This window comes from Sciurus vulgaris, assembly GCF_902686455.1.
Source record: "Sciurus vulgaris genome assembly, chromosome: 12".
NCBI lineage: Eukaryota > Metazoa > Chordata > Mammalia > Rodentia > Sciuridae > Sciurus > Sciurus vulgaris.
In genome coordinates, this window is record NC_136473.1 from 28,824,247 (window position 1) to 29,977,679 (window position 1,153,433).

At 38.2% G+C, this 1,153,433-nt stretch overlaps 7 protein-coding genes, 1 long non-coding RNA gene and 1 pseudogene across 25 annotated transcripts; 6 read left to right on the forward strand and 3 right to left on the reverse strand.

The window, feature by feature from the left end:
* The first annotated feature begins 3,077 nt into the window (after positions 1–3,077).
* On the forward strand, positions 3,078–115,126 carry ST8SIA6 (ST8 alpha-N-acetyl-neuraminide alpha-2,8-sialyltransferase 6). The gene is made up of 8 exons (XM_079108225.1): positions 3,078–3,171; positions 3,685–3,783; positions 61,815–61,904; positions 82,897–82,983; positions 106,617–106,761; positions 110,364–110,476; positions 113,051–113,143; positions 114,446–115,126. The coding sequence occupies exons 2-8, from the start codon at positions 3,740–3,742 to the stop codon at positions 114,909–114,911; spliced, it is 1,038 nt and encodes a 345-aa protein (XP_078964351.1). The 5' UTR covers positions 3,078–3,171; positions 3,685–3,739; the 3' UTR covers positions 114,912–115,126.
* Positions 115,127–245,391: 130,265 nt separating this feature from the next.
* Positions 245,392–253,248, reverse strand: VIM (vimentin). The gene is made up of 9 exons (XM_079107503.1): positions 252,532–253,248; positions 251,825–251,885; positions 249,226–249,321; positions 248,978–249,139; positions 248,426–248,551; positions 247,607–247,827; positions 247,129–247,172; positions 246,657–246,742; positions 245,392–245,752 (listed from the first exon to the last, which is right to left on the reverse strand). Exons 1-9 carry the CDS (start codon positions 253,092–253,094, stop codon positions 245,711–245,713), a joined length of 1,401 nt encoding a protein of 466 aa, XP_078963629.1. The 5' UTR covers positions 253,095–253,248; the 3' UTR covers positions 245,392–245,710.
* A 9,101-nt stretch (positions 253,249–262,349) lies between these two features.
* TRDMT1 (tRNA aspartic acid methyltransferase 1) lies at positions 262,350–317,834 on the forward strand. Of its 10 annotated transcripts, none has more exons than XM_079107052.1 (12): positions 272,515–273,466; positions 297,398–297,512; positions 297,618–297,727; positions 300,971–301,047; positions 303,752–303,823; positions 304,423–304,488; positions 305,304–305,373; positions 306,470–306,553; positions 307,812–308,155; positions 310,360–310,417; positions 311,891–312,020; positions 316,579–317,834. In XM_079107052.1, the coding sequence occupies exons 4-12, from the start codon at positions 301,010–301,012 to the stop codon at positions 316,677–316,679; spliced, it is 963 nt and encodes a 320-aa protein (XP_078963178.1). In that variant the 5' UTR covers positions 272,515–273,466; positions 297,398–297,512; positions 297,618–297,727; positions 300,971–301,009; the 3' UTR covers positions 316,680–317,834. The 10 variants fall into 10 exon arrangements, with proteins under 10 accessions (XP_078963183.1, XP_078963184.1, XP_078963177.1 ...); XM_079107053.1 differs by having other exon boundaries at positions 273,373–273,466; positions 297,476–297,512; XM_079107058.1 differs by lacking the exons at positions 272,515–273,466; positions 297,398–297,512 and adding an exon at positions 262,446–262,550.
* Positions 317,835–336,496: 18,662 nt separating this feature from the next.
* On the reverse strand, positions 336,497–337,643 carry LOC306642417 (small ribosomal subunit protein uS2B-like; annotated as a pseudogene). Its single transcript has one exon. The product of its transcript is annotated as a small ribosomal subunit protein uS2B-like (transcript).
* A 576-nt stretch (positions 337,644–338,219) lies between these two features.
* On the forward strand, positions 338,220–625,113 carry CUBN (cubilin). The gene is made up of 67 exons (XM_079108165.1): positions 338,220–338,460; positions 338,803–338,932; positions 339,827–339,922; positions 340,708–340,746; positions 342,965–343,066; positions 344,164–344,267; positions 350,788–350,914; positions 351,891–352,053; positions 354,369–354,500; positions 355,613–355,708; positions 359,029–359,147; positions 359,578–359,764; positions 360,813–360,925; positions 363,213–363,447; positions 373,433–373,614; positions 375,406–375,568; positions 381,932–382,119; positions 396,132–396,276; positions 396,501–396,679; positions 398,742–398,907; positions 399,218–399,434; positions 402,464–402,594; positions 417,388–417,580; positions 419,093–419,253; positions 419,682–419,863; positions 420,656–420,812; positions 423,631–423,818; positions 445,893–446,043; positions 468,253–468,434; positions 475,652–475,826; positions 477,272–477,441; positions 500,577–500,736; positions 502,230–502,343; positions 504,090–504,200; positions 505,458–505,586; positions 506,441–506,573; positions 512,710–512,915; positions 513,780–513,964; positions 515,078–515,270; positions 520,585–520,782; positions 522,027–522,173; positions 524,549–524,739; positions 524,897–525,080; positions 529,385–529,559; positions 530,716–530,894; positions 532,234–532,443; positions 533,083–533,223; positions 533,884–534,065; positions 539,027–539,198; positions 540,171–540,377; positions 542,328–542,474; positions 543,969–544,090; positions 544,585–544,810; positions 546,639–546,826; positions 554,084–554,240; positions 555,697–555,846; positions 572,762–572,962; positions 575,396–575,525; positions 579,565–579,782; positions 601,261–601,469; positions 610,638–610,800; positions 611,149–611,354; positions 614,061–614,202; positions 615,382–615,563; positions 619,794–619,959; positions 621,632–621,867; positions 624,831–625,113. Exons 1-67 carry the CDS (start codon positions 338,348–338,350, stop codon positions 624,936–624,938), a joined length of 10,854 nt encoding a protein of 3,617 aa, XP_078964291.1. The 5' UTR covers positions 338,220–338,347; the 3' UTR covers positions 624,939–625,113.
* A 12,270-nt stretch (positions 625,114–637,383) lies between these two features.
* RSU1 (Ras suppressor protein 1) lies at positions 637,384–824,228 on the forward strand. Of its 4 annotated transcripts, none has more exons than XM_079108202.1 (9): positions 637,384–637,562; positions 637,788–637,904; positions 660,341–660,391; positions 677,489–677,609; positions 683,094–683,212; positions 684,854–684,936; positions 685,208–685,322; positions 736,066–736,198; positions 762,722–763,156. In XM_079108202.1, coding segments are annotated over exons 2-9 (732 nt in total). In that variant the 5' UTR covers positions 637,384–637,562; positions 637,788–637,795; the 3' UTR covers positions 762,723–763,156. The 4 variants fall into 4 exon arrangements, with proteins under 4 accessions (XP_078964328.1, XP_078964327.1, XP_078964326.1 ...); XM_079108200.1 differs by lacking the exon at positions 762,722–763,156 and adding an exon at positions 819,406–824,228 and having other exon boundaries at positions 637,388–637,562; positions 637,793–637,904; XM_079108203.1 differs by lacking the exon at positions 762,722–763,156 and adding an exon at positions 819,406–824,228 and having other exon boundaries at positions 637,396–637,562.
* LOC306642450 lies at positions 665,761–677,481 on the forward strand. Its single transcript, XR_013758530.1, has 3 exons — positions 665,761–673,941; positions 673,986–675,762; positions 675,865–677,481. It is a non-coding gene; the product is annotated as an uncharacterized lncRNA (long non-coding RNA).
* Positions 824,229–874,162: 49,934 nt separating the features above from the next.
* On the forward strand, positions 874,163–884,927 carry C1QL3 (complement C1q like 3). The gene is made up of 2 exons (XM_079108204.1): positions 874,163–876,432; positions 882,240–884,927. The coding sequence occupies exons 1-2, from the start codon at positions 875,845–875,847 to the stop codon at positions 882,417–882,419; spliced, it is 768 nt and encodes a 255-aa protein (XP_078964330.1). The 5' UTR covers positions 874,163–875,844; the 3' UTR covers positions 882,420–884,927.
* A 183-nt stretch (positions 884,928–885,110) lies between these two features.
* Positions 885,111–951,726, reverse strand: PTER (phosphotriesterase related). 5 transcript variants are annotated; one of them, XM_079108189.1, is made up of 6 exons: positions 951,590–951,689; positions 949,572–949,854; positions 919,145–919,619; positions 917,630–917,895; positions 891,566–891,706; positions 885,111–885,905 (listed from the first exon to the last, which is right to left on the reverse strand). In XM_079108189.1, the coding sequence occupies exons 3-6, from the start codon at positions 919,574–919,576 to the stop codon at positions 885,695–885,697; spliced, it is 1,050 nt and encodes a 349-aa protein (XP_078964315.1). In that variant the 5' UTR covers positions 919,577–919,619; positions 949,572–949,854; positions 951,590–951,689; the 3' UTR covers positions 885,111–885,694. The 5 variants fall into 5 exon arrangements, with proteins under 5 accessions (XP_078964315.1, XP_078964313.1, XP_078964312.1 ...); XM_079108187.1 differs by lacking the exon at positions 949,572–949,854 and adding an exon at positions 934,372–934,443 and having other exon boundaries at positions 951,590–951,673; XM_079108186.1 differs by lacking the exon at positions 949,572–949,854 and having other exon boundaries at positions 951,590–951,726.
* Between the last annotated feature and the right edge of the window lie 201,707 nt (positions 951,727–1,153,433).

Below are 1,153,433 nucleotides of genomic sequence, written 5' to 3' on the forward strand. Positions count from 1 at the left end.
TATTTAAAGCTTGTGTTTTCATCAGGCTCCTTTATCTCTGAAGGATAAGGAAGATAATTCATATCTTTCCAAACTAAATCTTAAATTACTAAGTTTGTAGTAAAATTCCCTACCGTCAGATTTTAACACTGGGCTCAGCATTCCCATTGCAAACTTACACTTGGTTTCCAATTAAAAGGGGCTTTTGTGAGTCCCCTGCTGATAGCCAATGGCTTGATAAAAAGCAACTTCATTTGCATCCTGGTCTGGGAACCCAGTGCAAGGTTGACTCTTCTGCAGTTGCTTTGAGCCCAGCTGTGCTGAAATATTAAACTTTAGTAAATTAAGGTGAAATTGCAGCTTCCTGGCTGATACAATAATGCCCTTTTCTTTTTCTGCAAACCATCTTTAGTATGAGCTGTCTGTACCATTTTTCTGTACTGAGAGAAAATTCAGTATCTTCCAAATCTAGACAACTTTTCCTTTGCATGAAGATTGTGCCATACCAACTTATTTTAAAAAGGGCTTAAACTTTCAAATATATATAATTGTATTACTAGATCATTTTAGCCCTCTCTGAATACAGCTTACTTTATTATATCAAATTCAGATAAGGCATGAGATCCCTAAAAATGTCAGTCTTAGTAAAACTAGAATCTTTTTCTTTCTTGATTAATACATATCTTAACAACAGCGTGAGCTATAAAAGGAAGTCTTAGTTTTAACCACATTTATTTTCGGCTTCTTTCTCCTTTTTATCTGAAGAATAGCATTAATTATAAAGTGTTTTTATTCACTGATTAGATAGACTTTTTTTTTAATAACTTTAATCTTATTTGTTTATTTTTTTATGTGGTGCTTAGGATTGAACCAGTGCCTACCATAACGCTAAACAAGTCCTCTACCACTAACCCAAAACCCCCGGACTTCATTGATCAGACATTTGTTGGTTAACTACTATGTGCAAAGTTCTAATTTGTTTTCAAACCAAATATTTTTAGAGTGTGTGCAAAATTAACCAGAAAGGGACTAGGTAACCTTGTATTTCTCTTCTTGACATGTTATTTTTCTTGTGACAACTCTCTGGTGACAGCTTTATTTGGCTTTCTAGTCAACTTGCTCCCCGAAGTTGCTTACATTGGTCTCCTTGAGTGTAAGACATCATGCCTCTTAGAGATTCCAGTAGAAATCTAAATACTTTTGTTACTTTGAAAAGTAATTCATTAATGCAAACTCATTAAAGGTTTTTAAAGTTTTAGCCTGTTCATAATGCTTTTATAAAGGTATTCCCAAGATGGTGAAGTCCAAGGGATGCTTTTGGAAAAAAAAATCTCAAATTTATACTAAAGTAGAATGATCTTGTGTGCCCTCATATAACCACTGAGATCTGTGCTTTATTGATGTTCCCAACCATAGCTAGCTTTTAACTTGTGATCCTCCTGCCTCACCTCCTGAGCCACTGGGATTACAGGCATGGGTCACCTCACAATGCAGAGTAGAGAAAGAAAGAGAGGGGTGGGGTGGGGGTAGCGGGGTGGGGCGAGGGGGAGCTAACAAACTCTTTCTTGCCTCTTCTTTTGAGGGTTCTCACCTATCATGAGAAATCCACCCTTATGACCTTCGAAAGACCCTATGGGCCCAACCCATCACATTGGGGATTAAGGTTGCAATACATGAATTTTGGAGGGGTGCCAACGTTCAATCCATAGCGGCAATGAAAGAAAAACTTTGTAGACAAATTTAGATGTTTATTTGAGGCAAAGAGCATCCACTCAGGCACCACTCAGAATCAGAAGCGATTGGGTGAGCCCAAGTCAGCAGTGTGAGTGAGCACCCAGCTTTTATTCGGGAATCATAGAGGCTTAGTAGAGAAATCACCTTATTGGCTGGCTATATCTAGGTAGTTGCCTTATTTGGATGTGGTGGTGATGAGTTGGCTGTCTATGATTGGCTGAAACCTGATTGCGTGTGACTGCCTGAAACTTATGAGGTCGTGATAGTCTTAAATTAGGTTCCTTGTTAGGTAGGCGCTGAAAGTACAGAGAGAGCCTCAGGCTAACGGGCTTCTTAACAGAAGGCCAACTTTTTCTGGAACTTGTCAGCTAGAATATGGGCTCTGAGGGTTATAGGATCTCTGTCACTTCTCAGTTCTGCTCTTGTAGAACAAAAGCAGCCATAGGTCACACAGCCTCATATGGTCATCGATAGTACAAAATAGTGCAAAATAGTGGACACGGAGGTAAGTGTTCCAATAAAAACTATTACAAAGACAGGCAGGGGGTGGATTTAGTCCTCGGAAGTTGTTCGCCCACCGCTAAAGATTTCCTGGCCTCTGGTATCAATGAGCCGGCATTTAAATAAGGGAAAGTTACTGTTTCCACGCACTGCTGTGTTCCATCCAATAACCACCAAGTCCCTGGCAGCCTTTAATGCGTGGGAGGATCCAGTAGAGCGACTCCACAGTTTTCGAAGTTTTTGAAGTGGGGCCCTTTTTTCTTTCCCCCTTCGCCCCTCCAAGTCCACCTTCTCGTCGCTGAGACGCAGACCAAGTTGTGGTGTGATTAGGTGGGTTGCGTGGGCGTCAGAGGAGCCACGCGGGCTCTCAGAAGAAGGTGAGGGCGCGGAAAAGTTAAAGCCCAATCAGCATGGAGTTGAGATCCGCGCCCCAACCTTCAGGTGACCCCGCGCGGTGGCGGCAGAGGCAGCGGCGGCTGCAAGCGACCAGAGCCCGCAGCAGCTCGGAGCGCCTCCGGGAGGACAGGCGGCGAGCTCGGTGAATCGTCATCTGCCAGCGGAGCGCCGAGCTTCGGCGGGCCGTGGCTGGGTGGGCGAAGAGAGCGAGCCAGGACACAGCTTCTTTTCTCTCCCCGCCAAGACTGTGCAGGCTGGGCTCGGGGCGCCCAGAGTGTGCGGGCCCTCGCTGCGCGCTGTCGTCGCCCCTCGCCGCCGCCTTTAAACACTGGGGGTGTGCGTGGCTACGGCCGTGGTGGTGGCGGCGGCGGCAGCGGCGGGAGTAGCGAGTCGGGGCCGCCCCGGCTACGCTTCGCCCGGGCACCGGCGGCGGCGGCGGCGGCTCCCATGGCTCAGGATACGGCCGGGGTGCGCGTTGCTCGCCCTGCTTTCCAGCCTGCTACTATTGCTGCTGCTGCTGCGCCTGCTCTGGTGCCCCACCGACGCGCCCGCCCGCTCCAGGTAATCCCCGGCCCCTGCCGATCGACCTGAAGGTCCCGCGCATCCTTGCCGTGCGCCCCGCCGTGCGCCTTGGGAGCTCTGGGCGCAGATCAGCTCGCCTTGGGCGCGCAGACTTTTGGTCGCTACGGGAACAAGCCGATGGGCAGCGGCTGCCTAGGGGAGGGGTGGGGCGGGGAACGGGTGACTTGGATCGGTGGGCATCGCAATGGGTGGTGAGGGACCTCTCAGTGTGGTGGGGGCTCCAACGTGCATCGCTGTGGGTGAGAGAGCTGCGGAGCAGCACCTGCCGTCGGGTTTCCAACCAGCCTCCCGGGCTCTCCATTCTGGTCTTTGCTTTCCTTTCCTGCCCTTCCTAAGGCGTTTCCAACTCGGTGGTTGGGGAACTGTCCCCGGAGTCGGGGTGCGCAAAGATCCCTGGTCAGGCTTCGAGCGCAACGCACGACCTGCCAGCCAACGCTCCCCGTGAGTTCTAACAACTTAGTTTTTTTTTTTTTTTTCCCCCTGGTGGTGCAGGCTCGTGGTGGAGGAAAGCGAGCAGAATACCCACGGCACCTCCCCGGCGCTGAGGATGCTCAGGAGCCCCGCCACCCCTGTACCGCGCACCACAAACAGGTACACCTGAGGCGCCGAGGGGGCGGTCTGGCGAACTCCTGGGCCAGACCAACTAGCTTGAGCTGTCAGCTTGGGATGACAAGATTAAGTGAATGTGTGTGTGAGAGAGAGGGGTATGTGTGTATTACTCTGAGCAACTCTTGACGCTCCCTCAACCTTTTAAGTCTGGCCCCCCCCCATGTGAGTGTTGAGTACTGTTTGGAAAACCCCCTCCCCCTAGAGATGTTGCTTCTCCTGGTTTCTGAGGGATTTAGGTTTTTTCATCCTCTATGCTTTAAAGTGTACCATTATTAAGATTCTGGTTTGGAGGATTGGAATTCTTGGGTGTGCTGCAAATGTTTTCTCCTTGGTGAATGAAGACCTGAATTTTTTTCTTTATCATTCATATGAATATTTATATATATAGACAATAATGATTGGTTTTTCTTTTTTCTGATCATAAAAATAATACAACTCAGTGCAGAAAGTTAGACAATAAGAAAAATATATAAAAGAAAATAATTCACTAAGTCCCAGCACCCAGAGACTCCATTCATATTGCTGTTTTCTTCCAGTAGTCTCTGCCATAATACACGTTTTTAAAATTCAGTTGAGATTGTACTTTGTGTTCCACCTTTTCCCCTAAACAATTGTAAACCTGTACATTTTATGACTTTTATCCCCAAACATGGCTTTTGATTATTGTATAACTCATCATAGGAATATTCCCTAATTTATTTAACTGTTTTTGATTTTAGACATTCAGGTTGTTTCCTTTTTTTTTTTTTTTTTTGTATGTAAATCTTTATCTTTGATCCAAATTAATTCCCCAGAATGAACTGATAGAAGTTGGATTATTAAGTCAAAGAGTATGTGCATTTAAGGTTCTAAATCACATTTTCAATTGCTTACTAGAAAGATCGAATCCATTTATGCTTTCACTAACAGAAATATACTGCTTTGTTCCTCAGCATTGCTATTATTATTATTGCAATCTTTTACTGTCTCACTTCCTCATATCTCTTGCAAATCCCTTTTCCTCTATGTATCTTTCTGTGTATTCTTGGCTCTGGGACCACCTTAATCTTCTGATTGCATGACTGGAGGCTCCCTCCTCTGCAGCTCTAACTTGGCACTATGAAAGTCTGGAAGTACCTGGAAGAAACTCCAGAGTGAGGAAGAACACAGCCAGATCTAATCCCCTGTTGGAATGTCATAGGGTACTAGAGGCACTAAGGAATCCTGAAGGAACAAAAGCTTGTGAAAAAAAATTTGGCCTATAGTTTTATTTTATGCAGCTTTGTGTGTGCAGATGGGTAACTTTCTCAGTGAACTGGGGCATTTCATTTTCTCTCAAGTCTTTTAACTGTTACACATCGTGGGGTTTCTGCTTTGGGAAAGTTTGAAAGCCTGTGGTCCCAGGTTGTTTTGTGTATATGTGGTGTGTGGGGTAATTTTTGATGAATTTTTTCAGTTTCTTTTGGCACACTTCTTTTCTACTTGGCATAATTCTTGAACTAATATAGGTAATTCATATTTTTTTGAGTGTGGTCAAATTTTTTTCATTTATACCATAGTGCTGTGTTAGAAATCTCTTTGTCTTTTGATCGTTTTATATCTCCTTTATAATTTTGATCACTTATGTATCAGGGAAGCAAATTTTAAGTCACCATACTACTTGGTTGTGTAGAGAAATTGCATTTCTGAATTTTTCTGTAACTGGTCTGATCGTTCTCATTAATGGTACTAATAAGAGGAGCCCAAAATTAATGAACTCTTTTTTGGTCCAGACACTTATCTAAACTCTTATTAACTCTTTTAATCTTTAGAAATAGTAAGTGAAACCAGTATCTTTTATAGACGAGGAAACTGAAACACTGAGAATTAAGTAAATTACACAAAGTTGTAGATTTCCAAACTGTGCCACTAGCAATCAAACCCAGGGCACATGGACCCAGAATCCCACACTCTAATCTCTCTGCAGTGCAGTCTTTTATGGGTGCTAGGCCAGTTGTGTATGTATGGATGCTTAAAACTCTTTCTGGTACTATTTACTCTCCCTGGGAACGAATGATTCATATCTCAGATTGTTTCCAATATCTCTTCTCATTTAAAAATGACATTTAGTTGGGTGGGACAGCACTCACCTGTAATTCTAGTGACTCAGGAGGTTGAGGTAAGAGGATCCAAAGTTCCTGTTTCAGAATGAAAAATAAAAAGGACTGGAGATTTAGCTCAGCGGTAGAGCACCCTGGGTTCAAGATTGCTGGGCATGGTGGCACGCACCTGTAAATCCAGCTTGGAAGGCTGAGGATCTGGAGGTTAAAGTCAGTCTCAGCAAAAGCGAGGCACTAAGCAACTCAGTGAGACCCTGTCTCTAAATAAAATACAAAATAGGGCTGGGGATGTGGCTCAGTGGTTGAGTGCCCCCGAGTTCAATCCCTAGTACAAAAAAAAAAAAAAAAAATCATGGTACACTTTAACTCCTTTGGTCTTAGAGTGATGTCACCCCTTTTCTATCTGATGGACAGGCACCCTGTCAATAGCCAGGTATGAAATCCTGTGCAGCTTGTAGTTCATTCTGTTTTGGTTAGGCATTACACCTGTTAGTACTTCCTAGCTATCTGAGTGCCCACTGATGCTATAAGGGACCTGATGAATGGTTTCTTTTGATCCTTTTCTAGATTGTCACTTTTTGACCTTTTCTACAATACTATCTCACTCAGCTCTAACTAGCTAGTTCCACAGTCTCTTAGCCATTTGCCCCATCTAACCTAATCATCATTGTTTCAGTAAACTAAATATCAGGGCCTCCCTCCCCTTTACTCCACTAAGCAGATGGGACCCTACTCAAAGTTAATTTCAAAATAGGGGCACTGCTCAAGAGGTGATCTATTTCCAGAATCTTAATAGAAGGATGCAAAAACCTCCTTTCCCTTTGTTATCGAACTTGATGTTACTTTGTTATTGCCCTCACCTGTTTCTCTCCAAGCCAAAAACTCTCTTCTACCTTTCTGTCTCTTCCTCCCACCCGTACTCAATGCTAGGAGTATGGAGGCTCCCCTCTGCTTCATGTTTTCTTTGTCATGACTCAAATACAAGCCTTAATGGTAATTGTGGGGGCCAGGGGAAAGGAACTAGGAACACTCAAGGAGCTGTGTCTTCCAGGTCAGGTGGTTAATGTGCTAAAGGAGGGGAATAGAGAAATTTGAAAAAATCTCCTCTTGGAGCTGAAGCAAATTTTGCTTGTCTAGAGTAGAATATTAACTTATTCTTCTTTCTCTTTGTATTCTTTCTGTAAAACACTCTTATTTTCTCCATCAACTCCCCAATGATGTTTCTAAATCTTCTAGGAAACACATGTATTAAGAAAGACAAAAGAACCAGGACTGGTGGCACATACCTGTAATCCCAGCAGCTCAGGAGGCTGAGGCAGGAGGATGTTGAGTTCGAAGCCAGCCGCAGCAAAAGTGAGGTGCTAAGCAACTCAGTGAGACCCTGTCTCTAAATAAAATACAAAACAGTTCTGGAGATGTGACTCACTGGTCAAGTGCTCCTGTGTTCAATCCTCAGTATCAAAAAAAAAAAAAAAAAAAAAAAAAAAAAAGAGAGAGAGAGAGAGAGAGAGAGAGAGAGAGAGAGAGAGAATATTAATAGTTTTTAAAATATCCCATTACAATGGATTCTTTCTCTTCCAAATAAACTTTGTCATTATCAAACAAAGAGCTTTCAGATTTAGGTCTTAATTCTCTTGTATCTCCGTGTCCTTTTCCTTTATGTTACCTTTTTATTTTAAAATATCATTTTTTCCCAATGTAATGTCTTAAAGTGCCTGCTTGATTTATTTATGTAATTTCTTCCTTTTCCTTCCTTTGTAAAATAATATTTAATACTATGAATTTTCCCTTGAATAAAGCTTTGGATATTTATTTATTTATTTACGTATTTTTAGGTACTGGGAATTTAACCCAGTGGTGCTTTCCGCTAAGCTCCATTTCCAGTCCTTTTTACTTTTTATTTTGATATATTCTCACTAAGTTGCTGAGACTAGCCTTGAACTTTCAGTCCTCCTGCCTCAGCCTTCCAAGTCGCTGGGATTACAGGCATGTGCCCCCATGCCCAGCTCTATTTATTTATTCATTTATTTATTTGTACTGGGAACTGAACTTAGGGCCTCCTGCATACTAGGCAGGCATTGTACCCTCAAGCTACATTACCAGCCCTAGACTAACTTCTTCAGTTTGAATACATAGTGTTCATGTTTTAAAAAAATATATTCCAAATTGTTTGACTACATTTAAATTTTTTGTTTTATCTCCATTATTATTTTGAGGATGATTTTAAATTTCTACACAGTGAATTTTTTCTTAAGAATTTAACTTTAAAATAGTATTAATTTCATTTTTTATTATGAAAGAAATCCAATAAAAGGATGCTATGACAGCATAGCACAAGTGAGTTCCCAAATATCCAATTATTAGAAACGAGGAGTTGAATTATTGTGCAGCTAATGAAATGATGAGCACAAGCCGGGTAAGTAGCTAATCTGGAGTTCAAGGGTCCCACTATGGGAACTATCCAGGTCCTGGCCATGGATTAGTACCTTTGAGTGGCAGTTGTTCATTCTGGCTTAAACATCACTGATGATTTAGAATCCTGTAGCTGGCTAGGGCCTCTGGACAGCAGTAACTATTCCTTGAAGTCTTGGTTAGTGGGTGCCCGTTTTGACTTATGTGGGATGACTGGACACTTACCTACCACCCACCATCTGTTTTCCTGGAGAGATTTGCCTGCTATTTCCCTTAGTGACCTTTCCCTTCCTGCCAGTGATCCTTTTTTCCTGCAGAGGAATCTGAACTTGTCCCTATTTGAGAACTGGGGCGAGGCAGAGGGTGGACAGCAACTGTGTTATGTTCCCAGTCCCATTATTGTAAGGTGTGTCATTGTAGAGGTTTCATTGTGTGTTTATGTTTTTAGATGAAGCAGAGAAAAGGAAAATTGCCTGTCATTTCAATACTTTAAAAAATGGCATTTCAGGGCTGGGATGTAGCTCAGTGGCAAAATGTTTGCCTTGCATTCACAAAGCTCTGGGTTCCTCCCCCAGTTTCAAAAAGACCAAAAAAAAAAAAAAAAAAAAAAAAAGACTCCCACCAACAATAATAATAATAGCAATAAGATCAAAAAAAGAAAAATCCAAAAAACAAAAATGGCATTTCACATTTTGTTATATTTTATATGCATTTATCTAATAGTTTTGCTATGTATATTTTGATATGGGTTAGGAACTTTTTGTAAAACAACATTTGAGTGACTATAGGCTCCTGCACACATTTTGATTATTTGGATAAATTCTTACAAATGGAGGGGCTGCATCAGAAGACATGAAATTTTAAAATGTTGCCATGATTATTCCAACTATTTTCACAATGGTCGTTGGTTGTTCCAAATCCTCCCACTTTTAGAAGTATGTGAGAGTGACTATTGACTCTAACTCTTTTCAGTACTGTGTATTGGATTTTTTTTCATTTTTTTCTAATTTATCTTCAAGATGAAAAATTTGTGTCTTAATTTTTATTTGTTCACCATTTTCCTTGTGTGTGTGTGTGGTACTGTAGACTGAACCTAGGACTTGGCACATGGTGGAAAGCATTCTACCACTTAGCTATAACCCAGACCTTTTTAAATTTCATTTGGACACAAGGACTCCCCAAGTTGCCCAGGTTGGCTCTGAACTTGTTATCTTTCTAACTCAGCCTCCCAAGTAGCCAGAATTATAGGGGTATGCCACATGGGTGACTCATTGTGCTTAATTTTAAAGATATTTGCTGGCCATTCATAGTTTTTTCCCTAAATTGACTTTTTATATCTTTGCCTATCTCCACTAAGATATTTTATTTTATTATTGATTTTCAAGGTATATATAAATTTCAAGATATATATAATATATAGTTATACATATATTAAAAGTATAACAGTTGACTTTTATTTACCATACACTTAAATTATCTTATAGTTTAGTTAACATTTAATTGTGATGATTTTCTTCAGAGGTTTTCAATCTTCCTGTTGTCATATCCCTTATATTTACTTTTATCAATTCAACTTTTAAATATATACATTTCCACTACCCTGAAATAAGTGTATATCTTTTTACACCGTGTTTGTGTGGTGTTATAGATTGAACCCGGGGCCTTGCATATGCTAGGCAAGTGCTCTGTCATTAAGCCACATCCTCAACCCAACCCTAATTTTTAAATATTTAATTTGAGTATATTTAAATCAATTCTTTTCTTCTGAGAATTTATTTTGTTTTTAATTTATTTATGTTTTTTGTTTTTGTTTTTTGGTACTGGGGATGGAACCCAGCAGTGAGTTTACCACCGAGCTACATCCTCAGCCCTTTTGATTTTTTTATTTTGTTGCAGGATCTCCCTAAGTTGATTAAGGCCTTGTTATATTGCTGAAGTTAGCCTCCTGTGATCCTCCTGTCTCAGCCTCCTGAGTTGTTGGGATTACAGGAAAGGGCCACCACACCTGGCAGGACTTTTTATTATTTTATTAAAATAAATAAAATTTTATTTATTATTTTGACAAATATAATTATCAATAAACTATTATATGAGAATTATTTTTAAATTTAAATCAAGTTACTGCTTAAAAATCTAAAAATATGATTTAGATTCTCTTTTCAGTGCTTGAAATTTGCCATTTTAAGGGATCCTCTCCCCATTTCTTCAGTTTTTTCTTCTTTGATTCCTTTCTTCATCAGTTGGCATAAATCTTCCAACATTTTTAGCACTGAAACGTGGATGACGGTCTTTCTGAAACTTTAGATATTTTTTGTACCTGAGTACTAAGCTATTGGATCACAAGTTCACTGTTTTTTTCTTCTTAAAACTTTTGTAGACCATGTTCCCTGATTTCTGGCATTTAAGGACTTTGAAAGAGAAATAAAAGCGATCTGACTTTTATTTCTTCTAAAGTAATTGGTTTATTTGTTTTACTGGATCCTGATGTTATTTTTTCTTTAGATTTAATGTAAAGTTCATAGGAATATGTCTACACAGGGGTCTCTTCTGACTAATTTTGTCTGTCTTTTTAATCACCTGGTTCAGTTAGTTTTAAATTCAGAAAGAAAAAAAAAAGTGTTGGAATGAGTTTGATGATTGTAGTGTTCCGCATGTTCGGGCAGCGCTTAGTGAAGCGGATCTTCATGCTGTCTCTCTCTCTATCGTCTGTCTCTGTCACTCTCCCTCTTCCCCACCACTTCTTCCTCATGTAAACAACTTATTTCTCTTTCAGACTTCTGTTTCCTTTGTCCTTTTCTCCTGTCCCCTGAGATGGCTTCTCAAATGTGTCCTCTTTGTTAGCAGGAAGTTTTTTTTTTTTTTTTTTTTTTTGTAGTATCAGTTCTGGGTTTTGCCCTATGATTATATAAGTACATTGTAAATATAATACATACATAAGTAAATATAAGTACATTGATTTTATTTTCATTCTTTAAGAATTTTTTCTTTCAGGCGACACCTATCATGTGAGTTTACATCTCAAAAAGCATCTGAGTAACTTTTTAAATCTCACTTTTTTTTTCTTATGTTTTCTTGTATTTCCTGAAAACACAAAATTCATTCTTTTTAAAGGTTTCTTCTGTTTCTTGTAGGTAAATATTTTTCAAAAGCACACTCTTTTCTATCCACTTGAAGAATCATATCCTCCTCTTAAAGTGCAGCATCTTTTACGAATTTTTGTTTGTTTAATTTAGATATCCCCAGTGAGGAGGCCTCTTTCTGGCAGTATGTGTGTCAAATTTGGAGGGACTCCTCGTTGGCCACTCCAGGGCCTGAAAAAATCTTTCCCTGAGCATATGTCAAAGGAAAGGCTGAGCCCTCAAGTTTTGAGTTTGTTTTTAATTGTGATAAAATACACATAACATAAATGTTACCAATTTGAGTTTCTAGCTACCAGACCCAAAAGCTGTCTCTTGTTCTTACATCTTGGTCTCAGACCTGTCTTAAAGTTCGAGTGTACCTGGGTGATCTTTATCACCCTGGATTTCTGCTGCTGCCCAGAACCATGCATGACAAATGTAACTCAAAACCCCTGAGGCTCCCTGGGTATCTGCCAGCCACTTCATGTCCCAGGGTGTGATGACTGATTGGTTTCCTTACCCATTTCTGTCTCCTCCTTTAGTGTTGCCATGTAATGTGAGGCAATATAATTTAATATAGCATGATTTTATATATATATAATATATTATATATAATATAATATAACATAATATAATATAATTGAGGTATGATCTCAAGAGACTATAGAAAAAGTAATAGAAAGGGTAGGACAGCACTCAACAGCCCTTCCTGCCATGGGAAGCAGGGCCCTCCGGGTGGAAGAAGCCATCTGATTTTCTAGTCAAGGCAAACTCTGTTCTCAGGTAGAGAAAGGCAGACAGACAGTGGGAGAAGCCTTTCTAGTTTTTTCTCCCTGAACCTCCTTTGTTTCTGAGGTGGAAATTTGCATCTGCTCCTGGTAATTCCAACAACGTGCTTCCACCTGTGTTCTTGTGCATATTATCTCTTCCTTGAACTAGTCAAATTTCGGAAGCAGCAGATTGGTTGCCATCCAAATGTAGCTTGTCATTTTGTGTAGACTTGTGTACATTGATAAGAATGTAAATAGTCTGCAAGAGGGAAGATCAGGCACTGTCTATGCTCTACTGTCATACCGCAAGTTGTAATAATGTTTTATTTGACATTTTTCTGTTGTATATGTTCACACTGGGATCATAACTGCAGGCTTTAGAAGATTCAAGATGAGCATGAACTGGAACTTGGAAAAAGGACCATATAACTAAACATCACTCCAGAGCAGCTAATTTTTACCCTCCTCCCCTTTCCTCTGTACCCCACCCCACAAATAGATGAAGGTTTTTGGGTTTTATCTCTGAGACCAGTAAAAGCTTTTTCACTTTCGTGTCTTTTCTTCTTTGCTTTTAGAAGTAATGATACTAATATGTTCTGATTTTTAAAATTCAGAATGCTTTAAGGTTGCCTTGAGTCTGGTTTCTGAAATACTTTGAAATGAGGCTTGAAAACTTGCATTCTTTTTCTACTTCCTAATTCTCTGTTTTAGTTATAACCCTTCTCTTTTAAGGCTTAGAGGGATTCTCCTCCATTCTCGTTTGGTTTTCTCCTTGCTTTCCCTGTGGTTTGGACGTAGGTTCACTGTAGCCTCCCTAATTGGCATTTTTTCATCTCTGGCTTCCATGTCACCTATTTGACTACCCTGTTCCGGAAAAGCTGTAGGATGCATGTGTTTGGGGCAGTGGATGCAGAGAGAGGGCTTCAAAGCATGGGCTATAGTCACTGCTGGAGCTTCTACAGGGTCATCGGCATGTGGACAGAAGAGCCAGGGCAGCTTGAAGGACATAGAGAAATGTCCTCCTATTCACTTTTCTTTGTGGTTGGATGAGTAGGGCAGGAGTTTATAAGAAATGGTCTCTGAATGACTCACCTACCACTTCAGAGGTTGTTGGAGGTGGATTTTTATTTTCCACCAGACTCAGAACACAGTTTATTTAATGACCCTTGGAATCATGGGGTATGGGTTCCCAGAACCCCCTGAATACCAAATCCACCCATGCTCAAGTCCCTTATGTAAAAAGGTATAACTTTTCCATATTATATACACACATCCTCACATTTCTTTGTCATCTACCCATTACATATAATACATAATATAATTTAAATGCTATATATGTAGTTGTTGTACCATTTCCTGTAAGGAATAATGACAAGAAAAAAATCTGTGTGTGTTCAGCACAGACACAGTTTTCTCCCCCGTGGTTGAATGGATCTGCAGATAGGGGACCCACAGAGACTGAGGGCCAGCTACCCTGACTTGACTACACATCTCTGAGTCTAGGATGCTTCTTTACACAACTGAGGGGCAACATCTCAGTAAACAGTACTGTTCACAACACATGTCCAAGCGAAGGTGGTTCCATTTAAACACCAATCCTGGTGATCTTAATGTGGTGTGGCTGTGTGCGAGTTCACTGTTGCCTTGATAGACGTTTTCTTGAGCCATCAGGCATTAGAATGAATTTGGAAGAAGAAAAACCCTGGCTGTCTATGGGAGGGGTGATGGAGATCCAATAAGGCAGGGTAGAGGGAAGCACCCACGGGCTGGGAAATTGGGTGCTACCAACAGAAATAATGAGAGTGGTTTGGGCACAGAAGAAAGGATATGAAGAGAAGAGCAAGTGAATGGATGTTTTCCTCTGCCAGGGACAGCAGTTCTAGTCTCTGGTTCTCAGTTGCACTGTGGTTTAAGGGTGCAATGATTCTACAAGCTCTTATTTGGAGGCAGAGAGAAAAGCTTCCTAAAGAGGCTTTGTGGAAAAACTTGAGAAAAGTGCTTTTATTTGTTTTGTGGCTGCTTGTATCATTAAGATGGTTATTAAATATATTTATCTTTACATACTTAGGATGCTAACTTGTCCAGAGCAGTTAAGTTCATCTTTTTTACACTTTTAGATTAGAAAAAAAAATTTTTTCCATCGAGTACTGAGAAGGATTGTACATGCCATAGATAGTAATTCTTGGGAACATTTATATCCATGACTATAATTATTTCTAAAGATAATTTCATAAGGCACAACCTGTTATTTTGCAATGATTGTAAAATAATTTCCATTATCTAGTTAGTTAGTTATTGTTGTTATTGCAGAGTACATTGAAATTCTTTAATATGTAATTTTATAACAGTAGCATCCAAAGAAATTGAGGTTGCAAAGGGATCTTTAATTTTGTAAATGATAAAAATCTCCCAGTGGTCGCTGGAACCTTAGTTGGAATATAAGTGGTGTATCTCTTCATGCTGTCTTTAGAGGACAAATCCATATTCCAGATATTCTCTTATGAAATTCTCAATGTATTATTTCCTTCCTTAATGGAATATAATATGTGATTCCCAAACTTGGTATTTGACATGTACTTTTTAAATTAATTTTTTATTTGTTCTGATTGGTTATACATGACAATAGAATGCATTTTGCCACATTGCACACAAATGGAGCATTACTTCTCATTCCTTGTCTGCAGATGATGCTGAGTCACACCAGTAGTGTAATCATACATGTATATAGGGTGGTAATATCTCTCTCATTCTTCCATCCACTCCTCTCCTCACTCCCCTCTGTACAATCCAAAGTTCGTTCAGTCTTTGCTACCACCCCCCACCACTAAGGATCAGCATCCCCTTATCAGAGAAAACATTCGGCCTTTGGTTTGGGGGGATTGGCTTATTGCACTTAGCATGATATGAAATGTACTTTTAATGCTGCAGTATGTACTTTTTAATATCCCAGTACTTTGTTACTTTAGGAGGACTCCTGTATCCTACATGTTTATGTTTCTATTTGTCATCCAACATTATTATTTGCATGTTAAGTTTATGGGTATATTTTTGTGATTTTTTTTTGTACTGGGGATTGTGAATTCAGGAGTGCTTAACCACCAAGTCACATACATTCCCAGCCCTTTTTATCTTTCTATTTTTTGACAGGGTCTTGCTAAGCTGCTTAGGGCCAAAGTTGCTGAGGTTGGCTTCAAACTTGTGATCCTCCTGCCTCAGCCTCTCTGAGCCGCTGGGATTAGTTGTGTGCTACAGAGCCTGGCATATGTTTGTGATTTTTGACTTTGAAAATTCATTCAACATTTCTGTTTGTGAACACCAAGTATTTATGGGGGACATTATGTCTGGGGGACATAAGGCAATGGGCTGTAGAACTGTGAGGCCTTTGTCTCTCTCTTTCATCACTGTATCCCCCACTATATGATCCAGATCTCCATCCAGCATGTGGGTATTTGCATGTTGTCGCCTTGTCTTCATAATGGCCCTAGGTTATTGGAAGTACACTTTATCATTTTCAATGTAAAATAGACATGAGTGAGATTTACAGAATAAAATACTAGTGATAACAAAACCAGAGTTCATAGCTGTGTGCCGGTGTGTGAGTATATGAAATAAAATGTTACAATAGGAAGAGAATGAATTAAGTCTGGAAGGTTGAAAACTCTTATCTTCAATGATTTCTTAAAGGCAGAACCAAGTATATTGACAAAGAATTTGAATAAAGAGGTGTGAAGTGTTGTGATATTCCTACTAAGGACAATTATTCTTTAAATAAAAAAAATTCAGAGATTAGTGATGGTATATCTGTTCAGTCAACATCCCTGCTTCCTTGGGGTTTAGAACAGTCTTTGGAAAGTCTCAGATCAGTGAAAATTTTTATTTTATTTTATTTTTTTGTATGGGGGATTGAACCCAAGGGACACTTTACCACTGAGCCCACATCTCTGGTCTTTTTATTTATTTATTTATTTTAATTTGGAGACAGGGTCTTGCTAAGTTGCTTAGAGCTTTGCTAAGTTGCAAATAGGCTGGCTTTGAACTTTTAATCCTCCTGCCTCAGCCTCCCAAGCCACTGGGATTTCAGGTGTGTGCCACTGTGCCTAGCAGTGGAAACTTTTAATAAAAATGTAACTTTTGATAAACAATGATAAAAAAAAATGCATCTTTAAAGCAAAAAAAAAAAATTAGTGTTAGGTTTGTGCTGGGCTGCTTTTAGAAGATTCTTGTAAACAAAAATGACATATTCTAAGCTAGAAATTATCTACATAAAATTTTTTATTTTATAATATATTACTACTCATGCATGAGAGCCTTAGGCTGGTCTCTTAGAAAAAGCTATGACAACCTGAAAAATCCTGATAGTTTACAAAATTTTGAACATTGTATGAGCTTTTCTCCATTTTTCTTAAGTGTGTTTTTTCCAAGAGACTCTGACATGTATCACATTTAAGAGATTGTTTTATATTATCTTTACTCCGAAAACAATAAAATTCGGAATAGAGCTGCTGTTTGGAGATGATTTCCAATATGGAAATTTCAAATCATTTTTTTAATGTAGTCATGATTTTATTGAGTGCGACAGAATCTTTCAAATGAAATTAATTAAATTACTTAACACTTTTAGAGGTGAGATTTCCAGATGGTGGAGTGAGGATAGTCTTTTCAACAAATGATGTTGACACAATTGGATCTGTATATGCAAAAAGCGTCTTAGCCTGTTTTCTGCTGCTGTATTGGAGTACCACAGACCATAGACTTGGAAATTGATGAAGAGCAGACATTGACTCAGGTTTCTGGAGGCAGGGAAGTCTAAGAGCATGTTGCTAGCATGCGGTGGGTGCCTTCTTGCTGTTTTATCTTAGCTTGGAAATAGGGGAGGGCAAGCATGTACAAGAGAAGTGGACTTGTTTTATAACAATCTGTTTTTGTGATAACAATCCCAATCCCTGATAACAGCAGTAATCCATTCAAGAGGTCTCTGCCTCATGACCCAGTCATCTATTAGGCCCCACCTCCCAATATTCTTGTATGGAGGATGTGTTTCCAACAAATGAATCTGGGGAACACATGCAAACTGTAATAATAACTTTAGACCCTTACACCATGTTACCCCCTACAAATCTCACACCATATTACCGCCCCCCAATCTCAACGTTAAATCCATAAAACTTCTAAAAGAAAGCAGGAAAAAATTCTTATAACCTTGAATCAGCTAGGGTTTTTAGATACAACACAAAAAGCATACACAATACAAAAAAAATGGATACATTTATTTTAATTAAACATTTCTTTGATTCAACATACACCCATAAGAATATAAAAAGTCATCATAGACTGGGAGAAAAATATCTATAAATCATATATCTGATAAAAGACTTGTATCTGGAATAAAGACATCTTTCAACTCCATAACAGGAAAACCAACAGTCCAGTTGAAAAATGGGCAGATTAAAAGAGACATTTCACCACAGCAGATGTGTGGGCATAGATAACCAACCCATGGAAGTAGGGTTGTGTGGTTGGGATATGCAGGGGATTTGATTGTTTTTTAAGCTCTTAAAAAATTTTAAAGATGTCTCTTTGGGTCAGCTTCAACAAGCTCCTAAGGTGAGACACACACAGAATGTGCAGAGTTCTCCCTTAGCATTCAGATTTCTTAGTTCTCCCCCTGATTTCTAGGCAGTTTGTGTCAGGGTTGATTTGCTGTTCAAGGTAGAAATGGGCCACCCAGATGTGAATACCCTGAATGCCACAGGGGGCACTGTATCTAACTCCACAGCTTCAAGGAGGTGTAGAAATTATTGAGCCAGGTTTTAACAGCTTTATATGTATGACTTCATTTAATTCTCACAACAATGTTGTAGGATTAGCAATATTACCTTTTGCAAAAGGAGAAACTAAGATAGATGGGCTACAGTTAGGCCACACAACTGAATGGGGTTCTGACTTCAGTCTGTGCTCCTTATGTTCTTAGAGAAACTGCAGGTGGAGAAACAGTGTTCAGTGGTAGCGTGTCCCATGGGAAATGCAGGGTGATTTTTTTCCCAACATTTAGGGGTCTTGGGAGATGAAGATGGCAAGTGATTATTAATGACTTAGCCTTGCAGGAACAGAGGGAGGACCTCTGGGAGAGGTGGGGATGACAGAACTCATCCTGGAGGCAGTAGACCAACCAGAGATCTCTGAATTCCTTCAGTCTGTGAAGTCAGACTCACTGAATCAGATGTGCAGGAGCGACAAGGAATGCAGAATAAACTGCATGGAGAGGGCCACTTCAGTGGGCTATCCATATCCTCCTGGATATAATCCAGGTCATTCTTTAAAAGAGCCACCAGAGAACTGACCTCAGCATGGGAGTTCTTGATGAATCTGAGATGCAAGAGTCACCCTAACCTGCATGGGGAGTTCAGAGAGCTCACACCAAGCTTTAAAGGCCAAAGTTGTGTTTGGTGTCCACCTCCAGAAAGTGACTCTCTCATGTTAAATGAAACCTTAACCAGGTCAGTTAAGGTGCACTGAGACCCTGTTCTTCACTCACCCAAGTTGAAGTTAACCAACTCAGGCAGCTTCCCTCTTCCCAGCTTTATTCTCTCTCTCTCTCTCTCTCTCTCTCTCTCTCTCTCTCTCTCTCTCTCTCTCTCTCTCTCTCTCTCTCTCTGTGTGTGTATGTGTGTCCTCCATGCAGTTACAGACACAGTCTCACTCTTTATTCCTATCAAATATAGGCTTTGTTTGTAGGATCATACTGTTCTTTCAGGAAGTCCAAGGAGCAAGCATATCCACCCTATTCACTGTGACTTTCGTTAAGAGCAAGTTCCCTAAGAAAAGAATGATTCGTAACCAAGCAATTCTATCCCTACTCAGTCAAAAAGGTGATTTTCTTTTCTTTGCAAATATCCTTCCCAGCCACCGCACTGACTCCAACACACAGTCAAAGGTTATTAATGACTTCATTCATCCGTTCAGCGGATATTTATGCTGCAGGAGACCGGTGCTCTTATCTTAGAGTCTGGGCGCCAGGAAGGTGGATATGCAGGTGGGACCTAATTTGATTTTGGGGAAAACATCCTTCTTTCCTTAGGGAAGCAGTCACCAAGTTCAGCTCAACAGCATTTGTGGTAAAGCACATCAATCATCTAACCTCCAGAGATTTTCCGTGCTTTTGACTTGGTCAGCCAGAGTGGCAGATAATGTGGATGTAATCCTGAAGAAGTGTTCCCTCCCTCTTCTTGAGGACTCTCTCATCCAGGGAGGAAGAGGCAGCACATGTAATGACCACCCAGTGCAAGTGCTGTTTGGGAAATGTGCTCAGACCTGGAGAAGGGGAAGCCTGGGGGAGGGAGGCCAGGGAAGCTAGGCAGGTCATGGTGCCTGTATGGAGTCTCAAAATTGTAAGTAGAAGTTCCATGAACAGACAAAGGGGGGGCATTGACATTCTCAGGATGAGAAAAGTCTTGGGGATGTAAGGACAAGATGGTTCATGATGTTGAAAAATCTTTCAGGATGGCTGCACCCCAGGATGTCAGTTGAGGGGTGATGGACCTGAGGCTGAAAGGTAGATGGTTTTGAATACAAAGGAGAGCTCCTTGCTAAATAAGTCAGATGTTGCTCACAGGTTGTGCGTTCCCAGGGAAGGATTTCTAGGAAGAGGGACACAAGAGGGTCTGAAATGTAGAGATGATTTGGATTAGTGTGAGTCAGGAGGGCTGTACCAGGTACTAAAGGCAGGGGGAGCAGGCCTGAGTCCTAGGTGCTCTATCCTGCTCACTGCTCTGCTTCCAGACCCAGAGGTGGGTGCCTGGCTGAGCAGGTGCCTGCACCAAGGGTACCTGGCCTGACACCTTGGCCTGCACCTGTTTGGGATCTGTTATGGTCTCCTGTGAACATCTTTCACTCTGAAGAGTTTGAACAAAAAGGAGAAGAAATTGAAAGCAGAGAGACCAATAATTAGGATCATCATGGCCCAAAATTAGGATGAATCTGAGTTCATACCCACCTGTGGGGAATGGAGAGAAATTTGAAGACATGAATGAGGGGTCTGAATCCTCAGGTTTTGGTGGCTGAATGGAATTGGTGTGTCAAAAGGAGCCTGCTGTCTAATGCAGTTATAGACAGCATTAGTTCATTCAGGCAAAATACCACAGATTGGGTAGCTTAAACACAGAAACTGAGTCACAGTCTGGAGGTTGGAAATCTAAGGTCTTGGGTCCATGTGAGGGCTGTGTAGGAAGGACATTTTCTAGGCCTCGCTCCTTGACTTGTAGATGGGCATCTCTTCCCCTTGTCTTCACATCATCTTTCCTGTGTGTCTGTGTCCAGATTTCCTCTTCTTATGAGGACACCAGTCATGTGACCTGTGATCTCATTGTAACTTAGTTACCTTCTTAAAGGCACAACCTCCAAATACAGAGGTGGGTATTCTGAGATAGCAGGGCTTAGGACATTGACAAACGTGTCTTGTGGGGGGCACGCTTCAGACTATAACATGGAGACATAAATCAGTATCGATGAGTTCTATTAAGTCATTCATCCTGAGGAATCATAATGGGCTTGCCTGTACTTCCAGTGACCAGAGTTGATGTGATATTTGTACAGTGTAAGGGAAGCTTTCAAACACTTTCATGGAAAGGATCCATGACCTAAGCCGAGGCAGCAGACCCTATCAGGATTTTGGAAACTCACATTTTCTCAAGGTGAATGCTGCTTCTTTGGCTTCCCCGGGCTCTGTTTAGCAGAGATAATTTGGGTGTCTTTGGGGTTAAGTGCGATATTTTGGTAATGTTCAGAGTCCAATTGCTTAGAACTCTGGATGGTGTGTGTGTGTGTGTGTGTGTGTGTGTGTGTGTGTGTGTGTGTGTGCGCATGCCCCCTGCATGTGAGAGAGTGTGTGTGCAATGTGCATGTGCACACATGTGATGGATGGAATCAGAAGGGCCTAGATTCTCACCTTTCCCCAGCCTGCCAGTCTTAATCTGTCCAGGCTATCATAAGAAAATACCAGAGCCTGGGTAACTTCAACAATAGCAATATATTTTATTGGAGTTCCAGAGGCTAAAATTCAAGATTGGGGTGCCTCTGTGGTTGGTTTCTGGTGAGGGCTTTCTTCCTGGCTTGCAGATGGCTGCCTTTTCCATGTGTGTCCATATGATGAAGAGAAAGAGAAAAATAGTTCCCCTGATGTCTCTCTAATCCTGCAATGAGGACCCCATCTTCATAGCTTCATCTAAACCTAATCACTTCCAAAGTCCCTGTCTCCAAATAGCATCACCTGGTGGGGAGTGGTGAGGCTTCAGCATAGGAACTTTGGGGAGAGACAAGTATTCGGTTCGTAACACCATCCTGTGCAATCTGGGGAAATTTACTTAATTGTCTCAGTCCAGTTGGGCTGCTATAATTAAATGCCTTTGACTAGGTCATTTATAAACAACAGGAGTTAATTTCTTTGAGCCCTGGAAATTGGGAAGTTCATGATCAAGTTGCCAGCGGGGTTGGTGTCTGGTGAAGGCCCTTTCAACATAGGTGGTGGCTTCTTGCTGCATCCCCTCATGGCCCAGGGGTGAACAGGCTCACTCAGCCTCCTTTATAATACAGTGATCCCATTGAAGAGGGTTCTGCCATATGAACTATCACTTCCTGAAGGTCTCACCTCTTACTTCTGTTGTATTGTTATTAGGTTTCAATATACGAATTATAGTAGGATGCCAACATTCATTCCATAGCATTGTCCTAACTACACGACCTTAGGAAATTGACCTCCCTTTTCGTGGACATCCTTTCTTCATCTCCTAAAGTGGGATAAATGGATGACGGTGGACACTTAGAACCTGGAATACAGGAAGGTTTCCATAAGAGTTGTTTTTTTTTTTTCTTTTTCTGTGTGTGTGACTCAGAAGAACAACCAAAGCAAATACTGCCTCTTTATATTCTGCCTCTGTTCATGGCGTCCAGATTATTAATGTGCTGTAATAAGAATTGAACTTTATATTAGAAACACCTGAATCCTATGTGCACTTGTATAGTTTGAGATATAAGCTACTATGCTCTATTTTCATGTTAATTTTTTGTTAAGTAGTCCATTAAATAGTGAAAAAGTCCAGGAGTACAATTAAATATTTATTTTCTAGAAAGAAAAGATATATATGTTGTTTGTACTAGTGCTGGTTGCTGGCAGGAATAGATTTAGTCCTTTTATTCTTCATCTCACCATCAGAAGACAGACACACACACACACACAAACACACACTTTTCCCTCTCCTAATACTGCTGTGCAGATTTCCAATTGATTCTTTATTAAGTTACATTAGTATGAATTTGTAAATATTATTCACAGTTGAATGATATACCAGCCTATGATTACATCTTTTGTTCTCTTTTTTTTTTTCCTGCTTATGTTTTGTTTGCTTGGTTTTGTGAATAGCTGTCAAAAAATTCACCCCAAATTTTCCAAAGGAGCTATAAAATCCTACTCTGTGGGTCCAACAATCAGATAATCTATAAGTACAATTTCTTTTCTGGAAAACATCTTCCTTAGGGCCCATATATTGTCCTTCCCCGGTCAGGACTGTCTGCTCTCTCTGCTATTTCAATGTGATACTAGACATTCATTTTAGGATCATTCTGAAATTTCTTTCCTGTCCTTCTCAAATTAGGACCCCTGCTTCCCAAATGTCAAACTTTCTTTTTTTCTATGCCCCTTTGTTTTTGGTGGATCTATTCTTTGATAACTTCCTCAGGAAGGACACGTGAAAGATAAACTCTCTAAGCTTTTTTTAATGTCACCAAACTTCTTTATTCCACCTTACCACTTCATGAAAGTTAAGTCTGAATTCCAGGTTGGAAATCATTCATTTCTTGTCTTCCCACTTCTGGAAGTTAATTTCTTACAGCTCTGGAGGCTGAAAAGTTCATGATCGAGGTACTGGCAGGTTTAATGTCTGGTGAGGGCCTGTTCATTATAGGTGGTGAAATCAAACGCCATTCTGATTACTCATTGATCCATGAATTTATTTATTTATTTAGCAAATATCTCGGGAGCTGTTTCTTCACCTCTTATATGCCTGGCTATCTTTTAGGTTTTGGGTACCCTGAACATAATTGATAAATGTTTCTGATTTCACAGAGCTTACCTTCTGATATTTTGAAAAATGACCAATTATTTACTTATTTACTTACTTATTTTCTCTCCAGAGCACACTGCAGTCCTGGGAGAATGAGCCTGACTGTTAGCATTCTGAGGGTCCCATGGGAAGAGACGTTGGAGTCTCCCATTTACCATCTATTGCATTCATTTTCTTTTTCGGTACTGGGGATTGAACTCAGGGGCCCTCGACCACTGAGCCACATCCCAAACCCTATTTTGCATTTTATTTAGAGACAGGGTCTCACTGAGTTGCTTAGTGCCTCACTCTTTCTGAGGCTGGCTTTGAACTCATGATCCTCCTGCCTCAGGCTCCCGAGCTGCTGGCATTACAGGCATGCACCACCACGCCTGGCTATACATTCATTTTCACTGAGCCCTCCCCACCCTTCTCTATCACTGATGTCACTGCGTGGTTTCTCTGAGATTCTGTAGAGATTGTTCTTCCTGGTGTGTATGCGGGATGGCTAGAGAGGAGTTAGGGGTCCTTCCTGCTTACTGAACCCCTGGTGCACAGCTCCCCACCCCAGCTTTCTGACATCTCCAATTCCTGTGCCTTTCTGAGGTTGTGTGATTTCTAAACAGCATATTTATCAGTGAGTTCCTCTGTGAGCACACAGGCTTGAACTTTCTTTTCCTCATTAAGCCAGTTATTATTCATCTATCTTCTTTCTTTTTTTTGGTAGGGTAGGTATTGGGAATTGACCTCAGGGGCACTCAATCACTGAGCCACATCCCCAGCCCTATATTATATTTTATGTAGAGACAAGGTCTCACTGAGTTTCTTAGCACCTCACTAAGTTGCTGAGGCTGGCTTTGAACTCAAGATCCTCCTGCCTCAGTCTCCTAAGGCACTGGGATTATAGACATGCACCACCACACCTGGCTTATTTGTCAGATTTCTATCTTTCTGCAATTGCCTAAAGCTCTAATTTGCTACAGTCTTTTTTTTTTCTCTTGATGGATTTATATTATTGATACTAATTTATTTTTGTCACTTTAATGAAAATTCAGGAGAAAGCAGAATTGAACATTTATTCTGTCATGTTCCTCCTCTGAAATTGTGACGTTTCCAAAAATTTATACTAAATGAATATGCACTTTTGTGTTAACATATTTATTTTAATTTCAAAAGGGAGCATGGGGTCATTTCAAGTTTTCAGAATACAGTATAATATTTTACATATTAATTAACAAGTTACTTAGTTAGTAGATATCCTCAAATTTTTCCAGCACAGAAGCCTCACATCATTATTGTAGTTTTCCTGATGGGGATAAGATATATGTATATCTTCAACCTAAGACTTAGTTTCTATACCCTAAAAGGACCCCTCAAAATATAGAGAAGCATGTATTATATTAGAATTTGTGCTCAAAGTGTTCTCTCTTATTGCTTTAGAAGTTGTTACATTAATTTAAAAATAGCTTGTCTTTCAGACTTCTGTAGGAAAATGCTATCATTGGGTAGCTTATCAACAATGGGAATTCATTTCTCCCAGTTCTGGATGTTGGAAGACTCAGGTCGTGGTGCCAATGTGGTTGGGTTCTGGTGAGGACCTTCTTCCAGGTTGCAGGAGATGAGCTTCCCTTGTATTTTCACTTGATAGAAAAAGGGCTGGTGCACTCCCAGGGGCAGGGGGTGGGGGTCTCTTTTACCAGGGCACTAATCCTACTCATGAAGACCCCACCCTCTTGACCTAATCACTTCCCGAAGGCACCGCCTCCTAACACCTTGCTGGCTAATATTTCAAGGTGTGAATTTTGAGACACAAACATTCAACCCATGACATAGATGTTTTTATATTAATGTAGCATCTAATACTAAAATGATTCTTTTTAAATATATGAGATGATATGACTACTAGACTCCTGTTATTATAGAAAAGGTCCAAAATGACACTAACTGCTGCGGTTGAAGTCATCTTATTCTCACACATGCCATTAAAACCAAAGGAAGGTGACTGTAAAAAAACATACTGGGGGCTCCTTAATAAAAATAAAAATTAAAAAACCAAACAAATAGCATAAACAATTCTTTTCTTGTTGGGGTTATTCCCTATGATATCAGTTAGGGCTCACCCTGGGGCCTAGAGCAGAGGTCAGCAGGGGAGTCTCTGGAGTAGTCTTCTGGATATAATTAAGCTGGGGCACTTCCTAGAGGTTGTGACTCAGTGGGTGGAGATCAGCAATGGCATGTAGCAAGTGAGTCAGATAATTCTGATTAGGAATGCTTAAACAATGAACCACATTCCCAGTCCCTTTTTATATTTTATGTAGAGACAGGGCCTCGCTGAATTTCTTAGGGCCTTGCTGATTTGCTTAGGCTGGCTTTGAACTCACGGATCCTCCTGCCTCAGCCTTCCAGGTGGTTGATATTACAGGTGTTCATCCCTGTGCCCAGCCCTCCCCTGATCTTTTAAGAACTCTTCGACAGGAGAAACCAAACATCATTCCAGGTAGTCTTCAGCTTTCAGGTGCCCCGAGTCTGTTCCTCTAAGGGTTTGGATATCTCAGAGCTACATGACCCAGCTTCTGTGAACAGAACTCTTCTTGGCTTTTTTGCGTTCATGTGAATGACATCACGGCTAACTGGTGGAGCAGAACAGGCCTGTATCTGTCCGCCTGTCTGACTGGATTGTCTCAGAACTCCTGCCCTTCAGAGCCTGTTCTCAAAACCTCAGGATCAGTGGTCCTTTTATAAGTGTTTGCTCAATGAATAAATGAATGAACACTGCATATTTATGCCTATACCATTTTTTCTTTACAGAATCTTTAGAATAGACTTTAGAAGGATCATCATCAGCGGCAGATATTAACAATTTTAAGTCTTTGATACATGTGTTAGCTTCCCATCACTATAACAAATACTTTTAGATCAACTTATAAAGAGAAAAGGTTTCTTTTGCCTCACAGTTTTGCAGGGTGCAGTCCATGACTGACTGGCCCTTTACTTTGAGGCCTGTGGTGAGCCAGCACATCATGAATAGGAAATGTGCAGGACAAAACTGCTCCATTCATGACTGGGTAGGAAAAAAAGAAAGAAAGATTAAAAAAGAAAGAGGAAGGGGTGAGATCCTGCTACCCCTTCAAGGGCATGAAGACCTCCTGCTGGGCCCCATCTCCTATTGCACCACCTCCCAAAATAGCACCAAGCTGGGGACCAAGCCTTCAACACAGAGACCTTAGAGGGACAGACAGTCCAGATCCAAACTATAGCTATACATTTTGACATTTTCTGCTTTTGAAAGGTCATACCAATTTAGACACCCCCCACTATGATATAAGAATTCCTATTTCATTAAACATTTGCCTGCACTAGGTATTATTATGTTTATGTATTTATTACATTGATGAGTAAAAATTGGTACGTTTTAATTTTAATTTCTTTGATTCTTGGTAGTTGAATATTAACACTATATCTCAGGACTACAGCCTTAAAAATAAATTTATAATGCCCTGTTATTATTTTCCCATTAGTGTTAAACAATTTTTAAAGCTAGTGTTGTAGTCAACTTTTTTGCTGCTGTGACAAACCCCAAAGTCATGCCCCCAAGTGACCTATCTCTGCTAGCCGCACCCTACCTGCTGTGCAGTTACCACCCAGTTAATCCTTATGAGTAGATCAATCCACTGATAAGATTATAGCTCTCATAATCTAATCGTTTCGTCTGTAAACATTATTGTATTTTCTCACTCATGAGCCTTTGGGGAACACCTCATATCTGAACCATAACAGCAAGATTGTGTGTGTGTGTGTGTGTGACAACTTGATGTAGATATGTTATATGCATTTAAACAAGTTGATGCGGATGTTCTTGTAGTGTTGAGGAAATGTACAGGGTCCCCCCACCCCAGATTTGGAATGCTAATTAGTTTCTTGAGTAACATAAAGAATCCAGAAAATTTAGGATGTGACTTATACATGGCCATACTCATCTGTTTCCTTAGGTCATTAAGCAGCCTCTAAATAAGACCAACCTAGAGTCAGTAGTTTGAAAAGCTGAAAGGTACATCTTTATCATTGTCTGTGAGCTCATAATATGGAACCATATTTGTTGGCTATATTTTTTCCTACTAGCATGTGTTTAGCATAAAGGTCACACTCTGGCAATAACAATGCATCTTAAATGCATACGGTGTCTTGTGACTTGCGTTCATGCGAATGACATCATGGCTCACTGGTGGCGCAGACCAGGCCTGTATCCTTCCGCCTGTCTGACTGGATTGTCTCAGAACTCCTGCCCTTCCGTGCCTGTTTTCAAAACCTCAGGATCAGTGGTCCTTTTAAATATAAACTCCATCCTGTCATTCTCCTTTAGTGGCTCCTCGGTTCACTCAGAGTAAAAGCTGAAGTTTTTTCAATGGCCTGTGACTCATAAAATATGTCCCCACTGCCTGTCTGACTTCATTCCTTTCAGTTCTTGCTTGCTGTGCTCGGGCCACATGGAACTTCTAGCTGTTTCTAGAATTCTATGTTCAGCTGCCTTTTCTCTGACTCCTCCCTGCTTGGACCAGTGCTCCCCAACCCTCCCCACAAACACCCACCAGCTGGCGCCCTCCCACATCGAGGCCGTTCTTCAGGTTGTCAGCTTCCGGCTTCTCCCCACTGCCCTGCGTAGTCTCCTAGTCTTGCTGTGAATCCCACTCACTGCGCACCCTTCATCTGATTTATTTTTCCCATGTGACATGAGCTGTATCTCACATGGGTCGTCATCTCTCTCTTCCCTCTGGGCAGAGCTCCATGTGGGCATGCAGTTTTGCCTGTTTACAGTGGTGCCTGGAATAACAGAAAAATTGAATAAGCATTGGTTGAATTGATTCCTATTGTACAAAGGAAGACAGAGAGGCACAGAAAAACTGAAGGATTTCCCTGACGGCACACAGGTTAGTGGGTGTCAGACTTGGGACTAGAAATCAGGTTGCCTTCCAGAGCTGTTTTTAGGGTGGCAAAACTGTCAACACTGACTTTCTGAATTCCACTTTTGTTCTTAGGCAGATTCTTCGTTGTTCTTCTAGTTACTGCTTTTTTCACTGTAGCCTGGGAAGTCTGTATTTTTTAAATCCAATTAAGTTTCTACATTATGATCACCCACCCCCCCAACCTTTAAAATATTTTTTTTTGTTGTTCACTCAAATGACTGCTTTCAAATCAGTATATCGTTTTGGTGGTCATACCTGGAAGTGATGTGCTTAGAATATCTTTAAAACAGCACTGTGAAGAAATCTCTTTTAAAAGAAGATAACATATGTGAGTTAAAATCTGTGCCCTGACTCTCTTGCATCTATCCCCCATCACAGGATAGAATCTACCTGCCCATTAGGTAAGGGCCACAGGGATGCCCCCTAGTTTATCTGCCATTCTGGTCAAGTATTATTGTCTTAATTGGAATGGACCCAGGAGGCCACCTGGCCCCTTGGTGTCAATGGCATCAGACTTTCTCGGAGGAAGAAGATAAAGTGAGGGGGACATGATAGCCCTTTGGGTTCTCCACTCTGCTTCACTCAGAGCTGCATCTCTTTCCTCGATTGGTATAATTGATCAAATTTACATTAAATATTAATTTTATAAAGAAGGTTCTACAGTAAAACACTTGAGAACTATGTGTTTGGTTGTTTTGCAGCTGAACCCACGGAAGCAATTTCCTCCACTGCTCAGTCCAGACTTTCTTCACTAGTACATAGAGCTGCCTGGCTACCACTTGCATAATTATTGCCAGTGGCATTCATGAAAAATGAAAATTCATGGACCCCACTTCAGATGTGATGTCAGAATGCCTAGAGCCAGGCCCAGGAACCTGCATTTTTAAACAAGTCATGGCATACTTCATCTGCTCTTGCAAGTCCCTGAGATGTATCCACTGTCATTATCACACTCTTGTACTTCTCCCCTTTCATCTAAGCATCAGGACCCTGTCTGCTCTTCATTGTCCACTGTTAGATATTCTTTTCCTCCTCTCCCATCTTTCCTCTCCTTCAGTAATTTTGCATTCTGGCTGGGGGGATAAGATATTTACATTTATTTGTGTGACCAGTGCAACTTTGTAATTTCTTGTCCAGGCAAGTTTCTGGGTCATTCAGTGTGGTGCTTTTGGTACAGGAGTCAAGAGGATCAGGAAATCTGTAAAGCTGAACTTCAGGGTCATCTGATTGGAGGCCTTTCCAACGAGAATGTGTTGGGCAAGAGGCAGCATTGCAGTAAGGGATAATTTGCTTTGTATAAACTTGGAGCAGCCTAGCGATGGATCGTTAGAGAGTATCATGGAGGTTGGAGGGCTTCTGAGCCTCAAGGGGCCATAGAGAGCAATGAGCACAACCAAGCATCAGCTTATGATGCCTTCCAAGAGCATGCTCCACCTAGGATTGTCTTCAGCAATGAGTAACGAGGAATGTACGTAGCAACAGGAGCTTATGATTCTTACTTAGCAGGGAGTCTTGAGCTGGCAGTCCAGGCCAGTATGGCGGCTGCCTGATGTTCTCAGAATCCCAAATGCCTTCTGTCAGTCTCAGAGAAGCAGAAGCACAGGAGAAGCATCAGTGGATGCTTCTCATTCCCCCATCATCCAAGGGTAGGTTCTACTTGGAAGATCTGCATCACAGCTGGGAAGAAAGGGAAGGGTGGGGGGACAAAGGGCTTTTTCCTAATGACTCTTTGTCTTTATAGTTGGAAAGAAAATTCTAATCCAAAGACTTCTGCTTCAATCTTTTTGGCCAAAATTGTTACACATCAGGCCAGGCAGAAAGGAAGACCAGAAAGAGAAATATTCTAGCTTTTGTAGCCTGTGTTACTTGAGGAAGGCAAAAGAAAGGGATTTGTAAATGGCTTTGGGACTGTTGATGCATGGTCTGCCACAAGGGGGAAGCCCTGATCTCATTGAGCAGGTACCTTCAGGAAACCCTATTGTGAAGAATACAGACACTTGGAAGAGGAGTAGGACTACAGAACGAAGAACTCGGTGCTAAAAGAAACCCCAAATCACAAAAAGTGAGGTACAGATAAGAGTTAAAAAGTACACAGGAGCACGGCGGGGTGGGGGAGTATTGGTAGTGGGGTTGGTGGTAGTAATGGTGTGTTATATACCCAAAGAGAAAAACTGGCAGTGTAAATATGTAAAGTATGATAACTTGTAAGAGTAGGTATACTCATATGAAATATGGTTGTAAAGAGATATATCTGAAGACACCAGATATAAGCCAACAACAGTGCACCTACCTCTGTGCTTATTCTATGCCCTACTGGTATAATCGTGAACCCCCCATGATAATGGAAGGTGTCCACAAAAACTACATAGCGTATTTACATTCAACTCCTCCTCGCTCCTCAAGCTATCAGGGACTAGCTTCTGCACTTGCCTATTCTTCTCCTGGCAGCCTTTCTTCTGAGATTATCAGCAACACAGCCAAAAGACACTTGCTAATCTCTGTGTTACTTCTTTGGTTGATTTGATGATCCTTTCTTCTCAACCTTGGGCTACCAGGTTGCCAGGCAGTGGCTGGCTTCTGCTTCTCTGGCCTGCCCTTGACTGTGGAGATCTAGCTTAGCCACCATTTGCCTAGGGAAGTCTTACGGCCACCTTTCCTTCCTCTCTCTTTCTCCCTGTTTGTTTCTTTACTGAGCTCATTATCCCACTAGAGTAAATTGACTCTCCATTTGTTCATCTCTTGGGGAGTCTGAGAGCCGTGTAACAGCAGGGACTGCCCGTCATTTTTGTATCTCTAGCACTTATTGAGTGTCACGTAACAAATAAAAACGAATGTTTGTTAACTCGGTGAATGAATGAAAGTCTTAGGATTTACAATGCATCTAATTCTGTAGAGAAAAAACAAACATTAAGACAACTGAGAAGGTAAACAGAGTGCGGGGGCGGGGCTTGGATGGAGGCCCCAGCAAGGCCTATGACTCCTGTTACTTTATCAACCGCAACCCCCGGGATACATGTTATTGTATTTATGTTATAGTATTTAAAGAAATGGACATTGAGAGAGATTTAGTCACTCAGCCAGTAAGCGAGGAAAACTGCTAGGGATAATACTAAAAGTTAATAGGGCTTAAAATGAAGTCAAAACAACGTCTCAGAACACTGACAGTAAACAAAATGATCTTGTTGCTTTTCTTCACACAAGTAGAAGGACTCTTAGAGTACATCTCGCAGACTTAACTCAGAGGAAAAAAAGATTAAGGACTAGTGAGGGTTGTCCTCCTTCCATGAGCAAGTGGAGTTGCATGAAACCAAGGTTCCAGGCCATTCTCAACAGGCTCTGCTTCTGCCTCTTAAGGAGCAAAGGATGGAAGCGCAGGGATCTCCCTGACCCCAGATAAGTAACGGCTTGTTTCTTGCACGAGAGTGACCTCAACTCCAGCTCTCAGTGTGTCTCCTGTGGGGACCTTGCTACTCCTCCATAGAGGAGAAGGACCACGTACATCAGGGCTTCAACTGGTCTCATGTCCAGCTGCCGTCCTCAAATATAATGGTGTATTGCATAATCGGGAGGATATGTACAGAGAATATGCCGTTAGGCAATTCTGTCCTCTTGTGAACATCAGAGTGTGTTTACACAAGGAGGTCCGGGTCACTTATTAAACATGGCCCCAGATGCAATGGAGAGATGGTGAAGCCAGAATTGGGGACAGGCAGTTAGTGTAGAAATAGGGAATCGGGTCAGATCGAGGAAATGGAGGCCATAAAACCATCTGCCTCTGGAAGTTGGAGACTGCTGTGGGAGAATGGAATGTCAAGGACCTGCAGAACCCATTGATAACCAAATTTACCTGCCCTTGTCAGAGACTGCAGGCAAGGAGGTGCTGATTAATGCCCCCTGGGCCCTTACCTGCCTGAGTCACTTTGGCCCTCCCCTGCCCCATCCGCTTCTCACCTGCAAAACCAGGCCTAACCTGTAGGCAGGAAGGAAAGAGATAAGGGGAGAGAATGGGAGAACAAAACCCATAAAAAGGACAGGATTTGCTCATCCCATGGGTTCCGCCTTTGGGTCCCCTTCTTCCACCCGGGAGAAGTCTGCTTTCACTTTTCTTTAATAAAGCTGCATTTTCCACTCTACATTTGCCTCGGCGTGCTTCTCCGGAGCTATACTTCAACACCTGAGGAAGCAGGACTCGTCACCGGTAAAGAGCGGTATCAATGGGGTAAACACATGATCCATGAGGCTTCTGCCACCATAACATTACGTTCTGTTTTGCAGTAAACATTTTTTAATAAGGAGAAGGTGTACAGTCTAAAACAATGATAAAACATATTGTATAGGGGCCTGGGGTTGTGGCTCAGTGGTAAGCACTTGCCTGGCACGTGTGAGGCACTGGGTTCAATTCTTTATTTAAAACACAAATAAAGACGGCATTGTGTCCGTCTACAACTAAAAAATAATTTCTTAAAAAAGTATTGTCTAGTAAATGATAAACTACTAGTACAGTTGTTTATTATCATTATCAAATATCATAGCTGGGTACAATGGCACATGTCTGTAATCCCAGAGACTCGGGAGGCTGAGGTTGGAGGATCATGAGTTCAAAGCCAGCCTCAGCAACTCAACAAAGCCGTAAGCAGCTCAGTGAGACCCTGTCTCTAAATAAAAATAAAAAGGACTGGGGATGTGGCTCAGTGATTTAAGCACTCCTAGATTCAATTCCTAGTACAAATAATAATTATTATTATTGTTACGTACTGTACATAGTTGTATATGTTATGCTTTTATTTTACTGGAAGCACAGTAGGTTTGTTTACGCCAGCATCACCACAAACCTGAGTGATGCATTGCACTATGACATTACAGTGGCTATGATGTCAACAGGCGATAGGGATTTTTCAGCTGCATTACAATTTTGTGGGATCACCATTATATATGTGGTCTGTTGTGACTGTAATTTCATTCTGCAGCTCATGATTGTACTTCTTTTTACTCAAACGTTGCCCTTGACCTTGATCTGTATAAAGAAAAGCTTATTATCTTCTCCAAAACAGCAAAGACAAAGCTGCTGAATTTTCTTCTATGACTTTCCTTATGCTTTGATGGTCCATCCCACCACTGAAGTGGCCTGTTCTGATGCTGTTTTGACTGTGTTATATTCTTATCACTCAGCACAGGTCTCCATGACTCTGTGTTTGAAGATTTTTGGTTGCACAGTCTTGGCCTTGGGCCAAGTATGGCCTCTAGACTGGCAGCATCAGCCTCACAGAGGAAGTAGGTGTAAACAGTTTCCCAGGCCTCACCCCAGATGACTTCCTGAGAACCTCTGGATAAACAATCTCACCACACAGATGATTTTGATACATGCCAAAGGCTGAGAGCCACCCCTTGCCAAGCACTGGAAATGAGAGTGATGGAGTGGCACCCAACTTTATCAAACCATGGTACTCTAGCCTTTTCCTCCTTATCCTGTTTTTGTGTATAGAACTTTATCTGTCCTAAGAGACATGGATTAGTGAATTTTGTGGAAAAAAAATCAGGAACAAGCAAGATTTTGGCATAATGAACACAGCTCTTTCATACTGTGGCAACCTGGCCCTGCCTGGATCCCCTCAGGTCTTACAGGTATAGTGTTGCAGACCAGCTGCCAGCTGGGGGGGTCTCAGGGTTCCTCTGTTCCATGGCTTTCTCTGGCAGGCTGAGACACTTTGCCTAAGATGGGGGAGATTCGATGACAAGCAATAGCCCTCCAACAGTGACTAAGAAGAGTTGGCTTTTGAAAGCCTCAGCTCTTAACTCAGGCCTCACTTGCTATCCCAGCAACTTGGGAGGCTGAGACAGGAGGATTACAACTTTGAGGCCAGCCTCAGAAATGTAGCAAGACCCTGTTTCAAAATAAAATGTAAAAAAGGATTAGCTCATTAGTAAAGCACCCCTGGGTTCAGTCCCCAATACTGCAAAAAAAAGGAAAAAAAAAAAAAATGTCCAACTCTTTCACCACTTTGGAAAGGTATCTCTGAGGTTTTTTTCTGACTAGCTTCTCCAGAGGGCTTTGGCTTCAGTTGCTCAGTGAGCTACAGTAGTAACTCACTTGATAGTGCACATTTTATTACATGCATTTCCTTCTGTATCTCTTTTAATTGCCTCCTAGTCTTCCTTTTAGTGAGGGAAGGCTCCCCCTTCCCCCAGGGATTACAAGGATGTCCACATAACATCCCACACTGGGTAGATGTGATTAATGGCCGTTTATTAGTCACATATACTCACAGTACAGGGGAGGAGGAGACTGCAGGGTCAACGTGGAGGTTGCGCTTGGGAACAGAGTGAATAACCAGGAGCTGTGGGAGGCTTTGGAGTATCCAAGAGGCTGAGGAGTCCCCTGGTTCTGTTGGAGGTTGTTACCATCTTATTTGAACAATTCCACAGGTTCTGATGCAGTATTGGCATCAGAACTGCCATTTTGCTACTGCCATTATTCTGCCCCGCCCCACACACCACTTTATGACCTAGATCGTCAGCCCTTCAACCTCTTCATCAGCCACTGGTCCAACTGTTATTAGCTTGTGAAATTCCACTAGTTAATAGCTCCCCCACCATTTTCTCTCTCTCTCTCTCTCTCACCCTGTGGGCAGACACTCTTCCTGTCCGCTTAATAAAATCTCTTGGTGAGTTCCCACATCCCGAGTGATTTTCTGGGTGCTTTCAGACAGGGAACTGGAGCCCACTATTCTGGGGTCCACAGGAACTGTGCCTAGTCCCTATGATAAGGAGGCAGCCTTGGAAAAGGAACCTTATCTGTGGGAGAGTGGGGCAGGGGACTTGTTGTTGGGCCATGGAGGCCCATGAGATTTCCTAGGTGTTAAGGTACACATAACCTTGGGCCTTAATTTTGGGGGGGAGTGGGGTACCAGGGATTGGACTCAGGGGTACTCTACCACTAAGCCACATCCCCAGCCCTATTTTGTTTTTTATTTAGAGGACAGGGTCTCACTGAGTTGCTGAGTACCTCGCTGTTGCTGAGGCTGGCTTTGAACTTGAGATCCTCCTGCCTCAGCCTCCCCAGCTGCTGGGATTACAGTTGTGCTGCACCAGTGTGGCCAGCTCATTTCTAAGTCTTGTTCCACAGTATCTTCCCCAACGCTTCCGGCCATGTTTTCCCTGGGGTCATCTCCAAGCAGCCCACCCCTATTTCAGTCCTTGTTTCATTGTCTATTTCTGGGAAAACTCAAACTCGGGTAACTGTAGGTTCACATGCAGTCATATCCTGCCTCTAGAGACGCAAACATATACACTGTTTTTTTGTGTAATTTTTGGAAGTTTTTTTTTTTTTTTTTTTTTTTTTTAAAGTAAAACATTTCTAGGCTCGAAACTTCAATTTTGAGCCCTCAATAACTGGAGGTGGTAAAGGTGAAGTAAAGTTGAGGCAAGTATCTCTTATATTGCTTATACAAATGCTGATAGTGTTAAATATTATTTCTTTCTAAAAGAAAAAAAAAGGAATGATTCATAGATGTGAAAAAATGGGGATAATGAAATAAATATGAAGAAGTGGAGACAGAGGAAAACTCATGTCAGACCTGTCCAAGTGTCTCTATTGAAAATCCAGTTTTTAATTTTTCTGTCATGACAAGAAAGGTAAATCTTTAAATGAATGCATTAATGGATGACAGGCTCCACCCCTCCCCCAACACACATGGTTTTGGGGACAGTCAGGATTGAACTATAGTTGTGGTACCTGTTACAAGGACAAGAATGTGAAGACAGAACTTGGAAGTAATACTGTAGAAGACATCTGTTATGGTTTGGATGTGAGGTGTCCCCCAATGCAGGAACATGTGTTAATGCAGGAACCGGTGTTAATGCAGGAACATTCTGGAGGTAAAACATTTGTATTGTGAGATCTGTTACCTAAGCAGTCGATCCTCATTTGAATGGACCAAGTGGATAGTAACAGTACGTAGGTGGGATGTGACTGGAGGTGGTGGTCACCGGGGCATGCCCTGGAAGGGTGCATCTCTCTTGTGGCTCTTTCCCCTTTGTCCTTTCTCTCTCTCTTTCTCTCTTTCTCTCTCTCTCTCTCTCTCTCTCTCTCTCTCTCTCTCTCTCTCTCTCTCTCTCTCTGTCTCTCTCTGTCTCTCTCTGTCTCTCTGTCTCTCTGTCTCTCTCTCTCTCTCTCTCTCTCTCTCTCTCTCTCTCTCTCTCTCTCTCCTTCCTGACCTTGGCTGTGAGCTGAGCAGCTTTCCTCTGCTGAGCCCATCCCCCATGATGTGCTGCCTCACCCTGGGCCTAGAACCATGGAGTCAATCCAAACCTCTGAAACCATGAGCCCCAAATACATTTTCTCTCCTCTGAGTTGTTCTTGTTGGGTATTTTGGTCACAGTGATGAAAAAACTGACTAAAACAACATCTCACCCTTGTTGAGATCTCAGTGTAAAGCTGGAGGTGAGAGTGATGGGGACAATGTTGCTTCAAAGCAAGAAGTTGGAAAGTAGAAGCATGGTAACCACAGTTGTATTTCTGATATTGGGTTATTTTGTAATAACTGGCACATGGTAGGTGCTCAGTTAATTCGTGGTTTCTGCTTTACTTATCTTCAAAGGGCTTAGTAGAATACATATCGTATGGTTCTGAAGATGATTTCAGGGAGAGATGTCAGATTCCCTGGAAGATTATTGCTTATGTATTTCGGGACTCATCACAGATGCCTGAATGCACAGGAACAAGGGATCTATTTTGGTGTGCGTAGCATAAAGGGTGGGAGGAACTGCCCCTTTTCTGTAAATGTCAACTTGTTCTAGGGATGCTGTCTGCTATTGTAGTCTCATCAGAGTGGTAGCAGAAGAGAAAGAGTGTCTAGAGACGGTGCAAGTAACAACCAAAAAGAGGTAGAAAATGTAGAAGACTCCTGCTTTGTCAAAAAGATCGCCCATTCATTTAAAAGTATACTGGGGACACCTGTAATGTGTCTCACATGTCTCACATTGCTCGCAGGAAACCAGATAGAATCAGGATCTCTGGCCTCATGCAGTTGGCCGTCTAGTTGTAAAACATTAATTAGTCTTGTCTAGGGAAACATTAATTACCGAATCCCAGGAATGTTCGCTTATGTACATAGGACACTATGATAACATATAACCAGGGGACCAGTTCTGGGGGATTCGCGATTTCCCGAGGAAATCACTAGAATTGGGAAAATAGGAGCTAGCAGTTATAAATTTTGTGATTTTCACAAGCTTCCTTTTATTTGTTTTATGTGGTTGGAATTTGTGGGATGGCTGCTGCTTCTGGTGTGATTTCAATATTTCTGTCTAATTGCTTGCTAATTTGGCTTCATAATATATCAGCCACATATTTTTTGTTCCCCAGCACTCCCTGAGCATCTCCTTGGCTCTGGTGCTACCGAATGAATGGCACCAATATTCTATTGAAAAATGCTCCCAAGGACATTTATTTTCTGTGGTGATGAGATTTTCATCATTTCCCAGTTGGTTTTATTCAAAGTGAAATTACCACTGTCCATCATTCCAGTCTAGTACGTATTGTTAAACAATTTCTCTATTTTCTATCATTCTGTCTCTCTCTTACCTTGCTTAATGTGGTTTAGGATTTCCTGTTTAGGTTTTGGAAATTTTAGCATAATTCAGTTGACTTTAAGTGGTATTGAATCAATGAAACCCAGGCGTTTCAGACAATTTTTAAGTACCGTTGACCGTAAAGACATAGACACATCATCATCATTAAAGTGGAAGATAAATTGTTGCCCCTAAGAGTCAGTAAAAGAGTTTTTTACAGTCCATTTCACTAAGTGTTTAGACTGTGTATTACCTGATTAATCAATGTGTCCTGAAGCATGACAATGTCGATGTATTTTCACTATTCTGTACAGGGAGAGCAGTAAGAGAGGAGTGGAATTATTTAAGGCGCTGTTTGCTGTGGAGTAGTACATTATCAGGTTCATAATTAAAGGGGCTGATGGCTGCCATGAGGTAAGGAGCAGATCAGGATTATGGGGACTGAAAGGAATGTGCAAATGTTGTCTTTCTGATTCAGGGTAATTGAATCTGACTGGCTGAATTCTGTCCTATAAACCAATTCTTAATTACTTATGGGGAGGTGCTTTAGGCAAAATGCTAGCCCAGAGCATAAATTCGTTAATTAGGAGAATAAAAATGGTATCTCATAAAAGTTTTAGAAGTTGACTCTTTAAACGTAAGCTTTCCCCTGAAGATATTTTTATTTGCATTTTTAAAAATTAAGTTTTCCCTCTTATAGCATGATTGAATACTCTGCTAGCTTCTGTCCTTCTCTTGATTAAAAGTGAGATGAGGGCGTGGTATCATGGGTGCTGTATTTTCCATAAGTAGATTTAAGATCAAATTTATCTATATGCCTGGAATTCTAAGTTCTAGACCATCATAATAAATAAGAAACTCTGTAGCAGATCCTATAATAAATCTGAAAAGGACTGTTTCAAGCAAATCTTTGCAGAGGCTTTATTTTTTCTCCACTTACTTCAAAGACCATGTACCATCAGAAAATGTTTGTTCCTAAAAGGCAATAAAATTAATTTTAAGACTTGTTCTAACTTTATAGCTATCCTTTTATTTCTAAGATCTCACTCATTCAGAGCTGAGATAATTGGACCATTTGTATGAACATTTTTTTTTTTGTATACCCAATAGAAGCTCAGATTAATTAAACTGCATGTGATAGTTTGTATTGTATTGGGTGTAATCTCCCCAAGTCCCCTGGGATATGGACTCTGGGATGGAGATCCAGATGCTGGAAGCTCAGTAGGAAGTGCCTTCGGCAACCATGCCAACGAGGGAAGCAGGATTGTCAGGGGGCAAGATGGACCATGACATAGTTGCAGCCTGGGACACTGCCAGTTCCGCTGGGAACTTTGAAGCTGGAATGGCCCTTGGACTGAGTCGTGGCAAAGTCCAGGTGGCATTGAACAGGCATGCACCTGCCTAGAAGGCAGTGTCATCTCGGAAGAGGCAGCTCCTTCCATGGAGGACAGTTGCTGGAGAAGAACCCAGCGTGAGCCATTGTCAGACAAACTCCCAGCAGCTGGAAGAAAGAATGGCCCAGTCCTGAAGGGGGGTCTGTGTGGCATGCCGCAGCAGCCTGTACGGGTATCACCCCAAACTTCATGGCACCTAAATTGGCTCCAGGAGGTATTCGTCTCTATGGATTCCCCGGATGACCCGTATAGGGAATTTCTGGGTATGATCCCGAGCAATACAAAGATTCACATAGTTACCAAAATAGAAAGGCACACTTTCTCTCTCATAAAGCCTATCAGAGTTTTCAGTCTTTGAAGTTATAATGTAAAAAAATGTAACTATCATGGTTATCATCTTAATACCTCATTCTTATCTGACTGGAAAATCTGTGTATTTAAGACTTGCCAGGTGGAAAAACTCTTAAAACATGAAATTCTGATGATATAAATGCAAATGAGAATATAGGGAAGCAGCTTTTGGATTAGCATGGCTGCAAGATCTCAGATTCAGGTAGGGTAGGTGGACAGGTAAAGCAAGAGTATATAAGAAGATGGATGCAAAACAGTGGCCCAACATTGTAAGAAGACTGAAAAAAAAAAGAATCTCTGATTTTATTTTTGGTTTGTTTGTTTATTTTCCTTTTGGTATTGGAGATGGGATCCAGGGGTGCTTTAGCACTGATATACATCCCCAACTCATTTTATTTTTTATCTTCTTAATTTAAAAAAAAAAAAAAATTAGTGGCTGATGGACATTTTTATTTTTATTTATTTATATGCAGTGCTGATGATCAAACCCAGTACCTCACACATGCTAGGCAAGCACTATACCACTGAACCACAACTCCAGACCCCTTTTTATTTTTTAATTTCGAAACAGGGTCTCCCTAAGTTGCTGAGGCTGGCCTTGAACTCGCAATCCATCTGCCTCAGCCTTCAGGTTGCTGGGATTATAGGCCAGCACCACTGCGCCTGGCCTGATGTTTTTAGCTTGTCAGATTTTAAGCAAAAACAGGAGAGGGATATGCTCATTGCTTGGATATTGCTCCCTGCTGGTAGGAAAATTAGAAGTGTCTGTTCGCTTCTGTTTCAACTTGCTTTCTGAGGACAGTGATCTTCAAGGAAACATGTAGCACAGAAGAGGGAACAGAAATCCTAGACAGTGAAAAAGAGCTAGTTAGAGTCACTCCACTTTGGGCAATTTCTTTGCTTCAGATGGAGCTGAATTATCTGCCAGGTACTGACTGTTCTCTACAAGTAGAACTGGATATTCAGTACTGGTGGTCTTTAAGGAATCACAGAGGAGAGACCATAGAAAACTAAAAAGGGATAAATTTTACTTTGACCCTTAACGAGAGGGACAAACATTATGTTTGATGCCGAAAGGGAGGATAAAGATGTATTTTGGAAACACAAATTGGTGCGCTTGATTTAAATTAGTAAGAACAATCAGAAGGGAAAATGATACAATAGGAGTGATACAAATGCACAATAGGAGGCACATGTGCAGAAGACTTGAAGGCAGAAGCCTTAGATTGGAACTATTTTGCCGAATTTACTGAATGATTATGATTGTGTCAACCTCTTAACAGAGTGATCCAATTCAGAATTGTCAGTTACGGCTGTTCGTAATCCCATTCACTCTTCTTAGTTTTTACTTTCCCACACCTTCCAGGCACTGAGATTCCACAGATGCTGAAAGACTTCTCTGGCTCACAGCTGGACTGCACGGTGTGCCCCTCCCCCACACCTCCTCCCCCTGCCTACTCACTCACACCTGTGTTTTTTTATTAGTTTTGACTGACAACTGATTTTTCTAAGTCTGTCCCTTCCTAAGCCTTTCAGGTTCTATCTTTTCCTATTAATTCTCTGTCAATTCTCTCCATGTCCGAAGAGCCCGGGTTCAGTCTGGCTGAGCCCTCTCTCCTTAGGAGATAAGTGGGGTGGGAACAAATGGAGAACTGGAGGAAGGCAATTATGGGCTTCTTCTGGCAGCCTGGAGGAGCGGGGAGAGGCTGAGATTCATTTCATTCCTGCAGTGAGCATCCAGGTATGTGCTGGGTGCTAGAGACCCAGCAGGAACCCGGCAGACAAAGCCCAGGCCCTCTTGAGTTCATTGTGATAAGTATGAAAAGAAGCAGAAGGGAAAGCCTGAGGGCGGGTGTGGGTGTGGGGGAGGTCAGCCTTAGGTGGGCTGGAGGAAAAGCCACTTCCAAGGGAGGGGCTGACATTTGAGTAAGATCCCAAGGACAAAAAAGAATGTTCCAGGCGGCAGGAACAGCCAGTACATAAGCCCCTGAGCTTATGACATGGTTGAAAAGCAGAAAGAATGAGGCATAGAGAGCAAAGGGGAAACCAGCAAAGGCGACCCAGCGGGTCAGATTAGAAGATAAGACACCAGCCTTGCTGAGGACTTCTGAGTTTTATTCCAATAAGGGAAACTGCTGATGGGTTTGAACAGGGAAAAGGATAAAAATGATTCAAGTGTTTAAAAGATTACCGTGATCACTGCACAGGAATGCACAGTAGTAGGGCAAGAATGGGAGCAGAAAAACCAGTTAGGATGCTGGGGCTGCTGTCCAGACAAAGGCTGACCTGCCTTGGACCCGGGGAGAGAAGCAGAGATAAAGAGAAGTGGATGGATTGGAAGCAGAATAGCCACAAGCCTGGATTTGGGAGGGGTCGGGGAGTCAAGGATAATAAATTTTGGGGTTGAGCAGTTCATTGTCATCCATGGAGATGGGGAAGGGCAGAAAAGGGAGAAGGAAGTCAAGGGTTATGTTTGGGTTGGCAACTTTTGACAAGACTATTAGACACCCAACTGGAAATGTCAGAGAGGCATTTGGAGAGTATAAATGGATCTGGAGGTCAAGGGAGAGGTTAGAGCTGTGCAGATAAATTTGGGTGTCATCACCAGAGAGAGAGAGAGAGAGAGAGAGACAGTATTCAAAGCCCAGAAATGGGATGAGCTCACTTAGCACTAGATATACGCCGGTAAAGAGCGTCCAGCAACAAGTTGAAGGACTGCCCAACACTCAGAGGTTTGGAAAGCAGTTTTAGCCAGATTCCAGTGTTCTGATGGGTGCATAGATTGTTGGGGAAGGGGAGGCAGTGATTTTAGATGATTCTTTAGAGAACTGGGTGTTTCAAAGGGAGAAAGAAAGATGAGGCGGGAGATGGGGGAGGGATTATGGAGTCAAAAGAGGAGTGTGCTTACGCTTCTGAGAACGATCCAGGGGAGAGGGAGACTGATTATAGGTAGAGAAGAGATGAGTGGGTCTGTGATGTTAAGGTGAGAGGGGCCGGGTACCCAGAACACTGGGGGAAATTGATTTTTGAGGGGAGCAGGGGCATTTTTAATTTTGTAACGTATGGTTATAATGAAGAATATAGGCATAGTTACGGACTGAATGATGTATCCCCAAAATTCATGTTGAGACCATAATCTCCAGGGTACCTAAACTTGGAGACAGAGTGTTTAAGGAGTTCGTTAAGTTTACAGAGGGTCATAGTGGGTCTTGATCCAATAGGGCTGATTTCATTAGAGGAAGAGGAAGACACCAGAAGTTTCTCCCTTGTTTATGCAAAAGGAAAAGGTCATGTGAGGACACAGAGAGAAGGTGCCCATCTGCAAGCCAGAAAGAGAACCCTCACCAGAACCCAACCCCCACCACGCCTTGATCTTGGACTCCAGAACTGTGCGAGAAAATACATTTCAGTTGCTTATGCCATCCATCCTGTGATGTGTTGTTCCAGCAGCCTCAGCCAACACACCGAGGCACGAAAACCAGGGAGGATATGAGATAGAGGGGAGGGATCATGGGGCATCGCCCTCTGTGGGGTTTCTGTGTTCTCAATTGTATGAGATGAAATCAGATCATCAACTGAGAGTGAGTGCGGAATGGTGGGTAGGGAAAGCTGAAAAACAAAACAATTTCGAATGAGGAATATGGGATTCATTCGGGAAACAGGATTGCCAGGTGTCATTAAAAGCCCTTTAAAGTTCATAGTGCTGAATTTATAGTGAATCACTCAGGAGATTTTTTTCTTTTTTTTCTCCAGCAGTATTTGGCTGCTCAGTATTTGGCCAAATGGCATAAAACGGGATACATTGGGGGCTCCAAATTTGCCAATTAAGGGTAACTGAAAGAGAAGCAAGAGAGTCAAGGACATGTTTAAGGGCACAAGATGGGGAAGAAGGGAAATGAAGATCAGAGGTACATATTGTGTGAGGGGTTCCCAATGAGACTAAAGAATGACTGTAGAGAGGATGTGAGAATAAGTGAACTCAACAAATAGAATGTGTCGATGTTAACAGTTGATACAGTTAATAAATTACATTTATCATATGAAACTGGTGATACAAATCCTCCCTTCATAGGATTATCCCAAGGATCAAATGAAAATACGTGGTAAGCCATCCGGGTGAGTTGTCAGCCTGGTAAGCTCAGTAGTGCGGCACATAGATCTTGATTCTCTTAAGGCATTCTACCAGAGCCAGAGCCGTCGCACTCACAAACCAAATCATAATACACGTAAGATGACACCTTAGCTGGATTTGCCACTGGCTGAATCGGTGCATCAAAACTGGTTGAGTCTGCTCATTTTAGCTCTGGGCCAACTCTGTGGCCAACTCCCTTGGTGAAATTGTCAGTGCTTCCATGTTGGACAATGCTTAAGTGAGAAGAAATTCCAGAGTGCGACACTGTGTAAGAAGGGTATTTGATGTTTTCCAAATACCAAAAATGATTTGATGGAAAAGGTATCAGAGAACCATCATTTTAGTTTCAGAAGTCTTAAGCAAAGAGTTACAGGAACTCTGAAGAAATAGATGGAGATGGACAGTCTGTACTTTTACATCCAGAACTGCTCAGGCAGAATGAGAATGTGATAAGACTTGTAAATTCTTAATTACATTCAATTGTATCTAATGAAGAGATTGAAGAAGCCGAGAAAATATATATTACTTCTGGGAGAAAAATAGAGAGTTTAGGACAAAAAGATAATAAGTAGTTGAACTAGGCAGAAGCATTCAATGCCTAAGGGGAGTGGGGAAAAACCTCACAGCTATAATAAAAATTACCATTCTGGGTATTCTATTTCTTGAATTAAAAAATTCATTCTGTCTTTGATAGAGGTGGAAAAAGTGATGTCTTAGATACCAGAGTGCTAGCATTTTATGTGCTTATCTCAAATTCTCTTATATTAACATGCACTTACAGATTGTTGGCCGATTTCTGTAAACCTCTGTAAGAGGCTGTGGATCAGGAAAATAGAGGTTCAGCTGGGATGGGAACACCTTTATGCAGCCATTTTGATGTAGTGGTGACTTGGTTCCCCAAGGCTCAAAGAGGCCTTAAGGGGACAGTCAATGGGTCCTCTCTCAAGCCAGTCTCAGTGCACGGACTTGATAGTTTGTACTATCTCCTCTACCTATTGACAGACACTTGATTCCAAGAATTGTTTTTTGTTTTTTTTTTTCCATTTTTAGTTATACATGACAGCAGAGTGTGTTTTGACATGTTATACATACATGGAGTATAACTTCCCATTCTTGTGGTTGTACATGATGTGGAGTTTCACTGGTCATGTAGTCACATATGAGCATAGGAAAGTAAGTCTGATTCATTCCACTGTCTTTCCTATTCCCATTCCTTCATTTATTCCCTTCCCTTCATTCCCCTTTGTCTAATCCACTGAATTTTTATTCTCCCCCACCCTTACCGGATTGTGTGTTAGCATCTGCACATCAGAGAGAACATTTGGCCTTTGTTTTTTGGAATTGACTTATTTCATTTAGTATGATAGTCTCCAGTTCCATCCATTTACTGGCAAGTGCCATAATTTCATTCTTGTTTATGGCCGAGTAATACTCCATTGTGTATATGTACCACATTTTCTTTATTCATTCATCTGTGGAAGGGCACCTAGGTTGGTTCTATAGCTTAACTATTGTGAATTGATCTGCTGTGAACATTGATGTGCCGTGTCACTATAGTATGCTGATTTTAAGTCCTTTGAGTGTATGCCGAGGAATAGGATAACTGGTTCAAATAGTGGTTCCATTTCAAGTTTTCTGAGGAATCTCTACACTGCTTTCCAGAGTGGTTGCATCAATTCGCAGCCCCACCAGCAATGTATGACTGTGCCTTTTCCCCACATCCTTGCCAACATTTGTGACTTGTATTCTTGATCATTGAAGAATGGTATGGTTTAGTCATCAGAGGAGGGTTTGAGGAAGTCCTGGAGAGGGGAACCTTAACTCAAAATCAGTGGGATTCCCGACAAATGTTACAGAAAAATAATTGAGGACATGCTAGATAGACTCATTTAGGAAAACAAGGCTTATACACTGGAAGGAAGGAGAGAGAGCAGGGGCTATCTTGAGAGTAGGAAGCAAAGCCTTCATCCAAGGTTTTAGCATTTATAGAGGGACAGTGGCTAGGGGCTGAACTAGAGGTGGAGTCAGGGCAGTGTTATACGATTTTGTGCCAGGTTCCCTTGTGCTGGGGTACTGCCCTCCCATCAGGCTACTTCCTGCAGGCAGGAACGTGCTTGCCATGATGCGGGCTGGGTTGTCATGAGCTGCTGGTATTGCATTCCAACTGTCACGGGTATTTTCTGCATTCCGAGAGTTCATAGGCACTTTTCTTTTGAGACTCGGCATATTTTTCCTGTATCTCCAAATTCCTGTATCTCATTTTGAGGAGCCTCTCTCTGAGCAAAATTTGGAACCACTTCATAACTAGAAGTGCCACTTTAGGGCCTTGAGTTGAGTTAATAATTTTTTGAGGCCCCATGATGGGGGACCGCGATTGACTCGGCTGTTGGGTTGGTGAATGGGACAGGATGAGGCTCTGGGAGGTCAGTCAGGGGGTGGGGAGAGCAGATGTTTTCCAGGGCAATGAGATCCAAAATACTGGTCATGTGAGGGTGGTCACAATGATCGCTGACCTTAGCCTAGAGACATCTTCAAAGGTGAAAACCGAAAAGGCAAATGTATTCTGCAAGAGGGGGACTGGAAGTTCACTTGGGTAGGCTTGGGCATGCTGGGGAGGCAAGAGGGACTTATGCAGAGAGAGCTTAAATGGTTGCATTACTCTAAACAGGCCAGCTGTGGCTCTTTTTTGGTTCTGTTTAAAGGCAACAGGGTTGGGAGTAGGGGCAGGAGAAAACATTCCTTAAAAGTATTTTTTGAAATGCAAATATGTTCATTGTGAGGTGTGATACATTAAAAGCTCATTAGAACTCATTATCATGCTTGATCCAGCTTACAAAGGCTAGTCTTTCAAGTGAATAAGAAATAGGACTCTGAATTGGTTAAAGAGCAAAGAGATAGATACCTTCCAGGCGGCAGGTGCTTTAGTGGAAAACCTGAGAGGTCTTGGAAAAGAGCCTTTGGGGTGAATGGAGACAGCTCCTGGACTCAGCCAGGTTAAAATAGGAAAGAGCAAAGCAAAAAGGAAGAACTTGAACCAAAATATCCATAACAAGACAAAGTAGCTCTGATTTAACTAGATTCAGATAATTCCAAATTGTAAGTGAAATAACAGCAGGACATGTTATCATCTGGGAAATTGTGAAGAAGTAGATAAGAGATTAATACACTTTAATGTAATCAAGAGTTCAATTTTGTTGAGTAGGTTTATTGCTCCTGAGTTGCCTGAAATGACACTTGATTGACTGTACTACTCAGAACCTAACACCACATTTGAGTAATTTTATTCTGTCTTTTCAAAGATTATTACTTTGTGCTGTTTCCTTGTTGAATTTCATCTGTAATTATATTGCTTCATAATGTGATTGATAGGTCTCTTGGGATGCTCTCCTAACCTTTCCTAATTATAGTTTACCTAAGCACAGTAAATTTAGTTAGGCAATTCTCTTATACGTTCATTAAATATTAATAAGGCCATTTGAATAACATCATTTAAAATACAGTAAAATCTCAATTAAATAGAATGAACAGATACTGCATTCACCTAGTTAACTGAATCTCATAATTAGCTGTGGGTTAATCAGAGGACTCTTTTGCTTATTCTTCCTGTTGATTTTTTTTTTCTAGGATATTTTATTCTTCAATCTGACCCCCCAATCAGAATTTACTTTTCCCTGGATGATTTTCAACATTGCAGACCTCAGGATTAGTTTGTCATTTATTTTTTCATTCATTTGTTTGAATTTATTAGACAGGAACTCATAGATGAGGAAGACAGTCATTCCAGAGACAGACGTGGAAACAATAAAATAGTAATCCTCAGAAGTTGCTTTTCCAAAAAATTCTAGGTAATAGTTTTTTCATCATTGTCTTATAAAATATAGGACATGGGCGGGGGAGGGAAGTCTTGATTGATAGGAAGATTCTGCTGGACTTCCTATGAACGGAATGAAGTAGTTTCCCTCTTGGCTTTCCAGAATTTTGAAAATCATCTTTATTTGACAGAACCTTTGACCTCATTTTATGTTTATAAAATTGCCACCGTAAGACAAGGCCACCCCCTGGCTATTTGTTTATTTGTCTATTTTGTGACATTCCTTTCTTGCCATTTTACTTCAGATTTAAGGTGCCCTTACATGTTTGGACATGACTTCTGAGAGACTCTTATACCCTGATCTTTGTTCGATGACACTAATCTGAATTCCACAAAGAAGCTCCAAACAGCCTCTAAAAGATGTAAAAACATCTACTAGTTCGATGAACGTTAAACTGCCAAGTTAAGATTTTGTTCACTGCTCGGGTGTGCTGGGCAGCCCATTTTTATAGTGTTTAGGTTTTTATGTTGTATAATTTCCCAGGAAATTATGATTTAGGCTGCCTCCCCAAATTGGCTCTCCGCCTTGGATAGTTTTGATTGGTTCATATTTTCCTTGCTTTCCTGGCCAGAAATGGACACACCACCCTATTAAACTTGATTAAAGAAGGTTCCATAAGACACTTTATAGGAAGTTTCTAGGTTCTTAACATAACGATTTTCTGAAAATAAATTTAAAAATGAATGTATTAAATTAAGCTATAGACTTACAGATTATGCAAGTTTTCACTCTGAAATGATTACGCTTATTTAAAAACTATAGTTATGGTTGAAAAATTTAAGAATTGGTACAAAAAATTTTTTTCTCTCTTCCTTTTTTGATGCTAGGAATTGAATCCAGGGATGCTTTACGTGGAGCTATAGCCCCAGCCCTTCTTATCCTCTATTTATTTATTTTTATTTTGTGGTAAGGCCTCGTGAAATTGTTTAGGACCTCCTGAGTCACTGGGATTACAGGTGTGCACCTGGTACAGATATATTGCACCTGGCTAAGTATATGTAAATTCTTGAGTGTTAAAGTAACTGTATGGAAAAAAAAGTAGCTCTCTTCACAGAAATATAAGGTCAACAATTGATATGGGTAAAAGATATCTTCTCATTAACATTCCTATCTAAAGAAAAAATTGAGGAAGACCTTAGAAGATGGAAAGACCTCCCATGTTCTTGGATAAGCAGAATTAATAGTGTCAAAAAATATCTATACTACTAAAAACTCTGTACAAATTCAATACATTTCCCATCAAAATTCCAGTGATGTTCTTCATAGAAATAGAAAAAGCAGTCATTGAAAGTCATGTGGAAGAATAAGAGGCCCAGAATAGCCAAAGCAATTCTTAGAGAGAAAAGTGAAACTGAAGGTATCACAATACCAGATCTTAAATTACACTACAGAGCTCTAGTAACAAAAACAGCATGGTACTTGTACCAAAACAGCAGTAAGGCCAAGGAAAAGAATAGAAGACACAGAGACAAACTCACAGGAATACAGTTGCCTCATTCTAGACGAGGGTGCTGTAAACATACACTGGAGAAAAGAGAGCCTACAACAAATGGTGCTAGAAAAACTGGAAATCCATAGGTAGTAGAATGAAATTGAATCCCTATCTCTCACCCTGCACAAAACTCAATTCAATGTAGATCAAAGACCTAGGAATTAGACCAGAAACCCTGTACACACTAGAGGAAAATGTGGGCCCAACACTTCAACATATTGGCTCAGGAACTGACTTCCTTAACAAGATTCCTAAACCCTAGAAGTAAAAAAAAAAAAAAAAAAAAAAAAAAAAAAAAAAAAAAAAAAAAAAAAAAATCAATAAATGGGCTGGCATTGAACTGATAAACTTCTTCACAACAAAGGAAACAATCAAAAACATGAAGAGAGAGCCTACAGAATGGGAGAAAATCTTTGCTACCTGTGCCTGAGATAGGGTGTTAATTTCCAGGACACACAAAGAACTCAAAAAGCTTTGCACTAGAAAACAGATAACCCAATCAATAAATGGGCAAAGGAACTGAAGACACTTCCCAAAAGAAGAAATCTGAATGGTCAACAAATCTATGAAAAAATATTCAACATCTCTAGCAATTAGAGAAATGCAAATTAAAACTATACTGAGACTCCATCTCACTCAGAATGGCAATTATCAAGAATACAAGTAACGATAAGTATTGGGGAGGATGTGGGGAATGCTCATACATTGCTGGTGGGACTGCAAATTGGTGCAACCTCTCTGGAAGGCACTATGGAGATTCCTCAGAAAACTTGGAATGTAACCAACATTTCACCCAGTTCTCCCACTCCTTGGGAAATACCCAAAGGACTTAAAATCAGCACACTACAGTGATGCTACCATCTCAAATATTATAGCAGCTCAATTCACAATAACTAAGCTATGGAGCCAACCTAATTGCCCTTGACAGATGAATAGACAAAGAATATGTGGTATATATACACAATGGAGTATTACTCAGCCATTAAGAAGAATGGCTTTATGACATTTGCCAGCAAACAGATGGCCCCAGAGACTGTGATGCTAAGTAAAATAAGTCAGTCCCAAAAAAACAAAGATCAAATGTTTTCATTGATATGTGTAAGCTCACCCACAATTGGGGGTGGGGGGGAAAGATTAGAAATTTAATAGATTAGACAAAGGGAAATGGAAGGAATAGAAGGGGGATAGGAAAAGGAAAGACAGTGGAATGAATGACATAATTTTCCTATGTATAGATGTGAAAACACCACAGTAAATCCTACCATTTTGTACATCCATAAGAATGGGGTCCTAATTTGCATAGATATCTTCCATGCTGGTATAATTATGTCAAAACAGATTCTACTGTCATGTATAACTAAAAAAAAAAAAAAAAAAAAAAAAAAATTAAAAAGAAAGAAAAAAAAAAGGAAATTTCTACCTCAAAATACACTTCTCTGAGACTGAAGAAATGTTTAGTTGTCAGAAAAAAATTTATTCATTTATTTGGTCGGGAAGTTACTGCTTTTGATCATCTGTTTAATATGGACACTTAGACATGGATATAACTGACATTTAAAGACTTTTCCAGAGTTTGCATCCTCTGATATTTTCTCAGCATCCTCCTGCTGTCGTTAAGTTTGCTTGCAAAATTCCCATTCAAGGGCTGCATTTACTGGGCTGGATCTAGTGCCGAGCCTGACTAGAGATTTTAGCCTTGATGGAGGCTACTTTATGTTCCCTCCAGCAGAGCTCCTGGGAGTCTGAGATGCGCATCTGAGTTAGGAAAGCAATTATGTTAAGTGTTCTCAGTACATAAGTCTCCTCTTATTCTATTTCTTTTGTTGAGCTTTTTATCTGAGGAAAAAAAACACACAAAAACACTTACAGACATGATTTAGCTCATTTTACTCTTGTAATTTTCCAAATATTTTGTGGCTTTTTCCACTAACACTTTACCTCCAGCTAGGACAACTCGCAATTCTGGTGATGAAATCTTATTATAAACTATTATGAAAAAGACAATCAGGGACTTGACCCACAATACTTTCAAGACCTTGTTACTTAAAGTGTGACCCTTGACCCAGTGGACTGGCACCACCTGAGTTTGTTGGAAATGCGCCATCTTAGGCCTCCCCCCAGAGCTACTGAACCACATCCATATTTTCATAAATTTTCCAGGCGATTCACAGGCATGTGGCAGGTAGGCCAAGACGGTAACAATCCCCGCTGTAGGGACTTCGGCTTCTGCCTTCTGAGCGTGAAGTGGACTCTCCATACCAATCTGTGCGGAACATTCTATGTACTGTCTTTCCAGGTCATGCACCACATCCACCCAGGAGCTGGCATTATCCCCATGTTGCACATGAGGAAGCTGAAAGCCCAGAGGTTAAATAATTTTCTAAGGTTCATCATCTAGTATGCAGTGGAGTAGAGATTTGAATTATTTCCTTTTTGACACTAAAGTTTATCTTCTTGATAACTGTCTTCTGTTTACTCGATTCAAAAATATTTTCAGCATTCTCATTTAGGGTAGTAAAAGGTAATTTTTATAAAAAGGTAAAACCACGTCTCTCATGTAGATGTGAAAATGAATGCTTCGAAAAGATTTTATGTGACTCATCAATAAAGAAATTGGTAGGTGTTATAACCAGTTTGAGGGATGAGCTACAGAACAGACACATTTGTAAATCAGGAGCATTTTGACAAATGTACAAAAGGAGGCAAAACACATTTTTCTTGGGGAGGGGGTGTGTATGTGTGTGTGTGGATGAGTTGTCTTGCCATTGGACATAATTCATTTGCATGTCTCTAAAAAAGAACTATTTTGCATTGCTATTGTTATCTACAATGTACAGAATTGAAAAATTGCTCTGTTAAGGAAAAAATTTATTCATAACCCTTGTTAAAATGGTAAGGCAGATTTTATTCAGAACTGTCGTGACAGGTATTACTGAAATGGGGTTTTGCAGGAGATGAGAGTAGACTTAACTCCAAATACAAGGGAAAGTGGAAATTTAGAGCTAAGGAGCAGGGTGGCGGGGGTCAGTGGATGAAAAATCACTAAGAGGAACCATCAGGGTTGAGGGGAGCTTTTGACTAGCCTCATTAGATAGGATTTTGCTGAAGGCAGAGCAGAGTGATCAGATGTCACTGGAAGGTAATGAAGAATTTGATCAGATAATGAGGATTATCAGATAGCAAGGGTGGGATTCTGGCAAAACTGACTTAGCAGGGGAACTGATAAAATTGAACTCTTGAGGATATGCCCAATAATGGGGGCTAGTTGAAAAGACCTGAGTAGAGTTTGGTCAAGGAGAGAATAAGCTCCCATAGATTCAGCTAACCTAGAGGAGGGAGTGGTTCTCTAGACAATGAAATAGTTTTTTACCCAAGGGCAAAGTTTTCTCTATAAGAGGAGGTAGTCTAGCACAATGGTTAAGAACCCAGAACCATAGTATATGGATTCAAAAACTACTCCATATCCTTCAATCCAGAATCACTAGCAGAGTGACTTTGGGGATGTCTTTTAATCTTCTAGTGCCTTATTTTCCTCATCTATAAAAATGGACCTAGCACCTAACTTGTATGTCCATTGTGAAGAGTAAACGAGATGTCATATGTGTAAAGTGCTTAGAACAGTACCTAGTACCTACCATGCCATATATACTGTTATTATGACCTTCATTCTGAACCAGGAAGGCATAAGAGAATTTTTGGATCAGAGAATGTGGATATTAATATTAAAATACACCCAGTATATCAATGGTTTCCAAACATAAAATACTCTAAAGAAAGATTAAACAATCTTGACTGTATAGAGTAGGAAAGTATTGTTTTTAAAAAAAAAAAGACTTAATATGTTAGCTCTAAAATTCTGTGAAACCTAGTGTAGGGGGACGGTAAAGAAGAAGAAAAGGAAAAATCAGAAAAAGAGCCTTAGAAATATCACACTGAGGGCCAGGGTGGTGGTGCAGGCCTATAATCCCAGTGGTTTGGAAGGCTGAGGCAGAAGGATCCCCAGTTCAAAGCCAGCATCAGCAACTTAGTGAGATCCTGTCTCTAAAAAACACAAAGACAAAAAAGAACACTGAGGATGTGGGGATGTGGTTCAGTGGTTAAGCACCCTTAGGTTCAATCCCTGGTATTGGAAAAGAGAGAGAGAGAGAGAGAGAGAGAGAGAGAGAGAGAGAGAGAGAGAGAGAGAGAGAGAGAGAGAGAGAGAAAAGAAGAGGGAGGAGGAGGAGGAGACAGGAAGGAAGGAAGGAAGAGAGAGAGAACACTGGAAATGTATTCCACCTTGACTTTACCCTTTAAGTTTGCCTCAAGCATCCAAGGAGCTCACACTCTGGACCATGAAATGAGAAATGGCTGCTCCAAGATTCGTCACCTTTTGCCAGTCTGCTCCTATTTTATTGTCTCTCTACTTTGCTAAAGATGTCATTTCCTACTTAGGATCCTACTCTTGCCATCTGGATTTGAAGTTTTCATACATCCCCATAACAAAACTTGTCCTTGGTAATCTCACTTCAGCCTACTTGGGAAACTTGGCATTTGGTGACTGTCCCAAAGGGCCAGGTCCATCTGCTCCTCTTTGGGACAAGCTGTGGGGTGGAGGGGGACTGAAATTCAGAAGAGGTTCCACTCTGCTAGGTTCATTACTGTAAATCCTTCCTTTAACATTACAGAGATGGGCAGTGATAGAGTTAACATTTTGTGCTTCATCTGGTAAGTTTGCTTTGTTTAGATCACATACCTCTTTGAGTTATCTGACTGGATCCTATGGGAGCTATTTGACAACTCTATGTTGTAGTTAACTGATAGCAATGCAAAATAATTCTTGTCTGTAATTATGCAAATGATGCTGTGTCTGGTAGAGGGCCAAAACTGGTCAGGGGAGGCAAAAACCAGTTTTGCCTCTATTTGCACATTCATCTCGATTTTACTGATTTATAAATGTGTTGGAGCTTTAGATTTTTCTTTTTACTAGTTCCCATATAATGAGCAAAGTAAAATTCTTAATACATATTCATTTTATATCTGTATGAGAGTTATGACTTTACATTTTAAAAAACTCTCTCCACAATAGTAGGGGGCAAGAACTGATTTAATAGTCAATTAATCTTCATCAAGGATAACTGGGAAAAAAAAAAAAAGACAAAAGCCAAGTAAGCAGAGATTATCTGCAGAATATTTTACAATTTAAGTTGCTAGCAATGTTCCTGTATAAGAAAAAAAAAATAATTGAAGTTCTATGTAGTCATTTTAAAAGCAGTTCCCATATTTTCAATTAAATGACAAGACACCAAACACAAATTCCATGGTTTCTTGAAATGAATTATTATGGACAATAGGTGGTTTTCCTTCTGCACACTCAGATTGTACCTGTGTGTTCACTTGTCTGTCCTTCCTGGCTGGCTGTTTGCTTTAAGTCCACAGTGACCCGGTCTTGCACACTATTTCTCTCTAGTACCTTCCCTTCTCTCTGGCACATGAGTGACTAAATAAAGAGCAGTGCAGGATCTACCCCTCATCTTTGTAGGGGCCAAGATTTGATTTGTCAGTTTTCTGGGTCTAATGGATATTTCAAAATCTGACTTTGGTTAACCAAACTCACATAAGGATGAATTAGAAACCAGAATATTACTTTGTCGATTAAAGAGAGTAATTAAACTAGACAGTGGCCTGGTATGCTTGCCTTTCTCCCTTCAGAAAACTACATTGGAATGGAATAGTCCGAAGACCTTTATTGAAGCCTGCATGTTGTTTTCCGAGGTGCTGGGACTCTAACCCGGGCCCATACGCATGATAAGCAAGTACTCTACAGGCTGAGCAAGGAAGGACTGTATAGAGGGAAAAGAGGGGTGGGAGGGGTGGGGGAAGGGAAAAATAACAGAATGAATCAAACAACATTACCCTATGTAAATTTATGATTACACAAATGGTATGCCTTTACACCATGTACAAACAGAGAAACAACATGTATCCCGTTTGTTTACAATAAAAAAAGAAAAGAAAAGAAAACGACATTGGGGGCTGTACCACAAGGAGAAGTTTGCGTCTGAGCTTGGAATCAGAGCACCAGTAATCACTGAGGCCTCTGTCCCAGGGATAGATCAACCTGCCACATGCCTTTGTGGGGATGAGGTGGGGACAGGGTTTCTACTGGTGGTCTGGATGTTTTGATGGCTCTTCAGACTCCTCTTCTCTGGAATGAAGAAGGAATCTGAAAAATACATGGAAAAATTTTTTTTTCTTTAGACTTTCTGTATTTAGGAAATATTCCTTGTCTGTCAATGCATTCACTCTTCAGAGAGTAAAACTGATTTGGCTTTAAGCTTTACATTTAGATTCACAATCTAGTTTTGTCCCTATTATGGTCACCAGAAATAAAATTTTGATATTCTTGAAACTCCTTAGTCACTTGTATGCAGATTTTTCTTTGGGATGTTTTACTTGGCCAGGGGACTGATTGCAGGATTGCATGATTACAGGTCATACTCAGAAGGTGACATTAATTCTGTTGTAGAGGTCTTTGTGGATGATCACTAAGTACTGATGACATTATTTTATAGGGATAAAATAACTTATTTCCAATTGAGAGATATTCTTTGTGCTATCAGAGTTTTAATTTTTATTGTTTTGCAATAGCCAATGTAGTCTCTGGGCATCTTGTTTTTCTGTGAAATCTTGCCAGCTGGTATTGTAAAGTGATCACTTTCAACTGAAGAATGACTTATAAAGATAGGATTTTTTTTAAACCACAGCATCCACCCAGATAACAATGATAGCGGAAAAGCTTGTTTTTGTGTATCTTTTCCTCCCAATCTTATTAAAGATTTTTTTCCCCCTGACACACTGAAGTGATGAAAATGTGCCTGAAGGCTTGGTTGCCAGAACCAAATAAATAAATTCTATAATTAAATAATAAAAGCAGTCAGAATCCATAATAGAAGACTTGCAGGGAATGGAAAAAGAGGAGTTTGTACCATTTAATAGTTAGCAAACTGTCAGTGAACTCTGTCAGGGGACAGATGGCGGATGGCTTTGTGTGTCCCATTAAGGAATGGAGAGCATGTTCCACGAGTGAGGGGGGGCCATGAAGGGCCTTGGAGCAGGGAAATGACATGATCAAACATGCACCCGAGACAACTCACCTTGGGGTCTTGGGGATAGAAATGAAGGAAAAACAGGTAGGTTGTAATTTGAATGAGAGGCAAAGCAATAGATTAGTGGAGTGAATTGTGTTCATCAGCTTTTTGTCACTGTGACCAAAATACCTGACAAGAACCCCTTAGAAGAGGAAATGTTTATCTGGGGCTCACAGTTTCCGAGGTCTCAGTTCATGGTCAGCCAACTCCATTACTCTGGACCTGAGGTGAGGCAGAATATCATAGTGGCAGAGGAGAGCTACTCAGGTCATAGCAACTGGAAGCAGAGAGAGAGGGGCCTAGGGGAGAGGAAGGGGGGTAGGGGAGAGGGGAGAGAGAGAGAGAGAGAAAAGAGCCAGGGACAAGATATAGTTCCCAAGGGCATGCCCCCAGTAATTTACTTCCTCTATCCATGCTCTACAGGTTAATAGTCGCCACCCAGTACCATTCAGCTATTGGGGAATTGATCCAGCCAAAAGATTACTCTATTGATGGGGATCATGCTTTCAACACATGAACTAAGCCGTAATGGAATTAGCTTCCTTTGGATTTTGAAATGGTAAACAATTGAGCATAAGAAGAAGACAGAGATAGGGAGAGAGTAAAGATTCAGTTCAGAGAAGGGCCTGGAAGAGCAGACAGAGGATGAATGGAAGGTGAATTATCCTCATTTGAGATGTCCTTATTTGAGATATTCTTATTTGAGAGGGAATATACTTCTTTCTCTGAGATAGAAGTCCAGGATGACTGACTGCTAAAGATTAATTTATACCCAGCAGTATAGTGTTTCTTTGAAACAGGAAGCATGATCAATTGAGAAGTTAGGAGAGCAGAGAATGGGCAAGCACAGTAGAACTATGAATGTATGCAGTAGCCATTGGGAGAACTGGGATTTGTAATAGGTGTTAGGATAGTCAAAGGGCCTAGCAATTTGGACACCATTTGCCAAGGCACCAGCCCATCCACCTGTCTGATATCTTTGTAGGATAGATAGATATTTAAATATTTCCATGCCTGACCCTGGTACAATATGACCAGCAGCCATGTCTGCATTTTTGCAAGGTGGGTGTGAGAGGATGTCAATGGACTGAGAATTGAGAGTGCTGGCAAGATGTGACAAACGCTACAAACGGGCAGGCAGGGAAGTTTTGCAACCAGTGACACCTGGCAGAGAGTGTGATCCTATAACGCATCAACTAAGGAAGCACCGGCAGAACAGTTGTAGCTGCTCTGGGAGGCTTCAGGTGCTAACTTGGTCTATCTACCTAACAGATCTCCAGGAAGAGGACCACCCTTCAGTGACCTGTCTCTTGGTGGGGGCGCTCTCACTGTAGGGTTTGGCAGTGCATATATGAGCTGATCTTTGTCTCAGCTAATTTTTTTATAAGAAGTTTTTAAGAAAGGTTTTTATCAGAAAATTGATGAAATAGACATTTTAAACAGATACTACACTTGATCTTAGCCAAAAGGCCGAGAAGTGATAGAAATAGACATTTTAAAAGAAAAGAAAAGCGTCTTACCTTCCGCCTGCAGAGTGCGGTCCCAGGGTTTTTGTTGGTCAGAGTGTGCCTGGTAGTCCTCCTGAGTCCTGTCGTAGTTTGTTCCAGCACTCAACTGCTCAGACCACTGACTGAGCTAGTTTAAACAGGGAGAGGTGGAGAGGGTCGCTCTCCATTCATATCTTAGGCTTCCACCTGAAACGAGCTTCCTGGCAGTGCGCTCTGTTGGGCTCCACCTCTGGACCCTTGGGAGTTCTCTCTGATGCCCAGTCCTTTTGGATGGGCCATTCCGACCCCATCTCTGGTAACCCTTCCTGGGGTTACTGATCAGCCCCACTTGTTCATGGCAACATCTATTCCACCAGGTTCTTCTGATTCTGTCTTTGGAGCTCCTAATTTCACCTCAATCAACTTCTCTCTGTGGTCTTTGATTTGTCTGAGGGATGTCCCCAAAATGGAAATTAAAGGGAACTTACCCTAATGTCTCCTTCTGCAGTGTGTGCTGACGTTTCAAATGGCATCCGCCCACAGGTCCTGTCTTTTCACAGCTCAGACCTGAGAAGGTTTCTTGTTTTCTTTTTATTGAGCAAGTTTGAATGACTTCAGGTGAAAAGGAAGAAAACTGAAGATTATGAAAGAAAAGGAGACAGGAGGCACAGAAAGCAAAGAAACCAGAAAGGGCCTCCTTGTGTGTTCCTCTCATTATTAAATGACTTCCTATAGATAATGAGCAGTTTCCAAACTCAGTGGTAATAGCAATGATTGACTCGGGGAAAGAATACAGTAAGAAATTTAGAAGAATGAGAACACAAAATTTATTGATTGATTTCTGTGTGTCAGGCGTTTTTACACACCTCCCATTTAATCCCTTTGCTTTACGGAGAAGGAATTTAAAAATGAAACCTTTAGGTTGAAAGGTTAAGGTCAGAGTGGAACCCAGATTCAAGGCTGGCCCCACTGACTTGTGACTGTATTCTGTCATCTCCACTTTTGCCCCAGGCACTCTCATTTGTTTTCCATGTATCCTCTCTGATTTTTAGTTGGGCAAACCTATTTTGAGTTTTTATTAAGGAAGATACTCTCCAATTTAAGGAAAAGTATGGGAGACACAATTACATTGGTGCCTGGTTGTCACAGCTTCACAATTTAATATTACAAAGCCATCATAATTCAAAGCACGGCTAGCTTGGTAATTCACTTCATTAATGGTGCTACCTGAATAAAACATACAGCAAATTAGAAATAAACAAATCCTTGGGAAAGTATGATATTATGTTCAGAAAGCACAAAAGGTGAGGCATATAGATAGAATGCAAGAGAGACAGAGAGAGAGAGAAAGAGAGAGAGAGATGAAGGAAGTGGTAGGGAAAGAAATCAAAACAGGATTAAGAGGGATTTTGTGAGCCCATATGTACTCTGACCCAGTATTTTTAGAAAGAATTTTTGAGAAATATTGGGGAATTAATTATGAATCTTGTTTATATCGTTACCTTTATACCTCCCTCTCCCTCACCTCCCACATGCAATACACTGTATGAGATCTTGCCTGTCTTAGCTCCAGAATAGACCTCAAATTTGTCTACTTCTCTTCTTTCTGATGAATACAGGTGTGGGGCAGTTTCCAGTGCACACCTGCATCAGGTTCTCTCCTCTGGGCACACAGAAATGTTGTTCATTTCTGTTTCACACTTTGCCATCAGATGGGGCATTAGTTCTGGCCGATGATACATTTTACCTCTGGGTCCAAACATTCAGATGCAGGGTCAGCCCTTCTAGCAGTTGGTCCTTCCATGGCAATTATTGAAGCTAAAATGAAGATATAGCAAGACTGAAATAATTTGAGTCTATGTATTAAAGCCAATAGGACATATATAGCTATATCAAATGATTTATGATGAAGAATTGGCTCTGATTATGGAAGCAAAGAAGTTCCATGATGTGTTACAGGCAACCCAGGGACCCAGAAAAGCTGATGGTGTTCAGTCCAAGTCCCTGTGAACCAGGGCCATTGGTGGAAATTCCAATCTGGCTCCAAAGACCCAAGAATCATCTGGTATAAGTCCCAATCTAAATCTGAAAGCCTGAGAACCAGAAGCACTGATATTTGAGGAAAAGATGTATGTCCCAGCTCCAGAAAAGAGTGAATTTATGCTTCCTTCTCTCTTATTCTATTCTGATCCTCAGTGGATTGGATGATGTTCCCCTGCATTGGTAATGGTGGATGCTCAGGCTACCAACTCAAATGCTAATGTGTTCCAGAAATAGTCTCCTAGACACACCCAGAAACCATGTTTTACCAGCTATCTGGGCATTCCCTAGTCCAATCAAGTACACATAAAATTAGCCATCACAATCTCTAAGTGCATGGGGGACAGCTGCCCCCAAGGCTACCCATACATGCAGTGAGCATTTTATGAAAAGAAAAAAAAATCCTTTGTTTTATAAAGCAACTGAGAGATTGATCTTGTTTGCTAATACATTATAGAAAACCATTAATCTAACCATTAACCATTAATCTTGAGTAGGAAAATGTGTTGCCATCGTCTTTCTTCTGGAATCCTGCACTAACTTCTTAACTTTTTCATTTCCCTTCCAGTCCTATCACCCCTCATTTCTCTGCAAAGTAGTCGTGGTGAACCTTTTAAAACATGCAGTAAGTCATATCACTTCCATGTCCGAAAACCTTTTATTGCTTCCAATTTGTTATTAGGATAAATTTTAAACTCTGACCCAGCTTATTCCTCCAAACACCCCATAGCTTTTTTGCCTTTAGTCTCAACGTCCTTATTTCCTTTCCTCAAACATTCTAGGCTCTTCCCTTTGCATATACTTTTGCCTCTGTCTGAAACGTTCCCACCACTGCCACTGACTTCCCAAAGTTCACCTAGCTCACTAGGATCTTCCTTGGGACTTCCATCCCAATAACACCCCCTTAGCGGCCTCCTCTGACCCCTCAGTATGAATAATCAATAGGTCTCCATGTCCCTCTCTTCCACACCACCCACTCTATTTCAGCTGTACTAGTCACTGCTGTTATTCCTATATTCATTTGTTTGGTTATTTGTTTAATAAGTATCTTTTTTCCTTAACCAAACCACAAGCTCCATTAGGGAAAGGGACCATATCTGCTTTCCCCACCTCTGGGTCCTAAGCATCCTGTGCCGTGGACCCTAGTTCATATTAGATGCTTCAGAAATTCCTTCAGGGGCTGGGATGTAGCTCAGTGGTAGGACGCTTGCCTAGCATGTGTGAGGCACTGGGTTCCATCCTCAGCACCACATAAAAAAATAAAATAAAAGGTCCATCTACAACTAAAAAACATTTTTTATAAAAAATTCCTTCAGTATAACTGAATAAGTGCATTAACAGTAATTTCAAGTTGTGTGCATATTTTTGAAGTCTAAGGAAAGCGATACTCTGTTTTGAGCTCCTATTTGTCTGAGGCACTAAGGTGTTTTACAATGTATATATCATGACAATAACACTGTGAAGCAAGGACTATCATCTTTGCTTTAGAGATACAGAGACCTGTGCCTGGAGCAGTTAAGTAACATGACTATGGCCAGTTGCCTCATTGTGTCCCAGGCTCCATAACCCGTGTCCTTATTCTGCTTGGGGTTTGGCTTTGTTCTACCTCTGATTTTCCAAGTTCATAAAGCAAGAGCACCAGGCCCTTATATCACAGTTATTATAATAATAATCCAAAGTCAGCTTTACCTGTGTTCTTTAGGAAAGAACTATTAATCTCCTGGGTCTGCATGCTTCCTACCTGAGACAACATCTTTTAAAAACAAAGACTGTTTACATAGGTGGTAATTAAAGTGTTTCAGTAACCTGTTCATTATAAATACTAACCTCAAAATATGAAAACCTGGAAATACAATGTCTTCAACATAGATTTTTTTCCAGCTTTACTTCATAGTGTAAACTGTTTTTTTTGTTGTTGTTGTTGTTTGTTTTAATTTAGACTCCTCAGAGGTGAAAATATCAATTTCCTTTTCCATGGAGAAATCCAATAATGGAATGAAAGTCAGACTTCATTTGGATGCGCTTTATCAATTAAATCTGATTTTGACTAACAGTATCTTATACACTTTCATTTTAAATCAATCTTTTCTTTTAATCTCTTTCATGAAACAGCACATATCTGAATGAGAAGTCACTCCAACTGACAGAGAAATGCAAAAATCTGCAGTTTGATCTTAAGGTTTTATCTAACAGAACGGGAAGGTAAGTTCCACTCTTCACTTATTTAATTTAATTTTAAAATAGGTATTTTAAAACTGCATTTAAAATAAAAAATAAGTATTTTTATTCATAGTTGTCCCACCGTATCCCTGAAATCATTTAGAAAATAAGACCACGTTCATGTTCAGGCTTGACATTGGGCTCTGAGAAGCTCCTGTGGATGAAAAGGATGGACCAGCGTCCAAATGGTGCAAAGCAGGGCCACACCCTGGTGATGAGCCTCAACTTATCTATCCCTAAATCTGCATTTGTTAAAAAGCACTGTGTAGTGTTTTTAAAGGCCCTCAATCCTTTTGAAAATATGAGATGCATCCTGGATGCGCTACTATAAAATGCCCCCTTGTACAAATTTGGGTTCCAATTTCAAGTTAATAGTATCTCCCCAGTCCCAGCCCAGCCCTCCCGACTTCCCCGCTTTGGTTCACAATCTGTGCTAGAAAGTCCCTGATATCCTCTTCTTCAGCCTGGGGAGAAGTGAGTCCAGCTCCGTGCTGCACACTGTGAGAGCCACCGTTGGCTTGAGATTCCCATGTGTGTTGCTGGCACTTGGAAAGAGCAGAGTCTAACACGGCTGGACAGAGGATGTGCATGTGGCACTAGGAGCATGGTTATGCCTTTCATCTCCTGTTGCTGTATGCTTGCTTGACAGATTTAGAAGACTGTTCAGATAAGAGGTATAGTTGATTTCATCATGCCAGTCCCGTGCAAGGAAGGCCCAGTGGACCTTCCTCCTCCATATTTTTCTCTTTTTCTTCCTAATTGTCAATGCCTCTCTCCTCTCTCCCTCCCTCTCTCTCTCTCTCTCTCTCTCTCACACACACACACACACGCACACACACACGCACACACACACACACACACACTTCCTCTTCTAATTTAAAAAATAGTGCTTGTGGGAGGAAGGAGTTGAAGCAGTCCCCTAGAATCTGTTCACTTCCTTCCCTGGGGGTAAGGGAGGCTGACACCAGAGGAAATGAAACCAAGGTCAGTAAGCTGGTCTAACCTGCTTTTCAACTGAAACTCTAGGAAAATAGATTTAGAACTTTTGTTTGGAGGACGATGCCTTATTCTTTGACTGTCCTTAGAAGGCTGATTGGCCAAGTTGGCATTTATAGTAAATGGAACCCAGACCCAGGAGGCAGGTTCCCCTGGAGAATGGCATGTGGGTTGTGAAACTCCTTGAGTACAAGAAAGATATGTTTCATAATTCAAATTCTGCTGTGCGAAGAATCCTGTGAACCTCACTTAAAGATATCACCTACTGTTCTAGGTCAGGGCCAAGGTGGGAAGACAGGACAGGAATGGCCACCCTTGATGTCCTAGGTGTTTCTGTCTGAACCTCTTGACTACCCAGACTCTTGAATTTATTATAATGCCTACTATTGAGTTTGAACTCTGATTTGAGTAAGTGCAGTTTAACAACCCAGTCCTGTAAATTGGTTCCATTTATCATGGAAGGAGAACCCGTTAGCATTTTTGTTTGAGCCCTAATGTTGCTAGAAGAATCCATTGTGCTGAGTCCCATCCAGTTACCCCACCTAATGCCCTACGCCCTAGCAGCCCTGCACCGCGAGTCAGTCTTTGTGTGGGCCTATGTGGACTTCATCAGTAGGCTCTGGGCTCTTTGGACATCTATTTTATCTTTGGATTTGACCAAGTTGGTGCATGAGAAAGAGATTAGAAAAAGGCAAGAAGGGTAAACAGCTGTCTCCTGGTGTCATTGTTGCAGGTTAACTACATCCTCAACGGAGTCAAGGAGAAAAGGTCATGACTTTTATTCCAACTCTTTCTCCCTCGCCTGTTCTTTTCATGTCCCTCACTTTCACCCTCTTGTTCTCTCTTCCTCTTCCTACATTCCCTCCACTGGATACTTCAGCTTAGGAATTAGTTGTTAATAGTCCTTCAGCCTGCCCAGACCTTTGGGAACAGTCCCTTCATTATGGCCTTCTTAAATTACAGAGTTTGAAGGGCACCTAGTGCCTTTCGACAGGTGAATGGATAAAGAAAAGGTGGTATATATACAATGGAATATTACTCAGCCACAAAGAATGAAATTATGGCATTTGCTGGTAAATGAATGGAACTGGAGAATATCATGCTAAGTGAAATAAACCAGTCCCCCCAAAACAAAGGTTGAATGTTCTCTCTTGTATGTGGATATTAGCCCACAACAAGGGAGGCTAGGGAGGAGAAGAATAGAGGTTCATTGGATTAGACAAAGGGGTATGAAGGGCGGAGAGGCGGATGGAAATAGGAAAGACAGAAGGAATCAGACATAACTTTCCTTTGCTCATATAAATACATGACCAGTGTAATTCCACATTATGTACAGCCTCAAGAAGGGATCCTCCTAATTGGAGTGGGCTGTATTCCATGTATGTTCAAAATGTCAAAATACACCCTACCGTCATATATACCTAAAAACACAAATTAAAAAAAATTCCACGGTTTGAGCTGGCTGTGGTTCCTGCCCAGACCCCAGGTTGCTATAGACTGGCTGGAGCGCGTGCGTCATGGATGGCGCTTTACATCTGTTTCGATCGAGTTGGACGTGTTGTTTTTGGGTGTGTGGGTGTTACAAGACCCTGTCCAACTTTTCCTGGGCAACCCCGCTCCTGAATGTCTTGCACTACCTTTCACACATCAGTTATGATGCGAAGGATGTTTGAAAAGTACAACTGGGAACCGTGGGTCTTTGCTCCAGCACACCCTGTGGAACCCCTTTCAGTGCTTGCTCAGCGGCACATCAACCTGACACTTGTCTTTGATTCATTTAGTTCTTTCATTGACATGAACCGTTTTTGCTCCACAAAGTGACCATGGTCTTCAACATAAGGATGATCCATATGTGCACCTTGTGGCAAAGCACTGAGTCAGCATGGGGCCACTTCTTTAATCATGGAAGGCATTTTTTTTCAAGGCAGGGGATTTGACAACTCCTTTGTGTGCATCAAGAGCAATGGCCAAGGGCAGTATGCTAATGAGAATGCCAGCGCTCTCCTGTTTGCTCTCTGTTTCTTACCTGTTGTTTTGTATTTGATGGGAAGACCTTTCCTCAGCTCCTCTTCAGGGGTTGCCTTTCCACTACGCACACAATTTTCAGCTAGCTCATATAATTAGCCTGCACTGGTATTCTTTGCGGCAAAGGTCTAGAGAGAGCAGGCCCGAATTGCCCATTGTTGTGAAAGTGTTATTTTGCACACAGGAGACTAATTTTTTTCGGTGGTATTGTCTATTGTCAGGAATTGTGCGTTCTGCAACGAGCGCTATTACCGACTTACAGAGGACAATTGGGAAAGCCATTCAGTGTATGGTGATAAAAAAGTAATTTCATTTTCTTAGAAATAATTATTTAGCCCTATTTTTGTCACGGTCTGGTAAAGACTTAGAATTTTCTCTTTCTTCAGCCAATTTGTCCCTTTCAGGTTGCTAAAATAGAATTTAGAAAGACAGTTATAGTGGGAGGGAAATAGAGTTTTTTTTTTTCCCTCTGCTAGTCTTGGTGCATTTTTTAATAAAAGAAAATTAAGCTTCTTCCATTAGGACATCCAGTGGGACAGGATGTTATGGATCATGATTCTTCATTCTCTGTTTAAAACAGTGAGCTCCAAGAAGGCAGGATACTGTCTTGTTTATAGTTCTATCCCTGGTGTCCTTCACGGACTGATCACCAATTAGTTGCACAGGAAACATGTTCAATAAATGAATGAACCAATGAACCAATGTATTTCTCAGGTCTTCAAAACGTTTCCTGTGCCATCTCTAATTTCTAGGTGTTAAAAATTATCTATAGATCTGCAACCTTCAACTCCTTTTGGAAATCAGTTTTACCTTCTTTGACTTCTTCTCTTAGTTTGTTTCTGTACTTTTCTGTTTTTTCTTACCTCATCCTTTTCTCCTGAATGTTTCTGTAAGTTTTGTCATTGCAATCCTTTTCACTAGATTATCTCCCAGATGAAATATTATACTGTATTAACAGTGCTATAGAGCCATCTTATCATTGCTGGTTTGCTCATTTTTCAGTATAGCAAACTTATTATTTGCAATTTTTACTGTTTTTTTTTTTTTTTTTAAATAGCTCTATGGATGTCCAAGCTGTCTATCTTATTGCTTCAGAAAAAATGAGGTGATTTTTCTAAGAGCAGATACTTCAGAGGTGCTGACCCAGGAAATGAACTCATTTTCCCCTCTTGTGTTTTTCTGCCTCTGTTGCTGTGTTAATCGGCTTTCCATTACTGTAACAAATTCCTGAGATAAATCAACTTATTAAAAAATGAAGTTTATTTGGGCTCACAGTTTTGGAAGTTCCTGGCCATGATTGAACAGACACATTATGTTTAGACCTCTGGTGGGGAGACAGCTTTTTACAGTGGGAGCATGTGGTGGAACAAAGCCATTTACCTCATGACTGCAGTATAAAAGAGAAGAGACCAGGTTCCCACAGTCCCCTTTGAGGGCATGTCCCCAGTGACCTAAAACCTCTCACTAAGCCCCACTCCTTAAGAGTTCCCCACCTCTTAACAGTGCCAAACTGAGAACCAACCCTTTAACACATGGGCTTGAGGGACAGTTTAAGATCCAAACTCTAGCAGTTGCTGAGCCGTCTCGGCCTTGTGTCCCTCTGCCATTATTCTAAGAATCTGGGATCTGAAGCAAATGTTCAGTTGTAATTGTTTAGATTCTTCTAGTTAGTCAGAGTAGGCGAACTACTCTAAAAAAAATATCCCAAATTGCAATATCTTAGCACAGAATCTTACTGTCACCCAGTGTTCAGTATCCTTCTTGAATAGGTAACTCTTCTTAGTGGCTCTTTCTCCAAGTTTTGACTCAGGGATTTTGTCCTTCTGAAGCTGTTTCGGTGCAGCCGTCTTCAACAGGTGATTCCCAGACTTGCTGCTAAAGGGAAGATAATATGGAAGCCTATCCTCCACACAGCTTGGAGGGGAATCAAAAAAACTGTCACCACCTATATTCCATTGGCTGGGTCTGGTTCATCTAGATGTTGGGCTCATGTGGCTTCTTTTGGTCAAAAGAATGTGAGTGGAGTTTATGTGAGGATGGGGAGCATGGTGCCTGGCTGGGCGGTTGCTTATAGAAACAACTTTATGCTATAGAAAGATAGCACCCAACTGTAGTGGACAGCTGGACATCTCTGCCGTGTATACATTAAACAGCATTATCATTCTGATCATCCTATAGATTATAGGCCCCCACGGTGTCCCTTAAAGTAGAAAGAAGGATTTTTACAACAACAATCCTGTACATCTTTTGAACCCTTGAACAGTGTAAATAGCGTTTCTAGTGAAAAGATGTAGAGATCTTCTCCAGAACGAAGTGTAAGCCACTTTCTACAAAGTTGCAAAGGCATGAAAAGGCCCATCTGAATTCAGAGAGCTTTTTGGGGGTGAACTGCACATACTCAGAATGAATATTTGCAACATCCACCTTTTACTGCCTAGGTGTGACTTGAACCACACACTTCCTGGTGAGTATATATATATATACATATATATATATATGTACATATATATATATATTTGCTGAGCTGTTTCATGCATTTGCATTTAAAATTACTGAGAACAGTAGAATTTTCTGAAAGCTGTTGTTTTCATGGGGTGGCATACAGATGCTAGTGGGAAGGTGCTCTTATGCAGGCTGAAACGCAGAGTGAATTGAAGACTGGCCCTAAATATTCTTTATTCTTTATTATCCTGGAGAGAACAACATGACCCGAATTGCTGCACGAAAAGAGGAGGCGTAAATTATGGCAGATCAAACTTCAAAAACCTGAGTGTGAGCGGATCACTTGACAGCCTGCTAACAAAGCAAGCATTCCTAAATTTCAAGTTGTCTGCCTGGAAGAAAGATTTTTGGTCAAAGGAAAGATCTTTTTGGCCTAAAATGAGAGATGACTTAATTTTCTTCAGCTTTCAATGCCCTGTGCCTTAATTGCTTTTAAAGTGATATATATATAATTTTGGCTGTCTGCTCACCTCTGACCTTTTAACTTGTCTTTTCTGGTCAGCTTTTAAAAGCTCCAAAATTTAGCACTCCTTCTTTTATTAGTGGAGAGAAATAGGCCAGAAAATAAGAAGCTAACACCAAATAGCCAATCATACCAACATGGAGAATTCTTAACTTAAATGTCTCTTGGTAATCAAATCAGTGCTGTGTTTGCTGATATAAAATTTTAATTTGGGAGGCACATGAGCTAGCATTGCGACCATTATAGCAACCTCTGAAAACTTTTTGCATTTACACCAAACAAAAGTTATGCTAAGGTGATCCAAGATGGCGGATTAGAGGGAGGCTGCATTCCTTTCGATTCATAACTCAGGATTCATGCAGAGGAAATTCTGTCTCTCTGTGAGGCAGTCTTCGCTTCCTACTGATCCCCTGCGGTTTACCCCATGCCAGCATACCACCTGCTTTTTGACTGCACATTGCTCACTGACTGCCACCTGTCACCTGCCATTTGCTAGTTTGCTTGCCTCTTGCCTGCCCATCGCCCACTGCCCTGTGTCCACCCATTGATTGTCCACAGTCAACCTGCAGACCAGCAACAGACTGCCAGCAGATCACATGCTGCCTATGGTTATCTGGAAATCCACTGTCACAGTACCCACAGGTTTGGTTATATGTGGCTGCCACCATTTTGGAACAACCGCCAGGACCTGCAGGACTACAAGGTAGAATCTGTACTGCCTCAGCCCCAATACGCTAGATGAGAAGGCACACAAACGACATGAAAAAACAAGGGAACAAAGTACCTCAAACAAATAAAGATGTTTCAACAATAGAATCCATAGACAACACAGGAGAAAAAATGTCAGAGATGGAGCTTAGAAAATACATAGTTAGATTGATCTTCAAAGTAAAGTATGGTATCGGAGAGGGAATACAGGAAGTGAAAGATCACTTCAATAAAGAGGCAGAGATTATAAAAAGGAATCAAGCAGAAATCCTCAAAATGAAGAAAAGAATAAATCAAATTAAAAATTCAATGGAAAATAGCACCAACAGGCTAGACAACTTGGAAGACAGAACTTCAGACAATGAAGACAAAATATATACTCTTGAAGATAAAGTTTGATCCCACAGGGAAGAAGAAACCATGAACAGAACTTGCAAGAAATATGGATAACATGAAAAGATCAAGATTTATCGGAAAAGACAAAGGCTTAGAGATACAAACCAAAGGAAAGCACAATCTTTTCAATGACATTATATAGAAAACTTCCCAAACCTAAAGAATGAAATAGAAAATCAACTGCAAGAAGCTTATAGGACCTCAAATGTACAAAATTACAGCAGACCCACACTAAGGCACATTATAACGAGAATGACTAACATACAGAATGAGGATAGAATTTTAAAGATTGCGAGAGAAAAAAGTTAAATTTACATATAGGGGAAACCAATTCTGATTTCAGCTGATTTCTCAACCCAGACTCTCAATGCCAGGTGGTCCTAGAGTAACATATATCAAGCTCTGAAAGAAAATGATGCCAACTGAGAATTTTATATCCAGCAAAATTAAGCTTCAGATTTGAAGATGAAATGAAAACCTTCCATGACAAACGAAAGTTAAAAGAATTTACAACTAGAATGCCTGCACTACAGAACATTCTCAGCAAAATATTCCATGAGGAGGAAATGAAAAAAAAAAAAACAATGAAAACAAGCAAAGGGAGGAACTACACTAAAGGAAAGATCAATCAAAGGAGAAACTAAGTCAAGTTAAAAACCAAAAATAAACCAAAATGATTGGAAGTACAAATCAAATCTCAATAATATCCTTGAATGTTAGTGGACTAAAATCATCAATGGAAAGACATAGACTGGCACACTGGATTAAAAAAAGAGACCCTTCAAGAGACTCACCTCCTCGGAAAAGACATTCACAGACTGAAGGTGAAAGTTTGGGAAAAAACATATCATTCATATGGACTGCATAAACAAGCAAGAGTTTCCATCCTCATATCAGACAAAGTGAACTTCAAACCAAACTTAGAAGGGATAAAGGACATTTCATACTGCTTAAGGGACTCATACATCCACAAGATATAACAATCATAAATATATATGACTCAAAAAATGGATCATCTACATACATTAAACAAACCCTTCTCAATTTCAAGAATCAAATAGACCACAACAAAATAATACTGGGTGACTTTAACTCACCTCTCTCACCACTGGATAGATCTTCCAAACAAAAACTAAACAAATAAACTATAGAATTAAATAATACAATCAATGATTTAGACTTAACGGACATATATAGAGCATTTCATTCATCATCGAGTGAATACACTTTCTTCTCAGTCTATTTTATGTTCTAAAATAGACCATATGTTATGCCACAAAGCAACTCTCAGCAAATACAAAAAAATAGAAATACTCCCCTGCATTCTATCAGATCATAACGGAATGAAACTAGAAATCAAAGATAAAATAAAAAATAGAAGCTACTCCAACACCTGGAGACTAAATATCTTGCTATTGAATGATGGATGGACAAAAGAAGAAATCAAGGAGGAAAAAAAAAAAACTTAGAGGTAAATGAGAACATTGATACAACATATCAAAATCTCTGGGACACTCTGAAGGCAGTGCTAAGAGGAAAGTTCATTTCACTGAGCTCATACATTAAAAGAATAAAAAGTCAACAAATAAATGACCTAACATCACATCTCAAAGCCCTAGAAAAAGAAGAACAGATCAACACCAAAAGCAGCAGAAGACAGGAAATAATTAAAATCCAAGTTGAAATCAATGAAATTGAAACAAAACAAACAATTCAAAAGTTATGCCAAATCTGTTAAAAGGTTATTTAGCAATCATCTTTACCTTAGAGTAGATGAAAATGAATAGCCACAATCTAAGAGGTTGAAGGAATAGTTTATTCAGTTCTTCTAATCTAAATTCATTTTTTTTTGTTTTTACTATGAACATGTATGGATTTTATTTTTTAAAGAAATCTAATTGCCTCAATTTAAAGACTTGTTCTAAGTCAGGCAACCCGAAGGGTAAGAAATGAACTTTTTTTTTCGTGTGTGTGTCTGTGTGTGTGTGTGTGTGTGTGTGTGTTGATGTTGAAGAATAACTAGCATAACTCTAATTCAAATTCCTTAATACTTTGTCAGAGTTACCTACTATCATTTATACAGTGTTGGAGATTAAATTGTGTATTATTTTATTTTAATAATTTGTTCGTGGAAATAAAATTGAATTTTCTTTTAGAGGAAAATTGAAATATTGGGTTCCTAGTTAGACTCCAAAGTTGATTACATATTCATATCGGAAGGCTTCCTTATACTTTCTTAAATAACTGGTCTTTGAAAGAAGTCTTTAATGGGAAGATCATGATGATAAAAATAATCATACTTATTGAGTCATTGAGAGATTATTGGAATTATCTGGTGTTGCCATAGTTCAATATTAATATCTGAAACCTTTTGTGTTCTGGTCATATACTAAATTTTAATGTCAGATTTATCTATCAGGCACTATTGTGTCTGGGTAGGGAGAGGTATGCTCAGTTCTTAACTTGGGATAGGCCTCATTCGATGGGGAACTTTTTCAAAGTATGCATGATTGTAACAGATTAAAAATTCTTACCTAAGGAGCCTGTCTCTGTGTATCACTGCAGTGAAGCTTATATAACTATGAAACTGATTCTGTTGTAAAGATGTATATGGTAAATCATATGGCAAGCACTTAAAATAGTTAAAAATTATTAAAGATATTAAAATGCTACTTTAGATCAGAAAAATTCACTTGGGGCAAAAGAAAGTTTCAAAGGGGAAAACAGGAAAAAAGATATTTAGCATGGCAAGTAAAATAGATATAAATCTAAGTACATCAATAACTACACTCATATGTGGAAGCTAGAGAGGAAAAAGGAAAAGAACAGTGGGAACAGATCCCATGGAAATCAAAGGGAGATCAGTAGAGGAAAGGGACCAGGGGGTGAGAGAAGAGAGGAGGGGCAGTTCTGGGGAGGGATGTGGGCCAAATTACATTGTTATATTGTGTACATGTACGGATATGTAACAACAAATCTCATCATTATGCACAATTGTAATGAACCAATAAAAATGTGGGAAAAGGAAAAAAAGTAACAACACGAAATCTGAATGGATTAAATCACCCAATCAAAAGATTGAGATTGCCAAACTGGATTCAAAGACACGATCTAACTTTATGCTGTCTACAGAAGTCACACGTAATACTATAAAATGAAATAGATTGAAAGAAAAGGAATAGAAAAAGATATATCATGCAGATAGCAACCACATGAAAGCTGGAGTGGCTGTACTGATGTTAAATAAGAGAGACTTTTAAAACAAAAAAATGTTGAGAAATAGAGATTTTATAATGACCGAAGAATCCATTCATCTGAAACCCTTCTCAATTACAAATGAATATGCACCTAATAACACAGCAGTAAAATACATGAAGCCAAAACAGGCATAAATAAATCTGTGCTCAGTTAGCACCTCTTAACCCTGGCCACCCTGTATAAATTGCAATCCTGTTCCACATGCTTCCCCTACCCACTGCCCTGTTTGATTTTCTTCATATCATTTAGCACATAGAAATATCTAGTACTTCAACATGCTGTTAATTTATGCATTGCCTTGGTTTACTATCATCTCCTACTTTACGAGAGAATGGATTTTTATATTTAGTGAACCGTATTATTGGTGCCCATAACAGTGTGTCTTATATGGGCAGATGTCCAATAAATATTTATTCAATAAAGTCATGAAAATAAAAGAGTAAGTGCTGTAGGTGTTTGTAATAAATATACAGGTGATGCAAAGAAAACAGGAGGAAAGAGTGGACTCTGCCTATGTGAGTCAGAAGAATTTGATAGGCAAAGGGCTGAGTTATCCATATATGGCTTCAAAGTAGGGTCTGCCACTAAAGTGGCAGAGAGCTTGCCTGGCATGTGCAAGGCCCTATGTTTGATCCCCAGCACTGCAAGAACCAATCAATCAATCTTACCAGCTGTTTTATCTATGCTATCTCTCACTATTGTAATTCACTCTAACTATATAAAATCATTCAAGTGATGGATGGACTAATATTAACTTCATTGGTTCTCTCAGATTGTTTGCAATATATAGGATATTTGTTAAAACTGACATAATAAAATTACTATGTTGTTATTTTCCTCTCCGAATATCCTCTTATATGCCTGAGAGATTTTTTTTTTTCTTATGAACTTGAAAAGCAGGTCATCATTTTTTCATCTTCAGAAATCTGATCATGGTCATATTACAAGAGGAAATATGAAAATCTTAAATAACAGGTTTATTCTTTGTTTATTCTTTCTTTGTGGCCTAACAATATGTTTGCATGTTGCAGATGTTTGTGAAGAAGGAACTCACAGATATTGAAAATTACATTTTGTGTTTTGCTGGGAGATACTGCTTGTATCAAACTGGTCCACTGAAGCAAAATTCGATTACCCCAAAGTAATATCAGAAAATAGCACCACCAATAGATTTCCGTTTGTGGTATACATTCTTTGCTGTCCCTCCAGATGCACTTGTCTACTTTTTTCCTTCTTGCTCTTGAGGTTGACTTCCTTGGACTAATTACTTTCTTGCTCTTTGGCTTCTGGTTAGGGTCAGCCTTGGGAACCATTGGCCAGAGAGTAAAAGGTGGGAGGAGTTTGGTGTATCTGTTCCCCTGGATCATTCTGTGGACAGGGGTGAGGGATGACTACGTCTTCTATCATATTCCATAGTCCCTGTCCATTGGCCTCTTCTTCACCTGCAGCCTTGGCTTTTTCTGGATAACCTGTAGATGTGGGGTGCTGGCACCCTCTCCAGTTCTGCATCCTCACTAGCTCTACATAACATTTTTTACCAATCATTGTAGACTTTCCTACACCACTCCCAACTCTGTGTAAAAAGGTACACTATTTCCTGTTGTGGCTAAGGTTAGTCACTGCCTGCAGCATTTCCTAGCATGTGTCTTATATAATCAATACCAATACCTCCGAATTTAATTTTATAGGACAGAGAAAGTATTCTTTAAAAAAAAAAATCAATGCCTGACTTTTTTTGAATAAGGCAGTATGGCACATGAGAGATTTCACTGGGGCTGTGAAGAAGTACATGGGTATACTTAGGAGTTAATCTGTGAAGCCTCCTTGTAATACTTAACTTTGTCAGAGGGACATTTAAAGTTATGAAGAGGATAAAAGTTAGTGATCCCTTTCTCCCAAGTCCATTGACAATACCCACAGCCTTCTGATTAGAAGTTACTATTGTGCAGTTGAAAACCTGTGTACACTGAAATCATCTACCATGAGTGGATGAGAGGCCAGTGTGACTACCTGGCTCCACTCAGGTCGCATCGCTTAGGTTTCATACACTTGTCAGCCCTTTCTTTAAAAAGTATCATCCAGTGGAAATGATAGAGGGCCTTATTGATTGAAAATCATGTAGCACTGTATTCATTTGCAGAATTTGTTTTCATGTGGAGCTGGGTTCTTCAAAAGGCGTGGTAGCAGCTGCAAAAGACTTTTTGATCTACACAGAGAATCATGCAGATTCCTGCTGGCTTCATATTCCTGGGTTGTCCCCACTTATTTCAATGGGCAGAAGAGGTTGGCTTACACCCTGAAGAGATATTATAGGAAACAAAATCAGTGCATCAGCTGTTTGAATGGGAATAATAAATGAAAATCCCCAAGATAATGTCTGGGCACATAATAACTTACCCAATAAATATTTAATGCTTCAATTAATTAACTATATATTAGAGCATTTAAAAAGCCTTATTTATATCTTAATTGAGATAAAACTAGTCACAGTATGTGGCTCTTTATCTTCAAAGAGACATTTCTGGAAAAATATGTAAACATTTACTGTGATATTTATTTAGTGTAATTTAGAATGTTATTCATAATTTGAGTCTTGTTTCGAGTGTTATTAATAATAATTTAAATAGACATTATTTATTCTTTAGAAAATAACTTGCTGCATTATTTAGTGTGATTTATTATATATCTTGGGACCAGAAAATGTTTCTGATGAGATTAATTTTCAGTTTCATTATGAAAATAGATGAGATGCAGCATGATATATTGGAGAGAGAGCCAGACTCTGAATCTAAAGACATGAGTTTAATTCTTAACTCATCTACTGACAATGTAACGTTGAGCAAGCTGTTTACCTTCCCAGAACTTTTTGTTTGTCATCCATAAAAATGGAAGTAATAGCATAAATGGAACTGCCTCCCAAGATTTTAGGATGGGGGTCTGTGCTTTGTAAACTGAAAACCCACAGTAAATGTAAATGTGCTGACGGTGCACTGTGATTTGGAGTATTTTACTTAACAGACAGCTTTTGAATAGACACCTTTATGCCACTAATTGGCCCACACTTGTAGCATAAAGTCAGCTTTTGCTCCCCAATGATTTTCTACTACATCCAGGCTCCCTGCTTATAATCGTGATGGTACTGCAGCAATCATGGTTTTCTAAGACAGGTGATTTTTCAGTAGAAAAAAGGAAGGATTTAGGGAAAAAAAACTTCCTTCAATAGTCCACATTCTTCCCTCTTATTATATCGGAGGATAATGCTTCACTAGTAGATTTTGCATCAAAAAGAGTTTTTGAGCCAGGTGTGGTGGCACACCCTGTATTTCACAGCAGCTCTGGAGGCTGAGGCAGTAGGATCGCCAGGTTCAAGGCCAGCCTCAGCAACTTAGTGAGGCCCAAAGCAACTTAGTGAGACATTGTCTCAAAATAAAAAATGGAAAAGGGTGGGGATGTGTCTCAGTGATTGAGTGCCCTGCATTCAACGCTCAGTACCCACCCCCCAAAAAAAGGAAAAAAAAGTCTTTGAACACAGCAAACTCAGACTGAGTTGTTTGAGTATTGTCTTCCAATTATAAACTGGCCAGAAATATATTTTTTTCTTTCTAATAATTGTGTCTGTTATAATGTGTTCACCTGGTTTTAAATATCAGTGGCTAAAGGTCAAAAGCCATTTTGTGCAGCTACTTCACCAGTAAAATTAGATACATAGTGATTGACATCTTTCAATATTGAGTTAAATTGGAGCCAACTACAATTTACTGAGGGATGTATGCTACTGAAACAAACTGCTTTAAAGGCTATGCATACTTTACAATGAACCTCTATTCTAATTGGAAAAGGATGGCAATTTTACTGGTCCAGACTAACTTGATATTCAAGCAAGAATGATTTTTAAGTGGCGCAAACCCTGCTTTTCACATAAGCCAAAGTATAAAAACTCAAGAGCATTTGCATGAAATCTTGGTGGAAATAAAATCATGTCTAATTTCCCAAGGTAACAGTTGTCAACCATCTTGGCCAATTTCAAGTTACCAGTGGTTTAACAACCTGCTTATAATATTCCTGAAAATTTAACAGTCAGCTCCCACAAGCTCATATGAACCAGCTCTAGCACACCAATGAGAAACCATGGAGATAGGGAAAAGAGGCTGCCCCTTCCCCCAGGCCAACAAAGAGGATTGAGAAAGCAGATTGGGCTCAAGTCCAAGAGTCAGCCAAAGAGATAGCGATGAATTATATTCTGTTTCAAGTTGCAGAGGTTTTTATGTTGCTACTACATAGCAATATAAACTCTTTCTCCATTTCTGGGTCTTACTGTAGGAACTCCAAGAGGAAGATGAGGATGGTCAATTTAAGGGTTTCTCATGGGAAAAAGGGTAAAGGTAGCAGAAGATACACATATGCATGCCCTCTTTTATGACAAGAAATTAAGAAATTAGGAAGAATCAGTTGTATTATTGGACTGACACAAGGCACTAACTAGCTAGTAAGCCATAATGTGAGAATTCTCAGGCAATACACAAATGAGGGCTAGGTGTTAATGCAGGGTGATTGGTAAATAAGACAAGTCAATGGAAGTCAGCACTGGGGAGAGTTAATAAGTAGAAGCCATAATTATGGAACGAGGAATGTTGCTTGAGCTTATTTAGAGGTCGATGGTCTCATTACATTTTCTATTTCTATTTATTATTTCATTTTTTACTTCTATTAAATGTGCCTTTCCTAGGTCAATGAAAATAATCAACATGTCATAGGATTGTGCTGGACTAGAAATGGTATCTTTCAAGTCCTAAGGGCAAGGGGACAGAGTGGGAAATCAACAATTAAATTTAATGTGAGAAAGACTTGGAGAAATATTGGTCATGGCACTGTGAGAGTACAGGAAAGAGCAATTGAGTTATCCAGGGAACTCCAGTTTTAAATATACCCTAGATGCATAGTTACTAGAATTTTGAATGAAATTCAATACGTGATCCATGGCTGATAGGATAGAGGTTATTATCTTAAGTGTACAATTTGAAAGGTCTCAACATATGTATGCACCATTGTTACAGTCAAGCCTATGAACGTGTCCATCACCCACAAAAATTTGCTGGTGCTCCTTTGTAATCTCTCTCTCTCTTCCACTGTCTCCCCAACTCCACATGCCAGCCCCACACTCAAGGAACCCTTTATTTGCTTTGTTACTCTGGACTAGTTTGCATTTTCTGGATGCAATCTGCATTGTGTATTCTTTTTGTAGTCTTCTTTCATTCTGCATAATTATTTTGAGATCAATCTATGTTTTTGCAGATATCGGTAGTTCATTAGCAACATTCTTCCATTATTATACAGACATCCCAGTTTTCTGATCCATTCACTTCCAAACAGTACAGGACATTTGTACTGTTCAGTTTTTGACTGTTAGAAATAAAGTTGTTTTCAACTTTAGTGTTGAAGTCTTTGTGTTGGCATATATTTTCATTTCTCTTGAATATCAAATAACTTAGGAGTAGTAGAGCTGGGCTGTAGATAAATACAGTAGATTTGTGTTTAACTTTTGAAGGAACTACCAAATGGCTTTTTAAACTGATTATATATTTTACATTTTCATCAGAAGTATATGAGAGTCCTTGAGGCCCTGTTCCTTGCCCAACAATATGATCCATTTTTTTTCTATTGTAGCCATTCTAGTAGATGTGTAGTTAGATCTTATCATGATTTTAATTAACATTTCCCTAGTAACTAATGGGGTTGAGCATCTTTTCATTTGTTTGCCAACCATCATATTTGGTAAAATGTCAATTGAAATCTTTTGCATAATTTTTAATGGGGTTGTTTACTTTATCATTGAATTCTAAGAGTTCTTTACATATTCTTGGTGCAAGTTCTTTATCAAATATTTTCTTCCTTTCTGGGACATGTATTTTCATTTTCTTTACAGTATTTTAAAAAATAATCTTTTAATCTTGATGTTTAGTTTATAAATTTCTTCTTTTACAGTTTGTACAATATGTACATAATATATACAAAACCCAATATCAATATGATATTTTTCTTGTTTTCTTCTAGACGTTTTCTAGCTATGACTCTTACACTTAGGTTCGTGATCCACTTGGGGTTAATATTAGTATATGGGGTGAGGTCAGAGTTGAGGGTTTGCTGTTATTGTTTTCCATTTTTATCCAGTTGTTCCAGCAGTGTTTATTAAAAAGATTTTTTTCCCACTGAGTTACCTTATTCAATGGCTTTATTTATGGATTTCTATTCTTTTAATAATTGATTTTAAGACACTGTTATTATAGTGCTATAGTAAATCCTAAAATCATGTAATATAACTCTTCCAAATTTGTTGTTAATTTTGTAATTCTGTTGGCTGTTCTAAGTACTTCAATTTCTTTATGAATTTTAAAATTGCCTTCTTAATCTATAGGTACATTTTTTGCACCAAATCTATAGGTACATTTTTTGGGATATTGACAATCTCAAGTCTTCTGACTAGTGGACATGAAATATGGCTCTACTTATTTAATTCTTTAATTTCTCTTATCAGTATTTCATACTGTCTAGTGTGTAGGCTGTGCATATTTTTGGTCCATGTATTTCATATTTTTGATGTTATAAATGGAAATATTAATTACTTCTTTTTAGTGTATAGAAATATAATTGCCATAGTACATTGACTTTGTGTACTACAAATTTGCTAAATTATTATTAGTTCCTATAGTTTTTTGTAGATTCTTCAGGTAATCATGTCATCTCTGAATAAGACAATTGGCTTCTTCCTTTTTGGTGTGGATGGATTTATTTCTTTTTCTTGCCTTATTGTGCTGGTTGGACCTCCAGTACAATGTAGAATAGGGATGATGAAAATGGACATCCTTTTGTGTTCATTATCTTAAAGAGAAAACAGTATGACTTTTACCATGAAGTGTGATCTTAGGCGTAGGTTCTTCTGTAGAATGCACTTCATTAAGTTATGAGAATTCCTTTCTATGTTGAATTTTCTGAGAGGTTTTGGCATGGTTCTATGTTGGATTAGGTCATTTTTCTTTGTTGTTATATTACTATGGTGAAGTACATTGATACTCTAATATGCCAGCTAGAATATCAACATGCTAATGACATTTTAATTCTAACCTCTTTTCTTATTATTGGATTCGATTCAACAACATTTTGTTGGGAATTTTTGCATCTGTGTTTGTAAGGGATATTTGTCTGTAGTTTTTCTTCCCTTTAATGTCTTTTTTTTTTTTTTTCTGGGTTTGGTATCAGGGTAACACTGTTTTCATAGAGTGAGTTGGGAAATTCCCTCACCTTGTCAATTTTCTAGCAGAGTTTATGTAGACTTGGTATAAATATTCCCTAAATGTTTCATAAAATTGTTCAGTGAAGTCATTTGGGCCTGGTATTTTCTTTGTGGGAAGGATTTTAATTACAATTTTATAGTAGTGATGAATTGCCTCATATATTGACTTCTTCTTGAGTGAGCTTTGATAGTTTGCCTCTTTCATATTTAAGTCCGTCACATTTTTGGGCATAAAGTTATTATACCATTATTATGTATATAGGGTTGTTATATTGCATCCTCCCTCATTTCTGACATTGGTCATTTGTATTTTCTTTCATTTATTCTTGATCAGTGTAGCAGGAGGTTTATCAATTTTATTGGTATTTTTAATGAACCAGTTGTTGACTTAATTGATTATTATTTTATTGATTTCTGATCTTAGCCTGTTTTTTCATGGTAATATTGCTTGGCCAAGAATATTATTTTTAATGGGAATATTCCTTGATCAAAATCCACTCCAACTTTGTTTAATTTAATTCTTCCATAGTACATTTCCCCCCCATCTTTTTACTTTTAACTTATTTATTTATATGAAGCTGGTTTCTTTTAGACAACATATAATTGGTAGCTTAAAAACATCCAGTCTAATATCTCTGCCTTTTTAATTGTTATGTCTATATCATTTATATTTTATATGGTTACATGCATAGTTGAGTTTAAATCTACCATCTTGCTATTTGTTTGCCTATTATTTGTGTCCTAATTTTGTTTCCACTTTATTTTGGATGGAATATTTTTATTATTACATTTTTATGGGTTTACTTTTAGATTTTTTTCTGGTTTCTTTAGATAAAATATACATCTTTTTCTTATTTCAGTCTATTTTCAAGTGACTTATACTACCTCTGTTCCTTTTCATCCTTTGTCTTCTGGCCTCTGTTCTAGATGTCATGTGTTTATTTTTTACATATACTATAACCCCCAATTAGTATTATATTATTATTATTATTATTTTCACTTTAAACTGTCAATCATCTTTTAAAGAGACTTGGAAAAAAGAAGAAAAAGCTTTTAATGTATGTTTACATATTTTATTCTCAGTGCTCTTCATTACTTTTTGTTTACCCAATCTAGTTTTATTTCTCTTATGTCTAAAGAACTCCCTTTGCTTATACTGCAGGTCTGCTGGTTGTGAATTCTTTTGGCTTTTGTGTGTCTGACAAAGCCTTTATTTTATCTTCATTTTTGAGAGATTTCCTGAGTATAGTATTCTAAAATGATAGTTTCCCCCAAATCCTAGTAATGGTATCATTCTACTGCCTTCCAGCTTCCATTGTTTCCAACAAGATGTCCACTGTTATTCTTATCTTTGCTTCTTTGTACTTAATATATTTTTACCTAATTACTTTTAAGATTTTCTCTTTATCACTGGTTTTAAACATTTTATTACTCTTTGTTTTATTGTTTTTCTTTGTGTTTACTGTGCTTTGGGTGTGTTGGGTTTCTTAGATCTCTGAATTTAGAGTTTTCATTGAATTTTGGGGAAATTTTTCACCAATAATTTCTTCAAATACTTTCTTTGTCTTCTCTTTCTTTCTAGGATTGTAATTATACTTATATTAAGCTATTTCAGATTGTATCATAGCTGATTGATTCTCTATTTTTCATTCATTCTTTTTTTTTTTAATTTTCAGTGGTTTCTATTAACCCTTCAAGTTCTTTAATCTTATTATCTTAGCCATACATTATGAGAAATTTGATTTCTTTTTCATTTAATGAATTAGAATTTGAAACTTTGGCACATCCATGCTAAGATGATTGTTTTCCACTTACTTTACTTTTCATGTTATCCTTTATCCTGATGACATAAAATATAATTGTAACTCTTGTTCATTTAATTAGATATTTGTATTTGATCCCTCCCTTTATACTTTCTCTTTAGTTGTGATTTTAGTTTTTGTTTTTTTTTTAGTACAATTCTTTTTGTTCCTTTGGTCATGGACCCTTGTACACATAGTGCTTTGATTGTAGTCTTGCCAATATTGCCAAAAGATTTGAAGCTATGCCTTGGTGGTAGACAAGATTTCTCCAGACAGGAAAGAAGTCATAGTATTATGTTTGTTATGAAGAGCCAGAGTTGAGGGCTCTCTGGTTAGGTTGCTGAATACATATTTCTTCTCTGGGGGTTTAACAATTGTTTACAAAGTGTTAGTGACTATCACTTTCTATGTGGGACAGGCAATGTTCACCAGAATATATCAATACTAGACAAAATTTTGGGGTCTGAGCATAGATTTCTCAAGATATTTAATGCACTAAGATAGGTCCTAGGACTCAGAGGAGTGAGATATCTGTTAGGGTTGTGTGCTAGAAAACTACTTTTAATACCTTCAGTGGTAGTTCTTTGCCTTGCCCTTCTCTTTTGGTATTTAACATGGTCTTTTGAGATTTTTTACCTTTTCTGAGCTGTGTCAATGGGAACCAAAGATAAATATTTTTATATTCATACTGATAGCACCATTGAAAGGAAAGAAACCCAAGAGGAAGGTAAATTTCAGGGACAAAGGAGTTCCATGGTTGACTACTTTTCCTAACTATTTTTGTGACCAATGGAGGAATTTTCCAGACAAGGCTATCTTTTCCTTTCCTATCCTCTCACCAAAATATTCTCCATCTTGTCATGCAGCCTTGATTTCTAACAGTTAGCAACTAATGACTAAGAGACTAACTGAAAGAAAACTTAAGGATTTTTTCATTCACATGAGCACCCTTAAAGACTAAGCAGTATTCTGTGCTTTAGAAATTAATACTTCAGATAGAGATCTTTTGGGAATCAAGATCCTGTCCTGTGCTTCTAAAACTGTAGACCTGTGCCTATAGATTTTTATAACTATATAAATGCCTCCTATCTTAGCTCAACCTATTTTTTAAATGTACTATTCAAAGTTAAAACTTAAGATGGTTGTTTTGGAGAAGTTTTAGCTATACATCCCAAGGTAAATGTATCAACTTAGAGTCTGAAAAATGGTGATTACATATTTATGATAAAAATCTGTAAAGTACATATTTGTCTATGAGTTAAAGCTATATTGACATGACTATAAGACACAAGCATGAGTTTGTAAAACTAGACTTGGTTTACAAGATGTGCAATTTATACATTCCTAAACTAACAGTAATTATTTGTGAGTTGTATGTTTCTAGCTGTTTCTAAATGAGCCTAGTATTTAATTATATATTTTATTCCAGAAAAATTGTAGAAGAGGGCTAACATGAGTAGATTTTATAAAAGTGTCCTTTAAGAAAGCACTATGTGAGATCTTTATTTTCTAATTACATTGATATTTAACTTGTAGACAAACAGAGGATGATTACCTTCACATCATCACAGATATACAGAGCTGTCCATGGAAACCACAAGCAGAAGAATATAAAAATTTCAGGTAAAAGATTTTTCATAAATAATATGAGTGAAAAAAATGTTCATTTGCTCTGTAGAAAAATAGCCAACATGTTATTAAAACAAAAAGTAGAAAGGACCAACTGGTAATCAGGATGATTGAATTCTAAGGCCCTCTTCTGAGATGCATGACATTCCAACCTCACCGCTTACACAGAAGGTTTTAATTTTCATACTGAAATTAATTACAAAAAAATCCAAGTTCTAAAAAAAAAGTTTTTATTAATGCTTTTTATTATGTTTTAGAAGATACTTCTTTGTACCATTTTTACTTGGTATGTGTTTATTTTGTAAATAAAATATAATGGCATTAGGGAATGTTTGGAACATATAGAAATAAGAAAATCATCCACAATCCCATCACTTTAGAACAAAAGCTGTTTTGCTTTCTGTATATTCTCCAGTTTTTCATTAGCTTTTTAACACAAGTGACATTCGGGAGCATGAGTTGCTATAAGTTGTAACCTACAGAGAAACCCTCAACCTGCAAAACTAGGTTACTGGTTCCCTATTAAAGAACTATCATTTGTGCTTGGAGAACTTGTAGTGCACCCAGATAAAAATGCCATTTGTGAAAGCTATCTGCTGTTGGGGTGTATGGATATTTATTTGTTACCCGTTCCTCCCCAAACCATACCCATCATAGAACTAGGTCAGTTGTCTTGGTGCTAGTAGCCTGTTTTACTCGTTCTGGGTTTTATTGTGTTTTTCTGGTTCTTTTCTATGCATCCACTCAGGTTTTGATCTGTGCCCAATTACTTTATTATATTACAATGCAGAGACACATCTTTATCTTCACTTTTTCACATTTTCAAGTTTAATGTAAGCTTTAAGTCTTTAAAGTCTTATTAATGAGGCTTTGCTTTCTCTTAAAATGTTCTTAATATCTGCCCCCTGCTTCTCTTCTGGGAAAGGCGTGACTGCTGTTTCCCTGTGCTGTAGCCCTGCCTGTCGCCCTTCAGTCTGTGCACACTGGTATTGTCAGACGAACTGCTTCTGATTCCGCTGCCAACATAAGAGGGGTTTTTGTTGGCCCCTTTGTGTAAGAGTAGCTTCCTGATTGACTTGAAGCTAAACGTGGGTATCTTCCCTCCACTGGATTAGACAAATGGATGTCATGACTCCTGTAGGATTCCATAAGCATCTTACCTGTCACTACAGGGTGAGAGGCTGGAACAGAGATTCCTATTAAACTATTTCACCTCCAGGATATCTTGTTACACAGTCCTATTCAAGACTGACTTCAGGGTCCTGAGGAGGAGGATCCAGGGAGACCCCATAGAAAACTGTGCAGACAATCATAACCTGAAAAATCATGGCATCAACAAGTGGCAGCAGAGTCTGATGTTCAGAGACCTTTTCTCATGTGTGAATGGGCCAGAAAGGATGAGGGAGATATTGAGGTGTTGAACTATTGAGGATCAACCTAAAATAATTAACTAGAAAGCTAGATGAGTAGTGATGTCAATATGCAAAGCAAAGCTAAAAGAGCTTCCACTTCTGACTGCCAAGTTGGTTCAGACCAAGCCTCCAGAGGGTAACAGGAACAAAACAAAGGTCACCAAATACCAGTTTGAGGGCGTTAGAAAGCTGCCAGGGCAAGGGGAATTTACAGGACTAACAACCAGAGGAAGAGGGAATCTAAAGTTGCTGAGCAGCGTTTGGGGCTACTTTTTCTCAGAAGGGACTTGCTGAATGTAAAATGATGAGAGATTGAGAAGCTGAGCAGAGCTTCCAGAAATCCCTCGAAAAGACCAGCTCTCAAAAGAACTGATGCCTGAATTCAAATCATTTCCATCCCTCAGTTGGATTTAGGAGATCTGCCCTTAGCCTAGATAACAAATAGAAGCAAAAATAAATCCTCTCTGGAAGAAGGTAATGTTATTCAGAGCTTTAAATGATCTCTGCAAGTTTTCTTACACAATGTTTGACTCAATTAAAAAAAAAAAAATTTCCCTTTAAAGGTTTAAAGGTTTCCTTTTTCTTGCTTTCCTTCCTTCCATTTTTTCTTTTGAAACAAAAATCGGCAGTCACTTTAAATCCAAAACTGCATGAGCAACCTTGCTGCAAATTATGATAGATAGCAGCTACGTGATTGATGGTACATTTTCCCCTTAGTACCATCTCAGTATAAAAAGTGCATCAGTAACCATGGCAATTACCCAATGGTCTATCCATCCCTCCAGGACCAATTTAAGTAAACATCTGGGGCTATACCACTTATGGTGTGTTGTCATTCAAGAGAACAGTTATGATGACATTTACTTATTTACTTGAATATATATTACATTATAATGTTTACATTATGGACATATTTGTAAGCTAAATTATATAAACCCTCAACAGAAGCCTGTGAAATCAAATCACAAGCAACCATCCACTCTTAATTTTTTCCTAACATAGTTGGTCAAATCTGGGAGTCTCTATCTATTTATAAAGCCAGTATTGTAGAAACACCCCCTGTTATTATAGATGTCAAGTAGCTAAATAATTTACCATTTCATTTATTTATAGCATTTTATATCAAATTGAAGGAAAGTAAAATGTGTCTTAAAAAGGCAATAATATTCTTTTAGCAGCCATTACAAAAGTCATATTAAATTCTGAAGAATATGAACAAGAGAATAATTTCTAAATCCATCTGCAACACAATTGTTAACTTCCTATAATTGATACCCACAAACTCTGAAAATTATGGGACTCCTATGGTCAAGGGATCTAAAAATAAGAAAGCTTGAAAGTCATTTTTCTGAAATAAATGTGCTACTTGCCAGCAAAGGGGACAAAATTTATTTATCAAACAAATATTTGTTTAGCATTTACTATATCAAGCACTCTAGACCCCTTCAGTATTGATGAAATTCTGGTTACAAAACACAGCCTCGAGAAATTGTCATTAAATAAATGAATGCATGAAAGTAAATGAGAAAAATGGGTTTCTTTACTGACCTCAAAGAATTTATAGTTAGTTTGGAAAACAAGAAAAAAGAATACAAATATGTATGATTTAATATCAAAATGAGTGATTTAGACAAATACTTGATATATCAGCGTAAGCTCTCATTTTCTTGAAACATTTTGTAGAAAGAGGCAGGACTTGAACTATAGATCTGAGGATGGACAGAAAGGGAAGAAGAGACCAATTTTGGAAATGGTGGGACCAAAAACAATGACCAGTTAGTTTAAGGCCAGTTTGGGTGAGAGCCACACATTTCTACTACAGGGTACTTCTAGCTAGATGGGGGAGGGCCTGATGATGCCCGGGCTCTGATTATCAAGGTTAAGTCCAAAGGCATTCTGTAGATAACAGGAACCCAGGAGAGAGACTCCTACTAAGGGAATTGCATGACAAATTTATTGTTTCTGGGGAAGTTTTGGGTCACATGACTTGGTGTGACCTGGATGGAGTGTGAGTGGTCCAGAGGAGTCAAAGCAGTTAGGGGCAGAAGAGTGATCATAGGAAGACAGGGACTGAAACATCAATGGTAGCTACTAAACTATCAAGTGAGAGCCACAGGCCTATGAGCCTCTTGGGGGGATGGCCTGTGTTATTTTTCTTTGCTTTTCCAGTGCCTGTCACTTAGGTAGACCCCACAAACAGCTGCATGATTGAAGAATTGGTACAGCTGGGTTACTTAATGAATTTCAGTTCTCTAAGTGAAGGAGAAGAAAAATAAAGTCAAATAAGAAGTTTTGGATCTGATTGATTGGAATAATCATAGTGCTAAATACAGAACTATTTCAAGGGGAGCGTGCTTTGGGGAAGATGAGTCCATTCTGGGTAGGGTGTATCTGAACCGACTGGAGACAATTGGATATAGAAGACCTTGCCTTCATCTGGGGAAAATATGAATGCTAAAAGAGACTGGCCTCTCCCCCAAATGAAAAGAACTGCAGTTTAAAACTGGCCAATGTATAAATATGGCCACTGAAATCTATCTTATCAACAAGTTTTTCTTTTGTGACAAAGGAGTTTGACCTCTTTTTAAAGATTTCTGAGGTTTTCCTCATTCAATATTTCGTTTGGGTGCCTGAGACCTTTGAAAGTTGGTTGCATTTCTACCTTCTCTTAGCCTTTATCTGAAACATGAGAGGTTTAACTGAAAGTTTTTCTGGATCTTTATTTATTTATTATTCTTTTGGTACCAGGAATTGAACCTAGGGGTGCTTAACCTCTGATCTGCATCCTCAACCCTTTTTATTTTTTATTTTGAGACAAAATCTTGCCAAGTTGCTTGGAGCTTCACTAAGTTGCTGAGGATGGCCTTGAACATGAGATCCTCCTACCTCGGCCTCCTGAGTTGCTGGGATTGTAGCTGTGTCCACCATACCTGACAGAAGGTTCTTAGTCCAAAGTCCATGTCAGAGATTTCATAAAGCCCTCAAAACTGAGTGGGAATTTTGAACACATTCCTGAGAAAGGGCTCCACAGCTTTAATAAAATTCACAAGAAGTCTAGGTGCCCCAAATGACTAAATTATTTCTGGGGACTTTTCTGGATTTGAAGGTTCTGATGGCTTTGGGATTTGATTGCTTATTTCACCTTTCATGTAGGTGTGGTTACCATTAACCTAGACATTGATCTGGCTTAAATTCCGCCCTCCCCTTTAGACATTTTTGTTCTGAATTGGTGTTTTTGGTGAGATCCCATTGAACCTTGTTAAAGAGGGATATAAGTAAAAGTTGAAGATGTTTTACCCATTTTTCTTCTTGGTATCTAATTTCACTTATATATACTTATACAAACTCAAGAATGTTGAGATATTGCCTGCTCTACTTTTAAATCATTTATTGAACCATAAGCCAATATACAGAGTAATTTGTGGAATAGCTACTTGGATTTCAGTCTAAGACACGATTCCTCTTCACAGTCTCTCCCTCTAATTTTTAAAAACTGATGGCTAGTCATTTGCTTGAACCTGCCACTTGGAAATTTGAGAATAACATTGAGATACTTAAATTGAAATTAGACATTATAAGTAACACTCCTACTGGTCCTTTCCTACTTCTTCCCCTTCACCCTTGAAAGCGCTTTTGTGAAGCTCTGGAAACTTCTGGTAAGCAGGTTTTATCCCAGTAGAAGATCTTTGAGCTTTAGTAATTAGTCCTAGATTTCCTAAGTAACTTGCATGGTAATTACTACATTAGCTTTCTTGAATAGTTTTCTAACTTAAAAGAACTGTATTCAGTTGGGTAACCAATTACAGAAATAGTAGGTACACAGCAATAATACTCAATTTTCATGTTACTTTCACATTTTTTTCCAGGAAGTACACTATTGTTACTATTTTTCAGTTTGTTTTGGACATTCTGATACCATTTAATTTCATCAGATATCCTCATGCTTCAAAGATGTGAGTTGGAATCTAAGGCTGATTATTATCAAGGACATATTTACTGAAAACTTAATGGCAGAAAACAGTTCTATTATGTAAATGCGCACATTTAAGACTCATGCAAATGAGATACCTTTCAAATGACTTGTAAAACAGGTATTTTGTGCCCAATTACTTTGTTACAGATAACTATTACATGGTAGCAATTTTATTGAATCTCAAATTATCCCCTTAGGGTTGATTAAATTAAAATTTCTTAAAAGTTATCCCTTTATCTTTTTTGTGTTGAATATGTAAGAAAAGATCCCAATTTTTATTTTGGTAGATTCAGTGACATTCCAATAACAACCCATATGTTGTTTGCACTTTATTTGAGCTCCTTGGAAAAAATATACTGTTAAACAAAATAAACTTACCTACCATGTCATGTATGTTAATTTTTTAAAACTACATTTACACTGTTCACAATGACATTTACATTATTTAAAACAATGTCATTTAATGATTTAACTTTGTGCAAGGATATACTCCTCCAAATAAGTAGATGGATAAGTTAATCAATATATGGCAAGAAATTATAGATCTGGAAAGATCTGGAAATTATAGATCTGTTAGTTTAACCAACAGAGGTTTCAACTGTCTTCTTAAATATCTCTCCAAAAATAATAGTTCTGTTTATTTCAATGGCTCTTTGTGAGCCTACATTTTTTAATTTAACCAACACTTCCTGAACAATATTGATGTTTCAGGATTTTTGTCCTCTAGCATAGATTCTTGGAGGGAAGCAAAAATCATCTCTATTTTCAGACTTTTTTGATTATACAGGATCATGTTCATTTTTCTGAGGCACTATTTTCCTCCTTCCTGTTCCTTTTAAATGTTTGCTTTTACAATTCAAACAGGGTGACTCTGATGACAGCTGAAAGCAATACATATTTTATTTTTTCAAATTTAAGAAGATGTGTGTAGTTTATGATAGGTGTTTTGGGTCAGTTGTCAGATTGAAAAAGCCCTTTTTCCTCTGCATTGAGACCATTCTTCACTGTTAATATCCTGTCATATCATTTTCTATTTGTTATGCCACACAGCATGCCTGTGCATTTAGAAAAGCCACAGAAACCACACCATGTCATTACTTCTGCTGTATTTAATAACAGAAACTAGCTCTTGGACATTAGGGAACCGGCTCCTCTCCTTAGTCTTCAGAATATAAACCTGGCTGTAAATATGCATTGAACTCACGTGGGATTCACTGATCTTCTAAATTCTCTTTCAAAACTTCTCTCCCAACTTGTACTCAGTATTAACTAAATTGCTGTATGTGTCCATGTCAGATAAGCCTCCTTCATAGGCCATCCTACCTCTCAAATCCTCTTCACCTTATATCATTGTCTGCAATGTCTTCATCGATGTATTACGCTGTTTAAACACTGGCACAATATCCCAGAAGACAGACCTCCTCCAGTGTTTCAACATTACTGCTTCGCTGCTGAGTTTACATTTCAATAGACTTCTCCTCTGCTTCGATAATCATATTCATTTATATTTTATTTTACTTTGGTTTAGTTCTTATATTCTACTCAAATATATGAGCTCCTCTTTCATAAACTTGAAAATACCAGTGCATACATTAGCCATGAATGGAAAAGTGCAGTTATCTGAGTTGCTGATTGAATTTGGTCTTTATTCATGTTGAATACTAGCTCACAGAACCCTGTTAAATCTTTCTATAGCTGTCAGGTTTTGAAGGGGAACTTCGAGTGGGTGGAGGAAGAGCTAGGATGAACCCTCAGCAAAATGGTAAAGTTTGTGAAGAATTCATTTGCTTGTTTTATATTTCATATATATTTCCAAATGTATTGAATCTGCTCTGCATCAGATTTGTGTTTTCTTCCCTCCCCCTTTTCCCAAAATCTTCTCTAAATGACCCCCAGCAACTCCCTCTCTTCTTTGTTCGTTCTCAATCCAACGCCGTGGGGTCTCAGAGCCACCAGGCGATGTCAGGATTCCATGTTCCCAAGGTTGTCTTCCTCATTCTTTCTCACAATTCCAGTTACTATGTGATAGGTCTCTAATGATCTGGGATATACTGACTTGTGTTAGATGTCAGTGACCAAAAGACTGTTTCTGAAAGAAAAGAGACAAATAAACATTTATTGAGTGTCTACTGTATGCCAGCCGCAGTGCTTGGCACATTGTGTAATTTTTAGAGTGTATAATTCAATGGTTTTTAGTATATTCAGAGTTGTGCAATCATCACCACTAATTGCAGAATATTTTTATTATGCCCCAAAGAAATCCATTCCCATTAGTGGTAACTTTCCATTACAACTCCCCCTAGTCCTTGGCAACTAGTAATCTACTTTCCATCTCTATGTTCTAGAAATTTCATATACATGAAATCATATAATATGAGAAGTGCTTACTTCTTTTAGCACTATTTTCAAGATTCATTTATTATAAAGTATATCAATACTTCATTCCTTTATATTGTCAAATAATATTCTGTAGTATGGATATTTTGTATTTTGTTTATAATTCATGGGTTGATGAACATTCGTTTTGGTTCCACTTTTGGTTATTGCCAACCTTTTTTCCAAAGTAGTTGTACCATTTTACAGTCCCACCAGCAACGTGTAAAGGTTCTAATTTCTCTACATCATTAACAACATTTTTTATTGCTTTTTTATAAAATCTGTGCCATCCTGAAGAGATGTTATCTTATGGTTTTGATTTGTATTTATCTAGTCATTAATGACGTTGAATATCTTTTCGTGTGCTTATTGACCATTTTTATATCTTCTTTAGAGAAATGTCTATTCCAATCCTTTGCTCTTCTTTTTTTTTTTTTTTCTTTTGGTACCAGGAACTGAACCCAAGGTCACTTAACCACCGAGCCACATCCCCAGCTCCTTTTTATGTTTTATTTTGAGACAGAATGTCTCTAAGTCCTAGGGCCTCACTAAGTTGCTGAGGATGGTCTTGAACTTGCAATCTCCTGCCTCAACCACCTGAGTCGCTGGGCTTACCAGTGTGCACCACCACACCTGGCTCTTGGCTCATTTTTAAATTGGACTGTTTTTCATTTTATTGTTAAGTTATAAAGGTTCTTCCTTTATTTGTTTTGTACACACTTCCTTATTAGTTGTATGATTTGCAAGTTATTCTCCCATTCTGTGGGTTGCTTTTCAGCTTTCTTAATCGTGTTCTTTGAAGCACAAAGTTTTTAAATTTTGATGAAATCCAATTTACTTTTCTTTTGTTACTTGTGTTATTGTTGTTATATCTAACAAAACATTCCCTGACCCAAGATCATGATTTATGCCTGTATTTTCTTTAGAGTTTACAGTCTTAGCTTTTACACTTGTGTCTATGATCCATTTTGAATTAACTGTTTATTTGGTATGAAGTAGGAAACTAGCTTCAACTCCAGTTGTCCTAGTTACATTTATTGAAGGGACTTGTGAAAACTCACTTACCACCAACGTGAGGGTTTATTTCTGGGGTTTCATCTTATTTCCACTGAGCTGTTTATCCTTACACCACCATTGCAAGTTACAGCAAGTTTGAAATTGGGAAGTATAAGGACTACTCTATGGCTTACTTTTTCAATCGACTTGGGAAGGGTATATATAGTTTTCTAGAAGTTTTGACTTTTCCAGTCCTTTTTATCCTTTCCGGGCAGATTGCTCAATTTTGGCCAATTCTTTCTTTCCATTCCCTTCTTTTTTTTCTCCTTCCTTTCAGTCCTTACAGACTTGAATTTATTGACAGTCTGCCTTGTCCCAGACACTTGTCTCTCATCCTGCCCCTCTGAGTTCTTATATCCTTTCATCAATCTTTTAACAGCATATGCAAGTCCAGCCAACATCACGGGGTCTTAATTAGATATGCTAATTTACTGTTAAATCAATGCTTACATGCCTCTAATATCATCCAGTGGTGGTATTTTGTTATGCAAAAGTAAATATGAAACCTCTGTGGGGAGATGGAAGGACGTTACAGCTGTGAGAAGGTTAGAAGAAGAAGCCTGAAGGAAGGAAAACAAGATGGAAGATTATGTGCAGGCTTCTAAGAACCCACCTTCGAGGAATACAGCAGACAAAGCATGGGGCCTTTGGGCATCTAGTCTTAGCTTTCCCAGTGCCTGGCTAGTGATTCTGAAGCAGGCTTTGGTCCTCTACTTCCTCTCTGTAAAGCCAGGACTTAAGGCAAGTATCTCTAAGGTCACTCTTCTTCCCTTGCTTGGATCCCTTAGGTTGTAGCAATGGAAGCATTTATTAGAAACAATGGAGAGGTTGTCCAAGTTGATCTATATCTCTATCTATATCTATATTCACACACACACACACACACAATGAAGAAAATTCATAAACATGTGTTTTTGTTGAATATTGAATAGATGCACAGGAATATCTATCCAGTTCACTGGTATACTTGGTATTTTCCTCTTGATGTTAATGAGATTCAGAACATGCTCTCAGAAACTTTAATATCTATGGTGACATATATGCAGTCACATAAATGCAGAAATAGATAACTACCAGTAAAAAATAATATATGGCATAAAGCCATGGATCACTGTGGATACTCAGAGGGGGAGTGGATCCCTGAGACATGGATTTGTAAAGAAGGTTTCATTGAGAAGGAAGTCAAAGCTTTGAAAAAAGGAAGATGTCAGAGAGGAGAAGAGGAAGGACACAGACAACCCCAAGTTTGTATAAGTGCATTTATATCCCAGAAAGAAGAATGGATGATTATTTCAGGGAGCTGGTATAATGTTATGTGGAGCCCTGGAAATTTGGATTTCATCTTATAAGTGATGGTAAGATGATTTAAAGTTAAGTATAGCTGTAAGAGTTATAATACTAAACAACAACAAAAAAATCTGTACTTTGATCCTGGAGGAAATTTGAGCATTTTAATTCATTGTCTACTCTGTGAAACATGTCAAAATGGTTAACATTTTGTGTTCTTGTGCAAATTTATATAAGTTACCACTCCTGTACAGGCCAGGTGTAAGTGATGAAAACTTGGATGGAAGAACTCAATGGAAAAATCTAGAAGAGAAATAAGCTGGGGTGGGGCAGCACCAGAGAACATTCAGCAGTTCCAACGAGGAAAGTGGCCAGATGGTTGCATGTGGCTTCGGTAATTGTTGTTGCCTGATAATACTCTTGGCTTTTCCGAACACCATGTCTTCCATTCTGAGTACAAGTAGATTCATTAATGGATAATGGCTGCTGTCAGACTTTCTAATTCTGAAAGCATCGGCCATCCCACCTTCCTAATTTTCTGAGTGAGGGATTTGAAAATAAAATGCCACTGGCCGATTAATGTCATGGATCAACCTGAGCAGGGGTAACTATCAATTCCCCTATCCTACCTGTCATTTGGGTGCCAACCTGATAGTCACATGAACTAACAACAGATCTTCTCTGATTGCTGGAATTCTCAGTGTTCTAAGAAGTTAGATCTATTAGTGGGTAACTCACTCTACTTTAGCCTAGGCATAGAGAGTAGCTAAAAAAAGAGGTTGAATGGGTCTGAAGACCTTAATTTTTCTGATCTATTGGGGCTGAAATGAAATGTTTTCTTGCCTTTGGAATTCTTGTAAATCACTGGAGTTCTTAGATCATTTTTAATTCTTTTTTGGGGGGCCGGGGAATACCAGGGATTGAACTCACGTGCACTTGACCACTGAGTCACATCTCTAGCCCTATTTTGTATTTTTATTTAGAATCAGGGTCTCACTGAGTTGCTTAGCACCTCACTTTTGCTGAGGTTGCCTTTGAACTTGGGATCCTCCTGTCTCAGCCTCCAGAGCCGCTAGGAGTACAGGCATGCGCCACTGCACCCAGCAGATCATTGTTGATTCTTAATAACACAAACTGTCCCTTTAGTTTGAAACATGCTTTCATTATAAGCCAGTTGGTTCTCAAATTAGTGTCAGCACATCATCTTGATTTTTTAATTTCACTTCTTACATACTCAAAGACGCTTTCTCCTCCACTACACAGACAGACCCTGGAAGGAGTTGTCTATACCCACCCTCTTCTGTTACCTTCTGCTTATCTTATGACCTTATCCTGGTAAACATGTACCATGCTGGGTCATTTCCATCCATTCCCAGCACAATAAAATTAATAACTAGAGGAGTACCTTTTAATGCAAATCTGATTGTGGACTATGGCCAGGACTTGATTCCACCACTTCGCTCTCTGCCACAACCAGTTTGGAACCCATTCAAGACAAAAATTAAGATCTCACAAGACTCTGCGTTGCCTGGGAACCACGGCTTCTGCAGCCTCACTGCGTGCCCACTCTTTTGCTCCCTGGTGTTGGTCCAGCACCTCATCAAATGCCCTGTACTTGCTCCAACCACTGATCCTTGACAATGCTGGCCCTTCTGCCTCCCCATCTTCCTCCTCAATGAATATTAACCTTCATTTATCCCTTCCTAACCCAATTAAGTCATTGCTGTGCTGTCCTGAAATTTACCTTCATTTAAATTTACCTTGGTCACAAGGATAAACTTTCATTGCATGTGTGCAGTTATTTAATTCATACACTTAGTTGATTTGGGATCCATGGACATGCTGTTTATGGGTCACGTCTCAGCATAGGAAGTAGGAGTTGGAGAGTAAAATTTGGTTTCTGGGTTCAAGAGCATAGGTTCAACTCTAAGTTGGTACCATATGTATTATTATTGACTTTCCTTTTTATTATCCCTTGTCTTTAATTTTACAGTAGTACCCCCTCATCTTTTGGGGATATGTTCTAAGATCCCCCAGTGGATGCCCCAAAGTACAGATTGTATACTGAACTCTATATATGCAGTTATTTCCTATGCATACAAACTTATAATAAAGTTTAATTTATAAATTAGGCTCAGTAAAAGATTAACAATAATGGCTAATCATAAGTAGAATAATTATAAACACATTATATTAAAACTGCCAGCACCACTATTTTTGTGCTTGGGGTCTATTGTTAAGTGAAGCAAGGGTTACTTGAACACAGGCATTGCAGCACCATAACAATGGATCTGATAATTCCAATGACTACTGAATGACTTGGTGGGCAGGTAGCATATACAAAGTGGATACACTAGTTGGGGGGTGATTCCTTCCTAGATAGGACAATGTGAGATTTCATCATGTTACTCAGAATATCATGCAATTTAAAATTTCTGAATTATTATTTCTGGAATTTTCCATTGAATATTTTCAGATTAACTGTAGGTTACTGAAACCTCAGAAGGCAAAACCACAGATCAAGGGGAACTACTGCATATTAAATGTGTTCTCTGTGAGTGAATGAATTTCCCCTAGAATGTCTTAAAGGCATTGTTGGATTATTGGTCATTGGTATCATTATTGCTATTATTAACTGAGCCACTTCTAGCCAGTCTCTTTATTGATAAAATGGAGATAATCCTTGCCTCTAGAGTTTTTATGAATATTCACTATGTAAAATGCTCAGTACAGTCTGTTATATGTTAGAGTCTTAGTACATGATAGATATTAGTATTTCCTGTTTTATATTATTTTGCTAACTTACAAGTAGTGTTTTTCTCTCTATAATAAATAAATCAAGTCCATGATGTAACAATAAAGCTGTAATAGTTTCTGTTCCAATTCTCTGTCAAGGAAGAGGTACAAACATATATATTCCCAGTTTTGCCTTTCTGATCATTTTGTTTGGATTATACCATGCACTTGTTAAGGACCAACGCTTCCTATTCAATTTGTTCTATTCGAACTTTCTTTGATCTTTTCATGATGGAAAATAGGTCACACAGAGCATCAAGTATGAAGCTTCAACTTTCTAAGTTACAATCTTCTTGTGCATTATTTTCAGTAGAGGGGGACTATTCTGTATGGGTTCCGCAGCTCGTCCCTCCTTTTTCAAGATAGTTACTCAAATCACATGCTCTGAGGTCTAATCAGAAAGGACTCTGAATTTCCTAATTAACCACTCTGTTTATAGTCAGAGCCAAGAATTATACATCCTGCCTTTCCCCAGATTATTTATCTCCTGCTTGGGACTAAATAAGGATTGGCAAGTCCAGGGAGGGAATGGATAATTTATATTTGAGGTTCTGTTAAGGCAAAGCCTGAGGGCAGAGATGAAAAGTCATGAACTGGAAGGAAGCCAGAGGCCAAAAGCAGGAACATAGGTGCATCATTCCCAGAGGCCAGGCAAAATCGGAAGCTGAGTTCAGGGCTGAAGCCAAAAAAGCAGGTCATGAATTCTGTGAGCCATGGGAGCTGTCCTGGAAGAGAGCCTGAGATGCGAGCTAGCTTTCTAGGAGCACCGAGGGTCCATTAGTGCATGTGAACCAGGCTCATCAAATGACCATGAGCATGACCTGCCTGCCTGTTCCTCCACCTGCAAGATGCTGACTCCCACCCATAGCATAGATAAAGCCCCTTGAGATTACACATGCATCGCTTTTCACCAGGGCACACATTTAGAAATGGGTCTAGACAGTTGAAGTTCATGAAATAATGAGACATGTTGTAAAAGAAAGTGGCATTGGCACAAAATACACTGGGAACGTTTCCCTGAAGAAATGTTTCACGAACCTGGTGTAGTAATCCTAGTGGTTCTGAGGCTGAGACAGGAGGATCACTTGTTCAAAGCCTTAGCAAAAGCGAATCACTATAAGCAAGTCAGTGAGACCCTGTCTCTAAACAAAAATACAAAACAGGGCATGTGGCTCAGTGGCTGAGTGCCCCTGAATTCAATTCTTGGTTACCACCCCAAAATAAAAAGAAAAAAAATGCTTCATGGAGTAGTACTTTGGTATAATTACACATAAGACTGATTCAACATTATAATTATAAAACTGTCTTCTTGGAATTAGAGTGTTAGTCCAGGATCTCATATTTCCAAAGTCTGAAAAAAAAAGTTTCTTAATCTTCCGTTTATCTTCCCTTAAAATAGCTAACTAAAAAGAAAGTATAAACTGTCAGCTAAAGTTTGATACAAATGACTTCTTTACATGCTCTTCACACATTGAACAATAATGACAGTGACCTGGATTTATTTTGTCTGGAACACTAAAATATATTCAGAAACCTTAACATTCATCTTTGCAGTTGATCTTGTATTTTTAGAACTTGCTTTATTCACACTTACGTAATTTGCAATCGACTTTCACTTAACAGTTTTGAAAAGGCAAGAGGCAGTCATGCAACTGGAGCACTTGGGGCTTCTGGGGAGATCAGTTCTGCGTTCGGTCACTTTGTGCTCATTCCAAAAGTCATCTGAAGCTAGCCAGATGGCTGAGTCTCTCTCCTGTGGTCACAGACCTCACAACCCAACCCTTTCACAATCACGCTTCCGTTCTATGGATACGTTTTCCTTCCAAGTCTTAGTAAGGATTAAAACAATAACTGGTCACCACCTTTATCCACAGGCCATTGCCCTCTCTGGCCTTGCTTAGGCTCTTCCCTGAAGACACCACCCTCCTCCAAGAGGCCCCAATGGGAAACCTGGACCTGATCCTTACTGTCTCTATTCCCCTTCAGGACCCATTTCCAGTTGATCACTAAACATTAGCATTTCACACCCTCAGTAGGTTTCAACTCCCTGTCCCACTAGTCTATTCTTTGCCTTGGTTCATCCATGCTCAAGCAATCTCTTTTCTAGGGAGGAATATTTGGCCTTGACCTTGACTCCATGGACCTCTGTTCCCAACCTTCAGCCCCTTAACCTGGGTCACTGGCTGGGTGGTCCCTGGTCCCAGGAGGGAGGGATTTGGACACTATTTCCCCTTTTAATATGCATATAGATGTGGAAATTCAGCACAGCTTAAAAAGACTTACAATTTCCCAAATACCTAAAGATGTAGATGTTTTCCTTTGAAAGTTCAAGTGAAACCATATGACTTGAAACAGAGGCTGGCTGGACTGTCTGTGATTTTTCTTCTGTGTTTCCCTGTTATGATTGATTTGTGCACACGAGGGAGAATTTAGGGCAGTGTTAAAGTGCCTGAAGACATTGACAGGACCTCCTGGGTTCAAATCCCAGGCATGTCACTTACTAGCTGTATGACCTCAGGCAAGTCACTTCACTTCTCTGACTCAGCTTTAACATCTGAAAACTGAGGTGATTATAATAGTTTTTCCCTCAGAGAAAGGTAAGGATTAAATAAGCTGATGTGGAAAGTGTGTGGAAGGATGCCCTGTATGTGTTTATTGTTATTATTTTGGTATCTATGTACATGAATCTTAAATTTACAAATTTCTCTTATAATGTTCTTTCTGGACCTATAGCTGTGTCTCTTTCTGGCCTTGTTTCTGTGCAGTGTTCCTTTTTAAAACTGGCAAGTGTCTTTTTTTTTTTTTTTTTTTCTCTCCTCTTCTCTCTCTTCCCCTCCTCAACCTTGGGGAAAGTAAGATTAACATTCTTTCTGTCCTAAGTCAAGTTTTTTGCCTTCAATTCACTGTCCATAAGAATTAAAAAAACAAAACAGAACAAAACAAAAAAAAACCTCTGGACCTGGAAGCTAGAACAACAGCTCTTTCAAAGATATAAGTTATACAGTAATTAGATCTACTGATAATGATCTTGGAAACACCCTTCATTTTCCTCCTCTAACCTACCATACCAACCCCCCCTGCAACTTTTTGGGACTGGTGATTAAATCCAGGGGTGCTTTACCACTGAGCCTCATACCCAATCTCTTTTTTTTTTTTTTTTTTTTTTAATTTTGAGACAGGGTCTCTCCAAGTCTCTGAGGGTCCCAGTTCCTGAGGCTGGCCTCAAATTTGAAATCCTCCTGCCTCAGCCTCCTAAGTCATTGTGATTAAAGGCCTTCTGCTTCTCTTCTCAGTCAGAATGGCAGCCTCTTTGCCTTTCTCCTTTGCTCGCAAAGCAATCAAACTTCTGCTTCCTTTATCTCACCTCTTTGTCCTCCTTGTTGTATCAGCATCAGGGACAAGGACTGAGTTTCCATAGCCTCCCCTGATGTTTGTGTGTAACCATCTTTTAGCTTCTGTCCTCTATGCTTTCTCCAGTCTTCCTCCCTTTTACATGTCTTTTTCTTCTCTGTCTCGTGCTTTGCCCATCTGTTGTCTTTCTTCTTCTTCTTAATTTCAGTTGCTTTTTCTCTTCTACCCATTTACTGTCATTAATAGGAAAAAACCCCTAAAATTACAAAAAAAAAAAAAAAACATACTTTCTGAATTCATTGAAGAGTTTTTCTATTCCCTTTTCAAAAATTTATAAGTTTATGAATACAATATTTTCTGTGGCTCTCTGGGGAGAATCAAATTGTTCTCTGTTTGCACCGCATCTATTGATTCCCTTTCCTGTGGTTCAGTGATCCTTTGTAGAAAAAAGATTCCCCTGTTTAGCTGACCTTTCCCTCTAGACCATAGGTGGCAAACTGTTCAGCACCATTATGCTTTGCTCTGAAGCATCTCCCAATTTTTACTTATCTAAATTGTGCTGTTCCAGGTGCAAGATGAGGGAAGAGATGGTGCCTCTTCATTTCTTGGCTTATAACTGGGTCCAGCACAGTGCCTGGAGCACAAGATGCTCTTGATGAGTATTTGTGAAATGAATGAATTCTGCTGGGGGTATTGAACTTTAGGGGAAGCCAAGGAGAGCAACTCATCACCTGATCATTCTTCTCACCCTTTTTTATTTCCAATTTTGAGACAGGGGCTTGCTACGTTGCCGAGGTTGGCAGTTGCCTCAGCTTCCCCAGTCACTGTGTTTGCTAGTCTTTAATTAGGCAGTTCTCTCTCAGTAACCTGCCAGCCACTTCCCTGCCAGCCTTTCTCACTCTGGTCTCCAGCTGCTGTTTGCTCTCCATCATCCAAGCACGGGTTGATTCATTCAATGGACAAATATTTACTGAGGGCCTGCTGGGCACCATGCTACCGCCACTTCTACAAAAGCTTCCCCTAATCCCCAGGTTAGTTGAAGTGCCCTTCCTACATGTTCCTATTATAACCTCTTTTATTTCATTGTATTGAGATGATATCAATACCCATTATATGTTTTATCTGTTTATCCTAGTGTGAAAAAGCTCCTGGAAGGCAGGACCCACCCTTATTTTAGTCATATTTGCACTGAATGATTTGCACGTTGTAATTCCCATGACCTTGGATCATGAACCTCGCCTACTGGCTGCCCAGTCAATGTGTGTTGAATTGCTGTATGCATTGAGCCTTGTCTGATTTCAGGTTGCTGTAACAAAATGCCATAGACTGGGTGGCTTAAGCAACATTTATTCCCCTAGTTCTAGAGGCTGGAGGTCCAAGATCAGGGTGCCTGCATGATTGCGATAAGTTCAGATGAGGTTCCTTCTCTTGGTGACTGATAGCCAACTTCTCGCTGTAATTTTGTATTCATCAGGGCTTCACTCTCATTACCTCATCCACCTCTAATGACTTCCTAAAGACCTCCCTCCTAATACCATCACACTGAAGGTTAGTGTTTCAATCCTTGAAATTTGGGGAACACAAGCATTCTTCATTCTGTATCTTGAAATTATACATTAACTCTTAATTCTTCCTTCACATTATGTATAGTCCTAAGATTTGAAGACAGCTATTGAATCTCCTGAAACTGTTCAGACCAATACTGTCTGGACTTCATTGGTTCTTTGTCTGTCATGGATTTCCATCTGCTCCATCCAGATAGGCCCCAGGTTGTCAACGAGCCTTTGAAAGAAAAGCTTCTAACAACAGACCTGAGCACACAGAGTATAAGGTTTGAAAATCAGAGTGGAATGTGTCTCTCCTTCTTCTCCAGTCACTCTTCCTTTAATTATACAATTCCAGACCATATTTGATTTTTGGGAATCCAGTGCACACTGCTGAGTTATAGGTAAACAACTAAAAATTGCAAATCTAGGATTCTTCAAATGGCCCCTAAGCGGGCATGACTTGGTCTCAACTCCCAATGCTAAATTATTTCTTTTCTCCCAACTTGCCTCATACCTCAGTCCCTGGCGTGGCACACACAAGTCCATCTGCAGATGTGGAGATAAGCAGAATCTGCTTGGTCACTGGGGCATGATGACTGGGAGGGGACTGAGCAGGGGGTCTACTGCATGATTGATATGCATAATAGTAGAAAGACCCTCTGAGCTCACATAGCTTCTTTATTAAGAAGTGCTTCCAATTATGAACTTGAGGTTCTAAAAAAATCCATTGGGAAAGAGTAGGGATTTCAGCAGTCCTGAGTTTTAATCCTGCTTACTACCTTGCAATTCATCCTTTTAACATTCCCTACTAGAACATAAACACTAGAAAAAGAGAAAATGATTATTTTGCTCACCAATGTGTAAAGAGCCCCTCACGGTGCTCAATATTTAATAGATTCTAAATAAATATGAAAGAAGGAATATGAATATGTGATTTGTGACTTTAACTTTATGAGCTTAAGTCATCCTCATCTGTTGAAAGGGAATTTTGATCGTATCTATTTTATTGAATTATTGGAGGGCTTAAATGTAATAACCTATATAGAATATTTGGCACATAGTGAGATTGCACTAAGCATTTGTTATTGGCATTAATGGTCAATTCGAAAATTGTATAATGTAGGGTGGCAGCAGAAAAAAGGCAAAAAGAAAGGGACATAAAATACATTTCTGTTTTTAAAAGAAATGAAAATGAGGGGCTGGGGTTGTGGTTCAGTGGTAGAAGGCCTGCCTGGCATGTGTGAGGCCCTGGGTTCAATCCTTAGCACTGCAAATAAATAAATAAATAAATGAATAAATAAATAAATGTCGATTGACAACTAAAAACGTATTTAAAAAAAAAGAACTGAAAACAACATTAAGAGGAGAGGCGGTTGGTATATCACTTTGTCTAGATATGCTGTGGTTTTGTGAAGGGTTACTTTATTAGAATTAGTTAGAATGGCAAGCATGTCCTTTGCATTTCTGCAGGTGCTTATATGTTAAAGTTCCTTTTCCAGGACTCTCATTAGAACTATAGAGAATGAATCCTGGAATGGTAGCTCTTTGTTAATAGTTTGAAGGTGCCTGCAGCCTTTATCTCACCCCGAGTGGCCCACATCTCATTAGGGAATCTCAGAGAGTTTAATAAACAGAAGAGAAGCCTGGGAACCACAGGCTCAGACCTGGAGGTCATTAGTATTCAGGGTGTCCAATAGTGTCCTGACCACTGTAAGCCTTAAGGAGTCATTAACATTTCATGGAAGTCCAGGAAGCCTTCCATTTAGAACTGAAAGAGAATTTTGACCTGAGACTCTAAATGAATGAAATAATAATAATACAATCAAACAAAATATAAAAACAAAGGAAACAGCACCTGTCGTGGAAAAAGAAAAAGGAATTTCCATAACCTTAACAAATATCCTTTTCTTAAAAGTATACTTATTAGACCATCTGTGATGCAAAATGTGTTTGAACATGTTCAGATTCCATATGTGTAGATCAAGGTTATAAATATGAAGCTGAATTCTACCCAGATCACTAACCTACTCCTTGAAAGTTAGGCATTTTGGGAAGTACACAAACTCTTCTGAATTCTGAAATTCTGTGCGGTACAGGGAATCCTGATTCTTTCCTGTGGGGGGAGAACAGTGGATTTTCTCTTGAACCTGGGTTACGGAAAAGAAGTTGCTACACATGGGACCCAGCAAGTGTTTAGGGCATAGTGACCAGATCATCTAATATACCTGGCCCCATAGAGGCCATAGAGGACCCTATACATCCTGCATGGAAAACAGGAGCTCATGTTTAATTATATCTGGATAGTGTTTTGAAGTATTTACCATATATATATATATATATATATATATATATATATATATATGTATATATATAAATGATATGGTAGCCTTTGGGTTGTGACTGGGCAGATTGTACAGCAGGGGTGATGCTTGGATCACTTTGCTTATGAATGACTATTACATCACAGTACTATTTTGGAAAGTATCCCAAAGGAAGAGGAGTAAATGACAACATTACTCACAATTTCAATATACTCTAGTGTAAACTCCAAGAACTGATTATCATAACACACACATTTGAGTTGTTTATAAACTGAATATCTTGGTCAAAACACTTACTGTCTCTTACCCCCAGTTTTCTCATCTGTAAAAGGAAAATAGTATCATTATCTACTCTCTGCCCATAGTGGGAATCAAAGGGGTAATGAATGTGCAAATGTACTGGAAAGAGTACAGTGCTTTTGGGGTGAATGACTTGTCCCTGTCAAGCTGGCTGGACACCAACTCTTGTGGAGTGTGGAACCTTAGAGAGAGTTTGGGCATCAGAAAATTGTGGGTTTTCCAGTTAACATCAATGGTATTCTCCATTAACATCAAGGGTATTCTACCTTTTCTTCACAAGAAGGAAAGAGCCATACTCATTATTGGGAACGTATCTAGTTCACTTTGGAGTGACCAAAGATCAGGGCTGACAGAATAACAGAGCTTTTTTAGAAAAATCTGTTTATTTTGGTTGTTATAAACAGCTCAGTTTTATGTTGCCACTGGCAATTACTCTGTACCAGAGTAATAGCTGGGAGTGACAAAGAGTATACATTTATCATTCTGTAGCAGAACACACAGACTTAAAAGAGTCTAATTAGTCTGTGACTAAAGGCAGGTTTCAGAAATGGTATTTCAGATTATTATGCTGATATTTTTTCCCAGACAATTATTATGCATAATTAGGTGTTTAATGTTGAGTTTTGTCAGTGATTTCTGAAAAGTGTAAGGAGGTTGGCTAACCTCTCTCTGGTACATCCATACAATGGAATATGATTGTAGCAATAAAAAGGAGCTACATATTGATGCACATGCAACATGAATGAATCGCAAAATCAGTTAGGCTAAGTGAAGTCCTACACAAAGGCACACTTACTATATGATTCTGTTTATATCCTATGTCAGGCTAAAAAAACTGATCTGTGGTTAAAAAACAAAACCCACAAAAATGGTTGCCTCTGTGGCTGAGAAAGGAGTGGAGGTAGGAAGTGTTTGGAGGTGGAGTGTACAGAGGACAGCGAGTTTCTTTTGAACTACAAACTACAACAAAAATTGATTGGTAGGTAGATACATAATAAGGCAGGTAAAGTAAAATAAACCAATCATAATATCTAGCTGGTGCCCATTTTCAGTTTTTTCCAATTTTCCTGTAGGTTTGAGAATGTTATAAAAATGTATTTTTTAAAATATAATTTCAGAAAAATTATTAATATAGAAAAGCACAATGGGAACTCTGGTTCGTGTTTTTGGCGATGCAATATTCTTGTAGGCACTAAATATCCTTAGAGACATTAAGTTACTTGTCAAAGGTAAATGAGAATTTATTACATTGCCTTTTCCCAAAATGCTGGATAAAAGAGGCACTTAAAATCATAAACACACAAGAATTCCTGAGTTTATAATGTGTCACATGAATTGCTATCAAATTAAATTTATAATTAAAAACTACTTAGTACCATGTTGTTGACTATGCATCGTTTCATTTTCATTGTCTCCTTTGTTAATCTCCATGAATTATTCTTTAGAAATGGTAGGTTTTAAACACAAAAAGGAATAAGCAGGTGAAAGAATTCAATTAAGAAGAATAAACTACAACGAATCCCACTATTATGTATAATTGTAATGAACCAATACAAAATATGGGTGAAAAGAAGCATGGACATTTTGTGAAATAAGTTTACTGATAATGTGAAGCACTGTTGAAAAACTTGACCTTGGGTTGCAAATAATGCCACCTTGACTTTCATACCCTGAGAATTATCAGAATTCAGAAAGAGTGAATTCAGAATGAACGTGTCAAATTAGAGCATTGTATTTTTTCAAAAGGACAAAATTCAGTAGGAACACATACAATAGTATGCCCTGCAGGACCAAGAACCAGTAATGAAAGTGTGCAATGGGGAAGGACCAATTATAATCAATGTCACTGAAGTCAGCTCTTGAAGAAGACCTACTGTCTTTTCTCCCCTGGTGGGATCCAGCTTGCATACATATTTTTAAGTAATATGGAGAAATAAGTCAAGGTTTAAAGAGGAACAAGGTGACTAAGATGATGGAAAACTATTCTTATTAGGAAAATCTGAGAGAAGAGGAAATTCTGTCAACTCTTCCAAGACTGAAAGGTCAATCAAATGTTTGATTACCGTCTTCAATTCCATGGTGTTCCTATGAGAAGACTATGAAAAACTAACAGAGAAAAGGAATTTGAGATAAGAAGGGGTTTAGTTTTGCAAGTGGAAAAATCCCCAGACTTTGAGGTTGATTAAACCCTGGAATAATTATCAAGAGATGCTTTGGAATCTATGTCCCTGAAGAATTACAAAATTAGACAAAATATAAATCCTGAGCAATTTGACAGTCACCTGCTACAGGCTGAGGGCTAACTCAGATGATCCTTGAAAGCACCTTGCTGGATCTGCATTCTAAAAATAATGTTTGATTTTACAGTAATGATTTTGAAATTTAGCTTGATGCTAATTAACATTTTCTGGGCTTTCTCTTAGGAATAATAACTTTAGATTCACTTCACTTAAAAATCACCATATTTAATAGCTTTTCTTTACCTTGGCTGTGTCTCCTAATAATTGAATATTGTTTCAGTGATGGTAATACTGTTCTTAACTTAGTTTCTGTGTTTTTATAATTATTGTAAAATTATTATATAGTCATCCCCCTTTATCCTCAGGGGACACATCACAAAATCCCCAGTGGGTGACTCAAAACTCTCTATATACTGTGTTTTTCTTATGCATACACACCTAAGATAAAGGTTAATTTTAAATTAGGAACATTAAGAGATTAATAACAATAACTAATAATAAAAAGAACTATTATAACAATATCCTATAATGAAAGTTATTTGAATATGGTTCCTCTACTTTGAAAGAGTAAAGGCAAATATTAACATTCTTGGATTGCAGTTGACATGGGGCAACTGAAACTGTGGATAAAGGGTAATGCTCTCATATATTCTCTCATTTTTCTTTTTAATGTTATAATAATGTCATTACAAGGCAGTTTTTATATTTACAACTATTATTCTCATGAGTATTTTAGGTTGGTGAGAAGGTCCCTACCTGGGTCTGTTTCATCATGCTCCGCCATTTTTACCCTGTCTTCACCACCCTACCCTCCAGAGCTAGTTGGAATTCAATGATGTGAATTGAATGGCTTGACCACCTTTGGAAAGTCAGTGTGGCTAATTTCTCTTTTACCTTCTCCCTTGTGATCTCTATTTTTGGTTTCCTAGTCTTGTTCCTCAGCTCACTTTCATTCTTACCCATTGCAGAGCAAAACTTGCTTCCTGTTGTGATGCTATTCAAAACTTCGTGGTTTCTCAAAATAACACTCCTGTTGGAACCAACATGAGCTACGAGGTGGAAAGTAAAAAAATGATCCCGATCAGGGAGAATATTTTTCAGATGCTTCCTGTGGTGAGTAAAGATTTGTTGTGGATAAATTTTCTCTCACTTCAAATTGTAACTTACAGTAATGAATGAATGGATGGATGATGAAAATACTACCATTTTCTGTTATGTTGTATAAAATAAGTATAGTGGGACAATTTTAAGTGGCTTTTTTTTGTATGGTGCTGGGGATTGAACCAGGGGCTTTACACGTTCTAGGCAAGTGTCCCACCACTGAGCTGCATCCCCACCCACAAGAAAGGCAATTTTGAATGTGGTGTGGCTGTAAAGGGTAGAACATTTGTCATTTCTCTCTGAAATGATGTCAGTCCTTGAATCTTCTGTCGCTCAATGAGAGGAGGCATTTGGACTTTCTTCATTCTAGTTACTGAGGTTTGTGCAGATAACTTTTTTTTTTTTTTACTAAAATAAGGTGCTTCCAGTTTTCAGTTTTGATGACTAACTCAACTCCGTCACAAAGAAACTGTAGGTTTATGTGATTTATCTTTAGGAAGTAAATATGTAAGAATTTGTGGAGAATAAACATGCATTCATAATGCAGGGTTTATTGTCTGCTCTGTGTATTTCAAATTCCTAGAACATTCCCCACTACATATATTTATTAAGTAAACAAATCAGTAACGATATGATTTACTACTGCTGGACACAAGGTGGAAAAACTTATCACTAAATACAAATCCAAATTTGGGGAAATTTTTGTCATGAAGAAGATCCGGTTGCATATAAACATGTACTCTCAGGCATCTTCTCTCAATCCATTTAAAAGCATAAGGCCAAGTCTATATGGTCCAAAATGGAAACACAATTTGCCAACTGTAGGATGTTAGAGTCTTATAATTAAATTCCTTTCTGTTGGACTTCTGACTTCTTTCAACTAATTTGAAAAAGCTGCTCATGTAAATTGCTTTGATTTTTTTTTTTTTGGTATGACAATTCAGAGGAAGAATAATTTGTTGAGAATGAATGAAAGACTCACAGAAAATGATAGAGGAAAAAAGTGCCACAAGTTTTGTGGAAAAGAAGGGGGACAAAAACTAAGGAAGAAAATAGTTGGCAGTAGAGAAAATTTTTATGAAGACAAAGTATGATCTTTTGAAATGAACAAAATGGTTGTGGTTTATAGTATGTAATTGTTCCTCAGTAAAGTTTATTTAAGAAGAAAACTCGTAAAGCATTCTTATGATGCATTGAAATGACCAATAATTGAAGAATTAATAACAAAAGAATATTTCTGTCCCTTATGGGAAGGCCTTGGCATTCTCTTACCCGTGCAGTTTCTGCTGGTGTTTATCTTGCTTTCAGCTGACCAGCAAGAAGAAGAAGATGTTGGCATCTTGAAAGAAACAGCATACGGTTGATAATTCTGTATGTGATGAACAATTGCATCCATTCTCCCAGTTTGGACTGAGGGGGAAATGAAATTCTAGAACTAATTCAGTGATGATTTCAAAGTTCATCACTCCCTTGTTATTTCAACTTTCATCTTCCTTTGACAGGGCTCATGGTGCAGTTGACCACTTTCCCACCTTGCTGCCCACCTGCCCACCCTATTCTACTCTGCCCTTCCGCACCCACAGCCCGCTAGAATGGCTGGTCACACTGCAGATCACAATGAATGCTTTTGATTAAATGGTGTGAAGTCACTTTCTCCAAAAACTTTGCCAAGTTACTTGAAAAGGAAAACAACAAAGTTGATTTTCAACCAGAGTGAGCAATGAGCAGGCTGTTGAGCCATGAAAATTTGCATTTTCTTAGGAGGTTTATTTTAGGGTTTGTAATTTATTTTATCTCCTACTAAAAGTGAGATCCCAAAGCATATGGATGTTTCCCCCCCAGTTGACCAAGAAACCCTAGAACACAGTCATTATTTTGAGTGCTTAATTTGAGATATGTTCCCTCAGTAATCTTTTCTATTGTACCATAAAGAGCATATTTGCATTTTTGTGTTCTACCCTATCTATAAAATTCAGAATTTATGGTAGTACCATTGAGTGAACACTGTCTGAAGACATCTTGAGCTAGAAGTTCAGTGACATGAAGTAGCCTGAGGTATCAGGGAACCATTCATTTAAGAGGCAGGAACTATGGTAGGCATTGCAAATATGAAGAGGTAAGAAACTGCACTAGAAGTTTCTTTGGAGCAGACTGCCTGTATTCACATAGAGTGCTGTGCCTCTCTGTAACTGTTGCTTAAATTCGTACCTCCGTTTTCCCATCTGTGAAGTGCTCGAGAGATGGTTGTGTGGATTAAATGGGCTCATAAGTTATGCACTTGGAACTCGGAACAATGCCTTCCATGCAGTAAGCTCAATATGACTGTTAAATTTTACAGACAAATGTACAAAGAGAGAAGTACTGGATCAAAATTCCCTTGGCTGTTTGGGCAACTCCCAGATGCAGCATCAGGAGCAGGTGGCAGCCAGTGGCTCAGGGCTCTGCTGGCACTCTGGGCTGCCCAGAACCACATCAGCCCTGGGCTGTGGACAGTGGTGTTGGTGAAATGGCTTTGGGGAGGGGTTTGCCTTTGATTGTATAGACTTTGCCATTTTCAGTGGTTTCAATACCAACACCATGGCCAATTTCAAGATACCAATAGTTTAACTGGCAACTCATGGAGTTCTTGAATATTGCTCAGTTGGCTCCTGCAATCTGAACGAGGCAGCTCCAGCACACTGCTGGGACTGCCCTGGGGAAACATAAGTATGTATTCACTGTGTACATCGTGCAAGGCTAGATATGGAGGCAAAGATGAAGGGAAATGAAAGGCTAGGGAACACCCTCTCTGCCCTTGAGGACTTACATTCTATATTAGAGACAAAGTAGGAGGACCAGGACATCATCACTGAGGGGTATGAGGCTGGCACCCTTGCTGCAGGCTCCAAGTACACATTATTACTTTAAGGGACTGACCAGAAAAGGAAAAATACACTGTTGAATTGAAAAGTTATATTTCATACTGTGGAGGACCTCGGGAAAATGGGGAACCTTGTGAGATAAGTGAGGTGAGTTCTGGGAGGAAATGAAAAATACTCAGGCCTCTGAAATTGATTTGAAGTATGTCAGCCCAGAGTTGGTAGGTCCCCCCTGAAGCCCCTGGAAGGTCATTTGCAGAACCAGCAAGCATAAATCTAAACCATTACTGAGCCTGAAGCTCTATTTAAGATGCACAGGAAGCTATTGCTAAATTACCTATTAATTTTATGCCTTAGAATAAAAGATTTAATGCTACTTTCTAACTTCTTTATTTTTTTCCTTTTTTGAGTGAAAATATCTGTTTGTTGGAAAGATATGAAATTTTGCCACTCCATTCTATTACTTATGTGATGTAAGATATATTTTGTATACAAATATACTTTGCTTTGTACTTTTTTATTGTATATTTTGTTGTGTATCATGTGGTGTATTTTCCTCTTAAGAGACATCAAACAGGTTTACGTAACAATGTTTTATTAGAAGCCATAATAAGTTGATCAGTGTGCTATGCTTTTTTTACCCTTGTTCTTCTGCTTATCACATATGAAAAGTTAAGTTCTTGGAATTAAGCTGATGGTGTTTGTAGTTCTTAAACAAATGGTATTTCATGCCAGTTTTCTACTCTTTCCTTCTAGTCCCAGCCTTTCGTGGATTACCCTTATAACCAGTGTGCAGTGGTTGGAAATGGGGGAATTCTAAATAACTCTCTCTGTGGAGCTGAAATAGATAAATTCGACTTTGTTTTTAGGTAAGACTTCTCAATAGTTTCTTGGAAACCAAAGATCCGTTGGGTAAAGCGGGTAATGTAAATATACCCTGTATCAATTTTGACTTTTATATATGCTAAAGTCCACAGGTTACCCAAGTAGGCTTTCCTAAACTGTTATGTGGCTCATGAGGTGCTCAGAAGGTTCATACCAGGAAGATGAAAACATGTGATCTTCATCTACTTTTAGGAGATTAGGAGAAATTATGGGGAAAGAGGGTTTGGGATTACAGGACTTATTAGGGCCTTCACTAATAAGTCCCTGGGAGGGACCCAGGGAGCAACATTTCCCACTCTCACCTGACCTTGAAGACCTTTTTTTCTTACAGAGCATGTCAAAGATATTTTGTTCTCCAGTAATACTAAGCAAAATACTGATCTTGACATTTTAAGTCATGCAACATCATTGTTTAGTTTTTTGTCTTGAAATTAAAAACTATTTTTTTGCAGGTGCCCTCAATTCTGATTTTAAATCATTTTTATCTTAATACTAGCTAGTTTACAAAAATAGAAACAAAAATGGTTTCTATGTGTGCCTCATACTAATAAGCCATACTACAAAGCATTTCCACTCAGAATATGACAGAAGGGTGATTCATCCATCTGAGGATGGATTTCAATTGAAATTCACCTTTTTAAAGAGTTGGTAAGAACCTGTTTCTTTCAGTTTTAGGAGTATTGATTTTCTATATCAGAGGTCTTTTGATCCCTCATGATTTAACATTACCCCTTTTACAAATTGAAAACAAGATCACAATTTTCAATAAATCTCATTTTAAATTTTGTGCTGAAAGTAATGACAGACCAACAATTATTGAAGGTGTTCTTCATGGTCAGTGTTAAGATGGCCAGTAATTGAATGGTTTAGCCATTTCAAATTCCCAGTATGGAGAAAGCCATAACTTCTTGCAATAGACTTTTTTTATAGACTTAAAATTCCCCAAACATCTGTGTTGAATATTATGCCTAAACATTAATTTTACTTTATAGCAAGTATGGGAGATACAAGTTTTGGTTTAAAACCTAAACCAACAAAACAGTCTCAACAGCTATTTCATTCATAACCCGAAAATGAATGCCTTTGTTTCTAGATTCTACTTTTGCTGATGCCAGGTGTTTTTCTGAATATAGAGTTCCTTTTGAAGTTGGCCAAACTGAATGGCAAAATGAGGGTTAGATGTGGTTGATGTCATTAGAATTTATTTAATTTTTTAAGATAGTACTTATTTTGCCTATGCATGTTGATAGTTTATAAAACAATTTGGAAGCTGCTTTTCTTTTCTCCATTTAAAAAATTGAGCTACAACTTAAGTGTGTAAGGAACAAAAACAGTCAATAACTATACTAGTCCTATACTATGACCATGCTACTACTGTGACTGTGTGTATATGTGGTATATAATATGTGTATTTCCCTAGAAGTTTCTTGTGGTACTATCTTGGAAATCACTTTTGATTCTTCAAAGGAATGGGACTGTGGTTTATTACAGGAGGCCCACTAAGAAGGTCATTCCTGTGACCTCCTATCTATAATTGGTATTTACTTCCCCAAGGCGCCATATTTATTTTCTGTTGTACCTTTTTTATCACAGAGGAAAATGCTTGTTTCATTTTTTCCCCGTGTTTTATGTGGCATGGAACAGAACATTTCAGCCTCAGTCACATTATTTTATGTCATCCTTAAACAGCCTTCCTTAGGAAGCACTTGGTGCTCCCTTTTTGTGCTTAGCTTTAAAGAGATGAGCCACTTGAAATTTCAAATATATTTAGGGAGTCATAACCATCTTTTGAAATATACTCAAAATTAGAATTCTTCATTTGCTTTTCAATGTAAAAACAAATTAGTACTCAAAGGAAGATGAGAAAATCAGTATGATATCATCACTATAAGAACATTGCTTTTATTTATTAATGCCATAATTTAGGCAAAATTATCCATATGGGAATTGGGAGATTTTGATGTTTTTATGTAGTCTTTGTTTCTGACAGATGCTATAACCTTGATTGCAGCACCTCAATTTTTTTTTTAAATCTGTAAATTAGTTATCACACCACTGTGAGAATATAATCAATATAAGTGATGATTTTAATAAAAGGATTAAAGTCTCTTTGAAAGGTAGGTAAGGTGTAATTGTCATTTCTGGTTTCGATGCTCATAAAATTTACTGAAAATATTGAAACCACTTATCAAATTTGTCTATTTTATATAATATTGAAATGTCAGCTGTGAGTTCAGTATTTATTAAATAGTTTTAAATGGAAATTAAATGGATTCTGAGGTTCTCTTTTAACAGCAATGGTTTTCTCCGACATAAGAACATGTAACATAGGTTTGGATATATATATGTATATACTTGTTTCTTACAAATTATATATATATATATATATATATATACACACACATATATATATATATATATATTTTTTTTTTTTTCTTTTTGGTGCTGGGGATTGAACCCAGGGCCTTGTGCTTGCAAGGCAAGCCCTCTACCAACTGAGCTGTCTCTCCAGCCCCTACAAATTATATTTTGAAAATAATTTTTCTTACACATTTCAGGTGTAACCTTCCTCCAACTAACGGAAATGTTAGTAAAGATGTTGGCAGTAAAACAAATCTTGTGACTGTAAATCCCAGTATCATAATGCTAAAGTAAGTATTTCCAAGTTACATAACTGTTCAAGAATACTTTTTCATTGTTTAACATGTTTCTCAGTCTAAGTGCTAATCTCTTTGCTAAGGATGACTTGCAATACAGCCGGAATGGCTTTGGGGGAAAATATAAAAGAATAAATTAGCAAATTTTGACATCCTACAGAGGTTGTGGTTCATCAGAGGTATGACTCAGTTGTGCTCCTAAATGTCATAAGCTAGATGTTTCTGATCAAACGAGAACTTATTTATCTCTTCATCCTTTTCAACACTAGTGAAGTTAATTTCTTCCCTTTTCTTTCAGAGTTTTGGCATTACTCTTTTATCTTCATAGCAGTTTCTTGATAAAACTTGTTGTATTTAGAAATTTCAGGGTAAGCCCTAGGACAGCCCGGCAAAATATAGTTTTCATATTGAATAGTTTATTTTGACAAAATAATCCTGTGTTTCATATCTGCAGTCTAGCTGCTACAAAATGTTGATTGGATCATAAAAATCCCAAACATAGGTTTTACTCCATTGTTTTCATCAAAAGTGACTGATGATCGTTATTAATAGACTATTCCCCTCCAAACAGTTTCAGAATCTCTTGAGAGAAAACTATATTGTACCTGCCCTCCAAAAGCTTACTTACTTTATAAATACTCAAAAATTGTGCTCACTGGAACACTTACTATTCTTTTTTTTTTTTTTTTTTGGTGCTAGGGATCAAACCCAGGGCCTTGTGCTTGCGAGGCAAGCACTCTACCAACTGAGCTATATCCCCAGCCCCATATTCTTTAAATTATATATAATAGTGACAGCACAAGGCATGCAGAAAATTTTTAACCTAATATAAATGTCTACCTATATTTGCACATATGTACTTCAGGTTTTCTAAAGGAAATTTCTATTTTATAATTAAATATGTACAATAAATGCACAAATCACAAATGTACAGCTCAATAAATTTTTCAAATGCTTGAAGAAACACTTGGTTATACATTTGGAAGATGTTAAAGCATCCAAAAGCAATGTTAGAAAAATATTACTGAGGAGGAATATTAAATAATACAAGAAATATCTGTCCAATAAGGGGATGGCTCAGTAAGAAAGTAGAACTTGAAAACCTAGATATTCTAAGGGAGATATAACCCTTAATATTTTCATGATGCTTGCATGATTTTTCTGAATTCATAGTTCATCTCTTTTATACTTGGAGTATAAATGGTTCCATTTTTTGACTAGAGGCCTCAGTTAACAAAACTGTTACTCTGATTATTTTTACTTTGACAACTGTGATTTTTTAAAAAAATTTGGCAGATACCAGAACTTAAAGGAGAAAAAAGCACAATTTCTGCAGGATGTTGCAACCTACGGAGACACATTCCTTCTTCTGCCAGCATTTTCCTACAGAGCCAACACTGGCCCCTCCTTTAAAGTGTACCACACACTCAAGGAGTCTAAAGCAAGACAAAAGGTTCTCTTTTTCCATCCCAAGTACCTGAAACAGCTTGCCCGTTTCTGGAGAACTAAAGGTGTGGATGCATACCGCTTGTCCACCGGCTTGATGATTGCAAGTGTTGCTGTGGAAATGTGTGAAAACGTGAAGCTGTATGGGTTTTGGCCCTTCTCTAAGACTGTGGGAAACATACCTGTCAGCCATCATTACTATGACAACAAGTTGCCTAAGCGTGGTTTCCATAAGATGCCCAAAGAATATAACCAGTTCCTCCACCTTCACATGAAAGGAATCATCAAACTACAATTTGGCAAATGTGAAACATAGCTCAAACAAAGTTTCTTAAAATGAGAATAATTCTTGTGTAATTCAGTAGGTGAGTAACTGTTTCCAAATGCTAAAGGAGGCTGATATCCAGCGTCCTAGGAGGATCTCCAAAAACTTGGATTGACCAAAGCTCCCCAGATAACTTTGCAACCTCCACAAGTCATTCAAACATTCCAATCTTAAATGTCCCTCCCTATAAAGTGGGGGTCATGATATGTGGCTCAGACACATGAATTGGGCGAATTGGTGTGAGGGAGGGATTCTATGACTATTTTCTTGTTTATATTTACAACACATTTCCACCCTCACCAGACTTATAATGAAAGGTATGCTTTCTTGGAGGCCCTTTCTGAAAAGAACAGTTGAATTGCCAGTATCCATTGGGTTTCTGACCCCCACAGGCTTCTCTTATTTAATAACATCCTTCCCCTTTTTCTTTCTGTCTTCAAGTGTGCATACAAGAAAATTATGTAATTAAGCAAGAAATTATTCATTAATCAGAAATGAAATTCTTTTCTTTGAATGGCCATCCATGTTCCTGCTTATGATTAAATTCACCTGGGATATCACCAGCACTGATGTGTTGGTTGGATTTGGGCCATTTCTTTTTCTCCTTTATCTACGTGTTTAATCACTGTTTATGATTTTATATTAATATCTGGCTTCACTCTTATGCCTTTTTCTCTTCCACTGACATGATCTATTTCAAGGATATGAATAGTTACAATACCCAGTCTTTCTCACTTGTCTGTGGGGTCACTCATTTGATTTAATTTTAAGAAAGTATTAAATAGCTATTTTATGCCAGACCCTATACCAGTCTCCGTGGAAGGGGTATAAAGATGTCTTCCCCTAGCAGGAGGAAACAGATGTGTGTATCAACTGATCAGATACAATAGATGTTATAATGTCAACAGTTATAAGTGCTAGAAGGATCTTAGTCAGTAACAATTAAATCTATTTAAATAGAATCTATATCAGAGATGAGTTGATTTCAGAATTTAATCTAAAAATGACTAAGCTTTTACCAAATGAAGAAGATTCTAGGTAAAGGGAATATGATAAGATGAGACTATTTGAATGTAGATTATAGTTTTTGACCCCCTCCCCCAAAAATGCCAAATGAGGAAGAGGCACAGTGCATGAGGGTTGTGGCTTGGGCCCACATCTCTAAAATGGAAATAAATCAGACCTGACCAGTTTCATAGGAAGGCATAACAATGACAACTCCCAAAACTTTAATGCTCACATGGAAAGATGTATGCCTACATGAGAAATGAAGCTAATGGTTTTAGGCATCTATAAAAAATAAAGCTTAAGTGGATATTGCCTATTTGCATTTTTATACCACTCTTCCCATTTTGAGGATGCCTGCTAAGCTAAGTCATCCCTACATCCACTAAATGTTATTTGGCTAACTAAGGAATCACAAGCATACACTCCTACAAGAAGACTGGAAATAGACCAGGTCAGAATGCCAAAATAATTATAAATATAATCTATGAATTATTATCTGAGCCAGATTGTTTTGTTAAATGTCCACTTTTAAGAACACTGTGCTATAGATTATTAATTTTGATACAGTGCATCTTTATACTTGACAGTTTGTGTTATTTTGAATTCATATTTTCATTTGTCCCTCTATAGTAAATGAAATTTGTTACCTTTATAAATTGACCAAAATTTCATATATAAATGTTTTTCAAAAGAAAAATGCTAATCGTTATATAAATTCTAATTTATTTATTTTTCCTTTTGTGGTAAATGTGTGGCTTTTTTCTATTGTTCCTAATGTATTTAATTAGTTTTAAGTAACCTGTTAGTGGCATCAGTAATGTTCCAGTCATGCTACTAGTAATGGATTATTAAGAATAAATCAGAACACAATACTATTTTACAGTTAATAAAATGTTTTTCTCAAAATATTTTATGGCAAGTAGAAACAAACTATTTTTGATGATTTTGGAAATACATGATTGCTGAGTAAAAAGAATATACTGAAGTTATTAAATATGCAATGTGGAATCTTTACATATTATTTAATAAAAAATTACATATGATTTGGACATGTAGCGCCTACTTAAGTTCTTCCCATATAACATGCTATTTTAACTTAAGAAATTTTCTCTAGAATGTCAAAATGGAATCTCCAATGGCACTGGTATGGAGTTCAGAAATAGTCAAAATATTATGAGATCGGGAATATAATGATAACCAGTCCCACGTTCTCAGCAAAAGTTCATTACGAAATAATAAAAATAGGTTTTTTTTTTTTTTTTTTTTTGGTGGAGAGAATGTAGATCTTTCCCCATTCATACATCAGAAGTTTATTTCTTTTTTAACTTTTTTCTTCTGTCCTAAAAGCTTGTTTGAAATTTTACCACTTTGCCTGGATCACATTAGACAAACATCCTTAAGTCAAAAAGACATTTGGAGATATCTTGAGACATAGTGGTAGTTAACCTACAAGTCTACAAGATGGAGTTCATGGGGTTTTGCTTTGTTCTGATCTCAATGAAAAGCTCGCAGTAATTCACCATTACAGAATCAAAACAACTGTGACTTGTTTTACAATTCATGTAACTGATATGTGCTACATGGTAAAATTCATGTTCTATTGTATTTTGTGTGCTGTGTTATTATATACCAACTATATATGCCACAACATATGCATTCTTATTTCTTTCCCAAATATGCAGTTGTGATTTCAACACTGCTCAGTTATTGGCCATTATTTAAAGCTTAGTCAGTACACACACACACACACACACACACACACACACACACACACACACATGTGTTGTGGAGAACTAAAAAGGGGGGAAGTTATATGTGCCTCATTCACATCATAACGTCATAATGTTTCCTTCCTGGTAGAGCATGTGTTCCATTCTAATGTGCCAATGATGTCCTTTGATTCCCGAATAGAACATTATATAGACCTTTCTAAAATATGACAGAACATAAATTTTGGCAAAATAGCACATGAGCTATGTAAATTGTAAAACAAGTTGCGGTTCTTTCTGTTCCATAATGATAACCTCATTACAAGTTTTCCACCAGGATCAAGACACAAAGAAAAACTAGAAACTCCTGCTTGTAGACTTGTAGATTAATTGCCAGCTGACTGTAACACTCAAGAAATCTCTGTAACAAGCATTGCTTAAGTGTTGTTAGGTGGATTAGATTTGATCTGCTCTTAAAGTTCAAGTACATCCTTAGCATCACTGGACAATGTAACAATACAAAAAGATTTCAAAATAACTTCCAGTCAAACCCAAGGGTAAGAAGAAATACTCATTTAAGTACATAGTGCTATTTGGTCTCAAAAAAGCACTCCACGAACAATCACAAAATTTTTGCACAGTGAAGAAGTCCTTGAAGCCTCAGGTATATTTTCTGCTGAAAAAAAGGCAAAGATAGATCTTGACTTTCATGGAGGAAGATTTCCCTCTGCATGTAAATTCCAACCCAGTAAACCCATGTGCTCTCAGCCAGGTAGACAAGGGCATTTGTTTCAAGGACTTGTATGCATAGAATATTGAATTAAGCCGTAAGTCAGAAGTATTTTTGCCTAGATTTTTCCTTACTTACAGAAAATTTTCCAGTTAGTATAGCATGACAAGTATCTTAAACCATTCCACAAATTCTAGCAGGCTTTAGGAAAGTCAGAAAACTTTGTGAATAACAGGACCACTAACTTCCTAAATAGCTATTGCTAAAGTATACTTTTGATATGATGTATTATGTAATCATGATACAACATTTTATTTGTGTAACATTACATGGAAACTATTATGCTACTAAACATTGAAGGTGTTGCAAGAAGTAATACATCTGATGCACTTAACTTATTAGGATTATTTCTTTCTTTACACTCGATTCAAAAAATTTGTTTGGAAACCACTAGGTGTGTTTAAGTTTTCTTATTTGCATGTGGCTTCAGAAGGCTGATTCCTTAGTTAGCTGTGTCAGTGTTCTGAGGGTGGCTGGGCAGGAGGATTTCTCTTAACCCTCATTATTCTGGGTGATTACCCTTCCAAGAGCCTTGTTCTCTCACAAAAGTAATGTGAGTGATATTTGATAAAGAGGTACCACTTACATGATGGAGACAGAACAAACTGCTTTAGCAGATGGTATTGAGACATCATCTCATTATATAGAAAAAATAAATGTCTCCATTGCAGAAAGTTGGACTCCAGATAGATTAAAGGTGGATGAAAAAGCAAAAGTATAAACTAATAGAGGAAAATGTAGGAGGGTTATGCATGAAATCTAGGTGAGGAAATGTTTTTCTGAAATAAAATTTTTAAAAAATTTAAAGAATGAGGCTAAGAAATGGTACCTATGTCTATATTAAAATGAAAGATTTCTAGTCAGTAAATAACACCCTAAAGCTTACAGGCTGGTGACAGACTGGAATAGCTTTTACAATGCAAAAAATTAATGACATTAACAGACATTTCCTGGTACTTCAAAAAGTAAAAGACATGAACCCAATATAAAAATGAGCAAGAGATAAGACTGTAATTTACAAAGGGAAAACTGAGAAGCTAATAAGAGTAGAAAGTGATGCTCACATTTAATAGTAATCTAAGAAATGCAAATTAAGGTGAGATACTATATTCGTTGTATTGGCAAAAATTAGAAACATCATTAATTTCAAGTGTGGAAGACTAAACTGGTTCAACCCTTTTGGGAAGAAATCTGGATGTACTAAATAATATTAATTCTGTCTGTCCTACAGTCCAGCACTCTCATTTTGAGATATATGTGTGAGAAAACTTCTTGTGCAGGTTCAAAAGGAGACAAGTTCTAAGATATTTATTTCATTCTTTGTGGTAAGTAGACAGTTGGACACAAAGGTGTCCATCTCTTAGGAAATGGATGAGTCACATTTGGTGGACACACAATGTAGAAAATAATAACAGCAGTTAGAAACAACTTACTGGATATACACAGATAAACAAGAAGAGATCCTTAACATTTAGCATAAGGAGAAAAATAAGAGTGATAGCACAATGTCATTTAATTACTTTAAAGCATATACACGAATACATACATACCCATTCAAGGGCACATGTCAAATACAAGGGTGCCGGTTGGATAGAGGAATGGGAGTAGGTTTAAGAATAATATAATATATATGTTATCATATGTAATACAAGCCATGGACACATTCTGATCCTCATGTAGAATTGTTCTCACTACCACATGAATGAACAGAAGTTGACACTCAACTTATGTAAGCTATGTAAGTCATGTAAGTGACTTATGTAAGGTTGCATCATAAGAGAAGAGTTAGTATTTGAACTCATATCTGACGCTAAAGCCAATATTTTTCCAGTATGTAATGATAAATACAATATTTGTATATAACTGACATATAATCAACTGCTCATATTCAAAGTGTACTATCTGGAAAGTTTTGACCTGTATAGTATCCATGATCTACAATCAAGACAATATGTGTATCCATCATTTCCAAATGTTTCCTTGTGCTACTTTGTAATCAATTGTTCCTTCTTGCTCCTTCCTATCCATTCCCAAGAAATCCCTGATCTACTTTTCTAGTTTACATTTTTACTCTACGGGACTGTTTACATTTTTTAGAATTTTCTATAAATGAAATTATACTATGTACCTTCATTTTTCATCTTACTCTTTCACTCCATATAATGAGATTCATTCATGTTGTTTATGGATCAATTGTTCATTTCTTTATTTGCTGAGTAAAATTCGTTTTATGAATGTACCGCAATTTGTTTATCCATTCATTTTTTATGTACATTTTAATTGTCTCCAGTTTTTGGCTATTATAAATAAAGTTATCATGAACATTTGTGTACAAGTCTTTGCGTGAATATGTATTTTCATTTCCTTGGGGCAAATAACTAGGATTGGAATGGCTTGGTCAGTGTGTAGCTAACATTTAAAAAAATGACCAAACTTTTCCAAAGTAGTTGTAGCATTTCATGTACCTATGAGAAGTATATGGCAGTTGCAGTTGTCCAATATCCTTGACAATATTTGGTACAACCTATTTTTCTTTGGTCTAGCATCTTACAGAATGCCTTCAAGAAATTTTTTTAATTTTTTAATTTTAATTTTTATTTTTTGGTCCTGGGGATTAAACCTAGAAGTACTTAACCACTGAGCCACATCTCTGGCCTTTTTTACTTTTTATTTTGAGACAGGACCTCAATAAATTGCTGCAGTTACCTTGAACTTGTGATCCTCTTGCCTCAGCCTCCCAAGCCACTGGGATTATAGGTGTGTGCCACTGTGTCCAGTGACTGTCAATCATTTTAATTTTAGACATTCTAATGAATATATATTATTGTATCTCATTGTTATTTTAATGTGCATTTCCCTTATGTTTATATTTCTGTGTGTTTATTTGCCTTCCATAGATCTTCTTTGGTGAAGGGTCTGTTAAAATGTTTTGGCCATTTTTAATTGGATTCTCTTCTGAAAATCGAATTTTAAGAAATCTTTATCAATTCTAGAGATGTCTTTTATCAGATGTAGTTTTTCAACTGTATTCTTCCCATCCATGATCTGCATTTTCATTTTCCTAATAGTGTCTTTTGAATAGCAATTTTTAAAAATTTTACTGGTCTAGTTTATTGATTTTTTTAAAATTTTATAGTTTGTGCCTTTAGTGACAAGTTCAAGAAATCTTTGTCAAATCCAGGATCACTAAGTTTAATGTTTTTGCCTCCTGGGTTTATAATTTAGCTCTAACAGTTAGTTCCATGTGTGATTTCACATGGAACTTTCAGTTGTTTTATGTGTGTGTGTGTTTGGGTGTAAGGTAAGGGTCAAAGTTATTACTTTGCATAAATCTATCCAATTGTTACCGTAGAATTTTTTGAAGAGATTTTTTCCCCCATTGAATTGCTTGGCACCTATGTTGAAAATTGATTTATATTTGGGCTTATTTGTAGACTCTGCTTGGTTCTATTGATTTGTCTATTTCTATGACAGTATATCATTTTGATTACTGTAGCTTTGAAACAAGTATTGAAAAAAGATAGAGAGTATTCCAATCTTATTCTTTTTCAAAGTTGTGTTGTGTGTGTGTGTGTGTGTGTGTGTGTGTGTGTGTTGTTTTTGTTATTTCTGGAGGAGTTTGTAAAATAAGTATGGTATTTTTCCCCTTACATGTTTGACAAAATTCATCAGTGAAGTCATCTGACCTACAATTTTTCATAAGAGAAGCCTTTAATTTGAGCAATTTCCTTAATAAATATAAAGCCCTCCAGAATATCTACTTCTTCTTGAGTAAGATTTGTGCCCTTCCAAGGATTTACTCTCTTCATCCAACTTGTAGGGTTGCCACAAAGTCGTTCACAACATTTCCTTTTCCTTTGATTTAATGGACGTCTGTGATCCACCCCACTCCTGGTTTCTTGTTCTTGATTGTTTTTTTCTTGTCTTAGTATTGTGTCTCACACTGGTCATTTGTATCCTTCCCCTGGCTAGAGGTTTATCAATTTTATTGATCACCTCCTGAACCAGTTTTTGAGTCTCCAGTTAGATCTCCCACATATATTATGCCCTTTTTCCTCTTTTCTTTCAGATTCACTTGCTTATATTTTTATAACTAATATTTAGTACTATATTTTACTCCAAAATGTTTTAGCTGTTTTTCACAAATTTTGGTATGTCATTTGTTCATTTTCATTCACTTCAAAATACTTCTCAACTACCTTTTTTTAAAAAAAAAATTATTTATTTTGATTCATTGTACACAAATGGAGTACAACTTGTTTCTCTGGTTGCACACGAAGTAGAGTCACACCACTTGTGTAATCATACATGTACATAGGGTAATGATGTTTGTCTCATTCTGTTAATTTTCCTTCCCCCTACCCCCTCCCCACCCCTCTTTTTCCTCTATACAATCCATCTTTCCTCCATTCTTGCCTCCCTCCCACCCCCTGTTATTGTATCATCATCTGCTTTTCAGAAAGATGATTCGTTTTTGGGGGGGATTGACTTATCTCACTTAGCATGATATTCTCCAGCTGCATCCATTTACCTGCAAATGCCATAAATTTTATTCTACTTTATGGATGAGTAATATCCCATCATGTGTATATATCCAACTGCCTTTTGATATCATCTTTGTACAATGTGTTATTTAGAAGGCTGTGGGATAGCTGGGTCAAATGGTGGTTCCATTCCAAGTTTTCTAAGGAATCTCCACACTGCTTTCCAGAGTGGCTGCACTAATTTGCAGCCCCACCAGCAGTGTATGAGTGTACCTTTCTCCCCACATCCTCGCCAACACCTGTTGTTGCTCGTATTCTTGATAATCGCCATTCTAATTGGGGTGAGATGGAATCTTAGGGTGGTTTTGATTTGCATTTCTCTTATTACTAGAGATGTTGAACATTTTTCCATATGTTTGTTGATTGCTTGTAGATCTTCTGTGAAGTGTCTATTCATTTCCTTAGCCCATTTGTTGACTGGACTGTTTGAATTCTTGGAGTAGAGTTTTTTGAGTTCTTTATAGATTCTGGAGATTAGTGCTCTATCTGAAGTATGATTGGCAAAGATATTCTCCCACTCTGTAGGCTCTTTCTTCGCATTGCTGATAGTTTCCTTTGCTGAGAGAAAGCTTTTTAGTTTGAATCTATCCCAGTGGTTGATTCTAGCTTTTATTTCTTGTGCTATGGGAGTCCTGTTAAGGAAGTCTAAGCCTATACCCAAAGGACTTAAAATCAGCATACTACAGAGATACAGCCACATCAATGTTCATAGCTGCTCAATTCACAATAGCCAGACTGTGGAACCAACCTAGATGCCCTTCAATTGATGAGTGGATAAAGAAACTGTGGTATATATATACAATGGAATATTACTCAGCCATAAAGAATGATAAAATTATGACATTTGCAGGCAATGGATGAAATTGGAGAATATCATGCTAAGTGAGATAGGCCGATCTCAAAAAGCCAAAGGACGAATGATATCGCTGATAAGTGGAGGATGACACATAATGGGGGGGAGGGAAGGGTTAGAGTTAGGGTTAGGGAGGGGGGCAAGTATGGAGGAAGGAACTACTGTATAGAGGGTAAAGAGGGGTGGGAGGGGTGGGGGGAAGGGAAAAAATAACAGAATGAATCAAACAACATTGCTCTATGTAAATTTATGATTACACAAATGGTATGCCTTTACGCCATGTACAAACAGAGAAACAACATGTATCCCATTTGTTTACAATAAAAAAAAAAAATTTTCAAAAATTAAAAAATAAAAAAATAAAAAAAAAAAAGAAGGCTGTGTTTACAAATTTCTGAAATTTTCCAGATATATTACTGTGGATCACTTGAACAGTTTTAGTGTGTCAGTGAATATGTTTTTTATAAGTCGAATTCATTTGAAAAATTTTATTACTGCTTTATAGTTAAACATAGTAGTTGGGTTCATCCCAACAAATAGACAAGCATGAAATTCAATTTTTGTTCATGATATGCCCCCTCGACCCCTCCATCCTCCTTCCCCTCTCCCATTCTCCATCCTGTAGTTTACTAGAGTGCCTTTCTCTTGTCTATCTCTACTTGATTGGTTCTTTCTACCTATGCATAAAGGTGACTTTCTCAGTCATATATATATATATATTTTTTTTGTGTGTGTGTGTGTGTGTGGTACTGGGGAGTCATATGTTTATATATGAACTTGACATGATTTTTTAAAGAATTCATTCTGTGTTGCCTCCCCTTGCCCATCCCTTCACTCTGCCTCTTGATCTTCTTCTACATTGCTGATTCTCTTTTCTTTGTTTTACTCTAGCTTCCACATATGAGAGAAAACATTCAACCTTTGAGTTTCTTGAGTTTTTCTTATTTCACTTGGAATGATATTCTCCATTTCCATTCATTTACTTGCAAATGTCATTATTTCTTTCTTTTTTATGGTTGCATAGATCTCCATTGTATATATAGACCACAATTTCTTAACCCATTCATCTATTGATGGGCATCTGGGTTTATCCCATTATTTAGCTATTGTGAACTGTACTGCTATAAACATTGAGGTGGCTGTATCACTGTAGTATGCTGATTTCAAATCTTTTGGGAAAATACCAAGAAGTGGGTTAACTGAGTCATATGGTTCCATCCCTCGTGTTTTGAGGAATCTCCACACTGCTTTCCAGAGTGTTTGTGCTAATCTGGAGTCCCACCAACAACATATAAGTATACCTTTCCCCCACAACCTCACCAGCATTTATTGTTTGTATTCTTGATCATTGCTATTCTGTCTGGAGTGAGATGAAATCTTATATGCATTTCCCTGATTGCTAGAGATGTTGAGCATTTTTTTTTCATATATTTGTTGGCCATTTGTGTTTCTTCTTCTGAGAATTTTCTGTTTATTCTTTTGCTCATTTATTGATTGGGTTATTTGGGGGTTTTGGATATTCAGTTTTTTGAGTTCTTTGTATATTCTGAATATTAATCCCCTTTCAGAAGAGTAGCTGGCCACGATTTCCTCCCATTCTGTAGGCTCTCTTTTCACTCTCTTAACCATTTCCTTTGCCATGCAGAAACTTTTTAGTTTGATGGCATCCCATTTATTGATTCTTGGTTTCCTTTCTTACTCTTCTGTTTTGAAGTTAGTATTGGCATCCATATTATGGAGTGTTGACCTTATATTTTCTTCAAATAGTTGTAAAGTTTCTGGTCCAATTCCCAAGTCTTTGATCCATTTTGATTTGAGTTTTGTGCAGGGTGAGAAAGAGAGGTCTAGTTTCATTTTTCTACATATAGCTATATGTTTGCCCAGGACCATTTGTTAAAAAAGGCTGTCTTTTCTCCAAAATATATTTTGGCATATTTGTCAAATATCAGTGAGTTGCAGGTATTTGTGTTTGTCTCTGTGTCTTCTATTCTGTTCCATTGGTTTTCATGTCTATTTTGATGCCAATACCATTCTATTTTTGTTACTATGACTCTGTCATAAATTTCAGATCGGATATTGTGATGCCTTCTGCTTCAACTTTCTTGCTTAGTATTGCTTTGGCTAATCTGGGTCTCTTATTCTTCCAAATAAATTTAAGAATTATTTTTTTCTAATTCCGTGAATAATGTCATTGGTATTTTCATGAGAATCGCACTGAATCTATATATTGCCTTTGGTAGTAAAGCATTTTGACAAAATTATTTTTTCCTATCCAAGAACATGAGATTTTTTTTCCATTTTCTAATGTCTTCTTTGGTGTTCTATAATTTTCATTGTAGAGCTCTTTGACCTCTTTGGGTAGATATTCTCAAGTAATTTTTCTGAAGTTATTATGAATGAGATGGCATATCTGATTTCTTCCTTAGCTGAATCACTGTTGAAGTATAGGAAAGATGTTGATTTATGGGTATTGATCTTATGTCTGGCTGCTTTGCTAAATTCATTTATAAGCTCTGCAAGTCTTCAGGTGGAGTTTTTTGGGTCTTCTAGAAATAGGAGCATATTGTTGGCAAACAGATAGTTTGACTTCTTCAATTTATATCCTGTTGATTTCATGTCCAACTGCTCTTGCTAATGTTTCAAGGACTGTATTGAATAGTAATGGTGAGAGTAGACATCCTTGTCTTATTGATGATTTTATAGGAAATGCTAATAGTTTTTCTCCATTTGATAAGATATTGGCTTTGGATTTTCATAAATGGTCTTTATGATGTTGAGGTAAGTTCCTTGGATGCCTAGCTTCACCAGGGTTTTTAACATGAATGGGTGCTGAATTTTATCAAAGGTCTTTTCTTCATCTCTTGAAAGATCATGTGATTTTTGTCCTTAATTCTGTTTAAGTGGTGAGTTACATTTATTGATTTCCATATGCTGAGCCAACTTTGTATCCCTGGAATGGAACCCAATTGGTCATGGTGTATTATTTTTTATGTGTTTTTTGAATGTGGTTTACTAATATTTCATTAAGGATTTTTGCATTTGTGTTTGTCAAGGATATTGGTCCGTAGTTTTCTTTTCTTGACACGTCTTTGTCTGGTTTTGATGTCAGGGTTATATTGGCTTCGTAGAATGTATTTGGGAGTCTTCTCTCCCTTTCAATTTCATGGAAAATTTGGAAAAGACTCCTGTTAGTTCTTCTGTAAAGATCTGGTAGAAGTCAGCTGAGAATCCATCTGGTACTAGACTTTTCTTTTTTGGATGGCTTTTAATTGCTGTTTCCATTTCATCACTTGATATTGGCCTGATTAGTTTTTCTGTATCTTCCTGATTCAATTTGAGTAGGTCATATGTTTCTAGAAATTTGTCAATGTCTTCCATATTTTCCAGCTTAATGAAGTAAAAATTTTCGAAACAGGTTCTAATAATCCTCTGGATTTCATAAGGATCTGTGGTGATGTCCTTTTTCATCTTTGATCTTGTTGATTTGGGTCTTCTTACTCTTTCTTTTGGTTAGTTTGGTTAAGAGTTTGTCTATCTTATTTATCATTTCAAAGAACCAACTCTTTGTTTCATTGATCCTGTGTATTGCTTTCTTGTTCTCAATTTTATTCATTTCAACTCTGATCTTACTTGTTTTCTGTCCTGTACTGGTTTGGGAGTTAGATTATTCATTTTTCTCTAAGGTCGGGAGGTGAATCATAAACTTATTTATTTGGGATCTAACTTTTTAATGTAGGCACTCATTGCTATAAATTATCCTTTTAGAATAATTTTCATACTCTCCCAGAGATTTTGGTACATTGTATCTCTGCTCTCATCCATTTCTAAGAATCTCTTAATTCTTCTTTGGTCCATTTTTCATTTAAGAGAGTATTGTTCAATCTCCATGAGTATATGTAATTCTGTTATTTTTCTTGCTATTGATTTCTAGCTTTATTCCATTATGATCTGTTAGGATACATAGGGTTTTATATATATATATATATATTTTTTTTTTTTTTTTTTTTTAATTTGCTAACATTTGCTTTGTGGTCTAGAATATGGTCTATTTTGGAAAAAGTTCCACCTGTAGCCGAAAAGAGGGTAAATTCAACCGTTTTGGAATGGAATATTCTGCACATGTCTGTTAGGTCCATTTGATTTATAGTGTTATTTAGGTTGGAGATATCTTTATTGATTTTATGTTTTGATTACCTATGATCTTATGACCTGTGATATGGGTGTGATGAAATCACCCAGTATTATTGTGTTGAGGTCTATGTGGGGTTTAATGTCATGGAGATGCTGTTGTTGTTTGTTATGTAATTGGGTGTGTTGACAATTGGGCCATAAATGTTTACTAATGTTATATCTTCTTGTTGGATTGTTCCCTTTACTAAGGTGTGGACTTCTTTGTCTCTTCTGATTCAGTGTTTGCTTGAACTCTGCTTTGTTAGATATGAGAATAGCTACTCCTGTTTGTTTTCATGGTCTGTATGCGTGGAATATTTTTTGCTATCCTTTTACCTTCAACTTGTGGATGTCTTTGTCTTTAAGATGAGTCTCTTTTCAACAGCATATAGTTGGATCATGTTTCTTGATATATTTGCTAATCCATGTCTTTTAATTGGGAAGTTGAGACCATTAACATTCTGTGTTAGTATGGATATGTGTTTGGGGTTCCTGACATTTTGGGTTTTTGCTATATTTTATTCTGACTTGATTTTCATTTAGTGTGTTATTTTCCTAACTGAATGTCCTCTGTTTGTGTGCTTTGGGAATTGTTTTTTAGTTCCTCTGTGTGCAGTTTAACTTTGAGTATTCTTTATAGTGCTGGTTTATCATTCATGAATTCTTTTAGTATACTCTTTTTTATTATTAAATTTTATTTGTTCTAATTAATTATACATGACAGTAGAATACTTATGCATTTTTATAGATCATAGAAAAATGGAGTATAATTTCTCATTTTTCAAATTGTACATGTTGTAGGATCACATTGGTCATGCAGTCATATATGTACATGAGGTAATAATGTCTGTTTCACTACTCTTGCCATGGAAAGTTTTTATTTCCCCTCAAATTTGAAATTGAACTTTACTGGGTATAGTAACCTTGGCTGGAAGTTGTTTTCTTTTAGGGTTTGGAATATCTCATTCTAGGCCCTTGTTGATTTTAAGGTCTGAACTGAGAAATCAGAAGTGAGCCTTATTAGTTTGCCTGTAAATGTGACCTGATGTTTCTGTCTTGCATCTTTTAATATTCTTTCCTTATTTTCTGTGTTAGGCATTTGGATTATGATATGTCTTGGTGAGCTTCTCATTTGAATAGGTCTATCTGGAGTTTGTAAACTTCCTATATATGGATGTGTGTCTCATTTTTAATATGGGAAAAGTTTTCTGTAACTATCTCATTGAAAATATTTTTTATGCATTTAATTTGTATTTCCATGTTCTCTTCTATCCCAATGATTCTCAGATTTGGTCTTTTAATATTGTCCCAGAGTTCTTATATATTTTGGTCATGTTCTATAATTTTTCCCCTTTATTGTGTTCTGTGTACTCAAGATCATGTACCCTGTCTTCAGTGCTGGAAGTTCTGTCTTCAAGGGCTGAGGTTCTAATGAGGTTCTATTTTCTACACGTTCTAATCTTGAAGTGATGACTTCAAGTGAATTTTTAATTCAGCTGATTTTGTCTTTCATTTCTAGGAGTTCTGCTTTATTTCTTTTCACCATTTCTATTCCTTTAGTAAAGTGATCTTTCATCTCCTGTCATTGCTCTCCAAATTCCTTCCTTAGATCTTCTTTTAGTTCATTGAACATTTAAATAATCAGTCTTTCTCTGTGAGTTCTTTCACCTTGCTATCAGTGGGATCGTTTGTTGGAGGATGGTGGGTTTTGGGGGGAGACTCACATGCCTGTTTCCTCTTGTTTTCAGAGGTCTTGGACTTACACATCAATTGAGGTGGATTCCCCTACCTCTTTTTAAATGCATGTTGTTTTGTGTGTAATTATATTATTTGTTCTGGTACTTGGTGTTGATAAATGAGTAGATGTCAAGGGATGGGACCTGAAGTTCCCCTGATTATTTCTTCTTGAGTCTTTTTTGTTTGTTTGGGCTTTTGTCTCTTCACTTCTTTAAGTTGGAGTAATGTCAGGGCTCAGGTAGAGTAAACTGTGTGTGAAGTGAGATTTACCGTTGCTTGGTTGAGATGTATTTCTAGGCTATAGGATCTCTACTCTGTGATCTTCAAGTTTCCCAATCTCTTTCCAACTCTTCCTGGAAGGGTGAACCAGGAGTGGCACAAATGACAGCAAGAAATGTACAGCTTTATGTTAAATGTCTATTTTCTAGTTTGATGTCTGTAATACTATTTGCTGCCTACATAGAAATGGTGGGATCGGCATTACACAGTACCGACAATTTTTAAAAAATGAAGTGGATCAGGAATTCAACAATAGGTGTCTCCTGTGTTTTCCAGTATATTAATGATCACCTCAACATCAACAGGGTGGGAATTACATAGTCTAATGTTTTTTTTTGTTTTGTCTCTTCTGTTCTTTTTAGTAATGCATAGCTGGAGATTGATTAATGTGTGGAGCAAAATGTGCTATCTTTTGGTTGGGTTTAGTTCAGCATCAAAGTCTCTATCCTGTGAACTTTTACTGTCCCTGTAGGTTCACAGCATCTCACAGAATGGGGTGAAATAAACAATAGCAACAACCATTGCAAACAACGCACAGTCCTAAAGTACATACCCAATTTCTACTATGACATCTTCAATATTAATTACCACGAAGAAATGGTAATGGTGGGTTCAACAATTGTTAACAATAAAAAATTTAAAAACTAAAAAAAAATTTAAAATATTAAAAACCCATGGACTAGATCTGATTTTAAAGCAGAAGTCAACTATATCATCCACAGCAGTAAAGATTGTAACAGCATTATTGGTGGGGCAGGAGTTTTATAAGCTAATTAGTTCTAAAAGATGGTAAAAATACAGTTAATTAGAGGAAAAGAAAAAGTGTTAGGAATTTAGAAAAGAGTTCACAGTTTCAAAATGTGAACAGAGAGAATGCAAAGAGATGTAGCAGATGATGTTTATACAGGAGGGAAAAAGTAGAAGGAGCAAAGTATTGGGAGAGAGGGAAAGACAACAATAGAATTTGCACATTAGCAGAAGACAGGAAGAGAAACATGAGAAATAAACAAATAAAAATAATACAAAACCAATCCAAAATACACAATCCAAAAATTCCAAACCCTCAAAAGACCAGGCAAGGAAAAAATAACTATATTTTAAAAATGCTAAATATGAGGTGGGGGAAAGAAATAAGTGTGTGTACATGTGTCCCTGAACTAATCAGCACAGCAAGAATTCACACACAATCACACACACAGAGGAAATAAAATTCAAAAGTTCTTAATAAACAACGAAAGACTCATGAGAACTAGCTCCATGAAGGTGTTCAAAATAGTTGATCAGGTTAGGTGGTCACTGTCTATGCCCTTTCTTTCTATCTTTTCTCAAGTTAAGTACTGATAGAGCAAGGGGAGGGGGTGGGTGTTGTTAACCCCTTCGTTTCTGTGTTGCTCTCTGAGCTGCCAGTTAGCGTGTCCTAAGATTGAAGCTGTGATAAGACTCAGTTTCCCTTCTCACAATATGAGGGGGAATGGATTAGGAAGTACTGTCAGTTGGACTTTTGTCCATTCACACCAAATTGGTGCACTCCCAGAGTAAGATTTATGCCAAGTTCTGTGGGAGGAGTTCCAGCAGGTGGGGCTGAGGTCAAATCAGGCCTCAGGGACTTTGTTGGTGATGTCTGCTTTGGAGAGATTAGATTGACCAATCCTGAAGGCTTGATAACAGTCTATCTCTGAAGTGGTCTGGTTCTCAAGAGACTTCCAAGAAATCCTCCACGCACTGCTACCCAGGAGCACAGCCCTCCTAGGCTTAGTCCCTGAGTGTATTCACCCCCACCCACTCAGAGTGCTGGCCCACTCAGAGTGCTGGCCCACTTCAGCTGGTCACGTGAACCACCAGACACAAAGGAGAAGTGAGTCCACCTCCCCTTCACCCTTCCAGCTTGAATCCCCCTGGTTTCAGTTCCTCAACACCTGTTTCATTCACATTTTACCAGCCCCAGCCTTGGTCAATGCCAGCTTTCTGTGGCAGTGTTTGTTCTGATCTCCCATCTCCCTCAGCCACTGCTGAGGTGCACTCACCCCAAGAAGCTCCTACCTCAGCACTCCACAGCCAGCTGAGATACAGAGAGTGCTTTTCTTTTTTTCAAACTAGTGCACATTGCAGCCTCTAGATCAGTTAAGTTTAGGCAAATTTTTTTTTGGTGGTGGTGGGGTACCAGGGATTGAAATCAGGGGTACTCAACCACTAAGCCACATCCCCAGCCCTATTTTGTATTTTCTTTAGAGACAGAGTCTCACTGAGTTACTTAGTGCCTTACTTTTGCTGAGGCTGGCTTTGAACTCTTGATTCTCCTATCTCAATCTCCCAAGCTGCTTGGAATGGCATGCACCACTGTGCCCAGCTAGGCAATTTTTTTCTGTTTTCCTTCCATCTGTGATAAATCAGTGCAGCAGCTTTTGGTGCCAATGTGGCCACTGGGTTGGCTCCTATGTATCATTTCTTTTTTGTATATTGTACCCACATTTCTGAGTCGTAAGCCACTTTGAATATCCAATATTGAATATTAATGAAATCCACCCACCTCACTGAGTAGATGTACAACTGTTGCTTTGTTCTTGAGCCACAGCTCTGCTTGGATGCAGTTTTCCTCTACTCCGCCATCTTCTGTCTCTCTCCATTTAAATTTTTCCAAACTTTTTTATATGGTCTTTCTCAAAAAGAATGCATATTCTGCTATTGTTGGATAGAATAGCCTACAAATGACAATCAGGTTAGATGGGATACCTAGTAGTTCAAGTTTTCTATGTCTTTTCTAATTTTCCATATACTTATTCAATCAATTATATAGAGAAGAGTATTAGATCTTCAACTATGACTGTAGAGCTATTAATTCTTGCAATCCTATCAGTTTTTGCTTCATACTTCAAGTACTGTTAGTAGGTACATGCATGTTTAGGATTGTAGTGCCCTCTTGATCACAGGCCCCATTATCAATCTGAAGTGACCCTTTTTATCCCTAGTAATATTCCTTTTTTCTGAATCTACTTTGTCTAATTTTATTGCAGCCATGCTAGCTTTTTTAATATTAGTGTTTGTGTCTTTCTTTCCCCATCATTTTACTTTTGTTATTTGTTTTTTTATATTTAATGTGGTTATCTTATAAAAAGCATGTAGTTGGATTTTGCTTTTTTATACCATCTGAAAATCTGCCTTTTATTTGGTGTGTTTATACCATTTGTACCTAATACCATACATGTTATTTCCATATGTCTTATCACCCCCACAAAACACTGTTATATATTTTTTTTGCTTAAATTGTTAGCTTTTAAAGTATTTTTTTAAAAACTGTATTTGCCCACATACATACCATTTTCAGTGCTCTGCATATTTCTATCTAGATTTTCATTGGCATTTCTCTGAAGAACTTCTCTTACAATTTCCTTCAGTGCTAGATGCTGGTGAGGAATTACCATTTTGAGTTTACACTATAAATTTTTTTTGTATTCTATTGGATTCGTTTTAGTTTTGGAAGCATCCAATATTTTTCATCCTCCTGAATTCTTTTTAAAATGAACATTTAATATGCTATATTAATTTATCTTCTGGATTTTGAAAGGGATGTATGTAGATGTGTGTGTATGCACATACACATAAGAGGGAGTATATAATATCCAGTAAAATATCATTGAGGTTTTATTCTATTTCTTGTCTTTTGAGGATCTCAATGAGATTTTAAATCCTTATCTCAGCTGTGTGTTCTTTGGAGACTAACACTACCATCTCATCTGATATGGAAATGCAAAAATCAAAAATCAGAGTTGTAATGGGGATGTATGTAGCTCAGTGACAGAAGTTTTGCCTCATGTGCACCAGGCCCTGGGTTCAATCCCCAGGACCAGAAAAACATACAATACAATACAATATAAGGTTGTTATGGATTTGCCTATGTTAATTGTTAACAAAGTTAATAGGAAGCACACAAGGGGCAGACAACCAACACCCAAGGGTGTTATCGTTGACTAAAAGCTTGTACTGTGCCAAGCACTATATATATTACTTTATAACATATTATGAGGAATTCTTACAGGATTGAAAGGTAGCAATCCATCTGATTGCCACAGGTAGAAAACTAAGAATGATTAGAGTGCCTTCAGTCATAAATACCAAAAACTCCATCAGTATGACTTAAAACTGTTTCGAAATCTCAGTCCACAATCAGAAGTCCACAGACAGGTCATTTTAGTTGTTGCCTTAATCTGTTGCTGGCTCCACATTCCTGTGAGTATCTCAACCTAGCTTAGATGAAGTGTGTTAACTTCATCCATGAGCAAATTGGACAAATCCTGCATATAGGGGCTTCATATGTATATGTCTATACATATCCAGAGAAGAGCAGAGGGTCACTTCTGGACCATCCCAAAAGAAGGAATAACTTACCTCAAAGCCCCAAAAACATTTACTTATTTCTTTTTGGTTCAAATGAGCCACATGCCTGTTCCTGAACCAATCATTAAGAAAGGGATATGATATAACCTTTATATTTTGTCCTATCCCTGATACACAGGGTCTTCAAGGGGGACAAGTGTGCACCTGAAGATTTCTAAGTTTCCAATGGGATGGAGAAAGGGAGGAATAGATGCTGGATGGGCACCTAACCATATTTGCTACAAGTGAATTTCCCTATGTCTCTCATCTACTAAGTGGTCAAATTTGAGTTTGAACCAGGGGTTTCTAACTTCCAATTTCACAATTCATCTTTCACTCCCTGAAGTTTCTTAGTATGTCACCCAACTGTTTACTGAGAAAACATGCTGTAAGTAACATTGAAGGTCTTTTCACAAAATTACTTACTATATATGAAACACATTCATTTCAGAAGCTATTCTTGTTTCAAAGTTACCTTTTAAAAATTATTTTGGGGTATTGATCCCTCTTATCTATTAAATCAAAAGGTGTAGGATCTGGTATTCCTAGTTGTCTTTCTTATACGATAATCCTTTGCCTAATTTTTTATCAAATATGTGAAATAAAATGTCTGCTCAAATGTGAATCTTAGAAATTATTAAGACTTTACCTCATGGTAGACTTTCTGGGCCTGTTGATCTTTGGTTATAATGAAGAAGTTTGTCCAAACAGGTCAAAGTAGCCTTTTTATTAGGTATTTACCCATGTTGTAATTTGAAATGTCATGAAATTGTCTGTATATTACCAGCACCATGGTATTTCTAGGGAGTGGTTGGTCTCTTAGTAATAAATATCACTTAAAAGAATGTGTTCTTCCATTTTGCATCACTAAGTCAACAGTTTAGGGAGAGTTTATTCTTAACAGGGTAATCCCATGTCCTGGCTTACCCAGATAACCTATTTCATCAGTTTGAATGACAATGTATGTAATCACACAGGTAATTTGAAATTCAAGTTTTATTAACAGGATTCAGTTGGGCAGTTGGGTGTGCTATACAACTAGGTAAACATTTGAAGTTCAGGTTGTAAAATCTGTTGACCAGAGAGGTAATATTTCCACCTCTCTGAGATTCAAAAGGGCAGTGTTACCCATGTGGGGGTGTAAATCTCCTTAAGGGAATTTCCTGGATTCCAGTGGTTTTTAATCTTCACAGTGAATAGATTTTGTGTTCTGAATGTGCAGCCATCTAGAAAAGACACATAATGAAGCCAATGGTCAGTTTCGGTACTACACTGGTCCACTCTAATGCCAAATTCCTTTGGGGGCTTCAAATATATTTAATCATTTTTTTTTCTTTTCCTTCATGCTAAAGAATATGGGTGAAGGTATTGACTTCAAATATGATCTTCATAAATTAATATCTACAATGTTTTAAAGGTAAAAGCAACCCATCATTCAACTATATTAACATATTTAACTATTGTCAGTTTGTCAAAATATTTCTAGGTGGAATTAAAGTTAGATATTGAAGTTGCAAGAGTAATTGTAGTTCTCATACGTATCAGAAAAATAATCCACTGTGCGAAAAATAACACTGGTCTTAATTATGAGTGTTAGACTACACAAGTGGTGGTGCCAATATTTATCTTCCCTGTTGACAAAATATTTCTCCAAGTTCCATGACACAGTTAAGAGTCTTCATTGTCTATACATGCCAAAAATAATTTTTAACCTTTTACCTGCGTCTAGGAAAACTTAAGGAAACCTCTTTGCTTCTTGTTTTTTGTCTGTCGTACCTGTTCTTTAAAAAAAAAAAAAAAAAAAAAAACTGCTAAAAATTCCCCGGTTCCTAAATAAATGTTAATATCTGATCAATTCTCAAGCCGTTCAATTTCAGTTAATAAATATTGTTGGATATATACATTAGTTTTACAATTAAATAGCATTCTCATAACTCAACCTCCTTTACAATGTTTGACTAAAAGCAGGTATAAGTAGAAAATAATTTTTAAAGACTTGTTTAAAGCTAGTACTGGCTTCTCTTGAATTATTGATTTTCATTGACTTCTTTGAAGTTGTCACCAATATTTTATCCTCATCATACAAATGAAGAATTTGAGGCTTCAAAAGAACAAGTGACTTGAACCAGATTACAGAGTTGGGTAAGTGGAAGTCTGGGATAAACTACATTTCAGAAAATTTTTTATTTTGAAATAGCTCATATTTACAGAACATTTGCCAGCATGATATAATAAATTCCCTGTGTACCCCTTCACAAAGAATCACTGATTGATTTGAGGGAAATGGATGAGATAGTGATCCTTTATTACAAAAGGGCGAATGTTTTCTCAGAATGGAGTTGTTCTTTTACATAACCCTAAGAGAATTAGTAAGGAATTTTAGGAAACAAACTTCCTTCTGAACCAACATGCTAGATGGTCTCCTCAGTCTAATGAAAAATAAGTGTTACTTACACACATACCCCTCAAATCAGTCACGTATTGGATTTAAGGAATACTTTTTCTAGAGTTTTCTCTGTGCTTTAGCATATGTGTAGTCAACCAGTAAGAGGTATTTTGGGTTGTCAGGAAATGTAGTCCCAAGACACTTCACAAAATTCTTATTATTATAGCTCATTTTTAGCCAGCTTTTAAACAGTCTCTATGGCCTGTGGATGCAAATGAGGAAATCCAGTGAGGTGGGAGTCAGCACATTTCCTCTTCCACAGTAACATCCAATACATCTTCTGCAGTAAATCAAACAACACAGAATCCTTGGGTCTTCAAAAACCGCTGTCTTCTTTGTGCCTGGAGAGGATGTGAGAGTCGTTCACTTTTATCACAGGCTGTCTGAGGTTATTACTAAAGACCGGGAGGTGTCGTGGTTCCTCTGCCTTCATTCCACTTCCGCAGCGTGGGTGAACCCTGCTTCACACTCAAGCAGAGAACTCTGCAGCCTGCCTGTGACACAAATTCTAAGGGTATTTTCCTTTCTTCTCCAAAACCTCTTTTGGAACCAAACTTTATTATTTTATAACATTTCCTGGTCAAGTTACACTCCTACTAGTTTTTTATAAGAGTGCTCAACCTTAGTACTGTTGCCAGGTGAGATCTGAAAATAAGACAAGTCCTTGCATTATTGCATCACAAAGGACAAGTTTGATTTTTAATTCAATTTCCTCAATAGATATATACAGTAAACATAGATACATGGATATATAATATTAGGCACTTGGAGGTATGACTTGCCAACCTGACACACATGAAGTTGTAAAGCACCTTGGTTAACAATCAGCAGTGTGAAATGGCACTTCTGACACTAACCTTAGCGTCTGTGTTTCCCCAGACACTTCATGTAAGGCAGACTCCTGAGGAGAAAGATTTCATTCCATTTTTCATATACCTACAGATTTGCAGCTTAAAGCTGCATATTCCTTTTTTTTTTTTCCCCTGGTGCTGGGGATTGAACCCAGGACCTTACACATGTTAGGCAAGTGCTCTAACCACTGAGCTATGTCCCGAGCCCCAGCTGTCATATTCTTGAAATCTTTTTTTTCTGCTTTTCTACCACACCTAACATTTTCTCTCTCTCCACAAAATAAGACTAGAACAATTTTTCCTGAGGTTGTCACTGACCAAACATTATTATTTCCAAGTATCCAATGCTGCTGCTAACTAATAAAGTAAGAAATAAAATTTTATTTGAAACTTTTAACATTCATAGTCATCTAGTAATTTCTAGCTTGTTTAGTAATTGCATAAATGGAAAAAGCATGTAATAAAATCTAATGTAATCTTCATTAGATGATATTCAACTGTCCTCCTTGTAATTGTAATCTGAATTCACTGAGAGATGGAAATGCATTATCTTTGTCTATGAAACACACACTCTCCCATAACACATACATATTCACATGCAAGTACACACACACACACACACACACACACACACACACACACCCTAAATAAGAGACCTATGGATCATTATAAGTGCCACTGAGAAAAACAGATTATAGAAACTTCATATTTGCATTTTTAAGAGAGTATGTTAGCATAACTGAAAACCATTATATTTTCTGCCATTGTACTATTTGCTTATTAAATGAACATGTTTTAAAATGCTAATAATTGCCTTTATTGCAAGCATATTTCCAGTTTTCTCACAGAAAAAGTAACATAATAGCAATAGCTATCATTTTTTTGGATGTACTTGCTATCATTTTATATATATATATATGACTATATATATATTATATATATATATTTAATTTTCACAATTGCCCTCACATATAGGTACTATTATCCTTGTAGCAGGCATGGGTATTTTATCAGGAAATTCACTTAAAAATACCTTACACACACACACACACACACACACACACACACACACAAAGGAGTTTTACTAATAGTTACTATCTCACCCCAAAGCACTTTGTCCCGCGGTATGAGTTAAGCCAAGACATGGAACACCATCTGAGACCAAGACAGCCTCTCTTTGATCATGCTTTCTCTTCCTGGAGCCACATTGACTTTTATTTCTATATCTATATTTTAGTTTCTGTTCTATTTGTTGTCTAACTTTCTCTGCTTTCTTTGCATATATGACCCCATCATTCTCTGGTTCTGGCCACAAAGGGAGATTTGGTGAAATACTTAGTCTTAATTACAATGTCTCAGGAGAGGAAATCTAAAGGTCTTGGTTTGATTCAAGCATCCACTTTAGGTAGTAGTCACAGAGGACCAATATGACTGATAAATATGATTTGCATTTGAGGTGTCCACCAAAATCTCCTGTGCTAATGCAAGAGGTGAGCTATAAACTAATTAGTGGATTGATACATTTGATGGATTAATAATTTAAATAGATTAAGTAGGTGGTAACTATGGGCAGGCGGAACATGGTTGAAGTTGGTTACCTTACTGGAGGCATGCCTTTGGCATTTATATTTTATCCCTGTTTCCTTGAGTCTGCACTCATTCTCTCACTCTCTCTCCCCTGCTCCCCTCAGCTTCCTGGCTACCAGGAGCTGAGTACCTCTCCTTCACCACAGCCCTCCGCCATGATGTTCTGCGTCACCCCAGGGCCAAAGCAGTGGAGTCTGCTGACCATGATCTGAACCTCAGAAACCATGAGCTAAAATAAACTTTTCGTCTTCTACATGGTTCTCATTGGGAATTTCAATCTCAGTCAAGAAATGCTAACTAATGCCAAATTATTCACAATAGCCAAGATATGGGAACGACCTAAATGGATAAAAAATGGAACATACACAATGGAATATGATTCAGTCTTTAAAAAGAAGAAAATTCAGCCATTTGCTACAACACAGTAGAAACTTGGATAATGTTATGTTAAGTGACATTGGTCAAGCCCAGAAGGGTAAATACCTCAATATCTCCACTCACATGTGGGATCAAATACAATCAAATTCATAGAAGTGGAGAGTAGAGCGATGGTTGCCTGGGAATGGGGGAGCGGTGGGGAAATGGGGACATGTCTCTCAGAGAATACAAATTTTCAGTTTTAAGAAAACTAAGATTTGGAGACCTTATGCACAGCATAATGATCATACTTAATAATTATGTATTATATACTTGAAGTTTGCTAAGAAAATGTATTTCAAGTGTTTACAAAATGGTTACTATGTAGGTGATGAATGTACTCATTAGTTTGATAGTGCTGATCATTTTGCAGTGTATGTGCACGCCAAAACGTCATACTGTACACCTTAAATATATGTACTTTGGATTTGTCAGTCAATAAGTCTTTGTCTCAATGAAGTTGCAGGAAAAATGAATGGCTGCCAACACCTCAGCGGGAGGAGGGGGCTGTGCTCAGAGAAGAGACACCATCTGGGCTAAGCAGAGATCAACAAGAGTTGTACTACAGCTGCCATTTTAAAAAATAAGAAAAGAGATGTGGACAAAGTAAATAGTTTAGGAAGAGTTACAAACAAGAGAAGAAGCCTGCAGGATTTCAATTTGGGCCTATGTAAATCCAAAGCCCAAATTGTTCAACTGTGCTACTCGGACCACTATGCAGTATTAGCACTTCTGTGACTCACTGTCTTTTGTCTTCACTATCTGGAGTTAGGTTTGTATAAATTCTAAATAAATAGAGAACCCATTATCATCCTAATTGTCAACAAGTTGAGATTTTAATAAATTTTCAATTAACTGTTCTTCTCCTTTAGGATTTCTCCAGCACTAATACATAGTGAAGAAATAAGTAAGATTTAAAAGCCCTTCTGTTAATTTATTTTCCCACTAAATCCCATGGATGTCCCGGAAATTCAATGTGCAGGAAGAAAATGTTTAAGTTGTTGATAAACAGACACATGAAACCCAATAAGAGTTAAGATGACTCCTAGGTTCTCAGGACTGGCTATTGTTTATGGTGGGAGTTCTGTAATTCTCCCATATAACCAAAATGAAGGAAGCCACTTTGACCCAGCTGTTTTCCTTATGATTCATCTGGTCTCCAAGGAGAAGTGAAGGTGAATTGATGGTGAATGTTTGCTGTCATCAGGAAACAAAGATTTCATGATTCTGAGAAGAAAAATAATAAGAGCAATACCAGGTGGAAGAATCTATTCAGAAATGAGTCCTCTTTTAATCTTACAAGGAGAAAAGTGATCCCACTCTGTGGTGCTTGAACCTGTCTAAATGGAAACAGTCTGTCACATAAAATCAGCACGAATTTATACATACAATGGCGTTCTGATGTGGATTTACTGTCCTGTAGGGCCCTCTAGGGACTGAACTGCAATCTCCAAAACTCATTTCAATCAGACCCAGAGCCAGAGATGAAAGCATAATGCTCAAGCCACGCAAGCTTCAGCTTAATCTTCCTGTCAAGAGATTTTCCCCAGCATAGTATTTGACTTCATTCACTAGGTGCAAAACTAATATTTGAGGGATGAAAAAAGGCAGCACCATTATATTTTCTTAAAGGATTATTATTTTTTTAGCTGATAGTAGCTATCACAGGACAGAAGTTCCAAGATCACCACTATCTCCTAATAACTTGCTCTGTAGCAAAAGCAGATTTCCTCTTTACTGAAATGTGGAGTTGCAGGTGCTGGGATGGCAATCTGATGCAGCTTCTCTTTTCTGCAATTTATAGGGAGGTGGAAGTCATAGGCACTGTGTGGCCCAGGGGCATCCAGGAGAATGCCTGGGACAACCAGGTGGAAAGGTATTCATTTTAATGGACTATTCTTCCTTTTTATACACCAATTCTTCAAGCCAGCTGTAAACTCTCGAGAGTCCAAAATTATAGAGTGCAATCACAGGACTCAATAGGTTTAAACCAACCTCTCCCGATTACTAAACGTTGACTTGGGGTGAGAGTTACCTTGTACTTGTGACTTTCAAAGGTTCTACTTGTGACTTTCTGAGGATGCTTTGGGTCACTCAGAGGTCAATGTTCCTCTTCTTTTTGTTTCAAAGGAAAATAAAATTCTTACCTCTTGGGTGTGGGGACAATTTTTCACTCTCAAATAAAAAAATAAAAGCACAATAGAGGAGATTCTCCAATTCACTTGTGCAGTTTTCAGCTTGCGAAGCCTTGGATATTCATTAATTTCAGCCCACATGACTTTTAATATAGACAATTTTTAAAATTTTTCCCAGATCTCCTTTATCAAGTGACTTTTCAGGGTTCTAAATGATTCAGTGAGAACTCAAAAATATTTATTGATTCATATGTTCGTAAATGTGTTGCAAGTGACTCGGGAAAAGAATAGTGTTTCTTTTCAAATAAATAATGTTCAGTAAAAAGTTTGTGCTCCTTCTCTCCTTTCTCAGGCTAGACAGTAATCCTATAATGTTCCCAGCATTCTGAAATACAGTAGTTCTAAGGAAATATCTATTTCTTTCTATGCTTATATGTATGTTTGAATGCATGTAATCCACCTTCTGTGATTTTTACTGATCTGATTACTAGAAAAGCAACAATAATAGTGCCACAAGTAGCCATTTGACTAGAATGAGTAATACTGACACCAATTGGGAAAAAAAAAAAAAAAGAATTTTGACTTTTGATCCTTTAATTTTGTCCAGGAAGCTTTTAGGGTAGCAGCTCTTGATTAGTAATTTGCAAGAACGGCTTTCATAATTTGTTTTAAAAAGAAAACCCTGACACAATATTACAAAAATGAGATGATTGAGAAGGGAGACTGTCACGAGCAGTAAGAGAGGAATCGAGTTTGGTTCCAACAAGTGGATTTTATTCATGCAATACACACTCAACTTAACATTCCCAATAATAGCAAGTCAACTTAACATTCCTAATAATAGCAAATAACAAATACATTAAAGATTCACCCTCTTATTCACCTAGAGTCCAATCCCCACTGACTTACTCAACGCAACTTCTCTTAGCCAAGAGGTCAGTCAATAAGACGAAGGGGATTCTTCTCAACCGTAGCCTCTCTCAGTTCCTCAGATGTCCTTGGATGTCCTCAGATTGTCCAATGTGTTGGAGGCTGGATGTTCCGGATGGCTGTCATCATCACTGAAGTGGTGGTTAGTCATCCAGTCTCGGTGACAATGGTCTATCGGCCATCAGCGATGGTGTGGACAGCAGCTGGGGTAGTCAAGTGACAGAGCCAGGAGGAGTCCTCTGGTCGTGGTGCTGCTGACTATTTGCTTCAAAAGTCCAGGGGTTTAAGTAGTGATTTTTAGTCTAGTCATGTTCTGGTCTCATAGATAAAGGTTCATATCGACATTGGTCAGGAGTATCAGCCTGCCACACATCCTCCATACTTGCTCCATACAGCAAGTGTGTAACAAGTAACAAGTTGACAAGGCACCTGCTACGTTTTATAATTTTAATTTACAAGTCCAGGCAAATACCAAATACAACTTATTATCACTACATAACACACAACTATAGCAATTCCTATTATTTTTCCTATTATATTTCTTGTCTTGTAACAGAGACCATCTGCACCAGCCCTGTGTTAAGTAGCAACAGTCTGTTTTTTGGGTATTTGTATTGTATACCTGCTATGAAAGTAGAAGGGAAAATTGAATTTGATTTATTCAAACTAGAACTATTTATCAAGTGCCTTCTGTAATGTGTGCCACTTACACATATAACTTGAACCCTTACAGTTTTGCTAAATATAAAACTAAGGATTTGTATGCATGGTGTCAGGCAGAAGGTTGTGCCGAGTAGACAGGGAAACTGGAGAGGGAGCAAGTGTATACTTCAACAGATGCTTGGCCAACCCAGCCTCCTGCTACTGTCAAGGAAGCCCAATTATTTCGGAAGCAAGTGAACACTTTAACTCCCGAGTAAATAAGAGAGGGTTGTGGCATAGTCAACCAGTGCTCTCTGAAAGGTACTAAAGGCAACTATAGTAGCTGAGAAGACCATTGATTTCACATCAGGAGGCATCCCAGGAAAGATTATTACCATAGAAATTGATTTCTGATTATTTGTTTTGTGTTACGAGTCTCTAGGTTTCTCTATGCCACAACCTGGAACATTTCCAAGAATAAATCAGACATGGCTCTTGCACTCAAGAACCTGACAAGCTAGTTAGCAGAGAAAGATATGTAATAACTAATTCTAATAAAGCCTGAAAGGGAGACATGGCATGTCAGAGAAGAGGCGTGACAGCCCTGGTGTGCTGTACAGATCTTCCAACTGGTTTTCCTCCCTAAGGGGGCCCATAGGAAGAGTGTAGTTAGCTAAAGAGCTCAAGACCCACAGAAGAGGTTTCACCTGGGCCATGCCCTCCCTGGGCTGCTCCCAGGCAATGAAGCATACCAGTGCATAGCCTTCCTGCCCAGTGCTAGCCTCTACTAGGCAATCTTGCTCTAAGGCTCTCCATGGGCCTGGTGAGACTATCATGGCTGCACTGAGGCCTGAGCTTTTCTTCTAACCCCCTCCTTCTTCCTGTCTCCTCTCACAAATATCAGACTTGGATCATGATCTGTGGGCTCCTGACCCCCTTCACCTTTCATGGGTGATTCCCCTGCTGGATCTCTTACAAATATAATTCTTTCTTGACATCTCTTTCCTGGACATCCTGAACTGATATTTGTTTTAAATATCAGTTTTAAAAAAAACTTGAAGCTTCAGAAGAGTAATGGGTTCCTTCATTTGAAGGGATTAGGAAAGATGACAGAGATAAGAGAACATTTGAATTGGGCCTCTCTCTATATAAGAAAGTATTAAGCACATTTAAAACTAAATATGCAATTGTTTATGATAAAGAATCATAATACCATTTTTTAAGACAGCTGTGAGGATACTTCATTGATTTCAATGCCAATTATAGCAAATTCATCATTGGGATTTCGTGAGGTCTCCTTTCCACCAGGTCCTCCAGCAGATAGTTTACTCAACCTCTTCTCTTCTTTATTTTGTAGATGAGGAAACTAGAAAGCTATGAAGTTGCATAAATCAGTAGGGGCTGACCAGTAACAGAGTGAAGAAAAAATGCTCCCCTAATGATCTCAGCTTTGAAATACTCAACTCCCAGGCTGGGATTTATGCCTTTGGGAAGACAGACCATTAATGCCTAGCACCTCATTTCCACATTAATTTTCCTAAAGCATTTACTTACTCAAAAACTTCAGTGGCTTTCTCTTCACTAGAGAGGGCCCAGGGAATACTGAAAAAGGGACAGGAGGCGAGGGATTCTATGGTTAAATAAAACCAAGAAGCATTTTGTACCATATTGTATACCTACCCTGCCCATGAGCACATGGAAGGTTCTGAATGTTCCGAAGTAAACGTAGTTCTTAACTATGCTAATAAATATCTCACAGAATTAGTCTTCTTTGAGCAATTGTGACTTAGAGAAGGTGAAATTTACTGCGTGTGCTATATCACATATATACACACACACAGACACACACTTACATGTATTTGTTTTTCTTTTATTTCACAAAGTTTTATTTTATTATAACCATAAGCTAACACATGTTAATTAAAACATTAATTATCAAAAATGTAAGGAACAGAGTGTTAAAATCATCTCTAACATCCCATCAGACCACACCATATAATACTGGCAACCTGACTTTAAGACATCTTTTTATGTTTATTTTTTATATATATATGTATATACACACACATATATATATATATATACATGTGTGTGTATCAATACAAAAATATCATACACATTATTTAATCTTGAGGTCCTCTCCTTCTCTCTCACTTTCTTTCCCTTTTTATCTCTGCCTCTTTCCCTCCCTCCCAAACAATGGCATTGCTATCATCTTTGTCCTCCACATCAGCTAGTACCTGGAGCAATGAGCTACTGTGTATCCTTCTCTCCCTTCTTCAGGCATCATGATGGTATTTGGGCAGGAAGTGTTAACTCTGTGGGTCTGGCTGCTAACTTCTACCCATTTCCAAGGGAGGTCTGACTTCAGCCAGTCTGAAGTTGGCCCTTGGGAGATAAGCTCTGAGCTGTTGGAATATTCTGCCCAATCAGAGTGTCTTCGGTGACTGAACCCCGGGGACTACCTGGCACCAGTTAAATGAGATAGTTATGTTAACATGATGATGTATGGTGAACGCCTGCTATTGTTCTGAATAGCTGAGGTCAGTCATGCAGGCACTGAATGCCTACATTACTGGGTCCCAATGAAATACCTGAATGCCACTCAGGTGGACTTCCCTGGTTGAATGTGTTGTCACACATCACTGCTGGGAGCAGTAAATGTATCTATGTGACTCCATAGGACACTTTACTGGTTTAATACATAACCTTTCCTTGCAATAGATCATAAATGTGAGTACAATGGCTTTTCTGATTCCTTCTAGTGAATTGCCAAGCTGCAGACGGTCCTAGTTATCTCCAACACTCTTCCACTGAGGACAGTTTTCACTCTGTCCCAGAGGTGCTAGGTAACAATGGTCTTCCTTTCATTACTTTCTTTATGGTTCCTGGTTTCACTTTATATTTTTCTCTCCTATATAAGAGTTATTTAGAAGTAAATTTCTTGTTTTCAAAGGGAGCCACATTTTTATTCTTTGCAAATTTTGTTGGATTATGATCAGAGAAAGCGGCTTCTTAAAATCTTGACTTTTGAAAATGTGTCAGTTTTTCTCTTTGTGTACAAGCACTTTCATAATCCAAAACTATTTCTTTACAATTATGTGAGAACAAAATGCAATTCCTATGTATTTCAGACACTATTTCTCTACTGCTCTCACCCCTATGCCAGAAAGGAGATAAATTTAGAATGCTTTTAATTTACTCAACTCCCTCCCACCCACTCAAGTCTAGGTTCTGCTGAATTTGTAACTTTTAGTACAAGACTACTATTGACATTTCACTCACAGCGTGTGGAAGAAAGAGGCTTCATGCTGTATGTGGATCAGATCTGACAGGGTCAGCTTGGATTGCCTCAATAGCTACTGGAAAAGAACTAGTAAAAAGCTCTCTGAAAAACTGAAGAATAAGCACAGTGTGGTGAGTTCATTATCGCGGGGCCAGAAAGTTCACCTCCTGAGTGGTAGGTTATTTATCACGTGGCTGATGAGTTAATTTACAGCTGAAGTGAAGAAAATCAATTTCCTATAACAAACATTTTAAAGTGTTGTAGTGAAGCCAATATATTTACGGCCTGGTTGTAGTACTTGTATTGCTCAAGAAGTCTTGCTTTTCCCCCCTTCTAATTATCAGTAAAGAAGGATAACGTCTTTATTTGAGTTAGTGTGTGCTTTAATCTCAAAGACTGTGGACCCATCCAGCTAGTTTCCAGCATTGTTTCTTGACTTGTTTAGGGGCTTCTAATTGTAAATATTCTTCATTCTTCTTTTTCTTATCTTGCTAAGAAAAGCAACATCAACATGATCCCTGACTTAGGTTGCCAGCATTAGTTTCTTCTCAAGGCTTCTTATCAAATAAAATTGTAAATTAGATGTCTATGACTAAAATAAGTCAATAAATTAAATCTCTAATTTATCAATCTTTGTATTCTACTATTCTTCATTTAGACGTAATAGTATGTCTATTCCAAGGCTCATTACTGAGTACCGTTTTCATTTTTCTCTATCTTCTGGTCTCTATTCAGGATATTTTATCATTTGGCTTAAGGATTTTTCTTTAATACTTTTCTTGGTTGAGTTTCACGGATTGTATGTTTTAGGAATCTCCACATATTTATGAATATTCTTATTTTCCTTGATGAATGAATGATAGATGAATATATGTATTTTTAAATTTTAGTTTTGATGTCCATCATCTTCCATGTTCATCCTATAGTTAAACTTAATACTAGTCGGATATATATTTGTGAATTAAATTTTCCATCCAAAATATTTTTAAAGTGTATTTATTTTCTGTGCATGGTGGTACATGACTATAATCCTAGCGGCTCAGGAGGTTGAGGTAGGAGGATCATGAGTTCCAAGTGAGCCTCTGCAATTTAGCAAAGGCCCTAAGCAACTTAGTGAGATCCTGTCAACAATATAAAGAAAGGGTTGAGGAGGGCTGGGTTTGTGACTTGGTGGTGGAGCACTTGCCTAGCACATGTGAGGCACTCGGTTCAATCTTTAGCACCATGTAAAAATAAATAAATAAAATAAAGGTTTTTTTTTTTTTTTTTTTTAATGCTGGGGATGTGGCTTAGTGATTAAGCAACTCTGGGTTTAATCCCCAGTGCCAAAAAAAGTATTTATTTTACAATCAGTAATGTTGACAAGTTATGCATAGGGATAATTCTTAATTGTTGAATCCTAGACTCAGATAATATGGTAAGTAAAATAATGGTCCCCTAAAGATATTCTAATCTCCAGAAACTTAAAGATAGCATGTTATATTACAAGGGGCAATAAAGTTGTGGATGGAATTCAGTTGCTAGTCAGATGCCCTTGAGATGGAAAGAGCATCCTCGATTATCTGGATGGGCCCAGTAACCACAAGGGTCCTGACAAGTGAATGATGGAGGCAGGAAATTCAGAGTCCTACAGAGATTTGAAGATGCCACTCTGCTGGCTTTGAGATGGAGGAAGGGTTCAAAGCCTCAGGATGTATGCAGCCACCAAAAGTTGGAAAGGGCAAAGAAAATTATTTTCCCCTAAAGCCGCCTGGAGGAATTCAGTCCTGCTGACACTCATTTTGTGTGTGAGTGAGACTTATTTTGGACATCAGGCCTCAAGAACTATAAGATAATACACTCATTTTGTTTAAGCCACTGTGTTTGTGAATATTTGTGACAGCAGCAATAGGACTTTAACGTAGTCCATCTCGAATCGAGATGAAAAACCTCTGCTTGAGCATCTTCTGGTTGGCCTGGTCAGAGGGTTCACTCATGTCCCCAGGTTTTCTAATGGCTAGCAGGCGCCAGAGTGTGGAGAAACAGCCAGAAAGTGGAGTCGAGGAGGGACAGCAAGCAAGCAAGCACTCAGGGTACCCACTTGCTAAAATCTTCATTCCTTACTTCTTTAGCTTTTTCTTCTGCTAATTCCTAGAACTAATACTTCCCTTTAGCCTTAGGATCATTTCCCTAGTATAACTGGGCTATAGGACACTCTTGTAGTTTTTGAATTTTAGTGTTCATTTGTGTTATAATATAGAGATTGTAAGAAAAAGAAAGGAGGGTAAGAACTAGATTTGAAAAATAAAACCATTGTCAGATACTGCGTTTATTGTCCGGGAGGTAAAAGTAAAACTATGAGTTAGAGAGATTTTGCTTTCCTCATCTGTGTAGTTTACCAGAGCCTCTACCTGAGGTAAACAAACAAATTAGTGGGAATAACTAACATGACTTCCAGTACAACCAAGATTAGGCTAGGAAAAAAGAACTGAATGGATAGGGATGAAAGCCATCCTGAGACTTTCAGTTGAGAAATTAAAAAGCAACAAATCAAATTAAGTAGTCTGGTACACCATTTAGAATTTGAAATTTGCTTGTTGATTAGAAGCCTTGCTCTATTTAGCAATAATTACTGCTGACTAGAAAATGTACATATGCAGTGGTATTCTTTTTAATGAAGGAAATTCACTCTCAAACACGCTTCTCTATCACTGTGTATTATCATGAGCAGAAATAGGTAGAGGCATAGGAATATGTTTTGGGATATCAGACTGAAAGAAAATAGCCCTTCATGAAATGAAGTCAAATAACATCAAATGTTCAGAGAAGAATGAATGAGTTTTTGTTCAGAGGGCAGAGAATGGTGAATTGCTCAAGAGATACCACAGAGATCAACTGGGGAGATCCTGAATCTGAGAAGGGATCAGATGTGGTTAGGACAGAGTCGGCAAATTACAACCCTTGGTGCCAATTCAACCCACTCACTGTTGCAAATAAAGTCTATTGGAACATAGCTACATTCATTGGTTCAGGGATCTGCCAAAAGGAAATTATGACAAATCTAGTTTTGTAGATCTTAATCGACTTTTATGTGTGAATCCTAAAGCAGTTGGGACCAAAAATAGTCCACAATACTCTGCCCCATGACATGTGCAGGTTATGTTTATAGCCAGAGAAAAGGAAATGACATACAGAAAACAGAAATGAGACACAAGACAGCCTGATTGGTTGCAGCTTGTGTCTGTCTTACTTGAACTTGAACAACTGACAGCTTGTGATTGGCTAAGACTCAGCAACTCGCTACAATCATACCTTAGTCTTTTATACATCAAGTTAGATTACAGGGCATTAAGTAAAGAGAAACATTTAGGCCAAACTTAAGTTATGTATAGAGGAAGCTATGGGCTGAACTTAATAGTATTACCATCAATAGCTGCTTTTTTTTGCAACTGTGGCAGAGCTGAATATTTGCCACAAAGACTATATGACCCACATAGTTGAAAATATTTACAATGTGACCCTTTACAGAAGAGGTTTGCTGACTTCTGGGTTAGAGGAAGGCCTTCGGGATTTCAAGAAATAAAACAGTGGATTCAGACTTTTCCCTATGAACAACTCAGGTATATTCTCTTTGGGAAAGAAAGGGTTACTGACCAAATTGCACGTTTCCTGGGTAACGCTGAGAGCAAGTTATGGTGATAGACAGAATTCACATTTCTCATGAATAGCTGCTAAAAATACAAAGTTGAAAACTGCTTCCCTAGAGAAGCCTGTGTTAAGGATTTGAGGAAGGTGTGTGTGTGTGTTAGGGTGTGTGTGTGTTAAAGGTATCGGTGATGGAGAGACCCTGGCAACACAACCTGAACTCAGCCTTCTGCAGCCCTCCTTTCCTCCAGATCAGAGGAAGGACCCTCTGAGATTGATTCCCTTTTTGCCTGACAGGCCATCAAAAGTTCAAATTAAGGTTTTCCTTCTGATGAGTTGAAAAGTCCCAAAGTGATTTTAGGTGCCCTTGTATTTTAAAATTGTTCTACCTTCTTTGTTGGGAGTTTAGATTGGCATGGGTGGTGGGGACACACGGGTAGGGGTTTGGGATCTAGGATTCGAGATTTAAAGAAAGAGCACATTGCTTTCTGTCAGAGTCTCTACTTAGATGCTTCCCAGTGTGGAAGTGGGAGGAAGTGAAATGAGCGGTAGCCTAATGGGTTCCTGAAAAACCCAATATTGAGATGTCTTCCCAAGGCAGAAATGGGAAGATGTTGAAGGCAGAGACTGGATCTAGGGAGAGAAAGGTTGAAGATACACTTTATAAACCACTGGCCTATTCACTTTCAAGCACAAGCTTTAAGTCAAAATGGGCCTATTGTGCGGGGCCTCTGACCCAGGAAACAAGGTTCGGGGCTCGGCACGTGGAATAAGAAGCAAGATGCAGTTAGGATAGTGGACATGCTTTATTCAGGAGTGGTCACAGCCTCCAGTCTCCATCTTCAGCCTCGGCTCCCAGACAGTTCCATTTGTGTCCTCATTTTGCCCCCTTTTGTCTCCATTAGCCCTCTTTGCCCCTGAGTCTTTTCCATAGGCCCTTTTTACATGCAGCCAAACAAAGAAGGCACACTGTCTATAGTTCACATAAGATGGGGGACACGTGCTTACAAGTTAATGTTTATGACCTTGAGTATATACCCTGAATCAGAGTATTTCTGGCCTTGACTGACCATAACACCCCTGGCTACACACTAAAAACATAACATAGCCACTGGAAGTCTCAGCAAGGGAGCCCAACTACAGTCATTTGGGGCCTGCCCCAACAAGGTTCTTTGTTTGCAGACATTTTTCTATGACTTAGATACTTGAGTTTGTCTCGATTATAGTAATCCTTTTTTTCCCCTCTCCATCCATCACAGATGTAAATTCCAAGTGCCACAGAGTCTAGGATTCTATTCTACCTCATGTTAAATGCCTCTGTTCTAGCACTTGACAACCTCTTCATATGGCACTCAATGAATTAGTTAATTGCATTTCATCATAGATGCTTCACAAATGGTCATTTAACTAGGGTTTGCAATGCTCAGCCAGGTGTTTAACATATAGAGGGATTTCATTCCTGGAGGGAAGGGAGGTCAGTGAAATGGAAAAAAACCAAAGTAACGCCATTTTGTTCTGACCTGACTCCATCGTATGCTTGCTTAGAATGTTTTTCTTTTCAGCCTCCTGACAGCTGTATCTTTGCCAACAGTACAGTAGGAACTTCCCTGTCCCTGCTATAACCCTGATGTATAACAAAATGACTCCGAAATGTATAATCAAAACAATCATCTCATGTAATCAAACATCTGACTGAACAGGGTCTTTCTGACCTACATGTGCCTCAATTGTTCTTGTGGTTTTGCCTTTATAAACTCTGTACTTCCAAAATTCCAGGTGCTGGGAGTTCTTTAAGGCCTTAACCTGCTCACAGCCACCACTTGCCTGGCAATGCTCATTAAAGAACCCTTCTTTCCTTTTTAATTTGGCTCAGTATTCATGGTGGTTTGAATTCCTGTACCCTCCATACAGTTAGTACTTAATTTGTGAAAACTCGGAATAGTTTTTGGTGTCTTCTTACATAAATATATTGTTCCAAATTTCCCCTTAGACTCATAGTCTCACAAAGGAAAAATTAAGAATTCACTGTGTGTGTGTGTGTGTGTGTATTGACCATATTTTAAGTGATTGGTTCTTACGTCTACACTCCTTGGATGCCAAGTCTTTGTCGTCTTCACTATGCGTCCTCAGCACTTAAAATACTACCTGGGACATAGTAGGGGCTAAATATTGTTAAATGTTACTCTTATGGATGTTTTTCTCATGATCTTGTTGCTGTAGCTTTAACTTTTTGAGTCAAACATTTGGATTTTCAAATGTCTTTCTTCAACCACAGAGAACTGTTTACCAGACAGTATATGTGTATCAAATTTTAGATGCTAATGAAACAAATAGAGAAGAAGACTTTATAGCTATTTGGTTTCTCATAAACATTTCGCTTACTTCCCCTCACTTTATTACATCTGACTTATTTTTATTCATTTTTTCTTTATCAATTCACAGGTATCATTTTCCAGGGTTTATAGAGTTTGGGTTAGCTAAATTTATTTAGGAGAAAACAAGCAAGGCCAACTCTACCATACTCCTTAATTCACACAGCAAGGACTTGGATAAAGAATGGGCATATATATAGTTTGGGATGAATCTAAAAAACAATTTTCCTAGGATTTCTAAAATTTTCCATTATGCCCTGATTTCCTCTCTTTTACAGGTAAACACATAAAAATACCATTTATGATGAGGTTAGTATTTTTGGAGCATCATGATCTTACCATATTTTGAAAAAGAAATAATACAAACTTTCACATTTTTAAAGTTGTCTCTAAAGGATTTAAAGTAAGTGCAAGAATGAAAATGAGCCTCATAACATTGATTGACTACATGTGTAGATATTTTAGGGGTTTGAAGGAGGAACATTTTTGCTCTATGGTTACACAGACAGAGGAAAATTCTTTTGCAGTCATATGTACTGTTAATGTACCTCCAAATTCCAGAGAGACCTCAACCTGCTATGTTTTAATTTACTGTTTAAGATAGCTGGAAGGAACAAGAATCAGCAAAAGAATGGAGATGAATATTGGACGATTTGTTTTCTTACTCATAAGTCAATGAATGGTTAAGACCTCAAACTAGAAAATAACCAAAACTAAGATTGATATGATTTTAACTTAAGAGACCACAGGATGAATTTTAAGGAACATAATAAAAATTCTCATCTCATTTAATGAAGCAGTTGTAAAATGATTATGCTTCTAAATAAAACAAGATTACCTTTTATTTTACTTTCAGTTTTTCTATTTGATTATCTCCAACTCATTCCTTTGTGGAGTATTAAAAATAAAATGAAAATGATGCTGGGCTTTCTCTATCCGAAAAAGGAAGAAAGTAACAAGAATCAAAGTTTATCTCATTCAAACTTTGAAATCATTTCATGTAGACTTTAAATTAAAAATCCCTATAAATTGAAATGGAACTCAAGGTTAAGGAAGCAATTAGAGAGTTTGGGGGAGAATAGGGAAAATAGTTATTTTGACTGAATGACTTTCTCTCTGAACAATGCCATGATTTGGATTTAATCTTCTGGTGTTGCAATCTGTTGTGCAGTTGGTTTAAGGTTTTCTGAAATATTTAATAGTTTTATGGAGTTCTTGATGGGCTAACTATGGATTACATCATGGTTATATGGTTTTATTTCTCCAGTTAAAATGAAACTCTTATTTGTAAGGAAAGAAAAATTAATCATACTGATCCTTTGCTCATAGCATAAACCCCGAATCAACCTAGTAAAACATGCTAACATAGGTTAGCCAAATGATCTGCCACTGATCTACTTTCCAGTCCCTTGGATTAGTAGTGTTTTCATGTAAAATTCCTTTTAATTATCTAGCTGAACAGTGTGTTCTGATGGGAAATGTGACTGGTCAACTTTGTTCTTTGCATTTGATAGGAAATAATTGGTCTCTGCGCAAGTGACCTTGGCTCAATGAATTTATCCCATTTCTGGGATGCTTTATATACCATGATGACATGGAGCTTGAAAGGGGAATAAAAGTTTGCTGTGCTGGCAAATCTCACCATCCTTGATGATTTAAACTGTCATTACTCATCAATTTCCTTCTGTTTTTGCTGTTCCATGAATTATAAATCAGTTTATTTTTTCCAGTTTACCAGTCATCAATAATAATGAGCATTGATAGACAGCTGGAACCTTTTAATTTTCATAGTGACTTTACACATGTCATCACCCATGCAGCCTAACCAGGTGCCTGTCTCCATTTTGCAGAAGGAGATGCCACACATAGTGAGGAGGTCCAGTGGCATCCATGTAGACTCCACAGTTGATGATTGGCAGAGCCAGGACCAAAGTTAGCTTTCTGACCTTGAGACTTGGAGGGCTATCTCATTCCACATGTTGACTTTATAGGATATTCACTATGAGATGCCACAACAATAATCTGTGTGATCATCACAGATGTTGGGCTTAAGCTTCAACTGATTAGAATCATTGTCTCTAAAGAAGGTCTGTTTTATCACAGAAGAGGGTTCTAGTTCATCTTTCTGTGTACCCCCAGAACTCAAAGTCTTCATATTAGTGAGTCGCCAGAAAATCCTAACCTCTATGAAAACTTACTAAGGTGAGCCAACAACCCACTTGAGAGATTAATTTAACATGGAAGGTTAATGGCACAATTTGCTGACTTTTCAACTAGCACATAGGGGTTGGGGATATAGCTTAGTGGTGGAGCTCTTGCCTAGCATTCACAAGACCCTGGGTTCACCACACACACACACACACACACACACACACACAGGTAAACTGGCACATTAGCAAGCCAGGTGCCAACCTGATGAAGTCCCAGCACCATCTTGTGCCACTGGACGTCAGGGTCCCCTACCTGTTGTCAGGATTTCCATTATTCTGCTGAGTCGCATTCTCCCGGTGCAGAGATGGACCGTTTCCTCTCTGGGAATGTGGTAAGCTGTCTACCATTGATCCTCATGCCCTAGAGCCTTTTGTGCTTGATTATCCCATAAAATGGACTCCTTGTTTCCTTCCACCAAAGTACCTCTTTTCCTAAGGAGTGTCTAATACCTATATTGTTGTGAGATATGCATGTATTTCCTGTGTCAAACTGTGAATTTTTTAAAAAAACAGTGTTGCTGTTGTAAAGTACCTAGACCTAGTCTGTTTTTCTTCACATAAAGGATGCATAATACATGTTGGCTGAGTGACTGGTGATTCGCCCAAGACTTTCCAGCTCCTGTGGCAAGCACTGACTTATGCAAAGTTATAGAGAATAAGATAGTGGGAAATGACCTCTCTGGAATCAGCTCTGCAGTCTGCACAAGTCAGGTCAAGAGAAGCCAGTACAGATTCATCCTTCTTTCAAAATAATGATTTTGTTTATTTATCCACCAGTGTTCTTCCCTACAAAGCATGCATGCATCCATTAGAGATGACCCTTCTTGATGTTTGTGACTTCTGAAAGCATATCAACACAGAATTACTGTCTTGACATCAATTTCTGTGAAATATCAACTTAGATTCTGGCTATACCCCAGACTTCACAAAGCGAAGCAAAAGTCAAAACAAGGAGCTGGTTGGGGAAAGAGTTCCTTGAATAATCCATACTATACACAATCAAGGAAAAACTGAACTGAACTTCTCTGAGGCCCGCAAGATCTGAGGTTGACCTCCAGACAATTGGATGTTTATATTCTTTACACTCCTAGTTAAAAGCAGAAGGGATGGAAAAAAAGAAAAAAGCAGATGAGCATATTTTGCTACTTTGCCAGACAGAAACATGTATAATTATTATTACTACTATTATGCTTTTTGAAAATCTTGAGCAGAATTTTCTACCAAAATGATAATTCTCTTCTGACAAAATGCATATCTGGAAACCACAGTGCAAGATCCAGCAAGTCCATGAAATCCAGAGATGAATTATTTTTAACCCCCAATTACAGTCAAAGAATTTCCTCTTCCTATTAAGGAAAAAGATGGAAAGCAAACCAACGTCTATTAAGTCCTCACTTGAGCAGGCCCTGTGCTGGTTACTTTCAAATATGTTTGTTTTTAAGGAGAAGGGGGTTTCAAGAGGTAGAGCAAAGAAAGATGACTTAGACAAATCAGAGTGCTAAATGACTACTTGAGCTTCCACCATCTCTGTCTCGAAGGAAGGAGATAACCTTCAACTAGAGAGCAATCTTTCATACTCTTCTCCTCTCTGAAATACAATTGCTACTTAGACAACTAATGATCCTCCAAATGTCTCATCAAGGAAGCTGCAGAACATTTTTAAAATGTAGAGTTGTTTTTCCTTTTTTTTTTTTTCCAGGTAATAAACACTTGACATTTAGGAAATGCAGTTCTAAATTTACAAAGCACACAGCGGTTTTCAGCTACACTCACAGTATCGGGAGATGCCAGTCACATACATAAATTTATCAAACAGGCTTTTGTAGTGTGCCGGTACCTTTTTAGAAAGGAAGATGATTGCCTGACTCACAGAGAATGAAATGATAATCAAATTAAAAATTTTAAAGGAAGAACTACTTTTGAATCCCTTACTCTGCATTTTTTAGTGTTGCATGTACCTTACACAATTATGACCAAGAAGATTGGCAGCAGCATTAGCCAGGAAGGAAAGGTAAAAGGGCTACTGGTCTTTAACTTGGTTTGGTTAGTTGCAGAATTCAACTCTGACTGTCTTGCTTGTGCAGGGACTTTAATGGATGGGAGTAAAGAGAACCAGACTGAAAACAGTCAAGGAGCATGGAAAAGCAGAACGGAAGGAGTCACGCATTGTGGTGTAGTCCACAAACCATCAATGATGAGGCCATGAACGCAATCCCCCAGCCATCCTTCTACTTTCCTAACACTCCCTGAAGATTTCAAGTCCAAGAAGAGCTCCTATCCTTGACTGAATCATGGTAAAGAGGGAAAGGTCTAGAAAGATTCTAGACTTCTGTAGAAAGATTTCCACATCACGGGAAATTTCCTTACAGGGAAGGTTAGTTACACACCACAGGAGATTCCCTTAAAGGGAAGGTTAGTTATCCAGTGTCTTGGATAGCATATGTCCCCAACATTCAAGGATAAGCTTATCTAAAATAGGAAAAATTAAAAGTAAAATAGAGAATAGAATTTTTTTTTTTTTTTTTTTTTGGTACTGAGAATTGAACACAGAGGTACTCAACCATGGAGCCATATCCCCAGATGTTTTTATTTTATTTTTTTTAGAGACAGTGTCTCACTAAGTTGCTTACGGCCTTGCTAAATTGCCAAGGCTGGCTTTGACATTGCAATCCTCCTGCCTCAGCCTCCCAAGCTACTGGGATTACAGGCATGCACCACCATGCCCAGCTAGATCATATTCTTATATTTCATCTTATCTGTCTTCCTCTGGCAATGACCACCGTCCAATTAAAGGGGGGTGGGGAAGAATCTTGACTCTGACCTAATTCAAATGAAACATTTCTTTTACAGATACAGGGAGGTTCTGGATAATCATGGTTTTCCCAACACTCCAATAGAAATATTCCCATGTCTTCTAAGCCCGTAAGCAGTGCCTTCTCCAATGGGTTGCCCTGCTAAAGTCTCAGTCGTTCACAGCTCGGTCACCAGGTTAGTTGTGAAATAATAGAGCATTGGTGCTAGCTCACTTAAATAGAACTTTCTATCCACGTGGTTCTGTCCAAAGTTCTGGAGGAGTAAGGAGACCCCAATCTATCATTTGCCAACTCCATAGTCTTAATTTGCTTAATCTTTCCGACCTTCTGTTTCTTAACCTGTTAAAAGCTGAAAATATTCTTAATTTTTCCTACCTCATGCCATTGTTTTATAAAATAACTATAATAATACCCAAGGAAAACCTTTGTATACCATAAAAAACTACACATGTATAAAAATACTTTAAAATACCCTTTAACCACTCACAATAATTAAAACCTGACTCACACACTTACCCCATGACCAATAGGTAAGGCCGCAATTCCTGTCTTCATTTTGTAGGTTGCTACACTGAGGGTATTAATTGATTGACTGAAAAAAGTGAATATTTAGGAGAATCAGAAGAATGAGGATCTCCAGGCCCCAAGTTTCCTGAGTCAGAAAACACTATTGATATTAACATCCCTATTTGATATTAACAGCAGCTCAGTTTGTGGGCAGATTATCTATCAGGAGCCTAACTCTTCTAATCCTCACACCATCCAAGCAAGTTTAATTTCCCTGTTGTGCAGATGGACCCTGAAGCCCAGATATATTAGATATCTTTGCCCCCAGCCACCCAGCTGGTGATGGAACTGGGATTTAATCTGCATCTTGCTTCCTCCGACCTCATTTTTGAATGTTCCCCTGAACATTCTAACCACCCCCTTCTCCAAAGCTACGGTGCTATATTTTAAAATGAAGGAAATTACAGCTGTGTTGCTTTGTATAAAAACCATGATAATACTATCATTTATTGAGCAGTGTGTGAGATAACACCTTATGGGTATTATCTCTTTTAACTTTCATAATATACTCAGAAATCTAAGGCCTAGAAATATTAAGGAAGTTGCCTATGATCTTGCAGAGAGTGAGTGGCAAAGCCAGTGTGCAAACCCATCTGTGACTCCAAAGCCCATGACCTTCATTGCTAGCTGCTGCCAGATTCTGCAGAGTCTAAAGTTGGAGCAAATTAACTGCTGAGCTTCAATTGACCAAACTCCTCTTACCGAAGCATTTCTGATTTGGAACCCAAGCATCTTGACTCTCCCATGATGAGTAGAAACCATACATTGGAAAGGGATAAGAACTGAGTTTTCAGTTTTGCTACAACTGGCAAATTCATCTTCTCTGCTGCTTTCATATTCACACTTTGTCCATGCATTGAAATAATGGAAGTTTTCAGAGTTTGACCTCATTTAAAAAACTCCCTCACTGGCGATCATATTAAGCAACATAAGCCAGACTCAAAAATATCACATGTTTTCCATCATATGTGGAATCTAGGAAAGAAAAAAAAGAGATGAAACAGGGACACTATCAAGGGAGCAGAAGGAAGGAGATCAGGGCAAGGGAAAGAAAGGGTGAAGGAAGGTAAAGGGGTGGGGTAGGATTAGAGGTGAAATGATATGAGTTTTTTTTCTAATTTTTTATTTTATTTATTTATTTATTTTTTGCGGTGCTGGGGATAAAACGCAGGGTCTCGTGCTTGCCTTGCTTAGTCTACCGACTGAGCTATCTCCCCAGCCCGATTATATGAGTTTTAACCAAATCTGTGCGTTAATCCCCTGAGAGGGATTAACTGGGTGGTAACTGTAGGCAGGTAGGGTGTGACTGGCGTAGGTGGGTCATTGGGGTTTGCCTGTCAGGTACATAGTTGCCCTTGGTAAGAAGAGAAGTCTCTCTCTGCTTCCTGGTGCCATGTTGTCAGCTGCTTTCCTCTGCCACACCCTCCAACCACGATGTCCTGCCTCATCTTGGGTACAGAGCAATGGAACCGACCACCTGGGACCTGAGACCTCTGACACCATGGGCCCCAAATAGACTTTTCCTCCTCTAAAATTGTTCTTGTTGCATGTTTTGGTCACAGCAGCGAAAAAGCTGATGGGACCAGTGTGTTCTGAGGCTAAAAAGAGGACAGAACTTTATTCGTTTTATTCTTCCGTGAACTGAACTCCTCTGACTATACACTTCAGGAACAGGACTTAGTAGTCAATAATCCTCCATCAACCTGGAGGACTAAAGGACTGTAATAAATAATGCCAAAATCATTAAATACTCTTAATGGTTATATAAATAATCATAATCATCATTATTTTACTTAGAATAGGTCTTCAGGAACACTGAGCCATATCCTTGGGGGTTTTTTTTTAATATTAAAATTTCTCTTTTATTTATTTATTATTTTTTTTTATTGTAAACAAATGGGGTACAACTTGTTTCTCTGGTTGTTCATGAAGTAGAGGCGTACCATTTGTGTAAACATACATTTACATAGGGTAATGGTGTTTGATTGATTCTGTTATTTTTTCCTCCCCCCCACCCCTCCAACCCCTCTTTTCCCTCTATACAGTCCCTCCTTCCTCCATTCTTGCCTCCCTCCCACCCCCCATTATGTATCATCATCTGATAATCACTGAGATCATTCGTCCTTTGGCTTTTTGAGATTGGCTTATCTTACTTAGCATGATATGATATTCTCCAATTTTTCTCCAATTTCATCTATTTGCCTGCAAAAGCCATAATTTTATCATTCTTTATGGAGGAGTAATATTCCATTGTATATATATACCACAGTTTCCTTATCCATTCATCAGTTGAAGGGCATCTAGGTTGGTTCCACAATCTGGCTATGGTGAATTGAGCAGCTATGAATATTGTTGTTTCTGTATCTCTGTAGTATGCTGATTTTAACTCCTTTGGGTATAGGCCAAGTTTTCTAAGGAAGCTCCACACTGCTTTCCAGAGTGGCTGCACTAATTTGCAATCCCACCAGGGGTATATGAGTGTACCTTTTTCCCCACATTCTCGCCAACACCTATTGTTGCTTGTATTCTTGATAATCGCCATTCTAATTGGGGTGGGATGGAATCTTAGGGGGAAAAAAAAAAGGAGGAGAAGAGAGAAAAAACTGCGTTGGGGGCTGGGGATACAACACAGTGATAGAGTGCATGCTTCACATACACAGTTTGGGTTCTATCTCCAGTCCACTTACAAAAAAAAACAAAAACAAAAACAAAGGATTGCTTTGGGAGGGGGGGTCACTAACATCTTTGAAGTTATTCGCCTCAGAAAATTGTTTCAACTACGAGAGAATGTAGGAGAAAGCCCAGGCCATTTCTTCTTCAGACACAATTGGTCTCCTGAAGAAAAGGGTAGGGCAAAAGCTTGTGAAACTGCAGTGGTGTCCAGAGAAACACTGCCATCTACTGGTGGGTCCAGAAGTCACAGGGCTTTTCCAAGGGCCATATTGAGCTTCAGGAATTTAAGGATTAAAAACCCAATGAATGCTACTTTTGGGAGATCCAAGATGGCGGACTAGAGGGTGACTGCATCTCCCGTGGCTCCAGAACCCAGGATTCAAGAAGGGGAGGCACTGAGAGACTCGGACCAACATAGAGCCGCGAGGTGACTCTCTCCCACGGGGTGAAGCTCGGCAGGGGGGCGGCAGGCCCAGATGGGGCAGCTTCTAGAACCAGGGCAGGGCAGCAAGAGACTTCCCCAAGCAGCCCTGCTCCCTCTGGCGGCAGGCTCGATTCACAGCCAGCTTCTTGGAGCAGCCGCCTGGTAAGAGCTTTTCTGCACAGAGACAACCCCAAGCCCTGAACCCAGCAGCGGGGCCCCGGCCCGCAGGTGGCTTCTGGGACCAGGGCAGGGTAGCCACAGACTCCGCCAAGCACCCCTGCTCCTTCCGGTGGCAGCTCCACATCCAGTTCCTTGGAGCAGACCCGCCCAGTGAGAGCCTTTCCACACAGAGCCAGCCCCAGCCCTGGAACCAGTAGCAGGCTAGGGGCAGCTTTCTTCGGAAGCACTGCATTATCAAGTTCCTCCAAGACGTCAGGCTACTGAAGGCTGGAAGGTGATATACTGGAAATCTACAGGGACACTATAAGCCAAAGAGGAAATCTGCAATATCTCAGAGTCCTACTGATATCTGACCAATACAAGAAAACAAGGGAAGAAAATGTTTCAAACAAACCTAGATACTATATCAATAAAACCCAATGACAGCACAGCAGAAGAAATGTCAGAAAGGGAGTTCAGAATGTACATAATTAAAACAATCAGGGAAGCAAATGAGGAGATGAAAGAGCAAATGCAGGCATTGAAGGAGGAGATGAAAGAGCAAATGCAGGCATTAAATGATCACACCAATTAACAGTTAAAACAGCAAATACGGGAAGCAAGAGATCATTTCAATAAAGAGTTAGAGATACTGAAAAAACAAACAAACAAACAAACAGAAATCCTTGAAATGAAGGAAACAATAAACCACGTTAAAAACTCCATAGAAAGCATAACCAACAGGATAGAACACCTGGAAGACAGAACCTCAGACATTGAAGACAAAATATTTAATCTTGAAAACAAAGTTGAGCAAACAGACAAGATGGTAAGAAATCATGAACAGAATCTACAAGAATTATGGGATATCATGAAAAGGTCAAATTAAAGAATTATTGGGATTGAGGAAGGCTTAGAGAAACAAACCAAAGGAATGAACAATCTATTCAATGCAATTATCAGGAATTTCCCAAATCTGAAGAATGAAATGGAAAACCAGGTACGAGGCTTATAGGACTCCAAATACACAAATTACAACAGGCCCACACCAAGGTACATTATTATGAAAATACCTAACATACAAAATAAAGACAGACTTTAAAGGCCGCGAGAGAAAAGAATCAAATTACATTCAGGGGGGAAACAATAAGAATATCCAGATTTTTCAATACAGACCTAAAAGCTACAAGGGTCTGGAACAATATTTACCAAGCCTTGAAAGAAAACGGATGCCAACCAAGAACCTTATACCCAGCAAACTTACTTTCAGATTTGACGACAAAATAAGATCCTTCCATGATAAACAAAAGCTAAAGGAATTTACAAAAAGAAACTGGCATTACAGAACATTCTCTGCAAAATATTCATGAGAAGAGATGAAAAAACAACAATGCAAATCAGCAACGGAGGAACTAGCCTAAAGGAATAGCCAAATAAAGGAGAAACCAATCATGTCAAAAACAAAAATGAGGCTGAGCAGTGATCTCGGACAGCTGGGAGCGCCGTAAAGGAGGCCGCTCGGCACAGCGCTGGGACTCGGCATCAACCACTGGGGCTCCGGCGGCTGCCCAGGGGAAGAGTGGCGAGGAGAGCTGTGTGGACTCAGACACCGGGGCCTGCCCTGAGAGAGGAGGAGGAGCATGGCCGCTTGGATTTGGAGTGACTGCACCAGAGCTACAGGCGGTTGCCAGAGGAGAAGCTGCGCGGCGAGCTGTTTGGACTCCGAACAACGCTTCTGAACACCGGGGCCTGCCCTGAGGACGAGGAGGAGAAGAGGAGCGCAGCCGCTTAGATTCGGGGTGACTACACCAGAGCTACAGGCGGTTGCCAGAGAAGGGGCTGCGTGGCGAGCTGTTGGACTCAGACCACTTCTGAACCCCGGGGCCTGCCCAGAGGAGTAGGAGGAGGAGGAGGAGGAGCGCGGTTGGGGGCGTGTGACTCGCAGTGACTGCATTAGCGCTCCAGCGGCTGCTCAAAGGAGAAGGCGAGTGGTGAGTTGTTTGGACTTAAAGTGACAGCTCCTGAACACAGGGGGGCTGCCTGGAGGAAGCATGGTGGGACGCTTGGTCTTGAGTGGCCCACCAGAGCTCCGGGCGGTTGCCCAGAGGACCCATGCGGGATCACGTGGACTCAGAGCCACTCAGAGCGACGCTCCTGAAACCCCGGGGGTTATCTGGAGAAGGAGAGGAACGGGGAGGGTCACTTCGACTCAGAGTGATTGATTGCCCAGGGCTATGGGTGGTTGGTGGAGGTGGAGGCACGCAGTGAGTTTTCTTGGACTCCTAGTGACCCACCGGAATATTGGGCGGCTGTCTGGAGGAAGAGGCTGTGGCGGGTCCCTGGGATTCAGAGCGATTGTACAGGGCCCCAGGTGGCTGCTCAGAGGAGGGGCCGCATAGCAGGCGATTAGGTGCAGAGCAGGGTCCCAGGATCTAGGAGCTTCTGGTGGAAGAGCCGCACAGAGACAGGCTTAGGGCGGAGCGAAGGTTCCAGGCCTGCAGGCAGATTCTCTGAGGAAGGGCAGCCTAAGGAGAGTCATCTGCAAAGGGTGAGGCTCCCAGGCCCAGGAGGTAGGGCCGGGCCCCTGGGACTTTGCAGAGGAAGGCAGCCCGCCCAGGCGGTAGCTGTAAATTGAGGGGAACCTCTAGGAGGGACTGACCAGCGAGACCTCCCCACCGGTGACTTCCTGCTGGGAGGTTTCCCCAAGGACGGTAAAACCAGAGACTCAGGCCCAAACAGGCCTTGCCTCCCCATAGCTAGGTCCCCTTTGGATGACCATTGGTCAACAAGTGGAGGCACCTCTGCCCACTAGCAGGGATTATACCCCACCTGAAGGCCACCACTCTAGAGAGGCAGCTTCCTTGTGGAGCACCGCATTATCAACTTCCTCCAAGACTTCAGCCTACTGAAGGCTAAGGGGGGATATATATAGAAATCTTCAGGGACATGTAAGTCAATAGAGGAAATCTGCAATATCTCAGCGGTCCTCTGATACCTGAACAATATGAGAAAACAAGGAAAGAAAATGCTGCAAACAAATCTAGATGTTACATCATAAAACCCAGTGACAGCATGGCAGAAGAATGACAGAAAAGGAGTTCAGAATGTACATAATTAAAATGATCAGAGAAGCAAAGGATGAGATGAAAGAGCAAATGCACGCACTGAATGATGAGATGAAAGAGCAAATGCAAGCATTGATTGATCGCACCAATCGACAGTTAAAGAGCAAATACAGGAAGCAAAAGATCATTTCAATAAAGAGTTAGAGATATTGAAAAAAAACCAAACAGAAATCCTTAACATGAAGGAAACAATAAACCAAATTAAGAACTCCATAAAACATATCCAATAGGATAGAACCCTGGAAGACAGAACCTCAGACATTGAAGACAAAATATTTAACCTTGAAAACAAAGTTGAACAAACAGAGAAGATGGTAAGAAATCATGACAGAATCTACAAGAACTATGGATATCATGAAAGGCCAAATTTAAGATATTTGGGATTGAGGAAGGCCTAGAGAAACAAGCCAAAGAATGACAACCTATTCATGAAATAATCAGAAAATTTCACAAATCTAAGATGAAATGGAAAATCAAGTTCAAGAGGCTTATAGCCTCCAAATACACAAAATTACAACAGACCCACACCAAGGCACATTATAATGAAAATACCGAACATACAAAATAAAGACAGAATTTTAAAGGCTGTGAGAGAAAAGAACCAAATTACATTCAGGGGGAAACCAATACGGATATCAGCAGATTTTTCAATCCAGACCCTAAAAGCTAGAAGGGCCTGGAACAACATTTTTCAGCCCTGAAAGAAAATGGATGCCAACCAAGAATCTTTATACCCAGCAAAACTTACCTTCAATTTGACGATGAAATAAAATCCTTCCATGATAAACAAAGCTAAAAGAATTTACAAAAAGAAAGCCAGCATTACAGAACCTTCAGCAAAATTCCATGAGGAAGAGATGAAAAACAAAGAAGCAAATCAGCAAAGGGAGGAATTATCCTAAAGGAATTGTCAAATAAAGGAGGAAACAAGTTGTGTCAAACAAATAATAAATAAAATTTTAAAAATGAACCAAATGACCGGGAACCAAATCATATCTCTATAACCCTGAAGATTAATGGCCTGAATTCATCAATCAAAAGACATAGACTGGCAGATTGGATTAAAAAAAGATCCAACAATATGTTGCCTGCAAGAGACTCACCTCATAGAAAAAGATACCATAGACTAAAGGTGAAAGGATGGGGAAAAACATACCATGCACATGGACTCAGCAAAAAGCTGGAGTATCCATCCTCATTTCAGATAATGTGGACTTCAAGCCAAATTGTCAGAAGGGATAAAGAAGGTCATTTCATACTGCTTAAGGGAAGTATAAATCAGCAAAATATAACAATCATAAACATCTATGCCCCAAACAGTGGCTCATCCATGTATGTCAACAATCCTTCTCAATTTCAGAATCAAATAGACCATAACACAATAATACTAGGTGATTTTAACATGCCTCTCTCACCACTGGACAGATCTTCCAGACAAAAATTGAACAAAGAAACCATAGATCTCAATAACACAATCAATAATTTAGACTTAACGGACATTTATAGAATATACCAACCAACCAAGAGCGAATACACTTTCTTCTCAGCAGCACATGGATCCTTCTCTAAAATAGACCATATTTATGACACAAAGCTAATGTTAGCAATACAAGAAGAATAGAGACACTAGCATGTACTATCAGATCATAATGGATTGAATTTAGAAATGAAAGAGTAAAACACAGAAACATTCCACATCTGGAGATTAAACATATCTATTACATGATGGGATAACAGAAGATATTAGGAAGAAATTAAAAAATTCTTAGAGGTAAGAGAACAAAGAACTCATATCAAAATCTCTGGGACACTATGAAAGCAGTACTTAGAGGGAAATTTATTTCATGGAGCGCATTTATAAAAGAAGTAAAACTCAACAAATAAACGACCTAACACTACAGCTCAAAGCCCTAGAAGAAAGAACAGACCAGCACCAAAAGTAGTAGAAGACAGGAAATAGTTAAACTCAGAGCTGAAATCAATGAAATTGAAACAAAGAAACAATACAAAAATTGACAAATAAATAGTGGTTCTTCGAAAAATAAACAAATTGATAACCTTTAGCCACACTAACAAAGAGACGAGAAAAACCCAAATCACTAAATTCGGAATGAACAAGGAAATATCACAACAGACACGATTGAAATACAAAATATAATTAGAAGCTATTTTGAAAATCTATACTCCAACAAAATAGAAAATTTCGAAGGCATTAACAGGTTTCTAGAGACATATGAACTGCCTAGACTGAACGAGGAGGACATAAACAATTTAAATAGACCATTTCAAGTACTGAAATAGAAGAAGTCATCAAAAGCCTACCAACAAAGAAAAGTACGGGACCAGATGGGTTTCTCAGCGAGTTCTACAAAACCTTTAAAGAAGCTCATTCCAATACTTCTCAAAGTATTCCATAAAATAGAGAGGAGGAACCCTCCCAAATCATTCTATGAAGCCAATATCACACTGATACCTAAACAGACAGAGACTCATCAAGGAAAGAAAATTTCAGACCAATATCCTTAATGAACATTGACGCAAAAATTCTCACAAAATTTAGCAAATCACATACAAACATATTAAAAAGATAGTGCACCATGATCAAGTTGGTTTCATCCCAGGGATGCAAGGTTGTTCAACATCAGAAATCAATAATGTGATTCACCATATCAATAGACTCAAAGTCAAGAATCACATGATTATTTCAATAGATGCAGAAAAGCATTTGATAAAATACAGCACCCCTTCATGCTCAAAACACTAGAAAAAATAGGGATGTGGAACATTCCTTAACATTGTAAAGGCCATTTATGCTAAGCCCATGGCTAATATCATTCTAAATGGTGAAAAACTGAAAGCATTCCCCCTAAAAACTGGAACAAGGCAGGGATGCCCTCTTTCACCACTTCTATTCAACATCGTTCTTGAGACTCTGGCCAGAGCAATTAGACAACCAAAGAGATTAAGGGATACGAATTGGGAAAGAAGAACTCAAACTATCCCTGTTTGCTGATGACATGATTATATATTTGAGAGGAACCTGGAAATTCCACCAGAAACTCTTAGAACTCATAAGTGAATTCAGTAAGTAGCAGGTTACAAGATCAATGCCCATAAATCCAACGCATTTTTATATATAAGTGATGAATCTTCAGAAAGAGAAATTAGGAAAACTACCCCATTCACATAGCCTCGAAAAAATAAAATACTTGGGAATCAATCTCACAAAAGAGGTGAAAGACCTCTACAATGAGAACTAAACAACACTAAAGAAAGAATTAAGAACACCTTAGAAGATGGAAAGATCTTCCATGTTCTTGGATAGGAAGAATTAATATTGTCAAAATGGCCATACTACCTAAAGTGCTATACAAATTCAATGCAATTCCATTAAAATCCCAATGACGTACCTTATAGAAATAGAGCAAGCAATTATGAAATTCATCTGAAGAATAAGAAACCCGAATAGCTAAAGCAATACTTAGCAGGAAGAATGAACAGGGGGTATTGCAATACCAGATCTTCAACTCTACTACAAAGCATAGTACAAAACGGCATGGTATTGGTACCAAAATAGAAAGGTAGATCAATGGTATAGAATAGAGGACACGGACACAAACCCAAATAAATACAATTTTCTCATACTAGACAAAAGTGCCAAAATATGCAATGGAGAAAAGATAGCCTCTTCAACAAATGGTGCTGGGAGAATTGGAAATCCATATGCAACAGAATGAAACTAAACCCTATCTCTCATCATGCACGAAACTAAACTCAAAATGGATTAAGGACCTCGGAATCAGACCAGAGACCCTGCAGATTATAGAAGAAAAGTAGGTCCAAATCTTCACCTTGTGGTCTAGGATCAGACTTCCTTAACAGGACTCCCATAGCACAAGAAATAAAAGCTAGAATCAACCACTGGGATAGATTCAAACTAAAAAGCTTTCTCTCAGCAAAGGAACTATCAGCAATGCGAAGAAAGAGCCTACAGATGGAGAATATCTTTGCCAATCATACTTCAGATAGACCTAATCTCCAGAATCTATAAAGAACTCAAAAAACTTTACTCCAAGAATTCAAATAATCCAGTCGACAAATGGGCTAAGGAAATGAATAGACACTTCACAGAAGAAGATCTACAAGCAATCAACGAACATATGGAAAAATGCTCAACATCTCTAGTAATAAGAGAAATGCAAATCAAAACCACCCTAAGATTCCATCTCACCCCAATTAGAATGGCGATTATCAAGAATACGAGCAACAACAGGTGTTGGCGAGGATGTGGGGAGAAAGGTACACTCATACATTGCTGGTGGGCTGCAAATTAGTGCAGCCACTCTGGAAAGCAGTGTGGAGATTCCTTGGAAAACTTGGAATGGACCCTCCATTTGACCCAGCTATCCCACTCCTTGGCCTATACCCAAAGGACTTAAAATCAGCATACTACAGAGACACAGCCACATCAATGTTCATAGCTGCTCAATTCACAATAGCCAGACTGTGGAACCAACCTAGATGCCCTTCAATTGATGAGTGGATAAAGAAACTGTGGTATATATACAATGGAATATTACTCAGCGATAAAGAATGATAAAATTATGGCATTTGCAGGCAATGGATGAAATTGGAGAATATCATGCTAAGTGAGATAACCAATCTCAAAAAGCCAAAGGACGAATGATATCGCTAATGGGAGGTGACACATAATGGGGGGAGGGAAGGGTTAGTGTTAGGGTTAGAGTTAGGGTTAGGGAGGGGGGCAAGTATGGAGGAAGGAAGTACTGTATAGAGGATAAAGAGGGGTGGGAGGGGTGGGGGGAAGGGAAAAAATAACAAAATGAATCAAACAACAATACTCTATGTAAATTTATGATTACACAAATGGTATGCCTTTACGCCATGTACAGAGAAACAACATGTATCCCATTTGTTTACAATAAAAAAAAAATGTTAAAAAAAAAATTAAAAAAAAAAAGAGTCAAATGACTGGGAATACAAATCATATCACAATAATAACCCTGAATGTTAATGGCCTGAACTCATCAATCATAGACTGGCAGATTGGATTAAAAAGAAAAATCCAACAATATGCTGCCTGCAAAGACTCATCTCATAGAAAGAGATACCCATATACTAAAGGTGAAAGGATGGGAAAAAACATACCATGCACATGGACACAGCAAAAAGCTGAAGTATCCCCTCATTTCAGATAATGTGGACTTCAAGCCAAACTAGTCAGAAGGGATAAAGGAGGACATTACATACTGCTTAAGGGAAGCATAAATCAGCAAGACATAACAATCATAAATATCTATGCCCCAAATATTGGCTCATCCATGTACGTTAAACAATCCTTCTCAATTCCAGAAGTCAAATAGACACAACACAATAATACTAGGTGATTTTAACACACCTCTCTCACTGCTGGATAGATCTTCCAAACAAAAATTGAATAAAGAAACCATAGATCTCAATAACACAATTAACAATTTAGACTTAACCGACTTATATAGAATATACCATCCTACAAAGAACGAATACACTTTCTCTCAGCAGCACATGGATCCTTCTCTAAAATAGACCATGTTTTATGCCACAAAGCTACTATTAGCAAATAAAGAAGATAGAGATACTACCTTGTACTCTATCAGATCATAATCGATTGAAATTAGAAATAATGACAGAAATCAATAATTTAGACTTAACGGACATTTATAGAATATCATCCAACCAAGAATGAATACACTTCTTCTCAGCAGCACATGGATCCTTCTGTAAAATAGACATAATTATGACACAAAGCTAATGTTAGCAAATACAAGAAGATAGAGACACTACCTTATATTCTATCAGATCATAATGGATTGAATTTAGAAATAAATGAAAGAGTAAAACACAGAAACTATTCCAACATCTGGAGATTAAACAATATGCTATTACATGATGAATGGATAACAGAAGATATTAGGAAGGAAATTAAAAAATTCTTAGAGGTAAATGAGAACAAAGAAACATCATATCAAAATCTCTGGGACACTATGAAAGCAGTACTTAGAGGGAAATTTATTTCATGGAGCGCATTTAATAAAAGAAGTAAAACTCAACAAATAAACGACCTAACACTACAGCTCAAGCCCTAGAAAAAGAAGAACAGACCAGCACCAAAAGTAGTAGAAGACAGGAAATAGTTAAACTCAGAGCTGAAATCAATGAAATTGAAACAAAAGAAACAATACAAAAAATTGACAAAATAAATAGTTGGTTCTTCGAAAAAATAAACAAAATTGATAAACCTTTAGCCACACTAACAAAGAGAAGACGAGAGAAAACCCAAATCACTAAAATTCGGATGAACAAGGAAATACCACAACAGACACGATTGAAATACAAAACATAATTAGAAGCTATTTTGAAAATCTATACTCCAACAAAACAGAAAATTTCGAAGACATCAACAGGTTTCTAGAGACATATGAACTGCCTAAACTGAACGAGGAGGACATAACAATTTAAATAGACCAATTTCAAGTACTGAAATAGAAGAAGTCATCAAAAGCCTACCAACAAAGAAAAGTCCGGGACCAGATGGGTTCTCAGCCGAGTTCTACAAAACCTTTAAAGAACTCATTCCAATACTTCTCAAGTATTCCATAAAATAGAAGAGGAGGGAACCCTCCCAAACTCTTCTATGAAGCCAATATCACACTGATACCTAAACCAGACAAAGACTCATCAAGGAAAGAAAATTTCAGACCAATATCCTTAATGAACATCGACGCAAAAACTCTCAAAAATTTTAGCAAATCGCATACAAAAACATATTAAAAAGATAGTGCACCATGATCAAGTGGGTTTCATCCCCGGGATGCAAGGTTGGTTCAACATCAGGAAATCAATAAATGTGATTCACCATATCAATAGACTCAAAGTCAAGAATCACATGATTATTTCAATAGATGCAGAAAAAGCATTTGATAAAATACAGCACCCCTTCATGCTCAAAACACTAGAAAAATAGGGATAGTGGGAACATTCCTTAACATTGTAAAGGCCATTTATGCTAAGCCCATGGCTAATATCATTCTAAATGGTGAAAAACTGAAAGCATTCCCCCTAAAAACTGGAACAAGGCAGGGATGCCCTCTTTCACCACTTCTATTCAACATCGTTCTTGAGACTCTGGCCAGAGCAATTAGACAAACCAAAGAGATTAAAGGGATACGAATTGGAAAAGAAGAACTCAAACTATCCCTGTTCGCTGATGACATGATATATTTAGAGGAACCTGGAAATTCCACCAGAAAACTCTTAGAACTCATAAGTGAATTCAGTAAAGTAGCAGGTTACAAGATCAATGCTCATAAATCCAATGCATTTTTATACATAAGTGATGAATCTTCAGAAAGAGAAATTAGGAAAACTACCCCATTCACAATAGCCTCGAAAAAAATAAATACTTGGGAATCAATCTCACAAAAGAGGTGAAAGACCTCTACAATGAGAACTATACAACACTAAAGAAAGAAATTAAAGAACACCTTAGAAGATGGAAAGATCTTCCATGTTCTTGGATAGGAAGAATTAATATTGTCAAAATGGCCATACTACCTAAAGTGCTATACAAATTCAATGCAATTCCATTAAAATCCCAATGACGTACCTTATAGAAATAGAGCAAGCAATTATGAAATTCATCTGGAAGAATAAGAAACCCAGAATAGCTAAAGCAATACTTAGCAGGAAGAATGAAACAGGGGGTACTGCAATACCAGATCTTCAACTCTACTACAAAGCAATAGTAACAAAAACGGCATGGTATTGGTACCAAAATAGAAAGGTAGATCAATGGTATAGAATAGAGGACACGGACACAAACCCAAATAAATACAATTTTCTCATACTAGACAAAGGTGCCAAAATATGCAATGGAGAAAAGATAGCCTCTTCAACAAATGGTGCTGGGAGAATTGGAAATCCATATGCAACAGAATGAAACTAAACCCACATCTCTCACCATGCACGAAACTAAACTCAAAATGGATTAAGGACCTCGGAATCAGACCAGAGACCCTGCATCTTATAGAAGAAAAAGTAGGTCCAGATCTTCAACATGTCGGCTTAGGACCAGATTTCCTTAACAGGACTCCCATAGCACAAGAAATAAAAGCAAGAATCAATAACTGGGATAGATTCAAACTGAAAAGCTTTCTCTCAGCAAAGGAAACTATTGGCAATGTGAAGAAAGAGCCTACAGAGTGGGAGAATATCTTTGCCAATCATACTTCAGATAGAGCACTAATCTTCAGAATCTATAAAGAACTCAAAAAACTCTATTCCAAGAATTCAAATAATCCAGTCGACAAATGGGCTAAGGAAATGAATAGACACTTCACAGAAGAAGATGTACAATCAACAGATAGATGAAAAAATGTTCAACATCTCTAGTAATAAGAGAAATGCAAATCAAAACTACCCTAAGATTCCATCTCACCCCAATTAGAATGGTGATTATCAAGAACACAAGCAACAATAGGTGTTGGCGAGGATTTGGGGAAAAAGGTACACTCATACATTGCTGGTGGGGTTGCAAATTAGTGCAGCCACTCTGGAAAGCAGTATGGAGATTCCTCAGAAAACTTGGAATGGAACCACCATTTGACCCAGCTATCCCACTCCTTGGCCTATACCCAAAGGACTTAAAATCAGCATACTACAGAGACACAGCCACATCAATGTTCATAGCTGCTCAATTCACCATAGCCAGATTGTGGAACCAACCTAAATGCCCTTCAATTGATGAATGGATAAAGAAACTGTGGCTATATATACAATGGAATGTTACTCCGCCATAAAGAATGAAAAAATTATGGCATTTGCAGGCAAATGGATGAAATTGGAGAATATCATGCTAAGTGAGATAAGCCAATCTCAAAAAGCCAAAGGACAAATGATATCGCTAAAAGTGGATGATGACACATAATGGGGGGAGGGAAGGGTTAGTGTTAGGGTTAGAGTTAGGGTTAGGGAGGGGGGCAAGTATGGAGGAAGGAAGGACTGTATAGAGGGTAAAGAGGGGTGGGAGGGGTGGGGGGAAGGGAAAAATAACAGAATGAATCAAACAACATACCCTGTAAATTTATGATTACACAAATGGTATGCCTTGACTCCATGTACAAAGAGAGGAAAACATGTATCCCATTTGTTTACAATTTTAAAAAAAGGAAAAAAAATAAAAGTGCTACTTCTAAAAAACAAAACAAAACAAAACAAAAAACCAATGAATGCCATTAGAAAAGCCCTGTGACTTCTGGACCCACCAGTAGATGGCAGTGTTTCTCTGGACACCACTGCAGTTTCACAAGCTTTTGCCCTACCCTTTTCTTCAGGAGACCAATTGTGTCTGAAGAAGAAATGGCCTGGGCTTTCTCCTACATTCTCTCGTAGTTGAAACAATTTTCTGAGGCGAATAACTTCAAAGATGTTAGTGACCCCCCTCCCAAAGCAATCCTTTGTTTTTGTTTTTGTTTTTTTTTGTAAGTGGACTGGAGATAGAACCCAAACTGTGTATGTGAAGCATGCACTCTATCACTGTGTTGTATCCCCAGCCCCCAACGCAGTTTTTTCTCTCTTCTCCTCCTTTTTTCCCTCCCCCTACTCCTTCCCACTCCCACACTCACATTTTTATTAATGCATAATAATTATACATAATAATGGATTTTGTTTGCCATTTTCATTCATTCCCATAACATGCTTGGATGATATCCACCCTCCCCCATTATCCCTCTTCCGTTCACTTTTCTTCTCTAATAGTCTCCCTTCTGCTTTCATCTTGTCTTTTTTCCCTATATTTTACATATGAAAGAAAACACACAATATGTGTCTTTCTGAGGAACACTTTACACTGTTGGTAGGAAGGCTAATTTGCCTACTAATTTGTATAACTGCTTTGGAAAACAGTATGGGGGGTCTTCAAGAAATTACCATGTGATTCAGCTATGCTGCTCCTCAGTACATATGAGGAGTTAAAATCAGCACCTTATAGAGATAACTGTTTACCCATGTTTATTGAGGCACGATTGACATTAGTCAAGTTTGGAATCAGCCTCGGTGCCTGTCCATGGAGAAATGGATAAAGCAAGTGTGATATACATATATAATGGAGTGTTATTCAACCATAAAGAAGAACTAAATCATGTCATTTGCAGGAGATGGATGGAACTAGAGATCATCACATCAAATGAAATAAACCAGTCTCACAGTTTTTTATTGGAAAGATGATTTCCTCCTATGAATATATTTCGGTGCAGATGTTGAAAAAAGATATGTGAGAACACTAAAGCCAGCTTTTGTCAGGCCCCCTGGCTGATAAATCAGATAGATCTCACCCTTCAGGGATTCGGCAATCCTACCATGCTAAATGCCAATGCACAAAGAATTATCCTTTGAAAAAAGAAGGTCAGAAATCAACAGGACAAACAGCATGCTTGGAGGAGCATCAGAGGTAGCTGGGTATGATTGTAACATTATACCAAGGCTTTATTTATTTTTCTCAAATAATATTTTGTATGCAAATATTTTCTGGGCCCTGTTTCAGGGCTTTATTAAAGGTGTAAGAAAGCTGAATAAGCTATCAGGTTAACTGAAGACTAGAATTTAAGTTGGTGGTTTGGTTTTAGATGCTAGGGTTTGATTTGTGACTTTGACACAATCCTGCTAGCACTGGATGAGCTAATAACAATTAAACTCTTCCTACTTGAATGTCTTTTCTTCTTTCCAGAATTATTCTGCTTCTTCAAGAAAAAAAGAAAGAAAGAAACTTTGCTTTAGATTAACCACATGAAATCATTTGACAGGTATTTGAAGAGACTTACTTACAGGTATCTGAAAAAACTCACTTCCCTGACAAGGGAGGTTATTAGTAACTTCTACTGAGGAAAAAAATCCTGAGAGGGATTAATAAGAGAAACACTTTCTGAATCATTAGATGCTAGACAGGTTAAAATACCAGAAAAATACACTGCAGCACTCAATTTGGCACTAGGTAATGACTTAATGTTTCTCTAGATTTCTAATATTCTATGTGGAACATTTAAACCCTATTGAGGTCTGATTAGAAAACGGTTTTACTTCACTTTGCAAAAAGAGAATGCAATCAGTTTTTGATTGGAAAATTCAGAAGTACTTTAGGATCATTCACAATGCCTGTTTTATAATTTGGCAATTATGTAGATTGATGGTAAGAGTCATTATGTTCAAGAAGTTTGAAAATTGAGTACTTTTAGGGTTTCTGAGAACCTAATGTATTTACAAGCTAGGTTTTTGTTTTGTTTTGTTTTGTTTTGTTTTTTTATTTTAGTATTCTATACTGGTTGAGAGCACATATTTTGGAACCGATTTACAGTGTTACAATTTACTAGCTGGGTGGCCTTGTCAGCATTCCTTTACGTCTATAAACCTCAGTTTTCTCAACTGTAAAATGGGGATTTATTATAATACTTGGTTTATAGAATGATTGTGAGGTATCCATTATGTAACTGGGGAAATATCTTTTCTCTCTTTCCACATTCCCACCCCATGAACTGGATTTAGATATGTAGAGGGAGGTTGGCCTGCCTAGGATTTGATTTACTTACCCAACTGTCATCTATTATGCACACCCTGTGTGTCAGGCAGTATTTGATGAATGCCGAAGATACACCCGAGAACAGATAAAGGAGGCTTCTGAGCTCATGTGATTTACATTCTATTGGGAACCCCAGAAAGTCATCAAGTAAGCAATCACATAAATATCTAATAATGGATAGTAATGAGGGTTGTTGGGGAAAAAAATAAGTGTTTAGGAAAATAAGGTAGGTTAAGGGAAAATAGTAAAGAAGATCAAGGAAAGTCACTTTGGGGAAGTGACATTAAAAGAAAAGGATATTTCAGAACTTTGGCTAGGCCTTTGGGTAATTAGAGAAAGGCCATGAGAAGATAAATGGATGCACAGGACTTCTTTTCTCAGATACAGATAAAGCCAAAGCACAGTCTGGAAAATGAGAGAATGAAAAAGGAACACTACCCTATCCAATAATGTCATATTTTCCCCTCAGTCGTAGAGCAGAGGAATCCTGGCAGATCATGCTTCATTTAAGCAAAATTTGTCTTTAAAAAGAATCATTGTTCCTAATGACAAATAGGTGACTGTGGTGTCCTTTCTTGAGAACCCACTATAGAACACAGCTGAGTTACTCTGTCACCTCAGGATGTTCCATCTACAGTCACTTAGAACCACTGTTACCACTGGGCTTTTGCACCAGCGATTGATCGTGGTGGATTTCCTAGACTAGAGCTTTTGCCTCATGCAAGATTCCTGTAATGGACAACTATAGCTCAACATCCCCCACCCCTGTGCATTTCCCTGATTGCTAGAGATGTTGAGCATTTTTTTTTCATATATTTGTTGGCCATTTGTGTTTCTTCTTCTGAGAATTTTCTGTTTATTCTTTTGCTCATTTATTGATTGGGTTATTTGGGGGTTTTGGATATTCAGTTTTTTGAGTTCTTTGTATATTCTGAATATTAATCCCCTTTCAGAAGAGTAGCTGGCCACGATTTCCTCCCATTCTGTAGGCTCTCTTTTCACTCTCTTAACCATTTCCTTTGCCATGCAGAAACTTTTTAGTTTGATGGCATCCCATTTATTGATTCTTGGTTTCCTTTCTTACTCTTCTGTTTTGAAGTTAGTATTGGCATCCATATTATGGAGTGTTGACCTTATATTTTCTTCAAATAGTTGTAAAGTTTCTGGTCCAATTCCCAAGTCTTTGATCCATTTTGATTTGAGTTTTGTGCAGGGTGAGAAAGAGAGGTCTAGTTTCATTTTTCTACATATAGCTATATGTTTGCCCAGGACCATTTGTTAAAAAAGGCTGTCTTTTCTCCAAAATATATTTTTGGCATATTTGTCAAATATCAGTGAGTTGCAGGTATTTGTGTTTGTCTCTGTGTCTTCTATTCTGTTCCATTGGTTTTCATGTCTATTTTGATGCCAATACCATTCTATTTTTGTTACTATGACTCTGTCATAAATTTCAGATCGGATATTGTGATGCCTTCTGCTTCAACTTTCTTGCTTAGTATTGCTTTGGCTAATCTGGGTCTCTTATTCTTCCAAATAAATTTAAGAATTATTTTTTTCTAATTCCGTGAATAATGTCATTGGTATTTTCATGAGAATCGCACTGAATCTATATATTGCCTTTGGTAGTAAAGCATTTTGACAAAATTATTTTTTCCTATCCAAGAACATGAGATTTTTTTCCATTTTCTAATGTCTTCTTTGGTGTTCTATAATTTTCATTGTAGAGCTCTTTGACCTCTTTGGGTAGATATTCTCAAGTAATTTTTCTGAAGTTATTATGAATGAGATGGCATATCTGATTTCTTCCTTAGCTGAATCACTGTTGAAGTATAGGAAAGATGTTGATTTATGGGTATTGATCTTATGTCTGGCTGCTTTGCTAAATTCATTTATAAGCTCTGCAAGTCTTCAGGTGGAGTTTTTTGGGTCTTCTAGAAATAGGAGCATATTGTTGGCAAACAGATAGTTTGACTTCTTCAATTATATCCTGTTGATTTCATGTCCAACTGCTCTTGCTAATGTTTCAAGGACTGTATTGAATAGTAATGGTGAGAGTAGACATCCTTGTCTTATTGATGATTTTATAGGAAATGCTAATAGTTTTTCTCCATTTGATAAGATATTGGCTTTGGATTTTCATAAATGGTCTTTATGATGTTGAGGTAAGTTCCTTGGATGCCTAGCTTCACCAGGGTTTTTAACATGAATGGGTGCTGAATTTTATCAAAGGTCTTTTCTTCATCTCTTGAAAGATCATGTGATTTTTGTCCTTAATTCTGTTTAAGTGGTGAGTTACATTTATTGATTTCCATATGCTGAGCCAACTTTGTATCCCTGGAATGGAACCCAATTGGTCATGGTGTATTATTTTTTATGTGTTTTTTGAATGTGGTTTACTAATATTTCATTAAGGATTTTTGCATTTGTGTTTGTCAAGGATATTGGTCCGTAGTTTTCTTTTCTTGACACGTCTTTGTCTGGTTTTGATGTCAGGGTTATATTGGCTTCGTAGAATGTATTTGGGAGTCTTCTCTCCCTTTCAATTTCATGGAAAATTTGGAAAAGACTCCTGTTAGTTCTTCTGTAAAGATCTGGTAGAAGTCAGCTGAGAATCCATCTGGTACTAGACTTTTCTTTTTTGGATGACTTTTAATTGCTGTTTCCATTTCATCACTTGATATTGGCCTGATTAGTTTTTCTGTATCTTCCTGATTCAATTTGAGTAGGTCATATGTTTCTAGAAATTTGTCAATGTCTTCCATATTTTCCAGCTTAATGAAGTAAAAATTTTCGAAACAGGTTCTAATAATCCTCTGGATTTCATAAGGATCTGTGGTGATGTCCTTTTTCATCTTTGATCTTGTTGATTTGGGTCTTCTTACTCTTTCTTTTGGTTAGTTTGGTTAAGAGTTTGTCTATCTTATTTATCATTTCAAAGAACCAACTCTTTGTTTCATTGATCCTGTGTATTGCTTTCTTGTTCTCAATTTTATTCATTTCAACTCTGATCTTACTTGTTTTCTGTCCTGTACTGGTTTGGGAGTTAGATTATTCATTTTTCTCTAAGGTCGGGAGGTGAATCATAAACTTATTTATTTGGGATTTAACTTTTTAATGTAGGCACTCATTGCTATAAATTATCCTTTTAGAATAATTTTCATACTCTCCCAGAGATTTTGGTACATTGTATCTCTGCTCTCATCCATTTCTAAGAATCTCTTAATTCTTCTTTGGTCCATTTTTCATTTAAGAGAGTATTGTTCAATCTCCATGAGTATATGTAATTCTGTTATTTTTCTTGCTATTGATTTCTAGCTTTATTCCATTATGATCTGTTAGGATACATAGGGTTTTATATATATATATATATATATATATATATTTTTTTTTTTTTTTTTTAATTTGCTAACATTTGCTTTGTGGTCTAGAATATGGTCTATTTTGGAAAAAGTTCCACCTGTAGCCGAAAAGAGGGTAAATTCAACCGTTTTGGAATGGAATATTCTGCACATGTCTGTTAGGTCCATTTGATTTATAGTGTTATTTAGGTTGGAGATATCTTTATTGATTTTATGTTTTGATTACCTATGATCTTATGACCTGTGATATGGGTGTGATGAAATCACCCAGTATTATTGTGTTGAGGTCTATGTGGGGTTTAATGTCATGGAGATGCTGTTGTTGTTTGTTATGTAATTGGGTGTGTTGACAATTGGGCCATAAATGTTTACTAATGTTATATCTTCTTGTTGGATTGTTCCCTTTACTAAGGTGTGGACTTCTTTGTCTCTTCTGATTCAGTGTTTGCTTGAACTCTGCTTTGTTAGATATGAGAATAGCTACTCCTGTTTGTTTTCATGGTCTGTATGCGTGGAATATTTTTTGCTATCCTTTTACCTTCAACTTGTGGATGTCTTTGTCTTTAAGATGAGTCTCTTTTCAACAGCATATAGTTGGATCATGTTTCTTGATATATTTGCTAATCCATGTCTTTTAATTGGGAAGTTGAGACCATTAACATTCTGTGTTAGTATGGATATGTGTTTGGGGTTCCTGACATTTTGGGTTTTTGCTATATTTTCTGACTTGATTTTCATTTAGTGTGTTATTTTCCTAACTGAATGTCCTCTGTTTGTGAGCTTTGGGAATTGTTTTTTGTTCCTCTGTGTGCAGTTTAACTTTGAGTATTCTTTATAGTGCTGGTTTATCATTCATGAATTCTTTTAGTATACTCTTTTTTATTATTAAATTTTATTTGTTCTAATTAATTATACATGACAGTAGAATACTTATGCATTTTTATAGATCATACAAAAATGGAGTATAATTTCTCATTTTTCAAATTGTACATGTTGTAGGATCACATTGGTCATGCAGTCATATATGTACATGAGGTAATAATGTCTGTTTCACTACTCTTGCCATGGAAAGTTTTTATTTCCCCTCAAATTTGAAATTGAACTTTACTGGGTATAGTAACCTTGGCTGGAAGTTGTTTTCTTTTAGGGTTTGGAATATCTCATTCTAGGCCCTTGTTGATTTTAAGGTCTGAACTGAGAAATCAGAAGTGAGCCTTATTAGTTTGCCTGTAAATGTGACCTGATGTTTCTGTCTTGCATCTTTTAATATTCTTTCCTTATTTTCTGTGTTAGGCATTTGGATTATGATATGTCTTGGTGAGCTTCTCATTTGAATAGGTCTATCTGGAGTTTGTAAACTTCCTATATATGGATGTGTGTCTCATTTTTAATATGGGAAAAGTTTTCTGTAACTATCTCATTGAAAATATTTTTTATGCATTTAATTTGTATTTCCATGTTCTCTTCTATCCCAATGATTCTCAGATTTGGTCTTTTAATATTGTCCCAGAGTTCTTATATATTTTGGTCATGTTCTATAATTTTTCCCCTTTATTGTGTTCTGTGTACTCAAGATCATGTACCCTGTCTTCAGTGCTGGAAGTTCTGTCTTCAAGGGCTGAGGTTCTAATGAGGTTCTATTTTCTACACGTTCTAATCTTGAAGTGATGACTTCAAGTGAATTTTTAATTCAGCTGATTTTGTCTTTCATTTCTAGGAGTTCTGCTTTATTTCTTTTCACCATTTCTATTCCTTTAGTAAAGTGATCTTTCATCTCCTGTCATTGCTCTCCAAATTCCTTCCTTAGATCTTCTTTTAGTTCATTGAACATTTAAATAATCAGTCTTTCTCTGTGAGTTCTTTCACCTTCCTTTCAGTGGGATCATTTGTTGGAGGATGGTGGGTTTTGGGGGGAGACTCACATGCCTGTTTCCTCTTGTTTTCAGAGGTCTTGGACTTACACATCAATTGAGGTGGATTCCCCTACCTCTTTTTAAATGCATGTTGTTTTGTGTGTAATTATATTATTTGTTCTGGTACTTGGTGTTGATAAATGAGTAGATGTCAAGGGATGGGACCTGAAGTTCCCCTGATTATTTCTTCTTGAGTCTTTTTTGTTTGTTTGGGCTTTTGTCTCTTCACTTCTTTAAGTTGGAGTAATGTCAGGGCTCAGGTAGAGTAAACTGTGTGTGAAGTGAGATTTACCGTTGCTTGGTTGAGATGTATTTCTAGGCTATAGGATCTCTACTCTGTGATCTTCAAGTTTCCCAATCTCTTTCCAACTCTTCCTGGAAGGGTGAACCAGGAGTGGCACAAATGACAGCAAGAAATGTACAGCTTTATGTTACATGTCTATTTTCTAGTTTGATGTCTGTAATACTATTTGCTGCCTACATAGAAATGGTGGGATCGGCATTACACAGTACCGACAATTTTTAAAAAATGAAGTGGATCAGGAATTCAACAATAGGTGTCTCCTGTGTTTTCCAGTATATTAATGATCACCTCAACATCAACAGGGTGGGAATTACATAGTCTAATGTTTTTTTTTGTTTTGTCTCTTCTGTTCTTTTTAGTAATGCATAGCTGGAGATTGATTAATGTGTGGAGCAAAATGTGCTATCTTTTGGTTGGGTTTAGTTCAGCATCAAAGTCTCTATCCTGTGAACTTTTACTGTCCCTGTAGGTTCACAGCATCTCACAGAATGGGGTGAAATAAACAATAGCAACAACCATTGCAAACAACGCACAGTCCTAAAGTACATACCCAATTTCTACTATGACATCTTCAATATTAATTACCACGAAGAAATGGTAATGGTGGGTTCAACAATTGTTAACAATAAAAAATTTAAAAACTAAAAAAAAATTTAAAATATTAAAAACCCATGGACTAGATCTGATTTTAAAGCAGAAGTCAACTATATCATCCACAGCAGTAAAGATTGTAACAGCATTATTGGTGGGGCAGGAGTTTTATAAGCTAATTAGTTCTAAAAGATGGTAAAAATACAGTTAATTAGAGGAAAAGAAAAAGTGTTAGGAATTTAGAAAAGAGTTCACAGTTTCAAAATGTGAACAGAGAGAATGCAAAGAGATGTAGCAGATGATGTTTATACAGGAGGGAAAAAGTAGAAGGAGCAAAGTATTGGGAGAGAGGGAAAGACAACAATAGAATTTGCACATTAGCAGAAGACAGGAAGAGAAACATGAGAAATAAACAAATAAAAATAATACAAAACCAATCCAAAATACACAATCCAAAAATTCCAAACCCTCAAAAGACCAGGCAAGGAAAAATAACTATATTTTAAAAATGCTAAATATGAGGTGGGGGAAAGAAATAAGTGGTGTACATGTGTCCCTGAACTAATCAGCACAGCAAGAATTCACACACAATCACACACACAGAGGAAATAAAATTCAAAAGTTCTTAATAAACAACGAAAGACTCATGAGAACTAGCTCCATGAAGGTGTTCAAAATAGTTGATCAGGTTAGGTGGTCACTGTCTATGCCCTTTCTTTCTATCTTTTCTCAAGTTAAGTACTGATAGAGCAAGGGGAGGGGGTGGGTGTTGTTAACCCCTTCGTTTCTGTGTTGCTCTCTGAGCTGCCAGTTAGCGTGTCCTAAGATTGAAGCTGTGATAAGACTCAGTTTCCCTTCTCACAATATGAGGGGGAATGGATTAGGAAGTACTGTCAGTTGGACTTTTGTCCATTCACACCAAATTGGTGCACTCCCAGAGTAAGATTTATGCCAAGTTCTGTGGGAGGAGTTCCAGCAGGTGGGGGCTGAGGTCAAATCAGGCCTCAGGGACTTTGTTGGTGATGTCTGCTTTGGAGAGATTAGATTGACCAATCCTGAAGGCTTGATAACAGTCTATCTCTGAAGTGGTCTGTTCTCAGAGACTTCCAAGAAATCCTCCACGCACTGCTACCCAGGAGCACAGCCCTCCTAGGCTTAGTCCCTGAGTGTATTCACCCCCACCCACTCAGAGTGCTGGCCCACTCAGAGTGCTGGCCCACTTCAGCTGGTCACGTGAACCACCAGACACAAAGGAGAAGTGAGTCCACCTCCCCTTCACCCTTCCAGCTTGAATCCCCCTGGTTCAGTTCCTCAACACCTGTTTCATTCACATTTTACCAGCCCCAGCCTTGGTCAATGCCAGCTTTCTGTGGCAAGTGTTTGTTCTGATCTCCCATCTCCCTCAGCCACTGCTGAGGTGCACTCACCCCAAGAAGCTCCTACCTCAGCACTCCACAGCCAGCCTGAGATACAGAGAGTGCTTTTCTTTTTTTCAAACTAGTGCCACATTGCAGCCTCTAGATCAGTTAAGTTTAGGCAAATTTTTTTTTGGTGGTGGTGGGGCTACCAGGGATGAAATCAGGGGTACTCAACCACTAAGCCACATCCCCCAGCCCTATTTTGTATTTCTTTAGAGACAGAGTCTCACTGAGTACTTAGTGCCTTACTTTTGCTGAGGCTGGCTTTGAACTCTTGATTCATCCTATCTCAATCTCCAAGCTGCTTGGAATGGCATGCACCACTGTGCCAGCTAGGCCAATTTTTTCTGTTTTCCTTCCATCTGTGATAAATCAGTGCAGCAGCTTTTGGTGCCAATGTGGCCACTGGGTTGGCTCCTATGTATCATTTCTTTTTTGTATATTGTACCCACATTTCTGAGTCGTAAGCCACTTTGAATATCCAATATTGAATATTAATGAAATCCACCCACCTCACTGAGTAGATGTACAACTGTTGCTTTGTTCTTGAGCCACAGCTCTGCTTGGATGCAGTTTTCCTCTACTCCGCCATCTTCTGTCTCTCTCCATTTAAATTTTTCCAAACTTTTTTATATGGTCTTTCTCAAAAGAATGCATATTCTGCTATTGTTGGATAGAATAGCCTACAAATGACAATCAGGTTAGATGGGATACCTAGTAGTTCAAGTTTTCTATGTCTTTTCTAATTTTCCATATACTTATTCAATCAATTATATAGAGAAGAGTATTAGATCTTCAACTATGACTGTAGAGCTATTAATTCTTGCAATCCTATCAGTTTTTGCTTCATACTTCAAGTACTGTTAGTAGGTACATGCATGTTTAGGATTGTAGTGCCCTCTTGATCACAGGCCCCATTATCAATCTGAAGTGACCCTTTTTATCCCTAGTAATATTCCTTTTTTCTGAATCTACTTTGTCTAATTTTATGCAGCCATGCTAGCTTTTTTAATATTAGTGTTTGTGTCTTTCTTTCCCTCATTTTACTTTTGTTATTTGTTTTTTTATATTTAATGTGGTTATCTTATAAAAAGCATGTAGTTGGATTTTGCTTTTTTATACCATCTGAAAATCTGCCTTTTATTTGGTGTGTTTATACCATTTGTACCTAATACCATACATGTTATTTCCATATGTCTTATCACCCCCACAAAACACTGTTATATTTTTTTTTGCTTAAATTGTTAGCTTTTAAAGTATTTTTTTAAAAACTGTATTTGCCCACATACATACCATTTTCAGTGCTCTGCATATTTCTATCTAGATTTTCATTGGCATTTCTCTGAAGAACTTCTCTTACAATTTCCTTCAGTGCTAGATGCTGGTGAGGAATTACCATTTTGAGTTTACACTATAAATTTTTTTTGTATTCTATTGGATTCGTTTTAGTTTTGGAAGCATCCAATATTTTTCATCCTCCTGAATTCTTTTTAAAATGAACATTTAATATGCTATATTAATTTATCTTCTGGATTTTGAAAGGGATGTATGTAGATGTGTGTATGCACATACACATAAGAGGGAGTATATAATATCCAGTAAAATATCATTGAGGTTTTATTCTATTTTTGTCTTTTGAGGATCTCAATGAGATTTTAAATCCTTATCTCAGCTGTGTGTTCTTTGGAGACTAACACTACCATCTCATCTGATATGGAAATGCAAAAATCAAAAATCAGAGTTGTAATGGGGATGTATGTAGCTCAGTGACAGAAGTTTTGCCTCATGTGCACCAGGCCCTGGGTTCAATCCCCAGGACCAGAAAAACATACAATACAATACAATATAAGGTTGTTATGGATTTGCCTATGTTAATTGTTAACAAAGTTAATAGGAAGCACACAAGGGGCAGACAACCAACACCCAAGGGTGTTATCGTTGACTAAAAGCTTGTACTGTGCCAAGCACTATATATATTACTTTATAACATATTATGAGGAATTCTTACAGGATTGAAAGGTAGCAATCCATCTGATTGCCACAGGTAGAAAACTAAGAATGATTAGAGTGCCTTCAGTCATAAATACCAAAAACTCCATCAGTATGACTTAAAACTGTTTCGAAATCTCAGTCCACAATCAGAAGTCCACAGACAGGTCATTTTAGTTGTTGCCTTAATCTGTTGCTGGCTCCACATTCCTGTGAGTATCTCAACCTAGCTTAGATGAAGTGTGTTAACTTCATCCATGAGCAAATTGGACAAATCCTGCATATAGGGGCTTCATATGTATATGTCTATACATATCCAGAGAAGAGCAGAGGGTCACTTCTGGACCATCCCAAAAGAAGGAATAACTTACCTCAAAGCCCCAAAAACATTTACTTATTTCTTTTTGGTTCAAATGAGCCACATGCCTGTTCCTGAACCAATCATTAAGAAAGGGATATGATATAACCTTTATATTTTGTCCTATCCCTGATACACAGGGTCTTCAAGGGGGACAAGTGTGCACCTGAAGATTTCTAAGTTTCCAATGGGATGGAGAAAGGGAGGAATAGATGCTGGATGGGCACCTAACCATATTTGCTACAAGTGAATTTCCCTATGTCTCTCATCTACTAAGTGGTCAAATTTGAGTTTGAACCAGGGGTTTCTAACTTCCAATTTCACAATTCATCTTTCACTCCCTGAAGTTTCTTAGTATGTCACCCAACTGTTTACTGAGAAAACATGCTGTAAGTAACATTGAAGGTCTTTTCACAAAATTACTTACTATATATGAAACACATTCATTTCAGAAAGCTATTCTTGTTTCAAAGTTACCTTTTAAAAATTATTTTGGGGTATTGATCCCTCTTATCTATTAAATCAAAAGGTGTAGGATCTGGTATTCCTAGTTGTCTTTCTTATACGATAATCCTTTGCCTAATTTTTTATCAAATATGTGAAATAAAATGTCTGCTCAAATGTGAATCTTAGAAATTATTAAGACTTTACCTCATGGTAGACTTTCTGGGCCTGTTGATCTTTGGTTATAATGAAGAAGTTTGTCCAAACAGGTCAAAGTAGCCTTTTTATTAGGTATTTACCCATGTTGTAATTTGAAATGTCATGAAATTGTCTGTATATTACCAGCACCATGGTATTTCTAGGGAGTGGTTGGTCTCTTAGTAATAAATATCACTTAAAAGAATGTGTTCTTCCATTTTGCATCACTAAGTCAACAGTTTAGGGAGAGTTTATTCTTAACAGGGTAATCCCATGTCCTGGCTTACCCAGATAACCTATTTCATCAGTTTGAATGACAATGTATGTAATCACACAGGTAATTTGAAATTCAAGTTTTATTAACAGGATTCAGTTGGGCAGTTGGGTGTGCTATACAACTAGGTAAACATTTGAAGTTCAGGTTGTAAAATCTGTTGACCAGAGAGGTAATATTTCCACCTCTCTGAGATTCAAAAGGGCAGTGTTACCCATGTGGGGGTGTAAATCTCCTTAAGGGAATTTCCTGGATTCCAGTGGTTTTTAATCTTCACAGTGAATAGATTTTGTGTTCTGAATGTGCAGCCATCTAGAAAAGACACATAATGAAGCCAATGGTCAGTTTCGGTACTACACTGGTCCACTCTAATGCCAAATTCCTTTGGGGGCTTCAAATATATTTAATCATTTTTTTTTCTTTTCCTTCATGCTAAAGAATATGGGTGAAGGTATTGACTTCAAATATGATCTTCATAAATTAATATCTACAATGTTTTAAAGGTAAAAGCAACCCATCATTCAACTATATTAACATATTTAACTATTGTCAGTTTGTCAAAATATTTCTAGGTGGAATTAAAGTTAGATATTGAAGTTGCAAGAGTAATTGTAGTTCTCATACGTATCAGAAAAATAATCCACTGTGCGAAAAATAACACTGGTCTTAATTATGAGTGTTAGACTACACAAGTGGTGGTGCCAATATTTATCTTCCCTGTTGACAAAATATTTCTCCAAGTTCCATGACACAGTTAAGAGTCTTCATTGTCTATACATGCCAAAAATAATTTTTAACCTTTTACCTGCGTCTAGGAAAACTTAAGGAAACCTCTTTGCTTCTTGTTTTTTGTCTGTCGTACCTGTTCTTTAAAAAAAAAAAAAAAAAAAAAACTGCTAAAAATTCCCCGGTTCCTAAATAAATGTTAATATCTGATCAATTCTCAAGCCGTTCAATTTCAGTTAATAAATATTGTTGGATATACATTAGTTTTACAATTAAATAGCATTCTCATAACTCAACCTCCTTTACAATGTTTGACTAAAAGCAGGTATAAGTAGAAAATAATTTTTAAAGACTTGTTTAAAGCTAGTACTGGCTTCTCTTGAATTATTGATTTTCATTGACTTCTTTGAAGTTGTCACCAATATTTTATCCTCATCATACAAATGAAGAATTTGAGGCTTCAAAAGAACAAGTGACTTGAACCAGATTACAGAGTTGGGTAAGTGGAAGTCTGGGATAAACTACATTTCAGAAAATTTTTTATTTTGAAATAGCTCATATTTACAGAACATTTGCCAGCATGATATAATAAATTCCCTGTGTACCCCTTCACAAAGAATCACTGATTGATTTGAGGGAAATGGATGAGATAGTGATCCTTTATTACAAAAGGGCGAATGTTTTCTCAGAATGGAGTTGTTCTTTTACATAACCCTAAGAGAATTAGTAAGGAATTTTAGGAAACAAACTTCCTTCTGAACCAACATGCTAGATGGTCTCCTCAGTCTAATGAAAAATAAGTGTTACTTACACACATACCCCTCAAATCAGTCACGTATTGGATTTAAGGAATACTTTTTCTAGAGTTTTCTCTGTGCTTTAGCATATGTGTAGTCAACCAGTAAGAGGTATTTTGGGTTGTCAGGAAATGTAGTCCCAAGACACTTCACAAAATTCTTATTATTATAGCTCATTTTTAGCCAGCTTTTAAACAGTCTCTATGGCCTGTGGATGCAAATGAGGAAATCCAGTGAGGTGGGAGTCAGCACATTTCCTCTTCCACAGTGAATCCAATACATTTTCTGCAGTAAATCAAACAACACAGAATCCTTGGGTCTTCAAAAACCGCTGTCTTCTTTGTGCCTGGAGAGGATGTGAGAGTCGTTCACTTTTATCACAGGCTGTCTGAGGTTATTACTAAAGACCGGGAGGTGTCGTGGTTCCTCTGCCTTCATTCCACTTCCGCAGCGTGGGTGAACCCTGCTTCACACTCAAGCAGAGAACTCTGCAGCCTGCCTGTGACACAAATTCTAAGGATTTTCCTTTCTTCTCCAAAACCTCTTTTGGAACCAAACTTTATTATTTTATAACATTTCCTGGTCAAGTTACACTCCTACTAGTTTTTTATAAGAGTGCTCAACCTTAGTACTGTTGCCAGGTGAGATCTGAAAATTAGACAAGTCCTTGCATTATTGCATCACAAAGGACAAGTTTGATTTTTAATTCAATTTCCTCAATAGATATATACAGTAAACATAGATACATGGATATATATATTAGGCACTTGGAGGTATGACTTGCCAACCTGACACACATGAAGTTGTAAAGCACCTTGGTTAACAATCAGCAGTGTGAAATGGCACTTCTGACACTAACCTTAGCTGTGTTTCCCCAGACACTTCATGTAAGGCAGACTCCTGAGGAGAAAGATTTCATTCCATTTTTCATATACCTACAGATTTGAAGCTTAAAGCTGCATATTCCTTTTTTTTTTTCCTCTGGTGCTGGGGATTGAACCCAGGACCTTACACATGTTAGGCAAGTGCTCTAACCACTGAGCTATGTCCCGAGCCCCAGCTGTCATATTCTTGAAATCTTTTTTTTCTGCTTTTCTTCCACACCTAACATTTTCTCTCTCTCCACAAAATAAGACTAGAACAATTTTTCCTGAGGTTGTCACTGACCAAACATTATTATTTCCAAGTATCCAATGTTGCTGCTAACTAATAAAGTAAGAAATAAAATTTTATTTGAAACTTTTAACATTCATAGTCATCTAGTAATTTCTAGCTTGTTTAGTAATTGCATAAATGGAAAAAGCATGTAATAAAATCTAATGTAATCTTCATTAGATGATATTCAACTGTCCTCCTTGTAATTGTAATCTGAATTCACTGAGAGATGGAAATGCATTATCTTTGTCTATGAAACACACACTCTTCCATAACACATACATATTCACATGCAAGTACCCACATACACACACACACACACACACACACACACACACCCTAAATAAGAGACCTATGGCTCATTATAAGTGCCACTGAGAAAAACAGATTATAGAAACTTCATATTTGCATTTTTAAGAGAGTATGTTAGCATAACTGAAAACCATTATATTTTCTGCCATTGTACTATTTGCTTATTAAATGAACATGTTTTAAAATGCTAATAATTGCCTTTATTGCAAGCATATTTCCAGTTTTCTCACAGAAAAAGTAACATAATAGCAATAGCTATCATTTTTTTGGATGTACTTGCTATCATTTTATATATATATATATATATATTATATATATATATTTAATTTTCACAATTGCCCTCACATATAGGTACTATTATCCTTGTAGCAGGCATGGGTATTTTATCAGGAAATTCACTTAAAAATACCTTACACACACACACACACACACACCACACACACACACACACAAAGGAGTTTTACTAATAGTTACTATCTCACCCCAAAGCACTTTGTCCCGCGGTATGAGTTAAGCCAAGACATGGAACACCATCTGAGACCAAGACAGCCTCTCTTTGATCATGCTTTCTCTTCCTGGAGCCACATTGACTTTTATTTCTATATCTATATTTTAGTTTCTGTTCTATTTGTTGTCTAACTTTCTCTGCTTTCTTTGCATATATGACCCCATCATTCTCTGGTTCTGGCCACAAAGGGAGATTTGATGAAATACTTAGTCTTAATTACAATGTCTCAGGAGAGGAAATCTAAAGGTCTTGGTTTGATTCAAGCATCCACTTTAGGTAGTAGTCACAGAGGACCAATATGACTGATAAATATGATTTGCATTTGAGGTGTCCACCAAAATCTCCTGTGCTAATGCAAGAGGTGAGCTATAAACTAATTAGTGGATTGATACATTTGATGGATTAATAATTTAAATAGATTAAGTAGGTGGTAACTATGGGCAGGCGGAACATGGTTGAAGTTGGTTACCTTACTGGAGGCATGCCTTTGGCATTTATATTTTATCCCTGTTTCCTTGAGTCTGCACTCATTCTCTCACTCTCTCTCCCCTGCTCCCCTCAGCTTCCTGGCTACCAGGAGCTGAGTACCTCTCCTTCACCACAGCCCTCCGCCATGATGTTCTGCGTCACCCCAGGGCCAAAGCAGTGGAGTCTGCTGACCATGATCTGAACCTCAGAAACCATGAGCTAAAATAAACTTTTCGTCTTCTACATGGTTCTCATTGGGAATTTCAATCTCAGTCAAGAAATGCTAACTAATGCCAAATTATTCACAATAGCCAAGATATGGGAACGACCTAAATGGATAAAAAATGGGACACCACAATGGAATATGATTCAGTCTTTAAAAGAAGAAAATTCAGCCATTTGCTACAACACAGTAGAAACTTGGATAATGTTATGTTAAGTGACATTGGTCAAGCCCAGAAGGGTAAATACCTCAATATCTCCACTCACATGTGGGATCAAATACAATCAAATTCATAGAAGTGGAGAGTAGAGCGATGGTTGCCTGGGAATGGGGGAGCGGTGGGGAAATGGGGACATGTCCCTCAGAGAATACAAATTTTCAGTTTTAAGAAAACTAAGATTTGGAGACCTTATGCACAGCATAATGATCATACTTAATAATTATGTATTATATACTTGAAGTTTGCTAAGAAAATGTATTTCAAGTGTTTACAAAATGGTTACTATGTAGGTGATGAATGTACTCATTAGTTTGATAGTGCTGATCATTTTGCAGTGTATGTGCACGCCAAAACGTCATACTGTACACCTTAAATATATGTACTTTGGATTTGTCAGTCAATAAGTCTTTGTCTCAATGAAGTTGCAGGAAAAATGAATGGCTGCCAACACCTCAGCGGGAGGAGGGGGCTGTGCTCAGAGAAGAGACACCATCTGGGCTAAGCAGAGATCAACAAGAGTTGTACTACAGCTGCCATTTTAAAAAATAAGAAAAGAGATGTGGACAAAGTAAATAGTTTAGGAAGAGTTACAAACAAGAGAAGAAGCCTGCAGGATTTCAATTTGGGCCTATGTAAATCCAAAGCCCAAATCGTTCAACTGTGCTACTCGGACCACTATGCAGTATTAGCACTTCTGTGACTCACTGTCTTTTGTCTTCACTATCTGGAGTTAGGTTTGTATAAATTCTAAATAAATAGAGAACCCATTATCATCCTAATTGTCAACAAGTTGAGATTTTAATAAATTTTCAATTAACTGTTCTTCTCCTTTAGGATTTCTCCAGCACTAATACATAGTGAAGAAATAAGTAAGATTTAAAAGCCCTTCTGTTAATTTATTTTCCCACTAAATCCCATGGATGTCCCGGAAATTCAATGTGCAGGAAGAAAATGTTTAAGTTGTTGATAAACAGACACATGAAACCCAATGAGTTAAGATGACTCCTAGGTTCTCAGGGCTGGCTATTGTTTATGGTGGGAGTTCTGTAATTCTCCCATATAACCAAAATGAAGGAAGCCACTTTGACCCAGCTGTTTTCCTTATGATTCATCTGGTCTCCAAGGAGAAGTGAAGGTGAATTGATGGTGAATGTTTGCTGTCATCAGGAAACAAGATTTCATGATTCTGAGAAGAAAAATAATGAGCAATACCAGGTGGAAGAATCTATTCAGAAATGAGTCCTCTTTTAATCTTACAAGGAGAAAAGTGATCCCACTCTGTGGTGCTTGAACCTGTCTAAATGGAAACAGTCTGTCACATAAAATCAGCACGAATTTATACATACAATAGCGTTCTGATGTGGATTTACTTGTTGTACGGGCCTCTAGGACTGGAACTGCAATCTCCAAAACTCATTTCAATCAGACCCAGAGCCAGAGATGAAAGCATAATGCTCAAGCCCGCTTCAGCTTAATCTTCCTGTCAAGAGATTTTCCCCAGCATAGTATTTGACTTCATTCACTAGGTGCAAAACTAATATTTGAGGGATGAAAAAAGGCAGCACCATTATATTTTCTTAAAGGATTATTATTTTTTTAGCTGATAGTAGCTATCACAGGACAGAAGTTCCAAGATCACCACTATCTCCTAATAACTTGCTCTGTAGCAAAAGCAGATTTCCTCTTTACTGAAATGTGGAGTTGCAGGTGCTGGGATGGCAATCTGATGCAGCTTCTCTTTTCTGCAATTATAGGGAGGTGGAAGTCATAGGCACTGTGTGGCCCAGGGGCATCCAGGAGAATGCCTGGGACAACCAGGTGGAAAGGTATTCATTTTAATGGACTATTCTTCCTTTTTATACACCAATTCTTCAAGCCAGCTGTAAACTCTCGAGAGTCCAAAATTATAGAGTGCAATCACAGGACTCAATAGGTTTAAACCAACCTCTCCCGATTACTAAACGTTGACTTGGGGTGAGAGTTACCTTGTACTTGTGACTTTCAAAGGTTCTACTTGTGACTTTCTGAGGATGCTTTGGGTCACTCAGAGGTCAATGTTCCTCTTCTTTTTGTTTCAAAGGAAAATAAAATTCTTACCTCTTGGGTGTGGGGACAATTTTTCACTCTCAAATAAAAAAATAAAAGCACAATAGAGGAGATTCTCCAATTCACTTGTGCAGTTTTCAGCTTGCGAAGCCTTGGATATTCATTAATTTCAGCCCACATGACTTTTAATATAGAAATTTTTAAATTTTCCCAGATCTCCTTTATCAAGTGACTTTTCAGGGTTCTAAATGATTCAGTGAGAACTCAAAAATATTTATTGATTCATATGTTCGTAAATGTGTTGCAAGTGACTCGGGAAAAGAATAGTGTTTCTTTTCAAATAAATAATGTTCAGTAAAAAGTTTGTGCTCCTTCTCTCCTTTCTCAGGCTAGACAGTAATCCTATAATGTTCCCAGCATTCTGAAATACAGTAGTTCTAAGGAAATATCTATTTCTTTCTATGCTTATATGTATGTTTGAATGCATGTAATCCACCTTCTGTGATTTTTACTGATCTGATTACTAGAAAAGCAACAATAATAGTGCCACAAGTAGCCATTTGACTAGAATGAGTAATACTGACACCAATTGGGAAAAAAAAAAAAAAAAGAATTTTGACTTTTGATCCTTTAATTTTGTCCAGGAAGCTTTTAGGGTAGCAGCTCTTGATTAGTAATTTGCAAGAACGGCTTTCATAATTTGTTTTAAAAAGAAAACCCTGACACAATATTACAAAAATGAGATGATTGAGAAGGGAGACTGTCACGAGCAGTAAGAGAGGAATCGAGTTTGGTTCCAACAAGTGGATTTTATTCATGCAATACACACTCAACTTAACATTCCCAATAATAGCAAGTCAACTTAACATTCCTAATAATAGCAAATAACAAATACATTAAAGATTCACCCTCTTATTCACCTAGAGTCCAATCCCCACTGACTTACTCAACGCAACTTCTCTTAGCCAAGAGGTCAGTCAATAAGACGAAGGGGATTCTTCTCAACCGTAGCCTCTCTCAGTTCCTCGATGTCCTTGGATGTCCTCAGATTGTCCAATGTGTTGGAGGCTGGATGTTCCGGATGGCTGTCATCATCACTGAAGTGGTGGTTAGTCATCCAGTCTCGGTGACAATGGTCTATCGGCCATCAGCGATGGTGTGGACAGCAGCTGGGGTAGTCAAGTGACAGAGCCAGGAGGAGTCCTCTGGTCGTGGTGCTGCTGACTATTTGCTTCAAAAGTCCAGGGGTTTAAGTAGTGATTTTTAGTCTAGTCATGTTCTGGTCTCATAGATAAAGGTTCATATCGACATTGGTCAGGAGTATCAGCCTGCCACACATCCTCCATACTTGCTCCATACAGCAAGTGTGTAACAAGTACAAGTTGACAAGGCACCTGCTACGTTTTATAATTTTAATTTACAAGTCCAGGCAAATACAAATACAACTTATTATCACTACATAACACACAACTATAGCAATTCCTATTATTTTTTCCTATTATATTTCTTGTCTTGTAACAGAGACCATCTGCACCAGCCCTGTGTTAAGTAGCAACAGTCTGTTTTTTGGGTATTTGTATTGTATACCTGCTATGAAAGTAGAAGGGAAAATTGAATTTGATTTATTCAAACTAGAACTATTTATCAAGTGCCTTCTGTAATGTGTGCCACTTACACATATAACTTGAACCCTTACAGTTTTGCTAAATATAAAACTAAGGATTTTGTATGCATGGTGTCAGGCAGAAGGTTGTGCCGAGTAGACAGGGAAACTGGAGAGGGAGCAAGTGTATACTTCAACAGATGCTTGGCCACCCCAGCCTCCTGCTACTGTCAAGGAAGCCCAATTATTTCGGAAGCAAGTGAACACTTTAACTCCAGAGTAAATAAGAGAGGGTTGTGGCATAGTCAACCAGTGCTCTCTGAAAGGTACTAAAGGCAACTATAGTAGCTGAGAAGACCATTGATTTCACATCAGGAGGCATCCCAGGAAAGATTATTACCATAGAAATTGATTTCTGATTATTTGTTTTGTGTTACGAGTCTCTAGGTTTCTCTATGCCACAACCTGGAACATTTCCAAGAATAAATCAGACATGGCTCTTGCACTCAAGAACCTGACAAGCTAGTTAGCAGAGAAAGATATGTAATAACTAATTCTAATAAAGCCTGAAAGGGAGACATGGCATGTCAGAGAAGAGGCGTGACAGCCCTGGTGTGCTGTACAGATCTTCCAACTGGTTTTCCTCCCTAAGGGGGCCCATAGGAAGAGTGTAGTTAGCTAAAGAGCTCAAGACCCACAGAAGAGGTTTCACCTGGGCCATGCCCTCCCTGGGCTGCTCCCAGGCAATGAAGCATACCAGTGCATAGCCTTCCTGCCCAGTGCTAGCCTCTACTAGGCAATCTTGCTCTAAGGCTCTCCATGGCCTGGTGAGACTATCATGGCTGCACTGAGGCCTGAGCTTTTCTTCTAACCCCCATCCTTCTTCCTGTCTCCTCTCACAAATATCAGACTTGGATCATGATCTGTGGGCTCCTGACCCCCCTTCACCTTTCATGGTGATTCCCCTGCTGGATCTCTTACAAATATAATTCTTTCTTGACATCTCTTTCCTGGACATCCTGAACTGATATTTGTTTTAAATATCAGTTTTAAAAAAAAACTTGAAGCTTCAGAAGAGTAATGGGTTCCTTCATTTGAAGGGATTAGGAAAGATGACAGAGATAAGAGAACATTTGAATTGGCCTCTCTCTATATAAGAAAGTATTAAGCACATTTAAAACTAATATGCAATTGTTTATGATAAAGAATCATAATACCATTTTTTAAGACAGCTGTGAGGATACTTCATTGATTTCAATGCCAATTATAGCAAATTCATCATTGGATTTCGTGAGGGTCTCCTTTCCACCAGGTCCTCCAGCAGATAGTTTACTCAACCTCTTCTCTTCTTTATTTTGTAGATGAGGAAACTAGAAAGCTATGAAGTTGCATAAATCAGTAGGGGCTGACCAGTAACAGAGTGAAGAAAAAATGCTCCCCTAATGATCTCAGCTTTGAAATACTCAACTCCCAGGCTGGGATTTATGCCTTTGGGAAGACAGACCATTAATGCCTAGCACCTCATTTCCACATTAATTTTCCTAAAGCATTTACTTACTCAAAAACTTCAGTGGCTTTCTCTTCACTAGAGAGGGCCCAGGGAATACTGAAAAAGGGACAGGAGGCGAGGGATTCTATGGTTAAATAAAACCAAGAAGCATTTTGTACCATATTGTATACCTACCTGCCCATGAGCACATGGACGGTTCTGAATGTTCCGAAGTAAACGTAGTTCTTAACTATGCTAATAAATATCTCACAGAATTAGTCTTCTTTGAGCAATTGTGACTTAGAGAAGGGAAATTTACTGCGTGTGCTATATCACATATATACACACACACAGACACACACTTACATGTATTTGTTTTTCTTTTATTTCACAAAGTTTATTTTATTATAACCATAAGCTAACACATGTTAATTAAAACTTAATTATCAAAAATGTAAGGAACAGAGTGTTAAAATCATCTCTAACATCCCATCAGACCACACCATATAATACTGGCACCTGACTTTAAGACATCTTTTTATGTTTATTTTTTATATATATATGTATATACACACACATATATATATATATATACATGTGTGTGTATCAATACAAAAATATCATACACATTATTTAATCTTGAGGTCCTCTCCTTCTCTCTCACTTTCCTTTCCCTTTTTATCTCTGCCTCTTTCCCTCCCTCCCAAACAATGGCATTGCTATCATCTTTGTCCTCCACATCAGCTAGTACCTGGAGCAATGAGCTACTGTGTATCCTTCTCTCCCTTCTTCAGGCATCATGATGGTATTTGGGCAGGAAGTGTTAACTCTGTGGGTCTGGCTGCTAACTTCTACCCATTTCCAAGGGAGGTCTGACTTCAGCCAGTCTGAAGTTGGCCCTTGGGAGATAAGCTCTGAGCTGTTGGAATATTCTGCCCAATCAGAGTGTCTTCGGTGACTGAACCCCGGGGACTACCTGGCACCAGTTAAATGAGATAGTTATGTTAACATGATGATGTATGGTGAACGCCTGCTATTGTTCTGAATAGCTGAGGTCAGTCATGCAGGCACTGAATGCCTACATTACTGGGTCCCAATGAAATACCTGAATGCCACTCAGGTGGACTTCCCTGGTTGAATGTGTTGTCACACATCAACTGCTGGGAGCAAGTAAATGTATCTATGTGACTCCATAGGACACTTACTGGTTTAATACATAACCTTTCCTTGCAATAGATCATAAATGTGAGTACAATGGCTTTTCTGATTCCTTCTAGTGAATTGCCAAGCTGCAGACGGTCCTAGTTATCTCCAACACTCTTCCACTGAGGACAGTTTTCACTCTGTCCCAGAGGTGCTAGGTAACAATGGTCTTCCTTTCATTACTTTCTTTATGGTTCCTGGTTTCACTTTATATTTTTCTCTCCTATATAAGAGTTATTTAGAAGTAAATTTCTTGTTTTCAAAGGGAGCCACATTTTTATTCTTTGCAAATTTTGTTGGATTATGATCAGAGAAAGCGGCTTCTTAAAATCTTGACTTTTGAAAATGTGTCAGTTTTTCTCTTTGTGTACAAGCACTTTCATAATCCAAAACTATTTCTTTACAATTATGTGAGAACAAAATGCAATTCCTATGTATTCAGACACTATTTCTCTACTGCTCTCACCCCTATGCCAGAAAGGAGATAAATTTAGAATGCTTTTAATTTACTCAACTCCCTCCACCCCACTCAAGTCTAGGTTCTGCTGAATTTGTAACTTTTAGTACAAGACTACTATTGACATTTCACTCACAGCGTGTGGAAAGAAAGAGGCTTCATGCTGTATGTGGATCAGATCTGACAGGGTCAGCTTGGATTGCCTCAATAGCTACTGGAAAAGAACTAGTAAAAAGCTCTCTGAAAAACTGAAGAATAAGCACAGTGTGGTGAGTTCATTATCGCGGGGCCAGAAAGTTCACCTCCTGAGTGGTAGGTTATTTATCACGTGGCTGATGAGTTAATTTACAGCTGAAGTGAAGAAAATCAATTTCCTATAACAAACATTTTAAAGTGTTGTAGTGAAGCCAATATATTTACGGCCTGGTTGTAGTACTTGTATTGCTCAAGAAGTCTTGCTTTTCCCCCCTTCTAATTATCAGTAAAGAAGGATAACGTCTTTATTTGAGTTAGTGTGTGCTTTAATCTCAAGACTGTGGACCCATCCAGCTAGTTTCCAGCATTGTTTCTTGACTTGTTTAGGGGCTTCTAATTGTAAATATTCTTCATTCTTCTTTTTCTTATCTTGCTAAGAAAAGCAACATCAACATGATCCCTGACTTAGGTTGCCAGCATTAGTTTCTTCTCAAGGCTTCTTATCAAATAAAATTGTAAATTAGATGTCTATGACTAAAATAAGTCAATAAATTAAATCTCTAATTTATCAATCTTTGTATTCTACTATTCTTCATTTAGACGTAATAGTATGTCTATTCCAAGGCTCATTACTGAGTACCGTTTTCATTTTCTCTATCTTCTGGTCTCTATTCAGGATATTTTATCATTTGGCTTAAGGATTTTTCTTTAATACTTTTCTTGGTTGAGTTTCACGGATTGTATGTTTTAGGAATCTCCACATATTTATGAATATTCTTATTTTCCTTGATGAATGAATGATAGATGAATATATGTATTTTTAAATTTTAGTTTTGATGTCCATCATCTTCCATGTTCATCCTATAGTTAAACTTAATACTAGTCGGATATATATTTGTGAATTAAATTTTCCATCCAAAATCTTTTTAAAGTGTATTATTTTCTGTGCATGGTGGTACATGACTATAATCCTAGCGGCTCAGGAGGTTGAGGTAGGAGGATCATGAGTTCCAAGTGAGCCTCTGCAATTTAGCAAAGGCCCTAAGCAACTTAGTGAGATCCTGTCAACAATATAAAAGAAAGGGTTGAGGAGGGCTGGGTTTGTGACTTGGTGGTGGAGCACTTGCCTAGCACATGTGAGGCACTCGGTTCAATCTTTAGCACCATGTAAAAATAAATAAATAAAATAAAGGTTTTTTTTTTTTTTTTTTTTTAATGCTGGGGATGTGGCTTAGTGATTAAGCAACTCTGGGTTTAATCCCCAGTGCCAAAAAAAGTATTTATTTTACAATCAGTAATGTTGACAAGTTATGCATAGGGATAATTCTTAATTGTTGAATCCTAGACTCAGATAATATGGTAAGTAAAATAATGGTCCCCTAAAGATATTCTAATCTCCAGAAACTTAAAGATAGCATGTTATATTACAAGGGGCAATAAAGTTGTGGATGGAATTCAGTTGCTAGTCAGATGCCCTTGAGATGGAAAAGAGCATCCTCGATTATCTGGATGGGCCCAGTAACCACAAGGGTCCTGACAAGTGAATGATGGAGGCAGGAAATCAGAGTCCTACAGAGATTTGAAGATGCCACTCTGCTGGCTTTGAGATGGAGGAAGGGTTCAAAGCCTCAGGATGTATGCAGCCACCAAAAGTTGGAAAGGGCAAAGAAAATTATTTTCCCCTAAAGCCGCCTGGAGGAATTCAGTCCTGCTGACACTCATTTTGTGTGTGAGTGAGACTTATTTTGGACATCAGGCCTCAAGAACTATAAGATAATACACTCATTTTGTTTTAAGCCACTGTGTTTGTGAATATTTGTGACAGCAGCAATAGGACTTTAACGTAGTCCATCTCGAATCGAGATGAAAAACCTCTGCTTGAGCATCTTCTGGTTGGCCTGGTCAGAGGGTTCACTCATGTCCCCAGGTTTTCTAATGGCTAGCAGGCGCCAGAGTGTGGAGAAACAGCCAGAAAGTGGAGTCGAGGAGGGACAGCAAGCAAGCAAGCACTCAGGGTACCCACTTGCTAAAATCTTCATTCCTTACTTCTTTAGCTTTTTCTTCTGCTAATTCCTAGAACTAATACTTCCCTTTAGCCTTAGGATCATTTCCCTAGTATAACTGGGCTATAGGACACTCTTGTAGTTTTTGAATTTTAGTGTTCATTTGTGTTATAAATATAGAGATTGTAAGAAAAAGAAAGGAGGGTAAGAACTAGATTTGAAAAATAAAACCATTGTCAGATACTGCGTTTATTGTCCGGGAGGTAAAAGTAAAACTATGAGTTAGAGAGATTTTGCTTTCCTCATCTGTGTAGTTTACCAGAGCCTCTACCTGAGGTAAACAAACAAATTAGTGGGAATAACTAACATGACTTCCAGTACAACCAAGATTAGGCTAGGAAAAAAGAACTGAATGGATAGGGATGAAAGCCATCCTGAGACTTTCAGTTGAGAAATTAAAAAGCAACAAATCAAATTAAGTAGTCTGGTACACCATTTAGAATTTGAAATTTGCTTGTTGATTAGAAGCCTTGCTCTATTTAGCAATAATTACTGCTGACTAGAAAATGTACATATGCAGTGGTATTCTTTTTAATGAAGGAAATTCACTCTCAAACACGCTTCTCTATCAACTGTGTATTATCATGAGCAGAAATAGGTAGAGGCATAGGAATATGTTTTGGGATATCAGACTGAAAGAAAATAGCCCTTCATGAAATGAAGTCAAATAACATCAAATGTTCAGAGAAGAATGAATGAGTTTTTGTTCAGAGGGCAGAGAATGGTGAATTGCTCAAGAGATACCACCAGAGATCAACTGGGGAGATCCTGAATCTGAGAAGGGATCAGATGTGGTTAGGACAGAGTCGGCAAATTACAACCCTTGGTGCCAATTCAACCCACTCACTGTTGCAAATAAAGTCTTATTGGAACATAGCTACATTCATTGGTTCAGGGATCTGCCAAAAGGAAATTATGACAAATCTAGTTTTGTAGATCTTAATCGACTTTTTATGTGTGAATCCTAAAGCAGTTGGGACCAAAAATAGTCCACAATACTCTGCCCCATGACATGTGCAGGTTATGTTTATAGCCAGAGAAAAGGAAATGACATACAGAAAACAGAAATGAGACACAAGACAGCCTGATTGGTTGCAGCTTGTGTCTGTCTTACTTGAACTTGAACAACTGACAGCTTGTGATTGGCTAAGACTCAGCAACTCGCTACAATCATACCTTAGTCTTTTATACATCAAGTTAGATTACAGGGCATTAAGTAAAGAGAAACATTTAGGCCAAACTTAAGTTATGTATAGAGGAAGCTATGGGCTGAACTTAATAGTATTACCATCAATAGCTGCTTTTTTTTGCAACTGTGGCAGAGCTGAATATTTGCCACAAAGACTATATGACCCACATAGTTGAAAATATTTACAATGTGACCCTTTACAGAAGAGGTTTGCTGACTTCTGGGTTAGAGGAAGGCCTTCGGGATTTCAAGAAATAAAACAGTGGATTCAGACTTTTCCCTATGAACAACTCAGGTATATTCTCTTTGGGAAAGAAAGGGTTACTGACCAAATTGCACGTTTCCTGGGTAACGCTGAGAGCAAGTTATGGTGATAGACAGAATTCACATTTCTCATGAATAGCTGCTAAAATACAAAGTTGAAAACTGCTTCCCTAGAGAAGCCTGTGTTAAGGATTTGAGGAAGGTGTGTGTGTGTGTTAGGGTGTGTGTGTGTTAAAGGTATCGGTGATGGAGAGACCCTGGCAACACAACCTGAACTCAGCCTTCTGCAGCCCTCCTTTCCTCCAGATCAGAGGAAGGACCCTCTGAGATTGATTCCCTTTTTGCCTGACAGGCCATCAAAAGTTCAAATTAAGGTTTTCCTTCTGATGAGTTGAAAAGTCCCAAAGTGATTTTAGGTGCCCTTGTATTTTAAAATTGTTCTACCTTCTTTGTTGGGAGTTTAGATTGGCATGGGTGGTGGGGACACACGGGTAGGGGTTTGGGATCTAGGATTCGAGATTTAAAGAAAGAGCACATTGCTTTCTGTCAGAGTCTCTACTTAGATGCTTCCCAGTGTGGAAGTGGGAGGAAGTGAAATGAGCGGTAGCCTAATGGGTTCCTGAAAAACCCAATATTGAGATGTCTTCCCAAGGCAGAAATGGGAAGATGTTGAAGGCAGAGACTGGATCTAGGGAGAGAAAGGTTGAAGATACACTTTATAAACCACTGGCCTATTCACTTTCAAGCACAAGCTTTAAGTCAAAATGGGCCTATTGTGCGGGGCCTCTGACCCAGGAAACAAGGTTCGGGGCTCGGCACGTGGAATAAGAAGCAAGATGCAGTTAGGATAGTGGACATGCTTTATTCAGGAGTGGTCACAGCCTCCAGTCTCCATCTTCAGCCTCGGCTCCCAGACAGTTCCATTTGTGTCCTCATTTTGCCCCCTTTTGTCTCCATTAGCCCTCTTTGCCCCTGAGTCTTTTCCATAGGCCCTTTTTACATGCAGCCAAACAAAGAAGGCACACTGTCTATAGTTCACATAAGATGGGGGACACGTGCTTACAAGTTAATGTTTATGACCTTGAGTATATACCCTGAATCAGAGTATTTCTGGCCTTGACTGACCATAACACCCCTGGCTACACACTAAAAACATAACATAGCCACTGGAAGTCTCAGCAAGGGAGCCCAACTACAGTCATTTGGGGCCTGCCCCAACAAGGTTCTTTGTTTGCAGACATTTTTCTATGACTTAGATACTTGAGTTTGTCTCGATTATAGTAATCCTTTTTTTCCCCCTTCCATCCATCACAGATGTAAATTCCAAGTGCCACAGAGTCTAGGATTCTATTCTACCTCATGTTAAATGCCTCTGTTCTAGCACTTGACAACCTCTTTCATATGGCACTCAATGAATTAGTTAATTGCATTTCATCATAGATGCTTCACAAATGGTCATTTAACTAGGGTTTGCAATGCTCAGCCAGGTGTTTAACATATAGAGGGATTTCATTCCTGGAGGGAAGGGAGGTCAGTGAAATGGAAAAAAACCAAAGTAACGCCATTTTGTTCTGACCTGACTCCATCGTATGCTTGCTTAGAATGTTTTCTTTTCAGCCTCCTGACAGCTGTATCTTTGCCAACAGTACAGTAGGAACTTCCCTGTCCCTGCTATAACCCTGATGTATAACAAAATGACTCCGAAATGTATAATCAAAACAATCATCTCATGTAATCAAAACATCTGACTGAACAGGGTCTTTCTGACCTACATGTGCCTCAATTGTTCTTGTGGTTTTGCCTTTATAAACTCTGTACTTCCAAAATTCAGGTGCTGGGAGTTCTTTAAGGCCTTAACCTGCTCACAGCCACCACTTGCCTGGCATGCTCATTAAAGAACCCTTCTTTCCTTTTTAATTTGGCTCAGTATTCATGGTGGTTTGTAATTCCTGTACCCTCCATAACAGTTAGTACTTAATTTGTGAAAACTGGAATAGTTTTTGGTGTCTTCTTACATAAATATATTGTTCCAAATTTCCCCTTAGACTCATAGTCTCACAAAGGAAAAAGTAAGAATTCACTGTGTGTGTGTGTGTGTGTGTATTGACCATATTTTAAGTGATTTGGTTCTTACAGTCTACACTCCTGGATGGCCAAGTCTTTGTCTTATTCACTATGCGTCCTCAGCACTTAAAATACTACCTGGGACATAGTAGGGGCTAAATATTTGTTAAATGTTACTCTTATGGATGTTTTTCTCATGATCTTGTTGCTGTAGCTTTAACTTTTTGAGTCAAACATTTGGATTTTCAAATGTCTTTCTTCAACCACAGAGAACTGTTTACCAGACAGTAATATGTGTATCAAATTTTAGATGCTAATGAAACAAAAATAGAGAAGAAGACTTTATAGCTATTTGGTTTCTCAATAAACATTTCGCTTACTTCCCTCACTTTATTACATCTTGACTTATTTTTATTCATTTTTTTCTTTATCAATTCACAGGTATCATTTCCAGTGTTTATAGAGTTTGGGTAGCTAAATTTATTTAGGAGAAAACAAGCAAGGCCAACTCTACCATACTCCTTAATTCACACAGCAAGGATCTGGGATAAAGAATGGGCATATATATAAGTTTGGGATGAATCTAAAAAACAATTTTCCTAGGATTTCTAAAATTTTCCATTATGCCCTGATTTCCTCTCTTTTACAGGATAAACACATAAAAATACCATTTATGATGAGGTTAGTATTTTTGGAGCATCATGATCTTACCATATTTTGAAAAAGAAATAATACAAACTTTCACATTTTTAAAGTTGTCTCTAAAGGATTTAAAGTAAGTGCAAGAATGAAAATGAGCCTCATAACATTGATTGACTACATGTGTAGATATTTTAGGGGTTTGAAGGAGGAACATTTTTGCTCTATGGTTACACAGACAGAGGAAAATTCTTTTGCAGTCATATGTACTGTTAATGTACCTCCAAATTCCAGAGAGACCTCAACCTGCTATGTTTTAATTTACTGTTTAAGATAGCTGGAAGGAACAAGAATCAGCAAAAGAATGGAGATGAATATTGGACGATTTGTTTTCTTACTCATAAGTCAATGAATGGTTAAGACCTCAAACTAGAAAATAACCAAAACTAAGATTGATATGATTTTAACTTAAGAGACCACAGGATGAATTTTAAGGAACATAATAAAAATTCTCATCTCATTTAATGAAGCAGTTGTAAAATGATTATGCTTCTAAATAAAACAAGATTACCTTTTATTTTACTTTCAGTTTTTCTATTTGATTATCTCCAACTCATTCCTTTGTGGAGTATTAAAAATAAAATGAAAATGATGCTGGGCTTTCTCTATCCGAAAAAGGAAGAAGTAACAAGAATCAAAGTTTATCTCATTCAAACTTTGAAATCATTTCATGTAGACTTTAAATTAAAAATCCCTATAAATTGAAATGGAACTCAAGGTTAAGGAAGCAATTAGAGAGTTTGGGGGAGAATAGGGAAAATAGTTATTTTGACTGAATGACTTTCTCTCTGAACAATGCCATGATTTGGATTTAATCTTCTGGTGTTGCAATCTGTTGTGCAGTTGGTTTAAGGTTTTCTGAAAATATTTAATAGTTTTATGGAGTTCTTGATGGGCTAACTATGGATTACATCATGGTTATATGGTTTTATTTCTCCAGTTAAAATGAAACTCTTATTTGTAAGGAAAGAAAAATTAATCATACTGATCCTTTGCTCATAGCATAAACCCCGAATCAACCTAGTAAAACATGCTAACATAGGTTAGCCAAATGATCTGCCACTGATCTACTTTCCAGTCCCTTGGATTAGTAGTGTTTTCATGTAAAATTCCTTTTAATTATCTAGCTGAACAGTGTGTTCTGATGGGAAATGTGACTGGTCAACTTTGTTCTTTGCATTTGATAGGAAATAATTGGTCTCTGCGCAAGTGACCTTGGCTCAATGAATTTTATCCCATTTCTGGGATGCTTTATATACCATGATGACATGGAGCTTGAAAGGGGAATAAAAGTTTGCTGTGCTGGCAAATCTCACCATCCTTGATGATTTAAACTGTCATTACTCATCAATTTCCTTCTGTTTTTGCTGTTCCATGAATTATAAATCAGTTTATTTTTTCCAGTTTACCAGTCATCAATAATAATGAGCATTGATAGACAGCTGGAACCTTTTAATTTTCATAGTGACTTTACACATGTCATCACCCATGCAGCCTAACCAGGTGCCTGTCTCCATTTTGCAGAAGGAGATGCCACACATAGTGAGGAGGTCCAGTGGCATCCATGTAGACTCCACAGTTGATGATTGGCAGAGCCAGGACCAAAGTTAGCTTTCTGACCTTGAGACTTGGAGGGCTATCTCATTCCACATGTTGACTTTATAGGATATTCACTATGAGATGCCACAACAATAATCTGTGTGATCATCACAGATGTTGGGCTTAAGCTTCAACTGATTAGAATCATTGTCTCTAAAGAAGGTCTGTTTTATCACAGAAGAGGGTTCTAGTTCATCTTTCTGTGTACCCCCAGAACTCAAAGTCTTCATATTAGTGAGTCGCCAGAAAATCCTAACCTCTATGAAAACTTACTAAGGTGAGCCAACAACCCACTTGAGAGATTAATTTAACATGGAAGGTTAATGGCACAATTTGCTGACTTTTCAACTAGCACATAGGGGTTGGGGATATAGCTTAGTGGTGGAGCTCTTGCCTAGCATTCACAAGACCCTGGGTTCACCACACACACACACACACACACACACACACACACACAGGTAAACTGGCACATTAGCAAGCCAGGTGCCAACCTGATGAAGTCCCAGCACCATCTTGTGCCACTGGACGTCAGGGTCCCCTACCTGTTGTCAGGATTTCCATTATTCTGCTGAGTCGCATTCTCCCGGTGCAGAGATGGACCGTTTCCTCTCTGGGAATGTGGTAAGCTGTCTACCATTGATCCTCATGCCCTAGAGCCTTTTGTGCTTGATTATCCCATAAAATGGACTCCTTGTTTCCTTCCACCAAAGTACCTCTTTTCCTAAGGAGTGTCTAATACCTATATTGTTGTGAGATATGCATGTATTTCCTGTGTCAAACTGTGAATTTTTTAAAAAAACAGTGTTGCTGTTGTAAAGTACCTAGACCTAGTCTGTTTTTCTTCACATAAAGGATGCATAATACATGTTGGCTGAGTGACTGGTGATTCGCCCAAGACTTTCCAGCTCCTGTGGCAAGCACTGACTTATGCAAAGTTATAGAGAATAAGATAGTGGGAAATGACCTCTCTGGAATCAGCTCTGCAGTCTGCACAAGTCAGGTCAAGAGAAGCCAGTACAGATTCATCCTTCTTTCAAAATAATGATTTTGTTTATTTATCCACCAGTGTTCTTCCCTACAAAGCATGCATGCATCCATTAGAGATGACCCTTCTTGATGTTTGTGACTTCTGAAAGCATATCAACACAGAATTACTGTCTTGACATCAATTTCTGTGAAATATCAACTTAGATTCTGGCTATACCCCAGACTTCACAAAGCGAAGCAAAAGTCAAAACAAGGAGCTGGTTGGGGAAAGAGTTCCTTGAATAATCCATACTATACACAATCAAGGAAAAACTGAACTGAACTTCTCTGAGGCCCGCAAGATCTGAGGTTGACCTCCAGACAATTGGATGTTTATATTCTTTACACTCCTAGTTAAAAGCAGAAGGGATGGAAAAAAAGAAAAAAGCAGATGAGCATATTTTGCTACTTTGCCAGACAGAAACATGTATATAATTATTATTACTACTATTATGCTTTTTGAAAATCTTGAGCAGAATTTTCTACCAAAATGATAATTCTCTTCTGACAAAATGCATATCTGGAAACCACAGTGCAAGATCCAGCAAGTCCATGAAATCCAGAGATGAATTATTTTTAACCCCCAATTACAGTCAAAGAATTTCCTCTTCCTATTAAGGAAAAAGATGGAAAGCAAACCAACGTCTATTAAGTCCTCACTTGAGCAGGCCCTGTGCTGGTTACTTTCAAATATGTTTGTTTTTAAGGAGAAGGGGGTTTCAAGAGGTAGAGCAAAGAAAGATGACTTAGACAAATCAGAGTGCTAAATGACTACTTGAGCTTCCACCATCTCTGTCTCGAAGGAAGGAGATAACCTTCAACTAGAGAGCAATCTTTCATACTCTTCTCCTCTCTGAAATACAATTGCTACTTAGACAACTAATGATCCTCCAAATGTCTCATCAAGGAAGCTGCAGAACATTTTTAAAATGTAGAGTTGTTTTTCCTTTTTTTTTTTTTTCCAGGTAATAAACACTTGACATTTAGGAAATGCAGTTCTAAATTTACAAAGCACACAGCGGTTTTCAGCTACACTCACAGTATCGGGAGATGCCAGTCACATACATAAATTTATCAAACAGGCTTTTGTAGTGTGCCGGTACCTTTTTAGAAAGGAAGATGATTGCCTGACTCACAGAGAATGAAATGATAATCAAATTAAAAATTTTAAAGGAAGAACTACTTTTGAATCCCTTACTCTGCATTTTTTAGTGTTGCATGTACCTTACACAATTATGACCAAGAAGATTGGCAGCAGCATTAGCCAGGAAGGAAAGGTAAAAGGGCTACTGGTCTTTAACTTGGTTTGGTTAGTTGCAGAATTCAACTCTGACTGTCTTGCTTGTGCAGGGACTTTAATGGATGGGAGTAAAGAGAACCAGACTGAAAACAGTCAAGGAGCATGGAAAAGCAGAACGGAAGGAGTCACGCATTGTGGTGTAGTCCACAAACCATCAATGATGAGGCCATGAACGCAATCCCCCAGCCATCCTTCTACTTTCCTAACACTCCCTGAAGATTTCAAGTCCAAGAAGAGCTCCTATCCTTGACTGAATCATGGTAAAGAGGGAAAGGTCTAGAAAGATTCTAGACTTCTGTAGAAAGATTTCCACATCACGGGAAATTTCCTTACAGGGAAGGTTAGTTACACACCACAGGAGATTCCCTTAAAGGGAAGGTTAGTTATCCAGTGTCTTGGATAGCATATGTCCCCAACATTCAAGGATAAGCTTATCTAAAATAGGAAAAATTAAAAGTAAAATAGAGAATAGAATTTTTTTTTTTTTTTTTTTTTTTGGTACTGAGAATTGAACACAGAGGTACTCAACCATGGAGCCATATCCCCAGATGTTTTTATTTTATTTTTTTTTAGAGACAGTGTCTCACTAAGTTGCTTACGGCCTTGCTAAATTGCCAAGGCTGGCTTTGACATTGCAATCCTCCTGCCTCAGCCTCCCAAGCTACTGGGATTACAGGCATGCACCACCATGCCCAGCTAGATCATATTCTTATATTTCATCTTATCTGTCTTCCTCTGGCAATGACCACCGTCCAATTAAAGGGGGGTGGGGAAGAATCTTGACTCTGACCTAATTCAAATGAAACATTTCTTTTACAGATACAGGGAGGTTCTGGATAATCATGGTTTTCCCAACACTCCAATAGAAATATTCCCATGTCTTCTAAGCCCGTAAGCAGTGCCTTCTCCAATGGGTTGCCCTGCTAAAGTCTCAGTCGTTCACAGCTCGGTCACCAGGTTAGTTGTGAAATAATAGAGCATTGGTGCTAGCTCACTTAAATAGAACTTTCTATCCACGTGGTTCTGTCCAAAGTTCTGGAGGAGTAAGGAGACCCCAATCTATCATTTGCCAACTCCATAGTCTTAATTTGCTTAATCTTTCCGACCTTCTGTTTCTTAACCTGTTAAAAGCTGAAAATATTCTTAATTTTTCCTACCTCATGCCATTGTTTTATAAAATAACTATAATAATACCCAAGGAAAACCTTTGTATACCATAAAAAACTACACATGTATAAAAATACTTTAAAATACCCTTTAACCACTCACAATAATTAAAACCTGACTCACACACTTACCCCATGACCAATAGGTAAGGCCGCAATTCCTGTCTTCATTTTGTAGGTTGCTACACTGAGGGTATTAATTGATTGACTGAAAAAAGTGAATATTTAGGAGAATCAGAAGAATGAGGATCTCCAGGCCCCAAGTTTCCTGAGTCAGAAAACACTATTGATATTAACATCCCTATTTGATATTAACAGCAGCTCAGTTTGTGGGCAGATTATCTATCAGGAGCCTAACTCTTCTAATCCTCACACCATCCAAGCAAGTTTAATTTCCCTGTTGTGCAGATGGACCCTGAAGCCCAGATATATTAGATATCTTTGCCCCCAGCCACCCAGCTGGTGATGGAACTGGGATTTAATCTGCATCTTGCTTCCTCCGACCTCATTTTTGAATGTTCCCCTGAACATTCTAACCACCCCCTTCTCCAAAGCTACGGTGCTATATTTTAAAATGAAGGAAATTACAGCTGTGTTGCTTTGTATAAAAACCATGATAATACTATCATTTATTGAGCAGTGTGTGAGATAACACCTTATGGGTATTATCTCTTTTAACTTTCATAATATACTCAGAAATCTAAGGCCCCTAGAAATATTAAGGAAGTTGCCTATGATCTTGCAGAGAGTGAGTGGCAAAGCCAGTGTGCAAACCCATCTGTGACTCCAAAGCCCATGACCTTCATTGCTAGCTGCTGCCAGATTCTGCAGAGTCTAAGTTGGAGCAAATTAACTGCTGAGCTTCAATTGACCAAACTCCTCTTACCGAAGCATTTCTGATTTGGAAACCCAAGCATCTTGACTCTCCCATGATGAGTAGAAACCATACATTGGAAAGGGATAAGAACTGAGTTTTCAGTTTTGCTACAACTGGCAAAATCATCTTCTCTGCTGCTTCATATTCACACTTTGTCCATGCATTGAAAATAATGGAAGTTTTCAGAGTTGACCTCATTTAAAAAACTCCCTCACTGGCGATCATATTAAGCAACATAAGCCAGACTCAAAAATATCACATTGTTTTCCATCATATGTGGAATCTAGGAAAGAAAAAAAGAGATGAAACAGGGACACTATCAAGGGAGCAGAAGGAAGGAGATCAGGGCAAGGGAAGAAAGGGTGAAGGAAGGTAAAGGGGTGGGGTAGGATTAGAGGTGAAATGATATGAGTTTTTTTTTCTAATTTTTTATTTTATTTATTTATTTATTTTTTGCGGTGCTGGGGATAAAACGCAGGGTCTCGTGCTTGCCTTGCTTAGTCTACCGACAGAGCTATCTCCCCAGCCCGATTATATGAGTTTTAACCAAATCTGTGCGTTAATCCCCTGAGAGGGATTAACTGGGTGGTAACTGTAGGCAGGTAGGGTGTGACTGGCGTAGGTGGGTCATTGGGGTTGCCTGTCAGGTACATAGTTGCCCTTGGTAAGAAGAGAAGTCTCTCTTCGCTTCCTGGTGCCATGTTGTCAGCTGCTTTCCTCTGCCACACCCTCCAACCACGATGTCCTGCCTCATCTTGGGTACAGAGCAATGGAACCGACCACCTGGGACCTGAGACCTCTGACACCATGGGCCCCAAATAGACTTTTCCTCCTCTAAAATTGTTCTTGTTGCATGTTTTGGTCACAGCAGCGAAAAAGCTGATGGGACCAGTGTGTTCTGAGGCTAAAAAGAGGACAGAACTTTATTCGTTTTATTCTTCCGTGAACTGAACTCCTCTGACTATACACTTCAGGAACAGGACTTAGTAGTCAATAATCCTCCATCAACCTGGAGGACTAAAGGACTGTATAATAATGCCAAAATCATTAAATACTCTTAATGGTTATATAAATAATCATAATCATCATTATTTTACTTAGAATAGGTCTTCAGGAACACTGAGCCATATCCTTGGGGGGTTTTTTTTTAATATTAAAATTTCTCTTTTATTTATTTATTATTTTTTTTTATTGTAAACAAATGGGGTACAACTTGTTTCTCTGGTTGTTCATGAAGTAGAGGCGTACCATTTGTGTAAACATACATTTACCTAGGGTAATGGTGTTTTGATTGATTCTGTTATTGTTTCCTCCCCCCCACCCCTCCAACCCCTCTTTTCCCTCTATACAGTCCCCTCCTTCCTCCATTCTTGCCTCCCTCCCACCCCCCATTATGTATCATCATCTGATAATCACTGAGATCATTCGTCCTTTGGCTTTTTGAGATTGGCTTATCTTACTTAGCATGATATGATATTCTCCAATTTTTCTCCAATTTCATCTATTTGCCTGCAAAAGCCATAATTTTATCATTCTTTATGGAGGAGTAATATTCCATTGTATATATATACCACAGTTCCTTATCCATTCATCAGTTGAAGGGCATCTAGGTTGGTTCCACAATCTGGCTATGGTGAATTGAGCAGCTATGAATATTGTTGTTCTGTATCTCTGTAGTATGCTGATTTTAACTCCTTTGGGTATAGGCCAAGTTTTCTAAGGAAGCTCCACACTGCTTTCCAGAGTGGCTGCACTAATTTGCAATCCCACCAGGGGTATATGAGTGTACCTTTTTCCCCACATTCTCGCCAACACCTATTGTTGCTTGTATTCTTGATAATCGCCATTCTAATTGGGGTGGGATGGAATCTTAGGGGGAAAAAAAAAAGGAGGAGAGAGAGAAAAACTGCGTTGGGGCTGGGATACAACACAGTGATAGAGTGCATGCTTCACATACACAGTTTGGGTTCTATCTCCAGTCACTTACAAAAAAAAACAAAAACAAAAACAAGGATTGCTTTGGGAGGGGGGGTCACTAACATCTTTGAAGTTATTCGCCTCAGAAAATTGTTTCAACTACGAGAGAATGTAGGAGAAAGCCCAGGCCATTTCTTCTTCAGACACAATTGGTCTCCTGAAGAAAGGGTAGGGCAAAAGCTTGTGAAACTGCAGTGGTGTCCAGAGAAACACTGCCATCTACTGGTGGGTCCAGAAGTCACAGGGCTTTTCCAAGGGCCATATTGAGCTTCAGGAATTTAAGGATTAAAAACCCAATGAATGCTACTTTTGGGAGATCCAAGATGGCGGACTAGAGGGTGACTGCATCTCCCGTGGCTCCAGAACCCAGGATTCAAGAAGGGGAGGCACTGAGAGACTCGGACCAACATAGAGCCGCGAGGTGACTCTCTCCCACGGGGTGAAGCTCGGCAGGGGGGCGGCAGGCCCAGATGGGGCAGCTTCTAGAACCAGGGCAGGGCAGCAAGAGACTTCCCCAAGCAGCCCTGCTCCCTCTGGCGGCAGGCTCGATTCACAGCCAGCTTCTTGGAGCAGCCGCCTGGTAAGAGCTTTTCTGCACAGAGACAACCCCAAGCCCTGAACCCAGCAGCGGGGCCCCGGCCCGCAGGTGGCTTCTGGGACCAGGGCAGGGTAGCCACAGACTCCGCCAAGCACCCCTGCTCCTTCCGGTGGCAGCTCCACATCCAGTTCCTTGGAGCAGACCCGCCCAGTGAGAGCCTTTACACACAGAACAAGCCCCAGCCCTGGACCCAGTAGGAGGCTAGGGGCAGCTTTCTTTGGAAGCATTGCATTATTAAGTTCCTCCAAGATGTCAGGCGACTGAAGGCTGGAAGGTGATATACTGGAAATCCACAGGGACACTATAAGGCAAAGAGGAAATCTGCAATATCTCAGAGTCCCACTGATATCTGACCAATACAAGAAAACAAGGGAAGAAAATGTTTCAAACAAACCTAGATACTATATCAATAAACCCAATGACAGCACAGCAGAAGAAATGTCAGAAAGGGAGTTCAGATGTACATAATTAAAACAATCAGGGAAGCAAATGAGGGAGATGAAAGAGCAAATGCAGGCATGAAGGAGGAGATGAAAGAGCAATGCAGGCATTAAATGATCACACCAATTAACAGTTAAAACAGCAAATACGGGAAGCAAGAGATCATTTCAATAAAGAGTTAGAGATACTGAAAAAACAAACAAACAAACAAAACAGAAATCCTTGAAATGAAGGAAACAATAAACCACGTTAAAACTCCATAGAAAGCATAACCAACAGGATAGAACACCTGGAAGACAGAACCTCAGACATTGAAGACAAAATATTTAATCTTGAAAACAAAGTTGAGCAAACAGACAAGATGGTAAGAAATCATGAACAGAATCTACAAGAATTATGGGATATCATGAAAAGGTCAAATTAAAGAATTATTGGGATTGAGGAAGGCTTAGAGAAACAAACCAAAGGAATGAACAATCTATTCAATGCAATTATATCAGGAAATTTCCCAAATCTGAAGAATGAAATGGAAAACCAGGTACAAGAGGCTTATAGGACTCCAAATACACAAAATTACAACAGGCCCACACCAAGGTACATTATTATGAAAATACCTAACATACAAAATAAAGACAGACTTTTAAAGGCCGCGAGAGAAAAGAATCAAATTACATTCAGGGGGAAAACAATAAGAATATCAGCAGATTTTTCAATACAGACCTAAAAGCTACAAGGGTCTGGAACAATATTTACCAAGCCTTGAAAGAAAACGGATGCCAACCAAGAACCTTATACCCAGCAAAACTTACTTTCAGATTTGACGACAAAATAAGATCCTTCCATGATAAACAAAAGCTAAAGGAATTTACAAAAAGAAAACTGGCATTACAGAACATTCTCTGCAAAATATTCCATGAGGAAGAGATGAAAAACAACAATGCAAATCAGCAACGGGAGGAACTAGCCTAAAGGAATAGCCAAATAAAGGAGAAACCAAATCATGTCAAAAAACAAAAATGAGGCTGGAGCAGTGATCTCGGACAGCTGGGAGCGCCGTAAAGGAGGCCGCTCGGCACAGCGCTGGGACTCGGAGCAACCACTGGGGCTCCGGCGGCTGCCCAGGGGAAGAGTGGCGAGGAGAGCTGTGTGGACTCAGGACACCGGGGCCTGCCCTGAGGAGGAGGAGGAGGAGCATGGCCGCTTGGATTTGGAGTGACTGCACCAGAGCTACAGGCGGTTGCCAGAGGAGAAGCTGCGCGGCGAGCTGTTTGGACTCAGAACAACGCTTCTGAACACCGGGGCCTGCCCTGAGGACGAGGAGGAGGAAGAGGAGCGCAGCCGCTTAGATTCGGGGTGACTACACCAGAGCTACAGGCGGTTGCCAGAGAAGGGGCTGCGTGGCGAGCTGTTTGGACTCAGACCACTTCTGAACCCCGGGGCCTGCCCAGAGGAGTAGGAGGAGGAGGAGGAGGAGCGCGGTGGGGCGTGTGGACTCGCAGTGACTGCATTAGCGCTCCAGGCGGCTGCTCAAAGGAGAAGGCGAGTGGTGAGTTGTTTGGACTTAAAGTGACAGCTCCTGAACACAGGGGGGCTGCCTGGAGGAGAAGCATGGTGGGACGCTTGGTCTTGAGTGGCCGCACCAGAGCTCCGGGCGGTTGCCCAGAGGACCCATGCTGCGGATCACGTGGACTCAGAGCCACTCAGAGCGACCGCTCCTGAACACCCCGGGGGTTATCTGGAGAAGGAGGAGGAACGGGGAGGGTCACTTCGACTCAGAGTGATTGATTGCCCAGGGCTATGGGTGGTTGGTGGAGGTGGAGGCACGCAGTGAGTTTCTTGGACTCCTAGTGACCCCACCGGAATATTGGGCGGCTGTCTGGAGGAAGAGGCGTGTGGCGGGTCCCTGGGATTCAGAGCGATTGTACAGGGCCCCAGGTGGCTGCTCAAGAGGAGGGGGCCGCATAGCTAGGCGATTAGGTGCAGAGCAGGGTCCCAGGATCTAGGAGGCTTCTGGTGGAAGAGCCGCACAGAGACAGGCTTAGGGCGGAGCGAAGGTTCCAGGCCTGCAGGCAGATTCTCTGAGGAAGGGCAGCCTAAGGAGAGTCATCTGCAAAGGGTGAGGCTCCCAGGCCCAGGAGGTAGGGCCGGGCCCCTGGGAACTTTGCAGAGGAAGGCAGCCCAGCCCAGGCGGTAGCTGTAAATTGAGGGGAACCTCTAGGAGGGAACTGACCAGCGAGACCTCCCCACCGGGTGAGTCTTCCCTGCTGGGTGAGGTTTCCCCACAAGGACGGTAAAACCAGAGACTCAGGCCCAAACAGGCCTTGCCTCAGCCCATAGCCTAGGTCCCCTTTGGATGACCATTGGTCAACAAGTGGAGGCACCTCTGCCCACTAGCAGGGATTATACCCCACCTGAAGGCCACCACTCCTAGAGAGGCAGCTTCCTTGTGGAGCACCGCATTATCAACTTCCTCCAAGACTTCAGCCTACTGAAGGCTAAGGGGGGATATATATAGAAATCTTCAGGGACATTGTAAGTCAATAGAGGAAATCTGCAATATCTCAGCGGTCCTCTGATACCTGAACAATATGAGAAAACAAGGAAAGAAAATGCTGCAAACAAATCTAGATGTTACATCAATAAACCCAGTGACAGCATGGCAGAAGAAATGACAGAAAAGGAGTTCAGAATGTACATAATTAAAATGATCAGAGAAGCAAACGATGAGATGAAAGAGCAAATGCACGCACTGAATGATGAGATGAAAGAGCAAATGCAAGCATTGATTGATCGCACCAATCGACAGTTAAAAGAGCAAATACAGGAAGCAAAGATCATTTCAATAAAGAGTTAGAGATATTGAAAAAAAACCAAACAGAAATCCTTGACATGAAGGAAACAATAAACCAAATTAAGAACTCCATAGAAAGCATATCCAATAGGATAGAACACCTGGAAGACAGAACCTCAGACATTGAAGACAAAATATTTAACCTTGAAAACAAAGTTGAACAAACAGAGAAGATGGTAAGAAATCATGAACAGAATCTACAAGAACTATGGGATATCATGAAAAGGCCAAATTTAAGAATTATTGGGATTGAGGAAGGCCTAGAGAAACAAGCCAAAGGAATGAACAACCTATTTCATTGAATTAATATCAGAAAAATTTCACAAATCTGAAGAATGAAATGGAAAATCAAGTTCAAGAGGCTTATAGGACTCCAAATACACAAAATTACAACAGACCCACACCAAGGCACATTATAATGAAAATACCGAACATACAAAATAAAGACAGAATTTTAAAGGCTGTGAGCGAAAAGAACCAAATTACATTCAGGGGGAAACCAATACGGATATCAGCAGATTTTTCAATCCAGACCTAAAAGCTAGAAGGGCCTGGAACAACATTTTTCAAGCCCTGAAAGAAAATGGATGCCAACCAAGAATCTTATACCCAGCAAAACTTACCTTCAAATTTGACGATGGAAATAAAATCCTTCCATGATAAACAAAAGCTAAAAGAATTTACAAAAAGAAAGCCAGCATTACAGAACATTCTCAGCAAAATATTCCATGAGGAAGAGATGAAAAACAAAGAAGCAAATCAGCAAAGGGAGAGGAATTATCCTAAAGGAATTGTCAAATAAAGGAGGAAACAAGTTGTGTCAAACAAATAAATAAATAAAATTTTAAAAATGAACCAAATGACCGGGAAACCAAATCATATCTCTATAATAACCCTGAAGATTAATGGCCTGAATTCATCAATCAAAAGACATAGACTGGCAGATTGGATTAAAAAGAAAGATCCAACAATATGTTGCCTGCAAGAGACTCACCTCATAGAAAAAGATACCCATAGACTAAAGGTGAAAGGATGGGGAAAAACATACCATGCACATGGACTCAGCAAAAAAGCTGGAGTATCCATCCTCATTTCAGATAATGTGGACTTCAAGCCAAAGTTAGTCAGAAGGGATAAAGAAGGTCATTTCATACTGCTTAAGGGAAGTATAAATCAGCAAAATATAACAATCATAAACATCTATGCCCCAAACAGTGGCTCATCCATGTATGTCAAACAAATCCTTCTCAATTTCAGAAATCAAATAGACCATAACACAATAATACTAGGTGATTTTAACATGCCTCTCTCACCACTGGACAGATCTTCCAGACAAAAATTGAACAAAGAAACCATAGATCTCAATAACACAATCAATAATTTAGACTTAACGGACATTTATAGAATATACCAACCAACCAAGAGCGAATACACTTTCTTCTCAGCAGCACATGGATCCTTCTCTAAATAGACCATATATTATGACACAAAGCTAATGTAGCAAATACAAGAAGATAGAGACACTAGCATGTATTCTATCAGATCATATGGATTGAAGTTAGAAATAATGAAAGAGTAAAACACAGAAACTATTCCAACATCTGGAGATTAAACAATATGCTATTACATGATGAATGGATAACAGAAGATATTAGGAAGGAAATTAAAAAATTCTTAGAGGTAAATGAGAACAAAGAACATCTATCAAAATCTCTGGGACACTATGAAAGCAGTACTTAGAGGGAAATTTATTTCATGGAGCGCATTTAATAAAAGAAGTAAAACTCAACAAATAAACGACCTAACACTACAGCTCAAAGCCCTAGAAAAAGAAGAACAGACCAGCACCAAAGTAGTAGAAGACAGGAAATAGTTAAACTCAGAGCTGAAATCAATGAAATTGAAACAAAAGAAACAATACAAAAAATTGACAAAATAAATAGTTGGTTCTTCGAAAAAATAAACAAAATTGATAAACCTTTAGCCACACTAACAAAGAGAAGACGAGAGAAAACCCAAATCACTAAAATTCGGAAATGAACAAGGAAATATCACAACAGACACGATTGAAATACAAAATATAATTAGAAGCTATTTTGAAAATCTATACTCCAACAAAATAGAAAATTTCGAAGGCATTAACAGGTTTCTAGAGACATATGAACTGCCTAGACTGAACGAGGAGGACATAAACAATTTAAATAGACCAATTTCAAGTACTGAAATAGAAGAAGTCATCAAAAGCCTACCAACAAAGAAAAGTACGGGACCAGATGGGTTCTCAGCCGAGTCTACAAAACCTTTAAAGAAGAGCTCATTCCAATACTTCTCAAAGTATTCCATAAAATAGAAGAGGAGGGAACCCTCCCAAACTCATTCTATGAAGCCAATATCACACTGATACCTAAAACAGACAGAGACTCATCAAGGAAAGAAAATTTCAGACCAATATCCTTAATGAACATTGACGCAAAAATTCTCAACAAAATTTTAGCAAATCACATACAAAAACATATTAAAAAGATAGTGCACCATGATCAAGTTGGTTTCATCCCAGGGATGCAAGGTTGGTTCAACATCAGGAAATCAATAAATGTGATTCACCATATCAATAGACTCAAAGTCAAGAATCACATGATTATTTCAATAGATGCAGAAAAAGCATTTGATAAAATACAGCACCCCTTCATGCTCAAAACACTAGAAAAAATAGGGATAGTGGGAACATTCCTTAACATTGTAAAGGCCATTTATGCTAAGCCCATGGCTAATATCATTCTAAATGGTGAAAAACTGAAAGCATTCCCCCTAAAAACTGGAACAAGGCAGGGATGCCCTCTTTCACCACTTCTATTCAACATCGTTCTTGAGACTCTGGCCAGAGCAATTAGACAAACCAAAGAGATTAAAGGGATACGAATTGGGAAAGAAGAACTCAAACTATCCCTGTTTGCTGATGACATGATTATATATTTAGAGGAACCTGGAAATTCCACCAGAAAACTCTTAGAACTCTAAGTGAATTCAGTAAAGTAGCAGGTTACAAGATCAATGCCCATAAATCCAACGCATTTTTATATATAAGTGATGAATCTTCAGAAAGAGAAATTAGGAAAACTACCCCATTCACAATCGCCTCGAAAAAAATAAAATACTTGGGAATCAATCTCACAAAGAGGTGAAAGACCTCTACAATGAGAACTATACAACACTAAAGAAAGAAATTAAAGAACACCTTAGAAGATGGAAAGATCTTCCATGTTCTTGGATAGGAAGAATTAATATTGTCAAAATGGCCATACTACCTAAAGTGCTATACAAATTCAATGCAATTCCATTAAAATCCCAATGACGTACCTTATAGAAATAGAGCAAGCAATTATGAAATTCATCTGGAAGAATAAGAAACCCAGAATAGCTAAAGCAATACTTAGCAGGAAGAATGAAACAGGGGGTATGCAATACCAGATCTTCAACTCTACTACAAAGCAATAGTAACAAAAACGGCATGGTATTGGTACCAAAATAGAAAGGTAGATCAATGGTATAGAATAGAGGACACGGACACAAACCCAAATAAATACAATTTTCTCATACTAGACAAAAGTGCCAAAAATATGCAATGGAGAAAAGATAGCCTCTTCAACAAATGGTGCTGGGAGAATTGGAAATCCATATGCAACAGAATGAAACTAAACCCATATCTCTCATCATGCACGAAACTAAACTCAAAATGGATTAAGGACCTCGGAATCAGACCAGAGACCCTGCAGATTATAGAAGAAAAGTAGGTCCAAATCTTCACCTTGTTGGTCTAGGATCAGACTTCCTTAACAGGACTCCCATAGCACAAGAAATAAAAGCTAGAATCAACCACTGGGATAGATTCAAACTAAAAAGCTTTCTCTCAGCAAAGGAAACTATCAGCAATGCGAAGAAAGAGCCTACAGAATGGGAGAATATCTTTGCCAATCATACTTCAGATAGAGCACTAATCTCCAGAATCTATAAAGAACTCAAAAAACTTTACTCCAAGAATTCAAATAATCCAGTCGACAAATGGGCTAAGGAAATGAATAGACACTTCACAGAAGAAGATCTACAAGCAATCAACGAACATATGGAAAAATGCTCAACATCTCTAGTAATAAGAGAAATGCAAATCAAAACCACCCTAAGATTCCATCTCACCCCAATTAGAATGGCGATTATCAAGAATACGAGCAACAACAGGTGTTGGCGAGGATGTGGGGGAGAAAGGTACACTCATACATTGCTGGTGGGGCTGCAAATTAGTGCAGCCACTCTGGAAAGCAGTGTGGAGATCCTTGGAAAACTTGGAATGGACCCTCCATTTGACCCCAGCTATCCCACTCCTTGGCCTATACCCAAAGGACTTAAAATCAGCATACTACAGAGACACAGCCACATCAATGTTCATAGCTGCTCAATTCACAATAGCCAGACTGTGGAACCAACCTAGATGCCCTTCAATTGATGAGTGGATAAAGAAACTGTGGTATATATATACAATGGAATATTACTCAGCGATAAAGAATGATAAAATTATGGCATTTGCAGGCAAATGGATGAAATTGGAGAATATCATGCTAAGTGAGATAAGCCAATCTCAAAAAGCCAAAGGACGAATGATATCGCTAATAAGTGGAGGATGACACATAATGGGGGGGAGGGAAGGTTAGTGTTAGGGTTAGAGTTAGGGTTAGGGAGGGGGCAAGTATGGAGGAAGGAAGTACTGTATAGAGGATAAGAGGGGTGGGAGGGGTGGGGGGAAGAGGAAAAAATAACAAATGAATCAAACAACAATACTCTATGTAAATTTATGATTACACAAATGGTATGCCTTTACGCCATGTACAGAGAAAACAACATGTATCCCATTTGTTACAATAAAAAAAAATGTTAAAAAAAAATTAAAAAAAAAAAGAGTCAAATGACTGGGAATACAAATCATATCACAATAATAACCCTGAATGTTAATGGCCTGAACTCATCAATCAAAGACATAGACTGGCAGATTGGATTAAAAAGAAAAAATCCAACAATATGCTGCCTGCAAGAGACTCATCTCATAGAAAGAGATACCCATATACTAAAGGTGAAAGGATGGGAAAAAACATACCATGCACATGGACACAGCAAAAAAGCTGAAGTATCCATCCTCATTTCAGATAATGTGGACTTCAAGCCAAAACTAGTCAGAAGGGATAAAGGAGGACATTACATACTGCTTAAGGGAAGCATAAATCAGCAAGACATAACAATCATAAATATCTATGCCCCAAATATTGGCTCATCCATGTACGTTAAACAAATCCTTCTCAATTCCAGAAGTCAAATAGACCACAACACAATAATACTAGGTGATTTTAACACACCTCTCTCACTGCTGGATAGATCTTCCAAACAAAAATTGAATAAAGAAACCATAGATCTCAATAACACAATTAACAATTTAGACTTAACCGACTTATATAGAATATACCATCCTACAAAGAACGAATACACTTTCTTCTCAGCAGCACATGGATCCTTCTCTAAAATAGACCATGTTTTATGCCACAAAGCTACTATTAGCAAATAAAGAAGATAGAGATACTACCTTGTACTCTATCAGATCATAATCGATTGAAATTAGAAATAAATGACAGAAATCAATAATTTAGACTTAACGGACATTTATAGAATATATCATCCAACCAAGAATGAATACACTTTCTTCTCAGCAGCACATGGATCCTTCTGTAAAATAGACCATATATTATGACACAAAGCTAATGTTAGCAAATACAAGAAGATAGAGACACTACCTTATATTCTATCAGATCATAATGGATTGAATTTAGAAATAAATGAAAGAGTAAAACACAGAAACTATTCCAACATCTGGAGATTAAACAATATGCTATTACATGATGAATGGATAACAGAAGATATTAGGAAGGAAATTAAAAAATTCTTAGAGGTAAATGAGAACAAAGAAACATCATATCAAAATCTCTGGGACACTATGAAAGCAGTACTTAGAGGGAAATTTATTTCATGGAGCGCATTTAATAAAAGAAGTAAAACTCAACAAATAAACGACCTAACACTACAGCTCAAAGCCCTAGAAAAAGAAGAACAGACCAGCACCAAAAGTAGTAGAAGACAGGAATAGTTAAACTCAGAGCTGAAATCAATGAAATTGAAACAAAAGAAACAATACAAAAAATTGACAAAATAAATAGTTGGTTCTTCGAAAAAATAAACAAAATTGATAAACCTTTAGCCACACTAACAAAGAGAAGACGAGAGAAAACCCAAATCACTAAAATTCGGAATGAACAAGGAAATACCACAACAGACACGATTGAAATACAAAACATAATTAGAAGCTATTTTGAAAATCTATACTCCAACAAAACAGAAAATTTCGAAGACATCAACAGGTTTCTAGAGACATATGAACTGCCTAAACTGAACGAGGAGGACATAAACAATTTAAATAGACCAATTTCAAGTACTGAAATAGAAGAAGTCATCAAAAGCCTACCAACAAAGAAAAGTCCGGGACCAGATGGGTTCTCAGCCGAGTTCTACAAAACCTTTAAAGAAGAGCTCATTCCAATACTTCTCAAAGTATTCCATAAAATAGAAGAGGAGGGAACCCTCCCAAACTCATTCTATGAAGCCAATATCACACTGATACCTAAACCAGACAAAGACTCATCAAGGAAAGAAAATTTCAGACCAATATCCTTAATGAACATCGACGCAAAAACTCTCAAAAATTTTAGCAAATCGCATACAAAAACATATTAAAAAGATAGTGCACCATGATCAAGTGGGTTTCATCCCCGGGATGCAAGGTTGGTTCAACATCAGGAAATCAATAAATGTGATTCACCATATCAATAGACTCAAAGTCAAGAATCACATGATTATTTCAATAGATGCAGAAAAAGCATTTGATAAAATACAGCACCCCTTCATGCTCAAAACACTAGAAAAATAGGGATAGTGGGAACATTCCTTAACATTGTAAAGGCCATTTATGCTAAGCCCATGGCTAATATCATTCTAAATGGTGAAAAACTGAAAGCATTCCCCCTAAAAACTGGAACAAGGCAGGGATGCCCTCTTTCACCACTTCTATTCAACATCGTTCTTGAGACTCTGGCCAGAGCAATTAGACAAACCAAAGAGATTAAAGGGATACGAATTGGAAAAGAAGAACTCAAACTATCCCTGTTCGCTGATGACATGATTATATATTTAGAGGAACCTGGAAATTCCACCAGAAAACTCTTAGAACTCATAAGTGAATTCAGTAAAGTAGCAGGTTACAAGATCAATGCTCATAAATCCAATGCATTTTTATACATAAGTGATGAATCTTCAGAAAGAGAAATTAGGAAAACTACCCCATTCACAATAGCCTCGAAAAAAATAAAATACTTGGGAATCAATCTCACAAAAGAGGTGAAAGACCTCTACAATGAGAACTATACAACACTAAAGAAAGAAATTAAAGAACACCTTAGAAGATGGAAAGATCTTCCATGTTCTTGGATAGGAAGAATTAATATTGTCAAAATGGCCATACTACCTAAAGTGCTATACAAATTCAATGCAATTCCATTAAAATCCCAATGACGTACCTTATAGAAATAGAGCAAGCAATTATGAAATTCATCTGGAAGAATAAGAAACCCAGAATAGCTAAAGCAATACTTAGCAGGAAGAATGAAACAGGGGGTACTGCAATACCAGATCTTCAACTCTACTACAAAGCAATAGTAACAAAAACGGCATGGTATTGGTACCAAAATAGAAAGGTAGATCAATGGTATAGAATAGAGGACACGGACACAAACCCAAATAAATACAATTTTCTCATACTAGACAAAGGTGCCAAAAATATGCAATGGAGAAAAGATAGCCTCTTCAACAAATGGTGCTGGGAGAATTGGAAATCCATATGCAACAGAATGAAACTAAACCCACATCTCTCACCATGCACGAAACTAAACTCAAAATGGATTAAGGACCTCGGAATCAGACCAGAGACCCTGCATCTTATAGAAGAAAAAGTAGGTCCAGATCTTCAACATGTCGGCTTAGGACCAGATTTCCTTAACAGGACTCCCATAGCACAAGAAATAAAAGCAAGAATCAATAACTGGGATAGATTCAAACTGAAAAGCTTTCTCTCAGCAAAGGAAACTATTGGCAATGTGAAGAAAGAGCCTACAGAGTGGGAGAATATCTTTGCCAATCATACTTCAGATAGAGCACTAATCTTCAGAATCTATAAAGAACTCAAAAAACTCTATTCCAAGAATTCAAATAATCCAGTCGACAAATGGGCTAAGGAAATGAATAGACACTTCACAGAAGAAGATGTACAATCAACAGATAGATGAAAAAATGTTCAACATCTCTAGTAATAAGAGAAATGCAAATCAAAACTACCCTAAGATTCCATCTCACCCCAATTAGAATGGTGATTATCAAGAACACAAGCAACAATAGGTGTTGGCGAGGATTTGGGGAAAAAGGTACACTCATACATTGCTGGTGGGGTTGCAAATTAGTGCAGCCACTCTGGAAAGCAGTATGGAGATTCCTCAGAAAACTTGGAATGGAACCACCATTTGACCCAGCTATCCCACTCCTTGGCCTATACCCAAAGGACTTAAAATCAGCATACTACAGAGACACAGCCACATCAATGTTCATAGCTGCTCAATTCACCATAGCCAGATTGTGGAACCAACCTAAATGCCCTTCAATTGATGAATGGATAAAGAAACTGTGGCATATATATACAATGGAATGTTACTCCGCCATAAAGAATGAAAAAATTATGGCATTTGCAGGCAAATGGATGAAATTGGAGAATATCATGCTAAGTGAGATAAGCCAATCTCAAAAAGCCAAAGGACAAATGATATCGCTAATAAGTGGATGATGACACATAATGGGGGGAGGGAAGGGTTAGTGTTAGGGTTAGAGTTAGGGTTAGGGAGGGGGGCAAGTATGGAGGAAGGAAGGACTGTATAGAGGGTAAAGAGGGGTGGGAGGGGTGGGGGGAAGGGAAAAATAACAGAATGAATCAAACAACATTACCCTATGTAAATTTATGATTACACAAATGGTATGCCTTGACTCCATGTACAAAGAGAGGAACAACATGTATCCCATTTGTTTACAATTTTAAAAAAAGGAAAAAAAATAAAAGTGCTACTTCTAAAAAACAAAACAAAACAAAACAAAAAACCAATGAATGCCATTAGAAAAGCCCTGTGACTTCTGGACCCACCAGTAGATGGCAGTGTTTCTCTGGACACCACTGCAGTTTCACAAGCTTTTGCCCTACCCTTTTCTTCAGGAGACCAATTGTGTCTGAAGAAGAAATGGCCTGGGCTTTCTCCTACATTCTCTCGTAGTTGAAACAATTTTCTGAGGCGAATAACTTCAAAGATGTTAGTGACCCCCCTCCCAAAGCAATCCTTTGTTTTTGTTTTTGTTTTTTTTTTGTAAGTGGACTGGAGATAGAACCCAAACTGTGTATGTGAAGCATGCACTCTATCACTGTGTTGTATCCCCAGCCCCCAACGCAGTTTTTTCTCTCTTCTCCTCCTTTTTTCCCTCCCCCTACTCCTTCCCACTCCCACACTCACATTTTTATTAATGCATAATAATTATACATAATAATGGATTTGTTTGTGCCATTTTCATTCATTCCCATAACATGCTTGGATGATATCCACCCTCCCCCATTATCCCTCTTCCGTTCACTTTTTCTTCTCTAATAGTCTCCCTTCTGCTTTCATCTTGTCTTTTTTCCCTATATTTTACATATGAAAGAAAACACACAATATGTGTCTTTCTGAGGAACACTTTACACTGTTGGTAGGAAGGCTAATTTGCCTACTAATTTGTATAACTGCTTTGGAAAACAGTATGGGGGGTCTTCAAGAAATTACCATGTGATTCAGCTATGCTGCTCCTCAGTACATATGAGGAGTTAAAATCAGCACCTTATAGAGATAACTGTTTACCCATGTTTATTGAGGCACGATTGACATTAGTCAAGTTATGGAATCAGCCTCGGTGCCTGTCCATGGAGAAATGGATAAAGCAAGTGTGATATACATATATAATGGAGTGTTATTCAACCATAAAGAAGAACTAAATCATGTCATTTGCAGGAAGATGGATGGAACTAGAGATCATCACATCAAATGAAATAAACCAGTCTCACAGTTTTTTATTGGAAAGATGATTTCCTCCTATGAATATATTCGGTGCAGATGTTGAAAAAAGATATGTGAGAACACTAAAGCCAGCTTTTGTCAGGCCCCCTGGCTGATAAATCAGATAGATCTCACCCTTCAGGGATTCGGCAATCCTACCATGCTAAATGCCAATGCACAAAGAATTATCCTTTGAAAAAAGAAGGTCAGAAATCAACAGGACAAACAGCATGCTTGGAGGAGCATCAGAGGTAGCTGGGTATGATTGTAACATTATACCAAGGCTTTATTTATTTTTCTCAAATAATATTTTGTATGCAAATATTTTCTGGGCCCTGTTTCAGGGCTTTATTAAAGGTGTAAGAAAGCTGAATAAGCTATCAGGTTAACTGAAGACTAGAATTTAAGTTGGTGGTTTGGTTTTAGATGCTAGGGTTTGATTTGTGACTTTGACACAATCCTGCTAGCACTGGATGAGCTAATAACAATTAAACTCTTCCTACTTGAATGTCTTTTCTTCTTTCCAGAATTATTCTGCTTCTTCAAGAAAAAAAAGAAAGAAAGAAACTTTGCTTTAGATTAACCACATGAAATCATTTGACAGGTATTTGAAGAGACTTACTTACAGGTATCTGAAAAAACTCACTTCCCTGACAAGGGAGGTTATTAGTAACTTCTACTGAGGAAAAAAAATCCTGAGAGGGATTAAATAAGAGAAACACTTTCTGAATCATTAGATGCTAGACAGGTTAAAATACCAGAAAAATACACTGCAGCACTCAATTTGGCACTAGGTAATGACTTAATGTTTCTCTAGATTTCTAATATTCTATGTGGAACATTTAAACCCTATTGAGGTCTGATTAGAAAACGGTTTTACTTCACTTTGCAAAAAGAGAATGCAATCAGTTTTTGATTGGAAAATTCAGAAGTACTTTAGGATCATTCACAATGCCTGTTTTATAATTTGGCAATTATGTAGATTGATGGTAAGAGTCATTATGTTCAAGAAGTTTGAAAATTGAGTACTTTTAGGGTTTCTGAGAACCTAATGTATTTACAAGCTAGGTTTTTGTTTTGTTTTGTTTTGTTTTGTTTTTTATTTTAGTATTCTATACTGGTTGAGAGCACATATTTTGGAACCGATTTACAGCGTTACAATTTACTAGCTGGGTGGCCTTGTCAGCATTCCTTTACGTCTATAAACCTCAGTTTTCTGAACTGTAAAATGGGGATTTATTATAATACTTGGTTTATAGAATGATTGTGAGGTATCCATTATGTAACTGGGGAAATATCTTTTCTCTCTTTCCACATTCCCACCCCATGAACTGGATTTAGATATGTAGAGGGAGGTTGGCCTGCCTAGGATTTGATTTACTTACCCAACTGTCATCTATTATGCACACCCTGTGTGTCAGACAGTATTTGATGAATGCCGAAGATACACCCGAGAACAGATAAAGGAGGCTTCTGAGCTCATGTGATTTACATTCTATTGGGAACCCCAGAAAGTCATCAAGTAAGCAATCACATAAATATCTAATAATGGATAGTAATGAGGGTTTTGGGGAAAAAAATAAGTGTTTAGGAGAAAAATAAGGTAGGTTAAGGGAAAATAGTAAAGAAGATCAAGGAAAGTCACTTTGGGGAAGTGACATTAAAAGAAAAGGATAATTTCAGAACTTTGGCTAGGCCTTTGGGTAATTAGAGAAAGGCCATGAGAAGATAAATGGATGCACAGGACTTCTTTTCTCAGATACAGATAAAGCCAAAGCACAGTCTGGAAAATGAGAGAATGAAAAAGGAACACTACCCTATCCAATAATGTCATATTTTCCCCTCAGTCGTAGAGCAGAGGAATCCTGGCAGATCATGCTTCATTTAAGCAAATATTTGTCTTTAAAAAGAATCATTGTTCCTAATGACAAATAGGTGACTGTGGATGTCCTTTCTTGAGAACCCACTATAGAACACAGCTGAGTTACTCTGTCACCTCAGGATGTTCATCTACAGTCACTTAGAACCACTGTTACCACTGGGCTGTTTGCACCAGCGATTGATCGTGGTGGATTTCCTAGACTAGAGCTTTTGCCTCATGCAAGATTCCTGTAATGGACAACTATAGCTCAACATCCCCCACCCCTGCCACCCACCACTGCATTGTTCTGGCCAACAATTTTCTTCGAGTAGCACTTTAATAAGACACTCTTTCTAATCAAGTCTTCCCCCTACCCTCCCACAGATGTCAAACTTGCACTGGGGTCTGAAAGTTTTCCCTCACTATTTCTTCCCCCTTTATCTGCCTGAAACATTGCATCTAATAAGTCTTTTGTCCATCTAATGCTGTCTAGACGATCTTCTACTTCTTAGAAGATCTGAATAGACACAGTTGGGACCAGGAGTGGTCAGAGAAAACAGATGGTGAGATGAGGTCCACAGGCCAAGGCTGATGGTAGGCAAAGCAGACACAGAGCTGGGCTTGGTTATAAGTATGAAGATGGGGCCATATGGTGTCCCTTGGCTATCAGATGCCAGGGAGCCACCATGACCATAATGACTGGCAAGGATGAAAGGGCCTTCAAGGGAACTTGACCCCACAGGATGTTGTGGAGATGGGTCATGGAACATAGCTTCCTTCAGGGCAAAATAAGGAATTAAACAACAAGGGGGTTTCTTAACTTTGACTGGTTAACCAGAGGAAGGAAAGAATGGAGGGACACAAGGCAGACAGCGCTCACCCAGTAAAAACGTTTTGACCCCTTGCTCAGTTTTCTTACATAGGTCAACTTTCAGATCTAGACACGTTGACCAAAGAGTTATCTGGGAGCCTAAGAGAAAGAACCCTGTAAATGCCGCAACAATAAATCCTGTAATAAGTCCCTAGTAATTCAAAGGGAATAGGACCTGCAGTCATTTACTGGAGTAACTCACACTGGGGAATGTGGCCTGCCTAGATCTTTTGAGGACTTTCAGAGACATGCTCATGATTTACAATGATATCAGAGATCCAAAGCAGCACTGTGCTAAAATGGAGAATTATGGGGACCAGGAAACAGTCCTGGAAAAAGTGGGCCCATGGCTGATCCCACTGGTTCGTTTTCCAGTCTCTGAGTGTATTGTTGAAGCAACGTACTTGAAAGTCAAAGTGCCTCCACATTGAGACATTGGCTTATGAGGTAAGAGTTACCATAGTTGGAAAGACCAAGTGGAAGTCTTTCTCCCCTCACCCTTCATCCAGGATAATAAATCACAATATCACATTCCAGAGAGACAGCAAAGATAAAGACCACCATTTAAAAAACCAAAAGAATGCAGGGGTGGTGGGTTCTATCCTATCTACTTAATCCACTGGTCTCCGAACTTTGCAGAGGTTACTGGCTAGATTCAGCAAGATGAGTGGAGATTACTGCACATTTGACCAGGTAGTAGACCCGATTTCAGCTGCTGCTCTGGACATGGCCACTATTGCTGGAGCAGACTACTAATGCCTCAGGAAAAGGATGTGCTCCATTAATTTAGCAAATGTGGGGTTTTATTTTTATTTTACTTTATTCTTATCAGGGCAATCTGTATTCACATAAAATAGAAACATTTCTTTACAGTTTTGCCCCAATTTTTTGTTAACTCTCCACTCTCAGTCATGGTATAATCCAAAGAGATCTAGACATCCCACTGAGCACCCCATTAATCCACTCCATCAATGCCACCATACCGATTGAGCAGGACCGGAAAGAGAAGGTTAGTGTATCATTGGTAAGGAACATGTGCTCCAGAGGGTCGGATAAAGATCTTGTGAAGAGTCAGGGACCTGCTGCTTCAGGACAGTATTAGAGACCCAGTGGGCAGGGGTATGCCTGAATTTTGCCTCTAAAGTGAAAAAGAATGTCATAATCTGCATTTGTTTCCTCAGAGAAGAGCACACCACTGGCTAGATCTCTTTGGGTTATGGGAGCAACATATTCCACACAGGAATACTGCCCCATCCATACACCAGTTAACATCACAGAATGATTCCTGCTTCATAGAGTTCAGGGAAAGAAAGGGCTCTAGAAGAGGACCAGGCTGTGGAACAAGCAGCCTTGAGGCACTGATCATAAAATACAGTGGACTCTATGGTGTTAGAGAGGGTCTGTGATATAAAAAGAGGTAGAATGGAGTTCATAGAAAGCCATCATCTACAGAGAATCATGTCATTGAGGAACAGCTCCCATTTCTGAGCTGTAGTAAAGATGAAAACTGGTTCAGGTGAACTGCACAAGCCAGTAGACCAGGCCCCTATGTCATCACCCACAGGCACATTAGTCTCCCCTCCCCAGCTCACACCTGTGGTCATCTGGGCAGAGGTGCCATCCAACCAATCGAAGGAGAAATAACTTGAGCTTGGTTTACAGATGGACTGCCTCAGTTTATGCCTGGTGGCTCCATTGCTGCCACATTCACAGGTGGTCTTAAAAGATGGTGGAGATGGGGGGTTTCCCCATGGCAGGGTGCCTGTGGTGAACCTGGCATAGAAGGAGAAGTGGGCCGAAACAGACTATGTAGAGATACCAGGGCTGAGACCAGCAGAATGGCTGGTTAGTCAAGGACCTAGAAAGAAATGCATTGGGTTATGAGACACAGAGGGTTGGGTGGAGGCATGTATGGGCACGTGAGAGATGCATAAAATATGAAGACTTATCACAGGTGAATGCCCACCAGAAAGCATCTCACTGCAGAAGAGATGCCAAACAACCAAGTGGACAAAATGACTCAATCGTTAGCCAGTCATCACTGTGGGTCACCCTGGAACTACAATGGGCATGTGAAAGGAGTGACCATTGTAGCAGACTACAGCCTATTCATGGACCCAAGAACATAGTCAAAGGCAATCAGTTTAGACTGCTGACTGATTAATAAGTTCCAGAGAGTCTGCCCATCCCTGGGCCATGGTACAGCTTTGGTGGGTGGGGGGAGTTCTCTACACTTCGTATGCATGACCACAGACACAAAATGTTCTATGTCTTCTGCTCAGAAGATTGGATGCTATTCATTACCTTCTCTAGCAATAGCCCAAAGACAGTAATTGGAGCACAGTTACAACATATTTTTAGACCACCCAAAACACCCAAATTTTGAAATTCGATTTTGTAGCTGGTAGGTTCAAATTTTATGAACTCAAGCTTGATTTGCAATGATCGATTAAAAAGTGGATCCATAACCAGACTATGTGTATGCAGAGCTGCTTTGGAATAGGTCATGTTGTAGTTTTCCTAATCATTTTTGTTGCTGACTTTAGCTGAGTCTATAAAATCTCATCGCCATGGTATTGTTAAGAGAATTTTATAGTCAAGCCAAGAAATGTCATCACCCCTTGTTTCTAAAAGCCAAGCATAGGTCTGAGTAGGCCGAGTTCTTGAACAGAACAGACTGGAACTGCGTGGATGACATATTCTGCTTCCACTTTGCTCTGACAGTTTGAAGAAGAAAAAAAGAAACAAAAACCAAACTCAAACAGTAACTCATGGGTTTGAAAGGCGACAACACACAACAGGCAGAATGATTTGCTGATGCCCATGGCAGTTGGAACAAAAACTGTCTGTTTCTGTCAAATTCCACAGGGAGAAACATTTTGAAATGAAATTTGCCTGGAGCAGATTGTATTGTTTCATAGGCAGTTCATCCTATCTACCACCTGGGGACAGCTTCAACCTATCCGTTTCTTTTCTCTCACAGTAAACCAACTTATGATCGATGAATCACAGAGGGGAAGAGAATTTATCTGGAGGTGGTGAGGAGAATGTTCAATTACCTGATGATACTCCCAACCCTGCACATGTTCCATGACATAACTGCAGCTTAGAGTACCTGGATTTAATTGAAATTGTGTTGTGGAGAGGTAAAATAGTCAAAGAACGGGGAAAAAAGAATTTTAAATTGGTCAAATGGAAGGCTGGCTTCCTAAAGTTACCTTTAGACTACATATACTTATATTTTGTTTATAAGTTCGTTTATAGTGAACAATTAGATATGAAATTTGTACATTTAAAAATCCTTAGAAAGTCAGAAAGGGACATTAAAACCATCCAGTAATCACTTCTTGTCTCTGGGAAGCACATATTGCTTCAAGTTGAAGATGAAAGTGGCCAGAAAGAGAACATTGGGTCCATAGTACAGAAAGTCATTGGAAAATCTTTGAATATATAATGATGGCATTTTCTAGATAAAAGACCATAATGAAATAATTTTTCAATTCATACTTATTAGAACAATTCTCACTCTATAATAAACAAAATTTTCATACCTGATAATTTTGGCATACCCTATTACATGCCCTTTTTGCTTATTTCTGTACCAAACTACATCACCCACCTGCCACCACCTATTAGGTAGTTTTCTACCTTGATATTCTACTTCTTGTCTTATCAAGGAGTGTCTTATCTCCTCTTGGCCCTTTGCTTTTTCTTCATACATAGCTTATCTATAGATAGTTTTGAGTTTTCCAAAGAATCAGTGGTGCCATTTATAATTTATGACCTGTTTATCTCCCCTCCTTATTTTCCAGTCTTTTAATTCTCTACTTTTTCCTATAATATTACATTGAGTAGGAGGGGGGATAGCGGGTTTCCTCACTCCATTCATTTTTATGCATACTCTTGGTTTCTTTTAGTTACCTGCCATCAAGTTTAAAAAGGTCTTTGTATTTCTATTTTCAACTAGACGTTGAATTTTAAAGATTTTTTTCTGTATCTATCAAGTTGATCACAAGTTCTTCTTTAATTTATTAAAATGTTGAATTCTGTTCATCGTTTTGAATACTTAAAAAATGTGGTCTGAGTGTCGCCAAATTTCCCTATTATTTTGCTGTGGTTATAATACATAGGAACAGTTTTAAAAACATATTACTAGCTTTGTATAGTGGCAAGGAAAGTGTATCAATAATATCCTGTGCTTCAGGGAGCATAATTAACTGACAGCGCCCCCTGCTGCCTCTCTGTATTCACTACCACATTTGGGTCAGGACACACTTCCTCTAGGCTGCTCTCAACCAATGTCTGCACACGGTGAAGAAGGTAGAGAACCATTCCTGTGGGCCATGAGATTCCTTTAATGTGAGACTGACTTGAGGATCCCTCATTGGTTTGGTTGAAACTTTCTTTGCACTGCAGTCTGAGGCTGCTCCTGTTGCCCCATCTTTCCCTGTCTCCTTTCTCAGTGTCAGACCTATGTCACAGTCTGAAGTCTTGCCTACCTACTCCTGCTCCTTCCAATTTATTCTTCTAAATAAATCACTTCTGCATCTAGTCCCAACTTTCGATTTTTCAAAGAACTTGGGTCAATACAATTTGGTTGGCTGATATTTCTTTAGGATATTTGTATCTGTCTCCATGAATAAAGTTGACATGCAGTGTTTATCAGCTATTGCATCTTTGTGTAATTTTGGAATTGAGATTATGCTATGGTTGTATCCCTTTCAAAGTTAATGTTGACACATGAAGTGTTAGGAGGTTTGGTGTGGCTGGCTATTAGGAGGTAACTGAGTCACGACAGCTTTACTCTTTTTTTTTTTATTTTTTTTTTTTAATTTATTTTTTTTTTTATTTTATTTTATTGTAAACAAATGGGATACATGTTGTCTCTCTCTTTGTACATGGCGCAAAGGCATACAATTTGTGTAATCATAAATCCACATACAATAATGTTGTTTGATTCATTCTGTTATTTTTTCCCCTTCCCCCCACCCCTCCCATCCCTCTTTACCCTCTATACAGTACTTTCTTCCTCCATACTTGCCCCCCTCCCTAACCCTAACTCTAACCCTAACACTAACCCTTCCCTCCCCCCCATTATGTGTCATCCTCCACTTATTAGAGATATCATTCGTCCCTTGTCTTTTTGAGATTGGCTTATCTCACTTAGCATGATATTCTCCAATTTCATCCATTTGCCTGCAAATGCCATAATTTTGTCATTCTTTATGGCTGAGTAATATTCCATTGTGTATATATACCACAGTTTCTTTATCCACTCGTCAATTGAAGGGCATCTAGGTTGGTTCCATAGTCTGGCTATTGTGAATTGAGCAGCTATGAACATTGATGTGGCTGTATCTCTGTAGTATGCTGATTTTAGATCCTTTGGGTATAGGCCAAGGAGTGGGATAGCTGGGTCAAATGGAGGGTCCATTCCAAGTTTTCTAAGGAATCTCCACACTGCTTTCCAGAGTGGCTGCACTAATTTGCAGCCCCACCAGCAATGTATGAGTGTACCTTTCTCCCCACATCCTCGCCAACACCTGTTGCTTGTATTTTTGATAATCGCCATTCTAATTGGGGTGAGATGGAATCTTAGGGTGGTTTTGATTTGCATTTCTCTTATTACTAGAGATGTTGAACATTTTTTCATATGTTTATTGATTGCTTGTACATCTTCTTCTGTGAAGTGTCTGTTCATTTCCTTAGCCCATTTGTCGATTGGATTATTTGTATTCTTGATGTAGAGTTTTTTGAGTTCTTTATAGATTCTGGAGATTAGTGCTCTATCTGAAGTATGATTGGCAAAGATATTCTCCCACTCTGTGGGCTCTTTCTTCACATTACTGATAGTTTCCTTTGCTGAGAGAAAGCTTTTTAGTTTGAATCTATCCCAGTTATTGATTCTTGCTTTTATTTCTTGTGCTATGGGAGTCCTGTTGAGGAAGTCTGGTCCTAGCCCGACATGTTGAAGATCGGGACCTACTTTTTCTTCTATAATCTGCAGAGTCTCTGGTCTGATTCCAAGGTCCTTAATCCATTTTGAGTTGAGTTTTGTGCAGGGTGAGAGATATGGGTTTAGTTTCATTCTGTTGCATATGGATTTCCAATTCTCCCAGCACCATTTGTTGAAGAGGCTATCTTTTCTCCATTGCATATTTTTGGCCCCTTTGTCTAGTATTAGAAAGTTGTATTTATTTGGGTTTGTGTCCGTGTCCTCTATTCTGTACCATTGATCTACCTGTCTATTTTGGTACCAGTACCATGCCGTCTTTGTTACTATTGCTTTGTAATAAAGTTGAAGTTCGGGTATTGCGATACCCCCTGCTTCATTTTTCCTGCGAAGGATTGCTTTAGCTATTCTGGGTTTCTTATTCTTCCAGATGAATTTCATGATTGCTTGCTCTATTTCTGTAAGGTACGTCATTGGGATTTTAATTGGGATTGCATTGAATCTGTATAGCGCTTTTGGAAGTATGGCCATTTTGACAATATTAATTCGGCCTATCCAAGAACATGGGAGATCTTTCCATCTTCTAAGGTTTTCTTCGATTTCTTTCTTTAGTGTTCTGTAGTTCTCATTGTAGAGGTCTTTTACTTCTTTTGTGAGATTGATTCCCAAGTATTTTATTTTTTTCGATGCTATGGTGAATGGGGTGGTTTTCATAATTTCTCTTTCTGAGGATTCCTCACTTATGTATAAAAATGCATTGGATTTATGAGCATTGATCTTGTAACCTGCCACTTTACTGAATTCACTTATGAGTTCTAACAGTTTTCTGGTGGAATTTCCTGGTTCCTCTAAGTATATAATCATATCATCCGCAAATAGGGATAGTTTGAGTTCTTCTTTTCCTATTCGTATTCCTTTAATTTCCTTGGTCTGTCTAATTGCTCTGGCTAGAGTCTCAAGAACGATATTGAATAGGAGTGGTGAAAGAGGGCAACCCTGTCTTGTTCCAGTTTTTAGGGGGAATACTTTCAGTTTTTCACCGTTTAGAATGATATTAGCCATGGGCTTAGCATAGATGGCCTTTACAATGTTAAGGAATGTTCCCACTATCCCTATTTTTTCTAGTGTTTTGAGCATGAAGGGGTGTTGTATTTTATCAAATGCTTTTTCTGCATCTATTGAAATAATCATGTGGTTCTTGACTTTAAGTCTATTGATATGGTGAATTACATTTATTGATTTCCGGATGTTGAACCAACCTTGCATCCCTGGAATAAAACCCACTTGATCGTGGTGCACTATCTTTTTAATATATTTTTGTATGCGATTTGCTAAAATTTTATTGAGAATTTTTGCGTCAATGTTCATTAATGATATTGGTCTGAAATTTTCTTTCCTCGATTTATCTCTGTCTGGCTTGGGTATCAAGGTAATATTGGTTTCATAGAATGAGTTTGGGAGGGTACCCTCCTCTTCTATTTCATGGAATACTTTGAGAAGTATTGGAATGAGCTCTTCTTTAAAGATTTTGTAGAACTCAGCTGAGAACCCGTCTGGTCCTGGACTTTTCTTTGTTGGTAGGCTTTTGATGACCTCTTCTACTTCATTACTTGAAATTGATCTATTTAAATTTTGTATGTCCTCCTCGCTCAATTTAGGCAATTCATATGTCTCTAGAAACCTGTTGATGTCTTCGAAATTTTCTATTTGGTTAGAATATAGATTTTCAAAATAGCTTCTAATTATGTTTTGTATTTCAATCGTGTCTGTTGTGATATTTCCTTGTTCATTCCGAATTTTGGTGATTTGGGTTTTCTCTCGTCTTCTCTTTGTTAGAGTGGCTAAGGGTTTATCAATTTTGTTTATTTTTTCAAAGAACCAACTATTTATTTTGTCAATTTTTTGTATAGTTTCTTTTGTTTCAATTTCGTTGATTTCAGCTCTGAGTTTAACTATTCCTGTCTTCTACTACTTTTGGTGTTGGTCTGTTCTTCTTTTTCTAGGGCTTTGAGCTGAAGTGTTAGGTTGTTTATTTGTTGATTTTTACTTCTTTTATTGAATGCGCTCCATGAAATAAATTTTCCTCTAAGTACTGCTTTCATAGTGTCCCAAAGATTTTGATATGATGTTTCTTTGTTCTCATTTACCTCTAGGAATTTTTTAATTTCCTTCCTAATATCTTCTGTTATCCATTCATCATGTAATAGCATATTGTTTAATCTCCAGGTGTTGGAGTAGCTTCTGTTTTTTACTCTTTCATTTATTTCTAACTTCAAACCATTATGATCTGATAGAATACAAGGTAGTGTCTCTATCTTCTTGTATTTGCTTACATTAGCTTTGTGGCATAATATATGGTCTATTTTAGAGAAGGATCCATGCGCTGCTGAGAAGAAAGTGTATTCGCTCTTGGTTGGATGGTATATTCTATAAATGTCCGTTAAGTCTAAATTATTGATTGTGTTATTGAGATCTATGGTTTCTTTGTTCAATTTTTGTTTGGAAGATCTGTCCAGTGGTGAGAGAGGCGTGTTAAAATCACCTAGTATTATTGTGTTATGGTCTATTTGGTTTCTGAAATTGAGAAGGATTTGTTTGACATACATGGATGAGCCACTGTTTGGGGCATAGATGTTTATGATTGTTATGTCTTGCTGATTTATGTTTCCCTTAAGCAGTATGTAATGTCCTTCTTTATCCCTTTTGACTAGTTTTGACTTGAAGTCCACCTTATCTGTAATGAGGATGGATACCCCAGCTTTTTTTTTTTTTTTTTTTTTTTTTTTTGCTTTTATTTTTTTTTTTTTTTTTTTTTCTTTTTTTTTTTTTTACCCCAGCTTTTTTGCTGAGTCCATGTGCATGATATGTTTTCCCCCATCCTTTCACCTTTAGTCTATGTGTATCTCTTTCTACGAGGTGAGTCTCTTGCAGGCAACATATTGTTGGATCTTTCTTTTTGATCCAATCTGCCAGTCTATGTCTTTTGATTGATGAGTTCAGGCCATTAATATTCAGGGTTATTATTGAGATATGATTAGTATTCCCGGTCATTTGGTTCATTTTATTTATTTATTTATTTATTTATTTATTTATTTATTTATTTATTTATTTTGAGACGACTTGGTTCTTCCTTTATTTGACAATTCCTTTAGGATGGTTCCTCCCATTGCTGATTTGTTTCTTTGTTTTTCATCTCTTCCTCATGGAATATTTTGCTGAGAATGTTCTGTAATGCTGGCTTTCTTTTTGTAAATTCTTTTAGCTTTTGTTTATCATGGAAGGATTTTATTTCATCATCAAATTTGAAGGTAAGTTTTGCTGGGTATAAGATTCTTGGTTGGCATCCATTTTCTTTCAGGGCTTGAAAAATGTTGTTCCAGGCCCTTCTAGCTTTTAGGGTCTGGATTGAAAAATCTGCTGATATCCGTATTGGTTTCCCCCTGAATGTAATTTGATTCCTCTCTCTTGCGGCCTTTAAAATTCTATCTTTATTTTGTATGTTGGGCATTTTCATTATAATGTGCCTTGGTGTGGGTCTGTTGTAATTTTGTATATTTGGAGTCCTATAAGCCTCTTGTACTTGATCTTCCATTTCATTCTTCAGATTTGGGAAATTTTCTGATAGTATTTCATTGAATAGATTGTTCATTCCTTTGGTCTGTTTCTCTAAGCCTTCCTCAATTCCAATAATTCTCAAATTTGGTCTCTTCATGATATCCCATAGTTCTTGGAGATTCTGTTCATGATTTCTTACCATCTTCTCTGTTTGTTCAACTTTGTTTTCAAGGTTAAATATTTTATCTTCAATGTCTGATGTTCTGTCTTCCAGGTGTTCTATTCTATTGGTTATGCTTTCTATGGAGTTCTTAATTTGGTTTATTGTTTCCTTCATTTCAAGGATTTCTGTTTGGTTTTTTTTCAATATCTCTAACTCTTTATTGAAGTGATCTTTTGCTTTCTGTATTTGCTCTTTTAACTGTCGATTGGTGCGATCATTCAGTGCCTGCATTTGCTCTTGCATCTCGTCATTTGCTTCCCTGAGCATTTTAATTATGTACATTCTGAACTCCCTTTCTGTCATTTCTTCTGCCATGCTGTCGTTGGGTTTCATTGATGTAACATCTAGATTTGTTTGCAGCATTTTCTTTCCTTGTTTTCTCATATTGTTCAGGTATCAGTTGACCGCTGTGATATTGCAGATTTCCTCTATTGTCTTATAATATCCCTGAAGATTTCTATTATATCCCCTCTTAGTCTTCAGTAGCCTGAAATCTTGGAGGAAGTTGATAATGCAGTGCTCCACAAGGGAGCTGACTCCCTAGGGGTGGTGGCCTTCTGGTGGGGTATATTCCCTGCTAGTGGGCAGAGGTACCTTCACTTGCTGATGAATGGTCATCCAGAAGGGAAGTAGGTTGTGGGCTGATGCAAGACCAGTTTGGGCCTGTGTCTCTGATTTTACGGTCCTTTTGGGAGAACCTCACCCAACAGGGAGGAGTCACCTGGTGGGGAGGTCTCGCTGGTCGGTTTTCCTCCCAGAGGTTCCGTTCAATTCACAACTACCGCCTGGGCTGGGCAGCCTTCTTCTGCAATGATCCCAGGGACCCGGACCTACCTCCTGGGCCTGGAAGCCTCACCCTTCACAAACGAATCTCCTTCGGCTGCCTCTCCTCAGAGAAGCTGCCTGCAGTCCTGGAGCCTTCGCTCCGCCCCTCAGTTTGTCTGTGGGGCCCTTCCACCAAGAAGCCGTCTAGGACCCTGCTCTGCACTTTTCACCTGGCTATGCGGCCCCTCCTCTGAGCAGCCACCTGGAGCCCCTTACCATCGCTCCGAGTCCCAGTGACCCGCCACACGCCTTTTCCTCCGGCAGCCACCTGTTGTTCCGTGCGGTCGCTCTAAGACCAAGTGACCCACCACGTACCACTTTCTCCACCAGGCAGTTACCCAGAGATCTGGTGCGTCACGAGTCCCAAGAACTCACTGTGCACCTTCTTGTCCCGACTGCCTCCCGTAGCCCTGGTGCAGTCACTTGGAGCCCAAGCACCCCGCCGCGCTCCTCCTCCTTCTCCAGACAACCCCCTATGTTCAGGAGCGGATTCTCTGGGGCCAAACCACTCACCACGCTGTTCCACCGGATAGCCGCCCAGAGCCCTGGCACAGCTGTTCCAATTCCAAGCGACGTGCCGAGCCCGTATTTCTCCTTCTCCTCTGGGCAGCCCCCTGTGTTCAGGGGTGGTCACGTTCAGTCCAAACAGCTCACCAAGCACCTTCTCCTTTGGGCAGCCTCCCAGAGCGCGGGTGGGTTGCGACGAGTCTAAGCGCTGTGGTGAACAGCCACCTCTTCAATGCTCCCAGCTGTCTGCGGTCACTGCTCCGGCGGGGGGAGGGGCGCCTCGCCGGCAGTTCTACTTTGCAATGATCCCTGCTTTCGGGGCTACCGCCCTGTCCGGGGGCTACCGCCCCGTCCGCCTGCCCAGTGGGAAACACTCACCCAGCTTCTTTGAGTTGGTCCCAAGTCTCTCAATATCTCCTTTTCTTGAGTCCTGAGCCCACGCTGCTCCTCCTCCGGATAGCCGCCCGGAGCCCTGGCGCAGCTGATCCAATTCCAGCTTTACTCTTATGAAAGAGATTTAGTGCCCTTATGAAAGGGCTTGCCAGAAATTCATCCCTTTCCACCCCTTCTATCCCTTCCACCATATGAGGATACAGCATTTGTCTCCTCTAGAGAATGCTATTACAAGGCAGCACCTTGGAAGCAGAGACCAGGCCTTCACCAGATACCAAACCTGTCGTATCCTTGATCTTGGACTTTTAGTCTCCAAGAACTGTGAGAAATAAGTTTGTGTTCTTGGTAAATAATCTATTCTCAGGTATTCTGTTGTAGTATCACCAATGACTAAGTCATTCATTGTCTTTATAGAATGAATTAGAAGATGTTCCCTTATTTTTATAATCTGGAAATGTTTATGATTTGAATTTTTCAAATTAAATGTTTGGCAGAACTCAACTGTTAGACCATCTGTTGTTGTTTTTGTTTTTTTTAAGAAAGACTTTCAGGTTTTCTCTATCTGCCTGCAAGCCCCTGGATTTTGGACTGCCTGATCTCTAAAACTGTAAGAAAATAAATTTCTGTTGTTTAAATCACCCTATATGTTCTATTTTGTTATGGAAGCATGAGCAGAGCAATTCAGACACTTTATTTAGTCGAAATCTGGTAGGTTGGAGAGACAGAATTCTCTTGGACATAGTGTTTGCTTTTCTTACTTACGGAAATCTATGAGGGTTCCTTAAGGTCAGAGTTGTCTTAGTCAGAGCTGTAGTAACAAAATGCCTATATTTAGAGTATTAAAAATAACAAAAACCTACTTCTCACAATTCAAGAGACTGGGAAGTCTATGACCATGGCACCAGGAAATGCCACATCTAGTCCTAGTCCATAGATGGTGTCTTCATGCCGTGTCCTGCTGATGGAAGGACCAAATAAGCTTCCCCAGGCCTCTTTGATAAGGTACTAATTCTACTGATAAGGGCTCTGCCCTCTTGACCTAGTCACCTCCAAAAGGCCCCCCCTCTGAATACCATCCATTGGGACTTCAGTTTCACCATATGTGTTTTGGGGAGACACAAGCATTCACACCATAGCTGGAATGGAAGCTGTTGTCCCTCCCCTTCTTCTTCTCCCATCCCTGCTCTTCTTTACTCCCTTAGTCTCATAGCTTTAGTAAAGAAATTTTGCTTTCTTAGTGACTTGTAGAAAGTCTGGTTGTGGAAAGGTAAATTACCAATGTACATTTCAGGGGAAAGTCAGTCATTTGCTTCATTCACCAGAGTCTCTTCCATTTGTCATGGTTGTGAGAAAACTGAGCTGGACTTCATATTCACATCATTTCCATGAACTTCGCACTCCCCTGGGTGACTTTCTACAGAATTATACTTTATGTCATCATTTCCCTCTCTCCACCCCTTACATTTTTTATCTCCTTTAATCTTGGCATAATATTTTACATAAAAGAACAAGCATTAATCTCTGCTTCACCCTAGGTGGTGAGAACATGGTTTCTTTGTATGAGTTTTTCAGAGTGGAAGATAAGGAAAACGCTAACAGTATAATTAAAGATAAAAATAAAAGAAGACTTAATGAGATTTTAATTCCTAAGAGATGGGCTCCTGAGAGACTTTTCATTAAGATCTAATTTCTGACAGTCACAGATAAGAGAGGCCAGCTCATGTTTTCCATTTCTGGGATGCGATTTTTGAAAGAACTGTAAGGGATTTTGAAGGATGGGGAGTCCAGTAGTCTCGAAGTATATGGCATGAACTCCTTGTCATGGATTCCTTCCTCTCTGAAAAAAAAAAAAAAATTATGAAATTATGACTGACTTTTCAATTCCTTTTAAATACTAAAGGGCCATTTGTGTGAAGAAAACCAACATGAATTTGAGGCTTCCTGGGATGATATTCATATCAGTCAAACGTGAGACAGGAAATTGGATCAGGGTGCTAACGGGGGATGTGGTGAATGTGGCTAAAGGACAGAGAACAAAAATAAAAATCAAATAGAAAAGCTTTCTTAACCCAGTTTGTCCCATTATCTCAGATGTGGAACACTTACAAAAACCAACATACAGTATATGATATATAATACAATCATATCATATAAAATGATAAGAATTTGTTAAATATAATTATAATTATATATAATATATAATATATTATATATATATATACATACATAAGCTCTAGACTGTGACTTCCAACCTATTTTAATATACCTGTGTCAACTGCATTAAAACATCTGCAGAATTGAAAACTTGGGACTTAATGGGTTAAGGGCCTAAATATCTGCCTGTTTACACTGGCGAAGCAGATTATACAATTTAATATGGCAGTTGCTGGAATAGGGGAGTGAGAGGTGAGGCACACTCAAGCAATCCCAAGAAGAAAAACCTTCCTTCTAGATTATTCTAAGGATATGATGACAGAGGTAACCTGTTGTCTCAAGTGGTACATTGTGAGTCTGAAAGGGGTAGTTCTACTAATTGTGCTGATCCAACAGGTATGAACTATGACTGCCCGGGCAAGTCGGGCTGCAAAGTCACCCTAGCTAGGAGTCACTTCAGGGGCCAAGCATTTCTTTACTTCTGCTATACCTGTCATCACAAAATGATAAAAATCACAGCTAACACTGCTGCCTCTGGGCAGGACTTTGTGTGAACTATCTTACTAATCCCCTCAGCAACTTCAGAGAGGGATACATGCAACCATAGAAAAAATTACAACACTTCTACTACATCATTCCTGGAGGACATAGGACAATAATAAAAAAAGAATTGGTGATTTACAGAAGTCCAGGAATGTACCCAAATGAGTTTCACTCCAAAACACACACTGTCGACCATTACAACTCTGTTGCCTCAGGGCAATACCTTCCTCTTCTATTTATCTAAATTCTGTGCACTTTCCTAAGGTCTGCCCATGGCAGGCCTATAGAAGCTTTTCATGACTATACTACTTATTCTCATTGCTCCAGGTTTTAAAACCTCATTACTCTTATAGTTAGCATTATTTGGCCATGTCGTTCACATGTAATAACCTCATCTCCCTCATTGAAAAAACAAGGATTTTTATTTGTGTCTGATATCATTGTTCAAACACAAAGGTCATTAAAAATATCTATTCTATTTCCTTTGCAGGTGTCATCTTGACTTACAGCTCAGTTGGTTGAAAGGGCAGGCCTGAGGGTAGGATTTTATCTTAAAAGTCTAACTCTATAGATAAATACAAGTGTACATATTACTCTGGTCATAGATGCACATACACTAAAGCAGGGCACTTTCATAACTTGAAACTTGGAAAACTTGCCCCATTTCTCTGCATCTTGCATGTGGAAGATGCACTTCCTGCAATATTGACCATTGCCTTTTTTTTTTTTTTTTGAAGTACTGGGGATTGAATCCAGGGCCTTGTGCTTGCAAGGCAAGCACTCTTATCAACTGAGCTAGATCCCCAGCCCTTGACCATTGCTTAATGTTCTCAATCTCCTTGTAGAATTTGTGCTCATCTTATGTTGCACATACAAAAAAAAAAAAAAAAAAAATTCTCATTTTTTAACTTCAGAAAGTCTCTACTAGAATTGAAATCACACATGGACATGGATCCAGCTGAACTCATTTTATAAAGACGCCTAGCATTTTTGAACAAGTCATTTTCTTAAACAGATGCCCCTCTACTGACAACTGAGTAGTATTCTGATAAACTCATCAGAACTGGAAGACATCATAATTGAAATGCATTTAATAAACTTAACCCACAAATAAGCTCAGCAAAGCAGTATAGTGCAGTGTCTGTTGTTTCATGTGGCCCACTGGGAGCTGTGACTCACTGCATATGAGAGTATTGTACCACATATCACTAACCCAGAAAAAGACCAGAAGTACAATTTCTATTGAATGCATAAGGATTTTTGGATCATTATGAAGTCAAAAATCCTAAGTTGAATCATCCCAAATGGGGGGGCCATCTGTATAGCATCTGTTGTAAATTTTTTCTTTGGTGTATGGCATTGACCCCAGGACTTAATGCATGCTAAGCATGTACTCTACCACTGAACACGGCCAGTCTATATTTAAAAGATAGTAATAACAATTGAAAAGAAAGGAGCTCTATCTAAAATGCCCAAATTAAAGATTATACTTCAAGTATAAATAGGTAGAATTTACTAACTTAAAACCTAAACATTATTTTAGTGGCAAATTAACAAATACAACTGAAGAGAGAATTGTTCTAATATACAATAAATGGCACAGAAGAGTTTTTCTAAAGATTTATTGAAGCAGAAACAAGTTGGTCAGATACTTGCTGGAAAAAAGCAGTTTTAACGGTATTCAAAAATACTTTTTAAAAAGTATTCTAGCACAAGACTTCTTCATAAACTAGATTATGTTGTAAACTTTTTTTCTAAATCTTTTAGGAGTGTTGGTTGTTAAGAACTAGAGCTTATTCCTATTCCAAATTTATCTTGCGCTCCTGAAAAACTGCAGAAAGGCACTTGAAAGCTGTTTCTTTAAGATATGGATTTCTTTTTTATTCTTGCTGGTAATATACTGCGGCATTGAGTGTGTGCAGCTTTTATTCAAGATCATCATGATGCTGAGACGTTTCGTTGATAACCTGTTAAAAATAAATAAAACTCAAATCAAATATTATACTACATTCAAAGGTTTAAATTATCCCACAAATCATAGCAAAGAAAAATCTTACTAAACATAACATGTATAATTACTATACATAACATGTATAATTTATTGTGTTATTTGGAAGATTGCACTGATTCAACATGGTAAGAGTTAGAGGGACAGATACATGTACAAAATGCCCTTCGCCTACTGGCAAAGTAATTATCCAATGGAATTTGTGACATGCTGAAAGAAAACTTTTCAAAAGCCTGTGTTTATTAAGGATGCCATGAGAATTCTATGCAATGAAGTTCAAAAGCCACTAGGGCATATTAAGATGTATGGAAAGTACATTTTAAATTTATGTGTAAGGGAAGATTTCATGATACAGTAAAGCACAGCCATTTATTTCCTGGCAGAGGTAGCAAGAAACTGATTGATCCACAGGCACATTCTTATATTAAATAACGAGGTTTAGGAGTGTTGAGGAAACAGTAAGAGAGGGTCATATGCCCAGGATCAAAACAATCCTGATATTGAGGTAACCTAGCAAAGCAGTCTAGAAAGCAACGTAAGGAAGTTTTACTTCCATTTCAAATTAAGCACCATAGCAGTTCGCTAATTTTGGAAGGAAGGAACAGACTTACTATATAATCTGCTCATCCTGGAGCCAAATAATTACTAGGTCATGTGTATTGCTGGAATAAGCAGCTTACTCTTGTAGCAGGCATGAAAGAAATTGGAATTTCTCAAATTAGCTAGTGGTTTCTGATGTATAGGTTTATGGATTTAATGGGGGAATCAATAATACCCACCTGAGATTACTCCATTTTATTTATTTTAATTTGCTATTCTTTGTTTTAATTTTTTTCCCATTTTTCAATTTTAAAGATACCAACCTGTCCATCTCTAGTTTCAACGGTCTTTATCAGAAGTGTCCTTTTTGAGTGAGTGTCAACCAGCGGGAGTGAATCCAGATTAGTTTCTAATAAAGAATATAAAAAAATGAATAAAATTTTTTTTTTAAAGTTACCACTTTACTCAAGGAATTGACTTTTTTGCAATTGTTTGAAGTGCTTTTCCCAAATAATTCTACAAACCAATATCTGTGTGAAAACCCAGTACTTAATGCCTCCTTGCTCTTCCAAAATGAGATGACACTTCAGTGTGAACTCCATTAGGAAAAAGTAAAATAGAGTTTACATTTAACTTGAAGCACAGAATTCAAGAGAGTACTTGGGTTTGAAAATTATGGATGTTTTCTGTCTGACATTTTGGCATTTTTTAGGTATCATAAAAAATGAGAGCTTTACCATAAACAGAATGGATAAACATATTGAAATTTTTCATAAAAGGAAATAAAATGCTTACCCCTCAGGTTCAGGGAGGAAAAGTTGGGAAGAGGCAGAGAAATCCTATAAAAAGATAGAAGCAAAACAGTAAAATTGTTGAAAAATAACTTTGACAACAAGACATAAACCTACATACTTCTCATTTTCATCCAATAAAAATTACTCTTGTAATTCATGTGTTAGGAATGTGTCTCAGAAGTATTTACCTGTGGTTGGTCTCATGAGTACATTTAAAATTTTTATCCCTAGCATTTCCTCACAGAGACATAAGATAGAGGCATAAGACAGTGTTGACTTTGACAAAGCTGTGTGTTCTAATCCCAGTTCTGCTATTATTAGCTCTGTCCATGGCAGATAACTCTCATTGAACCTGAAGTTCCTCATCTATAAGGAGTGGAAAGGAGTTACCCTGAAGGAATGTTCTCAAGATAAAATAAGGGGCAGAGTGCCTTGGAACTCCAGCTACTAATTCACACATGCCAGCGTGTGTTCTCTACCTGCTCTCCTCGCCTTCCAGCAGCTTCCTGTAGGTGGCGATCTCAATGTCAAGAGCCATCTTAACATTGAGCAGGTCTTGGTATTCCCGAAGGTGACGGGCCATTTCTTCCTTCATGTTCTGAATCTCATCTTGCAGGCGGCCAATAGTGTCTTGGTAGTTAGCAGCTTCCACAGCAAAGTTCTCTTCCATTTCACGCATCTGGCGTTCCAGGGACTCATTCTGCAGGAGGTGAGAAGGGTATCCATCATTATTTCCTGGAAACACCCAGCTATTTCCAAACCAATAATAGATCATAACCCAATGGTCCCTTAGTGGCAAAGGGTGCCCACTCTAATTTTGGGTGGAGACTATGAGCAGCAAGTCCCTCTAATTGCAAGCACCCACAGATATAAGCTAAAATCTTCAAGAACTCCATTGAGTGCTTTTTGTGTCTACCTTTATAATTCATTCTCTTTGAACAAATATATAAATTTTCTTCCCTTGAAATTTTGTTCAGGTGTCACTGTTAGCTTGGTCAACAGAACGGGTCTGAGCTCATTACTTTCCTTCTTTTTAAAATTAATTTTTATTTTATTTATTTAATTTTTAGTACTGGGGATTGAACTTGGGCACTCAATCACTGAGTCATATCCCTAGCCCTATTTTGTATTTTTTTGTTTAGAGACAGGGTCTCACTGAGTTGCTTAGCACCTCACTTTTGCTGAGGCTGCCTTTGAACTCTCAATCCTCCTGCCTCAGCCTCGTGAGCCACTGGGATTACAGGCACGCACCACCACTTCTTGCAATTTTCCTCCTTTTACCATGGTGTGGTACTCACAGTTCCTTTAAGCGCATCCACTTCACAGGTGAGAGACTGCACCTGTCTACGGTACTCATTGGATTCCTGCTTTGCCTGGCGCAGAGCATCATTGTTCCGGTTAGCAGCCTCAGAGAGGTCAGCAAACTGTGGGGAAGAAATCAGAAATGGACATTGTCCACATTTGAGTCTTTGCACTCTCTTGGGGGAAAGAAACCATAATTCTGACCCTGTGTTTTCTGAAATATGTCTAGTTTATGTTTTGAAGCTAGAGAAAGCATTAGAATGCTGACATTAGTTTTCAAACAGAATTCACTCTATTGCACTCAAATATGGTGGAGGTCAAGGTTATGGTGTTGGAGATGAAGTATTGCCAAAGATGTTTAGTGAAAATGGAGTCTGCTATTCTCTAGGAGGCACGGTGAGTGGTGGGGAGACTGTAGCAAAAGACCTTGAACAAGTTAAAGCCAGTTTATGAGTGATGCTAAAGGTTATTTAGGAATCACAGACAGGTGCAGTGTTTACAGAGTAAAACACTTTTCTTTTGTTTTACCACACTGACTCATTTCATACCTTGGACTTGTACCATTCTTCTGCCTCTTGAAGGTTCTTGGCCGCCACACTCTCATACTGCTGACGTACATCACGCAGGGCAGCCGTGAGGTCAGGCTTGGAGACATCCACATCGATTTGGACATGCTGTTCTTGAATCTGAGCCTGCAGCTCCTGGATTTCCTGAAGAAAGGACCGACAGAAGGTCAAGTCAGGTTGACTGGGAGCAGCTTTCCCCTCATTCATTCACTGAAAACTATTCCACTGACCTCTTCGTGTAGTTTCTTCAAAAAGGCAATCTCTTCTTGCAAGGATTCCACCTTGCGTTCAAGGTCAAGACGTGCCAGAGATGCATTGTCCACATCCTATTTTGAAAAGAGAAAAGAGAGACTATAGAGGATGCTAAAGTCTATGGTTCATCTCATTTATTCATTTGAAGTTAACCACATGAACCTAGTCTCCTTACTATAGAAAAGGGGTTGACAGGGCTGGGGAGATAGCTCAGTGGGTAGAGTGCTTGCCCTGCAAGCACAAGGCCCTGGGTTTGAGCCCCAGTGCCAAAAAAAAAAAAAAAAAAAAAAAAAGAAAGAAAAGGGGTTGACAAATTTTATGGCCCTTGAGTAATTTTATAAATCACTTAGTACTACCCTATGCTATGCTCTCTTTTCCTATTTATAAATTTGAATTAGGTCCCAATGTTTGTACTCAAAGAAACTAAATATACAACTTAAAAATAAATAAATGTCTACTAACATGGTAATGTGTACTCAATTATTATTGAATCCACATTTTTTACCAGTAAAGTTTTATTATTTTTTAAATCTAGAAAGTCAGTGCAGCAGAGTTTTTAATATTTAATTCCATGGAATAATACAATGATAAGAGGTGAGCAAGATGTCACAATTTCATGTAAAAATGAGTACATGTAAAACAGAAATTCGTGCTTCAAAAGTTAGAGCACGTATCTAAGCTCCTCTCTCTCTCTTCCTGTCTCTCCCTCTCTCTCTCTTTGTTCAAATCTTCTGATACTTATCCTTGGGATCCAGAGCAAGTATTTAGTTATCTGGCATCCAAGTTACAGGGCTAGATTTATATCAGGTAGCAATTCAATCCTCCAATTCAGGATATGCATAGGCAAAGATACAGTCAGGCAAATAAGGAAAATAACTGTATTTGTTTGGTCTTCTCTGGTGAATTTTTCTCCTAAAACTTCCCTGACTCATCCTATATGGGTGTGTGTATCTTTTTCACTTGCCATCATGTAAATTCAGTTATTAGTCAGTTGCACAATGACTGGTCAAAATGTCTGCATAGAACAAAACTATAAAGATTTCTTGTTGTTCTTGCCTTCTGCTTTGTTTTCACTATTTATAAAGTCCACATTCCAAACCAGAATGTGTGATCTGGTTTGCAACTAAGATTTTATTTCCCCTCAAGAGAATGTTTAAAATCCCTTATCTTGTAACAAGTATATTTGGATTCTAGTTTATAGCCTTATAGTGTTAAAATATTGAGACACTTTTATCACCTTCATAGAAAATTTTTTAAAAATGAAGTAGGAAAAATTCATTTGGGCTTCTTGTTAAGCCCTAAAAGAGACATAAAAGATATTTCACTAACCTCTTTTTAAATCTTCAATGTGACATTCTATTTGATGGATGAGAATGAAGCATTTTATTTAATCTCTAAACAGGGAATCTTTCATATTGAATTGTTTTATATTAACTCATCACACTGCAGAAAACATTACAGGTCATAAATGCTCAAGGACTAAAATGAACCACATGTAGCTAGCTGTGTTGGTTTGGCAAATGTCTTTCAGTTTTGAAATGTTATCCTAGGCTATTTATCTGAAAGAGTTTTGCAGCAAATCCCAGTAAGTGTTCCCAAGAACAAAACTATGCTGGGAATCTCCCTGCTTTGGGATTCCAATTCTAACTCCATCTAATTTTGGAGCAAAAATAAAAATCTCTTAATAAAATTCCATTCTTCAGCCTTGGGTTTATTTTTGTTTACGGAGAGAGTACAAAAGAATATAAGGACCCAATAAAGAAAGGCTTCTCAAAATGTGAGAAGTGACTGCAGCTTTAAGAACTTTACATATCACATAGTTTACCAGTCTGGGCCAGATATTAGATAACGGATGTTAGCAAATACTTGTGTCCAATTAAAACTATGCTTACATCATTACATATTCAATAAGAATGTAGCCTGTTGCAAAGCTGCTCTGGGAACACAAAGACTCCTATTATTTCTGTCCAGAGCCTCCACATTTGCCAGAATGTCTGTATCTACATTCCGTAGCGAAGCCCATAGAAACCATTAATACCCTTCAGCCACAGGGACAGATGGCTTCTTTTCACCCTTATTAGATCACAAAATAGTTGTGCATAGTGATACTTCCATCTGACTTTAATGCCACAATAGGACTTGCAGAGAAGAAAAGAAACTTGTTGGCTTAATTCCAGTTGAAATAAATTTCTTATCCTCCAATAAATTTTACATCTTAACAATAGAGCTTTAAATTGTTTTTTGTGATCTTGTAAAAGTGAATCAATTTGGTTTAAGCAAACCACAATCTAAATCAAACTGTATCTGTTTGAGAAATCAGAATGTCTATGTGTTGCAAAATGAAAGGGAAAAATATTTCTTTCGGAATAAAAATCTTGAAACAAAAGGATAAAATTCTTTATATCCTAAGGACTGGTTTTTGTTCACAAAAGTTGCCATCTGTGGTCTTTCCACCACTAGAAGGCTTCACACACAGAAGTGAAGTTTTGCACTTTTTAGACTTTAGTGAAGTAACTTTTAGAGTTGCCTGTGGTTTGGGTGGGCCCCGGTGGTTGCAAGTGGGAAGAGTCTACAAACCTGTCTGAAAGATTGCAGGGTGCTCTCGGCTTCCTCTCTCTGAAGCATCTCCTCCTGCAATCTGAAACAGTTGCACATTAACTGAAGAGGAACTGGGAAACCGCCAGGGGCGGGGCGGCCACACCCAACCACCACGTCGCAGTGCCTTGAGACTATAGCTGCTGCGCCATCTCCACCCTCACCAGAGACAGCTTTTAGAACTCCTGCCCGCTGCAGGTTTTAGCCGGACCTGTGGGTACCGCGTAGAGGCAAAAACGCTCGCTCAAACAACTTGCTAGACAAACCCTTCTCCCACCCCCCTGAGGAGCCTCTGCCATGCCTTTGTCTCGCTTCCTTCAGAGCTATCCTCTCCTCCCTCCTCCCTGGCAACCCGCCAGAAGAAACAGGAAACTTTCTGAAAGTTTGGGGGAATCTCTCTTATCCTGTCCAATGGCCTTCAACAACAGATAATGTGATATTTTGACGCCATCTGTAACATGAACCCGAGCGTTCTTGGGCAATGAGTTGGGGGAGAGGGGAAATGCTAACTGCGAGGTCTGAGTTCAGGGCGGGGCTGCGCCGCTGCAACCACACAGCCCCGCTCCCCCACCCTCACCAGACAGCCGCCGACCCGGCCTCTTCCCCAAGGGCGTGGCAGTCCCTCTCCGGTGTCCCGTTCCCTCTCCCTCCTTTCCCGTGCCCCGCGAGTCGCGTGGGCTCCGTCTTACTTCTCTCGGAGCCGCATGATGTCCTCGGCCAGATTGTCGCGCTCTACTTCGACGCGGGCCTTGTCATTGGTGAGCTGGTCCACCTGCCGGCGCAGCTCCCGCATCTCCTCCTCATAGAGGTCCCCCAGACGCGACTTGCCCTGGCCCTTGAGCTGCTCGAGCTCGGCCAGCAGGATCTTGTTCTGCTGCTCCAGGAAACGCACCTTGTCGATATAGTTGGCGAAGCGGTCATTGAGCTCCTGCAGCTCCACTTTCTCGTTGGTGCGGGTATTCTTGAACTCGGTGTTGATGGCATCGGCCAGTGAGAAGTCCACCGAGTCCTGCAGCAGCCGAACCCCGGGCATGCTGCTCCGCAGGCGCACGGCCGAGGAGCGCGTGACATAAGCACCGCCCGGGGACGAGGTATACAGACTACGGCTAGTGCTGGGGCGCAGCGCGCTACCCAGGCTGTAGGTGCGGGTGGACGTGGTCACGTAGCTCCGGCTGGAGCTCGGTCGGCTCGCGGTGCCCGGGCCGCCGAACATCCTGCGGTAGGAGGACGAGGACACAGACCTGGAGGACATGGCTACGGAGGGAGGCGGTGGTCTGGGCGGCTGCGGCTGTGCGGACTGGCTCCGGGAGGAGAGGCTAGCGAGGGCGCGGTGGGTGTGGGCGGTGGGAAGGCTGCTGAGTCTCTAGCACCGGGCCCCGGAGCAAGAGTAGCAGAGGACTGGACGCCGCCAAGGGCGCTGTTTTTATAACCCTGTTAGGAAAGAGGGTCCCCTCCCACTGCCATCCTAGCCGCGGAGTGCGCCAGCCAATGGGGACCCGGCGAGAAACCCGGAGGGTGGGCGGAAGGTTGGGGCGGGGGCTCCCTCTAGCCTTCTTCCTCGGCCGCCCTGTTCTGGGCACAGTCCCGTTACTTCTTAGGCTGGCCTGGGACTCTCAGGGGCTTTCCTGATGATGTCCGGAACTCTGCTCACCCACTGGGTGCTGAAAAAGGCGGGGTCGGTCGGCGGGGATGGGGACCGCCGGAAAGTGGACCAAAGGGGTCCAAGGCTTCCAGCCAAAGGGGCGTGAGAGGAGACCAGCTGGTGGGAGGGGCGCGGCCGCAAGGCTGCGGTCGGCTGGGAGTGGTGGGTGGGGAGACCCGCGGGTACAGGACCAGGAAGAGGGGGAGTAAAGGATCCAACAGATCCGAAGGCGCGGAAAAAGAAACAAAGAGGACCGGAGATTGGAGTGCGGGGTGGAGACGCACACAGCCCAGGATGCAGAGCTCAAGCCCCGCGCAGCCTCGCGCTCCACCCACTTCTAAAGGGTGCTACTCCACCCGCGCTTCTTTCCATTGTCTTGTCTTGGGGAATCCTGTTCAGAGACCAGAAAGGCTTAGTGCAGCCTCAGACGGCCAGAGATTCGAGGCTGCGGCCGAGGAAAGCCCAGGGGAAGGGGTGAGGTCGCTGAGTCACCGGCCATGACTCACGGCGCCCTGCTGCACCGCGGAGATTGCAGGCTCCTAGCGGTTCGGGGTAAACCGTTAGACGAGATTGACTCAGTCTCTTCTGGGCCAGCACGCGCTGTTTGTTCTAAGTTTCACCAACTTAGATCTGGGCCGCCGCTTTGATGTGTGCGGTGCAGCCGTAGGGAGACAAGAGCGCCCCAAAGTTCTTAAGAACTCGCCAAACCTGGCTTTGTTCCAATGCTTGGAATTTTCGTCAGCAAGAAACTTCTGCAGAACCTAGAGAGCTGGCAAACGCGGGTCTCCAGGATCACATATGCACTTCGGGAGACTTTTCTTGCAAAGTTCTCTGCCTGCCACTCTGGTCTCCTCTGTTCTCTCTCTGTCTCTCTCTCTCTCTGTGTCTCTCTCTGTCTCTCTCTCTCTCTCTCTCTGTCTCCCCCCCCCCCCCCGCCCCCTCTCCGCCATGAAACCACACCCGACGTTGAGCACGATCTGAAAGTTCTGGGCGAAAGAGGAAACGGCATCCGTAGTTCAAAATCATATTCAAAGATCACTGGTTCTCTGCTAGTGGAAGTCATTAAAGCTATAATCTGAACAATTACAGAATCACTTAGGTATTGCTTAAGAACCCCAATATGATGAGTTCGAATGAAAAGTAGTTGTATAACTCGATGGAATTTTTGGAGGAAATAAGTTTTTGTGTTAATTTCAGGACAGCCATGTACAGTGTATGATTCTGGTGCAATGTCAGCAGTCCTGTTTTCCACAGGAATCCATGCAATTTCCACAGGAGTGATAGAGTTAAAACTGTCCACGGAGCAAGAAGTTTGGGGTCTAGGACATGGGAGTGTTCAGATTTGGCCTTCACCTTTCTAGGGAAGTCATTCAACCCAAGGGCTATTGTTTCAATATTACTAACTAGCATGACTAAGTGGTTAGCAGCTCGGGCCACAGGAGATCTGAAGGGAGGACACAAGGAATGGCCTGCTTGTGATTAAGCAGTAGTTGAAAAATGACAGTTTTTTTGAGCATTTAGATTTATGGGGTACTTCAAAACTACCATAAAATTAAATAAATTAAATTAAATTCTATGATAAATAAAGAAGTCTTTCCCTGTGCTTATGGGGGCCAGGGAGACAGAAAGTACTGGTGATTACCTGGCATTAAAAATATAGTTTAGAGTCAAAGGAAGGATTTATGCTTGCTTCTTTGTGCAGACCTCTTTTAGGCAATATTTTGTTTACCTCATTTCACTTAGTCTGGCAAATAGCGCTGCCAAGGTTGAGCTGCAGGACCCTTTGGGGCCCAGCTCTCCTGCTGTGGCTTTCTTTATTCTCTCATTCACTGGGAGGCTGCGGGTCCTTCCCAAAGAGCATTCCTGGGGCTAGCCTATGCTTCACATTACCGTCTTGCTTACTGAGGGCCCTTTATTCAAGCCACTGCTCAGCAAATGTCACCATTGTGAGTTTGCCTGCAGCCCTTAGGTTGAGAAAAGCGATTTCCCTATGGGGGAAAGGGAGGGTGGACCTTCCTCCTGCATGAAATGTTGATCCCAGGGCAATGCAGTGGCACTGTCAGGGGACACTTGATGACTGACTCACTATGGAAAATGAGGGCAAGGGCAAAGGTTTTGTGTGGCATGGCAGAGTGCCCTGTAAGCACCTACAGAAAATTCCTCAGAAAATGACCTCTCCCAGTACAAGTTCTGGCCCTTCTCATCATCTGGAGGAAATCCCTTCTCCCTAACGTGTTCCCATGCTGTAATCTCAGAGGTGTGAGGTCTGCTTGATGTCTATAAAACATGTAAAAGTGTGTGTGTGTGTGTGTGTATTTACACGTGTAGTACCCATTGTGTGCTTCCTATTGGAAATTGCTGAAGTTTGGGGAAGACTGTGGAGTGTAGAGAAATAAAAGCTACAAAAGCACTTCCTCATGCATGTAGAATACATAAGATTTGGAAAATAATTTAGTTCATCCTGAGAAATAATATACAGTGCCCAGTGAGGTGCTTTACCCTGTGGATAATAGAGTGGGAGTGGAGGGAAATTCATGGTCTGAATGAACACCATCAAGTGTGATGACACATCTTGCTGGCTATGCTACCTCTGTGCTTAGTTTCCTTTTGGAAGCAAACTGTACACAAACATAGCCACCTTGGTTTTCATATTTATTTTCTGATTGTGGTGAAAACCTATCTCAGAAGTATTTTTAAAAGCCAGACTCGGCATGATGCAAGTTGTATATAAATAAGGACATGGTCGTATGATCTGTAGGCCAGTGTAAACACTACCACGTCTAAAGTACTAACAGTGATTTTGGAATTTGCAAGCTGTGGTGATGTCAGTTGAATTGGGTGATTTCAACTGACAGATCAGCCAACCGTGTGGACAGGAGCTTAGTGGCCTCTGGAGGCTTTGGAAACTAGCTAGCAGGAGGCCACATCAAGAAGACAGCCACTAGCAAGTCTTTCTGACTGGAATGTTAGAAATGAGAAGGTGAACTGAATGAGAGTGTGGAAATATCACGTAGTACTCTGTAAATACATATAATTTTATGAACCAGAAATTATATTTAAAAATGAGAGGTTGAACACTGGCAAACCTCAGGGTCATGGTAATCAAGGTAATAAATAATATGAGTGCTTTAATTTTGTACTTACTGAATGATGGGCATTGTGCATGCATTTAACTTAATGCCCTCACAGCATTAAGGACAAGGTAAGTAGCGAATTTGACCTGAAACCTTTCTGACTTCAAATGTATTTGTCATTTGCCTTGATGATGAAATTTTGCTTAATATCAACCAATTCAATTCATAAGTAGCATTTAGGTACTTATTGTATTCCAGCAACTAAAAAAAGAGAGAACAATGAACATCTTGTTGTGAAGGAACAGATTCCTAGAGGAATTTGGCAAATATACAGAATATCATGCATTATGTTATTGAAATGATGTAAGAGTGATAATAGATAAGAATGGGGATTCATTTTCACTTGCATTCTAAAGCCATAGTTTTCATTTGTAAGTTTAGCATTTTCATCTAGATTCTGCTTTGCCTCCTCCCAACCAAAACTGGACTTAGCTCATCTCACGCACTAAAACCTCCCAACCATAGCAGCTTCTCCTTCCAACTTCTCTATTTGGGGTCACAGAGCAAAGTAACAAGATTGGAAACTTTGATTATTGCCACTTCCTTATCCTGGATCACTTAGATCCAGTGTGCATCATGTTCCACAGTTACCTGTATCCACCATGTGTTATGTTGCTGTTGTTCACATCCAAGTTATTTCATACCTCACTCTTTCATTAAGGCAATTGGCTTCCTCTTCCTTCAGCCTTTCCTTTCTTCTACAGTGCATCTGTCTTCAAGCTATGACCCCTTTTCCTCAAACACTTCATTCTTAAGACTCCCTGATGATCCAAGAGAATTGCTCATCCTTTCACTAGGATGCAAGCTCCCTGAGACAGGGATTTCTTTCTCTTTTGTTGACCATTCTATTTTCAGTGATTATAGAACTGTTGGACACATATGTCAAATATATGAATTAATTCATGAGTAGTTCATAAAATAAAGGAAAGGAGGGGGGCTTTATTTACTAATGGGGCTAATATTTACTGGTGCTTATGTTTAAGCATTGTGCTAGTTACTTTAGATACAATCACATTTAATCTTTATGGAGTATTATGATCCATAACTTCTATTAATTTATTCAGAATGGATTATTGATCATTCATCCAGTGTCAGGTATTCTTCCAGATACTTGGGAAGGCAAATAAGACAGGCATGCTTCAGACCTTCTGAACATAGAGTTGAGTTTGCATGAGTGTATATATGGTACAGAAAGACAATACTCAAGTAAAGGAACAAATTTAAAAATGCAAGTTTTAATAAAGACCATGAAAGAAACAGAAATTTTCATGTGAAGAAGTTGAACTCCAAACGTGTGGATTTTGAAAACCATGCTAAGTGTGCATATCCATCCTCATTCTCCACCCTACCCCATGAGACAAAAACTTCAGTGAAGCCTTAAGCTCTGTTCCATGAACAGGACACATTTCCCTTACCTTCCTATCTTTCCTCATATTTCATTCAACAGATAGGACCTGCTTGTTTGCAGTTTTGTTTGCAATTTCAGTTACCCAGGGCCAACTGTGGTTCAAAAATATAACACAATGCAATAAGATTTTTGAGAGGGAAAGAGTTCATATTCCATGTAACTTTTGCTATAGTGTATTGTTATAATAATTCCATTTTATTATTAGTTATTTTTGTTAATCTATTACTGAGCCTAATTTATAAATTAAACTTTCTCGTGGGTGTGTAAATGGAAAAAATGGTATATACTGGATTTCATGTATCCGTTGGGGATGTTGGAATACATCTGTCACGATTGAAGGAGACTACTGTATTTATTGTCTTTACTACTTACAATGTTTGTTAGTATATTCACTTAAGGCAGAAGCTTTTTATGACTCTAGGAAAGGATTAAGAATCACATAAAGAGCTGGAAAGTCACAATGAGTAAGAACTAGAGTGGAGATAAAAATGAAGTGCTCAAGGATTTAAAAGAAGAAATTATCATATCCATTTGGGGGAGATCAGATATGTACTGAGAAAAGATGAGGAATGGGTATGATTTTTGTAGGTTATCATGGTCCCAAAAAGGTGTCCTAAACGGCTCAAACAATACAAGCAAAAAATTGCATGAAAGGTGGAATGCTGGGAACATTTAGGGAATAGGAAGAATCCTAAGGTTGCTGGATTGTGGAGCAGTTGTAGGGAAGAAAGGCAGCTGAGAAATAACGCATGGGATCACGCGTTGGAGGACTAAATGCCAGGGAGAGGAGTTGATAATTAACGTGGTGGGCAGTGGGAATTCACTGCAATTTTTGACAAGGAGAAAGACACACTTGTAGCTGTATTTGAGGGGGGTTGCTCTGGCATGTTGTGGAGGAAGAATTGGGGAGGCTTTTGAGAGTTGTTTGTAGTAGATCAAGCGACTGGTAAAAGGAATCTGAAGTGGAGATGATTCTTAGAGACTGAAGTTAGGGAGAAGACAAGCAAAGACCACTGGGCTCTGAGTTTTCTGGATAGGTAACTAAGAGAACAGCTACATTCTAGACAGAAACTATTTAGGTGGAAAAATAATTTGAGGTGAAATTCAGATCCCCTGACCTAAAGTTGTCTTTCCTTCTCTCATCTATACAAATTAAAATCCAATAAAGCTGAGATATAACTGGATTATGTGGTTTTACATTCCATAGCATTTCTAACCTGCTCACTTAAAGGAATAGTTAATGGTCTTATATTGTTCTTTAGCTGCTTTGAGTATTAATTTGGTTTCCACAGCTAGCATAAAATCAGGAATTTTTTTTTTTTTGTTCTTCTCTAAAACAGCTAATATTAGACAAAAAAGTGAAGCAACATTTTCAGAATTGGTTCACTTGATTAAAAACAGAAATAAAGAAAAAAGGAGAAGGAGCAGATAAATAAGCCCAGTTATAAAACAAGACATCATTTGAAATAACCCTAAATAATATTGCCCCAGTATAATTATTGACTGAGTGAGACGACTCTAAGAAAACTACCAGGTATTTACCCAGTGACTTTTAATGTTGCTTTTACCACTTTTTTAGAATCAAGGGAAAGGTCATATCACTGCTAGAAAATTTGCCTAGTGCATTGGTATCCTGGGAATTTACTCTGCCTATTCTGAGGCTGACATGTAGTTCCCAAGTGGAATGCATTTTATAATGGAAATATTTGTGTAAAGCATTGACTTATAATAAGAACCTTGTTTAATAACACAGTTTTCTTTTAAAGAACTGAAAACTTTTCTGATTTGTTTTTATGGTAACCTGTGAATTTGCAAAAGAACACCAATTATCTATATAGCCATAAGCTCTTTTCTGTATTTTGGGGGAAAAGAAAAGAACTCTATCCCCCTTATCTCAAAATGGATTAATGAATTAACCAGTCTTTCAACAAATGAACAACTGGGAGATGCTTTAACTCTAGCATATCTTGTTCATTCAGCCAGTGAAGTGATTTTCTTCAGAATATTAAATATGACACTTGTAAATATGTTTGATAAGCTTGATGTTTAAAATATACCCCACGAAACTTTGGTTTCTAGGTGTGATGACAAAGATCAATATGATTCGTAGAGGTTTAGAAATGTTAATCAAAAGACAAAGTAGAAGGAAAAAAATAAACACATAAACCAAATATCCCTAAGTGAAGTAATGTGGCAAATGTGAGAAAATATGAAATGGCATAATGTTAAAACTATGCCAGGCAAGAAGGTTAAAAAATTCATTAAAATTACAGCAGGATATTAGTAAAGATAGACCATTCTGTGTTAACTCTAGCAGAATAAAGGGATTAGTAGCCCTGTCCATAATTCTATTACAACAATTTCTAAAATACTGAGTAAGATTTTGTATTTCTAATTAACTAAGTAGTAATAAGGCTCTCTAATATGGCTCATGTGGATATGTGGAACAAAGACCAAAGACATTATGGAAACTTGAGCTTAATATAGATTAAATGCATGTTATTCATAAAAGAAATTATAAAAAATTATTCTGATACCATATTATAATTTACTCATGTGTTCTTTCTGGAACTTTAGAAGGTTAGACATGTAAGACAGTGCAGAGATGTTTGTATGTCTGCATCAATGTTAACCTTTTACTAACTCTGGGCTGGCTTTCAAAGCCTTTGATTGGCGAACTCTAAATACTGATAACCAGGCACATTTTGACACCATCGCTAGAATTGGAGTCTGGTGCAGAAAGGAACTCTAACAGTAATCATGATGATTGCTTACATATATTATGGGCCTGCGATGTGACCAATACTTTGCACATGTTAACTTATTTAACCCATAGAGCTGCCCTTGAGGTATGAGAAGAAACTTACTCAAGCTTACCCAGTCAGGAAATGGCAGATCTGAGACTTGAACCCAGGACTTCTAGTTACAGGTTCTAACTCTAAATCTCACTGTACCTCACCTACCAGGGTAATTTTGCACTACTGTTGGGGAATGCGCCCAGTCTCCTTGCCGTTTATTTCATGGTGTCTGTCTCTGGATTTTTTTTTTTTTTTTTTTTTTTTTTTTTTTTTTTTTTTTTTGTTGTTGTTGTTGTTGTTGTTGTTCCTGTTCTGATGCAGCAACAGGACTCATTTTGATTCAGAGAATATGGTGCCCTCAATTGAATCATCATGAATTTTATGAACATTTTGGGGGGTTTTCTGTGAAGATCTTATTTCTTAATTCTGACTCAACCTGCCAGAATAAATTAACAGTTATGATATTTGACTCCCCCATAACTAAATGAATAAAATGCTTAGCCACATCTGGCAGTGGAAAAGAAAGAACATTGGAAATATTAATTCTGTAAGTAAGAACAACTCCCCATACTCACTCTTCATTAGTTTGAATTTTAGGGGGATATATTGGTATTTTACTCTAGGATACTAATACTGTGCAATCTAAGAATAGTGGAAGAATTGTGTGAAGAGAGAGGGGGTTCAGGGAATTACAAGGGCAACCAAGATCTTTCAAGACCAAACCAAAGCAGTATCACTGATAATACATACTACTCAATAATAATTCCTACTCAATTTTTAAAATTTTTTTGTGCAATTCGAATCTCATCGCTTTTGCATATTTTGTTTTTTCTAAGTGATGCTTATCAATACCAGTTTTACTTTAAAATAAAGCATATTTAAAGTACTTTACATATGTAAGGGCAACAGCAGCACAAATCACAGTTACTTAGTGGATATAAGGGGAAAAGAACACACCCAAATGTTAAGAAGCCTGATTCAATCACAACCAGTTACATGGTTACCTTGCAGATGAGATGATTTTGAAAAAGCATCGGCAACCCCACTCAGTTGATGTGTTTTGAGTTATTTCATTTACCAGGCTCTCTGCTAGGTGCTAAGATGATAAAAATGAATAAAACTGCTCCCTTGCTCTTAGAGGGTGCCTCGTCTACTTCTCTGTTCTCTGCTAAATAATTGTGTCTCTATGTCTTGCATAATGGTGTGGCCACATTGAGATGTAGGTGAATAGCTTCGTAATAGCCCCCCAAAGTCAAAAGGTTTTTGGGGCAATAACACTGACTTTTCTCTAAAATCCATGGAAATAGAGTTACTTTTTTGTTCTTCTTGATAAAATATAGCACAATCCCTAGTTGCTGGGTTACTACATAAAACACAGGCCCCAAACTCAGCCGGGAAGAGCGGTTAGCAATTAAGTAAGGAAATGACTAGTGGGTTTGAAACCGAACACACTGCCTGGGTACTTCTTTGCATGGTAAGGCTTCTATGTTACTTAGGCAACTTCTGTCACTAAGGAAGTAGTTTTGGTGACTCATCTTCATACAGAGTGACTTATTTCAAAATCTGGGTGTTCAGTAACTTTAACCTTATGCTTCTGTTTTCTCTTCTTTGGACTAAGTTAAAAAACCTACATTTGGATGGAATAAGTTTACTACTCAAAAGCATATCATTTATTGGCTGACTCATAATTTGAAAGGTACTGGACTCCTGGTGATCAGAGTAAAAGGTCAGTAGTTCTTGCAATTTATTGATATGTTAATGGTAGAACTAAGTTTATTTTTCAGGCAGAAATGTGAGATAGAACATTTCTTAGCAATTATTTTGAACTGAATGTAACAGTGCCACTTAAAATACTAGTCACACATTTGCTAATTAAAATGGAATACTGAAGTATTTTATACTGTAACATTAACATAAAATGCCTTATTTTGCCCCCCAAATAAACGATCAATGGAATTAAAATTTCCTCTGATAGTTGTCTAGAAATAACTACAGAAATGAAGAAAGCCTGAGGAAACTCCTGTGTCAATTCTCCAGATTTTCAGTCTATCAACTTGTCATTCCAATAGCATTTATTGATTGACTGTTGATATTTTTTCTGTAATAATAAACAGTAAAAAAAAAAAAAAGTAGTCAAGGAGTTGTAGAAAAAGTCACATAAAAGAATTACAGGTCAAAAATATATTTGGAAAACTATATGGAAGAACTTACTATTGACAGATCAAGCAAACCAGAAACTGAGGATATGAGTTAGATTTGGGGATTATTCTCTAAACTGCCTGGCTTGGGCTCCAGGTTTTTCTGGAGCCTCAGTGGTGCCAGCCTTCAGTGTGGTCAGAAAGACTCACCTGAATCACTGTTAGATATTTTGCCCTGATTCCAGAAATCATGCCACAAATCTTGAAATTTAGACAGTGTTACTTTAGCTGTTTCCATTGTGTTTTCAATTTACTCCTCGTCTGTTTTTATTTTTGTGGCTGGAAAAGCTTGAAGAAGGCAATGAGTCATGGTAAGCCTGAGGCCAAGGCACTGAGTACCATGTGTACAATGGATGCAGGGAATTTGGCATCTGACCCTCTTCTCAGAGTGCGGTTCCCGGATGGGCATCACCTGAGAATTCATTAGAAACTCCAACACCTGGCCCCCACTGTAGAGCAACTGAGTCAGAATCTCCAGGAGCAAGTGAGGTCCAGCAACCTGTATTTTAACAAGAGGTGATTAAGAGACTCACTGTGCCAGTGAATCTTTAGTTCATGTGGCCATGCAGAGTATGAATAGTGTGGGGGTTGGAGAGTGGGGGAAATTGTTGAGACGATAGAAAAGAACGCTTTGGCATTTTTGAATTCAGAAAAGAAAAAATGTCTTAAAAGCCTGGAATTCAATTTGCAGGACTAAGTTCTTACACAAATCTTTGCTTTCTTAGAGAGGGACAATCCAGATGACTAGGATATTATGAAATATATTGGCTTCGTTCTGAAACTGTAGAATAATCTCTTTAGTGAGTAAAGGCATGCCTTTCCTTATTAGGACATAAATTCAACTCAGGTTTATAAAATCCTATAGGATTCTTGTATTCTGTTGACTTGGCTGACTCATTTGTCTCTGGAGACCCATTTCATACATCTGAAAACCACATGCGTTGCTGCTCTCCATGAATTATCTCATCTGTGTGCAGGAAGAGACTTTTGAAGCATTTTGATTACTGAGAAATGCAAAGCTTAAAGATCAAGAATGATTAATATAAACATTGATGATAAAGAAGTGTGTAGAATTTGACACAAAAATTAGTTGCTTATTTTAATTTCTCTTTGATATATGTACCCTTTGGTGCTGACTCAGTCATGTTAATTATTTGATTTTAAACAAATTCAATTTTTAGGAGTTTTTAACCTTAGTTTCTTCATCAAAAGCGTCATGTTGAGAATGCCTATTTACAGGATTATTGTGTAAATAAAGTTAGTTAAGTATGAAAATGCAGTTTTTAAAAATCAAAGTAACCATTTTTGGTTACTGGGTTGAGTAAGCTTCATGATCGTTGACATGATTACATCACCTGGGAGTGTAGAATAAGTATGCACATCAGCAGATTTTAAGAGTACAAAAAATAGGTATATGTTTATTTGTCTTCTAATGCTCCATTGAAGGAATGTTTCCATTTTCTCATGAGATAGAGAAAATACGCACTTTTTTTTTTTTTTTTAAAGAGAGCAAGCCTGGTTGTTTGTATGCATTGGAAGATTACATTTCATTTTTTCTTTCAGGGAAAATGGGGGACTATTGGGGTTAAGTTTTCAGCAAAAACAGTAGACTCATAAAAGGAATACAGATCACACTACATAAAATTATAATGTGCTAAAAAAAAGAACTATCGCAAAACAATGTAAAAGGGAAAACTGAATATATGGAGAAAAGTTCAGTTTAAAACTTCACTTTACATCATATATGAAGGTAAGTTTAAAAAAAATAAGAATTTGGCTTATTTAAAAAACACAACAAAAATCAAAAGATTATTCAGTCAGAAACACATTATTACTTCATCAGAAAAGGATGCATAGCGCAAGTAATTGACAAAAAAAATACAGGTGACAATAATTAATCCTCAATACTAACCAGTAATGGTAAATAAAAATGATACACTGTTTTGGCTCACAAGGTGACAGCAGCTGATCATGAGAGTATTATCGGGTGAGCATTCTCTGGCACTGCTGATGGGATTTGGGCTCTGGTCTTTCGGGAAACAAGTTTGAAGAACTTAGGTTATCATTATAAGCATTTTACCCAGGAACCCCACTTGTAGACTCTATCTGATGAAAATATTAGGAGCTTTCCATGTTAAACCTGTGTAATTTGTTTTATCCCTCATCATTCTTTTTAAAATTCAGAAATACTCTGAATACTCTGTATTCTTTTTAAAATTAAAAAAAAATAAAAATAACATTTAAAAATCATATGTCTTTGATATGTCTGATGAAATACAGAACTTATAATGACAAAATACTAGATGAAGAGGATCATATATGTAAAATGGATGTGCAGTAATGTTCTGAGTTGGGTAAAAGATAATTAGGAAAATATTAAAGGGAGAAACATCAAAACGTGGGCCATGGGTATTTAGTGTAGTTTTAATTTTCATTGTTATATGTTTCTCCATTTTCTAAATTATGTGTTATTGGTAAATATTTTATTATCAGCAAAAGTGAGAAATAATGGTCAGAAGACTCTTACAGTTGGATTGGGCTCCCAATATTTTCAGCCTTATATTGTTATTATTTTACTGCTTATGAGGACCCTCTCACTTCTGGTAATATTAAAATTTTTTTTCCAAATAGTAATGTCTTGCCCTATGAGGAACAAATAATATCATTCAACTGCAATGCTAAGTTTTGGATCTTAAAACTATGAACTATAAGGATTTATACATAATGGTCTTTGTTGCATTTTTTTCCACCCTACTCTAGAATGTAGTCCTAAAATGAAAGGAATAAAAAAGGATGTGACATGTGGATTCCTGACATTCTTTCTTAACCAGAATCTTTCTTAACTCTGAATGTGAAATTCTTCCTTAAAATGTTTGCCAACTCTTTTTTATTATTTGATGACTTATAGGCTTTTAAAAAAAGAACTGGTACTTTTTCTTTTGTTTATACATGTGATTATGTGATTTGCAAATAAATCTGTTAACCTGGAGATATGAAGTTTTTCTTTTTTCTTTCTTCATAAAAAACCTGAATATTAAAAAAACCCTCTGAATATTCAAAAAGAAAAGCTGATAGGTCTAAAACTGATTAATAAACATTTTAATCATTTATAATTCCTTAAAACTTAAAAGTCTATATTGTCTTATTATTGATACCACCCTACTGGTAAAATGTACTTTTGCCATCAGTTGAAATATAACCTATTTTAGTCACTCAGTATTTTTTGAGAGACTAAACATAGAACAAGTCCCTTTGGGGAATTTAGATATTTTAGCTTACCACTAGTTACCTTAGATGGAAATGAAACACTCGTGGTCTGTCTGCAGGAAAAATTTAACTCTGTAAAATAAGGGTTGATAGATGCTGCATTCCCAGTATGAAGGGAGAGTTGGGGAATAGGTGTGTCTGTATTAGACTCTCATAACTGACTTTGAAAGCTAATAAGGTAACTTAATAGTTTAGAATAAGAAGAGTTAATTTTTTTTTCCCTTAAGTAGAGTGAATAGATTAAGTGCAATTCCAGGGAAAGATTAGTATATTTTAGCTATTTAAATCATGATTGGATCATATGTAGATGGTTTTAAGTGATACTCTTGTATAACTAATCTAGTCCTAAATAATCAGGGCAAAATAAAAAAAATCTTGTATGTATGTCATTTATCTTTGGGTTCTAGTTTATCATTCTGATGAAGTAGCAATAAAGGAAAAGACTATGAAGAATAAGGGAGTTCATGGAGTTTGAATATTTCCTTTTCTTGATATTGATAGTTCTAGATTGTATGTTTTGGTTACCTCCAGCAGTTCTGAATGCTCGGGTGAATTACTTAGAGAAAAGGAGCAAAGTAACACCAGCTTGCCTGCATTCCCAGCAAGGGCCATGTTTTCCCACTTGGAAGAATTAAGACTGTGATAGAAAAAAGTGAGGAGAGAGATCTTGTTGGGTAATATGGAAATTGATCTCATGTTAATATACTCCTTTTGAAAGTATTCTAGAATTTCCTCTATTAGGAAAGAATGGGTTATATCTTATGACAAAATTACTCAGAAAATTGAAAGTAAAAGAGTACCCTTTTAGGCTTATTATTGATCTTACCTATCGATCCATTTCTATGAATTACATATGCATACATATATATGTATAAATTGAATACAAGTGGCTATCTTTTTAGCAAATATTGGCTATTTTGTAGGAAAATTGAATATTAGAAGCAGGAAGCAAGATTCACATGAATCCATCTGATTCTAGGGGCCATGTTCCTTGCACTGTACCAAGCTGTCTTTGCTAGAGCAGTTGGCAGAAGAGCTACTACACATGCTACTAATTAGTCTGTGGGGCTGTTCCTCTTTTACTAAGCAATGTTAACCTTTTTCATCTGACCTTTATAACATGCATTGCCATGTTGACTTGCGTTTGCTGCCATGTTGGCTTGGGTTTGCTTCATAGATCTCAAAAGTTGCCCTCAGTTCTCAGGTCAGTCTGTTCTCAGGAAGCAATATAATCTCCATCCTAGAGCTACTTTAGATTCCTGGTTTTGCTTCTGGGTCAAGGAGCCCCACAGACCTGGGTCCACTGAGCTTATTCAGCATATTTTGTATTATGTTATGGCCTACTCAGCCATGGAAAGCCCTCTGAAGGGGACTGAGCCGGACTTCTTCCACCCAACTGTGACACCAGGCAAAATATGAAAACTTTCTGGATCTCCATGCCTTCAACTTTAAAACAGGTTGCATGAAATCAGTGATTTTATGATATAGGCCTTTTGGGGAGGAAGCACAGGACTAGATGGGAACTAGGAGGTGATCTGGCCTTCTACCAGGGTCCCACTACCATCGATGCTTCAACAACAGAGCAGATAGGATGTGTGTGCACAGGACCTTGCACTTGTTCTATGTCTCCATTTCTTTTGGCCCTGATTCTAACTGAGGTTGTGTTTGAACACAAGTTTGGAGAAAAATGTTTGGAAAACACCAGACCAAATAGTTCTTAAGGTTACTCTCAGAGAAAGGAGCTTATGAAAGCAATTTTAAAGAGAGACTCCCACTATCTTTAATTTGACTAAAATATAATCTTTAAGATAGCTGCAAAACAGTTTTGAATTAGAAATTTCAAAAATAACATCAAAGAGCAAAATCACAGCAAGGTATCAGGCAAGCTGCATGGTTTTTATGTGTTTCAGTAGAAATTAAAATTAAATTTCCTCTTGTTTCTGTTAAAAGCATTTTTTTTCTTCTGCGGTAAGTATAGGATAACATTGTTCACAGCTGGAGGTCACTAGGATATTCTTTTTCAACAGAAAAGTACTGCTCTTTGAAGACACCAGAAAGTTCATTTTCCATCTGTTCTTTTTCTCTTGAAAGTTTATCATTGTCACTGACAGAACACATCTGCTCTTTCCTGTTTCTTTTCTGTTGTGACAGTTGATCAGAAAGGTAACTAGATGCTAGTTAAAGGGAAGGAATGTTTTGATGCAAATTTGCTTTATTTGAGTTCCTTTTATTCCATATTTTATGGGGTTTTATTTTAAAATTAGTGTTCAATATGAACTATTAAGTGGTTCGTGCACATCTTGACACACTTCCTTTATGGAAGGCCTACCTTTAAAGATTGTAATTTGGAGACAATCATTTGGAGTGGCTTTGCCCAAAAGAACATTCTGTGGAAATACTCTGCATTAAGCAATAGGGTAGCCACTAGCCATGTATGACTGTTGAGCACTTGAATGTACCCAGTGTGACTGCTGAACTAAATTTTTTGTTAATTAAATTAAGTCATCAGATGTGGCTAGTGGTTCTTCTATTGTCAAGGTTAACTCTAGAGAATCAATGAAAATTTTATGATCAACAATTTATGAAATTACTAAAATAGTCCTATGCTTAGGAAATAGAAGACATTCCCCACCTTACCCCCATTTTAAAAAACTATTGACAATTTTATGGTCTGAAACAGATGTCTTACTGTTAAAATCTTTGATTGAATATTTCTTCAGCGCCTGGCACATAAGAGTCAATAAATGACTATACTATTAATAGGTTTTCTCCACCTCCACACTAGGTCTGCTCAACCTCAATTAGTAAGACATATAGCAATGTCTTACTATATGTGCTACTGCCTGGCTTCTGATTTCTTGTGTTTTCACCCTCAGCATTCTGTCAGCAATGTCTGTGGCTATCAGATTTCCAGTCTTTCCTCCACCCTGGTCCAAGCTCAGTCTACTCCTAAACAAACACAACAAGGCCCACCTTTTCCTAGAGCCCTTAGTCTGTAGCTAACTGACCACTCTACCTTGTTCAGGGCCCAGTGTTCAGTTTTGGTTCCTAAACTAAGCATCACCAAACTGGAGTGTAACTGACATGAGAGATTGGATTCGTGTCACATCACAGTTGAAGGGATTACTTAGAGGTGGTCAATTAGTCCTCCCTTATCCTTAGGAGATATGCTCCAAGACCCCCAGTGGATGCCTAAAACCATGGGCTGTATTGAACCCTATGTATACTGCATTTTTTCCATATATACACACCTATAATAAAGTTAAATATATCAATTAAGTAAGATTAATAACAATAAATAATAAAATAGAAAGATTATAATGATATGCTGTAATAAAACTGTCAGCATCACTCTTTTTGTGCTTTGGGGCTGCAGTGAAGTAAAATAAAGATTACTGAACACAAACATGGCAATATCTCAAGAGTCTATCTGATAATCAAGATGTCAAGGGCAGGTAGCATATCAAACATGGATATTCCCAACATAGGACTGATTGATGTCCAGGGCACAATTGAAAGGGACTGCACAAGATTTCATAGAGTAATGCATAATTTAAAATATCATTTTTTGAGTTTTTTGTTTAATATTTTTGGACCCCAGTTGACTGGAGTTAAATGAAACTGCAAAAAGTGAAACTGTGGATAAAGAGGGGTTACTGTTTATAGATACTATTTAATAATCATACAGCTAATTACATTTTGGGAGTCACCAGGCAAAGTACTTTTGATCCTCATTTAATCTTTCCAGCAAGTACAGATCCTAATATTTGTATATTTTAGAGGTATGCTTAGGCTCAGAGAGGCTAAATGACTTTCCCCAAGTCACATTGGTAGAAAGTAGAGGCCTATGATTTGTGTCTACACTCTGGCACCTGAGCTGATAAAATAGAGTTTTAAAAGTCAGTACGGGGGCAAATCTAAAAGCAATTGAGTTTAGTGGATATAAAGAACGGTTTTCTAATAATTCAAGATCTTCACCACCAAACTGCTCACTCTGTGTAGTACCAAGTGTCCTCATTAACTGCTTGAATGCCTGGATTTAATGCTGGAGATCACGGACATGGTAAAAAGCATTCTTAAATACATGGGAGCTCATGAGTGGCAGATGAGCTCTGGGGACCTTTCCAATTCAGATTTCTTCTGAGTATAATTTCCTCTCTTGAGGACATTTATTGCCAATTTATTCCATACAATGAGCTTTCATTTCCATTACATTCATAAAGATGATTTTTTTTTTTTTGTAAAACCAAAATGGAATTTGTTCATTACTAAAATTGGCAGAAGCAGGGTATTCTCTCACTGTAGATGAGCCTGTAGAGGAATCCAACTTGCATTTCACTGAGGAATAAAGAATGACCCGGATCATGGAAACCCTAAGGTGATTGCCAAAAGTATTTTAAGCAGATCTGTTTAATTTTGTTAGATAATAATGACAGGCAGGAGAGGAAGAAGGAAACGATGCTGGATTCCAAGTTACGGGAGGACACCTTCCATAACTGAGAGTGCTGCTATTATTTTAATATTCCCTTTGGTATTGTAAAGTGCTCTTAATGAGCTCTGATACAACTTACAAATGAAGTGCTCTGAATGAGTTCTGATATGCCTTATACATTCCTTCATTTTCTAGGGATTCACTAACATTTTGATTTCTTAAAAATGCATTTTCTGTTTTAAGAGAAAATACAGTGAATATACTAAAATCTAAGTTTTGATAGTTGTTTGTATTTTCAAAAATGTGTTGTTTCTTTTACTAGAATATAAGCAATATTGGACATGCTGTTGAGGATAACTTTATGGGAAACTCTGGAATTAGAGGGCTTTTTTTCCCTCCCCTATGAACATTCTAGATTCAGTCTGGGAAAAAATTGTGAGTATATGTTCTCTTTTCCCCCTCTATTTGTTCATCTTACCTTCCTTCTCAGCTACTCCCTATGGCGCCAACCCCCCTGGTTCTCTTTCTAAATCACACAATTTGTACCAAAGATTAGAAGAGAGCGCATGGAATCCAAGGGGTCCTAACATGTACACATGCTTCCATGGAGGTAGTTGTGAGTTATGATAATGCAGAAATTTTTTATTCTTGAAAAATTATCACATATGAAGAACTTTAGAGAGTAAATTATCACAAAAAGAGATGATGTGGCTCATAGGAGCCAAAAATTGGTCAAGAAGGAACTGAAAGGATTTAGTGTTAGGAAGGTGGGATGGGGGTGGGGATCTGTGTTTTCACCAAATGAGGGAGAACAAGAAAACTGAAATGAGTTCAGGTGTCCAGACTAGGACTCTAAAAGGAAGGTTCCACTTGAAGTGTAAGTGTTAAAGAAGGTTAGGAGATGTCTAGGCAAGGTAAAGAATATAAGCAAGGAAAGAAGCAGAGAAGTGGATAAGTGAAGGGTATATCTGGGGAATGCTGATTGGCTTAGTTTACAACCGAGTTCAAGAAAGGAAGAAATCAAAGAGAGAAAAGTAAGTTCTAAGCTACACTGTGAAGACCCTTAAGTATCAACGTTAACAGTTAAATAATTAGCCTGTTCAGGACTTTCTTTTAGGAGGTTAGTATTTTTTCATCAACTCTGCCATATACGTATGTACTGCCCTCTCCTACAGGTGAAGACACTTCATTGTACATTTTGATTTATAGTACTAATGCTGAACAAATTCTATCTAGGTTTATTTAATATATTGTTTGTTGACTATATATAAAGCTCTGGGACTATGGATCCTCCCTTTATACTTTATGTGCTGGTAATTGTTTATGGTACTAATATCATATAATAAATATCAGAAAAATTTGTTTCATGCATTATGTGTGTTATTGTGCATATATATGTATGAATTAGTTTAAAACTACATTTGTTTAAGGTAGATAAAAAAACTTTCTATATATTTAATTTGAACAGGTACTTACCATGGGCTCAAAAAGAATTTATTGTTTTAAATACTAAGCCACCATGGAATCTTGAACCTGCAATACCCTCAGCATTCATTTCTCCTTCTTCCTTCCCCTTTATTTTACAGATAAGCCAATACCACTTATCTCAAATTCACAACCAGTTACTGGCAACGCCAAGGCTACAATTCAGTTCTCTAGTATCTTTCTACCATAGAATTTCTTATCTGACCTAAGTGACCAATAAAAGCAAAACATTTAAAGGCTAATATACATTTGCAATTTAAAAAGTTAATTTCATAGACCACATCAAAATTGTTCAGTTTTATTTTTTTAACATTACATTAGCAGGCATGCAAAGTTTCTAACAAATCACTTTTATAACACAAGTAGTACCCCTAAATTTATCTAATTTAACAAAGTTAACCTGTGACTGTATTGGGACCAAATAGAAAGGTATTCTTTTCTCTTTCCTGGCTACTTATCTTAGTTTATAATCAAGTCTCTAACCATCTGGTCATTGGACCATCCTGGAGAGTCAAGGCCCTAGTTCCTGGAATCTCAGAGTCCTGAGTGATATTAAGAACAATGTATCCTATGCGGGGTTGTTTCTCAAGCTGAAATATAATTAAAGCTATTAATGACTACCATAAGCATTCTTGGGGTTATTGTCACACACGGTGTTCTGCTTCTAATTCTGGAACCTTCTCTAGAGAAGACGCTGATCTATCTGCATTATTCCAGCGGGCAGCCACAGCCACTGAGTAGGTGGTACTGCTCAAGATTAGTAGGAGTAATGTTTGGACACTTCAGACTTCCAAGGGGCAGAAAAATAGGCTGCCCCAAAATGACTTTTTTCTGGATTCTAATCAGTGTTGATTCACTTTGAAGGGAAGGCAGATTTCACTCTTCTACTGAGCTCGGGGTTTCTTTCCCACTCAAGGCCACCGGGAACAAATCAAGGAAGACTGAGCGTCAATCAGGCTCCGGAATGGCTGCTATTCACTTGGAGGCCTTAGAGTTTTCCGTGCTTTGTTCCCGCTCCTGATCTCTAACAAGAATCCAGGCCCAGCCGCCTTGTGAAGTCCTGCCCAGCGACTGCGTGGGGGGAACTGAAAAACCGCGGAACCAGAGGCAGAAGGAGCGGTGGGGGCGGCGGGAGCAGGAGCGGAGGGACCGGTAGGCCTAGCTCCAAGGCTGCGGAGGCGGGGGCGGTTGGGGGAATGGAGCCCTTGCGGGTCCTGGAGCTGTACAGCGGCATTGGTGGCATGCACCACGCACTGAGAGGTGAGAAAGGGCGGAATGCTTTCTCGAGTCAGTCAAGGGCGCTAGTCTGGGCCCCGGCGCCAGGGAGGGGCGGGGCGGGGAGGCGCTAGGGGCGGAGACGGAGTTGCGGCGGCGCTCGGTTGCCCAGGAAACCGCGGGGTGCGTCGCCCCCGACAGCCCCGCTTGGCGCCGACTCCCTGCTCCCGGCCCCTCGGTGGTCGCCAGAGCGGGCTTGGCGCCTCCAAGGGCCCAAGATTGTGAGGCTGTCTTTGCTGGGCTATCAAGTCAAACTAAAATGGAACCGACCAAGGTCGGGGGAGGGGCGAGCCCTTTGCCTAGTGCCAGCTCCACTTCTGCACGTGCTGTGGCCGGGAAACGTGGAGCCTTGTTTTTTTTTATCTTGGGGAAAGTCCGAGCAGGGGGCGGGGGAGAGGGTGCCGAGCAGGATGCTAGCCAGCTACAGGTCAAGGTAGAAGCGCACTAACTAGGACTGTGGGGAGACACGGAGGGACAACCTGGTGAGTCTGTGGAATCTTCTACAGATCTACATGTAGATGCCAGAGATCTGAGTTCAGAGTAGAGTTCACAGTTTGTTGCACTGGGTTCCCTTTTTTTTTTTTTTTGTGGTGCTGGGGATCGAACTCCGGGGGCCTTGTGCCTGCAAGGCCAGCACTCTACCAACTGAGCTATCTCCCCAGCCCCTTTAAATGTTTTCGAACCTGTTTCCTGTTTTTGAAACCATTCTTTCACTGAGGAATTGTGAGGATTAAAGATAAAATGTTTCAAGTGCTTATTAGTGTGGGATACATTGTAGCCTCTTAAATTGTTGTTATTCTACTTACCTCTTTCATTTTCAGTCGTTTAGTTTCTTGGGTGCTAGATTTACTTTTGGTAATATTCACCTTAAAAATTTCAAGTGAGTGCCTATTTTGTGGTAGGTACTAAGCGGGCACTGGGATATGGAGTGACAAACTGAACCTGCATGTTTATATTTATTTTTTGCGGTGCTGGAAATTGAAACCAGGGCCTCATGCAATGCATGTTTTTTCTTACTTTACTAAGACAATCACAAAACTTAAATTTCCCTGCTTCCCTTTTCAGTTTCAAGGGTAATGACACACTTAAAGATATTGACAGTATCTAATGGATTGAGAATATTAAAATTTTCTGAGATGATGAGTTTTTTACATACTTCGTTTTTTTAAATATCTTTTTTAGTTGTAGATGGACACAGTACCTTTTATTCATTTATTTTTATGTGGTGCTGAGGATGGAACCCAGTGCCTCACACATTCTAGGCGTATACTCTACCACTGAGCCACAACTGCAGTCTTGATATTGAATTTTGACTCTAGACTTGGATTTTCCCACTCCATCTTCTTTTCATCTGTCATATCTTAGTGATTATGTGGTCTCTTCAGAGAGGCCCTGTGATTCAAAGTAGCTTTCCTGCCCTCCCTGGGGCTCTGCTCTCCTGGCCTTTGGTTTGAGGTCTACATATGAAGGATATGGTCTGAATCATATTTATGCAAATGTTTTCCCTGCATTTGTTTGTCCTCCAATGTTCATTTATTTGATGTACCAAAGTTTATATTTATGTGTAATAAAATAGTGCTCCCAGAGATACAGCCACATCAATGTTCATAGCTGCTCAATTCACAATAGCCAGATTGTGGAACCAACCTAGATGTCCTTCAATTGATGAATGGATAAAGAAACTGTGGTATATATATGTGTATATATATATATATATATATATATATATATATATATATACAATATATGTATATATATATACAATGGAATATTACTCAGCCATAAAGAATGATAAAATTATGGCATTTGCAGGCAAATGGATGAAATTGGAGAATATCATGTTAAGTGAGATAAGCCAATCTCAAAAAACCAAAGGTCAAATGATATTGCTAATAAGTGAATGAGGACACATAATGGGGGGAGGGAGGGGTTAGTGTTAGGATCAGAGTTAGGGTTAGGGAGGGGGGCAAGAATGGAGGAAGGAAGGACTGTATAGAAGGAAAAGAGGGGTGGGAGGGGTGGGGGGAAGGGAAAAATAACAGAATGAATCAAACAACATTACCCTATATAAATTTATGATTACACATGTACAAACAGAGAAACAACATGTATCCCATTTGTTTACAATAAAAAAAAAATAGTGCTCCCTTCCAAATGGTTTATAAAATAATAATGAAAGTTATAGCAATGGCAGCTAACTTTTAATTTTTATTAATGACCTTAAAATGTCAGGACCTGGTCTAAGTATAATAAGCTAATTAGTGGTAAAACCAGTATTCTAACCTACCTCTCTCTCTTAATCATGCTATGTTGCCATTTGTTTTGATTAGATCCACTGACTAACTTTGTTCCACACTTCAAATAATAGTGAAAAGCAGCAAAATGGGAATAATATTAAGCAACAGTTTTGACTGATTTCTAGGTAGTGTTTATAATGAATTTTGACTGTCGTATATATAATGCAAAATATATTATAAATATTTTTAAATGCACTATTAAGTGATGTAAAGTGACTCACAGTGTTGTCAACCATTACCAATATCAGTTACCAAAACTTTTTCATCATCCCAAACAAGCTGAATGACATTCCATTCTGTGTATGTACAGTTTTGTTTATCCATTCATCTGTTGATAGACACTTGTGTTGTTTCAATCTGTTAACTATTGTAACTAATGCTGCTTGGAATGTTGGTGTATAAGTATCCTTTTGAATCCTTAGTTTCAATTTTTTTGGGTTATATGCCTAGGAATAGAATTGCTGAATCATGTATTCTTCTTAGTCCTTTTGAGGAACCACCAGATTTTTCCATAGCAGCTGCACAATTTTACATTCCCAACAGTTCATGAGGGTTCCATTTTATCCTCACATCCATATATTTTTATTCTTTTAAAATAATAGCCATCATAATGCATGTGCATTGATATCCCATTGTGATTTTGATTTGTATTTTCTCAATAACTAAAAATGCTAAAGATCTTTTCATGTGCTTTTTGGTAATTTGCATATCTTCTTTTGGCCAATATCTTCTAAAGTCCTTGGCTCATGTTGTATATACATATATATTTTTAATTGTAGGCGTTCTTTATATATTCCAGATACTAATCCCTTTCAAATATATAATTTGCATTTTTTCTCATGTTACTGAATTTTAATAATTAGAGTGTGTTTAATTAACAACGCTGATAGATTTCTTGCTAATCCAATGAACATTTTAATAACTCAGTAAAATTTTCAGCCTTATTAGTGTATGCAAAATGCTGTTGTATCGTGGTTGTCACTATAGTGCTTTTGTATTTTCTAAATTTCATTTTACTTGGTTGTATATCTGCATGCCCATGTATTTACATGTTCACATCCTGTGCTATTCCTGTGTAGCCTGTAACACAATACCGTACTGTGAAAGGTTCTCCTTAGATTACTATCAAGTTTATTATTGAATAATCATCTGCCATTATTTTTATAAAACCATAGTTGGCTTAACCCAAATTATCGTCATCATTATTTTATATTGTAGTTGCAAACCGCAGAATTCACTCTCTAGTTAACATAAGCAGGATAACATAATTACAGGATACTGGGAGCTTGGAACCTACAGGACCCTCAACAAACAGGATCCCCAGGAGCACTGGTCAAACCACACTTTTTTACCCTAGTAAAGCTCTATACTGACATCACAGCTTGCATCAGCAATGCTGGGGATTGGATGCCATAAGTGCCACTGAAGTTTTGTCCTGAGAGGTGGATATTTCCACTATCTTCTTCACCAAAAAGACAGATTTTTTCATTTACTTCCTCACATCGCTACTTTCAAATTGAGCTCTTATAGGAGTGCAAGTGGTTTGTGGGTACTAGATCCCTTTGCCACACAAAGGAAGCTGGGAAAGTGAATTCTGACATCTGGTTTGAGAAGCAAGGACCCATGTGGGGAAAGTTTTTCAAACATAGGAAACATAGGCAAAGATTCTAGAGTGCCACAAGCATAACACATCTACTACAGTCTTCTACACATACTACTCCTCTGTAGGGGTACTTAGTATACTTGTAAATTTCCTTCCTTCCTTCCTTCCTTCCTACCTTCCTTCCTCCCTCCCTCCCTTTTTTCTTCCTTCCTTGCTTCCTTTTTTTTGTACCAGGGATTAAACCCAGAGGTTCTTAACCACTGAGTCACATCCCCAGCCCTTTTAATTAATTAATTAATTAATTTTATTATTATTATTTTTGTGTGTGGTGCTGGGGATTGAACCCAGGGCCTTGTGCTTGTGTGGCAAGCACTCTACCAACTGAGCTATAGCCCCAGCTCCCCAGCCCTTTTAAATATTTTATTTACACACAGGGTCTCACTCATTTGCTTAGGCTCTTGCTAAGTTGCTGAGGCTGACTTTGAACTTGTTATCCTCCTGCCTCAGCTTCCCAAGATGCTGGGATTACAGGCATGAGCCACCATGCCTGGCTATTCTTCAATATTATTTATTACCAGTATTACCTATAAAATTTTGGTTAATGAGCTGGGTGTGGTGGTACAGCCTGTGATGCAAACACTCAGGAGGCTGAATCAGGAGGATCACAAGTTTGAGGCCAGCCTTGACAACTTAGTGAAACCCTGTCGCAAAATTAAATAATAAAAGGGGATGGGGATGTAGCTCAGTGATAAAGCACCCCTGGGTTCAATCCTCAGTATGGAAAAAAAAAAAAAAAAGTAAACAATTTTTGGCTAATGAAAATCATTCATTTGAAAATATCTCTTTATAGAAAATGGTGGAAGAAGTAGTATCATAGAGTATATATATATCAGTGGAGACTGCAAGGACACCTGTGAATATAAGCAAATAAGATTCTATGATTTTCTCATTTTAAAGTTAATAGCAGGAGAACAGCAAGATACAGTTCAAGATGGCTAATAAAGGCAAACTTTGGCTATATAATCAAGCATTGGGGACAGACAGTCTTAAACACAAAAAAGTTCAGCTCCACCAAATAATTTTTGAAGATTTTCCATGGTATTGGTTTTGAGTTTTAGCCACGTAATACTTAACCATCTTTAGTAAACATTGCTAAGCCTTAATATTTTATGCTAAAGTGCTAAGTCTCTTACTTGTCACTCATTAGTTGCTAAATTTTCCAAATCTCTCTTTTGTTTCTCAGTGACTTATACGTCAACTGGAGACACCATCAACCACTTTGTGATTAAGTATATTTATAAGTGATTCAGGCAAATGTATTATCATGAAGTGTTTTTCTGTGTAGATCTGTATGTCACCTATTTTTGGAACATCATTTGTTAAGGGACTGGAGTTTGAACTGCTTGATTTGAAATTATATTTGCCTTTGAGATTGTAAATTTTTTCTTTTTATGCCTATTTTCCCATTGTTGCTGTTACATTACTTGTCCAATTTAAAGTGAAGCAAAATGTAACTGGCCCATTTAAAAATATTTATCATTTATAGTTCACAAATCCAGTTACTCCCTCAGTGCTTATGAAGAGATAACAACATTCAATTTTTTTAGGACCTATCTAGTGTTGGGTTTTTTAGGTGTCTCAATAACTATTGTCCTCTTTATGGTTATGAACAAATTGAGAAATAAGAGCAAGGCAAATAGGAAATACAAATATCTATTACTAATAAATGTTGAATTAGAGGATGTAGCTTAGCAACCAAATGGGTCAGCTAATATCGAACCAGAGAACTAAGCAGCACTGGGCACAACTGGAGGGTCTAGTCAGAGCCCATGTTTCCTATGGATAGCTTATCCCCATGAGTCAAGCATGCCAAATTCTCACATTAGCCAATTAGGGAGGTCACTCCCTCCATGGAAGAGGAAGCAAAGAATGGGATGAGGGAGGAGTTTAAAATGAATGAAAACCTTTTATTTGTGTAGAGGGACCTCTCCTCCCACATAAATTTACTTTCTCTTTGCCAAATGCTTCTAGGAATCCTTCAGGTGTTATGGTTTCTACTTAGCAAATTCTATCATTCTTTTTAGTATCTAATACTTTAATGATCTCTGATAGTCATTTTATAGTGCCAAATAATTTGAAAAAGAATTTTTATATGGTATTTATGTAAGATAGTTTGTGACAGAGGGTGTTTAGTCTCCCAGCTTAAGAGCACAGTTCTGTAGTCAGAAGGCCTTGGTTGAAAGCTCTACGTGTCGCTTACTAGCTGCTTCACATTGTACAGTTTCTTCTTCTAAAAAAGTGGGAGCATAATAATACCCATCTCAAGTGGGAGTTATGTGATTATAAATTAATTTTTTAAAAAGCACTGGAATAGTGCTTAGAATGTAGTGAGTACTCAATATGGTAAAGTTATAGAAAGTTGCTGTGTATTATTAAAAATTGCCTCTAGAGAGCCTACAGAATGGGAGAAAATTTTTACCACATAAACACTTCAGGTAGAGCACTAATCTCCAGGATATATAAAGAACACAAAAAAATTAACATCAAAAAAACCCAAATAACCCAATCAATAAATGGTCTAAGGAACTGAACAGATACTTCATAGAAGAAGTACAACCGATCAACAAATATATGAAAAAATGTTCAACATCTCTAGCAATTAGAGAAATGCAAATCAAAACTACTCTAAGATTCCTTCTCACTCCAGTCAGAATGGCAGTTATCAAGAATACAAGTAATAATAAGTGTCAGCGAAGATGTGGGGAAAAAAGTACACTCGTTTATTTCTGGTAGGGCTATGGATTGGTGCAACCACTCTGGAAAGCAGTGTGGAGAGTCCAGAAAACTTAGAATGGAACCTCCATTTGACCCAATTATCCCACTCCTAAGTTTATACCCAAAGGACTAAAAATCAGCATACTACAGTGATGCAACCTCATAGATATTTATAGCAGCTCAATTCACATTGGCTAAACTATGGAACCAACCTAGATGCCCTTCAACAAATGAATGGATAAAGAAAATGTAGTGCTTATACACAGTGGAATATTACTCAGTCTCAAAAAAGAATGGAATTATGGCATTTGTAGGTCAAAGAATAGAGCTAGAGAATATCATGCTAAACAAATAAATCAGTCTCCCTAAAACAAAGGCCAAATGTTTTCTCTGATACATGGATGCTAATTCACAATGTGGGGGGAATGCATCTAGGGAAGAATAGAGATACTTTGGATTAGGCAGAGGGGAGTGAAGGGAGGGGGGGTATGAGGGTAGGAAAGATAGTAGAATGGATCAGACATTATTACCCTATGTCCACATATGATTATATGACCGATGTGATTCTACGTTATATACAACCAGAAGAATAAGAAGTTATACTCCATTTATATATGATGTGTCAAAATGCATTCTACTGTCCTGTATAACTAATTAAAACAAATAAAAAAATGCCTCTAGAAGAAATTGATTGTTTAATATTTTATATTGTTGAAGAGTGTTCAGGCTCAATTTGAATTACATGGGAATAGATTGGTCATGGAAAGAATTACTTATAACCCTAAATGATGATATGAAATGAATGTGAACAGGTAAAAGAGACAGCAGTGAAGAGAGCAGACTGTTCTGTTTTTCCCTCTAGATTCTCTAGAAACTTACTTCTCCACTATGTGACAGATGTTGCCTATGTCTACTTCCTGTGTATTTCCCCGGCTTCCCTCCCAGAGCTTTCTGAATTACTCCATATGTTTTTCTGAGTGATAAAAATCATGGCATTATTTAGAAATCGGAAAGATCTGTCACACAGTAGTTGTGTGAATCTTGGGAAGTTATTTAACCTCTCTGAGCCTAAGTACCTTATCTGTGAGATGGATATGTGTTGTAGGAGTTAAATAAAATATAATGTAAGTACTAGCAAATGTTAGTTCTTTTTTCTACATTGTTTTGTGACTGGCTTCATTTTTAGGTTTCCACACTGATAAAATTAGGATAATAATCCTAACTTTATATGGTTGCTAGGAGGATTTAGTGAAGCACAGTGTGCTTAAAGTTCAGTACACATTAGCTCCTGGTATACAGTATGGAGTAATACATACTGATGTTGCTTAGAGAATTTTCATTTTCATATGCTTAGAGTTTGTAAGTTATTATATCTTGCTCCTGTTGCCATTAATATAATATTTTTATTGCTTTGTAAGAGCTCTTTGTATTTCAGCTTCCCATTCTTCTTTTAACTTATTTTACTCTGTTTTATTTTTCCTTCAGTTTTGTTATAGTTTTTTAGGTTTGCCTTTTAAGGATGATTGGGAGTTTTCCAGATACTCAAGAAGGCAAGGGTATGCCACACAGAAGGAACAGACTCATAGAGACATGAGTAAGCACAGTCTGTGTGGCAGTGTATAAGTACTGAGATGCTGTCACACTGTATGTGTGTAACTTATGTTGTAAGTAAGAAATGTTAACAAAGTAGAAGGCAAAACTTAAGGGGTGCCAAATTACATAATGCAGTTTACAACCTGATAGTAAAGGCACTTACATTTTTATCCTGTAGGTCCAGTTAGTTAATGAAGGATAGTGAACCTCATAGTTATGTATTGGAAATTTTTACCCTATGGCCATAAGGGAGTATGAATTAGAAGAAGGGTGGTTAGTCAGGAGATTATTGTTGACAGAGGATGAATTTTGCATTTAGACAGAATTGAAAATTAGAGAAGGCTTTTATTTAGAGGATGCATAGGAACTAAAAATCTGTAAAACGTGTTATTTGGATGTTAAATGTGCATATTTCTTGTGTGATTTATTTGATGGTGTATTTGCAGGTCATAGTAGGAGAGATGGGGAGAAATGATGGGTTTTTGTTTTGGGGTTACAAAGTTTGAACTCTCCATGAGACCCATGGAAATATCAAGTAGGCTCCACTCATGCATTTTGGACAGGGAGAAATAATTTGTTTATACATAGTGTTAGAGATAGAGACTGAGGACCTACCAGATGGAGCAGTGAGGACAGCGGCATTTCATGTGTAGGTAGAAAGAGCCCTTGAGAAGGGACACTGAGCGGGAAAGGTTAGAGTGAGGCAGAGGGCCTAAAAACTTTGTGCTATGAAAGTAAAGGATGGAGCATTTCAAACAGAGGGGACTGGATCATGCAAACCAAATGAATCAAGGATCAAAATGAGTTTAGATTAGTTGCCATTTCCTAGCTGCTGTCCTATGCAGCAGTCTTCTGAGAGCTTGTAATCAGTGTGCCTTGATGGTCAAATAAGTTTATAAACTCTTCACATCTTTCCTTGAGACATTTTCAGGATACATTAAATGCAAGGTGTTGAGAAGCCCTCGAGTAAAAACACTTTTTGATTTTAAACAGCACTCTCCATGTGTATTTTAGCAAGACCCCCCTCCTTTTTTAAGTGTGGGGAAGTGGGGCAGACTCATTAGCATCTAGAAAATAATGTTCCATAGTACCTGTGTCAGGAAGTGTCTGATAGATAACAAGAGGGCATTGATGGGGTTGAGAGGAGGTGCCAGGACTGCATACATTGACTAATAAGTGTTTTGATTCTGCTCACATCTTGGACAAACTTTGAAGATTTTTGTAGTTTTTCTGTTAGGCAAGATTCACTGTTATTCCCACACTCTCTTTTCTCTAAAGGTATCCAAAAATTGAATTCTGGTCTCTGTCCTACCTTTAAAACTTCCTCACAACTGTAGCCATCCTTGTCCCAGTAACAGGCGTCTCCATTTCTTCTAGTTGTGCACACCTAAGCCTTGGAATTATCCTTGGTTTTCCTTTTTCATTCACATCAGCAAATTCTATAGACTCTATTTTCAAACTATATTTATAATTCTGTTGTTTCTCTCCATTTTCACCATCGCCACATTCTCTTATTTAGTCAGATTTAATTTATGTACCACTCCAGATTTGTTTGACCCCACTGCCTCCTGGGCTCTGGGCTGCTCGTTCAGTGTCACACCCTGGCTAATGACACTGTTGTCTTGTCTAATGCTGTGAGGGGTTGAGGGCCTGGCCCTGTCTCTCAGAATGTTCAGCCTGTCCCTGGTATCTGGACCCAAATGAAGTGCAGGTGTGGGATCTGGATGCTCCCGCTGCCTTCTGGAGGGAATAGATAACACAACCTGAACAGGTAGGAAAAGGTGTGGGAGGTTAGGGGGTGAAGGGTGATAGTCATGCAATGGGTGACTTGACAATGGAGAGACGGAATGAGATAGAAACCAGCAGATAGGTCCCTCTTCTCTCCTCCCCTGCAGTGTTCTTGCTCAAATACATATGGAAATATGGAAAGTGCTGCTTTTAGATCCAACAGTGTCTCTGTATAGGACTTCTCATTACCTCCTCCCAATAGCTGTGGAGTGTGATGGTCCCATACAGCCTGGCCCTGCCAGTTCCCTGTAGCACTTGGTAGATTTCCTTGTGAAGCTGTGCCCAGTTTAGTAATGGAGTGCCTTCTGTTTATCTTCTTTCCCTGCCTCTCTATCCTTGCTCTTGCTTCTTTGGAGTTTCACCTCTCAGATAAAGCATCTATCACTAAACTTTGCTTGAGCTTCTTTTTCTAGGAACCTGGACAAAGGATTATTGCAATAACCTTTTTACAGATCTCCTTGCTTCTGCTCTGTCACTTCAACTGTATTTTCAATAAAGTAGTTAGGGTGATCTTTTAAAATATGTCACATAGGTTGTTTTTTTCTGCTTAAAACTCCTGAGCCATTTCTGATATCACTCAATAGATGTCAGAGTCCTGCACGAGGCCTCTAGGCCTACATAGGCTAGGGCCTCTCCATCTCTCAGACCACATCTCCTGTAGCCAGGTTCCTGGCATCCTAGCTCTGACTCCTACAAAACCAGCATGCTTCCCTCTCTGGGCCTTTGCAGTGTCTTTCTTCTGTCCTAGAAAGTTTTTCTCCCAGATACCTGCCAGCCCTTGTTTCCTTCAGTTTGCTGCTAAAGACTTCACCATGTCGTCTCATGAGACTTTTCAGGATCAAGTGATTCCTGGTCAAGAAACAAAAGCAAAATTGTCCCATTCCCCAATGGAGTCAGTTGAAAACTGCTGATAAAATCATGCACAATTCTAAGAGGAGACATTGTAGGAGAACCAAGCTGGGTCTATAAGGAATTACATATGAGATGGCACATCTTAAGCTGTATCAAGGTCAGGATCACCATACCATGTCAAACTGAAAATGTCATCACTCTGAGGACAATTGGGCATATTTAACTGGGAATCTGATCTTTCTTCAGCTATGAAGCTCCTATCTTTCGGTTCCAAATCAAAACAAAGTTTTAACCCCTCCTTTGTCCCATAGTGTCTGGCTTACTCTCACCTCTCCCTTCCTTTCTTCCCTCCATAGGATTTATAATTATTAGGTATATTATATACTTATTCATTTATACTCTGTCTCTTTCTCCTAAAATATAGGCTCCATGAGAGGCTAGAATTTGTATAGAACATATTTTATATATATATATTATATATATTTGTTGAGTAAATGAATATCTATATATTTGTTGAGTAAATATATATATATATTTGTTGAGTAAATGAATGAACAAATGAAAAAGCAAATGAGTCATATTTGCTGTGAAACATATATATATATATATCTTCAAATCTTTCAGCTATATATATATTATATATAGCTTCAAGTAGATGGTCTACTGTGATAATGTAAAGATTAAATATTATCTGAATCATGAAGGACTTCTGTATGGGTGGTTTTATGTGAAGTTTTAATACTTAATAGAGATTTTCCTGTGATATGATAGAACATAAAGTATTCTCAAAGTAAGTTTTGATTCATAAAGACAAATTTAAAAGTTTATAAATCATTTTTAGAGGGTACCTTACAATTATAAGTGTTAGATGTTATTATATTTAAGTCTTTTTATAATGACAAAGCAATATAATAGGTGCTTGTGGAGGTCACAAAAAGCTAGTGGGTATTTGTGGTTGGTATAAAATTTCCAGTGACAACAACATACATAAACTCAAAAAGGGCTTGTTCGCAGGAAACTTCAACTGAAGAGAAATTGATGTGCCCTTGAGCTATACTATAGCTATACTATGTTAGATAACTTTAAAAAGTGGCTCGATTGATGATAAAGACCCTGCATTCAAAGATATGTAAGAAAAGTAGAATCAAATTGTTTCATAAACACTATTTCTAAATGAACATACACAGTATTATTTAAAATGTTTATATAACAAAATTTTAATAATATTTCATGAAGCCATTTGACTATTTCTGCTATATCCTTAAAAATTTTATGTAATGAAAATGGCCATACCTCTAACTTTGGATATTCTCACAGAGGGAATGGGGAGTTGATTTCTGTATGGACACATACTCTGTGTGTGTGTGTGTGTGTGTGTGTGTCTGTCTGTCTGTCTGTCTGTCTGTCTGTGTGTGTCTGGTCTGTATAATGTGTATGTGTTTGAACACAGAAAAAGTCCTGAAAGGATACAAATTGTACTGTTATGCATACAAAAACCACGTATGCTCTCCCCTGCCTCCCTGCACCCCTTCCTATTTTTTATTTTTCTCTTTAGTACTTATTACTGCCTTTATACTATATATTGTACTGATTTATCTTTCTAATTAACTACCTTCTCTTCTAAAATGTCAGCTCCAAGCATGTAGGGTTATTTTGTTTGTTTTGTTCTATTTTGTTCACTGTTTTATCTTTGGTGCCTAGAATAGTGCCTGGCATATAGTGGATGCCCCCTGAATTTTGTTGAATGAGTAAGTGGCAGTGTATGAACACTGTAAAGATTCTTGAAGATGTTGCCAAATTTTTAAAAGGACATACTAGTTTATATTCAGCAGTGTCTATGTGTAACCATAAGATGTTTACATAGTATTTTAAACTATGTAATTTACTATGTGAAAATATTCTGAATTTTTTTATCATTAGTGAGTTGAAATTTAAAGTTTTTCATTATTTGCATTTATTATTTTGCAACTATATCAGTAATACCTTTGTTGAAAAGTCTGAACATACTGAAAACATTTTTGCACATAATTATGGAGTGGCTTGTGTGTCAGTCAGTTATTATATTGTGCAGCAGGGATGCAGCATCATCTTTTCCTCCAGAAAGTATGTTCTGTGGGGAAGTAATGATGCTACACAAAAAGAGAATACATTTTAAGAAAAAGTCACCCATAATACTAATGCAGTGATAGAAAATAGCGAGGGTTTTGATTGTATCATTTAAATCTTTATTTTAATGTGTTCATGAAATTTAAAATAAAGCTTTCTTTTTTTTAACTTAGGATATTTTATTTTTCCTCATTAAGTGTGTTTGGTAATGGTTGTGTGATGATGCTCCATTTTATGGGAGTTCTATACTTGTTCTCAGTAATCACCTATTTTTGGAACTTGATTATTTATAATTTTTTACTATTGTAAATAAAATAGCATCATTGATTCTATATGTTTAATCTTGTCTTCCCATCTCTAATTTTTGTCCTAAGTAATAACTCCTATTGCTGCTATAACAACCTCAAACTTGGTAGCTTAAAGCAATACAAATTTATTACCATACAGTTCTGGAGATCAGAAGTCTTAAAATCAGGGTGTTGGGCAGGATTGTGCTCCTTTTCGGGGCTTTAGGACAGACCCCATTTCCTTGGCTTTTCTAGCTTCTAGAGACTGCCTACATCACTTGACTTGTGACCCCTTTTCCTATCTTCAAAGCCAGAAGTGTAGCATCTTCAAATCTTCTGCTCCCTTCATTGCATCCCCTCCTCTGATTCTGACCTACCACTGTCCTGATTTCTTGGACCCATCTGCATAATCAATGCTGGATAGTCTCTTCATCTCAAGATGCTTATCTTACGCACACCTGCAAAGTCCTATTGCCATATACAGTAACATGTTTCACAGGCTTCATTGATTAGTATGTGGACATCTTTGGGGGACCATTATTTTACTCATCATATCTGAGGATATGTGCTGATAATACAAAGTAACTTGAAAGAACTTAGATGCATACTGCCAAATATTCACTGAAATATTCAATCTTCATTGATGCTCACATCTGTGGTGAGAGTTTGTATCACCTGTGGTCATTTCTTGCATCTTTAAAAGGTTTTTGCACTTTTGATGATAACAATAACAAATATTTATCAAGTATTACTATCATCAGACATTAATTTAAACATTTTATAGATTTTAACTCATTTAACCCTCAGAAAACCCAGAGCCTTATACTTTTCTATCCCTCTCTTACCAGGGAAGATGCTGAACCATCTAAACAACTTGGCTAAGTCACAGAACTGGAAATGATAGAGCTAGAATGGAAATACAGAGAAAAATATATCCATACCGTAAATCTTCCTCAGAGTATGTGAACACGCACACACAGAAATAAAATAGATCCAAAGGTATGCCAAAGAAAGCCTTGATGCAAATAAAATAATAATATCTAATATTGATACTGTGTGGCTTAGTGAGAACAGACTCATAGAACTATACAGTTAGTAGGAGACTTGGAAAAGGGGAAATGAAGAAGAAAGACTTTGATGTGCAAGGTCTTCTAACCTATACTTTCTGGCTTAGCATGAAATTCTAAAACTTAGCTCTTTTTTTTTTTTTTCCTAAGAGTTACTTGTAGCAGACACTATACCCATAGTAAATAACTATGTCAATAATTATGAAAAGTATGAGCTCTCAAGGAGCATTAACTGTAAAGCAAAGAGGGCTCAGAATAGCAAGGCAAAATTAAAGAGGATTTTCGTAGGTTAATTTTGTGGCTCTCTATGAGTTATAATTACATTTTTCAACAAATCATATTTTAAAATTTGCAGTTAACTAGGTACAGAGTAGTTAACAATGCTAATGTCACTTCTCATTTTTCATTGAGTTTTCTCTGAATATTTCAGACATTTATCATTTTATAAATTATAAGACACCATCAGTAGAGAACTTTAGAAACATTTTATAGTGATGGAACATTTATGAATGATCATTCACACAGCAGATTTATGTAAAATACATTCAGAATCTTTGTTGTTCAAATCTGCACTTGGCTGCATCACATGTATTTGTATTATTTAACTATTTAAATAGCTGCCATCCTTTGAATTCTATAAATATATAAATAGGTAGCTTTCAATATTACATTTTTGGCTGTATGTTACTCACTTGCTGATCTCTAAGAGACTACTACAAGGTAATTTGATTCTTATTTTTTTCTTTTGACTTATGAGGAGTTGGTGGGATAAAATAATACAGTGAGTTATAATTATTTACTAATGTGCAAGTATGTGTGCCTGTGTGTATGTGCATTGCCCAACTGGCATGTTTTTAGAATGTAAACAAACCTTTCTTATCTGTTTTGATACTTATTTTGATACTTTGTTATTTCTCAGGGTCATAACCATGAGACATATTGAATTCTTTTGTTCCAAGATAAAAAGAGTTCTTTGTACTGATCATAAAATAGTATATCCTTGTTATTAAAAAAATCATATAATCTGAAAGAGTTGAAAGGAAAACTAAAAAAAAAAAAAAAAAAAAAAAAGTTACTGCCCCCTCCGAATTTTGTCATTGATAACTTCTGTCAACATTTTGCTTTTTTTTTTTTTTTCTGTCTTAATGTGTGTATATCATATACACATATACTTTACAAAACTTGGATCATTATCCACAGGATATTCTATAACTTGCTTTATGTTAGTATGGGTCTCATTCTATGTCAGTAAATATGTTTTTAACATGTCTGTTTTCATACATACATGTAATCTTGTATTTTCACATACTTGTCCAAATGTTTTATTAGTGTGCATTTTCAGATGTGGAATAGCCAGATTTAATAACCATAAGACTTAATAAGACTGTATACCTGAAAATATTATGTGATTCTTAAAAGATACTCATGGTACCGTTTATGTTGCTGCATTTAGTATCTATGTATAGTAATAGGTAATTGGGTGGACCCATAGCGAAGTTTTTGCTGCCAAAATTGAAGATTCCTGCCCTTCTTACCTCAATTTACGACACTTGGGAAGCATTGATCAAGAGAAGTGCTTCTATTTTGCAGATACATAGTTAATTACTTATTCACAAGGCTTTTTCATTTATATTGCTCTGCTTGCCAAGCTGGAATTCAAAATGTATTTTCAGATAGAAGCAAATGATATATCAGTGTGTTTTCACTTGAATGCTATTAGAACTATGTTTTTTTAAGGTTACAAAACAGGCTAAACTGGTTTATGTAATAGTAGTAAATATGTATTATTTAATGACCAAGTTCAAATGTATACTTGGTTTGGTGTAGAGCTTGAGCAGAGGCTCAAATCATATAGTCAGGAATCAGTTTCTTTATCTCAATGTTGTTCCACTGGATTGGATATTTTTTAAAAACTTTTTGTTTATTTATTTAATGCAGTGCTGACAATAGAAGCCAGTGCCTCACACATGTGAGGCAAGCCCTCTGCCACTGAGCCACAATCTCGCCCTGGATTGGGTACTTTTTAATACATGCTTTCCACTTACTGCCTCACGATGAGTGTGGTTGCCTCTGAACCTATATCCTTCCAGGGCTATGAAGAAAGAGCGCTCTTGTTAGTTGCACAAGAAAAAACTGGGGGTTTCTTCTTGTTGTGTCTGTCCCATAAATACAAATTTACTGAAGTAAAGTTGTTTTGAGTTGGGTGACCTTTCTGAGACCTCTCTAGCAAGGCTACTTGGCTTAGGAACTTGATCTATGCTCTCCTAGGTGCTATGTGTGGGGAGTTTGAGGCCATCTGAACCAGTTTGACAGTGAATGAGATAAAATCCCTAAAAGAAAATCTAGGACTATTGGTAGAATAAAAGGGGTCTGGGTACTAGTATTGCAGATAAATACCCACTTATTTTGTATCTCAGTAGGGTGCCCAGTATATGATAGGTGCTCTAATTAATAAATATTTAGTGACTGCCTGACAATAAACAACGCTGTTGGTGCTATATTTAATATGTCTGTAAGTTAAATGGAATTTTGTAGTTCAGCCTGGGAACTTCATTGTAGATATTTCCCAGGTGAAAATTTAACCAAACGTTAAACCATCTACTTTAAAGTGAAATTTGAGATAGATATTAACACAAATACAGACTTACTAAACACTTTTCAAGCCAGTGGTATTCTTAGGAACAGGATAACAGAGTAGTCAACAGTAATCAGGAGCTGACGTTCATGCACATATTTAGTTAAGACACTTATTGAGGGCCTGTTGTGTGCAGCATCTTGGTGTTGAGTACCTAGATGCATGACATATGGCCTGGGTTCTGTCAGATGTAAGGTCTAGCGAGAGGCAGCATCCTGGGGAAAATGTGAACTACAGAATATGAAGAACATTCCAGACCCTGTTTTGCACTGGTAGCTTTAGTGAAGGGCCCCTGGAGGACTTAATGCCTGCTCTGAGGGACAAATAAGAATGACCTAGAACAGAAGAGGTAGTGCCAGGGGTTAAGCAGTGTGGAACAGGTCTTTAAACTATATGCATAGCCACCAGGATTCAGAAATAATGCCTAATGGGGCACTGTATATAGTTTTTAATTATCTGGGGCAGTGTGTGTGTTTGTGGTCTGTGTGAACTGGAAGAACATGGGTTCAATGGACAATGTTAAGAAAGTAGCCTGGGCATGTACAGATCATGCCAAGGAGCTTGGATTTTATCAGGTAGACAGTAGTGAATTACCAAAAGACTTAAGCAGTGGAATGTTTTGATTACAACCAAGCAAGAACCCTGGAGAGTCCCATAAATACAAATTTACTGAAGTGAGTTCAGAAAAAAGAACAATTGATACTGTAATTTTAAAAATTGGTATTAAGTGTTTTACATATTGATATGTGTAGTTTAAAAATAAACTTAACCATTTAAAGTCTTTGAACATTGGCAGTCTCCCTTCATGAAGTTTCTAAAGTGCGAAAGCATTCTTGAATCTTAGGGATAAACAATGTTGTTTTACTTTTAAAAAGCCTAGAACTCTATAAATTTAAGCCCTGCATATCAATTCCTGTAGGTTCTAGAAAAGTGCTTTGCACATAGTCGTCAGCATTTGTTGACTTAAATTTGTTGACCTGATCTAAAGAGGAAGTGGACCTGAAGTTCTTTTCTTATTACACACACATACCACATCTAAACAACCGAAGCATCTATTAGGATCAAATTTGAATGTCAGTATAAGAAATTTCCAAAATAATAATGACAAAGTAGAAATTTCTTTCTTTCTCATGTGAACTATGCCTAGATGTGGAAATGTGGAACTGTTGTTGTGATGCCATTAGGTCATGCAGGATCTTACTTCCTTCCAGTTTTCTGATTTACCAGCCCTACAGAATGGTGCTCCTCTGCAGGGTTGCAGGGTGACTAGAGCTCCAGCCATACTCTGTTTTCTAAACATAGAGTAGAAAGGTAGAAAGCACTCTTCCTTTTTAGAAGGCCTCCCAAGAGTGTGATACATTGTGTATGTGTGCGTATCTCTTTGTCCCGAACTCAGTCATATGGCCATATATAGTTAGAGAGAGTGGCATGGAATCCTTTTAGCTGGTGCATTGCCACAGTGAATAAATTTGATGTTAGTTATTGAAGAGAAGGGAGGAACTAAAGGTTGGTATATGCAAATTGTTTTCTAACACACTATCTTAGAAATCATATTTTGGAGTCATTAATACAGGGATGAAGCAAAATTCAGAGATTATTATGGAGAAATTGGGAAGTTTTAAAATTCTATAATAGGAAGATGATACTTGCTATTCACTTTCCACTGTATTTTAAACATATTCAGTGTACTTAGTGTTGAGTTTGGCATATAGGTGAATATTGCTTAGATAGTTTGAAATGACAGAAGAGACAAGGCCATGGAAGTCTGATGTTATCAAAAAACGACAGTATTTCACCTGTGGTTCAACTTTGTGGAGTGGTATCAGTTTCTCTTGTAATAGACGATTATAATTAGAAGAAAAAAATTAAGCATTTATACAGTGATACTATATTTCAATAACTACAAATCAGTTTTTATCTGCTTTGTCAGGTGATATGGGAACAAAACTTTATATTGTCATAATGTAATTATAGAGTTACTATTTTTATCCCTTCATAGTTTTTAAAATGTATTTGCTAGAAAAAGCAAATTGTTAGAAAAAACAATGAAGGAGCATTTCTCTCACATAAGTTTTCCAGCTTCTAACCAGTGAATTAGAGAGAAGAGACCAAAATGTATGTCAAAAAATGGCAAGTAGCGAAAGATAATCTGAAGACATATTCTATTCCCCAAATGTTCATAGAGTATTAGAGACAGGAAGTATCTGTAGAAGTTCTTTGTTTGGACTTCTTTCATATTTGTATGTCTTCTTTCATATTAGACAAAACAAGTAATAAATATCCTGAAAGGAAACAGTTCTGTCCCATATCTCCCTTTTCTCTATTTCATCCCAATGTTTGATAGATAGCAAGGTTAGGAAAGTTTTCCCCTTCATCAGTGCTGATCTCTGGGATTTCATTTTAGTTTTTACTTAATTTTTTATAGTAGAGGCTAAAACCATCTAGTAATTGTCCTTTGTGAAGATACCTCCTTATGTTACTCTAAAATCGTTAAAATATACTTCTTCTGAAATTAATTCCTCAGATGAATAGGTATAGCTCATGGATCAAATTTCTTTACTTTAGTAATAACAAAATATTCGTCACTATTACTATTTTTCTATTTAATTTATAACATCCTAAATAAATGCTAGGCAGTGAAGGAATTTTAATAATTACTAAGTATCTTCTATTGGTATTTTATAGACCTTATTTCATTTATTTTTTATAACATCCATATGGAAACTTTATGTGCATTTCATTGGTGAAGAAACTGAAACTTAGAGAGGATAAATAAATTTTCCAAGACTGGATCCAGAATTTGAACTTGAATTTTTCTGACTCTCTGCTTTTGCACTATACAGTGTGATTTCTACAAGACTTTAGTTGTGGTGAGCCTAATAACCATATGTAGCATTTTAAATTTAAGTTAATTAAGATGAAATTAAATTGGAAAATCAGTTCCTCAATTGCAACAGTCACATGAAAATGCTTCATACCTATCCACATGTGGGTAGCAACTACCATGCTGGGCAGGGATCTCCATCATCACAGAAAGTTCTGTTATATCAAGTTATTCTAGAGTTTTGAGTTGATTCTAAGTTAAATACCTATATTTAGAAATAAATCTTTTTAGAAACCTGTATGCCCTTGGAAATTGAGACTTCCTGCATCCTCAGACAGAAAGTATGGCAGCGTTGTGCAGTGTTCTGTGGTCCCTGATAAAAGTGGCTAATTGAATTACCTTCCCTCTTTGTATTTTCCCAAGGAACTTTCAATTCTGGGGGTAGGAGGAGGTTGGGAGAATGAGTGAAAAGAAAAGGGACTTTCCTAGACACTTATTAGAAAGATTTATTGTGTCTTAATTTCCTTTCTCAAGATCCTCCTTAAAATTCATTGCCTCCTTTTGTCTGAATTGTACCATATTATCTATGTAACATCTTTATTCTCCATGCCATGTAGAATCCTTCAGTGTGCTGCTTTTTTTTTTTTTTTAACATTAATTTGATATCTTTTTCAGCTCTGGTTTGTCTTTTGGTATTTTGTTGAAATATAATGTTTCAATTTTCTTAGGATGCAGTGCCAAGGACATCATCAGTTCACAGATCTCAAACATTTCCTATCTACATTTTGGCTGATGGTATCTTTTATTTAGTCTGATGTTAGTAGCTAACACATATCTTGACCCCAAGTAATTGTTTTCAGTTGACTATTAGCTAAACTTCTAAGGAGGTTTTCTAAGGAAATTGAATAGATCTTTGAATTAATGTATTATTTTAATTTTATTCATAGATATGATTATTAGCAATTTTGAAATGCAACCCCCTTTTTAAGAACCAAGAAATATATTTTGCCAATAGTGATAAAAATTTCTATAATGATTTTAAACTCAGAAATCTTACAGGTCTGTTTGTGCTTTTATTCCAAAGTAAGCTGTTACTTTGGGTGAAAGTAAATAGACTCATGATATATTCAACTGATCTCCCATTTCACAACTAGATGTCAGTGTTAACATACCTGGTTAATTATCTCAGGTATGATTATAATGAGGTAATCTAAATATTTATTCAACCTAAACAAGATATAGATCAGAAAATAAATGATAAAGAAGGAATTTTTAAAGACTGCTTATTTCAAAGTGGGATGATTAATTCTGTATTTGTATTTTAAAATTTCTCCCACTTATATATGAACAATTAAAATTTTTCATCTAGTTGATTAGGAAAGTCAGGTAAAGTGTGAACTTGTATCTTTTTACTCTGCCACCTAGAAGTTCTTCCTGCAGCTTTCCCAGAAATGGTAATCAGAAAAAGAAGGAGAGTTATTGTACTTCACATGTAAATTTGCCTTTTAAAATTCATTTCTCCTAAATGGAAGCATGTTATCTTTATCCTTTCCTTATAGATTCAATCTGACAATCTTTTAAAAATAATGTGTTCTGTGTTTCTCTAATTAGGATGTCCTACCTTTTCTTTTTAACATGCTTTCTGTTGATAAATGTGAAATCCAGAATAATAACTGAAATGTCATGAATAAAAGACAGGCAAAATAATAGATCAAAGCACTCTGTATCTCTCCTTCTACTGTATTACCAAAAGATCCTGATGGGTCCCTTTTCCTACTTCTCTTTCTCCTTTGAGTATTACTATTCTTGGGTTATTTAAGTGAGAGAGATCACATAGGCAAAAGTCAATAGAATTATATCAACTTTGACATTTTAAAATACATTTCAAAATCTGTGTATACCCCTTACAGATTTTCAGAGACTATACATTTAAACTGTACTAGGAAATATCAAAATTACTTATCTTTGGAGCACAGTTTAAGATTTTGACAAAATGATAGGCTTTCTTTTTTCCACTGTTATTATAAGTTTAACTTTTTTCTTAGAAACACACCCGTACTCCAAAACAAGTCTATTTTGAAGGGCAAGTTGAATTAGTGTCAATGATGTCTTAGAACAGAATGAGCATCCCTAATCTGAAATCCACAGTACTCCAAAATCCAAAACTTTTTAATTACCAACATAACACAAGTGGAAAATTCTGCACCTGACCTTATTCAATTGTACTGTCAAAATGCAGATTCACTGAAAGTTTTGTATGATATTATTTTCAAGCTATGTGTATGAGGTGTATATGAAACATAAATGAATTTTATGTTTATACTTGCTTACTATCCCCAAACTATCTTATTATGCATATGCAAATATTCTGAAATCCAGAACACTTTCGGTTCTGCACATAAAATAAGGAAAACTTAACTTGTATGCCAGTTTTTTTTTCTAATGGAAATATCTTTTTAGCTTATGCAGATCTTAATTTTATAACAGTCTAAAATCTGTGCATCAATCCATTGAAAAAGTGTACTTGCTTATTGGCTTTAAAAATTCATTTTTTCCTGAGAAAGAATTTTCAGCTCATCAGTTTTGGGATCTCCATATGAAACACCCATTTGGTAGTTGCTTTTTGTCAGGTTTTATGACCTCCAGGCACATAATACAAGAACATAAATTAATTATTGATTATGGTATAGATTCAGCCCAACACTAAATTTTCAGTCTGTGAAAAGACAAAAGTAATATTAACTAACTCCAGGCAATCCCTGTTTGCTATATATATTGTGGAAATGCAAGCAGACTATATCATGCTGATTAAAATGTATCTTATTAGCAAAACAGTAAAATACTACAGTGAAGTTCACTTAATTCTATGTTCTCTTACAGTGATTAGTAGCTTAGTTCTAGATGTGAATTACAATATTGAGATTTTGCAAATTAATTCATGGATACTATTTTTTTGTTGTTCAGAAGTCTTCTTTATCTGTTTTAAGATCTCTCTGATGCCTTTAAAAAGATAGAATTTATAACATTAAACTTAAACTAAGGTAGGAAACTAGTTATTGAATTAGAATTCAATTGGAGGCAGCTGCCCATGGTATTACTAACTAGACTTCAAAGTTTCCAGTAAACTATAAATGAGGAACAATAATTGTACTTTTCAGCAGGATACCTAGCTGAATCATATACCTAGCTAAGTGATTTGAGCCTAGAAGGTGCTTGGTAAACTTATTTGGATACATTTATATACCACCCCACCTTTTCTTCTCTCTGGCTTCATCTCTTCTGGGCCTCAGTTTGAGGGAGCTCCTCACACCTTAATATTTTTCCCCTTTGTGATGTTTGGGCTAAGCTAAGCTATCCATTCATCAGCGAATGGTATTAAAGAAATAACTGTTTGGATCTACTATGTAATATTGTTATGTTCTCTTTCATGATTTTTTTTTTGTCTCAAATACTTTTGTTTTTAAAATTCTTCACATTTACTCCTGATTTGGGATAGGATCTGCACATAATTGGGTTTATACATGTTTTAGGGATAAGGATCATAATTTCAAAACATAGCAGCAGGTACAGTTACAGAGTTCAAATTTTGACTGTCATTAAAGAATATGTTAAAATTTTCTGAATCCGAAATCATTTTGAAAATGCTTTTCTTCAGCAAAAGATTGATGGGCAGTGAAAAATGCCTTTATAATTGCTTCCCTTGTTCTTATATTGACTCCTCGTCTGTCATGAGTTTTAGTCTGTGAATCTTTCACATTTGGACACCAATTAACTGTTCACTTGTAAACTTACCTGAACTTCAAGCAGGTAAATTTTGTAGTATGTCAACTGTATCTCAAGCTATTAAAAAACACCTAAAAGCATTTTCAGTGGTTTTAAGAAGCAGCTTTATTTTAATGTGAGAAGATGAAGAACACATGGTAATTTATTTAATGTTCCCAAATATTATGACTTTTAGAATATTCTACACTTTCCTTTTTCGATCTGTTTTAACATAGGAAGACTTCCTATTTGACTCATAACCATGTATCTTAATGAGAGAGAAAAGTAAATATGAGGTAATGACTAAAATTTGAATCTTATTTTTAGCATTGGAATGCTGTTATAGAGATGAATCAGAGTACATACTCAAATATTCTACTTCATGCCTGGTTCCTCCTTTCCTAGTTTTCCAGTGAGGTCTGAAATCTGGCTAACTGATTGAGTAAGTAAGGAAATACACTACTAAATTCTGCTGTTTTGACTTTCCTCTGATGAGCAAACAATATTAAGATCTTTTCTTTCTGAGATATTCCATTTATCATTACAGAAAGCTGTATACCCGCACAAGTGGTAGCTGCCGTTGATGTAAACACTGTCGCTAATGAAGTATACAAGTATAATTTTCCTCACACACAGTTACTGGCGAAGACAATTGAAGTGAGTTATTATTCTTATTTCGTTATGTTTATAGCAAGGAAAACATGATCAAAAAAACTGCCAAATGTTGGTTTCTGGTAGCTTAATTGGAAGATAAGTCATCTAAATTTAAAAGAAAATTATGAGAAGAAAGTTCATGTTTTATATTCTGTCAGATGATAGATCACAAAATTGCATGCTAACCACTGTGTATCTGTGTTCAATCAGGAAGGAAAGAATTGCAAGGGAGAAAAATGTACCCCATAATATTTGGTCATTGGTTCTTGACAGTCGGGAGAAGAGGCACAAAAAACCCAACTCATAAGGCTGAAAGCTCCGTTGCAACCTGTGTATGCATCCCTCTCACCCTGAAGGTGAGAGCATGGATGAGGGACAGAGGACTCCTCTTAGGTTAAATGGTTCAGCTGCTTTTTACCATCAACAATTGACCTCACATACCCGAATGGAAGCTGCCACTGCTTCTCCTCATCTTTTGGCAAACGCCTGCGTTCAAGTGGCCCCTATTAAAAAATGAATAATAATTGGAAAGGAACCCAGTTTGAGGCTATACTTAGTAGTTTTTAAAGGAGATAAGATGTATAAATAAAAAAAGCAGAATATGCAATATAAAAATGATGGTAAAAAGCATCATTTCAAACAAGAAATGATTTCAAACAAGTCTCCATGATCTTCAAGCAGTAAATAAAATGTATCTTAAAATATCAGATAAATATAAGCAAAGAACAGTGATAAAATTTGAAAAGCATGAAGAGGTCTGGAAAGAAAGTGGAGCAAAATGAAACCATTGTAGAAATGAAGTCATGCCAGAGTAGCAAAGAGCAAAGTAGACCATACTCTCAATAGATGCTTAAAGAATGGAGCTTGAGAAAAATAAAGCAAAATAAAAGATCAGAATGTTGAAAAGTAAATGATACCTACTGAAGACAAAAATGATCCATGATAAATATAATCAGTGCTTCTGAAGAAGAGAGTAAATCAAATGGAGCAAAAATATTAATGGAAACAGATGAAAAATTTATAAAATAAAACATCCATCAATTCACGAACTGATCACTTACTCCAGCTAAGCAAGAGCTGAATCAAAGTAGAGAGTCCAAGCTTGAAGCTGCCATGTTAGAAAGAAATGATGGTTAGAAAAAGGGTGAGAATGTTGTAAAGCTTGGCATTGTAGTGATTTTAATGTCTGTAACTGGAGTGAGAAGGGGGAGTAAGACCCAAAAATACGTTTACAGCAGACAAATGAAGCTATCAGGATTTTAAGACATTATTTAATATTATTGTCAGAAACTCAGCAGAGCTGAGCCTTTGCTTACCATTATGGTACGGGTAAGACTCCAAAACCAAAGAAAATGGCCACGCCCTGTGTTCCCTGTGTCCTCTTGCATCAGTGTAAATGTCAGGCCATTTCACTGTTGAGAGAGCCTCTGGCATTAAGGGGAGGGTGAGGAGTGGAAAAGTGCTGGGCCCTGACTTTGACTGGGGAGAACTGCCTTCAGGGTTTCCTTTTCCTTTCCCTGGAAAGAGTTCTTTGGCAGGGGATTTCTACCCAAAGCCTTGGTTGAAGAGACCTAGAAATGAAAGTTCTGGGATTAGGAATGCACTATGTGAAGAGCATGATAGTTGAGGAGGGACTGAGATCACAACTGTGACTCCTTTTAGAAACTGCCTTCTATATTGAGATATATATATATATATAAAACCTGATTTTGTTAAACTCATTCCATATTTCTTCCTCTTTCCCTTTTTTCCTCCCTCCCCTCCCTCTTGATCTCCTCCTCCTTCTCTGTTGAGTGACCCTATATCTTTGTGATATGAACAACATATTGTACCTAAAAAAATGAACAAAGACATAACAGACAAATGCTAATAAAGGATAAAACGGGTTTCAAAATTAGTATTAGATAAGATGGATTTCAAGGCCAAAAACATTTTAGAGTTTTAGAAAGTTACTTTATAATTATATTGGGTACAATCCTCAAGAAAGGTCTAATTGTTGTGAGTATATGTGGGTAAAATAGCATCAGGGTTGGTAGGGTAGGACATGATAAGAAACACTCCTCAACAAATTTTTATTGAATCAGTATGATATGCCACAAAATAAGAAAACCATTGTCTTATGAATATAAACTTAGTAATCCTAAATAAAATATGAACAAAGAGATCAGAAGCACATTAAAGGAATAATATAACATAACCAAAGTTGATTTTGTTTTGGGACTGCATTAGGTTAAAATTAGGAATTCTATTAATATTATTCAACATAATAATAATTGGAAAGAACAAAACTATGTCAGAAAACCTTCGACAATGTATTTTCTTTTTCTGAATGTTTTTAATTTCTCCTAATAAAATTAGAAAAAAGTGAGTACTGCCTCAAGATACATGTCACTTATTGCCTTCTATATGTGTTATTGACCTTGAATACAATGGAGACAACTGACATGTTCCCAGGTTAACTCTTCTCAGAACTCAGAGTAAAGATTATCCTACTTCATCCATGTACTTGAACTTCCCAGAAGTGTGTTATGATTAGTAAGGGTATGGTTCTGGGCTGATCTCTTTAAATTTATAAAGATATGCACGAAGAGTGTTTAATGAGAGTTGGCAAATACTTGACTTGTGCTACTCTTTATCTTCTGATATATAAAAAAGGAGCAAATTCAGTATCATTTAAATTCTCTTATGTATGGTCTTTTGAAGTGTTTTGACTGCACACAACTGCAAAGTAATAAAATAATTGTAGGTATCTGAAAATAAGCCTGTTTTATATATGGTGTTATATTAACAGAGGCATACATGTTAGGGATAGACACTGATCTATCACGTTTGCTAAGTAAAAAACTTCACTGGTAGATAGGTACCTAAAAACTTCTTAGACTCTATGCCAGTGATCATTAATTGTAAAATAAAGTTCTCCATGTTTGATTCAGAAAACAAATCAGTGTTACACTTGAGTCATTATAGAGGAAACAAATGCTTAAGATGAAGTAAATTTTTGTTCTAGCTCTGCCTTGGATGACCTTGGGAGAGGCCACCTAATTTCCCACAGCTTTAGTTTACTACCTTACTTTCTCGTAAGATTGTTTTGGGAAGTTAGTTTTACTGAAGTTGATTTGAAACGTTTTGTGTTATATAAACTTATGATTTTTTATATATTTAGTCATAATTGGTTAGTATTTTTCTTTCTTCCTCATTCTATCTGTGTTTTTATATTTGTTTTTTAATCAAATGTGCATTTTTTAGGGCATTACACTGGAAGAGTTTGACAAATTATCTTTCAATATGATTTTAATGAGCCCTCCATGTCAGCCATTCACACGGTATGTATAATACATATTAGTATGTATAATTTCTCTGTGTAGGAAGATCTTCTGCATTTCATAGTTTTGAAATTTTTCATTAATAATTTATTTCACATATTCATATTTATAATTCAGCATTAATCATAAAGTCAATGACTATGATAGTCACATGAGCACAATGATTTTATCAACAGTGGATATGCATGACTATATCTGCCTAATATGAAACATTTATATCTGACCCATGTTAGTAAGCTTTCTGTTACTGTGACCAAAATATTGGACAAGAACAACTTAGAGGAGGAAAAGTTTGTTTGGGGCTCATAGTTTCAGAGGTTCAGTTCATGGTTGGCCAACTCCATTGCTGAGGGCATGAGGTGAGGCAGAGCATCATGGCAGAAGAAAGTGGCAGCTCAGAACGTAGTGGCCAGGAAACAGAGAAAGGGGAGAAGGCTGCAGGGAAGATGTAACCTTCCAGGGCCTAGCCCCAGTGACACACCTCCAGCCACACCCCACCTGCCTACAGTTACCACCCAGTTAATTCATTCAAAATATGGTAGATTGATTAGATCACAGTTCTTATAATCATTTTACCTCTGAATATTCCTGCATTAACACAGGAGCTTTTGGTTGATACCTTATATCCAAACCATAATATGGCCCGAACAGCCTTAATGTGTTTAAACTATTGAGCATTCAGAATATCTTTCTAATACTGGTTAATGAAAGTGAATTATTATAATGCACAGTCAAGTCATAATTAACTGTAAATCTCAAATGCTAGTCTAGCATGTGTTTGTGTATTTTACATTTCTTAAAATTGGTATGTATATTTAATATTGATTTTTCATAGCTACATTATAATTTCATTAAAGAATTAAATACTGTTCATTTGATTATATGTTTTAAGGAATTATATCATAAATGAAACCTTTTTTTTTTTTCTTTTTTGAATGCTGAGAATTGAATTCAGGGCCTTGCTTATGCTAGGCAAGTGCTCTACCACCAAGTTATGCCCACACACCTTAAATGAAATCTTAACTAATTCATCTTCACTTAAATATTCTTAATAACAGTAATTTATTTTAAATATTAATAATAATAGTAATAACCATCCAAGTATCTTACATAAAGCATATCATTTAACAAGCTTATGGGATAGGCATTGTTGTTACATTTTATAAGTGAGAAACTGAGCCATAGAAAGGCTAAGTAATTTTCCTACAACTACAAAATTAGTGAATATCAGATTCAGGATTTATTAATCATTTTATACATTCCTGTTTTAATATATGTACCTTTAAGTGAAAGAACATCTAATAAATATTCTGACTCAAATATTCTCATGATGAGTTTCAGTAGCTCACTAAAAAACTAATTCCCCAATGATTTATTGTGCACCTGAATGCCATACTTTGTTTTTGATGCTTTTGTTTCTGTCCTTAGAGAGCTCATAGTTTAATGTGAATGAATGACTGGCAAATAATCATCTTATAATGTGATATAAGCTATATACTAAAAAAAAATATTTAATGCACTGAGAGAGCAAGCCTAGAGCCGAAAATGGCTTACTGTGTACTTGTAGGCATTTTTGTGTACTAGACATTCTTTCAGAGGTGTTGTCTGAGCTGAGTCTGAAAGAGGACAAGGAGTTTACCTGAGAAGGCAGGAGACGTTCCATATAAGGTGGTTCTAGGTATATAGGGTTAGGTGGGATAAACAGATCAGAATGCAGCCCTAGCACTGTGAATTACTGCAGTGGCCCCAGTATCTTCCCTGCTACCCACTTACCATAACTGTATTAGCCCAGCTCCGGCTGCTGAGGGTAGCAGTAACTGATTCTATAGTTATACTTTAAAACTCAGAGGAAAGGGACAGAAACAAAGATTTCTGAGGAATCTGTTCAGATCCACTCTAATCCCTTTGCAAATTTGTCCACTGATGGTTTTGGCCCTCCTGACAGGAATGAGCAAACTAAGTGATGTCAAGTAACTTATTTAATACTATGAAAGCTAATAAGTACCAAGGTTTTAAACCCCAGTCCTTCGTTCCTGCTTTGCAGGCCCAATCCAAGTCTTCCTTTCTACTTGCCCCTTGATCATATTCTGAATTTTATTAAGTGTAATTGCTAGCTCAGATACTACCTGTTTACATGATCCATCTTGACCTCAGTTGGCTTAACCATGTTGCAACTCCTGCTTATAAAATAGTCTTCAGCTTAAGTCTGTGTTTACATTGGACAAGATTATCTAGTCTTGCTTATTATTTAATCTGTTTAAATGGTGATTATCACTGTGCTATCAACTCCAGGTTGCCACCCTACTGAAACAGCTTGTTCATCTGAATTCTTCTTGTCTCTCTTGGAGCTGAGCAAAAAATGTCACCAGCAATTGTGTATGTGTATTTTTTCCTAAACAAAGTGACTTTAAGAGAATAATTGGTTTCATTGCTCATTGACTTCTTATTCTTCTTTGCTTTGTGTGAGTTACTTTGACATATTGCTTTGTAAAAATAAATTTTAGGTGTATTTATTAGATATGTAAGGCTTTTTTCTTTTTAATTAAGTGAATAAATGCATTTTGTTCACTACAGCAACAGAAATGATAATTTTTTTTTTTGTCTGTGTGAGGACCAACTTTAATTCTCAGTTTTAACCTTTTAGAAGTGATTTGATAACTTTATATAAAGCTATTTATAAACTTTGTTTTCTTTACTCCTTTAGAATTGGCTTACAGGGTGATATGACTGATCCAAGGACAAATAGCTTCTTATACATTCTAAGTATTCTCCCAAGGTAAAAACTTTCACTCTTGTACGAATTTATCTTATATTGAAAACTTTGGGTCTGGAAGAATGTGGGTTTCATTTCATAGAAATTAGCAGTTTATACATGCTCCCTCTAGATACTGTGCATACCATTTATTGTCTTAAACCATGACTGATAGAATAACTGCAAATGTTTCATGATTTCACACTTGCCACCACAGTGAATAGCAGGGAGTTACAACTTACTAGCTAATTCTATTGCCTCTGCTCATAATGGTAATGCAAATGATGCTTTTGTTAGTGAATACTGTTAACCATGGCCTAGAAATTCGTGTTAACCCTAGAAGCTCTCATGCGATGTGAGTAGCAGCCCTTTGAGTTGTGCAGTGCAAAGACTTTGCACAAACTCATATTTTGAGATGAGCTTCAGTGTAAGTTAGCATTTAAAGTGTGAAATTTATCAATCATGCCATGTTTATGGAAGTTTGGGTTGTTTCATCATATACATTTTTATAAAAAGTTCAGAAAATTATTTAACCTTATATTTCCCACAAATGATTTTCTTTATTTTTTATTTCTTAGTAATTAAATATTTAGTATTCCATTTGTTTTTCTTTCTTTTTTTAGATTACAAAAATTGCCAAAGTATATTCTTTTAGAAAATGTTAAAGGTTTTGAAGTATCTTCTACAAGGTAAAAAATATATTTGTCTTGTATACATCTTAGGCTTGGTGTATTTTATAGTAGGAACTGTTGTGAAATAAAGAACTCAAAAATAAACGCATACAATCTGGCATTTAATGTGTACTATATATTTTATTTATTAGTATTGCTTGTGGCTAATAATGTAAAAAGTATTACAAAGGATTTTGTGGGGGGCTGTGCTGGGAATTTACAAAGTTTTGTTCTACTGATTGCTTCTCTTTTTGATATATTTGAATTTTTCCAGAATGAACATTGATTTTAGTGGGAAAGATTTTTCTATATTTTAGTCACTTATATTGGTGACTGTTTCTTTTGAAACAGAAATGTTCTTAGCAAGAATTTGTTCTGTTGATGATCATTTCCTGCCCCATAGTTAGACCTAAGAAGTCCTGCATCAGGGTTTTGTCAGATGGTAGCCCAGGTGGGCAGAAGGTATCCATCTGAGTCCTTTACTCACCTGCTGTCCATTATACCACTGTTCTCATCTGATTTGCTGCCAGGAAGATATAGTTTCAGTATCCATGGAAAATTCATCATCAGTAGGTTAACAATTCAAACTTTGCATCAATTTAGGTACATTATCTGACATCTTTATTTACTTATGATTGAATTATCTATCTTTTTATTAATATAATTTTTCAAGTACTGGGCTAGAATTAAGATTATTATCTTTCTAAACAGCTTGAGCGCAGTTACAATTTTCATTTACAATGAAGCCTTTATACACACTGTTTTATATAGAAACCACATTTGCAACAAAAGAGTGAAAACTTTTCTTTTAATCTTTCTTTTTTCTTTTTTAGAGACATGTTGATACAAACAATAGAAAATTGTGGCTTTCAGTACCAAGAATTTCTGTTATCTCCAACCTCTGTAGGTACAACAATTATAAACCATTAAAGGCTTTTTCCCTCAATGGAAATTTTATTCAATGAGCAGAATAGCTTTATTTTTATAATATTTTATGTAAATTCTGAAATTAGATCAGTGTTCTTACTTTCTAAAGAATGTAGTATAGATTTATTTATATGTATCTTATGAAAAAATATGTTTTGAAGTTCATAAAGATTATATTTTTATTATATTTTTCCTGCACTGGGAAATGAACTGAGGACCTTGTGCATGCTAGGCAAGTGTTCTATCACTGAAGCAATGTATTTTTCTTTTGAAAAATAAACGAGAGCACATTTTGGAAATATATAAATGTGGCATTTACAAACTAGGTTTGTTTTGTCTAGATAATGCCCAAAAGTAATCCAAAATAGAAAAGAAAATGAACCATATGATAATTTTCTAATTACACTTTTTGTTACTTAGCATTCAGTCACAAACATTCATGGTTAAGAAATTAAGGTAATTTGTTGTAAGATAAGCTAATTGACAGATTTCAGTTTTGCAGGTATCACTGTTGTCATTTTTATTTTTAGTTTCTCATAATCTTTACTGTATTATATAGTTCTTCGCCCAGAAATGAAAAGAAATCCCACTTAAAACGTAAACAAGCTGTAGAAATTGATATCTGATCTCTAAATTTATTTCATATTTATTGCCTTTTAACTTCTAAAATATAATGAATCTTCCTTTATTAATACAATCAAGTAATACATAGCCAAGAATAGCTATATTTGACTTTCATTTTTTATAATTACTGCATTAGCAATAATGAATGTAAAAAATATCTATTTCTTCTTACTTGGAAGGTATAACATAAAAATGACTCATAGAAATAATGATTTATCAGATTCACTATTTCATTTGAGTAAATGTACAAAACCTCAGTGTAACAGGGTTAGAATTTACTAGAATTTAACAGGTTTCAAATTTGTTACAAAGAAATTTTCCAAAAATCACTAACACAATTTGCTCTAGCAAAAGCTAGATGTATACCTGTATGAGTTATTTTACTAGGTGATAAAGTTAGTAAAGATCTCTTTTTGTATAGTAACTAATTGCTCTGCTCCATTTGCAGCTTGGCATTCCAAATTCAAGGCTAAGGTACTTCCTTATTGCAAAACTTCAGTCAGAGCCATTACCTTTTCAAGTCCCTGGTCAGGTATTGTTATTGTTATTATGGTTTATTTGTTATAAATATATCCCAGTCTGCTAACTTATTTTTAAGAAATACTTTGTGTGGATTTGTATCTGTCCTATAGAATGTGTTTATACATATAGACCATACCCTATGTCTGTCTCCAGGGTCTTTGTCCTCTCCTGGTGACAGTTTTATTGGTTTAAACTAAACAAAACCAAAATGAAGCACACAAAAAATGTCTTTCTTCATTAGGGAAGAAAAAAAGTGAAGAGAAAAAAATTACCATTAATGTTGTTATTCCCCCATCTCTCCCTACAGTTTTTCTTCTGAGCATTGATTGTTTTCATTTATTGTTTTCTCTCCCCAACTGAAGATTGGTTACTTTTGATAAAATATAATATACTGTCTTAAAAATCACTTAAAAGTATTTTAACACAGTGATTGCATTTTCTTTAAAACCAGTACTATTTAGCCTACTTGATTAAAATAGTCTAATTATTAGTACAATCTAGAGTAGAATGCTTAATTGATAATTATGAAGCCAATTTTATGTGCTTTGATCAAAAATGGGGGTGGGTTCAGTGGTTCAATTAAGCTCTCTATAACCATCACTATTAAGTCCTAAAATGCCAAGTCTTACTAATAAGAAATCAGTTTTGTTATTTCAATTCTTTGTGACACAGTGGACAGTTCCAAAAACAATGTATAAAGTATATTATCAAAAAATTAATCCTTGACAATGCCTGGAGTGGTTTTTCTTTTATAAAATGGGACTTTATACATGGTTGTGAGTTTTGCAGAAACAGGTTTTTCTTGTGGGACTTGAATAGAAATAACCTTCTGTAATGAAAAACACTTTTTTAATTACTAGTTTTCTTTTATATCATGATTATGTTCCAGTTTTTTTTTTTATAAAGAATATGGAAAACTTCTATCCAAAATGTATTATTTGAAATGTAATGTTGCTTTTTAAACTTTTTCACATATTATGCTGTATCAGTATTTAATATAATTCCTCTTACTTTGTTGAATGTTTTTGTAAATAAATACAGAAAACAGTAATTCCATGAAATAAATCATCTGTAGCCTGATGACACTATAGCTATATGATTAATAACTTGTAATAACTGGTACAAATACAAGAAAGCCCAAATTCCTTCTAATAACACCACCATAAGCATTAAAGAGGCATTTACATAATGTTTACTGAAAATTATTAATTGGTCTTTTATTTTTAATAGGGCTTTTGACAGTTTCTGTATTTTTTACTTAATTCCAGATACTGATGGAGTTTCCCCAAACTGAATATGAATACACACAAAAATGTGCAGTGGATGCAGAAAATAAAATTAAAAAAAAGAAAACAGAATCCAGTATTTGCTTTGATAGCAGTAAGCAGTGTTCTGGAAAAGATGCCATTCTTTTTAAGCTTGAAACTGCAGAAGAAATTCAAAGAAAACATAAACAGGACAGTGATCTCTCTGTGCAAATGCTAAAAGATTTTCTTGAAGATGATATTGACACCAATCAGTACATTTTGCCACCAAAGTCATTACTGCGATATGCTCTTTTATTAGATATTGTTAAGCCCACTTGCAGACGGTCCACGTGCTTTACCAAAGGGTAAGTTTTAAAGAGTGCTTATTCATGCTGTATTCAAAATAACTAGGTTTTTATAGCTGTTATTTCTTTTAGGTCTTCTCAAAACAAAGAGAATTTTATAAAATGTTTCTGATAGCTTTATTACTTTTATTGTTATTATTTTTGCTGCTAATTGCCTGCTTCGTGTTCCAGTAGAACACAAGCGAAAATTCCTTTTGGCAGAACATTATGTACACCACCCACAGAAATGTTCAGAAAAGACAAGGCCATTTGTTTGGTGACCTTCATAGGCGCTCATGGTGTAAACATGGTTTCTGTAGCTCATGAATTACCTTTCTTTCCATGACACATCAAACCTCAGAGTTATGTCCACTCTCATGATCAATATATAAAAAGAAGTTATACTTTAATCTAAATAAATAAAATTGAATCAGCTGAAGCACATTCAATTAATTTTTAAATTTAAATTTTACTCAGTTTTTTGAGTAATATATTTCCATGGTTCAAAATTCAAAAGGCACTAAATTTTTTTGTTTTTGTGCCACTGGGGATTGAACTCAGGGCCTTGAGCATGTAAGGCAAACACTCTACCACTGATCCATAACCCTGGCTCTCAAGGTACTAAGATCCTTGTACTTCTGTTTCCTGGCCATCCAGGGTCCCTTCCTTAAACGAGTATGTCAATTTACTATATAACCTTTCTGAGGTATTGTTTATAAGGATGTATTTAAGGATACATGATACATGTATATTTTTATTCCCCTTTTAAGTAAATGGTAGCATACTGCATGCAATATTATATGCCTTTTTTTCACTACCCAATATAAATTGGATATATTATTGCACATCAGTACATAAAGGTCTTTTTTATTTTCCTGGTATGGGTATGTCATTATTTGTTTTACTCATTAGTTATTGACCAACATTTAGGGGGGCTTCTTTTGGGCTGTTTCTTGAATGTTTAATACATTTTCATCAATGTTTTTAAACCTAGAAAAAGGGGAACATTAGGCCTTTTCAGAAAAATTTTGCCAAAGATCCCTAACACTCAGCCTCATTTGATAGGTAGTTGTGTGATTTGGCAATTTTAAGCATTCTCTTCTTACCTTCTCACTAGATATGTTATATAAGACACTGTGCCCCTGGTACAATCCCAGTAAACTCAGACTTTATCATACTCTGCCCTTGTACTTCTACTGGAAAGGGTTTATTACTTTACAGTACCTTACTCACTCAGCTCTTGTCTATGACCAAGTCCAATAGGTTCTGTTTAGGACTCTCATGAAATAAGACTTATCAATTTTGTAATAAAAAGCAACCTTGAAATTATTTTATAAAGATGAGATGGTATAAAAGAAGCTTTACTGTTAAGTCTATTTTACTATAGATAAGATATACATACATACAAATTTATATGCCCATAATATGTGAAAAAGCAATTTCAAAAAATTATTTTTCCTTTGTGTGATTTGTTTTCCATTTATATGTTAAATTTTTCTCTTTGCAAAAATAATGTTAATATGTTGAACAGCTAGTTTGATAATGATAGAGAAAGAAATATTACTAATATCTTTCATTTCTGAAGAATTTCATATTATATGTTTTTTACATGATAGTCTAATTCTTTTTATTTTTTTGTAATTTTTTTCTTTTTTTATTAGAGTTTAATGGTTATGGTCAAATTCTTGTATGAAAATGATTATAAAAACATATTGGGTTAAATGAGAGGCAAACCCAGGCTCAGTGGGATTCTGTTTATAGGGTATTAGAAAGCAGGGCTTGGGATCATGAAAAGATACAATGGTTCATGCATTTTTTAAAAAATGGCCATAATCTATTTTTACCTATATAACATTTGGTGTAATGTGGCAGGGATGCCAGCATTGAATTACTTTTGAATATAAACTGCATAGCTTCTAGTGATGAACATTACAGATGTGAGAATTAATACCAAAAAAATGACAATATTACATAATTTAGTAATGTTTAAGCAACTCAAAAAAACTGTTCCATGTGTGGTTTTTTAAAAGTTTAAGTAGAATTATCTTGTGGTTTTTACCTAACAATTTTTTAAAGCATATTATACCATGTGCAATGAATATGATATCATTCCAGATATTTCAGAACTATGTAACCATGTAGATTACATCATTCAAAAAATATTTAAGAAATTTAGCATTGACAAATACATCAGGTACTACATAATATTCATGTTAATTTTTCAGTTATGGAAGCTACATAGAAGGGACAGGATCTGTGTTACAGACTGCAGAGGATGTACAGGTACCACAGATGTTTTAAAACTGAAATATTTTAGAACTTTAAATAATGTTACATCAGCTGGTGGTATAGCTCAGTAGTAGAGTGCTTGTTTAGCATTCAAGGCCCTAGGTTTAATACCTAGCACTGAAAATAATAATAATAATAAATGTGCTCAGCATGGTAGCACTTGCCTATAATACCAGCCACCTGGGAGGCCGAGGAATGAGGATATTGATTTCAAGGCCAGCCTGGGATGTTGTGAGACACATTTTTTAAAAATTATGTTTAATACTTAATTTGAGAATGTTAAAACCATTTTACATGTTCAATTGGGAACGAATACATGCTCAACTGGGAATAAATATGTTGTTCATTTATGTACATGTATATTCACATAATTTCTTTAGTGTAGGGTAGGTCTTTTATTGCTGCATATGTGCCCATGTTTAAGGAAGGTTTTGTTTTTATTCTTATTTTTCTTATTCTTATATTCTGCATTTCTTTTTTTTTCCATGAATAGCAAATTAAAACTTAGCCTATAGTAGTAAACACTCTAAAATTTCTACAGGCATGTTAATATTGGAGTCCTTCTTTGTAGCACATACTATAAAACTTCCTTTTAAGGAAAATAAAATCAGTTTTGGCAATGTACTTTTAAATTCTTTAGTTTTAAACTCTTCATGGTGTTATGGTTGAATATAAGCTTAATAGTAAGTTTTATATATTTTTATGTAATTTTAATATAACATTACATTATCTTCTCTAATGCTGATTTTAACTCAACTATTAATAAAATTTATGCTAAACATATTATCATAGGCAAATGAAAGTCTGGATTTGAGAAATCATTTAATATGTTTTACCATTTTAAGAAAGTTTCTTAATTAGCTGAAATTGATTGTCAACACAAATATTTTCAATGATTTTTTAGCCTTGTGAAGTTGGCTTCGTTGGTTGACCTCATTTCCTTTATATCTTTCGCTATATTTCTGTTTTGTAATATTGTCAATGATTACTTATAGTCTTATGATTAATTTGAAGAGATCAAAAGTGACAGATATACTGGAAAGTATCCTGATCAATGTTAGCCTTTTGTTTTTTTTCATAGTTTAGATTGCCATTGTTGAGACAGTTACATACTTTATTACAGAGATACTTTTTTGCCCATGCATTTTGCTACCATGTATTACAGCAGACTATATGTCCATCTTCTTTTTCTTTTTCCTTTTTTATTTGTTCTTTTTAGTTATACATCACAGTAGAATGTATTTTCACATATCATACATACATGGAGTATAACTTCCTATTGTGGTTGTACATGATGTGGAGTTACACTGGTTTTGTATTCACGTATGAACACAGGAAAGTTATGTCTGATTCATTCTACTGCCTTTCCCATTTATGTCCATCTTCTTAAAACTGTCTTAAAATTGAAAATCTTAACAAATCTGGTTCCATACTACGTTTTTAATTATCTTGGATGTTTTCTTACAGATTGAGACTATCTACAAGTCCCTTACTAATTTGCCACAAGAAGATAAGATAACAAAGTTGTCAATGCTTAAATTGCGATATTTCACTCCTAAAGAAATAGCAAATCTCCTTGGATTTCCTCCAGAGTTTGGTATGTGGGATCTATGCAAACCTCAGTTTTCATTTATTGACATTCTCAAAATTCATTAGGGACTCACATGTACATATTATAATAAACCCTTGCCCACAAAGGTGGGTTCAAGAAACTTCCTTTCCTGATTGTACCATTTGGGGCATTTTCCTGTCCTCTTTTTCCTCTCCCTAATAATCTGCTTCAGTCTATTCCCTCTGATTCAGTCTGCTCTCTCTCCTTTAACTTCAGTAATGGGTCAAAGTTCGACAGGAGAGTGTATTTTGACATATACATACATAGAATATAACGTATTCTAATTAGAATCCCATTCTTGTAGTTTTACATGATGTGGAGTTTCACTGCAGAGGTCTGATTTTAGTAAATCCCACATGAGGTCTTGTGAAAGAATGCCTATGATTAGCTTTTTGAATGAAGAAATTAAACGGCAGTTCAGTTGAGGATTGGGGGGAGGAGAGTATTTATATTTATTCTCTTCCACAGTACATTTTCATCTGTCGTGTGTCTTTATCCTTCCCTACAAGGGTTAATTACTGGAGAAAAGGGAAGTTGGAGAGGTAGTCAAGGAAAGAAAGAGGCGTCAGGAACATAGATGCCAGACTTTACCAAACATTAAGGGATCTGTACCAGGGTATCTCGAGAACAAAAGTGAAGATGGGATGTAGAGTGAGAAAGACAGAGTTCTAACTTCTTTGGCAGTCCAGGAAATCTGGACTGGGAATTGTTGCTGTTAAAAGATTGGACACACTTCCCTTGCCTACTAAAAGCAGTAGCAGCCCTTTCCTGATATCATTGTGGGCCAGTGCTCTCAGCTGTGCAGTCTGTAAAAATTAAAATAAATAAATAAATAAGTTAAAAAAAAAAAAAAGAAATGAAAAGAAAAGAAACCGATGGCTTTTTTAGACTTGGCAGTGGGTGTGCTCCCAGTACCTGGCTAATGGGCAGGAAGAAAGATAGACCTCCCTCACCAACTTCTAAGGTTGACAGGAGGAAATATGCTTTTGACAACTCTGAGTAGAAATTTGAATGTAGAAAAGTGAAACTGTGTTAGATCTAATACTATTGTAATACTAATTACACTACTATTCTTGAAATAAATTATGTTTCAGATTCTACATAATGAATTTTCAGATGAAGTTTTAGAACATAGATGAAGTTTTTTGTACATCGGGAACAAATTGTCGATGTAATGGATTGTCTGAGCACAGTTGCAGCAACCAAGTTTATTTTCTGCTCCCTGCATTTATTTATTTATTTATTTATTCATGTGTTTTTGCTGATGTCATTCAGTTCCAAATATCCTGGGGAGTGTTATTAAGAAAAGCATACTTTCCTTGTCTTAGTTTATGTCACAAAGTGAGTGAGAAAATATTATAGAACAAATGAAGAATTGAGAATTGGACTCAAGAATTCCAGTTTCTAGTTTGCTTTTCTAGTTATTTTTTTCTTTTTTTGAACAATCAGACATATTTTACATACCACTAGAGACAAGTAATTGACTATCAAATAAAAAGGAATACCTAAGTTTTATCACAATATTTGTTTTATTCTAGGAGTAGTAGTCACTCTGTTAAAACTGAAACTTGGTGAGGGCACAGACAGAGCCCAGAGTCAGACCAAGTCTGAATCCTAGCTCCTCTTTAACCTCTCTCTGCCTTAGTTTCCTCATTTGTAAAATGGTGGTAATTATAGCACCTATTTCATAGGGTTGCTGTGACAGTGAAGTGAGTAACGTGTTTAAAATGCTTATACTATATCTGGGGCAATATAAAATTTCTTTGCTTTTATTTTTAAATGATAGCCATTTACTTTAATAGCCTTTACTTCATAAATACTTTTCTCACTTTTAAAATTTTAGGTATATAAATGGAGTTTTCAGTTTTTTGAATACATATGTACAATTCATGTAAAAAGTTTCTGTTAAATTGCTGAATCGTCTTTTAAAATATGTGATATATTTGTGTAGAGAAGCTTGCCCTTATGTTACCACTGAACAGCACATCACACACTGTCCTTCACATGTGTTTCCAACATTATTGACTCAGGGTCCAAAAATGGTTATTGTTTGAGCTGTTTGTCCACTGGCAATGATAGATCTACATTGATCCTTCTGTACATTGTGTCCTGGTTCTTTGTGACTGGCAGCACACATTCTTGAGGTGGCAGGCTTTGGAAGAGAGGGACTCAAAATGGATGAAAGCTACTATCTTGTTAATTTGTACTTCTTTTGAGAATTATTATTATTTTAATGTATCTAGATTTTTATAAGTCACCTTTTAACTTAAAACAATTATGTAACTTTTCCTGTTAGCTTAGACACCACTACATATAAGGTACACATGGACACACAGATAGACACACACACATACACACATATATACACACACACACAATTTTTACAGATTTGACTTGTTCCCAAACCTTTCCTCCTCTTTGTTATAATCTTAAATTGCACAAGATTGTCCTTGGGATATTCTAAAGGCTTGTTTGTAGATATCTTTGTACCTCTGTCTACTTTGATCTAAAAACGAGTCATATGTTTGCCTATCACATATTATCTTTAGAATATGGAATTTACAATCATGGTCAATTGCAAATAACAGTATTTTAATAATAATTACTATTTATTTTATTTCAGTTAATATTTCAGAAGTTGATGAAACAACTGTAGAATAACCAACTCTACCTCTGGTCCTTACAAATATAATGAAATTTTCCTATTTTTAATACTTTTTAATTATGTCCTTCATTTTATTTTCTAATTTAAATTTTCTTTAATTTATTGCTATGCCAAAGTGTCCTGAATGTGAACAGAAGTCCAACATGAGAAAATCAGTATGTGTTAACACAGTATGAAAAACAACTGATGGATTTGTATCCAGAATACATAAAGAAACTTACAACACAACAATAAAAAGAAAGAATAATACAGTTTAAAAACGTGCAAAGGATTTGAATCAGCATTTCTCCAAAGAAGATAGACAAGTAGCTAAAAAGCATATGAAAAAGTTGTTTAACATGTTTAGTTATTAGGGAATTGTAAATCAAACCACAATGAAATATTACATCATACACATTTGGATGGTTAAAATAAAAGATAGTAATAGTGTTGGCAAAGATGTGAAGAAATTGGAACTCTCATCAGCTGCTGGTGGAAATGTAATGGTGTCTCCTGCTTCAGAAAGCAGTCTGACCATAATACAGACATTAAACATAGCATTTTTGTATGACTCAACAACTTCACCACTAGTTATATGATCAAGAGAATTTAAAGCATTTTCACACAAAAAATGTATACGTGAATGTTCATATTAACATTTTCACAATAGCCAAAAAGCAGACACAACCCAAATGTCTTACCAGTGAACGAATGGATAAATAAAATGTGGTATGTTCATGTAATAAAATAGTCTTCATCCATAAAAAGGAATAAATATTGAAACGCACAATGATGTGAATGAATCTTGAAAATATTATGCCAGCCAGGTGCAATGACACACACCTATAATCCCAGCAGCTCAGGAGGCTGAGGCAGGAGGATCATGAGTTCAAAGCAAAAGTGAAGTGCTAAGCAACTCAGTGAGAGCCTGTTTCTAAATAACATACAAAATAGGACTGGGGATGTGGCTCAGTGGTTGAGTGCCCATGAGTTCAATTCCTGGTACCAAAAAAAAAAAAAAAAAAAAAACAAAAAAAAAAAAAAAAGAAAAAAAAACATTCCATGAAAAAGAAACCAGATATAAAAGATAATATATTTTATGGTTTCATTTATATGAAATGTTCAGAATAGATGAATCTATAGATAGAGAAAGTAGATTAGTGATTGGGGGACATGGAGGGGAAATAGCAAGAGCTGTTAATGGGTATCAGGTTTCTTTTTTGAAGTAATGAAAATGTTCTAGAATTAGTGGAGATGTTTAAAAAACTGTTCTAAAAACCACTGAACTATATACTCTAAAAGGGTGAATTGTATGGCATGTGAATTTTATCTCCATAAAAATGTTACTAAATAAACGAAACAATGTAGAAGAAAATGACTGCCAGTACTTTTTCAAGATTTCATTAATACATGAATTTCTGTGTCTTCCATATCTATGAATACCTATGTGCACACATGTGCATATTTGGACTACCCATAATTTGATGCTATATAATATACTGTGATATGATATTATGTGGACAGTATAATGAAATGCTACATAATAATTTTTGGCTACAGACTCTTCATTTATCAGTAAAACTTAATGAAGACTTTAGTGATTTACAGTTATGTGTTGTTGAACAAGGAGGATGCATTCTGAGAAATGAATCCTCAGCCAACTTCATAATTATGTAAACATAATAGTGTACTTACACAAACTAAGACAGCTTGTGTCACTAGGTGATATCATCTTAGAGACTACCATCATATATGCAGTCCCTTGTTGACTGAAATTGTTGTTGACTGAAATGGTGTTATGAAATGATCGCCGTACCTTTGTTAAAGGTTGCATCCTTTTATCTCTAGAAATTACTATTACAAATAATTGTATTATAAATTTTTCTCTCTCTTTTCTAGGATTTCCTGAGAAGATAACAGTGAAGCAATGTTACCGTCTACTTGGAAATAGTCTCAACGTGCATGTAGTAGCTAAACTAATCAAAATCCTTTGTGAATAACTTTAAAATAACTGAAAAAGGATCACAATATTCTTTCATGTCCAGATTGTAATTCTTAAATTCTATTTTGAAGTCATTTTGATGAAATTTAACTAAATTATTTAATCTTTCTTTAAAAAATTTAGAATTTCATCACAAAATTTGAATTTATCACAAAAATGTCAATTTGTTTTCTTAAATTTGTATTACTGTATTTTTTAAAGTGAAAATCATTGTTTTGCTTTATGGATAATATATTTTCATATGAAACTAATAGATATATACATGAAATATCTTTATAATACATACTATATATTATATATGTATTATATGGTTATTATTATCTTTACAATACTATTACTCCTAAACTCAGAATGGTGATTCCAGTGCTTGCCTGTTTCAAATGTTGGCTGCTTTACTTAATTCCCATCTTTTGAATATTTTACATAAATCCCATCCTCCTTCAAATGTTCCTTTATTTAATATAGCCAAATAAATATAATATTTGAGACCAAATTGTCATTATTCAACTTATACAATAGTTTGAAGAATATATCAGAAAAATTAAGTTCATGATCACCTCTCTATCAATAAACCTTAGAAAACTTAGATGTTTATTATCTGATTATCTTTTTATTTCAGCTCTCTGAAGTTCCAAACTCAGTACGGACTTCGCTTTAGTTTGCTATTATCAGAGTGTGTGTTTGCCTTCCTTCTCAGCTTGTGAGTTAAATTTGCCACTGCATTCTAATGAATGTAATGTAGCATTAGGAATTTAGGGAGGAAACTCTCCTATGACCCTATTATATATGGTGCTAGTCCCCCCCACCTCAATTTTTTAAATTGTTGTAACATGTACTCTGATTTAACTTTTATAACTATTAACTTTCTTTGTCTCTCCTTGCCAGAGACATTTTGGAATTCAGGTTTCTGAAATGAAAGGAAACAAGCCCAGAAATTATTTCACAAAATATTAATTCATATTTTTTATTTTTAAAGAATAATCTAAGCCAGGTGTGGTGACACACCCCTGTGCTACTTGGAAGGCTGGGGCAGGGGGATTGCAAGTTTGAGGCCAGCCTCTACAACTTAGGGAGAACTTTTCTCAAATTAAAAAAAAAAAAAAAAAAAGGTAGAGCGTTGAGCTGGGGATATAGCTTAGTTGTAGAGTGCCTCTGGGTCCATCCTCAGTACAAAAACAAAAACAAAAGCCAATCATTCCTATGTGGAGAAATTGGAACCCTTGTGCATTGCAGGTGAAAGCATAAAATGGTACAACTGCTGTGGAAAACCATATGGAGGTTCCTCAAAAACTTAAACAGAATTACCATATGATCTAGTAATTCTGTTTCTGGAACAGAAAGCAAGAACTTGAACAGATGCTGTGATCATAACAGCATTATTCACAGCAACTCAAAAGTAGAAGCAGTCCAAGTGTCCATCCATCAATAGATAAATAAAATGTGTGTGTATGTATATATGTGTGTGTACATGTGTGTGTGTATATATATATGTGTGTGTGTATATGTGTATATATATGTATGTGTGTATGTGTACATATGTATGTATGTGTACATATGTGTATATATATACATATATATATATATATAAAATGGACTAGTATTCATCCTTTAAAAAGAATGAGATTATGATACATGCTATGACCTGGATGTGCCTTAAGACATTATGCTAAGTGAAACAAACCAGTCACAAAAGGACAAATAGTATACAATTCCACTTATATGAGGTACCTAAAAAGAGTCACGTTTACAGACACTGTAAGTAGAGTGGTCTTGTCAGGGATTGTGGGAGGAAGAATGAGGAGTTAGTGTTTAACGGATACAGTTTCTGTGTGAGGTTATAATGAAGTTCTGGGAAATGGTGGTGATGGTTTCATAGTAGTGCAAAGGTACTTAATGCCACTGAACTGTACACTTATAAATAGTTGAAATGGTTAAATTTTACATTATGTATATGTCCTGCAATTTAAGAAAATCATATTCCATTACCATTTTTTCAGAACACATAGATAAATAGATATATTTAGGGAGGTTGTAGGCCAACACATACATCAACAATCACTATCAACATTTGGTATTTGTGTTTAAAGATAAACTTTATTACAAGTCTCATAAACTTTATTATATAATCTGAAATCATTTTGGCACACTTTCATATGGCTTTTTTTTCAGATGAAAGATTCTTTATCAATAAAATGGTTTCTAGTTTTACTATAATTATAGTATGATTATAATTATGCTGTAATTATAGTGTCCAACATCTCATTGAGCAGTATTATGCAGAATATTACAGTGTGCCAACTATAAACACATGAAAGGTCTATGGAGACATTTGCTTATAAACTCAAGGACAGAATATAGCTTTATGAAATTTTTAAGTTATTGAAGTAAGTATTCACAGGCAGATGATAAGTTTGCCCTTAACTCATATTGAAAATATATACTAGCAAGCATGAATTTACACCTTAATGAAGATATATTTACCAGTGTCATTAATCTCATATATATGTGTATGCACATATATATACACACATAATTAATTCGAAAAGTCACTTTATTGAATGCTACATATTGGTAATAAACATGCATAAAATTGCCTGTGGAAATTCTGTTTTCTGATATTTCTTGTACATTGTTTGCTATATTGGAAAAGAGCCTCTCCTTTTCAAGAGAACTATATGTAATTAAACCTTTGTGGTTCTTAACAATAAACTTTCTTCATTTTCCTTTTTGCATTACTCTGCTGTTTAAAAAATGCTTGTTAGGTAATTCTAAGGTATTTATTATCTTGCCTCATAATTTTAGTGTATTTTAAGGACCCAAAACTAGTGACAAAAAGATGGTGAAATGAATTAATACAAAAAATGATGTATAGATGGTTACATAAATTAATACAAACAAAATGATTTATATTGGAAATTGATTTTGGAGAGGAGATGGGTAAACACTGTAGAAGTCAGAGAGCCTGACCATCTTAGTGGAGGCTCTAAAGCTGAGTGCCAGCGGAGGTGTAGGTCACCTTGTACTGTGGGATGGGCTGGACCTCTGCAGAGGACCCTGAAGCTGAGTTCGGTCTACTAAATTCAACCTGCACAGCAGGCTGTTTCCTGTGCATTGAAAGGTGAGAAAATACCTACCACCATCAGCCACTTGCTCTTTCTCAATAGCTGGAGTCTTTCAAAGAGGCAAACTAGGAGTTCAAATTATAAACGATGAGGAGCTACCCAGCACCTTTCTAAAAAATATGAGACTGACATATTCCTTGAAATGATCTTATTTGGTGGAAACTCCTCAGTTTCCCTGACAGCTGCATCGCTGCTGTGGTGAATGCAAAGGGTGGTGGTAGAGACCAGGGCAGCCACTCTAGTGTGTAGGTAGGTAGTAGGATTCTTTAAAAGAAACCATCATCTGACTTTGGATTAAATTTCAACCTAGTTTAGATCCAAGTGATTAAGTCAAACCGAGACAAATGAAGCTAAGGACAAATGAAACTGGTTTAATTCTAGCTATAGGAATAGAGAATAAAGGTGCAACTGCACTTCACCCAACATTAGGCATGTACTAAAGGATGCATTCTGTGCACCAGTTACTGTATCTCCAGCTAAACTGAAGTCACTCTGGTTACTCTTTTTCTGATAACCTTACAATTTAGGAGTCAAGAGAAATTCCCAAATAAGTCAGGGTCACACAATTAGGACCTTATTGTAAGCCCATATGTAAAGAGTGATTAAAGTGTGCTTTTCTGAGTTGGTTTAACTTGGGCTGGGCATACAGCTCAGTTGCAGAACACATGCTCAGCATGCTCAGGACCCTGGGCGCCATCCCAGCAATGACAACAACAAAGAGTTTGACTTCTAAGTTGGTCTTACTATTTTATTGATGACTTGAGGCCACCAGTTAATCTACTAACTGACTGCTAGCTTTGGACTTTGAAACGGAGTGAGGGTCATATGGTCAGCAGTTTTCTCAAAGCCTAAGATAGAACTCAGATTATATAATTTTTTAGACCCAGACTTTGGACCTCTATGTACTGGTTAATTTTTTCCTCTCGGTGTTTACTATTGAGATGTACTGTGTACAGCTCTCACATCAACTTTGGCACGTATCTTTTCTGATCCTCTTTCTTCATTCGTCACACCCACCAAGATGTCTACTTATGCCACTCTTTTATTTGGGAGCATCCCTCTGCATATATTATGAAATGGCCCTAGGAATCTCCCACACGTTCTTCAGTTTTAGACTACACCTTTCAACCTGTCTGCACCATTTACCTCTTGTCATTCCTTGTCTTTGCTACTGAAATTTTAAAAAGTTTACATTAAATTTTTTTTTTTTATTTTTCCCCCTAGCCTCCCTGTTTCTTTGGGACCTCTGGGAGCATTGTATTCTTATGGTCTTCAAAATCTTATACAACCATGATCCAAACCACATCACTTTTTTTTTTTTTTTGTCTTCATTTATGAGTTTATTTTTAAATGTATTTGCTCAAGAAATATAAACACGTAAAATGACTCTTTTGACTTCTTGATCTCCATATTCTAAAATAAATTTTGTTTTATATTCACCATAGGTGCTGAGTCTTATTTTCAACGATGTTTAGCACTTAAAGGACTCTCGTGTACACCAAGGTTGATCCCTAAAGCTTCCAAAAATCTCAATTTTCCTATTAAAAAAACTAGATAGTTTCACAAATACTAGAAGATAGGAAGTTAATTTTCCCATAGAAATCTATTCCTTATAGCTTTATGATGTTTTTATTTCTTTGCTTGTATGTAGGATGCTTTCATTGTTTCCTTAAGTATTTGCATGTTGTTTGCATTTCTATGTCTATTCATAACAGGGAAGATTGAAATTATGAGTGTACATGGTTGTTTAGCTAAGTTGGCTCTATAATCAGATGAGATCACCTAGAGAGGGGAAGGAGAAAGGCGGAGGGAGGCTGGAGCTGAACTCAATGTTCCTGAAGATTCCATTTTTGGATCTCTCCAGCATTCCACTGTCTGAGCCATTTTTTCTCAGAGATTCTCACCTTTTCTTATGACTTCTACCCTTGTCCTGCTGATACCCAGCTCTGATATTTTTCTTAAGTCCTATTGTAGAATCTTCATGCTGGATCATTTTCAACTGGGATAGCTTGCTGTCATATCAAATTAAGCATGTTTAAAAATTAAATACCCTATATTCTAAAATCACTTCCATTCATAACTTAATAATTCTTTAGGGTACTCCTACTCTCCCAGTCTCCCAAATTCAAACCCTATAACCCAAAATCATATTCATCTGGTCTTTCCCATTCTGTATTCTGTTTATTGACAAAAGCAGCCTTCCCAAGGAAAACTTTCTCTGATAGACAGTGACTTATTTTTGGAAGAACTAATGTCATTTTTAAATCTCAAAATATACATATTTGCTGCCAGATTTTTATGCTTGGCTAAATGTGGACATTTACTAGATTTTAGCCTTCTGAATTTAATCTAGATGAATGTCATTTTTATTGAAATAGTTGTTTCTTTGCTCCTTAGCTAATTCCTTATACAATAAAGTTAAATTTCACACATAAAAAAATGACCAAAAGCACCTACTGAAATTTGATACTCCTTGTGTAGGAGATATAGGTTGAATTTGATATTTGGGAGCTGATTCTATGAATGAATAGGCAATAAGCTGGGGAGTTGCTATGATGTGAGTTGGTTTTAGTGAAGTGTTTTAGAGCATGTGAACTTCCATAAGGGCAGAGACTTTTAACAGTTTTTTTTCACTGCTGTGTTCCTAGCCATATTCCTGGCACATAGTAAGCACTCAGTAAATACTTGTTGAATGAATGAATATAGTAATACTGGAATTGGGATCAAAATTATAGAGAGGGAATCACAATTGGAGTTTAAAAGGTGACAAAGTCACTCTCCTGAGACCTACTGAATTTATTTATTGATGCCATTTCTTCTACACTGACAGGAATAGTCAAATTTACTCAAGTCTGTAACACATTTGAAAAATATTTCTAGGGTAGACTTTTAGGGAAGTAGTGCAGACAAAATTTTTTGAAATGCTGTATTCTAATCTCTAGTCTTAACAAGAGATCATGAACTTACCTCTTCTTGTCCCTCCTTAAGAACAATTACAAGCTCTGGGTAAGCATAATTATCAGAAGAACTCTGCAAGATGGGAAGAGAAACAAACTGGCTAGGGACCCCAAGATTAAAGGAATAGCATAGTTTCAAGACATTTTCTGGCTGTTCCACCCAACAAAGGAAGATAAACATAGGCTTAGTGTTTACCAACCTATAACCTAGCCAAAAAAGGCAGACCAGGAGGTGCATTACTCTAGACAGAACTGAATCTTGGTGACACCTGGAGAGAGTGGCTCCATCAACTAGGGCAAAGTATCAGAGGAGTCACTGGCAAATTTCCAGGTAAAGCGCTCTGCTTTCCTGTCAGACCTGAGACTTCTCTCACTTGTTTAGGGATGAGCATCCAGGGGACACTGGCAAGGGGTATCCCACCACCAAAGCACTTCAGCCAGAAAGTCTTTTCACTGTGAGCCAGAGACTTCCTTCTCCCAGAAGTACCTGGTACCTGTCCTCGCCTGAGAAATATCTTCCTTTTCATATTATCAAGGGTCACTGAGAACCTCAGTAGCATCAGATAAACCAAGCAAACCAAAATAACAGGGGAAAGGCTCTGGAAACTGAACTGCCATTGGAATCACAGTCCACAAATGTAAGCCAGAACCTGCACACTAAACAAACAGTCCACTAAAATAGAAGATTAGAATAGGACTCAAGAGTCTCCATGCTAGGACAAAATATCCGGTAAACAATCTAAAGTCACCTGTCATACCAAGAACTTGCAAAATCACAACTTGAATAAGAAAGAACAGTTAATAATGACAATACCAAGATGAATCAGATGTCAAAATTATCTAATAAGGATTTTAAAGCAACCATCGTAAAAATGCTTCAACAAGTAATTACAGATTCTCTTGACACAAAAATAGAATAATCTAACAAATAGAAATTAATGAATGTCCAATAAAATATTAACATAATATTTAACAGATATTATCAAGTAAATATTTGTAAATATCCAACTTTTTAAAAACAAATGCAATTACATAACTGAAGAATAAAATAACAACAAAACCCAGGAGGAAAAAAACCTCTCTGGTGATAAGTGATTTTAGATTATATTCTGGATATTTTGTCTATTAAGTCTTCATTAACAGAAATTAATGATGTGTCTTGGTGTGGATTTTTCTGAGCTTGCTTCATGTTCGCTCAGTTTCTTTAATTTGCACATATCTTTCCTCAAATTTAGGATCAATAGTAGAGTAAAAATGACAGAAGACAATCAGTGAACTTGAGGGCAGATCAGTCACTCTGAATAATAGAAACAGACTGACAAAAACAAAGAATAAAAATAAAAATAAAAATAACCCAGAGCCTTAGGGACCTGTGAGGCAGGAATGAGAGCTACCATTCATATATTTGGAGTATTAGAAATAGAGAAAAAAGAATGGAGCTGAAAGAGTATTCAAAAAACAAAATTCCTGAAACATCCCAAGTATGTCAAAGCCCCATAAGTATAATAAAAAACAGCCAAATAGAAGTAACAGCAATGCTCTAGGGGGAACACAAGTTGAATGATAATGGGTATCTTATGGGCAACCATGGGGTTCAAAAGGAGGTAGCACTGTCACCTGCAAATCGAATATCTAGCTGAACTATCCTTTGGGGGATTCTCTCTGTCTCCCCCCCCCCCGCCCCCCACATCTCTGCATCTCTCTCTACCTATGCAGCTTTTTACAATTATTGTTAAAGAGACCAGGGAGTGATTGGAATAATGCTTATGTGAAATAAAGAGGAGAGAGAGAGACCTAATTTTATTCAGGTACAGCTTATGATTATAATCATGTGAAATTATTAATCAGAAAATGGATTGGAATAAAATAACAATCGGTAACGGTTACATTAGAGAAACTAGATTTTATTTTTCTTATGTTTTTTGAATTGAAACATTTTTATAATTATATTTTTTCTTTTAAAACACTGTTTCAAGTCTCTAATGTTGAGTCTCATAATTCTAACTAGATTTTAAGTTACTACCTCATTTACATTCTGGTGGCATGTAATACAGTCTCCTACCCCAACCTGCTCTTTCGAGGACAGGCTGTGTCTCACCCAGCCAGCTCTTTATCCTTAGTTCCTCTCTTAGCTGCTGACAAATAGTGGGCGCCTCTTAATAATTATCCACTTAACTGAGTTGAATATGCGTATGCTAAGTATTATAAAAGAATTATAGTTTCTTTCATGGCATAGGGAATTGTTTGAATAATAACAAGAGAAGCACATCTGATATTATTGGAAAAGCATTTAATGCCAGAATTGTTTATAACTCCTAGGGAATTGTTTATGCCTCTTCTAAACAGTCCAGGAATTGTTGACAAAGCCTGATTTAGCAGTACTTCTGTAATAAATACAGTCCGGGCCACTGTAAAGAAAACATACAAAAAGACAAAGGCTTTGTTTTTTATAAATCTTAAAATAATGACACTGAAAAAGACAGAGAGGTGAGGTCACCTCATCCATCTTCCTGCCCTTGACGACAACACCTTAAATCTTCCCACAGATCTGTGTGGCACTTCAATTAAAAATCCCCTGGGAATGATGGTCCTTTGGAAGGCGTCAGCCTTATTAAGTCAATCCTCCCAACATAAATCACATCAGGAAAGCACAGCCTCCTCTCACGAGATAAAGATGCCTCTGTGCACTGTTCCATTTGTGTCTTCCTAATCAAAAGCACCAGAGGCAGAAGAATGCCAAGTGTCTCAAACTCTTCTTTCCTCCCCCCTCAGTGGCGACACCCTCACTTCACTTCTTCCCTTCCTCTCCTTGGACATAAAATGTATTTGTCAAAAATGTATTTCCTACCCCCAGACCCCTTCCCCTCCCTTCACTCCCCTCTACCTAATCTAGAGTAACTCTTCTTCCCAGAGCGAAACAGACATCATGACCTCATGTACACATACGATGGCATGACCGATGTGATCCTACGACATGTACAATTAGAGAAATGAGAAATTAGACTCCATTTATGTACAATTTCTCAAAATGCGTTAATGCATTCTACTGCCATGTGTAACTAATTAGAACAAATACAAATTTTTTTTTTAAATGAATTTTCTTCTTTTCAGATCAGATCCAGTGTAAATAGTTTGCAGTTGTTTACCCCTGGTATTTCTTTTTTAAATTTTATGGTTCTTTTTCATTATACATAACAATAGAATTTATTTTGACACATTCACAAAAGCATGGTATCTACTTGTTCTAATTCTGTCCTCATTACTTCCGGCTTCCCTCTGTGCCTCCCTCCCCGGTTCCCTTCCCCAGTCCTTCTGTGGTCATTCACATTGGAGTCTCAGTGCAGAGACTTTCCTCTGATTATAGACTTAATGGTGTCTACACTTACATCATTGCCTTGCTCAGAGAATATTAGGAGTCACCAAGTGGAAAACTTATTTTGTCCATTTTAGATTTGGAAAGGGCTATCTGAGAATTTATCCATGGTCTCTGCTTCACTGCTTCCTAGCTTCATGGTACTGAGGCTGGAGTGAATCCAGAGGCAGTCCTGAAGCCCCTGTTCTGGCAGCTGTTGGAGGTAGACAGCTGGTTTATTCCTCATTGACTTTTGGAATACTTAATCCTAGCAATTTAGGTTTCCTTTGCTAAGCGTCCTGTCCTGTCAGCACCCCTGTGTTCCTTGTTCAAAACCTTATTCCCCATTGTGTTCCCTCTCTGGATATGAAATTTCTGATTATATTCTCATTGCTTATAGAAGATTTATCTTATTTGAAAAAAAAAAAAACCTGAAAAAAGAAAAAAGTCCTTCAAACTCTGAATAATGAGTAACAATCTACTTTCTCAGGAAAATCTCTGCCAAAACTGAATTATTCAGATGGTGATGATTAACTCTCAATTTTTTTTCCATTCTCCTCCACGATAATTGTAATCACTGTAGTAATGAGCATGGAGAACAATTGCTGGCATTATGTTCCCTGACTCAAAGCCACATTGCATTCACGAAGATCAACTCATCACAGGGGTGGGCTTGGTAATTTCCTAGGTGTCTTCCCATGAAATGAGCAAATGAGTAGTTTTAAACTTACATGAATTTCCATAATTACTTTATGTAGTGTTTCATAGAAAATGGATAATCAGAGTGATATTGTATTGCCCTGAAATCTTATAGAAAACCACAAAACTGGCATATGCAAATGTACCATTTAAGCAGTGTTGTCTCCTTGACATAGAGAATGAGTTAAGTACCATAAAGGTTAAAGCAGATCATTATATGCTCAAATATTTCCGTTAATGACTAAAACCAGATTAATTCTCCACCATCCCATTTTAAACTGATAGGGAAATGAAAAGAGATGAAAGACAGAACCAAAGTTGGGTTGAAGTTATAGAAGGTAATGGAAACTAGCAGGGCAGTATGACAGTCTTATCAATTCATCTGTCCGAGACTTGGCTCCATTTCAACACTCTCCTTGTTTTCATGAGTCCCATCCTGATCTGGACTTCCACATAAATTCATTTGGACCAACAGGAATATTCCCAAGGATCATTGCATTCAAGTCACATGAGTAGCTCCCTATTATATCAAAAAAGTTTAATCAACTATCTTCAACCTGCCACTTAAGGCCTTCATCAATGTTCTCACATTTATCCAAACACTTTTCCCTAAGATGATTTACTGGACTAGGGGAACTTTGTTTTTGTAGTCTGCCATTCTGAGCTTTGGGCATCTTTTCCGGTGTGGCACAGGCTGTTTTACTAACGGCATGTTAATATATATTTTGCCCCATGTTCTCACACCGTTCTTGCTTTACTGTAGCTATATGGATTTGCACTGTAACTTCATAGCAAACCAGAGAAGGTCACGAAGTTTACTTCTTTTGAACGTCCCTTATTGTTGAGGACTTCGTATATTAAGCAATAAATGTTTATTAAGACTATAAAACAATGGAATTTGATTAAAGCTGATTGGAATAAAAAGAGAACTCTGAAACTTTTATATTTAAATAGAAGTTATAGGAAATATATTAATATGGCCATAAGGTAATTTATTTCTTTTTGGGGGCTGTGCCATGTTGGCGGCACTGGGATGGCCCCTGATCACATCGGCAGCGAGGAGGTTAATCGACATAAGCACACTCAGGTGATTTTCTCGTCCACGCACACAATGTACGTGCATGTGTTCTCGAGCACTAATTGCCTGCTCCGAGCGTCTTGCCTAATCTTTGCGTAAGAGGCGTGGCCCTGCTCTCTGTGTCCTGGAGGTGATATAAGCGTAGGCGGAGCAAGACAAAGGCACAGCAGCCATTAGCAGAAATAGCAGCCAGAAGAGAAAACACAGCAGCTAGTAGGGACGGACAGTAGCCATTAGCAGAAAAGCAGTAGCAGAAGACACGCGTCGCGGCAGTAGCCAGAGAAGAAGACACACGCAGCAGCTAGAAGAAAGAACACAGCAGCTAGTAGGGACACACGGCAGCCATTAGCAGAAAAGCAGCCAGAGGGAAAAACATGCGGCAGTAGGTAGTAGGGACATACGTGGCAGCAGCCAGAAGAAAGCCTGTCTTTCTCTCAAAGTTTCTCTCTTAAGCAAAGTCTCTTTCTCTCTGATAAGCAAAGTCTCTCTCTCTCTCCTCTCAAAGCAAGTAAACCTCATTTCCTCTATCCTCTATAAACAAGCAAGAAAGCAGTGCACTAAAGAGAAAGATAGAAGTGCCTCAGTTTCCACTCCACCACCCATAAGACCCGTGCAAGTTGTTGCTGCAGGCGGTGACAAATATCCATGGATTTTGGAACCGCAAAGAGCCAGCGACAATTTCTAAAAACTTGGGGAGAAAAGCAGAAAACAGCTGATCAATTAAGTCTGCACACTTCATAGTAAACCTTCAGCAAACTTTCTTAATTCAGAAAAATTAAGTGCCCCAGGGAAAAAGTGCCTTCAAAAATTTGGGGTTCCCCGGTGAATTTTCCAACCTGTCATTCACTCAACCTATGATAAACCCTACTGGTTATAAACACCACCCATGAACAAGAAGGTTATCGCCTAATTTTTAATGTCTTATTCTTAAATTTAAATGCACACATAGGAACAATAGGTATTTGTGGAAAGATTCCAATATGAAAGAGACCTAAACAATCAAAGAGGAAAGGAACTTAGAGAAAACAGAGCTCAATGCAAGAAACAAAAGAAAATTTCAAAAAGCAACTCTAGTATTTTTTTAAACATTTTTTTAGATGTAGGTAGACGTTTATTTTTTATTCATTTATTTATATGTGGTACTGAGAATAGAACCGGTGCTTCACACATGCTAGGCAAGCGCTCTACCACTGAGCCACAAACCCCAACCCAACTCTAGTATTTTTAAATGCATAAAAATATGACAACAATGAAATAAGAACCGGAGTTTTTGAAATTAAAAATGATAGCAAAATTTTTATGAAATTACCAGAAAATTTAAATAATAAATGCTTCTCAGAAAGTAGGAGACAAAGAAAGTTGGAAGACCAATCTAAGAAAAATAGAAACAGATATTTAGTGGTAGACACTGACTCTCCTTCTGGTGGTGGTGAGGGGAGGGGTGTCTTCGTCTGAATTTCTGGCAAGCTCAAATGATGGCCGTGCTGGGTTCATGGAGCACCTGTTATAGTCTAGGCCATTTCTGGATCTTTCCTACACCCATAGTAAGTGACTGAACCACTGGCAGAACATGAGGCAGTGAGGGGCAGTGAAGGTTCCATAGGCCTCTGCATCTTTAGATCTGAACTCTCCTTCCCTCAAGAACTTATTCCCTGATTATTCTCTTTTTCAGTTAATGACATCTCTATACTTTCAATTTCTCAAGCAAGTAATCTGGAGACTAACTCCAACTTCCCCTCTAATACTTCTAAGGAAATATTAACTGCCCAGATATTTCTTCAGTAGATTCTACTTTCTAAGTGTCTTCCTTGCTGTCTCCTCCCTGCCTGCCATTGCCTTAACCAGGGTTTTCCAGTTCACATCTTCTTAATTGTGCTCCACTCTCCTAATGCTGGGTCAGAGGCTAATCTCCACAGGGATGATTGCAAAATGCCAACGTGACTGTGTTAATCTCTTGCCTGAAAGACTATCACAATTCTCCCTTATTAAAAAGAAAATAAAGTCTAAGGTCATTAAAGTGTCATTTCAAGGTCATCCATGATCTGACTTCCTGCCTGTTTAAAAAATCTCATCATCCACATATATTAGCTCTTTTTACAGGAAAGCTCTGTATACTTGATTTTCTCTACCTGAAACACCTGATCATTTTCCTGGAGAACTACTCATTCATTAAGACTTGAACGGACTTCTGGTTAAGTCTGCACTAACTTTCTCAGGCAGAACATGTTTTCTAACAAAACTCTGTGTGCGTGTGTGTCCTTATTAGTGTTGTCATTATAGTTATCTCTTTTGACCCCAAATCCCCTTTATGTGGAATTCTAGTTAACTGAAATTTATTTTCATGTACCTTTTTAATAAACTCAAGAATTTCCATTTGTGAATTGACTTTGGGTAAGTATAAAGGTGAGGTGGGGGGAATGCTGAGAGTTCAGGACATAAAAGGAGAGGGAAAAAAGATGGCACAGAAAGAGCAAGCATTATGCTGCGATATCTTGGAAAAGTTAAATGCAGGTGAAAAGAGAAAGTAGTTCTGATTCTTCTAACTACATACTGGTGGCTTGGGAAGGGAGAAAGGAGGGCGAAAGGGAGCTGAAACATCTTTAGGAAGGTTATAGACACAGGATAAAGTAAAGAGAAGAAGGTGAGACCAGGGGGCAGATTGGGAGCAGAAGTCAAGAGATCCTAAAGTACTGACTAGCAGTACAGTGGCCGTTCTGATGGACAAACAGAGTCTACCTGTTTCTACCTACCCTGTGTAACTTCTGCAACAGAGCAAAATACATTTGCATGAAGGTAGGAAGCACAGTAAGTGCTGGTGTACAAAAATCAAGGGTAATATAGACAATGTTACAAACTTAAAGTGTGTAAAAAGTCATTGATATTAATCAGTGTTTTCACTTAATAGTTTTATTGAATGCAAAAAGAAAAATGTACCAAAGGAAATTCTCATCTTTGGTCCCCTCCCCTAACGTTTAGCAACTCCTCCCTGTCCAAGGGCTCAGGTGTTTGTACCCCATGAAAATGCTCCTTCATTCTGTTTACTCAGCTGCACTTCAGGGAAGAGACAGTTCCCTTTGGATTGCCTGCTCTTGTAGACTCTAGGATTTAAACCTTATCTTGCTCTCTTCCCAATAATGTGGAGTAGTCATTTGCTTCCTGGGTCTACCTGGCCTTGTCCTCAGACATCTGTTGACCTTTGCCTCCAGGTCAGTTATCATCTTCCTTTCTCAAAGTCCTCAATGCACTGCTCTGCTCAATAATTCTCTTTTACAGAGATCAGACACTCCTGTTTCTCCTTGTACCTAAGATTTTTGTGAATTCTTCTGTTTTTTTTTTTTCTTTTTTCTTTTCCTTAAGGAAACTAAATCCAAGAGAGAGTAGAGGAGGATAAAGGATATATCACATATATTTATTTATAATGATTATAATAGCTTATACGACGTGAACACTTGTTTTGCACCAGAGACTAATGTGCTGAACATTTTGTATATCGTTAGTGCTGTTAATTAGCTTTCTGCTGATGAAGAAACAGTTACACAGTCAGGAAGTGATGGAGCTAGATTATGAAACAGATGAATGAACTTCAAAGCCCAGACCCTTCCCCTTCAGCTGTACTGTCTTCTCTAGAAGTGAGACTTTGGAGGAAAGAATCTGCAATTTATTCCACTTTGTATTCATATCATCTTGTAGCATGGTTAATAATACAGAACATCTACAGACTTTTAGTGGAATGCATTCTGGATTAGGGAGGAGATAGGAGCTTTGCTAGTCAATGGAAGATGGACTTTCAAGTTGATAGAATGTTTATCTTGGGAAGGAGGTTATTCACCCTCTAAGCCCGAAGGTCATGGATCGTAAAATTATTTTCAATTTGTCTTTGCTAAATTCTCAACACAGCAAGGAAGGTGAATGCATGCTAATGCTGTGAAAACAGCAATTGATTTTTATATTGCTTTCACAGAGGAGTCATATGCAGACAGTCTGTCCTGTCTATTGATCTGAGCTAAAATTGAGTAAATGAGTTAGAGGTAAAATTCTCTAACTTACAAAAGTCAGTTAGACCTTGGAAGAATCTGTCATTCTCTATTTCTTGCATATAGAGCAATTAGGAATTGCATGCCTGGATCTGGAGCAGAGAAAGTATTTAGACTTTGTTGAATAACGAATGCATTAATGAAACAGGAAAAATGTGCATGAGAGGAAGTTCTTAATGAGATCCTGCTGGAGCTCTTTTATATTGCACTAGAAAGATTTGCTGAGTTCATGATCTTTAGGAAAATATTATCATGAAAATAGTTATGTTCAGAGCCCAGAGTTTAATTGTCCCTTCTGCAGGAAGATTCTTATGTTATCCTAGAGTTGCCAAATATTTCAAACTGTCATGCCTCCCGCTATCCCCATGCCAAGTTGTTAAACTTTCATACAAACCTGAATCGTTGTGATAAGTTACATCTATCATTATATAAAAGCTATTGGACAGCTTTACTTGGCATTTAATTTAACACCAATTAGTATTTTATATCATCTGTGTATAGAGGTATTTATAAATACATAAATCACTTTATTGAGCTATGATTTATACTCATCAAAGGTTATCTATTTTAAGGGTACAGTTTTATGAGTTTTGGCAAGTATACCTTCATACAACCACCACCACAGTCAAAACAGAATACTTTCATCACCCTGAAACATTCCCTCATGCCTCATTCCAGTTAATCCCCTCCCAGTCCTGGTCTCGGACTGTTTCTTATTAATATAGTTTTGGATTTTCTGTATTTTTATAGAGGATCATAGAATGTAGAATCACTCCATATCTAGTCTTTTTGTATCTCACTTATTTTTGCCCTTGAAAAATACTCTTAAGCAAACTAAATGACATGCTACATGTTGGGAGAAAAATACTTGCAAAATATATATCTGAAAAGACTCAAATTTAGATTATGTGCACTCATCTTAAATAAAAAGACACTGACCGAAATTACAAAACTAGGCAAAAAATTTGAATGGACAACTCACCAAAACAGACATACAAATGACAAATATATATAAAAAATGCCCAACATCTTCAATCATTAGAGAAATACAAATTAAAATCACAATGACATACCTCTGCTCACCCACTGAAATGGCTAAAAATAAAAACACTGATAATATCAAATGATGAAGGGGATATGGAGTCATATATAATATGGGGAAAGTCTTTAGAAAATAGTTTGAAATTTTCTGTTGGAGGTAAAGATATATTTACTGCAAGTCTCAGCAAGCTGACCCTTAGTATTTACCCAAAAGAAATGAAAAGATGTGTTTGCATAAAGACCTGTCTGAAATGTTTGTAGCAACTTTATTTAGCAGTTGTTTCCAAAACAACTCAAATGTTTGTAATTAATGAATAGATAAGCAAATATGGAATGAAATACAACAAATAGCTACACAGCAATAAAAAGTAAACAATTATATGCACTATAGAATGGATGGATTGTGAAGGTATTATATTGAATGAAAGAACCTGAAACAAAAGTTTATATAGGAGAAATTTGACAGGCTTAAGCAATTGAAAAAAAGCAGTGAATATTTGAATATCACAGACACAGCATTAAATGCTATGCTCCTGATCATCTTTGTCCTCACAGATCCTACATAACTGCATGAATATTCACCAGCATAATTTTGCCAAGAGATTTCTCTTAGAGGAGAATGTTTGTAGAGTAGTTCTTTAAATGCAGTTTTGTTTTTCTTATCAAGGTCTGTGTGCTCAGGGAAAGGTGGAGTGCATCTACAACTGATTTCACAAATCATGACATAGAACGTTTCCATTATTTCTTAGTGGGCTCTATAGTCCCAGGGCAGAATTCATGGGGGACTGCAGAAGTTCATGCCTTCAAACAGTATCATCTAGCTGAAAGAGTGTCCAGTTCAGTGTGGAACGTAGGAGTAGATTCCACCGCCAGTCTGTAAGTCTTACTGGGGTGGGAAATGGAAAGATTCCTAAAGCCAAGGTAGGGATCTCCACAGATCTTGGTGAGTGGGTGTTTGCATTTCGGTTTATACCCTAAATTCTACCTCCTCAGAGAAGCTATCCTGGTCACTCACTATAGGATGTCCTTTCTCCTATACCTTTTTATCAACCCTTTATATTCCCTTTAACATTGAGCATTACTGAAGGCTTCCCTGATCATTTATTTCTTTACCTTTCTTTTCTGGCTATTTCCTTACCCCAGAATTCCAGATCCTTGAGGACAAGGATCTGGTTTTATTATTATTATTATTAGCTGATGGATTCTGATGCATACTAGAGTCTGGCACAAATTAAGTGTTCTGAAAATATGGACTCAGTAAAATCAAATACATTTAAATTTGAATAAATTTGATAATAAAAATATAATAATTATATATAATATATATTTATATTCTATTTATTTATATATTTTTATGAACTATACCTTATGTAAATAACTATAAGGTAAATATATAAATATAATAATAATATATTTTCTCATCTGATGTTAAGGATAAAATTATATAATCTATGTATAGTACAGTGGCCTAATACATTGCAAAAGCTCAAAGCCATAGCAGTTACCATAGCATAATAATGATGTGGGGTTAAATCACCTCATTGTGTCAACAGCTTGAAACAAATCTAATTCTCCCTTAATTCTACCACTCCAATGAATTTTTCTTCTTTTTAAAAAATTCTTTTTTTTCTTCCAAACTTCTTGTACTCCCTTTCCACATTTTTCTAGTCGCTGTCCAAGAATATTGGGAGCTTGAATCAAAATCCTAACTTTTTTTTTTGTATGTCTTAGGTTCTAGAATTTTTAGACCTGTTTGATCTTCTAAATCGAATGATATAGTCTTACACTGCATAACTTATAGGGAGAATGGAAACTTGTATTAACATAACTTTAAAACTATGAAACAATGTATTCAACCTAAAATACCATTTATTGTATTCCATATATTTCTTCTCTTTCTTTTTCTTTTTTGTTACCAGGGGCACTTAACCACTGAGCCACATCCCCAGGCTTTTAAAATATTTTATTTAGAGACAGGGCCTCGCTGAGTTGCTTAGGACCTCGCTAAATTGCTGGGGCTGGCTTTGAACTCACAATACTCCCTAGCTGCTGGGATTACAGGTGTGTGCCACCATGCCCAGCTCCATCTATTCCTTAAACACAACAAAACCCCTATCATGTGATCTCAGTAACAGCTCAGGTAAATAGCAACTTGAAAGCTATTTCTTTGGTTTGTTTTTGTTGTAATGTAGAGCAGATGTAGTTGCATTTCAAATTGGTTGCATTTCTCCATAATATCAAATTGAATTGTCTCATTTAAGAAGTTAATTTTATATAGATACTATACAATATTTTAGATAATCCTTCAAATTTTTTCACAGATTATCTTTCCAACTCAGGGCCTTGTGCTTAGGAGGCAAGCACTCTACCAAATGAGCTACGTCCCCAGCCCCTTTCTGAATTTTTGAAATAAAGGAATCTAGATGGAAAAGCATCCCTTTTTTTTTTTTTAATGGATTTTATAGGGGCTGGACTTGTGGCTCAGTGGTATAGTGCTTGCCTAGTATGTGTGAGGCCCTGGGTTTGAAACTCAGTGCCATCTACGAATAAATGAAATAAAAGAGGCATTGACTACTAAAAAATATTTTAAAAAAAGATCGGTTTTACAGCAAGAAATTTCTGTTTCATTTTCCTAAATATGGTTTCAATTTTCTTTTTAAAAAATTGTTGCAAAACATACATAACATAAAAGTTACCCTTTTAATCATTTTAAGTTTACAGTTCAGTGACAATAATTACACATTGTGCAGCCATTGCAGCCATTCATTTCCAAAAAGCTTTCCATCTTTCCAAAGTGAAACTGTACTCTGAACATTGACTCCCATTCTCCCCGCGCCCATCCTGGGAAACCACTGTTCATTCTGTCTCTATGAACTTGACTACTCTAGGTACCTTGAATGAGTGGAATTCTATGCACTATTTTTCCTTTCGTGACTGATATTTAACTTGGCTCAGTATCTTCAAGATCCACCCATGTTGTATCATGTGCTAAAATCTCACTACCTTTTTAAGACTGAAAAACATTCCATTATATGTATAGACCATTTTCAAAATCCATCTGTTGATGGGCACTTCAGTTACTTCCAACTTTTGGATATTGTAAATAATGGTACTATGAACACTGGCATACAGATATCTCTTTAAGTCCTTGCTTTTAATTCTTTTAGTTATATATGTGGAAGTGATATATGGCTGGCTCATATGTTAATTCTATGTTTAATTCTGAGGGAATTTCTGTGCAGTACCATTTTACACTCCTACCAGAGATGTGCAAAGTTTTCAATTTCTCTATGTATTTTCCAATATTTGTTATTTCTGTTTTTTTTTTTTAATAATAACCATCTTTATTTTTTTTTTTTTTAAGAAATTGGTGTTTTGGGCTGGGGAGATCGCTCAGTTAGTAGAGTGCTTGCCTTGCAAGCACAAGGCCCTGGGTTCGATCCCCCCCCCCCCAAAAAAAAAAAGAAAAGAAACTGTGTTTATTTTCTATAACCTTAGTTCCATTTTGCTTAATAAGTGTCTGCAGAACAGCTCAAGACCACTCAGTGGTTGTTCCTACCCACTCAGTGGCCTGAGCAATGGGAGCTACATACCAGTCTTCAGTAGGGAACTGCTGGATAGGCACAGAGGGCACCTGCCCACCTTCAGACCAGTCTGCAACCTCAGGTTGAGTAGCAGTGAACTCAGGATCTGGAGCAGTCCATTCACCCTGAAATTCCTCCTTGGTCATAGCTTTTTCAGCAGCAGCCTGCTCTTCCTTTTCAACCTCTTCAGGATCTCTGTGGAAGTAGAGCTCAGGCATGACCTCCCACGGGTGTTCATGGGAAATGGCGCCAGGCATGCACAGAACTTCTTGGGCCAGCATGCACCACATTGGACCCACAGAGTGAGCTCCCTTATTGTTGCATGGAGTGGCAATGTCCATGTAGCACAGAGGGGAGTCTGTGTTACACAGAGCAATGGTGGGCAGATTGACATGAGAGGCTTCTGTAAGAGGCTGGTGGTCAGCCCTGGGATCAGTAGCCACCAGCAGACATGGCTCCCAGAAGGCTGCCTGGATCTGGTTAGTGAAGGTTCCAGGAGTGAAGCTGACCAGCAATAGAAGTGGCTCTGGTGGCAGCAGCAAACTTCAGCACAGCCCGCTGGCCAGTATTCCCAGAGGATATGACACTGACATTGGCAGGGTTTTTGATGGCAACAATGGCACGAGCTGCAAGCAGAAGCTTCTCCCAGGTTCTCTTCAGATTTATGATGTGTATGCCATCGCTTCTCCTTGTGTAGACATATTGTTCCATCTGGAAAAAAAGATTGGTGCCGCCTAAGTGGGTTCCCGCCGCAAGGAATGTGAGGACAGCCTCTTCCTTCATTTGCAGGATATCAAGGACTCTGGACATTGTGACAGTTTCCCTTTATGTTACGACGGGAATCAAGGACAACGCCGTATGGACCCCTCCCTGGGTAGCAGGGAAAGGCAATGATAACCATCTTGATGTATAAGAAGTGGTATCTCATGGTTTTAATTTGCACTTTCCGACTTATGAGTAACGTTGAGCATATTGTCATGTACTTTTTGGTCATTCGTATATCTTCTTTGGAGACATATGTATTCAGGTCCTTTTCTCACTTTAAATATCAGGTTGATTTTTTTGGTTTGTTTTTTGTTATTTTTGAGTTGTGGGATTCTTTTATATTTTGGATGTGAACCCCTTATCACATATGTGATTTGCAAATCTCTTTTCCAATTCCATGAGTTACTTCAACTCTGTTGATAGTATTTTAATGCACAAAGGTTTAAAATTTTGACGTAGACCATTTATCTTTTGGCCACCTGTGCTTTTTGTTGTTGATGTTGTTGCCTGTGCTTTTGGTGTCAAACTTAAGAAATCATCACCAAATCCAAGGTCATGAAGGTTTCTCCCTGTTTTCTTCTAAGAGCTCTTAGATTTAGGTCTTTGAATTGCTTTACATTAATTTTTATATATGATACAAGGTAAGGGTACAGCGTCTTTTCATCTGAATATTCAGTTTTTCCAGCATCACTTGTCAAAAGGTGTTTTCTAAGCAAGAATTGTTCTCATGAATGTTTCTAAAGCGGTTTGTGAATGTTTCAAAGGTCAAACAAATAATGATTAAGTTGTGCATCACTTAAGGTAGATTTTGACCTCTCCCAAGTTGAAGAGTACTGAAAGAACTAAGATCATTTACATTCCTCAGTAAGAAAAAAAAAATAACATAGCCTTCTTGGACAAAGAAGAAAAGACTGAAAAGTTCAGGATATCCCAAGTGTCAAAGTACACTGCTTGGTTTGCTGGTAACCAAACTTCCAGACTCAGTGGTTGGAGAAACCTCTCTCACCTGGCAACCTAGGAGGCTGGTGAGGAACATGTCCTCACCACTTTTGGGTTTGATTATTTTATTGGCCTTTGCTGAATTAGATGGTGAAGCTGGAGAACTTGAACAGAAGCAACAAAAAAGAAGTACTGATGATCTCCAACAGTAAGTAAACACAGGGGTTATTTCTGTTGAAGGAGTAGAGGAGTTCCTCACCACTTTTCACAAGAGCCAGATAAGCAAAAGTGTGATTTTTCTTGAGCAGAACAGTGGTGGTAGAAAGCCAACAGGGAAAATTATGTGGACTGAGACATGGAATTACTTTCTTATATATAAATTATTTTTCCATAAGCCAACTATATGGTTACTAGGAGATATCTCCAGGAAATTCACAAAGAAGTGGCAGATGATTAGAGCATAGATGTATACTGTGTATAGATAGACAGCATTTATATTTTTAAATTATATGAGCTAATTACTGATACATTCTCTGGTTGTATTATATAGACCTCGCATAGCCTCAGAGAGAGGAAATTTAGTGTTTCTGACATCATCTGCCCAAAACATTGAATTTAGAACTGGACCCCTGGGAAAAATTAAATTAAATGATGAAGACCTCAGCGACTGTGTGCATCAGGTAATACACAGCAAACCTACTGAAATCATTTTGCATATCACTACATAGTGACTTAATTGAACATCTCTGTTTTAATCTGTACCTGTCTCTTTAGCCCAGAGGACATGATTGGCAGTAAGATGAGTTCTTATAAAGGACAGTGACACAGAGTTAATGGTGGGTAGGGGGAGTAATGCTAACAGAGGTGACTCATTGTGCAGGAAAATATACCCTAGACTAGAAATAATATGGAGGGTCATACTGGAATTCCTCTGCAAGGGAGGCGAAGGAGAGGGTAACCAGAGAAAGGTATTGATGTGACAAGTTTACTTTTACCACAGAATGGTATTGGGCAATTATTTCTCATGCCTTATTGAACGTTTTCAGCTCAGTGTTTATTACACTGCGCCTGCATATCTGTTATAATGTACAGCTAGCATGGTGTAGGGCATAGTCTGGGTCATATGCTTGCACAGTGGCTGATATGCATTATCTCCTTTGACCCTCACAGCTACTGCGTGAAATGGGTTTATTATTACCACATTTTTAAGGGAGTTAAAGGTACTCTAGCACTATTAAATAATTTACTTGAAAACACACAATAAGGGGCTGACCCAAGATTTAAAACTCAAAGAGTCTGGTTCTAAGTCAAGTATCTTCATAAGCACCCTAAACAATTATGGGAAATATGCAAACAGAAAATACATTAATATATTATTACCAAAAAGGGTATGGGAAACTATGCCGTGGCTATTTTGGTCTAAAGTTTATTATTCATGGCATTATTTTAGTATTTATAGTAGGCAAGATCTTAGTGCTTAAAACAGAATATTACTCATTTTTTTAATTATAGTTCTCTAAGACATAAACATTTTTTAAAACGGCATTCTTATCCTTATTTTCTTTTAAAAATAGATCCAGAAAAACAAAGATGATATTATAGTTTTAAAAAGGAGTGCAGTTGATCTGCCCCAAAATATATCTAATCAAATCCATCAACTTAATTCTACGGTAAGTCTGACATCCACATCTTAAGAACGAATCAGTTCTCCTTAATTCAACTGTGTAAGTAATTTTTTTTGCAGGGAACATACCATCTTCATCTTCTCTTTGGAGATTTATCATTGTAATTGTGAACTTTTTGGTGAAACGGCATCTCTCTAATGGAGGATACAGAAGTGCCGATGGACAGAATGTTGGAAATGCTATGGCAACGATATGTTGCACAGGCAGGCATTACTCAAGTTCTGATACAACCTTCTTATTGGTGAAGGGGCTCATGACTTTATGAGAATTTCAATAGAGTGTGCACAGAAACAATGAGACAGCTTACCAGGAAAGTGTACTTCTTTTAAAAAGACCTAGGAATGAACTGGGCATAGTGGCGCATTACTGTAATCACAGTAGCTCAGGAGGCTGAGGCAGGAGGATCATGAGTTCAAAGCCAGCCTCAGCAACTTAGTGAGGCCCTAAGCAACTCAATGAGATCCTGTCTCTAAATAAAATATAAAAAAGGGCTGGAGATGTGGCTTAGTGGTTAAGCACCCCTAGGTTCAATCCCTGGTACCAAAACAACAACAAACAAAACAATCTAGGAAGGAAGGAAGGAAGAAAGACATGTGATTGGATGCAAGAGAAGCCTAGAGGGGGGAGGAATGAGGAGGGAAAAGTTAATGAAGATAGGACCAAAGTCAGTCCCTGACAGGAGTCTATTAGGAAAATGTGTGGAGCATGCAACACTGTAGGTGAAATACCTTCCCACCAGCTAATCGATGCTTTTCCTTCCCCACTGCTAGCTTGTGGACCTTGAGAGAAAATTTCAACGCTTACAACAGGTAAGGCCCATAACGACTAGATACCTTTTACTGAAAAATGTGCAACAACCATCGATAGAGTTGATATTCTTATTTTAAGAGTAGATATCAAAGATGTGCTTTTTCCATAATTTAGTTCCCATCTCAGCTTATACTTCCCAGGATTCAGACAAGGACCCTGAATCTAAGAGACATACAGTGACCGGCCCAGGATCATTGGGAATGTGAGGTTTTGTGGCTCCAAGTTCACAGCCCACGGATCCCTTCCTCAATGGCACCTTTAACTCTTTGACAGCAGGTTTAAATGTGCTCTGCTTAATCAGCTAGTAATCTCCCAACTTGCTGATTCTGGTATCCGGGACTCAGTTTTGAAAAGTGAAGCGTGCTCTTTAACATTAAGTTCAAAAGTTTGGGGTATATCACAAATATTTCAAATTTCCTTAAAACTATATTTGCTGGTAGTTAAATGTGAACCATTTCTTACCACACATGTTCTATAACTTTACCAAATGTTTATAAGCCAACTCTGCAATTTCAAGCTTCTTACCTATTAACTGGAGTCATTAAGATTCTTTCATAACTTTCTCCCCAGAGAAATGCACAGATTCTCCCCGTAGTCATAGTTTTGTGGGATTCTAGGTTAAGAAAATCTGCTGTAATCATTTTGATTAAGCTTAGAGCATTGTTCTCTACTTCCTGGGCTTGAAGTTTGTGAGCAAGTTTCTATACTCCTTTTCACCACTTTGACCCTCAGGCTTCATCATTTGAAGAAATGGTTGAGTGAATGAAAATTAGCAAGGAATTGTGCTATGGAACAAAACCCAGTGCTAGAGGTTTTAGCCTTCTACCATGCTTCATTGTTTCTACCAAAGATTAAGAACTGGAGAACACGGCCAAAATGAGTTCAAGATGTCCCCTCTCTCCTCCTCCCTCATGAAGAGTTTTTAGTGCTTTCTGAACAAAAATGCCTTTCTGCCTGTGGTCAGGTCATGGGCTCTCTGGCCACTATAGTCCCTGTCACTCCCTATTGTCTTCCTCCTGACTGCTAACCTTCATTTGCTGCTGGGCCTCATGGGCTTTGGAGTTCAAATCCCCAGACAGTGTTGCTTTTGTGCACCAGAAACACTTCTAATGAGTTTGTGGTGAACATTCTTAATCGTGTCTTTGGATGGACACAGCTCATTATGGTACTGGCATAAAGACAAATAGAATAATGAAAGAGAACAGAGTCCTCAAAGAGAAGTCCCCCAACGCACGTGTATGGTCTCCTGATTGATGACAAGGGTAGAGAAAGAATGGGCTTTGCACCAAGTGGTACTGGGTTGCTGAGCTGTCCTCTGGCTTTCTATTTCCTCTATAAAACAAAGGAAATGAGCTGGATTTTGTTTTTCTGTGAGTCATTGTATATGTACATGAGTGTCTTGCACACTTTGCCCTATGTATACAGAGAACTAGACTGTAGGAAAAGTTAATAAAAAAAACCCAGATTGATTGCATTATCACTCGTCCCCTCAAAAAGTTGTCTCTGTCCCTGAAGACATTAAAACTCTTACAAGATTGAAACTGGTAGCTGACATTAGGTAAGAATGGCCAGGTTGTGCAGACAAAGGTAGGTCTGTTTGCCATTCTGGTTGAAAGTGGTCAGGTGAGCACAGGGCGGAGGGTGTACCTCAGCTGGCCACATTTCAAACAAAGGGACTTGGAGTGAAATGAGTTCAGTCATTTTAACCCATGGGAGGAGGGGTGGCTGTAAAAAGAGATCGGATTTCAAAGGCTTATCTGGGGTACCAAAGATAAGAATAACAGGCCAAAGAATGGGAAATTTCCATTTTTTTTCTTAGTGCAATTGGAATGTCAATTATTATTCCCAAACTTGAAAACTTTGCTCTCCTCCACTGATGCATATTTCTCAGGTGAACAATAAATACTTTTCCAGAGAATGGAGTGAGAATCTTCTTCCTTCACCCCTCATCCCGTCCCTGATAAAAGCATATAAAGAGTTAAGGAATCGGAACTCAACTGATAATTGGAAGTACATTTTAGTTTTTTCATAAGAGAATCGATTGGCAGAAGGGCTGGAGTAATTGATTAGAAGTGGAGGAGACCCCACTTTTATTCCTGATAAGGAATAAAAAGAAATCCTGTACCTGCTCTGAGACCTGCCCTTCATCACCGGGAACAGCCAATGTCATTAGCATACTGACTGACCTCTCTCTCTCTTTTTTTTTGTTTTTTTCAGACAGTGGACAGAAACGTTTGCAGCAGCAATCCCTGCCAAAATGGAGGAACCTGCCTCAATCTGCATGATTCCTTTTATTGCATCTGTCCCTCACAGTGGGAGGTGAGTCACTTGCCTTTGATGAAAAGTCCTGGTGAGTCAGCATCTGTGATTGTTGTGGACTCATTCAGACGCATTTAATTCTCCAACTAAAGTTTCTAGGACTCTGTGACTCCTGAGTCAGAATGAATTATACCATGTATGCCAAATGATAGCAAGCATGATTATATAACCCGGTGAATGCCAAGCCATCTTAGGGAAGAGTTCGCTTGCTAGAATAACTACACGAAGGCCATGATATTTCTGTTAGCATTACTTTTTTTAAAAATTTATTTTTATATTTTTAAACTTGTTCTTTTTAGATATACATGACAGTAGAGTGCATTTTCACATATTATACATACATAGAATATAACTTATTCTATTAGGATCCTATTCTTGTGGTTTTACACAATGAGGAGTTTCACTGGTTGTGAACATAGAAAAGTTACCTCAGATTCATTCTACTGTCTTTTCTATTCCCATCTTCCTCCCTTTACTTCCTTCCTCTTTTTCTGATCCAATGAACTAGTCTCCCCTCCCCTCTTATTGTGTATTAGCATCCGCATATCAGACAGAACATTTGGCTTTGGTTTTTGGAATTTGCTTATTTTGCTTAGCATGATATTCTCTAGCTCCACCCATTTATTAGCAAATACCATAATTGTTTTCTTCTTTATGGCTGAGTAATATTCCATTGTGTATATATACCACATTTTCTTTATCCATTCATCTGTTGAAGGGCACCTAGGTTGGTTCCATAGCTTAGCTATTGTGAATTGAGCTGTTATAAACATTGATGTGGTGTGTCACTGTATATGCTGATTTTAAATGCTTTGGGTATAAACTGAGGCCATTCACATAGGGCCATTGTGAAATGAGGATTCATCTGAATAAGGATTCTCTTGTGTGACTGCTGTGTTCTTATGAAGAGCTCTTTGATATAATTGGTCAAATATGAATTGTAGAGGAAGGATAACTGATGGTCAATATTAGTATTTGGTTTAACTGAGCACTTATTTACTCTCCATATGTAAATCCTTACACATATCATATAAAAATTAGCCTCCAGATGCCTCTATAACCCATAACACCTAACTTTCTTCTTTATGTGTCTACAGGGTCCTCTTTGCTCAGTTGATGTTAATGAATGTGCAATTTATTCAGGAACGCCCTTGAGCTGTCAGAATGGAGCCACCTGTGTGAACACAATGGGGAGTTACAGGTAACTTCTTTTAAAAAGCCATCCGTTGCATTTTTGAAGGACTAAAAGTATCCCACAGCATCTCAATTGTCTGTGTTACCTGAAAAACTTGGTATTCCCTGGGGAAGTATGTGGCTCTGACTGAGCATATACTTAGCCATTTTTATTTAGAGCAACGAAAGCTCATGAATACTAGATCAACAGGAGAAGATCAATCACATCTTTATGTACTAACAATGAACGCATGAAAACTAAAATGTAAAACACAATTTACAACGTTGCTAAATAAAATGAAATATTTCATTATAAATCTCACAAAATATGTACAGAATTGGTATGCTGTCAATCATAAATTACTGGTGTAAAAAAAAAATCAAAAATCCTAAATAAATGGAATCATGTCATGTTACTGGAGAGGAGGACTCAAATAGTAGACTCATTTCTCCCCAAACTGATCAGTAGTTTCCAATACATTTCAAATCCCAGCATGTTCTTATAGACAGAAACAAGCTTATTTAAAAAATTTAGGGGGAAATTCTGGGGAGTGATATTAGCCAAATTTATCGTTATATTGTGTGCATATATGAGTGCATAACAACAAATCCCATCAATAGGTACAACTATACTGCACCACTAAAATTAGGAAAAAATATAATAATAAAACATTTCCTAAATGTTGGTTAGGATGAAGAAAAAAATAAAAATAAAGATAAAATTTTTTAAAAAATTAAAAAACGCATAGACATCCAACTCTCACCCCATGAAGTTCTTTCTCCAGCAATTTTTTTTTTTTTTTTTTGTGGTGCTGTGGATTGAATCCAGGGCCTTGTGCTTATAAGGCAAAGCACTCTACCAACTGAGCTATCTCCCCAGCCCTTTCTCCAGCATCTTAAAGAATGGGAAGAAGGCCACTCTGTAGAGAGGAAGAATAGCATGGTGTCAGACGATCTGGAGCATTAGTAAGGATCAGCGCACGGAAGGGGCAGCCCTGGGGTGGGAGAGGGGCCTCACCACCAACCCAGTTGAACCACTGCTCTATTGTGCCCTGTGTTAGTGAGTCCATGTTTTTAGTAAGCATAGCTTCATTCAACACTGTGTAAAAAAGTTGACCGAAATAAGATCCAACTTTGAACTGTGTTATTAAATGTGTGTCTTCAACAAGCCACAAGATCCCTCTCCAAATCTACAAGCAGGCCTATATTTTCTTTTTTAAAATTTTTATTTGGTCAAATTATTCTTCCACAGTATTCTGCTCAGTTCAAGCTTTGCCTTCCACAGAAACCTTTCTGTTTCTTTACTAAACTGAGTTAGTATCACAAAGCCTCCATTTTGCCACCACACTTTGGACTATTTTCATCAAAGCCAGGACGGTTCACATATTACCTTTTTAATAATCAAACCCAGAACTTGCAGCAGATCATCATCAAATATCTTTGTGTGGAGTTCCTTAAAATGGCTTAAAAAAATCTCTAGACATTATCTGTCCCCATATTTTGACTGGTTTCCTGTTTTCGGAGATTATTTAAGGATTTAGAAATTGGTTCTGCTAGGACCTGAACAAATTCTTTCAACACTGAGGTATAATCTCACCGGACTCAAGGGCAATTGTTTGCTCTCTTCCTAGCATCTACGTTATCTTGCTCTTCAATTCCCTTGGAGAAATATCCATTCTGTTCTTTCCAGCAAAACTGAGTTTGGCAATTTAGTTTTTATCCCTGTCATCTATTCAGACATTATGTTCTCAAAAAGCAGTCACAGTCCTTTTCTTTTAAGTGATTTAAAAAAAAAAAAATCTAATCTTTAAAACTTTTGCTCATTCCAGGTTAAAATTAAATCATTCAAACTTCTGGTAGATATGTTTATGAGTTCAACCATTTGCAAAAAGGACATTATCAACCTCTATCTTAAATTGAATCTCATGTTATTAAAGTGCTTTTGTGTGGCACAGGACAAGCTGTGTTAGAACTTGAAGGCACAGCCACTGAACTGTTTTAAAGGCTTTGCTTTTAGGACTTTGCTTTTAAATGGTCCTCTGCCCCTTGCTTTTATAAACAGTCAGGCTTGGGTTTATCTTTCATTCCCTTGAAAGCATTATCTCTTGGTTTCTATCTATGGTCACTTATCAAGCAGAATTGCTACTTGGAGATATCAGTGACAAATGTCCTGACTCCCAGCACTTCTACTTTCTGGCTTTCCCAATATCTGGAAATGTCCTGTAGATTAGATCTCGCTCCTGATCTTCCTTTATCATCGCTGTCTCTTTTGATTTCTTGTGTGCCAATAAAGTAATAAAGATGCGCAAGGGGGACAAAATCCATCACCCAAGCATGCTGTTATTTTTGTTGCTTTCAACACATTATTTGTCTTCATTGCAAAATGGAAATTGGAAAAAAAAATCTTTAACATTCATAGATATTCACTATATGTCCAGATACATACATAATGAGAGAGGGAGAGGGAGGTAGGGAGGACCATTTTATTTGTTGAAAGCGGCATTTCTAAATTAAAGCTTCAACTTTGAAAGAGGAGTCCCAAATCTCTTGTACCTTCCAGTAAAAGAAAGCACAAGGCCTCTGTATGCTGGCTCTGGAAATGATTTTGGCTTTTAATCTGTGCCCTTCATAGATTTGCTGGAAGACATTAGGAAGCGGAACATTTAAATCTGTTTTTTTCCTCTTGATGTGAGGATGATTAGTGAAGCCTCAGGAATCCCAGGTGATTTCCTATGCCTTAAGCACTCTAATGGAGGCCTACAATGGTAACCTTTTAAAGGAATAATATTAAAAAAAAATCCATGAGCATAAAATTTAATTCTTGCATTGTGTAATCTGTACATAATGAAACAGAACATTTAGATGCTTTCTTTGGTTCTATTAATTTTTTGAGGCTAAGCCCTTATTAATCAGTAGTTTCAGTGAGACTAGAAATCCCTCTGGGAAATGTCAAAACACATTTGCTAAAGGAAAGCTTGAGTCACTGTTGAATAATCTGGACCTGCAAAAATGTGCTCATGATAGACAAAGTTTGCTTCTGGATTTGAGGCCTCCTTCAGGGTATTTTATTTTTTAACTCTCAGAGTCAATTTACTTGGGGAGAAAAATGGAATCTTTAACAGGGTTAATAGTTCATAATTGTAAAGACTTTTTCCCTTTTTTAAATTATTTTTTTATTTTTATAGACTGCATTTTGATTCATTGTACACAAATGGGGTACATCATTTCGTTTCTATCGTTGTGCTGTAAAGACTTTTGAAAAGATAAAGCACTGTGCAAATACTAATTAATTGAAAGCCCCTTACATAGGCAAATCTTTGGCAAAAATTATTTTATAGAGTAATGAGAAAAAAGCAAGAAAAAACATTCTCTATTTCTGCTCATTCTTTTGACTAGAGGTTTTACACCCAACTGCCTCAGACAGCTAACAGAATAGTCTTTTACCACTTCTCAATATTGTTATGGCCTCTTTATTGTGAAGAATTGATTCTTATTGTTTCCCTGCTTACTTTGTATTTAAGACAGCCCTTGGGGTCTGAACTTGCCATGCATGGGTGGTATATGTTATATACTTAGGGTTCAGATCTGAAAGGCTTTTTAGGAAAAAGCAAAACATAAAACGAGTTGCATTTGTTCTCCAGGAATGTGATGATGATTAGTGTGTTTTCTTTTCATTCGTATCAGTGGTGGATTTTAAAACATGCACTGCTTGAACGATGAGGATAATCTGGTTTTGGCTCAGGTGATAGTTAAGTATTAAACTTATTATCTCTTTCAGTTAGTCAGTATATTGGTATTGAACCATGGACTCTAACACAAGTTAAAGTATGACTATGGAAGCATATTTGACATAATCTCGATTGCCAAATGCACTTATAATTTTTCTAAAGTCTGAAAAACTGACTTTTTATTCTGCTGGAACCAAGTTGGCGAAAAAAAGTTATTACAAAGGTGACCTCAGTAACCAATCAGTAACTAATAACTAAGACAGGACTAGTATTAAGGTAGTTTTAAAATACACACATGGTTTTTATTTTCATGAAGGAAGTATATAATTAGTTATTTTTTTTCTTTAAAGGCCATATCGAATCACCTTGAAAAAACCTTTCACATGCAAAAACTTTTATGTTAAAAAGACATATACAAATGCAAAGTCTTCATACACAACTTCACCTTTCAGAACATAGAACTCTAACAGGGAAAAATAATGGTGCAGGAGTAACACACATCTGGGTTTTCATTCATCTTCCATCAATCATCAATCCCATGGCCATAGGCAGCATGTGTCTGTAAAATGAGATTTAAAATACTTGTTTTGAGATCACAGCAGGGAAGCCTATAGTCTGCTTGGTTTCTCTTCTCCCTCGTATCATCTCACATTATCTACACTTAAATGAAAGAAGTCTACAGGGTTAAGATTCACTCATGTCCGAATGACAATAGCAAGGGAGAAGGAAGAGGAGAAAAAGAGGATTTGACGGCAGGTCCATGGACCAGAATCTCCTCTCAAATCTTCAGTCATTTACCTACAGTTAAGTGCTTAGTGATTAGCTAAACACAAATCCCTTTAGAGCCTAATGCTCATGTGTGAGTCAGTAGAGTATGTGAGGAGAACGGATTTAAACCTGGAACGTCTTGTCCCAGGGCTTCCCAAACAGATCTCTCATATCTAGGAAATAGACTTAGCAAGGAAGAGAAAAACAAAGGAAAAGAAAGAGAAAGAAATGAGATTTAGAAAGCTAATAATAATTGATTTTAAGATTTTTTAAAAATTTGCAGGTGTGGTGTGTGGTGTGGACATGCAGTTTCAGCAATAAAGTCAGTTGGATCAAATGCTCCAATGTATATGAAATGTAAAAGTTCTGCAATTCCCCAAATCTAATGAAGTTCTCTGTAAACATAGTCTATGTAAGTATGAGAAAGAGAAGAGGAAAGGGAATAGAACATATGAGGGAAAAGTATAGAAAACAGAAGAGGGGGAAGATAAGTAGTTACAGGAAGGGACAGAACAACTGAATTTCTCCTTGAGTTTAATCATTTATTGTTATTCCTCTATGACCTTGTCTTAATGAGAAAAGCAATCTTATAATACTTGGAAATGTGATTTGCTAATGAAATAGCTTTCATATAAATATATATGGCCTTGTAAATTGCATGGCTCATACTTATACCAAAAAAATCCATTTGTCTGCAATTCAGAATTTAACTGGGCATCCTAAATTTCTATTTGCTAACCTGGTAACCCTACATGTGAGTTCATGGAAACTGTTCCCACAGTCTTACTCTCCCCACAGTCTTCTGGCCATGTTCCCGGATGGTTTCTTCCTTAAAAACTGACCAAGGACATCACCCCAGCAATTGTTTATGGGGACCACCATGCATGTGCCACATCCTGTCCCTGGGGTGTGGCTCTTGATCCTCTTAAACAGCCAAGCTGATTTCACACATCATCTGTAGATCTTAGCTGAGCTCCTTGAACCTCAGTGGGTATTGTTAAAAGAGTTTCTCCACCTTGTAGAATGGCACCTTTTCCAGAACACTAGAAGCTTGATCCTGTTTCCAGGTATGAGAGTCAAGTAGGGCCATGAAGATGCTCCCTCTTCCTTGTCTATGTCCCCTGGATCTGAGGGTCCATTCTCTTTAGGAGGGCTTTCTCTACCAGTGCTGCTGGAGTCTGACAAATGGTGACCTCTGGGCTCTTCCAGTCCCTCAGATGTGTTCAGATGAGTGTGAATAAACTTAGGCTTCTGTGACTCCTCTGTCCCTTCCTCTTCCTCAACTCCCACGTTCCTACCTCCACAAGTTCCCTTTAAGGCTGCAGTGCAGATATAAAGCTAACTCAGCAACTTTAAGGAATAATGTCATAAGCAACTTTCTTTATTTGATTATTATTGTTCTGAAATCTTCTAGTAACAAAATGCCCATTGGTAGCTTAGGTATCATATAATCATTACATTTTGTCCTGAGTTAAAATGTGACTATGAAAGAAATGTCACTATGTTGAATACATCTTTTATGGATAGAAGACTTATCACCCTTTGTAATATGAAAGTAATCATCATAGACTCAGATATGGATATCACATTGCATGTGAGGTTTTACCAACCTGGAGAACATTTGGGAGTCATTAATTTAGTCAATGTCACCTGAGCTTACTGGCAAGTCCAGCAGAATGGATGATGAATGAACTTGCTGATCTCCCCCTTTCCCTTCTTGAATCAGCTTTATCACCCATGGTTTATAGATGTCTGACCTTTGAAAGTGCTTTTGATGACTTGATACAAGAGGAATTGTAGAGGTAGTCTTGTGGAATATTAAGTCATGATTCTCTAATACCTTATTCATGAAGATAACACATTCAATAAATCTTTGCTTGGAGCAGAACAGTGATTTTCTCCCAGGGCTCCAGCCAGTCAATCTGTGATGCTATATTATGGTTCCATGTTAATATGACCGATTTGCAATTTGAGTGTTTTTTATTGATGCTAAGACACAGGCACTGGCCTTAAAGCACAATCCCTGGCATTGTGTTCTTGTGTCACCAACAGTTGTAAATGCACACCTGAAACATATGGACCCCAATGTGCCTTCAAATATAATGACTGTGAAGGGGGCTCTCAGGAGCGCTGTGGCCATGGCATCTGTGAAGATTTAGAACGACAGCGACCTGGAGAGGTAGGTCCCTTTCCCAAAAGTGACTCCCTGTGGGAGCCAGGCTGTTAGTTCTTCATCCTGTGCTGACTCTGTAGGACTACTGCCCAGTGGAACTGCAGACGGGAAGTCATTTCCTGCTCATTAGTAGGGCACAGTCAAGGAGAGAAGATGAAATATTCAGAAAACTGGAGCCAGATGTTTAAGATTTCATTATATAAAATACTAAGTTTTTATGATTCCTTTATGAGCCTCTCTGAGATATTACCTTGCCTTGGCATTGTGAGTTTTAACAGTGACAAGACATGGAAACACAAAATGGTTGGTTTTGTCAGCAGCATGTAATTTTGAGTCTGGATTCTTCCGACCCTGAGCTCCTCTCCTATACTGTTGCAGATTCTATGAATCTACTTCTCTGATATTCCTCTATGCTGGGTCCTGGGGGCCTTAGTTTCTGACCCACAAAGTCACCCAATCTGGCCAGTTTGTCTGTTTAGAAGAACTTTGGTCCTTTCAGTTTTATTTATTTATTTTTCCTGTTCATATGATGGAAAATGGTTTCTTCCAGTGGAGGAGTGGAGGGGAAGGAGTGGGTAGAGGGGAGGATGGGAAGGAAAAGAATAGACTTTCAAAAAGGAAATAAATAGAACTGATTTTCCAAGGTCTGAGCCTCCACGGGTGTTTTTCCTTCTAAAATCATAGCAGGGTGAGTGGTTGACTTTAATTATATTGACTTGCAGTTCTTGATTGTTGTTGCTCTTTCCCTGGCATCTTTGAGATAAATTATAGGAGTCTCTTACTCTGAAATAAAGATGTTTCCCTCTTTTCCATGGCCTAGTCTAAATGCTGAAATCATAGGGGAAGAAAAAGAGAAGCCATTCAATTGACTTGATGGAAATGAATGTTAGATCATAAACAATTCGGGGTTGGTGAGATTTTCAAAGACTTCTCTTGCCCCTTTTCTTGATTGTCTTTGTTTACTCTGTTTTCATCCTACCAGGTCAACTTCACCTGTATCTGCGAAGTTGGGTGGACAACTGGGACAGATGGTGTCTCTTGCACGCTGGATAAAGATGAGTGTAGCTTCCAGCCTTCGCCTTGTTCAGAACTTGCACAGTGTTTCAATACTCCTGGCTCTTTCTATTGTGGAGCCTGTCCAACAGGTACACCCTCAGGACCACGTGCCAGGCTTTGCATGCTAGGCAGGCAAGGCACCAGAACCAATTTCCCTCTACTGATGTGCAATACGAAGACCATTCTTAGGAGGTGTTTGAAACTAGTTGAATGTCCTATTTTTACTAACTTCTGCTTAAGAACATCATCTTACTGTGGCCTTTGTACAATAGAGGTAGAATGTTTGTCCAAAACTGTGCTTGAGTCAAACTTTAGGCCAGTGTTAGCCATAGAGTTTAAAAGTATTAACCTTCTATTGCCAAGGCCATCAATTGATTAGACATGTGGTCAAGAGACATACCCTATCTTTCATACCAATCAGATGTTTGCAAACGTGAAGAATTCTTTGTCTCCACTACAGTCCTTGTCTGAGTGTGTCCTTTGAGTACTCTGTGACCTTGGTGTAAATAGGGATGCCCAGCTCTATCATTGCCCCACAGACACCAATCTCCAGGGAAGACCATATGTCGAGTTGCTGAAAACAGGGGCTCTTTACTCCAAGCTCCCTCTCTAACGGTTATGAGAGCATCACCCATTTAGCACATACCTGTAGGGCACCTACTAAGAGCAAAACCCAGTGCTGTGTGCCCTGGAAGCCATTGACCAGTCTGCAGGGTGTTTACAAGACCTCTCTCCCTGGGTGTTCTTAGAAAGTAGAAGACACACAGATTATCATTATACCAGCCATTCTTTATGAAAGCATCATTAAGGCACTGTGTAAGTGTAAGCAATTATTGTCCTAATTCTTGAAACTGCAACAAAAACAAGTCGTGGTAGGAATTAGTATTAGTCACATTTTTCAATATGAGATCTTGAGGTTTGGAGAAGTTAAAGTAACTTTCCCCAAATTCTGTAGCCTACAAGTAACCAGGATACAAACCCAGATCTACCAGATTCTGAGCTGAGCTGCTGAATACTCCATTAGTTCACTCCATTAGACACCCCCTGCCCACACACACACACACACACACACTGACCTCTTCACTTAGTGACTTCTGGTTTTAGTGATTTTCTTCATGCTTTAAGTTTAGATCTTGTAAAACTACAAAGAAACATAAAGGCATTTTCCCTCTTAGTTCTTGAGGGCATGTTAAAATTTGCAAATAACCACAATCTGGAAGGTAATTTACCAATAATAATCTTTTAAAACAAATTATTTCAGTTGGAGGATGGGCAATGTGTTCTTACATTCTTCTTTTTATTATTGGAGGAAAAGAGTAATGATAGCTTTTTGCTGTCACCCCCAAATTTCCTGAATGCTAAAGTAATGCAGGCTACTTATAAAATATAAAGAAACTACAAAAATATGAAAAGAAAGCAGAAAAAGTACCGAAAGTTGTATTGCTCTGAGGACCACCATTAATATTGGGGTGCATTTCCTTCCAGTTTTTCTCTTTGCACTCGTTTCTTATTTAATTACTCACAAATATGTTAATTTTCTTAGGTAGATTCTTAGAAGGAGACTACTTTGACCAAAGGATGTAATGGCTTAAAATTTTCAACATTATTATAATTTTAACAACTTGAATTATAATAATAATTATAATAATTATAATTTGTTATCAAAGTGAAATAAAACAAGAATAATTGAAGCAAAAAAAAATACTCTCTCTTCACCTTCAATCTCATCCTTCCAGTAAGATGAGTTATCCATTTTCCTTATAAACACTGAAAAGCACATGCAGATTTTTAAACCATTATTTCCCTAATTGGGAGTACATTCCAACTACACATATTATTATAAAATTAGTTGTTTTCAATTAAAATATGCATGGAAAAATTATTTCAATGTGTGTGTGTGCACATTTATGTAATATGGGGCATGCATGCTATTAAAATCATTTTTCGTATCCAGTGGTACAGTGAGTCATGAAGAATTCTGCTATATCCCTATTGACCACTGAATTTTTTTCCTATAAAACAATGCTGAAATAGATATCTTCTTACCTACATTTTAATATTCTAGGTGTTTTATCATCATAGAATAAGTTTCAAGAAGAGGAATTGTTGTCAAAGGATATATATTTTTGAAAATTTTAATGAATACTATCCGATCTTTTTCCAAATTGGTTATATTAATTTAACATCCACCTAACAGTATGTAAGAATACCCTATTTCCCCACAACTTTGCCAGAATTTGATTCCAAGAGTTTAAAACATTTTTGTCGATCTGACAGGTACATCTCATTTTAATATCTTTTGTTTGTTTGTTTAGTAAAGTAAATTTTTCATGTTTTAAATCTTTGTGTTTTTTTCGTGGTTGACTTACATACAGCGCTAACCTCTCACATCTTGTTTTTCTAGGCTGGCAAGGAAATGGATATGACTGTCAAGATATCAATGAATGTGAGATAAACCATGGTGGTTGTTCTCTGGTTCCACCTGTTGGGTGTGTGAACACACCGGGATCTTTTAACTGTGAGGGCTGTCCACCAGGTATTGCACCGATTTCCTGACGTCATTACCGGCAACACGTAACATTTGAAAGCAGAATCTTGTGTTGTATTTTCAATATGATTCCTATCCAAGAAAAGAAACAGAATAGTACAGAACATTTCATTTAACTTGTTTCAGGATACATTGGCATAAGTAACTATAGGAAAGAATTTTTTTTTTAAAGTTTTGATTTCAATAGAAAACATTAAACCTTTAAACATGGTGAAATTGCCACTGAGATCATTCAGAATTTGAATTTTTTTTCTGCGTGAATCTCAGATCTACTGCTGTATTGTTCTCACATATAATTTATTAATATAGTACACTCCTGAAAAGTTTTACATATGAGGTTTGCTGAATCACAGGCACAGAATACATGTTAGTTTCTCTTTTTTCTGGAAAGAAGTCATTACTGCTACTCTTTCATCTAAACTGAATTAGTATCCAAGAAGTTTGGAGAGTTCTAAGGAATAAACTTAAAATTTGCAACTTCTAATAACAAGAAACAACAATACTTTTGACTTTTCCAACAATTTAAAGAATGTAAAGGTCACAGAAATTCAGAGATGTCAACTTCCTTAGTGTCAGCACTTTCTAGGTCTACCAGTATCTTCAGTCATATATACTTATATATATATACATATGTATATATATAAAATATATAAATAAATATATATCATATTTATCATCATATACTTATATATTTATTATATTATATATAATAATATATTCATTATATTTTGTGTATAATTTATCATATATTATGTAATATAATATTTGTCATATGTTATATATATTTATTATATACAATAATTTAGTTATTATATATTATATAATAATATATATACCTCTGTGCATATATTTCTGCACATATATACATATATATTTTTTCATTAAAAACAACCTAGAACATAATTTAAGAAGTCAGTTTACTAATTCGTTACTCTTTTTTCTCAATTATAGTATTTTATTTATGACACTTCATATTTCTATCTTCTGTTTTGATGGCAGAAGATCGCTGGTTGGCGACTTGAGGGTACTGAGTCGCAGATTGGCGTTCTTTCTCCCCCACCCTTGACATTATTTCTCATACCCTGCTCTGCTTCGACCAGGGTATGAAGGTGATGGACGAGTATGCACTCCCATAGACATCTGCTTGATCAATAATGGAGGCTGCCACCCAGAAGCATCCTGTTCCTCGGCTTTAGGTAATGATTCACCACTCTCTTTGTCCTTGGGTATTTTATTGTGACCCTCCAAAACAATTCAACATTTTAAAAACAATATCTTCTGTCCACGAAATTCTTATTTTAATTCTTGAGCAGCAATCCCCAAATTAATCCACATCATGAAACTATGCACTTGGATTTTTAAAAAATGCTATCGAGCTTTAATGATCTGCTTTAATTTAGGAATTATTTCCCACAGTAATTAAGCCACCTAATTAATTCCTGACTATAGTCCAGCAAGCAGGAAAGAGAAAAGGAGGGAGAATGAAATGCCACCTCCCTTTCAAGGACTCTTCCATTTCTCTGCCATTGGCTAGAATTGAGCCACATGGCTGATCCTGGGTGCAAAGGGAGACTGAGAAGGGTAAGCCTTTGTTTCAGGCCTTGTGAATCAGCTGAAATAAGGTGTTCATTATTAATGCAGGGGAAATGGGTCTAGGGTGACCCAGTGCCTGCAGTGCTGCATCTCCTATAACAATATCTCTGAGAGAGAGTGTATTATTATATATACTCACAAATAGTACATAAAAATATATTTACTATATGAAAATATGTATTTACTCTACCTTTGACAATATTACCATTTTTCATCTTGGTCAATTTTATAGGCAAAATTAGTTTCCCATTATTTTCATCAATGTCTTTGGATTCCTAATAATTACTACTTTTCATATTTACTAGCTCTTTTTCTACTTTGTACATATCTTTTGCTCATTTGATTTCCTATTGACTTGTAAAATTTCATTATGTACTAAAGTCATTATCTCATTATCTTTCTTATGTTTTACAAGTATTTTTTTCTTGGCATGTTGTTCTCTTAATTTTGTGGTGGTGTTTTCTATTTGAGAAGTTTAAAATTTTTACATAGTTGAAAAAATAAATCTTTTATTATTTCTCCTGTTGGTTTCATATTTAGGAAGAACTATCTTACTGAGCCTTTAAAAATAGTCAAGTACATGTTCTTTTATACTTTAGTATTTTTTTGCATTAAGATCTTTGATCTTTTTAGAATTTATATATTTATGATATCAAATAGAAATCGACCTTGATATTTTTGTCCAAATGCACAGAACTAACTCTATTTATTGAATAATATGCTATATTTCTTATTATTTCAAAATATTTCTTTTATTTTTAATTAACTTGTCATAAATATGCATATATAGATAAGAATATATATGTGTGTGTATGTTGGTATGTACATGTATAAGCATACACATATACTTGCAACTAAATGCTTGTTAAATGACAAATGGCATGTTGAAGTGGTTAGGAGCATAATTTGTTGACTTGTATTTCTCCCTGGCTCTACCATATTCTAATTGGGTACCCTTGGTCAGGACATTTAATCTCTCTGTGCTTTAATTCTTCTGTGAAATGGGAATAATCAGAGTTCCTGCCTTGTTCTTCAGAGGATTAAATGAGTCTATACATATAACATGCTTAAAACAGATACAAAGGTAACTCATTTTTCCTATAGAAGACAGTATAGTATCATGGATGATACCAAGTTGTACTTTACATACTTTTAAGTTGATTTTTTCCCCAAGACTGGGGTTTGAACCTAGGAGTGCTCTACTGCTCTACTGTCCCCAGAAATTCTTATTTATTTTTAAATGTTTTTGAGACAGGCTCTTACTAAGTTGCTCAGGTTGACCTTGAACTTATGATCTTCATGTCTCAGCCTCTCAAGTAGCTGGAATTACAGACATGTGCCACCACACCCAGCTAACTTGATCTTCACTGCAACCCCTAGGTTTATCCCAGTGCAGCAACACTGGTGTTTTTTTTACTCCATTTTCCTCCAGTAAATATTTTTTAAAGAAATAATTCACTATAAAGAATACATCTCTAGGCAATTATTTATTTTTTAAAAAAATGTTTTATTAATAAAACAATCTTGTATGTACAACCATAGGAATGAAAAATTGTGCCCCATTTGTGTACAATGAATCAAAATGCAGTCTGTAAAAATAAAATTAAGAAAAAATAACAATAAAAAATAAAAAACAATCCTGCAAATAAGGTGAGAATGCAAAACATTTATATCATCAACTATTCTGTTGTAAATCTGTTATATTGCACTATTTATTCTATTTGTTTCTTTAATTCTTCAGCAAGGTTTTCTGTTTATCTTCAATATTAGTTGCTAATGGGGGAATGTGTTTAAGTTAATTGCCATATTGATCTCCATGTATTATTTCAACCATCTTACAGCAATGGAAAGAACATGTGTTTCTTCAATGAGATGTGACTTTTTTGCTATTAAATAAGAAATCTGGAAATCTCGAGACATGAAATTTAGTGAAATTTTCTAAAACACTAGAATGAGTAGTTTTTTTTTTTTTTTTTAAGTCCAGAAAAAACTCATGGAGATCCTACGATACTCTCACACTGTCTTTACCTATTATCGTATGCACATCATAATTAACAGTGAATATTGATTCATGTTAGAATAGTTTCAATCCTTTTAAGTCCTTTTGACCAAGTTTATTCCCAATCCATTGAGTTTGTCATGTTTTGTTTTGTAACATGGAAATGAAGAACTAATTAAGAAGTATGGGAGAAGTTTCGGTGCTGATATTTTGGTGATTTCCCACTTGCCTGTGTTACTGTATTACCGTCTATCTGCAGTTTTACTGAAAAAAAATTCTCTAAAGTCTCATATCCATTTCGTGATGGCTAGCCTGGGTAAAACTGGCAACATATAGTCTGCATACTCACATAACTGGGAATATGTGAACTGCCCATTCAAATTCTACTTCTGTGCCATGTGGTGTAGGCACCTTGCATACACAGGTGTTCCTGGCTTCTCCACATTCGGGCTGTGTATCCTTGGTAAAGACAACCTGTCTGTGCTCTGTCCTCATTTGTGAAGATGTAAATGGGTATAATAGCACCTGTTACAGGACTATTGAGAGGATTAAATTAGTGCTTTCAAAGAGAGCATGATCAGAGGCATCTTATATTCTGTTGATTACCCCTCCATGATAAGGAACTCCCATCTTCTCTTGCTGTATATAGCTCTCATCTGTATATAGCTCAGAATAAACTGGTATGTGAAATGACAGTACTAGTGTTAATCCATATAAAGCATTGGAAATATTTAATGTCCTTTTTATTTTAATTTTTTAAAAACCAGAAAAAATAAAGATTGTAATATTTTCTTCTTTGTCCATAAGAATATGCAAACTTGACATTGATAGATTCTTATCTAGATACCAGAACCTGAGTTTAGTTATTGCACTTGCATGAAGGAGGATGCCTATATTTACACTTCCATTTTTATTTCTGAACAGGTTCCTTACCTCTCTGCACCTGTCCCCCAGGGTATACTGGAAATGGTTATGGACCAAATGGATGTATGCAAGTCAGTAATATTTGCCTAAGTCGCCCCTGTTTAAATGGACAATGCATAGTGAGTACTTTGTTCTTCGTGGGGAAATAGAGTATTTGAAAATAATTTTGGTTCCACTTCTAGAAAATGTATTTTTATATTAATTTATGAGTTTCAAGACAATGATTGAAATTTAAGATAAGGAACCTTGAATATCACTTGGATAAAAGGTAGGTTTAGTTCCCAGGAAAAACAACCAGTTAATTTTTTTTGCAGTGACTTACAAAGCCTACAGTTTGATTCAAATCAATATGACTATTTATACTTAGCAATTGTCATCTAAACTTACTAATTACAAGTTTGGCTACTAGAAAATAATATGGTTCAAGTCCTATTGAGTATATTTTGTAGTATCATTTTTCTTTATTATTTGAGTTGATTTCATTTTATTGTATATCCATTTGTTTTATGGTATTGTTTTTTTTTTTTTTTTCTTTTCCTCTTTCCTTAGAACATAGTATATGGTTATTTTTGTCAGTGTGACCCAGGTTGGGCTGGTACCAACTGCACAGAAAACATTAATGAGTGTTCAAGCAACCCCTGTTGGAATGGGGGGACTTGTATCGATGGCATTAATGCTTTCAGTTGTGAATGCACAAGTTCCTGGACTGGACCTCACTGTCAGATTCCCCAGCAAGGTATGGTCACCACCTCTTATAACACAGGTATTCACGATTTAGAAGTACCACAAGTCCTTCTGAAGATTCTCTGAATCAACAACAAATTTTCTTCTCCAGTTGCTCAGAACTCACTCTTTTTGTAGATGTGATATAGAATTTATGAGGCAAATATTTATATATCTCAATTTAAAATCATAATGATTTTTCTTCAAAAGAATTGAATTAGTATTTATCTTTGTGTTCTGTCCTTTCTGAATCAAAAACATGCTAAGGCATTTTAGTTTTCTAAGGGAATATTTCTCATGTAGCAGTCATCACATTTGCTTAAAATGCTGCATGTAATCATGTAACTTTTTTGCTCTGAAATATGCACTGGTTCATCATTGCCTGTTAAGTAAAAGTTGGGGTTGTTTTTCAAGTATCTTCTAAAACCAGCCTTCACCCTATCCATCTAAACTTATTTTTCACTAGTTCCCTAGAAATAATTTCATTTAAGGGACATGACTGGCTACCAGATCCCATGTGCTATTATGAGTATTTCCACTTGTTATTTTATTTGGGATGTTTCTTCCCACAGAGCTCCCTGAGTTTCTTCCATAATATTTCCTCCATTAGGTCTCTTCTGACTACTCCATCCCTCCCTTATTACTCCTGATTCTGGATCAACACAATGATGAGATGTTACCATGTGTTGAGGATAGTAGTGATCTCAGTGGAGAAATATGGAAGCTTAAAACATTATCTCCACTTGTTATCTGCTTACCTTCTAGTTGAGGAGATGAGACTTATCCAAATGGCAGAATAGATACCAGAACTAAAGCTATGAACTAAACTGTGTGAGGTTGAGTCAAGTTTCATAGAGGAATAGAATGGGAGCCAAAGTCAAGGAGGGTTCATGGAGGTTTGTGGAGGTGATTGTATATTCAAACTAGACTTTAAATAAGAGATGGAGTTTGGGTGTCAACAGAAAAAGGAACTGAGAAGAGGGAATGACAGGCCAGAGTTACCTAGGCTCTTTCTTTTAGGAATCTCTTAAAAGCACAGTTCTTCATCTTCTCGTTTGCAGTTTGTGGAGGGTCCCTCTCAGGGATGAATGGAATAATCAACTACACAGGCCCCAGTGTTGGCTATTTTCATGACGTTAACTGCTTCTGGGTTATCCGAACTGAAGAGGGAAAGGTAAATATAGTAACTCCTGTCCAAATGCAAATTTCATTAGAGTATATACTATAATATTTGAATATATATTAAATAAAATACACATAATGATAATTCAAATGTCATGTATTGAGTACTTACTCAGTGCCAGGCTTTGTGCTAGATATTTGCCAACCTTTCTCTAATCATACCCTAACTCTTTGAAATAAGTAATAATATCCTCGTTTTATAGATGAAACAATGGAAAGTAAGAGAAGCTATGTAAAGGTCTTCTCCCCACCAACACTGCTTAGCTTATAATTGGAATAGTTGAATTTCAAAGTCACTTTTTTCTGCTTCCAAAGTCCATGCTTTGGTAATGAATGATTCTCCACATTGATTGACTAACTGTAAGCTTGAAGTTAATTTGTAAAGCCTAGTTGTTACTGAGACAGTACTGTTTGAAGACAACCACTCATATTAGTATGATATTGATAATTATACAAAACTGGTGGTTATTGATTATTATGCAATATCCATTAAGTCATTAATATGGCTTCTTATTTCATCCAATGTCTTCTCTGTGCCAAGTACTATGCTACATGTTTCATAAACATCATGGCATTTTTAACTACCAGAACCCTAAAGATAGGAATTATTATCTTCATTTTACATATGAGGAAATGCAGCCTTGAGCAGTTGAGAAATCCATCCAGGACCATGTGGTTTGTAAGTGGCATGTGGTGACTCAGCCCCAGGCCATTTGCTCCAAAGCTTGTGACCCTAAGAAGCTATGTGAATACTTTACTCTTAAAATAAAGATCTGAGCCCAAGGTTTTTCGTGTTATTATACCCAACATTAATTACTTAAATAAGTATTTATTTCTCAACCAACTCTTGGACTCATTAAAATAAAGTGGTAAGTCTGAATAGATAAGATTTTCCCTTGAAATTCTGTTTACATTTTCCAGCAGACTAGTATTACAGAGGACATTGTACAAGGGTCAGAAATGTTATTTTCCCCTGAGAAGGGAGGTTTCTTTGGGATCTTGTAACCCCACAATAGATTGAATTCGGAAACAAATTTCCCAGTGGGTATGTTATGTGAATTTCCTTCCTTCTATTTAATTTTCATTAATTCTATTTCCTGACATTGAAAACACTTTTTTTTCCCCAAGGAGAAGTCCTTATGTGAAAAATTTTAAATGTTTATTACCAATTCATAAGAAAAATCATCCTGGTTTTGTCTTGATTGTTGTGGTTTTACATCTTCTTCTCCCACAATAATGTAATTAATAGAGTAAAAAATATGTACAAACCAGAATAGTTCAATTAATTAACATTTATTTAATTTCATTTAAATTGTTTCACTGCACAAAATGATGTAATGATGGGTAGGGTAATATCTTTAAAAAGCCCTCACATAGAATTTCTAAAATCTCCTGAAATTCTTATTAGCTGAACACTTGTGATTTTAGACTCTGATGAAAATTAAATTGTACAGCCATTTTTGGTCATTTGTTTTAAATGAGATTGTCATTACAAAATCTTCTATGTTTTATTTATTATATTACTATATTTGAAGTCTGTGCATTCTAACAGTGTACCTCAGAGATACATTTTCATGTTTATTCTCTTCTACTTGGATGCTCAGCACCTTTCATTTTACCTTATTCCCATTCTCATCCTTTAATGATATCCAATCCCTGAAGACTCACAGACACTATGTGCATCTGTCCCGTGCCTACTCAGCCTACACCTAAGTACATCAATCTAAACTGTGTCTGAGAACCCTATGGTCTCATCAACCCTGATGGGAAATGAAGAATGTACGTGTATATGATACACTCCATAAGTCATTCAGGGGATCACAGTAGAGATTCTTATGCATGGCAATATTAGTTAAATTTAATTCACTGTAGACTTTTTAAATGGACAATTCATTACATTGATTTAGAAACACTGTAAGACATACATTTGAAGTGAACTTACTTGATATATATGACAGTTTAATGAAATCTAACTAAATCTATTTCATTAAGATTTCTTTTAATTGATACATAGTATTAGTACATATTTACGGAGTACAGTATAATTTGATATTTGTATGCAATGTGTAATGATCAAATCAGGGGAACTAGCATTCCTCAAAGTGTTTTTTTAAAATATATTTTGATATTAACTGAAATTTGGTCTTAGCAATTTTTAGCGTGAGTCATTTAATTTGTAGAATTTCTAGACATATTGATGTATAATTAAGAAATGGTAGATATATGAATTCTAAAACACTGGAAATGAAAATAATATATTATGGTTTTTCTACTTTTAGGTTCTGCATATCACTTTCACTTTTTTCCACTTAGAAATGGTGAACAATTGCCCACGTGAGTTTCTTCAGATTCATGATGGAGATTCCTCAGCAGCCTTTCCACTTGGAAGGTTCTGTGACTCCAGACCCCCTCCGGACCTCCTCAGCAGTGGCAATGCTCTCTATCTTCATCTCTATTCTGACCATTTGAGTAATGGAAGAGGATTTACAGTAAGATGGGAAACACAGGAACCAGGTATGTGTAAACATGGGGAAAAGCAAAGCAAATTTTGAGGTTATTAAATTTTCTTAATCAATATTAGACTTTTGGATACATGCCAAGTTTTAGGATCCAGAGGTACAGAATATGTTAATTACTTAAAATCAAATTTCAAATGAATTGGATTTAGTTTTGCATTCAAAGATAACAAATTAGGATATATTAGAGCAATTAAAATACATGAATCCTAATGAGTCCCTTATGAAATTACTGAACAACATCTTTATAAGCTCTGGCAGATTTACTTCCGAGATACCATTGAGGACATTGTTCACTCCTTCATCTGACATTCCTTATCTTGACGTCCATTTGATAACTTGTCATTTTGCTTTTATACCCAATTGAAAAAACCTGTAACTATGAAAAATTTAAACATGTCAAAATAAGAGAGCACAGTATACCAACGCCAGAGTTACCTACAGTAACTCTGTAGGTCTATTTCTGACTTTTTTATGTTTTCTTTTGTTCCATTTATCAATTCTGATTACACCTTGGCTTAATTACTGTAGTTTGAAATTTGGCAGGTTAAATCCTCTGTTATTTTTAGGTGTGGTGAATTCTTTGCTTATCCATATATACTTTTGAATCAGTTTACTTATTTCCCAGTGATCTGCTGGAATTTTGTTGGTATTTCATTGACTCTATAATCAACTTCGGAAGAAATGATTTCTTAAAATTGAGCCTGCCTGTCTATTAACATGTACTATCTCTATTCACTCACCTGCAATTTATCCTGGCAATGTTTTATAGATTTCAGTCTTTAAGTATTCTACACATTTTGTTAGATTTATTTATAAATATTTGATATTTGATGTTATGTAAAAATATTAATATTCTAACATTTATTTTCTACCTGCTGCTAACATAGAAATATGACATTTTTTAAGTAATGAATTTTGATTCTAGCCACATTGTGAAATTCATTAATCATTGCTTAATTCTCATTTTTTATAGATTCTTTTACAGTTTTTCATGTAAAGTTATTCCACGTGTGAAAGAAGGATATTTTTCCATTTTCATTTCACTCTTTATAACTATTATTTATTTTTCTTTACCTTATCCCATCTAAGACTACCAGTACAAAGCTAAATAAAGGTGGTTGGACAGACAGCCTTGTCTTTTTTTCCAGCTACACAGGGAAAATGTTTCATTATTAAATCCTTGAATATAATGTTAGACATAAGATTTTGTAGATAACTTTTATTAGATTAAGGATATTCTTTCCCATTCCAATTACCATTGCTATATAACAAATTACAAATTTAGTGTTATAGAACATTAATTGCCTTATTTTGTTTCTGATTTTATGGGCCAGGAATTTGGAAAGGGCCCAACATGATAATTATCACTTGAAATCTGTTAAGCAATTACAATCAGATGTTAGCTGGGGGTAGCTCAGTGATACAGCTCCTGCCTCACATGCGTGAGTCCTTGGGTTCAAGATGAGAAAGGAAAGAAAGGAAGGAAGGAAGGAAGGAAGGAAGGAAGGAAGGAAGGAAGGAAGGAAGGAAGGAAGGAAGGAAGGAAGGAAGGAAGGAAGGAAGGAAGGAAGGAAGAAAGACTCGCTTGTATAGATAACAATACTGGCTCTTTTGGACAAGAGCTCTATCAGGCTATTGACCTAATGGCCTATTGTTGCTCCTCTAATGAGATAGAGTAGCTCTTCTTCATGGCAATTGACTTCACTTACAGCAAGCATTACAATAAATTCAGATAGGTACTAAAGACATTTTATTTTATTTTATTTTATTTTTTGCCTGTCCTTGAAACAACACTGCATTATTTCTGCCATACTTAATTGGTTGAATTAGTCACATACAGATCCAAATTCAAGAGAAGGAGGTACAGATACCACTTTTCAATGGGAGAAGTATCAGAATTAATAAACATTTTTAAATCATTCTTACCTTCCCAAGAATTTCTTTAAAATCATGAATGGGTTTTGGATTATATAAAATAGCTTTTCTAAATCTATCAAAATGATCATATGATCCTATTAAGATGGTATATTCTTTAAGTGTGGTGAATTACACTGATAGATTTTGAGCATTGAATCAACTTGGCAACAAGTATATTCACTTTTTCATGAAGGGTTTTTTGTTTGTTTGTTTTTTAGAACTGGGAATTGAACCCAGGGGCACTACATCTCAGCCCCTTTCATTTCTTATTTTGAGACAGGATCTCTGTAAGTTGCTTAGGGCCTTGCTAAGTTGCTGAGGCTAACCTTGAACTTGTAATCCTCCTACCTCAGCTTCCTGAGTCTCTGGAATTATAGGCATGCACCACTGTGCCTAGCAGGTTATTCTTTTAATATATGACTGGATTTGATCTGCTAATATATTTTTTCAAAATTTTATACCCATATTTGGCAAATAATTTTTCTTTCTTGTAATTTCTTTGTCAAGTTGTAATGTTGACCTTTTAATATCAGGTGAACGGTGTTCCTACTTTTTATATTCTCTGAAGGTATTTGTGTAATATTGGTAATTGCTTAAAAGAATTCACCATGAAGTTAGTTAACACAGAAGTCTCCTGTGTGAGAAATTTTAAATTGTGAATTAAATTTAATATATATATATATATTTATTCAGATTTTCTGAGGTTTTTGTGACAATTTTTTTTCTCAAACTCATTCATTTCAATTACTCTTTCATAATATTTTCATACTATCCTTTAGTGTTCTTAGGGTCTATAGTGATATCTTTTCTTTTCCTTCCTGATATTGATAATTTATGTTATCTTTTTTTCCTTCATCAGTCTTACTAGGATTGATTTTATTCATCTTTTCAAAGTACCAACTGTTAGCTTTGTTAATGTTTTCTGTTGAGTTTTATTTCATTCAGTTTCTTTATTTTATAGTTTTCTTCTTTCATTTTTAGGGGGAGTGCTTAACTTACCTTTATTTTTAGCATATGTATTTCTTTATTCACAAATGTTTAATGTTTTAATTAGTTCATTATAGTTTTACATAATATTTGCAATTGTTTTTATATAATCATACATGCATGGAATACAATTTGTTTCACTTCAATCTCTACTACTTCCTCTTTCCCTTCTTTCCTCCCTCTTCATGTTCCCTTATTCTACTCTACTGGTCTTCCTTCTATTTTTTAAATTTGTGCTTTATAGATATACATAAAGGTGAAATTTACTGTGGTATATCCATACAGGTACGTGGCATAATTTGGTCAATTTCATTCTGCAGTTCCTCCCTTTTCCCATCCCTCTCCCTCCCTCTCTATTCTTTTCCTCTATTCCATTGATCTCCTTTCTATTTTCATGGGTTCCCCCGCCTTTTTTTCCCTTATGCTGAGTGAAATACAAGCCACTCAGACTTTTCATTTAGCATGATGTTCTCCAGTTCCATTTATTTACCAGGAAAATGCCATAATTTTATTCTTCCTTATGAATGAGTTACACTCCATTGTGTATATGTACCATGTTTTCTTTATCCATTCATCTGTTGATGGACACCTGGGCGGGTTCTATAACTTGGCTATTGGAAATTGCACTTCTATAAACATTGATGTGCTTATATCACTGTAGTATGCTGATTTTAGTTCTTCAGGAAAAATACCCAGGAGTGGGATAGGTAGGTCCTATGATGGTCCCATTCCTAGTCTTTTGACTACTTTCCAAAATGATGTACTAATTTTCAGTCCCATCAACAATGTATGAGTGTACCTTTTCTCTCACATTGTGACCAGCATTTATTATTATTTTTATTCTTGATGATTGCCTTTCTAACTGGAGTGAGATGAAATTTCAATATAGTTTTGATTTGCATTTCCCTGAGTGCTAGGGATGTTGAACATTTTTTTTCATATATTTATTGGCTATTTATTTTTCTTCTTTTGAGAAGTGCTGTTTAATTCTTTTGTCCAGTTATTGATTGTGTTATCTTTTGGTGATAGGTTTTTTTCAGTTCTTTATAGATCCTGGATATTCCCTGTTAGAGGAGCAGCTGGCAAAGATCTCCCATACAGTATTTTCTCTTCACATTCTTAACTGTTGCCTTTTCTGTGCAGAAGCTCTTTGATTCAATGCCCATTCCATTTACTGATTCTTGGTTTTATTTCTTGACCTTTATAGTTCTTGTTAAGGAAATCAGTGCTTGCACGTTGGAGTGTTGAGCCCACGTGTTCTTATAGCAGTTGCAAAGTCCCTAGTCTAATTCCTAGGTCCTTGATCCACTTTGGGTTTTCTTTTGTGCAGGGTGAAAGATAGGAATCTAGTTTCATTCTTCTACATATGGATGTCCAGTTTTCCCAACACTGTTTGTTTAAAAGGCTATCTTTTCTCCACATGTCTTTGGCATCTTTGTCAAGTATCAGTTGACTCTATCTTTATGGAGTTGTTCATGTCTTCTACTCTGTTCTGTTGGTCTTTGTGTCTGTTTTCATGGCAGTACATGCTGTTTTTGTTACTATAGCTCTGCAGTATAATTTGAGATCAGCTATTGTGATACCTCTGCATTGCTCTTCTTGCTCAGTATTGCTTTGGCTATTCTGTGTCTCTTATTCTTCCAAATGAATTTTAACTGTTTTTTTTTTTTTTTTTTTCTAGTTCTGCAAAGAATGTCATTGACATTTGGATGGGGATTGCACTAAATCTGTATGCACTTTTGGTAGTATGACCATTTTGGCAATATTAATTCTGCCTATTCAGGGACATGGAAAGTTTTTTTCATTTTTTAAGGTCTTTTTAATTTCTTTCTTTGATGTTCTACAGTTTTCATTAGAGAGGTCTTTCACCTCCTTGTTATTCCTAAGTTTTTTTTTTTTTTTTTTTAGATTGTTGTGAATGGGATAATACTTACTATTACTTTTTAAAAAATTTTTTCCCAGCTTCTTTATTGAGAAGTATTGATATACCTTCAACCTTTAAAACATTTTTTATGTACACTAGAGCTATGTCTTTTCTCTGAGAATTGTTTTTTTTCTGTATTCCATGGGTTTTAATGTGTGTTTTCATTGGCATTTAGCTTAAAATTTCTTTCTCATTCTTATTGTGGTTTCTCTCTGACCATGGGTTTTATTAAAAACGTGTTGCTTAATTACCAATGTGGTCATTAATCTTGCAGCATATCATTTCAATCTTTTCAAATGTGTTGAGATTAGTTTAAATGGACTAATATATTTTATACTTTGGCATACTTCCATATAGACAAGAAAGAATATGTATTCTGCAATGGGGCAATACGGGTCATCTATATATGTCAAGTTAGCCAAGTTGGTCAGTAGGTTTGTTCAACTACTATTTATTTAATGATTTGAAAGATGTTTTCTCTATTAGTGAAAGAAGTGTGGTAAAATCTCAAGCTATGATTGCAGAGTTGTGTACTGTTCTGCTCTGACAACTTTTGCTTTATATATTTTATTTTATTATTTATTTCTTCTCTCCCAACATTTCAAATATTTGTTTCTTACAGCTTTATTGAGTTGGAATTCTGATAGGGGTGGCACTGAATCTGTAAAGCACTTTGGGTAGTGTGGACATTTTAACAATATTAATTCTTCTAATCCACGAACACAGATACCTTTCTACTTATTTGTGTCTTATTCAATTTCTTTTATCAATATTTTCTAGTTTTCATTGTACACATCTTTCACATCCTTGGTTAAATTTATTCCACATTTTACTTTTTTGGATGCTATTATAAATAGTATTGTTTTCTTAATTGCTTTTCTGGTTAGCTCATTGTTGATGTATAGAAATGCAACTGATTTTTGTACCCTGCCACTTTATTTATTTATTGGTTATTTTATTTATCAGCTTATTTATTTATTGGTTCTAAGGTTTTTTTGACCTCTAGGGTTTTTTAGATGTAAAATTATGTCATTTGCAAATGGACAATTTTACATTCTACATCTCATTGCTTTTCTTCAACCTAAAGGACATCTTTTACTATTTCTAATGCAAAATGTCTTCTACTCATACATTCTCTCAGCTTTTTTTTTTTTCTTTTGCAGTGCTGGGGACTGAACCCAGGGCCTTGTCTCAGCTATCTCCCCAGCCCTCTCAGCTGTTGATGGTCTGAGGATGAATTTTTTTCATTTTAGTGTTTGAAGAATATTATCACATATAGACAGTTTTCTTTCTATTGGCCATTTAAACATACCATTTCATTGTCTTTTGACTTGCATAATTTCTCCTTGGAGGGTCAGCAATAACTCTTACGTTGTTTCCGCCAAAGACAATGTGTCTTCCTGGCCTCTGCTTCTGCCTTTTTGCTTTTCTTTCTTTCCTTTTCTTATCTTAATTTTTGGCTTGATTATGAGCTTTCTAGGTAAATTTTTCTTTGTATTTATTTTGCTCAGGAGTCATCATGAGTTTTGAGTCTGTGAGTTGATTTCCTTTACTGAGAAAATGGTCTGTGGTATACATATATATACAATGGAATATTACTCAGCCATAAAGAATGATAAAATTATGGCATGTGCAGGCAAATGGATGAAATTGGAGAATATCATGCTAAGTGAGATAAGCCAATCTCAAAAAACTAAAGGAAGAATGATATCGCTAATAAGTGGATGATGACACATAATGGGGGGTGGGAGGGGTTAGTGTTAGGGTTAGAGTTAGGGTTAGGGAGGGGGGCAAGAATGGAGGAAGGAAGGACTGTATAGAGGGAAAAGAGGGGTGGGAGGGGTGGGGGGAAGGGAAAAAATAACAGAATGAATCAAACAACATTACTCTATGTAAATTTATGATTACACAAATGGTATGCCTTTATGCCATGTACAAACAGAGAAACAACATGTATCCCATTTGTTTACAATAAAAAAATTTTTTTAATTAAAAAAAAAAAAAGGAAAATGGTCAGCCACGTTGGGGATTTTTTTAGCTCGGTGGCAGAGCAGTTGCCTAGCACAGGCAAGGCCCCCAGTTTAGTCCTCAGACCTGAGAAAAAAAATTAAGAAAACTACTGTTGGAGCTGGGGATGTGGCTCAGTGGTAGAGTGCCTGTCTGGCATGTGTGAGGCACTGGGTTTGATTTTCAGCACCGCACATAAACAAGTAAATAAAATAAAGGTCCATGAACAACTAATAAAAAAATAAATAAAATTGTGAGCCAGTACTTACTCAAGCATTGCCTCTGTCATTTCTCTCTCTCTCTCTTGCCCTTTGGGGATTGAGATTATGACTAAGTCTCCAGCTCGCATATTTCTGTAGCCTCCCCTTCCAATTTTTTTCACTCTCATTCTACTTGGTTATTTTGTTTTGAAATGTCTTTTATCATATTCCTCTTAAAAATGTTGGGATTTTGTTGGTAGGCAGTTATGTTACTGGCAGATCGCTTTGATACAAGCAAATCTTGAATATTTTTTCTTTTATTATTTTTTAATTTAGCTTTTGATTTTTTACAAACTGCATTTTGATTCATTGTACACAAATGGAGTACATCATTTTGTTTCTGTGGTTGTGCATGATGTAGATTCATACCATTCGTGTAATCATACATGTGCATAGGGTAATGATGTCTGTCTCATTCCACCATTTTTCATACCCGCCTCCTTCTCATTTCCTTCCACATATTCTAAAGTTCCCCCATTCTTCTCTCATTCCCCAACTCCCCACCCCCATTATATATCATTCTCCACTTATCAGGGAAAACATTTGACCTTTGGTTATTGGAGTTTGACTTATTTCACTTAGCCTGATATTCTCCAATTCCATCCATTTATTTGTAAATGCCATAACATTATTCTTCTTTATGGCTGAGTAGTATTCCATTGTGTATACATACCAAAGTTTCTTTATCCATTCATCTGTTGAAGGGCATCTAGGTTGGTTCCACAAGCTAGCTATTGTGAACTGAGTTGCTATAAACATTGATGTGGCTGTGCTACTATAGGTTGAATTTAGTAGACTATTTCTTCTCAGGTTGATCTTTCCATTAAAAAAGCTTCTCTTTGTGCTTCCTCGAATGGTTTTTGCAATCTTTAGATTCATTGTTTAGATCAGTTATTTATTACAAAATAATATTTTAATTTTGTCATTTCTTATTTACTTAGCATTTTAAGTTCTTCAATGGAATAAAACTTTTCCATATCAAATATTTGGTTCCTTTCACATACAGACCATATAGAAAATGTAGGATGAATTCTTGATCCTTTCATTTTCTTTCTGGTATTCAAGTTAATAACTTGGTTCCCTAGCTTTATTTAACATGATCAGCTAATTAGTTTTCAATTTTATTTTATTTTGTTTTTGATATCTATGAATTAATTTTTTGCTCATATTCGACATGCTTTAATCCATTCTTGATTTTTTAAAAAATGTCCAATTGTTCCATATTTGGTTAGTGAGAACTTTTTATAGTTAGTTTCTGAGGCTTTTTGTCAAATTTTGGTTACCTCTGAGAGTTTCTTTACTTTCTGGTTTGAAAAGATGTTCCAGGCCTTCCTATACATTTATTGTCTTGGACTACAACCAACTATTTCCCAAAAGAGCTTTTACTCTTTCCATACGAAATGATATTTAGAGCCCACTCTCTAGTTGCTAGGGGTGGCTACTGTTGCTAGGTGAATTGGAGTCTCTAGACCTTTCAGGAGACAGAAGTAGAAAATACTTTTTTTCAGTTTTAAGAGGGGGAAAAAAACCCATGTATTTATAATAATCTTACAATACATTGGAATATTGATATTGTAGGATTTGTTTTCACTTTACATGTGTTCTCTCAGATACTAAAAATCTGGTTCCCAATAACATTAGCATATTACCTGTATACTTAATTTCACAAATTTTCAAAACAATAGTGTCAGTATTATTATTAATAACATGATAATTGAAAATCATTTAATATTTTATCATTGTTCTTTTATATTTAAGATACATTTTGCCTGAGACATATAGTCAAATCATGGGGTTTTAAAGTCTCATATTTATACTCTTCACAGTTAACTTGTCAGTTTAATGTTCTCATTTTGCGTATGATTATAGAGATTTCTTGTTTTTATTAAATTTTACTTTATAATTATTTACTGCATAATTTATTTCATAGTGCCAAAACCAAATCAAAATGCATTGGTCGATTTAGAGAAGTCTAGCTTCCATCCCTGCCCCTTCCCCCTGTTCTTTCTTCACCTACAAGTAACTGTTTTTATGAGTTTTAGATTTATGCCTCCATACAAAATCTTAGGCAAGGAATCATATTTCCCTTCTTAGATAAAAGGTGGCATGCTATATACAGAGGTTGTGTAATTTGACTAAAATGTCATTTTCCCCTAACATACTTATTGAAGTCTACATTATTTAGTATTTCTATTTTTTAATTTTACAGTAGCATTTCCTATAATTCATCACAAATTCTTTGTTAAATAAATGTGGGTGTTAATGAGAGAAATTCTTCCAGTCATTGCTCAGCCAGTTAAGGAGCTGAGGTGTAAAGGGGGTGTATTGGGTTCTGTGTCAGAAAGCCTGGCTCAGTTCCCTATTTGCTCCATACCTGGGCCAGTGGCTTAACCACCATACACATTTGAATGTCTTCATTTATAAAATGAATGACTTAAATATAAGGTGGTATTAAGGAACCTTCTATAATGAAAATGATGTGGTGCTTAATTATTTAAGATATAAAATAATCTGAAGTGTTGAAACACATAGGGGCCAATAGAAATTCCAGAGTTTTCTAAGAGTTAATATACAGAAATTAATCTTTTAAAGTGAAAAAAATGAATTTTCATTCCCATGATTCATCCCTGAGGGTTCAGCACGGTATTTTATAGTATCACTGTATGATGGCTTATAAGCATAGGGCTTGCCCATGGGTGATTCATTTATTTATTAGTTCTTGATTTATAACTTTATGAAACTGGAAAACTGAAAGTCTTATTTAATTTATGAGGGTATCCAGAACTGCTCATAGTTATTTAAATGAACTTACGGCAGTGACTATGACGATTCTACATGAGTTATAGCTTGTACACAAATGTAGTTATTTTCCCCTCTTGTTTTAGAGTGTGGCGGTATACTGACCGGTCCTTACGGTTCTATCAAGTCTCCCGGATACCCTGGAAACTACCCCCCAGGAAGAGATTGTGTCTGGCATGTTATAACGAGTCCCAGACTCCTGATAACATTTACTTTTGGGACCTTGAGCCTGGAGCACCACGAAGATTGCAGCAAAGATTATTTGGAGGTAAACAATTCTATTTAGAGAGAACACATTATGATATGGTTAGGACTCAGGGCACTGTGGTTTGGTGATGCCCATGGATGACCCCAATTTGTTAGCAATAATTAGATATTTTTCTCAATAGGCAGCCAGCGTCTAAGTCTTGCTAGGTCTCTATTCTCATTTATGCTAGCTTGTTGCAGCTGCTTTGGGATTCCATTTGAATTTGGAAAGTAGATTTCCTTGCCTTCCTCTGTCATTTGCTGAAAACTTGGGCCCCTGGTGGGGTAACAGCAGAATTAATAAACACCAAGTAATGGTGTCTTCTCCAATGCAGATTCAAATCTTCCGTTGTCATGGTAAACCAAAACGGTTTTTCACTACTTGAATATAGCAGTTTGTGAAGAAAAATAAGTTTGATAGTGATTCTATTGACATGAACTGCTTTGTAGTAAGTCTTACTGAAAAATAATGACAATTATCATTGGGAGGAGAGAAGTCAGTGTGAGCCCCTTCTGCCTCCCATTCATAAAAAAATTAAAATATGGAGGAGGGAAAAAGGGCTATTATATTCAAATGCCATATGCATAGAGGTACATCAAAAATGTTACTCTCCACTTGTAGACAGAAAAGATCATCGAGAAGACGGAGTTCTTCGGTTGTTCTTGTATTTTTTGACACCATAAATCTCAGTACTCCTTGCAGTAGTGCTAAGAAGACAATAAGCTTTTCCAAGTCCATTAGGGAAGGATGGAGTGCTGTGGAATTATTCATAAAGGATAAAAGGATGCAGCTGTCAAACAGGGTCTCCACAAGTCGAAGTCATTAGTAATTTAACAGTTGTAATATAGATCTGAAACCTTCGGAAATGACTGGAAGATCTGCTTCTCTTCGGAAAATTTTAGCAAAATAACCTTTTAAATGTTGACAGTAAAAAGTGAGCTATCTGAAATTAATATTCAATAAATTCCATCAAGTTAAATTAGAAGCTTTTTAGAATTCTGATATGTTAATTCCTAGGTAGTGTGGAATAGAAAGTATCAATCATTTGGACAATATTAAAATGTCTCTCATTTATTATCAAGCTACAATATTTCAGGGAACAAGTTTGATATAAAAATATAGTAATGCTGTCCTATAACTTTGCTGCCAATGGAAAAAATAATTTGAATGGACGAAATTAATCACATAAAAGTATTTTTTAGCTCATTCACTCTGTGGCGTTTGATGTAGAACAGACTTTGCAACAGGATTATAAGAGGTCAACATGATTATCTAATGTATTAACAATCAATGATTTTAAAGATGTCTAAGATAATGTTGTCTTAATTACTATCAAAGTTGCACTTTTTAAATTCGCTAAATTCATTAAGCCAGCTTTGTGTCATGTCCAGTAAGACTACACTTCCTTTTCTATTATCAATCAGTTGACATCACTAGCATTTCTTCTCTTTTTCTCTTAACATCTATTCATGTTCTCCTTCTAGATCACTGGGACTTTATCATTTAAAAGCAAATACCTATGTGGAGGGCAGGGAATCTAGGAAACACTGACATTAATAACATCAAGAGAAAAATCCAAAGTATGTGTATTTTCATCCTTGGCAATGATATTCAGACAGAGGATGAGGCATCTGGAGCAGGACATCCCTTTACTGAACCCCAAATGTACCTTAGTTCTTTGTGTGGTAGGGAGGCTTCCTATAGCTCTCATTTTGAAATGAAAGATTATCCATAGTTAATGTACAGAATGACTTGGTTTTTTTAAAAAGTTGACCATTTTGACCTTAAAGATTCACTCTTTTTTTGTTTTAGATTCGAGATGGGCCTTTGCATCAGGATCCTGTTCTTGGGAAATTCTGTACCACTGTTTCTGTCCCACCACTCCAGACTACGGGTCCCTTTGCCAGAATTCATTTCCATTCTGACACCCAGATTAGTGACCAAGGCTTCCATATCACCTACTTAACATCACCTTGTAAGTACTCTGTGAGGAACTTTGTATGCATTTGAAGGATGATGCAATGATTTATGGCCATTTTGTATTTTAAGGCGGTCCTGAAGATGACTGACTTTCTTAGACTAGTGACAGATCTTTGTACGTATTTCTTCCATGGCTCCAGACTTCTTCTTTATCTTTCTAATGCTCTATTAATGCTACAATACCCCTTGGTCCCTAAATTCTCAGATCCACATGATGACAGAGATGAATGAAACACCTAAAATTCAATACTTCAGACCCTCAGTTCTCTAATATTTGATATTTTGTTACGAGAAAAGTTGTTCATGTGACTAATAGGAGCCTATCTGGAGTTGTGTCTGATGTTATCCTTGGATCAAGTCTAGCTGTACAGGAGCTGGTGTCCAGGACTGGAGCGTCCTAGGCCCCTAGAGTTTCACCTCTAGTGAAATACTATTTCGACTATGCCTTCTAGTTGTGCTGATACCTTAAAACAAACTACTAGCAAACCAAATTAAATGCTCTATGCTTTTATTTACAGTGCTGGAGAGAATTTCACTAGTGACATCATCACTGTGCCCTTAATGAGAAGTCCTACAAAAAAAAAAAAAAAAAATACCTTAAGTCTCAGTATCAGGAAAAGTTATTAGGAACATTTTCAGTGGTTCCCTTTCTCCCTTTATTTTGACTTCAGGCTGAATCTGCAGCTGACCTTCTATAACTTCTGTAGTCCCTACAACTGTTTTCTATGCTTCTCAACCATTCTCTAGCTACATGTTGCTATCCTATTTTTATTTTTCCTTTAATCTGCTTTATTTATGTGGTTATATATTTTATTTTGTCACATTATATTATAAACTCCCTTTTCATGGAGTGAAGAGAACACTGATGTATTTAAAAAGCAATTTGTAGCGATCCAAGATGGTGGACTAGAGGGTGACTGCATCTCCAGTGCTCCAGAACCCAGGATTCAAGAAGGGGAGGCATTGAGAGACTCGGACTAAAATAGAGCCATGGGTGAGTCTCCCCCACCCGGTGAAGCTCGGCCTGGGTGGCAGGCCCGGATAGGGGCAGCTTATCAGAGTAGGGCAGGGCAGCTAGAGTCTTCGCCAGGCAGCCCTGCACACTCCTGCGGTGGGCTCCTCCCACACAGCCAGTTTCTCGGAGCAGGGCCCCCAGTGAGAGCCTTTCCACACAGAGCCAGCTCCAAGCCCTGAACCAGTAGCAGGCTAGGGGCAGCTTTCTTCGGAAGCACTGCATTATCAAGTTACTCCAAGACTTCAGGCTACTGAAGGCTGGGAGGTGATATACTGGAAATCTACAGGGATACTGTAAGCCAATAGAGGAAATCTGCAATATCACAGAGTCCCACTGACATCTGACCAGTATGAGACAATAAGGGAAGAAAATGTCCCAAACAAACCTAGATACTATATCAATAAAACCCAATGACAGCACAACAGAAGAAATGTCAGAAAGGGAGTTCAGAATGTACATAATTAAAACAATGAGGGCAGCAAACGAGGAGATGAAAGAGCAAATGCTGGCATTGAAGGAGGAGATGAAAGAGCAAATGCAGGCATTGAATGATCGCACCAATCAACAGTTAAAACAGCAAATACGGGAAGCAAGATCATTTCAACAAAGAGTTAGAGATACTGAAAAAAAAAACAAAAACAAAAACAGAAATCCTTGAAATGAAGGAAACAATAAACCAAGTTAAAAACTCCATAGAAAGCATAACCAATAGGATAGAACACCTGGAAGACAGAACCTCAGACATTGAAGACAAAATAGTTAATCTTGAAAACAAAGTTGACCAAATAGAAAAGATGGTAAAAAATCATGAACAGAATCTACAAGAATTATGGGATATCATGAAAAGGCCAAATTTAAGAATTATTGGGATTGAGGAAGACTTAGAGAAACAAACCAAAGGAATGAACAATCTATTCAATGAAATAATATCAGAAAATTTCCCAAATCTGAAGAATGAAATGGAAAACCAAGTACAAGAGGCTTATAGGACTCCAAATATACAAAATTACAACAGGCCCACACCAAGGCACATTATTATGAAAATACCTAACCTTCAAAATAAAGACAGAATTTTAAAGGCTGCGAGAGAAAAGAATCAAATTACATTCAGGGGGAAACCAATAAGAATATCAGCAGAGTTTTCAATCCAGACCCTAAAAGCTAGAAGGGCCAGGAACAACATTTACCAAGCCCTGAAAGAAAATGGATGCCAACCAAGAATCTTATACCCGGCAAAACTCACTTTCAGATTTGAGGACGAAATAAATTCCTTCCATGATAAACAAAAGCTAAAAGAATTTACAAAAAGAAAGCCGGCATTACAGAACATTCTTAGCAAAATATTCCATGAGGAAGAGATGAAAAACAACAATGCAAATCAGCAACGGGAGGAACTAGCCTAAAGGAATAGCCAAATAAAGGAGAAACCAAATCATGTCAAAAAACAAAAATGAGTCAAATGACTAGGAATACAAATCATATCACAATAATAACCCTGAATGCTAATGGCCTGAACTCATCAATCAAAAGACATAGACTGGCAAATTGGATTCAAAAGAAAAATCCAACAATATGCTGCCTGCCAGAGACTCATCTCATAGAAAGAGATACCCATAGACTAAAGGTGAAAGGATGGGAAAAAACAGACCATGCACATGGACACAGCAAAAAAGCTGGAGTATCCATCCTCATTTCAGATAATGTGGACTTCAAGCCAAAACTAGTCAGAAGGGATAAAGAAGGACATTACATACTGCTTAAGGGAAGCATAAATCAGCAAGACATAACAATCATAAATATCTATGCCCCAAACATTGGCTCATCCATGTACATCAAACAAATCCTTCTCAATTCCAGAAATCAAATAGACCACAACACAATAATACTAGGCGATTTTAACACACCTCTCTCACCGCTGGATAGATCTTCCAAACAAAAATTGAATAAAGAAACCATAGATCTCAATAACACAATCAACAATTTAGACTTAACCGACTTATATAGAATAAACCATCCAACAAAGAACAAATACACTTTCTTCTCAGCAGCACATGGATCCCTTTCTAAAATAGACCATGTTTTATGCCACAAAGCTACTATTAGCAAATACAAGAAGATAGAGATACTACCTTGTATTCTATCAGTTCATAATGGATTGAAATTAGAAATAAATGACAGAAGAAAAACAGAAACTTCTCCAATACCTGGAGATTAAATAATACACTATTATATGATTAATGGATAACAGAAGACATCAGGAGGGAAATAAAAAAATTCTTAGAAGTAAACGAGAAGGAAGGAACTACTGTATAGAGGGTAAAGAGGGGTGGGAGGGGTGGGGGGAAGGGAAAAAATAACAGAATGAATCAAACAACATTGCTCTATGTAAATTTATGATTACACAAATGGTATGCCTTTACGCCATGTACAAACAGAGAAACAACATGTATCCCATTTGTTTACAATAAAAAAAAAAAAAGAAGTAAACGAGAACAAAGACACCCTCCCAAACTCATTCTATGAAGCCAATATCACCCTGATAACTAAAGCAGACAGAGACACATTGAGGAAAGAAAATTTCAGACCAATATCCTTAATGAACATCGATGCAAAAATTCTCAACAAAATTTTAGCCAATCGCATACAAAAATATATTAAAAAGATAGTGCACCACGATCAAGTAGGTTTTATCCCAGGGATGCAAGGTTGGTTCAACATCTGGAAATCAATAAATGTCATTCACCATATCAACAGACTAAAAGTTAAGAATCACTTGATTATTTCAATAGATGCAGAAAAAGCATTTCATAAAATACAGCACCCCTTCATGCTCAAAACACTAGAAAAAATAGGGATAGTGGGAACATTCCTTAACATTGTAAAGGCCATCTACGTTAAGCCCATGGCCAATATCATTCTAAATGGTGAAAAACTGAAAGCATTCCCCCTAAAAACTGGAACAAGGCAGGGATGCCCTCTTTCACCACTTCTATTCAACATCGTTCTTGAGACTCTAGCCAGAACAATTAGACAAACCAAAGAAATTAAAGGGATACGAATTGGAAAAGAAGAACTCAAACTATCCCTGTTCGCTGATGACATGATTATATATTTAGAGGAACCTGGAAATTCCACCAGAAAACCCTTAGACCTCATAAGTGAATTCAGTAAAGTAGCAGGTTACAAGATTAATGCTCATAAATCCAATGCATTTTTATCCATAAGTGATGAATCTTCAGAAAGAGAAATTAGGAAAACTACCCCATTCACAATAGCATTGAAAAAAATAAAATACTTGGGAATAAATCTCACAAAAGAGGTGAAAGATCTCTACATGAGAACTACAGAACACTAAAGAAAGAAATTAAAGAAAACCTTAGAAGATGGAAAGATCTTCCATGTTCTTGGATAGGCAGAATTAATATTGTCAAAATGGCATACTAACTAAAGTGCTATACATATTCAATGCAATTCCAATTAAAATCCCAATGATGTACCTTACAGAAATAGAGCAAGCAATTATGAAATTCATCTGGAAGAATAAAAAACCCAGAATAGCTAAAGCAATCCTCAGTAGAAAGAGCGAAGCAGGGGGTATCACAATACCAGAACTTCAACTCTATTACAAAGCAATAGTAACAAAAATGGCATGGTATTGGTACCAAAATAGACAGGTAGATCAATGGTACAGAATAGAGGACATGGACACAAACCCAAAAAAATACAATTTTCTCATACCAGACAAAGGTGCCAAAAATATGCAATGGAGAAAAGATAGCCTCTTCAACAAATGGTGCTGGGAGAATTGGAAATCCATATGCAACAGAATGAAACTAAACCCATATCTCTCACCATGCACGAAACTAAACTCAAAATGGATTAAGGACCTCGGAATCAGACCAGAGACCCTGCAGATTATAGAAGAAAAAGTAGGTCCAAATCTTCACCTTGTTGGCTTAGGATCAGACTTCCTTAACAGGACTCCCATTGCATAAGAAATAAAAGCAAGAATCACCAACTGGGATAGAGTCAAACTAAAAAGCTTTCTCTCAGTAAAGGAAACTATCAGTAATGTGAAGAGAGAGCCTACAGAGTGGGAGAAAATCTTTGCCACTCATACTTCAGATAGAGCGCTAATTTCCAGAATCTATAAAGCACTCAAAAAACTCTACACCAAGAATACAAATAATCCATTCAACAAATGGGCTAAGGAAATGAACAGACACTTCACAGAAGAAGATGTACAAGCCATCAATAGATATATGAAAAAATATTCAACATCTCTAGTAATAAGAGAAATGCAAATCAAAACTACCCTAAGATTCCATCTCACCCCAATTAGAATGGCGATTATCAAGAACACAAGCAACAATAGGTGTTGGCGAGGATGTGGGGAAAAAGGTACACTCATACATTGCTGGTGGGGTTGCAAATTAGTACAGCCACTCTGGAAAGCAGTATGGAGATTCCTCAGAAAACTTGGAATGGAACCACCATTTGACCCAGCTATCCCACTCCTTGGCCTATACCCAAAGGACTTAAAATCAGCATACTACAGAGACACAGCCACATCAATGTTCATAGCTGCTCAATTCACCATAGCCAGATTGTGGAACCCACCTAGATGCCCTTCAGTTGATGAACGGATAAAGAAACTGTGGCATATATATACAATGGAATATTTCTCCACCATGAAGAATGATAAAATTATGGCATTTGCAGGCAAATGGATGAAATTGGAGAATATCATGCTACGTGAGATAAGCCAATCAAAAAACTAAAGGATGAATGATCTCGCTGATAAACGGATGAGGACATATAATGGGGGGTAGGAGGGGTTAGTGTTAGGGTTAGGGATAAGGAGGGTGATAAGGATGGAGGAAGGAAGGACTGTGTAGAGGGAAAAGAGGGGTGGGAAGGGGTGGGGGGAAGGGAAATGAATCAAACAATATTGCCCTATGTAAATTTATGATTACACACATGGTATGCCTTGACTCCATGTACAGAGAAACAACATGTATCCCATTCGTTTAAATAATAAAATAAAATAAAAAATAAAAAGCAATTTGTAGAAGAGAACCGTGAATTGGAAGTTTAATCACACATCTCTACATCTGTTTCTTTAGGCACTGCAGGGACATCTGGTAAATATATGAAACTGAAAATCTTATAGTGAGAGGCGTAAGCCTATACATGGTGAATAAAGTGGTTATGTTGGTGGTGTGTACGTGTGTGTGCACGCATGTGTGTTTATAATTTTTTTTATTTTAAAGGATCCAATGTCTGAGATCCAGAACAAAGTCCAACCACATGACCCTTCCCTCTCTTCCTTTTTCTCTTTAGCGGATCTAAGTTGTGGAGGTAACTACTCAGAGACAGAAGGTGAGATCCTCCTCGATTTGTCGGGGCCTTTCGCTCACAAAGGACAATGCATCTACACCATAAGGCAGCCTGAAGGAGAGCAAATACAAATCAACTTCACCCATGTGGAGCTGGGAGTCCAGAGTGGCTGTTCTCAGAGTTACATTGAGGTAACTTTCAGCATTCAATGCCCTCAGATGATGTTCGGCAACATGTTCATATGCCGTAGGGTGGTGGTCTCCAAATGGTTCCAGATCAGCAGCATCCACACCACCAGAGACAGTGTTAGAAATGTCATTGTATACCCTGTCCCTGCCCTACCCTAGGATCTGGACTTTGTTGAGTAAATACATTGACCACAGCACCGCAGCAATATCTATTTTTAACTCCAGAAAACTTTATTTCAGACAGTGATAAATGGGTCTATTCAACTCCTCTGAGGGTGGAGGTCCATTAGGGGATTCTGATGCAGACTACAGTTTACGAACAACTATTCTAGAGAATCTGAAAGAATCCACCTAAAACAGATCTACAGAGGGTAAACAAGAGACTAGTAAAGAGAATCACCAAAGAACTAAGAGGAAAACTGAGGTTAGAAACTTCTAATGATGCTAAATTTCAGTCTACTAAACCAAGCTCTAATCACAAAGGTGCATGCCAATAAGGAAGGCTAATGGGATTTACTCTGCTAGTAAATTTCCCACAGAGATTATGGAGGATAATTTTATGTGGGGGGGAACTCAAACTAGAGAAGTTAAGGGTACTTGCCCAGATGGCCTGTCTCGTCAGTGACAGTGAGTTAGGTTAAATTGTCAAATGACTCTTGTTTTTAAAGGTTCAACCTTTTCCTTCCTTAATCCTGCTTATTCTCAAACTTTGACTTCAGTGTGTGTGAGGGTTGTAAGAGGGGACTACCTAAAACAAAAACAGGCTGGTTTTGTTTACAAGGCCTATTACTTCTTTTGGTTAGTTACAGGTCAAGCCACAAATTAAAGTGTGGAACAAGAGAAACAAAACATTTTATTGTTGGGCATGATCATTTTGTATAAATTCAGAGAAGCCTTTACCATTTTGTTTGCTTATGTAAGTGAAACCAATTTCTTTTTCCAGGAAAAATTTATATGACCTCCTGACCTCTTCCCTCCCTGATGAGAGGAAACATGAAACTTTACCCTAGGAGCTGAACTCTGCCCAGCAGATACCTTGACCATAGCATCTCAGTAATACATATTTTTACATCCAGAAATTTTTATTTCAGGTGGTGAGGTGAATGGGTTTATTCATTCAATTTAAGTTTTTTTAGTCTCTTAAAATACATTAACATTGTGGAACAATTTTAAATAATTTTCTTAAATAAAAGTACATTTCCAACATTAGTTTTTTTTTTTTTTTAAATTTGAGAACAGTTAAAATACTCATTATTAGAGAGTGCTTACTATGCCCCAGGCGCTGTTCCAAGACTTTAATATAGGATAATAAATTTAGTAGATAAGGATAATGGTCTGCTTACTGCAGGCCAGGTCTGGTAGGTGCTTTACAGAAATTAATTTATTGAAGTATCACAACATTATCTTTCTGATTTTAATCTTAGGAATCTGAGACCCAGAGAAAGTAACTTACTTGCCCACCATTAAATGTCCAGCAAGTCGTAAATCTGGAATTTGAATTTAGGTGTTCTCGGTGTACTGGCCTCTGATAAGAGCAGAAATGCAATGGTGCAATTTTGCCTACAAAAGATGCCTCGTGTTCTCTAGGAAGGAATGTCTCATGAATTTCCCAATTCCATAGCTGGCAGTCTGGTCGTAGGACTGAAATATGAAGCCAGGCGCAATGGTTTTCTGAGGCCGGCAAGGAAGTCACTAACGATCAGAGGAATTTGCACACCTTTCCACTAGATTCTTCATAGTGGTTGTAATATCTCTAAGGAGCTGTCAGACCATCTGCAAAGATGCATTCTCCTTGCTGTGCAGACCATTCTCATTGAATTTCAACGAGGTGTTACATGAACTCCTCTAAAATGTTCTGGGAAGTTATCAGGAAAAATTCATCAAAATGGCATTCAAAGATTTAATTTTGTAAATAAGAATGGCAGAATGTTTTGAAGCCAAAATGGGATCAGAGTTAATTCATCTGAGATCTTATTTTCATTCTGTAACTAGATAACTATGTAACTTGGGATAATTCTATATATGAAAGTTTAAGCTCCTACTTTTAATAAGATGTCCTTCTAATCTTTATGAGGATAAAGTTAAGGGAATGAATCATGAAAGCAAGTTGAAAAATTAAAAACATTATACAAATGCAAGTTTTTCCTAGACCACATCTTGCCTTGAATTTGCCAGTTCTTTCATAATTGGCCATAAAGGCATCTGTATTCTGGTGTGCTCATGTACACACAAGGGCTTGACAAAATTTCCCTCAAGGGTTGATGGAAAAAAATAGAAGAATTCTACTATTCCAAAGGACAAGTCATGTATAATGATTTGAATAGCCGAGTAAACTTTTCTGTTATATCCATGACTAACCCAAAGGAATGCATCTGATCAATTTATAGAATTTTAGCATCAGCAAGGGCCTCAGATCTAAAGTCATTTCTAATCTAAATCACTAATGTTGTAAATGAGGAAATTGAGTCCTACAAAGGTCAAACTCTAGTTTTGTCAAAATAAGAGTTAGATGTACTTTTTAAATATTCTAGATAATATATATTGCATAAGATTAAAGTCCTTATCATTAAGTCATCCCTATTCATTGGAAAAATTGTGAAGCAAACTCATTTTTTTTCAGTTCTCCTACTTCTCTTGATGTTCTTTAAGCAGTGGTTATGAAAGAAAGTGATGCATGAATCAAATTTAAATGATATTGTTGTGAGCTTTGAAATATTGCTCTAAAGAGTTGTTTCATTTTTAAAAGCTATACTTTAAAAGTGAAAGAATAAGCAAAGGAATAAAAGAAAAGAAAGATGGTGTTTCTGATACTTTGCTGGCTTAGAGGGAAGACGATTTTGTCATTAGTACTTCCACTCATGAGAGAAAGCAGACCACCCAAATTTTTAGAAAGAATGAGAAACAGAAAGGTTATTTTGGAGAGATATGAGGAAATTATAATAAGGATTTTTCTTTCGAGTGTGAATAAATGTACTCCTGAGAATCCCAGATCCTCTTGTTATGGGCTTGGAGATACTTTGTTGCCATGCAACATATCTTTAGATGAATATTAAGTTAACATTTCTTAGTGTTTGTCTTTCATGTATACTATGATTTTGAAAGACTTTTTGCTCAGTAAGAGAGCTCCATAAGTATTCATTTGAAAATAAAATTTAACTATGTAAGATAATAGATTTGGAATTATCCAGGCATGATATAGCATATCTTTCTTCTTTTTTTAAGATAAGAGGCACACATTATGTATCATTTCCTGATTTATTTCTCAGCTAAAGTTTCTACCCCTAAAAACATATATTTGCCCAGAAAAGATGTGATATGACTACAAAAAGAATGAGTACAAGAGAAGATCAACTTTTAATTTATCTGTTTTTGTCTGAGAGTGTTTTAAATTGTACAGAACAGTTCAATGAGTGTGACTGACACATCTTTCCAGAATAAAAACAGCACCCCTCATTAATATTTCACAAGTGACTTCAGCTGTTGGATCTCTGACTTGAGGACACATTACCTACTGATGAAAGTTTAATTTTTATTTCCAGAGAATCCAAGTTGTAGACTGAATCATGAATTCAGAAGTCCGTATGATATTAAGGGTGAAACTTGAGGTAGGAGATGGAAGAAAATCAGTAAGAAAAGTTCACTCCATCAGATTTCCATAGCCCATCCACAACCATCTTTCCCACTCAGGGAACTAGAGAGGAAGGGAATCCTTCTGGGGAACAGCAGGATTTTGTGGGGAGTGTTCCTTCCTAGATATGGAAAACAACAAAAATAAATGACATAGAAAAGTTGAAAAAATATATTAATAAGATAGGATGGACTAAGTTATATTAAATTTGGCTTCTGAAATCCAGGGAATAAACCTATTCTATAAGTGGCATGAATCACAAATTCATACTGTTTGACACTTCTATGACAATCCCCAAAAGTTAACAAAGTGGAAATTGTACACTTCACAATATAATGTGAGCAGAAATTATCCACAAAACAACCTAAAAATGCCTAAGAACTAGAAAACCAAAGAAGTCCCTCCTAAATAATCATTGGGCTACAGAAGGAAATAAAATATGAAAAACAAGGCAGAAAATAACAAACAGGAAATGTTTTAAATCAACACCCATCAGACATGATGAAGCTGAACTCCCAGGTAACATCTTGAATTTAAAGATTTAAAAGGATAGAATCAAAGAATTGGGAAAATGCAGCAAGCTGAAATGCTGAATGTCTGCTTTTCTCTGAATCTTTTCTTCTACCTCCTTCAACCTCCTTTCCTCCACCCCCTCCCCAAGATCCCCAGTTCACCTATACAACATACCTACTGCTCCCTTCTGTTCCTCAGTGAATTCAGATCACAGAGGAAATCCTTTTGTTCTTTGTTAGGCCTGGAAACTCTTCAGCTACAGCCTTAGGGTTGGTAGAGAGAGAGCTAGGGCCTTTGGTCTGCATGAACACACTTGATTCCCTCAAGTCGACCTCCTGGTCAGAGTCTTATGAGTGTGATTCACAAAATAATTCGTAAGCAGGGTATAGATATAAATGGCCTAGAAAGAATAGAGTCTCTGATAACTGGAGCTAGAATGTAGCCACAGAAAGTAGAATCACATCGTGTTGTTCTTTCTATTCAATACATTTTTTTGAAATGAACTTCAGTTCAGAGAAAAATCTTTCTAAAGAAAGCAGGAAAAGGGAAAATGGGGAGTAGTGTATTAGTTTACATGCTTTAGTACTTTGGTTTTGGAGTTTAGAAACATTTCATTAGTTTCTGAGCTCTGTTTTCAGCAGTTTTTCCACAACTACTTGAACATCCTGATGCTTTTTGATGAAGTAATAGAATATGCCAAGTTTGTCCGCTTACGTTGCTGTGACAAAATACCTGAGAAAATCAACTTAAAGGAGGAACTCTTTGTCTCACAGTTGTATAGTTGTTTGGTCCTTTGCTTTTAGGTCGATGTGAGGCAGTACATCAGGGCAAGGGTGTGTGGTGAAGCAAAGCTACTCACCTCCTGTTGGCCAGGAGGCAGAGAGAGAGGAAGGGGCTGGGGTCCTGTTTTTGTCAGTTTTTTGTCTGCTGTGGCTAAAAGAACCTGACCAGAACGATTATAGAGGAGGAAGAGTTTATTTGAAGGCTCCCAGTTTCAGAAGTCTTAGTCCATAGAAGGCCAACTCTATTCCTCAGGGCTTGAGGTGAGGCAGAACATCATGGAGGAAGGGTGCAGCAGAGGGAAGTAGCTCACATCATCAGGAAACAGAGAGAGAGTCTCCACTCTCCAGATACAAAATATATACCTTATAGTTACGCCCCAATTCCCCCTCCTCCAGCCACACCCGACCACTTCAATTTATTCCATCAGGGATTAATTCACTGATTCGGTTAAGACTCTCATAACCAAATCATTTCTCCTTCCTGCATTGTCTCACATGGAAGCTTCTGGGGGACACCTCACATCCAAACTATAATATCTTCTTCAGGTATGTGCTTCCAATGACCTAACTTGCTCGCAGTAGGCCCACCTCCTAAAGTTTCCACTGCCTTCCAAAAGGATGGGGACCAAGCCTTTAACACAAAGTCTGTGAGAGACTTTTAAGGTTCAAACTATAGCACATGCCGTAACCTCAAGTGAAATAATTCTGTAGGTTGGGATTGTGGGATCCAGGAAAAAAGATGAGATAGAAGAACCATCTCATTTTAGAACTGGAGAGTTTGTATAGAATTGATTGCTGTATGTGGGTGAGTTGCATGCTTCTGTAGAAACTACAAACGCAGTGGGACATATGTGATGTAGAGCAATCAGGAAGAATAAGAGCACATGGGGAAAGCATTAATCAGGAATGCTACAGATGACCAGCCAAATGAGAATATGGCCAATACTTCTCTGATATAAATGAAAAAAATATTATAAGGAGAACAATAAAAGACTTTGATACCATGTTGCTAAAAGCAAGATATTAAATATCTTTAAGTCTCAGTTTCCTCATCTGTAATAGGGATAGTAATATCACCTCCCCCAAAACAAAGATTTAAAAAAGGTCATTAATTCATCTATTTATTTGGTAAATATTCATCAAATAAGGTAGATTTCAGGCACTATGTTGCAGGGGTAGTATATAAAATAGATAGTAAATAAGTAAGTACAGGGGCTGGGGAGATAGCTCAGTTGGTAGAGTGCTTGCCTCTCAGCACAAAGCCCTGGGTTCAATCCCCAGAACCACACACACACACACACACACACACACACACACACACACACACACACAAAAGGTAAGTACACTTACTTGGAACATGGCATATCCTATAATCTCATGGGCTTGGTCATGACATATCCTCATACTTTAAAGAATGAATAAGTATTCTGCAGGAAAGAAACAGTACTATGATAGGCTACTGACTTTGGCCTTGCTGTGAATGGTCTGAGACAGCTTCTTCCTTAAGGATGTTCCCCATTGATGAGGAGTCAGCAATACAAGGAGTCAAGAGGAAGAGGAGCCCAGGTAGATGTGTGAACACAGTCCTAGAGAAAGAGTTGAGCTACACCTTGACAAATTAAAAGAAATGAATATAGACTAGGGTGGTTGGAATCACAAAAGAAAGGAAGAAAGAAAATAATTAGGCAGGAGCTGGATCCTCTGTGGCCTTTTATGCAGAAATAAAGAGCTTGGATTATATTCCAAATGCACAGGGAGATGGCTAGAATGTTCTCAGCATAGTACCTGTCTCACAATGAGTGGTCTCTGGAAGTCAACAAAATGATCATGACAGGAGGAGAAGGAGGAAGAGGACAAGACACGTTGGAGCTTGCCAGAGGGAAGACACTTCTAGGTTAAACTAGGTCAATGTTCTGGATTTTAGAAAATCAGCTTTAAAATATCAGATAAAGGCTGTTTATTTATAAAGATATTAGGATGGACAAGTTTCATGAGACAAAATGCCTTAAAATTTGAACCGTGAAACTATGAAGCATACCAATAAAATACAAAGGATAATAACCAAAGAATATAATTTTTAGCCTTTGCATATCATCTTTTATTCCTTACTTCTTCTTCTTTCTTTTGAGTGAGAACACACCACTCTCCTGCTTATCCAGATCAGCCCCAGACTAGTTTCCAAAATCAAGTCTTAGCTAGGGGGTATGTCAGCCCGAAACTCAGTTTCCAGGCAGCCATGTGTTAAGTGTTACCATATGGTAGGGTTCTGTTTTCAGTTTTTGGATGGACCAAACCTAGTGCCAGCATACTTGGTTTGCTTTGAATTAAAATTTAATACTTAAATGGATTTTAGAAATTGTAAAATAAAAACAAATCTGGATTAATAGCATACAAACAAATGAACACATGCATTAAGATATGGCTTTGAGACCTGATCCATTCCAGATGTTAAAGCTTACTGCTTACTGGGCACTTGAGCTCACACTTAAAATGTTGTATAAATTGTGTGTGTGTGTGTGTGTGTGTGTTTCAACCTGGTTAACTTTAGCTCTCTGTACAGGAAATAGTCCTTTATAAGAACTCTTTTGTTTTATTGTAAACAAATGGGGTACAACTTGTTTTTCTGGTTGTATATGAAGTAGAGGCATACCATTTGTGTAATCATACATTTACATAGGGTAATGGTGTTTGATTCATTCTGTTATTTTTTCCTTTCCCCAACCCCTCCCACCCATCTTTTACCTCTATACAGTCCCTCCTTCCTCCATTCTTGCCTCCCTCCCACCCCATATTATGTCTCATCATCCGCTTATCAGCAAGATCATTCGTCCTTTGGTTTTTTGAGATTGGCTTATCCCACTTAGCATGATATTCTCCAATTTCATCCATTTGCCTGCAAATGCCATAATTTTATCATTCTTTATGCTGAGTAATATTCCATATTTTATTTATATATATATAAAATATATATAAATCACAGTTTATATATATAATATATATATATATATTTTTTTTCACAGTTTCTTTAACCATTCATCAATTGAGGGGCATCTAGGTTGGTTCCACAATCTGGCTACTGTGAATTGAATTGAGCAGCTATGAACATTGATGTGGCTGCATCTCTGTATTATGCTGATATTAAGTCCTTTGGGTATAAGCCTAGGAGTGGGACAGCTGGGTCAAATGGTGGTTCCATTCCAAGTTTTCTAAGGAATCTCCACACTGCTTTCCAGAGTGGCTGCACTAATTTGCAGCCCTACCAGCAATTTATGAGTGTACCTTTCTCCCCACATCTTCGCCAACACCTGTTGTTGCTTGTATTCTTGATAATCACCATTCTAATTGGGGTGAGATGGAATCTTAGGGTAGTTTTGATTTGCATTTCTCTTATTACTAGAGATGTTGAATATTTTTTCATATATCTGTTGATTGCTTGTACATCTTCTTCTGCGAAGTGTCTGTTCATTTCCTTAGCCCATCTGTTGATTGGGTTATTTGTATTCTTGGTGTAGAGTTTTTTGGGTTCTTTATAGATTCTGGAAATTAGCGCTCTATCTGAAGTATGAGTGGCAAAGATTTTCTCCCACTCTGTAGGCTCTCTCTTCGCATTGCTGATAGTTTCCTTTGCTGAGAGAAGGCTTTTTAGTGTGAATCTATCCCAGTTATTGATTCTTGCTTTTATTTCTTGTGCAATGGAAGTCCTTTTAAGGAAGTCTGATCCTAAGCCAACAAGTTGAAGGTTTGGACCTACTTTTTGTTCTGTAAGATGCAGGGTCTCTGGTCTGATTCCAAGGTCATTGATCCATTTTGAGTTGATTTTTGTGCAGGGTGAGAGATAGGGGTTTAGTTTCATTCTGCTGCATATGGATTTCCAGTTTTCCCAGCACCATTTGTTGAAGAGGCTATTTTTTCTCCATTGCATATTTTTGGCACCTTTGTCTAGTATAAGAAAACTGTATTTATTTGGGTTTATGTCCGTGTCCTCTATTCTGTACTGTTGATCTACCTGTCTATTTTGGTGCTAATATCATTCCATTTTTGTTACTATTGCTTCGTAGTATAGTTGAAATTCTGGTATTGCAATATTCCCTGCTTCACTCTTCCTGCTACCTCAAAAAAAAAAATAAAATAAAATACGTGGGAATCAGTCTAACAAAAGAGGTGAAAGACCTCTACAATGAGAACTACAGAACATTAACGAAAGAAATTAAAGAAAACCTTAGAAGATGGAAAGATCTCCCATGTTCTTGGATAGATGGAATTAATATTGTCAAAATGGTCATACAGCCAAAGGTGCTATACGGATTCTATGTAATTCCAATTAAAATCCCAATGACGTACCTTACAGAAATAGAGCAAGCAATCTTTTTTTTTTTTTTTTTAACGTATACTTTCTCTTCAGGAATTAGTTCACTCTAAGTGTAATCAGAAGCCATCTTGGATACTCCATAGGCGAAAATCCTTGGTCACAGTTTATATATTGGGGCTCAGGACCTGAATTGTTCAGTGTTAATAGGTGAAAGAAGAAATCAGCTATCTGGGCTTAATGCACAGAACTTTAGAATTTAGAAAGGTTCCTGTCATTTCTTTGCAAATGGGACCCATTAAAAAGAATGAACTTATTGTGATCCTTCTTCAGCTTTAGATATTCTTTTTCCTCTAGGTTATCCTGAAATCAGAAACAATAGCAAGTACCAGGGAAATCATAAAACATACCAAACAAAAAATTTCTGTGACTTACAAGTAGTGTTTGTATTTTGCTTGTGATAGCATATTTAAGTTTTAAGTCAATTCTGCTCAAACTTTCTGCTATTTCCTATGTGTTTGCATCATGGGACACCAGGTTTTTGGTTTTATGGGAGGGAAAAGTACAAGATGGTTGGATCATGCAACAACAGCTGAAGCCTCTACTTGGAAATTAGTACATTGCTTCTATGCACAGCACAGTCTGTTAAACACAGCAATTCCTATGGGTAAGCTCAGTCAATGGGAAGAGTAACTATTAATTCTCAATAGAGAGATATGGCAAGTCACATGGCCAAGAGCATAGATATTCAATCCTCTTATGGGAGGGAAGTGAATCATTATGAGAAAACAATGCAGTCTATCCTACTTTACAAGCACAAAGGAAAAAGATTTTCTTGGTGGGGGAAGAGGGGAAGTACAAGTTTACAAATCTGAGAATATTGAATGCAAGTAGTGCTGCAAAAATATCTGGGGTCACTTTAGAGCATTTTATAAATTTTTATTTCAATGTCTTTTTTAAAAGATAGTGGCTAATGCGTTGCCATGTCTGGGATCCAGGGAGAATACAGGCTTTCAGAATTAATGAGAGTTCGTTTCCAGAGAAAGAGAGAGAAACATGGCCAAAATCAATTGCACCTTCTAGGTTTAGGGCCCTTGAGCCCTATAAGTTCCTCTTAAAACATTTGGACTGCAGCTGCCTTTCTCCTTGCTAAAGTCCTTGAGTTTCATTAATCGGGTCCGAGGGGAATGACCCACTTAAGCTTCCTCTGATGCTATTTGGCTGTTTTTCTTCCTTCTTGTCATCTTCTAATGGGCGAAATAGAAAAGAGAGACTATAATCTTAGAGAAAGCAAATAGAACCCCGGAGGATTAGAGAGCAGGAAGGTCATCTTTCTCTTGTTTAATGCTTTCTGGTTTTCAAGAACTGTAGCATGTCTCTGTCTCTTTGAAAAAAAAATTAGAACATCATCCTGCACCTTAAAATGAAGGAATCAACAAGAATTTGTCAAATACCTATTTGCAAAGGTTATTTCTAGATGTTAAAGGGGAGACAGAGCCTTCTCTTCCCTCTGAGATTTTCTGTTTGATTAGAGAGAAATTTAGCATACTTTATTTCGATATGTGAAATTTGTGTTACAGATGTTGTAAGAGCTTGCAGAAGAGAACTGGTATGAGCCTGAGTCAGGGGAGAAGCATGTGATTATTTTTATGTCTGTCTTTACCATATGGCTGAGCCATAATTTATTTAGTTACCCACCTATTATTAGAACTTTAGAATAGTTTCAGTCATTGTCATTAGAGAGCATACTTTGATGTGGGTCAGGGTGCATCTTTGCATCTTGAATATCCTTGTGATGCATATTGCCAAGTGATCTTCCAGAACTTTGTACTTCTATCAGTTGTGGTTGAGAGTAAATGATGCCAACATATCCCCACCAGCTTGAATATACTTCAAAAATCTTCCCTTTGCTACCCTCCTAGATCATTCCTACTTGGCCTTCAGGTCTCTGCTTACAAGTTATATCTGCTGAGAATGATTCCATTAATCCCCTGGGATAAGTTCAGAGTCTGTGCTTAAGCCAGATCTTAAATCTGGACTTCAAGATCTTCTGTGTTGCCTTTTGCTATTCTGCAGTGAAATTCATTGGTGATATGAGCTAGTTACATACATCCTATTAAAAATATAAACTTGTGAGCACAAAATCAAGGAGAAATAAAACAATGATATAAGAATCATATTTTGTTCAGTATGTGAGAAGCCAGGGCATGCTGCACTTGAAGACAAAATGAAGTAGTCAGCTGTTTGGACCCTAAATTGCTGTGAATATTGCAGAACAAATGTAGGCTGACAAGGCTGTGGGGGTTGGTGACTAATTTTTCTGAAATGGTGACCAACCCTTGGCAGATTTCCTGAAAGAAAAAAAAAATAGTCCTTCCATTTATGCTCTTCCTTCTGAAAAATTCAGCATTATTAAAATTGTGCAAAGAGATGTTCATTTCTAATGTGTAAAACCAAGCTACATTTTATGCTTAATTACAAAACTTTCACCTATACCGAAATCACACAGGACCTAGGAGAATCCTGAAGATTCTTAGGAGCATCCTGGTGTGTGACTCTCTCCCTCACTTCTGGTTGGCTAGTGTCTTTGATCCTTAGCCACAAATGCCAATAGAATCTCAGCATCATTGTGATAATAATAAAAGCTTTTAAAAATGCCTTTTGCAAAAAACAATGCCCTTGCAAATTTCCCAAATGCCTATTTTGGGTACCTACTGAGAATCATTGGTCTAGTAATAATGCAGCACCCTGCACTTTCCCAGATGTCACACTTATCAAAATGCTTTAAAAGAATAGGTTCTCACCTGTTCTAAGTTCCTTATAGGCGGTGAATGTATTTCACAGTGCTATTGCCAGCACAGGTTCTGGTACTCATGGATACTGTGATAATGCGAATTAAGTGAATAAATTAACATTTGGGTGGCTAGGTCCTCCAGAATAATTTTATAGGAGTAGTTGTATGTTCATTGAATAATTCCTGATTATGATGAGAAGCCTACAGTGTTTCACCTTTAAAAATGGAGGCCAAGGCAGGAGGATTGCAAGTTCAAAGCCAGCCTCAATAAAAGTGAGGCACTAAGCAACTCAGTGAGACCCTGTCTCTAAATAAAACACAAAATATGTCTGGGGATGTAGCTCAGTGGTTGAGTGCCCCTGAGTTCAATCCCTGGTACCCCGCCCCCGCAAAAAAAGTCAAGAATAACAACAGTTGTCTTCTTTAGACAACTGTTACCAGGTATTTCACCAAGGAATTCACACTACTGTTTCATCTATTTGCTTTAACAATCATTTGAGTTAGGCTTGGATGAGGTAACCTGCTCAAGGTTATTAAGAGAGGAAACTTGTAAGTGATAGGTAAGCCTGGAACCCAGGGGTATAGACAGTGTTTGTTTTCACTGTATTACAAGAAGTTGGCTATTGACTTAAAACAGGTAGCCTTCACTGAATGAAGAAAAACTTTTCTTGTCTTGCTTTCTAAGACTTTTGTCTTTAATTAATCAGGATGCTAACAAACTTTCTGGCTTCACTTTTAAAAATATCAAGAATAACAATAGCTCTTCAGTAAGGCAAGGAAGAGCTGTCTTATGGTTTAAGCCATTGGTTCTATTGATAAAGTTATATGTGATAATAAATACATAAATTACTCTTACAATAATAAATAATAATAAGTTACTTTTATCTTCATACTTGAATTGATATATAATGCTTCCAATGGACTATGGATTCATTTTTCTACGATCATGTCTAGGATATTTCTATCAATATTAGTTTATGATATCAGTCCATATTTATTTTTCCTCTCTGTTGGGATATGATAACAGTTCTGAGGAAGAATACTTGGAACTTGCTACCTGTTTGAGGGCACCTTAGAACAAATTACGCACAGGCATTAATTCATTCCTTAAAAACTTAAAGAACTTACCACATAACATAGCACATAACATCTTCTGGGAATTTTTCCTTAGTAGGTGGGTGGACTAATTATTTGAAAATATTTTCAATTTTATCCATGGCTTGTGTTTACTCAGATTTTATTTTCCTTCTTTTTGAGATAATTTTAGTAATTTTGTATTTTTTCTGGAAATAACTCATTTCAAACACTCAAATATATTGACATAGAATTATCCATAGGATTATATTTAAAATATTTCATAGAATCTGTATGTTTGTAGCATCTTTGTCACTTTTAATTTTGTGTATTTGGGCTTTCATTTTCTTTATTAGACTTGCCCAAGATTTGTCTTTTATATCATTATTGCCCAACCTTCCTCAAAAACAGTTCTTCAATGTATTTATGAATTCTGTATCTTTTGAATACTATTTATTAGATTTTGCTTTTACATTTACTTTATTTTTTCTCAATTTAATGCTTTTTAGAGGCTAATTTTAAGTTCATTTCATAGGGTTTCCTTCTTTTTCTCTCTCTCTTTATTCTTTCTTTCTTCCTTCCTGTCTTTTGATTATAGATCTAGTCAAAACTTTTATATTCTGATAGGCAGTAATTTTGTTGTTTGTGAACTAATCCAAACTTGTAGATTTATTTCCTCTTTCACACTGTGGAAATCATTAGGGCATCTTCAAAATTCTTATGCTTTTGAATTTTATTGGCTTAAGATTTTATCAAGATGTAGTGATACTATATGGGGCTGAAAATGACCCTCTGTTTTAAAATATAAATATTACCTAAATTAGATTATTGTCTATTTTGAATCTGCCATTATTTGTAAATAATGCCAAAGTAATTGTATTGATTAGGATTATAGCTCTATCTCATCTTTTTGTTTAGGTTCAAGATAATGAAATTTTACTTGGAAAAGTATGTGGCAGTGAAATCGTCTCTCCCATTACATCCATTACTAACCATATCTGGATGAGGCTTATAATAGATGCTTCTGCCCAAAAGATTAGTTTCAGAGCTGTTTATCAAGTTGGTAAGGAAATTTCAACTTAATTTTAAGTGTGTAATTTACCTGATCGTAACATTTTGATTTCTTGAAATAATTCAGTAATTTTATGTCCTCAAGTGGTGAAGAAAATATTCTCATAAATATGTCACATTCTGTTATCTCCTTAGCATAATTAGAATATACAATAAAATTGGGGGAAATAATTATTTGTTTATGGACAAACACTACTATCATCTTTATATTTGCAGCTTGTGGAGGTGAATTTACTGGAGAAGGAGTCATTCACTCCCCTTATTATCCCAATGTGTATCCTGGAGAAAGGACCTGTAGATGGACCATACGCCAACCCCTAAGCCAAATCGTTATTCTCAAATTCACTGGCTTTGAAGTTGGAATTTCTGCCCACTGTGATACAGATTATGTTGAGGTAAGAGGAAAAAAATCTTCGGATCTTTGTATTTCATTATATGTTATTAAAAATACTACATCATGTTATCTTCAAATCAGTTATACGTAATGGAAGTCATTTGTAGAGACCAATCTCTCTTATGAACATAGAAAAATCCTTAATAAAATGCTAACTAACTGAATCTAGCTTATAAGTAGACTTATGTACCATGATTTAATGAGATTAATCCCAGAAGTATAGGTTGTTAAAACCATCCCAAACTCAATGAATATAATACATGTTATCAACAAAATACAGGTCAAAAAGTCCATGATAATCTCAGTAGATTACAGAAAAAGTATTTGACAAAATCCTACACATTTTCATGATAATAACATTTAACAAACTAGGGAAAAAAGGGACTTCCTTAATTTTATAAACGGCATCTTTAAAAACCCACATACTTAATGATGAAACACTAAATGCTTTGCCCCATGATCAGTAAAAAATTAAGATTGTTATGGTCTCAGCACTTCTGTCTAACATTATACTGGAAATCCTTGCTTGAACAAATTAAGCAAGGAAGAGAAAATAAAATGAATCTTGAGTGGATATGGAGAATATCACAAAGATTTCACACACCTAAAATATTTATTGAGAGGAAACATTATCTTAAGTGCCATATAAGAAACAGCATTTTTCTTTCCAGTTTTTAAGAGGTTGTGACCCGCATATTTGAAATCCATGGAACTTGTTGGTTCCCTATTGTGATAATTATTGTTATTTTTATTTCAACAGCATGTGGACAAATTCTTAAAGAGTCCACAGAAAGTAGACTTATTAAAAGCTGTGTGGTGGTTCATAGCAGGAACCTCAGTGTTGCAAGAGGCTGAGGCAGGAGGATTGCAAGTCTGAGCCCAACCTGGGCAACTTAGAAGACCCTGTCTCAAAAATAAAAGACTAGAAAGGCTTGGAATATGGCTAAGAATGAATTATAGTCCTACATATAGGGTCTAAAACCATGAAACTCTTGGAAGAAAACATGGTAATATTTGTGAACTTGGATTAGGTGAAAACTTATTAGCTATGACATAAAAGGTACAAATAACAAAAGAAATAATAGGGAAATTGGACTTCATCTAAATTAAGAACAATCTAGTTTTTTAAGTGAGCAAATGACATGAATAGACATTTCTTCAAAGAAGATATAAAAATGAACAAGTATGTGAAAAGATGTCCAACATCATTCATCCTCAGAGAAAATAAAAATCAAAACCATAGTGAGATATCACTTCTCAGCCCTTAGAATGGTTATAATCAAAAAGTCAGATAATAGCAAGTGTTGGCAAGGATTTGGAAAAATTGGAACCCTTACACATTGCTGGTGGGAATGTAAAAGGATGTACCCACTTTGGAAAACAGTTAGTAATTTCTCAAAAAATTAAACATAAAGTTTCCACTTGATCCACCAGTTACACTCTTAGTTTTATATTCGGTGTTAACAAAAGTATTAATCCACACAAAAATGTGTATGTGAAATGCCTACTATAATTTATTATATCATGCGCAAATAACAAATAATTATTGATAATTTAAAAAGTAGAAAGAAATGTCCACCAACCAATGAGTGGATAAATAAAATACAATATATATATATATATATAATATATATAGTGTGTGTGTGTGTATACACACATACATGCATACGTACAATGTAACACTATATGGCATTAAAAAGGAATGAAGTAATGATGCCTACTAAAATATGGGTGAGTTTTGAAAACATTATATTACATAAAAGAGTCTAGTCACAAAAGACCATATATCTTATGATTCGATTTATGGAACATCCAGAATAGGCAATTTATAGAGATAGAGAATAGATTAATGGCTGCCTGGGGCCTGATGACAGGAGAATAGAGAGTGATTGCTAATGGACATGGAATTTCTCCTGGGGTAAATAAAATGTTCTAAAATTGATGATGTTCTCAAATTGATTTTAATATGTTAATAACAATGTTTTTGAAATAATTATTCTTGAAGTAGTTTTCCAAAATAGATATCTAACAAAATAAACTTGGGTATATCTGTTTTACTTTAGGTTGGTAGCAGTTCCATTTTGGGTTCTCCTGAAAATGAAAAGTATTGTGGCACCAACATACCTTCATTAATAACATCCATCTACAATGTTCTTTATGTCACATTTGTGAAAAGTTCTTCTATTGAAAATCATGGTTTCATGGCTAAGTTCAGTACTGAAGATTTGGGTAAGAGATTGTCTCTTTTCTCTTAGACTTATATTCAACTGATTAAACAATAGAAAGAAATTATACAAAATTATTTACACTATGAAAAAAGTTTAAAGTGCACTTAAGGCAAAGAATTTATTTTCAGTCCACATAGCAATAGTTATTTGGTATCTATTCATAAAAGAAAAAAGTTATCTCAAGTGGCATATAAGAAACAGCATTCATTATTCTTTTGAGTTTTAAAGAGGTTATGATCCACATATATTTTTTTAAATCCATGAAACTTGTTGGTTATCTGTTGTGACAATAATTATTTTTATTTCAACAGCATGTGGACAAGTTCTTACAGAGTCCGCAGGAATCATTAAAAGTCCTGGACACCCAAGCATCTACCCCAGTGGTATTAACTGTACCTGGCATGTATTGGTTCAACCTGGACAACTGATTCGTTTGATGTTTGACAAATTTTATCTGGAGTTTCATTACAATTGCACAAAAGACTACCTGGAAGTTTATGACACTGGTTCTGGGACATTTCTTGGGAGGTAAGGGTTTGTGTGTGTGTGTGCTAACCTTGGCATCTTGTTTATTTTTTTATAGATTTTCGTTCAGAAAGGGACAAAATCAGTAATGCACATACCACCATTTCCCATGTATTTTCTCTTATTTCTTTTTAAAATTGACAACATGTTTTCATTTTGTATACCATGATGTTTGGAAGTATATACATATTGCAGAATAGTTAATTCTAGCTAATTAACTAGCATACTACCTCACATATTTATCATTTTAATGGTGATAACACAAAACATCCACTCTCTTTATATTTGCCAAAGATACCAAATATGATTGACTGCAATCACCCTGGTGTACAATAGGTCCTTTGAAATTTATTTCTCCTATCCAACTGTAATTCTGTATCCTCCCATCAGCATCTCCCCACCCCTCCCCACAATCACCTGAGCTTCTGGTAAGCACCATTATACTGTCCACGTCTGGAAGATCAACTTTTTTAGATTCCACATATGAGTGATCTCATGTGGTATTTTTCTTTCTGTTCCTATATTCTTTCACTTCATACAATATTCTCCGAGATCATCCCTGTTGTTCCAAGTAGCCAGATTCCACTCACTTTTATGAGTGAATGGTCTCCCATGGTGGGTGTGCATGTGTGGGGGGATATCTATATTTATATTTACATATCCATATCTATATATCCATATCACGTTTTCTTTATCTAATCATCTATTGATGGACCCTTGGGCTGATTCCATGTCTTGGACCTTGTATAATGCTGAAAGGAACATGAGAGGGTGGATATTTCTTCGACATACTGATTTTGCTTCCTTGAGATATATACTCAGTGGGGGCGGGGGTTTGCTGGATCATATGATAGTTCTACTTTTAATTTTTGAGGAACTCTATATTATTTTCCATAATAACTGTACTAATTTATATTCCTACCAAGAGCAAACAAGGATTCTCTTTCCTCTGCATTCTCATCAACCCTTGTGATCTTTTTTATAGTAATAATTTAACACATGTGATATGATATCTTATTGTGGTTTCGATTTGAATTTCTTTAATGATGAGTGATAATGAGCATTTTTAATATATGTGTTGGCCATTTCTGTATCTTTTTTATTTTTTTGAGTAATATCTGTTCATGGTTTTGGCCCCTTTTCAGATCAAGTCACTTGTGTTTTTGCTATTGAGTTGTTCACATTCTTTATATATTTTGGATCAAATTGCTAGTGAGATGTATAGTTTGCAGAAATTACTTCCTAGTCCATAGGTTTGTTTTTTTTTTGCTGTATGGAAGATATAGCCCCATTGGTTTATTTATTTATTTTTTACCTGTTCCTTTGAAATCTAATCCATAAAAATCCCAAGACCGATGTGACAAAGTCCTCTTCCCCATGTGTTCTTCTAGTAGTTTCATACCTTACACTTAAGTTTTTAACACCTTTTCGGTCGATTTTAATTTCCCTCTCATTATGAATTATACTTTCCTGCCTTTTATTCCTGGAAATACTTGATATGATGTTAGGCATTTGCAATTTTTATGTTTTTGGCACTAGGTATTATTATATTCCTATAAACGTTCTTGAGACTTGTCCCGGAATGCAGTTAAATTACTTGAAACCTGCAGGATCCTTTTCAGTTTTGCTTTGGAACTCATTTGTTCCCTGTTGTTCTTTGTCATTCAAGATCCAGTGTCTTGAGAGCCATCATTTTAAATTGTTTTGCTCAGGTTTTCAGTTGTTTAAGGTGTAAAGTTAAGTCTAGCTGTTATTATTACATCTTCATTGGAAGTGGAATTCTGATTGTTTTCTTCCTTCATTTTACATTTTCTTTTTCTTTAATTCTAAAACATTTGTTTCTCTTTAGCCAGTGTTTGCTTAAGTTGATTTTTTTTTCTGATTTTATTCTCCTTCTTCATCTTTTGTTTCTTAACTTTTTAAACTTCTTTTTTTTTTTTTGGTTGGGGGGTGAATGGGTATTTATAACCACTGCAAAATACGTAGTTTTTGCTGAATGATATAAACTATAATGATCGTGCCCAATTTTAGTAGGTATCAACATATAAATTAAGGATTTATTTAATTTACCTACCTTTATTTTGATCAATATGTTAAATGCTTTTGAACACTGAAATGATTTACACAACAAATTTTCTTTATTTGTCTCACCAATTAACTCATTTCTCATATTCAACATTTCCCCTAACTTTGATTTTCATAGTACTTTTTTATCTGTCATTTTATTTGACTGATTTTGCCAAGTCTGTTTAGACTTGAGATTTCTGTTTTTTCTTGTCTTTCCTTCTTTTCTTACAGGTATTTCTCTAGATAAAAGTCTCATGACTTAATTTCTTATTATTTTGTCATTACTAGACATTTTTTTTCTGAGTACAACTGCTTTTGTTCAGCAAAAACACCATTTGGCTTTATAATGAAACCTTTTCCTCTCCACAAGCCAGCTGTTAAAGACAATAGATCCTCTGCAGGATTACTAGGCCAGGCACAGTTCTAAATGCTTTATGCACAGAATCTTAACCCATCATTTTCCAAGAATAACTCTATGAAATTGGCACTATCACCATCTCCATTTTCGAGATGGAGAAACTGAGTCATAGGGATTGAGTGATCTGCCCAAAGTCATAATGCCTCTAAGTGACAGGGTTGACACTAGAGTCTGTACTCTATGAATTGATGATATATTATTTCCCTTCACTGTTCATATTTGTTACATTTCTATGAACAAGTTCATTAATATGCTCCATGGCAATCTAGTGTAACTTATGCTTTCTAATTTCATCAAAATTCTGATACATGTTAAGTCACACAGCCAGACACACGCCAAACCATTTCAGGGAAGTAAACATGAATAGGATGATCTTCAGTAAGATTGTAATTTTTTTTTGCCTGAAATATTTTTGCTTTTTAAGGTTGATAAGAGTTAGATAAGAAAACTTATTATCATATTTACATGTCCCAATTTTTGGTAAATAATTTCAAATATACTAAATGTTTTAAAACCCATGTATCTTTTCTTTCTCCATTTGGAATAGATTTTGTGGAAAATCCATCCCACCTTCTCTTACCAGCAGCACCAACTCAATAATGTTGATATTTGTGGCTGATGCTGACCTCGCTTATGAAGGCTTTTCAATAACATATGAAGCAATTGATACATCAGCAGGTAACAAGACACCTCATCTGCTCAGTCTCATTTACTGTGTTACAAAACAGTACTAATATCTAATACACAATAAGAATGTTTAGTCCCTAAATCTGGGACATGCAATGAAAACTATAGGTAGGCTAAAGTAACTTTAAATGCCTTTCTTATTAAAAATAGAATCACGATCAGATAGGAGTATTGTGTCAATATTAATGCTAATTATTATATCAATATTTTTCCCTTTTTCTTCATATGAAATTTTCAAAATTTGACAATTCTGTGATTTCGTAAGGGAACTATTTTGTTCTTAGAAACAAAACATTGAAGATTTTTTGAGCAAAGACACAATGTGTACAGATTACTCTGAAGTGGATCAAATGGTGAGTGACAGAGTCAGAGAAAGTAAGAAAGGGGTGGGAGAGACAAGGAGAGAGATTGCAGTGGAGGAAAAATACAAATATATGGTAGGAATTTGCGAGCTTGTGCAATCTTTCTGCAAGTTTAAAATTCTACCAAAATAAGAAGTTGCCAATCAGACTGAAAACTTAAAGAATTAAAAAAAAAAAAAAAAACAGTTAAAATAAGAGACTACTGCATAGAATTCTGTATTAGGAAATGGAAGTTTTCTTGGCAAAAAATGCATTTCTAAATTTGACCTAATGAAATTGAACTTTTCAAAAATTTCCCTTACTTGTATTGTGTTGTATTTTTCCTATTACTTAATCCTCCTCATTACTTTGCTACTTGCAAATGCATCCTAGAAAATAAATACCTGCAAGCAGAGTTTTTGAGGTGACATGTACCAGGGATGCTGCCAGCCCCAAGAGTCTGAGGTTTATGAGGGTGTCATGTTCCGCAGGCTCATTTTCCCCCCTGAGACTGTACGTTTTCAGCAAGTCTGGCCTTTCTTATGCATCAGGTGCACATGGTGACTGTGCTCACCAAGCATTTCACAACCTCTCAATTGTCCCAGAAGCATAGTACCATTCACTGAGCTCCTTTCAGAAAGAACTGGAGCATTGCCTGTGCCTGCATGTGCTCCTTGGATGCAGTCTCGTGTCCAAGGACCCCAGGTGTTCATCTTTTAAAGCTCCTACTTCCCACGGTAAATAAATAAAAAGAAAAAAATGTTTTCTGCTCAGAAACCCTACTCAATTTCTCATTTATTTCTCCTGCAGAGAGTCTGGTTACTATTCTTCATTCATTCCAGGCAAATTGCTATTCTCTGCAGTGGTTCACGTTCTGTTTTGGAAGTATGATTTTAGGTTTCTCCCGAATCCTGAATGCAAGAGAAACATATAGTTTTATGTCCAGTGGAACCCTCTCTAGGAGAACAGCTCATTATCCAGCCCAAGCACATGGGAAATGAGATCCCTGGACTCATATTAGGTTTTGTTGTGCGATTGACATATGCATTGGACTTTGTTCAGGTGGTTAACATCCACAGACCAAAATCAGTTTCTCAGGAAATTATAGTGTGCACACAATTTTCCATACTTCGTAGTTTTAGCTGTCTCATATGTTTGGCTCCAAACCACACTGAATATTAGATTTGAAGTAAGTCACTTGAACTCTCTGGGCTACGGTTTTCTCATCTGTGTAATTAAAGGATTGGATTTGATGATCTTTGAAATGTCTTCTGGTTCTAATCATCTATGAACATAATTTTAATTTGCTGCATGAATAAACTGACTGTGTATTAGATAACATATAATTCAGACTAGGCCTCCTGAAAATATCATAGAAATCTTTGTGATAATATACAAAGCAAGACATAGCTCTATAATGACTCCAACAACTCTTGTTAATTCTACACTAGCTTGTAAGGCTGTGTTTACTGCAGAAACAATCAAGAGCAATTGAAATAATATGGTGAGAAAGATATTAAAGTTAAATATTAATAAAAAGTTTTTTTCATGAATATAAAGTACAGGTAAAATAAAAGTAAATCAAGGGTTGCGGGTATAATGCTCAGTAGTACAGCATTAGCCTAGCATGCATAAGGCCCTGGGTTCAATCCCCAGCACTACCAAAATTTAAAAAAAAAAAAAAAGGAAATTGGAAGAAAAGGAAATAAGTAAGCTGGACAGGAAAGGAAACTTAGCTGTCTAGTGTGTGTTTAGCATACAGGAAGCCCTGGGTTCAAACCCCAGCACTCACTCAAAAGTTAAAGCAAGAGAACAGAAGAAAAAAACAAGGAATAAAAAAGAAGAGACTATCCTAACAACTGCAAAGACACTCCACCCTGCTTCCCTGTATGCTGATCATAACATTAGCTCTATTTGGTCCAGGTAGGGCTGAAATCACAGACAAGGGAGTACATACTTTCTTTCCCTTGGCTTAACCTGGTTGGTCACTATGTGCCTTGCCTTTTGCTGAACGAACTCATAGGTCTGACTAACAGTCAAATCATTCTAAATAGCGATCTGATCTATGATTGGATCCAGGAAGCCCTATGGTATCTTCAGTTTATAATTCTGGCAACTTTCAGTTTCCCATAGGTCAGAAGATGAGTTCACATGAATTATTGCACTACTTTATTTCTCAGGAAGGAATGGCTCAGGGGTCCAAAGTAGACATAATCTGGTTGCAGTCAGACAGTGGGCTAGCCCTCTCAGCAGGAAGTCAGAGTGCGTGAGATGCTGACTTGAAAATACAGAGGTGTTAGATCTCTTTCAGTTATCTTTTTTTGGGCTATTTCCTGCAGAATAAAATAGTGTCAGGGAAGAGCACCAATGTTAGCTCAATCATGGGCCCTTACACTATTTGATTGCTCTAGCAGAAGTTATTTCCAGAGCCATAATCATGGCTTTGTTTGCTGATTTCTAGTTCTCAGCTCAACCACTGCATTTCCCTGCTGAAACTCCTACTGTCTTCATCTGATAAAGGTGAATTTTCCTGATTTAAATCCAGCTTCTTTCTCATCTGTAGTTCATGCCATATGGCTATGATGTCAGCCCTCAAGTATGTGTTTGGGAGGAAAGAGATGGCTCTTGTCATTCCTTTGACTCCCTCCCTCTGCACTCTGTTACTGCTTTATCCAGATGTTCCTGGAATGACAGAAGTAACAAGTAAAATATTGGTGGGTAGCAACTCATAAGAAGTTCTTAACTGATTATGAGAGAGGTTTTCAATGTTTGCTGACTTGAATCCAGAGAGAATATAATTAGTTAACTTTACCAATTTAATTCGAAATTTTATATTCTATTACAATCTATTGCATATACATTAATAGATGATTCTAAGAGGGTACTTTAAAAGTATAAACAAGAGCACAGGCATCTAATTCATTCATTTTCAACTTTAATATTAGATGAAAATTTATTTAGCATTGAATCCATTGTTTTTCAAACTATAAATTCATGAATCATTTGTGACTGCATTTATTAAAAGTATGGAGTAGAACTTAAAATACAAGGAAGGTATCAGAGTTTATTACACAAGGTTAGGTATCATTTCATAAAATTTGTAATATGTCTGTATGAACATGATTCATGTAAATGCCTTTTTCTATGATATCAAGGAAGCTCAAAACACAGATCTCAGCCATTTTTTTTCTTTTCCTCCTCTCTCTCTCTCTCACGCACGCACGCACGCACGCACGCACGCGCACACACACACACACACACACATATGATACTGAGGATCAAACCCAAGTCCATACCCATGCTAGGCAAACACTCTACCACTAAGCTACATCTTTAGACCTAGTCCAAATAATTTTTAAATGAGGAAGAACGAAGTTTATAATGTTGAATTTTTCTTCCCAAGAATACATGGCTAGTTGGTTTAGGAGCCAAACAAAACAATCAAATCTCAACATGTAATCCATTTCTTTTGCCATATGTCTCGATTAGTTCTTGGAAATTCCTTAGATGAACTGCACATGGTATAATTGGTAACACTCATTTCAGGGTACAATATAACTGTGGTGAACTTCTCATATTTTCTGCAAGGAAAAGTACTTGATGTTATCCATGGAAATGACCAGGAATGGTCAAAAACACCTCTATGTAGGGTAAAAGTGAGCCCTATAGGGCCTTACCAGCCTCCCAATTCCCAGCCCAAAGACTGCCGCCCCCCCCTCCCCCCACCAACACACACACTGGTGTTTAGTGCTATTTTTCAATCAGTCACTCTGGAGTAAGCCCACAGAGACATCTAGGAGTAGGAAGTTAAGAAATGATAACCACAAGGGTTAAAGAGGGTTTATTTAGAAGAATTGTTTCTATTTTAAACTTCAATTTTGTAAGGACAGCATTCTTCAGACTCTAACGTTCATAAGAAACTCAGGGAGGAGGGAAGTGTGTCGTTGTAAATTCAGATATTCAGGGTTTCATCCAGAAATTCTGATTAAAATAGACATGTCTAGGGGAGTTTTTTTTTTTTTACTCAGAAATTCAAGTGGAGTTAATGAAGTTTTGTTTTTACAGTTCATCAAAGACTCTGAAAGTCAAGTCTAAGTTGCAAATTGCTATAGAATCTCAAGATAAAATGGGACATGGCATTACAGTGGCCCCTGATAAGAAGTGCCGTTCTCGGTACTGTGAAAGGAAACTTTGAGGGGAAGTCAGGTCTCGATTCTAGTCCCAGCTTGATATCAATGTGGACTTCTCTGGGCCAATCATAATCCTCTGCTATTCTTTCTACCTTGAATTCTGAATTTCCTGCTCTGAGACACTAAGTTCTCTTCCCTCTGGAAAGGAATTTTTAGTAAGCCTATTTATCTCCAAAAGATTCACTTTCTTATTGGTTATTGGTTAGTGTTTTCTTTTATTGTGGCACATACAGGTGTCCCAGCTCTTCCCAGATTGGTTCATTTATCTTATTTAATTTGTTAAATTTCTTGGTTCTTAGAATAAAAATGGTGAACAGATGCTGATTTATGACATTCCTAGTTCCCTACTTGTCTTCATTCTCAAGTTGACATTTCCTCTGTAGAGAAACCTGAATTCACTGAAGGGCATGGGATTTGGAAATGGAGGACTTGAATTCAAATTTTATCTTGGCCATGTCTGAACTAAGTGATTTTCTAAGCATAACCTTTAGGAGTCTCAGAGCCTTCATCCACGTCTCTCTAAAAATGGAGATGATAGAACCTGGCTGTTTTGCAAAATCAGTGAAAATAAAAAGAAGGAAAAAAGTGATATAATTCAATGTTAAAATTATATTATTGGAGCTGGGGATATAGCTCAGTTGGTAGAGTGCTTGCTTTTGAAGCACAAGGCCCTGTGTTCAATCTCTAGCACCTGCCAAAAACAAACAAACAAACAAAAAAAAAATATATATATATATATATATTATCACCATAAAGGATTCCCTTGACTTTGGCAGATTTAAAATATAATTACTCATGTCCAAGCACAATTTTGCAGCAGCTACTTTGCTGTGAAGGAAAAGCAACAACTGTGACCATCAAGCAGCAAACTGTAGAAAATGTTAGATTTAAGTTAGGAAGACCTCATTTTTCTAAGGGAGAAATTGAATCTGTAATTCTTCCCTGGAGTCTTTACTTTAAGGAATGTTAAACAAAACATGCCAATAAAAACCCATGATGGCTCCGTGGATTGGCTGTTTATTTCCCACATATCTGGAAAATCTAAGCCATATGGATTCATTCAAAAACAAAAAGTTTCATAAGTGATTTCAGAAATCATGTCTATAGATTGATTCTTAATGTGAGTGGAAAATCACATAAATTATCCCATACAGCAGGTAGGGAGGTGACAGAACACTTAACCCTATATCTACGGTCTCCATATGCAACGCACTCTCTCCATGAATCAGTGCCTCCTATTTCTGAGGTCAAATCTTACTGAACTGACCTGTTTCCAGTTTTTCCCTTTGATCACATGCTTAATGCTATGCGAGAATTTATTTGAAAATGCTTAGTGGAGGCAGAGAAACATTATCACTTTGTAGGGAAACCTAGTTTTGTGATTTTATAATGATATACAAAGTACATTTACATATTTTCACTTTTTAATTTTTAAAAGTTGATCAGAGAGAAAAATTTGGGAGTTCTGCCAACAATTGTCTTTGATCTTCAGAAATAAGCTTTTCCATTACTTCAGTTGATACAGGGAATGGAAGAAAAATGTACTTTTCTTCTTCATCTCTTTGTCAGTTTTCTTAGACCATAACAACAGGCCAACTGCTATTGGATGTGAATTTTCCTTTAGCAACATAAGATAAAACAATGGGCATCGTTGTATTTTTATGTTTGCATTTCAGATTGATGTAAAAAGCACCATGATAACATGAATATCCTTTTATGGGAACACAGTCAAACTTAATTATTTGTTGCAAATTAATTACCTTGTTGCAAAGCACAAGAGGAAACTAAAGCTTAGCAGTACTATTTTTCAGTATTATTATTATTTTACAAGTTGGTTTTTTTTTGGAGGTGCCAGGGAGCAAACTTTAGGGCCTTACACATCCTAGGTAAGCACTCTACCACTGAACTATACCCCCAGCCCTTTAATATTATTTTAGAAAAAGCCATTATTCTGTTAAAGGAAGAAGAAGTAAAGAAAAGTGAACCATTGTACAAACTTCAGTTTCAGGTAGGAGAAGTTTCTAACTCTTCAAGGAATAATACACACAATTATTGTTTTTCTCCCTAAAAATCATACATTTGAATCTCATAAAATTTCAGTAAAATTGTACCATTAGTCTATAATTTAATATTGACAGTAGAGGCCTCTTCAAAATGATATTTTCTCTCTTTTAATTTTATTTTTTATTCATTGGATAACTGAATTAAATAATAGATTTCCTCCAGAGAACTGACTCTATCTTTGCATGAGACTTTTAAACTTTCTAAGTAACATAGATTTTTATTCTGTAATTTCACGAAAGAAAATTTATCCATAGTGATTACAAATGTGTATCTCCATTGAAGAACACTCTGTCGCCCAAGAAAGTATCCTAGTGTCTGTTGGTCAGTCCTCTCCATCACATCCTCCACTCCAGCCCCTCCAGACCTCCTCCTTATCACTATGGATTACTTTTAACTGTTCAAAAGCAAATATGATGGGAACACCCTGTACATATCCTTCTGTATCTGACTTCTTTCATTTAGTGTAATGCACCCCAGTTCATGTTGTATTTATTAGTAGTTCTCTTTATTGCTTATGGCCTTTCATTGCATGGATGGATCATAATTTGATTATCTGTTTACCTGTTGTTAGAATAGTTGGGTAGGGTCCACTTTTCTACTATTTTGAAAAAAGCTATTCTTAAGATTGATGTGCAAGTTCTTTTATGGATATTTCAGTTAAGTAGTTGCTTAGGAATAGAATTTCCCCAAAGTTTTTACACCATTTCATATATTCTAAATGAATAAGAATTCCACTTTGCCACATCTTGGTCGCTTCTTGATATTGTCAATCTGTTCATTATCAGCCTCTAGTCATCGTGTGGAAGTATCTCGTGGTTTTAATTTGCATTTCCCCTGTGACTACCTTACCACGGGCTTTTGTCATGTACTTTCTTTTGTCAGGGGTCCATTAATGGGAACCATTTTGCTCATTTTTGTGGTGTTTTCTTATTTTTGAGTCATATATTATACATTCTGGATGCAAGTAGGTCCTTTATCAGATAAATGTATTGCAGATACTTTCTCACAGGGTATGTGGCTAACCTTTTCTTTTTCTGAATGTTATGTTTTGAAGAGCAGAAGTCCAATTGATACTTTTTTTCCTTTTATGGTTAGTGAGTTTTGTATTGTGTGTAAGAAATGTTGCTTGCCAAAGTTATGAAGACTTACCCCATGTGTCCTTCTAGAAGGTCTTATGTCTATGACTCATTTAGATTTGATTTTCCAATTTGAAGTAAGTTATATATCCAAGTCTGTTTCCTTAGCAAATGGCATTAAACTGATGAAGTACCATTTGTTGAAAAGATTCTTTCTTCTCTTTTCCCCCCACTGAATTGCCTTTGCATTATTGTTGAAAATCACTTGCCCATGTATGCGTGTGTGCTTCTGGAATCTCTAATTCTATCCCACTGAAGTATATATATATATCCCTATAGCAAAAGGACACTACATTTCTTACTATTATTTACTATTAAGGTATATCTTAAACCTGAGAGTTAAAAACCTCCAGACCAGTCCTTTTTTTTTTTTTTTTTCCCCCAAATTGTTTTGGTTGTCCTAGATCCTTTGCATTTCCATACTCATTTAGAAGCAGCTTTTCAATTTGCCCCCCTCCAAAAAAAAAAAAAAAAAACTGTTGGAAATTTGACTGAAATTATGGATCAGTTTAGGAACAAAGGACATCTCAAATTGAGTTTTGCAACCCATGATCATATTTTACCTCTCCATTTATTCAGATTTTCTCTAATCTCTTCCTGTAATATTTTAAAGCTTTTAGTGTAGAGCATTTGCATTCCCACTGAACTTATTAGTTTATGTTTTATGCTTTTATAGATGATATGTTAAACTTTATAGTCCAGTTTGGCTGACATATGCCACTTATATTGATTTTCAGATATTTATCTCATATTCTGTATCTTCTTCACTAAACTGATAAATTTTTATTAGCTTCTTTAGTATATTTTACACAGATGATCATAACTGTGAATAAAGACAGTTTTATTTTTTCCTTTATCTTTCTCTCTGTCTTATAGTGATGGCTAGGACTTGCTGTATGGTGTTGAATAGGAAAAATGAAACTGGGCATGGTGGCCCGTTTCTTAATCTTGACAGGCAAGCATTTACTCCTTTGCTGTCTAACCATAATGGTGGCTTTGGGCTTTTCATAGATGCCCTTGATCGGGTTGAGAAGTTCCATTCTATTTGTACTCATTGAGAATTTTTGTCAGAGATTGATGTTTAATTTTTCAATGATTTTTCTGCATCTTCTGTTGTCATCACGTCTTTCTTTTTTTATCCTATTAACTTGGTGAATTATATGATTGATTTTCTAATATCAAAACAATTATGCACACTGAGGATAAACTCTACTTGGTTATGATACATTAGAATTTTTATGTCTATCTGAGTATGTTAAGTTAAATTTTGTTAAAGATTTTTGCATCTATGTTTATGAGACATTTTTCTGTGGCTTTTTTTGTTGTCATTATATCTTTGGTTTTGCTATAAAGAAATATGTAGTCTTAAAAATGCACTAGGTGGTGTCGTCTCCTCCACGATTTCTAAGTTTGTATAGTATAAATGTTTCCTTTGTTCTTTGATAGGATTTCACAAGTGAAGGTAAATGAGCATGTAGTTTTCTTTGTAGGAAGGTTTTAATTACAAATATAATTTCTTTGATTGATAGAGGCTACAGAGGCTTTCTATTTTTTCTGGAGTCAGTTATGGCAACTTGTGACTTTGAAAGAATTTATTTTATCTATGTTGTCACATTTATTAGCATTGTTTTTTATAATAGTCTCTTTTAAAGTCTTAGGAATTCTGAGTGATACTTCTTCTTTCATTCTCAAAAATAGTAGTTTGTATTCATTCTGTTTTTTCCTTTGTCAGTTTTGATACAATTCTTTTGATTTTAGTATTTTTTTCCAAGGAACTAATTTTTGGCATTGCTAATTTTCTCTATTGTTTTTCTGTTTTCTATTTAATTGATTTTTGTTATTGTCTAAATTATTTCTTTCCTTTCAATTATTGGCTATGCTTGCTTTTCTTCTTGTTTCTCTAGGTATGAAAATGAACTAATTTTATTTCTTATACAGAAAATATATGTCTTTAGCACTGTCTTTTCTTCATATCCAAATTTTGATAATCTTCATCAACTTTCAGCTCTAAGCATTTTCTAATCCCTTGTGATTTCTTCTTTGATCTGTGGATTACTTACAATGCATTATTTAATTTCCAAATATTTGAAGTTGAAAACATCTTACTGATTTATAATTCTATTTGATTCGTTTCAAGATTGTACCTTTTAAGTTTTTAATTATTTAAAATGTATTGAAACCTGGGTTACAGTCCAACACATCACCTATGTTGATGTACATTTCGTGTACACTTGGAAATGCTGAGTAGTCTTGTATTATTATGTGTGGTATTCTTCAATGGCCAGTTAGGTTAAATTGGTTGGTACAGTTCCTCAGATTTTCTATACCTTTGTTGATTTTAATCAAATTTTCTTCAATTACTGAAAGAAAGATATTAAAATCTCCCAACTATAATCATGGATTTATTATTTCCTTTAATTTTTTTTCCCTTTTGCCTTCCTTTGTGTATTTTGATGCTGTTATTCTGTGCCTACATATTTGGGATGATTTTGATTTCCTGATGGTTTTCCCTTTTAAAAGTTGAAATGTCTCTCCATAAATCTGGTAATACTGCCTTTCTTGAAGATGCTTTTGTTTAATATTATTAGTCTTTTCTGCCTTCTTTGCTATTGATGTAGCATATCTTTTTCATTCTCTTACTTTCAACCCATCAGTGTCATTGTATCCTAAGTGCTTGTGTTATAAACACACGTGATTGGACTGTGTTTTTTCATTCAGTAACAACTGTGTTTTAACTTTGTAATGTTCGGACCACTTAGGATTAATGCTATTGTTGACACGATTGGATTTAGGATGCCATCCATTTGTTTCTTCTTCTGTTACTATTTCCTGTCTCTTGTTTGTTTGTTTGTGTTTCTACAGAATATTTTTTTAGTATTCTGTTGTATTTTCTTTAATGGATTTTTAATAACACCTCCTTTTTGTTTCATTTGATTCAAGTTAATATGCTATGGATTTATATTTTACGTATACTTCATTTTTCACACTTCTCACTTCATATTTCACATTTTTCCTTTCCCACTTTACAAATGTAATTATCTCATGATAGTGTAATTTTATCCATCCCCTTCTCTCAGCTATTTTAGTTATATCTTTTCCTTTCATATATATTATAAACTCTATCTTACTATTATTTTTGCTTTAAATCTGACCATTACCTTGTACTAATGTAGGTTCTTGTTTTAAAAATATTAAAGGTGTATTTGTGGACCTCTCTAGGTGTTTCCCATGGTCCTCAGATTTGGTAGGTCTCAACCTCCAACCTATATCATTCCTGCAGGTATTTTAAGAGTTGCACTTACACATTGGTAGGGAACCCCTAAAGAAGACCTGCTCTTGGCCATGGTCTTCACTCACAAAGTGTGACTTTTTAGGTGTCACAAGTGAATATGTGGGTGTCTCCTTCTGGCTCAGAAAATTGCCCTGACCTCAAGTATGTTGTTTCTGTTTCCAAACTAGCAATGTCTGCTCTCTGTGGTGCTTTTGAAGTTTTACCTCCCTGTTACTCAGTCCAGGTTCTGCTGAGACTTACGGGAGCCCCAACCAGACATGTGGCTCTCCTCTCTCTGTACGTCTTCCACCCTGTAGCATTTCCTTATGGTTCTAGACACTTAGGCAGTTCTAAGCTCTGATCTTGGCTTCCTCCTCTCTTTAGGTCCATCATTCATTACATTGGCTTTGACTTCCTGCGTGGTTGGAAAATTCTGCTAAGCTCAAGAACCAAGGAAATCTAGAGTTGGCCTCATGAATTTCCTTTCCATCTAGGACAGCAATCTCACACTGCTTATTGTCCAGATTTTTTCTTAGTTTTATATTTGTTAAGGAAAGGGGCTAATTCAGTACCAATTGCTTGCCATGACTGGAAGCAAAAATAGATTGAATAAACGTTATTAGAAAGCCTCAAACAATTCCAAAAAGAGGATAGAAAAAGAAATTTGTGGTGATAAAAACAGAAGAATTTATAGGAAGGGAATAGTGGAGTATTCTGAAAGAGAAGAACTGGATGGAATAGAGAGGGTAGAAGAAAATTAGGTACATGTGTGCTCGCTTTGGCAGCACATATACTAAAATTGGAATGCTACAGAGAAGATTAGTATAGCCCCTGTGCAAGAATGGCAGGCAAATTCATGAAATGTCCCATATTTTTGCTAAGTGAAATAAGCCAATCCCAAAAAACCAAAGGCCAAATGTTCTCTCTGATATGTGGATGCTAACACACAATAAGAGGGGTGGGAGGGAAGAATAGAAGTTCATTGGATTAGGCAAAGGGGAATGAGGGAAAGAAGAGGGAATGGGAATAAGAAAGACAGTAGAATGAATCAGACATAACTTTCCTATGTTCATATATGAATACACAACTGGTTTTAACTCCACATCATGTACTACCACAAGAACAGGAAGTTATACTCCATGTATGTATGATGTATCAAAATACATTCTACTGTCATGTATAATTAAAAAGAACAAACAAAAACATTAATAAATAAATAATAACAAAACAATTAGGGGCTGGGCGCAGTGGCGCATGCCTGTAATCCCAGCAGCTCAGGAGGCTGAGGAAGGAGAATCTCAAGTTCAAAGCCAGCCTCAGCAACGGTGAGACACTAAGCAATTCAGTAAGATGCTGTCCCTAAATAAAATACAAAATAGGACTGGGGATGTGGCTCTGTGGTCAAGTGCCCCTGAATTCTATCCCTGATAATTCCCCCACCAAAAAAAAATTAGGTACATGTCCCACCCCGTCAGTCTTCAACACATTATATAATGTACTTTTAACAAATGTTAATGGAACCTGATCTGGACCAGGTACTGTGGATGAGTGACAGTTAATTATGGTTAATAGGGCCTTATTCATATCCTAAGACCTAGTGGGGGATATGTACTCACATAAAAACAATCACACAAAATATATTTGGGGATCAAATTGCTAGTTGCATAAAATTTTATTGAGTATAGAGAAATTAATTCTGCTTGGCTGAGAAAGTTTTCAGAGTAGTGATTTTGAATTGGACCTTAAACGACAAGGACGAGTTCATTTGTTAAAGAATGTGCTAGGGAGGAGGGAAGATTATTTGGAAAAGCATTTCAGATAAAATGACCAGTGTGAAGACCACTGAAATACATCAGACACTGTGGTTTACCTTTGAGCCAGCAAGTGCAGGGAACCTTCTTCATGTACAAATCAAAGTTTCAGTAGGGATTATCAAACTCCCTGGACTGGCCACAATGATCACTGGCATACAAGCAAGGCATAAGAAAATTACTCATCATTACTGCTTAAAAATGCCATGTCAGGCTCCCCTTCCAGGGAACCCGATTATATGTAACATTCTCCTGCAGACTAATTGAGAGTTTCATTAGAGATTTACATGCACTTCCACTCTGGGAGCAGAGTAAGTGAGCAAGAATTCTCTCTTTAAGTAAAAGAGAGTCAGACAGATAATTTGCTCAAAATATTTGATTTACTGGTTAAAGCTGTAAATTGTCTGTGTGGGGGTCAATGGGTCTGACAGTCGTGTTAATTCAGGGATCCTGGGTCATAGCTTTCATTTAATGTCCTTTCGATCCATGGATTTTTATCTTACTAATACCCATTACGGAGTCTAAAATATTTAGTATGCTCCCTCTGCATGGCTTCCCCTTCCCTATCATCCTCGTTGACTTTTCCTCCTTCCTTCTCTCCTTCCCTCTCTTTCTCCTTCCTGCTTTCCTTCCTCCGTGTGGAAAAATCTTGGAGTGAAATGTAACTTTTGGAGTTCAATACCATCGTGAATTCCTTCAGTAAAGTAAAACCTTGATTCTACAAAGTGAAACCAAATATTTGGTAAACATTCATTAACCAGAGGGCTACACATAGATAGTAGAACCTATAATATTTATATGCGTATTTGTACTCCCAATACCAGTGATGACTGTTTTTTCTTCTGAACACGATGCTATAGTGGCAATTGGGGAAATAACATAACTAAACAGCTTCATTTTATTTCACTTGCAATTAAGTATAGTAGCTTATTCTTTCCCAAAATCTTTTAGTCAGAGACCTCTGTCTATTCCTTAACCCTAGGTTCAGGTCGTTTCTGGATGGAATTAAATATAGATTTTAAAAAGTCTCCAGATTAGATTTTCTTTATAAAATACCTCAGACTTGAACAGCATAGGAGACTGAGTGGAGTAGTTATTAAATACAGAATCTAGAGGACTGAACAGGTAAAGTTGAAAACTATTAAACTAGAACAGTTGATATTTAGTTAGTACATAACATTGCTCAAATACTCTGGTAGATATTTTATATGAATAATTCAACTTGTTCCTCATAATTTATACTTTATTACACCTCTTCTATCCTGAAACATGATGATGATTACTTCATTTATTGAGCATGCATTTTGGACTGAGGACTTTAATTGCATTATCATTAGCTCTTATACCTATACTCAGAGGTAAAAAAAAAAAAAAATCTGCATTTTTGAGATGGGGAAACTAAGGCTCAGGGAGGTATAAGTAACTTGCCCAAGTTTGTAGAACTTATCAATGGAAGTGGTTCCTCTGGTGGAAAAGAGCTTTGTTTCAAGGTCACTCTGCTCCCCAAGTCAGGACTTATACTCTTCACTCCATAGCTGAGGGACCTATTCTTTCATTTCATAAACACATTCTTTGGTGAAAACAACTTTAAAGTAAGATTATGGAAAGAAGAGCTGAACCAAATTATTTCTATGTCCCTTCTAAGGTTTCTTAATTGAAGCCAGTTTTAATGTTTATAGTGATTTACATGGACTAGAAAAATTATAACACTTGCAAGATAAGAAAAGTTGGCCTTTCAAGATATATGTAACTATTTTCATCATGTGGCTAAGGTGTGCTGTTAGTAATTGTTTTGCCTTTGAGATTCCAAAAAATTTGTTTCAAAATGAAATCATTATTTGTACATTCCAGGGAGGCCTATTGAAAATCAAGAACATAGGCACAAATTAATGAAGTATATATTACTGACTGTATTATAAATGTAGCATAATGTTTTCTATTTTCTCTCTTGTGGTTTGTTTCTTTTTACAGCATGCTTGGAAGACTATACAGATGCCTCCGGGATAATTAGTTCTCCAAACTTCCCCGAAAATTACCCCAATGACTGGGAGTGCATTTATAGGATCACAGTGGAAACCCACCAGCAGATTGCACTGCACTTCACACACTTCTCCTTGGAGGAAGGCTTTAACGGAAACTGTATAGGAGATTTTGTGGAAATCAGGTAATCACTTTAATTTATTTCATAATAATCTCTGTCATTTTTATTAATAATCATTCCTGGGAATATTAAGAAAATATATGAAAACTCTTTGTGAAGTTCCCTGCTATGTAATTCTTTATAAAAGATAAAAATTTGTCATTTGAAGCCTGACAGAATAAATAGAAAAAGTTGCATAAAATTCAGCTATTTTGAAGTAATACTTTTGTTGGGAATGTTTAGAAATAAACTCTCGATTTTTATTTGGGCAAAGAGAACAGATTTATTACCACTTTGAAATGAAATATTTGCTATTGTTGAATACCTACTTTCTTTATGTAAACAATTTAAATTTTAGACTGTTTACTATCCATTTAGTCTAGTTATATCACAAAAATGATGGCATGATAGCCACCTCATCTTGAAGTTTTTTGTTTATAAATAATGAAACCAGTCACAGTGGCACACACCTGTAATCTCAGTGGCTCAAGAGGTTGAGGCAGGAGGATCACAAGTTCAAAGCTGGTCTCAGCAATTTAGTGAGGCCCTAAGTGACTCAGTGAGACCCTGTCTCTAAATAAAATATAAAAAAGGGCTGGGGATGTGGCTCAGTGGTTAAGCACCCCTGGGTTCAACCCTGATACCAAAAAAAGGAAAAAAAAAAAAAGAACTAGGCTTACGAATTTCAGTGTAAGAACTCTTTGTTTCATTGCCTGGCATTTTGAAAGAGTGAATTTCAAAAGTTATATAGTGAAGGTATGTGAACTTATACATTGATATCTCTCCATATTATTACATCATGTTAAATCAAGCTAATCACTTTGGCATGTATTTGCATCAAATTTTTTATTTGTCATTTCAAATCTGGAATCTTATAACATTTATAAAATTGTATTATATAAAGTAAGAAACCAAAGTAAGAAATTACTAATATACCATGCATGCTAAAATGACATAATTTCCTTAATTTAGTTCAACTAATCATTGGAATCTAATGTTGAATGAATCATTGTGTTTTGTTTGTTTGTTTGAAACAAACAGATTATAAATTAGATTTAAGACCCTAAAAAGTTCTTAGGGAAATAATTATTTCCAGAATTTTCCAAATATATCAAATATGATGCATTACATTTTGAAATTTTCCAAATTAGAAGGAAAACATTTAAGATTTCTCTGTAAAACTAAGCAATATTTGTTTATACTGTTAATAATTATGGTTTCTGTGCTCCATATTTTCTAATGTGTTTGCCAGAGGATTTGAGAAGATAAAGATTAAATACATTCTCTTAGTTTGCAAGTGGTTATACAAGATGTCATGCCAGCCATAAATGATAGCTGTTCTTTATTACATCATTCAAATACTATTTAACAAAGCCAAAATCGAAAACTTGAAATTGTGTTTTTTAAAGTCATTCTGAGAGCAGTTGACTGGATAACCTGGTCTGTTTGTAATCCTGTGGTCTGAATGATGCTAAATGTTTATCCAGGAATATCATCAAGAATCTAATCGATTTTCATTTCTGTATTCTACCACAGAGATGGAGGTTATGAAAACTCACCAACCCTGGGAAAATACTGTGGATCAAATCTACCTCCAAGCATCATCTCTCACAGTAACAAACTGTGGTTAAAATTCAAAAGTGACATGATAATCTCAGAGTCTGGGTTCTCTGCTTACTGGGATGGATCATTAACAGGTAAAGTGCAAGGGGTTGCCTTGTACTGGAGAATCCAGTCTGATTGGTTTCCTGATTCTTGGACTGTCATTCTGTGTCCATTATCACTTGTCTACCTTTTTCTAGCTTTATCATTAATCTTTCTAATAAACTTCAATATAGCAAATATTTTTGAACTAACAGCAGCCATATATTTTGAAGGACAAAGGGAAAATTCTAGTTCCTTGGCATATGTCATCAGGCCGATCCTCTTGATTAGAAAAGAAGAGTACATTGATGTGAATTGTGATTATAGACTACTCCTCTGTGATGTGGATTTTGCTTTGCAAATTGATTTAAAGAACAGTGCCAGTTCAATAGAGAAAAAAAAAATGTCAATTTTATGAGAAAGGAAAGGGTAGGCATCTTTCCATTTCTTTCTCCTGTCACTCTGTTTCTTTCTCCTGTAGGTTGTGGGGGTAATCTGACCACCTCCACAGGCATATTCACGTCTCCAAACTACCCGATGCCCTACTACCACAGCTCTGAATGCAAGTGGTGGTTGAAAGCCAGCCATGGCAGCCCATTTCAACTGGAATTTGAAGACTTCCACTTGGAGTATCATCCAAACTGCTCTTTGGATTACTTGGCGGTATGTATAATATTTCAGTTGCGTTACTCACTGCTCCATTCTCAACCCAGTACACACAATGCATTTATTTTTATTTTTGATTTTCAGGAAAGGGGAGCATTTAAATAGGACACCGCATAAAGAAAGTTAAGCAAAATAAAAACTTAAAAGAAACTTGGTGAAAATAATAATCTAAGTACAGTATTACCAAATGACTTAATATAATATGTATGCAAAATATTTTGAATATGAATTGTTAAGATGTGGTTAAAATATCCTAAACGAGGTTATAGAATGTATTATAACCATAATCTACATAATTTCTATTAAAACAGTAATTTGGAGGACTATTTTGGTGAATTAAAGATTAATAGAGTCATCAGACTGTGATGTTTTATCATACCAGCAATTTAACATGGTCCACTAAAATTATGAAAAAAAGTACTAAAGTTTCACAAATTATAAACTGGGCAATCAAAAATAAAGGATTATCGATGTTAGTAATGACCTCAAAATATGTATTAGACTTTCATTTTCAATTTTCAGACTTCATCCTGAGTTCATATGCTTATTACTATAAATATCCATGGCTAAATTGTCTGAGTTCATGATCTGAGTTTATAGGTACTGTGGCAAAATTTTTAAAGATGTTTTATTTCAGGGATATTCTTTTGTCATACGTATATAAATATATATATATATACATATATATACACACAGATATATTTTTTTCCTTCTCACTTCTCTACTATAGAGTCCTGTAGATTACATATGTAGCCACAACCATCTGATATTTTAAATATCTTATTAAAGGTATATGATGGTCCAACTACAAGCTCTCATCTGTTAACTCAGCTTTGTGGGGATGAAAAACCTCCTCTCATTCGTTCTAGTGGAGACAACATGTTATTAAAACTGAGGACTGATGAAGGTCAGCAAGGAAGTGGCTTCAAGGTCAAATACCAGCAGAGTAAGTATGTGTTATGGCCACTCAGTGTCTAGAGTGGAACATCAGACCTTTGCTGAAACTGAGACCAGCATAACACTTTCATTTGAGTCATTTAAATGAATTTTAGTTTCTTGTGTGAAAATTTAAAATTTAAAATTTCTTCCTCCTTCAAGAAGAAAATGCTTATTTATTAAATTTAATCTCCTATGAGTAAAGCATCTGGCCAACTGTAGACACTTAAAAGAGTTTGTCATATGGTAAGAATGTTACAATTCAGCTAAAGATCAGTATAACAATGATTAATAGTTTTTCAGGTGTATTACACGTCAGAATCTTCTGATTAGACTTATTCCTTTGTATGAAGTAGACTTCCACTCTAGGTTTGGTCCTCTGCCTTAAAATATATCTTAGTTTTAAGGGAAGCTGTGGTCCTTGTGAGTAGGCACATTTTTCTTACTGGGGAAAAAATCTGGTCCCGGTAGAGATACTATTTTAAAATCTTACTTCCCCATGAGGCAATGTGGCCAAATCAAAGGAGCGTTGAACAAAATATCAAAGACAGTAAAATGAATCAGACATAACTATCTTATGTTCATATTTGAATACACGACCAGTGAAGTTCCAGCTCATGTACAACCATAAAAAAGGGATCCTAATTAGGATAAGTTATACTCCATGTATGTATAATATGTCAAATTACACTCTCCTGCCATTTTAAAATTTAGAACCAACCTTTAAAAATTAAAAAGATATATATGTCAATAGGCCATTCCTTGAGGAGGTTACTTTTCTTCTCTGGGCTTCCACAATTTCTTCTCATTTTCTACAGTGAAGTGATTAAATTAGATGATTTCATAAGTTTTTTTCTTGCTGTGAAATTAAATGTTTTTTGAAGTTAGTTTCAAAATGAGCATTCATGAAAACAAGGTTTCTTCGACTAAATGTTATTTAATAAACATTTTACTGTATTTTTGAAAGTGTAAGTCCTTGCCCCACGGAATTTAAATGGACCCATAATTTTGACACAGTTATCTAAAATTGAAATTGAAAGTCACAAATTTATATGCCACATGTATAGTATCCCTTGGATAAATTGAAAGAGTATAAATATCTAACCTTGATTTATGCATGGATTTGAAGATTCACATTCACTCATATATGTTAGACTGAATTCTCAATAGTTTTGAATAATGCATTTTAGTATATAGCTTTGTTCCTCAGAAGTTCATCATTATTATGTATATAAAAGAGTCTTTCAGGTTCTATTAGGGATGCATCTATTAAGCTTATAATTATTTCTTTAATTTCATTATTGTGTGCTAGTTCATTTCATGGTTACCTTATGATTTCTTATGAAAAGCCTTCTCTTCTTCTTTATATTCCTGTAATACTTAATTTTTCTCTCATACTTTCAGAATACTTAAGGAAAAAAATTAGTATTTCTTAAAGGTAAAATCAGAGCTGACCTGTCACATTTTCTATAAATTGCTATTTGAAATTGGAGGTTTGCAGAAAATAGAATGTGTGAGAACTGAGAGCAGCCCATGTGGTTTATTGAATCCATTTTTCTCCATTTTTGCCTACTCATTGTGGTGGATGACACCTGTGTGCCTAATAGGTGTAATCTCTTGTAGGCTTCGAAAACAACATCATTCTCTAGAAAGCATTTACTGTAGCATGGGACCTGGCTGTTTCTTTGCTCAACAAAGACAATCTTTCCAACTCCTGAGTTCTGAGATAAAAATTCAAGTTCTGCCTCTGTCACTATTTTTGGTGAATAAAAAAACATGGATTGTCTAATCAAAAAAAAAAAAAAAAGAAAGAAAGAAAGAAAGAAAGAAAGAAAGAAAGAAAGCAAGCTTTTGAGGACCAACTGGGACCTAAAGATTTTTAAAGAGAAATCATTTGAGTATTAACCCTGTTCCATCAAAGGAAGCATTTGAAGAGCCACAAAGGCATACTTTTCCAAACCCTAAGTTTACCAGTGGTATTCCAGACACCTTTCAGAATTCAGTGTGACTGGAGGAATATAACTATGAACCCCATTTTTCAGAGACACCTCTTTTAACATAATGTTTAATTTCCTACTTTCTTTTATTGCATACCATAAAATCCTGACAAGAGGTACACATATGTCCTGTTCCAGTCATTAGGATTGGCTGCGTTTGACATTTACTTCCAAGGTTAGAAACACCTAGAGGTACTTGGTGTGGTTGTGTTGAAAATTCAACTGAAGACAATGCCACTGCTGGATTGAAGTGCTTTTTTTTCCTTTTCCAGATTTAAGATTTTCATTTCTTCTTTAAACCTTCCTCACTACCCTTTATTCGCTTGGTACTTCCTGGTGACTAACTAAAGGAATAACCGAAACTTGGTTGTGGATTTCATGCAGATCTCTGAATGGTCTGCAAAACCATGCTGCTATTCGCAATTGGCATTCACACAAGACTTTGTATTTTCAAACCATTAAAGATTAGACTTTTTATCTCTTCTGAATGTTAAAGTTCGAAAAACTGAAGCACAGACTATTTAACATACTTCTCTAAACAAAGCAGATTGCTCTCTGAGTAGCCAGGTTATTCTGCTGTGTACTAATTCTGCTACCATCCAACAAGAATGTTAGGCCTATTTTAACGTGACTATTCCATTTCCATGACACGTTAAAGCTTGAGTCACTGAAGCATCATCACACATTTGTTCAAAATAGAGACACCTTTACTATACAAATGCTGTACCAAATATTTATGTGTGTACAGAGGGTTTTGAGCCTGGTTGTTTTCCTAACGGAGAATCTCACACACATCTTGGTTCTTAACTACCATGCTTATTTTTTTCCTAGCATGTGAGAACGTGGTAATAGTTAATCAAACCTATGGCATCTTGGAAAGTATCACTTATCCACATCCTTACTCTGAAAATCAGCGTTGCAACTGGACCATCCAAGCAACAAGGGGCAACACTGTGAACTACACGTTTTTAGCATTTGAGTTGGAAGAGCACACGAACTGCTCCACGGATTATTTAGAGGTATGTATTCTGAAGCTCAATGAATCTGTGCACTTTCAGATCAAATTAGACTAGTCACCTAGAAGTCATAGTACTTTTTAGGATCAAACTCCAATCCCTGCCCTAAACATCATAAACCACCCATGATATTTGAATAGGCTCATGTCATGTCTCTTTCACTGCATAATCTTAATACTACATTATATATGCAAATAGATACATATGCTTTAGGTTTCAACATAATTTTTGGACTGATCAATCTTATATTATTTAAATTACACAGTATTTTCTAATTTTTTTTATTTTTACAGACTGCATTTTGATTCATTGTACATAAATGGGGTACATCTTTTTGTTTCTATGGTTGTGCATGGTGTAGATTCATACCATTTGTGTAATCATACGTGTACATAGGGTAATGATGTCTGTCTTATTCCACCAACTTTCATTACCCCCCCCTCCTTCATCTCATTTCCCTCTACGTAATCTAATGGAGGAACTTTAGATTCACAGTACTTTTTTGTTGGTTTTTTTCTATATTTGTTCCCCTTAAATAAGAGACCAGAAACACACTCGATTATCTTGGACTTATTTAATGCTTAATTAGTTTGGAACACAGTATCATGATTTTGATTCTTCTTTTTATTTTAAAATTTAGGTTCCTTTTAGTTCATTTTCTTTTTGTTATATAGAAGTTTCTATTTTTATGAAAGTGATTGACAGTAACATTAATTCAACTCTTTATACAATGCTATGCAATAGAAGTTATTTGAGTATTAGGCAACCTAAAAGATGAGGTAATCTGCTATTTTTATAAGAAGAGATTTTATTTAATAAAGTTTTTTTTTTGCTAACTTGCATATGTAGCTTTTAAGGTTATAGTAAAGTTAGGCAGCTACCTATTTTACTTACATTTCTATTATAATTATTCATCCATATATAAAACCTCATGTTATCTAAGCATATTAATTTATATATATTGGTTTCTATTTTCACACTTCATAGAACAATTTCATCCAAATGAGTTACATACATTTTAACATTGATTTATCATCATTAATAAAATCAGTTTTGATTGGGGGTACCAGGGATTGAACTCAGGGGCACTTGACCTCTGAGTCACATCCCCAACCCTATTTTGTATTTTATTTAGAGACGAGGTCTTACTGAGTTGCTTAGTACCTCACTTTTGTTGAGTCTGGCTTTGAACTCACAATTCTCCTGCCTCAGCCTCCTGAGCCAAGACTTTCAATATCTAGTACTTGTAACTCTTAGGTCATATTCCCATGGGCAAAAAAAAATTCTATCCTTAAAAAAAATTAGCCATTTTACCAATTTTATTAAAATTCTAGAAAGGTTGCAATTGCTTGCAGTTAACATATCTTTTCCAAATAGTTCTTTTGCTTATTGAAACAAAGAAAGAACATCACTACCTTGAGAAACTGAGGGCCTAAATATAATGAGATTTCTTTCTTGTTTTTCAGGGTTAATTTTTTTTATTAAAAAATATCTTATTTATATTCAGAAATGTAGGGTATTATAGAAATAGTAAGCATAGTGTTTACCCATTGAAAGTTATATTTACCAGTACTCTATGAAAATATGATATGGCATGGAACAAACTTAAAAGCAAGAACATGGCAATGGTTTTAAAATCCATCTTGCTTCTTTTAGTCCTGGAAATTGAACTCAGGGGCACTCGACCACTGAGCCACATCCCCACCATTTATTGTATTTTATTGAGAGGGTCTCATTGAGTTGCTCAACGCCTTGCTTTGGCTGAGGCTGGCTTTGAACTCACGATCTTCCTGCCTCAGCCTCCCAAGCCTCTGGGATTACAAACATGGGTTACCACACCCGCCTCACTTTTCTTGATCTAGAGAGTAAGATGGATCTCATTTGAGCTTACCTCGCTCCACTTATCTGGAGTAGCCATCCTTTTCTTCACATGGTGACATGTTATTTTCAAATCCCCTTTTTTTGTACCATGAGCATTGCAGCCGATCATATCTATTTTACCAGTTGTGACTATTCTCATGCCTTAGGGGCTTCACCAAGGGGTGTGCTGTCTCCTACCAACTGTAACCTGGGACATTACGGGAGTACCAGTAGAACAGATTAAATTGAATATCATAGCCACATTTAGAACTAGTCTAGTGATAGCTATAATTAATGAGAAAGAATTGAATTCCATACTTGACCTTTCTGTAAATTCCTATATGTTGGGTTCAATACTACAACTTGGAGCTTAAGCCAAAATAAAACACATCATCTTGCAGTGAATTGCATGTATAACAATATACAGCTACCATAGTGGTGATTTGATAATGTATTTGGGGAAAGATAGCGAGAGGACAAAACTTTTGCACTGGACTTTACAGGAGGTATTGACCGGGAGGAAAAGAGATTCATTATTTCCAGGAACTGGACTCTACTTCTCTTGACTCATTGATAGAAAAGTCACAAAAAGGCTCACCAGGTAGTTTTTGGAGGTGCTAGAAGACTCAAATAAAAAAAAAAAAATTACTTGTTCCAACATTACAGAGCCGTTAATTAGAGGCCCTGTCGATGATGTGTCTGTCGTGTTACAAGCCATTTTGGTTGTGCAACATAGATGGTGAAAGCAGCGAAAACACAGAATGAGAACCAGAAGTTCAGAAAAGCTTTCCAAAGAATGACACTGTGGCCAGAGGGAGGAGATTTTTTCCATCTCTGTAAGCCAAGGGGCAAGACCAGAGCAATAGCTACAGAGACTGGTCTGTGATGGAAATTTTAAAAGCACAAATAGCCATTTAAACAGAGAAAAATCACAAGCACAAAAATCTAACTCCCATTATTTTAATAACTTGTAGTTAAAGTTTTCTTCAAGTGACTTAGCCAAGTCCCAATTAAGTGACAGTTACTACAGCCAGAATTTAGTTATTTTGAATTAATACTGAAACTATAAAAAGACTTGATTAGGTGCTGCTCAAACACTATGTCTAACTTTGCTGAGAGGTGTGGACTGGTAAAGATTCCACTAGGAACCAAACTCATTCTGTATTGTTTTGTCCTCTGGACAGATTTGGAAATAAAATATTCAGTGGTAGCAAGGGTCAGTTGCTCAAAAGAGCAAAACTCATGCAATTAGGAGAAGTCACCCTTAAAGGATTCTGTTTGCATTCTACCCTCTGATTTCACTTTGTCATTTGCATTGGAGCCTGAGTCTCCATGTAAGAGGAGATTTCTAATAGTGACTGAGTGTACCATGGAAGTGATGGACTTGGGAGAAATCCACACAAAGATAGATAGAAACCCAGGATAGTTGTCAGGTTGACAGGGAGCAATGTGAGATGAGCAGAGGAGCTCTAAGAGATTACTGTGCTATGGAAGTCAAGAGAAGGAGACTGAAGGAAGGGGACAGCAGTCAACGCAGTGAGATGCTCCTAGGCAGTCAAGAGAGGTCAGAATTGGGAAGTGTCTGTTGTAGATTAGTGTTCATGGGAAGATCTGTCTTTGAGGGGTGGCAGGAGACAGTTTGCCTTGTGAAGAGGAATGAAGGAGTGAGTGTAGATGGAGTCATCAGGAGGACACCAGAGTGGAGTAAGCCAAGGCCTCTTCTCTTTAGTGCTCACCCCTCCTATCTCTGACTGGTCCTCATGTAGCAAGCTTTCATGGGTCATGTTCCTCTGCATGTTCTCTTTATGTCACCGTCCCCTCAAATGTGGCCCCAGAATTGGATGCCACACTCCCAATGACCTGCTCATGCACAAGAAGGTTGGGACTGTTACCTAATGCAAATACTTCAACTACAGGTTGAAGTTTAAATGGGACATATTGTTAACCAAGTTACAACGCTAACCTATGTCAAGGTCCAGAATCTCCAGGTCACTTTGTGTGAATCATCATGGCTTTATGTAGTTAAAAATATCTAAGAGGATATTATTCCTAGTAGAGCATATTTGTTTTTCTGAGCATTCTATCACATCATGGTCCTCATTCATTGTTCTTTTAGAACATTATTAATTTGCATAAAAATTCATTGACCATTGGCCTACTACTGCTCCAGAAATAATTGATAAAGATGGCACCTATTTTAAACACTCTAAAGTCACAGATTCTTTTTGGTTAAAAGGGATTAATGATTAAAGACCTTTGGGATGGCACTATGTAAACCATCAGCAATAATAATAGCTAATATTTATTGAACATATATTATTTGCTAGGAAATTCTCATACGATGCTGTAAATATAGGAAATATGAGCCTCCATTGACAGGCGAAAGAGGTGAGGTAGATACAGGTCATCCACAGTTACAAAAGTTGTAAGTGGCAAAAAATGGCTGTATACCAGGCACTGCGGCTTTCGGCAGGCTCTCTTGGTCATGACACCTCTCATCCCAAGGACCCTCTTTCACAACTTTCTGACACACTCACAGGGCTCATGAGGGAGTATCCATGGACCTCTCAGATCCACCTCTGCTGACATCCTCATGACTTCTTCACAGAAGAGGCGCTGTACATGCCAGCAAATTATTTTTAGCATATGATTTAGTATTTTCCCCAAAATTCTTGACAATCTTACTCATCTGTGAAATTGCAGAACAAATCTTTTCCACATTTTGGAAGATGGAACATTTTCCCTATAGATCTTTGGCAGCCCGCTCAGCTTTCATTGTTCTGGTTTCTACTCTTGGTGGCAAGTACTTAAACACACCCAAACTGAGCCAGGCGGAAAGGGTTAGTGTTTGCGGAGGGATTGCTTGTGAGGACAGTAAAAGCCTTGGGACACATAGGAGGTGCTGAGAAGCCAGGAAAGGCCCAGAATCGAGGCAGTGAGGTGGACTCTATTCTTTCTTCTGTCTTAAGGCTCTGTTGCTTCTTCCTATTTCCATCTCTCTCTCCAAAGGCTCCCCCTGAGTTTCTGCAGCCACATGATTCTAGCTCCAACATGGCCATGGCAGCCATGATGCTCCAGGACCATGTACCTCAGGCACTTACAACCAACTGAATTTTCCCTTGGTGATAAATTCCTGGCTCAGGTATCTCCTCTTTTTGAGCTTGTCAGTAAAGCTGTGGATCTGGCCTGTGAACCCCAGGACAGTGTGACCAGCTCCAGCTAGCAACAGTGAGGATGTACCCTCTGCCAGCTTTGCTCACAGATGTCTATGGACAGAGACAGAGCACTGTTGAGCAGGGGCATAGTTTCTGCTGGCACGTGGAAACGTTTTTTCTTAAATACCCAGGAATTCACCAGATGAAAAAATTGGTTCTGTAATAACTGTACCTTTAGTAGTGCAACATGTAATTCAATGGAGCCTGGGAAAATGCACTTAAAGAAATTGACCATTTTCTCTTCAAAACTGAAATTCCAGTTTCAAAATCAAACCAGGCATGTTTTATCACCTCATCATCATGTTATACTATCTTCTGCAAGCATTGGTCTGATCCACATGATTAGGATTTCACCTTAACCATAGCTTTAAAAAATAGACTCTTGCAAAGATCAGTGGCACACCCCTGTACCAGGACTCAGGAGGTTGAGGCAGGAGGATGCTAAGTTTGAGGCCAGCCTCAGCAATTTAGCAAGATCCTCAGCAACTCAGCAAGACCTTGTCTCAAAATAAAAATATTAAAATGACTGGGGATGTAGCTCAGAGGTGAAGTGCCTCTGGATTCAATCCCCAGGACCCAAACAAAACAAAACAAAACAAAAAAGGTTCTTTTCCCTGTGTTACTTCTCAAAGTTTAGCTTATTTGTATCTGTAGTCATAAAATGGTCATAAATTTTTTTACATTGATTTATTCAGCTGTTTCCCATTTTATTGCTCTCTAAAAGTTTTATTTCTCACTTTGTTGTCAAAATTTAATTTTTAAGAATCTGTCATTTCTTTTGAATTTTCTTTTTCTCTTGTTTCTTTTTCATTTTATTTCCTTTTTGACCCAGAATCTCCTACTTCGTTTTTAAGTCTGAATTGCCAAAACCTTAGACCCATGACTGATGTGTTCAGTTATTGTAGGCCCTAAGGCCAATTGATCACGTGCTATATGTGTAGTCAACTTTTCATCTCTATGATCAAAATACTTGACAAAAACAACTTAGGGGAAGAAAAGTTTATTTTGCACTCACAGTTTCAGAGGTTGAGGTCATGGTCAGCTGAACCCACTGCTCTGAGCCCAAGGAGAGGCAAAATGTCATGGTGGACGGGCATGGCGGGTGAAAGTTGCTCAGATCATTATAGCTGGAAAGCAAAGGGGGGCAGGTGGGGAGAGACACAGAGAGAGAGAGAGAAGCCAGGGACAAAATATAGTCCCCAAGGGCACACTGCCAACCACCTACTTCTCTAGCCCTTCCCCAACCTGTCTTCAGTCACCATCCAGTAGTCCATTCAAATTATTAATCCGCAAAATGGATTCATCCACTGATGAGGTTAGAGCTCTCACAGCCCAATCACTTCCTAAAAACCCCACTTCTGACCCTTACTTTAGGGGGAGCCATGTTTTCAACACAAGTTTTTGAGGAACATTCTAGATCCAAACCACAACATTCCCAATATTTTGGTCACTTCCACATTATTGATCAATCAATACTTTGCCAGCCAGAAGTAGTCCAGAGTGACATCTCTCTTCACTATTTTCTTTACTTTCTGTGAAGGAAGAACACATACAGAATCCAACAAATGCTACACGTATTTTTTCAGAATGCGACATCTAGCAGGCCTCTGGGTGGTCAAAATGGTCTCCCCATTGCCACCCTTGTACATCTCTTTCTGTAGCATTAGTGCTGATATTTTCCTTTCAAGAAGGCTGCAGTCTCTACTGAGGAGATAGAGATGGTGGAAGGTAATGTCCCTTTTACTGGCTACTAAATCTGGATCTGGCTGTACTCCAGAATCACTTGAGAATCTTGTTAGAAAAACATATTCCCAGGGCCTTCCAGACTTGAGCACAACCGCTGGAGATTCCTTAGAAACAGGCCTCTCACAATCCTTTAGTCCAGCACTTGAGGTCACTTCCACAGTTAGTCTATTTTATCTTCACTTTAAAGCTCTCTCCCATTTTAAAGTTCTCTCTATTTTATTAGGTATCTTAACATATTATTTTGTGCACAATAAAATATTTCTGTTTAAATAGATCTTATTTCCTGTTGTGATAGCTTACCTTAGTCCTAGTGATACTGCATTATTACACTTACTTCATCATGTAAACCATGTCAGATTTATTGTACAATTTCTGTACTCTAATCCTGAACTTTCTCCCCTCTTTATTTATTTGGCATCTTTGCCACTATCGTCTTCCATCCCATCCCTTCACACCTTACTGTCCCGTCCCCTTTTTCCCTTGTGGCAGTTTTCAAGTCCTGTGGATGATGTCAGTGACTTCTGTCAAACACATTTCCCTCTAGTCTTTGTAAGATGTTTTTCATCTCTTGCCAAATTCTTGCTGATGTCATCCTTCTCGCCAGATGTGTATATCATTATTTATTTCACTCCCGTGTCTTTTTTTCCCTCAGCTGCAAAATAATGCATTTCAAATAACAGAATGGACAAAGCACATTACCAATGTCCCTGAGTCTTTCCGTTCAATATCAGTGTCTTCTATGTCTGTGGTCTCAGTAGCATTTTCTACACCTCTACTGTGAAACATCTGGCCTTGCGATATTGTAATTAGTTATGGGAATACTAGCTGTTGTTAGGGAGAACTCATGCTTAATGCAACACAGGTTTATTTCCAATCTCATGAGAATTGAATGTTGGTGTGGCTAGACTTCTATGAATTCAGATAAAGGAAAAGTCAATTTGGGGGAACCACATAGGTCACTCTACCACAAATGTAGGTAGATGTTTCACAGATAAAGTGACCTATGTTCCAAGAAGTTTGAGAAATGCCAAATTAAATACAATTAAAGAGGGTTTGCTGTTTTGCTTTGCACTGTCTGTGGTACTTCTTCAAGCTTCACTGCCTTCAATATCCATCATTCATTCATTCGGTCAGTCAGTAGAACACATTTCAGACCCTACACTATGGATATATAACTTCATCATCAGTTTTCCTTGTCCTCATGGAGCAAACACATTTATCAATTCATCACACAAGAATAATTTACCACAGGATATTTTTAGTGTTGTGGGGGGAAAGATAAAGGACACTCTCAAGACCTGAGACCAAGCTGATAGGTAGGTCAGGGAAGGCACCCCTGAGGAAGAAGGAAGCATAGAAGGGTCACTGTAGAAAGTTGTGTTTGAAAACCTGAAAGACGACCAGTGTGAGGCTTCCAGGGGGTCAGGGGCCTGGAAAGACAGAGCCCTGTGGGCAGGTTTAGAACATCAGTGACTTCCCACAGAGCAACAGAGGGGTTTCAAGATGGTGAGATGAGAAACAGCATGATCAGATTGGGACTTTTAAAAACCATACTCTGACTACCAGAATAAATTGGAGAGATGTAAAATAACTGCAAATCCAGTAAGGAGACTACTACAGTTCAGGTGAAAGAGATATGATATGCCTTCATGTGGAAGAAAACTGATGAAATCGAGAGCTGTTAGGAGATAGACTAGACAGAGATGAAGGAATGAATGGATGTTCATGGGGAGTACCCAGTGAAGGACAGGAAGACACCAGGACCCAGTCTCATAGAACACAGGGACAAAGGAGGACAGACAGTTGTCCCCTCAGGAAGGAAACTGTGGGGAACACGGAAGGCAAGTTTCCAAGTAGATCTGCCTTTGAATTTTAGGTAATTGACATCTATTAGACATTTGCTTCCCTTAGACCATTCTCAGGGAGACATTCTTCTAGAGCTATTTTCCAAGTTTATCCCATTTTTATTCTCACATACATAAGCATAACTTTCAAAGTTCATGAGGTAGTAAAGTTCCCTTTCACATCAAAGATGTTTATTTTGAGAACTGCAGTACTATTTTCCATTCATTAAATGTCTACCATGTGCTAGCCACTGTTATAGAGAGTTTGCTAGATATTATTGACTGTCATCACAATCATCCAGTATATTTTGCATATTTAATACAGTGGAGAGCTGAGACTGAGATAGGGAACAGTCCTCAGTTCAGGATCACATTTCCAAGGAGAGAGAGAACCTGGGATCATGCTCAGATCTCTGTAACCAGCATCTGGGCTCTGGAAGTCCACCTGGGTTCAAAGTTGGGCTCCTCCTCACTACCTTTGATCTTTTTTGTTGTTGTTGTTCTAATTAGTTATCAATGACAGTAGAATATATTTTGACACAGCATGCATAAATGGAGTATGACTTCTCATTCTTCTGGTTGCACACGGTATAGAGTTACACTGGTCATGTGATCATATATGCACATAGGGTAATAATGTCTAATTCATTCTAATATCCTCCCTAGCCCAATCCCTCCCCTCCCTTCACTCCCCTTTGTCTAATCCAAAGTACCTCTATTCTTCCCTAGCTTTGTGAATTAGCATCCATATATCGGAGAAAACATTCGGCCTTTGATTCTTTGGGATTGGTTTATTTTGCTTAGCATGATATTCTCCAGTTTCATTTACTGGCAAATGCCATAGTTGCATTCTTCTTTATGGCTGAGTCATATTCCATTGTGTATATATACCACAATTTCTTTATTCATTCATCTGTTGAAGGGCACTTGGGTTGGTTCCATAGTTTAGCTATTGTGAATTGAGCTGCTATAAACATTGATGTCACTACTACCTTTGATCTTACGCAAGGAGTTTAGCTTCTTGCTGCCTCAGTTTCCTCACATGTAAAATGGGGGCAATAATCGCACCAACTCATAAAGTAGTTATAAGATTAAAGAAGATAACTGGCACACCTTGCAAGAACTGTAACCAAGAGATGTTTATTATTTTTCTCCCACGCTTCTTCTGGACAGAGCTTCTTAATTGTACTTGGCCTTTCAAAGTCTTCTTGGACATTTCAGGAAGTTGTTTCTCATCCTGAGGATAACCTTCCCTCTTGGAAGGGCCATCTCTGTTCCTCCTGGCCTGTCAATCAGGAGCAGTGGCTCCTCAGCTGCCAAGCAGCTCCCACAGTTCACAGTTCGTTCTTTCTTCTCCGGGTTCCCTTACTCCATGCACTCAACATTTGATAGGACTTAGACTTTGCTCTGTTCCCTCTGGATCTGCTCAAAGGCAAATTTCTTCTATCCTTTTAAAGAGTTTTGCATCATCCTCTCTACTAAGAGAAGCATAAACATATGTTTGTGTTTGCAGCACATATTACTGATGGTCACATGAGGGCTTAACAGCTTCCATAAAGAATCCAAGAACAACTGTTCAGTTTCCAAGTTCTTGGTTTAAGATAAACCACAGCCTTTAGCTCCCTATTAAAAACAGCAGCAGAAGCTGCTCTTGGAAGGAGTCAGTGCTAAAATCAGAGCTGCTTAAACCACTTTCTTCTATCTGCTGACTGGTGTGGGATGCTAAGAATAAAGATTTAGTCCCTTAGTATTCCTAGAGAATGCCAAAGCATCAGACTACGTAGCAGAATGGATCTTGCTCAGTCTTCTCTACATCTGTTTGGTATAGCATAGTACTTCAGAAGGAAGATTCTGGAGCCATTCTGCCTGGATTTAAGCCCAGGCCTACCATGTACATAACCTTAGGTGAGTTACTTAGGTTCCGTGTGTCTCTAAAAAATGGGGGTTAATGCCTGGAGCAGTGGCACACGACTGTAATTCCTGCAGCACGGGAGGCTGAGGCAAGAGGATCTCGAGTCCAAAGCCAGCCTCAGCAACTTAGTGAGACTCTAAGCAACTCAGCGAGACCCTGCCTCTAAATATACAAAAGGGCTGGAGATGTGCCCAACCCCATTCATTCCTTGGTACCAAATAAATAAATAAATTTAAAAATGGCTACTGGGAATAATTGAGTTAATAATGTCAAGAGTAAGAACAAAATCAGGCATATAGCAAACACTTATGTAAGTGTTCACTGCCATTATTTGCACCAATGCAGATATTAAAGAAGCATCTCACATAGCTAGATAGAGAAATGCAGAGAGTACCCAGTTCTTTTAGCTGAGATAAAATTAATAGTCCTTTTCTCAAGACACTTAATTTTCCTCTTGCTTTCTGCCTGTAGTCTGCTTCCTTGATGCATTTTGGCACTTCTTACAAAGGATAAATGATAAATAACATCATTTTTAACAATTTTGCTGGAGGCTCTGTTAAGAAATACAGTGAAAGCCAGGTGTGGTCCTGCAGGTCTGCAGTTCTTGCCACTCATGAGGCTGAGGCAGGAGGGTTGCAAATTCAAGGCTAGACTGAGCAACTTAGTGACCCCCATCTCAATTTTTTTTTTAAAGGTACAAAAGGACTGCTGACATAGCTTGGTGGTAGAGCATCCCTGTGTTCAATCTCCAGTAACAAATATATATATATATATATATATATATATAACTTTTTTAACAAAAAGGAAAAAGAAAGAAGAGAAATGCAGTGAAGAAATTGACTAATAGAAGTTTGGGGTACTATCACTGTACTTTTAAAAACTGTTTGTTATTCTCTATTATTCCTTACAAAGAATAAGGACTTTCTCCACATTTTTTCTCTTGAGTAATTGATGGTCTTCAAAATATTGAGTTACTAGCCAGATGTGGTACAATATGCCTATAATCTCAGTGACTCAGGAGGCTGGGGCAGAAGGATTGCAAGTTGGAGGCCAACCTCGGCAATTTAGTGAGGCCTTAAGCAACTTAGCAAGACCCTGTCTCAAAATAAAAAAATACAGAGGGTGGGGAGGCAGCTGAGTGGTAAAGAGACTCAGGGTTAAATCCCCAGTACGCCCCCCCCCAAAAAAAAAAATTGAACTACTGAAACTCTACATAATCTCAGTTAATGGAGATAACAGTGCTACCTGCATTATCAAGCTGCTAGGAATTTTAATACAGAATTTTGTCCAGCACAGGGTTACTGCTAATAAATATTATCTATTATTATTTCAACATAAACATAATTTTATGAATTATTTTTTGCTCTCTGAAGCACTCTGCAGCACACAAAAAGCTACAGTCTCCAGAATGGCCTTCCCAATTGTGATTAACATAGATTAACACAAGTGGCCTCATGCCCATGTGCTAAAAGCTGGGTTCCTTCCCCTGCCTCCCAGTTTTCCTACAAAAGCCATGAAGATACTCTATTTGAATCTGAGAAGTGCAGTAATTAAACTCTCACTTGCTCATTGACAGAAATGCAGAGAAGCAAAAGAGACTTTGTGTCTGAGCAGAAGTGCATCTGAGCTTATGCTCCTCAGCTCCTCAGCATGGTGCTGAAACACTTCCTGGACAGATGAGTCATGCTTCCTGGAACTGTCAAAGGAAGTTAGCTTCTAGGACTTCAGCCTCTTTCTTAGAGCTCAGAGATAAGCCTTTACAATTTTGAGGACAGTTGCAATTCCAAAACATAAAGAGCAGCAAGAATATATCCAACAATTCAATTTACATTTTAATACCAGATATAAGTCTAGTGCTCTACTAGAATGATCTGCATTCAAAAGAAGTTCAGAAGGACATATATTCATTGGTTAATTAAGCCCTACTCTCTGTAATGTCATTAAATGTGACAAAAGAGGCATTTTATAAGAAATTTTGACTCTAAAGTTGCCTGAGTAAAATGTGACCTTTTTAATTACTAATAATTAAAAAGGAAGATGTTTATCTCAGTGTGATCAAAATCTCTTCCTGTTTCAAGAAGAAGTGCTGATTTTTTTCTGAGTTCCTCACAAGGAAGAATTTTCTTGTGTTTGCATTAATTTGCTGCCATTAATGAGGTAAAGGCACCAGTTTTCAAAAGAGAACTCTGGGATTCAAAGAAACTCTGTTTCTGCTCTCGGTATTCTCTCAAACAAGAATGAACAATAATTAAACTGACAACTTTCAAACTACCTGTAAGTCAGCAATAATCCCATCAGATGCTCTAAACTTGAAGTTGTTCTATCCACACCTCCCTTTCCGGTTTGTCCTCACTTTGCCTTCTTCCCCAGGCAGGGTGAAGTCAGCAAATGCACACAGGGTCCCTTCTGCCATCTAAACAGGCCCTGGTATGAGAAAGAATGCATTGGTCCAGATGATGACTTTTAAATATTAGTAATCATAGTTGTGACTTTTGGTTAATGACCTTGATTTTCTACTTTCTAAATTGGGACATTTTAGAAAAAAAAAAAATCAATGACTTCGTTAACTTTCAGTTTCCACACCATTTATTTAACAGACTTTCTCTTCTTTTGCTGACTTGGAAAAGGGCCTGGGTGACAGGACATTAGGTCCCTCCAGCTCAAGGTTCTGTGATTTCATGTGGTTCTATTACCCAGATTCTTCCATATTCACAAGTCCATCTGCAGCAGATGGTGAGGCTTTTAGGGAGCAGAATAATAACACTAAAACGGTTAGTGTTTCACTGTGGGTGAGACCATTGGTGGAGAAAAGACTGCAGTTTATGGAATTAAGTGTCTGTGTGTACATGAGAGACCACTCTGGGCTTTCAAAGTATTTCACTATCCACTGGGGAGGGAATTAGGCACTCATTGCATTATCAGTGGCTAGCAAAACTTATGCTAATAGGAAGTCTTCAGTCCCTGAACATCCAAGAGAATTATTTTTAATATATAATTAGCCAAATTAATAATAAAAACCTAGTTAAAATAAAAAGGAGATATGAAGGACAAAATGGTTTTAAACTAATGCCGAACCAGATTATCTTATGTGATAACATTTTAATGGACTAGTGTTCACATATGATCCTGAGCTACCTAAAAGAGATTATGGAGGTAGGCAGCATGATATTTTTAGTAGGTCAGCTGGGTATCTGATAACTTAAAAGGGTATGAAATTCTAAGGTTGGAAAAACATTACCAATGCATATTTACATTACTAGGCCCATAGGTCCTCAAAGGTAATGCTTTAAAAATAAATGTATCTGATCATAAAGGAATACATAGCTCTTGCAAGAAACTGGAAAAACAGAAAAACTTAGATGGAGTCAAAAGAATCTAAATTATACCACTCGTTGTATTATTTGCTGCTATTTATTTCCTGTGGTTTTAAGCATATATTTATTTTCTTGAAATATTCAGAGAAGATTATCCTGTGCATATGATTCTATAACGACTTATTTCTAGCTCACAATAGTTTGCAGATTTATTTATTTGCCATGTTATTTTCGGCACATGTATATTTCGGCACATTCACTGTCACCGTGTAGCCAGCTCCTACTGTGGAACATTTAGAATCCTTTACATTTTTGCTGTTATAAACAATTATGAGATAAAACGGCTTTGCATTTAAATGTTTACCCCACCCATGATTAGACATTGATTTAAAAAATGAAAAGACCAAAATCAGCCTTCGTGACTTCTAATATAATTAATACTGAGAAAGCAAGAAATAAACACGTAAATGAGTTAGTAGGAGTGGGTAACAATGAGCCACCACAGGGAAGGGTGACCGTGTGGTCTGGGTTCGAAACAGATCCATAATTCAGAGTAACACAGAGAAACTCAGAATGTGGTCTCCTGAGTGGGGTGTTCCTTGCTCTCATGCAAAGCCCAGTATTATGAGTAATTGTTAATTTTAGATGGATATTTCATATTTCCTGCCCCACCCTGTCAGCACATGGCAGTATGGTTTTCCCTGTGACTGGAGAAGATGCATGTGAGTCTCTGTATGAGAGGTGCTGAGTGACATGTGTCAAAGCGGAGGGTACTTGGCCTCCAGAGGGTCATCACCACACCATTTTGGGTCTATCACTCTTGCTCTTACCTGAGCCTAATTTACCCTCCCCAACTTGGTTTTATATTTACCTCCCTTAGCATTTCTCATCCACAGTGGGAAGCCTGTACCCTGCTGCGTGAGTCTCCTTTGACTCTTTCTGCTGTGGTTCCAGGAACATTTCAAAATCCTTAAAATTTAAAGCAAGCTGTGAATGATCAGCGTTTATTAAGATGTGTGTGTCAACTCTGGCAACACCACACTTACTCATTGTTCTAATGAACCAGCTCCACAGATCCTGCTGCAGTTGTGTTTCTGAGTTAGGAAGATCTGCACAGGCTCTCCAAGAATTCACCACCCCTTTGGTGCTCCAGTAATTAAGCCTCTGGAGCTTCAGGGCGGGGCAGGACAGCAAAGGGAGAGGAGGCTGCAACAGGAAAAAACACTTTTTCTTTGACAAGTAGGGCCCCTTTTCTTACCAGTTGACTCTCCCTTGCCCATCTCATCACGGTAGCCTTGAGAGCTTCTGATTTCCTACTCTCTTTGCTCTCTTCCACTGGCATGATCACCATCCTCCCTCAACCCCCGAAACATTCATCATGCTTACCTTGGCCCCACTCAGGATGATTTGCATTGGGCTGAACATCCAGCACTTCAGGCATGGCCTCAGTGTCCACACAAGACTAGGTTGTCATAGCAACATGCTGCAAGTAGGGGCTATCCATTTCCTGGCTTGATTCATTGCTACCCCATCTGCCCTGCCAGTGATCATTTCTGTGAAAAGTTGTACATGAGTCAGCCTCAGTTCTCTATACCCATGATAGTTCTTTTCTCAAAGTTATTTTGGGGTAGTTTCCTTGGAAAAGACTCCGGTTCCCTTTGCCTCGTTCAAAAGTTAGAATAACATTTTGAGCACATTCTACATGGCAGGCCTCATTCCTACTAAACCTATTAGGTAGTTTGTCCCATTTGCACAATCTTATGAGTGGAGTACCATCAGGATGCCAAATTTTTAAAGAAAGTAATTTTCACAAGGTTAGGTTTGAAGCAAATTTTAGAGCTAGACTATAAACCTGGCATCTGATTCTGACCAGTTTGACTCTACTCTAGTATGACCCTATAACTGAATGATTTTCCTGCCTCTGTTAGAGATATAATCTTCTATCAGTGACACTGACTTCGAAAGACTCCTAGGAACTCATCGAGTATAGTTCTCATAAATACAACTAACTTCTTTACATTGACTAGAATGTTCTCTGCAAAGATGGTGGATCCACTACTACACCTAAAATTCCTCCTTACAGCAGACGAATTCTTTCAACTACATGTTTAATCCTAAGGAATATAACTTTCACTGAAATTTTCAGAGATTCCTAATAGGAAATGGGCTGTTTTTTTTCCCAAAAGTTTCTCCTATTTTAGTGATATCATCCAAAACAAACTCTAAATTTACTTCCTCTATGTGGACTATGTTTAATTCTTGAACCTCAATTCCCCGCCCCCCCCCTTTTTTTTTCTGTTCTTTTGTGCAGTACTGGTGATGGAGCCCAGGGCCTGCACATTCCAGGCAAGGGTTCTACCAGTGAACAACAACCCCCAGTCCCAATTCTTAAAATCAATGTTTCACTATTGAAAAAAAGAACGTACTACCAGAAAAAGTTCAAGGAAATAATTTCAAAAATACTTAAAAAGGTATGAATTAGATGTCAGTCTAAAATAGAAAGGGCTGTCTGGGGATGTGGCTCAATGGTATAGCACTGACTTAGCATGCATGAGGCCTTGGCTTCAATTCCTAGCACCTGGGGGGAGCTGGGGAGAAGCTGAGTTTTAGTTGTCACTCACTGTGATTCTAAAATGGGTTTTTAAAAAGCCAATCTATACATCTCCTGCTCATTTGGATAATTAATTATAATTTCCATTCCCTATAGTTACAGATTTCCAAAGTCATAAAACAACAACAAAGAGATGATACTTTGTTTATTTATTTTCTTACAATTCCTAAAGTTGACTTCTACTGAGGGAACAGGTGGAAGTATATGTTAGGTGGGCCTGGGTCTCTTCTCACTTAGCACCTGACTTCCAGGGATTTGTAAAGTTCCTACAAAACCCTTAATATTAAGAGAATTAGAATAGCTCAGTCCATGATTGACCACACTGGGTCTTCAGTTTTATGTTTTCCACCTTGTTTGGGTCCTTAAGGGTTAGAACATGTCTATGGATCATTTCATACTGCAACTAGAGTCTAAAGTCACTAATGGTCTAATGAACTATATTTTTACAAATTATCAACTCCCTGCAAAGGAAGTGGATAGACATTGGTAAGTGTGGCTTAGGCAAGAGATTTCCTTCCTCTTTGCGTGTTCTAAGAGTGGTTGAGGTATTTGGGGGCAGGGTTGGGGTAAGGGGGATCTAAGCCACTAAAATCCTAAATGAGTAATCTCCTTAAGAGAAAAACTGAAAAGATTCTACACAGGTTTTCTAGTATACAAATCTCCACATTTGGAGATACATTTAATGGTCAACTTGAAACTGTAATCATCATTTCTGTATTTTTTTTTTAAAAATAGCTTTAAATACCATTATACAAATCAGATCTGCATATTCAAAGTAAGAATCTCAGTCATTCCCTTCTTAGTTTCTTCTAGCTTCCTTTAAATGAACTTAGGTAGAAATTCAAATATTTTTCACTCAGTGTAGATGTCTGGCTCTCTAAAAGCAGAAGAAACCATGGTTTTACCAGGTCCAAGTTGGCAAACTTGCCAGCAGTCGCAGTGAGTCACAGCTGGAATGTCCTGTGGTTAACATTCTGCTCTGAAAACAGAATCAAGAGCAGCAAGACACCGACCGGTTTCCATGGTAACCTGTATTTGTGTCCTTTGAAAAATGACTGTTACTTTTTGTGAGGTAAATTTACGCGGGAATGAATTGTGGAGGTTGACGTTAGCCATCTGTGTGGGTATAAACAAAAAACCTGATTTAATTAAGTGGAAATGTTAAAAGAACATAAAACTAGGGGTATGAGTCTATTCCCCTCCCCTGGAGGCATTGTTCTTTACACTAATGAATTCATTAATTTATTTGACAATATATGTCACTGTTTTCATGCATCTATTTGATATTTATTTCAATGTGTCATTCTGTTCCCTCCAAAGGCAAAAAGAAACTGATGGCCATTCATCAGTGTTCCCCAAACCCACCGCCTTGGCCTCCCACCCTCTGTTTCCTTCACAATGTGTTATTTAAGATCACTGAACAGCTCCGATGCAGGACTTTCCTTCCATGAGGTAATCCCACCGGAAGGAAGGAAAAAAATCCCCTCACAGTCATGTGAAAATGTCACATCTTTTAACCTTGCTGAGCTGGGAGGCAAAAAAAAAAAAAAAAAAAAAAAAAAAACTACATTGTTCATGAACTTGAGTAGACTCAAAATATGGTTCCTCAAATTATGATTTCCAGTACTTCGTAAGATTCATCGAGCTTGGAGTAAATATGGAAATTTTACCTTCATGTTTGTTGGATGAAGATGAAATCATTTCAGCTTTGGTCACTAAACTGCAATCCAGAGTTTGGAATGAGCCCTTCAGGGTGGAAGATAAGAGAGGATTTTCTTACTTACTATGTTTCTACTTGGGAACAGTAGGTTTATTTTATTTACTTTTTTTTTGTATTTAGTTTCCAAGTGGACTTCAAGTAACAAAATTAATAAAAACTCTGAAGCCCAGACACCCTGCAGTAAAGCAGTGATTTAGGAGCACACCGATTGCTAAGGTGGCCTCCCCGCCACCATCCGCCCCTGCATTAGAGGGCGGGGCCTGAGCTCCGAGCCCAAGGACATTGTTCTTTTTAAAAATGTTGTGGTTTGTCGTTTTTCCCGCCCCGTGCCCCGTCATTCTCCCTCCCTCACTAGGCTTGATATGTACAACATTAAAAACTTGATAAGGAACACATTTTTTTGAAGCAGCAGTATTTTGTTTTTTAAATGCTAAAGTCATAAGCCTGAAAAATAGACATCTTAATTCAATTTGCTTAAAACACTGAAGTTTCATCCTGAGGGGTGAAAGGAATAGATGTCTCAGCTTCTCTTTTTTTGAAATCTCTGCTGACCTTTCCCCAAATCTCACAAACATGTATGCCTGATGAATAGCCAAGAGACCTCAATGAGAAGGGTCAAGATTTAGAAATCTGATTTATTATGACCTTGAACAAGTCTCCACCTGGTTCTCCTCTCTTTTTTAATTTTTTTTTTTTAAGCTGTAGATGGACACAAAACCTTTCTTTTATTTGTTTATTTTTATGTGGTGCTGAAGGTCTAACTCAGGGTTTCACATGTGCCAGGCAAGCACCTACCACTGAACTACAACCCCATACCCTAGGTCCCTTTTCTATGGAGTGGCCACACAGAGTCCAGACCCTTTCCTGCCTGCGAGGATTAGGCAAAAATTGAGGACTGTACAATGCTAATGTCTATCTAGCTACACTTCATATGCAGTTGTGGGGAAATTGTTACATATGCCCTTTATTGGTGATGTGCTAGGAACCTGCCCTTTAATGCTCTGCTCTAGGCCAAGAGGGGGAGGCCAGAGGCGTTCTGTGCTCTAAGAATCCCACAATCCGTAGAGGCCTTAAGAGGCCATGCCTGTAGCTAGAATGCAAGGGAATGTGACCATTTGCACAAGAGAAGTACAAATGAAAGGCTAAGGGGTTTCAAAGCAAAACTAATTTAGGCCTGAGTGCAGAGATTAGGGAAGGTTCCACAGAGGTACTCTGTAAAATTTGGTAATAAAATTTCCATACCCAAATCAATATATTTCAAACTAGTTTTTATCATAGCATTCATTAAGTGAAGGTGATTTGGTCAGTTTGCAATTTTTTGAATCCACAGTTACCCCACTGATAATGCAAACTCACATGTAGTCTTACATATATATATACTGTAAGCCCGTGAGCACACAAATGACAGAGGCTGAATAAAGCTTCCCTTTATCAGCAGCAGGGTCAATCAGATGAACACCTGATGCAGTAACATTTTGAGGGGTAAAATGGCTGCTGACCACAAGGTTCTGGGTTTTATATACAACCTCAGCAGAGCTAGGCCATGGGTGGGGTTCCTACTTTTGGTGGGCCCTTTTGGTGGGCAGGGAGCAGGACCAGGTCATGAGGGGAGTTTTGGTGACAGGATCATTTGGCAAGCCTGAAAGACAGATAGGTAACCATGTCCTTCATACACTTTTTAAGAGACTATTCAAGGAAGGTCATACATCTATTGTCAGATATTTTCCATTTTAGGATCACAGGAAGCTAATCCCCAGGGCAAATGAAACAGTGTTTAATGTGGACATCAAAGGAACTAAAAGAAACTATAACAGTCTTCCTCAGGAGAAACCAAACTTTTTGTCTTTCCCAAGTGAAAAGAGACAGTCTTCTTGTTAATTTTTAATTTAGAGATCTGTATTTGATGGTTATTCAATAAGGCAGATAAAGGATGCACAACAGTTTGTAGAAATATGTCCTTGAAAAAATGGGCAAAAACCTCATCAGTCTAACATCAGTCTAAAAAAAAAAAAAAAAACCTTTAGCCTCAAGATCCCAAAGTTATCAAAAGAACCCAAACGAGGACAATTACCCAAAACACAACTTTTCACTATCAACATCAGTTATAAAAATACTAGCAGTCATAACTGACAAAGTTCCACTGAGAGAAACATCCGTAAACCGCAGGTGAGAGGATAATTTGTTATAAACTTTCTGGTATGAAATTTAATACTATTATATCAAGAGCCACGAAAGATTATCCTCTAATTCCTTTTATTGGACTCTTGATGGAAACATTTAAACAAATATTTATACTGGCAAAATTTGGTTATGTGTTAAATGAACAAAATAAAATGAGAATGCAAATCTAGCATTTAATGCCACAGTTAAAAATGTTTACACAGACTATTTATTGACATGCTTAGTGAAAAACAGAATACAATTAGATATGTAGCCCAAATTTATACACACATATGTACCTGCACAAATATATGAATATATGTATACATATATAGATACACATACACAAATGAAGAAGATTGACGAAATAAATTTTTAGTACTAACAATACATACACAGTTTTATCTTCAGTGGGATTAATCTTTATGTTTTCCTTTTTCACACCTTCTTAAAATGTCTGTTTTTGTTTTTGTTGTTGTTGTTTATTTGGTTGGTACCGGGGATTGAACCCAGGGGCACCTAACCACTGAGCCATATCTTCAACCCTTTTTATTTTTTTAATTTTGGGACAGGGTTTCCCTAAGTTGCTTAGGGCCTTGATAGGTCGCTGAGACTGTCTTTGAAGTCAGGATTTTCCTGACTCAGCCTCCCGAGTCACTGGGATTACAGGCGTGTGCCACTGTGACTTGCTCTAAATGTCTTATGTTTTAAAATGTCTTTATTGGTGCATTTTAGTTATACATAAAACTGGGTTCGTTTTGATATAACCATACATTCATGGAGTGTAATTTGCTCCATTTACGTTTCCTGTACTTTCCTGTACGTTTCCTGTACCTTATTCTTTCCTTCCCCCCACCTCCCCTGTTCCTCTTCCTCTACTCTACTAGTCTTCCATTTTTAAAATGTTTTAAAATCAATAATGAATTAATTGGTGTTTTATAGATATACATAAAGGCGGAATTCACTGTAATATATTTATCTATGGACATAGGATGATCAGTTTTATTCTTTAGTTCCTCCCTTTTCCAGTCCCTCTTGCCTTCCCTCAATCCCCTTGCCCTATGTCACTTATTTCTATTTTCATGGGGTCTGCCTGCCCTCCCCCTTTCCTGCTTATTTTGCTTCAGTTTCTGCAAATGAGAAAAAAAAAAAAAAATTGACTCTTGGCTTTCTGATTCTTGTTTATTTCACTTAGCATGATGTTCTTTGGCCCATCCTAAACTGTGTGATTTTTTTCTTTTTTACAGTTAATAAGGATTTTATTGAACAAATCATACCTTAAAATTATAATAACTGCTATTCATTGAGCATTTTTTTATGTGTCAATATATGAAGGCAGTTCATTCAGCTCACCATTCTGTGCCTGGATTATATTTGGTACATTATTTTTGTACAAATATATATGATGTACATTATATTTGGTACATTACATACTTGCTACATTAACATAAAACCAAAAATTAATAGTCAGATTTCCAAATTTATTGGGCTTAGGAATCAGATCCATCTCCAAAGCCCTCTTTATTGCAATTATCTCTATTTAACTCTTAGGTTAATCCTCCTGTATTCAACCCACTTCAGCAGATTTTCCTTACTTTGAAACGGAAAAAGCTTTTGCTGCACAAGTAGACTTGGCTTTTTCCTTCAACGAACCACATGAAATGTTTTTACATCGGAAGATGTCTCTGGTTTCAGCTCTATGATGGATCGAATCGGATGGGGCGCTACTGTGGAGTAAATACTCCCCCGACAGGGAGTACCACGGGCGCCAAACTTCAAGTGCTGTTCCATACAGATGGGGTTGGTCGTCAGGAGAAAGGATTCCAAATGCAGTGGTTTGTTCATGGTAAGTCCTGTGCCGATCTCTACTGTGCTGTAGTTGTTGTTTAACCGAGAATTGTTCCCTTCCCAATTCTGTTCTGGGAAACAATACCATCAACAAATAATTGAACCAAAGAAGTCAATTAGTGCTAAGTTGTAGAAAATTTACTCAGACATTGGTGGAAGTTGAAGAGTTAAATTCTGTGAGGGTTCAGACAGGAGAGTGGAGTCAAAGATGGAGAGAACTTGGGTAGCTGCTTGAGTAGGCAGGGTGCTAAGGATCTTAGAGGAAGAAGGAAGCACCGCCAAGTGTCTAAAGAGGAAGACCCGTATCTGGGTAAAGCAAACACTCTGCAAGGTGGAAAGGGAGTTTCTCAGGTACAACAGAGGAGAAAGAAACCTAAGGCTCACCTTGACATTAAGCAGAGGAAGAAAGATGGGGATACATGAGAAAGAGAGTCAATCAGAGAGATCTGGGAAGGGGAAGAGCAGAACACAGGTTCATGCTGAATAAATGAAGCCAGGTGTATATTGCACCTGCCCAACAGGGTAAGGGGCACATTGGAGCCCACCTACATATTGGAAATTATAGACCATCCTTCCTCTGAAGATGAAAAGTCAGTTTTGTGTTTTGTTTTATTTTTGGAACTGGGGATTGAACCAGGGATACTTCACCACTGAATTATATCCCCAGTCCTTTTTAATTTTTAAAATTTCAAGATAGTTTTTCTAAGTCGCTAAAGGTCTCACCAAGTTGATAAGGCTGGCCTTGAACTTGTAATCCTCCTTCCTCAGCCCCTACCCCTGAGTTTCTGGGATAACAGGTATGTGCCACCGTGCCTTGCTGAAAGTCATTTTTAAAAAAAAATTTGTTCTTTTTAGTTGTACATGACAGTGGAGAGTATTTTGACATATTATACATACATGGAATATAGCTTATTCTAATTAGGATCCTATTCTTGTGACTATACATGATGTGGAATTACCCTGGTTGTGTATTCATATATAAGGATAGGAAAATTATATCTGATTCATTCTCCTGACTTTCCTATTCCTCCCCACCCTTTCCTTCATCCCCCTTTGTCTAATCCAATGGACTTCTATCCCCACCTCCCTTATTGTGGGTTAGCACCCACATATCTGAGACAACATTTGGCCTTTGGTTTTTTGGGATTGGCTTATTTCACTTAGCATGATATTCTCCAGTTCCATCCATTTACTGACAAATGTCATAATTTCATTCTTCTTTTGAGCTGAGTAATATTCCATTGTGTATCTATACATTTTCTTTATCCATTTATCTGTTGAAGATTACCTAGGTTGGTTCCATAGCTAAGCTATTGTGAATTGAGCTGCTATAAATATTGATTTGACTGCATCACTGTGATATGCTGATTTTAAGTCCTTTGGGTATATGCCAAGGAGTGGTATAACCTGGTCAATTAGTGGTTCCATTCCAAGTTGAAGTCATTTTTAACAAGAGTGCTGAGACTTCAAGACTGATGACCTGTGGGCCATTGTACAGGTAGAGGGTCAGAGCAATGGTTTTCAAAATGTGGCCCCCAAGAACAGCAGCAACATCACCAAGAACTTGTTAGAAATGCAAATTCTTGGCTCCTTGCTGGAAGTGCTGCATCGCAAACTCTAAAGTTAGGCCCAGTAGTCTGTCTCTTAACTGGTGTCCCAACAATTAAAGTTTGAGAACTACTGTCCCAGAGTGATCCAACCCTTGTGGATATCATAGCAGCTATTCTCAACCAAGATGTTAGGACTCACTGGTGTATTTCAGTCAACTGGAAGGAGATGGAGTTGTGATACTACACCAGGAAACAAGCACAGTTGCACAGTTGTCTCGTCTGTGGTCCTGTGGTCAAAACTGGAGGTTAGCTTAAGGTGAGCATGCAAGTGTCCTGGGGTTGGCTCTTAGGAGTCTCAGAACTCCACAAAAGTGCCTGTTACAGATGCCCTGTTTACTAGGACATAACACTCTTCATTTACAATGGGGTTGCATCCCAATAAACCCATTTTAAATTGAAAATATCATAAATCAAACATGCATTTAATACACCTGATCTTCCAAACATCACAACAGCCTTGCCTACTCTAAACATGCTCAAAACATATTCACCCTACAACTGGGTAAAATCAACTAACCTATAACATCTATTGTAAGAGTGTTGAATATGAAATTCAAAATTCAAAGCATGAGTTCTATTGGATGCTCATCACTTTCACACCATCATATTAAAAGAATTGTGAAGTCAAACCCTTGTAAATCAGGGACCATCTGCATCTACTCAAGAGTGTTGGATATTCTGAGATTATGAATTGGGGACTGAGTATATTTCTGTTAAAATGTTAGTGTACAGTTCTCAGCATTTTAAAATTGTCAATGGTAATCCACAGAGCTACTTGTAGCTTGAAACATTGTCATGAATTCCCAAGGTAAATGGGCTATGATAATTAAACTTATGGAAGTTCTAGACTTTCCTCTTCATCAAGTGGGCAAATTTAATCTTAGAATGGTCAGTTCGTCGGTCTACTAAGTGAAAGAATTGGACTCTTTCATTGCTACAGTGTAGTCTTTAGCACTCTTGATTCAGAAACATGATTTTGATTCTAAGTAAATGAGAAGACATAGAAAGGACAGAAAATCCTGGAAAATGACCCGTTTTGCAAGGGCTAGGGATATTCTCCTAAACATTCTTAGTTGTTTGTGGGCACAGATTGCTTGCTTGCTGCCTTGCTTCCTTTTTTCTTTCTTTCTCTTTTTTCCCTCTCTTTTTCTTTTTTTGCTGGAAAATCCAGGGTCATGCACATATGAGGCAAATACTCTCCCACCGAACTACACCCCCCAGCCCTCACTGGGAATCTTGTAAAAAGATAGGTTCTGATTTAAGGGACCTGTGAACCTGCATTTCTAGTAGGCTCCCAAGTGATGCTGAAGGTGCTGCTCTCTGGACCTCACTTCGAGGAGCAAGGCAAGACCAGGTGTGAAGCCTGGTGCTTTAGTCAGCTTTTCTTGCTACTGGAACTAAAGGACCTGACCAGAACAATTTTAGGGAAGAAAAGTTTATTTGGGGACTCACAGTTTCAGAGGCCCATAGAAGGCTAGCTCCATTCCTCAGGGCTCTAGGTGAGGCAGGTCACCATGATGGAAAAGTGTGGCAGAAGAACGTGGCTCACATGATGGTCAGGAAGCAGAGAGAGAGAGAGAGAGATCTCCACTTGCCATATACAAATATATACACCCCATAGCCACAGCCCCAATGGACCACTCCCTCCAGCCACACCCCACCTGCCTCCAGTTATCACTCAGTTAATCCCATCAGGGATTCATCCACTGATTAAGTTAAAGTTACAACCCGATCACTTCTCCTCCAAACCTTCTTACATTGCTTTTGGGGGACACCACATCCAAACCGTAACACCTGGAGAAACAAAAAGGTAGAAAGGCATTATCCTTAGAACTAATGATTCCTGAGGTGTCCAAGGGCACATCGGTCAAATAGTTTGTCTTACTGGCAGTAGGATGATAGCGGGGATTCCCACAAGAGAGAACCCTATAATTTCCAAGATCCAAAGGGGAAGAAACTTTCCTAGTTGACAAATCAGTGGAATAAGGGAAGTGCTAACCAGGGGATCTGGGCTCAAGGCCTCAAGAGGTGTCCTAAGCCTAGAGGCATCTTGGAATTGCCAAGAAGTATGAAAAAGTACCCATTCCCGGGTTTCAACCTCCAGAGGTAGGATTCAGTTGGTCAGTGGTGGATGACTGCTAAATTTTTAAAGTCTCCTTAGGTAACATACAGTCAGGATGAGTTTCAGAAGCAGCGATTTTGCTGGTTGTCTGTTGCTACCCATGCAGTCACTCTCCTCTTCCAGGCTGATGTGGCCATACTCGCCCAAAGCCACCCTAAGAACCTTGATCAAATGGTCACTGTTGGCTATACCCAGATTACTGTATCACTCACTGGGTTCTTCCAGCCAACATGCTGGAATCCTCTCTGGTGAAAAGCTCCATTTTTATTGGGAAACATTTTTCTACCAGCTCTGTTTGGAATCTGCCTTCTTTGGGGAGAATCAAAGGCACCCTCTGTCCATTCTCTTTTCCTGTTTACGGTTTCAAAACTTTCCCCTAATTGCCGAAAACTTACTGAACTTGGAGCCAGAGTTGTGCAACAATATTTTGCTGGTTGGGACTAAAACTGGAAAAAAAAATTTTTTTTTTTTGCAAACTCTGTGTTGCCCATTTAATTATACTTGGGAAGCATCTTCTGGAAGGGGATTTTTTCAGTAAGTTTAGATTCGTGAAAAATTAACTGTGATATACTGTGTGCAATGCCACGAGTACACAGTTCATGTTCTGTATCTGAAGTTTGTAACTGTAGATAGCCTAAGAGAAAGGACCAACAGAGAAGGATGAGGGAGAAGTTCTTCAGGAGGAAAGGTTTCCCCTTGTTTATCCAGTGGAGGTAAACTGAAGATATAGGTCATGAACTGCCATGTGTCCATTTATTCGTTCTACAGATATGAAGGAACTCTTCTGTGCCAGTACTGTGCTAGGGCTGGGACACAGAATGACTTGTACCATGTAGCCATGGTTCCTACTCTCCCAAAGCTTACCTGCTAATGAGAGAAGTAGACACCAAGCAAATAAGCACACAAATAGAGGATCGAATCTGTGAGTGCCATGGGAAGCTAAGACCTGACCTGGACTGAGTAGGTGCTTAGGGAAATCTTCCCTGAGAATGGGACCTTTCAACTAAAACCTGAAAAATAAGCAGGAGTTACCTAGGCAAATAAGAGAAGGAAAAGATTCCAGGTAGAAGAAAGAACCTGTGATTAGAGAAATCAGGGACTACATAAGGGAACCAGTAAGTCCAGAGTTGTTGGAATTGCATCCAAGGGGTATAGCCCTTGAGGAGACTGGATGGCCGAGTGATGGCCACAATAGGTGGGTCACATGAGGCAGGGACTCTGGCAGCCAAAGGGGCCACACCTTCCTTCCTCATGCAAATCTTTCATACTTCATAAAAATGTATTTTAAGTAGGGACCCAAAGAATTGGAGCAATATATATAAATCACAGAATCCAGACTCTGGAATAAAATGCAAAATAAATATTAAAATTACAGTCATGAATTGCTTAATGATGGGAATATATTCTGAGAAATGCCTTTAGCCATATTCATCATTTAGTGAACATTGTCCAGTATATTTACATTAAATGACACAGCTATGAATGTCACTAGGTGATGTAATTTTATGAGATGGTATATACATGGTGTATGCAGTCCAAAGTTGACTACAATTTCTTACGTGGCACATAACCATATTCTCAATTTTTAAATGCAATATGAATGTTCCTGACTGTGTTTGTATATGTGTATATAAATGTATATAATATATCAGCAGAGAAAAAAATCAAAACAAAAGTCTCTGTACTGCTCCTCTAAATGTCTGCCCAAAATATAGAGGGCTCAGTACCCTCCAGACTGACCTGGCCTTGAGGTGTTCTTCCTCATCTGGCCATAGCAAGTGCCTTTAAACCCTGTTGACATAAAATAACAGTTTATTCTGAGTCAAATATGAGTGGCCATAGCCCAGGAATGCAGATTCAAATTACCCTGAATTCCACCGTAGAAGAGGTTCTTGAACTTTGGTAGTCACAGAACAAAAACAACAACAAAAAGTCATGAATCAATATATGCCAATTAATTGGTGGTAGCATCAGGTAGGCAGTCCACAGCAAGGCAGGGAAATCTCTTTTATAGGTTTCAGGTCTTATAGCATCTTAGCTTTAGGATTGGTGGAGGCTAGAGGTCTGCCAAGCTTAGTGATACATTCTGAGAAGCTTCTCTGCTACTTATAAGTGTACGCAAAAATAACCAACACTGTTTCAGCACCACCATGAAAACACAACTGGGACGGAAGCAGACCTCACACGGATCAGCAAGCTTTCCCTGATTCTGCAGCAGAGTCAATCAATCAGGCCTAGTAAGTGCTCAATTTTCTGGGAAGAAAAATGGCCGCTGGTTATAGAGGTGCTCTGAGTTTTATACTTTACAATGAGGGTGGTTTAATTATTGGAGGCTGAGGCAAGATGTGATGGTTTGGACAGTCAGGAAAGATGTTGTAAAAAGCCCCAAACTCATTGTCACTGGGAAAAGCTCAGAACTCGGTTTTCACTGCTTATCTTCTTCCTCTGGGACCCATTGTTACCCAGAGCTTCACTATTTGCTTTTCTCCTTCCAGGACTCATCCACAATGGAAAAGGGTAAAAGTCCAGGGCCTAGTGTTGCAGTATCTGCTTCCTCCCTTCAGGACCTATTGTGGTTGGGAAGAGATAAATGTTTGCTTTTGGTGGAGATGCTGGGGATGAAACCCAGGAAGGGATGAAAGTTTGCTTTTTTACCTCAAGGTCCATTTTTATTGGGAAAGGGTTTACTGGAAGAGTATTAATAATTGCCTTCCTCTTTCTTCTTCCTCTGGATCAGACAGTTTTGAGAGGGGTTGTCATTTCCCTGTCCTGGGGGTTGTTATTTTACATATCCTTCAATAAGGATGGTAAGTCAGACATCAAAGTTAAGGTCAATGGCTATGAAAAGGGTCTAAGATATCCCAAGGTAACTTTGGCTCTTGACCTTTAACAGTCCATCTCTCTGTCATCATGATGTAGTCAGCTAAGGCCAAAAAGTCTGCAGAATCTTTAATACAGGTGCACCTTCTTCAGAAAATGTCAATCCCCCAACTCCTGGTCTCTTCATCAGTGTCAAATCACATTTGAGGACTTTTCTCCTCTTGCTCTTTTTCAAATTATGCACTAAGCACTGGATGAAAAAAAAAAAAAAAAAAAAAACTGTGCAAAGAGCTCAGAATGTCCAGTGACATCATTTCCTGAACATTGCTGTTGAGGAAGAATTCCTATACTTTTATTCATTTTGCTAACTAATAAATAAACCCGTTTTCCAAATGTGCTTCTTTGTCAACTGCACAAATCTTCTATTTACTTTGAGAAAAATGGATCTACAAATGGGCTTTTTCTGTGGCCCATTTTGAAGTGGCTCTGTAGATGTGCGATGAAGCCACACTGCCCAGCTTTTATGCGGGTCCTCAAAGAGAGTCCCACCCTCAGAATAAAGAAATGGCCACAGTCGCCCTGCCTGCTAATCGGTTCACAGTGTTCCGCATTGAAGGCTTTGTTTGGAGGCTGAATTTGGCCTTGGAGGCTTTGGTCTGGGATGCTGAAGGGCATATAGAATTTTCCACAAGCTATGTGAATAGGGGCCCCCCAGCCAGCTGTGCACACCCCCCTCTCCTCTGCTCCCTGGGCCTTCTTTCACTTGGCAACGGAATCCAGCCTACAAAGTCAAGGAGCTTTGTGAGGGAAAGAGTGACATTTGCAAAGGAAGCATACACTTCAGCTGGGAGCTCCTAGGGGAAGGGCTAAGTGCCCTGTGATCAGGAGGTGATGTCACTCTGGACCTCCACAAAGGGAAGAGTGGCCTTTTCTTTGGGAGATAGATGACGTCAGCCTCCCAAATGGGAGTTGTCTGTTTTATCATCTTTTTAGCTGTTTGTGAGATTATTCAATCCCTTAGAATTTTCAGAAATTGGTTTGGGGAGAACTTTCTTTTGATATTTTTATTTTGGTACTGGATATGCAAGTCCTATGCAAGTGCTTTACCATTGAACTATATCCCTACCCTAGGGAAGAGTATTTTAAAAAAATCATCGGGCACCTCCATCATCAACTCTGCTTGAAAGTGAGCAAGCACCTTCTTGGTTGCCTTTGGACATGCACCAAAGGGCTTCCTCCAAACTTATTTTAGGACATCAGCAAGGAACCTCCATGAGGTCAGGCACATCTCTCTTCAATTTTGCTCCAGTTGGGGAGGGGGTGTTCACTCTTTGGGTGCAAAGGTTTTATCTATCGTGATTCCCTCATTTCTTTGTCTTCCATGCTCAGATGCTGGGTCATCAGCTTTAGGGTGTGAGGGTGAATCAGCTGGGCAGGATGAGGTCTGCTAGGCTTACCCGCTGAAGAGCAGACAGCTTACAACTGTGAATCATGTTAGAGACACATGTTAGTGACACATGGCCTCCTTGAGTCGGTCTTTATTGACAAGTTTTTCATTCAGTCATTGAACCCATTTGGAACATAGAGTATTAGTTTGCTTAAGTTTTCAAAACAAAATACCATTGTCAAGGTGGCCTAAACAACAATTTACTCTCTCAGTTTTGGAGCCTGGAAGTCCAAAACCAAGGTTTTGGCAGTTAGTATCTCCTGAGGCCTCTCTCCTTGGCTCGCAAATGATCCTTTCCTTGCTGTGCCCTCACATGGCTTTTCCTCTATGTACACACATCCTGATGTGTGTCCAAATTTCCTCTTCTTACACGGACAACAGTCAGATTAGGGTTCAGTCTTATAACCTCATTTTACCTTAATCACTTCGTAAAGGTGTATCTTCAAATATAATCACTTTCTAAGGTCTGGGGATCAGGACTTCAACCCACGAGTTACAGCAGGAATGTCATTCAGTCCGTACCAGAGAGGAGGGAGGTGGCATCCTTGACTTCAGGGAGTCAGTCATCTCATCTCGCAAGAGAGACGGACAACCGGACGTAGAAATACGTTGCGATTCCTCGCAGGTAGGGATATCCACGTTTGAAGTTCCCTCCAGGCAGTTTTGAGCTGAGTTTTAGAAAGCAGGCAAGAACTGATCAGGTGACTATTTGGGAGAGGAGGGAAGTTCTAAATGGAGGCAGGAGGCCTGAGAGCATTCTAGCCTTTCAAAGGGCAGGTATTTCTGCTGGAGCTCTGGTTCTGTGGGGGCCATCACCTCCAAGGAGGTGCTGATTAGTTCTCGGGTATAAAAAAGTCTTACTCTTTGATGTGTAAAGCAGAGGTACATACAGTGCCCAAGAGGTATGGAACATATCTGAGTATTAAATTATCGTGGATGAGAATTTGGAAAAAAAATATATTGAAAGGCTCCTTAGGGGGTTGATAATAAATAGGTTGAGAAATACTAATCAAAGAGGAGCCATAGAAGCTAAGCCAGGTTGTCAGAGACTAATTGATAAGACCGATTGTCAAAGACCAATTCATAGGAGACAGTGCAAAAAGTTGAATTTTTTCCTGCCATTGACAAAAGACTTCAGATGCCCCCTTCCCCCCACCCCACCCCCGCCTGCCCCCACCCCATACTGAAGAGCAAACCCTAGATTCTCGGGCGAGGTATGTTAGTGCTCTGTCACTGTGCCATACCCCCAGCCCTCCATGGATGGCACAGACTGAAAGACTGACTTGTTAGGAAACGTGTGTACTAGAGCTAAAGAAAGAAATTGAGTACAGGGTGAGGCAAACTATTAAACAGATATTTGGAAAGTGAGATCAGCAGATGAGATAGCAGAGTAGATGTTGTAGGCAAAAACAACTAACACAGTTTCAGTACCATTATGAAAACCAAATAACTGCGATGGAAGCAGACCTCAAACGGATCAGCAAGCTTTCCAGCAAGTTCTCCTTTATTCCGGAGCGGAGTCAATCGGTCAGGCACGGGAAGGGCTCATTTTCTGGGTACGAAAATGATCTATGGGTTACAGGAGTTCAAGTTTCATGGTTTACAGTGAGGGTGAATTAATCATTGGAAAATTTGGACGTGCCAATCAGACAGTCAGGGAACTAGTTGTGCAGGTTAAAATTTTAATTCAGGAAGGCAGTTTAACTCAGGAAGGCAGTTTAACTCAGGAAGGCAGTTGTAAAAAGTTTGAAACTCATTTTTACAGGGAGAGAAAGGAGCTCAGATCCTGAGGGATGAGTACTCAAAACCCGCCCATTGCTTTTCTTCTTCCTCTGGGATTCATTGTTTTCCAGAGCTTTGCTATTTACTGTGTGCCTCCATTCAGGACTAATTGGCAATGGGGGAAGGTCAAAGTCCAGAGTCCAGCATTCAGTATTTGCCTCCTTCCTTGGGGGTCCATTGTTTCTGGGAAAGGATTTACTGGGAGAGGTTTAATAACTGGCTAATTTCCCTCCCTCCTCCCCAGTCACATTGCCCTTCCTTCCCCCCACCCCTCCCGGGGGCTGTCTTGTAGGAATATTATTTTCCATAACCCTTCAGATGTGAGTGAGTCTGAGTCAAAAAGAGGGTCGTAGACAGCTACCACATTCCACATTAAATGATTTGGTGTGTATTGCTGCCATTATTCATAGGTTGGGGATCCTGGAAGAAGACCAAGTTTGGGTGGAAATAGTGAACTCTGATTTAAATATGTTGAATTTGAGATGTGAAAACGTTCAGAAGATGTGTCCTTTAGACAATTGTTCGTGTGTGTATGTGAAAATTAAGTAACAATGTGGGGCAGAGAAAAAGATTTCTCTGTATCAGTGAGTTTGGAGTTGTGAACATGATGAAATATATGTCCAAAACTATGCAAGCGTTTTGAATATAAAAGAAGTATCACACAAGTCTTTGTCTTCAAGTTGTGCACACCCTATTTAGGAAGTATAGTTAGAGAAAGTCCCCAGAAGTGCTGAACTGGGTCTTTCCTATTGTAAGGCTGGTACAGAGGCTGCAAGTGCTTGGGGGAAATCTCTGTGTTATTTAAGAGCCCTCAAAGAATGATCAGGACAAGAACTCATAGATGATGCCTGTATAAGTATGAATAAAGAAAGAAGTAGAGGACTATGAGACTATGAGAGAGTAGAGAGAGTAGGATTCCAGGTGACACAGACTTCCTGGGGCTGTGCTGTACAGAACACTGAAAGGCTATGAGACAAGTTTGAACTGCACTAGTAAAGGAGTCAGGTCGGCAACCACTGTTGTTTTTGAAGCAGGGAATGTGGAATGTCAGGGGAGGAGATTATAGTCGGAGAAGTCACTGATCATGGTGACAGAAAGAACCTAAGGGGAGCCCTCTGCATTCTGGCTATTGAGAGTTGGGGGTGCATTTTTTCAAAATCGAGATGACTGAAGATCAAGGGAAGTAACACTTGAATGGATCTTTAACAAAGGTACTGAAGGACTCTGTGGTCAATATTGAGATAAATTCTGTTTTGGGGGATTGAACTCATGGGCTCTCGACCACTAAATCACATCCCCAGCCTTATTTCGTATTTTATTCAGAGACAGGGTCTCACTGAGTTGCTTAGCACCTCATTTCTGCTGAGGCTGGCTTTGAACTTGCAATTCTCTTGCCTCAGCCTCCCGAGTCACTGGGATTATAGGCATGTGCCTCCTCACCTGGCTAACATTGAGATAAATTCTAACACATAATTGTCATTTCCCTTTTCTTAATAATTCCCTCAAAGTTCTGTCTTTGAAATACAGACTCATATCACCTAGTTTTTCTGACATGAAAATGATGTTAGGACCATTTTTTCTTTATAATTCTCTCATTTGTCCTGAGCTTTGATCCTACTTGGTGAAGAAATTCAGAACCATTTGGAGGTATGATATTTGCAATGAAAGTGATTTTATGAATTGTGGTTAGCAAGGATTCCAGAGCATACTCACAGATGGGGCTGTGAATCATGCTGTCTGGTCCTAATCTCAGGCAGAGACCTTCCTCTCTGTTGGTGATGGAACTGCTTTCACAGTGTCACTTCCTCCTGGTCTGGGATAAATATAATGTCACAGAGAGAGAATGGTGAAACACCTGTCCGTCCACCTCTGAAGTAACCTCCTTTATGACCAAGTACACACCTTGTGTTCACCCATTAAGTCTGTAAGTGAACTCTTGGTGAAGACATGAGGGAAAACATGGACTCCCCTGGTTGTTTTATTATAATCATGTGATATAAGAGAAAACCTATTTGAATTGGGTACAAGTTCTGTTTAAAAGGCATTTCCCTAACTACTGACTAGACCCCCTCTCCATTCATGCCTGCTATATCCTGTTCTGCTTATGATGGCTCTTTCAGTCTATTTGATATTTAGGACTTTTGTCTTTGTGATACTCTCAAAATAGTCTAGAAATGGATACTACCTTAGTGTAGATCCAAAGCACAGACTTTTCTGTATTATGACATTATCTGATTTTTATTTATGATTAATTCTCATATCTTTTTTTTTTTTTTTTTTCCTTGCTAAGACATTCTTTATGGATGATGCTAACTTTTAAAAACTCTTTTACCAAGCCACAGGTGTGGTCATACCTATAGTCCCAGCTACTGCAGAAGCTAAGGCAGGAGGTTAACTTGAGCCCACACATTTGATACCAGCCTGGGCAACATAGCAAGATATTGTCTTTAAAAAAAAAATCTGTTTTTAACAGCAATAGATCCCACTTTGGAATAATAATTTACTAAGAAAACCCTGCAGTTAGGTTTGCCTTGGCTTCGGGGCTTTTCCAGCAAGGTTCCAGTGATCTGAGTTACAACATTAAACATATGCAGACCTTTTAGAATGAGTGGAAAAGCTAAATTCTGACATTTTTCGCCTCCTTGACGACAACAGTAAATACACATACACACAGTCGACCTTCATTTAATGTTGGCTCTGAGCCTCTAAGGAGGGCCTTTCAGGAGATCTGCATCCCAATTCCCATGTTGCTACTGTTAGAAAAAGTCTGAGCTGTATTTCCATTGCCACTCTTTGAAACAGTTATAAAAAGCAAAAAATAACCCTCAGCAACGATGTCCTTCCCAAATTATATATTGCACAATTTAGAACAGTCCTTGAGATTTGGGCCAAAGGAAGGGCTTTCTCGAATCTTCTGTTTGTGTTCTGGTTTCCTAGCAATAGCATCTCTGATAGCAATTGCACATACTTTCCAGGGGAATCCACAGTTTTTCATACAACATGGAAAAAGAAACCACACATTTTTTTGTTTGCTTTCAGTTTCAAATATTGTAGCAGCTCAGAATGACTAAACCCACATAGAGCAAATATGATGTTTTAATTTTTGTCCTCCGAGGTTTCTCCTTTTGAGCGTTTACTTAAATATACACCATATTTGCCTCAAACGTTACTTATCCAAGGACTTGTTTTATGTGACTACTGCTGTGTACTCAGAGAAACTTTTGCTAGTCATCATTGTCTTGCCAAAGATTGAGTCTCTTGTGTGGGACGTAACTGTGCTGCTAGTAGAATTTGATATCCTGTACATAGTGATGACATTAATACCTTGTCCCTGATTTTTTTTCTGCTTCCAGTTATATAGACTACTCACAGGCTAACCAACATAGATTTACTACCTAAATGTAATTTTAAATTTATCTTAAGAGATTAATTGTGATCAAAATAGACTATTTTGCTGTATAAAAAGTGAATGGAAATTCAATTACATATTTACTGCATTTATTATTAGTGTTGTTGAGGTTATTCTTTAAATGATTATAATGTGATGAATATTTTAAAAAATATTATCTCATGTCTCCTCTTATTAATTCTCTGAAACAAGCATCATCATTCCCTTATTATGGATGAAAAAACTGAGGAATGAGGCTTAAAGAAGTTAAATGACTGCCCAGGCTCAAATCTAGTAAGTGGTGAAATCAGGACAAGAACTAAGTGTGCAGTATTGTACTCCAATGTAGCTGCACTTTGTCTAAAAGCAAATAATTTTTCCCCATAACTTTCATTACAAATAAGATAAAGTGATTTTACAGTGCAAAGAAGTTCAGAGCTTATGGTAGACAATTTTATAACTAAATCCCCATAATAAAAAAAATATTTTAAAAGAAATGTATATAATCTTTCCTAAGTAAATGATGTTCTGGTTCAAAGGGCCCCTACTAAATTACACAATTATTCTTTGCGTTCAAGTAGCAGTAAAATGTGGGGGACCAGTGCTGGGGTGAGATCTCATTGCCTGGCAAAGGACTAGTTCAGGAAAGCTCTTGTCTCTCCTTCAACACAATATCTGTGTCTATAGGGGAACAAACCTAGGACCTTACTCGTGCTAAGCACATGCTCTACCCCAGAACCGTATCCCCAGCCCCATCTATTTTATTATTCATTTATAAAGTGATCTTCTTTTGGAGTCTGTGCATGTGGTTGATGGAATTGACAGATCTGGGAGAAACCACAGAGACATCTATTCTGTTACTAAGGGTTAGTTACACAAACTAGCTTATGGAAGGGAGGAGTTATGTTAGAGGGCAGCTGCCCCCACCCCACCCCCTGAAAAAGATAGGCTTGCCTGGGTGTAGATGATGGAGGATGGAATGGGACACTTGAGGGTCTAGGTAATTTATTTTTTTGCCTCCCTTGAGCTGGGGACCTGTCTGCAAGGTGTGCCCTCAAAGGGGCCTGTAGCCCTGGGTATGATAATCACAGGGATCAAGACTGGGGTTTGGACAGAGCACTGAGGTCATAGGACAGCCCCCACCAGGGTACTTCCCGTGCTTGTCCACTGGTATGGAATAGCCACCCAGTAGAGGAAAGACTGGAGTTGGGGACAAAGGGAAGGAAAGAATTAGGGGGAGCAGAGGGGAGTGAGTTCTGGAGAGAACTGGAGGGTCACTGAACTGTTCCCTGGAAGAGGCTCTGTACTAAAACAATGGCATTGAAAGAATGTAGGTTTAGAATAAATACTTCTAAATAGAAATATGAGTGTTGAATTTGGAAATTGCATAAAGACAGCATGTTTTCTCAGTCTCGGCATGTTTAGGGACTTTGTAAAGTAGCTACTAGTAACCTCAGGCAGGATTTTTTACTTCTGACCAAATTAATCTCATTTCCTTGATTTCATTTTATTTCTTGGACAGATGTTTTCAGACTACATTTTGTTTAGAAATATTCAATAATTTCAAGATACCTGAGAGAGAGAGAGAAAGAGAGAGAGGAAAGGAGGGATGGAGGGAGGGAGAGAGGTTAGAAAGTACTCGAGGGATTGATTTCTTCTGAAGAATTGTAAGCAAAGAATTTCTTCTGGGAAACTATTTTTGAATTCCATTGAAAGGAGTGGATATAGTTCATCAAAATGAAAAAAGTGATGAAATTGGCTATGCTTCTCTATGTTAAAATGAAGGATTTCATCCTTTTATATACAGGAAACTTATGTGAAAAGTTCTAAAATATGGCTACACTATAATTCTTTCGTTTTAATAGGGTGAGGAATTTCAGTACTCAGATCCAGGACATTTCAGATAGTCAGATGAGTATGATCACCTTAATTTTGAATATTCAGTTATGTAATAATTTGAGTCATTTTATAGCTACAAACAGCATTGATTTTTGAGCTTCTTATGTTTTATGATCCAAGTCACTCATTTCATGTTATGGCTGATTCTTTGGCTCCCTTTTTGCAGGGGGGAGATTGTTGTTGTTGTCTCTATCATTACAGATAACTCTATTCCATATCTATTACTATACAGAAATCACACACACACGAACACAAACACACACACACACACAAAGTATATCACAGAGTTAGGGGCAGGAATGAAATCCCTATGGAAGATGCAGATGAATTTTCTTAACCCTTACTTACCTCACCAATGCTAAAAATCACTACAGTTTAACTCCTTGGTCCCTGAGTTTATTTCCTTCTAGTGTGGTGCTTGACACCATGTTTGCATGTAGTGTATTTTCTAACCTTTTCCTTGACCAGCCATCATCTAAACCTCAAAGAGTGATCAGTACAAGATGGAGTGAGGAGAGCTTACAAATGCACATTTCTTCCAATGCTTTTGTGCCTATCTAGGAGTCTGGCTGCCTCATCTATCAGGGAAAGATTAGGATTAGATTCCAAAGACTGCTGTAACAAACTGCCACAAACTGGGTGATTCAGGACAATGGGAAGTTATTCTCTTTATTCTGGAGGCTGGAAGTCTAAGGTCAAGGTGTTGACAGGAGCCTCCTGCCAAAGGGGTCTCTAGGGAAGAATCTTCCTCACCGGTTCTAGTTTCTGTTGGTGGCTGGAAATGCCTGGTTTACCACGGTTTGTAGATGCATAACTATAATCTCAGTCTCCAACTTTACATGGCGTTCTTCCCTGTGTGTGTCTGGGTCCAAATTTCTCTCTTCTTTTGAGAATGTCAGTCCTACCCTAATCCAGTCTGACCTCATCTTAATTTTATTACACTTGCAAAGACTCTATTTCCCAATAAGAGCACCTTCTCAGGTTCCTGATGGACATGTATTTGGGGAAACATTATTCCACCCGATACAGAGTGTTCTGTAGCTTTGGACAACTTTCTTTACTCTTGGAGTCACCATGCTTTGTCCTTGTTTTAGTCAACTTTTTCACTGCTGTGACTAAAACACCTGACCAGAACAATTGTAGGGGAGGAAAAATTTATTTGGAGGCTCACAGTTTCAGAGGTCTCAATCCATAGACAGTAGGCTCCATTCCTCAGGGCTCAAGGTGAGGCAGAACATCATGGTGGAAGAGTATGGTGGAGGGAACTGGCCACACCCTACCTGCCTTCAGTTACCACTCAGTTAATCCCATCAGGTGATTAATTCACTGATTGGGTGAAGGCTCTCATAACCCAGTCATTTCTCCTCTGAACCTTCTAGCATTGTCTTACACACAAGTTTAACATAACAGCACTCATTCTTGTTTTGTTCCTTCTCCTGTCTTCTTTTTTCCTCAGGGGAATTTCACATTCCTTGGCCTTTATATTGCCTGATTTTCTTCTCAGATTTCATTTCATAATCATTTCATCTTGTGTCTCCATTTTTGCAGAGATGTACTAAACCACAAAGTGCCACAGAAAATTAATCTGCAAATGCATAAGGTCAGGTCCTTATGAGTTTGGAGGGCTCTGTCCTTGGCTCTGTTGTCAGAGGGACGAGTGACCTGGTGTTAGTCTTTTCTCTTGGGACAGATATCATTTGCCTATCATCTCCTGGGAGATTGCCTACGCACACTTTTACTCTACTGGGAATTAACTGGCAACATCCAACCAGGAGCTGCTGATATTTTGTTGTTCTTTTTTACATGCCAGCACTTGAGACAACTTTGACCACTTTCAGGAGCTCAAGTCCCTCTCTACCTTGTGTCCCTTCCTGACCTGCAAGTTTCTCTTCAGAATCTCTTTCATATCACTAGTATATTTATCACAGATGTGCCAGAACCTGTGTACTTCAGGAAATAGTTCACCTTGCCTTGGTTTGGGCACCTACCCCACCAAGAGTCCATAGTGGTAACTTCTCTCTGTGACCTGAGTTCCTCCTTAGGCTGCCTTTTTAAATGATGAAGGCAAATTGGCCCAACTCATGAGGCACTTCAAAGGTATTAGAGGACAGAAAGAGCTTCTATTTTCAAGTCACAGCAAAACTATTAAAGTACAAACCAATCGTTTTAGTGAAAAATGTAAGCATTATCATTTATTGTGTTTAAAATTTATTCTCTTACTATACATTGGTTTTTTTTTTTTTTTTTTTTTTTTTTTTTTTTTGGCTTTTTAAAAACACCAGCTGCTGATTTCTCAGGCATTTCCCTCAGGAATTAGAAGATAAGGGTGCCAGGGGCTCCTAGCTGGGTCAGTGGCCAAGTCTTTTCCAAGCTGGCACCCTTCCCAATGCTATTGGTTTATGGAATATAGTTTCAGAAAAATGCCAAGTGCAAAGAGGAGACTACATTTTAGCAATCATAGGGCAATACAGATTGTACTGTTTAAACTTTCTACTTCTAATCATGTTTGGCTCTTTCATTACTGGCTTCTCTTATCAAATCCCTGATTAAACACACACACACACACACACACACACACACACACACACACACACACACAAGCTTAAAGATAGAACATGTATAGGAAATTATTATTAAATTTTTCACTGGCATTTTATAACTCATAGCTCGTTTTAGACAATAACAAAAACAGCATTAGCAAGGTTCTCATGAAAAATTTTAAATTATCTACATAAGTAAGCTGGCTTAGCAACAGCATTTAACTCTTCCTCTTTATGGGTTCAGTAGATCAATGTGCTTCCTGCTGATAAAGTAAGGACTTCCTTTCAGCTGATGACTCGGATTGGGAGGAAAATAAAATCAGATTATCAGTCACCAGTAAAAGTTTCATAAGGATTAACTATTTAATATTGAAAAGCAAATGATTCTCTTCAAAACATTGTTTTATTCCAGTTCAGCTAATGTCTAAGTGATGCTAACATACTAGATTTTGTAAGATTTGACTCAATGAAAACATTTTTGCTTTGTTTACTCTTTCCAAGTTGCTATGGTGACTTTTTCTTTAGTCAATGGGGACAAAACAGTACTGAGGGCAGTGTCCGATACTGTCATGCCAGTGCTTTCAGGCTGACGTGGTCAACAAGGCATAGTAGAGAGAACACAGAACTAGACACAGGCTGTTTGGTGGGGTGGTGTCAGAAAATATGGGTTTTGTCCCAGATCCACCATTCACTATGTGGCAAGGGCAAGTCCCTCTGGAGCCTTTATTTATCTCTAAAACAATCCTAACATTTCTGTTCTTGCCTATCTCATATTGTCATTATGAATTCCAAGTAAGATAATGTGCTTAGAAACTGTATGAACCACGTTTTTAAACATTTATTGTGGTTTGAGGAACAACAGATTTCTTACCTCTTCTCCAGCCATTCATGAATTTCTAACTAGTGATTCCTCTTTTAGCTCATAACTGAAGTCCTTCTCATAGCATGTCCCACATCTGGATAGTCTTAAGGTAGAACATACAGGGCTAGGGATATAGCCCAGTTGGTAGAGTGCTGGGTTCTAATCCACAGCACCGCAAAAAAAATAAAAAATAAAAAAAAGAATATGCAGCATGGATGTAGTGATTGTCACATGCAAGGCACTTACCTAAAAACTTATTTCAGGCCATGTGCAGTGGTGTTTGCCTGCTAACCCAGCAATGTGGGAGGCTGAGGCAGGAAGAATGCAAGTTAGAGGCCAGAACGAGCAACTTAGTGAGACCCTGTCTTAAAATAAAAATAGGTAAAAATAAAAAGGGATTTGATGTAACTCACTGGCAAAGCACTGTCTAGCACACAGAGGACCTTGTGTTCAATCCTCAGTACCACAAAAACATTTTTTTAAAGTGTAATTAAATTTCTACAGTAATTATCAGAATTTTTATTTTCTAGTGCTTTACAATGTTAACCATAAAATGCTACTAAATTATATATTCTATTTTGCATTTAATGTGAACTTTTAAATAAAATATTCTACCTTTTGATGTGTTAAACTTCAGAGGTGGTGAGTGTATGAAGGAATAAAAGAAAAAAAAAATAAACTTCAGAGAATTTCAAGTTCTAATGGTTTCTTTCTTTGTCACAACCACCTTGTATTTTCCCCCCCTGGCAGAGTAACACTTATAATATTGGAATTTCTCTTTAAAAGACACACACAGGTGCTTTTGATGAGAGCAGAATATGACATACCTAGAATGAAACTTTTGCTCTTTATTTTAAACAAACTTCTGTCGGGGGGAGGGGCTAGGTATCCCAGGCCTTCTTGCATATTGTAGGCAAGTGTTGTATCACTAAGCTGTACCCCAGCAGTTAAACAAATCTTGTTTGTTCTTTGTTTTAAATCTTAGGAGAAAGGACACTGTGGAGCTACAGAGCTATAACTATGATTTTTCAAAGCTTCACTGAATGCCAAGAATTCAATATTATCATTCCAGTGAACAGTGACTAGTTTAAGTGTTATTAGTATCCTGTTATTTACAAAGGAATTTACAAGGAAAACTAAAACAATTGAAAAAGACTGTGGAAAAAATATTCTACAGAGTTTTAGATGAGTCAACTATGGTTAAAAAAAAAACTTGAATTAGATTGGCTGATGAACCAAAGCTAAGTAAAAGGGCAGAGATGAAATATTCAAGCTTCCATTTCCTTGTTCTCTCTTATATCATGGGGACACAAATTTATTTTCCTCAAAAGATTTTTTTCCTTTGGATTATTTATGTGATACAATGGAGATCAAGAATATCAACTGTTGACAGAATAGCTTCACTTACTTATAAGGTTGTACTTAAGTAAAAGATGCTATGTCTTAACACAATGGATACCACTCAGGCCACTGTGTTGCCCAACTTGAGGAAGCCTCATTTTCTGGAATGTACTGGGAACGGTGCCCCCTAGGGTTGGACGATGGTACTGAAGATAGGTACAACTGTGCTGATTTTGGCTTCAGGAACATTTTCCATGTGTGGTCAGAGTAGGACAAATATTTTCTAATCTTTTATGGCACTTTGTTTTCTTAACATTCACCACAGTATATAAACAATGTCAGTACATCTAATTTTAAATAGCTTTTTCATAGGACTTTAGTCAGAAATAAAAGAGGAAACTTTGTAGGATGTAGGAAAGATAGTGCCCCGGGGCAACAAAGTTAAAATCTGAAAACAGGTTTTCAAGTGGAAATAGGAGACTCAAGAAGTGGTGCCTTGGAATTGGGTTTCTTTTTGAAATCGAGGTTCTTCCTAGAATTCTCTTCTGCTTTGTTCAAGTGGGAATTTTATATGGAGAATTTTTTTTTAACTTTTTTTTAGATCTTACTGTATAGGAATTTGCAAAGGATGGATTGTAGACAAAAATCTCAGATTTGGTATCTCATGGTTGTAGTCACAGTAGTTCAATTTCATTTATATGAAAATGCACATTTATTCATAAGACTGAGGAAGTGCTTTTATTTTAAAACATGAAAAATCTTGAAGCAGACTAAGAGAAGGCACTTGCAAGAATTTACCAACCAATAAAGAATATCCTGAAAAAAATAGAAAAGAAAATTCAAAATGTTAACAGTGAAAAATGATTTTTTTGATCACCAAAAATTGCTATTGGAAAATGAGATAATCTTTTTTTTTTTTCTTTTTTTCTCTCATTGTCTATAATAAGTCTTCTTTAGATCACACTTCTGCAAAGGGCTCTCTCCCTCTCTACCTTGAGGTCTCTGAATTCCTCTAGACTGGGTGGGCACCTGGAGAACACAGGAGATTGGTTCCACAACCCCCTATAGCCCCAAATCCCAGATGCTCATGCCCCTTGTATAAAATGGCATGGCATTTACATACAACCTCTGCATATCCCCCCTTACATTTGAAATGTATATTTGATAAATATATATTTGATTAATGTTTGATAAACACATATTTGAAATATATATTTCAAATAATCTCTTGATTACTCATAGTGCCTAGTCCAATGTAAATACTGTGTATTTACAGTTATCATACAGTATTGTTTGGGGCATAATGACAAAAAAGTCAGTACATAGACAAGAAAGATGCAAGATTTTTTTGAATATTTTTGATTTGTAGATGGTCGATGTAGAACACAGGGGCTGACTGTGTAGTAATCTTGCAAAACCAGATTACATCAGTTGGGAACCTAGCTCTGCTACTAAAAGCCAGGAAACTTTGGGTAAGCTACTTGACCTCCGCACTGGTTTGCTCATTTAAGCAATGCAAATAGTGCCTACCTCATGTGGTCCTTGTGAGTATCAAAATAGGAAATACCAGTAAATCACACAAGCACCCCATGAGTAGTAGCAATTATTTATTGTGTGCCTCATGCTGCAACATTTGATGATTTGTCGTAGTGACCTTGCCTGATTGCTTTCTAAGACCTTTGCTGTATGAGCGTTCATAAACATAGGCTGCTCTCTTTTTCCTTGGTGAAGTTTTTAGTTATCTGTTGATTAGGGTTTGGTTTAGATATAAGTTTCCTGGTTCAGGACCTGTATCATGTGCTTTTTAAATTTCCTACAGTTTCTTGTGCAACGTTCAGAATTTTTGCACTTAGAATACTAGTTCTTAGATCTGAAATTGACTTGGAAATAATGTACTAGCGACATGGGAACTGAAGACCCAGAGACACGGAGGTAACTAATGTTACTCACATAATCATTGTTCTTCCTACAATGTCATTCTCACCTAAATATTATGAAAAAAATCTGAAACTTAGAATAACATTTTGAAAAAGTACCAAAAGTTTGGTATGGAGAAAATGAGAACTGAGCATTTTTACACAAATAATATAATTAATGTTTCTTTTAAAATAATAGCCGTAATAATTCCTAAATATGATTTTTCCCCCTCTTTATTTCTTTTGCTTTGATGCTGAGGATTTGAACCCAGGACCTGGTGCATGCTAAGCATGTACTCTGCCACTGAGCTGTACCCCCACTCCCTTATTGTTTTATAATGGCATAAACGTCATTACAACTTAATTTTCTCCTAAACTAGGCATTGTGTATTTTCAATGACCTTTGGTGAGCTGAATTTTTGCATTTCTTCCAGGTGCCAGCACCCACTTGGAACTGACTGAGCTTTGCTGTTTTTGCAGGTTGTGGTGGGGAGCTATCGGGAGCCACAGGTTCCTTTAGCAGCCCCGGGTACCCTGGCAGGTATCCACCCAACAAGGAGTGCCTCTGGTACATTAGCACTGCCCCAGGGAGCAGCATCCAGCTCACCATCCACGACTTCGATGTGGAATATCATGCCACCTGCAACTATGACATCCTGGAGGTAGGAAGTGAAGATGGTTTTTCAGCACATTCCGGAACTGGGAGTAGAACTGGAAACCACTCTGCAGAGATGGTCACATTCTTTCCAGTGGCCAGCTGCTTTCTATTCTTAGACATTCTTGTCAGTATCAGCCCTTCATGAATAATGTTGGTAGACATATGGGATTAATATCTTAGTTTAGGTTTCCTTCCAAGCAGGGCCCGACGGCCTTGGCTGTGGGCAGTTAGGAAGTGAGGCCAGAAAGAAACCCTGTGAATCAAGGAGCAGGGTGGGAGAGCCAGTGGAGGGACCCCCTGTGGACCACAGGGTTCAGCCCTTCTGGGCTCTTCTGAGGGTCCCTTTTCTGAAGAAACAGGCCGAGCATTGATCTCCCAACTGTGGGCCCCATCAATCACGATTGTGCTTGGGATTATGAACACCCCACATTTGAAGACTGGGAAGACTTGCTTAAGGAGAAAAGCATTTGAGCTGCAGGGTGTAGAGAGCAGACCCTGGCAGTAAGCACAGGAACTTATCCTGCAGCTGCAGAAACTCTAGGTGGGGCAACGGTGCTCCTGCAGATGGCTTTTTTTTTTTTTTTTTTTTTTTGTCTTTTTAATAGTCACTTAGGTAGTGTGAGGCACTTTTTTTTTAAATGTCTTTTCCCATATTTTTATTGGTGCATTATGTGTATACATAATGGTGGGATTCATTGCTACGAATTTGTAAGTGACACAATATAACAATTTGATCTGGTTGGTGTCATTCCCCAGTAGTTTCCCTTTCCTCCTCCTCCTGCCTTCCTTCCTCTGGTCCCTGTCATTTACTCTTCTGTCCTCCCTTTGATTTTTATGAGATTCCCCCACATCTTTCTTTTTCTTATTCCTTGCTAGCTTTTCACATATGAGAGAAAACATACTACCCTTGACTTTTTGTTTGACTTATTTTGCTTAATATAGTGTTCTCAATTTCCATCTATTTTTCATCAAATGACATAATTTCATTCTTCTTCATGACTGAGTAAGATTCCTTTGTGTTTATATACCACATTTTCTTTATCCATTCATCCATCAATGGACACCTAGGCTGGTGCCACAGTTTGGCTATTGTGAATTGTGCTTCTATAAACGTGGGGATGCACGTATCACTGTAGTATAACTTTAATTCTTTAGGATAAATACAGAGGAGTGGTATAACTGGGTCCTGTGGTGATTCCGTTCCTAGTCTTTTGCGGAAACTCCATACCGATTTCCATAGTGGTTTTACTAATTTACAATCCCACCAATAGTATAAAAGGATTTCTTTTTTCTACCTCCCTTCCAGCATTTTTATTATGGTTATTCTTGAAGACTGCCATTCTAACTGGAGTGAGATGAAATCTCAGTGTAGTTTTGATTTGCATTTGCCTAATTGTTTAAGTTGTTGAACATTTTAAAATATATTTGTTGGTCTTTTGTATTTCTTCTTTTGAGAAGTGTCTGTTTAGTTCATTTGCCCACTTTTTGGCATTGTCTTTTTTTTTTTCCGGAGGGGAGGGTTAAGTTTTTAAAATTCTTTATGTATTCTGGATATTCATCTTTTATCAGAATAGTATGCAAAGATTTTCTCCCATTCTGTAGATTCTGTCTTCACATTCTTAATTGTTCCCTTTGTTGTACAATAGCTTTTTAATTTGATGCCATCCCGCTTATTAATTCTTGGCATCATTTCCTGAACTTTAGGGGTTCTATCGAGAAAACCATTGCCTGCCTTTATATATTGAAGTGTTAATGCTATGTTTTCTTCTAGGAGTTGCATAGTTTCTGGTCTAATTCCTGGGTCTGTGATCCATTTTGAGTTGATTTTTTGTGCAGGGTGAAAGATAAGGGTCTAGCTTCATTCTTCTACGTATGGATATTCAGTTTTTTCAGTATCTTTTGTTAAAAAGCTATCTTTTCTTCAATGTATGTTTTTGGCACACAGATGACTGTAGATGTGTGGGTTTGTCCTGTGTCTTCTATTCTGTGCCATTAGTCTACGTGTCTGTTCTTAATGCCAGTGCCATGCAGTTTTTGTTACTGTAGCTCTATAGTATAATTTGAAGTCAGGTATTGTGATGCCTCCAGCACTGTTTTTATGAGTTAGAATTGCTTTGACTATTTTGGGTCTTTTATTCTTCCAAATGAATTGTGGGGCTGTTTTTTCCTTGTTATTTGAAGAATGTCACCATTCTTTTGATGAGGATTGCATTGAATCTGTATATTACTTTTAGTAATGTGGCTATTTTAGCAATATTAATTGTGCCTACCCATGAACATGGGAGGTCTTTCTGTCATCTTGGGTCTTCTTCAATTTCTTTCTTCAGTGTTCTATAGTTTTCATTATAGAGGTCTTTCACCTCCTTGGATAGATTTATTCCTAGGGTTTTGTTTTTGAGGCTATTTTGTGAATGTTATTATTTTCCTGCTTTATTTCTCAGCAGACTCTTTATTGGTGTATAGAAAAACTATTGATTTTTGTATTTTTTTTTTTTTAAACCTACTACTTAGCAGTCCTCTGGTAGAGATTTTTGGATTTTCTAAATATGGGATCATATCATCCACAAACAGTGATAATTTGACTTCTTCATTTCTATTTTTATTTCTTCTATATTTTTCTCTTGTCTAATTGTTCTGGGCTAGAACTTCTCATACTATATTGAATAGGAGAGGTGAGAGTGGACATCCTCATCTTGTTCCATATTTTAGAAGAAATACTTTCCATTTTCCTCCATTCTCTATGATGTTGGCTTTAGGTTTGTTGTTTACACCTTTATAAGGTTGAGGTAGTTTCTCTCTATCCCTAGTTTCTTCAGTGTTTTTTTATCATGAATAGGCACTGAATATTGTCAATGACTTTCTCTGCATAGTATGAGCCTGCTTGGGTTTTATTTTTATTAGGACAGGCTGACATTGAGGTGGTCTCCCAAGTCGCATTAAGAGCAGGGTTTGGAGGAACATTTTGAGGCCCTTAAATAGTTGAGGAAAGTTTTCTTCTTAAGGCTGAAAGGAGCAAGCCCTTGACTTTTTGTTCAAAACCTTTTTGCTTCTCTGAAATGTTCAACTCACATGGAAAATGCTAGTATGAGCCATTTGAAGTCAACTTTTTCAATGTTGCTTCAAAGGAGGCATCTCAAAAAATTAAGATGGTTTTGAAACCTTTGGGTCCTTAAGTTTATTATCATCAGCTTTTTGTTGCAAGAATCTAGTCATTAAGATGTGTGTGTGTGTGTGTGTGTGTGTGTGTGTTCTATATTTTCTGAACTTTAAGCTATGGGCAATTTAATGGCTTCTAAGTACACACAAAAATCCCACCACCTCAGCTGTAGGTACAGCTCTAGCACATCAAGTAAAGATTCTACATCTAGAAAATTCAAATTCCACAAGATGGGTGTTTTTGTTTTACCTCCATATCCATGGTGCCAGAGTACCTGGTAAATAGCAAACATTCAATGTTTGTGGAATGAATCAAAGTATCCAATGCTCTGATTGACACCCTAAAATAATGTACATCTGTAATGGTTTACAAATGAATTTTTACAACCATATTCTTATTTGAATGTTGACTAATCCCATGAGGGATTATTTTGTTCCCATTTTATAGTTGTCAAACCAAGGTTCAAATTAGTGAGCTTTTGCCTGACCATTGAATGGTGAGTGGAAGGGTTAAAAGGTAAACCAGGTCATTATTCAGTGCTCCCTGTAAGTCAGGGTTAAAACCACAGATGTGTGCAGCCTGCAAGGGATTAAAATGAGTAGGGTGTACCTTCTAGAAAACTTTAACACTTAAAAACTTTATCTGATTACAAAACAAGTTCTCACCTTGAAAAGAAATGGGGTTCTAAAATCATCCCCTCAGTAAGTGGATGGAGAGTCACTAGGAATTACCTTGAGTTGCCCAAGTCCCTCTACAGTGGGACACTGCTACAGGAAATGAAATCAGGGACATGGCTGGAAGGTCTTGGGTCAAACCCATACCCTTGTCTTTAAAGCAGGTCTGCTGTCAAGTCATTCCATCTCAGAGTAGAAAAAGGTTGCAGGAGAGAAGACACCTCCCCAAGTTCACACTCTCAGTACGAAGTTGGACTAACACTCACATATGGAACACTCCAGTGGTTTCCCTGGCCAACAGGGATATTACTGGTTGCATAAAACCCCTTTGCACTTACAGAGGCCTGGCAGCAGATCCTCTGAAGCAATGTGCGTGTTCCAAGCTCTTCACTCTCATACTCCAAAGTGCATGTGATTGTTGCCCACTTGGCAAAATGTAAATGGGTTCATTGTGCTTTTTGTCACACCCATTACGTGAGAAAGCAGAGAGAGAGAGGTTGTTCCCTGCAAACAACCTAAATAACAGAGGGACAAAATCAGGGACTAGGGGCATCAGGCAGCGTTCAAAAGGGTCCCAGGTCTGCACAGAAAAGCCCATGAGAAAAGGCAACAGTCTGCTTGGGTTTTATTTTTATTAGGACAGGCTGACATTGAGGTGGTCTCCCAAGTCCCATTAAGAGCAGGGTTTGGAGGAACATTTTGAGGCCCTTAAATAATTGAGGAAAGTTTTCTTCTTAAGGCTGAAAGGAGCAAGCCCTTGACTTTTTGTTCAAAACCTTTTTGCTTCTCTGAAATGTTCAACTCACATGGAAAGTGCTATAATATTTCGGCTAATAACAATAAAATGATTTTTTTCCATCCCCCATTCCTTAGTCACTGATAACATGTTTTAGTTTGTTACCCCTGGTACATGCTTGGTCTAGAAACACGGCCAAATATCTTAACTGCACACCGATCTTTACTGTTCCACTGAGTGCAGCTAAGTGGGACCAAACTGTCACCAGGTATTGGGCTTGTGGTATTCACCAAATTTAACCTGGAGCCATTTTTCCCTCAAAAATCACCGTCCAGAAAGTGGTCAGTTGCATAAAGCAATAGCTGTGTGGTTACTCATAACCCTGGAATGCTGACTTGATTGGAACAATAAATGGAGCTAACAGAGCAGAAAGAAATGTTCAAAACAGATTAAAACCATAGGCTTTGAAATGTTCTCCCTCCCGAGCACTTGCAAAAAACACATTTTAATCTCTGATCATCAGACCAATTCTTTTCCCCCCAAAGTTTAGTCATATGCTGTGGTGGAATGAACCACACCCTGAAATTCTTTCCATCTCTTTCCTCTTTTGGCCACATGCTAACCATCAGTTTTATTTGTGAAAGCCCAAATCACCATCCTATTGTCTTGGTCATGGAAACACTGATTTTTACATCGATCTCTGAGAAAACTCTGTAGAGAGAGCCTGAGCTGGCACCCAGCAGGAAAGGAAGTCCACTCCTTGGTGTAATGAACCAGGACAATTGCTTGGTGTGGGCAGTTAACACTGGCTGTTCTCTGTGCTATGCTAGTTTGTGAGTTCAGTCCAGCGAGAGGGGAAGCAAAGAATGTCAAAAGCGGTGGTGTTTATTCTTCTGGAGGTTTCTAGGCCCAGCCAACTCATACCCATTATGTTTGTGATCTCAAGGGGACGCATGAGCAGGAAAAACAAAAGAATATTTTGCCGACGTGCGGGTTCGCTTTGTCAGGACTTAGCATGAGTGCTCAGTGTTCTTTCTCTAACTGTGCGCGGGTTATTGGGCTTGGATGATTAGGAGCACATGCGGTCAGCTGCATGCTCTGGGGGTGGGGGTGGGGAGGGAATTCTTGAAAATGGGAAAGACTAAACGAGAAGCCATCTCTGCGCTTCCATTTGCATATGTGTATGTATAAAAGGCCACATGAGGCTCTTCCTGAAGTCTTGCTTTTGATGGCACTTAGGGGGCCACACAAACATCAGCTCCTTCTAATAAAAATAAGCCTGAAGCAGTCAGCTCGCTTCATTCCTTTGCAATTACAGTCCTTGTGCTCAGCCCTCTGGGAAACAGCAGTTGCATTCATTTTGGCCTTTCCCTCATGGCTGGGGGGAATTAATCAGACAAAGAAGTCATTATAGATTCCAGTCATGTACTCCTCCCCCAAAGCAGGCTTCTTGTTCTCACTCTCTCCAGAGAACACTTGAGTGGCTTCCCTATCAGTCAGCAGAGGGTCTGAGGGTGGGCCTGGGGGGGGGGGGGGGGGGCCCTGGGGAATGGGGAAGAGCTGCCCAGATGGGACAGGTGGGGGGACACTGAGCACAGACCTCCCTGAGAGCTTCTTTCCTGGCTTTGGCCCTGAGTATAGATTTGTGTACCTGTGCATGGCAAGTGTGTGTGTGTATGTGTGTGTGTAGATGTGTGTGCCATTCTGAAGGACTCAGATACCAAAATACTTGAAAACTTAACACAGGTACCTTTCCTCTACAAATTCAAGTTTGACAAGACCTGAAGATGAGGGGTCAATATCTTCTGTTTGATTTTACACATGCTAGATAAAAATCCAGGGGGAATTCAGAAACCAGTGTGTAAGGCTTCATGAAGGTGGGACCAAAGAGACCCTTTTCTGAGGAATGTGTCACTGAGTTGTTGAATCCCAGTCAGACAGAGTTGGAGGAATTTGGAGGCGTGTAGGAAGTCTGAAGCCGAGTAGATGGAGCTAGAGGGAGTCACCTAGGAAAGGTAGAGTCTGGAGTGATTCTCCATAAAAATTGGAGGCTCTTGTGCAGGCTCCTGGGGGCAGCAGGCACAAGAGGATCTATAGTGTTTCCTTTGTTAGTATACTCCAGAGCAAGGGCATTATATTTGATGCCTAACCTTATAAAATAGTCAGTGTGCATGGTAGGTGAATGTTCTTAACAATATAACTAGAAAAGCACTAGTTTTCCGTGAACCTGGATTTCATAAACATATGAAATTCTACTACTACTATTTACATGTCCCCATAGGAGTTGGAAAATCAGACTTAATACTGTGTTACTGCAGTGTCTCTGCCATCTAAAGCAGTAAATCCCTGAGACACCAGGAAGACAGAATGGGGAGATCGGGAAGATTCTGGAAATAATCTACTCTGTTCACCTCTACCATTCTGGCTAATGAAAGAAGCAGGCATTTTGTGGATGATTCAACTTGTGTGTTCTAAGGCAGAGGGAATGCTTTTGAAAACTCAGCTCAAGTTTATAGTTCATTCCCACCCAGGGAGGCTTAGATTTCAGTCTCTAATCACAATAGATTCAAGAGTTAGTGGTGTAAGGAACAAGGGGAAGGCTGAAATTGCTTAAATGTCTTAAGTCCTTTTTTTTTTCTACACCCCCATATTAGGTCTATGGAGGCCCTGATTTCTACTCTCCCAGATTAACCCAGCTGTGCTTCCAGAGACCATCTGTGAACCCCATGCAGGTCTCCAGCACCGGAAATGCACTAGCAATCCGATTTAAGACCGACAGCTCCATAAATGGGAGGGGTTTCAATGCCTCATGGCAAGTGGTCCCTGAAGGTAAGTGAAACAAAGGAGGTACCCTTACAATACTCATGCTGAGCCCTTGTTAAATTTTATGAAATGATTAGAGAAGTGTATTAAGGTTACACCCTGATGATTTTGTGATGTCCCAAATGACAAATACGGCTTTGGCATAGGCTTTTCCATAAAAATATATCTATGTGTCACATATATCTATGTGAAAACAAGATACAAGTTTGCAGATCCACAGTGAAAGCAGAGTTAGGGTGACTGGCTAGATGAGTTCACTTGCCAAGGGACTTGTGCCTACTCCCTGTCCTCAAATTTGGGCATTAATAAATCATAAATTGCCTTGTGCCATAATATAGACCTTGGGATTTTTGCCACATGCGAAAACAGTAAACGTTAAATTTGCCAGTTCTGAGAAATTGCCATGCATTGCATTATATCTTTCTGCCCAAGATCTTAGGTAGTCTAAATAAATTACCTTTGCAGATCTTTAAAATTGTGAATTATGGTACAAAAATTTTAAATAGATATTAAGTTATACAACTGCTACTAACACTACTAATGGTGGTATTTATGGAATGTTTATTGTGTGCCAGATACTTTTCTGTGACAAAGATGATCTTATTTAGTCCTTATAACATCACTCTGAGTGCAGCCTATTTACTATCCTGTTTTAACCACCGAGGAAACTGAGGCTTAGGAAATTCTAAGCCTCAGAAATTAGAAATGCCAAGCTCGAAATGGCAGCTAGAAATGCCAAGATAGAGATGTGACCTCAGGCTACCTATTTGATGGCCTTATTTTATCAACTCTAAGGCAAAACAGTAATTATATGAAATCTGTCTTAAAGTTAATTATGTGTAAATTTACATATGCAGTATCTAGATTGCCCCAAGATGACTCTTAATTATTAGAAAATAGTGCTGAATATTTTTACTATTATTTTATGTTATCATCAATCAAAGGCATGATGGTTGTAGATAAAGATTGCATTACCAGGTATTGGATACCATTATAGGAATTAAAAACAACCTAAGTAATTGTACTACATCTAGAATGTTAAAATTTTAAAAGGCAGGCATTAAATTATTTTAAAAATCATATATTACTGGATTATCTATTACTTTGGAAATGACTGTTCTTACAGTCTGCTGTATTTTAGAGAACAACTAGAAGGCATCTTATGGTTTTGTGACATGATTTTGTTTGCACTTATTTTTCATTATTATTTTAAGTAACTTTTGGCATCAGTATTTAAAGTGTTGAAACATCACCTTAGTATTATCCATGCCTCCTTATTTCTCTTGGGATGAATGAATTAATGTGAATATTCAGTTCTGCACAGTTTCTAGTATAGAATGAGTAAGATTAATAGTCAAGCAAAGTAGCATATTGATCTATATTGCCAGGTAATAGCCTGGGTTAAGCAACCATGATTCCTCTCATTGTTGAATTGGGTTTCCCACTTACAGGTTGTGGTGGGATTTTCCAGGCTCCCAATGGAGAAATCCATTCTCCCAATTACCCCAGTCACTATAGGAGTAACACTGAGTGTTCTTGGGTCATTCGAGTTGAAAAAAATCACCGAGTTCTCTTGAACTTCACTGACTTTGACCTTGAACCTCCAGATTCTTGTATTATGGTAAGTGGTACAAATTTCAAGCACTGTCTCTGGTCAAATCTGGGTCAAAACACTGCCATGTGAATACATTAGTGAATGTACTAGTAGTGATGATATTTTCAAAGTCAATTTTTTGGCAACTTAACATATTAGGACTTTTTTTTTTTTTTTTTTAACCCAACAAGAAAATATAGGTTGGAAGCTCAGTTTCTCCTTTATCATTTTTGCCTTTCATTGTGTTTATTACTTCATTACCAAAAAATGACTGCTGTCTTTTTAAAAAAGAAAAAATCTTATCTGTGTTCACATCTGGAGAAAGGAAGAAGGAATATTATCTGTTTCTTTTGTGTGTGGGGATGTGTTTTTTTAAAGTCAGGAAAGCAAAATTGTTTAGAAATTCCCTTTACACGTTATTGACCAGAAATGGTTTCAGAGGGGATCAGGAAAGTAGAGTGAAATAGATTTCATCATAACAAGTTTCAATCAATTATTATTAAGTTTCTGGTGTTCTCAGAGGGCTCTGCTTTTCTTGGATATCTTGATTTGCTACTTGAGCAAATCAGTGTTTAGATGGGACTGAACAGGTTGGGAGATTGCTATTACCAAAAACTTTAAAGCATTTTTACCTGAAACTGATGTTTTGTGTTTGATATAAGCGTGAATGCATTTTTCTTTTTGATTTCAGCTTAAAACTTTTGGCCACTTTTTTTCTAGCAAAATGTTTTCCATGTTTCATTTGTGTTTATAGGCATTTCATTCAAATATAAACCAGATTCTCTTGGTTAATGGGATCTTTCTATTTTAGCTTCCTGACAGTTTCCTACACAAACTCCAACTGGTTAGGTTTCTTTTAAACTCAAGAAAATTCAAGAACTTTTTCTTCTTCATTATTTTCAAAGCAGTCTAGTCTGTTTCAAGTATATTTCAAATATTAATTTATAGTATCAGGTCATTAATAAAAGTTTAGTTGACTTATAAATATATATTTGCCTTCCAAGTGAGCCTTCAGAATCTAAAAGTTAGAAAAGCCATCATGAAAACTTAAGGTATAAGACATCCTTTTTTCCATAATGCTAATGTGGACCAACTCTCCTGAAAAAGAATTAAAATTTTTGGATTTTTTGGATGACATTTAACAACATCTTTCTAAAAGCAGCAAAGAACTCATAAGGTACTGTGAAATTTTCAAGTTGAGATCTGGGAGAGATGTGAGTATAGTATTTGGGACTATTTTTGCCTGTAGGGCATTTGCTCACCCAAAAGAGGTTAGCTACACTTCAGAGAGCATCTCGGAGCAAAGAGGACTAAAATTCGAGTCCAGGGTCTGAGTAGAGTGGAAGCATTTGTGACTCATACATATCCTCGGTAAAATTAAGGCAAAGTAGGCTTCACTAGACCACAGCCCACCCTCGAGTCGCTTGAATGAACCCCACACACCTCAAGTCCTGAAATAATGACAGGGTATTGTGTATTGCTCATGCAGGTAGGCAAGGGGCTTCTGGAAAAAGTAAATTAAGATCTTCTTCAAAGGAAGATAAAATCATCCAGGTCAATAATTGTTCATATGCAATAACCAACAGACCCTCAACCACATTCATGTTTATCAGAAGACAGTGTAATACAAACGAGACATGACACCCGTAACTGACAATGGAAGCAGACCCCCGAAGTTGCCAGATACTGAAACCAGCAGGCGCAAGTTGCTACATGATTGTAATCACTGAGCTCATGTAGATAAAAGTGAAAATAAAACTTTCATCAGGGAACTACAGACTGTAAAAAGTGACATGGCAGTACAGAGGAAAAAAAAAAAAAACAAAAACAGAGAAGTTTAGAACTGATCAACACAACATCTAAAATCAAGACCTCTCAGCAGCAGGACACTGAGACAAAGAAAGAAAGAATGAACTGGAAGATAAGTCAGAATAATTGTCTCTGGAAGACAGCATAGATAAACATAAGGATTAAAATACTGAGGACAAAGAGAAGAATGGAGGAACTTTAGATTACATAGAGAAAAATGAGAGGGGTTAGAGAGGGCGAGGGTATGAAAGATGGTGGAATGTCACAGACATCCTTATCCTATGTACATGTATGATTACACGAATGGTATGAATCTACATCGTGCACAACCATAGAAACGAAAAGTTGTACCCCATTTGTGTACAATGAATCAAAATGCAGTCTGTAAAAATAAAAAAACAAATTAAAAAAATAAAATACAGATGACAGGTTAAGACACATGGATGACATGTAGAAAAGGTTTAACTTGCATTTAATTGGAATCCTAGAAGGAAAAGAGAGATAAATGGAGCAAAAGCAATATCTGAAGAGCTAATGACTAAGACTTTTCCCTAAAGCCAAGGATAGATATTATTTTAAAAAATTATCCAAACAGCCAAGCAGGATAAATAGAAAGACATACTTTAGAAAACTAAAGATAAGAAACAAATGTTAATGTCAGTCAAGGGAGTGGGTACCTGGGGAAAGATTAACCTTTCAGAAAGTGGCAAACAATGCTCACTCTCCAGCAGTGGTAATCGATAATCAGAAACAAAACAATGAGAAGGTATATTCTGTTTGAAGAAAGAAAATAACTAGAAGCCAGCAACCCTATACTCTCCTAAAATGGCTTCAAGAATGAAGGTTAAATAAAACTTGGAGCAAAAGAAGGGTCTTCAAGAGACATTTAATGGACCAGATACAAGTTGTCTCCTTGTAGTTTTGCCTGCAGTGGGCATTTCCTTGCCTCTTGTTCCCTTGCCTACTCTGCATGGTGCCACATACAGCCTTTTCTCTTTGGGAAACCCCATAACCCATAGAACTCAATGTGCAGAATTCATGACCCAGCCAAAGCTTAAGTAAAGGCACACCCAACATGGCTGCGTTTTTTTCCCTCCTGTAGTCATGAGGAAGGTTTTCCACTTATGTGGAATACAAAAATACACAGTTTTCTGATAATCATGGTCATATCTCAGTGTGCAGCAGGGCTTGGTTAACAAACTAGTAGGAGGGAACAAACAGGAGTAAGTGAAATCTCAAACAGGATCTGGCATAGACATGGAGTTGGAAAATAAACCGTAGAGATGTAGTGGGAGGATTTCTGTTGAGCAAATAAGACAAATACAAAAAAAAAAAAAAAAAATCATAATTCAGACAAATTGCAGTGTTAGAGAACCCTGTGTGAAGTAATTGGAGAAGCCCAGGTAGTGGGCAGAAGGGGCATTGTGAGCAGATGTCACTAAGCACTTGAGTGAGACATTGACATAAAAAGTGATCACACCAATAGAGTGTGTCACATGATGCTGTGACTGAGAAATCTAGCTCTGCAGTGAGAGATCTGTGGCTGTGACTGACTTTGCCATTTCTAGATCGGAGAAATTTAATCTTTCAGATACACTTTCAATAACTGGAATAGGGATAATAAGAGGACCTGTGTCAAGTTAGTTTAGAGATATTTGAAACAATGTGGGTTATTTCCTTACTGTCACATAGAAGGTTCACAGTTTGCACTAGCCCCGATCATGCGGCTGCTGCTGCTGCTGATGTGAACACTTCCGGAGAAGTGTGTTCAGTGAGCTCTGGGAGAAGGAGACAGTGTGGAGGAGGAGCCATGGGCTTATTAGCAGCCAGAGTCAAGGCTTCTTATCTCTGATCTAGGCCTCACACTCTTCAGAAGAACCTACTGAAGTATCTTTCTCAGAGTAGAGCACATAAAACTTAGTGTGCCTAAAACTCAATATACTGTCAAAAGATCACCAGGAAACAGCAGGATTGATCTTTTGGGCCTGTAAGGCAGGAACATTTTCACAATGGAGGTGACCTTGAAGTGACAGAATCTCACTCACTAATAGAAACGGGTCAATGAGGCCAGGAAGGGAGGCTGTGGGGGAAGGTTGGGAAATGGCACACACATAGACATTTGGGGATAGGAAATGAGATACTGTGTCTGGAGTGTAGACAGGAGCTGGGGGCACGTGGAGACCAAGGGCAACAGAAGATTCCCAAGTTGGACACACTCTTTTATGCCCTGGTGAAAATTTCAAAATTATCCTCTAGGTAGCATGGAGTCAGTGAAGCAGGAATGATCTACTTAGAACAGAATTTTATAGTGAAAGCAACAGCAGTGTGAGGAATGGGTTGAAAGAGAAGGAAAGGTGGGTTATGGGCTGTTTGGATAAAGATTGGATCAGAGATGATGAAGTCCTCAGATGGGGCAGTGGCCTCGGGAGTGGGGTCATTTGGAGAATGGTTGTGGTGTAATCACCTGCATGTGGGGGTTAGTTACCTGGCAGAGGGTGGGGGTTGATAGAGAGGGGACAGTTAAGACTACTTTCTTGAAGAATGGGTGAATGATGAAGCCATTAACTGAGTAAAGGGATAGGCTATAATGAATTTGATTAGAAACTTTGGAATTTAAGGGCTCCTTAGAGTCTGAAGGATGAGCTCAGTGTTCAGGATGGGGTCTCAACTGGACACACGCATTTTAGAATGATCTCTGAATATTTGGGTGGCTGTTAAAGTTGTGGGAGTAGGTGGGTCACGTATAGGAGGATTTTATAAAGAAAAAAAGGCCAACTGAACTTGTGGGGTTAACACCAATTTAGGTACAGAGGTAGGATCAGAGGAAATGGAAACTCAAAAGGGTGATCAGAGAGGTAGGTGGAGAACCAGAAGAGGGTGGTCTCGTCAAAACCAAAGGGAAGCCAGATGCAAAGATTGGATGGTCAAAGGTGTCAGTGAGGTCAGTGAGGATGAAGACTGAAACAACCACTGAGCTCAGTCTAAAATAACCTTGCAAGAAGCAGGATTGGTATGGGTAGTGGTGGAAAGTTCTAGATCATAGTGGATCAGAAACTCCTGAGCTTCCCCCCAGAACTATAGAAATGGATGTCACAGGGGGACAAGAGGCAGTAACCTATGGGTAAAGTAAAATCAAGGGAAGGTTATTTTTTAAAAAAAAATAGTGGAGACACTTTATCTTTTGTCAAGAGGGTAAGGTGCTGGTGGAAAAAGGGCAGCTGAATATCAGAGACAGAATAATTGATAAAGTCATGTTATCAGGGCAGAGACCCAAAGAAGAACCAGATTAGTTCTACAAATTTCATATTTCTAGGATGAGAATTTGGAACACTTGGCCTAACATAGGTTTTTGTTTTTCTGATTTATAAACTTATGTTGAAAAAAAATCACATAAATTGTATCTAAGCGACGTCATCTTTACTTATACAATTTTTAAATCATTTTTATAACAAAATTTTAAAATGTTAAAAAAAAGTGTGTGTAGTTGCCAAATGAACCCAATTATGGGAACAGGAGATCTGCAGAACTTTGGAGCCAGGTGGGGCAATACCCTGGCAAGGTTGGAGGCTTGGCTACAAGTTATCGTTAGTTGTCCAGGGATTCATGAAAGCAGGTATTGAAACAACAGCCATCTTTCATTATGGCCAGATGGACACTGGATGTGAAATCTACCCTAAAGTCCAATATCTTACATAATAATCTCTGCAGTTTAAGTTCACACAAAGCCCGTCATTCATTTTGGAGACATTCAACTTAATTTCTTGGTCCTGTTGCTTAGATAGAGTCATTAGCAAAGAGAAAAATAACCAACTGCCAATGATGCTGTCAGATAATGTTTTTTATTTCAGGGAATTTTTAATAGAGGTTGAGTGTACCATTCAATAACAAGGCAAATTATGCTTAGATGGGACAAGATATCTTGTATTCTAAAACTTTGGATTGTTAGAGTGAAAGTATTAATTTAACAGTTATGGCTAATAGTCAGAAACCTATAGATACATGGAATGCTGATGCTGGAAGAGACATGAGAGATTATTTAGTGTCATCTACTTATTTAAAGAAAAAGAAATTAAGGTATAGAAAGGTGAGGGTCAAGGCTAGGTAGAAATCAGTCACAGGATTAGCACTAAAAGGCAAACCTTATACTTCCTAAAGTAAGAATAAATATTTTGGTTAAGTATAAAATTTATTGTTATATATATATAACAATAAATTTTATTTATTTATTTTTATATTTATTTATATATATCGGTATATATATATATATATATATGAAACTCGATGGCAGAGTAAAGGACAACTGGATAAAAGAGGGAGAAAATAAAATCAGTGTTACTTTGGAGCCACTTTGGCTTTTATTTCCGATGAACCCAGACTTCAGTTATCAATATAAGGAAAAGTGTTAGGAACTCAAATATGGAGTGGAAAGTGCCCTGGCTTGGAAGTTAGGAGGTCTAGGTTCCATTCATTCATTCAACCTTTGGTGCCAATTATGTGCCAGACACAGTCAGGTCCTAGCTTCTGAGTGTGACACAACTCTTTACTCTCTTTATGACCTGTGGGTCTTAGTTTCTTTCTTTCTTTTTTTTTTTTTTTTTTTTTTTGTGCTGGGGATTAAACCCAGGAGCACTTAATCACTGAGCCACATCCCCAGCCCTTTTTTATATTTTGTTTAGAGACAGGGTCTCACTGAGTTGCTTAGGGTCTCACTAAATTGCTGAGGCTGGCTTTGAATTTGTAATCCTCCTGCCTCAGCCTCCTGAGCCACTGGGATTGCAGGTGTGTGCCACCATGCCTGGCTTAGGTTTTGTTGGTTGTCTGGGGAACCCAAGCAGAAAGACTGAAACTGGGAAAGAGATCTGGTTAGAATTTGTGCTTGTGACAAGGAAGAGGAGAACAAGGGGCAGATGTAGTGAACACTAAAGGTCAGGGGATATCTCTGTGTGTGTGTGTGGCAGGGGTCATCCTCAGAGTCAAAGTCAGACTTGAACAGTAGCTGAAGTTCACTCTCTGGGACACGAACACGCCAGGCATTGGGTTGGAGTCTGTTTCTGTATTCCTCTGGATATGAAAATGAGAGGTCTTTTAGTAGTAGGCTGAGTCGGTATTTGTCCCAAGTGGGGCAGGTTAAGACTCTAAGTCATTACTCTAGGAAGTAAAGGCAAAATTCATCAAGTAGAAGAAACAAATGAAAGTTTAAAAATGAAACAGGAATATACAACTTCCATCTGCTTTTGTATAACTCATGGAAGTAGTCTTTGTACCCAAAGGCACCAGTCTGTTGGCTGCATGAATTCCTAATAGATGCGTGGCTGAATAAATGACTTTTTGTCATCTCTACTCCTTCAATGATCAGTGCTTTGGTGAAAAACTGCAGACAACACCTGCGGGAATGTGCTCTAATCAGTTCACTCCCTGGCACCACTATTAATATATGATCTCACTATTTTGAGCTATGTGAGGACTTAGATAAGACCGCAGAGGTGTATTTTCCAGCATTTCATGCTGCTTTAAAGAAAAAGAAGAGAAACTGAATTTTTTTGACTTCTATTAAAATGGTGATGAATCCTGGGAGCTGCGTTTACAGTCAGGTTTCAACAAATTTGGTAATATGCTTGCACTTTCTTCTCAATCACTTTCCAGTGTCTTTCTGGTGCTGATTAACCTCAGGGTGTCTGGAATGACACTTGCGTTTCTTGCTAAGGCTGCTGTGGGACCCACTGGTTGGGCATGGCTGTGTGGTCAGCACAAGAAAGCGGTTTCATTATGTTCCTCTTCATGAAGGCTGAGTATTACAGTGACCTCCAACTGGCAGTGTAATTGCTTAATTAGCTTCTCTTCTGAGCCTGAGATTCCTGTAGCTCTGCAGGCTCTTATTGATCTCTGAGAAATGTGGGGTTGTAGCTCAGTGTGAGAATGGGAAGAGAGGGGAAGGCAGCTCAGGGGCACCAGCTGGTCCCTGGAGACTCAGACCTCCGTGTTCAGCATCCTCTTTACTCAGCTCAATGGAATGTCGGCCTTGTGAGAATCAGTTAGGGGCAGATAAAGCAAGCAGAGCACAGTCCCCCTAGCCTCTCATTTGGAGAAAATATACACCAGGGCTAACAGCCTAGTACAAAAATAAAAAGAGCACATGATTAGTAACTGTTTTCATTCTGAAGCTGTGTGACCATCTAGGAGAAAGAAAGCAAAATGTCTGATTTGAACTGAAAAAGCCCAGATCCCCTACTGGTTCTCCAAAGAGGCCGTGTCTGTTGTTGTTCACATTATCTGACAATAGGGCACAGGGTGGAACAGGGCAGGCCCATTACACAGTATCCATATTTTGTTTTATTTTTTTAAGACACCACCCATGATATGTTTCCTTTTAAAACACTGATCATTTCCCAAGCAGAACAAAAAGAAACAGGAATAATAGAACTTCTTGCTTCAGAGACAACGGAAACAATTCTTTAAATTTGTTGTTTTACAAATGAACCCATGACAGAAATCTCTCTGTTTCTCTGTCTTTCTCTCATTTCTTCCCTTTCTCCTTTATTCTCCACCACAATTTTAGTGTCTGCTAACTACTTGAAGATGATCTCTTTAAAATGTTTATTTGTGACTTGCTTGTGATAACCTGCTTAGCTATTTTGCATTCCAGTTTCAAATTAATCACCAGTAGCTGTGCTCATCAATACTTTGTAGCCCCAAAGCCAAGAAAGGGTTGAATTGAAGCTGCAGCCCTCAATTCTCAGGTTTTGTTTACATTTTAAATTCAAAATCTCCTTAAATGCTTGTTTATTTGTGAAGATAAAATAAGTATCTTGGATTTCTTTTCCTATCAACATTTGCAGGCATGTTTGAGTCACAGTTTACAACAACTACAAATTATTAGAGTTCACACAGTCTCCTGTAAAATGTGAAGACTGAATTCAGATAATATAGAGTAATGGAACAGGAGTAAGAAACTCCTGACGTGAGATGTGGGGCCACAAATTTAGCTGGGTATTTAATTTCAGAGCAGTGTACCTGGAAAATATCACTGACTGAGGAAACCGATGCTTCCTTACTCCCTACCCTCAAGAAAAGCTGCTGGAATGAGTAATATTTTCATTTCCTTCCTTACTTACATTTATGACTTTAACGGCTTGTATAATTTCCTGAGGGATTCCCCTCCCTGTCATTAAATATTTCCCCTTCTTGGAGCAGTGCAAACTCAAAAATTGGAATTCCATTAGCAAGTACATGACCATATATAACACATGAAAATATTTCATGAACATTCTATCCTCAAAATTGATTTTGCACCTTGATGTGAATTATCCCTTTTGGACCTTAAATATCTTATCCTTCACCACATTTTTCTTTTCACCTTTATAAGCTTTGAGGTGACTCATAGCAGGAGACATGTGTTGCCAGATGGAGTTAAAAATGAAGTCAAGGGTAAGGACCAAGAAGACAGCCAAATTAGGCCAGGGTCAAGGTGAGAAAAGAGTTCACACTAGACCAGAGAATTGTAATTAGACCAGAAAAGGGCAAGGCATAGATTTATATCTGAATTCAAGAACAGAATCAAGGTTGGAACTAAGGGATATAAATTCTGGTTTATGTATTGGCCTAGACACTGTGCTCTTTGTTACATATCCTACTAAATTAGCCATGCTGGGAATCCTGTGCATGTTCAGTGGAATGGAATGCATGACAGATGCCAGCCAGCCTGAAATCTGCCGGGGCGCAACATAAGACTTTCTAAAATACTACTAAGGATGCTTTAGTGCAGTTCTAGATAAATGGTGGGATATTTCCATTCTATTTTCAGAGCTCTCATGATTATCTTCCTAGGAGACTGTGATAACTCCTTGACTTCATAGAACCATGGTCTCTCCATATTCTAACTGAATAAAACTTGCTTTTACTTTTCCTCTTAGTTTAGTGATAACTGATCAGATGCCAAAAAGATAGGTGTTACTTTGCCCTCCTGAGTGTGTGACTGAGGGAAAATAGCATGTTTTCCAATCCTTAGCTTTCTCAACTCCAAAATGAAGCAGTAAGAAGAATTAACTTTTAAAAAATGTGTTTAGAGTGCTTGCCAGTGTCTACGACGATAAGTAAAAGCTGCTACTCCTAATTTTTCTATTACTACCTCTGTTTCTGTTACTATTAATACCATATTAAAAGTCTTAAGTTTGCTTTTGTAAAATTGTAATCTTAAAAGAAAGGAAGGAGAAAAAAACTAATAATTAAAATTGCGAATCTCGGGTACACAGAACTGGATTCATAACCCTTAACTCTTTACTCAGTATCATCATGAATTCAGAAACAGCACCCGTTTTTATTTAAATTTTAAAAAAATCTTAAAATATGTATTGTAATTTTTACACATTCTTTAATATATTAGCAAATTTTATCACTCCATAAGTACATTATTTTGATACCTTCAAGAAGGTCTGCAAGTAAGTTAAGAAAGAAAAATAGGGCAAAATATGAAAATAAAAGCATATTCATATATATTCCCTAATTTCTTTGCCGGAGAAACTCAACTCTGAAGCTAAGGTACAGCATTTTTGTACTTTGGGGATTGTAAAATATGCCGTATGCTTTGCTCTTGAATTAAAGTAGTTTGTTTTTACTCTGGCTCATAATAATTTTAACCCATACATTATATTGGTTTATTTCCATCCCAAGTAAGATAAAACTTAGTGAAAACAAGAAAACAGGAGATTTCCTAACTCCTACCCTTCAACAATCTGAGATAATATATTCGTATTTCTGGAAATTAAAATACAAGTATTACTGAGGAAGTTAAAATTCATTTTTCCCCTGCAGTCATGAGCTTTGGACTATAAGTGATGACTGACATTTCTGTCAGGTGATCATGAGCCATTTAATCATGCCAGGGTTTTCATGGCAGCAGAGAGGGAACTACAGGCTGAGGTATTGTATCCCACATGTGGTCAACCACATGTTCTTCGGTCCTTCAGCAAAGCCCTCAGTGGTTGCTTATCTTTATCTGGTGCAATTTAATAATATATAGAGCTACTGAGCTTTCCTTTTTAATTTGATTTTACATTTTAGAAAGAGGACCTTGCATACTGGCAATTGTTTGTGAATAAACTAAGGGGAGATACAAATTTAAGGCAGGAAAGAGGGACCTAGGCAAGATCCAGGCACTAAGACACTCAAACAGGGGTCTGTGGATAAGGAAGAGAGATCAGCCAAGAGATAGATCAGAGAGGGAACTGACAGAACTTACTGATCCACTGGATTGGGGGCAGAGAGATACCTAAGCAGTTGGGTACATGCTCCTGGGCTTTCTTTGATGTAAGAGATGTGAATGAAGGAGGAATAAAGGGTGACCAGGATGAGGAGATGGATTCAGTTTGAGGTGCTGCTTTTCAAAGTTCCTGGGACATAGAAGAGATGAATGACATCTGGTATGCAGTTGGCTATACGAATGTGAAGCTTAGGAGGGAGGGCTGGGGTCCAGTTATAGAAAGGAGTCAACTAACAAATGTTTGGGAGATCTTGAAACAGAAGCCATATCCATTAACCTTGAGACATTCCTGCTGGCATGAGCGGCAGATTGAATGGTTTAACATCCATGTGGCTGAGATACTGCCGTCTTTCTGTTACATGAATCATGCACTTTGATTGACAGTGTAATCACTTACATGTCTGAGTGGCTAAACATTACAGATTTTACAGGCTCCTCACATTCAACTTGTGAAATATAGAAAAGAAGAAATAAGAAATAATGCCAACTTTAATATCATAATACAGATACAAACTATTAAAATTTTAGTTTATTTTCTATACACTCACATATATGCACACAGTCCTACACACATATGCATGATTAGTTTAGAGAATACTACACATAATTTTGCGTATACTGTTTTTTCACTTAATATTATTGGAATATTTTTCTTTTGAAAAATTGGTTCATTAATTATACATAATCAGTACTTTATTACGGACTATTTAATTTCTTTTTTCTTATTTTTAACAATGTTATGAAGAATATTTTCATATGTGAATCTTGGTCTACATTTCCTGTTATTTCCTTTATACAGGTTATCTTTATTGAAAACTCTCTTCTGAACTATTTTAAGTATAGAGAAAAATGGAGACGATATTAAACATACAAATTATAGAAAGTACAAAAACATTCCTAAGCCCAAACCTTCCAAATCTTAATATTTTCCCATATTTGCTTCAAGTTTTTTTTCCTCAAAAGAAATTCACTCTTACAGACACAATTAAGTCCCATGTGTACCCATCATTGTGTACCATTCCCTGTCCCCCATGCCAAAGGAAAACACTAGTGAGAATTTTAGTTTATTCCCATGACAGTTTTGATAGTTTTTCATTATATATCTATATCCATGCATACTATAAAATATTATTTTGCACATTTTAAATTTTATGTAAATAATGTCTCACAGGATATATCTTTCAACTTGCTCTTTTCACTCAATTTTCTGCTTTTAACATGCTTTGATATTGTTAAAATATTCAGATCTAATGCCCTTTTTTGTGACTCTACAGTATTCCATTCTATGTGTATGCCCTAAATCACTTACTCATTCTCCTGCTAATGAACATTTAACTTACTTCCAATATTTTGCTATAGCAGCCTCTTTGTGCTAAATATTCTTGTAGGTATTTCTGTATTTAACCATCCAGGAATTTCTGCAGAGTAGACACCTAGAAGTAGAGGTTAACTTATAACTTTACAGCACATCATCATATTCCACTTAAAAGTGTATATATGAGAATTTCTACAATGAAGTGAGAAAAACTTACTTGCATAATCACACTTGCCACCAAACTTTCAATACGTTATTTGACCTTTACAATAACCTTTGGAGGCAACAAGGAGGAATTACCTATCCCCAATTTTAATTTGATGGAACTGATACCAGGAAGTTTCTAAAATGCTTTGGCCAAAGCAACTACCCCTGGTAGATTCTGGCTCCAGCTTAGGTAGCTGACTCTCAGATGGCTGTGTTTTAAGCCGGGTGTTCCAGGTGTTCTAAGATCAGTGCACTTTTCACTAGCATCTCAGTTTGTCAGATGGAGAGTATCGGCTCAGCTGGGCTCTGTTAATAGCCTGCCAACTCAGGCTGAGCAAAATGAGAGGGGAACGATGTGTTTAAGCTAAGCATGGGTGTCAGGGTCCACGTTTTGAGTATTTATGAAACTTGGTTGTGGAACAGAGCTAGTGTTATAGGGAATGAGCTTGGGGAGGAAAACAGAAACTTTAAAAAATCACTGTCCTGCTGGTGATTGCATTAGGAGGCGGGGCCTTGGGAGACGGTCATGAGGGTGGAGTCTTCCTGAACCAAGATAATGCCCTCATAAAAGAGGCTCCTGAAGCCACTTGGCCCTTCCAGAGACTCCAGTGATAAGAGTCAGTCTGTGAAGGCACAGGCCCTCACCAGACACCAAATAAATCTGCTGGCTCCTTGATCTCGGACTTACCAGCTTTCCAAAACTGTGAGAAATAAATGTTTGTGGTTTCTAATCCACCCAGTGTGTGGTATTCTCTTAGAACAAATTCAGCAGACTAAGACATCCTCCTAATCTTGACTGGATACTTTGTCATCCCAAACTCAACCTCATACGTAAATGGATTTTGTGATTTTCTGAACAATCTGTGATAGCCTTGCTTTCCAAAGAAGTCAGTAAGAAGCACAGAAACTAAAAAAGGAAATGGAGAAGGAAAACAGTGAAGTTCCTCAGGGGAAGTAGCATTTAATGATTGCTTATCACATTCCAAGCAGCCTGTTACCTCAAAAACTCCTCACTCTGACCCTGGGGGAAACATCCGTGAGGGGCAGCAAGGGTACCACGCTGTCTTCACCCTCCCTTTGCACTCATGACCCAGTCCACTTGTTGCCTCCATCATTCCACCCAAACAGCCTCCCCTCATCTTCTAGAGATGCCAAGTCACAAAGTGCAATGAATCATTTTGGCCCCTTCAGTAAAGTTTGGCACAGAAGATAGAGGTGTAGAAAAACCCATCGACTCCCCATAGCATTTTCAGGTATTTTAAAAGGGCAGATGGGAAAGAGCATATGTTTTGCTGGTCACCCAAATTTCTAGTTCTGACCAGTGTTGAAAGTTCAATTCCTCCGTGTCTTGCATCTTCTGGCTGTTCCCTTTCTCTCTGTCCATTGTGAAGAGAAACTTACAATTTATACCCCTTTTCTTGATTTCTCAAAAATACCATTCACCCAGCACCTTTTGGATAGTGGAATTTAAAACTTTATTATTATTATTTTGTGTGTGTGAAGCTGGGGATTGAACCCAGAGCTTCAAACGTGCTAGGCAAGCACTCTCCCACTGAGTTACTCCCCCAGGCCCTTGTATAGTAGACTTTAAATAAATACTCCAGGCACTGGCAGATGACTACTACAAAGAGCAGCATAGCAGTTAACCTAAAATGCATTATTAGATGCCTTGTTCTTAGGAAGTCTTCATATATTTTCTCCTCAATTCTTCATTTCACATTCTCTATTTTAGTTATCTCTCTGCAACAAATCACCCCAAAATATAATGACTTAGAACCACCCTATTTACAAATGATCAACAAATATATGAAAAATGTTCAATATCTCTAGCAATTAGAGAAATGCAAATTAAAACTACACTGTGATTCCATCTCACTCCAATCAGAATGGAAATTATCAAGAATACAAGTAACAATAAATGTTGGTGAGGATGCAAGGAAAAAGGCAGTCATACATTGCTGATGGGACTGCAAATTGGTGCAACCACTCTGTAAAGCAGAATGGAGATTCCTCAGAAAACTTGGAATGGAACCACCATTTGACCCAGCTATCCCACTTCCTCAGTATATACTCAAAGGACTTAAAATAAGCATTCTACAGTGATGTAGACACATCAATGTTTATAGCAGCTCAGTTCAGGATAGCTAAACTAAGGAACCAACCTAGGTTTCCTTCAATAGTTGAATGGATAAAGAAGAGATGGCATATATACATAATGGAGTTTACTCACTCATAAAGAAGAATGACTTTATAGCATTTGCCAGCAAATGGATGGGTCTGGAGACTGCCATGCTACATAAAATAAGCCAGTCTGTCCCATAAAAACAAAGGTCAGATGATATGTGGAAGCTAACTCACAATGAGGGCGGGCAGTGAGGGGAAGAATAGAAGTGCAGTAGATTAGACAATGAGGAGTGGAGGGAAGGGAGGGGGGAAAAGCAAAGGAAAGGGAGTGGAATGAACCTGACAAAATTTTCCCATGTACATATGTGAAAACAACAGAGTGAATCCCACCACCTGTACATCCATAAGAATGGGACTCTAACTAGAATAAGATACATTCCATGCTTCTATAATTACATCAGAATGGATTGTGCTGTCATGTTGTAAAAGAACCAGTAAATTAAATAATAATTTTAAAAAGAACAGTTGTATTTGTAGTTTCCATAGGTCAGGAAACCAGGAGTAGTTTACCTGGGTCCTTTCCAACTCAGTCACGTGATTGTTGCAGACTCCTGCTTAGGGGCCTCCTCTGACTCCTCACCATGCAGGCCCTTCATGGGACATTTTACACAGAGTGTGGCAGCTTGCTTCTATAGAGCAGGCAACATATATATAGAGAGAGGGTCAAAGAAAGAGAGAATACTAGGTGGAAGTCACCATTGTTTGCTAACCGTGAAGTAGATGGTTGGAATATTCTGTTCATTTAAAGCAAGTCATTTAAAAGCAAGTCACTTTTGCTATTTTCTGTTAATTTAAAGTAAGACATTGGGTATATCTCACACTCAAAGGGAGGAATTACGCAAGGGCACAGATCCCAGGAGTCGGGAATGACTGGGAGCCCTGTTGATGACTACGTCCAAGCTCGCAATCTTCTGTTCAGTAATTTGTATTGATTTTATGTCCAACTCGGGCTCCTATCTCATCCACATTACTGAACAACCCCCTTTTGGACATTTTTGCTTTCACGGTTTTCTACCTCATTCCTTATGTAGCAATTTAGCTTTCTGTCTCACTTTAATAGTAAAGGCTAATATCTACTATATACTTACTATGTGCCAGGAACTCTCCTAAGTACTTTATATCTTTGAACTCTTTTAATTCTCAAAAATACCATGAGCTGTATACTCATCTCAATCCCATTTTACAGAGTAGGAAGCTGAGCAAGGAATTAGGAAGTTTAGAAAGGGGAACAACTTGTCCCCCTCCCCCATCAACATCACCTCCATCAGGCTGTTTCTGTGCTCAAAGCTTAGTGGAGGAATTTTGCTAAATAAAATCTATCTTTCCCTCTAAAAGGCATTCTGCGACTAACTTTTAAATATACATGTTCTTAATACGTATTTGTATCACCAGTATGTGCATCAGAAGGTAAAGGTTTCCATTGCTCAGCTCTGCTTTCTCAAATTTCCATTCTGAAGGACGGTGAACATAGATTCCCCAGGATTTTAAATGTCCTCAGGAGGGGATGCTGTTCTCCCACCCGAATGGTTTTCCTCCACGTGTCACTTGACGTACGACACGATTGACACGTGTTAACCTTGGCAATGGCTGACATTTACCCATATCTCCTCCAGGTCCTGAAATGTCAAGTGTGAACATTCGTAAGTTTTTGGTTTCTCTCTCACTTCTGGCTGGAGCTTAGGATGTGAAGGGTTCCCATAGCATCGTGATGAGTCCTGTGTTCAGAAAGCTGATTCCTCCGGAGGAGCATGATGCCCTCAGCCCATCTCCTGCCTCCACCTTCTCTTACACGGCAGTTGGAAGGCACTGGGAGCCGAGTGGGCAAGGTCGGACCTGCCTTGTGATTGGACCTCTGCCCCTCCCGCTTTGGGCCCAGAATGCCTGCCTGTGTGGCAGCCACAGTTGACGTCTTTCCCTCTGTGAGCAGCCTCTTACTCACTGTTGTGCCTACTATGTGTAGTTACAGTCCATCCCATGAGAGAAAGCATAGCTTGTCTTAGCTCAGGGTTTTTTCTACCCTCTTGTCCTCTGTTCTTAAAGACCAGAGCTGTCCTAGGTTAGTCATTTGTCGATTTGTACATCCAACCTTTAGTGTCTATTATGCGCCAGGTTCTGTACTAAAAATCTACACCCTCCTTTTTTATGTGATACAGTTAAGTTTTGTTATTTGGAATATGTGTGCTAGCTAGAATCTGAAAACTTTACAAAAGTCTGGATACTTTCTAATGATACTGATTATGTAGCCCATAGAAATTAGGTTATCACTTATCCAGATCTGCCTCTGTTTGTTTGTTTAAATTTTTATTTTATTTTTATTTTTTACAAACTGCATTTTGATTCATTGTACACAAATGGGGTACATCATTTCATTTCTATGGTTGTGCATGATGTAGATTCAGAACATTTGTGTAATCATACATGTACATAGGGTAATGATGTCTGTCTCATTCCACCAATTTTCATACCCCTCTCCCTCTCATTTCCCTCTACGTGATCTAAACTTCCTCCATTCTTCTCTCACCACTACCCCCCACCCCCATTAAATATCATCATCCAATTATCAGGGAAAACATTCAGCCTTTGGTTTTTTTGGGATTGGCTTATTTCACTTAGCATGATATTCTCCAATTCCATCCATTTGTCTGCAAATGCCGTAATATTATTCTTCTTGATGGCTGAATAATATTCCATTGTGTATATATACCACAGTTTCTTTATTCATTAACTCCCAAAGCACAAGAAATCAAAGCAAGAATCAATAAATGGGATGAACTCAAATTAAAAATCTTTTTCTCAGCAAAGGATACAATCAATAATGTGAAAAGAGAACCTACAGAGTGGGAGAAAACCTTTTCCACATGCACTTCAGATAGAGAATTATCTCCAAAATTTATAAGAACTTACAAAACTTTACACCCAAAATACAAATAACCCAATCAATAAATGGGCTAAGGAACTGGACAGACATTTTACAGAAGACATACAGGCAATAAATAAATATATGAAAAAGTGTTCAACATCTCTAGTAATTAGAGAAATACAAATTAAAACAACTCTAAGATTTCATCTTACTCCAATTAGAATGGCTATTATCAAGAACATAAACAATGGATGTTGGTGTGGATGTGGGGGAAAAGGCACACTTTTACATTGCTAGTGGAGTTGCAAATTGGTGCAGCCACTCTGTAAAGCATTGTGGAGAATCCTCAGAAAACTTGGAATGGACCCACCTTTTGACCCAGTTATCCCAATCCTCGGTTTTTGTTTTTGTTTTTTTGTTTGTTTGTTTTGTTTTTGTTTTGTTTTTTTTTTTGAGAGCTGCTGTGATTGTGCAGGGCAGAGGCTCAGGCCCAGGAAACAGATTTGGGATCCCAGCAGGTGGAAGAAGATGCAAGATGCAGTTCGGATAGTAGACATGCTTTATTCAGAGGTGGCAATAGCCCCTAGCCAGCCCCTAGCTCCAGCTGAAGCTAAAGCTCCGAGCCAGTACTAAAATTTGCCCCCTGAGTCCTTCCTTGGGCCTTTTTTACGTGCAGGCCAGACAAAGAAGGCACACGGCCAACAGGTTACATCAGTGGGCTCATGCTCACAAGTAAATGTTTATGACCTGAGTGCGTACACTGAATCAGAGTGTTTGTGACCTTGTCTACATGCCTCAATGAGGGAGCCTCACTACAGCCATTTTTGGCCTGACCTACAAGTTGGAACTCCTAAAAATAGTGGTTACTTTTTCTTTTGTGGATTGAACTTCACAATTTAATTTCATGAGTGTCATCTAGGAATGAATAAGTTGAGATGCATAAAGTTTTGCTTTGTTTGTATATTGTTTTGACATTTACTATCTAAGTAACAGGTCACAAAATCAATTCCAGGCATAGAAAACCTTTGACAGTAGATGTAAGTAAGAATTATATAAGTTTCATGGATATATTGTAGGTGGACCCAATAGTAATACAATTTACTAGCTTGGGAGCTAAATGGAAGTTAGGGAAATGCATATTGATAGTTTTCATGACATTATAGTTTTAAATAAATAATAATGAGGTTTCTCATATTTCCTTCCTTGCTGTGCTTTTCTTGTAACTTTGCAAATTACAACCTTAAATGTGAGAATGCTGATGTAAGATTATAGGTGTTAACACTCTCAAGAGAATTCATATTCCAAATGGAGTTTAAAAACCTACCTTATCAATAGTCTGAGGCTTTCAAATTTCATAAAATGACAATCATATATATGTGTGTGTGTGTTTATATATATAACAGCCATCACAAGCATTTTAAAGAGAAGTGACATGAAACATTGTAGAACTCAGTGAGAGAAGACTGCTGATAATTAGCTGTGTGATCTTGGATAACTTGCTAGCTTACATTGGGTAAGCTTGTACCCTAATAGCTAGCATACTTAACTCACTTTCTTCATTTAAAAAAAAAAATCACATAGTGTTGCAGATCAGATTAAGATGTTTGTGATGGCACCTGTAAAATCACAACATGCTCACACATTTGGCATGCCATTGGTATATAATTTCAGTTTAAGGGTATTTGAAAACCTTCTGCTTTGGATCTATTCTGTGTGAAGGAATGTCCCAGCCTGATGAAATTCAGCAGAGGGCCCATAATTTCAGGACTTCAGGGGAGTGGGGAAAGGCCTGGGAAGCTCTCCTCAGGAAAATGGTCATTCATGTGACTTTCTGAAGTTTCTAGCATTGCAACTAATTAGTGCAAAAATAAGGGCTTAGAAAAAGAAGAATTAATATCTACTTACTCACTGGACTTCTGCATTTGGAGAGAAATTAAAGTCTAGAAGAGGTTTACCTTTGTAGGTCTGTAGCCTTGAAAAAACGTTCTAAATTTTGTGGGTGTTGGGAGGAGGAGGTCATCTATAAACTTCACAGAAACCAGCTTTTTATGAGAGTTAAAGAAATTAAGTAATGTTGTTCTGACAAATAAATAAATCTCTTCAGAGAAGGAAGCATTCTTGTACCTTGATCAAAGCAGTTCCTATGTTCCCCAGCTCTATAACCCCAGAAGTTATAAGACAGTATATTTTATCCTTTGATAAGTAAACCAAGATAGTAATAATGGAATATTTCTAAAACCCTAGGATATTATAGGTATAAGCTTAGAAAGGTATAAAACCAACTAAAAACATAGTAAAGCCATGAAGTAAACCAATGGTGATAATATTGAAGAATATGTTGAAGTGTAAATGTAGTTGTACTAAGAGGTGTTTGGCTACTGTTTAAGGTGTTGGAAGTGTCCAGAAAAGCAGTTCTACTGGATTAGAAACTGTATTTTGATAAGAGGCTCAGAATAGCCAAAGCAATCCTTAGCAAGAAAAGTGACACAGGGGCATCACAGTATCAGACCTTATTTATACTACAGAGCTATAGTAACAAAAATGGCATGGTACTGGAACAAAAACAGACAAGACCAATAGAACAGAATAGAAGACACAGAGACAGACCTGCATACATACAGTTATCTCATACTAGACAAAGGCTCCATAAACATACTTTGGAGAAAAGATAGCCTCTTCAGCAACTGGTGCTCAGAAAGCTGGAAATCCATATGTAGTAAAATGAAATTGAAACCCCATCTCTCACCCTGCACAAAACTCAAAGTGGATCAAAGACCTAGGCATTAGATCAGAGACTCTGTACCTACTAGAAGAAAACATAGGCCCAACTCTCTATTGTGTCAACTAGGAACTCACTTCCTCAACAAGACTCCTAAAGCACAAGTAGTGAAATCATGAATCAATAAATGGGATGGTATCAAACTAAAAAGCTTTTTCACTGCAAAGGAAACAACCAAGAACATGAAGAGAGAGCCTACAGAATAGGAGAAAATCTCTGTCACCTGCACCTCAGATTAATATTCAGGATATACAAGTAACTCAAAAAACTTAACACCAAAAAAACAAATAACCCAATCAATAAATGGGCAAAGGAACTGAACAGGCACTTCACAGGAGAAGAAATACGAATGGTCTACAAATAATCGAAAAAAAAAAATGTTCAACATCTCTAGCAATTAGAGAAATGTAAATTAAAACTATACTGAGACTCCATCTCACTTCAATCAGAATGGCAATTATCAAGAATGCAAGTAACAATAAATGTGGGTGAGGATGTGGGGAAAAAGGTACACTCATACATTGCTGGTGAGACTGCAAATTGGTGCAGCCACTCTGGAAAGCAGTGTGGAGATTCCTCAGAAAACTTGGAATGGAACTACCACTTGATCCAGTTATCCCACTCCTTGTTATAAATCCAGAGGACTTAAAATCAGCATACTACAGTGATGCAGCCACATCAGTGTTTATAGCAGCTCAATTCATAATAGCTAAGCTGTGGAACCAAACTAGTTTTCCTTCAATAGATGAATGGATAAAGAAAATGTGGTATATATACACAATGGAGTGTTACTCAGCCTTAAAGAAGAATGAAATTATGGCATTTGCCAGTAAATGGATGGATCTGGAAAATATCATGGTAAATGAAATAAGCCAATCCCAAAAAACCAAAGGCCTAATATTTTTTCTCTCTCTGATAAGTGGATACTAACACACAATAAGGAGGTGGGGGGAGGAAAGAATCGAAGCTCACTGGATTAGACAAAAGAGGATGAAGAGAAGGTAGGAGGGAAAGATAGTAGAGTGAATTGGACATGACTCTTCTATGTTCATATATGAACACACAACCAGTGAAACTTCACATCATGTACAACCACAAGAACAGAATCCTAATTAGAAGAAGTTATACTCCATGTATGTATAATATGTCAAAATACACTCTACTGTCATGTATATCTAAAAAAAATAAAAAATAGGATCTATTTTTAATTGGTTAGGAAAACATAATTTAATTTTTAGAAATTAAAAAATATGATTTTATAATTTTTAGAAATTATAAAATACAAATGACAATTTTTGTTCAGTTAAACTGCCATATTTTAATCTCATACTTTAAATCCCATTCTGGTGACTGGCAGGGTATTGCATCTATCCTGCTCAATTCCTATCTTGCAAAGGGATCCACTTAGAAATTATGTGACTTGGCTACATTACTTAGGCTCTTAAGCAAAGACTGAAAGGATAAAATGGACAGTGTATGTGAAGGCCTAAATCCAGTTTCTGGAACATAGTAATGTTTGTCCTATATATTATTATTGCCATCTAAAGACAAGTAACTCATTTCTCTCTGGTTTATACATAAAAGTGTTTAAAAGTTTGTACTGGACAGAGTTCCAAGCAGATAGATGACTAAGCTTCAGTTTCACAAGTTGATAGTGAGATTTTGGGTCTGTATGATGTAGTCTCTTTTCCATCCGCCTGGATAGATAAGTTCTAGCATCGTACTAGGCAGAGACAGAGCCCATGACATTAAAAGAATAAAAAATGAGGTAATTTTTTCAATCAGGTTCACACCACTCACAGCATTGGAAGCACGCCATTTCTCTTATTTCTTGACCATGACCCTACAAAGAACAGAAAGTTACCATAAATGTTGGGTTTCTGACAATGAAGGGTTACTCATCATCATTTCTCAATTATTTACCCCTCCACTTATTCTTGCAATAAACATTCTTAGTTCATGTTGAGTGTATGACCTACCCTGAGGTCAGGGAAGGCAGGAAAGCTCTAAAAGGGACAGCATTTATGAAAACATCCATAGATGTAACAGTACCTCTGGCAGAGAAATTCCTGCTTAATTCTCAGTATCCCTAGAAATTACCAGCGACTCATTCTTGTTCTGAGTATTGACATGCTCATATGAAGTGACCCTTGCAAGTTCCTGTGTTAGTGTAGGACTGTTTAGAGGTGCAATGACTGGATTGTAAGAGCTGTAACCTGATCAATTCATCCTAGTTTGAATGAACAGACTGGCTGGTAACTACAGGCAGGTGGGTTGTGGCTGGAGGAGATGGGTCACTAGGGTAGTGCCCTGGAAGGGTACACCTGCCCTGTGGCCCTTTCTCTCCCTCTCTCTCTCTGACTCCTGACTCCACCTTGAGGTGAGCAGCTTTCCTCTGCTGTGCTCTTCAGCCATGATGTTCTGTCTTGCCTTGGGCCCAGAGCAACATAGTTGGCCATCTGTGGACAGAGACCTCTGAAACCATGAGCCAAAAATAAAACTTCCTTCTCTAAGTTGTTCTTGCCAGGTATTTTAGTCACAAAGACCAAAAAAAAAAAAAAAAAAAAAATCAGTTGAAACTACTCTCATGGAACTATATGCCAAGACACTAAACTGAAGCCAGTTTCACTAAATTCAGCAAATGTATGGGTTTCCACCATCTCCCCAAGTGTATAGGTAGTTCATGGATCAAGAGCCTCACCAACATAAAGCTGAAGTTCTCAACCAGTCTTCTCATCCTTTGTTTTCTCAGACATATGATGGCGTAAGCTCTGCAAGTAGCCGCCTTGCCCGGGTGTGTGGAAGACAGCTGCCAACTAACCCCATCACCTCTTCAGGGGACAGCCTCTTTGTGAGATTTCAGTCTGGCCCTTCCAGACAGAGCAGGGGCTTCCGAGCTCAATTCAGGCAAGGCAAGTACCCTGTGGTTTCCCAAACGTGGGAGAAATATTGCTAAGTGGCTTGTTGGTGCTATTATAAAATGAGACCAGTCCTCACCCACTGATCACAGCCTCCTACTCAACGTGCAAAAAGTTACATAGAACTGGGAAGCTGGGCTCACAATCATTCCAATGGCCATACTTTTATCTTTGTCTAACTTAAATGATACTGACTTCCTATGGGTCTGCATCTCTCTCAAAAATACTGGGTATTCTCAAAAAGTTTTCAGAATAATGCTTAAAGGTCTGCTAATACTAGAGTCAGTGTGTCTTTCCATTGTTTTAGTTCTAAGTTCACTGCTTCTGTTTTTCCTGCAAGACCCTTTCACCCATTGTCTTTGATCTGGTCCTGCATGGAGGTAAACCCTTTATCCAGCTTCAGGAACTCAGGGCTGGAGGAATTATTGATTGACTTCTCTGTGGTGATGCTTTTTATTTGGATGATTTAGATAATTCACTTAAAATTGTTTTGTTGGTTGATGCAGTACACCCATTTCAGCAGACTTGGCTGTGTTTTATAGTAAAGGGCCCTGGATGAGGACAGTTTCTGAATTTAGAACTCCCAGTGATGTATTGTAGACTTTGGAGCAAGACAGACTACATTAATGTGTCTCAATGATTTTTTCTTAAAGTTTCTTAATACTTTTTTTAACAGTTAATTATGCTCTTAAGTGTTGACTTTAGATTGAAAAGTCCCTACTAGCTCTTATCTGGACTACTATAACAGCTTCCTCAAGCTCACCCACCCCTTGCCCCACTTTCCTCCAAAGTTGCTTGCAAAAGCCTTTCTCCACAAACCCTGGAAAATGAAGCCCAAGCCTCTCCAGATGTTAACCAGAGGTCCTACGACCTGCCTAGTACTCTTGGCTGCATCACATCTGACACCTCGTAAGCCCTGAACCTCAGCCAAGCCTCTGCAAACACTTCTTTGGTATCTTTTCCCAGGCTGCCCCCTCTCTGGACCACCTGTCCTCCTCCTCCAAGACCTCCCTCAGAAGACTCCTTTTTTGTTCTCCAGAGGCAATGCTTTCTCCCTCTCCTGGACTCCCACAGATACTATGCTGTTATCCTAAGGAAGTCTGTTCAATCAATATTTTTCTAGAGAGAGAGAGAGAGAGAGAGAGAGAGAGAGAGAGAGATCATTCCTATACTTATAGTATATGAGCGAACAGAGTAAGAGAATCGGGCCAGAGTTTTGTTTGAATGACTCAGGCAATTCATAGCCATTTAATAAGCTGTTCTATGCCTCTTTCTGACTTCCTGTAATTGAAGAATATTGTTATAAATGTTAAGTGCATTCCCATTTTCTGATGGTTTATGTGCAGCTTCCTTGGCAGAAAACATCCTTGGCATGCATTTCAGAAACAAGGGGAAAAAATCATTTATGTTTTCCTTCATCAAATAACAGTTTTGTACAGTTAGTAGAAATCAAAAGTATATGACACATGTGTGCTTGTGTCCCCCAGTGTGTGGAGGCCGCATCCTCACAGACTCTTTTGATAGTATTTCCTCTCCATTGTTCCCTGCCAAGTATCCAAACAATCAGAACTGCAGCTGGATAATTCAAGCTCAACCTCCATGTAAGTAACAAAAATGGGAAAGGAAAGGAGTTCGGGGCAGATGTGTCTGTGGGAAGTCAGTCTATGAGTAATGTTCTTATCTGCTCGGTGGTAACAATTGATGGCCTTCCTCTTCTTTGGAAGTCCCAATTCCTGATATACAGGAGAACAAGCATTTCCTAATCTGATAGGGAAGTAATTTTTACTGTTTTATCTTAATATAAAAGATTTAAAAAAAAAAACCAAACTTTCAATTTCTAGCAAAACATAGCAAAACGATAAACCTTGTTGTATTGACTAGCATGTGAGATTGAAAATAAGCAAAAATAATTGGTAGTTTTGACATATGTGCCTCAGGTACAGTAGATGTTCAAGACAGTTGTTCCATGAACAAGTGAAAAATAAGAATTATAGGCTGGAGAAATACCTCACAGTTTGAGAATGCAGTGCCAAAAAACTACAGATCTTCAATCTAAGGGGAAACATTATAAACCCAGCCTCTCCTGCAATGTATATATTTAAAAAAAATCTCAGCAGAGAGCTGGCAGAAACACTCAAGAAGTGCTTCCTTTCTTTTCTTTTTGGAATCCTAGCATCTTATTTTGAGACCTCATGATAGCTTGTTGATCAGGATTACTGTTCACATTTTACTGGCAGAGAAAATGAGGAGACCACTCTGGGGCACAATAGAATGACTGCAAAGGGGTGGGGCCATTATGAATCCTGTTGCATGTAAGCTCTGTTCTCCTTTAAAGTTTTCAGGAAAAATGTATTTCAGACACAATGTGAAAAAGTCATTAACTCCTCTACTCAGTTCTGGAATTAATGACATCACTATGTGAAAATAGGCAAATCAATTAAACTTCTCAGTCTCCAGTACAAAATAATTTACAAAATGAAGTGTTTGGTTTAAATATTATCTGACACTTTCCCTAGTGGTGTTAAGAGTTAACAAATTCACAGCATCTTTGTTGATCTGCATAAGATGGGGGGGGCAGTGATGTAATCCTTAGCCAATTGCAGACTGGAGAGGGTAGAGCCCTAACTGGGCATGGATAAAGAAGCCCCCTGCCTTGAGCTCAGCAGTATTGTGCTTACTGATTATTTTCTAATGAGTTGTAAAGCATTTAGATAAAAGATCTCACTGCCTCAAGGACAACAACAGGAAAGGATCCTATTCTGAAGACCAGGGACCCTGGAAGAACAACAAAAGGAAAATGTACCCAGGCACTTGATGTTCTGCAAGTAATTCAAAGCTTTCTCGATAAATGACTCCGAACCTCTAGGGCACTAGCTCTGGCCTTAAAATAAACTTGAACGTGCTAGGATGTGTGTGCTAGTGAGAAAAGAATGTCTCATTTACAAGCACATGTAAAGATTCAGAGTTTCTGGAACCTGTTCTACTGAGAAAAAGGCCTAGGAAATGAACATGGTAATGATAGATAACAATGTGTAATGACTAGATTTTCCAGCAAAGCAGTCTCAAAGTTCCTGGGAAGACCCTACCCAAGAGTCCTGTTATTTACAACTACCAGCATTTCAGATTCTACAGGCACTTTCAAAAACATCGATTGTGTTGCTCTTCAAAGAAAACCCTTGAGCAGAGAAGTCCCTCCCCTCTGCTCACTCAACCGCTGGGCAAATCTGCCAGATTTCTTACTTCCCTGCTGAAAAAACCCTCCACTGAAGCTATCCCCAGTAAAATTTCTGTTTTTTTTTTTTTTGCCAGTAGTTTAAACAATAACCTCCTCTCTTTTTTTCTTACAGTCAATCATATTACTCTCTCCTTTACCCACTTTGGACTGGAAAGCAGTACAGGGTGCATACATGACTTTCTGGAAATTTTGGATGGCGACTACTATGATGCACCCCTCCGAGGTACTACAGTGCTTGCCCACGTACAGCTGTGGTTTTGGCTGCCTGTCATTTATGTACCTACATATTTATAGGTTCCCACTCAAGGCTAAATGTTTCCAATAAATATGAGGAACAGCATAAGCCAAGTAAAGGTAATTAGAGGGTAGGAAAGCAGGATTTAATGTAGGGTTCAAGACACTCAGCTCGTTTATATTCAAGGACACGAGTTGTTTGTGTATTTTTTTTTAAGGAAAATTTAAAAATTGCAACTGTCTGAGAGAATAGTGGAATGAAGGCCATTCCAACACTGGAATTGTCAGAAACTTTTTGCCAATATTTGAAAAAAGTTCTTACATCCACATTGAGACCATGTCTTTGTCCTCAGTGGAAGCAAGGACGGCTTTATTAATTAAATTAAAAATTTGTTTAGACATCCCAGTAAATTAAAAAGTGCTGCTAATTTTTAAAATGTCTTCAAGTAACATAATCTCAGGTCATTTAAGCTTTCTCTAAGAATTTACTACTTTTTTTTTTTTTTTTCAGTTTTGTTACACAAGCTTCTCTCTCGATGGGTACCAGATCTGTCAGAGAAGAGATGTTGCTTTGCCTTTTGCTTATTGAGACAATAATGGACAATCAGGGAACACTCAATGCTATGTGCTCACTCCTCCTGGTATTGCCTGAGATAATTGTCCATAAACATTTGACCCAGGACAAGGGTATGCTGTTTAACAAAAACTTACATATCATGCCTTGTGCTGAGTACTATGTTAAAAATACTCTCTGAATAGTAACTCAGTTCTCATACCCTTATGATACAGGTTTTATTATTTTCAACTTACCCCTTTTCATATGGAGAACCCAAGGCACACAGCATTTAAAACTTGCCTCATGGCAGGTAGCTGGTAAATGGCAGAGCCAGGAGTCAAAGTTTGGTCATCTGGCTTGTGATGACCTATAGCACCTTGAGACTCATTATTAGTGCATTAATGGTGCAGGTCACTGCTGTGTCTTCTTTTAATACATTTGGAGCCAGGACATGTAAGTTTTTCCTCTGGTCATCTATTATTCTTTATCTGTGTATCACCATCTCTCCTGTGCTTGTATTTAACATTTATTTTAAATTTTCAGGCATTGCCTCAGACGCTAACTTTGACCTATGTGGTTCTGGTAGTGATTTCTCTGTGTAATTGGGTCTCTCATGATGCTAGTGGAGTTGTGCTTGTGACCTCTGCCAGGTCACCGTTCATGCTTCTTGTCATCATCTTCGTTATTCAGGCCGTTACTGTGGCACCTCCATGCCCCATCCCATCACGTCCTTTGGCAGTGCCCTGACACTGAGGTTCGTCTCTGATTCTGGACTGAATTTTGATGGTTTTCATGCCACGTATGCTGCATCCACATCGGGTAAGAAACGTCAGCAAACGGCTGGACTAGGTCAGCGTGTGTGGTGGAGGTCTGTCGTTTAGGACTCATTGACCTTCAAAGTTGGGGGATAGTTTCCTGAATCACCTCTCTGGCTGACTTGACCTTCTTCTAGTTCTAAGAAGACTGGGGAGAATAAGCTAGAAACCTGCCTGCGTTTTTAGCCACATCTCAGGATCTCAGATGACCTGTTGACCTGGGTCCTAGTGATGCTTGTTGTGGTGGCTCCTGGCTGCCGGCATCTGATGGCATCTCCATCTCCTGTGGATGCACAGCCATGTCTCCTGAGCCTCACAGCTGGGCTCAAGCAGGGCGTGGATATTGATGGGGATGTCAGGGTAGATGAAGCACGTGGGGAGGGAGGAAAGAGGGCCAGGCAGCCTGGGCTTCTCAGCCAGGAGAGGCCTGTTCCGACTCCTAGTCCTGTGGGAATAAAAAGCGGAAGCCCTGCGAGATGGTGGTGTGTGTTCCAGTGTTCTTCTGAGAAGGAAAAACTGGAATCTGCCTTCTCTCCTAGGCCAGAGTTGATGATAATCTTGTTCAGAAAAAACAAATGGTTGTAGGATTAAAAACAAGTCTATTATTACCCAGTTATAGTTCATGGGGAGAAAAGGCTTTTAGAAAACGTGCAGAGATCCCTTTTGATCTAGCCACTGTGTGGCTTTGGGGTTCCAGTTTCTAGAACCTTTTCCTTATATATGACATTTTTTTTTTTTTTTAACTGAGATGGAGATTCCAAGTTTCTTGATGCTGGTTTCAATGCTCTTTCTGCTTTATCTTACCTGAGCTGCTTCCATCTTTGCTCTGACACGCTCTTTCTTTTTCTTTTTTTCCAGTGTGTGGTGGAACCTTCCACATGGCCGAAGGCATCTTGGACAGCCCTGGCTATCCAGAAGTTTATCCCCCTAATATGGAATGTGTCTGGAACATTGTCAGTTCCCCTGGCAACCGACTCCAGCTGTCTTTTATGTAAATCCTTTTTTATGGTGTATTGTTTCAGTGCTAACGAATCTGCAGGAAGGAAGCACTGTTACTAATAGGATGGACAACTAACAGCACATGTGTCCAAGCAACTGCTAGAGAGAATACAGTGGGAACTTTAGGAAGTTTATTTTTCATATTTCCTCTGTTTTAGTCATAGTTTGGGTTATAAATAGCATTAAGATTCTCTCAAAAGTAGTTCTAGAGTCCTGCCTGACATTGCCAGCAGTACATTCTTAAGCTTTTGGTTCATAAATTTAGGGAATATTTATATTCAGAGAACAATTCTTTTATCTTTTCTTAGAATTCAGTACATTGGTTCTTCCAGACCATTGCTAACATTTTCTCTTCCAGGGGACAGCTCCGTGTCAATTAAACTTCTTCACTCACAGGCCTTATCCTGACCCCAATCCACTTTGCATTTTTTTTCCTATCAAAAGAATGAGTTTGGAAGTTCTTTTGGAACTTAGTAGTTGATTTGCAAAATCACTCCGGTGCTTCTTTCTTTGAATTCTAGCACTTTTTGAATATAGACTATGGATATTGATCAGTAGGATCCTACCACATTCCAAGTAATCTTACCTTAAACAGGAATAATAGTATTTCCCAGAACTGGATGTAAAAAGCACATGGTGTGTGCAATAGGATGTTTCAGTCAAGCAATAGAAAGGTACTATGATACGCCACCTTGCTAATGGATGCTTAGCAAATACCTGGTTGAGGATACTCTGGTATTTAAATTGCCATTTTGAATTAAAAGATATGCACACTCTAGTAGTACATATTATTGGGCTCTGGAATTACTAATTCTTTTTTGAAAATAATGTAAGTTAATATTGAGAGAAGATTGTTTGGAAGACACTTGACTATTTATTTATTCAAAAGTCTGGCTCTTAGAATCTGTGCAGCAAGAGCTGATTAAAAATGTGAGACAACAACTTATATGTGGACCAAGTTTAAACATCTCAAGTTTCTTTCTCTAATCCATCACGGTGCTACTTCAGGATGTATGTGGCCTTGTGCTAAGACAAAGTCACCCTTTTCATGCCTGAAAGGCAATGCAGGTTTAAACTGCCAATGAGGTTTTAGCTTCCTTTTGTCTTTACCGAAGGTACAAAACTCAGTATGGGACCAAATCTTTGTGTATAATTTTACCTGACATATTTATTCTTATATTAAGCAAATGCTTATCGAAATCCTAAGGCACACAGTAAGTACTTGCTGCTCTGGTGATGGATGCTTTCTTGATAATGATGAATAAAACACGATCGTTGTTCTTTTAGTGAAGTCCAAGGTCCTTCATGTGGCTTACTAGGCCTCATTCTTGCAGATGAAATGACTTCCTCTTGGTCTTTACCAAATCCACACTCTTGGCCACTCTGACATTCAGTGGTTGCAGGAACTAGGCTGTGTACTAGTGGTGTTTAAGAAAGATAAGATCCCAGTTCTTGATGAATTATTAAAAAATCAACTTCAGAGGCTTTTTCATTGAAACCTCAAAAGATAAATTTCTTCTGTAGCAGGACCACTGCTAGGATTAAGGACACCAAATTTGAAACGTACAACACAAGTCTGTTGCTCAGCAGGTGTTGGGTGAACGTTAATTCTCTCAGCCTCTGCCATTTCTAAAGTATCTTCTACGATACTTCACAAGTAAATCCAAATGGACAACTGTGGGCTCTCCTCCTAGAGAATGGTAGCTTATAAATGCAAGTGTAAGTTTCACCCATTGTACTGTTTAATGGACATTGCATCCCATTTACTGTGTAGAAAAATCATAGCAACTCATCTGTTTCCTTTCTCACCTGTAAGAAATTAATTTTGACTACTTTGTGTTACTTGCTTGAGTTTTATTGTTAAAATGCATTTTGTAGAAGGCAAGATGCTTCTTTACGTGTGCGTGGTAATGAGGATGGTTTCATGGCAAGTCTTGTGAGTTATTTCTGCCCTGATCTAAACTGTATCCAGATGGGTACTTAGAAATTTTTCCCTGGAGTGTGTGAGAAGCATATGAGAAGCATCTGAATCACATCAAGTTCTAAAACACAGGGTTTGGATTGTGGATACTGTGGTGATGAAATTGAATAGGGAGAAAAACTGGAGAAATTATGGTCGGATTTGCAACAAAAAGGGAGAAATAAAACCTAAAAAGGAGGAATTTTTTTGGTAAAGCAGATATTTAAAGGAATTAGCAGAAATTGTATTTTCTGCTTGCAGAGTGCTTTTAGAAAGCGACTGGTCTTGGTTCAAGAATCAGCATGAGATAATGAGAAACAGTGATTGTATTATTTTTGTTCCACATTGTATTTTTAACTAACGGATCTTAGCCAAAGGGTAGATTTGTTTATAAAAGGTACTGGCCTAAAGCGAAGATTTACAGTAAAAATAAAGCTTTTTAAAAAGTTAATTTAATTCTTATAGATATTGACCTACCATGATTTCTACAGTGATTCATGAAATGTCTTGCTTTGCTTTGTTCTAGATTAGCACTAGGTTATAGTACAGTGCTAGAAAAGATCTTTACTTCATGGTCTGGACAATTAGGCAAAACTCTAATATGCCCATTGATCATATGGAATCTCACTAAAATTAGTATCCCGCTTCAGTTAGTTAGTGCGGCCTCATTGTTCATTTCAAACAAACTCTCAGGTGATACTCCTGCTGCTGGACCACATATGGCACTTAGAACAGAAAGATTTTAAGAGGTCATTTCATGCAATTCCCCTTCTGAGGAAAATATTCTCCCTTTCTTCCATTTCTACTTTCTGAGAAGCAGAGGAATTTTATCATGTCTTGCATTGTTGAGAATATTACAGGTAGTAAAATTGAACATGAATTTAAGTGAGAAATTGCCAAGTCTCCCTAAAAACATGGATTTAGGTTATTTTCCTGCAAAAAATGATTGTAGGTATACATTTCATATTGCAAAACACCAGACTGTCCAGGAAATAAAGGGAGGCAAGATAAATATATACTTTGCTTTGCCTGATGTGGATATGTCCTGATTTCCTCTGCTTCTCAATTATTAGTCATAGTTTGCTGCTAAACCTGCATCTAGAATATATAGTCCAGATGATCTGTACTGTAATGACCCACTTCCTGGGATCATGAGAGCTACTGTCTCTGTTTTTCTGGTTAGAGATTTACCAGTGCTGGTGTCTGCTTTGAGAAGTGAGGGTAGTAGAACACAGTGGAACAATCAGCTTGCTCCTGTGCTCTGGTTAGCCATGAACTCTGGAACGTGAACCTGATACATTGATTCAGTGGAGTGGCCTCAGGTGACTGGGGCCTCAGCTGGTTCTCCCTAAGCATCTTAATCCATTAGCTGGATGGAGCCCCAGGGGATCACTGTGCTGACCACAGTATAAAGTTTTACCACACATCATTTCTTGACTGAAAGATACAGCACAGAAGTACATTTTCTGTTCTTGAAATATTTTAGTTTTTTTTTTTCCTTCCTGATGGATTTTTCTCTGTAGTCTTATTAAGCCATTCTTTCTTCCTCCCTTTGTCCTCTTAGCAAATCTCTCTCCAACAGCCTAAGGAAAAAGAATACTTTGTACTTGGTTTCCTCTTTTTCTTTTCTTTTTTACTAATTGAATTACCTTTTTCTTTAAAAAATGCTTTTATGTAAATAAAATATTACAAGGCAGCAAAAGTTCCCATTCATATTCCTCTAACTTCTCATCACAGCAGTAACCCAGAGCTTGGATTTTATGTGTATAATTTCCATATGTATTTTATACTTCTCAAGTTTTTTTTTTTTTTTTTTTTTTTTTTTTTTGCCGTGCTGGGGATTGAACTCAGGGCTTTGTGCTTGTGAGGCGAGCACTCTACCAACTGAGCTATCTCCCCGGCCCCCTGTATTTTATACTTCTAATATATGTGTATAGATCCAGTTCCACTGCACGGATTACTGCTTTCTGTTTTGCATTCTACATACGTGGAATCATACTTATTGATTGCACTGGCATTGCCCTGAATTTATAAATTAATTTTGTAAGATTTATCATCTTTATGATTGTGATCTTCACATTCTTGAACTTGAGGTATCTCTCTATTAATTTAGGTCTTTTTTATGTTCATCAATAAAATTTCATGTTTTTCCATAAAGGTCTAATAGGCCTTTTGTTACACCTATCCCTAGGCACCTTAGTTTAAATTGCTATTGAAAACAGCATCCATTTTTAACTGACAGATGTAACCTGGATGTCCTACCTAAAATAGCCCCAAACTGTACTTTATTTTTTTCCTGCTAGAACTTACCACTGTCTTATTGTTTATCTATTATTTTTGTATCTTTCCTCCTAGAATAAGCTCTCTAAAAAATGAGGCGCGTTGTCTAGTTTTCTTTGTTATTCTGTTCCTAATCCCCGTGACTATATCTGGCAATATAATAGTCAAAATTGTGTGTGTGTGTGTGTGTGTGTGTGTGTGTGTGTGTGTGTGTGAGAGAGAGAGACAGAGAGACAGAGAGAGAGACAGAGAGAGAGAGAGAGAGAGAGAGAGAGAGAGAGAGATTGATTTTGTTTATCAGTTTGTTGAAGGATATTTGAGTTGTTTTATGTTTTGGATATTGACGAGCATTGTCATGTGCTTTTATTTTTCTTGGGTAAACACCTAGGAGTGAAATTTAAATAGATGTGTATGTAATTTTACAAGAAGCTGCCAACTAATTCCTTGAAGTGGTTGTTTGGATGTACAGACCCACAGAAATCGATGAGACCTCCAGGTTCTCTGTGTCATTGTCAACCTTGGATCTCGTTAGTCTTTTTTTATTTTGGCCATTCTGATTGATGTAAAATAATGTCTTGTCATATTAATGGCTGGTCTGATGAGTAGCCACTGGGTGCACTTTCACATTCTCTTTGGCCAGTCACATAACCTTCTCTTAGGAATGTCTGTTCAAGTCTGTCCACTTTAAATTCGGTTTGTTGTTGTTGTTGTTTGCTGTTTGGGGAATTCCTTTTATATTGTAGTTTTGAGTCCCTTGTTAGATACATGCTTTGCAAGTAACTCCCCTCACCCATCCCAGTCCATAAGTTGCCTATTCATTTTCTTTCCTTTCCTCCCTTCCCACCTCTCTCTCTCCCACCCCCCCCCCCTCTCTCTCTCTCTCTCTCTCTCTCTCTCTCTCTCTCTCTCTCTCTCTTCCTTCCTTCCTTTGTTTCTTTCTTCTGGGGATAGAACCCATGGGTGCTTTACCACTGAGTCACATCCCCAGCCCTTTTTATTTTTAAGGTTCTCATTAAGTTGTTGAGGTCTTAAAAAAATGCTGAGGCTGGTCTCAAAATTGCTATCCTCCTACCTCAGCCTCCTTAGTCTGGGGTTTTGGGCATGCATCACTCTGCATGGCTCCTATTTATTTTCTTATGTCTTTAATGAGGAGACATGTTTGATAAAGTTAAGCTTACTAATTCTTTATCTTATGATTAGTGCTTTTTGCATTCTAAGAAAGGTTGCAAATATATTCTTCTGTTTTCTTCTAGGAGTTTTATGATTCTAGTTTTTATGTTTACATCTATGAGAAATATTGTTTTCCATATATAAAGAGAGGCAAGAGTTGAGGTCTTTTTTTCTTTTATTTTTCCCTGTTCATAAGGATATCCAGTTGTTATAAAACCACTTTTTTATTAAATTGACTTGGTACCTTGCATCCTATTGTATTGACTGCATATTTGCAAGTTCTCTTCTGGAATATTTTCTTTTTTCCTATTTCATTTTACGGTTTGTCTACTCTTATCCCCAAACCGTGTTTTATTTATTTCCTTCAAGCTACATTTCCAGCCCCCTCTTATTGCTTTATAGTTCCAATGGTACTCTTGACATTAGTATTATTATTATTACTATTATTCTATATTATTACTATTATTCTATATTCTTGCCCATTTTTTTTCCACTAGGAGAAAACACTTTGAGGGCAGCCTATTATCTTCGTGTCTCTTGTTATAGGCATTTCAACAAATTTGAAAATTTGGCTATTTTGATATAGCCAAAGGACCTTTGATCAAAGTTAGAGAAAGTTTTAAAAAAATGAACAAGTTAACTCAGTCTGTGATTCAGGATAACCCCAAAGATTATTCTCTCGGTTTAATCCCTATTAACTTTGTTTTCTCCAAATCAGATCTTTCCAGTTAGAAGACTCTCAGAACTGTAGCAGAGATTTCGTGGAGATAAGGGAAGGAAATGCCACGGGTCACTTGGTGGGACGCTACTGCGGAAACTTCCTACCACTCAATTATTCGTCTGTTTTGGGGCATGTTCTGTGGATCCGATTTGTCTCGGATGGCTCAGGCAGTGGCTTGGGCTTCCAGGCCACGTTTGCTAAGAGTAAGTCGTTCTCCTTTAGTGATGCCTTGTAAAGTAGACATGAGAACAACATTTTCAGTAATGCATTTCAGTAAGCAAAAAGAATCCTTAACTCTAAACTCTTCTTCCATATTGTCTATGGAATTGCTTTATTATAAAGTGTACTAGAAGAACTAAACCACATATGAATGGTTTAATAAGAGCAAGAGAGAGCATTCTCAATAGTTCTAATCCCTTTTTAAGCTTCAGTTTCTATCTAATGTTAAACAAATTTTTATGAGACTGTTTTAAAGAGTCTTCCAGTATAGTTCAGTTTTCATGTATGGTTCTACCAAATATGTCTCATTCAATCCCATAAACTATGTGTTCTTCAAACTAAAGACAGTTAGTGTTACTTTGGTATGACTTAAGTGCTCAAATATTTTAACTACAGGGTATTCTTCCAATAGGAATAAGACATTAACTCGCTTTATTTTTTAACTAAAATTGTCATAATGAGCTATCATTTGTTCAGTTTCTCTTATAGAATTTAAAAATGAAAGCATTCCCTTCTTTTTTAAAACAAAGCAAAATAGGTAAAGCACCTTCCAGTGTCCCTGAGGGCTGGGAGCTTCTTTTCACGTGGGAAGTTGTCACCAATGGTCACACCAGGCAACCTTTCAAGGAGATGGAATTCCATTCACAAAATCACCCTTCTCCAAGGAATCAATAGATAGTCCAGAAACCAAAAGGGAAACTGTATTTCTTTCAGTGGTCAGAAAGGAAATCACAGTCAGTTGGAAATCTATCCTTTTCAACATCCCTTGTGTTTTGTTTTGTTTTTTTCATTTGACTCAAGAGCCATTCTAAGTAGGTCTGATTTACTACTCTGTTTTTCCCTCCTAGTATTTGGCAATGATAATATTGTGGGAACTCATGGGAAAATTGCCTCTCCCTTCTGGCCTGCAAATTATCCCCACAACTCCAACTACAAATGGATAGTAAATGTGAATGCGTCTCAAGTGGTCCAGGGCAGAATCTTGGAGATGGACATTGAAGCAACACAGAACTGCTATTATGACAAACTAAGGGTGAGTTGCTATATGCAATGTTTACAATTTTGATTGGTTACTATCAGTCTGTCCTAAATCGTGATTACTACCTCTATATTACCAGAACAAAGGCGACTCCAGTTTTATATTTACTATTTTCTATTCTGTAGCTAAAGATTTTTTTGTTCAGTATTATTGTCATTATCAGATTTTGTCTAAACATGCATGTGAGAAAAATTGATTTTTCTACCTCATATCCTATTATCTTGTTTGTTCTTATGTTGAAGTGTTGAAAATGTAAAGGATCGTGGATAAATAAATCAATCCCAAAATTGAGTGATAATTGCCATTCAGACATTGGCTACTGTAGCAATAATGGAAACACTGTCAAATCCCTGCACGTCAGGATCCCGCTTATTCATCTTGGATACTCTAAGCCTTGAGTAGGACCCTGTACCTGATAGGTGTTCAATATATAAGAAAATAATTAGTACCTAATTTTAATAAATGAGATTCAGGAGAGGATTTTATAATAACTTTTGCAGATAAAATTGTGTCCAATTATTTGGAAACCATCACAAAATGTGTCTCTAAATAAGATATTTTAATATTTTAAACCAAATGAAAGAGATTGAGTGCTTTGAACGTGCTGGACGCTGCAGAATGTGGTTCTTTCCTTGTCATTGATTCTTCTTTCTTTCTGTGGAGATATGACTCTGTAGGATGCTCACGCACTTTTCTCTCATTAAATCTTTCCTTTTTCTTCTTCCTTCCTAATTGCTCCCTTTGAGGCCCCAAAACACATGAAGTATGATTGTTGAGTAACTTTCCTAGTTTCTACTTTTCCACACACATTTTTACTGTAAATCACCTAATAAGCTATGGCCCACAGAGCATGTTTATTAATATAATTCTGCAACAAAGCTATAAATATTTTAAAACATCATCCTTAAACTATTGGTAATAATATTTACATTAATGGCATTTTCTGTTATAAACTGAAATAAAATGTTTATTATGTTTCCATTATAATAAAGTGGTAGAATAAAGTAGTAATACAGGCATCTTCTAAATTTTCTTTTTTATGGAGAAAAATACAGGGTAATTGTCTAATTACAATATCTATTATCTGTTGTTTTTTCTTACATGCAGATTTTTGATGGGTTGGATATTCATTCCATCCTAATTGGAACTTACTGTGGTACCCAGCCTGAAACGTTTAGCTCCAGTAGAAATTCTTTGACATTTCAGTTTTCTTCTGACTCTTCAGTCTCAGGGAAGGGGTTCCTCTTGGAGTGGTTTGCAGTAGATGTTCCCGCTGGACCTTTACCTACAATTGCTACAGGTCTGTTTGGTAATGAATGGCATTATTTTCAAGACTGATATGTATAGGCCAATATTTCAAAGGGTCCAACCACAAATCAGAAATGAATAAACACTGATGTCCTTCCTTTATGTGATCAGATGTCTTTTAAAATTCATAAATATTACATTTTATTAAAAAAAGTTTGCAGTTTCCTGAAAATGAATGTTTCTTGTCATGATTTTCATATAAATTAGGTGCTCACTACCCATGAAGATAAACTACTTATAGTTTCTAGAAACTATGTGAGAGTCCTCTGAAAATTTGATTCACAATACACACACACACAGGGTAGTTAAGGATCAACTAAACACTAACTTTTTTCCTCTAGATTTTATTTCATAAAAAACACATATTAGAAGTTTCATTAAAAAATAATAAAGCTTAAATTTTTGTATGTATTTAACATATTGAGCATTGTATCATCAGCAATTCTTACTCATGCAGTTTTGGCCAGTGAATTTAATTCGACAAATATTTATGGATGATTTATTATGTATACAGTGAGGTCACTAAGAAAAGAAACCAATATACAATCTCTACCTGGAGGGGCTTAAAAGTAATTGGGAAAAACAAAGTACTCTTGTGATAGTTAATCACAATTGGGTAATTAAATGCTTAGGGTAACAAAGCAAGTGGTTCAGTCAGCAAATAAGCAACCAGGGAAATAAGCTTGGCGTGGAGTAGATCATGTAATTGAAATTTAACATGTTGGAATCCCAGCTACTTGGGAGATTGAGGCAGGAAGATCTCAAGTTCAAGACCAGCCTAGGCTCTTAGCAAAACCCTGTTTCAAAGTAATATAAAAAGGGATGGGGATACATCTCAGTGATAAGGTGCTTTCCTACCATGCATGAGGACTTGGATTCTATCCCAGCACAGCAAATAAACAAACAAACAAAAAAAAAAAAAGTGAAGAAAATAAAATAAAAGTAAGTTCAAAAAAAAAAAATTCATCAAGTAGGAAGACATTATTTAGGAAATGCTCAGTCATGTTACAGAAACACATAATTCCAAACTCTTAGTAACTGTAAACAGCAAGGTTTCTTTCTTGTTCACTACACAAGTCCTTCATAGATCGACTAGGTGCCTGTTATCATCATTATTCCCTACCTCAGGCTGTTGGAGCTGCTGTCTGGGACATTGCCTGTGACGATGGCAGGAGACAAAGAGCCTGGAATGTCGCAGTCTGAAAGTGCTCAGTGAAAAAGTCACACATATCTTTTGCTCATAATTCTTTGGCTGAAACTGGTCAAATGTCTTCACCCAACCATAAGAGAATCAGGGAATGCAATTCCAACAAGTATTTGAAAGTTGGGAGAAATAGACTCTTTGGCAGACAACATTAATGACTCATGGTCTGTTGTCACAATTATCTTTCAAAATTCAAGATAAGGAATATTTCATAAGAAGGGAAAAATTTGAAGGCACCAGATAATATTCAGCATTTGGATTTTCCACTTCAAAATTACTCTTTGGAATAAAAACTTCTAGAACTTGTATAGTACTAGGATAGTAAGATTAGGACCCAGTCCTAGTGTACTTTGTATTTTCTTTCTGATAATCCTAGTAATAGTCAAACATATGGGATTAGAGTCATAAATTTCTGGAATGGCAAACTGTATACCTCTGGAAATCTATTTATCTATAAAAGTGATGAAAATGCTGGACAAAAATGGTCAAAATCAACTTTTTGAGTACTTTAGAAATTAACCAAAGCCTTACAACAGCTCCTCAAGGAGGTTTTATTCAAGAAAATAGCAGAATCTCAGTAAAAATGGTCATCTTTGTGGTATCTTAACTTTTCTAGTGTCATTTCTCCTCCTCTTCCTAACTTTGGAGGAGCCTTACAACAGTCTCACAACAACAGTAGCTGTGAAAACTTCAGCTTAGCAGCACAGGAAGAGAGCAGAGCAGATTTGGATCTCCAGAAAACAGACTATCTCCAAGGAATTTCCATTATCTGACCTGTCTAGAAGCTTCTTGGAAAATTGCCTTCTCACAAGATTGTCTTCATTTGACCTTCCTAATGAGCTCCCAGTATAAAGAACCCTACCCTTAGAGTACCTGCTAAAAACAATCATCAGCAGCAGCTGTTTAACATCACAACTATTTGAGGAAGTGATACCAGTTACAGCTAATAAGAAACTGACCAAAAGTGTTTTGAGCATGAAGGGGTGCTGTATTTTATCAAATGCTTTTTCTGCATCTATTGAAATAATCATGTGATTCTTGACTTTAAGTCTATTAATATGGTGAATTACGTTTATTGATTTCCTGATGTTGAACCAACCTTGCATCCCTGGGATGAAGCCCACTTGATCATGGTGCACTATCTTTTTAATATGTTTTTGTATGCGATTTGCTAAAATTTTGTTGAGAATTTTTGCGTCGATGTTCATTAAGGATATTGGTCTGAAATTTTCTTTCCTTGATGAGTCTCTGTCTGGTTTAGGTATCAGTGTGATATTGGCTTCATAGAATGAGTTTGGGAGGGTTCCCTCCTCTTCTATTTTATGGAATACTTTGAGAAGTATTGGAATGAGCTCTTCCTTAAAGGTTTTGTAGAACTCGGCTGAGAACCCATCTGGTCCCGGACTTTTCTTTGTTGGTAGGCTTTTGATGACTTCTTCTATTTCAGTACTTGAAATTGGTCTATTTAAATTGTTTATGTCCTCCTCATTCAGTTTAGGCAATTCATATGTCTCTAGAAACCTGTTGATGTCTTCCAAATTTTCTATTTTGTTGGAGTATAGATTTTCAAAATAGCTTCTAATTATGTTTTGTATTTCCATCCTGTCTGTTGTGATATTTCCTTGTTCATTCCGAATTTTAGTGATTTGGGTTTTCTCTCGTCTTCTCTTTGTTAGTGTGGCTAAAGGTTTATCAATTTTGTTTATTTTTTCGAAGAACCAACTATTTATTTTGTCAATTTTTTGTATTGTTTCTTTTGTTTCAATTTCATTGATTTCAGCTCTGAGTTTAACTATTTCCTGTCTTCTACAAAAAACATGAAAGGAAAAACTGAAGAATGAGATGTCCCTCAAAGGCTTTCAAAAGCTCTGACATATTTCTGGGAGTCTACAAGACCACAGGCATGTACATGCCTATTTATGTTCCCAAGAAAAGATCCGAGAAGATCCTAATTTCTCACCTCCATGTGATCTTCAGTCTTTGTGAATGTAGGAAGTAAAAGCTAAGGCAGAGTTGTAAACTGTCTACTGGAACCTTATTCCAGTGCACACATACAAAATTTCTTGGAAATAACTGGGAGACTTTTTGGTTCAAAGTGCTTAAATCTCTACCTAGTAATTCATCGACCAGTCATTTGAACAGAAACTCAGTGGCTATATACAACAATGAATACAAGTATTATAGAATTAGTGTAAATAATCATTAAACTAACATTAACAGCAAACCTTGGAAGGTATTGGTTTCCAAAGTTCCCAGTTTTAAAAATGTCCAATTTTCAACAACAAAAATGATGAGACATAAAGAAACTGGAATGTATAGCTCCCACAAAGGAAGAGAACAACCAAAAGAGACTATAATGGAGCAACCCAAGAGGTTGGCCTCAATTAACAAAGATTTAAAATTAGGTATCATGAATATATTTTAAAAAATAAAGGGAATGGTGTCTAAAGAATTAAAGGAAAGTAAGAGAATAATGTCTCACCAAATGGAGATTACCAAAAGTGATAGGAAAAACATTTTTTAGGGAATCAACTAGAATTTTTGGAGTTAAGAAGCATAACTGAAATGAAAATACATTGGAAAGGCTCAATACTGAATTTGAGCAAGCAAAAAAAAAATCCACAAACTTGGAGTTTATTGAAATTATATCCAAAGGAAAGGAAGAAAAGAAATAAAGAAAATTGTACAGAGCCTCAGATGCCATCAAGCATGACAACATATATATAATGAGAGTCCCAGAAGAGAAGAATAACATGAAAGAGAAACAAAGACTATTTGATGAGATAGTGTTTGAATGCATCTAAAATTTGATGGAAAATATTAATCTATGCATCCAAGAAGCCTAACAAACCTCACTCAAAAAGCTCTATGCCTAGACACAGCATAGCCAAACTATGAAAGCTGAATATAAGGATCTTATCTTGAAGATTCAAAGACTATAACTTGTCATGTAAAAAATGCTCAAGTCAGATTAACCAAATCCATGAAGGCCAGAAGACATATTCAAAGTGCTGAAATAAAAAGACTGTCAATCAAGAATTCTATATTCAGCAAATGTATCCTTAAGCACAAATCAAAACATTTCCAGTTAAATAAAAAAAGGGAATTCATTGTTAGCACTCCTGCCCATGAAGGAAAGCAAGGTCTTTAGGCTGAAATTAAAGGTTCTTGAAAATCTTCACAACCTACTAGACAGTAGGGTAAAGATAACTGTATAATTAAATATGAAAGACAATATAAGTGTATTTCTGTTTGTAACTCTTTTCTTCTACCGTCTGATTTTTAAAATAACCTCATAAAACAATAATAGTATTTCAAGATATAATTTGATGACAATGAATTTCATGAAGAATGAGAAGGGCAGGAATGGGAATACACAGGTTATAAACATCTATAATCTGAAAATCCGAAGTGATCTGAAGCCTTAAACTTTCTGAGCACCAACAGAGCACTTAGAAAGTTTAGATTTTGCAGCATTTCAAATTTTGTATTTTATTTTTCTTTTTCCTTTAGTACTGGGGTGCTTAACTGCTTGACTGCATAGCCACATCCCCAACCCTTTTCATTTTTCATTTTGAGACAGCACCTCACTCATTTGCTTAGGGCCTCACTAAATTACTGAGGCTGGCTTTGAGCTTGTGATCCTCCTGCCTCAGCCTCCCAAGCTGCTACGATTACAGGAATGTGCCACTGTGCCTGGTCTCAAATTTTGTATTTTCATATTAGGGATGCTTAGCTAGTAAAAGCTATGCAATTATTCCAAAATGCAAAAAACTTCAAAATCTGAAAGATTTCTCATCCCAAGAATTTTGGGTCTTCTCCACATACTTACTTATGCTTACCTAATAATCAACACTCAATAATAAAAGCTTTCTATGGCAAAATTATGGCAAGCAAGTATAACATGATGTAGTTTGATACGTAGAATGTAAAATATAAAATCATGGCCATCTGAATCAGTGAGTTTAGTAAAATATTTATTGATTTCTTTGAGAAACTTTTTCCAATTGATTTCAGTATAGAGCTATCAATTTAAAGTGGAAAAATGTTGGTGTCTTTCCCTATTTAGAGGTATTCAAAGGTATTGCTTTTTATTCTGCAGGTGCTTGTGGCGGGTTCCTGAGGACTGGAGATACACCGCTCTTTCTTTACTCCCCGGGATGGCCTAGAAGCTACAGTAATGGGGTGGACTGTACCTGGCTTATCCAGGCTCCTGATTCTACTGTGGAACTCAACATCCTCTACTTGGATGTTGAATCTCACCCAACATGTGGCTATGACAGCCTTGTGATAAGAGATGGTGAGAAAAATTAAAAGAAAAACGTTCCAAGTTATATTCAGTTCTCTTCATACTTGTTTACAGCCCTTCCCCATTTTGTGGCATTTCCTAGATATTATGATCAGTGAAGCCATCGAGTACTAGAATTGACCATAATTTCTGGAGAATGTAAGGAAAACATTAAATTGCATGGTACCAAATATCAGGAATAACACAATATTCCTAAGAGAAAGACAAATGCATTTGAGAAGCCTGAGTAGGAAATAATAGTATGATTTCCATGTTGTGCTACTTTCTTTAGACGCCTTGGGGATAAATATCAACATTCTATATCTATGATTTTAAAATCCAAGGGAAAAATATTTATAATTGTAATGTATTGATTTCTTGTTGTCTTCTGAATCTCTGGTAGAATAAATAGAATTAAAGGATAATAAATTTGCATATTTTCCTTTATATGCAGGTATTATTGTTATACAGTGACATTATTCATGAGGGATATAAACAATGCTGATAGGCAACATGCACAAAATTGTGCTTTATTATTTGCATGGACTGCAATGAAAGAAGACAATAGAAAGTTCATAATCTTCATATCAGTGCTTCTCAGTGTGGTCTTCAAATCAACACCTCCTGAAAACTAGTTAGAAAGGGAGATTCTCAGAAAAAAAAAAAAAAGTTATGTTTTCTTTTGACCCACAGTTTATTAATGTGTGGGGTCTTTTTACTTTAGACTGTCATCCCTAGTTCACATCCCCTTCACCCTAGTGAGAAAAATCAAATGGTGGAGATCCCCATCAGTAGAGGCTGGACACTAAGACTTAAACCAGTCATGTAAACATGAGATGATAAACTCCTCCCCTTTCCCCCAACTTTTTCTATCAATAATCAGCTAACAGCATATGGCTCTGAAAAAGTATTGTCTTTCCTGACATTAAGGAATTCCTATAGATATTAAAATTTAAATTTTTTGATGTAATAGGTGAATCTTTGCATACATATTCTGAGTGTTCAGCATCTGGTGGAAGCCTTTTAAAAATCTTCAGTAGGAAAGTCCACCAGTGAAGTAAATTATGGTTGTTCTTTGAAGATTAAATTCTAGTGGCTTTCTTTCTGTTCCATCAATAACTTCTCTTGGAAGTCCAGACTCTAGGATCTCTAGTGTTCTGAGAAAAATGTGTGAGCCGCCTTGGCTGTGTTGCAAAGGCTGGGAGATTCTTAAGACATCACCTTTTCATGCTATTGTTTCATTTCTTTCGTCACAGGAGACAATAACTTGGCTCAGCGGCTAGCAGTTGTCTGTGGCAGAGAGATCCCTGGGCCCATTCGGTCTACCGGAGAGTACATGTTCATCCGATTCACCTCTGACTTCAGTATCGCCGGGGCAGGCTTCAATGCCTCCTTTCACAAGAGTAATGTGTTCAAACATTTGTTTCCTTTCATCCCCTCTCATCTCCGTCTTCTCTTTCTCAAATACATTCTGCTCATTTTCCCATGCCAGCACACAAGTTATAGTCAGAGGGCACAGGTCTTTGCCACTTATGGATGCCCATCCATCTGTCAAGTACTGAGTCCTAATATGAAGCACTGAGACTAAGTTCTACAAAAGGGTCTCCTGCCTTCAGGTCTTTGACTGGGGCATCTTATCCCCAAAGGAGGTGTGTTCATGGTGGGCATAAGAGTGAGATCTTTACCAGCCTAGCTGAGGCCTGGAACTCAAAGACAACACATATCAATAACACATCAAAGGAGAAGTAGGTTAACGTTGTCTTCAATTCAAGAAATGACCGGTAAACATGATATAGAAAATATCTCCATAAATGCCTTGGTTGAAATCATCCATTTCAATGTTGGCAGGAAGTTTGTTGCTCTTGAAATTTAAGGATGAGGCGTCAGTGACAACATTGAAATCTCATAATAACTTCCTTCCTTCCTTCCTTCCTTCCTTCCTTCCTTCCTTCCTTCCTTCCTTCCTTCCTTCCTTCCTTCCTTCCTTCCTTCCTTCCTTCCTTCCTTCCTTCCTTCCTTCCTTCCTTCCTTCCTTCCTTCCTTCCTTCCTTTCTTCCTTCCTTTTTTCCTTTTGGTACTGGGGATTGAACCCAAGGGTGCTCAAACCCTGAGCCACATCCCCACTCCTTTTTAAAATTTTATTTTGAGACAGAGTCTTGCTGAGTTGCTTAGGGCCTTGCTAAGTTGCTGAGGCTGGCTTTGAATTTGCGATCCTCCTTCCTCAGCCTCCCAAGCTTCTGGGATTTCAGGCATGTGCATTGGCTCATAATAATTTTAAATCCAAGTTAGATTAAAGTTAAAGAAGCAGTCTACGGAATATTGACTCTAATGTGTGAAAAACATCATCTTAAAGCAGATTCTCAGTCTAATGTTAAAAATAAATCTACTATTTCCTTCATTATTGTATATAGCTTTTAAAAATCAGGGAAGCAGTCTGTATGATGGTTTAAAAGAGTAGACTTTGGACTTAGATGGATTAAAGATAAATTTTCACCTCTGTGTTTTAACTAGGTGCGTGAGCTTTCCTCACTTACTGATGAGCTGTGCAGTCCCTGATGAATGGCAAATTAATGCCTGCTTCAACCGCTTCTCACTCTTTCTCAAATGTATGTGTGTGACAACTCTCCTGTGTCTGTATGTATGTCATACATGATGACACACATTCTACCCATCACCATGCCCAGTGATTCTACCCTCATACTCCATCTAGATTCCAACTACTTGTGCTGGGGATATAGCTCAGTTGGTAGAGTGCTTGCCTCACTTGTACAAGCCCTGGGTTCAATACCTAGCACCTTCTACCATCCTTGTCCAGGCCTCTGTTTTCTCCTCCAACTGACAATCCCCTCATTAGATCTTGGGTTGGACTTTCTCTTGTCTGCACCCTTTTCAGTCTTAGTATTGCAGACAATGATCATTTTATAATTTAAACAAGATGGTTCTGTTCTAATGCACAAAGCTTTCAACATCTTCCTCTTCTTACTTGGAATAAGTCCTTTCTGCTTTCTGCATACCCTGGTCATGCTGTTCTTAGGCTCTCCCTCAGATTTCCCTGGTGGACTTCTTAACCTTTACACCATTCACTCTCTGCACAGGAACGTTCTTCTCCCACAAGGCCACCTAGCTCCATTCCTCCTTCCCTTAAAACCTCTGCTTAAATATTCCTCCAGGATATGACATCTAACTTCCCCAGATGAGAGAGTACCCTTCACCCTTCACCCCTCTTATTTTTCTTGAAAGACTCTCTTATATATTGTGCATTTGCTTGTTGCATGTTTCCTTCCTCTGTAAAGTAAGCTTAAGCTAGACATGATGGTACTCCAGGCAATTTGGGAGTAAGACTCCCAAATCATAAGCTGGAACACAGCTTGGAAAATTTAGGGAGGCTGTCTCAGAATAAAACTTTAAAAGGGCTGGGCATGTAGCTCAGTGGTAGAGTGATTGCCTAGCATGCATGAGGTTCGTTCTGGGTTTGGTCCACAGCAGTACAAAAATAAACAACAAAAATGAAGTAAGTTTTATGCAAGTATTAAGTCATTTGTTTTTTATGGCTTACCCTCACCTCAGCATCACACATCTCCACTACAACAGCAGCACAAAGTACTCATCGGTGTGTGCCCATTCTCATTCTGTCAGTCCTTCCCTCTACTTTGTTCCCCTTTAATTTCGAACTTCATTTCTATCCCCTGCCCTTTGAAACTACCAAGAAAAGCAGGAAAGCCTAAAAACGTGGTTGCAAAGTCCTTTTAATAACCCACCTTTCTTTCTTCTTGGAAAGGCTGTGGTGGATATTTGCATGCAGACAGAGGGATTATCACATCCCCCAAGTACCCAGAGAACTACACTCCCAACCTCAACTGCTCCTGGCACGTCTTGGTCCAGAGTGGCCTGACCATCGCTGTCCATTTCGAACAGCCCTTCCACATTCCAAATGGAGATTCTTCTTGCAGCCACGGGGACTACCTCCTGGTAGGTCTTGCTGGCTATCCCTTCTAATTACTGTCTCTGCAGACTTCATTTAGAACACAGGGTGATGATTTTTCTTTCTCAGGATACAAATCAATAGGACTTTTCCACTCTGTCTTTCCCAGTATATAGGAGTTATGCAATTTTAATGTCTTTTCAGCTAAGAAATGGACCCGATATCTATTCTCCACCTTTGGGTCCCCATGGAGGAAATGGTCGTTTCTGTGGCGGACGTCCTTCATCAACTCTGTTCACCTCAGATAATCAAATGTTTGTTCAGTTTATTTCTGACGGTAGTAATGGAGGGCAAGGATTTAAGATCAAGTATGAGGCAAAGAGTCTGGGTGAGTGTATCTACTGAGATTCTATTTTCACTTCTCCTGCAATTGCTTGACTTTCCTTGTTTAAATGGATTGGAGGAAAAGTCATGTACATTTTTCTTTTCTGAACAAAGAGTAAAGCCTTAATAAGAATAGCTACCCATTATCAAGCACTAACTATGTGCTCGACACTTTCAGTATCTCAACATGAATACTTTTTAAGGAAAATATCATTATGTTCATTTTTCCTGTAAGTAAAATAAAAAAGTTTGGACTTTAACTTTTTATAGTTAGTAACCAAAGTGACATTCTCTGTGTGTACAAAATGAACTGATCTTATTGATCCCTGGAATATCTTAGACCTTTCCATTATAAAATGTCCAGTTAAGCCTAGCTATAGAAACATTGAAAAGAATATAATTGCTTTGTTTAATAATTTATATGCTTCCTTTTGAAAGAACACTAATCCTAATTCTATTTTTACTCATTTAGTTATTCTATTTTATAGTAGCAGTCTTTAATCAACTTTAACTGCATTTAATTATAACTAATTCCATTGTAATAATTTGATTTTTGTGATATTTCCTGTTTAATAATGTTTATTTGAATAAATAAATAGGCATAGCTTTAAAAATGGAGATCAATAGCAATAATAAATCTTTGCCTGTTCCTCTGAAATTAAATAATATGGATTTTAGGATAATCTTGTGGTCTTAATCCCAGATTCTTTTAATACATCTCAAAATACATACTAATCTCAGTGAAACCATAATTGTGTGTTCTCCCAGATATGAGAAAAGCATCAGCCTAATTTCATGATAATTCTGATGCACTAAGGTTTACTTGACAACATTGCTTTTCTATTTCCTTGTGAGCTCACCATTCATGTAAGTAGGGTTGTGGCCATTACCTCCTCCCGATCTTTCTTCAAGCTTATGACTTCTCTTAATATTAAATTTAAAGAAAAATCTTCTTGTCTCAAAAACTTTAGTTGGACAGCCCCAAACAAAATGATCACTCTTGTTTCTTCCTCCTTACTAAGTCATCCAACCAGGAAGCTGCTTCTCCTGCCTACCTGGCTACTTTCCACCGCATATACTTTAATGCCACTCCCATTTCTTTAACGTACATTCCTGTGTGAATAATGTTTAACATCAGATTTGCCTAGTTTTATATCGTCTTTCCCTGGAGACATTTCTTCACTATGGTTGATTGGGATGTCTTTTATTCTCTCCTCATTAATTGTCCCTTTAATTAATTACTCAAACATTTATAAGGTGGTTCTTGCTGTGTAAGCTACCAAATTCTGTCAAGGAGTTCGGTGCAGTGGAGGAGACAGGCTAGCAAAGGCATAATTAGTGTACAGCTTGATACATGCTGGATGGAAGGTACATCAGGAGCCGTGGAAACACATAGAAGAAACAGCTAGTCTAGCTGATGGGATCAGAGAAGACTCCCAGAGGAGGTAGATGGATAGAGGGATCTGTCAACTAGTGAAGAAAGGATATAACAATGTATCACATCTCAGTGTTAAAAGATAAAGCAGATTTAGTCTTGAAAGAATTTACTACTGTTGAAAAATCGAGTTAAAAGGAGGTAAGTATGGTGATGAAGCAGGCAGGCATCATGAAGCTAAGAGTGATGGATATCACCCTAAGGACAGAAGATGTCAGGGCATTGAGAGTTTTAATACAAAGCTTGAATGACATGATCTGATTAGAAATATCAGTGTGACTGCATCATTGAAAATATGGAGGGGGAAAAGGCTAAAGAGAGAGACCTGATGAAAGAATTGATCAGGGAAAAAAATTAAGTCCTGGACTAAGGCAGTGTCAGTAACAAGGAAGAAGAAAGGGCATACTGAAAGATTTATAAATGCAGAATTGAGTGGATTTGGAGGTCACTTGGATGTGGAAGTCAAGGGAAGGGATGGAGGAGCCAAGGATAATTGCTAGGTTTCTGACTGGGTGGGTGCATTTATCTCACGAACATCTATTAAAAGCTTTCCATGTGACAAATACTGAACTGGTACTGGGGATATAGCAGTAAACAAATGGAATTCATGTCCTCATTGAGCTTAATTTTCATCTTAAAGTACACATAAGAAATAAGTAAAATATATACTATGTCATATGGTAAAAAGTGTGTAGGGTAAAAACAAGGTTGAAGGTGGATACAAAGTGTCAGTAGGGGAGGTGTGGAACTGTGCAGGCAATCAGACAATTCCAGTTTAAGACATGTTCAGTTTGAAAACTCTGAGTTACATCCAGTGGAGTTGTCCAGTAGGATGTGAGAACATGAGTCTGGAGGTCAGAAGAGGGGTCTAGATTGAATCTATAACTCCAGGAATCTTAAACAGACTGTTTGTAGTTTAAGACATGAGGATATAACATTAACCAGGGAATTATTTAGAGGGAGAAGATGAAAGACCTACAGAAAGATTCCTGGGAATCTACAGCAATGTTGAGAAAGCCCTGGAAAGAGTCATCTAAAGACCAGAGGAGGAGCAGTGATAGGAGCCAAAGAAGAGCTTGGTGTCTAAGAACTAAGGGATGCAAATGAAAGGAGGGAAGAGGTAGTCAACCATGTTAAATGCTATGAATATAAAATAAGTACCAAAACCAACCTTGGATATACAATTTCTAGGTGATTGTCGGCTTGAAGAAGAGAGCTTGATAGATTTGAAGAATGAGGTGGGGAGGGGAAGGGACTGGGTAGAGATTAACACAACAGGAGGAGAGAGGTGAGGTACAGCAAGATCCCTGAGGAGACAGAATGGGATGGGGTCCTGATCCAGATGTAGGAAGATAATTGAGACGGGGTTTGAGAGGAAGAGGGTAGAGATGCAGGTGAATTTTCTTTAGGATGGTAACAAATAGGAAATTACAAATTGAGAGTATTCTTATTTGGAATTTCTTTTATTTCCTTTCTCAAGTAAAACTCCATGTAGATATTGAGAATCAAGAGGGAATTGGGTAGAGCGGGGCATGGTGACCAAGCTGCCTGTAATCCCAGTGGTTCCGGAGGCTGAGGCAGGAGAATTGTTAGTTCGAAGCCAGCCTCGGCAACTTAGTGAGGTGCTAAGCAACTCAGTGAGACTCTGTCTCTAAAGAAAATACAAAAAAAGGGCTGGGGATGTGGCTCAGTGATTGAGTGATCCTGGGTTCAATCCCTGGCACCAAAAAAAAAAGAGGGAATGGGGAGAATAAATGGATTGGGTAAAAAAGTTTCACGTGACTGTTATCATTTTTATGCAAAGTAATTTGCATACTACTACTATATGAAAAGTAGAGTAGAATTGGGTGGCGGAGTTGAGATTGGGGAGCATTTCTTTTCAGTGGCACCATTTGCATGAATGACTTGAACACAACCATGAAATTGACATTTTGCAAAGGAAAGATTATGGAGCAAGGGAGTTAAAAGCTGTCAAAGAGCTTTGCAATTCAGGCTTTCAGAGATGAGGGGAGCTCCAAGTAATGACAAAATTCAGGATGTGGCCATAAGCAGCTGAACAGCAGTGGAAGTATATACATAGCCTGAGTTTAGTAGATCAAGTATGTGTGACTGAGTCATTGGACAGATTAATTTCATTGCACAGTAAATGGGTTTATTCTTGCCTAGTTTGTTTGCTGAAATTGCCAAATTTCATTATTTATCAATAATTATTGATAAAAGGAAGGTATTTTTATATAGTCCTTTAGTCTTTTAGAAAAGACCCTTTGTTCTTTGTCTTCTTGCAGGAAAAAAAAAAAAGACTAATAAATTCTTTCATGAAATCTCTATCTTGCTCTTTAAATGCATCTAAATCCTGAAGCTATATAGTGAATGGATGTCCAAAAAGTCGTATAAATACGTATGTGCTTAGTTTTTAAAGCATATCAAGATCACGGCTCTGCTTCACTCCACTGAATTGAACAATAACCACCAGTCTATTTACATGCTCATCAAAGTGGTGGGTATGTGTGCATGCTTCTACCATGCTGCACAAACTGTGTCTTTCTTTTGTCAACCTTAGGGAGGAATGAAGTTTTCAACAAGATTAGACGATTTGGCAAATTAAAAAGTGACACACCTGGAGCTGGATGTGGTGGCACACCTGTAGTCCCAGCTACTCCAGGAGGCTAAGTCAGGAGAATGGCTTGAACCCAGGAGTTCAAGATCAGCCTGGTTCAACACAGTGAGACCTCTCCCAAGGGGGGAAAAAAAGATAATTGCAGATGAAAGGAAATGGAGACTGGAAATGCAGATAAATTAACTTTAGAAAGTGATTGCGGCAATTGACTGTCCTTCACCAGACTGTATATTGATTTAACTGTGTTTCCTGACAGCCTGTGGGGGCAATATCTATATCCATGATGCTGATTCTGCTGGATACGTGACTTCCCCCAACTACCCTGGCAATTATCCCCAGCATGCTGATTGCATTTGGATCATAGCTGCTCCTCCGGGAAAAGCTATAAGGTTGCAGTTTGAAGATCAATTCAATATTGAAGCAACACCCAAGTAGGTCACCTCTGTTTTCAGTTTTCTGTTACCAAAGCTCAGTACCTTTTAGCTGTCGTGTCTCAAAACCATTCATTTCTTCTTTTGTTAGCAGTACATACTGCATAGGAAATTGAGGGACAAAGGGACAAACTTAATGCTTGGAGTCTGAAAACCATGTCTGGCAGCCACTCTCCCATCAGCTGAGCAGATTATGAAAATAGATATTGTCCCTCATGACCCTTGACACATCCTCCAAAAGACATTGAGGGTGGCTGTTTGAGATTTATGTTATCTGTTCTTCCACCCACAGGAAAAGCATAGTGCCACTAGTAGATGAGTATTTATTTGCCCAGCCTCAAATTCAATGTCATAGATGATAAAATATCTATTTAACAAATGGAAATTTGTGTGAGGTGATACCAGGGGTCACCAGAGTCAGAAACAGCACTAAAGCAAATATATGACTCTTAAAGGATTACAACCCAGAGAGTATGTCTTACTATGTTATCGACAAAGGAAAACTACATAGTCCATAAGAAACCATCTATGGTTTTCTCTTTCATTTAACAAAAGTGTTTATAAACGTTCATGAATCCATGTATGATGCAAAACTTGATAGAAGAGATTTGATGCCCATTTCTGGGCACCAGATATACTATTCTCCCACTCACTGAGCATTAATTGGCTGCTTTGACTTTCTCAGGAAACATTAGGTAAAGACTTGACCTCATTTTAGGGATGGGGAAAATTCTAGCCGAGGCTCTCCATTATCCTTTGTCATAGAGCTGCCAAATAAGAGTTCAGATTTCTCATGTGAATTGTATCAAATTACCACGTGAAATATAACTCCAGTTATCCTGAAATCCATAGGGGTTAGTTTGAAAATAACTTTTATATTCATAAAACTAAAACAGACAATGGAAGGCAAATAAATATTCTCTAGTGCAGAGTACATGTAAAACCCGTCTTTCTGAGTTAATGATTGTATTATCATCAGAAAAATATACAGCATTTTAAAATGACATGAAACTTAAATGAACTCTAACATGGTATCTTACACTATAGAAATGATGCTTAATGATCTTCGTGGAGAAAGTTAGTGAAGTCTTCTTTATTTAAATAAGTCAAAGTTATTGGCCTTGTAAATAAATTTAACAGATCTTCCCCCCTTTAGCTGTACTTCCAGTTACCTTGAGTTGCGGGATGGAGTTGATTCAAATGCTCCAGTACTTTCCAAATTTTGTGGGATATCTCTGCCCAGCAGCCAGCTGTCCTCAAGAGAGGTTATGTATTTGAGATTTCGATCTGACAGTAGCCCCACTCACATGGGATTCAAGGCCAAGTATTCTATAGGTAACATTTTATTTTTACATTAAATAGGAAAGTGGTAAAATGAATGTTACATCTTTTAAAATGTCTTTTAAAATATGTCTATCTGCCTAATTTTAATAATTATTCTAATGATAGAAATAAGAATATAATGTTTAAAACCTAAGTCATCTATCAATTTTAATTTCTCCCTTCATTTTTATTTTAAAACATTATTTTTAGTAAACTAGTCTATTTTATATTTTTCTAATTTGTGAAAAATATGTTCAGTTAAATCATTTTCCTTCTTTTTATCCTGATATAAAAAGATCCACATACAGCATAAGTTTAAATAATAAAATCATTTAGTAATCAAACCATTATATTTAGAACAGTGACTGAACGTCTCTTCATTAATAGAAAATTTAATTTTTCCCCCAATCTTGAGTGCCAAATGAGTCACTGAATAAAAAGCAAATATATTTTCTCAGTATTTTGATCTCCTTATTTTAAAATTGCATAGTAAGCATACATATTAAAGATTCACTTCAATATGATCACAATAGCATACAATTTAGTGTCTGAGGGGTCTGGACTCTATCCAAATAAATATTTCATACAGCAAGAACTTGGAAAGCTTGGTTGTAACAATATTTAACTTACACCATAGGTCATTTATTATTCTGAGTTAAGTTGCATATAATTCAATCTAGTGATCTCATCTACCTGATAAGAAATAATTGAATAGGGGCTGGGGGTTGTAGCAAGGTAGAACACTTGCCTACCATGTGTGAAGCACCGGGTTTAATTCTCATCATTGCATGTAAATAAATAAAATAAAGGTCCATTGACAACTAAAAAAAGTATTTTAAAAAAGTAAATAAATAAACTTACATTTTAAAAAGAAAGAAAATAAATAAATGAATAGTAATTTTTCAAGACCCTGAGATACCAGTTACTACAGTACAATGTTGATTTGGTAAAATAAAAATAAACTAGAAATGGCAGGCATTACCAATCAATCACAGTACCCCTTCCAGCTAAGTCTGGAGAGTTTCTAGAATCATCTATCAATCTATCAGTTGGGTCATGAAATGAAATTTACTTGAAACTAATAGCTCTCGCATAGTGTCCCAATAGAATTAATGTGACATTATAGAATACACCATTCAATTGTCATCTTCCATTTTCCCTTATTGATTGCACTTGAAGTACTCTCTTTACATCAACAGTAGATTTTGAATAATGAGAGATTTACAATTTTCACAATTTTAAAACTTTAATTTATATTCACTGGACAACTGGAGTTTTCAATATACTGGTTTAATCAGAGAAAAAAAATCTAATAGAATATTGCCCTTTTTTTTTTTTTTTTTTTTGGTAGCCCAGTGTGGAGGAACAGCAACAGGGCAAAGTGGCATCATTGAAAGCATTGGATACCCAACACTTCCCTATCCAAATAATGTATTCTGTCAGTGGCACCTCCAGGGCCTCTCAGGACACTATCTCACCATCCATTTTGAAGATTTTAACCTTCAGAATTCCTCTGGCTGTGAAAAAGACTTTGTGGAGATCTGGGAAAATCATACTTCTGGTCAGTGAAATATATCTACTCTCTTGTGGGTTGTTTATTTTCACGCTTGCTTATTCAGCTCTGAAGTTTCTCTTCTTCTGAGAAAGGCCAAAGAGGAGTGCAGATCAGTCAGCTCTGGGAAGCACTAGCAATTCCCCCACTCTATTCTGTCCTTTCACAAGGGACATTCCAAGCCCCAGGTGTGTCTGCAGCTCATTCAGGAGACCACCCTGACAGAGCACTGTACTGGGAGGGTGTCCTCTTCCTGCTGAGACCCCTCAGTATCACATGGGGTTACTTCAGGGGCTTCCTGGAGCATAAGGAAAAGGTAATGAAAACGTGCGCATGCCTCCTGGTAATAAAAGGTGCCCACTTGTCACTGTTGATTCATTTTTCTAATCAAATAAGCAAGGCTTCCTCACTGTGCTGAGACCTTTCCCATAATTAGTTGCAATTTTTCTTTTTGCACATGTTCATGTATTTGAATAGGTGGACTTTAATTCATGATTTGTTTGCTCTTCTGGACAAAGGTTACTGTTTCTGCACAGATAGGGGTTTGTCTTTTATTATTTTCTTTATGCTTGCAGAATATCTCAAACAGAGGTTAAATGAAACTAATCACCTGGAAATATATATTATCTAATTCTTTGTCTATCACAGGAAATACTTTGGGCAGGTACTGTGGAAATGCCATTCCTAAGGACATAGACACTTCTAGCAATGTTGCTTCAGTCAGGTTTGTCACAGATGGCTCACGTTCTGCCTCAGGATTCAGACTACGGTTTGAATCCAGCATGGGAGGTGAGTTCATTGCCCCATTTTTTTTTTAAAGTATTGACTACTTACATTGGATAGACATTTGCTAGGCATTGGTGTTAAAATAGTTTGAAAAAAAAAGCCATGACCCTATCTTCTTGGACCTTATGGTTAGTAGGGAGTCCTATGTTAATTACCAGTCTTGCAAATAAATGAAAAATTGCCGCAGTGATAAGGGCTACAAAGAGAAGTAATGAGGATCAGGAGAGGTGTAATGGGTACTAGAATTATCCTGTGGTACACATCCTAAGAAAACTAGTCCATCAGTCCTAGAGTTATTCAGAATTGGCATTCCCAAATACTCTCACTAACCCAGGTGAAATAAAAATCTTGTCTAACAAAACTCAATAATCACTTTAACCTGTTTGAGTTCACTATTTATTGATTTTTCATGTATCTTGGACCTTGGTGACAATTAAAATGCTACTAGTTAACTATCATCTGTGAAAGCCGATTAAATGTTAATAGAGATATCAGAAGTGAATACAAATGTTCTCTAAAAGTGTTCACAAACATATAGCGATAAGTTAGTAATGACAATAATTTTGTCTAGAGGGATAACTAAAAATTAATTTTGAGAGCAAAATTATGGAAGGAGTCATTTTGATTTGATTGAAAGTTGTCCTGTTCTTTCCGCTGCTTCAGTGTGTGGTGGGGATCTACAGGGCCCAACTGGTACATTCTCTTCTCCCAACTACCCGAACCCAAATCCTCATGGCCGAATCTGTGAGTGGAGGATCACTGTACAAGAAGGAAGGCAGATCAGCCTAACTTTTAACAACCTGCGCCTGGGAACTCACCCATTCTGCAACGCTGAGCATGTGACTGTAAGTGCTCTGTGCCATCAGGGATATTATATCCCATTGTTTAGGGACTTTATTGCCCCATAAATCATAGTCCAAAAACTAGGTCAGAATATTGCCATCTACGCAACTATATCTCAGAAAAAATTCTAAGTATTTCAGATAGAACAAAATCACCATAAACGGCCAAAATAATTGTAAGGGTTGTCACTAGATGTATCAGAGTCATAGGATAAATTTTTAGAGCGAATGCCTGTCACATACGGCAAAAGACTGTAAGCGAGAAAAACTGGGCCTTAGGTAGCACGTAACTGGATGGGACCAGAGTCCCAGCACAAGCCACCACCTGAGGTCTTAAGCAGCTGTGTGGTTCTGTGTAATTATTGTCCTCTGCCAGAGTTATGAGGGACTCTTAGTTGAAGACCAGGGCTGCTTGCCCTCAAATGATTAGAGGTGTCCCTTCTGCAGTTTTGGTTATCTTAGTAAACAATTTCAAATTCCATTTGCTCAGATCAAAAACAGATTTCTTCCTTCCTGACTTTTTGCAGCGCAAGGGTATATGCTGAAGGACCGTGTGTGTCTGGAGTGGGGAGGTGCTGGTTCTTGAATCCAGGGCTTCACACATGCTGGGCAAGTCCTCTGCCACTGAGTTACGTCCCCAGTCCTCAATTCTTTTTTTTTTTTCACTTGTGTATCTAGTTGTCTATTTATTTATTTATTTTTGTGGTGCTGGGTATTGAACCCAGGGCCTTGTGCTTACAAGGCAAGCATGCTACCAACTGAGCTATATCCCCAGCCCCCCAGTCCTCAATTCTTAATGCCTATTTTGGAGCCCTTTTTTTCATACCCTATGTTGCATCTAGAAGTAAGTCCCATTGGCTATATCTTTAAAAAAATACCCAGAATCCAAAACCTCCTCTTCATATCCACTACCACCACTGTCACCATTCACCTGGATTATTTCACCAAAGTCCATCTGCTCTTTCTGCTGGACCTTGTCTTCCTACAGTCTCAATACAGCAGCCAGAATGAGGGTTTCAAACCTGATCAAATCATGTTGTTCCCATTCAAAATCCTCTAATGGCCTCTCATCTCACTCAGAGGAAAATCCCAAATCCTTATCAAGGCCCACCCAGCCTGACGGTCCATCTCCTTCATCTACAACTTCTCTTATTTCTGCTCACGAGGATCCAGCCACCTTGGCCCTGTTCCCATTCTTTGAACATGAGATGCTCTCACATCAGACCTTCATCTTTACTGCCGTCTCTGGGTGGTTCCTCTGCAGATGGCTGCTGGTTCACATTCTTACTTTGCTCAGGTCTCTATTCAAATGATCTTGATCCACAAAGATTCCCCTAAGTAGACCCCACCCAGACCTCTCACTTCCCTGCATTTGTTTTCACATCAGCTGGCATATTTCATACTTACTTGTTCATCTGTGCATTGTCTGTTCCCACCAGTAGGAGTAAACTCCATGAGGGGAAAGCCTTAGTTTCATTCACCACTGAGTCCCCAGCACCCGCACAGCATAGAAGTAAAATTATTGAATGACAGACAAGTACAAATAGCATCGTTAGCCTTTTAAGTCACTTTTTGGGTTGTCAGTTTAATCATCTCCTGTTGGATAGTGAATTTTCAAAAATGTAAAACATCTTGTGACATCCCATTATCACTTTGGATTGACCTAAAATGATCACATTCAACTTTGATCCCAGCTTCAAGTACCTAAAGGACTTGAAATGTCTTTTCTCAGATATTGATAATATGGAACCAGTATGCTTCTTTTTAATTTGAGAGCTAGGGAACCTTGGACTAAGGTTGTTACTTTTAAAAGACATTTTTTCCTGTTATTCATTGAATAAGGGTATGGACAAAAATGAAGTGGAAAAAAGATTAACCACTTCCACCACACCATATGTTCAGGCATTTTCTTATCTCTTCAAGGCCATGCATAATTTTATGTAGTTGTAATCATCATATAAATTCACTTGAATTCTAATTTTAATCTATTTTTCTGATTATAAATATAATGGGTACTTATTGAGCAACATTTGGTAAGTTCCAAAAATAAAAATGATAATATTTTGGAATTTTAAATTTGTATTACTAAAATTTCGATGTATATGCCAACATTTGCTTTTTCTCTGAAGTTATTTTCATAGTTTAAATCAAACTGAATATAATGATTATTAAGAATCCTACAACCAGAATATTTGTGTCCAACAGGAAAGATAAAATGAACAGTCATAGTTTTTGAACTCAAAGAATAAAATAAAAATTTTGACAACTACCACAAATTCTGAGCCAGTTCTTACTTGTCATGTCATCATTGATGCCAAAGGATCTGCTTCCTCACCCTCATGGCTACTTCTGGCATTTGTGACATTATTTATATGTAACATTTCTACTCTGCTGCTCCGTAGTTTTTTTATCTTGAACATCCAGTTATGGAGGATGAGGATTCGGTTCTCCCCCACCACCAGTGCTCATGAGGGGTGCACGGTTTACATATCCTGCCAACTTTCTCCCCAAATACACATGCCACTCCTTTTGTTTAAATTGTCATTCAGTGTTTGTGACACATTGCTGTGATCATGTGAGCACCATTCACACCTAAGCCACGTAGTGTAATACAGTCCCATTTGCTTTTGATTTTCCAAGTAATAATGATAGTTATATCCTTTTTACATTTTCTGGGGTTTTTATGAATTGATCACTAATTCTTCCACACCCTTCACCCCCGCCCTGGGTGTGCACTCCACCTCATGGATAAAACACGCCTATCAGTTCCATTTATTTTCTTTGTCCATCAGCTGTAAGCCTGATGCCAGCAGTTATTTGGGGATGTCTCTCCATTATTAAATCTACGAGTCCCTTTATTCCTCCTCTGGGTGGGGTTCCTGTCTTTATGATATGATGCATTGCTTTTCTTGGTTTATTTACTGTTTCAGGTGAGGTAAATACTCTTGTAGTTCCCTATGGAAGTGACACACTTTTTGAGAACATGTATGTTTGAAATTTTCCTTATTTTATCCTCAGTTTTGGAATGTACATGTTCAAATATTACCTATATTCAATATGCTTACACATGGCTATATTAATCATAATTTTGAAGTTTTATGTTGCTTCTTTAGGGATTAATTTTCAAATTCCTGCCTCCCACTTACTTCTAGTGGTCTGACAATCACTTACTAAGTGTCCAATGTTCCTGGGCTGTTCATTCATATGAAACATCCTTGCCAAGAAAGAGAGGGAGAAAGAAAAATGGAAAGGAAAGGGAAAAAAGAAGGAAAGAAAAAGAAACCCTTTCTAGGATCTACAGATGGGGCGGGGCAGCTTTAAGTGCCTGCAGCTTTCCTACACCTTATCCAGTTGGACTGAGCATAAAACACCTCCCAACCCAGCCGCCTCTCTGACTCTGTGCAGATGGGGAAGATGAAGGCCACGCCACTGAGTGTGTACCACAATGAGCCCCATGTCCGATATTGTTCATGCTCACAGTGAATTTTATAGCTTGTCCTGAATCTCATTTGCCTACTTCTACCCCATTATCTTCTAGGGGTCATAGTTTCTGAGTAAAGAAGGGATTAGAGGGCAAGAATGGGATAGCACTCTGGTTGCTTCTAAAGGCAGAAATCCATGTGATAAATGGATGACTGCACAATTTTGAGTCATTGTGATTCCACACCAGGGAAGACACAGGCAGGGATAAAGGCCATTTCCAACATGTCCCATTAGCCTTGTAGTTGGTTATAATCCCTTTTGATTCCAGCAATGTGTTGCTCATTCCTGTTTCCAGTATTATTGAAATATTTGTCATCTTCTGTTTCTTTGTGCTTTACTTCAGCATGTGAAATCAGAGTTTGAATCCTAGTTCAAATATTCCTAGTTCTTTGAACTTTGGAAAATTTGCAAATCTCTCTGTATTCTAGTGCCTCAATCTGGATCATGGGGTGCTAGTACATGCCTGAGAGGATGTTGTGCTGATTGAATGATTAGCAGAGTCTGTCATTATGTCTGCTCAATAGATGGTAGAAAATTCTTTATCTGGTCCTATAAGCCGGAAGACCTTTTAAATCAGAGTCCCCCCAAAGAGCTAAATTTAATCATCAATTATAGTAAATAAAATATTATCCATCTTCTGTAATAGAGCACTTTCTTCTCTTGTATAGCTTCAATGTCAGAGTGACATGAGTCATTCTTTTAATCGTGAGCCATTCAAATCCTTTTTAAAAACAGGGATAGCAATCACTCAATCGATGAATTATTTTTATTTCTTCCGGCTATATTTTGAACTCTGAAAACCAGGCATGCTAAAAAATTCACTTGGTTTTGTATAGCAGGGGAATAATATTTTCCTACTTATTCTAACTTTGCAAATAAATAGACATAGTGTTTAATATTTTGAAGTCAATATTACTCTAATTCATTTTTAAACAATCATGTGAGTGCGAAAATTGACAGCTTGAATCCATAAGTAATTAAGAAGTAGCCATTATATTTACACTGAGATTGATTTTTAAATTACCTTTCAAGGTGTTTTCAAATATTTGGGTTATTATATGTCATGAGTCACTAGAGACTAACATTTAAGCTTTCTTTCCAAATATCAAAGGCCCTGATGCATTTTTAAAGAAAAATTGCCCATCAGTGAACTCTGTGATCTATCATGTAAGCAAGTAGCACATCTATTTCACATGTACCACACACATTCCTCTTAAAAAGTATGCAGCAGTCATTCACTGGTCACTGCATAATAGGGGGCACTACTACAATACTTTTGCTTTAGTAAAATGACCCTAAAGCCACAAAATGTACTGGGGTAACACAGGGGCATGTGGTACTGGAATAGAGTCTGTTTTGTTAAGCAATTCTTTTAGCACAGGGTTGCCTTAGATTGAAGTGGCCTGGGCTACAAAGTCACCTCCTAGAAATATTCAGTGACAAGGACTGTATTGCTAAAGGTTTAATTATTTTTCCAATAGGTATTTAATGGCCTCAGGAGTAACTCACCCCAGCTAGAGCAGCTGTGCAGTAGTGTGAATATAAGCAATGAGATAAAATCTTCAGGGAACACCATGAGAGTCGTGTTTTTCACGGATGGATCCCGACCGTATGGAGGCTTCTTTGCTTCCTACATATCCAGCGGAGATGCAGGTAACTAGGATGCTACAGTTGCACCTCCCCTTAGTAAGAAGAACTTCAGATACCCCACCGACTGCCAGGAGCAAGGGAGCTTTCTATAGTTTCTTTGCTGGTTACACCTGAGATCTTCACCAGAAGACTAACACTCATAAACAGATAAAAAATTCACTCCCAGCAGACAAAAAAGTTTTCTGATTTCAGAAAGAAAACGGCTATTATGAATTACAAAACTTTTTAAAAATGCCATTAGATGAGCTTGTAGCACAATTCCATATAATTCACATCACTATTAGAATTAGATCCATATCCACAATCCCTGGTCAATTGTTTTGTGCTAAAGAGACCATCCACCTCTTAGAAGGTAACTTAGTCCCAGAGAGTAATTAATTTTATTGGAACAGAATATATTTTATTGTTTCTTGGTTATTTATCCACATACATATTTACAGCAAAAATGAATGGAGGGGTTCATATTTGACATAGAATATATCCCCCAAATTAATTAAGATGTGGACTTCGGTTATAAATATCCTACTACATTGTAGATTGGTGCTGTTATCTAAGGGTTTTTAAGTTTAGGAGAAGTGGAAGTGAATATATATGTGTGTATGTGTGTGTGTGTGTGTGTGGATAATCAGAAGCCATTGGGACCTACCACCAATATATTTGATATTCCTCTAAATTAAACGTTAATGAATGATAAGCCCAAATTTGGAGGTATAATCTCACAGCCAAACCCAAGTACTCTGCTTTCCAGTTGCAGGGAAATAAAGAAACTTTAGTTTTGCAGGTCGTTCCTTTATAAGCCCACAGAAATTTCTTCCATAGTTCGTGTGTCCTTTATGCACAATCCTGACTGCGTGTGGGAAGACAAATCAACACAGCAATGTTGCTGTTGTTCTTTTGGTTACTCTTCCTGGAATGTTGGCATCTGGTAAGGGTGGAATCTTACTGCTCCTTTCTCTGCTGCCTTTTGCTTCTTAGTGTGTGGTGGGTCTCTTACCAACAACCCTGAAGGAAACTTTACCTCTCCTGGCTACAACGGAGTCAGTAATTACTCAGGAAACCTGAACTGTGAATGGACTCTCAGCAATCCGAATCAGGGAAATTCATCCATTTACATTAATTTTGTGGATTTTTCCCTTGAAAGTCATCAAGACTGTCAATATGATGTCCTTGAGTTTCGAGTGGGTGAGTTTAATCTAAGATTATCCTCTCATTTATCTGTGATTTTCTTCTTATGTCTGGAGAACACTTATCAGGAAGCAAGTCAAATGACTATTGTATAGTTACATAGGATCCCAAAGAACTTTGTTGAAATAAAGTCATATTTCTGTGTGTGCCCAAATGAGGAAAATGTGCCTTATGAAATAAGATGGATCTATGTTTACAGCAAGACCCTACATCATAGTTGATTGGTTTCCTAGTCTGCGACACTCACTCCACATAGATTCTGGAGGAGTTAGAGTGTTAATGAGTTTGAGTGTCCCCTTCAACTATCATGTACTACTCAAGATTCCTTCCCTAGGAGACTGGAACTGAGCTCAGTCAGAATGTGTTGGCAGCTTACTGAACTTAAAGGATTCAAAAGGAATCTGCCAAATTCTGCTTAGGCCTTAGAGGCTACAAGAAGTTTGCAATGCTCCTGATGGAGAAGCATAGGGATCTATTTGGAGAATTATCCCCAAAGCAGTAAGTTTGTCTTGGTTTTCATGATAGAAAAGAATCAAGGTATATTTGGTAAATCATAATTCTGTTAAGAATTTTAAAGACTGTCTTCATGGAAAATTAGTCATGTCTTAGCATCAAGGCAGAGGTTATCCATTAAGTTGCTCTTACTGTCACACTGACACTTGTTTCCCAGTAAATACTAAGTAGATAGAAGAGGGAAATAATATGGTAGACAACTATACTGTCAATGGTTTGCTAAGTTCAACTTTTAACCCATAATTTAAATAAATGAAAGTCAAAATGAGAAGTTAGTTTATTGGTGCAGATGTGTTGCAACTACAAAAGTCACTGGTAGCTGCCTTTGAGAACATGAAAGAAAGAATTTTCAAGGGGAATATGGTAAAGTCTATGGTGACAGACCAAGGACTTCAAGAAGAAAATCAGCTGAGCTCTACAAAGTTGATGAATCTAGAAAAGTCTTATGAAGAAAATGGAAGTGGTAGTCTGAGAATGTTCTCCATAAGCCAGGTGTGGTGGTGCACTCCTGTAATCCCAGCAGCATGGGAGGGAGAGGCAGGAGGATCACAAGTTCAAAGCCAGCCTCAGAAAATTAGCAAGACCCTGTCTTTAAATAAAAATATAAAAAGAGCTAGGGATGTGGCTCAGTGGTTGAGCGCCCCTGGGTTCAATTCCTGGTACCAAAAAAAAAAAAAAAAAAATTCTCCCTGACATTCTGACAAACCCCACCTCTTCTCACCTCTTCTATCTAGCTCTAAACCACTGGCCTCTAGAAGCAAGCAGAACAGCTGTGTATTAAGTTGTCATCAGCTAAGCTCAATCTTATCTTTATTCCCTCAGATTTAGACACAACTAACATACTAAACTTCATTGATGTGTAAAGTCAGTGATGTTCATTTGACAGAATAAATAGAAATGAATTTGAGTTCTCTAGATATTTTGTAAATCTGAATCAGATTTCTCTGAAAAAAAATGTTCATAAAACGTGGTCAGCTCAAATCAGACGGATTTTCACCTGAGCACTAAATATTCTGTTCATTTTAGTCAGTTGAATACAGTAAAGAAATCTTTTAAATTTTAGGCAGTTATCACCTTCGTGTATTTTTATCATTGTTGTATCAAATTTCTTATGACCTAAGAAATTCATTGTATTGCTGTTTAGATATGCCAAAATTATTATGAAACTGCAAATTGGAACAAATTGGCACCTAAGGTAGAAATATGTCTATACAAAAGCAGCACTTTTTTGTTGTTGCTTTTGCTTTACTCTGTTGGAGGAACTCTTTGTAATTGACAAGATGGAGAGGAACTTTGTGCAATGTCTACCACAATATCAAAATTTAAAGGTGTCAATATCTTGAGATGTCTTTCAGATTCATTCCTACTGAATTCATTAAATATGTTTCTCAAAAGTTATACAAATAATTGCACTTTGTGTATCATTTTGTTCAGGTGATGCTGATGGTTCCCTAATAGGGAGATTCTGTGGCCCCAAACCTACCCTGCCTTTGGTAATACCTCATCCTCAGGTGTGGATACACTTTGTTACCAACAATCGTGTAGAATATCCCGGATTCCTCATAGAGTATTCCTTTACAGGTAAGACTGATGATTAGGATCTCAATATCTGACAACAAAATGATCATTAAAATTTTATTAAAATAAAATATATGAACTATCTTTATTAAAATAAAATTTTTCCATAAGGATATTTCATATATTTTGCTAGATTTATTTCTAGGTAACTATTAGCTTTGTTTCTAATGTTAACAACATTTTCCAAATTATGTTTGTTAATTGGCTGTTTCTGACACCTAAGAATTTTAAAAGTTTTATATATTTATCTGTATTCTAGAGGTCTTGCTATACTCTTATAGGTTTTAATATTTTCTCTTTGAGTCTTCTTGTTTTTTTTCCCTGTATTCCTTCAATTCTGAGTGTACAAAAAGTATTTTTTAAAGAATAAAAAATGTGTATAAGATTTTATCAACTGATTTTCTGCATCTATTGGAATGATCCTGTTTTTTCTTCCTTTCACATTTTAATGTGACAAATTTCATTGAAATATTTTTTCTTGGTAAACTGTTTTTGCATTGCTGTGATAAACTCTATTTGATTATAATGTATGTTTTATTCATATCACTGCCTATTATTGGCTAGTATTTCATATTGCTTTTGTGTCTATGACATTCAGCACTTATACCCAAAAAATTCAGCCCCAAATGAACAGCACCACTTCTTACTGCTTCCCTTGGTTTTAAAGCTTTTCCAGTCCCTTTTCACTAACATGATAGTCCTGTAGATTCCCAACTTTATTTAAATATTTCAATGCCAGCTCTTGGTAGAAGTCACCAAAATCCCTTATCCAACTTCTGGCCCACATCTTCATTCTTTAATCTCTCAGACAGCCACACTGCCTGATTGCCCTCCTGAATTTGAGTACACTTATTGTTGATAGATTTTGAAGACCTCTTTTCCTTTCCATTGAATTTGGTTATGTTTTGGTTGTAGTTTTGTCTACTGTTTCTTTGTGTTATACCCAAATGGCTGCTTGCAGGGAAAGGGTGACATTGATTGTGATGGACTCACTTAATCATCTTGCCAGTTGATTTTTCAGTATCAGATTAAAAGAGAAGAGTCAGGCTTCAAGAAGCAGTATTATTTTTGTTGAACATCAAGTCATACTCTGCTATCGTTTGCTAATGTGTAATTTGATACCTGACTATGTGCTTATTATCAAACAACAAGGTATTTAATTATGGGACTGGTCATTTCCTCAAGCTTACCTATATTTTCTCTGGTCTAGTTTTTCCTGGAGAGGTGATGTTATGTACTTTGTCTCTAATTCAGTTACCATCAGTTATCGTCCTTCTCCTTTGTACTAAACCTGAGGCTATCCTCACTATGTGATTGTGTTTCGTTAACAGTATTTGGGAATCTGCTTCTCTTCTTTCATCTAGCTTTGTTTTTGTCCAATGTCATTTATTCATTTGTTGTATTTTTATCATAAAGTATGATGACTGTAAGCACTACTTTGGCTTTACAGGATTCCCCCCTTCTATCTTATGTAGAGGGTTGCAAATCTAATTTCAGATTGTGGTGGAATACAGACAGGTGAGAGTGGAGTGATTACAAGCCCCAACTACCCAGACTCTTATGACAGCTTCACCCACTGTTCTTGGTTGTTGGAAGCCCCTCAAGGACACACCATCACCGTGAGTTCTTATTACTGTGTAAAATATGTCCACGTCCATATCATGGAAATTGGCTTCTTTTAGTATACAGGTGATCAGAGTAGGCGTTGATTCTGAGACCAGATCATTATTTCTCTCTAGAAATTCTTTTGTTACAGTATCTACAGGTCTACAATTAATGAAGAATGCTATCAATTTTCAAATTTAGGATGAGCTGTACATAGAAGATGATTCTACATGCAGGAAAGAGGTGTATTCATTGAGATGTCATCCTACCAAGGCAGATTGCTGGGGTTCCAGATCATATCCACTTCCCGGAAGTATCCCATTTAAGTTTTCAGGAGAATCTTCAATAACGAAATAGAAAGGAGGGGAGAAAATTAAAGAAGAAGCAGGAATACAAAATCATGTGAATTAAAACAAAATAAAAAGATTTGTAAAGACCTTATCTACCTTGAGGTAGACAAGGTCACTCACAGGGCAGAGTGTCTTATCATTTCTCTCTTCTTCCACAGCTTACATTCAGTAGCTTTGATGTTGAAACCCATGTAGCTTGTGCCTGGGACTCTGTCACTGTCATGAATGGTGGCTCCCCTGGATCACCCATCATAGGACAATACTGTGGAGAGTCAAACCCAGAGACAATACAGTCAGGTTCCAACCAGCTCGTGGTGATGTTTAACTCAGACCATTCAGTACAAAAAGGTGGATTTTATGCTACATGGACCACACAGACTTTAGGTAAAAGAAACTGTACTTGTCGTCTTTTTGCAGTGCTGTCTAAATTAATTTGAAATACAGTAATTCCTTGGTATGACTGAGAGGGATTTGGACCCTCATAGATACCACATCTGTGGATGCTCAAGTCCCTTACATATAAAAGGTTGCTATATGTGTGTATAACCTGTGTGTATCCTTCTGTATACTTAAAATAATTTCTAGATTACTTATAATGCCTAATATAATATAAATGCTACATGAATATTTGTTATGATATATTGTTAGGGAATAAGGACAAGGAAAGTAGTTTGCATATATTCAACATAGATCCTAGTTTTATTTTTTTTTTCAATTATTTCTGATCCATGGTCACTTGAATCCATGGAAGCAGAACTTCTGATACAGAGGACTGACTGTATGCATGTATTTTGTCTCCTCTATGTTGGGTTCACTTCTAAATATTCCATGCACCAGTATAGATACATATCTTCCCTCTTTTGCAGAGGCAGAAACTGAAGACAAGGGAGCAGATCATTTGCTCAGGGCATATAGCTGATGATTTGTAACCAGGGTTTGGATAAAAACAATTGAGCCCAGAAGTTTAACACTGCAGGATGCATGCCTGTTAGCAAAAGGGCATGGCACAGGGGGAATCTCAAGTACAAGAATTAAGGGTTGGAATCACAACCGGTTTAAAATATTTGCCACTCAGAGGTAGAATACTGAAGGAGCTCAGGGTAGGAAAATAAGTAGTCTACATCATGATGAGCCTCAGTTTATATATCCTCCCATGTGCAATGCAGAACTACTGAAGGGTTTTGAGGAGGAAGATGGCAAGATGAGATTTGTGATTTAAAACAAAAGTTGTAGCATGTGGGTACTGATCCAAAATATAGCAGATTTTATTAAAAAGAGTAACTTTGTTACCTACAAAATTTTAAGCTTGTAAGAATTCTCAGAAAATAGGACTTACATATTTAGGATTTCAGAAATCCTAGGATTTCAGCAAATCCTAAATATTACACAGGACCATTCTTTCTAGTAGAGTCAGAGTTACTAGGGAGATCTTTGCAGAATGAGTTGAACTTTCCCTCATTAAACCATTGCCTGCTATTGAAGTCATAAGGAATAGATGAACCCTTAGGTTCCAAGAGCTTAAAAGCAAGACTCAGGGAATGTTGTTTAATTAAACTTTATTTTGTTTTGAGGTTTTTTTTTTTTTTTTTTTTTTTTTCATTTCTCTCTCTCCCTCTCTTTTTTTTTTTTTTTTTTTTTTTTTTTTTTTTTGTGGGTACGAGGAGTTGAATCCAGGAGTGCTTGACCACCAAGCCACATTCCCATCCCTTTTTATATTTTTATTTAGAGAGAGTATCTCTCTAAGTTGCTTAGGGCCTCACTAAGTTGTTAAGGCTGACTTTGAACTTGAGATCCTCCTGCCTTGTCCTCCTGAGCCACTGGGATTACAGGCATGTGTCACCATGCCTGATCTGGTCATCTCTTACGTACACATTTTAAGAGTATGAAAATAATTCTAAATTTTTATTTTTTCAAATCCCTATCATTTGTTTACACCCATTAGTCAGTTTCAATATAAATAAGCCAGATTGCTTAATGGAAGAATTTTCCCCAACTCAAGTTTACGTTCTCTAGTCCTGTATTTAGAATAGAATTACAAATGAGTGTAGAGTTGCTTCCCCCTGTATTAATGGTAATAAAATACAGAACGTGGCATTGACAAGCTGTACACTTTAGACTGAGATCTCAGTAGTGTTTCTTTTCCAGTGGTCTTGAGTTTCCAAATTTGTTATTTCATTGCAGATTGATGACTTTTTCCATTAAAATTGTTCAGGTTGTGGTGGAACATTTCATTCTGATAATGGAACAATCAGTTCCCCTCACTGGCCTCAGGATTTTCCTGAAAACAGCAGATGTTCCTGGACAGTCATTACTCACGAAAGCAAACACTGGGAGATCAGCTTTGACAGCCACTTCCAAATCCCCAGCAGTGACGGACAGTGTCAGAACAGTTTTGTGAAGGTCGGTGCATTGGCTTATTTAATTGGAGTCAAACTGGTTTTGTGAACATAAATGTTTAGCTACATATGACAAGAAGTCACTTCTCAACATGAAAAAGAACTGATTTGCTGCTTGAATTTCTTAGATGTGAGAACTCTCAACTTACGAGGAGTTAAATTTTGTAGTACATCATACAGGTCACCGTGATTTTTTATTTGCTAATAACTAGATAAAGTAATTCAATTAAGGAAATTTTTGTCTGACCTTAGTAAATTTTCATGACTATTAATGGTTCCTCCTTTCTGTGGAAACTAAGGAAAGAAAACCAGCTTGTTTCCTTCCTTCCCTCCCTCCCTCTCTCTCCTCTTTCTTTCTGTCTTCCTTTCTTTTCCTTCCTTCCTTCTTTCCTTCCTTCCTTCCTTCTTCCTTTCTTTTCCTTTCTTTCTGTCTTCCTTTCTTTTCCTTTCTGTCTTCCTTTCTTTCTGTCTTCCTTTCTTTTCCTTCCTTCCTTCCTTCCTTCCTTCCTTCCTTCCTTCCTTTTTCTTCTCTTTTTTCTTCCTTTTTTTTTTTTTTTTTTCTTCTCTTCTTTTTTTCTTTCTTTTTTTCCTTCTTCTCTTTTTTCTTTCTTTCTTTCTTTCTTTCTTTCTTTCTTTCTTCCTTTCTTCTCTCTACTTTCATCCTAAAAGACAAATACTCTTTACAATGTAAGGCACCATCACAGGCAAAATTAACATCCTATAAAAATTAGAGAAGGTCGGAGAAGTGGCTAATACCAGGCTTCAGCTTCGGCCTTAAGGGCCCACAAGCTGAGAAGATCTTGAAAGGCCCAGATAAAAATGGTGGCAGTCAGCAATGTTCTCTTTCTACAGTTATAAATACTGTTCACACAGCACTGACTTTTTGCTTCCCATTAACATGACCATGGTGATTGAATCATAAGTGTGTTTGATCTGTGCTATTTTGCCTCTTACATGTTTTATTCTAGGAGACCACGCCTTTTAGTAGAAAGAACCTTGGCCTTAAGGTCACATTGGCTTGGACTTTATTCCTCTTTCTTAAACTTATTACCTGTCTGTTTTATTTATGAGCTAATTCAACATTTTGGGCTTCAAAGTATTCAACTATAAAATGAAGAGAAATATTTCTACTTCAGTCAGGCTGTTTTAAGCATTAGAGCTAATATGATATAATAACATACATAGTACATGGATATAAAATTACCTAATGAGTAAACATAGCCTTTTTGTGTGTGTGCGTGGAGCTAGGAATTGAACCCAGGACCTTGTGCATGCAAGGCAAGCACTCTAACAACTGAGCTATATCCCCAGCTCTAGAAGTAGCTTTTATTGTCAATGTTATCATTTCATATCATCTCTGGAATTGTGTTTTATACCTCATTGATTCATACTTCCCATTTAAATTAAAATCTAATACTTATAGAAAGCAGATGCATAATAAACCACATTTAATATATACTTTTCCTAATTGCTTTTTTCATGAAACAAGTGAACTCTCTTCTCATAAAATGAGTCAATATCTTGGGTACAAACTGAAGAAAAGCCTTGTGAGTTCTCCAGTTGTAAAAGTGAAATCTGAAAATGACCCGGATTCATTCCTTTTCTGGAGAGAAGTCTCTCTGGTGTCATGATGCAAGTCCAACACCAGTGGCAAATGAGATCAGTTGGGGACCTTGTTAACATAATTGCTAGAGGAAGCATTCTTATTTTCCTGGGTGGTCTAAGACTATTGTCTCTACCAAGAGAGGGCTATATGTATGGAAAGAACTGTTAAAGGAATGTGGTAAAAGCAAGCAGCCAGATGTGGGTAGCCCCTTGTGCCTATGAGCCCAATACTCTACTCCCCACCACAGAGACACAAGGGCAGATGGTCAGAATGGACCACTGTCCAAGAAACCTTTGTCTCCACAAGCCAGAAAGACTGCTACCCCACCCAAAGACATTTGGTCATCTGGGAGCCATATGTCAGGGAATTGTACTAGACCTTATGTTTCGGTTGAGGAACACATGGAAGCCCAAACAGATAAAATACTCTCTACCTACTCAGGTAGCCCTTGGTGTACCAGCAGCACCCAATAAACCAAGCAGACCAAAATTACACTACAAATATTATGAAAATTGAAGAGCCATTGGAACCATAGCCCATAGAATATGCAATATTGCATACTAAACATAAACAGATATAAATAAGATCCAGAATCTTTTAACATAATAAAGAAAGGGTTCAGGATACAATGAAAAAGAACCCATCATCGTAATAACTAAGAACAAACATCACAATTTGAGTGAGAAAAGACAAGCGATACCAGCACACAAGTAAATCAGATGTTGAAATTATATGGTAAGGATGTCATAAAAATACTTCAGCAACTACTGACAAGTTCTCTTGAAACAACAAAGAGAATTTCAGTAAAGAAACAATAGTTACAATTAAGGATTAAATGGCAATTATAGAATTGAAAAGTTCAACAATAGAAATAACTTACTGGTAGGTTCAATAGCAAAGAGGAGTTTACAGAGAATAGAATCAATGAGTTTGGGGACAAAAAAACATAATTTACCCCATCTGAACAATAAAGAGAAAATAGACTTAAAAAAAATGAACAAATCCTTAGAGACTCATGAACAATAAATATCAACTGGTCCAACATTCTTATCACTGGAGTGCCACTGAGAGAAGAGAATACAGTTGAGAGACGAGACATAATGAAGTGCTAAAATGAAAGAATGGCCACTTTTGATTCAATATCTGGAAAACTATTCCTCAGGAATAAAGGAAAAACAAAAACTTGTCATATAAAGGAAAATGGAAAGAAATTATTTCTAGGGGACCTCCCACTAAAGACTGTCTAATGGAAGGCCTTCCAACAAAATGAAATGATACAAGAAGTAATCTTGTAGGTTCAGGAAGGAAAAAAGGACATGTGAAGAGAAGAAATGTGTACCTATACTGAATACAATGAAAAATTGATAAGGTAAAGGGACCTAAATGGAGGTCACTTGACCATGCTTCACACAAAGTGGTCCAATGTGGAAGCCAATTGTTAAAATTAAATTGTTAAAATCACATGTGTATGTTGAAATACCAGGAACAATAAGAACTACCAAAATTATATAAAGAGATATACACAGAAACGCTGTTCTTCCAATCCCTAGGAAGTCAAGAAACATAGTAAATAGAAAGCAAACAATAAAATGTCACATACAGTACAAACACATAATCAGTATTTTAATTGTAAATAGCTTAGTAGCACAGATCTAAATACAGGGATTACTGGAGTCAAGACATGGCCCAAGTGATAATAAATTCAACTCAAATTCTCACATAGTTAGGTCAAAAATGAAAAATAGAAAAAGATGCACTATGCAAACATTTATCAAAAAAGCAGTAGCTGTATCATTACCTGATATAATAGACTTTGGAGTATAGAAAATTATTATAGAAAAAGAGGAATCTTCCATAATAATATAATCAATCCACCTGGAAGATATAATGGTTCTAAATATGTATGCATCAAACAACAGAGCAACAAAATACATAAAGCAATACCTGATAGAACTGTGACGAGAAGTACACAGGTCTTCAGTATAGTTAAGGAGTTCAACACTTTCCTATTAGCAATTGCTAGAACAACGGAACAGATAATTAGCAAAGATACAGAAGAATCAACCATTTCTATGTAATTGACCTACATAGACTAAGCCATAGAATAACAGAATACATATTTTAGTTGCCCTTGGCACTTACTGTTGGTCTACCACATACTGAAGCATCAAAAAAAAAAAAAAAAAAAACCCCTCAAAAAATTAAAGAATTGAAATAAAACATTTTATCTGGTCATATTACAATCAAACTAAAGAGCAATAACAAAACTAATATCTTGTGAGCAGCAGAACTCAGCGGGAAGAACTGACATGCCACATGTCAGAGCAGTCAAATAAAACCAGCAAAAGTGAATGGAAACAATCAAGTCTTTAATAATTTACTGCAAAAGGCCATACGGGCAGAAGTGCTATTTTCCCCAGTCTTATTCTTCACAGAACAGCACCTGATAAGGGTCAAGCACATCAGCGGTCAAGCACAGCTGTGGGGATTGTCTCATTACTAGTGAGATTCCAAATAGAAATGGAGAAGTTCTGAATACTGAGTCAGAGTGGAGAAAAATGCTTTAAAGTTTGACCCTTCCCATGATGAAAGAGGGCTTTGCAAATGTGACTAGAAAGGCTTTCGCTGGGGGCCCTCAAAAAAAGACTCCATTAATTGAAGGTGCCCAGGCTAGGAATAAAGATTTGTGTAAAAATGTAGCTGATCACAGAAGCCTGAATCCTAGACTGCAACTCCTTTCTGAGACTGCAGTGTGTTGGCTGTGTGAGAAGTCTAGTGTGAGAAGGGTACCAGTGAGACCTGGGAAGTAAAACCTTTAGAGCTTCCTAAGGCCAGGCCTGAAAATTTATTCTTGGCAAGGAGCTGAACTCCTCAAATCTCTGAACACATGGATAGCAAACACTTTTAAATAATACATGTGTCAAAGAGAAAGTCTGAAAGAAAAAATTTAAAATACATAGAATGAAATAAAATTAAGAATAAGAACTATCAAAATATGTACATTATGGCTAATGCTGTACTGAAAGGCAAATTCATAGCAGCCAAAGCTTACGCTGGAAATAAGCAAGGTCTAAAAGCAATCACTTAAGATCTTACTTCAAGTAACTAGAGAAGAAAAAGTAAAATAAATCCAAAACCAATTGAAGGAAGGAAATAAAGATGAAAACAAATTAATGAACTTGAAAATAGGAATGCAGTTGAAAAAAAATCAAGGGGATAAAAAGCTATTTCTTCAAAAAGATCAATGAAATTGATAAACCTGGAGCAAGTCTGACAAAAATAAACAGTGAAACTCACACATGACTACTATCAAAGAGGAATGAAATATCACTAAAATGTTGCAGCCATTATAAAGGAGTTTAGAGAATTCTATGAACAATTTTACATTCATAAATTAAACAACTTAGGGTAAACAAACCAATTCTTTTCAAACCACTGCATAACAAGCTTTCACAAGTTTGGTGGTTTTAAACAACAGAAACGTAATCTCTAACAATTCTGGAAACCAGAAGTTCAAAATAAAGGTGTTGGCTCCTTCCAAAGATTCTGTGGGATAATTCATGCCTGCCTCTTCACCTCTGGTGACTCCAGGTGTTCCTTGGCTCTAGATCCTTCAAGGAGGGAAGAAATAGAAATTTTAAAAAGGACTGATTGGAAAAGAAGAAATAAAAATGTCACTGTGACGGGTGAAATGATTGTCTTCAAGGAAAACATTTAGGCAGTATTTTGAAATGGCAATATGTAAGAACTGGAGGACAGAGAGCCAGAGGTTAGGCAGACTTCTGATCTGGGGTATGAGAGTCAATTGTGCGTAGTTATAGAAAGGAAAATCTAGTTCTCCTCGTAGTCTTGAAAATACCATATCTTGAAAGTGGTTGTATATAACTTAATATACACATACAAGTACAGGTAGGAAATTGAGTATGACTGGTGGGTTGTATCCATGTCAATAACTGGTTGTGATATTACAGTATAGTTTTGAAAGATGTCAATATTAAGGGAATTGAGAAAGATGTAAAAGGTATTTCCAGGCATTATATTTTGTAGATCTATGTTAATCCATAATTATGTAAATAAGCATTTATTTACATTGATAAAAATGTAACCTGCAGCAAGACTGATTACATAAAACTGTAAGAAAAGTCACAAAGTTTTTGATCTATTGACAATTTAGTAACATCCTATAGATTCAAGATAGTTTTGAGGAATCTGAGGTCATACAGTCAATGAAACAAGTCCTTGACTGACAAGCCAGCAGTGAATATTTAATAATTCTTTACCATCTTCATCATCATTATTAAACTTACATCTTTGGGCCAAAGGGTAAAGATGTCAGATTCATAATTAATGATTTCAGAAAAGTGTAAGCATTTGAAAATTCTCAAAATTGTTCATTTAAAGAATTTCAAGTTTCTTATGAAACTTTGCTTTGTCTAGTTAGTAATGTTTGAAAATAATAGTGCATGCAGAGCTATCTTTCTCTCAGTAAGTTATGCTCATAATTTTATAATATGTGAATATAAAACTATATACTGTTGCCCTGGATAGTTAATGAAGAGGGGGAAAAAACTTAAAGGAGTCATTCCATAAATTAGGGGTGTTTTGGTAAAATGTATTTTTACTGACTTTTTTTTTTTTTTTTTGGTCTTAGGCATTGAGCAGAATATCTGCACTTTTGTTCTCATTAGCTATGGTGCCAGGCACCTATTATATCTAATAAATAGCTAGCGTAATTTGTCTGGAAGTAAGATGACTAACAGCAGGATATCAGTATTTGAAAATCATTTGAAATGATATGGCTTTAAAGAACCAAAAAATATTAAATTAGTACTATGAATGGGTGCTATTTTACATTTCTTATTGTAGATCCATGGACTGATCTACAAATTGAAATCTTTTTTATGACTTAATATCTTATGGCTCTTTTTGAGGACTGTTCTCAAAAGATAAGATTTTGGAATGAATAATTTTGTATAATTTGATATGAAGACAATGTTGAGTAGTGAAGTGAGTCTAATCCATAGCCAATTACCTTCTTGGGCCAGATAATTCTTATTTGTGTGTGTTGGGGGCAGTTATGGGGAGTTGTCCTGTGCCCTAAGGGATGTTTTATCAATATCCCTGGCCCCTCCCCACTAGGTACTACTCTCACACGCCAAATGTGATCATCAGAAAAGCCTCCAAACATTGTGAAACATCTTTGGGGAAACTCAACCTCAGTTAGATAAGGTTGATTGAAAGTTAAGAGAAAACTAGATAATGATTGATTTCCTTTTAAAATCACTGCCCAACTACACAAAAATAAACAATCTCCTTAGAGGAGTCAGAATGGAGTGGAGTACTTTTTTTTTTTTTGAGTTGTTGATAAACCTTTATTTTATTTATTTATATGTGGTGCTAAGGATCAAACCCAGTGCTTTACACATGCTAGGCAAGGGCTCTGCCATTGAGCTATAACCCCAGACCCCTGGAATGGAGTATTTTAAAAACAGCTTAAGAAAACTATTTCTCAAAAGAAAATATTGCAGATTTGCACAATTGATTTACTATTGTTTCTCTGTAGATACCTGAGTATCATTATTTTTTGAGCCTAAGCACATTAAGACATTGATGGTGGAAACTGCAGACACTAAGTCATGTTTATGATCCTGCTAGGTGTGGACAGGAACTACGGAGACCAACAATGCCCTGTTGGCCACCGGCTGTGGGAATGTGGCTCCCAGTTCCATCATCACACCAAGAAACACCTTCAGGGCCGTCTTCCAATCTCAGGAGGAGCCAGCCCCTGGGTTCTCTGCATCTTTCGTAAGCCGTAAGTAGCACTGAAAATCAAATCCAGAGGTTATGGAAAGAGTGGGGGGCTGCACAGGCAGCCTTGGGAAATGGTGGGAAGGCTATGCCAGGGGTGGCTTGAATGAGGGGGTCCACGGGGAGGAGCATGGGTGAGTCACCTAATCCTGAAGGAAAACCCTTCCTTTAAAATTCAGTGAGACTACAACTGAATTCAACAGTAGGTCAATTGAGAAACTGTGTAAAAGACATGAGTGCTACTAGCCAGATTCTAAAATCAAGCCTAAAATCCAAAGTGAGCCTGTATTTGGTAGAAGCTCAGTTGACTGGTAATCAGACATCCACGGGGGTACTTTGGTTGCCTGCTTCAAAATCATTTGTGGGGCTAGAAGAGCATACAGATTCTTGGCATCACCCTAGCCCTGCCTGAACTGAGAATTTCCACAGGCAGGGGGCGTCCATGTTTGATCTTTATCCAGAGGCCTCTTGTGTCTGTCAACTTTGAGATCTACTTTCTTGGGGGTTCTCCTTTCCTCGCTGGGTACGTGGGTCTGCTTCTCTGACTACTAATGGGACCTGCAGTAGTCTTCAAGTCTGAGAAGTAACGGGGCTGCCAATTGGCTGAAATGATTAATTCAAGTAGCTATTAATTGCAAACCCCTATTCAGGAAAAAAAAAAATCCAGAAGAGGTATTAAAGAGACACATAGTAAACAAGTATTTCTGACATGGATAGAATGAAGTGGTGGAAAGGATGTCATGAAAGGCAACTCTGGACCTAAGGGCGAGTCTTCAGATGGTTGGTGGTATGGTGCCTATGTGCACAACTGAGTGCTTTTTAATAGCCGTTTAAAAGAATACAGGTATTGTTGTGCTTAATCTGTTAAGGAGCAATATGAATTAAGTAGTTATTGATTATATGAAAACCAAATGCTATTTTAATAGTAAAAATACTATTTTTCTGTATTTCTGACCCAAGGATTCATGTGAGAAGGTCGTGAGAATTGCGATTAGTAAATTTGACTGTTTTTTAAAAACATTAGCATTATTCTTATGGCTGGGTTACAATAGTAACAATTCTCTAATTAGGCATTTCAAAAACATTAAACGCACAAAGCTCTCCTCAGTTGCAAATCACTTTCAACAGTTTTCTTTATCTATGTGAACTACGTTCAATCTTTAACAACCTCCTTTAAAAAAAAAAACTCAATATTGAGGAATTTATAGTGTATATGTGATAAAAATTCTACTACTTAGCACCTAAAATTCTGCACATTTTCTAAAAAAAGTATTCTCTTTTTGCATGTGTGTTTATTTTAAAATAAAATTTTCATGCTCTTAGTTATTATTTCTTCCATTTAGAATCTCCCAAGACACTGTCTCTAGAGAATTTGTGAAATGACATCTTTCCTTTGCTGATAAAATAGCAAATAGATGTGAGAACAGATGTGCTGATAATGCCTTTTTGCTCCCACATAGGATGTGGACGTAATTTCACTGGACCTACAGGTTACATCATTTCTCCCAACTTCCCAAGGCAGTACGACAACAACATGAACTGCACTTACATCATAGAGGCTGGTTCTCAGTCTCTGGTTGTTTTGACGTTTGTGTCTTTCCACTTGGAAGGTTAGTGTATCCGTTTTGAAAAACATAAGTAATTTTAATTGAATAAAAACTGTATGCATAAGGTATACAATGTGAGGTTGGAATATCTGTATGCATTGTGGAATGTCTAGGTCAAGGTTGATAATGTATTGCACTACTTATCAGTTTGGGGTGATGAGAACATTTAAAATTTCCTCTCAGCAATTTAAAGCAAACAATACATTGTTATTAATTATAATCACCACGTCCTTACAATAGATTTCCTAAAATTGAAATTGTGTGTCCTTTGTTCAATATCTCACCATTCCTCTTCCCCCAGAATCTGGTAACCACTGTTCCACTCTATGTCTGTGAATTCAGCTTTTTGGGACTTCACTAGAAGTGAGATCATGCATGTCTTTCTATACCTGGCTCATTTCACTGAACATAATGTCTTCCAGGTTCATCCTTGTTGTCAAAAGGTCAGGGTTTCCTTCTTTTTAAAGTCTGAATAATATTTCATTGTGCACACATTTTCTTTCTTTTCTGGTGTTGGGGATCTAGTCCAGGGTCTTACACATGCTAGGCAAGTGCTTTGCCAATCAGCCAGACCTGCAGCATCCACATTTTCTTTAGCCATTCATCCACTGATGGACCCAGATTGTTTCCATGTCTTGGCTATCATGAATAATGCTGTCATCAACAGGGGAGAATAAAAATATCTCCTCCGATATACTGATTTCATTTCTTTTGGCTACATAACTAGAAGTAGAGCTTCTTACATTTCCACCAATCGTATAAAAGTGTCTCATTTTCTCTGTATTCTTTCAACATTTATCTTTTTAAATATATTTTTAGTTGTAGATGGACACAAAACCTTTATTTTATTTATTTATTATTTTATGTGATACCGAGGATTGAACCCAGTGCCTCACACGTGCTAGGTGAGCATTGCACCACTAAGTCACAACCCCAGCCCCCAACATTTATCTTTTGATAATAACCATGGATGGAAGGCAGATTTATTCTTAAGCAAATTACAAAAAATTCTTAAGAAATTAATGAGGAGTAGGTAGAGGCAGAGACGCTCTAAATCACCATTTGAATAACTATATAAATAATATTACAGAGTAGATTTCATGTAAATGTGAATAAAGAGCCAATTTAAAAAAAAATTCTATATATTTCATCTAAAAGTATAAAAATAGTGTAAGAACTTTAAGGACATATGTAACTCATAAATTTCTTAGAGAAGATAAGTCTGAAATGTGTTACATATTACCATAGATTTTAATTTATTCATTTGCATTTATTCTCTACATTCTATACACATTCACATTCATGCACATACTACAAACTAACCAAAGGGGAACTGTCTTATTGAGTCAATATAGGTGTTTAATAAATATTGAAATGAGTGAGTGAGTTAATAAGATTAACATCTGTGGTTTGCTTCTACCAAATATTACCATTGGATACCCTTTCCTCTCATTTCTCTTTATGAACTCCTAGTCCTTATTCCAGAGTGTTGAAGTTTCTACACACAAGTTCAATTATACAAAGCCTCTTTTTTTCCTTTTTTTTTTCCTTTTTATCTTTCCGTTTTTTATGACCTCATCTTTTCCTATATCTCTGTAGCTTTATTTTTCTGCACGTGTTTGCTAAAATATGTCAAATATAAATTCATATTTTTCATAAGCAGGTAAAATATGTCTTAGCTTTTGCTGCTGCAAAATCTCAGTAATGTAAGAAGATGCTTTTCATGATTCATAAAGTATCAAGGGAGGATATAATAGTTTATATAAGATGATCCAATTTCTATTTTAAGTAACATACATGTGAATAAAATCTGTAAAACTGTTAAATAGTACTTTAAGCATTATCACTGTGTGATAGATTTACGGTTGATTTTTATTTTCTTTTTAATAATATTCATATTTTTATAACTAGGAGAAGTTATTTTCCTAACACAAAACAGATGACTCATGTTTTGCATATGCTTTTATTCTCATTGAATTAGATAAACATAAGAATGTCGTATGCAATATCATTTAGACTCAAAAGAGACACTAGTAAATATACTTTAATGCCACAAAATCACTGCTGATATCAGTGGCATGGGTATCACTACAAGGAGCCCTATACCCACCTTAAATGGTAGTCTCTGAGCTTAGTCACCAGGGTGGGATAATGGGATAACACAGTGGAAATCCTGAGATGGTGCAATGGGAAAGAGCACAGCATCTTAGGCGTTTTAAGGCCAGGACAGCCACTTACCACATGACTTTGCATAAATTATCTTCTTTTTCTGATAACTGCTTAGCTTTTAGATACACACGCAAGGTCGTGCACCACATAATGATTTTTCAGTTGATGATGGATTGTGTGTATGACAGTGTGTAACAGTATAACACCTAGTGACATTGTAACCATTTAGTTTGTTTAGTGTATTCACACTCTTGATATTTGCACACAGACACAACCACCTAACAACACATAGCTCTGAATCTGTTTCCCCATTGTTAAGAGACATGACTATATCAAAAATAGTAGCTGTGAGGTCAGATAATGCCAGATCACAGTAATTGCTACTTCCCCTAATGGATATAATAATCCACACCCACTTGAAGAGATGAATTTTTTGGTAATATCATATCCTTATGATAATGTCTTTTGACATTTCCAGTGTTACAAGTACTCAGCATTTTCAAACTGCTAAGTGGATAATGCCTAGCTATAGATTAATTGAATTATGATGATTCTTTAAAAGAGCATCATTAATCAAATTTATTTTATAATTAGATTATTATCACTGACCATATCAGTAATGACATTTATTGAATGCCATCAACAATGATGGAGATTCATTAGCTACTGCAAAAATAACCTTTCCCCAGCCCTTCAAAAACGAGCCTGAGGGATTCGTGTGCACTTTTACTGTGGTAAAACTGACAGTTGCTCTCAAGGAAGGTCATGGCTTTGTGGAAGGAGCACAGGCTCTCCCTGCTGCTACAGGCAATAGGAACTGATTCTGAGAGATGCTGTCCAAGCTTCTGAGTCACAGCAAACCACTCTTGGCTGGTAGAGATGAGGGTCCTAGATCTGTGGTCTTGGTGGACCATTTGTAGAGACATGTTTACAGCTGTTTGAGGAAGTAGCTCTAAGATGGCGGCTGGGTTTGGGCCAAGAGGTGGCGCATAATTAGTGTTAACATGGCGTGATCTCTCATGACCTTTTGCCTGATTGGTTGATGTCTTTTCCGCGCTCATGGTCAACACAGGTTCCTCATTCTTTCTCACTTGGTACTGTGGCATGTGCTCCAATCGAGCTACTTAACCCTAAGCTGATTGGCTGCCTTAGTGTATATAAGACATTCTCTTCCTCTGAGAAGAAGCACCTGGGAAAAGCAAGCACCTCTGAGAAGAAGCACCTTCCTCTAAGAAGAAAACAAGCACCTCTGAGAAAAAAATAAGGTATTCATTCCCATTTCGCCTCCGATTCTTTCCCCCGTCTGGTTGCGGCAGGCGGCAACACCATTAACCCAAAAGATAGAACTGGTAAAGAGAATATGATGGGCAATCTCAGGCTCCAAATGCCATGAGGAGCACCCATGTCCTTACACGTGTCAATTTAGCACCAGCAACTGGCTAGGGTGGGTTTTATTGTTCAAGCAAATAAACTGATTCTGCTGCCACATTGGTGTTTTCCCTAGTGAGAGTGACCTCCTTTCCATTCACCACAAAGTAACTTGCTCTGAAAGTGTGTTATTTTATGTTGGCCTAAGACACTCTCAATATTTTTACATTTCCAAAACCAGCCATTCTATGGACCATTATTTATTTTGTAATCAGGTATTATTAAATGCTTATTTTTAATTTCCCAAATATTAAATAATTCCAAACTATATTTTTATAATCATAATCTTGTTATTCACATGGTGAAACAGATGCCTTCAAGCTTCTGGAAAAATTATACTCTGTGTTTTTGTAGGGCTGGGGATATGGCTCAGTTGGTAGAGTGCCTGCCTCTCAAGCACAAGGCCCTGGGTTCAATCCCCAGCATGGCAAAAATAAATAAATAAATAAATAAATAGGTAGATGAGGTAACCTAAGTCAAGACTTCTATACATTTTTTTATCCTTATCATTAAAATTGGATAACAACCTTGTCTTAGTAATGAGAAAGGTTTTGTTTTGTTGTGGTTGTGGTTTGTGATGCTGAGGATGGAACCCCGGGCCTCCAGCATGCTATACAAGTGCTCTACCACCCAGCTACAGCCCCAGCCCCCTGAAGGACTCTTGATGCAGGTTGGCTAGTGGAGTAGCATCTAGCGCATGGTGTGGAGGACTTCAAAAGACCAAGAGCTTTTTGCTCATTGTCCTCTAGAATGATCTCAAAAGTCCCAAGAAGGTTGGACAGGATTTCCAGAGCAATCAGCTGGGAAGTCCTACCTACTGTTTGCCTGACTTCTCTTTGATGAACTTAGAAGTCCTGGTTTACACAATACATCTACTACAATAATAAAAAATAATAAAAGGAAAAAGGAAAGAAAATTTAGATTTATTTTTTGTCCTCTTTGCTCATCATGAAGCACAATAATTGAGTTTTGTCAGTTATTTTATCTCGCATTTTCCCCACTTTATAAGGAAAAAAATGGCATTACTAAACGACTTAGCATTTCTTCTGTTTGTTTTCTCAATTGCCTCTAAAGAATTCAGAATGTGGGCACATATCTCAATGCATTATTTTGGAAGGTACCGGGCAGTGGTTCTTTTAAGTTGGCAGGACGCTGGAGGGGAGCATGTGGTTTCTGCGAGATTCCCGGTTTGCCTGTGACACGTGCTTTGTTTTAAGTCTTTGGCCTTCGCACCGGATGGAGCTTGGCTCTGTCCTGTCATGTGCTTCCTTCTGCTGAGTCATTCCTCCATGGAGGAGACCAGTTTTCATGCTTTTTGAGACAGGGGCCAGATGGAGCCATGGCTGCCTCTAAATCTCTCTCCTCTCCCTGGAACTCTTCTGCTCCACTCCCAAGACCTGACCTTATCTCCCATACCAAAACATGCCAACCGGAGGATTCTCCCTCATCTTTAGTCATTTTTTGGCTTCTCCACCTCTATCTATCTGTGACTGTGAAGAAAAATTATGATCCGGATCTAGATCCCACGAGTTGATGCTCTTTGTGCAATTACTCACCCTTTGTTTCCTTTCAACTCTCTCCAAGTTTTTAGAATCAAGGTAGAATTCAGAATTAGACACTGTACAGTAATAAAGCCCAGGAAAATGTAATAAAAATTACATTTCAACACATATCGAGCCTTACCCATATTGAACAATAAATAGGTTTTAAGATTCTTCTGAAGGATGGAAAATAGTCATTAAAAACAAATCACAGAGAATTATTTAACAACTCAGAGTTTCAATGATAAATATATGTCAAGTCATTTTGTGAAAACAGAAGTAAAAGCAGTTATAACTTTCTGCCCCTAATGAGGGCTCTGGTCCACGGACAGAGTATTGTCCTATTTCAGGATACTTTTCTTCCTGTCAAGTTCATGGGCCTGATTAAATGGCACCTCTTGGCCATAAACTCAAACTTTATATCCACCTTACTTCTTCTTTTTTTTTTTTTTTATTTTATTGTTGCTTTGTTGAGAAACCATGTTTCTGGACATTTCAGGAATGCACAGTATCACTGAGGATAAATTTTTTGTTGTTGTTGTTGTTTGATTCATTTTGTTATTTTTTCCCTTCCCCCCTCCCCTCCCACCCCTCTTTTCCCTCTATACATTCCTTTCTTCCTCATTCTTACCACCCTCCTTATCCCTAACCCTAAACCTAACCCTAACTCTAACACTAACCCCTCCTAACCCCCACCCCCGTATGTCCTCATCCGCTTATCAGCGAGATCATTTGTCCTTCAGTTTTTTGAGATTGGCTTATCTCACTTAGCATGATATCCTCCAATTTCATCCAATTGCCTGCGAATGCCATAATTTTGTCATTCCTCATGGCGGAGTAATATTCCATTGTATATATATATGCCACAGTTTCTTTATCCATTCATCAACTGAAGGACATCTGGGTTGGTTCCACAATCTGCCTATAGTGAATTGAGCAGCTATGAACATTGATGTGGCTGTATCTCTGTAGGATGCTGATTTTAAGTCCTTTGGGTATAGGCCAAGGAGTGGAACAGCTGGGTCAAATGGTGGTTCCATTCCAAGTTTTCTGAGGAATCTCCATACTGCTTTCCAGAGTGGCTGGACTAATTTGCAACCCCACCAGCAATGTATGAGTGTACCTTTTTCCCCACATCCTCGCCAACACCTATTGTTGCTTATGTTCTTGATAATCGCGATTCTAATTGGGGTGAGATGGAATCTTAGGGTAGTTTTGATTTGCATTTCTCTTATTACTAGAGATGTTGAACATTTTTTCATATATCTGTTGATTGCTTGTACATCTTCTTCTGTGAAGTGTCTGTTCATTTCCTTAGCCCATTTGTTGATTGGATTATTTGTATTCTTGGTGTAGAGTTTTTTGAGTTCTTTATAGATTCTGGAAATTAGCGCTCTGTCTGAAGTATGAGTGGCAAAGATATTCTCCCACTCTGTAGGCTCTCTCTTCACATTACTGATAGTTTCCTTTGCTGAGAGAAAGCTTTTTAGTTTGAATCTATCCCAGTTGTTGATTCTTGCTTTTATTTCTTGTGCTATGGGAGTCCTGTTAAGGAAGTCTGCTCCTAAGCCAAGAAGTTGAAGGTTTGGGCCTACTTTTTCTTCTATAAGATGCACGGTCTGTGGTCTGATTCCGAGGTCCTTGATCCATTGTGAGTTGAGTTTTGTGCAGGGTGAGAGATAGGGGTTTAATTTCATTCTGTTGCATATGGTTTTCCAGTTTTCCCAGCACCATTTGTTGAAGAGGCTATCTTTTCTCCATTGCATATTTTTGGCCCCTTTGTCTAGTATGAGACTATTGTATTTATTTGGGTTTGTGTCCGTGTCCTCTATTCTGTACCATTGATCTACCTGTCTATTTTGGTACCAATACCATGCCGTTTTTGTTACTATTGCTTTGTAATAGAGTTGAAGATCTGGTATTGCGATACCCCCTGCTTCGCTCTTTCTACTGAGGATTGCTTTAGCTATTCTGGGTTTCCTATTCTTCCAGATGAATTTCATAATTGCTTGCTCTATTTCTGTAAGGTACATCATTGGGATTTTAATTGGAATTGCATTGAATCTATATAGCACTTTTGGTAGTATGGCCATTTTGACAATATTAATTCTTCCTATCCATGAACATGGGAGATCTTTCCATCTTCTAAGGTTTTCTTTAATTTCTTTCTTTAGTGTTCTGTAGTTCTCATTGTAGAGGTCTTTCACCTCTTTTGTGAGATTGATTCCCAAGTATTTTATTTTATTTTTTTGATGCTACTGTGAATGGGGTAGTTTTCCTAATTTCTCTTTCTGAAGATTCATCACTTATGTATAAAAATGCGTTGGATTTGTGAGCATTGATCTTGTAACCTGCTACTTTACTGAATTCACTTATGAGTCCTAAGAGTTTTCTAGTGGAATTTCCAGGTTCCTCTAAATATATAATCATATCATCAGTGAACAGGGATAGTTTGAGTTCCTCTTTTCCAATTCGTATCCCTTTAATATCTTTGGCTTGTCTAATTGCTCTGGCTAGAGTCTCAAGAACAATGTTGAATAGAAGTGGTGAAAGAGGGCATCCCTGCCTTGTTCCAGTTTTTAGGGGGAATGCTTTCAGTTTTTCACCATTTAGAATGATATTGACCATGGGCTTAGCATAGATGGCCTTCACAATGTTAAGGAATGATCCCACTACTCCAATTTTTTCTAGTGTTTTGAGCATGAAGGGATACTGTATTTTATCAAATGCTTTTTCTGCATCTGTTGAAATAATCATGTGATTCTTAACTTTTAGTCTGTTGATATGGTGAATGACATTTATTGATTTCTGGATGTTGAACCAACCTTGCATCCCTGGGATAAAACCCACTTGATCGTGGTGCACTATCTTTTTAATATATTTTTGTATGCGATTTGCTAAAATTTTGTTGAGAATTTTTGCGTCGATGTTCATTAAGGATATTGGTTTGAAGTTTTCTTTCCTCGATGTATCTCTGTCTGGTTTAGGTATCAGGGTGATATTGGCTTCATAGAATGAGTTTGGGAGGGTTCCCTCCTCTTCTATTTTATGGAATACTTTGAGAAGTATTGGAATGAGCTCTTCTTTAAAGGTTTTGTAGAACTCGGCTGAGAACCCATCTGGCCCTGGACTTTTCTTTGTTGGTAGGCTTTTGATAACCTCTTCTATTTCATTGCTTGAAATTGATTTATTTAAGTTGTGTATGTCTTCCTCGTTCAGTTTAGGTAATTCATATGTCTCTAGAAACTTGTTGATGTCTTCGAGGTTTTCTGTTTTGTTGGAGTATAGATTTTCAAAATAGCTTCTAATTATGTTTTGTATTTCACTCGTGTCTTGTGATATTTCCTTGTTCATTCCGAATTTTAGTAATTTGAGTTTTCTCCCTTTTTCTCTTTGTTAGCGTGGCTAAGGGTTTATCAATTTTGTTTATTTTTTCAAAGAACCAACTATTTATTTTGTTAATTTTTCCGATTGTTTCTTTTGTTTCAATTTCATTGATTTTGGCTCTGATTTTAACTATTTCCTGTCTTCTACTACTTTTGGTGTTGGTCCGCTCTTCTTTTTCTAGGGCTTTGAGCTGTAGTGTTAAGTCGTTTCTTTGTTGATTTCTACTTCTTTTGTTGAATGCGCCCCATGAAATAAATCTTCTTCTCAGTACTGCTTTCATAGTGTCCCAGTGATTTTGATATGATGTGTCTTTGTTCTCATTTACTTCTAAGAATTTTTAAATTTCCCTCCTGATGTCTTCTGTTATCCATTCATCATATAATAGTGTATTATTTAATCTCCAAGTATTGGAGAAGTTTCTGTTTTTTATTCTGTCATTTATTTCTAATTTCAGTCCATTATGATCTGATAGAGTACAAGGTAGTATCTCCATCTTCTTGTATTTGCTAACAGTAGCTTTGTGGCATAAAACATGGTCTATATTAGAGAAGGATCCATGTGCTGCTGAGAAGAAAGTGTATTCGTTCTTTGTTGGATGGTATATTCTATGTAAGTCGGTTAAGTCTAAATTGTTGATTGTGTTGTTGAGATCTATGGTTTCTTTATTCAATTTTTGTTTGGACGATCTATCCAGCGGTGAGAGAGGTGTGTTAAAATCACCTAGTATTATTGTGTTGTGGTCTCTTTGATTTCTGGAATTGAGAAGGATTTGTTTGACATACATGGATGAGCCAATGTTCGGGGCATAGATATTTATGATTGTTATGTCTTGCTGATTTATGCTTCCCTTAAGCAGTATGTAATGTCCTTCTTTATCCCTTCTGACTAGTTTTGGCTTGAAGTCCACATTATCTGAAATGAGGATGGATACTCCAGCTTTTTTGTTGTGTCCGTGTGCATGGTATGTTTTTCCCCATCCTTTCACCTTTAGTCTATGGGTATCTCTTTCTATGAGATGAGTCTCTTGCAGGCAGCATATTGTTGGATTTTTCTTTTTAATCCAATCTGCCAGTCTATGTCTTTTGATTGATGAATTCAGGCCATTAACATTCAGGGTTATTATTGTGATATGATTTGTATTCCTAGTCATTGGACTCATTTTTGTTTTTTGACATGATTTGGTTTCTCCTTTATTTGGCTATTCCTTTAGGCTAGTTCCTCCCGTTGCTGATTTACATCGTTGTTTTTCATCTTTTCCTCATGGAATATTTTGCTGAGAATGTTCTGTAAATCCGGCTTTCTTACTAATTCCTTTAGCTTCTGTTTATCGTGGAAGGATTTTATCTCATCGTCAAATCTGAAAGTAAGCTTTGCTGGGTATAAAATTCTTGGTTGGCATCCATTTTCTTTCAGGGCTTGGTAATTGTTGTTCCAGGCCCTTCTAGCTTTTAGGGTCTGGACTGAAAAATCTGCTGATATTCTTATCGGTTTCCCCCTGAATGTAATCTGATTCTTTTCTCTCGTGGCCTTTAAAATTCTGTCTTTATTTTGAAGGTTAGGTATTTTCATAATAATGTGCCTTGGTGTAGGTCTGTTGTAATTTTGCATATTTGGCGTCCTATAAGCCTCTTGTACTTGGTTTTCCATTTCATTCTTGAGATTTGGGAAATTTTCTGATATTATTTCATTGAATAGATTGTTCATTCCTTTGGTTTGTTTCTCTAAGCCTTCCTCAATCCCAATTATTCTTTAATTTGGCCTCTTCATGATATCCCATAATTCTTGTAGATTCTGTTCATGATTTCTTACCATCTTCTCTGTTTGGTCAACCTTGTTTTCAAGATTAAATATTTTGTCTTCAATCTGAGGTTCTGTCTTCCAGGTGATCTATCCTATTGTTTATGCTTTCTATGGCATTTTTAACTTGGTTTATTGTTTCCTTCATTTCAAGGATTTCCATTTGGTTTTTTTTCAGTATCTCTAACTCTTTATTGAAATGCTCTTTTGCTTCCGTTATTTGATCTTTTAACTGTTGATTAGTGCGTTCATTTAATTCCTGCATTTGTTCTTTCATCTCCTCGTTTGCTTCCCTGATTGTTTTAATTATGTACATTCTGAACTCCCTTTCGGGCATTTCTTCTGCTGTGCTGTCATTGAGTTTTATTGATATAGTATCTAGGTTTGTTTCGGACATTTTCTTCCCTTGTTTTCTCATATTGGTCAGATGTCAATGGGACTCTGTGATATTGTAGATTTCCTCTATTGGCTTATAGTGACCCTGTAGATTTCCAGTGTATCACCTACCAGCCTTCAGTAGCCAGAAGTCTTGGATTAATTTGATAATGCAGTGCTTCCGAAGAATGCTGCCCCTAGCCCGCTACTGGTTCCAGGGAGAGAGACCTGGAGAGGTCCCTTGTTGCATAGCCCTGGTTCCAGAGGCTGGTTGTAGGTCGGAGGTCTCCACTGGCTTGGGGACTTGTGGCTGGCTGTGTGTAGACAGGCTCTCACTGGGTGATTTTCCCCGAGAAGCTAGCCTAGAGAGGCGCTTCCCGCCGGAGGGGGGCTGGGCTGCTTGGGGAAGTCCCTGGCGCCCTGTGCTGGTCACTGAAGCAACCTGCGGGTGGGCTGGAGCTGGCAACGGGGCGGGCTGGAGCTGGCAACAGGGCGGGCCGGAGCTGGCCACGCTGCCTCTGTGCAGAAGGGCTCTCACTGGGGGGCCTGTTCCGAGAGGCTGGAGGATCTGTCCCTGTGGGCGGAGCCCACCGCCAGACTGCACAGAGCTGCCTGGGGGAGATGCTATCTGCCCTGTCCTACTCTAATAAGCCACTCGAATCCTGGCCTGCCACCCAGCTGAGCTTCGCTGGGTGGGGGAGACTCACCCCGTGGTTCTATCTTAGTCTGAGTCTCTCAATGCCTCCCCTTCTTGAATCCTGAGTTCTGGGGCGACTGGAGATGCAATCACCCTCTAGTCCGCCATCTTGGATCGCCCCGTGGAAAAAGCCTGCAGCTGGAGGGGGACAATGCTGTCTGGAGAGGTCTCTGGCTGCCCAGCCCTGGTCCCAGAAGCCGCTTGTGTATCGGATGTCTCCGCTGGCTTGGGGACTTGTGGCTGGCTCTGCGTCGAGAGGCTCTCACTGGGCGGTCTGCCCCGGAAAGCTAGCCTAGAGAGGCGCTTCCCACCGGAGGGGGCTAGGCTGCTTGGGAGAGTCCCTGGCGCCCTGTGATGGTCTCTGAAGCAACCTGCGGGCGGGCTGGAGCTGGCAGTGGGGCGGGCTGGAGCTGGCCATGCTGCTTCTGTGCAGAAGGGCTCTCACTGGGGGGCCTGTTCCGAGAGGCTGAAGGATCTGTCCCTGTGGGCGGAGCCCACCGCCAGACTGCACAGAGTTGCCTGGGGGAGATGCTATCTGCCCTGTCCTACTCTAATAAGCCACTCGAATCCTGGCCTGCCACCCAGCTGAGCTTCGCTGGGTGGGGGAGACTCACCCCGTGGTTCTATTTTCGTCCAAGACTCTCAATGCCTCCCCTTCTTGAATCCTGGGTTCTGGGGCAACTGGAGATGCAGTCGCCCTCTAGTCCGCCATCTTGGATCGCCCCGTGGAAAAAGCCTGCAGCTGGAGGGGGACAATGCTGTCTGGAGAGGTCTCTGGCTGCCCAGCCCTGGTCCCAGAAGCCGCTTGCGTGTCGAATATCTCCGCTGGCTTGGGGACTTGTGGCTGGCTCTGCGTCGAGAGGCTCTCACTGGGCGGTCTGCCCCGGGAAGCTAGCCTAGAGAGGCGCTTCCCACCGGAGGGGGCTAGGCTGCTTGGGGGAGTCCCTGGCACCCTGTGCTGGTCTCTGAAGCAACCTGTGGGCAGGCTGGAGCTGGCAGTGGGGCGGGCCGGAGCTGGCCGCGCTGCTTCTGTGCAGCCACCTTACTTCTTAAAGATCTTCATCCAGACTTCTTTCCTAGACAACAGTCACCCTCAGTTGCATTTAACTGTATTCAACAGTTATGTGTATTATACAGTTTGTGTATATTTTGATTTATATGTAATTGACTCCTCCTACCATCATAGAAAAATGTTTGATGTAATTATTTTCTGATGCCTGTGGTCTTTATCAACAAGTGCTTGTCCTGGACAAAGCGAGCTGATATTTTTTTAAATTTTTAAAAATTTGTTCTAATTAGTTGTACATGACAGTAGAAGGCATTGATGCATTTCAATAAATCATACATAAATGGAGTATAATTTCTCATTTTTTTGGTTGTACATATTGTAGGATCACATCAGTCATGCACTCATATATATACATGAGGTAATAATATCTATTTCACTCTCCTATTCTTTCCACCCTCATACCCTTTCCCCCTCCCTTCCCTCCCCTCTACCTAATCTGAAGTAACTCTATTCTTCCCAAATGTCCACCCCCTTATTGTGAATTAGCATCTGCATATCAGAGAAAACATTTGGCCTTTGGTTTTTGGGGTTTGACTAATTTTGCTTAGCATGATATTCTCCAACTCCATCCATTTAACAGCAAATGCCATAATTTCATTCTTCTTTAAAGATAAATAATATTCTATCATATATATATATATATATATATATCACATTTTCTTTATCCATTCATCAGTTGAAGAACACCTAGGTTGGTTCCATAGTTTAGCTATTGTGAATTGAGCTACTATAAGCATTGATGTGGCTGCATCCCTGTAGTATGCTGATTTTAAGTTCTTTGAGTATAAACCAAGGAGTGGGATAGCTGGGTCCAACAGTGGTTCCATTCCAAGTTTTCTGAAGAATCTTCCTACTGCTTTCCATAGTGGTTGCACCAATTTACATTCCCACCAGCAATGTATGAGTGTACTTTCCCCCCACATCCTCACCAACATTTATTGTTACTTGTATTCTTGATAATATCCATTCTGATTGGAGTGAGATAAAATCTTAGAGTAGTTTTGATTTGCATTTCTCTAGTTGCTAGAGATGTTGAACATTTTTTCATGTATTTATTGATCAGTTTTATATCTTCTGTGAAGTGTTTGTTCAGTTCCTTCAAGCTGATATTTTAATTTAATATAGTGACATGATATATAGAGCTTGAGAAAAAGATATGTATGTAAATTACATAATACCTAGTGACATAGTATTTACAACTCATTTTCTTGTTTATTTGTAACTCTTATTCTTGCTAGTCACTGGTATGTCCTTAGACTTAGGTAACTTGACGAAGTTCTAATATTAAGTAGATGTTTAATTTCTTATGGAACAAAATTGTAAGAACATCCTACCTTAAAGAAATGACCACTGGAAAGGATACAAGAATGTTTTACTTCATGAAACAATTGCCAAATAACTACAACTTTCAGTTTTACCAAACCAGGTGTTGAGAACAAGCAGATGAGCCTGAATGATTTGTTTAGTTATTTAGTATTTTATTTCCATCTACCAAAAAATTCAAATTCCCTCTCAACTTGCTCTTCATCTTCTCAACAAACTTTCTTATTGTTGAATGTGAACTTTTATAGTTAATGAGTTTTTATATGTTTCACTATCCCACTGCTATTTCATGATAAACTGTCTATAATTGAACTAGTTTCTTTAATTATTTGGAAGCATAATCTAGAATAAGACACCCTACCTTCTGTATCACAGACTTTCTAAGCTAACTTCTATTGTGATAATCTACATCCTCAGACCAACAACTTAGAAACCAACTCTTTAAAACTGAAAGGACACCTGCAGAGCAGGTGACCAAAATGTGAGTCCAAGAGTCTAATCTTGTATTAGCAATATTTCCCTGCATTCTGTGATTTGGGATTTACAAGTTTGCCCATTGTTGTTAATTAAAGATATTTCTACAACCAATGCAGATTTTTTTTTTATTCTCAAACTTACCTACTCTGAAATTTTAAAGTTCCCGTAGAGCTTTTGATGTCTTTGAAGAAGAATCTGAGTTGAAATTAAAGCACATAATTTGGCATTATTAAAACTATGAATTGGAATTTAATCTATTCCTTTCTTCTCCTATTTTCTCCAACGTCATATTGCTTCTGATTACATAAGGTCATTAAAATTAAGTCTTTTATATTTTTAACTTGTAGTTCAGTGCCCAACTAGAAGTTTTTTTTTTTAATTTTTTTATTGTAGATGGACACAATGCCTTTATTTTGTTTATTCATTTTTTATGTGATGCTGAGGATCAAACCCAGTGCCTCACAGGTACAAGACAAGTGCCCTACCACTGAGCTACAACCCCAGACCAGAAGTATTTTTATTCCAGCAATATCAAAATAAGGAAATCCTTTAAGGTTAATTTGATAAATAGAATCTCAATCTGATACCTGAAGATTTCTTCAAGCTGGATAGAAACTTAACTTATGAGCCAAATGTATTCGTAACATTGCCTAAAGTTTAAATTGCATAAATCTTTTCTTTGCCTTTCTGTTCTTTGTTGTTGTTACCATGCTGGGAAATGCACGCAGGGCTTTGTGCATGCTGGGCAAATGCTCTACCACTAAACTATGCCCTCAACCCAAAACTGCCTTAATATTTTCTAATAAAAATATCAATTTTCCCTAGATAATACTCAAGTTCAAAAAGGGGAGGTGAATTCTTAAATGCATAGACTTATAAAAATGAATATATCTGTCACGATTCTAAGTTAAAAAGGTGCAGGTTTAGCTAAGTGGGGCAGGTTTGCCAATGAATGGTGGCAGTGTGGGACTGAGAAGATTGTCAAATACCCAAAGTGTCGTAGGAGTGAGAATTCGTAACACCTTTTCAAAGGACCATTTGATAAACCAGGAGAAGAATCTTATCTTAGTCTTAGCAAGTCAAGCTCCAAAAAGTTATTGGAATGGAATCTTAAGAAACTTCCTCAAATATTTATGCATAAGAATGTTGGCATTGACAATAATTTTAGTCATGAAAATGTGGAGAAGGTAGGACTTATCGACCATAGGGTGAATTTAGGTTGGCACATCGACATGTTAGAATTTGATGTGGGCATTAATAAAATGCTTTAACAGGACTGTCTAATCACAGAAAGTGCATGATGCCATGTTTCGTTAATCAAAATTGGATTATGAAAGATGGTGCTCGGTATGATCCCAATTAATGTTTTAACAGTATATAATCACCTGTAAAAAGGAATATAATAGTAGTAAATGTCTTTAATTTCTTGCTTGTGCTGTTCAAGTTTTTCTTAGAAAAGTCTAGAGAATATATTTACTTTATAATTTGAAAACAAAACCATGATGGGTACTTTTACAATCATGAAAGCCTTAAGCTCTTGTGGTTTCTTTGAAAATTGAAAATGGCTGTTCAATAAATACTAAGGAATTTCTAATGATCTCTCCGTGGTGGGAGTCTCATCTCCACAAGAGCTTTGAGCGAAGTTCTCAACAGCAGTGTTATTGACCCTTGGGGCTGGGTAGTTTTTGTTGTAGCAGGAGGCCCCGTGTGGAACGGTCCTCTGCTTGTGTCATATCTAGCGACGTCCCTGGCTTCTATCCCACTCTCCAGTGTGCAAAAAATGTCTTCAGTTAGAGCCAAATAGCCCCTGGGAGGCAAAACTGTCCCCAGTTTGTCATCATGGAATTGAAGGAGCCATTTCATAAAGGAAGAAAATCCAGGATTGTTTCAGGGAATTCCTCCACTGCACAGATCTACCTGGTTGCTTGATTCTCGGGTTAATTTCCTTTCAGCTGCATGAATCATCACAACATTTTGTTTACAGCGTTGATTTTGTGGTTCTGATCTTTTTTGAAGTACTCAATGATTTATTGTAAATCTTGTTTTTATAAATGTAATTCACCATTCACAGTGACACCTAGAAACATAGATATTTTATTAATTGTTTAATATATATTCTTAATAGAAATTCTAAGGAATAGCATTACGAGGCCAAATTATTTCATTTTAATGATTTTTTTTTCTTTTCTTTTTTTTATTTCCTGAGACAGGGTTATTTCTGTATTGCCCAGGCAGGTCTCAAACTCCTGGGCTTTTTTTTTTTTTTAATTTGTTTTAATTAGTTATACATAACAGTAGAAAACATTTTAGCACATTGTACACAAATGAAGCACAACTTCTCATTCCTCTGTCTGTACATGGTACAGTGTCACACTGGTCATGTAATCATACATGTATATTCTGATTTTTATTTATTTTTTGGTACTGGGGATTGAACTTAGGGGCACGCGACCACTGAACCACATCCCCAGCCCTATTTTGTATTTTATTTGGAGACAGGCTCTCACTGAGTTACTTAGTGCCTCGCTTTTGCTGAGGCTGGCTTTGAACTCGAGATCCTCCGGTCTAAGCTTTCTGAGCTGCTGGGATTACAGGCGTGGGCCACTACACGGGGCTTTTCTGATCTTAATGCTGGTTGTTTCCTGCTCTGCACAGCTCGCTCAGCCATCACCGGAAACTGTGAGAATGACGGCCTGCAAATTGTCAGAGGTCACAATCTCTCCTCCACACCTGTTGCTACCGTGTGTGGTGATGAGACTTTGGATCCCATCACTTTGGCGGGTCCAGTGCTGCTGAATTTCTACTCCAACGCACACATCACGGACCTGGGATTCAAGTTTTCCTATAGCATAACCAGTGAGTAGCTAGAGCCATGCAGTTTGGAATTTTGTTTTTCTTGAGTAATTGCACAAGGAGTTTTCATTGTGATTCATACATCACCAAATCGAAGATTCAGAGACATTAAGGGAAAAACTCATAAATTAGGTATGTGGAAAAAATACGTAGACATCTTTTTCTTAAAAAAGAGAACTTTGTAAACTTTGGCTAGACCTACTCTTTGAAAAGCAGATGAATAATTGGGCTCTACTTTGTAATTTAAGTTAAAATGAATATTCTTGCTGTCTTTAGTTTTTTTTGTACATTACTTAAAGATGGCTTTTGGCCTGAATTATCCTGAATTATTCAGATGCCTATTTTATTCCCCCAGTCACTTTGTTAATATGAAAAATAACATAAATTTAGAAGAAATACAAGAGAATAATCTTTATGATTGGAAGGCAATCTTCTGATTGGAAGGCAAGAATTTTTTAAACAATATGCAAAATGCAGAAACCAACTCTGCTATAATTTACAATTTCTCCGTACCAAAGGCAAAATGAAAAGACAGGACACAGACTGGGTAACACCTTTGTAGCTACCAAGAAAATCTTAAGATTGTATTTCTGTAACTCAAATTGTCTTTTCCCCTCCTTCTGGGTCAGTTTGCTGACTCATTTTTTCCACAATTGTGAAACTGGCACACGAATCTTGTAAAATATTTCCTGACTTTGTTTTGTCTTTGCTTGATCAAATCTATGGCTAAAGGTAGAAAGTTAAATAATAAATTTATTTTCTCATCCACAGAGAAGACTAAAGTTGTCTGGTTACCCTGAAAAAGGACTACATAATTTGTTTACAATAGTTTTTATCTGAATCCTGAGCTCCAACATTTGTAAATTCTGTGTGTTGGAGGTCTATTGGCACCAACTGAACAGAACTGAACATTAATATTTCTTCCCTTACTGTCTTGTTATATAAAGAGAAGGGTTGATTGCTTTATTCTTTTGACAGAACCTCTGCTTTGGAAAGAACCCTTGCTTCCTATTCTTCTGCTCTTTAATTCCACATTTTCATAAAACATGGTAGGCAAGTTTGTAAGTCTCACTCTGAGAGTGTTGCTGATGCTGACTTCAAATCTCAATGGTGTATGAAAATGGAAGTTATTTAAGCCCCAACGCATACAATGTTATTTCTCTGACCGTTAATTTGACTCAGACTTATTCTTTTCCAAAATATGCCTCAAAATATTCTTCCCTGTCTCTCCTCCCTTACCTTCTCTTGTTTTTCTTTCCAGTGGAAAAAAATCAGAATCATTTGTAAACACAATGGAGGGGTATTCATCGTTCTGAGACCCTGTAACTGAGTGAAAGAGAATAATTGTTACCCAGGTCTGACATTTAATTCTCTGCAGATTGACCCAGAGGTCTGAGCACATGGATACGTTGAGGCATATAGAGAAGAGCTTGCCCTGAAAATGGGCTCAGTCAAGGCAAAAACTATAAATAGATAGAGAACCTTAAATGCCAGCCAGGTTTGTTTCTCATGTCTAAGAGATTTGGGTGGAGCACATTCATTGACAGTGTATACTCCACAGAAATATCATCACAATGCACTAACCTCATTGTTAGTGTGAATCGTGAAGTAAATAACCAAAGCCTTTCTCGCTGTGATTAGAGTGTGGCATTTGCCATTAGCTGACACCATCTGATGCTTCTTATGTGAAAGCCAAAGCAAAAATAATAACTATTTTGCTTTTAAAGAAGTTTTATGATATTCTTAGGGCTGTTGTTTTATTGATTTATGGGTGCAACTTAGGGATCTGGGCTGTGAATCCCTGGAGTCAAGAGTGAGGAGTAGACCTTCCTTCCTCATGCTGATTGAGGGTCAGCAACACAAATTTGGACAAGTGTAGTCTTTACCAATCTCACAGCTAAATACAAATGCAGAAAACTTGAGAGCTTCACAATTGACCCAGAGGAAAATAACCAAAACTGGTTTCCAGTGCTTCACCTTATATCTGTATCATTAAAGATTTCTAGATTCAGTCCTTTCCACATCTCAATGACCAGAGCATGTCTTGGATTCTGTCTGCTTTTCCTAAACTTCCAGTTATCACTGTCACTTCTTTCTGTCAGTCTGTCAGTAAAATAGAGGAAAGGGACAGTTATGCCCCAGCACATAAAATGTTATTTCTCTGACCGTTAATTTGACTCAGCCTTATTCTTTTCCAAAATATGCCTTAAAATATTCTTCCCTGTCTCTCCTCCCTTACCTTCTCTTGTTTTTCTTTCCAGTGGAAAAAAATCAGAATCATTTGTAAACACAATGGAGGGGTATTAATTTCTCTTAGGAAAAATAATTAAGAGCTCTCCTATGGAAAAATGTGCACTCATAGGAAAACCTGAAAATTATTTTTTCATGCTTGAGTAGGAAGCGTGTTCTCTACATGTTCCTTGGCTTCTGTTGCAGCCTGCGGTGGTACGTTCAACTTCTCCAGCGGGATCATCAAGAGTCCTTCTTACTCGAAATCTGACTACCCCAACAATCTCCACTGTGTGTACACTATCACTGTGAGAAACGACAGAGTGGTTCTGCTCAAGTACGTGACACAGATTTGCTTTTTTTTTTTTTTTTTTTTTTTTTTTTTTGGTACCAGGGTTTGAACCCAGTGGGGCTACATCCCCAGCCCATTTTTGTACTTTATTTAGAGACAGAGTCTCACTGAGTTATTGAGGGCCTCATTAAGTTGCTGAGTCTGGTTTTGAATTCACGATCCTCCCACCTCAGCCTCCTGAGCTGCTGAGATTACAGGCATGCACCACCATGCCTGGCCAGATTTGCTCTCTTAAGAAAATACTTTTACCTTTATTCATACATACAAAAACAAAAACCCTGTTCCTTTACCAATAGCATTGATTGACAACAGTGGTCCATAGGAAATCAAGAAGAAGGAAGAGTGAGGTTCCCAAGTGATAACAAATCCTGAGACATGGACCCACCCTCCACGCAAGCCCGTGCTAACTGAGGGACCAACTGGCACTCCACCAGTTAAAACAGTTGTAACTCTCCAGCAGTTACAAAAGAGCTTCATACAATGAGTTGTCAAGTTATAAGCTTGTCTAGAAATCAAAGTGAATTGCTACTAAAAGCAGTTGACATCTGCTGGGAATTTGTGATACATGAGAAACTTTATTAACATTTTCCTTAATTGTTTTATTTTGTTCTTAAACAGTCATGAGATAGATCTATCTCACATTTCACCAGAGAGAAAACAGAGACTCAGCAGGGTCACATAGCTTTCCCAAAGTAACACACATTCAAGAGTCACAATTTGAGTCCATGTTTTCCCCAAGATCATATCCTGAATATTTACCTATGATGTTTCTCAAAGATCAATTTTCTAACTGCTAAGAAATTGATTATTATTCATGAATCAGAACACCTCCCAGGTTGCACTGTAAGAGATACATTATGTCATTAGTAAGTTCTCCCTCTGATGAGAGAAGGGCACGCAGCCTGACTTTCTCCAGAGGGATGAAGTTCAAGACTGCTCCCACCAGATATGGTATGTTTCTAGCACTTGTGGTTCAGTGACACACAGCACCTGGTAGGAAACACTGAAAGTTGGTGTTCCACAGGATTTTCCACGTAAATCTACAGGATTTCCCTGATCGGCTGGGACCACACCTATCTGCCTGTTTCCTATGGGCTGTGATCACTTTTTGCCCTAGGGAATATCAGCTGAGCCCTAGGGCACTCTGGCTCCTGTTTCAGAGAGTAAGTGTTCTACAGAATTAACCTTGAAGAAAATTGCAGAATGCACCTGGGACTATTTGTAAGGAATTCCTGTCCCAGGGACCAAAAGTCCCTAAGTTGAGGGACAAAAAAAAAACAAAAACAAAAACAAAAGGAGCGAAACCTGACGCATGGCCAGGAGTGAGGAGTCCTGGGAAGGGGATACGTGCCCAGGAACAGAAGCACCGAGGATGATTCTTCCTACCGTTGCTGTGGCAGTGTTTGTTTCTTACAAGTGCAGGGTTCATGTCTTTCTTGGTCAGTTCAGGCTGCTGTAACAAAATACCACAAACTGGGCACTTGAAAACAACAAAAATTTTCATAGTTTTGGAGGCTGGGAAGCCCAAGATCAAGGCAGTTTCAGCATTGGACAAGGGTCACTTTCTGCTTTATAGAAGGTTCCTTCTTGCTGTGTCCTTAGTGGTAGAAGGGGTGAGGGTCTCTCTTGGGCTTCTTTTATAAAGGCACTGAAATCCTTTCATAAAGGCACTTCCCCAGGACCTAACCACCTCCCAAATCTCCACTTCCTAATACCATTACCCTGGGGGTGAGGATTTCAACATAAGAATTTGGGGATATAAACCTTCAGACCATGGGTGATAGGTATATCCACTCATATTGATATGACACATATGATATCCATATGAAATATATACATATGTTAGTTATATTCTAGCCATGGATTCTGAAGTTCACCATGGTCATAGTTCACACCTGCATGTTTAGATATTAATTAATTAATTTATTATTTAAAAAGATAGTATTCTGGGTGCCATGAGGACAGAGACATTGGTAAAATATATATAAAACATATATCCACATACCTAGGCTCTAAAAAGATGCTGGCCACATAAGGTTTCCTATTAATTGGTTTTTCCAGATGTCCTCTGGGAAAATGATATAAAATAAAAGCCAAAATAGGTTTGGGTTCCCTTGGAAACTCAGAATTTATCTTTCTTTGTGGATTCTTATTTTGGAAAAACAATTGTGTTGTCTATGGAGAATAAAAACAAACGTAGGGTGGTTGGAAATGATCTTGCTATTGTTCTGCCTGGTCTTCTTTGACAAAAACATTAAATATCACACACAGCAAAAGAAAATCAAGAATTTTTTTCAACTGATCTTTATCATCAGTTTGAAAACATTCCACCAACCAACACATTTTAGGGGGAAAAAAATACACTGATTCTTTTAAATTTAAGGTACTTAAAAGGAAGTATTTAATTGTTGAGTATTTTAAAAATTATTCCATATTATTGTGTTATTTATTAATACTGCTAGTGAAAAAAATGAGAAGCAGAAGAACCTACAAAAACAAGGGCAGGATATCAAATAATTCAAACAAAATTTTAAAAATAAGCCTACTGTAAAAATTCTGAAGTACAACCAGGAGGAAGCCTTGCTTGTTTGGAACTCTGAGAATAGTTAATCAAAATGATAAAGACCTAGGTTAAAATACTGTGAAGGCCATCAAGGAAAAGTTAGGGGTGTATTCTAAGGAGAGGTTAGAAGCAATAGCAAAGAACCCCAAGGCATACCAGGGAAACCAGCTTGACTCAACAGGTTTATTTCTCGTTTGTACAAGTGTGTTCAACATGACCCAGCAAGGAGGCTCTGCTTATTATGGTCACTTGGTATCCCAGTCTGATGGAAGATTCATTTCTACATTTGTTTCCATGATCATCCCTGCACTGGGGAGGCAATGTACCAAAATCAGTCATAATTTTAAAAAGTTTTTCCCTAAAGTGATAGGTATTCCGTCTGTTTACATTTCCATGGTCAAAGCAAGCGCTGCAGACACAGCAAACCCAGCATGTGCACCTAAGGGTGACCCTACCAGGTGTCAGGAAGGCAGAGCAGGACTAGTGGAGCAAGTTCCAGTGATGACCACCATGACTCTAAATGTGAATTCTTATTAAGGCAATCAAATGAGACTCAACAGAATTTAGTTCATTCTTTTCTACCAGAGTTTATATGTTTATATCTCTCATGAGAAACAATTATTTCATATCTTCTTTTTAAAGTCATCATCATAACTTCATTTTATTGAGCATCTACTGTCTACCAGATGCTAGAGTTTGTTTTTTACATATTGTTGTACTTAACCTTCTATGAAGTCCATTTCAAAAGAAGAAAACAAAGACCGAGAACAAGAACGAAACTATGATTCTAAAACCTGCATTTCTTTCATTCTATGACATTAGCATTCTTTCCAAAAATAAAGAATAGGAAAATAGTACCCCTTTATTTTACAAACTACCAAGAGTACATTCCATGTTCCTAGTGAGACTAAAAAAACTGAAGTGTTGCGGGAATGATAGGTATTATTAGTTCAACCTATCAAAACATGATCTCAAATGGATTTTATTATGTCCCAGGCTATCAATTCCTTGAATGTGAGACTGTATCTTACTCACCTATAAATTCCCAGCTCCTATCACAGTTTTTGACATATCCTAGTTACTCAAAAAAATCTGGTTAAACTTTTTGTAGTATCTCATTTATAAAATTTCCTGCTAGGCATTGTGGTGGCACGTGCCTGTAATCCCAGCAGCTCAGGAGACCGAGACAGGAGGATCATGAGTTTAAAGCCAGCCTCAGTGAAAGTGAGGTGCTAAGCATCTCAGTGAGACCCTGTTTCTTAATAAAACACAAAATAGGACTGGGGATGTGGCTCAGTAGTTGAATGCAATCCCTGGTACCAGAAAAAAAAAAAAAAATCCTGCCAAGTGAAGCTTAGGCATTGTGCTATCAGTTTTTGGGATGTGTGTGTGAAGGACTAAAAGTACAATTTAATGGGCATCCAACGGAGAACATGAGCATTAATGAGGTTGGTTTTACAGGTTTGGCGATTTTAACGTGGTTCCCTCCACCTTCTGCTCCCATGACTACCTGGCGGTTTATGATGGTTCCAACACCAGTGATCCCCTTCTTGGAAAATTCTGCGGTTCCAAGCTCCCCCCAACCGTTAAGAGCAGCAATAACAGCATGGTCCTGGTATTTAAGACAGATTCTTTTCAAACAGCAAGAGGCTGGAGGGTAATTTTCCGGCAGACATTAGGTAAGAATTTTGCACTTGTGCATCTTTTAATGACTCTTACTGTTCTGCTGTAATTTTTCCCCCCTTTCTAACTGCAGTTACTTTCCATTTAAGCCTAGAGGACTATCTTGCATAAAGCCTTGGTTTTAAAAATTATGTATGAGGTATGTTGATTTAAAAAAAAAATCTAACACACAAAAAGGAAAAAAACACAAAGGAAAAAAATAAAAAATAAAAAAGACAAAAATGAAAACAACAACAAAAAACACCATTAAACAAACTTACCTCTCCAGCATACAAAGGCAGATCGGCCTCCCCAAGCACCCTTAGATGAGACCCGTACTTCATATGATCAACTACAGAAAGATCAAAACAGGAAGGCCCCATTGACCTCACCAACTTTGCCCTAAAATGGGGAAGAGTCTTGGAGAATTTTAACTATCCACCTTATGGCCAGACCTGATTATCCAAAAAGAAGGCTGGAGGGCCCTACAACCTGAGAAGGAAGAAGCTTCTCACAGAAACTCTGATGGGAAATATCTGAGACTTAAACTAATGCACGTGGGAAAGGAGGCAGAGGAAGGGGTAGAACTCTCACAGGGGCTGAGGAGGTAGAACCCATCAGAAGTACAGCTTTTGGAGTCTGGTGATATGTTACATCAGGATGTGGGAGTTGGAGTCAGCTCGTAGGGGTGATTTGTAGAGTGGTGGTACCTTAGACTAAGTTTAGGCGGGGAGATGTCATGTTTATTTTGGTACATTTAGGATTGAGGGCCTGTTGGATATCTAAATGGAGCTATCAAGGAGCAAGTCGAAGCTTGAGAAGCCATTTGGACTGCAGACAGTGGTCTTGAAAATATCAGGATGTGGCAGGTAAAGCTAGGTGTGAAGGTAAATTGAAAATATCAGCCCAGTTTATTGCCACTGCGGGTAAGATAATTATCTATATAAAGTTGGCCTAGAAGTTTGAATCATTTAAAATAAAAGATAATCGGGTCTCTGTTTATCTATACTCATAACATCAAGGCATAATTTCTATTTGACTCTGGAAAGTGTTTTGACTCTTCCATTTGCATATAAATGTGATTAATGTTCTTAAACTTAACAATTCCCTGAATTTCCCTGTGCTCTTTCCAACAATAATCCTGACTCACTTTTCCAATCAACCTTTCCTTCCCTTCCTCTTTCTTTCATTCTCCCTGTGTCTGTCCCTCCCTCCCTTCCTTCCTGCCTTCCCTCTTTCCTTCCTTTCTTCCTTTTCTTTCTTTTACCAGAGATTGAACCCACAGGCCCTTAACCACCAAGCCACATCTCCAGCTCCTTTTATGTTTCATTCTGAGACAGGGTCTTACTAAGTTGCTTAGGTCCTCACTAAATTGCTGAGTCTGGTTTTGAACTTGAGATCCTCCTGCCTCAGCATCCCAAGCCACTGGGGTTATAGGCACACGCCACCACACCCAGCTCAACTCTTTCTCTTTATCCCAAAATGTGAGTAAGCTTCACCTCTCTGACACAAAAGCAGATTACCTGAAACTTCTTTACATTTGGCCTGTTCATTTGTGTGTGTGTGTGTGTGTGTGTGTGTGTGTGTGTGTGTGTGCGCGCGTGCGCGTGCGTTTCCTGAAGGAAGGAGTTAGACATCTGTGTTTGGAAAGTGTCCCCATAAACTGCAGATGACATTGTATCAGAAAATCACTTTGCAGCCTAGCCTACCTAGCTGTGTCAGCAGTAACTAGAGAGCAAGTCTCATGGACAGGCAAGAGTTGTCTTAATTGAGTGGTCTAAGAGAAGTGGCATACCTAACAGAGGGGTACCTTGAAAATTAATTTCCTTTGGAGTTACCTGGCGCTGAAGAGCTCACATATTCTTGCCTTTAGCACAGTCTTTAAAATCCAATGGCGTGGTGTATGTTTGCATTTGCTCTGCTGCCTGCTTTCGAGTTGTTTCATTTTTTTCCATTGAAATAGCCACCCGGAAGCTCCGCACACTGCTGTCATAGGCACGAAGCCCCCCACCTTAACCAGGGCTCCCTAGCCTCATTAAATCACCATGTCTTTCTGAGTTACTCAGAAGACTTCTTTAGACTGAGTGTGATTTTACTGAACTAAAGTAACACAGAAACAAAAAAATGTACACTGTCAGGGACATTGTCCCTGCATGAGTCACTGAACACTTAGAGTAAATTACTGTTTTCCTTGATCTTAGAGAAAAGGTTGAAGTGGAGGGAGCAGAAAAGGAATTTCATTACTCACTAGCACTGTGCTGCCAATGTATTTCATGAGAACTTTTACCTCTTGTCATTTGTATAAGTGCCATTGACTGCTTGGAGATATTTAAGGCATGATTTTAATGAATCTTTAATGATAAATTTTTTAACCAAAAATCTAAGTATTACAACTTTGTATTAGGTCCTACAAAGCTTTAAAAACCCACATTTACAGATCATTTTAAATAACTTTCCATTCTTATTGGTTGTATGAAGAAATGGGGAATCAACAACAAAAGTAGCTTTAGTTCAAGGGTTTATGTAATCTTTTAGTTACAGAAGTGGATAAACACAAGTTAGATGTGGCTGATAGGATATACCTTCCACCTTGAGCTCCTCTGTTTAAAACCACCCAGACCTTCTTGTAAAAAAGGGAAAGCAACTTTGTGGACCAGACAGCACATTTTCATTTCCAAGGCTCTCAATTCACCTAGAAAAGAACATCCTCACTGAGTAAATAATTGATGTGAAGAGGAGATGGTCGGAGTCTATAACATTTCCATTTAGCTCTATCTTGACTAAACCCCCAAGTGGAGTTTTGCAGCTTTGCTGTTAAGATTACACACTTGGCAATATTTTATGTACATCTGCCTTAATTTTCCAAAAGTCAGAAAACAGCTCAGTTTATTTAATTATGTGTTTATGCACAAAGTTCTCCTTGGTGTTTGTTATATTTGTATTGTAGTGGGTCAGAATGAATTGGTGGACGTATCCCCTAGTTGCCAATTGCTATGTGCATATTGATTAGAATGTCATGGAATTCCTGCTGTTAGAGCCCAAGTGTGGGATGTGAGGTGAGGAGAGAGCAAAGCAAGGGTGACTGAGGAGCTAACATCTATCCATAATGCAAATTTCCTGTGCATTTCAACACTACATGGATGATTGATCCTGAATGACTGACAGCCAGAAAAAAGATCATACGGGGCTTTAAGGACCTGTGAAACTGAAACGACCTATCATCTGAGCATTTTTCTGGACCACGTGCCTAGCTTTCATCAGATGTCCAGTGACTCTGTGATCTCACAAAGTTTAAAAAGCCACTGGTTCTGTGGATTTGGCTGAAGTAGATGTGCCGTGCAGGGCAGAACTGAATTTACGCACCCTTTAATCTAGCAACCTCTGCTAGATTCGCTTCAGCTGTGACTCTGTGCTGTGTGTCACAAAGTGCTTTGCACTTGTGTGGTTTTAATGGTCACGTCCATTTTTTCTTACTGGGCTGCTCTCACGCCAAAGCCGTTGCTCAGCTAGTCTTTGCATGGCGCACTGGTCACATTATACGCTGACCTTCTAGCTATAGGATCCGACTGGGGATTTTAAGTTCATGTGTTTCCTGGGCAGCATCATTGTCATTTCATTTTTTCCTGAAACATTACCTTCTGTACCACTTTAGCAGAACTTCAGTACACACAAACGAACTTGGCACAAGTAGGTTCTAAGGCATTTAAGTCAGGAGAGTGAAGAGTGCCCCCTGCAGGATGACTCATCATAGAAGGACAAGGTCCTGTCCCAGAAGGAGACAGCAATCCATGTCAGGGACAAGCGACATCAGTGGTAGGGAACAGGACTCAGGACTTTAAGTCTCCTGTTACCCACAGCCCAAGTGCTGAGGATGGGGGCCACTCTCTTCCATCACCTGGGGCGTTTGTCATATGAAGAACGAGTCAGGTGGCATTAGGGTCAGACTCTGAACCTTTGCTATGAGATCAAGGCAAAAATATCAAAACGCATGTCTAACAAGGACACACTGAATCATTGTCCACCAAAGATAGAAATATGGCCCAAAGGGAGAGCTATAGATCAGGATTCAGTGGCCATGATCCAGTTGATTCATTATGTCCCTGCCTGGTAAGATGGCATTAGAAAAGTCCTACAACATTTCTGAGCTCAATTTTTATCCACTAAGAAAGATCAATCTGAAATATTGCCTCTTTCTGTCTTTTAAGATAGAAAGCTAATTCCTGTAAAGCACCTTAGCTGTCAAAGAGGAAGATAACATGTTAGAAAGTAATGGTAAAGTTCCAAATTTCTATAAGACTCCAACCTGCCCACCCCGCCACCCCCACCCCCCGTGGAGGGTGACTGAAGGGGGGCAATGGAAAGAGTCACCCTTCTCAACAGTAGCTCTTCAAAGTGAATGATTTCTTTTTCCTTCACACCCACTTTGCACCAACATCTAATTATGAAGTCCTCAAGTGCATTTTACAACTTAAATCTGAAATCAAAAGCTAAATTCTCATTAAATCCTAAGACCTTGCAGAGGCCTAGCACATAATTTTTACTTCATCAGTACTGACTGTATGAATGAATTAAAGAATAAAAGGGTAATTTATGACTACTTCAAAATTATATTTTATTATGAGACATATACCATGTATTATATATTATATCTTGATTCAACTTATTTTCAAAATCCAATGTGGTTGACATAGTTGAGTTGTTGTACAGGGAGGTAAATGGAATCCCTTTATCCAGTGTTAGGAACAGTGTGGACCAGGCTCAACATTTGGGTCCTGTGTTTGGTCTCCAGATTTTTACTTGTTATCTTAACATTTGGGATATAGCTTTCAAACATAGTAAAAGAACACAGTTGGGAGTGGTGGGGGGAAGTTGAGGGAATTGAAAAAAATGGTTTGCTTGTAAGAAGGGATAAGAATAGAGGTGGGGGAGAAGCTGAGGAGAGTCAGAGGCCACAAAGAAGGAAAATATATCTCAACAAATGGAGAAAAATCTAGCATGTCAACTCCAGACTTCTGCTTCTATTTAAGTTTCACAGATGTGGTACTAAGTTTAACCTTCTAGAGACATTCTGAAATTGTGTAGCTAACAACAAAAGAATAAGGAATAAAATATTCAATAACATTTAAAATACATGTGTGTGTATCTCTGGGTGCCTCTTGGCAGCCTGATGTAAGCTGTCAACCCACATGACTTTTTGAAGTACAAGAGCAATAAAATAGTTGAATTACCACTTGAATAATTTGATAAACCACTGCTCACATAACTCTAAGGTTAGCAATAATGGGGGTATTGCTCGAAAGTAACCAGGGAATGTTATTTGTCTGGTTTCTTAATGTCATTTTCTCCCTCTTATGAAGTCTAAGAAGGAGATGAACTGCAACTCTAAACCCATTTATAGGAAACTAGACTAAGCTTATTTCCGCCCTTTCTAAGCCTGGTAACTTTCACTGTTGATTAGACTTCCCTAGGGGGATGATGCCAAAGACAAGGTTATCTGCAGTTTATTCTCTGTGGGTTTTTATTGAAAAGAATTTTTTGCTTAGCTTAGAATGTGGGAATGGGGTAAAGAAAATACCAAATATGTAGTTCACCAAAACCTTACAAAAGCAAGTAACCTAGAGTTAGATTCCAGATCAGCAAGAAGAAAGGAAAGGTTTTTAATAAACATTCAAATATCAGAGTCTGTGTCCCTCAGAATGGCCAGATTGCTTCAAGACCAGTACTTGAAGGACAGGGCTGTCCTTGGGAAAATAAACCAGATGGTATTGTGGAGACTAAGCTAAGATAAAATTGAGTTACTAGTGGAATATAAGATAACACTTGGAAAACATTCAATAATGAGAGCAGGGCGCAAACGTTCTGCATGACCTAAGCCCCACCAGCCCTCCTCAAATGAAACCCACTCTGTCTCAGATAACTGGATGTTTGGGCTTAAATTATTCATAACCATAGATTTCCTATAATAATCATCACCCTTGTTCAGGTTGGCTTAGTACTGATGTACTGTTCCCAGGAGTGTAAAAGCAAAACACAGTCAGTAAGAAAAATCTTCAAATATCCTGTGGTTATAAATGAATCGTTTAAGAGTAAAAACATATTAGTGTTGTGGAGTTGTGTTCTTCCTTTGTTCTAGTACATGAAAAATCTGCTAACTCCGTGTGGTGACTTTGTTATGCTCACTCACAAGTGAAGACCTGTCACAAAATCCCAGGGCGCAATGATGATGACTGCCTGTCACCGGGCGTCTACTCTGCTCCAGATGTAGTCTAAGCTGCTTTCATAGATGACTTCATCTAATCCTCACAACTACCCCATGAGAAAGGAAGTACCCCATTTGACAAAGGAGGAAATAGGAATTGAGGAGATTAAGTAATCTGTTTGTGGTCCAAGGATTTGTAAGAGGTAAAGCCAAGCTTTGTGCTAGTTTGGGCTGTCTCCCAGACACGCTTTTCCTAATCAGGCTACATGGTTTCTGGGGCATTTGATAAAATCACCCAGGGAGGAAGAGATGGCCTGGGGATGAGCTTCCTGAAAGACCAGTAACAGCTTTCCTTGTCTTTGGGGTAGAGCTGCTTCTCTTCATGTTCATCTTCTCACTGGACGCTGCTGGCTATCTCCTCATAGCATGCCTATTGGTACCCATCCTGAATTGCATATTTAGTAATACACTAATATTTAGTAACATACTATTACTGGATAAATGTTGCATATTACTGTAGCAGTTGTTAAGTTTCTTCCTTTCCATAGGAAAGGAGAAAATATTTTACATAAACTATACTTTTTATTAATATAACAGATTAATTATATATTTATACTGTTATATTTGTAATGCAAATAGTATATAACCTTAATAAATATTTATATTCCTATAAGTATATTATGTACTATATTTTATAGTACATGTATGCTTATGATATATTTGTTACATATTTATATAAATAATAAATTGTATGTTATAAATGTAATTTGTTACAACATGATAAATATATATTCATAAATAGTATACACACACAGTCACATATTAAAAGCCCATTATCTTTTTGGTGTCAGTGACAGACAAGTGACATATCTCTCCTTGTAGGCTTTGCATGGCATAATGGTAAAGAGCTCAGCTATGAAAAGTAAAATTACTTTGGAATATAAGAGTAACAAATCTCTGTATTACCAAAGATCTGAACCTCCAAATTATGGCCTCCAACTTAGCAAAGTTTCTTACTAAAAAAATTTAGAAATTTTTATTTTTTTTATCGTATAACCCTGATCAGCATGCTGGTCATATCAATTCAGTGTACAGATTGGGGTACTAAATCGCAAAGAAATTAAGTGACTTGTCAAGATCACTTAGCAAGTCTTGAGAAGTGGGAAAATAATTCCTGTCACCATTAAATAAAAGTAATAATAATGCTTTTATTATTATTATTTTTTATTATTTAAACAAATGGGATACATGTTGTTTCTCTATTTGTACATGGAGACAAGGCATACCATTTGTGTAATCATAAATTTATATAGGGCAATGTTGTTTGATTCATTCTGTTATTTTTCTTCCTTTCCCCCCCACCCCTCCCACCCCTCTTTTCCCTCTATACAGTCCTTCCTTCCTCCATTCTTACCACCCTCCTTATCCCTAACCCTAAACCTAACCCTAACACTAACGCTAACCCCTGCTACCCCCCATTATATGTCCTCATCCGCTTATCAGCGACATCATTCGTCCTTTAGTTTTTTGAGATTGGCTTATCTCACTTAGCATGGTATTCTCCAATTTCATCCATTTGCCTGCAAATGCCATAATCTTATCATTCTTCATGGTGGAGTAATATTCCATTGTATATATATGCCACAGTTTCTTTATCCATTCATCAACTGAAGGGCATCTAGGTTGGTTCCACAATCTGGCTATAGTGAATTGAGCAGCTATGAACATTGATGTGGCTGTATCTCTGTAGTATGCTGATTTTAAGTCCTTTGGGTATAGGCCAAGGAGTGGGATAGCTGAGTCAAATGGTGGTTCCATTCCAAGTTTTCTGAGGAATCTCCATACTGCTTTCCAGAGTGGCTGCACTAATTTGCAACCCCACCAGCAATGTATGAGTGTACCTTTCTCCCCACATTCTCACCAACACCTATTATTGCTTGTGTTCTTCATAATCGCAATTCTAATTGGGGTAAGATGGAATCTTAGGGTAGTTTTGATTTGCATTTCTCTTATTACTAGAGATGTTGAACATTTTTTCATATATCTGTTGATTGCTTGTACATCTTCTTCTGTGAAGTGTCTGTTCATTTCCTTAGCCCATTTGTTGATTGGATTATTTGTATTCTTGGTGTAGAGTTTTTTGAGTTCTTTATAGATTCTGGAAATTAGTGCTCTGTCTGAAGTATGAGTGGCAAAGATATTCTCCCACTCTGTAGGCTCTCTCTTCACATTACTGATAGTTTCCTTTGCTGAGAGAAAGCTTTTTAGTTTGAATCTATCCCAGTTGTTGATTCTTGCTTTTATTTCTTGTGCTATGGGAGTCCTGTTAAGGAAGTCTGATCCTAAGCCAACAAGTTGAAGGTTTGGACCTACTTTTTCTTCTATAAGATGCAGGGTCTCTGGTCTGATTCCGAGGTCTTGATCCATTGTGAGTTGAGTTTTGTGCAGGGTGAGAGATAGGGGTTTAATTTCATTCTGTTGCATATGGTTTTCCAGTTTTCCAGTTTCCCAGCACCATTTGTTGAAGAGGCTATCTTTTCTCCATTGCAAATTTTTGGCACCTTTGTCTAGTATGAGAAAATTGTATTTATTTGGGTTTGTGTCCGTGTCCTCTATTCTGTACCATTGATCTACCTTTCTATTTTGGTACCAATACCATGCCATTTTTGTTACTATTGCTTTGTAATAGTTAAAGATCTGGTATTGTGATACCCCCTGCTTTGCTCTTTCTACTGAGGATTGCTTTAGCTATTCTGGGTTTTTTATTCTTCCAGATGAATTTCATAATTGCTTGCTCTATTTCTGTAAGGTACATCATTGGGATTTTAATTGGAATTGCACTGAATCTGTATAGCACTTTAGGTAGTATGGCCATTTTGACAATATTAATTCTGCCTATCCAAGAACATGGGAGGGAGATCTTTCCATCTTCTAATGTTTTCTTTAATTTCTTTCTTTAGTGTTCTGTAGTTCTCATTGTAGAGGTCTTTCACCTCTTTTGTGAGATTGATTCCCAAGTATTTTATTTTTTTCGAGGATATTGTGAATGGGTTAGTTTTCCTAATTTCTCTTTCTGAAGAGTCATCACTTACGTATAAAAATGCATTGGATTTATGAGCATTAATCTTGTTACCTGCTACTTTACTGAATTCACATATGAGTTCTAAGAGTTTTCTGGTGGATTTTCCAGGATTCTCTAAATATATAATCATGTCACCAGCGAACAGGGATAATTTGAGTCCTTCTTTTCCAATTCGTATCCCTTTAATTTCTTTGGTTTGTCTAATTGCTCTGGCTAGAGTCTCAAGAACGATATTGAATATGAAATAATCATGTGATTCTTAACTTTTAGTCTGTTGATATGGTGAATGACATTTATTGATGTCCGGATGTTGAACCAACCTTGCATCCCTGGGATAAAACCCACTTGATCGTGGTGCACTATCTTTTTAATATATTTTTGTATGCAATTTGCTAAAATTTTGTTGAGAATTTTTGCGTCGATGTTCATTAAGGATATTGGTCTGAAATTTTCTTTCCTCAATGTGTCTCTGTCTGGTTTAGGTATCACGGTGATATTGGCTTCATAGAATGAGTTTGGGAGGGTTCCCTCCTCTTCTATTTCATGGAATACTTTGAGAAGTATTGGAATGAGCTCTTCTTTAAAGGTTTTGTAGAACTCGGCTGAGAACCCATCTGGTCCCGGACTTTTCTTTGTTGGTAGGCTTTTGATGACCTCTTCTATGTCATTGCTTGAAATTGATTTATTTAAGTTGTGTATGTTCTCCTCGTTCAGTTTAGGTAATTCATATGTCTCTAGAAACTTGTTGATGTCTTCGAGGTTTTCTGTTTTGTTGGAGTATAGATTTTCAAAATAGCTTCTAATTATGTTTTGCATTTCACTCGTGTCTGTTGTGATATTTCCTTGTTCATTCCGAATTTTATTAATTTGAGTTTTCTCCCTCTTTCTCTTTGTTAGTGTGGCTAAGGGTTTATCAATTTTGTTTATTTTTTCAAAGAACCAACTCTTTATTTTGTTAATTTTTTTGATTGTTTCTTTTGTTTCAATTTCATTGATTTTGGCTCTGATTTTAACTATTTCCTGTCTTCTACTACTTTCGGTGTTGGTCTGCTCTTCTTTTTCTAGGGCTTTGAGCTGTAGTGTTAAGTCGTTTATTTGTTGATTTCTACTTCTTTTGTTGAATGCGCCCCATGAAATAAATCTTCCTCTAAGTACTGCTTTCATAGTGTCCCAGAGATTTTGATATGATGTGTCTTTGTTCTCATTTACTTCTAAGAATTTTTTTTATTTCCCTCCTGATGTCTTCTGTTATTCATTCATCATATAATAGTATATTATTTAATCTCCAGGTATTGGAGAAGTTTCTGTTTTTTATTCTGTCATTTATTTCTAATTTCAATCCATTATGATCTGATAGAGTACAAGGTAGTATCTCTATCTTCTTGTATTTGCTAACAGTAGCTTTGTGGCATAAAACATGGTCTATATTAGAGGAGGATCCATGTGCTGCTGAGAAGAAAGTGTATTTGTTCTTTGTTGGATGGTTTATTCTATATAAGTTGGTTAAGTCTAAATTGTTGATTTTGTTATTGAGATCTATGGTTTCTTTATCCAATTTTTGTTTGGAAGATCTATCCAGTGGGAGGGAGGTGTATTAAAATTGCCTAGTATTATTGTGTTGTAGTCTATTTGATTTCTGCAATTGAGAAGGATTTGTGTGACTTACATGGATGAACCAATGTTTGGGGCATAGATATTTAAGATTGTTATGTCTTGCTGATTTATGCTTCCCTTAAGCAGTATGTAATGTCCTTGTTTATCCCTTCTGACTAGTTTTGGCTTGAAGTCCACATTATCTGAAATGAGGATGGATACTCCAGCTTTTTTGCTGTGTCCGTGTGCATGTTATGTTTCTTCCCATCCTTTCACCTTTAGTCTATGGGTATCTCTTCCTATGAGATGAGTCTTTTGCAGGCAGCATATTGTTGGATTTTTCTTTTTAATCCAATCTGCCAGTCTATGTCTTTTGATTGATGAATTCAGGCCATTAACATTCAGGGTTATTATTGTGATATGATTTGTATTCCCAGTCATTTGACTCATTTTTGTTTTTGACGTGATTTGGTTTCTCCTTTATTTGACTATTCCTTTAGGCTAGTTCCTCCCATTGCTGATTTGCTTTGTTGTTTTTCATCTCTTCCTCATGGAATATGTTGCTGAGAATGTTCTGTAATGCTGGCTTTCTTTTTGTGAATTCCTTTAGCTTTTGTTTATCATGGAAGGATCTTATTTCATCGTCAAATCTGAAAGTAAGTTTTGCTGGGTATGAGATTTTTGGTTGGCATCCATTTTCTTTCAGGGCTTGAAAAATTTTTTTCCAGGCCCTTCTAGCTTTTAGGGTCTGGATTGAAAAATCTGCTGATATCCATATTGGTTTCCCCCAAATGTAATTTGATTCTTTTCTCTCACAACCTTTAAAATTCTGTCTTTATTTTGTATGTTAGGTATTTTCATAATAATGTGCCTTGGTGTGGGTCTGTTGTAATTTTGTGTATTTGGAGTCCTATAAGCCTCTTGTATTTGGTTTTCCATTTCATTCTTCAGATTTGGGAAATTTTCTGATATTATTTCATTGAATAGATTGTTCATTCCTTTGGTTTGTTTCTCTAAGCCTTCCTCAATCCCAATAATTCTTCAATTTGGCCTTTTCATGATATCCATAATTCTTGTAAATTCTGTTCAAGATTTCTTACCATCTTCTCTGTTTGGTCAACTTTGTTTTCAAAATTAAATATTTTGTCTTCAATATCTGAGGTTCTGTCTTCCACGTGTTCTATCCTATTGGTTATGCTTTCTATGGAGTTTTTAACTTGGTTTATTGTTTCCTTCATTTTAAGGATTTCTGTTTGGTTTTTTTTTCAATATCTCTAACTCTTTATTGAATGATCTCTTGCTTCCCATATTTGCTTTTTTAACTGTTGATTGGTGATTCAATTGAAATTGAATTGAAATTGATTGAAATGATTCAATGCCTGCATTTGCTCTTTCATCTCCTCCTTCAATGCCTGCATTTGCTCTTTCATCTCCTCGTTTGCTTCCCTGATTGTTTTAATTATGTACATTCTGAACTCCCTTTCTGACATTTCTTCTGCTGTGCTGTCATTGGGTTTTATTGATATAGTATCTAAGTTTGTTTGGGACATTTTCTTCCCTTGTTTTCTCATATTGATCAGATGTCAGTGGGACTCTGTGATATTGCAGATTTCATAAATTGGCTTATAGTATCCCTGTAGATTTCCAGTGTATCACCTCCCAGTCTTCAGTAGCCTGAAGTCTTGGAATAACTTGATAATGCAGTGCTTCTGAAGAAAGCTGCCCCTAGCCCGCTACTGGTTCCAGGGCTTGGAGCTGGCTCTGTGTGGAAAGGCTCTCACTGGGGGGCCTGCTCCGAGAAGCTGGCTGTGTGGGAGGAGCCCACCGCCAGAGTGTGCAGGGCTGCCTGGGGAAGACTCTAGCTGCCCTGCCCTACTCTAATAAACTGCCTGTATCCAGGCCTGCCGCCTAGGCCGAGCTTCACCGGGTGGGGGAGACTCACCCCGTGGCTCTATTTTAGTCCGAGTCTTTCAATGCCTCCCCTTCTTGAATCCTGGGTTCTAGAGCGACTGGAGATGCAGTCACCCTCTAGTCCACCATCTCGGATCCTGCTTTTATTATTAAACAAATATCAATAAAAGAAATAAAAGCTGCAATATCAGAGTAATAAAAGCTGAAATATCAAGTGCACAAGGTATAAACGAATATGTGCATAACAATAAAACAATTCCATTTCCTTGTATAAATTATTATTTAAAAACTATTGGATACTTGGTTTTATTTTATAAATTTCACCTCTTTTATACTGTAAACTATTTTAGGGCAACTCAGTAGTATGCTACTATTAATCCTGCTCTCTCTAAACAGGAAATTTTCAAAATTTTTGGTAACTATTTTCCCTGACATTATTTTGTCTTAAAATTGTTTTCTCTGCATGTAGAATTCGAGTTTGGCATTTATTGTCATTCAGCACTTTAAGATTCTTTTCCACTGTCTTGTGGCTTCCATTATTTGGATTAGGAAAAATTTGTATTCTTCCCTTGGTTATCCAGTTGCAGAGCACTCTACTCCACAATGAGCTCTTGCTACCATAATTGTTTAGTTTTAGTGTGGATATCGTGGTATGCAAGAACATCTCATTGTGGTTTTAATTTGTGTTGCCCTAGTGGTGAGCAATTTTCATGTGCTTTTTAATTAGTTAATTAATTAGTTAATTAATTAAATTTTTGGTAATTTTTTTTACATCCACATATCTTCTTTAATGCAATATCTCTTAACATCTTTTGTCCATTTCTAACTAAATCGTGTGCTTTTCCACCGTTGAGTTTTGAGAACTCTTTATGTATTCTCCTAGTTCTTTTCAGGTATGTAGTTTGTACTTATTTTGTCCTAGTCTATAGCTTGTCTTTACATCTACTCAAATGAGCCTTTCATAGGACAAAAGTTTTTAATTTTGAGGCGGTCCAATTTATAAGTTTTTATTTTATAGATTATGTCTTTGGGTATGAAATCTAAGAATTTTTTTCCTACCTTGAGGTTCTGAACATTTTTTTTACTGTTTTCTTTTAATGTTTTTTGCTTGTGTCTATGATTCATTTTGAGCTAATGTTTGTTTCAAGTCTGAGGTTTAGGTTCAAGTTAATTTCTTTGCCTCTGGATGTCCAATTGTTCTAATGCCATTTGTTGAAAATACTATCCTTTTCCTATTGAATTGCTTCAGCGCCTTTGTAAAAATCAATGGCATACTTGTGTGGGTCTATTTCTTGGTTTTCTATTCTGTTCCATTGATCTATGAGCCTAACTCTTCACCACTATCACACTGTCCAGATTACTATGCCTACATAATAAACTTTATATCAGGTATAGTAATTCTTTCCATATTATTTTTCTTTGTCAAAATTGTTTTTAGCAAGCTAAAGTTCATTCCATATTAATTTTAAAATAAATATGTTTGTTTGCCGCTAAACCTTGCTGGGTTTTGGTAGGAGGTGCATTGAATCTATGCATCAATTCAGGGAGAATCAACATCTCCAATTCATGTAAAGATACGTCTGTCAATTTATTTAGTTCTTCTTTTATTTATTTTATCATTTTGTAATTGTTGGCACATGGATCCTATACATGTTTAGTTAGGTATTGTTATGGGTTGGATGTGAGGTGTCCCCCCAAAAGTCCTGTGTCAATGCAGAAATAGAGATAAAATGATTAGATTATCAGAGCTGTAAACTAATCTATTTTAAAGGGCTACTGTGTCAGGTGGTAACTCTGGGTCAGTGAGGTGTGTCTGGTGGACTTGGGTCATTGGGGGAATGCCCTGGAAGGGTTCATCTTCCCTGAGTCCCCTTCACCTCACATTCTTTCTGCTTCCATCTGTAATGAGCTGGGCAGCTATCTTCCACCATGATGTTCTGCCTCACCTTCAACCCAAACTGATGGAGTCAGGCCTGAACCCCTGAAACTATGAGCTCAAAATAAACTTTTCCTTCTCTAAGTTGGACTTTTGGGGTATTATGATCACAGAGATGAAAAATTAACACAAATGTGTAGCTAAGTCTTTCATTTCCTTTGAAATGGTTATAAATGATAGGTTTTTTTCAATTTTGGCTTCCACATGTTCACTACTAGTATATACGAATGTTATTGATTTTTATTTAATATCTTATATCCTCAATTTTTTCTGAGTTCATTTTTAATAGTTGTAAGGGTATTTCTGTATATTCCTTGGAATGTCCCACATTGATAATAATGACACCTGCAAATAGTATTAGTTTTATTTCTTCCTTTCCTATCTGTATATCACTTTTTCCTTGCCTATTATTGGCAAAAATTCTAATACTATGCTGACTCAGAGTGGTGAGAAAGAAATATATTTACTTTATTCTTGATCATAAGTGGAAAGACTTCAGTTTTCTACTTCTAAGTGGAATGCTCTTAGAGGTGTATAGGTTTTTGTAGATGCCTTTATTAAGTTGAGAAATTTCCCTTCTATTCCTAGTTTGCTGAGTTTATCATAATTGTGTGCTGGATTCTGTCAAATCTTTTTCCAACATCAATTGACATGATTACATCATTTTGCTTAATCACTTTTTAAGGTTCAAAGTTGGAAAGAATGGTTCCCATTAAATTACCTGGGACTAAAATGATGCATATATGAGATATTTTTAGTGCTGTCTGAATAATGCAAAATCAATTTAGAAGGTAATGATAAAATCCTCCATTTCCTAAGTTCTCTATATAGATTTTCCTCAACTTGCAATGGGCCGTGTTCCAATAAACGTATTGTAAGTGGAACATATTGTAGGTTGAAAATACATTTAATTTATCCAACTTACTGAACGTCAGAGCTCAGCAAGACAGTACACTGTGGAGTGTTAGCTGTTCACCCTCATAGACAAGTAGCTGAGAGGACTGCATCTTATGTCACTAGCCCAAGAAAACACAAGAATTCAAAATTCTACAGTACCAAAGTCCAGTTTTTACTGAACATGTATAATTTTTACACTAATTTTAAGTTAAAACCAATAATAAGTTGAACGATTGTAAGCTGGGGACCTGTACTTTATATTGCTCTTTTTCTGTTGACTATATCTACTAATTAGTTGTTTAAGTTACCTTCCATTTAGCAAGTTGCTTTTCTTTTAATATTTTATTGATATTCTTCCCAAATATTACCGGAATAGATATACATTCCAAGCTACATTAGACTGGACCTCAAATTAGGCTATCTAAACTGCAATATTCTATTGAGTGAAGTTACTAAACATGAAACCAAGAAACGACTCATGTTACAAAGACCACTAAGATTTTTTTTCTTGCATGATATAAATATTATACTGGAAATACTGTACGTGCTTGAGGGTAAGAAGTAATAGAATAAATTGTGTCCTTTAAGAGAAAAAGAAATCAGGTTCAGCTGAATGCTAGTTGATTTTTAAAATGAATTTACTGCTTTGGAGCTGTTGTTTATCACAGCTTTGAGAGTTGCAGTAAGGTTTATTCGCAACAAGGATTATGAAGATCTAGCCCTGCTTCCCTGTGGTTGAAATGAAGCTCTCTTGCTGTGCTGCCACTTCCCTCAGGCCCTAGCCTTAAGTGCTTTTCTATTATGCTTCTGTGCTTTGCTGCTGCCTACTTAGACTATGACCCAGAGTCATAGATGTTGCTGGAAAACAGGAAAGTGCCTGAAATGAGGCTGATGTTTACCTGCAAGTCCAGCGAGCCATCAGCCACCTAAGTAGTAGTTGTCCAGGGACTGATAGAGATGCTCTCCAAAAGACCTCAATAAAATGTCAGCCGCATGCAGAGTCAGCCACAAAAATGTCAGCTCCTCAAACAGGTACCTACTTAAAAATGTATCTTCCTCCCCTAAAGCCTCCAAGGTGTTTTCTCTTAGATATAACTGTTTCTTTCTTTATCAAATTGATCTTGGTTTGCACTTCACTCTGAGTTTTAATTATTGGAGGGAAATCATTTAGGATTCGGTTACTGATTTTTAATTAAGTAGATCTGGACCCAGTTCTCACTGCTTCTCATGGGTTTATATTTCCAGTAGTTGTGTAGCCAAAACATTTTTTTTTCTCTAAATAAATAGCTCTTTTGAGTGACATGTTTGCTCTTTTGGGAAGAAGAACAGAGTGAGATTTTGTGTGGGCACAGGGTGTGTCGTTGTCAGAGGGGCTCTGACACAACCTGGCTGGTGAAACAGGTGCTGGGGGACGAACACGGTCCCCGTGGTAGAAAGATGTGCAATGATGGGGAAAGGATGGATTTAGGATGCTGAGCACATCAAGGTTAAGATGCATTATACCAGCGAAAGAGGTGATTTCAAAATATCAACAAGGAGTGCTTGCCTAGCATGCACAAGGTCCTGGGTTCAGTCCCCAATACCAAAAAGAAAAGAAGGAGGAGAAGGAGTTTAAAAAGAAAGAAAGAAAGAAAAAGACAAAATAGCCGTACAGCAAACGTGTGTGTGTGTGTGTGTGTGTGTGTGTGTGTGTGTGTGTGTTTTATGATAGGACTCCTTTTCATAGCGTTCTCCCCATATTATCCTGCTGTCATTGAAATACAGAAATAGTAATGTGGCAGCAGCACTTTGGGGTGAAGTAACCTTCTTTTGTTATATTGATCTTTATGTTTCCCCACAGACATGTGCCCTTGCATTTCCATTTTGCCAAAGGAGGAGCAGACACCTGGAGCAGCTGCACTGTTCAGACACTACAGTAGGGAAGTCAGTGCCTGCATTTCCAGCACTACACGAACATTAATTCACTTACAGAATACTGTTTTCACTTTGGTTATTTGACTCTTTTGGCCAGGAGTTTCTGATGCTGTTGCTAGTTCTCTATCTTTATTCTGTGTGTATAATTTATGAATTAAGCAATGTGCTACATTTTAATTTGATAACTCAGACAAGCCATTTGTCCGTGTATTGGTTGGCTCTGACCATCCAAAAGCCATTGGCTTATAATGAAAACATTTATTTTTATTTATTTTTTGCGGTGCTGGGGATTGAACCCAGGGCCTTGTGCTTACAAGGCAAGCACTCTACCAACTGAGCTATCTCCCCAGCCTGAAAGCATTTATTTTTATCTCGTAGGGGTCTGCAGACTAGCTTGCTTGCCTCTGTTCCTGTCTGTCAGTTGGCCATACTTGGTCGTCATATTCAGACAGGGTTCAGGTCTGCTTCACATGAGTCCACTTTCACTTTGGACCAGCAGTTACCAGGGTCTGATCTCTTAGTGGATCACAGGAGCACAAAATGCCTTGCTCAAAACAAACAAACAAACCAATAAGCACATTTAAGGCCTCTGCTTCCCTCATGACCACTAACACTCATTGTCTAAAGTGAGTCATATGTCAAAGCCTGGTGTGGAGAGGTCTGAAAAATGAACTCTGTTCATTCAGGAACACTGCAAACAGAAAGACTAAAAGATGGAGGCACTGAAGAATTAGAAAGAGGCCAATTTACTATTCAGTACATGGCAGTGTGTGCCAACAAATTAAGGATTCTTGTAATGGGATTCTGTGGAATGAGGGTGTGTCTGCCTTATGGCACTGTTTTAATTACGACTGTATAATCATTGCATAATGGCTTTTACTGTGACCAAGTATGATTATATACTACTACCCTTATTAACTTTTTGGCATCAACTAATAAACAAGTAGTAATAAAATCTATAGCTGGAACTACTAGAGAACAACATTTAGTTTTGAAGTTGATATGTTAATAGAATAGTGCATATAGATCTCTAACTCTTCATTGTCCCTTGTCACCTCTAGCTCACACTGCGCAGTGTCCTCTTAACTGGTCTCATCTCCTCCAGTTCCTTTCCCTTCCATGTAAAATACTGCGAACAGACTAATTTTTAGCTCAAACTTGATTAGAAAGTGTATTCTGTTCCTAACACTCTTCTGATAAACATTCCAAATGGATCTCCATTATCCACAGAATAAAATCTGAAGTTCAAATTCCAAATTCTGTGATGAAGCCTTTGAGACCCTCTATGGAATAACTGATGCACATGTCTTAATCCTCATCCTTGTTTTTATCCTTCATGTTTCTTATTGCTTTTTCAGACAGAATCATGCCTTCCTATGCATAAAATATAAATTCAAGTCTATTTAACCTTTGGTCATATCCTTTCAGCCTGGAATTGCCTATCTCAATCCTGTTCCTACCTGGTCTTATTCTATTTATCCTGCAGATCAAATGTTACCTCCTCCTTGGAATATTCTAGATCCCCATAGCCTGAAATAACCTCTCCCCTCTTGCAAAACTACAAGTCTTGGCCTGCTTCTTTAAGAACATAGATCACTCTCGAAATCATATCATTATTATTTATCTTGGTTGTCAATTCTAATGGACTACCATTTATCTTTTTCTACTTCAATCCTAAACATACTTACTTGAATATTAAAATAATATTTAATAAATAAATTAATTCATCATTTCATTATATCCTAAGTAATTTTTCTGCTCGCATGCCAATAAGCTTGAATGGTTTTCTTAAGTAGCAGTTTCTGATGGAGTAAAAGCTGTTCGAACACCAGTTCTTTCAGTAGTTCACAGACATGATTTATATGAGCAGAATCATTAGCAATACATAGTGCTGCAACATTTATTACTTAGTTTCAGAATAATTTTCTCTCTAAATACTGAATGTGGATGTCAGTGATTGGATCTTTTAACTTCAGAAAATGGGTGACTATGCAAATACTCTATAGTTTTAACTGACTTAGAAGCTATGGAGAGGACAACCTAACCTACTAAAGAAAGCACCTATAGTGAAAGCAACTCCACACATTTTCCATCCTTTGGATATGTGATCAGGATGGAGGAGGGTTGCCATTGTTTACATTTCCCACCAAGATCCAAGTACAACATCTTAGTGCACCCTAATGTTGAAAGCAATCCCTCAACTTTACCAGATGAATAATTGGAATGAAATAGAGATAGAAGGCCAATGACAGTGGAATTTAACTTTGGAAATGGTAATGACCTTTATTTGTGTAGAATACTAGCTTTATGAATGTTCCTCTGAGCACCAATTTAATCCCTGTTTCTACTGTGACTGTTTTGAGTTTGATTCATTGTGTTAGTACCATTTTCATCACTGTGACTAAGATACCTGCACAAGAACAACTTAGAGGAGGAAAAGTTTAATTTGGGTTCATGGTTTCAGAGGTTTAGTCCATGGTCAACTGACTCCATTGCTCTAGGCCTGAAGCAAAATGAAGCATTATGACCAAAGAGCATGGCAGAGGAAAGCTGCTCACCTATGGTAGCCAGGAAGCAGAGAAAGAAAGAAAGAGGGTGTGTGTGTGTGTGGGGGGGGGCAGCCTGGGAAATAAGATACAATCCCCAAGGACATACCCCAGTGACCCACCTCCTCCAACCATGCCCCACCCACCTACAGTTACCACTGAGCGCAGTAGTCCTTTCAAATCAGTATCAAATGAATTAATCCACTGATTAGGTTATGGCTCACATAAACTAATTCTTTCATTTCCTAAATTAACACAGGAGCTTTTCTTTGTAGTGGGGAGTGGAGACACCTCATTTTCAAACCTTAACATTCTTACCCATTGTTTCTTTTGAAATTGTCATTAAGTTTTACTTCTCTTTATGCTTTTCTTACATCATTTCTCAGGCTCTTCCTTAGGTTGTGGAATGGACAAAGCTAAATCCAATATTCTAAAGATGTTGTTCTGTATATTTCTATTGCAGGTGGTGTAGACATCTTTAGAGTATTCTTTATCTCTCGTATTTTTATTGTTACAGATTTTTTATTTCAAAGTAGAAAATATTTTCCCCAGCGAAGTTCTTCTTCTTGAGCTTTCTCTTTGCCCCTGATTTGGGAAAAGAAAAAAAAAAAAATCAAATAGAGAGTGTGGTTTAATATAACCTAGACTGTAGTGTTAAATGCCTCTCAGCCTCTTTCTGTCAGACTTTTTGAATAAAAAATGTGTTGGGACCCAATTATCTTGGGGAGTTGGGTAAATCTTCATAAATTCAGTTTTGTGTCTTGCAGTGTTCATAAAAGCGGAACATAAAAGTAAAATATGCTCACATTTTCCACCAGTTTCATTGTGCAAAATACTTGATTTTGTAGAAAATTGGATTTTTCAAGGTTGGGAAATGCTTCAATAAATCACACAAACAGTTCCAAAAATGTACATAGAACCAAATGTGGTTACTCAGTTTTCTAAGCAACCATGTCTGAGTGATAAGGAGGTGACTCAGGGCCTGTGGTGGGAGTGGAGAGGGAAAAAAGTAGAGAAGGAACCAGGCAAGTGGAAAGACACCTCCCCGGTCCTGCAGAAGCTCCAGGAACCGTCTGATAATGTTCATCATAGAAGTGTGACAGAAAATGGACCTATGCTCCTTTTAATACCTTCCACCATGCATGGAGATACGTCCCTGTAATCCCAGCTTCTCTGGAGGCCGAGGCAGGAAGATTGCAACTTCCAAGCCAGCTTGGGCGATTTAGTGAGACCCCGTCTTAAAAGAATAAGAAAATATGTTTATGAGAAGCTGGGGGTGTGGCTAGGTAGTAGAAAGCCCCTGGGTTCAATCGCCAGCACCACAAAAATAAAAAAAGGACAAAACTAAACAAAATCTTTACGTAAAATTCATCATCTCTTCTGCTTGGTCTGCATGGTGACGTCTTTGTTTTCACAGGGCCGCAACACGGATGTGGTGGTTATCTGACAATTTCCAATAGTACCTTTGTCTCTCCTGATTTTGATTCAAATGGATTATATGACAAAGGCTTAAACTGCATATGGCTCATAATAGCACCTGTAAACAAACTAGTTCAACTCACCTTCAGTACGTTTGCTCTGGAGGCAATGGCTACTTCCCAACGATGCCTTTATGATTATGTAAAGGTAAGGCTACGATATTAGGGCGGTGTGAAGTAATCCCAGGCTTTAATATAATATGTTCCAATTGAAGCCATATAAGAAGTCTTGGATATGGTGAGTACTACTGCTTTTTGCAATGATTTATTCTTCAATGATGCAATATATAATATTACAGAGGCTATATCCTCATATCAAGTTAATCTTTAATATGGATGGCTCAAAAATTCTGTGTGGCTTTTACAATTGCTTTGTGACTCAGTTCCCTCTTCATCAATGTTGTATCAAACGATGCTTTATGGGAAGATTCGTTGTATGGAAAAAGATATTCAAAAGCCTTTGGCAAATTCTAAAATAAATGACAATGTCTGCAATGCAAGTAATCATCCCTTAATTTGTCTATTTCTTAGGTTTTTAGACTTACTTCTCATTACTTTTATGTAGAAAAACATATCTTAGTTTTCAAGTTGCATTTAAAGTAAACCAAGAAATAAGTCACTTCAAGTTAAATTGAAATTTTCCCTGAAGTCATAACACTTCAGATTAAATAAATGGTTCTGTAGTTAATTGAACAGTTTAAATTGGATAATTAAAAGAAGCCACACCAAATCTACATCTACAGTCACATAAAGGCAACAATTTTATTTGCAAAATTCTGGAAAGGAAAAATATTATCACTATCAACAACTTCTGCACCAAGACAAGAAAACTAGACAAATCCTAATTTAATTAGCTAAGCAAGACTTAAGTGAGTATTTTAGGGTTCCTCTAGTTAGCCATTCCTTTTTTAAAAAGTTGAAATCTGTGTGCTAAAAGGTCATGATTCATGGAATGTCATAAGATTTGGCTCATGGAAACCTAATCAGACAGTTAGAGATGTTGTCAATTTACAACCGGCTCACTCACATAAATGGGTGAGCAAATCTTTATAGTCTAAATTATTGACCTGCATGTTTTTTTCTTTGCCCCAACTCATTCCTTACATGTAGGCTCAATCTTTTCAGTACTTGGGTTACTGGTTTAACACAAGTCAGGAAAATAGCTTTGTAGTAATCAGAATGTTACCCAATTGTATATTATTAACTTTATTGTAAATACTGGTGAAGAGAGGTCAATAAATAGTTTTATATTCCTTTTTTAAAAAAGTAAACCAAACTTCTTTGTTAATTTTTAAATGACTCTCTAGTTTTAAATTATTGTAAGTATCAGGCTATATTAATTCAGATAAGTAGTATCAGTCAATATATATACTCTCAAGGGGAAATCAACCTCAATGGCAAGACTTCTTTCCATGGTGAGCTTAATTCTGTTTGGAAAATTAAGGGATGATATATGCAAATCCACCATGATCAGTTAGTTCAGGGTAATAACCATTCAAGTATAAATTAATACAGTAGATGCAGGTTTGAAACAATGTGCAAATTTACAAGAAAGGGAAGGGGCTGGGGGCATAGCTCAGTGATAGAGCTCTTGCACAGAATGTGTAAGGTCCTAGTTTCAAGCACTACAAAAAAAAAAAAAAAAAAAAAAAAAAACTTCATAGAGGAGGAAAAACTTACCGGAGTCAAGAGAGAATTCTAGGCAAGATGAACATCCAAAAAAAAAAAAAAAAAAAAAAAAGAAATATATATATATATATATATAGAGAGAGAGAGAGAGAGAGAGAGAGAGATGCATGGGGAGAGAGTATAAGTTAGAATGTGCATTTTATTTAAAGGCATTTTATTTAGAGAATGAAAAGGTTGGCTTTATTGGAGCAGAATATTGCTACAGTAACAAGAAATAAGATTGCTTAAAGTAGAGAAAACAGATTACAAAGGTTCTTGGAAGTCAAACTAATAAATTTAAATTCTGTGCAGCTGAAAATAAGAAGAGGCTGAAAGTTTCCCACTGAGTCAGCAATTTGCTGAGAGCAGTTTTTAAGGAAGAGTAACCTGGAATTAGCATTCAGGGTGGATTGGAAGGAGAGGGGGATTTGGAAGCTCCTGGGATAGAGAGAGGTCCCTCTAAGGTGAGAAGGGTGCGGAATCAGGTACAGCAGGACAAGTGCAAGAAAAATTTGTAAGTTCCAGGATTGTCTTAAATTTTAAAGAAACCCTTTTTAAAAGAAAGGGAAGGAAAAGTCATAGATGAAATACAAACTCGAGCACTTAATTATACAGGCTTATATTTTTACTATGATAAGCACCATGACTAGGACACCAGAAAAATAAAATGCAAGTACTCTTAGGAAGGGATTGGTGGTTTTGGTGATGGCAAGACAGACAAGTGCGATTGAAGAGGGTAGAAAATGGGACTGAGCTCCTGTAAGGAGACAGCTCTGTGAGTAGAGACAGCAACCAAGCATGCCTTAAATCAAAAGAAACGATGGTTTCTTAGACAGTGTGAAACTGCTCTCAGCTTCCAGGAGGTACCCATTTAGAGGTGGCAGGAAAAGAAGTAAATGAACTACAAAAGCAGTATGGAAACCAGGAATGGTGTAATGTCACTGGGGTCAAGGGGAAGATTCTTTTCCAAGGATGGTGGTCCATACTATTGAATTGCAAATTAGAGGCCAAGAAAGGTTTGAAGAACAAACTCATTCCATTCCATGGACAATTGTTTTAATAAAATATTGGAACAGAGGCCAGATTGAAGGAAGTTCATGGCACAGTGGAGATAACAGGAATGTCAACTCAGGGTGAAATCTCCTGTCCTAAAATGAGACCAAAAAGACCCAAACAACCTGAAACCAATATTTAAGACTTCAAGAATTCCCTTTGTTTTACTTAAAGGTAATGAGTTTTAGAGACTGACAGTATGGTGACTCAAACCCAATTTTGCTACCAGATTTCTTCATCTCCCTGATTCCTTATCACTTCATTCATTAAGAACAACATAATAGTATTTGCCTTGCACAACTGTTTTGAGCATAAAAATAATTCATATCAGAGTGTTCAGCACTGTACTTGACATAATTCATTGACAAATTGACTTCTCTTTTTATCCCTTTGAGTAATTCCAGATAAGATGGAGGATGTGGAATTTCCTTTTCTTAAAATATTAAAAATAATCGATTCACATATAAACTATAAATTTCATTTCATCTTGGATGTCTTGAGTGTGGTCCTGCTGGGAGGGGAGCTGGTTAAATTTGCTCTCAAGACTTTCTATCCATGTGATTTGATAATGTCATATAACAGCTTATAATTGTCAGAATTTCCTCCCTCAAGTCATGTAGGACAGAAACAGCAACATCAAAACCAGTAAGTTGTTTTCTTACTTCATAATAAAATTTATTTTATCCCCCAAAGATACTGTGTTCAGATATACTCTTGCTTTCCTGCTTGAGACAGCAATTTCCCTCAATTTGCAGCTTTTCCCACTTCTGGTAACTGGCAGACTGAAAAACAGCTTTTGGAATGTAAAATTGACAGGTGTCTATTAAAGAGATCTTCTGTGATAAGTGGGATATTTGATGCATTTTAGATCATTTCCGAGATACTATAATAAAGTCACTTTTTAGAAAAGCTAGCTTAGTTCAACTCTATAGGTAGATAGACAAGCAGTCATGCCAATTCCACTATTCATTCATAATTCTATAACTGTTGTTTAAAGAGTAAGATACCCGTGGTACATAGTGAAATGTGTATTTCACTGAGCAATTGCTACTAAAATTGACATCACATTCATTTCATGAGGTCATTTGGCAGCCATTGCCCCTGGCCCTGGAGATGTGCAGAATTTAAGACTTAATGTGAGGAGGGAAAGCTCCAAGGAGCTGTCAGTCAAGTGGAGGAGACTGACATGTGAGCAGATATATTATTCTGCAACGTGACAAAAATGCTGAATATGAACGATGTAGAAATGTAGAGCAGTAGAGGATCTGGCCTGCTTCACTTGAGGGTTCAGGAAAAGCTTCCTCCATGGGCTCAGCAGAGTTTCGTGAAAATAAGTGGAAGCTTAAACCCATTTGTTACCCTCCACAAAATTGGGGGGAATATCACAAAACTGTGACTCCTGCAGGAGGCTGGCTACCAAAATTAAGGAGAAAAAGAGGGACTGTAAGCTACATAGTCTCATGCCAGTTTCTTGTCCCCAAATCCCTTCTGAGTTCAGATATCCCTTTGGTGCAGAGTGGTGACGTGGCAGGGAGGGTCAGGAATGTGATCCTAATTGACTGCTATGGAAAGGAAACATGGAACCAGCAGAAAAGAGGTGGCTGCTCCTAAAGTCCCCCAGCATGTCCTCAACCTGATCAGTGGCTCTGTTCATCAACAGTATTTTATAAGGCTTCCTTTCCCATCTGAGATGAAAGTTGTCTACACCAACTGTGCTGTGGGGTTCAGCCGTGGGGCTTCTGAACACTAACTGCCAGTTATAGTTCCAAATTATTGTTACAAATGCCAGTTATAAACCCAGGAAACACCACACTTGTGCAAAATACTCTCGAGGGCCTGGTATTGATCTCACTGGGAGCCTCTGTCTCAACTCCGGCTTAACCATTTGGTCTGTGGTCAGCCACTGGAGGAGGTCTTTAAGGAGAGGATCAGCCATCCATACAGGCGTCAGATTCATTACCACTCATTCACTCAGTTACTCATTAGTAAAGGTCAATTTCAGCCTATTTCATTCCAGATATTGTTCCAAGAACTGGAAAAGAGCATTAAGGTGAAAATATGTATGTTTACTGCTATCTTAAAGGATCTCAAATGTCCCCTAAAGGCCCATGTGTCAAAGGCTTGATGACCAGTGTGTGGCACTATTAGCCGGTGGTGGAATCCTTGGGAGGTAGGGCCAGTGGAAGGAAGTAGGTCGTTGGGGGCGTGCCCCTGAGGCTGAGTTTAGGACGCCAGCCCCATCTCCATTTCCCTACCACCATGAGGTGAGCCTTTGCCTTGAGTTCCTGCCATGATGTTCAACGTTGCCATAGACCCAAAGCAACAAGGCCAAGCAACCTTGGACTAAAACCTCTGAAACCAAGAGCCAGAATAAACCTTTCCTCCTTTTAAGTTCATTATCTCAGAGATATTGTCACAGGGACAAAAAACTAACACATACTATGAAAACACCTGTACTGGGGCTGGCTCTAATCATTGCTTCTTTGTGTGGCTCTTCCTGAGCTCACTAAGACTAGCATAGTTCCGACCCAGAAGGTTCCACCCCAGAGTTCAGCCCCACACCTGAAAAAATTACCCTATATTCTCTTTCCCATGACAGGTTTATCCCCACAGCCTGTTGTCAAGCAGAGCCTGTGAGCAGTTCTGCAGTCAGATAAAACATTCCATGAAGATACTCTAAGATGCAACTTAGAAATACTACAAATAAGAATATAAGAGTCCTCCTGTTATTAAATATCCTGGGATCTAGTAAATGATGAAATCCTAAGGAAATTAATGTCTGGAGTTATTGTTAATTTTGAAAAGAATTAATTTCCAGTTTCAAAGTCTGTTGCTCTTGTGTATTTAAAGTTTTCAGAAATTAGAAGCCAAAAATTTCCTTCCCCTTTCTTCAACTGCACAAATTGATGGCCAGGTAAACTGTAGGACCTTATAGTAGCTGTCCTCAGAGACTGTCCTCCACTGAATTATTTGCTCAATTCCTTCCAGGTATTAAGTAGAGTCTAATACTGTCAAAGAGTTTAAAAGTTGAGAAAACACAAAGTTTTTCTCAGCACTTACCCACGTCTACAAGATATAATTCAAGCTCCAGGTCTAAAGCAGTTAGGCCAGCAAAGGTGGGTTCCCAGAAGACAGTGCAGAGCTGCACGTGATCACCCAGGTCCTGAAGGCATCATCTGGGTCCTACTCCACAGGTGACTTCCCTCCCCAGCCTTGCACAGTGTATCCTACAGCACACTGTGGAGCCACCCTGCAGAAGTCCATAGTGGAGACAGGTTATCTTCGGAGGGTGGGAGACAAGATGCAGAAAATCTCAGCTTTGACTGCACAGAAGTCCAGGTGCCCATGTCCATTATACAGAGACCAACAGCTGTCTATTTCAGTTCAATTAGGGGAAGCCTTATTGTGGCAGAGAGTGAACAAATGCAATGGCAGCATAGAGCTAGGCTCGTGCATAATCCCCTTCCATCCAGCCCTGGCTTGTCCCTCCTACTTTCCTTCACATTTACAGTTATCTATCTAAAACCCAGTCAGATCTCAAAACTCTTATAGGGTGAGTTCTAAACTCCTTGGCACAAAAGGCATAGCACTCCATGGCCTAGTCCAGCACACTTCCCCATTTCTCCTGTTCTCTCGCCCGAGCTTCCAGGCCCAACAAACACACGTGCCATGCATCCCATACATCCATGTCTTCAGCTTCCTGTTCCACCTGGCTAGGAGGTCCTTTCTCTCCTGTAGATCTGGAAGGTCTCTACTTACTGTTAAGTGCCGACCTAAGTGTCTGTGTGAAGTCTTTCCTGACCCCAGCATCCCCAACACACTTCCATTCTTTCATCCATGTTTCCTTATATGATTTATACATACTCCCCTTGTGTGTGTGTGTGTGTGTGTGTGTGTGTGTGTGTGTGTGTGCATGCGTGCACACACATGTGCACACATGTTTGTGTGGAGAGAGAGAGAGAGAGAGATACTTAATTTATGGACTTTTTCTCTCTCTGGTCCATGAGCACCTTAAAGGTATAAACTGCTTTATAGCTTTAAAGTCTGGTACACAGAAGAAAAATGCTTGCTAATAGGATTGTGATCATGAAGACAGTAATGATCATAATGAAACCTTATGGGTAAAAGCAACTTACTTCAAACTTGGCAAATGTACTCTTCTGCAAAATGAGGGGGGTTAGATTATAAAACTCTTGAGTCTCTTATAGCTCTAAAATTAGCTGAAATGTTTAAGTAGGAGAGACAGTGCCATCTAGTGGAAAACTTACTTTACTTTTTGTTTTGGAGTGACTAATCATCTCTATTTTACATAATCCTAGCATTATAAAATAATGTCAGTAGTGGTGGCTGTTCTGAAGTTCTATTAGGATTTCAATATTTGGAGCTACACAAACACAAATACTCATTTTAGAAATACAGCAAAGACTATTCAGATGGGAAGAAATTGCCTATCAAGGTGTTTGCAAGAAATCCAATCCCTCAGGTGTTTGCAGAAGGTTCTGGTAGATGGGATGGTTCCAAAGACATCACAGTGAATAATCCAAAGTTCCCCTACCTATGGGACTCAGATTTTTTTTCTTGAGAAACCAGATAAAGCAAATATGTAAGAAACAAGATACGTTTTGATTATAAGAAACAATGCAGGATGATGTTGGGGAAGGACAATACTGGGTAGGGTTGGTCACTCTGAGGTGGTGACATTTAAGTTGAGCAAAGGATCAAGAGTTGAAGAAAGAGATGCCAGCAATAGCAGAGGCTGTGGGCAGGGTCCTCCTAGGATGAAGTACTTGCAGGAAGCAGTGATCTTCTGAGAGGAGGTGTCAGATTGGGTGGGATCTGCAGACCATGGTAAAGAGCAAGGATTCTACACTAGGCACCATGAGACTCCACTGGAGCCTTTTAGGGAAAACAGGAGCACCATCTGATTTAAGTTTACAAACACTCAGGCAGCTTGGTAGAGGGCACTGCAGGTGCTCTGTGGAATTAGATCCACTAGAAAGATGTCACAAAGACAAAGGTGAAGGGTCGTGGTGATGGCCATGGGGAATGGGGTGCTCTGAGTTACATTTTAAAGGTGAAATGAAATGGATGTGGGAGTAGTGATGGCAGAGACAGACAGAAGGAAAGAGAGGAAGGACAGAGAATCAAGTATGACTGGAGTTTGGAATTTGAGCCATTCATTGAGATAAAGAAGATTTGGGAAGAAGAGTTTGGAGGGGGTGATGCTAATGGTTTGAATGTGTCCCCCAAGTTCTGTGTTAAAACTTAATACTCCGATTCATTATTGTTGGTATTTGGCGACAGGCCTTTGGGAGGTAGGTAGAGTCTGATGAGGTCATCAATGTGGGACCCCAGGATGGGACTAAGGGCTTTATAAGAAGAGAGGGAGTAGAGCTAGAGGCTCCCACTCTCTCACCTGGTCACCGTGCAGCAGCAAGACCCTCACAGATGCAGCCCCTCCATCCTGGACCTCCCAGCCTTCAGACCGTGAGAAATAAATGACCCAGTCTACCACTGACTCAATCCCATAACACAAAACAGACTAAAGCAGGTGGGTAGTGAGAGAGAGACATCAAAGCACTTCTTCACTTACTAGGTTTTTGTGGAGTGCCTTTTATGTGGCAGACATGCTTGAAGTCTGGGCACATAGCAGTGAACAGGACAGAGATCTGTGCTTCCATGGAACTCGCGTTCCCTTTAGACGGGAAGATAAATAAACAAATGAGTTAAGTACGTAGTATGTAGAAGGTAATACTGGCTCTGAAGAAAGATCCAGCAGGAAAGGAGACAGGGAATGTTCGGAGAGTTTACAAAGAGAAAACCTTCTCAGGTCTGTGACATTTGAGTAAAGATTTGGAGGAATGTCGGAGAACAAGCTATGTGGACACAGGGGAAGAGGAAACCAGGCAAAAAGAACAGCAAACACAACAGCCACAAAGCAGGGCTGTGCCTGGGTTGGTGAACAAAACAGAGGCAGTAAGAAATGAGAGCTGTCAGGGTGGGAGGAGAGCAGATTCCGGGTCCTGTTAGGCCTGGTCATGGCCTTGGCTTTGTATTGAGAGAATGGGAGGCAAGCAGGCAGCTCTTCAGCACAGTAGTGACCTAGTTTGACTTCACTTTAACAGTAGCCTCTGGCTGACATTTTGAGAATAGAAGAAAGAGGAGGGAGAGCAGAAGGAAGGAACCCCATAAAGAGGCTTCAGCAATGGTCCAGGCAAGACTCACAGTGACCTGGACCAGAGTGGTGGCCCCAGCAGAAGTAAAGGAAGCCATGGGAAAAAAAAATACTTCCAATAAAAAAAAAAAAAAAAAAGGAAGCCATGGGTTTGATTACTCTAATGACACATTATTTAATAAATTGTACATGACTTTCCCAAAGAGAAGCCAAATGTTAAGCATTGCACCAGGTTTTTTCTGAAAATCATTATAATATCATTGATTCCATCACGAGTCTGCTCCTGAATAAAGACGAGCTGTAAGACCACCAATGTAAAGGTCCTTAGTCGTGACCTATGGTGACTTTGTATCCAATTTAGTGTAAAATGTGCAGCTTCCCTGTGAATAACGGAGAACTGAGGAACTTCTTTCTTTCCAGCTCTATGACGGAGAGAGTGAAAACACCAAACTGGCTGGAACGTTCTGTGGTTCTACCATACCTGCTCCTTTTATCTCTTCCAGTAACTTCCTCACGGTTCAATTTGTCAGTGACCTAACTCTAGAAAGAGAAGGATTTAATGCTACATATACCTTTGTGGACAGTGAGTAAACTGAGATTTTTTTTTTTTAAATATAGGTTATGAAATACATGTTTATTTGTATACTAAAAATAATGCATTCTTCTTATGTCTAAACTCAAAGTTAAGCAATAAACTTAATGTTAATTACTCTCTTCATTGATTACTAAACTCATGTCATTTCCTCTGTCTTTAATTTATGGTGCAATTTTGGTGATTGTTTGTCAAAACTATATATTTTAAATCCTTAGTAGAAAAATGTCATGTCTCTCCTGTGGGCCAGCAGGGTAGGGAAGGCAGAATTTTTAAAGACTGTATGTGTGAGGAGACATGAGTGAAATATCCTACATTGTTTCTTTCTTCCCTCTTCAGTGCCTTGTGGTGGAACATACAGTGCAACTTGGACCCCACAAAATACTTCGTCACCCTATTTATCAAACCAGAATGTTCCATTTTCCACCTGCACTTGGGTCATTGAAGCCCCTCCCCACCAGCAGGTGAAGATAACTGTGTGGGCACTTCAGCTACACTCACAAGACTGTGCACAGAATTACTTAGAGCTTCAGGACTCACCAGAGGTAATGATTATGGGATGAATGACAGTCACATCTAGCTCCCTTGTCACTAGTATTTGCAAAACACTCAAAGTGATGAAGGTGTGATTCAATAAATCCTCAAAATTACTTCTGGAATGGTGTTTTTCAGCCATACCCAAAGCCTTCTCAGTTGGCACACTTGGACTTGGTCCTGTAAATTAGGAACTTTCAAACATTCAGATGCCTAAGAATCATCTGGGCATCTTATTAAAAAGGCATACTGCCCAGGGCCCACCTCTGAGATGGATTCCTCCACATAGCACCCATTAATCTAAATTTTTGATGAACATCTCTAGTGTCCTGGTACCAACACTGGAACTCCATGAGCCGCTCTTGGAGAAACCCTTCTAGTTGGTGGGCTTTGTATATAGGATGAATCCAAGGAATCCACCCAGTACACAGGAAAATCCACCAACAAGCTATTTCATGCCATGCCAGTGACACTGTGTTCATGGTAATATGAGACATAATAAAAAGAAAAAAAATCTTTTGGTTAGAAAAGGAAGGAAAAAAGAAGAAAAAAGAAAAGCTGAGTCTTACTTTCCCATGAGCAAGGTGTGGTGGAGGCAGGGTCATGTGAACAGATTAGAGTATCACCATTATATAGCAAAGTAGTTGAAATAATGAGAGTAATGAAATTACCTAGGGGAATTGGTAACACAAGGGCTCAAGAACCGAGAGTGAATGTCAGGGAGAATATCTGGGAATATCTGGGTTGTCTCCACAGTTTGGGAGTGACTAACCTGTTCCTTCCAAGGGGATTGTTAATGCTGGCAGTAGCAGAATCCCATCTGTCACCTTCAGAAATTTCACAGTCCTCCTTATTATAAATATTGGGGTTCCCTAGTTCTTACACTTCCCTGTCTTGGTGGGGAGTCAGTTTATCTGACTCCAATGTGGAGAGGTCCAAGATCTGAGTAGACACCAGTTTTACTGATTTTGTGCAAGTCTTAGACACTGAGATTAGTGCTGTGCTCCCGTGGTGACCAAGACCCTGGCTCATCATCATTCCATTGCTGGCAGTGTCTGGACCAAATTCCTACTCCCCAGTGGGAACCTCACCAGAAGGACTTGTAACCAAGTGGGATAAGGTCCCTTGGGTATAAAAAGCTCTTTCAATCTCCCATTGCTTTATGAAGCAGAGACAATGGGGAACAGAGAAGACCCCTCAATTAGACACAAAAATGGCATGGACAGGGCACAAGGCAACACAGGAACTTGACAGCAGCTGGACCTGCCTCCAATAAGACCCAGTACTAACTGAATAATGTCCTTCAACTGAATGAATAAGGAAAGGACAGGGGGTTGCATCTTGGGTAGGTAGAGAAGAGGATTTTTAAAAATGGCGATGGGCTGGGAGAAATTGGAACTCTAAGCTCTCTAAGATTAGAAAGAGAAGCCCTAATCAGAAGATCGTCAAAGAGTTCTATGGTGGCGCATTAGAGAGGATGTTAGGTGTGCTGCTGGCCTTGGGGTAGGCAGCTACAGAGAGTGGACATGAACCTCACTGGTTAAAAAGTTCAATGTGGGGATGTTTAATGAACTGTCTGCAAAATCACTCAAACCTCTACAAGTTCAGAAAGGAACTGGGATGCAGAAAAGTACTTGTGATAAGATACCACAAATCTTTAATAAATGAAGGGAAGTAACCAGGAGGAAAGTAAATAAAAATGATGAAAAGGGTCTGAGAGTCTCTTTGACCACATGTAGAGACTTCAAAAGAGGATCAGAAGCTGCCGTGAGGAACATGAAGAAATGCTCCCCCACCCCTCCCCGCCATTTTTACTCAATGAATTGTGGACAGTGGAAAAAGAATGGCCTCCCCCAGTAGGTTGCTGGAAAGCCAGGTTTCACTTAAGACCACAAAGTGGAAAGGCGAGGGATGTAGACAGGGGGTGGTTAACAATGCAGTTGAAGTTCAGAGGGTTCAGCAGGCAGTTAGGAAAGGACCAGTAGTAGTGGGCAGTGGGATAGGGGTGGGCATAGAAGCACAGATCAGTAATAGGAGCCTGCAGCTGGGGTGGAACATGCGCCTTCAGTAGGTGCCCAAGAACAGCAGGCATTAGACAGATACTTGTCACTGAGAGGCTGCCAGCGTCCTGACTTTGGTCCAAGTTGGTTTTGCGTAGGAATGAAGCATTCAACTGCACTTACGCAGTGCTTTTAAGAGGGGACAAGGGTCCCCCAAGTGTTATAAAAGGGAACAGGGACCACATGATAGGCACTGGCTGCCTTGGGGGAGACAAAGTAATGCCAAAGGCTCTGCTTAGGTTTGCTGTGAGGAGCAAGGGCTAGATTAGGGGAAGGGTCTCAGTTAGTCTAATGAGCCCAGGACTGTGGGAAAGGCTCAAGTAGGAGACCTGCAGTGAGCTCAAACACCGGGTGTTGCTCAGAACAAGGACACAGGCCTCAGCTGCAATGTAACCTGGGAAGGGAACAGTCTTGATTTCTGCAGGGAGATGTCTGTTCATAGTTTCAACAGACCCGTGGCGCCTGTCTCCCACTCCTCCTGAAAGTTGGGCATTTGTCAAGACAAGGCTAATGGTAAGTCTTGCTACAGAGTGCTTCAGAGACTAGAGCTAGCTGCTGTGGCTGAATACATAAACCATGCTTTTACAGTAGAGTTTCTGGAACAGCTGTCCTCTCCTGAAACTGAATCTAACATGATGTGGTTTCCATTCATTTCAGAGTGATGAAAGGTTCCAGTTCTGTGGCAGAAACATTTCAGCCCTGCCTGAGTTTTATTCCTCCACAAGCACTGCTGTTGTGATTTTCAAATCTGAAGTTTTAAACAGCAGCTCCAGAGTGAGTTTCACCTATCAGATTGCAGGTGAGCCCTGGAACTTCATCCTTCCTCAAGAAATATGGCCATGGGTACAGTGACTGCTAGAACTGACTCCTGAGAGTAGGTTGGGGCTTAAGGTAACCCATGCCCACCTGAGGTAAGACTCTGAACTAGAATCCAGGCCCAAGTTAGCAAATCACTAAAGCTGGTTCCTGGTGAGGTAAGGTGAATATAACACCAACTGAAATATAGTGCAGTTAATTTAAAAATAGACCAGTTATTTTATTAATTATCTACCAATAGCATAGAGGAGTCACCACAGTCTTACAAAAGCTTTATCAAGATGAAATTCCCATGTCATACAATTCACCTATTTCAAGCTTGTAGTCTAGCTGGATGTGGTGGGGCACACCTGTAATCCCAATGGTTCAAGAGGCTGAGGCAGGAGGATTGTGAGTTCAAAGCCAGTGCTAAGTGATTCAGTGAGATCCTGTTTCTAAATAAAATACAAAATAGGGCTGGGATGTGGCTCAGTAGTTGAGTGCCCCTGAGTTCAATCCCTGGTACCCCCCCAAAAATAAAGTTTAAAGTCCAGTGAGTTTTAATACGTTCACACAGTTGAACATCTCTCTATCTTAGGAAACAATTTTGTAAAAGCCTCGAAAGGGTTATTCAGTTACTATCAATGAGAAGTTTATTTTCAGAGACCACTTTATTTAATGTTATTTTGAGCCTGATTAAAAGCTGCCTTCAAGTCAAACAAATAAAATGCCTTGTGTAGTTTTTACTAAAAAGTGGTAAAGAAAATGAATTGCCATTCTATCAGAACAAATCACTCACCAAAGGATTTAAAGGGAAATTCTCATGCAAACCTCAGCCTGGGAGGTAGAGCCTTTGAATCTTCAAAAGGGTCCAAGTGACAGCCACCAATACCTCACTGTGATCAGAGAAGTTCAAAGGATGTTGGGATGTCCTTCAAAGAAACTGCTCATATTTTATTCCCCGCATGGGGGTGTTTGTGTTAAGGAACCCCTACTAGATCTATGGGATGTGGTTCATGTCACTTCTTAAGTCTCAATTATCTCAAAGGTAAATGAAGAGGCAGGACTAGTTTTCCCTAAAGTGTGTTCAGATTTAATGGTCCTTTAAAATTATTCCTGCCACGTTGAAAGAACACTAAGTATCTGGGAGCACACATTAACCAAGAATTTCTTTTTCTCTAAGACTGCAACAGACAATACAGCAGTACATTTGGCAATCTGAAGAGTCCTGGGTGGCCGGATAATTATAATGATAACCTGGATTGCACCATTACTCTCACAGCCCCGCAGAATCACACCATTTCTCTCTTTTTTCATTCGTTTGACATCGAGGACTCAAGTGACTGTGCACATGATTTCTTGGAGGTACCATGCATTTGGGTGTCATTTGAACGAATTATTTAAGGAGACGATGGATCACTTAGAATTTTTCACTTTTTTTCTATGGCTGCTAATCCTTATAATCTCCTTGTTCATTTCATTAATTATTTATATATCTTTCATTCCATAAACATTTACTGAGCACCTTCTGTTCCTGGCACTGGAACTACAACAGGGAGCAAAACATGTTTGGGACCCTCCAGAGGCTCATGATCTGAAGGGAAGCACAGATGGTGTTTTAAGACAAAAGACCTGACAAGGACAACATAGAGGAGGGAAAGTTCATTTGGGGCTCATAGTTTCAGAAGTTTCAGTCCATAGATGGCTGACTCCAAAGCTCTGGATCCAAGATAACGCAGAACATCATGATGGAAGGGTATGGAGGAGGAATGCAGTTCAGGACATGGCAATCAGGAAACAGAGAGCTCTGTTCACCAGGGAGAAAATATAAGCCCCAAGGCCAGGCATGGCGGCGCACACCTGTAATCCCAGCAGCTCCAGAAGCTGAGGCAGGAAGATCACAAATTCAAAGTCAGCCTCAGCAAAAAGTAAGGTGCTAAGCAACTCAGTGAGAATCTGTCTCTACATAAAATACAAAAATAGTGTTGTAGATGTGGCTCACTGGTGGAGTGTCCCTGAGTTCAATCCGTGGTACCTCATCCCCAATATATATATAAACCTCAAGGCACCCCCAGTGACCTACCTTCTCCAGCCACACCTAACTGCCTCCAGTTACCACCCAGTCAATTCATATTAGTGGATTAATACACTGATTTGGTTAAGGCTCTCATAACCCAATCATTTCACCTCTAAACTTTCTTGCAGTGTCTCACACATTAGCTTCTGGGGGACACTACATATTTAAACCATAACAGATGCGGAGAACCAATTACAATATCATGAAAAGACTGAGTTGATTCCGGGTAGGGCGCCTAACTCTGGAGACAGAGTAGGTCTCTTTAGGGAGGTTACATGTGAATTCTTACCTGAAGAAGAATTCAGGAAGAATTCAGGTAATTCTTGGAGGCAGAGGAGGACACTGGCTTCAGAAGTGTGTTTTGTATGAAGATAAATTTGGAATGAATCACACTGAATAGTTTCCTAATTTCCCTGATGACTACAGTATGTTTGGGGCATCTGCACTATTCCTTGAATTCTATAGCTGCAGATGTGCTGTTCCTTTCTCTTTAGAAAATCCACAGAGAGATTTTCTAAATGAGCTGGGCACCTCCGTTCTGCCAACTTTGAACCTAAACCTCAGCTGAGGCTCTCTAACACAGCCTTGTTAACACAAGAGGTTTCAGAAAGACTTGAAAATACCTATTTGCCCTCCCCTACACCTGATATGGATTTTTATTTTTATTTACTTTCCCATTGCCTTATTTTTGGACTGGGGGTTGAACCCAGGGGTGCTTTACCACTGAGCTACATCCCCAGCCTATTTTTTTTTATTTTTTATATTTTATTTTGAGACAAGGTCTTTCTAAGTTGCTTAGGGCCTTGCCAAGTTGCTGAGGCTGGTCTTGAACCTGTGACACTCCTGCTGTGTGTCACCACATCCAGCTCTTCCCACTGCCTCTTTAATCAGGACTTAAATATAATTATTTTTATTCTAGTCATTCCTATGTATGGGGTGGAGTGGGATAATTTGATCCATGTGTATAAGGTGTATTGATCAGATCAGAGTAGTTACGATTTCCATACTTGAAATGGCCCCCAAATTATTTGACCTTTACAGGATACACAGGTTAAAGAGGACATGCAATTTCTCTCGTGGTCGCTTTCTTTTTTGCTGTCTTCCCTTTTCAGCTATTTCTTGGTAGCTGTGGCCTTTTCCTCTTACCAAAGGCTGTTTCTGCTTCTTCCAACCAGCAGCCTGCTCCCCATCCTCGCCTCCACCTCCGTTCTCAGCTGGCTTGGCCTCTGGTGCTCTTGCTGATTGCTCTCCCCAGTCTGCAATTCCTGGCTTGGTACAGAGTTGGTGTCCCAGCTGACTCCTGACATGGAGTTCTACTACCCTGCCATCTGGAATTAATTCAAATGCTCTGCTAATCAGTATCCTTAACCCATCGTACAATAAATTTCCAGGAGAGGTTCATGACTTTCTCATGGGGAATACTTGCTGTGACCAGAAATAGGGAAAAGGCAGATGTTAACAGGGAGGAAACAAGGCGAGAAATACAGTCTGTTGTGCCAGTCAGGATATTAAGCTCAGGCTTTACACCTTAGTCACCAGGGAAATCCAAATATTTAGATGAAGGATAAAGTGGAAACCAGGGGAGGAGTGGGATTTGAAGAAAGGCTTCGATACTGCTGTTAGGTCAGAGTCACAGTGCATCTCTTCTTCCTTCTCCTCAAGTCTGAGTGGACTGTTACTGAAGAGGTAGCCTTTGCCATTTGCCTGCTGGATGCTGGGAAGTAAAGACTTGCTTTGCAAGGTTGGAGGGTGAGACCTGTACACCCAGCTTGCCCTTTTTTTGTTCCATAGAATAGATCTGAAATTTACTGTTCAACAAGCAAAGAGAGGAAACTATCACACCAGCCTGTAACATGTAGCCGAGTCTGGTTTTTGGAGGGAAGATTGTGGGCATGGCTTCTTGGCAACCCCACCAGAAGCCTTCGCATTCCACTCGCACTGACCACAGCGGGAACAACGGGAAGCTCTTTCTGAGGACCCGATGTGTCACTGCCGGCAGAGACCAGTCTCTAGAATGTGTTCAGTGTCCTCGCCCCTCCTTTCAGTGTCCTCTAAGGCCCCAGAGATGCCTTCTACTCTTAGTCATCTCATTCCTCTGTGAAGAGAAAAGTCACTATGACAAGTTTTTAGCATTTTCAGTGGGAATTAATGTCTCACTCTTCCTCCCAGAGCAACAGCATTTTAAAAGAGGGAAAGAGACCCAAAGTCAAGAATTTAGTAGAGGAAGGTCAGGCCCTCCAGCATTCTTAAATATGGCAGCTGTCCAAGCCAAGGCCACCTCCTTTAAACATTTGGCAGAGTCATCCAACAACAAGCTCTGGACCTTTTCCTTTCCCATTGGCTATTTACATAGGCAGGAGCAGGGTCAAATCAACACAGCCTAGCAAGACCAGCACTGGGCCTCAGGAGCAACTCCAAAGAAAACCAACAGTTAATCAGATTTTAAAGTAAACAGAATGGACGAACTTTTCAGATTTTGAATGCCTAGATCAGTGAACTCAGACTTTATCCATATTGATCTGGTTTTACCTATACATTGCCTGTATGACTCACTCCAAAGACTCCCCAAGTGCTCTTATGAGTGGGGCTGGTTGGGAATGCTCAGTAGGAACCCAGCTGGAGGACAAAATGTGGTTGCATTCACAGGGTGGTGGTAAACCACCCCCACTACCCAATGCCCAATGACTCACTTCCTGTTTTTATGTCTCTTCCAGGCTGTGAGCTGAAAAGAAAAGCTACTTAGCCTTGGAATGTGTTTTTTAAAATATATTTAACAATAGTGAGAAATGTTTTAGATTTATTGAGTGGTATACTTTTCCCATACAGAAATTGCTTTTGATCTGAACTTTATCATACTTTGTATATTGCATTTTTTTATAGTCCCTTCTCTGCTGAGTTAGTTTTCAATGGGACACACACACACACACACACACACACACACACACAGAGTACGATATAGTAGTTGACTGAAGCAGAGCAGGCAATGTTGCTCCCACACACATCTTTTTTTAAAAAAAAATCACTTTAATTATATTCTTCAAAACATTTCCCCAAAAGCCAAGGCCATAGAATCCTAGCATCAACTAGTATATAAAAATGTGCCCTAGTGTCTTAATTACTGTAGGTTACTGGGTATTTCTGAATCCAAATACAAATTGTTATTGATCTGAAAATTAATCACTTCTCCTTTTTGTATTTTTGGAAAACTCTTACTATTTTTTAAGGGTTTTCTTTTATTATTTATTTATTTATTTATTTTGATGTGGGAGTGTTGCTTTGTTGCCCAGGCTGATCTCCAATTCCTGGACCCAATTGAACCCAGGGCCTTCAGAGTGCTGGGCACGCATTCCACCACTGAGCCCCATCCCCAACCTCCCTTCATGCTTAAGTACATGAAGCTATAAAGGCTTTTTTTTTTTTTTTTTAAGTCATCATTCTCATTGTTTCACATTTTAATGTATGCAATAAATTAGAGAAGAAAGTATAATGTAAACATAATAATTGACTCACTTTTAAAGGTAAGAAATGGAAGTAGTAGCAGTTCACCTCTACTTGGCAAGTATTGTGGAACTCTGCAGCCAAATCCCATCTTCTCTCAAAACAATGAACTATATCTACGGTTTAAGAGCAATGGTATAACTTCTAGTCATGGATATGAAATCATCTGGGCCGCATCACCCTCTGGTAAGACATCTATCCTTTTTGGGGCAAAGCAATATACCTAAGGAAAACATAAGGTATCTAATAGAAAAGCACAATTAAAGTGACCTTCTCTTTTTAACTATCTGTGTGCTTCCCGATTTTCTATTAAAAATAGAAATTTACATGTAATGGTTGAGATATTTCAAAATTCTGTATTTATTCATTATTTCTATGTATGTAAAAGAATATATATATATATATATATATATATATATATATATATATATATATATCTCCAGGCCTTATATGTCTATATGCTATATATATATATGACATATATATGCTATATATATATATATAGCATATTGAAGGTCTGGAGATTTTTAAATTATTATATAAATTCTGTTTTGTCAGAATTTCGACTTAGTTTGGTCATCACAGTGTCCTCTGAGAATTCAAATGAAAAAGCCAAATGGCTTACATATTCTGCACTACAGTGCGCAGCTGTGCTCTTCATAGTCCCTGTGGCTTCTTGGTTGTCCTGCAGTTAATTGCTTTTTCAGGGTAGTAAGTATCTTCATGTATTTTTGGTTGGCTGCTTATTAAATAACCGAAGGAAATTCAAGTCACGTCAATACAGGTAACTCAAGAGGAGAGGAACATCTTTGTGAAATGTTCCAAAGTGTCTGAAACTCCTTCAAAATAAAAATGATAGCAAGACTCATTTTAAATACACTAAGGGATAAGAAGAGGGTTCCATCAGGACAGTAACAGATAATGAAATCTTTGCAATTTCAGGTTTAAAGACTATCTCCAATCCCAATTTTACAGATGAGGAAAGAAAACACTAAGATTAACGTGTTGCCCCAAACGCACAGCTAGACTGTGGTGAAGTGGGCTGGATACCAGCCTCGGTGCTTTTTGTTTAGGTCATTTCCTCAGGATTCCCATGGTGTCCAGCCTAACTAGTGATAACTTTGATATACAAAAGAACAAATCAAGTAAATTAACACCTGTACCTAAAGAGCTTTGACTTTATGTCAATCTTAAAACCATCAGTTATTAGCTTGGCAAAATAACTTATATTGTAAAGAGATTAGTGTCAAAAGCTACAATAGCACAGTCTAGGTTCAGACCATAATTTTATTTTTTTACATTTCTTTTTTCCTCCAATTAATTAGTTAATTTTAATTGTCACCTTATAATTATACATGATAGTGGGGTTTGTTGTTACATATTTGTACATACACACAATAGAACATTATAATTTCATCAGTTTCATTCCTGAGTACCTCCCCTTCAGAATTTTACCTTGAATTGACTTCAATGAAGATAATGATCTTCAACTCTGCATTGGGAGTGCTCCATTAAAAGCACATGCATGACTTTATTCTGTTCCACAGTTATTCCATCACAACCTTTGTTTTTCCATTTTGATCCTAACATACTTTTTTCAAAGAATGGTGCTGGAGAAAGGTGCACCTGGGTCATGGTATGCAGGGAGAGGAACATATGTTGGACTGGGAGAGGGGGAGGTGGCAGGCGGAGGGATGCAGCCCACAGAAGAAGGAACCGGAAAGGGATTTTGGCCTCTGCTGTTCTTGCAGAGTCTCAGCCTCTTCAGCAGATAAAAGGTCTACATCTCTTACACATGCACAGAAACTGACTGGTTCTGACTTGGCTGAATCAGCTTTCTGCTGCTCTTTCCTTGCAGGCTGCGGTGGGACTCTTTATGGAGACAGAGGCTCCTTTACCAGCCCTGGCTATCCCGGCACATACCTAAACAACACTCACTGCGAATGGACCCTCATTGCTCCTGCTGGAAGACCTGTCACCGTCAGCTTTTACTTTATCAGCATTGATGATCCAGGAGACTGCGTACAGAACTATCTCATACTCTATAATGGGCCCAATGCCACCTCTCCATCCTCTGGACCATATTGTGGAGCAGTGAGTACAGCAAACACTTTTAGATTCTCACTTGTTATTTTTAAACCATGAAGGTAACTTAGTATAGATTCCTAAGGCAGTCACAGGCAAAGAACAAAGCTACAAGCCTTAGCAAATTTGGTACTATAGTTTTCCGATTTCTATTATGGGGGGCACCAGTGCCATCTAGTGGGCACTGTGCTGCAGTACTCCTAATAGTTAACCAAACCAGTCTGCATCTGAATCACCTATGGAATTACTTAGCCTTATAGACTTTCAGTTCCCAAACATACCCGTGCTCCTTTTTAAAAGTTCCCAGTGTGATTTTTGTTCTTTTTTGGTACCAGGGATTGAACTCAGGGGCCTTGACCATTGATCCACATCCCCAACCCTATTTTGTATTTTATTTAGAGACAGGGTTTCACTGAGTTGCTTAGTGCCTTGCTTTTGCTGAGACTGGCTTTGAATTTTGGATTCTCCTGCCTGGGCCTCCTGAGCTGCTGGGATTACAGGCATGCACCACCGCACCCTGCTCCTAGTGTGATCTTGATGCACTTCCAGGGTTTAATACTTATGTTTGTTTCCAAGCACATAGAATTACAGAAAATTTGGACATCTGGCTCCATTACATCTACTGCTTGTTGAAAATTGCAAGAATTCTTTGAAGAAATTAATAGTTCATTTTCATAAAGTGAAGATATAATAGATCCTCGCTAAACCATAATATTATGGACATCTGCCCTCACTACCCTCTCTTTTTAAAAAGCAGTACTTAAAGAGTTGTCAAGTAAAATGTAGTGAGCCTCCTGCATGTGTCATGTTATGACAGAACATCATTTTTTCATGGAAAATCCTGTATTACCCCCAGAAGTAGAATCTGAATCTCTAGAAAATACAGGAAAAACAAGTCCTACTCTTGACTTACTGAGTTCTAATCAAATTGAACAGAGAATTATGTCATGGGGAAACTAGAGAATTTAAAAAATATTTCCAACACCTTTGTTGAATCTATTTTCATATCCATGCACATTTTATGTTGTTTGGGGAGTGTGTCTTTCACTTACTGATATATCATTAACATCTTACCACAGCAATATTAACACTTTTTATGTGTGGTACTGGATAGTGTTCCATTCCACAAATGCAGCCTAATTTATTTAACAAAGTCCTCTGTTTGGAAGTTTGGGTGGCTTCAACCTTTCAGTACTACAGACAACAATCCCATAAACCCTTTAGTAATCATCTCTTTATACACTGTGTTCCTTATTTTGGGAGAAATTTTGATTATGGGACCAGTAGGCACCATATCACTGTCATGCACAGAAGACTCACAGGAAAGACACCCCAGTAAAGGTGCCGCACATCAGATTTAGAAGCTGACAAGGTCTTCGATATTTAGTTGAAACGTATAGATCTTTTAAAAGGGAGGAAAGGAGGCGATTTCAATATCATTACTTTAATTTATATGGATTGTGTGTGTGTATGTGTGTTTGTTTCAGTAGCTTTCAAAATTTCAACCCCATCTGATCCCCATGGTAAGGGAGAAAAAGCAAGAATGTGCTGGGATTTTCAGATAAAAGAAAATTGAGGCACTGAGAAAACTGATTGCCATTTTAAACCCATGTCACAATAAATCGAAGCATATATAACTAGCTATGTCAGTTTTTTTAAAGCTGTTAGTATTCACAGTATTTTCCCTGTTTTGCATTTTTTATAAGTGTGCATCTAGTTTCATAAGCAGTTGCTGTCTTGTTTTCTTTCTTAATGAAAGTACCACCAATTTCTTTAACATTTCATAAAATTAAATATAAACACAATGCATAAACATAAATTTAAAAACGTAAATATGAAATGTGAAGTCAGTTCACCTAGAGTGGTAATATAGATATAAATCATGTGCTGATTTGAAGATGTTATGATTAAAATGCCATTGTTCATGGGAAATCCTGTCTTACTCCCAGCAGCAGAATCTGAATAGCTAAAAAATATAGGAAAAACAAGGAAAATCAAAGAAGAGTTTAAAACTTCTGTTAACTGACCATATTAGTTTGCCAAATAGAATAAGAAGGCAAAATTTAGGAAGAGAATAAAATGGAAATAAGAAGTAATTGTGCATAAGAATAAACAATATGGTGCATACTTTGATATATAACTCCGTAGGAAGTCAAATATCTCTCCTGCACGCTCTTGAATAATTTGCTGTCTTGGAAATAAATCAGTGTTTTGATGACTCAGGTAGAGCTGAGTCCGGTAAGCCCAGTAATGTAAGTCTCTTGAGAGAAAGGCTTTTCTCATATTTTTTATATCCTCAATACTAAAAATAAAAAATAAAATACCCATATATTAGTGGTATCTTATAAATGTTTGCCCTATGAATGATTAAGAAATGAAAGAAAACTGAGTCTTAGCTCTTGCCCCCACACATTTCTTAGATAATATGCAAGTCAATTCCAAAAGGAAACTATAAATGTTGAGGATGAAAATAGTCTTTTATTCATATGATCAGAATAGTTACCCAAAAGAAGCCCTGGATAACCTACGGTACCCATTTCTCCTTAACTTTCCACCCCTGGCAATATTCTTTTGCAAAGTATCTACCTTAATTCTGGGCAAGATTACTTCTGGAAATAAATGCAGGTTCACTGTTAATTCTTTAAAACTTCTACATCTACATGCAATACTTTTTTTTGGTAACAGGGATTGAACTAGGGGGCACTCAACCACTGAGCTGCAGCCCCAGCCCTATTTTGTATTTTATTTAGAGACAGGGTCTCACTGAGTTGTTTAGAGCCTTGCTTTTGCTGAGGCTGGCTTTGAATTTGAGATCCTCCTGCCTCAGCCTCCTGAGCCACTGGGAATACAGGTGTGCACCGCCACACCTGGCATGTAATACTTAAAAAAAAATTACTAACTTTTCTAGACAAATGATCAAATTTTTAAAAGCTATAATTGTTACTTTTCGTTTTTTTCTCTTTCAATTTTAGGACACTAACATAGCTCCCTTTGTGGCTTCCTCAAATCGGGTCTTCATAAAATTCCATGCTGAGTATGCAGGGCATCCGTCTGCATTCCGGTTAACGTGGGACAGCTGAGGGGATAATGCCATGGGTTTCCTCTGTACCTCGGCTCTGCTGCAGGGATCATTCCAGACATCACGCTGGACAGAACTCTGCCATCCTGGACCCTTGCCCATGCCACTGATCATAAGTCGAACTTTTATGATTTGCACCAAAGAATGTGTAGAGTCGCTATTTGTACATCAGTTTTCTCCTTTTTGAATATAAAATAATAACTTCCTGAGTTTAGGCCGTTCACACCTTTCTTTTAATTTCTGAGCTGAAATTTTAAAAAGTCTTAAAAAGGTTGGAAATTATTATGTAAATTTAAAAATGAATGATACAATAAAAGTATGATTTTTTTTTCACTGTGAATATCAAATTAGGGGTAATAAATATTATTGAACTGTACACAATTATGCTCCATTAATTTTTAACTCATTAAAACGTATCCTTTCAGTGTGGCTTAAATATAGAAAAGCTTGCTGTGACCTCTGAATTCTCTCAATTTCTCTATTTGCCTCAAACTTGTGTTTTTCCCCTGGCTTTTCTGAGCGTTTTCCCCATCTGCTCCCGGGGACCCTGTTCTGCCTTGGTTATTGAATTTCTCTGTGCATTCTCCACTATTTATTATCCACTACTCCATATTCCTAGAACATTCCCTTTTTCCTTCCGTGTGCTTGGTCTTTCTTCCACACTTCCATATGCCAAGGATGTTTTGCTTTTTCTTTAAATATCTTATCCACTGTTTACAATTCAGCTCAACACTATGACCCCCTTGTAGCCTCTCAAATCCCATTAGTAGGAAATCCCCCTTTTGGTGTTTTCATAGCAATTTTTATAATCAAATACAATATTTGTCACATTGCAAGGGTAGGGGGCTGGGGATTGAACTCCAAGCCTTGATCTTGCTAAAATGTACTCTACCCCTCACCACACCCCAATCCCACATGTTTTCCTGCTCATATTACTTGTTTTCAGTCTTCCCTATTAAACTGTGTGTTTTTGAAGACAGTTCTCGAGTCGTCTCCACAGTTATTTAACATTGGATTTCCTCTTGACAGATAAACTGTCACTGTGATCCTGCCGTGTCACTCCTTCTTTTGCCAGATGAAGACAGATCCATCAAAAGGATGAGTTAACCTGACTGGGAAGATTCTGGAATAACCTAGTGACCATTAGAAGCTAGAAGATGGTTGGCAACTGTACATAGGGCTGGGCTTAAATGGTACTGAAAACGGACACCAAAAAGGAAAACCATGATGGAGAACACGTCAGCCCCAATCAGTAGTCTCCTGAGCTGCTGAAGTCCCTAGAGAGCCATTTGTTCTTAAAATAAGTTACTAAGCTAAAAAAAAAAAAAAAAAAAAAAAAATAGTTACTACTGAAAATTAACGTTCTGTATTTTTGAAATTGCTTCCCCCCCTCAAAGCAATGTACTCTTTTTTTTAATTGTAAACAAATGGGATACATGTTGTTTCTCTGTTTGTACATGGAGTCAAGGCATATCATTTGCGTAATCATAAATTTACATAGGGTAATGTTGTTTGATTCATTCTGTTATTTTTTCCCTTCCCCCACCCCTCCCACCCCTCTTTTCCCTCTATACAGTCCTTCCTTCCTCCATTCTTGCCCCCCTCCCTAACCCTAACTCTAGCCCTAACACTAAACCCTCCCACCCCCCATTATGTGTCATCATCCACTTATTAGCGATATCATTTGTCCTTTGGTTTTTTGAGATTGGCTTATCTGACTTAGCATGATATTCTCCAATTTCATCCATTTGCCTGCAAATGCCATAATTTTATCATTCTTTATGGTTGAGTAATATTCCATTGTATGTATATACCACAGCTTCTTTATCCATTCATCCTGGTCATTTGGTCTGTTTTTTAAATTTTATTTATTTATTTATTTATTTTTGACACAACTTGGTTCCTCCTTTATTTGACTATTCCTTTAGGATAATTCCTCCCTTGGCTGATTTGCTTCTTTATTTTTCATCTCTTCCTCATGGAATATTTTGCTGAGAATGTTCTGTAATGCTGGCTTTCTTTTTATAAATTCTTTTAGCTTTTATTTATCATGGAAGGATTTTATTTCATCATCAAATTTGAAGGTAAGTTTTGCTGGGTATAAGATTCTTGGTTGGCATCCATTTTCTTTCAGGGCTTGAAAAATGTTGTTCCAGGCCCTTCTAGCTTTTAGGGTCTGGATTGAAAAATCTGCTGATATCCGTATTGGTTTTCCCCTGAATGTAATTTGGTTCTTTTCTCTCACAGCCTTTAAAATTCTGTCTTTATTTTGTATGTTAGGTATTTTCATTATAATGTGCCTTGGTGTGGGTCTGTTGTAATTTTGTGTATTTGGAATCCTATAAGCCTCTTGAACTTGATTTTCCATTTCATTCTTCAGATTTGGGAAATTTTCTGATATTATTTCACTGAATAGATTGTTCATTTCCTTGGTTTGTTTCTCTAAGCCTTCCTCAATCCCAATAATTCTTAAATTTGGCCTTTTCATGATATCCCATAGTTCTTGGAGATTCTGTTCATGATTTCTTACCATCTTCTCTGTTTGTTCAACTTTGTTCTCAAGGTCAAACATTCTGTCTTCAATATCTGAGGTTCTGTCTTCCAGGTGCTCTATCCTATTGGTTATGCTTTCTATGGAGTTCTTAATTTGGTTTATTGTTTCCTTCATTTCAAGGATTTCTGTTTGTTTTTTTTCAATATCTCTAACTCTTTATTGAAATGATCTTTTGCTTCCTGTATTTGCTCTTTTAACTGTCGATTGGTGCGATCATTCAATGCCTGCATTTGCTCTTTCATCTCATCATTTGCTTCCCTGATCATTTTAATTATGTACATTCTGAACTCCTTTTCTGTCATTTCTTCTGCCATGCTGTCATTGGATTTTATTGATGTAACATCTAGATTTGTTTGGGGCATTTTCTTCCCTTGTTTTCTCATATTGTTCAGGTATCAGTGGACTGCTGAGATATTGCAGATTTCCTCTATTGACTTACAATGTCCCTGAAGATTTCTATATATATCCCCTCTTAGCCTTCAGTAGCCTGAAGTCTTGGAGGAAGTTGATAATGCGGTGCTCCACAAGGAAGCTGTCTCTCTAGGAGTGGTGGCCTTCAGGTGGGGTATATTCCCTGCTAGTGGGCAGAGGTGCTTCTACTTGTTGACCAGTGGTCATCCAAAGGGGAACTAGGCTGCGGGCTGAGGCAAGGCCTGTTTGGGCCTGTGTCTCTGGTTTTACCGTCCTTGTGGGAAAACCTCACCCGGCAGGGAAGACTCACCCGGTGGGTGGTCTCGCTGGTCATTTCCTCTCCTAGAGGTTCCCCTCAATCTACAACTACCGCCTGGGCTGGGCTGCCTTCCTCTGCAATGTTCCCAGGGGCCCGAACCTACCTCCTGGGCTTGGGAGCCTCACCCTTCGCAGACGAGTCTCCTTAGGCTGCCTCTCCTCAGAGAATCTGCCTGCAGTCCTGGAACCTTCGCTTCGCCCCTCAGCTTGTCTCTGTGCAGCTCTTCCACCAAGAAGCCTCCTAGGTCCTGGCACTCTGCTCTGTACCTAATCACCTGGCTATGCAGCCCCTCCTCTGAGCAGCCACTTGGAGCCCCGAACAGTCGCTCCAAGACCAGCAACCCGCTGCACGCCTCTTCCTCCAGACAGCCACCTGGTGTTCCGGTGCGGTTGCTAGGAGTCCAAGCAACTCACTGTGTGCCTCCTCCTTCTGCCAACCACCTGTAGCCCTGGGCAGTCACTCTGAGTCCAAGTGACCCGCCGTGCTCCTCCTCCTCCTCCAGGCAGCCCCCCGGATGTTCAGGAGCGGTCACTTTGAGTCCAAACAACTCACCACTCACCTCCTCCTCTGGGCAGCCGCCCGGCGCTCTAGTGCAGTCACTTGGAGTCCAAGTGACCCACCTCGCTCCCCCTTCTCCTCCAGGCAGCCCCCTGGTGTTCAGGAGCAGTTGCTCTGAGTCCAAACAGCTCGCCGCGCAGCTCCTCCTCTGGGCAGCCGCCCGGAGCCCCAGAGGTTGTTCCGAGTCCAAGTGCTGTGCTAAGCAGCCTCCTCTACGATGCTCCCAATTGTCTGAGTTCACTGCTCCAGCGGGGGGAGGGGTGTCTCATTGGGCAACTCTACTTCACAAAGTTCCCTGCGTTCCGGGACTACCACCCCATCTGGGACGCCTCCCCAACAGGAGAGACTCACCTGGCGGCTTTGAGTTGGTCCCAAGTCTCTCAATATCTCCTCTTTTGAATCCTGAGTCCTGGAGCAACATGAAATGCAGCCACTCTCTAGTCTGCCATCTTGAAACTCCAACAATGTACTCTTGATATAAAATTTTTTCAAAAATATAAGACTTAATCTCTATCATAATTCAGTTGTTTACCTCTTTTAATTTTCCTCTTCTCCTTGCCAATATACTCAGTATTCACACCACTGGAATATTACTGCACAAAATATTATACTCTACATATTACATTTGTTATCTTGGTACATTACCCATGTTTCTAGAGTTCTCAATTATATTTTAATCACATAATTATCAGTTCTTATATTGTATGCACTTTATTCAGCAGTCTCCTCTTTTCATGTATTTGCTTTGTTTCTAACCTACTGTGGTAACAGATGAGCATTCAGTGGATATTTTTTATAGAATAAAAAAAAGTCTTTTTAGGCTGGGGATGTGGCTCAGTGATTAAGTGCCCCTTGATTCAGTCCTTGGTACAATTTTCTTTTTTCTATTTTGAAATAAATAGATTCACAGGAAGGTGAAAGGATACTACAGGGAGGGGTAAGACACCTTCACTCAGTTTCCCCCCATTTTCCATAATATTTTGTGAGTTATTTCTTATAGGCACATTTCCTGAAAAGGTGGAAGATCTTTTCATCTATTGACTTCATTGCTAAATTATTCATGAACAGCATCAGAAAATTTATATTCCCACCACCAACCAAAATTCTGCTTTTAGAAAAGACTTCAGGTGAAAGCCAGAAGTTATTTTGATTAGCTGATTCATTTTAAGGAGAATCTCCAAGAGTGTTTGCATCTGACAGTTTTCCTAGAAATAAGATAAAACTTGTATTTTAAATCATTTATATGAAAGAGAAATTCTATCAGTTTAATGTACTTGGAAAAGCAAATTTTCGAATTGTATTTTAAGGAAAACTATGTTCTAGACTTTAAAATGGTTCTGCAAATTTCTATTCAGGTTAAACAAGGAATATAGAGCATTTACTAAGGAGAATTATATTTATTACCAAGTACAAAGAATAAGCAAGAGCACAGAATAAAGAATTGCATAAGCCAACTTGTCCCTGAGTAGTGAGGGGTAATATTTCTAATCATAGGGTGTGTTGAAGATTCTTATATGAATGAGACATAACTGTATATGTATTTGTCTTCAAGGGTACATTCTTTCTTTTTAATTTATTTTTTTATTTTTACAGGCTAACTTTTGATTCATTGTACACAAATGGGGTACAACTTTTCATTTCTGTGGTTGTACACAATATAGATTCATACCATTTATGCAATCATACATGAACATAGGGTAATGATGTCTGTCTCATTCCACCATCTTTCATAGTCCCACCCTGTCCCCCCTCTCATTTCCCTCTATGTAATTCAAATTTCCTCCATTCTCTTACCCCCTACCCCCACTCCTGTTATGTATCATCATCCACTTATCAGGGAAAACATTCGGCCTTTGGTTTTGGGGGATGGCTTATTTCACTTAGCATGATATTCTCCAATTTCATCCATTTACCTGCAAATGCCATAATTTTATTCTTCTTTATGGCTAAATAATATTCCATCATGTATATATACCACCGTTTCTTTACCCATTCATCTGTTGAAGGGCATCTAGGTGGGTTCCACAATCTGGCTATTGTGAACTGAGCAGCTATGAACATTGACGTGGCTGCATCTCTGTAGTATGCTGACATAAGCAGCACCATGGCCTGTTGGTAGTTATACAGCTCAGTACATCAAGTTAAAGAATACTATTGTTATTTAGTAAGAAGAAGAAAGTTCAAAGTAATGGCACGTTGCTGTCTTACATGTTTACAGATCTGTAACTGAGATAGTTATTAGCTTCCTTTTTTTACAGGAAAATCCAATGCTTTTATAGTTTTCCATGGCCTCTGAAACAAGGGTATTTACCAGCAATTTGCTTTATGTTAAAAATGCAAAGTAAAGTCTATTAAGAACACAAAACCCACTGAATGGAAGAAGATGTAGACTGTATTACTTCATCTTATCCCAGTATTCAAATACTAGAGAAATTATTTCTGCACAGAATGTAGTTACATAAATAAGATAGTTTCACCTTTACAATTCCGGCTTCCTTTATGTATTATAGAGAGATATATTAACTTTATGGATAGCACTGTATTGGAAAAAATAGTGAAAGCCATGAATAATGTCATCAAATCCAAAGGGTCCTGCCTAACTAGAACAATGGTCCAATTGTAATGATGAAATTTGATAGGGGTAAATCTTGTGCTTTTATCCAAAAATGAACTACAAGACACAGAATATGGAGACACATGACATAGGAACATGGAATATGAAATGACACGGGAATTTTGTCTGAAAGCAAGATTGACCTGATGCAGCTGTCAAGAAGAAATGATTTGATCTTAGATGGCATTATTAGAGTAATGGTATCTATAGGAGTCATTTTCTTTGAAAGGGACCTGCTTCTCCACGAGGCCTACTGGTATCCAATAGGTATACATAGGAAGCTGAAGAAAGCACTATTATAAAGTAATTTCAAACTTGAGTGCTGTGTGGGGTGATGCACACCTGTAATCCCAGAGGCTTGGGAGGCTGAGGCAGGAGGATCTCGAGTTCAAAGTCGGCCTCAGTAACGGTGAGATGCTTAGCAACTCAGTGAGAGCCTGTTTCTTAATAAAATACAAAATAGGGCTGGGGATGTGGCTCAGTGGTTGAGTGCCCCTGAGTTCAATCCCCGGTACCAAAAAAAAAAAAAAAAAAAAAGAGAATAGGGCCGGGAAATATGAGAATAAAGCTCATTTATGAAATAGTCCCAGCTATCTAGGAAATAAGTGGTGTTTTTAAGTAGGTTGGGGCATGACTTTTTCATATATTGCAAAAGAGTTTAGTAAGTTTTCAAGTAATTCAACTGGAAGGAAGAGAAAAAATATCCTGGTTCTGCTCTCATCCGTATGACCCATTTCATAGCCTCTGGTTCTGCTTTACATGTAATTCACTCATTTATAAATGTATTCAGCATCTACTATGTGGTGTGTACTAAGCTTGCTGAGGATAAAGTGGGGAATGAGATAGCCGTACAATCTCAACAACTGACGTCTCCCTTCTTCACATGTACATTTTCCAGCTCCATCTAGCCTGGGTTCCTGAGTCACTCCGAAAGCACGATCTTCACTTTTCTTATCTGATGAAACTTACATTAACCTTAGAACAAAAGGCCAAGAGACAACTTCCCTGTTCCCAAATTGCACCTGTGTGAAGTTCCATTGCTAGCGATCAAAATTCTGTACAAGCTAAAAATCAATTAGGTAACTTTGGTATAGGGATTTGGGTAGTTAAAACATCGAGATACACCAAAATGTTGCTTTCGGACCATAGTTGGAATTTGAAAGGTCACACTGTAAAATCAATGGGTTTGAGGGTAAAGTGGGAGGAGGTCTTACTTGGATGTTAATAGAAAGTAGTAGTCTGCATGGATCTGAAAAACCCCAAAAGACACAAATGTGAAGAAAAAGAAGTGTCTGCTGTCTACCACTGACCATATAATGAACTGAGAAAGTCTCAAGATCATGTCTAACTCCACTTCAGATTATTTCCACTTCCGGTAATAATGAGAACTGTAGATACCTTATCTGAGAAGTTCATTAGGAAACAAGAGCCAAATGCCCACACCACCTCCTCTTTCCAGCTTCCTTGTGATTCAACAACTAAAATGTCAATGCTTGACCTCCAAGGGGCTTTAGAACCTTGTTCCAGCACTACCTTGTGGCCTTTCTGACTCTGTCCTTCTGGACATTAGCCATTTCTACCCCCTCATAGTCTGGGATCCAGGGTTGGGAGAGCTAGGCCTCCATCTCCATCTGATCTCCCTCACGTCCACTTTCTTGTCTTCCAATCTGGACCTTTGCAGGAAGAACTCCATGCTTTTAGGATTCAAGTTTAAGTCTAACCATGACTGGCCAGAGAGGACCTCAGCTGACCTCCAGGGACCTGGCTGGGAGGATTGGGAGAGCCTAATGAGAGGCCCAGTGGAATTTCTTGATCCTTGAGTAATTCTTGCGAGAATGGCCTGGGAGAAAGATGAGTCATAACAGTTTGAGATCAGGGGGTGCCTGGATGTGGGTTCTATTTGTCATGATTTCCTATTAAATTTTACCTCCATTTAATGCGAGGAATTTTTTTTTAAACCCACTACATACTTGCCAGGAAAAGCATTAACATCATTAATTATATTAAAGAATAATGAGAATATCTACATAGCATCTGCTCTGTTCTAGGCATGGTTCTGATATATTATTCACTGAAATAAGCACTAAGAACCATCATCCCTATTTCATGGATGAGAAAAATGAGGCAAGGAAAAGTCATGTGAAACTTAAGTAACAGAGCTACGATTCTAACCTCAACAATCACAGAAAAAAGTGCCTCACATCCAGCCTCAAGGATTAGGTATGAATTAATTAAATATGATGATCAAACTATTTTCATAGGTCTCCTGGAAAAATTGATGATGTTACATAGGATAGGAAAATAAGTTGATGTGGTTGCTGTCACATTAATATAATTGCTTTAAAAACTTAGAAACTATATGGTATCAAAATAATGTAAGTTCTGAAAATTTTTATTAAAACTATTGCTTTCTAGTTAGTTGAAGAAAGTTATTAGGGAAAACAATATGATAATTGTTAGATACTTGTTTTTGCTTTTTAAGTTTTAATTTTGTGATTGTACATTTATATGACCACTTAGTGGTTTGTTATATAGTTATGTTAGCTTTTCATCACTATAATGAAATATCTAAGATAATCAACTTAGAAAAGACTTATTTTGGCTCACAGTTTTGTGGTTCTAGTCTAGGACCAGTTGGCCCTATAGATTTGGTCCTGTAGTGAAGCAGCACCTCATGATGGGAGCTAATAGCAGAGCAAAACCACTTATCTCATGGCTTGGAAGCAAAAGAGAGGAAGAAGAAGGGACCAAGGTCCCACTGTCCTGTTCAAGGGCATACCCTCAATGACCTAAAGTCCCCACTAGGCTCCACCTCTTAAACATTCCACCCCCATCCACTAGCTCCACCATTGGTACTAGGCCTTTAACACATATGGGGACTTTCAAGATCGCAATTACAGGGATAGTTTAAAAACTAAAAATGGCACTTTCAAAATTAATGATTTATATATGAATTTATAATCATATTCCAGTTGTGACTGGTCTTGCTTTGGATCAAGAATCTTCCATACTCAATTTCTGATTGGTTTACTCTGTATACCCAGAGGCTGGGGGTGGTACATTCCTCCTAATGGGAAATATTAAGGAATAAATTGCATGTGAACATAGAGATCATGGCAGTGATGCTGTGGAGGACATTTAAGCTCTGAAAAGTACACACTTTTTTTATTGTAAACAAATGGGATACATGTTGTTTCTCTGTTTGTACATGGCATAAAGGCATACCATTTGTGTAATCATAAATTTACATAGGGTAATGTTTGAGTCATTCTGTTATTTTTTCCCTTCCCCCCATCCTTCCCACCCCTCTTTTCCCTCTATACAGTCCTTCCTTCCTCCATTCTTGAAGTACACACCTTTTCATACAGAACCAGCTATATATTTTCCAAGACCCCTTGTTCAGAAATTTTTGAACATTTCAAGATGGAGACAGCAGAGCATTAAATCAAGTGGAAGGCCATCTGAATGTGGAGTTCTGTCCATCTGCACAGGTCTCCACCCAGGAATCTGGCCCTGTTTCCATACTGTACAAATTTGCAACATAGGGACATAGTTCATTAAGTGTCATATCAGTAAAAGCAAAGAGAAGGAGAGGAGAATGACAGGTGATTTGTGACATCATGGTGTAATAAGACAGACATATTTGTATTCTGCCTCTTCTTTCTAGCAGAGAGCTTCTAAAACTCTTGTCATTTTCTGAGTGATAGGGTGATAGGTACAGGTTCTAAGATTTGGTCCTTGATCCCAATGTCTGCCACAGAGTGCCTAAACTCTCAGAATTTTCTGGGTGATAGAAGCATCTTCTATTCTAATGAAGTTACCCTTGATGGATTCATGGATGGACACTGGTCACCAGAAAGACAAGCCATGGTTGGAAGCTTGGAACATTCAATCCTACCCTCTGTTCTCCAGGAAGGAGAGAGTGGCTGGACCTTGAGTTATAATCAATCGTGCTTATGTGATTGAAGCTTCCATAAAACTCCTGAAACACTTTTCAGAGAGCTTCCTTGTTGGAAGCTCTCCATGTTGAACATGCTGGGAAGGTGGTGCCTTCCAACTCCAGCCTACACGCAGGACCCTTCCAGACTTTGTCCTGTGTATCCCTTCATCTGACTGTTCATTTGCATCCTTGATCATATTCTTTATCAAATATAATAGACTAATAAACACAGCATTTCCCTGAGTTCTGTGAGTTGTCCTACCAAATTAATTGAAATCAAGGAAGGGATCATGTGAACCCCATTTATATCATTTGTTAGGTAACAACCCATTTACTACTTGGGGTTGGCATTTTAAATAAGGGCAGTCTTATAGACAGTTCTTCACCTGTGCAATCCGACTTTGCTGATGGATAGTGTCAGAATTGTGATAAATTGTAGGTCACGCAGCTGGTGTCTTTTGGAGAATGGCTTGATGTGTGGGAATACCCAACACACATCTGGTGTCAGAAGTTCTCAGTGCTGAGTGCATGAGAGGAGAAAAAAGTTTGATTTTTCCTCTCTCAAACAAGTGAAAACAAATTTCTAGAAAATTCAGGAAATGAATTGAATCATGCTGGCAAATAAAACAGAAATTGTAGCCGAAAATAACTTTCAGAGAGAAATGCTGCAAGACTGGGAATTGCTGTTCCAGATGTCATCTGTGTGGGGGGCTGTCAAGTGCGGTGAGAGTAAGTAAAATGGGAGGTAAAGAAACCATATCAGTTGGCACTTACAAGGGCCCTCTGTCTCCACAGGTGAGGGCAACCTGGTGATGACTTGTAAGCAGAACATTAGGTTCTCACTTCCAAAGAAATTTAACAAACGGCCCAGGAAAAACTAATGCTGACCTAACAGAGAAATAAATACACATAAACGAGAGAGGAAAGAAACCACTCCAATTATTCCCCAAATCAGCTCAGATCTCCACACTTGAACATGAAAAGACAGCCAAGATCAACTACAAGAGGAAGTCTCTCGGCAGCATGAGGGAGAAAGAGCTAAATGAACATTAAGCAGGAACCCTTGAAGAAACAATTTAGTAAACAGAAAGGAGGTTTAAAAGCTATTATCCTCCGAGATATTTAAGAGAGAGCATTTATGAAAGAAAGCCAGGTTGCTAGCAGAGAAATGAAGGCAAAGTCCTAACCCAGAAGGACTTGGGTCCTAAGAAGAGGAAGCCACACTGGGACGCGCCTGCACAGGGAAAAGACAATGTGGGGATATAGAGAGGAGCAGCTGTCTGTAGGCCAAGGAGAGAGACCTCAGGAGAAATCAAATCTGCAGTTATTTGATCTTGGACTTCTAGCTTCTAGAACTGTGAGGAAATTAATTTCTGTCTTAAGCCGTGCAGTCTGTGGTATTTTGTTTTGACAGCCTCAGAAGACTCGCCTTTTGAAGAGAAGTGACAGACTCCTGGGAAGCCAAATTCATATTTCACAAATGGGTGAGTTTCGTAGCTTTTAAATCGGAGAGCGACTTCTGTTGTTCCAGTCCAAAAGGTCAGGGGCAAAAAGTAACCAGTAGAAATGTACAAGACTTCGAAAAAACCTGATGGCGAGCTGGGGATTCACACATTACGACTGAGTTCTTGTCTTCAGCTCAGTACAAAGATTGCATGCTTCCGCGAAGACCTCTATTGCGGAGAAGGGAGTCGGGACGGCTCCAGGTGGAGCTGCAATTAGAGAGGCAGGACACCGATTTTGAAATAGTCCAGAGTCACGGTCGGAAACTTTCTCCCTCCACCACCGTGCCTGGGACTTCCCCACTTCCGCCCACAGTACTCCTTCCTTCCACCAACCAACCGAGCATGCGCCATACCAGTGCGCATGCGTCCACTCGGATCCAATCGGAATTTCAAACCTGGGAGGCAAGGGCTAACCTCGGTGCGGGGAGGAGTCGCCGAGCAGAATAACAAATGTGATTGGTCGGCCTCGGGGCCCACATTCCTTTATGGGCGGGGCCTCACCCTGGAGCCACGTCTAGTAAACTGTTCGCCTAATTTGGGAAGTGCGCGGCGCGGGAGGGGCGTGGAGCTGGAAGCGGCCCCTTGCGCGCCTGCGCTGACCGCCGGGACAGGGCGTGTTCCTTGTTCGGGTGCCGGTTTTGCACTGATCGGGAGTGCATCTCTTGCCACCCGAGCGCGTCCTTCGGACGTTTCGCGTCCACTCTGTTAGGTGCTGCCCTCCGCGGTGAGTGTGTGTGGCACTGCACCTGGGTTTGCTTCCCTGCGTGGCCAGAATGGTGCTGAACCCTTCCCAGTCCCCTGCCCCGCCCTGTCCCATCCTCCTCCCCGCACCCAGACCTCTGATGTCCACTCTCCAGCCCGGGCCAAACTGGAGAGGGGAAGCTGCAGGTGTCTTTCCTTCCACCTCCTTGCCTTTCTACCATCGTCTACGTGGTTTGTTTTCGTTCAGTGCAGAACATGTCCAAGTCTCTGAAAAAGTTGGTGGAGGAGAGCCGGGAGAAGAACCAGCCGGAAGTGGACATGAGTGACCGGGGCATCTCTAACATGCTGGATATCAACGGCTTGTGTAAGTTCTTGGGCAGGCCCTTCCCCTAGATGAGTTGGAAGGGGTTCTAAGTTTGCCAGGTAATTGCTGGTCCTGGCAGGAGAAATTGTAAAGGTTTAGATCCCGCCCTCCGTGAACATCACTTGTCCAAGGGAGCTTCACTTAGAAAGTTTGCAGTCAGAATTTTTTCTGTTCCAACTAGGAAACCAACCAGGATTAGAGAGAATCCTGAGAATCCAGGATTAGAATCACATAAGACAGGTCCTACAGCGTCTCATCAGCGTCTGTGCGAATTTATGGTATTTGGATGGGTTTACCACACAGTTTATGTAACAGCCACCTGAGTTTTCAAATTGGAAATCATTTTAAAATCACTCTTCCATTCTCCTAATATAGTCTTCATCATGAACAAATGGCACACATAAGTTATATGATTAATAAGAGTTCTTGTGCCTGAAATATATATATATATTTTTGAAGTACTTCATCCGTTTTTTATTCTTTTTAGTTATACCTGACGGTAGAATGTATTTTGACATGTTAGGCATACATGGAGTATAAGTTTCCATTCTTGTGGTTGTACATGATGTGAAGTTACACTGGTCGTGTATTAATATATGAACATAGTGCCTGGAGTATTTTAAACATTTTTTGACTCATTACCTATTTCTGGGTCTCTATTCTCCTAATTTGGTTCATGCTTTTTTAATTCCCCATTTGCTCTAGTGTTCTCCTAACTTACCATCTTGTCTTTGGTTTCAGTGCCCACTTTAATCACTGTATTGCTTTCATTTTCCTTAAAATCAGGAATTGCAAACCCAAATGCCTTCCTGTGAGAGGGGTCCTGAACTCCATAATATGTATCCATCTGAATGGGGCAGCTGATGTTCCTGCTTCTCAGATCCAAATGGTTGTCGCTGTGTGAAGATGTTAGTTCAGTGTTTTCAGATTTTTTTCTTTTAAGAAGACAAGAACTCAATTTTTTAATATGAAATCTCTTAATTTTTAAACATTAGTAACTAAAGGAAATATTTGAATAAGACTTTATAAGTGAAAGAAAACACTTCTTCAGGCTGAAGGTTACTAGAGTTTGGCCCTTCTCCTTTGAATACTACTGGTTCTCCATTACTGATAATAAGTCTCCAAGTTCCTTGGTGTGATATACAAGGCTTTTCTGAATTGGACCACAGCCTTATCCCTTCCATGCATCTGGCATGTCAGCCAGTCTAATCTGAGCTCACTGCTCTTCCTGAACCAGAGTACAACCCATCAGGTCTTTGTTCCTGTGACTATTTTCCCTCCTGCACACTCTTCCTCACCTGAAATCCTTTTAGTTACCTTTCAAGAGTCAGTTCAGCTATAGCCTAGTTCAGCTAAAAGCCTTCTCTGTCCATCAAGTTCATCTCATCACTATGTCCTCTGTGAATTTGGACATACCTTGCTTCATGACTCTTATTACATGGGATTATAATTTCTTTTCTTGTTTTAAACTCTGGAAGTCTTTCTTCCCCACTGGGATACTGGGAGGACTAAAGGTTTGCAAAGTTCATGTTTGTGATCTTTATACTAATGCCTAGAACATAGCAGGTGCTTGAATATGCTTGATAAGTGAAGGAAAAAATGATGGATTAGATCAGTAAATTTATGAGCTCCATTCCAGGATTTTATAAGAAACAAAAGAAGGCTATACTTAGGAGACCCTAAAAGATGTTGGATAATTTGCTAGGCATGGAGAAAGTAGAGTCAGGTTTACTGTGAATCCATGGTTTATGCCTGAGATGCAGATTAGGGTTGATACTATTGATACATCTTGGCAAAAGGAAAGGGGAAGGAATGTGGATGACTTGTGTTTGGTGACTGTTATGAAAATACCTGTCACTGAGTTTGGTTTTGCCTAGTTAGCATCCCAGCCTTCTTGCCGTGTGTTGGTTTTTTGCAGTAGGGATGGACTTATGGTGTCAGCTGCAGAGCAGATGTCTCTGCTATTGAATTGGCAGCTGAGGATCTGGATATGCCCCATGCTGCCCTTGCCCCGCTCTGCTATGGTGGTGATCATTATTGGGGGCATTGTTGCTGCAAAGAAAGAAGAGGGTGAGTGGAAAGCAAGTGGCCCAGCACAGCTATATCCTGGCCCCCAGCTTTCTGCCCTGTGGTGCCCCTTTTTCTCATGAGGTTGAATAGAGAGTTTGCTTTCAGCAGAGCAGCTTTGTGCTCCCCAGCTTTTGAAGAGGAGACTTCATGTAATACTTACAAGTGGGGAGCGAGGCTGAGCTATTTCAGTTCACTCCATTATCTCTTTGAAGCCTTGGCTTTTATTCAGAAGAAAAGATAGACACTTGCTTCCTGAAAAAAAATGTTTCCGGTGTCACACTGGGTGGTGAAAAACAAGATGGTTCTTCAACTTTCCCTGTGAAGTAGCTCAGGAGGAGCACTGGCACTTCCTGGGAACTTGAGTAGGAGTGAATTTGGAGATCCCACCTCCTCTGGTTTCTGTAGCATTGGCTCAAGGAAGTGGCTGCATGCTGTTAACTCCCTGACTTTAGCCTCCTCAGATCCTGGAGAGTTCCAGAATGCTCTCCAGAAGCCCATTCGTTCTGGGACTCATTTATCAGCCGTGCACACAATACTTAATATGTACCTACTGTGTCAGTCAGCTTTGTGTAGCTGTGACCAAAAGAACAGTTTGGAGAAGGGAAAGTTTATTTGCCTCATGGTTCCAGAAATTTAGTCCATGGGTGGCTCTGGGCTCAAGGTGAAGCAGCGCAATATGGCAAAAGGACATGGCAAAGGGGTGCTGCTCCCTCCATGGCAGCCAGGAAGCAGAGAAAGGGACAAGGGGCCGCAAGGAAGATGCATTCTTTCAGGGCACACCCACTTGCTCCAGCCATGCCCCAGTTGCTTACTGTTGTCGCCAATCAGTGCATGCAGTCTAGGATGGACTGATAGGCTCTCACAGTCCATTCATTTCACATCTGGATATTCTGCATTAACAAGATCTTTTGGAGAACACCTCATATCCAAACTGTAACATTTGCATTAAAATATTCAACATGGTTGAAGTGTAATGTAAGAATCCCCATATTCCTTTATTTGCACAACTGTAACAGCAACTGTAAAGTTTTATATATTAGTATCCAGATTAAACACAGGGAACAATTAACTTGGATGTAAGATAATGCTTATTTCTTGCATCTTAAGCATTTCTTTCCTTGCCTTTACTTTGTTTAATTTCTCAAAAGATAAGCAGAAATTCAGTTTTGAAGATAAGAATGAAGGTTTTGTATTTCTTTGAAGCATATTAAATGCCTGGCTTTCTCCTTTTGAGAGTTGAGTCTTATAAATACAGTACTGTACCTACTCTCAGACAGATGTTTTGAGGAGTTTAAGTACCAAAAGTTTTTTGATGGAAACAGCTTTGGCTGGAGACAGGCATCAGACAGTTCTGTTTTCTGCTTTCCCAGCCTGATTCTAGGGATGCTCAGGTCCTACCTACCCTGAGAGATGCATAGGAATGAAGTCTTGGGGTTGGGTAGACTGGGTTCAAATTCTGCATCTTCTTTTGTGTAACTTTAGAAAAGCTACTCAGTCCTTTTGAGCCTCAAGCTCCCCACTGGCAGGTATGTAAGTAGTCACTTTATAGGACTGAGTTAGTGTTAAATGTGATAATGTACATTAAATGTTACCTGTTCATATGAATATCCACAGAGGCTATAAACCCCACATATTAGCAGGCCCAGCATAGTCAATAGCCTGAACCAGGAATTAAACTTGGCTAATTAGACTGGGTAAAGAATTGTGTCATATGTTGGTGTTTTGATGTTGCTTATTAGAACATAGATTGTTGGGCACTTTTGCTTGGATTCTCATTGATTTAGATAGCTTTTTAAAAAATAATTTTTTCTTATTCTATTTTTCCTAATTCTATTTTTCTATTATTTTTTTTCTATATACACACATTGTCCTTAAACCACTATGTCTTATGGTCCTGTATATAGGATGCTTATAAAAACAAATTGAGCAATTTTATAGGTGTCCTCTGTAAATTTCTTGGTGGGCGGGGAGTACCAGGGATTGAACTCAGGGACTCTCGACCCTTGAGCTACATCCCCAACCCTATTTTGTATTTTATTTAGAGTCAGGTTCTCACTGAGTTGCTTAGCACCTTGCTTTTGCTGAGGCTAGCTTTGAACTTGAGATCCTCCTGCCTCAGCCTCCAAGCCACTGGGGTTACAGGAGTACGCCACTGTACCCAGCCAGTAAATTTGATAGGTTTTATAGGTGTCCCATATACAGGACAGTGAGTCATAATGGGTTAAAGTTTCTAAGCATAGTGCTGTCTATTTTGTTCTTTTTATTAAAAAGATTTCACTGGTAACCCCTTTCACCTAGCTGATAAGTTGCTTAAAGGCTTCTGTAATCAGCTTCCATAGAGTTCTTTTATTTAAATATTTTGTGGCTTTTTAATATCTTCAGGGTTATTGACCTCTGAGTGGTCAGGCTTTTATCAGTTTCTCTCATTTTTTAGGTTAGATTAAACTATTTTTCAGGTAAATCTTCGTTTTTCATGAGAGTTCATTTTATTATTTTGTTTCATGACTTAATTTATGATACATAGGTACTTTTTATTTTAACTATGACAAAAAGGAGTTTTATATGTACATTATGATTTTATAAAACATGTACATTATACTTTTATAAAACATGTACATTATAATTTTATAAAAACATGAGCAAAGAATTAGAATTGTTATGCTTTTTTCTACATTAGACTTCATTCTTGTATGTTCTATTTCTAATTCAAATTAAATTTGCATACACATATTTACATACACAAGTGTATGTATTTAATATTTAGGTAGACATACAATAAGATGAAGTTTAAATTCTGACTATGGAATTGAATAGTTGTATGAATTTAACAAGTTACTTAAACACTCTAAAACCTTAATTTCCTACTCTATAAAGTGCTAATAGTCCTTCCTCAGATTCTTATGAGGATTACCAGTTCCTAGCACTTAGTAGTCAGTATAGGTTTGTTTATTTATCTATGTTACTATTACTTAACAGAATCTCTATACCATAAATGATATATGCACATACATGTATATAATTTTTCACTTTGCTCTTCAAAGTCTGTTTGGTTCACATTAGGGACAAAATAAAATCAGAAAGCAGAATAGAGAATGCTGGGAATGTGTTTTCCATTTTTATGTAGAATAGTCCAGAAGGCACTAAAAGGAAGTGAGAGAAGAGGCAGATGGGTCTTTGGTACAAGAAAATTCCTTTTCAGGTAAAGCTTGCAAAAGAAAAATAACCTGCAAGTGAGGGAGCCGTCTTTCCCTCAGTTACACAAAATAATACAAAATAATTGACAGATGTGATCAGGAGTGACCTGCAGGTGCTGTTTCAAAAGCCCTATCAACCTGGCAGTGACCTGTGATGTTAGGAGGGCCTGTTGTCAGTGTAGACTTTCCTTGGCAAGGGAAAGATGAAGAGCTGGGAAGAGCATGTGATTTTAGCTATAATCTTTTTAAAAATCGCTTATTCCCCTTTGTAGGTCGTATGTGCATGCCAGCCTTCATTTTGACACATACTGTACCTGGACTTCCTTTTCCCTTTTCTCGCTTCTGCTGACCTCCTTACCCCTTGTCAATCAATGCTTGTTGAAATAATAAATAACTTATCTATCCACGTGATTCCATTCTGTGTCACCTCCTCTGGGAAGCTCCCCCAGTAATCTAAAGTTAACCCAAACAACCTGAGTTGTTTTTCCCCTCTCTTTTATGAATTGGTTAATTTTTTTTGGTACCAGGAATTGAATCCAGGGGCACTTAACCACCGAGTCACATCCCCAGCCCTTTTTAGTTGTCAGTGAACCTTTTCTTTTATTTATGTATTTTTATGGGTTGCTGAGAACATGCTAGTGCCTCACACATGCTAGGCAAGCACTCTACCACCGAGCCACAACCCCAGCCCTCCCTAACCCATTATTATTATTATTATTATTATTATTATTTTGAGACAGAATCTCACTAAGCTGCTTAGGGCCTCGCTAAGTTGCTGAGGCTGACTTTGAACTTGGGATCCCACCTGCCTCAGCCTCCTGGGCTGCTGGGATTGGAAGCATGTGCCACCACACCCAGCATAAGTGTCTCATGTATTTGCTATACCTGGCATGGTGCTTGGGAAATTTTTTAAAGGAATAATGTTATTGCTTTGGGTTAGGAGATTTAGGTCAACTATTTAAAAAAGCATTGCATGGGAGAAGGATCATAAACCCTGTCCCCTCTGTTTAGGTTTTTTTTTTTCTCCTGAACTTTCCAGAGGAAAACTAGTTTGTAACTATCAAGAACATGATAGAACTGTCAAATCTGTTAAACATTTTTGATTTTAGTACAGGATAAAAACTTACAGTGTTTCATTGAGATGGGAAATAAAGACCAAGAAAAATTGTGCAACTTAACTAATAATTACATTTTCTGTATTTCAGTCAGCATGATTTTGTAGGCAGTTCTTTTTTATGTTTCTAGCTGTGTGACCTTGGGCAAGTCACCTAACCTCTCCATGCCTCCGATTTTTTTATCTATAAAATGAGAGTAAAGAGTACCTACCTCATTATTGAATGGATACTCCATAATAAGAATACCTACTTTAAAGTGCCTGGTAGACCATCTGATATGCATTAGTCCTAATATTTGCTATCATTATTTTAAAACTTTTATCTGTGATTGTGTAAAAAAAAGATACAAAACAATTTCTCTCTATTTCTTGGAAATCTTGGTGATGGATGGGCTTTGCCTACTTGTCTCACTGTCTCAACCCCAGAGCACCTACTGCCTCATTCATCATCTGAGTCACACTTCCTGGAAGTTGGATGTTTGTGCTAGGGTGCCAGAGCAGGAGGAACAGTGTGGCCTTACACTGGCGGGTTCAGAGCCCTGGACAGTGCAGGAAAGGGTGGAGGGTCGGCCAGCATTTCACAGGATTCAAGTTTTGATATATTGCAACTTAAGCTCTGTTGGGAATGATGGACATGCATTAAATGATTAGCAATTTTTTTAGACCATTAATTAAAACACCATATGTCACGTAATGGAGACTTACTGAATGTATTTTCTTTTCCTGATGGGCACATTTAAGCTGAGTCCCTCTGGGCATTTTCTCTATATTGAATCTTAAATTTTTCAATAGTAAGAAAGCTGTGTTTATTGGATAATAAAAGCAGCAAGATTTTCATCTTTAAGAGCTATCACACCTACTGCTATGCCACTGTACCCAGCTCTTTGTAAGAATCAGTGCTGAATTTGGCGTGGATAGTAATTGAAAGTTATACCCTCTCTCCTCTTTTCATAAATTTACATGGACCTGATTGGAAGAAAGCCAGAAGATATCAAGATCCACTGTTACAAAACAAATGCTAGAGATGAGTTCATGTCTTCTAAAGACCCCTAATATCTTTGACTAGCAAATTTACACAGGTTAGTTTATTTTATATTTTTCAAAGCAAAAGTGTAAAGCTGTGACAGAGGGAAAGTTCTTGTAGTTCTAGTGTCTGACCAGCAGGGGTCAGTGTTGAGCCTCTGCATTTAGCTGGCAGATTGCTGAGACCACTTGCACCATCCTGTCTACTAGGGTGGCTGCCCCCTCTGCAGTTGCTTCCTGCTTCGCTCATCTGCCTCTTTCTTCAGTACAAAGGTAGAATCTTATGGTACATTGTCCATGCACCTCACAGGGAGAGAAACCTCACCTGCGTTATGATCAGTCTGGTCTAGAACATCTTTACTGTTGGCATGTTTCACAGCTTCCTGGCACAGGGCTCTGAGTAGAGAGCTGCGAATCAGCCAGTCTTTTCCAAAGGAAAGAGATGGCAGACTGAGTGCAGTGGCACATGCCTATAATTCCAGTGGCCCAGGAGGCTGAGGCAGAAGGATTGCAAGTTTGAGGCCAACCTCGGCAACTTAGTGAGGCTCTGCCTCAAAATTAAAACTAAAAAGGGCTGGGGATGTGCTCAGTGATTAAGTGCCCTGGGTTCAATCCCTGGTATTAAAAAAAAAAAAAAAAAAGGTGGAATAGAACTTATTTATAATGTCTCCCTTGGGACAGATTACCTCAGTGCATGATGCTTAATCATGTAAAACAGTATTTTGGATTTGAAGTGTTTGTTAGGTTTAAAGTGTTTGCATATCCAGAAAAAAAAAAAAAAAAAAAGATGGTACAACATTTCCTACTTCATTAAGTCCCCAGGGCTCACATAACTAACCAGGTGGCATAAACAACTCAAGTATATCTTCTCCCTGGCTGTCCAAGAAGGTGCTAGCAGGGAGACACCGCTCCCTGGCTTGGTGGGTGGTGGGCTTCTTCCTTCTTCCTCATGTGTTCTTTCCTCTGTGTAGGTGTGTCTCTGTGTCCATGGTGTCTCTGTGTGTCCAACTCCCTCTTCTCACAGGGTGACAGTATGGACTAGGGTGTACCCCAAGGGCTTCCTTTAACCTCATCAACTCTTCAGAGGCTCTATCTCCAGATGCAGTTGTAGACTGAGGTACTGGGGTTAGGGCTTCAACATAGGAATTTGGGGGGACACAGTTCAGCCCATACATCTGCATTAGAGGCACCCACTGATACATCCCAAGGGCCCCACCATGAAGTGCTTTTCGCATCATCCCTCACCCTTGGTCTTGCATGTGCTAGGTGAGCACTTTCCCCCTGGGGCTCTGCCTCCAGCCTGTATATCACTTTTTAAATCTCTTTTTCCCTTTTTGCCTTGTTTTGAAATATTGGTCACAGTTTCGGTATGTTTTCAGGGCATAGTTTTTGATAATGGGCTTTCGTTATCAATAAGGGTGTTATTCTGCACCTTATTTTCTTGGGTAATAAATTCATGGAATAGGCTTTTGATATTGCTATGTTGCTTTATAATGAAATTAGTCTTTCTAAACTTTCAGAAGGAGTCTTGGTTCTACATATCCTTTCTCATTTCGAAGAACTCTGTCCTCTGTGGTTTTCATGTAGTTTTGGTACCAGAGATTGAACCCAGGGCACTTAATCACTGAACCACATCCCCAGCCCTTTTTCGGCAGGGCTTCCATAAGTTACTAAAGTTGGCCTCACACTTGGAATCCTCCTGCCTCAGCCTCCTGGGTCACTGGGGGTGGGGGTCTTGCTAAGTTGGTTAGGGCCTCTCTTAGTTGTTGAGGCTGGCTTTGAACTTGCAGTCCTCCTGCCTCTGCCTCCTAAGTGACTGGGGTTATAGGGGAGCGGCTGGAGTTATAGGTGTGTGCCACTGCATCTGGCAGTGTTCACATAGTTTTGAAAAATATAGAGCTGGCTTTCAGATGACCTGCTTCAGTCCTTCTCCCCACCTTCATGGGCCTTCTCTGTTGTTGGATTCTATTATTTCTGTCTTGCTCGGTTTGGATTCTAGGCCTTGTCCTGGGAGGGAGCTGGCAGTGATCAGCTTCCAGGTCACAGGGGTTAGACTTTGACTCCAGTCCCCGATCTGGAGTGAACAAGCCCTTGCTAATGCCAGCTGCTCTTCTCAAGTCAGTCTTCTAGTGACTTTGGCTCTTTTGAGGTTTTCTGTTCTCAGGACTGTTGGATACACCTCCGTTTACTCTTTTCACCAGGGATGCTGATATCATGTTAGTTTTGTAGCTGTTGGTGTTTTGTTCTCACATGCTTATATTTGAAGTTTGTGGGGATGCTTTAACCCTTAGTTTTGAGGAACCTTGAAGTTTTGATTGCTCTCCAGTGTCCATTTCTATGTGGGGATTCAAAATTCTCAGATGTGCCTTCATGCTGCCGCCAGCTTCCCAGAATGCCCCTTGTTTTTAATCTAGCAGATAAAGGAGTTGGTCATGAGGTTCTTCCTGCTACAGGCATCTGTGTCTTCTGGCCTGAGTTCCCTCAAAGCCCACTCCTGTTCTGCAGCACAGATGTGATCTTTGTGAGTTTTCTGAGGATTTCACTGTTAACAGTGAATTGGAGATGATGTAAAGGACTAAGCTACACACTCAAGAGACCCACAGAAAGGGGACTTGAATAAAAATAGGATTTTCCTCTCACATCAGATGCCAAGGTAGGTGTCCCAGGTCAGTGGACATTGTTGCCCCTTGTGGCATTTGGGGACCTGACTGCTTTCCATGCTTTTCTTTGTGCCAAGGGGGATATTGTCCTCTTCTGCTTGCTCAGAGCTGGGCAAGCAACACTTGGTCTTTGTAAAATGACTGGAGAGTAGAGTGTCTCAGTTTGGAGGTGGTCCAGGTCACCTGCTGCAGATTCTCCTGCTAAGAACCCACCATGCAGGTACCTGTTTATGTTCTGTACCAATCCTGCAGTCACTGTTTCTCTGGTTATTTTGATGGTCTGAAGTGTTGCTGGCTCTTTGTGGTACCAAATCCGCGGATATTTGTCACCGCCTGCATAACATTTTGCGCGGGTCTTATGGGTGGTGGACTGGAAACTGAGCTACTTCTATTTCTGAGCTGCTTCCTTACTTGCTTGCTTATAGAGGGTAGAGGAAATGAGGCTTACCTGCTTTGAGAGGAGGGAGAGAGAGAGAGAGGCTTTGCATAAGAGAGAAAGACTGTATCTTCTTAGTTCAGCTGCTTTCTTCTTAAAGGTGTGTCCTGCATCCTGTGAACTAAGGGTGCGTCTATCTAAGGTGCTTTGGTGATGTGTCCCGCGTACTGCGATCTGCCTATCTGTGATCTGCAACCTAAAGGTGTGTTCTCAGTTCTCCGCTCTGCGATCTGCCTTCTGCCGCTGCTCCTACTCGCTGCTTCTATCTGCTTGCTGCTTCTTCGTCTTCCTTTCTGCTAATGGCTTCTCTGCTTCTTTCTGCTAGCTGCTGCTCTTTTTCCTTTCTGCTAGTGGCTTCTCTTCGCTTCTTTCTGCTAGCTGCTGCTCTTTCTCCTTTTTCTAGCGCTCTGCCTATGGCCGCTTATATCACCTCCAGGAGCCGGAGAGCAGGGCCACGCCTTTTATGCAAAGACTAAGCAAGATGCTAGATGTCCGAGCAGGCACGATCAGGAGTGCTCGAGAACACATGCGCATGCATTGTGTGCGTGGATGATAAATCACCTGAGTGTGCTTGTGTTAATTAACCTCCTCGCTGCCGATGTGATCAACATGGCACAGCCCCCAACACTGAAGTTTATAGTCTGGAAAGTTCCTCAAAAAGGGACAAAAGAATAATATCCCCAGAGTTCTTGCATGTTGACAGTAGGTAGAATTTGTGCCCTTTTCACTTGAAAGTCAGTTTTACTGGATATAGAGCTCACAGTTTCTTTCCTGGAGTATTGTAGATATATTATTTTGTTTTCTTATAACCAAAGATATTGCTGTCCAAAAGTCTAATGATAATCCAATTTTACTGTGTTAACTGCTGCTCTTTTTCATAGGTGCTGAGATTTTATAAAGTGTTAAGTCCAGTCGTATTAGTTTCCTGTGACTGCTGTGACAAACTACTGCAAACTTAGTGACTTAAGGCATCAGAAATTTATTCTTTCACTGTTCTGGAGGCCAGAATTTTTAAATTAAGGTGCCAGCATGACCACACTCCCTGCTGAAGCCCTCAGGGAAAGTTGATCCTCGCCTATGAAGGGGAACCTGGGCAGTGTCCTCTGCACTGGGCAGCCACACACCCTGCTAAACTTTTCTGCCAGACAAGAAAAGAAAAACTGGTTTGGGTGGACATGGGAAAGTGTTCATTTCTCTCACTCCTTTCCCTGCGTGCCAACCTTTTTGACTTGAAGTCTTGGGATCTGTGACAAAGCAGAGACTCATATTGTCCTAGTGATTCTTACTGGTTTCTTCAGGTCCATCCAGGGAGATCTATGGAGAGTAGCAGTTCAGAACTTGGGCTTTGGAGTCCTGGCTTGTATTAATTATCCCAGCTTTGCTGTTTGTTCATGTGTCCTTAGATAGATGACTTAGCATCTTTGTGGTTCAGTTTTCCTCCTTGGTGAAATGGGGAAAATGTGATTCTCCTTAAATAAAGGTTATGTGTATGAAGTTTCTGGTGCAGGCTAGGCAGTGAAAAAATGATCATAATGATCCATAATTAGGAAGTTTTATGTTTGTTAGGCTGATACTAGTCTATTTTGCAGATCTCATGATGGGGGCTCTGATGAGGCAGGAGATTTGGGGGTGAAGAGTCAAACATGCCTGTGGGGTGAGGCTCTGATGAGGGTTTATGGACACCATGAGCAGCATGTTTGTTTGCTGGGTCAGTGTGTGCTGAGGGCAGATGGGGCGAACTGTTGCAGGATTGTGGGAAAAGACCATGTGCAGAAGAGATCTGAGGAGGCCTCGCAGCTGGCCAGAAGGAACAGACCCTTGTAAGACTCTGGGTATGGTTGAGCATGAGTGTTAATCCAAGTACTAGTTATAGGATTTGAGAAGGCAGCTGTTGGAGGACAGGATTAGGGATGATGTGGCAAGAAAAGCAAAAAGCCAAGGTTAGAAACAGTGGATGAGCTGCCCACAAGACCCAATTGCATCTGGGTGCTGCTGAGACCAGGTGATACATGGTGGTTGTGGTCCTCAAATATGTAGTGACTGTGGAAGGACCTACAGCTCTCCAACTCTGAGAACCATGTGGCTCTTGGGCAGGCAGCAGGTATGAGGCTGCACCTCCTCCTACCTGATCTGAAGGAGACTTGCCTTTGCCAGGGATACCTGGGTAGCTTCAGGTAGGATTCAGGGAGGAAGACTGAGGTGGAGGCAAACAGCAGCCACTCAGGAGGGAACTGAGGGAGTAGAGAGCCTGGGAAAGTGGTGTGTCATCTGTGGGGGTGCATGGGGCCAGAAGACATACCGTGGTATCTGAAGTGAAGGGTGTGTGCCGCAATAGCGCCCCAATCTTACGTTTGGCACAAAAATGAACCTACAACTTAAACTTTTTGTCTTTTAGATATCATGAAATGGCATGCCAATAGCATACCGTTAGTTAATTGTGGATGTGACCAGGAGCATATATGTTTGCCTGGTAAAACAGTGTTAGAATTAATCTGTTTCTTGTTTTGAAACAGCTTTCAAGGATTCCCTTTGCTTACCGCCTCTGAAACCATGACCGAGTTACTGAATCTCCCATGGCCTCTCTTTTCCCCCCCTCTAAATCTGGGAGACAGGCAAGTAATACAAATACTACCTTGTAGAGTTAGTGTGAGGAACAGGTGAGTTAATAAAGTTCTTTGAACTGCACAGCTGCATTGGGAACATTAGAGATTATAGTTATTATTTCAGAATCGTCTATTGATGTCCTGGGCAAGATTGAAGTCTTCATTCCTTCTCTCATTTACTTGTTGCACAGAATCAGGTAATTGAATCCAGCCTTTTATTTTAAACATGAGGAGTTCATGTTCTAGAAAACAAAACACCCAGTGATTTTTCTCAGGATCTTGCGGCATTACAATGTACGTCTCGAACTGCTGTGAGCTGCATATTCTTTGCTTTGAGTTACTTTATGTAACTGTCATATTTTATTCACAATAGAAAGGAATTTTCTGTTCAGGTTTATACTATTTATATTTTTCTAGGAGTTTATACTGTCTTATAAAAAATGCTCCAACCAGATGCAAATATGATTTTCCCAGTTTGGGAGAAATAAAGATTTAGAATCTAGAAATCATGATTGTACTCTCAGTTCTGATCCTAGTGTTCTGTGGAACCTTAGAAAAATAACTTCACCACTCTGGGCCATCTGCAAAATGAGGAGTTTATGTTCTTGGATTTCAAGGGTGCTATGGTTTGAATGTGTTCCCTAAAATTAATGTATGAGAAACTTCATCCCCAATGTAGCAGCCTAGGAGATGGAATCTAAAAAAAGGTGGTCAGGCTCTGAGGACCCTGCCCTCATGAAGGGATCAATGTCATCTGGGGAGCAGGTTGTTACAAAAGTGAATGTCATTATCTGGGGAGCAGGTTGTTACAAAAGTGAATTTGGTCCCCTCTTTTTTTTTTTTTTTTTTTTTTTGCTTTCGCCCTCTCTTGCCTTTCTGCTTTCTGCCGTGGGATAATGCAGTCAGAAGCCTTTGCCAAGTGAAGGCCCTTTGACCTTGGACTTCCTAGCCTCTAGAACTATAAGAAGTAAAATGCTTTTTGTTATGAATTTCTAAGTTTGTAGTATTTTGTTATAGTGTCACGAAATGGACTAAGACATAGAATTCCTTTCGCTCTGGAACTCTATAATTGTGATTTGTAAAAAAATATATATATATTATATGTTCACAAAATATTTTATGATAGAAAAATTAGTTGATATGAACAAGAGAACAAAAGAAAAAAAAAAAAAGGAGAAGTTGGTATGTAGGTAGGTAGATAGATATAGAATTAAATTGACTTTGGGCCTTGAAGATTTCTTAGCCCTGAAGAACTTTCAGGCATTTCCCTTTTAATGGGAGTTTTATCTTCTTTATATCATTCTCATTCTCCATATTAGTAAGGATTATACACAGAGAGCGAGCCAATGGGCTATATATAGATACATACATATATATAGGGGGAGATGTGTTTTGAGAATTGGCTCATGTGACTACAGTGGTCAGGAAGTTCTATGATCTGCCATCTACCAGCTGGAAAGCTTGGCAAGTTGGTAGTATAATTCAGTCCTTGGCCAAAGGCCTGAAAACTGGAGAGAGTGTGGTAGTGTGGGTTGCTGATGTAATTCCTAGTCTGAAGGCCTGAGAACCAGAAACTCTGAGGTCCATAGAGCAGGAGAAGATGCACATTCCAACTCCAGAAGAGAGAGAATTCATCCTTCCTCCACCTTTTTGTTCTGTTCTGGTCCTCAGCAAATTGGATATTGCCTCCCTACGTGGGTGAGCATGGATCTTACTTTACTAGTCTCTTTCCAGAGCACCTCACAGACACACCCAGAAATACTTTTTGCCAGCCATCTGGGCATCCCTTAATCCAGTCAAGTTGACACACAAAATTAACCACTGCATTCTGTATTGCACCCTAGTATTTTATTTTGTCCCAATATTACAGAGTAAGTTCATTGAGGGCAGCAACTGCCTCTCTTTCACATTTCATTAGTAGCATACTTATAAGTTCAGTGTCTTGCAAAGTAGTTGTGGTCAACTGAGTTTTGTTAATACCGTCCTGCTTAAACATTGACAGGAATTAATGATTGTGTCTTAGGTGGCTTACTCTATTTTTCTCTTTAATTCTCCCAGGCATCTTCAGAAGTGTAGTTTTTCTTTGTATGTTTTCCCAAAGGAAAACCATAAAATGATGTGTTTGGGCAGGAATCATGTGAGCTCTACATTTTTTAATAACACTGGTTCATGTTCCAGTGGACTCTAAAGTCCCCTGTTAGTCATCAGCTCATGCAATGCATGTGATTTCTCTACTCTTATGTGTAGGAAGAGATACTGTGTTATTGTCACATGCGATAAATTGCTTTTTTGTTGAATGGAGGGGGAGTTAATTGTGGTGGATAGACCCTTTTTCTGTAAATAGTAGAATTCACTCAAGTGAGCAATGTTTTTGAAATCACTACTAAAGAGTTTCCAACCCTGCACAGTTGTGATATAAAGAAAAACTTTCTTACCACACTGAATATTTAAAAAGTCTTAAATTATGAACAAAATTCAAAAGGAATGCTTTTACATTTCCAGGTGTGTTGATGAATATGATATCAGTATTTTAGCTTGTTATCAAACATTTTATTGTCTGCCTTCATTTTAATATACTGTCAGAACCTGCATACTTAAGAAGATCTGAATGTGTATCCTGCTACCAAGGGTGAAATAACTTCAGCCAGGCGACAGGGGCAGGCATCTTAATCACACATCATGGAGATGTGAAATCTAAATTGTTCAGCATTGCTTCACGGTGCTGACAGCTGACCAGCACATGAATTCCTGTGGCATCTCTGAATCAGGGCCATTTAAGGCTGTCTCTATTCATAGCCCACCCGGGTGCCAAAATGGAAAAGCCATTTGGACCATCCTTAAGTTCAGATGAATTCTTTTTTGTGGTCTACAACTTTGGGTGGATGTGAATTAAAATGGCAGCCTCCAGGTGCAGCTCCAGAAGGTTATATTCACCAGGCAAACTGTAAATGGCGTCCCCTTGGAGTTGTCGAGCAAGGTGGCCCTCCTGGAACATCCCTGGAGGTATGGTGGTTCTTCCAGGTTTTCATACCACAAGCACCATCTACAACTGGCAAACCATTCACCTTCTGATGGTAGCAGTACCTTTTTTTCCATTGCTTCCATTCAGAATGCATAGTCTGTGAAGTGAACTGGTGGTCACAGTCCTGTTTTTGTGACCAACATGACAGAACCTTTCATGAAACCTGAAGACTTCTAACCCATGACAAGATTTCAGAAACTTTCCAGTCCAATATCATTTTGTGTGTTTCAAGTCTTATGTTTTTTTTCCTCTCCTCTGGATGTGAATGTCATTCTGTTAAACTAGAACTTTTCCTCCATCCCTGAATTGCTACCAAAGGGATAATTTGCTTCCTAATTTGCCCACTTGAAAGCTGTAGAGACCGTTCCCACTGTGCCACGGTTTTGTGATATGTGAGGTTATTTTGAAAATAAGTCTACAGTCCTCTTAGGTGCTGTGGATTTCATCCTGCTAATATTCCTCTTCTCATGCTGCCTACTTTATGTAAAGGAAGAATACTTAACCAGTATTGAATAATAAGATCTACTTCCAAGTTTATTTGGAAACACTGATTCTTTTCCTGGGAGTTTTTAGTTAGTTGTTTGATTTTTCTGAATTTCCTTTTTCAAAATACTGACCACCCCTCTCCAGGTTCTATACTTTCTCTATATTGCAATCTATGCTCAGATAACCCAGGTTTTATTCTGCAATTTCCATTTTCCATGTGTCCTCAGGTCCATCACCAGTGCATTGTGTGCCCTGTACCCAAAAGTGTCTTTTGATGTATCATCTATAAGAAGGAACATCTCCCCCTGAAGAGTTACTGTCCTTTTAGGTCTGCTTCTCTTGAGGCCGAGAGCCTTTATGCTATCATTTTAAGTTGGTGCATGTTCTGTGTTCCCTGAATTGGATGACCACTTTTGAGAGGGATAGCAGGTATAGCCCACCCTACCCCAACCAACCTGAAGGACAGTCAGCGATGCTACTGCCAAGAGATTCTAGGAGAATCTCTGCAGTAGAGATTGATTGCCATTCTGAGCGTGATCATTAACTATCCAATGGATAAGTGTCTGAATGTGTACTTGATCGACTTTCTGGTGAAATGACTGAACCAACCAGTTCCTTTCTGAGCACTTCCCATGCATCCCTTCTTGACTAGAGAACAAACAATCATAAGTCATCTATACAGCGCCAGCAACCTAATGTTATCCCCAGTCCCTGCGTGGACGCTTCCCTCCCAACAGTTTTATTTCCCACTGTTCATTTTTGTCTGATCCAACGTCCACCCAAATAATACACCAGAAGAGGGTAGAGATAGAATGATAGGTAAGGTACATTTAGCCAATGATACATTTAACTGTGTATGCTGGCACATTTTCCTAGTCAATTAGTTGGATTTTGAAATATATTCTACTCTGAATATGTCCATGAAAAATGGAGTGGAATATTGCTTTAGGAATTTCGATAGCAGTTGTTCTCAGTGTTCTGTTGGGGCTCATTCTTGACAGATTGTGGTTAGCAGGACCCTTAGCATATGTTATTAACGCAGCAGAAAATGAGCCAGTGTGTGATTATGGTCAGCAAGGCACCGAGAGCAGGTCACTGGGTATGGCCCCCTTCCATGTCTTTGGAGTGTATGAGTAGGGTTGTTTTTGTGCTTTGAAATAACCCATTCTATTTTAGTAGATCTTTTCTTCCTTCTTTTGAACAGCACAGTTTCTGTAGGAGACTCACAATGAACCATCCATTCCCGAGTGGAAGGGAGTGGCGGGCTGTGTCAATACTTCTGTTGCTACTTGGTCTGCGCTGGTCCTGGGCTTTGTGGGTTTCTCTTGATTGTGCCCAACTTAACTGCCCTCCCTGCAGATCCAGCCTGCAGGCCATTGTTGCCCTAAATCTTTTTCTCAAAGCGCTTTTATTAACTTTTTCTTTTCTGCTCTAATTTTTCTCCATCTTGCCTACTTTAGCTTGTAGTCTTATAACAATACTGAGAAAGAAAAAAATACATTCCGGTGGTGTGGTCAGGGGGAAGCAGCAACTGTTTCATTAAAGAAGGGGGGAAAAAAAAGCCACTTCCAACTTTGTCACTTTCTTTCCTACTAAGTGTTTGTTGACAGAACAGGATGAAATGATTGAAAAGAACCAGCTTTCCCTAATTAAATCTGTCACTGTGAACTTTGCTCTTCATTGAGAAGAGCAGAATTTTTCTTTCTAATTAGTTACTTGTGATTTCTCAGGAAAAATTAAGGCAGAAGGAGATAGGAGGATTATCAGTGTTCTTTTGTAATCAGAATTGATTCCTGTGACATTCAGATGCTAGTGCGAGAGACTGCCAGTTGTCAGCAAGTATTGGTTTGCCCTATCTTGGTAATAAAAACCCCTATGAAGCTGGTCTGTCGTTACCTGGAATATAAACTCTTATTTCCCATCCACCCTTGTAGCGAGGTATCACGATATTACTACATTTTGATTAATGGCTGGTTAATAGCTTGTAAGTGGGTATATCATGTCCAACTTCTTGAAGTGTCTGTAAGGAAGGAAGCTTTTCACTTCTGAGGGGAATGAAGGTGTGATGTCTGACTCCTGCAGTCATCTTGGACCTTAAGGTATGCCTTGGAGGATGTCTAAGACATCTTGAGATATGTCTTCAGAGGTCAGCCTGTTGTAACAAAAATACCATAGACTGTGTTCTTTAAATGACAGAAAATTGTTGTTCACAGTTCTGAAGTCTGGATGCCCAAGGTTAGGGTGCCAACTGATTTGTTGTCTGGTGAGGGCCTTTTCCTGGTTTGCAGATGGCCACTTTCTTTCTGTGTTCACATGACAGAGAGAAAGAGAGAGAGAGAGAGAGAGAGAGAGAGAGAGAGAGAGAGATCATGAACATTCAGTGCACTCAGGATGGCTGAGCAGCAAGACATTGGGAATGTTTGGATTGTATACACAGAGAGAAACTCTTGTTTAATCCCTGTTATTTGTTTTGCTCCCACACGAAGCTGGACGTAATCTTAACTGATTCATCGGAGTCTTTTTAATCTTGCTTGGTGTCAGGGAGTCTTTTGAGATTTTTTTTTTCTTGTCAGGTTCTTACCTCAGATAGAAGAATGCTTTATCTAGCGGACAAGAAAATCTTAACTCTTACTAATAAAAATGTGTGAGGTTTTCCACGACATCCGGAGTCTTAAACATCATATGGGAAGCTACCATTATGATTCTTTGCAAAATCCCCAGAAATACACTTGTTCCTCTTGACCTCTTTCCTCCCTGTTCTTGTTGTTAGCTGCAGAAACAGAGAGACCCTTTGGGGGTGACCTAGGATGGAATGTGGGAATAGGTGCTGGTGAGAACAGACCTGCTGGTAGGGAAATTTGAATCCAGATAGGACAAGGTGGGGACACCTGGTGGAGGAGACCCAGGCATGGGAATCAGCCTCTGAGCCCAATGAGGAGGGCACCGGAACGGGAGGGGAGGATTGTTACCACAGTCATGCACATACTCAGTAGTCGAAAAACTCCTAGGGTCCCCCAGGTTCGCCCTCATTAGGACTTATCAAAGCCATAGCTCAGCAGCAGAAGGCAAGCTCAGGTAAGCACCAGTGCTCAAGTGGCTCCCTGGTGCAGCCCCCAGGGTCACTTCTTAGTTGCACAGGACACATTTCATTTCCAGGTTACAAACCATCAGGACATGTGGGAGGAATCTTGGTTCTAGGAGCTTCTGGTCCATAGTGTCCAATAGTGCCTCGTAAGCTTTGTGAGCACGTGGGCATCCTGCACTCTAGCCAGGCGTGGGTCTGCACATCCCTGAATGGTGGGCAAGCTGGCCCTGGGGCCTGAGAGCCGTTTCCAACTTTAAGATGGATTACTCGTGACTGTGAATTAGTCCAGACCTCCAGGAGTACTTGGAGATGAGCACAGAGATGCCGCAGTCTTGGTGTAAGAGAACTTTATTTTATGCAATTATATATAGGGAGAAAATAGGTAAGATAACCTAAGTAAATAGGTTAAAGGTAATGGGAACCAGAGTTCTCACTGTTAGAGAAGGAATTTAAAAATAGAATGAGTCCTGTGTGTATTGGACTCAGAAATGCTGGGGTGAACTGAAGGTTTTTAATAACATAAAGACAGTAAAATCGATATTGATTTTAGAAGTGTGTGTGTGTGTCTGTGTGTGTGTGTGTGTGTGTGTCCCAGTTCTATCCACTGAGGTGCTGGGAGCACTGACACCCCCAATACCAGTGAGCCCAACTGGTACCCGGATTGTGGCTTACAACCCATATTGCCCGCAGAACGGAACCAGAGCTTCCTTTGTTGGAGAAATTGGTGATTCCAGGGCTGTGGCGGAGAAAGCCCAAGATAAGCCTGAATATCTGTGTCAGAAAGCAAGGATGTGCCTAAACAACGATGGGGACGTGTCAGAAGGACTTAGAAGCCAGCGTAAATGGACACCATGTGAGACACTGTGTGAGCATCAGTATAAATAATAAGGGATCATAATCCCTTGACTAAAATAGGAAACCACCAAACCACATGAAGATAAAGAAAGCCGTGTTTTAAAATAAACACTGTTGCTGTTTTAGGCTGAATATTTCTTGGTCGTGGGTTGGTCCATCTTGTGCAGCGTGGGAAGATGTTCATCAGCATCCCTGACCTCTACCTGCTGGACCAGTGCCAGCAGTAGAGATGTCGTGTAACCACAGTAGGACATTTTAGATTTTCTAGATTGGGAACCTCATCAGGTTGGGCCTCTGGTGAAGGTGGTATGTTATGGCCAGAGCGTGTGTTGGAGCAAGCGTTCACCTCCCAAGGCAGGAGGCAGAGAGAGAGGGAGGGAGGGAGGGGAGGAGACCAAGGTCACTCAGACCCCTTCAAGGACATACCCACAGGAACCTAAGGACTTCCCACTAGGTCTCTTGAAGGTTCACAGCATCTCTCAGTGTCACTACTCTGGGGACCAGGCCTTCAGGATGGACCTCTGGGGGGACCCTCATTCTGACCCTAGCAAGGACATAATGCAAAATGATATGACTTGCAGTTTACCCAATTGGTTGTCCATGTCAAGGAGAGAGAGGGCCTCAGATGAAAGGAGGGGAAGGCTCTGACTGCACGCAGCCTGGACTATGAACAGGATCCTTTTTATAAATGCAGCGACTGTGGCATTTATGGGATGTGTGCTGATGGTCACGATGTGTCAGTCAACTTCTTTGGTTTTGATGGTTAACTCTGGTGGCATAGGGGGATGTTTTGTTCTATAGAAAGTATGCCCTCAAATTGTAGGGCATCAGGCCGGAAGCTGGATCCCAGTGGTTCAGGCCAGGACAACAGATTTTTGGATTATATTTTGAACTTTTCTATCACTTTGTGATGCCATTAAAACAAACAGACAAAAAGCATACAAACATGGTAGTCAGGAGTGATCCATACTCATTATTTCCTAAGTGTGCTGGGATACAAATCCAACATTGAGACTATTCCTGAAAAAAACACTTTTTTTTTTTTCTCATTATTCCTTTAAGGAAAAATCTCTAATGCATTAAAAGAATGTTCATATAGAAAGAACATTGGAAAAAATTCTACATCTCTTTTTTATATGAATGACGCACAAATATACATATAATGCTGCCCACAGTGAAGTTTTAGAATCCAAAGTGGAAGACAGGTGCCTTTTCCCTTCTCTCTTTTAAATTTGTGTGGATCTGTGTATATTTTTTTCCTTTATAGTTAAAAAAAATATTATTTTGCAAATCTAATCTCACTGAGCAGTTTTCAACATAATAATGTTTGAAACTGGCAAGCAGTCTGAGTTTCAAATCGAGGCTTCAAAATGTCAAACAAAATATGTGTAGAGGAAATCGTGGAGGGCTTTTCCCCTGATCATGTGATCATGCCTGGGGAGTTTCTGGATGGACGGTGGACGTAGATTGAGTAGCATGCTGCTGTCTATGTTAGAGGATATTTCTGTTTCAATATGGTGGATTTGAAGCATAGGTGAGGCCTCCACCCTTGGTTTCTTCTGAGTGGCCCATGTTTTGGAGATGGATGGCCAACATTAGGCTTCCAGACCAGGTTGCCAAGCACAGCTAAGTGGCCCTTAGAACATTGGAACCTGTGACATTAATCTCATTAACTCTAACTTGCTATGCTAATTGCACCGTTGATTGCATGACTTTTCTTCATTTGGTTTAACATTTAGCAGATAGTCTTATGTGAATCAAGCTTCTGTTTTAAGTGGTACCAGTTCCACCTGTGAAGACAATTTAGCAGTTTACCTGCTAGGGGCACAAGCATAATTTAGATACATTTCCTGAATGTGATTTTTGTTTTTTCTGTTTCTTTTTACAGTCTCCTTAGCCCACATCACGCAACTGGTCCTCAGCCACAATAAACTCACAAGTAAGTTAACTTTCTCATTTTTATTACAAAGTTTCTTGCTTTAGGACAATGTTACGGTACTGCTGATTCTGTTGTTAACTTTAAAGAAAATATTAACAGATGATTGTCTGGAGAAACTTAAAAGTTTATTTAGGTGACAACTAAGAAATATGAGCATAGTGTCTCCCTGTATTTTGTAGTTGACTTTGTTTCTATCAGAGAGCTCTTTTCTTCATAGAGAAAATGACACTGTTTTGCTGGAAGTGACTCCACTCAGGGGTGGTAAAAGTCACGGTGCCCAGAAATGCTGGACCATTGGTTAACATTTCATGAAAAAAATTTACTTGTCAAAAGTAAGAGTTCTTTCATTTTTGTCTGTGCTTCCTCCTCAAGAGAGGAAGACAACTATTGAATAAGTTTTCCTTCCCTGCTTGATGAGGAAGAAACCACAAAATTGTCAGTTTCCGTACAGTTGCATCTGCATTTTAAAAATGTTTGAGGCTAGTCCCCTGCCCACCTAAAACTTCTCTTGGAGTGTCATGGTACGGTGAACATGCAGTGGAATTAATACCTGTTTTAATAAGAATAGCTTAGGTAAATGATGGGCCATTTTATTCTTAGTGCTGTGGCTTTAAAAGTTTTAATCACAGGGATCCTCTCTCCTTGCTCATTCCTAATTGACTGTCACTTCTTCGAGCTCGCCATATTTCCTGCAGACTTGAATGATTTTCTAATCATGTGGCAAGAATTTGTTCGAGTGCTTTCCGAGTCCAGTGAAGTTGAGCAGAGTGTCATGTTGAGGGATTCGTGTTGTGAATTTATGTGTGTGTATGCATTATATGTAGCTTGGAGCAGTGTCACAGAGCTGTTGATTATAGAGAATCAAGAGTGGCAGAGAAGGAGGGCTCCCCATGTGCAGGAAACAGGCGGATTAGCTCATTTTTAGCCACAGTGTATATTTGTGCAGCAAAGGCAGAGTGGTACAATGGTCACATTTAAGTGGCAGTAGCCCCAGAAGCTGAAAGTGAGAACTGCAGGTCACTTGTGAACATTGTAATCGGCAACTTGTGAGTTCCGTTGTTTTTGTGGCAGATGGTCCTGCCGTCCATGGAGACCCTAACCCCAGTTGTGAGGGAATTTGCTGTTTGTTTTGAAGGGTGGACCACACCATATCTAAATTCCTCAAGACAGCAGAAATTCTTGACACTCTTCATTGCACAGTTTATAAAGGTATTGCTTAGCCGACGAGCTTACCACTGTTAGATCTGTGTCATTATTGTGACAAACCAGATTATATTGAGGTATGGAAGACAGACCTTCCTTATTCCTATTACATCATGCATTGATCTGTTCTTTAAAAAAATCTTTCAAATAGTTGGAGTTTTATTTCTTTCTTACTTGTCTGCAGAGAGAGAAGTCTCGGGAATCAATGGATCAGTTTCTTTCTCCAGGCCTATAATATTAGATAAGCGTAGAGGGGCATAAATAAGAAGTTAAAGAGGCCATTGATCGTGAAAGAAGCCAAACTTCATATTTCTCCCCTCCCTGTTTTTTTTATTGTTCTTTATTTTTTCCTCTCCGTTTGAGACACTCTTGACCTAATCCAGTAAACTCTAATTAATCGTCTTGGTAAATTCAGTTTCAAGCTATTGCAAGTGGAGTCAGTGACACCCAATCTGTTCCACTAAGGTCAAATTAGCATCTTTTACTATTTTTCTGGCATTTAAATGAATGACTTTGCTATGGTTTTTTGAGTGTTTATAGTAAATATGTCCATTTGATGGAAATATAAATATGCATTAAATGTAAGTGGCTGAGCACACCCTCCTGTCACTTTTCCGTCTAATCAGTGTCTTTCATTTTCCGTTGTTTTTAATAGGGACTGGCTGACAAGGCTACATTAAAACCACTGGGACTCAAAAGATAAACCCCCTGGCACCAGCTTTTATCTTGCTAAAGTATTTGTGTTTTTCTCTTGCTCTGCCAATCACTCTGCTCTCTGACATTTCCGCTTGGTGCTTACAGAATGAGTGACTAGCGTACTCAAGCCGAGGCCTCGATCTGGGGACACTGACTCCACTTGCTTGAGTTAATGTCTGCAGGGGCATCTGATCACTGTGGCACGGGGTTGAAGTCCCTTTTCTCGATGGTGGTTTTGACTTTGATAGGTAGTACACATAAGGCCACGGGGAAGCCAACTGTGGTCTGTGTGATCCTGAAATTCTCCAGGATTTCACGGGCAGAAATTCTTGAAGTTGTCTGTATGCACGTAAAAGTATTTCAAGGTTATGAAGCTAATCACTGAGTTTCATCACTGTTTTCATACAGCTGTTTAATTCAAACCTGGGGTACTAGGGCTGCATTTGATGGGGTTGGTGAAGTTGGTGGGGAAACTAATGTCGGTGGCAACTTTTCCAGATTTGCATACATGATGTAGTCAGGGAGATGGAAGGAAGGAGCAAATGGATCTTTCGCTTCTGTCTTACTTCTGTGATTGGCCAAGTGGGGGCTGGGAACCCAACTGGGGAGCTTTCTGACCCAGTGGGTGGAGCTTCAGAGTGGGTCCTTTTATTTATATTATTTTGCCTTTTTGAATTTTTTTTTTTTTTTTTTTTTTTTTTGCAGTGCTGGTGATAGAAGTGGGGTCTCATGCATGCTAGGCAAATGCTGTGCCACGGAGCTACACCCCCTGCTCCAGGGTAAAGATCCTTTCAGTATCTTTTTGCCTCAGTGCCTGTTCACAGCAGTGCACACGCCTAGTGCCAGGTGCTCTCTGCCTGACCTCCAGCAGCTGCACTGATCTGGCCCCACATCCCAGCCAGCCTTCTTCCCCACAGCTGCTGGAGGAAGACCATCTCTCCCCTGTGCACCTGTGCTCCCTTCCGGCCTGCCTTTCCTACTTCCATCTGGAGCAGCTTTTCTGTGTCCCCTCTTGGAGGCCCTGACCGTTCTGCTCCACTTGACATCTCTCTTCCCAGCCCCTCCTGGGTGTAGATTTCTCTGCTCCAGGGCAGTTCCTTGTCCTTGGAAAGACTTCATGTGTGACATGTTTCATCTCTCTCCCCAGTAGAGTCGTTCAGTTTCTTTGAAAGCAGGAACCATTTCTTACTCTGGTTTTGCACCTGTTGCTGAGTGCGTAGAGCTTTCCAGTTACTTCCTATGCAGACTGGAGGAAGAGGAAAGATGACAGGGAATACCAAAGAGGAAACAAAAATGGGTTCTGTCGGGACCAGGCAGTTCCTTGGGAATTCACTGATACGGGGACTTGAGTAGACCTGGCTGCCACAGACTTCTGTTTTTTACTGTCATGTGTTCATTTCAGAGGTGGTAGACTGTGAGTACCCTGAAGAAATGTTGTGTTAGGTTCTAGAAGCTGATGTCTGTTTTAGCCAGCTTTTTTTTTGTTGCTGTGACCAAAAGACCTGTCAACTATTTTAGAGGAGAAGTTTATTTGGGGCCCATGGTTTCAGAGGTCTCAGTCCTTAGGTGACCAACTTTATAGCTCTGGGCATGACGTGTGGCAGAACATTGTGTTGGAAGAGTGTGGCAGAGGAAAGCAACTGGGGACATGGCACCAGGAAGCAGGGAGAGATTTGCTCACCAAGAACAAAATGTATACCCCAGAGGCACACCTGCAGTGGACGCCCCCTCCAGCCACACCTACCCTGCCTACAGTTACCACCCTCTTAATCCCTACCATGGGATTGATGCACTGATTAAGTTAAAACTATACCCAATCATTTCACCTCCAAACCCTCTTGCATTGTCTCACATGTGAGGTTTTGGGGACACTTTTTATCTAAACTGTAACATTGTCACCCTTACAACCATTGGGGTCCTTTCATAATTGAGGGGGGATGCTATGATGGCTTTAGGGTACACCCAAGTATCCCTAGGTAGGTGGCTGGGATCACAGCCACACCGGGAGTGCTCTTCCCTCCCCAGTAGCCCTCCTGGGCTTGGCTAGGTTCTCACCTGGTCTTACTTTTACACTCTGGGTCTCTGGGGGATAGGGTTGTTCCTCTTTCATTCAAAATTAGTTTTGTATATGTAAGTCTCCAAATTATCCACTCATTTTCTCATACAATTAATTAACTAATTGTAAGTTTCTTGTGGTTAGAAGCCCCGTCTTCTATTCATTTTGTATCCCACCCTCACAAGAGTACCGAAAACATTTTAAACATGAAATAGGCACTCAGTACTGGTGAGTTAATGGATTGATAAGGTGGTGAGCTGTGGGAAGTCCCAGCAGTCTGAGATGACACACCCTAGGGCCTGCAGGTTCCAAAGGTCATCTTTTTGTGTCTCTGTGCTCTACCCTTCCCGAAGCCCCTTGCTTTGGTGGTTACCTTGCCTGACTTAACAGCTCTAAATCTTTATCAGTCATCTCGTTAATCTGATCCATGAATTTGATGGTATTTGGGAGTGTCAGCTTTGTAAATGTTTTTCTCCTTTTTTTCATTTTTTAAATTTCTTGTGGAGACAATCATTTTAAAAATTGTCCACTAGAGGTCACTGTTGAGATACGCATTTTCCATCCCCCTCAGATCTGGCACCTAAAGATTAAAAACCAACTCTGTGGTGTGAAAGGACATATTTTGCAGGCTGTTTGGCTCAGTTCTGTATCACAGGACATGTTGCTGTTGCCATTTACATAGTACATTTTTTATCATATTTTTGATAAATACATCCTATTGAAAGAGGTATGTTGTTTTTTTATTTGGCTCCTAAAATTAAAAGTATATATTTGGTTTCATGTATCATTTTTAAAGTGTTTTTATGGCTACTTTCCTGAGTTAAAAACAGTTCTTCATTTTCCATTATCTTTAAATTGGAAGAAGTGAAGTACTTTCTATAGTATTTTGTATTGGGCATTTGTGAGTTTGACTTTTTTTCAGCCTGTGGAAAAAGGTTAAAAAATGTTTATGTATGTAATCAAATTTTAATTCAGAAACAAATGTGAAAAAAATTTTAAGTGTTCATTTTGTGCATATTTATATTGATTTTTATACTAAACTAAATGTCATTGTATAGGAAAGACTATAAATTATGAAATGTATGTTACATCACTGATTAAAACTGTCTTTGGGAATTAATTTTTTTTAATTTGAATGTAACTTTACACCTACAGCAACACTCCTATGCAAATATTGAAAGCACCTTAAATAGGGCAAGATGATTTTTTATTTTATGACCCATGCATTTTGAGAATCAAGCCCTCATTATTTTTTGCAGTGAATACAAAGATTATTGTTCCCTTCAGATATTGAGTAGCCCCTCGTTTATGTAAACCTTTCAGAGGATGGTCTCTGAATAAAATTGTTTGATTTTGTACTTTGAAATATTAAAGCCCTTTATTTTTTCTTCCTTTATTTTATTTATTTATTTATTTAGGTGCTAGGTATAGAACCCAGGTCCTCATGCTTGCTAGGCAAGCACTCTGTCACAAACTACACCTCTAGTCCCATGCTTTGAACTTCTAACTGTTATGTAAAACCTTCTCCTGAGTATTTTGGCATTTGTGCCTGCCATGTCAGGTATTAGCTGTGATTAAATCTTGTCATTTAATGTATTGGAAATGACCAGGAAGGTGGTAATCCTAAGCTTTGTGGGAAAACATGAGTCTTTTAAAAAGCTGTTTCTTATTAAATATAGCTCATGTATGAATTTGACATTATAGTGAATAAGAAAATATTAGAATATTTTGTTCGGTGCTTTTAATATTTCTTTACCAAGGGTAATTTCCAAGTACATAAAGAAGTTAAGATAAATACTTTTGAATTTTATTCAGATGTATACATTGATAGACTAGCTACCATAGTCTTACTATGAATAAAGCAGCATTTTTAATATGAAAATGTTGCATTGTCAAACTTTGCAGATCCAGTTATAATGAAGAAAATTGAGCAGTTTTTTTCTTAAAAAATGTGATAAATTGAAAACCTTTTCTGTAGACATAATGGATTGTTGGGATGAGTGAGAAAAATTAACTGTCCCAATTCACAAGAATGACCTTCACCACTCTCCCAAGACCTTGCTCTTCCAAAGTCTCTAGTTATTCCTTCTTTCATAGATTATTTGTCATCCTTTATGCAAAAGTTCTTGTGCCTCGCTTGCATGAAATTAAACCACGAGGGAAATATGCAAAATAAATTGTCTCTGTGTCAGGAATTTATCTTGTGACAATATCAAAACAACTTGTTGTTTGCATTTTAACAGAGTCTAAATGTATTTATAATACGGAGGTTTTGATCAATAGCTTATTTTTTTAATTAGTGCACATTTATCAGTTTGTTACTGTGCCAGCATTTGAAGGATTGAAGTTGGAAAAATGTATACTTAGTATTTTTGAGTCTGACAGCTATTAATTAAACAATATCTATCTGTTAGTGCCAATAGGCAGGTTACCTTGAAAAATTGCCTGCATTTGGGAGTATGCTGTTATTTTTGGCGTTAGTAAGGAAGCACGTGAGATCATCACATGGGAGTCTGTTGGCCCAGTGGTCCAGACCCAGTGCAGGCCATGGCCAGTGGGTGACGTGGAGACACTTCTCCACGGTCTCCACCCTCAGCTGACAGACCATGGCCCTTTATGATTCCTTTGTTGCCAGCCCACCCACCAAAGAGTGCCTCTTCTAAAATCACCTTTGCTGGGAGCCTGCTCTGTGCTAAGAGGAAGCTAGCCGAAGCACAGAGTATTCCTTCTCCCTCAGTGTATTTTTAAATGGAACAATGTCAGTCGAGACATGATGAGAACGGTGGCAGACTGTGGAGAAAATAAGGTGGGATCAGGTGAGCCTGTCACTTTCCAAATTATAACTCGTCCATTTGGGGGGCTGATCTTGCAAAGCGTTTGCTGTTTACCATAGAACACCTGTCAATCAGAATTGATTTAATATCAGAATATTACCTGTGTATGGTATGTAGTCTATTGCTCCTAGGGCCATGGCCAACAGGACAATGTGAGATTAAACTAAGCACAAGAGAAATTTACAGAATGAAGAGACGCGGTAAGCAGAGATCTGAGAGGCTGCTGCTGGAGTATCATGCCATACTATTTTACAGTATTTTTTGTGTGTAACAAAAACAAGTAGAAGGAGTACACTCTAAAATAATGGGAGGAAGTTTATTCTAGCAAATGTGTAAAGTAGTAACGGTGCTTGGTTATCATGGTCCGTACCATACACCGTGCATCATCGTGTACGCTGTCCTTTCACATGATTGGCAGCACAGGTTTATTTGCACAGCATCACCACAGACACGTGATGAATGGGTTGCTGTAGGATGTTATGCTGGCTCCCCCGTCCCTGGGTGATGGGATTTTTTTCAGCTCTCTTGCAGTCTGGGGGACACTGGCATGCATGCAGTCCATTGTTGACCGAAATGTTCTTATGTGGCTCATGACTGGATTTAAATTTTTTGTTGACTCTCTTCTAATTAATGTGATGTGTGTATACACGTGAGTAGTGAGCATGTGTAGAATAGGGCAGCGTGGATGTCCTAAGAGGTACAGTGATTAGTTACTTATATTCTTTAGAGCATTTCTTCTTAACTTTTCTTTTTTTGTTGTTGTTTTTTAATTTTTTTTTTGTAGTTATAGATGGACAGCATGCCTTTATTTTATTTGTTCCTTTTTTTTAGTGTGTTGCTAAGTATCGTACCCAGTTCCTCACACATGCTAGGCAATCACTCTGCCACTGAGTTATACCACTAGCCCCCTTCTTTTCTTAAGTCACTGACTTTTTAAAAGAATAAAGACCGTGGTCATGATCCATAAAGAAATGCACATAAAGGTTATCATTTCAGTGGGTCTGTGGGTCTTGTTAAGCCCATCCATGAATTCTCTAGGGCTCTATGTGACTCTGATTCGGGAAGATAGCACTAGTCTATTTGCAAAGCAGGTATAGTGATTCTGTTTCTTAAAGATGTTTCCTGGAAATTGGTACAAAACTTTAAGAAGGTGAGTTTTAACGCAGTGTGGAACTCATTCTTGATGGCTTTTAAAAAGCGTTCATAGTTACCACCTTACTTATCTGCTTTAATTTTTGTGTTTTTAAATAAGAATTTGTACTCTCATAACCCCCATCTTGAATGGAATGTGTGTGTATGTTGTACATTTTGAAACTCCAATAAAATCCTTGAGAATGCTTTTTCCATCTCAGTTTTTCTTTCTCTTGTCAGTCAGCCTAGAAGGACAAAACCACTCTGTTACGACTGACTATCATTTAACAAACCTGTTGACTTCATTTTCTGTTATTTTCATCCTAACACCTCTTTTGGTTTTTGCTGTTCCTTTAGTTTTCCCCCTGCCTACGCATTTCTTGTCCTAGTTACCTGATGAGTTTCTTATCTGAAACTATCTGTCCCTCTCTTGGAATCCTGCTCATACGCAGCAAGCTTAGAAGAATTCCCATCTTTTGCAGAAAGCCCTCCTTTGCCTGCAACTGAACCAGCACTGTGTGGGAAATAAAATAGAAGGCAACCCACAGTTTGACTGTAAAGAACAACACCCCACATAGGTAATAACTTCAGTGAGAAATGAAGGAGAGAAAGGAGCTAACATTTACTAAACCCCTGCTCTGTGTCAGGTCCAGGAAACAGGCTTTACATGGTCAAATAACGAGCGGTGGAAGGTGCTGGGCTTCTGGGCTTCCCAGACTCTGTGCCTGCCATTCCCTGGCTGAAAGTGATGGATGTGTCCAGTTTAACTGTCCCAGTCAGGCAAACCTCTGAGTTCTATGGAAGGAGCATTTCTATGGTCCCAGATCCTTACTTGTTCCTTAGAAGGCCAGGGGGAATTCCTCAGGTAGAAGGCAGGGTCGTACTTAGGGGGCACATCAAATCCGCTGCGTAAGTCCTATGGATTTTTCTACTTCTAGGTGTCTCCCCTGCATCCCCTTCCTTCCCCCTTCCAGTTACTCTTTCCCTCGCTTCTAGACATGGTCAAGTAGGAAGAGACGCCACCCAATGTGGCCTCTTGCTGAAGTAATTCTGCATTATAAAAAGAAGATGAAAACTTAGGGCAGAGAATGATTTGTGTGTTTGTATACGTGAAGAGTTGACTTGTATATATATACACATATACACACAATTAATATATATATACACATATATTCACATATTACATAATATGTACATACATATAAGTCTAAATAGCCCTCTTTTTAACACTGAGCTTGCTTTGTCCTGTGAGTGAAGTGGTTTTTGTGTGTGTGTGTGTGTGCGTGTGTGTGTGTGTGTGTGTGATCATCTTTTCCCTCTTGCTCCCTTGGTACTGGGGGACGTCTCAGGCATTTTTTTCTGACAGAGCCTCTCTCTCCCTTTCTTACCCTTTACCAGATGTCACTTCCTCCCCAGGCCAGAGAATGCCATTTCCTTTCCCCTCCCACCTCCCAACTTACAGCTGTCTGTTGGGGGCATGACCATGCACACTCTGTACCATGGCAGGCTGGAGTGCAAGTTAGACGGTGTGTTCCTGTAAGAAGTCAGGCTTTGCAGGGGCTCCTGAAGACTGCACAGACATTTCTCTTGGCTCTGCCTGAGAGGTTGATACAAGATGTTGACATTAGTTTTTGCATCCTCAGAGGAGAGGAAACCCATGTTTGCCAGCTTTTTAGGTGATTTGTTTGGTTATGCATACACACTTTTTATAGCTCAAGGATATATATTTTTGCATGTTTGGCTTTTTCTAAAACCTACCTTATTGCTTGTTTGTACCTTTCCCCCCTAACTTTTGTGTAATTGATTATTCTCATTGCTGCTTCTAAAAGAGTAGGACATTTTTTTTTCCAGTGATTAAGTCAGGGATATTTTTTGTTATTTAAAATTACTTAAGCTGCAGAATCCCAAGGAGGATAATCCATGGAAGGATATAATAAGCGTGTGCTTTTGGGACATGGGTGCTCAGCAAAACTTTGTCGGTTAACCAAAAGGAGCATTGCCATCATTATTCGTAAATCTAATAATATTTAGGGGATGTTGGCCTTTATTGAGGTGGATGCTTAGATATTTTGCCATTTTAGTTTTACCTTGAGGAACATGTAGAACCTTCTAAATGAGAATTTGCTCCAGTGTTTCATAAACTTTATGTTTTTAAATAACCTATAACTACTGTAATTCACTGCTTTAATAGCTGCTTCGGGGCCAATCCCATAAAATTTGTGAAGCCAGTTATCATTAGTATACTTTTGAACTTCAAACTCTTACGGTAATATATAATTAGTTCATTATCCACCTTGTGGTTTTGGCCAGAAAACAAAGGTAATTAATCACTATAAGTACGAATGACCTTTTTTTTTTGCATATAAAATTCTGAAGAGCATAATTATTTGTATGCAAGAGTAAAGATCCTTCTTTACATGAAATCATTAAAATGGCATTGAGGGCTATGATTCCCAATTTGCTGAAAGAATTGACGTGTATATAATTAGTCTAGACATTACCTCTGTGGTGTGAACAGACTGACGTTTTCCACTCGCTGTAGCTAAGGATTAAAAAGGCTATGCTTTTTCTTTGACCAGACATACCCCAAGTCCTGTTTCATTACAGTTCTTGTTAATTTGTTCTCTTTTCACCTTTTTTCATTCAGGCCAAAGAGGACAGTTGTCATACAGTGTTGTATTCACCAAATATTGGGCAAAGAAACCTTTGGTTTCACCATTTTCTTTTAAGTGTTTGTTTTCTGTCATACTGACTGTGTAATAAGTAATCTCCCTCATTTACATGTCTTCTCATGTTTTAGTAATATTTCTAGAAATTTTGTTGTGGTAGTATAGCCTAAGCTAACTTAGTATCCTTTCCCATTCTTTATCCTTTTCTGATAAAAAAAGAAAAAGCAGTAGAAGCCTGTAGTGTTGTAAGCATAACAGCAACATTTTCATTTGTTATGGTGGCAGACAAAAGTATCTTGGTTTTTTGACAGGTATGCTGACACAACCCTCTAATCCCAGTGACTCAGGACGCTGAGGCAGGAGGATCTCAAGTTTGAGATCAGCCTGGGCCACTTAGTGAGGCCCTCAGCAACTTGACAAGACCGTGTCTCAAAATAAAAATATAAAATGGGCTTGGGATGTAGTTCAGTGTTAAAGCACTGATGGATTCAATCCACAGTACCAAAAACAAAACAAAATTCAAATGTAAATATGTCAGGTTTTTAAAATCAGTTCTGTTAGCTCTTTTTCACTGATACTATTGGGGGCTGTTTGGCTGTAGCGTAGAGGGCACTTTTGCATCCCTGTAAATGGGCACTAGGTGGGTGTTACACCCATTGCAGCACTGGGCATGCACACCACAATGCCACCTGCTGCCTTAGCCCTCCCCGTGGATAGTTGGCTCCCACGAAGTACCTGCTCCAGCTCCCCCTCATCTTGCCTCTGTGATAATTTGCAACCCATTATTGGCTTCCTGTCATGGATGCAAAGGCTGAATCTTGGATCCACTGTTTTCAGAGAGACGTAGGTAGGGCCAGGTGCCCTGGCTATCAAACCCTAAACCAGCTCTAGCCCAGGAATCGCCAAAGCTCAAAACAGCTTTTGGTGTTTCTGCAAAAAATAATTGGGTAGAGCATAACTGTCACCACCCAGAAGGTGGGTGGAGGTGGTGGAGTGAGGTCACCTCCGGATTTCATGCCTGTGCTGGTGACAGAAACCCACATGTGTTCTGAGCAGCTTCTGGCTTCCTGGCAGCGTGGGTGTTAACATGGTGCATGGTCTATTACTGCCCTTCTGTAGCTGAAGAGGACCCGGCTGTCGGTGCTAACCATATGGCTCTAAAGACCAATGTGTGATCCCCCGACCCTTCTGTGGGCTGCGCCCGGCGGAGCTCCCTTCCTTATGTTTTGCATGGCGCCTGCTGTTCCCAGAGCCTGTCACTCTTCACAGTTTTGTTTCTTTGCCTCAGGGCCAAGATGCTTTTGCTCGAAAAGCCCCTGATCAGCTGCACCCAAGTCTGCCAGTGCTGTCACCTCCCCACCCTCCGCTGGCATTCTTCAGTTAGGCCTCAATGTTTCTGAAGCCAAAAGTATAACAAGTGACATCTCTATGTGACCACACTTGGTATGATGAATTTGCTGCTTAATTCACTGGATGAGGGAATGGAGGACTTTTCTTCCTTTAAAGGTTGTGCAGCCTCCTGATAAATGATGTCTCCGTAAGAATCTGTGTGGGACAGCACATTGACTAGAGATGGTCTGAATGTAGCACCCAGGTTGAATGGATTGTCCACCTGGTATATCTTGTTCTGTTCACTTTTTAAATCAATCTTTAGATTCAGTAGGAGTCTTAAAGTAGATAAGCTCGATTATTACATTCATTGTTACTGTGTAGGATAAAAGAAATAGGCATTTCATTAATAATCTTGACCTTCCTAATGAATTAGAAGTTCTCTGGACCAAAATATGGTTCCCAGACCAGCAGCGTCAACCTCACGAGAACATGTGGGAAATGCATGTTCTCAGGTCCCACCCCAGCCCTACTGAATCAGGAACTCCAGGGTGCCCCTGTCTGGGTTTTAATGAACCCTCTGGTAAGTCTGATGGACTCCATAGTTTGAGATTCATTGCTCTAGAGCAGCACTGCCAACAGAACATTCTGCAGTGACGGAAATATCGGCTATGGAAGCAAACAGCCGCAGACTTTTCAAGTGCGACGAGCATGACCCAATGATGAAACTATTTATCTACTTCTGAGATTAATCTAGATTTAAATGACTACATAACTAGTGGGTACCCACTGGATAGTCCTAGCTCTGGAGCATATCCTATTTGTTATTGTATGGATAAACTTCTAAAATGCTATAAAATAAATTATTGGTTGTAGAATTATTAATTTTATATTATAGGGAAAAAAAAATCCTCCTAGAGTGAAAAACTTTTTTTCCTGTAACAAACAGTAGTTTATTTTGATTGTTCTGGTTCTCTTTTGGGGAGGGCCGTTCGCTGGTGGCTAGCTAGTCAGGAAGCTGGTTCTTAAGCGTAATACTGATTGTGAAAAATGTACTTCAAGTGTGCATCACCTGTTAAGTAAGTCTCACCAATGAGGGTGGACACGTCCTTCTGGAAGGAGTAAAATGGTTAAGAGTAGAGCTGGGTCAGCCATTCCTTTCTTATATTTTGGAACTCTGGTCCCTGTTGTGTGCAAAATGAGGTGGCGAGAGGGAAGCATATTATGAAGTTTCCTGCCTGAGGGAGCTTTTAAATGAACTGTTAATGAGCCCTTCACATACTTCGAACTTCTTGTGGAACCTTCCAGAAACTTTGGGTGTACGGCTTACGTGCATATGCTACATTGCTGAGTCTGGGCCAGCCCATAAGGTAGATGAATCCCTAGAATAATGTTCAGGTTCTTTGGCTTGGGAGAACTTGAAGGAAAAAGGGGTCATGCTGGGCTCCTTGGTCTGAATCCTTCAAATCCCAGAGGATACTTTGAAACCAGGCTCTGGGCAAAGCTACTGGGCTGACATGGCTACAGCCTTGTCTCTTTTCTAGAACACCAGCAGAAGCCCTGGGCTGAGAGGGCCCCCAGAGGTTGTTGATCCTGTGATTAGAACAGAATGTCCATTTAGGACCAGGGAGCGTCTGACTGTGATTAGAACAGAATGTCCATTTAGGACCAGGGAGCGTCTGAGAATGCTTAGAACCTCTCTCCTGCATCTAACAACTGAAGCCTAAAAATTAAAGAAATTGTCACTGGTGAAACAGAAAGTGATACTGAATTCTTTGTTGGAAGGAAAGTTCTACATGACTGAACTTCCTAATTGGGGGTTCGTTGTTGCATTATTTAAATCCATTATTGTGGATTTTCATAATCCATGTCACTTCTTAGAATCATAGAATGTTAAAACCAACTGGAAGAGAATTTAGAAATGGCTGTAATCCAGCTTTCTCATTTTACCCTTGAGGAAATGGAGGCTCAGAGAGGCTGTGAGTTGAGGAAGACACACACAGCATGTACCGGGCTGTTGGAAGGGGCCTGTGTCAGCCGTCCAAGGACCAGGCCGGGTCACCTGGTGGGTCAGACACCATACTGCTCATCTTTCTTCTGTGTGCTCAGCCTCATGTTGCCTCTAGATCGTGTGGGTACAGCTGGTCTGGAAAAGGATTGTCTCAGGAGCATAATAAGAAATACATTATTGCTCATTGTCTAGCTATATTTTAAAATGCTGCTTCTTGCTAATTCTAGTAGAGGATTTTGACTGGTGAAATATTGCATCCACCTTTTCATAATAGCTAAAATTATTTGTGCCATATAAGTGTATGAATTAGTCATCGCACAATTCGTATCCACTTTTTTTATGTTTTAGAGACAATTTTGTTACAGTTTGCTTGTTTCCCAAGCACTAATCCAGTTTCAGTTTTGACCTTGATACCCCTTCTTTTGTTAGTTACTTTCTTTAAATAACATAGCTTTCTAACTATCCCCAAAGCGTTGTAATGCTAGATGCAAAGAGTAGGGCACTGAGCTCATAATGAGCCCTCTCTATTGGCTGGAAGAATGAATGGAATCCCTCCTAGACAGGTCTGAATGTTCACTTCTTTTGATTTTTACTATGGCTGAGGGAAAAAATTCTGTAGGTTAGGGAGTATATTAGCTATGTGGTTTATACCCCCTTAAGCTTGAATGGAATCTTTAAAAATTCACATGCACACCAAAAGGCTGGGAGAGGTTTGGTAAATTGAATGTGGGCTTATTGTTTGTGTCCACAAAACAAAGTCCTAAATCACATTTAGCATAATTTGTGGTTTTAAATTGGACTGATTTAGCAAGGAGAGTGAAATAATCTCTCATCCTGTCAAAAAGGCGATACCTTTAGACCAGCATTTAATTGCATTGGCAGAGTAACTTTGGGGAGGCGGCAGTAATTCTGGCCACATTATTCTTGGTTTGTGGCTAAATTGAGATCATCATTTTCTCCTGGTTTCACTAACTTTCTTTATTGCTCTTCAAGCTAATCAGATGAGTGTAGTGAGAGTAGGCTTTGTGGTAGCTGGAGGCTAAACCAGGGGAATGGCAGGTAAGTTCAGCTCACATTATGGTTCAGGAGGTAACAGGGGAAGAGGGACACCCAGCGACCCAGAGGGCACAGCCTGCCTGATGATTTTCTTGGTAATCGCTTACGTGAAGTGAGCACCTAAAAAATGTGCTTATACATCTACATTGTATAGGCCAGGTTCGTGTATGGTATCCAAGAGTAATTTTGGAGGTAATTCTCAGCTGCCCAGATTATTCCATGAAAATTTGTCCTTTTATCTTCAGTCACTTCAGGAATCATTGCAAGGCCCAGTCACTGGAGCACTGTCCCCTGCTGGTGGGTCATAGTCCAGAATGATCTGTATTCTACATGGACCCTCCTTCCAGTGGAAACATTTACCAAGCCTTGCCACTAAAAGAATTCAGGTCATTGAAACCTTAGGATTTCTTAGCACTGAGAATGATTACTTAGAACCAATGAGAAGTATAGTGTGCCTGTCTGCAAGCCTTGCCACTAAAAGAATTCAGGTCATTGAAACCTTAGGATTTCTTAGCACGGAGAATGATTACTTAGAACCAATGAGAAGTATAGTGTGCCTGTCTGCTTTACTCGTTCCCCTGGAAGTTATCAGCTGGTGTTCTTGGAATGGCCATCCCCTTGAATATTTCAGATGCATATCTGGATTTTTACACCCACCTTGGAAGTGGATCTAAGCACAGCTATCTCTGGTTCTGAGTTTAGGCATGACCAGCAGCGGGCAGGTTGGCTTTCCCAGGAGGAACTTGTGAGGTGGAAAGTAAAGAGTGCTGACAGGAGACATAACCCACTTTCTTGTGCTGGACTCAGGGCCTGTGTCAATAATTTTAGTTACCTGGATAGTCTTGGTATTAAGAGTTTACATGAACCAAGGCAAGCTCATGGCACATACAAAATGTTTGTAGAAAGACTGAATAGCAAATGGAAGAGGTAAATGATAACCTATTGAAAGTCTTTCTGCTGTAACTAAGAGTTAAACAGTTGTCTGTCAGTATCCTTGGGGAGCTTGCTCCAAAAGCCCCTTGGATCACAAAAATCCAAGGATACTCAAGTCCCATACATAAATAACAGTATTTATTTATAACCTACACACGTCCTCTGCGTATATCTCATACAATGTAAATGCTGTGTAAATAGCGGTAATTCTGCATTATTTAGGGAATAATAGCCGGGGAAAAAAAAGTCTCAACATGTTCAGTGCAGATGCTATTTTCCCCAAAATATTTTTGATCCACCGTTGGTTGAATCCACAGATGTGGAACATATTGATGCTGAGGCTGCCTGTACTTTTGAGGTAATGATGCCTTTGGAGGTCTAGAATGTCAGGAATAAGGACCCTTTCAGGTCCCTGGTGGTTTATTTTTCCTTTGATCTGCATACTACTATTCATAGCAAGCTACTGAGTTGGCTTTTTATATTTTTGTATAACATTGTATTGATCAGTTTCTAGTCTGATGTAACCCCTGTGTTTGTGTTTGTGTGTGTGTGTGTGTGTGTGTGTGTGTGTGTGTGTGTATTGATCAAGGCATATTACTCCAGAGACCAAAAGTCAGAAACTATGTAGATTGAATATTTTATCATTTAAGGGTGAACTGGAATTGTGATTTAGTACAATGTTAAAGACAACAGCCCTTCAGATACTGGTTTATTTAAAAACGCTTGAATGTATCATCCCTCAGGAAGGGACTTGGGGGTTTGCCATCTTTCTTCTGGTGGAAATGCATGGAAACAGAAAGGAAGAAAACAGCTGTACTTACTAGACAGAGGATAATTTGGAGTATACATACGTCGTAATATTCACTTTAGGCTGATTGTGGCACAGAAATTTGTTTTTATCTTTTCTCGTCCCCTGCTTCCCTCCTCACTGCCCATTTGATTTAAATGGTGCCAAGTATTTTTATCTAATTGTACATGGAGGAAACATGCCTGCTTCTGCTTGATGGTGAGTTACTATCTAAGAAAAACCTACACCAAATAAATAAGACCCGTATGTGAATTAGATGGTCACGTTTGAGTTACGTTTCTCTTTCCCTGAAAGAAAAGGGGAATGTGTTGCTGGCATTCCTGGCTGGGAGGGCGGCTCCTGGATTCTCACTCTGCATTTTGTTTACCTAGCTGTGCCACCAAACATAGCAGAACTGAAGAACTTGGAAGTGCTTAACTTTTTTAATAACCAGATTGAGGAGCTGCCCACACAGATCAGCAGCCTTCAGAAACTCAAACACCTGAACCTTGGGTGAGTACTGGAAGAGGGGAAAGGAAAGGAAGGTGAGGAAGGAAAGCCCAGGGTGTGGGCAAGGGAGGGGCACCATTTCTATTATTGCACAGAAGTGGATTTCTAATTTCTTTTTTATGTTTTAGGTTTTAAAAAAAGTTTTATTGTTTTAATATATTCTTTCAATGGCCTGCATTAGTGCATATTTACTTGAGAGCTAATTGAGAAGCTAATTGTTGGCACAATAAGGGAGTTTTTTACTATATTTTGTTTCCAATAAAATTTTATTTCAGTTGTGCTGACCAGGAAGGGACTTATTTGCATAACATTAACTGCTCAAACAAGTCATAATGTAGCTGCTTCCCCGCCCCTCCCCTCCATTAAGTAGATACAGTTTACAAAGTACCTTCCTACCAATTTGAAGTTGGACGGTTGTCCATTCCCTAAGGTCACCTCATTAACTCTTGAAGTTCTTCTATGTCATTAAACTAGTCTTTCTTTACCAGAGGTGAAGAGAGAGGTGTTGCTGAGTTGGCCGAACCAAGTACCAGTGCATAACAATAATACCTTGTGTTCCTACATTGCTCTGCAGTTCTGAGTCCTCCCTCCAACATTTGACCCCCTCAATATTTGTGGGGTGGGGAGGGCAGACTTGAATACTTTCATTTCACAGAGAGGAAGCCACGCCCTTTTCAAGGGGTTAAGTGACTTGCTCTTGATAACCTGAGGTCGGTGGCTGAGCTGGGGAGAGTTTCATTGGTTTGCGTCCATACGTGCTCCATAGATGCCAACCAGAACTTCAACTTTCGAATTCCATCTCCATTATCATAGCTATTAGATGAAATGGCCCACTCATGCTTCATTCTTTGTGTAAAGTAATATATTCATTAAATTGTATCCACTAAATACTCCAATTAAGCTAGTGATTTATGCAGAGTGGCAGTAGAAACTGGCCAGGTATGTATCAATTAAATAGGAAACAATTATAAAAAAAAGTCTCATGAAATGATTGTTAGTTCATTCTTTCCTCTGGGAGTTTGGTTACACAATGTTATTTTGATACTCACTCTGGCTTAGAGAGCATTCTTTCTAAGAGCATTTTTTTCCTAATGCATGAGAGAAGTGAGTTTAAAGGAGAGAGAAACCTTGCTTTATTTATTTATTTTTGAATAGGTTGCAATTTTTATTTTTTTTCCATATTTTTATTATTGCATTATAGTTGTACATAATGGTGGGATTTGTTGTTACACATTCATGTATAAATACAGTGTAACAGAAGAATTTGACCAGTGTCATTCCTCAGTATTTCCCCTTTCTCTATCCCTGTTCCCTTTCCTCTTCTCTATTGATCTCCCTTTGATATTCATTACCCTAACAAACCATTCTTTTCCTTTTTCCTTTCTAGCTTCCACGTATGAGAGAAAACACACTACCCTTGACCTGAATTTGGCTTATCTTGCTTAACGTAATGGTCTCACGTTCTCTCTATTTTCCTGCAAATGACATAATTTCATTTTTCTTTAAGGCTGAATAATCTCCTTTGTGTATATATACCACATTTTCTTTATGCTTTCATCCATTGGTGAATACCTAGACTGATTCCATAGTTTAGCTATGATGAATTGTGCTGCTGTAAACATGGATATGCATGTATTGCTATAGTATGATGACTTTAACTTCTTAGGACAAATACTAGTCCTAAGGAGTTAAAGTCCTTCTAGTCTTTTGAGGAACTTCCATACTTATTTCCATAGTAGCAACCTCATTTTAGATGAGGCGGTTTTTCTTGCTACAAATCTGGAGGCTGTACCCCATCAGACTGAGCAGAAAAGAAAGGCTCTTATATTTTAAATCTTGTTTTTGAAGATTATTTAGTCCTAATGTATAATTTGTATGTAAGTAAGAAGCTAAAACTAGACATATATGTATATTCTTATTGTTAATCCATTCATTTATTAAAGTAGTTCTATATATCTCTATCATTATGTACCTGGTGAGCAGGCCATAGTAATCATTATTGTTACTATCATTTTTATTTTCTCTTTTCATATATTTCTCAACTATTTAAGTTCCTATTCTGTGTCAGGAGCTTTGCTAGTCTTGGGGAAGCAACGTGAAAATCATGGTTTGGGCCTTAGGCGTGTGGGCAGGGCCTATGGGCAGTCAGCAGCAATAGCCCAGCAGGGTCAGAGGTGTTTTGGGGCTAATAGGGCTGCAGAGGGAACAGAGAGAGAGGAGCAGTCTGGCCTTCCTGTGGTCCTCAGAAGGGCTCACAGAGGCAGGTTCAGAGTTGAGACTTGAGGTCTAAGGAGGAATTTATCAGATTACAGAAGCAGGAAGACATCTAAGGTTGAGAAAGGAACATATTTAAAACTCAGAGCACTGTGCCACACGTTCTGGGATGTCTTTGCAAGTTTATTGGTGTTGCTGAGTGTCAAGTGTGAGACAAGGGATGCTTAGTGAGAGGCGAGGCTGGCCAAGCAGTTATAAATGTCGCTTTGCCACTCCTTTGAGGGGTGTGGTGGCACTGGAGATTTAACCCAGGGGCACTTTACCATTGAGCTCCATCCCCTGTCTTTTTTATTTTTTTATTTTGAGACACTAAATTGCCCAGGCTTGAACGTGGGATCCTCCTGCCTCAGCATCCCAAGTAGCTGGGATTACAGGGTACACCACCAGGCCCTGCCCTGCTGCTCATGTAATGAGCTGGGCATCAGGTGTTACTCTAAGTACTAGCTTCCAGCCCATATGGAGCTTGTGTTACAGGTCAAGAAACTAACTATAGGCAAATAGGTGTCAATCCTGACAGGGAGTCAGAAGCGCCATTGAAGGGGGCCTTGATTTTTATCCTAGTGACCATTGAGAAATGAGCACAACAGATGAGTGAATATGAGAAGAGGTCAGATTTTTGTATGAAAGATCAGTGTGGAGAATGGTTGGCAGGGCTGGAATAGAGACCGGGAGGCCAGTGTGAACACCAGCTTGGTATTCCAGGTGAACCAGGGCGGTGACAGTGGAGGCAGGAGAAAGATTTCCTAGGGAAAACATCTGAGGGAAAACTGCAAGACAGTAATGGATGGGAATCTGGGTGAGACCCAGATTCTGTGTTAGGTATCTAAATTAGAAATATAGATGGAGATGAGTTTGGGAAGAAGATAATGAACTCAGGTTTTATTGAGATGGATTTGAGGTTCCTTAGGACAGAGTGGTAAACTTTTGTTTTTCATCGAGTATGTCTTAGTTTCCTCCCTGTCCTCTTTGGAGTTTGCAGTTTGGACTCTTGGTGTTTTATCGATTGTGTAAACCTTTCTGTATTTAATTGCATAGCTGCATAGATGGGGTTGTCAAAGTTTGCACAGAATATTTCAGTTCTTTCAGAAAGAAATCAGGATGGATTTCAGTAAAGGAACTCTATCCTCAAATGGCTTAAAGAATTATACACATACAGTAAGGTGAGGTTATAACAAGTTGTAGAGAGGACTCCTTACAATAAGCAGGCAGAATAAAAAGAGGCCCTCTGCAAAGCTGAGCAGTTAGGCCACATGTATTTAGGGTCTAAAGGACACACTGAACTAGAACTTGCTTTTAAAGTTATATAATTTGCTGTTTATTCTAAAGAACACAAGACCAACTATTCTGGACTAACTTTGGGCCTGGTTTGTTGCTAGAGATCATCTCATGAACACTTAGTAATTTGTGAATCAAGCGAAATACTGGCCATAAAAGTGCTTCACAAATTATGACTTCATAGAAAATATCATGAATAATTATCACTTGTTATCAGGACAGCAGTCATTGAGGTTATTTGCCTCATGTGAAGTTCACCTGGAACTTTTCCTACCTGAGCGACAGAAATCCTCTCTTCTTTTGATTTCCCCTTCTGCTGTCAGTCCTTCTTACGAGGCCTGATTGGTGGAGGCGGACAGGACTCTCTTGTGAGAAGGATCAGTGACTAGAATGATCTTGAGTGACACGTCCCTCCACCTTTTAGTAATTGTCAACTTGTATTAAAGCTTTTTAATTGGTTTTTAAGTTTGCTCTAGGGAACTGTGTTTAAAAAATACACATGGATTATGCATGTGTCATAAAATTTACCATCTTAACCATTTTGCAGCGTACAATCCAGTGAGTGGTATTTTCACATTGTCCTGCAACCAGTCTCCAGAAGTTTCTGAAACTACATTCATTAAACAACTCTCCTCCTCCCTCTTCCCCGAGGCCCTGGCAGTAGCCATTCTAATTGTAGATGGTTTTGAATCTTCATAGTTGTACATCAGAAAATTGATTTTCCCTTCCCATTGAAAAGAATAAATGAAATAGCCAGGTGCAGTGGCACAGGCCTGTAATCTCAGCAGCTCAGGAGGCGAAGGCAGCATGATCGCAGGTTCAAGGCCAGCCTCTGCAACTTAGTGGGGCCGTATCTCAAAACAGAAATAAAAAGAGCTGAGGATGTAGCTCAGTAGTAAAGCACCCTTGGGTTCTGTCCCCAGTACAATACCAAACCAAAGCAAACAAAAACCATACACACACACACACACAAAACCAGAAAAAAAATGAAATAAAAAGTCCAAAAATTTAAAGTATTATTGGAACATTCATAGGGAAATTTTTCTCTAGGTAGACAGACACTTTGTCACAGTTTGTTTCTACATAAAACAGTAATTGAAATGCACCATTGAAGAACATGAGCACAAGAAATTTTTAAATGTGTCACAAAAATATGCATTCTCTGACTAAAATTATTATACCATGTAAGATAAATATACTGCATGATCTCACTTATGTGTAGGATGTAAAAAACCAAATTCCCAGGTGCTTTGGTACATGCCTGTAATCACAGCTACTCCAGACACTGAGACAGGATCACAGATTCAAGACCAGCCTCGGCAACTTAGCTAGACCCTTTCCCAAAATAAAAAAGGGGCCTAGGGATGTAGCTCAGTGGTAGCACCACAGGGTTAGCAGTACTCAGTACATTAAAAAGAAAAAAAAAGTCAAAAGGAAAAAGAAAAAAGTCAAACTCAGAAACAGAGTGAAATTGGTACTACCAGAGTCCCAGTGGATGAGGAAGTGGGGAGATGTTAGTCAAAGTATGTAAAATTTCAGTGAGACCAGTAATGAATATTGTGCATCATGGTGACTACCGTTAATGCAATATGTGGCTTATTTGAAAATTGCTGAGAGAGAAGTGTATGTTTGTATGTACGTGTATGTACATAGACACACCTACTATAAGAGGTAACAGGTATGTGGGGTAGCTTGATTTACCTGTTCCATTTTGTATCCATTGATTGCCCCATGCTGTTCAACATGAGTATGTACAATTTTTACTTATCAATTAAAGTAAATCAATAAATAAAAAATTTAAAAGTAACATAAAATGCTTATAGAATCATGGCACTCTTTGTAGGCATCAAACAAGAGTTTAGTGCACATATTCAGTATTGCAAGTAAACACAGTTTGCATGTGGTGATGAGTTTTTCTCCCACCATCCTGTTTCACAGGATGAACAGGCTCAACACTCTGCCTCGAGGATTTGGATCTCTTCCAGCTCTTGAGGTCCTGGACTTGACTTACAACAACTTGAATGAAAATTCTCTTCCTGGAAATTTCTTCTACCTTAGTAAGAAACTTTTAATTCTATAAATCTCCTTAACATGGTACTTTGCGTTCTGAGAGTGAAATTTATTTGCCAGGGCCCAAACTCTTAAGAGAAATTATGAGACATACATTTTTTTTTCTTTACAGACTCCTTTTGAATATTCCTTCATAGCTCAGCAGTATTTATATTTGATATATAGTTATCTGACACCACTGGGCAGAAGTGGACTTAGTAATATCATATTAACTTTCTGAGAGAGATTTTGTACCTAAATGAGATCAAGTCTCACATTTAGCTAAGAAATTTGACTTTCTTTTTTAAGAATATGCCAAATAAAAGGACTCCCATGTTGCTATTAATTCTTTGTAAGATATTTGCTTAAAGTTATTTCAGGCAATTATTTATGAAAATACCATTAGTAACCTGTTAACAGAATTTTTAAAATTTCCAACCAGAATTCTTGTTTTAAACCTTATAAAGAATACTTTACTGGTATAGTCTGTTTTGTCTGATGCACACACATGAAGCAGTTGTTGGTAATAGATGAATACACTTTTAATATACAAATTTCTTGTTGGAGGTACTCCTAAAAGTTAGAAAAAACTTAATTTTCTAGGAACTTATGAAATATCTAGGAAAAAATTGCCTCTTTTAAATGAATATTCTACTTCTCCAAATAGCAACATCTAAGGCTTATAGAAAATCTGAATTTTCTGAGCTAGCCTCTAGATTTTGCTTTTTACATTGTGTACACTTCTTTTCCCAGACTTCCGCAAGCACCTGAAACCAATTTGAAAATATTTTCTTTCTTGGGCCAAGTACATATAGTCTATATTACATATATTAACCTGAAGTTCTGCCAAATTTTAAAAGAGAATGTCATTAAATACTTGTGATCACATTTTTTTTTTTAAAGCGTACACCTAATTAATCTCCCATTTTTTTTGTTTAGGACAAGTGATGCTTTAGAATTTCAGCCTTCACTGCTTTGGGGTCAAGGTGTCATTTTGTAATAATTGTGAACCAAGCAACTCCTGATAATTCTGCTGCGGTTGGGCTTCACTCTTGCTCCATGACATCATTTCAGCCCCTTTGTCATCACATCTTTGTCATTAGAGCCATAGGAGCAAGGAATAACAATTAGTGGGATGATGGAAGGTTCGAGCTGTGGTTATAACTCCCATTACCACAAGCCTTTCCTTTACTTATTTATTTTGAGCATCACTGTTTACATAAGAAAGCTCTATCGTGACACCCTTCTGTTTATACACAAGAGCCCTTTTGCTCTCTGGGGTCCATGTGACACAGTGGTTCTCTGTTTCATTTTGGATGCAAATAGAGTAGTAAATGTGAATTGGAAGTAATAGAGAAAAATAACTTTTCAGAAAATGCATTGAAACTATGCCAAAAACTGCCAGTGGTGCCCGCAGTTGTTAATTGTGTCAGTCCTCTTGGATATAGATATTTTCCTGGACACACCAGCTACACAATCAGCCAGTAAATCTGAGTTTGACCTGCTTGTTATTATAGTAAGCCCTAGGTATGTCACAGGCTTTTCACCAAGCCAGGGTTATTAATCAAAGCTGACTCCCTTGTATTGATCAGACCTCAAATGGTTGGGTTCCATGCCACCCTGTTTATATATTGCTGTTTAATTTGCAGCCACCCTGCGTGCACTCTATCTAAGTGACAACGATTTTGAAATCCTGCCGCCAGATATTGGGAAGCTCACAAAGTTGCAGATAGTAAGTAATTTATCTAAATTCTTAGAAAATCAATTCACTTCTGCAGCCCTTGTAGGAGTAGAATCAAGTCAATTTGAGCAGGAGTAAGGTTTGTTTTGCAGGAATGAACCACTACTCCTGATACTGTTTCTTGTTTAGCTGCAGACACTTGTAAATAAATTGAAAGGATTGAGCCTGAGAAGGAGAGAGGGCATGGAAAAGGACGCGAGTTTCAGTTGAGCACCTCTTTATGAGAAATTGTTTTGACAACTCCTTGTTTTCTTGTATTTAGCTCAGCCTTAGGGATAACGACCTGATCTCACTGCCTAAGGAAATCGGGGAGCTAACGCAGCTTAAGGAACTCCACATTCAGGGGAACCGCTTGACTGTTCTGCCCCCAGAACTAGGTAAGGCTGCTGACGGATGTTCTGAGTCTTGGGTTACATTAATAATAATTATCCACATGCAGCAATTCCAAACGACTGCTCTCCTCCTCTTGGCAAACACTCTGCTCCCAGACACCCAGCTCTCATCATCTTAGGGTCATTTGTCATTGACCAGAGTTCAGCCGTTGGGGGTTTGACCTGTCCTGTTGCTGTGTTCTGCAACTGGAATATCCAGCGTCTTAGAAACTGCTGACGAAAGATGACCCGCTCAGCAACCTGCGTGTGTCATGGAAAGAGGGGATGAGTAGTAATGGTCTTATTTACGGTGCTTCATTTACTAGCTGGCTACACCTTCTGTGTTCTGATTGGGTTATTAATGACTTCTACCAAAACTTCACTCTTAACTTTTCTTTAATACACTATTTTTTTCTTTGCCCCTAAAAACTTATCACATAGATAAAATATTAGTTCTAGTCCGTTGAAATTGCCTTTTCCAGGCATGAATTTGGTTCTCCCCTGTTCCTGTCTCCAGTGAGAATTGTTAAATTTGGTCTCTGAGAATTCTTTGGTCCTATTCCTGGCTGCTGAGCCTCAGATCCCCCCCTGGTCTTCCCAGTGGCCCGGGATGGATGTTGGCTGCCCTCACACATAGACCTCCCAACCAGCAGTTGTGTTGCTGAGGTTGTGCTGTCCCTGTCCCCCGTAACCATAGATGTTAGCATCCCTGATTCTCTCTATCCTTTCTTTTCTACAGTCCTTTGAATCATGTTTTCTCAAATTATGATTATTTACTTTTCTGCACTCAAATACTGTGATTTTAAAAAACTGCATTTAACTCGTACTTCTTTGAGAAAATAGTTCTTCATATTGGTCTGGTAGTTTTGAAGAGGTAGCTGCTATAAACTGGGGTGTAAGTGTCAGGAGGACTGGGGCATTTTCTTATCCATTCCCTGCTATCCTCCAGTGCTGACCACATGCCAGGCTGGGGGGATACACTCAGGGAAAATGTACTGAATTATTAATGAAACAAGAACCTTGGAACTGGGCTCAGTGGCACACACCCGTAATCCCAGTGCCTTAGGAGGCTGAGGCAGGAGGATCACAAGTTCAAAGCCAGCCTCAGCAACTTGGCGAGGGCTTAAGCAACTCAGTGAGGCCCTGTCTCTAAATAAAATGTAAAAACAGACCTGTGGTTAAGAGCCCCATAGTACCAAAACCCACAGTACCAAAAAAGAACCTTGGATAGCAAGGGATTAGGAAGACTGTGAGAAGGCAGAGTTTGACTTCTGCCTACAGCTGTGCTGTCTGGTACGGAAGCCTCCGGCCACGTTTCAGATGTTTAGTGGCCACATGTGGCTACTACTTACCCTGCAAGAACACACACAGAGTTCTGTTGGGAAGTACATGATTTCATGGAATGAATAGAAAGTTTGACCTCCACTTTGACCATCTCCTTTCATTCCATTATTGGGATTAGACCAGAAGAATTTATTTTATGATTTTTAAGGGCTGAGTTACTCTTCCTAATCCCTTGCTATTGTCAAGTTCTGCCTTGGGAGGAACAAAGTTCAAGATCAAGAAAAGCTTTTTGGCAAAAAAAAAAAAAAAAAAAAAAATAGAAGGCAAAAAACTTCTTGTCAAAAGAAAGATTTGGGGCAGCGATTGTTATCTATAGATGTTAGCATTAATTTTATCTTGGAAGTTATTGCAGAACATAAATACTGTTCCCTCCCCAACCTACTGAATCTGAGCTCCATATGTAGATGAATCCTTGTGTAATGTGATAAAGCTCACTGATGCTCCTCACGTGTCCATGGTTAAGGTCCTTAGTAAAACTGGAAATATAAATGTGTGCTTTTCTTGCTCTTTTTCATCTTTCAAGCCATGAGGCCATATAGGGTATCAGATTATACAAGTATTTTGTTAGATGATAATTGTTAGAAACTAATGCATGCCTGCTCATTTTTTTAAAAATTTTTTGTTGTTGTTGTTGTAGATGGACACAATACCTTTATATTATTTATTTATTTATTTATTTATTTATTTATTTTATGTGGTGCTGAGAATCAAACTCAGGGCCTCTCGTGTACTGCGCAAGCACTCTGCCACTGAGCCACAACCCCAGCCCCTGCTCATTTATTTTTTAATCTTAATCCTGTTGCTTAGTTTATTTCAATTCTCTATGTAGCCATATGTTGGATATTTCTATTAAACTCTTCAGTAGCAAATTATAATATTTTTTATTCAGGAGTAGAATTGAAGGGAAAGTCTTTCAATGACTGTATTAGCTAGCTACACCTAGCAAAACTTAGATCTGTCTGGTGGAATTTTTTTCTACGTGGAAGAAAGTGTTTAGTTGAAAATACATGCTAAACCCCATGGGACTCTCTTACACATCCAAACTCAAGATGAAGATGATTTATTTATTTATTAACTGGGAATTGAATCCAGTATTTTTAACCAATAAGCCACATCCCCAGCTTTTTTTTTTTTGAGACAGGGTCTCACTAAGTTGCCTAGCAACCCACTAAGTTGATAAGGCTGGCTTTGAACTTTCAATCCTCCTGACTCAGCCTCCTGAGACGCTGGGATTACAGACATGTGCCTTGATGCCTGGCTATTTTTGAACAATTATTATTTTTAGTCAAGAGTAATGTAATAGTAATATAGTACTAGCTAGTATGTATTAAGGCCTCATGTGCCAAGGCAGTATGAAAAGTCTTTTTCCTGCAATATATCTCTTTTTGTTGTCGTGAGAATAATAAGTCAGCATTTTAGAAGTGAGGAAACTGAAACTTAGGGAGGGTTGGTGACATGTCTGCAGGGATACAACTAGTGAGTCACAGAGGTAAAACTTGACCCTGACAGCCTCTCTTCCAGACCTATGTTCCTGGCCACTGTGTTGGTCTCCTTCTCACCCGTTAGCCAATAAGAAGATTCTGAGAAGTTCTGTTTCCAAGTTTGAACCAAAGACAACCCCTGCCAGTCCTCTCAAGATGGTGGCAAGAGAAGCAGTGAGACCATATGGCCAGTTTCCTGGTGGTTTGGCTGGTGTATGAGCGAGGCTGGAATAGTACTTGGCAAAATGTGGCAGAGGTGGCCTCTACAAAGCGAAATGCTGTTCTGCAGTTCCAGTCCATGCCAGTTGCATTGTCCCCATGGTTCTTGCCTCCCTGTGAACGTGCACCAAGGAAGGAAAGTCTTTTGTCTGTCTCAGGTGGCCATCTGGAATCTGGCTGGCTAAGGAGCAGTGCTGGGCACTGACACACTTACAGCCTATTCCCCAGCTGCAGGTTTGCTTTTGGGTACATTTTAAAGTATGGATGATGATTTCCCTCCCGCATGTTTATTTTTTACATGTCTGAATAAGCAAGGTAAATGCTCCTGAGGTTTCTGTGAAGTGTCCTTTCAAAATAAACCTAGAGTTTATTAACTTGAGAAACCTTGTTGGCGAGAGTGTTTCTGCCAAGAACGGAAACCCAGATGCGTCCTGACTTGTCAGATCCAAGAACATGCAGAAATGCAGCAAAATAAAGCCAGAAGCTCCGCTGGAGATTTAATGTGTAATTCTATTACTTTCCTTTCATTGTGCATCCTCACAGAAGTTACTTAAACCATATTGTCTGATTTCTAAATGATACAACACTTGCTTTTATGTTTATCCATATACCTGTAGAATATTAGATACACTCTTGTCACTCACCCATCCATTTATTCATCTATTAAGTTTCTACTTTAGGCCAGGTCTTGAGTCCAAGGAACTTCCCTGTCCAGTGAAGTGAAATTCATTCACTCAACAAGCATTTATTGAGACCCTGCTTCATATGTTTGCTAGGGATTATGATGAGAGACTATCCCTTATGGAACTGATGTTCTAGTGAGGGAGGGAGGGAGGGAGGGAGGGAGAGCCAGAGAGACAGAGAAGGAGAGAAGGAGGAGGAGGAGGAGGAGGAGGAGATGATGAGGATGAGTGTGTGTCACATGATGTTAAGGGGGAGAAGTGTAAGACCTGAACTTAGAAAGGAAGTGGGGGTCCCCATGGGAACTTGAGGGGCATTGTGGGAGCTCTGGCTTTTTTTTGTTTTGTTTTTTTCCTGGTTCTAGGGGTTAAACCTGGAAGCACTTAACTACTGAGCCACATCCCCAGCCATTTTGAAATTTTTCAAATTTGAATCAGGGTCTCACTAAGTCGCTTAGAGCCTTTTTAAGTTTCTGAGGTTGGCGGTGAATTTATCCTGCCTCAGACTCCCAGATTGCTGGGATTACAGATGTGCACCGTGTCAGCGTGTTGCTAGAGCTCTGGCTTTTACTCTGTGTGAAATGGTCCCCCATTGATGCCTCCATCCTTATCACCAGAGCCTGTGAATGTGTTACCTTCCATGTACGAAGGACTTAGCCTGAGTTAGAATCTTGAGGTGGGGAGATTACCCTGGGTTATCAGATGAGCCCAGTGGTGGCAAGAGGAGATGTGATGACAGAAGCGTGAGGTCAGTGTCTCCATGGAAGGAGCCCTGAGCCCAGGAATTCAGTGCCCTACAGAGGAGCAGAAAGAAGCAAGGAATTGATTCTCCTCTGAAGCTTCCAGGAGTAGCACAGCCCGATATGCACCTTGATTTCAGCTTAGTAACATCCAGTTTGACGCTGTGAACTCTGAACTGTAAGAGCGTAGATCCCTGTTGCCTTAAGCCTCTCCTAGTGGTGATTTGTCATGGCAGCAGTGGGAAATCGGTACAAGTGGCCAAATGTTGCAGGGTTCTAGCAAAGGCACGTCCCATTCCAACTTATGTTTCAGTGGGGGCTGTTTGGCTTCTGTGTTGAGAGCAGTGTGAAGCGGGTAGAGGATAAGAGTGGAAGCAGAGAATTGGGGCCTGAGATGATTATAGTAACCTAGATGAGAGCAAATGCTTGTTTCCTCCAGATGCTGGTGGTATCATAATGGTCAGCTGCTGGGTCTATTTCAGAGGCAGAGATCATGATGGTTTATATGAGGTGATGAAAGACAGTGGAATGAATAGGACAGAACTTTCCTATGTTCATATGTGATTCACCACCAGTGTAACTCCACATCATGTTCAACCACAAGAATGGGATCCTAATTAGAATAAGTTATACTCCATGTATATATAATATGTTAAGATAACACTTTATTGTCACGTATATCTAAAAAAACAAATAATAAATGAGTGAGGAAATGAGACAGTATAGGTTGATGTAAAGTTTTGGTCCTGAGCAGGAATCAAAATGGGGAAGTTAGGGGAAGAGAAGATAGGAGGAGAGAAGAGGAAGCTAATATTTGCATATTTTGATATCCAAAAGATAGCAAATTGAGAAGACAATGGAAAATTAGAATCTGGAGTTCAGAAGAGAGATCTGGGCTATAGATACAATTTTGCAAATATCAGTAGAAATTTCATGCTGCAAATTGGATGAGCCCTTGGGTGTGACTGCAGAGGGTGGAGGATGGAGCTGTGAGACACTGTGGCCTGAGGGATCAAGGACTTTCATGGGTAGGACTGGCTCCCAGGCAGACATCCACCACCAGGTTGGGGACTGTGGCCCACCCTGGCTGACCATGGGCGGCTCCATAGTGTGATACGCTTTTGTTTCAAAAGAAAACTGGGTTCTCTGATGGGGCAGGTGGAGGTTGCCTCATTTTCTTCTGGTATCTGCAATTAGTTCTGCCAGTTTTAACCAGCTTTTTCACTGCCATGAGCAAAAGACCTGACAAGAACAATTTTAGAAACTGTCATGGTTTAGATGTGGTGTCCCCCAAAAGCTCACGTGTGAGACAGTGCAAGGATTGGAGGAGAAATGATTGGGTTAAAGCCTTAACCTAATCAGGGATTAACTGAGTGGAAGCTGGAGGTAGGTGGGATATGATTGGAGGAAGTGATTCATTGAGGGGCGTGGCTATGGGGTATATATTGTGTATCTGCTCAGTGGAGTCTCTCTGCTTTCTGATCATCATGTGAGCTGCTTCCCTCTGCCATACTCCTCCGCCATGATGTTCAGCCTCACCTGGAGCCCCGAAGAATAGAGTTGGCCTCTTGTGGACTAAGACTTCTGAATCTGTGAGCCCTCAAATCAACTTTTCCTCCTCTATAACTGTTCTGGTCAGATTTTTTAGTCACAGCAGTGAAAAAGCTGACTAAAACTGAGAAGGAAAAGGTTATTTGACACTCCTGGTTTCTGAGATCCCAATTCCATTCTTCAGGGCCTGAGGTGAGTCAGAACACCAGTGCCAAAGTGTGTGGTGGAGGAAAACAGCTGGGAACATCACACCAGGAAGTACAGAGAGACAGAGACAGACAGAGCTACCCTCACTGTGGCTAAAATATAAACCCCAAGGCAGGGATCCACCTCCTCCAGGACATCCTACTTGCCTAGAGTTACTGCCCAGTTATCCCTGTCAGTGGATTGATTCACTGATTGTCTTAAGGCTCTCATAACCCAATCATTTCACCTCTAAACTTCTTTGCAGTGTCTCACTCATGAGCTTTTGGGTGACATCTCATATTTAAACCTTAACAGGACAGTGAAATATGTGTAATTCAATGTACTTCTGACCCTGCTTGAATTCAGAAATCTCTCTTTGGCCAGTACCTTCAGCTAAAAAGCAGCCCTGTAACTAACTGGAGTTGTACCCCCATCCTTCCCTTATATATTGTTTCGTGAAAGAATTAATTAATGAAGAGGATAAAAGACCTGCTTTTGTAGGACAGGAAGGGAAAACAATGATCATAACTAATCCCCCAGAAAAGTGAACAGCTGCTGAATGAGCATCATGAAGGTGACCTCAGGGCTGGTGGCTGTGCCTGGTGGTGAGAGCAGTACCTTACCTTGTTCTGCTTTAATGTTTTCCAATTGCACGTGAGTTGTTTTGTGGGTTGGAGGTGTGAGCTGTGTGTTTTTGTGGTTCTCTTTCCTAAGTATCCCATGGCTTTAGTGACTTGTTCTTGATGGAGTCACATCTGGAGTCTTGGCTTCTAGTCTGTCATGGGGCCCTTTGTCCTGCATATATTATCCAGGTGTTGCTGTTGCAGCTGGTTGTGTAACGAAGCAAGATGCTCTGGGTGTCACGCCTCCTCTACACCAGTCCAAGCAGCCTGGAGTGTGAGTGTGGTGCTTCAGGTACCTGGGGCAAGCTGCTTAGTGTCCCACTGTGTGGACCAGTGATCAGTCGCAATTTTTATATTAGTGGCTTTGAAAAAGCATATCTTTCTGTCACACTTGTGAAGGGTAGAGACAAAAATTAATTCCATTCAGAGAATGATGTGAGAAATTGAGGATTTCCTCTCGATTGTTCTCTCCAGAATTGCCAAAAGAACAACAACAACAACAACAAAAACAATATATACTATTATCTTACCTGATCTAGATTTTCTTCTATTATATCTCTTAATCGTTTTCTTGTGGACATTGAGAAGCTAAGGAGGAATATGGTCTTCTGTGTATTGAGGCAGACAAGAAGAAAATTCAGTACTTTTTAAATAAGTTCCTGATTACAAGTGTCTATTTGTCTTCTCTTATTGTCTCTTTGTCAATTGACCCTCCCCCCATTCTTTTGTCCAGAGTTTTAAAATTTTTGAAAAATGAGCAGTGGAGCATACAGGTTATTTCTTTGACTCATCATCACTCGACTTGTGTTTGAAACTCACTATTCCAGTTCTTTGCTCTGAGGCTTTGGACAAGTTGATTTACCTTCTATGTCTGAGACAAAACGACAGTAAGAGCAGCCCCCACGTTCTAGTTTTGTAGTGAGAATTGAAAGGATAAATCACATAAAAAGGTTAGCCCTGCATCAGGTGCTTAGTAAATGTTAGGAAATGAGCACACTTCACACACCCACACACATGGGGGATCTCTAGACTGTTAGCCTTTGACTGCTGAGGGGCTGGTTTTATAACACCTGGGCTCTTCTCAAACAGTCCAAGCACAGAGGTCACCCAGCCCCACCCTCGTGACAGGAAAGAAAAGAGATTTCCTAAGTGTCTGGTAAGAAGAACTAACATAGATCTAAAGACAGGATTCTTCCCCCACATGTAGTAATGGGTCAGCTTCAGCTTGTCCTGTGGCTTAGAGAGAGTAAAATCCTCTTGTGAAAGTGGGAGGCACTCTGGGGGTGTCAGAAGAGCCGAGAGAGGGGAAAACCAGGAGGAAGCAGCGATGAGATGGCTTGACTCTACGCGATACATTCCTGGCGTGGACGAGGGATCCGGCAGGACGGGCATCACTACAGTCACCCATCAGAATAATTTTAATAGCAAACATCATTTCAGAAGTGATTTTGCAAAGTCCATCCCTTTTTAGGAGTTTTATATCGAGACCAGGAGCAGGTCACCTGGTGAGTCTACCTAGATTAGGTTTTTGGTTGAACCATTCATTGGTGGCTCCATTCATTCACTTTTCTTCTAGACATCCTCATGTGGCTGTTTCTTTGTCTCTAGATATCGAATACTTTAGTACCACGAAGACCCGCATCTTCATCCCATGTTAAAATCTTGGTTGACCTCTCTGCATGTGGTGACTTTGTTTTCTAATCACTTAATTTCTTGCTGGCTTGAGAGCTTTTGTGAGAGTACTCATTTCATTGACTGTTTTTTTTTTTTTCTCCCAAAACTCTTGATAACCACTGTTCTAAGCTTATTATCTTCATTTTTTATCACTAATCTGTGCATGCATTATAATCCTTTTGTTATTTGTAAGTGACTTATTTTATTTTTAAACATCTATAAATTCATCTTTGTAAGTCTTGCTTATACTATTATAAATTAAAACCAACAGATCCAGAGCATGAAGTCTACTCTGGAGTTGGGAAAACTCATTTAGCTCTCACAAGAAACCTTTTAATATCTTTCCATGAGAAAAGATGTGATAGCAATTATTGACCATATCTAGAATAATCAGATTCCAAAAATAGAATAAACAAGTTAAAATTTTCTTTGTAGTCTAGGTTCTTAGTTCTTGATAATTCCTTGCTGTAATCCAAGGCAACTTTATATTGTTAGAATTGGTTTTCTGTGCCTCAGTCCTGTTAGTTTGAAAAGTAGAGGTAGTTTCTGGCCTCTCTAGTTCAGTTGAGAAGTAATAACTACTGTTTTCACCATCTCCTCTGCTTCTCTTGTTGGTTTTGGTGACGTGTCCATCATATTCTTGGAAATGAAGTCCAGACATGAGATAGCACAGCTGGTGGGGTTGGCGTGACTCACAGTCCCGTCTCCAGGCAACACCTGAGGAGTCACTTCAAGTGAGTCACTTAACTATCTGTCAATCACTGTTGGAGTTCTACTTCACCAGGATCAGTACCTGAGCCACTTTAATTGTTTAAGGCTCCCGGTGAAATGAAAATTAAGAAATTTTGAAAAGAGTCCTACAGTATTGTATATATTTTGTTTTCATCTAAAAAGCAGTTTTTAACATCTAAAAATATAACACAATATAATTATCCTACTATTCACTGGATACTTGGAGGGTTTATAAAACTTCCTGTATGGGATACTGCTGGGGAATTGGGCAGTCTAGGTGTTAAAATTGTTAAAATACAATTTCTAGTTAAATTGTATGGTAAACATACAGAAAATGTCAAGAAATGTACATTGAGACTCATAAAAGGACAGCAAGTCCAGTCTCCTCACCCACATTGTTACTTCTGCTCTGCCTCCTGTATACCTTGTGTTTGCAAACCCTGATTTTACTCTTTGGACTGAGTCTTGTATCCACACAGAGGGGAGCAGTGCTTGGCATCTTGGAAGCTTCCAGCCACGGGAACTCCACATAGTGGCTTTGCCATCACTCTCCCTAGCATGGCGTTTAGTGATCCTCTTCTTTTCTGTGTCCTTAGAAAGGGTGAAGACTGATTCTGGTTCTGATGTTCTCATAGGAAGTTCAGAAGAAATGTCACTGTGCAGGCACAGATGAGATTGAGAACCGGGCAAAGAAGCTTTTGAAATCAGGGAGAAGTTGGAGAAGTGGGTGCAGGTTTTCTGAGATGAGCCAGGGAGAAGGAATGGGAGAAAAGTGGCTGGAGTTTCCTGCAGTGGAACTAGGAATGTCGTGAGCACTGGGTCACATCCCAGCCCTTTTTTATATTTTATTTAGAGACAGGATCTTGCTGAGTTGCTCACTGCCTCGCTGAGTTCCTAAGGCTGGCTTTGAACTCACCATCCTTCTGCCTCAGCCTCCTAAGTCACTGGAATTACAAACATGTGCCACTGCGCCCGGCTGGGTTAAATATTTTGTCGTTTTGTTTTGTTTTAGTTTTTCTGTGTTGATCCAAAAAAAGTCAAAAGGATGTAAGAGAAGAAGGCCAGTATTGATCTAGCACGTGTACTGTCCTATTTGGCATTTTGCTTTATTTGCTGTGCTGGGGATCGAGCCCAGGGCCTCACCCATGCTGGCAAGCACCACCTCATAGACTTATATCCATGGTACCTCATTAGGCACTTTATGCATAGCTTCTCACTCGAATTTCACAGCAGCCTCTGAAAGTTGGCAGTTTTCTTCCTCTTCCATTGGGTGATGAACAGGTGACTCCCTGAGAGGTTAAGTGATCTGCAGGGGACACATGGGGAGTAAGGGCAGGAGCTAGAGTGTAGAACTCATGCAACCTGTGTGATGAGTACCCCAGGGTGACCAAGGGCAGGATGATGGACTGTTTGTTTTATGCCCTTTTGAGGCCAGAGTAACATATGAACTATCTCTATGTCAAGAAATAATGTTTTATAAAAATAAAACAAAACAAAACAAAACAAAAAACCTCTCTGAATCAGAAATTTATAAAGATGCCAACCCTAAAAAATGTAAGTCAGTGAAATGGTTGCCAGATGGCTGATGTGCAAGCTGAGAACATAGAACACCAAGGCCAAAGGCTTTCTTTATAGAATTATAAACTGTGCCTTTTTTCATATGTACACAATTAAATTAGTTAATTGACCATTCACATTTTCCAGACTCCTTTTAAGCTAGGTAGAACTATATAAATACCTTAGCTTTTACTTAAAATGTCAGAGTTTACAAAATAGTTTCATGCACAGTCTTAGTTCTGTGCTGGGATGCTGGGATGCTGGGAAAGCTGTCTGGCCTCTTTTTAAAAATGACGAAGCCAAAGCAGATTGTGACTTACCCAGAATTGCATTGCTGACGTGGCTCATCATTGACGGAATCTGATTTTTAGTTCAGATCTTTTGGCTTCAAAAATAAGTATTCTTCCCTGTAGTATATATATTCATAAATGTATCAATACTGAGCCAATACAGAGGCATAATTTATCATAAGATGACAGATTGCAGTGATGCAAACACATGCCCTAATTTTATTTGAAAAATAAAGCACAAGTAATAGAAAATGTGTACCCAACTTTGCATTGTGACATGGATTCTGTTGCCTGCTCTTATATTTTATTTCTGTGCTAATATTTCTTTTGCCATACTTCACAAAAAAAAATATCATATCTTTTGATTCCCATGGTGTTAGTTGATAATCAAAAATGACTCCCGTCAAGTCTCCTACATGATATTTTTTAACAAGTTCCATTTTATATATTCTATTTCAGTGAATCTTTAGCCCCAGAAAAATGCTTTGAGCATAGATTTTAAAAATGCTAAGTGAATTATATTTCTACCTGGTGAGTTATTGCCTTAAAAGGGGTGGGAAGTCGCAACATATAAAATGTTTCCGTTCTGTAGTATAAATTTCAGGAAGCCCAGTGTCAGGTTCAGTGTGATTGAACATGTTCATCAATCTGTGTTAATACCAGCTGGTAAAGCCTGCCACTGTTTGCAGTGGACATCCTTTGATTTAATAGGACACTAAATGTGTTCTTGCCCTGGGAGAAATGCTGGCAGTAGTGAGATTCCAGATTTAATTTTTGTTATTCCAGAGGCATGTCTGTAAATACAGTCCTTATCACCTGTACATATATAATATCTTACATTTATATAGCATCTCCTCTCAAAGTGTCTCCTGTGTATTATATATTCCTATCTAAAAGAATGAGCAGTGTTTACTGAGTCATACCCAAATGGTACTGCATTTGTGAGTGTGAATTTCTTTTGGGGTACCAGGCCTGGAAACAGGGGAAGATGAGGATCTTTATCTTTTGTGTCGTCAACATCAGAAATCTAGGAATGAAGCCAGAACTGTGCCTTATCATTACTCATTATGGCTCGACTGTTTGGCTTAAGTTTATTTTGACTTTTCCAGAATCATTCACGCATTCAGCAGAGTGCTAAGAGCCTAAACTGGCCTAATTCATGAAGCCATCTAATTGAGCGTCATTTGTACTTCCATAGAGTTATAGGCAGTAGCCTGCACGTTCATGTTAGTAAACAAGCTTGAATGCATTCTCTACATATGTTTAATGATTTTAAAAGGCCTCAGATTATCTCCATGGCTTTTTCTATTTGCTATTTTAGAGAGTGGCCCTTTTCCTTGGGTGGCCCCTATCTAACCTCCTTTATGATTATCAGCTTCTGTATAGAGTGTATTCCTGTAATCTGTAGGGTTTGGGGGACAGTTATAAATGAAGCAGATATAATCTTTGCCCCCATGAAGAAAATCTTTGGGAACAAAGAAACAACTAAACAAATAGTTAAAGAAATCACAAGATGGAGATTACAACTAATATCGAATACATTAGAATGTAACTTTTGTCTTATGTTCTTTCAGCTTTTGCCCTAATCTAAAAAGCATAAATCCAAACTGGCCTAAAATCTGAAACTTTTTGAGCTCTAATGTTACACCACAAATGTAACCTTTTACCCCTGACCTCATATGATGGGTTGTAGTCAAAATGCAGGCACTCAAAAAATAAATAAATAAATAAAATTGTATAAAATGCCCTTTAGGCTATGTATATAAAAAGTTATGTATGAAACTTGTGTTTATGTGAATGAATATTGTGTTTAGTCTTGGTTTCCATCCTTATGCTATCTCGTGATGCATATGCAGGTATTACAAAATATGAAACTAGCTTAAAGCTGAAACATTTCTGTCCCAGACATTTTAGGTAAGGGATGCTTAACCTATATAACCTTCTAACTGGTATTCCAGCTTTCTATCTTGCTCTTTCCAGTCCATTCTTACCTAGTAATCGAGGTGGTCCTATAAAGTCACAAATTGGTTTCCTTCATTTTGTTGATTAGAATTCTCTAATGTGCTCTATGAAGCTATAAGAACCAGGAAATCTGGACCCCATGTTATTCATGCTGCTTTCCCCATAGTTCCTGGGCTTCTCTGTGGCCTTCTCAGTTCTTTATGGTCTTTGCTTTTTGCTTGGAATTTACATCTGAATTCTTGCAGACCCAGTGTCTTTAGATTCCAGCTTGCATGTTTTCTTCTAAAATGAGCTCTTTCCTGACCATTCTCTATCCCAAACAGTTTCCTTGTTATTGTTTAGTACAGCATATCCCCCCCCCCCATGCATACCACTTTTATTCAACAAATATTTTTTTCAGCACCAACTATGTATCATGCACTGCTCCAAGTCTGTTGGCAGGTATCAGTAGAAAAAAAGAAAAATCCCTGACTTCATGGAGGTTTAGATCTATAATCAGCTCAAATTAATTTGGGGGCATATTTTTTTCATATAAACACTGCTCCAGTACCATTTCTAAGAAAGAATTTAATTTTCCCATGAGATGTATTTCATACGTTAGTCAGAAGTCAGTTTATTATGTAAGTGTGTTACTAGACTACATGTTTCATTGTTCTGCCTTTATAGCAGTACTACATTGTCTTGATTATAGTAGCTTCATAGTAATCTTAAAATCATATAGTGTCCTTTTTTTCAAGATTTTTTTGGGGAGGCTATTCTCTACACTTTGTACATGCATAGCAATTTTATAATCAGCCTGCCGGGATTTGGTTGTTTGAGTTGACAGGTCAATTTGGAAAAATAAGCATTGTAACAATATTGAGTCTTTTAACCTTTAAACCTGTTATATCTACTTAAGGTTTTAAAGTTTCTCTCAGTGATGTTGTAGTTTTAATTTGCATATATTTTGTTAAGTTTGTTGTTAAGTATTTTATGGTTTTAGTAACTAAGTATTGTAAGTAGTTGTTTTTTTTTTATTTCATTTTTGGGTGTTAATGTATATAGAAAATGGCAGTTCTTTGCAAACCGATTTGGATTCTATTAGTTTCTCTTAATTCACTTATAAGTCTTATAGTTGTGTTTTTATTTTCTGGGGGAGAATCATATTTCCTGAGATTTTCTATATATGCAATCATGTTGTCTCTAAATAAGGACAATTCTATTTCTTTTTTCCTTAATTTTTGTGATTTTTGTGTGGTTTTCTTGTCTTATTGCATTGGTTAGAACTTCCAGTAAAATGTGAATTTCTTCAAAAGGGAATAACCCTGCTTTGTCTTGATCTTAGGGGAAAATAGTCATTCATCCTTAAATGTGGTGCTAGTTATAAATTTTTAGAAATACTTGTTTTCTGAGAGTTTTTATAAATGTTAAGTGTTCTATCTTTTCTGTATACATGAAGAAGATTGTATGATGTTTCCTCTAGAAACCAGCCTCCAGTGTGGTACCAGTGTATCATCTACCCTGATATTCATACCCTTGAGTTGTCTCTTCTCATTGGTCTTCTGAACAGTAGAAATGGTGGAAATGGTGGCATATCTCTTCTGAGATTCAATTTTAAAAGGCACTGCAGCTTTCCAGCCTGGGCATGCTCCCTTATTCATTCATGCATTGTTTTCTTGGGAAAAAGCCAGCTGCTACCTTATGAACAGCTCTATGAAAAGGCCCACATGGTGATAAACTGAAACCTTCTGCCAACAACCACACAAGTTAACTTGAAAGTCAATCATTCAACCATAGTCAACTGTCAGAATCTATAGCCTCAAACTGACAACTTGACTGTGACTTGAAAGACCCTAGTCCAGAACCCCTTTATGCCAAGCCACTTTCAGATTTGTACCTTTGGAAACTGTAAAATAATAAATGTTAAGTTCATGTGCTATGTTGCACAGCAATACATGACTAGTGCAAGTTCTTTATTTGCTAATGTGGTGAAATGCATTAATGGATTTTTTTAAACATGTTAAACCTCATATGTTAAACTAGTCATATTTTTATACAAAACCCACTTGATCATGCTGTATTATTTATTTTTAATAAAAGCTTTATTTAGTTATAATTCACATATCATCTAATTCACAGTTTAAGTATACAATTTATTGTTTCTTAGTATGTCCACGCAATTGTAGACGCTTGACCAAAATTTTAGAAAATTTTCCTCGTCTGAAAATGAAATTCCACACCCTTTAGCTTTCACACCCAATTCCTCCACCTCATCTAGTCCTAAGAAATTTGTAGTTTTAGCTCTTACTTTTAGGTCTTTGATTCATTTTGAGTTGATTTTTAATAAGTGTGAGAAAAGAATTCCATTTCATTTTTTACATATGTATATCCTGTTGTAGAAAAAACTGTCCTTTCCAATCCAGATGTTTTTATTTCATTTTCTTGTCTAATTATTCTAGCTAGAACCTCTAGTACAATGTGAAACATGGGTGGTGAAAGCAGGCATCCTCATGATATTCTTGATCTTAAGGGGGAGACATCCAGTCTTTCCTCAGGCAGTGTTATGTTATCTGTAGGTTTTTGTAAATGACCTTTCTCCAGTTTAAGGGCACGTTCTGTTCCTTCTTTGTAAAGTGATTTTATCAGGAAAGGATGTTGGACTCTGTCAGATGCTTTTTCTGCATGTATTAAACTGTTGTTTTCTTTTTTCATGTTCTCCTTTCTATATATTTCTGTGTTTGGTTTGCCAGTATTTTGTTAAAATTTTTCCACTTTGTTCATGTGGGATATCGGTCTGTAGTTTATTTCTTATCTCATCTTTGTATGGTTTTATATCAAGAATATTCTGATGTTATTAGATATAATACTTTTTTCTTCTTCAAAAGATTGAAATAATCCATTAGTGAAGTCATCTGGGTTTTAAGTTTTCTTTGTAGTAATGTTTTGAATTATGGGCTTTTTTTTTCCCCCCGTGGATATAAGACTCCTCATCAGATTTTCTGTTTTTTCCAGTATCAGATGGTAATGGGTAGATACCAGAAATTTTGTGTATTTCTTTTAAATCCATCCATGAATGATGGATTTAAAAGAAATATCATTATAATGATACTGTCTGTTTTCTAATTGCAATACTGGTAATTTGTGTTTTTCCCACCGTTTGGTTCTTCGTCAAATAATAGCATTATACTTTTAATGAGCTTCTTTGTGCTGTTTGGTATTTCATTGAGTTCTTTTTCCTTTGCTCGTTTTGAGTGAAATTTACTCTGATTTTTGTAACTTCTTTAGATGACATCTTAGATCATTGATTTTCAATTTCTCTTCTTTTCTAATGTAAGTATTTAGACACACAAAGTTTCCCCAAGCATTGTTTTATTTACATGTCACAATTCTGCATTTCATTATTTTTCAGTTAAAAAAAAAATTCTGATTTTTCTTGTAATTCCTTTTCTGACTTTTTGACTACTTAGAACTTTAAAAATATTTTGGTTTTCAAGTATTTGGGGATGTTTGAATCCTTTTGTTATTGATTCTAATTTACATTAAATTGTTACCAGAATTTATAATCTATGTGATTTAAATCCCTTAAATGTTGTTGGCTTATTTTATGTTTCAGCATATTGTCTGTGTTGGTGAATTTTACATGTGCAGTGCAAGAGTTTCCACACTCTACCACTGTTCTATAAATGTCAGGTCAAACTGGTTGATACATTATAACCTTCAATAATAGTACTTTTTTAACAAAAAAAACCTAGTTATCTTTTAAATAACTTAAGAAAGGGGAAAACATTTTATATCTGTCAACATACTTACCATTTCTGGTGCTTTTCATCCCTTGTGCAGATTCAAGATTCTGTCTGGTATCATTTACTTTCATACTGAAGAATTTTCTTTAAATTTCCTTTAATATTTCTGGAAATAGCTTTTTTTTTTTTAATCAAAAATGCAGCTTTTCTTCATCTGAAATGTCTTTATTTTGCCTTCCTTTTTTTTAAAGAATATTTTTTCCATGTATGAAATTATATTTTGATATTTGGGCAGTTTTTTCTTTTTCTTTTTTCCCTTTAAGCACAGTTAAGGTGTTCGCTTGTCTCTGGTTTGCATTGTTTTGCTGTCATTCTTGCCATTATCTATATTTAATGTGTCTGTTTTAGATCTCTTTAAAATTTTTCTTTCTCACTAGGTTTTAACAATTTTTATATGGGAATTATTTTTATTTCTCCTTGAGAGTTTTGTGAAACTTTTTGATATATGGGTTTATTGTATTCATCAGTTTTCAGTCATTGTTTCTTGATTGGTTGGTTGATTGATTGGTTGATGATTTTTATCTATTATTTCTTGATTGATTGAGTGACTAACCAATTTCTCATTTCTCCTTGTCTTGGAACTCCAGATCATACTTATGTTAGATCATCTAATGTCTTAATATTTTGTTTTATCTATTTTATTTCCAGTATGCCCCACCTTTTACATCAGTTCAGATAGTTTATTTTGCCCTGTCTTTAAGTTCTCTGATTTTTCTTTCCACATTGTCTAATTACTTTTTTTGTGTGTGGGGGGGGCTGGGGATTTGAACCCAGGGCCTTGGGTTTGTGAGGGAAGTACTCTACCGACGGAGCTATATCCCCAGCCCCACTGTCTAATTTCTTGACATGCCTATTCAGTAAAATGTTCATTTCAGACCTTGAATTTTTCATGTAAGTATATCCCCTGTAGCTCTTTTTATAATTTCATTTCTCTATTAATAGTTTGTATTTATATCATTAATATGTTCATATTTTCCTTTAAATTCTTTCATATTTTAAACAACTGTTTTAACATTTTTCGTCTGCTAATTTTCTGATTAGTTCTGTTGACCAATTTTTCTCCTATTCTTGAGCCACCTTTTCCTATTTCTCTGCATGTCTATTATATTAGGCATTTTGAATAGTACATTTTTGAGTATATAAATTTTGTTATCTTATGCTATTGAGTTTAATTCTGGCAAGCAGTTTACTTGGGATTCTTTCGAGGCTTATTTATAATGCATTAGGGTTGATCTGTATAAGTCTTTACTCCTTATATGTATCATTCCATTTCTGGGATCTCTACCTACTGACATGGTGTTTAGTACAGTCTCTCCTCTCTCAATGACCATAATGTGAATATTTTCTAGTCTTGTGCAAATTCCAGTAATTTACAACTTAACGTTTCTCTTGGGTTGTTCTCCTCATATTTCCTGTTTTGTTTTCTTTTTCTTTCCCAGATTGAGGAATGTTTGCCTGAACATTATAGTTATTATTTGGGCAAAGACACATGAAAGCCACTAGTATTTTTCTGGGGCTCTTTTTCTTCCATACTTCATTTCTTTCTGCTACCCTGCCTCCACAATTTCCAACTTTCTCAGTAACCTCAAACTCACGTTCCCATCCTTTCAGCTCAACTGCTCTCCTTCCTGCACATTTGTCTAGAAATGCTTCTGGGGTTCTGTAAATGTGGGACTTCCCTCCTTTTATTTTCCTGATCCCATGGACCACAGTCCTGTGCTGCCGTTGTCCAATATATGCTCTTATATTGTACATCTTGGGCAGTCATGTCATCATGCCTAGACACAGAGGTCTGGATCATTTGTATTGAATGCCAATGTGAACAAGTGTGCTAGAGTTACTTTTCTGCTTCTTTCTTACCTATTTACACAGCCTCACGAAATTATTTTTATTCAGTTTACCCCCTCACCCTTGCATTCACTGGTTAGGTTTCTTTGCAGACTTAGAAGTTTCGTGGTGCATATCATCTTCCACGTTGCTAACTTATTCTTTAAGACCATTTCCACCTTCACATTTTTAACCCCTAGTAAAGTTTCTTAGTCTTCATTGCTTTTTAAATTACCTCTTACTTCAAAGTTACAGGCAAGACTGACTGTAAGTTTCCTAGGCTGCCATAACAGAATGCCGCACACTGGGTGACTTCAACAACAGAAATTTGTTTTCTCACAATTGTGGAGGCTGGAGGTCCAGTACTAAATATGGTTCCTTCTGCGGGTTGTGAGGGAAGGATCTGTTCTGGATCTTCTTCCTTGGTGTGTTGGGGAATCCCTTCTCCCTGATCTTCATACTGTCCTTTGTATGTGTCTGTACGCAGACTTCCTGCTCTCCTGAGGACACCAGTCATACTGGAGTGGGGTCCACCCATATGACCTTATTTTAACTAAATCACCTCTATAAAGTCCCTATCATCAAATTCAACCATATTCTGAGACATTTCTGTATGAACTTTTGGGGAAAGGACACCATTAGCCTGTAACAATCACTTCTTATATCTCTTACTTTTTATTTAAAACTGTTGTAAAATTTGACATCCTTTGATATCATTCACACATTTAATTATATCTTCAGTCTGTTTTATTATTCCAACAATAGACCAAATTCTTTTAAGCCAACATTGTTAGTCTTCAAGAATCATTGACCCTTTTGAGAAACCAGTGAAATCTGTACAGCTACTTTGCACAAAATGTTTATTTTCACATGTGAAACTTTACATGTAATTTGGGGAATTTTAAGATGCCCTATAATCCACCCAAGGACCCTTCAATATAGAATGTTTAGCCCAAATATTCCTTATTTTAACCATTTCTTCTAAGTTCTGTTAACTGACTGGTGTAGATGCAATTTCTGTCTGTCTTCCAGATTTTCTTCTGAGTTGCATGCAAATAAAGAAGAGTGACCTAGCCAGGGATACACGAATAGGTTGTGCATGAATTTATAGGTACAGAAAGGGAAAAGAAATCCATCACTATTTGATCAGTTCTCTTTCAAATCTAGTTCATAGGATATGTGGTCGGTGGTCATATATTACACTTTAAAGAGGTTTTGGCTTTTCCCCCTTCTCATTTAAAAGGTTATGTGCTACAATGTGAGATAAATAAATCACAATTCACTACAACAGTGTTGCAGTCAGTTATATAAATTGCTAGTGAAACACTAAATCTGTCACTTTGTATGTTCTGACCATTTAACAATTGAAATAGTGTTCCAAAAGAGAGCTGACTGGAAACCAAAGAAGCAAATATTGTGGCAGTTGCAATTAGCAGGATCAATGGTTAGTGTTAAAGGTTCATTGTTTGGTCATTTCAGTTGACCCAAGTGAAAGAAATTGCTATTCAAAAGACTTGACTAGGTATAGTTCGAGGTAAAAGAATTCAGAAGAGCAAGTTGTCTAACTTGAGAACATCTCAGTGAATGTTATTTCTCACCTTTCTGTGTTGCTAGGACAGTGATTAAATCATCCAGCTTGTTCTTTTCATTTGTGCTTCTAATTGATAAAGTCAGTATTCCAGACCTTTTGCTCATACCCTGTGTTTTTAGCTGTTCATCTATTCCTTGACCAAAAAATTTTGGTTGTGTTTATATCCTTCTTTGCAGTTCTTCAAACCCCAATTTATCTCTGTTTCTGCAAGACTACCAGATTTTCTGTCTCATATCATAACCTTGAGAATGAATACCTGACCTACAGCAAACACCACTTTAAATATCATTGAGTTTTCTGTTTTAATAAGACTTTTATACCTTTTGCATTTAATTGTCTTAAATTCATCAGTTTTTATAAACAGTTGAAAATTGTTTCATGGAGTATGATGGTGATGGCAATGATACAGTTAGCTTCCTATGGTGAATGTTTATCTCCTGAACGAGGTACTTAATCTCACTAAGATAGTCCTGTGAGTTGGAGTTGCCCTTTTCCCCATTTTACAGATAAGAAAACTAAAGTTCAGGAAAGGGTAACTCAAGGTCATGCAGGTAGACCCTGTATCTGTCTGACTTCATACTTATTTGAATTATTACTTCTGTGGCAGTTAGTCACAGTGGAAGTTCAATTGGAGTAGTTAGGCATTTAGCAAATATTTATTAAATGTTTATTACCTAAAACATTTTTAAGACTTGGGAAAGACACAAATGTAAGACAGTTCTCTTTCTACCAGAGCTAGGAACCTGAAGGAACATGATAATAAAATTGAGATACCACACTAATTTAATAGGAAAGCAGCCTGGGTGAAGATTATTGTGACATGCTTGACTGTTTCAGCATGTCTTAGTTTGAGCTACTGTAACAAAAATGCCATAAACTTGGTGAGTGTCACAAGCTATGCCATCAACAAAGCATACACATTTGTGCCTTTCCACAATGTTACAATTTATTGAACAACAATAACTTCACAAGCTACACCACTTTCAACATTTGTAATTCACAGTTCTTCTATTTCAATCTTATTAATACATTTCAAGTTTACTAATACCTGCAACACTGAAGTCATACATCATATTTCACACACATACACATACATATATGGACATACAGGTATGTGTCACAGAAACATTATGAAAGGATTAAGTTGGCTGCAGGGTAGAGGATACTGTGCCAGGAGCACAGGCAGAGGATAGATAGGAATGCAAAAAGTCACCAAGTCCTCACAGGTGGTCAGATAAGGGTTTTAATGAACCAGTTACGTGAAGTTGTCGAGGCAGAGAGGCTGGACAGACTCTCTGGTCAGAGTATCCCTCTGCAGTATTGGCTTGAGACATCAGCTTGGCGTGGGGCCATGTGTCATCATCATGGGCAGGAGAATTCATGCTGTGCTGAGGGCGGGAAGGAGAGAGCCAGAGGTTGGTTAATCACTGCAGTGATTTTTTGGGCAAAGCTCTTCACAGTTGACGAGGTGACAAGGTAAGGGTGCTGTTGCATCAGGTCTTGGGGGACTCTTCGTTTTGTGGGTCTTACATGAGAGTTACATCTGATGAGGTTGATAAGCTCCTGTGTCTGGTGTTCCTGATGTGATTTGGTATGACCACATATCCTGGTGTTCCTTATTTATTGAGAAGTTGTCACATACAAGTTATTTATCCATTTGTGCTTTATGGGTATGCCAGACAGATGATGATTGTTTACTTGCACAAACCAGGCATCCAGTCACTCTGCCTTGGCACTTGGACTTGGAATGGTGTAGCTCATGATAACTACTGCTTTCCCCAAAAGCAGGGTTAGATGTAGCCTGAGACCTCTGAAGTCACTCGCAGCAGGGCACAGCCTGCTCTCCACAGTGACTTAAACAACAGAAATTTATTTCTCATGGTTTTAGTTCAGTTCCCAAAGTGCAAGTGAATACCTTCTTGCTGTGTCCTGGCATGGGGGGGGGGGGGGGGGGGGGGGGGGGGAGAGAGAGAGAGAGAGAGAGAGAGAGAGAGAGAGGAGAGAGAGAGAGAGAGAGAGAGAGAGATTGATTCTCTCTGATTCCCTTCTGATAAGGGCACTAATCTCATGAGGGCCTCACGCTCTTGACCTCTGAAAGGCCCTACCTCCATGTACATCACTTCAGCTGTTAGGACTTTAACATGAATTTGGGGGAAATACAGACATTCCTCCATAGTAAATAAAGACAGGCCTGCAGGTGCTTCTCAGCAGAATCAACGCCAATAAAAGAACAATAAAGGAAAGCAGTGGTGTATTAAATTTCATGACAAATGCATATTCAGTCTATTAAGTGTTGTCCTCATCTCCTCTGTGCTTTCCTCAGTCACTTATCAGAACTTCTGCCTTTGACCAGTTGGGTGTTCTGTGACTAGTTGAATAACTTTGAGGAAGCACCTTGGAATCTGCTAATGCTGTTCTTGCCTGTTTTGCTCAGAATTTTCAGGTTATGAGACCATGGAAGCTGATAAAAGCTATGAAGTCTTTTTTTTCTTTTTATTGTTTTTTTTAGTTGTAGATGGACACAATACCTTTATTTTATTTATTTATTTTTATGTGGTGCTGAGGATCGAACCCAGTGCCTCACACAAGCTAGGCAAGCACTCTACCACTGAGCCACAACCCCAGCCCCTATGAAGTCTTTTAGGAATAAAAAATGTAGAGTTGTCCCTCAGTATCTACAGGAGATTTGTATTTCCTTGCAACTTGCAGATACCGAAATCCAAAGATCCTTCCATCTCCTGTATGAAATGGTGTAGTATTTGCATACAACCCATATACATCCTGTTGTACACTTAAAATCATCTCTAGATTACTTATAATACCCAATAAAATATATAAGCTATTTAAATAAGTAAATGCTATGGAAAAATAAACTGATACATTATGGAATATAAAATGGCATGATTAGAGAATAATGACAGGAAGGAAAAGTCTATAAATATTCAGTACAAACACATTTTTTAAGAAAAATTTCTTTCTTGGTTCAGTTGAATTTACCAAACTCAGGGATTCAGAGGCCAACTGTATATACATGACCATTGGATTTGAGGTTTATAAACTCTGCCCTGACCCCACCAAATCAGGTTTCTTTCTTTTTTTGTAGGGTGGGGTGGGAAGATGGGTACCAGGGACTGAACTCAGGGGCACTCAACCACTCATCACATCCCCAGCCCTATTTTGTATTTTATTTAGAGACAGGGTCTCACTGAGTTTCTTAGTGCCTCACTGTTGCTGAGGCTGGCTTTGAACTTGCAATCATCCTTTCTCAGCCTCCAGAGCTGTTGGGATTACAGGTGTGCGCCACCGCACCCGGTAGGTTTTCTTAACTACATCCAAAAGCATAAAAAGTGACAGTGATGTTTCATACTCAGTTAAAAAAAAAAAAAAAAAGTCAGGAAGAACAGACATTCAAGAGAGAAGATGAACGAACATGCATATAAAAAAAATATTGGTGAACTTTGCTAGCAGTTGATGAATTCCAAATTAAACAAGTTGCCATTTTTTAGTATATTGATTAACAAAAATTTTAGAAATTAATAATACAAAGTTACAGCAAGGGTTTGGTGAAATAGGATTTTTGTACATTGCTGTCGGATTATAAATATAGTATGATTGTTCTAGGTCATATTTTAGCAGTATATGTCAGGTACCATAAAATCCTCCCACCTTTGACTGTAGTGTGTTCCCTTGGGAAACTATCATCAAGAAATACTAAAACCTCAGAAAATATTTCACATTTTTTGTAACTGTATCTATAATTGCTAAGAACTTTTCTGTCACCTTACAGTATAATGATGTAAAACTGCCTAAACCATGGTAGACTATGGGACATAAAGTGACACTAAAATGCTTACATTATAAGATAGGATTTATGGTGTGATCATAGAAAATATTCACATATCTTCATAAAAACAAGTTTATCCAGAAGTTATTGATTAATGTCTCTGTTGGGATTCTAGGTAATTTTTATTTTTCTATATTTTATTGTTCACAGTTTCTCTAAAGTGTCTACATTAGTTTTACAGACTATCTCAAGTTAGCTTTTCTGTCCAACAAACTTCCCCAAAACCTAGTGAAGTAAAACAAATCCATTTTATTTACTCACAGTTCTGTCAGTCTGAAATGTCTCATCTGCTTATTCGCTTGGCTCTCCCATGAATCCAGGGTCAGCTGTGGAACTAGTTGATAGGCAGGTACTGTGGTTTGAATAAGGCCCCCAGAGTTCATGGTTGGAAAATTAATTCCTGAATACTTATGATTAATGGTATTTGGAGATGGGGCCCTTGGAAAGTAATGAGGGTTAGATGAGGTCATGAGACTAGGACCCCCCAAATGGTATTGATGGCTTTACAAGAAAAGGAAGTGAGAGAAGTGAGCTGCTGTACTTGCTGTCTGACTGTGCCGTGTCCTCTGCCCATGTCATAATGACATAAAAAGGCCCTCATCATATGCCGGCACCTTGATATTGGACTTTCCAGCTTCCAAAATGGTGAGAAATAATTTTTTCTTTGTAAATTTTCCAGTGTCTGGATGCTATTATAGCAGTAGAAAATGGAAATGGACTAGGACACTGGGTGACCTAGGGTGACCTCACTCACATGCCTAGGGGCTGGCCTGCTGTCGGCCAGCACAGCACATCTCTCTCCTAGGTGGTCTCTCATTTTCTGACAGGTTAACTTGGGTTTGATTCTATGGTGATCTCTTTAAAGAATGGTACAAGGTACAACTCTTATGGGCAAGGTATAAACCTGGGTACACAGCCCTTTCCAAATCTCCACTTCCTTCACATTTGCTAATGTTTCAGTGGCCAAAGCAAGTCCATGTGCAAAAGAACTACAGAGCCCTCAGAAAGGTAGGGTGAATATAGATGGATGAATATAGGTGTAGGGTGAATATAGCTGTTTTTGTAAAACATCTTTGACATAAACCATGAGATCAATGATATAAAAAAGAAAACCCCTTAACTCATGGAATCCTACCTGTAAACTTTCCAAGAGTCGCAGGATCTTTATGTTTTGACTGTATCAAAGATCCCCTTATCTTTGGATTCCTCTGTTGCTGGAAGGACTAGAGAAGAAAATCAGATCTTTAGCTTGCCTATGCCCACCATCCCCTCCCCATCTTAAGTGGCCAGGTACCTGGGCTTATTTATTAACGTTTCTGTAATGGCCACACACCAAAGAAAACCAGTAGGCTGGGAACCACAGAGAGGTTAATAGAAGTGTAATAAGAGAATGCCCATTTTATGGCTCTGGTATGGAAGTATGTTTTTGTAATATCACTAATAATGTTTTATAGTATTCTGTTACAATCAACATATAGTTTATTCACAAATTTTCTGTGGCAAGATAAAAATATATTTTATTCCCACCTTGTATAATTGTGGCAACAACTTTCATAGACATTTTTTGGATAGTATATTGAGACCTTTAACGGTTTAATAAATTTAAGAAGTGGACATTGCAAATAGCTGAAAGAACCAGCATCAGTAAGCAGCCAGAATATTTTTGCATAGTGTCTTAGTTTCCTATCGCTGCTATCATTTTCTGTAAACTTAGTAGTTTACAACAATACCAATTTATTCTCTTTCAGTTCTGGAGGTCAGAAGTCTGGGACCAATTTCCCAGTTAGACCCAAGGTGTCACCTTATCCCATTCCTTCAGGAGCTAGAGGAGAATCCCTTTTCAGCTTCTGGTGATCATCTGCATTCTTTGACCTGTGGTCCCTTGATCTTCCAAGTGTGTCACCTCAGCCTCTGTCATCTTGTTGTCTCCTCCGCTCTCTGTCCCTTGTATCAGGACTGCCGTGGTTTGTCAGCTCATCAGTCTCATCTCCCCATCTCAGTTCCTTATAAACTTTGCCCTTTTAAACTGGCATTCACAGTTCCCAGAGTTTGGGGCTTGAATGTACTGGGGGGACTGTCCTTCAGCCTGCCATATGTAGTGACATACACTCAACTTCATAAGTCAGTTGCATTCATGAACTGGATCACTTTGGCAGCATCTCTGTGGCTCCATCTCTCCGTCTTCCAGATGAACTGGCTGGTCTGCAGGATCCTGCTTAACTTCAGGATCCTAATTCTACTGGGATTTGAGTCTGGGTTTGAGGCAGGATGTAGGTGTATATGACTGATTTTTATTATTCATATTGGGGAGAAATGAAATTCATATTGCTTGCCTTCCTCATTCTATATATTGATATTATGATTAATAGCTTTTGACACAAACTATTTTTTGAAATATGAGTCTTTTATGACGTATTTTGACAGCAGCAAAGTCATGCTTTTAGCCGTTTTAACAGGAGCAGGTTACAGGGACTACTAGCCCCATATTCTATACTCAAGTCACCAACCAAAGATGTCATGTCCAGAAATATCACTAAAATGTCAGCCACAAAAATCGCTTTAAAGTAATCTCGGATAGAGGGCTCAGATCTTTCTTACTTGCAGTTTGGAAATGTAAAATTTGTTAAAGACAGGGAGCCGTAAGTTATTTCTTTCTTTTTCAGAGATGCCAGATGGATGTTGAATTAAGTCCAGTTCTTAGTTTTTCTTCAGATAATTTTTTAAGTTTGTGGTGGTGTTTTGGATCCTTATCAGTGCGTTCTCCCTCCTCCAGTTACCCACAGCTACCCACAGCCTGGCAGCAGTGTGGTTGCCTTGGTACCTGTTCCTCAAGGCTGTCTGCAGTGAAACGTGGTTGTTTAAATAGCACGACTTGTCATCTAAAAGTAGAAGTCATTAGCACGACGCTGTTCGGCTAGTGCTGTCTTGAATACTGTTTTAAAATTTTTCTTATTTTATCACTTTACTGTTTACTCATGTCACCACTGGAAATTTCAGGGCCTGGTTCACAGTATGGATATAGAATGAAAAATGCAAAAATTCTCCCTAAGAGTCTCCTGAAGTTCATGCTCAAAACAGTGGCCCCTGTTGGATATTTTGTATATTTTTAGAGATTCGAAGTTTGCAGCTCCAGCAGCATGCGTACCTTGAGCGATCAGTAATGCTTACCTGCTTGCTGCTGAATGCACAATTGAATGGCCCTCTGCTATTTCTAAGGAAAGGGAAATTCCTGCTGGCTTTGGTTTAAACTTTAATTGGTCTACGTTGTGATTGTGAATTCGCCAGAAACACATATTTACCTGAGGAAAAGTAAGGTGTTTTAAGTTTAGTATAAAAAGTTCAGTTGGATGCTTTGGGAGGCTGTGTATCCAATTACCTCCATCCAAATTATCAACACCATATAATTATAACAGAAGGGGCAGCCAGGTGGAACATCTTCTCTTTCTGTCCAGGTGAATTTACTCTGAAGTTGTTGGCTGCTGTCACTGCAGGTAAGAAGGGCGGTGGCATCCTGCAGAAATCACCAACTGGCAGCCTGCATCGTGAGGGATGTACATTAATTAGTTCCTTGAAAAACTTCCCTCATTAACTCCAGGTACGGTGTCAGAGAAAATGTTCTGGAGTTCAGAGTGTTGGTTTTGATAATGGAAAAACAACTGTTGCCTTTGGAGAATGTCATCTGGTTTGTAAACAGTCAGATCATGCACAGTCCTTTTCTGCCTGGTCGACTGTGTTTTGTCATTAGAGGGCTTGAACTTCCTTGAAGCTTAGCGACTCACTTCATCCGGTGGATACAGATGGTAGAGAAGGATGTTTGTTTTTGAGGACATTAAGTAGTACAGAGGTGTTTGTTTGTTGTTGGTAGGGTAAGGAGGGTGGTGGAAAAAAAGAAAGGAGACCATTTTTTTTTTTTTTTTGGACCAATTAATTCAGTTTGTAAAAAAAGAGATAGTATGACTCTAATAAAAATAATTTATATTCATTAAAGAACTAAAACTTTCAGAAAGTTAAAAAAATTTCACTTACTATCTCACCATTTTGAAATAATCATTATGTTTTGGTGACAGTCATTCAAGATATATCCCTGACACAGACTGAAGGTGGATCTAGAGGTAGAAAGATAACTATATTGACAAATTCAAAAAAGAATACATTTTAAACTAGTACATTTAATTTGAGTTTAAGAAAGGAAAATCAAGTGAAGAAACTTTCTGAACTTTTACTACTTGAATTCAAGAATATAAAGATATTAATTCCTAAACAATCACTGTAAAGTAAAAATAGAAATTCTAGACAATATTAATGTATATCTGTATTTTAAATCAGATTTTGCAAAATGGATTGATGGCTTTTCATCATGTTGCTTAGTCGACTGGATTTAATTGTCAAGTGTTATTATTTTTCCTAAGATGGTTCATGTGTTATCTATCCAGTGTTCCTGCTTAGTCCTTTTTGTGCTGCTCTAACAAAATACCTGAGACTAGATAATTTATAAAAACCAGAGATTCATTTCTTGTGGTTTGTAGGCTGGGAAGTCCCAGATCAACCCTCTGGGGAGGGCTGCTCTCTCTGCTTCCAGGATGGTGACTTGCTGTCACATCCTCTGCGGGAGGGGCGGGGGAGACCATTGTACCTTGGATGGCAGAAGAGCAACAGGGATGAACTTCCTGCACCTGATCCTGTTTACACAAACACCACCTTCATGACTGAAGCCCCTCCTGAAGCCTCACCTCTTAATACTGCTAATGGTTGATTACATTTTAACATGAATTTTGGAGGGAACAAAAACATTCAAACCATAAGCTTGAGAATTTCTGTTCTTCTTTGATGGAAAATTTATTTGGATATAAAAATCTTGAGTTGCTAAAGTGATGGCAGAAACCAGCCTGCTTTTTCTACTTACTGGTGAACTTGCTTTTTCTACAATGCTTTATCTACAATCTCTCTAGGATTATTTATTTTTATTCATATACATTCCTATAACGTATATATTCACACCTATATCCTCTCTCACATACGCATATACACACTACATTTGGTAAAGTGTAATACACATAAGCTTATAGCTCAGTGAATTATCCACATGTAAAATCTTGAAAAGACAATTATGCAGGTCAAGAAATAGAATACCCCCAGAGCCCATGAAGTCTTTTTAGACATTCTTTTACTCATTAGGCAGGACTTCCTTTCTATCCAAAGGTAATTACTGTCTTAACTCTAACACTGTTTTTTAGTTTTGTTGTTTTGGAATTTTACCTAAATGGAACCATTCAGTATATATTCTGTCTTCTTCCACTTGACATTATGTCTTAAGATTTATCCAGACGGTTGCACACAGCTGTATTTCATTCATCTTCATTGCTCCCATGATATGAATCATCTGTACACCAGTTCCAGTTCTCATTTGGGCTACATATTTGCTTTAGCAATAGCCCTGTCACTTTTCAGACATTCCCCCACTTTGGGACTGGCAGTGATATCAGAAGCTCTCCGTGTGCTGGCGTGGGTGGGACCCCTGTGCCCCCTCCCTCACTTCTTTCTCACACAGTGGGCGGAAGTTCATAACTCACCCACGGGGCTTCTCTGGGGATATCCACCATTCTTCTTTTCTCCCCGCAAGCTCTCACCCTTAGATCTTAGCCCTTCAACCAAAGGCTTGTTTGAGGCGGCTTTCAGGATTCCTAGCACAGTCTGTATTGTGTTTGAATTTCAAGGTGCTGTGTGTCACCTGCCAGTGCTTCTCCTCACCTTGCTCTAAATTTCCCTGCATTCAACTGATGATCATCACAGTTTGTGGTAACAGGCTGGTGGCCATCTGATTCATTTTCAAAATTATTGTATTTCATATTTCCCTTCCCCCAATAGATCTTCAGTAAAAAGAATATGGACAAAATCTTTTATTCCACCCTATTTAACTTATATCTCACACCTTTTCTTAGGAGGAGGTCTGTTTAATAACCTAAGGCTAATGGTGCATCTTCTGGTGCCTCATCGGTCTCCTGACTTCTGCCATCCCCACCCAACATCTTGCCCTCCCCTGTCTGAGTCCCTCCCTCGGTGGGCCCTTGTCTCTGCTGTCCTGTGTTAGCCCTGACACCTGCCAACCTGTCTGAAACTTCTCATTCTTCTTAGAGGCTGGTTAACTCGAGTGCTTTCACCAGAGGGGGTAAATTATGGTTTGAGGCTAGCTTTATGTTCCTTGATAGGTTTTTAATATCAGGGAATGGAGAATTATTGTATGCTGCCTTCGAGTATGAGCTTAATATTATCATTCATCATCAGAAACCATCTGAAAACTGCCACCGGAGCTCCTGCTCAAATGCTTCATTGAACTGTACTGAGATGCTTTTTGTTCTAGTGTGTAATTTGGTGCCAACATGGAAGTCCCCTAAAGACCAACCCAGAATTGGAAAAAAGGCACCATAATTCTTGAAAAAATATATACAGGTTAAGGATTTAAAGTGAAAGTGATTGTTTTTGAGAAATTATTTTCTCTTAAAGGATGAAACAAATATAGAATATTGCATAATTAAAGGGGAACAGCCTTGATGTCTGATTGTGTCATTTTCTTCCCCGTTCACCAAAGTGGCACCCACAGCTGAAAATGCCATTAAGAATAATGAAGTCAGATTGTGTATATTTGATTTCTGCTGAAATTATGTCAACTAAGTTATATATTATATATTACTTATATATTAGTAGTTTGAGTATATAAAAGTAGTATACTCCTAGGCAACTTAACTTCCTCTGACCTTTATTGTCCACAAAATTTTCAATTTGTCCTTTCTATAAATGTTATATAGAACCATTTCTTGAAGGTACTTAACTTTATTTACTTATTTTTGTACTGAGGATTGAACTCAGGGGTGCTTAACCACTGAGCCAGCCCTTTTTTATATTTATTTAGAGTTGTTAAGTCCCTCGCTAAGTCATGAGGCCTTGAACTCATGGTCCTCCAGCCTCAGCCTCCTGAGCCACTGGGATTACAGGTGTGAGGTGCTGCACCCAGCTTAACTTTTGAACGATTTTACTCATGGGTTCTAACTCTGCTGCCGTTTGGATCTTAAGTGTCCTCCAAAGGCCCATGTGTTAAAGGCTAGGTCCCCAGAGTGGTGCCATTGGGAGAGGAGGAAAGTGTAAGAGGTGGAGCTTAGTTGGAAGTCTTTAGATCATTGCTGTATGTCCTTGAAGGAAAACAGCCTTTTTGTCTTCTGTTTTTTTACCTCTTAACCATGAGTTGAGCAGTTTTGTGCTACCTTCTTTTTTTTGTTTTTTTGTTTTTTTACCATGATATATTGTCTTGCCAAAGACCCAGAAGAAATGGGCCAACAGTCATGGACTAAAATCTCCAAAACTATGAGCCAGATAAACCTTTTCTCTTTTTAAGTTGATTATCTCAGGTATTTGTTATAGTTACAGAAAGCTGACTAATATAAACTCTACATCCCCAACTTAGCGAGTCCTTTTATCTAGTTTTGTAGATTATGAATCTCACTGCTCATCAAATATTTCCATTTTGATAGCATCACATTCAACATACTTAAAGCTATGCCCCTCCACTCCTCCAACTAGAAGCCTATATGTCTGCTCCCGTGCTTGATGAAATCAATTTTCTAGATCAGAAGTTCTTACCTTTCACCTTTTTTGTTCTCATAATAGAGTAGGGCTAGCCACAGTCTTGTAGTACTGAACAGTACATATTTCTCACATTCTTGCTAGGTGACAGACACTTTCTACCAGCTTGATATTTATTACTGATTTTGATCCCTTGGTAACTGTATGATCCTTATCTTGCAGAAAAGGCAGCTGAGATGCAGAGATGTTAAATAACTTGTCCAAGGTCATATTGCTAATAAATAGTGCATCTGGGGTTTGAATGGAAATGTATAGAAGTGGAGGATTACCAGATCTTTGTTTTTCCATTGCAGTTATTGGCATGCTGCCTATTTTTTTACCTATTTCTCAGCCACTCAGAGAAGCATATTAAAATGCAGGTGCATTAAACCTGCATTTAATTAACATTAAAGTGTTAATCTTGGGTCTGGCCAAATTTGATAACCCATTTCATCATCATTAGTAACCCATCACTGGGAAAGCATCTCCAAGCTCATGGCCATTGCCATTAAGCCTGTGTGGTGGTGACTATTGCTCTCTATGGGCGACTGAAGTGCGCTCTTGGAAACAGAGGTTGGACTGTATTAGCCTATCGTTGTTTCAAAGCATGTGCAGGAAAGCACAGCTCCTCAGTACAAGTGATAAGATTCCTGATGATCTAGCCCCTTCCTGCCCCTCCATTCCTCTCCCATGCTCTCCTGTTTTTCTTGTGGTCCTTGCTTTCAGTCTCTGGTGTTTATCCTTTCTTCAAGGAGATTCTAGCTCGTTCACTAGGATCTGACTAAGTATTGCATCCTTCAGAAGGTTCATGCTGTCTCCACTCAGGATAAAGCCTTTTGTGTTCTAATTATCTCTCTTTTAAAAAATATTAGTGCAAAATAATTTTATGTAATAATGGGTTTCATTGTGGTATATTCATACATAAACAGAATATAATTTGATCAGTTTCATTCCCCAGTACCTCTCCTTGCCCTTCTCCCCTCCTTCCCCCTGTCCCTTAACTCTATTGATCTCCCTTCTATTTTTCATTGAGATTCCTTTTATCCTTTTTTCTAATTTCTACATATGAGAAAAAAGGTAGGTCCCTTGAATTTTCTGAGTCTGGCTTATTTCATTAACATATGTTTTCCAGTTCCATCCATTTTCCTTCAAATGCCATAATCTTGATCTTCTTTATGACTGAATAAAACTATTGCATATATATATATATATATATATATATATACACCACATTTTCTTTATCTAGTCATCCACTGATGGACACCTAGGCTAGTTCCATATTTGGCTAGTATGAATTGCACTACATATATCACTATAGTGTGCTGACTTTAATTCTTTTGGATATATACCAAGGATTGGTGTAGCCGGATCATATGGTGGTTCCATTCCTAGCCTTTTGATGAACCTCCATACTGATTTTTAAAGTGGTTTTAGTACAATGTGTAAGAGTTCATTTCCCCCATATCCTCGCCAGCATTTATTATTATTATTATTTGTATTCTTGGGATGACTGCCATTTCTGACTAGCATGATATGAAATCTCAGTGTAGCTTTGATTTGCATTTCCCTAATTGCTAACGATGTTGAACATTTTTTTCATATATTTGTTCGCCATTTGCATTTTGGTTTTTGGGAAGTGTCTATTTCATCTCTCTTAATGAATTATTACATTAAGAACACCTTAGGGACAGTCTCTTTATCTTTGTGTCACAAGCTGTAAGAAGCAAATGTTTGTGAATGATTAAGTACCTTCTTAGCCAGAGTGAAGTGTTGAAAGTGGTCTTTCTACTATTCTAGTTATTCAAATATTAAGAAAATGGAGAACTTGTTATGCACTCAATTGTGCACCCCTCTCCCCATATACAGAAAAGCTAACTTCTAGTACCTCTGAATGTTACTTTTTGGAGACAGGGCCTCTAATGATGTGATTAAATTAAAATAACTCCATTAGGTTGGGCTATAGTCCTATATGACTGGTGTCTTTATAAAAAGAAGAAATTTGGATGGACAGACACATCAGGGATGTGCTTGCCCAGAGGAAAGACCATGTGAACTCTCAGTGAAGAGGCAGCCACCTGCAAGTCAAGGACAGAGGAGAAACCAAGCCTGCTGACACCTTGATCGTGGACTTTCAGCCTCCAGAACTGTGAGATAATGTCTCTCATTCAAGCCATCCAGCCTGTGGTCCGTTGTTAGGGCAACCCTAGCAAACTAATGAGTGACATATGACATAACTTTAAAGATCACATGATAGCTGGAAGGGTTTGTGTGTGCACATGGATGTGTAACTGTGTGTACACATGTGAAAGAGGGAGATGCAGTCCTTGGAGCAATTTATTTTCTCAGTAGCACATTTATTAGGATGAGAAACTCTAGCATATGAGAAATGTATAGCAAGAATTGAAGTAAAAAGGGTTTTCAGCTTACTTTGAGTTAACTGAAATTAGTAGGTTTGGGCCATGAGTAGAGCACTTGCCTGGCATGTACAAGGTTCTGTGTTCAATTTGCAGCACTGGAAGGGGAGTGGGAAATATATACACATGAGTTTTTTTTTTTTTTTTTTTTAATCCCCTAAACATTCTTGTCAATATTGTACATTTTTTTGTATTTTCCAGTATTCAACTACATCTGGGTACTTCAGCTACTCCATAGTGACTTAGTGATTCTGTGCATTTCTATTGTATGTTTGATTTCTATTCAGTATTTATGTTTATAGATACATTTCTGAGAGGTATGCTTGTTTAGTGACCATCTGGAAGACTTTTTATGATAAAGTCTGTTTCATGTCATAACTGTGGTTATGAACTCAGGGGTTCATAACTGTGGTTATGAACTCAGGGCCGGGGTTGCCCTTCACCTATGCATATCAGAACGTGTTTGACATCTTCACTCATTTTTATTTAAGAGGGAGGAGAAAAGATAGGCTAAGTCCAGTGAACGAAAGAGAGTGAGCAAACAGACAAACTGGTCTTTTTCTGCGCATCTGCTGTAGTTGGACTCCCAGCAGTACTGTGTGTGCCGGCCCTGGGGCCTTCGGGAGAGAGTGCCTTCCTCCTTCATCCTCATTTTCCTTATCAGTGAAGTGCGCGCACCTGCTCAGTTTGCTGCTTCCTTTGAGGCCCGAGATCATAAGCCTCTGTGCCACGAATGCAAAAAGCATTTTTCCCAATCTTGAACTGTTGGTGCTCCTTTAAAGCAAACATCATTGTTTTCTTTTTGCTTAATAAATGTGGGATGCTGCAAAGGAACCAACTGGGTGTGGTCATGCGATAGCAACATAGCAGTCATGGCTCCAAGTTACACCTAGAGATGGCTTGGGAGAAGGGATGTGCCAGGTGCCAGTCAGAGCAAGACCATGTGATCTCTGTGCCCCTGGAGCTAGAGAAACAGACCTGGGTGAGAGAATACAGAAAATAGTTATAAAATGTAATAAGTATTGTGCAATAAATAGGTGCTGAGAAACAGCAAAATAATGGGGACTAATTTAAACAGTGAGGTCTAGGCCTTCTCCTCAGAAGAGGTAATGTAAATTGCATGAGTAACAAACGGAAAGAAGTTCTAGGTTTTACTTAAATATTACCATTTGCTATTTTAAATTGCATCCACTAGGGGCCAGACTCTTGATCATATTATAGGACACCTTTTCTTCATATTTGTTTTTTTTTTTTTTATTGTAAACAAATGGGATACATGTTGTTTCTCTGTTTGTACATGGCGTAAAGGCATACCATTTGTGTAATCATAAATTTACATATTTGTTGATGTCACATTTCTACCCAAGAAAAAATTTTCCCTTGTGATATTTCTTTAGTTTTCCAGATGGTGAGAATTAAATAAAATAAGTGTGAAAATATATAAAATGTCACATATAGAGAATTTATTTATTACTTAACATCATTATTTTGTGTCTAAAACAGTCGTTACCATTGAAAATATATTGGTGCACTTTCCTTTTTGGATGCCAGTCCTAAAGACAGTAATAATCAGGAATGTCAGGATAGTCTGACACGTAGGAATTGGCAATAGCCACCTGGAACTTTGGCATCGACAGAACTGTGTAAACCAGTAGCAATCCGAAAAGTTGCTTAAAAATGCTAATGATTGGAGCCAAGCCAGACTTTAACTAATTCAAGCTTTATTATTATTTTTTTGTCAAAAAATTGAGCTTCAGAAATACCTTCACACATTGAAAATGATTTTGTAATTGTTGATTGTTTTCTTCTTGAGTAGAGTATCATAGTACTTTCTTTTTTGGTTATTTGTTACCGTGGCAGTATTTTATATTTTTAACCCAAGGCAGTTGGCTTTCCAAAAATACTGGAAACAAACTCATGATGTAATCATTCTCACCCACATCCAAAATTGTGGTACATCTCCATCTTCACTCTGCTATTTATAGTAATGCTTTTCTATGTTAGGATCCGTAAATTATCTAAGTAGATCTTTGAGAGGTAGAGTAGACTCTTCCCTTGAGTTGTATAGTTATTTTGCTTTCATTTCTCTTTAATCTTACTGTTAAAATTTTAAAACATTAACTTTGATCTTTGATATGCACTTGACTCTGAATTAACACTAGAGAGTAAGGCATCCTTTGTTTATATTACTTTGGGGGTACTGGTTTGCCTTCTATCACTTAGACAAGAAGAAAAGTATATAGTTATTGATATGAGAAGAAATTTATAATTTCTTTCTACTCTTCTGTACATTTTTTCTACCGCCTGGTACAGTTTTTGCTTTTATAGTGTTTATTAAGTTCTGAAGTAGGGTATATATATATTTACATGCGTGTTCATCCACACGGTCTGTAGAAACACTACTTTCAGATAGGTGTGTTTTTTTTTCCATTTCTCCCTTCTTCTGAGATATTCTTGTTAATCCTAAAAAAAGCAGTGAAAGTCAGCTTCATCAAAGCTCATTAAAATGGACTGTTAATACATAACCTACAAACGTTTAAATTGTTTTATCGAGCGCAAAGAATTTTGAATTCATTGAAAATTAAGTTACAGTTGTTGCAGTTTTTCTCTGTATGTAGACTTGGTAATTATATTACAGTTCTTAATTATCTTAGTGCATACTTTATGGGACATAATATCCACACCCTTACCATCTCCAGCCTCTGCAGAGAGTATAACACATAGCACCAAAGTAATAAAAATATAAGCTCTCGAGCCAGAAGCAAAGCTGAAACAAGCCATTTTTACATATAACTTAAGTTTAGGTTTTGTGTAGTAGGTTGATCCCTTACTTAACCTTTAATAAAATTGGATTCAAGGGTATTTATATATAAATAAAAAATAAAGTTAATTTTATTTCATACTTCCCTCTGAGCAAGTGTCTGGTAATGTATTATAACACTTAAATTCAGTATTACTCCTGTTGGCTGAAAAATTGCCATTCTTTTTCAGCAGCTGTTTATGAAGTTAGGCATTACAAAGGTAAGTTTTTGTCACTTGGGAACATTATTGAGATGATTATTGGTAAGATTATGCTATCATATTCAGAGTGGTTGTATTGATCTCTATTTGTTTGGCCTTTTATCTCCTATGGCACAATATCTAGGAAATTATTTCATCTTTTTACATAGTTTGGAAATTAAATTTTGATACACCCCCTACCCTCCAAACCTCTGTAAAGGGCCCTGTAGTTCACGTGCATCCAGGTGGTGCTCAGACTCCTCCTCAAGGTAGTGTCATAGTATGTTTGCACATGAGGCCGCTGATCCAGGGTCAAAGTATGGTTATAAATGTTTGATGAAAAGGCAGCAGTCTCAGGTCTATTTGTCACATCTGCATTTGGTGCTCATATCACAGTGCGGTGAGAAGCGGCAAGAGAGAGTTGTCCACCGGGATGCTCCAGTTGCCTCCCACCCCATCCCAACTTCCTAGAGAAAGCAGCATTTAAAACTACGGAGAACATGCAAGGGCTGTCAGAAGTGCTTGTACTCAACCATGTACATTGTGATATGTGAGTCAGGGCTGTTTCTCTACCATAGTATAGCAGTTCCCATCTTAAAAAATAAAAATAGATTAAAATATACCACCCCAACATTCTAGAGTGCCAAGCCTCCCACAAAACATAGCGGTCCTGCTACACCCTGTCACCATGGACCTCCCTACCCTGGAGGCTGCTCTCCCATGCTCTTCCTAAACTCAAACCTATTCTGCCTTTTTCCTTTTTTTTTTTTTTTTTTTTTTTTTAATATTCTTTTAGTTGTCATGAACCCTTTTATTTATTTATTTATTTATTTATTTGTTTATTTATTTATTTATATGAGGTGCTGAGGATCAAGCCCAGTGTTTCACACATGCTAGGCAAGTGCTCTACCACTGAGTCACGACTCCAGCCCCTTCCTTTTTCTATAATGAAAATTTCCCTAAGATCATTTCAGTTCCCATCATTTCCATGTGATGATTTTCCCGAGTGAATCTGACCTACTAAAATTTTATTCTTTTAAAAATGATTTGTTAAATACATAATTATATGAGATTCTGTTCTTTTTAGAAAACTGCTATGAATAAGTTACCAGATTAAACAAAAACATCCCTCCACTGTGTTTTGACTGTTGAATAGGGAAGAACCTGCTTGCGGAAATGCAGCCTGTTGAAAATATGCTCTCTGCCCTGTTAATAAAACTATATCATTCTCCTCAAAGCAGGTTTAATGCAATCCCTGTCAGAATCCCAGTGATGTGTTTTACTGAAATAAAAATGCCTCTCCTGAAATTCATATGGAATCCCAGTGGACTTCACATGGCCAAAACTATTTTAAACAAGAACAAAGATGGAAGATTCATATGTCCTGATTTCAGAACTTGCTACAAAGTTACAGTAACTGAAACAGAGAGGAAGAGGCCAGGGATGTAGCTCAGTGGTAGAGCACTTTGCCTAGCATGCTCAAGGTCCTGGGGTGATCCCCAGCACCACAAAGAAAAGAAAAACAAGAGGTACCAACGTAAAGGCAGATACAGAGTGCTATGGAATACAATAGAGATCCCAGAAATAGACCCTCATGTACACTGTCTAATGATTTTTGGCAAGAATGCCAAGACCATCCAGTGGGGAAACAGCAGTCTTTTCAATACACGATCCTTCAAAAACTGTTCATGACATGAAAAAATAAACAGAAGACCTATGGCTATAAAACCGTTAGAAGAAAGCATGGGGCAAAAATTCCCTATCATTAGATTTTGTCAAGGTTTGGATCTGGAATGTCCCCCAAGGCTTGGTCCCTAATGTGGCAATGTTCAGAAGTGGGGTTTTGGGGAAGTGACTGGGTCTTAAGGGCTCTGAATTCATCAGTGACTTACTCCATTGAGGGATTCACAGATGAATGGACTATCGGGAAGTGATGGAAACTATTCAAGATGGAACCTAATTGAAAAGAGTGGATCCTTGAGGGACATGCCTTTGGGGACTGTATCTTGTCCCCTGACCCTTCCTTTCGTTCTCTGCTTCCCAGCTGCCAATGGGTGAGTAGCTTTGCTCTTCCGTTTCCTTCTGCCTTGATGTTCTTCCAAACCACAGGCTCAGAAATAGTGGAGCCAAATAACTGAAGCCACTCAAACTGAGCCCAAATAAATTTTTCCTCCTTTGTCCAGGTATTTTCTCAGGTATTGTTCATAGCAACAAAAAGCTGACTAACAGATTTATGATGTTTCCTTGGATATTACGCCAATGGCATAGGCAACAAAAGAAAAAAATAGATAAACTGAAGTTCATGAAAATTTATTTTAAATGTTGTATATCAAAAGTCAGTCTCAACACAACAGAAAGGCAGCCGACAAAATGGGAGAAGATATTTGTAAGTGATACATCTGGTAAAGGATTAATGTTCAGTGTACATAGAGGACTCCTAAAGCTCAGCAACAGAAACCACAACCAAATGAAATCTGGACAGAGGGCTTGAATAGACACTTCTCCAAAGAAGATATACAAATGACCCATAAACTTATGAAACAAAGCTCGAAATCACTACTTCTTATGGATTGGATGTGAGGCATCCCCCAAAAGTTCACATGAGAGACAATGCAGGAAGTTTCAGAGGAGAAATGACTGTGTTGTAAGAGTCTTAACCCAATCAATGAATTAATCCCTGATGGGAGTAATTGAAGTGATAAGGTGTGGCTGGAAGAGGTAGGAATTAGGTCTTGGCTATGGGGTATATATTTTGTATCTGGAGAGTGGAGTCCTTCTCTCTATCTCTGCTTCCTGATGATATGAGCTGTTTCCTTCTGCCGCGCTCTTCCTCCATGATGTTCTGCCTCACCGGGAGCCCCAAGGAATGGAGCCAGACGTCTATAGACTATGACCTCTGAAACCGGGAGCCCTCAAAGAAACCTTTCTTCCTCTTAATTTTGCTGGTCAGATCATTTAGTCACAGCAGCAAAAAAGCTGACTAAGACATTGCTCATTAGGGAAATACAAATCAAAACTGCAATGAGATAAATCCTCACACCCATCAAGAGATTCCTGCAAATAAAACAAACAGACAAACAAGACCCCCAGAAAGTAACAAGTAGTGGCAAGGATGTAAAATTAGAACCTTTGTACAATGATGGTGGGGAATGTCAAATGATGTGACCTTTATGGAAAACAATATGTTGGTTCCTCACAAATATAAAAATAAAGTTACCCTATGATCCACAATTCCATATCTGGAAATATATCCCAATGAACTGAAAACAAAGTCTCAAAGAAATATTTGTATATATCCATGTTTATAGCAGGATTGTTCATAATAACTAGAACACGGAAGCAATCCCAGTATATACCAAGAAATAAACAGATAAGCAAAAATGTGGTATCTACGTATAATAGAGTATTATTCAGGTTTAAACAGGAAGGTATTTTGGACTGTGCTACAATATGGATGAACCTTGAAGACATCATGTGAATGAAATAACCCAGTCTAAAAAAATACTGTATGATTCTACACATATGACATACTTAATGAACATCATCAGGACTAATAGAATGGTGCCAAGAAGAGGGAACCTGGGAGGTTATTGCTTAATGGATCTAGAGTTTCAGTTTTACAAAATGAGATGGGTCATGGAAATGGATGGTGGTGGTGGTAGTTGTAAAGAAATTGTGACTGTAATTAATATCATTGAAGTGTACCCTTAAAGTAATTAAGATGGTAAATTTTATGTGTATCTGAAGGCAATAAAAACATTGGGGAAAGTCTAATCAACAAGTTAACTTGTAAAAGCAATGAAATATGATTTTTAAAAAATAAAGTAGAACAAACAAAAAATAATGAAAAAAGAAAAAAATGAGTTTATCAGGTTCATGCATTACTCTACCATGGTATCTTAATTTAAAAATAAAAATAAAACTCTTGGAGGCAACAGGGCTTTCAACTCCAAGACAGTGATCTGTTGATCATTTTCGGCATTCAGTGATGGAGGCAAATGACTAGTTTTTGAGGCTACCTCTCCAGTTGCTCTGAAATCATGTCATATTATCAATTATTCCAACAAAATTCAGTACCTTCTTCAGTAGGGAGAAGATGTACATGTCATGTGTTGGAAAGACCAAGAACTTTGAAAAAGCTGGATAAATTGGGTTTTGGTCACTGATGTGACCTTGAGTCTGGGTCTTAACTCCCAAACGATTAGCTCATTTCTTCTTTTTAAAGATGAGATCATAATCAGACCTTCCTTGTAAGATGGTTGTGACTCCTTGATGGTATTCTAAGCTCTTGACGTAACACCTGGGACATAGGACACACTCAGCATAAAATAGCTCATATAATTACGATGGTGAGGATGATGATAAGGATAAGCACTTATTGGTTCATGAGGGTTTGACATCCTTCATACGACTTAAAGTGCCCTGTAAAATTCAGATTTCTTTTTCAGTCCTCTAACTAAATTAAAATCTTTTTGCTTTAAATTTTTAAATTTTGTTTAAATATTGTTGTCCTGGTATTAAAAAAAAAAAAAAAAACTGTGTTTTTTTTCCCAATATGTAGTCCTTGGAACATTAACATCATCATCTTCTAACACTTGTTAGAAATGCAGTCTCTCAAGCCTCACCCAAAACCCATGAAATCAGAACTCTGGAGGCATACCAGTCCTTCAGAATATTCTGGTGCTCATGGAAGTTTGAGAACCCCAGCCTTTGTCCAGCCAGGAAACATTCATTATCCCATCATCCAAAAATGATCGCTACTAAATGTCTTAAGTTTCTTTCATTCTAATCTTTTCTCTAGTGTAAGTTCATTTCATTGTCCTCTCGCCAGGCATACATATATATACTTTTTAAGTATTTTAATGCAGTATTATTTTTATGATCACTTTTTTGCTTATTTTTATTGGTACAAATTATTTACAGAGAACATTGGGTTTCTTGGTGGCATATTCGTATTTACCCAGAAGCATAGTTTGGTCAATTTCATGCATATATACTAGTGTATATATTCCATTCTTTTTTTTCTTACACATCTGTGTATGTACTTATGCTTTCTTTAAAAAAAAAATTACCATGCTTTGGGTCTCATCGAGCTTACCTTTCCACCTTTAATCTTATGTCATGACCATCATTACTCCATGTCATTAAATATATTTGAAACCTTTTTTAATCACAAGACTACATATTATATCATCCTATAATTTATTAGCCAACTCAGACATTTGAGTTGTTTCCAGATATGCAGGAAGAATATAAGCAATACTGAATTGAAAACTTACAATTGTAAATCATTCATTTGAATGTCTATGATTATTTCTTTTGCATAAATTTATTACTTGGGTGGAATTACTGGGTCAGACTGAATTTTTATTTTTCTTAATATATATTATCAATTTGTCTTTCAGAAAAGAGGTGCCAGTTTAGACAGCAGTGGAGAGAAAGTGTCTATTCCTTGAACCCTGATCAACTCCAGGAATTGAATAAACCAATGTTATTGTTTTTTTGCCAGTTTGATAGAAAGATATATATGAATTTTCCATGAGTAGAATATACAGCTTGACCTCAGTAACTTTGTGTTTCTGCTCATTTCGTTGGACTACACTTACGCGTTCACAGTAAAAGTGACAGTTACCAACTTGGATCTCTTCTCTTAACTACAGAAGTTAAGGTTAATATTTTCTAAAGTTTATTCTAGTACTGCCTGTTCTTACCTGATACAGAAGCAACAAGTTTCGTTGAAAGCATGTTTTATTTCTTGCAGAGGTGTGTATGGATTAAAAACCCAAAACCAAAACACTGGGCAATATGGGTCAGATGGTGAACCCTGTACTTCCAGCTTTAGGGATCAACTAGACAAGAGAACCTTCAAGAAGAAAGAAAAAAATTGTTTCTGTCTCTAGTATCAAAGCAACTTAGTAAACCATTATTAATATGAAATCATGCCAGTGGGAGAATTGTCAAAGGAGTCTGAGATAGTGTGTTAATGCTAAACTAGCTGGAAAAAATATTTTCCAAATATTTTCTAAGTTGACAATCCTATATACATTTAACTTAAACAGCTGTGACAGGGCTGGTGGAGTACTTGCCTAGCATACATGAGGCCCTAGGTTCAGTCTCCAGCACTGCAAAAAATAAAATAATAAAACAGCTGTGGCGAAGACTGATTTGTGATAGCATTATTGAATCTATAAAATGTACTTCTATAAAACTTGTTTTTTAAGCATGCATTTTGAATTTTTTTTATTTTTAGTTTATGTTGTATTAATCAGTGACTTTTCCCTGGGTTCTTCAAGATGCCTGAGTGCTTCCCAAGAACCAGAAGGCCATCTTCAACACAGCCCCTTAACTGGGGTACTTGAGGAGAGTGAGCCTCCTGGTGAGGAAGACAAGAAATGGCCTAGTGCTCAGAGAACCCACCCAGCGGAACGAAGCAGATTGCTGCTGGTTAATTGTGCAGTCTTCTAGGACGTGAAATCAGTGTTCCTAAATTGCATCATTACTCTGCTTTTGATCATAGACTTTTGAGAATCTTATGAATGGGGCCCTTCCCTCAGAAAAGTACCACTATATAAAGTTTGCGTTGTTTCAGCAGGTAATGAATTCCTTGAGGAGGTTCTTGTCTTAGGCACATTGTCTTCAAATATCTGTTTTTCTCTCCTTTCTACTTAAAATAAAAATAAAAACATTTTCTGTTTCCACAGTGCTTTCCTGTTTGTGGAACCATTTCACATACACTCTTTGGCTCCTGTCCATAATCCTGTCAATGGATACTCTTATCCTCACTTGGCAGACGAGGAAACTGAAGGTCAGCAAAGTAAAGAATTTGCTCACAGTCCCCTGGTCACAAAGTCAGTGAATGGTGCCTAGGATCAGTAGCCAGGATCACTGGACTTTTTTGTATACGACCTGACATTACATGAACAATAAAAAGAGAAATCTGGCAAGCAAAAACAAGATTGCCTCCCACATTTAGAAGAATGATAGGGAAATCCTAAATGAATGCCAGGTTTAAAACATGAATTATTTATTAAGAGTCGTATCAGCTTGCAAGATAAAGCCCCCGTGGTGGCGTGCATTGGGGACACTGACTGCTCTGTTGCTGGTTAATCATATTTATAAGTGACTGAGAGCTCCTTCTATCCAATCTTTCTCTGGACCACAGTTATCAAATGGCCAAGAACATCAGATGGAAACAATGTAAAATGCCATTTTTCTTCATTGGTACAAAGATTTCTGGACCTATCCGAGCCATCACACGCACAAATCAGGTGCTACTTTTGTTGGAGCCCTTTGGCAGAATGGTTTTGTTTTTGTGTTTTAATCTTCTTTAAATTGTACTCTTCCCCTGACTAGATCAGAAGAGTAACCATTTATTTTAGCATGTATCATAAAGCAACATTGCATGCATTAAGTGAACAAATGCCTGTTTTAAAAATGTGTTGCAGAAAGGCTAAGCAGACAGTTGCCACAGTGACAGTGTGGCCTTGCATTCCCTGCAGAATAAATTCGAGAGCTGTCAGGAGACATCCCAGCTTGCTTTGATTGCACTGATGATGCACAGAAAGAGAAGCAACCTCAGACCCAGATTCTCAGTCCACGTAGGGCTTGATAGGCCGTCATCTGTAAGGCAGACAGAAGAGAAGGGGCCACTAGCTTGGTGGTCACTGTGGTAGGATAATACCATTTTAAGTAAAATATACTCTTTTGTACCAATTAGTGTGTGTCATGTATTTTGAATTCATTTCTGTCAAATTCCTTTTCAACATACTTTAATCTTTTAATCTCTAATCTTTTTAATTATGAAAATAATCCATACTGTAAAGCATGAAATTCTTAAAAGACAAAATTAACATCATACCCTTTGTTCTGCTGGCTCAAATCCCTTTCCTCTTTGAGGAAACCGACATTCGCAACTTGCTATGAATCCTTTTCTCCTTTTTCTTTTTCACATAAACATTTATTCATATATATATTATGGGATTTTTCTCTTGTCTTTTGTACAAAAGATTGGATCGTAGCAGACTTAGTTTATATACCCCTAACTTTTCTTTACATTATAGTGTAGACCTTTTTTCAGGTCAGGACATACCTTTAAGTATATTTTAATAACTGAAAAGAATTTCATAGTATGGCTTTTATATACATCGTTCTGCTTATCACCTAGTATTGAGCATTCTGGTTGTTTGTAGTGTTTAATTATTGCAAATACTCACTACTGCAATTTAAGCACCATCATTTTATAGACCCTATCATCATTTTCCTCTCAGTGGAAAAGAAATGAAAAAAGAGGAACTTTCCAGAGTCAGCCATTGTCTATAATCATGCATTTCTATAATTAGTATGGCACCTCATAATAGGAATTACAGAGATTTATGTGTAGGCTATGTCTTTGTATATGGAGCAGCCCTAAACGTCACTTTTATTTTCTGTTGGAGTCATTTGTGGTTAGCTGCCATGTGGGGATTCACTGCAGAGCAGAGGTGATCTTTCAACTGTCATGACATTCCATCTAGATCCCTTCGTGAGCAAATCAATTACCTGGGTTTGGGCAAATCTAGTATTCTAATGATAGACTACCCAGTCAGCTATGGTTTTCTAGTTTTACCTTGTTAGACCATGGTCCTAGGTTTTTTATGGGCGAGAGAACCTGGCTTTTAGAGGGCATTAATTTAAATACTCTCGTTGGCATTATTTTCAAATCAGGAAGAGAGAAAATACTGCTTTGATGGCGTGAAAAATTTGCCCAGATCTCCTGGATTGCTTACTGTGTGATAAATGATGCTCCTGGCCACGTTTTAGGATCTCGAGTACTCAGGAAGAATTCTTACAGTGTGATTACAGAAGCAACCAATTTCCATAAGTGAAAATGAGCATGCTTATTAATGGGGCCGCAATTGCCTATTGCATTCAATCACATTTATAACTAGCAGGGAGAATGATTGTTTTGCATGATTTAGTGTTTACACAATTACCATTGCACAGACAAGCTTGCTGTACTAGAGGCTTGGGAAAGAAGCGTATGTGGTCCTTTTGCAGGTAATAAAATGGAAAATCCAATTTGCAATTGCAGAATAAGCCTCTGAGTAATATATGATCTTCATAGCAGCATCGGTCAGAGGGTCACCGCTAATCACGGCGCTGCCTGGCTTCCCCAGTGGCCTGTGCCTTCCAACTGAGGAGTGAGCAAAGTGAATCTGTGTCTGGGAGCCAGTCAGCGTGTCTGTAGATGCACCACTTTCTAGCTTATTAGATCCTCTTTGTCACAGTGCTTAATCCTGCTGCCTGATCCTTGTTACAACACCACCAGAGCGCCACTCAGCCTTCTAATAAAGGGGATGGGTGAGGGCTCCTCACTCGACGCACTGAAGCGTGCGCCGCTAGGGCGATTGCTGGCTGACTGACAGCGGGGTGAGATGCTTCCTGCATGTTATTACTTAAAAGGGAACCTACCCAGACAGCTGACAGACGAGCTTTGCTGAGGCAGTGGTAACTTGTTGCTAGGCCAAGATGAGATGGGTGTCATCTTTTCACACAGTATAATGACCTAGCTTTACTCTAATTATATTAACCCTCTTCTGAAACTGCCGCATGCCAGGCTTGCGCAGAATGAGGTAAGAGAATCCAAGACAAATAGCTCACTGGGAGGATTACAGCTATGCAGAAGCAGGAGTCATGTTATCTACCACCAGTGACATTAAGTCGAAAAACAAAAGAAGCACATCATATTGTGCCAAGTCCCCACTATAACTCTGCAGAGACATTGCTCCGTTAGGCTCACGTAGATTGCTTGAGCCTTCCCTGAAGGTTGGCCGAGGACATTGAATGAGGTTTTCATGATGGTTTGTTAAAAAGAACCAACAGCATCAAAAAGGAAGCTATTGTTTTCTATTTTTGTCCCCCATAAACCTAAATCATTCTTTTTTCTTAGGTTCCCCAATTCATGCAGTGCTGTGAAGCACCTAGATATTTGATTTAGTATCATTGTTTGATACTGAAATAGACAAGTGAGTGTGGGTGCAATAGGGTAACCCAGAACCCCCATACAGCCCCAGCTAGATTGTGCATGTAGGTTTGAAGTGATGTAAATGAAGATGCTCGTGAATAGCCTGTGGTCCTTACTGTTTACCCTGAATTTCAGACTCCTTTTCCCTGAAGGGAGTGTGTCTAGCTCACAGCCAGTATCTCCTATGTGCTCCAGTTAGCAGAAGTCATTAGCAGTCCCCTCTGCCTCTCCTGTCTCTGCTGACAGCACTAAATAGAGACATCACTTGGGACTGACAGATCTCCAGGGGTTTAGAGGCTTCAGACAGAAGGGCATGGCTGACCTTTCTTGGCGTAATTCCCCCAGGTCTGTCTTCCATGTGTGGCAGTCAGGGAGCATAGAACTTTAGTGCATTATTTTTAAAGGATTACCATTAAAATGATTTCACATTGAGAAAGAAGCTGTTAAATAGTTAACAAGAGGTTGTACACATGCTGGCTGACATGAGCTTGTAGGTTGTTGGTAGTAGAAGGTAAGCTCTGCTTTCCTGCAGAAATATGCACTTGAACCTGAAGTTCTAGGATGGCCCATTGAAACCTTCCCAGCTTATGTTGTACCTGTACTTTGGATTATTTGGGCAGGGCTTACAACTGGGGAGAAGGGAGCTTATGATGTAGCCCAGGAGAAGAGGAGAATCTTTCCCTCACGGTCCTGTAGAAGCCATCGCAGAGTGCATTTGGAATAACCAAGGCTCATCTGTGGCATCTTTACCAGACCCTTACCCTGGTCTGCCTCGCTTTCACAGTGACTAAGGGTCCTAAAAATACAGTATGGTCAAAAATGCTTTGTGTTCCAAACATAGCTACCTTCCCTCTTCTCCCTAAAGTTAAAAAAAGAAAAAAAAAAAAAAAATCTTACTCCTGCCATCCCCATCTGAACCACATGCAGGGAAGCCATGCTGTTGAATTAATTCATTGTAACTGAATGGTGGGAAGTCCTGGATGCTTGTTTAACAAAATAGAATCCTACCAACTAGAAAATCCAGACCATATTTCTCAGTAGGATAAATAGTATTGGGGAATAAGGAGGAAAAAGATTTAGGGAAAAATAGCTACCAACCAGGGAAACCCCTTTGCTTAATAGTTAGTTCACATCCGAATCACATAAATTTACAGTTCATGCTGTTCACATTTTTTCTTTTCTTCTTCTCATCCACTTTGGAATACATATATTTCTCCAGGGGACTGTGATTTGTTTCATAGTTGATTCCATGTTGAGTCAGTGGGCAGGGCTTAGAGGTAGGACGATGACAATACATAAACATACTTTATATCTTAGGTGGATGTTTTAAGAAAGGTTTGTTTACTTGTGGTCCCTCATCCCCAGCTTATTAGTGAATTGCTGTGCCGTAGTTGCTGTTGCCTGGCATGTCACCCCACCCCTGTGGCTGTGCATCCTAAGAACATACACCTTGTGCGTGGAAAATATGACGTGTCAGAAATACAGACGTCTTTAAATAGATGACTTCTTATCAAATTTATATTGTCCTCATTTTTAGTAAAAGGGGAAACTGGAGAAAAACAAATAATGAAGAAATGATACAGAAGAGAGGACATTAGATCCTAAGAGGAAGTAAGAATTACAGAGAAATGTAAACAAGAGATCAGTTTCTCTCTTGGAAAGCCAAGAACCCCCATCTCCAAGTAAAGATAGAAACAAAGAAGATACGTGGCAGCCCTTGCCAACAAGATCCATCCCAGGAAAGATAGCCAACTAAGCAAAATATGTGCACCTCTTGAATTTTCATTAACCCTAGGCAGCTTTCGAACTCAGGGTTCAGAGAATCAGGCTCATAAATTTCCCAAGTGACTTAATATTTGATTGATGATGTTTCACCATTAAAATGAGGAATCAATGATATCAATAATCTTTGGAAGAAATGCATCTGCCTATTTTTGTCCTGAACACCAACCAGTTCTTTGTTTCTTCGGAAAGAACATGATGAATTGCTCTCTTAATACTCAGTAATGTATTTTTTTAAGCATTTCGTGAGATCATAATCATTTTTCTTTTCTTTCTCCATTTTTCTGAATACTTACGAGTCCACATAACAAAGAGAAAAAAGATTGCAAGTATATTTCTATTGTTTTAAGAAGAAATATTACATCATCTTTCTAGTAAAAGTTTTCATTTATCCTTTCATTCCCAAAGCTCGTATCAGCTAGGAAATGATTTGTATCGTGGTCTACTTTCATCCCAGAATACGTTTTCATTATCCTGACTTAGGATAAAATAGGCAGTAGAGCCTCAGATCAGGACAAACACGCCACTTTGGTGGTGGTATAAGAAGAAAAATTGCTGAATGTCTGTCTTCAAATAGCCCTGGGAGCCTTTGGCTTGAACCAGAAATCTGTAAATGGACTTGTTCAGTAAAAAAGAGAAAGTCCTCAGAGTGTCAGTCTGTGGCCACGTAGAGCCACATGCATCTCTACTTAACTTCTCTGTCCCTGTCTTTCTTTCACTCATAGGCAAGCACATTATAGGATGATCTTTCACCCATTTCTTTCAGTGCTTTTGAATACATTAAAAAGGAAGAAAGAACTAGAGTGGACTGACCATCAACAGGTGATACCAGGAGGAGTCGGTGCTTGCTGGTTTCTGTGCTACTTTCATTAGCTCATGTTTATTGATCTAGACTGATCGCAACCTGATTACTTCACCAGATCCTGTAGACAGAAAACAAGGTCTGGAATCAGGTTCAGCTTTTCTTTTTTTGCGGGTTTTTTTTTTTTTTTTTTTTCTTCTCATTTGAGCGGCCTGGGATTCGAACCGCGGTCCTTCTGCATGCTAGGCGAACGCTCTCCAAAAGGAGCCATTTCTTCAGCTCCCAGGTTCAGCTTTTCTGATCTTGGACATACTAGTTAATTCCCTCAAGTTTCCATTGCTTCACCTATAGAGTGATGTTAATAACTGACCTTGGAGATTACTTGAGAATTAAATGAGAAAATGATTTTTAAAGGTAATTTGTAAACTGATTAGAGCCATACAAATGTTAGTCTCCATCATTACTATGTTAATGGGGTTCATTTAGGTCTGATTCTAAGATGTGCTCATTGCTAATTGAATAATACAATAATAATTTTCCTTGTTAACATTCTTGTCTTCACTTGTTTTCTCCTTTGCTCGATGAAAAGAGTAGTGTTGATCAGATTGGGTTTAGATCCAAAAAGACAAATTGAGATGCACATTGATATTATCAAGATAGAATTTAAGGATGTTTTAATATCACTTCTCTCAATCTTGAATAAGACTGTTTTAGTCTCTAGCAGGTACCCAGAAAATAAGGCATATGCTGCATTGGCAAGAATTTCTTCCAGGTTTGCTTCATTCCTTCTCCTCTTCACTTCCTCACCCATCCTTTCTTTCTTCTTCCTTCATTTGATCTTAATTTCTTGAATCAGGGGATAATCACTGGCATTGCTTAGGTCCGGGTGATGACTTAGGGTAAGAATTTTTTAAAAATCAAATTATTTTTTTGGTCCATAAAGTATGTAGGGTTTTGCCATGGTTTCTGAGCATGACTCCTGAGACTGATCTGTGTTGGATAAGATGACCTTCACCTTTTTCACCTTTTCTTTCCCTTTTCATCTTTTCAGGAAACTTGGATTTAACTGGTCAGAAGCAAGTATTCAAAGCAGAGAACAATCCCTGGGTTACCCCAATTGCTGACCAGTTCCAGCTTGGTGTGTCCCATGTGTTCGAGTATATTCGTTCTGAGACATACAAGTAGTAAGTAGACTACAACTTTCTGAAATAGTAAACTATGATTTTTATGGAATTTTTAACTATGCCATTTTAAAAATTATCATGTATCATTGTCCTACTGGTGGCAGTTAACACATAGCATTTCAAGATGTTTTATTAGAAATTACATGTGGTAATTGTCTTTGTTATTTATAGACCAGTTTTACTTGACATTTTCAAGGGCCCTTTTACCAATTTTGTTTAGAGTATTTTTTAAAGTATTAAATTAGTTGAATATTCATGGCACTCAGGAAATTCACCAGACACATTAAGATCAGAACATATTTTATTCTTCTGTGAATGCAAAGAATTACAAGTGTTATGAGCAAAATTGTTAAGCAGCGTATTTATAAAATCAGTAGAGAATAGTAGGAAAGCATCGTTCTATTATTTAGAAGAATTTACTCTAGTGAGATGATAATCTCTAAGAGAAAAAGAGAGGGAGAACCAGCCAGCTTAAAATCACAGCATCAGAGTACCTAAAATCTTCCTTCAGGATAAGGGGGCTATGGAAAACCATTCCTAACACCTAGCCATTCCCACCTCCTTTTTCTTCCTTGGTTCAGGGTTAGAAGGAATTCTGACCACCCACCTTTGCTTCTGCAGTTCTGTCTTCTGTCATTATTTCCCCACTTTACCCCAGCTCTTCAACCCAAAAGCACTCATTTATCTGAATAACTGATCCCTAAGGCTGAACTTAGTCTGATTTTAAACACCTACAAAACAAGACTTGGAAAAAAATCTGTGGCCAAATTTAATCTAGTGTTTAAGTCAAATTTTTTGCTGCTGTGACTAAAAGACTTGACAGGAACAATCATAGAGGAGGAAAAATTTATTTGGGGGCTCACAATTTCAGAGGTCTCAGCCCAGGCAGCCGGCTCCATTCCTTGGGGCTCAACGTGAGGCAGAACATCATGGTAGAAGAGTGTGACAGAGGGAAGCCGCTCACATGAGGATTAGGAAGCAGAGACTAAGCTAAGCTCACCAAATAGGTACCCCAAGGGCAAGCCCCCAATGACCCACCTCCTGCAGCCACATCGTACCTACCACTCAGTTAATGCCATTAGGGATTAACTCACTGATTGGGTTAAGATTCTCATAACCCAATTGTTTCTCCTGTGTTCTGTCCTGCATTGTCTCACACATGAGCTTTAGGGAGACATCTCATATCCAAACCGTAACAGTTTGTGTTCAGCACAAACTTTTGAAAATTTAACATCCCAACTATTATAGAAAAGCTAGAGGATCATATTCAATTAAAAATCTCTCTCTCCTTTTTTCCCCCTGATTTTGGTATCAGAAAAATGCCACCATTCAACACAATTCTTGCTGAATCTGTGCTGTGCTGGTGAGTCTGGATCCAGTGACAGGACTGAACCTCTGCTTTTAAGTGGCCACCTGTAGTTCTGTAGACCTGAGCACCCTGAAGAACAATGACATTAAAATTAAATACACTGAGCTGCAATTGTGTCTCAGTGGTAGAGCACTTGCCTAGCATGTGTGAGGCGCTGGATTTGATCCTCAGCACCACGTATTTATAAATAAATGAACTAAATAAAGGTTCATCAACAACTAACTAAAATATTTTTTAAAAAATACACCAAAATTGCCAAACAGTAGCCTATCCTCATAGATACAAGCAGCTTAAAGTATGCTTTAGATTTTTTTTTAGGTATTACTTTGACATTTACAATGTAAGCCTTGAGTAAAATAAGAATAAGTACAGGATATACATTGTTTTATGACCCATGTAGATACATTCAATTATTATGAATTCAATCTTTCTTTTTAAAAATGCAAATATAGCTCAGCCTTAGAAGTTAGTGTAGTTCATGAAAATGTATAGAAATATAGTTGCAAGTTAACAGATTATTGTTCATTTTGTTCTTGTTAATAATTGCCATCATGTATTTTAGGGCTCTAGATTTTTTGTTGGTAAATGTGAAGCTGGGTGGAGCTTGATTTATAGGGTATCTTTTTTTTGGGGGGGGGGGGGTGCTGGGGATCGAACCCAGGGCCTTGTGCTTACAAGGCAAGCACTCTACCGACTGAGCTATCTTCCCAGTCCCTGTAGGGTATCTTTTTAAAAAACCCTTCTGTGTGTGACAGTATACAAAAAAAATACAGAGATAGACTCTGTATGAATCCAGAACTAAAGGAAATTATCTGTTTATTATTCTGGTTAACAATTTTTTAATTTACTGTAGATTAATTTATAATTTATGGAAGATTAGAATATGTTGCATATGAAAGTGCTTCTAGCTTTAATTTCATTTAAAAAGATTAATTTGTGAGTTTATGGATGTTTAGTAACTCAGAGTCATTTATTAGGCAATTAATCACCATTATACAGTTTACAGATGATGTTCATTTATTTAAACCGGGTGAGGATTCTGGATAAAGGAGAAGTTTAATGCTAAGATGAGTCGATTGGTAGTTACTTAGAATACATGACACAGCATATTTTAATCAGTAACATTTGATGTATATGTTCTTATCTCCGATATTAGCGTCCACTTTTGAGGGTTGATATAACCAGAGCAGTTTCCCTGCTGTTAGTATACTTTTTGTGTTTGATCTCCCCTTGAAGTACTCACTGCATTACCTTCTTCTCTATGGTCAAATTAACGTTAAACAACTTAAGTAAGCATTGAGCACCATTATCCCCTACTTAGGAGGATCACCCAGTACCCCTTTTGTGGCTTTTAGAAGCAACTCCATGAACCTTTGGTGGAAGGATGCACTTGGCATGAGCTCCTGGAGGCAGGGACATCCTCTGACTTCCTCCCTCCTGCTCAGGAAGGTGAGGGCTGTTGACTACACCCTGACGTCAGCTTTTCTGTCCTTATTCTCCCCTAATAAGCATCACTTTCTTTATCAATCATACTAGCTCCAAATAGGGACCGTCAGCTGAATAAGATACCAAGTCAAACTCTTAGTCTTTTTTTTTGTTTTGTTTTGTTTTGCTTTTAAATACCTGCACAAAAATGCCACCATTGCATTTCACCAAATTAACATACACTGATTTTTAAAATTTAGGGTCTTTGCAAAGGTCTTTCTAAAGGACGTGTTCACCTAAACATGAGCAGATGTGTATTAGCATACCCTCATGTAACAAGAACCCAGCTTAGTTTTTCATAGCTTTAAACAACCATTTCATAATTAGTGAATTTGTAGTATCCTTCCCAACTATCAGAAAAAATAAATTACTCCTATTAGCAGGTACCCGACTACTTTTATTTTTTTTAAGTTTCACACGTGAAAACCTTCAGAGAAGCCAACTTATGCATGACACTCGTTTTTTTTTCTAAAAAGCAACTGCACATTCAGTGTCTTAGTTTTTGATCCTCAGTTCCTAAAAGTCAACTTGTCTCTTTTTATTTAAGCCACATATACCCCTGCAATAAAACAATACATAAGATATTATACATTAGATGTAAGTCTGTGTATGTTATAAATATTAAAGATATGTATTATATAAAGATATAGAGGTAGATATAGATAGATCTGTATCAGGAAAATAATGCTCTTTTGGCAGCTGAAATATTAGGGAACCTCTCCTTTTTTCTTTATCTAACCAGTTAACTTGTTACCTAAACGAGAGCAGTGAAGAACCAAAGAACTTGCCAGAATGTTTTACATTCGTGCTGGTCTGTGGGCTGGGCGGCCCTCACAGTGACCTTGGTGCTTTCAGCACATCCTGGAGGCCTTTGAGTGTTAGGGCAGTGACAGCGCAGAAGATGGATTGTCTGATTTATAGGCTCTAATGGACTGCAGGAGGAGACCTGGATGTTGGGAGCAAAACGGCGAACTCAGTGCTTAGAAGGAACTAGCATGCGCGGAGGTGATGTAGCTCAATGAGGGGAGGAACTCTTTCGGTGAAGCAGGAGGAGGGTGTGGCTGACAGGATGTTGAGGCACCATTCTTCAGAGATCTTTCTTTGGAGGACATTTGGGCCTCCATCATGTCCTCCTCCTCCTTTCTCAGGTCGTGTTTGCTCCTTAATCATCTGTCCTACCTTCCACAAGGGGCACATCCTGGCTGGCATCGCTGCAGTGCCCATTTGAGGTTACTCCTGTGTGTTAAAGGAACATAGTTTCCTGGGGCTGGTTGCCAAAGATCATGTCTCCAAGGGCGCCAGCATCTTCCGCCGTTGAGTTATGCAGTCACCTTCTTTTAACTTTCTGATGGTGGTTGTCTCTTTATTTGACCTCTCCAGTTTCACTGAAGTAGAATTTCGATGGAGTGGTCACTGCTTGTTCAGTTTCCTGAAGGCAGACTTTCTCCCAGGAGGGGCAGAGGGGCGGCAATCGGGGTGCTTGACAAGATCCACTGTGAAAAGGAGCTGCTCATACTTTCCACAATTCACAAGGAAGGTGGACAGTGATCGCAGCCATTTTAAACTCGGACAAGTTAACTTGTCAATAAGTTGACAGAAGAAGAGGTTTGGCAGATGTGAGGCTGAACATATTTTCGGTGAGTCATTTGGAAAACCAGCATCCTGGTTTGCAGACCAGCCTAACTCAAAAATGCCATTGTCCTCATTCTTCCCCCCCCCCTCCCCCGTGGCTTTCTTTTCACCCTAGGGATAAGTATCCCACTCACTTGTTTTTTGTTTGTTTGTTTGTTTTGGGATCTTAAATGAAAACTGGTCATACTATTATTCCTATTAATTGATGAATGAAAAAATTTAATGAAACAGTGCTTGGTGAATGGTGGGCAGCAATGAGGAATAAAGCTAAGAATTTTTCTTCACTAGAAATCTGGCAAAACAAATCATCCTTTTTGATTATAAGGAAGAACTCTTATGTGCTGGTTATTGTTTCTCAAGTTGTTTTTACTTATGGAATTAAAACTAATTCTTCTTCTCCTTCATCGTGTGCAGACTATAATGGACACAGATGGGCTTTATTAATCAACTACTATACCCTCTGATGGCCTAGCACTTCTTTAAATAACTTAAGGGATATATCTGGGGGCTTGAGAGGTGAGACCATTCACTTTTTAAGATGACCCTTTGCAGAAGAAAATCATGTTTAACAAAAACTCAATAAACCTTATTATTTTCTGGTAAAAGATAAATGGATACACAAAACTAGCAGATGGTTTTATAAATATCTTTATAGAGATGGAGGAGAGGGTTAAACCACCAGGACCTTTCTAGCAGTGAATTTTCCATGCTGACAATCAGTTATGCAGAACAATGTAGACTTTTCTTTTTTATTACTGTATCTGAAAATAGCTCAAATTAAGCCACAAAAAACATGAAAATGGAAGTATTTTTTTCCTAAAGCTTTTGACATAAAGATTGTTTTTATTTTTAAAAGTTGACTATGTATTCTGTTCCTGGTAATTTATATTTCTTTTATAGATGCTACATATGTATGATTTGCTTCCTTTTTAAAGTTAATAAATGTGTTATCACATTTCTTCCATAATATAAAATACGATTCAAACTTTCGACACCTCTGGACCTATTTGAATGCAAATATGTTGCATTTGACCGAGACTGCCAAGACACTGAAAAAAGGGAAAGCCATAAACTGTATTATATTTGGGGTAGTATTGTATCACATCTCCCTGTCCTTTTTCTTTCCTTTTCTTTTTTTCTTTTTTGCTGTGTTGGGGATTAAACCCAAAAGCACTCTCCCACAGGACTACATCCCCAGCTCTTTGCATTTTTTTATTTTGAGACAGGGTCTTGCTCAGTTGCCCAGTCTAGACTTGAAGTCCTTTTGCCTCAGACACCCAAGTCGCTGGGATCACAGGCATGAATCACGGTGCCCAGCTTTGTGTTATGGCTCTTACTTCATGTTCACTTTGTCAAGGGAAAAAAGCCAAAGTAGAACAGCATTGGTTCCAGGTACTTAAAATGGAGTTGACAGGCCATTGCCGATCCGATCTCAGGATCTGAAAGAGCAGAGCAGTCTCATATTCTCTGTCTTTCCTCTCCTTCTTTCTCTTCCTACTCCTTCTGCCCCACCCCGCAATGATTGTTGACAGCTAGGCTGTGTTGAGCTTGTCTGTAGAGCCTGAACATTCAGCATAGTACTTACAGGATCAATTTCAGGTACATAATACATATGGAATTTGCCCCACTGAATAGAAGGGAAATAGATATCAGCTGAACTCCATGTCCATTGCAGACAGGAAATGTGTCTGATTACTTCCTCTTCAAGAGGAACGTCTCTGAGTGCCAGTTTTTGATGATACTCCCTTGATATAATCATATTGAACTATTGAATATTGACCTATTTGACAAAGTAAAATTGGTCGGCTCTCCATATTGATAACCTTTATTAACTCCCAGTAATCTTAAAGTTCAATGCTTGATGCTTTTTGTCTAGCATAGATGAATTATGGCCTGCATTTGCTGTTTTTATTTGAGAGATAAATTAAAAAGTAGCACTTTTATAATCAAACAAAACTGTCTGTGATTTCTATTCTCCACACAGTAATATCTTGTTTTATTACATGCTGGCTTTTTATTGAGCTCTACTCTTTTATTCTGGTTAGGCATTATTGGAGGGTTTTTATTATTATTGTTGTTATTTTGGGCAGTTAAGGGTTCTTTGTGTTGTCAGGCATTTGGTTTAGAATGCATTCTATTATGAAAGGAGTTTCAATCAATTTTTTCAGATGAAGTGCTTAATCATAAGTTATATGCACAGGCATTTGTTAGTGCTCCAATTTATTCAGCAAGTGTGAAGGAAATACTTTTCATATTTTATTCTATCATTTGCATATTACTTCATGTATGTTTTTAAGATTTACTATATTAAAATATGTTTGTGGTGGAGAAAATCTCATTTTCCACTATAATAGTTAATTTTTAAATAGTCTCATTAGGAACACATGCAATCATATCACCTTAAAAATGTATGTACGTTATCAAATTGGATAAAGTTCAGTGAATAAATTATCATTGAAGTTTTGATCATTTTACATGACAGGTATACTGAATAAGTATAATGGCTTTTCCCCCCTACGATACCTAGTTTTGTCTTTGCTGTTTGTTTTAGTTTGTTAAGTCTACCATAACCAAGTACCAACACCTTGGTGACTTACAAGCAGAAAATGATTGTCTGCACATTTCTGGAGGCTAGATAGAAGCTCCAGATGTTGGGTGTTAGTAGGGTTGGTTTCCTTGGAGGGCTGTGAGAGGAGGATCTATTCTGGGCTCCTCCCCCTATTAGCAGATGGACCTTCTTCTCCCTGTGTTTCCTCACATGGTCGTCCCTCTGTGTAAGTCTGTTTCTATGGCCAAACTTTCCTTTTGATATGGATACCAGTACTGTTGGTTGAAGATCCATTCTAAGGCCCTCATTCTTACTTGATTGCCTCTGTAAGGACCCTGTGTCCAAATTTTATCACATTCTGACATACTCTGGATTAGGCGTTCAGCAAGTGAATGGTAGTGGGGACACAGTTCAGGCCATAGCACTGTTCTTAGTCAGATGCGCCCCCAGTAGCGTTCAGTTCTTTATCCGTTTGTTCCACCATCTTCTCTTTACTGGTCTTCCATGGTCCCCACCACTTTGCCCACCGCCTTGCTTCCTGCCCTGGTAAGGTTGTCTTTCCGAGTGGTGTTCCTCCAAGTAGCAGGAGCAGGAGCTTCTGGTAGTTCTTTCATTTTCAGTCTTTTAAGAAGGGACCTTATTAAAACAGAAGCTGGTTAGAAACTGAAGGTCTCTTGGGAATGGAAGGCTCTTCATAAAACCCCATCTTTGACTAGAGAATTCAAGAAGGGAGGCACCATAGAATACTACCCATGCTTTTTCCTTCACAAGACTTGTAAAGACAGGAGGTGCAGGGTCGGGGCCTGTGGGTCAGCTGTCTGTGTCCATATAGGAGCCCCTCCAGCAGAGGTGGAATTGTCCTGTGTGATTGCTGCTGGACTTCAGCCTCCACAAACTGCAGCATCAGAGATCTCCTGTCCCATCTTGGGTTTCCAGTAACCACATCGGAAGCCCTCACAACTGTTGTCTCCTGTTTCCTACCTTGTCTCAGGCGAGTCCTGGATTAATGAGCAAGATTAAGACTACTAATAGCAGGGCACAGAATTCTTTTCTTGCATAATTAAATTTGCTTGCTTCCTCAGCGTGGAGAGAGAGCAAAGATGAAGTGCTTATTTCTATATGATATACCATGCCATAAAGAAACAGCGATCTACTGTGAGAGTCTGAGGGAAAATAAGGAAAATTGAAGGAAAAAACAAAAACATAAATGCTCCAGGTAGAGCTCAAGAGAGAGATGTGATTGATCGATTGAATGATTTTAATCCTAGGTTGCATAAATTTTTAATCAAAATACAGTATGTGCATTTGGGGAAGAAGGAGTGTCATTGACAGTACTTATCTGTGGCACACACAGGTCTGTTCTCAGAGTACTAACCTTAGAGGTGGCTTCTGTCCCCACTCTATCATTGGCAGATGATCTTTTCACACCCCCCTCAGCTCCCTCATCTTCAAAGCCATGAGTTTCAGACTAGATCACCTCTATCAGTCATATCAGTCATTCCAGCAACTATTGGTGAATCTGAGTTTTTTAATTTTCTGGGAAACACAGTTTATTAATATGTGACATCATTATTTCTTCAAATTTCATTTAATTCTGGAATTTGTCCCCCCCACTCACACCTCCACAACTGGATTTACTTTATTGATTTTTTTTTAAGCAAAGGAAGACAATGATGACCCTGAATATAAATTGTTACAGGAAAATGGATACAAGATAAAATTACCAGATCAACCTTTTTATTCTATATTTTATGGAATATGTAATATATGTTTGGCAGTAACTTATTCTTACACATGAATTCTTGACACTTTCGATTCTTTAGACTTATTAATCAGTGTAGTCAGCACCAGAGCAATTTTATGAGACTTACCAGTCATCAAAAATTTATTATCAGATAAATCAAAGAAACAACGAGCGTCTTAATAGGGTAGAGAAAGAGGCATGTAAAGGATCATTTAAGACTGTTCTTTTTGTCAGTAGTGTATGATATTTACAGCCAGTATCAGGGAACTTACTCATAATTTCATGCAAACAGCAGAGTGATAGTTATCTTCCCAGGTGAAGTCTTCCTTTCTGTTTTTCTCCAGTAGAATTTTGTGTTTGGTTTAGCTATAAAACTTAGGATGCTAAATATGCAGATTTTTTTAAAAAAACCATCATTTTCCTGTGTTAAGCGTACCCTACTTTATTTTAAAAGAGCATCTGCATTTTTTCTGAATTGCATTGCAGATGTCATCCAAAGTTAGGAATTACTGAACTCAGTTCTTTCTTTTGGGCAAGCTGGGTAAACCCTATGCAAAGACACAGGGAAATAGTGGTATTCAAATTGCCTGCTTCATGTACACTGTTCATGCATATCTTCTGACTAGTAAGACACAGTCTTAGGTCTGCTGTATTCTTGGCAGTGTTTCGACACCCGTTAGAAGGTTTAGCTTGGCTTGAATATTTATTGTGTGAGACGAGCAATTTGGAAGGGAGCTTCCACGTAACCCTAGTGCTGTCCTGAGTGCATTGGTTCCTCACTATCCTTTTGGACTGAGGGATCATGGCAGTGGGCCAAACTGGCAATAGAGCCTTTATACAGAGCCACTGGGAGTGGACTTAGACTGGCAAGGCTGGTTACATCCCATCACACATATCTGCTTCTATCACAGATCTTCTCATGTTCTTTGCTTTCAATATCGTTCCTTCCCAACTTCAGCTATCAGATGCCCACCTGTTCTTCAAGTGTGGGATTACGTATTGCTTCCCCAGAGACCCTGGTGCCATCTACGCTATGTCTCTTCTATCATTTCTTCAGGGCCTTTCCTTTTGCTTGTTAGTAATTTTAATGATGATGTTAAGAACAGATGTCACTAATTGAGTATTAACCAGGTGCCACACTTTGTGTGCATTTAGTTCATTGTTTATTGGCTTATCACCCAGTATTTATTTCTGTGAGCACTACCTACATTTTGAAAGTTAAGTATGTATTTTTTCTCCCTTCAGGGGCTGGGATTCTTTTGAAAGTGATCCTCATGATGTCCTCGACTGGACTTTGCATGCGGCATGCCCTCAGTGTCGTACATAAATGAACTGTCTCATGCAGAGGAGCCTCTGACTGGTTGTCTTAATTTATGAAAACTAAAACCATTCTGAGGTCGATAAGTGACCAAAGTTCAGGTCTTTGTTTGGGCTGGTAGATGACAGTATTTTAAACGTCGTATTGTTGTCTCAGTATATAATATTTAGTGCAGGTTAGTTTTCCTAAAATCCTTCATTACTTTTATAGACCTCTTCTTTTTCCCATGTGGCTCTTAGGGTCCAAGTGAAACATTTCCTTAATAAACGAACAAATTATTTCGGAAAGTGAGCTTCCGCCTCATGAATTCAAGGACTCTGGCTCATTTGTCTGCCTTCTCTTTGGGTACCAAGTGAGTATCCCATGGGCTGTATGGAACACAGGGTTGTGTTTGTGCCTGTGGAGAGTATTTGAAATACACAATAAACTAATAAAAGCACTTACCTCAAAAGGAAGACATCCAGTGGCTAGAGGCAGGAAGGGGAGGGCACATTCTCTTCACTCTTTTTAAACTTTACTCCTTATTGGATATTCTATTTCGTACATGTATTCACTATTCTTAAAATTACTTTAGAATTGAGGGTGTTGCTCAAGATAGAGTGTGTGCCTACATAGCATGTGTGAGGACCTGGGTTCCATCCGTAGCATCAAAACAATAATATTAATAACAACAACAACAACAATGATATTCCTAAAAAAACAAGAAAGAAACAAAGAGCCAGTAGAACCTATGCACATAAGAAGAAAGAACCCACAAAGAATGTGCCTTCAGCCACTGTTTTAGGGTACTACGATTTGCTCTCTACTGGTTAGCCTGGACTTTGTGGAACCCTTGTTAGCTGTGTCCCTTTGTCCTGGGTCTTGGAAAGAAATTATTTGAATGAAGGATGGTTTCTCACTTAATGCACTGACCTTAAGAATTGTGAATGAAATCTTACATCATCTCTAACGCCTGTCAGATAACATTAGGCTGTCCTGTATCCTTGAAAGAATTTCTACAGCAATCTGTTATTCCTTCAGAAGCCAGTGTGAATTAGGAAAAGTAATCCTCCACAAAGCCCTCACAAAAGAGGTAAAAACGCAGAAGTGGATTCCCGCTTAGGACAGGAATTTTTAGAGGTGTCTTCTCACCTAAGATTTTAAGTGATAAAGAAGGAGACTTTTCTGAGCACAAGATTTGAAAAGAGAATAGATCTTGGAAGAAGTGATTACATTTTAGAGGATAGGCCTGGGCTTAAGATTCCCATAGAGGAGGCAAGTTTTGTTTTTTTTTGTTTTTTTTTTTTTCCGCTTTTATTTTTTGGGACTGTAAGCTGAGATGGCGTGTATATTTCAGACTCCTCCTTATGTGAGATTATGAGAGTTTTTAATCTGTTCTTGTGTATTCTCGATGGAAACTGCGTGAGTGGTGATCTTTTAATAGAATGTGTCTTGCAAGTAGCAAATTTATTTTGGTACTAAATTCTAGATAATTCCTAAGGAATGTAAATTTTGTCAATAAAAGTTTTGTTTGGTAATACTTAAAATCTTGGAACTGTATTTTAAGTTTTCTGAAGACAGCTTCTGATTTATTTTTTCTATGTTTAATTAACAAGACAGTGCAACAAGAAAAATACTGGCCATGAAGTAAAAATGTTCTTTATAAATTTTATACTGGGACATGGTTAGAAAAGAAAGAATTGCAAATGGAGAGAAATTCTCCTTGAAGACCACCATGTGAAGGGATTATCCAAGGTGAGTTTCGTTTTACTGTAGTTCAAGTACTAAGAATCTTGAGCAATTTTTACTAGAAAATTTCAGAGCATATATCTACTCCCAATCCTCCCACGCCCCCATTTTTTCTGCTCTTAGTGTCTTAACATCCAAATGGATTCATGTGTGACAGAATTTGCTCCAGTTACACAAGGCGAGAGAACTGGCATTCACTGACTTCCTGCCATGTTCCAGGTGTCTTAACATCCAAATGGATTCGTGTGTGATAGAATTTGCTCCAGTTACACAAGGCGAGAGAACTGGCGTTCACTGACTTCCTGCCATGTTCCAGGGCCTAGTGGTTTCTCTGTAAGTTTCTCCCTCTATAAGCTCTTGACTCCTGGGATGTAGGTATTTGCCTTGGCTTTCAGGTGAGAAAAATGGAAAGTTGCACAAATAAGTACGATAACTGATGAACTAGCCTAGTGGTAGAACCAGAAATCAAACCCAATCTGTCCTATTTAAAAGATTACTGTATCTCATTCTCCATCTTGCTTTTGAGTGGTATCAGGAAGAAAATGAGGAAATGCTGGTTTTGTGTTGTCACCCTTAAAGGAAGTCAACGTGTAGAGTGTAATGGTAGGTACACTGTCATTTGACTTCTCTGACTCTTGAATCAAACTCAGTCCCCTGCAAGGCCACTGTTCATACTAGGGTTGAATGCATGTATGCCAGGGGTCCCTAAACCCTGATGTCCACCTCTTAGTCCCTGAGAGCTTGTCTTCTCATAATTCACCCTGATTCTGATTTCTTCTCTTATCTGGGAGATTCTGGTACAACAGGTACAAATTCACTTTCTGACCAGCTGCACCCTCTTGTTCACAGGGAACTATACAGTTGAACTTTCATAGTTGAATTCTGACAATTGATGCAAATTGAAGGCTATGACCTTTCCCTAGCATACTTTACATTATCTCTGTCTCTGTCTCTGTCTCTCTCTCTTTCACCTGGTAATGGACTCCTGGCCTTTTGCAGTGTGTCTTGTACCAATTGACTGAAATCAGATTAGCCAGCACATGATTTATTTTTGGTCTCCTCTTTTTGTTTTCTTCTTACCTGTAAACCTATGCTTTAATTCTCTTGCCCAATGAAGAATTGACTCTTTTCTAAGGAGCTCTGTGAAGCCCAATAACACGTTTTCCACATAAGCATCAGAGATAAGATAGGGTGACATGGGGTCTGCCATCCATTTGAGTGACAAAGCAGAAAAATTACCTTTTATTCAAAGAATAATGAATGCAATCATGTGTGTGTTCCCCATGACCTCTTTCTTTAAGTCTGTTTTGGCCTCATGGTCTTATGAGAATTTATTAATCCAGTCTCTCCTTTACCAAACCATATATACTGAATCAAACCATGTGTTTACAAGTTTCCATTTTCTTTTTCTGACCCTGGACTCAAGTGTTTTGGAATTGCCAGCTAAATATGTAAGTTCACGACATCTCCTTGTCACTGTCCCCGAGTACCACTTGCCTAAAATGAAAAAGAAATAGTAACCTTTTTCTAGGTTTTATAACAAAGAAGCCAAAAGTGTGGGCCACTCAGTAATATGAAGGCTGGGCCACCTAGTATCTAGATAGAGTCCCATTCAAGACAGTGACAATGACAGGCATGAAAGGAAGATTATGCCAGCACAACCATTTGAGGTTTTGACTCTTACCTCATTTTTATTTCCTAAATGGACTTTGACTTACTTCCTCAGATCGTTCAAGTTTCTGCTCAGATACTGTCTCAACCAAAGGTTTTCCACATCACTCAATCTAAGCTGCCACCACTCACTGCTGTCCCAAATTTCATGGTCCTCCCTACACTTGGAAGGGAGGCCCTGCCCCCACTAACCTCAGACAATGCCTGGTACCTAGTGGGCTCTCAAAATATTGGTGAATGAGGACTGTTATTCTTTCAACTATACCTTGTTTAGCCTAGACATTTCTACTAGAGGAAAGATTTTAAAATCCTTCCATCACACATCCCATGCACATTTTTTAGTGTTTCCCTTTTTCTTCTTGTGTCTGAGTTACATAGATTGCATGATATTGTTAGTGCTGCTTCCATCACATAAATGTCTCTCTGATGTTTCCAAGGCTGCAGCCTTCCCTAGCCAGCTATTTCCCATCAAATCTAGTAGCTCTTTTTTAGCTAGGCTTTGAAAGAAGCTCCTGCACACAGAATTTTAAAGGGTAATGTAGAAAAATAGCAGAAGCTGTAAAACGGTATTTGACCTGGACTCAGCCCATTAGCCTTTTGTGTTGTTGTTTTAGTTTTCGGATCAACCAGCTCTCCATCCCCTGACAGATACCTCTGGGTGGGGGACCTCGATGTTGCTGTTGGGAGTGTAGCCTTTGTCCTTCATCATGATGGTGTGAAAGAGCCTGTAAAAAGTGAATTGACAGGCTTGGAACTGTAGTAATTGCTTAAAAATAAGCATCAAAGGAGAAGAGAGTATAGGGCAAACAGCTCTTCTTCCCAGCCTTTGAAATATATAGTATTTTTATGCAAGTCAGAAAAAATCACCTAGAGCTTGTACTGTGAACCTGAGAACCTGGATGGGAATCTGTCAGCCATCATCCAGCCATAGGGAGCCAGAGGCCTCCTCATCAGCCACAATGAGAAGGCGCTGTCTTGCAGGTGCTTCAGTCATTACCATCCCCACCTGTGTCCTCTGAGGAGTAGGCTGGCCTTTGGAACACAAGGACACCCAGCAAAGGTGAGGAGTGAGAATGTGCCCAGAGAAATATCTTATTTGTCTCCATGTGAGCAAAAACTGGCAATGCACAGCTTCCAATTTTGTTGTTAAATTTTCTCATAGTGAATGTTCGATAATCCCACAAAAACAATCCTAATCAAATTTTCATTGTCAATTAAGTGCTGAGGAGGGAGAAAACTGGCATTTTATATTTCTCCTAAGACTTGGAAATAGGATGTATTTAGTTTTAATTATGTGCACCAGAAAAAAAAAAAAAAAAGAGTGAAAGAAGAAAGAAAATGTAGCTGCTGTTTACATTAGGCCAGGATTCCTGCTTTCAGAAAAAAGGCAGGCAGGGGCCTGCAGCCACTTTTTCCCTGCTTCTGATCTCTGATCCCTTGCAGGTCCTGGAGGTACCCACTTTTGCCAGTAGAACTTGGGGACCTTGGAAAAGCATTTCCATGGAACCAAAGGGCTTCTGAATACTCTTAAAGGAAATGCACATTAGCTATACAGGCCACAACACATAGTTGAAAGAATGGCAGTTCTCATACTCCAGTATCAAAGATCTCTCAATACTACCTGGAGTGAACCCAGGACAAAGAGGACCCAGCCACTTAACATTGAGCAGGTGCAGCCTTGGAAAATAAGACCACCCAGGAGGCAGGCAGGATTTCCCTCCACAGTGTAGACCAGTGGGTGTGAACACTGACTCTGTAAATAGACCCCCAGGGTTCAAGTCCCACTATTAACCTTTTGCTAGTTTTATGATTTGAGGACAATTAGAATTTTTTTATATAACATTTTTATTGAGGCATACTTGGCCTACAATGAACTATATATATTTAAGGCATAAAATTTGTATGTTTGATATAGATATACACTTGTAAAATAATCAGCTTAACTAGTTGGTGAACATATTCATCATCCCCCGAGTTTATTTCTTCTTCTATACAAACCATACTCCTCCCTTGTGCCATTCATGTCTTATCCTCTCCATCCCCCAGCATCCACTGACCTACTTTCTGACTACAGTTTATATTTCATAGTATGTTATTTAAATATAAACATATAAGATATACTCTTTAAAAAATCTGACTCTTTTCATTCAGCCTAAGTATTTTGAGTCATTTATTATTGTTCCACATATCAATAGTTCATTGCTTTTCATTGCCAATGAGTAAGTCCATACTACCATTTCTTATTCATTTGTCAGTTTATAGACCTTTGGATTGTTTCCAGTTCAGAGCGATTACAAAGAAAGATGCTACGAGTTTTGTGTGCAGATCTCCTATTGGACATGCCCCATCATTTCTCTTGAGTATATCCCTACAAATGGAATGGGAGCATCATGTGGAGGGTTTACATAAAGTAACAATCAAACTTATTTTCATAGTGGTGGTATGATATACACCAACTGACACTGAGAATCCCAGTTCCTCTCTATCCTAATCAACACTTGGCATGGTCAGTTTTTAAAATTCTGTTTGTTTTAGTAGGTTCAGGTAATATTTTTCTGTATGGTTTTATATTATTTGTTTATTTTTATGGTGCTGAGGCTCAAATCCAGTGCCTCACATGTGGGAGGGCAGCATTCTGCCACTGAGCTACAGCCCCAGCCCCTCCATATGGTTTTTTAATGCACATTCATATGGTGAAGAGTGACGTAGAGCTTTTGCCATCTTCATATCCTCTTTAGCAAAATTTTTACACCAATCTGTCCATTTTTTAAATTGTGTAGTATATATTTTAGAGTGTTGAAATTCTTTGTATATTATAGGAACAAATCTTTTATTAGATATATGCTTCTATGGTCTGAATGTTTATATTCCCCAAAATTCATATGTGGAAATCTTAACCCCCAAAGTGATGGTATTAGAAAATAAAGACATTGTGGTCAACAAATATATGAAAAAATGTTCAATATCACTAGCAATTAGAGAAATGCAAATCAAAACTACACTGAGATTCCATCTCACTCCAGTCAGAATGGCAATTGTCAAGAATACAAGCAACAATAAATGTTGACGAAGATGTGGGGAAAAGGTACACTCATACATTGTTGGTGTAATGCAAATTGGTTTAACCACTCTGGAAGGCAGTATGGAGATTTCTCAGAAAACTTGGCATATACCCAAAAAAATCAGCATACTATAGTGACACAACCACATCAGTGTTTATAGCAGCTCAATTCATAATAACTAACCTAGATGCCCTTCAACAGATGAATGGATAAAGAAAATGTGATCCATATACACAATGGACTATTACTCAGCCATAAAGAAAAATGAAATTAAGGCATTTGCCAGTAAATGGATGGAACTGGAGACGTATCATGCTAAGTGAAATAAGCCAATCTCCAAAAACCAAAGGTGGAATGAATGTTCTCTTTGGTATGTGGATGCTGACTCACAATAGGTGAGGGGAGGGAGGGTAGGTTAACCAAATTGGACGGGGGCTGGTGGGGCTAAGGAAGCAGATATGGGAATGGAAAAGACAAGAGAATGAATTGGACATAACATTCCTGTGTTCACATATGAATACATGACCAGTGTAACTCCACAGCATGTACAACCACCAAAAGGGGAAGTTATATTCCATATATGTATGATATGTCAAAATATATTCTACTGTCATGTATGACTAAAAAGAACAAATAAAAAATTTTTTGAAAAGGACTTTAGGGAAGTATGTAGGTCCTTTTTGGGAGGTTTATGAGTCTCGAGGGCAGAACACTGATGAATGGGCTCAGTGTCCTTATAAAAACCATCTGAGGGAGGTTGCTTGTCCTTCTACCACGTGAGGATGCAAGGAGAAGGTGCCATCTATAAGGAACAGGCCCTCACGAGACACCAAATCTGCTTGTTCCTTGATCTTGGACTTACCAGCCTCTAAGAGTGTGAAAAGTAAATTTCTATGGTTTAGAAGCCACCCAGTCTATGATATTTTCTGTAACTGCCTGAATGGACCAATACATATGCTTTGTAATTTTTTTTTTTTTCCTGCTTGTGGATTTTCTCTTCATTCTCCTGGAGTCTTTTGAAGAATAAAAACTATAATTTCCTTGAAGTCTAGTTTATCAATTTGTCCTTTTATGGATTGTGTGTTTGTTTTCTTTGCTTAATTGAAGTTCACAAGATTTTCTCTTATGCTTTATTCTAGCTTTGTAATTTTTGATCTTTCATTTTGAGTTATTCTTTGGGTATGGTGTAAGGTATGGCTCAAAGTTCATATATCTGCATGTGTGTGTTCGATTGTTCTTGTACCATTTGAGTACAGTTTGGTTGTTTATGTTGTTTAAGTCTTGTGCATCTTGATTTTCTCTGTATTCGTTCTATCAGTTACTCAAAAAGGGGTATTGAAATTTCAGTGTAATGTAAATTTCCTATTTCTCTTTGACTTTTCTATCATCTTTTACTTCATGAATTTTTGTAATACTGTTACTGAATCCATAAGGCTTAGGATTGTGATGTCATCTTGATGAATTCTGTTTTTTCATGATAAAATTAAATTCTTTTTTTCTAGTAATTTTCTTTGACCAGAAATATACTTTATCACATGCTAATATTGGCAACTCTTCTTTCTTTTGATTAGCGTTAGTATGGTATGTCATTTTTATTTGTTTTTATGTATTTGTATGTTTATGTGGATTCCTTGTACATAGCATATGGTTGGGATTTGCTTTTTTATCTCATATGACAACCTCTGCCTTTTAATTGGACCATTTGGCCATTTACATTTAATATGTTCTTTTCATTGCTTTATTTCTGTTTTCTCTCAGTTTCATTTTAGGTATTTTGTTACTCTTTTTTTGGGGGGGCAGGTGGTTACCAGGGCTTGAACTCAGGGGCACTTGGCCACTGAGCCACATCCCCAACCCTTTTTTTGCATTTTATTTTGAGACAGGCTCTCACTGAGTTACTTAGTAACTCACTGGTGCCGAGGCTGACTTTCAATTCGTATTCCTCCTGCCTCAGTCTTCAGAGCCACTGGGATTGCAGGTGTGTGCCACTGTATCCAACTTATTACTTTTAAAGTTCTCTTTTTCTTCATCTTATACATTATAGTTTAATCTCTAGTAACTCAATTTAGTCTTTCTCATATTATCCAAAAGTCAGAATGCTGATCAACTCTAGAAAGGGAGAATTTGGAAAGAGGGGATCCCCTTCCTTCATTTCCTTGACCTGCCTAATAGTCATTGTTTATGGTTGTTCATTTTCACCTTCCCCTTCAATAGATGAACATATATTTTGTATGTTTTGGTAATAGCTTTATTTTCAAAGTTTAAAATTTGCTTTATGTGACTTGAAAATAGAGTAATTTTGTTGTGTGTTGTAGTAGATTAAACTGCATTGACAATAAGAACTATTTTCTTTCTGTCAAAAAATAAACCACTTTTAGATATTATGTTGTTAATGATATTTTTCAAGTGATTGCATATTTAATATAGTATAATGCAAATAAGTAATTATGCCAATGTCATTAAGGACTAAGATTTTCAGCAACAGAGAATATACAAATTAAAAAACAAGAAGTTAATTACATCCTAGAGTTCTAAATTTGAATTGGAAATATGGCAGGAATTCATAATGTATTTTTTTTTATTTTAAACTTTGTTGTTGTTTCTACCTAAGAAGCCTAGAAAAAAAATGACCAACATAAAAGCAAAGAGCATTCTTAGCTGTTGAGTTATTATCTTTAAGTGCAATTTCCCGCCAAAAGAACTCTGGGACCTTTGGAGAAACGGCAAGTTCCAAGTCCCCATGAGGAGAATGTGCAACAGAGCCTGGACCATCTTGTCAATCCAGAAAGTAAGCAAACTGTTAAAAGACAATTAAAACAACCCACAGTGCTAATAAAAAAGACTGCTATTGGCCCCAAATCAGGACAGTTTAGATTATAGTAAGAATAATAACTTTGTATTAAAATACTTCAAATATATTGTTAGAAAAATCCTATTCAAACAAACCAAGGGTAAAAAATAAAAACCTTTTTAGAATAATCAGGTCATTCAAATTCTGCGTATTTGATGACATTAAGGAGTTACTAATTTTTATATCTGATCATTTGATAATTTGTGATTGCATCTCAGTGCTTATGAATGAACAAATATAACTTCTGAGATTTACTTCAAAATAATGTAGGAGAACAGGAGGCTAGTAGAAATGAAAACAATTAAAATAAGATATATTCCATGCTTTTATAATTATATCAAAATGAATTCTGTCATGTATAACTAAAAGGAATCAATAAAATTTAAAAAAATAATGTTGGCCTTAAGTAGATAATTTTTGAAACTGAATGGTAGGTACATCTCCACTTTAATATTTTGGTAAATTTTCCTGAAAATAGTTTAAGATATTTTAAATATAATGAAAAGTATGAATAAAACCTGTTTCATAGAATTGTTACTAAGATTAAATTAGGTAATATCTATAAGTCTTCATCACATTACTGGATAGCTCAGATTCCCTGCCCTCTATTCCAGTTTCTTGCCCAAGCTATAAAAGTCTTTCATTTCTGTCCAATGTGGAGCTAAAAAACTTCCCTGTGGTGCTCATCCAGGGTGCTGACTGGTACCAATGAAGGGAACAGTAGGAGATAAGGGGAGGCATCAGGGGAGGGTGGGGACATAGGTTTGGTCTTGTATACACTGGTTTGAGATTTCTGGATACCCTTAGGTTCTGGGAAATCTAACAGGGGAAAGGCTTTATGGGCCTAAAGAAGCCAGTGTAGGCTGGAGTTAGTTCATCTTTCTTGTGCCTGTATCCTCCCAGGATCCCTGCATTGAGGAGTCTCCAGCCTGCCATTCCTGCATTGTGATGCAGCCCAAACACTATAGCAACAGACTGTCCTTACGTCTGGGCCTTGTGCTTTGAAGAGTTAAGATCTCAGTTCATCAGTTCACAACCATGTGTATGCATTACTACCTGTTTTAGGAGTTTGGGTTTGTCAAACATTGAATATCTGTATTTTGGATCTTACCATGAACTAAGATAATTATACATACCTTAGCATGTATAATTATATAGGAGGCACAGTGAGCATTGATGGACATGATTTCTTCTTTTAGGTGCCAGACTAAAAGTGCAAACCCCTCTGCTTTCTTCCATAACTTAAAAATATGCTAGTCTTTCCTCCTCAGTTGGTCTCTGGTATAAGCAGTGTTTTCACATTCAAACATTCACCTGGTCAACTTTAGAAAATAATTTATTGAACTGATTTGTACTACATAGGCCTGAGTAGAAACATCTTTATATAGATATATTATAACTTAAAAAAAAAAATGGACCCAGACAACATTTCCAATAGCCTGTTTTCTAGAAGCCCTGTCAATCAGTCTGGGCACTAACACTGGATTCCGCTAAGTACCAGCACTCTTTCCTTGCACTGTTGTTGAGTGTATAGGTAAGAATGAAGAAGAGGAGATGAAGGTCATCTTCTGTGGATAAGGAGTCACTAACAGGCAGAGGGTGCTTTGTTCTGATGATTAGGTAAGAAGATATTGGCTCTCCCTCTGGAGGGTGAAGTAGCCAAACACTGAAAGATCTGAGGCTGATAGAAATTCCAGAATAGAATTTAATGAAAACGGTTAAGCAAGGTAGTTCCGAGCACAGTGGCACATGCCTGTAATTCCAGTGGCTCGGGAGGCTGAGGCAGGAGAATTGAGAGTTCAAAGCCAGCCTCAGCAAAAGCAAGGCACTAAGCAACTCAGTGTGACCCTGTCTCTAAATAAAATATAAAAAAGGGTTGGGGATGTGGCTTGGTGTCCAAGTGCCCCTGAGTTCAATCCCAGGGAAACCCCCCCACTCTCCAAAAAAAGCGAGGTAGTGCTTTGAATGAGCAAATGAATGAAAATGTTAACTTCAAGAAGATACTGCAAGGTCTGGGGTTGTGTCTCAGTAGAGAGCTTCCCTAGCTTGTGTGAGGCACTGGGTTCGATCCTCAGCACCCCATAAAAATAAATAAATAAAATAAAGGTATTGTGTCCATCTATAACTAAAAATATATATATATTGAAAAAAAAAAAAGATACAGCAAAAGAAATCACATGTGCCCTCTTGAGGGAGGTGGGCCTGCATTTGATTTAGCCTGCATGGCTATGTTATCAATAGCATATTATTTTAGTGCCTTGAATCCATGTGTGTTTCTGTAACATGTTAAGAGTTGTGGACCTGGTCAAACATTTGCTTTTTTAAAATAAGCTCTGTTAGCAGCAGTTCTGAAGTTCATAGAGCCATTTGTTTTGAACAGTAGAAATACTCTTTCTATACACTGCAGATTGAAGCAGTGGGACCTGTCACACAGGATAAAACACAATCCTGTACCAGAAAAGCCTGCTGCCTCTCCATGAACGCATTTATCTTATGTACATAAATACGCATAATGTCATATCAACAGTTGGGTCATTTTAAACATGTATCCAGCCATCTCTATATAAAACTTTTGATGGGATGTTGCTACCTGGGCTCCATGTCATGGATGAGATTCCTGAACCAGCACATTGACATCACAGTTGGAGAAGGGTAAACACCATCAGAGGTAGAAAATGAGGTCACTGCAGTGTGACTCCTTTTATTTACAGGTGTAGAAAAGGTAATCATGAGAGAGATCAGAGTAAGAGGACAAAGCAGCAGATAAAATGGGAATGTTCGTAAATTTGACATCTCAAGATGACCCTTTTTTGACTGTATTTAGAACCTGAGAGAACAGTTAAGACATTGGGGGAGAAACATGCTTAATTAGGGTCTTTCAAATGTTTTATTTTCAACTTTTATAGAATTATAAAGATCATGAAACCATAGAAATAATCTAATTTCCCTCATTATATTTCAGATAAAAAAATTTAATCCTAGAATAGTTAAATGACCTCAGGGGACCTGAGGTCAGATTGTACTTTGTTCACAGGACCTTTTCCAAATACAGTTACCTCTGTCTCATACATCTCCCCACCTAAATAATTACAGTAGCAGAAAACAACCCCACAACTAATTTTTGTTGAATACTTATTATTTGATCATCATAATGCTGGGATATAGGGGGTGTTTACCCCCATTTTATAGAAAGAGAATCTGAGATGTAAGAGGTGAAATCATTTGCCTGGAGTTAACAATTAATAATGTGGTAGTCGGAATTCAAACCCAAGCATTCTCTTCGTGAGCTTCTGGTTTAGTTCTAGTCCACCAGTTACCTATGATTAGGGTACTTGTCACCTCTCTTAGCACTTAAGTTAATATTAAGGGCAGTTATTTTTTAATCACTTTTTCACTAGTCTGTAGCCTTGAGGAGGATTCAGGCCTTTTCATTCACCATTTTTGCTTGGTTCCTAAGTACCTGACTCCTAGGAGACTCATCAAATGCATTATTTCATATGGACAGTGCTGGTAATAATAGCATGTTTTTAAAAAAGTCCTCACTGTGTCATACCACAGTGCCAATTGCATTGTTTTGAGAAGAAAGTGACAGTGTACACAAAGAGTTCACTAGCTCAGGTCACTTGCTAAGTACCATCAATAGCTGAGGGGGTATGATTGTGATAAGTGGAATTAGAGGTACTTAGCTCAAGACCACAAGACGGAACCTGGACCCGTGTTCATGAACCTTAACTTTTATTTCCTACCTGTTTTGTTGCCTTTAAGAAGGATAAAAAGGTGAATCTTAGAAAATGCACTGCTTTCTAAAGGCAATCTCAGATTCCTGAGGAGATAGCTAGCTAAAGTATACGTTTTATTCTTGGTAGGTGTCAGTTTAAACCTTGAGAGCAAGAGAGACCCAGAGTCTTTGTGATCCAGCAAGAGTTAACAGATCACCTTCTGACCCAGCATCCCAAGTATGGACCATGAGGAAAGACTGTTTTCAAATCAGTCCATCATTTCAGGGTGTGGATGTTAGGTGCTCGTTTACAGCAGGACATGAGTACTTGTTTCTTTACTTTTTCTTTGATCTTTCAGAAACTCCTGTTTCTACTTGCATTGCCTATCTTCCTGTATATTTTGAATGATAAGATATGATTTATTATTTCAAATCATATCTTTGAAATTAGTTTGGCAGTGTTCTCTCAGGGTATAAAGTTACATTTGGCAAGGAATTTGCAGTGTGCTCTAGTATACGGAATCAAGCTGTAGAAAAAAATTGAGTTATAAAATTAATCTATACAGTTCACATATGAAATGGTGGAAAGATCGAAATTAATCTTTTAAAAGCACAAGACAAAATGTAGATATGCTGGAATCAAAAAATACTGGTATTCATTAAAAGTGACCATTAATTATTTAATTCCATGGATATGTTGTAGTCTAAAAATATATTTCGGGTTCACAATTGACTAGCTATTTTATGTGGCAGAATACCAGCTTTGCATATTTATTAAAATTATTCATAACTGTGTAGCTGCCTAGATGAACTGTTGAGTTCTTGTTCCTTGATCCAATATATTACATTGTCCATTTTATCATGGCACAGTACTAGAAATTTGTCTGTTTCAGAATGATCTATGAAATACCCTCAATCTGCATCTCCTAAATACATATTTTATCATTTCCATTTTGCCTCATATGATCTTTATATAGGCTTAGAAGCTATAGTCTATCTGTATGGAAAAAAACAGTTGTTTTTTCATTAAGTAATAAATTTGAAACAATATTTGAGGTAAAAATTATCATATATTCCTGTTATTTAAAAATTTGGACAAGATATGAATTCTTTGATGGGAAAAGTAGAAGTTTATGATCTTCATGTGAATTTTTTGTGAAGAACTGTGTGTGGGTTAGGTATTATTTGTTGAGTATGTAATGTGTTGCTGTGGTCAATTGACAACAATGTGGGGTCAGGATGATGAGGTCTAGAGTCGGACTGCCTTCAATTTATATTCTGAACCTAACAGTTATTATCTCTGTTATGTAGTTTCTTGAATATTGATTATCTCATCTATAAAATTGATAATAGTATCTACCTTATAGGACTGCAGAGAGAAATATATATGAGATAATGCATATATAGCACTTAGAACTGTATTGGGCACATAGTAAGCATTCAATAAATGTTAGGTGGTTAATGATAATGGTGATAATAATAATAATGATAGTGTATTATGGGATGCCAAAGAAAGTGTAGGTTAGGGTTTTAGCTAGAATGTATGGTGAAGAGTTTTTTATTTCCAGTAACATGTCTCTAAACTGATAAATGAAATTAGAAAACAATTAATAAACTAGACTATTAATTATAATTGTATTAGTCAACTTTTTGTCACTGTGACCAAAACACCTGACAAAAACAACTTAGAGAAGTAAAAATGTATTTTGGTTCACAGTTTCAGATGTTCCGTGCATGGTTAGTCCACTCTATTGCTCTGGGCCCAAGGTGAGGCAGAACATCGTAGCAGAAGGGCATGGTGGAGGGAAGCTTCTTCATTCATGGCAGCCAGGAAACAGGGAGGGGGAAGGAGATGTAGGGAAGATGAGCCTTTCCAGGGCATGACCCCACTGACCCACCTCCTCCAGCCGTGCCCCACTTGCCTACAGTTACTACCCAAGCAGTATATTTGAAGTAGGTTGGACTAATTAGGTTACAAGTCTCATGATCTAATCATTTTACCCCTGACTATTCATGCATTAACACAGGAGCTTTTGGGGAACCCTTCATATGCAAACATTAACAACAATATTCAAAGACGCTACAGATGACATAGTTTAACGCCCTCTCTTCACATAGCTTGGAAAGTGCCATTCCAAAGGGGAAGCGACCTCCACCGGATTACCCAGCCCTGGACAGCAGACTCTAACCAAGTCTCTTGGCTCAAAGTTTGTGTTCAGTCTGCCTTAAAACAGTGGTTTATCAAAGAGAAGCATGCATTGAGCTCCTAGACATAGTGATTGTTTTGGGAACAAAGAAGTACGTGACATCTTAACCAGTATATAACACTTCCTTGCTCCCATTGGTTTGGTATTCTAGTGATTATTAACCCTCCAAAAATATCTTCCCATACACCCAAGAGCCATGCAGGATAATGAGTGCAGAGCTCACACCATCATCAGAGCTTGTGAGCAGCTCCATCTGAGTCCCTTAGCAGGACAGTAGCTGTGAGTGGGAGGACAGAAAAGGAAATGACCACACCAGTGTCCCTAGAGTTTCCCTCAGCACCTCATATACTTCTAAAATTAAAATGAAGCTTTTCTTCCTCATAAAATGGAGTCATGTGTTAAAGGAGATGCATGAGATGCTTGGTAGCTGTATATTTTAGTGGATTCTATAAAATTCTCAATAAAGGAAAGGTCAGTGTTGGTACTATAAACAGTGTTCATGAGGGAATATTTAACCCCATTCCCTTTTGTGATTCCCAGAGGGTAGAGTAATTGAATTGCTCATCTTTGAAAAGTGGCCCTTTACCAGTCACCTCCCCAAAAGACCACACTGTCACCTGCACACTGTCCTTCTCAGAAGCACTAACTGTGCCTGGCTCTGGGGCCAGCCATTCACCAAAGGGAAATCTGAAAAGAGGGGTGATTTCATCTCATTAACAGCATGAGCTTAGGAGCTTCCCTCCTGGCTCAGCTACAGTTTTGTATTTGAGGTTAAAGTGAAAAGATTGTCGTCACACTCGTTTGTGGGGTGTGCAGAATGGAGTCCTATATTTTCGTGGCGACCACGTGGAAACTAAGAAAGACCAGTGGTGACCTTTGCATGCTGACGACACAGGTACTTGTTCTGCTCAGCGAGTGGCTATTCATGTGACCTTTCTGGCTGTCAGCGTAGCCTCCCAGCCCACAGAGCCTCCTGCATGTACAATGGAAAGATAATGGTCCTGGGCTTATTCCACAGAGTGATTTTGAGGCTTAATTGAAGAATTTTAACCCATTATCAAGAGCATTAGGACGAAATGTTCAGAGTCTTGATGCAGCTCTTTCAATTGAAGAAAGTAGATACCCAAATAAGCAAATTATCACCTTAAATTAGTAATCCATCTATATTTTCAATCCCTTCCTCTCTCCAGGATAAAGACTCCTCTCTTCAGTCTCAGAGCATAGAAGGGGCCAGAACAATCCAGAGCATCACAAATGACTGTCCCCACGGTGTGCATGAACACGTAGGTAGTGCCCCTTGTTTAGAATAAGAAGATGTTGAATGGACTGCCCTGAATACATTTTTCGGAATGCCACTAACCATGTCTGCTGGTTGTCGAGGCACATACAGATCTGGTTGGAAGATATTTAAAGGTGTTCAGGCATCATAAAATGAAAGCAACCGTCTGAGGCATGAATGGGCTTTTCTTCACGTCACTATTTCTGGCTCCTTTCTGTTTTTATACTGAACAAATATGTTCTCATCCTTTTAAACGTAGAGGAGTGTTTTTCTTTCTTTCCTTTGAAGGATTTCTGAGAAATGCCCCCCCAAATTATTATTACCACAGCCTGCTTCTTACCCAGTCATGGATTATAGTTAAATTTAATCTTAACTTCACAGAGTAATGTCATTTGTGCTTGATTTCTTTGATTATTTTGTCTTTTAATTTTAAAATGGCAGGAAACAAATAACCCAATTTTTTCTTTAATTAAAATAAGTCTGAATAAGCATATGAACTATTCGAGAAGGTCTAACTAATTGAAGTTTGGAAGTTTCTTGGGTTTAAACAAAACTAAGTGTTTCAATAGCATTTCATTTATTGATTCTTCTTGTCTATAGTCTGAGTTTTTAAAGCCATGTTTCATGTCAGCAAAAATATATTTCAACAAGCTGTGGCTAAAATTTGCCAAAATTAAGACACTGAAAAGTCTGCTAAGGGTTAAGGCAGGCTAGAATGTGTGCATCCAAGGTAACCAAAAAGTTGCTGTTTAATTGTTTTAGGAAAATGATCATACAGAGGTCTTTGTGGATGCAATAAGCAGTAGATTTTATCTATTTACAAAAATTTAAGGTAACTTTTCTTTCAAGTCTGTAGTAGTCATTTATGAAGTCTCAAACAAATAAATATTAATTCCCAAGGATTTCTGATTTTTCAATTGACTAGAAAGTCATTCAAAAAAATTCATCCCTATTTCTCAAAGAGACATGCTGCCTATATACACTGTGTGTGCAGGGAGTGGAATGATCCATGAAGATTCTTTGTCACAAGTTAAGATTCTTAGTCTTAAAATTGTGAAAATAGGAGTATCAATCTGATCAGTGTATTGGGTTATGCCAGCTGTGGATGTTGCAAAATGGTAAAAATTTTGATCTAAATTTTGTAATTTGTAATTTACAGAGTATTTTTATTATTCAAAGTCTCTCCTATCTAGTTGTATGGGCAACTAATTTTAACCATCTCTGAAAAGCACTTGCAAAAGGGAAGTTATCTATTTCTCAGGTGTGTGGACAAAAAAGAAACCATAAAACCAGATATTTTGGGGACCAGATATTCTGAAAGCCCATGCAAGAGTGAATGGAAGACATGCAGAGAAGGCCTTTGACAAAATTCAGCAGCCATTCATGATAAAAACACTGAAGAAACTAGGGATAGAAGGAACCTACCTCAACATCATAAAAGCTATGTGCAAAAAAAAGCCCAAACTATACCCCATAGTAAATGGGGGAAAACTGAAAACATTTCCTTTAAAATCTGGGACAAGACAAGAATGTATGCTCTCACCTGTTTAATATAGTGCTAGAAATTCTAGCTAGAGCAATTAGGCAAGAGAAGGAATTAGAAGGAATAAAATTAGGAAAGGAAGAAGTCAAATTATCACCGATTCCTGATGATACAATTCTGTACCTAGAAGATCCAAAGAACCCCACCAAAAGACTGCTAGAAATAATAAACAGATTTGGCAAAGCAGCAGGTTACAAAATTAGCATACAAAAATCAATCATTCTTATATTCCAACAATGAATCTGCTGAGAAAGACATCAGGAAAACAATTCTATTCACAACAGTGAAATAAAACAAAAAATTCTAAGAAAAATTTAACCAGGGAAGTAAAGGTGAAAGACCTATACAATGACAACTATAGAACTTTGAAGAAGACACAAGATTGAAAGCCCTCTCATGTTCATAGCTAGACAAAATTAATATTGTTAAATTGACCATACTGCCAAAAGCAATATATAGATTTAGTGTAATCCCTATCAAAATACCAATGACATTCTTCGCAGAACTAGAAATAACAGTTCTAAAATTCATTTGGAAGAATAACAGACCCAAAAGAGCCAAAGTAATTCTAACCCCCAAAAAAAGCAATGCTGGAGAGGTCACAATACCTAACTTCAAATTATTCTACAGAGCTATCCTAACAGAACTGCATGATACTGGCATAAAAACAGACACATACATCAGTTGTTTAGAATAGAAGACACAGACAAACCCATACATCTGTAGTCATCTGACGCTTGGAAAATGTTCCAAAAACATACAATGCAGAAAAGATAGACTTTTTAACAAATGGTGCTTGAAAACTGGCTTATCCAGATGTAGAAAAATGATACTAGACCCTTGTCTCACCCTGCACAAAAATCAACTCAATGGGTCAAAGACCTAGGATTTACATCAGAAACTATGCAACTTCTAGAAGAAAACATAACGTCAATACTCCAGCATACAGGCACAGGCAACGACTTTCTCAATAGGACCACAAAAGCTTAGGATATAATGGCACAAGTTAATAAATGGGATGGCATCAAATTAAAAAGTTTCTGCATCAGCAAGCAAAACGATTAGGAATGTGAAAAGAGAACCTACAGAACGGTAGAAAATCTTTACTAGCTACTCTTCTGACAGAGGATTAGTATCTAGAATATGTAAAGAGCTCAGAAAACTTTATAACAAATCCTATAAAAATCACATAAATAAGGAAGGGTCGCACAAATTAAACAGACACTTCTCCAAAGAAAAAATACAGATGGCCAAAAATTATATGAAAAAATGCTCAACATCATGAGCAATTAGGGAAATGCAAATTGAAACTACAGTGAGATGTCATTTCATACCAGTCAGAATGTCAGTCATCAAGAATACAAATAATGATAAATGCTGGAGAGGAGATGGAGGATAAGAAAACATTTTTACACTGTTGGTGGAATTGTAAATTAGTGTAACCACTGTGGAAATCAGTATGGAGTTTCATCAAAAGTCTAGGCAGGAACCACCATGTGACCCAGCTATTTCACTCCTTGGTATTTATCCTGAAGAATTAAAGTCATCATACCACAGTGATACATGCATCCCCACTTTTACAGCAGCACAATTCACCATAGCCAAACTGTGGAACCAACTGAGGCATCCATCAGTGGAGGGATGGATAAAGAAAATGTGGAATATACACACCATGGAGTTTTATTCAGCCCTAAAGAAAAATGGAATTATGTCATTTGCAGGAAAACGGATGGAATTAGAAACCATTGTGTTTAGTGAAATAAGTGAAACTTAGAAGGTTAAGGGTCATGTGTTTTCTCTCATATGTGGCAGCTAGAGAGGGAAAGGAAAAGAAAGATGAAGCAGATCTCATGAAAATCAAAGGGAGATTACTCGAGGAAAGAGACCAAGGGCTGGGGGATTGGGGAAGAAGGGGGAAAGTGCTGGGGAGGGATATTGGCCAAATTATGTTGTTATATTGTGTGTGTGTACAAATACGTAACAACAAATCCCATCCCATCAGTATTTACAACTATAATGCACCAATAAAAAATGTAGGGATAAAAAGAGTAGATGCAAGAACAACTCAGAGAAATGTACTTTATAAATAGGTTATTGAACTTGTGAGAGAGAAAGGGAAATCCTCAAGGGGCCAGAAGACCTTATGGTCATTGTTAACCAAAGTCATGCAGTAAATAAAGGGGACCCCAGATAAGAAACCCACTGTTTAATTGCCATGGGGAGGCAAAAAGAGGATCAAACATTAAATAGCCTCACAGAGCTGAAACATTAAATAAGGCCATGTGCCCTCAGTGAAAGTTGGAGCTAGAACAAGTCAACTCACCAAGAAAAGGAGCAGATGAGCAAATATATCTATTTTTTGCCATTGGTCTCCATGAAGGGGAAATACTTACCATCATTATCACCTTCTTCCCTATTTGCAGCTGTGAACTTATTTTTAGATGGATAAATTTGCTACTTGCAGAGTCATGGAAATTTTAACCAAGAAAATGCATGTAGCATGTTTTCAGGTTGATAGAATCCTCTGGTACCTGGTACAGATAAGCAGAAATCTGCTCTGGAGGAAAGCTGTAACAACCCAGTGTCTTCAAAATTCCTATAGCTTCAGCTAACATGAAGTTACTATGAAAAAAAATATCAAAAGCAATCCAGAAATTACCAAACAGGGAATAACATAAGCCAAAATTGGCAAGCCTCAACAGAAACAGTAAACAACAGATTTAGATCACTTGTGCCTTATGACATTGGGATGCTGAATACTGAATATAGAAAAATGCATGAGAAATACATAAAGAAAAACATTGGTCAAGGAATAAGAGTCCATCAAAAACTATCAGAAATATTTTTTTAGGAACCAGGTAGAGTCATAAGAAATGAAAAATGCAGTCATTGCAATTAAAAACCCATTGTTAGATTAAAAACAGATGTACATATAGCTGAAAAAGAATGAATGGACTGAAGAATCACAGAAAATGTTACCCAACACAAAATGAACAGAGATCAGAAAATGAAAACAAATAAAGAGAAATTAAGATATAGGAATGAACAAATGACTAGATCTTACATATTTCTATTTGGAATTTCAGAACATTAAAATATTGAAAAATAGGAACTATCAAGAAGTATGAATGATCTGAGATTTCACCCTACCTCCAAGCTAATATTTTGGCTTGCCACAGTTTCATGGATACTGTTTGAACACAGCACACTCCTGCATCAGACCCAAAAACTATTTCTCACAACACAACCATTCACATGAGTTTTATTTTCAGGCCAGTTCCCTGGCTCCCCAAGTCCCATGGCGGTGATGTAAAGGCCCCCATGGATGCTGGGCATGCAGTGAATTTGGGTTGTGCCCAGAGACACCTGAGCTTAGGAAACCCAACATTTTTAAAGTGGGCTGTAAACAAATATGCTCTTTACCCTGGAGGGGGACATTATCTTTACTATACTAGACAGCAAAGCAGTCCATCCTCTGCTCTAGAGAGACAGTGGAACAGGGTAGAATGCCATGGAGAGTCCCATGCACATGTGCAAACTTACTTTTTGACATAATGTGTATTGCAGATCAGCAGTAAGAGGACACGCTATTCAGTAGAATATGCAGTTACAAGATCATACACGTGGAGGAACAAAAAGGAATCAGATCATGGCATATACAAAAGATCACTTTGCAGAGCTTCTGTTCAAGTGATCTTTACCTAGCCATGATCTTTAATTTCAAGCCATGCCTAATTTATAGTTAAACTGTATCATAGGTTGGTATGTATTTAGAGGAAAAAACATAATATCTATTCTTTCCGATGTTTCAGGCATCCAACTGGAGGTCTTGAAATGTATCCTCTTTGTATTAAGGGGACTGCTGTGATATAAATAAAATAAATGATAAAAAGGTATGAACAAACATTTAAAAGAAAAGAAAATATGAATGACTAATATACAGGAAAAATGATAAACCTTATTACTAATCAGGATCCTACAAAACAAAATTATAATGGTAACCATTTTATATGCACCAGGTTAGCAACATTAAAGTTTGAAACAGTACCATTTGTGAGCAGGGATATGGAGCAACAGAACTCCCATGTTCTCATAATCTCATTCCCTTCAAAGACCTGCACAGAAAAGTGAAGTCTTAATTTCTCTTAGGTTGCATTATGCAGAAGGAGAAGGTAATTTAACAAAAATGTTATTCTTCTTCTCTCATTAAGCACCAAATTATTTTTAAATGAAATTATTCTCTGGTCAAATCTTGAATATTAGGATATACTTGCTTTATATCTTCAAGGGGAAAGAAGTACCAGCTGAGAACAATCCAGAGCATGACAGATGATACCTGTTTTGTTTTGTTTTATTTTTTTCCCAAACCCTAAGTTTAGATAATTCAAAAGAAAACTTTAAGAGTTCCCTAACACATATCCTGCTTTTATAATGTTGTAATTGAAATGGACAAATTGGAATACAAAAAGAAAACTTAAAATGTAAGGTATGTTAGTCAGCTCTCTGTTACTATAACAAATGTCTGAGATAATCAACTTACAGAGAGAAAAGTTTTTATTTTGGCTCACATGCTTGATTGACCCCTTTGCTTCCGGGCTTGTGATGAAACAGCACATCATGGCAGAAACACATGGCAGAACAGAACCCCTTGCCAAGTGTCTAGGAAGGAAAAGAGAGAAAGAGGATAGAGCCGTAGTTCCTCTCTCCCCTTTAAGGCATGACCCCAGTGACCTAAAGACCTCCTACCAGGCCCCACCTCTTAAAGGTTCTACCACCCCAATTGTGTCACAGGCTGGAAACCAAGTTTTGCAGTACTGGGGATTGAACCCAGGGCCTTGTGCTTGCAAGGCAAGCACTCTACCAACTGAGCTATCTCCCCAGCCCGGAAACCGACCTTCTAACAGCTGAACATTTAGCGCACACTTATCCAAACCATAGCTACAAGATGTACAGCGATGAAAATAAAGGGAAAAGCTTAAACTAGTAAAATTCCTTTGTGTTTCAGGGGAGGAAAAATTATGCCATAAAACCCAATTATCCACTAAAAGAATTCCTAAGAGGATCAAGTTACCCTTTGTCCTGGACCAGTGGGGAAGGACCACAGAATCTGGAGCTCTGGGGATCCAGAACGATCTGGAGGGGGAACCTTTGAGGCAGTTGCAGAAGAATGTGGGGAAAAAACAAAACCTAGTAAAGGGAATATTTTTGAACTCTCAGTTTATACAAACACGAAAATCTAGAAGATTCAGATTTAACCTAGAATGATTCTTTTTGTTGGGTATGATAAAGATGGTATAGTCATGTTAAAAAATGACTAAATTCTTGCCTTCAACATTGTCTACACTGACAATAGACAATGGTTCTTTAAATTCTGAGTTTCCAAATAACTTCCAGAAGCTAGTGAGATTTATCTGTACATACTTTATTACCCAACAGCCTGTTTATTAAGAATTCTTAATGCTGGAATTAAAATAAGTCTTCAGGTAAATTCCCTTATTAGCCAGGAACAGTTAAAGAAGTACTAACAGTTATCATTTGGGGGAGGGATTTCCCAGCTTGGGTTTGAGCACTTGTCACACTTTGTGGCAGTGACTAGGTGTGAATCGATACTTCTGCCTGGAAGTCACATGACCTCCTTGAGAGATTAATGTGGTGGCTGCTGGGCTCTGTGTTCTCCATCAGCTAAGTATGTGCAGTTGTCATTCATATTTTGTTTTCAGCTTGTTACACTGACAGAAAAATCTCTGCGGAATAAAGACCCAGTTTTCTGAGCATGTAAAGCTTTGTCGTATTTGCATATTTCCTGCATTTAAAGAGAACAATGTTCCTCCTTGCAATTTTGTATGTATAGTTCTTTTATTTACAAGGTACAGTATTTTTAGCTATAAAATGTTCTCACTTTGTTTCTCCTGATTATCAATTTTGTTGATTAAATAGTATAACAAGGAATTTTTAAATTAATCATCATACTTCAAAAACTTTCCTTAAAATGGAGTAAAATTTAGCTGGGCAAATGGCACATACCTATAATCCCAGCAGCATGGAGGCTGAGGCAGGAGGATCACAGGGTTGCAGCCAGCCTCAGCAACTTAGCAAAGCTCTAAGCAACTTAATGAAATCTTGTCTCAAAATAAAAATAAAAAGGGCTAGGGGTACAGTTCAGTGGTAAAGCAACCCTAGGTTCAATCCCTGGTACCAAAAAAAAAAAACTGAAATTTGTAACCTTTTTCATTAAGACTTTTTTTGCATGACATAATATGTTTATGGAAGTATATTGTAAGCAAGTTTTGTTAGACATGATTGTACATAGGCTTGTGTCCACGTGGTTGGTCAAGGATGTGTGATGAAAAGGAATCTGAAACTACCTAAAAATTACTTGTTTGAATTGATTTTATACAACCCACTGCACCTGGTGACACCTTAAAATGCAAAAGAATCATTTAGCTAATGTTCACCTTATTTTTTGTACATGAGGTAGTCCTCTTAACAAACCCACAAAATCTCAATCTCATTTGTAGTAGCAACAATTGAAAATCCAGAAGGCCCCACAGAACACAACCAAGTTAGTAAACAATAATGCAACTATATGATTGAATGCTAATGCAGCCACGTAAAGTTGTGTTCTACAAGACTGTTAAATGACATTGGGAATTTTCAAAACATAAACTTGAAAAGCATACTAGGTAACTATTCCTCAATGCAAATTTGAATACGAAAAAAAACTTTGAAGTATATTCCTCAAATATTAATCATAGTGTTCTCAAGCAGTGAGATTATGTGCAGATTTTCTTCTGTCCTTATGCTTTCTAATACTTTGTAATTTTTCAATAACCATGTACAATTTAATATTTTTATTTTTATCTAGTAACATGTTCATTTTAATAATTTATTATTTTTTCAACCAATATATAAATGTTCAAATAAAACTTCATAATTAGAAAAATATTAAGGAGAAAATAAACCTCATTTTTCTTGTATTTTTATTAACAGCATTATTCAATATTATAAAATTATGTAAATTATATATGCATTTACATATACACATATATAAAATTACAGATAATTATTGAACTTTCATTGTGTGCCACACCCTTTGCTAAGCCTGTTGTTTTAAATAGACAGAATCATAATCATCCCCACTGCACAGGTCAGCAAACTGAGACTTCAATTGATTAATGCCCTCAGTTGTGCAATTTCTGAGTGAATCAGAATGTGGGTCTGAAACCCAAACTCTTAACAACTCCCTCTCTTGTCTTTTACTTTGAAAAAATTGTTCTTATATACTAGTGATGGTTTTGCCTTTTTCCATTTCTCATGTTCCATTTCTCATTGTAGAGATGTGGATGCAAATTTCATTTAGGAGATTGTTTTTAAGGATTATCATCATTGAATTTAAACAAATGGTTCACACTTCAAATATCTTCAAATATCCATTGATTAATTAAGTATTAAATTGCATTTTGTACATTTTATTGAATAATACAAAATGCATTTCTGTGTTTAGGAAGGAAAGGGTGCCCTTGGGCTTTGTCAGTGGTTGTGATTATAAATACACACCAAGTGACTAGCTTCTCTTTTCCTCTTTCCCTCCTTTCCCCTCTCCCTTTCAAAGTTAAGAGTAAGCATGATAGCCAAACATGGAAAAACATTAGTGTTTCCTGGCCATGCTAACCCTCCTGTGCTGGGCATATGGAGGTACAGGTGGGTGTGTGGAAAGAAGGGCTTTATTAATGCAGAATCTTCATTTGTGCCTCTAGGAATCTGAGGAGTCTAAATGAGAATATGGCTTTTAGGGCCAGTCAGGAGACCCATGACCTCAAGTGTCACATTAGGCACCAGTGAATGTCTATGGAATTCCTTTGAGGATACCATCTTCCCACTCCAATTTTTAGAAAAATCTTAAAAGGTATATCACAATTACTAATCCACAGGCATCGCAATCTGATCTAACATTGTCTTCTTGCTCTTCTGAAATCAAGTCCAATTAACTTCAATCAAATACAAAAAAAATTGTGTACCGAAAATATCAGTTGTACTCAATAGTTGTAGTCAGAGGGTTCTTTCAGCTGTGTTTGTAGCTCTTAATGTATTGCACAGTTTTAGTCCAAAGAATGGTAAATATTCCAGAAAGAAAGTTGTTGATTGTTTCAGTTATGCACTTCATTAAATCACCTGTGCACGTTGTCCTGGGCCATCTTGTGTGGGAGACAGAAAGAAAGCTGTGTTACTATTATACAAAGCTTACATGGGTTTTATTTTTATGTGCTACACAGTATCCACACAAGAGTATTGTTTTATAAGGTTTTGTACGGAGAATTATGTGTAGGAGTCTTAGAGATCTATTTGTATCCTGGTTCTTCCTAATTGTGGTTCCTTAGGCACATCACTGAACTATTCTGTGTATTATATCAATTTAAAAATGAAGAAGCTATTAATAACCTACTGTAACACCAAAGCTTATTCATTAAAAGTAGGTAGCATAAGTTAGAGTTAAACAGGTATGAGGACTACTCCTTTCCTTCCCTCCCTTGCCTCCTGAACACTATTTGAGCCTTTGAAAGGATTGCCCCCCACCCAATGGTACTTCAAGATTTAATGGTTTATCTCTCTGTTCAGCCTCTGGGTTTTTTTCCCCTAGATACTTTTTAGCTCTCCTGTTTATATCTTTTGGTTCTTTAGGGAGATAAAAGGTATAAAAAATTAATTAACAGAAAGTTCTTAATTTTGCATCTAGGGCATAAAAATAAATTTATGTATTGGTATCAGTTTATGATTTTTTTCTTTTTTACAGAAACATAATTTACGTACATACAATGCACAGACCACAAGAGAGTGTGTGTAGTTCCTCGAGTTTTGACAAATGGATATAACCAACTCCAGTTCAAATATAACAGCATTCCTGTAAGCCCAGAAATCCTGCAAAACTTTGTCTGTATGTAGCGGTGTGTGCTTTCTCCAGATTCTCCGTTCCCTTTGCCTTGGGAAGGTGTCTCTGCTCTTCATGGTGTGAGTGACTCTTCTCTAGCTTCTGGGTCAGAACCGACACTGACCTAGTCCCTCTCACTGATGTCATGTTGTTTAAATGAGAGCCAATTTGTTCTCCTTTTTCTATCTGAATTTTTCTGTTACTGTTTCTTTGTTTTTTCTAATCTCTCTTTCCATTTTGACTGGAGTTGGTGGTATATATACTGAAGGTTCAGCTCCCTATGACTCAGCCTTCCAAGAGTCTTTAGGTCCTGTGGAATTCCATTTTTAAAAGCATCTTAATATTATCTCTGAAGTTTCCCTGGCATTACCTGGCCCCACCACCACCCAGAATTTACATAGATTTGTTTACATAAGTGCTTTCTCTTCTCCAAATTTAATAAAATGTAGTAAAACAGTGATTGTCAATTTTAGGAAATTCAATTCAAGAGCAAACCAGTCATTTAAGTGGGAAAAAAAATATTTTGCTTATTTGCTTTGTATTTTTTTTCTCTTGACAAACACATATTCTTGATTAGTTCGAACGTATCTATCTTGTATTTCAAGTTAGTTATTTATCTTTGAAAGCCTTCCGTAGATACTCAAGATGTTCATAAGTAAAGCTTTTGAAGCCGTTGGGAGTTGTTACCTATCAGTCTGTTTTTGTCTTTGAATCAGTACCTAAATGAATGCCTTTGGAGTAGCGTTTCTGACATGTTCTACCTATTAGAACAGTTTTTAAAGTTATCTAAAGTATGTTTGTTCCACCTTTTCTCTGTGTATTTACACCTCTTCGATTTTGCTTTATGAGCAGCAACAGCAAACTGTCACTCTTTGCTGTAAATTGAAGCTTTTAATAACTGTGTCTGTTCTACAACATTTGTCAGCTTTGAATATTCTGTCAGTAGCAAATAAAAATAGCAGGGAAACTCAGCAGCAGTGACACTGAGAATTTATCTGCTTATGCAAAAGGAAGGTAAAAAATATATAATCTTGAAGGATAAGCATTTGGCATTTTTCCCTTCAAATAATGTAAATTTGAACTGACTCTTCCTCAAATAAATTTTCCATGAAAAGTTGGCTAAATAAATGAATGAATAAGTTTCATCATTAAACACAGAAGGCCTTTTAACCTAAAAAGAAGAGAATACAAAAGGTGACTTCAGATCATTGGTTCAATCATATGTGCCTTGTTTGACATCAGCTTGAAAAATAAGTTTTATAAATACATAAAAAGAAACAGCTCAGTAGTGTAAAAAAAAAAAAACTTCGATGCATCTAACATTTAAATTTTTAAACTACTCCATAGTAAAAATTCATGTGCAGAAGATCATCTTGGATATGTGACAATAAAAAATTAATTTATCTAATAAAGATGATTCAAGTAAATCAAATCTAAATAAATTCCATAGTCCACATTTTTGTTTGTAAATTGTATGCGTCGGTTATAAATATTAAAACCACGAAAGAAATAAATATATTATGAAAAATTCACTGCTTTCTCTTGAGATAGAAATATTAGAAGTTTTTCAGGACTTCTCATTGGTACTGACTTATAGTTTATTAATTTAGACACAGGTCTTGGCATTGTGCCTCCTGCTTTTCTTTCCTCCTCTACTTTTATGTATTTATTCTTCTCAAAAGATACCCTTATTATAAGCCTCATCAGTAGCAGTGAATATCTGTGGAGGACCTACCATGTGCTGCATTTGGTCAGGTAGGAGTAGGAAGGAAATGGGTAAGGGTGTTTCACTGAGTTACTGTACCGTCTTCATTGAAATGATTTTTGTAACAGAAAAGTGATTAATGAGACCACATGAGCCTGCTTATTCCCCTGTCAACCTTTGGACATGCCTGCAAATATAGAGAGTTTTAAAAATAACCACAGTGAGCTGAAGAGACGGTCTCTGCCTTTACCGAGTGGACATGCCTACATGTTTTAGGTTTTATTAGCATTATTCCATACTTACCAAGGAGCCTGAGGGAAAGAGTGAATTAATTATTGTCAAAATCAATGAGATAATTACTTATGTGTAATTTTACAAAGCACTTTACAATTGCGTTTCTTAGTGAAGAGATATGCCTTATTCTTTCCTTTGGAGGGAGTGCAATTGGAAAATTTTCTAAATGCAAGATATATTTTTTTTAAAACAAAAATCCTAGTATACTGTTAAGTCCTTTTTTTTTAAAGTGATAAATTGAGAATTTACTTTGTCACTGTGCGTGAATGGATTTTTTTTTCTGAAATTAAATCTTATGTCTTTTATCAAGTTTCATTTCAGACAAAATGAGAGGAGTGATTTCTAGTAAAATTGGGATGTTAATAGCACATTAATAGTTTATGAAGTTAGTTGAATATTTTTTTTCAGCAGAGAATTTTCATACTGATTTCAGTGAATAATTCAATTGCATTCCCGACCACCCTCTGGAAAAATCACTTGCCTATACAGAACTTCATAGGGAAGATGATGATAACTCTACTCTTGGCATTTTCCCTACCTCAACTTGCAAAAGAGTGGTAACAAGGCATTTAAATTCATTTTTTTTTCTTTTTGTGCCTCTTGCATATGAGAAAAGTTAAAATTATTTTCTGTCTGTCATTTAGTAGCTCTGATTTTAAGTACCTCTTAGGATTTACAAAATGATGTCTTGGGTTCTTTCAGGTACAGTATTTCCTTTTTAAATACTGATAAGATTCTCTGCTTTGAATATGCTTTTTCTTTTTAATTTTGCTAATTGATTTGGATAAATAAGTCATCCCACTTGTTTGGATATTGAAGAAATAAGATGCATATCTCAGAAGAAGAGTAATTTAATAAGTTTTCCCTCATGCTGAATGTGTGTCTTCGTGATTCACAGGGCCACCTCTAATCTGTGTTTTGTTAGGGTATTTGTCTTGCTTGTAAATAAATGACAGTGAAAATCTTTTTTAAGTTTAAAGCTGCATTGATGGTTCAAAAATAAATTAAAAATAAAGATGAGATTGTTTAAACCTTCAGTTGAAGAAGTTTATAAAATTCTTAGGTTTTTTTTTTTTTAGGGGAAATATTTAAATGGATTTTCCTTAACCATTTAAAAGTCTCAGAACAGAATCATTTTATAGAACATCTAGTGGAGAGAGGAAAATGAGTCCTGTATGTGACAAAAGTCTGTCTTTGTAAATAAACAAAATCTAAGTCATCTGCCTTAGCCAGTGTTTTTGTTCTGTGTGATGTAGGCAAATTGCTTAAAAATTTTCAGCCTACAGTTTCCTGCTCTTAATAGGTTAAGCAGAGCTCATAATTAAAAAAACAGTGTCTTGATTTTCAACAGTTAAGTGTGAATTACAGAAACTCTTTGTTCCAAATCCTCTGAATATATTCCAGGTACATTTAATTCTTTGGAAGGCAGTGCTTTTTAAGTGTAAGAGTGAACAATTGAATTTCCCATTTAATTTCAGAAAATTGAATTTTTGTTGTTTGTTTCAGCCATCTGTTTAACTCTGAGGTTCAGTGGTGTGCCCTTCCTGCTTCCTGAGACAGGCTGTAGACTTGACTAACCTGAGGTTACTCCATTGCCCTGCCTCCAGTGCAGAGGCTCACATAAGAGTTGACATTTCTTCACAGACCATGGGAAGGAGAAAAGCAGTAAGCAGCATGTCCAGAGTCAGCAAGTTAGTCAGCATTGGAGAAATTGGGTTATTTGACCTTGACTGATTGAACTGCCTTGATCTTCCTGAAATGCAGTCTCTGAGAGACCAAAGAAAGGGGTCATTCAGAGACTTGGTTTGGAAGTAAGCACATAGTTCAGTGGCCATTCTGTTCCTGCTTTTGTGCCACTCAGAAAGTGTTTAGATGCCAGAGACCTCACCTGGTGGTGTTTCTATATTAATGACTTTTTAAAAAAAATTTATTGTTACAGACTGCATTTTGATTCACTGTACACAAATAGGGTACAACTTTTCATTTCTGTGGTTGTACACGATGTAAATTGACACCTTTTGTGTGATCATATATGTACATAGGGTAATGATGTCTGTCTCATTCTAATATCTTTCCTTCTCCTTTCCCCTCCCCCCTCATTTCCCTCTACACGTTAGAATTCACATACCACACAAATCCACCTATGTAAAACAGACACTTCAGTAGCTTTTCATGTGTCTGTAGAATTAGCATCCGTGACCACAATCAGTTATAGAACATTCTCATTTTCCCAAAAAGAGGCCTGAGAACCCTTAGCTCGCCTCTATTCTCCCTTTCTGCAACTTCGCCACTACTCTGGAGGTCACTATTCTACTCTTGGTCTCTATATTTGACTATTCTAGACATTTCCTCTAAATGGGATCACACCATAGGTAAGCCCTTTGTGACTGGCTCCTCTTACTGAGCATAATGTTTTCAAGATTTGTCCTTGTGGTTTAGTGTGCATTAGTACTTCATTCCTTTTTATAGTCAAACAATATCCCACATATGCTTATGCCACATTTTATTTATACCTTCATAATTGATGGATATTTGGGTTCTCGTTTCTACTATTCTTACTATTGTGAATAATTCTGCTGTACAACAAATTTTTACATGAACATATGTTTTAATTTCTCTTTGGTATACACCTTGGATCATGCAGTAACTCTATATTTAACTCTTGGAGGAACTGCCAGACTGTTTACAAAAGTACCTGCAACCATTTTTCATTCCCACTGCCTGGTGATATTTGAGGGCTCAGGGTCTCCACATGCTGACCAACACATTATTTTCTGATAATAGCCATCCTCATGGGGGTGAAATGAGATCTCATTGTGGTTTTCATTTGCATTTCTGTAATAGCTATAATACTGAGCATCTTTTTAGTACCGTTACCCACAATTAAATATAGTTCCTTAGAGTATCTTATAAACAATGCTCATAGTGCCTTTTGAGCACTAGTATTCAACTAACATTGCCACATCTTAGTAACTCTGAAGCCAGGAAGAGCTTTGGGCCCTGCACCAGTGACACATGAGGCAGAAGGAAAGAAAAAATTATAGGTTAAATAGCTGGGTATGTGGCACCCCCCTATAATCCCAGGGGCTGAGGAGGCTGCGGAAGGAGGATTGCAAGTTCAAAGCCAGCCTCAGTAACTTAGTGAGGCCCTAAGCAACTTAGCAAGACACTGTCTCTAAATAAAGCATATAAAGGGCTGGAGATGTGGCTTAGTGGTCAAGTGGCCCTAGGTTGAATCCCTGATCAAAAAAAATGTTAAACATATGAAATAACATCTTTGGGAAGCCTACAAAAGTGTTCAGCTTGGATGGAGAGAAGGGGATTGATCAGGGGAGAAAAGAAGCACAGCAGAGGTCTTGACTTGTCTGTAAAGTTATGTCTCTTAATTGAACCAAGAAGCAGGATTTAAGGATGAAGAGGATGTCCGCTGTGTGGAGAGTGAGCAGTGGCCGTTCTGCGTCAAGGTCCTTGACATTTAGGATGCCTTTACCCGTATTCCTGACGTCTTTCTCCTCCACACAGCCTCCCAGCTGGTGAACAGGCTTTCTCACGCCAGGTCAGATAGGGCAGGCTGTCACAGGACCACTGAACCAGAGCTTTGCTGCTGCTGTTTTTGTGGTGGTTGTGGTTGTGGTTTCTGTGTTTGAATGCACATGAGGATCCCTTGTAGTGCAGGTTTCTAAGGAGGAAAAAATTATGTTTGGAAAACAATATGGTTTGTGATCTGCCATTGATGAAATATGAGGACTTCCCTGGGTCTTTCTGATAGTTAAAAAAAACAAAAAAAAAATCTTTTTTCTCTTAAAAAATGTTTTTACTGTTTTTCCTGCAATGAAATGTTTATATGATCAGGGTTTTTTGTTTTGTTTTTTAATAATTGTTCTTTCTTTTTCTGATATTTCTCATAATGGTTTTGGGGGAAATGATCCACTGCTATGAAGCATGCACATAAAATGTTCCATACTAAATCTTGTGGAGAGCACTTTCTCCTCTCAGAAACTCTCCCAGATAAACTTTAAAAGATGTACCAGAGAAGTGACTTTCAACAACCTTGACTAGCCCAAAGCCTTATTTATGTTTACTAAATTTGCAAGTCCAACATGATATTTTAGAAAGCCATATAACATGATTTTTCCCACTGGTTATGGCATTTGATGGCTTAAGGAAAAATAGATTTGTTTTCTTGAAACTTCTGGAACCATTCTGTTATCGTCGCTGTTTCTAAAATATGGGCAGAAGGATGCTGAGAAGTTAGACCTATTAAATATTGTCAGGCAGTATCTTTGCTTTTATTTACTTACACTTAAAATTAATCAGAAATACAGGATTTCTTGAATGCTTTCATGAAAGTATAAAAATCCTATGCAATAATCAAACTTCAGTTGTTTGTACTGGTATTGACATACATCATTTAACCCATTCGTAGTACATATTTTTGCTTATAAAGATCACTTTTATTAATAGCATTGAGAAAATTCTCACCTAGTCCATCCTGCCATGAATATCAGTCCCCTGTTCACCTTCGATACCTTTTCCTTTGCTTTTTTTCTGGAGATTCATGTAGCATGCAAAATCAGAACATTGCACCGTGCACAGCATCTAATGCCACAGGCCTTGGACATCCACAGAGCTGGGTTTAGATCCTAGAGTCACCACATTTTAGTTGTACGACCTTAAGCAAATCCTTTAACTTCCCTTACATCTCAGTTTCCTCCTCTGTAACATGTGACATGTGTGATGGCACATACTTCCTTAGGTTTCTGTGAAGAATAAGGGCATGCCCAGAAGACACCCAGCCAGGGACCTGCCACATGGTCAACACCTGCCATGCAGCCTGCAGTTACGTCTACTTAGTAGGAGGGGACTTTAAAATTCAGGGCTAAGAGACTATCACAAAACATTTTCATTTTGTGACAATGCATTTTAAAAACAGAACTTGCTATGTAATTTGTAGGACATCTGTGTTCTGGTGTGTAGTAGTAAGCCCTTGATAATACCCCATGTAGTCATTAGGGAGGGTGTAATGGCTCTAAGGCCTAGCTCTAGGGACAGAACCTGTATTTTCTTTTTCTTTTTCTTTCTTTCTTTTTTTTTTTTTTAAACCAACTGAGCCAACTGAGCCACATCCCCAACCCTTTTTTGTATGTGTTTATTTTTGAGACAGGGTCACTGAGTTGTTTAGGGCCTTACTAAATAACTGTGGCTGGCTTTGAACTCGCAATTCTCCTGCCTTAACCTCCCAAGCCACTAGGATTATAGGCATGCACCACTGTGCCTTACTGAACTTGTATTTTCTAATTTCAACTTAATAATCCTAAGGCATGTCCTTTAAATATGGCTGCTATGTAGATTTGGAAACAGACACAGAAAAGTTGGCCAGCTTTCCCAAGGTCACGTACTTTATAAAGGTGACACTCTAGACCATTTTGCATATCAGTGACTTTGTTTCTTAAGAGTGAATATCATACAGAAGTTGTTTTAATTCTTGAATGTAGGAGTAAGATAAGGAACTCACCATGTACTTGTTGCTAGCCTAATTTTTATGAAATTTAAGTTGTATAATCATATCATAAATGAAGCTTTTGTCCACAAAGTACCAAGCTAATTATTTAATAAATTCCATAAGGTATCAGCATTATTCACATATTGAAGGCAATTTTTGCATCCTCATTCCCTAGAAGGGTAGCCTTCATTTTTAAGGCATTCATGGTATTCTCTTCCCAGTGAGACATCACATCTGTCCTTCCTCCAATTTGTCACTTATGTTTTTGATATTGTCCAGGCTAATCCGTATGATCCTTGTGACTGGGCATTATTTGGCTGACCTCTTATACTACGGTGTAATTCTTAAATAAAGCAGCTCTGTGCAGATTCATGATTGTCATTTAAGGTGATATCTCCACATAGCCTTGTATTTATAAATCCCTTCATTATAAAAGTATTGATCATTTTTCATTGTCTGCTGAATAAATTAAGCAATAAACACTTGGACTTATCAAGAAGGACATTTTACCTTTTTGCCTCTTAAAATTAACATTTTAATTATAACCATTGATACATTTTGTTTGGCCTTGTGAAATCATAAGCATGAAATTTTATACACCCAAATAAATGAGACTCTATAAAGGGGGAAGAAAGCACAAATATTTGAAATCTTGAGATTGGCAGAGAATTACAAACAAATTCAAAGTAGAGAATTCACAAAGGATTTTATTCAATACAGTGGCTTGTCTTTTGGAAACGGGTTGAAGATCAGTGCTTTTACATAATATATTGTCATCTCAGAGTCCTTTTAGAGAACATTATAAATTGGATTTCAAGAATAATGCTCTAATTGTACATAACACCGATATCCCTTCAAAGCCAGTAATGTTGTTTCTTTGTTTACTACCATAAGAAAACATGTCATTCTGGATATAATTAATGGCCAGAAAATTTAAGACAAAAGAAAGTGGCTCTTCCCTCAGCAGGCAGCCAGCAGTCCATGAAAAATCACTGATGGAAAAGGCTAGAGACCTAAATTCTACCTTGGGTAGTAGATTCCTGTAGCTAGCCATAGTCCAGTGTCAAAAGACTGACCTTAGTGCAGTTTCTTTTTATTCAGTTTGGTTTTCTGGACATTTGTTACTATGTCCCTCACTGCTTTCCCTTCTCCCCTACTTGTCTGCCTCTGCACATCTCATCGCTCTTTAGAAACTTTATTAAAGAGAGGAGATCAGTATTCTCTGTCACCAAGTAATAGATTAGGTGACAGGAAATCAGAATCAGGCTAAAATCAGTCCAACGCGTGATATCAATTCCATCCCTGTTTTCAAATCCAAGAAAAATCAAGGGCAAGATATTTTTATAAACCTATAATGCCAAGATTGCAAAAGTTAGCTGTATCTTAGATTGCCAGAGCTAAAAGAAGTCACAAAGGACACTTTCCAAACAGAGCAGCCAATCTGCTGAGGCCCTAGTTCCAGGACATGCATCCCCTGCCCCTCGTCCACATGTACCAGGTCTGCATTCCCACACTCTGCTCAGAGCAGAACAGTGCTCACAACCCGGAACTTCCGCTCTCCTGCCTGTACAGGAAGTCAGTCAGCTGTGAGAGCAGGCCGAGCCACTGGTAGGTGTGGACCTGGGATGAGGACCCCAGGGGGCTATGGCAGAAACTTGAGAAATAGCCAGGCTCTTGGAATAAAAGTCACATTCCAGGGATGAGGGGCCTGGTGTCAGTCATGAGACTATGACCTAAGAATTTAAAAGGCCCAGGTCCATGACCCAAGTCCTTTCTCTGTCACGTCCTGATAAATATTTGCTTTGTGCTTCCAACAACTGATACCTTAGATAGGTGCAGGTTTGGTATAACCTTTTAAAATTCTCCAGGCTGCTTCAATAGTAAAAGAAAGTGATAATATAAACAATTAGTCCATGGAGAATGGTCCTATCAGGTGATCCCCTGTGTGGTTGAAGAGCCAGACTTATGTAGTGGTGATGGTGGGAAGGATATTAAAAGTCATTTTACCTAATGTTAAAGCTATGCAAGAACACACTGCTCAAGCCCTTCCTTCAGCACTGAGTGAGCACCTGTTTTACATGTGACAGACCCTCTGCCAGGTGATCCAAAGGTGCCTGAGTATAGGTGTCTTCCACGTCCATGTGAGTGGAGTGGAGAGTGCAGTAGGGGACACAGCTTATCAAATAGCCTCAAACAAATATGTATTATAAACTAGTGAGTTTGGGAAAGGAGAGGGAACTTGTTCTGAGACCTCATAGCAAGGGACATGACAGCTGAGCAGAGTTCTAAAGTGGCAGGAGCTGAATAGATGAAGGAGTGCAAAGGGGAGGTAATTTACAGGAGCAAGTTAGGTATTGCCAGTGGAGAAAAGCACACGTGCTAAGGCCCTGTGGTCACAGAGGACAAAGTGCATGAAAGAGTCGACTGTGCTAGGAGTAAGAAGAGGGATCCCAGGTAAGGTCAGAATGCAAAGTAGGGCCACCTTCTTCCAGGCCCAGCAGCCCATGGTAAGGACTGCTCTCCTTTCATAGGAAGCAGGAAGGGTAGGGTGTGATTAGATCTGTTTTTTTGAAACAGTCACTTTAGACTACAGTATGGAGTGAAAGGGCCAGTAGACATGGGGGACCAGTTGTCAAGCTGTGTAGGTGCCTAGATGAGAGACGGTGGGGGCTTAGATCAGAGGAATGGTGAAAAGCTTAAGAAAGTCACTTAGAGATGAGTATTTGGCAACACTTAGTGAGGACTGGGCCGCAGGAAGAGTCAAGGGCTGTTTCCAGAGAGGGGGGTTCCCATTGCAGGCAAATAAATACAGGATCTGGGGGTGGAGAAAGCACATTTAAATATTCCCTGGGTCCAGCATACAGTCTCCTCCTCCTCTTCTCACTGGCCCTGTCCTGCTGTCTCTCTTCTTTTCTCTTCCTTTCTCCTGATTTTCCTAACTTTCTGGTTCAAATCGAGCCTATAAGGAAACTTCAGTCATAACTTTGCAGATGCCCCGTGCTACCTGGGTTCCCATTAATATGAAGTGGGAGTTTGGTATTACACCTCTCTGAAATATATTGTCTCATTTATATTAAAAGTTTACAACTGAGCACTTATTCCAAACTCCCTGACGAGATAAAACATGAGCTGGCTGGGTTGTTTCTAGGTGCTAAGCCCAGTGTCTGCATGAATTGCTGCGTTGCTGTAAATATTTCCAGGCGCAGACAGGTAGATGCAATAGGAAAAACCCGAACAAATTCTTAGGATGCCAATATTGTCACAAAGTCTCCATGCAGAATGAAGTTGTTTGACAAAGTGTTTCCCTGGTGATTTGGCTGCAGATGAAAATGTCTTCGGCAATAAAATTTCGTGCTTGAGTCTCAGCTCTGTGCACTCATCAGTCAGCAAATGACATATCAAGGATCTTTTTTGCTGTATAAGTTAATATGTTGGCAGAAATATGTGAAACATTGTTATTCCCTTCAATTTCTGTGCATGGATTTTTTTTCTACCTTTAAACACATTAATTTTGCCCAAATATTTTACCAGCCGTAAATTTATTGCTAATCAATAGGATTGCATTAGAACAGAGATAAAAAGTTCTTTATTGCAAGGGTTTTCTTAGTTACCAGTACTAGAAGACTTATAATACCAAGAGCTGCTGTTGTGCTATCACTTGAAAATGGTTTCAGGGAAATTTAAGAGCTGGCAAGGCAATTAGTGATGAAGCATATTTTAATTATAGTAACTGGATAAGCTGCTTACAGCTTTATGGATTAATACATTATTGTTTAATAGGTCAGAGTCGTGTATGATTTTAATCACACTTATTGTAGCCACAATTTTATTAGCAATGGTATTTTATAACTTAATAATTTATGCATAATGAGCTCAGAAGTTCCATTTGCACGATATCAAAGAAATAATTTACCCCATACATTTCCACTCGTCAACAGGAACAAAGTCCTTCAGGATCACAACAGAACTGTCCAAGATTGGTTTGCATTAAAGGATACTTATAATAATGAGATCATTTTACACTGCATTATATTATTTCTGTTGATGCCAAGTCTGGGTTTCTCAAAGTCATTTTAAAAACAGGAGGGAAGATGAATCACAATAATTTCACACATATTTAATAAGCATGAGTTATCCAGTGAGTCTACATACATTTTTTAAGTTGTGAAAATGATAAAGCATTTGAGTCAATGCTGTGTTGTAGAATATTCTCTTCTGACACCATTCTGCTCCCCTCCCCATCCCACCAGGCTTCAGTGCATGTCAAGAGCTGTTAGGTGGACCGGATTGAGCTGCATTTATTTTAATGGCATGTGTGTCATACTTTGGCTTAGGGTTTGCAAAGCTCCCTTGCATCCTCACTTCTGGGCATCTGTGACCACTCAGGGAAAGCACAGTGGCACCCATCCTTGCCTAACCTCGCAGAGAGCCCCCTGTGAGAACACCTCGGGCCCCTGTCCTTGCACCGAAGCAAGGAAACTAACACTCAGAGATTGACTCCTTTGCAGCAGGCACTGTGCTAGTTTATACATGTCCTTTTCATAAGGTTTTTATTTTAAAATCATAAGCCCACTGGGGTTTCAGTTCTGCAAAGTCTTTTGAGGCCATGATGTGATATTGGAGCATCCTTAGGCCAGGACACTCTACATAAGTTGTGAGCAATCTAATAGATACTAAGCCAAAAAAAAGATGTTATGTTCAGAGGGTCTTGAAAAACCTTGGAGAGACTCTTTTCTGATATGCTGTTGCACATTAAGATATCTCCAGGGAGGGGCTCTAGCTTACAGCATTTGCCAAACTTAATTGACCATAGAACCCTTTCTTGGAAGAATATCTTACCCTTGGTTTCTTTCTCTATAAAATATATAAATCAAAATGTATAAAATACATTAAAAGGTATACAGTTGTTAGACAACTTTTTGTCATTGTGACAAATGCCTAAGAAAATCAACTTAGAGGAGGAAGGACTTATTTTGGCTCACAGCTTCAAAGATTTCAGCCCATGGTCAGCTGGGCCATTGCAGAAACATCATGGCAGAAGGGCATGGTGGAGCAAAGCTGATCAGCTCATGGCATCTGGGAAGCAGAGGAAAGAGAGGGCAGGACTGGGGATAAGATATGGCCCCCAAGGGCATGTTCCAAATGACCTACTTCCTCCAAGTAGACCATACTTACTATAGTTTCTGCTACCTCCTCATGATGCTATCAAATTATGACTCCATTAAGGGATCAACCCTTTGATGAGGTCAGAGGCTTCATGATCCAAGTACTCTCCAAAAGACCCACCTATGACTCTGTTGCGTTGGGAACCAAGGCTTCCTTCCACACATGTGCCTTTTGGAGACACTCTAGACCTAGACAGTAACAAGTTACGCAGTTCTGCTTACCACACAGATTTTGTCAGAGTGGAAGAAATAATGTATGCTCATATGATCTACAAGCTGTAAAGTACCATACAAATGTAACAGATAAGGATTTTTCCCCTCCCTTGATCTTTTTGGAAATAGAGAGTGAAAGAAACTGTGTAATAAATTATTTAATTGTTCAGAGTCTAGGGATCTGAATACTATGTGTTCCTTTATTCTTCCTATCCTACTTTCCTCTGTGCTGGGAAAATCACATTTTTTTTTTTTTTTTTTGGGGGGGGGATGCATACTACTAATTGCAAAAGAAAAAATGGTTGTTAGTCTCTGCTTGACCTGAGTTCTCATTTTAGGTTGCTTTACTGGTTATATTTATGCCATTTCCTAAATGCCTATAATCAGTTATAATGCCTAGAATGGCCTTTCTTTATATTAATGCATTCCTTTAGTTATCTGTATGTTTCCTCAGTTTTATACACTTAGCTTTTCTAGATTGGTTTAAACTTAAAAAAAAAAAAAAAAGGCAGAGCAGGGGAGGGTTTGGGGAGCCAAGTTCACAACTAACTCTCTGAGGCACAGACAGGTGGACATCGTGCTCATGGTAAGCCTCCTCTCATTCCATACTCCTTAGTTTTCCTGGTTTATGCTCATAATAGCATGTTCTTAAATGTTTGCTGAATTAACAACCAACTTTGGGTATCATAGCAATGCCATTTGGATTTCACTTGGAGACAAGATGGAATTTCCTTGTTTGATTTGGTGCTGTGGATTCTGCTTATGGTGTGGAGAACTTAGAGCTTGGTGGTCTCACTGAGCTAATTTATTATGATGGAATTTATCTGCAATGCTTTGGTTGTAGGAAATAAAAGGAATTTGTTGACTAGGAATGTAACTCAGTGGTAGAACACTTTTCTAACATGCACAAGGACCCAGCATAGCAAAAAAAAAAAAAAAAAAAAAAAAAAAAAAAATATATATATATATATATATATATGAACATATTCTATTCAATACAAAGCATAGTATTCCTTTATGAGTCATTTACTCATTCAACCAGTATGTTCTTATTACTTGCCTTGGAAGCAAGGCAAGGCTGCCCTCATTGAGTCTGCATTCTAGTGGGAAGAGACAATGAATAAATTGATGTATATTATGTAAGATGGTGACAAGGGTGGGGGGCAACAGATGTGGGGGAGGGTATTACTGACTCATTGATAGTGGTCAAGAAGGCTTTAGAAACCTGAAGGACAAGAAAAATTTAGAAAAGTACTTCAAATGGGGGATCAGAAAGTACACCCACCCAGGGAGAAGTGGGCTCCAACAGAGGGAGCTGGGGACAGTGAAGGAGGGACAGCCAAGCAGGTGATAGGGACAGATCATGCAGGTCTTGAGCATCATTATGAAGAGTTTGAACTTTGTTCACAATAAGTCAGAAAGCCATTGGCACGTTTCAAGCAGGAAAGGGACAAGATCTGGCTAATCTTATTTAAAAGATCACTGCTGTGAGGAGTTCGAAAGGAAGGCAGAGAAAACTGTTAAGAGTCAATTGCAAAAGTCCAGGCCAGAGATGAAGCAGCAGCAGTGGAAATGACAAGACTTTGTCAAACGCTAGATGTTTATTTGAAGGGAAGAGGCTGACAGAATTTGCCAACGAGTTGGATGTGGGGTGGGAGAAAAAGAGGAGTCACAGATGACTGCAATTTAGCTGAGCGACTTGGAGAATGAAGTTGGCATTGCTAAAATGGGGGATACTGGGAGTGGAACAGATTTGAAGGAGGGGGCAGTTTGGGAACGGTTAAGGGTGAGCTGCCTCCAGACATCCAAGTGGAGATGTTCTGTGGGCAGGTGGCTGCAGGAATCTGGAGGCAGGATTGAGATCTTGGCTGGAGATGGAGATGTGTTGGTTGATAGTCATGAGTCTGGAGGAGATCATCCAGGGAGTGAGTATAAAGAGAAGACATCCAGACACCCAGCCCTGAGCAACCCATGGGAGGAGGAAAAGTAGTGTAAGGAACTGAGGAGCAGCCAGACATGAACGAAACCAAGAGAATATGGTGTCTCGGAAACACAGAGAATTAAGTACCTCAAGAAGGCGGATGTTCTCCATTTTGTCAATCGCTGTGAGATAAGATTGAGAGATGGCCTTTGGAGTTAACAATGTGGAGGTGATATCAAGGCCAGGAGCTGGCTTTGCTGAAGCAGTTGGGTTGGAGGCTTAGCTGGAATGGCTTCAACACAGATAAGGCCTTGACTTTACTCCAGGTGAAGACAGAGAAATGGCAAGGAAGTTGGGTAAGAAATGTTTTTAGAGATAGCAGTGATAGAGTGCTTTTTAGGTGAATGAGAATGGCTAGCAGAGAGGGGAAAGAGAAATGGATAATGTCAGAGAAGAGGTAGTTACTGGAGCAGTGTCATTAAGTAGATAAAAGGAATTGGGATTTATTTATTTTTATTTTATTTTTAGACAAGCTCTCACTGTGTTGTCCAGGCTGACCTCAAACTCCTGAGCTTAGTTAGCTAGCTGGAACTAGAGGCTACTGTGCCCTGCCAAGGGACTAGGACTAAAATAGAGCTGAAGGGGTAGACTTGGCCCAGGCAGTTCATCCAGAGTTAAAGGAGGAAGGCAAAAGGCATAGTACCCACCCAGGCCAGTTGGTAAACTGATATTTGGACCAGGGGGCAAGTTCTCTTCAGTGTTTCAGTTTTTCAGTGAAATTGGATACAGGGTTTTCAGCCAACAGGGAGGATGGAAGAAGAAATATTGTATAGGATTAGAGGTTCCAGGTGAGAGAAAAGGGTATGAAATAGTTGGCTAGCAGAAAGAGAGATGAGGAGGTGAGGTGGGAGAGCCAGGAGTACAAGGCCCCTCGGTGATTGTCCAGGAGAATTTCTTTTTTCTCATTGCTCTATCAAGAGAACTTGACCAGGACACCCTCAAAAGTCATCACTAATCCATTGTTAAATATTCCACAATATGTTTATCTATTTTATTGGGCATAAATGTTGTTTCCAGGCTATTGTGAATGCAGCTGCTGTGAACATTCTTTTTATAGATATACATTTTCATTTCCCCTGGGTAAATTCCTAGAAGTAGGAACAGTAGATCATAGAATAGGTATATATTTAACTTGGTAAGAAATTGCCAGTTTTCTGAAGTAGTTATTCTGCAAAAGTAACCAGGCAAACACTTTGCCCCTGCAGGCAGAAAAATAAGTACAATAAACAGAAAGTGTGGTGAAGTAGAAATCTTAGGTCACGAAACCATCTTTAGACTCAGTTTCCCCAAAAACTCCATGAAGGAAGTAAACTAGGTCATCTATAAGGATCCTCCAAGTTCCAGCCATCTTTCTTTCTTCCTTCCTTTCTTTCTTCCTTCCTTCCTCTCTTTCTTTCTTTCTTTCTTTCTTTCTTTCTTTCTTTCTTTCTTTCTTTCTTTCTTTCTTTCTTCCTTTCTTCCTTTCTTTCTTTCTTTCTTTCTTTTTTTGTGAAATTCTGCCACATGGTCATAAACAGCCATCCATATCTCTGCATATTTTTATTCCATGGGAGTTGAGCAATATTTAATATACTGGACCCTGTAAGAAAACCTAGAACATAAGGTGCAGAGGCAAAAGTATTAGGCTTATACAAAGCACATAGTTGGAAAATCTTTAAAAGAAAACACTGTAAGAGGAGACAGATTTCCACACCAAATTTTATATAAAAAGTTGTATACCTATGAATAGCTCTCATCTGTTTTAATTATAATGAATATTTGTAGATGCAATTGGATGATTTATGGGAAAAGGCTCACACATTCAGTATTTGGATTGCTGAGGCCTGTTTGGAAACCAGAGTAGCAAAACATATGCCTCTGCTACTTCTGCAGAACTACTGGGCCAGGGTTTTGTTCACCTGAGCTCTCTGCAGCCAGGAATAAAGAAAGTTTCTCCTGTTTCCTTCCAACAGACAGGACTGATAGCCCCATTGCTGTCATGTGCTAAATCTTGTCTGTAAATGGATCTTGCTGTCAATCTCCCTCCCCTAACTTCCTGGCTGCCTGTTCTATACTTCAGCACTGTGTGCTAAAGGAGGCACTTGGGCAAAGACTGAGGAGTCATGGTCCACTTGGTTGCAGCCATCTGATAAATAGAGGATGCTAGAAAAGACAGATTGAACATCAGTGTGAGATCCCATACTGCTGTAATTTATCTTTCAGGTTAATGAGAATTAAGAGTGAGGAGGAGAAAACCAGTTGGAGATAGCCCTGAACCAGGTGGTGATCGGTGGTGGGGATAGGATGTCCAATTGCTTTCAGTCACCCTTCAGAGGCCTGGGGTCATGAGGTCCCTACCCACCCAGAAAAGGATGCATGCTCTCTGCTTGACACAGCTTTTTCAAAAGGGACTTTGAAGAGTCTAAGGATGGAAAGACATGCGTGGGCCCGTGGGATCTTGGAGTTGAGGCATTAGGGGTCAGTTAGGCCAAACTCTTGTCCCATCAGAGTCCCTTCCACAGCATGCCTGACCTGATTATGATTTGGCCTCTGCTTGATTACTTCCAGCAACCTGGAACTCACTACCTCAGCACATTCACTGTAGGACCAACTGCTTTTCAAAACACTTCTTGAGGGTTTACCCTCACCAAGCCCTTGGTGTGCCACCTTTCTTCCATGACAAGAGGAAAGAACTAAAAAGCATACCCACAGCTAGTATGGGGGAACAGCTCTGGTTGGCTTTGTTCCTCTCTTCTAGATGTAGACATCATAAGCATTTCATTTCTTTTTTTTCTTTAAGGCACAGATAAATATTTGTTTTTCCTACCTGGGAACCATCATATCCTAAGTGGCCCTGACTTACTTCACATCGGTCTATAAAGATGACTCTTTTCTCACACCTGACTTACGTTCTTCCTGGCTATTCAAAAGTCCATTAATTTATCACTCCAAAACAATTGTTCCCAACTAGTGCAGTTTTTCCCAACAGGGGGCACATGGCAATCTCTGGAAACATGTTGTTGCCACCCTGGTATGAGATGCTGTTGATATCCAACGGGTAGAGGCCGGGGGTACCGCTGTACATCCTGTGCTGCACAGGGCAGCTCTCACAGCAAAGAATTATCCAGCCCAAAACGTCTTAGTGCCAGGGTTCAAGAGCTCTGGTCTAAAGGCATTATCTACAAACAGCCACTAGTACCATCTGATGGTGGCCAGCATAGTGGGCAGTTTTTTGCTCTGATTTTATTAGCAGCATGTAGAAGATTGAAGAGTTTTAATTTCATGAGCTGAAGAGTGTCTGCCTTTCTGTTTGTCACAGACAAGTGTACAGTAGAAAGGGTTCATTGAAAACCATCTGCCGGGACGTGTCGTTGGTGCACCGTGATGCAGTGTCCTCGCAGAAGGACTCCTTCAAGTCATAAATGAGAGCTTATTTTTAAAAGGCCTCGTGGGATTTTTAAAACACTTCCAATTTATGACTAATAAACCCAAACCATATATGTTATCTCCAATTAAGACAGGTGATACAGCCAAGCAGGATCAGAGTCTTAAAAGGCTTTGTATTTTCAATATAGTTTATTCATATAGTTTCAGACGGCAATTTGTTCTCCATGATCGGTGGAAAGTTCCAAATCAGGTGTCTCATTTATTGTTTGGAAGGGGAATTGTTTGGTCGGTGGTGTTTATGTAGTAAGGGGACAAAAGGAAACATTTTTGAAATAAAATCAGAGGCATTTTCCCCTGGCGTCTTTAGAAGGCAAAAAGTAATATCTAATATCGATGTGTGTTTTGATATGAAGTGGTGGTAGGACAGGTATTAAGCATTGAATAATTTCCCACACACCCGCTTTGGGGCAGACCCCATGCTGAGAGGACGCAGAAGAGCTTGTCAGTCGAGGCAGAAGCTAATTAGATGAGCTTCAGCGCCTCTCTGGATGATTCCAGCCACATAGGCCCTGTCATTTATGCCATCCACGTCAGTTCAGCCCCCTTTCCCCCATTCCTTTGACTCAAGTCAGCCTGAACTTGAAAACAGATTTGCAGGGCACCCACTGTGTGCTCAGTGCAGGGGATTAGAATCAGGAAAGGATGTGTGCATTCTTCAGGGCCACAAAAGTCAAGGTCAAGTGCGGGGTGGGGGTGGGGAGTCCTGGACTCCCAGGGAATCTTACCATAACTAAATGAAGTAAGACAGGCAGGGTGAAACTTTGGGATTCTAGATTGTCCCGCCAGAAGAATTTCTCTTTTATTTTCTGGCTCATGAACATAATTATTCAATGACTGGTTTTGCTTTTAAATGAAAATGACAAAAAAAAAAAAAAAAGTGAGCTGTTATTAGTGGTAGTGGGCCATCTGGAATTGGAATGTGTTCTAGGGCACGAGGTAGGGGTCCTCCGTCAACAGTGTGATTTTTTTTTTTTTTTTTTCAAGGTAAAAACCTCCCACAGTGTTTTCTCTTGCTGTGAGGCTCACAGAAACACACAGCCTAGGTCCTGATGGTGGATGCCACTGGGCAGCATACCCTGAGATGTGACCGTGTCCCTGCCACACTAACAGGACACAGCACCAGTGTGCCCTGGGCTTGTTCATGGCTTAAATCACCTGGCTGCTCTGAGTCCTTCCCTCCAGAGCCCTGCTCTGAACAGACCCCACCAGCAATGACATCGTAGACCTTGTGCAGAAGCGTGCCTTCCGTCCTCCTATGGAACATGACAGTTTTCTCTGTGATGGCTGAATTAATTATCAGAAATGGTTTGCTGGCAGACAGTTGGATGCTAATTATGAGTGGAACCTTAGGGGCCCCGAAGCCCGAATGTGTTGATGTTTGTTGCTGGTGGTAAAAACAAAGAAACCATGAAAAAAAAAAAAAAAGAAAGAAAAGATTTTTAGCAGAAAACACTGCCGATCAGGCTAGGAAACTTTGCCTAAGTTAAACTACCATCTGATCTATGGTGCGGGGAAAGGGTTTAAAGAACTGGCTAATGAATTATTTCCTTTTGGTAGAGGGAATTGAATTGAGGACATTCCAACACAAAGCCGAAAACTGGCATTGATTAAATGTAAGGTGACATTTGGGGAGGTGTTCTGAGAATATCTAAGTTTCATTATCTAATTTAACTTTATACTGTGTCCCAGGTTTGTGAAATCTTTCTAGCAAGTTCCACCCAGGAGGAATGATTTTCAATTAAATGAATCATGACCACTGCAGAAGGACCATGAAACACAGTTGTAGTGCGGGGCCATGCAGTGAACAAAGCTACCCAGCTCACAAAGGGACGGGTTGGGAGTCAGCTGTGCTAATGCTGGCTTTGGGTATCATTTCATTCTCTCCCATGAGCTGTACATTAATGAGGTATAAAGATGAAGGCCAGGAGGCACTCCATGGAGCTGTGTGATGCAAGAAGATGGATGTTACTGGCTCTCACTGGGACAAACAAGAGACTAACCAACCCTTGATCATTGGAAGGGATGATAATCTGTTGTGGGTTGTTTTTTTTTTTTTTTTTTTTTTAAAGAAGAAAAAGAGGGACAGGATCATTTATTAGTAGATAAATCAGAAAATTAAAGGTCATTTTATGTGGTTGTATTACGGGCTAGCTGTCTTTGGCAGCACTTATGAAATGGGAAGATTCCAAGCGTACATTCCAGAATAATGTTTAATGAAAAAGTAAATTAAGGCATCCATAGATCCTTTATTGAGGATTCCAAGGAGTTATTTTTTTTTCTTTCAATTAGGTTTCTTTTCTCAAAGTTAATAAATTTGTTAAATTAGGTGACTGATATAAAATAAGAATAAAATTTTTTGCCTTATGCTGTATCTCAGTCATTAATCATCAGATAATCTCTCTGTCAAAACATAAACTTCAGATTTTACTTGGGGTGCAGCAGGGAAGTGGGTGCTCACTTCTGAGAGAGGCTCATGTAACACTCTCCACACAGGACCATCCTCGGGGAAAATTTACACAGATGCAAGGACAAGTACATTAATGTCATTGTTCCATGGCAGAAGAGGTGGGCCAAGGAAGCAGTGATGTTTAAGGAACAATATTAAAGACCCTGAAATTTTTGTCCTGTTAATCTTAGGGTTGAATTTTCTAACACTTTTTCTTATTTCCTATCTTATTCCAAGATAGGAATGCAAGATAAGACTAACAGGAAGTTTGGGGGAATTGTACTTATTAAATCTTATTTCTCTTTGCATATTATCCAGCTTTTCCTTGATAATTTGAATTCTTACCAGGCAGTAATTCAGTGACCTCAATTCTTCTCTCATGAGTCAGAGAGGAAAGCCTTGTGTGTTTAAAGAGTCTTCGAGCTTCCACTTGGCCTAGTTCTGCTGAAGGGGTACTGTGCCATAGCACAGCTCCACGTGGTACGGGCAGGGACAGGCAGTGTGGCTCTGTTGAAAGGGACAAGGAGGGAAGGATCAGGCACACCGTAGAAATACCTGAATGTTCACATAGTGTGGGCACCACCAATTCACCTTTTGGCAACTTTTGAGAAATGCGACATCTTGGGACCCTTCTCAAGCCTCAAATCAGAATCTGCACATGCACAGGATACCCTGGCAGTTCTTGTGTGTGCTGAATTTTTTCGAAGCTGTGCATGTCGTGCTGGCTCCCAAGGGAACCCTCCTCTGGGCAGAAGAGCACACTCAGGGTATCACTTCCTGATAGCAACGTGAACTTGATGTGGCCAGAGATGCAGCATTTGCAGAATATATATGAGGCACTGAAGACAATCAGGGAAAATGATCCAAATGCAGAGAAGCTGTAAAACTGAAAAATCTCTTCATGGACTTTGCTTTCTTTTGAGAGAGAATTTTTTTTCCCCTCATTGGAGAAATTCATTATAGATTGAAAGGTCAAACACTAAAGCTCAATTAATGAAAAGTAGGAATTAATAAAAAGGCAGAAGGGAAAACTTAGTTATAAAACAAACTTTCTCAAGGTTCTCATTTTGAGGTACTAGGCAATCTGCCTCTTTTTTTTAAAGTAGAAAATCATACATGTTGCTTAAAGTAATTATTTTAATTTGATGTTGAGAATAAATGCATTAATGTCTTCCCTATTTGTCTTGTGTAGCTATTTGTTAAATGCTCAAACCTCTTGCAATTGGTTTATTCTGTTAATAAGTGAAATGGAAACTTAGCTCATGTGGTTAGTGAAGTTGTTAAGGATCATGCTGAAAAAAATTAAGTATTATGTTTGAAACATAAATTGAGTATAGGTAAACTGAAATCTGTGAAGTGTTAAGCAGTACTTAACGAGTTCTGATATGGAGGAAGATTATTGTGGCTTGATTTTCATAACATATTTGTACTTCACCAAAGGTTAAAGCAAACCAAAGTCTTGCAAGAATTTTCAAAACTATTCATCCTACTTCTAGGATCATGTTCTCCAAAGTGCTAATTAATGTCAAGCCAGTTTAATATATTGAGATATTTAATCAATTGGCAGATTGTTGTCAATAAATATGTGCCTTAAATGGTTTGTCGCAGGCTAATGAAGTACCTTCTGTGAGAGCAAGAGCTATTTGGGAAAATATCCATTCCTTCTGGGGATTTGCCCTACATGATCAGTCTCCCTCTGCTTCAGGCAAGAAGCTGCTCTCACCTCGGAATGGAGCATCCAGAGAAGCAGAAAGTAAATTTTATTTTCTATCAGCAGTTAGTCAAGCAACATGAGGCGGAAGCGTGGTTATTGATGATATTAGTGAAAACAGTAGTCACTATGTGCTAGATTCTGTGCTCGGTACACTAACTCACTTGTCTCAATCTTCACAACAGCCCTATGAGAAAGGTCAGTTTCTCAAACAACCTAAGATCCTTTATGGCACAAATATTTTGGTCATGCCACTAAGGTCCTGAAATAGAGTACATAGATAAACATGACCTACTCAACAAGTAGTTTAAGAAAAAAAAAAATCATTATAATTCCCCAGCTATAATATAATGGAGAAACAAAAGGAATTTATTGTTGAGTATATTTAATATTTAAATGTTGATCCTGGTGAACCTCGGGGATGGGAGGTAATAGGCATTTTTGTCTGTGCATAGAAAGTCTGTGAATTTGATGGCTCTTAAGAGCAAAGTGATAGAGGTGCAAAGTTCCAGAAGTGGTGACGCGGTCAGTGACCGATGTTAAAAAAATGGCAAACAGGTCTTAGAAAACCTCTTATCTCAATTTGTGCAAATACTGCAAGTCTGGAATATCTAGTTTACATTGATATTTAGGCAGAAAATGCTGTGTTCATATAGGAAACATTTCAATTCTAAGCCCAAGTGGTAGTAAACAAGGCTTTGCATGCACAAGAATCCAGTGGGACATGGAGGAGTCACACAGCCTGGGAGACCACTCAGTGTCGCAGGTCTGCCTTGCTGTGGAAAGATACCTGTCACCCCAAATCATCATCTGCTAAATGCAACCCACAATCCTGAGAACAACACAAAGAGCCCTGTAGAGTTCCAGAAAATGTGCAAGGGAGCATGACCACCCCTGAGACGAGGGTACTGTGGTTTTCATCCCAGCTTTTCAAATGTGGCAACAGAAACCTCAGTAGTTTCCCCAAAGACACAAAGGCAGGAAGTTGTGGAGTTGGATTCAGACTCTGCTCTGCATTTAACCCACGACCAGGCCATAGGCTCTGGGGACCATTTGATAGAACTGTGAGTGTTGAGAGGAGCTAAGCTTCCCTGCTGCCCTCTGCCCTGCCCAGGTGCGTTGTAGGTGCAATGCAGTTGGTTAATCCCTCTTCACAATCAGCAAGCTTGAGTCAGAGCCCTTCTCAAGTCACCCAGCCCATGAGAAGCAGGCCTGGCTTCCACACTCACTGTGACTTCAAAGCCGAGCTCTTACCCCTACTTCTTAGAGCTGGCTCAGACCCTCAGGAGGAGGGAGTGTGTGGCCTTGTGGGAAACTACTCACCTGCCTTCTCTTGTTTTCTCTGTAGTACCAAATGAATAAGGTGACCAGATAACTTATTGGCCAAACCAGGACGCTGAGGAGAATGAACGAGGGCACTATAATGCCAGGGCTTTGGTATGGGTCACTCACCATCATCCATTTCAGAATCTTGAAGAAAAGGGTGCTTGGTGACCAGTTCCTAGTTGTTGCTCACACATAGAGCTGAAAATGAGTGATGTGGATCCCAATCAGAACGCCCTGGGACCCTGCGGTCACAGGAACACTGCTTTACCACCCTCAGTGACCATGAGACCATCTTGAGGGATATAGTAGTAACTTTATTCTTTTGAGAGATCTTTTCCAGTTTAAACAGTCCACACCTCACCTTTGAGGAGGATAGGTGAGCCTCGAATATTGCCTCTCAGGTATCATGACAGTAGATGAGGATAGGCTTTGCAGGGTACCACACCACACCTCCAGGGGACAGGAACTGGCCAGTGTTGGTGACTGGGAAAGAGAGCCTGCTTCCCACATCAGCCTCCCTTTCTCCCTCTTAGGAGTAGGACAAGAGAAGGCTTCCTTCAACGTACATGTAAAGCTTGCACTGAAAGGGCACAAGTGACTAATTCTGCCTGAATTTCCCCAAGCTTCTGTACTTGTCTTTGTTTATTATATTAATAAATACTATGCAGCTAATGTTCCCATCTGGCAGGGCAGAGAAAAGAGCATAAAAATGAAGTTACAGTTACATCACTCCAATATTAATGAAGGTGATATCCGCCTGGCATGGTAGAAAGGTGGGTCTTTACTTTAGAGTTCTTAATTAAGAACTGCCAAGTGACTAATATTAATTAGGAAGCCAGCTGCATCCTTCAGTTTCATGGTATATTTCTTCCGATGAACCCGTGAAGGGAGTACGTCTGAGGCTCTTTTAATCAATCAGCCCATGAGCAATTATCTGTTAAGTATACTTTGTGTGTACAGGACCAGGCTATGCGGACAGAGATTTATAAGATACTGTCTTTGCCTGCAGAATCTCCACCTAATTGAGGAGTATGCACAAACAGAGAGCCAGTATTTCAGACTGTGAGTCAGAGCATGTTCTGGATACAGTGAGTGGCATAAGAGATAAGTGGCATGGGGTGGAAGAGAGATTCTCAAACTACACAGTTACCATCCCCCACTTCCCCCAGGACTGCAGTATCAAACCCCAGTATAAGTGATGGGAAGTGTTCCATCTCTGGGGACATTGGACATTGGGGCATACAAGAGGTAAGGACCAGCCTGCAGACTAGAAAGTCAGAAATCAGAGGAGGGATTGAGGATCATGGGCAGAAATAGTCAATAGAGCTAGGCCCTAAGGAGGAGGAGTAAGATCTCCAATGGCTGAAGGGCAACAAGCAGTCCACATGGGTGACAGGAGAGAGACCAGGCTGGTGGGACCAGCATGGAAAGTAGTGGCATCACCCTGTGATATCCACTTCAGCTCTTCAGTGCTGGGTCTCCCACTACTGTTGATTCTGTTGATGCGCATGTCTCCACACACACCACAAGCTTGGCCTCCTGCAGGTACGTAGCACCCTGAGCTGGGAGGAGGCGGTTCAGGGGGCATTCAGTGCACTGTGTATACCTGACATGATCACTCAGCTTAGTAAAATCATGCATGGAACCATGGGCTTCATATGTCCCATCTCCAAATCCCTACCCCCATTCTAAGTCTTTTTTAACACTGATATGTTAATATCCATTGATTCTGATTTTCTGAATTCCTAGCAACTGAAGAAGAATTATATGAAGAATAAGTTGTACCCCACCTCTTTTTTTTTTTTTTTTTTTTTTCTATTTCACTTCACCTTACAGTGGAGAGGGTTAATGATCTCAGGAATGTTTTCAAGCTCAATTTGTAATCTAATGTGCAGTTCTCTCATAATTTTATGCTAGACACTGGGTTTGTTGAGTCGTATCAGTAAATTTGCAGTTCTGTTAAACCACCTGCCAGGGTGCCATGGTCTTCTTGTGCACTGCCAGGGCTCAGATCCAGGACCCCGGCACTCTCCATGCCCCTTCACAAATGTTCTTGAGTAGGATTTCTTTTAAATCATTCATAAGGAGCTCTCTTGGTCAAGGATCCTTAACCTTGAGCCTGGCCATGGTCATTCACAGAGGCTCATCTTTTATAGATTTAGACTCATCTTGGGGAACTGAGTGTGTTGTGCTTTCTTCTCTCCTCAAACTCTGCCAGGAATTTTTTTTTTTTTTTTCCACATCTATTTTCACCGAGTGCTGATTTTTGTTTGGGTTGCATCTGTGTTCATGTATATAGACCCTCTCTAACCCTAGTTTATGGCCTTTTTCAATAAATCCACACATCCAGAGCAATCTTTTCCCCAACTAAATGCTTTTTAACTAAGTATTTTCCAGAATCTACCAGCTGCTTTAGATACAGTCCACATCAGTTGCCATTTTTGGAGTGTGGCCCAAAAGCCATGGTTCTACAATCTCTGCATATCATTGCAAGCACAGTTCCACCAAGAGAAGAAGAACCCTTGGAAAACGTGGGCCTATGCAATTCCTTTCATTTGATAGCTTGGAGAATTTACTAACCTCATGTCATCATCAACTGAATCGTTAAATAGCCAGTGTAAGTGGACTCTACAAAAATCAAAAAGGAAGTGAATAGAGAAGTGCTCTTTCCCAGGGGAGGCTTTCCTAACCAAGTAGCTCTGTATTGTTTTGTTGTATTTTTCCTTTAATCAGTTCACATGCCCAAATTTGCTTTTGAAGAAACTTTATAGCCATATTCTAAATGATATATTAGTCTCACTTGCCATTAACAAAAATACATCCATAGCAATTAAAATTTAGCACTTCAACTATATATGTACAGCCACTGATAGGACATCTTTGGGAAACACTGCTGAAGGGAGATGTAGTACTGGGACTGAGGCAGGGTGAGGGAAACAGTCATTCCCCCCCAGCTTTAATATTCAATAAGGTTTCATTTTACTTCTGAGTTTTGCTTATAACCGGATTTTTCAACCTCAGTGCTGTTGACATTTGGCGGCTTAGTCTATTTTCTGTTGTTAATAATACAACACCACAGACTAAGTTATAAAGAAAAAAGATTTATTTGGACTCACTATTGTGGTCCAAGTTCAAGGTTTGTGTCTGGTGATGGCCTTCTTGCTGACATTCCCAAGACAGTACAGGGGATCAATGGTGACATGCCCTGATGCTGGCTTTTATAGCAGACCCACTCTCCAAAGAACCCATTAATCACATGAATTGATCCATTCATTCATTAAGGCAGGGTCTTAATCACCTCTTAAAGATCACACCTAGCCCTACTTCTTTTTTATTTGTTCTAAGTAGTTATACATGACAGTAGAATGTGTTTTGCCACATCATACATAAATAGAGTATAACTTCTCATTCTTCTGGTTGTACATGATTAGAATCACACCGGTCATGTAATCATGTATGCACATAGGGTCATAATGTCCAATTCATTGTGATTCTTTCTACCTCCATACCCCTTTCCCTCCCTTCATACCCCTCTGCCGAATTCCTATTCTTCCCTAGCCACCCCCCCTTATTGTGAATTAGCATCCACACATCAGAGAAATCATTCCGCCTTTGGTTCTTTGGGATTGGCTTATTTCGCTTAGCATGATATTCTCCAGCTCTATCCATTTACTGGCAAATGTCATAATTTCATTCTTCTTTAATGGCCCTACTTCTTAATACTTCATAACAGTGATTTAGTCACAGTATGAATTTTGGAGAAGACAAACCACATTCAAACCATAAAAGGCAGGATCATTCTTTGTTGTTGAAGACTCCCTATGCATTGTAGTGTGTGGCAGCATCCCTGGCCTCTACCCTCTAATGCCAGTTGCACCCCTTCCTGGGATGTGAGAACCAAGATGTTGCCACACATCCCCTGACAGGGGGACAGAATCTGCTGGTTAAGAACCACTGTGTTATACATAGTACCTGTGTTGCTTTTACCTGTATTATGATCTTAGATCATTACTTTGTTACGTATGCATATTTCAAATATGCTATAAGTTTCAAGACCATGTTTTAGCATTCTTGTAACTACATGCCTATTACTCCCCTCCCCTGACCACCAGAAAGTAACCCTGGCCTCTGCTGAGACCTGCTGAGGGCGTCTCTCTCACTGAGAGTTGGCGCTCTCACTGACTGTTAGTTCCCAAAGGAATCTCATTGGCAAACAAGAGACTGGCTCCTCCCTCCCTCCCTCAGGTGTTTCTGGCCTATTGCAGGCATGACTCCTTTCAAGAAAACCCAATGAGAACTTATTTAATGTGTTATTTCACCATGTACATGAGCAGAGGCCTACTTTTTTGTGGGCTACTATTGCTTTAAAAATTATTCTATTTTTTTTAAATAATTTCCTCCAGTCTGATGATGCTGGTTAATATTAGTTAACCTCTTTTTCAATAAGTAAAGCTAAAGCTAAGATAAATTAAATAACTTGGCCAGAGCCACATTGCTAAAGTTACCATTCTGTTAAAGAAGAATATTGGGAACAATCTGTCTCAAAACAGAAATGATTATTGTTGCTTTTGTTGTTTAAAATACTTTATATTAAAAAATTGACAAATTGACAAAAATACTAGTAGTATTCAATAGAATACTTCTGGCGCTTTTCTTTTGAATACCTCTTGTTTTTAATACTGTTTCTGAATTTTTCAATTCAGATTGCTATGAATGGTTTTTTTAAATGAAATTTTTAAGTGAAAATGAAATAAAATATAGTTACCATTATTGTCAAAGTTCCTTCTTTATATTTCTAGTTAGGAAATGTACATATTCTGTGCACCTATGAGTGCATATGTGTCCATATGTCCAGGCTCAGTGGTCCTTCATAGTGGTTTTGCTGTATCTTTGGACAGGGCTGATCTGACACTTCTTATTCAGGGAAACAGGCAGGACACCTCCATGAGGCACTCAGCCAGATTGCCTTCTGATGGAAGGTAGAGAAGCTGGTCTGCTTCCTCCATTGTTATGCTTTGATTTGTTGTATTCTGCTTTTCTGCAATACTAGTGATCAAACCCAGGACCTCGTACTTGCTAGGCAAGTACTCTCCCACTAAGCCGCATTCCAGCCCATGTTTTAATACACATCTCTGGTATGAAATTAGCCTTACCTACCCAGAGAAAGTGCCATGGATGTGGTGCACGCCAGACTGATTCACTTTTGGTCGCAGCGGTTTTTCATGTTGTTGTTACAAAAGAGAAATTGAGAGTGGACCAGGTCACCATCATCTCTTTGCCTAACAAGGGATGGATCAAGCTGACAAGACTGTGACATGCATGCACAGCACACACACTAGGTGACATACTGCCAAGTAGATACATGTATGGTTCCAGGACATTTCATAAACTACATGAGTATTATCTCTAGAGATTTTCTTTTTATTTAAACATCCTTTTTTCTACACCTTTCCCTTTTAAATTTCTTAGTACTCCATAATACACAGATGTGTTTTGACTCATAGTATTTTGATAATTGTTGTGAACATTTTGCTCTGGGGGGGATCATCTTCAGCAAAGTACTTAATGTTAAGTACCTGCTACTTAATCCTCATCACCTCTCTATTAGATCGCCAGTAGAGTTCCCATTTTATAGATGAGTAAAATGAGACCCACACAGGTCGCCTGTTCCTGCCTCCCTGGTTCTGTCTGCTGATACATGTATTAGTGATTCCTCCTGAACTTGGGGGTCAGTCTTTTGTATCATCTATAGGTGCTTTCTTTTTGGTTTCTAGTATATACAGCTGTTTTTGTCAGAACTAGCTATTTCTTAATATCTACTTAAATTTCCAGATTCATTTTGCTTGTTCTGTTTTTGTGTTACACCTGATTCGAGATCGAGATGCTGGTTCACTGCCTTCTCGGTGTGATCGTTTCCTCAAGTACAAAGGAGCTCTGCTTGCCTTTTAGGTACTTCTTGTTCCCATTGTTAGGGTGCATACAGTTCATCCCCACATTATCACAACTACGTTCCCTATCCTTACTTTGAACTCAGTTTTATTTTCTGACCTCTATTCTGTGCTCACTTCCAAGTGCCCCCGAATCCAGCCCAGTAGTTTTTCCCTGTTACCCCAAATTCTCAAGAAATATGGCCAGGTGTGAGATTGTGTTGTGTATTTTGACTGTACGCATGATCTTCACACCCTTCAGTAGGTAGTTTTCTGCCTTAACCAGAAGCATGATGTCTTATCTGGGGGGGAAAAGAAATAATGATATTTTAAAGAGCCCTAGACATTTTAATAAAAGTTTCTTCTCAACTTTTCTCTATTGTGTATCAGAAGGAAAGTACAGTGACAGAGAATGTGACATGCCTGCCCAAAGACGTTTCTGTTCGTTGAGCTAAATTTCCCTAAAAAGGAGCAGTCCTAGCTGAGTCTGTCCTATAAAGAAACCCAGGTGGCAAACACGAATCTTTCATGCCTGAAAATTCCATTTTCTTATCCTTAATATTTCAAATAACCCTCTGGCACTGTGACAAACAGGATGACACTCCCAGTCTGATGGAAACCAGCAGTGCCCATTGTCAGGTGGAGAGGGCTGAGGCCCCACGCCCAGTTAGCATGCCAGAGGAGCAGTGCTGGGTGTGACTCCATGTGATCTCCAGGCCTTTGTTCTGGTCAGCGACCACTAAGCCCAGGTGGTGATGTGGTCTCTCTGGGGTCTCACAGCCCACTTATGAACAGATCCAAGAGCATAAAGCACAGAGGCATTTGGAAATTCCACTTTCATGCTTAATATGCAACATGCAAAATGAATTTTTCATATTGGCTTTTTAAAAAAAAGGGAAGAGTTCCAGCATTTCCTCACTGGTGTGCCTTTTGGAGTTAGTGTCCTTTAAAGCAGCCAGAGGGGGAATGACTGTAATGTAAGCAGAGTGGTGTTTGCAAGTAAGAGCTGGAGGAGAGGCAGTGATGATTTTGGAAACATTATTCTGGCGTTGAATTGAACAAAGAGTTATTACTGCAGGGAAAAAAATATCCAGAAACACGTTGTTAATACTGTCTCAGATTTGGGCCTGGAGAACCACACTGTGAGTGGAGTAGACGATAAATAGAGAGAAAATGGCAAATTAAGGGGACAGATAACCGGGGGAAAGGAAAGGAGGAAAGTTGCCTGCTGGCATCAGCAGAAGAGAACACATAACCAGTGTCTGATGCATTTCCTTAAGAACCAGTGTGTTTGCAAATTGCTCCATTGCATCTTAGCAGAATCTAATCTGAGTAACAAAGAGCTGACTAGGAACATAGTTGGATGAATTCCCTCAGTACTCCTGAAATATAACAGAGCAAGGACCAGTATAATGAAAAATATACTGAAAGAGTAGCTAGAGGCTTAACTTATGATCAGTGTTCATTACAACAAATGACACTTTCACTGCAGAGTTACCATAAAGATTATTGACTCTTACGTAATGTGGTTCCCCTCTGAATAGATCTCAGAACAGCTTAGCCTGTGAATGGGAGAGCTGGAGCCAGGCGAAGACCAAAGATGTACTCAATACCCCCTTACTCATTTTTCAATTAGTACTGGTGAGCTGCCCATTCAGAACCCTGGACAGAGCAGGAGAAATTGAACCTTCTTCCAGGAAGAATCTCCACCATTATCTTTGGCATTCACTAGCGTGATTATGTGCTGGGTTCAGTGAACACCAGACTCAGAAAGTGACTAAACTTGTTGGTCGCTTTGTATCCAAGGACCCTCCTTATGTTCTCTGCCATTTGCTATTTTCCTCAATCATACATAATATAACATTTTTTAAAATATCTCTTTGGAAAGAAGCTGTGTTTTGTGTAAAACTTTGGGCAGACAACCATAAGGCGTTTTGCAATCCTGTAGCTTTGCCCAGGTTTAGAATGGACAACCTGTTTTGAGCAATATGCAGTAGCCTTGGTTTAACCTGTTCGCTACCTACTAAACACTCTTATTTCATCCTCCCAACAACCATATAAGATATGTACCATTACCACAATCCTATTTTACTGAGCAGAAAGAATTCTCAGGTTAGGTAACTTGTCCAAGATTCCCAGCTGCCAAGAATCATAGATGCATTTCAAAATAATCTCTAACAGTCTTCTGTGTGTTGACTTCTACACCGGTGCTCACTGTAAAGGAAGAATCTCATATTTCCTGTCTCTTCCCCGTCTCTCCTTCTCTCAAAGTGAACTGGGTTGTAAGTCTGTCCAGAACATCTTGCTTTAAACCAGTATTCACAATCAGACCAGCCTTGCTTCTTGTTCTGTATTTCAAAGTCAACTCAAAGTGTCCCACTAAGAGTGGGCTCCCTATCAGTCTTAGCCAGAGGGAAAGATGGCAGCCCTCAGCGATTTGGGAGACACAAGCCAAGAAAAGGAAGTGCGTGAGACATGCCTTGTTGTAGAGAAGGAAAGTACTATCTGGGAACAAGTCAATAGTGGTCAAATCAACAATGAAGACATTCTGAGAGCTCAGGGGAAAATGAGTCTTTGGATCTTGCATCCTTAAGGTTGCAGTTTTGAATTCCTGAGTTTGATGGAGAAAATTCCTCAACCAAGAATGAGATTTTTAAAATACTTCAAGCCCTGATGTCACCAGTAGATGTCATATCCGCACTCTCTCAGCTAGGCACCTTATTCCCCGCTTTGGAAAAGCCCGATTGTAAGGTCTTCTTCCAAGGTCACCCCTGGTCTGCTTTGTGGCATTTCCTCAGCCCCTCCTCTCCACCAGGTCACTTGGAGTGAGGAAGTGGTCTGTTGATGTCGGAAGGTCTTGACGGCGCGCCTTTCCCTTTGGGGTCTTCCATCCATGGTGCCATCAGATCGTCGGGAGGAGCTTCCCAGACACCCTGCTCCTCTGGCATTCCCACCTCACACTTTTACTTCCACCTCACTTCCACCATCTGCATTTAGAATGTTCTAACACCTTTCAGGGGTGTTTTGTGGGTGAGATTCTTCAATGAAACACGAGATTCTTGGATGAAAGGAGCTGTTGTGACAAGCCTCAGCTCTTCCCTCCCCACCCACAGCCACAGTTTTGCCTGCTGGGGGCATCCAACCAGGAAAGCTGAGCCCAGAGAGGCAGATCCTCTCCCCATGCAGCCCAGCGTTCCCACCACCACCAGGTTGGTTTTCGGTGCCTGGATTCTTCTCGCAAATCTTACAGTAACATGGAGCCTCAGTCACAGACGGGGCACTTTTTAACCTGTTTGCACTTGCAGTTAATTACTCTGAGACTTTAAAATCTGATTTTAAAAAATGGGAGGAAGTAGATGACAGATATGAAACCTCCTAGTATATCAAGGCTAAAAATATTTTCTGACTTTTTTTCCCAAGATTTTCTAGCCTTTAAACCCACTATTCCTTTTTCAGGGTTTTTGTTTTTGTTTTTGTTTTTGTTTGCATAAAACTCAAACTACAAAAGTAAAAACCGAAAGAAGGGAGGAATTCAAAATTTTTTTTCCTATGGAACTGTCAGGGATGGCTTCTCCTTTATTTCTGTGACAATGACTCACTTGTCCCCAAATACTGCTTTGTTTCTTTCTGCACACCCACAGGTCCCTTGCCCACCAAAACCTGGACTCCTCCCCCGCTACTGCCCTCTTTTCCATCACTGGCCAGCCGTTCAAAGATTGGGATCTCCAGGACAGGAAAAGCACAAATCGGCTTGATATGCCATGTTTCAGGGAAGCACTGGCCACCTCCTAAAGAGCATGGCCTAGGGAGGGTGTTCGGCTTTGCCAGCGAAATGGCCAAAGGTGCCAGGTGCCTGCCGCTGCTTTTCCCTGAGCTCCATCTGCTGAAAGGCTGATGGATAAGGGTGGCGGAGAGCTGGATGCTTTCTGGTTTTGATCCTCAAGGCCGTTTTGGTTTTTGTTTTTATGTTTGCTCTGTTTCTAAGTGGAAAGTGATCTACCTCACCAAAAATCCTTGGACAGTGGCGGAAGGGAAAAATGCTACAGTGCCTTCTGAAATGTAAGGCATCACACCACATTCTACCAAAGCAGAGAAGGGACCTTAGAGACGCCAGCCCTGTAAAGTTTCATTTAATGTGATTTGGGTGAGTTCACATAGCTGAAGTGCCGCACGGGATTCAGAGGTTACGTGTGTGATCCATTCAGATGCCCAGTGCTGACCATGCGAAGCCCTGGCCATGGCACTCTATCTCAGTGGCTTCTGGGCACAATCCAGCGGAGTGCACCATCAAGCACCATATCCGAGTCCACTAAGGATAGTGAACTCCTCAGTGTAAATCCAGAGGCCTCATTTTCTGTTGCGGGAAACACGGATCGCTCAGTTAGTGGGTTCATTGCAAAACCTCTGAGTCCCAATTTGGTGTTCTTGACCTGCTCTCTGACACCTGGAGCCTTGTACTTCTGTTCAATGAGATGTCCAGCTTTCGGTTGACTTGCTTGTCACCTGCTAAGGTCAAATCAGTAACTCACCAGGACTGAGAGAAACTGAAAGGGAGAGACACCACCCAGAGCAGAGTCTGTGCTGTTAGCCACACAGAGGAGGAAGAGGAGCGTAGGAATGCTGTCTGCTTCTACCGCCGTGCTTCTCTTTTCAATACTAGTATTCCTGGATGTGTGACACCAGATCTGTAATTGTTAACAGTATTTACATCAGAGCCACAGGACAAATGTGGACCCCTGCGGTTTCCTTCATACCGTATTGCTTGAGGCTTAAATGAGATGATAGATAGTAAGTGCTGTTGAAGCCTCCTGTGTACAAGCTAATGCGCAGTGAAGACTACCCAAGTTTTTCTGTTAGGACTGCTAGCTCAGTGACTTTAGAAGTCAGGAATACCCCTGAGCTGCTCTTGAAGGAATTGTGTGTGCCAAAAATGACTAATAAAAATTTACTCTTTTTATTTTATTTTATTTTATTTATTTATTTATTTATTTATTTATTTATTTATTTATTTGAAGGGACTGGGAATTAAACCCAGGGGTTCTTTGGCATTGAGTCCTTATTTTGTTTAGTTTTTCTTTTCCTTTTCATTTTTTTCTTGAGACAGGGTCTCACTAAGTTGCTTAGGGCCTTGGTAAATTGCCGAGGCTGGCCTCAAACTTAGGATCCTCCCACCTCATCCTCCTGAGTCACTTGAATTTCAGGCATGTGCCACCAAGCCAGGCTCATTCTCATTTTTAATTTGTTTGTTGAAAGGAAAGGGGAAGGAACGTTGCCTTAATAATGTTCGTTTAACTGAATTTTCTTTCAAAGACAACTACTGTCTTCAACTAGTTTTTATTAAGATTATGATTCAATAAAAGCCCATCGTACCATAAGGGAATTCAGTGGAAACCCCTGGTCCTGGTTCTGTGAAAGAGAATCTTACCCAGGGACAAAGCCTGGCTCCCCAGTGGCCTCACTGTGCGAGCGGTGGCATCCGGAATGCTCGCCCCATCTTGCCTTTTACTTTCCAGTCTCACCCTGTGGCACACGAGGGAGGCATTGAGAAAGTGGTGCGGGAAGCAGAATTCCATGACAGAAGAGAACACCCCAGAGGCCAGACACTTGCCGTGGCCTGCACAGGACACGTCCCTCCAGTAGCCGGCTCTAAGTGGGAAGCTGATGGATGCACACTGATGGGCCTGGGACTGAGGCCATCAGAAGTGTTCCTTGGCCTAGATATTCATTCAGTCCATTGGTCAGTCCCTATTTATGGGTGACTGTTGTGTGCCAGGCACTGGGAACAAGAGAAGCAAAAACGATTTAGACATAGTCCTTGTGGCAGAGGCACTTCTGCTGCGGCCGGGAACCATTCAGTTAGTGCAGGGATCCAGGCTTTCATCTGTTCAGTCAGCGAACATGCACGGGGAGCCCATGGCGTGTTGGGCACAGAGGACATCCAACAAGACATGCAAGGCTCTTGCTGTCCGGGAACTCATCTTCTCTTAGCAGAAGCAAGAAACAACAGTAATCAAATTAAATAACCCATTCGTGATGTATACTGGGAAGGAAATCAATGCTAGTGGGAGATAATGTGGGCAGAGAAGACCTCGCTGCAGAATTCACCTTCAAAGAAGACCAGTGAGTATGTGTTAGGACTAAACCTTCCTTTGATGACAAGGAGCACAGATCCTAAGAAGGAGAGGTCATGACTTGATGGTTTTATATTATGACTAATCCAGTGATAGTAGACTTGGGGCATGTCATGATAGAAGGTTCCAGAGGGTGTCATGGGATCCATTCTCCCTCCATCTTTCAGTTCTTCATAAGTCTGTGCCAATATCTCTTTTGGGCTGGCACCCCATCTTGGCATGGGCCAAGACGGGGTGCCAGCAGATCTGGACTCCTGTCATTCTTAGTTTAGGTAAAACAGAAAAGAAAGGCTTTTGACCTAAGCTCATGGAGCTGTCTCTCTCCTTGGCCCTCATGGGCCACATGCTTACGTATGAACCAGTTGCAAAGACTAAGGCTGAGCCAGAGGTCAAGTGACAGCAGTCCCAGAGCAGCATACCCAGGCCCTGGGGTCAGAGTGCTGCGTGTTATCGAAGGCATGTAAAGTATCTGTCCTGTGTCTCCTCACCTGTGAAGAGGGGATGGAGATAGCCCCTAGCTCCAGGAGATGTCCAGAAGCACATTCCAAACAGGGAAGTTGGAGCAAAGGCCAACTTCAGGAGTGGGTGCAGGCCTAGGTGGGGAGCAGGGGGGACAGTGTGGATGAGGAGGGACCGGCCAGAGGCTGGGCCATGCCAGTGTGGGCAGAATTTGCAGGGTAGGAGGGGAGCCCTGCTTGGAGTCTGCTTCCTTGCAGCGACGTCCTCTTGCCAGCGCACGCACAGGACTCGGTGCCTGCCTTTCTCTACCTTTCTCTTTCTCTGTGTGCCCACTGCCTGCCTTCAGCCCATTGTTTCAGTCACCCACTGACGCCCTTCTGATGGACACATTCTCTCTCTGGGTTTGTCAATACCCTTGGTTTGGTTACATCAAGCCTGCTGGCCCAGGAGTGATGCTGCTGTTATTTTGGGTGACTTGTCCTGTTTCTGCTTTGATGTGTTTTGTGTTGATTTTATCATTGAACACAGAGAGGGCAATCTTCTGTCCCCTGTCTTCAGGTTTTCCATGGTGCTCTCTCCTGCCCTGATTGTGGTGATCTCTTCAGCCAATCCTGACTGTGTAGGACATGATATTTAAAGTGGGTTATAAAATATGAACAAAATATCACCATAATTTGTGATAATATAGTGTTTACATCCAACCGAGCCTGTTAAGAAGTCTATTAGAAAATTGCTCTTTAGCTTTTGAGAGCTAGATAAGTTTAGTGGATTTTCATAGTAGAAATTTTTAAGAATAATTTTTGAAAGGGGTAAATTGCCCATGTAAAAATAATTCCTTCTTTTTCCTTTCTCAAACTCATGAATAGTTTTGTGTATCTCTGTGTATATTCCAAGCATACAGACATTTACAGTTGGGTGTCTCTTTTTAATCTCTATACCAAGAACTAAAGTCATTCTTTCTTTTCATAAAAAATATTCACTCTTCAGTGCAACGTGAAGTCTACCCGGGAGGCAGCTTGTCTGGGAAACCTACCCGTGCCCTTGGACTTGTTTCCTTTTGTCTTTGAGTTTATTCTGGAAATTGCAACATTTAGCACTTTGCAGTTTAATTTGAAAGGATTACCTATTTTCTTAAATGCTTAAGCAGGGAGGCAAGTTGCAGTTATTGATTTTTCTCTGCATGTATTCTGTGGAAGCTGTATTTGGTCCTTCCCCAGGGAACATACCTCCTGAACTGCATGCTTACTGGTGACAGCTTGGACCTCTGATACATAACCAAAGACCTTGCCTAATATCCTTGCAACTGCTCGGGGAATTTTTATTAAGTAAAAGCATCATTAGAGTAGACAGGATGATAAAGTTTAATGAGCATCTTTTGTGCATGATATTGTTAATTTTGCTCTGCCAGAATCCTCATTTCTCCCCTCCAGTGGGGCAGATAGCAAGTTTGCAATATTTGGGGTGTTTCTAAATCTGCCTTATATTTTATATTGTGTTTTTATAGAGCTTGATATCTGTGTTCAGCCAGCCACACATCCCTTTTGGCAATTTATATAGATGGTGCTTGCACATGTATGTTTGTACTTTCTCTTTGCACTGTGTGTTGGGGACAGAGAACAGTGAGGGTTATAAAAGAGAAGACTGTGCCATCCCTACTGTTGTTAGTGAATTGCATGGAACCATCTCTCAGAGGTCTGATTTCACCCCAAAGAAAAACCCAAAAAACAAAATTGCCTTTTGAATTAATGAGACTTCTCATAGGAATAGGATAACTGTAATTTTTTTTTTAAGACTCAGCAATTTATGTGCTAAGGTTCTGTCACCAGCCTCTCATAGCTACTAGATAGGATAAATAAAGATATTTCAAATGCTTATTAATAATCTCGGCTTCACACTTTGTCTACAGATTTATTTGTGGAGATTTTAAATTTAGCTTCCCACCAGAAGATTACAGATTATAAGTAAAATTATTTCTCTCCATTATTTTTGCTAGCCATCTACTTAGATTTGAAAACTGGTTCTTTTCTTGGTCTGTGTGAGGACTTTCCATGGAAACACCCATAACAACAGTAGGGAGGCATATGACATGAGCAAATGACTTCAGAACAGCATATTGTACCTCTCATATACCTGGCATTCTGAAATACAATATTTACATCACACACAATGTGTTTCAAGCCGTGCCTTCAGCACACGGAACACAAAGGAAGTGAGGCCTGAAATCCCCACTCTTGAGAAGATGGCAGCTGGGAAATCCAGAAAGATGCACAACAAGACAACCAAGTCAAATTTGAACTTTGACATAACTGCCTGAGTTTGACCCAGTCCTGAAGTTGCAACATGTCGGTCTCCTCCTTTGAGAAAGGAGGATATATCGTAACAGGACCTCCCTCACTGGGCTGTTGTAACAGTGAATAATGAGGATGTGGTAGCCACGGTGTGAGTGTTGTGCTATTGTCAGTGCGTCATGATGATGGTTTGAAATGCTGAGCAAGGGTAGGCATCACTTTATGTGTCATCAAGAACTGAATGGTGAGATCCTGATAAATCCCATCATGCTTTGGGAAGGCAGAATAGAGATGGGGGATCAAGGAAACTGTGAAAAGCCTCAAGGACTCCAAGTATGAGTGAGATATGAATTGTAGAAAAGGACCCAGGCAGGCCTTCCAGACAGTGATGACACAGATCAGCAAGAACACTAAACAAAACCAGAACCTGAGGGAATGATGACTAGCAGGAAACACTAATCCCAGGCCTCTGATCTAGCACTTTTTTATTTGAGCCCATGCCAATCTTGTTGCCCCTGCACCTGCATGGGAGACAGTTTGCATGTTTACCCATTTTCCTGTTAAGGTAGCAGAGATTCTGGAAAGACATAGAACTGAAGGCTACTCAGCTAATAGGTGGTGGAACTGACTGGATCCATCTTTCCTATGCTCCTGCTGCCTGCCTCGAGCCCAGCCACACATGACTCTTGCCTGTTCGTGTACAGGGAAGGGGCATGTGTTCTGGTGCCCGGTACCCGGTACCAAACTGGGTACTCAATCCAGGGGCAGTGGGTACACATGGGTACACCAAGGAGAGGTGGTTCTGTCAGCTGTGTAAAGGACTCATTGGAAGAGGCAAGGACCAGCATCAGGGAGACCAAGAAGGGACCCAGTGTCAACATCTAAGGGCCAAGTGACAAGAGCCTTTATTAGGGTAGAAGAAAAAATGAATAAAGTCAGAAGATGATAGAAATCAGGATAAACTTAAGTACCATAAAGTGGCTAATTAGCCCATTGAGTTATGAACCTTTTGAAAAACTGATGAAAGCTACATATTCGGCTTTGCCTAGAGTTTCACACAGTTCCATGGTCCCAGGCTGAGAATTTTCACTGCACAGGAAATTTCTATAAGATTCAACTAATATGGCCACCAGTGAAAGAGCTGTATTTCAAGATGGCATCAACATTTGATCCCAAAGGTCTAGAGATGCAGAGGGTCAGACCTGTGGATTTTGGGATGGGGGACTCTCCTCTGCTTTGTTGCATTCGATGTCAAGTCTGCAAATGAACTGAAGAGGATGGTGACTTGGGGGATTGCTTCCTGGAGCTAATCACTGGAGTTATAAAATTAAATGGTCTTTCTGGGAGGAGGATACAAAGAGATAAAAGCAGAGACACAAGGACTAAAGAGGTCCCCAGAGAGATAACAAGAACCAGGACACAGCCTCATAGCCAACTCTGGAAATTGTCAAGAGGGAAGGGGAAGGCCTGGAGTGGTCTTCATTGCTGCATCCGTAAAGGCATACAGTGGTCAGCAAGAGACCCTTGGATCCAACTGGAATAACAGAACGCACACATTTTTCCAAAACTGAAGGCGCCCATATTAAACAAAACTGGTGTGTCAATAATGGAAAGTCATGCACATTGTACTACTTCATAAATACATTTGTTGCAAAATTTATACCAGTTGTTATGGTCTGAAATTTTTTGCTGCACAATTTTTGATGTCAGGCAGTAGCAGTCAGTTACATGGGACTTAAAGAGGCCAGGCTACAGGCTGCTGTAATAACACCTCTAAAGTGACCAGCCTCGTGACCCAGGCAGTCTGCAGAATCATTTCCTAATGGTTCTCCAGCAGCAGTTCTTCAGTGGGCAGCTCTGAACAGGGCCCACTCCCATGTTCGCTCTAGTTCTCCACAGTCAGAAATGGAGAGCCCTTGTGAGCCTGAGCAGGGATGGCTGGCTCATCTCCCCCGCTGAAAGCATCTGCCAGGCATCTCACCTTTGAAATCGTCTCTGGCGACAGAAGCCTGTTCATCAGACTCCTGAGAGTAATGGATCCTTTCCTGTCACTTCAGAGTGCTCATTGTTAGTTTTTCCCTCTCCCAATCATCTCCCAATTATCCTCTACAATCCTCGGATTTCATGGCAGAGAAGATTTTGTGGGACTGAGCAGAAGGTTCGCTCCATTTTCTGGGTCGATCATGTTGCCCACAGCGGCTGCAGCCTCGTGGGCAAGCTTGAGCCAGGCTCTCTGTCAACACTCCTGACCTGACACAGCCAGGTGGCAGTGCCTGCTGGAGCCCCTCCCAGAGGTGACCCACCCCAAAATCACATGGTCAAATGCAGGTCCCAGGCCACACTTTGTGGCAACAGCAGTGTGAAGTGGAAGGAGCTATCCAAGTCACCTGAATCACAGAACTTCATGAGAGGTTAAAGGCAGTAACTGCTTTTCTGGAACATCCTTTATGTTAAGTCCACATGGACAAGATTGTCTCCGTCTCTCATTTAGTCTGTCCCCCAGCTCTCTGAGGTAACTGAGAAATTTCATCTTCATTTTACAGAAGAGGACATCAGACAAGTGACATTCCCAAGGCCACATGTCATACCAGACCAAGCAGGGTACAAGATAAAGGGATGAATGTGCCCCAGGACAGTTCTCCAGGAATCCCCAGGGCCAGGCACTGTGGACTCCTACTTGACAGGACAAGTATCACCTGAGCAGAGCAGATAGAGGGGGGACATCCTCTCTGGGACATGCCCGGGACTGAGGGATGGTTGGGGTTTGCTTGGGGACAGAAAGTGAGAACAAGCAGGCTAGAAAGTCTACATTTGTCAAGGCTTGAAGGTGCAGTGCAGTGTGCATCTTCAGGAGGGGAGGGAATTGGATGATCAGGAAGACAAAATCCGTCTGGAAGGTTGTGAGCTGTCTTAATTGTGTTTTTATTATTTGTATTTTGTGATGCTTTTACCTCCAGGAGAGACCTCCCTCTCAGGGCCAGCCAGCTAGCTCCTAGAGTGGCAAACAACTTGCCTATGAGCGCCTTTCATATGCAAACCAGTCAATGCAAAGCCCACATGCCCAGCTCCCTGCATCCACCTCACACCAGCTCAGATTCCCCCTGCCCTGAGTCTCTCCAGGGCCAGGTACTGGCCAGTGGAAGACCACTCTGATAACCCGCAGTCTGACAGAAGTATTTGAACTCTCTAATCCTAAACTTGCCTGATGGACTGGCCTTGGACTCTGAGCCATGCTTTCTCCTTTACTTCTTCACCTTCTCTCCCATCTGCTGCTTCCCCATGTGGCTTGTGTGACATGGCATACACCTTTCTCTCTAGAGCTACAAGTAATAAAACTGCTTTCAATAGGGCTGACCTTGCCAGGCGTGGTAGGACATGCCTGTAATCCCAGCAGCTCAGGAGGCTGAGGCAGGAAGATCAAGAGTTCAAAACCAGCCTCAGCAATTTAGCAAGGCCCTAAGAAACTTAGTGAGATCCTGTCTCTAAATAAAATATAAAAAGGACTGGGGATGTGGCTCAGTGGTTAAGTGCCCTTGGGTTCAATCCATGGTACCAAAAGGAAAAAGAGGAAAAAAAAATAGTGCTGGCCTCTCTATGTTCCTCATTCACCTCCATAAGTTAAATCCAGGTGTAATCAGAATGTGGACCAGCAGCGTTACCTTCAGACAGTAGAGGCAGGGACCCTTCTTTCTACCTATAGTAGAGAGGGGACAGTTTGCCTGTTTTCACTTCTTCTTATAAGAATGGCACCCCATTTTCCCTTCAGGGTACACCTTGCCCTTCCTGAAGCTTGGTTCCTTAATTTTTCCTCCTCAGTAAACTGCTTTTCTTTTCCTGATGAAATGAAACAGAATCCTCATGGACGCGCTGCCTGGCAGGGCCAGAGAGGTTCATTTACCATGTCAGTTCCTGTTGCTACTGCAACAAATTACTAGAAACTTATGTGCTTACTGGCTGGAAAAAAAAAAAAAAAAAAAAAAAGTCCTTCTGGATATCAGGAGCCCGGAATCCATACATTCTTCCCGAGAGAAGAATGCAGTTCCTTGCCTTTCCTAGTCACCTGTGCTGTTTGGCTCGTAGCCCTGTCCTCTATCTTCAGAGCCAGGTGTGTGTGTCATCTCTAAATCTAACCCGGCTCTTCCCACCTCTTTCAAGGAGCCTTTTGATGACATTGGGCCCACCACCTGATCCAGGACCATCTTCCCTGTTCACATCATTAGAATCCCTCTGCCGTCCCTGTGAAGTGTCAGGGAAGAGGATGTGGCCATCTCTGGAGGCCGTTCACCTGTGTACCACACTTACATACCAAACTGCAGACCTCTGGCTAATAACTACCAAATCGAAGCCTTGTGGCTCCTAACCCGCAGAGCCAGAAGCAGAGGCCAAGGCTGGAGCCAGAGGTGCCTGTTGTCACTGCCCTACGCCAGCCCCATCTCCATGTGGGAAAGCTGCCTGGGAAGAGGCCGACTCATCTGCCCACACAGCCTGAGGAGTTAAAGGACGGCTCAGCAGTGCCAGCCAGCCCTGCGATGACTCACCAAGGAAGTGGGGCGATGCATTGAACTGGGCCTTAGTTGCTTTATTCAAAGAGGATTCAGACCTTTCTTCCAGAGGTGTTTGGGGATTTAATGTTGGTAGAAAATACTGTTATTCTTCATAGGAAATAGCCCTAAAGAGCTAAGACAGTCATAATTATCTTTATTTAATCACTCTCCATATAACCCTACATCAGCCCTGTGTTTCAAAAGCATTCACTTGTCACTTCCAGCAGACTCACCATGGTATCAGGCTGATCAAGCCACACAGCCGCCCTGTGAGAAAAATGACATCCTGACTATACAGAGGAGGAAACTGAGGCACGACAAGGGGAGGGGAAAGGCGCTGGTCATTTTCCCAGAACCAACAGCTTGTAAGCGTCAAAACTCAGATTTGAACCTGTGAGACTGGGGTCTCCTGCCTGGCCCTTTGAAGTGACGTGCTGGGTAGCCCCAGAAGTCCAGGCACACACAGTGGGATCTGAAGAGAAAAGGCAGGAACTGAAATGTCATCGGAACATGCCAGTGCCCTCCTTATTAGGAACAGAGCACTAGTGGGAGTCCAGCAGCTTTTGACCCCTTTCCGAAATGGCTTCCTTGGGTCCCTACTCCCAGGGCCAACTAAGCACAACCCCACCCCCGGAAGCCCTCCTCGCCCACTGTGGCTCTTACCTCTTTCAGGGCATGACACAGGGCAGGCCCCTGACAAATCTCCTCCCTCCTGTGACCTCATATGGTTGCTGATACCACTTTCCTAGCACCCACAAGTATTTCTGGGTTTCCATGTGCACGAGCTCTGAAATTGTGTTCTGTAGATTTTTACAAAATTTTTAAGGTTCATTGTTGTCCGAGTAAAAACATGTCCATTTCTTTTTCCTTTGTGGGGTAAGGGGTTGGAAAACAGGAAAGAGATAAGAGACTGTAAAAAAAGAAAAGCTGTGTAGCCGAAGATACTGAGACCACAGGCAGACACACACAACAGCTCAGACCTTTGCTTTGTGCAGGGTGGGAGGACTTCCGAGACCAGAGGCCTCCAGGGGTTGTCAGGCTGCAGAAAAGCAGCATCCTGGGAGGAAAAGGACGGACTATTCAAGGGGGAAGTATGTTCCAGAGGGTGTCGACTAAGATGGGGACTATAATAGATGACTCTGCTTGGGCTCAGGGTCTCTTCTACCTGCTTGATGTATCTGGGAGTGATCCTGGGAAGGAGACGCACAGGTTGTGCCACCCAGATAACGCAGGCTGCCCTTCCCATCTCAAGATCCTCAGCTTCATCGCACCCGCCACGTCCCTTTGCCCCTAGGATCACGAATTCACAGGTTTCAAGGGTTAGGATACTGCACTGGAAATTGGGGACAGTGTCAGGGGTAAGGTTGAGCTTTCTAGTAACTCTTCTCCATCTAAACCAGAGGTTCTTTACCTGTTAGCCACAGCTAGGTGTTCATGGCTTGGTCTCCAGGGGTCACAGACCCTTTATTAAATGTGGGGGAGGGTAGCATCTGTGGTTCTAAAGATGTGTTTTCTTAGACAGCAGGTTCTCTTGCCAGGCTGGGTGGGATGGGGCTGCTCTCTCCAAAACATTAGCACAAAGCTCTCTAAACCCCTAATTGCTATGGAGTATGGCACATGTGGTACCTTCTTGACACAGGAGACACCCTCCTCGTTACCTGCAGACATTGCCAGCACCTGGTTGGGTGGGCATCCTCTGACTCATAGGCTCATCTCCTGCCAACTCCAAACTCTGCATCCACTCATGAGAGAAGAGACTTCTCTGCTTTGCCACGGTTGGTAGAGCCCACTCATAGTTCTTTCTTTCTTTGTTTTTGTGGTACTGGGATCAAACCAGGGCCTCACACATGCCAGGCAAATGCTCTGCCCCAGAGCCACATAGCACTCCTAAGGAGACATACTTGGAAGACTCTGGAAAGGACAGAATCCAGCAGGACCTGCCAAAACTCCAGTGTCCCACTTTTCCCTGTTCACGCGATCAGCTGGAAAAATTATGTGTCCATCTCCCCTCACCCTGTCAGCCACAGTGTCGAGGTCTTCGAGAGCACCAGTATATGCTAAATAGTGCCACGCTGCATGGCCAGAAAATGCCAGAATCAAGAATGGGTGTGATTTCTTGAGTGGGCACTAGAACCAGTGTCACCCAGGACAGGGAAGACGGTCCCTGTGCCAGTGCTCATCCATAGGTGCAAGGCAGCTGTGGTGGCAGCCGGGTCATGACCTCACTCTGGAGGACCTGGAGGGCTTTCTGGGAGACACAGGGATATCAATAAGGAGAGCTGCGGTCGAGCTGTATTTATTTTAGGGTGGCTTTTAATTTACTTTAATCAGAATTACTCATAAATTATGGATTAATTACTATCTGCTGCTCAGTGAAATCCTCTCAGCCACAGAGCCCACGCCGCTTGGCAGTGAATGCCATCCACTGTCATCGTAGGGCACTTTGTCAACATTTAATCAGCAGTACTTATTAATGTGGCATTGATGTGTGGTAGCCATCCCCTCGCTATCAATCACGCGCGTGCATCCAGAGTAGACGCAGACACCATTGCTCTTAGTCACATTAGCCAGCCCCTGGGCTTTTAGGCCAAGCATGGTGCTCACTTTTCATGAAACGGACACACTGTCTCTTCAGTTCTACCCAACTTTTGTCACTGTCGACTTAGGAACTTGCTTAGGAACTGCAGTCTTTGGAACTTGCTGAGCATCACCTGCCCTCACAGTCCAGGTGACCTGCCGTGCCGTTTCAACACGCTGCCCAGTGAGTGCACAATTCCAAAAGGCTTGTCCGTGGTTGAACGGCCTGGTACAGGCTGCATGTGCTCGTGCACCTGTGTGTGGGACAATCGTAAATTCTTCAATATAGCGTATGGCCCAGAGAAAGCAGGTGATCTTCTGGTTTCCTTTGGCTTCCTGAGTATTTCTGGAGATTATTGTTGAAAACTCTACCAATTGAAACTGACATTGGTGGAATACGTCTCATGGTTTCCTCTCTTTCTCTTTTCAGCCTCTACGGCAGACACATGCAGGCAAACCCAGAACCCCCGAAGAAGAATAATGACAAATCAAAAAAGATCAGCCGGAAACCCCTGGCAGCCAAGAACAAATGAGGAGTTGGCACAGACTGGGCTGCTGGTCTCTTCTCTAACTCTTCTGTCTCTCTTGCTCTGTCTCACCAAAAAATATAATGTGTGTGTGGCTTTTTAAAAAAACTTTTCACTCTGTTGCTAGGGCTTACCACCTTACCTTTTACGTTCTTTTGGTAGGTGGTAGATTTTTATAAGGTCTTAAACTGATTTCCATTTGTTTCCTTAGAAATGCCAAACGCAGGAAGCAAAGCTTTAATTCAACTGCAAATTCCATAGTAGGCACAGACTTAAGGTCCTTGAATAGACATCTTAAGGTGGCTTATTATTAAAAGAATAATTAAAATCATGTAACCATTTAAATGTCACAGTTAACACTTTTCATTCTTTATGTTTTTTCACCTAACTCATTATTTTGTCTTATTGAAAGTCTTCCTTCACCACCAAGCTATTACATGCACTTAACTTACAAATGATTTTCATAAAAATCTCTAATTTGTATCACATGTTGTTTCTTGACTAGAATAAAGAACAGTTTGATCTTAGGATATACATTTTTTTGTTTACCTTCCCCCCCCCAAATTTTCTTGTCCAATTTGATTGGCTGTAGATGATCGACTCTGAACTTTCCATGAAAGAAATGGAAAATTAAATCAGAGTTTCTTCTCCTATCAGTTTGTCAGTTTTTTCTTTTTCTCTTTGAGGACTGTTGCTAAATTTGGGAAGGAGCAGAAAAAACAAATCTCTAGGAGATTCTGCCAAAGGATTTTGGAAAGCAGCATTCCTTCGGTGCAGAAACGGTGACTCCTGCCAGTGGCTGGTAGACAAGAGCTGCGAAACGGAGGGAGGAAAGAACTCAAGTATGTTTTTCATCACTGCAGAAAATCTGCTCATATCAAAGCATTCTTGTTAGAGACTCTGATGCCAAAGAAGCTGTATAAATGTGCACAATCTACACCACACCCAGTGTGGAAACTGCAGCGGCAGAGTCATTAAACAACCAATTGTTTAACATCTGTGATAGGCGGCTTTCCTTCTTCTCAACAGTATGTAGTATGTATAGAAATGAAAATCAATCCAAGCAGAAGTGCTCTCCAGAATGCTGCCAGCACCTGAATGCCTCTCCACCATAGGTGGCTAAGGAATTGTGGGAGAAGGACCCACCCCTCTGGGTTACTTCATCTCCTCTTGAAAAGTTTCCCAGGTGAATTCCTAGCCCGTGACCACTAGGACTTGTAAAAAGCCAGAATGGAAGCAAAAAAAGCAAGTCCCGAATTCCTCAGGATATGCGCTTTCCATGTCAATGGACTTTGCAATTCAACTTTGCTTCTGGGTAACTTCCTGATAGAACTTTCACTGTGGGAAGGGAAATCCACAGATGCCATCACCTGTTTGGGAGTGGAGTTGATGTAATTTTTATAGGTGGCATATTGGCCTCAACCAAAGTATTTTAAATTAATTTTATAGTTTCTGAAATTGCAGAAGGAAGAACAATGTCTGCACTATCGTTGGTTGAAATGAACTGACCAAAAAGTAACTGACCAAAGTATTAGTAAAAACATAATATTCAAGGCTTGTAAGTAATTTTATCTTTCAAAAGATAAATGCTCTAGATAGATATATGCGCAATACACAGAAGTTCACAGGGAGGAAATATTGCCAAGAAACATGACCGGGGAAAAAAAATAGGCAGAGCCTCAAAAAATACAAAGTGAAGAAAAATAAGCAATGTGCAACAATAAGAAATGTGCAAATATTTTTAAGTCAGTATTAAGTGCTAGAGGGATTATGAGATAAACATTCTTATATGTGGCTATAGAGAGTATAGATTTCTCTCCATCAGTGGAATAGGGAGCAAAACCTTAAAATGGTGTACTCAGACCCAGAATTATGATTTCTAAGAATTTATGTTGAAAGGGCTGGGGTTGTGGCTCAGTGGTAAAGTGCTTGCCTGGCAGGTGTGAGGCCCTGGGTTTGATTCTGAGCACCATATATATATATATAAAGAAAGAGAAAGAAAGAAAAAAAGTCCATCAACAACTAAAAATGAAAAAAAAAATTTAAAAAGAACTTATGTTGAGAAAACTCAGATGCACTCAAAGAGCTGTTTGAGAATTGTCTTTATAGCATTATATGTACAGTGAAAGTATGGGGGAAAGCCAGACATCTATCAATTTAAGAATGGTTTAATGAATTGTAGCAAATCCACAATAGATTTCCAGGCAGACAAAAAAATTTTTTGAATAATATGTAAGGGCAAAGGGAGATAATTATGTCCTCTGGTTAAGTAGAAAAAAGATTTTAAAAACTACATAAGGATGGCCCCAGTTATGTAAAAAGGAAATTGTGTTTTAAATATGTGCACATAAAAATATTAAATGGAAACAGAACACAGTTTTAAGGCTGACCAATTATCTCTACATGGTGGACTAAGACTTTATTTTCTTTTTTATGCATATCCTGTACTTTAAATTTTCTGTAATGAGCATGTGCACTTTTGTAATCAGAAACATTAAATACATATTTTTTCAAAATGAAATTGGCATATTATGGTATATTATGTAATTCATAAAATAAGACTATATATTTTAATTCAAAGCTTAATATAAAATGTCAGGTTTGCTTTTTTTTTCTTTTGTTCCTGAAATGTATTGTTACATCTTTCTCTACTCTCTTTTTGGTTACTTGATATCTGGATTAACAAGAAATTCACAGTTCAAAAGGTGGTATTTTAACAAAGATAATCTGCCCTTCTGAGGGTAAGGGTGTCATGCAATGTCGTTCAGTCATTCAAGTTACCTATGTTAACTTTCCATCACTCCAGCAAAAGACCTGAGATAAAAGGAGGAAAGTCTTATTTTGGCCCAGAGTTTTAGATATTTCAGTCCATCATAGGTTAGTCTGTTGCTCTGGGGCCTGCGGTAGGTAGCTCAGTACATCATGAAAGACCATGTGTCAGAGGACACCTGTTCACCTCCACGGCAGCCAGGAAACAGAAAGACAGAAGGGGGCCAGGGTCCCCGTAATACTCTTCGCAGACATGCTCTCAATGATCTAGGTTCCTCCAGAACTCCGGAAGGTTCCAACACCTCCAAAAAGCACCACACTTGGGTAACCAAGCCTTTAACCTATGGGCCTTGGAAAACGTTCCAGGTCTAAAGTATAGTGGTTCCCTCTACTCCAGTGCTCAGGGTCTTAGTGAGAACCAGGGAATATGTTTTATTCCTTGATTGAAGCATCTTTCTCAGGGGTTCTCCTTTTATGTAAAGCACTGGTCTTGCCCACATGTCTGGATTAAAAAGGTGTGCAAGAGACTTTTGTGCACATAATCACATTGGGTTTTGCAAGAACCTGTGAGATAGAGAGGGCAGGTTATTTGACAATAAATTTTATAATGCTTCTTAAAACTAGGAGAAAAGTGTTCATTCTCTAGATGTTATATGTTATGTTTATCATGAGCCTATTGATTTTTTTTTTTTCTTTTTCGGCTAAGAGTGGAACAAATAGAAAAAGTAGAATGTTGGGGTGGAAGAAAGATGTTCATAGTTAGAGATTTTTCTTGTTATTGTTTATTTTCTGCAACATTAGTCAGAGATTTGCCGTGTTAATGAGTATCTTGAATCTCTGAAAAGAAGCTATGATATGCAGGGCTGCTTGACGGGAGTCATTTACTCACCAAGTCTTACACTGTCCTATAACCTGCCCAGCCTACTCTACCTAGCCTAGAGTCGTACCAGATTCACTCTTTGGAATAGAAGTTACTTGGACACCACTTTGCATAGGCATATCTGCATTTTAATAAGTCGGAATAGATATGGATGAAAATTATGTGAATCTAGAGACAACTAGGTTGTCTGAATCGTGTCAATATTAATTGCTAAACTATGAAAACTCTTTGGCTCTTAATACTCCCTTCCAAAGACCATGTACTTAACGCTTTTTTCTTGTATTGCATTGTGAAGCTAAATTTTCTTACAAAGCTTCATAATCATAATGTGCCACATGTCCCCTGTAAAAAAATTCCCCTAGGCTTTACCTTCATGATAGGAGCATAACCGAAGAACTCTCAGGATCTTATTCAGCCTTGGTCCAGGTCACACTCATCTCTCGCCTGGATTACTGCAGTGTCCTTCTGTGGGGCACCTACTTTCACACTTGCCCTCTTAGAACCTGTTCAGGGCAGCAATCTTATAAATGCTGACATCAGATCAGGACACCTGCTCAGAATCTTCCAGGGGCATCTCCGTATTCCTTTTGCTCAGAGTAAAAGCCCAGGTCACCAGGCCTATTCCTGCAGGCCATGGTTCTCTTCCATCACTTCCTACTACTTTTCACTCAGTGCCAGTCAGCCTGGCCTCAGGCTCTTGCCCTTTCAGGGCATCTCTCTACTGACTAAGGTGTATTGACCATTTAGTCCTACAGTGTTCTCCCAAGTACAACTCCATCACCAGCTTCAAATCTGTTAAAAAGTCACCTCCGTACCCTGATTATTACCCTGCTATAAGTTGCAAGGCAGATGCCATCATTTCCTAGACTGTGGGCTTCCTAAAGAAAAGAGTCAGCAAAGTTGGGCCCACAGGCCAGATTCAGCCCATGCCTATTCCTGTGAATTGTTTTATTGGTACACAGCCATTCCCACTCATTTACATATTGTCTATGGCCGCTTTTGTACCATTACAGCAGAGCTGAGTGGTTGTCATAGCAACTGTATGGTCCACAAAACCAAATAATAATAATAATAATAGACCATCTGGACCTTCATAGAAAAATTATTGATTATTTTATTAGCTATTAAACCCCATCACCAGAATGGTACCTGGTCTACAGTAAGGACTTCATAATTGATTTAAGAACTATTGCTAGTTGGGTCAAGTTAACCTTAAGGAAGAGAGAAGGGGGAAATTATTAGACATCCTTTTAGAAACCCTAAAAGTTACTTTGTAACTGGTTCCACTTTATTATCATAGCCAATTTTTCCTAAAGGAAAACAAATGATTTCTGAATATTATTACAGGTGAAAGTTTACTCAACTCTGTAAAATTCAAACCAACTTTTACCTAACTTTTGGTTTCTCTTGCAGTGACCCAATCATTATATGCTTGATTACAGTCTTCCTCAAACAACCAACTTTTCCTTCTATAATGCTGGAACCCAAAGGACCCTGCTCCCCACTCACTGGCTGTGAGTCCAGAGGAAGGACCTGTGTCCATGTGAGCTAGTTTCAAAAAATCCTGTGGATCCTCATCAAAATTCACTTCTCCAGAGAGATGTTCAAAGGCAGCAGGACGGGAAGTAAAGATCAAAAGTATCTTCCACCATGGATATTCTGTGACCACCTCATTAGGCATTAATCATTCATGTATAAATCTCTTCGTCTATAATATCATAAAATCATACTATAATAGTTATATGCCATACATATATTATGTGCATCTCTATTTTATACACATGTATACATATGATTGCACATATGCATATGATTGCTCTTCCCATCAATAACATTTTCAGGAGACTTCTGTGTTCTTTAGAAAAACTGTGGTTTAATAATACTGCATATAAATATATTGTGATATTATCACCTCCCTCATGCTTATTTTATACATAATAGAATTTGGTAATTTTCTATTGCTAAATATTCCCCTTGATCTCTCCTCTATTACTAATAATAGCACTTATTTATTGAGGACTTTCCTTATATCAGGAACTTTATGTTTTCTTCCATTTCATTCTCACTCAATGATCATCCTCATTGGTAGGAAATTTGACCTCCGAGAAATTAATGAACCTTCCTCAAAGTGCACAGCTATCGAATAGCTGAACAAGGATAGAAAGGAAATTTCTTTGACTCTGAAGCAAAGGTCCTCTCCTCAAACCCATCTTGCCCTCTGCTGCCCATCAACACTCCCTTAGTCTACTCATCTCTTACATTGGAGTTTCTTCTTCTTTTGTTTCTTATTAAAACATTTAAGTCAGTGCATGCTGAAAGCCAGGTTCATGAATGAAGCATTATCCCATCTCTAGAATGCTGCACTTTAGATTTCCAGTGTCTCTGTTCCCTGTGCATCTCTCCGTTGGCTAAGAGGTGACCAAAACAGATGAAGCCTCACTCCTGAGAACAACTTGCTGTTTTCCAATCTCATTCCCAAATGTAGACTTCCAAAATATCCCAACAAGGGAATATTTCATTCTAAAAGGGATTTCCTAGCCCCCCCAAAGAGCTTCCTGAAACAGATGGAAAGTGGCTTTGAGTTCCCTTTTCTAGCAACTCCACCTGGTTTGATCAGAACACCTGAGCCTTTGAATTTAGTGTATCAGAGTTGGAGCAGAGACCCCACCTATCTCTCCTGGAATCCTCATAACAAGCATAGTACTGAAAGCATAGTAGATAGCCAAATAATACTGCATGAATGAATGCTCTTTCCACTAGATATTTCTAATGTCTTATTGCCATTTACTCTAAGCATTCATACCCATCTCATATCTTACCATGGGATGTTTAGAGACTTTCCAAAGAGTCAGGAAATCCATCTAATCGGTTTGCAGACACAGGAATTGGGAGTGAATTAAGGAACCAGGATCAGGTAAGAATGAAGTGTTACCAGAAGAGACCTTGACTTAGAGTCACTCATCACCAGTCACTTAGCAAACCTGTCAGTTTCTCTATGAGAATGGAGCAAGCCATCAGTTACCTGGCTAAGAACACAATGCTCCCTGAGCCTGAGAATTGTGCCCACCCACCACACCCACCTCAGAAGGCCTCTGAGTTTCCAAAAATCACAAGACCAGCTTTGTCTCTTCTTGATTCAGCTACCGCTCAGCGCACTCTGAAATTGGTGTTTTCTGTGTGCAGGTGTCGGCAGCAAAACCAACTTGTTCCTGCCCCAGGGGGAAGCTGTGCCAGTCACTAGCAGCTGAAAGTAGGGAAGAAGCACAATCCATTCATAATTTCTCCAGAGTACCACCCAAAATATGTCTGCCACACCAGGCGACAGTCCCGCTGCTTGTGTGGGCTGCTTGCTATATTTTGATTTTAACAAAGAGCCACTTTAATTATCATGCACAACGCAGCAGCGAGACCAAGGTTTTCCTTAAGGAAGGCTCTGCCTAGAGAGTAGGTCTTAGATTCAAGACTGTATACCACTCAGCTGCTCCAGTGTGGTGCGGTTTTATTGGCAGTGTTGGTTAGGATCAGTAATGGAAGGGACTGCAGTGAAGGGCATTAAAGACAACACTGGATCTGCAAAGAACAGTCTGAAAGTGGTTGTTTAAATGGCAGGTGTGCAAAGGATGCGCAGATGAAGATGCTGGGTTCTGCTGATGAAGAAGCTGCAGAGGGAACCATCTTTGTTCAAACTGGGTACAGGCTTTGACTCTCCTTGATCCCAAATCTTCTACCTCGGACACTGTTCTGGGTTGAATAGCGTTCCCCAAGGTTTTAAGTTCATCTGTAACTTCTGAATATGAGCTTATTTTTAAGGAGAGTCTTTGCTGATGTGCTGGTTAAGTTAAAATGAGTTCATACTGGGTGAACCCTGAATACGATGACTTACGTTGTCCTTCTAAGAAGACCGTGAGGACAGAAGAGAAAGAGGACCATGTGCCAATGGAGGCAGACTAGAGTCTTGGAGCTGCAAGTCCAGGGATGCTAAGGTTGCCAGCAACATCAGAAACTGGAAACGGCCAGGAAAGCTCTTTCCATAGAGCCTATGGAAGGAACAGAGTCTTACTGATGCCTAGATCATGTACTTCTCACCTGCAAAGCTGTGAGAGAATAGGTTCTGCTGATTTAAGCCACACATTGGACGTGCTTTGTCACAGTGCCCCAGGAAACCAATGCAGCACCTAGAATCAGCCCCGAGCAGACCACGTAACACAATGCGTGACCAGCAGCCATTGTTCCAAGGAGCCAGAGCAAACCAGAGCTGCCTGCAGCTTCCATTGCATTGTTTGCATGTGCAGAGCTGTGTGTGACCAGCCACCTGGGTTCCAACCTGTGATCCAGAAGGTGATTGCCCGGAGGACCTTAGAGAGAAGCCCTACCCATTCTGGCTTGGGCACAGCTCCCCAGTCAAGAACCCCAATGATTCCTGTTTAATCAGGCACTGCTGTTGCTACAGCAAAGTCTAAGAATGGAATTGCATCTTTTGAGGAAAGACAAACTTTTTGGTCATGTCATTAAAGAAGTTTCATTTTTATAGGTATTGGGTGGCCCTCTGCATTTGTGTTTCTTTTCTGATCCAGAGCTACAAAGACAAAATGAGTCAGTATGAGAAGTTGTGTGTGTGTGTTTTTTTTTTTTTTTTTTTTCCTGAGCTGGTTAAATTATATTATTTTAAAATTATTTTTATTAGTGTATTATAGTTGTACATAGTGGTGAAATTTGTTATTACATATTTGTACATGCACACAATATAACAATAAAATTTGCCCAATTATTTTTGTTGTATACATTAAGGAAAAACTTAATGTATACAGTTTTATGAACAGAATGGAAAACTCCCATCTACTTACCCCCTGAAAAACTTTCGGACAGATTTATAATAATAGGTGTGACTCATTAATTCATTCATCAAAAGGATATTTATTAAATATGTTAAATGCTTATATGTTCACAGATTATCTCAAGTAAGTGACATAGTAGAGGATAGAAACAGGGACTTACTGTTCACTAGGTACACTTTTTAAGAAAATCAGCTATATGTATGAAATGTTTAGAATAAATAAAGACATAAAATTTTAATTTTTAAAATGCCAATGTTTTCTCTAAAACAATTTTTAAATAGATATTTGTTGAGCACTTATTACAGAAAGACACTATCCTAACTATGGAGTAGGCGTTTTTAAATGAAGCAGGCCCCATCAGGGTGGAAAACCTAGTCTAATGGAGTAAACCATCTATAAGCTAATATTCAGACAAATAATTATGTAGTTACAAGTTTGATAATCCTCTGAAAGGGAAGAACTTGGTGCTAAAAGAAAGAATAATAAGAGGACCAAATGAGACTGGAACATCACGGAAAATCTCTGAGGTGATAACGTTTCATCTGAAGGAAGCTAGGTGTTGCCCAGACAGGAAGAAATGGTGGTCAAGCTGAAGTTCTTGAACCAAACAGGGGCTCAGTACAATCCTCCAGCAGGGAAGAGGGCGGTATCACTGAACTGTCAGTCAACAAATGTTCATCCAGTGCCAGAGGCGAGGGATACAACCATGAACAAACACAGGACTTTCTCAGCTATATGATGGAGTTCAGATTTTATTACAAAGTCAAAGGGAATCCGTTAAGGATTAAAGCAGAGCTTGCTTCAATGGTTTTAGAGCTCATGTAAAAAAAAAAAAAAAAAAAATTTTGATACCAGGGATTGAACTCAGGGGCACTCAACCACTGAGCCACATCCCCAGCCCTAGTTTGTATTTTATTTAGAGACAGGGTCTCACTGAATTGCTTAGGGCCTTGATTTTGCTGAGGCTGGCTTTGAACTTGCGATCCTCTTGTCTTAACCTCCCCAGCCACTGAGATTACAGGTGTGTGCCACTGCACCCAGCTCATGAGGTATTTTAAGGGCCACTTTGGAGAGGTGGAACAGAGATGTGTCAGATGGCCTTGCAAAGGAGCTCCAGGATAGGGAGCTTTATCAGGCCACGTGGCTGTGTGCACACCAAGACCCGCCATTCCAATGCTTATTTAACCGCCTGAGATGGCAAAGGGGCACCAACTTGTGCCCCAGCAGTGGTAGGTTCACACTGAAGTCTACAGGAAACCAAGAACTGGGAAGGCGGGATTTAATCTAGTTTTGATTGACCACTGATTTAAAAATAAATAAACTTGCTCTGCGTTTCACCATGAAGAACAATCAGCACGAGTTAAGTTTACCATTGCGTCAATAGTTAGCCAACTGTCACAAAAATCAGGGCTATCTAATGATACCGAAATGAGACACCAAATTGTCACCCTGACTCAATTCATGACATTTCTGTCACAATTTTTTTTGGTGCCACTTTACTCTTCAAGGGCACCAACCCAGCCCTCCCAGCCCCTCACTGATTTTTTTACCTCATGATTTCTGACTACAAGAGAACAGAGATCACCAACGTTATAAAGTAGAGATCATATGTATGCAATTATAAAAGAGTTCTTATCGCATTTACATTTTTTCACATTTTTCCCAAGAAATGCTTCCTTGCATATAGTTAGCAACTTACGCCGTTATATATGGAGACAAGAGTAGATAGATAGGTTTCCTCCTCAGCCGATTTAGTTGAATCAACCCTTGGGGAAATAGAATGCTTTCATCGTCTCATCCACTTTCCTCTTAAAAGATCATAACATGAAATCCAGATGTCAGAGAGCCTTGAAGGATCCGTTCAGCAAATTAATGACAAGATCGAGACAAGAATCTGGACATCCAGGCAGAATATACGGATCATTTGAAGAAAATACGAACACGCCAACAAGAGGTGTGCTAATGTCCTTGAAACTTCATAGAGTCACCAGGACACATGCCTCTCGGGCTCCTTATCTAAAAAGTGGGGAAACAGCCTCTCTATCTTTTTTCTCTTTTATGAGGAGTTAAGTGATTTAGGAGATCTGATATTGGGAGGAATGATAAGAATTTCCAAAGTTAAGTGGCATTGGCTCAAAAACATGGTACAGTGCTTACTTTGCCATTACCAAAACACTCAGCCCACCACTAGGTCTGGTGGAAACCCCTGGCATGAAACCAAATTGACTGGAAGCCCACAGGATGGAATCCCTGGTATTTGGAATGTGTTGTGACAAGATGCTTATTTGGATAATATCATGAGTTTACTAGAAGGGACGCACAACCTCAAAAAGCAAACTCGACTCCCTTCATTAGTAATTTAAGAAAAACAGAGTAAACTTATCCAAAGATGAGCCTTCTTTTGCTCAAAAAATCTTAATAAAGATCAAGTAAAATCAAGGTCCAGGGAGGGAAAGTGATGGTTTTCTACACCTTTTTTTTTTTTTTTTTTTTTAGGTACTGGGGATGGAACCCAGGGGTACTTAACCACTGAGCCACATCCTTAGCCCTTTTAAATATTTTATTTCGAGACAAGGGCTCACTAAGTTGCTGAGGCTGGGTTTGAACTCATGATCCACCTGCTCAGCCTCCCAAACCGCTGGGATTACAGACATGCATCACCATGCCCAGCTAGTTTTCTATACCTTTTAAAGACTGAAGCAGAAAACTACAATTGACTTAAAAATCCATCTGGACCAACTCAACAGAGATATCCACCAGCTGGGCCAGACTGTGCATTAGGGACTAGATCTCCCTCCCAAACTGACAATGAGACAGAAGAAAAAGGAGGGAACTGTCTCTCCTTTTACCTGGTCCCTAAAATGTGCCTGGCTACTTGGTGTGTCATTTCACCCAAATTTCAATGATCCGACTTGGATTAGCCCTGCTAAGCCGTAGGTTTGCATAGTTCCAGTCACTGCTGTTTTCCATTCTCCCAAGATGGTTTGAAGGTCAAACTTGGCCACAAGGCTCAGAGGCATCTTGTCATTCTTCCTCCCTGCTCTTTCTCCCAGCCCTTGGCACCTTCGATCTCCTTCCAGCCCCAAGCAGCAATCCCTAAGAAAGGAGGAGCTTGAATACAGGAAAACGAAGGAGTATCCAGAAGGAGGATCCAGGGAAAGGCCTTGCTTTGTGGACATCAAAAGCCTGGAATTGATAGAACAAGGGGAAAGGCCAGGGCAGTAGAGATTGTCATGAAGAATCTGCATATCAGTAAAGTCATTAGGATCATTAACAACTGGAACAGTGGGATTTCCATTTTCCTTTAGTGTTATTTGAACTAACGGTTAATTCAGCTTAGGTCTCCTTCACCCCTCCACTTCTGGCATGCAAATGAGGTGAATGTCACTTGGGAGTCCAGCCTATCAGCTGAGATCCTCCTCTGAAGGGACACACAGCACTTTACAAGTATAAGGTCGACCCTCCTCTTTCCAGGAATGTGTGGCAAAGCAGCAGACCTCCACCCTACTTTCAACAGAAAAGTTTAAAATGGTGGAAGTTTCCAGAACAATGTTGTCTACCATAATTTGATGCTGAGATCTGTGTGTGGTGCAACTAGTTGTTAAGCGCCAGTAGAGGCTCTGGCTAAATTCCACTCCTTAAAAAGGTGTCCAGGGAGCGGCTCTGAAGCCTGCAGAGAGACAAAGGGTTCTGCTCTGGAGGGAGGGGTTCACATTTCTGAAGAGTCTGTCATAGATGAGGATCTATTGCTGTGTTTCAAAGGCTGTGTTTCTTGAAACATTTTAATGTCCTCCCTCGGTTGGAATCATCTGTGTCCAAAATAACAAATGGTCCCGTACTTTTTCCCCTCTGAACCTCAGGACACTGGACTTTTTGAAGTTGATGGAAATTGGTGTAGAAATCACGAGGGAGGTCCAGGAAGAATAAAATCAGCCATTCAAAGCTGCCAGCAACCCCGGGACCCCCATGCAATTGCTATTTCCATGTCACAGAGTTTTTTCATTTTAAAGCATTCTGAGATATTTTCATGGTGTTGTGGCTAACCATTTTTAGTCAGTTAAAAAAATGCCTTTATCACCTCCCACCAGGAAACTCATGGAACACACTGTCGGAGATGCTGAAACTTTTTTTTTTTTTTTTTTCATTTTTCTCCTTAAAAATATTAATGGTAAGCATTCAGAAAGAAAGTAAAAGCATTTAATTTGCTTTTCAGACAGCTTAGTTTGAAATTAAGGACTGTACACCTAACCGCGAATAAAGCATCGGTAAGTGATCACAATGAACAAACCTGATCGTTTTTATTAAACCGAGGGGCAGGTGCCAAGTTCTCTGTCCCACTGAGTGGGTGCAGAGAAAGTGCCATTGTGCACTGGTGCAAAAGACTCTGGGTGACAAAATCAAAAGGTTCTGGCTCTCAAACAGAAGGATGAGAAAGAGCAGAAGAGAGGGAGACAGGGTAAATGAGGAGCTGAGGCCAGACAGCACCTTGGCTCGGCGAACATGAAGAAGCCTGCAATCTTACCAGTGGGGGGGGGGGGGGGGCGGACACGCCCTATTTTGTCCTCTCTCAGCTCCCATCTCTTTCCAGAAATGAAGCAGACTCTTCCATCCAGCTTCCCTCCAAGCCAAGGACAGAGTGAGTGCGGCCCTAGGTAAGAGGGACAGGTCATCCAGATGGTCTTGGTGTTTCCCTCAAGCAGCTGAGAGTCCTCACTCAGCTTTGAACAGCTTAGAGAACACTCCTACTTCCAGGAGAGCCTAGGTTTTTGCTCCGTGCACTACATAAACCATGGCCCGCTTCCAGAGAGTCTCTGAGAGGAGAAAAGCACAAGAACACACTCACAGGCTCCTGGTCACTGGGATTCTCCCTCATGGTGGGAAGAAATGCAGATGAACACAATGTTTTCTTCTTCTTTTTCTTAAAAAATAACAAAGAAATAAAATGAAGGGAAAAAAAGAAAGTAAGGAAAATAGTACCAGGCAAAGACCACATATTCTTTTTGGAAAGAGTGCAGGATATACAAAGTTCCAACAACAGCTTTCACCTCCGTGTAGATCATAGATCTACCTAAAGACCAAGAGAAAAGGAACTTGCTACCTCGAAGCATTCCCAGCACACTGAACACCTGGCCAAGTTTCTATCTCTAGAAAGTTCCTTTTTAAAGCTTTATAAATGAAGATGCCTGACCAGTGGTGAGCAGTGGGAAGGACTGATTGATATGTTCAAATCCTAATCAGGCCCCACAAATTCATACATTGACAACCTAACCACCAGTACCTCATCATGTGATCTTATTTGGAAATGGGGGTCACTGCAAATGTACTTGGTTGAGATCACACTGGAATATGGTGGAACCCAGTCCAAAATGACTGGTGTCCTTGCTTTAAAAATATCATTGAGGAGAGAAGTGCGCGCGGAGGGAAGCTGTAAAGAGACCATGGGGCAGATGGCCATCTTTAAGCCAAAGAGAGAGATTGGAATAGACCCTTTGTCCACAGCCCAAAGAAGGAACCATCCCTGCCATCTTATCTACACCTTACTTCTTTTAATCTTCACAGTTGCAATCGTTAGTTGCATCAGTATGTGATGGCTGGAGCTGTGGCAGTCATCTATCTCCATGAGTGGGGACAAGACTGAAAACTGACATCCCCACCTGAGCTATCAGGGTTAAAAGAAAAAATTGGAGTCTCTCATGATGAAACTGGGCCACTTAATTAACCAACTCTAGAAACCTCCATCTTAAGATTTTTTTTTAAATGTGAGATGATAGCTCTCAGTAAGCCACATCTTACTGCAATTTTTGTTACTTTGAGTTAAGAGCATACTAATGATCCATTTCCCTCATTTTAGTTTTTTTTTTTTTTTTAACCACATCCTCTGAAGGTAAGAGTTATCTGCTTTCCTTTTCACATTTGTGGGGACCAGCATATGGAGGTAAAATTCAGCCAGCATTTGTTGAATAAGCAAATAGGTGAATTTCTTCTCAAAGAGGTATCAGTGGCATTTAACAGATGGAGAGATGAAAACCATGAATTGGACTTGCTGGTTGGAGATCAGGCAGAGATTCAGGGGTGTGAAGGGGCCCCCTGACTACCTCATCTTCATACTGCACTGCCGTCTGTACCATGTTGTATAATTACGGAATTCTCTCCCTGATAGTCCCTCCCTGATCTCTTCTCATTTTCCTCTCCAGTACTTTCAACCTGTGTGTGATGTGTATTTGTGTATTCATGTATTACATGGGATCGTTTACTCTGTCTGTAAATACCGTACCTATTTATATGAGTGAGGGACTGGAAGCCAGTCTGGGCTGTTACCATTGTGCAGTACCTGATAGAGCCTAACTTTAATTTGGCAATAAATAAATCCCTCTGAATGATGATAATATCTGCGAATATAAAACTGACTCCACAAAGAAATAATCTTCCCTTCTCAGCCCATATCCTCCGTCCTCTTCAGAAGGGAGTGGCTAATGGGGAAAGTAATAGAACTGGAAGCACGGAGCACCCTGTGGTCGGAACCACATGTTTTAAGTTTGGGAGTTCAAGTCCTTGGTACTTGGCTAATCTATGAAGAAGAGATTCTCAGTCATCCAGAAAATCAGTGTTGCTGTTTTGAGGTCATATTTATACATCAGGGACCTGGCCAGTGGGGAATGATTGCCTTGGAACTCTGGTCTTTACCTCCAGTTGCTTAAGGGTCGTTTCCATTAAGATGTCTCCCTGTGACCTCAAATTCAACCTGCTAAGGAAAAAACTCCTGATCACCTGTGAACAAAAGTCAGCTTCCTTTTTTTTTTTAACATTTTTTTTTATTGTAAACAAGTGGGATACATGTTGTTTCTCTGTTTGTACATGGAGTAAAGACATACCTTTTGTGTAATCATAAATTTACATAGGGTAATGTTGTTTGATTCATTCTGTTATTTTTTCCCTTCCCCCCACCCCTCCCACCCCTCTTTTCCCTCTATACAGTCCTTCCTTCCTCCATTCCTGCCCCCCTCCCTAACCCTAACCCTAACCCTAACCCTAACACTAACACTAACTCCTCCCACCCCCAGCGATTATCAAGAACACAAGCAACAATAGGTGTTGGCGAGGATGTGGGGAAAAAGGTACACTCATCCATTGCTGGTGGGGTTGCAAATTAGTGCAGCCACTCTGGAAAGCAGTGTGGAGATTCCTCAGCTTCCTTTTTTGACGTCCCCAAACCTTGTCACTTTTATTCCCACCTGTGAGGTCACCAAGGATTCAAACCTTTATTATTCCCCCGCCTTTCCTATATAGCGGAATCCTGTCCTATTCCCTAGACACAATGTCCACTCGATCACCAGTCTTTTCTGTTCCCGTGGTGTCCACCCACCTCGCTTCCTTGAATCCGTTGTGTTCCCCTGACCCTGGTGAATTCTATGCTCACATGCAAAATGCTGTCCCTCGAACATTATTTCATTATGATGGTCAGTCTGTGGACCAATTCTAACAAAATACCATAGACTGAGGAGTTTATAAACAACAAAAAGTTACTTCATGCAGTTCTGGAGGTTGTCAATAAGTTATTATTATTATTATTATTATTATTATTACCACTGGGTGGAGGGTGGCGGAGGGTCATGTTACTTGCTTCTGGGCTTTGAGGCCAATGTTGTGGCTACACATTCTATAATGTGCAAGGTGGCAATGGCAGCAGTGAATTATCTGTCCCAAGATGTAAAAAATGCCAAGATTAAGAAAACCTAGATTAGGTGCACATGCCTATAATCCCAGCTACTTGGGATGCTGAAGCAGGAGGATCACAAATTTGAGACCAGCCTCTGTAACTTAGCAAGACCCTGTATCAAAAAAAAAAAAAAAAAAAAAAAAAAAGGAAAAGAGAAGTTGGGGATGTAGCTCCGTGGTAGAGCACTTGCCAAGCATGCTCTGGCCCTGGGCTCTATCCCCAATGCCAAAAACAAAACAAAACAAAAAAAAAAGAAAAAAAAAGAAGCAAACATAGCCTTTTAAAAGTGGGCACAAGAGCCAGGAGACCTCCATGCTGCTTCAAGCTTTTCTAAGCGACTCCTCTGGCGTTCCCAAAGGCCAGTGCATCCTCCTGGGGTAAGTAAGGCACCAGGGGCCCAAGGGACAAAAGCCTTCTCAAATCCTTGCATCTGTAACATCTGTTAACCTGTAGGATACACTTTCAGCCTGCAGATGGTGTGTCTGGGATATTCTCTAACGCTCTGGTATTGCCTTTCTCTGAGGGATGGAGTCCCATGACTCTGCCTTTCACCTGACCTTCACCTTGAAGGTGAGTACCATGAAGCTTGCTGATCCTCCCCCAGGACTCCTTGTCTACTGAGAAAACTAGCTCCTGCCTAGTCCTGGTTGTTCACATTCCCAAATATTCCCAACCCAATCAGGATGTAAGAATATGCCTGTATATGTTCAGAAAACCAAAACACTGGCATTTGTTGGGTCAAACCAATGTTGTAGGTTGTAAGCATGTTGTTTCCCTAACGAGGTAAAGAATCATCCTACCCTTTCAGTCAAACCTATGTGGAAGAGCTGACAGAGCCCAATTCCAGAAAGAAGGACATTTCCCAGGGGCTCACATAATTTTGATTTAATAATACAAAATAACAGACTTTTAAAAGATTTTATAATATAAAATGTGTGATGTAATTTATAATGTAATATGAAATATATTTTAATATATAACAATATAAAATATATTCGTAATATTATGAGAGCTGGGGTTGTGGCTCAGTGGTAGAACCCAGGCCTAGCATGTGTGAGGTACTGGGTTCCATTCTCAGCACTGCATTTAAATAAATAAAATAAAAGGTCCATCGACAACTAAAAATTTTTTTAAATTATGAAATGTTATATGTGTATATTAGGTACTATAATTATGTATTTTTTATATTTATAAAAATTTCACGTATGTATGACTATGAAGTCATAATTATATATGGGATGTTATATATTTAATATTTATGACTTTTTATTTAGTATTTTAGAGAATTTTTTGTCTTACAAATATATTTATATTACAAAATTTGTCTTACAAATATATTTTTATATCTTATAATTATATTTACATATTATATTCATATATTATAAAATTAATATATGTTCATTGAGGAAATTTAAAAAATATAAATATATATACAGCACAAAATTAAAAATAAATCTTAGTCCCATCATCAAGAGAGAGACCAACTGTTAACAGTTTGATCTTTTCAGTTTTTAAAAATGAATATACACCATGTGGGCTTAGGATCTGACTTCCTTAACAAGACTCCCAAAGCTCAAGAAGTAAAATCAATAATCAACAAATGGGATGGACTCAGGCTAAAAAGCTTCTTCTCAGCAAAGAAAACAATCAATAACATGAAGAGAGAGCCTACAGAGTGGGAGAAAATCTTTACCACATGTACTTCAGATGGAGCACTAATCTCCAGGATATATAAAGAACTCAAAAAACTTAACACCAAAAAACAAATAACGCAATCAATAAATGGGCTAAGGAACTGAACACTTCACAGAAGAAGAAATACAATTGATCAACAAATATAAGAAAAAAAAGTTCAACGTCTTTAGTAATTAGACAAATGAAAATCAAAACTTAAGATTTCATCTCACCCAGTCAAAACGGCAATTATCAAGAATATAAACAACAATGTTAGTTAGCAAGGATGTGGGGGAAAAGGTACATTCACACATTGCTGGTGGGAATGCAATTTGGTGCAACCATTATGGAAAGCAGTATGGAGACTCCTCAGAAAACTTGGATTGGAACCACCATTTGACCCAGCTATCCCACTCCCAAAGGACTTAAAATCATCAATGTTTATAGCAGCTGAATTCACAATAGCTAAACTATGGAACCAACCTAGGTGCCCTTCAACAGATGAATGGATTTTAAAAATGTGTATATATACTCATTATGATGAATATTACTCAGCCTTAAAGAAGGATGAAACTATGGTATTTGCGGATAAATGAATGGAACGGGAGAATGTAATGCTAAGTGAAATAAGCCAATCCCCCCAAACCAGAAGCTGAATGTTTTCTCTGATATGCAGATGCTAATTCACAATGGAGTGGATAGGGAAGAGTAGAGTTACTTTAGATTAGGTAGAGAGGAGTGAAGGGAGAGGAGGAGGTCTGGGGATAGGAAGGAGAGTAGAATGAATCAGACATTATTACCCTATGTGTGTGTGTGTGTATATATAAAACTATATGACAGGTGGGTTTTACATGGTGTATAACCAGAAGAATGAGAAACTATATTCCATATATATGCTGTATCAAAGTGCATTCTATTGTCATGTATAACTAATTAAAACAAATTCAATTTTTTTAAAAAATGAATATACATATCTTAATATGTAAAATTATTAAAAATGAAATACTAGAAAAAGCAAAGAACACTCTAAATTCAAATACTTTGCTTTCATTGACAACACTAACTCATTCCATCGACATCTCACTACCTAATATGATAAAGACTATCCTCCCTCCTCTCTCTCCCTCAATCTTTCGCCTCAAAGATCTCATGGACGTTTTCCCACAGAGAAACTCCTGTTAACAGCATGCATTTTCCTGGTCTTTTTCTATGTACAAACCCATATATCTTTATTATTATTATTATTTGGTACGAGGGATTGAACCCGGGGAGCCTAATCCAGCCCCTGTTTTATATTTTATTAGAGACAGGGTCTCGCTGAGCTACTTAGGGTCTCACCAAGTTACTGAGATTGTGTTTGCACTTGAGATCCTCCTGCCTCAGTCTCCCAAGCCACTGGGCTCACAGCTGTGCGTGGGCCACCGCACCCTACTCCATATATCTTTTTATTTTTACGACCGTTACACGTGGTTATGTTCCCACGTGATATCCGGGGTGACCTCCTCCACCCTAACCTGCTCTTTGGTTCCAGCCCCCACTGTAGAACCACTGCAAAAGCATAGTAAAACCTTGGTAGCCAATCCCCGCGGTGGCCAATGGGGTTGTTTCCATTTTCCCTCCTACAAGCTCTTTACAAAGCATGTTACTTTTGCATGAGTTACCCTAAGATAAATCTTAGAAGTAGAAATACTGAGGTAAAAAAATGACCCCAGCAACTCTGGTCCAGAGGCTGAGGCTGGAGGATAGGAAGTTCAAAGCCAGTCTCAGCAAAAGTGAGGTGCTAAGCAACTCAGTGAGATCTGGTCTCTAAATAAAAACTACAAGATAGGGTTGGGGATGTGGCTCAGTGGTCAAGTGCCCCTGAGTTCAATCCCCAGTACCAAAAAATCGAAACAAACAAAACAATATAAATGTCGTCAGATGATGCCAGTCTGCCCTTCAAAATATTTTACGATTAGCTCTTTAAAAATGAATTTATTTTGGTCTACTTTGCTGAAAATTAGCAGTTTCAGTAGAGAATTAACTTATACAACTACTATTTTAATTTTATTATCTTTGTAAGATATTGGTAGGTTGAAATTATATACCAGATTGACTTTTAGATTTGGATTGAGTCTAGTCTTGTCTCTGGGCAAAATCTCTTTCCCCCTGAAAGGGTCAGACTGTCCATGATCTCTGTATAAGTATGCATTAGGGTCCCTGATAGCATGCTGTGGTGACTTTGACTCCTACCTCTTCCTTATAAGCCATTTGTCCTTTGGGGAAGCTGCATAATTTTTGAGTCTTTGTTTTCTTTTCTGCTGGAAATAATAGTAATAAGGGCTACTTGGTAGAGAAACTTGGAGAACTAAATTGAAACTTTCCTGCGGTGCTTTGCACATAATAGGCATTTGTTGGTCATGTGTCCTTGAAAGGTGAAATACACATAGGTGGAGCAAGAATGAGGCCAAGAAGAGATGCCAGGAGTACACGCCAGACCAAAACACATCTTCCACATCAGCAGGGACTTGGCGTGGGTTGACAGGAGGATTTCCAATGCGTCCTTACTGTTCAGCTTCTTTAATGTCTGTGCATCATAACAAAGTAGAAAGTGAGATTTCTGGATTTCTCTGCACTGCAACCAGATGTATCTTGAAACCAAAAGGGATCTTTCTACCAACCGTTGATTGACAGTGTATAAGTGACATCTTTAGGGTGACTCAGACAGGAATGTTTAACAAGCGTTAAGGCAGTAAAGAAATGTCATTTGGGGACAAGTGGGGTCCATATTCTTTCTATCTATCTATCTATCTATCTATCTATCTATCCTCTATCAATCATCTATCATCTACCTATCCTCTAATGCTATATCCAGTGCTACTCGTAGCTACACAAAAATTCTTGCTCCTGTGGGTGCACCAAGCTCAAATATATCATGCAAAGGTAATGGCAGGACATTCCACAAAAGAATGAGTGACAGTAATTGGAAGCAATTTGAGTAGAAGGGATATGAAAATGTTGCTTTTTTATTATTAATTCTCTCCTTTTTGTAATATAAATGATCATTTGCAACACAGGTATACTTTGACAGTAGTCCAACACTTTAAAAATATTCCCATGAACCAGTTATAAACTGTGGTAATCAATTTCTTAGTGATTATACTGATTAAGGAAATTATTCATCTCCGATATTTTTCATCTTAGGTATTTTTCAAATGTCACTTAAAACTCTTAAGCTTAAAAAACCTAGCCATCAGCCAGCATGCACAGTCAATGTAAAACTGATGGCACAAATATTATGAATAGTACCTCTTAGGACAAAATTTGATTTGTTTGAAGGCAGATGACATTATAAAAAATAGTCAGGATGTCAGTAGAGGGACTTGGTGTGCGACTTGATTTACTTAGCATCTTTGTCACTTTATAGATTGAGATTTGATTGATGGTAACATTAATATAGAAAGTATGTTAATATTCAAACAGGCCTTAAGATTCCCTACTAGGAAATTCCCCCCCTCCTCAAATTGCTATAATTTGGAATAAAGTACCCTACAGATACCACGCTTCTTAGACTTACTAACCCCTTGATGTAAGGATTATTTTTTTAAAATTGGTTTCATTGAAGTGTTCTACATATACTATAAAGTGCAACCATTTAAATGTACACTTAGGTAAGTTCTGAAAAATTCATACTCCCCCATGTAACTACCTTCACAATCAGAGTATAGAGCATTTTATCACCCCAACAGTTCTTTTGCCCCTTCCTAGTCAAATCCCCCTTTCTCTCAGCCCTAGGCAACCATTGGAACTACTTTCTGTCATTATAAATTGGATCTGTCTTTTCTAGAATTTTATACGGATGGAATCTTCCAGAATGTAGTATTTGTGTCAGAATGTAGTATTTCTTTGACTCCATATAATGATTTTAAGATTCACCTACATTATTGTGTGTCACTGCAGTTCATCCTTTCTTTTTTAATTTTATTTACCTTTTCTTTCTTTTTTTTTTTTTTACCTGTAGTCTATACTTTTTGACAGATTTCTATATTGTCAATATTTCAATTGGCGATTGACATTTGATTTGTGTCCAACTCTTGGCTATTATAAATCAAATTGCTTTATATGTTCATGAATGAGTCTTTGTGTGTATATATGTTTTTATTTCTCTAGGGTACATACCTAAGAGTAGTAGTAGGATAGGGCACATGGTAACAGTATATTTAATTTTATAAAAAAATACCAAACTCTTTTCAAAAGGGTTGAAACCTATCTCTGTCAGCAGTGTATGAGAACCCAGTCATTCCACCTACTTGACAACACTTGGTATTGTCACTTTTTTTTAAATTTTCGTCATTCTAATGGGTGTTTAGTGCTACCTAATTGCAGGTGGTAACTGACCATGTTGAACATTTTTTCATGCACTGACTGTGCATTTACCTTCTCTTGCAAAGAGTCTGTTCCTATCTTAGCTCATTTCAGGGAAGGCGCTGGGGATTGAACCCAGGGGTGCTTTGCTGCTAAGCTACATCTCTAGTCCATCCTGTTTTTTATTTTGAGATAGGATTTCACTGAGTTGCTGAGGCTGGCCTCAAACTTGTGATCCTCCCATCTCAGCCTCCCAGTCATGCGGATTACAGATTGTTTCTTGAGTTGTAAGAGTTCTTTATATATTCTAGATATAGTCCTTTGTCAGTAAATGTATTGCAGATATCTTTTTTAGTCTGTGCTTTGCTGTTTTATTTTATTTTATTTTTTTACATTGTCATTGGAGGGCCAGTGAATTTTGATGAAAAGGGTCTTTTAAGTACTGATATCTTTGTCTCCTCCACAGCACTGAACTTTGAACAGAGCTCTTTGAACACAAAAGTAGGTCCTCAGTGAGTCTTCATTTACTGACAAACTGGGAAAGGCAGAAACATTAGCCCTGAGAATCCTATTTTAAATATTGACCTTCTGGCTTCCATTAAGTCAATTATGCAAATTTTTAAAAGCAGTTCCATGAGGTAGAAAAAAAAAAAAACGCATTAGAAAAAATCGTGCTGTTCCCATTTTATAGGAAAATAATCTGAGGTGTGAAAAACTGAAGTCCATGACCTGAGGTGATAAAAATGGCTGAGGCAGAGCAGGAAGTACAGGGAGACTAATTGGTCACAGTGATGGGTCTAATCCAAGCCCTTTGGGGTCCCTGCTTGGTGTCCAAACGCATTGAGCTAAATAATTGCAACCAGGCAGGAGCCAAAGGGATTAACCCGGGTCGACTGCTATTGATTCCTTGCTTTTTATTTTCTTCCCTTCCTTTTTCCGCCCTCCTTCCCTTTCTTCTTTTTCTGCCTTGGGCTTCAGTATGAACTTCATCCAGCTGTGCCGAGTCTGATCCTTCTTCCTCCTTCTCTGTCTTAAATGAGGAACTCTTCTTTTATAGAGAATCGAAGCTTGATTTTTACCTTATACAGGAAAACACACATTTGCTTATGTCCGTCTTATCTCCTGAGGGCGACAGAACCCAGAGCAGAAACCAGAATTCAGTTCAGCTCTGCCAACGTCAGGGAGGGCGGAAGAGGAGATGGCACAGATGTATCTGGAAGAACTGGAAGTGTTCACCTCATCTCAGGCGAAGCCCCTGAGATGTTCTGGAATTTTTTTGTTTTAACTTCATCTACTTGTAATGAATATGTTTATTTACTAAGCTTTTGTAAAACAGCAGCCACCTCAGTAGGTTTTAAAGTTGTGACCATTTAATAATCCAAATCGTACCTCCCTGCTTCAAACTCGGATAGAGTCCTAAATCCCTAAGGCAGCCTGCAAGGTGCTAGAGAATTGGGATCTTCTGTCCCCACCTAACTCCTATCAGAGTTCCCTGCTGGCTTGTGGATGGTTTCCTTTTGATTTCACACCAAACTCCTCCTACTTCCGGTTTTTCCCATGAGTCCTTCCCCCACCCCAGCCAGAAACGCTCTTCCTCCTGTCCAGCTGGCCCCTCCCCTAGTCTCCCCCTTCTCCTTCATAATAGCCTAATAACCAAGTTCTTTAACCAGGAAAAGTATGCACACATGCTTGAAATAAACTCAAGCAATGTAAGAATTCAAAATAGAGTTTAAAAACAATCCACCACTAAGAAATAACTTATCGTTCACATTTAACATGATTGCAAACCTTGTTTATATATACACACGTATAAAATATGTACATATTTTAAATATATATAAACATTATAAAATGCATATGTATTTTATGTATATCTAGAACTCCATTTACATATACACATATATGCATGTTATATATAAAGTAGATCCGTATACATCTATATATATTTGTGGAATGTACATTATATATATAATAAAGTATACACATATATACATATATAAATGTGTATGTGTCTATAATTTTATATTTGTATTTTTTACATGAATGGTAAATAGGATTGATTCTCAAAACTATACTAAAATGGAGTTATATTATACATAGTATTTAAATGTCTTGCTTTCTTTTCAATTTATAATAACACAACCGAATGAAAACAAAATGAAGCTGAACTTCAGATGTTTCTTCACCGTAAGTAATATTACTTCCTAGTAAATCCTGTTGAAGCGAATAAAAACACAGAATAATAACAGACGCAGTCTGTTTTATAACATCTAAATTGAGCTATAATTGGCATACAATAAATTGCACCTACTCCAAGTGTGCGAGTTGATGTTTTGCATTTGCACACACCTGTAAGGTCATCACACGAGAGTAAACACACCCTTCTCTCCCAAAAGTTTCCTGAGGCACCTTTGCAGATCCCTTCCTTTCACCCCTTCCTGTCTCCTTTCCCCAGTCAAGAAAATGTGCTTTCTGTAACTGTAGATCAGTTTGGGTTTTCTACAAAAGGAATTATACTCCCTTTTTGTTCAGCTTGTTTCACTCAGCATAATTATGTTGAGATTCAGCTGTGTAATTATTGCATAAGACTGCTTTTCTTTTTTTCTTTTTCATGGCCACATAATATTCCATTTCATGTAGAGATCACAATGTGTTTATCACCATCTGTTTATAGATATTTGAGTTGTTTCCAACTTGGAAATATACATACACACACACACACACACACACACACACACACACATATATATATACACACACACATATATATATACACACACACATATATACATATGTATACACACATATGTATTATATAACAAAAGATGAGGAAATTAACTTTTATACTCCCTCTTCCTCCTATTTTTGTGGTTATATTACTATTTTTATGTTGTCAAGGTTTATATCATTTTCATATGTCCTATAACCATAACTCTCTATTTTAAGTTCTTTCTCTAAATAGATTCAATGTTCATGCTTAGTTTTTCTACCATAACTTTTTCATTACTATATTTTTATTTCTAATTTATTCACGATCTGTTAAACCTCTTCAGTCAGCAATTGTTCAAGAAGGGCTCAGGGCACTGTGTTCCCTCTGTTCTTCCAGGCTTAAACAGCATTCAGTTATTCTGGTTGCTATTCTTGCTGTTTGGTGGTAACTTCCCACCTTCCATCAAATCTCAGCCTAAAGAGTGGGTTTTAAAGTGAATCTTTCCAAGACTTTAAGATTGAGTTAATCAAAGCCTGTTCTTTTCCTTCAAACTACATATAATTATGTATTATTAAAATTCACTATTACATGTGTGATTTTGGTTTAATGGCCTTTCTAGATAATATGTATTTTAATGTCTGTCTGGTCCACCTCGGTTCATGGCTCAGCGTAGGTGCTCAAAATGTCCATTTGTTTATTTATTTTTTTATTTTTGGATACCAGGGATTGAACTCAGGGGCACTCAGCCACTGAGCCACATCCCCAGCCCAATTTTGTATTTTATTTAGAGACAGGGTCTCACTGAGTTGCTTAGTGCCTCACTTTTGCTGAGGCTGGCTTTGAATTCTCTATCCTCCTGCCTCAGCCTCTGGAGTTGCTGGGATTACAGGCATGGGCCACCGTGTCCAGTTTCATTCGCCTCTTTCTTGAGCAAACATCCACTGAGGAAGTGGAGATAAAGCAATAAAAACCTCTATCCTTCTGGTGGGAAGAGACAGAAAAAATGAACAAATACACACATATGCTGTACAGAGTGCTTCAGAAAAAAATAATATTTTACATATTATTTGTAATATGTATTCATTGTTAAAAAATATTTTAGCTGTAAATGGGCACGCTACCTTTATTTTATTTATTTATTTATTTTTACGTGGTGCTGAGAATCTAACCCAGTGCCTCACTTGTGCTAGGCAACTGCTCTACCACCGAGCCACAACCTCAGCCCTTATATATTCATCTTATGTGTTTATATATATATATATATATACACACACACATACTCTACAGCATATTTTTAAAATATAAAATTTTATCATTTTACACATGTATAAAATATATTGTATGAATAGTGGTTTAGAAAAAAATAGAGAGGTAGAGATTAAGATGATGTGAGGTAGGAATGTTAAATATGGGGGCTGGGGAAGGTCTTACCAGCAAAGTGGCATTTAAGACAATAGCTAAGGAAGCAGTGCTCACCCAAGACCACAGTGAAAGGTGAGGGGCTAAGAAAAACACCCACTGATAAATATACAGGGAGAAGAAGGCAAGTTCAGAATGGATTACTAATCTTCTGTTTTAGTCAGCTATTTTACGGCTATCACCAAATGATCTGACCAGCACAATTATAGAGGAGGAAAGGTTTATTTGGGGGCTCACCCTTTCAGAGGTCTTAGTCCATAGAAGGCCAGCTCCATTCCGTGGGGCTCCAGGTGAGCTGAACATCATGGCTGAAGAGCGTGGCAGTGGGAAGCAGCTCGCACCATCAGGAAGCAGAAAGAGAGAGAGGGACTTCACTCTCCAGATACAAAATATATACCCCATAGCCACACCCCCATTCCTACCTCCTCCAGCCACACCCTGCCACTTCAATAAATCCCATTAATTCACTGATTGGTTTAAGACTCTCACAAGCCAGTCATTTCTCCTCTGAACCTTCCTGCATCGTCTCCCATGTGAGCTTCTGGGGACACCTCACATCTAAACCATGGCATCTTTTCATTGCAGGAGTCCACGTTCAACCAGGAATCCAAGCTGAGCTAAATAGCTGAAGTCTGATTTGGATTTTCCAATTCACTCCTTTTCCTCAGCAATTCCTGTTCTTAACCAATGGAGGCAAAGCTGTTGGAAGGTGGCCACAGGATTGCTAGGTCTCAGTCACAGATTAGGAACAAACAGTATTAAGAAACTGCTTAAACCAAGCACTTTTAATTAAATAACTCCCCATAGGGGAGGAGCTTCCGTTTTCTCTTCATTTCTGAAGAGGGAAGATAGAGACAATCTGCTCCTGCTTCCAGTAAAGCATGGAGCCTCTCCCACAAGCCATGGTCTGTAACAGGTCCTGAGGATGCTGCTCGGAGCATAGCAGGTAAGGGTCTCTCCTCCCCACATCAATGTCTGGCTTCGTGATTGACACTTAACGGTGCCATACCAAGATTACACCTCAGAAATGGGCAAACACTACAAATCAGAGCTCGATGGACTCTTCTGTTGACTTTCTAGACTTAAGAACGCGATGGAGAAGATGCTAATTATGTGGGCTAAATTTTAAAATGAGGTTTTAGTTACTGCATTGCAAACACCAAAAATTGAAGCCCTGTTCTAGTATTCAAAAGTTATTAACCGATTCAGCAAAGAAGTCACTTGTGTCATTGATGAATGAATGAAATTGCAGACTATCTTTTCTTTGCTGTTTCACTTTCCTTTTACTCATTAAGGCGAATGAGAACACCAGCAGGCATTCATGTCAGAACCCTGCTCATTTGTCATTCACCACCCATGCTTGGCTATGGATACAGGAATTTATCAAAAGTCAGCATTCTTGAGAATCAATTGGCTCGTGCTTGGATCTGTTGGTTTTTTGTTTGTTTTGTTTTGTTTTGTTTTTTCACAGAATCATTGTGAGCTCAGCATCAGAGGTCAGGAGGGCAAATGTTCTGCCTCATGTGTTTTTGATAATCAAACATCTCATGTGGGCAACTGGATCATGACTCAATGTAGACAGTGGCAGGGGCTGATGGACAACAGGTAACAGGGGCCTTAAATCTCTCATATGAGGAGGGGGTTGTACAGATCCTCCAGCACATAGTAACCTTCTGGCTTCTGATTATGAATTAGATCCCATCAAATGGCTCTGGCCCCTAGGGTGGTCACTGATGGTTTTTACCCGAATTGAGACAACCACAATGCCTACAGCTGCTGATGGGCAAGGCGTCTGCCCAGGTTGAGCAAACTAGTCCACATTCACAGAATGGTTTTGCCCAGTAAAAAACTGAAAGTCCAGCAGGGAGCACTAGTCCCCAGTTCAGGCCACTGACTGGCTGTTTAGCACATATACAAATGTTAATAAAGGGCAGATGCTGCAGTGTCCCCTTTGTTGGGTTGAGCATTTCTTATTTGCACGTTTAAGCCATTGTTGGCATGCCTTCAAAGAGCAAGAAAGCTGAAATTCTATTACAGTGCAGGAATTTAATTTCTTCCAGGAAGGGTCTCTATCTGACAGCAAGATTTGCCAGCAAGAGCAACTGACCGGGTTTCCAAAATGTCTTATTTAACTCTGGATGAAATATGCCATTGAATGACCAGGATACTGTGTGCTTATTCATTCTGTGCTTTGTGGATTTAGGCCAGTGCTGATGCAAGATCCTATTGAAGGTAGGAGAGGTTGGTGGGTGGGTGGCGGGGCGGGCAGGAAGTAGAATTCTTCAGAGTCCCTGAAACTGTTCATTTTCTATGCGGAGGACTAAAGACACCTGAGATTGGTCTGTCACAGTTTAGATACCCAAATTGGCTTGGGATTCCCAATTTGGTCAAAGAATTACAAACCTATCATTTTACTAAATGTAAGCCAGTTACCTACCTGAAGGCATTCTGGAAGTGGTGGTAGCCCACTGAATCTGCCTTGGGTCAGATTTTACAAAAAAAAAAAAAAAAATTCTTGTATACTCAAATATGTATGTCTGTGTGTGAGTACACAGACACAGGCATAGATATAAGCATCCACGCATATGTGTGCGCACGCGCGTGCACACACACGATTCATAGGATGCTCTACTATTTAAGGTCTAACCAGAATTAGAAACCATTTGTTTAAAGAGGACTTAATTTAGGGAGTCATTAAACCCTAGTATGGAACTACCCAGAAGCTAAAGTGAGCCAGGAACTGGCAACATGGGGAAGCGAGAGGGTCAGAGGGAGGAGGTGAGGTTAATGGGACTGAAATCAGGGACCAGGTGTTACGAGCCTCTTCTCTATTCCTTTCCCTCACCCGCCTCCCTAACTCTGTTTTTCTGCCTCTGCATCTTACTGATAGCTATTTCTGACATCTCAGATCATTAAAAAGGAGAAGAAAGAAGGGAGGCGGGGAGATGGTTTTTACCTGAATTAAAACAACCACCAAGCACAATGACCACCCCAGAGGCTGTTCAATGCAGCGAGTGAGGAAAATACCCTGCTTCTTCACTCCCATCAGCCCCATTTCTCTGCAGTGCTTCCCTTCAGCTGAATACAGCTGGAGGTCTCCTGGTGTGGCAGCCCGGAAAGAAGCTTCTAGAACCAACCCTATTGTGTTCGTTTTCTATACCTGAAACAAATCACTACAAACAGAGGAATGAAACAACACACTTTCATTTTTTCATACTTTCCTGGGCAGGATTCAGGCATGAGTTAGCTGAGTCCTCTGCTCAGACTCCATGTGGTGACATCAAGGTGTTGGCTAGGGCTGTGGTCTCATGCGAGGCTCTGATCCTCTTCCATGATCATTCAGGTTGTTAGGATTAATCTTCTTATAGTTGTAGGACTGAACTTTCTTGCTGACTGTGGGGTCCAGAGAGATACCAGAAGGCCCCCCTCAGGTCCTAGCCCCCTGGCCCTCTCAGAAGACCTCAGCTCACTTCTCGAAGCTGGTGGTAGATGCTACCTCTCCAGTCTTCCACAGAGGTCTTCCACAGAGGTCTTCCACAGCATAGCATCTTTAAGGGGGTGGCCATCATATTATTTTCACAAACCCGCTCCACACTCAAGAGGAGATTATACAGTGTGAATACAGGAGGTTGAGGACTTGGGGATTTAGAATTCTGCTACCATAGCCTTGAGACCCTGAGGAAATAGGAGAGGGAAAATAATGGGGGACAACCAAGCTCAGGGCCAGCACAGATACAGAACCAAAGTAACTCAAAGTCACTTGATTTTCTTTCATTTTTGTTTAAATGTCCTAGTGGAGCTACCTAACCCCTTATGCTGTGTGACAGGGTTGGCACACTTCATGCCTTCTCTGTTCATTCTCGAGTCATAGCACACTGTGTCAATTTAGTGGTCAGCATATCCAGGTTGCATTTCAGAGTCAATATGTTAAAACTGATCAAGGTTGATGTTTCTTCTCCTCCTGATTCAGCTTCATGAAATCAGGAAGTTGCCATAAGGGAAGGTGGTATGATTCGTTTCTGCTCTGATTTCTATTTCACTCTTCTTCCCTCCCCCATGTTGCAAAGTTCTGACCTCTCCACCACTGAGGCAGGTAGAAGGCATGGCAGAAAAATTCTGATTTGGGTGATGCTGTCGAAGTTAGCATCATCCTCTCTGAGCTTGGTTGAATGCTTTCTCTCTCTTGTGGACACCTCTATGGGTTCTTTGGAGATGTTTTCAGGGCTGAAGATGATTCACCTCCAGTTTTCTGAATGAAGGAAAATGAATCTCTCTTTCCATCTGTCTCCACTGGCTCTTTGCTCAACCTCTGTGACTCTAGAATCCACCCCCAGCCCCTCTCCACTGAAGTCCTTTCACTTTATATGCAGTCATCTTTGGATGAAGACCAGGCCCTGCCATCAGCACCCTGCCACATGGCCCATCTCCAGTCTACAAGAGACTTTGGCCTACACTTTGCTCTGACAAACTCTCAGAGAGCAGAGTGGCCTCCTCTCCCATCCCTCCCTCAGGTCACCAGCCTGCTTTCTACCTCTTAGGAGTCAGACTCCAGTCCACTGGGTCCCGCCATGTCACCCTAACTGTGGAGCATCCTGAGGAAGTCCCACTAGGCTCGCAAGGCAGAGCCTCTTCATCCTGCTACCTTGGATGGCTGTGGTGGAGTGGGACTCTAGGTACTTTGAAAACTCTCTTTCACGGGTTTTTTTTTTTTTTTTTTTTTTTTTTTTTTTATTTCTCAGATATAATCTGAAGAATCCTGTAGCATTTCTTATTTCCTCTTAAAAACTTGCATCTTAGCTTGGCCCTTGATGTAGGAATATTATCTGGCCAAAGCTTCAGTTTAAACTCTTTACTTTCTTACACATATGGGGAATCTTAAATTAAGGAAATCTGATTTCAGAAAGAGGACCTATCCATGTTTTGAGGGAAACCAAAGGTCTTCCATCTTGATTTTCTTCTCCCATAGAGAAGGGATCACAGATCTGTCCCTTGACTTTGGAGAATGGAATTGGACACCACATTCAATAGCCTCCACACGCATGCAGTAATTCTAATAAACTTAATAATGTGGACAAGTGTCTGTGAACATTGTAAATCATGTTTCATCACCAAGCTGTCATAAGCAACTTTAGTTGACTTAAAGCCCAAGAAAAAGAATGGAATCGACTTTGTTTCCCTGCAGCATGGTTGTTATTTTTGTGTTTCAAAGAGTTCTCATGTCTCAAGTTTGAAACATCTATCTTGACTAATAGCAGAATTACACCCACAGGGTTTTACAAAAGACAAAATTTGTCCTCATCTTCTATCTGAATATCTCCTGGAATGTGTCAGCCCACTGTCTCTGAAATTCTGTGTTTCTTTGACTGTTTATCCACATGTAGATGGTAGACTCAACTGTGATTTCTCTTTGTCCTGTTTTGCTCATAAAATTGTACATGAAGATATTTTCCATGCCATAAATTATGAGGAAAATATCAAAGTTGTATCAGGGGAAGAGAAACAAATTGTTAACAGAAGAAAATTTTAAAATGCACAAATAAATTACAGTTGCTTACAAAGAATTATATTACAATAAACTATTTGTTGAAGCATAAATCCCCCTTTCTAGACTTAAATTGTGCTGGTCTTATATACACCCTTTCTATCCCATATTAATGGTTCCCAAACATGTTTCTACCTGTTTAGAATGCCTTTGTCCTTCTTTGTTGTCTCATACCTGGAATTTAATTCAAAAGTCTGTCTCTTATCTTTATGCAAAATTGGTGCTTATTTCCTTGTAATCCCCAAACCCAGAGGTTGGCAAACTGTAGTCTAGTGGGACCAATCCAGCTATCATAAAATAAAACATCTATCTTTATAAATAAAGTTTTATTGGAACACAGCACACTGTCCTTGGTGCTTTCTTGCTAACATACTGAGTCAAATAGTTGCAACAGAGATCACTTGGTCCACAAAACATAAATATTAATGATCTGACAGAAAAAAAGTTTCACTTTTTAATTTGGCCTGAAGAGTTTGCTAACCCTTGCCCTAAACATGTACAAATGTGTAATGGGGCCTTTGATGTTTTAGGTGGAAATCGATGGCTTGTGTACTGATCTCCTCAGTTACATAGTCATAGTCTTAGTTCTTCAAGGTATAGACAATGAAGAACGAGGCTCTGGAGATGGACCACCTAGTTTCAAGGTTTAGCTCTATTCCTTATAATTTGTGTGACCTTGAAAAAATTATGTGTCTGGGTTACATGCATATCATTTGTAAAGTAGAAACAATAATAACCTCATAGGATTACTGAGTTATCACAAAAGAGCTTCCACTGTGTCTGGAAGAAATAGGGCTAGCTATTAATAATCTTTTTACACCTATACCACCAAAGAATTTCACACTATTATAGTACCTAAAATCTAGTGCATTCTCCACGAAGGTTTCTTGGATTTGTTGGCAGAGTGAATGAAGAAGTACAAGATATAAATATTCCTGGAAGATTAAAATAATGGAAAATATCCAAAGTTGTAGACTGATCCTGTGCACAAAGTAGAAGTTTGGCTCAACATACTTAAAGAAATCACAATAAAAGAAAGGCATAAAAGTCTTCATTGAAGAAGTAGAAAAGGAAAAACTAGAAAGCCTTTTTTAAATAATAGAAATCCTCATGTGTTACATGGTTTCTTTGGTAGTTAGCTTTCTATCACTGTAACAAATTACCTGAGATAATCAACTCAAAAGAGGAAAAACTTGTTTTGGCTCATGTTTTCAGAGGTTTTAGTCTGTGCTTGCTTGATCCTATTGCTTTGGGTCTACAGTAGCACAATACATGAGAGCAGGAGTGTAAGGCAGAAGAAGCCTGTTAACCTTATGGTGACCAGGAAGCAGGAGAGAGAGATGAAGGGCACACCCCCAATTACCTAACTTCCTTCCATTAGGCCCCACCTCTTATAGGTTCTAATAGCACCATAGACTAGCAACCAGTCTTCAACACATGGGACTTTGGAGGACACTCAAAATCAAAGCTATAACATATGGTTAGATAACAGGAAATGGTAGAAGTGTAGGAAGGTTGGCCCTCCACTCTCCTCGGCTATTCCTTTGAGTATTAAAGAAGAAAGAAATGATGCCAACCTAACCCTCACCTGTAGTACTTGCTAAAGGGGAAATCTCTCGAAATTCCTATTTACTGGCTTTTGATTCATCCAAAATGTGTCTATAAGTAATACTAAACCTGACCTAGGTACTCCTCCAGCCTGTGCTATATCCAGGGGCTCAGCTGACCATCCGTTCCCAAACCAGGGGCTACTATACTCTTTTTGATCCCACAGTCTCTCTAAACAAAAGCCAGAGCCATGGGAGGCACTGTAGCTCTGTCACTGCTAAGGGGAGCTGTGCTAATTTGCCATGATTAGACAATCTTTGAAGGTCTTTGCCAGTTTTTATCAAGGCATAAAAAGCAATTATTACAATTAATGCAATTTGCCATGTGTTGCCCTTCCAGAAAAGCTATTTCAGGGTAGGTCTGCCATCTGTCCCTTTCAGAGGGATAAACCTCATAATTTAACTCTGTCCAGAATCAGAGTTAGCCTGCATGATGTAGAACCTCAGAGGGCATCCTCTGAGGATCGCACTCTGCCATTTGCCCCTTGGGTTCTCTGAGGTCTCAGATTTATAGATCATCTACAGCACCACTGTAAGAAAGACTATCTTTTCCTTTCATAGCTGGGCGGGAGGATGAAAGCGTCCACCCTCTAAATAGATATTCAGGCATTTGCTTCTGCAAAGGGAGCCCACAACCGGCAGAGGGAGTTTCCTTTTTGCCATCAACAACCCTTCTTAACACAACTCTGCTGCTTCAGGACGCAGTCTACCAACATCGCTTCTGACAACCAGGAAAGAGAGAGGAAACACCATAATTGGCATATGTTGTTGCAGAAGCCAAGGGAAATAGAGGAGAGCTTGCCAAAAAGAATCAGACGGAACAGGAAAGAAAGAAAGAAAGCAGAATCATGACTCCCCAGTTTATCCTGGGTGCTAAAAAAAATTTTTAAATGGACATGTAAGATCGAAGTTCAAGCACCAAAGATCAAGTTAAAATCTAAAACAGCTCCTTGCTATTATTAATCTTTTGTGATCAATAAACAAATAACTGATTGCTATTGTTATCTTGCATTCTTTTAAAATAGATGATTTGGGGGTTTGGGGAAATATGAAGTGACAGAACCCGTTTTAACAAGCTCGGTGCCAACCAAATGGCTGCAAATCTCAGACTTTGCTTCTCACCGATATCCCTCATTCCTCTGCAAAAATCTGGCTGCAGAGCTGCTAAGTGTATAGTGAAAAGAGAAACAGGACAGCCTTTTCCCGTTGCAGAAAGGATTCACAAAGGCAGGGAGAATCAAACCAGCTTTTCTCCTCATTCACACATTTGGTGGAAGCTGCCATTTCCCAAGTTTGGCACCTTTTTCCTTTCCAATAACCAAGATGGTTTTATATGTAAGATAGTTATGTATCTGTAAAGTACCATCTACATGTTTCTCTTAAATGACTAAATGCTTTCATAATTTAAAAAATTCCTATGCTTTGTATAATCTCTCTCTGTCTGTGTGTGTGTGTGTGTGTGTCTCTCTCTCTCTCTTTCTTTTTAAACTGTGATTTGTGTAGCCCGTGGGTTTATGAGAGGTTGCTGGAAAATAAGTGAGGGTTTCGAAGATGATCTTTGGAACCCTTTGTTTCTGTTTAAAAAGAGCCAGGTCGTTTCCTTCCCTAACCACTTTCAGATGTCAAGTCAAGGGACTTGACTAGATGAGGGCATTCTTCTGAGGTGCAATGACAGCGTGTCCTTCTGTGGAAGGGCAGGGGAGGAGCAGAGAGTTGTGAGCTCGTTGTTCCTGGAAACTTTCCATTCTCCTCGGATTGTGTGAGCCAACACAGGATCCACTGATGTGTCGAGGGAAATGGGATGTCAGTTTTCATTGTCAGTTTCTTAGAAGATGGTTTCCTCACAATGGCCTACCATGTGCTCACGGTTACATTTCTATTTGCTGCTATCAGCCTTTCTCTTTTATCTGTATTTAAAAATGACTTTCAGCATACTGTGTTCACGTTATTTGAATATTTGAAGTTTTCAAACTGGAAGCTATGCAAATATTTGTAAATTTTCAAACAAGATTGAGTTTTGCCTATCTGATATTATGTACAAATGAAATATGATTTATAAAGTAGATTAAATAAAGTTAACAGATATGATAATAACCAATAAAGAGATTGTCATTGTTGCCTGAGGTTTGTGTCCATCTCCTGTGCTCTTTCGGATTGATGAACTTTAAAACGGAACTCCTGTGGTATCTGAGACTCAAGTGGACAGAATGTCAAAGCAAGACATCCTGGATGTGCCTTATTTCTTCTGCAAGAGTGACCACTGGCTGACCAATCATGTGCACAAGGCCCACAGGCAGCCCACGTGCCATTGTGTGCAACCTGCAAAGTTCATGAAGTGTCCCAGGTAGCCTGACCCTAAGTCTGTTCAGTCACCTGAAGTTGACTTGCACAAAGAACTCTATCCAGAGACACTACTGTGATTCACTAAGCATAGACTAGTTCTCTCCAGAATCTGAGAACATGGAAAGGAGTGTACAGCATGGTCCATTAGGACTTAGGGGGGAAATGAGCTTACACCCAGAGAGAATCAGAGGAACAGGAAGAGATAGTTTCCCTTATCTGCAGGAGATAATTCTAAAATCTCTCAGTGGGTGCCAGAGGTAGCAGAGTGCACTGATTCCTACATGTACTATTTTTTCCTATACACATATAATAAAGTTTAATTCATAAATTAGGCACCTTATGATGTTAACAATGACTGATACTAAAATAGGACAATTATAACAATATACTATAATAACAGTGACTTAAAACATATACACCCACTTTTTTGCTTCAGTTGCTCAAGGAAGACCCTCTTCCTTCTTTCTGAATGATCCCAGCTCCACAGGAGGAGACTTGTGTAAATAGACTACATTAATCCCTAGGACAGGGCTGGTGGAGCACATGTCTAGCATGGGTGATGCTCTGGGTTGAATCCCCAGCACCACATATACATGAAATCCCTAGAACAGATGTTTTTGTTCTTACATATCTCATCCATGTGCTTTTAAACTATGAAGAACAAAGATGATCACTTTCCATCTTTCCATGGTACTCTGTAGATTTGTTTCTAAGAATGGACATTTCTGCCACACTAGTGCTTCACAGAAGATTCAGTAGTTCTCTGGAGGTCACAGTTATCTGGTATAGACCCACTTAAAGCACTAGGTGCCCTGGAACCTGACTTCTTTGTAGAGAATGGTGAGAAAAAGCTGATGTGTTTTGTTGATGGAGGGTCCTTTTATTTAGAAGGGTGTTTTTTATATATCTTTGGAAAAAAATATAAATAGAGAAAATTGTGAAACTTAGAAAAGAATCAACCAAAGAGCAAGTCCTATTGATCATTTTGATGTGGACATCAACTAAGACTGATTTGGAATGGTGCCAAATTCCTGTAATTTTTTTCATAGAAAATAAAAGAGATATACGATCCAGCTATCCCACTTCTAGATATTTATCCAAAAGAACAACAACAAAAATATCAGCAAATTATAGTAGTATCGGCACACCAATGTTTATAGCAGCACAATTTATAATTGCCAAGATATGGAACCAACCCAGGAGCCCGTCAACAGATGAATGAAGAAAATGTGGTATATATATACACCATGGAGTTTTGTTCAGACATAAAGAAGAATAAAATTATGGCATTTGTTGGTAAACAGATGGAAATGGAGAATATCATGCTAAGTGAAACAAGCCAGATTCAGAAAGTCAAGGCTTGAATGTTTTCTTTCACATGTAGAAGCTAGAGCAAAATAAGAAAAACAACAACAAAAACAAACAAGCAAAAAAAACAAGGTGGGGGGAATCTCATGAAAATAGAAGGGAGATCAGTGGAGTAGAGGAGGGGGATAGAGGTGCAGGAGGAGGTTAAAAAAAAAGGGGGAGGAGCTATGGAATGGAATTGACCAAATTATGCTGTGTACATATATGAACATGCTACAGTGAATCTCCCCTTTAAAATTAAAAAGCCAATTAAAAAATAATAAATAAAAAAAAAAGAAGACTAGTAGAGTATAGGAAAGGGAACAGGAGGAGGGAGGGGAGAGGGGAAAGAGGAAGTACTGGGGACGGAAATGGAGCAAATTATATTTCACGCATGTGCGATTATGTCCAAATAAACCCGTAAATTATGTGCAACTGTAATACAACAATAAAAAGATTTTTTAAAAATAAAAGCTAGGAGGTAGTTTTCACCTTTAACTCGAGGAATGAAATTTCCAAGATGTGCAAGGGGACCCTGCAGGAGAACATGCAGGGAACACACAGGGAACGGCACACAGGCTCATGTGCAGTTCATTCATTTGCAAATATTTATTGAATGCCAGGCACCATCTCAGATGACAAAAGCAAATTTGCTCCCTTCCTAGAGCTTATATCCCACTTCAGGATTCCCAAAGTGGAACCAAAAAATGGTAGAGGAGGTCAGTAGTTAATAGAAAAAAAAGAGAACCTTCTGATTTTAAATATTGGAAAATGCTTGGTTGAATAAAATTAAGTAGGTTTTCTGACAGCAGTTCCTCACAGCTTTACAGGGCTGCTGTAACAAAGTACTGCAGACTGACTGGCTTAAAGAGTAGAAATGCACAGTCTCACAGATCTGGAGGTTACAAGTCCAAGGTCAGGATATTGGCAGGTTTGGTTCCTTCTGAGGGCTGTGAAGGAAGAATGTGTTCCAAGTCTCTTTCCCTGGCTTGTAAATGGCAGACTTCACGCTCACCTGACATTCTCCTTGCCTCTGCCTGCCTCCATTAACATTTCCCTCTTTTATAGACATCAGTCATATTGGATTAGGGGCTCCCCCTAATCCCTCTCAAGGATGACCTCATCTTAACTAAATACATCTGCAATGGCCCCATTTCCAAATATGGTCCACATTCAGAGGTACTGGGGGTGAGGACTTCAGTTTATAAATTTTTAAGGGAGATGATCCAGTCCATAACAATAGCTCTGTGAACCTGAGTCTTTCAAAATTGTAACACAGAAAATATCAGTCCCAGCCCTCCCATGCTAAGATCCCTTCAATGGAAGACTGAACCCTAATGCAAACTATGGACTTTCATTAATAATAATACCTCAGTATTGGTTCCTCAATTATAGCAAATGTACCACATGAATGCAAAGACGCTAATAGGGGAAACACTGTGTGAGATGCGGGGGAGGGTTTAAGGGAACTATATTTTCTGCTCTGTTTTTTTTTGACACTGCTTCTAAAATAGTCTATTAATTTTTTTTAAAGGATACAGGAAAAACAAAGACCCATTCTTCTGACTGCACATGACCAGAGCCACCAGGGACCTTGGGGAGCTGACCCCTTCCTACCTCTCTGACCTCCTCTGCCCCTGGTCTCGCCCTGCACCAGATTCACTGACCTTCCTTCTGTCTCTGGGGCCTGCCAGTCTTACTCACAATGGAGGGCTGGCTGAGTTGCTCCCTCAGCTGGGAATCTTTTCCTCCCCTGATTTTCTAGGTCTTAGTTTACACATCATATCCTCAGGAAGGGAACTGTCCCAGCCCCTTGCTTTTATGTTCTTCACAGAATTTCTCATTGCTATATTTGATTTCCATGTCTATTATCTACTTCCTTTTCTGTCTCCTATTTTCATTCTTACTGAGTCCTCACTCACACCTGTCACCATCTCCAGTGAGACCTGGGCTGTGTCGCCACCTGACTTGGTTTACTGCAGCTGCCTCCTACCTGGTTAACAGCAAGGTACTAATGAAGATGGGTGGGCGTCCTTGAGGGGAATCCAACAAATCTGTGCTTCCAGCACAATCTGGATTGAACTTCTCACATCGGGATTAATGCCTTCATTTCCTCCATCTTTTCCTCTTGAACAGTGTAGCAGTAAACACAAGGAAAAAAATGGATGTCCTTCTTCTCATAAAGATCTTTGTTTAGCATTTCAGATTTCATATCCTGGAGCTGTTAGGGTAACCACCTGAGCTGATCTCAGCTGGGATGTTTGAAAAAGGTGATCCTGAGAACAGCAAGAATTTATGAGGCAATTTAGGGAGACACTTTGAAACTTTGAGTGTTCCTGGTAGATTTTGGAGCACAGGTGTACTATCTTCCATTTGGAGAGAATTGCAAAGAAATGCTGTCCAACACTGTACATTAGCTGATGCATGGGGATGACTCCTAAATTACCTCAAAGTAAAAGGGCTTTAATTGGTGATTTGAGGGTGAAGAAGAGGGGTAGGGCTTTTGTGCCTCTTTCTCTGAAGGAAATTACCCCTATTTCTCAGAAAAGATCACAGGGGTGAGTAAGTTAATGGTTTTGGTTTTGGTTTGTTTTTGATTTTTTTTCCAAACAACAGAAGCAAATTCTAGTCAATTTAAGCAAAGGGGGAATTGATGGTAGGAATACAGGAATGTCAAGTGGAAAGGAAGGGGCAGACATGGAGGCCAGAAGCTCCTGTGAAATTTCAGGGATCCCATGGCTGCTCTCCTCTGCCTGAGTGCATAGCCCTCCTTCTTTGTGGACAGCCTATGTTCCACAAGATGGCCAGGTATCACCCCCTGCTATTGCCTAAGTGTACAAGTGTAAGTCCCCAAACCAGAAGAGGCCATTGTGAGTCTCTTGATCTCAATCCATGTTACTGGAAGAAGTTGTATGCATGGCACGATGTCCATCTATAGTCCAGGATGTGACCCAGAGGTGGGATAGAGACACATGGTACAAGCTTACCTGCTTCCTCCTCTCTGCTCCGTACATGGTAGAGGAGACAAGTAGGGGTAGGGAAGTGAGATGATCCTCAGAGAGGAGGACCTGGGGGCATCTGTACTAATATTTCCCAAGGGCACCACAGACGGGCATATTGGTCATTCATTCATTAAGTATTTATTGAACCACTACTAAAAGTGGGTAGAATGACAAATATTAAGGACAATCCCTGCTCTGTAGAAGCTGAGACTCTAAACTGGGAACCAAAATATGCATACATGAAATTATCAGGAAACATCTAAATAGGACTTATTTAGTAAAATATTTGATGAGTACCTGCCTCTTGCAAGATGTTTCAGGCTGTCAGGGAGCAAGAGTACTAATAACTAGCATCTCTTCTCCTTGCCTAAGTTCTAAACTAATTGAGAAATAAAGCAAAAGAGACCAAAGTACTGCCTTTGTTATCAGCAAAGGCTAGGTTAGGGGATGAAATTTTTATCTTCAGGCAAGTGGCCTTCCTTCACTAAACAGCAGAATTGGCAGAGACGGGTAGAGCCAGGTATATAGAATGCTATTCCAAACTCCATTTATTGAACACCTATTGTCGGGCGAGCACTACTCCATTCAAGTAGTTCATTCAAGTTTTACCCTTGCGAATTTTACTTCCGTGTTTGTGTGTGTGTGTGTGTGTGTGTGTGTGTGTGTGTGTGTGTGTGTGTGTAAGGAGGGATGGAAATAGACATGAACAGAAAGAGAAAATGATACATATATTCATTTGCTAGGGCTCCCATAACCAAGTACCATGAACTGAATGACTTAATAAACAAAAATTGACTTTCTTGTAGTTCTGGAGGATGAAGGTCCGAGATCAAAGTGTCAGCAAGAACCCCAAGGTTCTTCCGGGGGCTAAGGAAGGATCTGTTACAGGCCTCTCTGCTGCATAGATGGCTGTCTTCTCCCTGTGTGAGTGGGCCTCTCTCTGAGCTTGTGTCTATGTCCTGACCTCCTCTTCCCATCAGGACAGCAGTCCTACTGGATAGACTCCTCTCCAGTGACCTCATTTTAACCCAACCACACCTCTGAAGACCCTATCTCCAAAAAAGGAAACATTGTCAGGTCTTGGGGGTCAGGACATAACCTATGAATGGGGAGGGGTATTCAATTCATCTCATAAGAACACCATAAAGATAGACAAAGCAGGTTTCTGGATTTTGATTGATGGAGCCCTATTTCAGGCAAAACAGGCAGGAAAGACATATCTGAGGGTGTAAAATTTGAATAAAAGCTCTCCTTAATTGAAGAATAAATTTATCAGGGAGTGGCCTTGAAGGCATTCCAGGTGGGGTCACATGTGTAAGAAAGGACCTGGGCCTGGAAATGCATGTGAGATAATGTCTATGGGAAGTACAGGAACAGATCCGGGTGATGCAGGGGAATGGTACATTTTTTTTAGTGGCAGTAAAATGAAAGTCATATGCTGGCACCCAGTATGCTTGATATGAAGTTAGGAATTAGAGACTTATCTTGAGATAACTGGGCTGAGAGTCCTTTAAAGTTTCTGGGAAGTGGGAGGAGCAATGAGCCCAGTCTCCTGGGAAGAAGAATCTAAACTCGGTATGTCCAATGAGAACTGAGGCAAGCTGGAGGCCAGGAGACCATGCAGGAAGCTATTCTGACGGCCCCAGCATGTGGTCATAGAGACCTGTTTTAGAAAGCAATTGGAAGGAGAAAAATACAAATCTAGAGATAATTTCAAGGGAAGAATCGACTGAGTCAAAATCGGCATTGAAATCTCTTAGTTACGTGAAATAAGTCACACTCATTAAAGTCCCTGGAAATGGTAACCTAGAGCAGAGCTATGCCTGTGTCTGCAGTTCATCGGATGCCGCAATTAAAATGCATGAGGTGCAGCCAAACTTAGACTGGAAATGCTGAGCAGGTTTCTGGTCTCCTGGGATGGCAAGTTTCTGGCCATGCTAGTGATTGGAATTTTTCATCTTTCCTTTGTTTCTTGGGTATATCCATACCCATCACATTATTTTCCAGTTCACTTGTATCCTCCAAAATTCAGATGTTAAGCTGCAACCTCTAGCCCTTCATCTGTGACTGTATTTGGAGATGGGGGTCTTTCAAGAGGTCATCAAGGTACAATGAAACCATCTGGGTGGACTCATCTCATCTGACATGGTAACTGGTATCCTTCTAAGAAGAGATTAGAACACTGGCACGCATGGGGGAAAACCAAATGAGACCTGGGGAGAAGGTAATTGCATTAGCTTTCTACTACTATAACAAAGTGATTGAGGCAGTCAGTTTTTAAAGAGAACAGATTTATTTTGGCTTATAGTTTTGGAAGTTCCAGCCCATGATCCCTTGGCCCCATTACCTTGGGCCTGTGATGAGGCAGCATCAAGGCATGGAAGGAGCAGCCACTGGGGTGAAACAAAAAGCCATTTACCTTATCACCCCCATCATGAAAGAGAAAAGGGAAGAGACCAGGATCTTACAACTCCCGTCAAGGGCAAGCACCCATCTTTCAAAATTCTACTGCCTCCCAATAGTGCCTAAAGTCTTTAATACGTGGGCCTTTGGGGACAGTCTAGATCTGAACTATAGAAACTACCATCTACAAGCCAAGGAGAGGAGAGGCCTTAGGAGAAAACCAATGTACTATCAACTTATCTCAGACTGCTAGCTTCCAGCATGGAGAAAATGCATTTCTGTTGTTAATTCACTCAGTCTGATACTGTTACTGCAGCCCTGCTAAGTAATATGCCACTCTACCCTGATGAGCACTTCTGAGCATGCGGGGAAACAGGGGAAGTTCCAGGAGCTTTTCTGGACCCTCCTTTTCTGAGATATTCTCCAGAGTCAACCAGTGACTATAGCTGTTTTCTCTTGATCTGTCCTTCAGTGGAGAAAAGAATACTTACCATCCTCATCATACTGCATCATCCAAGACAGAGCTACTAGTCACCTGTGACTGTTTAACTTGATGATAAAAATGAAGTAAAATGAAAAATTCGGCTTCTCTATTGTACCAGATATATGTTGAGTACTCAATGGCCATTTGTGACTAGAGGCTAACCTCCAGGGAGCACAGGTATAAAATAGTTCCTTCATTGTGGAAGGTTCTAGTGTAGAGGACTGGCATAGAAGAGAGTGTATCTCTCCATCTTAGCCCCAACCTGGTTGTATTTGTTCAGGCTTTCAGTTGTAAGCTACATAAACTCACTCTAGGTAGGATAAATTAAGGAGGGTATGGGGAAGGAATGAAGGAAGGAGGAAATAAAAAGAGATGAGATGAGATGAGATGGAAGAGTAGTGGTGAACCCGTGACAGTTTTGACTTGGAATACCCACCAAAGGCTTATGTGTTATAATCTTGGACCCCAGTGCCCCCATATTCAGAGGTGGGGCTATTAGGAATTGATTGGATCATGAGGGCTCTGATCCTATTGGTGGAAGAGTTGGTTGATAGCTTCATAAGATGAATGAACTAATGGGAGGTGGTAGAAACTACTCGTGGTAGGCCCTAGATGGAGGGAGCAGCAGGTCCTTGGAGATGTGCCCTGGGGGACTACTTTGTCTCCAGCCCCTTCCTCCCTTCCTTACTCTGTCTCTGCCTCTGTCTCTCTCCTTCCTGGTTGTCATTAAGTAACCAGTCCTGTTCCACCAAACCCCTTCCATCATGACCTACAGCCTCTCAGCAGGCTCAAGGCAATGGAGTCCATCAATCAGGGACTGAAATCTCTTAAAATCATGAACCAAACTAAATCTATTTTCCTTTAAGTTGTTTTCTCAATTATGTTGTCAGGGAAACAGAGAGCTGACTTAAACTGGGCCTCTCGTGTCTCACAGGATCAGGTCAGTCAGAGGAACCCAGGTTGCTCCAAGGACTTCAGCAGAAGGCCTTCATGGTCTTTTCCTCACTGCTAATTGTCTCCATGTATCTTTATTCCAAGTCTCAAAAATTAGAAAGGAAAATCTGACTGGCCCATGTTAAGACAAGAGTCTACTCAGCCAAACATGGCTGGTAAAGAGCTGGCAGCTGGGATTTTGGAGACAATATGGTCATAAATCCCCAAATCTTCTCAGGGATCTTAGAGAGCAAGGAGTTACTGTTGTGTGAGACCACTCAATAGGGGACCACTGTTTTGGATAAAAGTGTCTCTTCAGTGGTCGATCCAGAATCTTCCATTGTATAGTAATTATTGCATATGCTTTGATCTTTGCATTCAGAAGGCACAAGCAACTCCTATGCTTCTCTTTACCCATTTCAATAAGCAATTATTGAGGACTTACTTGGGTGCTCAGATGCTTGTAAAGATGCTTTAGGAGATACAAAAAGAAAGAGACCTGTCTCCCTATAAAATGTATCTAACACTTTAACATTTTGGATGGAACAATCGGAGAACTGAATGGGTTCTTTGCTTCTTACTTTAACAATCTTAATGAATATTGTTATCATTTTTCTGCTTCATCATTATGAAACGTGAAACAAATAAACAGCTCCCAAACTAGAGTCCTTCCCATTAAAGCAACCGACTCATTTTCTTAAACAACTTCTTATTGTCATGATCAGCTAAAACTGTACCTTCCCATAGCCCCAAATTTTATGTTACTAAGAAAAATCCCGTAACTTTCCTCATGAATAGGTCATCCCAAAAGAGTTTTCCAACTTCAGTCTATATTTGATTTAAGTCAGCATATGTATATATACCTCACTCATCCCCAAACGCTGAGCTCTATGATTGCAGCTAAATTCCACACAAAGACTTCAAATCCCTTTAAAATGTGCTGTCTACCATAAAGAGGCCACTTCATTTCAGGGAACTCACTTTAGATTAAACTTCTCTCCTACATTAAATTAAAAAGTGTTACACAAATGAATAATTAAAATGATTGCATTTGTGGTTAAAAAATTAAATCACTAATGAGTCCAGAATTAATAATTAGGAAACAAAGGGTGGAGTATATGGCAGAGATGACAGCAAAAATGAATCTCCTGACTGAGGAAACAGAGACAACTTTTAATTTGGAGTTGTCTCGCTCCCAGCCGTCCACTCATAGTGCATATCCATCAAGTTTTTGATGAATGCAAAGGGTCATGGTTTATCATGGTCCAGAGCGCTGAGTAGGAATAACAGATTTTGAGTAGGTTGAAGGAAATGGCAGACCACACTCTGGGAAATTTCCTCTGTTCTTCTCTATTGGTTATTTCTAATTGCACTGACCATAAATATAATTGTTGTTTCAAAGAGATTCCAGTTCTTTATATAGACCCACAGTGCCTCAAAATCTTGCCCTGACCACAATGAGATTTAAAAGCTCAATGGAACGTGCCACCATATTTGAAACTTGAGTTATTCTGAGAAAGCTGGCGTGTATTGCCCTCAAAGAAAAGAGAGTAGCAAATCATTTTCTCTCATTCAGTTTTTTCCCAGTGCAGACCACCTAAGCTTATTCTTGCATTTTTATCTTCCCAGTCCCATTCTCTTGTGTGTCATGTTATTATATTTTGTTTATCACTTTGGAAGAGCAGCTTGCCTATTATCTTTTGCCATTGGAAGAGTATTACCTGAGTGGTTTCTGTTGAGAGTATTAATGCAAGTATCACAGGGATGGTGTTAGCATCCACTGAAACCATTTCAACTTCATTTGCATTGTACAATACGTATTTCGGTATTTGTGTGTAGATCTAAGAGGAGCTGAAACTCATTAAAATTTGTACTATACTGCATGCTCAAAAATCTTCAGAAAATTCACCATCTATCTCAAGAATACTGGGATCCCTTTACATTGAATATACTCATCTATATTTTGGAGATTGTCAATAATTATGCAATGACTTACTAGTAACTACATTAAGAAGTTACTGGGGTTGAAATACTTTAAGTAACAAATTAAATGTGAGAGAGGGAAAAGCGAGTTTCATATTTGCAATAAGTAGATCTGTGCTTATAAATTCATAGGGATATGTGCAGACAGTTGATAGTTTTTTTTTAACTGAGTAGTTCTCAGTGTTTATGCATATCAATATCAAATAGCATACGCAATCATTTTCTATCTGTAAAATTGGATGTTTTGGTGTGATTTAGTTAACTTACTCAAGGTTGTGTTGCTGTAATACAAGTAGTAACACATTTATATCTGTAGCAATTCACAGGTCAAAATATTGTAGGCATGACTTGGGAACAAATCTGCCAAAGAGTCACATTTGACTGATATTTTCAAATTACATACTAAAAAGAAACAAAATGTGGAATTTATTTGCATTTGGTCTAGTTGAGTTTCATCACACCAGTGTTAACATTTATAGTACTTTTTGCTTTTTATTTGAAAATGAGTTGTCACCCCTTCTGAATTACACTTCACTCTCAGCCATTCTGTTGGTGCCAGTTATGTATTTAGGGGGAATAATATTTGCCTCTTGTTCAGCATTCCAACCTTCATGAGTTTCAGGATGTACTAGAGAATGGTGAACTGAGATATTTGGATGCTTTGGTTTCTTATTGGGAAACATTTTCTTGTCTGCAAATCTACCTTTGACTGTTATCCATTCTACTGTTTCATGACTTTAACTTGAGAAATTTTCAGAATTTTATGATTGGAGAATCTCCTTTTCTTGTGAAATAATAGAATGTTTCCTTTAATAAATCATGAGATGAAGTTAATACTTGGTGCTTCCCTTTTTGCCTTGGCTACTGCCGGAACACAGAAAGTATTTTATTTTTTATCTAAGATAGATTATCCTTGACATGGTGCTGTAGTAACTTCTTGCAATCACACAGACATATCTGTCTTAATATTATTTTAGAAGAACAATTTTATGTCTTTCAAAATCAGAAACTTCAAATACCTCTTTGGAAATAGGTGATGTTTAAAAGAATTAACATGATCATTCTATATTTTTATTTATTTATTTATTTGAGGGTACTGGAGATTGAACTCAGGGGCACTCAACCACTGAGCCACATCCCTAGCCCTATTTTGTGTTTTATTCAGAGACAGGGTCTCACTGAGTTGCTTAATACCTCACTTTTGCTGAGGCTGGCTTTGAACTCATGATCTCCCTTCCTCAGCCTCCCAAGCTGCTGGGATTATAGGCATGTGCCACTGTGCCCAGCTCATTCTATTTTTTAAAGAAAAGTTTCTTCTCTATTTCTTTAATAGGGTGGAGGCAAAATACATTCTTCTCTGTTTCTTTACAGCTAATGGGATGTAGGAAAAATACTTGAGTACAAATGTTAAATAAATTAGGTGACCTCAAGGAGATCCTCTAGGACACAAGGCTAGGTGGTTCATATGGCCACCCTCTCCAGCAGAAATCCCTGAGGAATTTATATTCCAATCAGTGGTCACATTAGGATCTCTGTTCCCCACCAAACATGTGGTGAAAGGCATTTTGAAAATGCAGTGGCTAAACACATGTAATCATATTTTTAAATGACTGGGTCTGGTGCTGAGTATCAGTGAGTCTACACATATCCATCCTTGTAGAGGCACTAGGTCTGAGGTCTAATGCCCTAATATATTTTGAACTCCAACTTTTGTACAGGTTATTTCTCAGTTCTTATCTTCTTTTATAAAGACTTGACACTAAACTGGGTCTTAATCTAAACTTTATGGCAGAGTTGAAAGAGTTTCCAGTCTTTTCTGGGTATTTGGATCTTAAAAATGTCTGTTTTCCAGGCCAAGCTTGCTCATGACATTCAGATTTCATCTATATGAGAGAGTTCTTTTGAAAGCATGTTGTTTGAAAGCAGGCTGATTTGGCCATACAAATCAGCAAGCATGCATTTAGTCCCTAACAAACATGTCTTTAGTGCCTTTGTGTATGAGTGTGGGTGGAATGTGTCTGACTGTCCCCCAAAGTTCATGTGTGGGAGACAATCCCCAATATGACAGTGTTGAAAGATGGGACCTGTGAATGGTGATTAGATCAGGAGAGTTCTGTCCTTGCAAATGGATTAATACCATTATCATGGGAGAGAGCCCCTGATATAAGGATTAATTTGGTTCCCTTCCCTTCTCTCTCTCTTTTGCCCTTCTGTCTTCCATCATGAGATTATGCAGCAAGAAGACCCTCACCAGATGCTGTACAGATGCCAATATTATGCCCCTCGGACTTCCCAGCCTCCAGAATGGTAAGCCAAATAAATTTCTTTTCCTTATAAATTACCCAGTCTGTGGCATTCTGTTATAGCAACACAAAAAATGGATGAAGACAAGGTGGGAGGCCAGATATAAAAAGACCTGGTACTTCTCTCAATAACAAGAGAAGGAACAGGCCTGTTGTTACTGTAGAATCAGGTCGGTGTTGAAAGAGGAGAAACACAATGTGCTTGGGAAGTACAGAGAAGAAAGATCTGGCGGGTGGGGGTGAGGGGGTTCAGGATAATGCTAACCTGTTAAGAGGAGAGACAAAGGGAGACACCTTGGAGCAGGATCTTGACAGAGGGACAGGCATCAAGAGGAGGAGAGAGCCAGGTGCAGTGGTGCATTCCTTTAATCCCAGTGGCTCAGGAGGCTGAGACAGGAGGATCGTGAGTTCAAAGCCAACCTCAGCAAAGACGAGGCACTAAGCAGCTCAGTGAGACCTGTCTCTAGATAAAATAAAAAATAGGACTGGAAATATGGCTCAGTGTTGAGTGCCCCTGAGTTCAATCCCTGGTACCCATCCCACAAAAAAAAAGGAGAGAGAAGAGGAAGGAGGTGGGTTTTGAAAGGATAGAGGGAGTGGTGAGAGCAAAATCAGAAGTGGCTGGACCATTCCTGGAGTGATTAATTGATAACCGAAGAATGCAGCAGAATGGAGGGCCATTTATGTCAATCTTTGCCCCTGTCACCGAGAGCCAGGCATTCTGAGCTTGAGAAATTAGACTTCCTGGCCATGTGGACAATACGGAAGTCATTGTTTCTGAGCAGAGCATGGACAGGCTCTGAGCAGTTGTTGAAGGAGGTGGGAAAGAGGACAGAAAGGGGAAACAGACAGCCACTTTCAGTCCTCTTCTGGCAAGTTTTAAATTAAATCGAATAGAATTAAATGGAACACATTAATGAGAAGATAATAGAACTGATTTATCCAGAGAATTCATTCTAACCAGTGCAGTCAGACATGAGATAAAACACTAGATTACAGCCTCTGAGCATGGTCGGCATTTCTGAAAGAAAAGTTGATTATGTGGTTTTAGACCTAATGCGTGAATTTTTCCTTAAAAATGCACTTTTCCTAAAATTCTTTTTCACTAGTTCCTTTTTTTTCTCTTTTCTGTTCTAGAGTTTTCAAAATAAGAACCATGTGGATGCCACCCTTACCCCTAGGGGAAATGGGCACACAGAGACTATCTATGTCTGTCACGGCAGAACAAGTGCTGTGTACTGTGGTGTCAAAATCCTGTCCTGGGACTTTCAGTAAAGAGACACTCTCAAAGGTAGTCGGCATATGGCTCTCAGTATCTGGCCATGAAGACCCTCTGCTCACCCTCAAAAGCAAATCCTTAAGAGTAAATGTAAGCTGGGCATGGTGGCACATGCCTGTAATCCCAGCGGCTCAGGAGGTTGAGGCAGGAGGATCATGAGTTCTAAGCCAGCCTCAGTAGCTTAATGAGGCTCTAAGCAACTTAGGGAGATCCTGTCTCTAAGTAAAATATAAAAAATGGCTGGGGATGTGGCTCAGTGGTAAAGCACCCCTGGGTTAAATCCCTGATACAAAAAAAAAAAAAAAGAGTAAATGTAAAAGAAATTGAATTTATACATATATACATATATATGTATTTATATATATGTGTATGTGTATATATATATATAAAACTTAACTATTCAAATACATATGTGATTAAATAATATATAATGGAGGATATGCACACTCATGTAAATAAATACATGATGGCAGCTCTTGGTAATAGACGTGTTCAGGTCATCCCTTAACTTAGAGACTTTTAACTTTTCACAAAAGTGCCAATTGATAACAAAGCAATTTTGCCTCTGTTCTCCCTCTGTGAAGTTGCCAGCTTGCTGGAATGGTCCAATCATGGCAGTAGCAATCAATAAAGGGCAAAACCTTCGGGACCATTAGCATCCCTGACACAGCTCATACTCCAGCCTTCTACTGGCCAGTGTGTAGTTACAGAGGCCTGAGTGAAAACGTAGAGCCCTCTGCGAATATTGCCAAGAGGAAGAAATTCAACTTGTACCTTGAACCGTCCAGGAAAACAGGAAAAGCAAACCACAAAACCCTGATCTAAGTAGGCCTAATGCTTACTGAGTTTTTCCACATTCCCGAGCCGAAGATAAAGTTATTAATTAACTAATAATACAATGAATTGCTATAACCACCCCCAGTGGGAACATTAAGTATAGTTTATAGCTCCTCATATTGAGCACACAACTACTAACAATGGGTTACTTTTGCTTCCACTTTCCCCAGGGACCTTATTACAAATCTAAAATACTTCTTCAATTTATGTTTTAGTAATAAGATTTTAAATAATATCTGTTTTTACCTAGTTGAGAAATAAATATCCCTAAGAGATTGCCTGTATTAGGAAAAAGCTGTGTGTCTATTTGCATTGAGGTGCCCAAGGGGCAGGTATTTGGTCACGGTACATGCTCTTCATACAGGAAGGCGTGGAGAGGGGTGGTGTCCACCTGCCCTTGGTGTTGATGCCTTCTCTAGTCTAATCACTTAGACACAGATTCTAGAATAGCAACTGCTCTTGGCAGGGTCTGGCTCTGTTGGAGGCTTTCTGTAACCTTTCCTTTCAAAATGCATGCTGCTTCAGGTTTATTAAACAAAATGAAACAGTGCAATAAGACCACCAAAATTCTCACCAATCCCTGCCCAGTCGACCTGTCTGCTGCTGCACAGTTGTGTCCCTGTGATAGATCTTCTGCTTGAGCATTCCCTGTAGTTTTAAAGCAGCTGTTTTGAGTTTCTTGAATCCATCCATCTTCCTTGTATGACTGAGTTCTCATGACCACAGACAAAGAGAATTTGCTGACCTCTTAGATCTCATTCTTTGTAACCTTCCCTTCAATTCTTGGTCATAGTGATCAAGCATTCTACCCATGGCAAGTAGAAAATATATCCATCCTGGAGGTTTTATCCTTCTATTTTCACAGCAAGAATTTGAGACCAATTTGAAGCCATACATTGTCTTCTGTAATGTGCTAGTTACTATCTCCATTGGGCTGTTCAATAATCTTCTGACAATAGATTTGTCAAACTAGCCATCCAACTCACTCTGTTTTATGGAGAGTTTTGTGCTAAAAAGTCCTTACTGTATGTGGTTATGACTTAGGTGTCCTTCAGGGTTATTACTCTTCCAGCTGATGTACAAAGCAGCCCTCTTTTGTATGTTTGCTTATTTGAGCATCATCATCCCAAAGAACAGTTCCCAAATAACTACCTCAATAATTTTAAAATATGATCACAACTTGTTGACTTAGGGGGCTTTCTAGAGGACAAAATGCATCCTATTAAGCCCTGCATCTGAAAACTTGGTCCATCAAACTGCAATGAATTCAAATAACCTTTCTTACTTAGGAGAAGGATAAAGTGATTCTTGTTTCGAGTTTTGTCTTTCTTTCCTTTGCATTATAGAAGAGTACACGTGATAACTCTCCCAGAGAACTTTTGTGTTATTTCTAATTTTAGCTAAGTCTATGATACTTATTGTCCATTGTCTTAAGTGTGACCTTTCAGCTTCAGCTTCCTTTATTAAGCCTTGTATTCTGCCATCCAATTCACAAGACACATGCACTACTCAGTATTCCTATAATACAAAAAAGTTGCAAGTTGGCATCTAGTGCGCTCTTATTAGGAGTTGGGTACCATTATAATTATACATATTAACTCATTTAATCTTCACAACCTGTGATTTGGGTATTAGTGTCATTCCCATTTTATGAAAAAGGAAATTGAGGCTCACTTTCACAACTACTAAATGAAGAAGTTAAGATTCAAATTAACACCCATCTGGTACCAAAACCATAAGGATATACTGCTTCCCTATAAAACTCCAAGGAAACTGACTAGAAATCTATAATTCTTCAGTTGAATGAGCATATGTTCTGAAATACAATTTGGAGACCCAGAAATCAAAGGTAAATAGTTTGATCCAGTTCCAATTTTTAATATTTTTTTATGCCTGCTTCTCTGGGTAGCCCTTGGATTTGTTAATTTGTTATTTTTTCCTTGATATAAGAAATGCTATTTCTGTTTAAATGCTGCTGGATTTGGAAATCATTCTCATGACTAAATATTTGTTTGCCTAGTAAAAGCCCAGAGAAGGGTTAGGCTGCCAGTGGGTGCTGAATAAAGATTAATGGATGGCCTTGCCTGTCTGTGTGGGAGTCATGTGGTTGGGATCTGCTCAGCTCTTCGAAAGTGACAGGTAGGAGGTGGAGAAGTAAAACTTACAGAATTGCCATCACACCCGAGTCACGGGTTTCCAGATTGGGCTGTATCAGTTTAAAGGTCCCAAAGGTCCTCATGCAGCAGGAGTGGGACTGTGGATCATGGCTGGGACGTGGTGTGAAAATGAAATTCCAGGGCCTTTTCCAAAATTAATATCAAATAGGAGAGAAAACTTGGTACTCTGATGAGGACTGAAGAAAACCAAATATTGTTTAATTGACACATTTTCTATTATTATATACATATAGCAGATGAGTAATATGCCATATCAGATGGTTTATTCAAATTGTCAATCAAGAGCTGAAGCATGAGTAACTTTCCAGAGAACCTTCTGCGAAATCCAAGCAATAGAAAGTGGCAGTAACCAGTCAGACATTCATCTACTACCAAATCATCCCTGAAAATCTTGGAGGATCAAAAAAGGGTTTCCCACACAATGCGTGGAATATTTCTACACAGGAAGGAGAGAATTATACTTATTATACTTATACTGAATTATACTTATACTGAATTCACTAAAAAGTCAAATGCCCATGTGCTACCACGTATGCCACTTGACAGAAGGTCTGAGGTCAGCCATAGGACCTGGGAGAGGATGCCTTCATTATGAATGATGACTATTGAGCACCTTTCTAAACCTCAGGAGAGTTTGAGATGTGAGGGCATTCACTTGCAAAATAAATCTGTGCTTTGGCATCAAAGAAAATGGAAGGAAGAAAACTGTAATTATTAGGACTATTACCATCAATCTCAGGTTGCCATGGGGTGTTTTAGTATTGTGCAGAGAAGTGTCCCCACAAACTCATTGGATGGCCCTGATTCTACTCACCGCTCTCTATCTTGGTCACTAACTATTTAGAATCCATTTCCACTCTAATATTTCATGTCATCTTTGATGGATTCTTCCATACGATGCCCATTCTTGAAGTTTTGGATGATTATTTACATACCTCTATATTTTAAGAACTCCTTTTCAATCCCCCACCAATTCTCCTTTGGATAAATTAACTTTGGAATTTTGATAATTTGGTGCATTAGAGATTAGTTTATTTCCTTAATATATTACCCTCTGTTACTGGTAACATATCTTGCCATTTTCTCCTCCTAAAAGTGACTTTGAGAAGCAACCCAGAAGGTGTGTTAGGAAATTACGTATTGTGGCCAGGAGGGATCTTATTACAGGTTCACTGCTTAAAAATAAATAAATAAATAAATAAAGATATCTATGTAGTGAAATTATACTTATAGATTAAAGTTACGCCCAAGATATGGATCCACATTTATAAAGTCACCATCCTAAAATAAAAATTCAAGTTTTGAGAAGTGGGAAGGATTGTTTTCTGGTACCAGGAGCCACAGATCTGTCAGCATCCAGGTGGAATGGATGGATAATGTGCCATGCTGAGCAGCACAGCCCAACTTAGTGTTGATTCTCCCACGAGGACCTTAAGGAGCTGCTGATAGTCTTCTTTAACAGAATCAATGAGTCTTTCTTTCCTTCAGTCTCTCATATGACCCTATTTTGTTTTGAATCAGAGAAGGAGGAACGAAAGAAGTAAACTATTGGGGTGGGGTGGGGTGGGAGGTAAGGTGGGTGAAGGAGATTGAGGAAGCCCTAAGGAGATGTCTGTACTGTAAAGCCTACGGACAGGATCACAGGCTGCTTATGGTCACCTGGAATGTTACTGTTTGCTTGCTCTGGCCTTATTTGTTCCTGCTTCTCATTTCAGATTCTTGCCCTGATATAATAAGTGAACATCTTCCCAGCCATCATCCCGTATTGACAAGCAAATGTCATCCACGTTTGATTGACATCCATTGCTCCTGAATGCAGAAGTATGACTTAGGAATCAATTCTCCTTATTTATTTAAAGCTGTTCTTGTATGTCTTATATATTTGTTGGTGGGGTAACTCACTTAATGTCTACTCTAAGGGCTTTCTATTAATATTCTAAATCCAGGTTGTTTCCTCTCCTGCTCTCACCCTGTGGAGGGGGACTCTTCTTTGTCATGTTTTACCTATTTTTTTTTTTCTCTCCACCAAGGTACATTTAGGAAATCTGCTATGGCCTTATAGAATTCTTCCATATCTTAGGAAAAGACCTGGCCCAGTACTTGTGTGAACTCTGCTTGCTTTATTGTAAGACTTTTGAAGGCATTCTGACAAGTGATTATTTCTCATGCATGTAGCACCTTTAAGCAAATGCAACTCCAAGTCCAATGACAATATCCTCTGAAAGGCTGCTAGAATTGTGAGCCTGTAAGTCAAGTACATATGTATACTTTCCCCATTATGCAGCACTTGTAAAAAGAACAACTCCACCCCCACCCTTCTTTATGCAGTGGATGTGTCCATTTAAAATCATTGAGAAATGTCCTTTGGTTTTTTAACCCATCTCACTGTTCACTGGGTAACATCTTGTTTCATTTAGGAGGCTGGAAAGGAAAATCATAAGGTTAAAAAAATCATATGTACCATCTGGAAAATTCTACAGGGCCTTCCTTATGTTAAAAGTGGTATTTTGAAAAACACCTGAAGCACTGATTGTGGGTGAGCCAGTAGAGAAATACTGTCAACCAAGCACCCTCCTTTCTACCTTTACTTCCTTCCACCCTTCAACGGAGGCTGCTAGCAGTGGGGACATAGAGGACTTAGGTGTGACTCTTGAATCCTGAAGGCTGTTACTCAGCAGTCTCCCTCCCACAAGAATGTCCAGCGAGAGAACTGCCATCGCCTGGGTTCAGCAAGGGAGTATTCAGGATCTCACTGTTCATCCATGTGCAGAGAGGGAAAAAAAGACAGGCCAAAAAAAAAAAAAAAAAAATCCCACATTGTCAGAGTAATGCCAAACTCTCTCTGAGTGGGATGAGCAGAGCAGATGCTGCAATGAGATGCCAAAGCGGCTCCCCTTCCTCTGTGCCTTGGGTGCCTATAAATTGCTCCGGCGCGCGTTTGTCAGCCTCCTCTTCTCCTGGCAGGTGGTACCCAGGCAGAATTCTGCGTTCAGTCTCTCTCGCGCTCAGCTCTCGGCCGTGAGGCGCTTGCCGCTGCTCGCTAGCTCCTCCACTCCAGCCCCGAGGCTCGCGGAGCCCACAGTGCCAGCCGCCGCTGCTCCGCGCACCCGGGGGGCGCCTGGCCGGAGCTCGTGCGGCCAGCGCGGGACTTTAAGGTGCGCTTCTATTAGAGTTGTGGTGGCTGCAGAGGAGGGGGGAAAAGGCAGGGGACGGGCGAAGAGACCGAGCGAAAGAAGAGAAGGAGGAGGCAGAAAAAAGGCAACTTCAGACGGAAAGTTGGTGCGAACTGGCGCAGTCTGCAAAAACGGAAAAGTCGATCGCAGGCAGCGGTGGCATAAAAGTGTGAGCGACCGGGACCAGCGCGAGAGGCAGCGACCGGTTCTGCCCTCCGGGTGGCCGCGCCGGCGCGGGCGCCAGCCACAGGTGCGAAGGGGCTCGCGGGAGGCGAGAGGGCGCCTTGCGCACCCCTCCCCCAGCCCCCACCCTCTGCTCGGGACTTCAGCTCAAGTCACTTGGCGCCCGAGCTCCCTCCCCAGCCGCAGCCTCAGCGGGGGGAGCAGGAGCCGGCGAGGAGCGGCCGGCGCGCGCCCGCCCAGGGGAGTTGGGGTTCGAAGGGGATTGTTTTCGGCTCTAAGGAGGTCCCCGCCCAACCTTCAAAATTTTGTCCAAAAGCAGACAAGAGGATCGCCCCGCGCTGAGCCGGCTGGTGGGCAGCAGGAGGCGCCTGATCGCCGCCGGGGCGCTGGGGGTGGTGATGGTGCTGCTGCTGGTCATCCTCATCCCGGTGCTGGTGAGCTCAGCCGGCACGTCGGCGCACTACGAGATGCTGGGCACCTGCCGCATGGTCTGCGACCCCTACGGGGGCACCAAGGCGCCCAGCACCGCCGCCACGCCCGACCGCGGCCTCATGCAGTCCCTGCCCACCTTCATCCAGGGTCCCAAAGGCGAAGCCGGCAGGCCGGGAAAGGCAGGCCCGCGTGGGCCCCCAGGAGAGCCCGGGCCGCCGGGTCCCGTGGGGCCCCCGGGCGAGAAGGGCGAGCCGGGCCGCCAAGGCCTGCCGGGCCCGCCTGGGGCGCCCGGCCTGAACGCGGCCGGGGCCATCAGCGCCGCCACCTACAGCACGGTGCCCAAGATCGCCTTCTACGCTGGCCTCAAACGGCAGCATGAAGGCTACGAGGTGCTCAAGTTCGACGACGTGGTCACCAACCTCGGAAACCACTACGATCCCACTACCGGCAAATTCACCTGCTCCATCCCGGGCATCTACTTCTTCACCTACCACGTCCTGATGCGCGGAGGGGACGGCACCAGCATGTGGGCTGATCTCTGCAAAAACAACCAGGTGAGTGCGGACGGCGGCGGGGAGGGCGGGGAGCGAGCGCGGAAAGGTACAGGCAAGAGGGAGGAGACCCCGGAAATGGGGGTGGGAGCCGGCAGAGGAAGGGCGCGGCAACCCTGCTCCCGGGAGCTATAGCGAGGGGGACACTGTGCCAAACTAGAGAGGCGGGGGTCGGACGCCGAGTAGGGCGCCCCGCGGCCTGGAGAGGGTGGTTCCAGAGTCTCTCCCCCGCGCTCGGTGCACGCGCGTGTGAGCACTACCCTCGAAGGGCGAGGAGCCGGTAGCTCCAGTGCTGTCTCATCTAGTTCCTCGGACGGCCGGTGCGCCGGGGGAGGTCCAGAGCAGGAAACCACCCCTGGGCTTGCGATTTTAGTAGCCTAGGGTCGCTAACTTCCCAGGGAATGGCTAGGATTGAGAGAGCCCAGAATGGGCGTGTCGAGGTGAGAAACTCTGGGGAGACAGACAAGAGCTCCTAGGAGAAAGAAGGGACCAAAGAAGTGAGTCCGAGCGGGGTGCATCCAAGGGCGGAGGTGGGAGGGACAGTTAGACCCGGGGTCACAGGGCCCTTGCAGCGTCTCAGGCAGAGAAACTCCCAAATAATAAATTTCAAACTCGGCTTTAGTTCTTGGCTTTAGAAGCGAGTTGTCAGCCAAAGAAGGGCAGAGGTAAGGAAAGCTAAGAGAAATAAAAGTTGAGACTCGGGATTTACACAGTAAAATCACGCACCTAAACAGGGGACCCAAACTCGACTGACTGGAGTCAGAACAGGCACAGGAAGGTGGCCTGGAGGGCAACCGGTTCCATCCCGCTGTGTGGTATTGGGTCTCACCGGAGGTACCTATGAGAGAGCCCTTCCAACTCCCAGCCTTCTCGCTCACCCAGGGAAGGGGGCTCGGCCTCGACTCAAATAGCCTCACATTAGCTCCGGTCACTAGGACCTGCTCTCCTGAACTGTTAGCCGCTGACACAGGGGCCACGGGTCTGCAGTGTTCTGCTAGGGCCCCTATACCGTTTGCAAGAGAAATTCGTGGCCATTGCAACACCGAAGCATGTTTGATCTCTTAGTCAGAGGAGGAAAATAATGTTTCTACTACCTAAAAGTGTAATCTGACTTTTTGTACACGCTAAGTCAGCAGCCGCTGGGGCGAGGCCTTGTCGCTTGCAGCCGGCGGTCTGGAATGAGTTCCCGGGCTTTACCTGCTTGTTGAGTGGCACCGGAACCGCCCGCGACCCCACCATCGCCCTCAAGAGGCCTCATCTCACGCAGCAACTTTGACATAGCAAGGGTTATAGGGTTTCAGGTCACTGGTCCCCTGGAAATTAAGACCTTCTTAGCTACAGCTACAACCATTGAAATAAGAAGAGGACATAATTCAGGATCAGAATTCTGTCAAAAATGGAAGACAAATGTCCGAAGATGTTTAAGAGAAAATATTTTTTTTTTTTTTTTAAATTCTGTCCTTATCATTTCCTACAAATAGTTTAAGGGACCCTAGGGCACACAGAACAAAATGAGGAGAAATGACCACCAGGAGGCACTGGCCGGGTTGTTTATTATAGTTTATTATGCAGGAAAATAATGTAAGGATAAATAAAAATTATTCACGGAGCAGTGGGATAGTTATAGGTAAATGGTTGTAAAGGGCATGACTCACTGTACCAAAATAGAGCTAGTGTGTCACTCTAACAGAATGGTTTTGGTGAACAGCCCCTCAACAGGCAGCCATGAGCACCCCTTTTATTTACAAATTGGTGCTCTTCTGACCGAAAGATTAGGTCTGGGAAATACTATCAGGCTGAAGAGGCTGTTTCTTTTTAGAGGTATCAATTAAAATGGGGTAAGTTTCCAGTTTTGTCAATAAGTGTATAAAAATGGTCGCATTTGAAAACATCTGGATGCTGCAACTGCATTCACAAATCAGAGAATAACACAAATAAATTAGTTTAAATGGTGATGTCTAGACTGTGGAGACTGTTTATTACAGGGTTCTAAGCAAAACATTTTCTTCAGCTATTCGGTGTGTATTTTGTTTTTAAAATTATTTCATTGTTTGGGGTATAAACTGCTCCTTTGTGTCACTCTAGTATACACATTCTATGAGGATCAGGAAAATGAGGAAGGCACAAAACAGTCAAACTACAACATATAATGCTTTCCATTGGCAATAGTAAGCTGCTATTTTTGTAAAAGGTGTGCAACAGGTAATTGAGAAAAATAAATAATATAGTGGTAAACAATGTATTTCTGAGTTCGGTGTGAACTATTTTAGAAAATGGTCATATTTCAATATTACTGTTAAGGAATTTTATCTCTAGAACTATTTTTATCAAATCTGGTCTGCACTACTTATATATAGGAAATCTTGTAAAAATCTCTTTTATTTCAGATAAATACTTTATCCTTGATTTTCAATTATACTCTTGTCTGATCACTTCTTAGAATGGCAGTTCTCCCCTCTCCCCAAGCTGAACCAATTTGTTGTCATAAAATGAAAACTCAGAGACCAATGTCAGTGTAATGTTCTCTGGATTGAGTGGAATTTGAGAAGCACCATAATTAAACAAAAAATTATAGTTCACTGTAGGAGGGAGCAATGACTGGACCATAACCATATCCGAGCCATTTTATTTATTCTTTGTATTGAATGTAGGATCACAGATGGAAACATCAAAGGCCAGTAAATTAACCTGATGTGCCTCTTAACCTTTTGTTTATGATTCCACAGAAGTACAATGAAAATGAAATTATGAGAACATCAGCAGCAATTAATTAAATTAGCAAATGTTACCATCAACATTGTCTCTAATGATAAGTCCTCAATAATAAGATAATGCTAAAACTACACAACATATTACATTCTGAAAACCTACCATTAAAAGGACCACGTTTCTCATATTCCCCATGAAACCATCAACCTAAATTTAATCTTACCATCTGTGGAAAGCCCATGACAGTGCATATTAAAGGTAAAAGTTGGACTCAAATAGCTAACATAAATACAGGAAAAGAATTTTATTGCTTATATACTTAGAGCTAGAAACCTGAAAAAATTTATCTGAATACAATTTTTATAATGCTGCTCTAGAAAGCCACTCTAATAAAAATGAAACTGGCTTAGGATTAGAATTCTAAAGTAATTAAATACTATTTTTTACTTGTAAGAATTTATTAGTTATGGCAACGAACACGAAATATATTGGAAAAAAATAATAGTTTGTGGTTTGATATTTATTATAGAGATTAATGGCCCATCAAACTAATTATCTTTGTAGGGACAGTGAAAGATGGACTAAAGATAAAGCAGAATCTAAATAGTTAACCTAATAAGAAAAGATTTTAAGGCAAATACAGGTAAAAATGGGTATATATTATAGAAAAGGACTCATAGTAGTCCCTGACAAAATGCTGAAATCAGTGTACATTTAGGAACTTGAAAATAGCCTCCAGGGTGAAAGCATTACCTTCCTCAATAGTTTGATGGCTTAAAGGAAGAATTGCTGAAGTCACTGTGCTAGATGCTAGAGCTTGAAATTTGAAGTCCCATTATACCTGCAACGTAGGAACAGGTAGGTAAGTGGGCATACTCAAGCCCTGTGCACTGAAGTATGGAGATTACTTAATTGGGAAAGTCTTGTAGTAGAATATAGGTTAAGATATTAGAGAACTGCTTTCATTATACAGCAATCACACTGGCTTTACCCAACAAAGGGAGTAAAAAACATTCAGAGTTACCGTCCAGTCTGTGGAATCTCTCTAATGCATTTGCAGGGTTTTGTGGTTACACCTACTAAATTAAAAATGGTACTTTTTGTGGTTTTGTGGTTATAACCTATAGTAACTGGGTTACTTTTTTTTTTTTTAAAGACTACTGTCTCTAAATCAAGTGATTTTTTAATGTGTCCTGGCTGCCCAATGCCTTCATGTAGAAAACAATGATAAAGGCCAAGACCCATAGAATACATGCTAAATACACAAAGCACTGAATAAAATGTGTGTCTGGTTATTAATAATAGCTGAGATATACATTATGTTTGATAATTAATTAATATATTACTATCAGCTAATTATTCTTTTGTATTTTAATTTTCTCATCCATTAAAGATCCACATGTTAAAAAAATCAAGTCATAATCCTCCTGGTGTATTAATGACTAGATGAAATTAATTAAATTAATCAAAGCATTCAACCTCCAGAAACTGATGATTAATTACTAGGAAATATTATGAGTTCAAATGTATTATTATTTAGTGGTCAAGACAGATTACTTCACTATTGGAATATACATTTGAGTTGATGCTTCTGAGCATAATTGCATGGTATATTGCTTTCATTATATTAGTGCCAGGTAACACAGTGTTAAGCAGTTCTAAATCCTTTAAGCCTTTTCTCCTTTTCTCCTTTTGCTATATGATATTCAGAAAGAAATTTTTAAAATACTCCTCGTATTACTTCACAAGTTCAGTAGTGTCAAAGAGCCTTCTCCTTTTTTAACATTTCAGCATTAATGTGAGGATATATCACATAAAATTTTAATTTGAAAACCTATCATTTAAATTTTGAAAGAAATGCATGGCAATTCTTAACTTATGTCTCATTTCTCTCATTTGCCAAGTGATAAAATCCAGCATATTGTACCCCAAGTCATGCATTATTACATAGTGCAGGTTTACAAAACCACTAAATCACTTGCTATGTTATTCAGGGAAATATCATTATAGTGGAATAGAAACAAGCCACAAAGTAGAAGATATGTTGCTGAAATAAATGAAATACAAGTCTGCCTATTGAAAGAGTTTCCAAGGCAGAATCAAAATATGTCTAAATGAATATGAAGCCTAATTTGAGTTGAAGATGTGACAGAATATCCATATTACATGATAAGATAGGCAATTTGACTGCTTGCAAATGTTTATCAGCTCGCTAATGAAACCACAGACTCAACATGAGCAGATTGTAAGCAACCTATGTCCTCAAAGCAAACCATACGTTTAAAAGCACCTTAAAATATAAAAGGACGTTTGATGATCATTCAAAAATTCTAGAAATTTGAGAGACCTCAAATCACAGAGATTTAGTTGCTTCTACAACTTTTAGATATGTTGAAATTAAATTGTTGATTTAAATGCACATATAATTGACAAAAAAGCACAAATAGAAAGAACTCTGAAAACGTAGGTGGTATAACTAAAGATGTTTAAATGAGTTGAGCTTTGGAAGCAGCCTGGTAAAGGGACTTTACTTGTGTTAGATTTTGAAAGTCCTAAATCAAAGGACTTTCTTTCTTCCTTCCTTCCTTTTTTCTTTTTTCTTTTCTTTTTATATAGTAGCAGAATGGCACTTCCCTGGGTCTGTCCTTACTGTGGATCTCAATTTTCTAACAATTGCAATGAACAACTGAAGTTTAACTTGAACTTCTGCACTCATACACAGTTGGCTAGAATATTTGTATTTGGTTTAAATAAAAATGCAAAACAGCACTGTTATTTCCATTTCTATTGGGCAGAGGGATTCGAGGAATTAGAAAAAGTAGTGATGTAGGAAGAGATTCGATTGATATGCTTTGTTTACAATGATAGCAATGATTGCTGGAAGAGCCCTCACTCACTGAAGCACTGTTTTCTCCCTTCCTTTGGAATAACATAGTTGAAACTGTTACAGAGATGGACTTGCAAAGCTCCGAGGCCACGTAGATGTCTCCACACTTTCTGTGCTCCAGCAGCAAGGCTGCTTAGGATGCTGTGTGATGGCAAGAAAAAGAAAACTTGAGCATTCTCTTTTTCACACTCTAATTCTTGTCTGTTTCACATAGGTGCGTGCTAGTGCTATTGCACAAGATGCTGATCAGAATTACGACTATGCCAGTAACAGTGTGGTTCTGCATCTGGAGCCGGGAGATGAAGTCTATATCAAATTAGATGGTGGGAAAGCCCATGGAGGAAACAACAACAAATACAGCACGTTTTCTGGATTTATTATTTATGCTGACTGAGAATGCAGAAACTAAGCTTATTATTCTGAGTTTGAACACTGGATTCGAATGGCTACCGTCAGTGAATCAAGGATCCCAGGGGATGCCGATTGCAGGGCACCTCGGTTGTGTATATGTGGGGAAATCAAATGCTACCTGACTCACATCTGTATCACTCAGAAACATTATGTAAAAAAGTATTTAAAGCAAGATAAGCAGATGTGTGATCCACTACCGCCAAAGCAAATACTCCTATCGTTAGTGTCCATGTGAATGAAGTCCTATATAGATCACAAATTTTTATAGAAAAATCTAAGACATTGAATTATTTCTTCAATATATATGATACTTTGGTGTACTGTGATCTTGCTGCTCTTATCCATATGTCAGCTTTGGTTCTTGTGAGTTTTCCTGCTTATTATGATACTTGGAGTCCATTGATAGTGTGTGGAAGAATCATTTTAACCTGCAGGAGAAGGTCTAATTGAAGTAATGCTGCTTGTCCCCAAAGAAATTGTTTGCCTTGTACTCTTGTTAACTTTAGAGCTAGACCTGGGAAAGATTCAACTTCAAGCCTTAACCTGGAATTTTCTGGATTTGTGGGAATTCCCAAGCCTATGATCATTTTCACATTTTCCTTTTCTTATGAATTTTCTTTTTTCTCTTTTCTGGTGATAGTCTTTAAAAATAGAGATTGAAATTGTACCATAGGATTACCCTCTAAGTGTGAAAGTGTGTAATTATGTATGGTATTTAGAAAATCCCCTTTGTGTCCATTTTGTCAATAGAATATATTTAGATTTACTTGGAAAGTCAGAGAAATTTATTCTTTGGTATTAAATCAGACTGAGGCTTTTGCCTTCTTTGGAACAAAAGATTATTCATAACCCAATGCACAAAGGTTTAATTTGAGCTTCTGCATGCATCACCAAGGGGACACTAGGTAAGGCCTTTGAATAGTTACTACAAATCTGTGGCCTGAGGTTATTTCAAAATTAACAATTTCACATCTAACCGATATGATGACAAAGTGTATATATTTTATATAAATACCTGCCACACATTTATATACATATACATATATGTTAGATGAAATATATATATATATATATATATATATATATATATATCTTCAGTCCATGAGGCACAATGGCTGTAGAGCCTCAAAAATTTAATTTAAAAAGATGTATGTGTATATACACACAGAAACATGCATAAATTATTTGACTTATTTTGGACTGAAATATATTTTAGATGATGAAAATATATGGAGTTATCAAAATAATTAAAACAATTTTCTTTAAGAGTTATGCAGAAATTAAATCTTACTAGGTTAAAATGCCCTATCTTCACATGTATGTAAGTTAAGCCTATGGTTGCTTTATTATCATATGCCAATCAATACTTTAACTGCATTATCTGGCAGACTATTAATATCAGGACTGCAGAATAAAGTGGTTCTCCTTCATGGTGTTTATGAATGATATGCCTTTGAGTTATCAGTTGTTTCCTTTTTTTTCAGTTGAATTGAAGCTGACGGTCAGGCAGATTTTGAGGATAGTGCAAACCCTTTCTGTCTGGTTAAAACACACTGCCCAAAACCATCTCTTTAATCTAAGGAAAAGATTAAAATGCATGTTGATTCGTCTTAACTATCACACAAGTTCCACTATTACAATGAGAAATCGCTTCCCCTTTCGTTGCCTTTGAAGACTTTGACAAGTAGATTTCAAAAACAGAGATTTAAAAATCTGCTTGTTTTACTGATGAAGGACATTTGCATTTTTTCATTTAAAGAATTTGGTTTGTTATCTTGGCTCATTCCTCTTTGGTACTTTCTGTTCCAATACATGAAGTGCTTGATCATCTTTGATCAGCTGAAATATCTTTAATTTAGCAAACTTCTACTTTCCAAGAGTTATTCATGGTGTTCCCTTCTGAAGGTGGTGCTTGCTTTGTTTAAATGCCTTGGTCTGAGTAACCATCGTGATTTATATGATTAAAAACACTTAGTCCTTTCATCAAGAATAATGACTAATTCTATTTGGCCTTTCTGATATGTAAGATAGCTCACAAATGAATTAATAGTTTTTCTTTCCATTTAACAATATATATTTATCAAAGAGGAATTGGTAGCGAAAGTTTGGAGATGTGTTTTAGGTACCAAATTGCATAGTGAGGATTCAAATGATTAATTTATGAACAACAGTGCTCATCAATTAAAAGTTTTAACTAACAGTTTTAAAAAAGGTTTATTTATACACACTATCAGGGCTGGATACCTTTTAAAGAGTAGGCTTAAGAATCAGACTGTCATTTTCAACAAATTTGACCTTTTCTTCAGATAAATAAGCATTGTTTTCTCTGTTGAGGCCCGAGGACAAATAAAAAAAGGTAAAGGAAATAAAGGGAATATATATATATATATGGCAAACATTTCTCTTTTTTTGCATTATAACTTATGAATTAATTAAATTGTGGCCTTTGTTATTATAAATGTAATGATTCATTAAACTATATTATGTAATATATTTTGACTTTAATGATTGAATTTTTATAAATCAGTACTGTTATATGTCTCTATACAAACCTTGCAAAACACAACAAAATTTACAGAAAGCAATGGATACCAGAAAGAAAAAGGCATCAAAACTGATTTATTGTGTGTGTGTGTGTGTGTGTGTATATATATATATATATATATATATATATGTGTGTGTGTAGGTAAATGGTATATAATTAACTTTCCAAAATATTTTTATTGTTGTGATTTGGTAATTATATTACAGTAGTCTTTGAAAAAGTCTCAAAATTTAATTTCCCTTACTGCAAAAGCGATTTTAAATTGCCATATTATTCATTAAGCATTAATTAAAGAACAGCAGGATAATTAGTAGGATCATCAATATTACAAGAAACATTAGATTGCTCCATAAGGGGGCAATTTAACTAGAAACACTTTAAATTTTCTCAAGTAGTGCAGTTGATAGATTAGGAAAAAAACCAAAGACCCCAGTTAAGGGGATATAAACTTTAAATCATTGTTTGGAATACATAATCCTGTATTTATATTGTTAAAGCAAAGCAACAGGGCTCTGTTAGGATCAGTAACTCCCCAGAGGTGAAAATGTAATAGTTGGCCAGTTTCAGAGAAGGCAAACTTCTCTTTCTCATAAGAAGGAAATGATCAGTCATTAGTCCTATGTAGCTCTGGCTAATATCTCACAGCAGATTTGAAATCACAGAATGTTATCTGCAAGTTTGATACTCAAGTTGTAAATTCATATATAACCATCCTATTTGAAAGTTAGCCATTGCTTAGGGTTTTCTATCAGTATCTTATCAAGTGCACACTGAGTTATACCTCTAAGTAACATTTTAGGAACGATGTTGGTGAGTATGTGAGAATAGCCGTGACCTCCATACTTCATCAGTCGATGCTTCGTGTGAATGTCATGTGCCATCAGAATTCGATCTTCGTAGCCCTCCTCCACCAGGAGACGCACCCTGTGAAAAATGTTAACTCATGATGTGCTATTTGTCTTACAGTTTGGATTTTCAGGGTGCTTTAAACTTTCTGCTCAGAAACCTATTGTGCTTATGGTAAAGATACTGCCTTCCACTGTGGCATGTGTATTGGGAGACCCTTAATAAACATTGTGTGGCACTGATGGAGGTATTGCTGTATCCTAGCAGGAAAAAAATCCTTATTCCATGCACACAGAAATTTCTAGCCTGTGATATTTATGGCAATGCCTGGCAATGTTGCATTAAAGATAGCTTCTAATAGGATGTGCCAGTTCCAATGAATGACCGCGTTAGCATTTCACTAAATAACTTCATTCTGGATTTGTATTCAGCTTTGATCTCTCAAATGCCTCTCTTTTAGGCCCATTTTGAGATCTCGTTCTCACTCTCTCTTTTGATTTAGCAAATAAAATCAGTGGGTATTTGGGATTAAAATACAGAAACAAAAGGAATCTTTGTGATAAAGCCCTGAGACAGTAAAAATCTGTTGGTTTGCAAATGAAGGGCAGCTGCACAGTCAGTGAAGAAGGGTTGGCAAAAGTACTTCTGTTTTTTGAGATTTTTGTCCTTTTGAAGTCTATAGGAATTATGACTCAGTAGCAGTTTCTGAGCATTGGATCAAATTGACCAAAAAAAATTCACTCCACCTTTCTTCCTCAATAAGACTGCTAAAATAATAAGTGGTTCCTTTAAATTTATAGTCAGTTGACTAAGAAACAGCTTTCTGACTATTGTCTAAAAATGTAATCCTCTTTGCTTGGTTAAGTGCTGTAATCTGTAGTGTGAGTCACCTCCCGACAGTCACCATCTGTATGTGTCTGGACTCTGGGCAGTGTCTGTCTTGACTCCCATGGTAAGGCAGAAATGAAACTTGCAAACAATGGTTCTTCTCTGGGATTCTTTTTCAGTCATATGGGTACTGAGAGTCCCAAATGAATGCAGGTGGGTGGACAGCACTTTCCTCCACGTTCTGAGCATTTGAAAGATATCCTTTTGGTTTTAATAGGGAGCATTTCTTAGCATTCTCGGCCATGAGGCCTATTTAATAACTACTATGGTATGCAAAATGTAAGACACTCATACAAAACACTCAGATCAAAGCTCTGCCTTCCAAGTATGTGCATTTTAAAACAAATTATATTTGAAGATTAGACCTTGTATTTGCAGGTCAAAGGAATGTAAGCACCGGAGCAGAAGATCCAATCTGGGTGCTCTGTCTAGAAATCAGCATTCATGCCATGGGTACTCCATGCCTGTCCATAAATCCACATAATGCCATTTGTGCTATCAAGGTTATTTGATTCCTTGAAATGTGTCCTGAAGTCCTGATCTTCCAAAGTTCCTTTTGGAATTCTATTTAAGGGAATTGTCTAGAAGGGGCATATAATTATTAATGGAAAAAAGGGAAAGATTTGACAGAACGCATACAAGATGCTGAACCTTAGTGTGATGTACTTTGATCCACACCTGCAAAGGAATATTGTAGTACAGGAGCTTGTAGAATATGCTTTCTCTTCAATATCTTATGAACATTTTGCAAAATTTTAAATTTCTTTTCCTTATCTGAGAGTTTTGATATCTCCTTACCACAAGGGCATACATATGGATAAACAAGTCCCCACAGGATGCCTTTTGTCATATTTTGAAACACAAGGTAATCAAATTAGGAATTAGTAAAGAAAGAATATGGTGGGTAAGATGTTCTTATTTAAAACAGGGAACCTATAAACTCCTTAGGTCAAGAATTTGGAGATTGGTTATCTCATGAGCAAGATAATATTCTGGCTTTGAAATACAGTAATATTCTGATTACCAGGGAAACCTGCCTGATCATGCCTTAACAAAGAGATGATCTTTCACGTACCACTGTGTAGAAGAATAGGAGTTAACAGAGATGCCGCCAGAAAGGAGGAACCACTACAGATGAGAAGAAGACAAAAAATCACAGTAATTATAGCAATACAAATGAGTTAGTGTTTTGCAAACAAATATTAGAGAGAGACTACAAAGTGTGAAAAGGCAGAGATATAATAAGATTTGAGAAATGGAGCAGAAGATTGAAAACAGGTGTTAGACACAGAATTTCTGGGGCTGAAAACCAGAGGTAGGCAGAAGCATGCTTATATGTTTTTGCATTTCAGAGATGTCAGACTACTATGGTTACAGCAGATGAATGACGGAAACCAAGTGCCCAAGACATGGGGAACAATGGGGTACTGGAGTACACACAATCCATAAGGTCCTTCAGTTATTAACATGAGTTGTTCTGGATAAAGTGACCCAAAGGCATGGCTATAATTTTAAAAAGATTAAGCACACATGCATACACATACCTATGTGTACATGCATATATGTAATAGCATGCATATACACATTTATATATATAACATACATATAAAATTTTGATGTACATTCATACATTCAGAATGTTTAAATTTGGCTCAATAAAAGATAACCAAAATTAAATTCTTGTTCTTGAACTAATGGTCAACAGGTGCTAAGAAGGAATTCTGTGGAAGTCACTGGTCATTTTCCCCTCATATCTCCTTTCTAAGTACCCCTTTTCAGATCCCCTCTCTCTTCATCCAGAAGGTCTGGGAACCTTGTGGAAAGGCTAGGAATGGAAAACACACCTCACTGCCACAGGCAGGCTTAGGAAAAAGGAAGCAGATCTGCAGTGCAAACTTCCCATTTCTAAGATAAATTGCAAAATGTTGAGGGTATTCATCATGAAATCATGTTTGTAAGATCATAAAAGAAGAGAAAGACCTACCACACCATTCCATTTTAAATTCTGGATGTCCCTGGGCAAAAAATATTCCCTTCTGAGTAGGACCCAAACTGATAGGACCCTGGGGAAACCTGTTTGCCTATATTGGTGTTCCTGAGCAAGTAAATTAAAATCATAAAACAAAATAAAAAGGAACAATAAATCTGTTTGTTACAGAACTGGTTTAAGTATTTAAAAAAAGAAAAACGAGTCCAGCATCGTGGTGCACACCTGTAATCCTAACAAACTCAGGAGAGGGACGCAGGAGGATCTCCTGTTTGAGGCTGGCCTCAGCAACTTAGTGAGACCTTTTCTCAAAATAAAAAAAAATTAAAAAGGACTAGAGATGTAGCTCAGTGGTAAAGTGTGCCCAGGTTCAATCTCCCTTACCAAAAACAAAACAAAATCAAAAAAATCCTAGCTGCTAGCTTCATCAGTCAAGTCCATTCAAGCAGTTTGCTCCTATATAGTGGTCACCAGCTTAAATAGCTAGTGTAACATTTATCAACTAACTCTGTCTAATGATATTAAACTTTAAGCACATTTTATCACTACTGAGGTTATCAAAGAGGAATGTCGATACATAGAGGGGCAACAGAAGGAAATGTAATGGTCAACTTCTCAGGGGAGCTATCCTAAGGATATTCCAACCGCAACCATTGGTCAGGATGGTCCCTTCAGCTCCAGAGTCCACCATGTTTTACTATTGATTCTCAAGCCTCATGGTTTCTGATCATCGCCTCTCAATTCCATTTTGCTTACTCCAGTTCCAACCAACATGTTAAACTCATAACCATGTTCTGGTCCTTGTCATCATGCAGAACTGCTCCCCTGAAACCTCAGCCTTCAGTTGCCCAATCGGATCACATGACCTCTTTCTACTTTTGCCACTCACCCCTGTATATATTCACCCACTTCACTGAAGCCTCCAGTTATTTGCCCTGCTGTGCTATTCCTGGATATCTGCCTATTTCTCTCAATACCTCTTCACTCCAGCCTGATTCCATGACACTCATGTCAACTCCTCCTTTATTTCTCTATCACCCACATCTTTTCAGATAGAATCCCAACCCCAGATCTGATTGTTCAGATGTTCTCTTTCTACCCACAAAGTTTCTCTGGTCCTATTCCAAAAACTCAAATTTTTTGGTGAGGGAACAATCCCCCAAACGTGTATGGTGGAAATATACAGTCATTGCAGCATGGTTTCCAGCCTTCATTGGGCTCATGTCCCCCTCATTCCCCGACAGCCATGCCTTGCCTTTATTCACCTAAGATCCTTCCCTGGATCCACTCCTTCTTTTTCAGGAGATGACCACGCCTACTTCAGAGGGCACTACAAAATATGTGGTTATGTGGCCTTGGTTTCCTGTTCCTCTCACTAAGACATTTCTCTGCATCCACACCATTGCTTGCTTTGCATTCGTTCGTTTCAATGGAGAAAATCATCCTTTCAACTGACTTTCTATTTGCTCTCCAGATTCCATCTGTTAGTCTTGTAAGGACCTTGACCTATATTTCTTATCTGTCTAGATTTTTAAAGTGAACCTCTATTGAACACTTCCATATTCTGCACTCAGAAACTTTGCGTACTCTATTTCATATAAATTCCACAATTATCCTGTGCAATACCATTGCTTCCCTGGGTCCATTCTTTCTGTCTCTGTCTCTCTCTGATCTTGCTCTTCACCTCTTAATGGACATTTCCTGTGATCCTGTGTTATCTTCTAACTTCAGCCCTACCTCCCTGCATCCTTCTTTCTCACCTCCTCATTCCTCAAGGCCATACTTACTGACATGAAAGGAGGGACTCCTCATTGTTGGATTCAACAGATATTTTCAGTCTTGATCTCTTTTGATCTGCCATATATGACAGGTGTTTAACCCCTTCATCCTTAAGCACACTTCTCTATGGACTTAAACAACAACAATTTCTCTGATACTATCAATTTGAAAATCTTTTCACCTGTCCTTGAATGGCTTTTCCTAACTCTATCCTTCAAATGTCCGGGTCCCCAGGTCCCCATCCTCATCTTTTCTCTGAGTGATCTCATTCATTCTCTTGGCTCAAACTATCACTTACAAACCAATGAGGTCAAAATTTATGTCCCAGCCCAAATCAGAGACACAAATTTATGTCTCTGCCCTGAGACTTACATTCTTATCTTAGGGCCCCACCCACAAGATAACAATACTTCTAAAGTCTTCATTATCAGGCCCAAATCTATTTCTCTTCCCAGGTAACCTAGCTTGGTTCATTCAATCTTCATATGACCATGTGACCAGGACCAAACTGGGCAGTCATTCTCAACTCCTGAAATTTTCTACATGATTGCAAAGCATGATTTCCATTATTGTTTGCTTTATCACAAATTAGGAAATTTTGGGAGGTTGCATTTTCCATGATGTTTCGTGTTTTGACATTATATTTTTAACAGTTAAGTTGCAACCACACTTTTAATGAGTCCTTTAAATGAAGCATTTCAGTTAATAATTGTAGAAAGTCATGACTTTATTGTGGTCAACCTGGAATAGAAACAGCTTATTTCATTAGGGGAAAGAGGAGGAAAATGTCTTTTGTTCTCATACTGTCATGGTAGGGGTTGAGTATTATCTGTTTTTTGTCAGTTGCCCATCTGCACTGAACTTCTAAGGCTCTGCTAAGCCTTAGCCTACTTAGGATGACTCATTTTCTCCTTGAAATAATATATAGAGATTTCCTCCCTGAAACAACTCAGATATATTTTTCTCTGTAAGTCTGTGGTTCAGTCTGCTTACTGTTTTCTGAATCTTTGCTAATACTCACCCAGATATGAAAATCCAAAAGACTGAAAAGAGAGAACACTATAAGAGATTTTATCATATTTACCTTCTTATTCTTTTGTTATCATTGGGCATATCAATATCTGGATTGAATTGGTAATTAAGAAATTCAGTACCAAAGAGATCATATTCCAAGTAGCAGCCAAGTTGAGCAAACTCCATTAGCTCCTTCTTATCAAGTAGAGACCTAGAGACAATAAAATAGACATCTAGTTATTATTAAGAGCATATTCTCCACATACACAGATTAGAAGTTTTAAACATGCTATGTACTAGATAAGTCAACCAAAAGAAGTTTTGAGTTGCTTCTGATGATGTGACTATAAAATAGTAAGTTCAGTTCCTTTTGAAGAAACAAAACAACTTTCCTACCTAAAAGGGAGCTTTCGCTTCTAAAATATACGGGAACCATATGGCTTATTTGAACTATGCTGGCATTTCTGAAAAATAATTTTGTAAACCTCCTTTATAACTGTCTTTAGGATATGTTTCACATTCTTCTGAAAATCTTTAATGGGTCAAATTTTCATCTTCTAAGGATTGCTGTGAATAGTGCAAATGATCAAGGAAAATTTGGCATTGGGTCTGGTGAATTAGGTGAGTAGTACTAACCTGGGTGAAATAGGAAGTGTAACTATAATGGTAGCAGGGAGATTTCCTTGTGAAGATTATAAAGGGGCTCTAGAATTAATTCCAAAGTCTATGTGAATATCACTTCAAATTTTTATCAGGGACCATAATTATACAAATATACATGTTTGAATCAATTTGTTTTAAAAATAAGATCTATTTTCTTATGGTAAATTTTGTGGATGTTGTCTCATTTTAATGGGTATATTAAAATAACTCTATTTTAGGATACAGCTAAGTACATCAGTGGGAAAAGAGAAATGTAAGATAAGTACAGGTTATGGATGGGGAATAGGATATGGAACAAGAGTAGATTATCTCAACAAATTTAGATTATAAAAACTAAAAATGGATGCACTAAAGTAACTCCAAAATACCATTGTAGGCATTAAGTCACAGAAAAATAAGCATAACCATCCTGCTGGAGGGCAATGTGAAAAAATTGTGAGGGAAAAGCACTGCTTAGACATGAATTGAAGGGAGTCCAGGACCTAAAAAAGGAAGTGATTGTTTGGGATCCAAAATTGGCCTGCAGAAGAGTTGGCAATGCGGGTCATTGCCACATTTGGCTTTGATCCATGCCGATATTCCATCACTTTGGCAACTCCAGGATGCAAGAGTTAATGCACTATTAAATATCTATAAATCTACTTCTAAGAGGTCGGATGTATTTTTAAAGCTTTTCTTCCAAACCATGGCAGGACAAATGAAGCTTCCATGTGTCACAGGTGCAAGGGGCCTCTGCTTTCCTGGAATATTTCCGGGGAGGCGACTATTGACTTTCTTCTATTCATAATTCATAGTTCACAGTACTGTTTTAGGAAGAGAGGCTAAAAATCTTCCCTTTATATTTTAAAATATGCATTAGTACCATGTTATCTTCTATCAATACTACTCTTTCCCCATCTTCTTACCATGGAGACCGTCTTTTGCTTCCAAAATTACTAGACTAAAAGAATATCTGTTTTTCTATAGTAAACATGTTCTGTTTTTCCCAAAGAGCCATGCTTAAAAACAAAATATACACAATTAAAATAGCATAAGGGAGAAGAGATAAGTTTAGTATTCTCCCTTATGAGTCAATTTGACTTGATTTGTTGATTACCCAATCTGAGCAAGGTGGGGGAAGTAAGGAAGCAGATGGTAGTACCAATAGGGTGGCTCAGACTCTTATTTCTGTTTCTAATGCCTTTTTCCTTCTTTTTCTCTAACATTCTAAAACTAAGTTTTCTAAAGCGATATAACGAGGTACATACTTAGTGAAAAGTAAAAAATGTAAAAATCATAGGAAAATCTTTAGCCTTAGTTCCAATTGAAAATAAAAGGTAAAGTTGCCTATCATCATCGTAATAGCTAACAATTTAAGAACTTACTATGTGTCTGGTATTTTGCTAGGTGCCATACATTTATTATATCAATACTCACCACAATTTCTATTGGGTTTCAATTTCACTGATGAAGAAACTAGTACTGGAGAGATAAGATTCACTCCAAATGATATGCTAAATTCCTTTAAATTCATTCTAAGGCTGGAACCTATTCTCTTAACCATCATATTATATGTATTTCCTATTCCTGTTTTTTCACTCAGTAGATATTTTCCAGAATTACGGTGCACTCAGTGTATCTTAATTTTTACTTTGAGATTTGATTTCCTCCCCAAGATACCCTGAATGACATTTGAAAAATGGAGAATTTACCATCAAAGGGTAGTGTGGGATAAGGAAGTGAAAATCACAGAAAAGCAAGAAAAGATTAGCTTATAGAGATCTTTAATTGCTAAGTCAGAGTGTAACTACATATAAAAGCAAGATTTATAGTTATTTTGGACAAATGGAACAGAATTGTCAAAGGAGAAAGAACCATTTTAGTCTTGATGGTTGTTTGCTTTTTTCCTATGAACCTCACATTGATCTTGACTCCTTGTATATATTTAGGGGCACAGAACCACCTTCCCTCACCAGACCTGACCTGCTGCCTGCATTTGATTTCCACTTGGATGTCTAATTGTTCAAGCATAACATGTCCCCATATGAATCCTCCATCCACCACGGCTGCTCTAATACCTTTCTCTGTCTCAATTGGTGGCAACTCTGTTATGGTTTGGATAAATGTCGCCCAAAGGAATCTGTGTTAAAGGCTTGGTCTCCAGCCCATAGCACTACTGGGAGGTGCTAGAACATTTAAAAGGTAGAGCCTAGTGGGGGGTCTTCCAGTCATTGGGGGTGTGCCCTTGAAGAAGATATTGGAACCCCAGCCCCATCCTCTTCGCCTCTTTCATACCCCAGCCACGAGAGGAGCCACTGTGCAATGTCATGTGCTTCCACCAGAGGACTAAAAGCAATGTGTTCACCAGATCATGGACTGGGCCTCCAATTGTCAGTCAAAATCAACTTTTTTATTTAGTAGATGATTTATCTCAATAATTTGCTACAGAAATTAATGGAAACCTGACCAACACAACTCCATTGTACCTGCTCAGGCCAAACACCCTGTGGTCATTCTTGACCACTCTTCTCCTCCCAAATTCCACATTTAATCGACCAGGATAGCCTCTTAGCTCAGCCTTCAAAATGCAACATTCAAAATTGCCTCCCTTGCTACCCTCTAGGTTCAAGTCACCACAGTTTCATGCAGGATCCCTCCTACAATAGAGTCCTGACTGCTCTACCTTAGCTTCTACCTTTGCTCTACTACTGTCTGTTCTTTTTTTTTTTTTGGTTGGGGGGCGGGTGTAGGGACTAGGGATTGTACCCAGGGGTGCTTAACCACTGAGCCACATCCCTAGGCTTTTTAAAATATTTTATTTAGAGACAGGTTCTCACTGAGTTGCTCAGGGCCTTGCTAAGTTGCTGAGACTGGCGTTGAACTCTTGATCCTCCTGCCTCAGTCTTCAAAGTCACTGAGATAACAGGCATGACCCACCATGTCTGGCTAATTACTATCTATTCTAATAGCAATGAAAGTACCATCTCTACACCTAAGTCAGATCAAACCTCTTCTGTGCTCAAAACCCACAAGTGACTCCCCAATTTCCTTCAGAGTGAAAACCAAGGTCTTACGATAAGCTGCAATGCCCTTGTGGTATCTTTCAATGTGGTCTTCCAAAAGCCTCATTGAAAATGAATGGGGACTAGAGGGATCCAATTCTCCACAAGGATATATAAATGTTATATTGTAAATGTGTCATTATCTTGTAAATGTTGTCTGAAGAATGTCACCATATGTAGAGATCTCCTTCTGGAGGAAGACTAGTACTGTCCAATGAGATCCATGTACACATGTAAGTTTCAAAACAAACAGATCCTGAGAATTCTTACCCTGTAGAGACGTATACAGAAAGGAGTGTGACTTTCCAGGTGTTGTGGGCACACACCTGTCATCCTGGTGACTTGGACAGGAGGATCAGAAGTTCAAGGCCAGTCTGGGCAACTTACAAGACCCTGTCTCAAAATAAAAACTAAAAGTGCTAGGGGTATAGTTCAGTTGTGGAGTGCTTGCCTAGTATGCTTAGGGTCCTGGGTTCCATCCCTAGCACCACATGTTTACACACACACACACACACACACACACACACACACACAGAAGAAAAAAGGAGTGTGACTTTGAGGGAACTGGTTCATCTGTAAAATTTTCTTTAAAATTTTATAGTCATATGTAGTGGAGAAGATTTCTTTAGAAGGAAAGCAATTAGGTAGATATTTTGGAAATTAGAAAAATGTAGTTGAAAAAGAAGGGCAAACAAATTTGGTATCATTACAAATGTATATCTCTGTATGTTTTTATTACTATTTTTTACTACAAAGCAATTAAGAAATGCATTCATTTAAATTCTTCTTATGAAAGAAAGAAACAGTGCAAAATCCATGGGAAGGAACCAGTTTAAATGATAATGCATATTTTTCAAAGGAAAGTAGTAAAAAAAAATATGGAATTTGGCATTGGACGATAATGAGGAGTAGGGTGGGAAATGTAGATGATGCCAGAAAATAACACCTAATCATCACCAGTTATTAAATACAGATCTAGCTCTTTTAATCCTTACAAAAGTAACATGAAAAAGGTATGAACATCCCCATCTTACAGAAGAGAAAACTAAGTCTCAGAAAAGATAAGTAGCTCAGCTTTTTAATTGAGAGGTTGTGAGGAAGCCTAGATTACTTTTGTACGTAGGAACCATGTTCTTAAACCAGTCCTGTCTATGATGAGGCACACACCCACCAGACCAGATCCACTCTACCTCACCAGATCTTATTCCATGGAGAACTGTGCACCATCATAACACCAAGGAGCTCCCTGCTCCCTTATCTAACAAGGTGACTTAGTTACATGACATTGGCACCCGTTGGATGACTTCCAGAGACTGCCAATGTGCCACCTGACATTTCATTTATGCAAGTACATTTTTTTTTTTCACTTGGAGAAAGGATTGACCCCAAATGTCAGTATGGCACAATGGGAAAAAAGACTCTGCTTGATGTCCTTCAGAGGAGGATAAGCAGAGGTCTTGCCCTTCCTAGACATCAGTGATCTCACAGCACATCACATCAAAGAGAAGCTAATCTCAGTCAACCTCCCTCATTCCATATTCCACACCCATGAATAATTCTATTCTTTTCTATGCTGATCTTTTCCAGGTTTTAAGGTAGGTCTTTTTCACATCATACCCTAAACAGTGAGGTGAACGTGACATACAGAAGAGCTACTGCGGTTCACACTGAAGAAAAATCCCTTCTTCAGGGAGGATAAAATAATTGCAATGTCACTAATGAAATATCTTGGGCTTTCCTGACAGGAAAGTGAGATTTTTGTGTTAAGTATTTGTTCTTATCATTCATAGGATATAATTTCTTCTGCTGCATATTTTATACTTTGGCTCTTCAACTAATAAATTGGTATTACATATATAATATGTAATAAATTGATACATATTTATAAGGAACAGACATAAATTTAGCAAAAACATGTTGCCATCAGCCTAGAAAATGGTATCTGAATTGATTTAGCTATCTTCATTTTCAGAATATACATATCACATACCTAGTATCTTAAGGCTGGAATTAAAACACAAGACATTGACTGTATTTTTCAAACCCTTTTATATTCTAGATCTTCTCCATGTGCTGAGAGGTTTAGTTTAATGTCAAAATGCCCTCTGAGTGGCAGTAAGGAACTGAGTTAAATGATAATTAAGACAGAGGTCTTGAGTTCTCTAGGTAGAAAGAACTAAGCGGCAGAAGGGAGGCTGTGATTCATGGGTATGAGTATGCTGATAACCATACCTACTGTCGCTGGCTCTTTGCGGTTCCAAAATCCGTGGATATTTGTGACCGCTTGCAGCAACAACTTGCACGGGTCTTACGGGTGGTGGAGTGGAAACTGAGGCACTTCTATCTTTCTCTTTAGTGCACTGCTTTCTTGCTTGTTTATAGAGGATAGAGGAAATGAGGTTTACTTGCTTTGAGAGGAGAGAGAGAGAGACTTTGCTTATCAGAGAGAAAGAGACTTTGCTTAAGAGAGAAACTTTGAGAGAAAGACAAGCTTTGCTTAGAGCTTAGAGGAAGAGACTTGCTACACCTTAAAGTCCTGCATCCTGTGAACTAAGGGCACGTCCACCCAAGGTGCCCTAGTGATGCGTCTCAGTTCTCCGTTCCGCCGCTGCCCCTACTCGCTGCTGCCGCGTGTGTCTTCTTCTGCTGTTTTCCTGCTAATGGCTGCTGTGTCTCTGTCTCGCTCCGCCTACGCTTATATCACCTCCAGGAGGCGGAGAGCAGGGCCACGCCTCTTACGCAAAGATTAGGCGAGACACTCCGAGCAGGCAATTAGTGCTCGAGAACACATGCACATACATTGTGTGCATGGACGAGAAAATCACCTGAGTGTGCTTATGTCAATTAACCTCCTCGCTGCCGATGTAATCAGGCGCCATCCCGGCGCCGCCAACATAACACAGCCCCCAACAACCTACCACTTGTCTCAAGCTTTACAGTTTCAAAGAACTCCCAAATACATTATTTTATTCCACACATTCAAATACATCTCCGTAAATTAATTCAGAAAACATCTGTTATCACCTATCTGGTGCCATCCTCTGTGTTTGGAATACAAATATGAATAAGAAACTCGAGCTCCTATCTCAGGGGATTTAAAGCCTGTGAAAGAAGATAGATATTTAAACTAATGATTACAATTGTGTTGAAAGCTTTTATAGTACAAATAGACACAAAATATACGAAAGAACAATGAATGAAGTAATTCATTTGTGTTGGTCTTGAAGTGTACTATTCATATAATGTGCCATGAGGTTCCAGTGTTGGGTGATGGATGGACATTCCATAGGAACATCTATTGAGAGTCAAAAAATAGTTTACTGTTCTTGAATATAAGGTTGACAGAGGTAAAGTATAAGAGGGAAGAAACTTACATTCATACATCCACCCATCTGCCCATCCATCCAATCATTCATTTTATAAGAAATTGTCAATCACCTACTTACTATGAAGCATGAGCTGGAAAACAAAGACAAATAACCCACAGTTCTATTCTTCAAGAGTTCAATGTTTACTGGGGAAAACAGACAAATAACCCACAGTTCTATTCTTCAAGAGTTCAATGTTTACTGGGGAAAACAGACATGGAAACAAATAATTGCTATACAGAATTTACTAAATGTAATAAGGAGAATACTTTCAGGAACTGGGCTAGCAAAGAGAAAAAGATAACAAACACAGCTTGGCTGTTTCAGTAAAATATTCAGAGAGAGGAAAGCCTTTGGTGAGGTGAATACTGAAGAAAGACTGCGAGATATGGAGGAATGAAATAGGGCATTCACAGCAGAGGTCTAATGTGTGGGGGAAGCTGTAAGAATGACCAGGTCATGGCACTCAAAGAGATGATCTGTGTGATTTTAGCCCAAATTTTGCTTTGTTCCTGGAGAATGATGGGAGAGGGGGATGGAGAAGTGGAGAATCTAGAGCATAAGCAACCCATCAAAAGGTTTTAGGTCAATAATCAGATTTGCACTTGGAGAAGTGATCACTCTGGTGGTTTTTGGAGGTGAGTTTCTGGAAGAAGTCCAAGGGAGTGGAATGGTTCCCTTCTGGAGACTCCCAAGAGATAGGATGAAAGATGAGGGCCTGAATTCAGGTTGTAACAGAGGAATAGGAAGCATTGTATTTGGAGAGCTTTGTAAGGTAGACAAGTCTTATCACAGGGGGTGGGTGCAGGGAAGAGAGGAATTTAGCTAGGCCATTGGGTGAACAGTACTGCCATTGACCAGAATAGGGAAAGGAGGAGCAGGAATTAGAGAGGGGCACTGGCAACACAAAGACAGGGATGAAGGAGGAAATTCAAGGGCATGTTTTGGACAAATGATTAACACTATTAAATGATATCAAGAACATGGAAGGAGTAGACTCTGAAACTCATTAAAAAAACTGGTTAAATAATTATGACAAATGACAATGGTGTTGCAGAAATGAAGAAAGCATGGATCTTTTAAGTGATCCACAACCCAGGTATTCCAACTCCTAGTCTGGTGCCCTTTGCATAATGCGGTGCTAACTGCATGGTCAGCCGTTAGCCATTCCAATCTGTGAATTCCTGGGCCAGATGCTGGGTAACATCAGGGCAGCTGTTTTGTTCACTCAGTAGGTTAGGGCCTGCAAAATGGCAAAGCATGGAACACAGACCCTGCTAAAACTTTCACCCTCAATCAAGTAATTTTTTAAAATTGGCACATAAACGCAATAATGTTCTTATGACTGATTAATTTAAAAGTGAATTTGAATGACTTACTTTTGTAAAAACTGTCTATCAAAAAAGTAATTCCAAAAATACTCCATTCCCTGCACCCTCGAATTTCTCAATTAAAAACCAATGGATGTACAAATGTACAAATAGAATTATATGAAATTCTTTATTATTATTATTCTACTTTATTTAGCATTTTTCAAATGGCTTAAAAGAATTACTAAACCAGAAATACTCACCTAATAACCTAAAATGAATTTTAAAATATTTTCATGCAATTTTAAGGAAGTTAATAAATTGTCCCAAGCTAATACTTATAATCTAATTTACTCTAGTCTAATAAATTCAACATTGACAGTTGCAAAACATTCTTCATGTATATTCCTACACTGCTAATGGCAGCTCCATTTAAAAGATAAGCTCTAAAAAGTTATTATTATTATTTATTTATTTTATATTTTTTGTGGTGCTGGAGATTGAACCCATGCTAAGCTCTACCACTGAGTTAAATCAACAGTCCCTAAAAAAATTCTTAATTGATGGATTTCACTTCACTTTATTTCAACTAATTAAAAATAAATTTAATTAATTAAAAAAATTTAAATGTCAAAAATGATATGTGATCGCAACATTGCCAATTATTTAAAAAAACATAATTTGCTACTTCAATTAAATATTTACCAAGAATTTTGCTTTCACCTAAATTCAATGATGCATTCACATAATGTACCAGTTTATGCCTATAGATAGATAGATATTTTAAAGATTCACTTCTGCTTTTTATAGGATTTCTTTTGCATTAAGCCATTACTTTAAGGGAAGAGGACTTAAAATATTAGCAATGAACTGGGAATAAAAAAAAATAGAAAATTTATTCAGATTGCCATTATCTATATTTTATCAAGTGTCTTCTGCCCACACTTTTCAGTTCTCTGACTGCTTAAGTCCATGTTTGATGACATCATAGGAAGGAATGACGTCACACTTTCAATATTATGACTTAAGTGTAGGTTTAAGTAAAAGGAACAGATGGCTGTAAAAGAGAAAAACCCTCACTTAAATTAGACCAAAACGAAAAGTTGGCTCCAAATTGCAAAATGTAATTAAAATGTTATTTTAAAATTCATTTCACAGTTTATACATCCTAGGAAGAGCTTTTTACCATATGAACTTTCCAGCTGCCACAGAGCACAAAAGAGGTTGCGTTTTTCATGTAAGGCGATACACAGTTCAGGGAATGACGGTATTGAGGAGAGTGAAGATAAATCTCATAGACATGGCAATCCTATTTGTTAAAATGTCACATTTCATGCGAATGGTGTCAGAGGCATGAAAAATTGCTTCAGAAAAAAAATTACTCGAGCAAGTTTTCAGTGGTAGAAGGTACTGGGTAGAATACATGGCCCGTGCTTTCTGTGCCCTGGCATTGACAGAGCTGTTCAAATGTCTTAGTTAAAGAGTACAGTTTGGGATACTGGGCAAATGTTAGTTATCATCATAATATAATTGCATTTTTTTAATGTTGGATGTTTCTTTTGTCAATGGCACATTATAATTATACATAATAGTGGAACACATTATGCCTTATTCATACATGCACATAACATAATTCAGTCAATCTCATTTCCCAGGACTTTCTCTTTCCCTCTTCTCTTCCCTTTTATTATTCAATTAGTGCATTATAATTTCATATGTGTACACACACACACGCACACACATATGCATGCAGGATTCTTTGTGGTATATTAATACATGCATATGGTATAATTTCATAGATTTCATTCCCTGGTACTTCCCATGTCCTATCTTCCATTTTGTTCATCTCCCTTATGAACCTTATGAACCTTACTTTCATAAGGTTCTCTTTTTTAAAAAATTCCTTCTCTCTCTCTCTCTCTCTCTCTCTCTCTCTCTCAATTTCTAGGCAATTGCATTTATTAGGCACTATTTATGTATATAAAGAAGTGTTGCTGTATTTCACTTTGTCAAATGTTTGCCTGAATTTATTCCTTCTCTCTGTCTCTGTTTCTTTATATAAGTCTCATATTGAGAGGAAATCCATAGTAAGCAATAATAGAAAGGGAAATTTACATAGCACTTTTAGGGTTAAAAATAATTTTTCTTAACTGCTTTGACGTATGAACAAACAGACTTTGGAGGCTTAAATGACTTGCTGAAAGTCACACAGCAAGTAAATGCTAGTGTCATAACTTGTAACCAGGCAACCTGGCTCCAGTGTCCTCTATTTCTCCATTGTCCCTCATGGACATGAAATCTATGTTGCATTAATGAAAGAATAGCTGTACCCAGTGTCATCAAAATGTATTCAAGTTTTATGTCAGTGGGTACTCTTAATACAACAATGTATATTTTTATGTAAAATTTATCACCTGAATTCACATATACATATGAATGGCCATTGACATGTTTAAGAGCATCTAGAATTTCTTAATTTGAAAAAATCTTCTGTCATAGCAAAAACAGAGAAGAAGCAAGTAGACATTAGTGGCTGGGGGAAAAAGGAATTATTATTAGTAAATATTTTCTATTGAAAATTCTCACTTGCTTATCCGGCCTCTCCTCTGTTGCCTGAACTAATTTCCTTAATTTCTCATTCTGGTTGGACCTGAACCAAAATGACTGGAATAAGCCGTTTTTACCATACATTAGATGCATACTGCACATACTATACAGTATGCACTTGTTTTTCTCAATGCATTTCATACATTATGTATATAATATATGCATATACATAATCCTAATACTAAACTGTTAAGAAATACAGTACTATACTCACAGGACTCTAAATGTAAGAAACCATTCCATGTGCATAACATTCTAATTATTCTTTTTAAAAATGCTACTATGCTATTTAACTGTATAAAGATTTCCATTTGCCAAACATTTGCTTGAAATTGTTTTTGAATGACTTCACATTAATTCATTAGTATTTATTGGAATGAAAAATCTACAGTTTCAAAGATACCACATAATTATTTTGTGGCTTTTCAAAGACAACCTTAAGGTTAAAAGTCACCATAATTATAATTGAATAATCATTTTGAAGGAAGAAAGTGGGTCTTTTTCCTGGTATGGCTCAGTGTCTGGTATATACATATGGTAATTAGTCACTCACATGTTTGTTGCATAAATGAAGCCATATTCCACTCTATTTAGTTAAAAGCATGAAAAAAATGTTTCAAAATTGTATCCTTCCAAGAGTTGGGTCGATTTGGCAAGAATGATCAGAGGCAAAGAGAAGAAAATGTGCTGTTGGCCTATTCCCTGAGTTTTCCTTTCTTGTCATCTTTCAGAGTCCCAGGTCAAATTTCTTTATCTTCCATAGGGAGCAATTTTCAAAGACAGTGATCTTCCTACACTTAATTTTTGTGCCCTTAATCAAACTCGACCCTGGATTTCCATCAAATCCCTATGGCTTGTTAAATAGATAATCAAGAAGAAAAAAGATTTAGGTATAGCATCTGTCTATTGTGCTCCAGGAAGCTCAAATGTTTAATCAGTAAATAGTGTCCAAATATCTGCCAACCATGTTGTTTTACCCAGCTTTCACGAGTAATGAAAGAATTTTGTGGTCATAAAAGCACCTGCAGCTACTCTGCTAGTGCATAAAGGTAACACCTCCTGAAGATGAATGACATATATCTGAGAGGTGTTGGCTTCGTCACATATATCCCATACATGGCAGAGAGGCTGCTGTCATTGCCCACCACTTGGAAATACAGATGGAGTTTTAACAGGTAGTAAAATCATTGTAAATGATTAAATGGTGGAAAGCCTTGTGGATTAAAAGTCCAAACAAGCTCATAATAGCTGTTGGTATTTTCCAATAAATGTTGACTTTGGGTGGCTGTATCTGTCAAGGGCAGCCCCCTATGATGTCCCTGAGGGTTAAATTCACAGCAGTCAACTGGCTCTTCAACAGACCCATGTTTCTTCAAGGGAACAGATGGTTAGGGGAGGGCCTAGACACAGGAGCAGATTTATCTTGTCAAGCTGTTATCTCCTGGTAAATGACCTTAAGCAGGTCACAAGTGGTCACATGACAACTATGTGGTTCAGAGGTCTCCTAAGGTGATGGCCATTCATTAACTCTTTCTTTTCAGTATAGCGGCTGTACCTTTTGGATAGTCACAGAGCAAGCTGTTGTAGTGTGTGTGTGTGTGTGTGTGTGTGTGTGTGTGTGTGTACACATGCTGTGTGAAGGCATGAATCCTAATGAAGTTTTTATATACCTTCTGAAATATTTGTTTCACTATGTGCACATACTGAAATATCTTATTTTCATGCTCTCGAAAAAAAAAATTGCAGTACAACTTTGAAGGAGAAAATAAACTGATTTTAAAGGTGGTCAAGGCTGAGGGTCTGTCCTGCTGGAGAGCCCCAGTGTTCTGAGAGGGGCTATGGGACAGAGCTGTCACCACCTATACTTATTACTTCACATAACAGCCTGTGGCCTCAGAACCTTCTCCTCTATGTTAAAAAGGCATGGTGGGAGAAAGGAAATAATATTTTTTTCTTTTGGGTTTTGTTTAGAGGTCATGTTCTCAGGAGGATCTTCTTTTTGCGTGTCCTCTGCATTTTGTTGTAAGCAACCCATGCCTGTTTGTGAGTTGTCCCCATTCCAGAGAGCTGAAGTACTTGCCCTTTTGGTTCGGATCAGGTAGCGTGCACAGCCCAGCAGACCCCAGAGAGTGTGGGAAAGGGTGACCTCGTCAAACTGCAGCCTGCCAACTGGCTTGCTGTGAAGTCACTTCTAAGAGCAGCTGCCTCCTGAATGTTTTTTTCCTGTTACTTCATTTGGTTTGTTTTTCCAAATGTACTGCTTTTGCTAAAGCCATTTTCTGTGGTTACTTCCCCACAGAAATGCTTATGTATTTCTTTTTGGGCATTGAAAACCCTAATAATCCATCAATATAGGTGGACAATGGGCAGCTGCTCTAGGAATGGTCTCAGGATTTTCTAGCATGCTCTGAATTTGTATGATATCAGACCAGTCATTCTACTCAATCCTGAACCATCCAAGAGGGAAATATTGAAATTACAGCCAGTGGAAGTCAGGTAACATATCTTTAAAAAATGTGTGTACTTCTCTATGTTTATACATGTCGTCTATGTAATGTATATATAGGTATGGTGTGCACATAAATGTATATCCTAGGAAATGAACATTTGTACTTTATACATTATTTGATTTTATAAGCCAGGAAATATTACCGTGATAGGAGTTAGGTTTATTTCACAATTTACTATGAAAGCTTATTTTCTATTTATGCCAAGCATAATTTTCTAACTTACATACACTTCCAATGGTAAATAGATAGGGAGAACAAAATTTTTCTTTAAGCATCTTGAGCCAGTTTCAAGCAGTATGGCAGACTAAACATTCACAGAAAACCTTTCCAGTGGAGTACTAAAATACTAAATAAAATTGAAGAGAAAAACACCCATATTTTTAAATGTCTGGTTGAGTGCTTGAAAAGTTAAGATTTGCTCAGGAGGTAGGAAAAACAATAGAGATGACCAAGGGGACACCTGGAGCTAGCATGGCTTGAGTTTGGCCCTGAACAGGGAGGGAGATCAAAGTGCTGACACACACAGGGAGATGCCCTTCACCAAAAGAAAACACTGTGTGGATGAACTAGATAAAAGCTTGGCCCACAGCTCTCTATGGACAGTATAGGTTTTTCTCAGTCTTGTCTTCTGGTGAAAGGGAGGCAGGAAGAGGGTGGATAAAAAGACTCTCTTGAGAATCCATAACCACAAACTTTCACTCACCAAGATCAGGGACCAGAGTTTATATCATCTTTGTAAGTCTAAATCCCTCAAGTCAAAAACTGAGTTTAAACGGTTGAAAACAGCTCTGTGGGACTCCAGTTCTTTGAGGTAATAGGGTAGTCAAATTCACAGAGCTAGAACATAGACTGGTGCTTGCCATAGGCAAGGGCAGTGAATCTACTTCATGCCATGGAACTGTCCACTTCACTATGTGTAACATGGTTAATTTTATGTCATGGATATTTTACCACAATTTTTAAAAATTCTAAATACTTTTAAATTTAGTTTAAAGTAGTCTCAGGTTGGTCATGCCTCCTAATTGCCTATTAAAAATAATCAAAACGAACAGCCATGAAACCATCAACAAGAAGAAACCCAACCAACCTGCCTCTCGTAATTTCCACGGAGTCTGAGCTGTACTCACAAGGAAAACATTCTGAAATACAAGGAAATAAACTTAAATGAATGACTCTAGAAGGATCAACACACTTTATAGTTTGCCTTCAGTCATCAGAATAGTTTAAAAATATAGAAATCAGAGTTATCAATTATAAGCTAAATATTGGATGTTGAATATTTTTAAAGATTTAATTGAAAACATGGAAAAATAAATATCAAACTTAACCAAGATGATCTGAAAAATAACTAAGCAGAATTTAATAAGTAAAAGAAAAACTGTGTCTTAATATCATAAACCAAAAGGGGGAAGCAATGGATTGATTCTGCTAGAAAGAGAATTAATAAATAGGAAGAAAGAACTGGAGAAAAGACAGCTCAAAGATGCAAGTGAATGGAAATATGAGAGAGATATTAAAAAATATGAAGGACAAGAAGGTCCTACACATATCTAGATGCAAATGATAAAGAACATGTGAATGAAGCAGTATTTGGAGAAACAATGGTTGAGGTTTATCAGAAACAATAAAAGATACATCCTCATCTTTAGGAATTCCAAGGAATTCCAAGGAATGCCAAGAACATAGTAAAAAGAAATTTGCCCTGAGTTAGATCATAGCAAAAATGCAGACTACCAGAAAGGATGATGTTGAAAGCATCCAGAAAAAAAAAGAGAACTTCAAAGGAAGAGCCAGTTTCAGCTCACTTATCAACAGTAACAATGTATGTCAGTTGAAAATGGAATATCTTTGAAGGGCTTACAAAACTACCTTGTAAATAATTATTTATTTGCATTAACAAATGTTATGACATCATCTATTGTGAATAAAAGAATAAGGACATTTTTCAGATAAATGAAAGCTAAACATTATGGCAGACCTTCACTGAAGGAATGTCAAATGAATGTACTTCAGGAAAAGACAATAATTACAGAATGAAGATCTAAGATGCAAGAAGGAACAGTGAGCAAAGAAAACAGCAAATAGGAAGATTAGGTTAAATAAACATCAACCATTTATGTTTTTTTTTTTTTTTAGATTTACACCCAAGTATTTATTTTTTATTGTAAATGACATTGTCTTTTAAATTTCAATTTTCATGTGTTCATTGCTAATATACAGAAATACAATTGTTTCTTGAGTATTGATATTGTATCCTATGACCTTGCCAAACTATTTGTCATTTGCAAATAACTCTGTTCCTTATTGAGTAAGTGGTGATAATTTGTGTTTGAGGGTTTGGTTCATTTTCCTTAAGTTATGAAATTTATGTGCATAGAGTTCATAGTGTTCCATTGTTTTTGATGTGTGCTCCTTTTCTCTCTGGTTGTTTTATCAATTTTCAAAAAAGTTTTTAAATTAACAATATCTATCTACTTATGGCATACAATGTGACATTTTAGCATGTATATATTGTAAAGTGATTTTATTAAGTGAATTAGCTTATGTATTACCTTCTATAGTTACTTATTTATAGTGAGAATATTTAAAATTTACTTTGAACAGTTGTGACATATACATTATTAACTGTATCACTGTTCTATAGAGTAGGTCCTTGTTCCTCCTTTCTAACTGTAACTTTGTACCTTTTAATCAATAACCCCCCTATCCCTATACCCTACCCTAAGCCTCTGGTAACCACCATTCTACTCTTTATTTCTGTAAGTCTTATTTTTTAAGATTCCACATATGGATGGTCATGCCATTTTTTTCTTTCTGTGACTGAGAGGGGAGTGCTGGAGTTAACAACTTTGTGGATTTATCTATAATAGCAAAATAATGTCTAATCACTGGACTTAAAAAAATCAATCAGACTCAAAGTTCTGGAAAAAAATAACGTAACAAATGGTGAATGCAACTGAGGATTCCATGGTCATTGTATCATTAGGAAGAAGGGCAAAAATATTTATTATATTTGAAATTTGATGAGTTTATATATATTATATACATAATATATATAAAACATTTCCTACTGTAATCATTAGAGACTAGAAATAGTATATATACCTCCAAAAAAGTAAAGAAAATAAGGAAAAATAAGTAATACAAAGCAACCAAGAAGGAATAACTAACTGACCCAAAAAAAAATGTAGAACAAGCCTATTACTAAACACAGTCTATGAAAATAAACTGATTTTTCCATTAAAAAGACAAGTATAATATGTGAATAGGTAAACTCCAAACCAGCAACATGCTCTTTATAAAAGAGACACATCTACAACATGAGGACTCTGAAATGTGGAAAGTGTGATACGAGGAAAAATATAAATGTAATACTAACACAAAAATATGTGTGTTAGTATTTACATTAATAGACAAAACAGCCTTTGAAGCATAAAACATCACTTGCATTACCAGACATAAGGCAGCCCAACGTATTTTGATAAGAGATTTAGAAAGACACAACAATTTGTGTGCACATGATAATACACCTTCAAAATATGAAATATGTACAAGAAGGAAACAAAAATCCATCATGAGACATTTCAGTATATTATTAGTAATTAATAGTTAAAACAGTCAAAAAATCAGTAGGCATACAGAACATTTGAGCAATTTTTTTTTTTCATTGTTTTAAACAGTAAGAACTTTATTAAGGGAATCACATGTACTTTTTTTTTTTTTTATTTTATTGTAAACAAATGGGATACATGTTATCTCTCTCTTTGTACATGGCGCAAAGGCATACCATTTGTGTAATCATAAATCCACATACAATAATGTTGTTTGATTCATTCTGTTATTTTTTCCCCTTCCCCCCACCCCTCCCATCCCTCTTTACCCTCTATACAGTACTTTCTTCCTCCATACTTGCCCCCCTCCCTAACCCTAACTCTAACCCTAACACTAACCCTTCCCTCCCCCCCATTATGTGTCATCCTCCACTTATTAGCGATATCATTCGTCCCTTGTCTTTTTGAGATTGGCTTATCTCACTTAGCATGATATTCTCCAATTTCATCCATTTGCCTGCAAATGCCATAATTTTGTCATTCTTTATGGCTGAGTAATATTCCATTGTGTATATATACCACAGTTTCTTTATCCACTCGTCAATTGAAGGGCATCTAGGTTGGTTCCATAGTCTGGCTATTGTGAATTGAGCAGCTATGAACATTGATGTGGCTGTATCTCTGTAGTATGCTGATTTTAGATCCTTTGGGTATAGGCCAAGGAGTGGGATAGCTGGGTCAAATGGAGGGTCCATTCCAAGTTTTCTAAGGAATCTCCACACTGCTTTCCAGAGTGGCTGCACTAATTTGCAGCCCCACCAGCAATGTATGAGTGTACCTTTCTCCCCACATCCTCGCCAACACCTGTTGCTTGTATTTTTGATAATCGCCATTCTAATTGGGGTGAGATGGAATCTTAGGGTGGTTTTGATTTGCATTTCTCTTATTACTAGAGATGTTGAACATTTTTTCATATGTTTATTGATTGCTTGTACATCTTCTTCTGTGAAGTGTCTGTTCATTTCCTTAGCCCATTTGTCGATTGGATTATCTGTATTCTTGATGTAGAGTTTTTTGAGTTCTTTATAGATTCTGGAGATTAGTGCTCTATCTGAAGTATGATTGGCAAAGATATTCTCCCACTCTGTAGGCTCTTTCTTCACATTACTGATAGTTTCCTTTGCTGAGAGAAAGCTTTTTAGTTTGAATCTATCCCAGTTATTGATTCTTGCTTTTATTTCTTGTGCTATGGGAGTCCTGTTGAGGAAGTCTGGTCCTAGCCCGACATGTTGAAGATCGGGACCTACTTTTTCTTCTATAATCTGCAGAGTCTCTGGTCTGATTCCAAGGTCCTTAATCCATTTTGAGTTGAGTTTTGTGCAGGGTGAGAGATATGGGTTTAGTTTCATTCTGTTGCATATGGATTTCCAATTCTCCCAGCACCATTTGTTGAAGAGGCTATCTTTTCTCCATTGCATATTTTTGGCACCTTTGTCTAGTATTACAAAGTTGTATTTATTTGGGTTTGTGTCCGTGTCCTCTATTCTGTACCATTGATCTACCTGTCTATTTTGGTACCAGTACCATGCCGTCTTTGTTACTATTGCTTTGTAATAAAGTTGAAGTTCGGGTATTGCGATACCCCCTGCTTCATTTTTCCTGCGAAGGATTGCTTTAGCTATTCTGGGTTTCTTATTCTTCCAGATGAATTTCATGATTGCTTGCTCTATTTCTGTAAGGTACGTCATTGGAATTTTAATTGGGATTGCATTGAATCTGTATAGCACTTTTGGAAGTATGGCCATTTTGACAATATTAATTCGGCCTATCCAAGAACATGGGAGATCTTTCCATCTTCTAAGGTTTTCTTCGATTTCTTTCTTTAGTGTTCTGTAGTTCTCATTGTAGAGGTCTTTTACTTCTTTTGTGAGATTGATTCCCAAGTATTTTATTTTTTTCGATGCTATGGTGAATGGGGTGGTTTTCATAATTTCTCTTTCTGAGGATTCCTCACTTATGTATAAAAATGCATTGGATTTATGAGCATTGATCTTGTAACCTGCCACTTTACTGAATTCACTTATGAGTTCTAACAGTTTTCTGGTGGAATTTCCTGGTTCCTCTAAGTATATAATCATATCATCCGCAAATAGGGATAGTTTGAGTTCTTCTTTTCCTATTCGTATTCCTTTAATTTCCTTGGTCTGTCTAATTGCTCTGGCCAGAGTCTCAAGAACGATATTGAATAGGAGTGGTGAAAGAGGGCATCCCTGTCTTGTTCCAGTTTTTAGGGGGAATGCTTTCAGTTTTTCACCGTTTAGAATGATATTAGCCATGGGCTTAGCATAGATGGCCTTTACAATGTTAAGGAATGTTCCCACTATCCCTATTTTTTCTAGTGTTTTGAGCATGAAGGGGTGTTGTATTTTATCAAATGCTTTTTCTGCATCTATTGAAATAATCATGTGGTTCTTGACTTTAAGTCTATTGATATGGTGAATTACATTTATTGATTTCCGGATGTTGAACCAACCTTGCATCCCTGGGATAAAACCCACTTGATCGTGGTGCACTATCTTTTTAATATATTTTTGTATGCGATTTGCTAAAATTTTATTGAGAATTTTTGCGTCAATGTTCATTAATGATATTGGTCTGAAATTTTCTTTCCTCGATTTATCTCTGTCTGGCTTGGGTATCAAGGTAATATTGGTTTCATAGAACGAGTTTGGAAGGGTTCCCTCCTCTTCTATTTTATGGAATACTTTGAGAAGTATTGGAATGAGCTCTTCTTTAAAGATTTTGTAGAACTCAGCTGAGAACCCGTCTGGTCCTGGACTTTTCTTTGTTGGTAGGCTTTTGATGACCTCTTCTACTTCATTACTTGAAATTGATCTATTTAAATTTTGTATGTCCTCCTCGCTCAATTTAGGCAATTCATATGTCTCTAGAAACCTGTTGATGTCTTCGAAATTTTGTATTTGGTTAGAATATAGATTTTCAAAATAGCTTCTAATTATGTTTTGTATTTCAATCGTGTCTGTTGTGATATTTCCTTGTTCATTCCGAATTTTGGTTATTTGGGTTTTCTCTCGTCTTCTCTTTGTTAGAGTGGCTAAGGGTTTATCAATTTTGTTTATTTTTTCAAAGAACCAACTATTTATTTTGTCAATTTTTTGTATAGTTTCTTTTGTTTCAATTTCGTTGATTTCAGCTCTGAGTTTAACTATTTCCTGTCTTCTACTACTTTTGGTGTTGGTCTGTTCTTCTTTTTCTAGGGCTTTGAGCTGAAGTGTTAGGTTGTTTATTTGTTGATTTTTACTTCTTTTATTGAATGCGCTCCATGAAATAAATTTTCCTCTAAGTACTGCTTTCATAGTGTCCCAAAGATTTTGATATGATGTTTCTTTGTTCTCATTTACCTCTAGGAATTTTTTAATTTCCTTCCTAATATCTTCTGTTATCCATTCATCATGTAATAGCATATTGTTTAATCTCCAGGTGTTGGAGTAGCTTCTGTTTTTTACTCTTTCATTTATTTCTAACTTCAAACCATTATGATCTGATAGAATACAAGGTAGTGTCTCTATCTTCTTGTATTTGCTTACATTAGCTTTGTGGCATAATATATGGTCTATTTTAGAGAAGGATCCATGTGCTGCTGAGAAGAAAGTGTATTCGCTCTTGGTTGGATGGTATATTCTATAAATGTCTGTTAAGTCTAAATTATTGATTGTGTTATTGAGATCTATGGTTTCTTTGTTCAATTTTTGTTTGGAAGATCTGTCCAGTGGTTAGAGAGGCGTGTTAAAATCACCTAGTATTATTGTGTTATGGTCTATTTGGTTTCTGAAATTGAGAAGGATTTGTTTGACATACATGGATGAGCCACTGTTTGGGGCATAGATGTTTATGATTGTTATGTCTTGCTGATTTATGGTTCCCTTAAGCAGTATGTAATGTCCTTCTTTATCCCTTTTGACTAGTTTTGACTTGAAGTCCACCTTATCTGTAATGAGGATGGATACCCCAGCTTTTTTGCTGAGTCCATGTGCATGATATGTTTTCCCCCATCCTTTCACCTTTAGTCTATGTGTATCTCTTTCTACGAGGTGAGTCTCTTGCAGGCAACATATTGTTGGATCTTTCTTTTTGATCCAATCTGCCAGTCTATGTCTTTTGATTGATGAGTTCAGGCCATTAATATTCAGGGTTATTATTGAGATATGATTAGTATTCCCGGTCATTTGGTTCATTTTATTTATTTATTTATTTATTTATTTATTTTGAGACGACTTGGTTCTTCCTTTATTTGACAATTCCTTTAGGATGGTTCCTCCCATTGCTGATTTGTTTCTTTGTTTTTCATCTCTTCCTCATGGAATATTTTGCTGAGAATGTTCTGTAATGCTGGCTTTCTTTTTGTAAATTCTTTTAGCTTTTGTTTATCATGGAAGGATTTTATTTCATCATCAAATTTGAAGGTAAGTTTTGCTGGGTATAAGATTCTTGGTTGGCATCCATTTTCTTTCAGGGCTTGAAAAATGTTGTTCCAGGCCCTTCTAGCTTTTAGGGTCTGGATTGAAAAATCTGCTGATATCCATATTGGTTTCCCCCTGAATGTAATTTGATTCCTCCCTCTTGCGGCCTTTAAAATTCTGTCTTTATTTTGTATGTTGGGCATTTTCATTATAATGTGCCTTGGTGTGGGTCTGTTGTAATTTTGTATATTTGGAGTCCTATAAGCCTCTTGTACTTGATCTTCCATTTCATTCTTCAGATTTGGGAAATTTTCTGATAGTATTTCATTGAATAGATTGTTCATTCCTTTGGTCTGTTTCTCTAAGCCTTCCTCAATTCCAATAATTCTCAAATTTGGTCTCTTCATGATATCCCATAGTTCTTGGAGATTCTGTTCATGATTTCTTACCATCTTCTCTGTTTGTTCAACTTTGTTTTCAAGGTTAAATATTTTATCTTCAATGTCTGATGTTCTGTCTTCCAGGTGTTCTATTCTATTGGTTATGCTTTCTATGGAGTTCTTAATTTGGTTTATTGTTTCCTTCATTTCAAGGATTTCTGTTTGGTTTTTTTTCAATATCTCTAACTCTTTATTGAAGTGATCTTTTGCTTCCTGTATTTGCTCTTTTAACTGTCGATTGGTGCGATCATTCAGTGCCTGCATTTGCTCTTGCATCTCGTCATTTGCTTCCCTGAGCATTTTAATTATGTACATTCTGAACTCCCTTTCTGTCATTTCTTCTGCCATGCTGTCGTTGGGTTTCATTGATGTAACATCTAGATTTGTTTGCAGCATTTTCTTTCCTTGTTTTCTCATATTGTTCAGGTATCAGTTGACCGCTGTGATATTGCAGATTTCCTCTATTGTCTTATAATATCCCTGAAGATTTCTATTATATCCCCTCTTAGTCTTCAGTAGCCTGAAATCTTGGAGGAAGTTGATAATGCAGTGCTCCACAAGGGAGCTGACTCCCTAGGGGTGGTGGCCTTCTGGTGGGGTATATTCCCTGCTAGTGGGCAGAGGTACCTTCACTTGCTGATGAATGGTCATCCAGAAGGGAAGTAGGTTGTGGGCTGATGCAAGACCAGTTTGGGCCTGTGTCTCTGATTTTACGGTCCTTTTGGGAGAACCTCACCCAACAGGGAGGAGTCACCTGGTGGGGAGGTCTCGCTGGTCGGTTTTCCTCCCAGAGGTTCCGTTCAATTCACAACTACCGCCTGGGCTGGGCAGCCTTCTTCTGCAATGATCCCAGGGACCCGGACCTACCTCCTGGGCCTGGAAGCCTCACCCTTCACAAACGAATCTCCTTCGGCTGCCTCTCCTCAGAGAAGCTGCCTGCAGTCCTGGAGCCTTCGCTCCGCCCCTCAGTTTGTCTGTGGGGCCCTTCCACCAAGAAGCCGTCTAGGACCCTGCTCTGCACTTTTCACCTGGCTATGCGGCCCCTCCTCTGAGCAGCCACCTGGAGCCCCTTACAATCGCTCCGAGTCCCAGTGACCCGCCACACGCCTTTTCCTCCGGCAGCCACCTGTTGTTCCGTGCCGTCGCTCTAAGACCAAGTGACCCACCACGCACCACTTTCTCCACCAGGCAGTTACCCAGAGATCTGGTGCGTCACGAGTCCCAAGAACTCACTGTGCACCTTCTTGTCCCGACTGCCTCCCGTAGCCCTGGTGCAGTCACTTCGAGCCCAAGCACCCCGCCGCGCTCCTCCTCCTTCTCCAGACAACCCCCTATGTTCAGGAGCGGATGCTCTGGGACCAAACCACTCACCACGCTGTTCCACTGGATAGCCGCCCAGAGCCCTGGCGCAGCTGTTCCAATTCCAAGCGACGTGCAGAGCCCGTATTTCTCCTTCTCCTCTGGGCAGCCCCCTGTGTTCAGGGGTGGTCACGTTCAGTCCAAACAGCTCACCAAGCACCTTCTCCTTTGGGCAGCCTCCCAGAGTGCGGGTGGGTTGCGCCGAGTCTAAGCGCTGTGGTGAACAGCCACCTCTTCAATGCTCCCAGCTGTCTGCGGTCACTGCTCCGGCGGGGGGAGGGGCGCCTCGCCGGCAGTTCTACTTTGCAACGATCCCTGCTTTCGGGGTTACCGCCCTGTCCGGGGGCTACCGCCCCGTCCGCCTGCCCAGTGGGAAACACTCACCCGGCTTCTTTGAGTTGGTCCCAAGTCTCTCAATATCTCCTTTTCTTGAGTCCTGAACCCACGCTGCTCCTCCGGATAGCCGCCGGGAGCCCTGGCGCAGCTGATCCAATTCCAAGCGACGTGCCGAGCCCGTATTTCTCCTTCTCCTCTGGGCAGCCCCCTCTTCAATGCTCCCAGCTGTCTGTGATCACTGCTCCGGCAGGGGGAGGGGCGCCTCGCGGCCGTTCTACTTTGCAAAGATCCCTGCTTTTGGGGCTACCGCCCCGTCCAGGGCTCCTGCCCCGTCCGGGACGTCTGCCCAGTGGGAGATTCTCGCCCGGCTGGTTTGAGTTGGTCCCAAGGCTCTCTATATCTCCTCTTCTTGAGTCCTGAGTCCTGGAGCAACACGAAACGCAGCCACCCTCTAGTCCGCCATCTTGAATCCCCACATTTGAGCAATTTGATTAACAATTTTAAACTAATGGACATATGTAGAACACACACACGATAACCATAAAAGTTTTCAAGGATCTAAGAAACAGTTGAATTTTTAAAAATATATATATGTATGTATGCAATTTTATATGTATGACCCACTTCACCATATTTAAAAATCATCATTTTTATAGAGTATGCTACATATATTCTGTATTGTATAAGGTAACATCATCACACTTAGTTTTTTTTTTTTTTTTTTTTTTTTTTTTTTTTAATTGATTTTGAGACAGTTCTCGCTCTGTTGTCCAGTCTGGTCTCAAATCCCTGGGCTCAAGCAATCTTCCCACCTCAGCCTCCCAAGTAGCTGAAACTACAGAACAATACAGACTATTTGCCACTCTGCCCCAAAATACATTGTTTTAAATTCAAGCAAAGTCACCCAAGATCTCACAGCAAATGGGAAAGTCATGATTTAAAGGTCTCTCTAGGTCCAAAGATTCTAGTCTTTATATCATGCCATACTACCACTATGACCAGTATTTATACTCACCCCATTGTTATACGAGTACAACCAGAAGATTCCTGAAGACACTCAAGCGTGGATCTTGATACCAACCCAATTCCCAGAAGTTCTACCTTTATCTAGCTGTTCCTCAGCTTCTCCATTAATACTGGCTTCTCTGTTCTGCCATAATTATAACTTGTTTATTTTTTTCTGTACAGGATTTTTGCAATATTTCTGTTAAGTAAAAGCACTTTATCATGACATTCTGTGGGTCTGTTCATTTATTAAATATCAGAAGGTCAGGACTGATGATCAGGATTTATCTATCTGTTAATATGGCTTTATTCCAAAATGCAAGCTAGAACTAAGTATATTATTAGTCTCTCTAGTACTTATTAATTTTTTAAATAAATCCAATCTAAAAGCCTATGACTAGCCTTGGCAACACTGTTAGGTTTGTTCATAAAATTTATGGTAGCCAACAGCTGTTCATGTAGTCATTTGTTTTACTGGCCCCTATGCATCTAATATAATGGGTTTAAGTGGTGGATGCTCAAAATCACATAGACACACTCTAATCCTTGGAACCTCTGAAAATGACCTTATTTGGGAAAAGGATCTTTGCAGATATAATTAAGTTAAGGACCTTGACTATCTAAGTGGGCCCTGAGCAGATCATCTGGGTGGGCCCTAAGTCCAATGACAAATGTCCTTAGAAATCACACACACAGAGGAGAGGGCCTTGTGAAGAGAGAGGCAGAAACTACAGCTGTGCAGACATAAGTCAAGGAACAGCTGGATTTACCAGACAATGGACAAAGCCAAGAAGGATTCTCCCCTGTAGCCTTTGGAGGTCACACCAACACTTTGATTTTAGACTTCTGCCTTCAGACCAGTAAGAGATTAAATTTCTGCTATTTCGTGGTCCTTGGTGTGTTGTGATTCATTACAGCCACCATGAGTATTGAATACACTGTACTATCAAATCTCATATTCATTAAGATTATTTTTATAACTGCATTTTCCAAATCATATTCAAATCATAAACAGGTGATGCAAACATAAGCATTTGTAGTCATGAATTTCTTTTCAAGGTAAAACCATTGAATTTCCCTTCTTTTATCTTTGTGGATAAATTTATCATCCTAACAACTGGAAAATACCAAACAAGTGGAATTGGCAGCTATTGTGATACCATACCAAGAGATAAAGAAATGAAGTAGACAGTGAGATCTACTATAAAAAGTTATAAATGATTAAGTTAAAGGCAATATCCATGAAAACTAGTGCTGATACTATCTGAACAGAGTTGAGGGGGGACAAAAAAATGGCAGTTTTGACTTTTATTTAGGCTAGCTTGTAAGACTTGATTAATACTGTCTTTCAGGTAGTGATACAGGATTAGTATCCCATTGATTCAATTACTGATGATATTTAAAAGTTGATTATCCATTGATCCTAGGGTGGTTTACACCAATTTGTAAGATAGCCTGCTTACCTATCAAGGTGGCCCATAACTGTTTTGGAGACGTCTGCACCAGCTTCTTGCAATACTCGGATAATCTGAAATGGTGCACTTGAATTCCGTCCAGGATGAATGGTAACAGGACAGCCAAGCTGAGCCTGTGCATGAGCTGTTGCCTGCAGAACTTTTCTTTCACTCTCTGTCAAAGGCCAGGAGCAACCAATTTCTCCAATAACGCCACACTTGATACTGGTTCCATCAGCTCCATGGAGAATTTCATTAATAAGGACATCAGTAAGCTAAGCGAGTGGGAATGAACATACTTTATTGATGGTGAAATTTATCAAAATAAACTCATCATGGGACATGAATGAATTCATTTATTCAGTCATGCATTCTCTTAAAAGTGTGTTCAAAATTCATTCAATTAATACTGGTCAATGAGAAAGGTATTTTGTTGGGCAAACCACACATTCAACAAATTATTCTAAATTCAAGATACAATAATATCCTACTGTGATCATTTCACAAGAACGTCACAACTCTAGGAAGCAAAAAGGGAGAAAAGTGACTTTATGAGTATACATTCACTTGGAGAAAAATTCTGTAATTTAATCTGGAAGCAGTACCTATGAATGGCATTGAATCTATGTCGATTGAATAAAGGAATTCTGTATTTCTCTCTTAGTACTTGCAGCACACAATACCAATATTACACATTTGGTCCATGTGTATATTAATGTCCAAGAGTGGTTTGACAAACATAATCCCTGTCATCAACTTAGTCTTAAGTAATATAAACATATTAAAAATCAAATCCTAATTAGAAAATAATACAGTAGGAAAATTTAAATACAAATTATTTTAAACATTCACTGATCCTTTGCTAAGACTTCAATTGAACAAGTAATGGAAGATGTATATAAATATTACCTATATGTATAAACATGTAAACAGATTTGTGTGCATTTAGAAAGAGAACATAAGCATGCAAAAACAGGTTTGCAGCATATTTAAAAAATTTTTTTCATGAAAGATTTTCTTCCTTCTGCCCATTCTTGCTTAAGATCATATTATGACAAGAACAGGAGAATGAATTTTCTCCCACCCCTCCTGTTTTGTAAAAAGAGAAGGAAACATATTTGCAAAAGTGCCAAGTCTCTGCCTGCCAAGTTTCACCCTACAGTGAATTTTCATTGCTGGTTATTATAAAATCCAGGGGGGGAAAATCAAGGTTGCATAACTGAAGCTTATAATGGAAAAGTGAGGTTTACAAATAGATTGTGGTGCCGTTGCTGAAGACTGATATGATAAACCCAAATGTAAGCATTAACAGGTGGATTTTTTCAATGACCAGTATATTAAGATCTCCTAAACTTTTTCTTGATGAAATAAAAGATTACTAATTAGAGGCTCAATTGGCAGATGCCTTTGCTAGTTAGTGAATTTTTTCTGCATGTCCACTACCTCTGAGCCAATGGCCTATCCAAGGTTAGGGCTATTCTGAATTGAAACACAAACACCGTCAAAGAACGTAGGGCTCTTTACCTGTTCCACTGACATGGCTCTGGTCTCTGCAGAGTGAGTTGCATCCACATAAAACCCAGCTCCAGCTATGATGTGGACTCCAGTCTGTTCTGCGAGCCACTTCAACGTCTGCACGTCTCTGCTGATCCCAGCGGTTGTGTTCTCTACCAAAGCTCCTCCACCCTTAGCTTTAAAATACAACAATTCCTCCTTTATGGCTTCAGTCTCCTGGTTCAACTGAAGGTTCTCTTTATGGGAATAAGGGTTATTCTGAATCCAAAATAAATTTTTCATCATGATCGGTTCCTTAGAGATCGCTTCATGGCATGGAGGAGGTGGACAGTAAGAGCAATCAAAGGTCATTGTCAAATGTTCATGGGTCAGGGTGCGGCCCAGTTTGCTTGGCTCCACAAGGCCCAAAACAGTCTGCACTTTCCCACTTAAGGAAGACATTTGTGATGGTATCACCAGGAGATGCTCTGAAAGCAGTTATTTCCTGGGAGGGGGAAAAAAAATCTAAAATCAGAAAACTTAACACACACATACTTTCTACCCATAGAGAGTAGGAGGCTGTGAAGATATACCTGTGTGAAAAAGAGAATCAACCTCACTTACCATCCTGCCAAAGCCAGAATCCACCCCTACAGCTCTGAGTGCCATGTGTGGTATTATGTGTCCCCTCCGCTTCCACTGAAACACCTTTGCTTGATTTAGTCTCAACTTCAACCACTGGAAATATTTCTTGATATTCAATTCACATTTATTTTATTTTACTTTTTTGATACCAGGGATTGAATCCAGAGGTGCTTCACCACTGAGCCACATCCCTAGCCCGTTTTTATATTTCATTTAGAAATAGGGTCTCACTGAGTTGCTTAGGGCCATGATGAATTGCTGAGGCTGGCTTTGAGCTTGCGATCCTCCTGCCTCAGCCTCCTGAGCCACTGGGATTACAGGTAGGTGCCACAGCGTCCAGCTCACATTTATTTTTTAACCTGATTTTAAAATTTCATTAGTTACAGTTAATTTTTTTGGATAATTCAACAATAACCATGAAAAAAATCTTCATGGCTGGAGGGTACAGGTCATGCGCCTCGCCGGCATGAGGCCCTGGGTTCAGTTCCCAGCACTGCAAAAACAAAGCCAAAACAAACAACAACCAAAAAACCCCCACAACTCTTCATAATCAATAGTTTGCATCAAAACCAGCCATATGACAGTACTATTTCATCATTTTCAGCTGAAGCAAATATACGAAGCTACCAATTATTCCGTTGTTCATTTGCAATCTAAGTGAACAAACTTCTATTGAAAGTCCACTCAATGCCAAAAATTGGAGCTATAAAGAAGCAGAAGAGGAGACCTCTAGACTCCATGGTTTCACAGAAGATGTCTCCAGAGCAAATGAGAGGGAAGGGAAAGTACACCTGGGTTTACAAACGAAACAACAACAACAATAACAAACGACCCCTCCGCCCGAGGAGGCTTATTGTCTAGGGCACATAGAAAGAAACACTTGAAAAATACTTAAAAGCAAAACATCTTAGTCCTAATGAAAGCAACTATGAGGCTATCGAGACTGAAACTGGCTGTCCTAAAAAGAGCAAAGGCCTCTTTACCCTTCACATACTTCCACGTATACACAAATTAAGTATTCACCAAGTTTCCCTCAGTGACAGCATTTCACAGTTCCAGCACTTTCCTGTAAAAAGTACATTCCCTGAGTGAAGGGATGTGGCCGACAAAAGGGAGCTGTGGAAAGTGGTGGTTACAAACAGCCATGTGGCCAGGAGCAGACCCGCTGCCGGAAGGGATGCTGCACATAGAGCGCCGGCCAGACATGTTCAGAGGATGGGGAAAAAATCGACTGGGAACTGAGAAGAGAGCGCTTTGGAAAGCTCTGGAATTGTTCCTACACAAGGAAATCTGAAATCATTATTTTTCCCCCCGTATCCCTTTGAAGGTCTTGATTGATATGCTGAGCATCTGTTTTCTGATCAGTAAATCAGAATAACAATGTGCATTTCATGCATTGTCCCAAGAATTAAGTTAAATGAGATAAACCAGGTAGAAATACCTGTAGAAGGGTCTGGATCATAGTCCATGACCAACAAATTCCAGCTCTGCTCCTCTAGGTCTAGGAACTAGTTTGCATTTCCTGGCTTGTTTCTTTTCACAAGAAGTGGCTGATGAACGAGATGATTTGGGGAGCAATGGAAAAAACAAACTGTAATTGGTAGAGTGCATACAGAGACAAGGTGAAAACAAAGTTTGAGGTCAGGGAAGGAGGGTTATTAAGTTATAGGTCAATTTACTTCCAGCCACTGCAATTATCTGGAACTTAGGTATTTGAGCTATCCTGGTCCATGGAAGTGTCTGATTTAGACATTGCTCTTTTTTTTTTTTTTGAATACCAGGGATTGAACCCAGGGGTGCTTTAATCACTGAGTCACATCCCCAGCCCTTTTAGTTTTTTATTTTGAAATAGGGTCTCACTAAATTGCTTAGGGCCTTACTAAGTTGCTGAAGCTGGCCTCTAACTTACCATCCTCCTTCCTTAGACTCCCAAGATGCTGGGATCACAGGCATGGGCCACCACACCAGACCCGATTTAGACATTCTGACAGAGTGCCTTGGAACTTGTGACTAATGCAGTCATTGAGTTCTGTTTGATGGTGCTCCTCTACAAGCCAAGCCTCCAACAGCTGGGCCATTCATGTGGTGGCCACTGATGACATCTTAGGCAAGTATTGTTCAGTGCCTCCTTGTTATCGAGAGCAAAGAGCATGCCTTTTATTCCTCTAGTGAATGACATCACTAATGATAGATCCAATCCTCCAAATGGATTAATTTCATTTCTTTCCTTCTGGCTGATGTTGTTACAGATGTGTTCCAGAGAGTCACAGAGGGGTTGAAGTTAGGATAAATTGATACAACACCCCATTTTTACTAGAAAAGTACCACACTGCATATTTAATTGATGTGTATTTGAAAGAGCAATGTGGTACATTTCAAGCTTACAAGCTGTGACTCTGTGAAAAACAAAATCACTTTAGAAATGTCATCCCTTCTGGGAACCTCCTCTAACGCTCTCAGACAGAGCTGGCTGGCTCCTCCTCTGATCATACACAATGGAACCCATGCTCAAAGGATAAGGAAACATTAAGGAACAAACTGACCAACGTGGCTTCAACTTGGCATGTACCTGCAAATGCAATGAAGTATGCACCTAAAATGATTCCTGCACATCAGGAGAGTTTATTTCTGCTTGTATTTGTTCTGGAAGTTGCTCTCTTTTTAATATGTAGGTTCATGGCTATTCAGGACCTTCCACCACAGAGATCAGAGTTTACAGAACCCAGAGGGAAGTAATGAATGACGAGAGCAGCAGAATGCACATCTGTGCAGACAGGAGTGACCACCAACAAGAAAGGGAAGTTTGGGGCATATTCCACAGCATCCATGGGAAGCTTTGGCATTGCACATACCTGTACAGAAGCTAGTGGAAACAGGGATAGCTGGAGCTGTAAACATGATACTAAAAGCTTGGTTGTCCTTCAAACGTGAAATATGAATAGTCTGGGAGACAGAGGATAGTCTGCAATTTCTATCACAATTTGACCTAAGAAGATAACCCTTCTAATCCTGATGGTTCTAGAATAAAACACAACAACAATATTAAAACAGAAAGGAGGAGAGGAGGAGAATCGGAGAACATAACAGTAAGAATCTCAGGACGCAATTTTAAACCAGAAACAATTAGTAGGATTTGACTGTGTGCCGGGTGCAGGGGCACATGCCTGTAATCCTAGCGGCTCGGGAGGCTGAGACAGAAGGATCACAAGTTCAAAGCCAGCCTTAGAAAAAGTGAGGTGCTAAGCAACTCAGTGAGACCCTGTCTCTAGATAAAATACAAAATAGGACTGAGAATGTGGCTCAGTGGTTGAGTGCCCGAGTTCAATCCCAGTAACCCCTCCCCACACACAGTATATATGTGTAATCCAACTTTTATGAAATACATAGAAAAGTTGCCTAATTACTGAAGATTCAGTAAGGAGGGGGTACTTTGGAGGCAATTGTAGTTTAGCTTCACTGAGATATTGCCATATTTCAAACCCTGGCCATTGTGCTTAAAATTAGTCTGTCTAGTGAACTTGAATGTCCGTTTCAGCTACATTGCACAATTAAGAGGGAAGAATTTCCAGAACTCTGCATCCTTGATGTGTTAATGGGTCAGAATTCTTTTAAATGCAACACGCCGTGTATATCTTCCTCTCTATTTTGCAAACAAGGCTCTTCTCCGGCTCCTGCCTCTGCTGCTGGGACCCTACACCTGGTTGAAGGTACTTATAGATGATTTTTAGTGAATTGCTTTTCAGTTGACTCCCCCAACTTCTTCCATAACTGTGAAAGGCTTAATCCCTATCCCAAATCTCTTGTTCCATTTCACTCAATCATTCTCCAGTACAAACCCTGGATTAAAAACTGGGAAGGCATTTCAGAGTTTTTCATGGGAGAAGAGATGGAGTGTGTGGGAAAGGCATGGATGGGAAGCCCAATGATCCTTCTCAGAGACTCACAGATTATTGATACCAACCAGGATAAATTCAGGTGGTGGCTTGGTCTGAGGTGACATCAGTGGAGGTGGCAAGGAAGCAGAATCAGAAAGAGGTTGAGCAGATGGAACTTTCTAAGTGGACTTGCGGACTTGCTGGTACTAAAAAAGTATCCTTCAAATAAATGATCCAAATATATCAGTACTTCTATTTTTTTATGTGTTACATCACGCAGTACAGCAGTGCTCCATAAACACTGCACTTAAAGCTGACATTTGATTTGTGACAAAAATATTTTTTAAACTGTCTAATATTTTTTAAAGCTTGTTTGAATACTTTCATCATGCAGGTTCAGATCTGTGACAGGTCTTCTCCCAAACAGCATGGGTCTGGCTGATGAACAAGGGCGCCACCGGGAGTCCCTCAGTGCACGTAGTCACCAACTTTCCACTTTCCCAGATATTTATGATGAAATGGTTCTACTGCATGCAGATTTACAGTTTTTAATATTAAACACTGTCAAAAGAGAATCCAAAACCATGCCCAAATAAAGAAATCCAACCTCTTTGATACACTGAACAATGAGACCCAGCAAGTTCTGCAAACTGTGACCCCAATAAAACAAAACTGCTCAGAGATGCAAGATATGGACAGCTCATATCTTATATTCAGAGGAAAATGGTGGGTTTCACTCCTAAGGGTATTTTTTTTTCCCTATTTGACTGAGAAAGTAGACAATCTGGGGACAGTATGAAAGTTGGATAAGACATCAGACTGCTTGACTAAAGGAATCCAACTTATAATTGATTCATGAGGGCAGTCAAATATGGGCCATCTGGTCAACCCTTCAAGTCAGCACACTCTGGGTCTTGTAACTAGCATTACTGGTTTCTTCAATTTTTGTTGCCTTTTGGTAAACTTACTACAGATATGTTCTTATTTTAAAACGAAAGGAAGGAAGGAGGGATGCCATGGGAAGAAGAAAACAGCATCTCCGCTTAGGTCCAAATGCAACATATTTACTACTCATTGGAGTAACAGCCTAGAGTTGGGACAAGTGCAATAGTATTGTCAAAACATTGACAAATAACTGACAGTACGTTTTTCCTAATTTGAAAAGCCAAGATCTCATCTCAGTCCTTCTCCCTCTCGGAAGAAAGTTCCACACTCAATGTTGTGAGAATGTTTCAGGTTCACATCTTGATTTCACTACTAATACATAGTCCTGAGAATGAGACAGATACCAAGTTATCAGATACAACACAGAACCCTCCACACTGATTTGAATCCTCACTTTTTTTTTTTTTTTTTTTTTGTAGCATGGATTGAATCTGGAGGAGCTTAATCACTGAGCCACATCCCTAGTCATTTTTATTTTTTGAGACAGGGTCTAGCTAAGCTGCTTAGGACCTCACTAAGTTTTGGAGGATGGCCTTAAACTTGCGATCCTCCTGCCTCAGCCCCGTGACTTGCTGGGATTAAAGTTGTGTGCTATAACACCTGGCAGCCCTCATCTTTTTATAGAAGGGACTTTCTGTCCCGTGGATTCCTGACAATAGGTTGTCACTTGGAAAGAGCAGTCTTTTGAGCAAATTGTAGTGGGTATGTAACTTTTGTCATTAAAGAACTTAAAATTGTTACTTTTATTTCCTAGCAATCAATAAATGAATGTCTTAAATTAGGTACAATGTCCATATTTCTCACATAATCTCATTTAGAAGTCTCTTCTTAAGGGGGTCAGGTCTAGGTAGAAGAACAGTTGGGTTCAGAGTCAAGAGTTTTTAGCTCTTCCACTAACTAGCTGTGTGTCACTTTGGGCATGTTTTCACATCTGTGTAATGAAGAGATTGCATCAGTTGATTTTCCAATGATATTCATGCTTCTGTGATGTCCTTTAACTTGAAGAGGATTTATTGGCCTTGTATAGATAGTAACGATCACTGAAGACTATCCTTTCAGAATGGTGTTTAAAATGTGTATTTTCTATACACGGGCAGACATACATATACATATACATGTAATGGGGGTTGGATTTCAGTTTCAGGGATTTTGAAATTTAAAAGAGAGTTCTAGGAGGCATGAGTGGATTGAAAAAAAACCAGAAATTTGTGGTCTTGGCTTCAATTTTTCCTCACCATGTGACTGTGGAAAATTTAAAAGCTTCTGATGAATTATTTTCCTCACTTGAAAACTAGACTAATACCTGCCTGACCTACCACATCAGATTTGAAAAGCAAATAAGCTGATACTTAAAAGCACTATTTAAATTATAAGCACCATACAAATGTGTGGAATGATTATTATACACCAAACTTTGGATTATTTTCCAAATATTTGCTTAGTATCCTTAGGCAAATGAACCTAAACTTGTTCTTTAAAAAAACAAAAAACTAACAATAGGGGGTGGAAGTGTATGAATCAAACTGAGTCTCTAATTTGCCTAAAAATGAATGCCTTCACTTGGGGCCCGGGATTGTTAAAAGTAGATTGACTGTTGCGATTGACATCAGAACTCATTAGGCTTTTTGGACATGCCCACCAAAGTGATTACCGCTGCAGGAGGTCCTCGTTATCCACGGGCAACTGGAACTGGAAATGCCTTTTTAAATGAAGGCACTTAATCCAGCGCGTTAGTCGGCCTCCGTGGATGGCCTCCAGTGAACATGCTTGCCCATCTTCCCGCCCGTCTGTGGCTCCTTCCGCTCGGAACTGGAGCTGGCCTGTGATTCATTTTAACCAAGAGAATATGGCCGAAGTGATGTGATGCCAGATTGGGACCGAAATCTTCAGAAATAGCTCCTGCTTTTGTGCTTTTGGGGAGACTGGAGCTGCAATCTGAGAAGTCTGGCTAAGCTCTCCTGTGGAGGAAGGGGGCTCTGAGACCACAGGGAGAGAGAAGGGGGCTCCCGGCCCTCCAGGTCCCCACTGAGCCTCAGCCGTGCGATTGTTCCTGTGGAGGTACCAGACAAGTGAGCGAGCCACTGTGCAGAAGATTTTCAGCTACATAACATCTCACTTGTCAGTTTTTGCTTTCATTTCCTGTGTTTGGGTGGGTTTATTGAAAAAACAAAAACAAAAACAAAAAACCTGCCTATTCCAACATCCTGAAACATTTCCACCATGTTTTTCTCTAGTTAGTTTCATAGTTTCTGGTCCTAAAATTTGACTTGGTTTTTGTGTGTGAAGAGAGGAATCAACTATTATTTTCTGCGTGTAAATATACAAGTTTCCTAGCATCATTTCTTGAAAAGATTGTCCTTTTCCCAATTGTGTTCTTAGCATCTTTGCAGAAGGTTGTCTTCTATGCTTTCTATTCTGTCCCATTGGTCTACATGTCTGTTTGTATGCCAGCATCATGCTGTGTTGTTTACAATAGCTTTGTAATACATTTTGAATTCAATTAGTGCAATACCAAAGCATTTATTTGGAATTATTACTGCCAAATAAGTCCCAAGACATGGTGGGAAAGGGGTCACAGTTTTTGTGAACTTTAAACATATACAACATTTTAGAAACTAAACTTATACAAGCAGCACAGTGCAGGAAATACAAAATAACCATTTGTAATTTTTCATGAATAGAAATTTAGTTTCACATTGCAGGAAAAAAAAAAAACAACTTACCATTTCAGTCTGAAAAACATACAGAAGTTGTCACATTGTAGGATCTAATAGAAAGCATAATTTTGAAATCAGCTCCAAGAAATCTGACTAGGTAAGATTGTAGTGAACACAATGATACATGAGTCCTCTTACATATATAATGCTAGCAAAAGAGAGTTCCTCCAATTGTAATGAAAAGTAGTTTAGCAATATTATTCAGTCTTAAAAATGTTACTTGCCACTAGGAATCTGTCTTCAGAAATATCTAGACAGGTGTAAAAAATATTTGTGCACACAGATTTCATCATGGCATTATTTACAATAGCAACAAAATGTGTTATAAGAAAATGTTTACATATAAAATGTATAACCATTCACATTGTATTTTCAAAGAATAATAACATAGGAAGATGCTCTATAATATGTAAAGAGCAAAATATGAAACCAAGTATGATAAATATATACAAAGTATATGTATTAATATACATGTAGAGCTTATCAACTAGTCATACAGAAATGTTATGTTTTCCTTTGGGTGGTAGGAGGAGCAGAGATAGATCATTTTGCTACTTCTTTTTTTGGGGGGGTGGGTAACCAGGGATTGAACTCAGGGACATTTGACCACTGAGCCACATCCCCAGCTGTATTTTGTATTTTATTTAGAGACAGGATCTCACTGAGTTGCTTAGTGCCTGTTGCTGAGGCTGGCTTTGAACTTGCAATCCTCCTATCTCAGCCTCCTGAGCCACTGGGATTACAGGCATGCACCACTGTGCCTGGCTGTTTCTTCTTTATAATTCAATATTTTCCAGTTTTTTATGCTTATCGATCACATCAGTAATTAGTGAAAAGGTATCAATATTTACAGCAGCTCAATTCACAATAGCTAAACTACAGAACCAACCTAGGTGCCCTTCAACAGATGAGTGGATTAAAAAATGTGGCATAGATAATGGAATATTACTCAGTCTTAAAGAAGAATGAAATTATGGCATTTGCTGGTAAACGGATGGAGCTGGAGAATATCATGCTAAGTGAAATAAGCCAACCTCAAAACCTAAAGCTGAATGTTTCCTCTGATATGTGAATGCTAATGCACAATGTGGGGAGGCTAGGGAAGAATATAGTTACTTCAGACTAGGTAGAAGGGAATGAGGGTACTGGAAGGGGATAGTAAGGATAGTAGAACGATTCAGACATCATTACTCCATGTACATATATAACTATATGACTGGTGATATTCTACATCATGTATAACCAGAAGAATGAAAAGTTATACTCCATTATATATGCTGTATCAAAGTGCATTCTACTGTCATGTATAACTATTTAAAACAAATTTAAAAATTTTTAAACATCAGTGAAAGGGAAGAAAATGGAAAAGGATCAATGCCTATAATAATGTCACATGTAAAATCATCAAATATAGATTTCAAATCTCCCAACTCAAGCACACAGGTAGGCAAAAATTTATACACTCAAGAGTTATTTTAGATTTTTATCACAGAATTGCTGATTTCTAGTCTGCCTGGGATTTGATATTGTTTCTTAGGCAGATATTTCAGATCAAATTGCATGCCTTTTCAGTGGCTAAGGATCACTTTGATTAAATTCAAACTATTTGACCAAGTCCCTAGGGATCTGACCTTGAAGTTGACTGAACTTGAAGTCCAGGCTCCAGGTGGAAGTCCTGGAGTCTGAGCTCCATTCTGGAAAAGGCTCGGTGTCCTGAGTAATTATTATCACAAGTGAGCCAGACAAGAGCCAGGATCCCCCGAACACATTCCTATGTGGGGGTTGGGGTGGAGCTAGCGGGGGTGGGTAGTGTTTCCTTATAAGATGTTTTATAAGATAGTGTCAGGAAATAGGAATTGTGAGTTAGCATTAATTTGTAAGTGAAAAAGAAGAATCAAGAAAAAGACATTTTAAATTAGGATAAACCGTGTAATGATAGAACCATAAAAATTTCCTTTTTAAAGAATGGTGAACGGCCTTGGTAGATGACCAGAAAAACAAGAAGAAAGATGAAATAAGAAACAGTTGTTATAAATTTGATTAATATTTACTGGACATCTGTGAAGTGTAAGCTGCTGTGCTGGGTAGGTCGAGTCTATGGGAGATAAAAAGAAGACAGTGCTCGACCCTCACTTTGAGGCTGGGGACAATAATGATACCTTTTATTCATTTGCTGAACTCCTGCCAAGTGACAGGTGCCACTTAGAGCACTTTGCATCTCTTTTCTCAAATTCTCACTCAGGCTGCTGGGTCAATGTTATATGAGGATACTGAAGCCAAGAAAATTTTAAAAAACTTGTCCCAGGGCTGGAAAGTTGCAATTTAAAAATTGGGTGTGTTTCAAGGAGGCTAGATATCAATTATTGACAGCACTTCAGAGGTAATTCTGTTAAGATTAATCAGATCAGTTTAGCCTCCAATGACAACAATATCAACCTTTTGAATAATCACTATATGCCAAACACGGCATTTGGTGATTTACACAGGTCATGATATTCAGTCCTCACGGTTTGGATGTCTATATTCTCTGTGTTCTCTCTGATGCTGATTCTACCAACACACACGTAAACAAGCAAACAACTCTGATTCATCCAAGACTCCTGCCTCACCCCTATTCATTTGGTTTCCAGATCCTGTAAATCTGACCCCTGCCATTGACCTTTTTTTTTTTCCCCCAGTGCTGGGGATTGAACCCAGGGCCTTGGGCATGCGAGGCAAGCACTCTACCAACTGAGCTATATCCCCAGCCCGACATTGACCTTTAATTCATCATTCCCTCTTTATCCTCACAGGTACTGCCCCAATGGGAAGCTCCATTTGTCAGGATGCATTAGGGTAAGAGTATGTAATGGTCTTCCAGCCTTCCCAATCCACCACCCCAAACCTCCCCAGCGCTTTCTGAAATGTAGACACATGTGTGTCTCTCCCCAAGTCCTCTTCCTACTTTAGAAACAAATCTAAAGGTAGAGTCCGATAATCCCCCTGACTCTACTCTGCTCCTGCCCTTCCCCAGACTGCCCAAGTTTGCACCTGCCTTGAGCTCTTTGAATGGGTTTCTGCTTCTTTGGTCTCAGTGGGCAACTCCATCCCACCGTACTTTGCCTCCCTAACCCTGTCCCTGTCAGGTTACCTTTCTACCTGGTCTTCAGAATGTGGCTTGGGGATCATTTCTAATTAGAAGCTTTTCCTGATGTTCTTCCTCTCTGCTCAAGCAATCTGAGGAAGGTGCTGATTTCAGGTACTCTCATAGCACCTGAAGCTTAATCTTGAACATGTAAACTTCTTCTGTTTTGTCTCTTTTGGACTTGGAACTCTTTGAGGGCAAGTCCATGTCTTAACTATCATGAGTCCTCCACTCTCCACAGTGCCAAGCCCATAGTATGATTCAACTCATATTTATATGCCTGCTTATTTTAATCCAGCCTTATCCCACAAATGACTTTCACAAAGGAAACATCGAATGAAGAAATTAAATATTTTTAGCAGCAGCAAGAAAATTACAAATAGAAGTAGAATCAGGACCAGAAAAGAACAGTGTGAATGTGTAGTCTACAGAGGTTAACAATTGTTAGAAAAGAGCTGCCCATTTTCCTGGAAGGGTTTTTTAATATATTTCTGACAATAGATAATTCTGAGATCATAATATACTCTTTTATGGATTATCACATTACCTCCCTAAATCAGAACACTTAAAAATTATTAAAAAGCATGGAAAATGTTTCCCTCCAGGATTTGGGGCTATGGATTTTGAAGCCATTTTGGTTGTTCAACTTTTCTATCTTCATTCTCTCAGTTCGCAGAAAATAATGAACGTGCCTTTAGCTTATTCTTCTGTGCCGACTACATAGGAATATATACCCTTTCTTTTTTAACTTTCCTTTACTGAAAACAAGACATTTAAGCACATAAAAATAACAGCCAGTGACTTCATCTTCAAGGACATTTCCTTTCTGAATTAGTAGAAGTCAACTGTACATCAGAAAACTATAAATACCTAGTAAAATTACAGCAGGTGATTCATGGTCACAAGCAATCCTTTACAAGGAGTAAAACTGGTAATGACTCTTACTCCTAATGTTTAAAATGTGCAGACCATCCACACTAATTTCTTTTTAAGGCAGTTTAATTTTAAAATAATCTTCTTTGAATGACAGAAAGCCTTTGTGATTCAGTTACACAACTAACTGTATATCTAAAAGGCATTTCCCACAAAATCTTCTCAGATCCTTTATTTTAAAGGCCACACAGTAGACTCTTTTTTGAAAAAAAAAAAAAAAAAAAGAAGATTGATTTTCGTTGCTCTGGTTAGCTAATTCAGACATAAAAAGAACCAGGTATCTTTTTACATAGCCAACCTGGTGATGCAGCTCTGTAAGCCCAGCAACTGGGGAGGTTGAAGCAGGAGGACCACAAGTTCAAGCTCAGCCTCAGTAAATTAGCAAGACCCTGTCTCAAAACAAAAAATAAATAAAAAGGGCTGGGGATGTGGCTCAGTGGTAGAGCACCCAACCTGTTTGGTATAAAAAAATGGTAGTGCTGCAGGGAAAGGTCTGAGAGTCACTGCAGGGAGCATTAGAGACACGTCCAGGTGACGCCAGCGCTCATCATCTTGCTCTGGTGATCTGTGTGCTGCCCACCTGGACACCTGTATGAGAACCACCACTCCATGCTTGGTGAAAGGAGGGTCCTTCTTGTTAACTAACTTTTGTTTGATAACTCCTTTAATCCTTTCCCATACTCAGAGCTGTAGGTACGAATGGTGAACCATGATCTACTTCAGCAAGAAGTAGATGCTCAGTAAACATCCATCCCATCAAACAACAGACGTTTTGTTCTGTCTTACCCACCTTTCACTTCTGCACTATAGAATGTCACCTTAGGTACAAGCAATATGATACACTCATTATTTTTGTGTCCTCTTTGTAGTCTAAGGTCAGGTATTGCTATTCTTGAAATATTAACAAAAGCTGCTATGAATTACAGATCAGAGGGGATAGTGTGGGGTATAAGTTCTCCGCATAGGGGATGGAAACACAGGAAAGCCAGTTGTCCAGGCACCAGCATATTTTACCGGGTAACATTTCAATTCAGTTGTAGCCAATGCTTGCTGAGAGTCTACCGTGTCTGAAGGAGGAGATTAAAGAATACAGAAGGGAAGCAGTCTTACCCCTAGCAAATTAAAGAGCCCTCAACACAGTGCCTGGGTCACAGCAAACACTCAGAGATGGACGCATTTAATATTCTAATGGGACACTTAGTGATGTAAAGCAGAGTGCCCTGAATGTTAGGAAGAAGGCCCAAAGCAAGTGCCCATGGGATGGGTCTGGACAATACCAGAGCAACGGGAAGGCTTCCTGGAGGAGATGACATGTATGACAGGAGCAATTAAGGGCATGTTTCAGGACTAGCAAGTAGCCTGTAGGGGCTCATACACAGGTTCACATTGGGTCCCTCGTGAAAAACGACACATGGGGTCTGGCCCAGAGGAGACTGGAATCAGGATGATAATTAAAGGGGCAGCGTGGAGTGTAGCCTGAGTGCAGGAGAGACAGACTCCTGGCCAGGAGAAGAATTACGAATTGAAAGCAATTTTCCTTGCTCCTCGGGGATCTCTAGAGCAGGACTACGTTTCAGGGCAAAGGTAAGCCTCGATAAACACTCTTTTCCTTTGTGACTTGCAAGAGTGCTGTAAGGGTCACTGTCTGAAAATAAAATTGGTAAGTCTTAAAAGTTATCTAAAACCAGAATGACTTGAATACTAAACTGATCTCTAAAATGTGTTATCCGTTGATGGAAAAAGCTAAATCAGAACACTTAGAACAGTTGGAGAAATTTCCACAGTAATTGAACTCTGCACTCCCAAACCCACGGTGATGACCGCCATTAATGTAACACCGTATGAATGTGTCTTCATAAAACTCTAACTGTATGGAGGCCTCAGCTTTCTATATTGCTGGTTTCATTACCTTCAAGAGTTTATGGAATACCAAAAATGTCATTTATGATAATAATGCCGGGCATCTCCCTGAACAGCTTAAGGCACTATGCACACTTTAATTAAATCTCCTAATGTCCAGGAGGAGTCGGCAGGGGACTAACAGGAGGTGAGTCACCAAAAGGTATCCAGGGGCGGAAGACTGGATCACAGCATGAACCTTCAGATGAAATTCACTTTTATTATTGTTGTTGTCTCCATTTTACCAATGGGAAAGGGGGTTATTTTTCAGACAAGAATGAGGAGCTGTATGCTACTTTCTCTAAAGGCTGCTGTAGGCACTGGAAGCACCCCCTGAGAGACCTTTAAAAATAGTACAATCATGACCCCAGAGGTTTTTCCTTTGAGAGTTGACCAACACTTATTAGTGCACTCCTCTAAAGTGTGCCAAAGGAAATTCCTATAAAAGAACAGAGGACGTGAATCCCAATTTGTGATGATGTACCAACTCTCAGCTTTAACTGGTCATCAGGAGCTTGGCTGAGTTCTTCCTACTGCTTCCGTCTCTCTATCCCATGTTTCCCTCAGCTCCAGAGGGGTGGTGGCACTGGTCTTAAGGAGGTCATGTTAGGGGTTGGGCTGATGATGTTGAAGATGTGGCATAATTTATCGAGATGAAAAATTGAAAAAACTATGGTATGGTTTGGATGTGGTTTGAGAGGGTCCTCAGGGTTCATGTGTTGGGAGTTTGGTCCTCAGGGTGGCAGTGTGAGAAATGGTGGGACCTGCCAGAGATTGAGTCTAGTGCAAAATAATTGGCTCCCTGGGGTTACTGCCCTCAGAAGGAACTGATGTAGTTCTCCTGGGACCTTGGTTAGATCTGAGATAGTTGTTATAAGAGAGCAAACCCAACCCCTCCTGCATCTCACCAGCTTCCTGTTTCTCCACAAGATCTCTTCCTTTCACAGGTGCGCCTGCCATGATATCATGTCCCATGATATGATAGCCAAAGGACCCTTATGGAATTGAGCTGATGTTGGCAAAAGCTCAAAAACTGTGACCTAAATAAACTTCTTTTCTTTATAAAATGCACAGTTTCACGGATTTTGTTATAGCAACAGAGAATGGACTAATACTAACCAGAAAACTCTGAACAAGTCCTGACTCTTGTCATTTCCCTTAGGATAGCAGAATAGAACCTAAAATCAGACTCTGAAAAACAAACATGCATGCAACTATTATATATCAGTCTGGTGTATAAACCAACTCCATTTCTTATAAAGGGAATTAAAAGGTCCTAACCACATTACCAGACTATGACACCATTCTGTCAGTTCAACCACCTCTTAAGGTCCAGGAAATATAGTTATGGTTCCCAGGGAAATAGTGACCCCTGTTTGGGAAAAAACAAATCACCAACAAGTAAATGCTGGTGTTTTAGGGAATAATTTGCTATTATTAAGTTCTTAAAAAGATCTAGGAAAATAATGAAATCCTGTGGCAATATGTAGTTGTAAAATGGATTTAGTGATGCAGAATGTTTAAAATTGTTTAGACTAGCAAAGCAATGAAAACAGAAAACCAAAAACTTTGTTGGCAATTTGTGAAACATTAAGTTTGAGGAAAAAAAATGCCTTAGAGATAGGCATTATTAATGGGTCCAGGAAAGAAGTCAAGATAAGCAATTCTTAGTCCTAAGAGAGCGTAGCACTGACATAGAGACCCTATTTTTGGAAAAGATTAGTTTATAATATTCTAAAAGTAAGGCAACAAACAGCCTTTTTCTTCTTCTGAAATTTGATTTACTACAAAGGGATCAAGGGCAAATCTGTAATAACTCCCTGTATCTTAGAGCAATAATCACCCTTCCCCATCTTTGAGATGACTGTAAATAAGCTCTAATGGAGTTCTAAGTTCTCCAGAGAAAAAGTCTCACAAAATTAGGGAAAAAATCCAACCATCAAATAACAAATTTCTAATTAACTAACCTATGCGCACTCACACGTACACATAGACACACATGTAAATACTTAATAATTTATTCACATGCATTTTCCCATAAAAACAAGGTGCACTAGAAAAGATTTGTCTAGCACTACATTTTAATTTTGTACTCCAATCATTGTATCATTTGCTTCTAAAGAATTCAGAAAAGTATATATTTAACGTATTATTTCAAAAAACTACTTACTATATAATTAAACAAATATCAAGCAGATATCGCCTTTAATTGTAGTTTTCATTTTACCTTGTCAACTCTGCCAATCTACCAAAGAACTATAATTTTAATCTCCTTTTGGATTTGATTTATATCTACAACTTAATAATTTTAGTAAATTTCCTGAATAAAAACGACATTTTTAAGTCAAGTCACAAATCTGCTAAAAGATGTCAAATTGTTAAATACCTTTCAAGTAAGGTATGGTTTTGACTTTAGATGAATGGTTTTAAGGTAGGTAAGATACTAAATATTATTATTATTAAATATTGAAATGTATATTTATAATAAAAATATTTGATTCCTTTAATGTTACGTGTTACTTGATCTCAACATTTTTGAAATGGAAGGGACCAGGAGGATCATTTATTTCCATGTCTTCGTGTTTAGATGCTAAAATAGAATCATGGATCTTTTGAAGTCCAGATAATCTGGACTAGAGCCCAGTCTCCAAACTTGTAGTGTTATTTTTATTAATCCATTTAGACAGCTACTATGAGCATCATGATTGGTTAACCCAGTCTCCATTAATATGGGAGTATGACTCACAGGATAACATTACTGATTAGTCCCCAAAATAGGCCATGGCCATCCAGAACCGGAAAATCTATTCCCACTCCACTGTTTACTGGGTGATGTGAAGAAGGCACTGCATGGCACTCTCCTTTTCCTAATCATAAAAATGCAGATTCTAGTGATTTAGACCTACCAACTTAATTTGGTTGTTGCAAGAAATCATCATAAAAATAACTTTAAAGCATACAGCATAGCTAAGTGTAAACTAAAGACTTAATAACAAAAAGTCATCTCAACTATATTTAAACCAAACAGCAATAAGAACTTTGAGTCACTATTAGGAGGGAGTCCACATGAGCTACTGGGTTCTTACACTATCTGAAGAAGCTGGCGCAAGTCTGTATCTAACAAACACCATGACTCCTAAATTATCTTAGATTTTCATAATCTGTCTTTATGTTTACCTGTGCCATGTGATGATTACCAGTTGAGGACAAATTAGAACTCTAACTTCCCAAAGGCATGATTGATTCATAAACAGAGAGCAGTGCTAAATACCTATAGTATTGCTAATAGAGCCTAAAGGATTTATGGTAGCCTTATCCTATGGCTAATCTATGCAGAGCATTCCTGCCAAATCCTGTTCCCTAATAGCAAAATACAGTTTCCCAGGTGACATGTAGAATTGTCCAGCTTGATCAGACCTTTAAAAAACAAATACAAACATCAACTGGATTCTCTTGGATAAGAAATAGACCTTAAAACTGGAAGGGGTGAGAAGAATCAACAAGTAGGTGTTAAAAGTATGGAATGCATAGTTTTAAATTTAAAAATCAGTATACTATGTATCAAAAATAGTTTTGGGGGCTGGGTGAAGCTCCGTGGTAGAGTGTTTGTCTAGCATGCACAAGGCTGTGGATATAATCCCCGGCACTGCAAAAAATAAAAATAAAAATAAAATAACAAAATCTGAAAGAAGATACCCACAAATGCTAATGTAGATCATCTCAAGGGGGTAGAAAATATCAGCAACTTAAAAAAATCTTTCTCTTCTTTGTGACTATCTTTTGGAATAATGGGATTAATTTTAATGTATATTGAAAGGTTACTATTTATGGAAAAATAATTTTTCGATTGATGAAAGTAATGTACTGTGATACCCACATCAACAATGAAACAAGAAGGCTGGAAATGTTCATTGATGGCTGTGATAGGAATGGAACTTGATCCAGAAACTTGGTACCAGTCTTGATACTACTTGTCTGGGAAAGCCACTGGATGCGGGCTTTTCCACCTAGTAAATACTGAAGGGTAGAGTCGCTGATTGTTTCTAACCAATTGTTAGCTTACACTTGGCATGCATTTTTTACCCACAGTTTTCATTTCTGAATTGTATGTCTCCATCTCAAATTTAAACAAGCATTGCTTTCAGTGTTTAATTACAATTTAATGGAAATACTACTTGCATTCAAATTAGCTTTTAGTTTTCACATCACGAATGTGCATCCAAGTTATTGTGTCATTATAATCTCATGTTATAATGGCTTCATAATGCAAGTCCCTGCAGGGTTGAATTAGTAGTTTCCTATGGTAATCGCCCATCACTATAATATCATAATCACATAAGCACGGTCTCCACATGCTTCCACTGCAATCATTTTGACATTGTAAGAGCATTTTAATAGTATTAGCATAGATTCTCTAGAGAAATCATCTCATTGTCACTGCCTTACCAGATACGATTAATTGTGATGGAGCCAAGTTGTGATAGGAGAGCTTATAAAAAATAAAAAGTGATGCTCAGCTATAAGGCACTTAAACTTCTCAAAAGGTCAATGCATTCTGTGGTAAGGTCACCATACAACCCTTAACTGAATATAGGTCCTTTCACAGGTGGCAAGGGTTTGGATTTTCTTTTTGTTTGTTTGCTTAGGATTCATACGGCAATAATAAACTGGGTCAGTCTCTCTCCATAGCACAGAAATAAAAAGCAGACAGACATGGCCCCTGTCTTCAAGGAGTTTACAATTTAATCAGGTCCACAGCACATTATATACAGAATGTAGGTGAACATAATAGACACTCTTAGGATAAACAAAGTGTGTTGAAGTAACTGGCATGATCTAGGGATATGAGTAACCAAACTAGGCTTCCCTGAGGAAGAAAATTTAAATTAAGAAAAGAATTAAATGTAATATACACAATGGCAGTGGCAGAAATGGAGTGCATGTGCTGTGGTTTGTAAGAGTTTGGTTGGCATCTTTATTGTCATGAACTCTGGAAAGAAAAAAAGGCCACCAAAGATATGGATAGTAGACATGGCCACAGTCCCATCCAAAAGGAAGCAAGAACTCTAGGCAGTGCTATGGACTGAGGGTCGTTTGTCCTCACCCAAACTCAGGTTGAGACCTAAATCACCACTGTGACAATACTGAGATACGGTGAGACTTTTAAGAGGTGAGGCCTAGTGGGAGGTGACTGGCTCAGGATCACCATCATGGAGAATTTAATGCTGGTCTTGTGGAATGGGTTGAGAGGATTAGTTCCTAAGAGAGTGGGTCATTAAAAAGAGTGAGCTTGACCCCTCCTGGTCTCTTGCTTTCACTCTCTCACACACATGGTCTTTTCACATACTCCCTCCCCATCACACACACCTATTAATCTGCCATGTTGTGACACAGTGAGGGGTTCCTTGCCAGACATACTGTTTGAGTTTTCCAGATACCAGATTCATAAGCCTAATAAAATTCTTTTCTTATATCTTATCCAACTTCAGGTATTTTGTAATAGCAACACAAACTGGACTAATACAGGCAGGAAACTTTTCTGTTGGAACTTCTATTGCTTTCAGTGCAAAAATGGAAGCTGGGCCATGTTCTTTATTTCTAGGAGAAGAGTTAGCAGAGCTGTTCTCATGAAACAGCAGATCAAGGATCAGAAAAAAACAAACCGGTTTGTAAAAGCACTGCCCTGCCCCCAAGTTTCCTTGGTTTGCTTTCCTTAGTTGAAATTACAGTATAAAATGACTATCATGTGTCAATGACAAATGGCACACACTGCAGAGACTGGCAGGATATTTTGTTCATTTGAGGGGCCTCTAATCTTCTAGTATTCTCTGGGGATGCCACAGGAGAATTGCAAATGGATTATCATAACTCATAAAGAATCTGCTCTGCTCGATGTTTAAGTGAGAACAACGTCACCAGCAGCATTTAGCACCATGCCTGGCCCATAGCAGGCATTCTATAAATGTTTATGGGTGGATGAATAAATTAACTTGACTGAAAAGAATGTACAGGTTTCAGAGCTGCTGTGGGTCTGAAAACACGGAACAGATTTGAAATATGCACTCTCTGGTAGCATTAACAGCAGAAGAATTAACAATTGGCATTGCTTCTTGTATTATTAAAACTTGCTTGCCTTCTTGGTTATGGCAAATCACAGCGTTCTGAGGGATAATGGTCGCTAATTTTCCCTTTCTCGAATTGTGTGGGCCTGGGAGACCTCAGAACTACTCCAAGGCTATGTTTCTGAAAAGAAGTAATAACAGTTTTTTAATTGGAACACAGTAAGGATAAAGATATGCTCTCTGGGTGCTCAAAGCTACTTTAACCAACAAGCTGCGGAGTAATATAAACTTATTACATAAACAAAATTAGCCGTCCTTCCTTTGGAAGTTATTTTTAACTTCACAGGTAAAGACTTTATGGCACTTGCTATTCTCATCTTCTTTGCGTCCTTGTTTAGGCACAATGAGAAAGTAAACTCTCACTTCTTGGTTTACTCTATACAGTAACCTATTTCACAAATTTTTCACTATGTATTAATATTAAAATGTATTATTACTACATGATTATCAGTTTTTATTATTGGTTCTATTACTAGACATAGTCATATATTAAAAATAAAGAACTTGAAATGCTCAAACCCACATATTCTTCCCATAAGAACAGAAATTACCCTTATTATGGATAGTATATCTTGACACTACCTAGGAAAATATCAGAGTTCTTCTCTTGCAAGTGTACTAAAGGCAACAGAAATAATTCCTGACTAAATAGGCTAATTCCCCTAATTCAATAAGTTAATCTTTTATTGATATAAATGACAGTCAGTAGCTATAAAATATCTCAAGTGTCACCAAAAATTAATGTCAACTTACTGTATTTCAAAAATGGAAGAATAGACACAGATGGTTCAACATAATGCTCTTCTGAACTTATCATTACTTTCCCAAGGGGGAACAAAAGCTAGAACTTTGCCTAGTGCATAAATGTTACAGAGTCGATATGCTAAAAGCATGTCTTCGGGAAAATCACTTAGTCTGTGGAAGTGTTTCCTCATTATCGAAACAGAAAAGTTAAACCAAAGGACTTCTAAAATCCCTTCCAGATACAAGTTCTGTGACTCTGTGTGGAAAGGTTTTACATGGCCTCTGCCGTTCCTCCATTAGTTCAGTTTGTCTAAAATTTAAATGAAGTATATGGGAGTATATGGGTACTGGAAAATTAGACAGAATATTTCTATACAGGGAATATGAAACCTATTGATGTCTTAATGAGAATTCTTTTTGGATGTCCCACTAAGCAAACCACACTCAGAAAAACCATATTATAGTATTTACTTTACTATCAACTTACTATAAACAACAGATTATTTCTAACAGATGAATGAAATAAAAATACTTCACAACCCAGAAGTTCCAGATTGTTAATTATTTATCATCCTTTATACTGCTTGAGAGTAAGAATAAAATAAAGGCACAAGTGAAAACTAATGATGGCTTTCTTGAGCCCTCAAATAAATGATGTTAAAGCAACTGAAATCTGTTGGTTATTTCCCAAATAATAGCTAAGAGGATCCATTATCATACACATGTATCCATGTGCACATACACAGTTTTTTTACAGTTTCTAATCACCACATTACAAATATAGAAACTGTGCTGAAAATTTGGGGCTAACTAGACAACCAAGAATTATTTCACTCTTTAGTGGATGATGATAAAAATTTTTTTTTTAAAAAAGCCCATAATCTCCTAGGTACTTTTCAAAAAGTGTGGCATGTATCCCATTGGTGGTTCAAACTGATTTTAGGTGACCTGTGTGCATTTAAAAGTGTTTTAAGCAAGTATTCATTTTCATGTGTTCTAGGAAAAGCAGCAATAAACATTACAAGCCAGTGACTTCATAGGTATTGCTTAGGATAAAGCTAAAGTTAAAAAGCAAATTGGTTTAAAAACAAATGTTAAGCAAGTAGTAGTACAGGCAGTACTCAGGCCTCAGAAACATTCCTGAAGAAGATGTGGGAATTAATCAAACTTTAGGAGAATTGATGAAAATCATACTGAATTTGTGAAAATTAAAGGGGCTATAGATTCCTCTAAAATACTTTATATCACATTTATTTTCTTCGGCTTGTTAAAGAACTAACTCTTAATATAGCCCTCAACTCTTAAGAAATATAATCTTGTGTTCTAATTAGGCAGAGAAAGCTATTACCAATCTTAACTCTCTTTGTATTGATCCTATAATTGTTGACATTACTTTAAATGATGATGGTCAGAAAATATAAATATGATATATGTTGCAAAGAATATGGATCAAGACATTATTGTCAGACACTGTATAGCTACTTATTAAATTCTGCAATATTTATAGACTAAAACTTGAATACATTGTTTTTTTATAAGAAACTATGTTGAGGGTGGTATGGTGCGTGGCTCAGTGGTAGAGCACATGCTAAGCATGCACAGGACCCTTTGGTTCAATCCCCAGCACTAAAAATACAGAAAGCAAACACCCAAAATGTGAAATCATTCTATTACACAGGAACAAGTAATGTAAATTTATTTGGGCCAATGTATTACCAACAAAAATAAAAATAAGGTGGAAACAGGTTTACAAAAAACTATAATGTCATCATATAACACATAAAAATTATACATACAAATTTTAAAAATCCTAATATGACTTATCAAAAAAAAGAATTTAGAAATTAATCTATTTTGACCTCAACATAGCAAGAATGAGTAGTAGCATGATTCGTAAAGTACTCCTAATATGAAGAAACTGTGCATGCTCTTTTGTTTTTTGCAAAACTAAAAATTAAATGAAATGCAGTGGACCAATAGAACTCTATAGAATCTTCATGAAGATCATTTTAAACTTGGAACTGTTAGTTTGAAATATTTTGATCTCTGTCTACTCAAATACACTAATGGACAAAAGGGAAAGGCTAAGGCCTGAGAGGAATGAAGAATGTTAAAGAGGAGCATGGCCACTCTATTTGTAAGAACCTTCTCATTCTATGTTTATCTGCCATATCAAACATGGCTGCAGAGTCAAAGTGTCAGAGCTGTCAGTACCTGAGATGGCAGGTTCTATGCTACTGACACACTGAGTGATTGCAAAATATTAGTGCAGAGGAGAAAGAGTAGCACCCTCAAAGTTGCACTTTACTGAATGATAAAGGGGCAAGTTCAAATCGGCACAGAAGTAAAAAGAAATCTACATCTGGCCTGAGACTTGTGCAGAAATGTGAGACTCACCAGCGAGGCCCGGAATAGTTTTCAATCCTACATGTGAGGACTGGGAGAATGTGGATAGGCTTTGCGAGTGACAGCAAGGAAAAGGGCTTCAGAGCACGACACAACTTCAGGGAAGAACTATTCTTTCCTAATGCCATTCTTGTCTAATGTCAGTAAGTTCCTTCTGCAACAGCAGAGGATGTTCTTATAGAAAGTATTGGGCAGAAGGCATCAGCCAGACATGGTGCATTGGAGGAAGTGTCCTCTTCTTAAGTTCCTGTGTTCAGTGGTTTGTGCAGTGGCCAACAGAAAGTTTCCAAAATCAAAGATTGAACTTGGAGCAGTGCAGCCTGAGAGACTGGGAAAATCTCTAACTTGTAGAAAATCATTGACTCATGAAAGTAATAGACATATTGTATGCCAGAGCATAATAAATAAATATGTGTCAAATAATCTAGGCCAAAACTAGGACAGGAACTCTCAGAGCCATTCTTGGATAGGAATTTCAACAATACTGTTCTATGGAGCAACTGGTAGTTAAAACCACATTCTACTTACATTTGCACTGTCTAACATATGCATATATATCCAAATTTTACATCTATGCTTATTTTTACTCATTTTTTTCCTTTTTAAAAAGTTCTTTTAAACTTGTAACATAAACGTGCTCAGATATTTATAAATGTAGAGACAATAGCATAGTGAACTCCTCTATAGTTACCATTAACTTAAACAATAACTTCCAATTTAAAATAATTTTTAAAGGTAAAATTCACCCTTCTACTTATTTAAAATCTCCAATATTGCAAACATCACTGATATACTCTTACATACCCAAAAAATGATCCTGTAGGATTTCTGCCTGACAGTTTACAATAAAAGTTTTTTTTGTTTTGTTTTTTGTTTTGTTTTTGGATTGAAACAAACAAAAATGAAAACCTATGATTCTGTTCTGTTTTTCCTTTTTTTTTTTTTTTTTTTTTTTTTGTTTGTTTGTTTTTTTCTTTTTTTTTTTTTTTTCTTTTTTCGGTAACTGGGATTTGAACCCAGGGACACTCTATCACTGAGCTACATCCCTGGTCCTATTTAGTTTTTTATTTTGAGACAGGGTTATGCTAAGTTGCCTAGATTGGCCTGGAACTTGTGATCCTTTTGCCTGAGTCTTCCAAGCAGCTGGGTGTGTGCCATTACAGGTGTGTGCCACCACATTTTGACTGTGATTCTATTCAGAAGGAACACTGTGAAACTTTCCAAACTCCACACTAGTATACATGGCAGATGTGGACAAATAATGGTGAAACAGATCTTTTTTATTCTATCCCATTTCCCAAAATTTTTTCAAATGTAAGGGCTTTGGGGCTCCATGGGCTACCATCTCTCTTCAGAGACTTCTGCTTTCTCAGACGTTTTCAGTGATGATATGGAGGTAACAATACACAACACACTGAAGCAACATAAACAGAAGATGCCAACTCACAGGGAAAAGAGCTGAGACAGACCAAGCACACTCTATTCTTTATCCTTTTCCCTGGTGTAAATATGAGGCCTACTCATAGCAAGTTTTTGATCCAGAAAGCATTTTTGGGGTAAAAATATCTGCAGGTTCCTAAAAATATATTTGGATGGTTGTAGTTCATTATGTATGTTTTTTGGTTAACTGTTTAATAAACTCTACCTAATTCATTGAATAATGTTGCTTCAGTTTTTACCTAATTATTTCAATGTTTTAAATCATAAGCATAAATCTCTCCCCCAAAGAGATCTCTTTCCAAAGGAGAAATTAATAAATTGAATGGACCCTCCAAAGATTTGCAGTCATCACCTGGAAGCTCATAACTGATAGTCAAAGAAAATTACTCCACAAATGGTAACTTTTTCAAATAGAGACCATTATGATTGTAGGGCAGGATTATGGGCTGAATTTGTCCCCCAAATCTTCATGTATTAAAGTCCTAACCCACAGTACTATAGAATGTGATTGCATTCATAGATAGGGTCTTTACAGAGGTATTGAGTTAAAGTCTAGTTGTTACGGTGTTCCTAAATCAACAGGACTAGTATCCTTATTATAAGAGGAGGTTAGGACAGATTCACACAGAGGGAAGACCATGTGACCACCAAGATGGCCATCTGCAAGCCCTTGAGAGAGGCCTTGGGAGAAGCCAACTGGACTGATACAATGATCTTGGACTTCCAGTCTCCTGAACTGTGAGAAAATTCATTTCTGTTTCTTAAGTCGCCCAGTTTGTGGTGTTTTAATATGTTAGTGCAAGCAAACAAATATAGTCAATACTGGAAGCCATCTAATATAAGCTACAGAAATGGCCTTTAATTACACCTGGGGGTTCTGGATCTATAAAGGGAACAGGAAATCTGTAGAAAAGCTAGCTAAGCATGTGAAATTGCCTAACTGTTTTTGACACATTTTGTGACAATCGGGTTATATAGCTCAGGGTATGGACCTAGACCAAATAAATCATCATTTCAATTATTTGTCAGGGTATAACAGGAAAGCTTGTTGAAAAGTTAAGCAGACATCACACACAATGTACATAGAAGCTGTGTGATACGAAAGAGCCCTGAACTGGGGATCTTTCCTCCAAACTTTAAACAGTAAGACTGACAATTTAAATTTTCAGAAATGCAAGGAATGTAATAGATGAGACATGCAGAAATGTGAATTTTGAGAATTTATGGGAATATTTAAATATTTTAAAAATCAATACATAGTTTATTTTGGTAAGAGTAAGCAATAGCAGAAAGAAACTCTTGTTGGTACCCAGTACTACTGAGGATTTTGTAGATGCAATGGGCTTTAAATTAAATTAACAATATTTACCAATATTCCATTCAAAGTGCTTTTCAAACACCAAATAATTACCCAATTAAACCACTGCAAGATAAGCTGTTATTACTCCAGATTTAGTGAAAAGACTAATAATTACCATTTTAACAGTTTCTGTGAAGAAAGACAGTGTTTATTATATACATTGGGCACAGCTCACACCCTTTTAATAACTAGCAAGTCAAAAAAAAAAAGGCTGATTATCTTTGTGAATTTAGTGGAAAACAGAGATGGTTAAGAACTAAGAACTGTGACCTGTAAAAACAGAATTTAATATGCAAAACAGAGACCAAAATTGGCAGAAGCATATTTATGAATATTGTCAATATTCTGCATCGCAGACTGACAATAGAGAATCTTTGGTCATGCCCTGAACAACACAATTCATCACACTAGTGCTTGGGGCAGTCATGTCCAAGCAATTTATCATCATCATATCACTCGTCTGAGTACGAGAGGGGGAGAACTTTGATTGTTAACCTCTAGGGAGGCTGGATTTATAGCCAGCATCTCTCAGAATGCATTGCAGCTCTGCCCAAAGCAAAATGCTTCCTGCTTCACTTCTGTTTAAGTCACAGTGAAAAGAGTGAACACATTGCCTCCAGGATGAAAGTGGAGGTCTGCTACTCCTACATCTGAAATAAGAGAGTCAGGAAGTCATATTTAAAATACGCTTTAAAGCTACGTGAAAAAATTTAGTCAGCGGTAAGTATAGAGGATTCATGTCGAAGGTTCTTTGGTGACAAAATGATTTCTGAGATGCATCCACTGATAACTACATTTGGGAAGAACTGTCTCTTCGCAACTCACCCATGAACATTCCTCTGCGTTAGGAAACTTGGCAGCACGCCGCAAATTAAAAAATATATAAACCGTGTCACAGTAAAAATTAGAGCCTTAATTTCTGCCTCTTGTAGGTTTTGAGCCTTTACACTTCAATACCAGCTGCCCTTACAGAATGTAATTAAGCATCGAAATGCTAGTTTTTGCTCCCTTTGACTGACCAGAGCATTATGGGAACTAGTGCACCTGCCATCTCTCCAACAGTAAAAGAGCATTAGTTATAAGATGAACCTGTGCAGCACCTTCTCTGAGGCTCCCAAGTCCCGTAAACCAGAGACAGAAATTCCTGGGTATCTGTGGTTCAGACTTCACCTGGGTACGGTATGTAGGCTAGGCAAGGCTGGCTTGCAGGAAGAAACAAAGCCCCGAATCTCAGGGTCTAAATGCAACAAAAGTTTATTTCTAGCTCATCATATATATATCTAATGCAGGATGGCAGGGGTTTATGCTCATTGTCCTCATTCCATGGCCTAAACTGACAGAGATGCCACTATCTAGATGCTCACTGTGACAGACAGAAAGAGAATTGTGACAGAGCTTTCATTGGCCCTGAAAACTTTCACTGGGAAGTGGCATACATCCTCCACTTATATTTCACATGGCCATATGTGGCTGGAAGGGGACATAGACATGGATAACACTCATGACTCATCACTGGGAAGGCAGAAGTATTTGAGAGGTATTTGTATTGGGGGAGATATGGCTTTCACAAAACAGAGCCAGTTTATACCAGGTGACCAGGTATTTGCTTCTTCTTGTCTTCCTACTTCTTCATGTCCGTGAATGAGACTTTTATTCTTTTATTATAAAAGTCTTTTTAGAAAAACCTAGGCCATTGAAAATACACAAGAGCAACAACAACGACAAAAAAAAAAAAAAAAAAATTGAGTGACATTTGTTTTGTTATATGAAAAAAAAATTTGTTAACAACCATCTCAGTCAAGTTCACAGGGCCACTGGGCCAGATAGAGCTTAACCAGGAAGTTTCAGTAAAGTTATTACATAGTTTACTGAAATATTTGAGACATTTGTGAAGAATGACTCCTCAAATATTAACACTTTAAAGTACACAGAAACAAGGGTGAACACAGTCCAGGTTCATCCCGTGCTATGCAGTTCATCATTTTGTCTTCAGTCTTAATTACAAGAGCAATTTCTAAAATCCTTGCATAGGGCTTCTCTACTTACTATATTCACAGGGACGTATGGCCAAGCCCCAAACCAGAAGAGTACCAAGTCCACACACACGTACTTCTCTGAACTCTAAATGTTCAATCTTTGTGTATTCTGTTTTCTGTTACTGTCTGGCTTAAAATTTAACTGCTCACACTTTAAATTGAGTTAAATTACATGTGTATTTCAGAAATGCTTTCCATTTCAGTCATATTCAAACTTTTTTTTTTTCCACCCTTCATGTGGAAGGGGACACTTGTCCAGTGAAATCTGTCTTTAGTTAGGTTAACTCCAGAATATACACTGTCCTGATCATCTTCTTTCAGCACTGGCCACACTGTTACTGGATTCTCTCTACTGCCCTCTAAATGTTGGGTTCCTTGGGCCAGGTCGAAAGTCCTCTTTCTCTCTATACTCTCTCTGTGTTTCCTTTTGTATATTCCCAAAAGTTTCATATGTCATGACTAAATGACTTCCAAATAATTATCTATAGCCCAGACCCTTCCTGTGAGCTATAGTTTACTGTATCCAACAGTCTAAATGGCATTTCCATTTGGACACCTAACTTAGTCCATTTTGTGTTGCTCTAACAAAACATCTGAGGGTGGGTACTTTTAATAAAGATTTGGTTAGCCCACAGTCTTGGAGACTGAAAATCCAACATTAGGCAACCCAAAGTATTCAGCTGCTGGTAAGGATCTTCTGGATACATCACAACAAGGCAGTTGGCAACACCTGGTGAGAGGGCATGTGAGAGTAGTAAGTGGCATGTGCAGAACAGAACAAATAGGCAGAGTGGCTTTGTTTTATAACAAGTGCCTCTCTTGGTCACCAATCCAGTACCATAAGACCTAACCCATTCCCAAGAAATAAGTATTAATCCCTTCTGAGAATGGTATTCTTGTGATCTAATTTCCCCACTAAGTCACAACACTTAAACATTCCACTATCTCTTAATACCATTACACTGGGCACTGAGTGTCCAGTGCTTGAACCGTTGGGGGAACAACCACATTCAAACCATAGCAACCAGACCTTGTAGCAGGTGGCCTGCACAATACTTCCAACAAAAAACGCTCCTGGCACTCACACCTTGTGTACTTCCCTCCAGTACACAACAGGTTTGGTCTGTGTGACCAATTGGATATGGCAGAAGTGATGGTATGACACTTCTGAAATCAGGTTCTAAAAAGACTGTGGCTTCATTATGGGTTCTCTTTCTTTCTTGGATCCTTCACTCTGGGGTGAAGCCATGTTATGAGCTGACCTCAGGAGGTTCATGAGATAAGGAACTGAGATCTCCAGCCAAGGGTCAGCTGTAGTCAGTCAACAGTCATGTGAAAGAGCTAAGAAGCAGATCTTTCAGCCCCCATTAAACCTTGTGATGACTGCAACCCTGGCCAACAGCTTGATTACAAGCCCATAAGAGACCCTGGGTCAGAACCACCAGACCAAAACATATGCAAAATCCAGATCCATAGAAACTATGAGATAACATATCTGTCAAATTTTAGGGCATTTTTAAATGTACCAGCAGATAACTAATCCACACACCATAGGCTTAATATGTATGAAATGAAACTTCCTATCTCCCATCCTGATCCCCAATTTGTTCTTTCCCTAGCCTTCCTCTTCTTGGTAATTAACATTAACATCCACCCCATTTTCAAGCTAGCAAACTGAGAATAGTCTTTGAATTTTCCTTTTCTCTTACTACCATATTCAATTTATTAGCAGGTTCTATGGAATCAAAATCCAAAACACTTAATGAATCCATTCATTCAATAAATATGCATTAAGATCCTACTTTGCATAAGACACAGCATCAGCTGCTGGAGAAACAACAGTAAACAAAACAGACAAAAAAACTCATTTTCTAAATATTTGACATTCTTAAGGGAGGAGTAAATAACAATTTACAAATAAAACATACAACATGTCATATGGGAATAAGCAACATAGGGAAAGTAAAGGGAGTAGGAGTGTGCTAGGTTGTAGGAGGGGTGCTGGAAGGTTCTTTAAAACAAGGTGGTCAGGAAGGTGCTACTGTTAAAGTGACATTGGAAATTTCTACTTACTTCATCTCGTCTGTACTACCCTGACCTGAGCCACCCTCAGCATTTGTTTGGGCTTCATCATAGCCACCTTCATGTCACCCTGTCCAAAACCCTTGAGTGGCTCCCAGTAGCTATTACACTGAAATTCAGAGCCCTTACCAGACTGCCCAAAGTTCTGCACGACCTGTCCCACCCAACTTGCTCTTGGACCAATCACTCAAGTCCTAGTAACTCCAGCCTTCTGGTAGTTTCTAGAGTGTATCATTCCTTCATGCCTTCTCTGCCCTTGTTGTCTCAGTGATAGAAATTAACGCTTAGTCCTTCTCCTTCCAAATCAGTCTAATAGATGAGGCCTCTTCTTCATCACTATGTCCAAAGTGCTCCCTTCTCCATTTTTCTGTTCTGTTTTGTCCTGTTCTCTATTTGGAACACCAGTGCATATCTAGGAACAAGTATATATTTATGGATTGAATAAATCCACCCTTCCCTACTACCTGATAATTTCAACATCAAAGATGACTGAAAATATCATCAAATGCTAAAATCAGGATCTTATTTTCATAAACCCACACACTATTAAATCAAACGGAGACCTAGAAATCAGTTACCTTTATGTGCTAAGACAAGATAAACAACTTGTACAAAGTCAAAGAGCTGGAACCAGAGTTAGAATTAGAAGTCTCCTCATTATAGGTCCAAAGTTCTTTAAATCAGCAACCACTTTTACTGCTCTGCACCTTTAGTCTTTGTTGGACAGAGGACAGATGTGTGATTTACAAAGTGTGGGGTGGTCTAAGGTGAGAGTACAGGCTTTGGAGTCAGAAAAAAACATTTTTTCCGCCTTTAAACTTTCAGGCACTGTGGCTTCCTATGCCTTAATTGTCATCTGTACCATGAGAACACAGTGCTGTGAAAGAGACAAAATTAGAGTGTGCAGGACTCAGACACCACTCCTCCTGGCCATTAAGTTTTACTGTTCAAAAGAAAAAAAAAAAAAAAATAGAAAAAAAAAATAGAAAAAAAATGTAGGTGTGAGCATTCCTATGATTTTTAAATCAAGCAATAGGAATAAAATATATTTTCCTTTTTTATACCAAAAAAGTCTATATTTTGTGTTTTAATAACTTCTCCAACACTAAAGCAGCCTCCAATCCCCACAAATGAAAATATAATTTTATAAGTTCACACTTTGTGAATCTGGTGCTCCAACTATCTTTTAAAAAATTAAAAGATAGTTGTGCAACAAACAGCAAGTTTTCTGATCGCTCCCCCTTTTTTTAAAATTTTTTTTTTTTTTTTTTTTTTTTTTTTTTTTTAGTTTTTTTGCAGCTTGCACTGAGATTTCTTTTTGAAGGGGGTTAGTTATTTCTGGAATTACACCAGGCCTTGAGGATAGCTGCAGTGCATGCCTACTGTCTATGTAAAATAAAATGTAACAGGCTAAGTAGGTGTCATAAGTCCTAGGCCTCTTTTCTTACAATGTTCATTCTCTGCGACAAGGAATGTGATGATCCTTTAGGACAGGAATAAATGCTTGTCAGTTTCCTCCACTCTAGAAGTGATTTAAGGACGAATGGACTAGGGTTTCTACACGACACGAAAGTTCTCATCTGCAAATGTCCTCCCTGGGAGGTAACACTGCACCTGAGGCGTCTTTACAAATACCCAACACCAGGGCTGTTTGCACCTTGCCCGGTATCCCTAGGGAGGCGCACCTAAGTGTCTGGAACATCTTTATGACAGAAGAACCAAGAGACGGTAAAATAAGTGCCAAGGCTCAGGTCCTAGGCTGAGAGGTGCGATGTCCAAAGCTTATTAAAGGAGCAAGAGCAGGGAACAGACGCCCCCAGCTCGGCACAGATGCCCAAAGACGCCTCCGCAGCGCGGCTGTCGAGCAGCGCGGAGTTGGCGCCGCACGGCGACCCTGTCTCCTGCCTTCAAATCAGGCTTCTCGGGACTGCAGACTTGGGGCAAGCAAGCCACCTGGCAGCCCAGGGCAGCTACCTAGGCCCGAGCTCCCGCAGCCTGCGCTCCCTCTTGGCTGAGTTCCCAGGGCGCGTGGGGAAAGGCAGCAAGGCCGCAGCACAGGCTGCTTTAAAATCTGTCGCCCGGACTGGCCGCCTCCGGGCTCCCCGGGCCTAGCCCCCGGCCCCAGAGTCGGGCCCCACCCTTCCTACCGGGCCCACAGCTTCCGCGCCCGCTCCGGTTCCCGGGCGCCTTCCCTCCACGCGCTGCTTGCCGCCTTCTCCCCCCGGACCCCAGGCAAAGCCAACTAGCCCGCCTTTTCCGTCTCCCTACTCCCCTCCCACTTCACCTTCCCTTTCGGTCTTTCCCCGCCCCTGGCCCTAGGCCACGCCCCGCGGGCCCCGGCCACGCCCCATCCAGGTCCAAAGCCAGGTCCCACGACCTCTGGCCAGGCCCCGCCTCCGGTCCTAGGCCACGCCCAATAGGCTCCGGCCCTGCCAAGGCCTGTGTCCTGGCCCTGTCTGGGCTTCAGCCAGCTGGCAGGCCTACTTCTATGCAAGCCGACTTGCAACTGCAGGATCTGCTCAGCGGCTGAACTGGAAGTCCGCTTGCTCGTTTTAAGTCTATTGTAGATATCCCCACATATCCTGCAAAGAGAGACTTCTTATCTGTCTTTGGTTTGGATAGTTTGAAAGAATTAGGGTCCAGGTCCCCAAAGGGAAAAGGAAGCAGCTGCATTTTCCTCAGATCCCAGTTCTGAACAATAGGGCCTTTGGCCAAGGATAACAAATTCCAGAGGGGGCGCCCTGGCAATTTGGTATCATCATAGGTTCTGAATACCTATGTTGAATACGCAGAACTTTGGGTTGGATTCCCATTCTCTGTTATTTCATGCTCCTGGGCCATAGTGTCCTTATCTTTAAGATTAGAGGGGTGGATGACAGCATTAGAACTGACCCCTGAACTTTATGTAACTATTTGAAATAGGCTTCCGAAATATGGGTGAATCTGTAAAGGCAGGTGTCACAATAAAAAGGAATACCTTTAGGTATTACACCACAATCAACTTTACCGTGAAATCTGAGAAAAACAGTATAGGCATTTGGTGTTGGAAGAACCTACAGGAGTCATTTCAAAGGAAGGTAGAGTTTTAATAATAATCAATGATGTTTGTTGAGACCAACTCTGTCTCAGGTATAACAGATATAACAGGTATAGATACTGTGTCTTGTAACAGGTATATACATGGTGTCTTCTTTGATTTTTAGAACATCACGCGTGTGGTAGGAGCTGTTTCCCTCCAATTACAGACATGAAGCAGACTAACAGTTTTATTACTATTGACTGGTTCACCATGCCTTTTTAGTAGAGAATGGGGCACTTTGGTAGGAGATTAGCAAATTTACTCATTTAAGTCAGGGGGGGAAAGAAGAAGAAGAAGAAAGGGGAAATGCATGTCTTTTCAAAATTTGTTTTGCTTTGCTTTTCTGGGAGTGTAAAAGTGGGAGAAGTTATTAAGAAAAGGGACTGGTTGGTAAGGGATAGGCAGGGAGAAGATATTGAGGAGAAACGACAACCGTGCTTAAGGAATATGCCTGAGTAACTCTGAGGAACAGGGATGGGGATAAAAGTAGTGCCCAAGAATAGGAGAGACAAGAATAAATGTAGAGGTTAAGAACTGTAGAGGTATGAGTACGGGAGTGTTGAATATTCCTAGAATGACTGGGCTCCTACTGAGATTGTATAATGAACAGATGGATCAAGAGAGGCTTCTGAGTGATTTCAGTGCTGGCTATCACTTTGATTGCATTCACTGCAACCATAAAGCCATATAAATGTGTACCTGATAATGGTTGTTAAGGAGAGGCCTAAAAGTCCATTATTTATAATGTTATGTACTTTAGTGGTCCATGCTGCCAGATGTGAAATTATACACAGGGCTCATGCTAAAAAATGACTTTGGTTTTTCTTTATGGAAGTTACTAAATTCTCTGCTGCCTGTATTAAACCCTTTGAGCAAGATTTCTGATGAATTTCACAGGCTGATTGTATTCCTATGACTTTACCCTTTAAAAAAATAATGTTAAAGAGAAAACACTCTAGATTTTATTTCTCTTTGCAAGAAATGCCCACAAAGAAACTTCAAATTAATATGCAAAAGATTTATATCAGAAACTGTGTCAAACTATTTTGAAAAGGCATGTTCCAACCAGTGACAAGAAAATCATACAAACCCAAGGTACAACAATGAAAAAATTGAGCAGATGGTATCTGGATATATATACTCTAATCTCCTTGCACATCTTAAGTGATTTAAGCACTTAACTAACTACGTTTAACTAAGCACCAAATGCTATTGTCTTTTAAAATAAAATAAACATTCTTCAATACCCACCTCAAAATGTACCAGCCCTGGAGATGGGCAAACACGAATAGGTGAAAAGGGTCTTTTATGATGTTTTCTGCTATCAAAAATGATAATCTGGCCTCAAGCTTGTGACCAATTTCACTTTTAAGTCTTTCCTCCTGGAGAAACGTAACTATTTTTTTTGAAACCTAGAATATCAATGCCCTATCATATGTCTGTGATGAAATACCAAAGGTAAAAATCACATTATTAAAGAACCAAAGGTTTCCAAATCAATCTCTCAGTTAAGGGTTCAGTTCAAATGCACGCTCCTTTCTGCAGTGCTTGCTTTCATTTTTATAGTATCTTTGAATTTCAACAGTACCTGTCCTCAGAGATGCTAAATTGGCAGAGAGAATGAAATCAAAACCAAACATTCAAAACCCCTTGCTGTTTGGGTTAAATTTCTGGAAGCACCTGGGTTTTCATCGCTCTAGTTAGTGTTTTAAATATGCATACAAAAATACCCATAGAAATGATCTGTGGGCAACAAAATATAAAGTAATCCAGATAATTTCTGATAAGCAGCAGAAAAAAAAAGCAAGGTCAATGACGTCAATTCTTCAAGTAGCATTGCTGTCAGGTTTTAATTGTTAATTAGAAGTTCACATTTACAGTGGTACAGAGATGTTCTTGGGTTTCATTTCAGTCATGGTGAGATAAGCCACTCTTATCATTTCTAGAAAAACTTTTAGATACCAATGTCATAAGAGGCCCAGAACAGAACTTCCAACACATATCATTGTCCATCAAATTCCTCTTTCTTATGCCACAGAAAACACAACTAGCTGTTCAACATATTTTATGACTTCATTTAATAGTGAAGAAAAGGAAAAAGGAAATTAAAACTATTCTAGTTTTTAAAGAGCTAAGTTGAAAACATATAATCCCCCAATCGAGTAAACTGTTTTATTGGAGACTATGCCTTTATTTTTAAATTACTACAACCTTTTTTTAGAGATTTGATTACAAGTTTGTCTCAAAAAATACTTTTACTGCTGCTCTGGCAGTTCCTTAAAAATTAAACTAAACTAAATATAGAATTGCCACGTGATCCAGCAAGTCCTCTTCTTGGTATATATCAAGAGGTGAAAACAAGGACTCAAAAAGATATTTGATATCTATGTTCATGGCAACATTACTCACAATTGCCAAAAGGTGGAGACAACTCAAATGTCCACTGACAGATGAACAGATTGACAAAACGTATTATATGTACATGCAATGAGATATCATTTCACCTTGACCTTGGATGAACCTTGAATATTTTATGCTAAGTGAAATGAGCCAGAGTCGAAGAGACACATGCTGTTTTCTTTTACTTAAGCAAGGTACCTATAATAGTCAAATTCAAAGAGACAGAGGTAGGATGGTGGTTACTAGTTAGGAGTTAGGACTAGGGAAAATGAGGAGTTATTTAAAAGCACACTTTCCATTGATAGCTGCCCAACAAGGTGAATATACTTAATGCCACTGAACTATACACTTAAAATGGTTAAACTGGTAAATTTTACGTTATGTACATTTTATAACAAGAAAGAAGTGTTTGACTTTGGACAGCCATTTGTAGATAACCTGTAAAACCTTGAATCAGAGGCTAAGGTTGTGGCTCAGTGGTAGAGTGCTTGCCTTGCACGTGTGAGGTGCTGGGTTCAATTCTCAGCACCACATAAAAATAAATAAATAAAATAAAGGTACTGTGTCCATCTACACCTAAAAACATTTTTCAAAAACCCTTGAATTAGAACACTTATTACTCTCACTAGTATTTGCAAGTATTAAATAATAAAAGGCTAGCATTTTAAATTATATCACTTTTAACATTTAAAAAAAAAAGGCGTTAATGGAATTGCCTTGTTTGTTTGTTTCTAACTTAGTGATCCATTTTGGTATTTGTGACAAAGGTGAATTTGTATCTGGTGACTAGATTTTTGCTAGACCCCTTTTCTCCTCCTGAACGCCTGGCTATATTGTATTTCCCAGCCTCCTTTGCAGTGAGGTGTGGGTCCTGTGGAGGCTTGTGGTAGAAGTGACATGTGCCTGCCAGAATTGAGCCATCAACAAAACTCCCATTCTATCACCATCCCCTCTCCTCATCCATCTGTGGGCTGGATGGAAAGAACTCCTAGGATGTGGGGAAAGCAGCCATAAGAGGGTATAAGAGGAGATGGTATCAGAATGACTCTGGAGCTAACTGTGCAGAACTTTAACCAGTGATAACTGTGCAAAAAATATTAAACAAAAGAATGTGGTTTTGTTGTTTTAGGTCACTGAGATATGGGACTTATGTATTTGTTACAGCAAATAGCCTACCCTGACTAGTAAAGTATTTGTCTTGGCAAGAGAATTGGATGTACCCATTCGCAAATTGAAAACTACTCTCCATTAGCCAGGCATTAATAACTAATATTAAATGGCTTCCAAATCCTTGAGAGAATTATTTAAGCATTAGAGGAATCTATTAGCACACAATAATGTGATTATTGATCTTTAATACATGCGGTGTTGAAAATTAGGTTAAACAGAATGAATTAAACCCAAAAAAGTTGGCAGGAAAACTATTCATTAACTGTTAAGTCCAAGAATGTAGCATCTTGTCTGTGAAGAATACCAAATGGTAGTTTTCTCAGTGCTGAAAAGCAAAACAATGTAGACTTGAACCAAATACTGGAAGGATAACACATTTATAAATCAGATAACTTTTTTCTTTAAGTAATATGAATACATTCCTTGTTGAAAATCTTTAATTTTTTTTACCATGGAATTAGTTTAAATTTCTAATCAGAAACTATGTTTAATTGCTGTTTTTAATCATTGTTCTACATAAAGAGAACAAGTCTTTCAGCCTTGACTGCTGAAGAACTCTTCTGTACGGGTAGGTTGCGAATGTTGTTACTTATATAGTAAATATTGTTAAGAGAATTATTGGGGTGTACAAAAAATCATGTTGTAGCTAGAATAACTGAAGAAAATAATGTGCTTTAATCTCCTACATAGAATGAGCAGGGGGTCGGGGTCTTTTCTTTGGAAGGAGTCTCCTGCTATGGTGTGCTGGAAGTAGCTGCATTTTCAGGGAATATGGGGACCCTGGCAGTACTCACTTTATGTTCACAAGTAGCTCTGCAATCAGATGGACTTGCCAATTCTTGGCTCCTCTATTTTCTTGCTATGGAAGCTCTTAATTTTTCTGAGCTACAGCGTACTCATATAAGATGGAAATACTATTACCTCCCCCTGGCAGATTCCTGGTTGTCTCTTAGATTCATTTTCCTTTTCTGTCACACTAGTAATTTAGTGGGGTTCGTGGCCACTCTATTAATAATAATACTTCTTAGCTCTATTAAAGGTTGGCATGGCTATGTAACCAAGCAGATTTGATATGTGCTCCATCCCACTGGGAAAGGATGAGAATTGAAAAATCTGCCTTATTCTTTCAAAGAAAGGTCCACAGAGAGTTTATGAGTTGAGAATGGCCAGGACCTTCATACCTTCTTGGGGTTGGTGCATGGATTGAATGATATGCCATAACACAGTGTCTCATTTGGAGTCTTTAGAACCATACTGTGAGGCTTGCTTGAAAGGAGAGAATAATTAGGGTTTAAGTACAGAGAAGTTAGAAATAGCAAACAGAAGTGAATAAGCAATGTGCTTTTAGACAAAAGGGTAGGTGGGCTTCAGGGTACCATACTCTAAAAGAGCACTATGCCAGGAACTGCAGAAGTTTAAGATCTAAAGGTCAGGAGACTCTCAGACTGGGCTCAGGAAAATTACAGACCCTGGACTAAGAGCCTAGGAGAAATGATTTAGGAAGGTCAGTTAATATAGTGGCACTTACAGTAAAGATAATAATAGTGACAGAATAACCATTCATTTATTGATAGTCTCTGTGCCAGCCTGTATTCTGGAAGCTCTTCGTAACATTTTAAAGATTTTGTATCCATATAATCCCCATTTTATACATGCTCAGAGATATAGAGTCTTTTGGTTCAATGTCTAAAAGCCAGTAAGTGGCTAAATTGAGATTCAAATCTAGGACTTGCTAACTCTGAAATCCAAACTCTGAGAACTATTTAGAAATCCAAGGAAATGGTTTAGCACAGTGCATAGTGAAGTGTTCAATAAGTGTTAGCTGTTATTATCCCAAGGGACCAGGTGTCTGGTACAGATCAGCAAAAGCAAGAGCAAGATTAGAGTCCACCTAGAGGCCCTGTGTGTATGTGTGTGTGTGTGTGTGTAGGGGAGATATGGGGAGTTAGGAGGAAGAAGTCGGGGGAGTGGTCTGCTGCTAAGTAAGGAAGTTGATTTCTATCAGAGAGTAAAAAATGAGGAGTCAGGGATCAAAATTATTTCTAATCCCAGGGCATTCTTCTTTGCTTCACTCGTAGGGAAGGACCCAGATACTTTGATAACAAGAGGATGTTGGCAAGAGAAGCCAGCACTTGCCTTGATTATCACAGAATCAAAGATTTTTAGAGCTAGAAGAAGATCTTAAAAACAATCTAGTAACTAACCTCTTCTCTTGGAAGTAGGGATTTTTAAAAATCACCAACTGCTGAGAAACAAGTAAACTCAAAAGGGCTTTTAACACAAAGAGTCTAAAGTCCCAGAGAAAGGTTTTAACCTTAGAGAAGCAGGGTAAGTCGGAAAGCACTTTAAAATCATAGCATGTGTGAAAGAGTAAGGTTGGAACACGTGTTAGTAGTAACAGATGTAATAGGAAAGCTTCTATATTAGGCTTTGGCATCCTCACCTTAAGATTCCTTAAAACATTTTTAAATAGATCATTTCATTATTCTGACTTTTAGATGATATTAGGACGTGAGGTTGGCTTGGTCACCTCCATAAAGAACTCTCTTTTTAATATAAGGTGTATGGGTATGTGCAAGATTTAACAGACAGTCCTATTTGAACATCAGGTACATAGTATTTCTAAAATGATACAAAAGAATATATCCAAGACATTTTATATGTTACAAAGCCTAGTAGTAAGATAAACAGCTATAACCCCCCTGTGGACATTACCAGTACCATTGATGTCCTTTGCGTGGTCTCTTCCCTATTCTACCCAGCTCCCCACAGGAAGCAGTCACTCTCCTGAACTTTATGCTAATCATTCTTTTGTGATTCAGAGAGACACCCTATATTTCAGGCACCTTCACAACCTCCATCTCCTGCATGTAGAATTTCAAACAGTGGGAAAGTATTACCAGTGTAAATAGGAGCTGCAAAGTAACACCATCTTCCTTAACACGGTTTTGCCAAATTTAGCTTGTCTTTAAAATTGACCAACGATGGTAATTTTCACAGACATAGAAAATAAGACAGAAATAACTTTCAGTCACATCGGACCTGCGGACTCCTGTTAACCCCAAAGTGTGTGAGGAACACCATAATGGTGTCACAGGAGAGTGGTGAGCTGAAGCTCCAAACCTCAGTTCTTGCATCTTGATGTAAGAAAACTTAGAATCAAATGCAAAAGTCAGGCAGGAGAATTTTATTATAAGTGAAAGTAAAAAGAGGCTCAAGGAAAGAACACTTTAGAAAGAGAGAGTGGGTCATCTCTGAGCAGAGACTAACAGAGGAAACGATGCTGCTTCCCAATTTATTGCTGCTTTATCTTAGCTTTGAGAACTGGGGTCAACCTTCTACCATCTTGATCAATCAGATGTGTAACTTCTCCTTCATATCAGGCAGGGGAGTTTTTGACCTTAGCAGTTCCACTCTGGAACCATCATGGTGACCAAACTATTTGAGGGCGGGCAGCAGTGGCTACATCTACAAGTTAGACCTATGTTAATGTGGGTGCTGGGGTCAGTGACCAGACAAACTTTACCATAGTGTAATGTGTTACTGAAGAAATTTTCCTTCTGATATACATTAAGAAATTTATGGCTATAAGTTCTAACTTTAAAATGAGTTCAGTAGACCCCGTCGGGAAATAACCCCATTGACATATTTCTCAATTGTCTCCCTTTGTTTCCTTATGTTTATTCTCAGGGTTCGTACCCCTGTTATTTTTCTATAGATTTCTATAGGTTACCCAGGTCATTGAACAAAAAGAAGTATGAGAACTAGAGACCAGGATGGAACCAATGATGATTTGCAATAAGAAGACATGTGACTTTGTCTAGAGAGCAGAGTGGGGATGAAGAGGACGATGTAAGGAAGTATTGACTTTGTCTTTCACTACAAAAAATTAAATAAATAGGTAAATAAAAAGACAATGATGTTAAATATCTCATTTCATTATTTTGAGTGGAGCAGTATTTTAATATCATTGGTCTGAAAAGTAATTTCGGTCTGTCCTGTTTTGCAGCTAATTTTGTCAGACTCCTCATGACCACTCGTTGTGTGTTCTGGAAACTCTGCTCCAGTGATAACCCTGGCAAAGATCTCAAAATGGAGATGCTGGTGGCTAGTGTGTGCTTGTGTAAGACAGCTGTGTGTTGAAAAGTAGCCACGTGCTGCTGAGAGAGTTGCTGTGAAATTCCTCCACCTGATTAGCAGAAGTCCCTTTACCTGTCTTGAGAGTTGATTCTTGCTCATGAATTGCATGACAACCTAATGTGACTCTTCATTGCTCGCTCCTGACCTTGCAGTTACTCCTGCACCAAGCCATTCTTGTGTTGATTTTTTTTTTTTCAGATTCAAAATCCTAAGTCATCCTTATTTTAAAGATGCCTTCCTGATCAATGGGGGATAGATAGAAAGACAAAGAAGGAAAAAAGTGGAAAAGACAGGGTTTGGGATGAGTCAGGGACTTATTTAAAAGGACTAGCTACTATGACTCACATCATTTATTATAGTAATAGAAGACAAGAATTTTTTTGACATCAGGCAAATTCAATATTTCACAATTCATCATGTAGGAATAAGATATCACTTAGACCCCTCAGAAATGGGATTATTGCTTTCCTTCTGGCATGGCTGAAGTCATGGAAATGTTTATTTCCCTAACTGTTTTGCTTGCCTTCTTTCCTCTTTCAGATAACAGGACAGCCTGACTTATCAGCATAAAAAAATATTTCTGTCAGCACCCAGGGAACATGGAGTAAGTGTAAAAAGAGGACATTTATGTTAGCCTGCACTATTAACCTAAGCCCAGACACCAAGAGCTGCAGTAAATTAAAAAAAAAAAAAAAAAGTTGCAGGCTGTCACGCTAATTAACAGTTGATAGGTACAAATATTTTAGCACATCATATAATAGGCAGATTGTGCCTTTTGACAGGCAGTAGGAACTTCACAGGAAAATATTTCATCGAATGTGATTATTAAGGTGGAAAACATGGGTGGGAAGAAGAAGAAGAAGAAGAAAAAACCCTCTTCTTAAAGCAAGATACATTTATCCTTCAGTTGGAAAAAGATGCAGCTTAAAGTGACAGTCCACGTGCATGTCATGTTTCATTGAATTATGGTGCTAATGAGATATGGTCATCTTCCAAAACAAAACCCCTATCATTGCTTTCTTTTGAACCATATTTCAGTTACAGCAAGAGATGATGTTGTAAAATTCTTTTAGGATCAAGAGAATCCCTAATCATGTAAATGGAGAAATTTAATTTTAAAATCAGAATGGCATTTGCATGTTAATTCAGGGTCTTAACTAAAACTTCACTTTACAGAAGAAATTGATGTTCCATGGGAGAAGTATTATGGGTAATTTTCCTTGCAGAAAATCTTTAACTCTCATCAAAAGAATAGATTCAAAACACAGTATTAAAACTTGCATGGGGATTGAGGATAGAGCTCATTTGGTAGAGTGTTTGCCTCACAAGCATAAGACCCTGGGTTCAATCCCCAGCACTACAAAAAGAAAAAAGAAAGAAAGAAAGAAAAAACTTGCATGGTTTGAGTAACGGTTTTAAAATAATGAAATCAACCAATTTTCCATAGAAAAAGATGGGAGTTAGGATGTGGCTGATGGTCAACTTCACAGCATTGGACAGTCATAAGCATACTCGAAGGTCTCCACTACTTTGCAAACTGGGATTATATACTGTTTGATTCAAGAACGAATTACTTTTAGGTCATTTCCTCATAATCAAGGAGGGCTGCATTGGCTGGCTGCATCTGAAAGTAAGAAGTAGTGTTTTTTACTTGTTTGTTTGTTTCCTGGTCAGAGTGGTCCTGGGCACAATATTTCCATGAGCAAAAATTGTTCCTAGCACCATTTTCCCTATTCACTTCTATTTCAGTCTCTTCGTTGATGCTTGTACATGCCCCCTGAACTCCCCATTATAAACTCCCTCCTCATCATGTGATTTCTTATAACTCTTTCTAAGTGGTTCTGTTCTTGATGAGCTCACTAGTCGGACAATACTCCTCACCCAAACTCCAGCATCCTCTAGTGTCACTCACTGGCAATTATACCAAAAAAAAAAAATTCCTTTTTGCTGGAAGTGGTTGGTCTCTAAAGTTAGTTAATTTGAAAAAAAAATCTGTGCACAAGTATACAGGCATGATCATGAGTGTTTCCATCTAGTTATGATATTTGCAAACTGCTATGGATTGAATATTTGTGTCCTGCCCAAATCAAAACCTAATTCCCAATGTAACAGCATTAGATGGAGAGGATTTTGGAATGTGATTAGGCCATGAAGATGGAGCTCTCAGAAATGGGATTAGAGCTCTTATAAAAGAGATCCCCAAGAACTAGTTGGCATCTTCCACCACGTGAGGTCACAGCAAGGGCCATCTATGAACAAGAGAACGAGAACTGTGAGCAATACATTTCTGTTGCTTTAAAGCTAGCCAGTTTACAATTTTTTTTTTTTTTTTTTGTTATAATAGTCCTAACAGTCCTAACAGTCCAAGACACATCCAAAATGATTGGTTATTTGGGACCACTTTTCTAATCTGAGTAAAACCATTCTATCAAGATGCATTATATAAAACAGTATTTCATGACCAATCAAGTTTGGAAAACTTGGCCTATGACATTCCATTTATTGGTGATTTATTAGTTTTTCCAAGTGCAAGTAAGTCCAGCTACTTGTGTAAATTGGGTATTTCTCCAAATTTATGGACATTAATAAACATCTGTGTGTAATTTATTTTCCCTAGTATGATACCTGCTGATGCTCTAGGAAGAACACAGAGATATAAGCTTAAGCTGCCTTCATTCAAAGTAGCATTGGTCTGATGGTGTAAATTTCAGACACTGTGATGGCTCTTTGAGGTAAGCATTTTGAAGTCAGTACTAAATAAAGTCATACTACGTAAAGTTATACCAATTTACCTTAATAGATGGTCAATTTTGTTTTTAAAGTTAATTCAAACAAATCATCACATATCCTTTACCCCATCCCAGAATTTCAAAGCCTCTTCCAGCCACATCCAAGAGAGAGGACTGTGCAACCATTAAAAAAAAGGCCTCATCTTGTCTCCTGGACAAACGGTGACCACTTTTCACCCAAAGGAGAGAATCTGTGATATTGAAGATCACAGCTCTGAATGTGAAACTCCCACCAAATCCATCTCTAGCCCCAGCAATCGCAATTGAGGTCTGGAAAACGGAGAAGCTTTCTTCATAGTTTGGGGTTAGGATGGCAGGTCTGTGCTCAGGAAATTGAGTCTCTTTCCCATGCTGTGGTGGAGTGGTGGTGGAGCTACTTTTCACTTGGAACCATTTTTATCCCCCCCCCCCCCCATCAGAAACTTTGGAATGTGCTGGAACTCTTTACCTCAGGGAATAGAGTCACTTGGTAAACTTGAACTTCACCTGGGATAACATCAATAATTTTATTCCTCAAACAGTTAAATTGGAAAGAGAAACCTTAATAGAACCACGAATACTTGTCAGCTTAAACCCTGTAGGGTATATAATTTCTAGTGAAAAGTAAATAGCATGCACTGCTTAATAAAGCATATAATCACATAGCAATTTACAGAGGAAAGGTTGATTCTCCCATTTTTCTTGAACATTATTTGAGAATCTATGGGGGAAGATATTATTCTATAAAAACAAACCAAAACATAAAAGATTTGGTTAACAAAGACACATTAGAATCTTAATGTTTATTCTAAAACACTGTAGAAGTTATGAAATTTTTCTGTATTTTCTTAACCTTTAACATGACTTAAGAATCTTGCTTAGAAATTGTCAATATTACTAATAAAAACAGATTAGATAAAATGTTTAATATTAAAAATGTATGGTTAAATCCATAATTGGAAGATTTGTTGAATTCCATTAAGTCTCAATTTTCCCCTCTGTGAAAATAGGGAAAAAAAGTACTGGTATTTACTAAGTTTCATGAGTTATAATAATGTGAAAGTATTTTATAAGAGCAAAGCATGAAGCAGGTTAAGTAACTGTTACAGGTTAAGAAACAGTTAAGCAACTGTTATTTCAAATTGCTTTTAGAGGAAATTTGTAAGAAAGTAAGCTATTTAACAAAAACATATTTAAAAGGTACCATGATTCCCTTGCCTGTATACCAGAAGCCCAAATGTACTCCAGTCCAAAAATTGGAGCTCTGAATATTTGATTTAAAACATTGGCAGACTCTGGATTAATAAGAATATGTGTATATATATATATTATTAGTTTGTTCTTGATATATATATATATGCATATATGCATAAATGTGTATGTGTGTGTATACACACACACACAAACATCCCTTTCTAAGCAAAGAGTAAATGAAGTTTGGAAAGACGTTCAATGATAAATATTGCCATAAAAAGTGTTTTCTGTTTAACTTAAACAGAGGGAGCGGTTGCTGCGCTGCCAGTGCTGCCCGCGCAGCGCGCTCAGCCCGCGGACCCCGACCCTGAAGCCCCAGCGCCCGCCAAACCTGGAGGCCCTGGGCGGCCCCGAGACCCCAACACGTGCTTCTTCGAGGGGCAACAGCGCCCGAATGGGGCTCGCTGGGCGCCTAACTCTGATCCTCTCTGCTCACTCTGCACCTGCCAGAGACGAACGGTGATCTGTGACCCGGTAGTATGTCCACCCCCAAGCTGTCCACACCTGGTGCAGGCACCTGACCAGTGCTGCCCAGTGTGCCCGGAGAAAAAAGATGCCAGAGAGCTGCCAAGGAACCGGGACCCAGGAGAGGGGGCGCACTGGAGAGGTACACTGTGAGAAGGTGCAGTGTCCTCGGCTGGCCTGTGCCCAGCCCATCTGCGCCAACCGCATTGACTGCTGCAAACAGTGTCCAGTAGGGCCAGGGGCCCACTCCCAGCTGGGGGATCCCATGCAGGCTGATGGGCCCCGGGGCTGCCGTTTTGCGGGACAGTGGTTTCCGGAGAGTCAGAGCTGGCACCCATCCGTGCCCTGCTTTGGCGAGATGAGCTGTATCACCTGCAGGTGTGGGGCGGGGGTGCCCCACTGTGAGCGCGATGACAGTTCACTGTCATTATCCTGTGGCTAGGTGAAGGAGAGTCGATGCTGATCCCACTACACACCCCTGTCGGCCAACCTCTGAGACCAGGAGTGTTCCAGAGCTGAAGAAAGAAGCTGAAGGCTATTAGGGAGCAGCCACAAGGCCATATGACCAAGAGGACGGGGCCTGAGCTGGGGGAAGGGATGGTGCTGAGGACCCCGCGTTCTCCTATGGGGAAGCCCAGTGCCTTTGACTCCTCTGTTCCGTCCCTTCTCCCTTCCCCTCTACCTCTGGGAGTCACAGCTCCACAAGGGGAAGAGGCAACTGGGCAGGCCAAGGTCATATCCACTCCAGCTTCTGCCTTGTTACGGTCTGGCCCCTGGCCTAGAAGACCACCCCTTTCCTTCTGTACATAATGTCACTGGCTTGTTGGGATTTTTAATTTATCCTCACTCAGCACCAAGGGTCTCCCCACTCCACTCCTGCTGCCCCTAAGCTGAGCAGAGTCATTATTGGAGATTTTTGTATTTATTAAAACTTTTTTTGTTTGTTTGTTTTTTCAGTCTTTGGGCTTGCAATGGGCTCTTTTAGCCAGGGACCTGAGTGGGCCCCAGTGGAGAAGGGTCTGAGAGTAGGAAGTGAGAGAAGAGAGCTCTGGCTCCAGGGCCTTTCCTCTGACCCCCTGGAACTGGCAGAGTCCTGGAGAGAAAACAGGATGGTGCAGTGACTGGCTGGCATGCCTGGATTCTGCAGGGGGTTGGGGATGATCCTTGAGATAGACTGGAACCTCCAGAGCCCAGGCAACCTTAAGCAAGATTTAGACTCAAGTTTAGTCACCCAGGGCTGGCATTTTTGCTGGCTCCATGTTCGAAGTTGCTCCAAAGAGAGAAAAATGTCACTTACCTTTTCTTTCCTTGTCTAAAGCAAGGCACATACTTTGCTGTTATTTTTTCCTGGAAATGAATTTTGTTCTGCACCCATTCTGGGGCAAATCCAGTTCTGAGTAGATTGGAAACCAGTTCTTGGCTGAGCTTATCTTGAGATCAAGTGATGTGATGTGTACCACCCCTGTCCCTTTCCACCTTTCTCCCCTTAACCCCTTACTCCTGCCATTGGGAACTGGGCATTCCCACAGGCTTTACAGGCTCTAGGGACATAAGCATATCAGGACAGAAATCTAACATGTGTGTACCTGCTGATCTGTTTTGTACAAGGTTAAACGAATCTGGGATTTTATGATCTAGTAGAGCAGAGTGAAAGGGAGATGAGAGCTTTTTATTTAGTGTTAGGCATGCCATATGTGATTAAGCAGTTACTGTCTGCTCAGGTTCCAGTTCTTCTGTTAACTAGCTGAATTATTTCATTTCCACAAACCCTTTTCCTTTCTGTAAAGCAGATACCTTCCCCGTGGGATTCCATCAGAACACGTGCTTGTTCAGCTCAGTGCCTGGCACATATTTGTTGGAAAAGGCACTCTAGCTGCAGTGGGACTTTTGAAGGTGTTCAGCAGGGAGAAATGTGGGGAAGAGAGTGGCAATGGGCGTCCATTACATCTGGCATGATGTTTGTGGAGGGGTTAGGCTGAGGATGGAGGGATGATAAGGGTGGAGATAACTGGACTTGGGTCAGGGCCTTGGCCTGTCATGGTAGGAGATTATGAGGGCTAGATAGGGATGAGAGAGCAACAGGATTCAGCATGGGGTTAAATGCAGGAAACCAAGCACAGCACCAGCCATGGTGTAAAAGAGGATTTGGTCTGAAAATGGATGCTGACAGTACTGTCTTCCCTGAAGGAATCACAGAGTCGGGTCACCACAGGGTGGCTCAGTGGGCTCCATGAGGTAGAATCTTATTCCACAGAACCTGAATTGCAGGCACCTAGCAGGGATTTGGAGCAGGCCTCTGGATGTCAACTGAGCAAATGAATGAACAGCTGATGGATCAGGCAGAGTTGTATCCTCTTCAGACAAGTCTTTGAAACACCTTTCCCATCCTACCCTGCATTCCAACCAAAGTTGGCTACCCTGCCCAAGCCCCAGGGAGGTGGTGTGGTGACCCAGGAAGTCCAGTCCTTTGTATTTAGCGAGGGACTTGATGCCAGGCTCCTTGGAGTCCTGGTGTGCAGAGACCTCAAGGGGGCATACCATCCACTTCCCTTTGGACAACTAACTACACATCACGAGAAACCACACCACATCCTAACACAACAAACCCAAGGAGGACCAGTTTTCCTGGGTAGACTATTTCAGCGTCTCAAAAGCATAACTGGTAGGATTTAAAATTTGATCTCTAATGCTGGGAACAATGAAGTCTTCTACACTGTAGAGGGTTTGACTGAACTTCTCCAGCAGAAAGGCAGAGGTCATACATAGATGCTCTGAGTGGTTGGTCAAAGGGGATGGTTCTGATATACCTGTTTTTTTAAACAGAAATCTTTGATGTTTAGTCTTCTAATTCAAAATGTTCTTCTGGTGAATGCATGAACCCCCTTTCATGCATTCCCAGTGGCTCTCTTTATTCATGATTTTCTATGCAAAATCCAGGTTTGAACATGTCAGGTGATGAACAGTCACTAGTTTGGAGCTGTGGTATGATGGGCTGCTGGCAGCCATCAGCTCACTTTTGGCCAAGTCACCAGAGCAATGTCCATGTGTTTGAATAATTTATGACAGTGACTTATGAAAGGTAGTTTTCAAACTATGACCATAGACTTATGAAAGTGCCTCCAAGCAGAGGGAGAGTTGAGGGGGTACCCAGGCACCTACTGGGAGTGGGGGTCCAGGGCCCACATTCTCATGGACGCTCAACCACTAGCAAAGATTGCATTCTGAAGACCAGTTGGTTGTTTTCAAAAAATTTTTCCGAACTACAGTTTTTTTGCATTTCTCCCCTCTATCTTTTATAAGAATAATGGCAGATAGAAGAAACAAAAGTGACACTCTGACACAACAAAAGTGACAGGAGAGCTCTCACAGAACTGGGACAAGGGAGGCTTTCATTGGGCCTGCTGGAAGAGACACATTTTAGCTTGTCACATTTTAAAGTGGTCCAGAGATGTGTAAAGAAGACATGTGTGGGATGCATGGAGATGTTGTATGTAGTGTCTGCGTATGTGGTCTATGTCACACCATTGCTACAGATGACAAAAAGGGAGGGCTTCTCGGCATTCTGGAGTGATTTTAGTGCTCTGCCCCTTGTACCATTGTTTGACTTTGACACTGGTTTCATGTATAAAGAGGGCTGTCAGAATTGTTTTTGCTCCTCTTAAAAGTAAATTTTGTGAATTAAAGAAAAAAAGTTAAACAGAAGTTTACTCTTGTTAAAAATTACCAAACACTTTCAAACTGAGCACAATGTCTTCTAGTGAATATTTACTCTAACCCAGGGGAATGTGACCTTTCAGAAGAGGACACCAACTTTCTAAACTTTTACTTTGAGAATGCAAAGTGCAGCCCTGGTGGCCAAGACGACCCAGACGAATCGATGGTTCTAGTTTAACAGTGTTTCCACAGTGTATTTGGTCACTGAGAATTAGAGGCTCTGTGTTAATCTCATCTGAGTGCAAATGCTATCTACATAGGCTCAACCTCTGGGACTCCCATGACCCAGTATAACATTTGTTGAACTGTTTTTGTTTTTTTTTTTTTTTTGTTTTTTTGTCTTAAGAACCCTTTATATTCTAAGTTAAACCTTGTGGAGGATCCGCAAGTGCTTTTGTGTATATTGGTTCTATCTTTCAATATTCATTATATTAGAAATTAAAACTGGGAGACATTTAGATCCCAAGAATGTCCAATGCATTATCTGTGGCACTGAAGCCATCACAGAGCACGTGGTCTCTGAAAAGCTCCACTGTCTACTGGTGAGAGAAGAAGAGTAGAAAAGGTGAATCACCACCAAAACAATCTTAGAAGAAGAGCTTGGCATTTTGGACTCCCAGCAAAACTCTTGTGTTTCCAGTCACATGTTGAGAATCACTGACTTGATGGAAATGATCTCTTAAAATCCAGTCCCTTTGACCCTGGGCACAGGGATCACCCAAGGGTGTTGGTTAAAATGTAGGTCTCTAGGCTCCTCATCAAGGGATCCTGGTTCAGTTGGTCTGGGATAAGTCTCAAGAATTTTCCTAATCAAAAATTTTGACCTCACCCCTCACATCCTCACCTCCTCACCTCCACCCTAGCACTCTCTGGTGATATGATACAGCACATCACAAATGCATGTGCTGGCCTATATCTTATTGCTGGAGTGCTAATGTTCAACTTTATCAAACTTATCCTGAATACAGGCATACAAAGTCCTGGACAGACCCTGGACAAATTTCATATTATACACTTCACAGTAAGTAATACGTTTGCCAGTTTTCTTTGCTTCAGTCTTGTCCCTGAGGTGGCAGGATGAGAACGAGGTCACTTTCCTGAAGGAACCGGCAAAGACAAGGAAAATGTGTTTCTCTCCTTTTTATTTTATTTTATTTTTTTGTATTGGGGATCGGACTGCACTCAGGAACACCTAATCACTGAACCATATCCCCAACCCTGTTAAAATATTTTATTTAGAGACAGGATCTCATAAGTTGCTTAAGACCTCACTAAATTGCTGGCTTGAACTTGTGATCTTCCTGCCTTAGCCTCTTGAGTTGCTGGGATTACAGGCCTGTGACACCTGGTGGTTTCCCTTGTTTTTAAAAGGAATGGAAGGCAGATGCTTGCTCACCTCCAGAAAAGGAGTCTGCTTTACTCTTGTTCTTTTTAAATATAAATCAGATCTCCCCGGGAGCTTAATAGCCTGAATGTCTCTGCTTTGATAACCTTGAGACCTCTCCTCTTTCTGGTCTCAGGTTGCTTGCCTTCCTCCTCTTTGAAATGCAGAGACCTAGGGAGATGGCAGAGGTGTTTTTCTGGGACCTAGTCAGGACTCTCTTTGATTCTTTTGAAGAGATTAGAAAAGTTAGTACACTTTCAGATCAGTGTAATGAGCTAGACAAATTGCTGCAGTTGGAATTCTCAACAGTCATGGAGGCTAGGGCTTTTTACAGAAACACAGGAAAAAAAAATCTCAGGGTCATTTTCTTTCACCACACCTACTTACCAGGAGAGTTCCCTGGTAACCCATTGCTTAGATGGGTTGAGAAACCTTTCAACCTATCTAAGCAATTCCCTCAGGGGAGTTATTTAGCATTCAGGAGCACGGGAAGTTCCCGCCCATGGTTTATTGGGTTGGGTTATGGAACTTGTGCAAAACCCTGGTGGATTAAAACTGTGAAGTAGCCATTTTTTATGAAGAGATGTCCAATAACAAGAATTGTTGGGAAGGGAGGGGAATAAGACCCTTATTTATAAGGGGAAATTAAGGCTATCTGCATGCTAGATCATTGTCTCCTTTGATGCTCCTTAGAAAAACTGCCATTGGCACTACTGCTGCCATATTCTCAATGCTGCTGTGGGTAGTTCTGCCCTTAAATCTAGGCCAGAACAGCTTGGGTCCTGCTCTTTTGAAGGACACACAGGCACGCACCCCCCCAACACACACACGAGGCCATACTTGACATTTGGTACCTGGCACTCAGTGCTGGAATAGCATGACTCATAATCCTAAACATCTGTTTTTGAGGCTACTGCCATTTAACCTCCAGGAAAACACTTCTCCACATCTCTTGCTCTACGCCTTGGAAACAGAAGGTGACTATACCCAATACTGTAAAAATCCATGGGTGGTATCCCTGCCAACATAGAAATGGACATTACTTCCAAGCACCCAAGCACCGGGAAAATTTGAACAGCAAAAGAACTTAGGTAGCAAGAGAGTGGAATTAACTAGTCAGATCCATCTCAGATACCATCGTGCAATATATGCTTACACAGGGAAATAACCTTTCTCAGCAGGTACAACATTCATTTTGCTGATTCGCCTTATGTTCTAAGTTTGTGATACTGAAGATGCACATTAATTAACGTGGCATTCACTATATACATAGGAACTGAGGACATTTTTGTGTTATGTTCACACATAAATTTTTAAATTGCATATATGTAGGTCCAGTCTACCATTATTGTTTCTGAAAATTGGACTTTACTGTCACTGCTGACAAAAGACTTGTCATTATCCCCCAATTCTAAGTCAAGTGTTTATGTACTGACAGATGAAGTGATTGACACCTAACTGCCAGGAAGGCTGGGAAAATAAATATTTGGTACTTTATGTAATGTACAAAGCTGCTCTCCCTGCCCTTTCCGTTGCAGCCATTTCCCCGCCTCCCAACTACTGTCAGTCTGTGAACATCCTAGCTAGCTATTGGTTCATCGGTCAGCTTGCAAGTATCCTTCTCCATTATTGGTCCCCTATTAGGCCAGCAAAATTCAACTGCTTCACAGTAGCTACCCCACCATCTTTTCTCTCTTGCTTTTCTCTCCCCCTGACTCACTTTCTTTCTCCTCCTCGCTTTTCCACTCTCTCTAGCATGTGCCCTTTCTCTTTCCCTTTCTTTTCCTCTCTTACCCTGCAGGGAGACACTCTGTTTGCTTAATAAACTCCCTTATGTGATTTCCCGTGACCAGCGTGGTTTTCGTGGGATTCCTTACACTTTAAGTGTTCATAGTAGTGTAACAGTGGTCCACTTTATGCTCTGCCACTGCAACTTTCAAAATGGTCATGTTTCTTTCTCTTCTTCTCTCCCTGCTCCTCCTTAATCTCTCCCCATCCCTAATCTCAGGGAAAATAGGATTACCTTTCTTACCCATTTTAGGCAGATTTATCTGTGCTTGAGTACACACCCACCATAGGAATGAAGCAATCCGGACTTTGGGGATGGTACCAGAAGATCTCAGAAATGACTGTCTCCCAAATTAACAAGTGAATTACAGCTCCAACAGAGAACACCTGGAACGTAGCCTTTGAATAACCTCTATAAAAGCTCCCTGTTCTTGCTGATGGGCAGAATCATAGCCTCTGGGACAGGAGTCCCCTGTGTTTCTCCTTTACTAGCCAAGCAATAAAACTTTCCCCCTCCACCCCCCCCCTCAAAACCATGTCCTTGTTATTGGATTGGCAACAGGAACAAGGACCGAGATTTGACCACAGTAGGAACTGGACTTTGCCTTCTATTAAGTCCCACATGGTGAATATAATCCAGTGTAAAAAAAGGTCCAGATGGTATGCAGTCAAAAAGCCAAACCAACTCAAAACCACTGACAACTACCTAAGTCTGCTACACTCTGTCATGAACATTGTGCTAGGTGAGAAATAGAACTGTGCTTCAAGAGTGGTCAGTTGTGGCTGGGGTTGTGGCTCAGTGGTAGCACTACAGCCCAGCATGTGTGAGGAATCGGGTTTGATTCTCAGCACTGCATATAAATAAATGGGTAAAATAAAGGTCCATGAACATCCAAAAAATAAAAAAGAAGAGTGGGTTGATGCTTGAGTATTAAGTAACTTTCTTTCACAAATTTATTAGAAGACTTGCTCTTGGTACCATGGAAAGCAATAACATTTAAACTTTTGGTATTCTGTGTATTTTTGTTGAAACTGAACTTCTAGCTGGTCATATTAGGGCCATGTCCTTTTTTTGTTGTTGTTTCATTTTGTTTATTAAAAATGTTCTATTCTTGGCATCCAGGAATAGTCGTGGTAACTGAATTTGCAACTTGATGCACAAGCTCATTTCCTTTATACATTTCCGCCATGAGGTTACTTGACGACTTGTGTCCCTCATCTGGGTGGTTGTTAAAACTGCAGACTACTGGATTCTCCCACAACCCCTCTGAACCAGTGTTTCTGAGGGAGGGGCCTCCAGTTCTGAAGTTCCAGGAGATTCTTGTGCATATTTAAGTTTGAGAACCACTGCTTTCTTCTTTTTTATTTTCCTTACTTTCATCACTATTTTCTTCTGGTTTAAGTGGGAAAAGAAAACTTTTCAATCCTCACAGGGCCGATTTGTTTAGATGACAGAGAATGACAGAGTTAAGTACAGGAAAATGCGTAATACAATGAAGTCTGCTGTGTGTTTTTCTAACTATTGGGATTTGTGTCACTTCGAAGTGAGTCTGGACACACCCCTCTTTTAGCATCTCAATGAATTATTTCTGAAAAAAAAGGGAAGTCACAAGTAGGTGACAGGGAGCAGGCTCTTTATTTTAGTCAGCTTTTTCGTGGTGTGAAGGACCTGAGAAGAACAATTAGTGGAGGAAAAGTGAGGAGGCTCATGGTTTCAGAGGTTTCAGTCCCTAGATGATGACTCCATTCCTCAGGGCCTGAGATGAGGCAGAGCATCAGGGTGGAAGTGTGTGGCAGAGGAAAGCAGCTGGGGACATGGCACCAGGAAGCAGAGAAGAGGGAGAGTGCTGCTCAACAAGAACAAAATATATACACCCAAAGGCACGCCCAGGGATCCACCTCCGCCAGCCACACCCCAGCTGCCTACAGTTGCCACCCAGCTAATCCCTGTCAGAGGATTCACACACTGATTAAGTTAGGGCTCTCATAACTCAATCATTTCACCCCGAAACTTTCTTGCATTGTCTTTTGGGAACACACGAGCTTTTGGGAACTTCTCACATCTAAACCATAACACTCTTCTTTCTTTCAAGGCAGTCTGAAATGTACCTAGCTTCTAACCAGGGCCAGATGCCCCAAAGCCTATTTGTTTTGTAACCCGGGAGGAGTCTCTTAATTTGCCTGAGCATTAGTTACATTGTATTCAAGGTAAGACAATTGAGAAAAATTATTTGTAAATTCCATTTGACTACTAATCGATTGATCTTTTTTTTTTTCTCCAGAGGAAATAAAACTGAGTCAGAAGCTAAAATGGAAATGAAGGTAGAAATTCTCTTGAATGACAAGTAGTCAAGATATATGCAGTTTTCCATCCAAATTCCCTTTTTATATTCTTTCTTAAAATAAAAAAATGTAACAATACTATGTAGCAGTGATAAAGAATAAAAACATAGGCACATACATTGAGTTGGATGCATCTCAGGAAATACTGTCCTGTGAAAAAAAAGTCAAGTTGCAGAAGAATTCAGATGGTGGCTCCATTTATATCAATGGGAAACATTCAACATCTGTGCCAGATGACAAGCAAGATCAAGGGAATGACAACCCAAACTTCAGGGCAGTGATTTCCTCTATGGAGGGGTGGTATGACGTCATGCAATGACATATGATCTCACACCTCCATGTGTACAAAAAGGTGTTATGCTTTACCTCCAAAGGTACCAAAAACTCTCTTATCCTGGTTGATGGACATGGTTATCAGTTTTGTCATAATTTGTCGTACTCATATGCTACAAATATTCTTTTAGATTTGTTCAGTTTTTAATAAAAACAAAACTAAATCCAAACATACAAATTTTGATAAATAATGAATTTCTCTCTTCTATGGCATATGTTTCCTTGCTCCTTCTCTTTTTCTTTACAGACTTCCATGCTTAAGTAAATAGATGTTTCACAAGACAGAATGAAACAGAATCTCTTACCTCCGCGGTTCTTCATGTAAAAAATAAAACAGCATCAACAACACAAGGTAAGACAACATCAACAAATATGTAACGAGTACCTTTGCTAAAGTAAACCAGAACTGTATTAACAAGGATTGAGTATGGTATGCACTGTGCAAACAGAAATTTGGTGCCAGATTTCCATAGCATCACCCTTTAGAACTATTATTAGTTCCTACATTTGAATAAAACGAACACTGTTTATTCGTAAATATTGTAAGTTAGGGCTTACTCTTCCTCATCTCCTCCATCATTATTTATTTAAAAATTTTATGATCCAGGCACTGCCTTGCAATTACTATTCTTCAGAAGAACACCAGACAGAATGAATGTTGAGTCTAGATTTCCTGGCTGTACTGTTGAACCTAGGAGTCTCCTGCCAGTGGCTTGGTACGTTTTTGAGACTTTAGGAAATATGATCCTAAATGTTTATGATCCCCTTACTGTAACGGAACAGTCTTTTCATTCATAGGAGAAAAAATATCTACTGAGACAGGGAAAACAATAAAGAGCAGTGATCTCTGAGATTTTAGAACTTGTGAATTCCCGCCCCCCCCCCCCCATTTTAAGCAATTCACCAACAACCATGGTACCATGTTTTCCAACATACAAACGCGTTACCTCATTTCCTTCTTCACCACCTTAGCCAATGTTCTCCATGATTCCTATTCTGGGGTTCACATATATAGCTAGGTGTGTGTGTGTGTGTGTGTGTGTGTGTGTGTGTGTGTTTTCAATTTCCTTAATCACACATCTAACTTCTCTATCTCCCAAATTCTATAAAAAGGAAAGAATCTCCTATCTCATAGAGTACATAGAAAAAGAATTTTACTCCCTTGAAATTCAGTAAATACCACTAATCATGTTAAAAAATACAGTTAGAAAACATAAACAATTTACTCAGTTGGTTTTGAGACACATGATAAACTCTGGAGTTTGTCCTACTTGTGAATGATATGGGAATGCATTTAAAAAGCAAGAATCAAAGTAACTCGCAGCCAGTTATCTGATAAAATGCAAAAGAAAGCTATATTCTTTCTTATAGCTTGTTGCTATGGAAAGTTTCACAGTTTGTATATGTATCCTAATCTGTTTTCAAAAATGGAATAGACAATGCAATAAAAGTGAAATTCATTGTAATTCTAAACATTTAAAGCACAGATGACATTTGATAATAAAATTTTATAGGATTTTTCTTCTAATAAGATGAAAAATAAGTCAACTATTTGTAAAATATCTACTGGCAATATAGGGACAAGGTCGCTTTTGTAGTTGTTTGAGAAAAGAGTGATAAAACAGGATGTAGCAGAGATAACGTACATGACTCCTAAAAATGGATATGGTAGGAGACACACAGAGCAACTGAAGAGAGAATCTGTAGAGACGAGTACAGAATACTGATGGGAGGAAGCACAGAATTCCATGAGTAATTGCCAGATGCACATTTGTTGAAACTGAAACAAAAGCAGAGAAACACTTTAGTGAGTAGAGAAATGAGATAATGTCATGTAAGAGCCCATTTTTTTTGTACAAGGCAAATTAAAGGACTCTGTGGTCAATGTGATCAGAAACAGCTGACATTTCTAATGCAAATAAGATCTGAAAATTTTGGCGGAACCTGCTTATGCGTCCATTCAAGCTCCCAGAGAAAGACCCTATTAAGTCAAACTAAATTGTACCAAGTGCCCTAAAGCGATGCCTGTCTGTTCTAATTTTCCCAACACTCCTCACTGAGACCTGGTCTAATAGTGATTGTATGGGGCTACTAGGAATGAGAGGTGATAGAAAAATGCAATTGTCAGCTTCTGCTTTATAATTTTGACGCTATACAATATTTTTTTTCCTGATGATTGTTACAGTAGAAGGATATATTGACCTTCCACCTCAAGCCCTACTTAAGCAACAATGGAATTTTATTATAATATTGGATTTAAAGGGCAGATTATAAATGGGTTTATCTTCAAACCTTACCCAATTATCATTAGTGTGGTATTCTAGACATAAATAAATCCACTTTACAAATAAATTTCACAGTGCAATACATTTTGTGTTAATTTTTTTTAACTCTAATTCTTTAAGCAAGTTGGATTTTTAACACTTTCCTTTTAAGACATAGACTAGAATGACTTATATGTAATAAAGACATTTTCGGACACTTTTTCATGCATTAGAAAAATAATTGTTAAGGATATGTCACATTTTAATCAATAATATATTTTTTATTCTGAAGTGATGAACCAATAGAAGAAACACTAAGTGGGAAAAAACTAATCTAAAGGAAATGGGGAGATGGTTTACAAATAGGTGGCCACTTATGAATTAGCAAGAAAATCAATGAGGTAAAAAGAGTTGGCCAGGAAAATACAGTGAAGCAAGACATTTACTGCTTGATTCATTTCTATTTTAGACACACCTAGCAGACACCAGCTACTTTTACTTCCATTTTTGTACATCTCCTTCTCCTTCCCTTCCTCCTTCTTTCTTTTTTAAATTTTCTATACAAGAAGTAAAGACTCAGGAAAAATAGTTGCCCCCAAATCTCCTGGCTTCTAAGTCGCAGAGACAAGATTTGAACCAGAGTTAACCTACTTTCCCATAAGTGCTCTTTCCCTCTTCCTAGGCCACGATCTAGAGATAGAGATCTGAAAAGAGTTTGCTGGATGTCTTAGTTTGGTCTGGTGGTCTATAACAAACTACCCTAGACTCAGTGACTCATAAACCAACAAAAATTTATGTCTCATTGTTACAGAGGTTGGGAAATCCAAGATCAAGGCGACAGTAGATTTTGGTATATGGTGAGGTAGCACTTCCTGCTTCCTAAATGCCTTCTCTTCTCACATGGCAGAAGAGGTGGGAAGCTCTCTGCGGTTTCCTTCTTAAGGACACTAACTCCATTCGTGAGGGCTCCTCCCTCATGACCTGATCACCTCTCAAAGGCCCCATGTTCTAATACAACCTCCTTGGAGGTTACGTTTCAACATGTGAATTCTGGGGGATACAGACATTCAGGTAGTAGTGAAGTTGCAAGTCAAGTGCCTAAGAAAACAAAAACCCTCTGTACAAGGACCCTGCTTAGGGTGACTAGCTCAGGGTAGGCTGATCAGGAGGTGAGTCCTGAGATATTTGAGTATTGGTGGTGGTGACAGCCACATCTCACAGAAAGTCTAAGTGGATGGCAGGGCAATGAGAAGAGGGTGGGGTCTCAGGTACTCGTTCCGAACTGGGGATGATTTTGTATCTTTCCACCCCCAGGAACATCCCAGGCAGTTCTAGAATCTATTTGGTTGTCAAAACAGAGTGAGGAATGCTACCTCTAGGGGTTAAGAGGCCAAAATGCTGCCAAGCACCCTACCTAGGCAGTACAGCCTCTGTGACAAAGAATTATCCAGCCCCAAATGTCAATCATGTCAAGACTGAGCAACCCTGGGCAAGGGTCATTCCAAAGTGTCTGTGTGAGAGAATGTTGTTTCTATGTGGTTCATTTCACTGCACTAAATTTTATTTTTGGGACCAGTTATTTTCACTTAATTATTCTCAAGAACTTGGATTTAAATTACTTCAAAATGAATAAAGCAATTTTCAGCCCATTCATTTCTGATGGATTCATAGCTGATTTACCATTAAGCCATAGGTGCAAAGACTTTAGCAATTTATCACTCCACAATATTCTTTGACCCTAAGGACTTTGAAGTAGCTACTAACTTGGAAATAGGTCTCCACTTCACGTTGGAGGCAACGTCCTTTCTCTGTGCATTGTTTTTAAACCGTAAGGTTAAAAAAGTGCTTTCCTTGCAACCCCTGCCCCCCTTCTGTTTGTGTCAAATCCCATAAAAATCTGGATCGCTATGATGGCTCCTGACAGGAGACGACTTCTCAGAACATAGTATCGCACCATCCGATCTTCAAGAGAGGGCACTTGATCTTCACTCCCTGTAGGTTTCTTTTCAAAACGCCACAATGAAATCATTCCCTCTTCCTTCCAAGATGGAATCTCAGCCCTAGCAGAGTATTAGTGGCTCATATATTCATCGGATGCTTTTTTCTTTTTTGGAAGATAAGGTTTCTTCTATGTCAAATATGAAAAGGCGTTTTAATGCTATCTCTCTGGCAGATTCTCCTGTGCATTTATTTCCCTTTGCTTGTTCACATTATTCACAGCAATATTCGTTCTTCTTTCTTTTTAAACAGTGTGGCTCTTAAGTTGAGCAGATCCTGGTGGAAATGATCAGGGAGGATTTCATAGAAATATTGCTTCTATAGCAGGCTTTACTTTACCCTCCTAAACAGATTGAACAAGAACAGTGTTTGTGTTCTCGCAGCCCCACGGCTCGGAGAATGTTTACTGCTCTGCTTGATCAAAATCTCCTGCTCTGGAGGTTCTTGAAACACAAATCAGAAATAAGTTGTTGTTGTTGTTTTCCATTTTGGCTATTGATAGGCCATTCACTGCTAAAGAATATTGATTATGATCTTGGATAGAGAATACAGCCAAGGAATGGAGAGGAGCTGTCTCTTGCCGTGTGGCTCTTCTTCCCTCAAACTGCTGTTTGCACACAGCAGAGTCATTCAGTGACATCTTTCTTGGGGCCTTGTGTCCTTATCTGATGGAAGTAATGCTAGCTGTCCCTTGGGCCTCCCCCACCTGTATAGAAGGTACCTGATGCTCCAGAATAGCTACAAGATCATCAGTATAGCAGTTCTTCAACAAATATTCTCAAGTGCCCATTAACACAGTAATGAGGGTGGAACGCAATTGCTCCCAAGTAATGCTTGTGTGCTGCTCCAGATCAGCATCCATTATCATTATTATCACAATTAAGTTCAAAGACCAGATGCCATGAACTATATTTTAAAGATTGAAGATCCAGAGGAAGTATGCTGCACTTAAGTCAAAACTTCCTCATTTCTGGGTAACCCCAGGAACTATAATTGATACAAGGGAGTCACAACATGACAGCAAGGTATTATCTCATTTTACTCTCCTCGCATCTATTGTAAAAGTCATCTCTCTGCACATTTCCCTCCTTCCCACCTCTCCACAAAAAATGATTTGCTATAATCCAAACAGGCCCTCTCTCTCGCTCTCCATATACCTTCTCCCCTTTGCATGATTTTTCTTTAGCAATGTTTCACCTTTGTTCTTCAAATATTTATTGAGCACTAATTGCCTACCAGGCTTAAATACTCTGGCATTTCCAGAAAGCAGGAACCATGATTAGCTCTCATTTCAGAAGTTACAGGATGCAATTCAGATAGTTAGCAACTTGCCCAGGTTGTTACCCAGTGAACAAGTGGTAGCTTTTGACTTTGTACCCTGATTTTAGACTCAATGATACGTGCTGTGTCTGACAGGTGGGCCCATTCTTCCACTGCCAGAGAAATGAATCAGTATTTGATGAACATCTTGCACTATGAACAATCCTTGTCATTACTGCCACGGGGCCCCAGAAATAGTAGAAACTACATCTCTACCTTCATGGCTTGTCAAAGATCATCACACTCCCAACTACGGCAAATGATTACCTCTTTATTTTCTTAGTAAAAAGAACTGTGTCCTGACTTCCACAGGTAGAGGCCAAAGATTTTAGTAAACAGTCATGAAACTGGAATCAAAATCCAAATTTAAAATGTTAAGTCTGTAAAAAAAAAAAACCAAAATTCACATGAATTAGGAATCATTTCATTTATTTACAAGCGCATACTTACTTTATGACAGAGAGGAACAGAGTCTCCCCATTGGATTCTGGCTTCCTAGCTCTTCCCATCACTAAAAGAGAGATGGGAAAGCTTCCTTTCCTATTTCCTGAGCTGACTTTCCAGAGGTTCCAACATTTTATTTCCAGATAAGTTTCCTGGGCCCTGAGATAATGTCTATTGCTTTTTATATGTGTTTTTTTTTTTCTCATGATGCTCTCGTGAAATGACTGACCTTTTTGTTTTGTCTTGTATTTTTTGGACCCCGGAACAACCTTCATTTTGCTGAGAGAAAATTGAAGGCTTCTATTGCTAAAAATAAGAGAGATAAATTGATAGTTAGATATATCAAATAAAAACATTATGCTTTAGCTGCATATGAGAGTAGCAAACATAAAAAGTACCATTATAATATATTCCACTTTTCTTAATTTGACACTAAGCTGCTTGCTTTCCTTCATCTATAGTCAACATCGCCTCACCAGAAGGTTGGAAGTTAAGAAACAAGCTGTTAAATATTAAAGCTGTATCCATGTAATTGAATGTTTTTGGTATGGCTGTGTTCTAAATATATGCTATTAAGATACTGTTCAGCAGAGATATTTAATTACTGACATCTAATCATGTTACTGCTGTTTCTTTAACCAAGCGAAAATATGAAGTGCGGGAAAGAAAACAGTTTCAATTTAAACAGCAACATTTTATTAATCTCAGCAATAAAACCAGACTCAAATCTCCAAATGAAATCATCCCATTTTTAAAGATAGCTCTTCTCAGTTTGGTAATCCTTGTGTAATGCTAAGATATATGGCTGTACTTAAGGCGTTAAAACATTCTCACAAATAATGCACACAATAAAAATTAATTATGCTCATTTATTACATCAAAATAAAACCCAAACTATGAAATTTGCAAGGAGAATTTCACAATCAACTGTGGAACATTATTTTATATGTTTATGACCTCACAGTTTTAACAACCATAGACCATTTGGGAAGATGTTAAGACTATAATCATACAATAATAATATCTTCCACTTGGATCCTGCTTTCGCAAATTCACAAACATTTCCTTATTTCATAATAGCTTGTTACGAATTAGATGGAGAAGATATTGTTATAATCAGTTTACATATGAGGAAATTGAGGCCATGGAAATTAATGTGACTTTTTTTTAGTTCACAGGACAAGTGAAGCAACCAATTTGGAATCATGATTCAAAACTTTTAATTTCAATATCTGAGAAAAATTAGAAACTGGGTTAAGTAATAGAAATTTTATAAGTAATGGTATCTGATGCTCAATCTTACATTTTTAAAATTAGAGAGGTGCTATGTTTGACTCTAAAATGTTCCACAAAGTCTCATGTTGAAGGCTTCATTCCCAATGGATCAGTGTTCAGAGGTGGGGTTTTTGGATCACGGGGGTTCTGACCACTCCAGTGAATTAATTCATTGATGACTGAGTGAACTACTGGAGGTGCTGGGAACTGGAGCCAGCATGGTTGGTGGAAATGGGGTTCTGGGCCATTACTGGGAAGGGTATTTCTTATTCTGGTCTCTTTCTCTCTCTTTGTCTCTGTCTCTCTCTTTCTCCTTCCTAGGTGCCACAAGGTAAATAGCTATGCTCTCCCATGTACTTCCGCCATGATGTTCTTGCCTCAGGCCCAAAGCAATGGAGCTGGCCAACCATGGACTGAAACCTCTGAGAACATTAACCACAATAAATCTTTCCTCCTTCTGATTGTTTTTCTAAGGTATTTCTCACAGTGACAGAAAGCTGACTAACCCAAGAAGTAATATTTAATGTGATATGGCAAACAGGACTTATCAATATTTTCTTCAGTTTACATACACTAAAAATTCTAATTTTGCACAAATACTGAAAATAGTAGCTTTAAAAAAACTATAAAGCCATTCTTATTAAAGGGAAATATTTTAGAAGAAAAGCCAACTTGATTTTTCTTCTCATTTTCATTTGATTTCTACTTACAAACAAAGAGAAGTGACTATTTCTCTCCAGTGTCTCTAAATTTCCTCGAAAGAGGCAAGCAGGAAGCAGAAGTGATGTACCCTGAATGCTGAAGCAAGTTTCTAAGGCCATCACTGTTAAGTACTGATTGGACATTTTAATCCTGGTCATAATGGAGGAGTTTGGAAAAAAAACCCTTTGGTACAAAGAATTGAACCCAAGGCATTTAATCACTGAGCCATACAACCAGATCTTTTTATTTATTTATTTTTATTTTGAGACAAACTAAGTTGCTTAGGACCTTGCTAAGTTGTGGAGGCTGGCTTTTAACTTGTGATTCTTCTGCCTCAACCTCTTGAGTGCCTGGGATTACAGGTGTGCCACTGTGCTTGGCAGGAAATTTGAAGTTTGATCATTGCTTAAACAATTGGATGCACTACTGTTAGCCTAACCATTAAAATATTTAAAATAAATGAATGGAGAAACTTTATAATTTTATTACCATGGATTAGAATACTGTATCAGATCAGTAATCTAGCAGGTAAGAGGCAGCCCAGCTAAACAGATAGACATTCCACAATCATGGTAGTTGAATATATAAATTCTGCTTTCAGAATGGTTAATCCAACATGCCTTGAACAAAATTTTGATTTAACCTTTCCTATTACCTAGACCAGATCATCAGCAAACAATTCATGTAAAGGGACAGGTAGTAAATTTTTCAGGCCTTCAGGGCATATAATTTCTATTGCAACTACTCAACTCCACTACCATTATAACACAGTAACAGCCATAGCTAATATGTAAACAAGTAGACACAGCTGTATTCCAATAAAACTTTATTAACAAAAACAGGCAGCTGTGGGCCAGAGTTTGCTGACACCTCATCTAGACCTGTTGAATTTTGTTGTTTTGTGTTTAGCTATGAATCAGTATACCAAAAGGATTAATTCAATTGCATTCCTCCAATCATTTGTTTTGTTATCTGTGCAGATGCAAATATTTTCTTATTAAACAATACTCTTAAAGCTAAATTGTCCTTGCTCTTTTTTTTCTTGCCTATAAACATTACCATTTAATTTATGGAACATCTGTTAACTAATAAGCAAAATTCTAGGCCCTAGAGAAATAATTTGAAGACCCAAGATACCACCCTCTGGCGGATAATAACTTGTTAAGGTGACTTCTGTAAATAAAATATGCTTGAATGCTATGCAGTTAACATGGACATTAGTGTCAGGGGAGTGGGGCTCACAAGGGGTATGGTATACAGAAAAATGGTCCCCCCAAAGAGGTCCATGTCCTAATCCCCAGGCTTATCAATTTATTACTTTAAGTGGCAAAAGGGACTTCAGAGAGGTGATGAAGTTAAGAATCTTGAGATAGGGAGATTATTCTGGATCCTTGGGGTGGACCACTGTACTCAGAGAGGTCCTAATAATAAGGGGAAAAGGGAGGCAAGAGAGTTGATGGCAAAGAAGGAGATATAACTGGGAAGCAGAGATCAGAGTGATCTGAGGAAGGGACCAGGCGCCAGGCTATGTAGGCAGCCTCTAGGAGTTAGGAAAAGCAGGGGCACATTCTCCCCTACAGCCCCTGAAGGAACACAGTCCTGCTGACACCATGATTTTAGGACTTCTGATCCCCAGAACTGTCAGATTATAAAGTGTGTTATTGTAAGTCACTAAGTTTACACTAACTTGTCACAGCATCAACAGGTCATGAAAACCAGGCAGAGTAGACAGGGAGTTGGCTCTCCTGACTGAATTGGGTTCTGGGAAGAAGCATGAACTGGGTTTTGGAAGACAAGGTGGTGTTCTGAAGGCAGAAAAACCATGGGGAAGAAAAGGCCTTTCCAGGCTGAGTGACCCATGCACCAATAAACTCAGAGGCACCAAATTTGGTGTGTTTGGGCAATTTAGAGAAATTTGCTAATTCGCTTGCTGATTTAATGTAATTCTTTAAACCAGGCCTCTGGAGAGAAGATAGTAAGGTGTGTGTTGAGGAGAAAAGGATAAATTTGTAAGTCATGGTGTTGGTAAAGTGGTGCTTCCTTCTTCCAGGGAGAAAGGGACATGTGCCATGAAGCCTCCAATGTCCCAGACAGAAGAAAGGAGGACCAGCAGAGCACTCCGCTCACTGTCACTCAACAGTGGTGGCTAGAGCTCTCAGCCGCATTCCTCAGTTTTTCCACTTCGATCATCTCTTAAGTGGAACTTACAAAAGGAATGCAGAGAAGCATTGCACAAAGTTTCCTGTTTATTTAATAACCTCTTTTGGATCAGAAGATAAATTCCGGGCACCTGTCCTAAAAGAAAACAGAGCTGACTCACTATTTCTACTAAAAGCTAATCACTGACCCTTAAACAGAAAAGAAAAAAATAAATAAATAAAAAGGACCTGTTGCTTTTAATTGAGTACATTGTCAGGTATTTTCTTAAAAACAGTGAAAGAAAGAAACTGAAACAACAAAAACCCTAATGCACAGTACCTTCCTCTGGGCTCATGTATGAGATAAATCCAAAGAAAGGCATTCTGGAGTTCTGATCATGAGTAGAGATTGGTTTGTTTTCAGATGGGTATAGCACTGATCATTGGTTGTTTCTCCTCTTGGCAAAAATACATGTAAAACCAAGTCTACTTGTTCATTGGCTTTGCATTAATAACCTTTGCTCTGATTAGAAGAAATGAAAGTGTGTTTGAACTTTTGCATTTCAATCCAGGGACCTGGATGCAGGTGATAACTTTTCATGTGGGACTAGCTCTGATTGAGGCACACACCATCAAAAAAAAAAAAAAAAAAATGATAATTTATTAGCATTTCAGTTGGCCTTATGCTCACTTGTCCTTTATTAAGTTAGAGTTCTGCTTCTCTGGGGTTAGTCCAGAGTAAGTGCAGTATTTGAATGGAAGCTACTTGAAGGTGGAAATTGGCTCCTTCTTCACTGTTGCATCTTCCATAAAGCCTCGTATGTATCTTTCATATTCCAGGTGTTTCAGACAGTGAATGAGTGAGTGAGTGAATGAAGAAATGGATTAAGATGAAAAGAATGAACAGATGGCTTGGTTTATGTGGGTGGAATTGGAATGGAGAAAAGAATGGAAACACCAGTGACATTTTGATCTTATTACTTATTACCCTATTTTATCTTCTTTTTCCAACTGTCTTGTATCAGATTTCTTTTTTCTTCTTGCTGACCTCCTTTTTAGAAGGCTAGCACCTTCTCTTTTCCTAGAGACTGCTAAAAACAAAGCCCCCTAGGTTCACATGGAGCTGATAGGCCTTTAAACGGGAATTCAATCCAACTATGGCAAACTATTGAAATTCTGATCCTTTTCCCCATCCACGTCTGCGCTGTGAGGGAGGATATCATATTGCTGAACTTGTAATAAGATTCAGTCATTCTGATAAATATAAATTATTTATCGCTTACTCCCCATTTTACGGGCTTGATGGTATTTAGAATTATATTACCCAGCATCATCATGCTCCCTTCCACTTCTCGCAGTATTGGCCCCCTCTGCAAAAGGGACAAATTGGCAAACGCAGCACAGGAGTGACAGGCTTTCAAACAGATAGATGAAGTGATTGTATAATGTAATCCCAGCCACTTACCACACAGAAGCCTTTATGAAGGAGGGAATCACAGTAGCAATTTTTCCCCTTCAAGGATGGAAGCAAGGTGATATTAATCTTCTGTGATTGAGGTATTGGTTTGACGGGTTGGCAAAATGCAGCGACCTTCACCAAGAGGGAAGTACCGTATGAGCTATGTGGTTGTTCGTCTTCCCTAACGGCCTGATGAGGAGTCCTCGGCTCGCTCAAATCAGAGAGTGTCTGGGAAGAGGTCCCCTGGCAGATAGCTGAACATCTAATTCCAGGGAGAGAAATATGAGTGCACTAAGAAACTAAAGATCAATGCAGAGCGTACTTGCTGAGGTTATTAAAGCAAACACCCCTAGAGTTCACCTCCAGAGTACAGCACCTCTGTTCCTGGAGGTGAGCAGAATTCAGCAGAAAACTGACAAAAACAAACAAACAAACAAAAAAACAAAAACAAAAACAAAAAACAGAGAGAAAGTGGGACATTATCTGATTGTTTAAGACTCTTAGAGCTGGGGCTGTTCACTGCCAAATATGCACAAGGGGAATGAAGACTTGGAAGAATGCAGCTGTAAAGTAAAGCAATGCTAGAATTGGGACTTGGTAAGAACATTGCATTTCTCCTAAAGCAAGGCCAACAGAATCAGGGTTCAAGATCATTTAAACTGAGGTTGGAAACAGCAGCTACCAGAATCAGGCAGCTGAATATGTAATTCAGGTAGAGGGTACGATCTTGGGTACATCAAATATGTACATACGGATAGAACCCACGATTCGTTAATTGGAAAGGAGGTTCTGGCTAAAAGACAAGAAAGATGAAATGATCAATATGTCAAAGGGCACTTGTTTGCCTGATGGATGAAACATCTGGTAAGTGGTGACCCTGGAAAGCAGTCAATATCTATGGAGTTAGATGGTCATTGGGGGGTGTTTAATAGGGGGTGGGACACAAAGGTGCTGCCCTCTCTTGAATGAACAGACTGCAGTGCTTTGTAGAAGCCAGGGAAATCGTAATGCAGAATACATTTCACTGATAAACAGTCTTGGGATTTATTTGGGCTGAAACAGTTTCATTGTAAAAAGTCCTTCTTGGCATAATTAAGCTTCCATTTCCTTCCCCACATCCCTTTTTTATTTTGTGTTCCTATAGCAGGAGAAAATTACCTCTCATAATGGTCTCCTTACAGAATATAAGTTCTCTGAAGGTGGGGATTTGGGTGGAGTTATTCCTCGGCTGTGTCTGCAGAAGAGAATCTGGCACTTAGCCCAGACTCCATGCATATTTGCTTCTTTCAGTTCCTTTGCTTTCTGCTCACTCTTCTGCTTCAACTTGCTGCCTGAAACCCGATTTTGCTAGAGTAAGACAATTGGTAGAAACCTAAGGCACTGAAAACTTCCCAGATCTATCTTCTCCACTCCACACCCTCAGTACAGAGGATCTATTTTGTAGCAATTCCACCTGCCATCATTCAGTCTGCACTTGATTACCTTCTCAATGGGGAGCTCACTTCCATTCTGAATTCTCAGTTGCATTTCTGGAGCTACTTAACTGTTCATTTTCTTTTCTTATATTTAACGTCATAAGCTTTCTCACAACTTACATGTCATGGTTTTACCTAGTACCAACAAGATAGGTCTACACACAATTCATTATTTGAAGAAAGATAAATCTTTTTCTTCCAAGCTGAACGGAGGAGTTTTCTAGGTTCCTCATCAACCCTGCAATCCACCTTTGGTTACTTGGTAATTTGAAGATGTCTCTTCTTAAAATGTCATGCTCAGAAATCAATCTGTTAAAAAAGAAAAATAGTACTTTAAACTGCATTGAATAGTTTCAGAAAACTGAAAAAATAAGAATAACAGTAAGACTATTGAAATAACAATATCTTGCTGTTGACTCAAATAAAACTTGTAGCAATGACATACTACTGAAAGCATTCTGATTTTTTTTCATCATTTAACATATGCTTCCATATCTATGACAGTATTTGTTTTTGGTTTGCATTCCAACTTGTTGAGATTACTTTGTAGCTTGATTATTATCCATTTTGGGGGCATTTATTCCTTCTAGATTTTGTATCATCTTGATTTCTAGATCTTGTGATCTTCTAGATTTTGTGATCATTTTGTATCACTAGGTCTGCATCTTCTTACCTAAGAAGGTCTGCATGCTTCCTAGGTCTCTCTTCATCCAAATTATTGATAAAAGAATTGAATGGAGCAGCATTTGATCAACTCCTTAGAAATCCTATTTCATGGCTGTTGATCCACTTTCTTGGGCAGAATGGTATTTCTCTGGGAAGTAATACATATTTCAGTTAACATTAAATCACCTCATCTGCAAGAAAATAAAGTGGTTTCTAGTCTTGCTGTGTGTTAGTCAGCTATTTCACTGCTGTGTCTAAAAGACACAACCAGCACAACTGTAGAGGAGAAACGGTTTATTCAGGGGCTCACCGTCTCAGAAGTCTTAGTCCATAGAAGGCCAGCTCCATACCTCAGACTCAAGGTGAAGCTGAACATCATGGTGGAAGAGTGTGGCAGAGAGAATCAGCTCACATGGTGATTAGGAAGCAGAGAAAGAGATCTCCATTTGCCAGATACAAATATATACCCCAAAGTCACGCCCCAATTTCCCCTTCCTCCAGCCACACCCTACCACTTCAATTACCACTCAGTTAATCCCTGTCAGGAGATTAATTCACTGATGGGGTTAAGACTCTTATAACCCGATCATTTCTCCTCTGAACCTTCTTACATTGTCTCACACGTGAACTTTTGGGGGACACCTCACATCCAAACCATAACCAACTTAAATTGGTTCCTAGTCTTAATGACATCACGTGTGTCTGAATGGCAAGCATTTTAGCTATACAAGCATAGTAGACCTGTCAAAGAAAGAAAGGTACAAACCAGATATAAGTCTCTTACCGTGGAAGAGAAGGGTGGTACCGTTGGTAGAAACTCAGTCTTCTTCTGAGCTAGGCAGAAACATATAGGGGATCCTGAAAAAGATATGATCAGTTCTCTACTTTGGGTTCAATCCAAAAGCAGGAGTTCTTAACTGAATGGAATTCAGGATCACCAGGTAGGGAGATGGTTGAAAACGCAGAATCCTAGGTGCCAGCACCAGAGTTCTGATTTAGAGAGCCAGTGGAGGGCTGAGAGGTTGTGCTGTCATGAGGTTCCCCAGGTGGTTCTGATGCAGTTGGTTCCAGGTTGCATGTGGACAATCAGGGCCACTTGGAGTCCATGCTGGGCTCCTGCTCTGTACCCCTGTCCCCTCCACAGCCTCCAGAACCTGGGAAATGGTATTATTTGCTCTTGACTTTTATGTTTCTTGCTCCATATTCAAGTTGACCCATCTTATGGTTTGTGTACAATCTAACATCTTAATACACCTAAACATCTTAATACATCTAACATCTTAATATGCCTAAATGTGGTTCACATATTCAAAATTTGGGCTTAAACCACATGTTGCCAGAAGTTGTTTCAGGTATTCAACAGGATAAGGTATAGCATGGTTTGGAATAGGTTAAACTTTGTGTAACCTGAAAGCAGTATCATTGTATGCAGTAGTCTTCCCTGCATTTAAAGTCAGATCCAAATACATGGCCTCGAGCCTGGTGGTGATAATGTCATTTATTGAGGAACCGCTTTGGGCCAGTTACTTTATATTAATTATCCTTTTTAATCATACAAAAGTGTATGTAGATCTGTGGGACCTGAAGTTTATAAAGGTTGAGAGGTTGTTTTTAAGAAAATGAATAAAAAGTACAGAGACAGTGTTATTACGGGGCCTTAGAAGAAATCCACACTAGTAAGCAGTCCTACAGATCACCCTTCATGACTTCTGTCAATCCATTTGGGTCTTTGATAATGCTGAGAGATACTTGTGTCTCACCTGTGGTGCAACTGAGAGATCTGAGACTTAGCACATTTGAACTCCTTGTTGGGAATTGCACAGCCAGATAGAACTGGGATTTGAAATTCAATCTGCCTCATTCCTGTTTTGGGATATCCTTGCACACCGGGACTTTTTGTTTGCTTGTTTGTACCAGGGATTGAACCCAGGGGTGCTTAATCACTGAGCCACATTCCAAACCCCCTTTAAAAACTTTTTTTTTTTTTTTTTTTTTTTTTTTTTTTTTTAAATTTTGAGACCAGGCCTTGCTAAGTTGCTTAGGGCCTTGCTAAGTAGCTGAGGCTGGCTTTGAACTTGCAATCCTCTTGCCTCAGTCTCCTGAGTCACTGGGATTACAGGCATGTGCCACCACGTCCAGTTTGCATACCTGGTCTTGAGGACAAGGAACTGTGAAGAAATTTGAATGAAAAAGGACATTTGGTTGATTTGGAAGACAAATATATCTTGAGGAGTCATATAGATATGTGTGTTCTGCCTCAGTTTCCCAAAGACTCACTGAATTATGAGTCTGAGGGTTTAAAAACTACTTGATTTTGCATTTTGCTATTATGAAACAGCAAATAGAACTCAAAAAGAATTTTGTTACTTAAGGATATTTAACACAAAGTTTTGACAAAAAATATTTTAGTGAGTGGAAAGGGAGGGAGAAAGTAGTAATCTATATATTTTGGGAGACTGTTACATACTAAGCATGTAATCTTCACCACTAACCTATGGAAGAGACACACAGAGCTCAATTTCTTCAGTGATTGAGGTAATTGAAATTCACAGATCAACTAAACAGGTCAAATCCATACTACTCTCGCAGCAAAGAAGGGGCTGCTGTGTATTTTAAATGGCAGCGGTTTAAAAGAAAGAGCATTTCTACCAATCACCATGTCAAAACTACATTGAACTTAACACAGATGAATTTAACACAATATCATGATTTTTCCCAAAATGAATAAAAAGATGAGCTTTATTTTTACAGATAGAAAACATGATTTATCCTACATAGTATAGCATCATTGAAATTCTTTAATTGCAGTCTATTGAAGGGATTAGTTAAAAAGACTTCGAAGGACCCTATTAACACTGGAACAAAAATGTGACAGAAAAGTAAGAGAACAGACAATTCCAACTTCTAATTGTGAAATTACTCTGTGTTTAGGTTCAATGCAATTTTCAGCAAGCTCATTAAAGTCCTACAAGGGACCATCTCTCTACCCAGAGCTGATTGCTGGGAGCCCCTCTGAGAAGAGGTCTATTGGCCCAGTCTTTCTTGTCTTTGGGGCTATGCATCAACCTCTGACCTTACGAGGGTGGGAACTTTCCATGAGGGCTTAGAAAATACTTCTCTTCCTTGATTATCTATAGAGATTATTCTTGTCACCGAAGGAAAGTAATGGTTGTGAATGCAAGTTCTGAAGACTTTTGCACACACAATGAACTAAAAGTACGTATGTGTCTTAAAATAGGAAATGAGAATGCATGCATTCACTATGGCCTGGAGCAATTTGATCCTGGCTTTATTGAGTGAAAACATGCCCCCTTTGCACAGTAGCAGGAAGCTGGAGTTTTGGTCTTGTTTGGCATCCTGGACATTTAAGTGATTTTATAGAGGTTATAAAATAGAAGCATGTTTTCTTGTATATTTTCCCCCTTATTTATACTTCAATTAGGAATTCTTTTCAGGGGATGTCTCAAGCAAAAGTCACCAACCTATTTAGGGTCAATATCATGGAGAAATATTTAAATCGAATGTAGTTTATCCTTAATAGTAATGAAATATTTAAATTAAACATAGTTAATCCTCTAATAGTTATAATCTCTGCAAAAATACTGTAAAACCTAACAATTCACAATTATAGTAGGTTTTAGGTCTTTGTTCTCATTGCTTTTTCTAACATGTGTATAGGATCCAGTTTCCTGCATTTTCCCCTCGCTGTATTGCTAGTGAGGTGGTTGATGGATTTCTACCCACCTCTGTGAATATACATCAGTGCCCTTTCCTGGGGCTGAGCTGGTCTTATTCCGAGTGCTGACCCAGACCACCATAGCAGAGGCAGCTGGGCGGCATCAGAAATTGGCATGTTTTCCCCACTCAGTTTCCAGCCATATGCCTCATTCCACATTTTGGCACAGGCCCTATGTGCGTGTGTAGGAACAGTCTAATCGGCTGCGCAGCCCACTCTGAGGAGGCAGCCCTTCAGAGATAATCAGATATGCTTCTTCCACGGCTCTGTGGATTTTACCTTGCCCTTCTATAGGGCGAGAGCCTCTGATTATTGCCATGGTGATCAATTTGTCCCCCGGGAACCAGCCACAGACCATCACACTGATTCTATGCAGGCCATTAGGTAATGCTGAGAATCTTGGAGAGAATTGCATTTTTTGTATGAAAAGAATCCCTGTGGACGACCAGCGCTAGGTTTAATTGGACTGTATAGTTAATACTGACTGAGAGGGGACAAAGGGTCTGGGGAAATAGTCACAGAAGTGAACTGACTGATGGGTTAGTCATATTCTGCTTCATTGTCTTTTTCCTCCCCTTTTTAGAAATTTAGCAGGAAGGAGGTGAATCTCAGTGTTTTAGGGCCAAAAACTATAGGCTATTTGCAAGTAATGGATTTGCAGATAACAAATACTTGGAACATTTTTAGAGTCCGCATGCATTTAGGTCTTCATTGACAGGACTCCTGAAAAGTAATTGTTGCTTCTTAGAGACCAATTACTAGACATCAGCCCAGCTGGAGACCACATTCCCTCCTTCCCCAGTCCTGGCTGAGATTTTGCCATAGATGAATCAACCATTCATGGGCTCCTTTCTGGACCTTGGGAACCTCGACCCTTCTTTTTTGCAGGCATTGTCTGATCAACCCTGTTCTGGGACCAGAAAGTCCATTGTGGGTTTGAGCATCATAATCCTCTGAATTCCAACTGCAGTCTGCAAATAGTGATTGTAGGGTATTCAAGCTGTTAATGACACTGTATGTGGTTTGGCTAACTGGTTAATCTCTCTACCATATATAGGTGCATACTGTTCTATACTGCATCTATAGGCCATAAAGTAAAAGTGGTCAAAGTGCTTTAGTCACACTGCTATGTAAAGGAGCAGGTAGGTAAACTTTGGCTGAAATCAAAGTCATTTGATGGTTATAGGATTCATTTGCTTTGCTTGGTATTTTTCTGTTTAGATTTTCTTCCCCATTATTGGAGATTGAACTCAGGCTGTCCTCACGCATAGGCAAGTACTCTACTACTGAGCTACATCCCCAACCCTTTGTTCAGATTTCCTAACTTCAGTGTCCTTTGAGGTAGTCTTACAAATTTCCAACAGTGCACAGCCCTAGGTTCAAATGCTTTCCCCACAACTGGAATTTCCATGCCTGGGAAATCAGAATGTTAGCAAAGCAGAAGAGCATCCCAGAATGGATCTAATCCCAAGTGCCCAAGCCTTGCTGCACCCCCTCCCCCAGATGTGATTTCCACAGTCATCTTAATCTTGTTTCTTTGGAAATGCTCAAGGCTTTTCGCTATGAAGCACCATCTTCCCAGAGAGTTTCCTATAAGTCCGTCAATAGTTTCTACCTAACAGGGTGCCCTTAAACTGGCTGAGGCCCTGCATAGAGCCCTCTTCTTCTCAGGAAACTGGGCTGTTTCTTTTTCACATATTCTCCTCCCTGTAGTCTTCCAAGAGATGAAACTAAAGCTCTCCCTTTACTTGTGAGTCACTTAAACTTCGTAGCTGCTTTCTTTGGTGTTATCTTGATGATGCAAATATTAGCTTACATTGCCAAGATGTATTCTTTGAACAACAACTCAGTGGTACATTTTGAATCATTTCTGATTATTTTTCTGATTCTATATTCCTATGTATGATGATCTTTGTCATCCTACCAAAACAAGTAGTGAAATTCATTTAATGTATAAGAATTGATGTGTTAGGTAAAAACTGAAAGTGTAAAATTATTGCAAAACAAAAGTCAAAAATGACAAAAACAAATAGGACCTAACCAGTCATTCACAATTGACATTTACTAGATGCTTTTGGAATGATGGTGATGGTTTATGACATTTGGTTAGCAAATCACACCTGCTCAAAATGTGATTGAAAAGTTGTCTAATTTTAGTTGATATCTTCAAAACCCTTTGAATTGTGAATTCTAGTACTATTATGTATTCCATGGTATCCAGCAACTTCTCATTTTATTTAACATCTGTGAAATATTGTTTTCTTTTTCCTAAAGGCCAGACCTTCTTGCTCCCTGCTTCCTTTCTCATTTGATGGCTATTTTTTTCTTTTTCAGACTAATTTCTGTTTCATATTCATTTCCCCATAGTTTCAGTACTGTCTGAAAAATGTTTTTGTCATAATTAGCATCATCCTTCAATCATTTCTCTATATTCTGGTTGCCATAGCATTCTCTTTTGGTACAAACACTATAAGTAACAGAGGGACAAACAAATTCTTGACTCATTAATCATTTGCTCTGTCTCCAAGTCAACTGGGCCCATAGCAGAGGTTAATCATGAAGCAGGTGTCCATCCATTTGGGGCAGTGCTCACAGACAGCAGGCACCAATGAGTCATCTCTAAATCAAGAACTTCTGTAGATGATTATTTACTTTTCAAATAAAGATCAACCACTGGGTCTGGGTTAAACCACTGGTTGAGACAAAGTACAGAAAGTCAAATGCAGTATAAAAAAAATTGGTCAAAAATGGAGTAAAATAAGTTAACAGTGGTTGCAGATGTTTGTAGTCTTTAGTAAGTTTTTTCCTTTTAGCATACCTATTTCATTGTCAAAAAATTCCATGAAACAAGAGTAATTTCAGATAGCCCTACTGTTTCGCTTCTAAGATTTCATTAAATCATATTTAAGTTTGTTTTATATCTTAGGAGACTTTCTACCTTATGAAAATTTCATCACTTTTTAAAGTTAATTCCATTAATCTTCAAGTCATTCCTTGATCTTCTTATTAGATATGAACTAATGTTATGAGGTATACTTTGTGAAGAAATGTTTATACCGCTTACATTTATTGCTAATTTCTAATAAAATATGCTTAAATGTTATGATGTGGAAAACATTTCATTGTCTTATTTTAAAAGGTATTCCCTATCAGAGATGAGCCCATCTGAGTTTTTAATAAATAGACTTAATTTAAGCCTCACATCTGATTTAAAAGTTACAAAAATAATAACTTGGGTAGTGAGTTGAGATAGAAATTGAATTAACAGAGGGGAGCTGTCTGAGTTTTTTTTTTTTTAAATTAGACACAAGCATTCCCAGAAAGCCTAAAAGGGAAAAATGAGGATAAGATGAACCCTGGCATCTAGCAAACATGCTCTGAAGTCTTGGCCCTGCTACTGATTAGCTGTGTGACCTTGAGCAGGTGAGTTAACTGCTCTGAGTTGTTCTCTAGTGAAGTGGATGTGAACACGTTTTGTAGCCGTCAAAAGTTTATTCTGAAGAACCAATGAGTAGAGTGTGTTAGCCTGACACCTAGCATATACTAAATACTTCATTTTTGAGGGAGTTATTGTTTACTTTTTACTTTTGCTTATGTTTGAAAACTAGATAAAGTCCTCCTGATTGTTTAAAATGCTCACTGCAGGTTGAAGATTATCTGAAGATATTTCCATCCTTAGGAATGAAAAAAACTAATGGATACAATTCAAGACTGAGCTGTAGAAGAAGCACCATTTTTGTTGATGATAAGAGAAATTTGACCTATGCTAACTCTTGATTAGCCTTGAGGACAGAAGTTTTAAAGTAAATCAGAAATTTATGTCTTCCCCAGGTTAGGAAACTTAACAAGGGTCAATGGTCAAAAGAAAAGATTGTTTTTATTTGAACCATGGCCTAAATAATAAATTGTGTTCAATAGTTCAATGGTTCATAGTTTCTACTATGTAAGCTTAGTTGTAGAAAGGTTAAAATTTTTTAAAATAGATGTTTCACTTACCTGGTCAGTTGTTTGGAACATGGTATCATAAACTGGGCATTATTTTCCGCTTCATAGTAACAGTCCTGAATTTCAGAGATGGCGCCAATGAAGAAGTAATAGCCCCTTGAAAGCTCAAATATGTCAAGTGATGAAAAACTACTGTTTTTTCTTTTTTTGCAACTAGAAAATTTTCTTGAAACCTGTTGAATAAGACAAGAAAACACTCAGAGTTGGACTGAATTGTTTTTGTGGACTGGGGCTGAGGATTGGCTGTTCTTTCCTGACTATCACCTGTAACCATGACTATGGAGCCAATTATGTTATATGTTTGTTATTGTAGTAGACCTAGTTTGTATAACCCAATCAACAGTCTTATAGGATGAGTTGTTTCAGACATGCCACTCACAGCCCAATTTGTCCAGGAAATTTGAATTGGTAGACCACCGAAGTGTTTACCATTGCCTTTGAATTTAAATTCCTTTGGGTGGGCATGGCCTTTCCAGCTTGTCATGAACTCCATCCCTTCCTATTGTGTAACTCTTCACCCAGTTTCCACATCCTCCTGTCTCTAATCAATTGGTCTAGGTATGAGAAGCATAAAATCTATTCCTTACAGTGATAATTAAGTGAACATTGAATACTAGAAATTACAAGATAATTTTATTTGTATGAACATATCTATTAGGATTTAATCAAAATTTCAAAATGTAAGTGAAATGGAAAACCAGTAGAGCAAATGAAGGACATCAGGGGAAGGAGAATGGGAGGAAAAGGGGAAGAACTAAGAATCAAAATGGAGCCAATTATGTTATATGACTCTATGCAAATGTCAAAATGAACCTATTATATATAACTGTAATGCACCAATAGAAACATAAAAGCATAAATAAATGTTTAAAATTTTTAAAAAATAAGTGTTGAAATAATTTTCCTTAAAATTTAAATCGAATTAAATTAAAAATTTTGTAAATTAGTAATCCTCTTTTAGAAGAAAATAGCTTTTAAAATAGTGTATGAAACATTATTCAATCTTTTACATTTCCATTAATTTCCATTTTGGAAGAAAAGGTACTCAAGTTTGGTACACAATTTAAAAACTTTGAAAATTTTTGTTGGTATATTATCATTATACATAATAGTGGGATTCATTGCAATATCTTTGTACATACACGTAACATAATTTATCAATTTTATTTCTCAAGCTTCCCCTTTCTTCTCCTTCTCCTTTCCCCTAATCCCTTTCCTTAAGTCCATGATCTTGCTTCTATTTTCATGAGATTTCTCTTTTCCTTATCTCTATCTTCCACATGAGAGAAAATGACAATTAAAAAATTTAAAAATCACTACATTAAAAAATACCTTAGAACAATGTAATGCTACATCTCAAGGTCCTAGAAAAATAGGAACAAACTAATGCTAAAACCTGTAGAAGACAGGAAATAAGATCAGTGTTGAAATTAATAGAGAATAATAAATTTACAAGGGTCAAGGTACCAGAGTTGGTTAAAAGATAAACAAAAATAGCAAACACTTAGCTGAACTAACCAAAAGAAAGCGAAAGAAGACCCAATTCAGTAAAGTCAGGGATGAAAAAGGACATATCAACACAGACATTTATAAAATTCAGAGGATCATTAGGGACTATTTTGAAAATGTATATTCCAATAAGTCAGAAAATCTAGAAGAAATTGGCAATTTATAAACACATATGACTTACCTAAATTTAACCAGAGGATATAGAAAACCTAAATAGACCAATATAAAGCGATGAGTTTGAAGTAGTAAAAAAAAGTTTTCCAATAAAGAAAAGCCTGGGACTAAATAGATTCTCAGTTGAGTTCTATGAAACCTTTAAAGAAGAACTAATGCCAATCCTCCTCAAATTATTCCATGAAACAGAAGAGAAATGAACACTCCCAAATCAATTCTATGAAGCCAATATCACCCTGATAGCAAAACCAGTTAAAGATACAACTACAGAACAATGTCCCCAATGAACATAGACAAAATCCTTCATAAAATATTAGCAATCCACATTCAAAAACACATTAAGAATATTCTACACCATGATCAACTTGATTTCATTCCAGGGATTCAAGGATGGTTCAATAAATGCAAATCAACATGAAATTCATCACAGAAATAGAATTAATGACAAAAAAATCACATAATCATCTCAACGATGCAGAAAGAACTTTAACAAAACCCAGTGCCCATTCAGGTTAAAAACTTTGAAGAACTAGAGCTAGAATCAACTCCCCTCAACATTATAAAGGCTATCAATGACAAACCCAAAGCCAACATCTTGGAATGGAGAAAAACTGAAAGCATTTTCTACAATGATGTGTATTGAGGATGTGGGGAACAGGTACACTTTAACATGGTTGGTAGGACTTCAAATTAGTCCAATCACTTTGAAAAGAAGTATGGAGATTTCTCAAGAGACTAGGAAGGAAACCATCTTATGACCCAGCTATCCCACTCCTTGGCATTTATCCAAACAACTAAAATCAACACACTCTAGTGATACATGCATAGCCATGTTTATAGCAGTGTGATTTACAGTAGACAAATTATGGATCCAACCACATGTTCATCAACAGATGAATAGCTAAAAAATAGTGACACATACACACACAAACACACACAATGGAGTTGTACTTAGCCATAAAAAAATTGAATTGTATTGTTTTGGGAAATGGGTGGAACGGGAGACCATGTTAAGTGAAATAAGCCACACTTAGAAAATTGAAGATCAAATGATTTTTCTCACATGTGAAAGCTAAAGAGAGAGAGACATAAAGGAATGGAAAAGGGATCTTATGAAAATAGAAGGGAGACCAATAGAGAAGAGGAAGGGGATGGAGAAGGATGGAGGAGGGAAGGGCATGGGGAAGTATGGGGAAACTAAATCTACCAAATTATGCTGGGTCCATGTACAAATATACCACAATTAATACTGCATATATATAATTACAATGCACTAATTAAACTTATAATAATAATAATAATAATAAATAGAAGGGAGAGTAGAGCAAGCAGATCAGACAGGAGGGAAAAAGAAGGTACAGGGAATGAGACTGACCAAATTATACTATCTGCATATATGAATATGGCAAAATGTATTCCACAATTATATATAATTTTAATGTGCCAATAAAAATAAATTAAAAATAAATTTAATAATCAAAATGGTAAAAAAAAAAACCTTTTGCATGATCACTGAACAAAAATCATGTAAATATCTTCATTACAATAGTATAATTATTGATTTTGTGGAAAAGAAAACAAAATATAAAATAAGCAACTATCTATAATAATGTATGATCTATAATTTTTATCTTATTATTCATCTAATCATCACTGGTTCATTGGCAAAATATTCTAATACAGAATAAAAATAATCAAATTCAGTCATCTGCTGTTTTATCAACTTTCATAAAAATTACTTTATATACAATTTTCTATTTTGATATTATGAGGGCATATTTGTCAATCTGGGAAATGTGTTTATTTCATAGCCTTTGAGCTGTATTTTTAGTGAGAAAGTATTTAGATAAATATTACATGTATCTACATTTGTCAACCTAAACTCCCATTCTGCATATGTTAGCAGCAGTTCTAGATTGAGACATGGTAGAACATCCACAAGAAAACATTGGCTTCCTAATGAATTCTAGAGATGATTTTACAGAAATATCCTTTGTGGCTGCATGACAGTAATTTCTTCTTCCATACTGACCTCATAGACATGGACCCATGAATTTTTCTATATCTGTTAATTTCAGTTCCATATTCAAAGTTGTTCATTTCAGAAGTATCTAGAGCTGCTCTATTTCTTTTATCTATAGAAGCATATCCTCTTGTAGAATCATGTCAAATGCTGATGCAGAGAATAAAACAATTAAAGAATGCAATTAATGATACTCTTCTAAAAAAATAAAATGGGATTGATATCTTATTGCAGGAAAAATTAGAGACACTTTAAAGATGTCATTTTACCTAAAACTATGCTTATGTTTTATGCCATTTTAAGGATGAATATGTTTATGTACTATTCCTATGTAAAATGTTATGCATTTACTTACTGTGATATTTACTTAAAAAGGAAGGCTCATGGATGTATTAGTAACTGTCTCATCATAAGAGGAGGCATGCACCATACTGTTATTATGTGTATTCAAGATAAAAATACATTCAAAGTGCATTCTTTACAGAATTTATAATATCATTTCAGTTCTATTTTTTCCTTGTAAGTACTTTGAAGTAAAAACACAGAGCTTTTTGTACTATCACAAAATACATCTGTGGGAATGTGCTTGCATCTGTGCTGATGTTGAAGTCGACTGAACTTTCTTCACCTTACTCTAGTCTGTCAGTGAAATTGATACAACGTGATTTAGGTGGGGACCATGTGCCTTGACATTAGGGAAGTCTTGACTTTTCTCTCTGGAACCTGAGAACAAGTGTTTCTCTCTCTTCCTTTGCTCCTCTCGTTCTATGAAGAGACTCCTGATGAAGAAGGAGGCAGGTGAAAATATCTGGAAAGTCAGTTGACCCCTCCCAGCTATATCTAGACTCACCTCCAAAAGGTAAAAGTTGACTTTTTGCTAAACTGATCCTTTAAACAATGACTGCTGCTTCCTCTATGGGAAGATGCCCTTGCCTGGGCCCCTTGATGACTCTATTCTATTATCTCTTGAACAAATCACTTGTCTAGGCATCCTCAGCTGCAATATTAATTTTCTAAGTGTCTAAAGGTCAATAAGATGCCTTTACCTGAAGTATGGATCCCATCAGACTTTTAGAAAGCATAAGTTATAAATGCTCAATGACTTTTGACATGCTTAATAAACAAATAAGTATAATTGAGTGGAATCTGAGGATACTCTGTGTCCATGGAGACATATTATAAATTTCAAGTGCTGATTATCAACTTGGAGGAATGTGTGAAGTGGTCCTAGGCACTTCCTTCAAGGTCACCAGCATAGCTTTTAAAAAAGTTCAAGTTCCTGGGCCCAGTGTTTAGCTACCAAATACAAACTGGTCGCGGGGGGCCCATGAGAAGGAAGTTATGCTGCCTGTGGTGTCCTTGCCTCTTCACATGTATGCCCTGGTCTTCTCCCTCTGCTCTGTACCCAAAAGTCTCATCGCCAGGAACATTACTGAGCTTCCTTGCCTTCTGGCTTCCAGGTGTGTTCAGCAAGGGGAGCTCACAGGAGCCAGGGAGTGGGAGTCTCTGTATTTATCCTCCCTGTCCCTTTCCCTCCCTGAAGGTTGTTTCCAGCTGGCTACTTCCTCCTAAATGTCCTCCAGGGCTCTCTCTTCTATGTCCTGGTAACCACTGCCTTCCTTGACCCTTTTAAATAATTCCTTTATTAAATTCTTAATTTACCTAATTTGTGTGTCTCTCTCTCTCTCTCTCTCTCTCTCTCTCTCTCTCTCTCTCTCTCTCTCTCTCTCCTTCCTTCCCTCCCCCACCTCCTTCCCTCCTTCCCTTTGTCCCTCCACCCCAAATCCTCATACGGAATTTAATATATCCATCTAAAATTCGCAAGATGTCTTTGTTCCTGGAGATTACACATTACTATATATTATATGAATCCAATGAGTTTACTTAAAATGGTTTCTCATTCTGTATATACTTGTAGCTTGTGACTTTTTAAAAAACAAATTGACTTTTGAATTAAAATTTGTTGCACCCAGTTTTAGTGTATAGTTTGATGAGTTTTGAAATAGTATACACCTGTATCATCACCTTGACAATTACCTTAAAGAATTTTTTCATCACAACAAAAATTTCTCTTCCCGGCTGAGTTTCTTCCTATACCAGCCCAATGCAGGAAATGATCTGCTTTCTGTTACTCCAGATGACTTTGCCTGTTCTAGAATTTTGTATAAATGGAAGTATGTAGCACATATTCTCATCTCTTTCTACTTCATCATCATGTTTTTGAAATGTATCCTCATTGTTGTGTCTATCAGTGGCTTATTCCTTTCTTACTACTTAGCAGTATTCCAATGTATGGACATAACACGATTTGAATAAACCTGGTATGAATATTAATGGTTATCCTCCTGTGGATGTATGTTTTCATTTTTCTTGGGTAAATATATAAAAGTGGAATTGCTGGATCATAAGTAAGGTATATATTTAGCTTTAACTGGAATCTTTATTATTTTGATATTATAGTCATAAATGTATTTACCAATTTACCTCAAAATTTTATTCAATTTCTCCCAGTAACATCTTAATAACTTTTAGTGTAGAAATGTTGTATGTTCTTTCTTAGATTTATCTCCAACTTCTTTTATGTTTGTTGATGCTATTTTAAATTTTTATAATTCCAATTTTTAATTGTTGCTGATCTTTAGAAACTCTATTTGCTTTTATATGCTGACCTTGGAACCAGTAACCTTGTTAAATTTACTTTTTCAATAATTTTCTTTTCTTTTGTAACTTCAATGGGCAAAAAAAAGCATGCTAACGTCAAATAATGAACAGTTTTTTTTGTCTTATTATTCTTATGCTTTTTTTCTTGCCTTATCATGATGGCTTGAACTAAATGATTTTTTATATAGAATTGCCAATGATATCCTTGTCTTTCACTCAATTTAGGGAAAATTGAATACTTTACTATTAAATATTGGATTTGGGGAGATGTTACCACAGCAAGGAAGTACCCAATTTTGTTTTGGTGTTTCTCTGTTATTGTGAATGAATTTCCACAAATACCTTTTGTGGTGGATTTATTTAGATCACTCTCAATTGTTTTTTATATATTGTTAATCTGCATATTTATTAAAAATTTTAAGAACCTGTTGTTGTTCTATGTCTCTCCTCTCACTTGGATAACAATTTCATTTGATGATCTCAAACTTATTTGCATATTTCCCCAAACTATGGAGAAAACAGTTATTATAGTGCTGAGTTAAAAAGAAAGTATGTTAATTCATTCACTTCTTATAATCTTTGTAAACTTTGATTAACATCATTTTCACTTTAAATTTTTTATGATGATTACCCCCAAACATGTTTAAACTCTTGTACTTACTTATAGTTTCAATCTCTTATAATATGTATATGAATTGTTTTATTTCTAGTAAACCTGCATTTCAAATAACTATGCACCCAATTTTAGGGACAAATAAGATTAACAAAAATATGAGAATTATCTAATATGAGAACAATCTGTGGTAAAAAGGGGAAGATGATAATTAGCAAAAATGAACTTTAGAAAATATGTATCTGTATAGTTCTTTCTTATGTGCTTGAAATGCAAAATCCTTTATGACTTCTGGATCAATCTGATGTCTATTATCAGAGGTCACATAAGCAGGCTCTGAGATGGAGATGAGATTGTGGGAGGTTTGTTAGGAACCATTTGAGGGAGGAAGCAAGGCAAACCAAAAGTGGATTAGTGGAGACGACCTGCTACAGTGCAGTTGTAACAGATCCCTAAGTACACCCCTTCTAAAGCTGAGTTGGTCCTCAGGGTGAACCCACTTGTGGCGAGAGGTTGAGACTTTACCCCTCTCTGGACCAGCCATTGGATATGGACTTCCCCCTGGAAAAGCAAGAAACCTGTCAAGGGTAGTGTCTGGAAAGGGACTGAGTTAGGGACTCAGTTGCCAACATTTCTGGCATCTCAGGACTAAGGACCTTACTCCTGAAGGGGAGATCTGAGCAGCACACCACATCATCCACCACACCTCAGTGTTAAGAAGATCTGACGTCAAGCCAAATACTTTAGAATTGTGTGAATGCATTTTTCCTGATAGTCTTTCCATTTTGTTTATATATGCCCTACAATACTTTCGACTGGGCTATGATGGAAAAAGAAGGAAATGGAGCCAGGAAACTGTGTTAGTTTCAATTCTGCCATTTTGCTGCTCTATGTGTTCAAGAGTAGGGTCACTTAAGGGATCTGCGTCTTGGTTTTCTGTTCAGTTAAATAAAAAGAATAGTATCTTAAAATTTAAAGAAACAAGCAATTAATACACTTTAGCTTACACTTTCCTTTTGTATTTTTACTGAAAGAATTTTCTAATCGATATCTATGGATTATTTATTTAGGTATTTCCAAGCCCAACCCATAGAGTGACTTTTAAAATATTTTTTTTTTTTATTGTAAACAAATGGGATACATGTTGTTTCTCTGTTTGTACATGACGTAAAGGCATACCATTTGTGTAATCATAAATTTACATAGGGTAATGTTGTTTGATTCATTCTGTTATTTTTTCCCTTCCCCCCACCCCTCCCACCCCTCTTTACCCTCTATACAGTACTTCCTTCCTCCATACTTGCCCCCCTCCCTAACCCTAACTCTAACCCTAACACTAACACTTCCCTCCCCCCCATTATGTGTCATCCTCCACTTATCAGCGATATCATTCGTCCTTTGGCTTTTTGAGATCGGCCTATCTCACTTAGCATGATATTCTCCAATTTCATCCATTTGCCTGCAAATGTCATAATTTTATCATTCTTTATGGCTGAGTAATATTCCATTGTATATATATACCACAGTTTCTTTATCCACTCATCAATTGAAGGGCATCTAGGTTGGTTCCACAGTCTGGCTATTGTGAATTGAGCAGCTATGAACATTGATTGCACTGTTTTAGAAGTAGTGTGAGACAGCTGATTTGAAGCACCTCTGACTATCTCAGTTTCACATAGAACAGACTTTTCCTATAATAGAAACTAAAAGGCAATTTAGAAACTGCAACAGAAACTAAAAGCCATTTTAATAGAACACCTACTTACAAACCATGAAGAACTCTGCCGTTACGACTAGCATTGCTTTAGTTTCATGGAAGAGTCTTTCCTGGAAGACAAAACAGACTCTACAAGTTGATATTATTACTATTCAGTGATGCATTTTTAAAAAATTCAAACCCAAATGTTAATATAAACAATGAGACAAATGGAATAATACATGCTAAGGAAGTACCAGTTTCTAGAAAAATGCCCGCTAAAGTTTCCTGGCTGGACTGCCTAGTGGCTTTTCTCTGAAAAATCTTTTCCTAGTCTTATAGATGCAGTAATCACTCTTTTCTAATGGGACGTATATGGTCATCTTCCTCTTTCTGTGGCATGGATTATCAATTCATAAGCAGTGGCTGTTTGAGGCTGAATTTAATTTCTCATGGACTAAGCTGAACATTTTTCCTGTGGTTGATCTTTAAAGACCATAGTGAATGCAGATGCCATACCTGGGTTCCGAGGGTGACATGAGGTGGGGGAAACCCCCCACCCCAGGGATTAAATAACAGCTAGTTTTCAGTCTTCTGCAAACTTTGTCATTCTACAAGGTTGTGAGATGCATTACATCTCCTAAAATCTACTACAATTCATTTTCTCCACTCTTCTCCCTGCCCCTGAAATGACATTATGTGATTTCCTCTTGTATGCAAGTTAGTTAATAGCTAAATTCTGTCAAAATCAATTTGTGAATAAGTAAACACCTCGTAATAAATAACACACTTTCAAAGCACATGTTTTTTTGGATTGATCTAACATTATCTGATAAGCTCGGCCAATACCATTTCACGTTAACTTCTGTCATGTTTAAATGCACTTATAGGCTAATAGGGCAGTTTGTAATTTTGCGATACTTACACTATTGCTCAAATATATGGCATATAACAAATAAATAAGAGGTGAAGGTATTGGTATTGAATGTTCACTGAGGGCTTCCTCTCTTACTGCCCTCACTCACAGAAGCTACCCTGGGAGATGAATGTGCCAGGATAAGTTATCTGCGGCTCATAAAATCTTTTTCAGAAGATTGAAATAAAGTCAGTGCTTGCAGAAGACAAATCAATTGTGACATTTCTGAATAGAGTGCGATGCATTTAATTAGCACAAGACATACTGGCAAATGCTGAATTACCCAATAAATCACTGGATGCTGGAAACCATACAGAGCGGGGAATCAGCTGTCTTGTGAGATGTACAGCAAGTGATAATAGGGAGATCTGGCCATTTGTATTGTCACTTTGCCCCATTTTCTGCTAATTTTTTTTCTATTTTGACATTTGCACATGGGGCTCCCTTAATTATTCTAAACTATCATCGAACTCTGTCCCTACCTACTTGGAGAATATTTTGCAAATGTTTGCATTGGCGAAGGACATTCACTACTGTTGATGTGATATGGCGGATGTGGCATGTGACGTCCTCCAAAGAGAGACAGTAAGTGCAGATAAAAATCCTCAGCCCAGACATGCTGAAAAAGTAACTAGCAGGGTCACTGTATTGCAGTCCATTGAAAATATTAAAGGTGTTACTTCAGTCATTTCTAAGTCTCACAAAGCTATCTACCAGTTTAGGCAGAAAAATGGCTTACTTTAATGCTTGACAACTTTGGTTTAAATTTTTTTTTTTTTTAAACCTGGAACTTAGATGCTACTTCAGCCTATTTTTAAAATGTTACAGTTAAAGAGCATTGGGCTTATACCTAACATGTTGGCTATTGAGAATCTAGGAAAAATTGAAAACGAGTTCTAAATGAGTCTTGTTGGTGTTGGAAGACAAGGCGGAACATTTTCTCCAGTGAGGGATGTTTTATAGATAAATTGGTGATTGCGCCTGCGAACCTTTTATCCCGTAGCTTTCTATGACATAAACATCAAGGCAGCTCACATCTTAAGCACCAGATCATACAAAAGACCCCTGCCGCCGTCACTTCTGTGCCTTTGACACTCACTTAAGTGGTGACATTTCAATGGTAGATAGGATAGATAGATGGTAGATCAGGGTAACGATGCTACTGACTAAGCGAATATGAGAGATGCAATGGAGGGAGAAGAACAGGCTTTCATTTATGAAAAATCTCAGGTCTGCAGAGCTGGTGTCTGATGTTACTGAGAAGTCGAAACTCAAGACCTACTAGTACCACTCATCTGAGGGCATGACCATCTAGATGATGGTGCTGGGGCTTCTAATCACAAAACAGAAGGAAGAGGGAAATCTCAGGATCGCCTGGGAATTTTTTTCAAAAATAATGCACAGTCCCATTCTTTCCATTCCCCATATATCCTAAAACATGGATACAGAAGAGCTCTCCTCACTCCAAATATTCCATAGGAGTATCCATAAGAGTAGGGAGGGGAGTGTAAATTTAAAAATAAAACCCACGGGCATCCAGCAGTGTCTGGTACACACGGGGAAGTTGGCTTTCCTAGCTCCAGGTGGCTGGATCTTGATGGGCTCATCATCAGTGGTAATGGCTGTCTCACATTTGGTGGGAAGATAGGTAATTACACTTTGTAATTTGTACAACTTTAGTGGAAAAGATAAGCATTTTTAAAGAAATCCAAACTAAGCGTTTCTTCTGACTTCATCATAAGGAAAGGAAGGAAGGAAAGAAGGAAGGAAGGAAGGAAGGAAGGAAGGAAGGAAGGGAGGGAAGAAGGAAGGAAGGAAGGAAGGAAAGAAGGAAGGAAGGAGAAAGACTAGCAAGATCATTATTTCCCACCATAATATTCTCAAAAAGGGCTGCTTTGTAATTATTAAATTAGTGACTTTCCATGCCTTGAAGTAAAGCAGTTTTTTTCCTTGCAAAAACTTTTCTCTAGTTAAAAGAGATGGTTACAAATGCTTGATTATATCAATTTGTCATTCCTCATTTAACTTTTCCAAAGAAGCTTCACTTTGCCTCTCTAATTAGCCTGAAGAATGAACTCTTCAATATGGTATGCCCCATAATAAGTAAAGTTTCCTAGTTCTGTAAGAGAATCAGAAATTAAGAATGAACTATCAAATCAAATGTCACTTCAGGAAGGATTTAGGAAAAAAATATAAATCATTTATAACTGCCTCCAAGGAATTAGAAGAATTCTGAATTTTCCTCTAAACCAGTACGAAGGTACTTTCTTTCTCTCTTTTTCTCTTCAAAACGAGAGAGTGGAGCATAGAAGCTGAGACCTACAATGCAGGTCTCACAATCCTATAGGCTTTGGATTAAAACCCTCGTTCTGCTACTTCTCTGTATGACATGTGCCAAATTAAATTATCAGAGCTTCAATTTTTCTCATTTGAACACTGGTGTTACAATATCACTCACATAGGGTTGTTTTAAGTTAGGTGATGTAAAGCAATTAGCTGAGTTAATAAACACTTTCCTTGTAATTAATAGTAATTAAGACCTGTGCTACTTCCAGCTAAGCATGTGACTTCCTCACTTTCCTTCCAATTGCCCTTGCAACTTGACACGTCCATCACCTGCTTATCTCCTCCTCAAATAATCTCCTTTTCCCAGCATCTTGAAACATTTTCTTGTTGTCACTATTTTTTGGCCAAAGCACTTTGCTAACACTTTTGACACTCTATTATTTAATTTTTGTTTTCATACTTGGAAGTTAGATTATCCTTTATAAATACCTGTGATAAATGAATATTAAGAACAAACAAAAAATCCTTTCCCCACACTGCAATTCATCATTAATATTAGAGAAATTTTTTTTTAAAAAAAGGAAATCCCTTAAACTGTTCTTTTGTGGTGCTGGGGATGGAACCCAGAGACTCCTGCATGCTGGGCAAGCGCTCTTCCGCTGAGTTACATTCTCAGCCTCCCACCACCCCCCATTTTAACTTTTGAGGCAGGGTATCTCTAAATAGCTGAACCTGGCCTCAAACTTGTGAGCCTCCTGCCTCAGCCTCTGGAATAGCGGGGATGACAGGCTTGTGCCACTGAGCCTGGCTACAACCATAACACTTTCTTGCTTCTTTCCCATTGGGTCATTTTAAAGAAGGGAAGTGTGAATTCAAGACGTTGGCAGGGCTGGGGTTCTTAGGGAGCCTCTCCCAGCCTCTGCTGGCTGCAGACATCCTTGGTGTCCTTTGGTTCATAGAGGCAGCCCTCTAACCCCTAGCTTCACCTTCACGTGGTCTTCCTCCCTTTGCATTTCCTCCTGTGTTTCTGTGCATTTTCAAATATTCTACTCCTTCTGAGGACATGAGTCATTGGATTTAGGAGCCACCCATATCCAGTATGATTTCCTTTTTACATGAAAAAAAATATATGTATATGCATATATATATTCAATATTTATGTATAAATATATATAAATTCAATATATACACTCAAGTATAAACAAATACATACATATGTAGATTATATATGTATATATCTATATCACATACAGATCATTATTACATTGTTATATATTTATATGTATATATATATCTATATCATATATAAATATTTATTATATTGACTGTTATCTATTAATGCACATTATATGATTATCTATAATTATGTATATATTATGTATGTGTATGTATATGTATCATATAGGATATATATAATCATATACATATAAACTATATACACATGTACATATATGTGTATATATATATATTCTGTATTGCCAAATAAGATTATATACTGAACTTCATAAATCTTGGAGGGATACTAGTCAACTAGTCTTGGAGGGGTATTGACAAAAGTTGATTTTTTTTTTTTTAAAGAAGAAATAATTTGCACTTTGCTGAAGAATCTACTGAAATGGTCGTCTGCGTTTGTCTCCACCTCCTGGCCACATTCTCATTGCGACTACCCTAGAGAAGGTTATTTCGTACAGAGCTAATACTTTGAAATGTGTAATCTGGTCTATTTTGCTTTAAGTGCACACATTTGACTTAAATTGGCTTAGAACACACTTCCATGGGTTGGGGGGGGGGGGAGAAGAGAATTAGGATTTGTTAAAGGAATAGAAATAATGTTTATCTTTTTACTTTCAAAAGAGGTCTCTAGAGCCAAGGTAATTGTCTTGAAAACCTGTTTGTTGAAAAGGAACTTACTAGATTCTTTTGGTAATGATCTCCCTTTTTTTTTTTTTTTTTTTTTTGCATATAAATTGCTAAACCAGGAATTCAGTTCACAAAGTATTCTCAAAATCTATGGAAGATACCAATATTAATGATCAATATTTAGCTAAGCATTTGGAATTGGAAAGAAGGAAGTGCACAGAAACAACTTTATTTCCCAGGTAATGGAGAGGATACTGGGAGGGAAAAGGAGGAGGTTTAAAAGATATGGTTCAAAATTTATTTTCCACCTATGATGAAAAATGTTCATGATAACCATCATTCTGGCCACAATAAAATGGGTAACCACAAATCCATATTTTTTTAAAGGCAGCAGAAAACTATGAGTGCACAGGAATGAAAGAGAACTCCATTCCAGAGAAGGGCTTTCTTAAGCAAGCAAAGGTGTAGCCAATTTCATCCTGGGGCAAATTATCAAGTTGGAACATGGACAAGTTAATTATTAGGTCTTCTATGGGCAGAGGGACTTTCTGGGGGTAATGAGAAACAAGCAGAGCTCTAATCAATTGTGGGTAGTCTGGTACAGAATATAGAGCAGTCTCAAATGCAGGGCCAGTTCTTCCTAAGACATTTGAAACCAGAAGGGCAAAAACCAGTGCAATTCCTGATTGAGCTCCAGTAATCAGTTACTCATCCTGGTTGCCAAACAGAAGGAGGAGTATGCCCTTTTTTTGGGGAAAATGCTATTTACTCCATCTGCCTTTAAATCAGGATTATCTATTATTAAATAGCTATGAGAAAATAATCAAGAAGAAAAATAGGAAAGAGAAACTGATTCATAGATGACCCAGATGTTGGAGTCTGCAGATTAAAGACTTCAATAATCATAAATATTTTAAAGAAAATGGAGGAAAATTCTGTTAAAGAACAAAACTAACATTTTAGGATAAAAAAAGAACAGAAAAAATCCCAAACACACGCTATCTGAAGTTAGGGATTAATTTGATGGATTTAGCAGTAGACTGGACACAGTGGCAGAAAGGCCAAGTAAGCTTAATGTTCATTATTAGGAATGAGCTGGACTGAAACAGTGAAATAATAATGGTGGGAAAAAAGCACTTGAGACATGAAGGATGAGAGAGAGAATGAAGCAGAATATTCAAAGAAAGAATGACTCAAAAATTTCCAAAATTGCATCAGGTACAATGGCACATGCCTGTAATCCCAGCAGCTTGGGATGCTGAGACTGGAGGATCTTGAGTTCAAAATCAGCCTCAGCAATGGCCAGGCCCTAAGCAACTCAGTGAGACCCTGCCTCTAAATAAAATACAAAATAGGACTGGGAATGTGGCTCAGTGGTTGAGTGTTCCTGGGTTCAATCTCCAGTACCCACCCACCCCCCCAAAAAATTCCAAAATTGGTAAAAGATATCAACCCACAGAGTCAAGAAGCTCATCAAACTCCAATCTGAAAAAATACAGGGAAAACCACACTCTGGCACATCTTTGCTGAAAAGCAAAGAAAAAGAGATAAATCTTAAAAGAAGCCAAGGAAGAAAAGACACATCAAATGCAGGGGAACAACGAATGAAACTGACTTCTCACCAAAAATAATGAAGGTCAAAACACAAGGTCGTGACTTCTGTGAAGTACTGAGTAAAAAGCATGCCCACCCCAGAATTCTATACCAGCAAAAATCAACTTCATAATGAAGATAACACAAGTACATGTTCAGACAAAGATAAGTTAAAGAATTCTTTGTCAGCAAATTCAAAACTATGAGAGATAGTAGAGAACATATTTTCAGGCCAAAATTGAAGAAAAGACATACAGGAATGAATGAAAAGTAACATAAAAGGTACTTTTAAAGTATTTTTAAAGATTATTTTGTTTATTCATATTTTTGGTACCAGAGATTGGACACAGGGGATTTAACCATTGAACAACATCCCTAGCTCTTTTTATATTTTATTTAGAGACAGGGTCTTGCTAAGTTGTGTAGGGCTCACTGAATTGCTGAGACTGGCTTGGCATTCACAATCCTCCTGCCTCAGTCTCCTCAGCCACTGGGATCACAAGTACATGCCACTGCATCCAGCTTATTTTGAAGATTATTGAGTATTTAAAACAATACTAACGATGTAATAATACAAATGTATTACATAATTTGTAACAGATAGAAAAGCAAAATATATTATAGTAACACAAAGGGCAGGGTGGGCTAGGGAAAGTATGGTTTTGTTTGGTTCTTGTACATAAAAAGATAAAATAAGAATCAAGGTAAAAAATGTTAGTGATCCATATAATAAAGTCAAAATCCACCATTGAACAAAATACAGAAATGTATAACTAAAAAGAAAAAGTGAAATGAGAAAATTAAAATCTTTGTTTAATCCAAAAGAAAGCAGAGATGTTGAATAAAAAAGTGAGAACGTGAGGAACAATTAGAGAAAGAATAGCAAGATGTTATACTTACACTGTATCCGGAATTGTATTGAGTGCAAAAGGAAGAAATGCAACATTCTCGGATTCTTTCAGTCAGAACGACAAAACAAGGTCCAAGGTCCAAAACAAGGTGCTGTTTACAAGAGACCCTTTAAATATCAGGACACTGATGTGCAGAACAGGAAAAGAATTGAAAGTATTATACTGTCTAAGCACTGACTCTAATAAAGTCAATGTAATAATGTTAGAAAGTCAACTTCAAGACAAGAAGTATTACCAGGAACAAACAGGGACATTTCAAAATAAAGGAAGCTAGATGCAGTGGCTCATGCCTGTAGTCCCAGCTACTTGGGAGACTGAGGAAGGCACATCACTGAGCCCAGGAGTTGGAGGCCAGCCTGGGACACACAGTGAGACCCTATCTCAAAATAAATAAGTAAACAAAGACCTTGCTTGCCCTTCATTATCCCAACAGCATTTGAATCATTTATAGCTGTGTCAAATAGCTAAAGGATGTTCACGTTTTTGATTATTGTCTAACTACTATACTCCTTCAGGGAACTAGCTGCCTCACTTCACAGATGAGAAAACAAGTACCAAAGACCGGTTATTTGTTTAAACTTATGCAAGTGACAAAGAATAGGATTTGAACATCGGTTGGTTAACTCCAGAGTCTTAGGCAAGAAAGTCCTATATGTAATAAACTGAAGTCAAGAGCATAAAAATTAGGATTAGACAGAGATGATGGTGCCAGAAAGTTCTGGAACCTGAGGGAAGCTGTGGGCTGGGCAGTAAGGACAGTCAACGTGCTGCTTAACTTACTGTAGTGTCCTATCCTGCAGCTTCTTCAACCATGAAAGTAGCCGTGTGTCTTTCAGGTGTACAAAGGAACTCTGCTGAGAAACTTGTCCTCCATGCTCTGTTCAAAATCTGTTCCCAGACTCCCGCTCGTCCTTATGACATGAGAGGGAATAGTCTTCTTGTTATTTGAGAGCTAATGAGACTGACATGCAAGGGAGTCCAGTGATTTTTTGATCTGCCACTTCATGGTGAACAGCAAAGTGGAGAGATAAGGACCAGACCAGATGGGACTTTCCATCACCTATATCCACAAAACCGTTGTTCTCCCAGACTGAAACTGAAGACGTCTGGGAGGTTCTTGCTTCAAACACACACATTTCAATTTCTTTGTTTACCAATAAAGTTAAAGAAGTTGAAAGACATAAAAGCGGTTGCTATTTATGAAGTAACTAAGCAGTTCTGGCTAAAGCAGGTCTATTCAGAAAGACATCACAAAAGAAATCATTCATGGTAGTAAATGAATCTATGACACAAGAGGATGGTAGAAGGGAAATGTCTGGGATTAGATGATGGCTTCTGTTGTGTTAGGATCCACATTAATTATTCTCCTTGCTCAAGATAAGAGGTTAAAGATGGTGAAGAATGTGAAGCAAATATGATGCTGCTAAAATGGCAGTGACTCAATTTTTAAAAAAGAGGAGCTTGGGGTTTCCCTCCTTGCATTGAGCAGCTCTAGGGACTTCTCAGAGGCAACCCACTCAATCTTCCTGACTTGAACAGCCAGCAATGGATGCCTCTAGGGTCTCCAAGGCCACAAATCAAGCAAGAGTGGATATGGTACTGCCTGCTCTGGAGAAAATTGCTCACCTGGGGAGCGGGTGGGGCTCCGTAATTCCTAGCTCCCTGGGACTCCACAAGAGTCCAGAGGCTTTCCTTCGGTCACCAAAAAGACTCCAGGTACTGTTATTATCAATGAATAATTGACTTGGGTGTGTTCAATTAGATATGCAAATATTTACATATACTATTATGATATAAAATCAAGTATTACAAATAGAGTGTGCCACACGACTACCTACTACAGTTTCAACAACAAATGCTTCACCAAAGGTTCAATCTCATTTTAATCCCCTTCATGACTCCCATTCCAAAGCAAATTAGGGGCCCATTACAAAATGGGTCGCTGCTAGGGCAAACTCAGGAGGCAATTCCAAAAAATTAAGAATCTAAATTTTTCAACTTCTGAGAGACAGGAAATAGAAGCAATATCTTCTTGCAGGACTGACATGGGAGGGCATGTGAAAGAGACACAGAAAGCAAACCTTCAGTCACTCATTCATGCAACACGTATGTTGAAAACACTCCTCCAGAGACTGAGGTTAAAGAAGTGAAGCAGGTGACTGGTTCCTGAGCAGGCTATCACAGCGTCATGCCCAGTGCAGAACTGTCGAACACGGGTGGAGAGGATCTGTGCTTACCCCGGAATAGAATTGACAAGTGGATTGAACTGCTTACTAATGCCCAACTTGGGCACTCTGCATGCTACCCTGGAAAGGATTCCTAGCTAACCTTACCCATTGCAAGGACTCTTCTGTTTCATAAAGGGATTTTTTGACATTGAAGAAATAGTCCTCTTTAATTTTATGCGGTTGTGTTCAGTGTTTGGGCAAAACTCAAGGCCAATGTTCATTTTGCTATGTTTTGATTTTTGTACCTTGGCAAAGCGAGAGATTTTTGTGGGTGATTATTCTTCTGAACATTTTTTTCTGGATTCGACACGCCACCTACACTGTCCTTTCATAATCATCACATTCTCCTATTAATTTCCATTTGGAAATTCTTAACATATTAATTTTTTTTCCTATTTAGTTATAAACTTACTTGTCAGATACCCCATTATTTATAATAGCATTATGTTATCTATCCAGATCTTTAAAATACTCTTTCCTTTCAAATGTAATTTAAGTTTGATAATATAAATATTTTGGCATAAGGGAAAGCATTTTTAACAAGCGGGTGGCATTTAAACTACTTTTTTGAGATGGCATGAGGCCAGAAAGCTTGTTGGAATTTACAAATATGATTTGATTTATATTTTACTTTGCACACCAGGACCAAGAGAATGACTAATTAGAATCATGACTCAAAACTATAAGGAGTAGTTATTGATTCAGATCATGAAATGACCTGAACGATCAGAAGCAAACATCTATCTCCCTCTTCATCCAGAGTTCAGGGGGTTAAGTGCTGTTTGTCTCAAATCCTTGGCATTAACTCTGTCTTTGTAATGAAGAAGACAATTAAAGTCTCTATTCATTCACTGTTAGGAGGTAGTGTATTAATTAGCAAAATCACTCAATTAATAGCACTCTGAAATATAGCACTTGTTTCTCACCTTGCCTCATCTATCTGAACACACGAACAATTATCACAATGAAGATAAGGTCTAAAACTCCAAGAATACATACTTATTTTTTGTTTCAACTGCACCAAAGGTAGGTGTCCTCATATTTAAATCAAGAACTGACACAGCAGGCAGATAGTGACATTATTTATTTACCATTTAAATTTTATCTCATTATATCACATAACTGAAGCTAGTATTCATGACCATGAATACATAGAATGTTCTTTTAATATATTTCCCAGGTTTGGAAAGGTTAACTGCCTAAGAACACATAGCTATAGTTAGTAGTAGAGATCAATTCTTTAATTTTGGGCACTGTGTCTCTAGAATCAGACTAGAAAGAAAGACTTTTCTTTCTTTTTTGCTTTTTTTTTTTTTTTAAAAAAATGTCCTCTTATGCTAGATAGGCTTCAAGGAATGCATAAATATCACAGAATAATCAGAGTTGTGGTTAAATATTTATGTACGATGTTAGTGTTAGTCACTTTAGCATTATTTAGAATAGTGAAAATTGGAAAGAGCATTCATGTCCAACAGTTGAAAATGGTTAAATAATTTATGGTGCAAGGGAATATTATTCCTTCATTAAAAATCATGTTTTCAAAAAGCAGAGCCATTTGGAGCTACTTACTATAATGCAAAACAGGAAAGTAAACTTGGGTTACAACTAGTAGAATATAAGCCTTGTTTTTTAAAGAAAAATATACTTATACACATTTTTAAGAAAGAACAGGAAAATGACAAAATTGGAAGTGAGTGAAAAAGCATTATCAGACGATTTTTCTTTGTTTTGTGGTGCTAGGAATGGAACCAGTGCATCACTCATTCTAGACTCTACTACTGAGTGGCATTCCCAGCTAAGGTGCTTTATTTTCCCCTTGATTGAGAATCAAGAATAATTCCAATTCTCTTCAGTACACGGATCTGCTTTTTTACCCTCTTTTTTGATTGTACAGCATGATGGTATGACATATATAGTGTAATTATTACCACAAGTAAGCAATATGACATATTCAACATCTTCCATGGGTGATGGTAGTCCTGTGTGTGTGTGTGTGTGTGTGTGTGTGTGTGTGTGTATTTGTAGTCTGTTGGGAAGTTTTCAATATACTATACAATATATAATACAATATTATTAACTATAGCCCTCTTTAGGCTTATTTATCCTACATAAATGCAAGTTTGTACCCTTTGATCTGTATTTTCCCATTTATTCCCCTCTACCACTCCTAATAACCACCATCCTCTTCTGTTTTGACTCATTTTTAAAGATTATATATTTAAATGAGCCTCTATAGTATTTATCTTTCTGTGTCTGGCTTATTTCACTTAACATTATGTTCTCCACATTCATCCATGTTACTGCAAATGGCAGGGTTTCTTTCTTTTTCAAGGCTAAATAATATTTACACACACACACACACACTGACTCACATACACTCACTCACACATGCCACTTTTCTTTATTCATTCAACTATTGATAGACACTTAGGTTGTTTCCATATATTTACTATTGAAAATGATCCTGCAATGAAATGTGAGTGCAGATACGTCTTTGAAATGCTGATTTCACACCCAGTAGTAAGAATGCTGGCTCATATGGTAACGTGCAAAGGCTTCAATTTTTTTCACACTTTGTTATCTTTAGTCTTTTTCATAGTAGCCATTCTAATGGGTGTAAAGTGATACTCATTGTGATTTTAATTTGCATTTTTCTGTGATTAGTGATGCTGAAATAGTTTTCTTTTTTTAAAAAGTTTAATTTGTTCTTTTTAGACATACATGACAGTAGAGTGTATTTTTACATATTAAACATACATGGAGTATACCATATTCTAATTAGGATCCCATTCTTGTGGTTGTACATGATGTGGATTTTCACTGGTGGTGTATTCATATATGAACACGGGAAAGATATGTCCAATTTATTCTACAGTCTTTTCTATTCCCATCCCTTTCTCCCTTGCCTCCATTTGCCTTTGTCTAATCTATGAACTTCTATAACTCCCCTCCCCATTTGTGTGTTAGTATCCACATATGAGAGAGAACATTTAAACTTTGGTTTTTTGGGATTGGCTTATTTTGCTCAGCATGATAGTCTCCAGTTTCATCTATTTACTGGCAAATGCCATAATTTCATTCTTCTTTAAGACTGAATAATATTCTATTGGGAATATTACCACAATTTTTTTATCCATTCATTGGCTGAAGGGCACCAAGTTTGGTTCCATTGCTTAGTTATTGTGAATCGAGTTTCTATAATCATTGATATGGCTCCATCACTACAGTATGCTGATTTTAAGTTGTTTGGGTATAAACCGAGGAACCTTGGAATGGTGGTTTCAAGGTTTCTGAGGAATCTCCATACTGCTTTCCAGAGTGGTTACATCAACTTGCAATCCTACCAGCAATGTGTGAGTATATCTTTTCCCCCACATCCTCACCGACATTTATTGTTCCTTGTATTCTTGATAATTGCCATTCTGATTGGAGTGAGATAGAATCTCAGTGTAGCTTTAATTTGCATTCCTCTAATTGCTAGAGATGTTGAACATGTTTTCATATATTTGTTAATCACTCATGTTTCTTCTTTTGAGAAGTGTCTGCTTAGTTCCTTTGCCCATTTATTGATTGGGTTATATGATTTTTGGTGTTAAGTCTTTTGAGTCCTTTGTATGTCCTGGAGATCAATGCTCTATCTGAGGTGCAAGTGGCAAAGATTTTCTCCCATTCTCTGGGCTCTCTCTTCTTGATTGTTTCCTTTGTTGTGAAGAAGCTTTTTAGTTTGACACCATCCCATTCATTGAGTTTTTATTTTACTTCTTGTGCCTAAGGAGCCTTGTGGAGGAAGTCGGTTCCTAAGCTGACACAATGAGAAATTTGGCCTACATTTCTTCTAGTAGGCACAGGGTCTCTGGCCTAATGTCTAGGTTCTTGATCCACTTTGGGTTGAGTTTTGTGCAGGGTGAGAGATAGGGGTTAAATTTCATTCTGGTACATATGGATTTCCAATACTATGAAGGCAGTTCTAGGAGGAAAATTCATTGTATTGAATATATTTTTCATAGACCTAAAGGTCATTTGTATACCTTCTTTTTAAGAAATGTTCATCCAAGTTCTTTGTTTGTTTTCTTGTTATTGAAGTTGAGTTCCTTATATATTTTGGCTATTAACTCCTTTCAGATGTATGGTTTGCAAGCATTTCTCTCATTCTGTCTCTTCCCTCTGGAAATTGTTTCTTTTGCTGGGCAGATGCCTTTTAGTTTGATATAATCCCATTGTCTGTTTTCTTCTTTTGCCTGTGATTTTGGTGTCATATCCAATAACTCACTATCTAACCTAATATCCTGGAGGCTTTCTTCTATTTTTTTCTTCTGGTTTTACAGTTTTAGTCTTTAATGCATTTTGAGTTAATTTTTAATATGGTAGGAGATACAAATCTAATTTCATTCTACTTCTTGTGGGTCTCCAGTTGTCCCAATGCTATTTATTGAAAAGACTTTCCTTTTCTATTGTGTGTTCCTTCCATTGTGCCCTGGTCAAAGATTAGCTGAACATAAAGAAAAAAAAATCTAAACAAACCAGTAATGAGCAAGGAGATTGAATCAGCAATCACAACCTTCCTCATAAAGGAAAGCTAAGGAGCAAATGGCTTTCACAAGTGAATTCTAACAAGCCTTTAAAGATTAGCAACAATCATCTCAAACTCTTCCAAAACATTGAAGAGGAAGCAACACTCCCAAACTCAATCTAAGAGAGGCTAGTATTGTCTTCATATCAAAGCCAGAAAATTACACAAGAAGAAAATGATAGGCTAATATTACTAAGAAGCATAGATGCCAAAATCTTAAAAAAACAAACAAACAAACAAACTAAATACAACAGCAAATTAAATGGATCATATGTCAATATCAAGTGGAATTTACTCTTGGGATGCAAGGATGGTTCAATATACACAAATTATTAACTGTGGTACACCCTATTAACAGAATGCAGGATGAAAATCCTGTGATCAGCTAAATAGATGCAGAAAACATTGACAAAGAAATGTGCCTAGAGACAATAAGGGCCAGATATGACAAGCTTACAGCAAATATCATACTTCCACATTTTTCTTGATTACAATATCTGCTACAATTTTTTAAAATTACTTTTTCATTTTTACAGTCTGCATTTTGATTCATTGTACACAAATGGGGTACATCTCTTCGTTTCTATGGTTGTGCATGATGTACATTCAAACCATTCATGTAATCATACATGTACATAGGATAATGATGTCTGTCTCATTCCACCATTTTTCATACCCCCTCCCTCTCATTTCTCCTATGTAATATAAAGTTCCTCCATTTTACTATTTTATTGACTTGTTTATTGTCTGTTTTCCTGCAGGAAAACAGGGGCATTGCCAATCTCATTTACTATGTACCTATGAGGGTAGGTGGCACATTATATTTGCTCAACAAATATTTATTGAACAAATTATTAAATTCCAGGGCAGAATAAATACTCTTTGGGGTCAAGGGCCTTAGGCAAATCATCATTTCACAATCCATAGTACCTTCAAGATTATCTTGAATTTTCATTAAATGAAAGAACCCTTTGAATTTAGTCTCTGCTAATATAATTTCATGTAAATTCACTTCAACTGAATTGCTCTATTTTCAAGGGAAACTAGAGTCGAAATGAATTTAACATTTGTGGTGTGTCTTTGCAGGTGATATGAAAGTTCATGACATGAAATAATTTGCAATTTTGCTGCGATTCATTTGAATTCAAAATGCTAGTGAGCACAACTGAATCTTTTAGAGACTAATATAGCCAGAAGCCAGTGTATATCTCAGGATGTGCACACTCAGGAGTGCGTTGGGACTTAACTTATGATTTTGCTTGTGTATGAAAATTTTTTTCTTCTGCCAGAAAATGATACCTGAAATGAAGACAGCTTCAAGAACTAGTGAGGTAAGTGATGTAGATTTAGAAAGTGTTAATTCTTAGCCAGAAAACAGACATTTTATATATAGCGTGAAATACTAAATTCATTGGTGACTGGAATCCATGATGTAAATAAATCAGTCATACATTCTTTTTGAATATATAAATTTGGAAAATTTATGAAATGGACTTAGTAATTGTTTCTTACAGAACAGAAACTTATCAAGTGATAGTTGAATAATTTACATATAATTTTTTTCAGGGAAAAATTGTACAGGGAAAATGAAATGTGGTCATTATGAATTTGGGGATTTTCAAGAATTTCAGGAACTTTCCCTCATGAGCTGAAGAATCTATCGGTCTTTAAAGAGCTAATAGGGAATTGGCATCTTCAGAAATAAAAGATGGTGATCAACCTGTAAAAAGCACTGATTAGATAGGATATAAATACTGGCCAAATGTAAAGGAAGAAGATGCACTCTCCCTATTGTTTATGTGTCTGTTTCTTACTCTTTCCTCAGAAGCCCCCCCTATATACTTCATTTCCCTCTTTCTCTACCTTTGATCCTTTCCCCTCAATTTTTCTGCCAGCCATTTTCCCCTGGAAATGTTCTACCCTTAACAAATTCCTTACTGTTTAATGTTCTCTCTGAAAGTGCAGAAAATGACATGGACATGTCTAATTATTAGCTTTCACAGTATGACCAGTGTGAACACTGTTACTTCTGCATAATTACATGGGCAGAATCCATTTTACTTAAATATCATCAAGCTAATTTACTGTGGATCAATGGGCAAACTGATAACAATCATATGCATAGGCAGAGTCTATTCGAGGGGCAAAATCCATTTCATCCTAAATGATCAAGAAGTAGCTGCACTAATGTGTTTTGCATTCCTGGTATTCCCTTGCACCTCTTGCCTCCTCCCACCTATTCCATCAGTGGCATGACACATATAATATCAAATAAGATCAAAATTTTATCTGACCAATTTTGGATCAATTGTTATAAACTCAGACAACAAGAGCATAGTTTTTAATTTTGGAGTTACCTAAGGTTAAAACAAAGCATAAAGCCTCTTGCTTTGGAAGAATTCACAATTAGGCAGTTTGTCTTACTCCTAGAAATAGACTAGGATTGTTTGGACTTGGGGCTGGGAAAGGATAGTTGGAGAAGAAGAAAGGAGACTGAGTTGTATGTCTCTGAGAATTGGACCATTGCTCCATCCTTAGGATGACTGAAAATCCTAGATGGGGATGAAATGAGTTGAAAGAAATTCTGGTGGTTTTGGGGAATCTGGAAGCAAAGATAAATTTTGCCCTGTGCTCCCTGGGTAGAACTCAAGAAAGGAGCAAGACCTCAGGTTGCCTAACTTGTGAATGCACTTAATGGCTCATTCACTCATTTGTCCATTTGCCATATATTTTTTGTCTACTAGGTAGCAGGTTCTGTATTTATCACTGAGGCACCAATGAATAGAGTCATGGCCCAAGACAAAATTGTAGAGCTGATCTTTTGCTCCATCTCTTTATCCACAGTCTGCCCTATGAAGCTGAAGGTTAACTTCATCCCTCCAACGTTCAGGATGAAACTGTGACATCATCAGCAACTCAGCTTTCTCTCAAGTCATATGTCCAGTCCCACAAGAAAATCTCTTGGCTGTATCTTCAAAATATATCCAGAATCCAACACATCTCTCTGTCTCCACTGCTACTAAAACAGCTCTGGTCGCCTTGCTCCAACCTTCCTGCCTTAGTGTGGGCTCAACATAATCATTAGAGTGGCCCCTCAAAATCTGTCAAATTATGATTCTCCTTTGCTTACACCCTTCTGGAATTCTCCATCTCACCCAGAATGACAGTCTCACCACTCTGTGCCTCCATATTACCTTTCTGAATGGATCTCTTTCTTTCATAGCCCTTGCTCACTCCTCTCTGCCCCTTGACTTTCTACTGCTCATGAACAGGTCCCCCTTACCTTTCAGCCTTTGTACTTGTTCCCTCTGCCTGAAATGCCCTTCTCCCAAGATCACCTTGATGGATTTCTTCACCTCTTCAAGTCTGTGTGCAATTATCTCCTTTCAGGGATATCCTGACAATCTATTTAAAATTTCAAGTAGCTGTCCAGCCTACATTCCTAAATCCTTCTTATCCTTCATCACTTTATCCCACAGTGTTTATGCATCTCTTAACATACTACATAAGTTATCTATTTATTATGTCTTTCTGATTAAAAAAATTAAGTTTATTTTATCATATTTATAAAAACATAAAAACTGTACATATTAATGTGGTATCATGTGATGTTTTGATATATATATGTATATATATACATACATGCATATGTGCATATGTTTTATTATACTCTATATCTCTATGTAGTGAAATGTTCAAATCAGGTTAACCATATCTACCTTCTCAACATTTGTCATTTCATTAGAGTGAAAACTTCCAAAATCTTTTCTTATAGATTTTTGAAATGTGCAACATATTACTGTTATCTTTAGTTACACTATTATGTAATATAGCACAACAGTTTGTTGCTGTTACCTAACTTTAACTTGGTGCCCATGATCAACCTTTCCCCATCTCACTTACTCTTCCCACCTCTGGTAAGCACCATCCTACCTCTCAATCTCTAGGTGTTCAACTTCTTTTGATTCCACATGTGAGTGAAGTCATGTGCTACTTGTGTTTGTGTGTCTAGTTTATTTCACTTAATATGATGATTTTCAGTTTCATCCACGTGTTCACAAAAGACAGGACCTCATTCTTCTCACTCTTTCTTTTTTTTTTTTTGGGTACCAGGGATTGAACCCAGGGGTGCATAACAACTGAGTCACATCTCCAGACCTGTTTTGTATTTTATTTAGAGAGACAGGGTCTCACTGAGTTGCTAAGGGCCTCACTAATTGCTGAAGCTGGGTTTGAACTCAAGATTCTCCTGCCTCAGCCTTCTGAGTCACTGGGATTTCAAGCATGCACCAGTGACCTCATTCTTTTATATAGCTGAATAGCATTCTTTGTGTGTATGGACCACATTATCTTTATCTATTTATCGGTTGACAGACATTTAGGTCTGACTACGATGAATAAATGCTACAACATTATACTTTTTACTCATTATTTATTTCCTCATTCCCAAATGTGTGCCTCATGAAGTCAGTGATTTTTGTCTGTTTGGTTCAGTGGAGTTTCCCAAGAGTCTAAAACAGTGCTTGGAACATCACAGGGTCTTGGAGGATATTTTCTGGTACAGATTGCTTCAGAGTGGGGAACAGAAAGCAGTAGAATGATTTCTGAAGCACTAAAAATAGCACAATGGTCATGGAAGATCTTAGCCCTCTGAGATTCTCTGACCCTGGGAAGGTAGGGAGGACAGCTCAGAAATGGCCCAGGAAGAGCTTAACGTGAGAGATTGTGGGGGAAAGAACAAGAGTCACCGCAGTGGTGAACAATGTGAATGAGTGATTGGGGCCTGAGGCATGAGGGTGACTGAGTAGAGGGAAGAGTGGACGATTGGCCATCAACCCGCAGACAACCACCCCATGCAAATACTCTAAAGGTCTCCTATTGTTAAAATTAAATTTTGGATAAAAGATGAATAAATTTTTCTTCTTCTCATAGAATGGAGGTTAAAAATAAAAATTAATAGAATATATAGAATATGTTCCATGTTCTTTGCTGTTGGGTGAACTGAGATTTATGCCTTGTAGAGAAACAACTTGGTCAATCTCTGTGATATTTCCCAAAACTTGGCTTCAGTGAAGGTGTGCCATGGCAGACACATGAGGTAGGATCCTGAAAAAGGAATAAATGGAGTAGAGAGGGGAAAAAAATGTCTGCCTTGTACCATTTTTCTGTGTACATAAATGTATGATTTAAAAATATTATTAGGATTTCAAATTGTGGTGTGATTTCTTAGAAGCCTGAGAGGATGCTAAATGTGCCCCAGTGTCCTGTCATTGCTTGGCATGAACAAGTTGGGTTGTTACTTGAGAAGCAAACTTCAAGGTCAAGAGAAATGTCACAGACATACCCAGAAATAAGAGCTGGAGAATGAACCATGATCCAGATCAAGGTGGTATCTGGAGTCTCCAACAGGAACAGGGAAAGTGAATGTTTCCTCTGCCCTGAGGGATGCAGATGCTTTGTTGACCATCCAGGTAGTTTCTTCTACCTGCCTATATGCAGAATTCTGGAATGCTTTGTTTTAAGAAATCTCATATGCTTTGCTTTGATATCACTGTGTGTTTTCTCGTTGTAGTTTGCTTGTGCGTGCATATTTCTTAGATATTTATATACACTAGTTCATTTCAGATCAATTGTTGTAACGTATAATATTTATTTACATATTTTGCACTCTCCCAGCATGTGAGTTTCTGAAGTAGAAGCCTGTACCTTATTTATCTTCATATTCTCAATACCTAACAATTCATTGTTGTTTAAGTAGCATTTACGCAAATGTTTGTTGAATGAATTACTAAGTGAATGCACAAGTGTTTATGGTACTCAAGGATCCAGACTTAGAACAATCTTTTGGCTGTCCTATAATGTGCTTCACAGTTTACTATAAATCCCAGGCAGTACTACATCCCAGGCAGTGCTCATTGGACCTCAAACTTCCCCCTAGCTCTTTGTGAAGGAAACCCGACCTACAGCTAGTGCACTGCCCAATTTGACTTATTCACACAAAGAAACTCAAGGTTCATTTCAAATGAGAGACTGAATTGTCCAGTGTATGCATGAGTGTAGTACAAAGGTCAGCAAACTTTTTCAGTAAAGGTTCTGATAGTAAATACTTTAGGCGTTGGGGACCATAGAGTTGCTAGGTTTGTAGTGTACCAGAAATCATAGCCAATGTATAAATGTATGAATGCCACAGTGTGCCAATAAAACTTTATTTGCTGAAAAAGGTGGTGAACCAAACTTGGCCTGTGTGCTACTATTTTTTCACCCCTGCTTTAGTCAATTTTTCCAGGACTTCATTACCAGAGGGATTTGAGCGTGGGGGAAAAAGAAATAGACACTAGTGTTTTTGTATATCCTGAACTAGTGACTTGATATTATCTTGTTTATTTCTCATAGCAGGAAATAAGCATATCTACAATAAGAGGTATTAGCCCATTTGATGGAAGAGGAAAATAAAGTTCAAATTATCAAAGTGGCTTGGTAAGGTCACTTAAGCTGTAAATAATAAGCCCTTTTCATTTCATTGAGATTGAGGTGACTACAAAACTTATTTTTGTCACTAAAATATAGTCTCCTCTTCCTTGTGTATCACCTTCTTGTTGTGAGAGATATAAACTGTGACAAGTTTAAAGTTGTCTTTTGTCAGTCAGGAGAGACACAGCTGTTCTGCAGAAATAACTCATCATCTCAGGTACCATGAGTGCCAACATGGGCTATGAAGGGGTTTGGACCTTGGAGCTTCACAATTTTTTGTTTGGTTGCTTGTTTCTTCTTGTAATTATTATAGAGTTCAGTCATGTACCACAGACAGAGGCGGTTGAGTGCAGACAGAGGTCTCCATCACACTAGCTGTTCATCTCAGATCAGCAAGGTTCTATTTCCTATTATCCTCACTCTGAGTCTTGGGCTGAGGGAACTCTGGCCACTGGGGAATCCCTGACACCTATGGTGGGAGGAGGGAGGAAGAAGGAGGGAGGAGGGAGGATCGTGCATGCATGTTACAGGTTTTACCCTAGACTCAACACACATTAATGCCACTGACCCTTCACTAATTAAGGTAAGTCAGGTGGTTTTTATGTATTTCAAGCAGGGAGCACATAGGTGCCTTGTACTCAACTGTAAATTGAAGCATATAGCACTAATGACTACCAAGGTTTTATTAGGAAAATTAAGAATCTTGCTAAGTAGATTAAATGTCAAAAGTTTCTATATCTGAAATGATGCGAGCATGTGTGGGAGAAGCAGAGGTCCAGCCGCCTTCAGAACATATTAATGTCAATATCACCTTATGTGTTAATTATGAAAACATTCATCCCTGGCTCATTTACTCCACTGTATATTTGGATAGTGAGTACCTTCTCCAAATATTTTGGCAATTGGAAACAGAGGCACTCCACAAAGTATTGGATGCTATTTAATATTTTGTGGTATTATTGTCAAATCAAGGTTTAATAGAAATTTAACAGTGTTAAAAATAGCATTTATATGATGCCATTCTACATGGAAGGGCAATGTGGAGATAGAGCCCATATTTGAAACTAATGTTGCCTTGGAGTTGAAATAAGAGTAAACTTGATTTTTTTGGCTGCATTTGATATAGAACCAAGTTCCGTTCTCAATTACCCCCACAGGATTTTTACCATCAGAAGTAGGTCCCTTGTCATAAGTGTAAATGTTCCTTATGCTATATCCCCAACCTCAAGAGCATGAATAACTGCTGGAGAACAGGAGGGCAATTTGCAAGGGTTCTATTTCTGTGATCAGTTTTCACAAAGTTCTTTTCCTGTTGAAACCAGTATGACCCACAGAACCTGAAATATTTACTGTCTGAACCTTCATAGAAAAACTTTGCTGTGACTAGTAGGAGGAAACTGATTTAGGGCCTTCCCACATGGCAAAGGGTAAATGGCAAATGGACAGAGTATTTGTTTCCTTTTGCTGCTATAATAAACTATCACAAACTTTAGTGGCTTAAAACAATACAGATTTATTATCTTACAGTTATAGAAATACAAAAATTAAAAAATGGGTCTCACTGGGCTAAAAATTTGGTATTGGCATGGTTGACTGTGTTCTTTTGGTGGGGGGGTGCTTCCTTGTGCTTTCTTGCCTTTCCCAACTTCTAGAAGCTTCCATATTTCTTGGTTCATGGTGCCTTCCATCTTCCAAATCAGCAATAGCTGGTTAAGTCTTTCTCCAATAGCATCATTCTAACTCTTCTGCATCCCCCTTTCTCACTTTCTAAGGAGCGTTATAATTACATTGGGTCCACCTGGATAATTCAGGATATTCTTCCCAGATCAGAGTTGACTAGTAAACTTAATTCCACCTGCAATCTTCTTAATTTCTCCTTACCATGACATGTGCATATGGATAAGTTCCAGAAGGTTCCACTAGGACTTCAACATCTTTGGATCAGGCATGGGGGGCTGGGCGGCATTATTCTGCCTGCTAGACAGCTTGGCGATGTAGAAGAGGATGCATTTATGTAAAACAACACATTATGTTTTTGTCACTACAAAAACACAGAGGCAGGGTGAAAGAGGATTAGCTATGAATTTAGGAACTTTAGAGGGTATACATTCTGAGAGCTGCTGTACCACCAATTACCCGTGAACCTTGAGAAAGCAATAGTTTTAGCAGACAACTGCATTTTCTTCTGACTCCAACAGATAGCATTTTATTTAATTGTTGGGGACATGGATTTTAGACTTGAGTACTTAAGGAAAAGGCTAGAATTTCAGTTATTTAGTTGTGATTTCTGTGGGAAAATTCTAGACACATGACCAATACGTACCAATATCTTTCTAATACTATCTACAAAGCCAAGAATTAAGGTGGCATATTTATGGAACCAAAAACAATGGTGAGAATGACTCACTTGAGTATCCCCTGTGCAACCTCTCTATTGACCTACACTGATGTTGGTAGAAAGTTTGTCTCTAATTATGCAATAAGATCATTATCTTTGTCTAAAATTAGAACATGCCATTAAAATAAAAAGTGACTGGTTTGTATACCACAATCAAAGATTTTTGTAAGGCTTAGGAATCAGCTCTCACCTCTAGCCTCCTCAATAGGAATCGGAAGGCAATGTGAAAGTGAGAAAATAGAACAAAAATGACCCTCTAGCATCCCATGAAGAAGTGAAAAGTATTTTCCAGTTCTAATTCACCTATGTGGATTGAATGACATGACCTTAAGGCTGCTGATACATAGCAAGTTGAGGTCCTTGTTCCCAAAACATTGAAACACAGAGTTATGTTTTCTGCACTAACTGCTGGGAGCTTACACACATACATTTTTTAAAAAGTGATTTCAGACCTATTTTTCCAACCTTTTCTTTGCTTCCAAAAACCATAGTAATAACCTTTCCTAACTACATTAAAAACTGCACTCATGCCAAAAGATTGCAAGAGCATATGCTAACGCAGTTCTGTAGTGACTTGATATCGCCTTAAAATGAAAACAGCCCTGAATCAGGGTTTGAGTTTGACCCTCTGAGCAAATTATAACAAGGAAGGTAGACAGTGCTGCTTGTCCTGGCCAGTTCCTGGAAAGGGATAGACAAGATCCATTTGTAGCATCCTGTCAAACTCAAGAGAGGAAGAGGCCACAAAGCACGCAGCTGGGAAGAGGCCCACGCCACATCTATAATATGGGCATATTCTGGTATTGACGTACAGATGTGTTATGATTGCTGACTAAGCTTTGTGAAATTTGGGGATGGCTGCATGTCTTCAACGCAGGTGCTCTTACTTTGATGGTATTGTGGGGTTTCATCTCCCTGGGTCTAGAAAAGCAGAATAGATTTTCAATTTTGTGTATTCTTCAAATTTGGCTCAACTTGCCTGAAATGCATATAGAGAAGAATGAGTTTCAGGGTGGAGGAGATGAATCAGACAGTTTTCATGATACTGAGGGTCACTGAGTATATGCAATATGGACTTAAAATCAACAATTTGACACATATACATAAATATCTATGATGAGGGAATAGTAGGGAAGAATAATGCACAGTCCCTGTGGTGGTCAAGGAGGTAAGAAGCTGCAGAGGGAGAAGAGATACGAACACAAATAGTAAAAGACAAAACAAAGACCTTAAAGATCTTGCATTTTCTCTCTGTTATGTTGTGCTATTTTTTGAAATCTCATCCAACCTTTAAGGACCAGCCTCCAAGAAGCCTTTTAAAATCATGCTGAGAAGTGATCTTTTCCCCTTTTGTATCTTCATAAAACTATTTACCACTTTTATGGAATTAAACTATTTATTCTTGTGTATATCTTGAACATTTCTTTAAGGCAGGAGTAAAATTAGGCATCCAATTTCTTCCCAGTGTCTGTTTCATCTTTCGCCTATAGTAGGAAACTGATAAATGCCTATCAAATGACAGAGTGAATACATTAATTCTTGTTATAAGAAAAAGTTAGAGGGGGAATAAGAATTTAGAGTATAAAGTGATCATTTTTGCTTGGGATATTTAGGGAAAGTTTTATGGAAGAAGTAGTAGTACTTGATTCCCTATTGGGATCATTGTAAGAGCAAAATTCGTGCTAATATGTTAAATTCATGGTACAGATAAAAGATTGAGATAAGTCTGAAAAAATAGTCATGTATAGTAACTTGCCCTCTCTACTACCAACTGCTTCTCCCCTCCACACACATAAGAGCAAGGGTTTCTGACCTATGGGGTGTAGCACAATGTCTGGCACACAGAATATGGTCAGTGAAAGTTGAAGAAATCACTGAAATATTTTTAATAAAGAAATTCATTTCAAATATATATTACCAACCAACAAGTCTTCACTTTAGAAAGAACAAGTTAATATTTATTGGATATCTCTTGTAGCACATATATTACCTAATTTCAATCTTTGCAACAATGCTGTGTGGCTGATTTGATTCCCAGTGTTTTTATGGGTAAACCTTTGGGCTCAATGGAATGAAGTAACTTGCCCACATTACACAGTCAATAAAGAAGTGGGGATTCAAGTCCAAGTCATGCTCATTTTCCCCATCACCAGGAAGAAGTGGGTAAAAAACAAATGATGTAGCAATCTCTCCTTGCCTAGTTGCTTCATACGCTAAAATAGCATTAAAGTTCTTATTTTTAACCTTGGCTTCTATTCTTTCAGCATCATCTTAAGAAGCTATTATGACCTTTCTTTTGAAAGCATTTAAGACTCCCATCTCACCCAAACTCTCTGGATTTAGAGAAGTGTTCATAAAATCTTTCCATCTTTTCCTCTGCATTATTTCAAACCTTGTTTCATTTTTACATTAACACATCCTCTGGTATTATATATATAAATAAACTAAATTCAGTGCTTCTTGTGCATCCTGATTGGCCAGACCAGATGGAGTGATTTCTGAACTAGAATTGAAAATCAAAACACAAATGCTTTTTAAAGAGGTTGAAGTTTGGAAGCAACTGTTCATGGCAGACTTTAGTTCTAAGGGGTTTGGGTTTGTTTTCAAGCTATGTTTGACTATGGAATATTGGAACCTCCACCCTTGAGCTACTATATATGTATCTTACATATTGTCCTTGACAGGGAAGGGAACACAGCTGAAGCTGAAGGATGATGTGGCTGTTCTCATCATAGTCATGGTAGAAGTGACAGTTGTTTGTTTTTGCTTTTGACTCTTAAGAGCCCGTGTGCAGAAACAACATGATGGAAAGTTGCTTTGTTGAACAGGTTCTGAGAGGACCCTGCAGGACATATTCTGAAGAGTAATGCATGCTAATTTTCAAGTGCTTATTCTGAATAAGATTCCTTATACTTGCCTTCTTATTTAATCCTTGGTCTAATGTTATGAAATCAGCATTGTGACTCCTTCCTGGTTTACAGAGAATACAGAGTGTGCCAGGGTCACAGGACCAGAATGGAGAGGAACTGAGTTAAAAATCAAGTCTTGCGACTCCAAAACATTTAATCCATTGCAGTACCCCCCCACGGACACGCTTCTAGGAGTTTAGCTTGATTAGAAGGCAAGTTTTCTCTGTCCCATCAAGTAGAGAACCAAAGGCCTTGAATACAACTTCAAGGGAGGAGATTGGTGTTCCGTCATATGTCAAGTCTGGGTCCCTGATGCTTGTTTTAATGTTCGCCAAGACTGGGTACAGAATATCATACAACGGCACGTTGCTAATGACGATGAAAGTCACACAGAAAGCATTATGACACAATAGCTTATACAGGATCCAGGAAGATTTGGAGGTTGACATCTGCCTTCTCCCTGAGCTATGCTACCTTAAGCAAGGTATTTGTCCTGTCCACTGTTTCTTCATCCACAAAATGAGAATAAGACAGTTAATCCTCAGTGTTAACAGATTCCATGCTTGCAAATATGCTTTCTTACTAAAAGATATTTATAACTACCAAATCAATGCTTTCAAGGTTTTATGGTCAGTTGTAGTTATGCTCAGAGCAAGAAAAAAAAAAAATCAAGTTACCCAATGCGTGCATTCCCAGCTGAGGTTGAAGGAAGCTACCCTCCACCTTCTCTTCCAGTTATACTGTCATCAGGTGTTCTTGTTACAGCAGTTTTAGTGTCAATGTTTTCACATTTTTGTGCTTTCTTGACTTCCTTTGCTGTTTACGAGGGCTTCCAAATATTGTGCTTAAGGGCCAGGTATTGATCCCAAGGGTACAAAGGCTGCGCTGTGTCTCACAGGTGTCAAGCGAGCTCCATTCAGAGTTAGGGGTCTTTTGATCGGAAGTTCAATGTTAATAAATCAATGGAAAAAAATGAAAGGGAAATTTACCTGTCTAGATATGAGGCTGCCCTGAAAAGTGCTAAAGTAGCATATAACGAAACAACGGTAAAGATGGAAATGTGGCTGAATTTGTGGATTAATGAGATGAATTTTAAAGAAATATACAATGTAGCTCTAATGGTCCCCATTAATGGTCACAGGATCCTCCCTCAATTAAAATTACTCTCTCAGATTATAGTATTTCTTCCCTCAGAATCTATAAGCCATGAGAACAGGTGAATTTATTGGACTAGTTATTCAATATCTAACAGAGAAGGTCTTAAGGGAGTAGATCACAGAAGATGTAGATGTTAGCAAATATCTGGGTCACTGTTCCAGAGAACACTGCATTAATCAGGGGGAAGAAATGGGGTGAAGGTGGATGGGCAGTTGGAGGAATCCTGACCCAGAAGGGGCAGGAATGCCTGTTTTAGGTTTGGGGGCACCGCTGAAGAGGTAAAAAGAGAGCACCTTGATGGGTAATAAGACTCCAAAAGGAAAAACTTACTTACATCCTTTATTTCACAAGTTTGCCCAGAGTTGTCAAAGCTCATAAGAGACAATTTCACTGACTTGCCTCCTAGAATGAAAATGTAGCCTGAATTTGGCTCAAAATAACTGGCATGATTGTTTAGAATTTGTGCTAAGCACTCTTTGTGTTTTGTATCATCAAATTGCTTTATAGTCATTAATTAAACAATTACTCAAATTGAAAATGTGTCTCTTAGGAGAATGTTGAAAAAATAATCATAAAGAATATAATCCTCATTAAGAACCATTAGTCCATGTGTGACAAGCCTCATTTTGTCTTAGAGAAAACAGAGATGTGGTTTGGTATTTAGTCAAAATAAATGGGTTATGACACATTCCACCCTATAAAATGTTCCGAGGCTGGTGGGATAAAAGCAGGAGATCTGCAGATGGTATGCTGGGCAAAGACATCTAATGAACCTAGCGTTGCTACATAGCAACAGCATTAGCATTTCATTTGTTGGAATGAATTATTTGAATTTTTCACTTTTTCAAAGGGCTTATGCACTGATGTTTATGCAATGGTGTAACTAATGATTAAAAATGAACAAAGACTTGAAAAATAGGACTTATTAACAAAGGTTACAAGATCTGAAATGATTAAATTGAGGAGAAGGCTGATGGAGTTATTTAGTCAGGATTTTTCAGTACTTGAATGTCTGCCCAGAAGATAGTAACTAGCTGGTCTTTTCCTCCATGGAATTACATTAATAGATCTCAAAGGATGTCAACCTGAACTACAGTGGGAGTTATTGGGGTGAGTTATGGGAAGAACTCCCTGCCCATTTTGGCAGGAAGGACTAAAATGATTTGGCAAAGAAGATGTATAATCTCATTCCTCTCAGTTTTTCCTGTCCCTCCTCCCAAGTTAGAATCAATTCTCTTTAGCCTGGGAGATGTAGGAATCATCTTATTTGAAGACAGGGGACCAAATGATGTTTCGACATCTCCGTTTCCAGGAAGATTGGTTGCCGTAGTCAAAGTAGTGTGCTGGATGCTGTATGAGCCCACTTCTATTCTAAGATTGTATGGTTTTATTCTTTCTATAAGAGGGATCTCAAATTAGAGGTTGAAAATGTAAAAGTAACTAGTGCCTTAGCCCTGAGGAATTCTTAAAGCATATCCATTTTCCTTGCCTCCTGTAACTACGAGTTCATTATTGGCAAAAGCAATCTTATTCATATTTCCTCAATCGCTCCTGCCTGCTTTGTTCCCCCTCCTTTCCCTCCCACCCTCAAGCTAACCCATATAGAGTGGTTCCTTGAGGGAATGGTTTTATGAATAAAGATCGTATCCTTTGCTTGAGAGCCTTGGTGTGTGATTATAGATTAAAGTCTCATTTTGAAAGTCAGAGGAATATACAGCCATAAAAATAGCAAGAGCAGCATTATTTTAATGACAGCATGTAGAAACATAAGAAAGATTCAAGACAAATGCAGCATGTAGCTTGTAGGCTTCAAGAGCTGTGCCCTGGCCAACTGTACTGGTGGTCATCCTGGTATCCAACAGCCACCGCAATAGGTGACTACCCTGCCAAATATGGTTGTACTGATTCATTGCTTCTCATCATTATTTCTGTATTTTTTAATTTAGTTTTAGATCCCATAGTTATTTACTTCTCCACCACATAAGGAATTGTGGTCTTCTGATCTTTCAACAAGAATTTATCATGTGGTCCTCAACTGCTCTTTCTAGATGATCAAGAACACAAACACTCCAAGCAAAATTTGGGACAGACTTAAACTCTGAAATATATTTTTATTTAAAATCCAAGTTTAACCAGATGTCTGTCCTGTATTTTTATTTGATGCTTTTGACAACTCTACATCTAGATGACGTTTTCATTAATTTGATAGTGTTAAATGTGATTATTTTATAATAGCAAATGTACGGTATCTATTGGAACTCCATAGTCATTAATGCTAAAAATTCCTAAAACAACAATTTGTGGAAGATTCAAATGTTGACTGAGAGGGAGTTGGTGATTTTAGGGTGGATGGATACCTTAGAGTGGAGAAATAGACGGAGCCCTGTTTTGTTGGCCAAATAAACATGTAGACCAGGAGAATAAAATGGCTAGACTGACCCAGTGTCTTGGTCTGTACTATTAATTTTCCATAGTAGACTAGGAACTTTGTTAATAAACAAATATATTTGTTTATTTATACATTTAAAAAGAAAATCAGATGGTCAGAAGACAGGTGATTCCCTGAGAGCCAGAGTGAGGAGGGCACAATGATGGTTATTGAAAACTCTTGCCTGGAATGATATAAGTGAATATATATATTTACTTATATACATATATACATATATATACACACACATATACACACTGATTAAATTGTGTGTGTGTGTATATATATATATTTTTTTTCAATGCATTTGAGAAGAACGTGCATATATTGTTTTTTTGCATCAAGTCTTCTTCGATGTCATTTAGGTCAAGTTTGTTGGAAATATTTAAGTCTATAACATTCTTGCTGATTTTCAGTCTATTTGTACTAATAAATACGGGGAGAGGAGTACTGAAATATCTGATTACGCCGCGGATTTCTGTATTTCTTTTTGCAGTTGTATCAGTTTTTTGTTTCATGTATTTTGAAGCTCTGTATTAGAGGCCTAAGAATTTTAAACTTCTATTTTCTCATGTTGAACTGATCCATTATCCTTTATCCTTTATGAAATGACCTTCTTTATCCTTCAAGATAGTCCTTGTTCTGGAATATACTTTGTCAGACATTAATGGAGCCACTGCAACTTTATTTTTCTCTTTCTCTTTAACCCAGGCCCTCATGCATGCTCAGCATGTGTTTTCCCACTGAGCTATAGCCTCAAGAAATGATGGCAAGCATCTCTGATTGGGCACAAATGGTGTGGAGTTCTTTTTTAATCAAGTTTGTAGACAATCCATTTCCAAGCTTTTATTTTTAATGTATTTGTGCCTTTATACTTGGAGTTTTTCTTATATATATCTTATAGTCAGAGTCTTTTCCAATATGATAATTTCTGCTTTTTAATGAAGTGATTAGACTATTTATATTTAATGCTGTGATTATTGATATGGTTATGTTTGAACTTAACATCTTATTTGTCAATTATTTCTTTATTTGTCCTTTTTTGATTATTTCTAATTCAATTTAATCTCTGGCTTATTAACTGCAATTCTTCATTTTATTGTCTTGGTATTTGCTTTAGATTTATATCCAATTTTATAGAAGTCTTCTTGAGGTAGCATGGACCCACTAAATATACACGCAGTTCAGGGTCTTTGCTCTTTGCTTCTTCTGCTGAAATGCTTTTCTTGTGCGCTGCTGATAGCTACATACCTCATTGCCTGGTTCCACTGAGTCTGCTCAAATATCCCTTTACTAGGGAATCCTTTCCTGACCTCCTAATCGAAGACAACTCCCTAAACCTGGCCTGTCAATCTTTACCTTTAACCAGCTCAATTATTTTTCATAGTTTTTATCATTCATGATACCCATTGGTGTACTTTCTCTTTCTCCCCACTAGCATGGAAGTTTCATGGAAGCAAGACTGCCTTTTGCTTACTGCTGAATTTTCAGTTTTAGCACATTGCCTGCCATATCACACCCTTAATGAATATTTGTCGAGTGAACGATGCAGAGCTAGGGAAGGGACACATATCTAGGTTCACACCTAGATTAATGTCTGGCTTGATCTGCTGTAGTATCTGGTCACCAGAATGCATTCTCTCACCTAGCTGGAGAGGTGAGTATCCTCCATCACAGCCGCGGCTCTGACTGTGGCCCCTTAGGATCACACTTGTGCAATTGTTAGGAAATGGCAACGTATCTAGTCAGAAGAGGGACGTTCACAGGTGAGGTATACACAGCGAAAGGGTTCACAGGGAAATTTTGTGCTCCTTTACACTATATGGTCCCCATTCATCCTTTTTCTTTCTTCATATTCACTATCTTGATTATTTTGGAAACCAGTTTCTCAAGACTCAGAGTTTAGGCCAGGTTTAGGGTTTAGAGGGTGATGGGCTTTATTTTTATTCAGAAAAATAAAGTATATAAATATAATGTTAAATACAATAATACATATAATAGAAAAGGGGAGGAAAAAAGAATGATAAAGCAAATGTGATAAAATGGGACATTTGGGAAATCCGGATGAGGAGCTGTGAGAATTTTCATACTGATATTTGCAACATTTGTGTAAGTCTGAAATTATTTCCAGATAAGAAGTCAAGAAAATAAATTTGGGTTTTATTACTCCCACCCCTTCTTCCCATCTGTATAGTCAGTTGGATCTCCAGTCTCATTCTAGTTACTCTCTGACTTTGTACCCAATACCCAGTACGTTTCCCTCTGGCCATAGTCCACCTACCGTTCCCATTGCTATTATATCCTCTTATCTGGAATCTTGCAACAATCTCTGGAACTGGCATCTGGATACAGTCACTTCTGGCTTTCATCCACCCTACACATGGCTTCCTAAATTGAATACTTGGCCCGAAATATAGAATCACATCATTCGGCTCAAAAGTCTGCTATACCCTGTTGCTTGCAGACTAAGGATTAGTCCACATCTGGGGCTTGAGCCCCCCACCATCAGTTCCAGACACTGCTTAGACTTGGTTCCCACCTTTTGCCTCTGTGGCCATCCCACTCAATTCTCTGTCATTCCAAGAACACACCCACATGTTTCTGTTCTCTTTACTCTCTCCCCCATCTGCTTCCACTGAAGGACTTCTTCAAATGCTACCTCCTTTGAAGACCTTCTCTGATTCCCCTAGTCAATAGGAAGTTTCTTATGAGAGTTGAAAACCTATAACACTGTAACTCCAGGCTTCACCTGGAGGCTGTGGAATTTTTGAGAAAAAGAAACTTGTTCTGTTCCTCTTCGTGTCTCCCAAAACTTAGAAAACTTCTACAACCTTCCATATAAAGCTAGTGTTTGCTGAATTGAACTGATTTAATTTTAAATTTCATTATCACCACCCGAATGGCTATTTCCACAAAGCCGTTGTCCATCAAACTGTTTCATTTGAACCACATTCATTTTTACCATAACTTTCAAAAGACCCAATCAGCTCATTTTTTCTTTATTGGTATTCTGATTAACAAAGACATAGCAATAACCCAGTGTTTTGTCTTTCTAAGAAAACCACTTGGAAGTATAAGTTGAGAAATTATGTTCAGAATAATTGGGAGGTATTCTGCCACTGTTGAAATCATGTTTTTTCTTAAGTAGAAATACTTATGCAATATATACAATGGAATATTACTCCGCCATGAAGAATGATAAAATTATGGCATTTGCAGGCAAATGGATAAAATTGGAGAATATCATGCTAAGTGAGATAAGCCAATCTCAAAAAACTAAAGGACGAATGATCTCACTGATAAGTGGATGAGGACATATAATGGGGGGCAGGAGGGGTTAGCGTTAGGGTTAGGGTTAGGTTTAGGGTTAGGGATAAGGAGGGTGGTCAGAATGGAGGAAGGAAGGACTGTATAGAGGGAAAAGAGGGGTGGGAGGGGTGGGGGGGAAGGGAAAAAAATAACAATGAATCAAACAACATTGCCCTATGTAAATTTATGATTTTTAATAAAAAAATAAGATAAAAAAAGAAATACTTATGCAAGTTTCTGTCTTAATAGAGTATTCTATAAAACATTGTCACAAGCATCCTTTCTATAAGTTCTATCATTTATACTCAGCCTAGTTGAGGATTGGCTAAATTTTAAAGTTGAAGAAAAAATTTTTATGGAAGTTTTGTTTGTTGACTCACTTTTATGTTCTAGTTATATCTTATATAACTTCATTTTGTCACAGATTTCAATCACGGCAATCAGGTAGAGAAGAATACCTACTGTTGGCATATGTATTTTTTAAAGGGTGAAAAAAGAAGGGACACAGTAATTCCTAAAATCTTCTTATCAGTTTTATTGACTGTGAAGGGTTTTATTTTGGTTCCTTAAAATATGTCTGAACTGTGTTAAAGAGATTCAAAGCAATATGACATAGAATGATTGCCAACATTTGTACTCTCTGGATAAGATCTACAGTGTTTAAAGGATTAAATATTCTAGAATGTTGTCCTGTATGCAAAATGACATGGCTTGTTTTGTGAATTCTTCTTCTGTGCAAGCATAAGGTAGGGTTTCCCTACCTGTCACTTTAATCTATTTCATGATCTATTACAATAGCTTTTATGAATTGAAAATTACAGTATTTTAAAATCCATTTAAACACTTAGTAAAGGGCAATTTGTTTTTATTCTTCCTTTTTGAATCTCTGTTTTCTCTTGAAATCAATGGTGTTTTTCTAACACATTTATGATATGGGCATTAAATTCTAGGGAAAATCCATTTTATTATATTTATTTTACTTTAAGAGTGCTAAATTTAATTTTTTCCCCATTGTTTTCATCTAACTTAGTTTTCAAACTATTAAGCAACGTTTCATTCAATTTTACTATTGAATTTGTCATGGATAACTAGATTCATAGATGTTTGTAATTACCCACAAAATATGATCCTTCTTAGTCCTCCCTAAATTTGGAAGATTCCAGAAGTCTTCATAGCTAGTTCATAATCTGGTTTCACATACCTGAGTGTGCAGTTTGTGTGCTGCTATTGTGTTTTACCTCACAGAAGGGGTCAGCATAGCTCCATTCACAGGGCCAAACACTGTCCAAAGGTCAGGGATGTTTATTGTTCCAGTCTCTGGGTGCTGATACAGACCAGGATCAATCAACCTTATACATAGGACAGGAAGCTACTGCTTGCAATTTCACTGGATTTGTATGGGCCAGGGGACTTTCCTGCTTTTCAAGTCCTTGAATTGCACAGAGATCTCTCAAGGACACCTCTGGGTCTTAAACACAAGTCTAATATAGATACCTTGATTCAACCTCAAATAACTACCTCCCAAAACTTCCTTTTAATTGCTCCCTTAAGATTACCTTGTTCTCATCCTACCTCGTCTTTCCTTTGAATCTTTTTTGCTGGAGGAGTTTGACTAATCTGGCAGCAACTGCACAGCAGTAATAGGAAAGGGCCTCGTATGTGTTCAAACTGTTTGAGTCAGTTTGTCCTTCCAGGATCACATACTGCTTGTCAATTCCGACTTGTTCTCACCCTGCTTCTTGTGCTGTGGTCATAATTTATTTCTGTTAATAATCCAACAGCATGTTTTATTAGCAATACATTTAGTTGCTGGTGCAAAAATCACCATATGATTTCTGCATGCTCAGATAGTATACAAAACCATTTTTATGAAACATACATATACCAGAAGGTTCTCAGTGGTACTTTTTGTTCTAGTTCTTTCACAGACGGCTCATTACAAAGTAGGCTAATCATTCCTATGTGTTATTTCTGCACAGGGCTTACTCACCAACATCCCAACAATCCCTTCACCCTGATTCTGTAGACTTTTAAGTCTGCTTGGCTTTCTAAGAATAGCTTGCCCCAGGCACAGACAAATCCCTCTATAACATCTAAGAGTCAAAATTTATCTCCAAGGAACTGTAGAGCAAGGTGTACCTCTTGACATTCCTATTTATGTCAGCAGTACCATCGTTCTTCCAGCCTCAGATCTCAGAGTCAGCTTTGATTCTTCTCTTCCCAGACTCATCTGGCCATTCACTAAGCCCAAGTTCAAGTGTGCAGCTGCCAGAACATCACCATGGATATTGGGGAAATAGGCTCTGATCTGGATTCTTCCTAATTAACTGGGGACTATGTATTACATAAGTTTACCTTCCTACCATCTTCCAAACACGTTTTACTCATCCTGTGATCAGAGGTTTCCAGACTCTCTCCTGAACACTGCCCCTGGCCTGTTGGCCACACATGCCTCTTACTACACCAGCACACGACATGCTTCAGATGTACAGAGAACATTCCTCAAGTGTGGGCAGCTTCTAGACTAGACACTAGATTATTGCTGCAGGTCACAGGTGCAATTTCATAGGTATCTGTTCTAATCCTGAGCTGCTAGACAGTAAAACCCCAAATCCTTATGAAAGACATTGAGACAAACCTTCTGTCATTTATGGAAAATGATTTCAATCTGCTGTTCATTTCAGTTAAGTAGAATATGATTTTGCTGAAATTGCTATGAAGTGTTAAAGTCATTAGTTAGCATTTTAAATCAATTGCTGGGTTAGGCTGCCCCATGGTATATTTCTATATAGCCTCTATAGTATTTATGGTTTTTAAAAATAGAACTATTGATAACAATGTTTTCCTCCCTTCTTGATTAATTTATAAGATATTCTTTCCTATTAATTCCTATATTTTTTCCACATACAACTATTATGAAGATTCTTAACTTTTATCTTCAGTTTTTATATTGAACTCACCCCATAATGAAAATACATCAAGATTAAAAAAAAGATCACACATTACTTATAATATACAACTTTACATATGGAGAGAACTATATATGGTATATATTTATGCACACACACACACACACACACCACACATATATATATTAAACTAGGTACATAATGGAACTTAGTAAGTTTAAATATTAGTTTTGATAGGCAACAAGAAAATGCATGAGTTTTAGTATTGTATTTTTCAGTTACTTATTCAACTGGCTTATGCTAACCCCTGATAAACTTTTATCTCTAATAGAAAAAAGCAGTTAATATATCTTTTCTTGTTCAAAAATTATGTGAAAATAAGAATTCCACTAAGTACTTCTCAATTGCTGGCATAGCATAAAGATGTGTCTTGCTTTTTGTAGTATATGATCTTGAAGATTAGTGAGTTAAGTGACTTATTAAAATATCCTGAGTACTACTTGTAAGTTAGAAAGTCATTTGTCAATATCTGGTTGACAATAAGGTTGACAAGTGCATGGTCCATGGCTCATTTGTTTCTCTTCTAGCCTCATATAGGCTTTCTGCTAAATCTGAGTTAATATATCAGGTAAAAATTCTTCATAATAGCCAAGGAAATAACATTGCAAACTAACGCATATTGAGCATTTGCTGTTTGTTCCAGGTACTTTATAGCTGTAATTTTATTTAATCCTATTGTTACTTACCATCTTATAATTTCTTTTGGTAGTTATCACAAATTGAGCTGATCCTAACCATCCACTCATCATTATAAAATTGTTTTAGAAAATAAGAAAGGAGGGGGAACATGAAAAATGGTGGAATGAGACAGACCTCATTACCCTATGTACATGTATGATTACACAAATGGTATGAATCTACATCATGCACAACCATGGAAACGAAATTATGTATCCCATTGTGTACAATGAATCAAAATTGTAGTTCTGTAAAAAATTAAAAAAATAATAAATAAAAAAGAAATATATATTTACATATACCACTTTTTAGAAGTCAGTGTGTTGTATGAAATTTGTAATTACAGGTACCTATTACCAGTTAGGCTCATCCTGACTTTACATCCTAATAACTCCTGTGTTTTACCTTTAAGAGAGTATCATTTTTTAAGGTCTGAAATAACAGTTAATTACAGAATGTGAGAATAAGTTTAATAACATTTTAATAAATTGTGTAATTCCTTAGTCAATGAACAAGAAATCAGTCTTAAATAAATGAGATCACATACCAAATTGACTATATGCAAATAAAAATATAAGTTCTATTCAAATTAATATGCATTTTTGTTTGTATAAATTTAGTGTTACTTTTAATTTTTAGCTCTCAAAAATTTTTATTGAAAGAAAGTATGAAATTATTTTAAAGGTTTAAGAAAAGAAGGACTGAAAGGTGAATAATTCAACTAGATATTAAAGTTTGTTCTGAAGCTATAATAATTAAAAATGTCATATTGATTTAAGCATAGTTCAGTGTTCTTTTTCCTTCATTCTGGTCTAGCGACTCAAGCTTGTCCTTCACCTCATTCCCTTGTCTCTTTCTCTTTCCCTTTTATTTCTATCTGCTTTACAGTGATTTCTATACACCCATCCACCACGGGTTTATCTTATCATTTGCACATTTTATCTCCTTCTGTTTCTTAAAGGGATACATCCAACAGCTGTTTGCTTCCACTCTTCTAGCAGAAATCTCTTTTAAATGTATGTTTTTTTAATCTCATTGCAATGTTCTAATTATTTGATATTACATATTCTTTTCATAGATTCCATTTTCTCCCATTTTCTCAGGTGTAATAGAGAAGAAATTAAACAGTATAATGCCTTTTTTATGTAAGACTCTCATATACGACCTTATAGTTGATGATTTTGTTAAGGTCAATTTTCAGTACACAGCAACCACAAACAAATGCAAATGGAAGAGATCAGAGCCATGGGAATTCCTGTGATAGGAAGCTTAGTCTCATAGGAATTGTTCTGTGTTTTACTGGAAATTCTCTTTTCTATGAACAATTTTCAGTTCTTCCAGGACCTACTTGCCCTGTGATCAAAGTATGTCCAAACCAAATAAGTGATGGTGGAGAATCCCTTTTGCATCTCAGATTAAGTTGTTTTATGTCAACAATCAACATTTACTTCGATATACTACGATGCTTACTACACAAATATCAGTCAAGGAAACTTCAGCTGGCAACTTTTAATCATGGTTTGATTTCTGTAGGAAGTAAACATTTTCTCTTGAAATCATATAACAATGTGCAATACAGGTATTATATATCCATTCTGATGATAAGCAAATGAATTTGAGAAGGTAAGAGAATAAGTATTTAATAAACTTACCTAGATACATCCTACAAAAGCAAAAACACTGACCTGCCAATGAGAAAAAGATAATTAAAGAAATTCTCATAGAAATCATTTAATTTTACCTCTTAACTGAGGCCTGAATCTACTCAACAGCATCCCTGCTACATGGTTCATTTCACATATTTAAAGCCTTCCACTGACAGGGAAAGGGGCTTTATCTTCAAGATCCCCCATTTCATTATGAGCTGATCGGAGTTAGAGTTTTCAATCATGTGAGTTCTACCTTCCCTGTCATTGGAAATCAAGTCCAGGCTTTAAAGTAACTGCCCTGAGATTATTAATTTGAGTAATTATGTTCCCTCTCCTTCTCCAGAAAACTAGTTCACTAATAAAACTCTAGTTTGTGTCTGTGCAGAGGTCTCCAAGGAAGAAGGGAAGATGGAGTGGTAAGTTATTGGTAATTCTGAGGTCACAGCCACAGTAACTCCCAAAGGGCTCATTGTGGTGAACATACTTTGTCCTCGCAAGAGCCTCTAAAGTTATGGAGAAGTAGCGTAGAGGAGATATTGCTAACTGCTCTGGCTTCTGCAAGTAGGGTTACTCAAAGCCTCTTCACCTATAATTACTGAGTGTTTAAGCCTTTTGCCAGTGCAACCTAAAAGACCCGACCAGCACAATATAGAGGAAGAAAAGTTTATTTGTGGGCTCACAGTGTTAGAGGTCTCAGTCCATAGAACTCTGGCACCATGCCTCAGGGCTTGAGGTGAGGTAGAAACATCATGGCCGAGGAGTGGCAGCAGAGGGAAGCAGCTTGCATGATGATCAGGAAGCTGATCACTTGCCAGATACAAATATATACCCCAAAGCCATCCCCCAATGTCCACCTCCTCCAGCCACACCCCTACCCACCTTCGGCTACCACTCAGTTAATCCCATCAGGAGATTAATTCACTGATTGGGTGAAGACTCTCACAACCCAATCACTTTTCCTCTGCACCTTCTTGCATTGTCTCACATGTGAGCTTTTAGGGGACACCTCACATCCAACCATAATACTGAGGTATTCCATTTTTTCCTAAGTCCCAGTTCTTACCATTAGTATATTCTGGGTATGTTGCTCCGGTCTTCCACAACACTCAGGTGTAGTTTGAGTTATGATGGTTTCTCCCCGCTAAATGCTATACTTTCTCTCCATAGCATCCTACTTGGATACATTCACTGCATTCCTTTTACTCTACAGTGACTTCTTTTAGGGCTCCATAACACATATTTCATCTTGGATGAAAACTCCCATTTGCTGTGAGAAACTTCCTGCCTTAAATACTTTAACATTCATAAAACATATTAGATGAAAATCTCTGACCTCTTGTCTGGTCAGCTTTTTCAATATTACTCATGTTAGAGCACTCACATTTAGTTTGTGACTTTATGATTTTTAAAGAAGCAGAGAGTTCCTGAGGTTGATGTCATGTCTGGTAATTCTCTTTCCCATAGCTGGAGCTAGTTCAGTGCTGTACTCAGCATATATTTCTGGAATAAATAAGAATATGCTAGTCAATTCTGTGTCTTAATATTTGAATGGTGGTTTGGGGGAGTTGTTTTCACTGAAGTGTGATAAGCAATCTGTTCCTATGAACACTACTGAATGAGCTGCTGATACGAGAAAGAGAAGAGAATGGATGGGTACATGATAGGATGGGGCGGGGTTAGAAGGCAGGAGGAGAGATGAGAGCTAAGTCAGAGGAAGATGGAGGGACTTAGCCATTCCATCTTAGGATAGCAAATAGAACTGAAAGACTAAGGGGATGCAAAGAGGAATATGGTGGAGGTGCTGGCAGACGTGTGTTGAGTGAGGATGGAAAGATAGTACAGGAGGGTATGGAAATAAACCTCAGTAAGATTTTAAAAATCTAAGCTTTGTGAGTAAAGTTGTATGGAACAACAGGACAGGGAAGAGATATTGCTGATGCCAAAACAGAAATCTAGTGGGATAGGCAATAGGACAAAGCTCCTCACTTCTGATTACTTATGTAATGAAACAAGAAATGAAAAGAACCTTATTCTAAGTAAGTGACAAAGTACAAACAGAAGAGACCACTGTTCAAAAGAAAATCTCAGAGAGAGATGCACAAGCACCAAAGATAAAGACAAGGAGAGCAGAAAATACAACTAGAAATGAAGAAGATAGAGAAATCTAATGAAGATTGGTAAAGATGGACTAGGAAGAAAAACCCAATATTAACTTCATTGTCTTTTAATTACAGTTGGAAGTCATCTAAATGTGAATTTTCATCCCTTTATTTGTTTTGGGATACAATATATATTTATTTTTTAAAAGATTAAGAATGAAATCAAAGTAGCCTAATTCAGCATGTAGGTTTTATGAAATTGGAAAATGGCAGGACTGTGAAACAATATTACCTTCCCCAAAGATGCCTCCTCTTCAATAGACCAGCCAAATCTGATAGAATTTAGTCTCCACTGTCTTTAACTTTCTCTTTCAAACATCTCTGTATTGTGTTTTCTTTTTCTTTCTCATCTTCCGCTTTTTCAAAATTTCTTTAAGTCTCTTTTTCAATACAGAACTTTCTTCCCTGTTCCAAACATTAGAAAGATAAACCTACTCTGTAACATCTTTTCAGAGGCTACCCAAGTCTAATCACCATGAACAGAGTGGTTCTCTCTTTCTCACCTACACTTCACAGTTTGCCTTGTATGCAATACATACAAGTAGGATATTCTCAATATCTGCCTATGACATTTTAGTTCCTTTAGAAATTAGGGAAATTAATGTTCCACTTATAAAATCATAGAATGTTGGAACTGGTAGGGAATTTTAGAGATTCATCTAGACTAACTTATGATTAGTCATTGTTAGTAGCTCCAGGAGACTTCTTCACAACAGGGAAGGTAAACAATTAGGGCCCTCTTGAAAAGCTCTATAGTAAGAAAAATTGCAGGATTCCCCCAAGGAAGGGGAAGTGCACTAATTTGGACAGATTGCTTAAACAGCATCTCCAACACATGCAGGCACAAATACAGGGCTATGTTGATTCAGTACAGTAGATGAGGACTTCAAATCAAACAGAGACATTTATTAAGCATAGCATCATAATTAAGACATGCCCAAGGAATCAGAGAACAAAAACTGTGTCCCAGAAACATGAAAGGCACACAGAGGAAAATCACATACCACAATGATGGTTAAAGCCAGTTTTCTTCTTCTGAATCTGTAGCTTTATAGGTTTTGGTGCTCAAAATGTTACTGAGGGACTGTATTACTGAATAGGTTTATAAAAAGACCTTTCAAAAATAAACTACCTAGTGTTTATGGAATGCATCATTAACACCCTTTGCAGAGTGCTGGAGTAAGAACCTAACTTTCATAGTTACTGCTGAGGTCATTAAAACTTATTCAAGCTAAGAATTACATTTTCCCTAATAATTTGACAGTAGCCTGAAATCTTCTAATGTGTTCTAGTTCTGCTTCAACAAGGTTGGGAAGTATAATGAAGTCTGTCTGAAAGCGTGGCAGCCTAGAGGAATTTTCCTAGATTTATGACCCCTAACTCATTTTACCCTGTGGAGCCTTTGCTGACCTCTGACCCCCACGCTAGGAAGGATAAATTAAAGTCTCTTCCCTCTGCCTCTCATAGCTCTTTACTGAGAATTAGTCCATCAAGTGTTCCTAAGAGGGTGCCACTGTCTCCTCTGGTGTTTGGAAATGTGAGGAATTTTTGTTTGTTAGACTCATAATAGGAACCCTTGTGCATTTAATGGGTATGAGCTAGTTCTGTTCAATGAATAAGTATTCTGTGTCCAGTACTTTTGCACAATTTTAATGTGTAGTGACTTTTCTGGAAGTTCAGTTAACCATGTAAAATAAGAGAGGGTTTTTTTTTAATGTTACCAAGTCAGTGGCACTGCCATTTATGCATCTGGGCCATTGACACTTATGACTTAGTCATTCTGTACTCATAGTTCTTATGGTAGTAGTGGTGACTCATGCATAAGGGTGAGTATCTATTTCACTGTCTTTTGGTGTTGTCAGACCCAAGCATTCCTGTGTGTATTATCTTTACAATGTGTACCTTCCTTTCATTTCTTCTTCTTTTAATGTCAAGACAATACATTGATTTTTCTGCACCCATATATGCAAAAATATATTCTCAAGAATTGATTTCATGACAGTTAAAGGGGACATTTTATTTAGGAAGAGCTCTTGAGTCGGATAGAAGTGCGGAGGAAAATACAGGAGCTTGAGATCATAGCTGAGTTCTAGATTCTTCTCTGCCACCTATTAGTTATTTGAATTTAGCAAAGTGGGTTTTTTTGTTTGTTTATAAAATCACCTTTCCTCATCTTCATAATAAGGATAACAACAATGATTTTTGGTCATTCTGATTGATGCAAGCTCCTGACTAATAACATAGATGCTCAATATTTATTTCCTCTTCATTCATTTATTCAACCAATGGTTTATTGACAACTTATTTTGTAAAGAAGAGGGAAAAATCCACAAAATCTATAGCTTAAGGGAAATTACATTCAAGTGGTGAGACATCTTATAGTTGCATTACTTCATATCACTTCTGCTGTTCTTATCACATTTAATGATAGTTAATGGAAAGTATATACACATGTATGCAAAATTATGTTTCTGAAGCTGGTGTAATATTTATTTACTTCCATCTCCATACCAACTACCATAGTCCTCTGTCTATGGTAGGCTGTAATAGCCTTCCAATAGGATTGGATTATCACATATTTCTCATTGTTAAAACTTAAAAATTTGAAATTCTAAAATTCAAAAGACGGTTTAAATAGTATGTAACCCCTTAATAGATGTCAGTGAAAGTCAAGAACATTCTTTACATATACCATGGTGTTTACTGATGACTGTGACCTCAGGTTGCTTTTGTTTGTTCATAATTCCACCTTAAACTAGGTAAAACAATGCTCCATCTTGTCCCTACTGTGATTTGGGCCCTGCATTGGGGTGAGAGTTCATGGAGATGGAAGGATGTGTTCACTCTAATCTGCACAGCCCCCGCTTCTGACTGACACATAGATGCTCAATATTTAAATATTATAAATTTTATCAATATTATCCTGGACTGTGTTAAGTGCTCTTTGTGATCTGCCTTGTGCCTGACTCTAGGAACTCTGCAAGTTTCTTTTCCAGATCCGTTCTGTGTTGGGGAACATGCCAGTAGGACCAAATATTACAAAAGGGAGAATAGTTTGCAGAGGTTATGTGACATTGAGTGTGGGCACTCACATGCACATAAGATCTCTGAGGAACCAGTTAGACCCTGCAGAGATAAGACCAGGATGCAGCCATAGGTCCTGATGTGGCATTATAAGGAATCCCAGAATAAAGACTTAAAGGTTGTAAACGGATAGAAATACATATTTAGTAGTTATCATGATTTTTAACTCCTAAACATTTCCCTGTATGGTATGTGAGCTTCCACTTTTAATTTAGTCCTGGGTACCACTAATGTCAGAAATGACTCTATTTTATATTCTTCTTTTCTAATTAAGTTAGAACACACAGAGGTGAGCATATGTGTTTAGTATTTTTTATAGCTATACATAATATTTGTGAATTTGACATATCATAATGTGTAGAGTATAATTTGCTCCATTTCAATTCACAGTATTTCCCCTTTCCCTCCACTTCTCCCTCCATAATCTTCTTTCTCCATTGTCTTACCTCTATTTTATTTATTGTTTATATAAAATTGGTGCATTATAGTTATCTATAAAGTGGAATTCTTGTGATTTATTTATACATGCACAGAGCATAATTCTGTCCAATTTCATTCTGCATTTCCTCCGTTTCTCATCCGTCCTCCTCTCCCCTTCAATCAATTTCCTCTCTGGAAAAACTAATGTTATTTTTTAGGATGCATTCTTATAGAATTTCTCTAACTTATGTATCCTAATATGAAATATTTCTTTAAAAGATATCTATAAAACTATCATTTCTTTTTGTGCTATTTATCTAAACTTATACTTTCTATTAAATTGTACACAGGATTTTCAAATTTAACAGAATTGTTATGTATGTTTTTTCTTTGTATAAATATTTTCCCCTGGTGATGAAAAAAAGTTCAGTGCATACATTGGTGGTTTTATCTAGGTTTTCAGCATTATAATATATTATTGTACCTAAAGATATCTTTAGTATTATTGGAGTTTTCTATTTAGATTTTTTGGGGGGAGTAAAATCTCCATAATGTCTCTTTCAAAGAAAGACAAGTGCATTTATTTGTTTATTTCCATAACAACCTATTTTAGAATATTTTCTCTGTTTTGCATGCTAACTATGACTCAAAGCTTTCTCTACTTGTCAGTTGCTGGCATTTATGCATTTTTACATTGCAGTTACACTATATTGATATATAATGGTCTGATTTGTGTTGGTCTTTATGTATTTCCTGAATCTGTTTTCCATAATACATATTTTAATAGAATAATTTTATTCCTCTTTATTTATATGTTAACTTCTCTTTTTTGATATATGTTTACAATTTTAAAATGTATACTTCACTGCATCATCTCTCTTATATGTGGAATGTAAAAAAGTGTTGAACGTGTAGAAGTGGGGAGTAGAATGGTGGTTCCCAGAAGGTGAGGGAGTACGGCAGGTAGGGAAAGGTATATATTGATTGAAGGATGCACACATAAATTTTAGTGATCTGTTGCACAGAATGATGACCATAATTAATAATAATGCATGTTTCAAATTGCTCAAAGAATAGATTTTAAATGTTCTCGCCACAAAAGCTTGTGAGATGATGGCTATGTTAATTAGCTTGGTTTAGTTATTTCAGGGTTTTAAGCATTGATAGTATATCACATTGTACTAGCTAAATATGTACAATTATCATTTTTCATTGTATTAAAAATACAATGAAAGTTATATTACATACTTTATATTTTTTGCATTGTAGTATTACTTATCGTTAATATCTTTTCCCGTGGATGCAATTATCACTAATGCTTCAGAATCCTTTTTTTTTTAAAGGAGTTGTTTGATATTAATTAGTTTTAATCACTTTCTGTTAATTCTAGCCTATACACATTAATGTTTGCAAATAATTGAACGTGATTTTAAAAGGGTCTTTGTCTTCAAATTCCACCCTGAATCTTAGTTATTTCATTTTATGCATGTTTTACTCTTTGACATGAATTAATATCTTAATTGACTTCTCTAAACAGCAGATCTATGCATAAGACATAGCTCATGTGTTACCTTTATAATAACTTTGACATTCCTTCATTAGTTAATTCAACAAATTTATAGATGGCATTTTAATCATTTATTTGTTGTGGTGACAGGAAGAACTGACAAGAACAATTTTTAGGAGGAAAAGTTTATTTGGGGGCTTCAGTCCATGGACAGCCTGACTCCATGTTCTTGGACCTGAGGTATGGCAGAACACTATTGGTAGAAATGTGTGGCAGAGGAAAACAGTCGGAAACATTGGTACCAGGAAGCAGAGAGAGAGAGATGTCCCTCACTACAGACAAAATATATACTCCAAAGGCATGTGCCTGATGACCTATATCCTCTAGTCACACCCTACTTGCCCACAGTTACCACCCATTTAATCTGCTAACAGTGGATTAACACATGGACTGGTTGAGGCTCTCCTAACCCAATCATTTCACCTCTAAAATTCTTGCATTGTTCCACAGGAGAGTTTTGAGGAGACATCCTAATATCTAAACTATAACAAGTGAATATTGTGCTACATGCACAGTCTCTAAGCACCAGTGATTCAATAGTGAATCAAAACAAGAGTGGTCGTGTTATCATGGAAAAAATTGATATGAATTTAGTACATCACTGTTTGGATATGAAGGGTTTCCCCAGAGACTCATGAGATGAAGGATTGGTGCAAATGCGGTGGCTTTGGGGAAGTGTTGGATCATAATGGTTCTGATTTCATCTGTGTATTAATCCACTGATGGATTAAGAAGGTGATGAAATTATGGGAGGTGCTGGGAATTTTAGGAAGTGTAGCCTGGTTGGAGAGGTGCACCATGGGGCATGCTCTGGAACGGTGTTTCTTGTGCCCAGACACTCACTTTCTCTCTCTTTCTCTTTCTCTCCCTCCCCAATCCCCTCTCTAGCTTTCTTCTGCCATATCCTTCCATGATGATGGTTTCTACCTTGAAGTCAGTTGACCATGACGGTGTTTCTTGTGCCCAGACACTCACTTTCTCTCTCTTTCTCTCTTTCTCTCCCTCCCCAAATCCCCCTCTCTAGCTTTCTTCTGCCATATCCTTCCATGATGATGTTTTCTACCTTGAGTCAGTTGACCATGGACTGAAATCTCTGAAACAGTGAGCCAAATTAAACCTTTGCTCCTGTAAGTTGTTTTTCTCAGGTTTTGGTCACAGTGACAAAAAGCTGACTAACATATATACTATGTCAAGTATAACTTCGGACTGAGACAGGAGCTCTGAAGGAAATGGACCAAAGTTGTATGAGAAAGATATCAAGGAGACCACAATTTGCACGGGTAGTAATAACAGGTCACACCCAACTGTCTGAAACGGAAGACCCCAGATGACTGACAGGCTGGTTGCTAAGGTGCGTGCAATATCTCAAGATGCCCCTCCCGTTTCTGTACTCAGGTCTTTCTTCCCTGTGACTTTGCAACTCCTGGCTTGAAAGATGAAGGACAGTTTCTCCTGACTTGAAATGCAGGCTGTTCTTTCAACTTGCCTTCTCCAATAGAACGTGATATTAACATTAATCTTGCCAAATTATCTTACCGTGCCTCAGAAACCCTACCTCTTCCTCATTTTTTCCTGACCTTCCTCCTGTTCTCTCTCAACCTTTATTTTTTTCAGATAATTTTTTCTGTCTTTAAATGCTGTTACTAGTTTATCTCTTTTTAAGTATTCTTCTTCTGGGGAAATCCAACAAGACAGAGCTCAATAAGATCTATATGTGATGACATTCATATTTATATGTCTTTCAAACCAAAAAGTCAAACTCTTCAAACCAAAGCCCATGATTTTTTTCCCATTTCCTTAATTAGGCACCTCTGCCTGGGAAAGCTGAGACTTAAGTACCATTCTTGATACTTCTCTCTTCTCGAGTCCAGTTCGTGACCAGTTCTCAGTTTTATCTCCTAAATGCTTCTCAATCTCCTTATTTCTATCTCAATTGCTGCCATCCTGTAATGATTCTTTCCTCACCCTCATAGATGCCTAATAGATTTCTAACATATCCCAAGACATCTATTCTGGACGATCTTGACTTTCTTCTCTACCATGCAGCCAGAGTGTTTTCAAAATTCAAACCTGATCCTATCAATAAAATCCCACTATGGTCAGTACTAAACACCTCATTCTCTATTCCATTAATGAAAAAAAAATTTTTTTCCAAGTGCCTCTATGGATTGGCATCTCTGGTTAGAACACTGCCTTGTCTGTGTTTTGGCACACTGACCCTTTCCCCCCTTTCTTTTCTTTCTTTCCATTTTTTTTTTTTTGTTGTTGTTGTTTTCTTTTTCTACTTGGGACTGACCCCAAAGGAACTTTACCACTGATCCACATCCCAGGTTATTTTTAAATTTTTTTTTATTTTGAGACAGGATCTCACTAAGTTGCTGAGGCTGGCCTCAAACTTGTGATCCTCCTGTCTCAGCCTTCTGAGTTGCTGGTATTACAGGCAGGCACCACTGTGTCTGGCCCATACTGGCCCTTTTCCTCATATTCAGAATGTCAGAATCCCTTGTGTGACACCTTAGATTATATGTGAGCGATTCTATCTGTCTGGACCTCCCTCACCAATGTTGTCTTATTTAAAACCTTCCCATTCTACAGATTTCAGATCACATGCTATTCTTTAATGATGCTTTCTCTAATATCCACTTGTTCACATTTTAGGTCTTGTTCTGTGGTTTCACAGTGTGAGCTCATCTTTCTCTGTGAAAATAGCTCTCAATTTGTAGGGTTAGAGTTTGAAAGTGTGACTTGTAGGTTACTTTGCCCATATAGAATCAGAAAGATTGAATAGGTGTGAACAGCCCAGTAATATTAGACTTTAGCACTGTCCTCATATATGGCAGATGCCAACACATGTTTTTTATTAAATGTATGCAAAGAATGAATGCAAGCAATGTATTATGAAAGCTTGTGTAGAGGTTGGATGTAGCTGACTGGATGTCAAAACTGTAGCAACCAAAGAACTGCAAACAAAAGCTTTTAGCCAAAGGACGAATGATATCGCTAATAAGTGGAGGATGACACATAATGGGGGGGAGGGAAGGGTTAGTGTTAGGGTTAGAGTTAGGGTTAGGGAGGGGGGCAAGTATGGAGGAAGGAAGTACTGTATAGAGGGTAAAGAGGGGTGGGAGGGGTGGGGGGAAGGGAAAAAATAACAGAATGAATCAAACAACATTATTCTATGTAAATTTATGATTACATAAATGGTATGCCTTCATGCCATGTACAAGCAGAGAAACAACATGTATCCCATTTGTTTACAATAAAAAAAAAATTATAATGAAAAAAAAAAAAAAAAAAGCTTTTAGTTCTTAGCTACAAAGACCATGGATTCATTATTTGGGAGATAAGCATAAAAAAAGGAAGAAAGAAAGAAAAAAGAATGTAAATTCATGTGGCACAACATTTTTTTTTCATCCGTTTTAATATGATTTTAAAAATTGGGTCATGCAACTATGTGATCAGCTACTAAAGTTATGTTTACTTCTTGAATAAGTCAAGACACTTTAAAAGTTAAACCAGATGACTCTTAGTAACTAGCTTTGAAAGTTGGTCCAGAATTTCACTTTTCAATACATTCACACATTTGGATTTTCAGGAAGCAAAGGAAAAAAAATGGAGGAATGAACATTTGACAAAATCTCTCCCATCTGATATTGTTTGGGCAAATGGAAAGAACAGGAGTGTGTGAGATCCAGAGAGCCAAGAAGAGACAGTCCTAAGACAAAGTAAGTTTATATGAGTGAGTTTCTTATGAGAGTTGAAAACCTATAACACTGTAACTCCAGGCTTCACCTGGAGGCTGTGGAATTTTTGAGAAAAAGAAACTGTTCTGTTCCTCTTCGTGTCTCCCAAAACTTAGAAAACTTCTACAACCTTCCATATAAAGCTAGTGTTTGCTGAATTGAACTGATTTAATTTTAAATTTCATTATCACCACCCGAATGGCTATTTCCACAAAGCCGTTGTCCATCAAACTGTTTCATTTGAACCACATTCATTTTTACCATAACTTTCAAAAGACCCAATCAGCTCATTTTTTTTATTGGTATTCTGATTAACAAAGACATAGCAATAACCCAGTGTTTTGTCTTTCTAAGAAAACCACTTGGGAAGTATAAGTTGAGAAATTATGTTCAGAATAATTGGGAGGTATTCTGCCACTGTTGAAATCATGTTTTTTCTTAAGTAGAAATACTTATGCAATATATACAATGGAATATTACTCCGCCATGAAGAATGATAAAATTATGGCATTGCAGGCAAATGGATAAAATTGGAGAATATCATGCTAAGTGAGATAAGCCAATCTCAAAAAACTAAAGGACGAATGATCTCACTGATAAGTGGATGAGGACATATAATGGGGGGCAGGAGGGGTTAGCGTTAGGGTTAGGGTTAGGTTTAGGGTTAGGGATAAGGAGGGTGGTCAGAATGGAGGAAGGAAGGACTGTATAGAGGGAAAAGAGGGGTGGGAGGGGTGGGGGGGAAGGGAAAAAAATAACAATGAATCAAACAACATTGCCCTATGTAAATTTATGATTTTTAATAAAAAAATAAGATAAAAAAAGAAATACTTATGCAAGTTTCTGTCTTAATAGAGTATTCTAAAAACATTGTCACAAGCATCCTTTCTATAAGTTCTATCATTTATACTCAGCCTAGTTGAGGATTGGCTAAATTTTAAAGTTGAAGAAAAAATTTTTATGGAAGTTTTGTTTGTTGACTCACTTTTATGTTCTAGTTATATCTTATATAACTTCATTTTGTCACAGATTTCAATCACGGCAATCAGGTAGAGAAGAATACCTACTGTTGGCATATGTATTTTTTAAAGGGTGAAAAAAGAAGGGACACAGTAATTCCTAAAATCTTCTTATCAGTTTTATTGACTGTGAAGGGTTTTATTTTGGTTCCTTAAAATATGTCTGAAACTGTGTTAAAGAGATTCAAAGCAATATGACATAGAATGATTGCCAACATTGTACTCTCTGGATAAGATCTACAGTGTTTAAAGGATTAAATATTCTAGAATGTTGTCCTGTATGCAAAATGACATGGCTTGTTTTGTGAATTCTTCTTCTGTGCAAGCATAAGGTAGGGTTTCCCTACCTGTCACACTTTAATCTATTCATGATCTATTACAATAGCTTTTATGAATTGAAAATTACAGTATTTTAAAAATCCATTTAAACACTTAGTAAAGGGCAATTTGTTTTTATTCTTCCTTTTTGAATCTCTGTTTTCTCTTGAAATCAATGGTGTTTTTCTAACACATTTATGATATGGGCATTAAATTCTAGGGAAAATCCATTTTATTATATTTATTTTACTTTAAGAGTGCTAAAATTTAATTTTTCCCCATTGTTTTCATCTAACTTAGTTTTCAAACTATTAAGCAACGTTTCATTCAATTTTACTATTGAATTTGTCATGGATAACTAGATTCATAGATGTTTGTAATTACCCACAAAATATGATCCTTCTTAGTCCTCCCTAAATTTGGAAGATTCCAGAAGTCTTCATAGCTAGTTCATAATCTGGTTTCACATACCTGAGTGTGCAGTTTGTGTGCTGCTATTGTGTTTTACCTCACAGAAGGGGTCAGCATAGCTCCATTCACAGGGCCAAAACACTGTCCAAAGGTCAGGGATGTTTATTGTTCCAGTCTCTGGGTGCTGATACAGACCAGGATCAATCAACCTTATACATAGGACAGGAAGCTACTGCTTGCAATTTCACTGGATTTGTATGGCCAGGGGACTTTCCTGCTTTTCAAGTCCTTGAATTGCACAGAGATCTCTCAAGGACACCTCTGGGTCTTAAACACAAGTCTAATATAGATACCTTGATTCAACCTCAAATAACTACCTCCCAAAACTTCCTTTTAATTGCTCCCTTAAGATTACCTTGTTCTCATCCTACCTCGTCTTTCCTTTGAATCTTTTTTGCTGGAGGAGTTTGACTAATCTGGCAGCAACTGCACAGCAGTAATAGGAAAGGGCCTCGTATGTGTTCAAACTGTTTGAGTCAGTTTGTCCTTCCAGGATCACATACTGCTTGTCAATTCCGACTTGTTCTCACCCCTGCTTCTTGTGGCTGTGGTCATAATTTATTTCTGTTAATAATCCAAACAGCATGTTTTATTAGCAATACATTTAGTTGCTGGTGCAAAAATCACCATATGATTTCTGCATGCTCAGATAGTATACAAAACCATTTTTATGAAACATACATATACCAGAAGGTTCTCAGTGGTACTTTTTGTTCTAGTTCTTTCACAGACGGCTCATTACAAAGTAGGCTAATCATTCCTATGTGTTATTTCTGCACAGGGCTTACTCACCAACATCCCAACAATCCCTTCACCCTGATCTGTAGACTTTTAAGTCTGCTTGGCTTTCTAAGAATAGCTTGCCCCAGGCACAGACAAATCCCTCTATAACATCTAAGAGTCAAAATTTATCTCCAAGGAACTGTAGAGCAAGGTCTACCTCTTGACATTCCTATTTATGTCAGCAGTACCATCGTTCTTCCAGCCTCAGATCTCAGAGTCAGCTTTGATTCTTTCTTCCCAGACTCATCTGGCCATTCACTAAGCCCAAGTTCAAGTGTGCAGCTGCCAGAACATCACCATGGATATTGGGGAAATAGGCTCTGATCTGGATTCTTCCTAATTAACTGGGGACTATGTATTACATAAGTTTACCTTCCTACCATCTTCCAAACACGTTTTACTCATCCTGTGATCAGAGGTTTCCAGACTCTCTCCTGAACACTGCCCTGGCCTGTTGGCCACACATGCCTCTTACTACACCAGCACACGACATGCTTCAGATGTACAGAGAAACATTCCTCAAGTGTGGGCAGCTTCTAGACTAGACACTAGATTATTGCTGCAGGTCACAGGTGCAATTTCATAGGTATCTGTTCTAATCCTGAGCTGCTAGACAGTAAAACCCCAAATCCTTATGAAAGACATTGAGACAAACCTTCTGTCATTTATGGAAAAATGATTTCAATCTGCTGTCATTTCAGTTAAGTAGAATATGATTTTGCTGAAATTGCTATGAAGTGTTAAAGTCATTAGTTAGCATTTTAAATCAATTGCTGGGTTAGGCTGCCCCATGGTATATTTCTATATAGCCTCTATAGTATTTATGGTTTTTTAAAAATAGAACTATTGATAACAATGTTTTCCTCCCTTCTTGATTAATTTATAAGATATTCTTTCCTATTAATTCCTATATTTTTCCACATACAACTATTATGAAGATTCTTAACTTTTATCTTCAGTTTTTATATTGAACTCACCCATAATGAAAATACATCAAGATAAAAAAGATCACACATTACTTAATAATATACAACTTTACATATGGAGAGAACTATATATGGTATATATTTATGCACACACACACACACACACACACACACATATATATATTAAACTAGGTACATAATGGAACTTAGTAAGTTTAAATATTAGTTTTGATAGGCAACAAGAAAATGCATGAGTTTTAGTATTGTATTTTTCAGTTACTTATTCAACTGGCTTATGCTAACCCCTGATAAACTTTTATCTCTAATAGAAAAAAGCAGTTAATATATCTTTTCTTGTTCAAAAATTATGTGAAAATAAAGAATTCCACTAAAGTACTTCTCAATTGCTGGCATAGCATAAAGATGTGTCTTGCTTTTTGTAGTATATGATCTTGAAGATTAGTGAGTTAAGTGACTTATTAAAATATCCTGAGTACTACTTGTAAGTTAGAAAGTCATTTGTCAATATCTGGTTGACAATAAGGTTGACAAGTGCATGGTCCATGGCTCATTTGTTTCTCTTCTAGCCTCATATAGGCTTTCTGCTAAATCTGAGTTAATATATCAGGTAAAAATTCTTCATAATAGCCAAGGAAATAACATTGCAAACTAACGAATATTGAGCATTGCTGTTTGTTCCAGGTACTTTATAGCTGTAATTTTATTTAATCCTATTGTTACTTACCATCTTATAATTTCTTTTGGTAGTTATCACAAATTTGAGCTGATCCTAACCATCCACTCATCATTATAAAATTGTTTTAGAAAATAAGAAGGAGGGGGAACATGAAAAATGGTGGAATGAGACAGACCTCATTACCCTATGTACATGTATGATTACACAAATGGTATGAATCTACATCATGCACAACCATGGAAACGAAATTATGTATCCCATTTGTGTACAATGAATCAAAATGTAGTCTGTAAAAAATTAAAAAAAATAAATAAATAAAAAAGAAATATATATTTACATATACCACTTTTTAGAAGTCAGTGTGTTGTATGAAATTTGTAATTACAGGTACCTATTACCAGTTAGGCTCATCCTGACTTTACATCCTAATAACTCCTGTGTTTTACCTTTAAGAGAGTATCATTTTTAAGGTCTGAAATAACAGTTAATTACAGAATGTGAGAATAAGTTTAATAACATTTTAATAAAATTGTGTAATTCCTTAGTCAATGAACAAGAAATCAGTCTTAAATAAATGAGATCACATACCAAATTGACTATATGCAAATAAAAAATATAGTTCTATTCAAATTAATATGCATTTTTGTTTGTATAAATTTAGTGTTACTTTTAATTTTTTAGCTCTCAAAAATTTTTATTGAAAGAAAGTATGAAATTATTTTTAAAGGTTTAAGAAAAGAAGGACTGAAAGGTGAATAATTCAACTAGATATTAAAGTTTGTTCTGAAGCTATAATAATTAAAAATGTCATATTGATTTAAGCATAGTTCAGTGTTCTTTTTCCTTCATTCTGGTCTAGCGACTCAAGCTTGTCCTTCACCTCATTCCCTTGTCTCTTTCTCTTTCCCTTTTATTTCTATCTGCTTTACAGTGATTTCTATACACCCATCCACCACGGGTTTATCTTATCATTGCACATTTTATCTCCTTCTGTTTCTTAAAGGGATACATCAAAAGCTGTTTGCTTCCACTTTCTAGCAGAAATCTATTTTAAATGTATGTTTTTTTTAATCTCATTGCAATGTTCTAATTATTTGATATTACATATTCTTTTCATAGATTCCATTTTCTCCCATTTTCTCAGGTGTAATAGAAGAAATTAAACAGTATAATGCCTTTTTTATTGTAAGACTCTTCCTATAAGACCTTATAGTTGATGATTTGTTAAGGTAAATTTTCAGTAACAGCAACAAAAAAATGCAAATGGAAGAGATTCAGAGCCATGGGAATTCTGTGATAGGAAGCTTAGTCTCCATAGGAATTGTTCTGTGTTTTACTGGAAATTTCTTTTCTATGAACAATTTTCAGTTCTTCCAGACCTACTTGCCCTGTATAAAGTATGTCCAACCAAATAAGTGATGGTGAGAATCCTTTTGCATCTCAGATTAAGTGTTGTTATGTCAACAATCAACCATTTACTTCAGATATACTACGCTGCTTACTACACAAATATCAGTCAAGGAAACTTCAGCTGGCAACTTTTAATCATGGTTGATTCTGTAGGAAGTAAACATTTTCTCTTGAAATCATATAACAATGTGCAATACAGGTATTATATATCCATTCTGATGATAAGCAAAATGAATTTGAGAAGGTAAGAGAATAAGTATTTAATAAACTTACCTAGATACATCCTACAAAAGCAAAAACACTGACCTGCCAATGAGAAAAAGATAATTAAAGAAATTCTCATAGAAATCATTTAATTTTACCTCTTAACTGAGGCCTGAATCTACTCAACAGCATCCCTGCTACATGGTCATTTCACATATTTAAAGCCTTCCACTGACAGGGAAAGGGGCTTTATCTTCAAGATCCCCCATTCATTATGAGCTGATCGGAGTTAGAGTTTTCAATCATGTGAGTTCTACCTTCCCTGTCATTGGAAATCAAGTCCAGGCTTTAAAGTAACTGCCCTGAGATTATTAATTTGAGTAATTATGTTCCCTCTCCTTCTCCAGAAACTAGTTCACTAATAAAACTCTAGTTTGTGTCTGTGCAGAGGTCTCCAAGGAAGAAGGGAAGATGGAGTGGTAAGTTATTGGTAATTCTGAGGTCACAGCCACAGTAACTCCCAAAGGGCTCATTGTGGTGAACATACTTTGTCCTCGCAAGAGCCTCTAAAGTTATGGAGAAGTAGCGTAGAGGAGATATTGCTAACTGCTCTGGCTTCTGCAAGTAGGGTTACTCAAAGCCTCTTCACCTATAATTACTGAGTGTTTAAGCCTTTTGCCAGTGCAACTAAAAGACCCGACCAGCACAATATAGAGGAAGAAAAGTTTATTTGTGGGCTCACAGTGTTAGAGGTCTCAGTCCATAGAACTCTGGCACCATGCCTCAGGGCTTGAGGTGAGGTAGAACATCATGGCCGAGGAGTGCAGCAGAGGGAAGCAGCTTGCATGATGATCAGGAAGCTGATCACTTGCCAGATACAAATATATACCCCAAAGCCATCCCCCAATGTCCACCTCCTCCAGCCACACCCTACCCACCTTCGGCTACCACTCAGTTAATCCCATCAGGAGATTAATTCACTGATTGGGTGAAGACTCTCACAACCCAATCACTTTTCCTCTGAACCTTCTTGCATTGTCTCACATGTGAGCTTTTAGGGGACACCTCACATCCAAACCATAATACTGAGTATTCCATTTTTTCCTAAGTCCCAGTTCTTACCATTAGTATATTCTGGGTATGTTGCTCTGTCTTCCACAACACTCAGGTGTAGTTTGAGTATGATGGTTTCTCCCCGCTAAATGCTATACTTTCTCTCCATAGCATCCTACTTGGATACATTTCACTGCATTCCTTTTTACTCTACAGTGACTTCTTTTAGGGCTCCATAACACATATTTCATCTTTGATGAAAACTCCCATTTGCTGTGAGAAACTTCCTGCCTTAAATACTTTAACATTCATAAAACATATTAGATGAAAATCTCTGACCTCTTGTCTGGTCAGCTTTTCAATATTACTCATGTTAGAGCACTCACATTTAGTTTGTGACTTTATGATTTTTAAAGAAGCAGAGAGTTCCTTGAGGGTTGATGTCATGTCTGGTAATTCTCTTTCCCATAGCTGGAGCTAGTTCAGTGCTGTACTCAGCATATATTTCTGGAATAAATAAGAATATGCTAGTCAATTCTGTGTCTTAATATTTGAATGGTGGTTTGGGGGGAGTTGTTTTCACTGAAGTGTGATAAGCAATCTGTTCCTATGAACACTACTGAAATGAGCTGCTGATACGAGAAAGAGAAGAGAATGGATGGGTACATGATAGGATGGGGCTGGGTTAGAAGGCAGGAGGAGAGATGAGAGCTAAGTCAGAGGAAGATGGAGGGACTTAGCCATTCCATCTTAGGATAGCAAATAGAACTGAAAGACTAAGGGGATGCAAAGAGGAATATGGTGGAGGTGCTGGCAGACGTGTGTTGAGTGAGGATGGAAAGATAGTACAGGAGGGTATGGGAAATAAACCTCAGTAAGATTTTTAAAAATCTAAGCTTTGTGAGTAAAGTTGTATGGAACAAAAGGACAGGGAAGAGATATTGCTGATGCCAAAACAGAAATCTAGTGGGATAGGCAATAGGACAAAGCTCCTCACTTCTGATTACTTATGTAATGAAACAAGAAATGAAAAAGAACATTATCTTAAGTAAGTGACAAAGTACAAACAGAAGAGACCACTGTTCAAAAAGAAAATCTCAGAGAGAGATGCACAAGACAAAGATAAAGACAAGGAGAGCAGAAAATACAACTAGAAATGAAGAAGATAGAGAAATCTAATGAAGATTGGTAAAGATGGACTAGGGAAGAAAAACCCAATATTAACTTCATTGTCTTTAATTACAGTTGGAAGTCATCTAAATGTGAATTTTCATCCTTTATTTGTTTTGGGATACAATATATATTTATTTTTTAAAAGATAAGAATGAAAATCAAAGTAGCCTAATTCAGCATGTAGGTTTTATGAAATTGGAAAATGGCAGGACTGTGAAACAATATTACCTTCCCCAAAGATGCCTCCTCTTCAATAGACCAGCCAAATCTGATAGAATTTAGTCTCCACTGTCTTTAACTTTCTCTTTCAAACATCTCTGTATTGTGTTTTCTTTTTCTTTCTCATCTTCCGCTTTTTCAAAATTTCTTTAAGTCTCTTTTTCAATACAGAACTTTCTTCCCTGTTCCAAACATTTAGAAAGATAAACCTACTCTGTAACATCTTTTCAGAGGCTACCCAAGTCTAATCACCATGAACAGAGTGGTTCTCTCTTCTCACCTACACTTCACAGTTTGCCTTGTATGCAATACATACAAGTAGGATATTCTCAATATCTGCCTATGACATTTTAGTTCTTTAGAAATTAGGGAAATTAATGTTCCACTTATAAAATCATAGAATGTTGGAACTGGTAGGGAATTTTAGAGATCATCTAGACTAACTTATGATTAGTCATTTGTTAGTAGCTCCAGGAGACTTCTTCACAACAGGGAAGGTAAACAATTAGGGCCTCTTGAAAAGCTCTATAGTAAGAAAAATTGCAGGATTCCCCCAAGGAAGGGGAAGTGCACTAATTTGGACAGATGCTTAAACAGCATCTCCAACACATGCAGGCACAAATACAGGGCTATGTTGATTCAGTACAGTAGATGAGACTTCAAATCAAACAGAGACATTTATTAAGCATAGCATCATAATTAAGACATGCCCAAGGAATCAGAGAACAAAAACTGTGTCCCAGAAACATGAAAGGCACACAGAGGAAAATCACATACCACAATGATGGTTAAAGCCAGTTTTCTTCTTCTGAATCTGTAGCTTTATAGGTTTGGTGCTCAAAATGTTACTGAGGGACTGTATTACTGAATAGGTTTATAAAAAGACTTTCAAAAATAAACTACCTAGTGTTTATGGAATGCACTCATTAACACCCTTTGCAGAGTGCTGGAGTAAGAATCTAACTTTCATAGTTACTGCTGAGGTCATTAAAACTTATTCAAGCTAAGAATTACATTTTCCCTAATAATTTGACAGTAGCCTGAAATCTTCTAATGTGTTCTAGTTCTGCTTCAACAAGGTTGGGAAGTATAATGAAGTCTGTCTGAAAGCGTGGCAGCCTAGAGGAATTTTCCTAGATTTATGACCCCTAACTCATTTTACCCTGTGGAGCCTTTGCTGACCTCTGACCCCCACGCTAGGAAGGATAAATTAAAGTCTCTTCCCTCTGCCTCTCATAGCTCTTTACTGAGAATTAGTCCATCAAGTGTTCCTAAGAGGGTGCCACTGTCTCCTCTGGTGTTTTGGAAATGTGAGGAATTTTTGTTTGTTAGACTCATAATAGGAACCTTGTGCATTTAATGGGTATGAGCTAGTTCTGTTCAATGAATAAGTATTCTGTGTCCAGTACTTTTGCACAATTTTAATGTGTAGTGACTTTTCTGGAAGTTCAGTTAACCATGTAAAATAAGAGAGGGTTTTTTTTTAATGTTACCAAAGTCAGTGGCACTGCCATTTATGCATCTGGGCCATTGACACTTATTGACTTAGTCATTCTGTACTCATAGTTCTTATGGTAGTAGTGGTGACTCCATGCATAAGGGTGAGTATCTATTTCACTGTCTTTTGGTGTTGTCAGACCCAAGCATTCCTGTGTGTATTATTTTACAATGTGTTACCTTCCTTTCATTTCTTCTTCTTTTAATGTCAAGACAATACATTGATTTTTCTGCACCCATATATGCAAAAATATATTCTCAAGAATTGATTTCATGACAGTAAAGGGGACATTTTATTTAGGAAGAGCTCTGAGTCGGATAGAAGTGCGGAGGAAAATACAGGAGCTTTGAGATCATAGCTGAGTTCTAGATTCTTCTCTGCCACCTATTAGTTATTTGAATTTAGCAAAGTGGGTTTTTTTGTTTGTTTTTAAAATCACCTTTCCTCATCTTCATAATAAGGATAACAACAATGATTTTTGGTCATTCTGATTGATGCAAGCTCCTGACTAATAACATAGATGCTCAATATTTATTTCCTCTTCATTCATTTATTCAACCAATGTTTATTGACAACTTATTTTGTAAAGAAGAGGAAAAATCCACAAAATCTATAGCTTAAGGGAAATTACATTCAAGTGGTGAGACATCTTATAGTTGCATTACTTCATATCACTTCTGCTGTTCTTATCACATTTAATGATAGTTAATGGAAAGTATATACCACATGTATGCAAAATTATGTTTCTGAAGCTGGTGTAATATTTATTTACTTCCATCTCCATACCAACTACCATAGTCCTCTGTCTATGGTAGGCTGTAATAGCCTTCAATAGGATTGGATTATCACATATTTCTCATGTTAAAACTTTAAAAATTTGAAATTCTAAAATTCAAAAGAAGGTTTAAATAGTATGTAACACCCTTAATAGATGTAGTGAAAGTCAAGAACATTCTGTACATATACCATGGTGTTTACTGATGACTGTGACCTCAGGTTGCTTTTGTTTGTTCATAATTCCACCTTAAACTAGGTAAAACAATGCTCCATCTTGTCCCTACTGTGATTTGGGCCCTGCATTGGGGTGAGAGTTCATGGAGATGGAAGGATGTGTTCACTCTAATCCTGCACAGCCCCCGCTTCTGACTGACACATAGATGCTCAATATTTAAATATTATAAATTTTATCAATATTATCCTGGACTGTGTTAAGTGCTCTTTGTGATCTGCCTTGTGCCTGACTCTAGGAACTCTGCAAGTTTCTTTTCCAGATCCGTTCTGTTGTTGGGGAACATGCCAGTAGGACCAAATATTACAAAAGGGAGAATAGTTTGCAGAGGTTATGTGACATTTGAGTGTGGGCACTCACATGCACATAAGATCTCTGAGGAACCAGTTAGACCCTGCAGAGATAAGACCAGGATGCAGCCATAGGTCCTGATGTGGCATTATAAGGAATCCCAGAATAAAGACTTAAAGGTTGTAAAAGGATAGAAATAACATATTTAGTAGTTATCATGATTTTTAACTCCTAAACATTTCCCTGTATGGTATGTGAGCTTCCACTTTTAATTTAGTCCTGGGTACCACTAATGTCAGAAATGACTCTATTTTATATTCTTCTTTTCTAATTAAGTTAGAACACACAGAGGTGAGCATATGTGTTTAGTATTTTTTATAGCTATACATAATATTTGTGAATTTGACATATTCATAAATGTGTAGAGTATAATTTGCTCCATTTCAATTCACAGTATTTCCCCTTTCCCTCCACTTCTCCCTCCATAATCTTCTTTCTCCATTGTCTTACCTCTATTTATTTATTGTTTATATAAAATTGGTGCATTATAGTTATCTATAAAAGTGGAATTCTTGTGATTTATTTATACATGCACAGAGCATAATTCTGTCAATTTCATTCTGCATTTCCTCCCGTTTCTCATCCGTCCTCCTCTCCCCTTCAATCAATTTCCTCTCTGGAAAAATAATGTTTATTTTTAGGATGCTTCTTATAGAATTTCTCTAACCTTATGTATCCTAATATGAAATATTTCTTTAAAAGATATCTATAAAATATCATTTCTTTTTGTGCTATTTATCTAAACTTATACTTTCTATTAAATTGTACACAGGATTTCAAATTTTAACAGAATTGTTATGTATGTTTTTTCTTTGTATAATATATTTTCCCCTGGTGATGAAAAAAAGTTCAGTGCATACATTGGTGGTTTTATCTAGGTTTTCAGCATTATAATATATATTGTACCTAAAGATATCTTTAGTATTATTGGAGTTTTCTATTTAGATTTTTTGGGGGGAGTAAAATCTCCATAATGTCTCTTTCAAAGAAAGACAAGTGCATTTATTTGTTTATTTCCATAACAACCTATTTTAGAATATTTTCTCTGTTTTGCATGCTAACTATGACTCAAAGTTCCTACTTGTCAGTTGCTGGCATTTATGATTTTTACATTGCAGTTACACTATATTGATATATAATGGTCTGATTTGTGTTGGTCTTTATGTATTTCCTGAATCTGTTTTCCATAATACATATTTTAATAGAATAATTTTATTCCTCTTTATTTATATGTTAACTTCTCTTTTTTGATATATGTTTACAATTTTAAAATGTATACTTCACTGCATCATCTCTCTTATATGTGGAATGTAAAAAAGTTGAACGTGTAGAAGTGGGGAGTAGAATGGTGGTTCCCAGAAGGTGAGGGAGTACGGCAGGTAGGGAAAGGTATATATTGATTGAAGGATGCACACATAAATTTTAGTGATCTGTTGCACAGAATGATGACCATAATTAATAATAATGCATGTTTCAAAATTGCTCAAAGAATAGATTTTAAATGTTCTCGCCACAAAAAGCTTGTGAGATGATGGCTATGTTAATTAGCTTGGTTTAGTTATTTCAGGGTTTTAAGCATTGTATAGTATATTACATTGTACTAGCTAAATATGTACAATTATCATTTTCATTGTATTAAAAATACAATGAAAGTTTATATTACATACTTTATATTTTTGCATTGTAGTATATTATCGTTAATATCTTTTCCCGTGGATGCAATTATCACTAATGCTTCAGAATCCTTTTTTTTTTAAAGGAGTTGTTTGATATTAATTGTTTTAATCACTTTCTGTTAATTCTAGCCTATCACATTAATGTTTGCAAATAATTGAACGTGATTTTAAAAGGTCTTTGTCTTCAAATTCACCCTGAATCTTAGTTATTTCATTTTATGCATGTTTACTCTTTGACATGAATTAATATCATTAATTGACTTCTCTAACAGACAGATCTATGCATTAAGACATAGCTCATGTGTTACCTTTATAATAACTTTGACATTCCTTCATTTAGTAATTCAACAAATTTATAGATGGCATTTTAATCATTTATTTGGTTGTGGTGACAGGAAGAACTGACAAGAACAATTTTAGGAGGAAAAGTTTATTTGGGGGCTCAGTCCATGGACAGCTGACTCCATTTCTTGGGACCTGAGGTATGGCAGAACACTATGGTAGAAATGTGTGGCAGAGGAAAACAGTCGGAAACATGGTACCAGGAAGCAGAGAGAGAGATGTCCCTCACTACAGACAAAATATATACTCCAAAGGCATGTGCCTGATGACCTATATCCTCTAGTCACACCCTACTTGCCCACAGTTACCACCCATTTAATCTGTAACAGTGGATTAACACATGGACTGGTTGAGGCTCTCCTAACCCAATCATTTCACCTCTAAAATTTCTTGCATTGTTCCACAGGAGAGTTTTGAGGAGACACCTAATATCTAAACTATAACAAGTGAATATTGTGCTACATGCACAGTTCTAAGCACCAGTGATTCAATAGTGAATCAAAACAAGAGTGGTCTGTGTTATCATGGAAAAAATTGATATGAATTTAGTAATCACTGTTTGGATATGAAGGGTTCCCCAGAGACTCATGAGATGAAGGATTGGTGCAAATGCAGGGGCTTTGGGGAAGTGTTTGGATCATAATGGTTCTGATTTCATCTGTGTATTAATCCACTGATGGATTAAGAAGGTGATGAAATTATGGGAGGTGCTGGGAATTTTAGGAAGTGTAGCCTGGTTGGAGAGGTGCACCATGGGGGCATGCTCTGGAACGGTGTTTCTTGTGCCCAGACACTCACTTTCTCTCTCTTTCTCTTTCTCTCCCTCCCCAATCCCCCTCTCTAGCTTTCTTCTGCCATATCCTTCCATGATGATGTTTCTACCTTGAAGTCAGTTGACCATGAACGGTGTTTCTTGTGCCCAGACACTCACTTTCTCTCTCTTTCTCTTTCTCTCCCTCCCCAATCCCCCTCTCTAGCTTTCTTCTGCCATATCCTTCCATGATGATGTTTCTACCTTGAAGTCAGTTGACCATGGACTGAAATCTCTGAAACAGTGAGCCAAATTAAACCTTTGCTCCTGTAAGTTGTTTTTCTCAGGTTTTTGTCACAGTGACAAAAAGCTGACTAACATATATACTATGTCAAGTATAACTTCGGACTGAGACAGGAGCTCTGAAGGAAATGGACAAAGTTGTATGAGAAAGATATCAAGGAGACACAATTTGCACGGGTAGTAATAACAGGTCACACCCAACTGTCTGAAACGGAAGACCCAGATGACTGACAGGCTGGTTGCTAAGGTGGTTGCAATATCTCAAGATGCCCCTCCCGTTTCTGTACTCAGGTCTTTCTTCCCTGTGACTTTGCAACTCCTGGCTTGAAAGATGAAGACAGTTTCTCCTGACTTGAAATGCAGGCTGTTCTTTCAACTTGCCTTCTCCAATAGAACGTGATATTATACATTAATCTTGCCAAATTATCTTACCGTGCCTCAGAAACCCTACCTCTTCCTCATTTTTTCCTGACCTTCCTCCTGTTCTCTCTCAACCTTTATTTTTTTCAGATAATTTTTTCTGTCTTTAAATGCTGTACTAGTTTATCTTCTTTTTAAGTATTCTCTTCTGGGGAAACTCAACAAGACAGAGCTTCAATAAGATCTATATGTTGATGACATTCATATTTATATGTCTTCAAACCAAAAAGTCAAACTCTTCAAACCAAAGCCCATGATTTTTTCCCATTTCCTTAATTAGGCACCTCTGCCTGTGAAAGCTGAGACTTAAGTACCATTCTTGATACTTCTCTCTTTCTCGAGTCCAGTTCGTGACCAGTTCTCAGTTTTATCTCCTAAATGCTTCTCAATCTCCTTATTTCTATCTCAATTGCTGCCATCCTGTAATGATTCTTTCCTCACTCTCATAGATGCCTAATAGATTTCTAACATATCCCAAGACATCTATTCTGGACGATCTTGACTTTCTTCTCTACCATGCAGCCAGAGTGTTTTCAAAATTCAAACCTGATCCTATCAATAAAATCCCTACTATGGTCAGTATAAACACCTCATTCTCTATTCCCATTAATGAAAAAAAAATTTTTTTCCAAGTGCCTCTATGGATTGGCATCTCTGGTTAGAACACTGCCTTGTCTGTGTTTTGGCACACTGACCCTTTCCCCCCTTTCTTTTCTTTCTTTCCATTTTTTTTTTTTTGTTGTTGTTGTTTTCTTTTTCTACTTGGGACTGACCCCAAAGGAACTTTACCACTGATCCACATCCCAGGTTATTTTTAAATTTTTTTTATTTTGAGACAGGATCTCACTAAGTTGCTGAGGCTGGCCTCAAACTTGTGATCCTCCTGTCTCAGCCTTCTGAGTTGCTGGTATTACAGGCAGGCACCACTGTGTCTGGCCCATACTGGCCCTTTTCCTCATATTCAGAATGTCAGAATCCCTTGTGTGACACCTTAGATTATATGTGAGCGATTCTATCTGTCTGGACCTCCCTCACCAATGTTGTCTTATTTAAAACCTTCCCATTCTACAGATTTCAGATCACATGCTATTCTTTAATGATGCTTTCTCTAATATCCACTTGTTCACATTTTAGGTCTTGTTCTGTGGTTTCACAGTGTGAGCTCATCTTTTCTCTGTGAAAATAGCTCTCAATTTGTAGGGTTAGATTTGAAAGTGTGACTTGTAGGTTACTTTGCCCATATAGAATCAGAAAGATTGAATAGGTTTGAACAGCCCAGTAATATTAGACTTTAGCACTGTCCTCATATATGGCAGATGCCAACACATGTTTTTTATTAAATGTATGCAAAGAATGAATGCAAGCAATGTATTATGAAAGCTTGTGTAGAGGTTGGATGTAGCTGACTGGATGTCAAACTGTAGCAACCAAAGAACTGCAAACAAAAGCTTTTAGCCAAAGGACGAATGATATCGCTAATAAGTGGAGGATGACACATAATGGGGGGGAGGGAAGGGTTAGTGTTAGGGTTAGAGTTAGGGTTAGGGAGGGGGGCAAGTATGGAGGAAGGAAGTACTGTATAGAGGGTAAAGAGGGGTGGGAGGGGTGGGGGGAAGGGAAAAAATAACAGAATGAATCAAACAACATTATTCTATGTAAATTTATGATTACATAAATGGTATGCCTTCATGCCATGTACAAGCAGAGAAACAACATGTATCCCATTTGTTTACAATAAAAAAAAAATTATAATGAAAAAAAAAAAAAAAAAAGCTTTTAGTTCTTAGCTACAAAGACCATGGATTCATTATTTGGGAGATAAGCATAAAAAAAGGAAGAAAGAAAGAAAAAAGAATGTAAATTCATGTGGCACAACATTTTTTTTTCATCCAGTTTTAAATATGATTTTAAAAATTGGGTCATGCAACTATGTGATCAGCTACTAAAGTTATGTTTACTTCTCTGAAATAAGTCAAGACACTTTAAAAGTTAAACCAGATGACTCTTAGTAACTAGCTTTGAAAGTTGGTCCAGAATTTCACTTTCAATTACATTCACACATTTGGATTTTCAGGAAGCAAAGGAAAAAAAAATGGAGGAATGAACATTTGACAAAATCTCTCCCATCTGATATTGTTTGGGCAAATGGAAAGAACAGGAGTGTGTGAGATCCAGAGAGCCAAGAAGAGACAGTCCTAAGACAAAGTAAGTTTATATGAGTGGATGCCGGGAAGAAATTGGAGAGAACAACAACCAACATGAAGAGTAAGAAGAATATATGCAAATGCAAAGAGAATTTCATTGGAATTGGAAATGCTTTGAAGGAAAGAATGGATTTCTTATTTTATGCCAAACTCTAAGAATCTTCTCAATGAAAGTTCCAAAAGAATAAAGGAAAGACATTCATGAAAATCATTCTGAGGTTTCTGTGAAGAATATTATCAGAGAAGTAACCAAGATGCTATTGGAAATCAAAATGACACAGTTTACAGAATAGAGCAAATGCCAAAAGAGAACAGCCACGTACACAAATAGAGCTTATTTGTAAACTCAGAATGCAGCAGCATTTCCAAACTGTCACTGACAGGGTTGCAAAACTCTTTACGGATTGCTTGGCCAGTAAGAATTTGGAGTTTAAAAGTTCGATTTGCAGGATCCTTCTTTCATAGTGTACCTATAGTCTCAATCCCTGGAGATGCCCCCATGGCTTCGTCTTCTATTTTATAGATGTTGTTTCAATTTTGTCCTTTTCAGACATAGAGGAGGTTCTGTGTTTTTCATTGCAGAGATTTCTGGCTTATGCAGCACTACCAGACCTGCAGCAGTGTGAGTGGAAAGTTTTCAACTTGAATTAAAATGAGTAGTGTGAATGGGTACTTGAGATCCATTTCTGAGGAAGTGGGGTAAGGAACCTTTCAGAGGGATGGGCAACAGGCTGGGAGATGGTAGGGACATCAACAGGGCCACAAAGTAATGGGCCAGGGCCAACAGTGTCGGAAACTTGACCAGAAACTCCTGGTCACTCTGTTGAGCAGAGGGCTTCCCTCTGCTTCCCTCCATGGTGACCTCTTTACAGGCCTCCCATGCTCCACAGCTGGGACAGTAACTACTCAGCACAGAGGTTCTTTCCTAATGCCAAAGCTTTCCCCCACCTTCATCCTTGCCAATGTGCCCAACACCAGCTCTCTCTCCACCATCTTCCAATGACACCCTTCTTCCATCTCTCACCTCTGCTCTACTCAAGGATCAGCTCTGCAGATTTTGCCTCTAATCTTTCGTGTCTTCGCTGTACCTTTCTACAGGAAGCAGGAAGAAACCAGTGGGTCTGTCACCAGGAACTCAGGTACCATTTGAACTTCTCATTTCTTCCTCAGCAGCTGCTACTGCAGAGAAAATGGCACCCGGGACTAAGGAAGTCCAATCCTCTTCCATGTAGCTTGCTCTCTGGCTTTGTGAACAGAGAAAAGTCACTAAGCTTAGCTCCTATTCTTTGCAACCAGAAGTTTCTCCAGTCCCCACTTGTAGCTCAGGCCCAAGTTCTTTCTTCACTCTCCCTTGTTGGTCTAGTGGACATTTCACAGAATGGGACCTTCTCTTATGTTCACTAATCTATAGGCAGTTCATTCATCTCTAGGTAGATCTTTTTCTCCCATTCATCTGTCCCAGACCCTTCTGTCAGTCCTGCAGTATCAATTTTTAAGTGCCAACTGTGTGCTAGACCTATTTTCTGACTATGAATTAATAAGCAAAATATTTTTCTGTTCTTACACAGTTTATAGACCAAAGTGAATGAGAGAGAAAAGAAACAAGAAAAAATGATATAATATAAAATTTCTACAAATGGATTCAACACATCAAGAATCTTTCTAGATTCCCACACCTTTCTCTGAGCTTAAAATAAACTGGCCTTAGATTTGAGACCCAGATAATTCTAGTACCTTGAGACTGCAGAATTGATCTTTGTGCAGTGGCTATGATCTTTGAAAGACTCTTTAAGATCAAAAAGTGATAAGACAGTGGAGTAGGATTGAAACTTCTATGAGGTTTCCTTACTGTTCAGAGCATGTTATATATAGGATATTGTTTGGAAATAGGCACAGGTCTATAATTCCCTCTCTCTCTCTCTCTCTCTCTCTCTCTGCATGTACTTCAAAATGTACTCACAAATAACATATCCCACTTATTTTGTCTTCTTGGCACCTACTTTCAAGTCTCTGGAACCTCTTAGAAATAACTTTTACACTGGAAAATCAAAGGACCCTCATTAATTCCCAGCTATGGAGAAGGAAGGAAAAAGCAAAGATAAAAAATCAGGAAAACATCTAGAATCAAAGAGTGGACTTCTGACAACACCCAAGGCTAGTTTGCTTTTCTGTAACTTTGAAAAGCTGGTCCTTATACACCACTCTTGGTGATCCCCAACCCTTGTAAATTTGGGGAAGCCCCACCAGCATGGTCATGGTTGAGCTGTCATGTCAGCAGCAGTGAGCAGCCTTGCAGTGAGGGGAAAGTATCTTGCATTGGAAGCTTGTGTCAGCATCAGGGGCAGAAGGACTCAAGAGCCCAAGTGCTGGTTCTTCAGCACACAAGAGGAAGATTACCAATGCTCAAGAGAGTTGGAGAGCCTCTTTGAAGTGGGCAAATTTCTGGAAATTAGGAAAGGACCTCATATGGTTGCCACTGACTCTTTTTTTTTTTTTTTTTTTTTTTTTTTTTTTTTATTGTAAACAAATGGGATACATGTTGTTTCTCTGTTTGTACATGGCGTAAAGGCATACCATTTGTGTAATCATAAATTTACATAGAGCAATGTTATTTGATTCATTCTGTTATTTTTTTCCCTTCCCCCCACCCCTCCCACCCCTCTTTACCCTCTATACAGTAATTCCTTCTTCTATACTTGCCCCCCTCCCTAACCCTAACTCTAACCCTTCCCTCCCCCCCATTATGTGTCAACCTCCACTTATTAGCGATATCATTCGTCCTTTGGCTTTTTGAGATTGGCTTATCTCACTTAGCATGATATTCTCCAATTTCATCCATTTGCCTGCAAATGTCATAATTTTATCATTCTTTATGGCTGAGTAATATTCCATAGTATATATATACCACAGTTTCTTTATCCACTCATCAATTGAAGGGCATCTAGGTTGGTTCCACAGTCTGGCTATTGTGAATTGAGCAGCTATGAACATTGATGTGGCTGTATTTCTGTAGTATGCAGATTTTAAGTCCTTTGGGTATAGGCCAAGGAGTGGGATAGCTGGGTCAAATGGTGGTTCCATTCCAAGTTTTCTAAGGAATCTCCACACTGCTTTCCATAGCGGCTGCACTAATTTGCAGCCCCACCAGCAGTGTATGAGTGTACCTTTCTCCCCACATCCTCGCCAACACCTGTTGTTACTCTTATTCTTGATAATCGCCATTCTAATTGGGGTGAGATGGAACCTTAGGGTGGTTTTGATTTGCATTTCTCTTATTACTAGAGATGTTGAACATTTTTCCATATGTTTGTTGATTGCTTGTAGATCTTCTTCTGTGAAGTGTCTATTCATTTCCTTAGCCCATTTGTTGACTGGACTGTTTGAATTCTTGGAGTAGAGTTTTTTGAGTTCTTTATAGATTCTGGAGATTAGTGCTCTATCTGAAGTATGATTGGCAAAGATATTCTCCCACTCTGTAGGCTCTTTCTTCGCATTGCTGATAGTTTCCTTTGCTGAGAGAAAGCTTTTTAGTTTGAATCTATCCCAGTGGTTGATTCTAGCTTTTATTTCTTGTGCTATGGGAGTCCTGTTAAGGAAGTCTGGTCCTAGACCAACAAGATGAAGATTTGGACCTACTTTTTCTTCTATAATCTGCAGGGTCTCTGGTCTGATTCCGAGGTCCTTAATCCATTTTGAGTTTAGTTTCGTGCATGGTGAGAGATATGGGTTTAGTTTCATTCTGTTGCATATGGATTTCCAATTCTCCCAGCACCATTTGTTGAAGAGGCTATCTTTTCTCCATTGCATATTTTTGGCACCTTTGTCTAGTATGAGAAAATTGTATTTATTTGGGTTTGTGTCCGTGTCCTCTATTCTGTACCATTGATCTACCTTTCTATTTTGGTACCAATACCATGCCGTTTTTGTTACTATAGCTTTGTAGTAGAGTTGAAGATCTGGTATTGCAATACCCCCTGTTTCACTCTTCCTGCTAAGGATTGCTTTAGCTATTCTGGGTTTCTTATTCTTCCAGATGAATTTCATAATTGCCTGCTCTATTTCTGTAAGGTACGTCATTGGGATTTTAATTGGAATTGCATTGAATTTGTATAGCACTTTAGGTAGTATGGCCATTTTGACAATATTAATTCTTCCTATCCAAGAACATGGAAGATCTTTCCATCTTCTAAGGTGTTCTTTAATTTCTTTCTTTAGTGTTGTATAGTTCTCATTGTAGAGGTCTTTCACCTCTTTTGTGAGATTGATTCCCAAGTATTTTATTTTTTTCGAGGCTATTGTGAATGGGGTAGTTTTCCTAATTTCTCTTTCTGAAGATTCATCACTTATGTATAAAAATGCGTTGGATTTATGGGCATTGATCTTGTAACCTGCTACTTTACTGAAATCACTTATGAGTTCTAAGAGTTTTCTGGTGGAATTTCCAGGTTCCTCTAAATATATAATCATGTCATCAGCGAACAGGGATAGTTTGAGTTCTTCTTTTCCAATTCGTATCCCTTTAATTTCTTTGGTTTGTCTAATTGCTCTGGCCAGAGTCTCAAGAACGATGTTGAATAGAAGTGGTGAAAGAGGGCATCCCTGCCTTGTTCCAGTTTTTAGGGGGAATGCTTTCAGCTTTTCACCATTTAGAATGATATTAGCCATGGGCTTAGCATAAATGGCCTTTACAATATTAAGGAATGTTCCCACTATCCCTATTTGTTCTAGTGTTTTGAGCATGAAGGGGTGCTGTATTTTATCAAATGCTTTTTCTGCGTCTATTGAAATAATCATGTGATTCTTGACTTTAAGTCTATTAATATGGTGAATTACGTTTATTGATTTCCTGATGTTGAACCAACCTTGCATCCCTGGGATGAAACCCACTTGATCATGGTGCACTATCTTTTTAATATGTTTTTGTATGCGATTTGCTAAAATTTTGTTGAGAATTTTTGCGTCGATGTTCATTAAGGATATTGGTCTGAAATTTTCTTTCCTTGATGAGTCTCTGTCTGGTTTAGGTATCAGTGTGATATTGGCTTCATAGAATGAGTTTGGGAGGGTTCCCTCCTCTTCTATTTTATGGAATACTTTGAGAAGTATTGGAATGAGCTCTTCCTTAAAGGTTTTGTAGAACTCGGCTGAGAACCCATCTGGTCCCGGACTTTTCTTTGTTGGTAGGCTTTTGATGACTTCTTCTATTTCAGTACTTGAAATTGGTCTATTTAAATTGTTTATGTCCTCCTCATTCAGTTTAGGCAATTCATATGTCTCTAGAAACCTGTTGATGTCTTCGAAATTTTCTATTTTGTTGGAGTATAGATTTTCAAAATAGCTTCTAATTATGTTTTGTATTTCCATCCTGTCTGTAGTGATATTTCCTTGTTCATTCCGAATTTTAGTGATTTGGGTTTTCTCTCGTCTTCTCTTTGTTAGTGTGGCTAAAGGTTTATCAATTTTGTTTATTTTTTCGAAGAACCAACTATTTATTTTGTCAATTTTTTGTATTGTTTCTTTTGTTTCAATTTCATTGATTTCAGCTCTGAGTTTAACAATTTCCTGTCTTCTACTACTTTTGGTGCTGTTCTGTTCTTCTTTTTCTAAGGCTTTGAGCTGTAGTGTTAGGTTGTTTATTTGTTGAGTTTTACTTCTTTTATTAAATGCGCTCCATGAAATAAATTTCCCTCTAAGTACTGCTTTCATAGTGTCCCAGAGGTTTTGATATGATGTTTCTTTGTTCTCATTTACCTCTAAGAATTTTTTAATTTCCTTCTTAATATCTTCTGTTATCCATTCATCATATAATAGCATATTGTTTAACCTCCAGATGTTGGAATAGTTTCTGTGTTTTACTCTTTCATTTATTTCTAACTTCAATCCATTATGATCTGATAGAATACATGCTAGTGTCTCTATCTTCTTGTATTTGCTAACATTAGCTTTGTGGCATAATATATGGTCTATTTTAGAGAAGGATCCATGTGCTGCTGAGAAGAAAGTGTATTCACTCTTGGTTGGATGGAATATTCTATAAATGTCCGTTAAGTCTAAATTATTGATTGTGTTGTTGAGATCTATGGTTTCTTTGCTCAATTTTTGTCTGGAAGATCTGTCCAGTGGTGAGAGCGGCGTGTTAAAATCACCTAGTATTATTGTGTTGTGGTCTATTTGGTTTCTGAAATTGAGAAGGATTTGTTTGACATACATAGATGAGCCACTGTTTGGGGCATAGATGTTTATGATTGTTATATCTTGCTGATTTATGCTTCCCTTAAGCAGTATGAAATAACCTTCTTTATCCCTTCTGACTAACTTTGGCTTGAAGTCCACATTATCGGAAATGAGGATGGATACTCCAGCTTTTTTGCTGAGTCCATGTGCATGGTATGTTTTTCCCCATCCTTTCACCTTTAATCTATGGGTATCTTTTTCTATGAGGTGAGTCTCTTGCAGGCAACATATTGTTGGATCTTTCTTTTTAATCCAGTCTGCCAGTCTATGTCTTTTGATTGATGAATTCAGGCCATTAACGTTCAGGGTTATTATAGAGAAATGATTTGGTTTCCCGGTCATTTGGTTCATTTTTAAAATTTTGTTTATTTATTTGTTTGACACAACTTGTTTCCTCCTTTATTTGACAATTCCTTTAGGATAATTCCTCCCTTTGCTGATTTGCTTCTTTGTTTTTCATCTCTTCCTCATGGAATATTTTGTTGAGAATGTTCTGTAATGCTGGCTTTCTTTTTGTAAATTCTTTTAGCTTTTGTTTATCATGGAAGGATTTTATTTCATCGTCAAATTTGAAGGTAAGTTTTGCTGGGTATAAGATTCTTGGTTGGCATCCATTTTCTTTCAGGGCTTGAAAAATGTTGTTCCAGGACCTTCTAGCTTTTAGGGTCTGGATTGAAAAATCTGCTGATATGCGTATTGGTTTCCCCCTGAATGTAATTTGGTTCTTTTCTCTCACAGCCTTTAAAATTCTGTCTTTATTTTGTATGTTAGGTATTTTCATTATAATGTGCCTTGGTGTGGGTCTGTTGTAATTTTGTGTATTTGGAGTCCTGTAAGCCTCTTGAACTTGATTTTCCATTTCATTCTTCAGATTTGGGAAATTTTCTGATATTATTTCATTGAATAGGTTGTTCATTCCTTTGGCTTGTTTCTCTAGGCCTTCCTCAATCCCAATAATTCTTAAATTTGGCCTTTTCATGATATCCCATAGTTCTTGTAGATTCTGTTCATGATTTCTTACCATCTTCTCTGTTTGTTCAGCTTTGTTTTCAAGGTTAAATATTTTGTCTTCAATGTCTGAGGTTCTGTCTTCCAGGTGTTCTATCCTATTGGATATGCTTTCTATGGAGTTCTTAATTTGGTTTATTGTTTCCTTCATGTCAAGGATTTCTGTTTGGTTTTTTTTCAATATCTCTAACTCTTTATTGAAATGATCTTTTGCTTCCTGTATTTGCTCTTTTAACTGTCGATTGGTGCGATCAATCAATGCTTGCATTTGCTCTTTCATCTCATCATTCAATGCTTGCATTTGCTCTTTCATCTCCTCGTTTGCTTCTCTGATCATTTTAATTATGTACATTCTGAACTCCTTTTCTGTCATTTCTTCTGCCATGCTGTCATTGGGTTTTATTGATGTAACATCTAGATTTGTTTGCAGCATTTTCTTTCCTTGTTTTCTCATGTTGTTCAGATATCAGTGGACCGCTGAGATATTGCAGATTTCCTCTGTTGATTTACAATGACCCTGAAGATTTCTATATATATCCCCTCTTAGCCTTCAGTAGGCTGAAGTCTTGGAGGAGGTTGATAATGCGGTGCTCCACAAGGAAGCTGCCTCTCTAGGAGTGGTGGCCTTCAGGTGGGGTATATTCCCTGCTAGTGGGCAGAGGTGCCTCCACTTGTTGACCAATGGTCATCCAAAGGGGACCTAGGCTGTGGGCTGAGGCAAGGCCTGTTTGAGCCTGAGCCTCTGGTTTTACCGTCCTTGTGGGAAACCTCACCCAGCAGGGAAGACTCACCCGGTGGGGAGGTCTCGCTGGTCAGTTTCCTCCTAGAGGTTCCCCTCAATTTACATCTACTGCCTGGGCTGGGCTGCCTTCCTCTGCAAAGTTTCCAGGGGCCCGGCCCTACCTCCTGGGCCTGGGAGCCTCACCCTTCGCAGATGAATCTCCTTAGGCTGCCCCTCCTCAGAGAATTTGCCCATAGGCCTGGAACCTTTGCTCCGCCCTAATCCTGTCTCTGTGCGGCTCTTCCACCCAGAAGCCTCCTAGATCCTGGGACCCTGTTCTGCACCTAATCGCCTGGCTGCGTGGCCCCTCCTCTGAGCAGCCACCTGTGGCCCCGAACAATCGCTCTGAGTCCCAGAGACCCGCCACAGGCCTCTTCCTCCAGACAGCTGCCCAGTATGCCGGTGCGGTCACTAGGAGTCCAAGAAACTCACTTCGTGCCTCCTCCTCCCACCAACCACCCGTAGCCCGGGGCAATCAATCACTCCGAGTCGAAGTGACCCTGCCCGTTCCTCCTCCTTCTCCAGATAACCCCCCGGGTGTTCAGGAGCAGTCCCTCTGAGTGGCTCTGAATCCACGTGACCCGCTGCACGGGTCCTCTGGGCCACCGCCCGGAGCTCTGGTGTGGTCCCTCAAGACCAAGCGTCCCACCACGCTTCTCCTCCAGGCAGCCCCCCTGTGTTCAGGAGCTGTCACTTTAAGACCAAATAACTCACCACTCGCCTTCTCCTCTGAGCAGCCGCCTGGAGCGCTAATGCAGTCACTGCGAGTCCAAAGGACCCGCCGCGCTCCTTCTCCTCCTTCTCCTACTCCTCCGGGCAGGCCCCGGGGTTCAGAAGTGGTCAGGGTCCAAACAGCTCGCCACGCAGCCCCTTCTCTGGCAACCGCCTGTAGTTCCCGTATAGTCGCCCGAATCCAAGCGGCTGCTCCTCTTCCTCCTCGTCCTCAGGGCAGGCCCCGGGGTTCAGAAGCGTCGTTCTGATTCCAAACTGCTCGCCGCGCGGCTTCTCCTCTGGCAACCGCCTGCAGCTCTGGCGCAGTCTCTCCGTATCCAAGTGGCCACGCTCCTCTCCTCCTCCTCAGGGCAGGCCCCGGTGTCCTGAGTCCACACAGTTCTCCCCGCCTCTCCTCCCCCGGGCAGCCGCCGGAGCCCCAGTGGCTGCTCCGAGTCCCAGCGCTGTGCCGCCGGCCTCCTCTATGGCGCTCCAGCGGGGGGAGGGGCGTCTCGCCGGCAGTTCTACTTCACAAAGTTTCCTGCGTTCCGGGACCCCCGTCCCATCCGGGATGCCCCCCCAGGGGGTGAGAGTCACCCGGCTACTTTGAGTTGGTCCCAAGCGTCTCAATATCTCCTCTCTTGAATCCTGAGTTCTGAAGCAACACGTAATGCAGCCACCCTCTAGGCCGCCATCTTGAAAAACCCCCGCCACTGACTCTTGAAGCTGGAGATTTTAAGTGAAGATATTATTGCCTTTTTCTTCCTCAAATCCCTTGACTGTATGTGCATGCCAGGCAGCACTATTAACTCCCCTTAGTATTTTAGTTTAACAGCTTTCCCAAGGTCACAATGTGGATGGAAGGCAGGTTCTTCTGCTCGAGGTGCTATGTGCCATATGATCACTCCTACAACTTTGATAAGACCTTCCTAAAAATTAAAAGGATATTGGGAAGGTGGACAGGCCCCATGGAACTGAAGCTACAATATGCTTTTCCGAATTCTCCCACTGTGCCTTGCAATCAAATCAAGCTGCTGTTCATTTTGAGACTAAGGATGCAATGTTCTGGGATATAATGTTCTCAGGACTGTTCCCTGTGGATGAGTCCCCACAGATCACAAATAGCACAGCTGATGTTAATGGTTGCTTATCACCCGAAGCTTCTCAAAGGGCCTGCAAAGTTGGCAGGAGAAGTCTTGGGCATGGAAACATAGGTCCTCTGTTAGATTGCATTAAAACTCTAAGATCATACACTATGGTGGTTTCAGAGTTGTTCCTATTCCCAAGATCCTGAAAGTTAAGGGGTGTGGGACCTTGTGCAATACTAGCAAGTGCAGTTCTGCCAAGTGGATTGGAAACAAAAATAGATGAATATAGCATGCATGCTCTCCAAAATCATAGCCCACGTGTGCATGAAAATAAACAAGCCGAGCATGGCCCATTTCCAGGGTTTTGATGAACTTTCATTCACTTAATTTTTTAGATTTAATTCTGTTACCACTAGTTATCAAACTAATGGTAACAGGTAAGAGACAACAGAGGAGATTTCATAGGCGAAGAACTTAAATGAGAAAAGTCTATATTCAAATCTGTCACATCTCTTTCCTTTCTGTAAATCAAAAGGTGATTGTCATTACTTGATTTTTCTGGAAGAATACTACCTTTTAGCTCTCAGGAACTGTCTTTCAGAAACTGTGTTGTTGGATCAAGTATAAATAAATAGGATAAAAGAAATTTATAATAAAGAAGAATCAGTTTGAACTTTGTTGTTGCTCCTGCTAAATGATTTGCTAAGGATCTAAATGATTCGTTAATTATGTCAGTGACAAGAGTAAAAGAAAAATTTTTCAAGCACTTTAGATGTAGCTATAGATGCCATTTGCCACGTCTTTGTCCCACATCTTATTTATTGATTGCCAATATTTGAAAATACATTTATCTTTGAAAAATACACTAAACTGCACTCTCCTCTTTTCTTGTCTTCCTCTTTCATTCCTTTCTCTCTCTCCTCTTATAAGAACCATTACTCAAATCCCAGAGCTTCTTAGAAGACAGTTTGAAAATCATCCAGTCTTTTTTCCATTTTCAAAATGTTGCAGTTGGTATTTAAAATGCAATTCATATTCATGTTACAACCATTGATCTAGCAAGTAGAAACCAATACAGGCTCTTCAGTCTCATGGAGACCAGTTATTAGACTGCAAGCTCTGTGAGGGCAGACAGGGGTCATGGAATCCTTCTCCCCATACTTACCACCCATGCTTCAAACCTGCTAGCCATTGTTGATATTATTGATGACAATATTGATAATGACAGCTAAGAATGACATTGTGTTTACTACATTCTAGGCATCTCCTACACACTTGACAAACTTTAGCACTTGATTCTCACAATCACTAGTGAAGTTAGCACTATTAATTTCCCCATTTGCACATGAGAAAGTCCAGACCCTGTGAGGGTGAGTGATGTTCTGAAGGTCAGTAAGAGCCAGATTCAAGACTAGGTAGTATGCCTCCGGGCTGTGCCCTTACCTGTCACAATATCCTCCCTTTCAGTGCAGGAAAATAAAGTGGCATACCTTATGAGAAAATTTTATTTAGTCTCGGCTCATCCCTAACCTGCTACCCTATTTGCATGACATTTTTATACCTTTCCTAGAGCTTTTGCATATTTTACCTTATAATCAAGTTTTCAAATGACCGAGTTCTAAATCACTACAAACCTTTCCATTTCTTTTTCCAGGAGCCATACTTTAAATTACACATAAGTCAGATCCAGTTTTACTTCTCCGATTTGGATGAGGCTGATACCCCTGGCTGACAGGGTGAAGTCTTTATTTACCAGTCTTTTCAGGTCGTGGGCAGCATCTCTTCCAGATTTTCAAGTGAGTAAACCTCTACTCTCCAAAGCTTTGTTGACATTATAAAGTGATCAGTTTTAATGAACAACTTGTACAACTACTTATAGCCATGTTCTTTAATTTTATAACTTTGCATTCTAAAGCTGTTACAATTGATGTTTTATCAAAAAATAACAATACTGGAGCTTGAAATCCTGAAAAAACAAACTAAAGAATGCTGCTCTGTTGCTGTGGAACTTCTTCCAACTGCTTCCTCCCCCAATAATAATGAAAGTGTTTAAAGAGCTTCAAAAATATGTAGTGGAGTCACACATTGATTCATAGTGTGACTGGGATACGCAAAGAAATTTAGCTCCTATATTTCTCTGTATCTGATCTGATCTTTCGTATTAAGGGTCTACCTGTTGAGGAAGCAACAAAGATAATTTACTATGATTTAAAGCCACATGAGATGAAATGATTCCATGTGTTTCTTTAGGCTTAACTTGGGTATCTGGAGAGCTGATCAGTGCTTCAGATTGCTCTATGTTCTCCTTGCTCTTTTCCAAGATGGTGGCCTAGAGTTTGTGAGGGACCACAGACTTCCTAGCTAGGAGGCATTTGTGTGATGACTGGTGTGAACTGAGCTCCACTATGGTTTGGTTCAGTCAGTTCTGATCTAAGAATCCTTTTTATTTGCTGTTGATATCTATGGGGGATAAATTCTTAGTATATGCTTTTTCAGTGTCTCAGAACTATAGAAGATCTTCCCTGGTGAATTGGCCTCCCCTTGATTTTCAGATTCCTCTGTCACCGCTACATCAATCATATACCTCTGGTTCATGTTGACAATACCAGAGTCTCTGCTAACCATTCACCAAGGATGGGCTACTCATCGTCAAGACTCTTAAACTTGTTCCTTCCGTCAACCTCATTGGCTTTTCTTAACTATGGGAGAAAAAAAATAATATATAAAAACATTGATAGCTAATAATTATTTGGGCCCCATTTTGGTTGTGCTGGTGATTTTAACCAAGGATGCATGAAGAGAATACCTTCATCTTACTGAAATATACAGGAGAATGGAAAAAAAAAGGCAGAAAACATTACTTTTTAAAGGTTCTGTAGATCTCCTTAAATATTGTGAGTCATATTGCATAAGTGTCAGAATAAAAACAAGATGTAGCTCAGTGGTAAAGTGCCCCTGGGTTCAGTACCCGAGTGCCAAAAAAATTAAAACAAAATATCATTGATATTACAGTCCTTATGTCCCCACAGCTCCAATGATCTTCCTAACACACCAGTAAGAATTCTTTATGCAGGCAAATGGATGAAATTGGAGGATATCATGCTAAGTGAGATAAGCCAATCTCAAAAAACTAAAAAACGAATAATCTCGCTGATAAGCGGATGAGGACATATAATGGGGGGTAGGAGGGGTTAGCATTAGGATTAGGGTTAGGTTTAGGGTTAGGGATAAGGAGGGTGGTAAGAATAGAGGAAGGAAGGACTTTATAGAGGGAAAAGAGGGGTGAGAGGGGTGGGGGGGGGAAGGGAAAAAAAATAACAGAATGAGTCAAACAACATTGCCCTATGTAAATTTGTGATTTTTAATTTAAAAAAAGGGAAAAAAATAAATATAGAATCATGTCATCTGCAAATAGTGACAGCTTAAGTTCCTCTTTTCCTATTCGTATCCTTTTAATTTCTTTAGTCTGCCTAATTGCTCTGGCTAGAGTTTCGAGGACAATGTTGAATAGAAGTGGTAGAAGAGGACATCCCTAAAATAAAAAAAAAAGAATTCTTTATAGCCATGATAGAGACCCTGTGATGGCACCCTAGAACTTCAGGATAAAAACCAAACTTATTTGCATGACACAGAGTGCTCTTCATAATCTGCTATCTTCTATTCTTTTGCCCTTATTTACATCTGGGCTCACCTTGCTGAAGGACAGACTGTTCCCTAAAACTTCTGAGCCCTTTTATGTCCCTATGCCTTTGTGTTGAAACTCTGTTCTTTTCTTCTGCTGGCCTATTTTATACTTACCTTTCAAATTATTGGAAGGCTTCACTGAGTATAGGTCCTTCCTCTCTGCCCCACTGAGCTGAGTCCTAACTTCCACCATAGTTCTTGTTTTGCAATCGAGTTGCTGAATTGCAGTATTTCCCAATTTAATTTTTCAAAAGGTGGTTCACAGTATTAAAGACAATAATGGTGTCTATTCAGCAATAAAATAATTATTTAACCTGTCGAGCAGTAAAATAATTATCTCAACCTTTTCTTTCATTTAAAATAGACCAACTGGAGAGTTTCCAAGTGTGGGTTGATGATCACGAGAGGAAGTTATTGAAGACTGGTAACCGTGACCTAGAATCAATAAGTCCAATGTCTCATTATTCAGCTAAACATTGCTACCCACCTTGTGGTAGTGAAGGGCCATAATACATGACTAAGTCATGTGTGCACCTGTGTGCTTATCATAGTTTACATAGTTTAATTTATATCCATAATAGACTTGATAAATTCAATGAAATGCCAGGAAATACAATTTTGAAATTCAGTAAGTCAATAGGAAGATACAAATGATGTGAAATCTACAAACTGGCCTCTACATAAACTTCAGAGGAATCATTAGTCATATTCATATAAGTATCTCATGCTAAACTTCAAGACAAAACTAACATTTCAAAACTCAATGTTACAAAAAACCACACTGATAATTATTTCCAATATGATTTTTTACTTAATAGGAATTAAGACTTTCCCCCTCACAATATGTTATTTACAGAAATGCAGTTGTAAATAGGAATCTAAAACCTGTTGATATTTTTTTTGGTGCACAAAATGCAAAAATACCAAATATCAGATGCTGAAAACAGGTTTTGTCTTTTTAAATAGTGTTTAACATGTAGTTGAAATTTAATGTACATTTTAGTATATATTTAATCCTCAAACCAAACATGTCATAATTAAATTTGTGTTGACAGATCATGCTTTTTCCAATGAAATTTAAAATAAAATGAACCACCCATGACACATGCTAAATGGTAAACAAGTCACAATTTATCTGTACTAGTGCAAGTATTGTTAATGCTCTTTCCCACCCCCATATATATATGAATCACAGAGTCATGTATTTTGAGTCTTTACTCAGAAGTCACATTTTTAGCAAGGCCACCTCTGGTCACTCAGTTTAAGCTGCAAGACATTATCTAGCATCCCTCTGACCCATCTTCTTTCCATGGATTAGTTTCTCCTCAGCACTTGTCACTCTCCCACACGAAAGATATTACTTTCCAATAACTTATATTTATTATCCCCGTGAGGGCCAGGAGTTTATATGTCATGTGTGCTACTGTATTCATATCTAGAATAATGTCTGACACTTAGATGGTGCTCAATTAAATATTTTTGAAATATAATAATCATAACAAAAATGGTTAAACATACTGATCTAAAAGAACACATTTCTATCCAATATATTTATATACAATATACTATCTATAATGTTTTTGCATATTTTTACATCTTAATATTTTTATGGTGCTTTGCAACATGATATATTACTTAAAAACATGTAAAATAGGAAAATGTTAGGAAAAGAGCTGTGTTATAATTTTGATTCTCTTTAACTAGATTTTGAGTTTTTATGGTTAACAATATTCATTCATTTACAAATTTCTTGATTTTGTTTCTCTTGGGCTGCCAGTAAACAGTGCATAGTGGTGCTCAAAAATAGTTATTGAATGAGCAAACGGTAAAGTTTTCAGAGGGAGATTGGTATGAGGTAGCTTGAGATCGATTTCTCAGGACACACAGATATACTATGCTATACCACATTTATTATAAACAATGTACTTTGTGTTACTAAACCTGATGACCATTCATCAGATACTTCCTCAGTCTCCTGTTTCCTCTTCCCCATTCACTTCAACTGTAGTTCCAATGTCAGAGAAATGTTCATGGAAAGACGTATTCATTGCTGAGAGTACAAGTTACTGGGCTGGTAGTAGGTGGGGGCACTTAGTTACTGAAGGTATAAAGACTGTTGGGTAAACATGATCAGAAATGCAGTGGAAATGAACAGAAACTGAATAGAAAATGAGAAATTGAAATAGTCATTTTTTCAGGTAGGAAAAAAAGTACATAACTTACACGGATCCCAGAGTGAAAGAAGAAAAGTAACTATAATTTTCTTCAGTCACAGAAGTTAACATTGATAAGGATAAGATCATAATTCACTGTATTTTTCCCATTTGTTTTTAGCTGCCCAGGACACAACATATATTGTTCTTGAGGAAAGGAAAAGACTGTAGCACTCTCATATCCTCTGAAGACATCTGTGCTGTGGAGGTTAAGAACACAGGTACAACCTGGGTCACTGGCCTAGGCTTCAAAGAAGAAAGAGGCAGCATTGGAGGGGCAGGGATGACTGACCACTAAATGTGGACAGGTCAACACCTTGTGTCCTGATGATATACCTGCATCTCTTCCCACATCCCCACAACAAGAGTGTAGTGCAGGTTATATAAATTTGAAAAATATAATTTTGAGATTTCAGCCTACAAATAGTGGACTATAAACAATTATCAGATTATTTATTTTCTTAGCAAAATCATTTTTCACAAAATGTCTCCCACAACCTTTCTCATGAATTTGTTTCTGCTCCCAACTGGATATGCTGAAGTTACAAGGGCATGCATTCTGATTTTTAAAAACTCCTCAGCACCAACTACCTTCTTTGTATAAATAACTTGCATGCACAATGCTTTTTCTCCAAAGTCTCAAGGAGCATTGGGAGAGAGTAATTAAAGCAGTCTGTTTCTCCAGCACGTTCTGTCTGTTTTTTCTTTTCATTATTAGATGTGATGACACATTTGCCTGTGTGGCTTCCCACAGATGGCATAGAAATTTTGTGATCAAATGGTAAGAGTAAACCAACTGTCGTCTCAGATCACAGCTTTCCATGTTGTTCCCCCTGTGCAGGAATCTCACTTTAATAAAATACTTGCTTCTTTTAAAGTGGTATTATCTGCTACACAGAACACTTTGGAAAGAACTGGAAAACTTTGAAAATGCAAATAACTGGCTAGTTTTATGCCCTGCGTTTTGACTCTGATCCAAATTTAAAAATCTCCACACAGAAAAACGAATAATTAAAATAATTTAGGTGATTTTGTTTACAAGTGAGGTTGAAATAAGGATGAGAGTTTGAATTTTCTTGAATTTGGGGGATTGATAAGGAAAATACTGTGAACTCTCTTTTCTAAAAGCATTTATGTTGGTTCTGAATTTATTTATACTTTTAATAGACACAAATACCTATACCCTTAAGCAAGGTTCTTTGTTCAGAAAAAACAACAGCAGCAATAACTAAGTAGTAAAAGAGACTTCTAAAAAATAAGACTAAAAATCCATAAAAATAAAAAAAAAAAACATTTTGTAAAGTGGCAATTATAGCATTTATTAAAAATTAGCCTTTATGGTTCAAGGACAAAATGGTCATATTTGAAGATACCTCAAATTATAACCATTGCTACGTGTGCAATTTTATTTACCAGTGCTGTGTGCATAGTGACAGGTTCTTATGTGGAATATCTAGTCTTTCTATATATTTAGAAGTATTTGATATGTTTAAAAGTAGAAGTAGTAGAATTAAAACTTTTTGTAAGTAGCTTTTAAAAAGTGATGAGAAATACTGTGTTTTGAAATTGTTAAACCACCTCTGAACAGAATGCTGTCTGTACTTCTTCATTGGGTTGAAGGAGGTTAGAGGGAAGAAGTTGCAAAAGATGTTTTGTTACAGTGTGTAGAAAGTGTTACCCATTGTCCTGAAATATGAATTTTATTTAACTTTGCTACACTGTATATATTGTATATGTTCTGGACAAAGGAGTCCTAATTTTATAATATCTAGTCTCTAGATATTAAAGAGGTTGCCAATGTATAACAAAAGTAGAGTTAGTAAACTAACACGTTTTGTACACTTAGTGTTAAAATTCATAGAAAGGCAGTCTTCTGCAAAGGACTTTTGGAAATGAAATTGTAACATCATATCTTGTGACACTCAGATGTGACATGTGACACAGAAGAAAGAAGTCAAAGAAATGAAGAATTCTAGGCCGGATGAAGACTCTTTCAGATATAACCATTGTTACATGAGTGTAGTTTAATTAACACTACTGTGTACATAGTGGACAAACTTAAGTCCTTATTTGAAACGTCTAGTCTTTCTAGATGTTTAGAAGTGCACAAAGTATGTTAAAAGTAGAGGTAGTAAATAAAGTATTTTGTATGTTTAAAAAATTAGCCTTTATCTTCAGAGCTAAAGACAGAGAGATTGCACATATATTGTTTTGCAAGTAAGAAATATGATGGAAATTCACTGTGTCCCCTTTAATTATGTTTTTCATTGGTGTTTTGGCCAAAGGAGTAAGAAAATGAATCAGAAGAGTCAAAAGATCTGATTTAGCATGTGAACCTCAGGAAAAAGGTTGAATTGGAATGGCAACTTGGAAAAAGAGTAGAAGTCAAGAGCTGCCTCTCTAAATGGTGAAGAGAAGAGCTTTAGAGCTGGGGAAGGTGGAAGAGGTCACTGAAAGCCAGCATGGTGGCAGTGAGTACAGGGAAGTTCAAGGGGAAATGTAGCCTGGAATATTTTAGATCCTAAAGCATGTAATGCAGAATTACACCAAGGAGTAATTGATAACAGATATAAGTTTAGAGTAGCAGAGTCAGTGGTTAAAAATGATGTGATATCTGAAATCTGTGTTGGGCTTCCCCATCACATTGCATCTGTGCTCAAGCAAATCCTTTAATCCCTCTGAGTCTCATTCCTACATGAATAAACCCAAGGGCTGCATTAGATCAACTACCAGATGACTAACAACCCAGAGGTTCTATAGTTCATTATGGGACCTAGACTTTGTATTTGTTTTGATCTTTTCAATTTGCTATAAGCAATCATTCTGAAAATTAAGAAAAATTCAACATGATGATTGGGATAAAATAACAGAAATTCATTCTTGAACGTAATGTGCTCTGAGATTTCATCCCTGAGGTTGAGTAATTTTGGAACTTAGCTAGTCTTGAAGAAGTGGAGTGGTTACCAATTCTCCTAAGCTTAGGCTAATTCAGTTCAAATCCTAATCCCTCTCTGTGTTTTGAGGTACTATTTTACCTCTGTAACTTTTGCTTTTCTCACTAAATTGTGGAATTCTCACCCAGGTCTTGAGGTCGTTATGAGGATTAAATGCAGTAAGGTAGGCAAAATGTCTGGTTCACAATGATAATTATTTAGATCCTCATAGTTAACATCCCCTTGAATTTGTCTTATTTCCCATATATCTGAATTTAGATTTTGAACTTGTTTTAATTTTTCTACCTAGTTTACTATAAACATTGATTTTGATGTTAAGAACGACTTGCTATTATGATTAGGTTAAAATAATGACAGGCTTAAGCAATAGTCATTTTCTTTAGATCACATGGTCCAGTTACAGGGCTCATAATGACTGGGTCTGTTTCTTCCCTTAGTTTCACTGTATTAAATATATGAGCAGTTACTTAGCATTTGCAAATCATTTACTGCTTTATAGAGTAGGAATTAATTGACAAACATCTGGGCTTTTTTGTTTTCATTAGGTTATTGTTACCTTAAAATATTTGATTGTTTTCATGAACTGCAACATCTGTGGAAGAGGTAGTTTTTAATAGTGAAAGACTTCTTATACCAGAAGGTAAGATATATAAATAAATGGAATAGAATAAAGAAGTAGACTTTCATGTTTATAAAAAATTGATTTTCAACAAGAGTGTCTCCCAAAATTCAATAGTGGAGAGTAGCCTTCTCAACAAATAGTACAGAGATAATTGAATGTGCACATGTAAAAAAAGAATAAAGTTGGATTTCTGCCTCACTGTATAAAAAACTTTTAAAAAGTGAATGATATACTAAATATTAATGCAGAAACAATAAGACCCTTAAAAGAAAACGTAGACATACATCTTCATGACTTTGGATTAAGCAATGATTTCTTGGATAAGGCACCAAAATCACAGGCAACAAAAGAATACAAAGATACATTGAATTTTATCAAAATAAACACATGTTGTATTTCAAAGAATACTTTCCCTCCCTCAAAAAAAAAAAAAAAAGAATAACTCACAGAATGAGAGAAAATATTTTCAAATAATATATCTAATCAGGGTCTTGAATATATGAAAAACTCTGAAGACTCAATAAGAAGACAACACAATTTGTTTAAAACGGGGCAAAATATCTGCATATGTATAGTCAATAAGCAGATGTAAATCTTTGATGATTATCATCCATAGAGAAATGTAAATCAAAATTCTGATGAGATACTGTCTCAGACTCACTAGGATATCTTTAATTAAAATGACATATAATAATAAATGTTGGTGAGAATCAAGATCCCTTATACACTGATGGTGGGAATATAAAATAATGTAACCACTTTGGAAAACACTATGGCAATTCCTGAAAAGATTAAAAATAGGTTTACCTTATGATCCTGTGATTCTACTCCTAGTTATACACCTAGTAAAAATGAAGACATATACACACATTAAAAACTTACATATAAATATTCCTGGCAGTACTATTCATAATAGTTCGAACATGGAAACAACCCAAATGTCTAACCACTAATGAATGGATAAATGAAGTGTGGCTATCCATGGAATAGACCATTATCTGACAACAAAAAGGAATGAAGTGCTGATACTTGCTACAACAAAAGTGAACCTTGAAAACATGCCAAAAATGTGACGGAAACGAGTCATAAAAGACTTCCGCCATCAGATCATATTAATATGAAATGTCCATATCAGTCAAATCTGTAGAAACAAAAAAATAAGTTAGCATTTGCTTAGGTCTTTAGGAATTGGGGAATGATGGAGATTGACTGTCAGTTGGTACAGGGTTTCTTTTACAGTTGATGAAACTCTTCTAAAATTAATTGTGATGATGTTTGTACAACTCTGTGAATATACTGTGAACATACAATTGCAGTAGATGAGTGAGTTATATCTCAATAAAACTGCTCCATGGCAAAAAATGAGAAAATTATCAGGCAATTTATCTAAAATATTTTTAAAATTCAAATCTAAAGTACTATTTTAGGGAAAAAAATTCAACATACTTTTTCTAGTATAAAATGAAAAACCTATAAAATGAAATTAAACCTATAAACCTATAAAATGAAATTAAGAATGGTGGAAATTATCAAGATAATACCAACATGTCAGAGAAGAAACCTGTTTCAAGTTTTTAAATAACTGTCTAAGGTGTCCATTTAAATTTGTGCATATGTTTCTGGCACTGTTTTTAGTTTAAGTATGTGCAAAATAGCATATATCTTTATCTTTTCTAAGTCATATATCTATGATACATGATATAAGAAATGTCTCTTTAAAAGCTTTTCAGATGATTTTAAAGTCCTGTTCATAAAGGTTAGTTCCCACTCAAAAAGCCCCTAAGGCATGGACTGCCTTAGGATGGGATTTATTGGGAACTGTAAAGTACTTTCTGACTATAGGAATAGCCATACTCAACTGTGATGCAGGAGAGGGTTTTGCTAGAAAGTAGAGATCAGATTGTGTTTTTAATTCACAGCATTGAATTCTGTGTCTATCTCTAGAAAACAAATACATGCATTTGAGAAAGGGGGACCTAGATGTTAGTGAATTATTGTAAGTCCATACTGTCAATTAAAAAATACTTAGTTAAAAGGCCTCAGTGAAATAATTTCAGTAGAATGACAGTATATAATGGTTCCTTCTTAGTGGAATTTAGAATGAAAACAGATGCAGAGAAATAGTCATGGACTCAAAGGAGAGAATATGAGAGACTTATGATTGAGTTTGACTATAAAATCTAAGGAGAAATATTAAGCAAAAATAGTTATCTAAATTGTAGAAGGTCTGTATTTAATCCTCAATCCAGTGAATGCCATGGTTATCTGCCTTGGAAGAAATTCTGGAGTAGCAACACCTGTACTGAGACTAGGGTAATTCTGCACCAGAAGAAAGCACCAGCTTGCAGAGTTGGTTGTATTGTATATTTCAACATAATGGTAGGCAGAAAAATGGACCCTCAGAGATGTCATCATAATCTCCTGTATCTGAAAGTGTTTTACCTAACATGGTAAAAGGGACTTCGCATGATGAAGTTAGAAATCTTGAAATGGGAAGATGGTCTTGGGTTATTTGGGTGCGCTCACTGTGATCACATGGATTGCTGGTGTGCCTGAGCCTGCGAGAGAGACACAAAGATGCTATGCGGCTGCTTTGAAATCATGGAAGGGACATAAGATCAGAAATGCAAGCATCCTCCGGATGCTGGTAGACCCAAGGAAATGGATTCTCCCCTTGATCCTGCAGAAGGAACGCAGCTCTGCTGACACCTTGCTTTCATTCCAGTGAGACATCTAAATATAAATTGTAAGGTAATAAATTTGTGCTGTTGTAAGTCATTAAATTTGGGGTCATTCGTTACAGCTACAATATGAAACTAATACAACTCTCTCATTAGTTGTGAAGACTATTCTCTCTCCAGGTGGCAGATTCAGTATTATGTGTGTGCTAACATGATGCATAGCTGCATAGACTAAAGAAGTGCCAGATATTCAGGCAGCCTTCCTACCCTAGTGCGTACATGCTCATATATTTATACATACTCATATATGTACTAACCTCTGCAGATTTCCATGTTGTTACCTCAGAAATTCTTGCAGGCTAGCATGTACTTCAGATGTTATACATTTACCTAAGATGGAAGGAATTTATAAGCAGCTCCTTAATTTGTAAGGAACTGAAAATTTGAGGATGCTTTTCTGGTACATAGTAATCATTTGTCCAAGTAATTCAGGCAGAGGTCTTCACAATGCCTCTGCATTGACTTTTCCCTTGAACTTTAGGCTTCAAAACTTTGTCTGAAGATACCACACAACTACCAACTTTGTGTGACATTGTGTGGGCCTCTGAAGGATGAGGAGCAGGGGCACAGTGTCTCAGGGTCCAAGTGGGGGATCCCTGGGAATTGTCAAGTGGGTGTTCTAGCTACAGAAGCAAAAAGTATTTGATTACTCTTGAGTTTCCATATTTCCAGGAGTTGACATAGCAAAAGAGTCAAAAGGAAAGGAATGAAAACAGATAGGATGAGAGTTCCTTTGGAGACAAAAATGTAAAAAAAAAAAAAAAAAGCAACAACAACAACTAGGATGTTAAAAATGATTTACTAATGGTTAACAGAATATGTGATTAATGGAACCTGAGAAGAGTCTGTTCACCACGGATTCTTTAGCTAGGAACCAGGGGAAGATCCTGAGATGCCAAAATGCTTTGCTCTGAATCCAAAGAGAATGCCTTCAAGGTCCTCCCTATTAACTAAAAACAAAACAGGCAACAACAACAACAACCAAAAAACAAAACAAAACAAAACAAAACAAAACACTCATATGCCCTGGATCTGTCCTATGTAGGGTATTTTGTAAGCAAAAGTTCCCAAAATACTGAGCATAATTGGATGGTCCTTGGCCATAACTTCACTGACATGGAATCTTAAGTACGATAAGATCTGCAATCTATTTTATCCCCAAAGAGGCCAATTCAATTACTTCACTAGAATTTCATCCCATGATATCATAAAATAACAGTGGTATTCATAATTCAGGTTTTACCTAAAATAATTTTTATGTGAGGGCTAGGAAATGTCTTAAAGAATTTTTAGTTTATTTGCTCAGGATATAATTTGACTCTTCTTGTGGTCTATATTTAGACTATTCCTTATGAGTTACCAGGAGAATATGTGCTACCTTATTAATGCAAGTCAGCAGAGCCTTCGTTTGAAGCTACTCATCACACATTATGCCAAACACCTGAACTTAAGTGTTGCTTTTTACATGACATTATTGGTTCATTTTTTATGCAATAAAACCAAAAGGAATTACTTGTAGAATCCTAGAAAATAATTTGTGCAAAGGATAGGAAGTTATTTGCAAAAGTATTGGAATTTTTAGAAAGAATGAATTTTTATAAAATATTTTTTAGTTGTTGATGAAGCTTTATTTTTATTTATTTTTATATGTGGTGCTGAGAATGGAACCCAGTGCCTCACACATGTTAGACAGGTGCTCTACCACTGAGCCATAACCCCAGCCCCAATAATGAATGTTTAAATGAGGTTTAACCTATATACACAACTTTAGTCCTTCTTACCTATGGCATACCATACTGAATGAATATCTAACAGTAGCTCAGTAAAGAAAATTTTGTCACAATATCTCAATATAGTCTCTGCATTTCTCTTCTGGTAACTTTTGTTCATAACTACTCAATACCCTCTTTTTTGATCATTCAAAAAATAACAAAAAGATCGTATTTGATATTCCAGTTACAAACATTTAGTTTTCTGTTTGCTTTGAGTGGAATAATATAATTAGGAAGTTTGTTTTGATAAGTTTTGGGCTTTGTGTAGATTATACATGGTGGGGGACTATGTCACATTTGCATAAAAGATTTTAAAAAACAGTCTTCTCTAATAAAGGTGGGTCGAGTAGGGGTTATATCGCCATGGATTCAGATAGAATAAAAGAACATGATAATATGAAACAGTTTCCAAATGAACAGTTGGCTTAAAACTTTTCATTGTATTTTTGTCTTATTCTTTTCATTTTTTGGTGTGCTCTCGAATGTAAACACAAACATCTAGTAAGAAAAACAAACATATTCCCCCAGGATTAGTAGTTCATGGTTATTGTCTATTATCTTCAAATGTGCAGAGGTGGGGGTGGGTAGGTACTGCTTGGTCAAGGCCCCCTAATTTACTGGTGATGAGGTTCATAAGTTCGTCTCCTGGGAAGACAGTGCTCTTTCGAGACAATCTCTTGGCCTCCACCTTTCTCCTTTATAACTGTTGATACTACTCCTCTTTATCTTTTCACTCTGAACTGGAGATGGCAAAGGTATTTCCTCAATATAAGCTCTTAAAGCAATAAAAATACACAGCAGTGCAATTTCAGTAGAATGTCCTTTGAGTAAGATTGGGTTTTTTTCATTAAAATTGTTTCCGTTTTTCCAGAAAGATCTGGAATGATAATGTCGATGACAAAGATTATAAGTTCCATTCATTGACAGCTCACCAGACATTAGGCATCCTGTTAAGTTCTCTTTACAGGATATATTATCTCCTCAGCAAGCATATAATTCTGGTTTTACAAACTGAGAAAGTGAGAGTCAGAGAGATAGGTAATTTGCTTGAGGTTGAATAGCCATGTTGGGTGATAATTGGGATTTGAAGGTAAAATGGTCACTTGAAGATTTTTAGGCCTTATGTTAATCAATGCACAGACTGGGGATATACTTGGTGCACAGATTTTTGTTGCTGCTCTTTCACATTCAAAATATATATATTTTAAATTTTGAAGCAGTTTCTATATATATATGTATACATACATGCACATACATACATACATATATTCCTTTTTTTTTTTCAATTCAAGAGAGTTTTCACAAAAGTCTGGATTCCTGTCTATTCATAAAAACTCAGAACACCTGACATTTCTTGCCTGTATTCTACCATGGCCAAGACTGACTACGGCTAAGTGTTCTTTTTAAAGGAGGTAAGTACTTTCCAAATCTCCACTTGGTCTGCCTAGAAGGTCCACTCATGTAGCCGTTTCCCTGATTGCTGTAGATGTTTGAGATTTGGGTCCAGAATTAGCTGATTCTTGATGAATATTTAGTTTTTAATTCAGTGATTCTATATCCACAAGCTTAATTGTTTAGTAAACTAACTTTCCTATTACCTAAACATGGCCTCAGTGTGCAATGACTGGAAATCTCTTTGGAAGTTTACACTATAGATTTGTAGAACTAGATATAAAATCCATCCTAAATTCTATTCTGAGGAAATTCAAGAGCTACAGTGTGCCAGTTTCTGCCAAGCCTTCTAAAGAGTGGCTCACACTACAGTTATGCCTTCACAGTCATATTAGTGAGAAGATTGTAGAAGACTTTAGTGCATGTTACGCATGTTTTTGTAAGAAGAATTTTTTATTTTCACACAGGCAGGAGTGAATGACATGCAAAATATGAATAATGGAATGAGTTATTTGTTTTCTAATTGATGCTTTAATTAAGATGCTTCTCCCATTGGCTATAAAGAAGGCAGTTAGTGAAAATGCTGGTGGAAAATGTAATGGGATCTGCTTCTTCACAAAGTATTTTATAATTCTGTAAAATTTCCCTTCTAGCATCTACTTTATTGTGATGTTTTTTAGGCTGGCAAAATAACTTCTACAACCATGCATTACTTATTGAAGTATATATAAATTATGTATATGAAATTACATATGCATATATATTATTCTCTTCTAACAACAGATAAACAAAATTTAAGTACAAAAATAATGTATCAACCCAAAGCATGTGACATGATGGTCTTGTTTCCATCACACACAGAAACAAACAGCTTGTTTTAATAATCAAATATGTTTCCTAAGGGTCTTGTTAAATTGGTGAATGTAAATTGCAATTGGAATTGACTATTAAAGATCTTGGTAGAGTAGGTTAAACATCTGTTCAATTTATTACAATTTTATTTGTACTTCAGCTGTAACGGGGGCAATTAAGCCAATCAGAGCAAGCAAATCAAATCTAATTTACACTCTAATGGACTAAAAATGAATGGATAAACACTCTACTACTAGATCCAAATGATTAAACATGTCTCTAAGGATATTTTTTTCCCTATTTTAGTATACAAAATCATAGTGTTTATACTATAATTAACCATTTAAGAATCATGTAAACAAATCAAATATCTCTTTTTTATAAAATTACTAATTAAAATTTGAGAATAAAATAAATTAGAATCCTTATCTTAGACAAGTTTGCTTATAAAGTCATTAATGAAAGTTTATGCTTTAGTCGAATGTGAATATTAAAATGGAACATACAGAAAATAATATTTTAAAATAAAATGTTCACATTCATTTTATTTTGCCTTAGCCCTGGGCCACAATAAGGGAAATTAATAATGGATTTAGTATTGGAACTTAAAACTTTATTGATCTTTTCAGGCCTCATACAATCTAGAAATGACAACTTGACAAAGCAGAAATGTAAGATCCAGTACAGTATTTAGGTAGAACAAACTAACATCCATCTTATTAGAAGTCCAATGTCACTGATGCTGCCAAGGAGCTATAAACAGGAGTAAGCATTCCAAAATACAGGTGGAGCATTACAAAGGGGAGGTTCACGTGTTAAGGTTTGGATGTGAGGTGTCCCTAAAAGTTCAAGTGTGAGACAATGCAAGAAGGTTCAGAGGAGAAATGATTTGGTTGTGAGTATTAACCTAATCAGTGAATTAATCTCTGATGGGATTAACTGAGTGGTAATTGAAGGCAGGTGGGGTGTGGCTGGAGGAGTAGTTCATAGTGGCTGTGGCTATGGGATATATATTTTGTCTCTGGAAAGTAGAGTCTCTCTCTCTGCTTCCTGATCACCATGTGAGCTGCTTCTCTCTGCCACACTCTTCCACCATGATGTTCAGCTTCACCTAAACCCCGAAGAATGGAGCCAGCCTTCTATAGACTATTAAGACTTTTGAAACCATAAGCCCTCAAATGAACTTCCCCTCCTCTACAGTTGTGATTATTGGGTCATTTAGCCCAAGGAATGAAAAAGCTGAATAAAACACGAGGCCAAACTTATATTAGTGTCCTGGAAGCTACCACCATTTCAGTTCAGCAAATAACAAACAAAACATCATTTCATGACATGCTGTAGTTTGAACATTGATCAAATAGTTACTATGTAGTAATATACCAAGCAAAGTGTTAGGCTTTTTTTACATACTACTTACCTTACTTGGAGAGCTAAACTTTCCTCAATTTGGGATAGTAACTGTAGAGCCACTATGGTACTCTGTCTATTTTTGGGAAAGGATACCTTCTAATTGGCCCTTCAGTTGAGCACACTTGGCAGCATTTGAATAATTTAGCTGGGGACCCAGGGGCTTGGCAAAGGCCATCCAGTCCATCCTTTTGCTTCCCATATCTGATGAAAGTAGACTCAGCAAGGTCTATTTCCTCTAAGGAAAATTCTAACAATGGCCTTTGGCCATGTGTCTTAGAACACACAGAGTCTGGTTTATTTCGGCAAGAATCCACCTAATCAGAGGAAGCTGTGGCTAGCCTAGACCTTCACTAGCACACTGCACAGGTGCCCCTTGCTCCTTCAGATGTGCCCCTTCTCAGCACTCAGGGAAACTTTTCCACTCTGCTAACCACTTTCCTTAATCTTTGCTACATGTTTTCCATCATCTGTAGATAAGACAACAGTTATTCATCCAGAAGCTTCTCCAAATACAGGTATGTACTGGGTCCCTTTGTTTCAGGGAATATATTTTATTATTTCTGGATAAATTCCTTACTTCATTTTTTTTCCCCATTCCCTCCCTCCTTTCCTTTCTCCCTTTCTTCCTGGTATTTTTTACTTCCTTAAATATTTTTGAGATGCTACCAAATATTATCAGGTAGACCCTAAGATTGTAATGGGTGAAGATGGAAAGAAAGGGGTCCAGCGGAGACACAGATCTGTACAAGTGGGTGGAGTATGATGCTTGGGAGACTGACAGACAGCTGGGAAATGGGGAAGCCTGTGGGCAAGGTGAAGTTTCTCAGAGAAAGTAGAAGGGGCAAGCATTTATAGGGCCTGTGAACTGTGATAAGAAAAAGAAAAAAATATACATGTATAAGTATATTTGTATTGGGAATTTAGCCTAGGGGCGATTTGTCACCAAGATACATCCACAGCCCTTTTTATTTTGAGACAGGGCCTTGCTTGTGATCCTCCTGTTTCAGGCTTCCCAGGTTGCTTGGATTATAGGTGTTTACTACCCCTGCCTGGCTAAGGAAGTATTTTCCTTTTATCTGAAAAACACTGTGAATATTGTAGAGATTTAAGCAGAAGGTAAGTATCTATCTTCCTCTGTAGAGAGGAGAATGGACAGGATTGGAGCAAGAGCTGCCATGATTTAACTAACTGGGAGAAGGTTGTGGAATCCAGTTGCAAGACTTGCTGGCTCCAATTAGGATAGTGGTATTAATTAAGAAAAACAGATAGATTTGTTAGGCACAAAGGTATGTGCATTGGTTTTTAGTATTCTTTGTTTCAGGCATATAATGTCTACCATTTGTATTTCACCTTATCCTCCATGAACGATAAGCTTCAGACTCTTCTTTCTCTTCCACTCTTCCAGCTTTATCTTCCTTTGCTGTCATCTTCTCTACACAGTGGAACTCAATCTAATTTAGAGGAAAAAAAAAAAAAAAAACAAACTTTCAACTCTGACTCTTCTGTTGAGTTGAATGGCCCATTTCCCCTGCATGAGTTGTTGGTGGAACAGCTATGGAGCAGGGAGAGGTGGAGGGATGAGGACTTGAAGAACGTGTTTGGAAGGTGGCCAAGACATCTTTATCTTTATTGAATCCTGATGAAATCTGGCTATTATAAATCCTGATTGAGTCCCATGATGTTTTCCAAGCAAATGGGACCACTTTGTAAAAAGCAAAAGCATCCTCTCACCATGTGCAAGAGGAGGAGGTGTAAATGGAGAGGAGCCACCAGCATTTTCAGAGAGCTACATGATGTAACAGCCCCACTACACTGCCTCATTTTTGCTGGAAAATTTTAAATAGTCAGAGAAATATAATCCTGTCCCATTAGTATAGCAACAAGTATGTTCTCAGCATAACAAACTTGGTTCCAGGATGGCGTTCGGCTCCACTTTGCATGCCCTTCTGTCTCACCTTTCATTGCCAATGCCATTGAAGTCTTAATGGAAAGACAGACTTTGAAAGAACCCTGCTGGCTTTTTGGCTGCCTGTTGGCAACAGAGGAGAATAGGAGGACGGGAATATACATTTGTAAAGTTCCATTTGCTTATCTGACTTAAGGACAGCATTTTGTCCTTTCAAGCTCATCTTCTAGCCACTGTAATTAGGCTTTGCAGAAACAAGTCTTGTGCTGTCTTGACATCACAATAGCATTTTGATAAGCTTGGACAGTTACCAGTTAATCTGTCTGGCAAGATGCTGCCGCATATCTAAAGAATTCTCTTTATCTTGGCGGATGCCGTTAGTCCCCAGAAAGGGAATAACAATGTTTTGACAACAATATGCAAAGAAGTCATTCAGCAGCAGGTTTATATGACATCAAAACTTTTATTTTCAAACCGCCCCCCCCCAACAAGTTTTTTCATGTTGAGTCATTTACTCACAGGTCATAAATGAGCATAGAGTTCTTTCATTGATGCAAGGGCAAGGGCAAGATTAGTCAAAGAAACAGGGAGGGCGATAAAGAGAGGTACATAGCGAAGGGAAAGAAGAAAGGTGAGAGGGAGAGAGATGCCTTGAAATGAAAGCTTCCTGAAGACAAGATTCAGGTTTTTAATATAATCATCTTTCAACCATGATGATAGACATGGTCATGTTGATATTGGGACAAATAGGAACCTACTCTCACCTCCACCTGAGCATCAGAGATTGCAGCCAGACCAAAGTCTCTATCAAGGACACATTCTTCAGTGGAGGCTTGATGAATTCTGCACCACCAGGTCTGCCTTTGAGCTTCAGGAGCCTTTTCCTTTAGGTGGTGCAAGCCTGACCAGTAAGACTTCTTTTTTTTTAATTGTACAAATGGGGTTCAACTTGTTTCTCTGGTTGTACATGAAGTAGAGGCATACCATTTGTGTAATCATACATTTACATAGGGTAATGGTGTTTGATTCATTCTGTTATTTTTCCCTTCCCCCCACCCCTCCCACCCCTCTTTTCCCTCCATTCCTCCTTCCTCCATTCTTGCCTCCCTCCCACCCCCCCATTATGTATCATCATCCACTTATCTGCCAGATCATTCACCCTTTGGTTTTTTTGAGATTGGCTCATACTCAGCCATAAAGAGTAAGACTTCTTATATTGACGGAAACATTTTACTTTTTGCCATCTAGACACTGGGAATGTGGCTACTGCAACTGAGGAACTGAATTTCTAAATTTTAACTAATTAAGCTACACATGGCCCGTGGCTACCATATTAGATGGTGCCATGGAGAGCTAATGTTATCTACTATAGGTGTTTATCAAGGATCATATCCTAAGAAGAAAAATACAGCTGCCTCCTTCCACTGAAAGGCTAGAGGAGACATTTTCTTCACTCCTTAACCCAACGCTCTGAAATGAACTTCAAACCTTCAAGTAGGGGAAAAGGGCATCTAAGAGAGAGAGCAATGTCTTAAACTCTGGGGCTAAGGACATGCTCCCTACTCTATAGGCCTTCGTTCCATTTCTTTTTTTAAAAATATAATCAATGCAAATATTTCCAGCATCATTATGTAAGGAGAAAGACTAGCATCTGCTTATGATTAGCACCTGAGACCCACAGTGAGATGGAGACCTGAGACCCATTGAGACCTTGAACAAAGTCTCTAGTTCAAAGATGCTTGCAAAACAGATTAATTGTACATTCCAAAAGGAATCTTCACATTTTCCTGAAAGGTAACCGTTTTTACTAAGAGTCATGATTTCCCAATGCTAAGAGGAGAGAAGGACTATTTTCCCTTTCTAGTTGCAATTGTTTGATTACTTTTAATCATTGGCTTGTAAGACCCATACATGAGCCATAAACAGATTATGTTTTTCAGAAAACTTTGTGCTGATTTTTATTGTCATTGTCGACTCTTTGAGGCATTAATGAATAGGGTGTAGATATTCAGAGGCAGCTTTTGGCCCCTGGCACTCATGTACAGCAGTGAAAGTGGCATGTAGGCACATGGGGGAGGCAGCATTTGGCCCAAGGATTTCACACAGCTGCTGAAACAGAAATGCCAATGCAAAGCTGAGCCACTAATTGGAAGTGGAATAAACTAAAGAAATCTTGGTTCAAATGGCAGCTATATTTTTCAAAGAGAAGATTTCAGTTGAAATGCCAAAGGAGACAGTTAGCCAAAACATTTGTCTATGGTAATTTCTCTTCTCAATTTTATTCAGATTTACAGCTGGGTGCTAAGTGAAGCATTTCTTGAGAACACATGTCATGGATAAACCAAGATGTTTATTTTCCTCAATAGCAGATCTGATTGAACTCACAACAAATAGTTCAATTACCATGATTACTAATAGGCTGATTAATTCAGGCTACAATACATGAGACAGGGTGTGTTAGAACTGAGCACCGAGGCAGGCCAGATTAGCGATGTTGGATTGTTAGCTAAGGTGGCTACAGCAGGTGTTCCATTAATGGAACATCAGGGTGAGAAAAAGTCATATCAAAAATGTGTTGCGTATTCTGTAAAATCACTATTTGCTTAATACTTTGTGCAGGATATTGTTCTGTTGTTCCATGCCTCTTATACAAGGATTCATGGGTTAAGTTCTACATTCTTCTTTGATTTTGGTGTCAGATAAAAAAAAATGCTTGCTTTTCCTGGTAAGCTGGTGTGATTCCTACATCAAGCAAGAGAAGCTACACATCTCTTTTTAGTGTCTCTTTGCCCTGGATTCCTGAACACTCAGAGCCAAATTCACTACTCGGTTGTGTTATTGTCCTTGATTTCTATTGCCACCACTCCCCACCTGGTTAGGAGCAGGGTTCAAATATATTGAAAGTAAAAGGTAATTTTAGATTTTTCTTTCCAAGCCCTAATGAACTCATCTATAAGATGGGGTGATAATTCTTATTTCATAGGAGTTTGTCCATAGTGCTGATTCACAGTAAACATTCAAAAATGCTAACTGTTGAATTGTAAATTATTCATTTGATCTGCCATTTATTGTAAGTCATCTTAAAACACATTTGGAAGCATGTCTGATACTATAATATGAGGGCAGTTATTGAAAAGGCTAAAATAGAATAGGTCCATTGAAATTACTTTTTGTTTATTTACAGTACCTTTTCAAACTTTGTTTTTGTGCTGTGCTGGGCATTGAACCCAGGGCCTTGTGCATGCCAAGCACCCAGTAAGTAACACCCCCCACTCCCACCCAGCCCCTCCAGATTTTCATGTTGCTTTTGATCCTTTGATTTTTCTACATCAATAATCCTATCATCTGTGAACTAATATAGGTTTTATATTTTCCTTTGATTCTGCACATATTTTATTTCTGTTTCTTATGGCTCAGGAAGGACTTTCAGTACAATGTAGAATAGAAATCAAGAGAGGGGACCTTCTGGTATTGTTCCTGATCTTAGTGGGAGAGCATGCAGTTCTCAGCATTAGATTGGATGTTTGTGATTCTTTGTAGATGTTCTCTGTCAAGTGGACAAGGTTCTTCTCTATTCTTAGTTTAGTAAGTTTTCTTTTCCTTTAATCATGAATGGATGCTGGCTTTTGTCAATACTTCTTCTGTATGAATTGATATGGTCATCTGCTTTTTCTTATTTCATTCCATGGTTATGCTAGATTATATTACTAAATTTTCACTTTTAAGCCAGCCTTGCATACTTGGAATAAATCACAGTTGATTGTAGTGTACAATTCTTTTTTTATACATTATTGGATTCTACTTGCTAATATATTGTGATAATTTTGTGTTATGAAAGATAATGTTTTGTAGTTTTCCTTCCTTGTAATGTTTTTATCTGGTTTTTGTTTTAGGGTAATTCTGACCTTGTAGAATAAGTAGAAAGTGTTCCCTTTGCTTCTACTTATAGGAGAGATTGTGAAGAATCAATCTACCAAAAATGTTTAATAGATCACCAGTGAATACATCTGGGCATGGTGCTTTCTTTTTTGAACACAGTAATTCATTAATTCAATTTTGTTAATATATTTAGGGGTATTTAGGTTGTATATTTCTCCATGGGTGTACTAGTAGTTTGTATCTCTCAAGCAATTTGTCCACTTCATCTAAATTATCTAATTTGGAGGCATAGAATTTCTATAGTATTATTTTCCTTTTAATGTCTATGAGATTGGTAGTGATGATTCCACTTTCACTTCTCATTTGCATCTTTCTTTTTTTCTGTTAGTTTAGCTAAAAGTTTGTCCATTTTATTGATTGTTTCAATGAACCAGTTTTTAGTTTCATGAAATTTATTGCTTTTATGTTTTCAGTTTCCTTGATTTTTGCTCTTTTATTATTTTCTTCTTTTTGTTTTATGTTTAAATTGCTCTTTTTTCTGTAGTGTCCTAATGTATGAACTTAGGTTATTGATTTCAGAGCATGCTTCTTTTCTAATATATGTATTAGTACATTTTCCTCTGAGCATTGTCTTCACTGTGAGCACAATTTGATTGTGTTTCATTTTCACTTAGTTCGATTGTTTTAAAAAATTAGTTTTGAGACCTCTTCTTTGATCCGAGTGTTATTTGAGAGTATATTCTTTAATTTCCAGAGATTTGAGGATGTTCAGCTATCTTTCTGTTATTGACTTGTTTAGTTCTATTGTGAACTGGAACATAGTTGGTGTGATTTCTAACTTTTAAATTTGTTAAGATATGTTCTATGGCCCATAACTCTATCCCTTTTGGTGAATATTGCATGAGAACTCACGAAGAATGTGCACACCATTTTTTTTTTCTCAATGGATTGTACTACAATTATCAATTAGTTCAAGTTGAGTGACAGTGTTGTCCAGGTCAAATATACCCTGATTGGTTTTCTGCCTAATTGATCTATCAGTTAGTGGAAAGTAGTGTTGAAGTTTTCACCTGTAAGGTGAATATGTCTATTTCTCCTTTTGGTTTTATCAGTTTTTGTTTCACTTGTTTGGATACTCTAATGTTATTCAGGTGCTTGTTTAGAATTGTTAAACCTACTTTGTCTGAAATTAAAATAGCAACTTCAGTTTTTAAAATTACTGTTAGTATTCTATATTCTTAATTGTCCTTTTACTTTTAACCTGTTTATTTAAAGTGGGTTTCTTATGCATTAGATAAAGTTGTCTTATACTTATTTTTTAAAAAACCACTGTGACATTCTCAGTCTTTCATTGGATATATTTGTACCATTCATATTTAAATGAATATCGATACATTTGAATTAATAGCAATCTTATTTATTACTATTTTATATTCATTGCAAGAGTCTTCCTTGTTTGCCTTGTCTGGTTTGACATGAGTACTTTATATGACCTGCTTTTATTTCCTCATTTATTGAATCTCTGAAAATGCTTTTAATGATGATCCTAGAGTGAACACGTTTTCACTTATACTAATCTAAGTTCACCTTCCAATGACCCTATTCTGCTTCAAATTTAGAATTTTTTTCACTAGAGTATTACTGATCTTTCCTTTGTTTCTTTGACTTATCATTCATTTCACTTGTCAATGTACCATAATATCCTGATACATTGTTGTTATTATCACTTTAAATAAAGATATCTCAATAAGAAAAAAGAAATATTTTATTAGACATTCTTTTCTTCACTCGTGCTGTTCCATTTTTCATATACATCCCAATTTTTGATATATATTATTTTCCTTCTTGGCAAGGAAAATCTTTCCCCATTTCTTGCAGGGTGTGCTTGCTCATGGTAATCTCTCTGTTTTTGATTGTCTGAGAAAGTATTTCTCCTCCATTTTGAAAGGTAATTTTGCTAGAATTTGAGTTTGTCAGCATGTTTTTTTCTTTCAATATTTGTTACTTTGTTCTATTTTCTTTTTGCTTTCATGGTTTCTGATTTTTTAAAAAGATCTATAAATCTTATCCTGTTCTTCTAGAAATCATGTGTATTTTTATTATGGCTTCTTTCAAAATTTTATTTCTGTCTTTAATCTCCTGCGAATTTAAAATAATAAGTCTGATCCTGGTTTTTGTTCTTTATTTGGATAGTTTTGATTCTGTGGTTCGTTGTCCAAAATTTAATTTGGAAAGTTTTAAGCTCTCATCTGTTATGACTTCAAATACTTGTTTTTCTCCATTCTTTCTTCTCCTTTGGTTATCCCAATTATGCATGCACTGCAGCTTTTTATTTATCTGAGTTCTTTAATATTGCGTTCTATTTTTCATTCTTTTTTCTTTCTTTTTCACTTCAGTTTCAGAGGTTTTACTGACCTATTTTTAGGTTTATTAATTCTTTCCTAAACCTGTTAATTCTATCAGAGATCCTCTGAAAGACTTTCTTCATTTTAGTGCATTGTTTTTGATTTCTAGTATTTTCTTTGACTTCTTCCTTAGAACTTGCATCTCATCTCTCTGCCTACATTACCTGATTTTGTCTATTGCCTACTTTTTCTGTTAGAGTCCTGAACATTAACCCTAGTTATTTTATTCCCAGTGTGGTAATCCACAAATTTGCGTCATATCTGAGTCTGATTCTGTCATTTTTCTCTCTTAAGGCTGTTTTGTTCGTTTTCCCCTTGCTTTTTGGTATGTATTTTAATTTCTGGTTTAATGCTGGACGTGTTGTATTGGGAATAGAAATTGAAGTACAGTGGGTCTCTAACATGTGGTTTGTGTATAATGGCTTGGAGTTGGGCTTTGGCTAAAGTTCTCTGCAGCTGTGTGTACCAGATGTTTCAAATCATTCTCCCTTCTTGACCTTGAGCTCCCTACATACTCTTCTTCAGAGAGAATCTGTCTTGCAGCTCTTGCAGCTATAATCCACTATTACTATACTGATCCCCTATTAATGTTGGTAAATGTGGAAAAGCAGGATTATTCTACAATCTTCCAATTAAATCTATTGGTTCCAACTAAATCGACTGGCTATTTTTTGCACAGTTAGTTGACTGGGGCTCCCAAAACAAAGTACAGCAGACTGGGTGACTGGGAAGTCTGAGCTGAGGGGTCAGCAGGGTTAGATCCCTGTGAAGCCTGTGCCCTTGACGTACAGATGTCTGTCTTCTTTTATTTATTTATTTATTTATTTAAATTAAAAATCATAAATTTACATTGGGCAATGTTGTTTGATTCATTCTGTTATTTTTTCCCCTTCCTCCTCACCCCTCCTACCCCTCCCACCCCTCTTTTCCCTCTACACAGTCCTTCCTTCCTCCATTCTTACCACCCTCCTTATCCCTAACCCTAAACCTAACCCAAACCCTAACACCAACCCCTCCTACCCCCCCTTATATGTCCTCATCCGCTTATCAGTGAGATCATTCGTCCTTTACTTTTTTGAGATTGGCTTATCTCACTTAGCATGATATCCTCCAGTTTCCTCCATTTGCCTGCAAATGCCATAATGTTATCATTCTTCATGGTGGAGTAATATTCCATTGTATATATATGCCACAGTTTCTTTATCCATTCATCAACTGAAGGGCAGCTAGGTGGGTTCCACAATCTGGCTATAGTGAATTGAGCAGCTATGAACATTGATGTGGCTGTATCTCTGTAGTATGCTGATTTTAAGTCCTTTGGGTATAGGCCAAGGAGTGGGATAGCTGGGTCAAATGGTGATTGGTTCCATTCCAAGCTTTCTGAGGAATCTCCATACTGCTTTCCAGAGTGGCTGCACTAATTTGCAACCCCACCAGCAATGTATGAGTGTACTTTTTTCCCCACATCCTCGCCAACACCTATTGTTGCTTGTGTTCTTGATAATCGCCATTCTAATTGGGGTGAGATGAAATCTTAGGGTAGTTTTGATTTGCATTTCTCTATTACTACAGATGTTGAACATTTTTTCATATATCTGTTGATTGCTTGTACATCTTCTTCTGTGAAGTGTCTGTTCATTTCCTTAGCCCATTTGTTGATTGGATTATTTGTATTCTTGGTGTAGAGCTTTTTGAGTTCTTTATAGATTCTGGAAATTAGCACTCTATCTGAAGTATGATTGGCAAAGATATTCTCCCACTCTGTAGGCTCCGTTTTCACATTACTGATAGTTTCCTTTGCTGAGAGAAAGCTTTTTAGTTTGAATCTATCCCAGTGGTTGATTCTAGCTTTTATTTCTTGTGCTATGGGAGTCCTGTTAAGGAAGTCTGATCCTAAGCCAACAAGTTGAAGGTTTGGACCTACTTTTTCTTCTATAAGATGCAGGGTCTCTGGTCTGATTCCGAGGTCCTTGATCCATTTGAGTTGAGTTTTGTGCAGGGTGAGAGATAGGGATTTAGTTTCATTCTGTTGCATATGGATTTCCAGTTTTCCCAGCACCATCTGTTGAAGAGGCTATCTTTTCTCCATTGCATATTTTTGGCACCTTTGTCTAGTATGAGAAAATTGTATTTATTTGGGTTTGTGTCCATGTCCTCTATTCTGTACCATTGATCTACCTGTCTATTTTGGTGCCAATACCATGCTGTTTTTGTTACTATTGCTTTGTAATAGAGTTGAAGATCTGGTATTGCGATACCCCCTACTTTGCTCTTTCTACTGAGGATTGCTTTAGCTATTCTGGGTTTCTTATTCTTCCAGATGAATTTCATAATTGCTTGCTCTATTTCTGTAAGGTACATCATTGGAATTTTAATTGGAATTGCATTGAATCTGTATAGCACTTTTGGTAGTATGGCCATTTTGACAATATTAATTCTGCCTATCCAAGAACATGGGAGATTGTCTCTTTTTTGCCCCATTCTTTCACTGCAAGGATCCCAGCCATGTTGAATTAGGACCTGTCCTAATGACCTCCTTAAAATTAATTACTTCTGCAAAAAACTCTAATTCAGCCCATAACAGACAGATTACTCCTGTCTCCCCTTCAGTGTGGAAGGAGAGCTAGAGGGTGCTGAAGTGAGAGAACTGCTTTTCTCGACTCTTAACAAGACTCTAGTCCTTCCTTTCACTGTTAGTTATGACCTTAGTTATGGAAAAAGAAAGCTCTGGCCACATTTCAAGGATAAGGATTCCCTTCCCACTGCTGGAGTTGCAAAAGTTTCTGCCTTGGATTTCGCCATCTGGCAGAGTTCCTCAAAGTAAAGCTGGGAACCCTGAGCTGGCCCCCCCTGAGACTGTGGCCCCCAGGAGTTTCCCATGGCCAGGGGAGTCCACATGCACCTCCTGGCAAGCCATCGGAATTATCATGTAAATGCTCCTACCAGTACATGACTTCAATGGTTTCTGTTTCAGTTAAAAGAATGTGAGGTCTTTAGATTCACCTTTGACACTGGACTTCAAAAGTTCAGTTGGTTCTGCAAACTCAGCTCTCCAATGAATCTAAGAAATGCCATAATTTTAGCTCACCCAACTTTTTCTTGTTGTAAGGAAGGAGTTAGAGTGATTAATTTTTGTGTCAACAGGGCACTGAGGTACACAAATATTTGATCAAACACCATTTTAAAAAAATTTGATTCACTGTACACAAATGGAGTACAACTATCATTTCTCTTGTTGTACACAAAGTAGAGTCACACCATTTGCGTAATCATACATGTACATAGGGGAATGATGTTTGTCTTATTCTATTATCTTTCCTTTCCCCGCCCCCTCCCCACCCCTCATTTCCATCTACTCAATCCATCCTTCTTTCATTCTTCCCTTACCTCCCTGCCTCCATTATGTATGTATCATCATCCACTTAGCAGAGAAAACATTCAGCCTTTGGTTTTATTGGGATCGACTCATTTCACTTAGCATGATATTCTCCAACTCCATTTATTTACCTGCAAATGCCAAAATTTCATTCTTCTTTCTGGTTGAATAATATTCCATTGTGTATATGTACCACAGTCTCTTTATCCATTCATCTACTGAAGGGCATCTAGGTTGGTTCCACAATCCAGCTATTGTGAATTGAGCTGCTATAAACATTGATGTGGCTGTGTCACTGTAGTACACTGATTTTAAGTCCTTTGGGTATAGGTTAAGGAGTGGGATAGTTGGGTCAAATGGTGGTTCCATTCCAAGTTTTCTAAGGAATCTCCATATTGCTTTCCAGAGTGGTTACACCAATTTGCAACCCCACCAGCAATGTATGAGTGTATGTTTTCCCCCCACATCCTCACCAACACCTATAGTTGCTTGTATCCTTGATAATCACCATTCTAATAGAGGCAAGATGAAATTTTTGGACAGTTTTGATTTGCATTTCTCTACGAGAGATGTTGAACATTTTTTCATATATCTGTTGATTGCTTGTAGATCTTCTTCTGTGAAGTGTCTGCTCATTTCCTCAGCCCATTTATTGATTGGGTTATTTGTACTTTTGGTGTAAAGTTTTTTGAATTCTTTATAGATTCTGGAGATTAGTGCTCTGAGTGTGTGGCAAAGATTTTTCTCCCACTCTGTAGATTCTCTCTTCACATTGTTGATTGTTTTCTTTGCTGAGAAAAAGCTTTATAGTTTGAATCCACCCCAATTATGGATTCCTGCTTTTATTTCCTGTGCTTTGGGTGTCTTGTTAAGGAAATCTGGTCCGAAGCCAACATGACGAAGATTTGGACCTACTTTTTCTTTTATTAGGTGTAGGATCTCTGGTCTAATTCCTAGGTCCTTGATCCATTTGAGTTGAGTTTTGTGCACAGTGGGAGATAGGGATTTAGTTTCATTTCGCTGCATATGGATTTCCAGTTTTCCTAGCACCATTTGTTGAAGAGGCTATGTTTTCTCCATTGTATGTTTTTGGCACCTTTGTCTAGTATGAGATAATTGTATTCTGTACCATTAATCTAATTGCCTATTTTGATGCCAATATCATGCCATTTTTTAAAAATAACTTTCTTTTGATGCTCAGATATTCCCTTCCGGTTTTATCATGCCACTTTTGTTACAGTTTCTCTGTAGTGTAGTTGAAGTTCTGCTATTGTGATACTACCTTCTTTGCTCTTCCTGCTAAGGATTGCTTTAGCTATTCTGGGTCTCTTATTCTTCCAAATTTCATGGTAGTTTTCTTTATTTCTATGAGAAATATCATTGAGATTTTAATTGGAATTGCATTGAATTTGTATAGTGCTTTTGGTAGTATGGCCATTTTCTGTAGTTCTCATTGTAGAGGTCTTTCAACTCCTTTTTTAGATTGATTCCCAAGTATTTTATTTTATTTTTTCGAGACCCCTTTCAGAGGGTTCATCACTTACGAATAAAAATGCATTAGATATATGAGTGTTGATTCAAACACCATTTTTAGTGTTTCTATGAAGCTGTTTTTGGATGAGATTAAGATTTATATTAGCAGACTGAATAAGTCAGATGGCTTTGATAATGTGGGTGGGACTCATCCAATCAGTTGAATGCCTGCATAGAATAAAAATACCATCCCTCCCTGGAGTATGAGCATTGATCTTGCATGGTGCCTTAAAACCAGGGAATAGAAAAAAAAAAGCCAGGGAATAGGATTTTCCCTGCCTTCCCTCTTATGCTAACACATTATGCTCTTCCTGTGTCACTAGCCTGCTGGCCTTCAGAGTGGCACTACATCTTTAGCTTTCCTTGGTCTCTAGTTAGCCAACTTACTCAGCAGATTTTGGGACTTCTCAGCTTCCATAATCACATGAGCCAATTATTTATAACAAATCATCCCCTTTTTACACACACAAGCATGCATGCACACAAACCAGAACTTTCTAAATAACACAGAAGTGATGATATCAAGGTTTTTTTTTTTTTTTTTTTTTTTACATATTATAGGTGAAGCTGGAAAACCTGGCTGTATTTTAAATCATTCTATTTATTGAGGCTTATAACCTCAAACAGATATATTACAACTACCTCAAATAGATGTATTTTCTTTCTCCGTGTTGCAGTAGAAATTCCAAACATCTCTTTAGTTTTCTTCTCTATTTTACCCTTTTTTCTTGATTCAAACCGTGAGTTCTGAGCTATAATATTAAATATTTGGAATATGAAACTACCTGTTGAATTTTATTATTGACATGGTACTAAGTTTTATTCACAATTATTTGGATTTAACTCTACATTTTATATGGAACATCATTCAACTTCAACTCTCTTGTACTGTGACTTACAATTTTTTTTTATTTGGATTGATTTATTACCTGAAATCAATATATTTAATTAAATATTTCAGGAAGAACTCATGGTTGTTACAATTACCCCCAGTCCTTGCATGATTAAGAATATCTCTGCTGCCTTCACATACAATCACCAACTGATTTGAGCATAAAATTGTTGTACTCAGTCTCTCCTAAAAACTATGTAGAATTTGCCCTGTGACTTTTGCCATTTAATGTACAGAAAAATTTGAGGTTCCATAAGAATATTTTTCCTTGATAGGTAGCTTCTTTTTTTTTTTCCCCCTTCCTGGATGGCTCTAATTTTTTTTTATCCTTGAAGTTAAAAAATTCAATCTAGATATGTCTAGATGTTGGTCTCTTCTCATTAACTTAGTGTATAATTCTTGATCCTTTTTAATTTTCATACTTAAATGTCCCTTCCAGTCACAAAATCATTCTATTATGAAATGTTTAAAACATAGAAGAGAGAGTAAAACCTTATGCACATACATCTACTGCTCAATTTGAATAAATAATAATATTTTGCCATCTGTGCCTGGAATGATTTTATAATAAACCAAACTTTACAGCTACAGTTGAATTTTTTCTGTCATTCTCCTTTGAAACCTAAATGTCAACACTATTCTGATGCTTCTGTCCACCTTTCTTACACATTTCACTATCCTCTATATATATGAGTTCAAAGATAACTGTTATTTTCTATCATTTAAATATGTGTGAAATCATATCAAACATTGTTTCTGAATCTTGCTTTTTCCAGTCTACATTATGTTTTTGAGACTTTTCAATAGCAACCCAGGTGTAGTCATTATAAATTTAAATGACTTTTCAAGTCACAGAAATCTGTGTGATCTTGCAAATAGCTTAAGATTTCTGTCATTTGGGATTTCTGGTGAGTGGTAAAATCCAGATAAGTTTGTTCAGTCTGCACATATAAGCACTATGATAGTTTGGGTAAAAGGTTTCCTACTTTTCTCTATTTGGTTCTAACTGTCATTATCTTTTTCTAGAAATTTGTCTGTTTTCAGAATTTTCAGTTTTTCTTAATATGTTCTTATTATCTTTATTATCCTGCAGTATGTATATCTATTTTTATATTTCTAATATTATTTATAGTGCCTTTTATCTTCTTTGAACATTTGGAATTAGTTATAATAATATGTGTTTTAACATCCTTGTAAGATAGTTCTGGACTGGTTTCTATTTATTCATTTTCTCCTTATTAGGGATCCTATTTTCCATTTCTTTTTCATGCTTGATAGTCTTTAATTGGATGCCAAACGTTGAGGAATTTGATCTTGTTGGGTGATGATAATTTTGTATGCCTGTAACTATTTGCATCTGGGATGCAGTTAAGTTCCTTGGAAACAGCTTTGTCCTTTTGCATCTTGCTTTGAAGATTAGTTGGGAGCCACCACAGAAGCTGATGTAGTCCAGACCTAATTTCTCAGCTCTCTGTGGTCCAGAGCTAAGAATGTTGCACTGAAGTAACTCTATTTTTTTTTTTGCATCACACCCAGTGCACAATGAATTAAGAGCCTTTTAGTGTGGATGGTACAAACAGTCACCAGTCATGTCTCCTGAGGGTTCTGGCTACTGCTATTCCCTCTCATCCTTGTGACTATTTCTTCTCCCCACAAAGTTAGGTAGTGTTCTTTCATACAGGGACAAGTTAGCACTCTGCAGAATACTTAAGAGGGAGCTAGGCAGAATTTCTTCTTTGTGTTTTTCTGCATTTGGGTGCTCCATCCTACAGGCAAACTCGAGCTATCTCAATGTTCTTGGATTCTCAGCTCTATCTCCTGATATCAAATCTGATGATTACCACCTGGGTTCTCTCTTCTTGTTCTACTGCCTCGAATCCCAAAGTGTAAGCTACAGCAACCATGAAGCTCACTTTGATCCCATTGCTCAGGTATCTCTGTCGCCCTTGCTTGACTGATATCCAGGATCTTGGAAACCATTATTTTGATTTTTTTTTTCATTCATTGTTTTTATCCTTTTATGGGGGAGGGTAGAACTTGCACCTATCATACCATCATGGATTGAAACAAACTGTACTTGTTTTAAAAAATGAATTCTTATTGTTGAATTTTGACAGTTCTTTATGTATTCTAGCTACATTTCTTTCTTCAGAAATGTAATTTTAAAATATTTTCTGCCATATGTAGATTGTATTTTCATTCATTTAAACCTGAGGAAAAGTTCTAAAATTTAATACTGTCCAAATTGTCAAAAAATTCTATTACAAATGACTCTTTGGATGTATGTCTAAATAATCCCTTGCAAACCCCAGGTCACAAAGTTTTTCTCAAAATTTTCTCTATATTAATTGTACGTTTTATCTTTGGTCAATTTTGTGTTAATTTGTATAATACATGGCAGAGGTTTAGTTTTTCTTTTCTTTTTTTTAAATTTGAAAATCCAATTTTTCTAGTAGTTTTGTGAGAAGAATATCCCCTCTTTATTATTTTTTGTAACTTGGTAAAAAATGAGTTGACTATATTTGTGTGCATGCGTTTCTGCATTGTCTGTTCTGCTTCACTGTGTGTCTCTCCATTCATCAATATCACAATGCCTTGGTAGTAAGTCAGTCTATATAGCTTCATAGGAAAGTAGTCTTTAGGGCATGTCTTAAATCATGTACAGGAGTCCTTCAATTTTGGCTTTTTATTTCCAAGTTTTTGACAATTCTAGTTCCTTTCCATATAAAATTTGGAGTCACATTGTCTACAAAAATTCTGCTAGTATTTTTATTGAGAATCTTAACAATAAAAAGTCTTCCATTCCATGAAAATGATGTATCTCTTTAGTTATTTAGATCTTTGATTTCTTTTATTGGTGTTTTAAAGTTTTTAGCATACAGATTTTGTACCCATTTTGTCATATTTATACCTAAGAGAATTTTAGTGACATTTAAATGGCAACCTTAAAATATTTTAATCCCAATTTTTGTCATTACCAGTGTATGAAATTAAAATAAATTTAAAAAAATATTTACCTTATACCTGAGAATTTCAGAATCACTTATTAGAAGCTTTTTTTATAGATTATTTGAGGTTTTATGCTTAGAACATCATGTCTATGAATAAAGTTTCATCTCTTGCTTTCCAAAATCATGCCCCTTTTTTAAAAAATATATCCCTATTTTTTCTCAATTTTTGAGCATGAAGGGGTGCTGTAATTATCAAATTATTTTTCTGCGTCTATTGAAATAATTATATGATTCTTAACTTTTAAGTCTGTTGATGTGGTGAATTACATTGATTAATTTCCTGTCTTCTACCACTTTTGGTGTTGATCTGTTCTCCTTTTTCTAAGAGGTTGAGATGTAATGTTAGGTCATATGTTTGTAGACTTTTCATTCTTTTATTGAATGCACTCCATGCAATGAATTTTCCTCCTAGTACTGCTTTCATAGTGTTCCAGAGATTTTGATATGTTGTAACATTGTTCTTGTTTACCTCTAAGAATTTTTTTTATCTCCTCCCTGATTTCTTCTGCAATCCATGCATCATTCAATAGTGTATTAGTTAGTCTCCAGGTGTGGAGTAGTTTTTATTTTTTATTTTATCATTGATTTCTTATTTCATTCCATTATGATCTGATAGAATACAAGTAGTATCTCTATTCTTTTGTATTTGCTAAGAGTTGCTTTGTGGAATAACATATGGTCTATTTTAGAGAAGGATCCATCTGCTGCTGAGAAGAAAAGTGTTCACTCGTTGATGGGTGAAATATCCTATATATGTCTGTTAAATCTAAATTATTGATTGTGTTATTGCATTCTATGGTTTCTTTTTTCAGTTTTTGTTTGGAAGATCTATCAAGTGGTGAGAGAGGTATGTTGAGACAAACCCACAGAAATGCAATTATCTCATACTAGACAAAGGTGCCAAAAACATGTAATGGAGAAAACATAGCTTCTTCAACAAATGGTGCTAGGAAAACTGGAGATCCATATGCAGCAAAATGAAACTAACCTCCTATTTCTCACCCTGTACAAACTCAATTAAAAGTGGATCGAGGATCTAGGAATTAGACAAGAGACCCTGCACAAAATAAGAAAAAGTAGGCCCAGATCTTCATCATGTTGGCTTAGGACCAGGCTTCCTTAACAAGACTCCCAAAGTGCAAGAAATAAAAGTAGGAATCAATAGTTGGGATGGATTCAAACTAAAAAGCTTTTTCTCAGCAAAGGAAACAATCAACAATGTGAAGAGAGAGCCCAGAGAGTGGGAGAAAATCTTTAACACACATACTTCAGATAGAGCACTAATCTCCAGAATTTATGAAGAACTCAAAAAACTTTACACCAAAAGTACAAATAACCCAATCAATAAATGGGCTAAGGAATTGAGCAGACATTTCCCAGAAGATGTACAATGGTCAATAGACATATGAAAAAATGTTCAACATCTCTTGTAATTAGAGAAATGCAAATCAAAACTACCCTAAGATTTCATCTCACCCCAAGTAGAATGTCTGTTATCAAAATATGAGTAATAGGTGTTGGCAAGGATGTGGGGAAAAAGGTATACTCATACATTGCTGGTGGGGTTGCAAATTGATGCAACCACTCTGGAAAGCAATATGGAGATTCCTTAGAAAACTTGGAATGGAACCACCATTTGACCCAACTATCCCACTCTTTGGCCTATACCCAAAGGACTTAAAATCAATATACTACAGTGATGCAGTCACATCAATGTTTCTAGCAGCTCAATTCACAATAGCTAGATTGTAGAACCAACCTAGATGCCCTTCAATAGATGAATGAATAAAGAAACTGTGTATTTTTACACAATGGAATATTACTCAGCCATATGGAAGAATAAAATTATGGCATTTGCAGGTAATGGGTGATAACTGGATGGAATTGGAGAATATCACGATAAGTGAAATAAGTCAATTCCAAAAAGCCAAAGGCCAAATGTTTTCTCTGCTAAGTGGATGATGATACATAACCAGAGGTGGGGTGGTAGCAGGGGGGCGAGAGAAGAATGGAGGAACTTTGGATTACATAGAGGGAAATGAGAGGGGGTAGGGGGCAGAGTATGAAAGATGGTGGAATGAGACAACATGTATGAGTATACAAATGGTGTGACTCTACATTGTGTATAACCAGAAAAGTGAAAAGTTGTGCCTCATTTGTGTACAATGAATCAAAAAATAAAACTTAAAAAGGAAAAAAAATCATATCCTGTTGCATTGGTTAGGACTTTTAATATAATATTGAATAGGAGGTAGGAAAGAGACATCTCTGGTTCTCATGGGGAGAACACTTAATGTTTACCATTTATTTGTTATTCTCTCTCTCGCTCACTCTTTTTCTCTCTCTTTCTAGCAAATGAATCTCATCAGCTTAAGTAATTCCCAATTTTCTGTTGCTGAGAACTTTTTCATTGAAAGGATGTAGATTTTATGAAATGCTTTCCTGCACTTATTGAGATAATTTTATAATTTTTTCTTTAGTTCATCAACATGACAATAACATTGATTTTTCAAATATGAGAGAACATTTTAATTTAGTTCCTCTGTTTGGGGTTTCCTGGACCTTGTAGGAAGAACAAATTTGAAATTAGACCCATTTTAGGGCAGCCAATGGTTATAACTTCTCAAAGGAGTCTGCCCTCTGTTCTTTGGAACTGTTAGATTTTCTTGTTTTCCTGATAAAGATGGATTTGTTTTTCTAGCCTAACTTTTTTTTTACTGAAAGCAAAACCCCTTCAGTGTACTCAGTTATATTCAGAATTCTGAAGTTCAGGTACCTGCCCTACCAGGGCCCAAGGTCACATCTCCTATATCATTGCATGCTGCTCTTTGATTTTTTTTTTTTTTTTTTTGCACTTAACTTTTAATGTTATTGCTTTTCAAGATCCCTTTTCACTCTAATTTAAAAATGTAGTGGTTTTAAAAATCCAAGATTATTTTCTCAAATTACTGACATTGCTACAATGCAATTTAAGTATCTTTCCCAGACATTGGCATTTTGGTATTTTTGAGCTGGGTACCTTTGCAGAAGATTTAAACCACTGAACTGTCAAGAGTGATTGCCCTCCTCTATTGATTTTTATTACCTCATTTAAAGTTTTGGTTGTTTGTGTGTGTGTGTGTGTGTGTGCGTGCGCGTGCACACTCACACATGTGACTGGGGATTGAACCCAGAAGTGCTGTACCACGGAGCTATAGCTCCAATTCCTTTTTAAAATACTCATTTTGAGAGAGGACATCGTTAAGTAACCCAGGCTAGCCTCAAACTCATGATCTTCCCACCTTAGCCTCCAGTGTAACTTGGATTAGAGTCATGCAGCCCCTATAGTTTTCGTTTTTGCTTTTTTTTTTTCAGTATTATGTTTAATATAAGCCTATAGTTTTAACTGTCGCTTTTTAGACAACCTATTCTGATAATCTCTCTCTTTAAGTGGATTGGTTTAATCCAGTTAGATTATACTCACTGTTGATACAATTAGAACCTTCCCTTTGTTTTATCATTCTCTGTCATGGACCTTCTGCCCTTCTCAGTCAATTACCTCTGCCAAGGCTACGGCTTGCTGCCAGGGTATGCCTGGTCATGAGAAGATCAAAGTGTCCACATAGCTTCCATAAGCTTCAGGCTCAAGGAAATGCTTGGTGTGTATCCTATAGGAAGCATTGTCTTTCCTTCAGGACCCAGGACTTCTGAATCTGCAGAGACAAGAGGTATATGAAGTCCACATTCTCAAGTGGATCACTGGAAGTGATGACAAGCAGGAATCTTCTTCCATCCTGTTGTTTCTGGACCCATGTTTTCTACCTTTGGGACTTAGAATCATGTCATTACCTTTGAGTTAGAGTGCATCCACATCCTGGATGGACGGTGCCTCTCCTGGGAAAACCTTGTTGGCTACTTGACTCCAGCTGGGCTCTCAACAGACCATTCCTTCACGCTATAAAGATGGCAGCATCTAAATGGAACATGATATTACAGGGGCCTTATGGTCAGGCACCAACACACTTGCCTCCTTGGCTATGAGGTGGGTGCCTTGTCTAATGCAGTGCCTTGCAGGAACACGTGTTCTGGGTTTGAATGCTTCAGACCTAGTAGACCAAGAGAGAAGGATTCCTACCACTTGTTATCTAATTCGCCGCTCTTTGGATCATATCCAATATATTTCCTACTTCTCCAATTTTCTTATATCACAATTATGTACTTATTTCCTGATATCTTCACTTATTTTGGACTGTTGTTTATTTATGATTATCTGCACTAGTTTTCTAATAATAATTTTAATTTTATTGCATAATTAATATGCATCACACATCTTTCCCTTGTGCATAAATTATTTCATTTAACATACATGAGAACCTTATTAGGTAAGTACTGCTATTACCCATTTTACATATGGAAAAATCAAGACAAGCTAGTAATTCACTGATGATTATAAGTAGCTCCTAAGCCAAAAAGTTGTGGTTTGAACTAGTTAAAACCTAGATTCTTACTATAATTGCCTGAAAAGTTCCTTTGCACATTCTCAAGAAGATGAATCAGAAACATGTCTGATTGTTCTCTTCCTTCCTGTGGTAATTATTTCATAAAAGACATTTGTGCTGCTTCCTCAACTTGTCCCCAACACTTTGGAATTTCACACCATTTCACTTATCTTATGATGCTTTCTCTCCCAGCACTAACTATACTCATGGTTAGCGTTGTGAACCAGTTTGGTTTTTTGTTGGGGCCCCCGTTGAAATAATCAATTCCTAGTAGACCAAGAGAGAAAGAAGCTATGGGTTTATTGTTTATTCCAAAAAGTTCAGACATCAGGCAACTTCTGGAAAAGTGAACTATATTTTTTAAAATTTATTTTTATTGTAAACAGATGGGATACATCTTGTTTCTCTGTACATGAAGTAGAGGCATACCATTTGTGTAATCATATGTTTACCTAGGGGAATAGTTTTTGATTCATTCTGTTATTTGTTTTCTTCCCCTCCCACCCCTCCCACCCCTCTTTTCCCTCTATACAGTTCCTCCTTCCTCCATTCTTGCCCCCCTCCCCCCCTCATTATGTGTCATCATTCACTTAACAGTGAAATCATCCATCCTTTGGTTTTTTGAGATTGGCTTATCTCACTTAGCATGATATTCTCCAATTCCATCCAGTTGCCTTCAAATGCCATAATTTTATTATTCTTTATGGCTGAGTAATATTCCATTGTGTATATGCACCACGGTTTCTTTATCCATTCATCAATTGAAGGGCATCTAGGTTGGTTCCACAATCTGGCTATTGTGAATTGAGCAGCTATGAACATTGTTGTGGCTGTATCTCTGTAGTATGCTGATTTTAAGTCCTTTGGGTATAGGCCAAGGAGTGGGATAGCTGGGTCAAATGGTGATTCCGTTCCAAGTTTTCTAAGGAATCTCCACACTGCTTTCCAGAGTGAATGCACTAATTTTCAGCCCCACCAGCAATGTATGAGTGGACCTTTTTCCCCACATCCTCTCCAACACCTATTGTTGCTAATATTCTTGATAATCGCCATTCTAATTGAAGAATATTAAAAGAAGACAATCTCAAAGAAGAAATCCCTTCTCTTCTCAAGGGTTTCTTGAGTAGTTTTTAATCTTTACCCAACCTGCTTTCCCCTTTCAGGATCCTGCAAACATTTCAGTAGAAACCAGTATTATAAATGAAAACTGAGCAAGCATCACTTTAGGTTTCCTGTTAGGGATGTACTCTGGTGCTGGGCATGTTTTCCCCAGGCCTGTTGAGCCTGAGGAAAAGTTCCTAGCTGCTCCGCTTAAAATTTTTGCCTAACTGAAGTGGTCTTAGCAGAGGGCCAGCACAGAGTCACTCAGTCAAGCTGTTACATTTCATACAAGCAGTAGGTGATCAGAATAGGCCCAGTCCTTAACTCGGTTCCATTTGCAAAAATTTCTCAAGGTTTCCATTGTGGATTTAGAGTAGCTAGTACCTAGCAAATAATAGTTTTGCCCTCTGCAAAAATTCCATTTCCATCAAAAGCAAGAAGAGTGAGCTCTAGGAGACTTAGAGACATTCACTCAAAATTTTCTTTTTTCCAGAAGTTACAATCAAGCAACAGTGAACACTAGACTGTAACTGGGAGTTTTCCAGACAATGTTCTCCAGGGTCTGTGTAATAGCTGTATCCCTGGGCTGAGGATCGAGTTTGAGTTTTGGCAAGGCTCTCATCAAAACTGTTCATGGAAACCCTGTGGGTTCAATAGCAGGCATTATTAGGAGGCCTTATTCTTGGCAAAGCTGGGGTCCTGAGTCTTAGCAGACGTACAGGAAGAAGTTGGCTTAATTGTCAGTAAACTGGATTCATTGGCAAGGCTGTGTTGAGATGAGCAATTCTATTTAGAATGACTGCTGCTCATCTTTCTCCCAAGATAATCATCTGACAGCAACATGAAAAAGCAGATGTAGCATTTTAGGGTCCATTCTGCTTTTCCTCTAAGTGCTTTTGAGCACCAATATTATTCCCAGGGATCCCTAAAGCCAAAGAAATAACCACCTCAACATTTCTTGTGCAAAGTGAAGACCTGAAGAAAGTTGCACACCTGACTTCCACCAAAGAGGAAGCCTGAAAGCAAAGCCTCATAAAAATTGGAATTCTTGCTTCCTCTGTTGTCCTCCATAGAGTCTCTTGCCTCTTTGCTAAATATCAAAGATATTTATGCTTAAACAAATGTTGTCTCCCTCTCAGCGCATCCTCTCCTTCTGGCAGAGAAGTCATCATGCTGAATCGGTGGCACTTTCCATGGCAACAGACTGTGATGTCAGAAATGCAGTGCCAAGCAATTAGATTTTGTAGGTGCCACAGTGGGAAATATGCAGCTCTGAGGATGGTGGTGAGACAGAGCCGTTGTTGGAAACGAAAAAGAATCCTCATAGACTGAATGTCTAATGTGTTCTCTCAGAGGCCTGTGGCTGAAGGAGGGTGACAGCAAATAAAACAGGGTGTGTGACGGGGGGAGGGGGACAAGGTGTGTATGACAAGATTTCAAAGGAGCAGTGTGTTGATGAAGAAAATCTGCAGAAGGCCACATCCAGATGGCTGGCACTGTGCCACCTTCTGTGACTTTGATGCTTCACAGGTGTTCTCTGAGGTGCTAAAGGGGGGATTTCCAGAGACCCGCTGTCTCATTGAGGGAGACAAAGAATTCAGGACCCAGAGAAAGAACAAACTCTCTTTCCCTCTCTTGTGAAGCACAAGGGTGGGAATTTTAACAGTTCTGTTGCTTTCAAGGAAAGAGCACCTTGACAACAAGACCTTTTGAGACCTAAGAGTTGCGGATGCCACAAGGAGAAAGATGCTTCAAGAAGGTGTTAGATTTGCAACGACAGCCACTTAAGAGGAGGCAATGAATGGTATCCCCTCATGCACTGATATGATTAGATGACCTGGGGATATTCTGAACAAACTTTTAAAAAATCTTAGCTGGTGTTTGGGAGGTCCTCCATCACATACACAAGGGGATGGAGCCACTACCTGTGAAAAATCATAGATGAAGTTTTAAAATACACATTTCAGTGATACAGTATGGATAAATTTGGACTGCATATGGCTTCTTATGTAAAGGAGAATTTCTTCTCCTTTTAGTAACACATTGTCTGCTGCCTGTGCTTAGCACCTTCTGCCATATGCTCCTTAAAACAAGCTGCTGCAATTCAAGAACTAGCCTCAGTAATTAAGATCAAATGAGCCAGATGAAGAAAATGAGCTGTGTGAAACCACACGCCAATGGAACCCAGCCTTTTCATATTGAGAAAGAGAAACAGAGACAGAGAGATAGGGAGATAAAAGAAAGAAAACCCCCAACTATTTGTCAACAGAATATTCAGAGGATTTAGAGGCAACCCTCAGTTAGAATTATTGTTAACATTTATGCACTTATTTTCAATTGTTCTGAGCTTGATTGATTAGCTCTGTTGAAATACATGTGGTTGGATCCCAGGGTATTCTTATGGACTACAAAGAAGGGTACAGAAAGTTCGACCAAATACATTTTATATCCTGAAAAACCAATACAATTTGGAGCAAATTACAAAATACCTTGAGATTGAGAATTGAAAGACTTTGAAGGTATTTAGCCTCTTATTCTTGTGTTGTAACTCAGGAAGTCAAGGTCCAGAGAGAGTGAAAAACTTCCCTGTGGTCACTGAGTTAGAAAAATAGTTCAGATTTGAACCTGATTTTTCTGAATCCCTCTTTCAGCCATTCTCAAAGTTGAGTGTGTGTGAGAAACCTCGGAGGGTTTGTTAAAATGCAGACACAGGGCCCCACCCACTGCTCTCATTCAGCAGACGGGTGGATGGGCCATGTTTTCTTTCAACACGTTCTGAGGCGAAGCTGATTTAACAGGGCTGTTGTCCACTCTTAGAGAATTTCTGGTTTAATTCTTGTTCCTTCACATTGGGGTTTCCTAAAGTATGGCAGAAACTATGTAAGCATCACCCTGGGGGGTGAAAAGGCTTATTAGAAATATAAATTACTTGGTGCATCTTAGAGTTACTGAATCTGAATCTCTGGAGGAAAGATGCTGATATCTCCATTTTATACAAATTAAATTATCACTGGTAGGTTCAATACAAACTAAACTTTAAAAATCAGAATATCCAACCGTAATGCTTCATCTTAAAAAGACCAAACTTTTCAAATGATGAAATTCACACAGTTGTGTAACCTCTCTGTCCTCTGAATCTCCAAGCATATAAGCAAAGAAGGAAGAATTCATAAATCCATATCCAAGGTGAGGAAATGAGAAGGGTGACGTCTCTATGTCAAAAACTTCTGGAATTTTTGGTGAAATATTGTACAAACAAGACTCAGGTGAACAAGATTTTGAAGAGACCTCTCAGCACAGTGAGAAAGCAGCATGGTGTTAGGATGAGTCAGGAGAAAATCATTTCATGGCAGAGCCTCACTAATATCCACTAACACGGGGTCAAGGTTGGTATGAGGCAGGGAGAATAAGATGTGAGATCCCACCTTCCGTTTGGATGGGCTGCATTCTACAGAGGCAGTACGGAGCTTCTCGGGTTTCCATGGTGATGGCTCACAGAAATTCAGTTGTGGATGAGGGTTTTAAGATGTAGCTAGCCAAAGAACCAGGTGGATGAAGTGACACCAGAAGGCCCAGGCACAAAGTTGAGCACCAGCCCAACAGTGTTACTTGGTAACAATCAACAAGGAAAACCTGCTCAGAGATAAGACTCCTCTGTTTGGTCGCTACAGATTATAGGTTTTATCCATTGTTGCAAAGACTGCATGATGACTGAACTGGAACTTACTTACATCAGCCTGGTGGTTCAAGGCTTGGAGGGAGATTACAACTACGAATGGGCAGACTGTGAGAAAATTCAGAATATGTTCACCTGGAATATGGAAAAGCCCAAGTCCAGAGAAACTTTTACTGCTATTCTATTGTTAACTGCCTACAATTTCTCCACAAGAATACAAATGTCTAATTCCTCATATTTAAAAAAAATATTACTGCATTAAAAACTTTGCAAAAATGGTGGGCAAAAAGTTGGCATCTTGTTGCTTCAGTTTTTTTTTTTTTTTTTCAGGGAAACTGAAGATCTTTTCATATTTTTTGTTTGTTTCTTCTGTAAATTGCCTATTCATGCTTCTTGCCCATTTTTTCTATTGAGATTTTTTATTCTTTGTCATATTCATCATTTGGTTGATAATAAACCATAAGGGTAGATACCCTTAATTTATGAGTATCTTAGAAAGTCTCAACAATGTAAAACAATTTAACGCAGAACATATTCTTGACCAATATAATAATAATGTGTAAAATAAGAATAAAAAGACTTATAAAATTCATAACTTGAAATTTAAAAAAATAACCCAAGGATTCAAGAAAAATTCATAAAATTAAAGACTTGAAAATGAGATGGTTAAATGTAAATTGTGAATTATATATCAGAACACATATCATGATATTTATGGCAGTATGTTAGGAAAATTATATTAGAATATAAAAAGGATATATTATTTAAGTATTGACATCAATAAAACAACACAGTAAACCAAAAGAAAGAAAGAAAATTATTTATGCATTTCTATAGAAGAGAGAGAATGGGCAGAAGCAGCAACTGAAGAAATGATGGCTAAGAATCATCAAACTGATGGAAGATATCAAACCACAGATTCAAAGATATCCAACAACTCCCACTTGCAAAGTTTAAAAAAATACAAATTGATATCTCAGAAAAAGCAAATAAATCCCAAGAAGATAAATTATGTGACAAACTTCAACCCAACTATGATAATATTTTTTAAACTACAAATAAAAAGGATTCTCTTAAGCATATAACAGGTCTGTACAAAAAATCATATTTTATGGTGAAACAATTATCTTTGAAATAAGAGGGAAGGGATTTTCTTGGACAAGGTCATGATATTTAAGTAGTATAAGAAAAAAATGTAAAAAGAAGGAATTACAAAGAAAGAGGTAAAACTCTTTCACTTGCAAATACTGTTCTTTTCCACATACAAAATCCAGAGAGGTTTACAAACTATTGGAAAAAAATAGTTTTATAAAGCACAAGAAGACTGAGTTGTAGCTCAGTAGTAGACTGCTTGACTAGCATATGTGAGACACTGGTTTGATTCTCAGTACTGCATATAAATAAATAAAAATAAATAAAGGACCACCAACAACTAAAAAAAAATTTTTAAGACATTATTTATTTATTTTTTATTTATTTATTTATTTTTATGTGCTGCTGAGGATGGAACACAGTGCCTCACACGTGCCAGGCAAGCCCTCTACCACTGAGCCACAACCCCAGCTCATAAAAAAATTTTTTTAAAGCACAACAAATATAACATCAATATGTTAAAATTCATAGGCTCAAAATGAATAAAAATATACAGCAATAATGCTCAAATGATCCAATTTGCAATAGCAATGAATGTCACAATTTCCCTAGGAATGATTCTAACAAAGGATGCATGTAGCCTTTATGGTAAAACACTTAAAACTCCATCAAAGAATATAAGAAAAGATTTAATTAAAATAATTGATATGGTCATGCTTATATGTAAGAAGACTGACCATAATCTCTAAATTAAATGAAATTTCAAAACTATAGGTATAAATTTCCTGTGGCTTCTATAATAATTGCCTTAGCTTTCATGACTTTAAACAATGAAATCTTATTTTCTCACAGTTTTGGAAGCCAGAAGTCAAATATCCATCACTGGGTTGGAATTAGGTATGGCAAACCCACATCTTTCTTGAGGCTCTGGAAAAGAATCCTGTTCCTTTTTAGCTGCTGCAGTTCTTTAGCTCATGGTTGCAATTCTCCAATTCCTCTCTGTCTTCACATTACATCCTATTCTGTTTATGTATGTGTTCAAATTTCCCTCTAACTCCCCCTTAAAGCGTAAATGGATTGAATTTAGGCCAACTGGATAATCTCATCTCAAGACCCTTAACCTAATTACATTTGCAAAGATTTTTTTTTTCCAATAATAAAAGATGCACAGGTTCATAGGTACTAGAAAATGAATGTCTTTGACAGCGAGATATTATTTGACCTTCCACAGTCTGGACTATTGTCAAAGATTCAAGTCTATCTCACATGCAAAATACACTCATCCTGCTCCAACATCCCTGAAAGTTGCAAATCGTACAACATCTACTCAAGTCCAAAATCTCATCTACCTCTCATCGGTTCAAAAGTCTCAGACTTCATCCTTTGAATTAGGTATGGATGAGACTCTGGGTATAATCCGTCCTGGGCCAAAGTTTGTCTTTGTACACCTGTGGAACTGTGAAACAGGAAAACAAGTTACATGTTTTTAAAACAAAATGGTGGGGCAGATGTGATATAACAAATGCAACATTTATATTTAAAAAAGTAGAAAATAGAAGGAGTAAAGGGGTGAATAGTCCCAAGCTATTGTAAAGTCTAGCAGGGCAAATTCCAGTAGGTTTCAAGGTCTGAAAATAATTCTCTGTGGCTCACTACCCTGGTCTTCTGGTCTGTAGCTCTTCCCTCCCAGTTCCTGGTCTTGGAGCCTGTGTTTCTGTAACAGAAGTTCCAGACTTAACTGGAGGCTCTGCTCTTGAAGTCATCTTCCCTTTTTCTTGAAGGTCATACTTTTTTTTTTTTTTTTGGTGGTGGTGGTGCTGGGGATTGAACCCAGGGCCTTTTTCATGCTAGGCAAGCACTCTACCAACTGAGCTATATCCCAGCCCAAAGGTCACACATCTTTGTAGCTGAGTATTTTAATCAGCCTGTTTCCAACCTGGAATAATTTTGGAAGTCCCACATCCTTCCTCCATTCATCCTGCCCTGCCTCTTTCATTCCAAGTCTGATTCTTCTGACAGTCTTTTCGAATTTCGTGGTTCTCCTGTATATGTTATGATTATTTCTACCCTCAGCCAGAAGTGTCCTCCAAGATCTTTCCTGGATAATCTCATCTCTATTCCAGCCTCTGCTAAGATGTTTGAAGTGATCCATGAGTTACCTGCCTAATCACTGTCAAAGGTGGTTAAACCGCACCTGGGTCTTCCTTCTGGCGAGCACTTTACTAATAGTAAATCTCTCAATTTTAGCATCTTTTACAGTCTTCATAGATTGAGAATTTCCCAAATCATCAAGTCCTGATTGCATTTTGCTTAACAATTCTTCCCTAAGTTTGGCTTTTTTCTCTTACATTATACTATATGCAACCAGAAGAAATATGGCTCCTTCAATACGGTAGCTTAAAATTCTTCTCAGATGAATATTCAAGTTTATCATTTAGAAGTTATACTTTCTACCTAATTTGGCCAACTCTTCTGCCACTTTATAACAAGGAGGATCTGTCTTCCATTTTCTAATAAAATGTTCATTTTCCTCTGAACCCTCACCTTGAACATGCACATTTCAGTAAACGTTCTACTTATAATGATGTATCTTTCTCTAAGACAGTTCTGATTTTCTTTACCATGAGCCTTATCCCTCACTAGCAGCCTCTTTTAAATCCACATTTTTACCAGCAGTCTGTTCAAGGCAATCAATGTTTTATCTGTCATGTACTAAAACATTTGATCAGACTTTACCATTTATTCAATTACAAAGCCGCTTCCATATGTTTAAGTATTTATTAAAGCAGCACCTGAAACTAGGTACCCAAATCTGCATTAGGTTTCCGTGGAATCTGTAACAAATCTCTACATTCTTGTTAGCTTAAAATAGCAGAAATGTAATTTTTCAAAGTTCTGGAGTTCAAAAGACCAAAATCAGCATTACAGGGCTGAAATCAAGATGGTATCAGGGAGGGCCATGGTCTCTTTCTCTGCAGGCCCTAGGAAAGAATCTATTCTTTACATGCTATCAGTCCTTGGTTTGTGGTTACATACTCCAAGCTCTGCCTGTTTTGATACCACATTCTTGTGGGTGTGGGTGTGGGTGTGTTCCAATTTCCTTCTGCCTCTTTCTTATAAGACACATCTGGAGTACATCTAGGTCCTTCCACATCATCCAGGATAACACTCCCATCTCAAGATCCTTAACCTAATTACATTCACAAAAACGTTTTTCTTTTTCCACATAAGGCAACATTTTTAGGTTCAAAGGATTGTTAGGTGGATGTATTGGAGGGAACATCATTTTTCAGCCTAACACTATATGCTAATAATATTTCTTTGAAATTGATAAATGGATCCCAAAACTCACATGGAAGAATAAGTACCGAGAACTCCAAAATTATTTCAAAGAACAAGAAGGAAAAGACTGTTCTAGTCAGTTTTTTCACTGTGACTAAAGAACTCAACCAGAACAATTGTAAGGGAGGAAGAGTTTATTTGAGGGCTCACAATTTCAGAGCTCTCTGTCCATAGACAGTAGGCTCCATTTTTCAGGGCTCAACGTGAGGCAGAACATCACGGAGGAAGAGTGTGGCAGAGGGAAGCAGCTTACATGATGATCAGGAAGCAGAGAGAAGGAGAGGTCACTTGCCAGATTTAAATATATGCCACCAATGTCCCACCCCCTCCAGCCAAATCCTACCAGCCTTCATTTACCCCTCAATTAATCCCACTAGGTGATTAATTCACTGATTGGGTTAAGGCTCTCAGAACTCAATCATTTCCCCTCTGAACCCACTGGCATTTTCTCACATGTGAGCTTTTAGGGGCACCTCACATCTAAACCATAACAAAGACTCATACCCGGAAACATCAAAATTTATTAGTAACTTTTAAGGAATGAGAAATTATTGTTATGGTTATGATCATGAGAAAAAAGAGATGAAATAGATGGTTCAGAAAGTGACCCAGGAAGATAAAGGTATTTGGTAAATGACAGAGTTGCTATTACACATCAGAGTACAAAGTATGGATTATTTAATACATGATATTTGGACAACTAGCTATCCAGATGGTATAAAGTAAAATGAAATTTCTACCCAATGTGACATACAATAACTTCCATATGGATTAAAGATCTCAATGTTAATAGCAAAGCTTTAATCTTTAAATGAAAATATCTCTATTAACTTGATGTAAGCCAGTATTGTTTAATTAAGGAACAAAATCATACACCTTAAGGTAAAAGAAATGAGATGTATGAGTACATTAAAATTACAAATTTCTTTGGTTCAAAACCAAAACACCAATGAAAAAAGTTTATAAGCCAGAGATAGAAGATATTTACAAATTATATAACCATGAAGGAATTAATATACATAATAGAGAAAGAGTTTTTGCAGGTATTTAAGAAAAAGTCAAACTATCTGATAGAATAATGGACATAAAATAAGTACCATTAAGCATACAATATGTAAAATTAATCACTCTCATGAACCATTCCTTTAGAAAAATAAGGTATCAAAGGTATGTGAAAATGTTAACAAATGGAAATTCTTATAAGCTGCTATAAATTGTTCTTATTATATAGTGAGATGTTTGGCATTTATGTAGTAACTCCAAAGATGTGCACATTCTATGACTTGGAAGTTCTTCTAGATTTCTTCTCTTGAGTAGTGCAGTACAGAATAACTTCTCGTGATGATGAAAATGTTTTATATTTGTAGTTTTCGATAAAGTAGTCACAGCTCAGAAAGTGGCTGATGAGTGTCAGAAACACCACTAATGTCAATGAGAAATGAATGTTTATTTTTTAATAACTTAAGTTTAACATGTTGCTAAATGTTACTGTGTTGAATAGCACAGCTTTGGAAAAACTCTCCTGGGTGTGGAAGAAGTCTGTGCTACAGTTTTCCTAAGAGCTAAAAACTGGAAACATTGTAAATGTTCATAAGTAAGGAAACAAATAAATTTAGGTACTCTGGGACAATTAAAATTAATAAAGTAGATCTACACATTACATGAGTAGGGGAAAATACTAAGTAGTGACAACGAGAACTCAAAACTTTGTGGCTTAAATAATATACACATGTATTTCTTGCTCACATTATCAGTCCGTGTGAGCAGTTCAGTTTGATGAGGCAGATTTGTCATCTAGGAATAAAGGTTCTGTGTGTCCTTCCTTCTGCTATAACCTAGGGCAGGAGCCTCATCTCCATCACCAAAGTCAGGTGATGAGCAAAACTACAGATTCCATGGTGGAAAAATAAAAGAGGAATCTATATGGCAGCCATTTTTCTGAAGAAAATCAGCAGGAAGCAGGAAGTTTTACATATTTTTTCTGTTAACAATCTAGAACTCTAGCCACATGAGAGCCAGAAAATGTCATTGGTCACCAGGCAGCTATGAAACCAGAAAGAAAAAACAGAACATTCTTGGGGGAAGACAACCAGCAGTATAACTTGTGGTCTTCTCCACTGGCCATCCAGATATATGTATAAATATTTCTTGCCATTCATAGTATACTTCCTTCACAGGACAGAAACTCAAAATTCCAACTGGTTATGGCAAACAATTAAAAATCCAATATTTCTGGGTGAGATATGGTTGGCTCTTTTGGGTCTGGCTATGTCTCTTGATGTGACACACTGTGACAGACACACTCAGTATGCAAAGAAAAGAGGAAGAACTATAATGACAACCCCTTTTTAGTAACCCACAGAAACCATCAAATGTTGGTAGTCAGTAATCACAGATTCCTTTTGCTGGCAGAGCTATAAGCTCCACACTTAGTCCATCTACTTATGCAGGATTCTACTCTCTTTAGACTAAACTTCCTTAATCATTTTTTCTTCATGGTCCCTGGCTTGCCCTCTGAGAGTTTCTTCATCCATTATCACATTGGGCCACATTTGAAATGTGATTAGAGAGTTAATTATTCATGGAGACTTCTGGGATAAAAAATATCATCATGGAATTTTCCAAGTCAAGTTACTGGATTTTTCACTAATACAATTATCTCAAAAAAATTATAGGATTCTAATTTATCTATTTCCTGGCCATTTCTTTTTCAGCAACCACATTCAAAATTCTTTTTATTTATTTATTTTTTAGTTGTAGATGGACACAATACCTTTATTTTATTTATTCATTTTTATGTAGTGCTGAGAATTAAACCCAGCGCCTCACACATGCTAGGCAAGCGCTTTACCACTAAGCCACAATTCCAGTCCCCCAAATTCTTTATGGACATTTTCCTTAAACTGTACCTTCTTTATTTTCTGACTTCTGTGATCTGGTGACATACCAAAGGAGAGGAAGAGATGGAAATTCTGTCCGAGTTAAAGGTCCTAAGTGGGTGGGCCTTGCCTATGAAGAACTGAAAAGCAATAATAGATTAAAGCATGGATTGCAGTTTATTTTCTCCATATCTTGGCAATTCTAAATACTTTCAGCGATAAAATGTAACCCCCAGCCAGAAGTTCCCACAGCCCCCAATATCCCAGGGACACTTACTTTCCTTTCATTCTACCCCTCAAAGTAATGGTTGCTGCCTTAAGATGATCTAAACTAATGAGCTTGGATGGGAAGGCAATGCTTTTAATTTTATTTTTGTCTCAGACTTTTCTCCATTCTAAAAATTCTGAGTTGACTTTTGAAAAAATTCAATTATTGTTCAAATTCACCACCACCCACCCCACCAAACTGATTTTTTTTTTTTTTCATGGTAATACTACAGAAATCAGCAAAGAACCACCAGTAACTAACTATTCTGGTGTTGTACACTGAAAGTTTTGAGAAACATTTGACCTGGATTCCAAGTTATCAAAGACAGGAGTTTTACTAAATGTATTAGCACAGTATATCAAAGGCCACCTATTTTCTAGTATAAAATGTTGGTTTACTTGCTATTAACCACCTAGCCACTCAATGAATGGAACATATTTTTTAAAATTTTTTATGATGGCAGATTCTACTTCTTGTAGTAATATTAATAACCTAAAAGCTTGCATAGTATGCATGTGTATCAATTTCAAGATAAGGGTAGCTTCAAGGAAGGGCAACAAAACAGGATGATTGATGGTTTCAAATTTTATTTCTTAAAAATTATGTTGTAAATGTACATCACAAAAGTGTTTACCTTTTAAAATCTAGGTAAGTAATAAAGTATCTATTATATTATACAATTTCTGAATATTTGTGATATTTCATATTTTAAAAGAATATGAAAAGTTAAAAATATGTGTGTGAAACATTCAAAATGTGTGTATCATGTATATGAATTTTGTATATGTATATATACATAGATTCATACATGAATGCATGGATATGCATAAAGTATTTCAGAAAGATACAGAACTTGGGAAGGAAATTGTATTAGTAGGGTACCAGGAGGGAGGGAGACTGAACCTTTGAAATTCTGTGTGATTTGTGTAAATTTTCTAATCTAAATAAAAATATCTGAATAAACACATTATGAACGTCAAGTAATTATAAGGATTTGTCACAGGTTGATCTTACATCACTTCTAGACATATGGACTGCTTTATGTATATTGTTTAATGCTACAATTTATGATTCTGTCCCTTTACTAAATTTTCTCAAGGAACACTCAATGCCACTATAACTTGATTACTTGGGTATTTGATAAATATACCTCCCCACACCTCACCCCCCAAGTCAAGAAGCTATACTCTGTAAAAAGCTACAAACTCTTGTTTTTTATTGGGTTTCTTTCCAGATCAATCCCAAATGATACCTCCTTCCTTTATCATATTTACTATTGGCAAACTAAATACATCTATTTGCTAAAAGTAATCATAGTTTTGGCTTCTTGAGAAATTTTTAAACTTTGGTATAAAGGTTTATGTCTACTTCTGTTCACGGATATCATAAATATATATTATTTCTAGAAATTCAGTTTCAGGAATAGTAACAATAGGACATATTTTGATACATGGAAGGAAAGTTGATTTCAGGTACATCACATTATATATAAGAAATAGGTAAAGGTATGTTCTGTGTTCTGTGTCATGGGGCTGGGTTTTCTAGTCAGTGTCAGGTCTCAACTGTTCCTGGTTTCCTTCCCAGCCTTATTACTGACCAATATGGCCCTGTTTCCTGAAAGGAAATTAAGCAATATATAGGTATTTTCTTCATACATCGTGCTAACTTTTTCTCTTACACTTTCAAGTCTTCCACTTCCTTTAATTATAATATACTTTCTCTGTTGTAATTGTCCTAAGACTCTTTGTTCTATCATATTTTAAATAAGATTAAACTCTGTGAGAGAAGAAGTCTTCTTTATTCTCAGTTGTTCCAAAGCAATTTAAATAAAACCACCGAGTACTACTTTGCATCAGTACTTGGGTGAATATGACACCTGGGCCCCCAAGAGATTCAAGAGATTCTCCCACATTATTCTTTAACATTAAACTTGTTACTGAAGACACAGAAGAACCACAGTCCTGTCTGCCTGCCCAGTCAAGGCAGAAACCTGGGAAGAACTATAATCCTATTAACTCTTTAATAATATCTAAACATACATTATTTTAATCAAATATATAGGATTTGGATAAAATAATTAGAAATTCCAAGTTTCTCCTAGAAAAATGGCCATTGTATCAGGATCATGATTATATCATCAGTATAACTTCAGAATCCAACATCAGGTGTATGTATTATACTATGTTATATATTAGCAATACAAACTATAAATAACTACTAATTTCTAACTGAATTTTTTTTCTATATTGAACAGAAATAATGTGTCCACAAACTCCAAGAACACAGAAAGCCTGCTGTTTCAACTTTTCTTTGATTGAAACACTGAATATAACACAATTTACCTCCTCTATTCATAACCTAAAATGAGTATCAACTATGAACAGGCTCTAGACAAAATAGAAATTCCACTAGACTTTAACCAGTTCTTTCAAACAAAGCAATTCAAAAGTTCTGGATAGGAGAAAATAGAGACAGAAGTTGTCATTTTATATCCAGCCCAGTGCAAGGGTGTAATATAAATAAAAGATGCGTGGAAATGTCCTCATCTTTTAAAAACTCAATTCTTAAGCCAAAGGAGAAATCACTTCTCAGAGATATCCCAGTAAGTGGAAGAAAAACATAAAAAAAGTCTTTTCCAGCCAGGCAAATTTCTTTTTTTATTAAGCCAAGTGAGAACTTTTAAGTTAGACCATATCAGGCATACAGTAGGAAAGATAATACTTTATTTTAGGCAAGAATTCTAAGTATTTGAACATAGAATCATGGAAAGCAATTCTTTAATAAAAATTTATGCAGAGCCAATCTCAAATTCCAAGTGAAACTCAGTTTAAAAGGAAGTATCTACAGAGCCAGGGTTCATATCCAAATATGGGGCAGTTGTTCTTTTAGGCCAAAATCCCACTTGATAATTTAAAAATGAGTCATGTGACATTTTTACCATAATTATTTAACATAATAAGCATTTATGGTCATCACATAAATAGTTTTAATAGCTGTTAAGGGCTGGCATCAGAGTTGAGGATATAGTGCATGCTCCCCATTTACACAGTAAGGGTCTGGAGTATAATCCTCTGCTTTTCTTTATCTATTCTGGAAAGACCTCTGTTGGAAGCCTGTACTCCAAATGGCCTTAAAATTGTCTTTTGTGTATTTGACAGGTAGGATCTGGTGCTGCTGGGTATTTGTTCCTAGCGAGGATGCCGATGGAGAGGATGAGGACAAAGATGTCTTGTAAAGCAGAGTGTCACAGTTGTTAAGAAATCATAAGGATGAGATCTAGCATCTTTCTGTTAGCAGATAAATAGAACCGTGGCAGGTGATTTGGCTTGTCTAGTCCCTCCAGCCCTGTCAGATGCTGTGGGTGGTTAGGATGTTGTCTATGCACGGGGCTGAAAGTGGAAAAATGGTGTGAGTAATGCCATGCTACAGGAAGGGGCTTTGTGGCCTATGAAAGTCTTATTAAAACCTGCATTGACAGCCTCCCATGTGGTTCTTCAGCTATTCAAAGAAAATAAAACCTCCCAAGTTATTTCCAGGCACATGGGTCCTTTTCTTTTAAATTACTCAGAGATTGCAAAGTGCTTTGACAATGAAAAGTTGGTCCTGATGACTCAATCTCCCCACCAAATTTGTGAGCACTGGAGGAGAGGATGCATATTATTAGACAGTAGCTGACACACAATAGGTTTGTAATTAATGTTTGTTTTTCCGTAGCTGCTGAGCTGCAACCTGAAGTTGACATTTTTTGTTCCTTCAGCTTTACAAGAAAGAGACCTGCAGCTAAATTTGAAATGATGAACAACTTGACCCTGGAAAGGCTTCATCATAATTTGAAATTCTGTTGGCTATCTAAAGGTGAGATAATGTTAGAGGAAAAGGTAAAGTAGTCTAAAAGGTGTGGGGAGACTGAAAAACTTATTTGCTTAGATGCAGTTTTGTCCTTACCATCATATTCACACTTGTGTTGGTATTTCGTATCACATGCTGGCCTGGTACTCTACCATTTGGCAATATGATCTGTAGACTTTAATAGAATTGAACGGCAGGGTAATTTAAGGCAATTGTTACATTTCAAATGTAAGACCTCACTTAGATAAAGGTAGAGGAGGAGGCCACTTATATTTAAACAGAAGATGTCAATAAAAAACCGAAAAACAATAAAGAAAAGTCAGTTGGACTAAAAGGTGTCTGTGTTGTCAAAAATGTAGAAACAATGATTATATTAGAAGTATGTGATATTGAAAACCTTTGTATCCAAATAGTTTTCCCAATTACCCGAACAGCTATACTGCTCATGTTAGTTAAAACATTGAGATCTCTAATTAAAATGAAAAAATTAGGTTTGAAAAGAATTAAATATGAAATAATTAGCATCTATTAATACCTTAAGACTTTTAAACTGACTATAAAATGATGGAGAAGTAAGTCTAAGACTTGAGACGTTTGAAGGATACTGTGTGTGATTCAGGGGAATACATATTCAGGTACACAGACAAAAGGGATGGCTGTTCCAATGTATAAACATGACTGGGCTAAGGGGTTCCCAGATAGGTGGCAAAACATTTTTTCCGGCTGCGACTGTGAGGGTTGCTTTCTGAGATATTAGCATTAGAATCAGTACACTGAGTAATGATCAAGTTCACCAATGTGTGTGGGCACTATCTCTAACTATTCAGGGTCCAATAGAATACAAAGGTGAAGGAAGGGTACATTCACTTTCTCTGTTTAAGTTGGGACATCCATATTCTGTTGCCCTTGGAGTTTGAAATACCTGATTTTTGAGACTTTGGATTCATATCTCTAATCACACTACTAACTTTTCTCATTCTCCAGCCTGCACATGGCATATTGTGGGAATTCTTGGTCTCCATAATCATGTGAGCCAACTCCCATGATAAATCTCTCTCTCTCTCCTCCCCCTTGGGGGATTCTAGACACTGACTATGAAATGATTAATTATGGAATCTGTGAAACCCAATACATCACTGTGACCCTCAAGTCAGAGGGCTTATGGAGGGTCTCACAGTTGGTCTACTGGTTTCCTTAACCTATCCTGCACTTATTTCCCTAATTTCAGCGTGCATAATTGGGATAGCAATACTTAGCAGGTGGCTGAATCCTCACATTTGTTTCATGACTTATGGAGTGAGGGCTATTAAGGTGGGGAAGGCCAAGTGGAAGCCATTAGAACTTCCTCTACTCAGGAAAAGAGTAAATCGGGAGTAATACAGCACATCTTGAGGAATTGCAGAGTTTAGTCCCACCACTAAGAGCTTGAAAGATGCAAGGGTGGTGATTCCCACCACATCCTCATTCATCTTTCCAATTTGGCCAGTTCAGAAGACAGATGAAACTTGGAGAATGAACGTGGATCCATCCTAAGCTTAACCAAGTAATAACTCCTATTGCAGCTCTGTAGTAGATGTGGATTCATTGCTTGAGCAAATTAACGTATCTCCTGGTACCTATTTGATCTGAGAAATGCCCCTTTCTCTATCCCTTTGCATAAAGTCTGCACAGAAGCAGTTTGCTTTCAGCTAACAAGGCCAGCAATATACCTTCACTATCCTTCCAGAGCTATGTATCAACTTTTGAGCCCTGTCATCATTTAATTTGGAGATCTTGATTGCCTTTCCCTTCCATAAGATATCACACTGTTCCATTACATTGATGACATTATGTGGATTGAACTCAGTGAGTGTGAAGTAACAGTTACCTGAGATGATTTGGTAAGACTTTTGCTAGAAAGTAGGAAATAATTTGAGCTAAAATTCGATGACTTTCTAAAATAGTGTAACTTCTAAGGCATCCCTTGATTAACATCAAGATATTTCTGCTATAAGGTGATGGATATTGTTGTACCTTGTCCTGCCTATATTCAAGAAAGAGGTACAATGCCTTTTTGGATGGTTTAAATTTTAGAGGCAATATATTCCTCATTTAGGTGTGTTACTACTGCCCATTCACTGAAGGACCTGAAAAGCTGCTGCCCAGGACAAAAGAAGTCTCTGCAATAGGTCCAGTTTGCTGTGGCATTTGGCAAGTCGGGCACACTGCTCTGCCATTTGGGCCATATGAGCCAACAGATCCAGTAATGCTTGAGGTGTCAGTACCATATACGGATGGTGTATGAGTCCTTTGGCAGGTCCCTGTAGGTGAAAATTGTAGCATGGACCTTTAGAATTTTGATTAATTATTTGAGCAATTATCCATAGGTAATGATAATTGCTCTCCTTTGGAGAGACAGCTCTTGAGCTGCCACTGAAGAAAGAAAGTAAATGCTCGACCATGAACCACTAAATAACCATGAAAACTGAGATGCTTGTCATGAATTGAGTGTTAGCCGACCCACCAAGCCATAAAACTGGGCATGCCCAGCAATACTCCATCATCAAATGGAAGTGGTATATAGGTGTTGGGCCCAGGTAAGACTTAAAGGCACAGGTAATTTACATGAAGGGGCCCCAATACTCATAGACCCCATTTGTGCTTCCCTGCCTCTCTCTCTCCCAGCTTGCACCTGTGGTCTCATGGGGAGTCCCCTCTGATCAGTTGGCAGAGAAACAGAAGAGTCAGGCCTGATTTATAGATGTTTCTGCAAAATATGTGGAAGTGGACAGCTGTGGAACTATAGTCTCTCTTTGGGACATTCTTGAAGGACAGCAGTGAAGGGAAATTTTCTCAGTGGTCAGAACCTCAGGCAGTTCACCTGACTGCACTTTACTTGGGAAGAGAAATGGCCAGATATACAATTATATACCAGTCCATGGGTTGTGACCAATGATTTAGTTGAATGTCAGGGAGTTAGAAGGAACAATCAATTAGTAAATTGATGACAAGGGTTTCTGGAGAAGACTTATGTGGACAGGCCCCTCTGAACAGATGGATTAAAAAATATGAAGATATTTGTGCCCCCTATGAATGTTCATCAAAGGATGATGTCAGGAGAGGAGGATACTAAAAATCAAGTTGATAGGATGACCTGTTTTATAAATACCAGTCAGCCTCTTTCCATGGCCACGTCTGTCATTGTCCCATGGGCTAATGAGCATAGTGGCCTTGGTGTCAGGGACAGAAGTTACACCTAGGCTTATAAATATATACTTTACATCGTTAGAGTTGACCTGGCTGTGACCACTGATGAATGCTCAATCTGCTAGTAGCAGAGACCATCTTCCTGGATTAGAGACTTACTCTGGATGTGGATTTTCCTTTTCTGCATGGAATACTTCTGTAAATACTACCGTCTGTGAACTTATCCAATGCTTTCTTCACCATCATCTGATTACACACAATGTTGCCTTTGATCAAGACGCTCTCTTCACAGAAAAGAAGTGTGGTGATGGGCTCATGATCATGGAATTTACTGGTGTTACCACTCACTGGCCTGAAACAGTTGGTTTGATAGAAGAGTGGAATGGTCTTTTGAAGACTTAGTTATACTGCCATCGAAGTGGAAATACCTTGCAGAATTGTAGCAAGGTCTCCCAGAAGGCTAAGCATGCTCTGAATTAGGATGTTATCTCCCCCACAGCCAGAATTTATGGGTGCAGGAATCAAGGGATGGGGTTGTGGTTTGCCTAGCAAATGTGAGGCACTGGGTTCAATCCTCAGCACCACATAAAAATAAATTTAAAAAATTATAATAAGAGCAGACGGGGTTGAAATAAAGAGAAAAAAAAAAAAAAAAAACAGAAAGAAACGAGAATGGCCGTACTCAATATTACCCTTATTGACACACTAACAAAAGTTTTGTTTCCTGTTCCTTATACTATACACTGTCGACCTACAGGTGTTAGATTCAGAGTAAGGAAGGTTTCCACAACCAGACACAACCCTGATTCCACTGAATTATAATTAAGACTGCTGCTGGGCCACATGTAACCCCCATGCCTCTGACTCAACAGGCTAAGCAGGGGTTAAGGCATCAGTTGGGGTGAGTGATCTGGATTATCGCAAGGAAACTGGCCTACTACTCCACAATGGGGTTAGGAAGAGTGTGTCTGGAACACAGAATCCTTAGGGCATCCCTTAGTACTACCAGGCCCTGTGATTAAGGACAATGAAAAACTACAACAACCCAGTCCAAGAAGTGTTACCAATGCCCAGACCCTTCAAGAATGAAGTTTTTTGTCACTCCACCATGTAAAGAACCATGACAAGCTGAGGTGCTTGCTGAAGGCAAAAGAAATACAAAATGAGTAATAAAAAATTATACAAACCAGCTACAACCACAGGACCAGTTACAGAAGTGAGGCCTGTAACTTGAGTATTTCTTTTCTATTTTGTTATGAATATGTTTGTGTACATATACTCATACATTAAGCAAATGCTTTTGTTTTCTTTCCTGTCTCCATTGATGGGTGACTTTGATGGGAGTAGTCCCATGATAGGGAGCAGAGGCAGATTTCAGGATGCCAAGGAGAGGATGGCTTGGGGAAGAATAGAAAACAGGATTTTAAGAAATGAGAAAGAAACAAAGAAAAAAAGAATAAGCCTGTAAATTCAAAAGGTTATGTTCCCCCACCCCCAAGATTTGAGCTTATTTCAAAAGCAGAAAAGTGAGGACAGAAAAATGCAAAAAGTTGGGGGGGGGTCTCATGACAGCAAGAACAAAGGTAGAGGGAGTCACTTCAGAAAGAGGGTGAAGCAGAAAAGACAGAAACATCAGGTGAATAGGGGGAAATGCCAGAGTGGGAAGGAATTACTTGAACTGCCACTTGTTCTGTGTATAAAAAGTTAAAAAAAATAACAGAGGGGAGTGAAGGGAAGAGAGGGAGCATGGTGGGGGGGGGAATAATACAATGAATCAGACATTATTACCCTATGTGCATATATGATTACGCAACTGGTATGATTCTACATCATGTACACCCAGAAGAATGAGACGTTATACTCCATTTATGTATGAAGTGTCAAAATTCATTCTACTGTCATGTATAACTAATCAGGACAAATTTTTGAAAAGGAGACAGACAACAATAAAACAATAAAAAGGCTGGTTGAACTCCAGGGTATGGCTTTTTGGGATGAAAGGCATTCGGGGAGATCACATAATTGTTCATAAACATTTACTGATAGAGCATCATTTTACTACTTGCTAATTAATTCACTAAGATTGGTGAAGATTAAATTGGGATAGTGAGATACTGGAAAATTTTATTTCCTGATCCTACGCACTCACACTCCACATGAGCCAAAGCCCTGGTTGTCAATGGTTACACCACTGTGATTCAGAAGAAAGCTGTTCCACATTAGTAAATTAGATTAAAAACACATTGTTACTTTCAACATTAGCAAAAGCCACATGGTATTTTGCAACAACGCAGAAGATTAGTGAGCATAGAATTTTTCCATACTAAGCAAGGTGGTATGGAGGGTAAGCATCTAATTGCCAGGGCCGAGAGAGATGTCCTTACATAAAAAGTAGAATTAATTCTGAAGAAATACAGCAAAGACAATGTTCATCAGGAAGACCAGAACATGAGGCACTGGTGAAGTAGAGAGAGACCTACATGAGAGAGAAACAAGGGAAATCTGGGAAAAGTAATAAGATGTTAAGGAAAAATGAAAAAATTAGAAAGTACGAAACCAGAAACTGCTATGATTAGCTGTCTAAGGCAAACGGAATAGAAATTAGAAATCTAACTAATAACATAACTTAAAATGGAGGGACTTTCCCCTATATCCATATTTTTCATTTATTAAGTAGGAACTGAATTAAAATTTGAACGTCGCTTCCCAGAATAAAATGTCACACTTGGAACTGTTATCTCACCTACAAAGTCCATACACTATTATTTTAATGGTATGTATTGGCTTTTCACTTAGGCTTATTTCAAGCTGGATCAGTAAAGGGAGACTTTATTCCTGATTCTGTTTTGTAGCCAGTTCCAGAGAGACAAGCTTCTGGACACCTGACTAATAGGATAACCAGACTTCAGTCTGTTTAAGCCTCGTGAGGCCCTTTGGTTATGAGGGCCACATGATGACTACTGTCCAACTCTCCTGTCACAGGTTTCGACTAGATTAGATCCCAAGAGACAATTTATTTTGAGAAATTAAAGCAGATTAGTATATTGGTAAAACACTGCTAGTGGAACGTTAGTTTCAGAATAGTTGGAGGCTGGAGATAAGTGCGGGCCATTGGAGGGGCTGGGAATACCCCACATTGGAATCCACTAGAAACTAACAACCAGGACTTGTTAAAATCAGCGGCGCCATGGGCCCAGTGACTACCCTGGAGTAGATGGTGCCTGGCAGGTGGCACCATCATGGCGGGAACAGCTCTTTCATGGAACTAGAGTAGATTGTGTATCAAAAAGACACCTCAGATAAGCAAGTGAAAGAAGCTCCAATGACCCACATGGTAACTGAATAAAGTTGGAGACATCAATATGAACTTATATTTAGTTTAATATTGATACAAATTATTACATGAATATTTATAGATATTTATTAATACACAGGTTAGAAGATATGTATTTTTTGCCCTGTCAGTTGAAGGTTCTGTTGTTATGAGCACCCCTGATAGCCAGACCTTGGTTTCTAGTACTATTCTCCAACTAAAGGAATCATGGTTCCTTGGAGAATGCTTGATTCTAGGATTAGAGTAGAAAAGTTACAAGATGCACCTGAAGCATTTTGTATGACCAGAAAATAAGGAAAAATGCAAGTGTGCACACACCCACACACACCTACCACACACCCACACACACATACATGAAAGAAAATCCCCCCAATGAGGGAGGTATGACAAAGGAGCCAATTAATAGTTTCCAATATCCAAAACTAAAACAACTGGAGGTAAATAAATAAATAAGTAGTATTATTTATTTATTACAACTCAAAGTTTAAAATAAATATCCATGCATCCATACTGATATAAGTAAATAACTAGATAACTAAATAAATGATGATGAGATGAATCTCTCATGCAGAATAATTCCAGATAATTTATGTAGACACATGGTCCTCAAGGAGAGTCAGGGTGACTCCCTAGGCCCAAAGTGTGGGCTCAGTATACTCACTTTTTCCCCAAAGATTATTCATGGATACTACAGTGACTTTAGGATAGGGAAACATAACAAGTATTATTTTAGCCAGGTAACCAATCATGTGGGACACTAGATGAGTCTGGTGAATCATATTGTACTTAAACAATTTATCCATCATAAGATGTGATTTCCATTCCACTTAACTCTTTGGTAAGTCTGTTTGTATTCTCTAGCTTTTCCATTTCTCAAATAATGTTTTACTGACCAGATAATGTTAATTCACTAAACTAGTTATGACAGTTTTACACACACACACACACACACACACACACACACACACACACACACACGCGTACCAGAGTATAACTGCAGTAGGTGAGCAGGAACAACAGTATCAATTAACCCCATCTGTGATCCCCAAAAAACTGTTTCTCATCTAAGGGCAAATAAATAAAAATCATTGTAGAGATTTTGGAAAACATTTTGCAACATATGAAATAAAAGCAAAGACTCATAGGATGATTATAATCTTAGAAATGATGACCTGTAAGAAAACAAGCAATTTAAATGTAAATCACTTCGTTTTCTCAATAAACTGCAAGATAACTTGATTTTATGATACAATTAGTCAAAGCTCAGCTGCTAACTTTTCAGGATAGAATAAAAATAAAATTTGTTCAAAAGCAGAAAGAAATAAAGAGGTAAGAAAAGAACAGGAGGAAGGTAGGAAGGCTAAAGAGGGAACCAAACATAATATTCTACAACTAAGAAACTGTAAAGAATTTAAATTGTGGGTGTGTGTGTGTGTGTGTGTGTGTGTGTGTGTGTGTGTGTGTTGGCAGATGATTCCAAAAGGAATAAGACAAGGCACATGTCTGTTTCCTCTAATATGGACTCAGGTGGAGAAACTGGCAGCATCCCAGGTCAACCTGCAAGTCCCAGAGATACCTGGAAAAAGACACTGTAGGTCAAGGCATATAACTGACCACCCAAGGCCCAGAGGAGAGGGTTGGGTAAGATATACACCGAGAAATTAGGACACTCAAAAGAAGCCACGTGTATGGGAACACTAGGAATACAATATGCATGCCCAGGACAAGATGCACACACAGAAAATACCAGAAAGGATTTAAGCTTTCCCTTTAGGCTGACTCCTAGGCTCAGAGAAGCCCAGGTAAGTGCTGAAAGAATGCGCCAGCCAGCACACATCAACCTGTAAAGACGAGGAGGTTTGCTTCTCTTCTCTTTTTTCCCTCACTTTTTTCTTTCCTTCATTTCCTCTCCTAGCATTCAAGAGAATCTGTCAAACCAAGAAGTTTAATATGAACAAAAGGAGAAAATTGTGGGGCATGGAAAGAATTTGATGTACTAGAATTATCACATTATAATAATCAAATGCACAATTTTCAACAAAAATAATAAAATACAAGACATGAAAAGAAGTAGGACATATGACCCATTTAAAATTACCAAGTATTAATTATGACAGACACAGTTACTGAGGAATCCTAGATATTAAATTTACTGGACAAAGACCTTTAAGAAATTGTCTTAAATATGCTGAAAAAGCCAAAGGAAAACATGGATAAAGAACTAAAGGGAAATAGGGAAAATGATGTATGATTGAAATGAGAGTAAGAATTCCAAGGTAGAAAAGATACAAAAGAACCAAGCATAAATTATTGCCGCATCTATTTCCTACCACTCTGACACTTGACACAGTTCTGTTGGAGCAGAGGATTCAACACTTGACATGGTTCTGTTGAAAGATCATCCTCCCTCTTGGGGACCATAGGCGTGGCCTGTCTCCATGTGTAGTTGCTTTTTAATATTAATAATCAATATATCATTAGAAACTTATTGGAAAAACATTGGGAAGATTTTACTGTATTGGGACACAAAACAGTACACAATAAAAATTTAGCAGTAATACATAGATAAAATATATGAAAATAAACAATTGTAGCTATGCTCAAGTTAAAAGGAGCCTGTGATTACTTTAGTATAATAATTTCTAAATGTAGATGGATAAAGAGGCATTCCTCTGAGCTTGGATGGGGTGTTTAGCCTTTGTTGCTTTCCTAGTTTTAATAGTTGATTCTAGAGATACTTTACATAATAAAAATATTTAGGTTAGTCATAAATGTAGTTTGTGTTTTTCATATGTTTAGTCTAATTCTTTGAAAATTCAAAATAAGATTGTAGTCGGCCATTAAATGAAATAAAATAGACTAAATATTAACTATAAGTTGATTTCTTTGCCCTTTGTTAATAATAGTAAAAGCTTTTCATTGTTAAACACTGGAGTTCTAGGTGGGGGTGGTTTCTCAGAAAATCTAGTGACGTGTTTGTTCTGAAGGTTGAAGGTAGCAGATTGTGGTGCCCTTGATTTGGCTGAGGGATGGGGTTGTTTTGGTCTGGCTGGGAAATAAGGTTGTTTTTGGTCTGGGCTGTCATACAGAGCGAATGTATACTTTGAGAAGAAGCATAGATTGTACTTTTGAAGGTTTTTCTTATTCTAAACTAACCTTAAAATCATATAATCATTACTAAAGAAAAAATGTATAAAAAGGCCAACAGAAAAATAAAGATAGAGATTCAGCCTCAGAACACTTGGTGTCTCTGTGTGCTGTTTATCCACCGCGCCGTTGCCTCCCATCCACCAGGGACCCCCGACGCCTCCCATCCACCGAGGACCCCCAATGCCTCCCATCCACCAAGGACCCCCGACCCTTGCTAGGGGTGGACCCTGGCAAATCATGGAATTGAAAATCACAATAATAATAAAGAAAACGTGATTAAATCAGATTCAAACAGATTGGAGAAGGCAGAAGATACATTAGCAAATTCAAAGATTAGGCAATTGCATAATCAATTCTGAGAAGCAGAAAAGAAAAAGGAATGAAGAAAAACGGACAGCCCTAAGGGACTCCTGGAACACAAGCAAGCAGACCAGTGAAATGTTCATGGGCGTGCCATGTCTCTCAGGAACACCAGTGCAAAGATCCTCAACAAGAACCAGAAGACTGGACTCACTAACACGCTGAAGAGATTATATATTATGACCATATGGGATTTATCTGTGGAAAGCAAAGATATTCAAGCATGAAAATCATCGTTAATACACCACACCAACAGAATGATAGAAGAAAACCATGTAATCATCTCAATTGATGCAGGAAAAAAAAAAAAAAAAAAAAAGGAAAAACAGAAAGAAAAACCAGCTGACAAAATTCTACACCGTTTCATGACAAAAGCACTTAGCAAATTAGGACTAGAAAGAAACTTCATCAACATCATAAATGCCATATATGAAAACCCAAAGCTAATGTCATATTCAAGGAAGATTTTCCCCTAATTTCAGGAATTAGAAAAAGATATCACTTGCACCACTTCTACTCAAAATACTACTAAAACAAAAACAGTGTGGTATGGCACCAAAATAGACATGTAGACCAATGGTACAAAATAGAAGACACAGAGACAAATGCACATAAATATAATTATCTTATACTAGAAAAAGGTGCCAAAAATATACAGTGGAAAAAAGATAGCGTCTTCAACAAATGGTGCTGGGAAAACTGGAAATCCATATGTAATGAAATGAAATAAAATCTCTCTCTCACCCTGCACAAAAATCAACTCTAAGTGGATCAAAGACTTAGGCACTAAAACAGAGACCCTGCACCTAATAGAAGAAAAAGTAAGCCCAAATCTTCATCATGTGGGCTTAGGACCTGACTTCCTTAACAAGACTCCTGAAGCACAAGAAGTAAAATTAAGAATCAATAAATGGGATGGATTCAAACTAAAAAGCTTCGTCTCAGCAAAGGAAACAATCAACAATTTGAGAAGACAGCCTACAGAAGGGGAAAAAAAACTTCACCACATACACCTCAGATAGAGCACTAATCTCCAGGATATATAAAAAACTCAAAAAACTTAACACCAAAAAAAAAAACCCCAATCAATAAATGGGTTAAGGAACTGAATGGGCACTTTACAGAAGAAGAAATAAATCAATCAACAAACATATGAAAAAATGTTCATTATCTCTTGCAATTAGAGAAATGCAAATCAAAACTACTCTAAGATTTCATCTCACTCCAGTCAGAATGGCAATTATCGAGAATACAAGCAGTGATAAGTGTTGGTGAGGATGTGGGGAAAAAGGTACACTCATACATTGTTGGTGGGACTGCAGATTAGTGAAACCACTATGGAAAGCAGTGTGGAGATTCCTCAGAAAACTTTGAATGGAATCATCATTTGACCCAGCTATACCACTCCTCAGTTTATACCCAAAGGATTTAAAATCAGCATACTACAGTGACACAACCACATCAATGTTTGTAGAGCTCAATTCACACTAGTGAAATTATGGAACCAACCTAAATGCCCCTCAACAGATGAATGGATAAAGAAAATGTGGTACATATGCACAATGGAATATTACTCAGCCTTAAAGAAGAATGAAATTATGGTATTTGCAGGTAAATGGATGAAACTATAGAATATCATGCTATGTGAAATAAGCCAATTCCAAAGAATCAAAGGGCAAATGTTTTTTCTGATAAGCAGATACTGATACATAGTGGGAGGGTGGGTAGGGAAGAATGAAGGAACTTTGGATTGTACAGAGAGGAGTGAGGGGAGGGATGGGATGGGTAGGGAGGGGAAGAAAGGGTAGATTGTGAGACAGACAGTATTACCCTATATACATGTATGAAAAAATTCTAAAAAAAAAATCACGGTCAAAGAAAAGTTAATGAAAATAAATAAATAAATAAAAGTTAAAAAAAAAAAAAACTACTAAAAGTGTAGCCAGAGCAATTAGACAAGAGGAGAAATAAAAGACTTCTAAATTGGAAAAGAAAAAGTAAAATTATCTTTGTTCACAGATAACATGGTTTTATAAGTAGAAAATGCTATAAAGATTTCACACACAAAACTTAAGCTAATAAATGAATTCTCGAAGTGGCAGGATTCAAAATCAACACATGAAATTCAGCTGCATTTCTATACACTGACAATGAACCATCTGAAAAGCAAATTTGGAAAATAACAGTAGGTTCAAAAGAATAAAATAATTACCAATCAACTTGACCAAGGAGGCAAAAATAATTGTACACTGAAAACTACAAAAAACACTGCTGAGCTGGGCTCAGTGGCACACGCCTGTCATCTCAGTGGCTCAGGAGGCTGAGGCAGGAAGCTCTCGAGTTCAAAGCCAGCCTCAGCTAAAGTGAGGCACTAAGCAACTCAGTGAGACTCTGTCTCTAAATATAATACAAAATAGGGCTGAGGGTGTGGCTCAGTGGTTGAGTGCACCTGAGTTCAATCCCCAGGACACCCCCCAAAAAAAAATTGCTGAAAGAAATTTAAAAGACCCTCTGTGTTCATAGATTAGAAGAGTTAATATATTGTTAAGATGTACATACAATCCAAAGTGATCTATGAATTTGTGTAATCTCACCAATGACAAAAAGCAAAATGTTCTAATCTAATTCTAGAAATAGAAAAAAAAAAAAAAAACTATCCTAAACTTCATATGGAATCTTGAGGTATCTCAATTAGCCAAAGAAATCTTGAAAAATAAAAAGTTTGATGTACTCACACTTCCTGATTTCAAACTTTACTACAAAGTTAAAATAATCAAAACTGTGTGTTACTGACATAAAAACAGACATTTAAACCAGTGGAATGGAGCATAAGCCCTTGTATGTGGCGTCAAATGATTTTCAACAAGCAAAATATGGCTTTGCATTGGACATGGGGGACACTAGTAGTTAGCACCAAAATGCCTTATCTGACGGCACCTTTATAAAATATATAAAAAGACAGGGATGTAGACTTAAGAATTAAAATTTGAAAGACACAATGCTTTAAGATTAATTGTACAACCTTACTGTGTCTTGTGGCTTACCTTATTTTCTTCTTGATTAACTGGATGAGGGAAGAGAAAATATGAAGCATAAAAATGGAAAAAATGAGAGACAGCAGCTAAGAATCACAGTCTGTATGTAGTCTGTTGGTATAAGCAGTATATGTTATTTGTCCAGCAGAGAAATTGTAGTCTGAATCTCAGAGATTTCAAAGTGGAAAGGATTGATAAAGAGAAAAAAATAGTTTTCCCCCGCAAAATAGCTTTCCCCCATTAATGTCTATAATGGTCAGACATTACATTTTTATTTCTTCATGTGGACATGTAGGATCTATCAGTCATAGATATGATGCTTGAATATATATTGTCTGTGTTTTTGACTTTCAACTATCATATCAAATGTGGGAGATTGATGTGAATTTATCATCCATGTTGGGAAAACCACTAAAAAATATATCATAGTGTTCTGTATGTTTATAAAAACAGTATAGCCAGGCATGGTGGTGCAGGCCTATAATCCCAGCGGCTCTGGAAGCTGAGGCAGGAAGATCGAGTTCAAAGCCAACTTCAGCAATTTAGCAAGGCCCTAAGCGACTTAGCGAGATCCTGTCTCAAAATTAAAAAATTAAAAAAAAAAAAAAGGGCTGGCAGTGTCATTCAGTGGTTAAATGCCCATAGGTTCAATACCCAGTTCCAAAACAAAAAAAACAAACAAAAAACCCGAGTATGTCCTATGAGAAATAGAAAGAGTGCAGAAAAGCCAATATTTGACATGTCTAGTATGTTTCTTTAAGAGCAGTAGAGTGGGAAGTGCATAGGGAAAATATTAGAGCACCTGAGTGGGTTGTGTCGCCATCTTGGTTTTTCCTTAATCCTTGCCTTTCTTTTAAGATTGACTGTAGATACTAAAACACCATTGAGAGCAGAAGCAACTTGTATACAAGGATATTTGGGTGTAAGGAGGTTTTCAACATGTAGACTTTATTAGCATGTACATTTATAACTCTAGCAAAATAAGGAGCTGAGTTATTTGAGCAGGTTAACAAAACACTTGATTCTAAAAAACTGTTATCTGGGGCTGGTGCATTCACACAATGGCCTGTCTGTGTAGACAGGTGACATTTCCTGCATGTGACTTCCTCATATGAATCTGGCTGCAAAGCTTGTCTTGCTGCTCTTATCATTTTAACTGAGATACTTCCAAACCTTCTCTACTGAATTTGAATATAAATTCTTTCAACTTTTAAAAACATAGTTGAAGACTTTGTGATATCACGACAAAGATATTACTGGAGATCCTAAAAAATCTATTTCAGTTATTTCAGAAAAGAAGATTTTGTCGGGACTTACTTCTTGACAAGTTTGACATTCTGAACTAGAAACTATTTTAACATTTCTCCTGAGCCTCAAAGGTGTGTAACGTCAGGCCCAGGGTTGAGGTGTTTGTGTGGACAAGCCATCAGCATGTTATGGAAATTGTAGGGATGGATTCCTGATAACCATGGATCAACGAAAAGAATGATGGCTGGAAGGCAGTGGGATGGAGGGAAAGCTCTTTTTATTTTTATTTTATTTGTTTTGCCAGTAGTGCTGCAGTTTATGTTATTTCTTCCCTTTTTTTAAATTTGAAATTTCTGAATAATATACTTTTTTTCTCTATTCACTTCAACGGTGTCTTTCCTTAAAACATCTTTGTTTATTTCAATAATAAACTTTTACATTTAAATCTGTACCATTAAAAAAATACAAGTGCCAGGTGGGGTGTCTCATGCCTCTAATCCCAGCTACTCAGGAGGCTGAGGCACAAGGTACCCACGTTTAAGGGCTGCCTGTCTCAAAATAAAAATTAAAAAGGGCTGGAGATGTAGCTAAGTGGCAGGGTATACCTGGGTTCAATCATCCTCACCAAAACAACAAACAAACAAACCAAACCTCTTTTCAAAAATAGTCAACTGCAAGACCTGGTGTCTCACACCTGTAATCCCAGCAACTTGGGAGGCTGAGGCAGGAATATTTCAAGTGAGAAGCCAGCCTCAGCAACTTAGTAAGACTCTGTCTCAAAATAAAAAGGGCTGAGGAGGCTGGGGCTGTAGCTCAGTGGTAGAGCGCTTGCCTTGAATGTGCGGGGAGCGGGGTTCAATCCTCCGCACCACATAAAATAAATAAATAAAGATGCTGTGTCCATCTACAACAAAACTATTAAAAAGGGGGGGGGCTGGGAATGTGATTCAGCAGTAAAGCACCCCTGTGTTCAATCCTGAGTACAGAAACACACACACACACACACACATACACAATCAACTAATGTGGCATCTTGATATGGAGGAAGAATCCAAGAAGAATGAGTGAGTTAAGTAGTGTTTGTTGGGAAGAATGTTTCCTTTTCAATCATAATTGAATGAAATCTTCAAAACGTTTCTTGTACCCTAGTGCCATCACTCATACAAAAATCTGGTTACTATAGCAGTGGAGTGTCCTCCCTGGGTGACATGTAGACATTACCATGAACAGAGATCATCTTTAAACTCTTCCCAGAATTTAGCTTGGAGTTTCCTGGGGAAAGACAAAATTGAAGTCTTCTTAGTTCCAGAATGATTGTACTTTATTATAATATCCTTCTTTTCTTTTTTTTTTTTTTTTACACCTTCTTGGAGGTTAAATTAAGTCATTAGTACATATTACTGACAGATAAATTGCTTTTTTTTTCTGGTCTCAATTCTGAGTGGGGTTTCAAAAATAAGTTTTTGGTTGGGATTTCATTGCCTTCTTTTTCTTATTGAAAAGTTTGATTTTCTTAAGCATTCTATAATCTAATTGCATGGTAAAAATAAATTGAATAGGGTTATAATTATCCTTTGATTAATCATGTTAATTTAGGTCCACCTTCACAACACCTTTAATTTAAGATGCCTTCTATGGAATCAGTTTCTCTCCCTTGTAGTCAAGTCCTTAAAAGAGTAGGATGTACTTACATACCTAGCAACTTTTAAAATCAACCACAGAATGTATCCCATTTGTGTACAACGAATCAAAATGCAGTCTGTTAAAAATAAATAAATATTTAATTTAAAAAACAAAAACAAGATTAAAGGAAGCCATTAAGTATGCATTAATTTTGGTCCATATAATTCTTACTTACAACCCATCTTTAATAATAATGTAGCAGTGTTCTTTTCAATTACCTGTTGACTATAGATCCCAAGGAGACCACAAGAACCTGTTGATCAAGCGAGGTTGTCAGACTTACTGAGTAAGACAGAACACTGCCTTGACAGACAGACAGGTAGATATTGATATAGAGGATAGCTAGATAGACAGAAATAGATAATGATGATGATTGATAGTATATGATAGATAATTGAATAGATTAGATGGATGAATGGATAGATAAATAGATTGATAGATCAATAGATAGATGATAGGTAGGTAGATGTGTGATTCAAAAGCATATTGGAAGTGGGAAGTCTGGAGAAGATACATGGTTTGGAAGGTTATGCTCAAGTGCATTAGGACAGGTCTTTCAAGGGAAGTAACTGAGTAGGATCAGATAAATTTGTGATATAAATAGTACTTATGAATAAAGTCACAGAAGGATCTCATAACAAGTCTCAACAAATAAACTGTTTTGTGAAAACTAAGCTGTTTTCTCAAGTGAATAATCTATTGTCCAAATGAGAGACTCATGTGTACACATAGGCAAATTTTAAGTCTAGATAAATTGGTTTGCAAGAATTTCCTAAAGCAAACAGTAAGATAATATTCCGGTTTAAGGTTTTATCTTCCTGGAATAAGCTACCAAGTCATGTTGACATAGGTGGTTCCAGTTCTTAGTCCCAAAATAGAAGCTGTACTGATACAGGTTATCTCAATATTCACTTGAACCCATTTATCCTTATATCTCGTTGTCAATCACTCCACCTATAATAGTCTCTTGAATCAAGAAATGGTGAATATGTGTCAATGTTCAAGTGTGAGTCTTCATTCAAATTGCTACAGCTTGATTTTCACCCACAGAATAGCAGAAAAGCTAAGAATACATTGGAACTTTGAGTGCTGATTGTCTGCTTATCCCAGCTGTCAAGCTGCTGTTTTGTTAACAAGAAGTTTAGTGGAATATTTATTTTACACAGCATCACATCACAGCCAGAACAGAACATGAAAATACCTGGGCAGGTGTTTAGCCTCATAGGGAAGAACTTCACAGGATGCCAGCTCAAGTGAAACTGAAGTTCAATCACTCCATTCTAATGATTCCAGAGAAAACAGGAAAACGGATGGAAAAGACAGAGGCAATGGTGGGGATTGGACACCTATGGCTTGAAAAATTGCAACAAACAGTTTTCTCCATTCACGGCTTAGCAAGACTGCTTACAGGAACACTTTTAAATAGAGATGAAATTGTCATTTGAAGTATGAACTACTAGGAGCAAAAGAATACACTAGTCTGCTACTAAAATGAATATTACCAGAGGAATCATTCCTGTTGAACCCCAAACTGGACTGCAGAGAGATGGCATGGAGTACCCTTTGAAGTCAACTTCAAGAAAAAGAAAACTGGGTAGACAAAGATCTTGGAAACCAATAAGGTACTCAGGGAGACAGAAACATGATAAAGCAACCTCGAAGGCCTTGGTTTATTCCATTTCTGTTGGCAGGGCTTTTGCTTGTAGTTGGCACCTCA

Coding starts and splice junctions, on each gene's coding strand:
- RSU1 (XM_079108200.1), top strand. CDS start 637,796: ATGTCCAAGTCTCTGAAAAAGTTGGTGGAGGAGAGCCGGGAGAAGAAC. Junction 683,213..684,853: donor TGGAAATTTCTTCTACCTTA/GTAAGAAACTTT, acceptor TTTAATTTGCAG/CCACCCTGCGTGCACTCTAT. Junction 736,199..819,405: donor CGTTCTGAGACATACAAGTA/GTAAGTAGACTA, acceptor TTCTCTTTTCAG/CCTCTACGGCAGACACATGC.
- PTER (XM_079108186.1), bottom strand. CDS start 919,576: ATGTCTTCCTTAAGTGGGAAAGTGCAGACTGTTTTGGGCCTTGTGGAG. Junction 917,896..919,144: donor GAGCCATGTCAGTGGAACAG/GTAAAGAGCCCT, acceptor CCACTCGCTTAG/CTTACTGATGTCCTTATTAA. Junction 891,707..917,629: donor GTTATGGGCCACCTTGATAG/GTAAGCAGGCTA, acceptor TATTGTCTCTAG/GTCTCTACTTGATAAGAAGG.
- C1QL3 (XM_079108204.1), top strand. CDS start 875,845: ATGGTGCTGCTGCTGGTCATCCTCATCCCGGTGCTGGTGAGCTCAGCC. Junction 876,433..882,239: donor ATCTCTGCAAAAACAACCAG/GTGAGTGCGGAC, acceptor TGTTTCACATAG/GTGCGTGCTAGTGCTATTGC.
- CUBN (XM_079108165.1), top strand. CDS start 338,348: ATGTCCTCACCACTTTTGGGTTTGATTATTTTATTGGCCTTTGCTGAA. Junction 525,081..529,384: donor GTATGAGGCAAAGAGTCTGG/GTGAGTGTATCT, acceptor GTTTCCTGACAG/CCTGTGGGGGCAATATCTAT. Junction 544,091..544,584: donor CTCAAGGACACACCATCACC/GTGAGTTCTTAT, acceptor CTTCTTCCACAG/CTTACATTCAGTAGCTTTGA.
- ST8SIA6 (XM_079108225.1), top strand. CDS start 3,740: ATGCTCAGGAGCCCCGCCACCCCTGTACCGCGCACCACAAACAG. Junction 3,784..61,814: donor GTACCGCGCACCACAAACAG/GTACACCTGAGG, acceptor TTCATGAAACAG/CACATATCTGAATGAGAAGT. Junction 82,984..106,616: donor GAAGAATATAAAAATTTCAG/GTAAAAGATTTT, acceptor TACCCATTGCAG/AGCAAAACTTGCTTCCTGTT.
- VIM (XM_079107503.1), bottom strand. CDS start 253,094: ATGTCCTCCAGGTCTGTGTCCTCGTCCTCCTACCGCAGGATGTTCGGC. Junction 251,886..252,531: donor ATCATGCGGCTCCGAGAGAA/GTAAGACGGAGC, acceptor CAACTGTTTCAG/ATTGCAGGAGGAGATGCTTC. Junction 246,743..247,128: donor TTCCTCCCTGAACCTGAGGG/GTAAGCATTTTA, acceptor ATTCTTTATTAG/AAACTAATCTGGATTCACTC.
- TRDMT1 (XM_079107049.1), top strand. CDS start 273,403: ATGGAGCCCTTGCGGGTCCTGGAGCTGTACAGCGGCATTGGTGGCATG. Junction 273,467..297,617: donor CATGCACCACGCACTGAGAG/GTGAGAAAGGGC, acceptor TTATCATTACAG/AAAGCTGTATACCCGCACAA. Junction 312,021..316,578: donor TGGATTTCCTCCAGAGTTTG/GTATGTGGGATC, acceptor TCTCTTTTCTAG/GATTTCCTGAGAAGATAACA.